The sequence below is a fragment of the Lissotriton vulgaris genome, chromosome 2_2 (assembly GCF_964263255.1).
Source record: "Lissotriton vulgaris chromosome 2_2, aLisVul1.2, whole genome shotgun sequence".
In the NCBI taxonomy this organism is placed as follows: Eukaryota; Metazoa; Chordata; class Amphibia; order Caudata; family Salamandridae; genus Lissotriton; species Lissotriton vulgaris.
Genome location: NC_141688.1, coordinates 74,388,614 through 75,542,046, shown reverse-complemented (window position 1 = coordinate 75,542,046; position 1,153,433 = coordinate 74,388,614). Strand labels below are relative to the sequence as shown.

Sequence of the window (1,153,433 nt, the reverse complement as noted above, 5' to 3'; positions counted from 1 at the left end):
GGGATTTCAGGGGCATACATAAGGCGGACTCCCGCCCGCTTACGGGTCCGGTTCCAGCAGAGACGGAATGTCTGCTCCTCGACCGTCAAATCTCCTAGCCGGAGTTTCTGGTGTAACGTGATGTACGCCAGCACATGTCGCGGGGTGCCTTCTACTCTCGCGTCCTCAGGGCCTCTATACACTTTCGCGACCTCCTGAGTAAAAATCTGCAGCTGCGCGGCCAGATAATATCCCTCAAAATCAGGTACCGCCAACCCTCCTTCATCCTTGGGGCGCAGCAGAGTGTCGAGCGCTATGCGCCTCCGTCCCGTGCCCCACAAGAACGCTATGACCAGAGATCTCAGGCGCTTGAAAATAGAACTCGGGACCCACACCGGGAGCGTCCTAAAATAATACAATAGCCTGGGCAGGGCCACCATCTTGAGCAGGGAGATCCTGCCAGCCAAGGATAGCGGCAGGGTAGACCAGAAGTCCATGTTCCCCCGCAGGTTAGTAATACAGCGGGTGATGTTACCTTCCAGCAAATCAGCCGGGGTATGATAGACATAGACTCCCAGATAATGCAGACAGCGCGGTTCCCACCGGAGTTCTTGCGCGGTGAGTGGACACGGTTCTCCTGACCTCAGGGGGAATAAGCAGGATTTAGGCCAGTTGACCCTCAGGCCTGATAGCCGGCCGAACCGCCCCAGTAATCGCCGTGCTCCCTCTAGCTTGGGGCCCGCGTCAGCCAAAAACATCAGCAGGTCGTCTGCGTATAAAGAAATGTAATGCGGCCTGCCCCTAAACGATAAGCCGGCGTAGTGGCGGCCCAGCCTGGCCTCCACAGCGAAGGGTTCCATCGCCAGGGCAAACAGGAGCGGAGAGAGGGAACACCCCTGTCTGGTGCCACGCCTGACCGGGTATTGCCTCGAGATCAGAGCACCCACTCGGACTCTCGCTACCGCATCAGTATACAGGACCTTGGTCCAGTTTATGTATCCGTCCCCCAGCCCGAAGCGCCGCATCACCTCATACAAGTACCCCCACTCAAGGCTGTCGAAGGCCTTCTCTATGTCAATAGAAAGGACAAATGGAGAGACGGCGCCCGGCCAGTCCGCCCCCATCAGTCTCGTAAGTCTGCGAATATTGTGGGTAGTGTTGCGCGTCGGGATAAAACCGCATTGGTCCTTATGAACAAGGCTAGTCATGTGCCCCAACAGTCTGTTGGCAAGAATCTTACTCAGGATCTTGTAGTCCGTCGTCAACATGGACAACGGACGGTACGAGGATAAAGCCGCCCCTTCCCTGCCCGGTTTTAACAGCGGGATCATGAGGGCTTCACACATGGAGCCCGGGAGCCGACCCCTCGATTGCGCTTCATTGTAGACCTCTCGCAGCCGGGGAGCAAGGTACTCCAGATATTTACTATAAAACTCTATCGGGAGTCCGTCGAGTCCCGGGGTCTTATTTCTAGCCATTTGTTTCACTGCACACCCTATCTCTCCGAGCGTAATGGGCCGACCCAGCTCCTCTGCTTCCGAATCTTCCACCCTCGGCAATCGTAAGCCGTCCAAGAACTCTCCTAGCTCATCTGTCCCTCCTGTCCCACCACTCTCATAGAGACCCTCATAATAAGTCCGAAACTTATTCAGGATCCCGGGTTGGGTGTGGCAGGGTTCCTCCCCTGGCTCTTGGATCATCATGATCGGCATACCCCTCCTAACTGGGTTAGCGAGCCACGCCAACATAGACCCCGCCTTATCGCCTTCCGCGTGCGCCCTTGTCACGTACGCCTTGTGATCAAAGCTGCGCAGCCGTTCCAGTTCCACAGCCAGCCCCTCCCTGGCCCCACTAAGCCCCTCCCGTAACTCAGGGTGATTTGGGCGACCCTTCTCCAGTTCTCTCAACCGCGTCTCAGCCTTATCCAAGTCATCCATCAAAGTCTTGCGAGCCCCAGCCGTGTGTCCAATACAGTGTCCTCGCACCACCACCTTAAACGCATCCCACTCTTCCGCCCTCGTGGAGGCCGAGCCGCTATTCTCCTCAAAGTAGCACTCAATGCGTTCTCCCAGGGCCTCCCTGAACAACAAGTCATCCAGGGTGTCGGGTTGCAGGCGCCATGTTGGCACGCAGTTAGCAGTCACCATCCAGTTCAGGGATAGCAACAAAGGGTTGTGGTCCGATATCGTTCGGGCCAAATATTCCGCCCCTCCCACCGCAGAAAGTACGCATGATGAACACAGAAACGCGTCCAGCCTGACGTGTAGATCATGCAGGTGCGAGTGAAAGGAGTAGTCCCTAGTGGTGGGGTGTAACGCCCTCCATGCGTCCGTGAGGGCCCAGCTCTCCTGCCACTCCAACCTACGCCTGGCTACTCTATGCACTGGGGACGCGCGCAGTGGGGGATGGGACCTATCCAATATCACATCCTCGACCGAGTTGAAGTCCCCCCCCAGGAGGACCGGCCCCGCCAAATAACCCGCCAGTTTACCCGAGAGTGTCGACAAGAATGCGGGCAGATCCACATTGGGAGCGTACACACTGCAGAGAGACACCACCCTGCCTTTCAGCCTCCCCTCCACTGCCACATACCTGCCCTCAGGGTCCACCAATGTTTTTATAACCTGGAAGGGAGGCCCCGCCCGTATCCAAATCAGTGCCCCCCTCGCAAAAGCTGAGAATGTCGTATTAAACAGCTGCCCCCTCCAACGCCTCTGCAGTGCAATCCCTTCTTGCTTATTAAGATGTGTTTCCTGCAGGAACGCTATGTGAACCCCCCTACGCTTGAGGTATGCCTGAACTTTATGCCTGCGTGACATGGATTGCATACCCCGCACATTCCAGGACACACATTTCAACGCCCCGGTACTAGCCATTCCCCTTCACACAAACAGATCGAACAATATAGCTCATCGACCTCGCTCGCTCCGCGACCACGGACCAACCCACCCACCCTCTCCAAACAGGAAGCCAAACCCCCCCAACAACAACTACCCCCCGAGCAACCCCAACTGCTCTCAACTCCGACCCCCCCAGGACAGGCCCCCCGCAACTGGAAGTACCCCCATCCAAACCAGCACTCCCAACCACCCCTCAAAGAAAGGCAGTAATGGTCGCAGTCTCCACTGCGATGACCTTAAGGGCCAGTAGGGCGTGGTACGATGCGAAAGGTCCGTGAAAGCAAATCAACCCCGCGCACTCCACCCCACAATCCCCACATCATAGCGCCCCGAAACCTCAAGTAACAGTGTTCCACTGCCACGGGCCCAGCGCCCCGGTGTCCAACCAGCGAGGCCACTCCGCTAGTCCAGATCAACACGCCTCAAGTATCTCCTCCGAAGTCTGCGGCGTCACGATAGGGCCCCTGGCTCCACCATATTCCGAAAGTCCCGTCTCCGAGCCCGTGCCCGGGCCCTCCGAGTCCGTGCCCTTCCCGGACTGACTTCTGGTAGTTTTGGATAAGTTCGCCACTGCCTGTAGGGCCGCCTGCCTCTCCGTCTCCGTCTGTGACACCGAAGGCTTGCCGGTCCTCCTGCGGTTCCTCCTGATCCGTTGAGATTTCCTGATCGGCTGTGCCACCTTAGCCTCCTCCTCCCTGGCCTTGGCACCATCCGTTCCCGCTTTATAAGTGTCCCACCAGGCCCAAGCGTCTGCCGAGGACGTGAAGAAGAGTGTCTGTTCATCTATCACCACTCTCAACTTCGCTGGGAACAACAGGGAGTACTTGATGCCTTCATCACGGAGCTCCCGCTTAAGGGACAGGAAGTTCGCCCTGAGCCTCTGCGTCTCAAACGTATAGTCCGGGAACATAGTGACCCTGTTGTTGTCCACTTGAAAGGGCCCTGCCTCTCTCGCCCTTTGCAAAAGCCAGTCTCTGTCCCGGTAATGGAGCAACTTGAACACCACTGGGCGAGGCGGGAGGCCCGGGGCCGGCGGGCGCGCCGGAACCCTGTGCGCCCGCTCAAGTGAGAAGAAGGGGGACAGTCCCTCCGGTGCCACCTCCGTTCGCAACCAATTATCGAGATAGCCCACCATATCATCGCCTTCGATTTTTTCCGGCAGGCCTACTAGGCGTACGTTGTTGCGCCTATTCTGGTTTTCCGCGTCTTCGGCCCTCCGTTCCAGCACCTTCAAACGATCCATCACCTCCGTCATCTGCGCCTTCACCGCTGCATGGCCCGGGGCCAATTCCTGGACCGTGATCTCCACGGATTTCACTCTGTCCTTGAGCTTATCGTGGTCAGCTTTTAGGAGGCCCAAGCCCGTCGCCACCTGGGCTATATCCTGCTTCAAGGCGTCCTTTGTGGTGGCGATGGCCTCCAGGATGCGGTCCTGCATCCTTTGTAGCGCCGACTGGTCTCGATCCGCTCCTTCCGCGGCTTCTGTATCGGTCGCACCATCTCCCTTCCCTTTCGGCTTCCCCATCTGGGCCGGCACGAGCGGTGGCCTCCAAAGCTGTCTCTGCCCCCGCTCCGCACGTCGCCGGGCTTCGCCCTCAGGAAGGTCCCCCTGCAGCAGCAGCGGAAAAGGCCCGCCGCGCCTGGGGCACTGCTCTAGTCTCCGGATTCAAGGCTGCCTCTAGGGAGCAGGGTGCTCGATCGGCCGCTAATCCGGCTGGCGCCAGTCGTGCTCAGTGGCCTGGGGCCATCGTCGCTGGGTCGTCGCCGTGTCGTCGCCGCCACTATCAAGGGTTCGGATCCCAGCCACCGCCGGTGGCGCTCCAGAGGTCCTCTCCAACACCCCGAGAGGGGCGCAATGCAGCCGTCAACACCTCCTATCTGTGGAAGTAGCAGCCCTTAATGTGACTCCGGGCCAGCGCCTTCGTTGTCACTGTGCCTCATGCCACCGCCGCCATTTTAGGTCGAGGTCTTCGCGCCTGGGTGCAGCTTTCAAAGTCAGATATCGGGCTTGGAATGGCCCCGAGTCGTCTGCCGTCGGCGCCGGACCCTCCGTGGTACCGTCCAGTGTCGGATTATACCGATTTCATCGGGGTACGATCAAAAATTCAGGATATTTTCCGGCATTGGGCGCGGAGCTCCGAGCTCACGCTGCCTATCTCCTCGGCATCCAAGCCACGCCCCATTGATAATAATTTTATGTTAAATAATTATTAATTGGTAATGAATTATTATTAATTATTTGGTAATTATACTGAATGTAATAATTTATTATTGAAGAGTGTTGTGAGGTTGTAGGGCAATAGGGTGTAAAGTAATTTAATTGTAATTAATTATTTATTTGTTGTTGAGTATTGATAATTAATGTATTGTTAATTAATTATTAATTGGTAATAACTTTTTTATACTTAATATTTTGGGGGGAAATTAATGTATTGTTCATTAATTAATAATTGGTAAATAAATTTGATTAATTATAATTTATTGGTATTTATCAATCATGTATTGTTAATTATTAATTGCTAAATACTTTTTTACAAATATTGTTTTTTGGTTTTGTAAATTAATTTTTTTTATTTCATTATTATTCGGTAATTGATTTTTAATAATTATTATGTAATTTTATCTATCATTAATTTAATTGTTAATTAATTATTATATTTTAACCCGTACGCTATCCAACACTTTCCCTACTGTTGCACTCTATGGAGTTGGAATAGTAATTTTAACCCCTCGCCAGTGGTTCCCTAACTGGGGTCCGTGGAACCCCAGGGGTCCGTGACACATTCTGGGGGTCCGCAGGCAGCAGTTGTAAAAGCACTGCAAAGTTTATTGTATAATCAGCAGGTTTCTGGCAACAATAAAAGTGTCAAGATACCTCTGGTGATTAATGTACTTTCTGGATAAAGATGGGAGTTTTGTCCAGGAGTAGCTTAGAGTCATCTAAGGTAGCGCAGTAGGTGAATATGCCTGCTGCAAAGAACGTGTACCATTCATTTCAAAAACAATATTTAAGTGCATAGCTCAGTGGTTAACTGCTTTTGTCATTGCAACCCAGTTGGAACTTTGAAGTTCATAAGTTACAATCATAATCTAGCATAGTATGCTATGAACACCCATCAAAGAGCTGCATGCAAATTGCATGGTACAAGTTTGTAAGTTATGTTTTTCCCAGTCTTTTATTATGCTGATGCTGTTAAAAAAGGTTTGTTTGGGTATAAATAAATTTTTTCTTATTAAAGTCCATGCTAAACACTGTGTTATGTTCTGAATCCTGCGTTTGTGCTTCTCCAGATCAAGCACTATTAAGTAACGCCTACCAGTATGTATGATATGTGAATCATACACCTTGAAGTCCTCTTTACCTTATGTAACATTGTCTATACACTGATTTACACACTGATTTACACACTTATTATTCATTGTTTCTTTATGTATGTGGTAAAAAGCGCTATAACACCCTACACTGGTTTGAGAGGTGCTATGAAACAAATGAAATACATTTGACAGAGGGGCTGTGGAGAGATAAAAGGCACCGTTGGAGGGTGATAGTGAGGGAATCATTGTAGAGCCCCAACAAAGATCGTCATATCCTGGTGCCCAGTAAGGTCATCATTTACTATACGTTGAAAGCTAATACAATTCAATGTACGATGGCAAATGTGTTGTAAAATGTACCCTTTTCCCTAATGTTCTTGGGAGGAGGGGCCCAATAAAGCCCCCTTTGTAATGGCCAGGCTCACTCACTACACTTGGTGTGCACCGTATGGGGACTTGTCTGACAACATTTGCCAGGGCTGCTTTGGTTTTCCAGTCGGGCCACGTCATACCGCGAAATAAAACCAAACATTGAAAAGTTAGTTGCCAAGATGTAGCACCAACCTTCCAATTAAAATGTTATGATTTTTGCAAATTTCTTTCAATATAAAATCTTTAGTAATTCGAGTATTTGTTTGGTGTGAACGTCTTTGTATATTTTGTTTGCGACTGACTGTGTAAATGTTTGAAATTTAAATGGTAAAAATTGCTTGGTGGTCCCCAGCTTCCAGTAGTGACTCAATGGGGGTCCTCAGGAGTCAAAAGTTTGGGAACCACTGCCCTACGCTATCCAACACTTTCCCTACTATTGCACCCTCTGGAGTTGGAATAGTAATTTTTACCCCTATGCTATCCAACACTTTCCCTACTGTTGCACTCTCTGGAGTTGGAATAGTAATTTTACCCCCTACGCTATCCAACACTTTCCCTATTGTTGCACCCTCTGGAGTTGGAATAGTCATTTTAACCCCTTTACTATCCAACACTTTCCCTACTGTTGCACCCTCTGGAGTTGGAATAGTAATTTTAACCCTTATGCTATCCAACACTTTCCCTACTGTTGCAACCTCTGGAGTTGGAATAGTAATATTTACCCCTACGCTATCCAACACTTTCCCTACTGTTCACACTTTGGAGTTGGAATAGTAATTTTAACCCCTACGCTATCCAAGACTTTCCCTACTCTTGCACCCTCTGGAGTTGGAATAGTAATTTTAGCCCCTACGCTATCCAACACTTTCCATACTGTTGCACCCTCTGGAGTTGAAATAGTAATTTTTACCCCTACGTTATCCAACACTTTCCCTACTGTTGCACTCTCTGGAGTTGGAATAGTAATTTTAACCCCTAAGCTATCCAACACCTTCCCTACTGTTGCAATCTCTGGAGTTGGAATAGTAATTTTTACCCCTAGGCTATCCAACACTTTCCCTACTTTTCCCTACTTTTGCACTCTCTGGAGTCGGAATAGTAATTTTTACCCCTACACTATCCAATATTTCCTGTTTTAGTTAATGTAATGTGTCATTTAAAAAAAAAATGTGTCATATATAAGTTTGACATTTTTATTTATATTATTGATGTATGTGTATGTATATATTAATATATAAAATGTTTTTAACAATTTATAAGTTATAATAAATAATTCTAAATATTATTAAGTATATATATTATATTTTATATATATTTTTTTACAATATATGTATTACTTATAATTTTAAACATATTTTAACTATGTTTATTTTAAATATATGTATTATTTATTTTATTTTAAATTATTTGCAAATATTAAAAAAAACTGATATTTTTAAAAACAATATTTTTGACGATATTTGACGATATTTTTTTTCTATATATATTTGTACTTACTATGATGTAGATAGGATTTCAATATTTTTGACATCGCTATTCTGCCGTTGATATTTTTGATGTAGATATTTTTGACGTCGATATTTTTGACGTCGATATTCTGTCAGTAATTCGTTCCTACACACGATACAAAATCTGCAGGATGAGTACTTAAGGGCAAATAGGATGGCGGGCGGACTTTGTCTGCCCGCCATCCCGACGTAAAACGGGACCGCCGCCCTTATGGCAGGCGCATCTCACATTGGTGGCCATTAGGATGCGCCCGCCACACCGCGTCAGATGAGCACATAACAGACTAATAAAGATGTTCAGAAATTGCTGTATTTCTGAAAAAAGAAACAAATACAACAAAGAAAAAAATATTGAATGCTAAAAAAAAGTTTCTATCAAGACTATAACGAGAAAAGGAAAACTTTGAACAAGACAGAGTCTGAGGGAGGGCACATGTATGTTCACGCAGGAATCAACAATACCAAGGAGCCACTTTATGAGTTGGCCATGTAACAAGGTGCAGGAGCAATAAAAACCTTACATGTGATTTGAGTCGCTCCATAAATCTGGAGGTAAGGCAACACAGCACAAATCGCTGTGTTACCTTACTTTGCCCTTGGAAGGCCTTCCATAGGCGCTTCCTGGGTGTTCCCACACAACTCCCATAGTTTTTAAAGCATTCCCAGATTTACCAGAACTGGAAAACCTGGGAATGTGCCAAAAAGGTATACCTTCTCATTGGAGATGTAGCAAGGAGAAATATTATATTCTGCAGCACATATAGAGAGAGGAATATACCTCTCAGGATTGTTTGTGTGCAGGAAGGTTACACCATAGTACAAGGGTGCCTGCGTCAGTGCTAGGCTGCCAATAGGGGACCAGCGCAGGGGAATTGGCAGGAATACAACGTATTGCCTTAAAAACAGCACATTCCTGCCCTTTCCCTGTCACGCAGTGCAGCACAAGGTAACTTCCTGCACTGCACAGCATTACAGACTCATAAATAGGCCCTCAGAGAGACATGCACACAGAGAACACATGCAATGTGAAACAGGATTAGATTCCCCCAAACGGAGACTGCATGAATAGTCCTATTGTTGTATAACTATACAGATAAAGATGCGCTAAGCTAGTCTCACACATACACACACACAGGAACATTATCATACAAGTAAGGCAGAATGATATGCATTGGAAGGAACAAACAGAAGCAACAGAAAAGAACCAGCAAAATAACTCAGTGAATTAAACCCTTGCCACTGAAGGTTAAAAGAACCATGATGGTGTCTTCCTGCAGAGCATTTTTGGTGGCCAGAAATGCTTCTTCGTACAGATCAGTCCCAATGGTGGGGAGGGACCAGTTGGAGAGAGGGAAATTAGCAGCACGGATATGTCATATTTATGACATTGAGTCTGTGCCAAATAGTCAAAGGTGTACTTATTTAGCAGTGTATGGAGTGATGGTCAGGAAGGGGACTGCCTTAGCCCTTCTTACTGTGCGAGGGTGAAGGAGGGTTAGACTCAACTACCAAGAACCCAGAGCCCTACGTGTGAGTAGAATCCTCAAATCATTCCCTAGAACCAGAAGAGATCATTGCAGACGGAAAAGACAAAACGTTGTCATTAGATCCAAAGCAGAAAAAGGAGAATATATGCTTTCAAGAATAGTTATACTTGTTTCTTTCCTAGATCAGAATGTGGAGTGTCGGTCTCTTGGATGTCCCACCCTGAATATGGTTGCCTGTGTCTGACTAAGACCATGACACGGTTAGATGTAGAAGCTCTCTACACTAACATCCCTCAAGAAGAAAGCCTATGTGCCACCCGGGACCTTACAAAATGAAGATTGGCCATAGCAAGCCCCAATTCACTGGATAATGACACTAGCTCACATCGTCCTAACAGAGAACTTCTTCCAGTTCAAAGACTAACTATACTTACAACAGCATGGGACTTCCATGAGCAGCACATTCCCCCTGAGTATAGCCCGTTTTCACATGTGCTGGTTTGAAGAAGAGAATATTTGGAATAACAACCTTTACCACAATGAAATCTGCAGTGGGGCAGATATATCGACGACATCTTGATAATCTGGCACAATTCAAACAATACCATGAAAACCTTCTAAGAGTGGCTAGATCAACTCAACCCATACCTACGCTTCACAATGACTTGAAACAAAGAGAAAATCTCCTTACTAGACGTGAACATTTTGGCAAAAGATGGAAAACTGGCAAGCTCTCTATACACAAAGCCTACTGACTATAATGGCTTATTGCATTTTAACAGTGCCCACCCACGGTCACTAAGGGAAAATCTCCCGATAGGACAGTTTCTACACATCAGGAGAAACTGTTCAGATCTACAAGACTTCAAAGCTCATGAAAAAACTCATAGAGAAAGAATACCTTGTGAAGACCATTAAACAAGCACGGAACACAATACAGGTAGCATTACTTGACACAAATATAAAACAGAGACTGACTCCCTGATCTACGTTACCACATACAACTCTTCTTCCAAGGCAGTGATGAAAATAGTGTTAAAAACTGGAGAATTCTTACTTCAAACAAACTCGCTTACAAGCACCGCTCTTCTACTTTAGATAGAATAAGAGCATCAGGGAGATGCTCGTTCATAGTGACATGGGAAAACCCCAACCTGAACAGCAGCTGACTCTATGGAACGAACCTTTGTCATGGGACATAACCTTTGTGGCTCATGCACAGTATGTGTGCATACCAAACAATCTAAATAAATTAACTTGGGACCCCCTACAACATGAGAACAAATACAGCATACGAATTGTAACAGCAATAACGTAATATACACAATTATGTGCCCTTGCAACCTTCGGTACATAGGGATGACAACAAGAAAAATCAAAATCAGAATCAATGAGCACAGGAGAACCATATGGTGCCAGAGAACGTCCACAAAATTAACAACACACTTCCTGGAGAAGGGACATTCTGACATGGATGTTAAGTGAACAACACTAAGGCCCTAACAAAGAAGCTACTGACCAAAGAACAACGTTGGGTATATAAGTTACAGACACATAAGTCAGGATTAAAGGATGAAATTCTGTGGGGGAAACTAAGATACTAACCAGTGCAAGCCCACGGAGACACATTTATATATGTATATATTTGAAACTGATTTAGAAGACTGTTAGGCAGATTCGGGAGTTACTCACCAGCTGTAATTTACCACAAATATACCATTATTTTCTTTATAAGCCAGCAGTCAACTAAATTCACACCAATGTATCCACTCGGGTAAGGATCTATTCAATGAGGACTGCAAGGGTATACACCCTTTTTCATACAACATACACCCTTGTGGGACACAAGTAAACTTGGAACACTGGGCAATAGTAAAGAATTTAAAAAATTGGATCTGTTCGGCATCTCGCAGCTCGGGGATCTCTGGCATAATGGGAAAGTCGTCAGTTTCACCCATCTGCAAGAGCAGTACACAATGGCTCAGAGCAAACAGTTCAGATATTTGCAAATTAAACATGCAATAGAAGCAGCCCTCCCTATAGCTGAGATGCTCCCGGAATCATCCCCCTTAGAGGACCGACTACTTACCGACTATGTGCACAAAAAGCAACCTCACTAAGATATAAAAAAAATCATTAACAACCGGTCAGATCCACTAGACTGGCTCGGGGAACTCTGGCAGTCGGTGGTGGAAGATATGGATGACCCTGACTGGCGAGAGGCTTTGGCTTTGCCAAAGGAGGTGGCAATCTCCTCTAGACTACGACCTACTACACACGGACGGTACTACACAAGATAGGAAGTGCCCCTGACCCATGCTGCTTGCGCCTCTGTGGGGACATAGGTGCCTATTATCACACCTTATGGGACTGCCCAAAACTTACATTATACTGGGAGGCAGTGGTAAGAACAGTCACAGAAGTCACCGAGAAACAGGTCCCGCTTGAGCCTAAATGCTGCCTTCTTAATGTCTGGGGTCCAACAGACCTTAATCACGCCAGTTGGCAACGACAGGCATGATAATAGCTAAACAGATCATAGCCCGGGAGTGGGGATCGTATCGACGTTATTGAATTGGTGTAAAGATATGGATATAGTGATGGTAGCGGAGAAGGCCACATTTATAAATAGGAAATGCCCCCAAAAATGGGGTAGGGTGTGGGGAAAGTGGAACATATATAGGGGAAACTTATGCACGCCCCCAGAAGAAGATAGCGACTTGGGCGAAGACATGTAATGTTGTGGAAGTCAACTGTGCATTAATGTAGAAATGTATATCAAGTGACTGTAAATAAGTAACATTTAGATTGTAAAATAACACATGCAGATCATTGTTGTCTTAATAAAAAAAACTTTAATAAAAATAATAAAAGTACTAAGTATATGCACAAGGAATTTGAATGACTGTCTCGCGTAGACACGTTTTAAAGAAGCATGCAGTGGGATATGCATGCCTACTGAATTTTCAGTCTGCAAGCATTCCATATATATATGCTTTACATAATACCTGTGTTATATCCTGCTCTTCCTCTCTCTTTGTCCCTCCTTAGTGTTAGTGTCTGCTTGTCTATGTAATATCTCTGTGATGTCATCCAGGATTCTACCTGTTGCTGTTCAAGGGATTTATCAGTTACCTGGAGGCTGAGCAGGAAGTTATCTGCTCCCGGTGGGGTTTCTTACCATATTACATTCCTACTTGAATGCTGTACCTGACCATCTAATCCCAAGAACAAATATACTACATGAACATTACAACAAGGACCCATCATCTTTATTTTATTGAATTTAACACTGGCGACGAGGTAAAAAAGGACCCAATTAAAAGAAAAGGAACTTCAGTGAATTTAAAGAGATCATCATTGCAACCAAGGACAAGAAGAGAAACGTTAAAAATTACTTTCCTACGTCTGGGTGCCCCACCGGTGTCTGGTTCCAACGGACAGTCTCAACCCAGAGCATTGGAATAACCTTTGCTGAAGTAATACTACTACTAAATCATCTGGCACTAGAGCAAACTTAAAGGACTCCCTGTTTTCATCTAGTGAATCAGCGTTTTACGTGAGTAACGTTACTGCTGATGTCTGTCCTAGGTGTGCCTTTGCTCCTTCTGCAACCTCCTGTTTAAATGAAAGTGTGCCTGTGCTATTTCTGGAATCTGCTGTTTAAAAGATTGTAAGCTCACTTTGTGACTTCAGTTTATTGCCTGCGCAACTTGTGCCAACCTGCTGTTTAAAGGTCTCCTGTTTACAAAAGCGCTACTAACTGGGACCGTTACAACCTGCACTTAAAATTAAAGTCTGCCTGCATCAATCTGTGTGAACTCCATGTTTCGGTACCTTGGAGGTTGTGCACTAGCAGTTTGAGTGAAGAGACGGCTATTCTACTTAATTATTTGGCTTGCCGTGTGGCCTACGCTGAGACCTGATGCCTATTTCTGCCAACCACGTCCTGAGCATACTCTGCAAACTGTGCTGGAATTCACATGCCAGCGCTTGGCTCTACACCATTTGGGAGTCTGTCTACATGCCTGACTTCGAGAATTGGAACTTGATCTGCACACCATTAATTTCTGACATTACACTACGTTTGGATCTGTAACCCGGGTGAGAGATCGCTCACCGGTGTTTGCTGTTTCATGATTTATTTATTTATTTATTTCCCTTGAAAAAAAAATTGTGTTCTCCAACAAGGTACTGTTTGATTTTCTTTACATTTTCCCATGGACATTTCTACAGAGCTGTTTGTGTCTCCCTTCATTCAAATGACAACGGTGACTACTTTTATTATTTTTATTTGTTATGTTTAAGATGTTGTGAACAATTTTGCATATTTCCTAATTTATGCAATGTGTAGTTTGCGCTGTAATTTACCCTTGAGTGCATTTCTTCTAAGTACTGTGGTGTGCTAAATATCGATTTACATGCTCAATGCTTAGAATTCTGTTTCTAGGTTATATATGTATGCTGTTACATGTTCTTTTCTGTGTGGATTTGCAAGTGATACATTTTGAAATAATTTATTCTATTATTGCCTATTTACTGGAGCCACGTTTGTGCTCAGCCTTTGTTGAGGTGCTCATTTGCTTTCATTTTGGTGATGATTTGTAGGCGTTATGCTTATTGGGGTCATTTATGAACTCAACTATGTTGAGGTGCTCCAGTTTGTTTTCATTCTTAGTGATGATGAGATAGAGTGATGCTCAATTTTGATGTTTATTTCTGTTATGAACCACTTTAAAGTGCTCTATTGTTAGAGGTGTTCATGTGCTTGCTATTAGAAGCCATAGGGGCTCAATTTTATTGTCATTTCAGATGAACCACTTGTAGTGCTCTATGGTTAGAGGAGTTCATCTATTTACTGTCAGGAGCCGCAGGGCTCAGTTTTATTGGTGATTTTCTGTTACTTACTGTGAGGAGCTGCATGGGCTCAGTTTTATTCTATTGATAGAGAAGTTGTGCATTTTCTGTGAAGAGCCGTTTTATTGTCATGAACCACTTTTACTATGCTCTATGTTTAGAGGAGTTCATGTGTTTACTTTGAGGAGTTGGGCTCATTTTTATTGTGCTTTATTTTAGAGGATTCGAAAATATTCGAATTTGAGGAGTTGATATTTCATTTTCTATCTACGGTACTGAGCCATACTGTACCTTTGCTCATTTGTATTGAGATGTTCAGTTTTCATTTCATTTAAGCTTACATTCTTTTGTTAGCTTATGGGTCTTGTACAACCTTTGTACTTGCACCCCTTTGATATTACCTCTTCTTTCCATCATGTTGAAGAGGGTGTTTATTTCTTAGTGCATATATGTTCTTTCTTCTGCCTTTCTGCTTCTGCCATCTGTTTCATCATATCCATTTTTTTAAATTAAAGGAGGGAGGTGTGTTATATCCTGCTCTTCCTCTCTCTTTGTCCCTCCTTAGTGTTAGTGTCTGCTTGTCTATGTAATATCTCTGTGATGTCATCCAGGATTCTACCTGTTGCTGTTCAAGGGATTTATCAGTTACCTGGAGGCTGAGCAGGAAGTTATCTGCTCCCGGTGGGGTTTCTTACCATATTACATTCCTACTTGAATGCTGTACCTGACCATCTAATCCCAAGAACAAATATACTACATGAACATTACAACAAGGACCCATCATCTTTATTTTATTGAATTCAACAACCTGCCTTGAATATTTTCCCTTACAGGTGATTCTTTACAAAGACCACTGACGGGCAAGTATTAGCACTGCCCCTGTACAAGTGCGTGGCACCATTCTGACAACTGTTAATTTGACCTACAAATCAGGAATGGAACTGATCTGATACCCTGATGAAAACCCCAGACTTTTCTAGTCCTCGAGTAGGGCTGAAACATGTTGGTCTAAATATAGGGCCACAGGACCATATCATTCCACATTACCCGCTAGTGTTTTACGGCCATATGTATCAAGCAAAATTGCATTTGCAAACGGCGTTTGCGAATGTAATTTTGCCAAATGGTATGTATTAAGGCAAAATAAGGAATCGCAAATTTTGCAATTCCTTATTTCCTAAATTCCTTAAATGCAATGTAAGAAGCACCAAAAAAGTGCAATTTGGCCTTTAGGCATCGCAAATTACCACCAACTTCAAGTTGGTGGTAATTTGCGATTTCTTTGAAAAATTCACTTTTTTGCATTTTTCAAAGTGCAATGTGAAGCACATACATGCCCTTAGGGCATGAATGTGTGCCACATGTGCACCCATGCTTATTTCAGGGGTGCATCAGGGTGTCCTTTTGACACCCCTGCACCCTTGAAATTATTCTCTATCTGCGATTCTCAAATTGCGCATTGTGAATTGAGAATAACTTCCCATTCAATCCTATGGGCCTCCTGGCCCATAGATATGAATGGGAAAGTATTACTTAATTGCAATTCGCAATTTGCTAATCGCAATTAAGTAATATTAAGAAATTGCTAAAAAATTGCGATTTTTTACATACATCCCTATTTGCAATTCTCAAATAGCGATTTCTAAAAAATCGCTATTTGAGAATTGCAAATAGGGATGTTGATACATATGGTCCTTAGTCTCCCCACCATCTCCACGAATAAAGAGATACCTAGGAAAAGGTGAGGTATTTTTAATCTCTAGTTAAGACCCACGTGGGGTGACCTAGCCCTAAACCCGGTGTCCCGTGCATCATATATAGTGACTCCCATGACCCTTGGTGAGCTACTCTGTGGTTGAATAAATATGTGTAAACAAACCCCTAGTGCTAAATGGGTCATAACAAGCGTAACCTATAACATGGTTAATTTTGTTTCCATCAAACGTTGAATTGTGAAACCAAATTGCTGATAACTGTGTGTAATGTTTTTTAACTACAACTCCCATCATGCCTCATAATGGGCTCATGTTGGAGAGGGTGTATATATATATATATATATATATATATATATATATATATATATACACATATATATTCACTGAAAAAAACATAGGTTTCTATTGTAAAGATCAATACACAGGAAGCTGGTTAAAACGGGTTTATTAGCCCAACAGGGAGGCAAGTCGTCCACATCAGAGATCAACCAACAACTGACACAGATCATGAATTCCAGAGTGACATGGCTAGTGACATGGCTGCATTCTCTCTTGAGAATGCACATATTTAAAGACATAGATACAACACATCTCCCTTATAATGATAATGAAAAAGGAACAGAAAAAACTTGGAAAAGAAGAAAACGCTGGAAAAGAAGAAATCATGAAATACAGTAATCCTGGAGATACAAAGGTGTCCTCCTGACTCTAGGGTTCATTCCACGAGGCGAAACACACGCATCCTGAGAAGATGACGGGCAAACAACACCATCACGAGGAGTTGAACCAACAGGAGCAGCAGCAGGTAGCATAACAGCATTATCCCCCTCCACACACCTTGACAAACGTGACATGCTCCACACATCCCCCCCCTCAAGCATAACTACGTTCTTCATGACTTTTGCAATTCGCCTTGGCCCAAAGAACTTGGACACACCCTTGGGAGACCAAAGGCCTTTTTTGACAAAGACTAAATCGCCCACTTTCCAAAAAGGAACTTTCACACCCTTCAAAGCATCATATCTGCGCTTGTAACCATCCTGGTAATCACTTAATCTGGGATTGTTGAGAACTACACCTCTATCCTTAGTAGACAACCACAAAGGGTTGAGCTTAGAACCAGCCACACGTCCCCTAAGTTTCACAAAAGGTGAAATGCCTGTCACACTGTTTGGGGTGTTCCTGTGCGCCCAGAGTTTTTCCCTGAGGATAGGTTTCAGGGGAAGTCCTCTCTCCAAAGCAGTTTGAGCACACGCTCTAATCAGCCTATTCATACTCTCCACCAAACCATTCGCCTGTGGAGCATAGAGGGCAGTCCTATGATGGGTGATGGAAAGGTCTTTAAGGAAAACAAACATTTCCTGAGAGGTGAATTGAACACCATTATCGGAAACCACAGTCTCCGGAATCCCTTCACAGGTAAAGGCATCTTTAAGAAATTCAATGATATTTCTACTCAAAACAGTTCCCATGCAGGCAGCAGACAACCACTTTGAAGTGTAGTCTACAAGGACAACAACAAATCTTTCGGAAGGTCCCAAATTCAAGAATGGTCCAACTACATCAATGGCAACCTTGGACCAAGGTCGTTCAGGAATGGCAATGGGAGAAAGCGGAGCGGTGCTCACCTTCCTTGATTTATCATTACTAGCACAAATGTGGCAGTCTTTAACGACAGCTTCAACTTCATGGTCCAACTCGGGCCACCAGTAAGATTCTCTCACCCTTGCTTTGGTGAGACTACGACCTAAATGTCCCTCATGGGCAAGGTTGATTATCTTCTCTCTCATACCACAGGGAGGAATTAGCCTGTTACCCCTAAATAATTCACCCTGAACTATGTTCAATTCATCCCTAACGTTCCAAAAACCTCTGGCAGAATCAGGAACTTCTCTCAAAACAGGCCAACCATTGACCGTGGCCTCCAAGATAAAATCCCTAGCAGGATCATCAGGAAAACACCCTTTCCATTCCGCTTCATTCAAAGCAGATTCTCTCACCCATGAAACAGTGGGAACCTCCGGGTCATACATGACCAACTTATCAATAGGCAACCTAGAAAGAAAATCAGCGGGAACGTTCTTGGGACCAGGTAAATATTCAACACAAAAATTATACTCCATGAGACCCTCAACCCATCTTTTAATTCTGGGGGTGGTACATTCGACATTCCTACACGAGAACAACTGCACAAGGGGTTTGTGGTCAGATCTCACTACAAAAGGTAGACCCCACAGGTAGAATCTGAAGTGTTTGATGGCCCAAAAGCAGGCCAAAGCCTCGCGCTCAATGACCGAGTAGCGCTCCTCCGCACCCTTCAAGGAACGTGACGCAAAACCAATAACTTTCTCTGAACCATCCACGAGCTGGGCCAAAACAGCCCCCAAACCACGTAAGCTGGCATCAGTGGACAGAATGGTCTTTTTGCGCACATCAAAATGTCCTAAGGTAGGCATCTTACCAATCACTGACTTGACTGTGTCAAAGGCATTCGAACAATCTTGGTTCCAATCAAAAACCGCACCCTTCTTAAGGAGAAGTCTAATGGGTTGCATAACGCTGGCAAAATTGGGAATAAACTTGGAGTAATACTCCGATAATCCATTAAAAGACTTAACCTGATCTTTATTAGAAGGAGGTTGAGCTTGGAGAATGGCCTCAGCAAGATCAAGCTTAGGACTGATGCCCTCCCCAGATATGTTGTGTCCCAAATAGGATACAGACCTAACCCTGAATTTGCATTTCTCTTGTTTAAGAGTCAGACCTGCATCTCTAAGCCTAGACAAAACAGCAAAAAGAGTAACATCATGTCTATTTGCGTCAACACCATGGACTAAAATGTCATCCTGGAAAAAGAGGACACAATCAATACCTGAAAGGACATTTTTCATGATTCTCTGAAAACAAGCAGCAGCGCTGGCTAACCCAAAAGGCATCCTAATGAACCTAAATGCACCGATGGGAGTGACAAAAGAAGTCAGGTGTCTTGACTCTTCATGTAAGAGAACCTGGTGGTAGGCAGCTGATAGATCCATAACGCTAAACAAAGTGGCACCACCTAACTTCGTCAAAATCTCATTGATATTGGGCAAGGGCTGCCTGTCCACCCAAATAGAACTGTTCAAACTCCTGAGGTCCACACACATCCTAATTTTGGTACCCTTGTCCTTAGGTGCCAAAACAATCGGCGCAAGCCATTCTGAGGACTCTATCTCCTCAACAACACCAAGTTTCAATAACCTCTCAATCTCAACTTGCAATGGATGTAACATGAGGTTGGGCACCTTCCTGACCTTATGCACCACAGGCTTGGCACTACTTTTCAAGATTATCCTGTGTTTGAAACCTTTGAGCAACCCCAGATCTTCAGTAAAAACTTCCGGGAATTTCCCAAGAACATCTGAAAAATCACCCCCTTCAGATACTAGCATAACCTGCTCAGGTGCATTGGGATTCAAGGTGATCCCCAGATTCCGTTGGTGACGCCAACCAAGGAGGTTATCTCCCCTCTTAGCAATATAAACCTTGCCAACAGTTCGCCCTGTTCGCTTAAAAACTGGGGAGGTTGGTTCATACCACTTGCAGAAGATGACATGCTGAAAGAAAAACAACTAAACAAACTAAAATAACAAGTTAACTAAATAAGCTAACACAACAATCTAAAATAACAACCTAAAATAAGGAGTTAAAATAAGAAAAGGATACACAAGTTCCTTAGTGTGCTTCTTTGCTCACTGCACACTGTGTACTGCGGTAACTTCGAAAATAGAAGCTGCTTCAGAGCTGAGATTCTATGACTTCAGTCAGATAAGCACATCAAAAAGGTGAAACAGAATCAATCTTGAGAGTAAACAGTCTCAGTCCCACTGCATCAAACAAAATTGTGACTTGCCTCAAACAAAAGAATAAAAGGAAAAAAAATACCGTGCTCTGGGGAAAATCTTCAGCGCGTTTAAAAGAAAGTCCGAGGAATAAACACGAAGCGCTGGCAAAAGCTTGGTTGCTAGGTGATGGAACTGCGCGTAAGGAAACAAGAACGCGTTTGTTCGTTTGTCACCTAGCAACGCAAAGCGTGTGACGTGAGATCTGGAAGACGCTAAGCACGTTGCGTGTGACGTGACGCCAGTCAAGATCACGCAGGAAGACGCGCCGAGACAATGGCAGCGCACTCCAGGCAGGCACGCTCAATGGAACAGCTCGCGAAGATCGCGTTCCAAACAGGCACGCTCCAACAGCTCGAGCAGGATTTGAAAAGGTCTCGAGCAACGGAGGTAGGGATACTTCGTTAAATAGGCCCAATTCAGACAGAATCACAGAAATGTACCTTCTGCTTGGTGCCGGCGCCGCCAACGAAATACACAATGTTCCCTCACGAAGAGCACAAGGTAGCACAGAAAAACAATATTTCCATAGACGATATTTCCTCTCCCAAAAAAAACGGAGGTCCAATTAAAATAAGGTCTTCGTCTTCAAGGCGCTGGGTTCATTTTCACCTGCTGGGCTCATCGTCGCCAGTATTGTAAAGATCAATACACAGGAAGCTGGTTAAAACGGGTTTATTAGCCCAACAGGGAGGCAAGTCGTCCACATCAGAGATCAACCAACAACTGACACAGATCATGAATTCCAGAGTGACATGGCTAGTGACATGGCTGCATTCTCTCTTGAGAATGCACATATTTAAAGACATAGATACAACAGTTTCACACCAGTTATAGTTAAGAATTAGCATTTAAAAAACCTATGAAATCCAATGAAAAAACTATAGGTTTCACACCAGTTATAGTTAGCTGGAAATTTTACTGACATAAAACCATAGAAATTCCAACGTTATAGTTAGTTGGACTCACTATAACAAGCGCGCCTGCAATGCACTGCTGATGACGTCACATATTACATCACTCATGACATCGTCAGTGACATCACTCATGACATCATTGATGACACCAGCCAGTGAATGTGTGTCTTTCTTTAAAATTAATATGTTTAATATTTGTATTTGTAAAGGTTGATGGAAGAATAAATGGTTAAATAAGTGTGTAAATGGATGTTTTTTTTAAAAAAATGATTGGTTAACTGCTTTAAGTGTATTTTATTGAATACATATATTAGCGAGCAACTTTTAAATATTGAAATATATGTATCAGTGTTTCACTTTGTGTATAAGTAGCTGCATGGGTTGGTGACTGACTCACTGTTTGTATGTGTTTTGAAGACAGCATTTGTGCAGGACTGTATGGGTGGATGAGTGTGTATATGTGTGTGTTAGTGAGTGAATGACTGTCTCACTATTGTGTTTTTTAGTAACGACATATATTTTATTCTATTGTATGTGAGTTTTGATGTATATAAGTGAGTATATGTGAGAGTAAGAGATTGTAAGAGTTCCTGTTTAAATAAGTATATGTTTATTTAAATGATTGTTTAAGAGAGTAAGTATGTGAAAGTTTCCTTAGAAGTAAAGAGGTAGTGTGTGTATAGTTTTATATGCAAATAAATGGATGTTCAATAATTTATTTGCATGTGTGAGTAACTTTTGGATGACTGTCGGTATATAACAGAATGTATAGATGTATCACTACATATGATGAGTGAGTATATGTATGAGTGACTATATAGAACTGTTGGTAAATGAGTGGATGTGTATATAGATGGTGGAATTACTGAATTGGTTGTTGTAACTGGTATGGGTATCTCCATTTTTTTGAAAATTTTAGTTTCTATTTTTGAATATCTATTTCAAGGGTTACATTACACTAAAAGGAGGTCTGTCACTCTGTCACAAGGATGGTGTCATAAGTGATGTCATGAGTGATGTCACTGACAATGTCATGAGTGATGTAATATGTGACGTCATTCATCATATGTAGTGATACACCTATACATCCTGTTATACACCGACAATCATCCAAAAGTTACTCACACACATACTCACACATGCAAATAAACTATTGAACATCCATTTATTTGCATATAAAACTATACACACTCAACCACCCATACAGTCCTGCACATATGGTGTCTTCTAAACACATACAAAGAGAGAGTTAGTCATTCATGCATCTATGTGATTAGTAATACCCCCATAAAACCATAGAAACACTCATACTGATACTAAAAAAACATCTAAGAACCCAAATACCTACACATGTAGGTACTCATCAATCCATGCAGCCAGTTATTCACAAAGTGAAACACTGATACATATATTTAAATATTTAAACATTACTCTCTAATATATGTATTCACTAAGGTACACTTAATAAGCCAGTTATCCAATCATTTCTTTTTGAAAAAACATTCATTAAGACAATAATTTAAACATTTATTCTTCCCTCGACCTTTACATATACATATATAAAACATATTTATTTTTTAGAAAGACACACATTCACTGGATGGTGTCATAAGTGATGTCACTGACCATGTCATGAGTGATGTAATATGTAATGTCATCAGCAGTGCATTACACGCGCAAGTTATAGTGAGTCCAACTAACTATAACGTGGAATTTCATTGGTTTTATGTCAGTAAAATTTCCAGCTAACTATAACTGGTGTCAAACCTATGGTTTTTTCAGTGAATTTCATAGGTTTTTCAAATGCTACTTCATAACTATAACGTGTGTAAAACCTATGGTTTTTTCAGTGAATTTCATAGTTTTTTTGAATGCTAGTTCCTAAGTATGTAATCACGTTCGTAACTAGATAGTGTCACCGCCTACACGTCCTGAGAAGCGCATGTAAAGTCATGTGACTTGAAAACAAAACTTCCAATTGGTTATTAGTAGTTTCTGTTCTGGAATTTACACGAAGCACTCCACCCACTTTCCTCACAATCTTTTCTACTCTCAAGAGACAACAACGTCGAGCATCTTCCGGAACACTTTGCTGAAAAGGCTGCCCTACCGCATTCATCTTCCAAATCTGAAGGAAATGAGCGACCACCGTTAAGAAGAAAAAAGGAATCTTTCATTTGGCAATTTTTCACTTATCCTGAAGATCAAAAGAAAGTGAATGCGCCAAAAGTAACCTGCACGATATGCAATTCGGAGCTCTCAAGGGGAAATCCAAATAAAAAATATTCCTTTTCTATACACACCATGCAGCGGCATGTTAAACAAAGGCATCCTGAGTATTATGCAAAAGCATCGACAAGAGCCCTGGCCACGCTATTACCATCAGAGGTGGCCAGCACATCTTCTGGTGGACGACCTGTATCTCCATCGAGTGCTGAGATGGACTTGAGACCATATCTTGCGAAGGTGCATATGAAATGCAACAAGTGTGGAGAAATTCTTTTGTATGGAGAGCAGAGCCTCGTTCTTATTAAACTCAAAATTGACAGTCACAAATGCCCCAAGAAAAGATAAATTTCTTCACTTCATTTTCAAACTATTACATACTGAAAAATGTAGTAGCAACTTTAAGAAATCAAAAGCATCATAACACTTCTTTCCCAAAAAAAAAAAAAAAAAAGTTCTTTTCAGAACTAACTCTTTCTACCAAAACGTGCTCCAAGAGCATATTATAAGATATTTTTTCGCCGCTTTATTTTAGTGCGAGACCGGGTGCGCGCACCCTCCTATCGCGTACAGGACCTGACACTTGCATGTGAAGTCATGTGACTTCTAAACAACACTTCTAATTGGTTCTTGGTAGTTTCTATTCTGGAATTTACACGCAACACTCCACCCACTTCCATCACTTTCTTTTCTACTCTCACGAGACAACAACGTCGAACATCTTCCCGAAGACTTTGGTACAATGGCTACCGTTCCGCATTCATCTTCCGAATCTGATGAAAATGAGCGACCACCTTTGACAAGAAAAACAGAGGCCACGCGATTACCATCAAAAGTAATCAGCACATCTTCCGGTGGACGACCTGTATCTCCATCGAGTGCTGAAATGGACTTGAAACCATGTCTGGCGAAGGTGCACATAAAATGCAACAACTGTGGAGAACTTCTTGTATACAGAGAGCAAAGCTTTACTCTAATTAAACACAAAATTGAGAGTCATAAATGCTCCAAGAAAAGTTACATTTCTTCACTTTATTTGGATAGTATGACATACTGAAAAATATCGTAGCAACTTTAAGAAATCAAAAGCATCAAAACACTTGTTTCCAAAAAAAAAAAAAAAAAAAAGTTCTTTTCAGAACTAACTCTTTCCACCAAAACATGCTCCAAGAGCATATTATAAGATGTTTTTTCGCCGCTTTATTTTAGTGCGAGACCGGGTGCGCGCACCCTTCTATCGCGTACAGTACCTGACACTCCCATGTGAAGTCATGTGACTTCTAAACAACACTTCTAATCGGTTCTTGGTAGTTTCTATTCTGGAATTTACACGCAGCACTCCACCCACTTCCATCACTTTCTTTTCTACTCTCAAGAGACAACAACGTCGAACATCTTCCCGAAGACTTCGGTACAATGGCTACCGTTCCGCATTCATCTTCCGAATCTGATGAAGATGAGCGACCACCTTTGACAAGAAAAACGGAGGCCACGCTATTACCATCAGAAGTAATCAACATATCTTCCGGTGGACGACCTGTATCTCCATCGAGTGCTGAGATGGACTTGAGACCATATCTGGCGAACGTGCACATGAAATGCACGAACTGTGGAGAACTTCTTGTATACGGAGAGCAAAGCTTTACTCTAATTAAACAAATAATTGAGAGTCATAAATGCTCCAAGAAAAGTTAAATTTCTTCACTTTATTTGGATAGTATGACATACTGAAAAATGTCGTAGCAACTTTAAGAAATCAAAAGCATCAAAACACTTGTTTCCAAAAAAAAAAAAAAAAAAAAAAAAAAAGTTCTTTTCAGAACTAACTCTTTCCACCAAAACAAGCTTCAAGAGCATATTAGCTGATATTTTCTCGCCACTTTCGTATAGTGCGCGACCGGGTGCACGCACCCACCTATCGCGTACAGGCGTCGAGACACGCATGTGCAGTCATGTGACTTTAAAACAACACTTCCAATTCGTTCCTACTAGTTTCTATTCTGCAATTTACACGGAACACTCCACCCACTTCCCTAGAAAACCAGTTTATCGTAAAACTTTTAAAGCCTCCTCTTATGAAATATTCGACATCAATCACATAGCAGAGTACTAAATAGCACTATATACACCCCGTCCCTTAATTATAAGAGACTTATTGCTATGTAAAAGCAACTTTTGTTTTCCAAGATAATGTAAAATGCTGAGCCTATTACATAATTTTATTTCACATATATGTTACTATTCTCCTTCGAGTACTAACACCGTAGAAAATACCACCAATAGCGGTGATATTTTTTACACCGAGAACGGGCGATTTCTATCGCTTACAGTCCTTACAATTATAAAGTTTTATTTCCTAAGTCTCTGATCTCCAACTTTGCAACGTAGCTCCCCTTTGTGTCGTAATAAGGTCCATAAACAAAAACTACAGGGCCAGCATTATAAACATACACAGAACCACAAAACGACAAGAGCCACCATGCTGATATATATCCTTAATATAATAAACCTCTGAGAATAAATACATATTTCCGTGGCACCCCATAACACAAATGTGGCGTCCTCTGACTCTGCTCCATTACCAAACACCGTAACTCCCCGCCCCCCTCACTTTTCACTAAACTCCGCACTCCACCCAAGCCGAACCCCCTATTACAAACCCCCAACCTACCCTCCCTGCCCAAACCCACCATGAACCTCAAACCGCCCCTAGAAAACTTATAAGACACAGGATTACTAAAACTCAAAGAATACGCAACAGGCAGATAATGTAAATAGTACATAAAGGCACATATTTTTTCCAAAATACTATTTAAAAACATGTTCTATTTTTTATAAATCTATCATGCATCTGACCCTCTAGAACTGCTTTCAAAACATGAACTATAAACCTCTACTTTTCATTTTCAAACCATACACTTTCATCTGACCCTCTAGAACTGCTTTCAAAACATGAACTATAAACCTCTACTTTTCATTTTCAAACCATACACTTTCAATTACATTATTTTTTTTCCACAATTCATGTAATGTCACACCTTTTCTGAAATACACCAGTCCGTATCATTTATAAGGATTTATTTTCAGTCTTCATCAGTAACACTTTCTTCACATATAATAGAAATCACTATAACTTTTTAAACGACAATGCTAACGCGGTAAAAATAACCCTTCATTTGCTTTCCTTTAAGAATGCACACTATGTACCCCACGCATGCGTTTCTTAATCTTTGTATTTGGCAGCGAATACCGACCTTGAATCGGAAGACATGAACAAGAGCGCCATTGTCACATTTAAAACTGAACGTTGCATCTGCTCACACACATATCTTTCACTAAGCTAACATTCACAGAAAACAGCATTGATGTAAAAAAAAATTGACCTTGCTTTACAACTCCCTCAAATCACTCCCTTATTTTTTAACGCATCCTCCAGTTCAAAAAAAGCTACTTTCTTAATAACCACTAAGCAATATATAAGTGACTAGACTCCTAGAAAATGTATCAAGTCATTCTGCTCCTCTCCACTGCATAGCCGGCGGCCTAATTCTGTGGAGTTGCTATACAACCGGCAGTGCTGCGCCGTTTCCTGTACCATCTTGGGAAATTCAAAATGGATGTCCCTCCTGCCTTCGCAAATGAGCCGGGCCACTTAGAACTATTTCGACAGAGAATGCTTCTATACTACGGCACCTTACCACTCTCAGCTTTGAATACTTCATATCGATTATCATTTCGATATTCGTATTTCACCTGTGTGCAGCCTGTATTTCATTGCCTGAGCTGTGTTTTCACGTGGGCCCTGGATTTATGTCTCTGCAATTTGGTACCTCCTGAACCGAATTACAATCACCTCATGAATCCGTTACTTGATCATGAACAGCTTTGTTACAACGGAGGGTTTATGGCCTTTGCAGCGATACAAGGAGTTCTGGGTCATTGGAATATATTCGCAGCGGCGCAAGATTTCCTAACAGAGAGCTACATCGAAAACCCACCGAGCTGCCCTATGATGGTAAAAGACGCCCCAATAATGACAGATCATGAATGCTCCTTTCATCTTCTCAATTGGATGGCTGACATGTTTTCTGATGATAACAATGATTTCATGTTAGAGGCACTTGCTGCATACTTTGCCTACACAATGGACGGTTAACTCTTTCCTAACAGCGAGCTACATCGAAAACCCACCGAGCTGCCCTCTGATGGTAAAAGAGGCTCCGATTATAACAGATCATCAGTACTGCTTTACTCTTTTCCATTGGATAGCTGACATAATTTCAAATGATAAAACTGATTTCCTGTTACAAGCAGAAGCTACCTATTTTGCCTAAACAATGCTTCAATAACTCTCAAACAAGCCATTGACATCCTCATTTCCTTTTGGTTTTCTATATTCTTCACGTTATTTTCCATATTTTCTTTTGAAGAACAGACCTATTTGCTTTACTAACAGTGGACATTATGATTTCGTGTTGTTAGACAGCTGATTCATAAAGTAATGATGTATAACCACTTGCATTTTCATATATATCGTTCCTAAACTGAAAGGCCAGACACCTTCTTCCATTTATTAAAATATAATATACTTCCTTATAAGAGTGTACAATGTTTTTTTCCAACTATATTCATTTTTCTTCAACTATAGCGTTTGTATTCCATGTACTACTGACAATACCAATTACTGTGTTTTTTGCAATTTCTGTACTCATATTACATAATGATTTGCCTTTAAAATAGTACATTTCTAAATAAACATTTCAAATATTCACGGTTTCTCTTTTAATCCATAATCTCAACTGAAATGATTTCATATTGAAAAACTATTCATGGGTTCCACATAACCTTAACTGTAGACACTGAGGACCTTATTTATGAAGACCTTCCGCCGCCAGTGCCTCATTTTTTAAAATGGGAAAAAGTAACGCACCGGTGGCGCAAGGCCTTCATAAATAAAGTCCTGAATGTTTTCTTTTCTCGACCTCACTTACTGATACTAGAACCTGCAAGCCAAATACGGCCCGTGAACTCTTTCTTAGTAGGTCGCGCACCGTAAAGACAGTTATACCACTTAACATTTTTTTTTTACTGTTACTAAGCACCGACACAGTTCCGCTTTACTCAGAGTTAATCACTGCTCCCACGCTTCTACAGGCCAGACGCTATGTCGTATTTCTCTCCTTATCACCCTTTCATCTCCACAATAACAAACAGTTGTCCGCCAGCCACCAGAGAACAGACTCAGATGCAGAGGCACCAAAGAGTGAACCCATCACCAACTGCCATCTCCGGCTGTTTCCATGGTTACACCTCATTCTGCACCTTGCTGAAGGCAGAGGTCAAAAGTTCATGTCTCAACGTTCTACAGCAAACTAAGAACACTGTTTTCCCTCCAGAAACACCTTCCAATCCACAACTCTGTTACATCTCTTGTTTTTTCACACACAATAGTACTTTTCGTTTAACATAAACATTAACCTATTCAATCTCCACTTGTTACAATCAACCAATCATTTTTATTTTTTAAACCACACCCAGCCTCTTCCTTTTTCTTTATTTAGAATTTCAACTTCTAACTACCATTCCACTTCCAGAACCGATCGGAGGACAACTACAAATCCCTTGAAACTGAAGGTCTGGCTAATAGGACACAGTTATATTCACTGGAGTGAAAAATATGTAGTAAGCAGACGAATTTGCAACCTCAGCTGACCAAATGTACACATAACATGGATTTCCAAAAGAGGATTGAAATGTCACCAATTGATTCCATTGGTGAAAACTTTTATGCATCTCCCAGAACCAGACCTTATAATTGTGCACTGTGGTGGGAACGATCTAGGCACAATCACTGGGGTAGGTCTGGAAATGCTTCTAAAAGGCACCTTTCGACAATTGATGACACTTTTTCCTCGATCTGCCTTGGTATATTCCAATATATGCCAAAGACAGAAATGGAATTGGTCCAATCACCATTGTGCACAATTTGAGAAAGCAAGGAGACATGTAAATAAATCTGTTTCTGCGTTCCTCAGAGATTATAGCATGGGTTCTATTTACCACAACAACTTGCGATACCACATGCAAGACGTCTATAGGAGAGACGGTGTTCATTTCACGAATGAGGGAAACAGAATCTTCCTCTGCAACATCAGACTCTGCATCGGTACTTACTTATAAATGCAGAAAACACTCAATTAACACAAGGGCTCTTTTCAGAGCCACCTTATATCTAAGCACTCAAACTTCTGATTTACCTCCATATTCACACTCTTGTAAATAGGTGTGCGCGACCGGGTGCGCGCACCCCGTATTTTTTTTTCGGGGAAAAATTATATCTTTTTGCGTTTAAGGGCCTTACTGCACACCCCGAGAAAAGCTACGCAGCAAGACAATCTCTACCTTCTCCCCTTTCCATGTTTCAACGCTTTGAAATGAACAATATATTTACTCGCAGTGACAAAATGGCGGACAAAACTTCCTGATTTCCTTCGAATCGAACGTTAACAGACGTCACGCAGCAAAAAAAAATTCCGCTCACGCGCAGCCGCTTGAGTGTGCGCACGCGTGCGCGCCTATAGATATATAATTGGCTTTAACTTTAATTTTCTCAACAACTACTGAACGGATTTACACCATTCCAAAAAAAGCGTAATCTGCGAACAAGACTACAGTTTTGGCAAATTTCTTATAAATTCATTCACCCGTTCGAACTGTAGCCGAGTCTAAAGGTCCTATGGAAAATAACATGGAGAAAACACGTTTTGGGACCCCCCTTATATCTCAGCCCCCACTTGACCAATCCCCCCCAAACTTTCAGGGAAGGAGCGCAGCGGACCTAGCCATCTTCTTTGAGAAATTCGCAAAGACTCATCCACCAGGGCCAAAGTTATTCCAAATAGAATGTTGAGGATTTCCTATGGAAAACAATCCTAACTATAACTACCTACTGGCGACCGCCAGTAGGTAATATATATATATATATATACATATATATATATATATATATATTTATATATATATATATAATGAGAAGAAGGATCAACCTACTGTGAAAAAGACCCTGTGAGGCTGAAATGCATTGGTGGAGTAGTGTTGTTCACCATTAAAGAAGAATAACTAAGGATTTACTGAGTGCGGCGTCTTTGTGTGTGTGTATCTAACTATCTATCTATCTATCTATATATATATATATATATATATATATATATATATATATATATATATATATATATATATATATATATGTGGAAACAGTCCCTCCCAGCAAGAGAGACTCAGAGGCCGAAGGGGTTTTCAGAGCAGCCAGCTCGTGTTTATTCAACTCCTGGTAGCGGTGGCGAATGCATTTCGGCTTTGACAGCCTTCCTCAGCGCCCAACGCAGAACACACCCATCAATCCCCACCTGTGTGAAATACTGTTCAGCGTCCGCTGCTCCTCCCCCTAATGAAGTGGTCATACCCATGGCAGTTCGTAGTGAATGAAGAAACTGCAATTCCCAGCAGGCATTGTAACGTCCAGCCTGGGTGGGTGGTGTGGCGGAGTGAGGCAAACAATAGGTTCACGCTGATTGCAGGTAGGTTGTGTGCACGTCCAAGTTTGAGGAACATCCACGGCCGGCTCCCCTGGTCCCCTTACTCCGCAACTTCCAGCTCCACAGGAATACAGGCGGGGCAGGGGCAGTCAATGCGGACTTTGCACCATTCGGTAAAATACCTGGGTCTCCCCGGATTTTCCTGTGGCTGCTGGCGGTCCAAAGGAACTGTCGATACCTCGACGTTATTCAGCTGCAAGCAGTCTGGGGCCAGTGTTTGTCCTTTGACCCTTGGTGTCGCGGGGCCTTCCGTGATGCGTCCCTGGCAGGCGCAGCAAATTTTATGGAAACAGTCCCTCCCAGCAAGAGAGACTCAGAGGCCGAAGGGGTTTTCAGAGCAGCCAGCTCGTGTTTATTCAACTCCTGGTAGCGGTGGCGAATGCATTTCGGCTTTGACAGCCTTCCTCAGCGCCCAACGCAGAACACACCCATCAATCCCCACCTGTGTGAAATACTGTTCAGCGTCCGCTGCTCCTCCCCCTAATGAAGTGGTCACACCCATGGCAGTTCGTAGTGAATGAAGAAACTGCAATTCCCAGCAGGCATTGTAACGTCCAGCCTGGGTGGGTGGTGTGGCGGAGTGAGGCAAACAATAGGTTCACGCTGATTGCAGGTAGGTTGTGTGCACGTCCAAGTTTGAGGAACATCCACGGCCGGCTCCCCTGGTCCCCTTACTCCGCAACTTCCAGCTCCACAGAAATACAGGCGGGGCAGGGGCAGTCAATGCGGACTTTGCACCATTCGGTAAAATACCTGGGTCTCCCCGGATTTTCCTGTGGCTGCTGGCGGTCCAAAGGAACTGTCGATACCTCGACGTTATTCAGCTGCAAGCAGTCTGGGGCCAGTGTTTGTCCTTTGACCCTTGGTGTCGCGGGGCCTTCCGTGATGCGTCCCTGGCAGGCGCAGCAAATTTTATGGAAACAGTCCCTCCCAGCAAGAGAGACTCAGAGGCCGAAGGGGTTTTCAGAGCAGCCAGCTCGTGTTTATTCAACTCCTGGTAGCGGTGGCGAATGCATTTCGGCTTTGACAGCCTTCCTCAGCGCCCAACGCAGAACACACCCATCAATCCCCACCTGTGTGAAATACTGTTCAGCGTCCGCTGCTCCTCCCCCTAATGAAGTGGTCACACCCATGGCAGTTCGTAGTGAATGAAGAAACTGCAATTCCCAGCAGGCATTGTAACGTCCAGCCTGGGTGGGTGGTGTGGCGGAGTGAGGCAAACAATAGGTTCACGCTGATTGCAGGTAGGTTGTGTGCACGTCCAAGTTTGAGGAACATCCACGGCCGGCTCCCCTGGTCCCCTTACTCCGCAACTTCCAGCTCCACAGGAATACAGGCGGGGCAGGGGCAGTCAATGCGGACTTTGCACCATTCGGTAAAATACCTGGGTCTCCCCGGATTTTCCTGTGGCTGCTGGCGGTCCAAAGGAACTGTCGATACCTCGACGTTATTCAGCTGCAAGCAGTCTGGGGCCAGTTTTTGTCCTTTGACCCTTGGTGTCGCGGGGCCTTCCGTGATGCGTCCCTGGCAGGCGCAGCAAATTTTATGGAAACAGTCCCTCCCAGCAAGAGAGACTCAGAGGCCGAAGGGGTTTTCAGAGCAGCCAGCTCGTGTTTATTCAACTCCTGGTAGCGGTGGCGAATGCATTTCGGCTTTGACAGCCTTCCTCAGCGCCCAACGCAGAACACACCCATCAATCCCCACCTGTGTGAAATACTGTTCAGCGTCCGCTGCTCCTCCCCCTAATGAAGTGGTCACACCCATGGCAGTTCGTAGTGAATGAAGAAACTGCAATTCCCAGCAGGCATTGTAACGTCCAGCCTGGGTGGGTGGTGTGGCGGAGTGAGGCAAACAATAGGTTCACGCTGATTGCAGGTAGGTTGTGTGCACGTCCAAGTTTGAGGAACATCCACGGCCGGCTCCCCTGGTCCCCTTACTCCGCAACTTCCAGCTCCACAGGAATACAGGCGGGGCAGGGGCAGTCAATGCGGACTTTGCACCATTCGGTAAAATACCTGGGTCTCCCCGGATTTTCCTGTGGCTGCTGGCGGTCCAAAGGAACTGTCGATACCTCGACGTTATTCAGCTGCAAGCAGTCTGGGGCCAGTGTTTGTCCTTTGACCCTTGGTGTCGCGGGGCCTTCCGTGATGCGTCCCTGGCAGGCGCAGCAAATTTTATGGAAACAGTCCCTCCCAGCAAGAGAGACTCAGAGGCCGAAGGGGTTTTCAGAGCAGCCAGCTCGTGTTTATTCAACTCCTGGTAGCGGTGGCGAATGCATTTCGGCTTTGACAGCCTTCCTCAGCGCCCAACGCAGAACACACCCATCAATCCCCACCTGTGTGAAATACTGTTCAGCGTCCGCTGCTCCTCCCCCTAATGAAGTGGTCACACCCATGGCAGTTCGTAGTGAATGAAGAAACTGCAATTCCCAGCAGGCATTGTAACGTCCAGCCTGGGTGGGTGGTGTGGCGGAGTGAGGCAAACAATAGGTTCACGCTGATTGCAGGTAGGTTGTGTGCACGTCCAAGTTTGAGGAACATCCACGGCCGGCTCCCCTGGTCCCCTTACTCCGCAACTTCCAGCTCCACAGGAATACAGGCGGGGCAGGGGCAGTCAATGCGGACTTTGCACCATTCGGTAAAATACCTGGGTCTCCCCGGATTTTCCTGTGGCTGCTGGCGGTCCAAAGGAACTGTCGATACCTCGACGTTATTCAGCTGCAAGCAGTCTGGGGCCAGTGTTTGTCCTTTGACCCTTGGTGTCGCGGGGCCTTCCGTGATGCGTCCCTGGCAGGCGCAGCAAATTTTATGGAAACAGTCCCTCCCAGCAAGAGAGACTCAGAGGCCGAAGGGGTTTTCAGAGCAGCCAGCTCGTGTTTATTCAACTCCTGGTAGCGGTGGCGAATGCATTTCGGCTTTGACAGCCTTCCTCAGCGCCCAACGCAGAACACACCCATCAATCCCCACCTGTGTGAAATACTGTTCGGCGTCCGCTGCTCCTCCCCCTAATGAAGTGGTCACACCCATGGCAGTTCGTAGTGAATGAAGAAACTGCAATTCCCAGCAGGCATTGTAACGTCCAGCCTGGGTGGGTGGTGTGGCGGAGTGAGGCAAACAATAGGTTCACGCTGATTGCAGGTAGGTTGTGTGCACGTCCAAGTTTGAGGAACATCCACGGCCGGCTCCCCTGGTCCCCTTACTCCGCAACTTCCAGCTCCACAGGAATACAGGCGGGGCAGGGGCAGTCAATGCGGACTTTGCACCATTCGGTAAAATACCTGGGTCTCCCCGGATTTTCCTGTGGCTGCTGGCGGTCCAAAGGAACTGTCGATACCTCGACGTTATTCAGCTGCAAGCAGTCTGGGGCCAGTGTTTGTCCTTTGACCCTTGGTGTCGCGGGGCCTTCCGTGATGCGTCCCTGGCAGGCGCAGCAAATTTTATGGAAACAGTCCCTCCCAGCAAGAGAGACTCAGAGGCCGAAGGGGTTTTCAGAGCAGCCAGCTCGTGTTTATTCAACTCCTGGTAGCGGTGGCGAATGCATTTCGGCTTTGACAGCCTTCCTCAGCGCCCAACGCAGAACACACCCATCAATCCCCACCTGTGTGAAATACTGTTCAGCGTCCGCTGCTCCTCCCCCTAATGAAGTGGTCACACCCATGGCAGTTCGTAGTGAATGAAGAAACTGCAATTCCCAGCAGGCATTGTAACGTCCAGCCTGGGTGGGTGGTGTGGAGGAGTGAGGCAAACAATAGGTTCACGCTGATTGCAGGTAGGTTGTGTGCACGTCCAAGTTTGAGGAACATCCACGGCCGGCTCCCCTGGTCCCCTTACTCCGCAACTTCCAGCTCCACAGGAATACAGGCGGGGCAGGGGCAGTCAATGCGGACTTTGCACCATTCGGTAAAATACCTGGGTCTCCCCGGATTTTCCTGTGGCTGCTGGCGGTCCAAAGGAACTGTCGATACCTCGACGTTATTCAGCTGCAAGCAGTCTGGGGCCAGTGTATGTCCTTTGACCCTTGGTGTCGCGGGGCCTTCCGTGATGCGTCCCTGGCAGGCGCAGCAAATTTTATGGAAACAGTCCCTCCCAGCAAGAGAGACTCAGAGGCCGAAGGGGTTTTCAGAGCAGCCAGCTCGTGTTTATTCAACTCCTGGTAGCGGTGGCGAATGCATTTCGGCTTTGACAGCCTTCCTCAGCGCCCAACGCAGAACACACCCATCAATCCCCACCTGTGTGAAATACTGTTCAGCGTCCGCTGCTCCTCCCCCTAATGAAGTGGTCACACCCATGGCAGTTCGTAGTGAATGAAGAAACTGCAATTCCCAGCAGGCATTGTAACGTCCAGCCTGGGTGGGTGGTGTGGCGGAGTGAGGCAAACAATAGGTTCACGCTGATTGCAGGTAGGTTGTGTGCACGTCCAAGTTTGAGGAACATCCACGGCCGGCTCCCCTGGTCCCCTTACTCCGCAACTTCCAGCTCCACAGGAATACAGGCGGGGCAGGGGCAGTCAATGCGGACTTTGCACCATTCGGTAAAATACCTGGGTCTCCCCGGATTTTCCTGTGGCTGCTGGCGGTCCAAAGGAACTGTCGATACCTCGACGTTATTCAGCTGCAAGCAGTCTGGGGCCAGTGTTTGTCCTTTGACCCTTGGTGTCGCGGGGCCTTCCGTGATGCGTCCCTGGCAGGCGCAGCAAATTTTATGGAAACAGTCCCTCCCAGCAAGAGAGACTCAGAGGCCGAAGGGGTTTTCAGAGCAGCCAGCTCGTGTTTATTCAACTCCTGGTAGCGGTGGCGAATGCATTTCGGCTTTGACAGCCTTCCTCAGCGCCCAACGCACAACACACCCATCAATCCCCACCTGTGTGAAATACTGTTCAGCGTCCGCTGCTCCTCCCCCTAATGAAGTGGTCACACCCATGGCAGTTCGTAGTGAATGAAGAAACTGCAATTCCCAGCAGGCATTGTAACGTCGAATCGAACGTTAACAGACGTCACGCAGCAAAAAAAAATTCCGCTCACGCGCAGCCGCTTGAGTGTGCGCACGCGTGCGCGCCTATAGATATATAATTGGCTTTAACTTTAATTTTCTCAACAACTACTGAACGGATTTACACCATTCCAAAAAAAGCGTAATCTGCGAACAAGACTACAGTTTTGGCAAATTTCTTATAAATTCATTCACCCGTTCGAACTGTAGCCGAGTCTAAAGGTCCTATGGAAAATAACATGGAGAAAACACGTTTTGGGACCCCCCTTATATCTCAGCCCCCACTTGACCAATCCCCCCCAAACTTTCAGGGAAGGAGCGCAGCGGACCTAGCCATCTTCTTTGAGAAATTCGCAAAGACTCATCCACCAGGGCCAAAGTTATTCCAAATAGAATGTTGAGGATTTCCTATGGAAAACAATCCTAACTATAACTACCTACTGGCGACCGCCAGTAGGTAATATATATATATATATATACATATATATATATATATATATATTTATATATATATATATAATGAGAAGAAGGATCAACCTACTGTGAAAAAGACCCTGTGAGGCTGAAATGCATTGGTGGAGTAGTGTTGTTCACCATTAAAGAAGAATAACTAAGGATTTACTGAGTGCGGCGTCTTTGTGTGTGTGTATCTAACTATCTATCTATCTATCTATATATATATATATATATATATATATATATATATATATATATATATATATATATATATATATATATATATATGTGGAAACAGTCCCTCCCAGCAAGAGAGACTCAGAGGCCGAAGGGGTTTTCAGAGCAGCCAGCTCGTGTTTATTCAACTCCTGGTAGCGGTGGCGAATGCATTTCGGCTTTGACAGCCTTCCTCAGCGCCCAACGCAGAACACACCCATCAATCCCCACCTGTGTGAAATACTGTTCAGCGTCCGCTGCTCCTCCCCCTAATGAAGTGGTCATACCCATGGCAGTTCGTAGTGAATGAAGAAACTGCAATTCCCAGCAGGCATTGTAACGTCCAGCCTGGGTGGGTGGTGTGGCGGAGTGAGGCAAACAATAGGTTCACGCTGATTGCAGGTAGGTTGTGTGCACGTCCAAGTTTGAGGAACATCCACGGCCGGCTCCCCTGGTCCCCTTACTCCGCAACTTCCAGCTCCACAGGAATACAGGCGGGGCAGGGGCAGTCAATGCGGACTTTGCACCATTCGGTAAAATACCTGGGTCTCCCCGGATTTTCCTGTGGCTGCTGGCGGTCCAAAGGAACTGTCGATACCTCGACGTTATTCAGCTGCAAGCAGTCTGGGGCCAGTGTTTGTCCTTTGACCCTTGGTGTCGCGGGGCCTTCCGTGATGCGTCCCTGGCAGGCGCAGCAAATTTTATGGAAACAGTCCCTCCCAGCAAGAGAGACTCAGAGGCCGAAGGGGTTTTCAGAGCAGCCAGCTCGTGTTTATTCAACTCCTGGTAGCGGTGGCGAATGCATTTCGGCTTTGACAGCCTTCCTCAGCGCCCAACGCAGAACACACCCATCAATCCCCACCTGTGTGAAATACTGTTCAGCGTCTGCTGCTCCTCCCCCTAATGAAGTGGTCACACCCATGGCAGTTCGTAGTGAATGAAGAAACTGCAATTCCCAGCAGGCATTGTAACGTCCAGCCTGGGTGGGTGGTGTGGCGGAGTGAGGCAAACAATAGGTTCACGCTGATTGCAGGTAGGTTGTGTGCACGTCCAAGTTTGAGGAACATCCACGGCCGGCTCCCCTGGTCCCCTTACTCCGCAACTTCCAGCTCCACAGAAATACAGGCGGGGCAGGGGCAGTCAATGCGGACTTTGCACCATTCGGTAAAATACCTGGGTCTCCCCGGATTTTCCTGTGGCTGCTGGCGGTCCAAAGGAACTGTCGATACCTCGACGTTATTCAGCTGCAAGCAGTCTGGGGCCAGTGTTTGTCCTTTGACCCTTGGTGTCGCGGGGCCTTCCGTGATGCGTCCCTGGCAGGCGCAGCAAATTTTATGGAAACAGTCCCTCCCAGCAAGAGAGACTCAGAGGCCGAAGGGGTTTTCAGAGCAGCCAGCTCGTGTTTATTCAACTCCTGGTAGCGGTGGCGAATGCATTTCGGCTTTGACAGCCTTCCTCAGCGCCCAACGCAGAACACACCCATCAATCCCCACCTGTGTGAAATACTGTTCAGCGTCCGCTGCTCCTCCCCCTAATGAAGTGGTCACACCCATGGCAGTTCGTAGTGAATGAAGAAACTGCAATTCCCAGCAGGCATTGTAACGTCCAGCCTGGGTGGGTGGTGTGGCGGAGTGAGGCAAACAATAGGTTCACGCTGATTGCAGGTAGGTTGTGTGCACGTCCAAGTTTGAGGAACATCCACGGCCGGCTCCCCTGGTCCCCTTACTCCGCAACTTCCAGCTCCACAGGAATACAGGCGGGGCAGGGGCAGTCAATGCGGACTTTGCACCATTCGGTAAAATACCTGGGTCTCCCCGGATTTTCCTGTGGCTGCTGGCGGTCCAAAGGAACTGTCGATACCTCGACGTTATTCAGCTGCAAGCAGTCTGGGGCCAGTTTTTGTCCTTTGACCCTTGGTGTCGCGGGGCCTTCCGTGATGCGTCCCTGGCAGGCGCAGCAAATTTTATGGAAACAGTCCCTCCCAGCAAGAGAGACTCAGAGGCCGAAGGGGTTTTCAGAGCAGCCAGCTCGTGTTTATTCAACTCCTGGTAGCGGTGGCGAATGCATTTCGGCTTTGACAGCCTTCCTCAGCGCCCAACGCAGAACACACCCATCAATCCCCACCTGTGTGAAATACTGTTCAGCGTCCGCTGCTCCTCCCCCTAATGAAGTGGTCACACCCATGGCAGTTCGTAGTGAATGAAGAAACTGCAATTCCCAGCAGGCATTGTAACGTCCAGCCTGGGTGGGTGGTGTGGCGGAGTGAGGCAAACAATAGGTTCACGCTGATTGCAGGTAGGTTGTGTGCACGTCCAAGTTTGAGGAACATCCACAGATGGCTCCCCTGGTCCCCTTACTCCGCAACTTCCAGCTCCACAGGAATACAGGCGGGGCAGGGGCAGTCAATGCGGACTTTGCACCATTCGGTAAAATACCTGGGTCTCCCCGGATTTTCCTGTGGCTGCTGGCGGTCCAAAGGAACTGTCGATACCTCGACGTTATTCAGCTGCAAGCAGTCTGGGGCCAGTGTTTGTCCTTTGACCCTTGGTGTCGCGGGGCCTTCCGTGATGCGTCCCTGGCAGGCGCAGCAAATTTTATGGAAACAGTCCCTCCCAGCAAGAGAGACTCAGAGGCCGAAGGGGTTTTCAGAGCAGCCAGCTCGTGTTTATTCAACTCCTGGTAGCGGTGGCGAATGCATTTCGGCTTTGACAGCCTTCCTCAGCGCCCAACGCAGAACACACCCATCAATCCCCACCTGTGTGAAATACTGTTCAGCGTCCGCTGCTCCTCCCCCTAATGAAGTGGTCACACCCATGGCAGTTCGTAGTGAATGAAGAAACTGCAATTCCCAGCAGGCATTGTAACGTCCAGCCTGGGTGGGTGGTGTGGCGGAGTGAGGCAAACAATAGGTTCACGCTGATTGCAGGTAGGTTGTGTGCACGTCCAAGTTTGAGGAACATCCACGGCCGGCTCCCCTGGTCCCCTTACTCCGCAACTTCCAGCTCCACAGGAATACAGGCGGGGCAGGGGCAGTCAATGCGGACTTTGCACCATTCGGTAAAATACCTGGGTCTCCCCGGATTTTCCTGTGGCTGCTGGCGGTCCAAAGGAACTGTCGATACCTCGACGTTATTCAGCTGCAAGCAGTCTGGGGCCAGTGTTTGTCCTTTGACCCTTGGTGTCGCGGGGCCTTCCGTGATGCGTCCCTGGCAGGCGCAGCAAATTTTATGGAAACAGTCCCTCCCAGCAAGAGAGACTCAGAGGCCGAAGGGGTTTTCAGAGCAGCCAGCTCGTGTTTATTCAACTCCTGGTAGCGGTGGCGAATGCATTTCGGCTTTGACAGCCTTCCTCAGCGCCCAACGCAGAACACACCCATCAATCCCCACCTGTGTGAAATACTGTTCGGCGTCCGCTGCTCCTCCCCCTAATGAAGTGGTCACACCCATGGCAGTTCGTAGTGAATGAAGAAACTGCAATTCCCAGCAGGCATTGTAACGTCCAGCCTGGGTGGGTGGTGTGGCGGAGTGAGGCAAACAATAGGTTCACGCTGATTGCAGGTAGGTTGTGTGCACGTCCAAGTTTGAGGAACATCCACGGCCGGCTCCCCTGGTCCCCTTACTCCGCAACTTCCAGCTCCACAGGAATACAGGCGGGGCAGGGGCAGTCAATGCGGACTTTGCACCATTCGGTAAAATACCTGGGTCTCCCCGGATTTTCCTGTGGCTGCTGGCGGTCCAAAGGAACTGTCGATACCTCGACGTTATTCAGCTGCAAGCAGTCTGGGGCCAGTGTTTGTCCTTTGACCCTTGGTGTCGCGGGGCCTTCCGTGATGCGTCCCTGGCAGGCGCAGCAAATTTTATGGAAACAGTCCCTCCCAGCAAGAGAGACTCAGAGGCCGAAGGGGTTTTCAGAGCAGCCAGCTCGTGTTTATTCAACTCCTGGTAGCGGTGGCGAATGCATTTCGGCTTTGACAGCCTTCCTCAGCGCCCAACGCAGAACACACCCATCAATCCCCACCTGTGTGAAATACTGTTCAGCGTCCGCTGCTCCTCCCCCTAATGAAGTGGTCACACCCATGGCAGTTCGTAGTGAATGAAGAAACTGCAATTCCCAGCAGGCATTGTAACGTCCAGCCTGGGTGGGTGGTGTGGAGGAGTGAGGCAAACAATAGGTTCACGCTGATTGCAGGTAGGTTGTGTGCACGTCCAAGTTTGAGGAACATCCACGGCCGGCTCCCCTGGTCCCCTTACTCCGCAACTTCCAGCTCCACAGGAATACAGGCGGGGCAGGGGCAGTCAATGCGGACTTTGCACCATTCGGTAAAATACCTGGGTCTCCCCGGATTTTCCTGTGGCTGCTGGCGGTCCAAAGGAACTGTCGATACCTCGACGTTATTCAGCTGCAAGCAGTCTGGGGCCAGTGTATGTCCTTTGACCCTTGGTGTCGCGGGGCCTTCCGTGATGCGTCCCTGGCAGGCGCAGCAAATTTTATGGAAACAGTCCCTCCCAGCAAGAGAGACTCAGAGGCCGAAGGGGTTTTCAGAGCAGCCAGCTCGTGTTTATTCAACTCCTGGTAGCGGTGGCGAATGCATTTCGGCTTTGACAGCCTTCCTCAGCGCCCAACGCAGAACACACCCATCAATCCCCACCTGTGTGAAATACTGTTCAGCGTCCGCTGCTCCTCCCCCTAATGAAGTGGTCACACCCATGGCAGTTCGTAGTGAATGAAGAAACTGCAATTCCCAGCAGGCATTGTAACGTCCAGCCTGGGTGGGTGGTGTGGCGGAGTGAGGCAAACAATAGGTTCACGCTGATTGCAGGTAGGTTGTGTGCACGTCCAAGTTTGAGGAACATCCACGGCCGGCTCCCCTGGTCCCCTTACTCCGCAACTTCCAGCTCCACAGGAATACAGGCGGGGCAGGGGCAGTCAATGCGGACTTTGCACCATTCGGTAAAATACCTGGGTCTCCCCGGATTTTCCTGTGGCTGCTGGCGGTCCAAAGGAACTGTCGATACCTCGACGTTATTCAGCTGCAAGCAGTCTGGGGCCAGTGTTTGTCCTTTGACCCTTGGTGTCGCGGGGCCTTCCGTGATGCGTCCCTGGCAGGCGCAGCAAATTTTATGGAAACAGTCCCTCCCAGCAAGAGAGACTCAGAGGCCGAAGGGGTTTTCAGAGCAGCCAGCTCGTGTTTATTCAACTCCTGGTAGCGGTGGCGAATGCATTTCGGCTTTGACAGCCTTCCTCAGCGCCCAACGCACAACACACCCATCAATCCCCACCTGTGTGAAATACTGTTCAGCGTCCGCTGCTCCTCCCCCTAATGAAGTGGTCACACCCATGGCAGTTCGTAGTGAATGAAGAAACTGCAATTCCCAGCAGGCATTGTAACGTCGAATCGAACGTTAACAGACGTCACGCAGCAAAAAAAAATTCCGCTCACGCGCAGCCGCTTGAGTGCGCGCACGCGTGCGCGCCTATAGATATATAATTGGCTTTAACTTTAATTTTCTCAACAACTACTGAACGGATTTACACCATTCCAAAAAAAGCGTAATCTGCGAACAAGACTACAGTTTTGGCAAATTTCTTATAAATTCATTCACCCGTTCGAACTGTAGCCGAGTCTAAAGGTCCTATGGAAAATAACATGGAGAAAACACGTTTTGGGACCCCCCTTATATCTCAGCCCCCACTTGACCAATCCCCCCCAAACTTTCAGGGAAGGAGCGCAGCGGACCTAGCCATCTTCTTTGAGAAATTCGCAAAGACTCATCCACCAGGGCCAAAGTTATTCCAAATAGAATGTTGAGGATTTCCTATGGAAAACAATCCTAACTATAACTACCTACTGGCGACCGCCAGTAGGTAATATATATATATATATATATATTTATATATATATATATATATAATGAGAAGAAGGATCAACCTACTGTGAAAAAGACCCTGTGAGGCCGAAATGCATTGGTGGAGTAGTGTTGTTCACCATTAAAGAAGAATAACTAAGGATTTACTGAGTGCGGCGTCTTTGTGTGTGTGTATCTATCTATCTATCTATCTATCTATATATATATATATATGTATATATATATATATATATATATATATATATATATACATATATATATATATATATATATATATATATATATACACATTTATATTAGGAAGCTGTCCCTGTATATACTATACCAAAGCAACGTATAATGTGCACAGAGTCCAGGGATTCCCAGAGGTATAGCAGAGGCTAAAGTAGGTAATACCAACAGCTCTATTTATGGTAGTATGGTGGAGCAGTTAGGCCTATCAAAATGCATTGTTAAGCATTTATTGTACACACTTAGGCAAGAAATGTTATCACACAATCAAAAACTGAATCCAGACCATTTGGTAAGTATAAAAAAGTTATACTTTGCATTTTATTTAAGAACCAAAGGTTACTTAATGCATGTAATTTATCATACCCCCAATGCATCAACGTTTTAAAAAATAAATTGTAGAGTTTTAAGCAGTACTTTTCAGTCGATGAAGAAAATATTTGGTATTCAGTATATCCAGTTAGAGCAATACATAGAGTATGCTAGACAATCCTGTGGGGGAAAAGACGGTGATGGACTTACAAGTACCCGATTTACAGTTCCGGACTGCGGGCAATGTCGTTCGTGTGGGAAGGGGGGCACCCAGAGGTGCGGCTTTCAGTATCTACACTGCGGCGGGCGATACCAGCAATGAGATTTACCCTTGTGGTCAGCGGAGATTAATGTAGTAGGTTAGTTTTCAGCAGACCGCCAACATGTTTTCTGTCATAGTCACTGGCGTCCGGCTGGAGAAATTCTGCTATCGTCGCACTATAACAGGGAGGTTACAGTCGAGAGATAGGGCCAGAGGAGGCTGACAGGGCCACTTGCAGGAAGGTACGGGTTCTCAGGCACAGTTTGGGTCATGGGGGCCGAGAGGATCCCTCAAGATAGCGCAGGCCGTCCGGCTGGGATGCTTCTCTTCTGGCAGGGCAGAGTCGCGTCAACACAAGTGTCAGTTCTCTATCACTGCGGTTGGGGAGTTCTTTTGTAGAAGTGAGTCACATTGACACCAGTGTCAGTCCCAACTGTGGTGTTTCTGGTACCAGCAGACACCGGAGACTAGAGCCTCTAGTCCAAAAGGAGATTCTTGGCACTTTAGCAAAGGTTGCAGGGCCTCTGGGGTTTTTTGGAGGTCAGGCAGGGTTTCGGGATGGACAGCAGTTGTAGTGGCCAACTCTGTGCAGGTGGAGGGGTTATTGCTGAGGTTTGTCTGCAGCGGTTCAGTTGCTGGCCCAAAAGAGGTCCTGTTTCATCTTCTTATTTGGTCCATCGAAACGGAAGAGGTAAGGTTCAGGGGTGCACCTAGATAATAGAATTAGGGGCATTACAGGGGTGTGCAGGTCAGGACCAATGGGTCCCTTGCTTGGGGTGTCTACACTACCCTAGTATGCAATACTCCAGTGGGGAGGGGCATACTCCCCTTCCTAACTGGCTGAGCACCCTCATCTTTATTCAAATTGGAGGGGACTAAGCTGTATGCTTCACCTCGCCTCCCCCACCTGAGGGGCGGGGTTGGCAAAGGTAGGCATACCTCCCTTCCTGGCTAGGTTTTTCTGCTGGTTTTTGCACCCAAATGGCGGTTAGAACTGGTGGGAGCCAGTTGCTTATAAAAGCAAAAGGCTGAGGGTAGCTAACAAAGCTGGCAGGGCTTGGAAGCTCCCTCTTTGTGGTCCCTGCCCATCCTGGGGGAGGTGACATGACACCTCTGCCCAGCATGTGCTTTGTTTCCAGACCCAGGGAGTTGATGGCTCTCTTCCTAGGGGTCCAGAAACATGTCTGGTGGTGGCAGATGGCTACCAGCCGGCCAGGAACCACAACATGGCTGGGTGTGTTTCAGGGGGCATCCCTAAGATGCCCTATAAGTGCATTTTACATTAAATCTAACACTGGCATCAGTGCAGGTTTAATCTGCTGAGGCGTTTGATACTAATCTTCTCAGTCTTCAGTAAAGCCATCATGGAGAGGGGGAGTTCGTGATGACAAACTCCCAGCCCCTAAACTTAAAATGGCTTTACTGCCCTTACAATGTATGTGAATGACACAGACATTGTAGGGGCACAATATTTATGCCAATGTGCCCTCACCAGGGGTATAGTGCACTCTGCTAGAGGGCTAACTTGTCTATGCCACAGGTAGTGTTTGTCAGGCATGGTACCTAAGGGGAGATGCCATGTTGACTTTTGGGTTCGGCATCCAACGCTGACACACAGTCTGCAGTGGCAGGGTGAATGTGCCAGGTGATGAGTCTCTAAGGGTAGCACAATACATGCTGCAGCCTGCAGAGGCTCTCTGTGGTCACAAGGCCCTTTGGTACCAGTGGTAACATTTGCAAGAGACTTACATGGGGCCAGAGGTTGTGCCAATTGTGGATGCAAAGGTACAGTTTTGGAAAAGAACGCAAGTGCTGGGGCCTGGTTATTAGAATCTCAGTACACACTTTGGTTAGATTGGCATCAGTTCTAGGCAAAACAAATAGGAGGTTACTACAACAGAGACCCTCTTTCCTAAACATATATTACGTACTGACGTCGCCCGTAGGTAGCTATAGTTGGGACTTATTTTCCATAGGAAAACTTTTTTTGTAGTGCTAATAACCTCAACGTCGTTTGACGAATCTTCACGAAATTTAAAAACTAGTGTGCCAGTCACTTCAGCTGCTGTCTGAACTTTTTGGGGTGAATTGTCAAGTGGGGTCTGAGAAAAAGGAGGGGTCCAAAAACACGTTTTCCACATGCAATTTCCCATAGGGATTTTAGACATGACTACAGTACGAACCACTGAAAGGAATTATACTAAATTAGGCAGAAAGTTAGATCTTGGTCCAGAAAGAGTGCTTTTTGTAATTTGATGTAAATCTGTTCAGTAGTTTTTGTGTTATTAAAGAAGAAAGATGTATGTATATCAAAGGAAACAGGAAATGCACGCATATGCCGTATCACCTACTTTGCGGTTCCCTCGTTTGGCAAATAACCTGGAGTAACCACGTACTCTTAGAGCACTCCGTCATTGACGTTGGGTCTCTTTTCTTTTCCAAGAATATTAATTCTGCCCGATTGACAGCAATGCGTTCCTGACTGCCACCTTGCTAAAAGATCACACATATTTTGTGTTTTCACATCAAGCTCTATTTTAATAGAAAGGGGGCTTTTTCTGCAAAAATCAATTGTCCTGATGATGGTCTTATAGACTAAGGCTTCCAAGACCGAAACCTCAACTCCTTCATCAACTCCAATGAAATTTAGTTTCTGAAGAGCATTGTTTATTCATTGTTGGTTTACAGTTGCTCCCTGTATACTTTAGGAGCTGATGCATGTTATGAACTGTCTGTTTATTTGACTTTTACATCTTTTCATGACATTTTTTGCTGATGGTTTATTCCTTTTTATGTATCCCCTTGAATTAATTTCTGATATACAAAATATATAAACTATTTTTGTATCAATAGGACTTTCTGTGTGCTTACTACCTTCTATTCTCATTTATTGTTGTTGTCCTGTGGACACGTTTGAGGTTGATCTCACATGACTTACTCGTCTAACTGAGTTTTAAATCACAATTGTACTAAAAACAAATTCCCTTGTAGACTACTTTTATATTGCATAGTTGGGAAATAGCCTTAAAAGCGGTGAAATGTACTGAAAAAACAAAGGTTACAGGGACGTTACAGTTAGGAAATAGAATGTAAAAAACCAGAGAAATTGACTGAACAAAAAGGTAACAGGCCTCAGATTTTACACACACAAAACCAAAAAAACTGCAGCTATAGTTAACTGAGATAACTATAATTTACGCCCCACCAAAGCACATATCACAGCCCTCATGAAATGGTCAGTGTTATCACTGATGGCATCACTCATGACATCACTGTTTACATCATCCTGTGAGTGTGTTTCGTATATGTTTCTGAGACTTAAAGATGTATACTAAGCTACTGCATAAGTTAAATTACTATTCTTTCGCTTCTAATGATTGAATAGGGGGATGTGTTCCAACACTAGGGGAAAGTGCTACAATTTGCCTGGCTGTCATTACAAGTGGAGACTGTTGCTTGGTTATCCGTGCCCAGGAAAAGGACTCTAGTGTTTCCAGCGCTACTTGGGGAGTGCTAAGGGATCTGCTACCGCTCCAAGGGACTTCTCATCCCATAACAGCCCTTGTGCAGAGCAGCTGTGATTTATTAGCTGGCGCTTTAAGAAGTCCCTTTGGTTCTCCCCACTTTGATCCCACGAATCAGTGGTAAGAATGGATTTGATTCTTTCCTGCTGACTTTGTAGACTAGGTACGGTATCCCTTAATTGATCTCTGGACACATTGTCATTGCTGGCATCTTGCATGTTGATAAATTGCTAGTAGTAAACATCACATAAAGATTAAAAGCCTTTTGACATGGGCAAACGCAAGGCCACAGAAGTGCTAGTAGGGAGGAAAACCAAAAGCAGCAAGCTGGTATTGCCACCGGACCCATCCAAGCTGAGTCTCCCTCCAAACCTGGATGATATTGATACTTAATTTGATGAGGTACAAGCACTAATGAGGGTGATAAAGGTGGCTTACTCCCAAAGACTTGACCCAAAGTTGCTCCAATGTTTATTAAAAGAAGGAAACAGACATCGCAAAATGGCTTAGAACAATCAATAGACAAGATGCCAGATGGGCCATCGTCCTCCACCTCCTAGCCTGTTGGGCCTAATGCAATTGACATTTCAGAAGGAAACCCATGGTCTAAATCCCAAGTTTGCTCGAATAGATTTGGGGTTCACTTCTTTCAACCTTACCTCCATTGCAGGAAGTTAAAGGAGGGCATAGGGGTTCAAATTATGATTCCAAGCATGTCAAAACATTAGAGCTCCCAGGTGTGGAGTTAAATGCAGGCCCTATAAGTCTGACTCCACCAATAAAAGTTGTGGCGGGTGAGGCTGTGAAGTCCAGAGCTCTCCTTAGCCTGGATCCTCAGAGATGTTTTTTTTGCGTAACAAAATGCAAGAAGAGATAATGATTTATAGGTGCAGCTTCCCTAACAACTGAGGTTGGTATTATTAGACAGAAATGTGCCCTGTTGTGGTCGGAGTCAAACTGGTGTCGCTGGCCCGCCCTATAACTTACATGCAGTTAATTTCTGAGCATAATAGGCATAAAGATATAAGTATGGGTGGTAGCGTGATGAAAATTTTTACTTTGCGCATACAGTCATCATGCTGGGATGGTCTATTAGAAAAGCGACCCCCTCTGCCCACCGTTTGCATCCCTTATTCCCCAAAAGGTCCAAAACACCAGATGAGCCATGAAAATGGAATCCCAAGAGAGGTGCCCAAAGGGAATGCGTATAGAACAAGATCTGTTACTGGCAAAGATCTGGCCAGCCAACAAATGACAGGATCAAAGGTGGTGGGGTAAATACTGTAGGCGATCCTGATAAATCAGATGATCTGATTTATCAGGATCGGGCGAGTCGCGGGACCAGAAGGAAGCGGTGTTGAAAACTCTTGATTGAAATAAGCTTATTATTCTAATGAGAAAGACTGGTCCCTAGTGAAGCAAGATCGTTTTGGGGAACTGAACTTAACAAAAGCAATGGTTTTTATGTTAAGCGGTGATATTGACGCATATTGGAAGTTTTTTGAATTACACTAACACCATTGGAAAGGGATATAGCTACTCTATGGTGGAAGTGTTTAAAACTCGCGCATATTTGATGACTTATGTATTCATGCTTTATGGATCGCACAATAATGAAGCCCTGATGATGTCCAAGTAGGACGAAACACGTATACTGTGTCATTGGATGTATCATTTTGAACTTTTTGAAATATTGGATTTGTGATCATGAACTTTCTAAATTGGATCTGATACATCTTGATTTGTTGGACAATATTGGATATTGAAAATAAAGTATTCACGGACTACAGTATTGGACTGTGTAATGGGGGAGCTGGGGTGGGAGTAACGGAGTCAGAGACCTTGATTAAAGATTTCAATGAAGGCTTTATTTTTATGTAAGCTTTCCTCCTTCTGCTCGTCAGTCTTTCTCTTGCAAACTCGGCAGGGTCCGTTTTGAAGTTCTTGATGGGCTCCAGAGTGGATAAGCCAGATAGGTCGTGTCCTCCGTGTAGAGCGGTAACCAAAAAAACAAAGGAAAGAAAGGGGAGTTACTGGGACGTCCGGTATTTGTATATGCGAGGCCAGGAGTGAGGAAAACCAGTGCACAGGTGTTTGTACAGTACTACGATAGTGCTCAAGTGGGGAAGGGAATTCAGAAGACTGTACACTCTTATATACAAGTATTTACAGGCAGGCTCCTAGTCGGTAGGCTGGATACGCCGTCCGACCCAACCCGCTACCTTGCCCCGTACCTGTGATAGCCATGCTCCTCCCGCGGGAGGGCTCGTGGAGCCGTTGGCCTCCTGGCTTGATGAAAATGCCTGGGCTTGTCTCGTCCTCTTCTTCCGCTTCTTCCTCAAGGTTCCTAGACTGCTCACTCCTTCTCCGCTCACCAACGCCTTTGTCCTCCGGGGAAATGCCGTCCGCCATGTTCCAGGTTTGTCCTTCTTTTGATGCACATGACTCTATTACGTTTAGGAAGGGAGGAGTCTCGTCGCGTTGGAAGGCATAATTAAAGGCACCCTGTCCCTTTTCCTCCTCGTATTCCCAAAGGTGTTTGCTTTCCTTGGGTTCCATTCTTCGTGGAGGTAAGGAGAGTCATGCTGTTGAGAGGGGACACAAGCGGGTGACAAGGGGACAGCTGACCACCAGTCTCATATTTTGTCTTGTCCCTCAGAGGAACGACCCGCCCCGTCACAGACTGGAAAAACCTTCTTTCAATATTTGGGCATTCCTTCTCTTTTGATTTACTTGTGGACAATTTTGTGGCTTGGACAGCGAACCACAGGAAGTAGAGTGCCACGGCGGTTATACTTTGTTCAAGTGGATAATTTTTGAATATACCCTTGTGTATATCTGGTCTTGCCCTCACCGTCATTATTTGATGAATTGATCCTGGTATGAATGGACAGCCAAGGACGATTTTACTGATTCGTGTCTTAGGATTTTGAGTAGTAACCTGGCCGTCTCAATTTGTGCAACCTGCTGTCTATTTGTGGCATATTTAGGTGAGCACATATAAAGGGAATTGCCATCGTCAAGGCGGTACACCACCAGGGATTGAATCACAATTCTTTTTAGGTGTTTATGGATAAGCCCTATAATCTTCTGGATCATTCTCAGAAGGCCAAAGCGTGTGGCTGCTAGTTTTTTAACTTAATCGTCCATTGTTATTGCTTTGTCCAGCAACATACCCAGGTTCTTTATGGAGGATTTGGGGATGTGAGGGTTTCCCATGCACATTCGGCCAACTAATCACAGGCCTGGGACTGTGGTTATTCCTCTGGATCATCAGTTCTGTTTTGTCGAAGTTTAATTTTTGGCAACAGTTGGCCATCCAGTTCAACACAATTGATGTTTCGAGTTCGGGTCATTTGCGAAGAAGACCAGAAGCTGTGTGTCATCTGCATGAGAGATTATAGATAGCACAGACTCTTGTACGATTTTTGCCAGCGGGCACATATAAACATTGAATAACGTGGGGATGAGAGACAAGCCCTGTGGGACGCCACATATTGCTGGCATAGTGTCAGAGAGACAGGAGGTTTCCATGATCTGAAAAAATCTGTCCTTCAAAAAGGAGATAAGCCACTCTAGGGCTTTGTCTTGAATCCGGACTGCCCTAAGCCTTCTTAGCAGAATGTAGTAGTCTACGGTATCAAACACTGCACTTAAATCCAGGAGCATAATTGTGGCCAAGCCCCCTAGTCCAGGCTGCTCTATGGCCTTTGAAGAGGAGAACGAGTTGTGGGGGATGCCATAATTAGAGTTGGCCCCTGTGAGGAGAGGGACCAACTTGGCTCACCAATTTTTATTTTTTTAACAAGTCTTTTTATTGAACATATTAAACAAAGTGCAGTGTGCAGTACAGTAATCTAGGGCATGGATGGCAAAAACATTGTATAATACAGTACTTCTTCATGAGCAATCTATTTGCTGGATCCCCGAACTGACAGTACAGTGCGGGCTGTTACTAGAGTTCCTGTGCCACCTGTTGGTCGTACCGCCCCGCACCCACCCCTCCCTGCCTGTTACATTACAAACCCCTATGAGCGGCCCAATGAAGCCACACCGTCTCCCACTTATTGGGACAGCCCCTGCTCTCATTTACGACTTTTTACGCTATATTGCACCAATCCAAGTCAGCTTTCCACTGATCCACGCCCAGGCAATATTCCTCTTGGCCACCATCGCCGCCACCATTAGCCAGAGTTTTTGGTATTGCAGCCATATTTGCTCCCCTGTTACACACAGTATGTGCCATCTGGCATTTGTGGGAATTTCTTGTCCCAGGACATCTTACATAACCAGTATTACCTGTATCCAGGACCGATACACAAGAGGGCATTCCCATAGGATATGAAACAAGCATTTACAATGCAATGGTCTCGACAATATTATAGTTAGAGCTATTGGTAGTGCTCATGATTTTTTTATATATTTTGTATCTGTAAATAAATGGCCTCGTTATTTCTATTGGCATTTTCTTTTTTTTTGCATATGGGATACTTATTGCATTAGCAGAGAGAGGGTGAGGTAGCAAGATAGAGTTAGGTATTGAAATAGAGAGTGAGGTAGTGAGAGAGAGTGAGGTAGATAGAGTGTGATGTAGTGAGATAGAGTGTGAGGTAGTAAAGAGTGAGGTAGTTAGAGAGAGGGATGTGATGTAGTGAGATATAAGCATAGAGTGATGTTGTGATAGAGAGGTAGTGAAAGAGAGTGAAAGTGAGTTAGTGTGATAGAAAGAGTGAGGTAGTGAGATAGAGAGTGATTGATGTAGTGAGTTATAGTGAGAGAGTGAAGTTGTGATGTTGTGAGCTAGATAGTGAAGTACTGAGAGAGTGAAGTTGTTATATTTTTAGAGAGAGAAGTTGTGAGATAGTGAAGTACTGAGATAAATAGAGTGTAGTAGTGAGGTAGAGAGAGTTATGTAGTGATAAAGATGCAGATAGAGAGTGAGGTAGTGAGAGAAGGAGAAAGTGAGTTAGTGAAATAGTTAGGTATTGAGGTAGTGGAATCTTTTAAGGTAGTGAGATAGAAACAGTGAGTGAGTTTGTGTGGTAGTGAGATAGAGAGAGAGTGATGTAGTTAAACAGAGTGAAAGTGTCTTAGTGTGATACAAATAGACACTAGTGAGGTAGTGAGAGTGAGGTAGATAGAGTGAGGTAGTGAGTGACTGAGAGAGTGAGGTAGTCAAAGAGTGAGTTTGTGAGGTGTAGTGTTGTTAGATGTAGTGAGATTGAAACAGAGAGTGACGTTGTGAGGTAGTGAGCTTGAGAGAGAGTGATGTAGTGAAAGAGGTATCGAAAGTGAATTAGTGAGATATAGAGTGAGTGAAGTAGTGAGAGAGAGAGAATTTGTGAGGTAGTGAGATAGAGAGAGTGAATTTGAGAGTGAGATAGATATTAGGGGTATTAAAGAGCAGGCCGTGGTTACAGTTGCCTACCTCTGCTCACCTATATTTAAGCTTTCCAGATTTTAGTTTAAATCTGAAAAACACCAATTCTCAAACCCCAACTTCAAAACTTGCTTTTTTGGTTTTAACATGAATCCACAGTTTTTTAAAAGATTGCACCCACTACAAGATGTCCCATGGACATGCTGCTCTATGCACCTGAAGGGACCCGTGGTGTCAGAGTCGCAGGAAGTAGGGGCGGTAAGTAACGTGTACCTTTATGAATCTGGTAAATTAAAGAGACACAGCTCACACCACAGACTTCATTTTCCCTCCCCTCGTCCGACTGTTAGGCAGCATTAATGTGAGAAGAAATCAGAAAATGAGGTCAGTCTAACAGACCCTGTCCAAATAGCGCACAGCTCAAAAGTTGGCAACATACTGATCCAATTGATGGGGGAAGGAGTACAGCAGTTGTTGAATTTTTCACATCACTGGTCACTTCTTTGGTAGCTGTTAACTCTACAGAATATAGTCACAGTGGGCTGTAGAGGCAGCTAAACTTATTTGACTGAAGCATCACGAGGCAGTGAGATTCCCTAGCAACTTCTTCCTATTGGTTTTGCTGAGCTTTCCAGTTTTCTAGGTCCACATATGAGCAGCACATAGATCCCAGTTTTTTTGCTTTCCACTTATTTTTATTATATAAAACCAGGACTACAAGCCCCAGAATGCAAAGTAAAAGTCTAGCCTAGGTGAGCTACTTGCACATTAGCCTAGAAACTTTGGAGGCATGAATTTTAGGATGTTCAGTTCAGGTTGCAGCAAACGTTTTCTTAGTGCAGCACGTTCTGCCCTGTGTCAATACTGTAACGACATTAAAACAATGAACACTTGTGTCGGCACTATGGCCATCAGCACCTTAGATGCCTTACTCGTAACACACGTTTGCAGTTATATAACCCCTCCCCATGTGCACACATCAAACTTTCTGACAATCTGTGGGCGTCCATTCCCCCCCTCCCCAACCCAATCCCATATGGGATACTTATTGCATTAGCAGAGAGAGAGTGAGGTAGCAAGATAGAGTGAGGTATTGAAATAGAGAGTGAGGTAGTGAGAGAGAGTGAGGTAGATAGAGTGTGATGTAGTGAGATAGAGTGTGAGGTAGTAAAGAGTGAGGTAGTTAGAGAGAGGGATGTTGTGATGTAGTGAGATATAAGCATAGAGTGATGTTGTGATGTAGTGAGATAGAGAGGTAGTGAAAGAGAGAGTGAAAGTGAGTTAGTGTGATAGAAAGAGTGAGGTAGTGAGATAGAGAGTGATTGATGTAGTGAGTTATAGTGAGAGAGTGAAGTTATGATGTTGTGAGCTAGAGAGTGAAGTAGTGAGAGAGTGAAGTTGTTATATTTTTAGGGAGAGAAGTTGTGAGATAGTGAAGTACTGAGATAAATAGAGTGTAGTAGTGAGGTAGAGAGAGTTATGTAGTGATAAAGATGTAGATAGAGAGTGAGGTAGTGAGAGAAGGAAAAAGTGAGTTAGTGAAAGAGTTAGGTATTGAGGTAGTGGAATCTTTTAAGGTAGTGAGATAGAAACAGTGAGTGAGTTTGTGTGGTAGTGAGATAGAGAGAGAGTGATGTAGTTAAACAGAGTGAAAGTGTCTTAGTGTGATACAAAAAGAGATAGTGAGGTAGTGAGAGTGAGGTAGATAGAGTGAGGTAGTGAGTGACAGAGAGTGAGGTAGTCAAAGAGTGAGTTTGTGAGGTGTAGTGTTGTTAGATGTAGTGAGATTGAAACAGAGAGTGACGTTGTGAGGTAGTGAGCTTGAGAGAGAGTGATGTAGTGAAAGAGGTATTGAAAGTGAATTAGTGAGATATAGAGTGAGTGAAGTAGTGAGTTAGAGAGAGAGAGAATTTGTGAGGTAGTGAGATAGAGAGAGTGAATTTGTGAGGTAGTGAGATAGATATTGTGTTAGTGAGTGAGTGAGGTATTGAGTGTTTGATTGTGTGAGTAGTGAGTTAGTGAGATATATTTAGTGGATTAGTGATGTTGAGAGAGTGAGTTAGTGAGAGTGATAGAGTGAGTTAGAGAGAGTGAGTGACGTTGTGATGGAAAGAGAATGAGGTAGTGAAAGCGAGAGTGTGAGATAGTGAGATAGAGTGAGGACATACATAGCTACTGACTTACACATACAGAGCTAATCACAGACTATTTGTAAATATGCATTGATAGTTCTGAAGAGCAAATACATTGTTGTTGCTTGTAAATAATTAGGACTGAAAAGTGTTTAAAATTTTTTATTAATTACAATTATTATATACTTTTGTTTACATTATTAAAACTTTGCATTTGTGTTATCTTTTAATTACATTTTCGTAATCTTATTCGATTATTTCAATTATGCAGCCATTTTTAAATATAACATTTACATTTTTTGGTAATTTTAGCATGAGAGCTTCACTAAAGTCTTCTACGTCTGTAGGTATATCGAAGTAGTCCATTATAATAGTATTTTCGATGTCCATTGATTTTAAAAGTTCAGTGTCTTGAATGTGTACGGTTAGGGTACATTTTTCTTGCGTGGTATTTTCAATTCCATATATTGTAATATTTATTTTTTCCAAAGGATGTTCTATTACCTGCAAAGTAAAAATAAATTGTTAATAGAGGCATATAGTGTGCATTGTGATTATATTTAGTTATTGGAGTAGTCCAGATGGTAAGTGAAATAGAAAGTGATAGTTTTAAAGATAGAGAGTGAGGTAGTGAGAGCGAGAGAGAGTGATGTACTTATTTAGAGGGAGATAGAGTAGTTGTGATGTATTCTGATAGAGAGTTAGGTAGTGATAGTGATGTAGTGATGTTTTGAGAGAGAGATGTTGTAAGATAGTGAGGTAGTGAGATAAATTGAGCGGAGTTTTTAGTTAGAGATATTGATGTAGTGAGAGAGCGAGAGTGAGTTAAAGAGAGTGAGTGAGGTATATTTCGAGTGAGGTAGTGAAAGTGATGGAGTGAGATAGAAAGAAATATAAAGATGTAGTGAGATAGAGAGAAAGTGAGGTAGTGAGATAGAGAGTGAATTTGTGATGTAGTAAGATAGAGAGTGATGTAGTGAAATTGAGAGTGAGGTAGTGAGAGAGTGATGTAGTGATTGATAGTGCTGTAAGATACAGATCTACAGTTAAAGAGAGTGAGTGTGGTATATTGCGAGTGATGTAGTGAAAGTGAGGGAGTGAGATAGAGAGTAAGAGAAAGTGAAGTAGTGAGATAGATAGAGAGTGAATTTGTGATGTAGTAAGAGAGAGTGATGTAGTGAGTTAGAGAGTGAGGTAGTGAGAGAGTTAGGTAGTGATAGATAGTGCTGTAAGATATAGATCTACGTAACATACATATTGAGGCATCCACATAGACATAGAGAGTTAATTATACACATATAGAGCCACTTAAAAACACACATAGGCACCTACCCACCTATTGAGCTATGCATACATAGAGGTAAAAACACTCAAAGCTACACATACACATAGAGTGTGGGGCAGAGAGTGTGGGGCAGAGAGTGAGAGGCAGAGAGTGTGGGGCAGAGAGTGTGGGGCAGAGAGTGTGGGGCAGAGAGTGTGGGGCAGAGAGTGTGGGGCAGAGAGTGTGGGGCAGAGAGTGTGGGGCAGAGAGTGTGGGGCAGAGAGTGTGGGGCAGAGAGTGTGGGGCAGAGAGTGTGGGGCAGAGAGTGTGGGGCAGAGAGTGTGGGGCAGAGAGTGTGGGGCAGAGAGTGTGGGGCAGAGAGTGTGGAGGAGAGAGTGTGGGGGAGGAGAGATGTTGGGGAGGAGAGATGTTGGGGCAGAGAGTGTGGGGCAGAGAGTGTGGGTAGTACTTACCTCTATATGTGTATTCCGCGTAGTCATTAACATTTTCTCATTATTAAACTCGTGGACGGTTAAGTGTGTCATTTTGACATACGTTCCAAGTGTTATTGGGAATTCTGTTGCATTTCTCCATAATGTTATTTTGACAGAGTCTGTCATGTCTATAACTGTAATAGATTTTAATTTTGTTTCTTGTCCTGACACAAAAATGTTTTTAGTTTCTTCTTTCTGTAAAAGATAAAGTAAATATTAGTTTTTATTAGTGATATAATGTGTCAGTATAGCAGACAGAGTGCGGTGCAGACAGAGTGCGGTGCAGACAGAGTGCGGTGCAGACAGAGTGCGGTGCAGACAGAGTGCGGTGCCGACAGAGTGCGGTGCCGACAGAGTGCGGTGCCGACAGAGTGCGGTGCCGACAGAGTGCGGTGCAGAGAGATTTTTGTGAAGAGAGTGTGTTGAAGAGAAAATGTGTTGAAGATAGTGTGGTGGAGAGAGTGTGGGGAAGAGAGTGTGGGGAAGAGAGTGTGGGGAAGAGAGTGTGGGGAAGAGAGTGTGGGGAAGAGAGTGTGGGAGAGAGAGTGTGGGAGAGAGAGTGTGGGAGAGAGAGTGTGGTGGAGAGAGTGTGGGGGAGAGAGTGTGGGGGAGAGAGTGTGGGGGAGATAGTGTGGGGGAGATAGTGTGGGGGAGATAGTGTGGGGGAGATAGTGTGGGGGAGATAGTGTGGGGGAGATAGTGTGGGGGAGAGAGGAGAGAGTGTGGGGCAGAGAGTGTGGAGGAGAGAGTTTGGAGGAGAGAGTGTGGAGGAGAGAGTGTGGAGGAGAGAGTGTGGAGGAGAGAGTGTGGAGGAGAGAGTGTGGAGGAGAGAGTGTGGAGGAGAGAATGTGGAGGAGAGAGGTTGGGGAGGAGAGTGTGGGAAAGAGTGTGGGAAAGAGAGTGTGGGAAAAAGAGTGTGGGAAAGAGAGTGTGGGAAAGAGAGTGTGGGAAAGAGAGTGTGGGAAAGAGAGTGTGGGAAAGAGAGTGTGGGAAAGAGAGTGTGGGAAAGAGAGTGTGGTGTTGAGAGTGCGGTAGAGATAGTGCAGTGGAGAGAGTGTGGTGGAGAGAGTGTGGAGGAGAGATGTTGTGAGGAGAGATGTTGTGAGGAGAGATGTTGTGAAGAGCGTGTGGGGCAGAGAGTGTGGGGCAGAGAGTGTGGGGCAGAGAGTGTGGGGCAGAGAGTGTGGGGCAGAGAGTGTGGGGCAGAGAGTGTGGGGCAGAGTGTGTGGGGCAGAGAGTGTGGGGCAGAGAGTGTAGGCAGAGAGTGTGGGGCAGAGAGTGTGGGGGCAGAGAGTGTGGGGGTAGAGAGTGTGGAGGTAGAGAGTGTGGAGGTAGAGAGTGTGGGGGTAGAGAGTGTGGGGGTAGAGAGTGTGGGGGCAGAGAGTGTGGGGGCAGAGAGTGTGGGGGCAGAGAGTGTGGGGGCAGAGAGTGTGGGGGCAGAGAGTGTGGGGGCAGAGAGTGTGGGGCAGAGAGTGTGGGGCAGAGAGTGTGGGGCAGAGAGTGTGGGGAAGAGAGTATGTTGGAATAGAATTTGTGTTGTACTTATTAACATACCTCGGATATTGTCCCTGATATGATCATTAATGTCCGTAATTTTGCTTCTCTTATTGTTTTAATCGGTGATACTGGTAGAGCTGGTGGTTCTAGTATATTTTTTGCTTCGTGCAGAATTTCACTTGTAAGCGTTAAAGGTATCATCCTTGATATTTTTGTATGTTTCGTTAAAAGTACAACATTGTTCTTTGCTAGGAAATTTCTTATAATAATTCCATTTCCTTGTTTGGTTTGACTGTAAAAATCGTCATTATAGCATGTTGCTTTAATAGAACCACTTTCATCTGCTAGGACAAGGTGGTATAGGATTTTGTTTTCTTTCTTAGCATTTTGGTAGTTTGTTTTTTTGAGAACATGTTACAATGTTTGCTTTTATAGCCTTTTGATAAGGTTTGCTCTCATCTTGTTTGGCCATCTTAATTTCTTGTATAGAAATCATCTGAAATGAGAATAAATTGTGAGTATACATTTTGGATATAACTGTTGAATACATTGTACTTTATCTTAAAGTAACATATGAAATTATACAACAGGCTTATTAAATAGAGAGTTATGTAGTGAGAGAGAGTGAGGTAGATAGAGAGTGAGGTAGTGAGAGACTGAGTGAAGTATTGAAAGAGTGAGGTAGTGATGCTTAGGAATGTTGTGATGTAGTGAGATATAAACAGAGAGTGATGTTGTGAGTTAGTGAGATAGAGAGTGCGTTAGTGAAATAGAGAGTGTAAGTTATTTAGTGTGATAGAGAGATTGAGAAACTGAGGAAGTGAGATAGAGAGAGAGTGATGTAGGGAGTTAGAGAGAGATAGAATTTGTGTGTTAGTGAGATAGTGATTATGTTAGTGAGTTATTGACTTACTGAACTTTTGAGAGAGCGAAGCGTGACATAGTGAAATAGAAATAGAGTGATGTAGTGAGAGAGAGTGATGTAGTGAGGTAGAGAGTGAAGTTGTGAGATAGTGTGTTAGAGAGTGATGTAGTAAGAGAGTGATGTATGTAGCCACAGTTATTTAATGAGCTATTGAGTGAGAGTTAGTGATGTAGTGTTATTGTGTTGCTGTTATTTAGATAGAGTTGAGTAGTGAGGTAGAGAGTGAGTTAGAGAGAGTGAATGAGTTAGTGAGAGAGTGAAGTAGTGTGAGAGATAGTTAGAGTGAGTGATGTAGTGAGAGAGAGAGTTAGTGAGAGAAAGAGATAGGGAGAGAGAGAGTGAGGTATATATATAGAGAGAGTCAACCACACACACACAAAAAGTGTATCACTCAGACATACATACAGAGCTTTACATACTGATACATCCATACACCCCCACATACTGAGACAACCATACACACAGAGAGTTATCAACACATATATACAGAGCTACATATATACCCATAGAGAGCCACTGAGTTACTACTTGACATAAATACTGATCCAGCCACATAAAGATAGCGAGCTATCTATACACATCAATATATACAACATGCTTACTAAATTGCGACCCATAAAGCTTTGTGATCACTATAATATGACTCTAATATACCATAGTGACTTAAGTTTACATTACTATAGATATGATCTAAAGTCGATTTGTAGTCAGTTGTATATTCTGTTACTTTCTGTTCACATTTGAATTTGTTTACCATATATTGTAGCAGTATGTTAGCATTTTGTGATGATTGTGTTAAATCTATGTTGAAGTCACCCATTATGCAGTAATTATAATTAGGGTAAAAGTTCAATATCATACTTAAAACTTGTAATAGTGTTTGTATCTGTACATGTGGTGGTTTGTATAGTATAACAAATAAGTAGTTGCAATTATTAAGCTGCAGAGTAAAATGTAGAATGTCAATTTCGCGTTGTGTTTCATATATAGGAATTAAGAAAATATTTTTACTGTATTGCTATCCCATGGTTTGTTACTTGACTGTGGAATTTGTCAAATATTAATAGATGGTACTGTTCTATTAAGAAAGTATTGCTATCAGCTGTTCTAGTAGTGTTTATTTCAGTGAAGCATAGAATATCTGCATTCATTAGATTTGTGTCTGCTTTTATAGCTGTGTAATTCTTTTGCAGTGAACGTATATTTTGTACTATCAAATTACACATTTGGCTGTAGTTACATAATTGTGGTACAGATATTTGCAATTGCATATCTGTCCTTAGTCTTGTCATTTCGTCATGTACTTTAGCATGTACAGCTATTTTGTCTGGGTTAAAGTTTTTAATATATATGTTAGCTAATGATTTGGCTCTGCTTAAAGCCACATAAGGCATATGATGTACTTTGCTATTGTTAAAGTGTATGTAAAGTAGTTCAATAGTTGCTCCTTGTGTTCTATGTATAGTACGTGCAGATGATTGTCGTAGGGGAAATTGTTTGAGTATAATTGTTATAACATTTTTGGTAAATTGGAAATGGCGTGATATAGCATGTATTGGTGTCCAAGTAGGCAAAATGTTAGTGCTATATATGTGTTTATTTTCCTGCCTTGTATATTTACCAACATTTTCATCATCAAAATGAATCCATATAACATTAGGGGTGTTATTTATTGTTTCTACAAATTCAACTATGCCTGTAGCACCATTTGTTAAGCCATCATTAACATTAATATTGCTAGTTAGATCATATCTTAATTTCAAGGCAATATGGACAATGAATGGCAGCCCCATTGTTTTTGTTGAGTCTGTAGGTAATTGACTTAGAATTTTTTTTAACAATTTCAGTTAAGTCAGATGCAACTGTATCTACTGCTGTTGCTGTGTAAACAGGGTAATGTGTTATATGTTGCAATAAAACTGCACTATTAATGCTATTAACTTCATTGTTAGTTCCCATAATGTAAGGTATAGTTTTGATAATGTTTTCTGGTGGTTCTAATTCTCGTGTTTGTATCGGTATTATATCTTCAGTAGTTTGTTTTCCTTCTCGTAATCTGTTTAGTAGTTCAGCAAATGGTAAGTCATTGAGCTGTCTCATTATTTTAGTTAACTCAAATAACTTAAAATGTTCTTGCCATAGATTAGTACTTAATGGTCTGTATGAATATTTAGAATTTTCAAATATGTATGGGTCAAATACTGGCTTTAATTGATAAAAATCTCCAATTGCTAAAATTGATACACCACCAAAAGGGAGGTTAGACATTTTTATTTCTTGTAGTCTATTATGTATGAAATTGAATATATTTGCTCCTACCATTGAGATCTCATCAATTATTACTATTTTTAGATGCATTAATTGGTTTTGTAGTGTGCTCCTGTTCTCATGAGTTAGTTGTTTGTAATCTAGAAACAGGTATTTTAAAAGTACTATGTAGTGTTTTACCACCATGAATGTTATGTGCTGCTTTGCCCTTTGGAGCTGTAAGCAATACATATATGTTGTCTGGATTTTCTCCTGCTTTAGTATTGTAGTATCGTAGTAATGTTTGGTAAAGTGCAGTAATAAGGAAGCTTTTACCTACTCCTGCACCACCTGTACAAAATGTGTAGCAGGGTGTTTCTTTTGTTTTTATCCAATGTAAGTGATGGTATATAAAGTTAAGTTGTTCATTGGTAAGATTTTGCATTATACTGTTATATTGCTCATTTGGTATTACATTATTTGTTAGTTCTTCTTCAATAGTTGTACTTCTAATTCCTAAATCGAATGATAAGTCATACATTATTTGTTCATTAGTTTGTATTTCTGGACATATGTTGTCATCATTTTCTATTTCTGTGGGAGGTATAAGTAATGGATCTAATGTACTATTTTCATTGTCGTTTGTTGTTAATGTTTTATTATATTTATTATGATAAAAGTCAATTGTGCTTTGAATTTCTAGATAGCGTTCATAATATGTTTCTTTCTGACCAATTATTTGATGTTCAAATCTCCATGGGTAATAAAGCATTATCAATTCTCTATAATAATTTTCTGAGTCATTGTTTTTGTTAAATCTACAATCACAAATTATTTTTTGTTTTTTGCGTAGTCTACTTCTATTGCTTCATTTTGCAGATTAATCTCAAGTTCTTCCTCATCTGAGCTATAAAAGTTATTTTCTGTGAGAAAATTTTCATGGTCCGTTTCTTTATTCCTTTTCTTTTTTTTTTTTTTTACATCATACATAGATGCATAGTCAGCTAATGTACATGTTTCTAATATTTCAGGGCGTTTGCTGTACTTTACTATAATATTTTCATATTGTATGTTATTAGAAGTATCTGGCAATACATTTATAGTCTCAATGTCTTTTAATAGGTATGTCCTCTTTTCTTGTGGGCTGTATTAATGAATACAAAAGTTCTAGAACTTTTTCGTAAAGGGATTTGAAGTATGAGATAGGCAGCTTCTTGCGCACTTATCTCGGTACAGTTTAAGAATTTGTTACCTATATGCTTGAGTTGTTCTTTTATACTTGGATTGTGATATACTTCTTTTGCAGCTTGTGCAATTATTTTTCTCATTCCACGTTGAGATTTACTGATATATGAAACTATATATACAGCACAGGCATATGCATCTAAGATGAATTGTATATCTATGTTTGCTTGCCATGCTTGTAAAATCGTAGGATTGTAGTTATTAATAAAGCATTCAGCTGGTGTTCTTTGTAGAAAAATAGTTTTCTTTTCAATAATTGACTGAATACATTTAAGATACTGTTTTATATCTAGTTGCATTGAATCTAAAAACTGACTAAAAGTGTAAGTTTGAAATTCTTGTGAGTTCATCGTTAGATGTATTAGTTCAATTTGCTGAAGGAGTTCTTGATCTGTTTTGTCTAGCTCTAATTGTTCTAATATATATACGTTTCTGGCATTGGATATTTTGGGTACTGATATTTGCATGTTCTTTTATGTTTAATACGACAATTTTTTTTTTGCCCGTGCTTTTGGAGCGGTAATAAAGACTCTATATTTGGATCTTGAGTTTTTGCACATGTTACATACTTATTTATAAAAGTAATAACTTCATTGAGTTCTGAAGTTTCATATTGTGGGACATTCTCGATCCATATTATGGCATGTATATGTGGGGATCCTCGTTGTTGGAATTCTACTCTATAAAAGTAATCTATTATTTTGCCGATTGGATTACTTTCATGTAATAGTATACAATTAAATAGTTTTCTAACTTGGAAGTCAAAATGTCTTGCACAAGTTATAGGATTTTGTTGTATTAATGTGCATTTTGTTTCCCATGACATATTTTGAAATTCTTCTTTTGTCCATTCCTTTTTTTTTCACTACGCAATAAGATGTTAATTAAATGATACCATTTTGTTTCAGCAGCTGATAAAGTCAAAAAGAAAGTTGGTATCCCTAATTGTCTGATCATAGCAAATAAATCTTTTTTGCATTGCTCCCAATATGGTGGTGAACTACGTACAGTTTTAAGTATTTTGTACCCCTCATTAAATTGTAGAATTTTGTCTAATTTTTGTTTTATGTCTTTTGCAGTTATAACATGGCCATTATTAAAGTATTTCCTAAGGGAGATGTATATTTTGCTATGTATTTGTTTTATGCGCAACTTTCAGACCCCCCAGGATATAGCGGCATAAATGAGCAAATTTAGCGGCACAAAAAAGGAAATTTAGCGGCACAAATATGGAAATTTAGCAGCAATTTTGCGGCATTTTTTTGGCCATTTTTCGTACAACAAACACAGATATCTTTGTTTTTGAGTTATTTAGCAACATGAAGCTATGAGACTCTATTGCTGCTGCTTTCTGTCCCGAAGGGAGACAAGAGAAGGTACAAGCGTTCAGGAGATGTGCACACGTACGGACAGGAGATGTGTATACCATATGCATGTACATCTCCTGTCCCCGGAGGCTGGCAGCGCCTTCAAACTCTTTTATGCAACAAGACTTCATTTTACTACACAAAATGAACCTCTTCTTCTCAGGTTGTACTGCCCATTCGTCTGGGTGATGGAACAGTATTTTTGGATTTCAAGGCTAGTCCTCACAACACCGCATTCATGCTTCCAGAAGTGATATGCCTGCTCAAACAGGATTGCAGTGACAGCATATTACACTGTCTTTGTACTTGCGTTACAACGATCATTTAGAGTAAAAACATGCAATTGTTCAGAGTGTGACAAAGCATCATCTCATTGGAGAACAAGGGGCCTCATTTATGAGGCCTTGCGTCAGTTTTGCGCTTCCGATGCGTCACTTTTTGTGATGCATCGGCGGCGTAAAACATGCCTCCTGCTGTGTACTATTTACAAAGTGACGCATCTAAGCAGATGCGTCACTTTGTAATCCCCTGCGCTACATTATACCTGCGTCAGGTATAATGTATGCAGAGGGGTCGTTCCCCCGCAAAAAGCCTCGTAATAGTGACGCAGTGAAATCTATGAGATTTCACTGCGTCACTTTTAGGACGCTGTTGCGTCAAAATCTTGCGCCTGCCTCACAGCAGGCGTAAGACTGACGCAAGCCCTTTCACATGGGGCTTTCCCCATGTGAAAGGACGCATTGATGGAGTTGCGTCACTTTTGTGACACACCCCAGCAATGCGTCACTTTTGCGCTTACAGATACGTCAGAAACACTGACGTATCTGTAACTCCTTGCGACATGATGCGTCATACTGTAAATATGACGCATCATTGGTGTCGCAAGGAGGACGCAGTGAAAAGTGACGCATCACTGTTTTCACGCAGCGATGCGTCACTTTTCATAAATGAGGCCCAAGATCTCTAAGTAACCAGAGGGGTCAAGAAGTTAAAATACATTGTTGACTCTGACTTTCAACCTTCTGAGGCTGATAACAGAAAGAGTGGCTCAGTTGGCAATATTTAAAACACAATAATGGCAGCGTAAGGCAACCTACACGGCTTGTAGGTCTAATCCAGATCTTTCATGCAGATTACTGACTACAGTGAAGTCATTAATTAGAAACAAAATACAAACGTTTCTTTTGCCTGAAAGTACTTTCTCTAAATGGAATGACTTTTATAATCTCAATAAAAAATAAAAGAAAACTAATGAGTCAAATAGCTTATCAGGAAAACTATCCGGGCATTTATCAAATGATTTGTCAACGGTGGGAATCTCTGGCTTTCATCAACCTTTGCGGCAGGTGAAGGCTGCTGGCACAATCATACAAACTTGGCAGCAGCTGTCCCTGTAATTTTTGTAGGATGCAGCCGGCATGGTTATTGATTTGCCATTACCCCCTTTTCACATGTCAGATAAATAATTGGTGCCTGCATTTGCCACTATTATTTATGGTATGTGCAAAACAGTGGCAGGCTCGAAGGGCTTCAGCCCCCCTCCCTCCCCCGGAGTGTTTGTCAGCCCGGGCTGAGACAGCCCCGGGCTGGCGGCCGTCTTGTCTTATGGAGGGGGTGTCAAATTCCTACAGCAATAGGAAGAGTGGAGGGGCAGGGGGCTCGAAGGGGTGTAAACAGAACAAAGCCTAGTTAACAAGTGAATGGTCTTTAAAGACCTGTTAAGTACTGGAGCCCGGGGCTGTCTCAGCCCGGGCTGACAAACACTCCGGGGGAGGGAGGGGGGCTGAAGCCCTTTGAGCTTGCCACTGTAAACATGCATGCCTTCAGTGTTTTGGGCGCATTTTCTAAATTTTGCGGGCAGTTTTGTAAAAATCCCGGCATTTTTAAAAAACTGCCGATTTCGCGATTTTTTTGCAAATCGCGAAATCGCGAAATGCTGGAGGGTCTGAACTTTGTCAATTTAAAGAAAACATTTGTTATAGACTTAGCTACTCTTTTATCATTACTCCTTAATTCCCATTGACAAATTGTGCTGTAATGTACTGGTACATGCCTTTCTTTATTTGTTAGCATTCGCTTGCCACAAAATATTGTAGGGAAAGCTAAATATTCAGAATCTATGTCTTCATATAGACCTCTTGGTGTGTTATGTTCTGCAGGTGCTAAATTTAAAATATTAGTGTTTTCGGTAGTTATTGTTTCACTAGTTAACATAGTATCTAAATTCCCTGCTGCTATGTTGTCTTCAGAATCTGATGTATCGTTAGTATCAGAAGTGTCATTACAAGGTGTTATATTTGCAGGTGTATATTGCCAATCTGGATTAATGGTGACTCCATATTCTTTGAACATATTGCTAGTAGTTGCTAAATATATTGCAGCGTGTTTAACTTTATTAGGTCTCACATTCTCAAAATGTGTATAAGATTTGTAACTTAATTTTCTTTTTAATTTAATGGGAATCGTCATGTTATCATTAACTTGCCTAGGTAAAACAGTAACAGTTGTCATAACATCTGCAGGTACATTCACTACTGCACCTGATAGAGATTTTTGGAACCCACGTGGTAGTGCTCTAATTTGTAAAAAAGGTATTCTTGGTGATACTAATCTTTCTTCTAAATTATGCAACTGTAAAGCTGCTGGAATATTAGGAAAAGTCATACCATTATAAAAAGAACAAGGGGGTATTTTGTTGTTATTGATATAGGTGTAACATGTTTTACATATCTCATCTGTTTTTAATTTGCTAATGTTACACTCTAAGAATTTTGCTTTCTTTGTAATACTGTGTGTTTTTAGTAAATTCTGTTTATGCCATAATTGATTGCAAATAGTGCAAGCATACTCCGGACCATATCTTATTTGGGCATGAAAGCTACTTATTATTTCAGTTGTTGTTTGTAATCCTATATTAGTATCAGTGTTATCTGAATTTTCAGCTTCTTGTGTATGCTTTCTTTTCCTGTTAGTTTTTTGAGCCTGTATCCTACTAGTTTGTGTTGGTAATTGATCACTATGTGTAAATGATACTGTTATTACATTGTCATTGCTATTAGTTATGTTGGAAGTGACATTACTGTGTGTTGTTAAAAGCTCTTAATTTGCTTGACTATTGCTGTTTACTGTGTTGGTAATTGTATTTTCTACTTGTATGTTTGTAGTTGTAATATGTGTTAATGCATTTACCGATACTTTTGTAGTATGGACATATATTTTTTTTTAGACTTCATTTTATTCTCGCTATTGTTTTTTAGTGTTGCGTTAAGTGATTTTTGGCTAATTGTTATTATTTTCACAGGAGTTAATTGTAAACTAATACTTTGTGAATGTGTTAGTCTTCCTTTATTAGGTAACTTTATGATGTATTGGATAAGTTGATTAATAGATTCTATTTCTATAGCAATACATGTTCCATTAGGATGTGGTATTGCTTTTTCATCTTGGCTATGTGAATCAAATGTAAAGTAAGAATGGCTATTTTTAAATACCGAAATTGCATTTTTTTCTATACAGATTAAAACTCCGTTTTTCTAAATTAATTGTTGAAGTTAATGCTGACATTAATTTTGCATTTTTACTTTTGTTTTCTTCATTTATCTCACCTTGAAAGCTTTTTTTCAGCTTAGTAGAATATATTATGTTATTGTGAACTATGTAATTAGGTAAATTATGTAGTAGTTCACAATTATCGTTATTAAGAGAGTGCATTTCAGTATATAAAGCATCTCCAAGATCCATTATACAATTTAAAACTAAAGTGTCCCAAGTAGATGCTGGTTTACAGTAGTTATGTAGTATAGCAAATAGACTAATTGTTAGAGATTGTGAATTTTGTGATGTGTTTTCAATGGTGTTTTGTTTATGCTCTTGTGTTCTATTAACTTTATCTATATCTTGTGAAGTTTGTCCAAAATTATCATTATTTATGTCTCTATTTGTGACTTTTAGTCAATATGCTATTGACCCTATTTTCTGGAATTATTATTGTATTACTTACAGGAATAGGTTTATAAATATGATCATTAATATCTGTATATGTGTTGGTATGTAAATTACTTGTGATGTTTGTTGTTCTAAATGTTTGTTTATGCTATTTTGCTGAAGTGTTTTTCTAACTATACTAGCATAGATGTTAGTAGTAGTATTATTCTGTGGTGTACTAGTATATTGTGGTGGATCTATGTGGTGGCTGTTAGTCGTAGTTAGTTCTGTACGTGTTGTAGGAGTTAAAAATGGATTTGGATCTGATCTAGTACTAAGAGTATTAGCTAATGATGTTGATGGCTGTTCTACATTAGTAAAGGTTCTGATTTTTGATTCACGTATGATATTTTTTGCTCTTTCTATACGTGTCTGAAAGGCGTGTGTAAAAAAATTAGAACATGCTTCAGTAGAATGCACATATATATATTTTCTTGGTATAGAATTTCTATTTTGTTTATTATTGACTATTGCTTTTTGAAGCATATCTTTTTTAATAGTAGTTATATTTATAGGAGTTAATTCATATGCCACGCAATTATCATTTGGCCCTTTAATGCTATGTGCAAGCTTAGTGATGTAGTCTAGAAGTTTATCAAATGGTATTTGTATAGTAATACATGTTCCATTTGGGTGAGGCATTCCTGTGTTATCGCGGCTATGTGAATCAAATACAAAGTATGAATTGTTATTGTTTATAATAGAAATAACATACTTTTCCATGCAAAGTAAAACACCTGAGTTACAATCTAGTGCAGCTTTTAATGTTGTTGCACAAGTTACTACTTGTGTAACGATATATCTGTAAGAGACATTAGTTAGTGATAGATTCCTTACCTTAGAATATCCCCAGGCGTCAGACTGGATCCGGAAACTTTTGCGTAGCAATACCCCTGCGCGCCGGTAGGCGTCGTCTGCGGCTCCGCGTCCGTCGTCGGCGTCGTGAGCGCCGGGATGACGTCGTCGGAGTACTTAGACGGCACCATGCGCGCTGACGTCAGTTCTGATAACACAGCTTTTCCGCGCCAGATACGCAGAGCCATGATAGAACTAACACTGGTGCCATGAAACTAGGGCCCTGAAAGGGGATGACCTTAACCCTAGATATCGGTTCGCAGAACGGGGAGGATGGGTGGTTCGGTAAGGAATCTATCACTAACTAATGTCTCTTACAGATGTATCGTTACACAAGTAGTAACTTGTGCATCTGAAAGAGACACGTTAGTGATAGATTCCTTACCTTAGAATAGATACCCCAGCAATACCAACCCCGGTGGTGGGTCTGCGAACCAATATCACACCAGAAAGTCCTGGAGGACGGAACGGCCAAAGAAGCCATCCCTCCGGACTTGACTGTCCAGGCAGTAGTGTCTTGCGAACATGTGCAGCGAGGCCCACGTAGCTGCCTGGCAAATGTCCTGCAGGGGGACACCGCGGCCCAGGGCAGTTGTCGTTGCCGTGGCCCGAGTGGAGTGAGCCCGCAATCCAGCTGGGTGCTCCTTCCTCGCCATGGAGTAACATGCTTGGATACACAAGATGATCCACCTAGAGATGGTCCTCTTGTGCACAGCCTTTCCCTTCTTCGCGCCCACGTAACCAACGAAGAGTTGGTCATCCACCCGGAATTGGCGTGTGCGATCTAGGTAGTAGGAGAGCGCACGTTTTGGATCCAGACGGTGGAGCCTCTCCTCCTCTTTCGAGGGATGCGGAGGCGGAAAGAAGGTGGGCAAAGTGATGGACTGCCCGATGTGGAAGGCCGTGACAACCTTGGGCAGAAAGGAAGGTCGTGTACGTAACACCACCTTATCAGGATGAACCGACAGGAAAGGTGGAGAAGAAGAAAGAGCCTGGAGCTCACTCACCCTCCTGGCAGAGGTGATGGCAACCAGGAATGCCGTCTTTAGAGTAAGGAGACGAAGAGGGCAGTTATGAAGCGGCTCAAAGGGAGCACACATCAGATAGGTGAGAACCAGATTCAAGTCCCACTGGGGCATCACGAAGGGAACAGGAGGGAACATGTGCGTGATGCCCTTCAGAAATCGACTTACAATAGGGGACTTGAATAAAGAAGGCTGATCTGGTAGCCTCAAGAAGGCTGATAGAGCAGAAAGGTACCCTTTAAGAGTGCCCAGAGCAGAGCCCTGCTGGGCAAGGGAAAGAAGAAAGAGCAGCACTTCCGAAAGGGGTGCAGAGAGAGGATCCACAGCCTTTGCTGTGCACCATGCCACAAATCTGTTCCACCGGCAGGCGTATACCGACTTTGTGGAGGGACGCCTGGCTGCCAGAATGATATCACAGACTTCAGGAGGCAAGTCAAATGGCCTCAACTGCCGCCGCTCAATCTCCAAGCTTGTAGGTGGAGACTGGACAGGTTCGGGTGCAGGACCGTCCCCTGCTGCTGCGACAGAAGGTCCTCCCGAAGAGGCAGACGAATCGGGGGATCGACTGACATGCTGAGTAGCTCGGGATACCAGTATCTTCGTGCCCAGTCCGGAGCCACAAGGACGACCTGGGCCCGGTCGCGCCTGATCTTCTTCAGCACTCTGGGCAGAAGTGGTATAGGCGGAAAGGCGTACAACAGACCGCAGCTCCACTCGCGACGAAAAGCGTCTCCGAGCGAGTGCCGCCTTCGAAAATTCCAACGCGCAGAACTGCTGACATTGCGCGTTCTCTTCTGTGGCGAATAGATCTAACCAAGGCTCTCCCCACTGTCGAAAGAGACCTTGCGCCACGTCCGAGTTCAGACGCCATTCGTGATCCATCATGCACCGGCGGCTGAGTTCGTCCGCCCTGGCATTCAGAGAGCCTGCCAGGTGTTGAACCACCAGGGACACGCCCTGATGTTCCAGCCACTGCCAGAGGCGCAGAGCCTCCTGGCAGAGGGTCCACGACCCCACACCGCCCTGTTTGTTGCAGTACCACATGGCGGTGGTGTTGTCGGTGAACACTTGCACTACGCTCCCCCTGACAGAGGGGAGGAATGCCTTCAGTGCAAGACGAATCGCCCTCAGCTCCAGAAGGTTGATATGGAGCCGGGACTCCGCCGGAGACCAGAGGCCTCTGATCTCCGCCTCTCCCATGTGGCCTCCCCAGCCCTGGAGGGACGCGTCCGTCACAACTACGTGCTCCGGCTGGGGTAGGGAGAGGAGTCTGCCACTGACCCAGTCGCGATCCGTGAGCCACCACTGCAGTTGCTTCGCAGTGCCCTCTGAGATCAGGACATGATCGGACAGGTTGCCCTGATGCTGGGCCCACTGAAACTTCAGGTCCCACTGCAGAGCCCGCATCCGCCACCTGGCGTGACGCACCAGAAGGATGCAGGAGGCCATCAGTCCCAGAAGCCGCAGCGTCAACCTGACCGAGACCCGGGATAACGGCCTGAAGATGGGAATCAGAGCCTGAATATCCCGAACCCGCTGTTCGGGTGGGTAAACCCGAAACTGCGCCGAGTCGAGAACCGCTCCGATGAAGAGGAGCTTTTGAGAGGGACACAGGTGTGACTTCGGCACATTGATGGAGAACCCCAGCAAGTGCAGGAGGTCGGCCGTAGTCTGGAGGTGGCTGACGACTGTCTGGGGCGAGCCCGCCTTCAACAACCAGTCGTCGAGGTAGGGGAAGACTGATACCCCCTGCCTGCGCAGATGGGCTGCGACCACCGCCATCACCTTCGTGAACACCCGTGGGGCGCTGGTAAGGCCGAAGGGGAGCACGGTAAACTGAAAGTGCTCTTGGCCTACCGTGAACCGCAGGTAACGCCGGTGGGCCGGCAGGACGGGGATGTGGAAATAGGCGTCCTGCAAGTCCAACGCTACCATCCAGTCTCCTGGGTCCAGGGCAGCCAGGACCTGAGCCAAAGTGAGCATCTTGAACTTCTCCGTCCGGAGGAAGCCGTTGACGTTCCGCAGATCCAAGATAGGGCGTAGGCCCCCTTTGCCCTTCTTGGGTACCAGAAAGTAGTGGGAGTAACAACCACGTCCTACTTCTGGCCCAGGAACGCGCTCGATGGCCCTCTTGGCCAAGAGGGCCGAAACCTCCTCTTGCAGAAGTTGCAAGTGATCCCCCGACACACAGTGGTATTGAGGTGGCATGGATGGAGGGGATGACTCGAAGGGGAGGGAGAAGCCCCTTCGGACAATTTGCAGCACCCACCTGTCCGAAGTGACTGTATGCCAGTGGGAGAGGTGATGGCGAACCCTGCCTCCCACAGGCGTCACATGGGCCTGGAAACTCGGACTAGGAAGGTTTTGAGGCAGGGGCTGCTGAGGGAGGTGTGGACTGGCCTCGCCGTTGGCCCCGACCACCGCCACGGCGGTTCCCACGTCCGCCACCGCGCTGCTGAACATTTTGCGGTGTGTGGCTGGCGGTCGGTGGTGGGGCGCCCCTTCCGTGGCCACGAAAGGAGCGAAAGGCACCCGATTGCTGGCGTGGGGCCGTAAGGCCCAAGGACTTGGCCGTGGCCCTGGAGTCCTTGAAACGTTCCAGCGCATGGTCTGCCTTGTCGCCGAAGAGGCGACGGCCATCAAACGGCATGTCCAGGAGGGTGGCCTGGACATCGGCCGAGAAGTTGGCGGACCTCAACCAGGCGTGGCGTCGAACCGCCACCGTCGTTGCCATCGCCCTGCCCAGTGAGTCCGTTGTATCCAGCCCACACCGGATAGAAAAGCGTGCTGCATCTCGGCCGTCCGTAAGGGTTTGGCTGAGTTTAGCCCTGACCTCCTCTGGGCATTGTGGCAGCACCTCCGCAACCGTGTCCCACAGAGTGTGGGTGTAGCGGCCCAAGAGACAGTTGGTGTTCACAGACCGTAGCCCTAAGCTCACAGACGAGAAGACCTTCTTCCCGAACTGTTCATATCTCTTGGATTCCCTGTCGGGTGGGGCCGACGGGAATGCGGTCTGGGAGTTTGAGGCATGGATGACCAGGCTCTCGGGGGTGGGATGGGTGGACAAAAAGCATGGGTCGCCCGGTGCCGGGCGGTAGCGTCTGGCCACGTTCCTGTCCACAGGGGGGCCTGTGGCGGGCTTGGACCAAGTGCCCAGAAGAACGTCACACAAGGCCTCATTGAACGGCAGGAGGGGCTCCGCGGAGCCGGACTGCGGTTTGAGGACCTCGGTGAGGAGATTAGTCCTCACGGCCGCGACGGGGAGCTGAAGGCTCAGGGCCTTAGCTGCCTTCGTCAACACTACGCTGTAAGCAGAACCCGCCTCCGAAGCCACAGTCGGGGGCGACGTAAATCCAGTGTCTGGCGAGGTGTCAATACCACTGGCCTCCCCAAGCTCATATGTCCAGTCCTGGTGCGACTGGCAATCACGTGCCAGAGGGTCCTCGGACCCCTCCCACTGCTCCTCGTCACCTGGCTCTTGGAGACCAGGATCAACAGCCAGGGCCTCCTCGTGGAGATAGAATTCTCCGAAGGCCGTCGGAATCGGCGCCCAGCGGCGCCCTTCCGACTCCTGAGTAGGACCGTAGGAAACATTGGGGGCGGCAACCACATCGGCCGCCGGGGACGACACCTGAAGGGACGGCGCCGGTGAGGTCGTTAGGTCGACCGGCGAGGTCCCGGATCCGGAGCCGGATCCAGCGAGGTCGCGCGGCGCCGGGACCGAAGTCGCCAGCGGCGCCGGGGCCAAAGCACCCGACGTCGTCGGGGCCGAAGCGCCCGACCCGGAAGGACCTCCAGACGGAGCCGATCGGCCCGAAGGCGCCACGGGAACCGACTGAGGAGGGAGGGCCCTCATGGCCATGAGGTACCTCTCGACCTCCTCCTGCGACGCGCCGTGCCCAGGGACCCGAAGGTGTGGGGCAGGCGGCGATGCTTGCGACTCCCGCGGAGCCGCGTGGGCGGTGTCGCCCGAGTCCCCGGCCGCATCGAGCGAGCGTCGGGGCGGGTCGGAGGACCGATGGTGTCGCTCCGACCTCTCATGCCTCTTACCTGAGGACTTGGAACCAGACGATCGGTGGTCACTCCCGGAACGTCGATGACTCCGACCTCGCGACCTGTCCCTCGACCTCCCGTGGGACCGGGACCGGGACCTGGAGCGGCGCGGGGCCGAGTGCCTCAGCTCGAGACGCTTGCGGGACCGCTCCCGCCTAGCCTTCGACGTCAGGGCCCGGCAGTCGGAGCAGGTTCGATCGTCGTGGTCGAGGCCTAAGCACTTCAGGCACCGGCGATGGGGGTCCGTGACCGACATGAGTCGGCCGCACTTCGAACAAGGCTTGAACCCGGGCATCCCTGGCACCGATAGTCGAAACAGTCGACTAAAGAGAAGATCAAAAAGGATCAAAATTTTCAGTCAAAAAGTGACTGGGGGTAGAGCTTCTTCCGGATCTGCGCTAGCTGGCGCGGAAAAAAGAAGAACTGACGTCAGCGCGCATGGGCGCCGTCTAAGTACTCCGACGACGTTGAGAGAGCGCAATTTGAATAAAAAATATGTATGTACCATATTCACAAGCACATAACGAAAACGTAGAATCTATAACGTGAAGTTAACACTTGTAGCGTAAAGTTAGCCGATGTAGCCCATTTAATAGGAAATGTATCTGTATCTACTCTATAAAGTGTATTAGAATTAAAAAGGCCCGTATACATAGTGGGCTAATATAGAAATGTATAGAAATGCTTACGAACAGCAGAACGTGCAAGACTGAATATACGTGTGTAACTATTAAACGGAGAAAACGGCGAAAATGTAAAGCGAAGAAATGTGCAGAGAATGTATAACACTATGTATGCACGAGAATATAAATGTTGTATTCTATGTAGAATGCATTCGCGTATAATCACTAATTTGCTAAAATCGATTATATATAAATGTGTGTTAAAGGTTATACTGTGTAGAAGGGTTTTGTAGGAATGTTAGAAAGGTTTGGTCATGTGTGATTTTAACCTAACTGACCAAGAGTTCGCAGGAGTGTAGTCCGCTGTATGTAATTTAGTGGGCTCACAGGAACAGGGGATAGCTTTGATCTGAACGTGCGAGACAAGAGTCAAAGGTCTTGCTAGATTTAAGGTGACAATGTTGGACGAAGTTTATGGCCTAAGTGAGATAAGAGACGCTTGGAATTTGGGTCTTGTTTAGAAATGACCGTTCTCAGGACCAAATGAGGTTACGAATACAGTCGTAAAGAATGAAGGTCTGTTGAGGTGATAGACTTTGCTCTGAAAGTGTCAATTGGAATGTCAATGAAGTCACCAGCAAGAAGACGAAGATGGTGCCTACGAAGCAAGGTCAACTTAACGGACGACGCGAAGAGATGAAGCTATGGAAAGAACTAGAAATGACATCATGTGTAAATGTATACGTGGTGGGCGTCAAGGGGCGTTCCACCCATACTGTGATTGTGTATTTAGGGACAGCACCCCGGGGAGAGGTTAGCGAAGAGCTCAGAGCGCAGAATAGAAGATCAGTGCGCAGGTGGCCTGAGGAGTCTGAGAGAAAAGAGCAGAGCGCAAGAGAGCAGTAGGCCGAGGACCCTTAGAGAGCGGATGGGTAGGCAGAGAGGGTACTGCTTCTCGATAAGTTACCATTAGAGGCTAAGAGAGTTTGAACTTCTTTGGAAGTCAAACTGCTGACACCTTTTTTAGGTAAGGAACTTGCGAAGTAGGGATGTCACCTAGTATAGAGTAGGGACAGAATTAACTTGTTTATTCTTTTTGTAGATGACGCAACGGAGCCACTTTGTGTCCATGCTTTTTAATCTGTTGATTCTTGAATTGATATTAATTGTATTCTTTTGTAGACTGAGGTTCTTTAGGGAATTTATGTTCCTTCTAGTTCCTGTATACTTGTTGTATCTTATCCTGAGAGGATTGTATATGCAACTTATTCTGATTTTATATTAAATTTTTAAAACTTTATCAGTCGTAAGTGGTTCTTCAGAGTTGTGTCAGTCTATGGGGTTGATTTAACCTATGCGGGGTTTGTCTTTTACTCAATAACAGAAAATAATCGATCCAAATAGATGAATGAGATAGATATAAAAGTGATCAGAAAAGGTATCAAAATCTCATTCCCCGCAGTTGGTAGCAGAGAAAGATGGTTTTCTTCTTGAGGAAGGCAACCTAGGTTAGGTCTAGATTACCCCAAGGTCCCTAGTCATCGACGACCAGAAGAATCCCTGTCGAAGAAGGTGCTGACGGTGCGTCGAGAAGAAAAGCAGCAGAGTCGGTCGAGAGTGAGTATAAGGGTCATGCGTTGCCAGATTGCGGTGTTTTATGTTGTACTTGTGTTGTAATGTCAAGCGGAGTTGAATGCCTGTAGTGTGATTGAGGGATGGTTGTGAGCGCGCGCAACCGGATAAAATCTTAAGATCCAAGGAAGGGCTTAAGTGGTTCGGGTGTATCGAACACCCAGAGTAATTGTCTACCATTGTAAAGGGGGTCATGAGGTACCATTGATCGCCCGAAGGACCGATGATAGGGGGAGCGTAAGAGTGAGTGTATGAGTAACGGACGCTGGTCGTACGTTTACTGTGTGTAAGTAACCTATCAGTTAAGGCGAGCGTCTGAAGTGAGAGGAAGACGTCTCGTCAGTTGAGGTGACAATTACAGTTAGACTGTGGACGTACAGTCAAGAAAAGTGATCGCTTGGACGGAAGTAGTCATTTTTCGGCGTATGAATGAAAACGCATGCAAGACCGTGAGACGAGTTGAGAAAGGAGGGGAACTGCTGCAGAGGGGACGAGTGACGTCAGCGTAGAGCCGCGCTGAGATTGGTCGGTTAGCGAAGAGTCGCGCTGGGATAGGCTGGTCAGCGAGAGCCGCGTAGGGATTGGTTGGTTTGTCATCGGGACGTAAACAAGGAAGAGAATAAAGGAAATTCGTAGATTATCGAAAATGAAGTGTTTTAAACGTTTAAGGGCGATCTTTAGGAGAGATAGAGGAAACTTGTATGCAGGAGAAGAAGCTCCACCAGAAGGCACACCAGCTTACCATATGGCAGTGAATGTAGGCTTACACTCAATACTATGGATCTCCGAGTGGAATAAGCTAACAGAAGGGAATAAGGAACTAACGTTCCCGAGATACGGGACGTTTAAGTTAGAAGTGTTGAACCAACTGAAAGCGGTAATGCTTGCAACGAGACCTCTACCGAGGCCAACACAGTTCGAAGCCCTTAGTGCATGGTTTAGAGCGGCACACGAAAAGAGCTTGAATAGACGCCAAGAAAGAGTGAGACGATCGGTAAAAGCAGTGCAGGATGCTAAATGGGATGATGAAGCTAAAAAATGGAGGGTGCAAAAGATAGAAGCAGACAAACTGTTCACAATGCTAGAGACTACGGGAGAAAAGAAACCCCTAGAAGAAGATGAGGATAGCGAGCCAGATGAGGATCTGATAGAGAGACTATTATTAGATAGACCACCTCCGTACAACAGAGAAGCCGAAAGTCCCGAACTACAGCAAGGGGACGGAGCTAGATGGGGCGAATATAAACCGCTCCCAGTAACAGAGTGGGATACCAAGAAAGGTGAGGAAGTACCTCAATCTAGTCCCGAACAGAGAGTAGTAGGAAGATTCGTGGTCCAGAAGGTGCCAGAAACGCAACATGCAAGGTCGTATCAATTGCCAGATGCTCTACAAGTACCTGTTACCATAGGCCCTATAGTGTCAATCTACAACCCAGAGGGAGTCCAGCAGGAGGAACAGGCACGATGGGACAGGGAAAGGGCAGAGATGGAGAGTAGGAATAATACGATCAATTCCCAAAGGCAGTTGTTAGGACCAAGGAGTCGGAGTACCCCATTGGATTCAGCAACGGGTCCCTGGATAGAACAGAGGGAGAGAGGACAGATGGATCTGAGGGGACCGAAACCGAAAACCTTTAAGGAATTAAGGGAGTATTTGAAAGAATGGGATTCTGCCGAAGAGACTCAGAATAAAAAGTTAGAAACAGAAGCAGAATGGAGAGATCAGGATAACCGGATCCTCTCTAACTGCGGAGCTGGCGAAAGCAGCCCGGAGTGGGAGGGAGGGAGTCAAGGAAGCAAAGGAGATACTTGCCATACCACCAGTAGCAATAGACAAATGTGCGACGACAGGAATGCAGGGTGTGGGGGAGTGCCTCGCGTCATCCTTAGTGAGGGAGAACGAAAGACGCAGGAGTACCGAGATAGTTTCAGGTGCACTCACCATGCCCCGAGAGAAAATGTGCGACATTGGAGTCACGAGAATATAGAGAGTCGCGAAAGGTCTCGCCATACATCCAGTGATCACGGACGGGATCGCGGGAACATGGAGGACCGTGAAGGACCTTTCCATTTATTGAGCGACACCAGACAGCAGGGGAGTTGCAGTGATATAGAACAGAACGGAGGATCTTATCTTACATCTAGAGAGACCGAGCCGAAAAGACAGAATGTAGTGATGGGGAATAGATCATTGTTCCACCATACCCCAAGGGAAGATGGAAGAGCTTGGGATCTAGAGAGGTGGGAACAAAGAGAAACAAGAAGGACGCCTCATAACTCACCTGCACCGAGACGTAGGGCTCGTAGTGGGGGTGAGAGGGATGTAAACGAACAGCCTAGGAGTGAGGTACTGAAAGCTGAGATAAAAGCAAAACGGCTCGATGTAATGAGTTTGAAATCAGACTTGGAGGACATAATAGACGGCACCTTGCCAATGGAAAGGATAGAGCTGTATGAACCGGATGAAATACTGTATATGTCTAAAGATGTTACTCGGAAAGCGAGGTCAGTTCATGAAAATTTGTCTAATTTGGCAAACAGGTATATGATAGACCTATCACGAACTAAAGCTTTACAGGGTAACCATAGGCTACACTGCACGGATCAAGATCTAGATGAGCGTAGGACGATTGGGCTGAAAGTACACATAAAGGAACTGATCCTGAGTATCAGAGTATGGAGGGATTTGGATAAATGGGAGGAAAGATGGTCTAAGAGGGGATCCATCAGGAGGAGTACACTTGCGAGGTCCCAAGATGGAGAGCTAATGCGAATGGAAGCTTTCCCTTTGCGAGAAATCGCGAACGGAAGCTATGTGCATGTACCCTGGAGTAGGGGGGATTTAGCGGCATTTACCAATTCCTTTCCAAAACTCAGAGAGAACCCCGTTGAGTGGTACAAGCAGGTAGAGAGGTTTGTGAAGATCTCTAAGGTACTGTGGATCGATTTGAACACTCGGTTTGATATTGTAGTACCCGGAGATTTGTGGACGGCATGCAAACTTAGCGTCGAATGGCCCATTTGTGAACCCGCGAGGGATGGCCAGACGAATGGTCCATCAGAGAGAGTCATGGAAAAGTACGAGAGGGTAATTGCATGGTTAAAAGAGAAGGTGCCGGTGCAAGACATAGACTGGGTTAAGATAGATCAAACAACTCAGGAGCCTAAAGAGACCGTTCACGAGTTCTATGAGAGATTGCTGAAAGCATTCAAACAGTACAGTGGGTTGGATGTAATGGACCCCAAAGACATAGGACAGTTTGTGTCGAAGTTTGTCCTAGGATTGAGGCCAGACATAAGCCTGATGATTCAACAGCATTTGATTTGTTGGCAAAACAAACCGTTAGATGAGATTCTGAGGTATGCGAGGTACTGTAGCGATGAGATAGATTCAAAAGCAAAGAAACTAAAGGAAAAGCTGATGTTGGTACAGATGCAGTCAGCTGAAAAGGGTGGACAGCGGCAACAGGGAACAGGAACACTAGGAAAGAAACAGAATAATCAAAGCAGAGATGAGGAAGAAAGACCGAGACCGAGAGTAGATATCGCAACACTGAAAAAGACAACGAGGTGCCATCAGTGTAACGAGGTAGGACATTGGAGACGCGAGTGTCCCTATAATGTCGAGACGGGGGAATTAGAACAGGAGGAGGATGAGGTTCAAACCAGCATGGTAAAGGGAACAGCAGTCCCGAAGGGAAAGTTTATCAAAGGGGGGACTCAAACTCCTCGAGCGCCGTTCCCTCAACCGCCTCGCATTACAAATGGAGGAAAAACCTATAGACAACTGCTACTGTTCGTAGGAGGAGAAGAATGCTACTACGTTGATCCTCTTACGGGGCAACGAGTGAATAGGGAAGAAGACTGTACTCTAGGAGCAGCCCTGGAGGTAGACCAGAGAGGACCATACGTAGAAGCTGAGGTGGCTGGATGTCCTACGACCTTTTTGGTAGACACGGGGGCCACTCGATCCACTTTGAGATCAGCGGTAGTCCCAGGTTTGCCAATGTCGGGAGAAACGATCCAGGTGGTAGGAGTCTCAAATAGGAGAATGACGAATCCTCTGACAGAACCAGTGTCAGTGAAGATAGGGAATTACAGTGATGAACATCAGTTCGTGATCTGTGATTCTAGCCCTGTGTGTCTGTTAGGAAGAGATCTGTTGTGTAAACTAAATTGCACAATATATTGCACACCTGAAGGAGTAGAAGTGCAGACTAATGATGATGATGCCGATTTTAAGGTTGTGAACTCGCAGGAATGCGTGGAACTATATCCTACCTTGACAGTGGAGGAGCTTCCACAGGACTTGAAGGAGACAGTGTCAGCTGAGGTGTGGGATTTTACTGGAGAAGAAATAGGACTGATAAAAGGGGTAGAACCAGTAAAGATCATGGTAAAACCCAATGCCGAGTATCCAAGAACACCACAATATAAGTTGACACCGGAGACAATTGCAGGAATAAAGCCTGTGATCGAATCCATGATTAAACAGGGAATACTGAAGGAGATCGTGGGAAGTCCATGTAACTCCCCGATTATGGGTTTGCAGAAGCCTAGTGGGAAATACAGAATAGTGCAGGATCTTCGAAAGATTAATAATATCGTTGTTTCATGTTGTCCAGTGGTACCGAATCCATCAGTGATATTGTTTCAGATACCGTTCCAAGCTGAATGGTTCACAGTGATAGACTTGTGCCAGGCTTTCTTTTCGATTCCTTTAGATGAGGAGAGCCAGTATTTGTTCGCTTTTAAGCTGGAAAATCGCGTTTTAACATGGTGTCGTATTCCCCAGGGGTATACAGAAAGCCCATCGATTTTTAACCAGCTGCTGAAGAAAAATCTTGAAAGTCTAGTACTGCCCAAGAACTCGGTTCTAGTCCATCACATAGACGACCTCCTAGTGGCGTCAGAAACTGAGGAAGCTTGCAAAGTAGACACCATCACCTTGTTAAATCACTTGGCCGAGAACGGACACAAGGTGTCTCCAAGTAAATTGCAGTATTGTCTGACTGAAGTGCAATACTTGGGCCATAGGATTGAAAAGGGAAAACGGGTGTCTCCAGACAGAATAGAGGCGATCATGAAAATGAACGCGCCTAAAACACAAAGAGAAGTCAGGATGTTTCTAGGCATGGTCGGTTATTGTCGGCAGTGGATAGCCAACTTTTCACTGAAGGCAAACCCTTTACTACAACTGACGCACAAAGGAGTAAGTGATCCGGTACCATGGGACAAAGATTGTTTGATGGCATTTTTGCAGCTGAGGGAGGACTTGTGTCGTGCCCCGGCTTTGGGAATGCCTGATTACGAAAAACCATTTTTGCTTTACTGCTGCGAAAGAGAAGGTTGCGCTTTAGCAGTTTTGGCCCAGATACACGGTAATGCGCGTAGGCCAGTTGCTTACTTTTCGGCTACATTAGATCCAGTAGCCGCAGCGTTGCCCGGATGTCTCAAATCCGTAGCTGCAACGGGTGTCAGCATTGAAAGATGTGAAAGTGTGGTAATGGGACATCAGTTAGTGGTGTACGTACCGCATTCTGTGGAATTGTTAATGACCAGGACTAAGACTCAGCATCTGACGAATAGCAGGCTCACACGCTACGAGCAAGTCATATTGGCTGCCGAGAATGTGACCCTAAAAAGATGCTCTGTCTTGAATCCTGCTACTTTGATGCCACTTCCAAATGATATTGATGATGAAATCTGTACAGATCATGACTGCCTTGATGTGACTGAACTATGCACCAAACCGAGACCAAATATCGTAGATGAACCATTGACTGACCCCGATGAAATATTCTTTGTTGATGGCTCATGCGTAAGAGACGATATTGGTCAGCTGAGAGCAGCATATGCAGTTTGTACAATTACCAGAGTTGTGGAAGCCGCCTGCCTGGAAGGAGTACATTCCGCTCAGGTAGCTGAAATTATTGCTTTGACCCGTGCCTGTTTAGCAGGTAACAAAATTCGAGTCACCATATACACCGATAGCCAGTATGGTTTCGGGGTAGTTCACGACTATGGGCAGTTATGGTCTCAAAGAGGTTACATGACCTCCTCGGGTTCTCCTATTAGGAATGGAGAATTCGTGAGATTATTGTTAGAAGCATTGCAAGGTCCGACAGCCATAGCGGTTGTCAAATGCGCCGCGCACACAAAGAATACTGACTTTGTGTCGCAAGGCAACAGATATGCAGACGAAGTAGCACGCTATTGTGCAGAGCAGGGATATTCTCACACTAATGTAGAAGTGGGGGGAATACAGGAAAGAACTGAGTTGACTATGTTGTTAGACACTGTAGATACGTGGGACGAATTAAAGTGTGTTCAGGAAAATGCTCCAGATGATGAGAAAAAGGGCTGGGAGACAGCTGGATGTACTAAAAGTGAAATGAATTTTTGGATTTCTGCAGATGGGAGAGCAGTTTTACCAAACGAACTTGTTAGTCCAATGGCAAGGAAATTGCATGGATCAGCACACATAGGTAGAGATGCTATGGTGAGAGTATTCAGACAAACGTGGTATAACCCGAAGTTTAGAGTAGCGGCAGAAGCAGTATGTCAGCGTTGTGCGATCTGTCAGCAACTAAACGTAGGAAAGAGAACACCAGTTACTTTGAGTCACATAGGGAGGTCTGGGGGGCCTTTCAATAGAATGCAGCTGGATTTTATTGAAATGCCCAAGTGCAATCGACTCAGATATGTCTTAGTGATTGTCTGTATATTTTCTAGATGGGTTGAAGCTTACCCGACACGTAGGTGCGATACACTTACAGTAGCAAAGTTGTTACTTAGAGAGCTGATACCGAGGTTTGGGGTGCCATCCTCTTTGGAATCGGACAGAGGAACTCATTTCAACAGCGAAATAGTGAAGATGCTATGTTCAGCTTTGAGTATCGATCAGAAGCTCCATTGCAGCTATCGACCAGAAGCTTCAGGGATCGTAGAGCAAATCAACAGTACAATCAAATCCAGACTTGCCAAAGTTTGTTCATCGACATCTCTGAGTTGGCCAGATGCACTTCCATTGGTTCTTATGAGCATACGTAGCACACCAGATAGAAGAACAGGTCTCTCTCCACACGAGGTGCTAATGGGAAGAGCTATGAGATTGCCATCGGTTCCGACTGCAGCGTTGTTGAACATCACAGACGATTTGATCTTGGACTACTGCAAGGGACTATCTGATGCCATTCATTCTGTGTCCCTCCAGGTCCAGGCTGCAGAGGTTCCATCAGCACAAGACTTGTGCCATGACTTGTGTCCGGGGGACTGGGTCCTGGTGAAGAAGCATGTCAGGAAGAACTGTCTAGACGTGCGCTGGAGAGGACCGTTCCAAGTCATACTAGTTACGAACACTGCAGTAAAGTGTGGAGGCTTGCCCAACTGGATACACGCCTCACACACCCGAAGAGTTCCAACACCTCTGGAAGAAACAGCTCCTCTCTCGGATGAGAATCCAGCGGAAAGCGAAGAAGCCACAGAGGGGGAAAGCCAAGCTGTAGAGGTGATTGAAGAGGCTGAGCCTGTGTCGGAGCAGATCGACGACGGTCAGGACACCAGTGAGACCGGAGTCGTCTCAGAGGAGGAAAGTACCTGGGAGTTCGAGTCAGATAACGAACAAGCTGTGAGTGATCAAGAGACAAGTCCAAGAACAAGGAGCAGGAGGACAAGGAGTGACGAAGCTAGTTGGCCGGAGAGAAGGAGAAGGCCAAGCTTAAAAGCAAATCAAGAGAGAACCCTTGTCCCGATCTCTGAAGAGTCGGATCAAGAAGAAGAAGCTACAGATTCAGGCACTGAGAGTCGGAGAAGATCAAGAAGGGTACGTGTGCCCTGCAGAAGGTACGCCACCCCAGAGTGGACTTATCTAGCAGATGTCTTGGGGACAGAAATCTGGGAGAGTGAAAGAAGTGAAGGTGATAAATCTCGATCCATTTGTGGCGGTGGAGATATGGATGTTGACGCCTGGAATCGAGACTGAGGGGTTACTGACTTTCACACTTCCCATACCCCCTTACCTGAGTCGGATCAAAGATCTAGTGCTAAATCGATTAGAGTTTCCGACTTTTGGTCATCAAATACCAGAACAAGAAGAAAAAGTCATTCGCTTAGAATTATTGGAACATGTTATTAGAGCTGCAGGTACGAGAATCATTGTAGATGCATAAAGACTTTTGTGTTTAAGCTATAAAGAAGAAGATAACCTAGCGCCGAGTGGGAAGAAGAAAAAATTAGGGATTACATTTTAGAGGACGGAGAAGGGTTAGGGTTGTCTATTGTTGAAGAAAAAAAAAAGACATTGTAGTGAAAAAGAGACTTTTTGTTGATTAAGAGCACTTTTACAGACTGAGAAAGCAAATAAGCAAGACAAAGACTTAAAAGGAAACTTTTCTTCGAGAAAGAAAGAGCTACGCTGTTTTGATAACATGGAGAATGGCAACCCAAACCGAAAAGCCAAATGCATAATAGGTACACTAATAGCGGTAGTAATTTTTCTTATTATTACAGTAGTTACCATATCATACATAGTAGGACATACAAGTGAAAAGGAGACAGCAGATGTAAAGCCTGTAACGACTTTGAAACCTGCTCTTGCTGGGAAGAAGGAGGAGAGCAATGTAATTCGTGAAAAGGCGTTACTGGCAGATGAAGCTCGTAGGTTACACGTAGACGAGTCACAGGGAAATTTTAGATCAAACGCATATGCCAAGCTATTATATGAGTATATTGATGCCATGGAGGCCAAGGATTGTTACGTGTGTATGCAATTGCCGGCTTCCGTAGATGAAGGCATCAGATATCATCATCTCCCACTGACTTATGGGATAACATGTAGTTTATTGCTCAGTATATTTTATGGTAGAGAAGGGTTCGAGTACTACTTTTCAAATTATGATTCGGTACTGCCTGAAGTCCCGAATTATAAACAAATGAATAAGTGGGACTATTATAGAAAGGAAGACAGATTAACAAAGTTCTTTCTTCCTTGGGATACACTAGATACTTCATATGCACGCAGAAATAATCTGACTTGCAAAGTGTCAGAGGTTGAGAAGAAGTTCATAGGACAAGTAGATGACCGATACAGAAGGCAGAAGATTCTAAAAATGTCAGGACAGTGGAAAACAGATTGGACCGAAGAAGAAAAAGCACACAAGAAGAAGGGTAGCAATGGTCCAATAGCTTTGGATAGAACGCAGAAAGGAAAGTTATGTTTAACTCGAAGCAAGACGTATTATGAGAGTGTATTTGTAGGTGAAGTTAATTGCGAACATGCTTTTCGATTAGAGTACTATACGAAAGATTTTATGAAAGGGATGCAAGCGATTCCTAATGTATATTTTGTATGTGGAAGAAATGCCTATGTAAAACTGCCTGACAATTGGTATGGTTCGTGTTACTTGGCAATTGTCTTCCCCAAAATATATCATGCAAGGGATTTAGCGATAATAGAAGGAAAGGCTTCGACAAGAGCGAAAAGAGAAGTAGGAGATGCAGAGGTAGTAGGAGACATATTTGGAGCAATGTTTCCTATGTTAGGTTTAATACTTAACGATGTTAAGATCAGGAGACTAGCTACAGTTGTAGATAGATTATCTGCAAGTACTGCAAGATCATTGATGCTAGTAGAAGGAGAGATGCAGTCGATTGGGGCAATGGTTCTTCAGAACCGTCTTGCTTTAGATGTACTGCTAGCAAAAGAGGGCGGAGTCTGCAAGGCTTTGAAGGTCCAAGAATGTTGTACTTACATTCCAGACAATTCAAAACCACTCGAGAAAGTCATACAAAACATTACAGAGATACATAAAGAAATCGAAGATTTAACAAAAGTAAATGTTTGGGAGAAAGTAGGTCATGGAGTAGGAAAGGTTGGAAGTTGGTTTGCCAACCTTGGTAAAAGCGTCGTGTGGTACATATTAAAACCTGTATTGATAATATTGATTTGCATAATTACATTGTTGGGATTAGTGAAATTGTACAAATGGTATAGGTCGAACCGGTTACAAAGATCCATGAGAGAGCAAGAAAGGAGATTAGCTGCTTTACAAGATCAACAGTACAAAAGTTTAAGAGCTCTTGAAACGATAAAAAGAGGGAATCTTGTAACTAGTTCTGTGTAAGGTGTTATTCAAATTGCATTTAGTGATGACTCCTAGAGGTCATCAAAGGGGGGAACTGAGAGAGCGCAATTTGAATAAAAAATATGTATGTACCATATTCACAAGCACATAACGAAAACGTAGAATCTATAACGTGAAGTTAACACTTGTAGCGTAAAGTTAGCCGATGTAGCCCATTTAATAGGAAATGTATCTGTATCTACTCTATAAAGTGTATTAGAATTAGAAAGGCCCGTATACATAGTGGGCTAATATAGAAATGTATAGAAATGCTTACGAACAGCAGAACGTGCAAGACTGAATATACGTGTGTAACTATTAAACGGAGAAAACGGCGAAAATGTAAAGCGAAGAAATGTGCAGAGAATGTATAACACTATGTATGCACGAGAATATAAATGTTGTATTCTATGTAGAATGCATTCGCGTATAATCACTAATTTGCTAAAATCGATTATATATAAATGTGTGTTAAAGGTTATACTGTGTAGAAGGGTTTTGTAGGAATGTTAGAAAGGTTTGGTCATGTGTGATTTTAACCTAACTGACCAAGAGTTCGCAGGAGTGTAGTCCGCTGTATGTAATTTAGTGGGCTCACAGGAACAGGGGATAGCTTTGATCTGAACGTGCGAGACAAGAGTCAAAGGTCTTGCTAGATTTAAGGTGACAATGTTGGACGAAGTTTATGGCCTAAGTGAGATAAGAGACGCTTGGAATTTGGGTCTTGTTTAGAAATGACCGTTCTCAGGACCAAATGAGGTTACGAATACAGTCGTAAAGAATGAAGGTCTGTTGAGGTGATAGACTTTGCTCTGAAAGTGTCAATTGGAATGTCAATGAAGTCACCAGCAAGAAGACGAAGATGGTGCCTACGAAGCAAGGTCAACTTAACGGACGACGCGAAGAGATGAAGCTATGGAAAGAACTAGAAATGACATCATGTGTAAATGTATACGTGGTGGGCGTCAAGGGGCGTTCCACCCATACTGTGATTGTGTATTTAGGGACAGCTCCCCGGGGAGAGGTTAGCGAAGAGCTCAGAGCGCAGAATAGAAGATCAGTGCGCAGATGGCCTGAGGAGTCTGAGAGAAAAGAGCAGAGCGCAAGAGAGCAGTAGGCCGAGGACCCTTAGAGAGAGGATGGGTAGGCAGAGAGGGTACTGCTTCTCGATAAGTTACCATTAGAGGCTAAGAGAGTTTGAACTTCTTTGGAAGTCAAACTGCTGACACCTTTTTTAGGTAAGGAACTTACGAAGTAGGGATGTCACCTAGTATAGAGTAGGGACAGAATTAACTTGTTTATTCTTTATGTAGATGACGCAATGGAGCCACTTTGTGTCTATGCTTTTTAATCTGTTGATTCTTGAATTGATATTAATTGTATTCTTTTGTAAACTGAGGTTCTTTAGGGAATTTATGTTCCTTCTAGTTCCTGTATACTTGTTGAATCTTATCCTGAGAGGATTGTATATGCAACTTATTCTGATTTTATATTAAATTTTTAAAACTTTATCAGTCGGAAGTGGTTCTTCAGAGTTGTGTCAGTCTATGGGGTTGATTTAACCTATGCGGGGTTTGTCTTTTACTCAATGACAGAAAATAATCGATCCAAATAGATGAATGAGATAGATATAAAAGTGATCAGAAAAGGTATCAAAATCTCATTCCCCGCAACGTCATCCCGGCGCTCACGACGCCGACGACGGACGCGGAGCCGCAGACGACGCCTACCGGCGCGCAGGGGTATTGCTACGCAAAAGTTTCCGGATCCAGTCTGACGCCTGGGGATATTCTAAGGTAAGGAATCTATCACTAACGTGTCTCTTTCAGATATTAATGTTGGTGATGATGGGTCAAAATGTTTCAATATGTCTCCATATGATGGTTCTTTAAGCTTAAGTGCGTAGATAGTGTTATTGTGTTGTATAAAATTTGGCAATTCGTCTGGATGCATAAGTATTTGATTATTAATTGAATGCATATCTGTGTATAAAGCTTCACCTAAGTCCATAATGTGATGTAAATCGTCTTTAGTCCATGTATTTGCAACTTTGCTATAGTTGTGTAGAATAGCAAATGTGCTATTTGGTAAACATTGTCTCCCTCTTGAATTACTTGAAAATCTTATATGCCCCTGATGATAATCAGCTTGCAGTATTTTGATCATATTTATTGCTACACTGATTTTTTTTTCTTAAACTGTTGTCTAAAGAGTATATTGAGTATGTTCTATTTGTATATAGTTACAGTTTACGGCAAAATTGCTAAATTTATATTATAGTTATTAATGAGATTTTTTTTAATTTCTAGCCTATTTTTTTTCTGGTAATCTTTTAAGTATTAATTTTATAATATTTAGGTATTTTATTTATACTTGAGTATTTATATTTTAAATTTTAGTAGGATATTCTATAAACATATATATATAAATATATCTATATACATGCACACACACATATATATCTATATCTATCTATTTATATATATATATATATCTATATATATAAATCTATGTATATATAGAGAGTAAATGAGTTATGTTATCTTTTTTATAGATCTATACTATTTGATGTTGTTAAAAGTCTTTTTACTGTTACAAGTGGATAGAGAAACAAAAACAGTTATGTACTTTTACCTCGATGTTGTTTGGACATGCAATTAGCAACTTGTGATCTTGTAAGGAAGAATTGCCAACCTATGAAAAATGAGAAAAATGCATTAATTAGTATTTTTAATAATAGTATTTATTAATGTATTGTATTACAAGAAAGAATGTAAGCTAATGAAAGTGTTTAGTAAAGTGTAGTTGTTTTTTGAGTAAGTCGTAAATAATAGTGAGTTGCATTTGTACTATAGTGATTTTAGATAAGCATGTATTTAATATTGTGTAGTTTATTGTAGTAAAGAGTGTTGCGTAGATTTTGTGCGTTTAAAGCGTGTTAGAGTGTGTGTGTGTGTATAGAGAGTGTGAGAGCATAATACTGAGAGAGTAATATAGGAAGTGTGTACAGAGAGTATATAAAGAGATTGTGTGCTACAGAGAGTGTGTTACAGAGAGTGTGGTACAGAGAGTATGGTATAGAGAGTGTGGTAAAGAGTGTATGTACAGAGAGTGTATGTACAGAGAGTGTATGTACAGAGAGTGTATGTACAAAGAGTGTATGTACAAAGAGTGTATGTACAAAGAGTGTATGTACAAAGAGTGTATGTACAGAGGGTGAGCGTAAGACAGAGCGTAAGACACAGAGTGTAAGACAGAGCGTAAGACAGAGCGTCAGACAGAGAGTCTAAGACAGAGAGCGTAAGACAGAGAGCGTAAGACAGAGAATGTATAGAAAGTGAAAAGATGTGAAAGTTGGCAATGCCTCACGTAAGCAACCCAATTGGAGTTTGCAGATTTGTTCTCACCTGCACGCACTTTATCATCATCAGCTATTGCCAACTTATAGTGCACCACACTTTCTGCATCACACTCTTTGCATCATGCTCTCTGCACCATACTCTCTGCACCACGCTCTCTGGACCACGCTTTCTGCACCATGTTCTTTGCAACACACTCTCTGAACTACTCTTACAGTGTAGTACAGAGAATGTGGTACAAAGAGTGTAATACAGAGAGCGGAATACAGAGAGCGGAATACACAGAGCGTAATACACAGAGCGTATGAAACAGAGCGTAAGAAACAGAGCGTAAGAAACAGAGAGTAAGAAACAGCGAGTAAGAAACAGCGAGTAAGAAACAGCGAGTAAGAAACAGCGAGTAAGAAACAGCGAGTAAGAAACAGAGAGTAAGAAACAGAGAGTAAGAAACAGAGAGTAAGAAACAGAGCGTAAGAAAGGGGCGTAAGAAACAGAGAGTGTAAGAAACAGAGAGCGCAAGATAGAGACCATAACACAGAGAGCATAATACAGAGAGCATAGATAACAGAGCGTGATATATATAATGTGTAACAGAGTGTATCTTAAAGAGCGTGTATAAATAGTGTACGAAACAGAGCGTAAGAAACAGAGAGTGTAAGACAGAGCATAACACAGAGAGCATAACACAGAGAGCATAATACACAGAGCATAGATAACAGAGCCTAATATATACAATGTGTAACAGAGTGTGTCTTAGAGAGCGTGTATAAAGAGTGTATGTACAGAGAGTGTAAGAAACAGCGAGAGAGCATAACACAGAGAGCATAACACAGAGAGCATAACACAGAGAGCATAACACAGAGAGTCTAATACAGTGAGCATAGATAACAAAGTGTAATATATATAATGTGTAGCAGAGTGTGTTTTAGAGAGCGTGTATAAAGAGTGTATGGACAGAGAGTGTATGGACAGAGAGTGTATGTACAGAGAGTGTATGTACAGAGAGTGTATGTACAAAGAGTGTATGTACATAGTGTGTATGTAGTACAGAGGGTGTATGTAGTACAGAGGGTGTATGTAGTACAGAGGGTGTATGTACAGAGGGTGAGCGTAAGACACAGAGCGTAAGACAGAGCGTAAGACAGAGAGTGTAAGACAGAGAGCGCAAGACAGAGTGTCAGACAGAGAGTGTCAGACAGAGAGTGTCAGACAGAGAGCGTCAGACAGAGAGCCTAAGACAGTGAATGTATAGAAAGTGAAAAGATGTGAAAAAGTTGGCAATGCCTCACGTAAGCAACCCAATTGGAGTTTGCAGATTGGTTCTCACCTGCACTCACTTTATCATCATCAGCGATTGCCAACTTATAGTGCACCACTCTCTGCATCACACTTTTTGCATCATGCTCTCTGCACCACGCTCTCTGCACCACACTCTCTGCACCACGCTTTCTGCACCATGTTCTTTGCAACACACTCTCTGAACTACTCTTACAGTGTAGTACAGAGAATGTGGTACAGAGAATGCGGTACAAAGAGTGTAATACAGAGAGCGTAATACAGAGAGCGTAATACAGAGAGCGTAATACACAGAGCGTAATACACAGAGCGTAATACACAGAGCGTAATACACAGAGCGTAATACACAGAGCGTAAGAAACAGAGAGTAAGAAACAGAGACTAAGAAACAGAGAGTAAGAAACAGAGAGTAAGAAACAGAGAGTAAGAAACAGAGAGTAAGAAACAGAGCGTAAGAAAAGGGCGTAAGAAACAGAGTGTAAGAAACAGAGAGCGCAAGATAGAGACCATAACACAGAGAGCCTAACACAGAGAGCATAATACAGAGAGCATAGATAACAGAGCGTGATATATATAATGTGTCACAGAGTGTATCTTAGAGAGCGTGTATAAGCAGTGTACGAAACAGAGCATAAGAAACAGAGAGCGTAAAACAGAGAGCGTAAGACAGAGCATAACACAGAGAGCATAACACAGAGAGCATAATACAGAGAGTATAATACAGAGAGCATAGATAACAGAGCGTAATATATATAATGTGTAACAGAGTGTGTTTTAGAGAGCGTGTATAAAGATTGTATGTACAGAGAGTGTATGTACAGAGATTGTATGTACAGAGATTGTATGTACAGAGAGTGTATGTAGAGAGAGTATGTACAGAGAGTGTATGTACAGAGAGTGTATGTACAGAGAGTGTATGTACAGAGAGTGTATGTACAGAGAGTTTATGTACAGAGAGTGTATGTAGTTCAGAGGGTGTATGTAGTTCAGAGGGTGTATGTAGTACAGAGGGTGTATGTAGTACAGAGGGTGTATGTAGTACAGAGGGTGTATGTAGTACAGAGAGTGTATGTACAGATAGCATTGTACAGAGAGCGTAGTCCAGAGAGTGTAGTCCAGAGAGTGAAATCCAGAGAGTGTAGTACAGAGAGCATCGTACAGAGAGCGTGGTACAGAGAGTTTAATACAGAGAGCATAATACAGAGATCATAATATAGAGAGCGTATTTGGGGGCCTTTAAGTTTTGCTGTTCTTTAGACAGTGTCGTTATGTGTTGCTCAGAACCACAAAAGCACAGACCAAACTCTGAAAATGGCCGTAGTTTTGTTAAGGCCATTTTGCGCTGACCGTCTCTGAAAGAACTTGCTCAGTACTCCTTTGAACGGTATGTATGCTTTTTTTTGTTTTGTAATTTTTTTTGCAAAGGTATATTTTCTTTTTCTAGGTCCAACATGGCCCGTGGCGTCTCCCTGCAGTGATGTGGCCCGCTATGCACTGAGTTGTTCTGATCCGCGGCTCTTTTGCAGTTTGAGGTAAGCTATCTTTTCTTTTGCTTTTCTTTTGCAATAATCTTATGTTTTTTTTGTCTTTTGTAGGTCCAACATGGCCCGTGGCGTCTCCCTGCAGCCGTGTGCACCGCTGTCCATGAAGCTGTTCAGACGGGTATGTATGTTGTTGTTGTTTTCGTTTAGTGGTAAGCCATGTTTGTTTTTTTAGGCTAATCTTATGTTTCTTTTCTTTTGTCTAGGTCCAACATGGCCCGTGGCGTCCCCCTGCAGTGATATGCACCACTGTGCATGAAGTTGTTTCGATATGCTGTTTTTGTGCAGTTTGTGATAAGTTATCTTTTCTCTTTTGCTAATGTTATGTTTATTCTCTCTTGCTCTCTGTACAACGCTCTCTGCACTATGCTCTTTGCCTTATCCTCTCAGCACCACGTTCTCTGCAACATGCTTGTAGTGTATAAAGAGTGTATGTAGAGAGAGTGTATGTATAGAGATTATGTATAGAGAGTGTATGCACAGAGTGTGGGGCATAGAGAAAGTGGTATGAGAGTGTGGTAGAGAGAGTGTAATACAAAGAGTAAAAAAGAAAGTGTAATACAGAGACTGTGTCTTAGAGAGTGTGTCTTATAGAGAGTATATTAAAGTGTCTTTGTGTGTGTTATAGAGTGCGTGTGTAGAGAGTGTGTCTGTACAGAGTGAAGGTGCAAAAAGTGCATGTGTAGTGAGTGCATGTGTAGAGAGTGCATGTGTAGAGAGTGCATGTGTAGAGAGAGCATGAGACTGACTGTATGTGTATGTATGAGTAAAGAGTGCATCTATAGAGTGCATGTTATCAAAGATTAGAAGTAAAGAGTATGTGTACAGTTATTAAAAGCAAATCAAAGAAAAGATAATGATGTCCATTGTGAAAAAGAGATGTTTACATAAGTTATTGAACACACTGCAGCATTTATACTTTGTAAAATGAAAAGAGGTGTATGAAGTATTTTCTAAATAGCATGTTGTCAATTGCCTTTACTGTTATTAAATAATACATATTATAAATGAGTGCATTGGCTTTACTGTTATTAAATAATATATATTTTCAAGTAGTGCACAGGGATATGGTTTTACAAAGTTGAAATTTGAAAGACAGATGGACATTTTTAAAGGATGAGCATTTTTTTCAGTAAGGGCGATGTCAGCTACTTGCTAGAATTGAAAGGGAAAGGCTAAGTAGAGTGCATCATTGAAAGGACGATGCAATGGGGAGACTGAGGAGATAGTGCTGTAGTGAAGGGATGGTGCAGTGAGAAGTTGAGGAGAGTGCAGCAGTGAAGGGACAATGCAATGGGTAGCTGAGCAGAGAGTGCATTAGTGAAGGGACGGTGCAGGGAGAAGCTGAGGATAGAGTGCATTAGTGAAAGGACGGTGCAGAGAGAAGCTGAGGAGAGAGTGCTGCAGTGAAGGGATGATCCAGTGAGATGTTGAGGAGAGTATGCATGGAGAGGCTGAGGAGCGACACAGAGCGTAAGACACAGAGCGTAAGACAGAGAATGTGCCGAAAGTGAAAAGATGTCAAACTGTTGAGCATAAGACACAGAGCGTAAGACAGGGCGTAAGACAGAGAGTGTAAGACACAGAGTGTAAGACACAGAGTGTAAGACAGAGAGCGTAAGACACAGATTGTAAGACACAGAGCGTAAGACAGGGCGTAAGACAGAGAGTGTAAGACACAGAGTGTAAGACAGAGAGCGTAAGACAGAGAGCGTAAGACACAGAGTGTAAGACACAGAGCGTAAGACCGAGAGCGTAAGACAGAGAGCGTAAGACAGAGAGCGTCAGACAGAGCGTCAGACAGAGAGCGTAAGACAGCGTGTAAGACAGAGTGTAAGACAGAGAGCGTAAGACAGAGAATGTATAGAAAGTGAAAAGATGTGAAAAAGTTGGCAATGCCTCACGTAAGCAACCCAATTGGAGTTGGCAGATTGGTTCTCATCTGCACTCACTTTATCATCATCAGCTATTGCCAACTTATAGTGCACCACACTCTCTGCATCACACTCTTTGCATCATGCTCTCTGCACCACGCTCTCTGCACCACGCTCTCTGCACCCCGCTCTCTGCACCATGCTTTCTGTACCATGTTCTCTGCAACACACTCTCTGCACTACACTTACAGTGTACTACAGAGAATGTGGTACAGAGAATGCGGTACAGAGAGCGTAATACAGAGAGCGTAATACACAGAGCGTAATACACAGAGCGTAATACACAGAGCGTAATACACAGAGCGTAATACACAGAGCGTAATACACAGAGCGTAAGAAACAGAGCGTAAGAAACAGAGCGTAAGAAACAGAGCGTAAGAAACAGAGCGTAAGAAACAGAGCGTAAGAAACAGAGCGTAAGAAACAGAGCGTAAGAAACAGAGCGTAAGAAACAGAGCGTAAGAAACAGAGCGTAAGGAACAGACCATAACACATAGAGCATAACACAGAGAGCATAACACAGAGAGCATAACACTGAGAGCATAACACTGAGAGCATAACACTGAGAGCATAATACAGAGAGCATTAATAACAAAGCGTGATATATATAATGTGTAACTGAGTGTATGTTAGAGAGCGTGTATAAATAGTGTAAGAAACAGAGCGTAAGAAACAGAGAGCGTAAGACATAGAGCATAACAGAGAGCATAACACAGAGAGCATAATACAGAGAGTATAATACAGAGAGCATAGCTAACAGAGCGTAATATATATAATGTGTAACAGAGTGTGTTTTAGAGAGCGTGTATAAAGAGTGTATGGACAGAGAGTGTATGTACAGAGAGTGTATGTACAGAGAGTGTATGGACAGAGATTGTATGGACAGAGAGTTTATGTACCGAGAGTTTATGTACCGAGAGTTTATGTACCGAGAGTGTATGTACAGAGAGTGTATGTACATAGGGTGTATGTAGTACAGAGGGTGTATGTACAGAGGGTGAGCGTAAGACACAGAGCGTAAGACAGAGAGCGTAAGACAGCAAATCAAAGAAAACATAATGATGTCCATTGTGAAAAAGAGATGTTTACATAAGTTATTGAACACACTGCAGCATTTCAATACTTTGTAAAATGAAAAGAGGTGTATGTAGTATTTTCTAAATAGCATGTTGTCAATTGCCTTTACTGTTATTAAATAATACATATTATAAATGAGTGCACTGGCTTTACTGTTATTAAAGAATATATATTGTAAAGTAGTGCACAGGGATATGGTTTTACAAAGTTGTAATTTGAAAGACAGATGGACATGTTTAAAGGATGAGCAGTTTTTTCAGTAAGGGCGATGTCAGCTACTTGCTAGAATTGAAAGGGAGAGGCTAAGGAGAGCGCATCATTGAAAGGACGATGCAATGGGGAGACTGAGGAGATAGTGGTGCAGTGAAGGGATGGTGCAGTGAGAAGTTGAGGAGAGTGCAGCAGTGAAGGGACAATGCAATGGGGAGCTGAGCAGAGAGTGCATTAGTGAAGGGACGGTGCAGGGAGAAGCTGAGGATAGAGTGCATTAGTGAAAGGACGGTGCAGAGAGAAGCTGAGGAGAGAGTGCTGCAGTGAAGGGACGGTGCAGGGAGAAGCTGAGGATAGAGTGCATTAGTGAAAGGACGGTGCAGAGAGAAGCTGAGGAGAGAGTGCTGCAGTGAAGGGATGGTGCAGTGAGAAGTTGAGGAGAGTGCATCAGTGAAGGGACAATGCAATGGGGAGCTGAGCAGAGAGTGCATTAGTGAAGGAACGGTGCAGGGAGAAGCTGAGGATAGAGTGCATTAGTGAAAGGACGGTGCAGAGAGAAGCTGAGGAGAGTGCTGCAGTGAAGGGATGGTGCTGTGAGAAGTTGAGGAGAGTGCAGCAGTGAAGGGACGATGTAATGGGGGGCTGAGCAGAGAGTGCATTAGTGAAGGGACGGTGCAGGAGGAAGCTGAGGAGTGAGTGCGGCAGTGAAGGGATGATCCAGTGAGAGGTTGAGGAGAGTATGCATGGAGAGGCTGAGGAGCGATTGCAGCAGTGAAGGGACGGTGGAGGGAGAGGTTGAGGATGTCAAACGCACTCTACAACAAAGTATTGAAATGTGCTAGAAAGTGTGTAATAAATTAAAAGGTGCACATATATTTTGAAAATAAAACGTAAAGGTATAACATTGTTACATATATCGTAAGTCAAAATATAAGTGAAGTTAAAAAAGGTAAAACATTAAAAGTCAAGCATTGTGTAATTTTCAATGCATAAAGTTACTTACAGTTCTGTAACAGAGATATATCAGCTCTCGAAGTATACTGCCTGGCTACCACTCAAGAAATGCTCGCTCGAATGCTTGAAATAGTAGGAAATAAAAAATAATGTCAGTTACTTGAATAAAATAATTCAAGAAGTGTGGCATTGGGCAGACAGATAGCGCACGAGGAGACAGATGCTTTACGTAAGGAGTCTGTAGCTACTGCATCCTCCCTCCCTCCCCCCCCCCCCCCCCCCCCCCCTGCCTACTGACAGCAAAGCTACAGGCTGTTTTTGCGAACACTAGTGCTGCTATTTAAAGAGTTTATACGAGGGATAAGATCTTTGAAATACACTCCGTCTAAACACTGCAGCTACCAAAGAGCATTAGATACGGCAACAGTTGCATGATAATGAACGCTTTTTACAACAAATTATCGAAATGTGCTAGACAGTGTTTTAAAAATTACAGAGTGCATCAGTGAAGGGACGGTGCAGGGAGACTCTGAGGAGAGAGTGCAGCAGTGAAGGGACCGTGCAGGGAGAGGCTGAGGAGAGAGTGCAGCAGTGAGTGATGGTGCAGTAAGAGGCTGAGGAGAGAGTGCAGCAGTGAAGGGACCGTGCAGGGAGAGGCTGAGGAGAGAATGAAGGGATGGTGCAGTAAGAGGCTGAGGAGAGAGTGCAGCAGTGAGTGATGGTGCAGTGGATGAGTCAGGGGTGCAGCCTGGATGCGGGGGCCTGAGTAGAGAGGGCAGCAGTGAAGGGACCGTGCAGGGAGAGGCTGAGGAGAGAATGAAGGGATGGTACAGAGAGACTGAGGAGAGAGTGCAGCAGTGAGTGATGGTGCAGAGAGAGGCTGAAGAGAGAGTGCAGCAGTGAGTGATGGTGCAGTGGACAAATTATCTAAATGTGCTAGACAGTGTTTTAAAAATTACAGAGTGCGCGTAAATTTGACAAATAAAAGCTAAAGGTATAACAGCGTTACATTTCTCGAAAACAAATGTAAGTGAAGTTAAAAAGGCTTAAAGTTCAAAACAAAGCATTACTGTATTTCCATTATATGAAGTTACTTACAGTTCTGTAAAATCGATAGATGAGCTCTTGAAGTATACGGCCTAGCTTCTTTTTGAGAAATTTTCAGAATGTTCGCTCGTGTGCTTCAAATACTGAGAAAGGAAGAAATAATGTCAGTTACTTTAATTAAACAAGAAAAAGATGACCACGTGTAATGTACAAAAACAGCATGTATGTGCCCTGTGCCCCGGAGATGCGCTGGAGAGGGGCGCTATGGAGGTGGTCAGCCCCGGAGACAGGCCCCAAGGAGATAGGGGATGCGCGAGCAAGGTGGGGTAGCTTGAGCGTTCGTGGCCCGTCACAAACGAGACACGATTTGGTGTGCAATCTGTTGACAAACGGATGGATTGTAATAATGCGCAATTACTTTACTAATATTATTACTTTCGGCTCATTTCAAAAACTTTACCCCGCATGTCACAGAGTTAGACTATTGAATACAGATGGGCATTTTTACAGGAAGAGCAGTTGTTTCGCACAAGAGAATGTCATCTGTTTGTTAAAGTAAAAGTTACCCCAGGACACCGATGATGACAGACGGCACACGAGGAGACGGGTGCTTTACGTAGAGTCCGGGGTTACAGCATCCCCCCTCCCGCTCCCCACAGCAAAGCGACAGGGCTCTTTCCCGCATGGCTACTATTTACTGTTTATGCTTTTACGAACACTGGTAGTACTCTTTATGGAGTTACTACAAATGATTAGATCTTTTAAATACACTCCTTTCTTACACTGCAGCTACTAAAGAACATGAGATATGGCAAAAGTTGCATGATGTTGAACGTTTTCCGACAACAAAGTATTCAAATATGCTTCAAAGTGTTTAATAAAAAGCAATGTGCATGTAAATTTTACAAGTAAAAGCTAAAGTTATAACATTGTTAAAAAATTTAAAACGGTAAAAGTAAAGCATTCTCTGATTCTTAATGAAAGCAGTTACTTACCGTTTTTTTTTTAGAGATCGATCAGCTCTCGAAGTGTACCGTCTGGCTTTCTCCCAAGAAATGTCCCGAAAGTCCGCTCGTGTGTTTTAAATAGTGCGAAAGGTAAAAAAAAGTGTAGTTGCTTGAATTACATAACAAAAGAAGCCACATGTAGTGTTGGAAACAGCAAATAGGTAAGATGTTGCCCTGTAGCCGTATGTTAATGTTTGGGTGCGGTGCTTCCTTCTAGCAAACAAAGGACTGTTTGGCAAGAAGTGTATTCCATTGTGAGTGAAGAGGTGCGAATTCTGTGTTAAGTATACGTGAAGGCCTGTTAGTTGCTTGAATTAAATACCAAAAGAAGACCACATGTAGTGTTGATGTTGCCCTGTAGCCGTATGTTAATGTTTGGGTGCGGTGCTTCCTTCTAGCAAACAAAGGACTGTCTGGAAAGAAGTGTATCTTATTGCAAGTCAAGATGTGGCAATTACATGTGAATTGAATGTGAACGCACGCTGATGCAACAGACAGTTCCCACCCTCCCAAAAGAAGTAAAGTGGCACCAAGTAGTCTGGGCAGTTACTACAAAGTCGTGCGTGCATTAAAAACAATATGCAAGTGCAGTGTAAATTTTACTAAAATAAAAATGCAGTTACATGCAAGCGTGTTATCAAATTGAGCGTAAACTTGCAAGCATAACAGTAGGCATATAATTAGAAATAGTAGCTCACAAATTAATGATACTACAAATTGTGGCAAAATATTTTTCTTTTATATTACTAATATGGCGCTCTGTACGTAACCTGTCGATCGTAGCAATAAGTTCAGTGAACTGTGGAAATCAGACAATCGTTACACAAAGAGAACATGAACAGTGCATAAATGTATTAAAATATATCACTTACCTGTCGATCGTAGCAGCACAGTCAGTGGAGTGTATAAATCAGACAAACACAAAGAGAACATGGACAGTGCATACATATAACTTTTTAAAAACAAGAGGAAAAGATCAGAAAACATCAGCTACTTAAGGCAAAACTAGAGTACAGGACCCGAATACCAGGACGACACCTGCGCAAACATCAGTCAATGCATGGCGAAGACTCGAGCTAAAGACGAGCCAGTGAAAGCATGGAAAAGGACAGGAAGCACAGGCGAGCCGGACACAAGCCAAGTGCGAGCCAAATACGAGCCATGATTACATTAACAGCACATAAAGGAACTGTATACAATTTAGTGCCAAAAATCACAAACACACTCTTTCATTATATAAAAAAAAATAGCAATTACCTGTCGATCGTAGCAGCAGACAGTGAAGTGTGGAGATCAGACAAACGTCACACAAAGAGAACATGGACAGTGCATACATACTAGGTTTTTAAAAAACTGAAAAACATCACAAAACAAAGGGCAATGCATTGCGGCGATACGGGCCAGGTGCGAGATAAAAAAAGAAACCGGGTGCGAGTTAAGGCAAAACTAGAGTACAGGACCCGAATACCAAGACGACACCAGCGCAAACATCAGTCAATGCATGGCGAAGACACGAGCTAAAGACGAGCCAGGGAAGCATGGAAAAGGACAGGAAGCACAGGCGAGCCGGACACAAGCCAAGTGCGAGCCAAAAATGAGCCATGATTACATTAACAGCACATAAAGGAACTGTATACAATTTAGTGTCAAAAATCACAAACACACTCTTTCATTATATAAAAAAAAATAGCAATTACCTGTCGATCGTAGCAGCAGACAGTGAAGTGTGGAGATCAGACAAACGTCACACAAAGAGAACATGGACAGTGCGTACATACTTGGTTTTTAAAAAACAGGAAAACATCACAAAAAAAAGGGCAATGCATTGCGGCGATACGGGCCAGATACGGGCCAGGTGCGAGATAAAAAAAGAAACAGGGTGCGAGTTAAGGCAAAACTAGAGTACAGGACCCGAATACCAAGACGACACCTGCGCAAACATCAGTCAATGCATGGCGAAGACACGAGCTAAAGACGAGCCAGTGAAAGCATGGAAAAGGACAGGAAGCACAGGCGAGCCGGACACAAGCCAAGTGCGAGCCAAAAACGAGCCATGATTACATTAACAGCACACAAAGGAACTGTATACAATTTAGTGCCAAAAATCACAAACACACTCTTTAATTATATAAAAAAAAATAGCAATTACCGGTCGATCGTAGCAGCAGACAGTGAAGTGTGGAGATCAGACAAACGTCACACAAAGAGAACATGGACAGTGCATACATACTAGGTTTTTAAAAAACAGAAAAACATCACAAAACAAAGGGCAATGCATTGCGGCGATACGGGCCAGATACGGGCCAGGTGCAAGATAAAAGAGAGAGAAACCGGGTGCGAGTTAAGGCAAAACTAGAGTACAGGACCCGAATACCAAGACGACACCTGCGCAAACATCAGTCAATGCATGGCGAAGACACGAGCTAAAGACGAGCCAGGGAAGCATGGAAAAGGACAGGAAGCACAGGCGAGCCGGACACAAGCCAAGTGCGAGCCAAAAATGAGCCATGATTACATTAACAGCACATAAAGGAACTGTATACAATTTAGTGTCAAAAATCACAAACACACTCTTTCATTATATAAAAAAAATAGCAATTACCTGTCGATCGTAGCAGCAGACAGTGAAGTGTGGAGATCAGACAAACGTCACACAAAGAGAACATGGACAGTGCATACATACTAGGTTTTTAAAAAACAGGAAAACATCACAAAACAAAGGGCAATGCATTGCGGCGATACGGGCCAGGTGCGAGATAAAAAAAAGAAACAGGGTGCGAGTTAAGGCAAAACTAGAGTACAGGACCCGAATACCAAGACGACACCTGCGCAAACATCAGTCAATGCATGGCGAAGACACGAGCTAAAGACGAGCCAGTGAAAGCATGGAAAAGGACAGGAAGCACAGGCCAGCCGGACACAAGCCAAGTGCGAGCCAAAAACGAGCCATGTTTACATTATCAGCACATAAAGGAACTGTATACAATTTAGTGTCAAAAATCACAAACACACTCTTTCATTATATAAAAAAAATAGCAATTACCTGTCGATCGTAGCAGCAGACAGTGAAGTGTGCCAGAAGATATCGGGAAATGACGTTAAAATGAAAAAGGGAGACGCCACGGACCATGTTGGACCTACAAAAGACAGAAAAAACATAAGATTATTACAATAGAAAAGATAGCTGACCTCAAACTGCAAAAGAGCCTCGGATCGGAACCACTCCGTGCATAGCGGTGCACATCGCTGCAGGGAGACGCCACGGGCCATGTTGGACCTAGAAAAAAGAAAAGAAACATTAGATTAGCCTAAAAAACAAACCTGGCTTACCTGTAAAGGAAAATAGTACATCTACCCATAAAAATTAAATACATTACATCAACAGACAAAAGTTGCTCTCTTACCTGTAGAACTTTCCAGAAGATATCGGGAAATGACGTTAACGTGAATAAACGTGCCCCGCCCATGCCGTATTAAAATCAAGTACTCCCCGTATGCAATTATTAATCGCACTTTCGTCAAACCAATAAAGTAGAAATATCGCAAAAACATTTTTAACAAATGAAATGACAGCTATCAGGCAATACAATAAATAAGCCACAATATAATAAAAAGGTAGATAAAAATATTTTTAAAGAAATAACTTACCTGAATGTCGCAGGAGCCTCGGATCGGAACCACTCCGTGCACAGCGGTGCACATCGCTGCAGGGCGACGCCACGGGCCATGTTGTACATAGAAAAAAGAATGGAAAGGGGCGACCACTCGGTCCCCCCGAACGTATGGCGGAGTGCCTCGATCCCCCCGGGAAGCCATTTTTGGGCGGGAGGCGCGTCTCGGCTGGTATGCCCGAAGCGGCGTAGCCGGGGCGCGCTTTTTCCCGCCCTAGAGTGGGCTGGCCTAGACACCGACGCAGCCAGCCACGCCCTCGGGGCAGGCAGGGGCGGGTTTTCGCCCGCCCTGAAGACGGATAAAAAGAGACGCAAGACCAGAAGACGTCCTCTTGTTCTTGTGCTCCGAAGCTGCACCTCCTCGCTACACGTGAGCTCGGGACGGAACGAAGAGCCAATTTTGAGCGTTTTGATCTTTGTCTTTGTCTTCTAGATACTTCCTCGGAGAGATGCCCAAGAAAGTCGCAAAGAGAATGACGACCGACCAGATGGTGAGGGCCCTTTGCAAAGAGGTGTCCGACATAAAGAAACGGTTGGCGGAGCGAGACGGGGAGGAGGGTTCGGGCCCTGCGCCGGCTGGAGGAAGACCTAAGAGGCCGAGAAGGGTTCCAGCCGGTGGAGACGTCCCGGTTCCCTCTGCCCCGCTCGAGGCGCCGACCCCAGTACCGATGGAGGGGAATCCGATCCCCGTTGTCGTCACCCCGACGTCCAAGGAAGACATGCCCCCCGAGCTGGCAGCACAGCTAGCAGCATGGTTGGGGGATAGTAGTGATGGCGCCACGGCTGCCGAGGCACAGGCGCTGATAAAAGGGCTTCGTGAGAAGAGAGATGCAGCTAAAGTGACTGCGCCGTTGGCGGGAATAGACAAGCCGCAAGCGGCAGAAGCTGCGTCCGGTTCAGGTAAGCGGCTATTGCCGATTGCAAGGGACGAGTCAGCACCCTCTCGTAGAGAAAGATTGGGGCAACATGTGCCTTTAGCTATAAAAGAAAAGATCTGGGCTGGGGAGTACGTGAATATTTTCTCCTTGCTTGTTGATCATTATGAAGTGGAGCACGTTAAAAGTCAGAAGGACCTAATGCATCCGAGTGTTTGGCGCGCAAAAATGGCCGCCTTTAAGGTAAATGAGAATATTGGCAACTGGGGCAATGCGTGGGGTATTTTTACATCGATTTTGGGGGAACGTAGGCCCGAGTTGCTTCCTGAGTTTCCCATTTACCAATCACGAATAATGGGTTACTCGACAGCGTATCAAGGTAACCATTGGTTTTGTTATGACAATCTGTTCAGGAAAGAAAAAGAACATAACAAGAGTTTGACTTGGGATTGTTACGATTCTGTAACATGGGATAAAATGAAAGAATCGGGAATGTTAAGAATGCCATTGGTTGGGAGCACTCTTGTTGAGTACTCCCGCCAAAATGGGGGGACGCCCTTTCGACCAAGTACGAGCACCGATGATCAGTCGAGGCCCGCAGGCAATACAGGGAGAAAGGGTTTCTGTTTTAACTTCAACAAAGGGAAATGTACCAGGCCTCCGGGATTGTGTAAATTCAAACACGAATGTAGTACGTGTGGGTCGTCCCATCCTGAGTCATCGTGCAGAGCCAGAACGAGTGAGAATGGGGGTAAGGGAGGCGCCAAACAGGTCTAATCTAGTCCGAGGGGCGCCTTTACCAACCCCGATTGATACCTTGGCAATGATTCCCTGGCTCAGTGAATACCCGGATCGTACTTCTGCTGGGGTGCTGCGGAACGGTTTTACACATGGTTTCCGCATCCCGGTGGGGGACTTTCAGGGTGTAGGGATGTGCAAAAATCAGCTTTCCGTTTTACAACATACAACTGTAGTGCAAGAAAAAATTCAGAAAGAGGTTAGCCGGGGACGGGTCGCGGCCCGTTTAGTGTACCCCCGATACCGGATTTTGTTTATTCTCCGTTAGGGGTGGTCCCCAAGAAGGACCCAGGTGAGTTTCGTTTGATCCATAATCTGTCTGCTCCACATGGTCTTTCGGTGAACGAAGCAATTGATCCAGAAGTTTGTTCGGTGCGATACGCATCGTTTGATGAGGCAGTAGCCATCTTGAATCGCCTGGGGCCCGGGACGTTGATGGCGAAATCAGATATCGAGTCAGCGTTCCGGTTGCTCCCGGTACACCCAGACGATCAGCGTCTGCTGGGATTCGGGTTCCAGGGGTCATTTTACATGGATAGGTGTATGCCAATGGGATGCTCTATATCTTGTGCTTATTTTGAGCAATTCAGTACTTTCCTGCAATGGGTGTTCACTAAGAAAACGGGTTTCCGAAATGTAATGCATTACCTTGACGACTTTTTGTTCCTTGGCCCCGCCGGAAATCCCGAATGTGCCCAGGCCTTAGCTGAATTCTGTGTGTTGATGGGTCATTTTGGCGTACCATTGGCACCAGGTAAAACTATGGGTCCCACGACTTGCCTCGAGTTTTTGGGGATCGAGTTGGACTCAAGGGAGGGGTGTTTCCGTTTACCAGCTAGCAAAGTGTTGAAATTCAGGGCAGCCCTCCAAATATGTTTACATGCATCTAAGGTTACACTGCATCAGTTGCAACAATTAGTTGGAAAGTTGAATTTTGCCTTGAGGGTGATCCCGATGGCTCGCCCCTTTTCCCGCTCAATTGCCCAGGCGATGGTTGGCCTAAAAGATGGTCATCATCGCACGAGGTTATCGGCTGAGGTCCGCCAGGACATGCGGATTTGGTTAGCATTTTTGGCGGACTTCAATGGCCGAGTCGTCTGGAACAAGCCAGCCGTGTCCTCCGAAGAGCTTGGGCTATGGACAGATTCAGCAGGAAGCATAGGCTTTGGCGCCATCTTCGGCACAAAATGGTCTGCACAAAAATGGCCCCTATGGTGGCACGAGAAAGGGCTGACGAGTAATATTGCTTTCCTTGAACTATTTCCCATTCTGGTGGCCCTGAGAACCTGGCCAGAAGGGTTCAGAGATCATTCTGTCGTGTTCTGGTCCGACAATATGACCGTGGTAGAATGCATCAATAGTCAGGCAGCCCGTTGTAAATTGATTTTGAGGCTGCTCAAAGAAATTGTCTTACTGTGTATGCAACTGAACGTGATATTCAGAGCAAAACATGTCCCAGGGGTGATGAATCAGGCTGCTGATGCACTGTCTCGTTTTCACATGCAGGCTTTCTCGGGTTTCCTTCCTTCAGCGGACCCAGAGCCGGCACCCTTTCCCGAAGCTCTCTGGTCTCTCGGTGCCCCGAACTTCGTCACCTCGTGGGAGAGAGTTTAGCACCCAGGACAAGGAAGGCATATGAAGGGGCGTTTCAGGCCTATTTAGCCTTGTTGGGGGCAGAGAGAGGGGGACTTTGGGGTCAGGAAGAGTGGGTAGTACTTTTTTCTGATGTCCTTACGTAGGGCTGGGAAATCGGTGGCTACGGCCCAAAGGCATCGTGCCGCCATTTCCTTTGTTGCCAGGGCCCATGGCATCCAGGACCCGACAGCGTCTTTCACAGTACAAAAGGCGCTGCGTGGGTGGCAACGCCTAGAGGGTCGCAGAGTAGACGTAAGACGACCGATAGGTCTAGATAGGTTATCCCAGTTACTGGCCACACTCCCTAACACATGCTCGTCTCCTTTCGAGACCTGTTTGTTCCGGACTGCATTTACGCTAGCGTTTCACGGGCTATGAGAGTTAGTGAGCTGGTTGCAAGGAACAAACAGGATGTGGCGGGGGGCTTGTGCAGGGAACATGTTCAGATCAGGGGCGATGCGATGGTTGTCTCCTTTCTCAGGTCCAAGACCGACCAAGATGGGAAGGGGGACTGCACGATCATTCGCAGGATCCCCGGGTCATCCATGTGTCCGGTACAGTGCTTAGAAGATTACCTAGCACGAAGGGTGGCATCATGGGGGGGGACATTGTTGAGGCATGCAGACGCCACCCCGCTGACGAGGTTTCAGTTTCAGCGGGTGCTTGCAATGGCCATTGCCGCAGCGGGCTTGGACCCGGGCGAATTTGGGACCCATTCCTTTCGAATAGGGGCTGCCACTGAAGCTACAGCCAGGGGTCTTAATGTAGAACAAGTGAAACGTGTGGGGCGCTGGTCCTCCAATTGTTATAAGAGGTATGTGCGATTGCACATGTTGTGAAGCTGTAATCATGTACTCACGCTTCTTGTCTTTTGTTTGTTTTCAGTTGCGCAAGCCTACGCGGCAGGGCGGACTGTGCAGTCGACCCAACACCAGGCCAGCGGTCGAACGTCACCGGCTGAGAGAAAGGAGGTGTGGGTCGTAGGCCACTCATACGTGAGACGGGCCGCAGACGTATTCAAAGCAGGTGACATGATTCACGTACCTGGGGAATACGGGTAAAGAGTGTCCTTCTACGGAAGAGGCGGTCTCTGTATTGACCAGTTTCAAGCATTCTTTGAGGGTTTGTTAGAGCGGACGAGGTCACCGCCGTCTATAGTCATAGTACATTTAGGGGGCAATGATTTGGTCACCACCGGTAGACGACTTCTCCTGGAGGCTATGCTTTTCACGGTAAGTTGGTTAGCAAGGAGAGTTCCGGGGTGTACAATTGCGTGGTCTCATATGATCCCACGAAAAGTGTGGCGGGGGGCTATCTCGATCCCTGCTTTGAATCATTCTGTTAAAAAATTGAATAACAAAGTGAGTAGGTTGTTCCGTTCCAAGACATTGCATTCGATCTCGCATAGTTGTATTAACGATGACAGTATGTATTTGGGGGATGGTGTGCATTTGTCGAGGGTTGGGAATGAGTTACTCATAGGAGACTTCTTAGCTTGGTTAAAATCGTTAAATCATGACCTCTAGGTAGGAGTTTTTTGTGGGGGGTCCGGATAGCCGGTCAACTATCCGGACCTGTGGCGGTAAGGTCATGATCGGTGAGCACTAATTGGTAGATCCCTATGAGTGGGCGTCACCCAACACGGATGGGAGCGCTCGGGAGAGGTGGCCATTGGCTCCTCAATGGGGAGGCGGTCCCGTCTAAGGGCGGGTCGCCGGAAGTAAAGGAAAGGCGGTCAAGGCCCCTTCCTTTGTAGGAGGGGTTACAGCCCCCTCCTGGGGAATTTCCCGGGGCCAGTGTCATCTGCGACGGCAGATGCGGTAAGTTGTGTGGGGTGGGGAGAGGTCAACGATACCTTCTAGATACCACACACAAGTGTTCGAACGACCTTTAAATGGCGTCGAGTCTTAAGTGCCCCCGTCAAGTCAAGGGAAATTGTTAGTAGTTGCACTTGAGGTAAGCCTCTGTGCTGTCGCCCCTCCCAAGTGGGAGGGGTAAGTCTGGTTAGGGATCTTGACACCGGTTATGACCTTGCCGTTGGCCCTTAAACGTTAGGATGTACAATTTCAGTGTTTCTAGAGAATGTTTTTTGTAGGATGCTAGTTCGGCTAGGAGAACCTCTGTATTAGAGATTATGTTAAGGTTAGCCAAACATCGTAATGTGATAATGAAATTGTACATAACATGAAAACGTTTAATGTTTTTAATTTTTTGTTTAATAAATACGGCCGGGATGGTCACTCCATCCCACATCCAAAAACTTTAAGAACTGTTTCCGGTTTCCCTCCTTTTGGGGATTGTGTTGAGAGGGGGTGGCGGGTATCTCAGCCATATGGAAAGGGGCGACCACTCGGTCCCCCCGAACGTATGGCGGAGTGCCTCGATCCCCCCGGGAAGCCATTTTTGGGCGGGAGGCGCGTCTCGGCTGGTATGCCCGAAGCGGCGTAGCCGGGGCGCGCTTTTTCCCGCCCTAGAGTGGGCTGGCCTAGACACCGACGCAGCCAGCCACGCCCTCGGGGCAGGCAGGGGCGGGTTTTCGCCCGCCCTGAAGACGGATAAAAAGAGACGCAAGACCAGAAGACGTCCTCTTGTTCTTGTGCTCCGAAGCTGCACCTCCTCGCTACACGTGAGCTCGGGACGGAACGAAGAGCCAATTTTGACCCACCCACCAGCCCCTGAGGACAGCAAGTTGTTGTGCAATAAAGTGAATTTATAAGTTTGTTTTTTCCATTTCGTCTACAGGCTGTGAAAGTATCAGTTTGTTGTTAATCGTAATAAAGTATGGTGAATATCGTCTAGGTTGTTACGATTAAAATGATTTGATGTAGTGTTGCAATTTTAGCATGTTCTTTCGGTCGTAGCGACCAATGTTTTCATAGGTCTGAGTAAGAATTGTCGTATTTATTTTTGGTAGGCGGTAAGGTCATGATCGGTGAGCACTAATTGGTAGATCCCTATGAGTGGGCGTCACCCAACACGGATGGGAGCGCTCGGGAGAGGTGGCCATTGGCTCCTCAATGGGGAGGCGGTCCCGTCTAAGGGCGGGTCGCCGGAAGTAAAGGAAAGGCGGTCAAGGCCCCTTCCTTTGTAGGAGGGGTTACAGCCCCCTCCTGGGGAATTTCCCGGGGCCAGTGTCATCTGCGACGGCAGATGCGGTAAGTTGTGTGGGGTGGGGAGAGGTCAACGATACCTTCTAGATACCACACACAAGTGTTCGAACGACCTTTAAATGGCGTCGAGTCTTAAGTGCCCCCGTCAAGTCAAGGGAAATTGTTAGTAGTTGCACTTGAGGTAAGCCTCTGTGCTGTCGCCCCTCCCAAGTGGGAGGGGTAAGTCTGGTTAGGGATCTTGACACCGGTTATGACCTTGCCGTTGGCCCTTAAACGTTAGGATGTACAATTTCAGTGTTTCTAGAGAATGTTTTTTGTAGGATGCTAGTTCGGCTAGGAGAACCTCTGTATTAGAGATTATGTTAAGGTTAGCCAAACATCGTAATGTGATAATGAAATTGTACATAACATGAAAACGTTTAATGTTTTTAATTTTTTGTTTAATAAATACGGCCGGGATGGTCACTCCATCCCACATCCAAAAACTTTAAGAACTGTTTCCGGTTTCCCTCCTTTTGGGGATTGTGTTGAGAGGGGGTGGCGGGTATCTCAGCCATAAAGAAACATAAGATTAGCCTAAAAAAACAAACCTGGCTTACCTGTAAAGGAAAACAACATACATGGACCATGTTAGACCTAAACATAAGAGAAAAAACATAACATTAGCTACAGTAAAAATATGCCTTACTTGGATCCTAAAACAAAAAAAAAACATACATACCTGTCTGAAAAACTGCGTGCACAGTAGTGCACACGGCTGCAGGGAGACGCCACGGACCATGTTGGACCTACAAAAGACAGAAAAACATAAGATTATTACACTAGAAAACATAGCTGACCTCAAACTGCAAAAGAGCCTCGGATCGGAACCACTCCGTGCATAGCGGTGCACATCGCTGCAGGGAGACGCCATGTTGGACCTAGAAAAAAGAAAAGAAACATTAGATTAGCCTAAAAAAACAAACCTGGCTTACCTGTAAAGGAAAACAATACATCTACCCAAAAAAATTAAATACATGACATCAACAGACAAAAGTTGCTCTCTTACCTGTAGAACTTTCCAGAAGATATCGGGAAATGACGTTAACGTGAATAAAAGTGCCCCGCCCATGCCGTATTAAAATCAAGTACTCCCCGTATGCAATTATTAATCGCACTTTCGTCAAACCAATAAAGTAGAAATATCGCAAAAACATTTTTAACAAATGAAATGACAGCTATCGGCAATACAATAAATAAGCCACAATATAATAAAAAGGTAGATAAAAATATTTTTAAAGAAATAACTTACCTGTATGTCACAGGAGCCTCGGATCGGAACCACTCCGTGCACAGCGGTGCACATCGCTGCAGGGCGACGCCACGGGCCATGTTGGACCTAGAAAAAAGAAAAGAAACATTAGATTAGCCTAAGAAAAGAAACCTGGCTTACCTGTAAAGGAAAACAGTGCATCTACCAAAAAAATTAAATACATGACATCAACAGACAAAAGTTGCTCTCTTACCTGTAGAACTTTCCAGAAGATATCGGGAAATGAGTGTAACGTGAAAAACGTGCCCCGCCCATGCCGTATTAAAATCAAGTACTCCCCGTATGCTATTATTAATCGCACTTTCGTCAAACCAATAAAGTAGAAATATCGCAAAAACATTTTTAACAAATGAAATGACAGTTATCAGGCAATACAATAAATAACCCACAATATAATGAAAAGGTAGATAAAAATATTTTTAAAGAACTAACTTACCTGTATGTCGCAGCAACTCGGACATTGAAGTGTAGAAATATCACGAACAATACAAAAACATTGAATGATTACAAATGTTTAAAAAAAGAAACATACATCTAAAAAAAAAAACATTCTTACATTACACAGAAACGCAATATCCCACAACATAAAAATGTAGCACTTACCTAAATGTCACAAGCGGTAGCCAAAGAGGACCCGGACAGTGAACAGCTGCAAATGTAAAGGAAAATAATTAAAAGACATCCACAAAAATAAGACAAACACATTGCATTAACAGAGAAAACCTACTCTTACCTGTAAAACTTTCCGGAAGATATCGGTAACTGACGTCACAGTGGCAGAGATGCTGAAGTATAGAAAAGTCACGGACGATATAAACAGAACAGAAACAAAGAAATACTTAAAAAATGCAGAAAGAAAAACATTACATCTAAAAAAATATATAACATAAAATACACAGAAACGGTGTTCTTACCTGCAGAACTTGCCGGAACATATCGCCATCTGACGTACCCGTGAAAAACGTCCCCCCGCCCGCACGTATTCAAATAAGGTATTCAACGTTTTCAAACGCGTTAGAGCACTTTCGTTCAAAACACCAAACAAATGTATAAAAAAAACACATTATTACCAGATAACAAATAAAGTACCTCCTATAATATAAAGAAAGAACTCTATAGACTTACAAAAAACAGGAAAGTCATGAAAACAGAAAAAACATAAGATTATTACAATAGAAAAGATAGCTCACCTCAAACTGCAAAAAAGCCTCGGATCGGAACCACTCCGTGCACAGCGGTGCACATCGCTGCAGGGAGACGCCACATGCCATGTTGGACCTAGAAAAAAGAAAAGAAACATTAGATTAGCCTAACAAAACAAACCAGGCTTACTTTTAAACGAAAACAGCAACAACATACATACCCGTCTGAACAGCTTCGTGCACAGCGGTGCACACGGCTGCAGGGAGACTCCACGGGCCATGTTGGGCCTACAAAACACAAACAAGACATAATATTATTACAATAGAAAAGATAGCTGACCTCAATCTGCAAAACAGCCGCGGATCGGAACCACTCCATGCACAGCGGTGCACATCGCTGCAGGGTGACGCCACGGGCCATGTTGGACCTAGAAAAAAGATAAAAAACATAAGATTAGCCTACAAAAACAAACATGGCTTACTTTTAGACAAAAACAGCAACAACATACATACCCGTCTGAACAGCTTCGTGCACAGCGGTGCACACAGCTGCAGGGAGACGCCACGGGCCATGTTGGACCTACAAAAGACAAACAAAACATAAGATTATTACAATAGAAAAGATTGCTGACCTCAATCCGCAAAACTGCCGCGGATCGGAACCACTCCGTGCACAGCGGTGCACATCGCTGAAGGGGTACTGTTCTATTAAGAAAGTATTGCTATCAGCTGTTCTAGTAGTGTTTATTTCAGTGAAGCATAGAATATCTGCATTCATTAGATTTGTGTCTGCTTTTATAGCTGTGTAATTCTTTTGCAGTGAACGTATATTTTGTACTATCAAATTACACATTTGGCTGTAGTTACATAATTGTGGTACAGATATTTGCAATTGCATATCTGTCCTTAGTCTTGTCATTTCGTCATGTACTTTAGCATGTACAGCTATTTTGTCTGGGTTAAAGTTTTTAATATATATGTTAGCTAATGATTTGGCTCTGCTTAAAGCCACATAAGGCATATGATGTACTTTGCTATTGTTAAAGTGTATGTAAAGTGGTTCAATAGTTGCTCCTTGTGTATAATTGTTATACATTTTTTGGTAAATTGGAAATGGCGTGATATAGCATGTATTGGTGTCCAAGTAGGCAAAATGTTAGTGCTATATATGTGTTTATTTTCCTGCCTTGTATATTTACCAACATTTTCATCATCAAAATGAATCCATATAACATTAGGGGTGTTATTTATTGTTTCTACAAATTCAACTATGCCTGTAGCACCATTTGTTAAGCCATCATTAACATTAATATTGCTAGTTAGATCATATCTTAATTTCAAGGCAATATGGACAATGAATGGCAGGCCCATTGTTTTTGTTGAGTCTGTAGGTAATTGACTTAGAATTTTTTTTTTAACAATTTCAGTTAAGTCGGATGCAACTGTATCTACTGCTGTTGCTGTGTAAAAAGGTGGGCGGGGTACATAGTAAGTTGGTTGAAGAGGTGGAGAATCTATCCTCCCTTGTCTGAAATTTTCTACAAGATCTCACAGCCCGTGGTACAGGCTGCTCCGGTGATGGTGCTTCTTCCACTACAGCTATCTGGTGGTTGGGGTCAGGACCAGTGTTAACTGATAGATCTACTAAGACATCGGAATCTTCCACCACAACTACTACAAATTCCATCAAGTAACAAACCATGGGATAGAATCTAAACAGGGTCTGAAAGATAAAGCGCTACATTGGCTCACTACTAATATGCACATGGCACAGCAAGGGTTGGATAATTTAGCAGGGGATATCGTCATGACCAGGAGGGTATCCTGGATTGGGAACAAGCCTAAAAAATTTAAGGGGGACTGCGTAATCATAAACTTTGCTAATGCGGATGTCCTCCCAAACATTTTGACCAATATCTTCCCACCCCAACGGCGTAGCGGCTCCATAATCCCCCTCACCCTAAAAAAATTTCTTAGTGAGACCCAGCTTGCCACCTTCTCCAACACTCCCAGAGTCAAGAGAGCTATCAATTCCACCAGTTGGGAAGGGGGTACTAGACCTCGACACCCTAACGATCGTTTCCAGCCCATGTCTAACCTTGAGACAGGAAGATTTAATTACCCGCAAGAGCTAAACATCAGGCCTGCTATGCCATATGACCCAATCACAAATGGATGGGGTTCTGGTTTCCCGGGTTATGATCTTATCGGCCGGAACAATAGGTTTATACCACGGATGAGAAATGACCAGTTTTTGTTACGCCCAAATACGCCACAACCTATGTGGAATACTTCAGTTATTGGTCAAGGTCAGGGAGCTACTCCCTTTGATTGGGGATGCGGAATGGGGAATAGGTACGGCCCTTTATCCGACCTAAATAACTGTGATTGACTTAAGCTCGGAACTGATTCAGAAAGTGAGGCTCGGAACATGCCATTATTAAAGAGTGGTCAATATTATATTGGCAAGACCCCAGCGAGCCTATTCATAAGGAAGCATTAGAGAGCCATGAGTCGCGAGATTGTGACCACCCACTGTTATTACATCAGATGGAGGCCCGTGAAAAGCCGAGCTTGAACATCGAGATCACACAGAGCATCTCCGAAGTGGAAATCAGCGAGGGGATAATATCGTCACGAATAGTTGAAGGGGGCCTGGTGGGGGTAAAAGAGCCTAGGATACCCACCGATCCCTGTAAAATCATAAGCTGGAATATAGCAGGCTTAAATGCAAAGCGCCAGGATAATGCTTGTTCGAGCTTTGTCTCAAATAATCACATTATTGCTCTGCAAGAAACGTGGGACACATCCGCCAATTTTTGGTGGGATGGATTCACCAGTTTCACTAAACCTGCTGTCCCTAGCCGTATGGGAAGAGCCAAAGGTGGCTTGGTAATTATGTTTTCCTTAGATTTGAAAGGAAGCTATAGGCAGATCAATACTGACTCTGTCAACATCTTAATGGTCGAAAGGGTGATAAATAATAATAGCAGGACCATATATGTAAAATTTTTATAACTCTGGGAATAGCGAACATAGAGTTTGTAATGTTGCTAACCTAGACAGCATTTTAAACACAGTATCTCAGAATATCAAGTTTGCTTTTGAGTTTATTTTATTAGGCGATTTTAATATTCATTTATGTAACCTAGCCTGTAAGGGAAGTAGTGACAATGAGGATGATGATGTGGGCCTGCTGGGACCCCACTTTGAACATTCTACAGAGGGGCATGAGTTAGAAGAATTACTTGCTAACTATGATCTGCATGAACCTGACAGGGGCCTGAGAGCGCCAACTTTTACTGGTACCCAACATGGATCAGTGATAGATTACATCTTCGTTTCACAAGGCATCCTAAACCGGACTATGGATTATCGTACAGTTTTAACACACTATAGCGACCATAATCCTGTACTACTTGAAGTGGCCTGGGGAGCTCAGATGGGCGCACCGCCAATAACATTAAAGCCTGTACATCCCCTGAGGACCACCGATCAAGACAGACGACTGAAATGGGCTAAAGTGATCCCGGAAAACTTTTACGAAAAAAACTTTCCTAAAATTAAAGATAAGGTGGATATTTGTAAAAAAATTGGCGCTCAAGGTAAAGATATAATAGTGGCTTATGAGGCAATATGCGGTCAGGTGGCTAAGGACCTTTTAGCCAAGCCAAAAAAAGGAACCCCTGGAAATAAGCGCTGGTTTGACTCTGCATGTTCAAAAGCCCACAGAGCACTGTTGGTAGCCTTAAAAATCTCTCCTAGGGTCGGAGATGATGTCTCTAGATTAAGGAAAAACTATAAGGCAGCCATAAAGAATCGTAAGGATACCATCAAACGCGAATCATGGGAAAATCTCCTCTCAGCGGCAGTGTTGAAGGACAGTAGGAGATTTTGGGAGATTATTAAACAGCCTCTATTCTCTGATGACAAAAATGATTCCATGGACTGCGTGATCACCGATGAAAAATGGCTGTCTCATTTTAAAAATGTCTATGAGGGTGAGGACGAAGGATCTAAAGATGCCCCATTGCCCACAGTAGCTGCACACCCTATCATTTTTAATCCCCAAGAAGTGGAAAAAGCTTTATTGGCTACTACAAGACATAAGGCACCTGGCCCTGACGGTGTCCCTGCTGACTTCTTTATGTACTCACCTAAATTATGGGCGGAGGTTCTGTCAAATGTGTTTAACGCAGTTAACGATAACCAAGCCCCTAGCTCTTGGGCCACATCCACCATTGTTCCTATTTTTAAAAATAAAGGCCAGCGGGATGATCCCGCTTGTTATAGGCCTATATCCCTTTTGGACTCAACCATAAAAATCTTGGGTAGAGTACTTTTGGTCAGACTGAGGGAGAATGTTGAGAGCTGTGGTGGGTTGTCTGAACTACAATATGGATTCAGAGAAAGAAAAGGGACTATTGAACAATGCATAAATCTGCACCTACTTATCTCTAAATATACCGTGGCCAAGGAGGATTCCGTGTTTCTTGCATTCATGGACCTCTCCTCGGCCTTCGACCTGGTTAATAGGACAAAACTGTGGTTGATCTTGTTGGAGATGGGTATTGACGAGTCATTGGTTGCGTTTATGGCCACCCTGCATCAGGAGCTTTTTGCAGCTGTCCGAGTAACAAATGATGGCAGACGTACCCCATTGTTTAAATCTTTAAAGGGGGTACGGCAAGGCTGTATATTAGCCCCCTTACTCTTCACCATTTACATCAATGGTTTGGGCGGTCACCTGCGGGGTCAGGAAGCTGACGTCCCGTATGCAGGAGGTGTCAAAATACCGGCACTCCTGTATGCGGATGACGCAGTGCTGATCGCCCGCACTGGTGTTGGCCTACAGCATCTCTTGGACGCCTTCGGTTCTTTTATGGAAAATCTGGACCTTAAGGTAAATGCCTCTAAGTCACACACGATGGTAATGGGGCGTGAGTGTAATAAAAAAAGACATAAAACATTTTTTTGTAGGGGGGTCCCCGTCTCCAATGTAACCACATTTCCCTACTTGGGTGTAATGTTCGACCAGAAAGGATCTTGGGGCCCTCAGATAAGAGCAAAGAGGTTGGCAGTAATAAGATCGTCCTCAGCAGTTTTGGGTTTTGCTGGTAAGTTAGGGGCTAGGCCCATGGAAGCTCTTTTAAAAATCTACATGAGTAAACCTGTGGCCATAGCGTTATACGGTTCCCCTTTGTGGGGGTATGTAAATCTCGACCCAATTCAGAGAGCAGAGAACAGATTCATCAGATCCCTGCTCTCTGTACCACAGTCAACCCCAACTTATTCTATTCACAAAGAGGTGGGCCTACCCTATCTGTCAGATACATTGAGTCTAGCCCCCCTGATTCTGTGGTTGAAAATGTGGTTGAACGAAGATCTCCCCTTGAACCATAAAATTCTGCTTGACGTCTTATCCCTGGACAAATATAACAGTATCCCATGGTTGGCCTATTTAGTGAAAACATTTACAGATCTGGGTCGCCCGGAACTTTTTTCATCCCCAGAGAAAATTAGGGTACAGGATATAGCCTTTATTAAAAAGTCATTTAAGGAAAGGCAGGAAGCACGTCGGGAGGAACATGAATTGTTGAAACCAGCGGTAAGGGTACACAGCCTTTTGGTTTGCTCATCCTCACTCGCCCCTTATCTGAGTTTTGTCACATTCTCTTATCACAGGTTTTTATTAACAAAGTTTAGATTTAATTTGCTACATTTTTATTTGGGTTCTTTTAAAAGTTGGCAGAAGCCTGATTTGGCCCCTTCCTGTAGCTGCGACCATTTTTCTGTGCAGGACACAATGCACTTTGTCATGTTTTGTAGTTTGTATCATGAGCAGAGAAAGAAATATTTGCTTCCCATCTTGAAAGAAGCAGGCTTCACACAGGTGCGACCGGCTTTGCTCTTCTTACAACTTTTGCCCAATCCTCGCATCACTTTTTGCATGGCAAATTTCTTGGTAGCCGCCGTAAGGGCGAAAACTGTTGGCCAAATTTCGCCTTAAAGTTAATCATTTTTATTGTGCACTTTTGATATGAAATGTAAAACCTTTTTTAACTATGTATAAAACTTTTTAACTCGAATGCCTAGACGGTTCTCCTCTAGGAAAATGTAGGAAAAAGTATTGTATGCAATTGTTTTTTTTTGTTTTGTTCTTTGTATGACTTGGAAAAAGTCGAATAAAGATATTCTGACTGACTGACTGACTGATAAAGACATTGCTAACAAGTTTTTCAAGGTGCCAGAGTTATCGGTAAACCAGGTTTGATTCTTAGGGATGAGAGACCCTGGACCTTGCCCGTTGCAGCAGTTCCTCAAGGAGTAGAAAGGCAAACAATATGGCTTCATTGTCAAGTAGAGCTATCATCCTGTAATTACTGCGGTCGGATTTAGAGCCACCTTTATGAAGAAGCTGAATGGCGACAGCTCACCATGTTTCCAGAATGGATGAGCTTGTATGGCTTTACAAAAAAAATGGAGTGAGTTTCCTGGCCCAAAAGGACACGTCTTGCTTAAATCAGGTCTGCAGCAGACATTTTGGCCCTCGGGCCCCATCAGATCTAGCTTTTGTCAGAACCAAGTTCAGCTGGTGTGTCGAGAGGGTCAAGAAGCCTCTACACTTCGAAATTTGGCAGGGCTGAATACGCCACAGTACTCGTGAGGCAGGGCTGACTTCTTCGCTGGATATTGTAACAATCTAAGCTTCCTGCAGAATTAGTTGGCGTGAAATGTCTTGTCAGAAAAGATGACCAATCGGATTCAGTGATATTAGCACTGCCACATCTGCCGTATCCATTCGCCTGCTGGTTGGTCATGGACCAGAAGGTCTTTGAGTTCCTCCTTTTGCTCTTGTACAAGAGTTTGGTCCAGAACTTCAGTGCGCCTGGTCGTCTCAGCCCGTACTGCTTGCTTGAGGCATTTTTGTGGCATCTTAGAATAGGAGGCTAGCTTCTTGCAGTCCGGGTTTCTGCGGGCTGCTCTCAGAGGACCAAGTTTCTCAAAGGTGATAATTTCCAATTCTATCCAGACTTCAAGTAGGTCTGTGATCTACTGTTTTTGGGAGAGGCCACAAATATTCCAAGAGCATAGAGAAAGGAGCATGGAGTCATGAGTTTAGACTGGGCGCTTCCCTTAATTCAATCGGTGGACTTACGGACTAAAATTGATAGTAGCCAAATTCGTTCAGCCAGGGAGGGCTTCCCTACCCCTGAGCGCTGATCTCTAGAGGCCTAATAAGTGGAACCTATGGCAGTTTTCAAGATGGAGTATGTCCCTTACTTGGGCACAATCAATGCTGCCGGCTGTTTTGAAAGAACCATGCCATAGCCCCTTTCTTTATAAACACTGAGGTTGATGCCCCAGGAGTAAGACACCTCCTCTTTGGACAGAATCTTTTGCGCATGATTAGGGGAGACAAACGTCGCCAGCGTCTGAACTGAGATTTGTGCACCACTTGGTTTCGGATACTCAATTGAAATGATGTTCTTTGATTCCAGATGACTGAGCTATGGAATAGCTATCCTTAGGTTTAGGTTTAGATGATTCACTGGTTCAATATGTCATAGAGACCCTGAGAGTGGTATTGCGAGATGAATAACAGTTTGACTTTGGACTGATACAAGGCGGTTTGCCTGACAGCACCGTGGCTTGGATTTAGTGTGAAATGAGTCGGGGGAGAGAGGGCGTCAAATGGCTTTCCAAAGCTTCAACCGCCAGTATATTACTTGGCAGGTGCTCCAGTTTTAGGCCCTTCTTGCACAGAGTATCTGTGGTTACCACATCCACTTGATCTTTTGTGGGCATGATAAGCTGCTAGGGCGTTCCTTACTGTATTGGAACTTGAATGCCTCACAAGGTCACACATGTGGAAGGCCCCGAGGATCCACTTGGGCTACTCAGGATCTGTAGCACTCTGGGTACAGGGGGGACCAGCTCCTTCCCCCTTAACGGATGACTCTCCCTGACACCATCAAGTTAATTCGAATCCTTTGGTAAGTGGAACCATTTTATTGGCTTGTTTACTTGCCAAGGTAGTCTAAGTGTTTGAGTTGGCAATGCAAGTAACAATATCATGTTCCAATTGGAATGCCTCCGTGAGTGAGTGGGCGCCACTATCTTTATAAGAACAACAGAAGCCCCTGCTCTAGGATAAAGGTAATTAGGACTCAATGGTTTCTGTTTGGTGTGTCAATATTGACTAAAGCACATAAACCATGTTACAGAGTTAGTACAATGTGCCCAGAAAGAAATTTCGCAATGGAGTAGAATTCTTCTTAATGAAAACACTTTATTGTTCCTCTTGTTGTGGCCAACACGTGTTTCATCGCAGGGAAACAGACTGCGAATCTTCAGGGCTGGGTATAGATACAAGAAATACATTTGTATGGTTGTTCTTTAAGAGCGAGGCATTTAAAGTGGTGGGTGAACCCTTGGTGATACTACACAGGCATGCCATTGGGTGACATAGTGTCATACAAGTGTGACTTGGAATCTCGTAGTTATGGTGACTACAGTGTTTGTGAATGGTGATGTCTTTTATAATGTGGTTATGCAGAATGTGTGGAAGTGACTTCGGATAATCTGAGACTAAAACCTTTTTTATATATTTAATAAAAAAGGGGCAGACATAAAGACCAGTGTGCGCATTTGTGACATTCATAAAATAGAATTTCGACAACAATTTAACAGTAGGTGACGAGTGGAAATTAGTGAATAAGTAACTGTGCTAGTGAACAGGTATACAGACCATTGTAACCTGTAGTGACTTCATTGGTGAGTCTGTTATATCTAAGTGATTTATAAAGGCAGTCGAATTGGAAACATAGATAATTACGTCCTGTTAAACTGACAAAATGGAATATCCTATCATAGCTACAAGAATATATTCTCCTATCATATATCATATCATAGCTATAACCATGGGTGTAATATGATTCCATAAAGTTTAATTTTGAAGAACATTGTAAAGATACGGGATGGTGGATCCCGACGGATGAAGCACTGATGCTTATCACCTGGTATTGTGGACACGTAAAACTTGTCTAATTCATGGTTTGTAGTACAAGTTCATGGCGGTGTCTACATCTTGTGAGGAAACTAACAAACCTTCTATGTGCCACTGGTCAGTATGAACGCCGGCACGGAAAAGGGAGGGATGGGATAATAGTTTTTTATTTCATTGCAGAGGTGTACATTGTTTAAAAACCACTCTATTTGATTTTACATTTTCTTTTTAATTTTCACATCCGAACATTGCACATCGGTCCTAGTGTATTCTTTCAATACACGCATTTCATTCTTAAGTTGGAGCACGCTTTAGGAATAAGTGTCGTCTTAGTTTGCGCGAGGATCGAGTCCTCATCTGTGTTAGAATATAGATATACATAAGTAAACTCACCCCTTCTTGCGAGAAAAGACAGGATTTAAGTGTTGCGGCCAAACGCCCTGGAGGGCGAGAGTATGGGGAAAGCGCTATAGGCGCGTGGTTTAGTTCATACCTATGAGTGAGCAAAAAGTGAAAATTCGAAAATTCAGATTACGCCGACCCTTATTAAAGTTAGTTACCGCGAGAGAGAGAAAAATGTGGAGAGATCATCGTACCTTATTGGACTCATAAGGGGGCCATAACCGGGAGGAGACTTGAATTACAGCTGTTACGCTCGGAAGCGGGATACAGGCGGGTGCACCTGTAGGGGGAGTAAAAAACAGCCAAGCGGTGTTTTAACACTCTTCTGTGATATTTTAGTGTTTACAGAGTAGCGATTTTGCCGGAAAAGGGCGGATAGACCATTTACCTGGTTAAGCTTGTTCTCCCTCTTGTGGTTCCCGGCGCCGTTTGTCGTAGACGGTCACCTGACCGGAAGTAGGGAGGGCTATTTATGCTTTGTTTCCGCTGTCATCCCAGCGTTTAAAGAGAAGCTAGACCGCGAACTTGTTATCCATTTTGGTTTGAATAATGGCCGTTTTTAGAAGAAATACTATAAGTGATATATACATGAAGGGTGAGAACTTGATGGTACCTTTGAGGATTATTCTTAATATTGCTAATACTGATTAGCCAGTGAGTGCTCTTGTGGACGGTGTTCTGATGGACATAGTGAATTTGAATATAAGCTCCGAGTTTGAGCTTGGTTATTATCTCATAGGCGTTATGGTGAACGGTGTTCTGATAGAAAAGGTGAGTTAGAATGCAAATAATGAGTTTGAATGCAAACTCTGAGTTAAGACTTAGTTGTTTGTTATAGACGAATGAGTTTGAATACAAACTCATAGTTTGAGCTTGGTTATTAGCAAAGGGTTTCACAAATGTGGCTTTTGCATAATGTGTAAATGGGCGAAACACAAGACAATGAAATTTATTGGTCCAAATGGAGACTCTTACGACATTTTATTATTATGACATATTATTGAGTGTCATTGCGGTAAACAATATGTGGGTAGCACAATAAGGTGTCTTAAAGACAGGATCTCAGAACACGTGAGAGCTATACAGAAGCAAGACCCTAAATATCCTGTCGCCCTACATGTAGCCAAATGCCAGCCAAACACTGAAGACTTCCGTATCAGCTTTTACGGCATTGACACGGTACCCGTTCATATAAGGGGTGGAAACCGAGAACTTGCTTTGAGACGCAAGGAAGCAACCTGGATTATGCGTCTGCGCAGTATTGAATTCGGCTTGAACTATGACCCTGAGATGCAATACTTCCTAGGGGACTGATTGGAAAGTAAAATAGTTAAAAAGCAAAAGGAACAACACAGACAATTACAGCATGTACTTACTCAAGAAACCGATTCTCATAATGTAACACTTTTAGTTATATTTTCATAATGTGTCTTCTGTAACAACACACCGCCACGCCTTGTTAGTAATGTTTATTAGAATCATACTTATGTTTTCACATGTATTTGGTTTATAACTGTACTTCATATTAATGTATTTTATTGTTAAATCGCCTGCTGATTGATGCAACTTGTATCATTTGAACTAAGAAGCTTAAACCCAACATCTCTTTATTAATAACCAAGCTCAAACTATGAGTTTGTATTCAAACTCATTCGTCTATAACCAACAACTAAGTCTTAACTCAGAGTTTGCATTCAAACTCATTATTTGCATTCTAACTCACCTTTTCTATCAGAACACCGTTCACCATAACGCCTATGAGATAATAACCAAGCTCAAACTCGGAGCTTATATTCAAATTCACTATGTCCATCAGAACACCGTCCACAAGAGCACTCACTGGCTAATCAGTATTAGCAATATTAAGAATAATCCTCAAAGGTACCATCAAGTTCTCACCCTTCATGTATATATCACTTATAGTATTTCTTCTAAAAACGGCCATTATTCAAACCAAAATGGATAACAAGTTCGCGGTCTAGCTTCTCTTTAAACGCTGGGATGACAGCGGAAACAAAGCATAAATAGCTCTCCCTACTTCCGGTCAGGTGACCGTCTACGACAAACGGCGCCGGGAACCACAAGAGGGAGAACAAGCTTAACCAGGTAAATGGTCTATCCGCCCTTTTCCGGCAAAATCGCTACTCTGTAAACACTAAAATATCACAGAAGAGTGTTAAAACACCGCTTGGCTGTTTTTTACTCCCCCTACAGGTGCACCCGCCTGTATCCCGCTTCCGAGCGTAACAGCTGTAATTCAAGTCTCCTCCCGGTTATGGCCCCCTTATGAGTCCAATAAGGTACGATGATCTCTCCACATTTTTCTCTCTCTCGCGGTAACTAACTTTAATAAGGGTCGGCGTAATCTGAATTTTCGAATTTTCACTTTTTGCTCACTCATAGGTATGAACTAAACCACGCGCCTATAGCGCTTTCCCCATACTCTCGCCCTCCAGGGCGTTTGGCCGCAACACTTAAATCCTGTCTTTTCTCGCAAGAAGGGGTGAGTTTACTTATGTATATCTATATTCTAACACAGATGAGGACTCGATCCTCGCGCAAACTAAGACGACACTTATTCCTAAAGCGTGCTCCAACTTAAGAATGAAATGCGTGTATTGAAAGAATACACTAGGACCGATGTGCAATGTTCGGATGTGAAAATTAAAAAGAAAATGTAAAATCAAATAGAGTGGTTTTTAAACAATGTACACCTCTGCAATGAAATAAAAAACTATTATCCCATCCCTCCCTTTTCCGTGCCGGCGTTCATACTGACCAGTGGCACATAGAAGGTTTGTTAGTTTCCTCACAAGATGTAGACACCGCCATGAACTTGTACTACAAACCATGAATTAGACAAGTTTTACGTGTCCACAATACCAGGTGATAAGCATCAGTGCTTCATCCGTCGGGATCCACCATCCCGTATCTTTACAATGTTCTTCAAAATTAAACTTTATGGAATCATATTACACCCATGGTTATAGCTATGATATGATATATGATAGGAGAATATATTCTTGTAGCTATGATAGGATATTCCATTTTGTCAGTTTAACAGGACGTAATTATCTATGTTTCCAATTCGACTGCCTTTATAAATCACTTAGATATAACAGACTCACCAATGAAGTCACTACAGGTTACAATGGTCTGTATACCTGTTCACTAGCACAGTTACTTATTCACTAATTTCCACTCGTCACCTACTGTTAAATTGTTGTCGAAATTCTATTTTATGAATGTCACAAATGCGCACACCGGTCTTTATGTCTGCCCCTTTTTTATTAAATATATAAAAAAGGTTTTAGTCTCAGATTATCCGAAGTCACTTCCACACATTCTGCATAACCACATTATAAAAGACATCACCATTCACAAACACTGTAGTCACCATAACTACGAGATTCCAAGTCACACTTGTATGACACTATGTCACCCAATGGCATGCCTGTGTAGTATCACCAAGGGTTCACCCACCACTTTAAATGCCTCGCTCTTAAAGAACAACCATACAAATGTATTTCTTGTATCTATAGCCAGCCCTGAAGATTCGCAGTCTGTTTCCCTGCGATGAAACACGTGTTGGCCACAACAAGAGGAACAATAAAGTGTTTTCATTAAGAAGAATTCTACTCCATTGCGAAATTTCTTTCTGGGCACATTGTACTAACTCTGTAACATGGTTTATGTGCTTTAGTCAATATTGACACACCAAACAGAAACCATTGAGTCCTAATTACCTTTATCCTAGAGCAGGGGCTTCTGTTGTTCTTGTGCATTATGTGTGGATTTCTGATCCACCCTTGAGCGGTTACGAGGGATTACCGCCCGCCCCATTGCCTGGAAACTCATACCCTACTACACCACAATACCCTACGGCTACTCGGCTGTGCGCCTTCTTTAATCTGGAATACCTTAAACCCTCTCAGCAGATCTATAGCCACTATCTTTATAGATGTGGCAGGGGTAGGTCGTACGGCTTAGTGATGCTGATTTTAGGGTACTAAACCTAGAGGTGTCACAGCTCCGCCAGACACTGTTAAAGCCTGGCTATTAGAGCTTGTTGATTCTTCTTGAAATTGCTTAGGTACTTTACCTTTACACGTGGTAGGTAGGTTTGTCCACTACTACCATGGGTGTAGATAGTTTACACATGGTCCTGATGAATTACTGTTTGATCCCTTTAAAGTAGAGCGCTTGGATCTGAAAATATTACATTCAGATAGGTCGCCACTCTTCCTTCTTTTAATCAAGTAGGGGCCATCTTATTAAAATTGGTTTTGGACTACCCAACCTCTTTTTAGCCCCCACTTTCACTACACTAACTACACTATATCTACACTTTCCTAGGCCTCTTACTAACACCTCACCAAACGGCAGAAACAAAAGATCTCTGCTAAAGAGCCCCTCATTGGGTGCCCGTTGAGTATTGCAGCACCGACCCGACGAGGAGCAGACCCAATGATGAAGCATGACACCTAGCTGGCTGGGTGTGTGAGGGCCCCAGTTCCAAAGGGATAATTCCCCTACCCCACTCCATGATATAGGACTACATTACTCTATATACACCTCTCTCTACTACAAACCCCTTCTTAACCCACTCAGAAACTGCATACTATTTCTTGTTTGTATTGGGGAAGGAGTCAGGTTTATGTTTATGCTTTGTAAAGCACCTGGCTGCCCAAAGGCTTCCCCGCACTGGTAAGTGCTGTGCTAAGAGCTACGACCATATGTACATTAACGGGAAAACAACCAGGTCTTTAGGTTTTCCTGAAGGAGATATTGTTGGGTAGTGATCAGAGGTTGAGTGGGAGGGAATTCCACAGCCTCGGTACCATATGGGTAAATGATCTGCCTCCCCATCTTGCCCGCTTTATTCAGATTGTCCTCAGAAGCTGGAAGTGGGAGGATCCTAGGTGCCTGATGGAATTGTACATTGAGATCAATTGTCTGAGCTTTACTGGACCTTTAATGGATCTTACTTGTGGATGCCAATTCCACAAAAGTTCTCAGGCAGTATGGTGTTTTATAAAGTCAGAGTTGCCTGGTGCTGGTCTATGATAACAAGCAATTGATCAGTTTACTAGAGATCCAGAGAATATGTTATGTTATGTTATTAGAACTTATAAAGCGCACTGCTAACCTGGGGTGTCCTGGCGCGGAGTCCTATTTACCTGGGGAAAACAGTGAACTGATTATATGGAGAAAAGCCAGGTTTTCAAACTCTTCCGAAAAGAAGTAAGATCTGGAGCATTTCAGAGATGGAACGGGAGCTCGTTCCATGCTTTGGAGGCACAGTGAAAGAAACTTCGGCCTCCCCAGTTAGCTTTCTTAAAAGTGGGAGTTCGAACTAGCTTAGACCCGGAGGAACGCAGGGTTCTGCCGGGGACATACCAGCTGAGCCTATATCTAAGAAACTCCGGCCCAATCCCGTTCACTGCCTTAAAGACCACACAGAGAGCCTTAAACTGTGATCTAAGTGGGATTGGGAGCCAATGTAATTTCCTCAGCTCTGCCAGAGTTCCCAAAAGAGTATCTGTGAGGGCCTCATTGAAATGAAATGAAATGAAAAGACCATTTGTTAAGCGTGATAGCTACACTTAGGCATCCTAGCGCTGCATTCACACGTGCAGAGATACAGATAAGAACTATACAGGTTTATTGAAGAGCAATCAATAAATCAGTGAATTTGTAGAGCGCACTACTTACCCGTGAAGGTCTCAAGGCGCTTGGATGCTGTGAGAAGTTGGCCTGATATGTAGTGTTTCCAATTCTGGAACCACTTGGTATCAGTCCAAACAAACCCCAAAGATGTCTGGTTGTAAGTCAACCTTGTTAGACAAGCTATCCTAGTGGTAGCAAGGACTAAGCAGCCTTAAAGGCTTAACTTAAGAGGTCGTGTTAAGCGAGCTGTTTTACCACATACAATCCTGTAATCAAATGAAAGGACACCACACAAGTATATATTATAAAAATATATGTATTTATTTCTAAATTACTCCCCAGTACTCTTTATGAGGAAAGGGGCACAAGCGTTAAATCAAAAGCACAGTAAAACATATAAAGTTGCACAGTTTTGGATAAGGGCCGGTGGCCACTTAAACCATATACTAAAAAAGTGGTATAAGGAACACTAATCGAACAGTGGTTAGGCCTAGGGCCTAGAGATTCGCTGGGAGCAGTCAGGACTAGCAATGCTGAAGTCGGGAGTAGCCCACAGGAGACGGGTGCAGCACGGAAAGTGCGGCTCGCACCAATGCAATGTCAATGGTGCGTAAAAGTTACTTAAAGTGAGTTAAAAGATACTTCCGCTGAACCTAGAGGAACAAAACTTTAGACACAGACCCTAGAGGTGTGTACCAGTGTGGGAACACCGGCGTTGCAATGTTACCTCACCCACAGGCCGTGGGTGCACAGGGTCGAAGTGGCGTCGGGTTTTGACACGCAGGCTCTTGGTGCTTGAAGCTGTTGCAGCTGCAGGCGATGTGAAGCAGAAGTGTCCGGTGCGATCCAAAGGTGGATCGAAGTAGAAAAGTACCTGAAAGCAGAGGGGACAGAGTCTGGGTCACTCAGCAGTGACCAGGGTGGAACCAGGACGGAACCAGGCAATGTCGGGCGCAATCAGGTGGTCGTCGATAGGCTTCTCTCCGCTGTCACGTGGGCTCTGGGGCATCTGCGACGTCCAGGAGCGGGTCACGATCTGTCCCACGTAGGCTCTCGCCGTCAGCACCGTCGGCTTCAAGATTGCAGCAAACAGCACTTGGCAAAAGCAATCCACGCGGAACCGGGAGATTGCTTATCACTCGAACCAGGAGGGTCAGAGTGGGGGCTCCTTTTCACAGGAGCTGGTGCAGATCTGGAGCAACCAGAAAAGCAAGTCGTATTTCAGTTTTCGTCGGCACAGGGGCCACAAGCCAGCTGGCAAGTGACCGGGCCAACGCGTCGAGCCGCCACAAGCAGAAGGGCCCCACGCAGCACTCGTCGAGTGTGGAGGGGGTAGCTTTGGTGCAAGTGTAGCTCGGGGTGGGGGCTTCTCAAACCCCGGTGCACAGCTTCGAGGATCACTCGTGGGCTGCACGGTCAGCGTCTCGTGGCCTTTTCAAGATGGCGTGCCCCACGCTTCCGGTCGCCTCCACTGGTCTCAGCTCTGCAGGGACTGTGGATCGGGCAGGGAGAAGGCAGGCAAGCTTGATCTCTGTCGCTCGAGTTCCGGCGGGAACTGCAACAAAGCAAGGGTCGAGGGCTGGATGGTGCCTGTTTGCACAGGGTGGTCACTCCTTGACCACAAGGGAGATTCTTCAGTCTTCTGCGTTGAGTAGAAAGTCGAAGGGTCCAGAATTCGTTTCTTATGTTTCTTCAGGATGATCTGAGTTGCATTGGCACTGCTCCCACTCTTATTCGAATCTGGTGGGCTGGACATCCTGCTAGGTCCCCTTCTATGGGTGGGACCCAGGAAGGGGGTGGTTACACCCCTTTCCTTTGATCCAGGCCGCGCTAGGACAGGGGCTGGGAGGCCCCAGAACCGGTTTGGCCGGATTATGCAAGGGGCAGCCTTGTGCTCCCCAGGCAGTGTCTGGTTTCTTTGAAACCTCCCTACTACAATCCACTATCTCCTGTCTGGGGTGGTTTGACACCGCCCTGCGACAGGAAACTCTTTGTCCAGGCCACCATATGCTGAGTTTCGGTCAGCAGCAGCAGGCCAGACCCGTGTCTGTGGCAGAGGCATCCATTTTGTGGATCTGAGGCTCATTTTAAATCAACCGCGTTTCAGTAAAGTGACATGTCTTATCCCTCTAGAAGGGTGGAATGCTACCCCCGTCGCCAGAACTGGCGAGGGGGTAGTATTCCAATTCGTATGACACCTTACACGACATGTTTTGATAAAGCCAAACCAAAGTTGCTATATAACCGCGAGGATTATAAGGCGCTTAAGAGTATATGATATGGCATTATCCCGGATCAGCTTAGGGAGTTGTTCCCGACAGCTGCAGACAGGCTCAGCTCATGCCAGAGCTCCATCTCACATAAAACCACGCACTCTGCCTCCAGGATTGATGAGGCCTTCCATAGGAGTGGCTTACAGGCTATATATGTGTCCAGATATAGGTTTAGATACAGGTATACTATATCTAAGCAAGGGGTGATTACACCCACTTGCCCCAGCTGAGTGATCAGCCAGTTGTGTCAATTTAAGAACCAGCCAGGGGTGGCAAAAGCTATGCTTCAGCCCCTGGTAGGCCTTGGTGGCACCTATGCCCTGAGCACCTATAGTGCATGGTACAGGGGCTGACAAGGAGTCCATTTCCAATTGTGGTATGTACCTATAGCACATGTATTATAAATTTAGAGAGAGAACAGCAGGCTGGGGGTCTGATTAGCAGGCCCACAGCCTCAGTAAGTCGTAAACCAGTGAAGCAAAAAGCAAAAATTGGGGTGACCATAGGATAGCAGACCCTACTCTCCTACACACACCCCCCCCCCCCAAACGCAGGGACATTAAACTTAACCTTGACCAGATAAGTCTTCATGTTCTAAGTGGAAGTCCCTGGAGAGACCATCTGCATTACCATGGTCAGTCCCTGGGCGGTGCTCCACTGTAAAGTCCATCCCCTGTAGGGAAATGGACCACCTGAGCAGTTTGGGATTTTCACCCTTCATCTGATTTAGCCACAAGAGGGGCTTATGGTCTGTCTGAATTAGGAAGTGAGTACCAAACAAGTATGGCCTCAACTTCTTCAGGGCCCAAACCACAGCAAAGGCCTCCCTCTCAATAGCTGACCAACGTTTCTCCCTGGGGGTCAGCCTTCTGCTAATAAAAGCAATGGGCTGGTCTTGACCATCTTGATTAAGTTGTGAAAGCACAGCTCCCACCCCAACTCAGAAGCATCTGTCTGTACAATTAACTGTTTGGAGTAGTCAGGACTCTTCAGGATAGGTGCAGAGCACATGGCCTTCTTCAGGTCATCAAATGCCTTTTGACAGCTAAATGTCCACTGAACCTTTTTGGGCATCTTCTTGGATGTCAAGTCATTCAATGGTGTCACAATGGACCCCTAGTTCTTTACAAATTTTCTGTAATACCCAGTCAGGCCCAAGAAGGCTCTGACTTGTGTCTGGGTAGTTGGAGGAGCCCAGTCCTGGATGGTCTGGATCTTGCTCTCCAGTGGTTGAACTTGACCCCCACCTACTAGGTGGCCCAAGTACACAACCTTGCTCTGCCCTATCTGGCACTTAGTAGCCTTGATAGTCAGGCCTGCCTTTTGCAGGGCCTCCAGAACCTTCTTCAGGTGGATCAGGTGATCCTCCCAGGTGGAGCTAAAGACAGCAATATCATCTAGATATGCTGCACAAAAGTCATCCAACCCAGCAAGGACTTGATTCACCAACCTTTGGAAGGTGGCAGGTGCATTCTTCAAACCAAAGGGCATTACCACAAATTGATAATGTCCACTAGGGGTAGAGAATGCTGTTTTGGCTTTTGACTCTTCAGCTAGTCTGATTTGCCAGTAGCCAGCTGTCAAATCAAATGTGCTCAGAAACTTGGCAGAAGCCAATTTATCAATGAGCTCATCTGCTCTTGGAATGGGATGAGCATCTGTCCTAGTGACAGCATTGAGACCTCTGTAGTCCACACAAAACCTCATTTCTCTCTTCCCATCTTTGGTATGAGGTTTTGGCACAAGGACCACTGGGCTAGCCCATGGGCTCTCTGATGGCTCAATCACTCCAAGCTCCAACATCTTTTGCACCTCAGCCTTTATACAATACCTGACATGGTCAGGTTGCCTGTAGATCTTATTCTTCACAGGCAGACTGTCACCGGTGTCCACCTTATGGGTGCACCAGTTAGTCTGGCTGGGTGTGAGTGAAAACATATGTCTGTGGGCCTGCAACACCTGTCTGCAGTCCACCTGTTGCTGCTCAGTGAGGCTGCCTGCCAAGGCTACTCCATCAACTGAACCATCATCAGGGTTCTGGGAAAGCAGGTCTGGGAGAGGGTCACTCTCTTCCTCCTGTTCCCCATCTGTGGCCATGAGGAGACTCATGTCCTCCCTGTCAACAAATGCTTTCAATCTGTTTACATGGAGCACCCTGTGGGGGCTCCTAGGGGTGCCAAAGTCAACCAAGTAGGTGACTTCTCCCTTCTTTTCAATGATAGGGTAGGGTCCAGTCCATTGGTCCTGGAGAGCTGCTGGCCCCACTGGGTCCAACACCCACACCTTCTGCCCTGGCTGGTACTCAACCAGAACAGCCTTTTGGTCATGCCAAGCTTTCTGTAATTCTTGACTTGCCTCAAGGTTTTTGGATGCTCTCTCCATGTATTCAGCCATCCTGGAGCGGAGACCAAGTACATAGTCCACATTGTCTAGTTTAGGCTTTTTGAGAGGTAACTCCCATCCTTCCTTCACCAAACTCAGTGGACCTCTTACAGGGTGGCCAAACAAAAGTTCAAAAGGGCTGTAGCCAACCCCCTTCTGTGGGACCTCTCTGTAAGCAAAGAGCAAGCAGGGTAAAAGGATGTCCCATTTCCGCCTAAGCTTCTCTGGTAAACCTTTTATCATTCCCTTTAGGGTCTTGTTGAACCTTTCAACAAGCCCATTGCACTGTGGATGGTAGGGTGTGGTAAACTTATAGTTTACTCCACATTGCTTCCACATTGCTTTCAAGTATCCAGACATAAAGTTGGTACCTCTGTCTGAAAGAACCTCCTTTGGAAAGCCCACTCTTGAGAAAACTGCAATGAGGGCTTTTGCCACCACAGGAGCTGTGGTGGTCCTCAGGGGAATTGCCTCTGGGTACCTGGTGGCATGATCCACTACCACCAGTATAAATCTGTGCCCGGATGCTGTTGGAGGATCCATGGGACCCACAATGTCTATTCCAACTCTTTCAAAGGGTACCCCCACCACAGGTAGTGGTATCAGGGGGGCCTTTGTTGTGCCACCTGACTTACCACTGGCTTGGCAAGTGACACAGGAGTGACAAAACTCCTTGACATTTTCTGACATGTGAGGCCAGTGAAAGTGTGGAACAAGCCTGTCCCAAGTCTTATTCTGGCCTAGGTGTCCTGCAAGGGGAATATCATGGGCCAAGGTAAGAAGGAAATCCCTAAACTTCAAAGGTATAACCAACCTCCTGGTTGTGCCAGGCTTGGGGTCTCTAGCCTCTGAATAAAGGAGTCCTTCATCCCAATACACTTTATGGGTACCTTGAGCATTCCCTGCAGCCTCAGCAGCAGCTTGCTGTCTGAGGGGTTCAAGTGAAGGGCAATCTAATTGGGCCTGCCCCAGGTCTGCCCTTGAGGGTCCCCCTGTCCCCAGAAACTCAACCTGGTCAGGTTCAAGCTCCTCTGAGACAGTCGCCTCTTGGACTGCAGAATCAGTTTCCTGTGAAACTTGATCCTCAACCTGGGGCAAGTGGGAAGGCACAGCCTTAACCCTCTTGCTCCTTCTCTTGGGTTGTGGTTGGTCTATTGTTTCAAGATCCACCACTGGTTCAGGAAGGCACTTCTTAGCCTGAGACCTTGTCACTGCAAGGACATGAGCTGAAATCCCTAGCATTTCTGCATGAGTCCTGTACTCCACTTCTGACCAAACTGAGCTTTCAAGATCATTGCCTAACAGACAGTCTACTGGGAGGTCTGCACTCACAACAACTTTCTTTAGGCCATCTACCCCTCCCCAGGAGAAGTTCACAACAGCCACACTATGGGAAGTAGTGGAGTTGCTTGCATTGGTCACTAGGTAACTTTCACCTAGTACAATCTGACCAGGGTCCACAAAGTCAGGTGTCACCATAGTGACACTGGCACAAGTGTCCCTGTAGGCCTGAGCCAGTTTCTCATTGATTAAGGGAGTCTGCCTATATTTGCCCAGGTTACTGGGGCTTACTGCAGTGGTCAAAGATAAGTCCATATCATATAGGAGAACTGCCTGTGTGGGGATTCTGACTAGGCCAGATTCCACCTCAGTACCCAGGGTCAACCATACTAAACCCTTTGGCGGTGTACCACCACTGCTAACTGTACTAGGGGGTGCAGGTGCTTTAGGAGCTGCAGTGGTGGGGACTGGATTTTTCTTAGTGCATTCACTGCCCCAGTGTGAAACTGATTTGCAGGTATTACACCAAGGTTTCTTTGGGCCATCATTCTTCTTTTTCTTGTTTCCATTTTGGGAACCCCCCTCCTTATTGCTAGTTTGGGGGCCTGAAGACTTCTGGTCCTTTTCTTTATCTTTCTGATTCCCACCCTTCTGGTCTGTTTTCTTCTGGTCACCTTGGTTCTGGTTTTTCTGCTTAATCCTTGTTCTGACCCATTTGTCTGCCTTCTTTCCCAATTCTTGGGGAGAGGTCAAATCAGAGTCAACAAGGTATTGATGCAACAGCTGGTTCTGACAGTTATTAAGGATCTGCTCTCTCATCATAAGATTGTACAATCCTGTATAGTCTGAAACTTTACTTCCCTGCAGCCAACCCTCCAGAGCCTTAGTGGCACAATCTACAAAATCAGTCCAGTCCTGAGTCTGTGCTTTTTGGGTGTCTCTGAACAACAACCTGTATTGCTCAGTGGTTAGGCCAAACCCTTCAATAAGAGCACTCTTCAGGACAGAGTAGTTTTTAGCCTCCTCAGGTCTAACAGTGAGGAGTCTATCCCTCCCTTTCTCAGAAAAGGAGTACCATAAAATTGCTGCCCACTGATCCTCAGGGACCTGCTGTACCATGCAGGCCCTCTCAAGAGCAGTCATCCATTTGTGGATATCATCCCCTTCCTTGTAGGGGGGCACAATTTTTGTCAGGTTTCTATTGTCATAGGCCCTGTCTTTTTCTTTAGGAACTTTGCTGCCACCAGTGGCATCTAAGCCACACAATTTTCTTTCTCTTGCTAAAGCAAGTTTAGCTTCACCCAAGGCTACCTCTTCCCTTTCTATTTGGAGTTGGACAGCCCTCATCCTGGCCCTATGCTCTTTTCTCTGGGAGGGAGTCATCCCTCTTTGAGATTCTCTTGAGGCACTAGAAAGATGAGAGTCCCCTGATTGAGATCTCACCCTCCTGTTACCTGGGAGAATTTGGTTATGAGATCTGGAGTGGTGCTGGCCCTCTCCATTCCCATGTAGGTCCAGGTTGGCCTGGTTAAGCCTGGCAACCTGTACCTGGTTTCCCCTCTGATCCTGATCTTCAGGCTCTTCTAAATCTGAGCCTTCCTCTTCCTCTTCCTCCTCCTCTTCTTCTTCATCTGGAAGATTCTCATTCTCAGGGGAGTGTATCCCTTCACCTGATTCTAAGGGAGCCTGACTCACCTTATCTAAGTCATCCTTTTCTAGGAGAGCTACTAGGGAAGGAATGGTAGGGCCTCTGCCCTTTTTTAGCCCCCTGGCTGTGCACAAGGCACTCAGGTCTTTGTGGCTAAGGTTGTCATATCTGGATGTTGTCCCTATAGGATCAACTATTACAGGAGCAGAGCCTGAGGCTCTACCTGTATCAGACATGACTGCTAGTGAGGTGTAAGTGATGCACTTACCTACACTAAGTGTTTTCCTACTGTACCTTGCTAGTGAGTTGTAGTCAGGGTGTGCTAATCCCTTTAATCTACAACTACTAAGTTCAGTAGAACTTAATATGCTAAGCTTTTGATTTATATGTACCTAAGGTACTTGATGTGATCTTTCAATTTGATGTAAAGATTGCAATGGTAAAACAAACAGCAAGCTCAAATCCGCACCGCTGCACACCAATGTGAGAAGTTGGCCTGATATGTAGTGTTTCCAATTCTGGAACCACTTGGTATCAGTCCAAACAAACCCCAAAGATGTCTGGTTGTAAGTCAACCTTGTTAGACAAGCTATCCTAGTGGTAGCATGGACTAAGCAGCCTTAAAGGCTTAACTTAAGAGGTCGTGTTAAGCGAGCTGTTTTACCACATACAATCCTGTAATCAAATGAAAGGACACCACACAAGTATATATTATAAAAATATATGTATTTATTTCTAAATTACTCCCCAGTACTCTTTATGAGGAAAGGGGCACAAGCGTTAAATCAAAAGCACAGTAAAACATATAAAGTTGCACAATTTTGGATAAGGGCCGGTGGCCACTTAAACCATATACTAAAAAAGTGGTATAAGGAACACTAATCGAACAGTGGTTAGGCCTAGGGCCTAGAGATTCGCTGGGAGCAGTCAGGACTAGCAATGCTGAAGTCGGGAGTAGCCCACAGGAGACGGGTGCAGCACGGAAAGTGCGGCTCGCACCAATGCAATGTCAATGGTGCGTAAAAGTTACTTAAAGTGAGTTAAAAGATACTTCCGCTGAACCTAGAGGAACAAAACTTTAGACACAGACCCTAGAGGTGTGTACCAGTGTGGGAACACCGGCGTTGCAATGTTACCTCACCCACAGGCCGTGGGTGCACAGGGTCGAAGTGGCGTCGGGTTTTGACACGCAGGCTCTTGGTGCTTGAAGCTGTTGCAGCTGCAGGCGATGTGAAGCAGAAGTGTCCGGTGCGATCCAAGGGTGGATCGAAGTAGAAAAGTACCTGAAAGCAGAGGGGACAGAGTCTGGGTCACTCAGCAGTGACCAGGGTGGAACCAGGACGGAACCAGGCAATGTCGGGCGCAATCAGGTGGTCGTCGATAGGCTTCTCTCCGCTGTCACGTGGGCTCTGGGGCATCTGCGACGTCCAGGAGCGGGTCACGATCTGTCCCACGTAGGCTCTCGCCGTCAGCACCGTCGGCTTCAAGATTGCAGCAAACAGCACTTGGCAAAAGCAATCCACGCCGAACCGGGAGATTGCTTATCACTCGAACCAGGAGGGTCAGAGTGGGAGCTCCTTTTCACAGGAGCTGGTGCAGATCTGGAGCAACCAGAAAAGCAAGTCGTATTTCAGTTTTCGTCGGCACAGGGGCCACAAGCCAGCTGGCAAGTGACCGGGCCAACGCGTCGAGCCGCCACAAGCAGAAGGGCCCCACGCAGCACTCGTCGAGTGTGGAGGGGGTAGCTTTGGTGCAAGTGTAGCTCGGGGTGGGGGCTTCTCAAACCCCGGTGCACAGCTTCGAGGATCACTCGTGGGCTGCACGGTCAGCGTCTCGTGGCCTTTTCAAGATGGCGTGCCCCACGCTTCCGGTCACCTCCACTGGTCTCAGCTCTGCAGGGACTGTGGATTGGGCAGGGAGAAGGCAGGCAAGCTTGATCTCATCGATCTCTGTCGCTCGAGTTCCGGCGGGAACTGCAACAAAGCAAGGGTCGAGGGCTGGATGGTGCCTGTTTGCACAGGGTGGTCACTCCTTGACCACAAGGGAGATTCTTCAGTCTTCTGCGTTGAGTAGAAAGTCGAAGGGTCCAGAATTCGTTTCTTATGTTTCTTCAGGATGATCTGAGTTGCATTGGCACTGCTCCCACTCTTATTCGAATCTGGTGGGCTGGACATCCTGCTAGGTCCCCTCCTAAGGGTGGGACCCAGGAAGGGGGTGGTTACACTCCTTTCCTTTGATCCAGGCCGCGCTGGGACAGGGGCAGGGAGGCCCCAGAACCGGTTTGGCCGGATTATGCAAGGGGCAGCCTTGTGCTCCCCAGGCAGTGTCTGGTTTCTTTGAAACCTCCCTACTACAATCCACTATCTCCTGTCTGGGGTGGTTTGACACCGCCCTGCGACAGGAAACTCTTTGTCCAGGCCACCATATGCTGAGTTTCGGTCAGCAGCAGGAGGCCAGACCCGTGTCTGTGGCAGAGGTATCCATTTTGTGGATCTGAGGCTCATTTTAAATCAACCGCGTTTCAGTAAAGTAACATGTCTTATCCCTCTAGAAGGGTGGAATGCTACCCCCGTCGCCAGAACTGGCGAGGGGGTAGTATTCCAATTCGTATGACACCTTACACGACATGTTTTGATAAAGCCAAACCAAAGTTGCTATATAACCGCAAGGATTATAAGGCGCTTAAGAGTATATGGTATGGCATTATCCCGGATCAGCTTAGGGAGTTGTTCCCGACAGCTGCAGACAGGCTCAGCTCATGCCAGAGCTCCATCTCACATAAAACCACGCACTCTGCCTCCAGGATTGATGAGGCCTTCCATAGGAGTGGCTTACAGGCTATATATGTGCCAGATATAGGTTTAGATACAGGTATACTATATCTAAGCAAGGGGTGATTACACCCACTTGCCCCAGCTGAGTGATCAGCCAGTTGTGTCAATTTAAGAACCAGCCAGGGGTGGCAAAAGCTATGCTTCAGCCCCTGGTAGGCCTTGGTGGCACCTATGCCCTGAGCACCTATAGTGCATGGTACAGGGGCTGACAAGGAGTCCATTTCCAATTGTGGTATGTACCTATAGCACATGTATTATAAATTTAGAGAGAGAACAGCAGGCTGGGGGTCTGATTAGCAGGCCCACAGCCTCAGTAAGTCGAAAACCAGTGAAGCAAAAAGCAAAAACTGGGGTGACCATAGGATAGCAGACCCTACTCTCCTACAGATGTGTTGCAGACGTCGTAGGTGCTTGGCAGGGATTCCTGCATAGAGTGCGTTGCCGTAGTCCAGCCTACTCCTGACGAGGCCTTGGGACACAGTTCTTCTGGTTTCGGACGGGATCCACTTGTAGATCCTGCGAAGCATGCGGAGGGTGTTGTAGCAGGAGGAGGAGACTGCGTTGACCTGCTTCGACACAGAGAGGGAGGAGTCAAGGATAAATCCTAGGTTGCGTGCGTGGTCTGAGGGTGTCGGCGCTGTTCCTAGTGTGGTCGGCCACCAGGTGTCGTCACAGGGAGAGGATGAGCTGGGTGTTGTCGGCATAGGAGATGATGTTCAGGTCGTACTGGCGGGCCACTTGTGCGAGGAGGGCCATGTAGACGTTGAACAGGGTCGGCTGAGGGATGAGCCCTGGGGTACACTGCAGATGAGGTCTGTGGCTTCTGTTCGGAAGGGTGGGAGGCGGACTCTCTGGAGAGGAAGAACGTGTCCAGTCCAGGGCTTTCTTTTGGATTCCGGCTTCTTGGAGGCGTGTTCTTAGTGTGCGGTGGCAGACAGTGTCGAATGCGGCTGACAGGTCCAGGAGGATGAGGGCTGAGGTTTCGCCGTTGTCTAGCTGGCGTCTGATGTCGTCTGTAGCGGCGATGAGGGCAGTCTCGGTGCTGTGGTTTCGTCTGAATCCGGATTGGTTTGGGTCCAGGATGTTATTGTCCTCGGTTTGGTGGGTCAGCTGTATGTTGACGACCTTCACCGGGAAGGGGAGCGGTGAGATGGGCCGGAAGTTCTTGAGGTCCTTGGGGTCCGCCTTTGGCTTCTTGAGGAGGGCGTTGATTTCGGGGTACTTCCAGCTTCACGGGAACGTCATTGTGTTGAAGGAGGTGTTGATGATCTTCCTTAGCTGGGGTGCGATGGTTGTTTCTGCTTTGTTGAAGACATGGTAAGGGGACAGAGATCCTGAGTGGATTAGGTTCATGACCTTGCGTGTCCCGTCGTCGTTGGTGTGGAACCAGGAGGACAGCTGGTTGGTGCAGGTGGTGTTCGGGGTGGGGTCTGTCGTGGTTGGAGTGGACGGGGTGTTGAAACTGTCGTGGATGTCGGTGATCTTGCGATGGAAGAAGGTGGCCAGTGCGTCGCACAGCTCTTGCGAGGGCGAGATGTCGTTGGTGTCGGCAATGGAGTTGGAGAGTTCCTTCACTATGTTAAAAAGCTCTTTGCTGTTGTGAGCGTTGTTATCCAGGCGGGTTTTGAAGGAGGATCTTTTGGCTGTTCTGATGAGCTTGTGATGTCTGCGAATGGCGTCTGTGTGTGCTGCGTGGCTGTCTGGTGTGCGGTCGTGGGTCCATTTCTTCTCCAGCTTCCGGCATGTGGGTTTGGAGGTCTGCAGTTCCTCGGTGAACCAGGCGGCTTTCTTGCTGGGGTGGTTGATGGAAGGTTTCTTTAGCGGGCGAGAGTGTTGGCGCAGTCTTCGCTCCATTGTCTGAGGTTGCGGGCGGCGGTGTCTGGGTCGGTAGGTGGGTTTTGGGCGTGGGTGGAGGTCAGTTGGTCCTCGGTGATTTTGCACCAGCAGCGATGGGGGAGTTGTAGGATGCAGTGGTGCAGTGTTGGTTTCTTGAAGGTGAAGTGGATGGAGCAGTGGTCAGTCCAGTGGAGTTCGGTGGTGTTGTTGAAGGCGACGTGGGTGCTCGTGGAGAAGACTGGGTCGAGCGTGTGGCCGGCGACATGGGTGGGTTTGGTGACGAGTTGTCGGCGGCCGAGGTTGGCGATCAGGGAGGCGGAGTTGGCATTGTTGTTGTTCTCGAGGTGGAAGTTCAGGTCTCCGAGGAGGATGTAGTCTGCAGAGGGGAGTGCGTGGGTGCTGGCAGAGATTTTTAAAAGCTTACGGAATGGAAGCAGATTGGGCTCTGACCGCAAGTGGAGGGGTAGAGAGTTCCAGAGTTTGGCCGAGTTATAAGCAAAGGAGCGGCCACCACATTTATATCTTTTTATCCTGGGTACTATGGCGAGGAGGGAAGATGCTGATATAAGCTGTCTGTTCGGGTGGTAGGGGGTAACCAGCGATTGGTTGATAGCAGTGCCTGTCTTCCAGAAGGCCCTGTGGGAAATGCACAGGGTCTTAAATTCAACTCTCTCCCGAACTGGGAGCCAATGGAGGTTCTTCAAACCAGGATTGATTGGGAGTCGACGGAGGATCTGAAAGAGTGTTCGGCTGCGCAATTTTGGATGACCTGGAGCTTGCGCAAAGTGGACTGAGGGGCCCCTAGATGGAGGCCATTCCCAAAGTCCAGGCGCAACAGAATGAGACACTCGACCATAATCTGTCTCGCCTGGAATGGAAGTAGGGGAAGAATTTTCCGAAGTAGCCTCTGTAGACCATAGCCGGTGACTGCAAGTTTAGCTGCTTGTTGGTTAAAGTTGAGGGATTTATCCAACCAGATTTCCAAGCTTTTGATTGTGTCCTTTGGCGCTGGAGCAGGACCGAGGCAGGTGGGCCACAATGAGTTCATAATGAGCTTGGGAGTATTACCTAAGAGCATGAGCTTAGTTTTGGCTCCGTTCAACTTCATACAGGAGAGTGTCATCCATTTGACCACCTCCTCCAGGCATCCACTCAGGTTGGTATGGGCGGTGTTTGGCTGGTTAAGGGCCACCACTAGCTGAGTGTCCTCGACATAAGTGATGATTTTTATGCCGAAGGGACGGACAATCTCAGCTAGGGGGATCATATATATGTTAAATAGTGTGGGGCTCAGGGAGGAGCCCTGAGGTACACCACAACTGAGTGGTTTGCTGGAGGAGGTGATTTCGCCCTTAAAAACCTGGAAAGAGTGGTCCGCCAGGAAGGATTTAAACCAGGTGATGGCATTTCCTGAAACTCCTAAGTTGGTAAGTCGGTGTATTAGTATATCGTGATTTACAGTGTTGAATGCAGCACTTAAGTCAAGAAGGATGAGTACTGCAGAGCATCCTTGAGCAAGGATCTTCTTGGCCTCTTCAGTTACCGGGAGAAGGGCGGTTTCGGTCCTTGCATGGGACGGAATCCTGTCTGGGAGAGATTTAGCAGGTGATTGTTCTCCAGGAACTCTACCAGTACTGAGTTGACATATTTCTCCAGGATCTTGTTCTGCCATGGTAACAGGGAGCTTAGCCGATAATTACTGGGGTTGTCTTGGCCTAGGTTAGTTTTTTTTCAAAAGGACTTTAACCATGGCGCATTTCCAGGGAGGAGGGACTATGCCGGAAGGAAATGAAGGCATTGAGCAGGTCAAGTGTGATGGGAAGACTGTTGCCAATAGCTGGCAGCAGGGCACGTGGGGGTGCCGGGTCATTGGGGGAGCCCGATTTCACCTGGTGCATAATGGATTCTAATGTGGAGGGGTTGAGAAGAGGAAAGGTATCCAAGGTGGCTGAAGGTCGGAGTTCCGCATTTGGGAGATTGGCGGGGCTATGTCAAGCTGGATGGGTGAGAAGGAAGTGTAGTTTGTTAGTATTTTTGGAAGAAGAACTCTGAAAGGTTTTTGCAGTGGGTTTGTGCGTCACTAGTATTTGGTGGCTTCTCAGGGAGTTTGAGTACAGTTTTTGCGATTCGATAGATTTATTTGGGCATGAAGGCAGCTGCTTTAATTTTTTCTTTGAAGAAGGTCATTAAAGGGTAAAAGAGATTCTATAGGTGCTAACCGATTAGAGAATCTCTGGGAGGACATTAGTCACACCTACATAGTGGGTAGTTGAAAATCAAGTACTTCTGATGACCTCTGCATCATTACAAAACAGGAGATTCTTTCTTCTGTGGGAATAGACCAGTGTCTGGGGAGGTGTCTAGGGTAATGGCATCCTGTAACAGTTCAAACCAATTTCCTTGACTTAAGTACATTGGGGTATAAAGTCATTGTGAGAAAGTGTCCTCTTTCTGCTCCCACTTTTTGCTTAATTGCTGATGTTCTTTGATTGAGTGTGCCCTGGGCTCCTGCTAATCGGGTACCCAGGGCCTATGTTCCTTTCCTAAATTGCATTGAAGCCTAAACCCAATTGGCATCTCTGGCCACAGGTCAGCCCCTGGTAAATGGTACCACAGGTACCCAGGGCACGGTGACGAGAGAAGAACTTATTGTGCCACCCTTAGAGGTCCTTTACCCTGACACTCACACACTGCCTTTGCAGGCTGCATGTCTTGGTTCAGAACAAAGTGAAGAGCCGATATGGCACACATCCCTGTGTGTCATGCTAACAAATCACTGCCCTTGCATAGATCAGTCACCCCTCTAGCAGGGTGCACTATGCCAGTGGTGAGGTTACAGGTGCATGAGCCCTGTACCCCTACAGTGCCCAAGTCCGTTCCTGGGGATTGTAAGTGCAGTGCTGCCATTAAGAGTATATGGTGCTGGGAGTTTGTCATTACGAACTGCACAGCACCATAAGAACACTGAGAAGTTTGGTATCATGCTTCTCAGCACATTAAACCCACACTGATGTCAGTGTGGGATTTAATGTAAAATGTACAAAAGAGGGCAGCTTAGAGATGCCCCCCGAAACTCGACCTACTTCTAGTGAGCCGACTGAGTGGCTGCTTAGGCTGCCCCCAACAGACATGTTTCTGGACCGCTGGGTTGAGAGCTTGCTGCTCTTGGGGCCTGAAACAATACACATCCTGGGACGAGGTGCCAAGCCTCCTCCCCCAGGATGGGCTGGGTTCACGAAGGGGAAGCTTCAAAGGCATGCCGCCTTTGTGAGCCTCCCCAGACCATTTGCTCCTTTCAGCAACTGGTCCCCACTGGTTCTACCCCCCACTTTGGGCAGGAGAGCCGGCAGGAAAAACAAGTCAGGGGAAAGAGGTGTGCCCACCTCTGCCAACTCCATCCCTCAGGTGGGGGAGGTGAGGTGAAGCACAACTCTGAGTCCCTGCCATCTTGAGGATGGGGGACCCAACCATCCAGGGACAGGATATACCCACCCCAGGGAAGGGACCCATTGATCTGTAAGAGACATTAGTTAGTGATAGATTCCTTACCTTAGAATATCCCCAGGCGTCAGACTGGATCCGGAAAATTTTGCATACCAATACCCCTGCGCGCCGGCAGGCGTCGTCCGCGGCTCCGCGTCCGTCGTCCGCGTCGTTAGCACCGGAATGACGTTGTCGGAGTACATAGACGCCGCCCATGCGCGCTGACGTCAGTTCTGATACACAGCTTTTCTGCGCCAGATACGCAGAGCCATGATAGAACCAACACTGGTGCCATGAAACTAGGGCCCTGAAAGGGGATGACCTTAACTCTAGATATCGGTTCGCAGAACGGGGAGGATGGGTGGGTTGGTAAGGAATCTATCACTAACTAATGTCTCTTACAGATCTATCGTTACACACGTAGTAACTTGTGCATCTGAAAGAGACACGTTAGTGATAGATTCCTTACCTTAGAATAGATACCCCAGCAATACCAATCCCAGTGGTGGGTCTGCGAACCAATAATCACACCAGAAAGTCCTGGATGAGGGAACGGCCAAAGAAGCCATCCCTCCGGACTTGGCTGTCCAGGCAATAGTGTCTTGCAAACGTGTGCAGCGAGGCCCACGTAGCTGCCTGGCAAATGTCCTGCAAATGTCCTGCAAGGGCACTCCTCTGTCCAGGGCAGTGGTAGTCGCTGTGGCCCGAGTGGAATGAGCCCTCATTCCAACAGGGGGTTCCTTCTTAGCCAAGGAGTAACATGCCTGGATACACAAGATGATCCACCGCGAGATGGTCCGCTTGTGCACTGCCTTTCCCTTCTTAGCGCCCACGTAACCAACAAAGAGTTGGTCATCCACCCGGAACTGGCGTGTGCGATCCAGATAGTAAGAGAGCGCACATTTTGGGTCCAGACGGTGGAGCCTCTCTTCCTCTTTCGAGGGATGCGGAGGCGGAAAGAAGGTGGGCAAGGTAATGGATTGCCCGATGTGGAAGGCCGTGACAACCTTGGGCAGGAAAGAGAGTCTTGTCCGAAACACAACCTTGTCCGGATGAAAAGAGAGGAAAGGAGGTGTAGAAGAAAGAGCCTGGAGCTCACTCCCTTTTCCAGGCAGAGGTGATGGCAACCAGGAAAGCAGTCTTCAAGGTAAGAAGACGGAGAGGACAGTTATGGAGCGGCTCAAAGGGAGCACACATTAGGTAGGTAACCATAAGATTCAAGTCCCACTGGGGCATCACAAAAGGAACAGGAGGAAATGTGTGTGATGCCCTTCAAAAACCTATTTACAATTGGGGACTTGAACAAGGAAGGCTGATCAGGTAGCCTTAAGAAGGCAGAAAGGGCAGAAAGGTAGCCCTTGATAGTGCCCAGAGCAGAGCCCTGCTGGGCAAGAGAAAGAAGGAAGAGGAGAACCTCAGAAAGGGGTGCAGAGAGTGGATCCACAGCCTTAGCTGTGCACCATGCCACAAATCTGTTCCACCTGCAGGCGTATACAGACTTCGTGGAGGGAGGCCTGGCTGCCAGAATGACATTACAGACTTCGGGAGGCAAGTAAAATGGCCTCAACTGTCGCCGCTCAATCTCCAAGCTCATAGGTGGAGACTGGACAGGTTCGGGTGAAGGACCGTCCCCTGCTGCTGTGACAGAAGGTTCTCCCGAAGAGGCAGACGAATTGGGGGATCGACTGACATGCTGAGTAGCTCGGGATACCAGTATCTTCGTGCCCAGTCCGGAGCTTCAAGGATATCCTGAGTCCGATCGCGCCTGATCTTCTTCAACACTCTGGGCAGAAGTGGTATAGGCGGAAAGGCGTACAATAGACCGCAACTCCACTTGCGACAAAAAGCGTCTCCGAGCGAGTGCCGCCTTGGAAACTCCAACGCGCAGAACTGATGGCATTGCACGTTCTCTTCTGTGGCAAATAGATCTAACAAAGGCTCTCCCCACTGCTGAAAGAGGCCTTGCGCCATGTCCGAGTTCAGACGCCATTCGTGATCCATCATGCACCGGCGGCTGAGTTCGTCCGCCCTGGCGTTCAGGGAACCTGCCAGGTGTTGAACCACCAGGGTCATGCCCTGATGTTCCAGCCACTGCCAGAGGCGCAGAGCCTCCTGGCATAGGGTCCACGACCCCACCCCGCCCTGTTTGTTGCAGTACCACATGGCGGTGGTATTGTCCGTGAACACCTGCACTACACTCCCCCGGACAGAGGGGAGGAATGCCTTCAGTGCAAGATAGATCGCCCGCAGCTCCAGAAGGTTGATGTTGAGCTGGGACTCCGCCGGAGACCAGAGGCCTCTGATCTCCGCCTCTCCCATGTGGCCCCCCCAGCCCAGGAGGGACGCGTCCGTCACAACTACGTGCTTCGGGTGGGGTAGGGAGAAGGATCTGCCACTGACCCAATCGCGGTCCGTGAGCCACCACTGCAACTGTCTTGCAGTGCCCTCCGAGATCAAGACATGGTCGGACAAGTTTCCCTGATTCTGGGCCCACTGAAATTTCAAGTCCCACTGCAGAGCCCGCATCCGCCACCGGGCATGATGCACCAGAAGGATGCAGGAGGCCATCAGCCCCGGATGCCGCAGCGTCAACCTGACTGAGACTCAGGATAAAGGCTGAAAGATCGGAATCATAGCCCGAATATCCCGAACCCGCTGTTTGGGAGGATAAACCCGAAACTGCGCCGAGTCCAGAACCGCTCCGATGAAGAGGAGCTTCTGGGAGGGACACAGGTGCGACTTCGGCATGTTGATGGAGAACCCCAGCAGGTGCAGGAGATCGGCTGTGGTCTGGAGGTGGTTTACGACTGTCTGGGGCGAGCCCGCCTTCAACAACCAGTCGTCGAGGTAGGGGAAGACTGACACCCCTAACCTGCGCAGATGGGCTGCGACCACTGCCATCACTTTCGTGAACACCCGTGGGGCGCTGGTAAGGCCGAAGGGGAGCACAGTAAATTGAAAGTGCTCGTGGCCTACCGTGAACCGAAGGTAACGCCGGTGGGCCGGCAGGACGGGGATGTGAAAATAAGCGTCCTGCAAGTCCAACGCTACCATCCAGTCTCTGGGGTCCAGCAGCAGCTAAGACCTGAGCCAGAGTCAGCATCTTGAACTTCTCCTGTCAGAGGAAGCCGTTGACGTTCCGTAGGTCCAAGATAGGGCTTACTCCCCCTTTGCCCTTCTTGGGTACCAGAAAGTAGTGGGAGTAACAACCACACCCTACTTCCGGCCCAGGAACGCACTCGATGGCCCCCTTGGCCAAGAGGGCCGTGACTTTCTCTTGCAGAAGTTGCAAGTGATTCCCCGACATGCGGTGGAATTGCGGTGGCATGGCTGGAGGGGTTGCCTCGAAGGGGAGGGAGTAGCCCCTTTGGACGATTTGCAGCACCCACCTGTCCGATGTGACAGTGCGCCAGTGGAAGAGGTGATGGCGAACCCTGCCCCCCACTGGCATCACATGGGCCTGAAATCACGGACTAGGAGGGTTTTGAGGCAGGTGCTGCGGGGGAAGGTGTGGACTGGCCTCGCCGTGGTCCCCGACCGCCGCTACGGCCGTTTCCACGCACGCCACCGCGCTGTTGAACGTTCTGCGGCACGTGGCTGGCGGCACGTGTGGGGGCGCCCCTTCCTTGGCCACGAAAGGAGCGAAAGGCACCCGTTTGCTGGGGTGGGGGCCGAGAGGCCCAAGGACTTGGCCGTAGCCCTGGAGTCCTTAAAATGCTCAAGCGCATGGTCTGCCTTGTCGCCAAAGAGGCGACGGCCATCGAGCGGCATATCCAGAAGGGTAGCCTGGACATCGGCCGAAAAGTTGGCGGACCTCAACCAGGCGTGGCATCGAACCGCCACCGCCACCGTCGTTGCCATTGCCCAGCCCAGTGAGTCCGCTGTATCCAGCCCACACCGGATGGAATACCGTGCTGCATCTCGACCCTCCGCAAGGGCTTGGGCGAGTTTTGCCCGGGCCTCCTCCAGACATTGTGGCAGCACTTCCGCGACACAGGGTGTGGGTGTAGCGGCCCAAGAGGCATGCGGTATTGACTGACCGCAGTCCCAAACTCAGGGACGAGAACACACCTTCTTCCTGAATTGTTCGTACCTCTTGGATTCCCGATCGGGCGGGGCCGTCGGGAATGCGGTCTGGGAAGTGGAGGCCTAGATGACCAGGCTCTCAGGGGTGGGATGGGTGGACAAAAAGCATGGGTCGCCCGGGGCCGGGCGGGAGCATCTGGCCACGTTCCTATCCACAGGCGGACCTGTGGCGGGCTTGGACAAAGTGCCCACAAGAACAAGGCCTCTAAATGGCAGTAGAGGCTCACTGGAGCTTGCCTGCGGTTTAAGGACTTCAGTGAGGAGGTTAGTCCTCACGGCCGCGACAGGGAACTCAAGGTTTAGGGCCTTGGCTGCCCTCGTCAACACTACACTATAAGCAGCCCCCTCCTCCTTAGCCACGGTTGGAGGGGAGACAAATCCAGTGTCTTGCGAAGCGTCAATACCACTGGCCTCCCCAAGCTCATATGTCCAGTCCTGTTAAGACTGGCACTCCCGTGCCAGAGGGTCCTCAGACCCCTCCCAATCACCCTCATCACCCATCTCCTGTAGTTCAGGGTCAGCGGATGGGGCCAGTTCATGGAAATAGAGTGGAGAAGTGTGGCTCAATGGTTAGAGCGGCAGACCCTGATGCAGAAGTCTAGCCCGGGACCAGGGTTCAATTCCCCACCTCGGCGGGTCTTGGGCTCAAAATTCCATGGACCTGATAATTCTCGCCTCGGTGCCTATTCCAATCATGGAGTCCCACTCTGCAACTCTGGGCAATAGCTTCTTAATCTCCACAACGGCCCCCACAACGCTAAGGATGCCTGGCCTCCACCTTGGGGGTGCCCAGGAGTGGACGCTTCACAGGAAAAGCCAGGATGGGTTCCACAGCGGTATTCGTACAAGCGCCTTGAGACCCTTGCGGGTGAGTAGTGCGCTATACAAGTATCAATTTACATTTACATAGAAATTCCCAAAGGCCGTCGGTAGCGGCGCAGCTCCGGCGCCGGAACCGGATAGGATCAGGGACCTCGCCCATAGCAGGCGCCGGGGGCGACACCCGCTGGGCCAGCGCCGGTTAGGTCGTGAGGTCGACCGGTGACGACCCAGATCCGAAGCGGATCCACGGAGGGCCTGCGACGCCGGGACCGAGTCGGCGGCGGCGCCGGGGCTGAAGCACCCGACTGCCTCGGAGCCGAAGCACCCGACCCGCTAGGCCCTCCAGCCGGGGCCGTCGGGCCCGGAGGCGCCACGGAACCCGGCTGAGGAGGGAGGGACTTCATTGCCATGAGGTACCGCTCGACCTCCTCAGGCGTCGCATCATGCCCAGGGACCCGGAGGTGTGGAGCAGGCGGCGACGTCCGTGACTCCATCGGAGCCACGTCCACGACTCCGTCGAAGCCGCGTGGGTGGTGTCACCCGAACCCCCAGCCGCATTGCGCGAGCGTCGGAGGAACGATGACGTCTCTCCAACCTCTCATGCCTCTTACCTGAGGACTTTGATCCTGACGACCGATGTCCACTCCCGGAGCTGCGAGGGCTCCGACCCCACGACCCGTCCCTTGACCTCCTGTGGGACCGGGACCTGGTGCGGCGCAGAGTTCCAGTCGCTTGCGGGACCACACCCGCCCAGCTTTAGACGCCAGGGCACAGCAGTCGGAGCAGGTGCGGTCGTCGTGGTCGAGGCCTAAACACTTAAGGCACCGGCGATGGGGGTCGGTAACAGGGTTTAAACCCAGGCATCCCTACCGGCACCGTAGGAGTCGAAGACTCGAGTAGAGAAATGATCAAAAAGATAAAAATGTTTAGTCAAAAAAGACTAAGGGGTAGGGCTTCTCTGGATCTGCGCTAGCTGGCCCGGAAAGAAGAAGAACTGATGTCAGCGCGCTTGGGCGGAGTCTATGTACTCGCCGACGACGGACGCGGAGCCGCGGACGACGCCTGCCGGCGCGCAGGTGTATTGCTACGCAAAATTTTCCGGATCCAGTCCGACTCCTAGGGATATTCTAAGGTAAGGAATCGATCACTAACGTGTCTCTTTCAGATCTAGTATTTCAATTCAATTCTTAGCTTTATTAGATTTTAGTTTAAAATCATGAAAGCGTACAGTTAAAAACAATCATAAAAACTTACATACAAAAACACAGGATGTCTAAAAGATAAAAACATTGGTCCAAGCTGCGGGAGTAAGTTCCTTAGATCCATATGACAATTCATAGTTTTCCATACTTGTGGCCAATGTGCATTGTTACAGGGTGATTGAAGGCGAAAGGCCACTGCCACTCGATGCGCAGATGCTTCTACCCCTCGAGTAAATTGTCTCTGCCTTTGGTCTTAGTCGAGGGATGTATGCCATGCTTGGATAAAAATCGTGTAGGTCCCAGATGGATATAGGGCCGTCGCCTTCTCGGGAATGCAAAGTTTGCAGGTAGGGAACGATTAGTCTACTTCTAAATCTTATAAGAACCAGGTCGCCGTCAATGTCTTTTTGTAGGGGATCTAACCAGCCCACCCTTCTAACAGTCATGATTGTACCATCAAGATCTAGAGGCAAGGGCCTATTTTTAGTTAGCCAAAACGTGACTTTATTTAGTAGGTCTTGTTCCCATTCGGTTTTTCCATGTTTGAGTGCTGGGACTCCATCAAGGACGCACACGAAAGATGCAGCCTCCGGAGGTAGCTGTATATGAGTTGTTTTATAAGGCTCTACTCTTGTAGCAGTGTATTGTGATAGACCAGGTTTGGAGTGGACTTTAGGGGCAGTAGGGGGTGGTGAGTTAGAGACTAGAGAATGAGTTTGATCATTACTATTTTTTGCTGGTGGCATTGGTACTTCGGTTGTACCAGGTGGGTTGGAACAGTTAGGTGTTACAGATTTTTTAATGGGAGATAAGTTGGCCTTGATACTTTTCTCGATTTCCAGCAGCCTATCCTCTAGAGTGGTAATTTTTTCAATCAGCGGAGAAATGATTGGTCTAACCAATTGTTCAATCTGAGACAAAAAATTCAAGTTGAAAGAAGTTACTAGTTGGTCTAATTTTTCTTCCGAATTTAGGGGGGGATTAGTTACGGTCGATGGGGGGCTAGGGCACAGTTTTTGTAGTTTGGGTTGGTTCCCTGTGGGATTGACTCCATCCCACTTCCCTTTACTGGATGAGAGCTGGGGAAGTACTATATTTTGCGTGTTTGCGTTTTTGGGTAATGGAGGGTGTTCCAGTGGGCTGACAATTGGAGTTGATGTACTGGTTCTTTTGACGGGGCAAGGTGGGGGACTTTTGATTTCATTTCTATCTTCCACAGTGGCATACCTAGTTTTGCAAAGAGAATTTAACTCGCCCAACAGCGAGAGGTTTTGAAGCTGTACCATTCGTTAGTTCGGAGGATTGGTTGGTGGATATGCTATCTGTAATCTTGCAAGATTCATTCGTGTTAGCCGTGGGCGGAGATGAACTACCATGATCTTGTGACCCAGGACGTGAGCCTCTCTGGCTGATAGGTTTCTTGGTAGCCCCCTTGCGAGTCATGATGGGGTGTGCTAATGGTAGAGTATAGCAGGACAACAAGACAATATGGGGATATTTGAGAATTTTCGACTAGTGTCCAGTAAGGAAATCCCTTGCCAGTGTGCAGGAAGGGGTTAAAAACTCATTACCTCAGTGACATAGAAGAGTCAAGGGGGGTGGCCCGTCCCGTCCTCCTCCGGCCTCTGAGGGTCACAGAGGGCCCGCCCTTTGCCCGGGATTCATCCGGCGTCGTCCGCGACTCGGAGGGAGCTGCTCGGCTTTGTGCGCCTCCGTGCACAGTGATTCCCGGAAGTGGGCGTGTCCGCTGAGGAGTCTGGGAGCTGTAGTCTTCCCCCGCTGCGGCCCCGCGATGGAGTTTGCAGTGGCGGCAGGGAAGACCGACAGCGTCAGGGCCCCAGACGAATGCTGCAGAACGAGTGGCCAATCCACCCTCCAACAGGTAGGTATCCGCTGCAATGTCCCCCGCTCCTCAGTGGGAGCTGCTCGGCTTTGTGTGCCTCCGTGCGCGGTGATTCCCAGAAGTGGGCGTGTCCACAGAGGAGTCTGGGAGCTGTAGTCTTCCCCCGCTGCGGCCCCGCGATGAAGTTTGCGGTAATGGCAGGGAAGACCGACAGCGTCAGGACCCCAGACGAATGCTGCAGAACGAGTGGCCAATCCACCCTCCAACAGGTAGGTATCAGCTGCAATGCCCCCCGCTCCTCAGTGGTAGCTGCTCGGCCTTGTGCGCCTCCGTGCGCGGTGATTCCCGGAAGTGGGCGTGTCCGCAGAGGATTCTGGGAGCTGTAGTCTTCCCCCGCTGCGGCCCTGCGATGGAGTTTGCGGTGGCAGCAGGGAAGACCGACAGCGTCAGGGCCCCAGACGAATGCTTCAGAACGAGTGGCCAATCCACCCTCCAACAGGTAGGTATCCCATGCAAGATCTAGTATTTAGGGGGCACCTTGAACCTTGCTTTCTCAGATCCAGAAACTACAAGAAGAAAAGAAGAAGGTCCGAACAGCTGTGCAGCCAGCTAACAAGAGCAAGACGCCCACTGACTTGGCCCCAGCCCTACAGGCCTGTCTCCCCTCAAACCTGCTCCTGTGAAATCTGGGTGTGTCCTGCAGCTAGCAACCTCGAAAACCCCAGATGACCTGCCTGCACCTCCAAAGACTGCTTTTTCTGTGAACACCAGATTTGTTCAACTGCAACTTCTGGCAGCAGCGGGAAACCGCAAATCCAGCCCAATCTGGACCCGCCGAACCCACCCAAGCTCAAGTAGAAAAACACCATGAGGAGATACCTCATTCATCCTGCCACGAGTTCCGGCGATCCCTGACCTGCCTCAAGCCTCCAGCTGACGCCTGCAGTCTAAATCCAGAAGGCCACCCTAACCGCGACCAGGAGCTGGTAAGAAGATACGACCTCAAAAGAAACCCCTGCACCCGACGCCCCACGGCCTTGTGTACCCAAACCAACGGTACCTAACCAACCACTAACTTCCCAACTTACCTCTTGAAGTGGTGGTCGCACCTAGAACTCCTTTGTCTCCCTGCCTGCAGTACTTTTGCCAACCGGAAGTTCCCAGTGAAAACAGGGCGCCCAAAGTCAAAACAGCACTCTGCACCCGGCCTCCTCAGTGCCGCTGAAGGTGCACTTTTCGCGCTACACTGTTATCCCATTTGCCTTGACCTAAATCCTAGAAGCTTTGCTCCAACAACCCAGTAGCCTGCTTGCCAGCAGCCATCAACCGAAGGCCCCCCCATCTCCCATTGGATAACATTGTGCCCCAGCACTCTGCACCCGGCTGCCCTAGTGCCACTGAGGGTGTAACAAGAGTGCATCACTGACCCTTGGGGACCCCAGAGTCTAACCTCAGAACCTTAACTCCCACAGACGGTAACTTACCTGTGAACCGATAACCTGTTTTTCCTCCATAGGATAACATTGACAATTTTCTTCCAAAAAGTTCTGAAATGTTCAGTTCTGAAACCTTAAAATATTCTTTCAAAATCGCACGAATAACCAAAACGCATTTACTTACCTGTTTGCAAGAAATGTCCCAGTGCTGAATCTAGGTATCCAGCACAGAGTTAGAAAAGTAACGTAAAAAGTAACTTACCTGTAATTTATCGAAGCCTATTCATTTCAATGCACTGTATTTGCTAAGTTTTGCAACCTACTGCATCCCCTGTAAATTAAACAAAGTGCAGTTCCTATTGCATTTTCAAACTGTTCTACATTCAACAACTTGTGACTGTAAAGTATGTAATGCTTACCTGTGCCATGCTTGCTTGGTTCTAAAATAAAACAACAGTATATTTTTTATACAAAAACAATTGTTCTAGAGTTCAGTCCTTGAGTGTGTGAATTAATTTTCTGACTGAGTGTGTACATCAAATGCATAACACTGTCCTCTGATACTGCCTTACTGCTCGACCACTCTACCACAAATAGAGAAGTACGGTACTATCTAACTTTAACCTCTGCCTACCGCTGGGGTCACCTGGACTCTATACACACTATACCTCATTTTGGTGTAGTATATATAGAGCCAGTTTCCTACAGTCATCCCCTTTTTCAAAACTGTTACTATCCGAGCTCATACCAAAGATATTGTGAAACATCTGGGCTCTGCCATGAGGTAACGGAAAGGTATCTGAATTACAGGGTTTGCCAGGTGGCTGCTTTTCAGAAGAATTGGGATGCAGCATGGGGTTGAGGTCAGAGTGAGTTCAGCTCAGAGTTGGAATGCAGAGTGGCCTCAGCTACCTTCTCTGGTGCTAAGAATGTGAAAGGAACCGGTGCAGGGAATGGAGCTGGAACCGAAGTTGGCACTAGGACGGGGAAAGAACCCAAAGTGGGTTTGGAGGGCACAGACGACGCCGAGGGCAGACACGCCAGTAAAAGTCCATCTGGAGGCCCTCATGGTTCCTTGAGGTCCAAAATGCACCAGTAAAGTGCCTAATACCTGCAGCATTACCTCACAAAAGTCCTCAGCCTGCTGCAATGTCACCAATGGAAGCAGAAGTTTGGGGTACATCGGGACCAAGTTTGGAATTGGCTCAGATGGTGATCTGAAGCGAGACTGGGAGGCATGTTGACACACTTGCTTCTTACCTGGGAGTTTAAGAGAGGTGGGAAGGGGCAGAGTCCCATGTGGAATTTTTGGGTTTCTTCTTGGACTTACCCGATGACTCCGGCCACAATGAATATATGTATATATATATATATATATATATATATATATATACACCACAGAAACGTCTCCAGGAGCAGGTACTGGACCTTCCTTTCTATTTTGACTGATCACAGCATGGTGTTTGGCAACAAAGTTTCACCTTGCAGTCCCAAGTAGCCTTTTTGGTTCATCTTGGCACAGTCATTGCAGGTTCTAGAGATGTATTCTGAACCAAGGACCACAGGGATACCTCATAGGGATCTGCCACACACATCTATTTGCGACAGTGCCTAAAAATCTGAAACTATTATTTTGGGAGAGGACATCCCTTGCATAAAAATATAGAGAAAAGACCTTTCAAAAGACAAATGAGTTGCCCCAGATCTGTGTTTGAAGGGGCGGAAAGAAAGGTACTGACATCAGTGCACATGGTGTTACTTATATGCGACTCGGCTTGTGACTAGCAGAGAAGACCGAATAAGAAGCAGAGCTGCACGTCGCTGCTTACTGGCACGCAGGAGTACTGCTGCGAAACTTCAAGATCCAATCTGATTCCCAAGGGTGATTCACAAAGGGAGGAACCTACAGTTAAAATTATCCATCAGAATTTCAGCCATCCGGTCCATAAACAATAAGCTGTTTTTGAAAATCTCTTAAGACCGTACTTCTGCCACATTTCACACAGGGGAGGAACATGGCGGCAGTAGGCTAGCTGCCGCGATACCCCGCTCTAAGCTTTAGCAGAGCGTTCGGGTTTTTTTTTCTTGTGCGAACAAGGGCTTTTCATGAGAATCAATATTGCCAGCATTTTCTGCAGATCTTGACATCTTCGTTTGCCCTAAACATCCCCTTACCGATGATTTTCCGCAATTACCGGGCCGTTTGATCCGGTCTCCTTTCACTCTCCATGCAAGTGCTTGGGGGCGTGCTCCACTCCGATACGGCATTCACTCTGCCGAGCGTTTCCCTCCTGGTGCCGATTCTGCTCCTGCATCAGCCGCGGACTTGGCTATCACTGTTGTCGGCGGTACCGTGGAAGTGGCATCGGGCCGCCCTGGAGCTTCGTCGTGGGAGACAGGTCCGCTCCCTTTCTAGAGACTTCATTTCTGTGTTTGCTGTCGGGGAGGCACGCGAGGCTGCATCGGAGGACACGATCCTGAACGGTGTGGAGCCGGCTGTTGCAATTTGTTCAGAGGCAGCAGTGGAGCCTAAAAAACTCGGATTGACGGCGAAAAAGGTGAAGGGGAGCCAGGGAGAGGGGGGAGCACTGACTGATCAACCCTTGAGGGTGCAAGACGAGCTGAGTGTGGTGGGACCTGAGAGGGGTTCCGCCGGGCTGGAAGATAAATCAATTCTTGGTGTAAAGACTGAAGAGTTGAGCCCTAGGTTGGCTAACAACCCCTATTCCCTTAGAAGCCTTACCTTAGCCCAGCATGATTCTTCTACAAAATCGACTTTAGTAACAACTAATAAGGGGCATAGAGAAAAAAAGGCTGCTAAAATTAGGACTCAATACCATTACCGAAGAGGGAAATCCAATCGGGGTAAATCAAACCTGTTTGCCACTTCAGCTCTGGAACCCACACAGGAGATTGGGGGGGATGATCGAGATGATACTGCAGCACGATCTAATTTAGACAATTTAACTAGCAAAATACCTTTCAGTAATAGTGGTACTGTTACCAATACCAACAGAACGCTATCTAAATCCTCTTCTTACCTCTCTTCAGAGGTTAAACCTAAACGAGCCAAAAAAGCCAAGGCGCTTAAATCAGTTCTGGACTCTGGTTCCAGGATAACTCCTTCTCTGCGCTCTTATTTTAAGGCCATACCTCAGGTTTTGAACCTCCAACAGAGCGGCTCCCCTCTCACAGGAGCGCCTTCAGAAACAACTCCCAGCCCTGCCACATCTAGTTATATGGCCTTTCGCTCACAAAACATGGAAGGAGCGCTGCATAATGAGAGTCTACCCACTGAAAATACTGCAACAGCAGACACAGCTCCGACTCCAGAGGTATCAATACAGCAGTGTAGTAGTGTCAGCAATAGCCCTAGCAGTTCTATGAGTCCCAAAAAGGCAGACTTGACTATGGCAGCACCTACAAGCAACACTGAAGATGCACACTCTCGCCTCCCTGGTAAACACACCAGTCTGGAAGCAGACGCAAATCTTGAGGCAGTAGCTCTAGAGTGGGACAATCAACAATACCCAATATTGGAGGGCCCTTTAAATGAGGATCATAACATCCAACTGCAACTACCTCTTGACCCTTCTCATACTCCTCATACTTTGGCAACAAAATCAACAGCAGACCCTACTGCCTCTGCCTCTCCTTTTGATCTCTCAGTCCTAACCATGATCTCTAACCTGTCGGCTGACATAAAGCGAGGCTTCCAGGAGTCATCCAAAATCCAAAAAGAGATTAGAACTTACTGTGAATCATTGGATAATAAAATTGACGGACTTTTTTCTAGAACTGGGGCACTCGAAGAGACTACTGCGGTAATGTCCCTAGAATTAGATAATGTCAAAGAAGAAATAGTGAAACTTAAAAAAGAGGACATTCTATTAGCTGACAGAATGGAGACCTTGGAAAACAACGCGAGGCGTTCCAACATTCGCATTTTGAATGTACCAGAGGGAAGTGAAGGAACCAACATCAAAACTTACATTATTCAACTCCTCATAAAATCTTTAAACTTAACACATTCAGAGGATGAGCTCAGCCTAGACATTCAAAGGGTCCACAGGGATCCCTTCAGGCGCAATTTGCAGCGGACAAAGCCCCGTAAGATTCTTGTGAACTTCCACACTTTTCTTTTGAAGGATCACATCCTTAACCTTGCCCTTAAACAAAAATCCCTGTCTGGAGAGGGCTTCTCTTTCCAGGTACGATCAGACCTGTCAAGGGCGACCCTCGAGAGGCAGTGGGAGCTGGGTAGGAGAATGGAGGCATTTAGAGATCTAGGGGCCTCAGTGCAGCTTAGTTTCCCTGCTGCACTGAAGATCATGCTTAACAATAAAATGTTTAATGTCCGCACAGTTCAGGCCGCAGATGAGCTATTAATGACCATTGGCACTTCTAAAAAAAATTGACCATTGTTTAATCTGTAACCAATAACCTCGAGTGTTTTCTGCATAATCCTTCATTTTATTGCTGTTTGAGTGTTGACATAAACCTCAGTAGCAGAAGTGAAGCAGAGTAGAAAATAAGTTATCCTACAATAACAAAAACAAATAAATAAATAAATAAGAACAAGGAGGTGGAAAATAATGAAAGGAGAATAAAAGGAATAATGATAAAGATAAAGATAAAAAAAAAAGAAGGAAAAAAGATAAATGAACAGAAAGTGGAAGAAAAGGGGAAAGAACAAAAAAAAAAAATAAGAAACAAATAGAGGGGAAATAATAAATAAATAAATATAAAAAAAATAAAAAAATATATATATACGCTGGGAAGGAAAGGTTAGAACAAATATATATAAAACAGTAAAAAAAAAAAAAAAAAAATAAAAACTTCATAAAATAAAAATTATACATACACCTCTAAAAACCCTCTTAGAGCTACAGCCAGTGTAACTCAATCTAACCCAGTTTATGACTATAATAGGTTTAATTGCCATCAGATCTATTTAGCCCTTAAACATTATTTTCACCAACGCTTTGCTTTAGCTTAGACTGGGTCAGGGGTATCACACACCGGTTCGCTCCGGTTGATCCACTTGGGGTTCCTCAGGGGGGGGGGGGGGGGGGGTGGTTTGTGGGCAAGGGTTAGGGTTACAAAAAACAAAAAGTTTCTCATCTCTAAACAGGCGGCGGATAACTGTATAAGTGAAAAATGGACGAATTGTGTATCTCCAAGTAATATTAAGGTGTGTAAGTCAGCAGGGCCTAGCATCATTAGATATATTAAATATGAGTACCATTAAACTCCTCTCCTGGAATGTTAATGGCCTGCGCACCAAACCTAGATCTAATACAATTTTACAATACATCCGTGATTTTGATGCGCAGGTCATCATACTCCAGGAGACACACTTAGTAGAAACTGAAGTATCAGACTTAGTGAAAAAAAACAGGTGGATAGACTTTATTGTTGCCACCTCTCAAATAACTAACACTAGAGGGGTAGCCATCTTATTTAAAAAAACTATTACATCAAGACTCCTGAAACAGAAGGTTGATTCCTTGGGTAGATGGGTAATTGTGGCTATTATGTTAGGTAGTGTAAGCATCACCTTGGTTGGATATTACGGGCCTAATCGAGATGACCCCTCCGCCCTGGCCTCTCTATTTTCCGAGCTCTTACACTTTCCAGGACCAATGATAATAGCGGGAGATTTTAATATTGTGCTTGACCCTTTACTGGATAAGTCCACTTCTGCCCGACAACTCGCTCTCTCAAATTCCAGAGAGTTCTTGCTAAAATCTATGCATCAGTATGGACTTATTGATATATGGAGAGCGAGATCAGGGCAGAAAATTGGCTTCTCCTTTCGAAATTATAAGTATCGCCACAGATCAAGGATAGATTTTTTCCTAATAACCAGAGCTCTTGAAAAATCAGTAAGGAGTATCACTTATGTACCATCCCATCTGTCGGATCACTCGGCGGTGCTCCTTGACCTTCAGTTTCAATCCCAACCCATCATTAGATCATGGTCAATCAATAGGTCTCTCCTCACATCTCCCGATGACTTGGAATATATTAGAGTGGAAACACAAGAGTTCTTTAAAGTTAACATTGGTTCCGCTTGCTCTAGTACAGTATGGGACGCCTTCAAATGTTTTTTGAGAGGTGTCATCAAGAACAAAACTTTGTTTCGTAAAAAACAGTACACCCAAGGGGTCGCGCTGATAGAGGCAGATATATCGATTGTCCAAACTGAGTTAGACAGTCTTGACAATGCTCCTGAACATGTCATTTTGGCTAAACAGGAGGATTTGTCAAAGCTTAAAGGGCGGTTAGCTTCTCTTCTAAACCAACGTATCCTGCAAAGGTGGGAAGCTAGCAAGTTAGCTAATTTTGAATTTGGCGAAGGGGCGGGCAAACTCTTAGCCTGGAAGTCAAGAACTGACCAGACCCGTAACAATATTGAGTCGATATCTACTGGCCTGGGAACAGTATCATCTGACCCAGAGATTAGGTCAGCTTTTAAAGACTTTTTTCAAGCCATCTACCGTGAAGACAACAACATTTCCTTTGATAATGTAAGAAATTGGCTTAACAAAATCTCACTCCCATCATTAACTATTGAACAAGCGGCCTCTTTAGACCAGCCTATAACGGTAGAAGAGGTATCAGAGGCCATACTCAAAAGCAGTAACGGGAAGGCGGCGGGGCCTGACGGTCTCCCGGCAGAGATTTATAAACATCTTGTACCTGACATTGCCCCTTTTCTTACCAGGTTATTTAATCAAGTCCTGATAGATGGCGATATACCACCCATAACCTGGAATAAAGCATCAATTACGCTAATATTGAAACCAGGAAAGGCATTCACCGCCTGCGGCTCATATCGCCCTATCTCAATACTCAACGCAGACTATAAGATCTTCGCCTCACTTCTAGCTAAAAGGTTGGGCCAGGTCGCCCCTTCAGTTCTACATTCAAATCAAAAGGGCTTTGTTAAAGGCCGCCAGCTTTTTGAGCTGACTTATGACCTAATAGGAGCGATCGACATGGCAACTAGTTCATCGTTGCCTTTGGCTATTCTCACGTTGGACGCAGCCAAGGCCTTTGACAGGGTCAATTGGGTATACCTGTCGGGGGCCTTGGAAAAATTCGGCGTGGGACAGGCCTTTCGTAGAGCGGTGGAATTGCTTTACCATAGCCCTTCGGCCTCGGTACTGGTTAATGGGGGTCTGTCGGAACCATTTACCATCACAAGGGGCACCCGGCAGGGGTGCCCGCTTTCACCCCTCCTGTTCGATCTATATATTGAGCCATTTGCTCAAAAAATACGGGAAGATACTAAAATCACACCTTTTAGATATAGAGATTGGACAAAAAAGTATCCCTGTATGCCGATGATATTATGATCATTACCTCTGACATCAATTCCGCATTTCCGAGAGCCATAAAATTAGCACAACAATTTGGTAATATCTCTGGCTACGAAGTTAATGCCACGAAGACTGAGGTCATGGTGTGGAATGGCATAGCAGCGGGGCTTCCTGTGCAACCCTGTGATAATATGAGATATCTCGGCATAAAGATCATAAAGGATATAAAGTTGATCGCCTCTACAAATTTTACTTTAGTGGCTAAAGAATGTAGGAAACTAATGAGCTCCTGGGCACATCTGCCTTTATCGCTCCTGGGTCGGTCAAACTTAGTTAAGATGTCTATCCTACCAAGGTTGACTTTTATTTTAAACAGTTTGCCACTTTACTTTGAGAAAACACTGATAGCAAAGATGCAGAGTGACATTACTTCATTTGTTTGGAGGAATAAGACTGCCAGAATTGCTTGGACCAAACTGAGGCGACGTAGGGAGAAGGGTGGTTTGGCTGGTCCTGACCTCCAGATTTATGCTTGGGCCTTTCAGTTGACACATGCCCGTATGTTACTCAAAACTCCAGCAGATCAAGGCATCGGGCTCATGTTCACAGCATTATTGCAGTGTGAGGGTCTAAACCAGTCAGGTTTTTTATTTAAGTTTGGAGACCCTAAATTCTTTAAGAAGATCAAACTGAAGGTATTGCAGGACCTTGCAAGAACTTGGTATAACCTTCGAGTTGCTACCAAAATAGGCTACCATTCTAATAGATCTCCTATATGGGATCTTCCTGCTCCCCCTGGCTGGACTAAAGACACATTGATTAGCCCACTGAAAGACGCTGGTATATCATCATGGGGAGATCTATTTTTTGAAGGGGATATGTTCTCCTGGGAGCACCTAGTCAGCATGGTAGGTCCCAATCTCTCTAGATTAAAATTCCTACAAATTTCAAGTTGGGCACAAGCACAAAAAATAGGGCCACCTTTTCGACAACAACCACCTCTAGGAGGAAGTAGCCACTTGGAATCTTCTCTACTCGATAGGCCACCAGCACCCAAGGAGGTCTCCTTCTTTTATAATTTAATCTTAGAAGAGATCGACGGAGAATTCCATCTTCCAGACCAGCTCTGGGGCTCCCTATTGCCTACAATAAACTTGCACGAACTTTGGCTAACCTCCTGCAATGTTCTCTGGGATATCGTTAAACCTGCCTGGCTTCGTAGAAACCACCTTTTTACCCTCCACAGGGCTTATTATTCGCCTCAGAGGTTGTCTAAATTTTCACCAGGTATACCAGTGGCTTGTCCCCGTTGTGGCCAAGAGGCAGCCTCGGATGCGCATATGTTTTACGAATGCCCACGTCTAATATCTTACTGGCAATCAATAGGCACCAGATTAACATCTTCAACAGGCTCCATCGTGAACATAGATCTCCGCTTAGTAATTTTTGGAGTAGTGGATACGAAACGTAATGCTAACAACAATCTTTTGTTCTACTCAATGTTGGCGGCGTGACGAGAGATTTGCAGGCGCTGGAAAGAGGCTTCTCCCCCGACCTTTTACGACTGGTGTTCCTCCATGCTACAAATATCTAAAATGGATCTTTCCAGGGCTGGAAAACCAGAGAAAAGAGCTTTTTGGTCGAAACTTGATTGGTCCCAATAACTCGAGCTGGTTTTTTTTTTTTTTTTCCCCAGTTCCAATGATTACGAAGCCATGACACACTCTCTTCGCTATATCACTGTCGTCCTTGTTTTAAGGCGAATCAGTGGTAACAGCAATAGTGGAATCTGGTTAATGGCATTCACCTGTCGATGGGTGCATAGGGGCCAGAGATTGAGGGAGATAACGGCATAGCTGTAGGGTCTTGTCGGTTCCGTAATACGATCGCACCCCAACCAGTCCTGCACTGAGACAGCATGTCTACTCTCCACATCTCTTTTTTCCCTGTCCACGGTACTGACGGGCCAGCCATGGTTGAGATGAGGAACAAAAAAAAAAAAACAAAAAAAAAAAAAAAGACCGTACTTTTTAAGGATTTACTTTTTAGGTGACTCGTGTTTTCCTTGGAGTGGCTCTCTTTCTCCGTTAGCACTGGGATGCCTAAGGGTCACCATGCACCCTATAAATCGCCTAGCATAGCACGATAAAGAGTGCAAGGATGCCAGGGATGTGATGTCCTTGAAAAATAAAAAACAACACAAATCACAACTGGTAGCTTGAGTAACGAACGTTGAGCAGGCAAACAAAGGAAAGTTGAAAGGGTCGACAAATAACCTTTACCAGTGCATACAGTAAAGCATTGCTTGGTCATAGATACAACAAATGAAACCTCCAAACTTTTGGTCTGCAGGGGTCAACATAATGGTATCTGCACAAGGTCAAAAAGTGAGCCAAATAAATGTAACAAATAGATTTGGTGGATGATTGGCCGGCACAAAAGATAAAGTTCACAACTTCAGTGGGTAAATCAAATCTGTTCAGTTGAAGCAGCTCAATCTCCATGCACGGAGGTGGAGGTTGTGGAGATTTGGATGCTGGACACTGCACGCTGATTAGACCAAAAAGTAGCCAGATAGGAGAGTAAATGCTCAGTCTCAACACATCGGGGTATCACACTCTCTTGGCCCATTCTGGAGCTATCAGTAGGAGGTGAGCCTGGGTAGCCCTGGGGAGGGAGGGGAGAAGGTGGGAAGGCAGCATACAGGAGGCCTGTGTCCTATTACAGGTAGAATTAGTCTCTCCATCAATCACTTTGTGGAAACTCCAGTGTGCAGTAATCACAACACTGTGTTTTCTCGTCTGTTGCAAAAAGATCCAACCAAAGCACACACCTCCAGATGGAGATTCTATTCATAGTTCATCAGATATTGGGATTAGACATTAACGATATTCAGAGCAGCAGCATCTCCTGGTACAAGACTCTAAACCGCTCTGCTTTTTGCAGTACCTCATAGAGGGTGTGATATTCATTTGACCTGAAAAGACTTCCCTTGATGTATGGGAAGAAAGCTTTCAGAACCAAATGAATGACTAGAAGCTCCAGAAGGTTGATGTAGTGGTTTGGCTTTGCTGATGGGCAAAGGCCCCTGATTCTCCATCTCTCGCAGATGACCGCCCCAAACCAAAGATGATGCATCTATCACTACTATGAGCTCTGGGTGTGGAATGGAGAACAGTCTGCTGCAAGCCAGATTGGTGGCCAACAGCCATAATAAAAGGTCCTTGGTTCCCTCCTCCGAAATACAGATGGTGTACAAAATGATGTCTTAGTGCTGAGCCTCCTGTAGACAGAGGTTACACTGCTAAGTCGGCTTGTACCAACCAGTATGTGGGACCAACATAATGCATATGGCCAAGAATTCTCAGCAGGGACGTAGCTTCATTAGTAATACTTAGGTGTGTGGGAATGGTAGTGGTTGAGATTCAGATTTTCCGACAATCACACTAGCATATCGTATTTACTATTATATGAGAAGGAGCGCATGAGAGTGACTTAAGGGCAAAGGGAACGGAGTGTGAATTATAAGGGTTACTTTAAACACAGTATTTGGTACATTTTACTTCAGGAGCCAGTCGTCAAAGTACAGGAAGGTATTGTTTCTTACCTGTAATCCAAGTTCTCTCTTTGGGGAATCTCCACTGAGTCATAGGCGTTTGAATAGTTTCGCCCATATGCATGAATCCCAAAGAACTTTTTCATATAAATCCTCCTAAGAGTAGACGTTCGCTTTTCTTTAGGAAGGCCTGCAGATAAACTTAAGAAAGAACATATTATGCAGCATATAATATAGGCTACAATGGAGGAATTCTTTAGATTTTACTTGCAAAAGGGTGGGGAAAAACACATATAGTATAACATTAAAGCAAACATGGAACAGTAAAAATCTTTTTCACAAACCCTTTTAGTAAAAGTAGAGGATGAAGGATAGCAGGACAGTGGGGCGTGGCCACGGCGGCAACCGAAATGGCCGCTCTGCCGTGAAGCTCCTCCGGGCGGGCGCCCAAACTGGACCTTAAGGAATGTAGTCCACATCCCTGCCATCCCTGAAGGCTTCGTTCAGCCGCCTGATGATCCGGGGCAGCCTTGGAGAGGTTCCTGGGCAGCGGGGACGGCTGGTTACGGCGGCCGCGGCGGAGGGGATCTGAGGCCTCCGGAGCCCGGCGCCATCTTCCCCGCAACGCTGGAGAAACGGGTGAGTGCGCTTCGGCGGACGGCGGCCGCGCCGCCTCTCCTCTGATCCCCTGCCTCCGGCGCTTTCGCGCGCTGCTTCCCCCTGACTGCTCGGCCCGTCTTGCCCCTGGTTCCGGGCTCACGGGTGTGGCTGCTGTCTCGGCCTGCTCGGGGGTGGGGCCGGGGACTGGATCTGGGGCCCGGGCCGGGTTAGGGGGGGAGTGCTGCGGGCGCGTTCGGGGGTCCGGGGGGGAGGGGGGTGCGAGCTTGCTGTTCTGACCGGGGGCGCTCCCTGATGACGTGCGGCAGCCCAGCCGTACTCCTGCACACCGCGCCACCCTCCGTCGCCGCCGCGAGGCTGCTGATGCTGCTGGCGCCTGGGATAGGAGGCCTACCACTGCTTCTCGTGGCTCCATTTAGAGCTCCCCGGCTGCCTGCACCCCTGCTGCCTTGACTGCGGCTCGGGCCTTCGATTGCTGTCCTGTCCACGAGGCCGGTCACTGGGGGCCGTCCTGCTTCTGCCATTGGTCCCCGCTCACCTCCGCTGTCGCAGCGACTGCGGCTGACTGCATCCCTGCTACCTTGACTGCGGCTTGGGCCTTCGATTGCTGTCCTGTCCACGAGGCCGGTCACTGGGGGCCGTCCTGCTTCTGCCATTGATCCCCGCTCACCTCCGCTGTCGCAGAGACTGCGGCTGCCTGCATCCCTGCTACCTTGACTGCGGCTTGGGCCTTCGATTGCTGTCCTGTCCACGAGGCCGGTCACTGGGGGCCGTCCTGCTTCTGCCATTGGTCCCCGCTCGCCTCCGCTGACGCAGAGACTGAGGCTGCCTGCATCCCTGCTACCTTGCTGCGGCTTGGGCCTTCGATTGCTGTCCTGTCCACGAGGCCGGTCACTGGGGGCCATCCTGCTTCTGCCATTGATCCCCGCTCACCTCCGCTGTCGCAGAGACTGCGGCCACGCCACACATCCCCCACGATGGGGAAGAAGGACCTAGCCCAAAAGACCCTCAATTTCGAAAAGGCTCCCCCTGCCACTGATCCCCCTCCGGGTGCTTCTGCTGGAGCCCAGGCGGCACAGCCTGCTGGTGATGCGGCATCCATGATGGCTACTATCATGGGGGAGATGCGGGCTGGCTTCAAAGCCCTGGACACTAGATTTGATAGCTTGGAACAGAAGCTGTCCGCCATCAATTCCACCGTACAAGCCCACGATAGACGTCTGGACTTGGCGGAGTCTAGGATATCCGACATTGACGACGACTCCTCCAAAACCCGAAAGAGACTCGAGAGGGTGGAGAAACTTCTGAAGGAAGTCGCCATTAAAAACGAGGATTTAGAAGCGCGTGGCAGGCGCAATAACATCAGAATCCTTGGCGTGGCGGAGACGACTGCCACTGGCCGGTTTGACACCTTTGTGGAAAATCTCCTCATCGAACTGTTTGGCAAAGATACGTTCACGGCAGGTTTTGTGGTGGAGAGGGCACATAGGTCCTTGGGACCTAGGCCGCGCTCGGGACAGTTGCCCCGACCCATCATCGCAAGGATTATGAACTTTAGAGACCGTGATGCCGCGCTTCGGGCGGCGAGAGAAATGGGTGAGGTACGATGGCAAGGGAGCAAGCTGTCCTTCTTCCCGGACTATACAGTCATGGTGCAAGAGGCCCGGAGAAAGTACACCAGCGTCAAGGCGGCTCTCCGAAACCTGGGCCTGAAATACAATATGCTCTACCCTGCCCGACTGAAAGTAGACCTCAATGGCCGGTTTCGCATTTTTGACTCTCCAGCGGAGGTTCAAGACTTTTGTAGTGCTTATAAGTCTGGGACTGGCTCGGCCTCCGGCTCTAGGCCCACTTCTCCTTCGCAGTCAGACACGCAGGTCAGCGCCGACCTGTTCACGGACGCTGGACAGGGTTGATTGCTCACTCCACTTTGGCCTTGGATCTTTTCTTTGTTGCGGGAGTGACTATTGTTCCTTCATACTTCTCCGTTATGACATTCTCCATGTCCAGTTGGATTGTCCGCCCGGGGGCTAGCGTTGCCTACCCCCCTAGCGCGGGCTAATATGTTTCGTTGCGTATTCTGGGGGTTTCTAGCTTGTGTAATGCTACCATTTACGCCAGTGTTTCCTACATTGCACTTGCTGTTTTGCCTTTCAGATTTGCAAATGGGGGGGTTCTGCCTCTCACGGGGTGTTGGGAGGCTGGGTGGCGGGTGGGGGGGGTGGGGTTGTTTGTTTTTTTTGTGTTGTTTTCTTATACTTTATATTGATCGCGAGACACATGGCACTGGTTTGTTCACGGGTCGCTTCTTGCCCACGATTTTCGACTTAACTTCATGGCCCGAGTAGGTTTGCAGACTGGCCCTTCTATTCTTAAGTTGATGACCTGGAATGTCCGGGGCCTGAACTCTACCCGGAAGCGGAAACAGGTTTTACAGTATGCAGCAAGACATAATGTTGATATTTTAATACTGCAGGAAACACACATGGTTCATTCAGACACACCTTCCTTTGCACGGAGCTGGGGCGCAAACAGAGTGTTTTCATGCTTCAGTAGGTATGCTCGGGGGGTGGCGGTCTTGATTCACAAACGCTTACCCTTTGTCCTGACTGACAGTAAGGTGGACGGGGAGGGACGATATGTGATTTTACATGGGCTGCTGTTTGGGTACAAGGTTTCCATTGTGGGGGTTTATGGCCCTAATGTCGATTCCCCAGCCTGCCTTGCGGACCTACATTTGTCTCTAATACACGCAGATATTGATCTTCTGGCATTGGGGGGTGACTTTAACTTGTTGATGAACCCCGATAGGGACAGCACGTCCCCCTCCCCTGACCGCAAACCCCTATCCCGCGCTGCGATGGCGGATCTATGCTCCCACTTTACACTGCAGGACATTGAGGCTACCCGTCACTCTACCTCCCCGTCCTTCACGCACCACTCTGGCTTCCACAACACGAGCACCAGGATTGACTACTGGCTTTTATCCCCTGGCTTGGCGGGTTGGGTTACTGATTTACATACGCTGCCACGCACCATATCTGACCATTCTCCGGTGGTTCTGGCTCTTGCGATCCCCAGGTTGGGTGGTTATGAGAGGCAGTGGAGATTCCCTGGGCGCGCACTGACGGACCCAGTTTTCACAGAGGAGATCCGCTCGGCGATTGAGGACTATTTTGACCTCAACACCGGCTCCGTGACGGCGTGGGCCACACTATGGGAGGGATTCAAAGCAACAATCAGGGGGGTTTGCATCACCAAGCATGTAGGGGCGCTGCGTGAAATACGGTCCACCCTGTCCCGCATTGAGACTGACCTATCGGCAATTGAATCTCGGATCCTGACTGACCCCTCCCCAGCCAACGACGCTAAACGCATCGAGCTCCTGTTAGAGTTCAGAGACACGGCGGACAGGGAACTAAAATACGTCGGCAAGTACCATTCGGCCCGACAATACGGCGAGGGGGACAGACCGGGGCAGCTATTGGCGCAATTGCTGCGCCCCCCCCGGCAGGCAGCGTACATCACACAGATTGTGGCTGCAGATGGCACATCTCACTTCACCACTCCTGACATTTGTAACACTTTCTTGTCTTACTACAAGCAGCTCTACAAATCCGCCCTAACGGTGGAAACTCGCGATCCAGGTCCATACATCAACGAGATAGCCATGGTGTTCTTAGAAAAGTACATGCAAGACTTCCTGGCGCACCCTATTACTCCTGAACTGATCGTAGAGGCAATAGACTCGCTGAAGGGTTCCTCGGCGCCAGGCCTGGACGGTTTCACTGCAGATTTTTATCAAACATACAAAGAGGAGTTGGTCCCTATCCTGGTCGAGATGTACGCGGAGGCCCTGGAGTCCGGTGTTCTCCCCCCTACGCTCCGTGAGGCGGTTATTGTCTTGCTACCCAAACCTGGCCGAGACCCAACGGTCTGCGGTTCCTATCGCCCGCTATCACTCCTAAACCTAGACTATAAAATCCTTGCCAAGGCGCTCGCTTTGCGGCTCGCGCTGCTAGTGAATTCCATCATTTCACCGGTTCAATCCGGCTTCGTGCCCCAAAGGTCGACTTCCCTGAATCTACGCACAGTCTTCTCGGTCCTACATAGAATTGACCCGACCGTCCCAGCGGCGGCGGTCTTTCTGGACACCGAAAAGGCGTTCGACACCTTGGAGTGGCCCTTTTTTCTAGATGTGATGCGTAGGATGGGCATGCCGGCTATGTTTGTGGCGACCGTTGAACTGCTGTACACGGCTCCCACGGCGCGTCTTCGCCTCAATGGAACTATTACCAACAGATTCACTCTGTCTAGAGGAACACGTCAGGGATGCCCCTTATCCCCCTTGCTTTTTATTTTGGCTATGGATCCTCTGGTCCGTCACTTTCAGGAGAAACACTTGCACAGGGGACTCCAGTTCCGCACGGGGCCTCTGCTTGTCTCGCTCTACGCGGATGACATGGTTCTGTACATCCGCACCCCAGAAACCAACCTACAGCCTCTGCTGTCGGAGATTGTACGTTTTGGTGATTACTCTGGCCTCAGGGTTAATTGGCACAAATCGCAACTGTTCCCCCTTACCCTTGCCACTTCGAGGTGGCCTTGCGTCTTCCCATTGGAATGGTGCGAGGACTCCGTTAAATACCTAGGAATTCACATCCACATGGACACTGTGGCTATCATTCGCATGAACTATGGACGCGCCCTCGATTTCTTGGAAGATAACACGGATAGGTGGCTCCGCCTTCCCTTGTCAATGGCTGGTCGCATTGCCATAGTGAAAATGGTGGTACTGCCCCGGTTCTTATATTTATTCAACAACATTCCCATCCCTCTCACTCGGGTTTTCTTCACGCAACTACGCACGGCCCTGTTGAGATTGGTTTGGGGTGGGAAGCGCCCACGTCTGGCCTGGGGCGCGCTGACGCTGCCATATGAAAGGGGGGGCTTTGGGGTCCCGGACTTCTACCTCTACTACTTGGTTGCCCAGTGCTCGTATGCCCATTCCTGGTTCCATCCGGACGCCAGGATTCAACACTTGAAACCTGAGGCGGACGCTGCACTCCCTATATCCCTGGACAATGTGCTCCCTAAGGGCCTTCCTCGCGATCCGCATGACATACTTCCTCTTACCACTACGGCTTGGGCCTGGGACAAACTTAGACGCTTACTGCGTGTTGACACTCTGTATTCACAGGCCCTCCCACTGCCCAACCCTCATTGGCTCCCCATAACTGGCGAAACATTGATCTGTCGTACACTAGCTAAATACCAATTGACTACGATCGGTGACTTGTTCCCCGACGGCCACGCGCTTTCCGTTTCCGAGGACCCTCGCTTCTCGGAGCGCACTTTCATGGACACGTTTGTGCTGGCCAGACTCAAGGCATTGTTGCGTGCCACGTTCCACACCTTCCCGTTGCCACCGGACGACACTCTCGCACTCACTTCCATTATCCAGAACACTTCAGGGGCCCACGTGGTATCCAAACTTTACAAATTATGTTTATCCTCACTCCCTTCGTCGGATGAGACGGTTCGTGCCGCTTGGGAACAGGATCTGGGCACCCATATCTCTGACGATCAATGGGACGCATGTTGCGCCACGACAAGAGAGGTGTCGATGAATAACAGACACAAACTCATTCATTTCAAATTCCTTCGCCGACTGTACCACACCCCGGCGATGGCCCACAGAATCGACCCTGCGCGCCCCCACACCTGTCCCAAGTGCAACGCCCCACAGGCGGACTTCGCCCATCTCTCCTGGACATGCCCCAAGCTCCACACCTTTTGGGTTGCTATACATGATACACTGGGTACGATTATAGGCATTCCACTGGCCGTTTTACCTGAGATTGCCCTGATGGGATACATGTCCAACTTTCCCCGAAAGATACGCAAATTGGCATCGATCTGCTTCCTTCTGGCCAAGAGAGAGGTTGCACTGCACTGGTGCTCGAGACGGGCTCCCACAGTTGCCGCTTGGCTGCGAAGTGTGGCTTATTGCAATGTCAATAGTGTGGAATATTCTGGCCAACTCCCGGCAACCTCCCGCCCCACCGACATCTGGGACCCGTATCGCCAATACATTGCGGGGAGGGCGAGGGAAGCCACAGCTCAGTCCCTACACCCCAATTTACCTACTGGGGTGGGTTAGACCTCAGGTACCCCACGCGGCACTCCATTAGCTAGAGCTTCTGCCACGACACGCCGCTCTCCTGTTACATGGGGATGGACCGTCCCGTTTGCTCGCTGCTTTACCCTACTCTTGGTCCCTCAGGTATTGTTGGCGATCTATGGCCTTCTGTTTTTACTCCTGTTCCTCCCGGGTGGGGTGTATAGATGTTTGCTGTTATAGAAGTGTGGTTCTAGTCTGCGATGCCTCCTATTGTGATACGGAACGGACTGGTGTGCTGGTCTCGCAAGCTGTTACTTCTGAATGATGCAATTTTCTTTCCTTTTTTGAGTTTTTTGGACTATTGTTTATGCTTGCTTTGAATTTCAGTTGCTTATCAGAAAATTCTACTATTGTGACATTGGTTATGCTCCATGATGCGACCTAACTGTTTAATTCCTAGCGTCACTTTGTTACCGGAACTGATTGAACTCTGCCTACTTGACGCTATGTTCAAAATATGTAAGCTGTATTACTGTGGTTTGCGTCAATATGCTTTAATAAAATGTTTTAAAAAAAAAAAAAAGGATAGCAGGACAGCGTAGCCTCATAGGCTGCTATTATGTGAGTTTAAAACAGTGTTCGTGTATTTAAGGATTCAGAGACCCCCAGTATCCCATCATGTCCTGTAAATGCCAGTTGCAGTTCTTTTTGACTGGAAGTCAAAGTAATGTTGTTTTCCGTTATGCCCACCTGGAAGGGGGAGGATCGCTTATGACTTCAGTGGAGATTCCCCCAAGAGAGCACTGGGATTACAGGTAAGACACCTTACCTTCTCTCTTGGGGGATCTCCAGTGATCATCATAAGTGTTTGAATAGACTACCAAACCAATCCCTATCAAAGGTGGGTGAAAAAATAAAGGAGAAAACACTAGGGTTGTATTAAACAAACATATTTCTGAAGGAGGCCTGTCCCACTTGAGCATCTGCTCGAGGACTGGAGTCCAACAATAGTGCTTGTTCAATGAGTGCACACAGCACCATGTAGTCGCTTTACAGATCTCCGTGATAGAGGCATTATGAATCAAAGCTACAGTAGGTGCTTTGCCGCTAGTAGTATGTGCCTTTGGTTTAGCTGACAAAGTCTTATTGGGTTTTTGGTAACACAACAGTATGCAAGAGACTATCCACCTGGAGATGGATTGCTTGGAAGTGGCCAAACCTATATGGACCAGGCCACAGTTTATAAACAGCTAGTCCGATCTGCGGATGACACGCCTTATCCAGATAAAATCTGAAGACGCAATTTACGTCCAGGGAATGGAGATATTGTTCAGCCAGGGTTGAAGGATTCTGAAAGAATGTTGGCAAATGTATTGTCTGATTAACATGGATATCGGAAATAATCTTAGGAAGGAATTTAGGGCGAGTCCTCATGACTACCTTGCCTGTAAGGTTCATTAGAGCATAAGGCCTGGACTTCGCTAACCCTATGAGCTGATGTTATAGCTACAAAGGCAGACATTTACCATGAGATGCTGAAGGGATGCCTTACGAATGAGTTTGAAAGGCTCTTGCATGAGACGTGAAAGGCCTATGTTTAGGGTCCCAAGAAGGGGAAGGGCACCTAATGAAAGGGAAAACTTTTATGTTGTCTAAAAAATTCTTTATTACAGGAATCTTGAGGAAAAAAAAAGGTTTGTGAAGGACATTTTCTGTAGACTGGGGTCAGAAAAAGCTTCATTGATGGGTCTAGGAGTCCCGGAACCAATGGAAGTAGAGGTCTGGATACTGACCACTGGTGGAGCCCCAGAAATCACAGATATGGAGGGTGTGGGGACTGACATCTGTATATTAACCTTTGCGTCTCGTCTAATAAACACTTCCTGGAAGGTGGTGATATCATCCACAAGAGAAACACGAGGAGGTGGTGAATCCGCTAAAGTACCACCAGGTAGAAGATGAGGTCGTATGTGTGGTATGACGCCTTGATCTTATGTGCAACCCTGTGCGGGATCTTGTTTTTGAGTGAGAACATGATCTTTATTGTCGATGTCTGAAAGACTACGAGCACCTTGCATGATGGCTGTGATAATTAAAGCGATGGCGCGTTGTGGAGGGCGATCTAGGTCGTTGAGTGATAGGCGCAGATATGACTGGCATAGCAGGAACAGGAGGTGGTGGTGGAGAATACAGCAGGAAATGGGGAAGAGGGTGAATATACCCTTGAATATTCAGCATCAGTACAAGAGTGTATTAGTCTCCATTTTCTCCTTTGTTCCTGTTTTCTCAACGTCGAGAAGCTTTTTTTACGTTAAGCTCAGTCGACGTTTCAAAGTCGAAGTTCTCCTCGATAGCGATGGCCTCCGACGTCGATCTGTCCCTCGGCGGTGATTTTCGCCTACGCCTTGACGTCAGTGCTTCTCGATGTCTACCTCACTGTACGTGTAGACAGTGTAAGCATAGATATTGTACCGTGGCGCGACATTGATCTGCGCTTCCTATTCGACGTTGAACCAAAGAAGCCTTGAAGAAAGGCTAACGTCTATACTTAAGATTTATGTAGAAAAGTGCTCCGGGATTCCCGCACGAGGACAGAGCTATTCAAATGCTTATTACCATCAATGGAGATCGTTCAAGAGAGAATACATATACAGCCAATCGGCAATGACCATCACCTTTGTAAATACTCGAGGGGCAGAGGTGAGGCTGGAGAGTAGCCGGCAAACTGGAAATGATCAGACCCCACTACGAACCACAGACAGTGCCTAATACAGCAGGACATGCAAATATATAAGTGCATTTATAAAATGTAATACAGTCAGCCCAGACAGAAGTACATGAAAGTATGCACCCTAAAAGGCAGTAGGAACCTGGGCTAAAGGCAACATCTTAAACTTCTAGACATTGAAGGTCCAGATGTGCAAGAGTTCTCAATGAACAAGTTACTTACCTTCAGTAACGCTATATCTCTATGAGACATAGAATAATTATGGATTCCTCACCTTAAAATTACCCCAAGGTGTCAGACTGGATCCAGAGAAACTTTCTTCAGCAGTACCCCAGCGCTTCGGTAGGTGGCATCGGTCGACTCCGCGTTCGTCATTGGTTGCCAGAATGACGTTGCAGTATATATTTAGACGACGCCCCTGCGCGCTGATGTCAATTCTTTACATGACATTCCACACCAGAAGCGCAGAGCCATGCAAGACACTGACCACTGGTGAACAAAACTATGGCTCTGAAGTGACGACTGGTGAACAAAACTAGGGCCCTGAAGGGAAGTCCCTTACTCTAGAAATCAGTTCACAGAACAGGAGGATGAGTGGGTGGGTGTGCGAAAGTGCCATATTTCTTGCATGGTATGCCCTCACTTTTGCTGAATTGCTGATGTGCTTTGACTGAGTGTGCCCAGGGCTCCTGCCAATCAGGTGCCCAGGACCTGTGTTCGTTCCCTAAATACTGTATTGAAACCTTAACCTAATTCGCCTCTCTGGCCACAGGTCAGTCCCTGGTAAATGGTACCCAGGGCACTGTGACCAGAGAAGACCCCTAAGGGCTGCAGCACTTATTGTGCCACCCTTAGGGGCCCTGTCCCCTGACACACACACTGCCTTTGCAGGCTGAGTGTCTGGGTGCAGAACAAAACAGAGAGTCGACATGGCACACATCCTTGTGTGCCATGCCCACAAAACACTGCTCTGGCATACCTTAGTCACCCCTCTAGCTGGGTGCCCTATGCCAGTGGTGTGGGTACAGGTGCATGAGCCCTGTACCTCTACAGTACCCAGGTCCATTCCTGGGCACTTTAAGTGCAGTGCTGCCATTAAGGGTATATGGTTCTGGGAGGTCGTCAACACCAACTCCACACCACCATGATGGCTGCACTGAAGACTGAGAAGTTTGGTATCAAACTTCTCAGCACATTAAATCCACACTGATGCCAGTGTGGGATTTAATTTACAATGCACAACAGAGGGCAACTAAGAGCTGCCCCCTGAAACTAACCCACAACCTGTGTCCTGACTGAGAGGTTGCCTAAGCTGCCACCCAGCAGACATGTTGCTGGAGCCATGGGTAGAGAGCCATCCGCTCTTGTGGGCCTGCAACAATGCACATCCTAGGGCGAGGTGCTAGGCCTCCGCCCCCAGGATGGGCAGGGGGAGCTTCAAAGGCGGCATGACTTTGAAGCTTCCCCTGCCCATCCTGGCGTCTCCATGCCACTTGCTGTACTCCGCAACTGCCCCCCACTGGTTCTGACCCCCACTCTGGCACGAAGACAGGTGGGAAAACCCAAGTGAGGAAAGGTGGTGTGCCAGCCTCTGCAACCCCACCCCTCAGGTGGGGGAGGCGAGGTGAAATACAACTCCGGGCTCTCGCCATCTTGAGGATGGGGAGCCCTATCCAATCAGAGACAGGCCCCTGCCCCCCTCCCAAAGGTGAGTGGCAGGATACGGGGTGTACTCACCCGAGGGAAGGGACCAATCGGTCCCTGACTTTCCCATACCTGTAACACCCCTAAATGTAGTATTTAGGGGCACCCTGAACCTTCCTTCCTCAGATCCCGATAATACAAGAAGAAAGAAGACGTGCTGTGCAGCTGCTAACAAGAGGACAACACCAACTGACTTGCCCCAGCCCTACAGGCCTGTCGACCCTTGAACCTGCTCCTGCTAAATCCGGCGTCTCCTATGGTCAGCAACCTCGAAAACCCTGGAGGACCTGACTGCATTGCTCATCCAAAGACTGGGACTCCCACGAGCAGGGGTTCTGCTCAAACAGCAACAACCCCTGGTGCCAGCCAGGAACCGCAAATCCTGCACACTCTGCACCCGCCGAGCCCGGCCTGTGCCGGAGTTAATAAAGGCCACGAGGAAGTCCCCCCCGGCGACTGTGACCATGAATTCAGCACTCGAGGACCCTCCTCGACGCTCCTGAAGACGCCTGCAGCCTCACAACCAGGGACCCCTCACACCGTGACCAACTGAGGGTAAGATTTCACAACACCAAAAGACACCCCTGCACCCGGTGCCCCACAGCCCCCTGTGCCTAACTCCTGGGTGGCTACCTAACCTAAAGCTTCCCAACTTACTTCTCGAAGTGGTGGTCACACCTGAAGAATCTCCGTCCCCGAGCATGCAGCCTTTGTTCATTTTGCAGCTTTCCCATTGAAATACATTGGGTGCACGAAGGCCCAAAAGCACCCTGCACCCAGCCGCCCGAGTGACCCTAAAAGTGCAGCATCTTTCCTATCCTACTTCCCCACTTGCCCTGTGTAAGTGACCAGGAGCTCAGCTCCCACAGCCGCCTGGCCTGCCTGCAAGCAGCCACCAGCCAAAGGACCCCTATCCTCCATAGGATAAAATTGGACCTACTCACTCTGCACCCAGCAGCCCCTGTGCCGCTGAGGGTGTAACGACTGTAACTACCTGACCCTGGGAGACCCCTGAGTCTTTCCCCAGAACCTTAACTCTGCCAGCTGAGTACTTACCCAAAGACCGATAACTTGATTTTCTCCATAGGGAAACATTGGCTGGGTTTCACTTGGAAATTCTTCGAAGTGTCAAGTTTTGCAACTTTGAAATATTCCTTAAAAATCATCAGATTAACGAAAACGAAATTACTCGCCTGTTACCAGGAGAGATCCCAGTGCTGGATCTTTGTGCCCAGCACTGACTATCAACCGAAATTACAACTGTGATTTTCCGATAACCTGATTTCCTTCCATAGGGTAACATTACTTGGTTTTGACATTTCTTTTAAGTGTCGATTTGAAAAACATACAAATATTCCATAAAAATTGCCTGTGTAACAAAAACGATTTCTTTCAACTGTTTAGAGGAAATGCACCAGGGCTGAATCCAGGATCCAGCCCAGAGTAAGAAAAACATTTGTAAAGTGGTTTTATTGCATTTACTTAAAACTTCCCATTGAGCTCAATGTTATGATTGTGTTTAACTGGTGATGCATTTTGCAACAAATGTATCTATTGCATTTAAAAGTCAACTGCTATTTGAAAGTATTCAATTGCAACATCTCATTCCGAGAAAGTATTTTTATACCTAATTGTGGTTCTAAAATAAAACAATAATATATTTTTATATACAAAACAATTGGCCTAGAATTCATTACTTGAGCGTGCGAGACCATTTGCTGACTGAGTGTGTACATCAAATGCTTTACACTGTCCTCTGATACTGCCTTACTGCTCGACCAAGCTACCACTTTAGAGAGTAAGGTTATATCTAACTTTAGCCTCTGCCATACCTCTGGGGACTGTTGACTCTGTGCACACTGAACCTTACTTTGATGCAGTATATACAGAGCTACTTTCTTACAGTGGGGCGTTGAGGAATCCATAACAAATCTGTCTCTTACAGATATACCGTTACAGAAGTTAAGTAACTTGTTCATCTGAAAGAGACAATTAGATATGGATTCCTCACCTTAGAATAGATACCCCAGCAATACCAACGCCGGTGGTGGGTCTGCGAACTAAGTTCACACCAGAAAGTTTTGGAGAACTGAACGGCCAAAGTCGTCTCTCCGGACTTGGCTGTCCAGGCAGAAGTGTTTGGTAAACATGTGCAATGAAGCTCATGTAGCTGCCTGACAGATGTCATGAAGGGGAACTCCACGTCCCAAAGCAGTAGTGGCTGCCGTCGCCCTGTTGGAATGGGCATGCAACCTCAATGGAGGTTCCTTATTCGCTAATGAATAGCAGAATTTGATGCAAAGAACGACCCATCAAGAGATGCTCCGTTTCTGCACCACCCAGCCTTTCTTGTCACCTACATAGCCAACAAAGAGTTGGTCTTCCACCCGGAATTGGTTTGTGCGATCCAGATCCAGACACGATGGCAGTGGCTTGTCAGGACAGTGTTCTTATTCTAGGACGTAGTTGCTGGCTGTTAATGCGCTGGTAGTCCCCTGCCCTTCACTACCTTTAGGTTCCATGGAGGGGCCTTTTTGCTGTCACGTTTGTGAGTTTAACTCTCATCCAGCCTTACCCGCTCCACCCTCTCCCCTTCCTTTCAAGTCGCCTATACAAATGTTGCACCTGAATGTCCGTTCCTTGGTTAAACATTATCTGGATATCTATGATCTGATTCAGGACAAAACCCCTGATGCCTTTTTTCTTACTGAAACTTGGCTCAGTGATGATGGCAGAGCGGGTCTTGCGCTTCCTCTAGGCTATAGTATTCTGACCCTGAATAGGGAATCTAGAGGGGGTGGCATTGCGGTTATTTTTAAATCCTGTTACTCTTGCTCATTTGTAGAGGAACTGGTGAAGGGCTTAGTGAGCCCGTTACGCCATTACTTTTAGTGCCAATTCCACAATGTCAGGGCTGTTGGTTTATCATCCCCACGGTCCAGCTAAGGAGTTTAAATGAGCCCTTACAGATGCTACTAGCACTCTGGCCATGAGCAAAACTAATTTTAATATTCTGGGCGACCTTAACCTGCATTTTGACCTAAATGATAACAATGATATTAACAGTTTGCTTGCAAACCTGGTGGCCTGCCAATTAATGCAATTGGTCTCTGGCGCTATCATACTGCCGGTCATCCACTGGACCCTTTCTTTTCTAGCATTCCCCTTGCTTCTGTGGAGACCCCCAGTCTTGTATGTTGGTCAGACCACTATCTGGTCTGAATGTCTTTCCCGATTTCCGAGCCTCCACATAGAGCTTTTCAACTGCCCTCTTTTAAATGCCCTTGGCGCAAACTGAAGCTTGTGGATTTTCATGCTCTTCTCTCTGCTCATCCTCCTCCATTGCATAGTGATCCTGATGCATCTTCTAGATCGCTTTGCAATTGAATTTCTAAAGCTCTTGATTCTCTCATCCCTGCTAAATGGTCTAAGGGTCGTAACTTAGATTCTAATATTTGTTTTAACAAATCTCTGGCTGAGATTCGCAAATCTTGTAAAAGGTTGGTGCGTACCTGGAGAAAGGATTACGATACCGGGGCCGAAGCTTGTTACCAGGCTGCAATTAAAAGTTATTACAGGACTATACACTCTGTCGGGGCAGCTTATTTTGCTAAGGAAATCGACCTTAACCAAAATCCTAGTAAATGTATCTTTAAAATAATTAAGGATCTCAGAGTCAGAAAAAACTCGACTACCTCTGTGACCCTGCTAAGTTGGAAAACCTTCGCCCCATCTCTCTCCTACCATGGATAGCCGAGATCCCCCTCCGAATGGTTTCCGCCCCTGGCCACAGCTCGGAAACTGCTCTCTTGCCTGTGTCCGAACACCTGCGGACCATTCTGGACACAGGGCACACGGCAGCACTGATGCTGTTAGATCTCAGTGCTGCATTTGACACGGTTTCCCATAATATTCTTTTACGACGTTTAGAGGAGGCAGGTGTTGTTGGTTTAGCCTTGGAATGGTTTAGATCTTTCCTGTCAGGGAGAACATTCCAAGTGACCGCCCTGCCATTTCTCTCATGTGTCCAGTGCATCGGGCAGTGGGTGCCTCAGTGTTCTGCTCTGTGTCCTGTACTTTTTAATCTGTATGTTCAACCCCTTGCTGCGGTGGCTAGGAACAAAGGCCTTACTATGGACTCCTACGCCGAAGACATGCCACTGGTGGTGGCCCTCTCCGACGACTCTATGCAGGACGCTTCCAAGTTCAGAAGTGGTCTGGCGGCAGTCGCGGAATGGATGAATATCAACTGCCTCCAGCTTAATGCTAATAAAACCGAGGTGTTGTTGGTGGCGAAAGATAGGACCATGTGGAGTGAGCAATGGAATCCATCTACTCTTGGCAGCATGCCTATCCCCAAGATAGAGGTTAAAAACTTTGGGGTTTGGATGGGCTCCTCCCTCAGCTTCCAAGACCACACCAAGAAGGTAGCTGGTACCTGTTTCGGTCTTCTTCGCGGACCTCGACCCCTGTTGGGGTTTTGATCCACCTACTAGTCAGCTGATTGTCCAGGCGGCGATTTTATCGAGACTTGATTAAGCCAGCTCACTCCTTCTCGGAGCTAATCAGGTTGAGGTGGTGCGCTTGCAGCGAGTCCAAAACGCAGCTGCCAGAGTTCGGTTGGGGCTCCCGCGTGGATGCGCTACAGCTGGTGCTATTCGACAACTACGCTGGTTGCCCATGGCTAAGCAAATTGAATTTACAGTATCTTTTAAAATTCTTAAATTTGCGTCTCCCGAGCTTTTGGCCAATTTGCTGACACCTTATGTTCCTGGACGCCAGCTGTGCTCCCTGGGGAAACACTTGGCCACGATTCCCCACGTGAAGCGTCACCGCATTGGGAGTGGTCATTTCGTTGTTTGGCAGCCAAGCTATGGAACTCCCTGCCCCTTCATATTCGCAGTATGGATAGCCTGCTGGCCTTCCGTAAAGTTATTAAGACTTATCTTTTTCCTGCAATCTAATCTTGCTTCTATTTGCCCACTCTCTCCTCTGCCTTTCCGTCCAGTTTCTTAGTCTCTGTCCCTCTACTGCTAGCGCCGGGATGCCTCTTTGCTGAGGCAGCTGTACACTTTATAAACTTAGCTAACATAACATAACAGAATGAAAGCTCACGTTCAGGAACCAGACGGTGGAGGGTGGGCAAAGTAATGGTCTGTCCTAAGTGAAAAAAGGTAACCACTTTGGGAAGGAAAGAAGGCCTAGTGCAAAGGACAACTTTGTCTGGATAAACAGCCAGGAAAGGATGGAAGGATACATGGAAGAAAGAGCCTGAAGCTCACTCATTCTGCCAGCAGAGGTGATGGCAACCAAAAGGCAGTTTTAAGTGTCAAAAGTCTGAGAGGAAAGTTATGTAGGGGCTCGAAAGGAGAACACATACGGTAGGTCAGAACCAGGTTCAAGTCCCACTGGGGCATTACGAAAGGAACTGGAGGAAACAAAGGAGTAATGCCCTTAAGGTATCGATTTACAATAGGACACTTGAAAAGAGAAGGCTGATCAGGAAGCCGAAGGAAGGCAGAAATATAGCCTTTTAGATTGCTCAGAGCAAAGCCCTGCTGGGCCAAAGAAAGAATGAAGAGGAGAACCTCTGAAAGGGTGGCAGAAAGGGGATCCACAGCCTTTGTTGCGCTTCATGCCACAAACTACTTCCATCTACAGGTGTATACCGTTTTGGTGTAGAGACGCCTGGCTGCCAAGATAACGTTACAGACTTCAGGAGGAAGGTCGAAAGCTCTCAACGGTCACTGCTCAATCTCCACGCAAGGAGGTGGGGGCTGGACAGATTCGGGTGGAGGACCGTCCCCTGTTGATGCGACAGAAGATCTTCCCGAAGGGGCAGTCTGATCGGAGGGTCGACGGCCATGTGCAATAGCAGAGGATACCAGACTCCTCGTGCCCAGTACGGGGCCACAAGAATGACTTGGGCCCGGTCGCTCTTGATCTTCCTGAGCACTCTGGGTAGAAGTAGTATAGGCAGAAAGGCGTAGAGAAGGATTAGTTACTTACCTGTAATCCTAGTTCTCATCCAGGGGTATACTCACTAAAATCATAATCTGTGAACAATCCCCGCCCACGTGTGGGATCCCGGAGCATATAGAAAATACATATATCTGTGAAAACATATACATGCAGCCTAAAATGTTTCTAACATGGCAAAAATGCAGAAATTACAAAGGTTTGCATTGTAAGAAGAAATACCCTTCTAACCCATAAAGAAATAGGACATGCACTGAAAAGTTGTCATACAACACTGCTTTATTGCCACAAGGAAAACTTGTAATTGCAGGCAGTTGCCTGTAGGCTGCATAGCAGAGCAATAATGAAACAAAGAAAAAAACTGACACCTTGTCTTTAAGGCTTCCAAGGGTTAGTGTACAGTGCCTTTAAGACCTGCAGGAGACCCGGTGCTCCCATCATGCACCATAGGTGACAGTTAGGTCACTTCTTTTTGATGGTGCATTATGTATAGACACCCGAGTAGAGGATGCAATTCATACAGAACAACTCTAGTAATGCTTGTCCGGGGAGGAGGGAGGGTCACTTATGACTTTGATGAGTATACCCCTGAATGAGAACTAGGATTACAGGTAACTAATCATTCTCTCTCAGGAGATACTCATCAATAGTCATAATTTGTGAATAGAATAGCAAGCCCATACCCAGTTCCTCACGGACGAACAACAGAGTATACAGAACATGAAAACCAATACATTCAAATTGCAACCATGCAAACAAATTCCTCAACGAGGCCTGCCCAACCTGGGCATCGGCCTGTACATCATCTAGATAGTAATGGCGTGTGAAGGTAAGCACTGATCGCCATGTGGCTGCCTTACAGATTTCAAACATTGGAACATTGCGAAGGAGAGCTGTGGTAGAAGCTTTCCCTTTGGTAGAGTGTGCTTTAGTTTTGCCTTGTAAGGTCTTGTTAGCTAACTGGTAGGATAAAGCTATACAAGAGACAATCCATCAAGAAATTGATCTTTAAGATGCAGATAGACCGGTAACAGAGGAACTGTAGTTAATGAAGAGCCGGTCAGATTTCTGAAGTGTGTGAGTTTTGTCAAGGTAAAACTTCAATACTCTCCGGAGATTTAAAGGGTGTAATGATCTCTCCGAGGGAGTCAATGGTTTAGGAAAGAAGGTGGGCAGAGTAATAACCTGATTGATGTGAAAATTCAAGACTACCTTAGGAAGGAAGCTCAGACGTGTACGTAACACCACCCTAGTGGCATGAAACACAGTATAAGTCTCCTTACAGCACAGCGCCTGAATCTCGCTCACCCTGTGGGCTGAAGTAATGGCTACTAAAAAAGCAGCCTTCCAGGTCAAATGCTGCAAAGACGCCTTATGAATAAGCTCGAAAGGAGCACCCATCAGTTTAGTAAGAACAATGTTAAGTTCCCAAGGCAGAGAAGGGGATCTCACTGGGGGATAAACCTTCCTGAGTCCCTCCAGAAAGTCCTTGACCACTGGCATTTGAAAGAATGACCCCTGGTTCGGAGACTTCCTGTAAGCCGTAATTGCAGCCAGGTGAACCCAGATGAAAGAATATTGCAGGCCGGACTCCGCCGAGTATAACAAGTAGGGGAGGATCACTTGCTCCTGACCCTTGATCGGATCATAAACGTTGTCCTTACACCACAGGTAAAATCTCTTCCATTTGAAAGCATAAGATTTCCTGGTGGAGGGTCTTTTTGCTTCCTTGAGAATACTCATACAGTCCGCTGAGAGGTCTAAGTGTCAGTACTGGATAACCTCAGCAGCCATGCAGTCAAAATCAGGGACGAGAGGTTGGGATGAAATACTCTCCCTTTGTTCTTGGTCAGCAGGTCCAGGCAGCAGGGAAGCCTCCGGTGTGGGGCCTCAGATAGCTGCAGAAGATCCGGATACCACTACTGGTGTGGACACTCCGGAGCTATCAGGATCATTCTGGTGTTGGTCCTGTAAAACTTCTGTATGACCGCCGGGATCAGAGGGAGTGGTGGAAAAGCGTACAGCAATGTCTGCGACCATCTGATCAAAAGTGCATCCCCCGGTGATCCTTGTTGTGGGAATCTGGACGCGAAGACGGGGCATTTTGTATTTGCAGAGTCTGCGAAAAGATCGCTGTCTGGCATTCCCCATGGCCGAAAAATGACCTGAGCGACCTCGTCGTTTAGCACCCAATCGCGCGCTTCTACGCAGTCTCTGCTGAGAACATCTGCCTGTATGTTCAAGGTCCCTGGAAGATGGACAGCTACGACCGTGAGACTCCTCGCCAGAAGCCACTTCCATATGGTTTGAGACTCAAAGGACAGGACCCTTGACCTAGTGCCTCCCTGCTTGTTTAGATAGTACATTGTAGTTGTGTTATGTGTCTGAATCTAAATGGAACTGGACTGGAGAGAAGGGTACAGAGACTTGAGAGCCAGATTAACTGCCCTTAGCTCCAGGAAGTTGATGTGATAACTTCGCTCTGTCTCGGACCAGAGACCTTGTACCTGAAGCTGGCCCATGTGAGCTCCCCAACCCTGCAGTGAGGTATCTGTAACAATAGTCTGGGTCGCAAGGACCTGGTGAAAAAGGACCCCTTGTAGAAGGTATGACCGTTTCATCCACCATTTGATGGAGTCCCTGGCAGCCTGAGAAAGAGACACACGATCTTCCCAACGACCTGACCGCTGCCTCCACTGATCTTCGAGGGACTGCTGCAGAGGCCTGCATGTCAAGTCTGTCATTGGGCACAATGAAGATGCATGAGGCAATCGATCCCACCAGCGATGACACCTGCCTGGCTGTAGGATGTGAAGCGCTGAGAAGAGCGCTGCACTTGATCAGCATTGATGACAACCTCTCCTCCGAAGGACACACGCTTGTCCTTGGGGTGTCCAGGGAAGCGCCTAAGTAATGTATCTTCTGTGTTGGGTTGTGGACTGACTTCTTGTAGTTGACGTGCAACCCCAGGGAGTGAAGAAGTTGGAGACAGTAGGTGAGATGGCTCTGGAGTAGTGAAGGTGTGGAACTCTTTAGGAGCCAGTCGTCTAGGTAGGGATAGAGGAAGATTTTCCGATTGTGGAGGAACGCAGCTACCACCGCCAGCACTTGGAGAACGTTCGGGGCGGATTTGAACCCTAACGGAAGTACTCGGTACTGATCGTGTAGTTGAGACATCTGGAACCTGAGGAATTTGCGATGCTTCATTGACACAGGAATGTGAAAGTAGGCATCCTGGAGGGCGATCGCACACATCCAGTCCCCCTGCTGAAGATGTGGGAATATCTGGTGCAGGGCTAGCATTCAAAATGTCTCTTTCCTTATAAACCTGTTCAGCAGGCGCAGGTCAAGGATAGGTCTGTACTCTTTGGCTACTCCTCGCTTTTGGACCAGAAAGTACCGTGAGTATACACCATGGTTTCGCTGGAGAAGACTGACCTCTTCTATGGCTTTCTTGGAGAGAAGGGTATACACCTCGCCTTGCAACAGTATCTTGTGTTGTTGCAGAAGGCACTTCAATTGTGGAGGAACTTGCGGTGGAGGGGACTTGAACCTCAGCAAGTAACCATGCTGCACAATATTCAGCACCCATGTCTCTCGTTATGGGTTCCCACTCTTCTAGATGAAAAACAATACTCCCTCCTACCGGAGTGGCAAACAGGTGCGGAGGAAGCAATGCCTCACTGCGTTGGAGGCTGACTGCTGTTGTTTATTGTTCCCCCTTCCTCTGCTAGATCGCTTCTGCTGGAATTGAGACCTCTGCTGGTTTTGGCAGGACCACAGAGGGGTTTGAACCCTCTGCTGGAAGGGCCGCTTGTCGTATTGACAAAAGCGTTTACAAAACTCCTTCCGCTTCTCTAGTCCAACTGCTTTGACCATGTCCAGCTCAGTCTTCATCTTTGTCATCTTATCAGCGTGAGAGCCGAATAAGGAGGAGCCGTTGAAAGGCAGGTTAAGAATTCTCTTCTGGGCGTCCGGTTTAAGACCTGTGTGGCTCAAACATGCTGAGCGCCGCAAGCAGATGCCGTGTGCATAGCCATGCGCTGCAAGGTCTGAGGCATCGGCAGCAGCCCTGATGACCTGGTTTGCTACTAAACCACCCTCCTGCAGGATCTCTTGGAAATCGTGGCGATCTTCTTTGGGAAGCTTATCAGTAAACCTAGCCAGGGAGTCCCAAAGAGCCTGTCGTAACGCTCTAGAAGGGCTGATGCCCTTGCTACTTTCATAGACGATGCAGACGTACTACACATCTTCATGCCACAAGAGTCCATTTGCTTACTGTCCTTTTCTGTAGGAACTTAAGCTGATGAGGCTACGGAGTGTGCTTTCCTGGCGGCTGCCACCATAACTGAATCCGCAGGAGGATCAGACCTAGGAACAAGGGATCTTGGTCTGGAGCCTTGATCTTCTTTGCGATACTTGACGGAACTGAACCCACTGTGGCAGGGGTGAGGAACGTAGCCATAGCTGGATCTAAAAAGCCTGACACCAGAGGAAGCAGAGGTCTGGGTGCCGTACAATGACTGATGTAGGGACCGCGGGAGTATACAAACTGATATTCCGTTTCTTAGCTCCTTTGCCAAGTACGTCAGAGAAAGTCCCAATGTCATCAATGGGAGACACTCTTAAAGGTGGCGTAGATGAAAGGGTTGGTGAGTAGTGCTGAACAGAAAATCTAGTGGAAGAAGACCAGATGAATGATCTTCTGCGCCTCTTGTGTGCAGGTACGTGGCGCAAGCTGTGAGACCCCTTGACCATGATCGGCGTGTGGAAGGCGACCTTGGTCATTTAGGAGGAGACTTTGAAGGTTTCTCCGGAGCGCCTCGGTCAGGTACTCTTGAGGTTCTAGAGGCTGAGTATGTCTACGAGTAGTCGGAGCCCGGACTTCTGCGGTCGCTTCTCCCTCTGAAGTCCTTCAGCCACCGTGGCGACAGACCGAAAGCCTTCTTTTCGCCAATCTTAGGAGATCTATCTGGAGAAATTTGCACAATATTCAGCCCTGGGGATGATGAATGGGCTCTTGACTTTGATCGGGATCTCGACGTTGATTTGCGCCGGGCCTCCTCAGCGGCCGATGCAGTGTTGTCCCTAGACGTCTAACGCCTCGACGTCGATAAGGTTTGTGCAACCTTCGCTGTCGATCTGCTGTGAGAACGCTGTCCTGTCCTCGACATTGGTCTCGACGTCGACCGCTCGCGATGATGGAGGGACCTCGACCTCATATCGCGCCTTGCTGACGTCGATCTCCTCAAAGTCGAATGCCGTGACCTTGACAACGTTCTCGGCGTCGACAGTCTGTCCACTCGCATCTTGGTCTTCGCCGGCGAGTCTCTTGACGCCGACCCTCTCGATGGTGGTGGAGAATGCCTCGCCGTCGACGGAAACTTCGACGTTGATGGGGCGTTAACAGCTCTCTCTGGACCCACAGCCCTCAAGCCCGAAGTGCTGTGCCTCGACGCCGATATACTGGCATGGGGCGGAGGGTCTCGACGTCTAGACAATGACTTGTCCCTCGATGCTCAAGAGGGAGAACATTCTGTCACCTGCTTCTTTCTGGCATCAGGGGAGGTGGAACAACGCCGTTTTCGATGCTGCTTGCTGGAAGAGTAGGCTCTGATGTGTCCAAGGCCACCACCATGATGGCTTCTATCCCTCTCCAGCTGGGCATGCAGCTTGTTGCGTTCTCTGTCACACAGAGTCCTTTTAGAAAAACTTCTGGCTATGATAACACTGGTCAGGGTTATGTGAAGAAGGAAGACACACAATACACACAGAGTGTGGGTCTGACAGGGCCATTTTCCTGCCACAGGAAGGACATTTCAGAAAACCAGTAGAATATACTTCTAGGAATCAAGAAATGTCAAATTTTCAAAGAAAATGTTGAATATATAAATTTCAGTCAAAAAACGGAAGAACTCAAACTCCAGAATCCTCACAGAAGGAGCTGGAAAAACGAACTGACCTAACGGTCACCTGTGGTGCATGATGGGAGCTGAAGGTCTCCTGCAGGTCTTAAAGGCAGGGTACCCTAACCTTTGGAAGCCTTGAAGGCAAGGTTTCAGTTTTTTGTTTCATTATTGCTCTGTTATGCAGCCTACAGGCAACTGCCTGCAATTACAAGTTTTCCTTGTGGCAATAAAGCATTGTTGTATGACAACTTTTCAGTGCCTGTCCTCTTTTACTTATGGGTTAGGAGGGTATTTTTTCTCACAATGCAAATCTATATAATTTCGGCATTTTTGCCATGTTGGAAACATTTAGGCAGCCTGTATATGTTTTCACATATGTATTTTCTATATGCTCCGGGATCCCGCACATAGGCGGGGATTATTCACAGATTATGACTATTGATGAGTATCCCCTGGATGAGAAGACCGCAACTCCATTCGCGATGAGAAGCGTCGCCGAGCGAGTGTCGCCTTGGAAATTCCAACGTGCAGAACTGCTGACATTGTGCGTTCTCTTCGGTGGCGAATAGATCTAACCAGGCTCTCCCCAGCGCTGAAAGAGACTTTGCACCACTTCTGAGTGAAGACGCCATTCGTGATCCATCATGCACCAGTTGCTGAGTATGTCTGCCCTGGCGTTCAGAGTGCCTGCCAGGTGTTGAACCACCAGGGACATTCCCTGATGTTCCAGCCACTTCCAGAGGCGAATGCCTCCTTACATAGGGCCCAGGACCTGCCCTGTTTGTTGCAGTACCACATGGCAGTAGTGTTGTCCGTGAACACCGGCACTAATCTTCCTTTGACAGTAGAAAGGAATACCTTCAGTGCAAGAAGGATCGCCCAAAGCTCCAGAAGGTAGATGTGCAGCCCGGACTCCGCCGGAGACCAGAGGCCTCTGATCTCTGCCTCTCCCATGTGGCCTCCCTACCACAGAAGTGATGCATCTGTCACCACTGTAAACTCTGGCTGGGAAGGAAAGGGACCTGCCGTTGACACAGTCCTGGTTCATCAGCCACCATTGCAATTGATGTGCAGTGCCCTCCAAGATCCGGACGGAATTGGAAAGATTATCCTGATGTTGTGCCCAATGGTCTCACTGCAGAGCCTACATATGCCACCTGGGTATAGTCCACCAGCAGGATGCAGTTGGCCATGAGGCCCAGTAGCCTTAGGGTCATTCTGACCGAAACTCGGTATAGAGGCTGAAAGACCAGAGTCATAGCCCAAATATCCCGGACTCGCTAATCGGGAGGATAAGCCAGAAACTGCGCTGTTTCCAGACCCGGCTCGATGGAAAGGACCTCTTGAAAGGGAATCAGGTGTGACTTCAGCAAGTTGATGGTGAGCCCCAGCAAATGCAGGAGGTCGGCCGTAGTCTGGAGGTGCAAGACGACAGCCTGGGGTGAGACCGCCTTCAACAGCCAATCTTCGAGATAGGGGAAGACTGGAACCCCTGATCTGCGCAGATGAGCTCCGATCACCGCCATCACTTTCGTGAACACCCAATGGCGCTGGTAAGGCCAAATGGTGAGCATGGCAAACTGAAAGTGCTTGTGGCCTACTGTGAACAATAGGTAACGTAGATGGGCCGGCAGGACTGGGATGTGAAAATAAGCATCCTGCAAGTTCAATGCTACCATCCAGTCTTCAGGGTCAAGGGCAGACAGGACCCGAGCCAGTGTCAACATTTTGAACTTCCTTCTGGAGGAAGGGGTTGACGTTCCTGAGATCCAAGATAGGACGCAGGCCTTTGTCCTTCTTGGGCACCAAAAAGTGGTGGGAATAACAACCACAACCTACTTCAGGTGCAGGAACTCGCTCGATGGCTCCCTTGGCCAAGAGAGCTGTAACTTCCTGGTGAAGAAGGGCTAAGCGATCTTCTGACATGCGATGGAATTAAGTTGGCATGAATGGAGGTGTATTCTTGAAGTGGAGGGAGTAGCCCCTTTGGACTATCTGCAAAACCCACCTGTACGACGTGATGTTGAGCCAGTGGGGGAGGTGATGGCAAATCCTGCCGCCCACTGGCGTATGGTGTCCCTGAAAGGTCAGACTAGGAGGGCTTGGAGGCTGCTGCAGAGGTGGCGCTGGTGGACTGGCCCGCCCGCTGGCCCCAAGACACATGACGGTGGGCCCCACGTCCCCAGATGTGTAGGGGCTGGACAGCTTGCGCAGGCCTGTAGTTCTGGGCGGGACATCCCTTTCATAGCCACAAAAGGGGCAAAAAGCAGACTGGGGGGGGGTGAGATAGAAGGGAGGCTCAAGGATTCTGCCGCTTCCCTGGAGCTCTTAAAGGGCGAGTCTGACTTGTCATCAAACAAGTGACGGCCATCAAAGGGCATGTCTGAAAGTGTAACTTGGACATCACCCGAAAAGCCAGTGGACCTCAGCCAGGTGTGGTGTCTCAGGGCTTTTTCAAAGAATAGGAACTGTATGGCTGACAGAGGTCCAGCACCTCAGTTTCAAAGTAAATCCAAAATTCAAGGTTTTAGTGCACACCCACGTCTCGAGCTTGCCACACCAAAGCTCCACTGTGAGGACAGATACAGGAATTTCTTCGAATTTGAGACGGTGCACTTAAAAATCAGTCCAGAGAGCTCTAATATTCAAGAATAGTCCTTTTTATTATATTTCAAAATTCTTAAAAAGCCTCAGCCGACGCGTTTCGTTCCCAATTAGAACTTCTTCAGGGCTCAGAAGATGATGAATAAACGAGTAGTTGAAGATGTAGAGTGAATCTCAATTGGTATATGGATCCACCCCTTATGTCACACAACGCGACGTTTGCTCTCCGTTGAGCGGTCTTTAAGAAAATATATGTTTAGTGTGTAGAGTCCCAGAAAAATGTTTTGGCGACCCTCTTCGAATCAGTATATGGTGCAATTCAAAAAGACAAGCCCCCTCCACAAGCACCAATATAATTTGAGGTAGAGTGGGGGAAAATCTGGGTCACCCAAGATGGAAGATCATCCAGCTTAGGAAAAATACGGGCATGTATAACCCCCGAAAAGTAAGCAACGACACCTCCTTCCCTCGGGTGACGGGAAAAGCGTGCCGGAATCGTCCGAGTGAAAAGCAGTGGTGTCTAAGGGCTACTGACATTGAAATCGTCCTGCCTAGCGAGTCAGCGGTGTCCGGCCCACATCTTATGGCGAACTACGCTGCATCTCTCTCTTCGCCAACTGCATGGGAGAGCATGGCCCGGGCCTCCTCCAGGCACTGTGGCAGCACCTGCGCTACAGAGTCCCACACAGTGTGGGAGTAACAGCCCAAGAGACATGCAGTGTTCACCGACCGCAATCCTAAGCTGGAGGAAGAAAACACTTCTTCCCAAGGTGCTCCAGCTTCTTGGATAGAGAACACTAGGGGAGAACAGTGGTACAAAAGTACAGTTGGTACCGGTCCCGAACCATGTCCACGTCAAGGGAGAGGCTGGGGTCGACGTTGGCAGGGGACACGACCGGCGTCAGAGGTGTCCCCACTGGATTCTATGCTGGAGGTGTCACGAGGTCGACCGGCACAAAACCGGATCTAGGCCTGGATCTCTGGGGGCACGATTATCTTAAAATGGTTCTCAAGTGAGAACCCAAAATTCGGTAAGTGTTCAATATATGATTTCAGAGTCCATCATCATAGAGTATGTATATTTAATGGTTAATTGTTGATCAGTACTGATCAACAATTAACCATTAAATATACATACTCTATGATGATGGACTCTGAAATCACATATTGAACACTTCCTGAATTTTGGGTTCTCACTTGAGAACCCTTTTAAGATAATCATGTGCACAGGACACTCTTAGCATTTGTTTAGTAGGAGATAGGTCTTTCTATCTTAGCAGGGGCTGGATTCTGCTGGGTTTGTTCCCCTGACTTGTTTGCACCGGACCTACTTTATCTACGAATACCTACGTTTAGGTACCCGCTGAGCGCCACATCTTCCGGACATTCATCCAAACCCATTCTTTCCCTCTGTACTGGATCCCTGGGGGCTCTGCTGTGCCAGAGCAGCCAACATCGAAGTCCTAGAGCCCGAGCTGAATCCACAAAGCACAAAGGCACGCCGGCAGAGTTGGGCTGCCCAAAGATTGAGTGGAGGGCTTCGTAAAAACTACAAAGTTGGGCAGAGGTCGCCCCGGCTCCTGGGAAGGGAGGGAGGCTCGCTCAGGGTCGACCCAACAGGCTCAGTGGGCGGATCCAGACGACTACCTTCCACAACCTGCGTCGGTCGAAGGACGGAGGGAGAACACTAAGAGCGACGATGCTTCTTTGCCTTCTTTTTGTGATTCAACTTGCACGAAGACTTCCACGATGAGTGGTGGTGATAGCTCCGCGACCTCCCTCTCAACCGGGACCTCGAGAAGCGCAGAGCGGATTGCTTTAAGTAGCTTTCAAGACCCAAGTCTTTGGGTGCATGGCCCGGCAGTCGGATCACGACTTCGGGTCGTGGCTGCACTCCAAACACCAGAGGCACACGAGGTGCGGATCCGTACCAAACATCAATTTGCGTCAGGAGTTGCGAGTCTTGAAGCCTGTTCGAGGACGGGACATCCCTACGTGCTCCAGGAGTCGAACAATTCGAAAAGATGTCAACAAAAAGTTGCGAAAAGAGTCAAAAAGTGACTTGAGGTACCGCTCTCTCTGGATCTGCACTGGCTGGTGCAGAAAAAGAAAGAACTGACGTCAGCGACGAACGTGGAGTCGACTGACGCCACCAACCAAACGCGCAGGGGTACTGCTGAAGAAAAATTCTCCTGATCCAGTCTGACGCCTGGGGGTAATTCTAAGGTGAGCAATTAATAACCCTCTCACTTACCCAATCCCCCCGCCCTATTATGGCCTCTGAGCCCTCCCCTGGTGTACTGTATAATAGTCTGTAACAACATTTATTTTACTGGTTGGTTGACCATCCTCTCTTTCCCTTTCTCATTACACTCTATATTTCTTGTCATATTCTTTTAGGCATTCTTGTATAATTGCTTCTCTCATAATAACTGTTGTGCATTCCCAGTTTATTGGCATGCAAATGTAAAGCGCTCCGATACCCCCCGGGTGGAGCTAGCGCTATATAAACCTTCAAAATAACTAATTGTCTCTTTCAGATATTTGGATTCTCTTGTCTCCAGAGGGCACTGTAGAAATGCTGAAGCCACCACTGCTAGACTCTGCCTGGCCTTGAAAGCCAGCAACCACAGACTCAGGTAATGAGCCAAAAGCAACTTTTTCTCCTCCAAGGCCATCTTCTTTCCCGTGGCCAGTTTCCTTTCCTCCATTTTTAACAGGGCCATCTGCAGCCTGGATTCCCCCTGCTCCCTGCCAGCAATTCTGGGACAGCTATGAAAAGAGACACTGCTCACTGCCCTGGCAGGAGGCTCTATTTTCCTCTGGACCCTCTTCAGACACTACCATCTCATTATCAACTCCTGTGGTGTCAGCCAGTGACTGATGAGCTTCTGTCGATGCAAAAGAGGCATTCTCATCAGGGGGGCGCATCAATGCAATGGGAGTTGGGGGGAGCACAATGTCAAGTCTTCTCACAGCCATATTTGTTGTGCAGATCATTTTGGAGCACTTCAGCAGCATCAAAATCAGTTTAAAATGAGGTAATATGGGCTTCATGGGAGAGGCTGGAACATCATCGAAAGCTGCGGGCTGCACCTTGGTAATCTCACAGGAAGACAGATATGTTGGGGGGCAATGCCTAATTCAGACTAGAAACAAGAAATGGAGTCGGATCCAGTGCAAGTGCAACTGGAGCTGTTAGGACAGACGAGGCCTCTGGGGAAAGTAAATAGGTGGAAACCCAGTGGGTGCTGCCAGGGTTGGACCGGCCACCAGGAACATAACTGGAGGCTCCCCAAGGCTCTGTGTAATCTGAAGGCGATCCAGAGGGAGCAGGCATTGCCCCAAAGAATTGAAGCATAGCTTCTCTAAAGGCTGTGGGGTTGACAGCTCGCTCTCCTTCAACACCCAAGCCACTAAACTCTCAGCTACATGTTTTTCCATTCTGAGGGTATTAAACAAAATCTTCCCCATCCTCCCTCTGGAAGCCAAACAGGCAGCCATCCAAGGACTCATCCACTCCCGACTTGATTTTAACAACGTACTCTACCTGGGTGCACCTGAATACACCCTACGTAAGCTGCAAACTGTCCAGAACAGCGCTGCTCGCCCTTTACTTAAAATCCCCCACAGACACTCAGTCAGGACCGGCCTAATAAGCCTCCACTGGCTACCGATCCGGCAGAGGGTTCTGTTTAAGGCACTTTGCATAGCCCACCAAGCCTTCTGGAACACGGGTCCCACCATCACCCGTAACCTGCTCTGTCAATACATCCCGAAGCGTAGTCTCCGTTCTAGCCAGACCCTCCTGGCAATTGTCCCAAGGATAAAGAGATACAGAACAGGCGGCAGAACATTCATGTATAACGCAGCCAAGGCTTGGAATGCTCTACCATTTCATCTCAGAGCCACCAAGAACCTTAATACATTCCGAAAACAACTGAAAACCCATCTTTTCACTTCTGATTGCTAAACTCATTTCTGTTGTCCCCTTTATGTGCACTGCAGGTTTACAATTCCCCCAGCGCTTGGACGCCCTTGGGCAACAACTGCGCTCTACAAATCCCCAAGTTTACAACAGGCGGGGAAACTGAGTGCATTGGGACCAGTCTCGACATTAGAGGATAGCAGAAGAACCTGTTCTTAAAGCGCTGAATGCACAACTCCTCCCTGGAGCAGGATTGGTGGGACAAAGGAGTCCTACTTAGACTTCTTGCGGTGGTGGCAAGACTTGTGACTAGACTTTGCCTTCCTGGAAGACTAAAACCTGGAGTAGGGCAGAAACTTGGATCCAGAACAGGCTTAAAATTTGAAGCAAGTCGATGACATGGCTTTTTGTGTTCAGCAATGTATAGCTTTACCTCTTGCACCCTGATTGTCTTCAGGACATACATCATGGAGCATTTGTCGCATGACACTCCAGTTTAATGCATAACCAACATCGGTTTCCTGAAGTAACAGCAAAGTCTGCCGCCTGTGTTTTTTGTAGGGGACACTTTGATGCAAGATTTGGTGATAGAGAACAGACAACGTTGAGAGTAGAGCCCTCGATCAGTCAAAAGGAAAGGAAGAAACTGATATAATCTAGCTGCATTGTCACCTTTATATAGCTCATGTCATCACTTCTAGATGAAGAATCAGTTTGCCATGAAGTCCGATAGCGCCAGCTCGGAGGAGCTAATGCGATTACAAAGTTACAAATCCAACTGGTGAAATTCATTCAAAAGGTGAAGAATCTATAGGTGAGAAAAACATTACGTACCTGTAACAATCAATTTGCCACTTGTGGTGATGTAGATTCAGACCACCTAGTTTTGGGTGCAAGCATTGCAAGATGCATTTCTTAGGAGAGGTTTCGAGACGACTTTTGAGCCTTCACCAAAACACACAATGCATGAGGGTGAAGGCTACACCATTAGCTTGCTTTTCTTAAAAGAGGTAAGGAAAGGTATGTGGAGTGTTGCGTACCAGAAGAATGTGTGTTTATAGGTGCATTATTAATATGACGATTTAAATGTATATGCCCTCACCCTAAAACAGTAACCTGTAGGCAGATGTGGAAGATGCATTAAACATGTTTTTTTTTCATAACCGTTTGCTGATCTGTGCTTCTCGTCGCACATTAATGTCTACACTGGGGGTCTCCAAAGAGAAGCAAGTGAGCTAATGATAGTTCACCAACACCCTAGAAGCAGCACTTGGATATAAGGTCAAATCCAGCACCCCATTCAGAGGATACAGCGCCACTGTTCGTCTGCTGACGTTTAGAGTGTCAGTCAGCAAAACAAAGAGCACTGTCTTGGAAAAATCTTCTCTAGCATAAACACACACGCGCACACAAACACAGACATTCACAGTCAGCCTAAGTGTGGTCTAGCACATGACCATCTGTCTCCACTCACAATTTAGCAGTCACTAGGAGATTGGCCATTGTAGGCTCTGCTCTATCAGTCACACTATGTGTGAGAAAAATGATCAAGGAAAGAAGTGTGCCAACAGTAGCCATTGTAGACTCAAAGAAGTGCTGGACCGCAGGAGCCACAGCAAAAATATGAGAATGGTATGCAAGGTAAGCCTAGGAGCTGGGAAGAGCACGGTCTAGGTCTCGAGCGGAGACAATTGATGTTAATTTATTATTAAAGAAATGTGATATATATGTATGATTATTTATCAATTTGAATGTCGATCTCAGGTATGAGTACCGGGAAAACGCGTTATTGAGCTTGTTCTAAATGTAATTAATCAGCCATGATTGGAGATAAATAGATACATTTACTGATCACTAATTTGAGTATTTACTGTGTTAAAATTTGTGTAAGATAACTTTTTCCCACAGTATGCCTATTTATCTGTTGAGATTCCTGACAAAGCATGGAGAGATCAACCCCCATTAGTCGTTCTTGGAATGGTGGCAAAGACACAGGTGTTTCCACAAATGGAACAGCATACCGCTTCTGGAGAATTTGAAGCACTCACTCGTTGGAGGTAATTGCAGACCATTGGGGCAGGTGGTGCCTGATCCTCCCACCAACATGGTGGGTGTGCTGGATGTAGGGTGCACTAAAGAGACTGCAGCAACCATAGGGGTGGGGAATTGGCTCCAGCCTCCTCTTTAGTATCCACAACCTCATCCACGAAAGGACTGCGTAGGTTACTGGACTTGCCAGTATGGCTGGTATTGCAGACGCACATACATGCACTCGGGCAGTTAGACACAACCCAAGAGCCTTAGCAGTGACCCGGTTCTTATTCAAGTGCTCTAGCGTTGTGTTTACTGTCACCAAATAGGCGAAAGCCACCGAAGGACATGTCAGTCTAGGATGATTTGACAACCCCCGAGACCAGTGGACTGCAATCAGACAAGGTGACGCAGTGCTACCGCAGAGGCCATGGTTCTGCCCAGGGAGTCTGTAGAATCTAGTCGACACCAGATGGCAAACTTCTCTTCATCCCTCCTCAGGAAGCATAGAAAGCAGCGGCACAACAGCGTTCTGCACTGAAGTATCAGCCTAAAAGGCATGCTGTGTTCACCGACCTCAAGGCCAAGCTAGTGGAATTGGAAAAGCATTCCTAAATGTGTCTAGGCTCTTAGATTACCTGTCAGGTGGAGTGGGAAGAAACATGTTAGGGTTGACCTTAATTGTTGAGACCTGTACAACCAGGCTCTCGAGATAGGTGTGCAGGGAGAGGAAGGCTGGATCTCCTGGGGCAGGATGGTGGCAACTGGCAATCTAGCTTTGCACAGAAGCCCCTGTACAAGGTTTCGCCCAGGAGAACGAAGGGAAGAAACAGATCAGCTGAGCCCACTCCAGGGTGGAGCATCTGTCAAGATGTTGGTTTTGACCTAAACTACTGGCAGCTGTATGTCAAGGACTGCCCTGTACATCACAGGGGTAAAGGATGCACCTTTTTCTGCAACAGGGCCTGGAATGGAAAGCAAGCCAGAGTCTGGAAAAGTGTCTAAGCCACTGTCATCTGTTTTCTTCTGGCTCAGGGTTCTCCTCTAAAAGACCAAACCCTTCCTAGTCACTGCCTCTTTCAGGAAGGAAGGATCTATCTAGGGACAGTAAGTCCAACAATTGGTATGGTCTGGGGGTTGAGCACTCCATGAAGCGGCACCAGGAATGATGCCAGATGAAAATGAGCAAGAATGAAAGAAGGCACCCATGGCAGTGCCAATCTGAATTGTGGGGCAGATCCAGAAGGACAGCTGGCATGGGTGGTGGACCCACTGGTGGTAACCCAGTCAGGGCACCAAGGTACGCTAGAGGGAGATGGTGGTCCAAAAATGGCATCCTCGAACTCCTAAAAGTGAGCAGGAGTCCCACGAGCCCCAGGGAACTCTAAGAAGAGTAGAAGAGGCCAGACGCCAGCTCCGCAGATAGAGTGCAGGCATCAAATTACCAGGTTGGGAGGAGGAACCTGAAGCACACTATGATTTCTTCTGGTCTTTCTTCGACTTATCAGACTTCGAAGAGGAGTTCTTGGAGCAAGATGATCCTCCCCGGCAACAGCCCAATCTCCCTCAGAAACTGAACGGCAGAGCCTGCTTCTGCTGCACCGCCAGGAGCTTCTTTGACCGCTCATGGATCAACTTGAAGTGCATGGATGTGCACTTGGCACAGGTCTCAGGGTCGCAACTTGGCCTCATAGTCAAACAAGTGAGTAATTCAACATTGACATGTGTCTGTGACAGTTTAAAACCGGTAGGTTCTAGAGGTGACATGTTCACAAACACAGAAAAAGGGGTCAACAAAATCAGTGTTAAAGCTTGCTATAAGCTAAGGAGAAATTTCGATGAGCAGAAGAAGCTCTCATTACGTAAAATGTTGGACACCCCATTGTATACCCATTGGTGCTCTGAAAAGGCAGGAGGTGACAAAATTGCAGCTTTACAGATGTCTGGTAAGGATACCATTGTGACTAGGTACATTCTATCACTCAAATATACCGGATATTTAGTCTAGAGAGGCCTGACTTTGAGATAAGTTTTCTTAAGCGGCTTTACAAAAACTTCAAACCGCTGCGTTGCATTTGGTGTAGGCCCTCTCTCTGGCAGTGTGAACCACCAAGGATGTGGGTGGTACACAGCCTCTGATGTACAAAGAGTTCTCTTCCGGTGGTGTATTATACTTCTGTACAACCCTTGGCTTTACAACCTTTCTTTTAACAATTTATTTGGAAGTTTTGGCCAGACATGCATTGTGTGCTTCCCTTCTTTTAACTGGGTCTTTGGCCACACATGCTAAACAACATCAGGCTGTTTAGCATGAGGAAGAACTGAACCAATCTTTCAGTATTGGAGAGTTTTTCGACCAGAAAGTCATCTTTCTCCTCAACTACATACAGCTCCAGTTTCTGGGTAGCCACAGCTACATCAATGGCAGCGCAATAGGCCATAGCATAACCCAGCAGAGAAGCCTTCATTGGGTAGGGGTCAGAAGAGGGGTTATCCTGGGGTACACGCTCAGGTCGTCCCAGAATTTTTCTCCATCATCAGTTAAGACTGGCCCTTCATATGGGTCAGGAAAATCTAGCCCATACTCAGTCTAAAAAGTCAGTGTGCAGCGACTGTTGTGAATGTGAGTTTGTTAGTAACTCCACGGGAGATTTAAGACTAATGTCTCTAGACTGGCCTTTTTTATGTATGGAACATTCCTTCATTACGACCTCTTAAAATGGTTCCTTTTCTTAGGTTGTGCTGACTCAGGCTCCTGCTTGTGGGGATGCACAGGTATTTACCATGTGTTGGGTACTCGAGTCCAGGTCAATTCCTAACCAAGAGTGTTTGTGTAGTGTCTCTGTTGAGGAACATGACTGCGTTCCTCGGAGTTGAGCGACTGTCTTTTGTAGTGTGCTGTTCCTGGGAAGTATGAAAGTATGGTAGTAATATACAATTGAAGGTGGAGATTTTGTCCTTTTCATTGTGGGTTTCGAAGCAAGATCACAAATCGACTCAAAACAGAAACCTCTGCTTAAAAGAAAAACAACTTAGGATATCTGAGCACAACACTAGATGGCAAGTATGCTAGCATGTGATCTAAAGGCGAACATGCCATCTTGTCCTTTGAATTTTATATAAATTAGCACATGAAAAGTGGGCAAATACCATCTTACAGAAAACAAAATGCCAACTAACTTTGAAAAGTAAATGTTTCCAATTGTACAAACTAGGTCAGAGCCCGGGACAACCTTCTGAAAGAAAGAAAGAAGATGTATAAAAGGTTTTAGAGGGCATCTGCGAGGCCTCCGGGTAGTTTTGGCGCTATATAAATATAATTTTTCATTTCATTTTTTTTTTTCATCAGGGATGAAGCTGTACTAGTGCACAGGTAAAACTTCCTCAAAGTTAGCATGAACTGCCCCGAAAGAAAGGTGGATTATGCCAATACTTTGTGAAAACTTGTCGCTGTAAAGATGATTAGTTATCCAAAATGTTTCTCTCCATATATGCAGTTTTTCTGTGACGAGACTTGGTATGTAGCACAAAGAGTATGTCGACTTATGTTTCCATGTTACCGTCTTTGGTATAGTTTCTGCACCATTTACCTGTTTACAAAGTGACGGTACTCACTGACTAAATAAGTATTTAGAGAAAAAACACTAAGTAAGCAAACCGAGGTATCACCTGATCAACTGACTTCAGGATGAGGAAGACTGGGCCTTTTTTTTATACAAATGACGATCTTTTTTCAGTCCACGAGGGGAAATACAGACTACTTAAAATATCTGAGAGATGCTACTGAAAGCAATTGATGGGGCCTAATCTTACTTGATCTCCCTGCACCATACATTACTGTGTATCATACTAACCTATTACAATGCCTCTACAACTATATGGCATAGAGGAGTTATCTTCGTGTCTACAACAGTTAATGGAACCCGAAAGCACAACTGATGCACTGAGCAAATTTACAAAGATCATCCATCTCTACCCGTCATTACAATATACACCTACTCCCAAGCAAGGCACTTACGAGCAGTACAAGAAAACTCTCTTGACCTATGCTAAGGTACCCAGCTCATGTTCTGACTGGGTGCCAACAACTCAACCACCCGACCCATACTCTGTAATGGGTGAAAGAACTGGAGATCAAAAACCAAAGTGTTACTCATTGGTAAGTTGAGCCCCAGCCAAGTACGATTCCAATGGCTAACAACTTGGCGCTATAACCCATTCCAACCAATAAACAGAAAAGATAAGAAATATCTGAGAATCCTCATGCAGGTGATTGCAGTAGAAATCTTTTAAAAAACACACTAATGCCCAGCTTCCAACTTATGGTGGACCTGGTGTTCTTGGGTGGACTATTGAAACAAAGTGTTTACTGGTTTCGTGAAAAAGTTCTTAAAAATCCTCAAGTTGAGAGCTGACAGATGACGCCCTGAAACTCCAACTTAACGGCAACAGAGCAATAATGTGGTTATGCTGGATGCAGCCAAGTAGGCAGTGGCTGCGGTCTGGAAAAAGAAAGAGGCTCCAGCCTCCAACACAATGGCATTCCAGTTTGTGGCGGGCACTAAGCATGGAAGATGAGATGATTTAAAACATTTAGAATTTACTTGGGGGCACTTAGTGTCCTATCTCTCCAAAGGCCGCCCATTATTTCTTTTCCTTTTATGCCTCATTTCTCCTCTGGAGTCTTCTTTCTTTTTTTTTATTGTAATGTTAAATGGGTTTAGGGGTATTGGGGTTGGGTGGGGGGAAAAGTATTTTGCTCGATATGTTTGAAAATGATCACAAATCAAAGTTTGCACCTATATTGTTTCAATATTGCTACCTCGCTTTAAGGACACTGTTCAATGCAATGGCTTCTTTTTAACACCGAGGGGGAAACTATTGCATGTTCTGCTATTAATGGATCTGTGCAAAATTAGATTTAGATTTCACAAAAATATATTTACGTTGATATAGAACCAAGATGTAAGACTAGTATTAGAAATGAAAAGACCAGACCACACAGCATCTACTTTGTGTTCTCTAGGTTGGCTCACCCATGGAATAAACTAATAATGAGGTTATTCATGGTGCACAAAGTGTACTGGTTCCAAGATTCCCACATGCCTGAAAAGGTTATGCCCCCACTATAGCCTGGTTCACAAATTTAGAGATCAAACATATAACATAACATCAAAGTGTGCGTTCAACAAAATTGTTCAGAAGAGACAAGTCTATGACCAGCTGGCCCAGCAGCAGTGAACAAACTTTGCCATATAACATGGCAATCAGAGCGCCAGGTAACCGTTACATTACTCTTTCCTCGCAGAGTGCGACAATGATATGGCACTAGTTTAGAACCCTGGTCAATCTCTTTACACTGCATGTAGAAAAGACTAACCCTAGCAGGTTGCTTACCAAAAAGAGTATGGAATGTGACAGTCAACTGTTGTTTTAACAGGCAAGGCGGGAGTTAGACAGTAGGTGGTGCAATGTACTTTTGAAAAAAGGATTGATCAATCGTGAATTCTGCCTTGATATTTTTTGGGGGGTGCATCTCTGCATGCAAAACCCTTCACCCTTTCTCTGGATATGTTTATATATATATATATTGGGTATATTTCGTGTTCAGGGGTACTGGAACATAGAGGGTAAGGATTATGCTGCTTAGCCTGTAAGCATCTGTTCGTGGCATGTGCTGCTGTAGATTCACATGCTCTGCATTCTCCTGCCATCTAATGTTGGGTCTGGAGTTACGCAAGTTGTTTTTTTTCGAAGAAGTCTTTCGAGTCACAAGGTCGAGTGACTCCCCTCTTGGTAATATGGCGCATGTGCATCAACTTCATTGTTAGATTATCTATTTTGGAGATAGGCAGCATTTACAATGAGGTGTAACCGTATGGAAGTGCAAGCTAAATTTGCTTTCGGTAAATTAAGCAGGTAGCAAAGAATGTCTTGCATCATGGCTTTCATTCGATCAACTTGTTTGGATTGGCAGTAGCAAATAAAACATTTCCATTTGGCTGCATAACAAGCTCTAGTTGTGGCTCTGCATGCTTCCCTGAGAATGGTCATACATTCTGGTGGTAGGTCAGGATATTCAAACTCTAGGAGCAAAATTTTTAAGTTTACGGTTTTGGGATCTAGGAGTAGGATTTATCTGTGATTCTGAGTGAGAAGGTACAGCCTGTTGGGGAGCTTCTTGTGTAGAACTACTGAGAGATCTAGTAGTGCTGTGAACAACGCTGACGCATCTAAGTGAGAGCTGCAAGTATCATAGTGAGAGACGTTTGCCTGAGCTTCCAAACCTACCTGACCAACTCATCCATAGTGTGTTTCCCTTGGATAGTGGGTGTGGGTACCTGGAGGCAATGTTTGGGCATTTTGGGTTTTCTAGTGTTGCAAAACAGCAGTATGAGGAAACCCCTACTTTTGAAATTAGGGAAAAAGGACTGGAGGGTGGAGATCCTATTTGTGGACTAAGTGCTGCATTCTGATGAGCAGGTTTGCAAGGTTGTTCTCTGGCCCTGGAACAATATTCAGCTAAAAGGTGACTGTTGTGGTGAAAATCCCGCTTCCATATGGTCTGAGATTTGTCTGCCCAAACTAGGTTAACGTTGAGACAGGTAAGGAAGGAAAGTTTTCAGTGCTAGGTAAACCGCCAGAGGCTCCAAGTAGTTGATGTGTAGAGATTGATGTTTTCCAACACAAAGACATTGTACTGTCAAATCTTGTAAGTGGGCACCCCATCCTGTCTGTGATGCGTCAGTGGTGAGAGTGATGTGAGAAACAGGGTCCAGAAAAGCAAGCCCCTTTCACAAGGTGTTGGTGTCTACTGCTAAGTCTATCAACACTAGATCTTCCAGGTGACCCTGTGACTGAGACCACTGCGGAGCTAGACAATGCTGCAGAGGACGCATGTGTAAACTTGAGTGTGGAACTATGGCAATCCAAGATGCCATCATTCCAAGCAGACACATGACAGTTTGTACTGTGAGTGCGTGGTTTGGCTGGAACTGGAGTAGAGTTGCCTGAAAGTTCTGAATTGGAGCAGGATTGGGGTAGGCTAATCCTAACTGTGTGTTGAAATTTCCTCCTAAATAAAGTTGAACTTGTAGAGGTTGAAGATGAGACTTGAGGACGCCGATAGTGAATCCTAGTCTGTTAAGTGGAGTGTGTTGTTGGTACTGCTCAAGAGTGCTTGCTTTAATGAGCCAATAGTCCAAAATATGTGGAAATGCTGTCTTTGCAGTTGTGCTGAAACCACTGCCGGGCATTTTGTGAAACCTCGAGGAGCAGTAGTCACAACAAATGGAAGCATTTGAATAGTTTGAGCTCTTGACAAATGTAAATGACAATGCTTTTTATTTATGTTTTAAAAGCCAAAACATAAATAAAAAGCATTGTAATTTGCAACGCTAATAGCTTAAACTTTTGAAAATGCGAGACCTATTGCATTGCAAATTCTTGTTGGTAACTGCTAGCAATAGAAAACAAGCCTGCACTAAACAAGGGTGCCGCATAATAAAGCCTGCTTTCATCAAGATGACAACACAGGCACCTTGAGGCCGCGTATTCTTGTGGGTGACTGACTGCTATAAGATCACACATGACATATCACTGACGGAGTCCATAACACCAGCTGACGGAGTCCATAACACCAGCTGACAGAGGCTGTGCATTCTTGAAAGCAGTTCTTCTAAAATGAGGTGGTGAAAGCAGGTCTTCCGGTAGGGTGCGTTGTAAAGTGTATGTATTAATGAAGAGGCACTTTGTGCTCATGGGGAGATGCACTTTGTGCTCATGGGGAGATGCTATGTCGAGGCTTGGGTGCCGCATCTATGATGGGAAGGGAAGAAAGGGGGGAGGGAAGGGAAGAGAATGATAAGAGAGGGCGGGAGAGGGAATTGGAAGAGAAGGGCATTGGAAGGGAGTGGATTGGAGAGTTAGGGAAAGGGAGGTAAAAAGATGTTCAGGTGGGAAGAAGGAGGAAGTGAAAGATGAAGGAAGAGGGGAACAGAGGAAGGAGCCAGCAAGACGGTGAAAGGAAGGATGAAAGAACGTATGGCAGCGATGGGAGATTGGATGAATGTACTCTGTAGACACCTGCTTGCACATGGAGCAGACTATGAGGCGGTAAGGAGGTATCTGCCTCCAAAGGAGTAAGACCGCGAAGACCAGACGCTTGACTGGACTTTAATGGGGCTTTAGGGAGGAGAGGGAGGCACCTGCCTGCATTGGAAGGGTGAACAAGGTGCAAACACCTGACTGCTCATGGACGGAACCCTGGAGAGTCAGGCACACATGAAGGGGGTACTAGCGGTGGACACACCTAAGTGCACACTGGTGGTCAGGCAGGTTCTCTACTCCACACGGCCGGAGCAGCAGTCCACTGAGGGGTCACATGGAAGTACATATATGGTAGCAGGTGCTCACTCACCGTAAAGAAAAATATGCTGGACTGCGCGGTTGACGGGGCATGGGGGCTCCAGTCAAGTCAGGCATGCCTTCTGAGAAGGGCACTGGTAGTAATACCTCAAGCTGCGTTAAGGGCATAGCGGATGGAGTTGTTGGTAATGGCCTGGCCCTCTGTGACAAGTTGCTAACCACTTTTGTGATATTCTTTGTGGGGTGTGGCGGAAGTTGGAACAATAAGAGTACCGCCATCTCGTCCCAATGGGCTCTATTGTGGTGTTAGAAGGGCCAGTGATTTGGGAAAATGCCAATGGTTGGCTGCCTGTACTGCCACCCTCTTCTTAGCAGCATCTATGTGTTTGCTTTCTTTTCAGGAGGGGGTATCCACAGTAGCCTGACTGTTTGCCCCTTTGCATGCAGCAGTTGCAACAATGGAGTCAGGTGGTACTTTAATCTGGAGAAACAAGGGGTCGCAAGGCATCGCTTTATTTTTTTTGTCCACCCGAGAGGTGGTGACTCGGCCAAGTACTGGCTCCTTAAAAATGTCCTCGGCATGTCTCATCTTGCCAGGAGGCATGGGCAAAAATTGGGTGTCCTTGTGTGTGTAAGAGAGGGTGTCAAATAGCAGTCCTATTCTAGGGACTCTCTGTGGGATTCTCTGTGCAGCTCAACGTTATGAAAAGCTGCTGCCCTAGAGATAACCTGTTAGAAGGAAGTGGCCCCCTAAGGAGGGGTGGGATGAGCTGGATTTGGGCTGCATAGGGGGTAGTGGGATCAGTTTTGTATATATCCCTAGGGTCAGGATCACCAAATGACCAACCCCCACTCCCCTAGTGTCCGAGTGTGGTGACCCCCGAGGTGAAACATCAAGTGGGTCGTGTGTCAGAGAGAGTAGTGGTAGAGAGTGAGGAGGTGGTGGCGGAGGAGGACGATAGGCAGGGCTGGTGGCAATGTCCTCAGTTTTCTTTCTGGGAGGAAGAGAAATTTAGAGTGCCTATTAAAATGTTAATTTCTTCTTTGGAGGTAGAAAAGCAAGGATCCGACCAGTTCCCTCCTGTATTTGAATTTGTCTCGGATGAATGTGCATTTTTTTCCAGACTGGGTTCAACAGGAATCGGGGAAGCCAATGATGCTTTTGAGTCTTTTGGCTCAGAAGGTTTAGATACAGAGGTTTTCGGCTTAGAAGTGGTATGCTTAGTTGGCGCTGAGGAAGATTGGGTCGGCTGCCGCTGCCGAATCGGTAACGAAGTTCGGCCTGGTACCAAAGCATGTTCTCGGTCTGAAGAGGTCAATGCCGAAAGCTTGGCTTTGGAAGAAATTGTCAGCGCCAGGCTCGAGGGTGAAGAGTCCAAAACAGTTTTTCGGATCAGACCATTGCCTGAAGGCAGTGGTGGCCCGGCGACCTCCATTAACGGGAGTGCCAACATTTTGTTGGTGGGCTTTACTGGAGGGGCTGACCAGATGGTAGTTCCTGCATCTCCATATCTACCTCCAGGTCGGAATAAGAGTTTTCGTTGACAGAGAAAGCCTCCTCTTCCTTGGTAGTCTGCTCCTCTTGAGTGTGTACTACACTGAACAAGCATTGGAAATGCAATAGGTCTCGCATTAGGAAAGTTTGAGCTATTGGTCTTATAAATGATTTTTTTTTCATTGTGTTGTTTTTTGAAATAGCTAAATTAATAGCTGTCATTTACAATGCCAATAGTTATGACTTTCTCAAATGTGACACCTATAGCATTTGCAATGCAACATGTTTTGTATTAACGTGATCTAGTATTGATATTACAACTAACAATGGCTTTTAATTTTTTTAAATAATACTTAAATCATTTATTTAATTTGTAATGGCAATAGCTTAAACTTTTGTAAATAACTTTTGTGAAGATTTTGTTCAGTGTTTTTTATTGTGACGAAAATCTTAGAACTTAAGTGAAATATTAACATCTTTTTGTGATTTGTAATAAAGCTTAAAAGCTTGAAAACAGCTTGAAACATTGAAAGAACATATTTGAACCAGTGATGCTGTGGTGGTGCTGTAGTTGCGCTGAGTGATGCTGGGGTGGTGCTGAGTGATGCCGGGGTGGCGCTGAGTGATGCTGGGGTGGCGCTGAGTGATGCTGGGGTGGCGCTGAGTGATGATGGGGTGGCGCTGAGTGATGATGGGGTGGCGCTGAGTGATGCTGGGGTGGCGCTGAGTGATGCTGGGGTGGCGCTGAGTGATGCTGGGGTGGCGCTGAGTGATGCTGGGGTGGCGCTGAGTGATGCTGGGGTGGCGCTGAGTGATGCTGGGGTGGCGCTGAGTGATGCTGGGGTGGCGCTGAGTGATGCTGGGGTGGCGCTGAGTGATGCTGGGGTGGCGCTGAGTGATGCTGTGGTGGTGCTGAGTGATGCTGGGGTGGTGCTGAGTGATGCTGGGGTGGCGCTGAGTGATGCTGGGGTGGCGCTGAGTGATGCTGGGGTGGCGCTGAGTGATGCTGGGGTGGCGCTGAGTGATGCTGGGGTGGTGATGATGAGTGGTGGTGCTGAGTGATGCTGGGGTGGTGCTGAGTGATGCTGGGGTGGCGCTGAGTGATGCTGGGGTGGCGCTGAGTGATGCTGGGGTGGTGCTGAGTGATGCTGGGGTGGCGCTGAGTGATGCTGGGGTGGCGCTGAGTGATGCTGGGGTGGCGCTGAGTGATGCTGGGGTGGCGCTGAGTGATGCTGGGGTGGCGCTGAGTGATGCTGGGGTGGCGCTGAGTGATGCTGGGGTGGCACTGAGTGATGCTGGGGTGGCGCTGAGTGATGCTGGGGTGGCGCTGAGTGATGCTGGAGTGGCGCTGAGTGATGCTGGAGTGGCGCTGAGTGATGCTGGGGTGGTGCTGAGTGGCGCTGAGTGATGCTGTGGTGGTGCTGAGTGATGCTGTGGTGGTGCTGAGTGATGCTGTGGTGATTAACCATTTGGTAGCATTGTAGTGTTACCTTAGCACTGTCAGATATTCATTTGGACTGTATTATCTGAAGCCTAAGAAGCACTTTGTCTGCCTGAATGAAGTCCCCAAGGTTTTGAAACTACCTCTGGTGTTGAACACAGACCTTCCTATGGGTATCTAATTTCTTTATTTAAAGAGTTTTTCATATAGCGCTGGCAAGACCAGAGAGTATCAGAGCGCTTTAAAAACATTTGATTTTCAAATATTGTCAAATGTAGTGTTGGATAAAAATTGTTACAGAGTGCAGTTTTTTTTAAAGTCACATTAGTTACAGATTAAAAGTTATAGAATAGAGTCTTTTTAAAGTCAAATCACTGCAATTCCTGGAGAGGGATGAACAATGTAGTGAAACTCAAGGAGGAGGTTTCAGTTGGGATTCAGGTTGTATGATGGACTTTAAAGCCTGATGTGTTGATTGAGAAGATATTTTAATTGTTTTTTGTAGCTCACGAAGGAGGGGTTGAGATTCCACGACAGAGAGGGGCTGTGAAGGACGGAGAGGCGACAGGCAAGGCCACGCACGGCGGACCTCAAAGGAAGGGTGGGAGGACAAACGCGCGGCGGACATCAAAGGAAGGGTGGGAGGGGGAAACTAGCGACGGGGTGGAGGACGCGCATGAAGTGTCAGCAGCAAGGTGGTGGGAGTGACAGGCCAGCAACAAACGGGGAAAGGACATGCATCAAAGGAAGTGAGGTGGTGGTAGGGACAGTCAAGCAATGAACAGAATGCAGACTCTGAAAAGTAAATAAATAAAGTATATTACACGTGCATGTTCAATGGAAGGAGAGTGGCAGCAAAAAGCAGTACTTGGTTCAAGATCCACAGCAAGGACGAAAACGTGGGTGACTGCAGAGGCAGAGCCGTAAAGATCTGTCTCTGGGAGGCGTCAGCACGTCTGTACTTCCGGACTAAAAAAGCCTACATAAAACATGGCGCGTGCGCTGCTGCTTCTTGATGTAACAGAGAGGGGTCACCTCTGGACACCACAGGGTGGTAGAAAGGTGGGTAGATGGAGGGAACAGAGGACTGACGGGGAGAGGAGCAAGAAGGTACAAATGAAACTAGAACTAATGAGGGGCAGAGATAGTGGACGGAGAGTGGCAGAGGAGAGGGGGGCAGGCAAGTGTAAACGTGAGAAAGTAAGGCGAGAAAGAGAAACAGTACGAGGGAAAGAGGAAACCTGCCCTTTTCCTGACAACTACCTGCATTTGAACTGTTAGCCTCTCCAATTAGCATACATTTGCACACAGAGAATGAAAAAAACAGATGCCAGCATATTTTTGGTGGAGCGGCTGGGCGGTGAATAGGAGGCAATAGAAAGAGACCACCTGATGATGTCATAGAGAGATGCGAGGGTGTGAGCAGAGGGAAGATGACGTGGGGAACAGTTCCAAAGCTAAGAGGCACGAAGGGAGAAAGTGCGGGAGCAGCTGTGATTGCACGGGGACGAAGAGCATCCAGCAGATACGGAGACAGAATAGTGTGTGCAAGGGAGAGCACGAGTGTGTGCAAGGGACAGCACAAGTGTGCACAAGGGGATGAAGCTAAGGAGTACCAGCCGATGGAGCCATTTAAACACGACGCACAGACATAATTGGAGAAGGAACCAGAAGTCATGGAATGGGTGAAAGGGAATGGAGAGTACTGCAGTGGGAGAAGATCTGACCTGGAAGTGAGTTGCAGAACTGAATGTGGTTTAAGGAGTTGCAAAGAGTAAGTTTGAAAACTCAACGAGGTGCAAAAGCAGTAGTAAACGCATGCAAAACAGGGTAATATTTTGGTAGGGAACCATGTTGGCATGGCATGTGAGAATATTTAGCAGGTTAACAGGCAACATAAAATAAAAAATAAAAAAACTATTTTAAACAAGTTTAAAAAAACAAGTTAAAACGAGACACAGCATGGCGGCCGTGAAAGTGAAAGTACGGCCGGCCGTGAATAATTAGGGGAGGAGAAATGCCTGAGGGCAGAGCGCATGCTAGGGGAAGCTGTGGGAGGGAAGCAGATGGCTTTGATGCGTGCACGCGCTTTTCACGGGCACTGCATCAAATCGCCACTTTGGTTAAACTCTGGATAAGCCCCTATATCTCTCGCCAGCTCGAATGCGCAAGCGCATCGGCAGGCGAGACCTAAAAAGTCACAAGTTACTTCTGTGACATTTCCAGACTAGCTCTTTAATCCCAAACGGTTTTCCTGGACCGAAACACCTTACACGCGTCGCAGTCAGCTTCCTTATGGTCGGATGAAAGGCACAGATTGCACACAAGGTGTTGGCCAGTGTGTGGGTGTTTTGCGTGGCAATGCGGGCAAAACCTGAAGGGTGTACCTTCCATTAGAAAAACATTTTAGATGGAGCCAGTGACACGCGGGAAGGCTGACCCGAGACAGACAGTGCCCGAAGGGGGGTCGGTCAAAGCCCGAACAGACAAAATTGGAAAATAGCGCAGAAGTGGAGAGCACGATCAAAAACAAAACTATCAAGGACAGTAGAGAAATCAAAGATTTGTACCAAACGGAGTTGAAAAAGAGCAGAGGCACACATATGCGAATACAATGGCGGAGAGAAAACAATGAAGTCAATGCTCATGAACAATATTGCAAAGAGGAGGAGTCACTCGACAGTGTGACTGGAAAGACTTCTTCGAAGAAAAACAACTTGCACAACTACGGACCCAACACTAGGTGGCAGCAGTAGGTAGAGCATGTGTATCTACAGCCGCACATGCCATCAAAATTTTTGTAACATTTATTAGGTCTATTAAAGTCATTCCTACCATGAAGAAACACTGCTTAAGCCATGCTCATTCCAAATCTGAGATTCATATATTTTATGTGTTAAACTAGCACCACGTCTTACTAAACAGTTAAATTCTACATGAATGTAATAAAACTCCCTCTGCATAATTAGGATCAGGTGAGCTATCTGTACATTCTCAGTATGTGAGGAAAAGTAGTTCAGAAGATAATCAACAGTATGCATTTGTTAAGAGTAGGCCACTCAAGAACTATAACTGTACTTAAAGTTTAGACTCTTGCAGCCCTTGCGAAACAAGTCTAAAACACTGGCATAGTAATGAAAACAAGCACCGTAAAAGGAGGAACATTTTATAAGTACTGTGGTTTCTTACCTAGTCAATGCAGATGAACGACTTTGTGCATATATTTCAAATGAAGCCCTTTGTAAAAAGGTATGTGGTAGTTGTACCTTATCACCAGCAAATATTATCCGACTCCCAAAGCATCTGTTTCTAAACAACTCCAGCTAGATACGCATTCTGAAAGCCAGGTGTGCAGTGCAGAATTTTATTCCCAGGAGTTTTGAAACCTCACTTGTTTCAAAATGCTCTACCGCACATGGATGCGAGAAATTAGCCATATCCACACACAGCCAAGCAAAATCCAGTCCTGTATTATGAGGACAACCACACTTGCTTTCCTGTACTATTTTCATAATGATATATGCATAATTAGTCTGACAATGTACTCCCTTTGAGGGATAATGGGAAATTAAAATATATCTTGAAGGAAACTTAAATTCTGCAAATGTATTAAGGCAAGTGAATGGCAGCTGAGTGAATGAAAAACAGAGAAGCCTTTTTTTAAAGTAGCATTCTAGTCTGACTGGTTGCAGAATCTTACAAACCAGTAATCTCTTCACAGCTCTCATGCATATTATTAACGCAATATCAATGATATGAATCAAACTCCTTAAAGAAACGTGATGAGGACTATGGTCTATTGAGCACCAAAAATACATTCTTAGAGAATTCCAAAACAAGTAAACTACTGAGTGCGGAGGATCTTTCACTATCAACATACACTTATGACGGTGGCCATAACCTTTAAATCCTATATTCGAACATTTTTGGGACAAAACAATATCTTGATTAAAAAAAAACAAATAGATACTTCTAAGAAAAGGGATTACTGCCGCCATACTTCATGCTACACAGGGCCAGAAGTCCACAGGTTTCATTGAAAGATTGAAAAAGCTGTGTAGGTGTGTGCCAGCTTAAATGAAGAAAAATTATATACAGATGATCGTATGTATAAATAATATGCAAAGTGATAGTATGTCTGCACCCAAAGTACAAGACAATATTGTCATCTGGACTTCAGCTGAGTCAAAAACGTGATAAGCTACAGGCATATCAGTGTCTTAGTTCGTGATTCCCGTCTTACCTGCCTACGTTTGAATATGCAAAAGGTTTCCTGAACGAAAATGATAGCTAAAACTTTCAGTTTATTTACATATAAAAAAAGGATGGAGAAGAATATGGGTTGAAAAGAAACTCACACAACCCCCCTTCCACCTCCCAAAAAATGAACTAGAATAGAAGTCCCTTTGGTAAAAACTGTAAGAAACGTGGCCTTGCGGTCAGAGGTACTACATTGGAAATCAACTGGTAACTATGGTACACAAAAAAGGCTAGTATAGTCTTGTCACCACATCAAGCAGTTTTCTTTTCTTTAAAAAAACATTTGACACTGTACAGGTATTTACAAACGGCAGGTTCATTAATGACATGGGGATGGGGTGACATTTAAAATGGTGCTTTAGCTTAGCTTGGAGGGGAAGTAAAGGTCAGAAATAAAGAAGGATCACTGCTAGTTCACCAACACTGGATCTAAAACTTGGCAGGAGTGAACTATGAAGGTTGTCAATTGCCTCCTCCACAAAAGAAAGTAGGTGGATGTAGTCAAGGCAATAGCTTAAATCCTGAACAATCTCACTGGCTGAAAATTGTAGTCGGAGACGTGCTTCTCCAGTAGTCCCTGTAGACAGCATAAGGGTTATGACAGTTGGAAAGTAATCCAGATGTGGTGGGGATGAGGATTATAGAGGAGAGGGAGCACAAAACGTATGTGCTGGCTGTCATTAAAACTTCATGTCTTAGCATTAATTACAAATATTTATTTTTAAATATCCTCAGGCCGTGCCAAGTGTGTCCAGGGGTCCACTGTTGCTCCATTGTTCCTAGGTCGCTTCAGAATTACACAGGCAGTTCTGCAACTTCATGTGAGCTGCTGGCAAGTCTCCTCCACTATAAAGCAACAAAAAAAGTACCCCAGTGTGAAGACGTTCTCCTCCATCTTGCGACTCCAAAGGAGTAATCCTAGCTATGAACTATTAAAATCTGCTGGTTGCAGTACTAGCCATGTGTAGCTGCCTCAGCGACGAGCACCAGGACGGGGCAAGGCTCTGAAGCCATTCCTTCGACACACAAACAAATGATTAGATGCAATGCGTCAGTCCAGTGATTTATGTAGTCTTCAAGGTAGTCCCATATTTGACTCTGTATTTGTTGATGTTTACGTAGTGCAGTATCTCATCCGCACAGGAAGTGGCACATGGCACCAGACCCTCCAGTCCTTCCCCCATTAGCCATTTGCTTGTGTCCGCAGCCATATCGCGAGTCACATGCTCCTTTGACCACCTGTCCACCCAGGCCTGGAACCTCTGGTGTAGCCGCTTGCTCACTCTTTCATGAGACTAAAGAAGAAGTAGAAAAGAAATTATTACAACAGCTTTATCGATTTAATGCAGAAAGGCCAAGGGCTCGATCAGTGAGACCACCTCCATCAAAATATTTTGCATTTCCAAAAATTATAGCATTTATGTAATCGTAAAATCATTCTTTACTGGCAACATCAATCCCAACACACACTGATATGACACAATCACTTAAGGTGTCTATAGTATATTTGTTCTATGATCTTGCATGCACTGCTACTTATGAGCTGCATTTTGTTTCTCTGTTAAACCAACAAATCTCCTAATTTACACAAAACCATTTCATCACTTTGAGTAAAGGGCCCGGTTTAAGAAACTCACGCTAGCTTCTTTCAATTTAAGAAAAATCTTATTCATACTTTCCCCTTTGACATTACATAATCCTTTTCTCAAGCAGTGGCTATTCAAAGGTGTGTAAACCTCAACGCCGAAGAGTTTATCAAAAAGACTTCTATTTGGGTGCTGTCAGCAGAAGAGGCAACACATACTGAGAGGCCTCACAGCTTAAAGCATAATGACAGGAGCCTAGATGTGAACATTTTGCAGTCGAACCTAAGGTAGAGAACTTGGATGGTGAGTTATTGGGATGTCCTCGAAGCAGGAGTTTGGTGTGTTTGAGATATGGGGAAACATCATGAAGCCCTTGACTTCTAGGAATCCTTCCATACAGATAAGATACAGGCTTTGTATGGTTGTATTAAGATTCGCATGCACATTCCTCGCATGGAGATTTTTTTTCCTGGGTGACAAGACACTTCAAAGTGGGTGGGACTGTGCTGCACATGGTGAAATAACCTACCGCAGTTATGGGAACATATTATCAAGTGCCTAAGCAGTTTAAACAACCAGCCAGTTCTACAAACAGCATTTTAAATGGCCATACTATTTGCACTCAGAAATCAGTGTGGATTTATTGTAGAACACATGGGAGATAAACCAGAGTGGTAGAACCAACTCTAAATAAAACTTTTCACTGATGCTTCCGCCCCCTTGTCGTTACATAGCGAGGAAAGCAAACATCTCTCCTGCAATAGACTTTTTGCTCTTCAGTTTTCCTACCTGCTGAGCTCGCAGCAGAGCCGTCCGCCTGTACATGTAATCCTCCGATTTGATCACGTACACCATCTTGTAAGAGTTGAGCTTGAATTTACATTCAAGTTTGTCTAGGCTTTCCAGGTTCTCCATGGGCTTCTTATTAAGCCCCTCTTTCTCCTGCTGTTCCCGGCCCCGCTGGCATCGACGGATCCGCCGCAGGTTCCTGTAAACCACAAAACCCAAGCCGAGAATTAATGAGTCATTGCCGGGAATGCTATACATCGCACCGTGGGCCTGACATGTTTGTATCGGAACCAATACATGCAAGTTTAGATTCCTAAAGCTAAAAACATTGGGTGATATGAAGCTTACTAGTGAGGCATATGATCAGACATGTATAAACCATTTAGCTGTGCAGCTGGAATACATGTCCACTGATTTCCATTACAAGTTCAGATATCAATAAATCATGGAGCATATGTTTGATAGTTAAACAGCTTTCAAAAACTAATTTAACACAGATTATTCATACATGTTTTAACAATACTTATTCCAGTTCAACCTCTCTTTTCAGGTAGCTAATCTGTGGGTAACGTGACACTGAATAGGAATAAGAACTTGTTACATGTTTGTAAAAAAAATTCTCGTTACAATTCAAATCCTTTAAACTCTAATAAGATTAGCAAATAGAGTAAATATTCGGAAGGAAGCAGTCTACAGTGTAAAACAGAAGCACAATCTGACCAAGCAGGGTCAACTCAAGACCAGGGACGCAGATACCGGTGCTTGTCAAAAGCAGGGACACAGTCACCCTTAATAATGATCAAACGGAAGTTAAACTGCTGAATCATCAGGGTGACTGGGACATCTTGAGAGGCACATGTCTGGGGTGGCAAACGGGATCAAATAAATATCTGGGTCTACTATTCTCTAACGATCTCATAACTACATTGCAAGAGAATGAAAACTCAGTATCTAAGAAAATCTCTGAACTTCTTGAAAGAGGGTCACCAAAGCTTCTCACGTGGTGGGGAAGGGTAGAAACAATTAGAATGATGATATCACCACTGATCAAACTCCCTTATCAGTATGCTATGTATGATTCTGCCAGAAGACCTCATGAAAAAAACAAATAGGGTTCTCACTAACTTATTACAATGGAAGAAAACTAGAATTTCTGTGGAAAAACTCAACAAGCATTTGCAATGCAATAGGTCTCGCATTAGGAAAGTTTGAGCTGTTGGTCTTGTAAATGACAATTTTTTTATTCATGTGTTGGTTTTGAAAATAGCGAAAGTAATAGCTTTGTCATTTCCAATGCCAATACTTTTAACTTTTGCAAATGTGACACCTATAGCATTTGTAATACAAACTGTTTTGTATTTACGAGACTTAGATGTATTGATATTACAAATAACAATGGCTTTTAATTTGTTTAAATAACTAATACTTAAATAAAAGTTATTGTAATTTATAATGGCAATAGCTTAAACTTTTGGAAATAACTTTTGGGAAGATTATGTTCAGTGTATTTTATTGTGACGAAAATCCAAGAACAGAAGTGAAATATTAACATTTTTTTGTGACATTTGTGATTAAGCTTGAAACGTTGAGAGAACATATTTGAACCAGTTGTTGTTGAATGGTTGCACAGATTGATGCTGTGGTGGCGGTGAGTGATGTTGTGGTGGTGACGAGTGATGCTGTGGCGTTCAGTGATGCTGTTGTAGCGCATAGTGATGTTGTGGTGCCCCTGAGTGATGCGGTGGTGGTGTGATAGATAGAGTGAGGGCGATAGATAGCTAGAAGGAGGACGAAAGGTAGGTAGAGTGAGGGCGATAGATAGATAAATAGAGTGAGGGCGATAGATAGATAAATAGAGTGAGGGCGATAGAGAGTTAGATAGAGACATAGAGATAGATAGATAGATAGCGATAGATATCTAGATACCGATAGATAGATAGAGATAGATAGATAGATGGCAATAGATGGCGATAGATAGATGGCGATAGATAGATAGAGATAGATAGATGGCGATAGATAGAGGGCGATAGATAGATAGGAGTGAGGGCAATAGATAGATAGATAGATAGATAGATAGATAGATAGATAGATAGATGGCGATAGGTAGATAGATGCTGGCTGGCTCAAGGCACTGCATTGGATTGCCATGGGATAAATCACGGAAGGAGCTACGTTGGGGCTACAAAGGCGATGCTAACTAAGGGAAGGAATTAAGAAAGAGTAAGCAGAATTTAGGACAGGAAGGTTTGTGAAGGGGCAATTAAGCAAAGGCAAAACTGGAGTAAAGCAGCTTGGGCAAGAGAAAAGGAACTGCAATAGGCATGGTTGAGCAGCAAAAGTGCGAAAGTGAAAATCGCATTACTTTCACTGGAGCACAGCAAAGAGCGGCAGGGTATCAGTAATGGTGCAGCAGACAAGAGAGGCTCCGAAGCTGTCTTACGTTCCAGCACGAGCCCATCTCCATCAGGCTGCTGAAACATGAGGTCATAAGATTATGATGAAACTTTCGGCTGGACCCTTGGGGCTCACAAGAGCACGTAGCCACCAAGCCTTGGCCTGCTATATGCAATAATGAGCTCTCTGTGTGGGCAACTCCTAGTGGTGGTTGTTTTCACGGGCATTCATTAACAAAGCTGAAACCAGGCCAGCTCAGCAGGCCACGAGGATATTGGAGCACCACAAAACAAAATAACACAACAGGCAGGCTGCAAACTCTGACTCATATGGACGAGGTGCCTTATATTGTTTTCAGGGCCTGTATTGTTGATTAGCACTGTCTGGCAGCAAACTGTATTTCCTGCTGCTGCGCCCACCTAAACGGCCCCTCAACACTCCAATGCTTGCTGACTGTGTGGCTGTCCACTGCAACAACGGGTACAAGACGTTTTCACCATTGCGGAATTTGCTTCCCATCTAGGTTACCCACAGCCTGCCCAATGGACAGTTTGGGTGATGCAGAGTCATTTTGACTCGAGTGTCAGCTTCTCAAAGTGCCCCACCCTGCCCTCTAGTTAAGAGAACCACACCTATGTGGGTAGAAAGCCCCATTTGGTCTGGCAGATTTCATGGCTGTACATATAACAAGCGGTGTCTCCATCTATTACTCTGGCAGCTAGGTGATAAACTCGAAATAGCTCCCATTTACGATGCGATTCTAAAGCCTTTGGTTGCTGCTTGGACTGGAAAGCAGACAACGTGCAGGCGCTGCTGAATGCGTCCCAGTGTTAAATCATTCCTACCGTTATGGAGCCTTGCAGACTGCGCAACCGAACTTCAATACCCAGAATGGAGTGCAGGGTTGCGCCGGTGAATGCGGAAGTAAGAGGCGGTCTTTGAAATTGACCTGTTTATGTAAATAGCTTCCTAACTATAATCCCTAAGAGGAACTAAGGAAGGAGGAACTAAGGAAGGAGGGTTAGAGATAGACAGGGCAGTGACCTAGAGGGGAGTGAGTCGGGGGAGAGACTGACAGCGAGAGGAAGGGCTGAGAGAAGAGAGGGCAAGGGGGATAGAATTAGATGAGACACAGGAGAAGGGCGTGGAAGTGCTGGGGAGGGAGGGCGAAGAGAAGGTAGACTAGAAAAGAGTGGCAGAGGTTAAAGGAGAAATACGGGCAAGCGTAATAATTGAAAAGTGATTGACAGGATAATACGAACACTCTGTAGACGAACGGTAGAAATTTAACGGTGGAAGCACTGGCAGTGGGAATACGTGCAGGCATGGCAGCGAGCTAGGAAGAGACAGGCACTGCCAAGGAGAAATAGAGACGCCCCGACTGGAGTTCCTTGGACTCATCGGTTACAGCAATGCTCCCGATCAGAAAGTGAGAATTATCACAGCATGAGGCCCCAAAGTAATAATTATCACAGCATGCCGAGAGGCGCCCCACGCTGCTGGAGCACTCAACTGCGCATTCATTATAGTTGAGTGCTCCAGCAACCTGGGGCGCCTGTTGACATGCTGTGATAAGTGGGGTCTCATGCTGTGATAATTGTTACTTGCGGCGCCAGACGTGCTACGCATTAATTAACGCGCACATGCTGTTCCACTGTGAAGCGCGTTCACAGACCTGAATCGGCTCGTGCCCAGACCTGAATCGGCTCGTGCCCAGGTCTGTCTCCATTGGGAGGAAACACGGCGACTATAAGTCTCGTTGGCGGCAGCGCTTCGCGCTGCACCACCAGCGAGACCTAAAACGGGCAAAAACAGAGGAGGAACCGGTCTTCCAAACATCAGAAACTATCAAACTGCATTCCTATGCAGACAAGGGGCGGCCTGGTTTGTGGACAGCCAACATTACTGCCCTTTATGGATGGAAACTGAAGCGGATTTAATCAAGGGTATCCCACTCCCAGCAATCATGTCTATGCACACATCTGGAAGAGGCTATACAATCTTGATATGTAAAAAAATTTGAAACTCAAAGTCCAAATATCTAAAAACTCAATACAACCAGCTGACCTCTCTCCACCGCCCAGACTATCCCAACTGCTCAAGAGCGGTCACATAGTGTCAAGCGTATATAAACTCCTACTATTCCAAAAATGTAATTATCTCACAATCAACGAGAAGAAGTGGGAAGCTGAACCCAACTCCACTTCTATATAATTTGATTTGGAACGTATACACATGTCTCCCTTTAGGAATAAAGTCTAAAATACACTCTCTCAAACGAAATTCATGATTATAAATAGGTCCTACAGGACACCAGCTAGACTCAACAAGCTTAACCTCATCTACTCACCTCAATGCCGGATCTCTGAATCTTTTTTGATAATCAAGTTTACTAAATTTTGCAGGTAAAAAAGAAACATTGGTAGCAATCAGACACGTTAGACAGGTACATTATATTAAGTGGAGTAGGATTTAGACTCACTCGACACAAATGGACGGGACCCTGCCCCCACCCGTTGCACCCACTTACATGGCCATTTGGAGCCTTGACACTGGCGATAAATTAAACCATTTGCCCCATATTTTGCCAAAGAACTCTGTACAACCTCGTGCCTCGAAGAGGGGCTCCTCTTGGGTACCACACCAGTCCACCCCTCCATCCCCAGCCCCTCAAGGTGGGCGGGCTTGACCTGGGACCAAAGTGCAGTAATATCCCGCTTTGCCACCGCCACTGCTGTGCCCAGAAAGCGCCTGTCGGCCCGTGATCCATCAAGGCCATCAAACACTCCTAGGATCAGGCGTAGCAGGTTGTGAGGGACCTCCCACCCCGGAGCCTGTGTGAGTTCACGTTCCACCCCTGCCCAGAACGGCGTTAGCATGGGTCATTGCTACACCATGTGGTAGAAATGGGCTGGGGCGTGGCTGCAGCGCTGACATGCTGGGGAGGGCCGCAGGTGGGCTCTGAACAAGCGTGCCGGGGTGAGGTATGCCGTGAGGAGGTAGTAGAGTTGGACTAGATGCAACTTGGAGGAGGTCGTCAGGGTCTTGGGTGCCATAAGGGCGTCCCTCCAATCCGCGTCTTCCAGGTGGCCCAGCCACCCCTCCCATCGAGCCCGGAGCGAGTCTAAGGACGCGGGACCGTTGTTCACCAAGGAGCGGTAAATCCATGACACCCCTCCTCTGCCCAGGTTCCCCATCATCACTTGGGCCTCCAGGGGACTAAATTCAGGGAAGGAAGTGGGAGGGCGTGCCTCAACTGCAAGAATTTGTAGAATTGGGAGGAGTGGAGGGAGTGGCGGTGTTGTAGGTCTGCAAACTATCTCGCCTGGTCCCCCACCCAAACGTCCCTGAGCAGTGAGATCCTGATGTGGTACCATTTACGGAAGTTCTGGAGGGACGAGACCTCCTCTAGCCAGGCCCCACACCATAAAGGCGTCTGGTGAGTTTCCGATCCCATCTAACGTACCGTAGGGCGGTACGCCACGCCATGAGCACCATTCTAGTGATGGGGTGGGGGGGGGGGGGGGGGGTGGGAGGGCCAGTGGGACTGGGCTCCCATACAGGTAGGCCTGGAGTTGCGCAAAATCCGTCGACCGGAGCTCCACTGGGTACGCCGGGTCAGACCAGCCGCCCGCAAACCAGTCGTGGATCACAATCAGCCTCGTGGCCAGATAGTAGAGGTGGAGATTGGTTACTCCCATTCCTCCATCGTAAAGAGGTATGTGGCAATGTGCTAGGGACATGCGCGGCATCTCCCCTCCCCATAAAAAACGGGTGAGGACGCCGGCCAACTCCCGAAACCAACCCCCTGGGAGATGGGTGGTCACGTTTTGTAAGATGTATAACCGATCTGGGAAGTACCATCATTTCGAAAAGAGCACTCTTACCGAAGAGATTAAGGAGAAGGGTCTGCGATCTTCTGAGGTCCGCTTTGGCTTTAGTAACCAGGGGCGTGATGTTCAGCGCCCACTCGAGCTCCAGGAGGAGGGCCACCAACAGATACTTGAAGGATTGCCTCCGCAGGGGGATGGTTGCCTGCCAGTCGAAGCATGCCCGGGAAGAGTGCAAGGAAACTAGAGTGGACTTTGTGGGGTTGAGCAGGAGGCCAGAGACCCGTTCTAAGGCAGAAAGAGCATCCAGGCATCGTGGGCCAGAGCTCTGCGGGTCCGCCGGGAAAAGAAGGAAGTCATCAGCATACAGGGCCCTTTTGTCGCTCTGGTGCGGGTCCCAGGCCCAGCCGTGGAGGAGGGGATCCTGACGGATGAGAGGGGCTAGGGGTTCCATTGCTAGTGCAAATAGAAGTGGCGAGAGCGGGTAACCCTGGCGGGTGCTCCTCCTTTGGGGCAGAGTAAAGGACCCGGATGAGGCATCGAAAAGGGAGGCCGAAGCCCATCCTCTCCAGCACATCCCCCAGGTTGCCCCAGTCCACCGTGTCAAATGCTTTTTCAAGGTCTATGAAAAGCAGTGCAAGATACGGGGAGAGGAGATGGTGATGCGCCAGGGAGAGATGGCGTATGCAGTGCCGGGTCCCCCGGGCAGGCATGATGCAGCATTGATCAGGGTGCACAAGGTCTTGTAAGTGTGGCCGTAACCGTTGGGCCACCACGGTGGCGAAGAGTTTTACTTCCGTATTAAAAAGGGAGATGGGACGGTAGTCCGTACACTCTAGGGAGGGTGGCTGCATCTTCGGGAGGACTACAATAGTGGCCACATCAGTCTCTGGTGGGAAGGCCCCCACTTCAACCACGTGTTTAAACAGGTCTTGTAGGTGCGGGACCAACGTGTCTCGGCAGGCCGCATGGTATTCCTGGGGGGTAACCGTCGAGCCCAGGCCTTTTGCCTGAGTGCAACAGCGAGATAGCCCCGTGTATCTCTTCCGGGGAAAAGGGCCGGCCCAGGGATTCGGAGTCCTTCTGGGAGAGGCATGGCGACTGGGACTCAAATACGGCGTTGAGTCCCATTCTCGGACAGCAAAGCCGCCAATGAGGTCCGGGGAGGGTGGACCGCATAGAGGGTTGCATATTAGTCCGCAAACGTCTGGGCAATGTCGTGGGAGGTAGTGTGGTGGGCTCCGGTTCCATCCCGAATCTCAGGAATAATGCGATTGGCTATAGGATATGACACCAGATTATGGAGGAGTGTGCCGTTTTTATCACCCCACCCATACACGCGAGCAACCTAAGAGCACCAAAGCATTTTAGCGGACTCCATTGAGATCTGGCAAATTTCCTCCCGGATCAGTGTAAGTTGTTGGGCAGAGTAGTTGCTATCATTGATAGCCTGGGCCTCCTCCAGCTGCGCCGCCTGAGCCTCCAGCTGCGTGAGTTGGGCCGATTGTTCCAGACGTTTTGCGTGGACCATACCCCTAGCTACCTCGCTCATCACGGCCTTGCCGGCCTCCTACAGTGTGCCCGGCGAGGGGACCAAGCCCACGTTTGTGGAAAAGTATTGCTGCAATTCCTGCCCGAGGGACTCAGTTCTGCGTCCTGTAAGAACCAGGCATTCATTCGCCATACCCCACGGCCGGGGGCGGGGGTCCGAAGCGGAGGGAGACAGGGGAGTGGTCAGAGACACCCCTGGGTAAAATTGTGGACCCGGACATCAATTGACAGTCCACGGCAGAGAGTAGAAATGGGTCGATACGAGAATGGGTGTGATGAGCCACCGACGTGTGGGTAAATTGGACTTTACGGGGATTCCACACCCTCCAGGCATCGCAGAGACCTAGGGCCAAGGACTAGTCAGATAGGCGTTTGGCAGAGACAAGGCGAGCCGCCGATGGGGTACCCGTCATGTCGCGTGAGGGCTGTAATACGGCGTTGAAGTCACCTCCTACTAACGTCAGGCCTTGTGGGAAGGAGGAAATCACCAGTGTGAGGCAGCGGAGGGCGGGGACCATGACGGCAGGAGGGATGTATGTGCATAGGAGGTTAATGGGGTTTCCTTCAATTCTCCCCGTCAGGGCCACACAGCGGCGCTGTGCGTCTGTGTCTGCTCGTGTCAGGGTGAAGGGCAGCCCCTTCCGGAGTAAAATGGCCACCCAGCTGGAACCCCCCATGAACCCAGAGTGCCAGACACTGTCGAACCCATATCGGGCGTGGAAATTACATTGTAAGGCCAGAAGGCGTGTTTCCTGCAGGAACAGGATGTCTGGTGCGTGCCGGTGAGCGCTCCGAAGGACAGCAGTGCATTTTATGCTGTCCAACAGACTGTTGACATTCCACGAAAGAACGTGGAGGGGCCTAGGTAGGGTGGACGCCATCGCGGTGGGTGGTACGGGGAAGAGGAGGAGCAAGCACAGGCAGTGTCAGGTCCCGGTGTGACCATGTTCCCTTAGCCAGGGCTTCCAGGCGGGAGGTGAGTCTTGTGGCATCGCCAGTGGCGTGTAGGCTTGTGTGGCTACCAGAAGGAACAGAGAACAGCAGCCTGTGGGCGGCTAAAAACAACAAACAAACTGGAGCTGAATCTTACACATATCTTACACACATGCTATTTCACTGCCCAATTTTGCAACCATTCTGGGAATGGATATTTGAATATATAACACACACTCAACATATCATTCCAAATAGAGAATTCTCATATATTTTACTTGTGTACCTAGATCCACAAATACAAAACGTGGACAAATGAGACTTAGTTGATTAAATGCTCACTCTGGCGTGCAAAATAATCCTAAGTAACTGAAAATCATTTAAGACAGTCTCTTTCATGATGTGGCAAGAGTGGCTAATCTTTTTAAGAGGAGCTGACAACACTACGCTACAATTTACCCTGTGGAGCTAATCCTCGAGGAAAATGTGGAACACTATGGACTCTTCCTCCTTCATTTTTAAACTCATGAGAACCTTTGACATTCAATTCACCACGGGACACACATGAGAAATACTGTACCCTAACCGAACAGTAGATTATAATTACCTCAATTGCACGTCTTGGATTACTATCAAGTGCATCTATCTTTATTAACACTTTATCATTATTTTTAATGTTGTTACTATTTTTTTTATACAACTTAAAGGTGGTTAGTAAGATCTAATTTTAAGTAAAAGGTCTCAGTCGCTCTTATATTGGTACTCGTACCACTGTAGCGCTACACATGGGAATAATGATTGTACGCTTTTAACTGTTCACAGGTCTGCCAATACATGTAGACATCTATCTTGTGTTACAATTGTATAGAATGACAGACTAGGGAACTAGTGTCCACCTGCTGTTAAACAAGGACAGTCAATATTTAAGCTCTAATTAGAATGTAATGGGTTAGTGGCAGTTCAAATTAGCTTTGGCAATGGTGAAGAAAGTTGCAACACCTGGCATACTTCAAAGAATACCATTATGAGACCAAAGATCTGCCACAAATTATTTAAGCGAAGAACACTGAAGGGCTTTTATCATAAGGTCAAAGCAGATTTTATTTATGTCGAATATGGAGCTAGGGGATATACAGAAGAAACTTTTTATCTAGAAGCAATTCAGCTCTTGTGTGAAAAAAGTTATGTTTAGTTTGGCAAGGACATTTCTTATAGCATCCATTGAGATGCTCATGTTCTAATAGCTCCTGAAACACACCAATTGTTTGATCATGAAAGGTACCATTGCTGTATCCTGGGAATACTGGTATTTATTCATAGTGTCACCAATATCAGTACACAGCACTCAGATAACCTAATTATTCCCTTTTAAGTACCTGACTCTACATGGAGCAAAGTCAAGCATCCAAGAGTGCAAGATACATAGGATCTGATTTAGATCTTGGTGGACATAACCCGTCCTCCAAGGTCTAAATCAGGCCCACATTAAGTAACAGCAAATGACTATATGCAATCAGCGTAATAATCTGATTTTATTGTTAGGCATTTAAGACACAGCATGTAATATAAGGCAAAAAGGAAATAAATCAGAACAAGATCACTCCTTCTAGTGCCAAGCTACAACCCCAACCGTACTTAAACATTTTGCAATACAGTGTACATTATGACTCATATTACGTAATATAAGTGTTCTCTGAAAGTTTCAAAGCTGGCTACGATTTTTTTATGCCAGCAATAGTCTATTTGCCGAGTTACCAGCTAGAGGGGTACAATTCAATTCAAACGTTCTAGCATCTCTAGTTGTAAAGGTTGGCAATTCAGTGGTTTGTGGACCCTGCTGACAAATTCAAAGCCAAACCGCTTAAAAAACCTAGCAAGCTGAGAACACCCACCGCTGATACTGACACACAGATCCCTCACTTGGTTTTGTAGGGGGGTTCAGATAGCCACAAGAACAAGTCCCAAAAGACTCCAGTCTGTTAAAGGAACCTGTTGTGTTCTGGAGAGAGACTATCCTTAAGACTCCAGAGACCAACTTATGTCGAAACTGATCTCGGTTTTTCAGCTCAAATGGTCTGTAAGAAGGAAGAGGGTTGTTGATGTATTAGCACCTATCGCAAATTAGTTGGTCATGGTCAAGATTTTTTCAGCCTACCAAGACGGTGAGCAAGCACTGAAACAAATGGCTCAACCGGACAGTGTTTGGACCTGGGATTTAGCATTAAGACCAACTGCACTTTAGAAAGGGGCTATCAAAGTGTATATGCAATGGAAAAGATTCAAACAACACTCACTCAGGGAGACTGGCCACAACAAATGACAGGCATAACTAGAATAAAACCCTGCATTTAGCTACATCTGGTCAGGTGTGGATAAAGACACAGTAAGATACATATGCTCCTGGACAACTTCCATTAATCACATAGCTAACAAGCATTGGCATAGTCAATAGGTCTCGTCGTTTCGAGTTTATACGTTTTTACCCATGCAGCAGATTATCCTGATGCTACAACATCTACTGTTACTTCATGTGCACTGGTGATAGGACACACACACACACACACACACCCACACACACACACACACACACACACACACACACAGTGGTGTAGCAGGTGCAGTAGAGCCAGGTCAGAGGTGCCCATTGCAACGCAATTGTACATGAAAACCGCTATTTGATGTTTGTGACCAACATCATCCTATATGTGGAGCACATGCCAGGTGACTGCTGGTAAAAACTCATCAGACACTGAATGAATGGATCAGCAGTTCAGTGGGACGAATGAAAACATTTCCTTGCTCTGACGAAGTCAGTCAGAAGGAACGACATGCAGTGACTTTGTTGTATCTCACTAAGAATAAATACAGAACATCGGACCTGGCTTTGTGAACTTTATTGTGTATTGTTTACATTGAAAGTGAGCTCTTCCTCAACCGTAATTCAGAAATAATGTTTAGATGTTTTTTACTTTAACCCCTTCCATGCTGGGCCGATTTTTCTCGTGTGCTAGGCTTATTGAAGAATCAATGGCTTTATGACGGCCCCCAGCCGTCATGAGCACACGAGCACTGTAATGCATGACGGATGGGGGCCGTCATCAGCATGGAAGGTGTTAAATCAAGCAAATAGTTGGGACATTTTCTGTTCTTGCACCAAGACCCATGGCACCCTTGCCCCTTGTTGAGAGCAGCAGTGTAAACGCTGCTGTGTGGCAATGGTACTGTTGTTCTTATGGATGAGTTGCCTGGTAGTAGAACAGCAGTTACCACTTTAATGTCTGGCTCAGACCGCCTACACATGTCAAAGAACAATATAAAATGATTACTAGTTAATCCAAAATATCATGGATTAATCTGCCCAGAATAGAAGTCAATTGTTTCGGGGCATCTGAATTCCTTTGCAGCACGTGTTTAGAGGTAATGTTACTGCAAATCTGCCTTTTGGTGTGACCCTATTTTGGCACCTCGACAAAAGGTACACAGGTACAACAGCTTGTGGTCACTAAAGCACAAGTTACTACTTGTGTAACGATATATCTGTAAGAGACATTAGTTAGTGATAGATTCCTTACCTTAGAATATCCCCAGGCGTCAGACTGGATCCGGAAATTTTTGCGTAGCAATACCCCTGCGCGCTGTTAGGCGTCGTCTGCGGCTCCGCGTCCGTCGTCGGCGTCGTGAGCGCCGGGATGACGTCATCGGAGTATATAGACGGCGCCCATGCGCGCTGACGTCAGTTCTGATAACACAGCTTTTCCGCGCCAGATACGCAGAGCCATGATAGAACTAACACTGGTGCCATGAAACTAGGGCCCTGAAAGGGGATGACCTTAACCCTAAATATCGGTTCGCAGAACGGGGAGGATGGGAGGGCGGTAAGGAATCTATCACTAACTAATGTCTCTTACAGATATATCGTTACACAAGTAGTAACTTGTGCATCTGAAAGAGACACGTTAGTGATAGATTCCTTACCTTAGAATAGATACCCCAGCAATACCAACCCCGCGGTGGTGGGTCTGCGAACCAATATCACACCAGAAAGTCCTGGAGGACGGAACGGCCAAAGAAGCCATCCCTCCGGACTTGACTGTCCAGGCAGTAGTGTCTTGCGAACGTGTGCAGCGAGGCCCACGTGGCTGCCTGACAGATGTCCTGCAGGGGGACACCGTGGCCCAGGGCAGTTGTCGTTGCCGTGGCCCGAGTGGAGTGAGCCCGCAATCCAGCCGGGGGCTCCTTCCTCGCCATGGAGTAGCATGCTTGGATGCACAAGATGATCCACCTGGAGACGGTCCTCTTGTGTACAGCCTTTCCCTTCTTCGCGCCCACGTAACCAACGAAGAGTTGGTCATCCACCCGGAATTGGCGAGTGCGGTCCAAGTAGTAGGAGAGCGCACGTTTTGGATCCAGACGGTGGAGCCTCTCCTCCTCTTTCGAGGGATGCGGAGGCGGAAAGAAGGTGGGCAAGGTGATGGACTGCCCGATGTGGAAGGCCGTGACAACCTTGGGCAGAAAGGAAGGTCGTGTACGCAACACCACCTTATCAGGGTGAACAGACAGGAAAGGCGGAGAAGAAGAAAGAGCCTGGAGCTCACTCACTCTCCTGGCAGAGGTGATGGCAACCAGGAAGGCCGTCTTCAGCGTAAGGAGGCGAAGAGGACAGTTATGAAGTGGCTCAAAGGGAGCACACATCAGATAGGTGAGAACAAGGTTCAAGTCCCACTGGGGCATCACGAAGGGAACAGGAGGGAACATGTGTGTGATGCCCTTCAGAAATCTACTCACTATAGGGGACTTGAACAAAGAAGGCTGATCAGGTAGCCTCAAGAAGGCTGAAAGAGCAGAGAGATACCCTTTAAGAGTGCCCAGAGCAGAGCCCTGCTGGGCAAGGGAAAGAAGAAAGAGCAGCACTTCCGAAAGGGGTGCAGAGAGGGGATCCACAGCCTTTGCTGCGCACCATGCCACAAATCTATTCCACCGGCAGGCGTATACCGACTTAGTGGAGGGACGCCTGGCTGCCAGAATGATGTCACAGACTTCGGGAGGCAAGTCAAATGGCCTCAACTGCCGCCGCTCAATCTCCAAGCTTGTAGGTGGAGACTGGACAGGTTCGGGTGCAGGACCGTCCCCTGCTGCTGCGACAGAAGGTCCTCCCGAAGAGGCAGACGAATCGGGGGATCGACTGACATGCTGAGTAGCTCGGGATACCAGTATCTTCGAGCCCAGTCCGGAGCCACAAGGATAACCTGGGCCCGGTCGCGCTTGATCTTCTTCAGCACTCTGGGCAGAAGTGGTATAGGCGGAAAGGCGTACAACAGGCCGCAGCTCCACTCGCGACGAAAAGCGTCTCCGAGCGAGTGCCGCCTTGGAAACTCCAACGCGCAGAACTGCTGACATTGCGCGTTCTCTTCTGTGGCGAATAGATCTAACCAAGGCTCTCCCCACTGTCGAAAGAGACCTTGCGCCACGTCCGAGTTCAGACGCCATTCGTGATCCATCATGCACCGGCGGCTGAGTTCGTCCGCCCTGGCATTCAGAGAACCTGCCAGGTGTTGAACCACCAGAGTCACGCCCTGATGTTCCAGCCACTGCCAGAGGCGCAGAGCCTCCTGGCAAAGGGTCCACGACCCCACACCGCCCTGTTTGTTGCAGTACCACATGGCGGTGGTGTTGTCGGTGAACACTTGCACCACGCTCCCCCTGACAGAGGGGAGGAATGCCTTCAGTGCAAGACGAATCGCCCGCAGCTCCAGAAGGTTGATGTGGAGTCGGGACTCCGCCGGAGACCAGAGGCCTCTGATCTCCGCCTCTCCCATGTGGCCTCCCCAGCCCTGGAGGGACGCGTCCGTCACAACTACGTGCTCCGGCTGGGGTAGAGAGAGGGGTCTGCCACTGACCCAGTCGCGGTCCGTGAGCCACCACTGCAGTTGTCTCGCAGTGCCCTCCGAGATCAGGACATGATCGGACAGGTTGCCCTGATGCTGGGCCCACTGAAACTTCAGGTCCCACTGCAGAGCCCGCATCCGCCACCTGGCGTGACGCACCAGAAGGATGCAGGAGGCCATCAGTCCCAGAAGCCGCAGCGTCAACCTGACCGAGACCCGGGATAACGGCCCGAAGACAGGAATCAGAGCCTGAATATCCCGAACCCGCTGCTCGGGTGGGTAAACCCGAAACTGCGCCGAGTCGAGAACCGCTCCGATGAAAAGGAGCTTCTGAGAGGGACACAGGTGTGACTTCGGCACATTGATGGAGAACCCCAGCAAGTGCAGGAGGTCGGCCGTAGTCTGGAGGTGGCTGACGACTGTCTGGGGCGAGCCCGCCTTCAACAACCAGTCGTCGAGGTAGGGGAAGACTGACACCCCTTGCCTGCGCAGATGGGCTGCGACCACCGCCATCACCTTCGTGAACACCCGTGGGGCGCTGGTAAGGCCGAAGGGGAGCACGGTAAACTGAAAGTGCTCGTGGCCTACCGTGAACCGCAGGTAACGCCGGTGGGCCGGCAGGACGGGGATGTGGAAATAGGCGTCCTGCAAGTCCAACGCTACCATCCAGTCTTCCGGGTCCAGGGCAGCCAGGACCTGAGCCAAAGTGAGCATCTTGAACTTCTCCGTACGGAGGAAGCCGTTCACGTTCCGCAGATCCAAGATAGGGCGTAGGCCCCCTTTGCCCTTCTTGGGTACCAGAAAGTAGTGGGAGTAACAGCCACGTCCTACTTCTGGCCCAGGAACGCGCTCGATGGCCCTCTTGGCCAAGAGGGCCGAAACTTCCTCTTGCAGAAGTCGCAAGTGATCCCCCGACACACGGTGGCATTGAGGTGGCATGGATGGAGGGGAAGACTCGAAGGGGAGGGAGAAACCCCTTCGGACAATTTGCAGCACCCACCTGTCCGAAGTGACTGTATGCCAGTGGGAGAGGTGATGGCGAACCCTGCCTCCCACAGGCGTCACATGGGCCTGAAAACTCGGACTAGGAAGGTTTTGAGGCGGGGGCTGCTGAGGGAGGTGTGGACTGGCCTCGCCGCTGGCCCCGACCACCGCCACGGCGGTTCCCACGGCCGCCACCGCGTTGCTGAACATTCTGCGGCGCGTGGCTGACGGTCCGTGGTGGGGCGCCCCTTCCGTGGCCACGAAAGGAGCGAAAGGCACCCGATTGCTGGCGTGGGGCCGCAAGACCCAAGGACTTGGCCGTGGCCCTGGAGTCCTTAAAACGTTCCAGCGCATGGTCTGCCTTGTCGCCGAAGAGGCGACGGCCATCAAACGGCATGTCCAGGAGAGTAGCCTGGACATCGGCCGAGAAATTGGCGGACCTCAACCAGGCGTGGCGTCGAACCGCCACCGTCGTTGCCATCGCCCTGCCCAGTGAGTCCGTGGTATCCAGCCCACACCGGATGGAAAAGCGTGCTGCATCTCGGCCGTCCGCAAGGGTTTGGCTGAGTTTAGCCCTGACCTCCTCAGAGCATTGTGGCAGCACCTCCGCAACCGTGTCCCACAGAGTGTGGGTGTAGCGGCCCAAGAGACAGTTGGTGTTGACTGACCGGAGCCCTAGGCTCACAGACGAGAAGACCTTCTTCCCGAACTGCTCATATCTCTTGGATTCCCGATCGGGCGGGGCCGTCGGGAATGCGGTCTGGGAAGTGGAGGCCTGGATGACCAGGCTCTCGGGGGTGGGGTGGGTGGACAAAAAGCAAGGGTCGCCCGGTGCCGGGCGGTAGCGTCTGGCCACGTTCCTATCCACAGGGGGACCTGTGGCGGGCTTGGACCAAGTGCCCAGCAGAACGTCACACAAGGCCTCATTGAACGGCAGAAGGGGCTCCGCGGAGCCGGACTGCTGTTTGAGCACCTCAGTGAGGAGATTAGTCCTCACGGCCGCGACGGGGAGCTCAAGGTTTAGGGCCTTAGCTGCCTTCGTCAACACTACGCTGTAAGCAGAACCCGCCTCCGAAGCCACAGTCGGGGGCGATGTAAATCCAGTGTCTGGCGAGGTGTCAATACCACTGGCCTCCCCAAGCTCATATGTCCAGTCCTGATGTGACTGGCAATCACGTGCCAGAGGGTCCTCGGACCCCTCCCATTGCTCCTCGTCACCCAGCTCCTGGAGACCAGGATGAACAGCCAGGGCCTCCTCGTGGAGATAGAATTCTCCGACGGCCGACGGAATCGGCGCCCAGCGGCGCCCCTCCGACGCCTGAGGCGGACCGTAGGAAGCATTGGGGTCGGCAACCACTACGGCTGCCGGGGACGACACCTGAAGGGACGGCGCCGGTGAGGTCGTAAGGTCGACCGGCGAGGTCCCGGATCCGGAGCCGGATCCAGCGAGGTCGCGCGGCGCCGGGACCGAAGTCGCCAGCGGCGCCGGGCCCGAAGCACCCGACGTCGTCGGGGCCGAAGCGCCCGACCCGGAAGGACCTCCAGACGGAGCCGATCGGCCCGAAGGCGCCACGGGAACCGACTGAGGAGGGAGGGCCCTCATGGCCATGAGGTACCTCTCGACCTCCTCCTGCGACGCGCCGTGCCCAGGGACCCGAAGGTGTGGGGCAGGCGGCGACGCTTGCGACTCCCGCGGAGCCGCGTGGGCGGTGTCGCCCGAACCCCCGGCCGCATCGAGCGAGCGTCGGGGCGGGTCGGAGGACCGATGGTGGCGCTCCGACCTCTCATGCCTCTTACCTGAGGACTTGGATCCAGACGATCGGTGACCACTCCCGGAGCGTCGATGACTCCGACCTCGCGACCTGTCCCTCGACCTCCCGTGGGACCGGGACCGGGACCTGGAGCGGCGCGGGGCCGACTGCCTCAGCTCGAGACGCTTGTGGGACCGCTCCCGCCTAGCCTTCGACGTCAGGGCCCGGCAGTCGTCACAGGTTCGATCGTCGTGGTCGAGGCCTAAGCACTTCAGGCACCGGCGATGGGGGTCCGTGACCGACATGAGTCGGCCGCACTTCGAGCAAGGCTTGAACCCGGGCATCCCTGGCACCGATAGTCGAGAATCGACGAAATAGAGGATCAAAAAGATCAAAAAGTTTTCAGTCAAAAAGTGACTGGGGGTAGAGCTTCTTCCGGATCTGCGCTAGCTGGCGCGGAAAAAAGAAGAACTGACGTCAGCGCGCATGGGCGCCGTCTATATACTCCGATGACGTCATCCCGGCGCTCACGACGCCGACGACGGACGCGGAGCCGCAGACGACGCCTAACAGCGCGCAGGGGTATTGCTACGCAAAAATTTCCGGATCCAGTCTGACGCCTGGGGATATTCTAAGGTAAGGAATCTATCACTAACGTGTCTCTTTCAGATTGTATAGTTGCCAAGACAACATTTTACAGTTATTGAAATTATCACGAGCCCAACTGTGAACAATTGTAACAAGCGCGGCCCCGGTGAGCTACGCATACAGGAAGGGGAGTGGCCGCCTTTAAAGTTATAGCACAGCAGGAGGCGCTTTAGCAAAACTATCAAGCGCTGAAATACAAGGTCCCAAGTGAGCGTCGCATACAGGAAGGGGAGTGGCCGCCTACAATAATAATCAAGTGGGAGGGGTGGGGGAGTGCAGCAGCGTTTACCTTGCGGGAGCGAGCGCGATAATTGTTAACACATGGTGCTGCTGCTCGCTACAGCAACGGAAACGCCAAACGTGCATGTGTTGCAATAGAAAGCAATGCAAAATGTGCATTTTTTTTTCAAATACATTTTTATTGTTGCACTAGGCGCATCATCTGAGAATATATGAGGACACGGGCTGGCTTCAACATTCAGCCAGTATCCGTCAGTTCCGCAACATTTTTTTTGCCCATGAGGATTACCCACATATCAACAACAACAGTACAATTCAAACCAAAGCATGTTATGAATGCAAATAAATGAGAAAAAACAACCCCTAAAAACAGCTCCTGCCATGCCCGTCCCCCTCCCCGGAGTCCGCCCACCCTTTTCTGATGAAATTACATCCACCGGACGAAAACAGAGTTCCACAGTAAGACAGTTAACAGGCCCAATCTCCGCCTCCACTATTTGGTGTGTATCAATCATCAAGTGTAACAGCGCTCTCCTTTAGAACCCCTGTGCGTTCACTCTAGTCCGTGGTATTGCCTCCACTTTGTCGGGCAACCCCTGGCTTTATATGTCACACTCTCCGCCGCCATATAGAGGTCGAGCCCTCTCCTCCACTCCTCTAATTCTGGCGGCTCGGCCGCTCCCCAGCGCCGAGCAATGTCTCTCTTGGCCACCACTAGGGCCAGCACTAGGAATGTGGTCAAAGGGCGGGCCAGGTCGACTTCGGTCGTCAACCCCAACAGAGCTAACTTTGGGTCACGTGGTGGAGTAGTTTCCAGGACCTCCTATAATTCCCCAAATATGTCCTCCCAGTATATCTGTATGATTTTACAGCCCCAATGTGTGTGGTAGAAATTTCTCTCTGGCTGGTGGCACCTAAGGCATGCCGTGTCCATGACCTTCCCCATTTTGTACAGTCGCACCCTGTCGTAGTAGGCTCTATGCAGCACCTTCAGCTGTATGAGACGGAGTCTAGACTTAATCGCAACCTCACGCGGGTGCATAAGCACCATCTCCCAGTCCAGGTCTTCCATCTCCCCCGTGTCTGCCTCCCATTTGTTTAGCAAGTCTTGTAGGGTTCCTAATGTATTGTTGGTCAGCGTTCTGTACGTGAGGGACACCGCTCCCCTCCCTATTTGCTCCTGCAGTAACCTACCCTCCAACGGGGCGTATTCTGGGATGTCTGCCAGAACGATGTTCTGTGCCCTCCAGGCGTGTCTTAGCTGTGAGTATCTGTAATACTGAGTGTTATGTAGGCCAAAGTCCCCCTGTAAGGCATGGAATGTTTTCAGTTCTCCCCTGGCAATCACGTCCCCTATGGTCGAAATGCCGATGTTGTCCCACTGTCTAAAGCCTGTCAGTTTGTTAAGTTCACCCAGCCACTTACAGTGCCATAGTGGGGTCTGTCGGGTGGGTCGCTTGTCCCATCCCATGCGTTTGGTCGCCCTGTTCCATGCAGTCAGCGTGATCCTAGTAGCCGGCAGAAGGTATCTCCCCCCTGGACCACCGTATGGGTAGTACAGAACATTTGTGTGAGACCATTTTGATCTTTCTAGCGCATAAGTAGGGTGATCTATCGCTGCATGCAACCATTCATTTATCGGGGCAAGGTGTTCTGCCCAATAGTATGCCTCTAGGTTGGGAAGGGAGATCCCACCACTGGACTGATGGCGTTGTAGTGTGGCTAAGGCTACTCTCGGGTGTTTCCCCAACCATAAGAATGTTCGCAGATCTGCGTGAATTTTAGGCAAGGTTGTGGGAGGGAGCGGTTAATATTCATTTTGCAGTGCATAAAGGAACTTTGGCAGCAGAACCATTTTATATAGTGCTGCGCGCCCCAATAGGGTGAGCGGGAGCTGCCTCCACCGGTCCATTTCTAGCTTCGCACTTGCCACGATGCGGGTCACATTGTTATTAAGGGAGAGTGTCTCGTCTAGTGTTATGAATACCCCCAGATACTGGAATCCCTCTGTGGTGTGAATGAGGAGTGCCGGTAGGCAATCCCTTCGCTCTCGGCCCTGTGGGTCATATAGAATTGATTTATGCCAATTAATAGTATGACCAGCTCTCGCTCCGAAGTCATCCAACTCTTGGAACAGGACCGGGATCGTGGCATCCGGTTCCGTCACAAACAGCAGGACGTCGTCCGCATATAGTGAGATTTTTTCCTGGGTAGCTTCCGAGTCTCCCCAGGTGAACCCCCTAATCCCTTGATTCTGTCGGATCCGGATTGCTAGTATTTCTATAGTCAATGTGAATAGGAGGGGGGACAGTGGGCACCCCTGACGTGTTCCCCTGTTAATGCGGAATTCGCGCGACAGCCGTCCATTCACTCGCACTCGTGCCTTTGGGGCAGAGTATAGGAGTCTAATCCATTGTAAAAACTTAGGGCCAAAGCCGAACCTCCGCAACGTCTCAAACAAGAAGGGTCAGTGAACTGCATCGAAGGCCTTTTCTGCATCTAACGAGAGGAACCAGTGGGGCTCGCTCCTCTCTCGGACTTCCTGCAGCCAGTTATGTGTGCGACGGAGGTTTAATTTGGTTGCCCTGCCTGGAAGGAACCCGGACTGATCCGCATGCACTAAATCAGAAATTACCCTCCGCAGGCGCCTAGCAAGAACCGTGGCCAGAATCTTTGTCTCCATATTGAGGAGAGAGATCGGGCGGTAGGAGGCACACATGCCTCTGGGCTTACCCTCCTTGTGTATAGGGACAATTGTAGCCGTGGCCAGATCAGGTGGCAGGCTCGCTGTTTGGAATGCCTCGACAAATAGCTTTTTAATATGGCGTTGCAGCAGGTCCGCCGTACGTTTGAAAAATTCCGCCGGAAAGCCGCTGGGTCCCGGCGTCTTCCCCGGCTTCAGGGACGCTATTGCCTCTGCTATTTCTTCTAGTGTAATCTCTGCTTCCAGGTCCGTAGCGTCCTCCTGGGACAGTGTTGGGACCTCCATGCCGCACAAATAGTGGCTGGCTTCAACCTCGCCACCCAAATCCCTAGCTCTATAAAAGTCCTCATAATACGTTGCAAAGGCCTCTGCTATAGCCTCGTCCATACAGGCTGATCTGTTCCCCGTCACTTCAATCCTGTCAACCCAGCGTGCCGCCCTTTCTCTCTTGCTCAGCCATGCTAAAAGTTTACCAGATTTGTCACCCACGTCGTATAGGCGGTGGAGTGTCGCCAGTGCCTGTGTGCGTGCTTCCCCCGTGACAAGTTCTCTATAGTGCCTTTGTGTGTCTAGCAGTTTCCTAAGTATTTTTTCTTCCTTCCCCTGGTGATATTCTGCTTCGAGGGCTAAGATCGAGACCTCCTCATTTGTAACCCTATGTTGTAACTCCCTCCTGGCCGCTCCCAACCTGCTGTTTATACGATCCCTAAGGACTGGCTTCAATGCTTCCCAGAGTGTGATCCCCGATTCTACTGAACCCTCATTCTCAGCCACATACACCTTTATGTCTGCTCTAATTCCCTTCAATAGATCCGATGTTTGCAGGTCCCATGCCGCGAGGCGCCATTCCATGGTCTTTTCCCTCCTCCCTCGTCCCAAGTGTACATACAGGGGGGAGTGGTCCGAGATTCCCCGTGCTTTATATTCCGCTAAGTCATTGACCGTGATTTCTTGCCTAGAAGTAAATATATAATCTAACCTGGAAAAGACCCTGTGGGCCCCGGAGAAGAAGGAGTAGGCCTCCTGTGTAGGGTGGAGCCATCTCCAGACATCTGTGAGGCCCAAAGTGTGCATCTGTCTAGCCAGCGCGGTACCTTGTCCCGCTGTATGGGAGGTCCCCGATCTGTCCCTTTTGGCACACATTACATCGTTGAAGTCCCCCCCCCCCACTATCTGAATCGTATCTGCCGTGTCTAGAAGGATAGCGGTGACTGCAGTGAGGGTGCATGCCTGTAGTTTTGGTGGGGAAAAAATGCGCATTTTTTTGGCCAAAATTCTGATCAGTTCCAAAAGGTCCCCTCCTATGCAGCACATGCGCGCTACGTAGGCGAGACCTAAAAAGCTTTTTTGAAGACTCCCTGTTATGCTGATTGCCACATTCTTGGTTCTAAAGTGCAAGGCACGTTTAGATGCCTCCCGGCAGGCTCCGATGGCCACATTCTTCTCGGAGGAGTTAAGACCACAATAAAGAACAAATTCACACTCAATGCACAGTTGGTGGACAATGCAGAAACGCTCTTAAACAACATTTACGATAGTAATCACGTTTTATATATATCTAGGCAGGCTGGCATATTGAAAACCTTTAGGGCACATCGACACAAGCAAGAGAACAAACTATGCACACCAGAAAACGATTAAGGGAAAACCTGGAATCACAAATTGATAAACATTATGTGAGTTAAGCTTGGCAAACTCAATGAGATTGTAGACATTGAGCCAAATTACCTAACTAAAAGCCAGAAAATATGGCAAGAGCGATAGACCCTGGAAAAAACTTACACATATAGTTTGTCTCTCCTTTGCTGGCAATTACATTAAGATCTCTTTATAGCGAAAGGCAACCAATATGTGGCAGAACACATTCTGCAGTGGTGTACCAAATTCTATTCTGATCTTTATACCATCAAAACAAAACTCGTTCAAATAGACATCATTACCCACCTCGTTAACACTGCACTGGCTTAACATTGCACCCTGTCAATACCTAGAAACCTTAATCTGGATTTAAGAAATGAAACAGGATATTCAAGGCATGCCGTGCAGCAGGTAGTGACAAACTAACTAGCAAATTCTAAAAAGAATACATGCACATATTGTCCCTACCTGCTGGCAGTGTGCGAGGAGGCAAGCACCAAGTGGATATTATTAACCTTTGCAAAGAAATGTAAATGTAAATTGATACTTGTATAGCGCACTACTCACCCGCAAGGGTCTCAAGGCGCTTGTACGAATACCGCTGTGGATCCCATCCTGGCTTTCCCTGTGAGGTGTCCACTCCTGGGCACCCCCAAGGTGGAGGCCAGGCATCCTTAGCGTTGTGGGGGCCGTTGTGGAGTTTAAGCAAGCTATTGCCCAGAGTTGCAGAGTTGAACTCCATGATTGGAATAGGCACCGAGGCGAGAATTATCAGGTCCATGGAATTTTTAGCCCAAGACCCGCCGAGGCGTGTAATTGAACCCTGGTCCGGGCTAGACCTCTCCATCAGGGTCTGCCGCTCTAACCACTGAGCCACACTTCTCCACTAAAGACCCACTAAAACATAAGGGCAAGATCAATTTGCCCATCAGTGTGATCATACCACCCTCATTCCCTTATAAGCACCAAGATGTTTACTAGAATATTAGCAAAAAGACTGCTAACTCTCCTCCTGAATCTTATCCCACTGGGCAAACTGAACTTGCGTAACCTATGAAGGATTTTTTACCTACTACATATTGGACCCGCATATCAGTGCTACTGCAGTTCTTCTGAACACATCTAAAACCATCGACTCTAGAGTGGAACCTGTTCGTCACTCTCAAGTGAATGGATCTGGGAAGACATTCATTGGTCGGGTCAAATTACTATATAGCAGCCCAGTGGCACACACCAAAAATTACAACTCCGCACCCATCGAGATCCTCAGGGACAACAGGCAGGGTTGACCATTAGTCGCCAATTTATTTGTTATTGCTGTAGAGCTTCTAGCCTTTACACTCATACAGACCTCTTTGAAATAGAGGTCTCAACGTTACATCGAGACTGCTGCACTCTCACTGTATGCAGATGACATGCGAGTATTCGTTTAAGGCCGTTATATAAACATCATCCATTATAGGAGAGTATCTCAGATTTGTCTTCCTGTCAGGGACAACCATTAACTAGGGCAAATCAGTAGTTCTCCCACCGACACCAAGCAAATCGGAATGCAAACTAGATTTCCAGTTAACATGATGCAACTCTTCCATGAAATACCTGAGAATCTGGGTGAGTAGGGACACCAATGTGTGCTTTGCGAAAACTATGGGGCAGCCATGACCAAGGTAGAAGATAAAGTGAATCTTTGGAATAGCTTTCCACTGACGATGGCTGATATGATCACTCATATTGATGAACATTCATATGTAAATCTCTAAGTGCTTTATCAATTGCCTTTGATCAACAATAATCAAATCAGCTGGCCAGGAAACAAGATTAAATGGGAAATCTCACAGTACAAAATGATCAGGGCAGATTCATGGCGAGAGTTTTTGAACTTTATTTATGTGCCCAGGCTCACTATGCACACTACTGGCACCAATGAACAGCATATCAACTTTCCTTACAGGTTGAAATAGATACCCAAAAATAATTCATAGTGATATTTGGCAGACAGTGTTTCGCACTGTAACTGAGAAAGACACTGGTGTGCACATTATGGTATGGGAAAGACTCCGTACTAGATCTCAACTTTACTCACCGGAAGAATCCCCGCCTCCCCCACTCCACCCCCTCCCTCTACCCATACCCAGCTGTGACACACACACTTGACTAAAATTTGTGCAGTATATTATAAAAATACATCAGCACAGTAACAAAACACTAAGATGCCGATTACGAAGTCGGTAGGAAAGGCTCCGAATGGCATTCAAATTTCAAATCTTTTATTTCGATCAGGTGATCATAAAAAATATACAATATAACACATCAATTAAAATTCCAAAATATAAATTTTTCATTTAGTATTAAATACATGAGATAAAAAAAAAGTTAAAACAAGAGGAAGAGTGGAACAGAGGAAAAGGATTTTCATGGGTCTCCTGCCATCTTTATGTAACGGGTTCGGACATGCCACATTGCAGTTAAAAATGTAGCCAATGCAAACACAGTTGGCGGAGAGAAGTCTGTCTTTAGAACTCTAAATGCAGGTGTGAAAGTTCTAAATCCGAGGTTTTTGAGGAGGGGGACGAGCCAGAATGGCATTCAGTTTGTCCGAATTCGATTTGGAACCTGCGTTTCCGACCGATTCGGAAACACATCCGACGACCAATTACGATAGTCGGAAACCTTTCGAGCATTCTGACTCGGTTCCATATGGCATCGGGAGAAACCGAGTCGGTCGGAGCCGAATCATACAGGTCTATGGACCACGTTTCAGACTGACACATTACGATGTCTGATTCAGACAGTCATTCTGAATCTGTTGGTCCGACAAGGAGCAGCAGTTGGAATGAGACTTTGGGGGCCACAGCAGGCCCCCCCTTTACCCGGAGACCTCTGGTTGGGGCCTGTGGGGGTACCAATGGGTCCCCTCTATAAGCATGCACGGTGTGGCAGGCTCCAAGGGGAGCCCATCACAGGGTGCAAGGTTTTCCAGGACAACCACTTTTTTCAATTGGAGTCTAGGTTGTGGGTTGGAACACAGGCTCCCATTGAAGTCAATGGGAATCCGACCGAACGGTTTTCGGAAAAATCGTGATCAGTCTGATCATTAAAGGCCTTTCTGTGCAAACTACATTGCAATTATTTTGTACTTACCTCATCACAATGTTCACCTCTGTGGACTATACTGTAACACTTGGGTACTCACCATTTTTTCAGGGGCCGCAAAGTATTGTCTGTGGCAAGCCAGAGGGCCACTCTGATGGTAGTAATGCGAGGGTCGTGGTGATGAAAGGTGGACGTAGGGGGACACAAAGAAGATGCATGGTGTGGACAACAAACTGAACCTTCATGTGAATTCTGTCTGCCACCAATGCTCTAGTCTCATGCACCAAGAATTAAAGTCCAACTATTAGCTTCTGATGTAACACGTGAGAGGGAAAGAGATGCTCATCTGGTGGCTGAATTACAAAATGTGAAACCAGAAAACCTGGTATCAGTCCTGGCTTCCCCTCTTGATTAATTTCACTTTGCCTCCTATTTCTTCATTACCACATATGAGAGCCCCAGGACTTGTGCTGTACAAGACTTTCTGTTGTGTTTTATTTAATAAACTATAATGTTGCTCCAATTACATAACAGCCAAGGCTACACATAAGGTGACCCAGACAAATGACTTGTCTCTTGGTTCACTAATGACATTCGCTTTCAGAACCAGGCGGCAGGAATGTTGCCAAGATCATGTTTGAAAACTATTACTGCTAATAAATGCTTTGCAATGCAGTGATATAATCTATTCTACTAAGGTAAAACGCTCATGTCTGTTAATAAAATACACTTTCTTCTAGTTTGCAGAGTTCATCATGTTTTTACAGGTTTAGTGCAAGACTTCTTTAAAGCTGAAGGTGTTTGAATTGTCTAGGACATCTTTTCTTTTTACGGTTACTTTAGTTATCATGTAAATAAAGTATGCCTATTTGTTTCACAGCTTTCTGAATGTTCCTACTCTGTCATGTGAACAGCAGCCCAGTGTTGCTGTTCACTGGGGGGGCCACAATTAAAAGGTTAGGTGGGCTGCATGCGGGTTCTCGGCCGCACTTTGAGTATCCCTTCGGTAACAGGTTGAAAACTGTTTTTGAATATGCCAAGTACTTCAATTAAATAGAAATAAAAGAAAATGACACTCTAAGCCACTGGGACGATCTGGTCCTATACAAGTTGGTTATAGATGTCTTTCTGGAACGCGCCAACGCAGCTCCTTGGTCATAGGTATTGTGCTGCCTTTGGTCTTGGATTCGAACCACTGGGCTTCAGGGAGGTGCTGGCTCCCAGAGGACTCTCGTCCATAAAGAAACCAACACAGAGTTTGTCATTAAGTTTGGTCATGTGAAATTCTTTATGGAACTTAGGGCTTAGCTTCCCTCCTCAGCATGCTGTTGAGCTCCTTGTTTTCCTCTCAGGTCTAAGCAACATGATATGGTGCTCCATAGTACTAGTACCATGAAGAGTTGATCAGCCCGGAACTCTCGTGTCCGGTCAAAGTAGAACGTCAATGCTGTTTTTGAGTGCAGATGGTTAAGTTGCGTCTCTTCCGTGGAGGGATGTGTGATCGTTTGGCCTCTGTGAAGTGGAGTGACCTCTTTCGGCAGAAAGGAAGCCCTTGTACGAAGTACCAGTTTGTCTGGGTAGATCCTTAGGTAAGAAGGCTTAGACGACAAGGCCTGACGTCCACTGACCCTCTGGGCAGATGTTATTGCCACCAGGAAGGCTGTGGCTGTCTTGATTGTAAGGGGTCATGAGAGGACAGTTGTGCAAGGGCTCAAATGGAGCGCACATGAGGAACGCCGGGACCAGAATTTAGGTCCTGCTGCAGCATAATGAAGGGAGGAGGAGGAAACATATGATGAAAACTTTTCACAAACCTATGTTCAATAGGAGATTAGAAGAGGGGAGGTTGGTCAGGCAATCGCAGAAAAGCACAGACAGCAGAAAGATATCCCTTAACAGTGCCTAGAACAGAGCCCTGCTGGGCAAGGGAAAGAACAAACAAGAGAACTTGAAAACGGTGAGCAGAAAGAGGGTCAACTCGTTTCTCTGTACACCATGCCACAAACTTGCCCCAACAGCAGAATTATGCTGTTTTGGCAGAGGGATGCCTGGCTGCCAGAATAACATTGCAGTCTTCGGGTGGAAGGTTGAAAGTGGTCAACTGTCGCAGCTCAATCACCACGCAAGAAGACCGAATGTTGACAGGTTTGGGTGAAGTACCCTCCCCCACTGCTGCAACAGAAGAACCTCCCCAAGGGGCATCCTGATCGGAGGATTGATGGCCATAATCAACAGCTTGAGATAATAGACTCTACGATGCCCAGTTCGTAGCTACCAGGATGACTTGGGCCCGGTTGTACCCGATCTTCTTGAGAACTCTGGGCAGGAGTAGTATGGGTGGAAAGGCGCAGAGGAGGCCTGAACTCCACTTGAGACAAAAAGAGTCTCTGAGCAAGAGCTGCTTTGGAAACTACAGCACGCAGCTCTGCTGACATTTCTCATCCTCGTTGGTGGCGAACAAATCTAACCAAGGCTCTTTCCACGGCAGAAAAAGACCTTGCGCCACTTCCGGATGTAGATGCATTCGTGAGTAGCTAAGCATCTACAGCTGAGTTAGTCTGTTCTGGCTTTCAGAGAGCCAGACAGATCTTGAAGCACCAGGAATATGCCCTGCTGTTCCAGCCATGCTCAGAGACGCAAGGCCACTTGAGAAAGGGTTCACGACCCCACTCAGCCCTGTTTGTTGCAGTACTGTAGGAAGCTGGCTCTTTATATGATCTACCAAAATGAGGTCTGTTGTGCAACGAGCCCAGCTTTTACCGTATGAGTGGACAAGGACTTGCTGTAGCCATCCCAAGGTGCTCTTCTAGGTGGTAATGTGGTCGAGCAGCCTTAGTTTTATCAGAGAGGAGTGTTCGACAACGGTAAATACACAACAGCCAATAAATGCCCACAACTTAAGGAGAATATCCAAATCAATTTATAAAAATAACATCCTTTATACATGTTTAGGCACCAGAATAAATATGGTGCCTTTTTCAGAAGCTGCAATGTTGTCCTATGGGAGGGAAAACAAGCATGGCTTTCAGGTGGAGTACAGAGACTTACTAGACTAATCTCCTGGACCTTAGGGGAGTATAGGGCAAGGGACAAAGCAGCGCCAGCAGGTCATCTCCAGTGGCACTAGGTTGGGCTGTCGGGTGCAGTGGTACAATACAGCGTCGGTTGCCCAATACTAATCAATGGGGATCATCTGCAGGAAGTGAGGCTACATGTTTTGACTGGTAAATCAGTCGGGCTGAACCAACCAGAGGTTTCAAGCCTTGTGATGGTAGGGGACATGGGGACACTGGTCGGCCGGGTGCAGAGTATCTTTGAGGCGTTGGGTTTCTTCTTCCGGGAGCACTTGAGGGCAGCTGCAGGCGACGACGGGAAGTTCACGAGGGATGAAATCAGTGTGGACTCAGTCTCAAGGGCTTTGGGACCATGCTGACACCACTGACCCACTTCGGCTTGGGTGCAGTGATGCTTGGCAGCATTGGGTTTTGGCAGATCTGGAATCTTCGCGATTCTTCTTTGGGTGCCTCCAGGATGCAGGAGAGCTGCTCCGGTGCTCCACAGAAGTCCTTGAATCTTTATTGAAGGCAGGTAGTCCTCCCAGGCTTTGGAGGCACAACAGCTTGCAGGACGAGACGAGGTTAGCGCAATTCGATGGGGAAATGCAGATGTGCTGGCCGGGCTGGTGCCAAGTCAGTTGCTCTTCTTCAGTCTTTGCTTTTGCGGCTCTTCAGTGTCTTTCATAATTTGGCAGTAACTACTCTTCTGGTGCCAGCAGCTCCCCTAAATATTGAATTTAGGGGCATTAGGTGAGTGTAGGGTTAGTAGCCAATGGGCTACGTACTCCTAGGGTCACTATGCCCTCTATATGATGACTTCCAGTGGGAAGGGGCCACAACCCTGTCCTAGACTTCCTAAGTTTGCCATTACCAAGATGGCTAACTTGAAAAAGTTGCCTCCACTTCAGGGATCCCACCTTAAGGGTGGTACTAGACTGGGGTGGACAAGTCTATCTGACTAATTTTCCCACCTGTTCAGGTGCCAAAGGTGGTTGGCTTCTTCTCTGGTGAGAGAACTCTGTGCCATGCCAAGGTACACTGCATTTACTATATGTAAGTCACCTCTTTCCAGGGCCTTAGAGCTCTAAGGCGCGGTGCATTATATTATATGTAAAGGTGCATCTGCATGAGCAGATAGGCCCCTGTGGCGTCTAGTTCCATTTCTAGATATTGCAAGTGATCAGGCAGCCATCCTAAAGGCATGCACAGGGCCCTTGGTATTACAAGTTACCCAGCTACAAAATGGCTGCACTGAAAATAATTGTTTTTTTATCCTACTGGGGTGAGCTTGTACAAGGAAATTTCTGGCGCTCACAAGATTACTTCTTAATTATATTTCACGGACCCAATTAACTGCAGTGCTCCAGGGGAGGGAATCACCCCAAACCCTCCAAATCGTGACCCTTAGGTCCTTACAAGATAAATGCAATCCTCAGCACACGCATGATTATAAAAGACAATTCATTAATAATAATCGCACACGAAAATTTGTACGTTTTTACTGGTCTTTAATTTTCTGCGCCCAGCCAACATGTGTTTCGTCGATAGGGAAATACCATGTGACGTCTTCAGGGCTATAAGAACCTGATAAAACCAATTTCAAATTCCAACCATATACAATACATTATGCATTGCATTTAACACTACAGATCAAATCATCAGGGATGGTTTTGATGCACTCTCCATTATAGATGAGACACAGACAGAAATTGCGAGCCTGACAGGTAGGCTCTCTTATTATTTAGAGAGTTGTGGTGACAATCACGTGTTGATCTCCAGGTTTCACACAAATATTACAGGTGGATTTGGAGGGTTTGAGATGTTGGGCACCACCAAATGGAGTCACTGAGATGGGGTGACTGTTGACACAACATAATTAGGAGCTGTAAATATAATGCTATAACATTTACATATAAAGAATATTTCATGCATGGGTTTCCACAGTACAAACATGATTGTGATATCCCTTTATGTTCACATCAACTGAAAGTATACTTCACAGTGGTTAGATGTTTCTTAACCATGTGTTTAATGCACTGCTTGTGCTGAGGACTGAATTTATCCTGAAAATAATGGTGTTTGGTATCAAATACCTCAATGCCAGTGTCAGATTCATTGTGAAAGGTACCAATAGGTCATCTCAGTGGTCCTCTCTGAAACCCAACTAGTCCTCTAGTGTGCTGGCTGACTGGCATTTTCCAGCCTGCTCCCAGCAACTAGCCTCCACCGGTTCTGACCCACACTTTGGGCAGGGGAATCAGCGGAAAAAACAAGTTAGGAGGAGAGGCATGGCCACCTTTGCCAACCCCACCCACCAGGTGGGGAAGGAGAGGTGTAATACAACTCAGTTGCCGCCATCTTGCAGATGGGGGGGACCCAGCCAACCAGTGAGGCATATGCCACCTCACACTGTAGGGTGGCATAATAGGGGATGTACCCACTCCAAGAAAGGAACACTTTGGTTCCGACCTGTACCTACCTGTTAGGGGCAACACCGAACTTTGCCTCCTCAGACAAGAAGAGGTAATAAGGATCAAAGAAGCTGTGCTGAACTAAGAAGAGTAGGGCGTCCACTGACATGGCCCCAGCCCTACCAGCCAGGCCCCACCTCGAACCTGCTCCAGCGCAATCCCGGCGTGTTCTACATCCGCAGCCCCCAAGAACACGTTGGACCTGTCCTGCCTTATCAAACAAGACTTGGTCTCCCGTGAGCACCGATTTGCTCACCCAAAGACTCTGGCTGCAGCCAAATCTGTGAGTCTGCAACCATTTGCACGAGACGCTCGAGTTCAAGTGGCCCAACACCACAAGGAGGTCTCCCCAGCGACCATGATCAGGTGATCTCTGACCTACCTCGAATCTCAAATAGACGCCTGCAGCCCCTTTCTGGAGGATCCCTGATCGCGGCTGGAGCTGGTAAGAAAAACCCGACACCTAAACATACCCCTACACCCAACGTCCCATGGCCTTGGGTGGTCCAACCAACGGTGTCCCAGCATCCCAACTTACCTCTCCAACCACTGGTTTCCTCGAGAAGATCTTCGTCGCTGAGCCTGCAGTGTCCGTAGCAACCGGAGAATCCCCATTGAAATCAACAGGGCAACCGACGCCAAACCAGCACCCTGCCCCTGGCCGCCCCTGTGGGTGCACATTGTGTGCTAAATCTGAACCCCCTTTGCCCTGAGCCTAACACCAGGAACTTTTCTCCCACAAGCTTGTGTCCTGCTGGTGAGCAGCCACCAACCGGAGGCCTCCTATCCCCAATTGGATAACATTGTGCCTCAGCACTCTGCACCAGGCCGCGCTAGTGCCGCAGAGGGTGCTTTTGAGAGTTCATCCTCGACCCGGGGGAACACTGGTTCTAACCCCAGAAATCCAACTCCCACAACCAAGTACTTACCTGTTAACTCATAACTTAATTTCCTCCGATAGGATTGCATTGACTGCTTTTCTTTGAAAAATGTTAAGTGGGGAGTTGGTTTATATGAAATTCTAAGAAACAGCAAATATACAAAAACTTGTTTACTTACCTTTTCTCTACGAAGTGTCCCAGTGTGATATCTAGGCATATCACACTGAGTATACGAACTAATCTAAAACGTTATCTGCAAAGAAATCAAAAGTAACTTAACAGTAATTTCAACTGTATTTAAAGTATTTACAAACCTGTAACTAAGTCATCTTTCATTCAGCGTGCTTGTATTGTTCAACCTGCCTTGAAAAGTCCGAGCACATAAGTAGTGGCTCATGCTCTAGCCAGGAAGGCATTGCTCCAGTCAGAGTAATTAGACGACTTACGAGTGCGCCAAGCTTCTCAGAATCTGCGACCACTGCAGCGACCTTCCCTACGACCGGGATCTGGATAGTTGTGGCATTGCATGTCGAGCCACCCGTAGCTTGAGGGATTGCTCCGCTCAAGGTCTTCTAGGGGTGGGCGAAGTAGCGCTACGCGAAGTGCACTTCGCAAACTTCACGTAGCACTACGCAAGCTGCGTAGTAGCATGTTCGCACTGTGCAAGATGCGTTTTCAATGATTGCACAGTGCGGACAAGCATCCGGCACTGTGCAATCATTGAAAAAAGGCATCTTGCACAGTGCGAGCTGTAGTTTTCTGCTGCTTGAGTAGATTATTAATCAAGCGGCAGCTTTCTCAACGCAAACTGGTAGTTTCTCATTGAGAGCGGTCGCGAGCATGCGCAACCACTCACAATGAGAAACCTGACCTCCCCGCGTTGAGAATCTCGCCGGGATGTCATTTTGCTTGCTCGCGGTAGCGAACATGACGTTGAGGACCGCGAACAAGCAAAAAATGACCGCTGCACTACGCTACGCGCGTTCGCACTGTGCTATGGGCAGCTCGCATAGTGCGTAGTTGCGCAAACTTCGCAAACTCCGCGAGCGTAGCGTAGTGCTTCGCCCAGGATTAGTCTTCAGGCCAATGGTGCAGAGATCAGAGCAGGTCTTTGGATCGTGGTTGCGCTCGAGGCACCAAAGGCACACAAGATGCGGGTCCAGTCACCAACATCGAGCGGTAACAGGCGCCGCAGGGCTTGAAGACGTCTTTTTTTAATGACATTCCTACCACACCAGGAGGAAAAGACTGACAAAACTTTGAAAAAAAAATCTAGTCACAAATTGCCTACGGGGAAGCTCTTCCTGGATCTGCGCTGACTGGTGCAGAAAGAAAAGAAATGAATTCAGTGCGCTGGGGTGGCGCTTACATAGGTATCGCGCACATCACTTGGCCGCCGCCACGCAGAGCTGGATGATGCCACATCCGAGCACTAAGGGGTAGGGCTCAAGAAAAATTTACGGTTCCAGTGTGGCGCCTGAGGATAAATTTAAGGTAAGAATCTGCGTCTAGAAGTATTTCAGATACAATGCACACATTCAAGTACATACACATTTAAGTAAAGGCAAGGACCACAATTACGGGGGGGCTGGCAAGACCTTCGCAGTTAAGGACAATCCAGAGGTGCAGAAAAAAGGCCTGTAAACCAGATCGATAAATAAGTGATTGAATAATTGACTCAAGGTGTACTTTGAGGGGGCAGATGCAACTCTACTATAATTGATGGTTTAACTTCGGCAAATGGGTAGAGCTCAGCATTCTGACAAAAAGTTGTGAGCTTGCAGGTTGTCGCATTCACTGTAGGAAAAACTAAGGAAGTCAGAAAAATAAAAATAAGGCAGACTCACAAAACTTTCCCAAGTCATGCATAAGACTATCTCATGAGGGTGTAGACACATTGCCTCCGATTGTTAAGTAAGCTGGTGTAAAAGACCACCTGACTTCTACTTCCAGCGCAAGAATGGAAGCGCATCATTATTTCCATATTGGTTCCTAAGCAGAGGACGAGGGAGGAAGTCTTGATTTCGCGATAAGGGACGTTGGGAGGGAGAGGGGCATGGCCAAAAGTGGTTTGTAGGTGAATGCCTACTATTAAGCAGGCATCACACCACAAATATTTCAGTCAATCATACACTACATTCAAGCAAAGTCCAGTGTTAATGTGTCCAATATTTGTATGCACAAGTAAAAATTCCTATTCAATTTTGATCAACAAACCCAAATTTTGAAATAGTTGCCCCATGACCAAACATGAATCTTTGTTGCCCACTGTAATATCAGGATCCTAAGAGCGAAATTGATCAGCCCTTTCCTATTTCAATCTGTGAATTCTGCGACAGAACATATATTTTTATTTTGAAGACTGAATCTGCACTTCTGTGATCCAACACATAATCCCTGGTGTTGGATAAGGGTCAATTAGTCAGATTAAACGTCCCACCATTGATTTTGTGGATCCCTCTCTTTGCATAATGGTGGCCACAACGAATATTTGTACACATACCCAGCCAATCAGACCACTTGGATATGCACTTACTTTGAGGAACCTCCACAAATTCAGATTTGCATGCAAGTTGCAAATTTAGGGTCCAAACAAAATATCCTTTCGAAGCCCACCCAATATCTTTTTGCACAGAAAATGTCTTGTGACTACTGTATGGATTTACATCAAGCCACAAAAGAGTGTGAATCCATTTAGCAGATTTTGGTGTAATGGACAGAAACAAATCCTCTAAAGTTGAAAATGCTATTTTTATATCACTTGGAAACTCAGCTAGATGGGTAAAGAGTTTGTCAAATTTCATGCACATTCATCAAACGGCTACTTCAACTTTACTTTATTATCGCAGCCCAAAGCAGAATTGGTTCCAACCTCCACTGCATTGTCCTTTCTACAACCATTTCGCCTCATTCTTCAATGCTCTGAAATGGCTAATAGGTGATGTGCAGGATATAATGCTGTTGGTCCAATGTGGCCACCCTCCTGTGAATAGTTCTGCACTTAAACATGTTTGGAGTAATAACACCCACAAACACCCAAAACCCAACACTTTACCATTTAAATCAAGATCTATAACACAACAAAACTGTACACTACCGGCACTAACAACCATCACAGATTTGCAGTAGACTAGAAAATAACAATAAAATCAAAAGTCTTTTCTAACCAATGTACTGGGGAGGCCTTACCCTTTAGACCGGTTTTGAGAACCTGTAAGCATACATATCACATTTTTAATACTTTTCGGTGCCAGATTGATCTGACGCACAAGTTACTACTTGTGTAACGATATATCTGTAAGAGACATTAGTTAGATAGATTCCTTACCGTAGAATATCCCCAGGCGTCAGACTGGATCCGGAATTTTTGCGTAGCAGTACCCTTGCGCGTCAGTAGGCGTCGTCTACGGCTCCGCGTCCGTCGTCGTGGGCGCTGTGATGACGTCGTCGGAGTACTTAGACGCCGCCTCCGCGTGCTGACGTCAGTTCTTAGACACAGCTTTTCCACGCCAGAAACGCAGAGATATGCCAAAAACCTACACTGGTGCCTTGAAACTAGGGCCCTGAAAGGTGATGACCTTAACCCTAGATATCGGTTCGCAGAACGGGGAGGATGGGTGGGTCGGTAAGGAATCTATCACTAACTAATGTCTCTTACAGATCTATCGTTACACAAGTAGTAACTTGTGCATCTGTGCATCCTTACCGTAGAATAGATACCCCAGCAATACCATCCCCGGTGGTGGGTCTGCGAACCAATAATCACACCAGAAAGTCCTGGAGGACGGAACGGCCAAAGAAGCCAGCCCTCCAGACTTGGATGTCCAGGCAGTAGTGTCTTGCAAACGTGTGCAGCGAGGCCCACGTAGCTGCCTGGCAAATGTCCTGCAAGGGCACTCCTCGGCCCAAGGCAGTTGTAGTCGCAGTGGCCCGAGTGGAATGAACCCTCAGCCCAACAGGAGGTTCCTTCTTAGCCAAGGAGTAACACGCCTGAATACACAAGATGATCCACCGTGGAATGGTCCGCTTGTGCACCGCTTTCCCATCTTAGCGCCCACATAACCAACAAAGAGTTGGTCATCCACCCGGAACTGGCGTGTGCGATCCAGATAAAACGAGAGCGCACTTTTTGGGTCCAGACGGTGGAGCCTCTCTTCCTCTCTCTTGAGGGATGCGGAGGCAGAAAGAAGGTTGGCAAGGTAATTGACTGCCCAATGTGGAAGGCTGTGACTACCTTGGGCAGGAAAGAGGGCCTTGTCCGCAACACAACCTTGTCCGGATGAACCGAAAGGAAAGGAGGTTTACAGGATAGAGCCTGGAGCTCACTCACTCTCTTGGCAGAGGTGACGGCTACCAGGAAGGCAGTCTTCAAAGTGAGAAGGCGAAGAGGACAGTTGTGAAGTGGCTCAAATGGAGCGCACATCAGAAAAGTAAGAACCAAGTTCAAGTCCCACTGAGGCATCACAAAGGACACAGGAGGGAACGTATGCGTGATGCCTTTCAAGAATCTGTTAACAATAGGGGACTTGAACAAAGAAGGTTGATCAGGCAGCCTCAAGGCTAAAAGAGCAGAAAGGTAGCCCTTGATAGTGCCCAGAGCAGAGCCCTGCTGGGCAAGAGAAAGAAGAAAGAGAAGAACCTCAGAAAGAGAGGCATTGAGGGGATCCCCAGCCTTTGCTGTGCACCATGCCACAAATCTGTTCCACCTGCAGGCGTATACCGACTTTGTGGAGGGACGCCTGGCTGCCAGAATGATGTTACAGACTTCAGGAGGCAAGTCAAATGGCCTCAACTGTCGCCGTTCAATCTCCAAGCACGGAGGTGGAGACTGGACAGGTTCGGGTGGAGGATCGTCCCCTGCTGCTGCGACAGAAGGTCCTCCTGAAGAGGCAGACGAACCGGGAGATCGACTGACATACTGAGTAGCTCGGGATACCAGTACCTTCGGGCCCAGTCCGGAGCTACAAGGATGACTTGTGCCCGGTCGCGCTTGATCTTCTTCAGCACTCTGGGCAGAAGTGGTATAGGCGGAAAGGCGTACAACAGACCGCAATTCCACTCGCGACGAAAAGCGTCTCCGAGCGAGTGCCGCCTTGGAAATTCCAACGCGCAGAACTGATGACATTGCGCGTTCTCTTCGGTGGCGAATAGATCTAACCAAGGCTCTCCCCACTGCAGAAAGAGACGTTGCGCCACATCCGAGTTCAGACGCCATTCGTGATCCATCATGCACCGGCGGCGGAATTCGTCCGCCCTGGCGTTCAGAGAACCTGCCAGGTGTTGAACCACCAGGGTCACTCCCTGATGTTCCAGCCATTGCCAGAGGCGCAGGGCCTCCTGGCAGAGGGTCCACCACCCCACCCCGCCCAGTTTGTTGCAGTACCACATGGCGGTGGTGTTGCCCGCGAACACCTGCACTACACTCCCTCGGACAGAGGGGAGGAATGCCTTCAGTGCTAGACGAATCGCCCGCAGCTCCAAAAGGTTGATATGAAGCCGGGACTCCGCCGGAGACCAGAGGCCTCTGATCTCCGCCTCTCCCATGTGGCCTCCCCTGCCCTGGAGGGACGCGTCCGTCACAACTACGTGCTCCGGTTGGGGAAGGGAGAGCGATCTGCCGCTGACCCAATCGTGGATCGTGAGCCACCACTGCAGCTGTCTCGCAGTGCCCTCTGAGATCAGGACATGGTCGGACAGGTTGCCCTGATGCTGGGCCCACTGAAACTTCAGGTCCCACTGCAGAGCCCGCATCCGCCAACGGGCGCATGAAGCCATCAGCCCCAGAAGCCGCAGCGTCAACCTGACCGAAACTTGGGATAAAGGCTGAAAGACCGAAATCCGAGCCTGTATATCCCCAACCCGCTGTTCGGGTGGGTAAACCCGAATCTGCACCGAGTTGAGAACCGCTCCGATGAAAAGGAGCTTCTGAGAGGGGCACAGGTGTGACTTCTGCAAATTGATGGAGAACCCCAGCTGGTGCAAGAGGGCTGCCGTCGTCTAGAGGTGGCTGACGACTGTCTGGGGCGAGCCTGCCTTCAACAACCAGTCGTCGAGGTAGGGGAAGACTGAAACCCCTAACCTGCGCAGATGAGCTGCGACCACCGGCATCACCTTTGTGAACACCTGTGGGGCGCTGGTAAGGCCGAAGGGGAGCACGGTAAACTGAAAGTGCTCGTGGCCTACCGTGAACCGTAGGTAACGCCGGTGGGCCGGCAGGACGAGGATGTGAAAATAAGCGTCCTGCAAGTCCAACACCACCATCCAGTCTCCTGGGTCCAGGGCAGCTAAGACCTGAGCCAGAGTCAGCATCTTTAACTTCTCCTTCCGGAGGAAGCCGTTGACGTTCCGTAGATCCAAGATAGGGCGTAGGCCCCCTTTGCCCTTCTTGGGTACCAGAAAGTAGAGGGAGTAGCAACCACGTCCTACTTCTGGCCCAGGAACGTGCTCGATGGCCCCCTTGGCCAAGAGGGCCGAAACTTCCTCCTGCAGAAGCCGCAAATGAATCCCTGATACGCGGTGGTGTTGCGGTGCCATGGCTTGAGGGGTCGTCTCGAAGGGGAGGGAGTAGCCCCTCCGGACGATCTGCAGCACCCACGGCGATTTCCACGGCCGCCACCGTGCTGGATGTTAGTCTGCGGCGTGTGGCTAGCAGCACGTGTGGGGGCGCCCCTTCATTGGCCACGAAAGAAGCGAAAGGCACCCGTTTGCTGGCGCGGGCCGAGAGGCCCAAGGACTTGGCCGTATGTTGCCCCCTCCTCCGAAGCCACGGTAGGAGGCGAGACAAAACCAGTGTCTGGAGAGGTGTCCCGACCACTGGCATCCCCAAGGTCACCTGTCCAGTCCTCTAGCGGCTGACAATCGCGTGTCAGAGGGTCCTCAGAACCCTCCCAATACTCCTCATCACCCATCTCCCGAAATTCAGGGTTGTCAACCAATGGGGCCGGTTCATTGAAGTAAAAATCCCCAATCGCCGTCGGATACGGCGCCCAGCGGCGCCGCTCCGACGTCGGAACCGGAGCGAGGGAAGCATCGGGGACGGCGCCGCCCGAGGAGACACCTGACGGACCGACGCCGGGGGGGGGGGGGGGGGGGGGGGGGGGGGGGGGGGGATTTCGTAAGGTCCACTGGAGTCGACCCAGATCCCGAAGTGGGTCCAGTGGGTCCGGGCCCGAAGGCACTGGCGGCGTCGGAATCGTTGGGCCCAGTGGCACCGGCCCTGCGGCGCCGGCGGTGTCGGGACAGTGGGGCCCTGCGGCGCCGGCGGGTCTGAAGCACTCGACGGCATCGGGGTCGAAGCCCTCGACCCGCTAGGGGCCCCAGATGGGTCCGCTGGGCCCGTAGGCGCCGCGGAGCCCGTCGGGGAAGAGAGGTTCCTCATGGCTATGAGGAAGCGCTCGATCTCCCCCGGCGTCGCATCGTGCCCAGGGACCGGAGGGTGTGGGGCAGGTCGCGACGCCCGCGACTCCGGCGGAGCCCACCTCTCTATACCTCCCTTGCAAAGTAGATCACCATGGTACAGAGCAACTTCTGGGAATCTTAAGTGAGCAGAGCCAATACATCTTTCTACATAAAAAGGAATATCTGTGACACCACTCATTGCTTCTCTTTTTGACAGATTAGACAATTGCATTGTTTAATCATGTTTTCTTTATGAAAATGTTTGAAAAGCAAAATGTTTTAATTAAAATATGTCCAAGAAATTTTACATAGTGGGAGATATTCAGTTTAAATATATAAAAATTCTTATGATGGGAAATCGTGTTTTTCCCTCAGTTGTTCCAAGATACCACTAGGTTAAATAGGCTACCCTTGCTGGCCACTGAGCAATATTTGCTTAATGCACTCATTTAATTGGTTAATACCCAATCCCCAAAAAGGAGATATAATCGTGATACTAGAGTCAAATTTGTGGTTAACACAAGCTTGAACACTCATCCTCCATGACTGACTATGCATAAATAGGAATTACCTTGGTGCATCTCTGAACATAAAGGAAAATGTTCCTTACCCACTTGATATCTGGTCGTGGCATGTAGTGCTGTAGATTCACTTGCTGTTAAAACTCTTGCCATTTAGTGTTGGGCTCGGACGTGTGCTAATTGTTTTTCTTCAAAGAAGTCTTTTGTGTCACAAGGTAGTGAGACTCCTCTTGTTGGTAATGCGCATTGTCATAGACTACATTGCTAGATTGTTTTCCTGCATGGCGGGTGTAGGAAAGCACTCCTCTTTGATATGGTCATCCCCGCGTTTTTCATGGTAAATTATGTGATTTCGACTGGATGTGAACTGGGTTTCTGCTAACCAGGGCCCCAGTGTCAGATCTTTCCCAAAACTGTATAATTGTTTCCCTAATTGGCAATGGCTTTAGCACCCTCTACAAATCCCAAGTAAATGGCACCCCAGGCCTGAAGTATTAAGGGGGGTCCTCCAAGGGCTACAGCACGAACTGTGACGCACACTTATCAAACTCATGCAGGCCTGCATTGCAGGCATCGTGTTTTGGTGCAGACCAAACTGAAAACCCAACCTGACACACATCCATGTGTGCAAGGTCCCCAAACACTGCATGTAGTACTTGTAAATACCCCTACAGCAGGCCTTACAGCCCTAAGGCATTGTGCTTGGTATTACATCTGAGGGCATACCTGCATGAGCAGATATGCAGTGGTGAAAACGAGTTCCCTAGCTACATGATGACTTCACTACAAATAGGGATGTTTGGTATCAAACCTCTTGTGTTGATAAACCCACACTGATTCCAGTGTTGGATTTGCCAATACATGCATACAGAGAGCACCTTAAAGGTGTCCCCATAAAACCTACAAGCCTCTGGTGTGCTCGCTGACTGCTTTCTGCCACTGAGACTTTTCTGACCTCCTAGGGCGAGAGAATCTGTTTTCAGGAGGCACAAAACAAAAGCCTGTCCAAAAAGAGGGATATTAGCCTCCTGATAAGCCTTCGTAGGCAGGCAAGCTTCAAAGAACTTCCGCCCTTGAAATGCGAATTTGGCTCCTCTCACAGGAGAGGAAGCCGACCCCCTTTGGCACCTGGACATGTGGGAACATTAACTGGTCAGGTAGGCGTGCCACCCCATGGCTAGTACCACCACTTAGGTGAGCTAAATTGAGGTGGACACCACTTTTCAGAAGTAGCCATCTTTGTGATGGCATTCTTAGGAATTCTGGGACAGGGATATCCCCACTTCCCACAGGAAGGGATCATGCAGGGGGGGGGGTATAGTGACTACACAGGGTTAGTTGCCCATTGGCTATTACCCTACACTCCACTCACACCCCTAAATTCAGTACAAAAAGAACAGATACCGACGACCTGAAGAAAAAAGATGGCTGAGAAGAGTCGGACAGCAAGAACAGAAGACCCAGAAACTGACTTAGTGCCAAACCTGCCAGTCTGCTGAATTCACCCATTACACTAGACGTCTAGTTGCCCTGCAGCTGCTGAATACCCAAAACCTGGGAGACCTGGCAGCCTTCGCCCAGGAACCATGACCTCCAGAGGGACAGCGGACCTGTCCCCTGCATCCTGCAGAGAGCACGAGAAGGACCAAGAGGACTCCAGCACTACCAAAACTTGACGCTGTCAAGCACCACAGCATCCAAGCCCCTGTTGCAGTGGGCCAACAGTGTCAACGTGGTCCTCAGAGTAAAGAGTCCACTGTGGAGTAACCACTCGTTGACTCCCTGATGTCGTCTGCAGCCTCTGTTTGCAGGTCCCGTCAACCTCAAGGTTTGCCGGACAGAGAAAGCAGACACCTCAAAGACCCTCTGCAAATGAACACCCGGTCCCGAGAAGAAAAGGACTAAATGTGTCCCCATGCCCCCAGCAACGCAAGAACCAAACCCACTGTTTTTCACCGGACTGGCCTCCCGGTCCCCTCCTTCAGCGTGTCTGTGACTAGACAGATTCCCATTGGACTCCCAACGCTGTTAGCACCACTGCATCTGGCTGCCCTAGTGCCCCTGGAGGTGATCTGTTGGTGCTGCCTTGGACCTTGTCCTGTACTTACCGTTGACCCATGACACTGGTCCCGTAAGTCGCTGACAAGAACTGGTAAACCACATACGATTTTCCTTCCATAGGTCAACATTGCACTACTCAGAAATTGCTCTGTAGGCTTTTTGAACTTAAAAGTATTTCTCTTTAAAAACGTAATTACCTGAATGATTTTCTTCCGATGCCTAAACATATATAACGATACTTGCTATTTTTTTTTATAAATTGGTGGATCTCAGAGTTGTGTGCCATTTATTGACTACTGTGTGTATTTTCAGATGTCTTGCACTACTCTATGATAAGCCTAAGGCTGCTTGACTGACCACACTATCCCCTGTTAGAGCACCTGGGATTGCCATAGCAAGCCCCCTTTCCCCTCATACAAAATAATACTTTTGTCAATTTCTAATTCTTTTTAAAATAGTTTTAGACTAGCTGTTAAGTCCCGTAGTAAAACTGTTTAGAATTAAAAAGTATAAAAGACAGTTAGGCCTTTAGAAAGTATTTAGCAGGTTCTTAAAAGGTTCCCAACTACTTTAAAAACTATGTCTGAGACAGGGACTTCCCTGGAGCTCAACCTGGCACCCTAGTGGCCCCATAGATCATCCAAACCTAAGAAGCTCTGCAAAGCATGGAAACTTGTAATTTTTTTTGTAAACAAATTTTATTGGCTTTCAGCACAATCCTACAATACAAAAGGCTTCCAGTTGCAGGTATAATTTATCAAAATTATTTGGCATAGTGGTCCATTGCTCCCTGTGTGGCAACTGCTCCGGTTACTCTATTCTCATCCACAGCATACCCCTACATATTGGCAAAACAACATAATATTTTATTAGTCCATAGAGATCTGTCAATAGTCCTTATATTCTCTGCTCAACAATAACCCACCCAAGACAAGCCCCCCGCACCTCCATCACCACAGGCGTGTCACATATAATCGGTCTCGTACCTTTCTAGACCTGGGTTATGTTATGCTTTTCACTACCCTCTGCAATAGTGGGTCTATGCCAATGGGCAATCAATTAGGAGGCAATTACGCCAGTGCGCTCATGACATTTGGCATACGGCAGAATTTAGGGTGTTGGGTTCAATCTGTGTTGCCAAGGGCTCCTCTATTAAGCTGTCATTTCTCTCCTCCTCTGGGTGCTTTAGAAGCTCCGCCAAAGCTATCCATGCTCTGGCTGTTTCCAGTGTTTTCTCACTCCCCGCCCTTTTCGCTAATTGCAAACTAACTTCCCCCTCGGATTCCGCCCATTTGACCTATTCTTTTTGCCATCTGTGTAAGGTAGGGCCCCCTCTTGCTTTCCAGTGTCTGGTGGACTTCCTTTTAGCCAACACCAGGTCTATAAATGTACTTGTCACCTTATTCTTTGCTGTGAGAGTGAACCAGTGTAGTAGACAACTCCCCGGTTTTACTGCAATCTCTCGATCAGTCACACTCGTCAATGATGCCATCACTCCTTCCCAATATCCCTCCAGTTTAGGGCAGTTCCAGAACATATGCAGGAATTCTGCCCCTTCCGTGTTGCAACGTGGGCAGGTGGCCGTTTGTGTACAAGTATTTATTAATCTTGCCTGGGGTATGGTTCACTGTATAATACGGAGAAATGCACTAACTGGAATCTAGCGTTCCTGGTACTCTTCCATGCTCGTATCACTAACTCCCCCCAAACTTTATTGGGTATTGACTTGCCTAGACCTGCCTCCCACTTTTGATGTAGTAACGTTTCAAGTAATTTGCGTCTACAGAGTCATGTGATCGCTTTAAAAGTGCCTGCCGCTGTTACTACTTATTGACACCGCCGATGTCTGGTGTTCTGGGAGACCCTACCGCCAATGTCTCTGTATGGCCGCTGTGAGAGCTGAATATAGAAGACATTCTCTCCCTGGAAGGTCATATCGTTCCCGTAGGTCATTAAACGGGTTCATGGCACTTTCTTCATACAAATCTCCTACTGTGGTTATTCCCTTCTCCACCCAAGAGTCCAGTCTCCGCCAGTCTCCCCCACAAGGCAATGCCTCACACATGGTCAGTGGGATTTTGGGTGCATAAGGACGCCCACTCCGTGCACGTTGCAAGACCCTGTTCCAGCATTTACGGACTGTTGTTAATTCAAATGGTACAGCCTGCCCTCACATGGGCAGCGCCAACAGCACTCGAGATATCATTTGTAGGCTTGGGGTATCATCTCCCTGGTGGTCCGCCCCTCTGAGTCCCCAACTTTGTAAACCACTGCATCTGTGCCGCAAGATAATAAGCCTCCAAGTCAGGTGCAGCCAAACCTCCCTCCGCTCTAGGTCTCAAAAGCATGTTGAGCGTCACCTTTTGCCTGCTCACACCCCACAAGATCATGTTTTTGAGCTGTGTAAATAGACGCGCCGGAATCCAGACCGGGAGCATTCCAAAATAATATAGCAATCTTGGCAATGTTACCATTTTCAGGAGGGAAACTCGGCCCGCCACCGACAATGGGAGGGTCCCCCAGAAATCAAAGTTACTTTTGGCACCTCTAAGCGTTCTCCCTATGTTGCCTTCTAATAAATCTTCTTGTGAATGACATATTTGTGTACCCAGGGAAGTCAAACATCTATCCTCCCACTTCACTCCTTTCGACCCTGGCGGACCTGTTCTGTTCGTCCCAGTAGGGAAGAGGTACGACTTTTCCCAATTTACTCAGAGACCTTTCATGCTTCCCAGGTCGTACAGGAGCTCCTCCGCTCCCCTCAGTGCCTCCTTCGAGTCAGCCAGAAATATTAGCCAATCGTTGGCCTGTAACGCTATGTGTTGGACTTGTCCAGACACCTAAAGGCCCTGATAGTACCTGCCTGTTCTAGCACGGACCGCTAGTGGCTCCATTGCCAGGGCAAATAGTAATGGCGACAGCGGACATCTCTGACTTGTTCCTCGACCCACTGCGCAGGCATCAGATATCAGACCGCCCGTTCTAACTCCGGCGGAGGATTCTTTATAGAGGAGGGACGTCCATTCAACAAATTCTGCCCCCAAATCGAATTTCCTCATCACTTGGAATAGATAAGGCCATTAGAGGCTGTCAAATGCCTTTTCAATATCAACCGCGAAGTCTGCTGCCTCCATCACATGCATTGAGCTGTATTCTAGGTGGGGATAAAGCCCGCCTGGTCTTTATGTATAAATGTTGTCACATGCGGGAAGCTAATATCCTACTCAGGATTTTGTAATCCAAGTTAAGCATGGAGAGCGGTCGGTATGCCGCAATATCCCACGCAGGTTTCCCTGGCTTAAGAAGTGGGATGATAACCGCTTCCCTCGTTGTCTTGGGGAGTCGCCCCTCTTGCCTTGCCTAATTGTATAGGTCTACCAGTCGGGCCGGATTTGCCAGCCAAGCCAGGAGAGCTCCAAATTTGTCTCTCTCTGAATGGGCGCGCATCGTATAATTTTTATAGCTGAAGCAACGATGTCACTACTTGGGTTGCCACTGCTTCTTTTGCCTCTAATAGCTCCTCCTGCTTGTCCACCCTTCCAGGACTTTCTTTCTAAATCTCATGGAGTTGTTGCTCCGCCAGTAGTATGTCATGTAAGAGGACCGTCCGTGTCCCCACCATTTCCGTGATACAGCGCACCCTGATGACCGATTTAAAGGCATCCCATTCTATAAGGGGACTCGTAGCCGTCTTGGCATTCTCTAGGAAGTATTGCCCTATAGCAGTACCCACTGCAGCATAGAAGATCTGATCCTCCAAAGCCTTGGGTCTCAGGCTCCAGGTGGGTATTTGGTGTCCATCACTGGTCTATACTAAACTTAATATTGGGTTGTTGTCAGTGATTGTTCTAGCTAGGTATTCACTAGACCGCACTCATGCACATCCGGGGAACAAAATATAGCATTCAATCGGACATGAAGTTCATGCATCGCGGAGAAAAATGAGTAGTCCCCCTCCCCAGGGTGTTGAGCCCTCCAGGAGTCTATCATCCCCCATTGCTGTTGCCACTGCTGGCACAACTCCACTATCTTGTGTATGGGAGCATCACAGAGTGGGGATGAGAGCTGTCCAGTATGGGTAATACAATTGTAGCTGCCGCCTAATATCGTCAGTCTGCACAGGGGAAAGCATGCAGGTAGTTGGGCTAGAAAAGCAGGTTGCTCCGTATTAGGAGCATATAGGCTCCCAAGTACTATATCTCTGCCATGGCACCGAAGGTCATGAAGGAAGCAGTCCCTGTTAAAACCAAATTAAAGTCCAAGGCTTTGAAAGCTAAAACTGCTGTTCTTAAGGGGGTACACAGTCACAAGAAGAAGAAAATTAGGACAGCCCCTACTTTCAGGGGGCCGAGGACCTTGAGGTTAAGGAGGCAACTGAATTATCCCAGGAATAGTGTTCCTCGTTGGAACAAACTTGACCATTAGGCAATTATTAAGTATCCCCGTACCACTGAGTCTGCCATGAAGAAGATTGAAGATAACAACACACTTGTCTTCATTGATGATGTCAAGGCAAACAAGCACCAGATCAAACAGGCTGTAAAGAAGCTTTATGATATTGAGGTTGCCATGGTCAACACACTGATCATGCCAGACGGCGAGAAGCAGGCATATGTGCGTCTAGCTCCACACTATGATGCACTTAATGTAGCCAGCACAATTGGCATCATCTAAGCCTGCTCTTTAGACGCCGGTACAGTTAGAATAAAATGGAAAAACTGCTATCTAATCGTCTAGACACTACCACAAATCTTCCCTCAGGGTCTATTATCTGTTGCGTGCACTGAAAGGGCGCTCCGCCCTTACCCAGATCAGGATGCCCCTGGTAAATGCCGAATAGCTAGTAAAAACACTCTTCCCCTCCACTGATGCTGGAGTGCAGCCCCTTCCTTTGCCAACAGGTGGGTTTCTTGCCGCAACACAATTTGCACACCTCCCTTAATCAGATAGGCATGTTCAATGTGGGTGCGTAGCATAGTATGCATCCCCAGACATTCCAAGATATACATTTAATATTTACAGGGGGTGCCATTACATGCAGTAATTTCCATCCCTAGTGACTTTACTGAAAGTGACACGTCTGGCCCCAAACGACAATCCCTTATCAAAATGAACACCCCAACTCCCCTTCCCCAGGACAGGTACCCAAAAACTAGTCCCCATCCAAACTAACAATAGGTATTAAAGTTATCGGATAGTGTTGGCGTTATGTAGCTTACCCTTCTGGGGGCCCAGGGCCCCACCAGGCAGTACCCCCTTGTATTTTGGCTTGAGCAGAAGCCCTGGTTCATATGTAATTGTCAGTCTGTCTCTATAGCATGGGTGGTACAGCCCATAATTGATCTCACCGCTCGGATCCCTGCATGCAGCTCAATGGTCCCCCGACTTTCCTCCATCGTTTGCCCCACTTAGACAATGACATCCGCCGTCTGAGGCGTGACTTCCGGCAACGAAGTCCTCATTCACGTTGGTTGCCAGTGAGCTTTCTGATCTATCGATTTCAATTCCGCTTTTGCTGGATTCAGGGCTAGAGCCCCCCTGACTAAGTTCCAAAACTGCCTGCAGCACTCTGCGCCTCTCAGATCTACGCTCCTTGGGGACGGGGAACGATTTGGTAGTTTGCTATTATTCGCTCGCTGTTGTGTCAGGTCCGGGGATAGATTGCGTCCCTCCTGACCCTGATGAGAGTCCAGCCATTCCCACGCTTCTTGGGGAGTAGTAAAGAACGAATAGTTTCTTACCTGTCGTTGTAGTTTTGCAGCTTGAAGATCTTTCTGGATTCACTATGCTGTGCATTATTCCGCGGTCTGGTGGTTGAGTCCGGAATCGTAGTCTTTTCTTTCTTTTTTTTCCCGTAGCCCAGGTGGGCGTCGACGTCCCACCTTTTGATGTATTTCCGGTGACGTCTGCACGCTTCCTGCTGAAGCTCCCACTTTTGGGCGCCATCTTCGGATTCTTTTTTCTAGTGTTCGTTCTGTTTCCGAAGGTGTGGCAATGTTCAACTAAGTCATTCACTGCTTTAGCCTCTAAGGCTTCTTTTCTAAGTATTGTCTCTGTTTCAACCACCTTTTCCTCTCCAGCCTCATCTTTTCTGGCGGAGGTGGGTGGGTTCGCTAGTGAATCATGAATCTTTCTGGATTCACTATGCTGTGCATAGACTTAGTAGCGATTTCTCATGTTTGTGGCGGCTGGGTGGAAGATGGGCGTTGGTTATTGAATATGTGTTGAAGCACCTTTTGTCAGACTTGTGCTTCCTTGTTCATCTGAATATCCACACAGTAGTGCTTCGTGAACGTGTGCACCGAAGCCCATGTTGCCGCCAGGCATATGTCCTGAATGGGTGTGTTAGCTAGGAAAGCTATTGTCACTCCCTTTCTCCTGGTAGAGTGGGCACGCGTCCCCTCTGCTAGTTCCTGTCCTGCCAGTTCGTGGCAGAACTGTATTGTTTGGGCAATTGTTCCTTTAGTTACTGGTTTCCCCATGAATCTGTTAGCGAAGGACACAAAGAACTGCTTTGTTTTCCTGTGTTTCTTCGTTCTCTCAATGTAGTGCATGCCTGACCTTCTGGTGTCTAGGGTGTGCAGTGCCCTTTCAGCGGTGGCTGGTTTCTGGAAGAAACTTGGTATTTGTATTGTCTGGTTCATGTGGAACCCAGACACCACCTTTGGCATGAAGTGTGGGTCCGTCCTCATCACCACCCTATCATTGTGTATCTGGATGTAGGGTTCTTGTAGCGTTAGCGCCTGTAGTTCGCTCACTTTGCGCAGTGAGGTGATTGCTACTAGGAAATCTGTTTTCATGGTCAGCATTTGTAGGGGGGCCTTGTGGATGGTCTCGAAAGGCTCTTTCATGGGTTCAGTTAGGACTAGGTTAAGGTTCCATGCCGGTGGCAGCACCCTCTTTGGTGGTGCGATCCTCTTTGCTCCCTCAAGGAACCTCTTAACTACCTGGGACGTGAAGAAACTCTTGCATGTTTCTCCTCTTGTGTAAGCGACTATCGCTGCCACGTGATCTCTCAATGAGGATGAGCTCAGATTCTTGTCTAGCAGGTGCGTGAGGTACTTCAGCACCGCTGAGTCCTTCTGCATCTTATTGTGCAGCTTTTCCCTCCTGCACCACAGTGTGAATCTCTTCCATTTTGATACGTAGCACTTCCGTGTGCTGGGCTTTCGTGCCTCCCGCAGTCTCAGATGCGCAAACTATGTCCTCAGGAGCCATGCTACTAGGCTCAGGCTCTCTGGCTCCGGGTGCAGCACCTCTCCGTTTTGCATGGAGAGTAGGTCTTTCCTTCTCCCGAATCTGTGGGGTGCACTCTGTGTCATCTCCATGATCTGTGAGTACCATGTCTGCCTGGCCCATTGCGGTGCGACCAGTATCAGGGTCATGTTGTTCATTCTGCACTTGCTGAGTACCCTGTGCATCAGCGGTATCGGGGAGAAAAGCGTAAGCAAATGTCTTGGACCAGTCTATCCATGGGGCATTCCACAGGGAGCCCTTTCTGGGCTGGCTGGATGCGAAGTTTCGACATTTTGCATTTTGGCGTGTTGCAAATAGGTCCACCGACTGTGTCCCCCACCTGTCGAACAGCCTCCTTGTCTCTTGTGCATTGAGCCGATGTCTGTCTGCTGAGCCAATCTGCTTCTACATTGTCCTTCCCTGGTAGATGTATGGCAAGCAGGTCTATCTTGAGTGGGATGGCCCATCTCCATATTTCCTGCGCTCGCCTTGAAAGCGGGGTTGATTGTGTCCCACCCTGCTTGTTGAAGTAGAACATCGCTGTAGTATTGTCTGTCTGGATCAACACTCTCTGGTTGTACAGTTTCGTCTGGAAGGCCTTTATCGTGAGGAAAACGGTCTTCAACTCCAGGTAATTGATGTGTGTGACAGAATCTGCTGGTGCCCACAGACCCCTCACTCTGAGTTTCTCCATGTGAGCGCCCCAACCCTTTTGGGATGCGTCTGTGGTGATGGTCACTGTTGGCGTTGGTGGAGTCAGAGGCTTCCCCCTTGTTATATTCCCCATGTTCCACCATGCCATCTCTTTCTGCACTGAGTGCGTTACAACCACTAGATCCTCCCAATGACCTGTAGCTTGTCACCATTGCTCTTGTAGCCATTCCTGTAAAGGTCTCATGTGTAGCCGTACATTTGGCACTAGGAGTATGCATGATGCCATCATGCCCATGATTTTGCTCGCCGTCCCCACTGTCCGAGCTTGCCCTTTCTGGTAGAGCTGCGTCTCCTTCACCAACGCTATCGTTCTCTTCTCGCTGGGGAACACCTTGCTTTGTAAGGTGTCGATCTGTGTTCCCAGGAAGATTTTTATTTGTTCTGGTTTCATTTAGGATTTCCCCCAGTGGATGGAGAATCCCAGGTTCATCAGCGTGCTTGTCACTCTCTGTGCGTGCTGCTTGCACGTTCTGTATGAGCTTGCTTTTATTAGCCAGTCGTCCAGGTAAGGGTATACGTGTATTCCTTCCCTTCGTAGGTGTGCTGCGACTGTAGCGAGGCACTTTGTGAAGACCCTTGGTGCCGATTTGAGGCTGAACGCCAGGGTTGTGAACTGGTAGTGGTCTTTGTCGATGACGAATCTGAGCAGATGCTTATGCCCTCTGTTCATTGGGATGTGCCGGTAGGCATTCTTGAGGTCTATGGTGACCATGAAGTCCCTGCCTTGAAATTGGGGGAGTACCTCTTGCAGGGAGGTCATCTTGAACTTTTGCGTCCTTATGAATTTGTTTAAGAACCTTAGGTCCAGGATGGGTCTCATTATTTCGTCTACCTTTGGTTCCAGGAAATATGTTGAGTACACGCCCCTGTTCCTTTCTCTGTAAGGTACTGGTTCTATGGCCTGCTTTTGCAGGAGCTCTTTTGCTTCCTCTTGGAGGAGCTCTGGCTCTTTCCGTGCTAGCGCCCTTCTTTTAGGCTTTCTGCTCGTTGGTTTCCCTTCCAACTTTATGCAGTACCCGAACTGTATGATGTTGAGTACCCATTTGTCTGAGGTTATTCTTTTCCACTCCTGGAAGAAGTGCTTTAGTCTTCCTCCCACTGGTCTTACATGCTCGCATGTGTTTACTTCGCGTAACTCCTGTCTGTTGTATTTGTGCTCCACCCTTGGAGTTTTTGCTAGTGTGGGCACATGGAGCTTGCTTAAGTCACTTAGATGGGGGGTGGAGTGGGGGGGGGGGGGGAGCGGGGGGGGGGGGGTGGGGGTTGTTGTCCCCCTCGCTTATTCTGACCACGTCCATTCCCTCTCCTGCGAAAGGACTGGCCTCTTGGCTGGCACTGCCAGGACTGCTTCTGTTGCCCCTGCTGTGTCTGTGTCGGCCTGGTGGGCTTGTTGGAACGCCTGGTGCGATGACGCTGGCTGGTTTCCTCCCGTTCCTTTAGGCCTCCGTGACGGGGTGGCTCTCTTAGTACCTCTGAACTGCAATGCCCCCATGGATCTTGCAGTCTCGTTATCCTTCAGCTGGCTGAGCTTCTCATCCACTGGAGCCTCGAACAATGACTCTCCGTTGAATGGGGGGTTCAGGATGCTGTGTTGCACTTCCGGCTTGAAGCCTGAAACCCTGAGCCAGGCTTGCCTTCTTTCCGTGATGCCCATCATCATGAGTCTGCTGGAGGTGTCTGCTCTGTCCAGGGCGGTTTTGAGGCAAGAATTTGCCACATTCTTCCCCTCCTCGACAAGGTGTTCAGCTCTTTGCTTGAATTCCTGAGGCATGTTCTTTATTAACTGGCCCAGTTCTTCCAGGATCTGGTACTGGTGCCTGTTGAGCAGTGCGTTGGAATTTGCCATGCGCCAGTGCATTGCGGCATTCCGTTCAATTTTCCTTCCAACCAGGTCCATCCTTCTGCTTTCTTTGTCTGGGGGTGGCCCAGAAGTAGTTGGCATATTGACCCTCTTCCTTGCTGTGGTTGCGATGATGGAGTCTGCTGAGACCGAGCCCTGAATGTAGGGTGCGTCCTTGGAGGAGTACTTCTACTTTTTCTCCGTCCTGGGTGTGACGGCTTTGCAGGTTGCAGGCTCCTTGAAAACCTCTCTCCCCTGTGCCATGACGCTTTCTAGCATGGGCAGGTACTGGCTCCTGGTTTGTGTGGGGAGCAGTGTCTCTAGAAGGAAATCTGCCTTCTGCTTCTCTTCGTCAAGTTTTACTTTGAAAACTAAGCTGCATTCCTGATGACTGTGTTGTAAACCCCAATGTCATCAGGCGGCAAAGGCCTCGAAGGATACGTGCCGCCGCTCTCCTCCGGGCTCTCGGTGTAGACGCCTTGCCAATCTATATCTTGAGTCTCCGAGGATGCAGACCCGAGGAGCGTCCTGCGGTCGTCGTCCCCTTCATATTCGTAGTAGGAGGCCTCTTCTTCTGGTTCGTCGAACCCCTCGGCGCTCCCCGACTGTCTTTCGACGTCGTAGTCCTCCTCCTCCGTTATCTCGACAACCTGTGGCTTGGGTTTCGTCGGGATCATGAAGTCTTTCATCCTGGCGTCAAATTATTTCTTCCCCTGCAGGATGTTCTCCATCTCGGCCTCGAGCCGTCTTCTTTTTTTCCATTTCGGCAGCGTGGTCTGGGTCAAATGGTTCGGCCGGTCTTTTCGGCAGATAGGTCGGCGCCGAGCCGACCTTTGGCGACGAAGGTTTCGGTGGCGAGCTGGCTTTCGGGTCCTTTGTCGGCACCGAAAGCCTGAGACAGCAAGCTGCTGATCAGGAACACGGAGAGGTCAGTGGCTCCCCCTGGACCTACTGGGAGGTAGGACTCCTTTTTACTGAGGTCAGAGACCCTTAACCTCGTGGCATTAGGAGGGTGGTGGTGCCTCACCAGCATAGAGTTTCTCCTCGCATTCGCCCATGGCATCCCCCTAGCTGGGCATCTTGGCCAGGCAATAACTTGGAGTAGGTTAGTCACCCACTTCTATTGGTCAGGCATGTCCCAGGAGACCGATCAAGCCATTAGCAAGACAGGCGGCCAACCAAAGGACATCCTAATTCCAGTTCTAGTGGTTGGGGTTCCCTCTGAAAGGGTAGGGATTGACACTGTTGGTTCCCTTGACCCTTAAACTGCATCAGAAAACAGATTTATGTTATGTTATTGGAGCTTATAACGAGCACAGATACTCCAAGGAGTGTCCCGGCGCAAGCCTAGAGAGGGGAAGTGGGGCCGATTTAAACAAAGGGAAGTGTTTTCAGTCTTTTTTTGAAGAGACCGAAGTCCTGGGTGCTGCGAAGAGCCAGAGGAAGCAGATTTCATGCCGTAGTAGCTCTGACAGCAAGAGTACTGCCACCCCTTCTCGTAAGCAGGAAGTGAGGGGTGTGGACCAGGAGCTGAGATGATGAGCAGAGGGGTCTGGTGGGGCTGTAGAACAGGAAACGCTTCCTTGAGTAGATAGGGTCGAAGGCATGCGGGGTACGATGGGTCAGGGGTTTAAACTTGACTTGTTCGACACAGGCAGCTGATGAAGTGAACACAGATGCTGCCTAACGCACAAGTTGCTTACCTTCGGTAACGATATATCTGTAAGAAACAGTAGTTCGTGTTAGATTCCTTACCTTAGAATATCCCCAAGCGTCAGGTTGGATCCGGAAAGTTTACGTTAGCAGTACCCTTGCGCGTCGGTAGGCGTCGTCTGCGGCTCCGTGATCGCCGGGATGACGTCTGAGTATTTAGACGCCGCCCTGGCGCGCTAACGTCAGTTCTGTACATAGCTTTCCACGCCAGGAACGCAGAGCCATGATAGAAACCGACACTGGTACCATGAAACTAGGGACCTGAAAGGGATGTCCTTAATCCTAGATATCGGTTCACAGAACGGGGAGGATGGGTGGGGCGATAAGGAATCTAACACTAACTACTGTTTCTTACAGATATATTGTTACCGAAGGTAAGTAACTTGTGCATATGAAAGAAACAGATTAGTGTTAGATTCCTTACCTTAGAATAGATACCCCAGAAATACCAACCCTGGTGGTGGGTCTGAGAACCAAGATCACACCAGAAAGTCCTGGAGAACGGAACGGCCAAAAAAGCCATCTCTCCGGACTTGGCTGTCCAGGCAGTAGTGCCTAGCAATACGTGTGCAGCGAGGCCCACGTAACTGCCTGACAGATGTCCTGGAAGGGGACTCCCCGACCCAGGGCAATAGTAGCCGCTGTGGCCCGAGTGGAATGGGCGCGCAGCTCCACAGGAGGCTCTTTTTTTGCCAAAGAGTAGCAAACCTTGATGCACAAAACGACCCACCGAGAGATGGTCCGCTTGTGCACCACCCGTCCTTTCTTAGCGCCCACGTAACCAACAAAGAGCTGGTCGTCCACCCGGAACTGGCGTGTGCGGTCTAGATAGGAGAGCACACGTTTTGGGTCCAGACGGTGGAGCCTCTCTTACTCTTTCAAGGGATGCAGAGGTGGAAAGAAGGTGGGCAAGGTGATGGACTGCCCGATATGAAAGGCTGTAACCACCTTGGGCAGGAAAGAAGGACGAGTCCTCAGAACAACCTTGTCCGGATGGACAGAGAGGAAATGAGGTTTAGAAGATAGAGCCTGGAGCTCACTCACTCTCCTGGCAGAGGTGATGGCAACCAGGAATGCAGTTTTAAGAGTCAGAAGACGAAGAGTACAGTTATGAAGTGGCTCGAAGGGAGTGCACATCAGATAAGTTAGTACCAGGTTCAAGTCCCACTGAGGCATCACGAAGCGAACAGGAAGAAACGTGTGTGATGCCTTTCAAGAATCTATTTAAAACAGGGGACTTGAAAAGAGAAGGCTGATCAGGAAGCCTTAAGAAGGCTGAAAATTGGCCAAGAGGTAGCCTTTGATAGTGCCCAGAGCAGAGACCTGCTGGGCAAGAGAAAGAAGAAAGCGGAGAACCTCGGGGGGCACAGAGCGGATCCACAGCCTTTGCTGTGCTCCATGCCACAAACTTGTTCCACCTGCAGGCGTATACCGATTTTGTGGAGGGACGCCTGGCTGCCAGAATCACATCACAGACTTCAAGAGGCAAGTCAAATGGCCTCAACTACCGCCGTTCAATCTCCACGCATGTAGGTGGAGACTGGACAGGTTCGGGTGGAGGACCGTCCCCTGCTGCTGCTACAGAAGGTCCTCCTGAAGAGGCAGATGCATCGGGGGATCGACTGACATGCTGAGTAGCTCGGGATACCAGTACCTTCGTGCCCAGTTGGTCTGGAGCCACAAGGATGAATTGGGCCCGGTCGCGCCTGACCACCTTCAGCACTCTGGGCAGACGTGCTATAGGCGGAAAGGGGCACAACAGACCGCAGCTCCACTCGCAACGAAAAGCGTCTCCGAGCGAGTGCCGCCTTGGAAATTCCATGCGCATAACCCCTCTGCAGAAAGAGGCCTTGCGCCACGTCCAAGTTCAGACGCCATTCATGATCCATCATGCACCGACGGCTGAGTTTGTCCATCCTGGCGTTCAGGGAACCTGCCAGGTGTTGAACCACCAGGGAGATGCCCTGGCGTTCCAGCCATGTCCAGAGGCGCAGGGCCTCCTGACAAAGGGTCCACGACCACACCCCGCCCAGTTTGTTGCAGTACCACATGGCGGTGGTGTTGTCCGTGAGCCACCACTGCAACTGACTCGCAGTGCCCTCCGAGATCAGGAGGTGGTCGGACAGGTTGCACTGCTGCTGTGCCCACCGAAACTTCAGGTCCCACTGCAGAGCCTGCATCTGCCACCAGGCGTGATGCACCAGGAGGACGCAGGAGGCCATCAGCCCCAGCGTCAACCTGACCGAGAGCCAGGATAAAGGCTGAAAGATCGGAATCAGAGCCTGAATATTCCGAACCCGCTGCTCGGGGGGATAAACCAGAAACTGCGCCGAGTCCAGAATCGCTCTGATGAAAAGGAGCTTCTGAGAGGGGCACAGGTGTGATTTCGGCACGTAGATAGAGAACTAGAGCAGGTGCAGGTCGGCCGTAGTCTGGAGGTGGGAGACGACTGTCTGGGGCGAGCCTGCCTTCAACAACCAGTCTTCGAGATAGGGATAGACTGAAACCCCTGAACAGCGCAGATGAGCTGCGACTACCGCCATCACTTTCGTGAACACCCAATGAGTGCTGGTAAGGCCAATATGGTGAGGTTAGTCCTCACGCCGGGACAGGGAGCTCAAGAGCCAAGGCCTTGGCCGCCCTGTTCAAAACCACGCTATAAGTAGCCCCCTACTCCGAAGCCACGGAGAGAGGAATCCAGTGTCAGGTGAAGTGTCTAGACCACTGCCCCCCCCCAGCTCATCTGCCCTGTCCTGGCTCAACTGGCACTGCTGTGCCAGAGGGTCCTCAGACCCCTCCCAGTCCTCCTCATCATCCATCTCCTGGAAATCAGGCAAAAATGATTGAGCCGGGAAGTAGGTGAACTGTTCACTCATCGGCGTGGGAGACTGCGTCGAGCGGCACCGCTCTGGCATTGCACCCGGACTGCAACCGGGGACGGAGTTGTCCGAAGACGGCACCGGGAGCGACACCCTCGGGGTCGGTACCAACGGAGGAGTCGTGAGGTCGACTGGCGACGACCCGGATCCAGGCCTGGATCCTGTGGGGCCCTGCGGCGTCTGGACCGGAGTCAACGACGGTGCCGGGGTCGGAGGCCCGCTAGGGCTCCCAGTCGGACCTGCGGGGCCCGAAGGTGCCTCGGCAGGTTCAGACTGAGTGAAGCGAGTCCTCATGGCTGCGAGGAAAGCCCTTATCTCCTCCGGCATTGCGTGCAGCACAGGGACCGGCGGGCATGGAGCTGGACGCAGCGCCTGCAGCTCCGGCGGAGCCGCGCGGACGGTGTCGCCTGAACACCTAGCCGTGTCGCGCAAGCATTGGGGGGGAGTCAGAAGAGCGATGACGTCTCTTCGATTTCTTTTTCGAATGCCTCGACTTACCGGAGGACTTGGAGCCCGACGAGTGGTGGTGACTCAACGAGCGGCAATGACTGCGCCCCCGCGACCGGTCCCTCGCCTTCTCCTTGACCGAGACCTCAAGCGGCGCGGGGCAGACTGCCAGAGCTCAAGCAGCTTACGGGACCGCTCCAGTCTAGCCTTTGAGATCAAGGCCCCGCAGTCGGGACATGACTTATCATGGTCGGCCCATGGCAGTAAAGACACCGATGGTGGGGGTCGGTCACCAACATCAGGCGGTGACATGCGTCGCAAGGTTTAAAACCAGGCATCCCTAACGGCACTGTGAGTCGAAATCGACTCGAAAAGTTTTCAAAAGAGATCAAAAAAGTTAGTCAAAAAATTACTAGAGTACTGCTCTTCCCGGATCTGTGCTTGCTGGCGCGGAAAAAAGAAGAACTGACGTCAGCGAGCGAGGGCAGCGTCTAAGTACTCAGACGACATCATCCCGGCGATCATGAAGCAGACGATGGACGCGGAGCCGCAGACGACGCCAACCGACGCGCAAGGGTACTGCTGACGAAAACTTTCCGGATCCAGCCCGACGCCTGGGGATATTCTAAGGTAAGGAATCTAACTCTAACCTGTTTCTTTCAGATACTGCTTCTCATCGGGATGTTAAAAAGAAGACTCACCGCAGCATTCTGTACAACCTGCAGTTTATTGAGATGGTAACCCGGAAGGCCGACATACAACGCGTTCGCATAATCAATCCGTGAGAGTATCAGGGCCAGAGTCACCATTTCCTTGGCTGCCCTAGGGAGGAGTAGGAACAATTTTCTGAGGGTTTTAAGTATCCCAAGGCAATTCCCCTCTAGCTTCTTAACCTGGGTAGAAAAAGAAAGATTCTCTTCAAACCAGACTTCAAGATTCTTAGCGGGTTGCCCGGTCGAGGGGGGCAAAGGGAATTCGGTTGGCTATAGTACTTCCCTGAACATCGGGGGGGAGGGGGCGCTTGAGGACCCAAACAGGAGGATTTCTGACTTGTCCACATTACATTTTAGCTGCACTGAGTAAAGACTGCTTACAACATTTCTGCCGAAGGACGTGGAACACTGATTTTCCCCAGGTAAACAGAAGCTGAGTGTCAAAGTATGCTATAATTTTGGCTCCCAACTCTTCTGCCAAGTAAATGAGAGGAGTGACATAGAAATTAAAAATAAGGGGTCTCAAAGAGGACCCCATATGCACCCCAGCAGTCACCTTCTGAGGGGAGGAAGAGAACGGGGAGCCACACCTGTTGATTGCGAACATCCAAAAACGATTTCAGCCAACTCAGGGCAGCACTTGAAATACCCATAGGCGCATGGCGAGTTAGCAGCAGAGAATGGGAGACAGTGTCAAATGCTAGCAAGAGATCTAACAAGATTAGAGCTGCCCTACCGCCCGAATCCAGGCACTCCTGAATGGTTTCAGAGACTTCCACTAGGGCTGATTCAGTACTATAAGAGGCTCTGAACCCAAATTGGGCCGGATGGAGTAGGCCGGAGCCCTCGACGAAGTCAGTAAGTTGTTTGTTTACAACTTTTTCGCAAACTTTCACCACACTTTGATGAAGGGAGATGGGGCGTTAACTGACGGAGTTCAGCGGATCAAGTGACTTTTTTTTTTTAAACAAGTGGCAAAATCTTGTTCTGTTTCCATGCTGAAGGAACATAAGCCTCCTGGAGGGACAGATTGAAGAGTTTGTTAACTTCGGAGTACACTATCTCTGCAACTGAAGCTGTAAGCGTGACTGCACAGGGATCAGACAGGGAGCCTGTTTTCAAGACCTGAAGGACCCTCAGTGACTCAGGCAGATCGATGGGTGAGAAAACCGCCAAGGAAGGAGATTCAACATGCAGCACCTCCGGGGGCAGGAACCTGACCGTAGAACGATTGTCTAGAGTGAAAGATGCCTGGATGAACACATTTTATCAATAAAGAAATTTGAGTGTTCCTCGCACCAGGCATTTGAAGAAGGAAGTGTGATGGATTCCGCTCTACGGGCCATAAAGCTCGGGACAATGGAAAACATTTCTTTGGAGTTTTTCCTGGCTAGAGCAATGCGATCCGCATAGTAAAGGCTTTTTGCCTGAGATATAATACATCTTCTGGGCTTTATTAAGAGTCAGCTTCGCCGAGGGGCAATACTACTGCCTCCAGCAGCGTTCTAATTTTTTACAATGCTGTTTCTGCGTTTTAAGCTCGGGCGAAAACCACGGCTTAGAAGGAGAATTCCTGGACTGTTTAATGAGGGATGTAGGCGAGAAGAGCTCAACCACCCACAGCCCCCCCCCCCCCCGATCCAGCAACAGAAGCCTTCAAGAGCTCGCTCCAAATCATTAGAGGGGGTTGGCCTTGACTCAGCCAGAACACGGCTGAAAGTCAGCAGGTAAATTTTGGCAGTGACCAGGCCTTGACCGGCTGGCCTGGAAGGATATGGCCGTCCGCGGCCCAGGAAAAGTAGGTCAAGAAATGGTCGAACAATGGCACTGGAAGAGGATCTTCAACCATAATGGGGAAGTTGGAGCAAACAGGATGAAGGGTATGGCCACCTAAATGAGTCGGTGCCCTGACCCATTGAGTAAGCTGGGTAAGGCTTAATGGGTCTAAGAATTCCCAGGTATCCCCTACATCTACCTGGTCCAAATGAATATTAAGATTCCCCATGAAGAGATAGTGCGTAAAATGTAAAGCGTGGGGAATAAGAACATCCTCCACATTTTTGAGAAAAGGCCCTGTATTGTCAGGGGGCCTATAAACCAATGTTCCACCCAGCGAGGCGAGTGGGGAAATGATGACACTGAAGTCCAGGACTTCACCCTCTCCTAGCTGTGAAGACTCGCCGCAGCGGACGGCCCCCTTGTCCCTGTATATACCCGCAACACCACCTCCCCTATCGACTTTTCGGTATGCCCGGGGAAATCTTATATCTATCAGGTATTGCCATCACAATAATGGGATTGGAAGTTTCATTGAGCCAGGTCTCAGTAATGAATAAAAGATTGACCGGTTGATCAGAAAGGAGGTCAAAAATGTCCTGACGGCGTCTCCCTAGTGAGCGAGTATTAATCATTGCTACTTTTAACTGGGGCCCCTTCTTATTATCACTGGAAAAGGTACTAGAGTACTGGGAGACATCCGTACCTGGGCGCAAGCAAAAATTGCATCTATTGCAGACAGGAGGAGGGTGATCTAAATTCTTCCACCTGCTGGAATGGAAGCAAGGGTGTGGGCGAAGCATGAGAAGTTCATTGTGTCTGTAGGCCAGAGGAGCATTTTGGCGAGATGAGCAAAATGGCTGGCACTGGGGCATCTGGGACGCCGACGGGCGCACACGTGCTTGCGTTAGGTGTGCCTTTGGCGAGCCCGCTGCACGTCTGCACAGCCCCCTTTCTTATGGGGAAGCCGCTCTGACAACTAGAGTACACACAGAGCAAAAATGGCATCTCTAGCTGTCGAGTGGAAGAGAGCAGGAAGAAAAACAGTCAATGTATTCATATGGAGGAAAATGTAAGTTAAAGGTAAATACAAGTTTGTGGGAGTTGGTATTCTGGAGTTAGAACCAGGCTTTCCCCAGGGTCAAGGATGCACTACTGAAACACCCTCAGTGGCACTAGGGCGACTGGGTGCAGAGTGCTGAGGCCTATTGTTATCCAATGGGGGATATGGGGCCTCCGGTGGGTCGCTGCTTAAGAGCAGGCCATGAGGTTGTGGGAGCAAAGCTCCTGGACTTAAGCTCAGGGCAAATGGGGGGTCAAGATAGCACAAAAAGTGCACCCTCAGCGGCACTAGGGTGCTGGTTGGTCGTCGGGTGCCCCGTTACTTTTAATGGGGAGTTTCCAATTTGCTAACACACTGCAGGTTTGGGGACGAAGGTCTTCTGGGTGCAACCACCACTTGAAGAGATAAGTTGGGAGGCTGGGGGTTGGTTAGACACCATTGGTTGGGCCACCCAAGGCCGTGGGGCGTCGGGTGCAGGGTTGTCTTTTAGGGTTGGATCTTCTTACCAGCACCTGGTCGCCGGGGGAGGGGGAGGGACAGGAAAGGGTCTTTCCGGACTGAGGCCGCAGGCGTCGGCTGGAGGCTTATCAGGGATTACTGGATCTCGGGTAAAGATCACCAGGGAGACCCCCTCTTGTTGGGCCACTTGACCTCTGGCTGTGGGCGGCTGGTGCAGACTTGTGGACTTGGAGTCTGTTGTTGAACAAATCCGGTGTTCACGGGAGACAAAGTCTTTTCTTTGGAAGGCAGGACAGGTCCTCGGGGTTCCTTAGGTTGCTGGCTGCAGGACACACTGGAGTTTCGCTTCTGCTGTGCTGGTTCGAGGTGGGGACATCTTCTTTAGCTTTGGCACAGCTGTTTGTCCTTCTTTTCTTCTTGTATGACTTATCCTGATTGGTGAGTGCCTGCAGTCTGCAAGATGGCGGGCACGGAAGGGTGGGCGTCACCTCGCCTCCCCCACCTGACGGGTGGGCTTGACAGGGGTGGGCACACGTTCTGGTCTGGCTAATGTTTCCCACCTGTCTTACTGCCGAAAAGAAGGGGAGTCAGGAAGGGGGCCTGCTCCTGATAGCAGGAGTCTGGGGGTCGCATTACAAAGGCTGCAAGGCCTTTGAAGCTCCCCTGCTACGGATGACTCTTCTTGGCCTGGGGGAAGGTGTGAACACCTCCGCCCAAGAAAGGCTTTGTTTCTGGGCTCAGGGATCGAAGGCCCCAACTCCAGGTGTCCAGAAACATATCTTGTGGTGGCAGGGTGGTGTGTACCAGTCAGTGAATTCACCAGAGGCTGGTAGTTTTTCATGGGGCATCTCTAAGATGCCGTCTGAGTGCCTTTTTTTAATTAAATCCCACACTGGCATCATTGTGGGTTTAATGTGCTGAGCAGTTTGATACCAAACTTCCCAGTTTTCAGTAAGGCCATTATGGTGCTGTGGAGTTCGTAATGAAAACTCAGCAACCATATACTCTTAATGACATTACTGCACTTACAATTTCTAAGAATTGGCTTAGACACAGGTGGGGTACAGGGATCATGCCCCTGTACCCTCACCACTGGTATGGTGCAACCAGCTAGAGGGGTGGCTGACCTATGCCAGGGCAGTGGGTTGTAGGCATGGCACACAGGGATGTCGACTCTTCAATTTGTTCTGCACCAAAACATGCAGCCTGCAATGGCAGTGTGTGAGTGTAAAGGTACTAGCCCTCCAAGGGTGGCACAATAAGAGCTGCAGCCCTTGGAGACCTTCACTGGTAACAGTGCCCTAGGTACCTGTGATACTATCTACCAGGGACTGACCTGTGGCCAGAGATTGTAAATAAAGCATCTTCAACATCCATCATAAAATTGCCTTTCTATAGTGACTGAACATTAGCTTTTAAATCTTACAAACTGCTGTCTTAAAAAATAAGGAAAAATACATGGAGTACACTCACTAGTGCACTCAAGAAATGGGGATGGGGCTTTATGCCCACTGGTAGCAATGCACAAGTTACTACTTGTGTAACGATATATCTGTAAGAGACATTAGTTAGTGATAGATTCCTTACCTTAGAATATCCCCAGGCGTCAGACTGGATCCGGAAACTTTTGCGTAGCAATACCCCTGCGCGCTGGTAGGCGTCGTCTGCGGCTCCGCGTCCGTCGTCGGCGTCGTGAGCGCCGGGATGACGTCGGAGTATTTAGACGGCGCCCATGCGCGCTTACGTCAGTTCTGATAACACAGCTTTTCCGCGCCAGATACGCAGAGCCATGATAGAACCAACACTGGTGCCATGAAACTAGGGCCCTGAAAGGGGATGACCTTAACCCTAGATATCGGTTCGCAGAACGGGGAGGACGGGTGGGCGGTAAGGAATCTATCACTAACTAATGTCTCTTACAGATATATCGTTACACAAGTAGTAACTTGTGCATCTGAAAGAGACACGTTAGTGATAGATTCCTTACCTTAGAATAGATACCCCAGCAATACCAACCCCGGTGGTGGGTCTGCGAACCAATATCACACCAGAAAGTCCTGGAGGACGGAACGGCCAAAGAAGCCATCCCTCCGGACTTGACTGTCCAGGCAGTAGTGTCTTGCGAACGTGTGCAGCGAGGCCCACGTGGCTGCCTGCCAGATGTCCTGCAGGGGGACACCGCGGCCCAGGGCAGTTGTCGTTGCCGTGGCCCGAGTGGAGTGAGCCCGCAATCCAGCCGGGGGCTCCTTCCTTGCCATGGAGTAACATGCTTGGATACACAAGATGATCCACCTGGAGATGGTCCTCTTGTGTACAGCCTTTCCCTTCTTCGCGCCCACGTAACCAACGAAGAGTTGGTCATCCACCCGGAATTGGCGTGTGCGATCTAGGTAGTAGGAGAGCGCACGTTTTGGATCCAGACGGTGGAGCCTCTCCTCCTCTTTCGAGGGATGCGGAGGCGGAAAGAAGGTGGGCAAAGTGATGGACTGCCCGATGTGGAAGGCCGTGACAACCTTGGACAGAAAGGAAGGTCGTGTACGTAACACCACCTTATCACGTTGAACAGACAGGAAAGGTGGAGAAGAAGAAAGAGCCTGGAGCTCACTCACCCTCCTGGCAGAGGTGATGGCAACCAGGAAGGCCGTCTTTAGAGTAAGGAGACGAAGAGGGCAGTTATGAAGCGGCTCAAAGGGAGCACACATCAGATAGGTGAGAACCAGATTCAAGTCCCACTGGGGCATCACGAAGGGAACAGGAGGGAACATGTGCGTGATGCCCTTCAGAAATCTACTCTCAATAGGGGACTTGAATAAAGAAGGCTGATCTGGTAGCCTCAAGAAGGCTGAAAGAGCAGAAAGGTACCCTTTAAGAGTGCCCAGAGCAGAGCCCTGCTGGGCAAGGGAAAGAAGAAAGAGCAGCACTTCCGAAAGGGGTGCAGAGAGAGGATCCACAGCCTTTGCTGCGCACCATGCCACAAATCTGTTCCACCGGCAGGCGTATACCGACTTTGTGGAGGGACGCCTGGCTGCCAGAATGATATCACAGACTTCGGGAGGCAAGTCAAATGGCCTCAACTGCCGCCGCTCAATCTCCAAGCTTGTAGGTGGAGACTGGACAGGTTCGGGTGCAGGACCGTCCCCTGCTGCTGCGACAGAAGGTCCTCCCGAAGAGGCAGACGAATCGGGGGATCGACTGACATGCTGAGTAGCTCGGGATACCAGTATCTTCGTGCCCAGTCCGGAGCCACAAGGACGACCTGGGCCCGGTCGCGCCTGATCTTCTTCAGCACTCTGGGCAGAAGTGGTATAGGCGTACAACAGACCGCAGCTCCACTCGCGACGAAAAGCGTCTCCGAGCGAGTGCCGCCTTGGAAACTCCAACGCGCAGAACTGCTGACATTGCGCGTTCTCTTCTGTGGCGAATAGATCTAACCAAGGCTCTCCCCACTGTCGAAAGAGACCTTGCGCCACGTCCGAGTTCAGACGCCATTCGTGATCCATCATGCACCGGCGGCTGAGTTCGTCCGCCCTGGCATTCAGAGAGACTGCCAGGTGTTGAACCACCAGGGTCACGCCCTGATGTTCCAGCCACTGCCAGAGGCGCAGAGCCTCCTGGCAAAGGGTCCACGACCCCACACCGCCCTGTTTGTTGCAGTACCACATGGCGGTGGTGTTGTCGGGGAACACTTGCACCACGCTCCCCTTGACAGAGGGGAGGAATGCCTTCAGTGCAAGACGAATCGCCCGCAGCTCCAGAAGGTTGATGTGGAGCCGGGACTCCGCCGGAGACCAGAGGCCTCTGATCTCCGCCTCCCCCATGTGGCCTCCCCAGCCCTGGAGGGACGCGTCCGTCACAACTACGTGCTCCGGCTGGGGTAGCGAGAGGGGTCTGCCACTGACCCAGTCGCGGTCCGTGAGCCACCACTGCAGTTGCTTCGCAGTGCCCTCCGAGATCAGGACATGATCGGACAGGTTGCCCTGATGCTGGGCCCACTGAAACTTCAGGTCCCACTGCAGAGCCCGCATCCGCCACCTGGCATGACGCACCAGAAGGATGCAGGAGGCCATCAGCCCCAGAAGCCGCAGCGTCAACCTGACCGAGACCCGGGATAACGGCCTGAAGACAGGAATCAGAGCCTGAATATCCCGAACCCGCTGCTCGGGTGGGTAAACCCGAAACCGCGCCGAGTCGAGAACCGCTCCGATGAAGAGGAGCTTCTGAGAGGGACACAGGTGTGACTTCGGCACATTGATGGAGAACCCCAGCAAGTGCAGGAGGTCGGCCGTAGTCTGGAGGTGGCTGACGACTGTCTGGGACGAGCCCGCCTTCAACAACCAGTCGTCGAGGTAGGGGAAGACTGATACCCCTTGCCTGCGCAGATGGGCTGCGACCACCGCCATCACCTTCGTGAACACCCGTGGGGCGCTGGTAAGGCCGAAGGGGAGCACGGTAAACTGAAAGTGCTCTAGGCCTACCGTGAACCGCAGGTAACGCCGGTGGGCCGGCAGGACGGGGATGTGGAAATAGGCGTCCTGCAAGTCCAACGCTACCATCCAGTCTCCTGGGTCCAGGGCAGCCAGGACCTGAGCCAAAGTGAGCATCTTGAACTTCTCCGTCCGGAGGAAGCCGTTGACGTTCCGCAGATCCAAGATAGGGCGTAGGCCCCCTTTGCCCTTCTTGGGTACCAGAAAGTAGTGGGAGTAACAACCACGTCCTACTTCTGGCCCAGGAACGCGCTCGATGGCCCTCTTGGCCAAGAGGGCCGAAACCTCCTCTTGCAGAAGTTGCAAGTGATCCCCCGACACACGGTGGTATTGAGGTGGCATGGATGGAGGGGAAGACTCGAAGGGGAGGGAGAAACCCCTTCGGACAATTTGCAGCACCCACCTGTCCGAAGTGACTGTATGCCAGTGGGAGAGGTGATGGCGAACCCTGCCTCCCACAGGCGTCACATGGGCCTGAAAACTCGGACTAGGAAGGTTTTGAGGCGGGGGCTGCTGAGTGAGGTGTGGACTGGCCTCGCCGCTGACCCCGACCACCGCCACGGCGGTTCCCACGTCCGCCACCGCGTTGCTGAACATTCTGCGGCGCGTGGCTGACGGTCCGTGGTGGGGCGCCCCTTCCGTGGCCACGAAAGGAGCGAAAGGCACCCGATTGCTGGCGTGTGGCCGTAAGGCCCAAGGACTTGGCCGTGGCCCTGGAGTCCTTGAAACGTTCCAGCGCATGGTCTGCCTTGTCGCCGAAGAGGCGACGGCCATCAAACGGCATGTCCAGGAGTGTGGCCTGGACATCGGCCGAGAAGTTGGCGGACCTCAACCAGGCGTGGCGTCGAACCGCCACCGTCGTTGCCATCGCCCTGCCCAGTGAGTCCGTGGTATCCAGCCCACACCGGATAGAAAAGCGTGCCGCATCTCTGCCGTCCGCAAGGGTTTGGCTGAGTTTAGCCCTGACCTCCTCAGGGCATTGTGGCAGCACCTCCGCAACCGTGTCCCTTGAGTGTGGATGTAGCGGCCCAAGAGACAGTTGGTGTTCACAGACCGTAGCCCTAGGCTCACAGACAAGAAGACCTTCTTCCCGAACTGCTCATATCTCTTGGATTCCCTGTCGGGCGGGGCCGACGGGAATGCGGTTTGGGAGTTAGAGGCCTGGATGACCAGGCTCTCGGGGGTGGGATGGGTGGACAAAAAGCATGGGTCGCCCGGTGCCGGGCGGTAGCGTCTGGCCACGTTCCTGTCCACAGGGGGGCCTGTGGCGGGCTTGGACCAAGTGCCCAGAAGAACATCACACAAGGCCTCATTGAACGGCAGGAGGGGCTCCGCGGAGCCGGACTGCTGTTTGAGGACCTCAGTGAGGAGATTAGTCCTCACGGCCGCGACGGGGAGCTGAAGGTTTAAGGCCTTAGCTGCCTTCGTCAACACTACGCTGTAAGCAAAACCCGCCTCCGAAGCCACAGTCGGGGGCGACGTAAATCCAGTGTCTGGCGAGGTGTCAATACCACTGGCCTCCCCAAGCTCATATGTTCAGTCCTGATGTGACTGGCAATCACGTGCCGGAGGGTCCTCGGACCCCTCCCATTGCTCCTCGTCACCTGGCTCCTGGAGACCAGGATTAACAGCCAGGGCCTCCTCGTGGAGATAGAAGTCTCCAAAGGCCAACGGAATCGGCGCCCAGCGGCGCCCCTCCGACTCCTGAGCAGGACCGTAGGAAACATTGGGGGCGGCAACCACATCGGCCGCCGGGGACGACACCTGAAGGGACGGCGCCGGCGAGGTCGTAAGGTCGACCGGCGAGGTCCCGGATCCGGGGCCGGATCCAGCGAGGTCGTGCGGCGCCGGGACCGAAGTCGCCAGCGGCGCCGGGGCCGAAGCACCCGACGTCGTCGGGGCCGAAGCGCCCGACCCAGAAGGACCTTCAGACGGAGCCGATCGGCCCGAAGGCGCCACGGGAACCGACTGAGGAGGGAGGGCCCTCATGGCCATGAGGTACCTCTCGACCTCCTCCTGCGACGCGCCGTGCCCAGGGACCCGAAGGTGTGGGGCAGGCGGCGACGCTTGCGACTCCCGCGGAGCCGCGTGGGCGGTGTCGCCCGAGCCCCCGGCCGCATCGTGCGAGCCTCGGGGCGGGTCGGAGGATCGATGGCGTCGCTCCGACCTCTCATGCCTCTTATCTGAGGACTTGGAACCAGACGATCGGTGTCCACTCCCGGAACGTCGATGACTCCGACCTCGCGACCTGTCCCTCGACCTGGAGCGGCGCGGGGCCGACTGCCTCAGCTTGAGACGCTTGCGGGACCGCTCCCGCCTAGCCTTCGACGTCAGGGCCCGGCAGTCGGAGCAGGTTCGATCGTCGTGGTCGAGGCCTAAGCACTTCAGGCACCGGCGATGGGGGTCCGTGACCGACATGAGTCGGCCGCACTTCGAACAAGGCTTGAACCCGGGCATCCCTGGCACCGATAGTCGAGAGTCGACTAAATAGAAGATCAAAAAGATCAAAAAGTTTTCAGTCAAAAAGTGACTGGGGGTAGAGCTTCTTCCGGATCTGCGCTAGCTGGCGCGGAAAAAAGAAGAACTGACGTCAGCGCGCATGGGCGCCGTCTAAATACTCCGACGACGTCATCCCGGCGCTCACGACGCCGACGACGGACGCGGAGCCGCAGACAACGCCTACCAGCGCGCAGGGGTATTGCTACGCAAAAGTTTCCGGATCCAGTCTGACGCCTGGGGATATTCTAAGGTAAGGAATCTATCACTAACGTGTCTCTTTCAGATAGAGAAAAGCAATTGTAGGATGACCTTATGGCTAAAAAGAGACAGGCTATGGTTCGGCATTGATGCAAAACTATGATGTACTTTAGCATCAATGCAGAGCCTTAGCCTGTTGGAAAAGAGAAGGATGCAACAGATTATCCTGGCCTAAATATCTAATATTTAACTTTACATTTGAAGTAGAGCTAACACAGCTGAATTCAGAATCAGTGAACATACATATATTTTATAATCAAATAATTTACTATTGGATTTCCCCTTAGTGCAGCTAAGCATTTTTGTCCAAGTAGATGGCTGAAAGCCAACACTTGTTGGTTCTAGCAAAGAAAGGGGAAAACCAAAGGGAGCATGGGGTTCTTATGTCAGTCTACCCCATTCAATCTCTTTTTAATAGCATCTCTGTGCATCATGCCTTCTTAAATGGAATAATCCTCTAAACAATATACTTCCCTGCCACTGTTAAGATGCATGCCATCAATATTCACTAGAAAATGTAAGCTGACTTATCTATTATAGAGACTTATCAGAGTGTACCACATTCAAATAAGTTGAAAGATAACTTCCAGACAATGTGGGAACGTCAATCGAAAAGCTGGGTGTCAATATAAGTTTTCTTATTTTCATCCTGTTGAAACCTTTCAATGTGAATTACAAAAAAGCTTATGTATAATTAGTGAGACTTTTTATTTAGCTGTATGAATTTACTAATACTCTAGAATACTGCAGTAATGAGATATTGCATATCTGCATCATCCACAGATACAGGCGATATCCTGGGCTACTTCACAGTTTATAATAAAGGCCTTACAAGCACTGGATCGAGTCAGTTTGTTATCGTATTTAAGGAATGTGAGCAGAACTTGAAAGGGGTTTTCCGTTGTGGAGGACCCAAGGTCGAAAGGAAGTTATAACAAATATCAATATGTCACAGGATCTTCAAAATGTCATTTTAATACCAATGTAGGCTCAGCTGCACATTAAAGCTTTTAAGTATAAATGTTAAATTGCCTCAGGGTGAGGAAAAAAATATTAGGGATCCAAAGGCTGAAAAATATTGTGAAGTAGAGGCCAACAGGTTTTGGGCTTCCAGTTTATTTTCAGGATCTTCTTTACATTCTTCAAAAACTCACTTGAACCTATCACAATGCCAAGCTCATACATAGATGCATATTTCAGAATAGATATTGCAAAGTGATTTTTTATGCAGGGCAGACTTTCAGCTACATACATTTTAGTACCCACTTTCATGTGTGTGTGCAGGGCTCAGGACCATTTCTGAGAAAGGCTGGTAGGATTGTTATCACATGTAATGAATTCTGGAAATGTAGCATGGGGGAAAATGTTACGAGATTCCACAATATCTAAACACTTTTTGATGCATGTTCTGTAAAACTCTGCTTAGTGAGTGTGCGAGCATACAGCCCGTTTTGTAAGTTTGTGGACATTTCATTAGCTTCCACTAGAGTACTGGTAAGTGAACAAAAAGTACTTGTAGATCAGATGGCGAATGTTTTTCACACCGGATTATAATTTGTTTAAAAAAAAAAATCACAATTTCAAAGTCTTTCGTCTTTTGCCCGCCCTTTATGCATAGAATATTACAGTTCCCGACATGATTCATCCCTTCTTAAATGGGATGTAAACAAATAACTCACCTGGGTAAAAACACTGGCTTCTGGGCTAGATGTTCCCGTAGTTCAGGGGAGGTCGAATCAGAGTTTCCATATCGCTCCACGTAGTCAGACCAGCGCTGAAATCACGCACAGAGCAAAAGGTGGTTACCAGAGGGGTCAATATCCAACCCAAAAATTAAGTCTGCCTTGGACCCAGCAGATTATTGCCAGGTTCTACACAATAGCCATTTGAAATTGGTAGATGGGGAACTTCTGTTTGAGATCAGAGGGACATTTTCCAACATCAGCATTTACACCTCTTGTTCCAAATATAAAACCTTCCAAAGTTTGCTCTTGCCACTTATGTATTTAATACCCTCACCTTGTATCAAATCATGACCTTATGAGAAAAAAAACTGTTGTGTTTCTCGTCCCTTCCAAGTGGAATCTCAACAGATTAGGAACAAATCCTCCTGAGGCCCACTCCAGGGATACAGTAGGAATGTGCCCATAGATTAAGCTCAACGCTGCCCAACATAACAGTACCTTACTCGCTCTGTACTCAGTCCTGGGACTCCTTTCCTTCATCATATGGGATATCCTTACCAAGACAGTGAAGAGAATAAAGATGTGAAAGCTCGTTAAATTTCTCTAAAAAAAAAAAAGACAAAGTGCATCTGCGACCATAACCACGCAAAAGCCCTCACCTTACCAGTGGGTAAGCCTTACCCCTCACTCTACCAGGAAGAACTGACTTGAGACGAATGCAGAGGGCAGGTTGTGTGAAGCAAGTTAGGTAAAAGATTAAGAGCACAGAAATCTCCAGTAACAAATGTTTACTTTAACTTTCTCAGCTCCTTTCTTTGATGCATTAAAAAGTGCTACTCAACAGGACAAGACTAAGGCAGCTCAATGATTCATACAAACAAGCATTGGATAATATGAGAATTTGCTCTGTAGAAGGTGTACAAGACACCAATAAAAAAAAGAAGGGTAACAGAACTTGCTGCCTTGCAAATAACTTCAAAAGGAAAATGCCACTGAAAAGCAAATGTCAACTCAGCCAAGAGGGAGCAGTAAACTATATATTAAAAGAACGTCTGCACGTAGAGACATACTTTGCATGCTCCAGGATCAACTAGAGGGGGTTTTCAGTGACAGATCTACATCAAATGAGGTTAAAAATTATATGTGGTGAAGGGTTTCCAGGAAGCCCAATGATGACTTTCTTCTGAAAGGCAAAAAAATACCATCAAGACAGTAGAAACCAAGCAGGCGGTAAGCTGATCAATAAAGGGAAAAGGTGGAAAAACTGCCAAACCCTGCTGAGCAAAAATGTATTTGCTGAAACAAACGTTCCCACCAGACCATTATATGCCTTAAAAATAAATCTTATTCTGACTCACAGAAGTGATTAGGTAACCTGAATAGTAAGAGCATCTATGGTAATTGTCAATCACATTTGGATCCATTGGAACTAGGGAAAGAAAGGTTTAACACATTATGCTAATTCAATTTAGTAAGGGATCGCCCAAGAGATACATGCGTCATGTCATGTCCTCCCTAAAGTCTAATAGATTGCCACAGTAGTAGAACAGACATCACACCCAAAGAGCATACAAAAGTCTGCTCCACATATGCAGTTGGAGGAATCCTGATATGGGAGTAGCAGAAAGGGGTCCCACATTAGGCAGGTCTAAAACACTTGTGCACTGCTGTTTTACACAGCAAAACAGTGGGCCAAGCTCTGCCTTTTACTGCAGAGCACCGGGGAGTTGCCTTTAAGGAGCAGCATTCTTGCCATGAACAGAAGGGAAGATGACCCCGAGGGAGAAAACTGCTTTGGATTGTTGCAGTTGCCGGTCTTCCGGGGGCAGTTTTATGGCTCTGCATGGTCCAAATGTGGCATAACAGTCCAAGACTAACAATCAAAGACCAGTAACAAAACCAGCTTCAGATGATGAAAATGTATCACAACCAGGTGGTAAAGTTTGTTTATCCTCCAAAGGGGATATTACAGGTGGGAAATGTAGATCAGGTAGCAGAAGGTCCTTCTGGAGCACAAAGCTGAGTAAGAGAAGTATTTTTCAAACACATAGTTTGGCCAAAGTAATATTCTAGTCATTGGAACACATAAGGACTGATATTTCAAGTGTGTACTCTGTCACAGGTCTGCTGTTGGATAATGTTTGACATTACTTACTTTAACATTTAAAGAGGCATTTGAGTAGTTCTGCAGCGTAAAGGGATGCCAAATAATGTTGGTTATGTCCAAGAGAGGGATTCACCACTTAAACCTCATTTAACTAAAGTAGATATAGGGACAGCTGTCACTGCACTTTAGGCAATTTACAGAATCAACTCAATCAACTACTGATCCAAGTACAGATTTGGGTCCTTCTCAAGTGAACTGACACTGCTTATATAAAGGCTTTTGGCAGATATACACCAAATTTTAGGACGTTTAAAAATTTGTAGTAAACTGTTGGAGAAATGTCAATAGCTATATATTCATAGAAATAAACGTTGGCTAAACAGGATTGAAATGACCAGGACATATGCTATATTACAGAGGAAACAGGAGTCACTCCACCTTCAAAAGGATGCAGAGTAAGGGTGTAAATATTGGCTAGACAAAAATATTACAACACAGGTGGTCAAGGGAGTCTGACTCTCTGCATTGCTACAGACAAATATTTTTGGTCCAGTGGAGGAAAAGAACTATCCCCACCCACAATGAATTGGTGATCTTTAATGAAGACTTCCAAAGTAAGGGGAACTCTGTTCAGTTTGGTGGCCTAAGCAAACTAGGAACATGAGGGAGTAGAAGTGGGCACATGAAGGGCATTAACTAGGCTGGAATTCTCCGGTGGAGTGCATGCCTACACTAGTTGTGCATTTCAGAGGCATACATAACTAATCATATGTCAATGTATAAGCTAATAGTATGTCAATTTATAAAACAGTTCATGAGCCTGGCTTGTTTCAGACTAGTTCAGTACTTTTCAAGTAATACATCATATGGGTGCTTATTTATTTGCTAAGCTAGCTAGCACTAGATCCCCTGTCTAAAAGGGGTACTTAGGTACCTTGAATCACAAGCTGTTTATTGCACTACCTGCCTAACAATGCCGGGTGCTATGTTTTCCTCCTCCCATGTATTAGTAATTGACTGTCTGGAGCAGGGAAGAACAAGTTCCTTTCTACTCACTCATCCCCATTATGCACTCACTTTCTTGAGCAAGTTTTTAGCAACAGCCAAGTGTGGCACTGACATCTGAGACACAGAGATGAGACCTTGTAAGGAGGTAGCTGAAGTTGCTTTGGATAGGCCCTGAAATAGAACTAGTCTACCTGTTACGTGGCAAACAACTGACTGGCAACCAGCCCCAAAACTTCTGAGGTACCAACAAAACAACCAAGCCCTTGTGGTATACCGTATAGTGGCTAAACCCACATGGGGTAGAATTTCGAGTACTTGTGGGCATGTGAGTTTCAGAGGTAGCCCCTCCTTAGTTAATATACAACACAGCACTCATTTGTTCTACGATACTCCAGGAGCCCTGCATGGTACTCACTGGGGACAATCTGAATGGAGACAGTGAATCTATGTTAGAAGGCCTGCAAGAGCAGTAAGCCCTCAGACTCAAGTCTCATTCTACCCCCAGGCAAGGGTCAGCATAAGGAAAAATTTCCGATGGGTGCACATGATTTCTTACTCTTTTATGTTTCTTGTCCATGTCAATACGAACGTTGTGCAAGCATAAATCTGAAAGAAATGTTATTACTGTCAAAAGTGTTGGAAGCTGTACAAAATGAGAGTTGAAGTTGATTCATGGGAAAGGTTGAAACGTGGCCCAGTTTTTAGAAGTACATCCCATTTTGGTGATGTAAGAGAAGGATAGGAGGGCCTTGCATGAATAGGAATTCAGTTTTAAAAATTGCTTTACAAAGTCTTAAGTCTCTTTCCCTAATTACGGAAGGAAATCCCATACACTGAAGGAAGGGGGGCTGAGGACATAGTATCTGTCTGTACATAAATTCAGAGACATTATAACATGTGCCACCCCTTCTTCCATCATGCATTTTGAATAACTGAAAATAAACATTTTAAAACATGCAATAAGCATCCCTACAAACTATTCATGGTCACTTTCCAATCTAAATTAGCAGGGAAAAAGTCCAACAGTCTGCCTTCAGAAGCCAGGAAGCAAGCAGAGATGCAAACCTGTAAACATTTTACAAATACACATTTTCTTACCATTTATTTTAATAGCAATTAAAGGTTTAGCAAAATGGCAGCAATTCCAAGAACTTCACTATGCGCCAGAGCACCGCCAGATAATTGGAGCTACTTACCCCAAAGAGACATTTAACATTCAGTGGTAAATTCTACACTTTTGTCAAGCAGGCAAAGCAAGGAGGAGTGTGAAGGCATAATAGTTTAAAAGGCATTCTTATTGGTTTTAAACAGACAAATAACTTTATAACCCACTTTTTAAAAGCTGAAAAGCAGGGTCCCATCGTCACTACTATGTTTTGACCAATATGCCATTTCACTCCCGGCAACCAGTGAGGTTACAAAAAAGGACCTTATATTTTATATGTTAATAATTTATTAATTTTCTGCAGAAGGCAGTGCAAGTGTTTTTTCGTCCACCTTAACTAAGCACTATTCTAACTTTGCGAATCACCCTGATAAACTCTACCTTCTACTAACCAATTACAATAAGACAAAACAAAGAAGGCAGAGACAGGAAAGGCAAACGGGGAAAAATAAAGGCAGAATAGAGTAGTGTGATGTTAAAAGGCTGAAAACCTCTTTAAAATCTATAACTAATTAAGATGAATTACGAAGGTCGGCAGCAAAAGACAAGGCAACAGACGATGTGCAACAGCCTGTAGTGAGCATTCAAAAGTTGTCTATCATCAAACACAGCCCTATGGTTTGTCTTTGGAAGATTACTGATCATTGGTACATAGACAATCGGTATGCAACTTTTTCATTTGTTAAGGCCGTGCCACTGAAACAGGTTATTTGTATACCATTCATTCATTACAAAAGATAACCCTTTTTAACAATGTGCCCATGCACACTAGCCTTTCAATGTCCCTAGAATCATTGACAGAACTTTCTTTATTGATAAAGGGCACTTTTCTTGTTTGCATAGCCTTTCATAAAAAACATCCTGCCACAACGATATTTACCCCCAGCAAACACGTTCCAACATATTTCAACTTTGAGAAAGTGGCAGCTACACAAAACTGGGTTCTCAGTAAAAACAAAAAAAAAACCACGTTCTTGCAATATATCGACAACATGTATTTTTTTCAAAATTCCTATTAAAAGGACAAAAATAACGTTTTAGTACTTTTTACAAAAAGGAAACCAGAATTTTTCTCCTACTTCCTTATAAACAAGTCTTACTGGAATGGTTACACAGTTTCTATTTTCTGCCTTGTTTGTACCTACACACAGCGCACAGTCAAAGGAAATGAATGGATAGTGGTGTTCTAGTGTTGAGGGGGCATATCATTAGTAAAAAACACAATTCCTTTTAAATCTCAAAAATATGGTGGAAGATTCTCTATTCGTCCAATTCAAAAGGCGATGCATGATCCTTTTTTAATTTTTGCTGATGTTTGGGCATACACGGGCTCATCGTTACATTCAAGTTTATTCTATTCAGCTTTGACAATTCGGCCCTAAAAGAATCAATCTAGTCGTTGAAAATATCAAAACCAAAGCCACATTGACCAACTCAATCATATTAAAAGGGATGAAAAGGATAGAGTGTAGAAGAAGTTGGTACATAGGAGTGCCTGAAAGGGCAAGTGGGAGTAGCAATTATCTGATTATATGCAGAATTAAAGAATGATAAAGAAACAGTGGGGAGAGACTGGTAAACAGATGATAAAGAAGGAAAGCTGATTTACAATACAATGGAGAGGAAAACAAACTGGAAAAGGAAATGAAAAAAAAATTCTGACACCTAGAAATAAGAAAAGGAACAAAGGAAAAAAATCACTATACTCACTGTAGATCGTTAAAACTTTTTATTTTTATATTACAAGTTTTTTTCTTGATTGTAACAAACCACATGGATAACAAAAATGCACATCGATTTGGCCTATGAACAAGTTTGACTGGACAATGAGACCATCGCTGGAAGGAAGTTAATTGCACATTTCAGTGTTTGTGTATTCCCAGCCTGATTTTCTTAAGTATTTACAGTTAGAAATTGTCCCTAAAAAAAATAAATAAAAAACACCAAAAAGTCAGATTTCCACCCTGAATGGCCCGCTGTGAGCAAGGTTTCCAAGAGCGTCCTGTGCAGCATGAGCTGCACTGAGACTCTCACGTGAGAGCCGCTCTTACCTCCGCCTCAACAGGGTCATCTGAATTCTCCTCCTCTGTGTCCAGCAGCTCAATAGTTAGGACAACCTGGCCTCGACTCTGGTTGAATATAAGCTGCAAAAAGAGAACATTTATTCAGAGGAAAGGTCGTAACAAACCAAAAGATTTGCATAGATTGATAACATCAGCTATATTCTGTCTGTTTCAGCCAATGAATAGGTAGATCATGAAGTCTGTTATTTTATTGGCATCTCTTAGAATGATGGTTGAAGAACAAGTTACCTACCTTTGGTAACGCATTATTGGGTAGAGGCTGTATCTAGCCGCAGAGTCCTTACCTCAGAATTATCCCCAGGATCAGATTGGATCTGGAAACTTTTCGTGAGCAATACCACTGCACGCATGTCAGTGGCATAGTTCAGCTCTCTGTGGTGTCGTCGGCTGTGCCAGAAATGACGTGCATGGTGCCTATTTAGGTGTAACCCCAGCACGCTGTGCTCAGTAGCTTTTCGTGACTGTCCAAACACGGACCACTGGTGTGTAAAACTTGGGCCCTGAAAGGGGAAAGCCCTGACCTTTAGAAATCCATTTGCAGAGTGAGGACAATGGATGTGTGAGTAAGGAATCTGCTGCTTGATAAGGTCTCTACCAGATAAGGCATTACCGAAAGAAAGTAAGCTGTTAATCTGATAAGAGACTTCTAGACGCAGATTACGTACCTTAGAATCGATACCCAAGCAATACCTATAGAAGGTGGGTTTGTACGACTGTTTCACACTACAAAGCCCTGTAGGACCGGACGAGCAAAGTGAAGGGCTCGCACAATCCACTTGCCCGCTCGCAAAATCCACTTGCATTTAAGAGATAGATTTAATTAGGACGAGCTATTTTTAGGTCCGAGTAGAAGACATACTGACTTTTGACCGCTGTCTCCGAAAGCAGAGCAAATGTGACAAGATAGCAATAAAAATGCCTTTAAATCTTGTCAACTTGTCACATTTGCTCGGCTTTTAGTGACCGAGGTCAAGTGTTTTACAGTCAGGTTGAGTAGATTTTTTAAGTGACTAAACCTGCAGGTCTAGTAAAAATTTTTGGATTTTTCGAGAACTGAAGTGACTGGCAAAAGTGCTGACATTGCCCGTTCTAGGCGGTGGCAAACTTATTTAACCAAGGCACTCCCTACTGCTGCAAGACAGCTTGCACCACCACCTTCGGATGAAGATGTCATTCCAGATTCGCTAGGCATCTTTGGCTGAGTTCATCTGTCCCGGTGTTCAAATAGCCTGCCACGTGTTGAACGACCAGGGACATGCCCCGATATTCCAGCCATATCCGGAGGAGCAGAAGTTCTTGACAGAGGCTCCACAACCCCACCTCTATTGTTGCAGTACCACATGGCGGTGGGCAGTCCGTGAACACCAGCACTAGCCTTCCCTTGATGGAGGTTAGAAAGGCTTTCAAAGCCAGCTGAATCAACTGGAGCTACTGAAGGTTGATGAGTCTGTAGTTCGCCGGAGGCCTTGTATTTACTTCTCTGCCAGATGGCTGCCTCATCCCAGAAGTGACGTATCTGTCACTACTTTCAGATCTTGTTAGGGAAGGGAGAGGCGTCTGTTGCTGACCCAATCGAAGTACGCTAACCACCACTGCAGATATTTTACAGTTACCTCTGAGATCTGGACCATGACAGAGATTCCCCTGATGCTGCGCCCAATTAAAATTCTGGTCCCACTGCAGAGTTTGCATATGCCAGCAGGCATATGTCACAATGGCGTATTTTCATGTTGGCGAGACAGTTTCGGAGTTAAGTGAGCAATTTAACATGTCTTTCAGCATGGCAATTAATGCTTACCTCCTTTTAGCATAATGTCTGCGGAAAGATTTAAGAATCTTTTCTGTGTCTTTATGCGCGATTTCTGGAAATGTGTTTAATTTTCAATGCTGTGACTGGAGAACTTAAAGGCTACTTCATCCCCTCTCAGAGTGTGGATGATGCCATTTACTTTCTCCAGAAAGAAACTGGCCAGCATATTACATTGTTACTTTGATGGACAAGGAAAAGGAGAAGGGGGCTGATGGCACTGTTTTATTATTAGCATGTTTCATCAGCCTGCTTACCAGATTGAACAGTTCTTTAGAGGAGTTAGCTGCATCATTAATTTCCAAAGAAAAATAATTGGCTCTAGCTTTTCTCCTGGCATAGTATTGTTTTACTTCTTTCTTATAGTTTTCCTATTCACTTCTAATTTTTCCCTTACCATTTCTAGGTTGTTTTATTCTTTTTTATTCATTCATTTAATCTTTATTTCGATCAATTACAACCATAAAAGAGACAATTTAAAAAAAAACACATTTCATTTTTTGTTACAATTTCTCCTTTCCGCTTTACGTAAAATCAAAAGATGTGGGACACAAAGAGAAAAAAGGTGGCAGATACGATTGTGCATTTTTATACTCCGCCTCAACACGCCATAAAACTAATTCTAATTCATAAATACATGTTTTTTAAAAAAGATTCTAAAAAGCTTGGCATCCTTCAAAAGCTTAAAATCACACAATTTTTCACAGTAAGCGACGGTTGAGTCTCGCATGGATTTTACCCCAATTGGAAAGTGCAAATGCATTTCTTTTCAGCTTGTTATTATAGACCAGGACAAATAGGTTTTCCCTAAAACTTTAGCCCCCTTCGCTTCCTTATCAAGAATACATTGAATAGGAACCTACTTACAGAAAAAACTATAGTTTGTGAGGACTCGGTTCTTAAAATGCGCTCAGCATCACTACAGCTTCTAATACCTAAATACCTACAAAGTGGTTTGAGCCAACGTTTCCTAGCGGAATTATATGCTGCACAAAAGAATAGCATATGAACATCATTTTCCTTCACTACTTCTGCACATAGGGACACAAATCACTTCTTTTGCCCCCCCCCCCCCTATTTCCGGTCCAACTGGATACATTAGCACCTATTTGTTAAATTCCCTCGTCCAGAAAGGACTCTAGACGAGCAACATCTTTAAAAGCTAAGAACCTCACAGTTAAGGGCCCAACAGTCGAGCTATGTAACAGACTTTTCGCTATATGGGCCCAATATGTCACTTTTTTTTTTTTTTTTTTTTTTTTTTTTTTACAGAGTGCCGTTAGCTGCTGGGGATCCTCCCAATAGTGGGATAGGCCTAACCTTTGCATCCACGCCATAACCTGTTTTAACCACGGAATATCTTTACATCGTTTTATTTTTATAATTTCCTCCAGGCCTACTTTATAGTGAATAAGTTCTGGGGTCGACCAAATCCTGATCCAAAATAATAATGGTCTTAATGCTGCATAATGATCTGTGCGTTTTATATTCAGATCCATAGATACTGGCAACAATGGTGTCCTATTTGGAAGTTTTAATAGCTGCCTATAAAAAAAATTTTTCTTCCCGCTCAAAGTTCTTTTTACAATGGGATCCCCAGATCTCTGCCCCATAGAGCGCTGCTGATTGGGCTTTAGATTTGTATATTTCCAATGCAGGTGAAACAGCCTTAGATGTACTGGCCTCATGCTTTTTTAATATAGGTATCGAATTCATGAGCAGCATTATCCTGCTCTTTTCAATTTGTCCTTTCAAAGTCATTTTGCTGTCCAGGGTAATTCCTAAATAATTAAAACTTTCAACATACCCCAATAATTGGTTGTTTAAAACAAGATTCTTTTTGAATGACTTATGAGGGTTTAGAGACAAGTATTTAGTCTTACTGGAGTTCATTGCAAGCTCCTTCTGTAAACAGTAACTGTTAAAAGCATCCACTAGGCATTGGAGTCCCTTGGGGTTTTGCAAAATTAAAAGGGTATCGTCAGCGAATAAAAAAGCTGATACAACTTCACCCCAAGGTGGGGAGAATCATGCTTACAATCTAATAAGAACTTGGGGATATCGTTTACATACAGTGAGAAAAGGGTTGGTGCCAATACGCACCCCTGTCTTACTCCTCTTTTCACTGGGATTGGTTTAGTTAATTCTCCCCTTGGTCCCCATCTTACCGTAGTAAAGTTTTCTGTATGTAGCCTGATTAGTTGCTTAAGTAATTCTGGTGGTACCCCGATTTTCTTTAGTGTGTCCCACAACTGGGAACGGGGGACCAAATCAAAGGCAGCCCGTAAATCTATAAAAGCAATGTATAGGCTGCCCTTCCTAAAAATAATATACTTCCAATAAATACACATAAACCTAAACACTTGATCAATAGTACTTGTTTTTGGTCTAAACCCTGCTTGATACTTTGATAAAATATCCACCTCATCCATCCATTCTAGTAATCTATTTAAAATATGCCTTGCGTAAACTTTCTGTAAGATATCTATTAAAGGTATTGGGCGGTAGTTAGCCGAATCGTGGCGATTGCCCTTTTTAAAAATTGTCACAATCTCTGCCCCTTTCCGCGTGTCAGGAATTGGTGTCCCAGCAACTATTGAGTTACATAAAAAATGAACATAGGGGCTCCAAACTTCTAAATCATGCTTTAATAGATCTCCTGGGATCTTATCGGGGCCAGGTGCCTTCCCTGATTTAATGGCCAATATTGCCTTTTTGGTCTCCTCTAAGCTAAAGTGCAAATCAGTATCCATTAATTCTTCTTCTAATTCTTTTCTTATAACACGTGCACCCCACTACTATCAAGGTACAGGTTGGTAAAGTGGTCTACCCATGTTTTCTCATCTAGGAAAGATCTTTATTACTTTTCCCAGTCATATTGCCCTTCGCAATTAGGCTCCAGAAAGCAACCTGGTCTTTAGATTTTGCGGCAATGATTAAGTCCGACCATATGTCGTTGTCCCAGATTTTTTTTTGCTTCAAATAATATCCTTTTATAATTTTGCCTACTCACACTGATTTCTAGGGGACTCTTGTTTTTAATTGCCTGTATAAGAGTCATCTTTGCTATTCTACAATCCTTATTGTACCAAGGATCAGCTGTCTCAAATTGCTTCCTACATCCTCCATATTACTCTTTATACAGCTTACTCAACAACGGGAGGAGAGCTTCTACCAATACACTATCTTCTCCTTCTCTTAGTTCTTGGAGTGAGCTGACAATGTCCGAAAAAGTTTTATAGATATTTATCATTATCGCATCTTTAGCTAAGATATAAGGCTATTTCAGGGCTCGCCTGTTATTGCTTATTTGTAGCTCTCCAGCTGGTAGGTTAATCCCTTCTGCCCCTGCTCTAATGGGCTTGAAGAGGTAAGATTCTATTGTCAGTTCTAGAGGATAGTGGGCGCTCCCCAGTCTCTGTAAAACCCTTAAATCTATGGCGATATGCCATAGATTAATAGAAATCATAATATATTCTAACTGGCTGCATGAATTACCTCTACAAAATGTAAATGCTCCAGGTCTATCGGAAGGTAGGCGCCCATTACACGCCCGCAATTCATGTCCCACCGTAAGTTTTAAAATTTGAGCTGCTGCGACCGTTCATTTTACCTCTCTACTGTTATCTAAGCTGGGAATTTTGTAAGCCATATCTTGGTCTTCAAAAACATCACATATTCCTGCCATAGGTTCGTATTTACAATTGAAGTCCCCACCACAAATTACACTTGATGCAGGCTCTATTGTATCTAGGAAGGAGTAGAGTTGTTCTATTACTAGCGATTCCTTACAACTACTATTCGGTCTATTATAGATATTAAGTAGATATATAGTCCTATTGTCTTGTGTTATTATTTTTACTCCCTGAATATCTGGGGATTTAATATGTAGAGGGGTTATATCTACTTCTAGAGTAATGCTTATCCATATAACCAAACCTCCAGATGGCCTGCCTCTACCACACTGACTAGCATTTACACTATAAGTTTTATATCCCAATCTCTGCAGAGGTTCTAATGACCTAGTCTCCTGTAGTAGTATTACATCATTCTGGTCTATATATTCGCTCCATAGCCCATAACTAGATTCTTTGTGAGACCTGCAATATTCCAGGAAATTAACTTTATTTCTGAACACATGAATCCTCCCCTAGCTGCCCCCACTGATTGGATATCCATGTTTAATGGTTCTTTGTTGGCAGTCACAGACTCTATTTGTTGGTTCGGTCTTAATAACTCTCCTGCCAGGCCTACCTCTAGTTCGACCTCCCCATCTAATTTATTTGTCCCAAGTACTCCCAATGTTATCCCTACCTCGTTTTTATTCTGTATTCCATTGGGACATTTTACACTTTGTCCTACCTGTTCACTACGACTATTAAGTCAATCCAAGTCATCTAGTGAGGACAACTCCGAAAACCTATTGAACAAAGATATAGGAGGGGCCAACACACCACCACTGCCTCCTTTGGTAAGTTTATAGAAATAACCCAGTGGAAGCGTTTTTATGTCTGTACTCTGTTGTGGAATTACTTCCTGACAATCTGGTATTCTTCTAGCTAATAGCGGACATCTAAAATTTATTACCACGCAATCGCCTCTGAAGTGCTTTGGTGCATCCCCCACCCATCCAACTCTGCGAACCATCAAAATATCATCTGTATTTATGGGATGAAACCGTTTAAATTTTATTAGCCAATTTACTGTTTTATTTCGGAGATTAGTCCATGTTTCCTTTTGTTCTCTTTGTAGCGTTGGAACTCCAGTTCGTACAATTACATATGGGCAAGATGCGGGGGGAGCTGTAATACGTCCTTATTAGGCAATAAGTCAGTCCCCTTGGGACTATATATTACCGAATTTTCAGGATGGCTGCTTATGTTACCAGGGACTGCTAATTTAGGCATGCTGCTAATTGCATCTCCCCGTGTAACCTCACTAGCTACATGACCCTCCTCGTTGTCGGCCTGCTTACTTTCTCCAACACTAGTCCTAGCCAATGGGGTAATGTTAGTAGTCCCTCCCAATCCAGATTTATTTTGTATGTTCTTACTAGCAGAAGTATTTAATTTTCCTCTGCAAGTATCGCTCCTACCATTATTCTCCAATAATTTACTCAGTGGCTCAACCTTGATCTCCATCTGCCTGAAACTCAATCCCATACACTCTTCCTTTTTTGCAATTCTCTCTTTAAGTACATTTTCCAGGGAAATTTTCATTCTGGTCTCGAGTTTCCCGGACATCACTTCAAACCAATTTTGATGTGATTGTTGGCCAAACTCAGTTTGTGTGCTGGTTGATTTCATTAGTGGTGTTTTACTTGCCAGCTCACTTACTACTTTGTTGGTTACAGGCAGCTCCACTATTTTCCTATTTTTAGTATTGCGTGGGGGTGGATTTGGCTTCTTTGTTAACACAGGATCTCGACCCTTATTTTACAAAACTGGTCTTTGTTTGCGTAACCTAGTTGCTAAGGTAGGGCTAGTTACACAATTTATTCTTTTTTAGTTCTTTTAGTGGGGGTGAGAATCCTGGTGCTCTCTCTGTGGGACGAGCAGCGTTTTGTCTTACAAATAGTGCAAGATTGTTTACGGCGTTCTGCATTCATATCTTAAAACTGTTAGATCTGCTTGCTATATCTCCAACCATTTTAGGGATAGAGTTGGTAAGCATGTTCTCCCATAAAGGAAAGAGGTTGAAACATGGGTATCATAGACTGAATATCGTATACTAGCCACTCTAGAGGATAAGCCAAAAACGCAATGTGTCCAGAACCACGCTAAAGGGAGCATTTAAGAGGGAGTCAGGTGTAACGTAGGCATACTGATAGTGAACCCCAGCAATTGCAGAAGGTCTGTAGTAGCCTGGAGGTGGGAGACGACTGCCCAGGGCAAGGACGCCTTCAACAGCCAGTCGCTCATATAGGGAAAAACTGGTACTCTCCTAATCTACGCAGATGAGCTGCAACCACCAGGATCACCTTGTGAAACACCAAAAGGGCGCTGGTAAGGCCAAAGGGAGCACTGCAAACTGAAAGTGCTTGTGGCACACCGTGAATCGCAGGCAACGTTGGTGAGCAGGCAGGTCAGGAATGTGGAAATATGCGTCCTGCAAGTCCAACATTACCCTCCGGTCTCCAGTGTGTAAGAAAGTGGCTCTGTATATACTGGACCAAAGTAAGGTAGAGTGTGCACAGAGTCCACAGTCCCCAGAGGTTTGACAGAGTCTAAAGTTTGATATAACCTTACTCTCTAAAGTGGTAGCTTGGCAAACAGTAAGGCGGAATAAGAGGACAGTGTAAAGCATTTGTAGTACACAGTCAGTCAGCAAATGGTCTCACACACTCAAGAACTGAACTCCAGACCAATGGTTTGTATAAAAATATATAGTTTTATTTTTGAACCAACAATAGGTATCCAAATTTAGTTTCTCAGAATGAGATACTTTAGTTAATTACTTTCCAAATAGGCAATAGACTTTTGAGTACAATAGATACAGTTGTTACAAAAGACAACAATTTCAAACACAATGTGACATTGAGCTCAATGGGAATTTCTAGTTAAATGCAGTTAATTACTTTATGGATTACTTTTCTAACCACAGGACTGGATCCTGGATTCAGGCCTGTGACATCTCCTGTAAACAATTGAGTAAAAGCGTTTTGGTTAGAGTTGTGATTTTTCAAGGAATATTATTGTATTTTCAAAGTTGACACTTAGAAACATTTTCGCATAGAATCACCAATGTTATCCTATGGGAGGAAATTCACTGAGCAGGTAGTCTTAACGTTACTTTTCCTTACTCAGTGTTGTATCCTGGATCCAGCACTGGTGCATCTCCTGTAAACAATTGAAAGAATGCGTTTGTCACACTGGCTATTTTAAAGGAATATTTGTAAGTTTGGAAATTGGACACTTAAAAGATTTTCTGGTGAAAACCAGACAATGGGTTCCTATCGAGGAAAATTGAGTTAACAGTAAATCACAGTTATAATTACTTTTTAGGATCAGTGCTGGGCTGAAAGATACAGCAATGGGATCTCTCCTGATAACAGGTGAATAATTCGGAATTCGTTATTCGGCTGATTTTAGATGAATATTTTAAAGTTTCAAAACTCCACACTTAGAAGAATTTCCACGTGAAACCAGTCAATGATAACCTATGCGAGAAGGAAAATGCTACTTACCAGTATGTATCTGTTCTTGGCATGTAGAGCTGCAGAGTCTCACACTGTGCATTAGATCGCCACCTGGATGATTGCATGTTGTTGTCGTTTTGGAAGAAGTCTTTGTAGTCACGAGATAGGTGACTCCTCCCTTGGACGAGAAAGCTACAAACAGTTGCTTTGTTTTACGAAAGGCTTTGGTCCTATCCATGTAATAGAGAAGAGCTCTTTTTACATCTAGTGTGTGTAGAGCTCTTTCTGCTACAGAGTCTGGGTTTTGAAAAAACACTGGCAACTCTACTGATTGATTTAGATGAAAGGGAGTAATTACTTTAGGAAGGAATTTGGGATTAGTTCGTAGAACCACTTTGTTATGGTGTAATTGTAAAAATGGTTCTTGTATAGTGAAAGCTTGAATCTCACTAACTCTCCTAAGAGAGGTAATAGCAATAAGGAAAGCTGTTTTCCATGTAAGGAATTGCAGTTCACACTTATGTAAAGGTTCAAAGGGGGGCCCAATGAGCCTGGTAAGAACAAGAGGGTGGTAACCTAGGAGGAATGATTCGTTTTAATCCTTCCATTAAAGCTTTGATTGCACGAACTCTAAATAACATATGTTGTCTACTTTGTAGATATGCTGCAAAGATGTAAACGTATAGATGAATATGCTAGATTACATCTTTGTAAATGGAGAAGGTAACAGATCATATTTTGTATGGAAGCATCTAGAGGATCAATTTGATTATTAGTACAGTAAATGGCAAATCTCTTCCATTTTGCAGCATAGCAAGCTCTAGTAGTAAGTCTTCTGGCTTCTTTAATGATATACATACAGTCTGGTGGTAGGTTAAGGTAACCAAACTAAGACTTCAGGAGCCATATCGCCAGATTCAGTTGACTTGGATCTGGAGGTCTCCATGGTTCTGCGTTAGCATGGATGGTGTCAGACACAGTCTTTGGTGTGGAACTAGAGAGAGTTCTAGCAGTGTGGTGAACCATGGTTGGCGTGTCCATGAGGGAGCTACCAGGATCAATTTGAGAGATTGTTGTATGAGCTTGCGTACTACTAGTGGTATTAGCGGGATTGGCGGAAAAGCGTACGCAAATCTGCCTGGCCAGTTCATCCATATCGCATTGCCCTTGGACAGCGGGTGTAGAAACCTGGCGGCGAAGGTTGGGCATTTTGCGTTTTCGTGTGTGGCAAACAGATCTATGTCTGGATGACCCCACTTGTGAAAGAATGGTAGAAGAACTTGCAGATGTAGTTCCCATTCGTGAATCTGTTGTGTGTGTCGACTTAACAGATCTGCTGATTGTGAACTCCTGGAAGGTGTTCTGCAAGCAGATATATCTCTAGTGGAATGGCCCATCTCCAAATGTTCTGTGCAAAGTTGCAGGGAATGTTTGTCTCCTTGTTTTTGATTATAGTACATGGTTGTCATGTTGTCTGTCCAGATCAAGACAGCTTTGTTCTGTACATGTACTTGGAAGGATTTTAGTGCTAGGAATATTGCTAGCAGCTCTAGGTGATTGATGTGAAGCACCTTTTTTTTGAGCGGTCCATTTTCCCTGAGGTGGAGGAGATGGGCTCCCCATCCTGTGAGGGATGCGTCTGTTGTCAGCACTATCTGTGGCACAGGTTCGAAGAACGGCCGCCCTCTGGACAAGTTGTTGGTGTTCCACCACTGCAGAGAGCGATGTGTGCGGCTCTCCACCAACACCAGGTCTGTAAGTTGTCCTTGAGCCTGATTCCACTGATGTGCTAGACATTCCTGCAATGGGCACATTTGCAGTCTTGTATATGGTACAATAAAAATGCAAGATGCAGTCATGCCTATTAGTTGCACGAACACTCTGGCTGGGAGAGTGTGTTGGTTTTGAAACTTTGTGACTAAGGCTTGAATGCTCTGTATCCTGGCTGGACTGGGATAAGCTAGAGCTGTATCGGTGTTTATCGTAGGTATTGATGTACATGAGAGGGCTGGAGATGTGACTTGGTGTAGTTGATTCTAAACCCCAAGTGTGCAGTGTTTGAAATGTGTGTTTGGCACACCGATTGAATGACTTGGCTTTTATGAGCAAATCGTCTGGGAAGACATGGATATGTTGTTTTCTGAGATGTGCTGCTACTACTGCTAGGCACTTTGTAAACACTCGTGGTGCAGTTGTGACCCCGAATGGAAGGACTTTGAACTGATAGTGTTGTCCTTCTAGTACAAATCTGAGATACTTCCTGTGAGAAGGATGTATGGGAATGTGGAAGTAGGCGTCCTTAAGGTCTAGAGTGGTTAGGCAATCGCCTTGTTGCAACAATTGGAGCACTTGTTGTAAAGTGATCATGTGAAAATGATCTGAGTGTATATACCGATTAAGAGGCCTTAGGTCTAGAATTGGTCTTAGTGTTCGGTCCTTTTTAGGTATTAGGAAATACAGTGAGCAAACCCCTGTTCCTTGATGTTGCAACGGAACTAGCTCTATTGCATCTTTTTACAGCAATGAGAGAACTTCTTGGTGGAGCAGCGTTAGATGTTCTGTGGACATTGGACGCTGTCTGGGTGGTATATGTGGAGGGGTAGCTGTGAGGTCTAGGCAGTAACAAAACTAGATAATTTGACTTACCCACCTGTCTGCTGTGATAGAATTCCAGACAGGTAGGAACTGTTTTAGTCTGCCCCTTACAGGAGTGGAATACTGTTGGGGGAGCAGAAAAAAGTCACTGTTTAGTGTTGGGAGAGGGTCGATTATTGTTATTTCCTCGTCCTCCTCCCTTGTTGTTGCCTCTGTAGCCTCCTTTAAAGTATCCTCTATTAGAGGATGTTTGTGTACTGGCTTTAAAGGAATCTGAATTGTCTGCTCCAGCTTGTTTGGAGCCTCCTCTGTAGAAGGCTCACTATGCCACTGGATTCAAGCAAGCCGGGCTGAAGACGGCTGGAGTGCCAGAAACCGGTCCTCGGAAGCTTGTTTCCGGTCCAGGGAAGACAAGGCTTGGTAGTTCGGGCTGCACTGTTCCCATGAGGCACAGGGTCAGACTGATTTGAATATAGCCAGGTCTGAACTGGGGTGGCAGAGTGGGCTAAAGAACGGTGATGGATTAAACCCAGATCTTTTGACTGGGTGCGAGTGTTTGATTGATTCAGATGCTCCGTCCATCACCACCCACTTTTTTACCGCTTTTGGCCGCCATAAGTGTGGCAGGGTATGCTCAGACGTGAGTCCCTTGCTCATTTTGCCACTGGATTCAAGCAAGCCGGGCTGAAGACGGCTGGAATGCAAGAAACCGGTCCTCGGAAGCTTGTTTCCGGTCCAGGGAAGACATGGCTTGGCAGTTCGGGCTGCACTGTTCCCATGAGGCACAGAGTCAGACTGATTTGAATATAGCCATGTCTGAACTGGGGTGGCAGAGTGGGCTAAAGAACTGTGATGGATTAGACCCAGATCTTTTGACTGGGTGTGAGTGTTTGATTGATTCAGATGCTCCGTCCATCACCACTCCCTTATTTACCTCCTCTGTAGAAGGAGCAACGAAAAGAGCCTCGTGCTTGGGTGGACTGCAGAGCTCCCATAGACTTCGCTGTGTCAGTGTCTTTATTCACTTTTTTCAAATGCTGTGTACCTCTGGACCAAACAAATGTTGGTTGAATGGTTGATTTAAGATAGTAGTTTGCACTTCTTGCTTAAATCCTGAAATGCGTAGCCAAGCTTGCTGTCTAAGGAGGAAACTGGTGTTTATTGCTGTAGATGCAGTGTTGTAGTGTAGTTCCTATTTTTCCAATAGGCTCTGCGCATTGGAATAACAAACGATAGTTTAGACGTAGGACTGAGGTCGACTAGGTCTCTATTGAATATGTTAGACTTAATTCAGGTTTGCTAGCTAGCTCAGAGGTCACTAGAAACTTTCTAGAATGAACAGGGAGGAGTGAACTTCCCTGATTAGACAAGAAGGGATTCAGCTTCTGACAACTGCATAAACATGACAACTTTGCTCCCCCAGAATAAGGAGTATATCTCCAGAGTCGTGTGAAAACAATAGATAGCTATTTCACTCAGTCAATCGTGCATACTTAGTTTCACCAAAGTGCAGAGAAATAGAGAGACAGGCGTTTTCAATAAAAGGTGTTTTTTATTGAGCAGTCTTCCTTCTCATGCAAGAGAAATGAATTGCCACAATTGCAATACTTGTTATAAAGTAAAGTGTGTACAGTAAAAGGAGTATTATGAAATAATACTGTAAAAGCATTGATATGGTTTCTGAGCCATATGATACTTAAAAGGTATAAAATATATAGTTACATACAATGATAAAAGTTTGACTAAACGTACTCAACTGATGCTTCTAGATGCGCCTACCCCAGTGTACCTAAACTAAGCCTAGTACGTGGGAAGGAGTATTTAAGTTAAGTTAGTTTTGCCAAGAATCTGACTCAAGAATTCTCTAAGGATCTAATCAGCTCAGTACCTTAGTTTCAGAATGAAGGAGGTCTTGTATCTCGCTCACAGGACTCGATCTCCCAGTAACCCGCAAGAGTGACTGGAAACACTGGAGCTGGATTTTCTCGGCAGGAGAAAAAGACAGCGTCTTTCTCCGTGAATCAAATGGGAAGGACGGCTTCCTTCGGCACTCGCATCAGCTAGGCTTCGGATAAGTAGATAGCTGCTCTGCTCCACACCACCGTGTGTTGCTTAAGGCAAACGTTGGTATATTTATACCTGGAAGGTGCAGAGTTTGACTTAAGGTTGGACATAAGACGTCAATAAAAGATGTCACTAAGAACTGGACGTTCTTTCGGACTCGCAGGAGTTCTAGGACAAATCAAAACAAAAGCACGGGGAATTCCCAGGTTGCTGGAGGTTTGGTTTGTTGAAAGAACTTGTTGTACTTTCTAGGAGTCTAAGGAAGTAGCCTTGCCTTATTTGGATTGTATTGGCTATTACTAAATATAGATATGATTCTTATGCCTTTATAAGGATATGATTTGTTATAACCACAAAAGGGCATAAATCGGGAATATTTAATTAGGGTCCTAGATACGTTCACAACAGTGTCTGCTATATCAAGTGCGCATTTAATGGAGGCATTTGATATAAGCTTACACTCTTGTATGAGGTCATTTGCTTGTGCCTTATATTGGTCAGGTAGATGTTGTAACAGCTTCTCTAACTGATCATAGTGAGCCCTGTCGTATCTTGCAAGGAGTGCCTGTGTGTTAGCGATGTGCCATGTATTGCTAGCTTGGGCAGCTATTCTTTTCCCTGAAGCGTCTATGATCTTTTGATTCTTTATCAGGAGGTGGTGCTTCACCTGATGTTTGGGAATTTGCTCTTTTCCTAGCGTTTGAAAAACTAGGGAGTCTAAGGGTAGCTGTCCTTTAATGTAGGCAGGGTCCTCAGGAGCCGCTCTGTACCTTTTCTCTATCCTTGGGTTTATGATTCTAGCTCGTACAGGATCTTTAAACAATCCTGATGCATGCTTTATGACTCCTTTAATCATTGGCAGTATTTGCACAGTTTTTTGGGAGTGCTCAAAAGTGTCTAATAAAAAATCTTCGCCTGCCTCATCTGAATGCAAGGTGACATTGTGATAGATGGCAGCTCTATTAATTAAGTGTCCAAACCCAATATTGTCTTCTGGAGGAGAAGGGTTAGATGGATATGTATGTGGGTCAGGAATATTTGGCTCATCCTGTGGGTTTGGAAACTCCCAGTCTGGTGAACCTGTTGGGTAGGGAAAAGGTGACAAGGGAGCGTGGGGGATTCCCACACTGAATCCTGTGGTGCTCCTGTGGAGGTCATTACCTCAGTTTGTTCAAAAGTAATCAAATTCAACAATCCAACCAGTTCATCATTGTTTTAATCCATAAAGTCTTATATTGATATTCATATAGACTGTAGAGTTTGGTTCAAATCATTTAACATGCAGGTTTTGAAATGCCAATATCCCTATGCATTTCGGGACCTGGGTCCCTTCATCAGGGGAATGGGTTAATCTGTGGAGGAAATAAACATTGCTTTAGGAAGGGGACTCATCCCTCAACTTCATAAAAAAGGGCGGTGGAAAATGGTGACTAAAGTGTGAGGATCACAAATGGTGGAAACAAAGATGTGAATAAAAATAAATATATATATAAAAGCCGAACACTGATGCAGTTATAGGGTTCGTTAAATGGTTTTTATGTCAAAGAAAGGTTAACATGAAAAAACGAACACCAGTGTGAAGGTACCCGAGTGGCGTCGTAAACGGGCCAGTAAGGTCAAAACCGGTAACAGAACAGATCCTTAAGTTCCCCAAAGGTTGACACCCGATAAAAGTGCGTCCCAAAGCGTGAGGAAAACATGCTGTCGTTTGATTAAAATCTTACCCAAAACGTTCTGTGCACGGCGTAATAGCGTTCTGCGGTTACCGATTCAGTAACCATAAGTGCCGGAGTTCACGCGATGTTAGCAACAGAACATAGATAAAGGACCAAGTCGAGTGAAGTGTATAACATTAAAAAAGGACTAAGACCATAAAAAGCGTTGTGATATCAAAGAGAAGAGTACCACAGTGAAGACGTCCCGCGGGTTTCAAATGTGCGATGATGTTTCACGAGGAACATGATTGAAAAGATCCAAATGGCAACAATAGAGTTGCGCAGTAATAAAGTGCACGAAAGAGCGATAGTGTTGTGGAATCGGTGTCGGCCATGTTGAGTAGGGGAGTATCACATAGTGTACAAAATACTGATGCGTGAATAATACATCACAAAATGAGTAATTCCAAAATATAACAAAGCATTGTGCTATTTTTACATCAACAATTGGTGAAACATTAGAAACAAAAGGGTAAGCAAAAGTTGAGGCTATATAGAGAAAGCAATGTAGAAAAGAAACCAGAAATAAGGTAAGAATAAAATCTTTTCACAAGGGAAAAAGGTGGAAGTCAGAAAGATTAAAAAAATAAATAAAGGTACTTGTGAGAAAAAATGAGTAACAGGCAATAAGGGAAAAAGAAATGAAGAAGTAGTTTCAGCGAACAAGGAGAGTTACGAGAACATTAACAATTATAATTATAATAGTAAAGATGAGCAATTATAAACAAGTCCAGAATTGACGCATGTTCTTAAAGAAAGCAACTATATTCGATCCGTTCGTGGAGTCCTTTCGGTTGACTTGATTCCAACAGTTTGATCCAAAAAAGTTCGCGTTGTAATAATCTCTTGCGATTATCAACGCCCGGTCTTGTGGGGACAACCTCTAGTACAAGGAACCTTAGTTGGCTGATGTTATGTTGGGCAGATATGAAATGGGCTGCTAAAGGAGACTTCAAGTTCTTGTTCCTTATAGTGCTTTTGTGGTCCGTTAAACAGATTTTGAGCTTCCTTTCATTCTTTCCCACGTAGGGTAAGCCACAAGGGCACTTTAGCAGATACACCAAATTCATTGAGTCACAGGTGGCGTTAGTTTTGAGTTGGATTTTTTGTGCCAGATCGAGGATGATTCATGGAGTTAACTTTGATTATGTTGTTGCAGTGACGGAATTTTCTAAGATTACTTTGTTTGAATTTACATTAGAAAATTTGGGTGTGCCACACCATCTTCTATTTTTGGGTAGGGAAAAGGGTCATCTGGGTCTTTCCCTCCCCTAATGCTATACTCATCATCTTTAACATCCTGAAGTGGTGTATCTGGTGGAGAATGAGGAGGAGAATTTTGAGGTGAAATGTTTAAAGGAAAAGGAGGAGAAGGAGATACAGGAGAAGAAGGGTACATAGGAGATGTGGCAGAGTCCTTGACGGGCACTGGAGGTGTAGGTGTTGTATCTTTGTCTGTTTCGGCATCGGCTTCTGAGTGGAAGCTGTTTTCGGGGCATCGGAAACAGGCTTCGTTGTTTTCGGAGCCGTTTTGTTTCTAAATCAACAGTTTCGGAGTGTCTTTCGGAACCGGGACTTCTTTTTGTTTCGGTGCCGAGGGAGCAGGTGGTATCGGCACATGCGGTTTGCTCGTGTGGAGCTACCAGAAAACTTCATTATTTTCTTCGGAGCCGGGCTCGATGGCGGGGCTTTCAAAGTGTGTTTTCGGCCTAGACTGGGCCCTGGAGGCGGAGTGTTGACCGTTGCCTTCGATTTTGGTGTTTGGGCTGGGGTAGAGGCAGTGGTACTCGTTGACCCGAAGGTATGGAGTCATCCGCCTCGGATACGATCTGGAGATCATCGGAATCTTCTTCTGGGACGCATGGACCTTCGAAGATATCCACTGGTTCCGGAGCTGATCTCTGCATATTGCGTCGGCGGGCCCTCTGATCTTGAATGGTCTTTTTCGATCGAAAGGATGCACAGGCTGTGCAGTTGGATTTGTCGTGTTCTGGCGATAAGCACAGGATACAGACCTCATGATGGTCACTGTGTGGACATTTTTCTCCACACTCTGGCATCTTTTGAATGGCGTCCTTTCCATTAGGTGTAGGCCTCACAGCATGGGTAGGCCCAACGGCCGCGTCGACTACCGGAATCGAGCTGATTAAGTTGAGTCTATTTTTATCGATATTGGCAGTTGTTTGGTGAAGTTTGAAGAATTTTTTTTCGCGAAGTACTTGCAATGTAGATTTCGAACCGAAGCGGAAAAGTTTCATCCTAACCCAGTGGCGGAAAAAAACAATCTAAGGATGGAGTCGATGCCCATGCGCACTATGGTCCAAGGGAGGAGTCACCTATCCCGTGACTACAAAGACTTCTTTCCAAGAGGACAACAACATGCAAACATCCGAGCCCAACACCAGGTGGCGATCTAATGCACAGTGTGAGATCTGCAACTCATTTGCCTCGAACAAGTGAGTTATCAGCTTTTGGGAAAGTACTCTACTGGCAGAGTTAAGGTTCTGGGCATAGACTCAGGGGTCTCCAAGGGTCAGGTAGGTACAGTTGTTACACCCTCAGCAGCACAGAGGCAGCCGGGTGCATAGAGAGTAGGCCCAATGTTATCCTATGGGAGGCAGGAGACCTTTGGTTGGTGGCTGCTGGAAAGCAGGCCACGCGGCTGCGGGAGCTGGGCTCCTGGTCACTAGCTCAGGGCAAATCGGAAGTAGATTAGGACAGAGGTTGCACTCCCAGGGGCACTCGGGCGGCTGGGCACAGGGTGCTTTTGAGCAGACGGGCGCTCAATGTTATTCAATGGAAAAGCTGGAAGGTGAACAAAGGCTGCAGGCTCGGGGACGGAGATTCTTCAGGTGCGACACTTCGAGAGGTAAGTTGACATCTTGGAGGATAGGTAGGCACCCAGGAGTTGGGCACAGGGCGCCGTTGGGGGCCGGGTGCAGTGGTGTCTTTTGAAGTCAGGAAATGCAAATGCTACTTACCAGTATGCATCTGTTCTTGGCATGTAGGGCTGCTGACATTCATATCTGTGCATAGATCGCCGCCTAGTGTTGGGTCCGGATGATTGCACATTGTTGTCCTGGAAGAGTCTTCGAAGTATCACGAGATAGGTGTCTCCTCCCCTGGACTACAGTGCGCATGGGCATCGACTCCATCCCCAGATTGTTTTTAGCCATTGTGGCCGAGATGGAGTGAACTCAGTGAATGATGACCATGCCATGAAATGATATGTAAACACTGCAGCTGCTACAGGCGCCGGTGAGGAGGGCGGGCGATATGAATGTCAGCAGCCCTACATGCCAAGAACAGATGCATACTGGTAAGTAGCATTTGCAGTTCGAGGCATGTGGGCTGCTGAATTCATATCTGTGCATAGAATACATAGCAGTCCCTCCATTAGCGGCGGCCGCCCGTGCCAGCTGCAGCAGTTTGGAAAAGTGTCCTGAGAACAGCCTGCCCTACAGCTGCCTGCTGTTTAGAGTGCACGTCTACACAGTAATGTTTAGCAAATGTATGTGTGGTAGACCATGCAGCTGCTCTACATATGTCCTCTAAGGGAATGTTTCCAAGGAAAGCCATAGAGGCCCCCAACTTTCTGGTGGAGTGGGCTCTTGGTGGAATTGTAAGAGTGCGTTTTGCCTTTGCATAGCAGATCTGAATACATTTCACGATCCACCTAGCAATACCAGCCTTGGAAATAGCGTTACCTTTGTGATGTGGCGCAAAGGCAACGAAAAGCTGCTTAGTTTTTCTAAAATCCTTGGTCCTATCAATGTAATACATTAGGGCCCTTTTAACGTCAAGGGTGTGGAGCATCCGCTCCGCCAGCGACTCTGGATTTTGAAAGAACACCGGCAACTCAATTGTTTGGTTTATGTGGAACTGAGACACAACCTTGGGTAGAAATTTAGGGTTAGTGCGGAGCACTACCCTGTTTGCATGAACCTGGAAGAAAGGCTCTTGGATTGTGAGGGCCTGCAGCTCACTAACCCTCCGCAGCGATGCAATTGCTACTAAGAAAGCCACCTTCCAAGTCAAGAACTGAAGTTCGCAAGAATGTAGTGGCTCAAAGGGAGGACCCATCAGTCTTGTAAGAACCACATTGAGGTTCCATTCTGGAGCTGGTGGGGTCCGTGGTGGAATGACCCTTTTGAGTCCTTCCAGAAAAGCTTTGATAGCAGGCACTTTGAAAAGTGAAAGGTGCTGTCTATTCTGGAGGCATGCAGCCATCGCAGACAGGTGAATGCGGAAGGAAGTATATGCCAAATTACACTGCTACAGATGGAACAGGTAACAGATGATGTTCTGAATGGAAGCATCTAGTGGATTAATGTTGTGGTTTGCGCAATAAATGACAAACCGCTTCCATTTAGCCGCATAACATGCTCTAGTAGTGGGCTTTCTTGCCTCCCGAATGATGTCCATGCAATTGGGAGGAAGGTTAAGGTAGCCAAACTCTAGGACCTCAGGAGCCAGATCGCCAGGTTGAGCTGTTGCGGATCTGGGTGCAGAATGTCGCCATGGCTCTGCGTCAGAAGGCTGGGTGTGAGATGAAGCCTTTGATGCGGTACCACGGAAAGTTCCAGAAACGTGGTGTACCATGGTTGGCGAGCCCACGTTGGAGCAACTAGGATGAGAGTCATCGAGTGCTGCCTGAGCTTGCGCGCCACCAGCGGTATCAGGGGTGCTGGGGGAAAAGCGTACGCAAATCTGCCTGACCAGTTCATCCATATCGCATTGCCCTGCGATTGCGGGTGTGGGAACCTGGCGGCGAAGCTTTGGCATTTTGCGTTCTCCCTTCTGGCGAACAGGTCTATCTCTGGATGACCCCATCTTTGGAAGTACGGCTGGAGTACTGATGGATGTATCTCCCACTCGTGCATTTGGTGGCTGTGCCTGCTGAGCAGGTCCGCCATCTGATTGTCTTTGCCTGGGAGGTGTTCTGCCATGAGGAAGATGTTCCTCTGAATGGCCCACTTCCACATGCTCTGAGCCAGATGAGACAGCTGCGGAGAGTGTGTTCCCCCCTGTTTCAGAATGTAGTACATGGCCGTCATGTTGTCCGTCCGGATCAACACAACCTTGTTGCACAGATGTACTTTGAATGCCTTTAAGGCCATGAAGATCGCCATCAGTTCTAGTACATTGATGTGCATTTTCTTCTGCTGTAGTGTCCATAGTCCCTGCACTGTGTATTGGAGTACATGCGCTCCCCATCCCTGGAGAGAAGCGTCCGTCGTCAGGATGATCTGCGGCACAGGCTCTTGAAACGGTCGGCCCTTGCAAAGGTTTTGTGGATTCCACCAATGCAGAGAGTTGTATGCCCGACCGCTCACCAACACTAGGTCTTTCAACTGCCCGTGAGCCTGAGTCCACTGACGTGCTAAGCACTCCTGAAGCGGACGCATATGTAGTCTCGCGTGTGGGACTATGGAGATGCAGGAGGCCATCATGCCTATCAACTGCATGAACACTCTTGCTGGAAGCGAGTGTTGAGGTCTGAATCTTTGGATCAGCGACTGAATGCTGTCGACGCTCACTGAATTGGGCTGCGCAGTGGCCGCCAGAGTGTCTATGGTCACACCCAGATACTGCCGTATGTGGGCGGGCTGGAGATGGGATTTCGGGTAATTCAGTGAGAACCCCAGATCGTGCAAAAGGTGAATGGTGTGGGACACGTGGTCGGCGCACTGCTGGGCCGACTTGGCTTGAATGAGCCAGTCGTCCAGATAGGGGTAGACGTGGATGTTCTGACGTCTTAGATGCGCCGCCACCGTGGCTAGGCACTTTGTGAAGACCCTTGGCGCTGTGGTGACCCCAAAAGGCAGAACCTTGAACTGGTAGTGCTGGTTTTGAATGGTGAACCTTAGGTACTTTCTGTGAGAAGGATGCAGGGGAATGTGAAAATACGCATCCTTGAGGTCCAGAGTCGCCAAGAAGTCCCCTCGCCGAAGCAGTGGGAGAACCCGCTGCAGCGTGAGCATATGGAAATGTTCCGACAGAATGTAAAAATTGAGAGGTCTGAGGTCTAGGATGGTCCTGAGTGATCCGTCCTTCTTTGGAATCAGAAAGTACAGGGAGTAAACTCCTGTACCCCTTTCTTGCAGGGGCACAAGCTCTATTGCGCCTTTTTGCAGCATGACGTTGACTTCCTGCTGCAACAAGTGCAAATGCTCGCCGGACATAGGACAGCTCTTTGGGGGTATGTTGGGTGGAGTGGATGTGAGCTCCAGACAATAACCATATTGGATAAGAGATCTGACCCACCTGTCCGTGGTGATTGACTTCCACACGGGCAGGAACTGTTGGAGTCTCCCCCCGACCGATGTTGCGTGGTCGGGGGGCAGTGACAAGGCGTCACTGTTTGCTGGCGGTGGAGGACCTGGAGCTGTTATTACCACGTCCTCTGCCTTTGACGTTGTTGCCACGGTATCCACCCCGACCCTTGTTGGTATATGAGGATTGGGTGTTACTCTTATAGAATTGCGTGGACTGTGACGGCTGACCCCTTGAGGTGCCTCTGTTACTGGAGCGGCGAAAGGAACCATCCCGAAACTGCTGGGACTGCAGGGCACCCATAGATCTAGCAGTGTCGGTGTCTTTTTTCATTTTTTCGAGGGTGGCATCCACTTCTGGGCCAAACAGGTGGTCTGGATTGACAGTTTGGTTTAGGATGGTAGTTTGAATGTCTGGTTTGAAACCGGATATTCTGAGCCATGCATGTCTACGCAGTAGAACGCTAGTGTTTATTGCTCTTGAGGCGGTGTCAGCCACATCCAGAGCGCACTTAATTGAAGCATTGGTGATAAGCTTCCCCTCCTGTATCAACATTTCAGCTGCCTCCTTATATTGATCTGGCAAGTGCTGTAGAAGGGTCTCTAGAGTGTCTTAGTGTGCCCTGTCGTAGCACGCAAGTAGCGCCTGTGTGTTGGATATGCGCCACATATTGGCTGCCTGCGCAGCAATACGTTTCCCCGAAGCCTCAAATACTTTTGATTCCTTGTCTGGGGGAGGAGCATCACCCGTAGTCTGTGAGTTGGCTCTTTTGCGTGCATTGGAGACAACCAAGGAATCCAGAGGCAACTGTCCTTTGATGTATGTTGGATCAGTGGGCGCTGCCTTGTACTTCTTGTCGATACAAGGGTTAATGACTCTTGCTCGGGTGGGCTCCTTGAAAACCTCTGGCGCATGTTTTAACACCCCTTTGAGCATTGGCAATGTCTTAACAGTTTTTTCAGCCACTGAAAAGGTGTCAAAAAGAAAATCGACGTCTACTGGGTCTGCATGGAGATCGACGTCATGATTGGCTGCAGCTCTTTCAATCAGAGCGTTGAAGGCCGCAGAATCTTCTGTTGGGGAAGTCTTTGCTGACAAAAGCTGAGGCTCCTGTCCAGAATGAGGGTCCCCAGGGTCGCCCCCGGCAGACCATGGCTCAGTCACATCCTCTGGGTCTGAGTAAACTGGATAGGCATACTCATCCTCATCGTTTCCATCACCTTCCTTGACATTAGAATGAGTGGGTGAGAGTTCATGACTTTGTGGAGATGCAGGCTCCATAGGGGCAGATGCACCCGCAGAGTCCAACTTCTTCTTAAGTGGGATCTGGAAATGTTCTAAAGCTGGCTCAGGGGTGATCTTCCGTTTAAGGAGAGAGAGCTTGCCTGTGTTGGCGTCGATGATCACTTCTCGACGCTCCTCTTCTGCCAGTGGTTGGTGGCGCAGGCTTGGAACCACTAACGATGCCTTCGGCGTCGAAGATAACTTTAAGGGCACTCCGGCCCCAGGTTTTGCAGTGAAAGCTTTCGGCGCCGTCTTTGGCGGCAACGTGAACAGAATCGGCGTTTGCGCCTTCGCCGGTTTTTGTAGAGGCTTGGGCGGCACAGTGTCCTTCGGCTCGACTGCCGCGGCCCCCTCCCTAATACGCTGAAGGGACTCCGTGACCTCCTTGGTGAACGAGGCGGAGGGACGGACCGGCTCGAGAGAGTCTTCCGAAGCCGGGTTTGGGACGGCAACCAAGGACGCAGTCTTCGGAGCCGACGCAGCTCCCCCTTTGGCCTTTTCGAGTGGAAGCGGGGCAGTGAGAGACTTGGGGTCGTCCTGCCTCTTCTTCGGGGCCTTCTTATGGTCGTCGACCCTCTTGGTATCGATGCGACTCTCTAGAGCGTCGACCAACTTCGGCGCAGACGCGTCGGCCGTTTTCACCTTCGACACCGTAGTCTTCGGGCCGGCCATTTTGGCGTGGCTCTTGAGCTCGACGGCCATCTTGGATTTCTTCGGCGCCGAGGCCTCCGAAGTCTTCGACCCGACCAGTGAGACTTGCGCTTTCGGTTTCGATACGGGTGGCGTTGATACCGATGGTTTCACTTTCGGTTTCTGCACCGTGAGTGGTGCCGTACCAATGTCCGTGGCCGGGCCGGAAGGCGGAGCCCTACCTCCTCGACGACTTCCTCGAACTCCTTGTCTTCCGCGTCGTAGTCTTCCTCGACCTCCGACGCCGGGTTAGAGTCTGTGATATTCTGGATAGTGTCGTCGTCTACATCCTCCTCGAAGATGTTCGCTGGAGGGGGTGCCGAACTCTGGGCCTGCAGTCTTGCGGCCCGGCGGAGCTTGAGAGTCTTCTTCGACCGGAACTTTGAGCAGGCCATACACTTGGCCTCGTCGTGGTCCGGCGATAAGCACTTATTGCACACTGGGTGCACGTCGATATGTGGTTACTTTGAGGCACACACCGGGCACCTCTTAAATGGACTTTGTTCCATGATGAAGTAGGTTGGAGCGTCGTGTAGGCCCGTCCGCGCCGAAAGCACGCGGAAGGGTAGCAATGGATCGGAGCCGATGAACAAACAAACCCGAACTATAGACAATACCGACACGAGTCCTAAAGACCTTTTGGTCTCAAGTAAAGAAAGTTAAACAACTATCGAATCCGACAGAGGGAACCGAAACACATCCGAACCCAATGGCGGAAAAAAACAATCTGGGGATGGAGTCGATGCCCATGCGCACTGTAGTCCAGGGGAGGAGCCACCTATCTCGTGATACTTCGAAGACTCTTCCAGGACAACAATGTGCAATCATCCGGACCCAACACTAGGCGGCGATATATGCACAGATATGAATTCAGCAGCACACATGCCTCGAACTCTTACCCTCAGCTGATCGCGGTTGGAGGGGTCCCTGGTTGTGAGGCTGCAGGTGTCGTCTGGGTCGTCGAGGAGGGTCTTGGGGCACTGGATTTGAGGTACAATCTCCGGGGGACGTCCTCAGGGTCTTTGCCCACTCAGGCACAGGCCGGGCTCGGTGGGTGCAGAGTGTGCTGGATTTGCGGTTCCTGGCTGGCAACAGGGGTGTTGCTTTTTGAGCAGAACCACTGCTCATGGGAGTCCCAGTCTTTTAGTTGAGCAAGGCAGGCAGGTCCTCCGGGGTTTTCGAGGTTGCTGTAGACACCTGGGTTTAACAGGAGCAGGTTCAAGGATCAACAGGCTGGTAGGGCTGAAGCCAAGTCAGTTGGCGTTGTCCTCTTGTTAGCAGGTGTACAGCAGGTCGTCCTTGTTCTTTCTTCATTTCAAATCGGGATCTGCTGAAGGAAGGTTCGGGGTGCCCCTAAATACTAAATGTAGGGGTGTTACAGGTAGGATAAGGGCAGGGACCAATGGGTCCCTGTCCTGGGTTGAGTACACCCCCTATCCTACTCCTCTCCTGTGGGAGGGGGGCAGAAGCCTACCTCTGATTGGGCAGGGCTCCCCATCCTCACTATGGCAGGGGCCCAGAGTTGTGCTTCTCCTCACCTCTCCCACCTGAGGGGTGGGGTTGGCAGGGGCTGGCACACCCCCTTCCCTTCCTTTGTTTTTCCGCTCTTCCTGCCAGAGTGGGGGTCAGAACCTATGGGGGCCAGTTACGGAGTACAGCAAGTGGCCTGGAGAAGCTCACAAAGGCGGCATGCCTTTGAAGCTCCCCCTGCCCATCCTGGGGGAGGAGACCTAGCACCTCGTCCCAGGATGTACATTGTTTCAGGCCACACAGCAACATGTTGCTGGACCTCTGGGTAGAGGGTCCAGCAACATGTCTGCTGTGTGGCAGACTAGGCAGCCTCTCAGTCAGGACACTGGTAGTAGGGTTAGGTTTCAGGGGGCATCTCTGTAGTGCATTTTACATTAAATCCCACACTGGCATCAGTGTGGGTTTAATGTGCTGAGAAGTTTGATATCAAACTTCTCAGTCTTCAGTGTATTCATTATGGTGCTGTGGAGTTTGTAATGACAACCTTCCAGCACCATGTACTCTTAATGGCATCACTGCACTTACAGTGCCCAGGAATGGCCCTGGGTACTCTAGGGGAACAGGGTTCATGCACCTGTGCCCACACCACTGGCATAGTGCACCCAGCTAGAAGGGTGACTGATGTATGCCAGGACAGTGTGTTTGTGGGCATGGCACAGAGATGTGTGCCATGTCGACTCTCAGTTTAGTTCTGCACCAAGACACTCAGCCTGCTAAGGCAGTGTGTGTGTCAGGGTACAGGGCCCCTAAGGGTGGCACAATAAGTGCTGCAGCCCTTAGGGGTCTTCTCTGGTCACAGTGACCTGGGTACCAAGGGTACCATTTACCAGGGCTTACCTGTGGCCAGAGATGCCAATTGGGTTTAGGTTTTGGGGAAAGAGCACAGGCCCTGGGTATCTGATTGGTAGGGACCCAGTCAAAGCACATCAGCAATTCAGGAAAAAGTGGGGGCATACCATGCAAGAAAGATGGCACTTTCTCACACAGCGATTGTGACCATGAATCCAGTGCCCAAGGACCCTCCTCGATGCTCCTGACGATGCCTGCAGCCTCACAACAAGGGACCCCTCCAACCGTGACCAGCTGAGGGTAAGATTTCCCAACGTCAAAAGACGCCCTTGCACCTGGTGCCCCACGGCCTCCTGTGCCCAACTTACTTCTCGAAGTGGTGGTCGCACCTGAAGAATCTCCGTCCCGAGCCTGCAGCCTTTGTTCAACTTCCAGCTTTCCCTTTGAATACCATTGGGCGCCGGAAGGCCCAAAAGCACCCTGCACCCAGCCGCCTGAGTGCCACTGGGAGTGCAGCACCTATCCTACTCTACTTCTCCACTTGCCCTGTGTAAGTGACCAGGAGCTCCGCTCCCACAGCCGCGTGGCCTGCTTGCCAGCAGCCACTAACCAAAGGCCCCCTGCCTCCCATAGAATAACATTGGGTCTATTCTCTCTGCACCCGGCTGCCCTGTGCCGCTGAGGGTGTAACAACTGTACTTACCTGACCCTGGGAGACCCCTGAGTCTACCCCCAGAACCTTAACTCTGCCAGTCGAGTACTTACTCAAAGACCGATAACTTGATTTTCCCCATAGGGTAACATTGGCTGGTTTCAATTGGAAATTCGTCTAAGTGTCGATTTCCACAACTATGAAATATTACTTAAAAATTGTCAAACATCAAAAACGAAATTACTCACCTGCAATCAGGAGAGATCCCAGTGCTGTACTTTTGAGCACAGCACTGAACCTGAAAAGTAATTATAACCGTTATTTACTGTTAAACCAATATTCCTCCATAGGAACCCATTGTCTGGTTTTTACCAGAAATTCTTCTAAGTGTTGATTTTTCAAACGTACTAATATTCCTTAAAAAACACCTGTATAACAAAAACGATTTCTTTCAACTGTTTACAGGAAATGCACCAGGGCTGAATCCAGTATCCAGCCCTCAGTAAAAAAAACCTACGTAAAGTAATTTTATTGCATTTACTTAAAAACTCCCATTGAGCTCAATGTTATTTTGTGCTTAATTTGTGTTGCATATTGCAACAACTGTATCTATTGCATTTAAAAGTCAACTGCTATTTGAAAGTATTCAATTGCAACATCTCATTCTGAGAAAGTATTTATGATACCTGCTGTGGTTCTAAAATAATGTAACTATATATTTTTATATACAAAACAATTGGCATAGAGTTCAGTTCTTGAGTGTGTGAGACAATTTGCTGACTGAGTGTACAACAAATGCTTTACACTGTCCTCTGATACTGCCTTACTGCTCGACCAAGCTACGACTTTAGATAGTAAGGTTATATCTAACTTTAGCCTCTGGAGACAGTGAACCTGCCGTAGCTCTGCTATCCTTGAAGTATTCCAGCACTGAGTCTGCCTTGTCTCCGAAGACAATGGTGCCATCAAAGTGGATGTCCAAAAGCGAGGCTTGGACATTTTCTGAAAAAGCCAGTCATTCTCAGCCAGGCGTCCCAAGGCCACTGACTAAGAAACCACTCTGCCTAGCGAGTCAGTCTTGTCCAGCATACATCAGATTGTGAACTGGACTGCATCTCTCCCATCTGCCTCAGCTTGGGATAGTATGTCCTGGGCCTCCCCCAGGACCATGGGCACTATGTTCACAACTGAATCCGACAGTGCATGAGTAACAGCCCAAAAGGCAGGTGGTGTTCACAGACAGCAGGTGCCAGGCTGGTGGAAGAAAACATTTTCTTGCCTAAGTTGCCTAGCCCGATTCCCTAGTCGGTGGATTGGTAGGGAATGTGCCAGGGTTTAAACAGGAAGTGGAGGATTGGACTACCAAACTCTCCCGGGTAGGGTGCTGTGTGACGAAATTAGGGTCCACTGGGGCTGAGCGTAGGCGGCAGGCAATTGTCCTGTTAACAGGAGCCCCTGGGTTGGGCTTTGATCAGGTCCCAAGCAGGACATCCATTAAGAATTTATTAAAAGGGAGAAGGGGTTCTGATGAGGGCAGCTCCTGGCTGCAAGCAACTCTTTCAAGAGGTAAGTCTTGATTGCCACAGACGGCAGATTAAGGTCCAAGTACTTGGCCGACCTTCTTACCACCAAGGCAAAATAGACTACCTCCTCCATAGCCACGGTACGAGAGACCATGGCAGTATCTGGGGAGGTGTCCAATCCACTGCATCAGCCAAGTCCTCACATCAGTCCATGTTAGGGTCTAGGGGTTGGTATTCCTTCAGGTTCCAGTGACCCCTCCCAATCTTCCCCAAGTCCAGGTGTCCGAGTTGGGGATGACAATGGAGACAGCGCCAGGAGCATCAACATCTGGACTAGCACTGGGGAAGGCCGAGATGGTCGGGATCCATGGGGCCCAACTGATGCCGGATGCAGAAAAGCAATAGAGTCCTCCTGACCCAGAGGGTGTGCAAGCGGCGATGGGCCGCCCAAAAATGAGGTGCACTGCCTCAAAATTCACGATGTTGGGCAGGGGTCACTCTCGTAAACTTATCAAAGCAGGGGCGTGGTCATGCTGCCGACCAAGATGGCTGCGTAGCGCTGTAGCTCCGCCGGCCGTCCCGAAATCCATGCCATATTCCTGATCAAAAAGATATCCAGTATGCTCACATGGCACACTGTAAAGGTAGATGGGATGGGCACTGGAATAAAGGAGCAGAAACATTGAAATAATAGACTCACGCAAATGCCGGCTGTGAATACCGCAGACTCCGGCTTCAGCCTAAGGGAAGACAGTGGGTCGCAGACTCGGCAAAAAGGACCAACCACAGCCCCCACCTCTCAATCTGGTGGGATTGATGAGCGTGGGAACTACGGAGAGGCTGGAGATCCTGGACGAGGCACTGCAAAGGAACCGCAAACAACCCAGGATTAGCTGGGACACTATGACCCTGCCATATGAGAGGGCTGTTTTGGAATCCCACATTTTCAGGTATATTACCTGGTTGCACAATTAAGTTTTGCGCACCACTGGTATCATCCAGACGCCCAAATCCAGTATGCCAAACCAGAGGTGGACCTCGCCGACCAAACCCCGCTGGCTGCTATACTGCCCCAGGGCCTCCCTGGGGACCCCCATGATATCCAAAATGGAAACTGCACACTTTACTCCTCGGCGATCTCGCTGGCTAGCAATCCATGGCTGCCGGTCATGCAAGAAGCTCTGGTGCGACGAACACTCACAAAATACTCCCTAGACAGCATGGGAGACCTGTTCCTGGGAGGGCATGTATACTTGAGATTGGAGGATGGTGTTTTCGCGGGGCCTCATATATGGACCAGTTTATACAGCGCAGGCTGCAAGGCACTTTGAGAGCCCAGATCGCCAGCTATCCTTTGGAGCTGGACAGCTTCCCCCCCAACACTTCTCAACTCAGACACTGGAGGGGGGAATTTAATATCCAAGCTATATAAGGCAATTATCGCCCACTTTCCAACCAGGGATGCCGGGACATAGGGGGCCAGGAATGCGATCTGTGGCACAAAATATCAGACTCTCAATGGGAGCACTGCTGTGTGCAGACACGCAAGGTATCCCTCAATTACAAACTAGCTACTTCATTTCAAACTTTTTAGGCGGACATAAGCAGCACCAGCCAAATTGCACAACCTCTTCACTGCCAGAGCACGTACCTGCCCCAAATGCCAGGCGCAATTTGTGATTTTGCGCATATGACATGGAACTGTGAAAAGCTCCAAAAATATTGGCAGACATATGCACCGTCCTTTTGATCATGTTGAACATCTCTACTATGCCGGCACCAGAATTGACACTTCTGGCATATGTGAAAGACCTCCGGGAGTCCATACGACGATTCGTCGTGATTGCACTCTTGTTAGCCAAACGAGAGCTAGCCATAAAGTAGGGCAGCAGAGTTCCCCGCCCCCTCCTCCCACCACAAAAGGCATGGATTCACAGTTTATTATACTGCAACACTAACTGCGAGCTATACGCTACTATACAGCCAGTCACATCTAGGCCACTTGATATTTGGCAGCCACTGTGACAATCCCTCCTAGATATGGACGACACTTAGGGCCTCTAGTCATAAGGTCCAAGTTACACAACAAGCACACCTCCTAATTGGTGAATCGATAGTGTCAATACAAAGGTTTATTGTGAACCAGGTCTTGGTCACTAATGCGGAAGTGAGGAAACAGGACAGTTGTACAGGCGGAAAACGGACATATGATTTATGTTCCAGGTCTGTACAAGGAGGCAATTATGTAATGCGCATTAGTGTACCAAAGCTATCTGTTACTGTTTTAAATGCTTAAGAACAGCATCTTGTTATTGTAAAATGATGAATAAAAATATATTTTTTTTAAAGTGCAAATTAAAAAAAAACTTGGCAAAGGGCAGAGCTGGAGTAGGCTCTACCACGGAGCCAGGCCTTGAATGACCACGCTCCCTTGTGTCATCGGAAGACTTCGACAGATGGGACAAAGTCTAAGACCTCTTGCTCTTTTTCGTCTAGTGCGACTTACCGTAAGACAACGGAGTGTGTCTAGGATCTAGGGATCTGTAACCGATCCATGGACCTTCCCCTTGACCGGGATCAAGACATTTGGATGGGGTGCATGGATCGGAAGTTGATGAAAGTCTTTGCATTGTGGTCACACTCAAGGCATCAGAGGCAAACAAGATGCAGAATCTGTAGGAAAGTGCCCTTTTTGCATGGTTGTCCTGTGAGAAAGTGGCACTATATGTACTGGACCAAAGTAAGGTGCAGTGTGTATAAAGTCCACAATCCCCAGAGGTATTGACAGGTGTGACCTTACTCTCTAAAGTGGTAGCTTGGTCGAGCAGTAAGGCAGTACCAGAGGATAGTGTAAAGCATTTGCTGTACACACTCAGTCAGGAAAAGGTTTCACACACTCAAGAACTGAACTCTAGGCCAATTGTTTTATAGCAAAAGATATAGTTGTTTTATTTTTTAGAACCAACAGGTATCAAAATATACTTTTCTTAATATGAGCACTCTCTGGTAATTACTTTGCAAAGAGGCAAACTTTGTAAACACAATAGGTACAGTGGTTGCAGTAAGCAACACAATTCTAAGCACAATTTAACATTGAGCTCAATGGGCTTTTCTACATAAATGCAGCTGATTACTTTGTAGATTACTTTTGTAACTGGATCCTAGATTCAGTCCTGGAGTCTAAGCTGAAAACAGTTTAGTAAAAACGTTTTAGGTATTGCAATGATTTTTAAAAAATAAAAAGGTATTTTAAAAGTTCACACTCAGTGAAAATCTAGCAATATTATCGAATGGGAGAAAATTCAGGTTACAGGCAAAGTACGTTCTCGTTACTTTTGTAATACAGTACTGGGCTCCTAGGTCCAGCACTGGGATCTCTACTTAAGTAATTACGTTTCAGTAGTAGGTACGATTGTTCAGGAATATTTCAAGTTTTCAAAAGTAGACAAGAAATTCCATAGAAAACTAGTAAACCCGGTTAGGAGTACTTTTGCGGTTCGGTACAGGGCTACAAGGTACAGTACTGGCTTCTCTCCTGATCACAGGTGAGTACTTTGGACTTTGGTATTCGGCTGATTTTATAGGAATATTTTAGAGTTTTAAAACTTCACACTTAAAAGATTTTTCAAGTCAAATCAGTCATTGTTATCCTATGGCAGGTAAGTGAATTATCGGTTTCCAGGCGAGTACTCGACTGGTGAAGTTAAGGTTCTGGGCATGGACTCAGGGGTCCCCAAGGGTCAGGTAGGTACAGTTGGTACACCCTCAGCGGCACAGGGGCAGCCGGGTGCAGAGGTAATTAGGCCCAATGTTATCCAATGAGAGGCCGGGGGCCTTCGGATGGTGGCTGCTGGCTAGCAGGCCACGTGGCTGTGGGAGCTGGGCTCCTGGTCAATTGCTCAGGGCAAATGGGGAAGTAGAATAGGACAAAGGTTGCAATGCCAGGGGCACTCGGGCAGCTGGGTGCAGGGTGCTTTTGAGCCGTCGGTCGTTCAATGTTATTCAATGGAGATCTTGAAAAGGGAACAGTGATTTAATTGGGAATTGAGAGCAGGCACACTGACACCTACTCACGCTGTACTATCATTCTCTTGCCTCGCCTTACCGCTTTTGTTTTGTGGAAGGCGGCGGCGGGCGTCATCTTGGGTGTGGGCTGGGGCTGCGCTCTAGTCGCGCTGCCCTCTCGCCCTCCTCACGTTCCATATATTAAGTAGCATGTCCAGACGGCGCAGCGGGCGCGCGCCGAAGCCGCGCCAAAGCCAAGCCCGTCTGCGCCCGTCCGCGGCCGGGCACGGCCCAGGGCCATAACCCCTGCCCCCCGACTGATGTACTCTTCCCGGCACTTAAAAGAGTTGAATGTTGGTAAGATCTGTCCGACCTGTACTACTGCCCCCCTGAAAGATGCGACGGCCACTCGATTATTTGTGTGTCCAGGCTGTGGATATCTTCTTCCCCAATCCAGTACTCCTGCCCATTCTGGGCTACAGGATGGCAGGTCCAATGTTGTAGTGAACAGAGCTTCGCATGGATGTCGAGCTGCGCTCATCAATACGCGCTCACTTCCATGTCATAGCTTTTATATCAATGAATTTATCGTCACTCATGATCTGGATCTACTGTTTGCCACTGAGACCTGGGCAGATGCCGGGTCTGGTCCGGATTTCCGTAATGCTACTCCGGTTGGGTACAGTGTTGTCAGACATGATAGGCCTGTAGGAAGAGGTGGCGGCCTTGCTATTATCTTTAAGGATAAATATCGCACCACACTCGATCCTATAAACTCGGCTAACTGTGAATCAGCCGCTTTTGCTATTAGCATTACCCCCAAGCAGGCACTAAAGGGTGTCATACTTTATCGTCCCCCTGGCCCACGTAATTCTTTTCTTTCCTCCCTTTCTGACCTAAGTGACAATATTATATGTTCTGATACATACACTATATTGGGAGATTTTAATTTTCACTTGGAAGAGCAGGACAACTCCGACACTGCCCAACTTGCAGCTGATTTTTCCAACTTAGGGTTGCACCAACTAGTCAAGGGCATTACGCATCAAGCTGGACATTCCCTTGATGGTCTGTTCACGAATGACCCTGGCATATCTGTATTAGATATCATCCCAATTACTTGGTCTGACCACAGGGCCATCATCTTTCAAATAGACATACGACCTGTTGCCCCTTTAGTCTCCAGGCCTGGAACTAGAATGGGCACTCGTGCCTGGAAAACTGCAGATATGCCTCAGATGCGACATTCCCTGGCTTCCTCCCGTCCTCAGGGTGGAAATACTCCAGCACTATCGGCCTCAGCTTTTCAGGACTGGATCCGAAGTGCCGCTGACCTAGTGGCCCCAGAGAAAATCACGAAGCCCAACAGAGTATCCCCCTCGGCCCCCTGGTACAATGAAGATCTTCGACTACATCGCCAACACTGCAGAAATCTAGAAAGGCGCTGGAGGAAGGTCTATTGCCCCATAGCCAGACAAACTTATAAAGATGCCCTACAGATTTACAAAAAGGCAATCTTGGCCCGAAAAACCGAATTTTTTTCGGCACAAATTAAGACCGCTGCTAATTCGGCCAGAGAACTCTTCTCTGTTGTCACCAGCTTGTCTACCCCCTCTGCTGGGCCTGAAGTGGAGCCCTCACAGGCTTTCTGTAACGAATTAGCAGCCTTCTTTATCACAAAGGTTGCAGATATATATGCTTCCTTTGAAGATAACTCTAGAACTGAATGTAGAGGTGGTAGCGGGAAAGAAGCATTGTCTCACTACAACCATGACCATTTTCCATGCTTTCTACCCGCCTCACATGAGGATGTGATTAAAATCGTCTCTACCATCAAATCGGGCTCCCCACTGGATCCTTGTCCCCCATCCGTGATGTTAAAACTCACAGAAGTGATCTCCCGCCCTCTCATGGAGATCTGCAATATTGCATTTTCGACAGGCCAATTTCCAAGTATATGGAAGAACGCTGTCATAAAACCCCTCCTGAAAAAACCTTACTTAGATCCCACAGCTGTTGCAAGCTATAGACCGATCGCTTGCCTGCCCTTTCCTGCCAAAGTATGCGAATACCTGATGAATAGACAGCTCTCAGAGTTCGTCGAGACTCACCAGCTTCTCGACGATACGCAGTTTGGGTTTAGGAAAGGGCATGGAACAGAGACTGCCTTGATAAAGGCCTCTGACGAGATCAGGGTGATCATGGACCAGGGAGGGGCGGCTGTTCTTATCCTTCTGGATCTGTCAGCAGCTTTCGACACGGTCGACCACGCCACCTTAGTCGACCGTGTCACTGCTTTGGGAATTAACGGTTGCGCCAAGGATCTTATCTCATCGTTCCTGGCAAACCGTACCCAGACAGTAAAGTTGGGAGATTTCTATTCCCCTATCTCTGCACTCCCTTGTGGAGTCCCACAAGGCTCCTCGCTAAGTCCTATGCTTTTTAATATCTATGTAGCGGACTTGGCGAGGATAATAAAGGCCTATGGGATACAGCTTACATCGTATGCAGACGATACCCAGCTGGTGCTGGGTATCCATAAGGATGGTCTCACTGTAGCAGCCAACTTTCAGAAAGCTATGCTTGAGGTCAGTAGCTGGATGGCTCTGAACTGCCTTCGCCTCAATTCGGATAAGACCGAGATCATGACCTTTGGAAGACTCTCCCCTGAATGGTCTTTTGGTTGGTGGCCAGAAAAGCTTGGCCCTCCACCTGTCCCAGTAGAAAAAACCAGAAACCTGGGAGTGATCTTTGATAACAAGTTGGCTTTCGACCTCCACACCAACAAGGTTGTGTCGTCGTCTTTTTTCATTTTGAAAAAAATCAAGAAGCTGCTGCCTTATCTCCCGCCGTCAGCTGGGAAGACCCTGGTCTCTACCCTAGTCTTCTCCAGGATAGATTATGGGAATGCACTTTTCCTTCACACCCAGAAGCGTGTCACAACGAAGCTGCAATCTATTCAGAATGCGGCTGCTAGGATTCTTCTCAACATCCCCCGTCGCAAATCTACCACTCTTGGTATTCGTCAGCTTCATTGGCTGAGAGTGGAGAGCCGCGTCAAGTTTAAGGCCCTCTGTATTGCTTATAAGTAGGCTGTCCTGTTTTCAGTTTCTATTTTTGGTAAATTCTGGTGGGGTTTTTTCAGTGTTTTCAATATCTTAAAAAACAGTTATCATCAGTGGTTACACATTTTCACGCCACTAAAAACAACAGAAAAAGTGTTTTTCCGGTGTTTATGGAACGTTTTGCTTTCATCATTGCTTGCTTTCTGCACTGAAAGAACATGGTATATAGACAGTGTATGTATAGTGTATATGAGGTCCAAAGAGATTTTTGTAAATTAATCTTATTTTAGCACACCATACAATACTTCTTCAATGAGTCTTTTGTCATGTGCGCTTGCGCTTTCCTTCCCATGTAAACTTCTGAGAAAAGGCCCTCTCAGCATTCATAACCACTTGGGCTGAGAACCGTCAGCTAAGGGGCACATTTGCGATGACTCTTTCTTTGATGCCACATAAAGCACAAAATGATAAATATTTGCATTTTAGTTCCTCGTCATAAGAAAACAGTGCACCAGAATGGACTAAAAAGTCAATAGCATCCCTCATTAACTCTGAAGATTGTAAAGATGCTTTCAGCATACCATCTAAGAAGTGGCAAGGATCTCCTACAGGGAATCACTTCAGATCGGGTATCAATTTTGACAAGTCATCAAACACATTTTTTATTTACGTAGCTGAATCACTACAAATACAAACAATATCACTCCAATCTTTGTTGAACTTGGAAAGAACCTTTTTTGCAGAGCATAACAAGTGACACTGCGTTCCATATTTTCTAGAAGTCTGGTGTCACGTTTTCACCACTATCCCAGATGCTTGGTGATATATATACTTGTCACTATACCTTGCATTTAATGTTTAAAGCCTGAGGTGTTGGCAATTACCCTACTATCAATACTGACCCACTAAAACTATGGTCTGATATATTAAGGGTTTTTACCCATTCTCTGTGGGTAAATGTGATGACACATATTTGGAAAGATTTTTATGAAACTAGCCATTTTACCTATCAGTGAAAGAATGAAATGCAGCCAAAATATCAAATGTGAGTTTGATATGTCCTGATTCTCTACAGTTTATATAATAATTAAACTAAACCTAAAACGTGAAACTAAACCCTGCATCTTTAGACCAAAGGCCATAAAACTGAAAAAAGTAAAAGGAAGAAAAAACAATATTTTTGTGGCACCATTAAAGAACAAAACTCAAGCAGAATAATGTTAGCCAGTCTTTCTTACTGCTAGCTTGTAAAACAAAGTTACATTTTATTGACTCCTCAAGTAAGAACAAAATGACTCTTTCACTTCCTTTTTTCTTTCTTTGAATGGCATTTAGTTTGTGGTTGTGCAGGTGTTTTTTCAGTGTTTATATGTTTTCACCGGTGAGGGCTATTTTTCTTTCAGTGGGGTTTTATCAGTTAAAATAGGTTTAAACCTAAAACCCCACAGCCTACTTATAAGGCTGTACATGGCACTGGACCTAGGTTCCTGGTTGAAGCTTTCCAGCTGTATACTCCTAGGAGGCAATTAAGATCGGCCAATAACAGTCTCCTCCCGGTGCCACGCACAAGATCGGTCACCTGGGGAGACAGGCGCTTTCTTGTGGCCACTCCAAAACTTTGGAACCTCTTGCCACTAGCCATCAAAACCGCCCCGAATCTGATGAGCTTCCGCAGGCTCTTGAAAACATGGCTGTTTAATCAGTAAGAGGATGACTTGATAGATTCCAGTTGCTCCACAGCGCCGAGACACCTTCGGGTATTTGTCGCGCTATAAAAGTTGCGTAAATAAATAAATAAATAAATAAACAAAGGCTGCAGGCTCGGAGACGGAGGATCCTCTGGTGCGACCAACACTTCGAGGGGTAAGTTGGGATCTTGGAGGGTAGGTAGTCACCCAGGAGTTGGGCACAGGGGGCCGTGGGGCGCCGGGGTGTCTTGAGGTCGGGAAATCTTACCCCCTGCTGGTCGCAGTTGGAGGGGTCCCTTGTGCTGAGGCTGCAGGCGTCGTTGAGGAGGGTTCTTGGGCCCTAGATTCCAGGTCAGAATCGCTGGGGGGACGTTTTCAGGGTCTTGATTCACTCCAGTACAGCCCAGGCTTGGCAGGTGCAGGGTGTGCAGAGTGTGCAGGATTCGCGGCTCCGGGCGGATGCCAAGGCTTGTTACTTGTTTGTTACAGGCCCAGGAGAGCGGGGGCTCTCCAGCCAGGGGTCCAGCACCATGTCTGCTGTGTGGCAGCCTCTTAGACAAGACGTGGATTGTAGGTTAGGTTTCAGGGGGCATCTTTAAGATGCCCTCTGTAGTGCATTTTACATTAAATCCCACACTGACATCAGTGTGGGTTTAATGTCATCACATTAGCAAGTGGCCTGGAGAAGCTCACAAATGCGGTATGCCTTTGAAGCTTCCCCTGCCCATCGGAAGCTTCAAAGGCATACCGCATTTGTGAGCTTCTCCAGGCCACTTGCTGTACTCAGCAACTGGCCCCCACCGGTTTCTGACCCCCACTCTGGTGGGAAGAACGGCGGGAAACCCTAAGTGAGGAAAGGGGGTGTGCAGGCCTATGCCAACCCCACCCCTCAGGTGGGAGAGGCGAGGTGAAGCACGACTCCGGCCAACTTGAAGATGGGGAGCCCTGCCCAATGACAGCTAGGCTCCTGCCCCAGGCTAGGGGTTGTATCCACCCCTGGGCAGGGACCTGAATATTTCTTGCAGACTTATTTAGGGTTTTGCGAAGGTTTGCTAGTGCTTTGGAACAATTACTGTTAAACAATCTCGTCGATGGATGCTCTTTGGTGGACGACGATCGAGTGTGTGAATTAAGTATGTGTGGTAAAGGAATATTCGTGGTAAGGGTTAAGCGCAAGAATAGCATTCACATTGTAACGCATGCGTGGTAAAGGCATGCGTTGCAATGGAATATGTAAGCATATGGCCATGTCTGAACTGGGGTGGCTTGGCCATTAGCTGATCTGTTGTCCCTTGTTGTGAGACCCTTCGCTCCGGTGCATTGACAAGTACGATTACGTGCGGGGAAGCTGCTGGGCGAGGCTTAGGGTCTGCATTTAATTCTCCCTCTCTATTTGAGATACCAGACTTTTGCTCGGCCTACTCTCCCGGACAGTGTAATTATTAATACATGCACCTTAGAGGTGCTCCGTAAAAACATACCAACTGACTGACTTATGTAGACCAGCCTGCCACTACAGACAGATTTCCGACCCCCCCGCAGGTGAGAGCCTGTGCTCTCTGAGGGAAGAAATAATGCCTGCTACAGCTGGAGGTGTGGTCCCCTCCTGCAAGCAGGATGGCTAACTGATCAGCATATCACAGCAGGAGGCTTCAAAGGCCTCTACTACCTTTGATATGTGATCCAAGGCTTCCCCAGACAGGGGAAATGCTGCCCCTACCCCGTGCTCACTGGCACCAGGACATGCGTGAAATTTAGCTAGTCAGAAGGTGTGTTTTCCTTCAGGCTAGTTCCACCCCTAAGGTGGACTACCTGATATGAACACAAAACTTAGAATTACACCATCTTGGTTTTGGCGAAGTTATGCTCACTGGGTCACAGTTATGCCCACTTCCCACAGGAAGTGATCATATAGTGGTTGTAGACACCTTAAAGGTTGATAGCCCATTGGCTACTACCTGTCACTTCCGTTAACGGCTCTAAATTGAGTACTTAGGAGGCACCCCTCATGTCAGTAATGCAGATTCAACAGATCCAAAAGAAGAGGACAAAAATCCAAAATACAACAAGAACTGAAGACAGTTATGAACTTTTGGGGCGAAACCATGCATGCCTGCCTGCACCACTCTTGCCAATCGCTGTAGAGTGGTTAGTCCTGCAGCTGAGCAACTACCAAGAACCCTGGTAGACTGACAGCCCTTCTCATATTGCCAACAATCTCCCTTGGAGTAGAGAAGCTACTCCCCTGCAATCCGCAGGCACCTAAGAAGCAAAATCTGGTTCACGAGTTGCTGCTACTCGGCCAGCCAAATGCAGCAGCATCCCAAGAAGCGGTACCTGTGTGTTGTGCCTATTATTCTATCTGACATCATTACATGTTGTTCCTAGAGTGTTAGTGTGTGTTAATTCTATGTTCTCTATTCTGATCCTAGCGGTTGCTGAGGCAGGTTAGATGTATCTTGTACTCCTGTACCAATTCTTCAAATAAACCCTCTGTACTCACGACTCAGCAGTCTCGTCTTCATTACATTTTGGCGACGATCCAGTCTTCCTCGTCCTTGAAGGATTGCAAGTTGTGGCGATTGAAGCATCCATTGAAGCCTCGATTGAAGTCTCGATTGCCCGATGATTCATGGTCCGTGATTTGAAGATTTAAGAACCACCGCGGAGCTCCATGAGTCTAATTAATGAAAATCGGCTTTTTTGCTTCGTTGCTTTCTTAAGGTATTTATTAATTATTTATCCCCGCAATTTTTGTGAGCAACAGCAATAGCGCGCACAGTCTTTCTGTTCTCCGCGCCTACCAAGCAACAACCGCGAGCAGCAACGCGCGCAACCATAAGTCGCGTCTTTCAATTGCTTCCTCATCACGACGTTTTGTGCGCACTGACCTCATCGCGCACAACGTCGAGCGGCCATTTTAAGTCTTCACTCAATATACGTTTTTGCCAACCACGCTACAACCAAAGGTGCTGCTTTTTGCCAACCACGTCTTTCTAACCGGCAAATCGTTTTTGGACATTAGAATTTTACTGCATACAAATGGACTACTAATTAACAAAAGGCTCTTTTCTCACTGAAGTGTTTTAAGGAATGTTTAATTCTTCTTTTGCTGAATAATAACATTTTTTAGCAAATTTTCTTTCTTCCTGCCTCAGCCTAATTCCGCGAAGTCATACTTCTTGCAAATTAAATACATTGATTTATCATTATGGCAACTACAGCCAATCATACTATTTCTCCTCCGCCTGCTTTTCTAATTGAAGGAGAGATTCCTACCACTGAATGGGAAGAGTGGTTGGGTTTCTTTGAAAACTACTTAGAAGCTATAGATGGTCTTAGATTTCCTGCAACAAGGAAAAAAGCTATTTTATTGAATTCTTTAGGGAAAGCTGGACAACATGTTTTTAAATTCTTGCCAGAACTTCGTAATGCGGATGGTGAACTTGTTGATAATCCTTATAATGAAGCTAAGATGAGATTGGAGAAATACTTTGGAAAACAAGTGAATATTGTCATGCAAAGACATAAATTTTACACTGCACCACAAAAAGGAAAAGAAACTGTTGATCAGATGGTTGCTCGTTTAAGGGAGTTATCTTTGAAATGTGACTTTGGTGTCATGGCTGATCAAATGATTAGAGACCAATTAATAGTACAGTGTAAAAATAAAAGGATGCAACAGAAATTGTGGGGAGCTAAGAATCCTACACTTTTGGAAGCTATTGCCATTGCTAAAGTTGTGGAGGAGTCTGACAAGTGTATGGAAGAAATGCGACTTCTTGAGATAAAAAAAAGAAGAGACAGTCAATGTCGTCAATAAGGCTGACAAGGACCCTACTCCTAATGTGGACAAACTTGATGTTAAAGCAAAAGTTTTTCCCTACAAATCTAAATCGTTTTTTAATGCTTCTGGGAGGGAGAGGAAAATTTGTGGGGTGTGTTTCATTTTCGCACCTATTTATGGGGTATGCATTTTTGTTTGAGGACTGATCATAAGCCTCTTATTAAGATCTTGTCACCTGGTGGGGCTAATACTGGTTCTCCCCGCTTGATGAAATTTGCAGCTAAGTTGCAAGAGTACACGTATAAGTTAGAACACATTTCGGGTTGGAGGAATACTCAGGCTGACTGTTTGTCACGTTTACCTATTCCTTCTGAAACAGTAATTGAGGATTTTGAAGATGAAAGTGTGTGTGTGTGTGTGTGTGATTGCAGGTTTTGAGGATGTCTGTACTAGTGAGTTTTGTTCTATTTCCAAAGAGGAGTGGCATCAAGCAGTCCTAGAGGATTCTGATTTTAGTGAACTTGTTAATGCCATCTGTTTGGGTTGGAGAAGAGAGGGAGATGTTAAACCTTCTTTGCGTTCTTTTGTAAAGTTGCAAGAGGAACTTAGTCTTGGTTCTTCGAATGATTTGGTGTTGCGGGGTGAGAGATTTGCCCCACCTACCTCTCTCAGAAGGAAACTCTTCTGTCTAGCTCATGAAGGTCATCTTAAGCAAAATATGACTCTTAAACGTCTTTAAAAAAACTTTTTGGTGGCCTGGTATTGATGAAGATGTTCGTAGATGGGTTGAGTCATGTTTGTTATGTAAGGAGAGTGAGAAGAGGTTGAAATTTATTTCCCCTTCTCAGGGTTCTATTGTGAGCTTGAGTGATTTACCTTGGGATAAAACTTGGTTGGATTTTATTGGTCCAATGGATTCTTTACCTTGTGATTGTAGGTTTGCCTTGGTTTTAGTGGATGTTTGTTCTCGGTGGTTGTGTGTGGAGTTTATGAAAAATATTACTACTGATTCCGTAATTAAACAATTGAGGTCAATATTTTTAAAGGAACGTTTTCCGAAGGTCTTGATCACAGATAACGGGACTCAACTTACTTCTTTGGCTATGCTTTCTTTTCTAGCCAATCATGGGATCAAACATGTGTGCACTTCATTGTACAACCCTCAGGGTAATGGCATGGTTGAGCGGATGAATCGTTTAGTCAAAGGAACCATACAGATGTCTCTGCAAGGACAGAGTGATGTGCGTAGGGCTGTGGAGGAAATGGTTTGGTCGTATAAATCTACAGCTCATGGTGTTACTGATCAAGTTCCTTTTGAGCGTATGCGTGGTAGACTTCCTAAAACTAAGTTGGTTCCACAGTGGTTGTGGGAAGGTGCTGTTGTTTCTAAGGTTGTTCCTGGAAAGGTTGGAAGGGTTGAAGTGGGTGATTTGATTAAAGTTAAGTTGGGTCGCAGACAGCTTGGTATGAATACGTTTTCTGATCCTATGAAAGTTAAGGAGGTTCATAAGTGGCATGTCGTTTTAGAGAATGGGCAGAGTTGGAATTTTCGTAGAATTGCCTTGTATTCTAAAGGGGGTGTTGTGAATGAAGGTTTGAATGAGCGCTTGGTGCGTAATGGAATGTCTTCTAAGGGAATGTTTTCTAAGGAGAGGTTCTCTTCCCAGGAGACTCTTTTGACACCGAATTCTTCTGAAGAGTCTTCTATTACACCTGAGTCTACAAGAGGAAATACTAAGATCTTGGGACGGGTAAGCTTCTAGTAGGATTTCTCGTGTACCTAAGAAATACCATGATTTTGTTTGATATTAATGTTTATTTATCTAGCTTGTATTTTATGCTTCACATGTGTTTGCCAGTAGTCATTGTTAACCTTTGAGTTTGCATTGCATTCAACTTGCTTTGTTTCTATTTTGCTTTTCTTTTCTTTTGTTTTAAGGAGAGGAGATATGTTGTGCCTATTATTCTATCTGACATCATTACATGTTGTTCCTAGAGTGTTAGTGTGTGTTAATTCTATGTTCTCTATTCTGATCCTGGCGGTCGCTGAGGCAGGTTAGATGTAACTTGTACTCCTGTACCAATTCTTCAAATAAACCCTCTGTACTCACGACTCAGCAGTCTCGTCTTCATTACACTGTGCTCCTAAAGATCAGATCTATCCCCCACACGACCAATGCCCGGGGTACCAGACCCCTTGCAGCAGCCTAAGCCAGTTTAAGTCCAGTCGGGACACTAACAGTACAGTGACCAAGCAGCTATTGAGGGACATCAGCATTGCAGAGACCCACTTCCAGAGTGGCCCAGCAGTCCTGAATTGTGTACCCTCAACTAGTGAGACCGACAACCACAAGGCCCTAGGATGCACAGAGCCCAGCTGCCCTTCCCATTCTGCACGCAAGCACCCCAGCCCAGGGTACCGATGAACCGCTGTGCCCCTTTGTTCCCAGGATCCTTCGGATTAGAGGCACTGGTTGGGATCTCCTGGACTTGTCCCCAGGTCCACCTCTGCACCCTTTTTCTGGGTGGACACCTTCTTTCCACCAGCCATGTGCGCGGAGCTATCAACCCGACTAGCACCTCTATGACCGGATGCACCCGCGAAGGTAATGAGGAACTGCTTGTGGTATTTTGGACCTTGCCCCCCCCACCCCACCTACCACCCTAAGTTCCGAAGGAGACTGCCAGACACAGACCCTAAATAACTATATACAACATATGCTTTTCTCCATTGGTAAGCACTGCTGCATAAAGACTCATTTAAGTGAACATTCTGCTTACCTGTAAAAATCAATATTTAAAAAAGGACTTACCTGATAAAGTTCTTGCTATCGAAATGTAGATCAACATACGCCTTATTTTCTAAATTGTTGTTGGATTTATTTTTGAGTGTGCATCTCATTTATTGGCTAAATTGCTCACCCTTGCGAACACAAAAGACTGCATCTAGTGTTATATTTGACTCTGTAAATCAATAAGGGTTACCTGGACTCTACGCAGTATACCTAGTTTTGACACACTATATAAAGAGCCAGCTTTCTAAGTTTTCCTTTTCAGGGGGAAGAAAAATGCTACTTACCCAGTAAGCATCTGATCTTGGCATGTAGAGCCGTAAATTCACATGCTTTGCATACTCCTGTCATCTACTGTTGGGTCTGGATGTTTGCAAGTGGTTTTTGTTTGAAGAAGCCTTTCCAGTCACGAGGTAGGTGATTCCTCCTTTCGGTGATAATGCGCATGGGCATCCAATCCATTGCTCGATTGTTTTCCCGCAGAGAGTGAGAATGGAGTTAGTAAGAGTAGTAGAATAGAGTTGTCCATGCTTATGTATCCAAGTAAGAGAATACTGCAACAGGTACAGGTACCCGGGGTGTTGGGTGGGCACATGTGAATCTACAGCTCTACATGCCAAAAACAGATGCTTACTGGGAGTAGCATTTTCCGTTTGAGGTATGTGAGCTGTAGATCACATGCTTTGCATAGACTATACAGCTTTAATTTGTAGTAGTTTGAGAGAGTGTACGAAGATCCTGGTCTACATTACCTTGTTTTCTGGCTAACATATCTACACAATAGTGTTTTGTAAATGTGTGTGGTGTAAACCATGTTGTAGCTTTACAGAGGTCAGCTACAGGGAAGTTTCCTATAAAAGCAATGGAAGCCCCTAGTTTGTGGGTGGAATGCGCTCCAAGTAGAATTGGAAAGTTCTTTTTGCTTTTGCAAAGCATGTCTGAATACATTTAATTATCCACTGTGTAATACCTGATTTTGAAATGGGATTGCCTTTGTGTGATGGAGCAAGAGCAATAAAGAGTTGTTTAGTTTTTTACAAAAAAGTTTGGTGCATTCTACGTAATAGAACAGTGCTAGTCGTACGTCTAAAGTGTTAGAGCTCGTTCTGCCACTGAATCTGGTTGAGAGAAGAACACAGGTACCTCAACAGATTGGTCGATGTGAAAGGCAGATACCACTTTTGGTAAGAATTTGGGGTTAGTGCGAAGAATCACTTTGTTTTGGTGGACTTGTAAAAATGGTTCTTCTATGGTTAATGCCTGCAGCTCACCCACTCTGAGTGAAGTAATAGCAACGAGTGAAATAACTTTCCAAGTGAGAAATTGCAGTTTGCATTTATGCAACAGCTCAAAGGGTGGACCCATTAGTTTGGTGAAGACAAAATTAAGGTTCTACGCTGGTGCAGGTGGAAGTCTTGGTGGAATAACTCATTTGAGTCCCTCCATAAAAGCTTTGATAACAGGTACTCTCAAAAGTGACAGATGCTTTCCATTTTGAACGTATACAGCTATTGCAGCGAGATGTAAGCGTATGGATGTTTAGGCTAGACTGGTTTGCTGTACAAGAAGCAAATTACAAATAATGATCTGAATGTAAGCATCTAAATGGTTGATATGGTGGTTGTTATAATATATAACAAACCACTTCCATTTCGCTGCATAGCAAGCTCTTGTAGTAGGCTTTCTGGCCTCGTTAATGATATTCATACAGTCTGGTGGAAGATTCAGATAACCAAACTGTGAGAAGGTGGCCTGATATGCAGTGCTCACTATTCTAGTGAACACTATGCATCAGTCCAGCAACCCTTATTGATGATTGGTTGTAAGTCAACCTTATAGACCAGCTATCCTAGTAGCGTGGATACGAGCAGTCTAAGGCTAAAGACTCGAGAGGGCGCGTTAAGCCAGCTGTTTACCACACATATACCCCTTGAATACCAAGTGAAAGGACACCACACAAGTGTTATGAAAATAAACAGTTATTTATTTAAAGATCACAACAGCCCTGTACTCTTTATGAGGACAGGGTACTAAGCACAAACCAAAACTCTTACAAAAATACTTAAGTTAGCACAGTATACACAAATGCCCGAGGGGCACGGAAAACCATATACTCTGAAAGTGGAATGCGAAATTCCTAGCAGGTAAGTACAGTACTAATAGCTTTTGGAATCGCTAGGACTTGACTAGGGAATCGTTAGATTACGTCTAGGAGGCCTAGGGGACTCGGGTGCAGTGTGTGCACTCTCACGCGAGATGCGGGACAAAAGTCTATGGTAGCTAGGAAATAGAAAGTTAGTGTTCTCGGGCGAACCCGACCTGGTAGGGAGAAAACGAAAGTAGATTCTGACCCTTGGATAGTGAGGCTATGCTGGGGCACCGAAATGCCGAAGTTACCTAGCCCAGGGGCTGCAGCTGCATAGGTCTGAAAAGACGTCGGGAATCCTCGTAGACGGACCAGGAGCCGGAAGAAAAGATGCTGGCCGGTGACCAGTGAAGAAAGTTCAGTCGGATCCAAGCCTGGATCTTGAAGATAGATGACACCTGAAAGCAGAGGGGACCAAGTTCGAGACTACTAGCCAGTAGTCAGTGGGCACCAGGAGGGCACCGGATGGTAGCCACCTCGACTAGGTGAGTGGGTGACGCTTGACTCGAAGATCTCACGGACCAGGAGGCGTTGTCGGCGACCAGGATGGAGGATCGAGCTGTCCCACGAAGATAGAAGCTGTCGGCGTCGCTGGACCCAGGATTGGGCAACAAAGCCTTGGCAAATTCAAGCCCACGCGGTGGACCTAAAATGGCGTCTGGAGTGGACCAGGAGGGTCCGGGGTGCCTCTCTTGAAGAAGGAAGCAAGGGCCAGCCTGGAGCAACCAGACCAGCAGAAGAGTTGTCGTCGGGCGTCGTTCAGAAGGCCACAAGCCAGCCGGCTAGTAGCCAAACAACGCGGTGCACAGCAAACAGCAGAAGGGCCCCACGCCGATCGTGGAGATGCAGGGAGGCTGATCTTGGGTGCTGGAGCTGCGCAGGGTTGGGGCTTCTCGGACCCCAAAGCACTCACCAGTGGAAGACTCGGTGGGCTTGCAATAAAGATGTCGTGCAGTCTTGGCGATCGTCGGTCCCTTGAGGTCTCGTCGCACTCACGGTTCTCAGCTTGGCTGTAGAGGTGAGTAGAGGTCAGAGGTGCCAGGGAAGCCGGGTCTCGTCGAGCTGGGTCGTCGGATTCGTGATGAAGGACTTGCAGCAGACCGCAGTGTTCTTTAGGATGGTGCCTGCGGATGCAGGGTGACTACTCCTTAGCCACAAGGGAGAATCTTGAAGAAGAAATCGTGAAGTCCTTTCGAAGAAAGTGGTATCTTGATTCCAAAGATGATCTAATTTTAACAGGGGGCCCGCTCCCATCTTTATACTAAAAAAGGGGGCTGACCCGGTGACTAGGTCCTGCCTATGGGTGGGACTAGGTGGGGGGTGGTTACACCCCTCAGCCATGCCGGACTTCCCCAGGCCAGGGGCTGGTGTGCCCCTGGAACTGGTTCAGACCGGCCTATGCGTAGTGAGCACCGGGGTGCCACTCAGCAGTCACCTTCCTGTAAAGCCCTGCCTACCCAGGATACACAAAACCATGTCTGGGACGGTGCTAGCACCGCCCCTGACAGGAAACCCTTTGTCCAGGCTCCCCTCGCTGGAAGGACTCCCAGCTGTAGGGGGTCAGACTCGTGTCTGTGGTGGCAGCATCCATTTTGTGGAGCTGAGGCTTCAGTTAACTTTAACCGGGGTTCACAGTTACATACATGTCGTGTCCCTCTAGAAGGGTGGAATGCTAACCCCGTCGCCAGAATTGGCGAGGGGTTAGTATTCCAATTCGTATGACACCTTACTCGACATGTTTTGATAAAGCAATACCAAAGATAGCATTTAACCGCGAGGATTATAATGCACTTAAGAGTATATGGTATGCGATATCATGGAACAGCTATTAGGACTTGATTCCGCAAGCTGCAGACAGGCTCAGCTCATGCCAGAGCACCATCTCACACGATTCCAAGCACTCTGCCTTCAGGATTGTCAAGGCCTGCCATAGGAGTGACTGATAGGAATCTGTGTGTCCATTTTAGGGTTAGGTATAGGTATACTACACCTACAGCAAAGGGTGATTACACGACTTTGCCCCAGCTGTCATGCAGCCAGTTGTGTCAAATTTAGGAGGCCAGCCAGGGGTGGCACAATACGTGCTGCAGCCCCTGGCAGCCCTGGGTACACCTATGCCCTGAGTTACAGGGTCTGATAAGGTGGCCCAGTACCAATTGGTAGATGCACCTAGGGTACATGAGGTAATTTAGAAAGAGAACAGCCAGGCTGTGGGTCTGATTGGCAGGCCCACAGCCAGAGAAAGTCGTAAACCAGTGAAACAAAAGCAAAAAAATCTGGGTGATCATAGGATTGCAGACCCTACTCTCCTACATGACCCCCCCCCAAACTTTGGGACAATAAGCTAACCTTGACCAGGTGAGTCTTCTTGTTCTAAGTGGAAATATCTGGAGAGCCCATCGGCATTGCCATGATCAGTACCAGGTCTATGTTCCACTGTAAAGTCCATCCCCTGTAGGGAAATGGACCACCTAAGCAGTTTGGGGTTTTCACCCTTCATCTGATTTAGCCACAAGAGGGGCTTATGGTCGGTCTGAATCTTGAAGTGAGTGCCAAACAAGTATGGCCTCAGCTTCTTCAGGGCCCAAACCACAGCAAAGGCCTCCCTCTCAATAGCTGACCAATTCTTCTCTCTGGGGGTCAGCCTTCTGCTTATAAAAGCAATGGGCTGATCCTGACCATCAAAATTCAGTTGAGAAAGAACAGCTCCCACACCCAACTCAGAAGCATCTGTTTGGACAATGAATGGTTTGGAGTAGTCTGGACTCTTAAGGATAGGTGCTGTGCACATGGCCTGCTTTAGGTCATCGAATGCTTTTTGACAGCCTGCTGTCCACTGAACCTTTTTTGGCATTTTCTTACTTGTCAGTTCATTTAATGGTGTCACAATGGAACCATAGTTCCTGACAAATTTTCTGTAGTATCCAGTCAGGCCCAAGAAAGCTCGAACCTGAGTCTGGGTGGTTGGAGGAGCCCAGTCCCTGATTGACTGTATTTTGCTCTCCAGTGGCTGAACCTGGCCTCCACCTACAAGGTGGCCCAGGTATACAACCTGTGTCTGCCCTATCTGGCACTTGGTGGCCTTGATAGTGAGGCCTGCTGCTTGCAGAGCCTCTAACACTTTCCTCAGGTGGACCAGGTGATCCTCCCAGGTGGAGCTAAAGACAGCAATATCATCTAGATATGCTGCACAGAAGTCATCCAGCCCAGTAAGGACTTGATTCACCAACCTTTGGAAGGTGGCAGGTGCATTTTTCAGACCAAAGGGCATTACCACAAATTGATAATGCCCACCAGGGGTTGAAAATGCTGTTTTGGGCTTGGCATCCTCAGCTAACCTGATTTGCCAATACCCAGCTGTTAAGTCAAATGTACTTAAGTAGTTGGCAGAAGCCAATCTATCTATAAGCTCATCTGCCCTTGGTATTGGATGGGCATCAGTCTTAGTGACTGCATTGAGACCCCTGTAGTCTACGCAAAACCTCATCTCTCTCTTACCATCTTGGGTGTGAGGCTTTGGCACTAGAACTACTGGACTAGCCCAAGGGCTATCTGAGGGTTCAATGACTCCCAATTCCAACATTTTCTGCACTTCAGTTTTTATGCAGTCTCTAACATGATCAGGCTGCCTGTAGATTTTACTCTTGACTGGCAGGCTGTCACCAGTGTCAACCTCATGGGTGCACCAATTGGTCTGACTGGGTGTCAGAGAGAACATACGTCTGAAAGACTGAAGAACCTGTTTACAGTCTTTCTGCTGATGTTCAGAGAGGCTGCCACAAAAGACAACACCATCTACTGACCCATCATCAGGATTCTGAGTGAGCAGGTCTGGGAGAGGGTCACTCTCTTCCTCCTGTCCCTCATCTATGGCCATGAGCAAGCTCATGTCCTTCCTGTCGACATATGCTTTGAGCCTGTTGACATGGAGTACCCTATGGGGACTCCTGGGAGTTCCAAGGTCCACCAGGTAGGTGACCTCTCCCTTTTGCTCAAGGATTGTGTGGGGCCCAGACCATTTGTCTTTGAGTGCTGCTGGGGCCACTGGCTCCAGCACCCACACCTTCTGTCCAGGCTGATAAACAGTCAGGACAGCCTTTTGGTCATGCCAAGCTTTTTGAAGTTCTTGACTGGCCTTAAGGTTTTCTGATGCCTTCTCCATATACTCAGCCATCCTGGAGCGGAGACCAAGTACATAGTCCATTATGTTGGTTGCAGGCTTTTTGAGAGGTCTCTCCCATCCTTCCTTCACCAAACACAAGGGGCCTCTCACAGGATGTCCATACAAAAGTTCAAAAGGGCTGTAGCCAACCCCCTTTTGTGGGACCTCTCTGTAAGCAAACAGAAGGCAGGGCATCAGGACATCCCATCTACGCCTGAGTGTTTCAGGTAGTCCATGAATCATCCCTTTTAGGGTCCTGTTGAACCTTTCAACAAGCCCATTGCATTGTGGGTGATAGGGTGTAGTGAATTTGTAATTGACACCACACTCCTTCCACATAGCAGTTAAATAGCTTGACATGAAGTTTGCACCTCTGTCAGAGACAACCTCCTTAGGGAAGCCCACTCTGGAGAACACTCCAACTAGGGCCCTTGCCACCACAGGGGCTGTGGTGGTCCTAAGTGGAATAGCTTCAGGATACCTGGTGGCATGATCCACTACCACCAGTATAAACTTGTGCCCTGATGCTGTCTGGGGTTCCATTGGACCAACAATGTCAATCCCCACTCTTTCAAAGGGCACCCCCACCACAGGCATTGGTATAAGGGGGGCCTTTGTTGTGCCACCTGACTTACCACTGGCTTGGCAAGTGACACAGGAGCGACAAAACTCCTTGGTATCCTCATTCATGTGAGGCCAGTGAAAGTGTGAGACAAGCCTGTCCCAAGTCTTTGTCTGGCCTAAGTGACCTGCTAAGGGAATCTCATGGGCCAAGGTAAGTAGGAAACCTCTCTGAGACAAGGGTACAACCAGCCTCCTGGTCATGCCAGGCTTGGGGTCTCTTGACTCAGTGTACAGGAGTCCATCTTCCCAGTATACCTTGTGGGTACCTGTGGCGTTCCCAGCAGCCTCAGCAGCCGCCTGCTGTCTGAGGGGTTCAAGAGAAGGGCAGCCTAACTGGTCCTTCCCCAGGTCTTCCCTTGAGGGTCCCCCTGAACCCAAGAATTCAACTTGATCAAGTTCAAACTCTCTAGGCTCAGTTTCCCTCAATTCCTGCAGGTCAGCCTCCTCTGAGACTTGATCCACAACCTGGGGCAAGGGGGAAGGCACAGCCTTAACCCTACTGCTCTTTTTCTTGGAAGGTGTCTGGTCCATTGTTCCAGGATCCAGCACCTGTTCAGTGGGGCATCTTCTGGCCTGTGACCTAGTCACAGCAAACACATGTGCTGGCAAACCTAACATTTCCAGATGAGTCCTCTGCTCCACTTCTGACCATTGTGATGACTCCAAATCATTGCCCAACAAACAATCCACTGGGAGGTCTGAACTAACTACAACCTTCTTTTGGCCAGTTACCCCTCCCCAGGAGAAAGCTACAATTGCCATACTATGATTGGTAGTGACATTGCTTGCATTGGTCACCAGGAATTCTGTACCTGGCATGATCTGTCCAGGGTCCACAAAGCTAGGTGTCACCATTGTGACACTGGCACAAGTGTCCCTATAGGCCTGAGCCATTTTTCCATTAATAAAAGGTGTCTGTCTGTATTTGCCCAAAGTATTGGGGCTTATGTCAGGGGACATATCCATATCCCCTGTACTGACAAGGACAGCCTGAGTGAGGGTGCCAACTAAGTTGTCACTCCCCTCAGAACCCAGGGTTAACCCTACTAAACCCTTGGGAGGTGCACTACCACTGCTGGCTGTACTAGGGGGCACAGGTGCCTTAGGGGCTGCAGTGGCAGGAGTCTGCCCTCCTCCTTTCTTGGTGCACTCACTAAACCAGTGAGTTTTACTTTTGCAGTATTGGCACCACCTTTTAGATTGGCCTTCTTTCTTCTTTTGGGGAGCCTGACCCCCACCCTCTTTGGGTTGTTGGGGACCTGTCGAAGACTTCTGGTCATTTTGTTCCCCTTTTGAATCCTTACCCTTCTGGTCTGCTTTCTTCTGACCACCTTGATTCTGGCCCTGGTTCTGTTTAACTCTTGTTCTAACCCATCTGTCTGCCTTCTTTCCCAATTCTTGGGGAGAGGTCAGATCTGAGTCAACAAGATGCTGATGCAACAACTGGTTCTGACAATTGTTTAAAATTTGCTCTCTCATCATCAAATTGTACAATCCTTTATAATCAGTAACCTTACTGCCCAGCAACCAGCCCTCAAAAGCCTTAGTGGCACAATCTACAAAGTCAGCCCAATCTTGAGACTGAGTTTTCTGGGTATCCCTGAACAGCACCCTGTACTGCTCAGTGGTTAGGCCAAACCCATCAACCAGTGCATTTTTCAAGACTTGGTAATCATTAGCATCCTCCACCCTTGTGGTGAGGAGCTTGTCTCTTCCTTTACCCTCAAAGGAGAGCCACAAGATAGCTGCCCACTGACTTGGGGGAACACCTTGCACAGTGCAGGCCCTCTCCAAAGCAGTAATCCATTTGTGGATGTCATCCCCTTGTTTAAAGGGGGGCACTATCTTACCAAGGTGTTTTGTATCAAAACTCCTTTCCCTATTGCTAGGTACAATGCTGCCACCAGTGGGGACTGTCCCACTCAATTGTTGCTCTCTAGCAAAGGCAAGCCTCTCTTTGGCCAGGGCAAGTTCTTCCCTTTCAATCCTCAGATTGGCTGCCTTTTCCTTAGCTTCATACATTCTCCTCTGGGGAGATGTCATTCCCCTTTGAGAGGAACGTTGAGAGCCATTGGTATGAAGGGATCTGATAGAGCCTCTTGATAGAGATCTATCTCGTCCATTCCCAATGTTAAGCTGACCTGAGAGTGGCCCCAAGGGTCCCCTAGTGCCCATCTCATGTCTGCTTAAGTTGGACCTGGTTAGTCTGCTGACTTCTACCTGTTCCTTTTCTGCCTCATCCCCTGATACCAAATCATCATCCTCATCATCAGCATCATCTGCTTCCTGAAGAGGATGGTCCTGGGCATCAAAGGGACCCTGTAAGGAGGGCATGTTGCCATCTGAATTAGAAGGGTCTGGGTTACCAGCCCTCCTTGCATCATGAGTCTCTAAGAGACCAATCAGAAAGGCAGTTGTGGGGTTAGACCCCTGCTTAATCTTCCTAGAGGTACACACTTGTCGTAACTCATGGAAGCTAAGCGCAGTATATCTTGAAGGGATGACCTGTGGAGGGTCAACTGACACAAGGGGAACCTCAGTGTTTCCTCCTTTGTCCGACATACTGTTTCTAGTGTGGTGTAAGTGATGCACCTACCTACACTATGTGTTTACCTACTGATCCCTTGCTAAGAGTTGCAGCCAAGGTGTGCTAAGCCTTGAGGAGCTACAACAGCTGGTTCAGTAGAACTCAGAGTATTCTAAGCTTTAGTTATATGTACCTAACAGTACTTATGTGATCTTTCAACAAGATATTCTTAGGATACGTGTGGTAAAACAACAGCAAGCTCAAATCCCAACCGCTGCTCACCAATGTGAGAAGGTGGCCTGATATGCAGTGCTCACTATTCTAGTGAACACTATGCATCAGTCCAGCAACCCTTATTGATGATTGGTTGTAAGTCAACCTTATAGACCAGCTATCCTAGTAGCGTGGATACGAGCAGTCTAAGGCTAAAGACTCGAGAGGGCGCGTTAAGCCAGCTGTTTACCACACATATACCCCTTGAATACCAAGTGAAAGGACACCACACAAGTGTTATGAAAATAAACAGTTATTTATTTAAAGATCACAACAGCCCTGTACTCTTTATGAGGACAGGGTACTAAGCACAAACCAAAACTCTTACAAAAATACTTAAGTTAGCACAGTATACACAAATGCCCGAGGGGCACGGAAAACCATATACTCTGAAAGTGGAATGCGAAATTCCTAGCAGGTAAGTACAGTACTAATAGCTTTTGGAATCGCTAGGACTTGACTAGGGAATCGTTAGATTACGTCTAGGAGGCCTAGGGGACTCGGGTGCAGTGTGTGCACTCTCACGCGAGATGCGGGACAAAAGTCTATGGTAGCTAGGAAATAGAAAGTTAGTGTTCTCGGGCGAACCCGACCTGGTAGGGAGAAAACGAAAGTAGATTCTGACCCTTGGATAGTGAGGCTATGCTGGGGCACCGAAATGCCGAAGTTACCTAGCCCAGGGGCTGCAGCTGCATAGGTCTGAAAAGACGTCGGGAATCCTCGTAGACGGACCAGGAGCCGGAAGAAAAGATGCTGGCCGGTGACCAGTGAAGAAAGTTCAGTCGGATCCAAGCCTGGATCTTGAAGATAGATGACACCTGAAAGCAGAGGGGACCAAGTTCGAGACTACTAGCCAGTAGTCAGTGGGCACCAGGAGGGCACCGGATGGTAGCCACCTCGACTAGGTGAGTGGGTGACGCTTGACTCGAAGATCTCACGGACCAGGAGGCGTTGTCGGCGACCAGGATGGAGGATCGAGCTGTCCCACGAAGATAGAAGCTGTCGGCGTCGCTGGACCCAGGATTGGGCAACAAAGCCTTGGCAAATTCAAGCCCACGCGGTGGACCTAAAATGGCGTCTGGAGTGGACCAGGAGGGTCCGGGGTGCCTCTCTTGAAGAAGGAAGCAAGGGCCAGCCTGGAGCAACCAGACCAGCAGAAGAGTTGTCGTCGGGCGTCGTTCAGAAGGCCACAAGCCAGCCGGCTAGTAGCCAAACAACGCGGTGCACAGCAAACAGCAGAAGGGCCCCACGCCGATCGTGGAGATGCAGGGAGGCTGATCTTGGGTGCTGGAGCTGCGCAGGGTTGGGGCTTCTCGGACCCCAAAGCACTCACCAGTGGAAGACTCGGTGGGCTTGCAATAAAGATGTCGTGCAGTCTTGGCGATCGTCGGTCCCTTGAGGTCTCGTCGCACTCACGGTTCTCAGCTTGGCTGTAGAGGTGAGTAGAGGTCAGAGGTGCCAGGGAAGCCGGGTCTCGTCGAGCTGGGTCGTCGGATTCGTGATGAAGGACTTGCAGCAGACCGCAGTGTTCTTTAGGATGGTGCCTGCGGATGCAGGGTGACTACTCCTTAGCCACAAGGGAGAATCTTGAAGAAGAAATCGTGAAGTCCTTTCGAAGAAAGTGGTATCTTGATTCCAAAGATGATCTAATTTTAACAGGGGGCCCGCTCCCATCTTTATACTAAAAAAGGGGGCTGACCCGGTGACTAGGTCCTGCCTATGGGTGGGACTAGGTGGGGGGTGGTTACACCCCTCAGCCATGCCGGACTTCCCCAGGCCAGGGGCTGGTGTGCCCCTGGAACTGGTTCAGACCGGCCTATGCGTAGTGAGCACCGGGGTGCCACTCAGCAGTCACCTTCCTGTAAAGCCCTGCCTACCCAGGATACACAAAACCATGTCTGGGACGGTGCTAGCACCGCCCCTGACAGGAAACCCTTTGTCCAGGCTCCCCTCGCTGGAAGGACTCCCAGCTGTAGGGGGTCAGACTCGTGTCTGTGGTGGCAGCATCCATTTTGTGGAGCTGAGGCTTCAGTTAACTTTAACCGGGGTTCACAGTTACATACATGTCGTGTCCCTCTAGAAGGGTGGAATGCTAACCCCGTCGCCAGAATTGGCGAGGGGTTAGTATTCCAATTCGTATGACACCTTACTCGACATGTTTTGATAAAGCAATACCAAAGATAGCATTTAACCGCGAGGATTATAATGCACTTAAGAGTATATGGTATGCGATATCATGGAACAGCTATTAGGACTTGATTCCGCAAGCTGCAGACAGGCTCAGCTCATGCCAGAGCACCATCTCACACGATTCCAAGCACTCTGCCTTCAGGATTGTCAAGGCCTGCCATAGGAGTGACTGATAGGAATCTGTGTGTCCATTTTAGGGTTAGGTATAGGTATACTACACCTACAGCAAAGGGTGATTACACGACTTTGCCCCAGCTGTCATGCAGCCAGTTGTGTCAAATTTAGGAGGCCAGCCAGGGGTGGCACAATACGTGCTGCAGCCCCTGGCAGCCCTGGGTACACCTATGCCCTGAGTTACAGGGTCTGATAAGGTGGCCCAGTACCAATTGGTAGATGCACCTAGGGTACATGAGGTAATTTAGAAAGAGAACAGCCAGGCTGTGGGTCTGATTGGCAGGCCCACAGCCAGAGAAAGTCGTAAACCAGTGAAACAAAAGCAAAAAAATCTGGGTGATCATAGGATTGCAGACCCTACTCTCCTACACAAACTCTATAATTTCAGGTGCCAGATCGCAAAGTTAAGATGTCTGGGTTCTGGATGTCTTACCTCTCTATGGCTCTGTGTGAGGAGACTGGATGTGAGAGGTCGTTTTTGATGAGGAACTACTGAGAATCCCAACAGGGTAGTGAACCAGGGTTGACAAGCTGATGTAGGAGCTACCAGGGTTAGCCTGAGAAACATTTGCCTGAGCTTCCGAACCACTAGTGGAATGAGTGGGAGAGGCGGAAATGCGTAGGCAAATATTCCAGAGCAGTTCATCCATAGTGCATTGCCTTTGGATAATGGGTGTGGATTCCTGGAGGCTAAGCTTAGGCATTTTGCGTTTAGGTGTGTGGTGAATAGAACTCTCTCTGGGAAGCCCCACATTTGATCGAACAGGAGGAGAACTTGAGGGTGAAGTTCCCACTCATGAATCTGTTACCTTTGCTTGCTGAGCAGATCTGTGATCTGATTGTTTACCCCTGGGGGGAGTTCCTGTAGGAGATAAATATTGTGATGTAAGGCCCACCTCCAAATGGCTTGTGCAAGGAGTGACAGTTGGAGAAAGTGTGCCCCCCCCCCTGTTTCTGTATGTAATACACGGCTGTCATGTTGCCGGTGCGTATCAGGACAGCTTTGCCCACAAGGTGAGTCTGGAAGGCTTTCAGCGCTAGAAATACTGCTAGCAGCTCTAGATGATTCTGTGCAGTTGTTTTTGCTTTCAACTACACAGGCTTTGAATTGTGTGAGTTTGGAGATGAGCCCCCCAGCCAGTAAGCAATGCATCTGCTGTTAGCACAGTCTGTGGAACAGGGTCGATGAAGGGCCGCCCTTTGGATAGGGGTTGTGGATTCCACCACTGCAGAGAGCAATGAGCGCGAGAGTCCACTAAAACTAGATCTGATAATTGACCCGGAGATTGGTTCCACTGACGTGCTTAACATTCGTGAAGGGGACGCATTTGAAGTCTTACATATGGAACTATTATGATGCCAGACTTCATCCATCCTAGTAGCTGCATAAATACTCGAGCTGGTAATGAGTGGTTGGGCTGAAACAGTGAAATGAGAGCCTGAATATTGCGGATCCTGACAGGATTGGGACAGGCTAGAGTTTTTGTGTATCAAGAGTTTGCATGTTGGAGGGTTGGAGATGGGACTAGAACAGATTTACTGTGAACCGTAGATCGTGCAGTAATTGACTGTCCTCTGAGTGTGCTTTAAACACTTTGTGAAAGAACTGGCTTTTATAAGCCAGTCATCCAAGTATGGGAAGACGTGAATATGTTGTCTTCGCAGGTGAGCAGCAACTACTGCCAAGCACTTGGTGAACACTCTGGAAGTAGTGGTGACTCCGAATGGAAGCACTTTGAACTGGTAATGTCCCGCTACCACAAACCTGAGATACTTGCGGTGAGCGGTTTGTATTGGAATATGGAAGTATTCGTCCTTTAAGTCTAAAGTAGACAAAAAGACTATAGATATTTAGGTCTCGGAGGTCTAGTATAGGCCTCTGAGAGCCGTTTGTTTTGGGTATAAGTATAGGGATTATACACTGACTCTCAATATTGTAATAGTACGGGCTCTATAGCTCCCTTTTGCATTTGAGAGTGAACCTCTTGTTTTAGAAGGTGAGGATGCTCTTGTGACATTGTTTGTGATAGTGGAGGAATGTTTGGGGGAATGTCGGTAAGCTCCAGGCAATATGCAGATTGGATCATTTCTAGGACCCATCTGTCTGAAGTTATTGTATTCCAGACGGGAAGAAATTGAGAGGGTCGTCCCCAGACAGGTGTGTAATGACAGGGCGAGGCAAGTCACTATTTGCTGCAGGGGAAATACAGGTTGTGTTACCTTTAAGTCTTCCCTTGCCATTATTGTCTCAAAATCCCCCTCTAAAGTAACTTCTTTAGGAGGGTGATCGATTATTGCCTCTATATAAAGTAAAGGTGTTGTGTGGAGAGGTTCTTTGAGCCCCCCTATAGAAGGAGCAGCAAAAGGAACCCCAATTGGGTGGGGTCTGCAAAGCTCCCATGGATTTTGCGACATCTGTGCCCTCCGTCATTTTTTCCAGTTAAGTGTCTACCACAGGTCCAAAAAGGTGTTCCCTATCAAAGGGTATGTTTGAAATAGAGGCCTGGATTTCGTGTTTAACCCCTGAAATTCTGAGCCAGGCATTCCTTTTTAAAAGAACACTAGTGTTAACAGCGCAAGCAGCAGTGTCAGCTGTGTCTAAAGCAGACCTAATGGAAGTGTTAGAAATAGGTTTTCCTTCCTGAATTAAGTCATACACCTTAGATTTGTTTTCATCTGGCAAGAACTGGAGCAATATTTCCAATTTGTCGTAGTGAGCCCTGTCATATCTCCCTAAAAGAGCCTGAGTGTTGGCAATACGCCAATCATTGGCCGCCTGCGCAACTACTTTTTTGCCTAAGGCATCTATGAGTTTCGATTCTGTGTCAGGAGGAGAGGCATCGCCTGTTTGGGAGTTTGCCATTTTGTGAGGATAAAAACCACCAGGGAGTCTAAGGGAAGTTGACCTTTGATGTAGATTGAGTCTGTAGGTGCAGGTTTAGATTTCTTATCTACCCTTGGTGTTAAAATTCTTGCACACACCGGGTTCTTAAAAATATTGCATGCGTGTTTAAGCACATCTTTAAGTATGGGCAGTTTATGAGTTACTCTGAGAAGAAAAAGTCTTAAAGAGAAAATACTCTTCAAGAGCCTCTTTGTGACACGGAGATGTGTCGTTCTTCTTCCCCGGCTCCTTGGGTGTCAAAGACCTCGTGTTTCGAATCTTCTCAGAAGAGATCCGGAAAGGAGCTGATATGATGCTGGTGCATTTCGTGACGCCGATCCTGACTGTCACAGAGTGTCTTCTTGGATCTAAAAGATTGGTACATGTCCCAGACCTGTGTCTTGTTTCGGGAACAGACCCAAGTTGGTGCGTGGATACATGGCGCGTCACCCGGGACAGAATTTAAATGGAGTCTGTTCCATCGCCTGCGGGCTGACCCGACGCAGCTAGGCCCAACGGTCTTCCCCGAAGTTTCAGATTCAAAGATTTCAGAGTAAATACGATACGCAGAGAATGGGAAACGCGATCGAATAACAATACCATTGAGGGTAGTGGATTGCGCACCGAGGAGACCCGAGAAAGGGTGTCCAACCGCAGCGCCACAATTTACATCCGAACCCGATGGCGGAAAAAAATAATCTAAGAATGGAGTTGATGCTCATGCACACTGTCACTGAAAGGAGGAGTCACCTACCTCGTGACTGGAAAGACTTCTTAGAAGAAAAGCAACTTGCAAACATCCAGACACAACACTAGATGATAGGAGTATGCAAAGCATGTGATCTACAGCTCACACGCCTCGAACCTTACGTTTCTGGAGCCGAAGGAAGTTTCTTTCTAACTGAAGAAACAATAGCAATCAGAATTAATGTCCTGTCTTGGATATATTTTGTATTGTTATGCTGCTCTGTATTTCATAAAGAGGCAAAAAGCTGCTGCTTTAATGGTAAACAGAGAAAGGAATTTCTCTTCTGCAAGCAATGCAATCCCCAGAACCATAGGTAAGGTGGTTGTAGGGTTTCCATAATAACTGATACTGAAGCCGGAAGTGTCTGCAATTGAATGGTTAGTTTGTTAGCAACTCTAACAAAAACATCCCGAAATGTCAAACTTTCATTTGTGGGAGTCGTTCCTACAGGTGATGCTGCTGGAGCAGTATGAGTGTATGTGGAGTAAGGATCACAGGAAAAACTCCTAAATTGTGAAGGTGTTCTTTTACGCCTCCTTGGAGTTGAATTTCTTAATTGCAGATGGTCATTAGTACGATGACACTGTTGGTGTAGGTCTTGGCTCTGGCACTACAGGACGAGGTATTGTACTGATACGTAATATACATTTGGAGGTAAGTCAAGAGGAGGAAAATGTTCCTGTACACAATCATCTTGAGAAATTACTAAGGTTGATATAGTTCCTTTATCATTATCTGACTGCAAAAAGTCAGAAATTGAAAAATTTGACCAGATTGTCTGGATGTTGAACTTCTTGGCCTCTCGACGGTGATCTTGTGGTCGACATCCTGGATCCAGATCTTTTTTTACATCAAATGGTGGTGTGTTGACGTTGAGTGCACCGCCATTGACAAAGTCAACGTCGTCAGATTTGGTGTTAACAGTAAAGAAAATGGTACCTGCAGTGTTGTCGTCAGTGGTGCAGTCAACATATGCTTCAAACAGCAAGCAAAATGGTGCTGACAGCTGCTGTGACATCACCGGGGTCCTGAATGGTGAGAATGCCCAGAATGATGGGGATGACTATTTTTTGTGTTTTCTCATTGGATCTTCCTCTATGGGAGCTTTTAGAGTAAGAATTTCTAGTTGCGGAAGGACCCCCTTCGCTATTGTTTTTCTTCACCCACATGCAGGGCACTTCACAAAGAGGTAAGGCATTCTGCAGAAAAAAAAAAATCACCAGTTGATTTAAATATTGCGAAAAATTTAAGAAAACCCCAAAGATGTTGTGAGAAAGTGCCATATTTCTTGCATGGTATGCCCTCACTTTTGCTGAATTGCTGATGTGCTTTGACTGAGTGTGCCCTGGGCTCCTGCCAATCAGGTGCCTAGGGCCTATGTTCCTTCCCTAAAACTGTGTTGCACTAAAACGCAATTGACATCTCTGGCCACATGTCGGCCCCTGGTAAATGGTACCCTAAGTACCTAGGGCATTGTGACCAGAAAAGACCCCTAAGGGCTGCAGCACTTATTGTGCCACCCTTATGGGCCCTGGGCCCGAACACTCAGACACTGCCTTTGCAGGCTAAGTGTCCTAGTGCAGTACTAACAAAGAGTCAACATGGCACACATCCCTGTGTGCTGCCCACTAACACACTGCCCTGGCATACATCAGTCAACCCGCTAGCTGGGTGCACTATGCCAGTGGTGAGGGCACAGGTGCATGAGCCATGTGTCCCTACAGTACCCAGGGCCATTCCTGGGCACTGTGAGTGCAGTGATGCCATTAAGAGTATATGTTGCTGGGAGGCTGTCATTACGAACTCCACAGCACTAAGATAGCTACACTGAAGACTGGGAAGTTTGATATCAAACTTCTCAGCACATTATACCCACACTGACGCCAGTGTGGGATTTAATGTAAAATGCACTACAGAGGGCATCTTAGAGATGCCCCCTGAAACCTAACCTACAACCCACATCTGGTCTGAGAGTCTGCCTGACAGCAGACATGTTACTAGACCCCTGGGTAGCGAGCTCTCCGCTCTCCTGGGCCTGCAACAATGCGCATCCTGGGTGATGTGCTAGGTCTTCTCCCCCAGGATGGGTAGGGGAAGCATTAAAAGGCATGCCGCCTTTGTGAGCTTCTCTAGACCACTTGCTGTACTCAGCAACTGGCCCTCACTGGTTCTGACCCCACTCTGGTGGGAAGACAGGCGGGAAACCCTAAGTGAGGAAAGGGGGTGTACCAGCCTCTGCCAACCCCACCCCTCAGGTGGGGGAGACGTGGTGTTGCACAACTCCGGGCTCCGGCCATCTTGAGGATGGGGTCCCTGCCCAAGCAGAGATAGGCTCCTGCCCCCCTCCTACAGGAGAGTAGCAGGATAGGGGGTGTACTCACCCCAGGACAGGGACCCATTGGTACCTGCCCTAACCCTACCTGTAACGCCCCTAAATTTAGTATTTAGGGGCACCCTGAACCTTCCTTCCTCAGATCTCGATTTCGAAACAAGAAGACGAACAAGAAATATGACCTGCTGTGCAGCTGCTAACAAAAGGACGACATAAACTGACTTGGCCCCAGCCCTACCGCCCTGTTGATCAATGAACCTGCTCCTGCTAAATCCAGGCATCTCCTGCGGACAGCAAACTTGAAAACCCCGGAGTACCTGCCTGCCTGGCTCATCTAGAGACTGGGACTCCCACGAGCAGTGGTTCCGCTCAAACAAAGCAACAACCCTGGTGCCTGCCAGGAACCGTGAATCCAGCACACTCTGCACCCACTAGCCCAGCCTGTGCCTGAGTGGACAAAGACCCCGAGGACGTCCCCCAGGCGATTGTGACTTGAAATCCAGTGCCCAAGGACCCTCCTCGACGTCCCAGACTACACCTGCAGCCTCACAACCAGAGACCGCTCCAAACGCGACCAGCAGAGGGTAAGATTTCCTGACGTTAAAAGACACCCCTGCACCCAACTTCGGGGTGCCTACGTATCCTCAAGATCCCAACTTACCCCTCGTAGTGTTGGTCGCACCTGAAGAATCTCCGTCTCTGAGCCTGCAGCCTTTGTTCATCTTCCAAGTTCTCTGTTGAATTACATTGAGCGCCCGATGGCTCAAAAGCACCCTGCAGTCAGCCACCGAGTATCCCTGGCATTGCAACCTTGGTCATAACCTACTTTCCCATTTGCCCTGAGCAAAAGACCAGGAGCCCAGCTCCCACTGCCACGTGGCCTGCTTGCCAGCCGCCACCAACCAAAGGCCCCCTTCCGTCCATAGGCTAACATTGGGACTAACTCTCTCTGCCACCGGCTGCCTCTGTGCCGCTGAGGGTGTACGAACTGTACCTACCTGACCCTGGGAGACCCTCGAGTCTTTGCCCAGAACCTTAACTATGCCAGTCGAGTACTTACTCAAAAGCCGAAAATTCACTTTTCTTCCATAGGGTAACATTGACTGGGTTTCACTTGCAAATTCTTCTAAGTGTGGAGTTTTGGAACTTTAAAATATTCACCTAAAATCAGCCAATTAACAAATTCGGATTTACTCCCCTGTTAACTGGAGAGAACCCAGTGCTGCATCTATTAGCCCAGCACTGACCCTGAAAAGAAATTTTAACCGTACTAACCAGTAACTTGAATTTCCTCCGTAGAAATCCATTGTCAGCTTTTCACCAGAAAAGTTTCTAAGTGTCGATTTTCAAAAACTACAAATATTCCTTAAAAATCGCCTGTATGACAAACACATTCTTTCAATTGTTTACAGGAGATACACCAGGGCTGGATCCAGGATCCAACACTGAGTAAGAAAAAGTAACTAGAACATTACTTTCCTGCTAAGTGAATTTCCTCCCATAGGATAACATTGGTGATTCCATGTCAAAAAGTTTCTAAAAGTGTCAACTTTTAAAATACAATAATATTCCTAAAAAATCTCTACTGTAACCAAAACGCTTTTACTTAACTGTTTACAGGAAATGTCCAACTGAATCTAGGATCCAGTCCTGTGGTTAGAAAAGTAATCTACAAAGTAATTAATTGCATTAAACAAGAAACTCTCATTGAGCTCAATGTAGCATTGCGTTTGAAATTGTGTTGGCTATTGCAACAACTAACTATTGTAATCAAAAAGTCTATTGCCTATTTGAAAAGTATTTAACTAAAGTAACTCATTCTGAGAAAGTATATTTTGATACCTTGTTGGTTCTAAAATAAAACTATATATTTTGATACAAAACAATTGGCCTGGAGGTCAGTTCTTGAGTGTGTGAGACTATCTGCTGACTGCGTGGATACAATAAATGCTTTAAACTGTCCTCTGATACTGCCTTACTGCTCGACCGAGCTACCACTTTAGAGAGTAAGGTTATATCTAACTTAAGCCTCTGCCAAACCTCTGGGGACTGTGGACTCTGTACACACTGTACCTTATTTTGGTCCAGTAAATATAAAGCCACTTTCTTACAGATGTCAAACAAGGTAAGAAACAAAATGGCTACCAGTAGGAGTAGTTTTACAGCTTGAAGAGTTTTCTGGATTAACATGCTGTGAATCATTCTGCCATCTAGTGGTTGGGTCCGATAGTCTTTGTTCAGTTTTTTCTGTTTTGGGCGTCATCAATCACCATTTGGTGCTAGCCCCATCCCTAGCGTGACGTCAGATGGCGTTCATTGTCCCTAGTAGCCATCTTTGGATTCTTTTTTCTGTGTTTCAGTCCTACAGTCTTTTAGATGGTACTTTAGTGAATTGTTAATTATGTTTCCCCACCTGCTTGAATTCCTTGTAGGCGAGGCTGGGTCGCATGTGAATCCAGAAAACTCTACTCACCAGTAGGAGTAGTTTTGCAGCTTGAAACCATTTAGTTTTGCAGGGTGAATTCTTTTCTGGATTCATATGCTGTGCATCAGATTACGTAGCGGTTTTTACCTTCTTGGGGAGGCTGTGGTAAGAGGAAGACTTACCAAACAGGTGTTGAAGTACCTTCTGTCCTACTTGTGCTTCCTTATTCGTCTGTATGTCGACACAGTAATGATTGGTGAAAGTGTGTAGGGATGCCGGTGTTGCTGCAACACATATAAGTGTCTATTGGCACATTGGTTATGAATGCTAGAGTTGCTCTTTTCTTTCTGGTTGAGTGAACTTTTGGTTGTACGCTTACGGTTTCTCCTGAAGAGGCATAACACAGTTGGATGGTTTGGACTATCCATCGTGCAATTATTGCCTTTTTGACAGGAGTCCCTGTGTTGGGATGTGAGTAAGCCACACACACCAGTTTGCTTTTGCGAGCTTGTTCTGTTTTCTGTATATAGTACAGTAAAGCCCTCCTTACATCCAGGGTATGGAGGCTTTTTTCCAATTCAGTTTGATTCAAGTGATACTTGGACAAAATTTTTGTTAAGAATTGAGGATTTGTTCTTAGTTCTTAGGATAACCTTGTCTTTATGGATTTGAATGTAAGGTTCTTCTATGGTTAATGCTTGTAGAACATGTTACTTACCTTCGGTAACAATATATCTGTAAGAAACATTAGTTAGTGATAGATTCCTTACCGTAGAACGTTTTTGTCAGCAGTACCCCTGCACGTCCGAAGGTGGAGTCGTGCGGCTCCGCGTCAGCCGTTGGCGTTGTGGTCCCTGAGATCACATCGCAGCAGCTACTTAGACGCCGCCCTCATGCGCTGGCGTCAGTCCTGTACACGACTTTCCGCACCAGGAATGCAGAGCCATGCAAGATACTGACCACTGGTGCATTGAAACTAGGGCCCTGAAAGGGATGACCTTAACCCTAGAAATCAGTTCGCAGAACGGGGAGGACGGGTGGGGCAGTAAAAAATCTATCACTAACGAATGTTTCTTACAGATATATATTGTTACCGAAGATAAGTAACTTGTTCATCTGAAAGAAACACGGTGATAGATTCCTTACCTTAGAATAGATACCACAGCAATACCGACCCCGGTGGTGGATCTGCTTACCAAGATCACACCAGGAAGTCCAGGAGAACAGAACGGCCAGAGAAGCTGTCTCTCTGGACTTGGCTGTCCAGGCAATAGTGCTTAGTAAAAGTGTGTGATAAGGCCCACGTAGCAGTCTTGTAAGGGGACCCACATCCCAATGCTGTAATTAATGGCTGCCGTCACCCTGGTGGAAGGGGTGTGCAGCCCCACCGGAGGTTCCTTCTTCGCAGAGAATAACAGGCTCTAATACACAAGACGACCCATCGGGAGATAGTCCACCTGTGTACGGCCCAACCTTTCTTGGTGCCTACGTAGCCAATAAAGAGCTGGTCATCCACACGGAACTGTTGTGTGCGATTCAGGTAAAATGAGAGTGCACTTTTTGGGTCCAGACGGTGAAGCCGCTCTTCCTCTCTGGAAGGACGCAGAGGCGGAAAAAAAGTTGGCAAAGTGATGGTCTGCCCGATGTGAAAAGCAGTGACAACCTTTGGCAGAAAGGATGGACGTGTTCTGAGCACAACCTAGTCCGGATGGACGGACAGAAAAGGAGGTTTTCAAGAAAGAGCCTGGAGCTCACTAACTCTCCTGGCAGAGGTGATGGCAACCAAGCAGTTTTCAAAGTTCACAGATGAAGAGGACAGTTGTGAAGCGGCTCAAAGGGAGCGCACATGAAATGTGTGCACTAGGCTTAAGCCCCACTGTGGCAATACGAAGGGAATAGGAGGGAAAAGACTAGTAATCCCTTTGAGGAATCGATTTACAACAGGGGACTTGAAAAGAGAGGGCTGATCAGGAATCCTAAGATAGGCTGAAACAGAAGAAAGGTAACCTTGATCGTGCCTAGAGCAGAGCCCTGCTGGGCCAAAGAAAGAAGGAACAGTAGGACTTCAGAAAGAGGGGCAGAAAGGGGCTCCACAGCCTTTGCTGTGCACCATGCCACACACTTGTTCCACCTGCAGGCGTATACAAACTTAGTGGAGGGACACCTGGTTGCCAGAATGACATCACAGACTTCAGGAGGCAAGTCGAAAAGAATCAACTGCCGCCGCTCAATCTCCACACTCAGAGGTGGAGACTGGTCAGGTTCGGGTGGAGGACCGTCCCCTGCTGCTGCGACAGAAGATCCTCCCAAAGAGACAGACAAATCGGGGGATCGATGGGCATATTGAGAAGCTTGGGATAACAAACTCTTCGAGCGCAGTCCGGAGCCACAAGAATAACTTGGGTCGGCCGCGCCTGATCTTTTTCAGCACTCTGGGCAGAAGTGGTATGGGAGGAAAGGTGTACAACAGACCACAACTTTACTAGCGACGAAAAGCATCGCCTTGCGAGTGCCGCCTTGGAAATTCCAACATGCCAAACTGCTGACATTGCGCGTTCCCTTCCCTGGCCAATAAATCTAACCAAGGCTCTCCCCACTGTTGAAAGAGACATTGCGCCGCCTCCGAGTGAAGAAGCCATTCGTGACCCATCATGCACCTGCGGCTGAGATCGTCCGCCCTGGTGTTCAGTGAACCTACCAGGTGTTGAACCACCAGGAAAATGCCCTGATGTTCCAGCCATGCCCAGAGGCGCAGAGCCTCCTAACCCCACCCGCCCTGTTTGTTGCAGTACCATATGGCGGTGGTGTTGTCTAACACCTGCACTACACCGCTTGACAGAAGGAAGCAATGCCTTTAGTGCAAAACAGATCGTCCAGAGTTTCAGAAGGTTGATAAGGAGCCTGGACTCTGCCGGAGACCAGAGGCCTCTGCTGTCTGCCTCTCCCATGTGGCCGCCTAATCCCAGGTGGGACGCATCCGTCACCACTGTGTGCTCTGTTTGGGGAAGGGAGAGGGATCTGCCATTGACCCAATGCCAGTTTGTGAGCCACCACTGCAATTGTTGTGCAGTGCCCTCCGTGATCTAGACATAATTGGACAGGTTCCCCTGATGCTGAGCCCACTGGAACTTCAGGTCCCACTGCAGAGCCCGCATATGCCACCTTGCAGGATTGATCAGCAGGAGGCCATGACACCCAGCAGCCCCTAGGTCAGTCTGACAAACCTGGGACAAGGGCTGAAAGATCGGAATCATAGCCCGAATGTCCCAGACTCGCTGTTCGGGAGGATAGGCCCGAAACTGCGCCGTGTACAGAACCGCTCCGATGAAGAGGAGGTTCTGAGAGGGAACCAGGTGCGACTTCGGCACATTGATGGAGAACCCCAGCAAATGCAGGAGGTTGGCCGTAGTCTGGAGGTGGGAAAGGACTGGAATCCCTGATATGCACAGATGAGCTGCGACCACCGCCATCACTTTAATTAACACCCGAGGGGGGCTGGTAAGACCAAAGGGGAATTTTGCTGCATCTCTCCCTTCAGCAACAGCTTGAGAGAGCACTGACCGGGCCTCCTCCGGACACTGAGGCAGCACTTGCGCCAATGTATCCCACACAGAGTGGGAAAACCGGCCCAAGAGGCATGCAGTGTTCACATACCGCAGCCTGATCTGGCGGAAGAAAAAATCTTCTTACATAACTGCTCCAGTTTTTTTATTTTTATTTTTTGCACTTATAAGGCGCACAGCTACCCAAAAAGGGTTTCCCGGCGCCATGGTAGGATGAGTTAGCATGCCAAGGTCAGGAGAGGTATCAAGACCACTGGCATCCCCCAGCTCCTCTGCCCAGTCCGGGTCAACCTCGCATTGAGCTGTGAGAGGGTCCTCAGACCCATCCCAGTCCTCCCCTTCCTCCGAAGGCTGATGAACAGGCCGAAAATAAGGAGGCTGGACATAGGGGTAGAAAGGTCCCATCAGCGTCGGAATTGGCGTCGAGTTTCTTGGATTCCCTGTCTGGGGGGCAGTAGGGAATGTGCTTTGGGACGCAGAGGCTTGGACAACCAAGCTCCAAGGGGTGGGGTGTTGGGAAAGAAAATGGGGGCGCCCAGGGCCGGGTGATGGCGTAGGGCCACGTTCCAATCCACAGGAGCCCGTGTAGGACCTGGACCAGGTGCCCAAAAGAATGTCTTAGAGTGCATCATTAAAAGGCAGCAGTGGCTCCGCAGAGAGCCACTGGCTGAAGCACTTCTATCAGGATGTTAGTCCCGACGGCCTCTGTAGGGAGTTCGAGGCGGAGGGCCTTGGCCGCCGTACGCCACACCACTGCGTAACTTGCACCCTCCTCCGTAGCCATGGTAGGATGAGTTAGCATGCCATGGTCAGGAGAGGTATCAAGACCACTGACATCCCCCAGCTCCTCTGCCCAGTCCGGGTCAAACACACATTGAGCTGTGAGAGGGTCCTCGGACCCCTCCCAGTCCTCCCCTTCCTTCGAAGGCCGATGAACAGGCCGAAAATAAGGAGGCTGGACATAGGGGTAGAAAGGTTCCATCGGCTTCGGAATTGGCGCTGAGTGGCGCTGTTCCGGCACTGTGTGCAAATCAGGGCTGAAACCAGTGACGATGTCGTCCGGGGGCACGGTGGTCGTCGGAGGTTGTGCTTATGGGGTCGACGTTGGTGGAGGTGTCACTAAGTCAACCGGGATCTAGGCCTCGATCCATGGGGTCCCTTTGATGCCGGGGCCTGAGCCGACAGCAATGCCGGAGCCGCCGACAGTAAAGGGTGAGGACCCCCAGTCAGGCAGGCCGGCGGGGCCCAAAGGCGTGCTGGCAGGGTCCGACGGTCCAAAGAGGCGAGCCATGGCTGACAAATTCCTGCAGCTGGGCTGGAGTCGCAGAAGGACCCGGCCGACTGCGTAGGCTCTGTCGGAGCCGCGGGGGAGGCACCACCAGCACCCTCAGCAGCGACAGGAAGTCGGAGAACAATGACGCGTCTTCGACTTCTTGTGATGCTTCGTCTCACCTGACCCAGAGTGCGAAGGTTTTGATCCCGACAAACGATGGTGGTGGCTCCGCGACCGGTCCCTCGACCTCCCATGGGACCAGGACCTTGAGCGGCACGGAGCCAACTGCCTGACTTCAAGCAACTTTCAGGACCGGGGGCAGACGTATAAACGTTGGGCCTATCTCCTCGCCTGAGCTATCTTCTACGGCCCCAAGGGCCTCTGCGTCGTCTCCTACCTCCTCGACGACGTTTTCATCTTCTTCTAAGACCTCTTCGTCTTCAGCATCATACTCGGAGTCAGGGCCCGAAGCCGGATCAGAGTGTTCTTCTTGATCCTCCAGATCAACGACCTCTTCGTCTTCGGTCCTGAAGATGTTTTCTGGAACAGGCGCTGATCTCTGCGACTCCAATCAAGCCGCGCGTCGGATCCGAAGAGTTTTCTTCGACCTGAACCGGGCACAGGCCATGCAGTTGGCTTCGTTGTGATCCGGGGACAGGCACTTGTTGCACACCAGATGGACATCGATGTGCGGGTATTTTGCATTACAAAGTGGACACCTTTTAAATGGGCTTCTTTCCATCGTAGATCGAAGATCGGGTCGAAAGTGGAAGAAAAGCCGTCTGATTCCTCGATGTCCTCTCGAAGCAAAGGTATCGGTACTGAACGAAACAATACCGACGCTGTTGAAAGCCTTTTGGCTTCGTAGAAAGTTTTCCTAACTTGAGCTAAGATAGTAACATCCGAACCCAATGGCGGAAAAAAACAATCTGAGGATGGAGGGGATGCCCATGCGCACTGTAGTCTAGAGGAGGAGCCACCTATCTCGTGATGCTTTGAAGACTATTCCAGGACAACAATGTGCAATCATCCGGACCCAACACTAGGCGGCGATCTATGCACAGATATGAATTCAGCAGCCCACATGCCTCGAACTATCCATTTCGGCCTCGAGCCGTCTTTTCTTTCTCTCCATTTCGGCGGCCTGTTCGGCGTCGGACGGGTCGGCTGCTCTCTTAGATGTCGACATGGGCCTTAGGTCCTTTGTCGGCTCCGAAGCTGCCTTCGGATCCTTATCTTTTGAAGTTGAACGTTCCATTTCGGGGACGTGCTTCGACGACCGTGGCTTTTCGCCGGTCTTCATCGCCTGGGAGTCCTTTTCGAAGGATCCGCGTTGCTTTTTGTCCTTGGGTGCAGCTGTGGCCGTCGAGCTTTTCGGCGCCAGTGCTCCCTTCGAGGACTTTAACTCTGTTTTTCGAGAGTCTGCCTCAGACTTTCGAGGCTCTGTCGGGGGTCGTCGACTCTCCTACCTCTTTAGAAGTCTTTTGATCGGTCTCTACGACTGTGTAGTCATCATCTTCTCCGGCGACGTGGTCCCCTTCATCACTCGAGAACCCCACATCTCACAGGGACGGCAGCTCATCCTTGCTCTGCATGTTGTAGTTGTCTTGTCTCTGTCTAACCCGGAGAGTCTTCGGTGTGAAGTCGGAGCAGGCATTGCAGTCCTTGCTCTCGTGGTCGACCGGTAGGCAGAGGTGCCAAACCGGGTGCTGATCCTTCAGCGCGTATTTGTTGTGGCAGTTACAGCAGAATTTAAAAGGTGTGTTGTTCATTTCGCGCGCTCAGGGGCCCCCCTGTTCGCATTCTCCGTTGGATGTCGAAGTTTTTTTAAGTTCTCCTTCTTCGTCGTCCCGGCTCGATGGTGTTATCCCTCGTAGTCTCCTTAGTCTTTTCGTGCAAAATTGACTCTCTTGTGTATTCTCTCCCTCCCAAACTCTGGAGCCACTTGGGAACGAACCAAACCCAACGGTGGATAAAAGAATCTGAAGATGGCGCCCAAGGGTGGGAGCTTCCGCAGGAAGCGTGCCGACGTCATGGTGAGGACACCAAAAGGTGGGACGTCGACGCCCACCTGGGCTACAAAAAATAAAAAAGGGAGAAAAGACTACGATTCCGGACTCAACCACTAGACTGTGGAATAGACCCAACCATTAGACCGCGGAATAATGCACAGCATAGTGAATCCAGAAAGATTCACGCTGCAAACCTCCAGGTGATTGATGTGAAATAACCTTTGTTGAGGTGTCCACTTGCCCTGGATGGTTTTTGTAATAGATGAGCTCCCCAGCCGGACAGCGATGCGTCCGCTATTAGCAGAATCTGTGGAACGGGCTCGATGAACGGTCGCCCCTTGGAAAGGATTCGGGTGTTCCACCATTACAGAGAACGATGTGTGCGGCCGTCGAACACCAGATCTGTAAGCTGACCTTTGAGCCTGGTTCCACTGTCGTGCTAAGCATTGCTGTAGAGAACGAATCTGGAGTCTTGTGTGAGGTACTATAAATATGCAAGAGGCCATCATCCCGATCAACTGCATGAATACTCGAGCTGGAAGAGTGTTGCGTTCGAAATTTTGGTATGAGGCTTTGCATGCTGCTATCCTGGAAGGACTGGGATAGGCAGGTGCTTTTGACGTGTTTATTGTGGCACCGAGGTACTGTTGTATGTGGGACGGTTGTAGGTGAGACTTTGCAAGGTTTATAGTGAACCCTAAGTCGTGTAGTAGTTGGATTGTAGCGCAAGTGTGATGTACACACTGGCTGTATGAGTTGGCCTTTATGAGCCAGTCGTCTAGGTATGGGAAATCGTGAATTTGCTGTCTTAGGTGAGCTGCAACCACCTCCAGACACTAGACGGTAACTTGTTTGAATAATTTGTCTCACCCACCGGTCTGTAGTGTTGTTGTAGACGGGAAGGAACTGTAGCAGTCTTCCCCCGACCGGAGTGGAATGGTCCGAGGGGAGGGTAGTCATTGGGGAGGGTAGTCATTGGGCAGGGATGGAGGCAGAGTGGGTATTGTTGGTCTTGGCCCTACCTTAGTTCTTATTGCCTCTGTAACGTCCTCTTTAATAACCTCTGGTAAATGTGGTCTGGGCGGGAGGTTTGTAAGAGGTGGAGGGGTTGTCAGAGGAGTAGCCTCTGAAGGTGCCTTCGTAAAAGGAGCGACGAAAAGAACGCCTGGGAGCTTGGGATTGCAAGGCTCACATTGATTTAACCGTGTCATGTCTTTTTTTTATCTTCTCCAGAGCGGAATCCACTGTAGGTCAGAAAAAGTGTTTTTCATCAAATGGCTGATTAAGGATGGAAGTTTGTACTTCAGGTTTAAAGCCTGAAATACATAGCCAAGCATGTCTACGCAGAAGGACACTTGTGTTGATAGCTCGAGAGGCGGTGTCTGCTAGGTCTAGAGCGCAACGGATGGAGGTGTTAGTAATAAGCTTACAATCCTGTATGCGGCCTTTGGCCTTGATTTTTATATTTGTCCGGAAGGTGGGGCAATACAGGCTCTAGCTCGTCGTAGTGTGCTCTATCATACCTAGCTAACAGAGCTTGAGTGTTGGCGATACGCCATATGCTAGCTGCTTGTGACGCTGTGCGTTTACCAGAAGCGTCTAAGAGCTTGGACTCTTTGTCGAGAGGTGGAGCGTCCCCTGATGTTTGTGAGTTAGCTCGTTTCCTGGCTTTGGAGACTACTAAGGAGTTCAACGGTCTGTGACCCAGAATGTTTTCTGGGTCTGCTGGGGCAACTTTATATTTCTTTTCTACCCTGGGGTTAATAACCCTAGCCTTAAATGGATCTTTGGGGGTCGACGTCAGAAATTACGACCCGCAGCCCAGAAGTGATATCTTCGACGTCAGTCATCGGCTTCATAGTCTTCTTCGACCCGCTCCTGTTCCGGTACATAGACGACCTCCTGGAAGATGTCGTCAGGAATGGATGTCGACGAGCGAGCCATGCCTCTTCGAGCTCGACGGTCTCAAATAGTCTTCTTGGAGCGGAATGTGGCGGAAGCTGGACAGTCTCTGGCCTCGTGCTCCGGTGTAAGGCAGAGGTTACACACCTCATGAAGATCTGTGTGTGAAAACTTCGGCCCACATTGAGGACACTTCTTAAATGGAGTCCTTTCCATGAGCCAGATGTAATGGGTGAGGTAGGCCCGAAGATCTTAGTCGACGACCGGAATCAAGGTCTACGAACTTGGAGAGATGTGCGTCGACTAGGGATCGCGATAGAAACAATACCGGAGAAAAGGGTGAAGGATCACGCGTCGAAAGTTGTATCGGTAACGGCACCGAACTGGAGCGCGACAAACATATCCGAGCCCGATGGCGAAAAAAAATAACAATCTGAAGATGGAGCCGATGCCTATGCGCACTATCATCCAAAGGAGAAGTCACTTATCCCGTGACTTCCAAAGGCTTTTCCAAGACAAAAAATAAGTGCAAACACCCGGGCCCAACACCAGCTGGCGATCTACGCATAGTGTGTGATCTGTAGCTCATATGCCTCAAACATTAATTTCCAGGGCCCTCACAAGGAGGCCACCCCAGCTTGTACCACCCAATTGCTTCACTGTTTATTTGAGTAATAAACACCTTTTGTTGTGCTCTTTTCTATATTACTTAAACAGTGCCATGAGAGCCGGTGTTGAAAAGTAAGTGCAGGTGCCGAGCACAGGAAACCACCACATTAAATTAAGTACTGCTGTTCCGCTAGAAACTGTTTACATTACTGCTGGTATTCTTCGGTAAGAATTTTTTCAAGCAATCAATGTTTACAACATGCTTATATCAGAACATAAATTTGAATCCTCCCTTTCATTGGTCGCTCTATCAACTCATGATTTCAGAGGATCTTCCAAACCGTTGTTTGTAATCCACACTACTTTTTCTTTTGTCAATAAGTACCTTCAGACTCAATCAAAGCTTGAAAAGAAAGGAAAATGCTTCTTACCATGTTATTGGCATGTAGAGCTGCAGAGTTGTACACCTTAGCATTAAACCGCCACCTGGTGTTGGGCTCGGATGATTGCAGGTTGTTGTTGTCTTGGAAGAAGTCTTTGTAGTCATGAGATAGGTGACTCCTCCCACAGTGCGCATGGGCATCGACTCCATCCTTAGATTTGTTTTTCGCCATGATGGGAAATGATGGAGTTAGTAGAGATATAGTAAGAAAAGGATGTCCATGCTTGTGCATCGAAATAAGATGAAAACTGGAACGGATAAGAATCCCGGGGAGGCGGGAGGGCGTGTACAACTCTGCAGCTCTACATGCCAAGAACAGATGCATACTGGTAAGTAGCATTTTCCGTTCGAGGCATATGAGCTGCAGATTGTACACCTTAGCATGGATTGTGCAGCAGTGTCTCCCCTTAGCGGTGGTCACCCGTATCCGTTGCAGTTGTTAGAAATAAAATTTTATGGACAGCTTGGCCTACTGCAGCTTGCTGCTTGGCTTGCACATCAACACAATAGTGTTTAGTGAAGGTATGTGGTGTAGACCATGTAACTGCCTTGCATATGTCCTCTAATGGTATGTTTCCTAAGAAAGCCATAGAGGCTCCTAGTTTGCGAATAGAATGCGCTCTAGGAGGAACTGTTAGTGTACGTTTAGCTTTAGCATAGCATATTTGTATACAATTTACAATCCACCTCGCAATCCCACCTTTGGAGAAATTGCAATTCACATTTATGTAAAGGCTCGAACGGGGGTCCCATGAGCCTTGTGAGTACTAAATTTAGGTTCCACACAGGGGAAGGTGGTAACCTTGGTGGGATTATTCTTATTAATCCCTCCATGAATGCTTTTATTGCTGGTACTCTAAAGAGACAGGTGTTGTCTGTTTTGTAGATATGCTGCAATTGCTGCAGGCGTATGGAAGAAGATGCCATGTTAGACCTTTGTAAATGTAAAAGGTAACAGATGATATTTTGGATGGAAGTATCCAGTGGATCAATGTGATTATTTTTGCAATAAATTGCGAATCTTTTCCATTTAGCTGCGTAGCACGCTCTAGTAGTGGGTTTTCTTGCCTCTTTAACGATATTCATACAGTCTGGTGGTAGGTTTAGATAACCAAACTCTAAGACTTCAGGAGCCAGATCGCCAAATTCAGTTGGCTGGGATCTGGGGGTCTGATTTCTCCATGGTTCTGTGTTAGCAGGGATGGTGTGAGGCGCAGCTTATGATGCGGAGCTAGAGACAATTTTAGTAGTGTGGTGAACCACGGTTGGCGTGCCCATGTGGGTGCTACCAGTATCATTGTGAGAGACTGTTGTCTGAGCTTGCGCACTACTAATGGAATGAGTGGGAGAGGCGGAAAAGCGTACGCAAATCTGCCTGACCAGTTCATCCATATCGCATTGCCTTCGGACTGTGGGTGTGGGACCTGGCGGCGAAGGCTGGGCATTTTGCGTTTTTGTGGGTGGAAAACAGATCTATGTGTGGATGCACCCACCTCTGGATGAATGGCTAAAGAACTTGTGGATGTAGTTCCCATTCGTGAATTTGTTGTGTCTGCCGACTTAACCGATCTGCTATCAGATTGTGGACTCCTGGAAGTTGCTCCGCTAGCAGATGTATGTTTTGAAGAATGGCCCATCTCCAAATGTTCTGTGCAAGTTGGGACAGTTGCAGAGAGTGTGTCCCCCCTGTTTTTATATATAGTACATGGCTGTCCTATTGTCCGTCCGGATTAAGACAGCTTCGTTTTGTACTTGAAGTTGAAAAGTCTTGAGTGCTAGGAATATTGCTAGCAGCTCTAGGTGGTTGATATGAAACATTTTCTGTTGAATGGTCCATTGTCCTTGAGTTGTGTGATGTAAGAGATGGGCTCCCCACCCTGTGAGGGATGAGTCTGTTGTAAGCACTACTTGTGGAACAGGCTCTGGGAACGGCCGCCCCGTTGTCAGGTTTTTGGTGTTCCACCATTGCAGAGAGCGATATGTGCGGCTGTCCACCAACACCAGGTCTTTTAGTTGACCTTGTTTCCACTGTTGTGCTAAGCACTCTTGTAGGGGACGCATCTGCAGTTTTGCGTGTGGTACTTTGAAGATGCAAGATGCCATCATGCCTATTAGTCTCATGAACATCCTGGCTTGTAGAAACTGCTGGTGTTGAAACTTGGTGACTAAGGCTTGAATGCTCTGTATCCTGGCTGTGCTGGGATTTGGTAGAGCTGTAGACGTATTTAGTGTAGCTCCTAGATACTGATGTACATGCGAAGGCTGTATGTGCGACTTGGTGTAGTTTATTGTGAATCCTAAGTCGTGCATTGTTTGAATCGTTTGCTGTGTGTGCTGGACACACTGATTAAACGATTTTGCTTTTATTAGCCAGTCATCTATGTAAGGGAAGACATGTATCTGTTGTCTTCTGAGATGTGCTGCTACCACTGCTAGGCACTTTGTGAATACTCCTGGTGCAATGGTTACCCCAAATGGAAGGACTTTGAATTGATAATGTCTTCCTTCTAGTACAAACCTTAGATACTTTCTGTGAGCAGTATGTATGGGGATATGGAAGTAGGCATCCTTTAGATCTAGTGTTGTAAGGTAGTCGGCCTGTTGTAGTAGTGGAAGCACCTGTTGTAAAGTGATCATATGGAAATGATCTGATTGTATGTAGTGATTGAGGGGCCTGAGGTCGAGTATTGGTCTCAGTGTCCCGTCTTTTTTAGGAATTAGAAAATACAGCGAGTAAACCCCTATTCCCTGTTCTCCTAAAGGAACTATTTGAATAGCACCCATCTGTAGAAGTGATCACACTTCTTGTCGAAGCAGAGTTAGATGGTCTGTAGACATTGCACGCTGTCTCGGAGGTATGTTTGGAGGGGTTGCTGTAAGTTCTAGGCAGTAGCCATGTTGGATAATCTGTCTTACCCACTTATCTGTTGTAATGGAGTTCCAGACAGGCAGGAACTTTGTTAATCTGCGCCCTACAGGAGTGGTATGCTGTGGGGGGAGCAGAGGGAAGTCATTGTTGGTGGTGGAAGAGGATCGATTGTTAATGTTACCGCGACCTCTTCCTTTGTTATTGTTTCCTCTATATCCTCCTCTAAAGTATCCTTTATTGGAGGAGGTTTGTGACTTAAAAGATGTAGTGTCTGATCCAGTCTGCTTTGAACCTCCTCTGTAGGAGGAGCGACGAAAGGAGCCTCTATTTGGTGTAGACTGTAAAGCTCCCATAGACTTAGCTATGTCAGTGTCTTTTTTCCTCTTTTCTAGCATGTTGTCTACTTCAGGACCAAATAATTGGTTTTGATTGAAAGGCTGGTTTAAAATGGCAGTTTGCACCTCTTGTTTAAACCCTGAAATGCGTAGCCACACAGGTCTCCTAAGTATGACACTGGTGTTTATGGCTCTAGATGCTGTGTCAGCGGCATCTAGTGCACATTTTTATTGAGGCATTAGATATTAGCTTGCCTTCTTGTATAAGGTCAGTTGCTTGATCTTTGTACTGATCTGGTAGATGTCGAAGTAGTTTTTCTAGTTGATCTTAATGAGCCCTATCATAACGAGAGAGGAGGGCATGTGTATTTGCTATACACCACATGTTTGCTGCTTGTGCAGCTACTCTTTTCCCTGATGCATCAATTAGCTTTGATTCTTTATCAGGTGGGGGCGCTTCTCCTGATGTTTGAGAATTGGCCCTTTTCCTAGCATTGGACACCACTAATGAATCTAGTGGAAGGTGTCCTTTAATATAGACTGGGTCTGTAGGTGCTGGCCTATATTTATTTTCAATTCTAGGATTTAAAATTCTTGTGCGTACAGGATCTTTAAATACTTCTGGAGCATGCTTGATTACTCCCTTAATCAATGGAAGAATTTGAGCAGTCCTCTGAGAGTGCTTAAAGGTGTCGAAGAGAAAATCCTCTTCAATATCGTCAGAATGCATAGACACTCCATGGTAAACAGCAGCCCTGTTTAACAGATGACTAAAACTAATTGGGTCTTCTGGAGGGGAAGGCTTTGATGGGTGTGAATGCGGTTCTGGAACGTCAGGCATATTCTGTGGATTTGGAAAATCATATATGGGTACCTCTGTTGGGTTTGAATACTCCCAAATACCCTCATCTATGTGGTATGAGCTAGGCTCTTCCTCATCCTCCCCTCCCTCTAAGTTATATTTATCATCATTTTGCTGTGAGGAATGTAATGATAATGGAGAATGTGCAGGAGATATACGAGGTGATATGTGAGGTATAGGAGAGGAAGGGTGCATAGGAGATGTTGCACAGCCCTTCTTCTTGGCAGGCACCACATGAGTGGGTGGTGCATCTGCTGGTCTCTTCTTGTGAGTTGTAGTGCCCACATGACCTGTCTTTGGGTCTATATAGATCTTCTTTTGTTGAGGATCTGGTGTAAAAAGTTCCTCCTCTTCTACAACCTTCCTGTGCTTCGATTCTTTTGGCTCCGGTGGAGGTTGTGGTTTTCTTTAGCATTGGGAGGTGCTGTAACGTCCCGTGGCAAAGTTTTCGGTGCCGAAGGTGTTGTTTTCGGCTTTGTAGGCATCTTCGAGGCTTTGGGCACCTCAGAATCAGGCTTCTTTGTCTTCGGCACCGAAGATGTAGAAGTGGACGGCTTCTGAGCCGGTGCTTCTTTCAGTTTCGGTACCGGTACGTCTTTATCTTTCGGTGCCTGTACGATTCTTGGCTTAGGTACCGAAGGGTCTTTTGGCTTCGGCGCCGAGGTGTCTTTATGTTTCGGTGCAGACGGGAGAGGTTTACTCGGTGTCGAGGCACTAGAAGGCTTTGTTAGTTTCTTCAGAGCCGGGCTCGAAGGCAGGGCTGTCGAAGTGGATTTTCGGTCTCGACTGGGCCCTTTGGGCGGAGTGCTGACCTTTGCCATCGGTTTGGGCGGAGTATGTGGTGCAGGGGCAGTAGTACTCACGCGCTGACCCGATGGAATGGAGTCATCTGCCTCTGATACGATCTGGAGATCAGGAGAGTCTTTTTCGGGAACGAGGGGAACCTCTTCGTCGAAGACATCCTCCGGTGCTGGGGTTGATCTCCTCATCTCGTGTCGATGGGCCCTCCGATCCCGGATGGTTTTCTTCGATCGGAAGGACGCACAGGCTGTGCAGGTCGACTCGTCGTGTTCCGGCGATAGGCAGAGGTTACAGACTTCGTGGTGATTGCTATGTGGGAATTTTGCCTGGCATTTTGGGCATTTCTTGAACGGAGTTCTTTCCATGTGGTGTAGGCCACACGGCATTGATAGGCCTAATGGCCTGCTTCGATGAACGGAATGTAGTTAGGTCGTCGAAAAGCCTTATCTTCGATGTCAAAGGTAGTTTGTTGAAGTTTTTGGAAGTTCAGCGCTTTGAAGTTGCTGAAAAATTTGTTTCTGGCCGGAGCGGAGTAACTCATCCGAAAACCAGTGGCGGAAAAAACAATCTAAGGATGGAGTCGATGCCCATGCGCACTGTTGTCCAAGGGAGGAGTCTCCTATCTCATGACTACAAAGACTTCTTCCAAGACAACAACAACCTGCAATCATCCGAGCGCAACACCAAGTGGCGGTCTAATGCTAAGGAATACAATCTGCAGCTCATATGCCTCAAACATTTCTTTCTAGAAAAAAAGAAGCAATTCATCCTGAAGCAGCAAAAAGGCACTCATGGCTCAGAAACCAATTCGGTTCTGGAAGTGTAATAATGAACCACCAAAGAGCAACTGTGCACAGAAAACTGAACTGCAGAATATTACAGCTGAATCATGCACAAAGAGGCAAGCAAAGGGTAAAAAAGATAATCATTGGAATGCCCTTGAGTAATACCTTCTCATGTTGGGGTGGTCACACAAAACATAGTACATACTAAGAAGCTATAACGAGGCATAAGGCAAAGAAAACAGTTTCACCTAGGGAGTTAATACTTGATCCTGAACTTTGAAGAGCCAGGCTCTATAAAGATGAGACATCCTTCCCCTTGAAGAATAAAGATCAGTACTGAGAACCCCAAAAGTATGAAATCTAACTGCATTAGAGATCACATATCCATTGGAAATCGCATGCGAGTATCAGCCAAAAAGAAACAAATGTTTCTGTGAATAATGGGTAAATTAGAGAAACCAAAACCACCAGATTTCCATACATAGGCGGAGTGACCCAATCTTTGGTAGGTATTTCAAATGTTCTGCCTTGAGCTGTTCCCCAAGGGCAGCCTTTTTCATAATGCAAACCACTTTTCAAACCTTTACGAAAATATTTAGGAACTGTGTAACTTCATTGACTATCCTAGAACTGGAGTTAGAATGGTAAACTTAAGTTCCCAGTGCTGCCATGTCCACTGCTGCCCGGAGGGAGAAGTTCAAATCAAAGACACAAAACATGCTGTTTATTGTATTTATTAATAACCCATGTTGTAGAACAGACAATACTGTAAAAAAAAAAAAAAAAAAAAAAAATACAAGACGTGCATTCTCCGGCATAAACTAATAGAACTAAATTAATATTCCTAATAACTAACTTAAACCTGTTTGACCGTTCAAATTCCCATGGCTGTCTAGTCTGCTCATTTGTCGGCCTATTCAAAAAGAGTCCAGGTGAACCAATGCCCTTACTGTCTCATTTTATCCCTGTGCCTGCCTGGCCTTTATGGATTACTGAATCTTTCTGTCCCATATTGGGATACCTTTGCCATCCTGAGAGTAGGGTGTATCACTCTGAAATGTGCGTCTTGAGCCTTTATCGATAAAATTAATGTTTTGCACCCTCTCTTTCGGATGTTAAGAGTGAAGGCAGAGGTTTTCACAATAACTTAGTCTGACAATTAGAGGACATACTGTTTCATCCTTGATAGCAAGGATGGAATCTGTATAATGCAGAAGCCCTGGTCTTCTAAGGATCACTGCATTCGTTTCTTCACATTTTCAACATTGCTACATACCTTGAAGCAGTTCTCATCAGCCATAAGTTGCTCCGCTTTCCGCTGGAAGTTGGCTTCAGCAAGGGTGCGGGATGACTGCGTGCCTAGAAGACCCCCAGTTGCTCCACAACTGCTCTCTGACAAATAAAGTTCCGTCACTTGTACACAGATCTCATCGCTCACTATATGCTGAAGCTAGGAAACAGAATGGTTGATTAGCATAATTGAAAAGTTAAGGAGAAGGAAAAGCGTATCTCCTAACAAGGATTTTACATTAAATGTATAAACATTACAATATCTCCCACATATGTGCAGTTACCAAAATTGGTATTGTAAATATTTTAATGAGCACAATCAAACCAACTAATATTAAGCATAAGTTGGAGAAAGTAAGTGGGCTATTTAAGTCCTATTAATCCTTTTGAATAGGGAGAATGACGGGAAGGACTTCTCAAGATAGCCACTAAGTTGTCAGTGTCAGTGTTTTCTTGATTGGGGGATACATTGCTTTTACGAATGGATTCAAACCAATTATTTCCGTCTATCGGCTGAATTGTTTTAAAAACAATAAAAATTTGATTATAAAAAAAGATAGCCACTAAGTTAATAAGTCTTGTGAGAACTGGTGGCCTCCTTATTCTTCCTTGTGCCAAATACTACCAAGTCAAAGCACCACTTCTAATCAGATAGCCCTTGGTTGCTTCAGGAGCCAGACAGTGGGTGAGAGGCTCTGAACCTGTTGAGTGCAGCAGCTTAGGCTGCGTGCGGCTAACTCAGCTGCAGCTAGCACCCACCGGAGGGGCGCCCTCGGGAACTCCAGCAGCTTCATTTCTGCCAGAGTGGGTGAGACTGGTTTTGGGGCTGCTGGCCCAGGGGAACTTGATGCTAAGTTAGCAAAGGAAAACTCTTAACTGTACATTAGAGTCAAAACGGACTTTTGGGACTTACACTACTAGTAGGGCATGCCCTGGATGTTACCAATTGTGAATGGGGAATAACCACATTCACTATAGTTAAGAGGGAGTGGAAAACTGAACCTACAAAGAACCACTGGAGCCCCGAACTCAGAAGGGAGGGTGTAACTGTTTGTGAATGTCTTATTTTTCCGGTGTGTGGATAGCGGAAGAAATATAATATGTCTCCCTAAAAGTGAGTATATGGCTGGATAATGATTTATTGTTGCGCTCATGTTTAGTTGTGATCCTCTGAGCACTTATCAGTATCTTTGCCACTTCCACCCATGCCAGGGGATCCTTGCACTACCTGGATCATGCTATCCTAAAAGTCAATTGAAGAAGCGGTACTTGGCCCAGTTGCTCAGGATCCATAGTAAGTCAGGCCCCGGGACCTTGGGAGTAGATGAATTCAACCACCATGGTTGGGCCCAGTAGCCTGTGTGCCTCTCGGCCCTGTAAAAGGGGTTCTGAAATGCACTATCCAGCCTGTGCGGGGATAATCTGTGGTAGTAGTTACAGAATGGGGCGGCTAGTTGAATATCTTTCCCTTTGACACGTTTTGAACATTACACTATAGCATTTTCCTATGAACTCTTCCTGTAACTAGCACTAGATTCTCCCCATTATTTCGTAGTCTGTCATTAATAACCCTTCCTGAATTGGTCTTATGTGGAACATAGCGAATTAGATAAATGTTATGCAAGAGGCCATCACACACAGTAGTTTCATCACTGTTTTTACTGCAATTGTCCCTTCTGGTCGAGGAGAGCTTGTTCTGTTAGTGCAGTGATTCTTTTCTATAAAAGGAAGCCTTTCCCCTTTTTGGAGTTGAAGGTCGCCTCTAGAAAACCTTTTCTCTGGTGTGGGGATGATTTCCCAAATTCCGGGTAAAACACAACATATGAATGGTGGGCATATTGCCCCCTGATTTCTGAAGTGAGCTGCCACCATCATGAGGCACTTGGTGAATACCCTTGTTGTTTACTTTATACCAAAGGGCAGCACTTTAAACTGGTAATATGAGTTGCTTACCATAAACCGGAGATATTCCTTGCAATGGTTGTTCATTAGTACGTGAAAACAGGCTTCATTCAGATCTAAAATAGCCATGCAGTCGCCTTCTAGCATGGGTATGGCCTCCTTGAGTGAGGTCATTTTAAACTTTTGTGTTTTTATGCATTTGTTTGCCTGAGGGTTTGATACGGTTTTCGGACCAGGATATACAAGGAATTTGCCCCTTGTCACGCTTCACAGTCATACATAATCTATGGGTTGCTTCTGTAGCAGTTCCTTTAACTCATGATGCCCTTAACGTTTTTTCCCTATGTAAAACATTTTCTTTACATTTGGTGGCTTGTGTTCCAATTCTGTGGAATATCCATACTGTATTACGTTTAGTACTGATTTCCTAGAGGAATTGTATAATGTTGCCCCCTATGGGTGTTATTTGTTCAGGGGTCCTGTCTTAAACAGTCATTTGTAGGTTAATGTCCCCTGGGGGTCTGACTTGCCCTCACTGGTATTGTTGATACTGCCATGATATGGCAGATCCACGGGCCATGGTGGCTTGTGTTGTTTATATCTGTACCTGTGGTCAGGCAATGTGGAAAGATGTTCTGCCATGTGTACCTCTTTTAAAAGGAACCCCTGAATTGCGAGGCACCTATGGGCCTGATCATGTTGTTTCCTTTCACCTTTCTTCATATGTAGAAGTGTTTTGTCCCAGCTGACCCTAACAAGTTCTCCCTGTGAAGGGTAAGTTAATCATAGAGGCTGGCACTTCGAGCTTAAACTCCAAATAATCTGAGCCATGCTGTCCCCCGAGTGTGGTACCTGTGCACTTTTATGTGTGTGAGATTTCTGCAGTGTCAAAGACAGATTTGAGGAAGGTGTTGGCTATTGTTTTGCCTTCTTGTATGACCCCTTCACCTTTTTCTTACACTTATCGTGGAGGTGCTGCATCAGTTCATATACCCCCTGTTAGTGGCCGTGCCAGTTGATTAGAGAATTTCTGTAGGAATGTTTATTATTTGGGCTGGACACGAGTCCATCTCAAAGGATAAGGCAACCATCCGCTAGAGGTCACATGAATTAAAAAATAAACCTGTGCTCAATCCCTGCTACATGACACAAAGCAACCAGGCTTAAATCTAAGTTAAATTTTTTTTAAAACAGATTTTATTTGTCACAGGTCACATATAACGCATAGCTCCGCACCCCGGAGACTGCAGCATACATCAGTGAAGTTACAATAAAGCTGTAGACTTTTACATCAACACATAACCCCAACCCTCCCACCCCCCGATTGCGTATATGCCATCTCAATTCAATAATCACATGTCCAATTACCGTGCACTGAGTCGGGCCCTCACCCTACAATCACTGTCAACATTCCGTGTCAAACAAGTACCTCGGATGCATCATCTGTCGGCGGGCCAAGTTCCAATCCCCTATAGTCCGCCCATCTCTTCCAAATTTTAAAATGTTTGCGGGGGCACCCTCTAGCTAGAAATATTGGTAGTTCAAGTTCCATGCAGAAGTCCATCCCAGACCGCCAGGCAGCCAGTGGTGGAGCCCGTGTCGCCTTCCAAGCCCTGTCTATGTCCCTCTTCGCCAGAGTGAGGCCTAACAGTAGCAGGTGGCGCTTATACACCCTCCAATACATGCAATAGTGCCAGCTTCGAAGAGTACGGAAGCTCCCAGGCCAACACCTCCGACAAACAGGAGAATACCCCCCTCCAAAATCTGTGTAACACAAGATAGTCCCAGACTGTGTGTAAGAGTGTGCCTTCATGCGTCCCACATCAGAGACATTCAAGGGAGCCTATCATCCCCGCCCTCCACAGTCGCACTCTGGTGAAATATACCAGATGAAGGTATTTAAATTGCACTAATCTCAGGCATGTGGAAATCAAAGCCCCTTGAGGACTTTCCAGTGCGTCCGCCCAGTCTTCTTCCTCAAGGTCTCCCACATCCCCCACCCATGCTGTCCGTAGACGCTGCAAATCAGTCGAGCAATGATGTACTAATGTCTGGTATATGCGTGAAATCTTCCGGTCCGGCAACTCACCCATAAACACCTTTGCCTCTATGGGACTAAACTCAGGAAGAGACTCCAGCCCTACCAAGTGGAGCGACAATGCGTGCCTGAATTGCAGATATTGAAAGAATTGAGACCACGGCATTCCATATTCATCACGGAGTTCCTGGAAGGATTTAAGTGTCAGACCGGTCATTACGTCACCCTGGGACGAGCTCCCTATGGAGTCCCAGTCCTGAAAGCCTCTCAGCGCCCCCAGGTGAGGCAGCCGCCCATTACTCCACAAAGGCGTTTCACGAGTCAAAACATTCCACCACCCCATCCTGTGCAGGGTTTTTCGCCAGACATGAAATACCACTCGTGTGGCTGAAAGGAGGCCTTGACGCAGCGGCGCGGAGCAGCGTGTGTATAGACCTGCTGCCCATCAAATGCCTCTCCACCGCGTATGCCGGATCCCCCCTATTTCCGTACCACCATACATTAAGCACCAAAAGATGTGCCGCCTGATAATAGGAGAGGACATCCGACGTCGCAAGCCCCCCCTGTGTATGTAGAAAGGAAGCATGTACGTAGAGCTACCCGAACCGCCACCCCCCTCACACAGAAACCCACCTAGAGCAGAGTTTACCTGCTGAAACCACCGCTGTGGGATTAAATAGGGGTGATTCTGAAGTTGATAAAGTAGACGGGGAGCGCCGCCACCTTAAAAATAGCTGATCTACCGTAGATGGTAAGAGGCATCTCAGACCACTCGAGTGCGGTCCCACACCAGGGCTAAGTTCCGCTCTCTAGAGACAATCGGGGAGGCAGGTATTTCATCCCTCCCTGAGCGAGTTGGAGAGCGGAGGCCCAATCCACCCCCCTGAATTGATCTAGAACCCATAGCGTGGATTTGCCCGGGTTTATATACAATCCTGAAGTCTCGCCAAATATCTCTAAGATTCGCAACAGACGTGGGCCTGATCTATCAATATCCCTAAAGAAGAAAAAGACATCGGCATAAAGCGCTATTTTATCAACGACACCAGGGGCCCACCCAAAGCCCTTAAGATAAGCATCAATACGCACCCACGCCGCCAGCGGCTCCATAGCAAGCGCAAATAAATAGGGGAAGAGGGGGCACCCCTGACGTGTGCCCCGCTGGATCTTTAAGGAGCGAGATATCGCTCCCCTCCCTACCCGAACTGACGCCGTAAGTTCTTTATAAAGCAGCCGCAGGTAGGCTAAGAGACGTGGGCCCAAATTAATACGGCCCAATAATGCAAACAAATACGCCCAGCTCAGGGAATTAAACGCCCTATCCATATCCGCCAGGAGCAGAGCCGCTGGCTCTTCGAGCCGCCTCCAGGCCGTTATTGCAACACGCGCTCGTCTAATATTAACAGCTTCGAAAACAATACCAACAAACAATCCTACCCACCCCCCTCTAAACCTATACCGCCCTCCAACAATCTCAACGCCTGGAAACCAATCACCACCGAAGACACCATCCGCCTTATGAATTCCATCCACTCTGGCTCGCCAACCGACCCATGTCCCCACCACATCTTCAACAAAGCAGACTCCATTATCGCACCCCACCTCCGTGATGTTATCAACTGTTCCTTCAACTCTGCTACCTTCCCAGAAAGCTGGAAACATGCCGAAGTCAGCGCTCTCCTGAAGAAACCCACAGCAGACCCCTCTGAACTCAAAAACTACCGCCCCATATCCCTCCTCCCATTCCCGGCCAAAGTCATTGAGAAAGCCGTCAATAGCCAACTCGCCGCCTTCCTCGAAGCCAACAACTCCCTCGATCCCTCACAGAACGGCTTTCGAGCCAAACACAGCACCGAAACCGCCCTCATCGCAGCCACAGATGACATCCGAACACTACTGGACAACGGAGAAACAGTGGCCCTCATTCTACTCGACCTCTCCGCCGCCTTCGACACAGTCTGTCATAGCACCCTCATACAACGCCTCAACAATATCGGAATACAAGGAAAAGCGTTGGACTGGAGAGTACGACTTCCCCCATTCAAATCAGAGGCTACCGAAGTCATTTGCAGTGTGCCACAAGGATCATCACTCAGTCCCACCCTCTTCAACGTTTACATGAGTCCACTCGCATCCATTGCGCGTCAACACAACCTTAACATCATCTCCTACGCTGACGACACCCAACTGATCCTTTCCCTCACCAAAGACCCTAACTCCGCCAAAACCAATCTTCACGAAGGTATGAAAGAAGTTGCCGAATGGATGAAAACCAGCCGCCTAAAACTTAACTCAGACAAAACGGAGGTGCTCATCCTAGGATCATCCCCCTCTGCCTGGGACGACTCATGGTGGCCTTCGGCTCTGGGCACAGCACCCACACCCACAGATCACACACGCAACCTGCGCTTCATCCTAGATTCCTCACACTCGATGACCAAACAAGTCAACGCCGTCTCATCCTCATGCTTCAACGTACTTCGTATGCTCAAAAAAATCTTCCGTTGGATCCCCTCCGAGACAAGAAAAACTGTCACCCACGCACTAGTCACGAGTCGACTGGACTACGGAAACACCCTCTACAGCCAAATTACTGAAAAAACGTATCCAAAACGCATCAGCGAGACTCATTTTGGACATCCCTCACCAAAATCACATTACCGGCCACCTGAAAGACCTCCACTGGCTCCCCGTCAACAAGAGAATAACATTCCGTCTCCCCACCCACGCACACAAGGCCCTCTACAAGCTAGGGCCCGAATGCCTCAACACTCGACTATCCTTCTACACACCCACCCGCCAATTAAGATCCTCCGATCAAGGCCTCGCCGCAATTCCGCGCATCCAAAGACCCACCATGGGAGGTAGATCCTTCTCCTACTTAGCGGCCAAGACCTGGAACTCACTCCCCACCCACCTCCGCCTTACACAGAACCACATCTCCTTCAGAAAAGAACTTAAAACCGGGCTATTCGATAAATAATGAACCCCATCCCCAAAGCGCCTTGAGACCCTCTGGGTGAGTAGTGCGCTATATAAATTCTTGAACTAGAATATTATGACGGGTGGCCCTCTGCGGCATGAATCCTGCCTGATCTGGATCTTAGTCTATTAGCCAATGCCCTAGCCAGCACCTTGGCCTCAATATTGAGAAGAGAGATAGGGTGATAGGACTCATGGCGCTCTGGAGGCCTCCCCGGTTTAAGAAATATCACAACTTCTGCGTGCTTCCAATCCGGAGGGAGCGAACCACTCTCCCGTCCCTCATCGATTACCGGTTTAAGGTGTGGGCCGATCTGTACTGAAAAGAGTTAAAAAAAAATTGCTCGGGAAGCCATTAGGACCCGGTGCCTTCCCTGGGCGCAGCTCCCCCAAGGCTGTCATCAGTTCATCAGACAGGGGTCGATCTAACCCCTCCCGCACCTCGTCCGATACCGCCTGGGCGGGAAGATAGTCTATAAACTTTTGAACGGTCTCTACCGGGAGACACTCCTGGGGTGCATACAAAACCTCATAATATGCCGCGAAACTTGCAGCGATAGCCGAAGGCTCAACAACAGGCTTCCCTTCCAGATCAAGGACCAGAGACAACGGCTGGGCATGCAGGGAGCCCTGGCACAGGCGGTGAAGCATCCTACTAGATTTATCGCCCCATTGATATACTCGACTGCGTGTAGCCAGCCAGGCCTGACGTGCCTCGTCCATTAGAATTGCTAAATATTGCTGCTGGGCTAATATGAACTGTCTCCTCGCCGAGCCTCCACCGGCTTCCCGGCCCCAGCGCTCTAACGCCTCCATGCCTGCCTCCCTACGTACCAGGTCTCTCCACCGCTCCCCTCTTTGCCGCAGCGCACCAGGAGATGTCAACACCCCGCAACGTCTGTTTCAGGGCCTCCCATAGGACCGCGGGAGAGTCCACGGACCCCTCGGTCACGAAATATTCTGCTATGGCTTTGGTCAAATGTTCCCTATACTCCTCACCTTGAAGGCACCGTCCCTACATACGCCACCGAAACAGCTGCTGCCCTGGGCCTAGTTGAAACGTGAGCGCAACCGGTGAATGATCAGACAGGGCCTTAGGTAGTATATCCGTTGACAATATCCTGTGTGTAAGGCCCCTGGGAACAAAGATATAGTCCAACCTAGAGAAGGACTAATGTACTACCGAAAAATAGGTGTATTCCTTACGGGGTCCATGTAGATGGCGCCGCACATCTACCCAATCAAGCCCCATCACCATGGATCTCCGTTTAGTATAAGGTCCCCCCTCCAAGGGAATCCCCCCGCTCCTCCATCTATCGAGCCCGGGCTCCATTACGTCGTTCCAATCCCCACCCACTATGGATATAACATGTGGCATGGATCCCCACAGCGCCAATAGTCGCTCGACCAAAGACCACTGTAGTGGCGGCGGCGCATACACACTGCTAATCATCAGCCGGTCCCCCCAATTGTGCCCTGTATAACTACATATGTACCTTGGGTATCAGACCATATCTTCTCGTGTGTGTAAGAGACCGTGCGATGTATTTAAATTGCAGCACCCCGGGAGCCTCTTGTGAACCCAGAGTGATAAACCTGATTAAATCCATATTGTTGCAAACACAGAGCCTTTGTACCAAGTAAGTGTGTTTTCTGAAGCAATATTATATCAGCCCCAGCTCGTTTGGCAAATTGCAGAATGGCCCCCCTTTTCACTTTGTCTAGCGCCCCACGCACATTCCAAGTGACTACGCGAAGGGAACCCGGGGCTAGCCCCCCTCCACCCCCAGTGACAGACATGCGGAAGTGTACCCGTGACACTCACCAGTGCCTCCTCGGCTCAACGCACCTGAATTGTGATATACATAGAGATTCCATACACAATCAAACAAACCCTCGAATCCCCCCCCCCCCCCCCCCCCCCCCCACCCCATACATCTCAAAGATGGAAGTACCTGTCTCGGTCAGAGCAAGGTCCAGTCCCCAACGCGGGAGAAAACACCGTCCCCTCCAATGGATCCCCCAAAAAAACACCCATAACTTTGGGGGGGGAAAAAGCCCACCGCTCACCCAGTCCACGACTACGTGAGCGGGACCCAGCCTAAATCAAACAGGCCCAACAGAACGCCTAGAAAGTAATGTTACAACGTCACTTTTCTAGCTGCTGCTTCTCCGGCGACGCGCCCTGCTGTCGGAGTACAGAGCCGGACCTGGATCGACGCCTGGAGCGAGACCTCCTATTGCCAATTCTCTGGCCCCGGGGGCCCCCACGGGCCGCTTCGCTGGAAGAGGATTCAGAGTCCATGCTCGGTGGTGTATGGGGGCATATTTGTACAGTTTCATCGGTCCATTTAAATACCTCTTCCGGGGAATCAAAGAATAGCGTGCTGGACCGATAAATGACCCTCAGCCTGGCGGGGTACAGCAGCGCGTACTGAAGTTTAAGGTCTTGAAGGCACGCTTTGACCGCCAGGAAGGACTGTCGATGCTGCTGCACCATGCATGTGTAGTCCAGAAAAATAAGTATAGATGCGTTGTCGTGGGTGAGGGAAGGCTGAGCCTTGGCCTGCTGCAGGACGGTGTCCCGATCCATATAGTTAAGAAACTTAGCTATAATTGGTCTTGGGCGAGCACCGACAGGGGGCTTCTGCATGAGGGCGCGGTGGGCCCGCTCAATGACAAAGCAACGGGAGAGTACGTAGGGCGGGAGCCATCCCTCCAGCCACCGGGTCAGGAAGCCTCCATGGTGTCCCCTCGCATCCCTCCGGAAATCCCACAAAGCGTAGGTTGTTCCGCCTGGCGCGCCCCTCTGCATCCTCGACCCGCAGGGCCAGACCCTTTTGTACCTTTTTCATGGCCGCCACTTTCTTCTTCAGAATCTTGACATCTTCCACTTCTGACACGAGAGTCTCCGCTTCAGTGATGTGCTCCTCAGCATTCCGTAAGTCTTGCCGTAGCAGGGTAACGTTGGATCCGACCGCCCCTATCTTGGCGTCCAGCAGGTCTCGGGACTGAGTGATGGCCGCCATGAGTACCGCATTATCAGGCTGTTGGCTCTGCGAGCCCGCGGACCCGGCAGCAGCCCCCGCACCAGTAAATTTGTCCAAGGTGCCCTGCTTGGCATTGCCACTGCCACCCCTGCCGCGGGTCATCGTGATGAATCTTGTCCTGGCTGATGGAGAGAGTATCAATCCCAGGGGCAGGCGTACACCCCAGCAACGAAAACAGGCCGGACGCCTCTAGGTATAGCAGAGGCTCTCCAGTGGGCCGCCAGCCTTCCGCAGCAATCCACCCGGTATTCAAGCCACGTGGGGGGCAGCTGTAACTCGCCACCAGGAGGCACCGCCCCGGCCCCCGGCTCCACGGCCCGTACGGACCGCCGATCCGCACCTGCAGCTCTTTGGGACTGATTTACAAAAGGGGGTGGTGATGAACAGAGTGTCTGAATTGAGCAGACCACTCTTACCCAGTCCAAAGATCAGGGCTTGATCCATCACCGTTATTTATCTCACTGCCCCATCCCAGCTCAGAACCTGGCTATATGCAAATCAGTCTGTCCCTGGCCCAGTGCATCATGGGAACAGGGCAGACTAAACTACAAAGCCAATTCTTTACCAGAAAGGAGACAAGCTACCGGGGACCGGTTTCTGGCATTTCAGCCTCTTCGGCCCGGCTTGCTTGAATCCTGATGGAGCAGTGAGAAAGGGACTCATGTCTGAGTATACCCTGCCACACCTATAGTGGCCAAAATCGATTTACAAAAGGGGGTGGTGATGAACAGAGTGTCTGAATTGAGCAGACCACTCTTACCCAGTCCAAAGATCAGGGCTTGATCCATCACCGTTATTTATCTCACTGCCCCATCCCAGCTCAGAACCTGGCTATATGCAAATCAGTCTGTCCCTGGCCCAGTGCATCATGGGAACAGGGCAGACTAAACTACAAAGCCAATTCTTTACCAGAAAGGAGACAAGCTACCGGGGACCGGTTTCTGGCATTTCAGCCTCTTCGGCCCGGCTTGCTTGAATCCTGATGGAGCAGTGAGAAAGGGACTCATGTCTGAGTATACCCTGCCACACCTATAGTGGCCAAAATCGATTTACAAAAGGGGGTGGTGATGAACAGAGTGTCTGAATTGAGCAGACCACTCTTACCCAGTCCAAAGATCAGGGCTTGATCCATCACCGTTATTTATCTCACTGCCCCATCCCAGCTCAGAACCTGGCTATATGCAAATCAGTCTGTCCCTGGCCCAGTGCATCATGGGAACAGGGCAGACTAAACTACAAAGCCAATTCTTTACCAGAAAGGAGACAAGCTACCGGGGACCGGTTTCTGGCATTTCAGCCTCTTCGGCCCGGCTTGCTTGAATCCTGATGGAGCAGTGAGAAAGGGACTCATGTCTGAGTATACCCTGCCACACCTATAGTGGCCAAAATCGATTTACAAAAGGGGGTGGTGATGAACAGAGTGTCTGAATTGAGCAGACCACTCTTACCCAGTCCAAAGATCAGGGCTTGATCCATCACCGTTATTTATCTCACTGCCCCATCCCAGCTCAGAACCTGGCTATATGCAAATCAGTCTGTCCCTGGCCCAGTGCATCATGGGAACAGGGCAGACTAAACTACAAAGCCAATTCTTTACCAGAAAGGAGACAAGCTACCGGGGACCGGTTTCTGGCATTTCAGCCTCTTCGGCCCGGCTTGCTTGAATCCTGATGGAGCAGTGAGAAAGGGACTCAGTGTAAGAATTGGCTTTTGTAGTTTGGTTTGCCCTGTTCCCATCATGCACTGGGACAGGAACAGACTAATTTGCATACAGCCAGGTTCTGAAACTGGGATGGTGCAGTGAGCTAAAAAACGGTGTTGGATCTAGCCCTGATCTCTTGACTGGGTGAGAGCTTTCTGCTTAATTCAGAGACTCTGTTCCTCACCACCCCTTGTTGTAAATATGCTCTTTGGGACTGGGCTGCGGGGCCACCAACATCCAAGGGACACCACTAGGGCGAGGTCACAAACACCGCCGCCCCACAGTCGCCACCTTCACACCACTGCGGACTGACAGGACCGCCAAGGACGCCAGATCCAGGGCCACTACACCCCACAGATGTCTGTCCAGAGAAGGAGGGGCGGCGCACTCACCACAGAGGCTCCCCCGGCCTACAGCAGAATAAAACCGACTCACCGCTGCGGGCCCGGGCCGAGTAAGATGGCCGCCACAGCGTCCAGGGCACCCAAAGCAGGCAATATGGCTCCACCAACAGTTCCGATCGCCAACTCCTCTGGGGGCCCCAGGTGTCGTCACTGCAGGTCCCTCCACACCACTGTGCAAACAACGGGACAGGACCGCCCCCCTATTCAGAAGAAGGGACCCACCGCGGTCTGATGCTGGGTGTGCGCGGTCACCGCCGCGCACCCCCCCCCCCCCCGAACGCCGGGACCGTTTACACCGACCCGGCCGGCCGCCACACCAAGTGTGTTTGTGACGCTGCTCACTTCCCCCTCAAAGCTCACAGCAGGAAGGAGGAGGCCTCTTACCGGATATATGTGGCAGATCTCACCTCCGGCCCGGGCTGAAAAAATGGCCGCCGCCCTCAATTGGCCTAAGACCCAACACAGGATCTCCCCCTGCCAGCAGCTCTGGATCTGCTTGTGCTGAAGCCTCACAGCAGCGCCCGGCGGATCAATCAGCAGCCGGGCGCACCCTTATGATGTGGGTCGTCCCCAACCGCGGGCGGACAAGGCGCCATGCCGCACCGCCATTTCAGTCCTTCTGCGCCGGCCCTTGGAAGCACACCTCTGGGCAGGTATGCCACTCGAGGCCCTGGCGCCGCCCGCGACGACACTCTTCAGGATGCTTCTACTCCGCAAGTCGTGCCGCCACACTACGCAGTCCCCCAGTGGTATCGGGGGATCACCGGACCACACTGTGGCACCTCCGGTAATTTGCTAGGAATTGCAGGCGCTCGGGCAGGATATTCAGGTAGGATAAGTGCAGGCTGGCCGGAGCAAGCCTAAGGCACGACTGCCATTGTTGCCGGCCAAGCCACACCCCCAAATCTAAGGTAATTTGAGTAGTATCTAAGCAAGGTAAACAAGAGTTTAGTGAAAATAAAGCTAAAACCCCACAAAGTGGCAACAATAGCCAATCGGTGGGAGTGGTAGACAGGGACCTAGGCAGACTGATACAGAGTCCTGGTAGGATACACCAAATGGTTTGGTCATGGTGAAAGTATGTCAATTTCCGAGACAAAAAACTCCCTCAGCAAGCTGCTGCTGAAACTTTAGCTGCCGTCGTGCCACTGAAGGGCGAATACTTTAAGCAAGTTAGAGCTTCGGAGACTTCTTGCTGAATATTAAGGCCCAACCCAAAATGGGACTGGATTGTTTTTTCAGAGGAGCTAGGAGCCTTGACTGGGATGAAGCTGAAATTAAATACAATGCTGTAGAACTGCCAGTTGGATACTTTGTCCCCCTGAAGCTTTGGAGAAAAAGTTTTTTAAAGTTTCCATATTTTTTGGGGTTCCCCAAAAATAACATGAGTACACTTCAAAAGCATCCAGGACATATGGGGAGTGCACTTGGAGACTCTCCAGGTGTCGGGCAGAGGCCAACAGCAAAGTCCGTTGTCATCGGTCCCAGCTGCGTACTTCAAGGAAAAGCCTCTTTCAACTTTGTTGTGTCTCTGTAGCTACAAAGGAGCTTGGCCAGCTGACAACTGGAGTCTACTTCTTTGTCTTGGATACAAGAGGGAGCATGTTCAGTCCTTCAGCACTAATGAGGAGTAAGCTCCTGCTGCATACAATGCCAGAGTGCCCCTACCTCAAAATCCAAGAAGGGGATACCGGTCTCCCCTTGTGCAGAGCCTATGTGCCCACACATAGATATGGCCAAAATAATGAGCAGTCCCCTTCTACGTTGACACTCAAAATCAGTTTTTGGAGTAGCTTTCCTACTTCTGGGTTTAGTGACATTGTGACTACAAGGACAAAAACTGCGACTTTAAATGTGTCACCTAAAATTTGTTTGTGACAGCACAGAACCCTTCGAAATTATTTAACTTCCTTAGAAGTGCCCCCCCAAAAATCCTATCACTATCTAGTTTGCTAGCTGACTGGTATCATTCACCCAGCTACCACAGACGTTTCTGAGACCCTGCAGGTGAAAGCCCACGCTGAGGCAAGAAACAATGCCTTCTCTGGAAGAAGGTGGTCACACCTTCTCCAGCACAATGGCTAGTGATTTAACATATCAAGGCCCAAGGTTTCAAAGCCCCTGATTCTTTGATATGCGACCTCAGCTCCACCCCTGCCCGGAGGCCCCAGGACAGGCAGGAAATTAGCTATGCAAGTAGGCGTGTTGCACCACCAGGCTAGCACACCCCTAAGGTGGGCTGCCAGATGTGGTCTAGCTGCTGATCTGAGATGCACTGTATTTTCTGTTGCAATTCATCTATTTCTTCATCCCGGGTAATCCCATGTTATACTAATGCATCCTCTCTATCTCCGATGTCTGTAACCTTTTTTCAAACCACTTGTGGTTCCCGCACTTGATCTCTCTTGACCGCCAAAAGGTCATCCAGCAATGAGGCAAACAGGGTCTCCAGATATGAGCGTGTGACCGGGGCTTCCAGTTCCTCCTTTATTGGTGAGGACACCCTACTTGATGCCACCTGCCAGTCTCTCGTCCGGGGGACCGTGGATTCGCAAACATGTCCTTGAGTGTGCCCCCCTTCTTGTTGCGATCGGACGTCATCTAGTTGCCCAAGTCTGTATTGGTAAATGTCCTCAAAGCCAATCCCGAGTCCGTAACGGCCACTGCTGCAACATCGACTAGTCATGCTGCGCCTCACAGGAGTGTGGTCTCTCTCCTGTCAGCCAGTCGCAGGCCTGTTCCACAGATCTTCACTGGAGCGAAGCATCCTGTTCAAAAAGGCCAGCCTTGCACCGGATTATCCCGTCTCTCTCCGCCCCAGGCTCCAGCTCTCCACCTTTGTGATCTAGGCTTGAGGCAAGTTCCTTCACCATGAAACCGCAGTAGCCCCTCTCTGTCCCAACACCAGCCTCCGCGATCTAGGAGGATTTAACTCAGGGCCCAGCTTCAACTCCAGGCCCTCCACTGCACACTGCCTCTCTTCCGGCCGAACTTCCTGAGCCTGCGGTCACCCCCAGCACAGAGGGCCACCCCCAGCCAAGACAAGGGGGGCCCAACCAGCTAGGCAAGACCACCACTACTGCGAGGATTTCCCTACCAATTAGGGCAAATCAAATCAGGTGGCCCGCTTTCCCACTATGTGTGGACCACCACTGCTCTTCAGGTCTTTCAGGGGCAAATTCGAGGGGAACCAGCCCAGACCTACAGCGGCCATCCACCCCAGCGGGTCGCAGCTCTAGCAAGCAGAACAATGCGGCCCAGACCTTCGGAGGTGGTGTGGGCAGTCGCAGGCGCAGCAGCATCCAGTCTCTGCCACGCCGCCCCCGCCGTCTTAGCTCCGTGCAGGCCCAGAAGCCTCCTGTCCAGGCCGAATGTTTCAGCCCGAGACTACGGCTCCGCAAGAAGTTCGAAGAACCACAGAGGGGGCTCCGCCATCCACAGCAGCGGCTCTACCCCCACAGCTCCTTGCTTGAGAGAGATTGGGGGGCAGGTGGTAAGGCCGGGCAGCAGCGAGGATGGAGGGACCGAAAAAAAAGTCATATCCATCAGCCATCTTGGTCACCTCCAACCATGTACCTTTTTAAGAGTCGAGGTACATGCATGGAGGTCTGATTCGGAGGGCTCAGGGAGTCAGTTAGGGTATTGTATGGCTCCTTGTCCTCAGCGTAAAGCCAGGTTAAGAAGGTGTGCTCTCAGCTGTGTCCTTTGTTTTAGACTTTTGGAGTTTCTAGGTTTTAACTCTGCTTGCTCCTACCTTCTATTTCGGTCAAAGTGATTTTTGACTCCAAAGGCAAGACCTCAGTTCAGAACTGCTTCGATCTTAGGCTTTTTTGGTGCGTTTCCACACCTTTGTGTGGCTTCCTGTGCACCGCTTTCCCCCCATGATTGTGGTAATAATAATAATAATCCACATTTTTAAAGCGGGAACAATCACCTGTGAGGGTCTCTAGGCGCTGGGGGCCGTCTGGAAGATTAAGCAAGCTATTGCCCAGAGTCACATGGTGCTGGGCTAATCTGCCGCCGGCACGGGGGATCGAACCGTGATCCCCAGATTCCAGAGTCAGTCGCCCTGGCCGCGGCGCCACACCTCTTCATAGATGATTCTTTGACACCTGATCCTTGATCTCCCTGGGGTATCTTAAACAATTTCAATGGATTAGGAGATTCCTAAGACCTTAAGTGAGTTTAGGGGTTGTCTTGATTGCACCATTGCATAAGGTATCCAACATTGATTTTCCCTCACTTCAATGTTCCAGGGAAGGAACTCAGAACACACTTGCCACCCTTTCAGCTGATGGTCTTTAGACAGGCACAAATTGCACACCTTGTATTACTTTCTGCACAATCTTGTGGTGCCATTTAAGTCAAAAAATAAAAGCGGCGTTCCCTCACCAACATCACCAGGACGTCAATTCTCCGACCACGTGGCCAAAGCCCAATCGTAAAAACTGTGGTTTTCAAAGTTTCTCTTTCCCCGTGACCCCCCTTCTTTGGAGTTGTTCCTGGTCAATGACAACAGCATTCTTTCAGGGCTTCCCTGATTTTTCTGTACTTATGATCCACAACTGTAGATATTGCTTCCTTACTTAAGAACGTCAAAAAGAATTATAAGATGGTGACTAGGCACTGAGGGTTCAAGGTGCATCTGACATAGCCAAGGACAGGCATTCTATTTGGAATCGAAAACAGGGGTGGAAGGAATTTCCGAACCAAACCAAAAGATGGCAGAATAACGCACAATATGTAAATTCTGAAAAGATTCAAGTTGGTAAAACAACGTTTATTAAGCTTTTTTGGTCTACACATTCTGAAATGGCTACACAGTACACAATTAAAACCCCCATTCCCATGCAGAAACAGTCTCACCTGTCGGACAATGCTCTGGATCAGTTTGTCCATGGTAAAGGCAATAAAGGCATGGATGGTAAACATTTCTCGCAGTGAGTCCTCATACTGAAGTGCTTCCATATTGCCATCCAGAAGATTCCTCACCATGTCAAGAAATGCAGGATAGTAGTCCTCCACATCTATATCCACTGCAAAGAGAAAGGAAATGGAGAAGTGGGGAGAAAGGATCATACACCACTTGCCTGACCAAGGCAAGAAATAGACCACATCTCAGCTACAGCTGAAACAGCATGTATCCTGGAAGCCTATTGCTGTAAAGCTGCAGAAGTGCACAAGAATTACAAACAGAAGTTGACAGGGAATTTCAAATGGAGAAAGAAGGATAAACATTTCCATCAAACCTCTGATGGGAATTCATTTTCTGATAACTCAGGCACTGGACCACACTAGTGCAATAAAAAAGTCTTCTCCATTCATTAATGCATTCAACAATGACAAGCTCCAAAAATGAACATGTTGGTCATCTACGAAAATGTTTCATTGGTATGGGTTTCCCAAACAGAAAGTGTTCAAATCCAAGCATTTTGCAAAATATTGGTTAAGTCACTGGGTTTTCCAAAGCTTTGTGTAATGAACAACTATTTTATTTTTAACACTCCACAGGCCAATAAATTTGGCATGGAGGATGAAGTGCCTTCAGTCTGAAAGAGGTAATACTTCAGGACAGCTTTAAATAGTGGCTTTAAAGGAAAATCTTTGGCAATAAATAAATGTGCTACTACCACAGAAAAGGATCAAAACAGGTACTAAGAACATGGCACAGGGTCAAATAGACAATTTAATAGAAGCTGGCTTGGAAGGCCATCAGACAGATAAGCAAAACCCATTAGGAACAGGAGAACAACAATGTTCTGTCTTTTTATGGAGGGGGGGGGGGGGGGGGGGGGGGGGGGGGCTAGATTCAAATTGGTAGGAAGCTCGCTAATTGTGAATTTCAGGATTATGTTGTGATTTAAAGGAACAGTCCTAGAAATAAACTTCAAAAGTGGTCTAATGAACAGATTTTGAATGGGTTTGAGGAAACACAGGGCATATCTTGCAACTGTTAAGTAGAAAAAGACAGACCATTATAACACTATTTAAAATAAATGATGAGAAACACAAGTTGGTGTAGAAGGTCTCTCCCAAGTTGCAGGCAGAGGTTGCCTGTCTGTTACCACATCAGTTTATGAGATAGTGCTATCAATGAGGGGTACTAACTTATTTCACCTGGATGATCAAGAGGCCACATAGAGCCATTCAGTGCCTCTTGTAAGTCAGATATAGGGATGTAGTAGAAAATGAGAAGCACATTTTACATTTCCTTTACTGTGAGTGTAAGGATCTGTATATTTGTATGATTTCTCCCATTTCTGTCTATTGGATTTGCTAAAGAAAGCATTTGTGCACTGTCTGAACATTTATCAAGAGACCAATACCAATGTGAATATATAAAGAGAGCTAGATGTCCAAAGAGCTCTTATGTAAAATATAACAGAACCTCTGATCAAAACCTATATATTTTTTTCAGTGAGACATATCATACATTGCTTTGAAAAGGATGCTAGATATCTGACAGACATTTGATTTATTCAAAAATATTATTTTTATTTATCATTATATTTCTTTTTTTGTTAATTTTCCTGGTAATAAATACATTTAAATGTCTATATACAAAGTTAACACTTTTTACAACTTATTTTAAATAACATATTAAAGACAGGAGAAAAAGAACCCCGAAATCAACCTAATCATGCATACATACCAGTCATTCTTGCATACATACCGTGATATTGACTACCTAATCTAAAAAACACTGTGTAGACATATTATACATAAGACATTTGACATATGGTGAGTCTTATCTGAAGAGACCCCTGTCTATTGCTGCAAGAACAGATCTTATGGTCTATACACTTTGCAGCTGATCTTTTTTATGTAAGGGGATCTCCTAAGCGTACTGCCAACGTACGTTTCGGTGATTATGGATGGTTAGTTCACCTTCATCAGGGCTAAAGCAGACTAGACAAAATACATGCATTTACATATATGAAGCGTGAGTTCAAGATCGCCGAGGAGACCACCTCTTGCGGTTGGTCTACTCGAGCTCGGGCCGTGGGCACTGGGTGCAGACCCGCGAATCCTTGTGGAGTGGAGTCTGATTAACAAATCTGGTGTTCACGGGAGGCAGAATCTTTGGGCTGGAATGCAGGCAGGCCCTCTGGGACACTATTAGTAGATCGTATTTCAGGGGGCGTCTCTAAGATGCCCTCTGCGTGCATTTTTCATTAAATCCCACACTGGCATCAGTGTTGGTCTAATGTGCTGAGAAGTTTGATAACCAACTTCTCAGTTTTCAGTGTAGCCATTGTAGAGTTTATAATGACAAACTCCCAGCACCATATACTCTTAATGGCAGCACTGCACTTACAAGGTCTAAGAATGGACCTAGACACTGTAGAGGTACAGGGCTCATGCACCTGTACCCTCACCACTGGTATAGTGCACCCAGCTAGAGGGGTGACTGATCTATGCCAGGGCAGTGGGTTGATGGCATGGCAAACATCCCTGTGTGCCATGTCGACTATTCACATTGTTCTGCACCACTATTCACATTGTTCTGCACCAAAACACGCAGCCTGCAAAGGCAGTGACGAGTGTAATGGTACAGGGCCTCTAAGGGTGGCACAGTAAGTGCTGCAGACCTTCGAGGTCTTCCCTGGTCACAGTGCCCTGGGTACTAGTGGTACCATTTACCAGGGTCTGACCGGAGGCCAGAGATGCCAATTGGGTTTTGTTTTCAATGTAGTTTTTAGGGAAAGAACATAGTGCCCGGTGTACCTGATTGGCAGGAGCCCAGGGCACACTTAGTCAAAGCACATCAACAGTTCAGCAAAAAGTGGGGGAAACCATGCAGAAAGAGGGCACTTTCTCACACAGGGGCCATCTACTTTTACCTCTGCCTACCTTTGGGTTTCCACTGACCTCTGCGCACACTATAACTCATTTTGGTATATACTTGTGTGTGTGTGGTCTGGACCGGAAAGTCAGCTCTGTGAGTTTTTGGACTGGCTGAATGGTCGCAACGAATGCTTGAAGTTCACATGGAACATAAGCAACAAAAGTGTGACCTATCTTGATTTTGACATTGGAGTAACTAACAACAAGATTAGCACAAGTGTGCATCAAAAACCAACTGATAAGAACTCTCTCTAGTACTACCAGTCGTTTCACCCAAGCGCCCTTAGGGATAACCTCCCAGTCGGCCAGTTCCTTAGATATCGCAGGAACTGTTCTTTCAAGTAACTATCTGAAACAATCTGAAAGCTTGACTGAGTAGCTAGTAAAGCGGGCATATCCAAGGAAGATTGTTAACAGGGGTCGCAAAAGGGCTCACAACACCCCCAGGGAGGCACTTCTTGAAAGAAACTACAAAGAATCTAATGACTGTCTGCCAGTTGTGCTGACCTTTGAGCCCTTGTCCACTAAAATCAGACAGGCCATTAGAAAACATTGGCCGTTATTGTCCACCACAGAGTATCAAATGACATAACCAAGGTTCGCTTTCAAGCGCTCACAGACTTTAAAGGACAGGCTTGTCCATACAAGACCGATACAGCGCACTGTGAACACTTCCATTCAGTCCGGGCACTATCCTTGTGGCTGTTGATCAGTATGTGATTTAATAGAAAAGACTACGAATGTACAGCTGATGAATGGAAGGAAATGGTACCTAAACAAGTTCAGCAACTGTATTTCGATCAATGTGATTTACAGATTGACATGCCAATGCGGGTTGCATTACATTGGTCTGACGTCTCGTGAAATTAAGGTCCGTGTGCAGAAGCATCTTAGCACATTAAAGCAGGAAAATTTACCACATGTTTGGTAAACACTGCAGGTAATATCAACACAACCATAGAGCATTGAAATGGGTGGTGCTAGAGAAGGTAGTGGGCAACTCTAGTAACTTGGATAAGATACTCGCTACCAAAGAAGCTCGTTGGATATTTTCAGAGAAAGCGGCCCAGATTGGCCTTAATGACCAAATCGAGTGGAACAAGATCAGTAAATGGTGACATAGAGATGGCACAAGAACCATGTAATGTATTAGTTGCCCTCCACTGCTGACGGCGATATATATTCTAAACTGAATCTACATCCCTTCGCTATAAAGTAGACAATGGGTTCGCCCAGACAGGGGGAGGGCTCACACATCCACCATGAATGTTAGGGATGAGGCAATGTGCTGTTTACACATTTAGGGGTAGCATCCTGTGAACACAACTACTTCCAAACACAGTCTTAAAGAGTTTTAGGGGTGCGCCGATATGTTGATTTTAATACACTTGGGGTAGTGGCAGTCCTCGACTGTGTACTTCCCTATATCTGGTCCATGGATACATGTTCTCTGGGCGCATGATACCACTGTTGTACTGCTAATACGTATGCATGCTGGTTGATATGAGTGTGATGGGGAATGCTTTAGATGGCCTTGATGCAATCCTGAGTAGCCAAAAATGGTGTACTTGTTCTCATACTGCATATTATAACAGGTATGTAGTTTGGGTTCGCACTGGCCTCATTTTGCTACCGCAGTCAAGAAGTAGTGGTATTGTGTAATCTGGTTCTTACCAGTACCCCATACGAGTAAGATCTAGGGAGTTGCATATATCAATACATTGAAAACTGGGGTATTTAAAGATGGCGCCCGAACGCCTGATCTTGACAGTGCCGGGACACTAATTGAGTCGCTGAGCACTCTATAAAACCCCTTTTAACATAACAGAGGGGATGCAATGGTGACTGTCATATTGGTAGAGTAGTCTGACCACGATCAGTTAAAACAGACAGGAAGTAAAAGTATTGCGGTTTTGTTAGATCACGCGGTGTGTATATACATATTTTTCCAATAGTACTCCACAATAGTAATATCCTGGCATCTGTATAGACTACTGTTTGGCATTCAAAGATGGTGCCCGAGTTATCAGTAATGACAAAGAACATGTAACGCGGGTCATGTGACGATGAAAGCGTCATGACTCACATGGAGGTGGACCGCGTCTTGTTGAAATGGAAGGAAATCGCTTGTGAGTGACATGCCGGGTTGAATTACCGCGCGGAGATCCTTGGTGAAGCGGTAAGAGTATGTTTTTTTGAGAAGATGGCGGTATGAGTGATGCCGCCTTGGAGAATGAATATAAGGCTGTGGACGAGGTCGTAATGAAGTAAGTGACACGTTGTCCAGCAATCATGCCCGAGCAGTTTGAAGTGGCTTAGGCATGGCCAAAATATGAAGCAAGACAAAGCTGTGCAACAAGTATGATGCTGAGTGACATTGTTTTTAATTGAATTGATTGACTTTCAAAGAGCACCTATCCAATCCTCAGACTTACACTCATATCACCCCCAGTCATACCACCCCTGACGTCACAGCACCCACCCACAACCCTCCTAACCCAGTTCAGCACCAGAACGACACTCACCTCACCTTCACACCCAGCACCATAGTCAATTACCCCCTGATGCAGCTACCCCTCCCCACCCCTAAATCACAGACACAGCCCCCTCATACACCACCCGCTCCCCCATCCCCCCAACCAACCCTCGTACCTCCGCTCAGCTTCCCATATCCCCCTCCACACTTTGTACTCCAGTCCCGTCCTTCACACCAACCTTCTCAGAACACCCCTCCTCCCCCAACTGCACCCCACACAACATGACTCTCTCTCCGCCTATCTCCCCCCACACTTAGCACTCCCGTCACGCCTAGCCTTCACTCTTCCTGCAACCTCTCACCCCCCCACTCTTAACTCCCCATTATCCCATCCCCACCCCCACCCCCAGCCTTCACACCGCCCCCACTCACCCTTCCCCTCTTAGCACTGATGCCCTTCCCAATAACGCCAACACCACCCCTAACACCAATCCTCTCTCTAACACTTCCAACCCCTTCACCAGCTCCACCTCTCCTCCCGATGCCCCCCCTTCTCCAGCAACCTATACGCCTGCTCACCGCCAGCCAACACCACGTTGGACATGATTATGTCCACCCTCCTCCAAATGAAAGAAGAACTACACTTCATCAAAGAGTTGCTCATCACACACCCCAGACACCCTCCTCCCATCACCACCTTCACACCTAATAACACTTCCCACTCACCTCCTACTCACCATACCACACAACACTCCTCACACTTGACCTCTATCCCCTCTCGCAATACCACCAATCGCAACATCAATCGCAATACCACCAAGCGCAATAATCCCTTTACACCTAACACTCCCTCCTCACCTCCCTCTCGCCTTATCACACAACACTCCCCACACTGGACCTCTATCCCCTCTCGCAATACCACTAATCGCCCCAGACGCACTACCAATACGATCTCAGATCATGACATACACACCCTTCTCCACTCTTACGTCCCGGCTCCCCAAAATCGCCTAGACACCAACCAGCTGTCCATCCCAACGATTATCTCTAACCCCCTCAGGCACCAAAAGGATAACAGAGGCTCCGTCCCCAACAACCTCACAAATGTACCCCTCACTATAGAACCTTCCTCCACCCTCTGCGCCCCTAGCCTCAAATGCATACTTCTCAATTGCAGATCGGCCCAAAGACACTCCGCGGGGGTTGCCGATCTCATCATTTCTCTGGAACCGGATCTAGCCATTCTGACTGAAACATGGCTGTCTGATTCTTCTACACCGATCATGGATATTCTAGTCCCCCCCAACTACTGTATCATTAGACTTGACAGGTCCAAAAAAGACAGGCGGTGGACTTGCCTGTATTTACAGAAGCAACATCTCCGTTATTAAAGCGTCCGCCCCCTCTCTTACTTCCTGTGAATACCTCTGCCTTGATGTCATCAGCGAAAGCAAATCGGTATGCTCACTACACATTATATACCACCCACCTGGGGACAAGCTCTCCTTCTTCCAACAACTCATGGACACAATCTCAACCAACTCAGGACGACAAAACACCCAAATTTTCCTTGGCGACTACAATCTCCATTGGAATGACAGCAGTGACACAGTGGTAAATAGCCTCAAAATCTTCCTCAACGCCCTTGATCTCACCCAAATATGCAATAGCCCGACCCATGAGAAAGGCTCTATCCTCGACCTTATCTCCAAAGAGGACGCTATTCAACTTGAGTCAATCCAACCTTGTGACTGGTCAGATCATCATATTGTCTCCTTCCTTATCAATGAAAAAAATTAAATTTAACACAGTTCAACCCTCTAAGACCAAAGTTTGGAAAAGAGACATGAAGAAACTCAACCCAAATTCCTTACCGCCTAACAGCTGCAACCTCCTACTTCCCCCTGCCGGCGCTACGGACGTTCAACTCCTGACTGACCAATATCTCAATGCTAAGACCACAATAATCAATGAGGCTGCACCCATGCAACTGAAAAAAGTTTCGTCCAAGATCTCCAACCCATGGTATGACGGGAGCCTCAATGAAGATAGACGGGCCATGCGAATGGCAGAGCGCACCTGGAGGTCAGCCCCCTCTGCACTGCACCTAAAAACACTGAAGAAAGAGAAACGCCTACTTCAGGAAAATAAAACGCTCAAAAAGAGATTTCTTCAGCCTCCAGCTCTCCCAAGCAAAAAACCGCCCAAGAAAACTGTTCAAGCTAATCAGAACACAATCCAAAGAACAACCCCAGACACTCAGCACCATGGGCGCTACACCTTCCTGTGAAGACTTCTCTGCTTTCTTTAACCAAAAAACCGACAACACAAGAAGCGATCTCCTCAATGACGCAATCCTTTACTCCAACCCCCAACACACAGCAGTGGCTGAACCAAAGAACAATGCTACATGGTCATCCTTTGGCACCTACTCCGAAGATGAAATCGGCAGATTGCTCAGCACCCTGAAACCATCCAATCACCTCAATGACCCCCTCCCTGCTAACGCTGTAAAAGACTTTATCCCTTTGCTCCTCCCACTCTGGACTAAGATTATCAATAGCTCTCTTCAACAAGGATCCATCCCTAACGCCCTCAAAGTCGGACAAGTCACACCGCTACTAAAAAAACCAACAGCAGACCCCACTGATCTAAACAATTACCGTCCTATCACAAATATTCCCACTCTCGCTCAATTGTTGGAAAAATGCGTACAGCTACAACTGACTAAACACATAGATAAGTTTGATCTCCTCAACGCTCATCAATCAGGCTTCCGAGCAGGGCACAGTACCGAAACTGCCATGACTCACATAGTTGACGACGCCCTCCAAATCCTAGACCAAAACGATACCTGCCTCCTCATCCTTCTTGATCTCTCCTCAGCATTCGACACAGTTAAACATGAGAACCTACTCGATCTGTTAAACACAAGAATGGGCATATCTGGGACTGTTCTCAAGTGGTTCACCTCCTTTCTACACAACCGGCCTCAAAGATTCAAAAGCAACAACCTGATGTCCTCGCCGGTGCCTGTATCGCTAGGCGTCCCTCAAGGATCCTCCCTCTCCCCAACACTGTTCAACCTAGTTATGGAACCTCTCACTACTTTGCTACAAGCATCCAATGTTCACTTTCACATGTATGCCGACGACACCCAACTTTATCTCAAAATACAATCTCCCAAGGACATCATGCTTCTGAACACCACGATTAGAAACACCCAATCCTGGCTTGCCGAGAATCACCTCAAACTCCATGCGCTGAAGACGGAGTTCCTCCTGATCTCACCTCCCGCAAAAATCTCTACCGCTCAAACATGGCTTAAGCACCTAACGGCTCTAAATGTACAACCTACCATCGTAGACCCAGCAAAATCTTTAGGCATAACACTCGACGCCAATGTCAACATGCAGCAGCACATCAGCAAGGCAACGAAAGGAGCGAACTTCCAAATCAATACCTTGAGAAAACTTAAACCCTTCCTTCCAGCCAAAGACTTCCAAACTGCAGTACAATCTATAGTCATCCCGCACATAGAATACGGTAGCACCGCCCTCTGCGGGCTCCCCCTAACTACAACGGCACCCCTAAGAGCGTCCCTTAACGCTGCAGCGAGACTCATCACTGGCTCAAAAAAGCACTCGCATATCTCCCCTGACTTCAAATCCCTGAACTGGCTACCTTTTGAAACCAGAATACATCTGAATGTAGCCTGCATGACACACAAGGCTGTACACATGAACTCACCCGCCTACCTCACTCAAAAGCGGACAATTTCTGGTGGCTCTAGAACTACTAGAAGAACAAACAATCTTCTGCTGAAGCCTCGGAGATTTCGGAAGGAAAAAAACCTATAAACGCTCCTTCTCAGGAATGGCACCCAGGATCTGGAACTCACTCCCTCCTGAAACCAGGCTCATCTCCTCCAACAAACTTTTTAAGAAAGAAGAAAAAGCGATCCTCATGGCTAAATACACATGATCTATTATTCTGCATCTCTCAAGAATCCGCTCTGTACTACCTGCCTGACCCCTTGGACTATTTGTATTACTTGTATTTTCGACTTATTTGATTGTATACGTTCCCTCTTGTACATTTTATATTGTTGACGCACCTGTCTGACTTTGCATACTGTACCTACACCAACTCAACTATCCCTACTCTTGTACTTTGATGCACCTGTGTGACTATACACCCTGTACTCATCTCCTACCTCAACTATGTCTATCCTCATGCTAAGCATTTTAAGATTGCTTAAACAAGTATATGCTCCTTATTTTTGTACTTTTATATTATTGGCGCAACTGTTTGACTGTGCACCTTGTACCTACACTTTGATAGTACACACTACCTCACCTTTGACCTACCTCTTGTATTTGACCTACCTATGTAACTATGCACCTTGTACCTAAGTACCTCAACTATTACAGTCTATTACTCTATGACCCCCTTGTCCTTGTAAAGCGCTCTGATATCTGCAAAGATCTTGTTCGCGCTATATAAAACTTTCAAAATAAATAAATAAATAAATGAGATTGTGTGAATGCCTTAAGTCAGCATTTTGCTAGACACCAGGGAATGCTTGCGAGTAAAATTGAGGTTGAGCTTGTGTTGGAATCTACATAAATGATTTTGTGCTATTTCCAGTGGCACAGTTTGGAAACACATAATGAGATGTCTATTTCCACAGATGAACTTGTAAGCAATGATTCTGTAATGTGATGAGATCGAAAGTATAAACGAAACACACCCTTACGACTAAGTGGGAGCAAGTATGTGGGCCCATGGCTCTCACTAGGTAAATATTATGGCTTTTTAACAAAGGACTAGGTGCTATATCATGGCCACATGTCCATTTTTAATTCATACCTGTACTGAAATAAGCCGTGATTTGGGGGTGTTTCTTTTTAAATAAACCACTCTTTATTGTTTTCTGTGTTTTTTTCAGTCACTCTTGATTTATTGCTAGATGTCCAGGGAGGTGATTGCTGACATTGGTTGCCCTGACTAATTTGCCGCTAATATATAGCAGGCAATGAAACATGTTGGCCATCCTTGAAGTGGTTTACAACATGCTGTGTTTTTAATACTGGGCAGACTCACGTTTCGGATAAAAAATGTATTACAGGGTCTCTATTGTATGTTTTTTCTCTACACCTTTCTTTCACTGGACACAATCTTCTTTTTTGCTTGAGAAAGTTATCGATGATAAAAACGTGGGCAAGCTGGTTAGAACCTAGCAGTAGCTCCTCTGGTGGTGCGCATGCAAGATACTTTCTCTCCTTTCTCTGCACATTTTTCTTTGCAGCATACATACACTTAATTAGAGTGGGTATGCTGTATGTTGAGTGACTTGACTGACCACTTTTCTTCTCATATCGGTTTTAAAATATTAATCAAGTGGGCACAGAGGATTAGGTCAGTGTAAACGAACAGCTGGTTTTGGGTCCTGGGCCAGGAAATAAGAGTCTAGTGAAGTGTGTGCAGGACTCACGGAACCGGAGGACACCTGAGTCCTTTGTGTTGGTTTCTTGGGGACAAAACCGCTGTCCTCTGGAGTTCTAGTCTTTTTCAAAGTTCAGGCAGCCTTCCTCGGGTCATTGGCTGCAGGACAGGATTCGTGTACTCGCAAGGTCTTGGAAGTTGGGGCCAAGTCAGCAGTCATCTTCAGGCTTCGTTGCATGGCGTCTACTTGGTCCTTCTTAGGTCGCAGGTAACATGTTTTAAAGGTCAGAGAGCCTCTTAAACACTAGATTTAAGGGTCGTTTTAAGGGGGCACCTTACCAGGGGTGACTACATCCTCTATTATGCCACTCTCCAGTTGGAGGGGGCACATTCCTGGCCCTGATTGAAAGAGTCCCCTCTTCTTCAAGATGGAGGGGACTGAAAGGTGTGTTTAACTTCACCTCCTCCACCTGAGGGATGGAGCAGGCAAAGGTGGGCACAATTTGTAGCATTTTTAGGTTTCCCTGCCCAAAGTGGGGGTGTAAACCAGGGGCGGCCATCTGCTGCTACCAGCAGAGGCTGGGGGTGGTGGTGGTGGTGGTGGGGGGCTTGTCACATTACAAAGGAGGCAGGCCTTTGAAACTTCCTCTTCAAGCACTCAGCCCATCCTGGGGAAGGAGGTGACACCTCCATCCAGGATGTGCATTGTTTCTGGACCCAGAGAGCAGAGGTCCACAAACATGGCTGTGTGTGGCAGGCTGCCTAAAGCCAGTCAGTGACCACACCAGGGTCGGTAGGTTTTCAGGGGGCACCTCTGAGTACATGGTTTAATAAATCCTACACAGGCATCAGTGTGGATCTATTACAAGGAGTTGTTTGGTACCAATCTCTCCTAGTTTCAGTGAAGCCATTATGGTGATGGGGAACTTGAGTTGTTGAGTTTCCAGTCCATGTACTCCTTATGGCTTCCCCGGCATTTACAATATTTAAAAATGTACTTGGGTATTGTAGGGGCATATCTTCTTATACAGATATGTCCTCACCTATAGTGTAGCGCATCCTGCCTTATGACTGTAAGGCCTACAAGAGGGGTGGCTTACTCATACCTTCAGGTAGTGCTTGCTGATATGGCACTTAGGCAGGATGCCATTCGATAAGTGGCATGGTCCTAGTGAGGGGACACACTACAGGTTCCAGGCCCAATAAACCGAGGGTACCACTTACTAGCGAGCTATAGGGGGCAACAGTACCAATTGTGGATATGTTTTAGGGAAGAAGCACTAGCACAGGGGACCTAGTTGGCAGGGACCCTGTGCACTACAATCGAAACAACATCAAATACCATGTAGAAAGAGGGAGCCAACAATGGCAAAGGAGGCACTCTCACACATACTTTCACTCCACTGTGTGAAAAAAAATCTAACCGAATAGATGTACATGTATAATGTACATCAAGAGGAAAAGTCATACCATCTCAAGTGACTCGAGACGTCTACAAATACAACTTGCAAACGTCTAAGCACAACATTAAATCGCAAACGTATGCTAAGCATGAGTAGCTATAGGCACACATCTTACAAACATGTTGCTTTTATCTCAATGTATAAACCTACTGACAGAATGTGCTGCAAAATGAGCATTTTTTGCCATATAATTTACAATATCACTTATCGGCAGAATTTGGTTCTCTATGCCACATAAAGAAGAACTGAAATAAAAACTCTGAATACTGGTTTGGAGCTGTCATTATGGTGAGGAAATCCATATTTCACAGGCAATGTTCAATTAATGGATCGCTGTGAAGTATTGGTTCGTATGCCAGCCAGAACCGCTGAATGGAATTACACCAAATTACACAGAAAGGTGGCTGTTGGTCCAGAAAGCGACCTTTTTGTGAACTGATGTAAATCCGTTCAGAAGTTTTGGATGTTATTTACTTATTTTTATTTATAAAGTTTTATATAGCGCAAGGAAACGTAATGTTTTATATATAGGGATGCTAATGCTTTGCAAACCTTTCTGATCTTGTGCTGACATCTGATTGGCTACCAACACTTTAAACACAAAGTTTTGTTAACCATCTTGGGACTTTGCTTCTGCAGAGTCCCCAAAAAAATGTACCAAAAAAGAACGAAAAGGGAGCAGGTTAGGAATACCCTGACCCTTTAGCTCTGGTCGTGGGACCACAACATGGCCAAACAGCACTTATAAAAAACGATTTGCTGCAAAAAAGCGATGGAGCTGTGAATCTCTGGTGCAATAAATAAATAAACTAACAGCTCCTGGGAGGGCCAGGTCCCTGGGGAATGAAGGCTTTTGGGAAAAAAAGGAAGGGTTTGCCCCAGGGACTTCCACCACCCAAGGGTTTATTATTGTAATACACAGAGTGTGGGGAGGCACCTTTGTATAGTGGTGGAGAAAGGCAAGGGTGAAGGGGGAGGGGGGGGGCCTACGACCAGCTTTCAGCAATCCTACATTGTTGGACTTACTGGTGGTAATGGGAGGTGTTCTTGGCCCCCAAGGACCCTCAGATTCCAAGTGGACTTCATTCCCCAAAAAGTAGTGCGCCAGGAGGTGTGTTTGCAGGGTGGGGGGAAAGGGGGAGGGCGGATGCCTCAGACAAGTTCTAAGCAACCCCGCCGAGTGAGACTTACTGGAGGTAACAGGAGGGTGTGTGCACCCACTCACACACCCAGTGAGACAATTATGCAGCCACTCCCAGGCTCACCAGACCCTCACACCCCCATTGAGACACTCACTCTCAAAGGTTACAGTTGTGAAATAAAATTCCAAAACCTTAGAAATGCACTGAAAACCTAAGGTTACATGAATGATATAGCTCGGCTCAGATTTCACTTGCGAAAGTAGTTAAAATCAGCAATTATATGTCTGAGCTTACTATAACTTACGCCCACACATATTACATTACTCATTACATGGTCAGGGACATCACTGATGACATCATCCACAGAACCACTCACACTCCTATGCAACCTCACATGCATCCACTCTCACACCACTCAAAAACCCATTCACAGACCCATACAAGTACTTACACACCCACTCACTGATTTCTAGAGTCAAGCACACAATCACTAACTCACCCATACAGCCACTCATGCACTCAATACAGATACTCACACATACAGTCATAAAGACACAAACACACTGACTCATACACCCATAGAGCCACTCACCGAGTCAGTTACCCATATAGATACTCACACCTACTCACTCACCCATTTGCACACTGAGTCAGTCACCCATACAGCTACTCTCACACCTACTCACTCGCCCATGCAGCAACTCACAGAGCCACTCACATACCCAAACAGTTACTCACAGACCCACTCACACAGATACTAACACATGTACACACTCAACTATACAGTCACTGATATAAGCACTCACTGTAGGAAGCTGGCTCTGTATAAACTATACCAAAGTAAGGTACAGTGTGTTTAGAGTCCAGGGAATCCCCAGAGGCTTTACAGAGGATAAAGTAGATAATGCCTTACTCTCTTTTGTGGGAGTGTGATTGAGCAGTCAGTCTTATCAAGAGGCTGTGTTAAGCATTTGTTGTACACACTCAGGCAAGAAATTATTACAAACACGCTCAAAGACTGAATCCAAGACCAATTGTTTTGTATAAAAATATTACCTTGTTACTTTGATTTCTATAACCAAGAGAGACTCAGCTGCAGGTAAGTATCACTTTAAGAATAGCAATACTTTTCAGGTACAGTGGAAATGTGTTTGCACAGGCAGTAAAATACTTTACATTGATACTGAAAATACTTTGTGATGCCAAATTAACAATAGCAGTAACTTAGCAATGTGAAAGATACATAGTGCAAATAAAAATGCAATGCAATCCTATGGGAGGAAAACCGCCTGTACATTTACAGGTAAGTACTCTACTTACACATTCAGTCTTCCGAGGTTTAGACCAACACTAGGCAAGTGTCAGATCAAGGTGGGTAGTTAACCACCAGCGGCACAGGGGGGACAGGGTGTAGAGTTCAATGGGCCCAGTGTTAGTCAATGGAGACTGGAGGCACCCACCAGAGGTGCTGGTTGCAGATAAGCATCTGCGGTTTCAGGGCACAGACAGTGAACATAGGCTGCAAGAATCGAACTGGAGGGTGCAAGCAGAAAGCCAGCAACAGCACAGGCAAGTTGGGGGTCACAGAGGCACCGCTGGTAAAGTCCCTCAAAGCCCAGGGTCTCCGGGTGCAGCTGTGCCTTTAGATGTCAGATTTCTTCTTACCGGGCCGGTCGCGGTTGGGGGAAGACCCTTTGGATTTACACTGTTGGCGCCTTTGTGGAGGTCAGCCAACACTGGATTCGAGATAAGGATGGCTGGGGAGACTTCCCTGGACAAGTGAGCTACTAAAACTCAGACCATAGGCTTCGGGTGCAGAATGGGCAGGACTTGTGGTTCCAGATGGCACAGGAGTTTTGGGAGTTGATTTCTTCGGGACAGGTTCACTGTCCACAGGAGATTGGAGTCTTAAGTCAAGGCAGAGGTCCTCCTAGGATTTTCAGAGGACGTGGGCAGCAAGACAAATTGCCTTTTCTTTTTGCACGCTCTTCAAAGCTGGGGACAGGCCGGTAGGGCTGGGGTCAAGTTAGTAGTCTTCATGCTTCTCTGCAGGGTTGGCTTCAGAGATGTTGCCTTTCATCTTAGGTCATCGCAGATCTGAATTCCAGGCGATATGAATGTCAGCAGCCCTACATGCCAAGAACAGATGCATACTGGTAAGTAGCATATTCCGTTCGAGGTATGTGGGCTGCTGAATTCATATCTGTGCGTAGAATGTATAGCAGTCTCCCCCTTAGCGGTGGTTGCCCGTGCCAGCTGCAGCAGCCTGAAAAAGAGTCCTGAGTACAGCCTGTCCTACAGCTGCTTGCTGTTTGGAGTGTACATCTACGCAGTAGTGTTTGGTAAATGTATGTATGGTAGTCCACGTGGCTGCTCTAAATATGTCTTCTAGAGGAATGTTTCCCAGGAAAGCCATGGATGCCCCTAAGTTGCAGGTGGAATGCGCTCTTGGGGGAACTGTTAACATGTGTTTAGCTTTTTGATAACAAATTTGTATGCACTTAACAATCCATCTGGCTATACCTGATTTTGAAATGGGGTTGCCTTTATGCTGTGGTGAAAAGGCAATAAACAGTTGTTTAGTTTTTCTGAAAGGTGTTGTCCTGTCTATATAGTACAGGAGAGCTCTTAACGTCCAGTGTATGTAGAGCTCTTTCTGCCACTGAATCTGGATTTGGGAAGAACACTGGCAGTTCGATAGTTTGATTAATGTGAAACTGGGTTATCACCTTTGGCATAAATTTAGGGTTTGTACGCAGTACTACCCTATTTGCATGAATTTGTATGAATGGCTCCTGAATAGTTAGGGCTTGTAGCTCACTAACCCTTCTAAGTGATGTAATCGCCACTAGAAAAGCCACTTTCCACGTTAGGAACTGTATCTCGCACGAGTGTAGAGGTTCAAAGGGTGGTCCCATCAGTCTGGTTAGAACCACGTTCAGGTTCCAGACAGGTGAAGGTGGGTGTCTTGGGGGAATCACTCGTTTGAATCCCTCCATAAAAGCTTTAATAGCAGGAACTCGAAAGAGTGAAAGGTGTTGCCTATTCTGAAGATAAGCCGCCACCGCAGCTAAGTGTATACGTATGGAGCTATAAGCTAGATTGCATCTATGTAAATGTAACGGGTAACATATGATGTTTTGAGTAGACGCATCTAACGGATTTATGTCATTATTGGTACAATAGATGACAAAACGTTTCTACTTCGCCGCATAGCAAGCTCTGGTTGTAGGTCTTCTTGCCTCCTTGATAATGTTCATGCAGTCAGGAGGCAAGTTCAGGTAACCAAACTCTATGACTTCAGGAGTCAGATCGCAAGGTTCAACTGTTGCGGATCTGGGTGCTGAATGTCTCCATGGCTCTGTGTTAAACGCAGCCTTTGATGAGGCACCACGGAAAGTTCTAGGAACGTGATGTACCACGGTTGCCTCGCCCACGTTGGAGCAACTAGGATGAGTGTCATGGAGTGTTGTCGCAGTTTGCGTGCCACTAGTGGTATGAGCGGGGCTGGGGGAAAAGCGTACGCAAACCTGCCTGCCCAGTTCATCCATATCGCATTGCCCTGAGACTGTGGATGTGGAAACCTGCGGCAAAGCTTTGGCATTTTGCGTTTTCCCTTGTGGCGAACAGGTCTATCTCTGGGTGACCCCACTGCTGGAAGTACGGTTGTAGCACTGAGGGATGCATCTCACACTCGTGCATTTGGTGGCTGTGTCTGCTGAGCCGATTCGCCATCTGGTTGTCCCCGCCCGGAAGGTGTTCCGCCATGAGGAAGATGTTCCTCTGAATGGCCCACTTTCACATGCTTTGCGCTAGATGTGACAACTGTGGAGAGTGTGTCCCTCCCTGCTTCTGTATGTAGTACATGGCAGTCATGTTGTCCGTCCGGATCAACACGACTTTGTTGCAGAAATGAACCTTGAACGCCTTTATCACCATAAAGATTGCCATAAGTTCCAGCAGGTTGATGTGCATCTTCCTTTGCTGTGTAGTCCATAGTCCCTGCACTGTGTAATGGAGGACATGCGCTCCCCATCCCAGGAGAGATGCGTCCGTTGTCAGCACGATTTGTGGTACAGGCTCTTGGAACGGTTGTCCCTTGCAAAGGTTTTGTGGGTTCCACCAATGCAGAGAGTGGTATGCACGACCGGTCACCAACACTAGGTCTTTTAACTGTCCTTGAGCCTGGTTCCACTGCTGTGCTGAGCATTCTTGAAGCGGATGCATGTGTAGCCTCGCGTGAGGGATTATGAAGATGCAGGAGGCCATCATGCCTATCAACTGCATAAACACCCATGCTGGGAGCGAGTATTTGGGTCTGAAGTTCTGAATCAGCAACTGAATACTGCTGATTCTTGCGGAGTTTGGCTGTGCTTTTGCTACCAGAGTGTCTATTGCCGCTCCTAGGTACTGTTGTACGTAAGCGGGTTGTAGATGAGACTTTGCGTAGTTTAATGAGAATCCGAGGCTGTGCAGGAGGTGAATAGTGCGCGACATGTGGCTGGCACATTGCTGGACCGACTTTGCCTGGATGAGCCAGTCGTCCAGATAGGGGTAGACGTGGACATGGTTTCTCCTTAGGTGCGCCGCTACTGTCGCTAGGCACTTGGTAAACAACCTGGGGGCTGTTGTCACCCCGAAAGGCAGTACTTTGAACTGGTAGTGCCGATTTTGTATGGTGAACCTGAGATACATCCTGTGTGCAGGATGTATTGGTATGTGGAAGTACGCGTCCTTTAGTTCTAGTGTTGCGAGGAAATCCCCCTGACTGAGCAATGGTAGAACCTGCTGTAAAGTGAGCATGTGAAAGTGTTCTGACAAGATGTATTGGTTTAGGGGCCTGAGGTCCAGTATTGGCCTGAGAGACCCGTACTTTTTGGGAATTAAGAAGTACAGCGAGTATACCCCTGTACCTTGTTCCTGTATAGGGACGAGTTCTATGGCCCCTTTTTGCAGCATACTGATGACTTCTTGCTGCAATAAGTCTATGTGCTCTGCTGACATAGGACGGTGTCTTGGGGGTATGTTGGGTGGAGTGGAGGTTAGCTCTAGACAATAGCCGTACTGAATAAGTTGTCTCACCCACCTGTCTGTGGTAATGCTCTCCCAGACTGGCAGGAACTGTTGTAATCGCCCCCGACCGGTGTTACATGGTCCGGGGGCAGTGACAAGGCGTCACTGTTTAGTATTGGCGAAGGATATGGTGTTGCTATTCCCCTGTCTTCTGCCTTTGCTGCTGTTGCCACGGTATCCACCTCTGTTATTTTTAATGTAGGTGGTTTGGTTTGCGTGCTCCCTTTATTGTATAGAATTTGTTGTAATGTCTGGCCTCGTGTTGCTCCTCCGTTACTGGAGCGACGAAAGGAACCTCCTCTAAATTGTTGGGACTGCAAGGCACCCATGGACTTGGCTGTCTCAGTGTCTTTTTTAATCTTTTCTAAGATTGTGTCCACATCAGGACCAAAAAGATAATCTGGGTTCACAGGCTGATTTAGTAATGTGGTCTGAATCTCAGGTTTGAATCCAGCGATGCGCAACCATGCATGCCTCCTGAGCATGACGCTTGTGTTGATGGCCCTGGCTGCAGTGTCTGCTGCGTCTAGCGCACACTTAATGGATGCGTTGTATATGAGTTTACCCTCCTGGATTAGCATCTCTGCTCCCTCCTTGTAGGCCTCAGGCAAATGTTGTTGCAGTTGCTCTAGATTGTCATAATGTGCCCTATCGTATCTGGCTAATAGGGCCTGTGTATTAGAAATCCTCCAGATATTAGCTGCTTGAGCAGCTACTCTTTTCCCAGAAGCTTCTAGTACTTTAGATTCTTTGTCTGGAGGAGGAGCATAAGCCGTAGTTTGTGAGTTGGCGCGCTTACGAGCATTTGACACCACCAAAGAGTCTAACGGCAGCTGTCCCTTAATATATGTAGGGTCCACAGGCGCCGGTCTGTATTTCCTCTCAATCCTGGGGTTAATAACCCTTACCCGAGTGGTTTCCTTAAAAATGTCCCCTGCGTGTTTAAGGACACCCTTTAGCATAGGCAAAGTTTTAACAGATTTCTCTTAAGTGGAGAAAGTGTCAAACAGGAAGTCCTCTTCAACTGGGTCAGCATGCATGTCCACATCATGATTTAGTGCTGCCCTTTCAATTAAAGCGTTGAACGCAGCTGTATCTTCCGTTGGTGAAGTTTTCACAGGATAAGAGGGAGTATCAGGAATAGTCTGTGATTCCCCCTGGTCAGCAGGGTCTGTCCAGGCTTGAGTTTGGTCATCCTGATCATTGTCCACAGGGTAGCTATATTGTTCCTCATCATACTTCATATCCTCAGCAGTTGGTGTGGGTGAATATGCCGAAGTGTCCTGGCTATAGTAACTCACAGTCTCAAAAAGGACAGGTGATGTTGCAGAATCCTTTTTCTTTTTGAGTGAAATTTTATATGATACCAAAGCATTTTCTGATCTGATTGTTCTTTGATAAATAGGAAGTTAACTAGATTCTGAGTCAATATGCAACTTGGACTGGTCATCATATGAGGGCTCCTGGTACATAACGTCCTCTTCAAGAGGATGACTCCTTTTTCCCAATGACACCTGTTTGGGGGTTTCGACCCCACGTCTCGGATCGAGCGCCTTGGGGCGTGCAGTAGGTGGTAGTCCGAATTTTATCGGTGGCATAGTGTCTTTAGACAGACCGACCTTCTTCGGCGCCGGCGTCGATGTAAGCCTGACCGACTTTGCCTTTTCGCCCATAACTTCTTGGGCGTGCGCTGACTTCGGTGCTTGTGGCGTCGGAGGCGCACTCTTCTGCCTCGACTCGACGGCCTTCGAGGCGCTCTTGGCTTTTGACTCAAGGCCTTTGACAAGCAGTGGTCTGTCGACCTGACGCTTCGGATCGAGACCTTTGCGAGACTAGAGTCCCTTGTTTGTGTCGCTGTCCATCGACGTCGGCGTTTTCGGTTCGACGTGCTTGGCTTTATGACGGACTTTATAGCCCCGATCTTCTGTCCGACACTTTTTACTTTCGACCCCGCAGGGTCGTCGACACCCGATGTCTTTTTCAACTCCGATGGGTTCGAGGTCTTCGACCCGAAGACTGTTTTCAGCACTTTCGGTTTCGTTATTGACTCGATGGCTTTCGGTTTCGGTTTGAGTAGTGGAACCGATGGCTCATGTGATGTTTTCTTAGCCGGGCCTTGACGCGGGGCTATAGAATGTTGTTCATGATCTCGGCTAAGGCCTTCTGGCAATGCCTCGACCGGAGCCTTCAAAAGTGTTTGAGTGTCCGTTTTGGGCCCTGTACCCATAATTGGGCCTGTTTCATCGCTTGAGTCGTCATCAACGGCTCCGATGGGGGTTACGTCGTCCCTTACCTTGACGAGGTTTTCATATTCTACGTTGTCTTAGTCTTCCTCATAATAGTCTGAGCCATGCTCCGAACCGGGATCCGACAGCTGTTCTGGATCCTCTGTGTCGACGACCTCATCGTCGTCTTCATCGAAGATGTTCACCGGGTCGGGCGCTGGCTCCGACATAGTTTGCCTCGCTGCGGGTTGGAGTCTAAGCGTCTTCATCGACCTGAATCGAGCACAAGCTAGACAGTTGTTCTCGTCGTGCTCCGGTGATAAGCACTTGTTGCACACCGGGTGTACATCGATGTGCAGGTACTTAGAGTTACAAAGGGGGCATCGTTTGAATGGGCTCCGTTCCATCGACGATCAGGCCTCCGGTGTCAAAAAGGCCACGCGGCTCTCCGACGTCCTGCTCAAGAAAACTGGAACAAGAACTTGGCACCGATCGAAACAATGCCGACGACCCCGAAGGCCTTTTGGCCTTTAGAAAGTTTCCGAACTTGAGTAAAGTAAAGTACATCCGAACCCAATGGCGGAAAAAACCAATCTGAGGATGGAGGGGATGCCCATGCGCACTGTAGTCCGGGGGAGGAACCACCTATCTCGTGATACTTCGAAGACTCTTCCAGGACAACAATGTGCAATCATCCGGACCCAACACTAGGCGGCGATCTATGCACAGATATGAATTCAGCAGCCCACATGCCTCGAACCGATGTATCTGTAAGAGACATATGTAGTTCTAGGGAAGCATCTGTAGTGATATAATCCGGAATTGTAGGATGAAAAGTTAACCCCTACGGAGACATTCTTGAAACTTCTCCACCAAGAAAGCGTTTTTTTCATAACTGGAGTCACTTGCACTATGTCGAACGAACCCGAGATTTGGAGCCACTGGCTGTCCAGCTCCTCTTGAAGTGGCCTCATTTTTAACCTCGCTTGAGGCACTAGCAGGATTGCGGACGATAAAATCCCCAGAAAAGATTTGATCATTCTCACTGAAGCAGACTTTCTTTTTAGAAGTTCTGATGCCAGAGATAGAAGGCGAGATATTCTGTCTGCTGACAAGAATGCCTTGTCTTGAAGAGTGTCAAATTTTGCTCCCAGAAATTGCACTACCTGAGATGGAAAAAGGCTTGACTTTTGAGCATTTAGTGATTGACCCAGTGAGTGAAACACTTGCAGGCATTTTGTTGTTGCAAGAGAAGCCTTGTGAAAGGATGGAGCCTTTATTAGCCAATCGTCCAGGTATGGGAATAGCTGAACACCTTGCAGCCTGAGATGCACTGCTACAGGAGCTAAGAATTTGGTAAAGACTCTTGGAGCCGAACGTAGGCCAAAGGAAAGTACTCTGAATTTGAAGTGTGCACCTGCCACCGTGAATCTCAGAAATCTTCGATGCTTGGGATGAATTGGGATATGAAAGTATGCATCTTGGAGGTTAAGGGTTGTCATAAAATCTGCATGATCTAGAAGCTGAAGAATCTCCTGGAGTGTTACCATGCGAAAAGATTTCTTCAGAAGGTACTTGTTCAGCATCCGCAAGTCTAAGATTGGACTCCAATCTCCTGACTTTTTCTTTATCAGGAAAAAGCGAGAATAGAATCCTTTCCCATTTGAGAATGAGGAACTCTCTCTATTGCCCCTTTTGAAAGCATAGCTCTCACTTCTTTCCTGAGAAGAGCAAGATGTGGTGGATTTTTCTTTAGAGGTGGATGAGGAGGGGAAATTTGGTGAACTCCAGGGTGTGTCCAAATTTTATGATATCTAATACCCATTTGTCCTTGGTTATGGTCTTCCAATTGTCGAAATACTGCGAGATTTTGGGAATTTTGAACTGTAGTGGGTCTGGCACAGGCGCAACAGGAATGTCACTGCCTTCTGGCAGAATCTCTGCCCTGAGGCAGACGTCTCTTTCCTTGCTGTCTATAGGCAGCTGCTGGAGGATCTCTGTAATTTTGTTGTTGCTGTTGATAATTGTATCCATAACGACCCTGGTTACCTTGCTGCTGATACTTTTGGTAACCCCCACGAAAGGAGTAGGATCCTCTGCCCCTTGCTCCACGAAAGGGCGTTTTACAATACTGTAAAGAACCCAACGATCTTGCAGTATCCGGGTCCTTCTTTAGATCTTGTAAAGCGTCATTTATGTGCTTTCCAAACAGGTCGGCATCAAAAGGCATATCAAGGATCTTAGTTTGGATCTCTGGGCGAAAATTTGTGGATTTAAGCCAGCCCTGATGTCTTAATGTAGCAGCTCCGGCGAGTTGGCGAAAGCCAAGAGACGCTAAATCCATAGAAATATCTATGATTTCAGAATCCGATCTTTCTCCTTCCATAAGAATCATCTTCGCCTCTATCTTTTTGTCCTCAGGCAAATATTCCATCTATGCCGACATACCTGACCACAATTGACGGTCATACCTGCTCAAAATGGCCAAACAGTTTGTAGCTCGGACAGTAGCACCTGCCATGGTTGTAAAACGCTTCCCTATGTTATCCAGGCGTCTTCCATCTTTGACAGTGGGAGCTATTATAGGAATGGAAGGATTCTGAAATTTTCTTTGCGCTGCCTGAGAAATCACAGAGTCTGCTTTAGGGTGACCCGTAAGGCAGGCAGGAGCATCATCCGGCGCCTTGTACTTTTTGTCAATCCGTGGCAGAATTGCAGGAATAGAAAATGGAGTTTATGACCTTTACTCCCTCTTCCCATATGTGATCAATTATGGGAAAAGAACGTGTGGTCTTTCTGTTTAGGTCTTTAAAATCATATAAAAAACACTCAGTCTTTTGCACTGGCATACTAAGATGAAATCTTGTAGTTGCTCTCTCCATAATGGCATGAAACCCTCCTATGTCCTCCGGAGGAGAGTCTGCAGCCGGTGGAATCGGTGAAGCTGGATTTGGGATAAAAATATTAATCCCATTCATCAACGATAGGGGGCGAATTAGGAATCTCTACCGTCCACTGCTACCGTATTATCATCATCGTCTTGTGATGGTAATGTTACCTGGGGCTCAGGTATCGGTGTTGCAGGTAAAACAGTTTGCACCTCTACAGGAGGAGAAACTTGTTACGGAGGAGGTGGTGGAGGTAAACGACTTGCCGTAAGGTCTTGAAGCAAAGCCGCTGGCATTTGAACCATTGGTTGTCGTCGACGGAAAGGACATCGTTGAGGATGTGGTAGTCAACGTTATGATTGAAGTCGTCGTCGACGGTAGACTCGCCGACGAAGGAATAATGATAGTCAACAGTGAAATCATCGACGGCATCGTCGTCGAAGGTAGGCACGTCGACGGTAGGCTCGTCGACGGTATTGGCATCGACGATAGGCTCGTCGGCGGTATCGGCGTCGACGCTGGGCTCGTTGTCGGGATCTTAGTCGACAAAGCAGGCGACGACGAGGTGTGAACTTTCGACGGCGTAGGGACTCTCGTCGACTTCAAAGCTGAAGATCCACTCACTTTTTGAGGTGATTTCCTCGACGACGAAGATGATCTAACTGTCGATGGAGTATCCTGAAGAGATTTAGAGACAGTTTTCAAAGAAACCTTCACCTTATCTCTAGATTTTTCCTCAGAAGAGATTTTCTTTTTCTTTTTTTGAGAGGAGGACTGACCTGCTTCAGAAGATGAAGTTTTTAAGGTCTTACTCGTCTTCTCAGGAGGATCTCCAGATCTATCTCTTTTCTTTGAGATGGGGGTGGACACTTGACTTCCTTCACCTTCTGAAACCCCTTCAGATGTTTTCAATTTTTCCAGCCAAACCAGCAGGCGTCCCTCACGATCCTTCAAAGTCTTTCTAGGAAAGGTTCTGCAGATCCTGTAGTCTTTAACTTTGTGTGCTGGGTAGAGGCAATAGATACACTCTTTGTGAGGGTCTTCAAAGTGAAGTCTTTTCTTCCCACAGGAACAACAAGCCAAAAATAAGCTCTTCTTCGAATCGGACATCATTTTCCTTCAGAAACAGAGGCCAAAGGAAAAAACTGAGCAGAGCTCAGGGAGACTCCCTAACACACGAGGTGCGGTAGGAAATCTGAGGGTTTGCCTTTCTGTGGGGATGGTTCTAGAGGGTGCTGCTGCCTGATTGGCTGGTTTCCAAGTTTGGTTCTTTTTACAAAAAGACTGAGATAGGCTATTGTAGTGACTCTTACTTACACTATAGCCTATGGTATAATGTTATTATGACTATAATGTATATGTTTTATTGTACCGCGAGACTCCCACCTCGTCGGCGGGGATGATTCTAAGCATGTGAATCTATGAAAGATACCCCAATACTGGATAAGTGAATATCATCACGCAACCCAATGAGCAAACAAAATCATGCTTTTTTAAATTGTATGAAGACACCAGTGATTAAGTATTCACTGTGGCAATAACTTATGCAAAATCTGTTCCCACAGCACACCACAGCTTATGTTGAACCTGTGTTCATGCCCAGGTATTGTGGGGTCATTAGGGGAAACCCTAGATGTTGACACACACACTATAGCTCATCAGTCTCTCCAGTGGCCATTAACTCGGATCACAGCAGAACATCACAATTCTCACTTAACTTGTGTTGTTGGAAATCTCACTAGATTGACCCATAACCAATCCTCCTATGGATCCAACAAGACCATCCCCGTACCCTGAAATAAACCACAGCATATAGTGGAATACTGCTCCCTATTTAGACTTCAAACAGAGTAGTGCTTTTCTGAGATGGCTACATTTGTTTTGTTTGAAAAGTACCGTAACACATGAAGACACTAGCAAATCTGCATCTAATATAAACTGCAACTTCATAAACCGCAAACACCAAAGGTCTTTAGGCACACAGAAGTTACTGCAACTGTAATTTAACATTAAAGGTATTTTCACCATGCTCATTAGGTAAACAATGGAGTAGTGCATATGATTTATGGCATATTCATAATTAATACTACAATGAACTTGTCTTCTTGGAAGACCATTTTACATTGATTTTTGTACTATTAAGTATGTTGTTAGTGCCTACTGACACAGCTGATTTGAAAATAGGTGCTTTGCCTATTTACCTGCCGATTACAGTAAAAATTAAATTCTTGTATAAGCCCATAACACATGTATGCAAAATCTTACAAGCATTACCTCAAACACACAATAAAAAACCTCAGCTGGGGTTACTACCACCCCATTAAAAAAAAGAAATAAAGGATAGAAATCCTACCTTTGCAATCTTTGAAGCATGAACAAAGGTTAGCGTCACAACAGCATATGTGCAACTTAAAGGTTACAGATTAAAAGAACAGCATGCTAACTTAGCCATACATCCTTATGAGGCAGAAAGCTCCACAAACAATTAGTTATGCCTCCGTACAACAGCTAACCACTCTGGTACATGAAAGGACATATACCAATGCAAAAATCTCGGTCTCCGTTAGATTTTGGAACACTGACTTCCAGTTCGTTAACTTAAACTATGTGTCCTAGGGAAGTTACTTCACATGCAAATGTTATAAAAGATGTTTAGGTTGGAAAGTAGAGATGCGCTAGGGAGACTGCCAAGCCGGCTAAATAGTTATGATTTTGTGACTGTAAACGCCATTATGGCAGCGACTTAACCAACCTAATCTACTGCAGGTTTGGTTAAATGTTCGACTCTCTCAACAAGTTAAATTTAAAAAATACTGAACATGCATAAAGAACAAGATACTTACCTTTGGCAAGGCTCTTTCTAGTGTATACTCCATCCAACCACAGATTCCTCATCTTTAGAATATCCCCAGGCGCCAGACTACATCTGGAAGATATTAATGGCATTTCTACCACTTAGTTCGGCCTCCGCATTAATGACGGAGCCACTTATAAGCGCCACCCCTGTACCTTTATTTCAATTCCTTAACTGATTTAGGCTCAGGCCAAAGAACCTTCATAAAATGCAAAATGCCTTTACCATTTGAAGTGACTGCAAAGGCAATAGTGCTTTAGGAACATGTGCAACGATACCTATGTCACAGAATGACAGATGGCAAGGAAAGCACTCTGCTTGTCACCTTGTCACAATGTAGAGGGCTATCCACCTTGATAGAGCACTTTTCTGCACTATACTGCCTTTCTTTGCTTCAGAGAATCCAACAAAGAGCTGATGGTCCACTTCATGGTCATTGATGTGACTTATGTAAAAACTTAAGCATTTGGGATCCAGGTGATTGAGTCTTTCCTCCTCATTCGAATGCTAAGTGTAAGAAAGTGCCCTCTTTTCGCATGGCTGCAACCACTTTTTGCTGAACTGCTGATGTACTCGGAGTGTGCCATGGACTCCTCCCAAACAGGTACCCAGGGTATATCTTTTTTTCTCTAAAACTGCATTGAAAACAAAAATCAATTGGCACACTCTAGCCACAGGTCAGCTCCTGGTAAATGGTACCGCAGGTACCCAAGGCAGTGTGACCAGAGAAGGCCCCGAAGGGCTGCTGAACTTATTGTGCCACCTTTAAAGGCCCCCACTGGTTCTGATCCCCACTTTGGGCAGGAGAACCGCCGGGAAAACCAAGTGAGGAAGGGAGGTGTGCCCACCTTTGCCAACCCCACCCCTCAATTGGGGAAGGCATTGAGAAGCACAACTCTTAATCCCCACCATCTTGCAGATGGGGGGACCCAGCCAACCTGAGTGAGGCGTATACTTCCCTCCCCACAACTTTTGTGAACACCTGAGGAATACTAGAGAGACCGAAGGAGAAGACGGCAAAATTAAAATGCCAAGACCTGCAGGACAGGTACATGAAAGTATTTACAAAGCCACAATCTAGTCTGCTGAAGCCAGGGCAGACCAAACGTGGCCCAGCATGAGCCCTTTGCAATTGTCCTTCAGCAAGAAGGTGTTCAATAGGACAGAGAACTAAAATGGTATGAAGGCCTCCATCTTCCTTCAGCAAGAGTAATAGCCATCCATAAGTGTAAGGCCAGACCCTCTCTATGAGTCATTTACCCAGAGCCTGCATTTCCTGGACCAAAATGATGAGGTATGCCACAGAAAGAGGCTCTAATTTGAGTGGGTCTAAAAATAATGGCAGGACAGTCTCGTTGAACGATCTTAAACACCCACCTGTCAGATGGTATCTTTTGCCTCTTTGGAGGAAATGTGTAATCTTGCCTCCCACAGGGTTGTCATGTGCCACTAAGGGCAAACTAACACAGGTTGGAGGCTGATACAGCTGTGCCAAGGACTAAGAACTGCACTGCTCTTTATAGCTGGGGCGTTCCCCCCAAATGACTGGGAGGCTTGCTGCAGGAGCAGTGGGCCTTGGTGTTGCCAGTACACTAATCCTCCAGAGTAGCTTTGAAACAGGAGAAACTGTAGAGGGTACTGCCTCACAGGGGAGGAAAGGCCCAAGAAACACACAGTAGCCAGGTTTTCTTAAAAGCCTGCCAACACTCAATCAGTTTTCACGCCAAACCAGCCAGATCCATCAAACGGCTAGTCATTAAAGAGACTTCTACGTTACCTGAGAAGCCTGTGGATCTCATCTAAGTGTGATGTCAAAGCACCACACTAGTGTTAGCTGCTCTACCCAAACAGTTGTAAGTGTTCTGCTCAGAATTACTCATAATGACGACCATCCAGGATGGCTTGAGCTAGATTGGCCCAAAATTGTTCAAGGAATGCTAGCAAGATCTCGTCAACCACATTTCATAAAGCATGGTAAAACCTTCCCCGCAAACAGCTGGCATTGACTGATCTAATGGCTCAGCTGGATGAGGAAAAAATTGCTTCTATAAGTACCTTGGTTTGTTTTCACTGTTTGTGGGTCATTTGAGTTGGTTTTACTGTCGGTCAGCTGTCCCCACAATTGTGAAAGAAGCAGACTCCTTCTGCCTCAGTGCAGTCTCTAAGAAACTTTAAGTGCTGTCAGTGCTTCGCCAATTGCCCGAAGAGACTCCCTTGGAGTAAAGGAGCTACTGCCCTGCAGCAGTAGGCACCAAAGACGCAAGGTGAGGATCACAGAGTTGCTGCTTGCGGGCCAGCCCGACACCGCAGTTCTCCAGGAAAAGGACACATTGCTCCTGAAGGTCAGATCTTTTTCCCCACTGAGTGGAAGGACACCAGGACCAACCGGAGGTGCACAGGACCAATACCTGGGTACCAGACTCCTTGCAGCAGCCAAGGGTTGTTGTGCCTAGTCCGGACACCAATGGTGAGGAAGACCGACCTGCACTTCGAAGGGTTTCAAGGACAGTTAGACCCACTTCATGAGTGGCTCATGTCATGTTCGTCCCTCTCCTGTGCCAGCCCGACACAGCAGCTCTTTAGGAAGAGGACACCTTGCTCCTGAAGGTCAGATCTTTCTCCCCACTGAGTGGAAGGACACCAGGACCAACCGGAGTTGCACAGGACCAATACCTGGGTACCAGACTCCTTGCAGCAGCCAAGGGTTGTTGTGCCCAGTCCGGACACCAATGGTGAGGAAGACCGACCTGCACTTCAAAGGGTTTCAAGGACAGTTAGACCCACTTCATGAGTGGCTCATGTCATGTTCGTCCCTCTCCTGCAACACAAAGACCAAGACGTGGTGGCGTGCTTGCGGAATGGCCGCAGCGACATGAGGCTCCCGCAGTCCGGAGGTATATCCTGAATTTATCCTGTGTTCCCAGCCTTGATTATTGCCCCAAAATTACACTGAGGAGTAGAGGACAACTGGAGGCAGTAGCGGAGTGAGCCTTGTCCTCCCACCCCACGCGCTGCCAGATAGCCGAGCACTAGTTGTTCCTTGCCGGATACACTGCCCTGAGGTGTGGAGCTCGGAGGCGGCTGGAAGGCTCACGCGAGCGCCGGGGTCCCCACGTGGCGGACGGGCCGCACGGATGAGCACGCCCGCGCTGCGGAGAACGGCGCACTGTGAGTAAAGTAGTGACAACGTGTGCTGGACAGTAAAAGCTTTGGCGGCATTGTGTGGGGACTCGCAGGCCCCAGGTAGCGGTTGACCTAACAGATATGCCGAGATTCTGAGCGACTGATCCTTCCCGGGTGGCAAGATGGCGACGACTATCTCCTCCCCCTCTGTGTGCTCCTATTAGCCTCTGCATGTAACATTTCTCTCACTGTTTCCAGCATGTCTTCTCTGTTGTACCATTTAATCCTCTGTGTGTATCATGTCTGTGTCTGCTTGCACTATGTGTTTCTGCTTGAACCATCTCACCCTTTCTCTGCACCACCTTTTCTCTGACTGCACCATCTCTCCCTCTGCCTGCAGCCCTGCACCGTCTAGCATCTGATTGTACCAGTTTACTCTCTGCCTGCAGTATCTCATTTTCTGTCTGCACCAATCCTCTCCCACTGCCTGCATCCTCTCATGTGCATCTGCAGAGGCCTGTTATGATATGGCTGCTGGTGTGTATTAGACAGCGCTTACATGTTAAATCTATTCCTTCTCTGCCTGTAGTCTCGCACCCTCTGTGTGTACCATTGTATTTGTCTTCACTATCTCCCCCTCTGTGTGCTCCAATTAGCCTCTGCATTTAACATTTCTCACTGTTTCCAGCATGTCTTCTCTGTTGTCCCATTTAATCCTCTGTGTGTACCATGTCTGTGTCTGCTTAAACTATGTGTTTCTGCTTGAACCATCTCACCCTTTCTCTGCACCACCTTTTCTCTGACTGCACCATCTCTCCCTCTGCCTGCAGCCCTGCACCGTCTATCCTCTGATTGTACCAGTTTACTCTTTGACTGCAGTATCTCATTTTCTGTCTGCACCAACCCTCTCCCGCTGCCTGCACCTTCTCATGTGCATCTGCAGAGGCCTATTATGATATGGCTGCTGGTTTGTATTAGACAACGCTTACATGTTAAATCTTTTCCTTCTCTGCCTGTAGTCTTGCACGCTCTGTGTTCAGGAAAGCTCTGATGAAAGAGAGCCTGAGAGGGAGTCAGGTTTGGCTTCGACATGCTAATAGTGAACCCTAGCGAATGTAGGAGGTCCGTTGAAGTCTGGAGGTGAAAAATTAGTCTGGGGCGAGCCCACATTCATCAGCCAGTCGTCGAGATAGGGAGAAGGCTGACACTCCTGATCTGTGAAGATGAGCTGCAACCACCGCAATCACTTTGGTGAACACCCGAGTTGCGCTGGTAAGGTCAAAATGGGGCACGATAAACTGAAAACGCCCACGGCCTACCATAAACTGCAGTGAACGCTGACGGGTATGTGAAAATAGGCGTCCTACAAGTCCAAAAATACCATTCAGCCTCCTGGGTCCAGGCTAGACGCGACCTGAGCCAATGTGAACCTCTTAAATTTCTCCTTTTTGAAGAAGCAGTTGAGGGCTCGGTGATCTAGGATAGGACAAAGGCCCTTGTCTTTTTTTGAGACCAGAAAGTAGAAGGAATAGCAACCACAGCTGATTTCTGGCACTGGAACCTTCTTTGTGGCTCCCTTGGCTAAGAGCCTCGACTTCCTCGCGAAGCAGGAACAAATGATCCTTCGTCAGCCAGTCATTAAGATGGATGCATGGAGGGAGGGTAAGTCTCGAAAGGGAGGGAGCCTGCTGGGTCGCTAGCAGTTTCAGGGATCGCATCCTCAAACCCTTCGGTATCATGGCCTGGCAGTCGTAGAACGACTTGGAGCTGTGGTCGTGCTCTAAACACCACCACCAGGGGGGGGGGGGGGGGGGCGTGGCCAAGATGACGGCGTGATCGGGCGCGTAGTCCCGGAGCTCCCGCACACAGCGATCTTCAGCACAGGCCTACCGGTCTCTAACGCAGCATTTGGCTCCCCCTGCCCGTGGGCTGAACCCCTGCGAGTTCGGGGAACTGCTTGAAGCTGGCGGACTTTGTCACGGGGTCCCCTGGCGCACTGTCGCAGCTGCGGAGCTGAAGCGGCTGTGGTGCCTGGTGGGGGATGTGCAGCGGACGGAGCGCTGGTGACCCGGCGGAGCAGGCAAGCGCCTGATAGCGTGCTACCATCGGCGCACGGCGGCGAGGGAGCACTGAGGGGGCCCGCTGGCGGAGGGGGTGAGCGGCGGACCCTGGCTGCCACCGGGGAAGGAGGAAGACAGCACTGCACGGGCGGTGGACTGAGATCGCCCGCCATTTTGTGTGGACGCGACTACCGCCGCGGCGGGGACTAAGGGAGTGCGGGTTCCCCTGAGCCCTTCACCCGCAGCTGGAGGCAGGGCCGCTGAATCGCCTACTGCAGCGAGGGGACTTGCTTGGTTGAGGCTGTTCCGCCTGCATGCTTGTCTGATATTGGACACCGGCCTGATGGAGTAGGAGGGGGGGCCACCATCTTGAGGTTAAGCCGCCAGGCCTCTGCAGTGTGGGCCCTGACGAGAGGAGGAGCAGCATTCGAGGCTGGTAAGACAGCATGAGCAGTTGCGAGTGAGGGTGCCTCGTCCCAGCCACCTACTGAGATCTCCCCCGGGGGCAGTGCTGGCCGATTGAGGTGAGAAGTGTCGCATGACCCAGGCGAGAGGGATTGGCATTGAATGTGCTCTGTGGTTGGCGCCTGGCCTATTGTGCTGTGGGTTTGCCCCCCAGACTGGACTTGTGGCCTAGAGGGGCTGGAATTGGTGGCGCGATTGCGGCTGTAGTGGCCTGTTCCGGACTCGGAGCATTTGCTGGCGCTCAGGGGGTCCCTCGCGCTGACGGGAGAGACTGTGAGGGCAGGGCACAAGCGTCGGAGATGGTGGGGATCCCCCCCTCCCCTGAAGGCTGAGTGGCATTACAGTGAACCGTGAGTTCTGGAGTGGACTGGTGAGTGACGATGCTGAGGCGGGTGGACTGCTGCCCTTGAGTGCACTGGCCGGAGGCACGCTACTGCCCCTGCTTAACCGGTGAGCAACGAAGAGGAGCACTGTGGGGAGGTGCTCACCTGCAGTCCTTCGTGGGCAGGTGGGACCGATGAGAGGCTTTGGGTGGCGGAGAACCCGGTCCATGTTCCTCGCAGTTCCCGGGGGCAGCTATTTCCACGGCGAGGGTCCGGAAAGATAGGACTGTCAAGGCCCAGCCGAATCAGCAAAATACAGAGATGGCGAAGACTGCGACTGCTGCTGTTACGGAGCAAACGGAGGGTGCGGAGCCCATTACCAAGGCCTTTTTGGAATCACTTCACCACTTTGCGGGAGGACATTCATACCTTACAAAAGGAGTTCGCCGAGGAGATTAAAGAAATACGTAGAGATGTGGAAGGCATAGGGGAACGTGTAACTGATTTGGAGACTAAGAGTGACAGTTGGGACAATGAGATGGAGGCCTTGCGCCAAGAGGTAGTACGGATACATGATCAACAGGTGGACCCGCAGGCGCACGTGGAAGACCTAGAAAACCGTTCACGCCGCCATAACATCCGAATCCGGGGCGTTGCACTGTCGGATGACACCAAAGACTTGTTGGGGTTCACCAGCGAACTGTTCAATCACATCCTGGGGCGCCCTGTGGACTCAGAGATCCGGATAGAGTAGGCCCCCCGCGATCGTCTTCAGCCCCACCTCCGGACATTCTTGAGTGTGTGCAGGATTTCCGCATCAAAGAAGAAATTTTGCAGAAGGCGAGACAGCTGCAACCTTTATCCTTCAGGGGCCAGTCTCCGGTATTGTATCAGGATCTATCCGCCCTCACACTTCAGAAACGCAGGACATTCAGACCGGTCACAGCCTATCTCCAGCAGCACAACATATCTTAAAGTTGGGGCCATCCTTTTTGCCTGATTTTTAAGAGAGACAATAAGCTACACCAGCTCGGGTCCCGAAAGGAAGCCTACCGCTTGTTAGGTTTAGACCCGCCGACGAGATAGAAGCGCCCGCGACAGAGCCGGAGGACGGTAGATCGCGGTGGCGACAACAGGCTGGGTTGTCAGTCCTCCTCGTTTTGGCGCGCAGCAGGGAAGTCGTGCTTCTTGACTGATGGGCGAGTGGAGTCTGACGAGAACTATGTCTGCCACTGACCTGCGAATTCTTACATTGAATGTCCGAGAGCTTAACAACCCAGTGAGGCACAAAACTGTCCTTTCTTTTTTGGAGCATTCAAAGGCTGATATTGGTCTTCTTCAGGAGACGCATTTATTGCAAAAGGATTGTCAAAGGCTGAAGTCCCGTAGTTTCCCATTTCAATTTTTTTCCTCAGCTTCCACCAAGACCGCGGGGGTGGCCATACTGGTGGCCCAGCGGTTCAGGGGGAAGGTTCTGCAGAAGGGGGCGGAGATTCGGGGGAGGTTGTTATCCTATAGATTTGCCCTGGGTGTGTCAGAATTCACGATTGGCTCTGTTTATGCTCCCAATGAGGGTCAGGAAAAGTTTTTCCACTTAGCGCTCAGTGAGGCAGCTGCATCACCCGATCGGCATATTCTAGTAGGGGGCGGAACTTAACCTTGACAGGTCAGGTCAGCGCGCTCCTCTCAGGCAGGGACTCTTTCTAGTGGGGGGTTGGCCAGGTTGGACGAGATGCAAATGGTAGACGTCTGGCGTAGCTTCCACCCAGGCACTAGGGAATATTCATACTACTCGAATGCACATAAACCTTATGCGCGACTAGACTACTTTTTAGCCTCCACCTCTCTCCAGGCCTTAACTGCTGAGGTAGGAATAGGCACAGCATCGGATCATGCACCACTGACTGTAGTGTTCTCCTTCCCACCGGTGACGTGACCCACGCGTTTCTGGAAATTGCCCGACATGTTATTGCACCGTAAGGACGTAGTGGAGAAGATCAAAGGGGTCATCGCAGACTACTTAGTACATAATAGCACCACCGACACCTCTTTGGCGACGCAATGGGCGGCACTGAAGGCGGTATTACGCGGCAAGTTCATTGCGGTCTCAGCGGCGGAGAACGAATATGCTACTTACCAGTATGCATCTGTTCTTGGCATGTAGGGCTGCTGACATTCATATCTGTGCATAGATCGCCGCCTAGTGTTGGGTCCGGGTGATTGCGCATTGTTGTCCTGGAAGAGTCTTCGAAGTATCACGAGATAGGTGGCTCCTCCCCTGGACTTCAGTGCGCATGGGCATCGACTCCATCCCCAGATTGTTTTTAGCCATTGCGGCCAAGATGGAGTGAAACTAAGTGAATGAGGACCGTGCTAGAAGTATATGTGTATCCTGCAGCTGCTACAGGCGCCATGGAGGAGGGCGGGCGATATGAATGTCAGCAGCCCTACATGCCAAGAACAGATGCATACTGGTAAGTAGCATATTCGGTTCGAGGCATGTGGGCTGCTGAATTCATATCTGTGCATAGAATACATAGCAGTCCCTCCATTAACGGCGGCCGCCCGTGCCAGCTGCAGCAGTTTGGAAAAGTGTTTTTAGAACAGCCTGCCCTACATCTGCCTGCTGTTTAGAGTGCACATCAACACAATAATGCTTTGTAAATGTGTGTGTGGTAGACCATGTGGCTGCTCTACATATGCCTTCCAAAGGAATATTTCCAAGGAAAGCCATGGAGGCCCCCAACTTTCTGGTGGAGTGGGCCCTTGGTGGAACGGTGAGAGTGCGCTTGGCCTTCAGATAGCAGATCTGAATACATTTAACAATCCACCTAGCTATGCCTGCCTTGGAAATGTGGTTACCTTTGTGTTGTGGTGCAAAGGCAACAAAGAGTTGTTTAGTCTTTCTAAAATCCTTGGTCCTATCGATGTAATACATCAGGGCCCTTTTGACGTCAAGGGTGTGGAGCATTCTCTCCGCCAATGACTCAGGATTTTGAAAGAAAACAGGCAACTCAATAGTCTGGTTAACATGGAATTGAGACACTACCTTAGGAAGGAATTTAGGGTTAGTGCGAAGCACTACCCTGTTGGAATGAATTTGAATAAATGGCTCCTGGATAGTTAGGGCTTGGAGCTCACCAACGCGTCGCAGCGATGTAATTGCTACAAGGAAAGCCACTTTCCACGTCAAGAATTGAATCTCGCAGGAATGCAGTGGTTCAAAGGGAGGACCCATCAGCCGGGTGAGGACCACATTGAGGTTCCACTCCGGAGCTGGTGGAGTCCGCGGAGGGATGACTCTTGAGTCCCTCCAGAAAAGCTTTAATGGCAGGCACCCTGAAGAGTGAGAGGTGCTGCCTGTTCTGGAGATAAGTGGCCATTGCGGATAGGTGTATGCGAATGGAAGCATAGGCTAGATTACATTTGTACAGATGGAAAAGATAACAAATGATGTCATGAATAGATGCATCTAGCGGGTTAATGTTGTGGTCTGCACAATAAATGACAAACCGCTTCCACTTTGCCGAATAGCATGCTCTTGTGGTGGGCTTTCTCGCCTCCCGGATGATGTCCATACAGTCGGGAGGCAAGTGCAAGTAGCCAAACTCTAAGACCTCAGGAGCCAGATCGCCAGGTTGAGCTGTTGCGGATCTGGATGCTGAATGTCGCCATGGCTCTGTGTCAGAAGGCTGGGTGTGAGGCGTAGCCTTTGATGCGGTACCACGGACAGTTCCAGAAACGTGGTGTACCATGGTTGGCGAGCCCACGTTGGAGCAACCAGGATGAGAGTCATCGAGTACTGCCTGAGCTTGCGTGCCACCAGCGGTATCAGAGGTGCTGGGGGAAAAGCGTACGCAAATTTGCCTGGCCAGTTCATCCATATTGCATTGCCCTGCGACTGTGGATGTGGGAACCTGGCGACGAAGCTTTGGCATTTTGTGTTCTCCCTTGTGGCGGACAGGTCTATCTCTGGATGACCCCACATTTGGAAGTACGGCTGGAGTACTGATGGATGTATCTCCCACTCGTGCATTTGGTGGCTGTACCTGCTGAGCAGGTCCGCCATCTGATTGTCCTTGCCCGGGAGGTGCTCTGCCATGAGGAAGATGTTCCTCTGAATGGCCCACTTCCACATGCTCTGAGCCAGATGAGACAGCTGTGGAGAGTGTGTTCCTCCCTGCTTTTGAATGTAGTACATGGCCGTCATGTTGTCCGTCCTTGTTGCACAGATGTACTTTGAAGGCTTTGAGTGCCATGAAGATAGCCATCAGTTCCAGAACATTGATGTGCATCTGCTTTTGCTGCGGTGTCCTTAGTCCCTGCACAGTGTAATGGAGTACATGAGCTCCCCATCCCTGGAGAGAAGCGTCTGTTGTCAGGATGATCTGTGGCACAGGCTCTTGGAACGGTCGTCCCTTGCAAAGGTTTTGTGGATTCCACCAATGCAGAGAGTTGTATGCCTGACCGCTCACCAACACTAGGTCTTTCAACTGCCCGTGAGCCTGAGTCCACTGACGTGCTAAGCACTCCTGAAGCGGACGCATATGTAGTCTCGCGTGCGACACTATGGAGATGCAGGACGCCATCATGCCTATCAACTGCATGAACACTCTTGCTGGAAGCGAGTGTTGAGGTCTGAACTTCTGTATCAGTGACTGAATGCTGCTGACCCTCACTGAATTTGGCTGTGCTGTGGCTGCCAGAGTGTTTATCGTCGCACCCAGATACTGCCGTATGTGGGCGGGTTGGAGGTGGGATTTTGGGTAATTCAGTGAGAATCCCAGATCGTGCAGGAGGTGAATGGTGGGGGACATGTGCGCGGCACACTGCTGGGCTGACTTCGCCTGAACGAGCCAGTCGTCCAGATAAGGGTAGACATGGATGTTCTGTCTCCTGAGGTGCGCCGCCACTGTGGCCAGGCACTTTGTGAACACCCTGGGTGCCGTGGTGACTCCGAAAGGCAAAACCTTGAACTGGTAGTGCTGGTTTTGCATGGTGAACCGGAGGTACTTCCTGTGGGAAGGGTGCAGTGGAATGTGAAAATACGCATCCTTTAGGTCTAAAGTCGCGAGAAAATCCCCCCGACTGAGCAACGGGAGCACTTGCTGCAGGGTCAGCATATGGAAGTGCTCCGACAGGATGTATTGGTTGAGTGGCCTGAGGCCCCGGATGGGCCTGAGGGACCCGTCTTTCTTTGGTGTTAAGAAGTACATGGAGTAGACCCCTGTGCCTCTTTCCTGCACTGGCACGAGCTCGATTGCCCCTTTTTGCAGCATGACGATGACCTCCTGCTGCAATAAGTGCAAATGCTCGGCCGACATAGGACGGTGCCTTGGGGGTATATTGGGTGGAGTGGATGTTAACTCCAGACAATAACTGTATTGTACAAGCTTTCTGACCCACCTGTCTGTGGTGATGGACTTCCAGACTGGCAGGAACTGCTGGAGTCTCCCCCCGACCGGTGTTGTATGGTCGGGGGGCAGTGAAAAAGGCGTCACTGTTTGTTGGTGGCAAAGGATCTGGAGTTGTTGTTTCCGCGACCTCTGCCCATGGCGCTGTTACCACGATATCCACCTCGGCTCTTGTTGGTGTATGTGGATTGAGTGTTGGCCTTGTAGTACTGCGTGGACTGTGAGAGCTGGCCTTTGGAAACGCCTCTCGTGCTTGAGCGACGAAAAGACCCACCCTGAAACTGCTGGGACTGTAAGGCACCCATGGATTTAGCAGTTTCCGCGTCCTTTTTAATTTTTTCTAGGGTGGTATCAACCTCCGGGCCAAACAGGTGATCTGGATTCACTGTTTGATTAAGGATAAAGGTTTGGATTTCTGGCTTAAATCCAGAGATTCTCAGCCAGGCATGTCGTCGTAGCATAACACTAGTGTTCACAGCTCTGGCAGCGGTATCAGCCGCGTCCAGAGCGCACTTAATCGAAGCGTTAGAGATCAGCTTCCCTTCCTGAATAAGCATCTCAGCCGCCTCCTTGTATTCATCAGGCAGGTGCTGCAACAGGGTCTCCAGTGTGTCATAGTGTGCCCTGTCATACCGCGCCAGAAGCGCCTGTGTATTTGAAATGCGCCAGATGTTGGCTGCCTGTGCTGCTACCCTCTTCCCCGGTGCCTCAAAGACTTTGGATTCTTTGTCTGGGGGAGGAGCATCACCCGTAGTCTGAGAATTAGCCCTCTTTCGGGCATTCGAGACGACAAGGGAGTCCAGAGGCAACTGTCCTTTGATGTAGGTAGGATCAGTAGGCGCTGACTTGTATTTCTTCTCAATCCTAGGGTTTATCACCCTCGCCCTGGTAGGTTCTTTAAAGATCTCGCCAGCATGTTTCAGAACACCTTTCAGCATAGGCAGAGTCTTGACAGTTCTTTCTGAGACTGAGGTATCAAAAAGGAAGTCGACATCAACAGAGTCAGCATGGAGCTGGACGTTGTGATTGTTAGTTGGCCGTTCGATGAGGGCATTGAAAGCTGCAGAGTCTTCTGTAGGAGACGTTTTTGCAGAAAATAGTCGAGGGTCTTGTCCCGCTTGAGGGTCACCTGGGTCAGCACCAGCGGCCCAGGGTTCGTTGGTATCCTCAGGGTCTGTATAGACAGGATAACTATACTCATCCTCATCATCACCCTCCCCAGCTTCCACATCAGAGTAAGTGGGCGAAACATCATGAGTCTGGAGAGAGTGGTTCCACCAAGAGGGGAGTGAAAGCAGAGTCCTTTTTCTTGAGAGGGATCTTGTAGGACTCCATTGGACGTTCTGGGGCGATTTTCCGCTTCTGGAGGGAAAGCCTGCCTGTTTCGGCATCGATGAAGTGTTCCTGATGCTCGTCCACTGAAGGTCGTCGAGGCTGTGAGCCACTGTTGAGGACTTCGGCGTCGAGGAAACCTTCTCGGGAACGCCGGCGACTGCCTTAGGAGCGAAAGCCTTCGGCGCCGTCTTCGGCGGCAACGTAAAATGGATGGGCGTGGACGCCTTATGCAGTTTCTCAACCGGTTTCGGAGGCTGAGGATCCTTCGGTCCGACTCATAAGGTCTTGTCCCTGATGCGCTGTAGGGAGTCCATAACCTTCTTGGTGAACGCGGCGGATGGGCGCGCCGGTTCGACGGAATCCTTCGAGACCTCACCTGGAGTCGACTCTCGGGGTGCGCTGCTCTTGGCCCTGTCCTGTTGACGCGGAGTCACGAGAACCTTCGGGTCACTCAGTCCTTTTTTCGGGTCACTGAGAGCTTTCTTCGGGTCGCCGAGAGCTTTCTTCGGGTCGCCGAGGCCCTTACTGGCGTCGACCGTCTTCGGCGCCGAGGCGCTCGGCTCGACCACCTTGACTTTAGTCTTCAGGGCGTCGAGACTTCGTCTCGATGCCCTTGACTTGAGCCTTCGGCTCGACAGCACCCTTCGGCTTCTTCAGCGCCGAGGGCTCAGAGGCCTTGGAGCCGACCAAAGCGATGTGCACTTTCGGTTTCGAGGACGGCACCTGCGCAGTGTCTTGTGTCGAGACAGTAGGTTTCACTTTCGGTTTCGATTTGCCAGGGTGCGGCTCAACAGCAATGTCCGTGGCCGAGCCCGAAGGCGGGGCCGTAGAACCCATTGTAAGATCTTGGGTAAGGCCCGATGGCGATCCCTCGACCTGAGTCTTATGAATTGGCACGGCCCCAGAGTCAGTTTGAGGAAGCTCCTCGTCCGAGCTATCCTCCATGGCCCCGAGGGCCCCGTCGTCGTCTCCTACCTAGTCGACGACTTCGTCGGCCTCTAACATCTCAGCATCCGCGTTGTAGTCTTAGTCGACGTCCGACGCGGGGTTCGACTCACTAATGTCCTGGATAGATTCTTCCTCGACATCCCCTGTATCGAAGATGTCTACAGGCGCCGGTGCAGAATGCTGGGCCTCCTGGCGCGCAGCTCATCGAAGCTTAAGCGTCTTCTTGGACCTGAAGCGTGAACAAGCCATACACTTGGCTTCATCGTGGTCCGGCGACAGACACTTGTTGCACACCAGGTGGACGTCGATGTGGGGATATTTCGAGTTGCAGACTGGACATTTCTTAAAAGGACTACGTTCCATGATGAACGGTCGATAGGGTCTGAAGCGTTGACTGGGCCTTCCACGTCGAAAGCACGCTGGTGTAGGGAATCCGGCTCGAGGCTGAGCTGGAAGAACTAAGACTGAACGCAAGACTATACCGACGTATTAGGCTAAAGACCTTTTGGTCTTAGGAAAGTTTTCTATCGATTCCGACAAGAGGGAATTCAAAGACATCCGAACCCAATGGCGGAAAAAAACAATCTGGGGATGGAGTCTATGCCCATGCGCACTGTAGTCCAGGGGAGGAGCCACCTATCTCGTGATACTTCGAAGACTCTTCCAGGACAACAATGTGCAATCATCCGGACCCAACAACTAGGCGGCGATCTATGCACAGATATGAATTCCGCAGCCCACATGCCTCGAACTGTGGAGAGGGTGCGTAAGAGGGAGGAACTCACACAGAAGACGAAGGAGCTCGAACAAATACACCAAAGGACGGGTGCGCCCAGGGTTTGGAAACAACTGCGTTCAGTGAGGCAGCAGCTAATTGCGCTGGACCAAGATCAGGCGGAATACGCTGCCTTATGAGTGAGTCATTTGTATTATACCGGGATGGGGGGCTGGCCACTGAAGACGCCGAGGTAGCGGCAGCATTTAGTGATTTCTATACTTACCTATACACCGGGTTCTCCCTCGTCCTTGCTGCGGGTGAATCTTTCCTGGCCTCCGTACCCCTTCCGGTTTTAACTACGGAGCAGGTAGATCTCCTGGACTGCAACATTAGGCTGGAGGAAGTCATTGCGGTTATATCGAGGCTCAAGTTGGCGAAGGCGCCAGGGCCTGATGGCTTCTCGGCAGGTTTTGACAAGACGTTTTGCCCTCAAGTCGCCCCTTTGTTAACCGCCCTTTTTAACTCATTCTCAGACCCGGGTGCGATCCTGAGGGACCTTCTAGACGTCATCATATCTGTTATTCCCAAGCCAGGGAAGGATCACACACAGTGTGAGGCTCACCGGCCCATATCACTTCTAAATGTTGACCTTAAACTTTATACGAGCATCCTGGCGGCTAGGCTCGCCCCGCTCATGCCGGGGCTGATTGACCCGGACCAGGCTGGGTTCATCCCGGAACGCCAAACCACGGACAACACTAAGAGGGCTTTACACGTGATAGAAAAGGCCATGAGGCAGACCGGCGAATACATAATGCTTGCGATCGATGCTGAAAAAGCGTTCGGTCGGCTTCACTGGCCGTACTTGGAACAGGTTTTAGTGAAGGCGGGGATGGGAGAAAAATTCCGCACCTGGGTCTTTAATTGTTATACATGGCCCTCTGCGACGGTACAGGTCAACGGTTGCTCCTCGCCCCGCTTCCCCATTGAACGTGGAACGAGACAGGGGTGCCCCTTATCGCCCCTGCTCTTTGCTCTCTACATGGAGCCGTTGGCGCAGGCGATGAGGCAGGCCCCGAGTGCGAGGGATTAAGTTTGATGCATTCGTGCACACAATCAGCTTATATGCAGACGATGTTCTCCTTTCCCTATCTTCTCCTAGAGAATCGTTGCTGGCATGTGTCTCTATTCTGGATGCATTTGTGCGAGCGACGGGCTTTAAAATGAATATGAGTAAATCACTGGCGTTGGACCTCTCGTTGGAGGGGCATACCCGGGCCTCCTTGCAGGAGCACTTCCCCTTTCGCTGGGCGACGGACGCCATCCCATACCTGAGAATCCAGTTAGCAGCCACACTGCAGGACACAATTAGAATTAACTATGCTCGATTCTTCAGACGGTTAGTTTAGAACTGAGAAATGACATTCCTCCCGCAGAGTCTTTACCAATTTCGTGCTATACCGTTGCGGCCCCCAGACGGCTGGATTCGTTAGACCCAATCTGAGCTTGCTCAGTTTATTTGGAACGGCAGGCGGCCTAGAATGAAGCTCTGTTTCGCGACGTTGCCCCCGAGAAGGGTGGACTGGGTGTCCCAGACTTGCTGTTATATTATCAGGCTGCCGAGCTGCGAACCCTCGTGGAATGGAGCAGGTGGGAATCGGGAAGACACTGGCTCTTCCAAGACCAGGCAGTTGCGGGTCGGCCGCTCCAGAAGATTCCCTTCCTTCGCAAGCAACATCGAGCCACCAATCTTTACGCCTCGCACGTTACAAGAGTTCTGTTGGAGGTGTGGGAAATCACCAATGTAAAACACGAGTTAACAACCTTTCCATCTCCACTTACGCCTTTGCTGGATAATCCTGATTTTGGGCCCGGGCAAGAGGCTTCAGCCTTTGCACGGTGGCGTGTAGATTTTTGTTCCATTTATATACGAACGAGGGGGTAATTCTGTTTGAAGCCTTTAGACGGGAGTATGGCCTGCCAGAATAGGAACAACTCATATACCTTCAGGCACGACATTGGGCGCTCAATGGCCAGATTAGGGAGGGGGCGGATCGACACCTACGACCATATGAATACTGGCTAATCACACGTACGGCAGATAAAAAGCTCATATCGGATTTGTAGCGCATGCTTCTAGATTGATATACATATACCTACAACTCTGGGAAGGCGCGTTGGGAAAGGGACCTGGGGCGAACGCTTAGTAGCAAGGACTGGGAGGGCATTTTTTATCGTGCGCGACACTCTGCTTACCATATGGGACTGACTGATACCCTCACTAAAATTGTATCATATTGGTACTACACTCCTGAGAGGCTCCATGAGATTGACCACACGAGGGAGGTGTCCTGTTGGCGTGGGTGTGGTGAAAGGGGCACTCTGGTCCATTCATTGAGGGATTGTACCCAGACCCAGGGGCATTGGAGGTTAATCCTTGACGAGGTATATTCACATTTTGATACGGAAATCCCACGATTACCCTCCTATGTACTGATGGGATTGCCTAACCCGGTCACCTACCCATTGCGATCCCGCAGGGGGCGATTAATTGCCATAGCTCTGGGTTCGGCACTACAGAACATTATTTCCCACTGGCGTACCCCACATGTTCCCACCTTTCAAGGATGGTTGCCTCGCTTATGGCATGTGCTGGGCATGGAAAAGCTGTCTTTGATCGGGGCGGGGAGGGCAGAGCTCCAAGTATTCAGAACTTTGTCAGCCATTTTTGTCCCTTCTTGCTACTGAATTTAGGGAGGTGACTTGTCCCCGATATCTAGGGTTACTGCGCTTGTCACAGGGAGAGGGTTAAGACACACTACAGTGGTTCGTCATATTGGCACCAGGTGGTATTGGACTTGGAACGAGGGTGGTGGGTGGGTAGTTCGGGGGGAGGTGGGGGTGGTGGGTTCGGGGGGTTGGGTATTGTTTTTGCTTTCTTTACATTGTTGTTTGCTCATGCAGGATAGCCGGTTATGGCGTTGGCCCTACAATCAGGCTCGGCTCTACTAGTGTTATCACCAGTGTTTCCTTGCGTTGGCTCCTGATGTACTGCAAATGTGGACCCCTGTACACATATACTATACCTGTATGTTTGCTTATTTGTTAATAAACAGATTTAATACTAAACACCACCACCACCACACGAGGTGCGGGTCTGTCACCTACACTGTGACAGGCGCCACAGGGTTTAAAACCTGTATTTCTCGAGGATATCCACGACACACCAGAAGGTGTTAGCACAAAAGGCGAGCTTCAAAGGTGCAGTCGCCTTTGAAAGGCAAATGGATAAAACTTGGAAGAGGGGCTGCTCTATTTTTTTTTTTTTAAGTAGAAAGGTTGGCACTAGAGACAGATAAGGGAAGCCAGCTGTAAACAGGCTTTCCAGGGGCATGTAGCCCCCTTGGTAACTACACCTGTGAGTAGGCCTAACATGAGAGGGGTTCTGCAATCTGGGGTGTGGGCAGAATGGTGCATCCTGGTGCCACATTTCCCAGGAAGTGGTCATGAGGAGGGAGGGAACTTTGTAGCTTTTTGGATACCAACAGCATCCCAACCGGAGGGCATTTTCTATACATAAATAGGGCAGCCCTGGCACGCAGAACTCAGATCTCGACTGGATGGAAGAAGGACTGAGGAAGAACCACCATGCTGCACCAGCCTTCTATTTGCAACAGTCCTTTCAGGGCTTAAACCCTGTAGCTTTTGGAGGGGACACAGTTGACTTACACAGGAAAGATTTATTTTTGAGTAAAAAATATATCAACTGATGAGGAAAAAAGTTGAAAGCGAGCTCCAGATCTATGTACGCAGATAGAGAATGAAAGGAACTGATATAACCATGCAGAAGTGGTGCTTATCTGTGGCTCCATCATCACTTCCAGTCAGGAACTAAGTCAGCAAAGAGCCACATGGCACCAACTACTGGACCATAGCAGAAATGCTGTTAAAATCCTACAGATTTAGTCTAGTGCCTGTGGATATTCTAAAGGGGAGGAATCTGCAGTGACTTAACTTCTGAAGAAGACTGTATGTAGGCCTGGATGGCTTGTCACAGAAAACCTGATATTTGCAGTGCATTATCCAGCAAAAGTCCAATTCAGAGCAGCAGAACCTTAGTGGAGATTGGCAAGACCCTGCCCCCCCTCTGCCCTGCAGACCCCAAATACAATGGGCAAGATAATCTCCTAACACTGCCTTCAATAGTCCTTGGATATTGGGCCTCCCCTCAACAAACCCAGCAACCGCTGAAAGCACAGCAGTGAGTAAGGTAATCAGATGGATGGTCATATCAATACGCATAACATGACCCAGCCCTAAAATACCTTAAGCTAAATCAGGCTGCATGCTTCAGCACAGACTGGGTTAGGAACTAGTTCTGTGCATAATGCATAACCTGACCAAACTGCAGCATCTATGTCAAACTTAACCTCAGTAAACCAAGGATACCCCAATAAGACTGTGTAAATAAACATACTGCAAGCAGAATACTGAGCAACAATGTGTCATAGCACAATTTCCAGAACCATGAAGTGACCAGTCCTACCAAGCTAAGACAAAACATGAATATAAACATTACAAACAATGGGATATTGCCTTTAAACTTTCAAGAATCTTGTCTCATTTAGAACTGGATGTGCAAAATGCTGGATCTTAATATATTGTGGCCACTGGGAAGGCCTCTGTTTCAGGATGTCACGCCAACATGTAGCAGATTGAGTTGGGACACTGATCTATCAGTTCCTTTCATTAGTATTCTCAATAAAAATTCTTTCTTGCAACAAGTTATACAAAAACATAGCAAACCACGTCTTAAATCTCAGGGGAGCTGCAACCAGACAACTTTCTGACCTTCCCATCTCCACCCTATCAAAGCGCCATGGGATTAGCATTTAGGAGAAAAGAATGAAAATGGTGAGGGCTCCAAAGGTTGCAGCCCCTTGACTGAATTTTACTGCTGCCACTTGCAGTGTTGGGGTACTAGAAATAAACAAATAAGAATGAGGCTGTCACTCACTAGGTTCCTTGAGTCTTAATTGAATGGCTGGGGTCTCGCTCTTGTCCCTCTTGATGCCAAGCACATCTCGCTCCCATTCGCGCTCGCGATTTTCTTCTTCAATCTGTCTCTCTGCTTGGTTATAAATGCGCAACAGCCGTGAGCACAAGATCTGGTGCAGCCGGAGGAAGATGTACCAGTTGCTGTTCACGTAAAAAAGGTTGTACACCTCATCCAAGCCTCGCAGTTTCTGTGCAGCAGTATTGCTGAAGAGCAGTTTGGCTTTGGGAGGGCTGCCCCCCACTCCGTTGTGCTTTTTCACAGACCCCGTGGTTTCATCCACATCCATCTCTTCCTCTTCCTCCTCCTCCTCTTCCACATCTGAGAGTTCGCCTCGCTGTGCAAATAGCAGATCAGGGATGAAATGGTACATGATCTGTTTGATTTTGTACTTGTCCTCCTTCTGAATACCAGTCTGCCGTTTGACATGGTGGATGATGAGTGATGCTGCATCTTCCAAGATGTGCTTGTCCTCGTATACCAATGAAAGTTGTGGGCCGACCGGTGCCCCAGAGTTGTCCTCCGATGCCTGTTCTTGCCTCTGAAATAGGAAAAGAGAAAGTTAGTTCTTTCATGATTCCAGCAGCAATTAGTTCAGTGTTCATCACTTGACCTTTCAGCTCATGGCTCAGCAGGTGGCACAGACCCTTCTTTCCAAAATTCACAAGCAAGGCAAAAATGGCTGAACAGGAAAAAACTGAGAATTATCTTTATCATGCTGGTCTCTGAGGTGGCACAGATGTCTTTTATAATACATATCAATTGGGACGCTAATATGGCTGTGATGAAGATTAAATTTACATAATTTGCAAGTCTATCAGTGAACTATTTTTTTAAGCATCCTCAAATTCAAATTGTGTGCTGTATAAGGTTTCTTTAACAAAAGTTATGAGTGGATACTTTTTGAAGAAAATGCAAGGCAGAAAATGTGAAACTGGCAATGCTCGCCAGTCTGGTTTCAAATCTGTTCCTCACAAAGGTTTACCTCAAAACATAAGAGGAAATTTCCAGTGTTCAATCTACGTTAGTCAATGAGGCTGTGAACACCAGCACATGAGAAACTGGAATGAGACTAATACATGAAATAGTTGAGCAATAATATGAGCTGGCTGCATACTGGGAAAATACAGGACACCATGAAAAATCTTTGTAGAACAGAGTTAAAAGTACAAAAACAATCAGACATATGGTCGAGTACTGTAGAATGCACTCACTATCAATGTTGGAATTTGCAGTTTTTTTCTGCAGTCGCACTCACCTCGTCGTAGATGCTTTCAATCTCATTGAGTAAGCTCTTGGAACGCAATGTCTTGGTGTCGTTTTGTTTGTAGTTGATACCCTGGTGATCTAGAGATTTTAAGTAGTATTTCTCATTTTGTTCTCGCCAGATTTTGTTGAAACCCCGTTGGGCTTCCCGCCACTCCTCCTCTTTCATTTTTAACCTGCAGCACAAATAAGAAAATCTTAACACAGATAAAGACCCTGTAATTGTACAGGGGGCTACTGTCAGCAAAAGTGACAAAGTAAGCAAAACAAGAAAATGAATATGCTACTTACCAGTATGCATCTGTTCTTGGCATGTAGGGCTGCTAACATTCATATCTTAGCATTAGATCGCCGCCTAGTGTTGGGTCCGGATGATCGCACATTGTTGTCCTGGAAGAGTCTTCGAAGTATCCTGAGATAGGTGGCTCCTCCCCTGGACTACAGTGCGCATGGGCATCGGCTCCATCCCCAGATTGTTTTTCGCCATTGTGGCAGAGGATGGAGTGAAAAGTGTAAAGGATGTCCATGCTAATGATTGAATACAATAGTATATCTGCAGCTGCGACAGGCACCGGGGAGGAGGGTGGGCGATATGAATGTTAGCAGCCCTACATGCCAAGAACAGATGCATACTGGTAAGTAGCATATTCAGTTCGAGGCATGTGGGCTGCTAAATTCATATCTTAGCATAGAATACATAGCAGTCCCTCCATCAGCGGCGGTTGCCCGTGCCAGCTGCAGAAACCTGAAAAAGTGTCTTGAGAACAGCCTGTCCTACAGCCGCTTGCTGTTTGGAATGTACATCAACACAGTAGTGTTTTGTAAAGGTATGTGGTGTAATCCACGTGGCTGCTCTGCAAATGTCCTCTAGAGGAATGTTTCCTAGGAAAGCCATGGATGCCCCCAATTTGCGTGTGGAGTGCGCCTTTGGGGGTATTGTTAAAGTGCGCTTGGCTTTTTGATAACAGATTTGAATGCACTTAACAATCCATCTGGCTATTCCTGCTTTGGAAATCGGGTTGCCTTTGTGTTGTGGTGAGAAGGCAACAAAAAGTTGTTTTGTTTTCCTAAAGTGTTGTGTCCTGTCTATGTAGTACATCAATGCCCTCCGTACGTCTAACGTATGGAGCATTCTTTCCGCCACTGTTTGTGGGTTCTGGAAGAATGCCGGCAAGTCGATAGTTTGGTTGAGATGAAAATGTGACACCACCTTTGGAAGGAATTTGGGGTTAGTACGTAGCACTACCCTATTTGGATGAATCTGAATGAATGGCTCTTGGATTGTGAGCGCCTGTAGCTCACTAACACGCCTCAGTGACGTAATAGCAATTAGGAAAGCTACTTTCCACGTTAGGAATTGTAGTGCACACGAGTGCAGTGGCTCAAATGGTGGTCCCATCAGTCTGGTGAGGACCACATTGAGGTTCCACACCGGAGCTGGCGGTGTTCTTGGGGGAATGACTCGTTTCAGACCTTCAAGAAACGCTTTAATGGCAGGCACCCTGAAGACCGAGAGATGCTGCCTGTTTTGAAGGTAAGCTGCTATGGCGGATAGATGTATCCGAATAGAAGTGAACGCTAGTTTGCACTTATAAAGGTGTAACAGATAGCAAATGATGTTAGGGATAGATGCATCTAGCGGGTTTATGTCATTGTCTGCACAGTAAATGACAAAACGCTTCCATTTTGCGGCATAGCATGCTCTGGTTGACGGCTTCCTCGCCTCCTTGATGATGTTCATGCATTCAGGAGGTAGGTTGAGGTATCCAAACTCTTAAGACTTCAGGAGCCAGATCGCTAGGTTGAGCTGGTGCGGATCTGGATGCTGAATTTCTCCATGGTTCTGCGTCAAAAGTCTGGGCGTGAGGCGCAGTCTTTGATGCGGTACCACTGAGAGTTCGAGGAACGTGGTGTACCAGGCCTGGCGCGCCCACGTTGGAGCAACTAGGATGAGTGTCATCGAGTGTTGCCTTAGTTTTCTCGCCACCAGTGGTATCAGAGGTGTCGGGGGAAAAGCGTACGCAAATTTGCCTAACCAGTTCATCCATATCGCATTGCCCTGTGATTGCGGGTGTGGGAACCTGGCGGCGAAGCTTTGGCATTTTGCGTTCTCCCTTGTGGCGAACAGGTCTATCTCTGGACGACCCCACCTTTGGAAGTACGGCTGGAGTACTGATGGATGTATCTCCCACTCGTGCATTTGATGGCTGTATCTGCTGAGCAGATCCGCCATCTGATTGTCCTTCCCTGGGAGGTGTTCTGCCATGAGGAAGATGTTCCTCTGAATGGCCCACTTCCACATGCTCTGAGCCAGGTGAGACAGCTGCGGTGAGTGGGTGCCCCCCTGCTTTTGGATGTAGTACATCGCGGTCATGTTGTCCGTCCGGACTAACACCACTTTGTTGCACAGATGTACAATGAAGGACTTGAGCGCCATGAAGATCGCCATCAGTTCTAGATAGTTGATGTGCATCTTCTGTTGCTGCGTAGTCCATAGTCCCTGCACCGTGTAAGTGAGCAGATGAGCTCCCCCTCCCTGGAGAGATGCGTCCGTTGTCAGGATAACCTGTGGCACTGGCTCCTGGAACAGTCGGCCCTTGCAAAGGTTGTGTGGAGTCCACCAATGCAGAGAGTTGTATGCCCGACTGGTAACCAACACTAGGTCTGTTAATTGTCCCTGAGCCTGTGTCCACTGATTTGCTAAGCACTCCTGGAGCGGGCGCATATGCAACCGTGCGTGAGGGACTATGAAGATGCAGGAGGCCATCATGCCTATCAACTGCATGAACACTCTTGCTGGAAGTGAGTGTCTCGGTCTGAACTTTTGGATTAGAGACTGCATGCTGTCTATCCTGACCTGGTTTGGTTGCGCCTTGGCCGTCAGGGTATTGATTGTCGCACCCAGAAACTGCCGGACATGTGCCAGCTGAAGGTGTGACTTTGGGTAATTCAACGAGAAACCCAGGTCGTGAAGGAGGTGAATGGTAGTCGACATGTCCGCGGCGCACTGTTGTTCCGACCTGGCTTGAACGAGCCAGTCGTCGAGGTAGGGGTAGACATGGATGTTCTGCCTCCTGAGGTGCGCTGCTACTGTCGCCAGGCACTTGGTAAACACCCTTGGGGCTGTGGTGACTCCGAAGGGTAGGACTTTGAACTGATAATGCGTGCCTTGGATAGTGAACCTGAGGTACTTTCTGTGGGACGGGTGTAGTGGAATGTGGAAATAAGCATCCTTGAGGTCTAAGGTTGCTAAGAAGTCTCCTTTGTTTAACATGGGAAGAATCTGTTGCAGTGTAAGCATATGGAAATGCTCTGACAGTATATACAGATTGAGGGGACGGAGATCCAGAATTGGTCTGAGAGATCCGTCCTTCTTTGGAATGAGGAAGTACAGGGAATATACCCCTGTGCCTTCCTCCCCCACTGGCACGAGCTAGATTGCTCCTTTTTGCAGCATCACCACCACTTCCTGCTGCAATAAGTGCAAGTGCTCTGCGGACATAGGTCTTTGCCTTGGTGGAATGTTGGGTGGAGTGGATTTTAACTCTAGACAATAACCGTACTGGATAAGTTGTCGCACCCACCTGTCTGTGGTGATGTTGATCCAGACGGGCAGGAACTGCTGTAGTCTCCCCCCGACAGGTGTCAAGTGGTCGGGGGGCAGTGACAGAGAGTCACTGATTGCTTGGGGCAGAGGAGCGCGAATTGTTGGTCCCTCTGCCGCGTCCCTTGTTGCTGTTTCCCCTGTAGCCCCTCTTGTTCTGTTTGGGGTACGAGGATTGTGCTCCACCTCTAGGGAATTGTGACTGCTGACCCATCTGTCCTCTGGTGACTCCACGGGCACCTGAGCGACGAAAACTATTGCCACGAAACTGCTGTGATTGTAGGGCCCCCATAGATTTAGCAGTTTCGGTGTCTTTTTTAATTTTTTCTAGGGTGGTGTCAACATCTGGACCAAACAGTCTATCAGGATTGACTGGTTGATTAAGTATGGTTGTTTGAATGTCAGGTTTAAACCCCGATATGCGGAGCCACGCCTGTCGTCTCAGCATGACACTAGTGTTAATGGCCCTAGTGGCTGTGTCCGCGGCATCAAGTGCACACTTTATGGCCGCGTTGGAGATCAGTTGTCCTTCCTGTATAACCATTTTGGTGCCCTCTTGAAACTGCGGAGGCAGGTGTTGCACAATTTGCTCTAGTGTGTCGTAATGTGACCTATCATAACGTGCCAGTAGTGCCTGTGTATTTGCAATACGCCAGAAATTGGCAGCTTGCGCAGCCACTCTTTTGCCTCCTGCCTCTAGCACTTTGGACTCCTTATCCAGGGGAGGAGCTTCACCCGTTGTCTGGGAGTTGGCCCTTTTACGGGCATTTGCGACCACAAGGGAGTCAAGCGGCAACTGTCCCCGAATGTATGCAGGGTCTGCAGGCGCTGGTCTGTACTTTTTTTCAATACGTGGATTGACCACCCTCGCCCTGGTAGGCTCTTTAAAGATGTCCGCAGCATGCTTGAGGACCCCTTTGAGCATAGGCAGTGTCTTTACAGTTCTTTCCGAAACTGAAAAAGTGTCGAATAGAAAGTCTTCTTCAACTGGGTCAGCATGCATGTCCACATCATGATTAGCAGCTGCCCTCTCAATGAGTGCATGGAAACCTGCAGAATCCTCTGTTGGGGATGCACGTGTACTGAAAGCCTGTGGGTCTTGTCCCACATCTTGGGTGCCTTGGTCCCCAATGTCATCATATGAATCCGGCTGTGCACCTGGTTCATTGACCGGGAAAGTGTATTGGTCATCTTCATCATAGCCCTCACTTTCAGAGTGGTCTGGAGACTGTGTTGGGCTCCTTCTTGGAGGGGGCTGGATAGGTTCCATGAGGCCTGAGGCATCCTGTGGAAACTTTTTCTTCTTCAGGGGGATGACATAGGATTCCACCGGCTGTGAAGTGATCTTCCTTTTGTAAAGGGTTAATTTGCCCGTTTCTGCGTCTATAAAGCACTCCGACTCCTCTTCTGAGTCGAGAACTTGACCTGAAAGTGCCCCTGCCGTAGAAGATTCCAACTTCTTTGGCGTCGATTTTGATGAAAAGGCCTTCGGCGCCACTTTTGGCGGCAGAAGGAAGAGGAGTTTACTTGCAGGCTTGACCGGGACGTCTGTCGCCTTCTGCGGCGATGGCGCCGGCGCCGACGAAGCAGAGGCCTTCTCCCTAATTCGTTGTAGTGAAGAGGCAATGAGAGATGCGTCGGTGACAGTGGCCTTTGGCACCGACGAGGTGGCCTTGCCTTGGAATCCGACGTTCTGTTGGTCTTTTGGAGGGTTGGACGATGATGCCACGTCCGCCGACCCCGAGTCCTTGGACCGATGCGCAGATGTCCCAGTCGGAGCCGGAGCTGTGGTGCTGGCTTTGGCGGGCTTTGCCGGCGCCGCCGCGCTTGTCTTGTGCGTGCCACCCTTTTTAGAGGAGCTCTCCTCCGGCGCCGATTTCGACCCTGTGGAATCGCCAGATTTCTTCGACTTCTGTGGACCGGAGGTCGACGGAGTCGATGAGGCTGCAGGCTTATTCGTTTTTGTTGTTACGATCGCCATCTTAGGGACGCCTGAGTCCTTAAGTTTCGGTTTCGGTTTCGGGTCGGCCATTTTAGGTGTAGTCGATACCGTTGCTTTCAGTTTCGGTTTCGATACCCTCTGCGCAGCAAGTATGTCCGTGGCCGGGCCTGAAGGCGGGGCCGTGGCTTGCGCTACGGGGTCTTGGGTAAGGCCGACAGGCGATCCCGTGACCCGCTCTTTATGTCCGTAAACTTCGGGGCATAGCTCGTCCTCTGAGCTATCTTCCGCGGCCCCATAAACCTCTTCGTCGTCCCCTACCTCGTCGACGTATTCAAGGCCTTGACCCACGACTCCGTCGTCGTCCTCCGGATCTGCCTCGACCTCCGTCTCGGGCGGGGAGATTTGAAGATGATGGCTCTGGTCCTCCTCTTCTTGGTCGTCGAAGATGTTTTCTGGATCCGGGGCCGCTTGTTTGGCCACAAGGCGCACCGCGCGCCGAATCGTGAGAGTCTTTTTTGACCTGAAACTCGCACAGGCCCTGCAGTTTCCTTCGTTATGGTCTGGCGAAAGGCATTTGTGCCAGACCGGGTGCACGTCTATATGTGGGTATTTGGACCCACAGAGCGGACAGAGTTTAAACGGGCTCCGCTCCATGTTGGAAACTCGGTGTCGAGTCGCGATGAGAAGGCCTCGATGTCCGAAGAGTGGAAATACTCCGCTGATTCCGGCTCCGAGAGACGGAAGAACTCGAGACCGCACGCAAACAATACCGACGTAAAGAACACAAAGCCTTTTGGCCGTTTAAAGTTATGTTTTCTCGGTTCCGACAGAGAGACGTCGAGACCGCATCCGAACCCAATGGCGGAAAAAAACAATCTGGGGATGGAGCCGATGCCCATGCGCACTGTAGTCCAGGGGAGGAGCCACCTATCTCAGGATACTTCGAAGACTCTTCCAGGACAACAATGTGCGATCATCCGGACCCAACACTAGGCGGCGATCTAATGCTAAGATATGAATTTAGCAGCCCACATGCCTCGAACTTGAAAAATACAAGAAAACGTAACATTCCCTGTGCCTCACGAAAGTAGACTGCTTTAGGGAATGAATACAAACCAACAGCTGAAATACTTAAGCAAACAACATTAAACAAAAGTAGAAACAAACACCAAAACGCAGCAAGCTGCCAGCAAATGTCCATTTTGTGGTAGTTTGTTATATGATGTTAAATTCAGCCTTTTACAGCTGTTGGCGGTCTCAGTTTGTGTCACTATGATTTGACTAGAGATTTATATTGAAGAAATGAAAACTTGGGAGCAAGATTTTTCTGAAGTGCTAATTTCCACAATCTGCCAGCACCAGATGCTGCAATTATTTTAAGTAAAGTCAGTGTATTTAGAGATTGGTATAAACAAAGTTGTGTGCAAGATATTTTGAAATTAATTATCTAAAAATATTACAATGAGTTAAAGTACTCATAATGAATCCAATCTACTCAAAAGCATGTCTGGGTCAAATCTCAACACTGCCATTCAATTTACACCATGTTTTGTCTGATAAAATGTTACATTAATACACCTTCCCAATCATGGCATACCTACCAAAAACTCTACTTTTTCTTCCCTACAGGTGCTGTTAGCAATGCACTTGCAACAATCATTCTACGTTATCTGTTTCAGTTTCACTGCATCTTATCTTCCATTAAACCCTCCCAGACTCAGAATCTCAAAGTGCATTAATGCTGACTAGAAGCTCAATCAGCATAAAACCTCAATACTATCCTGCACAATAAATCAAATTAAAGTAAAAACAACTTAACTCATGGTAACTCAATGTTTGTGTCCTCATCTCTTTCAATACTGCTGTCATTACCTACCCATCTCTGCTGTTGGAAAACTAAAACGCCAATACACCTCAAATATTGACTTGAGGAACATGCACTTTTAGGTTTGGAAGAATATTCTCTGGAACGGTCAGCCATGCTGTGTAAGTCCTGAACATTTATACTAGCCTATTCTTTGATTTATCTCAAGTGAATTTAATTCTTTGTAGGAGCTCCGTGTTTTACTGTACTGTTCATCAACCGAGCTTAGCTCTCTTAGAAGATGGTCAATTAAACAAATCATCAACAGATGGGCTACTTATCTTAATCCTAGGCTATTAGTTAACTGTGTACTGCCAGTTACCCACTACAGTCCTTTATCATTCCAATAGGGACATACAGAGTCCACCCGAGGTACAAATAAAAGTCTTCTTGTGACGGTGTTGGGAGGTGGGGGGTGTAGAGACGTGGCCTTTTATCAAGGATACCTCTTTGTGTAAAACACATAAAAAGCCAGTCAACCAAACTGCAAGGTTGCTTTGCAATTCAAAATCAGCTAGGAACTGCATCATAATCCCGACGCCCTGTTATACCTCCGTAAAAAGAAATTGTTGTCCAGAGATTTAAAATTTTGATTTGTGCTATTGAATCACTAGAGAAATAATTTCGCTTGGTAGAACAGTGCTGATCCAGGCCAAGATTTGCTGGGCGACATTTTTAAAAATGGCAGATGTGTTGTAGTGATACTTTTAATATTTCAGGAACCATGAGACCTATATATTTCATTTTGGTATCAAAACAGGTTTTGGGGTTCAAGTCGTTTTTATAGAGACAGAAAATAACTCCCCAGAGCAACCATTCAGCCATTTTCCACAATGGCGTCTATAATAAAGGAATTAGACACATATCTAGTAATGATACAAGTAATAATGGTTTTAATCCTTTTATGTATACACCAGTGTCATCAACCGTAACAAAATGTGCCTTTAGAAGAACACTGGGCATCTCTGGGTCACGTTTTTAGCATAGAATGAGGCAGGATTAAGTGTCTTTTCTTGCCTGTTCCAGAACGTATCCATAACTTTGACAATCCTGGACTTGTGAACATTGCAACAAATCTAAGTAGCAAAATCGAATATGCTACTTACCAGTATGCATCTGTTCTTGGCATGTAGGGCTGCTAACATTCATATCTTTGCATTAGATCGCCACCTAGTGTTGGGTCCGGATGATCGCACATTGTTGTCCTGGAAGAGTCTTCGAAGTATCCTGAGATGGGTGGCTCCTCCCCTGGACTACAGTGCGCATGGGCATCGGCTCCATCCCCAGATTGTTTTTAGCCATTGTGGCAGAGGATGGAGTGGCAAGTGTAAAGGATGTCCATGCTAATGATTGAATACAATAGTATATCTGCAGCTGCGACAGGCACCGGGGAGGAGGGTGGGCGATATGAATGTTAGCAGCCCTACATGCCAAGAACAGATGCATACTGGTAAGTAGCATATTCGGTTCGAGGCATGTGGGCTGCTAAATTCATATCTTTGCATAGAATACATAGCAGTCCCTCCATCAGCGGCGGTTGCCCGTGCCAGCTGCAGAAACCTGAAAAAGTGTCTTGAGAACAGCCTGCCCTACAGCCGCTTGCTGTTTGGAATGTACATCAACACAGTAGTGTTTTGTAAAGGTATGTGGTGTAACCCACGTGGCTGCTCTGCAAATATCCTCTAGAGGAATGTTTCCCAGGAAAGCCATGGATGCCCCCAACTTGCGTGTGGAGTGTGCCTTTGGGGGTATTGTTAAAGTGCGCTTGGCTTTATGATAACAGATTTGGATGCACTTAACAATCCATCTGGCTATTCCTGCTTTGGAAATTGGGTTGCCTTTGTGTTGTGGTGAGAAGGCAACAAAGAGTTGTTTTGTCTTCCTAAAGTGTTGTGTCCTGTCTATGTAGTACATCAGTGCCCTCCGTACGTCCAAGGTATGGAGCATCCTTTCCGCCACTGTTTGTGGGTTTTGGAAGAATGCAGGCAAATCGATAGTTTGGTTGAGATGAAAATGTGACACCACCTTTGGAAGGAATTTGGGGTTAGTACGTAGTACCACCCTATTTGGATGAATCTGGATGAAAGGCTCCTGTATCGTGAGTGCTTGCAACTCACTTACGCGTCTTAGTGACGTAATGGCAATTAGGAAAGCAACTTTCCACGTTAGGAATTGCAGTTCGCACGAGTGCATTGGCTCAAACGGCGGTCCCATCAGCCTGGTGAGGACCACATTGAGGTTCCACACGGGAGCTGGCGGTGTTCTTGGGGGAATGACTCGTTTCAGTCCTTCAAGAAACGCTTTAATGGCTGGCACCCTGAAGACTGAGAGATGCTGCCTATTTTGAAGGTAAGCTGCGATGGCGGATAGATGTATCCGAATAGAAGTGTACGCTAGTTTGGACTTGTAAAGGTGTAATAGATAGCAAATGATGTTAGGGATAGATGCATCTAGCGGGTTTATGTCATTGTTTGCACAGTAAATGACAAAACGCTTCCATTTTGCGGCATAGCATGCTCTGGTTGACGGCTTCCTCGCCTCCTTGATGATGTTCATGCATTCAGGAGGTAGGTTCAGGTATCCAAACTCTAAGACTTCAGGAGCCAGATCGCTAGGTTGAGCTGTTGCGGATCTGGATGCTGAATTTCTCCATGGTTCTGCGTCAGAAGTCTGGGCGTGAGGCGCAGTCTTTGATGCGGGACCACTGAGAGCTCGAGGAACGTGGTGTACCATGCCTGGCGCGCCCACGTTGGAGCAACTAGGATGAGTGTCATGGAGTGTTGCCGTAGTTTCCTCGCCACCAGTGGTATCAGGGGTGTCGGGGGAAAAGCGTAAGCAAATTTGCCTGACCAGTTCATCCATATCGCATTGCCCTGCGATTGGGGGTGTGGGAACCTGGCGGCGAAGCTTTGGCATTTTGCGTTCTCCCTTGTGGCGAACAGGTCTATGTCTGGACGCCCCCACCTTTGGAAGTACGGCTGGAGTACCGATGGATGTATCTCCCACTCGTGCATTTGATGACTGTATCTGCTGAGCAGATCCGCCATCTGATTGTCCTTCCCCGGGAGGTGTTCTGCCATGAGGAAGATGTTCCTCTGAATGGCCCACTTCCACATGCTCTGAGCCAGGTGAGACAGCTGTGGTGAGTGGGTGCCCCCCTGTTTTTGGATGTAGTACATCGCGGTCATGTTGTCCGTCCGGACTAACACCACCTTGTTGCACAGATGTACAATGAAGGACTTGAGCGCCATGAAGATCGCCATCAGTTCCAGATAGTTGATGTGCATCTTCTGTTGCTGCGTCGTCCATAGTCCCTGCACTGTGTAAGTTAGCAGGTGTGCTCCCCATCCCTGGAGAGATGCGTCCGTTGTCAGGATAACCTGTGGCGCTGGCTCCTGGAACAGTCGGCCCTTGCAAAGGTTGTGTGGAGTCCACCAATGCAGAGAGTTGTATGCCCGACTGGTAACCAACACTAGGTCTGTTAATTGTCCCTGAGCCTGTGTCCACTGATTTGCTAAGCACCCCTGGAGCGGGCGCATATGCAACCGTGCGTGAGGGACTATGAAGATGCAGGAGGCCATCATGCCTATCAACTGCATGAACACTCTTGCTGGAAGTGAGTGTCCCGGTCTGAACTTCTGGATTAAAGTCTGTATGCCGTCTATCCTGACCTGGTTCGGTTGTGCCGAGGCCGTCAGGGTATTGATTGTCGCTCCCAGAAACTGCCGGACGTGAGCCGGCTGAAGGTGTGACTTCGGGTAATTCAACGAGAAACCCAGGTCGTGAAGGAGGTGAATGGTAGTCGACATGTCCGCGGCGCACTGCTGTTCCGATCTGGCTTGAACGAGCCAGTCGTCGAGGTAGGGGTAGACATGGATGTTCTGCCTCCTGAGGTGCGCTGCTACAGTCGCCAGACACTTGGTAAAGACCCTCGGGGCAGTTGTGACTCCGAAGGGTAGGACTTTGAACTGATAATGCGTGCCCTGGATAGTGAACCTGAGGTACTTCCTGTGGGACGGATGTAACGGAATGTGGAAATAAGCATCCTTGAGATCTAAGGTTGCTAAGAAGTCTCCTTTGTTTAACATAGGAAGAATCTGTTGCAGTGTAAGCATGTGGAAATGCTCTGACAGTATGTACAGATTGAGGGGACGGAGATCCAGAATTGGCCGCAGAGATCCATCCTTCTTTGGAATGAGGAAGTACAGGGAATAAACCCCTGTGCCTTCTTCCCCCACCGGCACGAGCTCGATTGCCCCTTTTTGCAGCATTACCAACACTTCTTGCTGCAATAAGTGCAAGTGCTCTGCGGACATAGGTCTTTGCCTTGGTGGAATGTTGGGTGGAGTGGACTTTAACTCTAGACAATAACCGTACTGGATAAGCTGTCGCACCCACCTGTCTGTGGTGATGTTGGTCCAGACGGGCAGGAACTGCTGTATTCTCCCCCCGACAGGTGTTAAATGGTCGGGGGGCAGTGACAGAGAGTCACTGGTTGCTTGGGGCAGAGGAGCGTGAGTTGTTGCCTCCTTTGCCACGTCCTTTGTTGCTGTTTCCCCTGTAGCCCCTCTTGTTTTGTTTGGGGTACGAGGACTGTGCTCCACCTCTAGGGAACTGCGACTGTTGACCCATCTGTCCTCTGGTGACTCCACGGGCACCTGAGCGACGAAAAGTATTGCCCCGAAACTGCTGAGATTGTAGGGCCCCCATCGATTTAGCAGTTTCAGTGTCCTTTTTAATCTTTTCCAGGGTGGTGTCAACATCTGGACCAAACAGTCTATCCGGATTGACTGGTTGATTAAGTATGGTTGTTTGAATGTCAGGTTTGAACCCCGATATGCGGAGCCAAGCCTGTCTTCTGAGCATGACACTGGTGTTAACTGCCCTAGCAGCTGTGTCCGCGACATCAAGTGCGCACTTAATGGCCGCGTTGGAGATCAGTTGTCCCTCTTGTATAAGCATTTTGGTGCCCTCTTGAAACTGCTGAGGCAGGTGTTCTACAATCTGCTCTAGTGTGTCGTAATGTGAACGATCATAACGTGCCAGTAGTGCCTGTGTATTAGCAATACGCCAGAAGGTGGCAGCCTGTGCAGCCACTCTTTTGCCTCCAGCCTCTAGCACCTTGGACTCCTTATCCGGGGGAGGAGCTTCACCCGTTGTTTGGGAGTTGGCCCTCTTGCGTGCGTTTGCTACCACCAAGGAGTCAAGCGGCAACTGTCCACGAATGTATGCAGGGTCTGCAGGCGCTGGTCTGTACTTTTTTTCAATACGTTGGTTGACCACCCTCGCCCTGGTAGGCTCTTTAAAGATGTCCGCAGCGTGCTTGAGGACCCCTTTGAGCATAGGCAGTGTCTTTACATTTCTTTCCGACACTGCAAAAGTGTCGAATAGAAAGTCTTCCTCAACTGGGTCAGCATGCATGTCCACATCATGATTGGCAGCTGCCCTCTCCATTAGTGCATGAAAACCTGCAGAATCCTCCGTAGGGGATGCACGTGTACCGAAGGACTGTGGCTCTTGCCCCACATCTTGGTTGCCCTGGTCCCCAATGCCATAGTAAGAATCTGGCTGTGAATCAGGTTCATTTACTGGGAACGTGTATTGTTCATCTTCCCCATAGTCCCCACCGTCAGAGTGGTCTGGAGACGGTGTTGGGCTCCTTCCCTGAGGAGGTAGAATAGGTTCCATGAGGACAGGGGCGTCCTGTGGAAACTTCTTCTTCTTCAGAGGAATGACGTAGGATTCCACCGGCTGCGAAGTGATCTTTCTTTTGTAAAGCGTCAACTTCCCCGTGTCCGCATCTATAAAACACTCCGAATCCTCTTCGGGGTCGATCCCTTGACCTGAAGACGTTCCCACCGTAGAAGAATCCGACTTCTTTGGCGTCGATTTAGAGGAAAAAGCCTTTGGCACCACCTTAGGAGGCAGAAGGAAGAGGAGCTTGCTTGCCGGCTTGTCCGGGACATCTGCCGCCTTCTGCGTCGATGGCGTTGGCGTCGACGAGGAAAGAACCTTGTCCTTAATTCTTTGTAGCGAAGCGGCCACGAGAGATGCGTCGGTGACCGATGACTTTGGCACCGACGTGGTGACCTTGCCCTCGGATGCGACGTTCCGGAGGTCTTTATGAGGGATGGACGGCGCCGACCCCGAGTCCTTGGAGCGAAGCGCAGATGTCCCCGCTGGAGCCGGTGCTGTGACGGTTGCTTTAGCAGGCTTCGCCGGCGCCGGCGAGCTTGTCTTGTGCGTGCCACTTTTCTTAGAGGATCTCTCCTCTGGCGCCGATTTCGACCCTGTGGAATCGCCGTGTTTCTTCGACTTCTGTGGACCGGAGGTCGACGGAGTCGATGAGGCCGTCGTCTTACTTGTTTTCGCCGTAGCGACCGCCATCTTAGGGACGTTCGAGTCCTTCACTTTCGGTTTCGGTTTCGGGTCGGCCATTTTAGGTGTAGTCGAGACCGTTGCTTTCAGTTTCGGTTTCGAAACCCTAGGCGCAGCAAGTATGTCCGTGGCCGGGCCGACAGGCGGGGCCGTGGCTTGCGCTACAGGGTCTTGGGTAAGGCCGACAGGCGATCCCGCGACCCCCTCGTGATGTTCTTCAACTTCGGGGCATAGCTCGTCCTCTGAGCTATCTTCCTCGGCCCCATAAACCATGGCGTCGTCCCCTACCTCGTCGACGTATTCAAGGCCCTGACCCACGACTCCGTCGTCGTCATATTCCGGATCGGCCTCGACCTCCGTCTCAGGCGGGGAGATTTGAAGATGATGGCTCTGGCCCTCTTCTTCTTGTTCGTCGAAGATGTTATCTGGATCCGGGGCCGTTTGCTTGGCCACAAGGCGCACCGCGCGCCGAATCGTGAGAGTCTTCTTCGACCTGAACTTCGCACAGGCCCGGCAACTTCCTTCGTCATGGTCTGGCGAAAGGCACTTATTACATACCGGGTGTACGTCTATATGTGGGTATTTGGACCCACAGAGCGGGCAGAGTTTAAACGGACTCCGCTCCATGTTGGGAACTTAGTGTCGAGTCGCGATGAGAAGGCCTCGATGCCCGAAGAGTTGTAAGAAACTCCGGTGATTCCGTCTCCGGGAGACGGAAGAAACTCGAGACCGTACGCAAACAATACCGACGTTAAGAACCCAGCCTTTTGGCCGTGAAAAAATGATGTCTATTCGGTTCCGACGGAGAGACGTCGAGACCGCATCCGAACCCAATGGCGGAAAAAAACAATCTGGGGATGGAGCCGATGCCCATGCGCACTGTAGTCCAGGGGAGGAGCCACCCATCTCAGGATACTTCGAAGACTCTTCCAGGACAACAATGTGCGATCATCCGGACCCAACACTAGGTGGCGATCTAATGCAAAGATATGAATTTAGCAGCCCACATGCCTCGAACATTAACACGTGCCATTTGACAGGACAATGACTCAATTGGAACCATTTCGATTAGCCTACTCAGCATGTGGCACAACACAAAGGTCAGCTTCCTCCAATTTGTTAAGTTCCTGAAAAATATGGCCTAAACCTTATGAATATATCGCTGCTAGGACCAACTCCTCATTGACAAGTGCAATAACAGGAAATTCAGTGTTCACTGAAGGATTAGCAATGTTTTGGCGAGTTAACGTCGCCAAGTTCATCTTGTTCGGTGGGGTTGACCAGAAAATATTAAGTTGAACTGGTACAGGTGTAGAATATATGATACATGCAAGGTCAATTGTTCCACTTGTAGATATTTGTCTGATTCTCTCACATTCTTTGACAGATGGTTCAAGATAACTGTCAAAGACAATATGCAGTTTATGCAAGATGCCCGCTAACTTTGATATCTGTATGCACAATGCACATCCTGAGCAGGGGTGTCACACATCCTTCCCCAGGATGGGCCAGTGCTTGAATGGGAAGCTTTAAAGGCCTGCCGCCTTTGTAATACGATGCACAGCCTCTGCTGCTATCAGCCCCCGGTTTACATCCCCACTTTGGGAAGGAAAACTAGAAAGAATAGTGCCCACCTCTGTCACCTCCTCCCCTAAGGTGGGGCAGGCGATGTAAAGCACATCTTTAAGTCCCTGCCAGCTTGAAGATGGGGAGATGCCTCCAATCAGGGGTAGGTCGAAGTTCCCTCTGATAGGAGAGTGTCATAAATGTGGGTGTAGTCACCCAAGGTAAGGTGCCTATTGTCCCTACCTGCGGCTCCCCTAAACGCCCCTAAATTTAGTATATAGGAGGCTCCCCCAGACCTGAAGCACAAGTTACTACTTGTGTAACGATATATCTGTAAGAGACATTAGTTAGTGATAGATTTCTTACCTTGAAATATCCCCAGGTGTCATACTGGATCCTGAAAGTTTTTTGCTAGTAGTACCCCTGCGCGTCAGTAGGTGGCGCCGCACGGCTCCTCGTCCGTCGCTGGCGCCGAGATGACTTCACGTAGACTACTTAGGTGCCACCCATGCGCGCTGACGTCAGTTCTGTGCACGACTTTCCGCGCCAGGAACGCAGAGCCATGCAATAAACAGACTACTGGTGCCATGAAACTAGGGCCCTGAAAGGGATGTTTTTCACCCTAGTAATCAGTTTGCAGAACGGGGAGGATGGCTGGGGCAGTAAGGAATCTATCACTAACTAATGTCTCTTACAGATATATTGTTACACAAGTAGTAACGAATTGCAAATGCTACTTACCAGTATGCATCTGTTCTTGGCATGTAGGGCTGCTGACATTCATATCTGTGCATAGATCGCCGCCTAGTGTTGGGTCCGGATGATTGCACATTGTTGTCCTGGAAGAGTCTTCGAAGTATCACGAGATAGGTGGCTCCTCCCCTGGACTACAGTGCGCATGGGCATCGCCTCCATCCCCAGATTGTTTTTAGCCATTGGCAGAGATGGAGTGAACTATGTGAGTGATGACCATGCTATGAGCATATAAATATATATGAATACTGCAGCTGCTACAGGCACCGGGGAGGCGGGCGGGCGATATGAATGTCAGCAGCCCTACATGCCAAGAACAGATGCATACTGGTAAGTAGCATTTGCAGTTCGAGGCATGTGGGCTGCTGAATTCATATCTGTGCATAGAATACATAGCAGTCCCTCCATTAGCGGCGGCCGCCCGTGCCAGCTGCAGCAGTTTGGAAAAGTGTCCTGAGAACAGCCTGCCCTACAGCTGCCTGCTGTTTAGAGTGCACGTCTACACAGTAATGTTTAGTAAAAGTGTGTGTGGTAGACCATGTGGCTGCTCTACAAATATCCTCTAAGGGAATGTTCCCAAGGAAAGCCATAGAGGCCCCCAACTTTCTGGTGGAGTGGGCTCTTGGTGGAATAGTGAGAGTGCGTTTAGCCTTAGCGTAACAGATCTGAATACATTTCACGATCCACCTAGCGATACCAGCTTTGGAAATAGCATTACCCTTGTGGTGCGAGGCAAATGCAACGAAAAGTTGCTTGGTCTTTCGAAAATCCTTTGTCCTGTCAATGTAGTACATTAAGGCTCTTTTAACATCAAGGGTGTGGAGCATCCGCTCCGCCAGCGACTCAGGGTTTTGAAAAAACACTGGCAACTCAATTGTCTCGTTTATGTGGAATTGAGATACAACCTTGGGTAGAAATTTAGGGTTAGTGCGGAGCACCACCCTGTTAGCATGTACTTGGAAAAAAGGTTCTTGGATGGTGAGTGCCTGCAACTCACTAACCCTCCGTAGCGATGTAATTGCTACTAAGAAAGCCACCTTCCAAGTTAGAAACTGAAGCTCACAAGAGTGCAGTGGCTCAAAAGGAGGACCCATCAGCCTTGTAAGAACCACATTGAGGTTCCATTCAGGTGCTGGTGGTGTCCGTGGTGGAAGGACTCTTTTGAGTCCTTCCAGAAATGCCTTGATAGCAGGAACCTTGAAAAGTGAAAGGTGTTGCCTATTCTGGAGGTATGCGGCCATAGCAGACAGGTGAATGCGGATGGAAGAATACGCCAAATTGCATTGGTACAGATGGAACAGGTAACAAATGATGTTCTGAATGGAAGCATCCAGCGGGTCAATGTCGTGGTTTACACAGTAAACGACAAAACGCTTCCATTTAGCCGCATAACATGCTCTAGTAGTGGGCTTCCTTGCCTCCCGAATGATGTCCATGCAATCGGGGGGAAGATTGAGGTAGCCAAACTCTAGGACTTCAGGAGCCAGATCGCCAGGTTGAGCTGTTGCGGATCTGGGTGCTGAATGTCGCCATGGCTCTGCGTCAGAAGGCTGGGTGTGAGATGAAGCCTTTGATGCGGTACCACGGAAAGTTCCAGAAACGTGGTGTACCATGGTTGGCGAGCCCACGTTGGAGCAACCAGGATGAGAGTCATCGAGTGCTGCCTGAGCTTGCGTGCCACCAGCGGTATCAGAGGTGCTGGGGGAAAAGCGTACGCAAATCTGCCTGACCAGTTCATCCACATCGCATTGCCCTGTGATTGCGGGTGTGGGAACCTGGCGGCGAAGCTTTGGCATTTTGCGTTCTCCCTTGTGGCGAACAGGTCTATCTCTGGATGACCCCACCTTTGGAAGTACGGTTGGAGTACTGATGGATGTATCTCCCACTCGTGCATTTGGTGGCTGTGCCTGCTGAGCAGGTCCACCATCTGATTGTCCTTGCCTGGGAGATGCTCCGCCATGAGGAAGATGTTCCTCTGAATGGCCCACTTCCACATGCTCTGAGCCAGATGAGACAGCTGCGGAGAGTGTGTGCCCCCCTGCTTCTGGATATAGTACATGGCCGTCATGTTGTCCGTCCGGATCAACACGACCTTGTTGCACAGATGTACTTTGAATGCCTTTAAGGCCATGAAGATATCCATCAGTTCCAACACATTGATGTGCATCTTCCTCTGCTGTAGGGTCCATAGTCCCTGCACTGTGCAGTGGAGTACATGAGCTCCCCATCCCTGGAGAGAAGAGTCAGTCGTCAGGATAATCTGTGGCACAGGCTCCTGGAATGGTCGGCCCTTGCAAAGGTTTTGTGGATTCCACCAATGCAGAGAGTTGTACGCCCGACCGCTCACCAACACTAGGTCTGTTAGTTACCCGTGAGCCTGAGTCCACTGACGTGCCAAGCACTCCTGGAGCGGACGCATATGTAGTCTCGCGTGTGGGGCGATGGAGATGCAGGAGGCCATCATGCCTATCAACTGCATGAACACTTTCGCTGGAAGCGAGTGCTGAGGTCTGAATCGTTGGATCAGCGTCTGGATACTGGCGATTCTCACTGAAGACGGCTGCCTAGTGGCTGCCAGAGTGTCTATTGTCGCGCCCAGATACTGCCGTATAAGGGCGGGTTGGAGATGGGATTTTGGGTAATTCAGCGAGAATCCCAGATCGTGCAGGAGATGAATGGTGCGCGACACGTGGTCGGCGCACTGTTGTTCTGACTTTGCCTGAATGAGCCAGTCGTCCAGATATGGATAAACGTGGATGTGCTGGCGTCGTAGGTGCACCGCCACAGTCGCCAAGCACTTTGTAAAAACTCTTGGCGCCGTGGTGACCCCGAAAGGCAGAACCCTGAACTGGTAGTGCTGGTCTTGAATTGTGAATCTGAGGTACTTCCTGTGTGAAGGATGCAGCGGAATGTGAAAGTATGCATCCTTGAGATCCAGCGTAGCCAGGAAGTCCCCCTGCTGAAGCAGAAGGAGAACCTGCTGCAACGTGAGCATATGGAAGTGCTCCGACAAAATGTACCAGTTGAGGGGCCTGAGGTCCAGGATGGGCCTGAGTGATCCGTCCTTCTTGGGGATTAGAAAGTACAGAGAGTAAACTCCTGTTCCCCTTTCCTGCAGTGGCACAAGCTATATTGCCCCTTTTTGCAGCATGACTATGACCTCCTGCTGCAACAAGTGCAAGTGCTCGCCGGACATAGGACGGTTTCTTGGAGGTATGTTTGGTGGAGTGGAAGTGAGTTCCAGACAGTAACCGTACTGGATAAGAGATTTGACCCACCTGTCCGTGGTGATGGATTTCCACGCGGGCAGGAACTGCTGGAGTCTCCCCCCGACCGGTGTTGTGTGGTCGGGGGGCAGTGACAAGGCGTCACTGTTTGTTGGTGGTGGAGGACCTGGAGCTGTTTCCACGTCCCCTGCCCTTGACGTTGTTGCCCCTGTAACCACCTCTACCCTTGTTGGTGTATGAGGTTTGGGTGTTGCTCTTATAGTACTGCGTGGATTGTGATGCCTGACCCCTTGAGGTGCCCCTGTTATTGGAGCGGCGAAAGGAACCACCCCGAAACTGCTGTGACTGGAGAGCCCCCATAGACTTGGCAGTGTCCGTGTCTTTTTTCATTTTTTCAAGGGTTGCATCCACTTCAGGGCCAAACAGGTGGTCTGGATTAACTGTTTGATTTAAGATGGTTGTCTGAACGTCTGGTTTGAAGCCTGATATTCTAAGCCATGCATGCCTACGCAGTAACACGCTAGTGTTTATAGCCCTGGAGGCAGTATCAGCCACGTCCAGCGCACACTTAATGGAAGCATTAGTGATTAGCTTCCCCTCCTGAATTAACATTTCTGCTGCCTCTTTGTACTGATCAGGTAAGTGCTGTAGGAGTGTTTCTAGGGTGTCATAATGTGCCCTATCGTAGCGTGCGAGTAGGGCTTGCGTGTTTGAAATGCGCCAAATATTAGCTGCCTGCGCTGCAATAAGTTTTCCTGAGGCTTCAAAGATCTTTGATTCTTTGTCCGGGGGAGGAGCGTCACCCGTGGTCTGCGAGTTCGCCCGCTTGCGTGCGTTGGATACAACCAAAGAATCCAGTGGCAAGTGTCCCTTGATGTACGTAGGATCAGTGGGCGCTGCCTTGTATTTCTTGTCAATCCGAGGATTGATTACTCGCGCCCGAGTGGGCTCCCTGAAGACCTCTGGCGCATGCTTTAGCACTCCCTTGAGCATGGGCAATGTCTTGACTGACTTTTCAGCCACTGAGAAAGTGTCAAACAGAAAGTCGACATCCACTGGATCCGAATGGAGGTCGACATCATGATTGGCCGCAGCTCTCTCAATTAGCGCGTTGAAGGCTGCAGAGTCCTCTGTTGGAGAAGTTTTTGCAGCAAAGAGCTGCGGCTCAGGGCCTGACTGAGGGTCCTCAGGGTTGCCGCCAGCAGACCATGGCTCATTGACCTCCTCTGGATCCGAGTATGCTGGATAATTATACTCGTCCTCCTCATCTAGATCACCTTCCCCAGCGTTGGATTGAGTTGGTGAGAGTCCCAGATTTCGTGGGGATGCAGGCTCGATAGGGGCAGAAGTACCCGCAGAGTCCAACTTCTTCTTGAGTGGAATACGATAATGTTCTAACACCGGCTCCGGGGTAATTTTCCTCTTCAGGAGAGAGAGTTTGCCCGTGTTGGCGTCGATGACAACCTCTCGACGCTCTTCGTCCGCGAGTGGCTGGAGCCGAGGCTTCGGCACTACCAAGGACGCTTTAGGCGCCGACACCATCTTCGAGGGCGCCCCGAGCCCGTGTTTTGGAGCGAAAGCCTTCGGTGTCGTCTTCGGCGGCAGCGTGAAATGGATCGGCGTCTGCGCCTTTGCCGGCTTCTGTGGAGGCTTCGGCACCACATTCTTCGGTCCGGGAGCCAAGGTGTCCTTCCGAATACGTTGAAGGGACTCCGTCACCTTCTTTGTTAAGGCCGGCGAGGGCTGGACCGGCTCAAGCGAGTCGCCCGAGTCCGGAGTCGGGTCGGCGACCAAGGGCACGGTCTTCGGAGCCGACACATCACCCCCCTCGGCCTTGTCGACCGGAATCGGCGCAGCCAGAGCTTCGGGGTCGTCTTGACGAGTCTTCGAGGCTCTCTTCGGGTCGTCGACCTTCTTCGGCGCCGACGCGGCCGCGTCTGTCGTCTTCGCCTTCGACACCGGGGTCTTGGGGTCGGCCATTTTAGCACGGCTCTCGACGTTGCCATTTTGGACGTCGTAGGCGCTGAGGCCTTTGGAGCCTTCAGTTTCACCAGTGCGAGTTTCACTTTCGGTTTCGACACCGTTGGTGTGGACCCTGATGGCTTCACTTTCGGTTTCAGTACCGGGAGTGGCGCATCACAAATGTCCGTGGCCGGGCCCGTAGGCGAGGGCGTGGGACGAGCAGTAAGGTCTTGGGTAAGGCCCGAAGGCGATCCCTCGACCTGGGCCGTATAAAGGGGATTGACCCCTGAGTCAGTCTGAGGATGCTCCTCAGGCGAGCTATCCTCCACGGTGGCAATGGCCCCGTCGTCGTCCCCTACCTCACCGACGACTTCCTCAAATTCCTCGTCCCCCGCGTCGTAGTGGTCATCCTCCGACGCCGGGCTGGAGGCCAAAACTTGTAGGACGGTGTCGTCATCAACGCCTTCCTCGAAGATGTTGTCTGGCGGGGGTGCCGATAACTGGGCCTGGAGCCTAGCGGCTCTACGAAGCTTGAGAGTTTTCTTGCACCGGAACTTGGAGCAGACCATACACCTGGCCTCATCGTGGTCCGGCGACAAACATTTGTTGCACACTGGGTGCACGTCGAGGTGTGAATATTTAGAGGTGCAAACCGGGCACCTCTTAAAAGGAGTTCGTTCCATGATGAGTAGTCTGGAGCGTCGTGTAGGCCCGTCCGCGCCGACAGCACGTGGAAGGGCAGCAAGTGTTTGGAGTTGAAGAATAACAAACCCGAACGATTGACAGTACCGACGCAAATCCTAAAGACCTTTTGGTCTCAAGTTAGAAAAGTTAAACAACTATCGATTCCTACAGAGGGAACCGAAACACATCCGAACCCAATGGCGGAAAAAAACAATCTGGGGATGGAGGCGATGCCCATGCGCACTGTAGTCCAGGGGAGGAGCCACCTATCTCGTGATACTTCGAAGACTCTTCCAGGACAACAATGTGCAATCATCCGGACCCAACACTAGGCGGCGATCTATGCACAGATATGAATTCAGCAGCCCACATGCCTCGAACATACTACTTACCAGTATGCATCTGTTCTTGGCATTTAGGGCTGCTGCCATTCATATCTGTGCATAGATCGCCGCCTAGTGTTGGGTCCGGATGATCGCACATTGTTGTCCTGGAAGATAGATGGCTCCTCCCCTGGACTACAGTGCGCATGGGCATCAACTCCATCCCCAGATTGTTTTTAGCCATTGTGGCCAAGATGGAGTGAAACTATGTGAATGATGACCATGCTAGAAATATGTGTGAATGCTGCAGCCGCTACAGGCGCCGGGGAGGAGGGCGGGCGATATGAATGTCAGCAGCCCTACATGCCAAGAACAGATGCATACTGGAAAGTAGCATATTCAGTTCGAGTCATGTGGGCTGCTGAATTCATATCTGTGCATAGAATACATAGCAGTCCCTCCATTATCGGCGGCCGCCTGTGCCAGCTGCAGCAGTTTGGAAAAGTGTTTTTAGAACAGCCTGCCCTACAGCTGTCTGCTGTGCACATCAACACAGTAGTGTTTGGTAAATGTGTGTGTGGTAGACCATGTGGCTGCTCTACATATGTCTTCCAAAGGAATATTTCCAAGGAAAGCCATGGAGGCCCCCAACTTTCGGGTGGAGTGGGCTCGCGGTTGAATGGTGAGTGCGCTTGGCTTTCTGATAGCAGATCTGAATACATTTAACGATCCACCTGGCTATACCAGCCTTGGAAATGGGGTTGCCTTTGTGTTGTGGCGAAAAGGCAACAAATAGTTGTTTAGTCTTCCGAAAATCTTTGGTCCTATCAATGTAGTACATTAGGGCCCTCGACGTCAAGTGTGTGGAGCATCCTCTCCGCAACTGACTCTGGATTTTGGAAGAACACAGGTAGTTCTATAGTTTGGTTGATATGGAACTTGGAAACTACCTTAGGAAGGAATTTAGAGTTAGTGCGAAGCACCACCCTGTTGGAATGAATTTGAATAAATGGCTCTTGGATAGTTAGTGCCTGGAGCTCACTAACTCGTCGTAGCGACGTAATCGCTATAAGGAAAGCCACTTTCCATGTCAAGAACGGAATCTCGCAGGAATGCAGTGGTTCGAAAGGGGGACCCATCCACCTGGTGAGGACCACATTTAGGTTCCACTCGGGAGCTGGTGGCGTCCGCGGAGGAATGACTCGTTTGAGTCCTTCCAGGAAGGCTTTAATGGCAGGCACCCTGAAAAGTGAGAGGTGCTGTCTGTTTTGGAGATAAGCAGCCATTGCGGATAGATGTATACGAAAGGAAGCATAGGCTAGATTACATTTGTACAGATGTAAGAGATAACAAATGATGTCCTGAATAGAGGCATCCAGCGGGTTAATGTTGTGGTCTGCACAATAAATGACAAACCACTTCCATTTTGCCGCATAGCATGCTCTGGTGGTGGGCTTCCTTGCCTCCCTGATTATGTCCATACAGTCAGGAGGTAAGTTGAGGTAGCCAAACTCTAAGACCTCAGGAGCCAGATCGCCAGCTTGAGCTGTTGCGGATCCGGATGCTGAATGTCGCCATGGCTCTGCGTCAAAAGCCTGGGTGTGAGGCGCAGCCTTTGATGCGGTACCACGGACAGTTCCAGGAACTTGGTGTACCATGGTTGGCGAGCCCACGTAGGAGCAACCAGGATGAGAGTCATCGAGTGCTGCTTCAGCTTGCGTGCCACCAGCGGTATTAGAGGTGCTGGGGGAAAAGCGTACGCAAATTTGCCTGACCAGTTCATCCATATCACATTGCCCTGCGACTGTGGGTGTGGGAACCTGGCAGCAAAGCTTGGGCATTTGGCGTTTTCCTTTGTGGCGAACAGGTCTATCTCTGGATGACCCCACCTTAGGAAGTACGGGTGGAGTACTGATGGATGTATCTTCCACTCGTGCATCTGGTTGCTGTACCTGCTGAGCAGGTTCGCCATCTGATTGTCCTTGCCTGGGAGGTGTTCGGCCATGAGGAAGATGTTTCTCTGAATGGCCCACTTCCACATGCTCTGAGCCAGATGAGACAACTGTGGAGAGTGTGTTCCTCCCTGCTTCTGAATGTAGTACATGGCAGTCATGTTGTCCGTCCGGATCAACACGACCTTGTTGCACAGATGTACTTTGAAAGCTTTCATTGCCATGAAGATAGCCATCAGTTCTAGAACATTGATGTGCATTTTCCTTTGCTGCGATGTCCATAGTCCCTGCACAGTGTAGTGGAGTACATGAGCTCCCCAACCCTGGAGAGAAGTGTCCGTCGTCCGAATGATCTGTGGCACAGGCTCTTGGAACGGTCGTCCCTTGCAAAGGTTTTGTGGATTTCACCAATGCAGAGAGTTGTATGCATGAACGGTCACCAACACTAGGTCTTTCAACTGTCCGTGAGCCTGAGTCCACTGACGTGCTAAGCACTCCTGAAGCGGACGCATATGTAGTCTCGCGTGCGGGACTATGGAGATGCAGGAGCCATCATGCCTATCAACTGCATGAACACTCTTGCTGGAAGCGAGTGTTGAGGTCTGAATTTTTGTATCAGCGAATGAATGCTGCTGACCCTCACTTAATTTGGCTGTGCTGCGGCTGCCAGAGTGTTTATCGTCGTACCCAGATACTGCCGTAGGTGGGCGGGTTGCTGGTGGGACTTTGGGTAATTCAGTGAGAATCCCAGATCGTGAAGGTGAATGGTGTGGGACATGTGGGCGGCACACTGCTGGGCTGACTTTGCTTGGATAAGCCAGTCGTCCAGATAAGGGTAGACGAGAAGGTTTTGTCTCCTTAGGTGCGCCGCCACTGTCGCCAGGCATTTTGTAAACACCCTGGGTGCCGTGGTGACCCCGAAAGTCAAAATCTTGAACTGGTAATGTTGGTTTTGGATGGTAAACCGGAGGTATTTTTTGTGTGACGGGTGCAGCGGAATGTGAAAATACGCATCCTTTAGATCTAAAGTTGCGAGAAAATCCCCGACTGAGCAGCGGGAGGACTTGCTGCAGGGTCAGCATGTGAAAGTGCTCAGATAGAATGTACTGATTGAGGGGTCTGAGGTCCAGTATGGGTCTGAGGGACCCGTCTCTTTTTGGTATTAAGAAGTACAGTGAGTAAACTCCTGTGCCTCTTTCTTCCACAGGCACGAGCTCGATTGCCCCTTTTTGCAGCATGACGAGGACCTCTTGCTGCAATAAGTGCAAATGCTCGGCGGACATAGGACGGTGTCTTGGGGGTATGTTGGGTGGAGTGGTTGTTAACTCCAGACAATAACCGTACTGTATAGCTGTGTGACCCACCTGTCTGTGGTGATGGACTTCCAGGAACTGTTGAAGTCTCCCCCTGACAGGTGTTGCGTGGTCGGGGGGCAGTGACAAGGCGTCACTGTTTGTTAGTGGCGGAGGATCTGGAGTTGTTGTTTCCACGACCTCTGCCTTTGGCGCTGTTTCCACGATATCCACCTCGACTTTGTTTGGTGTATGTGGTCTGCGTGCCGCCCTTATAGTACTGTGTGGTTTGGGAGAGCTGGCCTCTGGAAACACCTCTAGTGCTTGAGCGACGAAAAGAACCACCCCGAAATTGCTGGGACTGTAGAGCCCCCATGGACTTAGCAGTTTCAGTGTCCTTTTTGATTTTTTCCAAGGTGGTGTCCACCTCTGGGCCAAATAGATGATCAGGGTTTACTGTCTGATTTAGAATGGTGGTCTGTATTTCTGGCTTGAACCCGGAGATTCTGAGCCAGGCATGTCGTCTCAACATGACACTAGTGTTAACAGCTCTGGCCGCAGTGTCTGCTGCGTCCAGTGCACATTTGATCGAAGCATTTGATATGAGCTTCCCTTCTTGGATGAGCATCTCAGCTGCCTCTTTGTATTCATCTGGCAGGTGCTGTAACAGGGTCTCAAGTGTGTCGTAATGTGCCCTGTCATACCTGGCTAGAAGCGCCTGAGTATTTGAAATGCGCCAGATATTGGCCGCTTGAGCCGTCACCCTTTTCCCCGATGCCTCAAACACCTTAGATTCTTTATCTGGGGGAGGAGCATCACCCGTTGTTTGTGAATTAGCCCTCTTCCGGGCATTAGACACAACAAGAGAGTCCAACACAACTGTCCCTTGATGTAAGTAGGGTCCCCAGGCGCCGGTTTGTACTTCTTTTCAATTCTGGGGTTTATCACCCTGGCTCTGGTAGGCTCCTTAAAGATTTCCCCAGCATGCTTCAAGACACCCTTCAACATAGGCAGAGTCTTGGCAGTCCTCTCTGAGACGGAAAAGGTGTAAAAAAGAAAGTCCACTTCAATGGTGTCAGCATGTAGCTGGACGTCGTGGTTTTTAGCCGCTCTTTCAATGAAGGCATTAAACGCTGCCGAATCCTCAGTAGGCGACGTTTTTATAGCATACATTTGAGTGTCTGGGGTAGAGTGAGGATCCCCTGGGTCAGCAGCAGCTGCCCAGTGCTCACTGGATCAGTGTATACTGGATAGCTGTATTCCTCATCATCACCTTCCCCAGTGTCCACATCTGAATAAGTGGGTGAGACATCATGACCACGTGGAGATACAGGTTCCACAAGAGCAGGAGTCGAAGTAGAATCCTTTTTCTTCTTCAGTGGAATTTTATAGGACTCCATTGGCTGTTCCGGGGCGATTTTCCGTTTATAAAGGGAAAGTCTGCCTGTTTCGGCATCGATAAACTGTTCCTGTTGCGCTTCCAACGAGGATTGTCGATGCTTTATGGTCGGGACCACCGTTGTCGACTTCGGCACCGAGGACACCTTCTCGGGCAGGTCGGTGGCCATTTTAGGGGCGAAAGCCTTCAGCGCCACTTTTGGCGGCAGCGTGAAGTGGATGGGCGTCGACGTCTTCTGAGGTTTATCGACAGGCTTTGAAGGTGGAGGATCCTTAGGCCCGACATTGGAGCCCTTATCCTTGATGCGCTTCAGGGAGTCTGCCACCTGCTTGGAGAATGAGGCGGACGGCTGCGTCGACTTGACGAAATCCTTCGAGGCACCACCAGACGTGGACTCGTGGGTCGGTCCGCTTTTGGCCTTGTCTTGTCGACGTGGAGGCTCGAGAACCTTCTGATCACCGAGCCCTTTGTCGGTGTAGACCGCCTTCGCGACGATTTGTTCGGGTCGACTGCCTTGACCTTTGTCTTCGGCGCGCTAGACTTCGTCTCAACGCCCTTGAGCTGCCTCTTCAGGTCGAGAACGCCAGTCTACTTTGTCGGTGCCGACAGGTCCGAGGACTTTGAGCCGACCAAAGCAATCCGCACTTTTGGTTTAGATGGAGGCACCAGTGCTTTCACTTGCATTGAGACCGGAGCTTCCACTTTCGGTTTCCATTTCGAAGGTAGCGGCTCCTTAGCAATGTCCGAAGCCGAGCCTGAAGACGGGTCTGTATATCTTATTGGAAGATCTTGGGTAAGGCCTAGTGGCAATCCCTCGACCTGAGCCTTATGAAGCGTTTCGGCCCCAATGTCAGTTTGAGTTAGCTCCTCGCTTGATCTATCTTCCATGGCCCCAAAGGCCCAGTCGTCGTCTCCTACCTCGTCGACTACTTCTTATTCCGCTTCGAGCATTTCAACATCCGCGTCGTAGTCGGAGTCGACCTCCGACGCGGGATTCGACAGGTTCTCACGAACCTCCTGGTCAGCTCCTTCATCATCCCCGGCATCGAAAATGTCCACAGGCGCCGGTGCAGTCTGCTGGGCTTCCTGGCGCGCAGCTCGTCGATGCAGAACAGTCTTCTTGGATCGAAAACGGGAACAAGCCATGCAACTGGCTTCATCATGATCCGGCGAAAGACACTTGTTGCACACCGGGTGGACGTCGATGTGGGGATACTTAGAGTTGCACACCGGACATCTCTTAAACGGGCTCCGTTCCATGATGGTTCGTCGATAAGGCCTCTAGCGTCGACCGGGCCTTCAGCGTCGAAAAGCATGCAGCTTTTTCGGAAATCCAGCTCAGAAATCGAGCTGGAAAGAATCGGGCACCCAGCACAAGACTATACCGACGAAAACCTAAAGGCCTTTTATATCGATTCCGACTAGAGTGAACCAATATACATCCGAACCCAATGGCGGAAAAAAACAATCTGGGGATGGAGTCAATGCCCATGCGCACTGTAGTCCAGGGGAGGAGCCACCTATCTCGTGATACTTCGAAAACTCTTTCAGGACAACAATGTGCGATCATCCGGACCCAACACTAGGCGGCGATCTATGCACAGATATGAATTCAGCAGCCCACATGCCTCGAACCTTGTGCATCTGAAAGAGACATGTTAGTGATAGATTCCTTATCTTAGAATAGATACCCCAGCAATACCAACCCCGGTGGAATGTCTGCAAATAAGATTACACCAGAAAGTCACAGAGAACAGAACGGCCAAAGAAGCCGTCTCTCCGGACTGGACTGTCAAGGCAGTAATGCTTGGTATACGTGTGCAACGAGGGCCACGTATCTGCCTGACAAATGTCCTGCGATGGAACGCCGCGTCCCAAGGCAGTAGTGGCTGCCGTTGCCCTGGTGGAATGGGCACGCAGCCCCACATGAGGCTCCTTCTTGGCCAAAGAGTAACAGGCCTTGATGCAGAGAACGACCCACCGAGAGATGGTCCGTTTGTGCACAGCCCAACCATTTTTGGCACCCACATATCCAACAAAGAGCTTGTCATCCACCCGAAACTGTCGTGTTCGTGTCAGATAGAACGAGAGCGCATGTTTTGGGTCCAGGCGGTGGAGCTTCTCTTCCTCTTTCGAAGGATGCGAAGGCGGAAAGAAGGTGGGCAAAGTGATTGTCTGCCCGATGTGGAAGGGCGTGACAAACTTTGGCAAGAAAGAAGGACGAGTCCTTAAAACCTCCTTGTCCGGATGAACAGAAAGGAAAGGAGGTTTAGAAGAAAGAGCCTGGAGCTCACTCACTCTCCTGGCAGAGGTGATAGCTACCAGGAAAGCCGTCTTTAGAGTGAGAAGATGTAAAGGACAGTTATGAGGGGGCTCGAGGGGCGCGCACATCAGATATGTCAAGACAAGGTTTAAGTCCCACTGAGGCATAATGAACGGCACGGGAGGAAACAAGTGCGTAATGCCTTTCAGGAAACGGTTAACAACCGGGGACTTAAAAAGAGAAGGCTGATCTGGAACCTGCAGATAACCTTTGAGAGAGCCCAGATCAGAGCCCTGTTAGGACAAGGATAGTAGGAACAGAAGGACCCCAGAAAGAGGGGCAGAAAGGGGATCCACAGCCTTTTTGTGCACCAGGCCACAAACTTGTTCCACCTGCAGGCATATACAGTCTTAGTAGATGGACGCCTGGCTGCCAGAATGACATCACAGACTTTGGGAGTAAGATCGAAAGCTGTCAACTGTCGCCGCTCAATCTCCACGAATGGACGTGGAGGCTGGACAGATTCGGGTGGAGGACCGTCCCCTGCTGCTGCGACAGAAGCGGCAGTCGGATCGGGGGATCAATCGCCATGTTGAGTAGCTCGGGATACCAGTATCTTTGTGCCCAATCCGGAGCCACAAGAATGACTTGGGCCTGGTCGCGCCGAATCTTCTTCAGCATTGTAGGCAGAAGAGGTATAGGCGGAAAGGCGTACAACTGACCGCAACTCCACTCGCGAAGAAAAGCGCTGCGGAGCAAGCGCTGCCTTGGAAATTCCAATGTGCAGAACTGAGGACATTGCGAGTTCTCTTTGGTGGCAAACAGATCTTACCAAGGCTCTTCCCACTGCAGAAACAGACCTTGCGCCACATCCAAATTCAGACGTCATTCGTGATCCATCATGCACCGGTGGCTGAGTTAGTCCGCCCTGGCGTTCAGAGAACCTGCCAGGTGTTGAACCACCAAGGTAATGCCTTGATGTTCCAGCAATGTCCAGAGGCACAGAGCCTCCTGACATAGGGACCAGGACCCCACTACGCCCTGTTTGTTGCAATACCACATGGCGGTGGTGTTGTCCGTGATCACCTCCACCACACTTCCCCGGACAAAGGGAAGGACATCTTTCAGTTCAAGTCAGATCGGCCGAAGCTCCAAAAGGTTGATATGGAGCCGGGACTCCGCCGGAGACCAGAGGCTTCTGATCTCCGCCTCTCCCAAGTGGCCTCTTCATCCTAGGAGGGACGCATCCATCACCACTGTGTACTCCGCTTGGCGAATGGAGAGGGATCTGCCACTGACCCAATCACGATTTGTGAGCCACCACTGCAAGTGTCGTGCAGTGCCCTCCGAGATCCGGACATGATCGGACAGGTTGCCCTGATGCTGTGCCCACTGGAACTTCAGGTCCCACTTCAGAGCCTGCATATGTCATATGGCATGTTGCACTAGCAGGATGCAGGAGGCCATCAGGCCGAGGAGCCGGAGGGTCATCCTGACCGAAACCCGGGATGGAGGCCGAAAGATCGGAATCATAGCCTGAATAATACAGACTTGCTGCTTGGGAGGAAAAACCCGAACTGCGTTGAATCCAGAACCGCTCTGATGAAGGGAGCTTCTGAGAGGGACTCTGGTGCGACTTCGGGATAAGTGCAGGAGGTCGGCCGTAGTCTGAAGGTGGGAGACGACTGCCTCGAGCGATCCCGCCTTCAACAATCAGTCGTCAAGGTAGGAGGAGACTGACACCCCTTGCCGGCACAGATAAGCTGGGACCACCACCATCACTTTTGTGAACACCAGAGGGGCACTGGTGAGGCCGAAGGGGAGCACGGCAAACTGAAAATTCTCCTGGCCTACCGTGAACCGCAGGTAACGCCGGCAGGACGGGGATTTGAAAATAGGCGTCCTGCAAGTCCAACACTACCATCCAGTCTCCAGGGCAGAGGGCAGCCAAGACCTGTGCCAGAGTCAACATCTTGAACTTCTCCTTCTGGAGGAAGCGATTAACGTCCCTGATGTCCAAGATGGGACGCAAGCCCCCTTTGTCCTTCTTGGAAACGAGAAAGTAGTGGGAATAACAACCACATCCCACTTCCGGCCCAGGAAGACACTCAATGGCCCCCTTGGCCAAGAGGGTTGTAACTTCCTGCTGGAGAAGCGCGATGTGATCCCCCGACATGCGGTGGAATCGAGGTTGCATGGCCGGGGGGGGGGGGGGGGGGGGGGGGGAGGAGGGGGTAGACTCGAAGGGGAGGGAGTAACCACTTCTGACGAGTTGCAGCACCCACTTGTCGGAAGTGACAGAAGGCCAATGGAGAAGGTGTTGAGGAATCCTGCCACCCACTGTTGCGGGGTGCGACCCGATGCTCAGACTGGGAAGGTTTGGAGGCTAAAATTGTGGGGGAAGAGGTGGACTGACCCTCGCACCGGGCCCTGGAGCCACCACGGCGGTCTCCACGCTCACGGGAATGCAGAGTTTGGTTCTGCGCAGGCTTTTGGCCGTACAAATGGACAGGGGCGCCTCTGCCCTGGCCACAAAAGGAATGAAAAGTAGACGTGGCCGGGCGTGTGGTGGAAAGGCCGAAGGACTTGACTGTAGCCTGGGAGTCTTTAAAGGCTCCAGAGAAGTGTCAGCCGTATCAGCAAACAATTGGATCCCAGGCGCGGTCAAAGGGCATGTCCATGAGCGAACTCTGGACATCCAGGGAGAACCCGGTGGAACGCAACCATGCATGGAGACGTAGCGTCATGGTCGTGAAAATTGCCCTACCGAGGGAATCTGTGGTGTCCAAGCCACGACGAATGGCGAACCTAGCCGCGTCCTTACCGTCAGCAACAGCCTGAGACAGCACAGTCTGGACCTCCTCCGGGCACTGATGGAACACCTCAGCAACAGTATCCCACACTGCATGGGAATAGCGGCCCAAAAGGCAGGCAGTATTCACTGACCACAGTCTTAAGCTGGCCGAAGAGAACAACCGCTTGCCAAACTGCTCTCACTTGAGAGTCCTTATCCGGCAGAGCTGTAGGAAAAGCACTCTGGGACATTGAAGCTTGAATGACTAGACTCTCAGGTGTGGGTTGGGTGGTCAGAAAGGCAGGGTCACCCGGCGCAAGACAATGACGCCTGGCGACATTCTTATCCACAGGTGACCCTGTTGATGGCCACAACCAAGTGCCCAAAACGACTTCAGTGAGGGTATCGTTAAAAGGAAGCAGTGGCTCCGATGAAGTGGAGGTCGACTGGAGCACATCAGTAAGGAGATTAGTCTTATGGGTCACCGAGGCGAGAACGAGGATAAGGACCTTAGCAGCCCGACGGAGCACCACCGTATACCAGGCCCCTTCCTCCATAGTGGGCAGGTGAGAAGCAAACACCGGCTCAGAGGAGACATCAAGGCCGCGGCCTCCTCCAAATCGTCCACCCAATCCTGCTCAGAATTGCAATGACGAGCAAGAGGGTCCTCAGACCCTTCCCAATCATCCTTCGGCACAGGCAGCCCAAGCCTCAACAGCGGGGTAGGGATCCGGGAGGGAAGAAACAGCGTCGGACACTGTGCCGAGAACTGTCCCGGCAATTCGGATCCCAGGCGGGGACAAAACCGTCAGGGAACCGGAGCAGAGGCGGAACCAGCGGTACACACTGTGGCGCAGACTGCGGGGTCGGAGCCGGCAGCATGGGAGCTCTTGACGCTGTGGCTGGAGCCAGGGTGCAAGATCCTGCGGCGCCGGTGATGGATCCGCTGGAGGAGTCGCCAGACCAGCAGGATCCGGACACGGAACGGCTCTTCGGTCCTTCTTTTCTTCTTGTCTGAGGCAAGGTTCGGGGTGGCCCCTAAATACTAGATTAAAGGGGCGTTCCACTTAGGTAAAGGTTGGGACCAATGGGTCCCTTCCATTGGGGGGGGGGGGGGGGGGGGGGGGGGCATTAGCCTCACTCTGGTTGGCTGAGTCCCCCCCATCTGCAAGGCGGCGGAACCCGGGTTTGTGGTTTACCATGCCTCCCCCACCTGAGTGCCATCTTTCTTGCATTGGTATGCCCCCACTTTTTTCTGCTGATGTGCTTTGACTTAGTGTGCCTTGGGCTCCTGCCAACCAGGTACCCAGGGCCTGTGTTCCTTCCCTAAAATTGTATTGAAACTAAAACCCAATTGGCATTTCTGGCCACCTATCAGCCCCTAGTAAATGGTACCCTAGGTACCCAGGGCATGGTGACCAGAGCAGCACTTACTGTGCCACCCTTAGGGGCCCTGTACCCTGACACCCACACACTGCCTTTGCAGGCTAAGTGTCCAAGTACAGAACTAAACAGAGACGACATGGCCCACAAACCCACTGCCCTGGCATAGCTACGTCACCCATCTAACTGGGTGCCCTATGCCAACGGTGTGGGCACAGGTGCATGAGCCCTGTGCCCCTACAGTACCCAGGGTCATTCCTGGACACTGTAAGTGCAGTGATGCCATTAAGAGTATATGGTGCTGGGAGGTCGTCATTACGAACTCCACAGCACCATAATGGCTGCACAGAAGACTGAGAAGTTTGGTATCAAACTTCTCAGCACATTAAACCCGCACTACTGCCAGTGCAAGATTTAATGTAAACTACACCAGAGGGCATCTTAGAGATGCCCCCCAAAACCTAAACCTGCAATCCACGTCTGGACTGAGAGGCTGCCACACAGCAGACATGTTGCTGGACCCCTGGGTGGAGAGCCCCGCGCTCTCCTGGGCCTGCAACAATACACATCCTGGGCGAGGTGCTAGGTCTCCTCTCCCAGGATGGGCAAGGGGAAGCTTCAAAGGCCTGCCGCCTCTGTGAGCTTCTCCAGACCATTTGCTGTACCCAGCAACTGGCCCCCACCAGTCCTGAACCCCCACTCTGGCAGGAAGACTCGTGGGAAAAACTACATCAGGAAGGGGGGTGTGCCAGCATGTGCCAACCCCACCACTCAGGTGGGGGAGACTAGGTGAAGCACGACCCCGGGCTCCGGCCATCTTGAAGAAGAGGAGCCCTGCCCAATCACAGCTAGGCTCCTGCCCCCCCTCCCACAGGAGAGGTGCAGGCTAGGGGGTGTACCCACCCCAGGACAGGGACCTATTGGCTCCTGTCCTTGCCCTACCTGTAACACCCCTAAATTCAGTATTTAGGGGGTCCCTGAACCTTCCCTCCTCAGATCGCAATAAGAAAAGAAAAAAAAAAGATCAAGAAGAAGACGACCCGCCGTGCAGCTGCTAACAGGACGACACCAACTGACTTGGCCCCAGCCCTACTGGCCTGTCGATCCTGGAACCTGCCCCTGCTAATCCCCGCAACTCCTGCAGACAGCAACCTTGGGAGACCCGAAGGACCTGCCTGCCTTGACCCTCTTAAAGACTGGGACTCCCTTAAGCAGAGGCTCTGCTCAACAATCATACTCCTGGTGCCAGCCAGGAAGCTCCCGACAAACCCTCTCTGCACCCGCCGAGCCCGGCCCGTGCCAGAGTTATCCAAGACCACGAGGAAGTCCCCCCGGCGACTGGGACCCGAAGTCCAGTGCCCAAAGACCCTCCTCGACAAACCAGACGCCTACAGCCTCAGGACAAAGGACCCCTCCGACCGCGACCAGCAGGGGGTAAGATTTCCTGACCTCAAAGAACACCCTTGCACTCAGCACCCCACAGAGCCCAACTCCTGGGTGCCTACCTATCCTCCAAGATCCCAACTTACCCCTTGAAGCGTTGGTCGCTCCAGAAGGTCCTCCGTCCCCGAGCCTGCAGGCTTTGTTCCCTTTTCAAGATCGTCATTGAATAACATTGAGCGCCCGACGGCTCAAAAGCAACCTGCACCCAGCCGCCCGAGTGCCCCTGGCAGTGCAACCTGTACCCTATCCTACTTCCCCATTTGCCCTGAGCAAGTGACCAGGAGCCCAGCTCCCACAGCTGCGTGGCCTGCTAGCCAGCCGCCACCAACCGAAGGCCCCTGTCTCATTGGATAACATTGGGCCTAACTATCTCTGCACCCAGGCACCCCTGTGCCACTGCGGGTGTACCAACTGTACCTACCTGACCCTGGGGGACGCCTGAGTCTGTGCCCAGAACCTTAACTTCACCAGTCGAGTACTCACCTGGAAACCGATAACTCACTTACCTGCCATAGGATAGCATTGACTGGTTTGACTCGAAAAATCTTCTAAGTGTGAAGTTTTGAAACTCTAAAATATTCCTATAAAATCAGCCGAGTAACACATTTTGAAATACTCACCTGAATTCAGGAGAGAAGCCAGTACTGTACCTTTCAGCCCAGTACTGACCTGCCAAAGTAATTTTAACCGGACTTACCCATAACTGAATTTTCTTCCATAGGAAACCATTGACTGTTTTGCTCAGAAAATTCTTCTGAAAGTTACAAATATTCCTTAAAAATCGTACCAACTACTGAAACGTAATTGCTTACCTGTGTAGGGTAGAGTTTCCAGTGCTGGACCTAGGAGTCCAGTACTGGATTACAAAAGTAACGGAAACCAACTTAACCTGTGACATTGAAAAGTTTTGAAGTGTCAACTTTTAAAATACCTTTTTATTCCTTAAAAATCATTGCAATAACCAAAACGTTTTTACTAAACTGTTTTCAGCTTAGACCCAAAGACTGATTCTAGGATCCAGTCCTGGGATTACAAAAGTAATCTATAAAGTAATCAACTGCATTTATGTAGAAAAACCCATTGAGCTTAATGTTAAATTGTGCTTAGAATTGCGTTGCCTACTGCAACCCCAATACCTATTGAGTTTACAAAGTTTGCCTTTCTGCAAAGTATTCATCTGAGATCACTCATATTGAGAAAAGTAAATTTTGATACCTGTTGGTTCTAAAAATAAAACTAGATATTTTGATATTAAAACAATTGGGCTGGAGTTCAGTCCTGGAGTGTGTGAAACCTTTTGCTGACTGAGTGTACAACAAATGCTTTACACTGTCCTCTGATACTGCCTTACTGCTCGACCAAGCTACGACTTTAGAGAGTAAGGTCACACCTGGCTTTAACCTCGGTTATACCTCTGGGGTTTGTGGACTCTATACACTGTAACTTATCTTGGTCCAGTATATATAGAGCCACTATCTCACAACTTGGTTTTCCAGCCGATTCTCCAGCCCAAAGTGGGTGTCAGAACCAGTGGGGGACAGTTGCTGAGAGCAGCAAAAGGGCTGGGGAATCTCACAAAGGCAGCAAGCCTTTGAAGCTTCCCTTTCGTGGACCCCGCCCATCCTGGGGGAGGAAGCTTGGCACCTCGTCCCAGATGTGCATTGTTTCAGACCCCAGATAGCAGCAGTCTCTCGACCCAGGAACATGTCTGGTTGTGGCAGCTGGCGAGCTGCCACTCAGCTCAGGAAACTAGAGTTAAGTAGTTTTTCAGGGGGTATTTCTAAGATGCCCTCTGTGTGCAATTTTTCATTAAATCCCAAACTGGCATCAGTGTGGGTTTAATGTGCTGCGAAGTTTGATACCAAACTTCCCAGTTTTAAGTAATGCCATTATGGTGCTGTAGAGTTCGTAATGACAAACTCCCAGCGCCATATTAATGGCAATACTGCACTTACAATGTCTAAGAATTGGTTTAGACACTGTAGGGTTACAGGGCTTATGCACCTGTACCCTCACTTCTAGTATAGTGCACCCAGCTAGAGGGATGGCTTACCTACGCCAGGGCAGTTGGTTGTAGGCGAAGTGTGCCATATCGACCCTTCACTTTGTTCTGCACTAAAATACACAGCCTGCAAAAAAAAAAAGGGTGTGCGTGTTGTTTGTGAAGGTACAGGGCCTCTAAGGGTGGTACAATAAGTGCTGCAGCCATCAGAGGCCTTCCCTGTCATTGGTGCCCTTGGTACCACTTACAAGGGACTGACCTGTTGCCAAAGAGTGCCATTGGGTTTTGTTTTTTATGCAGTTTAGGGAAAGAAAATAGGCCATGGGCACCCCCCCCCTCCAAGAACGATAATCGATCAATAAGGAATATGCTACTTACCAGTATGCATCTGTTCTTGGCATGTAGGGCTGCTGACATTCATATCTGTGCATAGATCGCCGCCTAGTGTTGGGTCCGGATGATTACACATTGTTGTCCTGGAAGAGTTTTCGAAGTATCACGAGATAGGTGGCTCCTCCCCTGGACTACAGTGCGCATGAGCATCCCCTCCATCCTCAGATTGTTTTTCGCCATTGTGGCAGAGATGGAGTATAGTACAGTAAGTGATGACCATGCCTGAGAATGATTCTGAGTGCTACAGCTGCAACAGGCACCGGGGGAGGAGGGCGGGCGATATGAATGTCAGCAGCCCTACATGCCAAGAACAGATGCATACTGGTAAGTAGCATATTCCGTTCGAGGCATGTGGGCTGCTGAATTCATATCTGTGCATAGAATAAATAGCAGTTACCTCCTTAGCGGTGGTTGCTCAGCCCACATGCCTCGAACATCTTTATTCCGATATAAAATATCCATAAAAACACAATCAGAAACCAGCATATAAAAACAACAATTAAACAGGGACTTGTAATATATGGCATGCTCAGCAGTAAAAATACATGTTATAAAAACTAAATATATAGTGCAACATCATCTTCAAATCTTATGGCTGAATCGTTCCCAACAAGTAGCAACATAATATGGTAAAGTGCAATTTGAAGAACAATAATATTCTAGAAATAGAGCAGTAGAAGACCTATTTAACAATGTGCATGCTGGTGTGTCGGTTAAGGAAGCTGTGACACAAGGTAATGTTAGACTAAATGAAGGCCTTAAAGCGAAGTTTATCAGATTGGAGAGACTAAAGAAGACTGAAATCAGTAAATGGTGGGATGGCGCTACATTAAAAGAATATCAACGCTTAGACAGGATACCTTGTGGTCTTCGCTCATAACTCTTTCCACCTACGATGACCTTGAGGAAGATTTAATGCTGCTACGGGAGAAAGAACTAGTGAGTAACTAGGCGACTAATAAACGTCCTTACTGAGAACCTTGAAAGGAAAGTTACTAAGACGATACAAGAGGTAGATACTCTTGAAAAGGAGATTGAGGATTGGAATTCAGCGGAAGGCACAAAGAAAAACTATGTAGTCTGGGAAGAAATTCTTGAAAAGTTTGAGGAAGATATAAAACAGAGGAAAGCGCGCAAACTTAAGCGTGCTGAACAAGATTATGCTAACGGAAGGGTTTTCACGTTTTCAAGGCAATTTGCCAGTTTGAATAGACAGGATATGGTACAAGGTGAGAATAAAACTGCCTCAATTAGTGGACTGAGTGCCACATCGTCAAGCAACATCTCTAGCAGTGGGGATGAGGGAGCTTCCAAACAAATTGGCAAATCCTCTTTTTTAAAGGAAGTTCAAAGGATAAGTACGGGAAACAAGGACTTCAACTCGAGCCGAGAGCAGAGACAGGTTACAAGAGGCAGACCAAGAGAGGAAAGGGAAGGGGGGTGAGGGGTGGGGGATGGACACGAAAATCGAGGAGAAAGGGAGGGCATGCACACACGCTGGTGGGTCAAAGCCAACCAAAAGAGATGAACACCAATATGGACATACAAATCATCAATATATCTAGCAAGACACTCACAAGTGATATGGTTTCAGTTATGCGAAAAAGAATTAATTTCTGTCCAACTATGCACTGAGATGTAAGTGATGTTAACATTGATGTCTATAAATTTGTGAGATAACTCAAACTTAAACAATTCTACTAATGTTGTAAGTAATAAATCAACTGATTACAACAAAACATTTGGGGGTGTGTCTATCCAGGATGTACATGATACCAAATTGTTATTATCTATAACTGAAAATGAAAATGACCCTATCACGATTCATCAGGTATTACAAGATCTAGAATACTGCACAAATTTGAGTACAAATCGTGGTTTAAAAGTAAAGTCCAAGTGGACTCCACAATAGTCTAGTGGGAACAACATAGATGCTTTTAATAAGAGTGTTAATGGGGAACTGGACAAATGGGAGGAAAGTATGAGACATACTATACTACAACGCAATTCGGATAGATGCACAGCTGGTGTTTGTTACTTTGTTTAATGAGAGGGTTTGGTTAAATGTTATAGTGCTCCCAAAGGTGACGTCGAGGGTCCAACGGCATCTGAAAATATGTTTTAGAAGTGAAGCTAGAGGGTCTCTAGTCTCATCCCTTTAAGGCACACGTATTGTTGTCTTTCCCTTTGGAAAAAGACTTCCACTCCGTTATTTCTGGTACATAAATGTCTTTTATTTTTCCTTTAAATCTAACACATGGTTTTCAGTTTCATTTCATTTGTGCATGGGATTTAAGCATATATACTTCAGGCAATGTCATTTCAACGTATCCAATGCATTTCGGGCATTTCATTCATGCCCTTCATCAGGGAATCGACACTGCAAATGCAATATAATGACAATTACAATAGTGTTTATCATAATCGTTATAAACAACGTCATTTTGCAGTATTTGCGCTTTGTGAAACTTCAAACGCTAAAGAACAAAACATGATAAATATAATCGTTGATACCAAGGGGTTCCCTGTGCATGAACGTACAAATGTGATATGAGAAAACAGAAAAATAAAAAACGATGTGTCACTTACAAGCCTTTCGTCGGGGTTTATTTTACATCTTTAAAAAGACAGTAAAAGCACAGTCAGTAGTGCTTTAAGAGCGTTAACGTGGAACGCTCGGGATGTTAAATCTGGCGGTTGTTGTAGACTAACCTGGAATGTAGGTTTGGTGTGCTCGGGTCAGTTGACAATCTCCGGAAGCGTCGGCACAGACGGATTCCGGCCGCGCTTTGCGGTTTTGAAAAAATGCCGGACATGTGACCAGTCATGTGACCATAGACATGGTCGATAGACTATGGGAAACGTCTTTTCTCGCAGCGGAGTAGTATGGGCTGTTTAGTCACCAATGGGTGACGAGTTAAAGGTATATGTGTATCAAAATGGAAATGTTAATGGTTGAAAATGGAGGGGTGTTTGAGGAGCTAAACGGATGAATGATGCAAAAAATGAAAAAAGGGCACATACAGTCAAAGCACATCAGCAGCTCAGAAAAAAGTGGGGGCATACCAATGCAAGAAAGAGGGCACTTTCTCACATTCATGTGTCCATAAAGTTCACAGCCCGAAGCAGACCTTCCCTGAAATACATCATAGGCCCACCTTGAAAGTCGAAACGCATCAGCGCTCATATAAACAGGGCCTTGGGCAATTATTGAGTGCAACATCTGCGCAAAAAAATGTGCATCACGGTTAACAAAATGAAAGATCCCTTCTGACCACCAATAGAATAGGGCCAAGTAACCCTGATGCAGACTACAAGCATTAGGCTACAGTGATAAATGCCCCATAAATCGGACAATGTAGGAAACTGGACACACAACTGTGCATCTTTCTTCCTGTATGTTTCTTGTTTAATTCCTTTTCAAATTATGGCATGTAATGTTTTGTGTCTATACATGTCATGTCTGTAGGAAACTGGTTCTATGTAGCCTACACCAAAATGAGGTATGATAGATATATATATATATATATATATATATATATATAGACCAAGTGACCCGCGAGGTAGGCATAGGTTAAAGTTAGTTAGAACCTTACTCTATATGTGGTAGAGTGGTCGAGCAGTAAGGCAGTATCCGAGGACAGTGTTAAGAATTTGATGTACACACTCAGTCAGCAAATGAATTCACACACTCAATAACTCTAGGCCAATTGTGTTGGTATAAAAATATATACTGTTTTATTTTTAGAACCAAGCAAGCCTGGTACAGGTAAGCATAAAATACTTTTCAGTAATAAGTTGCTGAATATAGAACAGTTTGAAAATGCAATAGAACTTTTACTTTGTTTGATTTACAGGGGAAGCAGCAGGTTGCAACACTTGGCAAATAAAGTACATTGGAATGAATAGGTTTTTTCAGTAAATTACAGGCAAATTACTTTTTACTTAACTTTTATAACTCAGTGCTGGAAACCTAGATTCAGCACTGGGACATTTCCTGTAAACAGGTAAGTAAATATGTTTTGGTAATTTGTGCGATTTTTAAAGAATATTTTTGGATTTCAAAACTCCACACTTAAAAACTTTATGGAAGAAAATTGTCAATGTTATCCTATGGAGGAAAAACAGATTATCGGTTCACAGGTAAGTAATTGACTGTAGGGGTTAAGGTTCTGGGGTTAGACTCCGGGGTCCCTCAGGGTCAGTGATTCACTGTTGTTGCACCCTCAGCGGCACTAGGGCGGCCGGCTGCAGAGTGTTGAGGCCCAATGTTATCCAATGCGGGATAGGGGGCCTTCGGGTGGTGGCTGCTGGCAAGCAGGCCACTCGGTCGTAAGAGCAAAGTTCCTAGGGTTAAGGTCAGGGCAAAAGGGGAAACAAGGTAGCACAAAAGGTGCATCCTCAGCAGCACTGAGGCGCCCAGATGCAGAGTGCTGTTTCGACGTTGGGCGCCCTGTTTTCTATGGAGAACCTCCGGTTTGCAAAAGCACTGTAGGAGAGAGACTAAGGACTTCTGGATGCAACCAACACTTGGAGGTAATTTTGGAATTTAAGGGTTGGTTAGGCACTGTTGGTTTGGGCACACAAGGCCGTGTGGCGTCTGGTGCAGGGGTGCCTTTTGGGGTCGGATCATCTTACCAGCTCCTGTTCGCAGTTAGGGGTACCTTTTGGGTTTAAACTGCAGGCGCCGGCTTGAGGCAGGATCGCTGGGGTGACCTCCTCGTGGTGTTTTCTATTCGAGCTCAGGCAGGGTTCGGCGGGTGCAGTGGGCTGGATTCGTGTTCCCTGGCTGGTGCCAGAAGCTACAATTTGAACAAGTCCGGTGTTCACTGGAGATTCAGTCTTTGAAGTGAAGGCATGCAGGTCCTCCGGGGTTTTTGAGGTTGCTGGCTGCAGGACACACTGGGATTTCGTAGGAGCAGGTTCGAGGGGAGACAGGCCTCTAGGGCTGGGGCCAAGTAAGTGGGCGTTGTCCTCTTGTTCGCTCTGCACGGCTCTTCGGTCCTTCTCATCTTCTTTTCTTGTCGCTTCTGGATCTGAGGAAGCAAGGTTCAGGGAGCGCCCTAAATACTAAATTTAAGGGTGTTACAGGTAGGTAAAGGGCAGGGACCAATGGGTTTGGTACACCCCTTATCGTGCCACCCTCCCGTGAACGGGTGCAGGGGGAGGGGCGTGGGGGGGTGTAGAAGCATGTCCCAGGTTGGTTGGGTGCCCCCATCCTCAAGATGGCAGGGACTCAGAGTTGGACTTCACCTCGCCTCCCCCACGTGAGGGGTGGAATTCACAGAGGTGGGCACACCTCTTTCCCTCACTTGTTTTTCCCGACGGCTCTCCCGCCCAAAATGCGGGGTAGAACCAGTGGGGACCAGTTGCTGAAAGCAGCAAATGGTCTGGGGAGGCTCACAAAGGCATGCTTTCCTTTCGGGAACCCTGCCCATCCTGGGGGAGGAGGCTTGATACCTTGTCTCCGGATATTCATTGTTTTAGGCCCCCTGAGAGCAGCAGGCTCTTGACCCAGGGGTCCATAAAAATGTCTGTGGTGGCATTCTAAGCAGCCACCCAGTCAGGTCACTATAAGTTGGGCGAATTTCAGGGGGCATCTCTAAGATGCCCTCTGTTGTGTAATTTACATTAAATCAGACACTGGCATCAGTGTGGGTTTAATGTGCTGAAAAGTTTGCTACCAAACTTCCCAGTTTTCAGTGTAGCTATTATGGTGTTGTGGAGTTCGTAATGACAAACTCCCAGCACCATGTACTCTTAATGGTAGCACTGCACTTACAGTGCCTAGAAATGGACTTGGGTACTGTAAGGGTACAGGGCTCATACACCTCTACACTCACTACTGGCTTAGGACACCCAGCTCGAGGGGTGGCTGATGTATGCCAGGGCAATGGTTTGTGGGCGTGGCACACAGGGATGTGTGCCATGTCGACTCTTCACTTTGTTCTGCACCAAGACACGCAGCCTGCAAAGGCAGTGTGCAAGTGTGAAGGTACAGGACCTCTAAGGGTGGCACAGTAAGTGCTGCAGCCCTCAGAGGCCTTCTCTGGTCACAGTGCCCTGGATACCTGTGGTACCATTTACCAGGGGCTGACATTTGGCCTGAGATGCCAATTGGGTTTAGGCTTCAATGTAATTTTATGGAAGGAACATAGGCCCGGGGTACCCGATTAGCAGGACCCCAGAGCACACTCAGTCAAAGAACATCAGCAATTCAGCAAAAAGTAGGGGCATACCATGCAGAAACAGGGCACTTTCCTAAGAAGTCCTAAACTAAATTGTTCTTAGAGGTAATGTATGTTAAATGAATGTAAAACTCCCCATGTAAAATGTCTGTATAGCTTACAAGTGTCAAAAAAACAAAATGGATTGAGAAAGAGGGCTCTTTGTATATGCTTACAAGTGTCAAAAAAGGAAAATGGATTGAGAAAGAGGGCTCTGTTGATTTTCTTAAAGAGCATTTGGATTAATTGATTGTGGTGTCATATAGTTCAGTGTACACAATTGAATAACTCATTAAAAAAACTTGCTGAATCATAGATGCTTTAAGAAACAATTTAGTTTCTTCAATAGAGAAAAGATTAGATTGATGGTCTTGGAGGTACCTCTTTATGACAAACGCTTTGGGCAAAACTGGCACCATGCCAGACTCTATGGAAGCGTTGCTTGCTTAAGACTGACCTGCAGGCACAACAAGCAAATATGGTAAATTCTCTGTTGGGCCCAGGGGCGGCCATGTGCTGCACCTCTAGCCTGAGGAGCTGTATAACCTCTTCAATGTCAGAGGTGTCAGGTAAACATACATATGAATCTTCTAGTGCTTGGCGCGGCGGGATGCATGCAGGGCTTCCCTCTTCCTCCTGGGTGCAGAGCATGTCTTTGGATTAAAAATGTAAACCATTCCGGACAGGACTTGCCTCTACATTTTGTGGTGTAACTTTAGGACAAAAGTGGAAGGAAACACATTCTATAACATTGTCCTAGGTGCATTCTTGGGAGTCACTTGTTAGAGTTAGAAAATCTGGTGGAGCCAGTGTGCTTTTGCCTTGTGGACAAAGAATGAAATTATAACAAGTTTTGTCACTCTAATTTCTTCGAAGAAAAAGAAGTTGCAGAAGTCAGAGTCCAGCACTAGATGGCAGGAATATGCAGGCATGTGCATCTAGAGCAGCATGTGCTACATACATAAAGCTGTATGTAACAGGTGTAATAACACATGCAAAATATAGCTAATAGCACAGAAGGATTGTACATGAGGAATGAAAGATAATTACTCCATAAACACAGGACAGAAAATCTTTGATAATGCTTAACTACATACTAAAAAGATGAAAATTAAACCATGAAAATGTGACACACATTTTACTTCTGAACATACCTTTTCAGTACAATAGGAACAGCAACAGATGGGTTCTTCTTCAGACCGTCAATGATATCTGCAGCCTTGTCAGCGTATATCCTCTGCAGAGCCTTTCGGTGGATGACCTCTGATGTGCCACCCAATGTATTGTCCAGACGGAACTTAGCCTGTTCCTCAGCAGACAACCGCGAGAGCTTCTTCTGTACTGTCTCCAGCACCCGGATTGTCGCAAGATTGGTCTCCAGCACGACATCCAGCTGAAAATACAGGGACACTTAGGTCAGGCAACCTTATTTCGGCCTCAGATGACACAGCAAGCTAAAGGACAAAGTCTCAAAAAGACACTCTACAGTGAGGCCACAAAAGTTACAATTAGTACATTACTCAGACCTAACAAGTATGTGACGTCTGTAAAAGTAGCTGTGCTTTAGTCATTGGCATTAAGGATTATGCTACTTACCCAGTAAGCATCTGTTCTTGGCAGGTAGAGCTGTAGATTCACATGTTTTGCATACTCTTGATGTCTGCAAGTTGTTTTTCTTTGAAGAAGTCTTTCCAGTCATGAGGTTTGGTGACTTCTCCTTTCGGTGATAGTGCGCATGGGCATAAACTCCATTGTTAGGAAGAAAAACAACTTGCAAACATCAGGAGTATGTAAAGCATGTGAATCTACAGCACACATGCCTCAAACTGACAGATACCAGCTGCTCCGATAACAATAGATATGAAAGACAGCAGACCTATTTCTTGGACATTAAACAAAACAAAGATTCAGTATCATGCTTTTAACACTCGAGTACTCTCATATTGAAGAATGTGCCCCTAGATGATGGAACTGGTGATACGAAGCTGCTTATAAACTATATGGCTACTACAGCAAATCATTTGTCCCCGTCATTGCGATCTACAGATTACAAATGACAGGCAGCTATGGGAAAGTATACGTTAATATCAAATTCCAAGCTATACGAATAGGATCATCAGCCAGGTGCATTTTTTGAAACGACATCCACAATAGTGCATGTACAATGCATGTGAAGTAGTCAGTATAGCTGATCTGAGATTTCTGTGCGGCGGACAGGTTTGGGAAGTCGAAGATTCTGGCCTGGGAGGATAAATCAGAATCTCTCCACTGGAAGCTGCATCAATTGGAAACTTAAGTAAATTACCTTCAGCATTCAGGAGCTTTACAGTTAAAAGCATGAAGGAGCACCAGAAAGGACTTAACTCTCAAGCATGTTGGAGACTCACGCATGGATTGGTTCATTTAGTACAGTTGATCTTGCTCTACAGAAGACAACACTGATTTCACTTGAAAAAAACGAACATTCCTTATATTAGAACCCTTCTTGGATCCAAAGACTGGATTCAGAAAAAAATCACGAAATCAGCCATCAGCCACATTGAGGCTCTATCTCGTTTCAGATATAAAAAGATGCATATAGGTGCTATCCTGCACACGGACGTCCTTTTTGTTCCTTCATTGTTTTAATTGCTTCAGTCGTGTAGCGTGACTCACAAGACTGATGTTATCACAGTCACGGAGTCATTTATTTCACAAAACTCCACTCTGTGCAATGGAAAGTTTGGATGAGAATCTGCAAGTAGATACAGCAAACACAAGAATCATATTCTACTGATGGATACTTCTACCTGTTCCAAATAGGAGGCAGAGTCTGAGGAGTGCACTTACACCAGTAAGTCATAAAAAACCGAATGAGCAAAATGGCTCTCCATGCAGATCTGAAAAAAGTAGTGCCTTTTGAAAGCATGGACAGAGGCTGACATAGTGGCTTTGCAGATGTCCAAGAGAGCAATAGCTCAAGCTATAGCCATCGTTGCAGCTTCCACCTTAATTGAGTCTTAAGGACCTCAGGAGGCTCCTTTTTGCCCAAGGCATGACAGTTTTATGCAAAGGATAATCCACTGGATGAAATTTGCTCTGCACCACCTTCCCATTCTTCTCACCAGCAAAACCAACCAACACCTGATTATCAACCCGATACTCCTTTCTTTCAATATGGAAGCTACTGGCAGGCATAGGTCAAAGTACCAAAGAAGGTGGGAGGTATAATGGCCTGCCCCGAATTTAAGGGTAACATCACTTTTGGAAAAAAGGATTTCATTTTTGAGAATCAGTTTGTTGGTGGCCTCAGTTCGGGTCCCACTCCTACACCCTGTGAACAAGCTAAGTATCTGGGGGTATGAGTGGACAACACGCTGTCTTTTGACTACCACACCAGGCCTAGACACCCTGCCCACTAAATTGAGGAAGATTATGGTACATGCACTGGTGACCTCTCGCCTGGATTATGGCAATCTCCTGTATCTGGGCAAATGTATGCAGAGGTTGCAGTGCATCCAGAATGCAGCAGCCAAAACTGGTTCTCATGCTCCCAAAGAGAGCCTCAGCTAAAAGGGCTTTGGCTTCCCTCCATTGGCTCCCTATTAGGGAGAGAGTGCAGTTTAAGGCCCTGTGCGTTAGTCATCGGATTTTACAAAGGAAGGGGCACTCCTACCTTCACGACTTTTTAACTCCTTATGCACCGACCAGACACTTGAGATCTGTTGGGACAGGAGGTGTGTGTGTCCCTCACATTAAGAGAGCCAGAATGGGTGGCCGCTCTTTCCGTTTTAGGGCTGCACTGTTGTGGAACTCTCTTCCTCAGAGCCTCCGGCTGGAGTGCTCTGAATCGATTTTTCGTAAAGGCCTGAAGACCCATTTATTTCCTGCTGCATAAGGGTAGCCCTGTCTTAGGTTATATGTTGTTGCTGTTTGAGTTTGGTACCTTAGCGCGGGGACACACTGGCCCAGTGTAACCATGTGCACTATAAATGCAATTATTATTATTATTTGTCAGAAAGGAATAGTGTATATGAAGGTTGAACTAACAAAGCCCGAAACTCATTCATGCAGCACACGGATGTGAAAACAACAAGAATGGATATGTTAGTTAACCTGTAAGTATCTATTGTATCGTGTAGCGCCTTAGATTCATTTGCTTAGCACACTTCTCCCGTCTAGTGTTAGGCTCGGATGTTTGCAACTTGTTTTGCTTCAAAGAAGTCTTTAGTCATGCTGTAAAGTGACTCCTCCTATTTTCTGCATTACGCATGGTCATCAGCTCCTGTTAGATTGTTTTGGGCTGATCGGGTGAATTCAGGATAGGGGCAGTAGAGAGATAGTAAAGATGAACATGCAGGTTATAATTTGATAAAGATAAGTGATGAAGAAGAGTAGTGTGCACGTCAGCCATTAACTTTCGGGGAGCAGAATGGGTGCATATGAATCGGTGGCACTACACACTGCAAATAGATGCTTACAGGGTAAGTAACATGTTTCATTAATAGCATGTGCTGACTATATATATGTATATATGCTTAGCACTGAATTTAAAGTTGTGTTCCCGTAATGCGGTGGTTAGCTAATGGCTGATGTAGATGTTTAAACTAGTGTTTGCAATACAGCGTGACCCACTCTAGCTTGCTGGTTAGATAAGACATCAACACAATAATGTTTCGTGAATGTATGTAGATTATTCCATGTAACTGCCTAACAGATTTCCATGAGTGAAATGTGTCCTAGAAAAGCCAAAGAGGCTCATTTTTTACGTGTGGAATGAGCTCTTGGGGCTGCTAGTAGAAACCGTTCAGCTTTGTGGTAGCAAGTTTGTATTCATTTTACTTTTCATATTGCGATCTTAGATACGGTGAGCTCTTTTGAGGGTTTGAAAAAGTTACTTAACGTTGAGTTTTAGGACAAGGTTTTGTCCTGTTGATGGAGGATATTACGGTTCTTTAACATCAAGCATGTGTGGGGCCTTTTCCGCCACTGAGTCTGGTTTCTGAAAGAACAGTGGTTCAAAAGGAAGTCTGGTGAAAACTAAATTATGATTCCAGTCTGGTGCTGGCAGGATGGAGGGGGGAATGACTTTTCAATCCCTCCATAAAGGCTTTAATGACTGGACTTTCAAATGAAAACGTGTTGTTTATTTCGCATGTATGCAGCAAGTGCTTCTAAGTGCCGCCTAATGGAGCTGTATGCCATGCCTGCTTGCTGTAAATGGAGTAGGTAGCAAATAAGGTCATGTACCATAGGAGAGTAGTTGTATTTGTTTTGCTAAACAATAATGCCAAAATCTCTACTTGGCTGCACAACATCCCCAAGTGGTAGGCCTGCAAGCTTGTTTTAGAATCTTGTAGAAGAATGAGGTACCATGAATTGTGACACTTCAGGAGCCAAAAAGCTAGATTCAGTTGTTTGGGGTTGGTGTGTATGACTTTCCCCTGGTCCTGAGTTAGAAGACTAGTCCAGAATGACATTTTGTGTGGCATAACTGATAGTTGGAGTGGGGTTGTGAACCATGCGTGTCGAGGCAATGTTGGGAATATCAGAATAAATGTGAGGGATGTTTGCGAACTTCTAAACCATGAAAGGAATGAGTAGGAGAGGAGGAAAAGCATAAGCAAATATCCCCGACCAGCTGATCCATAGGGCATTGCATTAGGATTGTGGGTAAGGAAACCAGGAGGCAAAGCTTTGGCATTTCGCATTGTGGCATGTGGCATAGAGGTCTATCTCCGGGGTTCCCAACTATTGGAAGTATGAGTGGAGCAGTATTGTATCGATTTCCCACTTGTGTACCTGCTGATGCATACTACCGGGCATATCTGGGAAGTCGTTGTCCACCCTGGGGAGGTATTCTGCTAGGAGATGTATGTGGTGATGTATGGCCTAGTGCCATATGTGCTCTGCTATGCAAGAGCTGTATGAAATGCGTGCCTCCTGGTTTCTATATGTAATACACGGCAGTCATGTTGTCAGTGCGGACTTGAACCACTTTGTGGTAAAAATGCTTTTGAGAAACTTTGAGAGCTAATTGAATTGCAATAATCTCTACACAATTGATATGTAAATATTTATGCATTGGGGGACCAGTGGTCGCACACAGATCTAGCTCATCTGCCTCCAAAAGTGTAAGGATGCGTCTAACAATGGTCAAACAGGGGTTTTGAAGGGCAAACCCTGCAAAAGATTGTTACTGTTTCACCACTGCAGACAGCGATGGGTCGCTGGCCTTAACACGAGATCTTGTAGGTGCCCTTTAGTCCGAGACAATTGTAATTGGATACATTGTTGTATGGGGGCATACACAGATACACATATGGCACTATGGAGATACATGAGGCCATCATACCTAAAAGTCTCATCACTATTTTGACCGTGACGACGTCGTTGAAAAAGAGGTAAAGCAAGCTGGATCTTTTGTACTCTTGCAGGATTGGTATAAGCTTTTGCTGTGTTGAGAGTCTAGGGTTACGCAGAGGAACAGCTGCACTTGTAGAGGAGGGATTGTGTAGCATTGAGCATGAAAGCCAGCTTTTGAAGAAGGTTCCTTACCTTCTTAGAGGGCAAGCACACAATGTATACATGCAAACAAAGTATGCATGACACTATCGCCCAACCGACCAGGTATGGGAACATTCCCCCCTCCCGCATCCGAGATGAACTACTACTAATCCTGCAAGACATTTTGTGAACACTGTTGGTGCAGTAGTGACTCCAGATGGCAATACTTTTAACTGATAATGCTGGAAACTTTCTTGAAAGCCTTGGTAGTGTTGATGAGCTGGGTGGATTAATATGTGAAAGTAGGAATCTTTGAGGTCTATGGCTGTCATGAAGTCTCTTTGCTGCAACAGTTGTATGACTTTTTAGTGCATTACCATGTGGAAGTGCTCTGACCGACAGGATGCACTTGAGTGGCCCGAGGTCTAGTATATGCCTTAAGGTGCCATCTTTTTTTAGAATGAGGAAATGCAGTGAGTATACCCAGTGCCCTGGTGGTTCTTTGGGACCGGCTCTATGGCCCCATTTGAGGCAGAGCTCGAACTTCCTCTTGTTTGTGTAGGGTGTAAGATATTCTCCTGACATTGCTTGTGCTCACTGTAGGATATTGGGTGCGGGAGATGTGATTTTGAGACAATAGCCATCTTTAATTATCGAGAGAACCCACTGATCTGATGCAATTTGTACCCCATCTGCGTAGTAGACCTTTATTTGACCCACTACTGGTGTGGAGTGAGTGGGATTGTGGTGGATGCGAATAGTCACTGGTCAGCCTAAGTGGTCCCCTTGGAAGCGGATCTACAACCTCAACCTCTGTTTTGTGTTTTGTAGTATGCTCGTCGAGTGTACTGCGATTGACAGGACCTCTGTGGCTTTTGAGGTGCACCTGTGTCCTTGGAGGGGGCAGTTAGGAATGCCCTTCTGTATTGGTCCCTCCAAAAGGAACCCATGTGCTGATAGGATTAAGGTCACCCATGGCTTTAGACTTGTGGGCCAGAAAGGTGTTCCTCATCAAATATTGCTAGACATCTAGCTTAAAGTTTGATCGTCTTAGCCAAGCATGGCGCCTAATGATAATGCTGGTGTGGACCTCTCTTTCACTGGTGTCTGCTGCATCAAAGACACAATGAATTGTTGGATTGGATATAACCCTCGTCTCCTAATTGTGAGCCTCTTGGTTTATTTTGGTCAAGAAGGATGTGTGTGGCCCTTTTCTTCAAAATGTGAGTAGAGCAGAGTGTGGCGTTTATGGCAGCGGATATTATTCTGATGTTCCATTACTCTGGTTTTTGCCATTCTAGTGGTCATGCCTATGTAGCGTAAACTGCAGGGGCAAGTCAAGGTGTAGATGCAATTGCTCGTGTTGCAATTTGTGTATCTAATTTGTACCCGTTTAAATGAGGGGGTTAACTGCATCTACTTTGAAGAGTCTATGAGGATACAAACTGCACATGATCCACAAGAAAAATGGCCAGACACAGGGGGGAGACCCTATAGTGGGCGTTGGATTGCAAGGGTACTCGGTGGTTGTCAGGTGTGGACAAGGATATCTTTGAGGTTCCTAGTGCGAAAGCAAACCTAGGTGGCTGCAATGTGAGTTCGCCTGTTTTTAGGATACCCCAATTATTCTTTATGAATTTTTTGATTCTGTTGGAGTTGGGAGTATAGGTAGTGACACATGTAAGCATGTCTTCAGTGTTGGTATTGTTCACGTTGTCATCTATTAGTGCCTAGCTATTGTCATTACAGGCTTGTTTTCTGGCGATGTTGACGCAATGTGTGGGGTAGTCTCGTAGTCTAAGATTATTAGTCAGCTTTGGTATCGTTATCTTGGACAGTGCTACAATTGCATTGTAGCCCTAAGAAATGACCAAATGGGAGGTTATCTCTCAATGCTCTAGGGTGGTGGCTGATATATATATATATATATATATATCAAGAGTATTGCAATTGGTCGGTTTCTTGTATACTGTGTTTAGTCGACCCTCATTAAGGGTGATCATTTAAATCCAGGAAGTGAATACTAGGTTTGGATATAGTGTTCGTGAAGCAGAGATATGTATTGAGTGTGTTCACCAACCTACACAGTTCCTCAAATGACCAGATATCACCTTACCAGAATATTAATTTGTTGTCAATGTACCTGCGCGAGAGCAGGATATTGTTGATGTAGGGGGTGGATGTATCAAAATGACCCTTTTCTCGAAAGCAGCCATATAGTGGCATGCCAAGCTGGGTGCAATTGTACTCCCCATTGAAGTACCCTGGGTTTGATGGTAGAGGTGGTTTTTGAAAAGAAAGAACATTTTCAGTCAAGGCCAAGGTTGCGCATTCTGTAATGAAGTGAACTGGTGTAGGGGAATCTCATGTCTCCGCTAGAAGAGCAGCCTTTACCACCTCCAATGTTGCTATTTGAGGGATGTAAGTGTAAACTCAACTCACATTTTGAAGAAAATGGCCACACACCTGACAGCCTTAAATGGACCATCCTAGAGGCACTGTGAAAACGAGCCCTTTTCAGAAAAGTACAACGCTGGATTTTCCGTCTGTCCAGTGATACTATGGGCCTGAATGAAAAACATCCCACGTTCTGTAGTAATATATAGGACTCGTCATCTTTTTGCTTTTTGTATGAGGACATCACTCCTAAGCAAGCTAAGTTTCTTTCTCCCGTCCCCTTCAATGCAGACCTCCATGTCACTTGGCTCACTATAGTATTAGGTAGCAAAGGAGTAGGTGGGAGAGGAGGTGGAAGTTGCAGTAGAAACTGGATGGGCTTCGTACACCTAGCCTTAGGCTTTTTACGTGGAGGCTTTTGTGGTTCAGGCTCCATCATTTCCTCCTCAAACATTTTTCTTCTTCTTCAGAATGGTCTCTTTAGGAGCGAAAGGTGGTTTCATTACCACCCTTCCACTGTCCCAGTATATAATCAGGATTTTCTGTTTGCCATCGAGCTTTTCCTGTAAGGACAGGCTGAATTGTTGCTTCTTTGGTTCCGTGGCAGTATTTGATGTTGATGGTGCTGAGGAGGATTTAGTCGCCGAAACTTTGGAGGCTGAAGATGTTTTCGGTGCAGGGAGTGTTTTCGGCACCAAGGGAGTTTTCGGTTTCTAAGGCATCCCGGGTTTTTATGAGGTAGGTTTCACCTCCAAGGACTTTGAAGGCTTTGTAATGAGGGATAAGGGTTTTAGACCTCAGGGCAGTGGAAGGGGTGGGGTAAAGTAGGAAGCTGGCTCTGTATACCAAAGTAACTTATGGTGTGCACAGAGTACAGTGGATCCCCAAAGGTTTACAGATGTACAAGTAGATAATACCTTACTCTCTATTTGTGGTAGTGTGGGCGAGCAGTAAGGCTTCATAAGAGGTTAAGCATGTACTGTAAACACAGGCAAGAAATGATGTCACACACTCAAAGACTGAACTCCTACCAATTGTTTGTATAATATTTCTTTAGTTGTATTATATTTTTGGAGCCAAGCAGGACTTGGTACAGGTAAGTGGAATTGTACTTTAAGACAGATTGATCAATCTATTGTGCCTTCTAGGGCATGTCGGATACGGTCACAGGCGAGGAGGGTCATGGTCCAGGCCCTGATTCTCTCCCGCCTGGATTACGGAAACGTTTTATATCTTGGGGCCCCGGCATCAGTGACAAAAAAACTTCAGGTCACTCAAAATTGCGCCGCCCGCTTACTGTTTAATATCCCCCGCTGGCAGTCAGCGAGAAATGCCCTAAAGGAGCTTCACTGGCTTCCAGTGGCCTCAAGATCACTATTCAAGGCCATGTGCATCCTGCACAAATCCCTCCATCAAACTGGCCCGGCAGTACTGTACCCTCTAGTACCGCCGTATGTACCTCTTAGAACCCTACGTTCAGCTTCACTGCACCTGGCAACAAAAGTAAAAATCAAGAGAGCTCGATGGGGCGGCCGCTCTTTCACCTATTCAGCGGCGAAGGCATGGAACTCCCTACCCCTGTCCCTCAGGAAAAACAGCAACCTGATGTCATTTAGGAGAGAACTGAAAACCCATCTGTTCTCAAAAGCGCACTAATCTTTCCCTGCAGTCGCACACAGAATTCAGTCCCTAGCGCTGCGAGGCCTTCGGGTGGTTATGCGCTATATAAATGGAATTTTCAATTCAATTCAATTCAATTCAATTAGCCAGTCCTGACGAGCTCATTTAGGATCTTATTCTCACCAACATACACGACACTGAGGTGGGGCCTGCCTTGGTAGCGCCAGAGGTCACATAGCTCATTCAGGATACATTGATCTGATCCACTCTCATGGTCCTTGCTCTATGAGGCTGCAGGCGACATCAGGAGGCCTGAAGGGAAACCCACGGTGGACTCTGGAGCGCTGGGGGACCTCACTGGAACCTGTGGGCTGCTCTGGCTCGGGCCGTAGGAGACTCGTGGAGTGGTGGTTCCAGGTTCAAGTTTGTCTTAAGCAGGCTTGGAGTCTTGCTTTGGAGTTTCTTTAGAACAGAACTGCTGTTCACAGGAGATCCTGTCTTTGTTGAAGTCAGTCATTCCTCCTAGGGGTTCTGGAGGTCGCTGGCGGCAGGACAAGGTGACTTTTGGTGCAGGATCTCTGGAAACTGCAGACGAGCCGCTAGGGCTGGGGCCCAAGTCAGTCCTTCTCTGCAGTCTCCTCTGCTGTGTGTCTTCTTTCATTATTCGTAGGCTGCAGGAATCTGCATTCTGGGTTCAGGGCTGCACCCAAAATACTATATTTAGGTCGCGTTAGGGGTCTCGAGGTGGTATCCAATAGGCTACTGACCTTAGGATGGCTACGCCCTTTGTGTGCTCACTCTACGTGGGGGAATGGGCACAATCATTTATCCTGATTGGAGAGTGCCTGCCATCTGTAAGATGGCAGGCACTGAGAGTGGGCTTCACATCGCCTTCCCCACTTGAGGGGTGGGGTTGGCAGAGGTGGGCACACCTTCTGGGCTGCTCTAATATTTCCCACCAGTCCTTCCGCCGAAAAGGGGGTGAGACACGAAGGGTGCCTGCTCGATAGCAGGAGACGCTTGGGGTAGTTTTACAAAGGCGGCATGACCTTTGATGCTTCCTTGCCACAAATGGCTCTTCCTGACATGGGAGAGGTGTCAACACCTCTGTCCAGGAAAAGCTTTGTTTCTGGGCCTAGGGAGAGAAGGCTCCCACCCAGGGGTCCAGAAACTTATCTCATGGAGGCAGGCTGGTGTCTACCATTCAGGGAACCCACCAGAGGAAGGTTGTTTTTCAGGGGGCATCTATGAGGTGCCCTCTGAGTGCACTGTATAATAAACCCCACACTAGCATCAGTGTGGGTTTATTATGCTGAGAAGTTTGCTACCAGAATTTCCAAGAATTCCGTGAAGCCATTATAGTGCTGTGGAGATCGCAATGGCAAACTCCCAGACCATATACTCTTTATGGCTTTACTGCACTTACAATGTGTAAGACTGCACTTAGACACTGTAGGGGTACAGTGCTCATGCTACTGTACCCTCACCAGTGGTATAGTGCACCCAGCTAGAGGGATGTCTTACCTATACCATAGGCAGTGGGTTGCAGGCATGGCACACAGGTATGTGTGAAGAGAGCCAATGAACAATTGGTACAACAGATGCAGGGTGCACAGCCAAACGATCGGGCCTACAGGCCCGTGTAACTTCAAGTAAAAGTTTGAACAAAGTCCTAATTTTTTCAATATTTTTTATCAAATCTTGTCCATATTTTTCATTCCAAACTTAAACGAGTTGAGCCATGAATATTCAATACTTTCTTATTTTGTTAATGCTGTGATGTTAAAAATTGTAACAAAGGTAAGAGTGCACCATATTGACTCTCCACTTTTCTCTGCACCAAAACGCGCAGCCTGCAATTGTAGTGTGCGCACGAGTGAACGTACTAGCCCTCTAAGGGTGGCACAATATGTGTTTCAGCTCTTAGAGGCCTTCCCTGGTCACAGTGCCCTTGGTACACATGGTACCTTTTACAAGAGCCTTACATGTTGCCAGGGAGGTGCCAATTTGGGAGTACAGCTTTAGGGAAAGCAAAAATAACAGTTTTGTTTGCCCTAAATTGGCAGGGTATGCCCAGATGTGGGTCCCTTGCTCACTTTGCCACTGGATTCAAGCTAGCCTGGCTGATTAGCCAGAAACCAGTCCCAGGATGCTTGTTTCCAGTCCAGGGAAGACTTGGCTTGGCAGTTCAGGCTTGACTGTTCCCATGAGGCACAGGATCAGACTGATTTGCATATGGCCATGTCTGAACTGGGGTGGCGGAGTGAGCTAAAGAATGATGATGGATTAAACCCAGATCAGTTGATTGGGGGTAGGTGCTTGCATTGTTCAACACTCCGTCCATCATCCCCTTTGGTTTTGCTCAATTTTAGGGAAAGAACATAGGCCCTGGGTACCTGGTTGGTAGGAACCCAGGGTTCACTCAGAGTGCATCAACATTAGGCAAAAAGTGTGTGTGTGGGAGGGCGCAACCGTGCAGTAAAGGGGCACTTTCCTACGTCATAGAGGTTATAGTGGTCTGTAAGGTCATGACATTAGACATGTCCATAGGAATGGAGGGGGCAGGATGTTATCACTGAGGAAAGTCAGATCATGCAAGTTTATGTATCGCAGGCTTTTATTCCAGTGTCTGGGTTTCTTTGGCAGGACTTTATTTCTCACATATTCTGAGATGAGGAAGGTGATGCAATGGTGGTCTGTCCAGTCACACAGGACAACAGATTCAAGATGAATTGAGTTGACCTTACCAATAACTAGATCTAAGGTAGCTCCTTTGATGTGAGTAGGGCTGTTGCATATTTGATTTAAGTTAAGATCTACTAAGAAGGATTGAGGGCTACTGATTGCCAAGTTCTTCATGTCATTCCAGTGGAGGTTAAAATCACTGAGGAAGATCTAGGTGCTGTGAAGCTCTGTTAGTTGAGATGATTTCCATGTTTTGTTCTATGAAGGGAAGGTTGTCTCTTGGAGGGTGGTACAGCGTGTGGAGTTTGCATACTCGCTGCTGCTAAGACAGAAGATCCTCCCAAAATGGAAGCCTAACTGGAGGACCAATGGCTATGCTCAACAGTTCAGGATACCAGACTCTCTGTGCCCAATCCAGCATCCCAAGGATGACTTGGGCCCAGTCGTTCCTGATCTTCTTGAGATTTCTGGAATAGGAGAGGGTATGGGCGGAAAGGGATACAAGAGGTCTGAGCTAGACTTGAGACGAAAAGCATCTTCAAGTGAGAGCTGCCTTGGAAACTCCAGCACGCACTACTGCCGATACTGCACATTCTTGTAAGTGGCAAATAGATCTAACCAAGTCTTTAGCCAATACTGAAAGAGACCTTGCACCAACTTCGGATGGAGACACCATTTGTGATCCACTAGACATTGTCAGCTAAGTTTGTCCACCTTGGAGTTAAGAGAGCCCGCCAGATCTTGAACCACTAGGGCATGCCCTGCTGTTCTTGACCTGTGCAGAGACGAAGGGGCTCTTGACAAAGGGTCCACAACCCCACCCAGCCCTTTTTGGTGCAGGATGACATGGCGGTGGTGTGGTCAGTGAACACATGCACTAGCTTTCCTTGGATGGAGGGTAGAAAGGCTTTCAATGGCAATCGGATCACTTGGAGCTCCAACCGATTGATGTTGATTCCGGGGTCTGCCAGAGACCAAGTCCTCTTATCTCCACCTCTCCCAGATGACCGCCCCATCCTGTAGCAAAATGGCTTTTTATTAAGTGCACTATGTAGAATGTCCAACCGACCCTTTTTGGCTAAAAGGGCTTAAATTAATAATGCAAAATGCTCTCCTTTGTGGTAGTGATGACAAACAGTTCAGACTTCTAAGAAGATAGTGTTGAGCATTTGTTGTACACAGAGTCAATAAATGAGACACTCAAGAAGAATTTTGATATCATTCTAGACAGATGCATTTAAAAAAATGTTTTTAGACACCAACATCTTTGTAATCGGCTAACTAGACGTTAGCAAATTTTACAGTACAAAATGATAGCTGTCAGATTTGAGACATGAGCCTCGAACATGGTAATGTTGTCCTATGGGAGAAAAATAGGCTGCATATAAGTCACCTGCAAACTGTAGAAAAGTGCAGCTTTTTTACACTCCCACTTTTTGCCTGGGACTTGAAGCAGTTTTGAATGAAGTGCACTGGGGTCCAGCTGACCAGGTCCCTGTGCCAGTGCTCTTTCCCTGAAACAAGGTAACTGTGTAGTTATACACAATTGGAAATTCCCTTTTCACCACTGTAAGTCACAAGTGAATGGTACCCATGGTACCAAGGGCATGGGTACGAAAGAGGGTCCTTAAGGTCTGCAGCATGTATTGTGCCACACTGAGGGACACCTCACCAAACTCGTAAAGACGGCCATTGCAGGTCTCGAGATATGGTGCAAAGAGGTGTGAAAACACGACGTGGCACACACCTTGTGTGATATGCCCACAGAAAAACTGTATGTAATATATGCAGGTCACCCCTACAGCAGGCCTTATAGTCCTACGGCAGGGTGCATTAGATAACATGTGAGGACACATTTGCATTAGCAAATATGCCAACGTGCTGTGTAGTGCAATTACTGGATAGTACTAGTGAACAGGGAAGTTATCTTACGTATTTGTAAAGGGCACTGGTCATTGCAAGTTTCCCAACTACATAATGGCTTTACTGAAACTAATGGTGTTTGTCTTAATAAATATGCACAAAATCTATTTTGACATGCATCCAAAGGGCACCTTAGAGCTGCCCCCTGAAAAACTTACTTTCTGGTGAGCTGGCTGACTGGTGGTATCCAGTCTGACACCACAGACATGTTTCAGTCACCCAGGAGGTGAGAGCCTGTGCTCTGAGGCCAGAAACAATGGCTGCTCCAGTAGGATGGCTAGTGTTTTAGCAGATCAATGGCATGGCATTCAAAGCGACCCTGGCTTCCCTCGGACCTGGAAAATCCCACTCCCTGTCCTTAGGCCAATTTGGCTGTGTGTCTTTTATACGTAGGTAAAACGTCTCGTAAAGTAAAGATTAGGATGACAGAACACAAAAGCACCATCCGCACTAAAAACGTAAAATCACATTCCTCAGCACACTGGTCAGAACACAATCATTCAATTGCCCAAGTACAATTCACCATATTAGAAGTGCTAGTACATGAATTGGGTAGAAACTCTGACAGACACCTTGTACAGAGGGAAGCTTGGTGGATCAAGGGGCTAAATGATAGGATTGAACTTCTGTGTTTTATCTGAACGTTTCTGTATATTACATAACATAATGGATGTATGCTCCCACTCTCTGCATATTTAACCATCCTAGATTGTGAGTGTATCTACTCCCTTTCATTTGCAGTGCACACTTTTTTACTTTACTAGCACGTGACACATCTCTTTCCACTTTCTATTATCTTTCTCCACACTTTTTTCACCTTCATACGCTAGTCCTCCTTTCATTCTTTAAGTCCATGCAGTCTCACCCCGGTGTGCGTTTTCCATTATTCACCCATGTTTTTGTGTGTTCAATTTGGATTTGTCATGGGCAACAATATTGCCAGCCCACACGTTTTCACATATTCATTTTCATGTATTTCTTTCTTTTTTCTCTTTCCATATTATTTCCGCTTTCAGACGCTAGTTTCCCCTTTCTCTCCCTTTATTTTTTCTTGTTCTAGCAGTCCCAATCCGGTGTGTGTTTTTCATTACTCATCCGTGTTTTAGCTTGTTTACTTTGGAGTTGTCACCGGCAACAATATTGTCAGTTATTTACGATTTCACATATTTATTTTGGTTCATTTGTACCCCACCCTCGCTCAGTACCCTTGCAAGTTTTCGTTTCTCGCAGTTTAGACACTGCAAAATGGCGGCTATATCCAGTCCCATCTCAATGTTTAATACAGGCATTCATTCGCGGGATTCCATTTACACTGAACGCTTCTGTGATCAGGTTGCCGCGTTTCGCAGGTCTAAGATTCCCATCAGGATTTGTTTCCCTGAGAGGTAATTACGCATTTGTTTTCATTGTTTTCACTATTTTCTCAGTTAGTGGTACAAGCGGCAGGATTTCCAACTTTGGTTTCTTGTTTTGTGTTCTCTAAGGCGCGCGTGCTGACATCGGTCTACACATCGACCACACTGACGCTAGCTTTGCCTGTACTGACACTCAGACTTGAACTTCACTGCACCCATTTTACCAACCCCAGTTGGCACATCAGGTAACCGTCTTCTCTTTGATATTTACTCCCCAGTCTTCTCTAGTTACAGTTAACGTAGATGCTCAAGCAGTTGTTGTTTATGGGTTGTATGGTTGTTCAGTCAGTGTTTTCATTTCATGACATCAGCTCCCTGGGTCTTATTCTAGATCATCAACTAGACTTCGTTTTTTCACCCATCCGGGTCGGAAGTTGTGGATTTCCTTTTCAACCCTTAGCATCGGACTTTGGGTCACATGTAAGTGGCCGTCTGGTTCCCTGGCGGCCCTTTTTTGTAGTACTCCTTTACTATCTCTTTATTTCTTCTCATCAGATTTTCATTTCCACATCTCCACTCGTGGACAGTCTTGCTTTGTTGCTTTTTTGCACAGTGGTGGTGGTTTCAGTTTCTTTTTTTCACAGCAATTGATTGTGGTAGTTACATCATGTCCTAAGATTTGATACCTATGCTCCTTGGCTTTATTGACACGCAAGCTTGGATGTGATTGACGCTGTTCATATAATCACTTTTCCCTTTCAAGATTCATATTAACTTTTTCATAAGGATACCCAGTGTTCTTGGATATATGTGGTTTACTTTTTTGTTTTCCCAGTGCCCCCGAAGAAGGGATTGCATCCCGAAATGCATTGGGCATGACTTGAACTCAAGCACAATGAAGTAGCAACTTTATTATTTGTGATTGTTGAAAAGTTCATTTTTACAGATCTTTTTCTTCACCAACAACAATATCATGTATTTCTTGTCCATATGTTGATTGTAATTTTGAGCAGTAATGGTTTATGATGTGTTTCATGATATATCGTTTTTGATACTAAAAAAAAGGATGATAACAAACTTTGAAAAGTTGATTGATTCATGTTTTCATGTAATTTATACATCTGTTGTTTATATCTTGTATACTTTAAAATTCGCATGTGCGCCTGGCATACTGGTGGTGTTCCACCAGCTCGTTGCTCTTGTTCTTGTGGTTGGCACCCATTCCACCAGGCAGCACGCATCAGTTGAGTACATTGGTACATTTGATTAGTACTAAACCATAGGGAGTGAACACACCCACCTAATTTTTGAGTATCTATTGTTGTTCCCAGATATTGTTGTATGTAGGAGGGTTGCAGATGTGATTTTGGGTAATTTATGGAAAATCCTAGACTGTGCAGTAGCTGGATTGTCTGAGACGTCTGTGCGTATGAGTTGGCTTTTATGAGCCAATCGTCGAGATAGGGAAACACATGGGTGTGTTGCCTTCTGAGGTGTGCTGCTACTACTGCTAGGCATTTTGTAAAAACCCTTGGTGCTGTAGTTACCCCGAAGGGGAGAACTTTGAATTGATAGTGGTGACCTTCTATTGTGAACCTGAGGTATTTCCTGTGAGCTGGATGTATAGGGATGTGAAAGTATACATCTTTAAGGTCTAATGTAGCAAGGAAGTGTCCTTGCTGAAGTAGTGGGAGTACTTGTTGTAGAGTGATCATATGGAAATGCTCTGAGAGTATGTATTGGTTTAGAGGTCTGAGGTTCAATATTGGTCTGAGGGATCCGTCTTTTTTGGGAATGAGCAAGTATAGAGAGTATACTCCTGTCCCTTGATGTTGAAAAGGGACTGGCTCTATGGCACCCTTTTCCAGCATGGATAGCACCTCTTGTTGTAACAGCGTGATGTGTTCTTTGGACATCGGACGGTGTTTGGGCGGTATGTTGGGTGGAGTAGAAGTGAGTTCCAGGCAGTAACTATACTGGATAATTTGTTTCACCCACTTGTCTGTCGTAATGGCGCCCCAGACTGGTAGGAATTGTGTTATTCTGCCTCCGACTGGTGTTAAGTGGTCTGTAGGGAGTGTGAACAAGTCACTGTTTGTTGGCGGTGGAGGCTCTGGTGTTATTACCACCACAGCCTCTGCCCTGGTTATTGTTCCCTCTATAACCTCCTCCGTTGAAGCCTTTATTAAAGGTGCCTTGTGTAGTACTTTTAAATGATGCGGAGGTTTGGGATGTGTTGCCCCTGCCTGAGCCTCGAAAAGAGGAGCGACGAAAGGAGCTCCTAGACTGTCGAAATTGAAGTGCACCCATGGACTTATGGGTGTCAGTATCTTTTTTCATCTTTTCTAAGATGGTATCAACTGCAGGTCCAAACAAGAAATCCTGGTTAATGGGTTGATCGAGTATGGTAGATTGCACTTCATTTTTAAAACCCGAGATGCAGAGCCAGGCATGCCGGCATAGCAACACACTAGTGTTGACAGTAGGGGTCATTACCAGTTGTTTGCGAGTTTGCCCTTTTCCTAGCATTGGATACAACTAGAGAGTCTAGTAGTAGCTGAGACTTGATATATGAGGGGTCTGTAGGGGCTGGATTATATTTCTTTTCAATTCTTGGATTGAGGACAGGCGTCCTAGCTGGGTCCTTAAATATGTCTGGTGCATGCTTTAGTACTCCCTTCAGCATAGGGAGTATACGTACACTCTTCTCTGATGTTGGGAAGGTGTTAAATAGGAAATCCTCCTCTATAGGGTCAGTGTGCATTTTTACGCTATGATACTGAGCTGCTCTGTCAACTAGCTGGTTAAAAGCGACAGTGTCGTCAGTAGGAGATGGCTTTGTGGGGTATTGCGAGGGATCGGGTAGGGGTTGTGTATCATATGGGTCATCAGGGTCATTCTGATCGTCCCATGTGTGATCGTGGTTTCCTTGATCATCAGGGTCAATAAAATCCTGTTGAGGATCTTCACCCATGTCTTCTACCTCATCATAATGTGGAGGTGGAGGAGAATATGGAACATAAGGCATGTTAGGAGTGAAAGGAGGTGTGAACGGTCTAGAAGGGGATGTCCCAAAGTCCTTTTTCTTAAGAGGAACAGGAGAAGGAGCTTCAGTGTACAGTCTTCTCTTCTTCTTATTATAAACTGATATATGTCCTGTATCAGGTTCTATATACAGTCTATTTTGGTCTGGGCTCACTGGATCAGGATGAAAAAGTTCTTCTTCCACTGTCCGTGGTTCCGGCGCCCATGTTTTTGGATCGGTCGTTTGCTTGTTTTAATTTGTCTGTGGAGCTTTTTGCGGCTCGATGTCCTTTGTCGGCTCTTTTCGGCTCAACGGCATTGTTTGACTCGACGACCTTCCTCGGTTCGACGGTCTTTTTCAGTTCGACAGACTTCTTTGGCTCGGTGGCAGTCTTCGGATCGACGACTTTCTTTGGGTCGATTCACTTTTTCAGGTTGATTACCTTTTTCGGGTCGACGTTTTTTTTTTTTGGATCGACGACCTTCTTTTGGTTGACAGTCTTCTTTGGATCGATGACCTTTTTCGGGTCAACGGTCTTTTTCGGATCGACGAGTCGGTGCCCATTCTCGGCTCTGCGGCCATTTTTGAGTAGACTGCCTTCTTGGGAAGTGTTTTGCTCGGTCCCGGGGTACCAGAAGGCTTGGGTATGGTCTTGGGAGCCGAGCCGGAAGGCGGGGCTTCTGAAGCGGTGTTTCGGTCGTGGCTAAGGCTTTTAGGCAATGCTTTGACCGGAGCCTTGTTTGGAGGTGGAGGCAGGGTGGGGGCTTTGGTTCTCACGGTTTGCCCCGGTGGGATGTCTTCATCGGAGTCAGACTGGTCTTCTACTGTGACTAGCTCCAGGTCGGATTCCGCTGCCTCTTGGAGTTCATGTTCGTTGTCGAAAATGTTTTCCGGTGTAGGTGCCTGTCGCTGCATAACTTGTCGAGCAGCTCTTCGGTTCCGGATAGTTTTCTTCGACCAGAACTGGGCACAAGCTGGACAGTTTTCTTCGTTGTGCTCCGGAGATGGGCACCTATTGCATACTGTATGCTTATAGTTATGTGGAAACTTGGATCAACATTGTGGGCATCTTTTCAACGGGGTTCTTTCCATCGGCAGGAAGCCCATGTGGGGTCGAAAAGGCCCAATGGCAAGCGTCGACTACCAGAGATAGATGGAAAGAATTGTTGAGTCGAAGGATACCGAGCGGAAACAATACAGTTGAAAGTATAAGGTTTTTGGCCTTAGAAAGTTGGAAAACTACGGTCCCGAAGTTGGGAGTTGTCGAAGTGCATCCGAACTCAATGGCGGAGAAAAACAATCTGAAGATTGAGAAGATGCCCATGCGCACTGTAGTCCAGGGGAGGAGTCACCTATCTCGTGATACTTCGAAGACTCTTCCATACAACAAGGTGCAAACATCCGGACCCAACACTAGGCGGCGATCTATGCTAAGACATGAATTCAGCAGCCCACATGCCTCGAACAGTGGGTTTCTGTTGCAATAACCCCCCCCCCACTTTTTGTCAGACTATTGATGCACTTTTACTTGGTGTGCCCTGGGTCCCTGCCAATCAGGTTCGGAGGGCCTGTGTTCTTTCCCCAAAACAAATCCAATTGGCATCTCTGGCCACAGGTCAGTCCCTGGTAAATGGTACCACAGGTACACAGGCACTGTGACCAGAGAAGGCCTCTAACAGCTGCAGCACTTATTGACTACACACACACTGCCTTTGCAGACTGCGTGTTTTGGTGCAGAACAAAGTGAAGAGTCTACATGGGACGCATCTGTGTGTGCCATGCCTACAACCCACTGCCCTGGCATAGATCAGTCATCCCTCTAGATGGGTGCACTATACCAGTGGTGAGGGTACAGGTGCATGAGCCCTGAACCCCTACAGTGTATGTCCAATCTTAGACATTTTAAGTGCAGTGCTGCCATTAAGAGTATATGGTGCTGGGAGTTTGTCATTACGAACTCCACAGCACCATAATGGCTACACTGAAAACTGAGAAGTTTGATATCAAACTTCTCAGCACATTAAACCCACACTGATGCCAGTGTGGGATTTCATTAAATACACTCAGTGGGCAACTTAGAGATGCCCCCTTAAAACAAACTCACCTCTAGTGTCCAGACTGAGTGGCTGCTCAGGCTGCCACCAACAGACTTGTTTCTGAACCCCTGGGTCGAGAGCCTACTGCTCTTGGGGGCCTGAAACAATGCACATCCTGGGACGAGGTGCAAAGCCTTCTCCTCCAGGATGGGCAGGGTTCACGAAGAGGAAGCTTCAAAGGCATGCCGTCTTTGTGAGCTTCCCCAGACTACTTGCTGCTTTCAGCCACTGGTTCTGCCCCCCCCCACTTTGGGTGGGAGATCCGGCGGGAAAAACAAGTGAGGAAGAGAGGTGTGCCCACCTCTGCCAACTCCACCCCTCAGGTTGGGGAGGCGAGGGGAAGCACAACTCCGAGTCCCTGTCATCTTGAGGTTGGGGGGGACCCAACCAACCAGGGAGAGGCTTGTGCCCCTCTCCCACTACAGGGTGGCAGAAGAGGGGCTTTACCCTCCCCAGGGAAGGGGCCCATTGGTCCCTGCCCTCTACCTACCTGTAACACCCCTAATTTAGTATTTAGGGGGCACCCCGAACCTTGCTTCTTCAGATCCAGAAACGACAAGAAAAGAAGGACAAAACAGCCGTGCAGCCAGCTAACAAGAGGAAGATGCCCACTGACTTTGCCCCAGCCCTACATGCCTGCCTCCACTTTAATCTGCTCCTGCGAAATCTCAGTTTGACCTGCAGCCAGCAACCTTAAAACCCCCGGAGGACCTGCCTGCCTTCACTTAAAAAGACTGTCTCCCGTAAACACCGGGTTTGTTCAACTACAATCTCTGGCAGCAGCCGGAAACTGCTAATCCAGCCCACTCTGCACCCCCCCCCCCGAACTCAGCCCAAGCTCGAGTGGAAAAACACCGTAAGGAGGTCACCCAGGCGATCCTGACCCAAAATCCAGCAACCCCTGACCTGCCTCAAGCTGACGCCTGCAGTCTTAATTCAGAAGTCCCCCCCTAACCGCGACCAGGAGCTGGTTAGAAGATCTGACCCCAAAAGGCACCCCTGCACCAGACACCCCAAGGTCTTGTGTGCCCAAACCAATGGTGCCTTACCAACCCTTAACTTACCTCGCCAAGTGGTGGCCGCACCCAGAAGTCGTTCGTCTCCCTGCCTGCAGTGCTTTTGCAAACGGGAGGTTCTCCACAGAAAACAGGGCGCCCGACGTCGAAACAGCACTCTGCACCAGGTCGCGTCAGTGCCGCTGAGGGTGCACCTTTTGTGCTACTTTGTTTCCCCGTTTGCCCTGACCTAAACCCTAGGCGCTTTGCACCCACAACCCAGTGGCCTGCTTGCCAGCAGCCGCCAACCGGAGGCCCCTTTTCCCCCATTGGATAACATTGGGCCACAACACTCTGCACCTGGCCGCCCTAGTGCCGCTGAGTGTGTAACAAGAGTGCATCACTGACCCTGGGTGACCCCCGAGTCTAACCCTAGACCCTTAACTCCAACTGTCGTTACCTTACCTGTGAACCGATAACCTGTTTTTCTTCCATAGACAATTTTCTTCCAAAAAGTTTTTAAGTGTGGAGTTTTGAAATCTAAACATATTCTTTAAAAATCTCACGAATAACCAAAACTTATTTACTTACCCGTTTGCAGGAAATGTGCCAGTACTGAATCTAGGTATCCAGCACAGAGTTAAAAAAGTTACGTAAAAAGTAACTTACTTGTAATTTACTGAAAAGGCCTATTAATTTTAATGTACGGTATTTGCAAAGTATTGCAACCTACTACATCTCCTGTAAATCAAACAAAGTCCAAGTCCAATTGCACTTTCAAACTGATGATCTACATTCAGCAACTTATTACTGTAAAATAGTTAATGCTTACCTGTGCCAGGCTTGCTTGGTTCTAAAAATAGTTTTTATACAAACACAATTGGTCTAGAGCTCAGTTCTTGAGTGTGTGAATTCATTTGCTGACTGAGTGTGTACATCAAATGCTTAACACTGTCCTCGGATACTGCCTTACTGCTCGACCATTCTTCCGCAAATAGAGAGTAAGGTTCTATCTAACTTTAACCTCTGCCTACCTCTGGGATCACCTGGATTCTATACACACTATGCCTCATTTTGGTGTAGTATATATATAGAGCCAGTTTCTTACAGTTGGGATAGAAGCAGGGAGGCAGGGTTTGGCACTAAGTCTACAGCTGGTTCTCAATTATTGGGCTCTTCTGCTCTTCTTTGTCCTCCTTCATTAGTCACGTAAATCTGAGTTTGTGGTGTCAGGGAACCTCCTAAATAATGCATTTAGGGATTTTAAGGGGAGTGAAGTGTAGTAGCCAATGGGCTTACTCTTTGGGTCACTACACCCCCTATATGCGCCTTCCATGGCCACAAGAGGAGTGTAAGGCAGATTGAGGGTGACAAAGGGAGATAGAAAGACCCAAAGACTTGGCCGTGACCCTGCAGTTCTTTCATTCTCCAGCGCAAAATTCGCCTGGTCCCAGTAAAGATGGGATCCATCAAAGGGCATTTCTATGAGTGAGGACTAACTATCCCCATAAAAGCAAGTAGCCATCAACTGAGTGTGGAGTTGCAGGTACACTGTTGACTAATCTGTCTGCTTAGTGGGTTGGTGCTATCTTGATCACAGCAAATGGTGAGCTTAGCTGCATCCCTCCCGTCGGCAAAAGCCTGGCATCACCTACGAAACTGTATACCACAGGGCATGGGAATAGTGAAGCAAAAGGCATACAGTGTTAACAGACGGCAATGCCAGGATGGCGGAAGAAAACAACTTCCACAACTGTCCAGCCTATTAGATTACCTGTCCAGGGGTGCAGTAGGGAATCTCCAGAAATGACATGGGAAGTTAGTTGGGGCTTGGACTACCAAACACTCGGGGGTAGGGTGAGGAAGTTTGGGTCCCCTGGTCGTGTAGTTTATACCAATCCTTAGGACCTGAATAAGTGGGTGAGACATCATGATCACGTGGAGATACCGGTTCTACAAGAACAGGCCTTGAAGTATAATCCTTTTTCTTCTTTAATGGAATTTTATAGGACTCCATTGGCTGTTCCGGGGCAATTTTCCGGTTATGAAGAGAAAGTCTGCCTGTCTCGGCATCGAAAACTGTTCCTGTTACTCTTCCAACGAGGATTGTCGATGCTTTACAGCCGGGACCACTGTTGATGACTTCGGCACAGAGGACACCTTCTCGGGCACGTCGGTGGCCATTTTAGGGGCGAAAGCCATAGGCACCACTTTCGGCGGCAGCGTGAAGTGGATGGGCGTCGACGTCTGAGGTTTATCGGCAGGCTTCAAAGGTGGAGGATCTTTAGGCCCGACACTTGAGGCCTTGTCCATGATGCTCGTTAGGGAGTCTGCCACCTGCTTCGAGAATGAGGCGGACGGCTGCGTCGACTCAACAGAATCCTTCGAGGCACCACCAGACGTGGACTCGTGGGTCGGTCCGCTCTTGGCCTTGTCCTGTCGACGCGGAGGCTCGAGAACCTTCGGATCACTGAGCCCTTTGTCGGTATCGACAGTCTTCGGCGCCGATTTGTTCGGGTCGACTGCCTTGACCTTTGCCTTCAGCGCGCTAGACTTCGTCTCAACGCCCTTGAGCTGTTTCTTTGGGTTGATAACGCTCTTCCGCTTCGTCGGTGCCGACAGGTCCGAGGACTTCGAGCCGACCAAAGCAATACACACTTTTGGTTTCGATGTAGGCAGCAGTGCTTTCACTTGCGCCGAGACCGGAGCTTTTACTTTCGGTTTCGATTTCGCAGGTTGCGGCTCCTTAGTAATGTCCGAAGGCGGGGCCATAGAACTTATTGGAAGATCTTGGGTAAGGCCTAGTGGCGATCCCTCGACCTGAGCCTTATGAAGCGTTTCGGCCCCAATGTCAGTTTGAGTGAGCTCCTCGCTCGAGCTATCTTCCATGGCCCCAAAGGCCCCATCGTCGTCTCCTACCTCGTCGACGACTTCTTCCGCTTCAAGCATTTCAACATCCGCGTCGTAGTTGGAGTCGACCTCCGACGCGGGAATCGACAGGTTCTCACGAACCTTCCGGTCTGCTCCATCATCCCCGGCATCGAATATGTCCACAGGCGCCGGTGCAGTCTGCTGGGCTTCCTTGCGCGCAGCGCGTCGATGCAGAAGAGTCTTCTTGGATCGAAAACAGGAACAAGCCATGCAGCTGGCTTCATCATGATCCAGCGACAGACACTTGTTGCACACCGGGTGGACGTCGATGTGGGGATACTTGGAGTTGCACACGGGGCATCTCTTGAACGGGCTCCGTTCCATGATGGTTCGTCGATAAGGCCTCTGGTGTCGACCGGGCCTTCAGCGTCGAAAAGCACGCGGCTCTCCTGGAAATCCGGCTCAGAACTGAGCTGGAAGAATCTGGCACCGAACGCAAGACTATACCGACGAAAAACTAAAGGCCTTTTGGCCTTAAGTAAACTTTTATATCGATTCCGACTAGAGTAAACCAATATACATCCGAACCCAATGGCGGAAAAAAACAATCTGAGGATGGAGTCGATGCCCATACGCACTGGGGTCCAGGGGAGGAGCCATCTATCTCGTGATACTTCAAAGAGTCTTCCAGGACAACAATGTGCGATCATCCGGACCCAACACTAGGCGGCGATCTATGCAGATATGAATTCAGCAGCCCACATGCCTCGAACTGTTATTTACCTGTTATTTACCTTTGGCACTGCTATTTTTATTTACTGTGGGACTCCCGCCTCGGCGACTGGGAATGATTCAGGCATGTGAATCTATGAAAGATACCCCAATCCTGGATAAGATAATGTACTATTTGAATATGGTACCTTGGTTCCTACATGTTAGTACGCCGTACAAAAAGAACTGACATAACTGTCACCCGTAAAAATAAAGGGTTTCTGTTGAACACTACTGCAGTATATGTTCTTTGCTACTTTATTTACATGTGATATTATTTCCTTACAGCAGAAATCCATGTTATTTTGGCTGTTCAGTCTATTGAACATATTATAGGCTGCATATCTATGTGTGTATATATGTATATTTTTCTAGAAGTACTATGTACTTGGGGTTCTAACATACATATATATGTATTTTTGTATATGCTTCGGGGTCCCTCATAAGTGCGGAATTATTCAGTGCTTATGACTATTGATGAGTATCCCCTGGAAGAGAAACACTTTCAACCATATGAATTCCTTTCGGTTTGTGCACGGACTATCTTTTTTGAAAAGACGTGTTCTTTGGAGCAGTGTGAACACAGTGGGACAAAATGCCTGGCCAGCATGGCTAGTACAGCTTCTAAGGTAGAGACTGAATTTTGGCGGGTCATTGAAAGCCCGTCACACTTCAGGCGACACACTAGGATGGAATGCTTGAACACTGGTAATTACTCAGGGCTGCCTTCCAGTCCATTTTTATGTTAGACACCATGTCACCTCAGTTTGGACCCCACCCATATGTAAATCAGTCTGGGCCCTGATCCAAATGTAACTGTTGAGAGCCTACGGTGGATTTAAATGCTATCCTAAGCAACTGCCAGAGGTTCAACTTGCTGCAAGCATTCACCCATTGCCTTTTGTGTTTGATGAACCGCCCTAAGTGGCCAAAGGTTTGCCCAGATGTGGGTCCCTTGCCCACTATGCCACTGGAATCAAGCTACATCCAACAGCAGACGCACAATCAGGGCAAAAATGGAGTTGCTTGTGCTACAGTTATAAGGACATGGCTTGGGAGTTCGGGCTGAACTGTCCCTATTGGAGCAGCATCAAGATTGATTTGCATATTGCTGGGTTTAATCGAGATGGCATAGTGGGCAAAGAACAATGTGTTTAAATGCTACTGCCAGTGACTTATTGCACGCATTCTCCAATCACCTTTTGTGTACTTATTAGAACAACCGTATGTGCACCCGGTTGCAAACAGCAGTATGTTCAATCGTCCTCTTTCAGGCTGACAGTCACAAACCCATCGCTGATTAACTCCTCCTCCTAGTGGTCAAAGGGAGTCCTGGGATTTGGAGAGCAGTGTAAGCAATCACACTTCTGAGCAGTGACAAATGGCTCTTGGTTTCATGGATAACTAGTATTGTGATCAGCTCTGCGCCAATTTCTGTAGTAAAAACCACAACTCCAAACAGAAATCCAATTAATTCATCTTCCTGATACACAAAAACGGTACAAACGTTCCTGCTGTCACCCAGATATTATAAACGCATGGCTATTAACAATGTCAGGCAAACAGGTGTCCCATAATATAGTTAAGGTGAAGATTCTGTTGAATAACCTGGGACTTGATCTCCCACTAATGAGCTTGCTGAATACTTTGGTGAGGAAATGGACAAAATGGTTCACTCTACTTTCTTGGCATGTGCTCCACTACAAGTTGTAGATACATATAAAGCAATAGTTCACCAAGGATCTATTTTGCGGGAAATTATGGAATAAATAGCAGATCAAGTTACTTCAGACAGTTAATGGCGAATCTCAAATCAGTAAATTACTGGCCTTGCTTCTATGTATGCAAACATCAAGTTAATTCATAACAATAATTAGCACAGATAGGCATAGAAAGGTAAGGTATCCTAAAGACACAAAAAAGAGCTAAATATCTCCAGTGATCACACAGCATGAAAAATCAGTAATACATGTATGTGCAATCAAACCAACGACTGGGATCTGCATTGTACGGTTGCTTGAACAGAAATAAATAATCTCACAGAAGAGACCAACAAATGGTCCACAAAGAAAAAGTTCTATCTTGTTGATGTTTCGCCCTCCGAGACTGAGTTCACATCGGGATAGGGAAGACAACCTACAAATGGGATAGCTCAGAAAAATCTGGGAGTGCCAAGGACCTTAGGAAAAGGCCACACAGCTTATTTGTACATGCCAAACGAACACCACCACACTTGTACACACACTAAACACTACTATACATCAATAATTCTACAAGCAATAACACTAAATATCTGAATAGTGGTTTTCTAAGTCACCCAAAGACACACGATACACAAAAGTGCCTCACCTCAAACCGCTCATCCTCACACCTGTAGATATGTTCCTCGTACTGGGTCTTTTTGGAACTGACAAATGTAGAATCCTCAGACCAGGAGGGGAAGGACACCCAGGTATCGTTCAGAACCTTTGTGGGGAGATTAGTAAAGTTGCAAAATTAGTGAAGAGCATTGACCAACTGAAACTCAAAAAAACTTGTTACTTACCTTTGGTAACGCCTTTTCTGATGAACAAGTTACTTACCTCTTAAGTGTCTATGCAGGCCTTCCTGAAGAAAGGCAGAAGATGACAACTTAAGAAGATATACCTAATGAAGTGCTCCGTGGTCCTCGCACATTGGCGGTACTTTTCACATGATTATGACTATACACGGAAATCCCTTGCAAGAGAATAGGGGTTGTACCCACCCCAAGAAAGGGGCCCCATTGGCCCCAACCTTTACTTACCTGCAAACTGATAAGGAAAATGCTACTTACCAGTATGCATCTGTTCTTGGCATGTAGAGCTGCAGACCCACACACTATGCATAGATCGCCATCTGGTGTTGGGCTCGGAAGTTTGCACTTGTTTTTGTCTTGGAAAGTATTTGGTAGTCCATGATAATGCTTGACGCCGAAAAGGCATTTGATCGGGTGGGATGGGACTATCTATGGCATACTATGGGATCAATGGGGTTCGGTGGAGAATTTTTAAACGGGATACGGGCACTTTATGACAACCCAACGGCATACACCAGCTATGGGGTTCTTACATCATCGTGCTTTCCAATTAGGAGGGGCACACGTCAAGGGTATCCTCTGTCACCTTTACTATTTGCCCTCTCATTGGAACCGTTTTTAAAAGCTTTGGATACTCAGCCAGGAATAATACCCTTAAAGACTGGTAGTCAAAGCTTAAAAATCACTGCGTATGCTGACGATATCGCTATCTATTCGACCGAAGCAAATGAGTCTCTAAGAGCTATTAACTCTGAAGCATCTAAATTTGGCATTGTATCAGGCTACAAATTAAACGCTCACAAAACCCAAATAATAGCAAACTTCGTCCCCCCTCAACCGGTGCCTGAAATATGTAAGACCGCGACCTATCTTGGAGTTAAAATTACCTCAAACATTAAAGAACTTAACGCCATCAACTATAATGATTTAATGAAAACCACTATCTCGAATTTGAAAAAATGGCACCGACTCCCACTAAGCCTAATTGGTAGAATAAATCTGATAAAAATGAAAATTATACCTAAATACTTATATTTATTTAGATCAATCCCTTTGACACAGAACAGGCTTTTTTTAAAACAATTAGATAGGATTTTTTGTAACTTTATTTGGGGGTACAAGAAGGCTAGGAGATCGTTAAAAACACTTGAAAACCAAATTGGATTTGGCGGTCTAAATTTTCCAGACATGAAATTATACTTTTGGGCCTCATTTGTAAGACGTATACGATCATTACTGAATACTGAGGACTTCCTTTTTTATCACAATTTATTACTAAAGGGAGATACTAAGCAATTTCTACTCCATACCACAGATCCCAACTACTACAAACGGGTTAAATTCAAGACTGCACGGGATATAGTAAGAGTATGGAAGGACATTCTTGAGTATTGTAAAACTACTATATTCCATTTTCAATTGATTTTGTGGAACAATCCTGGTCTTCCGAGTATATTTAGCGATGGGGAATCTCGAAGGTGGCAACTGAAAGGTATATTGGTTCTGGGTGATTTATACAATTCACAAGGCATATTAGATTTTCTTACTTTAAAACACTTATTTGGACTATCCGAAATACATAGGTTTAAATATATGCAAATCCATGACTTTTTAGTGCATAAGAACAGAATAAACACTGTGTCGAGCGGGGGTATCTGGGACTTCTTAAACTAATCTAAAAAATCTATAATCAGCTCGACATATAAATTTTTTATAAGTTTAAGATCTGATGACAACGATGCACTAGTTAACAAATGGAAACTAAAATTTGGAACCAATTTTACAGGAAAACAAATAAGTAAATCCTACACTAACATCCATTATCACGTATGATCATCTAGCCTACGACTACAACAATATAGAACTATATATATGTTATATTATACTCCAGAAAATTTTTCTAAATGGTCCTCAAATAATATCTTGGGAGAGAAACCCAAATGCCCGAAATGTGCTGAGTATGCGGCAGATCTTGTACATATGCTGTTTTCATGTCCAAAACTCGGGAAGTTTTGGGAAGAAGTGGAAAAAATTTGAGTCGCAAAAAATATCCTTAGTTCTCCAATAACGGCACTTATGGTGATACTCGGTCCACATTTGACCAATCAACCACATCATATACTGTTATCAATTTTATTTTCATGTGCTAAATTAACTTTAGCCAGGGCCTGGATTAACCCTAATCCACCTAATGCTTTGGAATGGTGGTACTTGGTCAATGAAATAAAAATTATGGAGTGCACGTTGGCAGAACTTAGAGGTGTTCGATCGATAAAGAAATTTGAGAAAATCTGGGGGAACCTAGAATTGAACTGATGTATCCAAAGACTACTTTTAACTGTTTATTTGAGGTCGTTGATATGGCTCAGCGCTTATACTTTGTAATTCGAAAAGTGATCTATTTATGTTTTGTTTATGTATGTGACATACTTGATGAACTGAAAGTATTTTGAATGTATTTAAGTCTTATACCAGGTGAAAATAAAATAAAACTTTATAAAAAAAAAAAAAAGGAAAAGTATTTGGTAGTCATGAGATAGGTGACTCCTCCTTTGGATGATAGGACGCATGGGCATTGGCTCCATCTTCAGATTGTTTTTCGCCAGCAGGGAAATGTAGTTTTATGAGAAACAGAAAAGATGCCCATGTATGCTGTATCTAAATAGATTATACTGGAACAGATAAGGGTAGCCAGGGAGGTGAGTGGGGGTGTGTGATCTGCAGCTGTACATGCAAAGAACAGATGCATACTGGTAAGTAGCATTTTCCGATCGAGGCATATGAGTTGCAGATCACACACTATGCATAGACCGTATAGCAGTATCCGTCCTTAGCAGCGACCACCAGTATCTGTTGCAGTAGTTTGAAATAGTGTTTTGAGTACAGCTTGTCCTACAGTAGCTAGTTGTTTTGTTTGCATGTCTACACAATAGTGCTTTGTGGATGTGTGTGGTGTACACCAAGTAGCTGCTTTGCAGATGTCATCTAAGGGAATGCTCCCTAGAAATGCCATTGAAGCCCCTATCTTAAGGTGAGACTAAGGATGTTAAAACATAATAGCACCTTTCGGTGTAAGAAGACCAATACTAAACTGACGAGACACTTTGCTGAAGTCAACCATCAACCTGATGAGTTTACATGGACGGTTTTGGAAAAATCATTTATACCACCTCATGTTACTGACAAAACTAAGTTTCTTTTTTATAAAGAACAGAAATGGGTATTCAGATTGAAGAGTGACACAATGGGCCTTAATGACTCGATACCATGGACACTGTTATGAGACCACCAAATGGTCGATTAACCATACATTGGGCTTACTCATAGGGTTATATTTTGCTAATAATGTATCTATGTCTCACTTGTGGGTGCAAACACACATTGTCCCTTAGGTATCTGATTTAGTATGTCATGTAGGAGTCAGAACAGGCAAAAGACAAGAAAACTGATAAGTATTTTTCATCAAATCACCTTATGTCGGTCTAGGTGATATACATAATGAACATTTTTAGGCTGAAAATGTAGTATAGTTGTATGTGAATATTCAAGCAATAGCAAGGTTTCGGAAAGCATTGCATACACCCTTTGTTCGCAGCTGCTAGTCCGTGTCCATCCCTGTGATTATATCACTTTAACATCAATTGACATCGAATCAGGGCAGAGGGCCTTGACACAATCTGGTAGTCTTTTTGTTCCCTGTTGTATATGCGCGTTATTGTGAAGGGTGAAATGTGTCAACCAAGTCTGCTGAATAAAGTTGGGAATATTTGACACTCATCTTGGTCACAAGCCGGCAAGTAGCGGGACAAACCGGATTTCAACTACAAGTTGTGACGCATATGACGTCACACTGTAGTTCTATCACGAGACGCTATGTGTAACTTTATTTATTCAGATGGGAAATGTGATAAGCGCAAACTATGCAGACAATTTTGAATTTTGGATTTTCAGGCATATTAGAGGTACGAGGTACAATGTGTATCTACACAGAGTCGGCGATGCATCTGATTGGATTTTTCCAGTCCCGACTTCTGTTTAGACTTTCGCGCAAAGAGAGACAGGACACCATGGATCTACAGTTGCGAAGCAAATGAAGTCATTGTGTAGTCCAATCGGGAGATGCTATACACCTTTGCATTTAATGGCGTCCTCTCAGTGCCTCAGGACCTCCCACGATCTCAGGGAAAGCCCGAGGTACCGACGGAGAGGTGAGTCCATCCATTTGTTTTATGTTAAGTATTCGAGTTGGTAGATTCAAGTTTTCGGCTAAGTTTAGAAAATACTTGATGTTTGAGGCAGCATTGGTGCAGCAGCTTGCGCCTAGCATTCTAAATGAAACTCCTGATGTTCAATTATCATATTGAGAGTGGGCATTGTTTTGTTTTTCATGTTTAAATGAAGGCATTGAGAGTAACTCGGGTGGCATTCCGCATTCATGCTTAAATGAGGGCATTGAGAGAAACTCGGGTGGCATTCCACATTACTTATATGCCCGACACAGCCTAATTGTGTCATTCCGCATTATTTATATGCCTGATACAGCACAGTTAGGGCTTTCTTAAAGACGCCAACGAGCTTATTAAAACAGAGAATGACACTACAATGAGGTACGGGTGCCTATCAATTGCGGCATGTTGGGTGCATGAAATGCTTAAATTGAAAGAGGTTGCCTGTGACAGTAACTATTGTCTATCTGAGAGTAATATAAATATGGGCAAAACCAGGAACATATGGGCTTCATAGGCGCTAGTTCAACATGTGGGACTTAATCAGCTTAGTGCTCTGTGTGCTCAAGATTAGCACTAGCAGATAGTAGTCTGTGTTTTTTTTTATTCCTCCTGGGTTTTCTCATATTTTCCGTTCTGTGATACCTTTGAGGAATGTGGACTTACTTGTTGCTACATAGTGACATGATTTTGGTGACTGAATATATATCGGCAATGAGAAGAGTTATTGGTTTAAGTATGCGTTTTTCTGGAGAAGATGCATCAAGTTGATCTGTATTCGGAATACTCATAATTCTGAATACTTACAATTGGAATAGAGTAGATCCTCCCTTGACTAGTGACTTCATTTCCATTACAGGGCGGGGACTCCAATACCTGAGTGGTTACCAGGTGAGGTGAGGTCTGTATCTCATACAAAGCAGGTGAGTGCGATTGTTTTGTTACACGATAGCCAACTAAGGACAATATGGCGTATATATTAAAGCGAGGAGGCGAATATTTCACAATTTGTATTTATGTTATCTCTTTCAGGTGTGAAGATCACACTGCTGGAATCGAGGTATTTTGTATATGAATACGTTTATGCACATTTGCACCAATTATAACTATGCAGTAGCTATTTATGAATTAGCTTGTGAAGAAAGCCTGGGCAAGTGGCCCATTAGGCTGAAACTAGTTGACCATCATTTAATAAGTGGCCTATTTGTTAAAAGCCGCTCTTGACACGTTTTTAAGAGGATTGGAAGAGATGTTGGAATAAAAGTAGTTTTTTCTTCCAAATGCTTTTTAAATCTCACTCACTTGCACTGCACAAACATTTTCCATCACCCAACCACATAAATATCCTATCTGCTGTATCTAGTGAATACAGGGGCTATTCTTGTCACTCTTTTTCTAAACTTCTTATCACTGTGGTTTCAGTAGTTCAAACGTAATCTAAACCACACCTCTTTCTCTGCGATCATCAAGTGAGGTGGTGGTAGGATATCCAAATGATGACACTGGCCTCTCGTGGCAGTTGATGGAAATCCGACTTTCTTTATTTGGGTCGCTTTCCAGTGGTTTTTATACTCTTGTGGAAATATTGGTTTTCTCCTTCGCTCTTTTTCTTTATTTGACCATCAGATTTTGTTAGTGAAGAAGACAGGTGGCCACCCAAATGCTCCCCTGATACCACTGCCAGTGGTGTGGGTCCCCTTTGAAAGGATAGATGTGGACATTGTGGGTCCACTGGAACCTCTCACAGCCTCAGGGAACAAATTCATTCTGGTAGTAGTGGATCATGCTACTAGGTACCCTGAAGCAATTCCCCTTTGGACTACTACAGTTCCTGCGGTAGCCAAGGCCTTCTTGGGTGTCTTCACCAGGGTGGGGTTTCCTAAGGAGGTGGTTTCAGACAGAGGTTTTAACTTCATGTCTGCTTACCTGAAACAAATGTGGAAGGAGTGTGGTGTGCAGTACAGATTTACTACCCCCTACCATACACAAACAAATGGCTTTGTTGAGAGATTCAACAACATATTGAAAGGCATGATCATGGGACTCCCTGAAAAACTCAAAAGGAGATGGGATGTCCGGTTGCCATGCCTGCTTTTCACTTATAGGGAAGTGCCACAGAAGGGAGTAGGGTTTTCCCCCTTTGAATTTCTGTTTGGTCATCCTGTAAGGGGACCACTGTGCCTTGTAAAAGAGGGTTGGGAGAGGCCTCTCCGAGAACCAAAGCAAGACATTGTGGACTATGTACTTGGCCTAAGGTCCAGAAGGGCTGAGAATATAGAAAAGGCATCCAAGAATCCTGAGGCCAGCCAGGAGCTTCAGAAGCACTGGTGTGACCAAAAAGCTGCACTGGTTGAATTTCAACCTAGGAAACAGGTGAGGGTTTTGGCGCCAGTGGCACCAAAGGCCCTCCAAGACAGATGGTGTGGTCCTTACCCTATCCTGGAGAATAAGAGTGAGGTCACTTATTTAGTGGACTTGGGCACAAGCAGGACACCAAAATGGGTCATCCATGTGAACCGCCCAAAGTTCTACAATGACAGGGCTGACATCACCATGCTGATAGTTACTGACGAGGAACAGGAAGCAGAGTGAACCTCTCCCTGATCACCTCTCTTACAGCCCAAAAGATGGGTCAGTGGATGGAGTAGTCTTTTCAGACACCCTCTCTGCCCAACAGTAGACTTACTGCAAGCGAGTCTTGCAACAGTATGCTAGTCTCTTCCCGAACCCCTGGTCTGACCAACCGGTGTAATCATGATGTGGACACTGGGGATAGTAAGCCTGTCAAAAACAAAATCTAGCGATAATCAGACCAAATCAAGGAAAGCATCAAGGTTGAAGTCAGCAAGATGCTGGAGTTAAGGGTTATTGAACCCTCTGAGAGCCCCTGGGCTAGCCCAGTGGTTCTGGTCCCCAAGCCTCATCCACAGGGTGGAAAAAGAGAGATTAGGTTCTGTCTGGACTATAGAGGGCTCAACTCTATCACCAAGACAGATGCTCATCTCATTCCAAGAGCAGATGAGTTGGAATTGAAATTGGGGGCAGCCAAATGCTTCAGTACCTTTGACTTAACAGCAGGGCACTGGCAGATTGGCATGGCCCAAGGAGCAAAAGAGAAAACAGCATTGTCTACCCCTGATGGACACTATCAGTTTACTGTGATACCTTTTGGGTTAAAGAATGCCCTTGCCACCTTCCAGAAGTTGGTGAATCAAGTCTTGTCTGGGTTGGAGTCCTTTAGAGCAGCTTATCTTGCTGATATTGCCGTCTTTAGCTCCACCTGACAGGATCACCTGATCCACCTTGGGAAGGTTTTACAAGCCCTGCAATCTGAAGGTCTAACTATCAAGGCATCCAAATGCCAGATAGGGCAGGGCACTGTGGTGTACCTGGGCCGCCTTGTTGGTGGAGGCCAGGTACAACCCTTACAGCCCAAGATCCAGAGTATCATGGAATTGGCAGCTCCAACAACCCAGACCCAAGTCAGGGCATTCCTTGGCTTGACTAGGTACTATAGGAGGTTTGTGAAAGGATATGGGTCCATTGTGACTCCCCTCACAGAACTCACCTCCAAGAAAATGCCCAAGAAAGTAAACTGGACTCTTAGTTGCCGAAAGGCTTTTGACACCCTAAAAAAAGCAATGTGCTCAGCACCAATTCTAAAAGCACCAGATTATGCCAAGCAGTTCATAGTGCAGACTAATGCCTCTGAGCTAGGGATAGGAGCGGTCCTATCCCAGATCAATGAAAATGGCCAAGACCAAACTGTTGCTTTTATAAGCAGGAGGCTACTCCCCAGAGAGCAGCGTTAGAGTGTCATTGAGAGGGAGGCCTTTGCTGTGGTTTGGTCCCTGAATAAGTTGAGACCCTACTTGTATGGAACTCACTTCCTGGTTCAAACTGACCACAGACCTCTCAGATGGCTAATGCAGGAGAAAGGGGGAAATCCCTAACTATTTAGATGGTCCATCTCCCTACAGGATATGGACTTTGAAGTGGAACACCGACCAGGGACTGCCCATGCCAATGCAGATGGACTATCAAGGTTCATCCACTTAGACCCGTGGTTCCCAAACTGTGCGCCGCGGCACCCCGGTACGCCGTTATGAGCTGCCAGGGGCGCCGCGGCACGATGTGGGAAATTTCAGCAGCAGCGCTAGAAACGTAGAAATGCCACCTGCATAATCGTGGAAAATCCGCTGCTTTAAATTAATATTGGGACCACGTTATTCACTTTTCGATGTTCCAGATGCATGGCGTTTTCATTTTAGGAGTGAAATAATTATTAGTTCTGCTTTAAATTTAGCTGCTGTGCTTTCCTGTTCAAATATTTGCCCCCACTGCACAGTTCGTGATGGCGCTAAACAAGGCAACTTTCAAACTACAATGCTCGGACACAATTGTACATAATTTTGAAGAATGTTGGTGAAAGTCATTCAGGGCCAGCCCACAACCACAAGCATTTGCTAGAGTTTAACTGTACGAAGGGAGCAGGCATGGACAGAAGGGGCACGAATGGAGCAGGCATGGACACAAGGAGCAGGCTGAGAGCAGAAAGGAAACAGGCATACATAGAAAGGGCAGTCAGAAGACATGGGGGAGAAGGCATGGACAGAAGAAGCAGTCTGAAGGCATGAGGGAGAAGGCATGGACAGAAAGGGTAGTCGGAGGTCACAGAGGAAACAGGCATGAACACAAGGGGAAAACGGAGGACACAAAGGAAACAGTCATGGAAAGAAGGGGTAGTCTGAGGGCACAAAGAGAACAGGCATGGAGATAATGGATAGTTAGAGGGCACGAAGATAGCAGGCATGGAGTATAGGGGCAGTCGTAGGGCACAAAGGGAGAAGGCATGGACAGAAAAGGTAGTCTGAGAACACGAAGGGGGCTGGGATGGACAGAAGGGGACGTTTGAAAGCACAGTGGGAGCAGGCATTGCCAGATTGGTCAATCAGGGGGCACAAATGGAGCAGTGATGGACACAAAGATCAGACTGAGTGCACAAAGAGAGCAGGCATGAATAGAAGGGGGGGTCAGAAGGCACGTATGAGATGCATGGACACAAGGGGTAGTCGGAGGTCACAAAGAAAGCAGGCATGAACAGAAGGGGCAGTCTGAGGGCGTGGGGGCAGTCAGAGTGCATAGGGGCATGTATGGACAGAAGGGGTAGTCAGGGGGTATGGGGGCAGGCACGGACAGAAGGGTAGTCTGAGGGCACGACGGAAGCAGGCATGGACACTAGGAGCAGACTGAGCGCGCAAAGGAAGCAGGCACGGAGAGAAGGGTAGTCTGAGGACACAAAGAGAGCAGCATGGCTAGAAGACACAGTCAGAGGACACAAAGGGAGCAGGCATGGAAAGAAGTGCCAGTCTCAAGACACGAAAGGGACAGACATGGGTAGAGGGGGGCAGGAGAGGTCACGCACTCCTAGTGCAGGGCCAGCCACAAGGCATAAAACAAGAGACAGGGGAGACATCTGCAGGCAGGGGGAGAAGGTTAAGGGGGTTCTGGCAGGCAGGGGGAGAGGGTTGACAGGGGTGTATTAAAATTAATTTCTGCGTGGGTGTTTGCCTGTTGGGTGCATTTTTCCTCCAGTATGCAATAACACCGAGTCGCTCCGTCTTAACTTGGTGGTATTTAATTAAATCCAGATTAACCAAGAATTCTACTAGGTTTGGTCTAGAATAGATTAGAAAAATTACGATGGCCCTGTCTGTAAATGCACATTTGAAGATGTTTTTTAAACAAAATACACTTTTTTTAAAGTTCATTGTAATTACATATTCCATATATTCAATAGGCAATATGCATTTACAATGAAATTAAAAAAAGTGTATTTTTTTAAAAACCATCTTCAAATGTGCGTTTACAGACAGGGCCATCATAATTTTTCTAATCTATTCTATACCAAACCCAGTAGAACTCTTGGATGGGCACTGAAAGAGGAATACATTCAAATATTACTGAAACATCAGTATGGTCACTGGCTTCAATGCAGCCTCCCACGCCTGAGTTCACGCCACATTTACATTCTCGATGAGAGAAAACATATCTGCACATAAAACAAAAAATTGTTTTTCCCTTTTTACAACGGTTATCTTTTTATTTTGTTACAAATATGATTAAACACCTTCATCCCAATTTATTTAAGGAAGACAACAGAAAGTATTCCCAAGGTCGGGTTTACATACCCACCCACCCACCGGTAAAGAAAATGGGGGGAGCGAAGGCCAATTGCCAATTAGTGAAAGTGTAGGGTGGAGCACCGCTATTTCTACTGGAAATTATTCGATGTTTACGTGCCTCCGGGGCTCTCTCCCCGTCTGGAGAGATATTATTTCAACCTGCGATAGCAGCTGTACCTGGCTGGGTATAGCTGTCCCCCCGGGCACCGATATGTGCTGAATCAGCTCTCAGTTTATCTTTTGTTCATTCACTGGAACGGTTATAGTTTGTATTTCAAATTAACTCAATTATTCCATCGTTTCTGAATATTTCATTTATTTCTCATGAAATTATTTTCTTTTTCAAAGCATTATTTCCATTATTTCACGTAATACATCCAATGCATTTCGGCAGTAAGATCTGCCTTCATCAGGGAAATAATTGATCTACAAATAAAAAATATACGTATTTTCAATTTAACATGCTATGATATATTTTACATTCTACTACAACTTAATTCTATACATTTCAATCAAATATTATTTTAGTATCACTAACGGACCCTTGTGAACCTCTGTTCTCAGATTTATCGAGTGTATGAAACTGAATGTTCTTTCCTCTTTTTCAGTTTCTGCCATGCATTACGCTTTTTTCCTGCTCTTAGTTAACTGCCATCTCTGTGACGAGGTTCACCTTTAAGATTATGTGCCTCGCGTTACGCGCTGGTTATACCGCATTTCAAAAACGCAAGCGCGTCTATCTTCTAAGTAACACTCGTAGCTGTTACTCCGACACGGGTTAATGCTACTATTTAACGCTCTTAGTTTAAGTTACAAGCAATGCGGCTTACCACGGCGTTTCTGTCTTCCACGCCATTCCTCTGCGGACTGGTTCTGTTTCCTTTCAGTTTACGCCTCTAGCGCATGCGCATTATTAAGTTCTCGCGGACCCGTTTTTTTTGTTATTTCACTAACTTTACTGTTCTATGTTAGGGGATCTGAACCAGGGCTCGTATTACTATGTGTATTCGCTGCTGATACGCTAGCATAATGTTCATAAAGAATTACTGTGGTGATGTACGATAATGTGGTTATAATGAATTGCTGAACTAACAAAAATTATAAGTAACAAAGAAATTCAGTCCTTTCATTGAGTCCCCCAGGCTTTAGACTTCCCAACTTATAAATCCAATAATTCTCTTGTTTTAACAATTTGTTCTTGTTTGTGGAACCTTCCGTTCTGGGTAACATTTCCAATACACATACTCGTAATTGGCCAACGTTATGTGGTTTTAAAAAGTCTGCTAAGTTTAAAAGTCAATGCAACATGCGACTCAAGTAACTTAATCTACATGATTAAATGCCCCTGTGGAGACGTTTATGTAGGCCACACTGAACGAAAACTGAAAGTCCGCATAAACGAACACAAAAGCACAATTAGACTTAAATCCAACAAAACGAGTGTGGCAGAACATTTCACTGAGAAGCAACATAACGTTGGCCAATTACGAGTATGTGTATTGGAAATGTTACCCAGAACGGAAGGTTCCACAAACAAGAACAAATTGTTAAAACAAGAGAATTATTGGATTTATAAGTTGGGAAGTCTAAAGCCTGGGGGACTCAATGAAAGGACTGAATTTCTTTGTTACTTATAATTTTTGTTAGTTCAGCAATTCATTATAACCACATTATCGTACATCACCACAGTAATTCTTTATGAACATTATGCTAGCGTATCAGCAGCGAATACACATAGTAATACGAGCCCTGGTTCAGATCCCCTAACATAGAACAGTAAAGTTAGTGAAATAACAAAAAAAACGGGTCCGCGAGAACTTAATAATGCGCATGCGCTAGAGGCGTAAACTGAAAGGAAACAGAACCAGTCCGCAGAGGAATGGCGTGGAAGACAGAAACGCCGTGGTAAGCCGCATTGCTTGTAACTTAAACTAAGAGCGTTAAATAGTAGCATTAACCCGTGTCGGAGTAACAGCTACGAGTGTTACTTAGAAGATAGACGCGCTTGCGTTTTTGAAATGCGGTATAACCAGCGCGTAACGCGAGGCACATAATCTTAAAGGTGAACCTCGTCACAGAGATGGCAGTTAACTAAGAGCAGGAAAAAAGCGTAATGCATGGCAGAAACTGAAAAAGAGGAAAGAACATTCAGTTTCATACACTCGATAAATCTGAGAACAGAGGTTCACAAGGGTCCGTTAGTGATACTAAAATAATATTTGATTGAAATGTATAGAATTAAGTTGTAGTAGAATGTAAAATATATCATAGCATGTTAAATTGAAAATACGTATATTTTTTATTTGTAGATCAATTATTTCCCTGATGAAGGCAGATCTTACTGCCGAAATGCATTGGATGTATTACGTGAAATAATGGAAATAATGCTTTGAAAAAGAAAATAATTTCATGAGAAATAAATGAAATATTCAGAAACAATGGAATAATTGAGTTAATTTGAAATACAAACTATAACCGTTCCAGTGAATGAACAAAAGATAAACTGAGAGCTGATTCAGCACATATCGGTGCCCGGGGGGACAGCTATACCCAGCCAGGTACAGCTGCTATCGCCAATTGCCAATTAGGTCAAGGGAGCCACGGGTCAAAAAAGTTTGGGAACCACTGACTTAGACAATGAAGACTCGCTAGGGTAGTCTCATCACCTTTCGTTGGGGAGGGGGGGGAGGGGGAAGGGAACGAGTGGGGCATCTTTCTGGCCCCACTTTTTGCTGAATTGCTGATGTGCTTTGACTGAGTGGGCCCTGGGCCCCTGCCAACCAGGTAACATGGGGGCCTGTGGTCCTTCCCTAAAACTGTATTGAAACAAAACCTAATTGGCATCTCTGGCCACATGTCAGCCCCTAGTAAATGGTACCATAGGTACCCAGGGCATGGTGACTAAAGAAGACCCCTAAGGGCGGCAGCACTTATTGTGCCACCCTTAGGGGCCCTGTACCCTGACACCCACACACTGCCCTTGCAGGCTGAGTGTCTAAGTACAGAACTAAACAGAGTCGATATGGCATACATCCCTGTGTGCAATGCCCACAAGCTCAATGCCCTGGCATCCATCAGTCACCCATCTAGCTGGGTGCCTTATGCCATTGGTGTGGGCACAGATGCATGAGCCCCTGTGCCCCTACAGTACCCAGGGCCATTCCTGGGCACTGTAAGTGCAGTGCTGCCATTAAGACTATATGGTGCTGGGCGGTTGACATTATGCACTCCACAGCACCATGATGGCTTCACTTAAGACTGAGAGGTTTGATATCAAACTTCTCAGCACATTAAACCCGCACTGATGCCAGTGTGGGATTTAATGTAAAATGCACAACAGAAGGCATCTTAGAGATGCCCCCAACCTAACTAACTCCCAGTGTCCTGACTGTGTGGCTACCGAGGCTGCCACCACCAGCCATGTTTCTGGACCCCTGGATCGAGAGCCTGCCGCTCTCGGGGGCCTGAAACAATGCACATCCTGGGACGAGGTGCCAAGCATCCTCCCCCAGGATGGGCAGGGGAAGCTTCAAAGACATACCGCCTTTGTGAGCTTCTCCAGGCCACTTGCTGTACTCAGCAACTGGCTGTAGGAGAGTAGGGTCTGCAATCCTATGATCACCCAGATATTTTGCTTTTGTTTCACTGGTTTACGACTTTCTCTGACTGTGGACCTGCTAATCAGACCCACAGCCTAGCTGTTCTCTCACTAAATTGACACGTGTACCTTAGGTGCATTATCCAATTGGTACTGGGCCACCTTATCAGACCCTGTCACTCAGGACATAGGTGTACCCAGGGCCTACCAGGGGCTGAAGCATGTATTATGCCACCCCTGGATGGCCATCTAAATCTGATACAATTGGCTGCACGACAGCTGGGGCAAGGTGGTGTAATCACCCTTTGCTTTAGATATAGTATACCTATATCTAACCCTAAAATGGACACACAGATTCCTATCAGTCACTCCTATGGCAGGCCTTGACAATCCTGAAGGCAGAGTGCTTGGAATCGTGTGAGATGGTGCTCTGGCATGAGCTGAGCCCGTCTGCAGCTTGCGGAACCAAGTCCTAATAGCTGTTCCATGATAACGCATACCATATACTCTTAAGTGCATTATAATCCTCGCGGTTATATGCTATCTTTGGTATCGCTGTATCAAACATGTCGAGTAAGGTGTCATACGAATTGGAATACTAACCCTTCGCCAATTCTGGCGACGGGGTTAGCATTCCACCCTTCTAGAGGGACACGACATGTATGTAACTGTGAACCCCGGTTAAAGTTAACTCGAGCCTCAGCATCACAAAATGGATGCTGCCACCACAGACACAAGTCTGACCCCCTGCAGCTGGGAGTCCTTCCAGCGAGGGGAGCTTGAACAAAGGGTTTCCTGTCAGGGGCGTGCTAGCACCATCCCAGACAGGGTTTTGTGTATCCTGGGTAGGCAGGGCTTTACAGGAAGGTGACTGCAAGTGGCACCCCGGTGCTCACTACGCATCTGCCGGCTAGAACCAGTTCCAGGGGCACACCAGCCCCTGGCCTGAGGAAAGTCCGGCATGGGAGAGGGGTGTAACCACCCCCCTTCCTGGTCCCACCCCTAGGGCAGGACCTAGTCGCGTACCCACCCCTTTCTTTAGGATGAAGGCAGGAGCGGGGACCCTTCCAGATTAGATCATCTTTGAATCAAGAAACTACTTTCTACGAAAGGAACTCTCGACTTCTTCTCAAGATTTCTCCCTTGTGGCTAAGGAGTAGTCACCCTGCATCCGCAGGCACCATCTAAGAACTCTGCGGTTTGCTGCACGTCCTTCCTCCGGAATCCGACCGACCAGCACGACAAGACCCGGCTTCCCTGGCACCTCTGACCTCTACCTACCTCTACAGCTAAGCTGAGAACCGTAGGTGCGACAAGACCTCGAGGGACCGGCCATCATCAGAACTGCACGACTTCTATCCAGCACGACCGCCGAGGGATCCTCTGGTGAGTGCTTTGGGGTCCGAGAAGCCCCGACCCTGAGCAGCTCCAGCACCGAAGACCAGCCCCCCAGCATCCACGAGATCTGCGTGGGGCCCTTCTGCTTTTTGGCTGCTCACCGCGTTGTCTGGCTACTAGCCCGCTGGCTTGTGGCCTTCCCGACGACGACCGACGACATCACCACTGCTAGTCTGGTTGCTCCAGACTGGCCCTTGCTCCCTTCCAAAAGAGGAGCACCCCGGATCCTCCTGGTCCACTCCAGACGCCATTTTAGGTCCACCGCGTGGGCTTGAATTTGCCAAGACTTGTTGCCCCAATCCTGGGTCCAGCGACGTCGACAGCATCAACCATCGTGGGATAGCTCACACCTCCATCCTGGTCGCCGACAACGCCTCCTGGTCCGTGAGACTGCAGAGCCCAGCGTCGCCCACTCACCTGGTCGAGGTGACTCCATCCGGTGCCATCCCGGTGCCCATCTGATCACTGGCTAGTGATTCAGGACTTGGTCCCCTCTGCTTACAGGTGTCTTCCATCTTCGATCCAGGCTTGGATCCATCGAACAATCTTCACTGGTCGCCTGCCAGCAACTCCTTCTTTCAGGCTCCTGGTTCGTCAACGAAAGTTTCCGACGTCTTTTCAGACCTATGCAGCCGCAGCCCCTGGGCTAGGTAACTTCGGCATTTCGGTGCCCCAGCATAGCCTCACTATCCAAGGGTCCAGATCCACTTTAGTTTTCAACCTACCTTATCGGGTTCGCCCGAGAACACTAACTTTGCTTTTACTAGCCTCCATAGACTTTGTCCCGCATCCCGCGTGAGAGTGCACACTCTGCACCCGAGTCCCCTAGGCCTCCTACTAGTAATCTGAAGGTTCAGTAACGTAGTCCTAGCGATTCCAAAGCCTATTAGTCCAGTACTTACCTGCTAGTAATTTCGCATTCCACTTCCATAGTATATGGTTTTCCGTGCCCCTCGGGCATTTGTGTAAATTGTGCAGCTTAAAGTATTTTCGTAAGAGTTTTGTTGTGTGCTTAGTACCCTGTCCTCATAAAGAGTACAGGGCTGTTGTGATCTAAATAAATACACTGTTTATTTTCATAACACTTGTGTGGTGTCCTTTCACTTGGTGTTCAAGGGGTATATGTGATGGTATAACAGCTGGCTTAACATGCCCTCTAGAGTTTAGCCCGAAGACTGCTCTTGTCCATGCTACTAGGATAGCTGGTCTATCGGTTGACTTACAACCAATCACCATAAGGGTTGTTTGGACTGATACATAGTGATCACTAGAATAGTGAACACTGAATATCAGGCCAACTTCTCACACTGGCCCCCACCGGTTCTGACCACACTCTGGCGGGATGAATGGCGGGAACCCCTAAGTGAGGAAAGGGGGTGTGCCAGCCTATGCCAACCCACCCCTCAGGTGGGAGAGGCAAGGTGTAGCAATACTCCGGGCTCGGGCCATCTTGAAGCTGGGGAGCCGTGCCCTATCACTGCTAGACTCCTGACCCCTCCCACAGGAGAGGAGCAGGCTAGGGGGTGTACCCATCCCAGGACAGGCATCTATTGGTCCCAGCCCTCGCCCTACCTGTAACACCCCTAAATTTAGTATTTAGGGGCACCCTGAACCTTCCATCCTTAGACCCCGATTGCAACAAGAAGAAGAACAAGAAACAAGAAGACCTGCCGTGCAGGTGCTAACAAAAGGACGACGTCCGCTGACTTGGCCCCAGAACCTTACCGGCCTGTTGATCCTTGAACCTGCTCCTGCGAAATTCCGGCGTCTCCTGCGGACAGCAACCTCGACAACCCCGGAGGACCTGCCTGCCTTGAACCTTCCAAAAGACTGGGACTCCCACAAGCAGTGGTTTTGCTAAAACAGCAATACCCCTGGTGCCAGCCAGGAACCGCGAATCCAGCAGACTCTCCACCCGCCAAGCCCGGCCTGTGCCCGAGTGATCCAAGACCACGAGGACGTCCCCCGGTGACTGGGACCCGAAGTCCAGTGCCCAAAGACCCTCACTAAATAGTTTTTAAGTGTCAACTTTGAAAATACATGTATATTCTTTAAAAATCACAACTGTAACAAAAACGCTTTTACTTAACTGTTTACAGCTCATGTCCTGGGACTGAATCCAAGATCGAGTCCTGTGGTTAGAAAAGTAATCCTTAAAGTAATCAACTGCATTTCTGTAGAAAAATGATTGAGCTCAATGTTAAATTGTGTTTGAAATTGTATTGCCTACTGCAACCACTGTAGCTATTGTACTTACAAACTCTATTGCTTTATTGCCTTTTTGCAAAGTAATTACCTACAGTCACTCATATTGAGAAAGGAATATGCTACTTACCAGTATGCATCTGTTCTTGGCATATAGGGATGCTGACATTCATATCTTGTGCATAGATCGCCGCCTAGTGTTGGGTCCGGATGATTGCACTTGTTGTCTTGGAAGAGTCTTCGAAGTATCACGAGATAGGTGACTCCTCCCCTGGACTACAGTGCGCATGGGCATCCTCTCCATCTTCAGATTGTTTTTCGCCATTGTGGCAGAGATGGAGATAGTAAAGTAAGAGATGGCCATGCCAGAGAGAATGCTGCAGCTGCTACAGGCACCGGGGAGGAGGGTGGGCGATATGAATGCCAGCAGCCCTACATGCCAGAACAGATGCATACTGGTAAGTAGCATATTCCGTTCAAGGCATGTGGGCTGCTGAATTCATATCTTGTGCACAGACTGTATAGCAGTATCTTCTCTAGTGGTGGTTACCTGTGCCAGCTGCAGCAGTTTGAAAAAGAGTTTTGAGGACAGCCTGGCCTACAGCAGCTTGCTGTTTTGTTTGCACATCTACACAGTAGTGTTTTGTGAAAGTGTGTATGGTGGTCCATGTGGCTGCCTTAAAGATATCTTCACGAGGAATATTTCCTAGGAAAGCCATGGATGCCCCCATTTTCCTAGTGGAGTGTGCTCTTGGGGGGACGGTTAAAGTGTGTTTTGCCTTTTGATAGCATATCTGAATGCATTTAACTATTCATCTGGCTATTCCTGATTTTGAAATTGGATTCCCCTTGTGTTGTGGTGCAAAGGCAACGAGCAGTTGCTTTGTTTTCCTAAAGGATTTAGTTCTGTCCACATAGTAAAGTAGAGCTCTCTTTACGTCTCGTGTGTGCAGGGCTATCACAGCTACTGACTGTGGATTTTGAAAGAACACTGGCAGTTCTATTGATTGGTTGATATGGAAATTGGATACAACCTTAGGCATGAATTTAGGGTTTGTTCTAAGAACCACCTTGCTGGCATGTACCTGCCTGAAAGGTTCTTGAATTGTAAGCGCTTGTAATTCACTCACTCTTCTGAGTGAGGTGATGGCCACCAAGAATGCAACTTTCCACGTTAGGAATTGTAGTTCGCATGAATGTAAAGGTTTGAAAGAGGGGCCCATGAGTCTGGTAAGCACTATATTGAGATTCCAGACTGGGGAAGGGGGGTGCCTAGGAGGAATCACCCTTTTTACACCCTCCATGAAGGCTTTGATAGCTGGTATTCTAAACAGTGAAAGGTGTTGCCTGTTTTGAAGGTATGCTGCTATGGCAGCGAGGTGTAGCCGTATTGAAGAGTATGCAAAGTTCAATCTTTGTAGGTGCAGCAGGTAACATATATTGTTTTGTATTGAGGCATCTAAGGGGTTGATTCGGTTATTGGTGCAGTAAATAACAAATCTTTTCCATTTAGCTGCATAGCACGCTCGTGTGGCTGGTCTTCTTGCCTCCCTAATGATATTCATGCAATCTGGGGGCAAGTTAAGGTATCAAAACTCTAAGACCTCAGGAGCCAGATCGCTAGGTTCATTTGATTGGGATCTGGGTGTCTGATTTCTCCATGGTTCTGAGTTAGAAGATGAGGTGCAGATGCAGTCTTTGATGGGGAACTACTGAGAGTTCCAGGAACGTCGTGTACCATGGTTGTCTCACATATGTGGGAGCCACTAGGATTAGTGTGAGGGAGTGTTGCCGCAGTTTGCGTGCCACCAGCAGGATCAGTAGTGCTGGGGGAAAAGCGTACACAAATCTGCCTGACCAGTTCATCCATATCGCATTGCCCCGTGACAATGGATGTGGGAACCTGGCGGCAAAGTATTGGCATTTGGAGTTTTCGCTTGTGGCGAACAGGTCTATTTCTGGGTGACCCCACTCCTCGAAGAATGGCTGAAGGACCTGGGGGTGAATTGCAAATGCTACTTACCAGTATGCATCTGTTCTTGGCATGTAGGGCTGCTGACATTCATATCTGTGCATAGATCGCCACCTAGTGTTGGGTCCGGATGATTGCACATTGTTGTCCTGGAAGAGTCTTCGAAGTATCACGAGATAGGTGGCTCCTCCCCTGGACTACAGTGCGCATGGGCATCGACTCCATCCTCAGATTGTTTTTAGCCATTGTGGCCGAGATGGAGTGAACTCAGTGAATGATGACCATGCCATGAAATGATATGTAAACACTGCAGCTGCTACAGGCGCCGGGGAGGAGGGCGGGCGATATGAATGTCAGCAGCCCTACATGCCAAGAACAGATGCATACTGGTAAGTAGCATTTGCAGTTCGAGGCATGTGGGCTGCTGAATTCATATCTGTGCATAGAATACATAGCAGTCCCTACATTAGCGGCGGCCGCCCGTGCCAGCTGCAGCACTTTGGAAAAGTGTCTTGAGAACAGCCTGCCCTACAGCTGCCTGCTGTTTAGAGTGCACGTCTACACAGTAATGTTTAGTAAATGTATGTGTGGTAGACCATGTGGCTGCTCTACATATGTCCTCTAAGGGAATGTTTCCAAGGAAGGTCATAGAGGCCCCCAACTTTCTGGTGGAGTGGGCTCTTGGTGGAATTGTAAGAGTGCGTTTTGCCTTTGCATAGCAGATTTGAATACATTTCACGATCCACCTAGCAATACCAGCCTTGGAAATAGCGTTACCTTTGTGATGTGGCGCAAAGGCAACGAAAAGCTGTTTAGTCTTTCTGAAATCCTTGGTCCTATCCATGTAATACATTAGGGCCCTTTTAACGTCAAGGGTGTGGAGCATCCGCTCCGCCAGGGACTCAGGATTTTGAAAGAACACTGGCAACTCAATTGTTTGGTTTATGTGGAACTGAGACACAACCTTGGGTAGAAATTTAGGGTTAGTGCGGAGCACTACCCTGTTAGCATGAACCTGGAAGAAAGGCTCTTGGATTGTGAGGGCCTGCAGCTCACTAACCCTCCGTAGCGATGTAATTGCTACTAAGAAAGCCACTTTCCAAGTCAAGAACTGAAGTTTGCAAGAATGTAGTGGCTCAAAGGGAGGACCCATCAGTCTTGTAAGAACCACATTGAGGTTCCATTCTGGAGCTGGTGGAGTCCGTGGTGGAATGACCCTTTTGAGTCCTTCCAGAAAAGCTTTGATAGCAGGCACTTTGAAAAGTGAAAGGTGCTGTCTATTCTGGAAGTATGCGGCCATCGCAGACAGGTGAATGCGGATTGAAGTATATGCCAAATTACACTGGTACAGATGGAACAGGTAACAGATGATGTTTTGAATGGAAGCATCCAGTGGGTTAATGTTGTTGTGGTTTGCGCAATAAATGACAAACCGCTTCCATTTAGCCGCATAACATGCTCTAGTAGTGGGCTTTCTTGCCTCCCGAATGATGTCCATGCAATTGGGAGGAAGGTTAAGGTAGCCAAACTCTAGGACCTCAGGAGCCAGATCGCCAGGTTGAGCTGTTGCGGATCTGGGTGCAGAATGTCGCCATGGCTCTGCGTCAGAAGGCTGGGTGTGAGATGAAGCCTTTGATGAGGTACCACGGAAAGTTCCAGAAACGTGGTGTACAATGGTTGGCGAGCCCACATTGGAGCAACTAGGATGAGTCATCGAGTGCTGCCTGAGCTTGCGCGCCACCAGCGGTATCAGGGGTGCTGGGGGAAAAGCGTACGCAAATCTGCCTGACCAGTTCATCCATATCGCATTGCCCTGCGATTGCGGGTGTGGGAACCTGGCGGCGAAGCTTTGGCATTTTGCGTTCTCCCTTGTGGCGAACAGGTCTATCTCTGGATGACCCCATCTTTGGAAGTACGGCTGGAGTACTGATGGATGTATCTCCCACTCGTGCATTTGGTGGCTGTGCCTGCTGAGCAGGTCCGCCATCTGATTGTCTTTGCCTGGGAGGTGTTCTGCCGTGAGGAAGATGTTCCTTTGAATGGCCCACTTCCACATGCTCTGAGCCAGAAGAGACAGCTGCGGAGAGTGTGTTCCCCCCCGTTTCTGAATGTAGTACATGGCCGTCATGTTGTCCGTCCGGATCAACACGACCTTGTTGCACAGATGTACTTTGAATGCCTTTAAGGCCATGAAGATCGCCATCAGTTCTAGTACATTGATGTGCATCTTCTTCTGCTGTAGTGTCCATAGTCCCTGCACTGTGTATTGGAGTACATGCGCTCCCCATCCCTGGAGAGAAGCGTCCGTCGTCAGGATGATCTGCGGCACAGGCTCTTGAAACGGTCGGCCCTTGCAAAGGTTTCGTGGATTCCACCAATGCAGAGAGTTGTATGCCCGACCGCTCACCAACACTAGGTCTTTCAACTGCCCATGAGCCTGAGTCCACTGACGTGCTAAGCACTCCTGAAGCGGACGCATATGTAGTCTGGCGTGTGGGACTATGGAGATGCAGGAGGCCATCATGCCTTTCAACTGCATGAACACTCTTGCTGGAAGAGAGTGTTGAGATCTGAATCTCTGGATCAGCGACTGAATGCTGTCGACTCTCACTGAATTGGGCTGCGCAGTGGCCGCCAGAGTGTCTATGGTTGCACCCAGATACTGCCGTATGTGAGCGGGCTGGAGATGGGACTTTGGGTAATTCAGTGAGAACCCCAGATCGTGCAGAAGGTGAATGGTTTGGGACACGTGGTCGGCGCACTGCTGGGCCGACTTGGCTTGAATAAGCCAGTCGTCCAGATAGGGGTAGACGTGGATGTTCTGACGTCTCAGATGCGCCGCCACCGTGGCTAGGCACTTTGTGAAGACCCTTGGCGCTGTGGTGACCCCAAAAGGCAGAACCTTGAACTGGTAGTGCTGGTTCTGAATGGTGAACCTTAGGTACTTTCTGTGAGAAGGATGCAGGGGAATGTGAAAATACGCATCCTTGAGGTCCAGAGTCGCCAGGAAGTCCCCTTGCCGAAGCAGTGGGAGAACCTGCTGCAGCGTGAGCATATGGAAATGTTCCGACAGAATGTAAAAATTGAGAGGTCTGAGGTCTAGGATGGGCCTGAGGGATCCGTCCTTCTTTGGAATCAGAAAGTACAGGGAGTAAACCCCTGTACCCCTTTCCTGCAGGGGCACGAGCTCTATTGCGCCTTTTTGCAGCATGACGTTGACTTCCTGGTGCAACAAGTGCAAATGCTCGCCGGACATAGGACGGCTCTTTGGGGGTATGTTGGGTGGAGTGGATGTGAGCTCCAGACAATAACCATTTTGGATAAGAGATCTGACCCACCTGTCCGTGGTGATGGACTCCCACACGGGCAGGAACTGTTGGAGTCTCCCCCCGACCGGTGTTGCGTGGTCGGGGGGCAGTGACAAGGCGTCACTGTTTGCTGGCGGTGGAGGACCTGGAGCTGTTATTACCACGTCCTCTGCCTTTGACGTTGTTGCCACGGTATCCACCCCTACCCTTGTTGGTATATGAGGATTGGGTGTTACTCTTATAGAATTGCCTGGATTGTGACGCTTGACCCCTTGAGGTGCCTCTGTTACTGGAGCGGCGAAAGGAACCACCCCGAAACTGCTGGGACTGCAGGGCACCCATAGATTTAGCAGTGTCAGTGCCTTTTTTCATTTTTTCGAGGGTGGCATCCACTTCTGGGCCAAACAGGTGGTCTGGATTGACAGTTTGGTTTAGGATGGTAGTTTGAATGTCTGGTTTGAAACCTGATATTCTGAGCCATGCATGTCTACGCAGTAGAACGCTAGTGTTTATTGCTCTTGAGGCGGTGTTAGCCACATTCAGAGCACATTTAATTGAAGCATTGGTGATAAGCTTCCCCTCCTGAATCAACATTTCAGCTGCCTCCTTATATTGATCTGGCAAGTGCTGTAGAAGGGTCTCTAGAGTGTCGTAGTGTGCCCTGTCGTAGCGCGCAAGTAGCGCCTGTGTGTTGGATATGCGCCACATATTGGCTGCCTGCGCAGCAATAAGTTTCCCCGAAGCCTCAAACACTTTTGATTCCTTGTCTGGGGGAGGAGCATCACCCGTAGTCTGTGAGTTGGCTCTTTTGCGTGCTTTGGAGACAACCAAGGAATCCAGTGGCAACTGTCCTTTGATGTATATTGGATCAGTGGGCGCTGCCTTGTACTTCTTGTCAATACGAGGATTAATGACTCTTGCTCGGGTGGGCTCCTTGAAAACCTCTGGCGCATGTTTAACACCCCTTTGAGCATTGGCAATGTCTTAACAGTTTTTTCAGCCACTGAAAAGGTGTCAAAAAGAAAAATCGACGTCTAATGGGTCTGCATGGAGATCGACGTCATGATTGGCTGCAGCTCTTTCAATCAGAGCGTTGAAGACCACAGAGTCTTCTGTTGGGGAAGTCTTTGCTGCAAAAAGCTGAGGCTCCTGTCCCGAATGAGGGTCCCCAGGGTCGCCCCCGGCAGACCATGGCTCAGTCACATCCTCTGGGTCTGAGTAAACTGGATAAGCATACTCATCCTCATCGTTTCCATCACCCCCCTCAACATTAGAATGAGTGGGTGAGAGTTCCTGACTTTGTGGAGATGCAGGCTCCATAGGGGCAGATGCATCCGCAGAGTCCAACTTCTTTTTAAGTGGGATCTGGAAATGTTCTAAAGCTGGCTCAGGGGTGATCTTCCGTTTAAGGAGAGAGAGCTTGCCTGTGTTGGCGTCGATGATCACCTCTCGACGCTCCTCCTCTGCCAGTGGTTGGTGGCGCAGGCTTGGAACCACTAACGATGCCTTCGGCGTCGAAGATAACTTCAAGGGCACTCCGGCTCCCGTTTTCGCAGTGAAAGCCTTCGGCGCCGTCTTTGGCGGCAACGTGAACAGAATCGGCGTCTGCGCCTTCGCCGGTTTCTATAGAGGCTTGGGCGGCATAGTGTCCTTCGGCTCGACCGCCGCGGCCCCCTCCCTAATACGCTGAAGGGACTCCGTGACCTTCTTGGTGAATGAGGCGGAGGGACGGACCGGCTCGAGAGAGTCTTCCGAAGCCGGGTTTGGGACGGCAACCAAGGACGCAGCCTTCGGAGCCGACGCAGCTCCCCCCTTTGCCTTGTCGAGTGGAAGCGGGGCAGTTAGAGACTTGGGCTCGTCCTGCCGCTTCTTCGGGGCCTTCTTATGGTCGTCGACCTTCTTGGTGTCGATGCGACTCTTCAGAGCGTCGACCAACTTCGGCGCCTATGCAGTCGCGTCGGCCGTTTTCGCCTTCGGCTTCGACACCGTAGTCTTCGGATCGGCCATTTTGGCGTGGCTCTTGAGCTCGACGGCCATCTTGGATTTCTTCGGCTCCGAGATCTCCGAAGTCTTCGACCCGACAAGTGCAACTTGCGCTTTCGGTTTCGATACGGGTGGCGTCGACACCGATGGTTTCACTTTCGGTTTCTGCACCGTGAGTGGTGCCGTACCAATGTCCGTGGCCGGGCCGGAAGGCGGAGCCGTGGGACGGGAATCAAGGCTTTGGGTAAGGCCCGAAGGCGTGGGCCTTAGTATGTGAGCTGGCCCCAGAGTCAGTGTGAGGAAGCTCCTCCTCCGAGCTATCCTCTACGGTGGCAATGGCCCCGTCGTCGTCCCCTACCTCCTCGACGACTTCCTCGAACTCCTCGTCTTCCGCGTCGTCGTCCTCCTCGACCTCCGACGCCGGGTTAGAGTCTGAGATATCCTGGATGGTGTCGTCGTCTACATCCTCCTCGAAGATCTTCGCTGGAGGGGGTGCCGAACTCTGGGCCTGCAGTCTTGCGGCCCTGCGGAGCTTGAGAGTCTTCTTTGACCGGAACTTTGAGCAGGCCATACACTTGGCCTTGTCGTGGTCCGGCGATAAGCACTTATTGCACACTGGGTGCACGTCGATATGTGGGTACTTTGAGGCACACACCGGGCACCTCTTAAATGGACTTCGTTCCATGATGAAGTAGTCTGGAGCGTCGTGTAGGCCCGTCCGCGCCGAAAGCACGCGGAAGGGTAGTAATGGTTCGGAGCCGATGAACAAACGAACCCGAACGATAGACAATACCGACGCGAGTCCTAAAGACCTTTTGGTCTCAAGTAAAGAAAGTTAAACAATTATCGATTCCGACAGAGGGAACCGAAACACATCCGAACCCAATGGCGGAAAAAAACAATCTGGGGATGGAGTCGATGCCCATGCGCACTGTAGTCCAGGGGAGGCGCCACCTATCTCGTGATACTTAGAAGACTCTTCCAGGACAACAATGTGCAATCATCCGGACCCAACACTAGGCGGCGATCTATGCACAGATATGAATTCAGCAGCCCACATGCCTCGAACCTCCCATTCGTGTAATTGCTGGCTGTGCCTGCTGAGCAGGTCGCCAACTTGATTGTCCTTCCCTGGAAGGTGTTCTGCTAGGAGAAAAATGTTTTTGGGAATCGCCCTCTACCAGATGCTATGTGCCAGATGGGACAGCTGTGGAGAGTGCGTTCCTCCCCGTTTCTGGATATAGTGCATCGCGGTTATGTTGTACGTGCGGATCAACACCGTCTTGCTGTACAAGTATTTCTGAAATGTTTTTAGGGCTAGGAATATCGCTAGCAACTCTAGTTGGTTGATATGTAGCCTTTTCTGTTTGTTTGTCCAGAGACCCTGTACTGTGTATTGAAGGAGATGGGCTCCCCAGCCTGTCAGTGATGCGTCTGCTGTTATTACTAGTTGTGGAACCGGCTCTTGGAACAGTCGCCCCTTGGAAAGGTTTTGTGTGTTCCACCACTGGCCGAGAGTTGTGAGTGCGACTGTCTACCAACACTAGGTCTTTTAGTAGTCCTTGAGCCTGGTTCCATTGCCGTGCTAGGCATTCCTGCAATGGGCGCATCTGAAGTCTTGCATGGGGGACAATGAATATGCAGCAGGCCATCATGCCTATGAGTTGCATGAAGACTTGAGCTGGCAAAGAGTGTTTTGGCAGGAATTTGCGAATGAGTGTCTGCATACTGCCTATCCTTGCTGAGTTTGGATATGCCTTTGCCACGGAGGTGTTTATGGTGGCTCCCAGGTACTGCTGTATGTGGGACGGATGCAGATGAGATTTTGTGTAGTTGATTGAAAATCCTAAGCTGTGTAGAAGCTGGATTGTTTGAGACGTGTGTGCTGCACATTGTTGGTACGATTTTGCTTGTATTAGCCAATCGTCCAGGTAAGGGTACACATGGACGTGCTGCCTCCTGAGATGTGCTGCCACTGTCGCTAAGCATTTTGTAAACACTCTTGGAGCCGTGGTAACCCCGAAGGGCAAAACCTTGAATTGGTAGTGTTGACCTTGTATTGAGAACCAGAGATATTTTCTGTGGGCTGGATGGATGGGTATGTGGAAATACGCATCTTTGAGGTCCAGTGTTGCTAGGAAATCCCCCTGTTGTAGCAACGGGAGCACTTGTTGTAATGTTATCATATGAAAGTGCTCCGACTGTATGTATTGATTTAGGGGTGTGAGGTCCAATATTGGTCTGAGAGAGCCGTCCTTCTTGGGAATCAGGAAATATAGGGAGTATACTCCTGTCCCTTGCTGTTAGAAAGGGACTTGCTCTATGGCCCCCTTTTCTAGCATGTAGTTCACTTCTTGTTGTAACAGGGTGATGTGTTCTCTGGACATTGGACGATGTTTGGGTGGTATGTTTGGTGGTGTAGAAGTCCGTTCTAGGCAGTAGCCAGACTGGATAATTTCTCTCACCCACCTGTCTGTGGTGATTGCGTTCCAGCAGGTAGGAACTGTTGGAGTCTGCCTCCGACCAGTGCTAGGTGGTCTTGAGGTAGTGTAATAGAGTCACTGTTTTGAGGCAGTGGAGGCTCTGGTGTTATTGCCTCCACGTCCTCTTCCCTTGGTATTGTTACCTCTGTAGCCTCCTCTGGTTGTGTTTTTGGTAAAGGAACTTTGTGTGTTACCTTTATATGAGGCCGTTGTTTGTGTGGTATGTCCTCGTGTATTTGCCCTGTATGAGGAGCGACGAAAGGAGCCCCTATGTTGCTGAAATTGCAATGCCCCCATTGATTTCGCAGTCTTCGTGTCCTTTTTCATTTTATCTAAAATGGTGTCGACAGCAGGGCCAAAATAGAAAATCCTGATTAACAGGCTGGTTAAGTATAGTGGACTGTACCTCATTTTTAAAGCCAGAGATACGCGGCCATGCATGTCTGCGGAGTAGAACGCTAGTGTTGATTGACCTAGCTGCAGTGTCTGCTCCGTTAAGCGCGCATTTGATGGAGGCGTTTGTTTTTAATGTTCCCTCCTGTATGAGATCTTGGGCTTGTGCTTGTGCTTTGAAAGGCTCAGGTAGGTGTTGCATTAGGGTCTCTACATGGTCGTAATGCGCCCTGTCGTAACGAGCCAGCAGGGCTTGTGTATTAGTGATCCTCCACGAGTTGGAGGCTTGTGCTGCTACTCTTTTCCCTGATGCCTCTAGTATTTTTGACTTTGTCTGGGGGAGGTGCCTCCCCGGTGGTTTGGGAGTTGGCTCTTTTACGTGCGTTGGCCACTACCAGGGAATCAAGTGGTAACTGTCCTTTGATGTAAGTAGGGTCTGTAGGAGCTGCCCTATACTTTTTCTCTATTCTGGGGTTGATTACCCTTGCCCTGGCTGTATCCTTAAATGTCAGGTGCATGTTTCAGAACTCCCTTTAACATGGGAAGTGTTTTGACACTTTTTTCTGATGTAGGGAAGGTGTCAAACAAGAAGTCTTCCTCAATAGGGTCGTTATGCATATCCTCGTTGTGGAACTGTGCAGCCCTGTCTATGAGTTGATTAAAAACTACGGTGTCATCAGTAGGTGACGGTTTAGTAGGATAAGACGACATATCAGGGATGGGATGGGTGTTGTAAGGGACAGTTGGCTCTTCCCATGGTTGCTCTTGTGGTTTAGGGTCCTGTGGGAAGTCATATTGAGGCTGTGGCTCATCCCCTGTGTTACCTTTGTCGTCCCTGTGATGAGAAGGAGAATAAGGAGTGTGTGGATTAAAAGGAGTAGTAGGCATGATAGGTTGAAAAGGAATGAAGGGTCTAGAGGGAGAATACCAAAGTCCTTTTTCTTCAGTGGAATAGGGGACTGAGGTCCAAAGGCCTCTTTTTCCTATGCAGGATGATAACTTTACCAGTCTCTGGGTTGATATAAATTTTTGCTTGGTCGTCAGAGGGGTCTGGGTGGAAGAGTTCTTCCTCAACAGTCCTGGGTTGAGTGTTCGACTTTGGTTTGTCGACGACTTGGTTTAGCAGGGTCGACGCGTTTTTTGTGCTCCGTAGGCTTCTTTGGAGGAGTGTCCTCTTCCGAGTCGATGTTCCTATTCGGATCGACTGGTGACTTAGTTTTTTTTGGATGAGTGTCCTTTCCCGAGTCGATTGTCTTTTTTGGATCGACTGGTGTCTTCGGAGTCGGTGTCTTCGGGCCGATAGGTTGTTCTGGCTACGACGCGGGCTTAGGTACGGCGCCTTTTGCCGGGTCGACAGATTTTGGTGCCGAAGGCTTGTTTGGGTCAGCGACCTTCTTTGGTTCGGCGCCTTTTGGTTATATGTCTTTGTTCGGTTTGACAACCACTTTTGGCTCAACAAGTTTGGGCTGCACGGCCTTCTTGGGGTCGACAGTCTTTTTCGGCTCGACGCTCTTTGGCTGTGCGGACGTTTTCGGATCGACGCCCTTCGGGTCGACGACCTTCTTTGGCTCTGGAACCTTCTTTGGGACGATGTTACTGGGCCCTGGGGTTTCGGGAGGTTTCGGAGCCGAGCCGGACGGTGGGGCAAGCAAAACTTTATGATCTTGGCTAAGGCCCTTTGGCGATGCCTTAACCGGAGCCGTTGTTAACGGAGTAGATGGTGTCAGGGGCAGTGTACTCACGATTTTCCCCGGTGGGATTTCGCCATTGGAGTCCAATTAGTCCTCTACGGTGACGATCTCTAGGTCCGAGTCTGGCACTTCTTGTAGATCTTGGTCATCATCCGGGTCTGGTGCCTGACGCTGCATTTCCTGCCTGGCGGCACGTCGGTTCCGAATAGTTTTCTTGGATCGAAACTGTGCACAGGCTGGACAGCTTTCCTCCTTATGGTCTGGGGAAAGGCACTTGTTGCATACTGAGTGCTTATCAGTATGTGGGAACTTGGAGTGGCATTGTGGGCACCTTTTAAACGGGCTTCTTTCCATCGACGGTCAGCTCACGTGGCGTCGAAAAGGCCCAGCGGCCCGCGTCGACCGCTTGGAGATGGAAGGCTGGATCGAGTAGAGAGGTACCGAGCGAGAACAATACCGTTGAATCGAAATTAGAAAAGTTTTGTTTTTGATTCCAAAGTTGGAGTATAGGAGTTTACATCCGAACCCAATGGCGGAAAAAAATTATCTGAGGATGGAGAGGATGCCCATGCGCACTGTAGTTCAGGGGAGGAGTCACCTATCTCGTGATACTTCGAAGACTCTTCCAAGACAACAAGTGCAATCATCCAGACCCAACACTAGGCAGCGATCTATGCACAAGATATGAATTCAGCAGCCCACATGCCTCGAACAGTATATTTTGATACCTGTTGGTTCTAAAATAAAACAACTAACAGGCACATGCATCAAAGGAAAAACCGGTCGCAAACTGTCAGATTCTCAGAATCTGCCCCTTTGCGACCGGTATTTTTGCATTTGGGATGCATCATCCCAAATGCAAAAATCCCAATTTAAAGAATCTCTAATTTTTGCGATTCCTTAAATCGTGATTGCATTTAAGCAATCCCAAATTGAGATTCCTTAAATGCAATGCAGGAAAGTTTTTTAAAAAATGCGATTTCGCTAATAGGAGTAGCAAATTACCATGAAGTTGAACTTCATGGTAATTTGCAAAAACTTTGAAAAATGCACTTTTGTGCATTTTTTAAAGTTTCATGTTGCGCACACATACCCTTAGGGCATGAATGTGTGCAACATGTGCACAGATCAACTTCTGAGGTTACAACAGTGTGTCATTTTGACCCCCTTGTACCCTTGAAATTGCATGAGCAATTTGCGAATACCTACTGGTACTCGCAAATTGCTCATGCAATCTCCAATTCATGCCTATGGGCCTGGAGGTCAGTGAGTGTTGCTGTAGTTTGCGCACCACCAGTGGAAGAGGTGGAGAAGCGTATGTGAGAAAGTGGCTCTATATATACTTGATCAAAGTAAGATAGTGTGTATAGAGTCTACAATCGCCAGAGGTATAACAGAGGTTAAAGCCAGGTGTGACCTTACTCTCTAAAGAGGTAGCTTGGTCGAGCAGTAAGGCAGTACCAGAGGACAGTGTAAAGCATTTGTTGTTCACACTCAGTCAGCAAAAGGTTTCACACACTCAAGGACTGAACTCCAGGCCAATTTTTTTTATATTAGAAGATATAGAGGTTTTACTTTTAGAACAAACAGGTATCAAAATATACTTTTCTCAATTTGAGTGATCTCCGATGAATACTTTGCAGAAAGGCAATAAACTTTGTAAACACACTGGCTAAAGGGGTTGCAGTAGGCAACACAATTCTAAACAATTTAACATTGAGCTCAATTGGTTTTTCTACATAAATGCAGTTGATTACTTTATAGATTACTTTTGTAATCACAGGAATGGATCCTACATTCAGTCTTGGGGTCTAAGCTGAAAACAGTTTAGTAAAAACTTTTTGGTTATTGCAATGATTTTTAAGGAATAAAAAGGTATTTTCAAAGTTGACACTGAAACTTTTCTGTGAAAAACTGGCAAAGTTATCCTATGGCAGGAAATTCAAGTCACAGGTAAAGTACGTTCTCGTTAATTTTGTAATCTAGTACTGGCAACTCTATCTAAGACAGGTAAGCAATTACGTTTCAGTAGTCGGTACGATTTTTAAGGAATACTTGTAACTTTCAAAAGTAGACAGAAGAATTTGCAGAGCAAAATAGTCAATGATTTCCTATGGAAGAAAATTCAGTTAAGGGGAAGTCCAGTTAAAATTAGTTTTGCAGGTCAGTACTGGGCTGAAAGGTACAGTACTGGCGCCTCTCCTGAATCCAGATGAGTATTTCAAAATTCGTTACTCGGCTGATTTATAGGAATATTTTAGAGTTTCAAAACTTCACACTTAGAAGATTTTTCTAGTCAAACCAGTCAATGTTATCCTATGGCAGGAAAGTGAGTTATCGGCTTTCAGGCGAGTAGTCAACTGGTGAAGTTAAGGTTCTGGGCATAGACTCAGGGGTCCTCCAGGGTCAGGTAGGTACAGTTGGTACACCCGCAGCGGCACAGGGGCGGCCGGGTGCAGAGGTAGTTAGGCACAATGTTATCCAATGAGAGGCAGGGGGCCTTTGGTTGGTGGCAGCTGGCTAGCAGGCCACGCACACGTGGGAGCTGGGCTCCTGGTCACTTGCTCAGGGCAAATGGCGAAGTGGGATAGGGTACAGGTTGCACTGCCAGAGGCACTCTGGCAGCTGGGTGCAGGGTGCTTTTGAGCAGTCAGGCACTCAAGGTTATTCAATGACTATCTTGAAAAGAGAACAAAGGCTGCAGGCTCGGCGACGGAGGACCTTCTGGAGTGACCAACACTTCGAGGGGTAAGATGGCACCTTGGAGGATAGGTAGGCACCCAGGAGTTGGGCACAGGGGGCCGTGGGGCGCTGGGTGCAGGGTTGTCTTTTGAGGTTGGGAAATCTTACCACCCTGCTAGTAGCGGTCGGAGGGGTCCTTTGTCCTGAGGCTGCAGGAGTTGACGGGGTCGCCAAGGAGGGTCCTTGGTCACAGGATTCCAAGTCAGAATCGCAGGGGGGGGGGGGGGAGGGGGGAGTCCTCAGGGTCTTAATTCACTCCGGCACAGGCCAGGCTTGGCGGGTGCAGAGTGTGCAGGGTTCACGGTTCTGGGCTGATGCCAGGGCTTGTTACTTGCTTTGAGCAGGAGCACTGCTCGTGGGAGACCCAGGTAGTCAGAGTCACAAGGCAGTCCGGTCCTTCGGGGTTTTTGAGGTTGCTGACCACTGGAGATGCTGGGGTTTACCAGGAGCAGGTTCGAGGGTCGACAGGCCGGTAGGACTGGGGCCAAATCAGTTAGTGTCTTCCTCTTTTTAGCAGCTGCACGGCAGGTCTTTGTGTTCCTTGATCTTTCTTGTTTCGTAAACTGGATCTGTGGAAATAGGTTCAGGGTGCTCCTAAATACTAAATTTAGGGGCGTTACAGGTAGGGTAAGGGCAGGGAGCAATGGGTCCCTGTCCTGGGGTGGGTACACCCCCTAGCCTGCTAGGCTCCTGCCCCCCTCCAACAGGAGAGGGGCAAGAGCCTATCTGTGATTGGACAGGGCTCCCCATCTTCAAGATGCCAGAGCCCGGGGTCGTGCATCACCTTGCCTCTTCCACCAGAAAGGCATACCCCCGTCTGACGTAGGGTTTACCGCCAGTCTTCCTGCCATAGTGGGGCTCAGAACTGGTGGGGGCAAGTTGCGGAGTACAGCAAGTGGTCTGGAGAAGCTCACAAAGGTGGAATGCCTTTGAAGAATCCTGTGCCCATCCTGGGGGAGGAGGCTTGGCACCTCGTCCCAGGATGTGCATTGTTGCAGGCCCAGGAGAGCGGGAGCTCTCCTCCCAGGGGTCCAGCAACATGTCTGCTGTGTATCAGCCTAGGCATCCTCTCAGACAAGACGTGGATTGTAGGTTAGGTTTCAGGGGGCATCTCTAAGATGCCCTCTGTAGTGCTTTTTACATTAAATCCCACACTGGCATCAGTGCAGGTTTAATGTGATGAGAAGTTTGATACCAAACTTGTCAAACTTCAGTGTAGCCATTATGGTGCTGTGGAGTTAGTAATGACAACCTCCCAGTACCATATACTCTTAATGGCATCACTGCACTTACAGTGCCCAGGAATGGCCCTGGGTACTGTAGGGGGATAGGGCTCATGCACCTGTGCCCACACCACTTGCACAGCTAGAGGGGTGGTGTTGGACAGGCCGCGTGGAAGGCCCGCTCCCTCCCCGCATGGCGGGGCCCGGACCCCTGCTCTCCCTGTATCCAAGACAAGAACCATCCCGGCAACCCACCGGGGCAACCCACGGTCCATTCACAACGGAACTACAGCTCCTGAACACCCCAGTATCGGCTGGCCCGGGCCCCCGACAGCACCACTGCCCCGGCCCAGCCGCCATCTTTGGACACTACATGACAAGGCCGCGTGGCCTCGGCTCGACCCCAACCCTGGGCCTGGCCAGGCCCCGACATCGAGGCACCACCATCCACCCAGGGGGTGAAGAGACCACTTGGCGGGTCAATGGGAGAAGGAGTGTCAATGGCTCCCCTCCGCCAGGTGTCGATCGCCCCCGGCCTCCCCGGGCGCTGGCTCCACCCCCCTGCTGGGTGTCTGGACTCCCTCATCCCGGACCTCCCGACCTCCAAGTGCGAGGGTCCGGACATCAAAGGAGACCAGACCTATAACTGGGGCAGCTCCAGAGCAGGAAGTCAGTTGTATCTTGGAGTCGAGAGACACCGTGAGGAACTCATCCTTGAAGGCCTGCTGGCGCTGCCGCGGCCCTTTCTTGTGAACCATCTCCAAAGCCTGCTGGCGCTGCCGCGGCCCTCTGCAACGTGAACCATCGTCTTGGCCTGCTGGCGCTGCCGCGGCCCTTCTCGTCGTGCACCATCTTCGTAGCCTGCTGGCGCTGCCGCGGCCTTCCTCGTTGTGAACAATCATCCTGGCCTGCTGGCGCTGCCGCGGCCCTCCTCGCAAGTGAACCATCATCGTAGCCTGCTGGCGCTGCCGCGGCCCTCCTTGCTGTGAACTATCGACCTAAGCCTGCTGGCGCTGCCGCGGCCCATCTCAGCGGATCCCCAAGCTCGAGGATTGTGAGCTTCCTTCTTGCCGCACCTGTACTGGACCGGTACTAAGACCGACACGCTACCACTCTCCCCTGCAGAGACTAGAATTGAGAGGACCCTCGTGTCCTAACCCCACTGTACCGTATCACCTTGCTTCAAGATTCGTATATAAAGTGTGTTGAACTCATCTTGGAGTGGTGTCCATCTGTGGGGGGGAAGTTACTTGTCTGTACGATCGCTGGAGATGGCCCTCACCGGAGGCCTCTCCCCTGTGCTCGGCTGACCCTCCGGGTCTCCGTCTAACAGGTGGTTGATTAGTTCTGCATCAGGACACTCAGGAGGCAAAGGCTGTGTGTGTGTGTGTGTGTGTGTGTGTGTGTGTGTGTGTGTGTGTGTGTGTGTGTGTGTGTGTGTGTGTCAGGGTGCAGGGCCCCATAAGGGTGGCACAATAAGTGCTGCAGCCCTTAGGGGTCTTCTCTGGTCACAATGCCCTGGGTACCATTTGCTAGGGGATGACAGGTGGCCAGAGATGCCAATTGGGTTTAGGCTTTAGTACAGTTTTTGATGAAGGAACACAGGCCCTGGGTACATGATTGGCAGGGACCCAGGGTACACCAAGGAGAAAGTGCATCAGGTATCAGGCAGAAAGTGGGGGGATGGGGTACTGCAACAGAAACTCACTTTCTTACAGCATACGCAAATCTGCCTGACCAGTTCATCCATATCGCATTGCCTTTGGACACTGGGTGTGGATATCTGGCGGCGAAGCTTGGGCATTTGGCATTTCCGTGTGGCAAAGAAATCTATCTCTTGTTTTTCCCCACATGTGGAAAAACGGTTGAAGAACTTGCGGATGAAGTTCCCACTCGTGAATCTGTTGTTTTTGACGACTTAACAGATCTGCTATGATGTTCTGGACCCCTGGAACATATTGGGCTAGGAGCAAAATGTTCTGGGGAATAGCCCATTTACATATGCTTTGTGATAGTTGGGAGAGCTGTAGGGAGTGTGCCCCCGCCTTGTTTCTGTATGTAGTAAATTGCTGTCTTGTTGTCGGTGCGGACTAGGACAGCTTTGCCTGATATTTGTTTCTGGAATTACTTTAATGCTAGAAATATGGCTAGTAACTCCAGTTGATTGATGTTGAGTAACCTTTGTTGAGGCGTCCACTTGCCCTGGATTGTGCGATATAATAGATGAGCTCCCCAGCCGGAGAGCGATGCGCCCACTGTTAGCACAATCTGTGGAATGGGCTCGATGAACGGTCTCCCCTTGGAAAGGTTTTGGGTGTTCTACCATTGAATAGAACGATGTGAGCGGCCGTCCACCAACACCAGATCTTTAAGCTGACCTTGAGCCTGGTTCCACTCGTGCTAAGCATTCCTGTAGAGGACGCATCTGGAGTCTTGTGTGAGGTACTATAAATATGCGAGAGGCCATCGTCCCTATCAACTGCATCAATACTCTAGCTGGAAGAGAGTGTTGCGGTTGAAATTTTGTTATGAGGCTTTGCATGCTTGCTATCCTGGGAGGACTGGGATATGAAAGTGCTTTTGACGTGTTTATTGTGGCACCGAGGTACTGTTGTATATGGGACGGTTGTAGGTGAGACATTGCAAGGTTTATGGTAAACTCCAAGTCACGTAGTAGTTGGATTGTAGCGTAATTGTGATGTGCACACTGGCTGTATGAGTTGGCTTTTATGAGCCAGTCGTCTAGGTATGGGAAGATGTGAATTTGCGGTCTTCTTAGGTGAGCTGCAACCACCGCCAGACATTTGGGGAACACTCTGGGCGCTGTGGGGACTCCGAATGGGAGTACCCTGAATTGGTAATGCTGACTCTCCACTACAAACCGTAGATATTTCCTGTGAGAGGTGTGAATGGAAATATGGAAGTAGGTGTCCTTGAGATCTAGACTGGCAAGGAAGTCGCCTTGTGAGAGAAGAGGAAGGACTTGCTGAAGCGTGACCATGTGGGGTCTGAGGTCAAAGATAGGTCTTAAGAGATCTGTCTTTTTTTGGGATGAGGAAATACAGGAGTAAACTCCTTTCTTTTGCTAATGAAGGGGGACTGGTTCTATTGTTTTTGAAGGGGGGAGAATACCTCTTGTTTTAGTAGTGATAAATGTTCCAGTGACATTGGGCGCTGCCTGGGTGGTATGTTTGGGGGGGTAGAGGTGAGTTCTAGACAGTAACCTGTTTGAATAATTTGTCTCACCCACCTGTCTGTGGTGGTGATGTTCCAGACAGGAAGGAACTGTAGCAATCTTCCCTCGACCAGAGTGGAATGGTCAAGAAGGGGGTGGGGGGGGGGGGGGGGGGGGGGGGGAAGAAAGAGTCATAGGGTAGTGGTGGAAGTTTTACATTCTAATGTCACAAGCTTTGGTCCGCCAAATCTATGATGCAGTACAATTGCTTTACCTTTAACAAGCATATTTTGAAAGACATAAAAAGCAGCCATATTTCCATTTGCAGATCTAAATGTGTTTGTATGTATTAAAATTTAATAAGGGAAAATATTAACCAGGACCTGCAAATATTTCTTCATCAATGAAAAAGAGTAGCTAATTACAGTGTGATATTGAAGACCATCCATAGGCACAAATATACAAATATAAAGACCAGTTGAATATTAGCGATTCAGGTTCAAAAGGCATTTAGACATTCCTTCAGAGAACAATGATGGTGCATAAATAATTCGTGAAGTTCGCACTCACAAGCAAGACTAAAGATTGTGACACAGTGTGGCTCACAAGGGTGAGTTACCCTAGCAGTCTGTGTTACCATAAGCAAGCAATAGAGAAAGCATACCCCCATTCTTGTACACCACTAACCTCTTTGCAGAGTGGGGTCCTCCCTGTGCACTTTGGCTGCTGGTAGCTTTTAGGCAATGCTCGGTAGCTGGAGCCCAGTCTTTTGCAGGAGGCATAGTCTATCTCCATAGCAATGCCCTCTGTTGCCCGCTCCTTGGGAAATGGCTCAATGTGAGACGATTCCTTGTAGCCCAAGAAGGTTTTGAACCAGGTAAACAACTCTGGAAATTTTCTGTAGGGAAATAACATTCAATCAAGACAAATTAGCAATCAAATTAGCAAAATGTCACAAAACCGAATTGAACCCAATTAGAACAGAAGTTGGAAGACCGATGGGATGGCCTAGTAAGGATTGGAATGGGTGCTACTTATGTAGTTTAAAGAGAGGGCAGGAAACAGTAAAATATTAGGCAGGTACCAGAGAGTGTGTGCCTCGTTTGCAGTTTAGTATAACAAGATGTGAAAGAAAGCCATAGTCTAGGCAATCAGTTTTAAGGACACTTTCACATTTCAAATATCATAGCACAACTTCAAGCCAATCTTTGATTTAGACGGGCATATAAGATTGAAGGGGTAGAGGTAGCAACAGCTTTCACAAAAATGCTACCTAGTAAAACATGAAAAATTATATGTGGACTTAGATTACGGCTATGATTTCAATAAAACTGCTGCAAACTGGTAACAGTAACACTTACATGAATATGCACTTTCCAAGCTGGTCTAGGCAGATAAACTTTTTTAAAAAGATTTTCTAACCAGATGCAAATGGCTGGACTAAATATTATACCACTGCACTTGCTACTTCAGAAAGAAATACTCTATGTTTCTCTGGATTACGGATGTCTCAATAAACCTTTAATTATAATTCTGTAAATATTTCATGTGTAATGGGAGCAATGCTAGTCTTGAATCATTTGTTTTGATTTTAAAATTTACACTAATCAAAGCTGCAGAATGCCCTTGAATGGTTCTGTCCAAGTTATAAAACAAATGGCTAACAATCTAAGTTAGAATAATGTTGATAGTCTATATACATGACAAATAAAATGGACCATTGTATTTTTTATGTTGTATACAAGTTTGCTAGTGCTTCAGTGCATCCCCGACCTAAGAATAGAAGCAATACTCAGAAGGATCATGTTTTTCACAAGTAGACCACATATACGTTGTGGATTACTAGACTGAGTTTAAATAAGTCTTCCAAATTATTTTGAATCCGAACGTTTTTATTATGGGTTCCGCTTTATTTTAAAGAAAAAAAAGAATCAAAGAAACTGATTGTGAGAAGTTGGCCTGATATTCAGTGTTCACTATTCTAGTGATCACTATGTATCAGTCCAAACAACCCTTATGGTGATTGGTTGTAAGTCAACCGATAGACCAGCTATCCTAGTAGCATGGACAAGAGCAGTCTTCGGGCTAAACTCTAGAGGGCGTGTTAAGCCAGCTGTTATACCATCACATATACCCCTTGAATACCAAGTGAAAGGACACCACACAAGTGTTATGTAAATAAACAGTGTATTTATTTAGATCACAACAGCCCTGTACTCTTTATGAGGACAGGGTACTAAGCACACAACAAAACTCTTACGAAAATACTTTAAGTTGCACAATGTACACAAATGCCCGAGGGGCACGGAAAACCATATACTATGGAAGTGGAATGCGAAATTACTAGCAGGTAAGTACTGGACTAATAGGCTTTGGAATCGCTAGGACTACGTTACTGAACCTTCGGATTACTAGTAGGAGGCCTGGGGGACTCGGGTGCAGAGTGTGCACTCTCACGCGGGATGCGGGACAAAGTCTATGGAGGCTAGTAAAAGCAAAGTTAGTGTTCTCAGGCGAACCCGATAAGGTAGGCTGAAAACGAAAGTGGATCTGGACCCTTGGATAGTGAGGCTATGCTGGGGCACCGAAATGCCGAAGTTACCTAGCCCAGGGGGTGCGGCTGCATAGGTCTGAAAAGACGTCGGGAATCCTCGTTGACGAACCAGGAGCCTGAAGAAAGAGTTGCTGGCAGGCGACCGGTGAAGATTGTTCGAAGTGATCCAAGCCTGGATCGAAGATGGATGACACCTGAAAGCAGAGGGGACCAAGTTCTTAACTACTAGCCAGTGATCAGATGGGCACCAGGATGGCACAGGATGGTAGTCACCTCGACCAGGTGAGTGGGCGACGCTGGGCTCTGCAGTCTCACGGACCAGGAGGCGTTGTCGGCGACCAGGATGGAGGTGCGAGCTGTCCCACGATGGTTGATGCGGTCGACGTCGCTGGACCCAGGATTGGGGCAACAAGTCTTGGCAAATTCAAGCCCACGCGGTGGACCTAAAATGGCGTCTGGAGTGGACCAGGTGGGTCCGGGGTGCTCCTCTTTTGGAAGGGAGCAAGGGCCAGTCTGGAGCAACCAGACCAGCAGTGGTGATGTCGTCGTCGGGAAGGCCACAGGCCAGCGGGCTAGTAGCCAGACAACGCGGTGAGCAGCAAAAAGCAGAAGGGCCCCACGCAGATCTCGTGGATGCTGGGGGGCTGGACTTCGGTGCTGGAGCTGCTCAGGGTCGGGGCTTCTCGGACCCCAAAGCACTCACCAGAGGATCCCTTGGCGGTCGTGCTGGATAGAAGTCGTGCAGTTCTGATGATGGCCGGTCCCTCGAGGTCTCGTCGCACCTACGGTTCTCAGCTTAGCTGTAGAGGTAGGTAGAGGTCAGAGGTGCCAGGGAAGCCGGGTCTCGTCGAGCTGGTCAGTCGGATTCCGGAGGAAGGACGTGCAGCAAACCGCAGAGTTCTTAGATGGTGCCTGCGGATGCAGGGTGACTACTCCTTAGCCACAAGGGAGAAATCTTGAGAAGAAGTCGAGAGTTTCTTTCGTAGAAAGTAGTTTCTTGATTCAAAGATGATCTAATTTGGAAGGGTCCCCGCTCCTGCCTTTATCCTAAAGAAAGGGGTGGGTACGCGACTAGGTCCTGCCCTAGGGGTGGGACCAGGAAGGGGGGTGGTTACACCCCTCTCCCATGCCGGACTTTCCCCAGCTCAGGGGCTGGTGTGCCCCTGGAACTGGTTCTAGCCGGCAGATGCGTAGTGAGCACTGGGGTGCCACTTGCAGTCACCTTCCTGTAAAGCCCTGCCTACCCAGGATGCACAAAACCCTTTCTGGGATGGTGCTAGCACCGCCCCTGACAGGAAACCCTTTGTCCAAGCTCCCCTCGCTGGAAGGACTCCCAGCTGCAGGGGGTCAGACTTGTGTCTGTGGTGAGAGCATCCATTTTGCGATGCTAAGGCTCGAGTTAACTTTAACCGGGGTTCACAGTTACATACATGTCGTGTCCCTCTAGAAGGGTGGAATGCTAACCCTGTCGCCAGAATTAGCGAGGGGTTAGTATTCCAATTCGTATGACACCTTACTCGACATGTTTTGATAAAGCGATACCAAAGATAGCATTTAACCGCGAGGATTATAATGCACTTAAGAGTATATGGTATGCGTTATCATGGAACAGCTATTAGGACTTGGTTCCGCAAGCTGCAAACGGGCTCAGCTCATGCCAGAGCACCATCTCACACGATTCCAAGCACTCTGCCTTTAGGATTGTCGAGGCCTGCCATAGGAGTGACTGATAGGAATCTGTGTGCCCATTTTAGGGTTAGATATAGGTATACTATATCTAAAGCAAAGGGCGATTACACCACCTTGCCCCAGCTGTCGTGCAGCCAATTGTATCAGATTTAGATGGCCATCCAGGGGTGGCATAATACATGCTTCAGCCCCTGGTAGGCCCTGGGTACACCTATGCCCTGAGTTACAGGGTCTGATAAGGTGGCCCAGTACCAATTGGTAAATGCACCTAAGGTACACATTGTAATTTAGTGAGAGAACAGCTAGGCTGTGGGTCTGATTAGCAGGCCCACAGCCAGAGAAAGTCGTAAACCAGTGAAAAAAAAGCAAAAAAATCTGGGTGATCATAGGATTGCAGACCCTACTCTCCTACATGACCCCCCCCCAAACTTTGGGACAATAAACTAACCTTGACCAGGTGAGTCTTCTTGCTCTAAGTGGAAATACCTGGAGAGCCCATCTGCATTGCCATGATCAGTGCCAGGTCTATGCTCCTCTGTAAAATCCATCCCCTGTAGGGAAATGGACCACCTAAGCAGTTTGGGGGTTTCACCCTTCATCTGATTTAGCCACAAGAGGGGCTGATGGTCGGTCTGAATCTTGAAATGAGTGCCAAACAAGTATGGCCTCAGTTTCTTCAGGGCCCAAACCACAGCAAAGGCCTCCCTCTTAATAGCTGACCAATTTTTCTCTCTGGGGGTCAGCCTTCTGCTTATAAAAGCAATGGGCTGGTCATTACCATCAAAATTCAGTTGAGATAGAACAGCTCCCACACCCAACTCAGAAGCATCTGTTTGGACAATGAATGGTTTGGAGTAGTCTGGACTCTTGAGGATAGGTTCTGTGCACATGGCCTACTTTAGGTCATCGAATGCTTTTTGACAGCCTGCTGTCCACTGAACTTTCTTTGGCATCTTTTTACTTGTCAGTTCATTAAGTGGAGTCACAATTGATCCATAATTTCTGACAAACTTTCTATAGTAACCAGTCAGGCCCAAGAAAGCTCGAACCTGAGTCTGGGTGGTTGGAGGAGCCCAGTCCCTGATTGACTGTATCTTGCTCTTCAGTCGCTGAACTTGGCCTCCACCTACAAGGTGGCCCAAGTATACAACCTGTGTCTGCCCTATCTGGCACTTTGTGGCCTTGATAGTGAGACCTGCTGCTTGCAGTGCCTCTAACACGTTCCTCAGGTGGACCAGTTGATCCTCCCAGGTGGAGCTAAAGACAGCTATATCATCAAGATATGCTGCACAGAAGTCATCCAGCCCAGTGAGAACATGATTCACCAGCCTTTGGAAGGTGGCAGGTGCATTTTTCAAACCAAAGGGCATTACCGCAAATTGATAATGCCCACCAGGGGTAGAAAATGCTGTTTTGGGCTTGGCATCCTCAGCTAACCTGATTTGCCAATACCCAGCTGTCAGGTCAAATGTACTTAAGTAGTTGGCAGAAGCCAATCTATCTATAAGCTCATCTGCCCTTGGTATTGGGTGGGCATCAGTCTTAGTGACTGCATTGAGACCTCTGTAGTCTACGCAAAACCTCATCTCTTTCTTACCACCCTGGGTGTGAGGCCTTGGCACTATAACTACTGGACTAGCCCAAGGGCTATCTGAGGGTTCAATGACTCCCAACTCCAACATTTTCTGCACTTCTGTTTTGATGCAGTCTCTAACATGGTCCGGCTGCCTGTAGATTTTACTCTTAGCTGGCAAGCTGTCACCAGTGTCAACCTCATGGGTACACCAATTGGTTTGACTGGGTGTTAGAGAGAACATATGCCTGAAGGATTGAAGAACTTGTTTGCAATCCTTCTGTTGATGTTCAGAGAGGCTGCCACAAAAGACAACACCATCTACTGATCCATCATCAGGATTCTGAGTGAGCAGGTCTGGGAGAGGGTCACTCTCTTCCTCCTGTCCCTCATCTATGGCCATGAGCAAGCTCATGTCCTTCCTGTCGACATATGCTTTGAGCCTGTTCACATGGAGCACCCTGTGGGGGCTCCTGGGAGTTCCAAGGTCTACCAGGTGGGTGACCTCTCCCTTTTGCTCAAGGATTGTGTGGGGCACAGACCATTTGTCTTTGAGTGCTGCTGGGGCCACTGGCTCCAACACCCACACCTTCTGTCCAGGCTGGTATACAGTCAGGACAGCCTTTTGGTCATGCCAAGCTTTTTGGAGTTCTTGGCTAGCCTCAAGGTTTTTGGAAGCCTTTTCCATGTACTCAGCCATCCTGGAGCGGAGACCAAGTACATAGTCCACTATGTTGGTTGCAGGCTTTTTGAGAGGTCTCTCCCATCCTTCCTTCACCAAACACAGAGGTCCTCTTACAGGATGTCCATACAAAAGTTCAAAAGGGCTGTAGCCAACCCCCTTCTGTGGGACTTCTCTATAAGCAAATAAAAGGCAGGGTATCAGGACATCCCATCTACGCCTGAGCTTTTCAGGTAGTCCATGAATCATCCCTTTTAGGGTCCTGTTGAACCTTTAACAAGCCCATTGCATTGTGGATGATAGGGTGTAGTGAACTTGTAGTTGACACCACATTCCTTCCACATAGCAGTTAAGTAGCTTGACATGAAGTTTGCACCTCTGTCAGAGACAACCTCCTTAGGGAAGCCCACTCTGGAGAACACTCCAACTAGGGCTCTTGCCACAACAGGTGCTGTAGTGGTCCTAAGGGGAATAGCTTCAGGATACCTGGTGGCATGGTCCACCACCAGTATAAACTTGCGCCCTGATGCTGTCTGGGGTTCCATTGGACCAACAATGTCAATCCCCACTCTTTCAAAGGGCACCCCCACCACAGGCATTGGTATAAGGGGGGCCTTTGTTATGCCACCTGACTTACCACTGGCTTGGCAAGTGACACAGGAGCGACAAAACTCCTTGGTATCTTCATTCATATGAGGCTAGTGAAAGTGTGAGACAATCCTGTCCCAAGTCTTGTTCTGGCCTAAGTGACCTGCAAGGGGAATCTCATGGGCCAAGGTGAGAAGGAAACCTCTCAGAGACAAGGGGATGACCAGCCTCCTGTTTGCACCAGGCTTGGGGGTCTCTTGACTCAGAGTATAGGAGTCCATCTTCCCAGTATACCTTGTGGGCACCTGTGGCGTTCCCTGCAGCCTCAGCAGCAGCCTGCTGTCTGAGGGGTTCAAGAGAAGGGCGGGCGAACTGTTCCTTCCCCAGGTCTGCTCTGGAGGGTCCCCCTGAGCCCAGAAATTCAACTTGATCAAGTTCAAATTCTTTAGGCTCAGTTTCCCTCAGTTCCTGTAGGTCAGCCTCCTCTGAAACTTGATCCTCAAACTGGGGCAAGGGGGAAGGCAATGCCTTAACCCTCCTGCTCTTCTTCTTGGAAGGTGTCTGGTCCATTGTTCCAGGATCCAGCACCTGTCCAGTGGGGCATCTTCTGGCCTGTGACCTAGTCACAGCAAGCACATGTGCTGGCAAGCCTAACATCTCCATGTGAGTCCTCTGCTCCACTTCTTACCATTGTGATGACTCCAAATCATTGCCCAACAAACAATCCACTGGGAGGTCTGAACTAACTACAACCTTCTTTTGGCCATTTACCCCTCCCCAGAAGAAAGCAACAATCGCCATACTATGACTGGTAGTGACGTTGCTGGCACTGGTCACCAGGAAATCTGTACCTGGCATGATCTGTCCAGGGTCCACAAAGTTAGGTGTCACCATGGTGACACTGGCACAAGTGTCCCTATAGGCCTGAGCCATTTTTCCATTTATTAAAGGTGTCTGTCTGTATTTGCCCAAAGTATTGGGACTGACATCAGGGGATATGTCCACATCTCCTGTACAGACAAGGACAGCCTGAGTGAGTGTGCCAACTAAGTTGTCATACCCCTCAGAACCCAAGGTTAACCCAACTAATCCCTTGGGAGGTGCACTACCACTGCTGACTGTACTAGGAGGTGCAGTTGCCTTAGGGGCTGCAATGGCAGAAGTTTGCCCTCCTTTCTTGGTGCACTCACTAAACCAGCGAGTTTTACTTTTGCAGTATTGGCACCACCTTTTTGACTGGCCTTCTTGAGTCTTCTTCTTCTGGGAAGCCTGACCCCCACCCTCTTTGGATTGTTGGGGACCTGTCGAAGACTTCTGGTCATTTTGTTCACCTTTAGAATCTTTACCCTTCTGGTCTGCTTTCTTCTGACCACCCTGGTTCTGGCCCTGGTTCTGCTTAACCCTTGTTCTGACCCATCTGTCTGCCTTCTTTCCCAATTCTTGGGGAGAGGTCAGATCTGAGTCAACAAGGTGCTGATGCAACAACTGGTTCTGACAATTGTTTAAAATCTGTTCCCTCATGATCAGATTGTACAATCCTGTATAATCAGTAACCTTACTGCACAGCAACCAGCCCTCCAAAGCCTTAGTGGCACAATCTACAAAGTCAGACCAATCCTGAGACTGAGTTTTCGGGGTATCCCTGAACAGCAACCTGTACTGCTCAGTGGTTAGGCCAAACCCATCTATCAGTGTATTCTTCAGGACCTGGTAATTGTTAGCATCCTCAGCTCTAGTAGTGAGGAGCTTATCTCTACCTTTACCTTCAAAGGAGAGCCACAAGACAGCTGCCCACTGACTCTGGGGGACGCACTGGACAGTGCAGGCCCTCTCCAAAGCAGTTATCCATTTGTGGATATCATCCCCTTGTTTAAAGGGGGGGCACTATCTTACTCAGGTGTCTAGTGTCTAAACTTCTGTCTTTTTCTCTTGGGAGAATGCTGCCACCAGTGAGATCTAACCCACTTAACTTTTGCTCTCTAGCAAAGGCAAGCCTCTCTTTGGCCAGGGCAAGTTCTTCCATTTCAATCCTCAGATTGGCTTCCCTCATTTTAGCTTCATGCTCCCTTCTCTTAGGGGATGACCTCCCTCTATGAGAAGAGGTCTGAGAGCCATTGGTTCGAATGGATCTGTTAGAGCCTCTGGATAGAGACCTATCTCGTCCATTCCCAATGTTAAGTCTGCCTGAGAGTGGCCCTGGGGGTCCCCCAAATCCATTCTCATGCCTACTTAAGTTGGTCCTAGTGAGTCTACTGACTTCTACCTGACCTTTGTCTGCCTCCTCCCCTGATAACTCATCTTCATCCTCGTCCTCCGCATCATCTGCCTCCTGGAGGGGATGGTCATGGTTATCAAAGGGACCCTGTAAGGGGGGCATCTTCCCATCTGGATGAGAAGGATCTGCGTTGGCAGACCTCCTGGCATCATAAGTCTCTAAGAGACCAATCAGAAAGGGAATGGTAGGGTTTGAACCCTGTTTTAGCTTCCTGGATGTACAGATTTGTCTCATCTCCTGGAAGCTAAGAGCAGCATATCTGGAAGTGACCTGTGGAGGGTCCACAACCACAAGAGGGGTCTCTGAAGACTCTCTGTGGTTAGTCATGCTTCTAGTGTGGTGTAAGTGATGTACCTACCTACACTATTTGTTTGCCTACTGATCCCTTGCTAAGAGTTGTAGTCAAGGTGTGCTAAGCCTGGTTAAACTACAACAGCTGGTTCAGTAGAACTCAGAGTATTCTAAGCTAAGTTATATGTACCTTAACTTATGTGATCTTTCACACAGATGTTCTTAGGATACGTGTGGTAAAACAACAGCAAGCTCAAATCCCAACCGCCGCTCACCAATGTGAGAAGTTGGCCTGATATTCAGTATTCACTATTCTAGTGATCACTATGTATCAGTCCAAACAACCCTTATGGTGATTGGTTGTAAGTCAACCGATAGACCAGCTATCCTAGTAGCATGGACAAGAGCAGTCTTCGGGCTAAACTCTAGAGGGCGTGTTAAGCCAGCTGTTATACCATCACATATACCCCTTGAATACCAATTGAAAGGACACCACACAAGTGTTATGTAAATAAACAGTGTATTTATTTAGATCACAACAGCCCTGTACTCTTTATGAGGACAGGGTACTAAGCACACCACAAAACTCTTACGAAAATACTTTAAGTTGCACAATGTACACAAATGCCAGAGGGGCACGGAAAACCATATACTATGGAAGTTGAATGCGAAATTACTAGCAGGTAAGTACTGGACTAATAGGCTTTGGAATCGCTAGCACTACGTTACTGAACCTTCAGATTACTAGTAGGAGGCCTAGGGGACTCGAGTGCAGAGTGTGCACTCTCACGCGGGATGCGGGACAAAGTCTATGGAGGCTAGTAAAAGCAAAGTTAGTGTTCTCGGGCGAACCCGATAAGGTAGGCTGAAAACGAAAGTGGATCTGGACCCTTGGATAGTGAGGCTATGCTGGGGCACCGAAATGCCGAAGTTACCTAGCCCAGGGGCTGCGGCTGCATAGGTCTGAAAAGACGTCGGGAATCCTTGTTGACGAACCAGGAGCCTGAAGAAAGAGTTGCTGGCAGGCGACCAGTGAAGATTGTTTGAAGTGATCCAAGCCTGGATCGAAGATAGATGACACCTGAAAGCAGAGGGGACCAAGTTCTTAACTACTAGCCAGTGATCAGATGGGCACCAGGATGGCACCGGATGGTAGTCACCTCGACCAGGTGAGTGGGCGACGCTGGGCTCTGCAGTCTCACGGACCAGGAGGCGTTGTCGGTGACCAGGATGGATGTGCGAGCTGTCCCACGATGGTTGCTGCTGTCGACGTCGCTGGACCCAGGATTGGGGCAACAAGTCTTGGCAAATTCAAGCCCACGCGGTGGACCTAAAATGGCGTCTGGAGTGGACCAGGTGGGTCCGGGGTGCTCCTCTTTTGGAAGGGAGCAAGGGCCAGTCTGGAGCAACCAGACCAGCAGTGGTGATGTCGTCGGTCGTCGTCGGGAAGGCCACAAGCCAGCGGGCTAGTAGCCAGACAACGCGGTGAGCATCAAAAAGCAGAAGGGCCCCACGCAGATCTCGTGGATGCTGGGGGGCTGGACTTCGGTGCTGGAGCTGCTCAGGGTCGGGGCTTCTCGGACCCCAAAGCACTCACCAGAGGATCCCTCGGCGGTCGTGCTGGATAGAAGTCGTGCAGTTCTGATGATGGCCGGTCCCTCGAGGTTTCGTCGCACCTACGGTTCTCAGCTTAGCTGTAGAGGTAGGTAGAGGTCAGAGGTGCCAGGGAAGCCGGGTCTCGTCGAGCTGGTCAGTCGGATTCCGGAGGAAGGATGTGCAGCAAACCGCAGAGTTCTTAGATGGTGCCTGCGGATGCAGGGTGACTACTCCTTAGCCACAAGGGAGAAATCTTGAGAAAAAGTCGAGAGTTCCTTTCGTAGAAAGTAGTTTCTTGATTCAAAGATGATCTAATTTGGAAGGGTCCCCGCTCCTGCCTTTATCCTAAAGAAAGGGGTGGGTACGCTACTAGGTCCTGCCCTAGGGGTGGGACCAGGAAGGGGGGTGGTTACACCCCTCTCCCATGCCGGACTTTCCCCAGCTCAGGGGTTGGTGTGCCCCTGGAATTGGTTCTAGCCGGCAGATGCGTAGTGAGCACCGGGGTACCACTTGCAGTCACCTTCCTGTAAAGCCCTGCCTACCCAGGATACACAAAACCCTGTCTGGGATGGTGCTAGCACCGCCCCTGACAGGAAACCCTTTGTCCAAGCTCCCCTCGCTGGAAGGACTCCCAGCTGCAGGGGGTCAGACTTGTGTCTGTGGTGGCAGCATCCATTTTGTGATGCTGAGGCTCGAGTTAACTTTAACCGGGGTTCACAGTTACATACATGTCGTGTCCCTCTAGAAGGGTGGAATGCTAACCCAGTCGCCAGAATTGGCGAGGGGTTAGTATTCCAATTCGTATGACACCTTACTCGACATGTTTTGATAAAGCAATACCAAAGATAGCATTTAACCGCGAGGATTATTATGCACTTAAGAGTATATGGTATGCGTTATCATGGAACAGCTATTAGGACTTGGTTCGGCAAGCTGCAAACGGGCTCAGCTCATGCCAGAGCACCATCTCACACGATTCCAAGCACTCTGCCTTTAGGATTGTCGAGGCCTGCCATAGGAGTGACTGATAGGAATCTGTGTGTCCATTTTAGGGTTAGATATAGGTATACTATATCTAAAGCAAAGGGTGATTACACCACCTTGCCCCAGCTGTCGTGCAGCCAGTTGTGTCAGATTTAGATGGCCATCCAGGGGTGGCATAATACATGCTTCAGCCCCTGGTAGGCCCTGGGTACACCTATGCCCTGAGTTACAGGGTCTGATAAGGTGGCCCAGTACCAATTGGTAAATGCACCCAAGGTACACGTTGTAATTTAGTGAGAGAACAGCTAGGCTGTGGGTCTGATTAGCAGGCCCACAGCCAGAGAAAGTCGTAAACCAGTGAAACAAAAGCAAAAAAATCTGGGTGATCATAGGATAGCAGACCCTACTTTCCTACACTGATTTGCTCATTTACCAGCTATTAAGAGCATAATGCTCTAGTCATATAGCGAAGAATATGCATTGCTCAAAACCAGAACAGTCATTCAGTAATATGTTATAGGAAATAATTAGTAACATCCAGGCTTCTACACATGCACTATGCATTTTAAGTGTGATTTACAGTGGAAGAGTGGGTCTAGAACAACACAAGTACTTACCCCAAGAAGGGTGAAACCAGCTGCACCAGCTCCCCTCGGGAGATCACTTCTTGGTTAAATATCACTAAGCAGCGCAGGAAGTTTTCATATGCTTCAACACTATGCAGAGCCTTTCGAACCTAGCAGAGTAGACATTCAAAAAGATGTTGGGAGGCTTTTCTTCTAAAGGGCTATGGGCCAAATTACATTAACATGGAAAATGCCATGGCTGCAAACTACACTCATTTGAATCGCTCTCCACTGGGCATCAAGCACAATCTTAACTGTATCTCTTGTTGGAGCACATTTAGAAGCAAAGCTCAATCTGCATACAGTTCAATCTCTCCATGTGCCAAGAGACCAGATAAGTCTTTAAGGTCTTTCAAACAATAACCTTCACTAAGCTCCCAAATGTATTTTGCGCCTAAGGGGAGTAAAATATTACTTACCTGTAACAATCCAGGAAATGTGGATAATAACAGGGTTTTTATTTTTTTTAAACAAAAAAGGTTTACAAAGAGCAAAATTACTTCACAGTGCCCAATCCTTAGCAAATGGCTTTTACTTAACCCTTCCTAACTGAGCAGAATGACAGCAGAGAGTTAGATTAAACGTAATTAGCAAGATCAAAATGAAGCTAATGGATTTAATCTGCATTTGAGGACCAAGTGAACTTCAATAATATCCTGTGATGTATTTTTCCCCGAAGCCCAGATTGGGTTGGAAGTATGAGCTTTAGTCCTTATAAGTGAAAAGGAATATGCTACTTACCAGTATGCATCTGTTCTTGGCATGTAGGGCTGCTGACATTCATATCTGTGCATAGATTGCCGCCTAGTGTTGGGTCCGGATGATTGCACCTTGTTGTCCTGGAAGAGTCTTCGAAGTATCACGAGATAGATGCCTCCTCCCCTGGACTACAGTGCGCATGGGCATCCTCTCCATACTCAGATTGTTTTTCGCCATTGTGGCAGAGATGGAGATAGTAAAGTAAGAGATGGCCATGCAAAAGATAATGCTACAGCTGTAACAGGCACCGGGGAGGAGGGCGGGTGATATGTATGTCAGCAGCCCTACATGCCAAGACCAGATGCATACTGGTAAGTAGCATATTCCGTTCGAGGCATGTGGGCTGCTGAATTCACATCTGTGCATAGACTGTATAGCAGTATCTCCTCTAGCGGTGGTTACCTGTGCCAGCTGCAGCAGTTTGAAAAAGAGTTTTGAGGACAGCCTGGCCTACAGCAGCTTGCTGCTTTGCTTGTACGTCTACACAGTAGTGTTTTGTGAAAGTGTGTATAGTAGACCATGTGGCTGCTCTACATATGTCTTCAAGAGGAATATTTCCTAGGAAAGCCATGGATGCCCCCAATTTGTGCATAGTGTGTGCTCTTGGGAGGACAGTTAACGTGTGTTTAGCTTTTTGATAACATATTTGAATGCATTTAACTATCCATCTGGCTATTCCTGACTTTGATATGGGATTTCATTTATGTTGTGGTGAAAAAGCAACAAATAATTGTTTTGTTTTTCTGAATGATTTATTTCTGTCCACATAATAAAGCAGAGCCCTCTTTACATTTATTGTGTGTAGGGCTCTTTCAGCTACCGACTGTGGATTTTGGAAGAACACTGGCAGTTCTATTGATTGATTAATATGGAAAGTGGATATGACCTTTGGCATGAACTTAGGGTTTGTTCTAAGTACTACCCTGTTAGCATGTATCTGCATGAAGGGTTCTTGAATAGTTAGTGCTTGTAGTTCGATAACTCGCCTGAGTGAAGTAATGGCAATCAAGAATGACACCTTCCATGTTAGGAATTGCAATTCGCATGAATGCCGAGGTTCGAAAGGAGGTCCCATGAGTCTGGTGAGTACTATATTTAGGTTCCAGACTGGTGAAGGTGGGCGTTTTGGAGGAATCACTCTTTTGAGACCCTCCATAAAAGCCTTGATTGCTGGTACCCGAAACAGTGAAAGGTGTTGTCTGTTTTGGAGATATGCTGCTACAGCAGCAAGGTGTAGTCTTATAGAAGAGTATGCTAGGTTGCATCTTTGAAGATGCAGTAGGTAACATATAATGTTTTAATGGAAGCATCTAATGGGTTGATTTGGTTATTGCTGCAGTAGATAACAAATCTATTCCATTTAGCTGCATAGCATGCTCTAGTAGTTGGTCTTCTAGCCTCTTTAATGATATTCATGCAGTCTGGAGGCAAGTTAAGGTATCTAAATTCTAAGACTTCAGGAGCCAGATCGCTAGGTTCATCTGATTGGGATCTGGGTGTCTGATTTCTCCAAGGTTCTGAGTTAGAAGATGGGGAACGAGGTGTAGCCTTTGATGAGGAACTACTGAAAGTTCCAGGAACGTTGGGTACCATGGCGGTCTCGCCCATGCGGGAGTAACTAGGATCATTGTGAGTGACTGTTGCCGTAGTTTGCGTGCCACCAGCGGAATCAGTGGTGCTGGGGAAAAGCGTACGCAAATCTGCCTGACCAGTTCATCCATATTGCATTGCCCTGTAACAACGGATGTGGGAACCTGGCGGCAAAGGATTGTCATTTTGAGCTTTCTTTTGTTGCAAACAGGTCTATCTCTGGGTGACCCCACTTCTTGAAGAACGGCTGGAGAACTTGGGGGTGAATTTCCCATTCGTGCAGTTGTTGGCTGCGTCTGCTGAGCAGATCCGGTATTTGATTGTCTTTTCCTGGGAGGTGTTTTGCCAGGAGAAAGATGTTTTTTGGAATTGCCCACTTCCATATGCTCTGTGCCAAGTGGGACAGCTGTGGAGAGTGTTCCTCCCTGTTTCTGGATGTAGTACATGGCTGTCATGTTGTCCGTCCGGATCAACACAGTCTTGTTGTACAAGTATTTCTGGAATGCTTTTAGGGCTAGAAATATTGCTAGCAACTCTAGTTGATTGATATGTAGTCTCTTTTGTTTGATTGTCCAGAGCACTTGTACTGTGTATTGAAGTAGGTGGGCTCCCCAGCCTGTCAGTGATGCGTCCGCTGTTAGTACTAGTTGTAGAACCGGCTCTTGGAACAGTCGGCCCTTGGAAAGGTTTTGTTGGTTCCACCACTGCAGAGAGTTGTAAGCACGACTGTCTACCAACACTAGGTCTTTTAGTAGTCCTTGAGCCTGGTTCCACTGTCTTGCAAGGCACTCTTGCAGTGGACGCATTTGAAGTCGGGCATGGGGGACAATAGATATGCAAGAGGCCATCCTGATGCACAACACGACCCACCGAGAGATGGTCCGCTTGTGCATCGCCCAACCTTTCTTAGCGCCCACGTAACCAACAAAGAGTTGGTCATCCACCCGGAACTGGTGTGTGCGATCCAAATAGAATGAGAGCGCACGTTTTGGGTCCAGACGGTGGAGCCGCTCTTCCTCTTTAGAGGGATGCTGAGGCGGAAAGAAGGTGGGCAAGGTGATGGACTGCCCGATGTGGGAGGCTGTGACTACTTTGGGCAGGAAAGAGGGTCTTGTCCGAAACACAACCTTGTCCGGATGGACAGAAAGGAAGGGAGGCTTGGATGAAAGAGCCTGGATCTCACTCACTCTCCTGGCAGAGGTGTTGGCAACCAGGGAAGCGGTCTTAAGGGTACGAAGATGGAGAGGAAAGTTATGAAGTGGCTCGAAGGAAGTGCATATCAGAAAAGTAAGTACAAGGTTCAAGTCCCACTGAGGCATCACGAAAGAAACAGGGGGGGGAACATATGAGTGATGCCCTTCAAGAATCTGTTCACAACCGGGGACTTGAACAAAGAAGGCTGATCAGGTAGCCTTAAGAAGGAGGAAAGGGCAGATAGGTAGCCCTTGATAGTGCCCAGAGCAGAGCCCTGCTGGGCAAGAGAAAGAAGGAAGAGGAGAACCTCAGAAAGAGGGGCAGAAAGGGGATCCACAGCCTTTGCTGTGCACCATGCCATAAACTTGTTCCACCTGCAGGTGTATACCGACTTTGTGGAGGGATGCCTGGCTGCCAGAATTACATCAAACTTCTGGAGGCAAGTCAAATGGCCTTAACTGTCGCCGCTCAATCTCCAAGTATGGAGGTGGAGACTGGACAGGTTCGGGTGGAGGACCTTCCCCTGCTGCTGCGACAGCAGGTCCTCCTGAAGAGGCAGACGAATCAGGGGATCGACAGACATACTGAGTAGCTCTGGATACCAGTATCTTCGTGCCCAGTCCAGAGCCACAAGGATAACTTGGGCCAGGTCGCGCGAAGGATCTTCTTCAGCACTCTGGGCAGAAGTGGTATAGGCGGAAAGGCATACAACAGACCGCAGCTCCACTCGTGACGAAAAGCGACTCCGAGCGAGTGCCGCCTTGCAAATTCCAATGCGCAGAACTGATGACATTGCGTGTTCTCTTCTGTGGCTCGCCCCACTGCTGAAAGGCCTTGCGCCATTCATGATCCATCATGCACCGACAGCTGAGTTTGTCCGCCCTGGCGTTCAGAGAACCTGCTGAACCACCAAGGTCACGCCCTGATGTTCCAGCCACTGCCAGAAGCGCAGAGCCTCCTGGCATAGGGTCCACGACATGAGTAGTCACACTTGCACACACAGTTCCACATAAAATATTTAGATTCAACGTGCTCTAGGGTGCACTCTCCGAGTCAGAGTGCATGGAAATCAGCCAAAAATCTGCGTGTCCCCTATGGGAGACGTCCCCTAATCACAGCTCACTAACCCTGAATGGGTATTTCAACTAAATTTGACCTTTCCATTCATATGATTAAAATTCTTTGGATAACAAGTCATATCAGAAAAGAAAAATGAAGAAAAATGGTTGTGAACTGAAACAGCTTTTTTCATTGACGAACTTTATTGAAAGTTGAAATACCCATTCAGGGTTAGTGAGCTGTGACTAGGGGACGTCTCCCATACGGGACACGCAGATAAGGTCCACGACCCCACTCCGCCCTGTTTGTTGCAGTACCACATGGCGGTGGTGTTGTCCATGAACATCTGCACTACACTCCCCGGGACAGAGGGGAGGAATGCCTTCAGCGCAAACCGGATCGCCCGCAGCTCCAGAAGGTTGATGTGGAGCCGGGACTCCGCCGGAGACCAGAGGCCTCTGATCTCCGCCTCTCCCATGTGGACTCTACAGCCCTGAAGGGACGCGTCGGTCACAACTACGTGCTCCGGTTGGGGTAGGGAGAGGGATCTGCCGCTGACCCAATCGTGGTCCGTGAGCCACAGCTGCAACTGTCTTGCAGTGCCCTCCGAGATCAAGACATGGTCGGACAGGTTGCCCTGATGCTGGGCCCATTGAAACTTCAGGTCCCACTGCAGAGCCCCCATCCGCCACCTGGTGTAATGCACCAGAAGGATGCAGGAGGTCATCAGCCCCAGAAGCCGCAGCGTCAACCTGACAGACTCGGGATAGCGGCTGAAAGATCGGAATCAGAGCCTGAATATCCCGAACCCGCTGCTCGGGAGGATAAATCCGAAACTGCGCCGAGTCCAGAACCGCTCCGATGAATAGGAGCTTCTGAGAGGGACACAGGTGTGAATTCGGCACATTGATGGAGAACCCCAGCAGGTGCAGGAGGTCAGCCGTAGTCTGGAGGTGGCTGACGACTGTCTGGGGCGAGCCCGCCTTCCCTCGAGGTAGGGGGAAGACTGAAACCCCTAACCTGCGCATATGAGCTACGACCACCGCCATCACTTTTGTGAACACCCGTGGGGCGCTGGTAAGGCCAAAGGGGAGCACGGTAAACTAAAAGTGCTTGTGGCCTACCGTGAACCACAGGTAACGACGGTGGGCCAGCAGGACGGGGATTTGAAAATAAGCGTCCTGCAAGTCCAACGCTACCATCCAGTCTCCTGGGTCCAAGGCAGCTAGGACCTGAGCTAGTGTCAGCATCTTGAACTTCTCCTGCCAGAGGAAGCCATTGACGTTCCGCAGGTCCAAGATAGGGCGTAGGCACCCGTTGCCCTTCTTGGGTACCAGAAAGTAGTGGGAGTAACAACCACACCCTACTTCTGGCCCAGGAACACGCTCGATGGCCCCCTTGGCCAAGAGGGCCGTAACTTCCTCTCGTAGAAGTGTCAAGTGATCCCCCGACACGCGGTGGTATCGCGGTTGCATGGCTGGAGGGGTCGCCTCGAAGAGGAGGGAGTAGCCCCTTCGGACGATTTGCAGCACCCACCTTTCCGATGTGACGGTGCGCCAGTGGAGGTGGTGATGGCGAGCCCTGCCACCCACTGGCGTCACATGGGCCAGCAAGCTCGGACTAGGAAGGTTTTGAGGCGGATGCTGCAGGGGCGGTGTGGACTGGTCTCGCCGTTGTCCTCTGCCGCCGCCACGGCGGTTTCCTCGTCCGCCACTGCGCTGGACAGTAGTCTGCAGACCGTGGCTAGCAGGACGAGTGGGGGAGCCCCTTCCTTGGCCACAAAAGGAGCGAAAAGCAGCCGTTTGCTGGCACGGGCCGAGAGGCCCAAGGACTTGGCCATAGCCCTGGGGTTCTTAAAGCGCTCAAGCGCATGGTCTGCCTTGTCGCCAAAGAGTCGACGGCCATCAAACGGCATGTCCATAAGGGTGTTCTGGACATCAGCCGAAAAGTTGGCGGACCTCAACCAGGCGTGGCGACGAATCGCCACCGTCGTTGCCATGGCTCTGCCCATTGAGTCTGTAGTATCCAGTCCACACCGGATGGAGTACCGTGCTGCATCTCGACCCTTCGCAAGGGCTTGGGTGAGTTTAGTCTGGGCCTCCGCCGGATATTGTGGCAGCACGTCCGCGACCGTGTCCCACAGAGAGTGGGTAGAACGGCCCAAGAGGCACGCGGTGTTGACTGACCGCAGCCCTAAACTCAGGGAGGAGAATACCTTTTCCCATATTGCTCGTACCTCTTGGATTCCCGATCGGGGGGTGCCGTCGGAAATGCGGTCTAGGAGTTAGAGGCCTGGATGACCAGGCTTTCAGGGGTGGGAAGGGTGGACAGGAAGCAAGGGTCACCTGGAGCGGGGCGGTGGCGTCTGGCCACGTTCCTATCTACAGGCTGACCTGTAGCGGCTTGGACCAAGTGCCCAGAACGTCAGACAAGGCCTCATTAAACGGCCGCGACGGGGAGCTCTAGGACCAAGGCCATGGCCGCCCGCGTCAGTACCACACTATAGGCAGCTCCCTCCTCTGTAGCCACGGTAGGAGGGGAGACAAAACTAGTGTCCGGCGAGGTGTCCAGACCACTGGCCTCCCCTAGCTCACCTGTCCAGTCCTGATATGACTGGCACTCCTGTGCCAGAGGGTCCTCAGACCCCTCCCAATCCCCCTCGCCACCCATCTCCTGAGAATCAGGACCAAAGGATGGGGCCGGATCATAGAAGTAGAAATCTCCCATCGGCGTCGAGAACGGCGCCGTTCTCGCGACACCCTGGGGGGCGGCGCGGTCATCCGGCGACGACCTGGATCCGGAACCGGATCCAGCGGCGCCGGGAATGAAGTCACCGGCGGCCACGGGACCGAAGCACCCGACGGCGTCGGGACCGAAGCGCCCGACCCGCTGGGACCCCCAGTCGGGGCCGCAGGCCCGAAGGCACTGCGGAGCCCGGAGGAGGAGTGAGCAACCTCATGGCTGTGAGGAAGGCCTCGATCTCCTCCGGCGTCCCGTTCTGCCCAGGGACCGACAGGTATGGAGCAGGCCGTGACGGCCGCGGCTCCAGTGGAGTCGCCCGAACCCCCGGCCGCGCCACGCAAGCGTCGGGGGGGAGTCGGAAGAGCGATGACGTCTCTTCGACTTCTTGTGCTTACCTGAAGACTTCTAGCCCAAAGACGACTCCCGTAGGTATGGTGGCTCCGACCCCGCGATCGGTCCCTCGACCTCCTCGCGGACCGGGACCTAGAGCAGCGCGGGCCGACTGCCGGAGCTCAAATCGCTTGCGGGACCGCTCCCGCCTAGCTTTAGACGTCAGGGCTCGACAGTCGGAGCAGGCCTTGTCGTCGTGGTCGAGGCCCAGGCAATGAAGACACCGGCGATGGGGGTCGGTAACCGACATCAGTCGGTCGCAGGGCTTAAACCCGGGCATCCCTACCAGCACCGTCGGAGTCGTTGGACTTCGAAAAGGATAAAAAATGATCGAAAAAGTTTAGTCAATAATTGACTAAGGGGTACCACTTTTTCCGGATCTGCGCTTGCTGGCACAGAAAAAAGAAGAACAGATGTCAGCACGCGAGGGCGGCGTCTAAGTACTCCAGTGACATCATCCCGGCGCCAACAACGCGAGACGCGGAGCCGCAGACGACGCCTACCGACGCGCAGGGGTACTGCTCCGCAAAAATTTCCGGATCCAGTCTGGCGCTTGGGGATATTCTAAGGTAAGGAATCTAATACTAACCTGTTTCTATCAGATACGCTTTTTCTAACCTGTTTACAAGATATGTCCCAGTGCAGTATCCAGGTATACTGCACTGTGTAAGAAAAGTAATCTTTAATGTAATCTACTTGACATTCCAAAGTCAATACAAAGTATATGTACAATATTTCAAAGCATTGCATTACTAGTATTTCTACTGTAATCAAACCAAAAGTATATATAAAATTGCAATGCAAACTGTTTACAAACTATATCATTACTGCAAAGTACTTATCACTTAGCTGTGCCAGACTTGGCTTGGTTCTAGGAAATAAAATTACTAAAAGAATATTTTTAAACAAAACCAATTGGCCTGAAGTTCAGTCTTTGAGTGTGTGATATAATTTACTCATTGAGTGTGTGTACGTGGCTGGGGCCAAGTCAGTGGGCGTCTTCCTCTTGTTAGCTGCTGCACGGCTGTTCGGTCCTTCTACTTTCTTCTTGTCTGAGGAAGCAAGGTTCAGGGGTTATCCCTAAATGTACAAGTTACTTACTTTCGGTAACGATGTATCTGGTAGAGACTATTCTAGCAGAAGATTCCTTAACATAGAATTATCCCCAGGCGTGAGACGGAATCCGGAATATTTTTCTTTTTGCCACAGCATCTCTACGCGCTGAGGGGCAGCACAACTCTACTTCGCTCTGACGTCGTACGCGCACATGACGTCATAAGTCCCACCCCAGCGCGCTGACACCAATTTTCTTTGGAGAACTTTTCCGTGCAGCAACGCCGAGCCATCAGAAACCATATTGAGAGCATGGGAACAGTGTGTGAAAAAAGCAGTGGAAAGAAAAACACAGGGCAGAGGACCCGCCCTAAGCGCCAGATAACCAGGTGGAACACCACGACAACGCCGTAGGTGGCCCAACAACCAGTCCGGCGCTCCAGAGGTTGAAGAGGGCCAGAAGTAGACATCCCGTAGGGCTAGGACAAATTGCACGATAGGGAAGCGATGTAGATGAAGGATAGAAACACCATCGGATACTAAGCAGGACAAGACCAGGAGGAGCGCAAGCTGCGCTGAGACAGAAGAAAAAGGACCGCACCAAGCAGTATACAGTAACGCCAGGAAAAGCGAGGAACCAAAAGGGCATCCACACCCGCCCAGCTTAGTACGGAGCCATACAATAGCCAACAAGTACCCCACCAAGGGTATGACACGTCCTAACAAAACATGGGAACACCTTTTAGGGAGAAAAAAAACCAGCAGCAGAGGATAAGAACATAAAGGACCTGTGGTTAGCACCACAGGCGCTTACCAATCAGCCAAAAAATACACAGATGGTCCAACCTGAGGACCTACACGGCTCCACCAACAGCCAAAAACACACCCACCACAAAAATCAAAGGGCTGAACCAGCAGCCAAAAAGACAGAGGGGCCAACTTAAGGGCTCTGAAGGGACACCAAGCCACACAGAACACACAGGCATGCCAACCGAAACTCTAAGCCCAAAGAAGTTGGGTAACTCCTCCCATAAGTCACCCGAAGACCGGCAAGCCAAAGCTTACGGAGGGGGAGGGGGAAGGAGCCCCGCAAGGAGTCGTTAAATGGCGGAGTCCGCATGGGTGTTAAATAGAAGAATCCCATCAAAAGGCAGGTCAACAAGACGCTCCCTACCATTCTCGGGAAAGATACCATCCCGCAACCAAGCATGGCGGCGGAGAGCCACAGAACTCGCCATAGTGCGGCCGAGTGAATCAGAAACATCCAAGGCCGAACGGAGCATAAATGCGGCTAACTCCCGTCCATCTAGCACATGGTGCAGCAGATCAGCGCAGACACTCCATGGGAGGGGCGAGACAGAAGAGATTCTGCAGAATGCCACAGTGCGGAGGTAGCCCTGGCCAACACACAGAGTGTTGAGCACGCGCAACGCAGCAGTAATGGAGGCGAAGATTTTACGCCCTCAGAAGTGCAACCACCGGCCCTTCACGTGACAGAGGGAGCAACACCGAAGGCAAGAAAGGGAAAGCAGACTGCAGAACAGGGCCCTGGGTAGAAGGGTGTGAAAAAAGGCAGACTGGATCGTTCGGAGCAGGGCAATGGCAATAGAGGAGCAGTTGAGGCACCGAATCTCCCGTAGCAGGACGCCCCAGAAGAGAGTTGTGGAGCAAAGCTACGAATAGAAGAAGCCCCTCCCCTCCACCAGAGCCCTGGTGGAGAACCTCCAACAAATGTTCCGTAGGGATTGGAGTGACCAGGGCGCCCATGCGCAAAATACCAGCAGCCGTAGAAATTATCCGGATAAAAACCAAAACCTGCCTCCGTAGGGCGTCGCTGAGGAAGAGCAACTCGTCTGTGGGTGAAGCTGCAAACTAAGCTGCCTATCCCTAAGTCCAGCTGGAGGAGGGAACGGCCAGCCACTGTAGGATGGAAGACCCATGGACGAGTGAGGGGCCTGAGGGGTCTCCGGAGAAGCCTGCGGGGAAACCAGCGAGGTGAGGAAGATAGGATTGGGGGTCTGCGGCCGCAGTTGGCGTAGAGCCCGCCTGGAAGACGCCGGGGAAAAAGCAACGATGCGATGTCCTGTCTCTGGTAAAGTGGAGACAAGGAGATTACACTTCTGGTGAGGAAGTGACCTCCGAAGACAAGTCAACGACTCAACGCCGGGACGGCCCTGTGGAGTCCACCAGGGACACCTGAGTCCCCTCGATCGGTCCCGGAGGGGTCACCAGAGGCACAGCGTCGACCTCCGCCACCACGTGCTGCACAGGAGAAAGGGGCGGGGTTGGAGCCGAAGCGGCTAATGAATGACGCCGGCTCGCTCTCTGACGAGGCAGCCGCCTGAGTAGGGGGCCGAAATGGGACTCAGGGAGGAGCCCCAGGTCCCGGCCTCCACCCGTGGCGCAGTTAGGGCTGGGGAGGAAAGCCACTGGCGATGGAAAGGCGTAAATTCGGTCTCCAGTAAGACAGCCACCTGCCCAGAGGACCAAGAGGGACTAGAGGAGGTACAGTGAGTCCTGGGCGACCTCCTGAGACACCACAGCGAGGCAGGGGCGCCATGGGTTGAAGAGGGGAACCCCATAGGGCCGCACCACGACAACACCACCTCCAAGACCTGAAGCCGAACTCGTCGGCGCCTGGACCGAAGGAGCCGGCGAGTCCGCAGAAGGCCCCGCGCATGGCGAGGGATCCGCTGGCGTCTCAGGAAGAGGAGAAGGGCCTAAAGAAGCCTGCAGAGCCGCAACGTAGGCTTCCATTTGGGCCCTAGTCGCCCCAACACCAGGAAAAGGTGGATAGGGTGGTGACTGGCGAGGGTGCACGTCCCGGGAGAAACCCACGCCCTCCGCAGAGCGAAGACCAGGCCTCAGTGACAGACTGAGGGACTTACCGTGGGAGAGTGACGCTCATGAGGCCTTGGTGAGGGACGGTGCCGCAACCGGAATTGGTGTCTTCTGGACCATTCCGATGTAGGGGACGGTACTGACCTGGACAAGCGGGCCGAAAGCAATTTCCTCCGGCGCTCCCGCTGGGACTTCGGCTTAAGATGCTGACAAGCATCGCAGTCCGTTGAATCATGGTGCTCGCCCAAACACCACATGCAAATAGGGTGAGGGTCCGTCACCGACATCTGAGGCGTACAAGAAGTACATGTCTTAAAACCCGAAAGCATTCGCAGACTGTTCTCAACGCAAGGCGTTAAAGAAAGCCTGAAACAGGCCATGGCACACAAACCGGATCCGCGTTGCACGCGGAAAAGAAGGAAACTGATGTCAGCGCACTGGGGTGGGACTTATGTGACCTCGCTGATGTCATGTGCACGGACGACATCAGGGCGGAGTCACATGGTGCCACCCTCCCAGCGCGCAGAGATGTGGCAAAAGTAAAAATTTGCCTGATCTAGTCTCACGCCTGGGGATAATTCTACGTTACAGAAACTGCAGCTACTAGTCTCTATCAGATATTAGATTTAGGGGTGTTACAGGTAGGTAAAAGGCAGGGACCAATGGGTCCCTTCCATGGGGTGGGTACACAACCTATACCACCCTTCAGTGGGAGAGGGGCATGAGCAGGTCCCTGGTTGGCTGAGTCCCCCCATCCTCAAGATGGCGTGGACAGAGTTGTGCTTCACATCGCCTCCCCCATCTCAGAGCTGGAGTTGGCAGAGGTGGGCACAACTCTCTTCCTCACTTGTTTTTCCCGCTGGTTCTTCCACCCAAAGTGGGGGTCAGAACCAGTGGGGACCAGTTGCTGAAAGCAGCAAGTTGCCTGGGGAAGCTCACAAAGGCGGCAAGCCTTTGAAGCTTCTCCTTCGTGAACCCTGCTCATCCTGGGGGAGAAGGCTTGGCACCTCGTCCCTGGATGTGCATTGTTTAAGGCCCCAGAGAGCAGCAGGCTCTCAACCGAGGGGTCCAGAAACATGTCTGCTGGTGGCAGCTGAAAGTAGCAACTCAGCCTGGATACAAGTGGTGGGTTAGTTTAGAGGTCATCTCTAAGATGCCCCCTGTGTGCATGTTTCATTAAATCCCACACAGGCACTAGTGTGGGTTTAAAGTGCTGAAAAGTTTGATACCAAACTCACAGTTTTCAGTGTAGCCATTATGGTGCTGTGGTGTTCGTAATGACAAACTCCCAGCACCATATACTCTTAATGGCAGCAGAACACTTACAATGTCTAAGAATGAACTTAGATGGGTGACTGGTCTATGCCAGGGCAGTGGGTTGTAGGCATGGCACACAGATGTGTGTCATGTCGACTCTTCACTTTGTTCTGCACCAAAACATGCAGCCACCAAAGGCAGTGTGTGAGTGTAAGGCTACAGGACCTCTAAGGGTCGCACAATAAGTGCAGAAGCCCTTAGAGGCCTTCTCTGGGCACAGTGCCCTGGGTATCTGTGGTACCATTTACCAAGGGCTGACCGGTTGCCAGAGATGCCAATTGGGTTTAGGCTTCAATACTGTTTTAGGAAAAGAACATAGGCCCTGGGTATCTTATTAGCAGGAGCCCAGGGGACACTCAGTCAAAGTACATCAGCAATTCAGCAAAAGGTGGGGACAACCATGCAGAAAGAGGGCACTTTCTCACAGCCGGTATCCTCATCTTCTTCAACATTAAATGGCACCAGTCAACTAATAGGTCGGTAGTGCCATCAAGAGGATTTCAGCTGCATCTTCTAATCTGTCCAGAGCTGCTCCCATTGGTATCGGAGGGTCTTATTCGGCTGGAGGGTGACGCAGGCTTTACAAGCAGTGTTATTGTTATGTTAAGGAGTACCTCTAGAGCGCTCATTCGCCAAAAAGGGTGCTTGTAGTCCAGGGATAGGAAGAGATTACTGAACTTGTGACGGTTGGACCACAATACTTCACATGGCACTAGAGACAGTACGGAGGGGCATCCATTCCATCCCTAGATGTGTATTCTTTGTAAAGAAGTCAAAGGCATTGGGGCACGCTGCCCCAATCAAGGCCCAGGGCCACATGAGTGACAGACCAGGTCTCTGAAGAGTGTTGCCTAGAAGAGCAAGGACAACAAAAGCTTCTCTTCCAGGGGATCCTAATCAATACTCATAAGCACTGAATATTCCTGTGCATGAACCGCGGAAATAATTTAAAAATGATATATGGAATCATATATATATATATATATATATATATATATATATATATATATATATATATATATATATATATATATATATATATATATATATATATATGTCCAACACACCCTTCTTCACTTGAAAGAAAGCAGAGGCCACACGGGGAACATCAAGGAAGCTGCTTTATTTCACGAGATGTGGCGAATGCATTTCGGCATGTATATATATATATATATATATATATATATATATATGTACACACACATACATATATAATTTTTTTTCTCATATCAATGCAGCTCCAAATAGGAGGCTAAACAATGTAATTACAGATATTAAGACACTATTTGCAATATATAAAAACACAAGAGGGCGAGTAGCACTTGAACTCTTTTTTTAATGAGTGAAGCACTCAGAGAGTAAAAACTGCAAATAAAATAAACATTGTTAGCCTACTGGCTGCATTGTGAACCAATAGCATAGAAATTGAAAGCATTTTCAACAAAAACTAGCACTGTGCCTTTAAGGCAGCCATGACCCCCAAGCTTCCCATCATGCCTCAGGGGTGACAGTTAGGACAGTTCTTTCCGGATCCTTCTGTCAGGACCCTGGTGTAGGAAGGTACATCCTGACTATGGTTGCCCCCAACTTTTTGCCCTGTGTTTTAGCTGGTTTTGGACATAGTCGACCTGGGACCCTGCCAATCAGGACCCCAGGCCTACTGCTCTCTCCTTAAAATGGATTCCATGTACCCTAGGTACATTTCCAATTGGTACTGGGCCACCCTATCAGACCCTGTAACTCAGGGCATGGGTGTACCCAGGGCTGCCAGGGGCTGCAGCATGTATTATGCCACCCCTGGCTGGCCTCCTAAATTTGACACAACTGGCTGCATGACAGCTGGGGCAAAGTCGTGTAATCACCCTTTGCTGTAGGTGTAGTATACCTATACCTAACCCTAAAATGGACACACCGATTCCTATCAGTCACTCCTATGGCAGGCCTTGACAATCCTGAAGGCAGAGTGCTTGGAATCGTGTGAGATGGTGCTCTGGCATGAGCTGAGCCTGTCTGCAGCTTGCGGAATCAAGTCCTAATAGCTGTTCCATGATATCGCATACCATATACTCTTAAGTGCATTATAATCCTCGCGGTTAAATGCTATCTTTGGTATTGCTTTATCAAAACATGTCGAGTAAGGTGTCATACGAATTGGAATACTAACCCCTCGCCAATTCTGGCGACGGGGTTAGCATTCCACCCTTCTAGAGGGACACGACATGTATGTAACTGTGAACCCCGGTTAAAGTTAACTGAAGCCTCAGCTCCACAAAATGGATGCTGCCACCACAGACACGAGTCTGACCCCCTGCAGCTGGGAGTCCTTCCAGCGAGGGGAGCCTGGACAAAGGGTTTCCTGTCAGGGGCGGTGCTAGCACCGTCCCAGACATGGTTTTGTGTATCCTGGGTAGGCAGGGCTTTACAGGAAGGTGACTGCTGAGTGGCACCCCGGTGCTCACTACGCATAGGCCGGTCTGAACCAGTTCCAGGGGCACACCAGCCCCTGGCCTGGGGAAGTCCGGCATGGCTGAGGGGTGTAACCACCCCCCACCTAGTCCCACCCATAGGCAGGACCTAGTCACCGGGTCAGCCCCCTTTTTTAGTATAAAGATGGGAGCGGGCCCCCTGTTAAAATTAGATCATCTTTGGAATCAAGATACCACTTTCTTCGAAAGGACTTCACGATTTCTTCTTCAAGATTCTCCCTTGTGGCTAAGGAGTAGTCACCCTGCATCCGCAGGCACCATCCTAAAGAACACTGCGGCCTGCTGCAAGTCCTTCATCACGAATCCGACGACCCAGCACGACGAGACCCGGCTTCCCTGGCACCTCTGACCTCTACTCACCTCTACAGCAAAGCTGAGAACCGTGAGTGCGACGAGACCTCAAGGGACCGACGATCGCCAAGACTGCACGACATCTTTATTGCAAGCCCACCGAGTCTTCCACTGGTGAGTGCTTTGGGGTCCGAGAAGCCCCAACCCTGCGCAGCTCCAGCACCCAAGATCAGCCTCCCTGCATCTCCACGATCGGCGTGGGGCCCTTCTGCTGTTTGCTGTGCACCGCGTTGTTTGGCTACTAGCCGGCTGGCTTGTGGCCTTCTGAACGACGCCCGACGACAACTCTTCTGCTGGTCTGGTTGCTCCAGGCTGGCCCTTGCTTCCTTCTTCAAGAGAGGCACCCCGGACCCTCCTGGTCCACTCCAGACGCCATTTTAGGTCCACCGCGTGGGCTTGAATTTGCCAAGGCTTTGTTGCCCAATCCTGGGTCCAGCGACGCCGACAGCTTCTATCTTCGTGGGACAGCTCGATCCTCCATCCTGGTCGCCGACAACGCCTCCTGGTCCGTGAGATCTTCGAGTCAAGCGTCACCCACTCACCTTGTCGAGGTGGCTACCATCCGGTGCCCTCCTGGTGCCCACTGACTACTGGCTAGTAGTCTCGAACTTGGTCCCCTCTGCTTTCAGGTGTCATCTATCTTCGAGATCCAGGCTTGGATCCAACTGAACTTTCTTCACTGGTCACCGGCCAGCATCTTTTCTTCCGGCTCCTGGTCCGTCTACGAGGATTCCCGACGTCTTTTCAGACCTATGCAGCTGCAGCCCCTGGGCTAGGTAACTTCGGCATTTCGGTGCCCCAGCATAGCCTCACTATCCAAGGGTCAGAATCTACTTTCGTTTTCTCCCTACCAGGTCGGGTTCGCCCGAGAACACTAACTTTCTATTTCCTAGCTACCATAGACTTTTGTCCCGCATCTCGCGTGAGAGTGCACACACTGCACCCGAGTCCCCTAGGCCTCCTAGAAGTAATCTAACGATTCCCTAGTCAAGTCCTAGCGATTCCAAAAGCTATTAGTACTGTACTTACCTGCTAGGAATTTCGCATTCCACTTTCAGAGTATATGGTTTTCCGTGCCCCTCGGGCATTTGTATATACTGTGCTAACTTAAGTATTTTTGTAAGAGTTTTGGTTTGTGCTTAGTACCCTGTCCTCATAAAGAGTACAGGGCTGTTGTGATCTTTAAATAAATAACTGTTTATTTTCATAACACTTGTGTGGTGTCCTTTCACTTGGTATTCAAGGGGTATATGTGTGGTAAACAGCTGGCTTAACGCGCCCTCTCGAGTCTTTAGCCTTAGACTGCTCGTATCCACGCTACTAGGATAGCTGGTCTATAAGGTTGACTTACAACCAATCATCAATAAGGGTTGCTGGACTGATACATAGTGTTCACTAGAATAGTGAGCACTGCATATCAGGCCACCTTCTCACATTGGTGAGCAGCGGTTGGGATTTGAGCTTGCTGTTGTTTTACCACACGTATCCTAAGAATATCTTGTTGAAAGATCACATAAGTACTGTTAGGTACATATAACTAAAGCTTAGAATACTCTGAGTTCTACTGAACCAGCTGTTGTAGCTCCTCAAGGCTTAGCACACCTTGGCTGCAACTCTAGCAAGGGACCAGTAGGTAACACATAGTGTAGGTAGGTGCATCACTTACACCACACTAGAAGCAGTATGTCGGTCACAGGAGGAAACACTGAGTCTCCCCTTGTGTCAGTTGACCCTCCACAGGTCATCCCTTCAAAATATACTGCTCTTAGCTTCCATGAGATGAGACAAGTGTGTACTCTCAGGAAACTAAAACAGGGGTCTAACCCCACCACTTCCTTTCTGATTGGTCTCTTAGAGGCTTATGATGCCAGTAGGGCTGGTAACCCAGACCCTTCTAATCCAGATGGAAGTTTGCCCTCCTTACAGGGTCCCTTTGATATCCATCCCCTCCATGAGGCAGATGATGCTGAGGAGGAGGATGAGTTGTCTGGGGATGAGGCAGAGAAGGGACAGCTAGAAGTCAGTAGACTAAGCAGGTCCAACTTAAGCAGACATGAGCTTGGTACTGGGGGACCCCTGGGCCCACTCTCAGGTCAGCTTAACATTGGGAATGGACGAGTTAGGTCTCTATCAAGAGGCTCTAGCAGATCCTTTCGAACCAATGGCTCTCTCAACTCTTCTCACAGAGGAATATCTTCCCCCTAAGAGGAGAGTGTATGAAGCTGAAGAAAGGGCAGTCAAACTGAGGATTGAAAGGGAAGAACTTGCCCTGGCCAAAGAGAGACTTGCCCTTGCTAGAGAGCAAGAATTATGTGGGCTAGTTCCCACTGGTGGCAGCAATAAACCTAGCAATAGGGAAAGGAGTTTTGATACAAAGCACCTGAATAAGATAGTGCCCCCCTTTAAAGAAGGGGATGACATCCACAAATGGATTACTGCTTTGGAGAGAGCCTGCACTGTGCAGGGTGTTCCCCAAAGTAAGTGGGCAGCTATCTTGTGGCTCTCCTTTGATGGTAAAGGTAGAGATAAGCTCCTCACCACAAGGGTGGAGGATGCTAACAATTACCAAGTCTTGAAAAATGTACTGGTTGATGGGTTTGGTTTAACCACTGAACAATACAGGATGCTGTTCAGAGACACCCAGAAAACTCAGTCTCAAGATTGGGCTGACTTTGTTGATTGTGCCACTAAGGCTTTTGAAGGCTGGCTACTGGGTAGTAAGGTTACTGATTTTAAAGGATTGTATAATCTAATTATGAGGGAGCAAATCTTAAGTAATTGTCAGAACCAGCTATTACATCAGCACCTGGTAGACTCTGAGTTGACCTCTCCACAGGAATTGGGTAAGAGGGCAGACAAATGGGTCAGAACCAGGGTTAGGCCTAAAAACCAGGGTGGTGACCAGAAAAAGGAATCAACCAAGCCTCAAGAGAAGGGTGGGGATAAATCCACAGAGAAGACTTCCCAAGGGCCCCAAAATTCCAACAAGGGTGGTGGGTCCCAGAACACTCCTTCAGAACAGAAGAAACCTTATTGCCATACCTGTAAACAGGTGGGTCATTACAAAAGTGATGCCAGTTGCCCTAAAAATGGTAATAAGGGAAATGTACCCCCAGGTAATACTCCTAAACCTCCTGTTACCACTAGTGGTAATCCCCCAGGTGGTGGGAGTGCCCCCAAGAATGTGGTGGGCATTACTTTGGGCAATCAGGAGGACTATGGCTTAGCCAGGTTCCCTGACCACACTCTTGTCTGTGAGACTGGCATGGGGTTTGCCAACTTCACTACTGGACCCCACATTTTGGGCAAGTATAGACAAGAAGTTTTAGTGAATGGTCAGAAAGTTGAGGCATTCAGAGACACAGGGGCCAGCCTCACCATGGTGAGTGACCATCTGGTCCCCTCTGCTCAACTGACCCCTGGTTTTTCTTATCAGGTGACAGACATTCATGGAATGAAAAGAAGGCATCCCATGGCAGTAGTCAAGCTCAGCTGGGGTAATGTCACAGGGCCCATGAGAGTGGCAGTGACAGATAACCTACCTGTAGATTGCTTACTGGGGAATGACCTGGAACTCTCAGCATGGGCTGAGGTGGAACAAGAAACACATTCCAGAATGATAGGCCTATCCAGACAGGTTAGTGGGGCAGTAATAGCTACAGCCCCAGTCCAAGCACCATTCCTCCCTGAAAAGGTTGGAAGGGCAGTGGTAGCCACTGCCCAGGCTCAGACAGACTTTTCAGAACAGGATAGGAGGGCTGTGACAGTCACAGCCCAAACACAGACTGAGTGCCCTCCTGAAAAGGTTGGCAAGGTTGAAATGGTCTCAGCCTCTACTCAGACAGATAGTGAGGTTGTGAAGCCTGAAACAATGGATCACTCCACTCAAACAGAGAGCATTGAGGAGGAAGAAGAGTCTTCCCCCTCCCAGACACTAGGTGAGAGCCAGCCTCCTCAGGGAACTGACTCTACCCCTGTTGAAGGAACTGCCCCAGAGGTAGTCAGGCCTAGCCTGGCAGAGCCCCTGATGGCAGTGGACCCTTCCCAGGTGGGACCCAGTCTGGAGCAGGTAACCTGCACCTCTCTACCCTGCCTCAGTCAGCCCAGGGCTGAAGAGATCAGGGAGGCCAGTGGTGGACCCCAAAGGGCCCCCTGTCCAAAAGAACCCCTTAATCAGCAGATTAGGATCACTGAAGCTGGTAAACCTAGCCAAGTGAAAATAGAGCAGACTCCTGAGGGATCCCCCTTAAAAGTAGTTAGGGAACTCCCACAGCTGGACACTGTTGGGCACAGCCAAACATGGGGCCTAAAAACCCCAGACCTGACCTGTCCCTCCAGTAAGCCAAACAGAGGGACTCAGCCTCCAGCTTTAGGTAGCCAGAGGCTGACCCTGAGAGCTCAGTGCATCTCAGCTAAAGAAAGAAAGGCACATATGATGGATGGTGATTGGAGGAAGTTGAGCCCAAAGGTAGAGGAGCCTCACTTCAGTACTCCATCCCAGCATCAGCCTTCTTCTTTCCCAAGACACACCAGAGACAGAGATTCCCTATGGTGGAGACCCTCAGATACCCTTAGGGTGAGGGGTTGCCTAGTGGACCATGACACAGGGGGAAACCAAGCCAGAGCTGGTCCTTCCTTATATGGCCACTTAGGTAATAGAGGCTTACCTGGACAAGGATAGCCTTATCTCCTTTCGTTTGGGGGGGGGTTGTGTAGGAAGGTACATCCTGACTATGGTTGCCCCCAACTTTTTGCCCTGTGTTTTAGCTGGTTTTGGACATAGTCGACCTGGGACCCTGCCAATCAGGACCCCAGGCCTACTGCTCTCTCCTTAAAATGGATTCCATGTACCCTAGGTACATTTCCAATTGGTACTGGGCCACCCTATCAGACCCTGTAACTCAGGGCATGGGTGTACCCAGGGCTGCCAGGGGCTGCAGCATGTATTATGCCACCCCTGGCTGGCCTCCTAAATTTGACACAACTGGCTGCATGACAGCTGGGGCAAAGTCGTGTAATCACCCTTTGCTGTAGGTGTAGTATACCTATACCTAACCCTAAAATGGACACACCGATTCCTATCAGTCACTCCTATGGCAGGCCTTGACAATCCTGAAGGCAGAGTGCTTGGAATCGTGTGAGATGGTGCTCTGGCATGAGCTGAGCCTGTCTGCAGCTTGCGGAATCAAGTCCTAATAGCTGTTCCATGATATCGCATACCATATACTCTTAAGTGCATTATAATCCTCGCGGTTAAATGCTATCTTTGGTATTGCTTTATCAAAACATGTCGAGTAAGGTGTCATACGAATTGGAATACTAACCCCTCGCCAATTCTGGCGACGGGGTTAGCATTCCACCCTTCTAGAGGGACACGACATGTATGTAACTGTGAACCCCGGTTAAAGTTAACTGAAGCCTCAGCTCCACAAAATGGATGCTGCCACCACAGACACGAGTCTGACCCCCTGCAGCTGGGAGTCCTTCCAGCGAGGGGAGCCTGGACAAAGGGTTTCCTGTCAGGGGCGGTGCTAGCACCGTCCCAGACATGGTTTTGTGTATCCTGGGTAGGCAGGGCTTTACAGGAAGGTGACTGCTGAGTGGCACCCCGGTGCTCACTACGCATAGGCCGGTCTGAACCAGTTCCAGGGGCACACCAGCCCCTGGCCTGGGGAAGTCCGGCATGGCTGAGGGGTGTAACCACCCCCCACCTAGTCCCACCCATAGGCAGGACCTAGTCACCGGGTCAGCCCCCTTTTTTAGTATAAAGATGGGAGCGGGCCCCCTGTTAAAATTAGATCATCTTTGGAATCAAGATACCACTTTCTTCGAAAGGACTTCACGATTTCTTCTTCAAGATTCTCCCTTGTGGCTAAGGAGTAGTCACCCTGCATCCGCAGGCACCATCCTAAAGAACACTGCGGCCTGCTGCAAGTCCTTCATCACGAATCCGACGACCCAGCACGACGAGACCCGGCTTCCCTGGCACCTCTGACCTCTACTCACCTCTACAGCAAAGCTGAGAACCGTGAGTGCGACGAGACCTCAAGGGACCGACGATCGCCAAGACTGCACGACATCTTTATTGCAAGCCCACCGAGTCTTCCACTGGTGAGTGCTTTGGGGTCCGAGAAGCCCCAACCCTGCGCAGCTCCAGCACCCAAGATCAGCCTCCCTGCATCTCCACGATCGGCGTGGGGCCCTTCTGCTGTTTGCTGTGCACCGCGTTGTTTGGCTACTAGCCGGCTGGCTTGTGGCCTTCTGAACGACGCCCGACGACAACTCTTCTGCTGGTCTGGTTGCTCCAGGCTGGCCCTTGCTTCCTTCTTCAAGAGAGGCACCCCGGACCCTCCTGGTCCACTCCAGACGCCATTTTAGGTCCACCGCGTGGGCTTGAATTTGCCAAGGCTTTGTTGCCCAATCCTGGGTCCAGCGACGCCGACAGCTTCTATCTTCGTGGGACAGCTCGATCCTCCATCCTGGTCGCCGACAACGCCTCCTGGTCCGTGAGATCTTCGAGTCAAGCGTCACCCACTCACCTTGTCGAGGTGGCTACCATCCGGTGCCCTCCTGGTGCCCACTGACTACTGGCTAGTAGTCTCGAACTTGGTCCCCTCTGCTTTCAGGTGTCATCTATCTTCGAGATCCAGGCTTGGATCCAACTGAACTTTCTTCACTGGTCACCGGCCAGCATCTTTTCTTCCGGCTCCTGGTCCGTCTACGAGGATTCCCGACGTCTTTTCAGACCTATGCAGCTGCAGCCCCTGGGCTAGGTAACTTCGGCATTTCGGTGCCCCAGCATAGCCTCACTATCCAAGGGTCAGAATCTACTTTCGTTTTCTCCCTACCAGGTCGGGTTCGCCCGAGAACACTAACTTTCTATTTCCTAGCTACCATAGACTTTTGTCCCGCATCTCGCGTGAGAGTGCACACACTGCACCCGAGTCCCCTAGGCCTCCTAGAAGTAATCTAACGATTCCCTAGTCAAGTCCTAGCGATTCCAAAAGCTATTAGTACTGTACTTACCTGCTAGGAATTTCGCATTCCACTTTCAGAGTATATGGTTTTCCGTGCCCCTCGGGCATTTGTATATACTGTGCTAACTTAAGTATTTTTGTAAGAGTTTTGGTTTGTGCTTAGTACCCTGTCCTCATAAAGAGTACAGGGCTGTTGTGATCTTTAAATAAATAACTGTTTATTTTCATAACACTTGTGTGGTGTCCTTTCACTTGGTATTCAAGGGGTATATGTGTGGTAAACAGCTGGCTTAACGCGCCCTCTCGAGTCTTTAGCCTTAGACTGCTCGTATCCACGCTACTAGGATAGCTGGTCTATAAGGTTGACTTACAACCAATCATCAATAAGGGTTGCTGGACTGATACATAGTGTTCACTAGAATAGTGAGCACTGCATATCAGGCCACCTTCTCACACCTGGATTCACAGCTCTCTACTTTTTTGACTTTGTCAAAATTATCTCGTTTTATTGTGGTTTTCTTGACTTCACTCTACATCTTGATATTTGAGTGAAAGTTAACCCATTTTTTAGGTGACAGAAAGATCTTTTTTCTGTCAAAAATGCCTTCTTTGTTCGACCCTTGCCTAGCCTGTGGCAATAAGAAGGCCAAGACAGATACACATGAAGTGTGCATTCTCTGCCTTCCTGACTAACACTCTCCTACCTCCTGTCAACACTGCAGAAAGTTATCTAAAAGGACCATAAAGGCGAGTGAGAGAATCCGTCTTTATGGCCTCTCAGAAAGAGGCAAGTCTCCTGTAAAACCAAGAAAAGGGTGCGTTCCACATTAAGGAGCAAGGTCCCGATATGGTCAGCTTTGGCGCCGGGCTTGCCGTCGAGGGGTCCGGCGGCAGGATCGTCATCGAGGTAGCTGGCGCCGATCTTCAACTTCTAAACCCAAGTCTCTATCGGCGTTCGAACAGCGTCCGGCATAGAGAGAAGATCCTTCGCCGTCGAATCTTCAGCGATGATCGACGTCGAGACACAGATCGATGCCGAGACTTAAGTCATCATCGTCGACGTTGGGACCGAAGAAAAGAATGACGATGGATTAAAACCAGATCAGTTGACTGGGGGTGAGTGTTTGATTTGCTCAAACGCTCCGTCCATCATCCCCTTTGGTATTGCGGGTCTCCATCCAGGCAGTCAACGTCACAAATGCCTTCAAGATCGATGTCGAGACAAAGATGTCCATCACAAGCGACGTCTAGACAGAAGTCTCCATCTGTGTCAGGCCCAGCAAGCTTCTCTCTGACCCAGTCATCGACGTCGAGAGTAGGCTCACACCGTTCCATCAGGTCCGATTCTCCGGAAGTGGTAATTTCATCTACAAATAGCCACGGCTTTTCCTCTGGTTCTCACCATGCAGCAGAGGCTCACCAAGAAGAAAGATAATAGCACGGTTCATTTTCCCGTTTCTATTATCATAAGATTGCTACGCCGTAACGTTGTTATGTTATGTTATTGACTTCTTCTATAGCGCATGACTCACCCAGGGGCATCTCAGCGCTGTACCAATAGAAATCCGGCAGACAAGGACAGAGCGTGTTATATCATGACCTAATTAAAATAGAAATGTTTTTAATTGTTTCCTGAAGATCAAATAGGTACTAGATTGCCGCAAAGCAGTTGGTAAGGAATTCCAAAATTTAGGGGCAATATAGGAAAAGGCTCTGCCGCCTGTACGGGTTAGCCTAATCCGCGGAATCTTCAGGAGAACTAGATCATTAGATCTTAAGTTTCGTTCATGAACTTGTTTAAAAAGTTTATTATGGAGGTATGCTGGTCCCTCTCCTCTGAATGCTTTAAAGGCAAGACAGCATATCTTAAAGACAGATCTCTTTTGGACAGGAAGCCAATGTAACTGCCTGAGCAGGGGGAGGGATGGGGATCCAGGCGGCGCATTCAAAACCATTCTGGCAGCGGTATTCTGTATAACCTGCAGTTTAGCTAAAGTGGTAGTACCTATTCCTGCCAGCAAGGCATTGCCGTAGTCTAACCTACTCCCTACCATGGCCTGAACCACGGTACGGCGATGATCTAGAGGTAGATAGAGAATGATTCTACGTAACAGACGTAGGTTATAGTAGCACGTCCCTGCTATATGCTTAACATTATTTTTCATGTTTAGTGAGTTATAAAGCTGAATTTCCAAACTTTTCACTGAGGTGGCGGGTGTAGGCGCTTCTAACTCTAGGGGCCACCATTCCGACGTCCAGGATCGAGCATCCTTCCCTAAAAGCATGAGTTCTGTCTTCCCAGGATTCAGTTGTTGGCACCGATCATTCATCCAATTAGCAACGGCTAGCATGCCAACCGAGAAACGCAGTTTCTCGTCCCTGATGTTTTTTCCTATGGGAAATAGTAGCTGCGGGTCATCGGCATACGAGATTATCTCGAAGCAGAAAGATTGGACAATTTTTGCTAATGGGGCTACATAAATATTGAAGAGGGTAGGGCTCAGGCAAGAGCCCTGTGGAACCCCCTTGTCGAATAAAAATTTGCCTTTAGACACAAATGCTCCACGTGAGATCTGTATCAGATCAGTCCCCTCTCGCTGTTCTATATTGAACACATACTATGCATGAGAGACTAGTCGCACTTCGATGACGTCAGCATGTTCCGTTATAATTGTCTATTGTGTCACATTATCGCGATGATGTCACGTGACCTCTAAATGGGGGATTAAAAGTGGCGGTTTTCTGCCATTACACACTATATCGAGACCCCATATCCAGGAGGCCGACACTATCCGAAGTTGACAATCTTAAAGACACGACTAGGTAGGTTATTCCAATGAGTCATTTTCGCCTTTTAACTCGAGGCTCTATATCGTCCAGGATTAAATATTGCTAACACTTGCGGTCTCGATCTTTTTAGACCTATGGCCACCAGTGCTCGCTATGTGGAGAAAAACGTTACGGCAGGATCTCCCTCTGACCGTTCTATCTAAGACTATTTGCAACAGACATTAAAGGTATTAGATTTGTTAGAACTTGTATTCTCTGTACACCTGTACCTTTTGAGATTTAGTCATTGCTGACTTCCTCTTCATACTCTTTAGTTACCGGACGCTGGTCGTCATGCAACTCTACATTTATCATCGTTACACACAAGTTCCACTACACAAAAAAGGTGGCCATGCTCCTCTTTCATCGTGTATTTTGACTCACAGGTTTTTTATCGATAGATATAGATTGATGTCATCAATATCTGTAGTGATTTTTCCCGTACATTTATCACATAGATAAAAATGTCCTCATAGCTTATTTGTGGACCTTGCAACGATCCTGCTAGTGAGTCTAACCGCTGAGGACCATATAAAGAGTTTCGACTCGAAGCATTATGACCCTATATACATATCTGTGTAAGTTGACATTCGTCTTAGAGATACTAAAGAGACAGTGTTTTACATGTTTTTTACACACTTACCATTTGAATCCTAAACACATTTATTTATTACCCTGATCACAGAAACGGATTAGGAGTCCTGGCACTTATCCTTTAGTGCTTTTAGTCTAGACAAGAATTCCTGCACATCACTGTGATTCTGCTATGTTTCTACGTAAGTGGCACTTTATGTACTACTATCACAGATATGTGGTTCTTCCCTTTCCCCATATCTAGCCGGACTACTCTACTTTTTTCATATATCTGTATGTGATGAACTAGCTACATTATACTGTTGCTTGATTTCTGTTCCCTGTATCTCTTTATTACTTAATATGAGTACTTAGTTACACCGTTGGTTTGTCTTTTTCGATGTATCAAAGAAATACTAGTTTGTATGATTTTAGATAATAACTTTTTAGGATATGTGTACTGACTTGAAATCATGTTAGGTTTTTTCTGAGAATTTTATGTTATATTATATGATTAATTGTATTTTGATATGATTTAAAATGTTGACAGAAAAGCTTTGCTTAACCTTATTTACTGATACAGAAAGCGTATGAAAGTACAGATTGACGTTATTTATTCATGGGACATCAACATTGATTAGTTCTTTTTTGTCATGTTTCTTAGGTTAAATCAGTGGCTTTTTTCCTGAAGAAGGCGTTTAAATTACGCCGAAACACGCGTCGATTGCCACCCATATACATTTGTATATTTTTATATTAATAAGTATTTGTTATTATGAAATGCATTCCTTTGTGTTCATGCTCTTGTTTTTATAAATTAAACATACAATAATTTTTTACATGATTTTCTTGTCTGTCACTTACTGTTTTATGGTTTTACTTGTTTTTTAAACCATTATAATTGCCTAGGAAGGTATTTCTCATATTATATTTCCCTGTCCCAGGAATTGAGTAACATTAATTTCTCAGGGGGTCCTTGTTTTTCGCAACTTTTTTGACGATGGATTAAACCCAGATCAGTTGACTGGGGGTGAGTGTTAAACGCTCCGTCCATCATCCCCTTTGGTATCGCGGGTCTCTGTCCAAGCAGTCAACGTCACACATGCCTTCAAGATCGATGTCGAGACAAAGATGTCCATCACAAGCGACGTCTAGACAGAGGTCTCCATCTGTGTCAGGCCCAGCAAGCTTCTCTCTGTCCCCGTCATCGACGTCGAGAGCAGGCTCACACCGGTCCATCAGGTCCGATTCTCCAGAAGTGGTAATTTCATCTACAAGTAGCCACAGCTTTCCCTCTGGTTCTCACCATGCAGCAGAGGCTCACCAAGAAGGAAGAAAATCTACTAGTCTTTCTCCTGGTAGAGCAGAGGGGTCTCAATCCATTCACCTCTCTCCCAGATGGATGCAGCCGTTGCATCTATGAGCTGATCGCCCGCAAGCTGCACAGGTGAGAAGGGAGCGTAGCCCAGCTCACATGTCCCCGCTAGCTCGCACCGTCGAGGACCTCTCCAGTGGGCGATGTAAGGACATTCCAGGTCGTGCTTGCCGGGGGGGGAGGGGTGGGGGGGGGGGGGAACATTCCCATGCCTGTTCATCAGACTACTTAGTCTGTCATTTTTGAGACTCTAAACAAGAAGACGTCCTCTTGCCCATTACTGCCTCTGGTACTGGCTCTGCTTTAACCAATATGGACATTTTTCTTACAGCGGACACTCTCAAGACGAAACCGGCGAGAATTCTAAAAAGTATCATCCGTCGGAGGATGATCCCTCCTTTTTGAAGTCAGATCCAAAACCGGATTCTGTAATCGTGGCTACCGCCAAAAAGACCCATTCAGTGGTCTCCTCGTCTACAGTACCACCAGACAAGGAGAGCAAAACGCAGTACTCATGGGGGAGAAAAGTATGTGGCACTTCCGCTTCCATGCCTATAAGTCTCCAGTGCGTTAGCTCTATATCTTTATCTATATCTATATCTACGATAGAACATTGTGGGACTAGCTACAAAGGTTCTCAGATAAGCTACCCAAGGAGGACCGCAGGGACTTTGAAGAAGTTGTACAAGAGGGCAGCTTGGTGGCAAATCAAGTCATTAGTTCTGCAGCGGATGGAGCAACACTCAGCACACTCCTACGCACACAGGATTTGTGCCAGAAGATCTTCATGGCTCCGCCTTACAGCTCGAAAGCCAGAGGCACAGTCCCGAATTATCAACCTGCTATTTTCCGGGTCATCGTTGCTTGGTCCGCACACAGATGAAGAGATGGCACGGATGAAGATTGAGCTATATACCCTGAAGGCGGTAGGGTTGGAAAAGAAGAAACAGAACCAGCAGGGTCAGCAGAAATTGCAGTACCAAAAACAGCGATCTAACAGGGGAAGAGGAGGGAAGATCAGTCCTCTACCTCGACAAAACCTCCGCAAAGCAATGAGTTTCTGCTGCCTCCAGTACCGTGCACCGCTCCAGTGGGAAGAAGTGTGGCAAATCATCTGCAAGAGTGGCTAGACATCACGAAAGATCAATGGGTGCTGGCTACGCTGCAAAATGGGTACTCAATACGTTTCCGACGTCATCCTACCTCAATCCCTCCGGTAACATCATCAAACTACCAGATCAACATGCTGCAGAGGGAGGTGGGCATCCTTCTCCAAAAGTCAGCCATAGAGAAGGTCCCACAGTCGCAAAGAGGTCGGGGAGTGTATTCAACAGTCTTCCTGGTAAAGAAAAAAGGTCAGAAGTCGGAATACAGACCCATTTTGGATCTGCGAGCACTCAAGTCCATTAAACGAGAAAATGGTTGCATGCTGGCTCTCCATCAAATATATCCTCACCTCCGCAACGGGGATTGGATATGTTCCCTGGATCTGCAAGATGCCTATTTTCATATACCGATAAATCTACATCACCGGCAATATTCAAGATTCATAGTCGGAACATCCCACTATCAATTCAAAGTGCTGCCCTTTGGACTAAAATCAGCACCCCATGTATTCACAAAGTGCATGGCAGTGTTGGCAGCTGCTCTGCGGCGCAGAGGCATCTTCTACCATCTTCTAACCTTATCTGGACGATTGGGGAGAGGGGCCCTTGACTAACCAGAGTGTGAGGAACCATTTCCAGCAGTGTCTACGGCTCAGCCAAAAACTAGGCCTGCACGTGAACTACCAGAAGTCGACTCAGCAGCCCACCCAAACAATCCACTATCTGTGAGCGCTGATAGACTCAGAGCACGGAAAGGTGTTTCCTTCGGAGGGGAGACAGTTATCCCTCATTCAGAAAGGCAGACCATTTTTAAGAAACAACTTGTCGTCGGTGCGTCAGGTTAACTCTTTACTCAGATCAATGGCATCATGCATTTTTCAGGTACCCAATGCCAGATTAAAAATGCGTCCTCTACAAGATCTGGATGACAAATGGGATCAACGGTCTTCTCGGTGGTTAGACAGGATCTGTCTATCGCGTGCAGCCAAAGCATCTATTCAGTGGCGGATGAAGCGAGGCAACCTGGAAGGAATATGCTACTTACCAGTATGCATCTGTTCTTGGAATGTAGGGCTGCTGACATTCATATCTGTGCATAGATCACTGCCTAGTGTTGGGTCCGGATGATTGCACATTCTTGTCCTGGAAGAGTCTTCGAAGTATCACGAGATAGGTGGCTCCTCCTTCGGACTACAGTGCGCATGGGCATCCTCTCCATCCTCAGATTGTTTTCGCCATTGTGGCAGATGGAGTATAGTAGTGAAAGAGATGTCCATGCAAAGAGTGAATGCTGCAGCTGCGACAGGCACCGGGGAGGTGGGTGGGCGATATGAATGTCAGCAGCCCTACATGCCAAGAACAGATGCATACTGGTAAGTAGAGTATTCCATTCGAGGTATGTGGGCTGCTGAATTCATATCCGTGCATAGAATGTATAGCAGTATCTCCCTTAGCGGTGGCTACCTGTGTCAGCTGCAGCAGTCTGAAAAAGAGTTTTGAGAACAGCCTGTCCTACAGCAGCTTGCTGTTTTGAATGTACATCTACACAATAGTGTTTTGTAAATGTATGTGTTGTTGTCCATGTGGCTGCTTTACAAATTTCATGTAAAGGAATATTACCCAGGAAAGCCATGGATGCCCCTAGTTTGCGTGTGGAATGCACCCTAGGAGGAACTGTTAAGGTTCGTTTGGCTTTTAAATAACATATCTGGATTCATTTAATGATCCATCTGGCTATACCTGATTTTGAAATGGGATTGCCTTTGTGTTGCGGTGCAAAAGCAACAAACAACTGTTTTTTTTTTTCGAAATGCCTTAGTTCTGTCTATGTAGTATAGCAGAGCTCTTTTGACATCTAGAGTATGCAAGGCCCTTTTAGCTACTGTTTGTGGATTCTGAAAGAACACTGGCAGTTCGATGGTTTGATTTATGTGGAAATGGGACACCACCTTTGGCATGAATTTAGGGTTTGTTCTGAGAACTACCCTATTTGCATATATTTGGATGAATGGCTCTTGAATAGTTAGGGCTTGAAGCTTGCTAACTCTTCGAAGCGAAGTAATGGCAATAAGGAAAGCCACCTTCCAAGTAAGAAATTGTATTTCGCATGAGTGTAGTGGTTCAAAAGGTGGTCCCATAAGTCTGGTTAGAACAATGTTTAGATTCCAGACTGGTGAAGGTGGGTGTCTTGGAGGAATTACGCGTTTGAGTCCTTCCATTAACGCTTTAATTGCTGGCACCCTAAAAAGTGAAAGGTGTTGCATGTTTTGAAGATATGCTGCTAACGTAGCCAGATGTATCCTGGTGGATGAATAGGCTAAATTGCAGCGTTGTAGGTGCAAGAGATAGCAAATGATGTTTTGAGTAGAAGCATCAAGTGGGTTTATGGAATATGCTACTTACCAGTATGCATCTGTTCTTGGCATGTAGGGCTGCTGACATTCATATCAGTGCATAGATCGCAGCCTAGTGTTGGGTCCGGATGATTGCACATTGTTGTCCTGGAAGAGTCTTCGAAGTATCACAAGATAGGTGGTTCCTCCCCTGGACTACAGTGCGCATGGGCATCCTCTCCATCTTCAGATTGTTTTTCGCCATTGTGGCAGAGATGGAGTATGATACAGCAAGTGTTGTCCATGCTAAAAAGTAATAGTGAATGCTACAGCTGCGACAGGCACCGGGGAGGAGGGTGGGCGATATGAATGTCAGCAGCCCTACATGCCAAGAACAGATGCATACGGGTAAGTAGCATATTCCGTTCGAGGCATGTGGGCTGCTGAATTCATATCTGTGCATAGAATGTATAGCAGTCTCTCCCCTAGCGGTGGTTGCCTGTGCCAGCTGCAGCAGTCTGAAAAAGAGTTTTGAGAACAGCCTATCCTACATCTGCTTGGAGTATACATCTACGCAGTAGTGTTTGGTAAATGTATGTATGGTAGTCCATGTGGCTGCTCTACATATCTCCTCTAGAGGAATGTTTCCTAGGAAAGCCATGGATGCCCCCATTTTGCGTGTGGAATGCGCCCTTGGGGGAACTGTTAAAGTGCGTTTAGCTTTAAAATAACATATTTGGATGCACTTAACTATCCATCTAGCTAAACCATTTTTTTTAAATAGTTGCCTTTTCACCGCAGCACAAAGGCAACCCTAACAACTGTTTTGTCTTCCTGAAATCTTTTGTCCTGTCTATGTAATATAGGAGAGCTCTTTTAATATCCAGTGTGTGTAGGGCCCTTTCAGGTACTGCTTGAGGTTTTGGGAAGAACACTGGCAGTTCTATTGTTTGATTGATGTGGAAGTGGGATACCACTTTGGGCATGAATTTAGGGTTTGTCCTAAGCACGACCCTATTTGCGTGAATTTGAATGAATGGTTCTTGAATAGTTAGGGCTTGCATCTCGCTAACTCTTCTAAGACGAGAAAAGCCACCTTCCATGTTAAAAATTGTATTTCACACGAGTGTAAAGGCTCAAAAGGTGGTCCCATTAGTCTGGTTAAAACAATGTTTAGGTTCCAGACAGGTGAAGATGGGTGTCTTGGGGGGGTCACTCGTTTGAGCCCCTCCATGAATGCTTTAATTGCAGGAACTCTGAATAGCGAAAGGTGATGCCTGTTTTGAAGGTAGCAAAAAACACAGTTGATGGACAGAATGTAGAACAATGTCTTACATTCATATTTTGAAGGTAAGCCGCTATGGCAGCTAAGTGTATCCGTATGGATGTATAGGCTAGATTGCAGCGGTGTAGGTGCAAAAGATAGCACATGATATTTTGAATTGACGCATCTAGTGGGTTTATGTCGTTGTTGTTACAATAAATGACAAAACGTTTCCACTTTGCCGCATAGCATGCTCTTGTTGTAGGTTTCCTTGCCTCCTTGATAATGTTCATGCAGTCAGGAGGTAAGTTTAGGTAGCCAAACTCTAGGACTTCAGGAGCCAGATTGCAAGGTTCAGCAGCTGCGAATCTGGGTGCTGAATGTCTCCATGGCTCCGCGTTAAGAGACTGGGTGTTAGGCGTGGTCTTTGATGAGGCACCATGGAAAGTTCTAGAAATTTGGTGTACCACGGTTGCCTCGCCGATGTTGGAGCAACCAGGATTAGCGTCATTGAATGCTGGCGCAGTTTGCGTGCCACCAGCAGTATCAACGGTGCTGGTGGAAAAGCGTAGGCAAATTTGCCGGACCAGTTCATCCATATCGCATTGCCCTGAGACTTCGGGTGTGGGAACCTTGCGGCGAAGTACTGGCATTTTGCGTTTTCTTTTGTGGCGAACAGGTCTATCTCTAGTTGTCCCCACTGTTCGAAGTATGGTTGTAGTACTGTGGGATGAATCTCCCACGTGTGCACTTGCTGGCTGTGTCTGCTGAGGAGATCCGCTATTTGATTGTCCTTGCCTGGGAGGTGTTCCGCCATGAGAAAAATGTTTCTCTGGATGGCCCACTTCCACACTCTCTGAGCCAAATGTGACAGCTGTGGAGAGTGTGTTCCACTGCCGTGCTAGGCACTCCTGCAGCGGACGCATGTGAAGTCTCGCGTAAGGGAATATGAAAATGCACGAGGCCATCATGCCTATCAGTTGGGCTGGGAGTGAGTGTTGGGGCCTGAACTTTTGGATCAGCGTTTGAATGCTGTTTATTCTGGCAGAATTTGGCTGTGCTTTTGCTGCCAGAGTGTCTATTGTGGCTCCCAGGTACTGCTGTACGTGGGCAGGCTGAAGATGGGACTTTTAGTTTAGCGAGAAACCTAAACTGTGCAGGAGGTGAATAGTGCGTGACATGGGGCTGGCACATTGCTGGGCTGACTGTGCTTATATCAGCCAGTCGTCCAGATATGGATAGACCTGGATATACTGTCTTCTGAGATGTGCAGCTACTGTCGCTAGGCACTTGGTGAACACCCTTGGGGCTGTAGTTACCCCAAAAGGGAGGACTTTGAATTGGTAGTGCTGATTTTGTATTGTAAACCTGAGATATTTCCTATGTGTCGGGTGTATTGGTATATGGAAATATGCATCTTTGAGGTTTAGTGTTGCGAGGAAGTCTCCTTGACGCAACAGTGGTAATACCTGCTGTAGAGTGATCATGTGGAAATGATCTGATAAGATGTATTGGTTTAGGGGCCTGAGGTCCAAAATTGTCTGAGAGACACTTCCTTCTTGGGGATTAGGAAGTACAGAGAGTACACCCCTGTACCCTGGTGTTCTAAGGGCACTAGTTCTATGGCCCCTTTTTGTAGCATGCTGATGACTTCTTGCTGCAATAAGTGTAGGTGTTCTGCGGACATAGTTCGGTGTCTTGGGGGTATGTTGGGTGGTGTGGAGATTAATCCTAGGCAATAGCCATGCTGTATGATTTGCCTCACCCACCTGTCTGTAGTTATGTTTTCCCAGACTGGCAGGAACTGCTGCAATCTTCCCGCGACCGGTGTTACATGGTCTGGGGGTAGTAACAAGCAGTCACTGTTTGGTATTGGTAGAGGATCTGGTGTTGTTATTCCCACGTCCTCTACCCTTGGTGTTATTGCCACGGTATCCACCTCTACTGTTTTTGTTGTAGGTGTTTTGCGTGTTGCCTTTGTTGTATGAGGTTTGCTGTGTTGAGCCTCCTCTTGCAGTTCCTCTGTTGCCGGAGCGACGAAAGGAGCCGCCTCTGTACTGTTGTGACTGCAAGGCTCCCATAGACTTGGCTGTCTCGGTGTCCTTTTTTATTTTGTCTAATATTGTGTCCACATCAGGACCAAATAAAAAAATCAGGGTTTACAGGTTGATTGAGTAAAATGCTCTGAACCTCATTCTTAAACCCAGAGATGCGTAGCTGCGCATGTCTTCTGAGCATGACACTGGTATTGATAGCCCTGGCTGCTGTGTCTGCTGCATCTAAGGCACATTTGATGGAGGCATTAGATATTACCTTCCCCTCTTGTATTAGGAATTCTGCCTGTTCTTTATAAAGCTCAGGTAGATGTTGGAGAATTTGCTCCAGTGTGTCATAGTGCGCCCTGTCATACCTGGCTAACAGGGCTTGTGTGTCTGCAATTCTCCATATGTTAGCTGCTTGAGCAGCTACCCTTTTGCCCGAAGCCTCCAGAATCTTAGACTCCTTGTCTGGAGGTGGAGCTTCACCAGAGGTTTGTGAATTAGCAAGTTTTACGTGCATTGGATACGACCAAAGAGTCTAAAGGCAGCTGTCACTTAATGTATGTAGGGTCTACTGGTGCTGGCCTATATTTTCTCTCTATTCTAGGGTTAATGACCCGTGCCCTGGTTGTTTCTTTAAATATGTCCCCTGCATGTTTAAGCACCCCTTTTAACATTGGCAATATTTTGACAGTTTTTTCTGAGGTGTTGAAAGTGTCAAAGAGGAAGTCTTCATCAATGGGATCTGCATGCATTTCCACATGGTGATTGTATGCTGCTCTTTCCATCAATGCATTGAAGGCAGCTGTATCCTCTGTAGGCGAAGTCTTAACAGGGTATGCATTATTGTCTGCAATTGGCTGAGAGTCTCCAGGATCTACAGGGTCAGACCATGGTTGAGTTTGGATGTCCTGGTCATTGTCCACTGGATAATTGTACTGTTCATTATCCTCATACTCCCCAGTGCGTGTGGGAGAATATGTATACATTTCTTGCACATATGGTGTGATAGGCTCAAAGAGAACTGGAGAGGTTGAAGTGTCTTTTCCTTTTGAGTGGTATCTTATAGGACTCCGCGTAAGTGTCTGGTCTGATTTTCCTTTTTAATAGGTTAACTCTGCCAGTATCGGGGTCAACATACAGTTATGACTGTTCCCCTGTTGAGGGCTCCTGCGCTTCAGGTGTTGTTACTCTTTCCCCTGATATCGCCTTTTTTGTTTGTGTCGGTTCGAATCCGGTTGTTGGTTCGATCGCTCTTGGCTTCACGTGTGTAGGAAGTCCGAATTTGATTGGTCCGAGAGACTTTGGTGTTTCAACAGTCTTTTTAGTCTGAATGAACTTTTTCGGAGCCGTCACGGTTATCGATCCAACTGTTTTTGTTTGTTCGATAACCACTCTTTGGCCTTGTGTAGTCTTCGGAGCTTGCTGCTTCGGAGTGATGTTTTGTTGCCTCGGCTCGACGGACCCCTTCGGTTCAATCCTTGTGTGCACCGGCCTTGGTTGGTCGACTTTTTGTTTCGGTTCGACAACCGTCTTTTGTTTGAGTCCTTTGTTTGTGTTGGTTGGTGTCGACATCGATCTCGTCGGTTCGACGGCCTTTAGCTTGAACGTGGACATGGATGTACTGGCTCTCGGCTCGACAACCGTTGTATGCGACCCAGCCGGGTCAACGACCTTTTTCTTTTTGGTCGGCTCCGATGGATCCACACTTCTCGGTCCGAAGACTGTGAAGTCTATTAGTTTCGGTTTCTGTTTTGGTTCCATCTCTTTCGGTTTCGATTTCCCCAAGCTTTGGTAATGTCGTACCGATGGCTCTTGTATTATATTCTTAGCCGGGCTTAATTGCGGGGCTATAGAATCGATGTTTTGATCTTGGCTAAGGCCTTCCGGCGATGCCTCGACCTGAGCCTCTGGAAGCGTGTCAGTAAATGTATTGGGTTCTGTACTCACAGTTGGCCCAGTATCCTCGCCGGAGTCGTCATCGACGGCTCCGATGCCTGGATCGTCGTCCCCTACCTCGACGATGTCTTCTTCGTCGTCGATGTAGTAGTTGGAGTCATGTTCTGACCCCTGCTCCGACTGCTGATCTGAGTCTTCAGGTTTGACGACCTCTTCGTCGTCTTCAAAGATATTTTCCGGCTCAGGCGCTGACTTCTGCATCGTCTGCCTCGCTGCTCGTCGAACCTGAAGTGTCTTTTTCGATCGAAATTGAGCACAAGCTAAGCAGTCGTCATCATTGTGTTCTGGAGATAAACACTTGTTACACACCGGGTGTTTATCTATGTGTGGGTATTTAGAGTTACAGTTGGGGCATCGTTTGAATGGACTATGTTCCATCGACGATCGGTCCTTTGGTGTCGAAAAGGCCACGCGGCCCGATTCGACGTCCTGAGTGGAAACAACAGCAATAAAGTTGTCGGCACAGATCGAATAACAATACCGACGACCCCCAAGGCCTTTTGGCCTTTAGAAAGTTGCATTCGATTCCGAACTGCGAGTTACGAAAGTACATCCGAACCCAATGGCGGAAAAAAAAATCTGAAGATGGAGAGGATGCCCATGCGCACTGTAGTCCAGGGGAGGAGCCACCTATCTCGTGATACTTCGAAGACTCTTCCAGGACAACAATGTGCAATCATCCGGACCCAACACGAGGCGGCGATCTATGCACAGATATGAATTCAGCAGCCCACATGCCTCGAACGTAGGAGTTCCGTTCCATCAAACTCCTCCATCCCAGAATCAAATCACAGACGCATCTCTACGAGGATGGGGTGCCCACATGGGTTCTCTTCAGACGCAAGGCTTATGGTCCTCAAATAAGCAATTGTACCATATCAACATGCTGGAGCTCAGGGCAGTTCATCTGGCTCTCGAGGTGTTCCTCCCTTCGATTCAGGCGAGTTCCATCCTAGTACAAACGGACAATAACACCACAATGTACTACCTGAAAAAGCAGGGGGGAACTCCATCGAGGACTTTGGCACTGGCTTCTGGCGAGGAAGCTATCCATCACAGCAGTTCACCTGCCGGGAGAGCGGAATTCTCAAGCGGACGCCCTCAGTCACCACTTTGAGGAGCAGCAGGACTGGGTTCTCAACGACAAAGTGGTCGACGACATCTTCCAAGCTTGGGGCTGTCAAAAAACATAGATCGGTTTGCAGACTAAAAAAAAACACTAAATGCTGAGACTTCGCCTCAAGGTACTACCGACCAGGATCGAGGGGGAATGCCCTTATGATCAGCTGGTCAGGGGCATTTGTGAACGCCTTTCCACCCCTGCCCCTCATTCAGAAGGTGGTGACCAAACTGTTGCAAATGAACGCCAAGATGATACTGATTAGTCCAGACTGGCCGAGGCAGTGGTGGTACCCGGACCTTCTACATTTGTCACTGAAGCCACACAAGAGGCTGCCATGCAGACCGGACCTGCTGTCCAAGATGAACGGGAGGATTTATCACCCCAACCTTACATCTCTGAACTTGGCAGCATGGCTCCTGAGGTCCTCCAGTATGGACATCTAGGTCTACCTCAAGACTGCATGTCTATATTAAAAGAGGCAAGGAGACCTTCCACCAGGCACTCGTATGCTTGAAAATGAAAGCGTTTTTACATATGTTGAGTGCAAAATAACTGTAGTCCTATCAGGGGACAGGAGGATGTAATCTTGCCTATCTACTTCACCTAGCCAGAGCAGGTTTGAATTTCTTCTTCCTTAAGGTTCACCTGGCTGCCATTACAGCGTACAGGCGTTCTTCTCAACCCTCATTTTTTCAGTTACAAGTGGTGAAGGATTTCCTGCAGTGCCTTAAGGTCTACCCTCCGGTTCGACCTCTTTCACCTCCTTGGGAACTGAACTTGGTGCTGTCCAAATTGATGGGTCCACCCTTTGAGCCTATCTACAAAGCAACCTTGCAACACCTTAGGTGGAAGGTAGCTTTCTTGGTGGCTATCACCTCAGCTCGTAGGGTGAGTGTGATACAAGCCAACTATTTTAAAATTCCTACTTAGTCTTCCGTCTCAATAGGGTAGTCCTCAGAACACATCCTTCCTTCCTTCCTTCTGAAAGTGGTGTTGGATTTTCATGTAAATCAAACTATTTCTCTTCCGACCTTTTTACAGAACCTCTCCACTCCAGCGGAGAGGGTTCTTCATTCATTAGACCATAAAAAGGTCTTGAAGTTTTATCTAGACAGGTCGAAGCCATTGAGAAAGTCTGAACACCTTTTCATTAATTACGGTTCAGTCAGGACAGGATTCCCAGCAACGCAACGGTCCATCTCCAGATGGATAGTCTAATGCATTAAATTGACTTACCAGTTAGCAGAGAACCCTCTTTTGTCCGTTCCCAAAGCTCATTCCACACGAGAAAAAACAGCTACGACTACTTTCCTTAATAATATACCGCTCTCCGAGATCTGTAAAGTTGCCACTTGGAGATCAGTACACCCATTTACAAGACACTACTGTCTACTAGAGAGGACACTCAAGTAGGTCAGGCCTCCTTGAGGAATCTGTTCAACAGCTGATTTTTCGGTTGTCGTTAATTGGGTCACTTTGTTTCTCATTTGCCTACAGGTGGTTGATGGGATTGCTAGTCTATTCAGTGCTTATGACTATTGATGAGGATACCCTGGAAGAGAAGGATAAGTTACTTACCTGTAATCCTAGTTCTCTTCCAGGGGTATCCACATCAAGGTCATAAGCAACCCACCCGCCTCCCCAGGCAAATGAGATTTTTCTGAAGTGTTAAAGGATACCTTTGTGCCCTGACTTCAGGGTTATGCAAAGAGCATGCCCCTGAGGCATGTTGGGAAGCTAGGGGTCATGGCTGCCTTAAAGGCACTGTGCCAGTTTTTGTTGAAAATGCTTTAATTTTCTATGCTATTAGTTCACAATACAGCCAGTAGGCTAACAAGGTCTATTTTATTTGCAGTTTTTACTCTTTCTGAGTGCTTTACTCATTAAAAAAACAGAATTCAAGTGCTACTTGCCCTCTTGTGTTTTTATATATTACAAGTACAGTCTTTAAATGTGTAATTACATTGTTTAGCCTCCTATTTGGAGCTGCATTGATATGAAAAAAATTCTATATATGTAGAACTGTATATATATGATTTCCATATATAAATTTTATTATTATTTCTGGGGTCCCCGCACATGGACGGGAATATTCAGTGCTTATGACTTTGATGAAGATACCCCTGGAAGACTACTAGTATTACAGGTAAGTAACTTATCATTTTCCCCCAAATCATTGGTGTTGAATTTGACTGTGTGGGCCTGTAGGAGACTTTGAGAACATCTCAAGTCTCTCATCCTCTCGGTACATGTCTGAACCAGAAGGCGGGAAAACACTAACCTTAAGTCAGTGCCCACATGCACCATAATGGTGGCGTCACAGTGCTATCTGACTCAAAAGCCTTTCTTCGCAGAAAAACTATTTGAAAACATCCAAGATCATAACTAGATTTGAGGAATATTCAGAAGGAAAATGCTACTTACCAGTATGCATCTGTTCTTGGCATGTAGAGCTGCAGAGTTGCACACTGTGCATAGATCGCCACCTAGTGTTGGGCCCGGATGTTTGCAGTTTGTTGTTGTCCTGAAAAGTTCTTTGGAAGTCACAAGATATGCGACTTCTCCTTTGGACTACATTGCGCATGGGCATCGGCTCTATCCCCAGATTGTTTTTCGCCATTAGGGAAATGATGGAGCTTTGCAAAGAAAAGGAAGGATGCCCATGTAATTTGCATTAAATTAAGATAATACTAGAACAGATTAGGGTAGCCGGGGAGGCATGTGAAAATCTGCAGCTCTACATGCCAAGAACAGATGCATACTGGTAAGTAGCATTATCCGTTCGAGGCATATGAGCTGCAGATTGCACACTGTGCATAGATTGTATAGCAGTACCCATCCCTAGCGGCGACCACCCCTATCTGTTGCAGTAATTTGGACTAATGTTTTGAGAACAGCCTGGCCCACATTAGCTTGTTGCTTGGTTTGCACACCTGATTTCTAATTTCTAATTTAAAATATTTCTAAAGCGCAGCATACACCGTGCATACACCGTGCTGTTTCTTGGCACAATAGTGTTTGTGAATGTGTGCGGTGTAGACCATGTAGCTGCTCTAAAGATGTCATCTAGGGGAATGTTACCTAAAAAAGCCATTGAAGGCCCTATCTTTCTTGTAGAGTGGGCTTTAGGAGGAACAGATAACGTATGTTTAGCTTTGTGGTAAGAATTCTGTATGCATTTGACAATCCATCTAGCTATCCAAGATTTTGAAATGGGATTACCTTTGTGTGGTGGTGAGAAAGACACAAAAAGTTGTGTTGTCTTACGAAAGGGTTGTGTCCTCTATGTAGTATAGCAATGCCCTTTTGACATCTAATGTGTGAAGAGCCCTTTCTGGTACAGTCTGTGGTTGCGAGAAGAAAAGGGGCAGTTCCACAGATTGATTGAGATGGAAGGGAGAAATGACTTTGGGTAGAAATTTTGGATTAGTACGCAGAACTACCTTATTGTGATGCATTTGCAAAAAGGGTTCTTGAATGGTTAGTGCTTGTAGTTCACTAACTCTCCGCAGAGAGGTAATAGCTACTAGGAACGCAACTTTCCATGTTAAAAATTGTAGTTCACATTTGTGTAAGGGTTCGAAGAGAGGCCCCAATAACCGTGTGAGAACAACGTTTAAATTCCACACAGGTGAAGGAAATACTCTGTGGGGGAATTATTCTTTTAAGGCCTTCCTTAAAGGCTTTAATGGCAGGCACTCCGAATAGAGATAGATGTTGTCTGTTTTGCAGATATGCTGCTATTGCAGCAAGATGTAGACTAATAGACGTCTAGGCTAAGTTGCATCTTTGGCGATGCAGCAAGTATCCTATGATGTGTTGAATAGACACATCTAGAGGATTAATATTGTTGTGACAATATATTATAAATAGTTTCCACTTAGCTGCATAACACGCCCTAGTGGTTGGACGTCTAGCTACTTTTATGACATTCATGCATCTGGAGGAAGGTTCAAATATCCAAATTCTAGGATTTCAGGAGCCAGATCGCAAGGTTGAGCTGAGCTGGGTCCGGGTGTCTGATCTCTCCACGGTTCTGTGTTAAGAGGTGAGGCGACAGGTGTAATTTGTGATGCGGTACTACCGACAGTTGTAGTAGTGTGGTGTACCCCGGCTGTCTGGCCCACGTTGGAGCAACTAGGATGAGGGTCAGAGAATGCTGCTATAGTTTGCGTACTACTAGTGGCATGAGTGGTAGAGGTGGAAAAGCGTACGCAAATCTGTTTGACCAGTTCATCCATATCTCATTGCCTTTGGACAGTGGGTGTGGATATCTGGTGGCGAAGTTTGGGCATTTGGCGTTTTCGTGAGTGGCAAATAGGTTTATTTGAGGTTGTCCCCACAACTGAAAGAATGGCTAAAAAACTTGCATATGAAGTTCCCACTCGTCGGTCTGTTGTGTTTGTCGACTTAACAGATCCGCTATGGTATTTTTTTACTCCTGGAACATGCTGGGCTAGAAGGAATATGTTTTGCGGACTAGCCCACCGCCATATGTCCTGTGCTAGTTGAGATAGCTGCAGGGAGTGTGTGCCTCCCTGCTTCTGTATGTAATACATGGCTGTCATGTTGTCTGTGCGTACTAACAAAGCTTTGTTTGATATTTGCTTTTGGAAAGCTTTTAGTGCTACGAATATAGCTAGTAACTCCAGATGATTGATGTGGAGTAACTTTTGTTGTGGTGTCCACCTGCCTTGCATGGTGTGTTGCAGTAGGTGGGCTCCTCAGCCGGAGAGCAATGCGTCCGCAGTTAAGATTATCTGAGGAACTGGCTCTAGGAACGGTCGTCCCTTGGAAAGGTTTTTGGTGTTCCACCACTGCAGAGAGCGATGAGTCCGACCGTCTACCAACACTAGGTCTGTCAATTGACCTTGAGCCTGGTTCCACTGATAAGCATTCTTGTAGCGGACGCATTTGAAGTCTTGCATGGGGCACTATGAAAATGCAAGAGGCCATCATCCCTAGGGATTGCATGAATACTTGCTGGAAGGGAGTGTTGTAGCTGAAACCTTGTTAGAAGAGCTTGCATGCTAGCTATCCTTGCTGGAGTGGGATAGGCAAGCACTTTTGAGGTGTTTATTGTGGCACTGAGGTACTGTTGTACTTTGGATGGTTGTAGATGGGACTTGGTATGATTTATTGTGAACCTCAAGTCGTGAAGCAGTTGTATTGTGGCATGAGTGTGTTCCACGCATTGGTTGTATGAGCTGGCTTTTATGAGCCAGTCGTCGAGGTACGAGAAGACATGGATGTGTTGTCTTCGTAAATGCTCTGCCACCACTGCTAAGCACTTGGTGAATACTCTTGGTGCTGTTGTGACTTCGAATGGGAGTACTTTGAAATGATAGTGCTATCCGTTTAGAACAAATCTGAGATACTTCCTGTGAGCCTTGTGAATGGAAATGTGGAAGTATGCGTCCTTGAGATCTAAAGTAGCAAGGAAGTTGTTTTGCGACAGAAGCGTTGTTGCAGTATGACCATGTGAAAATGGTTTGACTGTATGTATATGTTTAGCAGTCGGAGGTCTAGAATAGGCCTTAGAGAGCTGTCCTTTTTTGGAATCAAAGTATAGATAGTAAACCCCTTTGTTTTGTTGGTGCAGTTGAACTGGTTCTATTGCACTTTTTTGTAGCAGGGATTCTACTTCTTGCTTTAACAGTGCTAGATGTTCTTGTGGCATTGGACGCTGTTTGGGTGGTATGTTTGGGGGGGGGAGGGGGGGTAGATGTTCGTTCTAGACAGTAACCTGATTGAATAATTTGTCGCACCCACCTGTCTGATGTGATGTTGCTCCAGGCAGGAAGGAATTGTTGCAGTCTTCCCCCCACAGGAGTGGAATGTTGGCACGGAAGGGGAGGAAAGTCATTGGGTAGAGGTAGAGGCAGAGCGGGAGTTGTTAGTTTTGCCTCTGCCTTTGTTGTTGGTACCCCTGTAACTCCCTCTCTGGTAGCCCTTAGTGAATGTGGATTAGCTAGGGGTTTTGTAAGAGGTGGTGGGACTTTCGGAGGAGTAGCCTCTAGTGTTGCCTCTGTATGATGAGCGACAAAAAGAACGTCTGGGAGCTTGCTGTTGCAAGGTTCCCTTAGATTTTACTGTATCGGTGTCTTTTTAGGTCTCGCCCTGACGAAAAGCGCGCGAAGCGCGCTCACGCCGCGAGACCTATAGCCGTCTACTCTGCTTCCAGGGAGACAAGAGATGGTCACGCGCAGCACGCCGGAATCGGATCAGGTCTCGCACGCGTTCACCATCTCCTGTCTCCCTTAAAAGCACACACAGAGACACACATGCACGCACCCACACACACACACACACACACACACACACAGAGACACACGCACAAACGCACATACATGCACACAGTTGGCCTGATGTATGATGTCCACAATTCTGTGGGAACCTTGTATCAGTCCAAACAATCCCTTATGTTGGTGGTTGTAAAGTCAACCTTATAGACAAGCTATCCTCGGGGTAGCATGGACTAAGCAGTCTTAGGCTAAACTCAAGAGGGCATGTGAAGCCAGCTGTTTTACCATTTGCAATCCTGTAATATCAAATGAAAGGACACCACACAAGTTATATATTATAAAAATATATGTATTTATTACTAGAATAATCCTCTGTACTCTTTATGAGTGCAGAGGCACAAGCGTTTAAACAAAATCACAGTTAAACATTCAAAAGTTACACAGTTTTGGATAGGCCCGATGGCTATTCAAACCATATACTAAAATAGTGGTATAAGTACCACCTCTCGAACAATGGTAAGGCCTAGGGCGTTGTGAATTGCTGGGACTACTCGGGATTAGCAGTGATGAAGTTGGGAGAGGCCCGCGGGACACGGGTGCAGTGCCTAAAGCACAAGCATTTCCAATGCAAAGTCAATGGCGAGTAAAAGTTAGAGTTACTGTTTTGGAAGTCTTCCGACTGGAATAGAATTACCACACTTTAAACTAGGACACTAGAGGTGTAAACCACTACAGGAGCATCGGTGTTAGATAGTTACCTCACCCACAAGAAGCAGGTGCATAGGTGCCAAAGTGTGTCGGGTTTCGTCGTGTAGATCTATGGAGCCTGGAGATGAAGATGCTGCAGGCGGCCAGGAGAGAAGAGTCCGGTTGGATCCAAGGGTGGATCGAAGATGTTGAGTACCTGAAAGCAGAGGGGACAGAGTATGGGTCACTAGCTAGTGACCAGGATGGAACCAGGAAGGAACCAGGCAATGTCGGGCGCAATGAGGTGGTTGTCGTGAAGTTTGTCTCCGCTGCCACGTGGACTCTGGGGCATCGAGGACGACCAGGAGTGGAGCACGAGCTGTCCCACGAAGGCTCTCGCTGTCGGCGGTGTCGGCTTCCGGATCGGAGGTAACAAGCCTTGGCAAGAGCAACCCACGCAGGATTGGAAGATCGCTTCTTACTCGGACCAGCAAGGTCAGAGCGGTGGCTCCTTTTCAGGGGAGCGAGGGCAAGTCTGGAGCAACCAGACTAGCAGTTTAAATTTCAAGGTTCGTCGGTTCTGGGGCCACTAGCCAACGGGAAAGCGACCGGACCAACGCGTCGAGCAGGAAAATGCAAAAGGGCCCCACGCAGCACTCGATGAGTGTGGAGAGGAGATCTTCGGTGCACAAGCTGCTCGGGGCTGGGGCTTCTCAACCCCCAATGCACAGATTCGAGGGTGCCTCAGAAGCTGCACAGTCAGCATTTCGCAGCCTTTCCAAGATGGCCGGCTACACGCTTCACGTCGCCTCCACGGGTCTCAGATTCGCTGGGTCTGTGTATCTGGCTGTTAGAAGTCAGTGAAGCTGGGTCTTGTCCATCTGTTGCTCGAGTTCCGGCGGGAACTGCAACAAAGCAAACCATTGGGCGCTGGATGGTGCCTGTTTCCACAGGGTGGTCACTCCTTGACCACAAGGGAGATTCTTCAGTCTTCCACGTCGAGTGGGATGTCGAAGGGTCCAGAGTTCTGTATCAAAGTTTCGTTCAGGATAATCTAATGCTCCTAGGCACAGCTCCTACCTTTATTCCAATTCAAGGGGCTGGATTACCTGCTAGGTCCCTCCTATGGGTGGAACCCAGGAAGGGGGTGGTTACACCCCTTTCCCTTTGTCCAGTTTCGCGCCAGATCTGGGACTAGAGTGTCCCAGCACCGGTTTGAACTGGACTAAGCATGGGAAGCCTTGTGCTCCCCAGGCAGTGTCTAGTTTCATTCAATCCTCCCTGCCCCAATCCACTATCTCCTGTCTGGGGTGGTGTAACACCTCCCTGTGACAGGATATCTATTATCCAGGCCTCCCCTGCCGGAGTTTCGGTCAGCATTAGGAGGCCAGACTCGTGTCTGTGGCAGCAGCGTCCGTTTTGTGATGCTGGAGCTTTGGTTAGATTTAACCGTGTTTAGTTAAAGTAACATGTCTTCTCCCTCTGGAATGGTAGAATGCTAAACCCGTCGCCAGGACTGGCGAGGGGGTAGTATTCCAAAGCGTATGACACCTTACACGAAATGTTTTGATAAAGCCAAACCAGAGTTAGCAAATAATCACGAGGATTATAATGCACTTAATAGTATATGGTATGGCAATATCCTGGAACATCTAAGGGAATTGGTCCAGACAGCTGCAGACAGGCTCAGCTCACGCTAGAGCACCATCTCCCATAAAACCAAGCACTCTGCCTCCAGGATTGTTAAGGCCTGCCATAGGAGTGACTTATAGGTATATATGTGTCCAGATCTAGGTTTAGATATAGGTATCGAATATGCTACTTACCAGCATGCATCTGTTCTTGGCATGTAGGGCTTCTGACATTCATATCTGTGCATAGATCGCCGCCTAGTGTTGGGTCCGGATGATCGCACATTGTTGTCCTGGAAGAGTCTTCGAAGTATCACGAGATAGGTGGCTCCTCCCCTGGACTACAGTGCGCATGGGCATCCTCTCCATCGTCAGATTGTTTTTCGCCGTTGTGGCAGAGATGGAGTGTAATACAGTGAGTGATGTCCATGCTAGATAGTAATTCTGAATGCTACAGCTGCTACAGGCGCCGGGGAGGAGGGTGGGCGATATGAAGGTCAGCAGCCCTACATGCAAAGAACAGATGCATACTGGTAAGTAGCATATTCGGTTCGAGGCATGTAGGCTGCTGAATTCATATCTGTGCATTTGGCTGTGCTTTGGCTGATTACATAGCAGTCCCCCCTGTTACCAGCGGCTGCCCGTGCCAGCTGCAGCAGTCTGAAAGAGTTTTGAGAAGAGCCTGTCCTACAGCTGCTTGCTGTTTAGAATGCACATCTACGCAGTAGTGTTTCGTAAATGTATGTGTGGTGGACCAAGTGCCTTACATATCTCTTCTAAAGGAATATTCCCCAGGAAAGCCATGGACGCTCCTAACTTACGTGTGGAGTGTGATCGTGGTGGAATGGTTAGTGTGCGTTTAGCCTTGGCATAGCAAATCAGTATACATTTAACGATCCACCTGGCTATACCTGCTTTGGAAATGGGGTTGCCTTTGTGTTGTGGAGAAAAGGCAACGAAAATCTGTTTTGTTTTGTTTTGTTTTTCTGAAATCCTTCGTTCTGTCTATATAGTACATTAGAGCCCTTTTGACATCTAACGTGTGTAGGGATCTCTGCGACATTTTCCGGATTGGGAAAGAAAACTGGCAGTTCTGTGGTCTGGTTCATGTGGAACTGCGAAATCACTTTAGGCATAAATGTAGGGTTGGTGCGTAATACCACCCTATTTGCGTGGACCTGGATGAATGGCTCTTGGATGGTTAGTGCCTGTGAGGTAATGGCCACCAGGAAAGCAACTTTCCAAGTCAGAAATTGAAGCTCACAAGAGTGTAGAGGTTCAAAAGGTGGTCCCATTAATCTGGTGAGGACCACATTCAGGTTCCAGACTGGTGACGGTGGGTGTCTGGGAGGGATCACTCTTCAAGTCCCTCCAGAAAAGCTTTAATGGCAGGCACTCTGAATAGGGAGAGGTGCTGGCTGTTCTGAAGATAGGCTGCTATGGCGGATTAATGTATGCAAATGGAACTGTACGCTAGATTACATCTGTATAAATGCAACAAATAACAGATGATGTTTTGAATAGATGCATCCAGTGGGTTAATGTCATTGTTGGTACAATATATGACAAACCTTTTCCATTTAGCCGAATAGCATGCTCTGGTTGTGGGCCGTCTTGCCTCCTTGATGATATTCATACATTCCGGCGGCAAGTTGAGGTAGCCAAATTCTAGGACTTTAGGAGCCAGATCGCCAGGATGAGCTGTTGCGAGATCTGGATGCTGAATGTCTCCATGGCTCTGCGTCAATAGCCTGGGTGTGAGGCGCAGCCGTTGATGCGGTACCACGGATAGTTCCAGAAACGTGGTGTACCATGGTTGGCGTGCCCACATTGGAGCAACCAGGAAGAGGGACATCGAGTGTTGCCGTAGTTTGCGTGCCACCAGCGGTATCAAAGGTGCTGGGGGAAAAGCGTACGCAAATTTGCCTAACCAGTTCATCCATATCGCATTGCCCTGCGACTGTGGGTGTGGGAACCTGCTTGCGAAGCTTTGGCATTTTGCGTTTTCCCTTGTGGCGAACAGGTCTATCTGTAAATGACCCTATTGCTGGAAGTACGGTTAGAGTACTGATGGATGTATCTCCCACTCGTGCATCTGGTGGCTGTGTCTGCTGAGCAGATCCGCCATCTGGTTGTCTTTGCCCGGGAGGTGTTCCGCCATGGGGAAGATGTTCCTCTGAATGGCCCACTACCACATGCTCTGAGCCAGATGAGACAACTGTGGAGAGTGCGTTCCTCCCTGCTTCTGTATGTAGTACATGGCAGTCATGTTGTCCGTCCGGATCAACACGACCTTGTTGCACAAGTGTACCTTGAAAGCTTTCATCGCCATGAAGTTTGCCATCAGTTCCAGAAGGTTGATGTGCATCTTTTGCTGTGCTGTCCATAGTCCCTGCACTGTGTAGTGGAGTACATGAGCTCCCCATCCCTGGAGAGACGCGTCCGCCGTCAGTACAATTTGTGGAACAGGCTCTTGGAACGGTCGGCCCTTGCAAAGGTTTCGTGGGTTCCACCAATGCAGAGAGTTGAATGCCCGACCGCTTACCAACACTAGGTCCTTTAACTGTCCTTAAGCCTGATTCCATTGACGTGCTAAGCACTCCTGAAGAGGACGCATATGTAGCCTCGCGTGCGGGACTGTGAAAATGCAGGAGGCCATCCTGCCTATCAACTGCATGAACACTCTTGCTGGAAGCGAGCGTTGAGGTCTGAATTTTTGTATCAGCAATTGCATGCTGTTTATTCTCACTGAATTTGGCTGTGCTTTGGCTGCCAGAGTGTCTATCGTCGCACCCAGGTACTGTCGCACGTGGGCGGGCTGAAGGTGTGACTTCGGGTAATTCAGTGAGAATCCCAGACTGTGAAGTAGATGAATGGTGTGGGACATGTGGCTGGCACACTGCTGGGCCGACTTTGCTTGAATAAGCCAGTCGTCCAGATAAGGGTAGACATGTATGTGCTGTCTCCTGAGGTGTGCTGCTACTGTTGCAAGGCACTTTGTGAACACCCTGGGTGCCATCGTTACTCCGAAAGGGAGGACTTTGAACTGATAATGTTGATGTTGAATAGCTAACCTGAGATACTGTCTGTGTGACGGGTGTATGGGTATATGGAAATACGCATCTTTTAGATCCAGCGTTGCGAGGAAGTCTCCCTGATTGAGTAACGGCAGAACCTGTTGCAAGGTAAGCATATGAAAATGCTCTGACAGAATGTAACTGTTTGGAGGCCTGAGGTCTAGTATAGGTCTGAGCGACCCGTCCTTTTTGGGTATTAGAAAGTAGAGAGTACACCCCAGACCCTTGTTCTTCTACAGGCACGAGCTCTATGGCCCCTTTTTGCAGCATGCTGACGACCTCCTGCTGCAATAATTGTAAGTGCTCTGCGGACATAGGACGGTGTCTTGGTGGGATGTTGGGTGGAGTGGACATTAATTCCAGACAATACCCGTACTGTACAATGTCTCTCACCCACCTGTCTGTGGTGATGGATTTCCAGACCGGCAGGAACTGTTGTAGTCTCCCCCCGACAGGTGTTATGTGGTCGGGGGGCAGTGACAGGGCGTCACTGTTTGGTATTGGCAGAGGATCTGGAACTGTTATTTCCTCTGCCTCTACCCTTGATGTTGTTTCCCCGTTATCCACCACGGTTGTTCTTATTGTAGGTGGATTGTGTACCTCCCTTATTGTATTGTGTTTGTTGCGTTGACTGGCCTCTTGAGGGGCCTCTAGTACTGGAGCGACGAAAGGAGACACCCCGAAACTGTTTGACTGCAGAGCCCCCATAGACTTTGCAGTTTGTGTCCTAAGTTTTTCAAGGGTGGTATCAACCTCAGGTCCGAATAAGAAGTCTGGGTTAACTGGCTGATTGAGGATAGAAGTTTGAATTTCAGGTTTGAATCCTGAAAACCTCAACCAGGCGTGCCGTCTTAGCATAACACTAGTGTTGATGGCCCTGGCTGCAGTGTCAGCCGCGTCCAGAGCACACTTGATGGAAGCATTTATTATGAGTTTCCCCTCCTGTATGAGTAGCTCTGCCCCCTCATTGTACTGATCAGGTAGGTGTTGTAATAGTGTCTCAAGGGTATCATAATGTGCCCGGTCATATCTGGCCAAGAGAGCCTGAGTGTTAGCAATGCGCCAGATGTTAGCCGCCTGCGCAGCTACTCTTTTCCCTGAGGTTTCCATAACCTTCAACTCTTTGTCCGGAGGAGGAGCATCACCTGTAGTCTGGGAGTTCACTCTCTTACGTGCATTAGAAACAACCAATGAATCCAATGGCAACTGTCCCTTTATATAAGGAGGGTCCACAGGGGCCGGCCAATATTTCTTCTCAATCCTTGGGTTTAACACCCTGGCCCTAGTGGTATCTTTAAAAATGTCAGCAGCATGCTTGAGGACCCCTTTGAGCATGGGTAGGGTTTTGACTGCTCTTTCTGAAGTTAAAAAAAAGTGTCGACCAGAAAATCTTCGTCCACAGGGTCAGCATGTAGCTCGACGTCATGATTACTGGCTGCCCTCTCAATAAGGGCGTTAAAAGCAGTTGTGTCCTCAGTAGGAGACGTTTTTACACTGTACACATGAGTGTCCGGGCCAGTCTGCGGATCCCTTGAGTCAGCAGGGTCCGTCCATTGTTGGTCTTGATCATCAGGATCAGTGTCCACATGATAGAGGTCATCCTCATTGTAATTATCCCCTGTCTCAACATCTGAGTATGTTGGGGAAAAAGTTTGAGGTTCCTATTCATAGTGATGGAGGGGTTCCACAAGAGCTGGAGAAGTTGTGGAAAGTCTTTTTCTTCAAGGGAATCTTATAGGATTCCATGGGAGTCTCTGGCATCAACTTTCGTTTGTATATGGACAGTCTCCCAGTGTCCGTCGATGAATTGTCTCGGCTCCTGGTCTTCAGGCTCTTCCGTAGCCTCCATTTCCGTCGACACGTGTTGCGGCGCTGACAGATTTTTTCGGCTCGAACATCTTCGGGCGCACCGATGGTGGCAACCCAAACTTGATAGGTGTCGACGCAGTCTGAACTTGTCCGACAAGCTTCGGCGTCGGGGCCCTCTTCGGTCCGACCGATGTACCCTTCTCCTTGATGCGTTGGAGCGACTCCGACACTTCTTTGGCTATCAACGGAGTGGGCTTTGTCGACTCGACAGGGTCCTTGGAGCCAGTCTTCGACTTGTCCGTAGGCCTAGACCTAGGATCGGTCCCGACTTTAGGTGCGGGTCTTTTGTGAGAATCGACACCCTTCGGCGTCGGCTTCGATGGCTCGACGGCCTTGACCTTGGTCTTCGGCGCCCCAACCAGTGGCTCGACGACCTTTTTGAGTTTTCCGGCATCGACGGCCATTTTAGTTTTCTTCGGCTCCGAGGGGTTTGAGTCCTTGGAGCCGACGAGAGGCACAAGCACTTTTGGTTTCGGTTTCTGCAAATACGCTGTCGGTTTCTATTTCTTTGTATCGAACGATGGCGGTTTAGAAATGTTCGAAGCCGGGCATTTATGCGGGGCTGTAGAACGAGATTGTGGGTCTTGGGTAAGGCCTAGTGGCGATACCTCGACCTGAGCCTTACTGAGTGCGTCATCTTCGGCATCTGTGCGGCCGGGTTGGCCTAGCTCTTCGCCTGAGCCATCTTCTACGGCCCCAAGGGCCTCCACGTCGTCTCCTACCTTCTCGACGACATCCTCCTCCTCGTCTTGGGCGTCATACTCTGAGTCATGGGCCAAAGCCGGATAGGAGCAGTGTTCCTGATCCTCCAGATCAACGACCTCCTCGTCTTCGGTCCCAAAGAAGTTCAGGGGAACAAGTGCTGACTTCTTCGACTCCAGTCGCGTCGAATCTTGAGAGTTTTCTTCGACCTGAACCGGGCACAGGCCATACAGTTGTCTTCGTTATGGTCTGGGGATAGGCACTTGTTGCACACCAGGTGGACATCGATGTGCGGGTGTTTTGCATTGCAAAGGGGGCACCGCTTGAACGGACTCCTTTCCATTTCAGATCTAAGATCGGGTAGAGCATGGAAAGAAAAAACCTGGTGAGTCCTCTATGTCCTCTAAGCAAAGGCACCGATACCGAACGAAACGATACCGACGCTACCGAAAGCTTTTTGGCTTTACAGAAAGTTTTCCTAACTTGAGCTAAGATAGTAACATCCGAACCCAATGGCGGAAAAAAACAATCTGACGATGGAGAGGATGCCCATGCGCACTGTAGTCCAGGGGAGGAGCCACCTATCTCGTGATACTTCGAAGACTCTTCCAGGAAAACAATGTGCAATCATCCGGACCCAACACTAGGCGGCGATCTATGCACAGATATGAATTCAGAAGCCCACATGCCTCGAACACTATATCTAAGCAAGGGGTGATTACACGACCTTGCCCCAGCTGAGTGATCAGCCAGATGTGTCAGTTTGGATAGCCAGCCAGGGGTGGCAAAAGATATGCTGCAGCCCCTGGTAGGCCTTGGATACACCTATGCCCTGGGTACCTATAGTACACTGTACAGGGGCTGATAAGGTGACCCATGTCCAATTAGAGATGTACCTAGAGTACATGGAGTCCATTTTACAGAGAGCAGATAGCCTGGGGCCCTGATTAGCAGGGTCCCAGGCCAACTAAGTCAAAAACCAGCTAAACACTAGGCAAAAAATCTGGGGTAACCGTAGTCCGGTATCCACCTTCCTACACACACACACACACACACACAACTCCTAAATCCCCAGCTCTCCTTGCACCCCCTCCAGTGTCGGCCAGCCATGCGCCATCTGCCAACAGCTACTCTCTCCCTGCATTCCTTACCGTCGTTCCGCCATGCTACAGCGTGATGCCCTGTAGCGTGTCCCCAGAGCTCACAGGGTGCTCGGTGTACTTCTCAGCCCAGGCGGCCGCCGTCACGCTGTCCGTGCTGCCTTAGGAGCGGCCAGGCTCAAGGACAGTTCAACCTCCTAATCAGACTCTGAGCCTCAGGGCAGGTAAACGCCGTGTCTTCTCCGGCGATCCTCAGCTTGAGCCGGGACAGCCGATGTGCACGCTCACGTTGTCTCGTGCGCTCTCACCGTGCTTGCAGTTTCACGCGCTGAGGGATGTTCTCGCGCCTCCCATAGTCACTCTACCGTACTGGCCGAGCAAGCTACCTTTCTTCGTCCCTCGACGACCTAGAATTATGCATGAAACTGTTACCCCGTGCATTGACCTCGTTACCCGGAGTTCATGCCCCTTCCCTATCTTAATCGGCACTTACACGTTGATCCTATTTAAGCGGTGAAATTGCCCTCTGCCCATAACCTTCTCCATCCCTTGAAACCGCACTTTTGCCGCTGCATCAGCGTTCGCCCTACACCCATCCACCTTTTTTTACCTGCCGAGCCTTCCCTCCGAAAACAGAGCCCCTACCAATTCGAAAGCCGCCCCCCACCGACAGATGCCCACCTCTCCACGCATCTCCAGCAAACTTGACTCCCCCCGTGTCCAGCGTGCCCAACCTGCATTGCCAACTTGCACCACCTGGCACGCATCACCATCCACCCCCTGATTTCCTTGAGCCCCCGCCCCGGGCATAACCCAACCCGTGACAGAGCACACCCTTCCCTACTCCTGGTCGCCCTAACCTCGTACTCTGTATCGCTTTAAATATTTTCATACCCTTATTGTTGAGGGCAACCGGCACCCCCGCACCCATATCCCTCGCGTCGGCAGATCCGCATACGCTCCCACCAGCAAACCCCGCCGAACACCCCTCCCCACTGTCATGACAAGCCCCCATGTGCTCCCGACCCCCACCACGCATCCACAAGCCTCCACTAAGCCCCCACAATTTACAACTTGCCACCCTTTCCCAAACAACCATCCCTGAGCTAAAGTCCTCCCGAGTGCCTGTCTATCCCCATTCTGATGCACGCCACTGTCCCGCAAGACGCCGCCTCGTCCTCCCCTGTATCCTATACCTTTGTCAAAATCACTAGCAAACTCCACGATGTACTTGCCTGCGTGCGGCACAACACCTCCAGCCCCTCAGACAGCACTGCCATTCCAGCCGCAAAGAGCCTTGTATTCGCCCGCATGCTTCCCTCCTCACCTTGACCCTTAGGCCGCCCAGAAAACAACCCCACACTAGCCCATGCCTGACCCCCCACCCGTCCCGAGCCTGAAAGCCAGCAAACCAAGGACCCCAGCCGCTCCCCCCATCCTCCGCCGCCCCCTGCACTGTCAATGGTCGGCTGATATTGCGGGGAGTAGTGACTAACAACTGTCCTCTCCCTTCCGCCATTGATGCTTGCTATCCCACCCACTCTTAACATTTACTTGCATTGTCCAACTACCCCACTCTCATTCTGCCTCCTTTTCCGCAACGCAAGCCCCAGCCACCCCACCTGCTGCCCCGTGCCCTTCGCCCACCCGTTCTCTCCTATACCCACTATACTGCAGCCCCCCCCCCCAAGCCCACTCCCTCCCCCCACCTCACCTCGCACTTTGTCAACACCGCACCTCTTCTCCTGACCCAATTCCCCGGATCCCTCGTAGACTGTGCTGGCTCTGCCCCTCCCGATTCTGAAACTGACCAACGCAGTCACCACGCAGTCTCGTCTCTATATCTTATGATGTCTGTCCTGCCACCATTTACTTCGGACCCTCACACCTCTCACCCCCACTCACATACCCTCACCCTCCACTCACCCTCACCCCCACTCACATACCCTCACCCTCCACTCACCCTCACTCACATACCCTCACCCTCACTCACATACCCTCACCCCCACTAACCCTCACTCACATACCCTGACCCTCCACTCACCCTCACCCTCACCCACATACCCTGACCCTCCACTCACATACCCTGACCCTCCACTCACCCTCACCCACATACCCTGACCCTCCACTCACCCTCATATTATTATTATTATTATTATTATTATTATTATTAATGAGTTTTATATCGCGCCTGGTTACCCTTGGGCATTCCCGCGCTCATCCAGAGAGATACACCATAGCAGGAGACAAAAGTGTTAGGCAGGGAACAAATGTGTTTTTAAAAAGTTTGCGAAAACGCAAGGTGCTCGTTTCAGAGCGCAGGTGCAGCGGAAGGGGATTCCACAATGTGGCCACATTTATGGAGAATCTTCTGCCGCCGGTCCTGGCCTTCCTTACTCTCGCAACTTGCAGCAGATGTTGGTGATCTGAGCGAAGGGCACATGGGGCCTTGTAAGATTGAACCATATGCCGTAGGATAGGTGGCCCTTTCCCCTGCAAAGTTTTGTGGGCCATACAGAGTGCTTTGAATTTCACCCTCTCTCTAACAGGGAGCCAATGCAGCGCCTTCAGCGCAGGGCGAGCTGATTCACGCCTGGGAAGGTCCGTCAAGAGCCTGGCAGCAGCATTTTGCACTTGCTGCAGTTTGTTTAAGGTAGACTCTGGAGCCCCCAGAAACAACGCATTGCTGAAATCCAGCCGTGAGATGATGAGCCCCTGGATGAGTAACCTCCTAGAAGCCATTGGGAGGAGAGGTAAGATCTTCCGGGCTGACCGGAGCAGACCAAAACACACGCCTGCGGTCTTTTTAGCGTGTGTCTTAAACGAAAGGTCCTGCTCCAGCCACACCCCCAAGCTCTTAATCTCCTGTTTGGGGGTGGGTGCCGCTCCCAAGCAGCTAGGCCAGCTACTAGTGACAAGGAGGGAGGGGAGTTCCCCAGCATCATCAGTTCAGTTTTTGAACCGTTGAGTTTAAGGGCTGAGCTGCACATCCAAGTAAAGATCTTAACCCATCAAGTGTGCAGCCGGTCCGGTTGGTTTGCCGACTGGGGGAGCCCTACCACCAACTGGGTATCATCAGCGTAGCTGATGATCTTGATACCCAGTGGCAGCACCACACTCTCCAGTGGGGCCATATAAATGTTAAATAGTGTAGGGCTCAGCGAAGAGCCCTGTGGCACACCACACTGGAGAGGGACCGATGTTGACTTTTCGTGGCCTTCCCAAACCTCAAACGTCCGGCCTTCCAAAAAGGACGCGAACTACTTCAGGGCCATCCCGGAGACCCCCACCCCCGACAGCCGTTGGAGTAACACCTGATGGTCTACGGTGTCAAATGCCGCACTGAGGTCCAGGAGGATCACTGCCACCGATCCCCCTGAATCCAAAATGCTCCTGGCATTCTCCACGACTGCCAGCAGGGCAGTGTCCGTCCCCTGGCCGGGGCGAAAACCCGTTTGGGAGTCACCCAGCAGGGAGTTAGACTCCAGAAAACGCGATAGGCGACTGTTCACCAGCTTCTCCGCCACCTTGCTAAGGCCGGGGAGCAGGGAAATAGGCCTAAAGTTAGCAAGGTCGGCGGGATCAAGGCTAGGCTTCTTCAAGAGGGCCTTAACAACCGCTCCCTTCCAACTGGGGGGCACCACTCCTTGGGTGAAAGATAGATTGATAAGGTCCGTCACTCACATACCGTCACCCTCCACTCACCCTCACCCACCCTCACCCACCCTCACCCACATACCCTCTCCCTCCACTCACCCTCACCCCCCTCACTCACACCTCCTCACCCTCACATCCCCTCACCCTCACACCTCCTCACCCTCACACCTCCTCACCCTCACACCTCCTCACCCTCACATCCCCTCACCCTCACATCCCCTCACCCTCACCCACACCCCCTCACCCACACCTCCTCACCCTCACATCCCCTCACCCTCACCCACCCTCACTCACACCTCCTCACCCTCACATCCCCTCACCCTCACCCACCCTCACTCACACCTCCTCACCCTCACATCCCCTCACCCTCACACCCCCTCACCCCTTCACCCCCCTCACCCACGCTCACTCACCCTCACATCCCCTCAACCTCACCCCCTCACTCACCCTCACATCCCCTCAACCTCACCCCCTCACTCACCCTCACTCACCCTCACACCCTCACCCCCTCACTCACCCTCACACCCCCTCACCCTCACCCCCTCACTCACCCTCACACCCCCTCACCCTCACCCCCTCACTCACCCTCACACCCCCTCACCCCTCACTCACCCTCACACCCCCTCACCCTCACCCCTCACTCACCCTCACACCCCCTCACCCTCACCCTCACCCCCTCACTCACCCTCACACCCCCTCACCCTCACCCTCACACCCCCTCACCCTCACCCTCACCCCCTCACTCACCCTCACACCCCCTCACCCTCACACCCCCTCACCCTCACCCCCTCACTCACCCTCACACCCCCTCACTCACCCTCACACCCCCTCACCCTCACACCCCCTCACCCCCCTTACTCACCCTCACACCCCCCCCTCACCCACGCTCGCTCACACCTCCTCACCCCATCACCCTCGCCCCCCTCACCCCATCACCCTCGCCCCCCTCACCCCATCACCCTCACCCTCACCCTCACCCACCACATCACTCAGGGACACCGCCACATCACTCAGGGACACCGCCACATCACTCAGGGACACCGCCACATCACTCCGGGACACCGCCACATCACTCCGGGACACCGCCACATCACTCCGGGACACCGCCACATCACTCCGGGACACCGCCACATCACTCCAGGACACCGCCACATCACTCCGGGACACCGCCACATCACTCCGGGACACCGCCACATCACTCCGGGACACCGCCACATCACTCCGGGACACCGCCACATCACTCCGGGACACCGCCACATCACTCCGGGACACCGCCACATCACTCCGGGACACCGCCACATCACTCCGGGACACCGCCACATCACTCCGGGACACCGCCACATCACTCTGGGACACCGCCACATCACTCTGGGACACCACCACATCACTCTGGGACACCACCACATCGCTCTAATACACCACCACATCGCTCTAATACACCACCACATTGCTCTAATACACCACCACATCGCTCTAATACACCACCACATCGCTCAGCAACACAACAGCACTGTCCTTGCTTGTTTTTACCTGTCGCCTGCCCAAGATCAGGAAGCAGGCACACCGAACCAGCACCTCCTCACCACTTCCTGTCAGCCAATAGCAACCCCCATGCCCAGCATACAGAGAACTACACTGCTCTGGCACAGCACCACTAACTGGCTGCCTTCCTGCCCCTACACTGTTACCCCGCGGTGCAGGCACAGGACAGTGGCTACATTGCCCGTGTCTGCTCTGCAACACGTTGTTCCTGCCATGGAGGTTTCCCACAACTGGGTGCACAGGGACCCAAAGATATGTGGTATCGCAGAATAAGAACAGACGTTGTACAGGTAGGCTTTTATTTAATTTATTTATTAGTTTTCACTTTTATATAGCGTAAACTTTACCCACAGGTATCGGAGCACTTTAAATCAGCATGCTTATAACAAGCAAGACTAGCACTCTATATTACATCCAACTTTGCTGAGCATAAGCAACAGCTAACGATTCACAAACAATGTTTATATACCAATCGCAAATTAAAAAAAATAATTCATGCAAAGCATCGTCATTTACAATGCCAGTAACTCAAACTTTAATGCTGCAAGACCTATTGCATTGTAAATGCTTGTTTCATCTTTTCTAAAGACGCGTCTACATTTGGGCCAAATAAATGTGTCTCATTAAATGGCTGATTAAGGATGGAGTTTTGTACCTCAGTTTTAAAACCTGAGAAACATAGCCAAGCATGTCTACGTAGGAGGGTGCTGGTATTAATTGCTCTTGAGGCGGTATCTGCTGCATCTAGGGCACAGCAAATGGAAGTGCTGGTAATACTTTTACCTTCCTGTATAAGTTAATTGGCCCTATTTTTGTATTTGTCAGGTAGATGCTGCATTATGGACTCTAGTTCATCATAATGAGTTCTGTCATATCTGGCCAGCAACGCTTGGGTGTTGGCGATGCACCAGATATTAGCTGCTTGAGATGCTGTTCTTTTGTCGGAGGCGCTTGGATTCTTTGTCTGGTGGTGAGGCCTCACCTGATGTCTGAGAATTAGCACATTTACGTGCATTAGACACTACTAAAGAGTCTAATGGTGCTGGACCTTTAATATAGACTGGATCTGTAGGGGTAGCTTTATATTTTTTCTCAATTATAGGATTGAGGACCCTAGCCCTGCCAGGGTCTTTAAAAACCTATGTTGCATGTTTGATTACACCATTAAGCATTAGTAAAATGGAAGTAGACCTTTGTGTGTTATCAAAAGTGTCTGGTAGGAAATCTTCCTCCACCGCATCTGTGTGTAAGTCCACCCCATGATATTGGACAGCTCTTTGGACTAGTAAGTTAAAACCTATAGGGTCCTCTGGTGGGGATGGTCTAGAAGGGTATATGTCATCTTGTGGGACATAAGGCACATCAGGGGTGTAGTAATCATCTCATGGATTAGGTGACTGAGGGGGACTATTGGTCCCTGCTGGGTCATGTGCACCTCCATCTGTGTCATCAAGAGTATGTGTCTACAACATCTTGTGGATTAGGGGATGGTGTAGGTGAATGTTGAGGTGGTGTAGGAGGGGGAACAGCATGGGGAGGTGGAGGACAAGGCACCCTTAATAGAGAGGTTGCAATGACTCTTCTTTAGAGGAGGAGGAGGAGGAGGTGCTGGCGTATCAAGTGGTCTCTTTTTGGAACTGAGAGTAAATTGACCAGTCTTAGGATCCTTTACAAGAGTTTTTTGGTTAGGATCAGGTGTGAAAAGTTCCTCTGAACCAGGAAGATCCTTCGGTGTCGAGGTTTTCTGCTCCGTAGGTTTTTTCGGCACTGAGTCGGTAGTTAATTTCGGTATAGAAGTGTGCCCTTTTGAAGTGTCCTTTACCGGAACCTGTTTCTTCAGTTAAGGGTGTTTTTTCGGTTCTGAAGCGGGTGAATCTGAAACTTTAGGCGTTTTTTTAGTTGGCTCCGAATGCGGTTTCGGCATCGATGACCGCTACCAGTCTTCTGTGCCGTGTGCTTCGGTGTCGGAGCAACGGTCGGCGTGGTTGACGAATAGGGCTTTTTCTTCAGTGTAGGATCAGCACCGTGGATAGGCTGACTCGAGCACGATCCTCCTGAAGGCTTAATGGGCTTCTTTGCCAGGCCCGAAGGTGTGGCGTTGGAGTCCCTCGGTGTGCACCCGGGCCCCAAAGGGGAGGGTTTGCCCGAAGCCTTTTTAGAGTGTGTCGAGGAAGGGTTGGGGTCGAGGATCTTACTTACGACCCGTTGAGCTGGAGTGACTTCCTCAACGTCGGAGTCTTCGGCATCTGAGGAGATGGTACACTTCAGCATGCTGGTGTTCTGGCACGTCGACGCCCTCTTCGAAGAGGTCGTCGGGGATCGAAGCTGAAAAGCAAGCCATTGTTCGAGCTCGTCGGTCCCGGATTGTCTTCTTGGAGGTGAAAGAGGCACAAGCGGAACAGTCTTTAGCCTCGTGCTACGATGAGAGGCAAAGGTTGCACACCTCATGTAAGTCGGTGTCGGGAAACTTCGACCCACATCGAGGACACTTCTTGAATGGCGTCCATTCCATGAGCCAGAAGTAAGGCCTAGGTAGGCCTGAAGGCCTTCGTCGACGACCGGAATCGAAGACTTTGAAGGTGAAGAATCGCGTTGATGTAGAGCGCGATCGCAACAATACCGTCGAACTGGCTGAGGATTGCGCGCCGAAGGAAATTCGGGTCCTAACCGGAGCGCAGGGATCACATCCGAGCCAGATGGCGGAAAAAAGCAATCTGGGGATAGAGCCGATGCCCATGCGCAATGTGGTCCGAAGGAGGAGTCACCTATCTCGTGACTTCCAAATAACTTTTCAGGACAACAACAAACTGCAAACATCCCGGCCAACACTAGGAGGCGATCTATGCCCAGTGTGCCATCTGCCGCTTATATGCCTCGAACCATGTGTATGTATATATAGCAACACATTCTACAAATATACATTTTCTACTAGAAGAATCTAAAGATGGATTCGCATTCAAACAAACATAACAAATTTGATGAGAAGAACAATCTCTCATACAGAAAACCCCTTGCACAAAAGGCATATAATTATTTTGTGTCAAAGTTCCTAGTTTTGAGACCCTCTTCAGCCTTCCAATCTGGCAGTCTGCATGGTTCAGCGAGTCATCATTCAACTCACCTTGTCAAAAAACAATGATTCTGTTCCAACACCATGCTTGCCTGAATCTGCCATGCTGGGGTCCTTCATGCCTGGCAGCTTGGGCTTCTTCTGCAGTTTAAGAAAAAGTTTAACAGGTTAGAGTTGGTGTGACAAACATACCACAATGTACTTTTAAATACAACAGATATAATTTGAAGACCCTTCAAACAAATGCACAACTAATATGTATAAACTTATAGTATAGATAGTATAAACTTCCACGCCAGCAGCAAACCAATATTAACAGGCCTTTTGACTTAACAATGGTCTATGTTATGTTAGGGGCATTTGTAAAGCGCACTGTTACCCTGAGGTGCCCTGGCGCTAGCTACAGTCCTCCGAAGGAAACACAGTATACAGCCAGGGTTGAGTCTGGTTACATCAATTTAAAAGACAGGTAAAGTCAAAGGTTGTGCATGAAGATGCAAGCTATTAGAAAGTTATGCTGCTTAATCTGGCAATCTATACAATTTGGGAGGATATAAAGCCCAGGGCATTGCCATATAAAAATCCGTGTAACCTAGGGAATAAATCAGTTAAAAGCCATGTGTCCCTAAGACCTGAAAATCACAATGAAGGAAATTCCTGTGCTGAAGATATTAGACCCTGTAAGTTCTGTTTAGACAAAGTGATCGCTAAAATGTCCTCTCAACTTGAATTGTAAAATATACATTATTTGGAAGACTGCAATGTAGCCAAAGCACAGATGCAACAAGCGATTATAGGCATAGGTTAGATGGCAAAACGAAATGGTTACCAGTAGGAGAAGTTTTGCCTTTTGAATAATTTTTGAGATTAACATGCTGTGCATTACTCCGCCATTTAGTGGTTGGCTCCAGAATGGTCTTATTTTTTTCTTCTCGTTTAGGTCGCTGTCGACCACCATTTGGTGCCAGGTACGGCCCCTGTGTGACGTCCGACGGTATCCTGGAGGACGGCGTGTGTGGTAGCCATCTTCAAATTCTTTTTTCTGTTCTAATTTATATTTTGTATCTTTTAGATGGTTGTTGAATAAGTGGTTTAATCATTTGCTTCGCATGTGAATCCAGAAAACTCTTCAAGCTGCAAAACTACTCTTACTTGTAAGTAACCATTTTGTTTTGCAGCGTGAATTCTTTTCTGGATTCACATGCTGTGCATTAGAATATGTGGCGGTTTCTCCCATGTTTGGGAGACTGTGGTTAACACCTTCGATGCTGATGACGAGCTGAGCTAGTCATCAGCTACGGCGCTCTTATGCGGATGACGAGCTGAGCTCGTCATGTAACGCAGGTTTTTGCAATCTGCAGCACACAGCGGGAAAAGCCGCCGCAGCGATGCGGTGAAAGGAAGATTTTGCAAACAGATGTTGAAGCACCCTTTGTCCAATTGGAGCTTCCTTACTCATTAGTATGTCCACACAGTAATGCTTTGTAAACAAGTGTGCTGATGCCCATGTTGCTTCTGCACCAATGGAGTCAATGGGTACATTAGCCATGAAAGCCAGGGTTGCTCCTTTCTCTTGTGGAGTGAGCTGTTGTCTGAATTGTTAATTCTTTTTTGGCATTGGCATAACATGATTGGATGGTTTGTACTATCCATCTTGCAATAGTTGCCTTTGTAACTGGTGATCCTGTGTTGGAATGTACGTAGAAGACAAACATTTGTTTTGTCTTTCAAGTCTGTTATGTTTTTGTAAATAGTCCAGCAACGCCCTCCTTACATCCAGGGTATGGAGGCTTCTTTCACCTTTAGTTTTTGGGTTTTTAGTTTTTGAAGAAAACCGGTAGGATGATATTTTGATTCAAGTGATATTTTGACACCACCTTTGTTAACAAGTGTGGGGTTGTCTTTAAGATGAATTTATCCTTGTGGATTTGTAAGTATGGTTCTTGTATTGTTAGAGCTGGTAGCTAACTTACTCTTCATAGGGACGTTATAACGACGATAAAAATAACTTTTTTTTTAATTTTATTTTTAGAGTAATGTGTTTTGAGGTCCGCTGCATGCATGGGCTTGAAGGGTTTTGTCACTAGTTGTGATAGGGCAATACAAAAGGGGATGATGGACTGTATTTAGGCTCCATGTGGGTATTGGTGCTGATTTGGTGGAGCAATCCTTTTAGCTCTCTCTGGAAATCTTTTAATAACAGGCCTTGTAAAGAAGCTTTTACATGTCTTTCCTCTGGTTATGCTACTATGGCAGCGAGGTGCACCTTTATGCTTGAGCATTTGATGTTGTTATCTAGGAGGTACATGAGGTATGTGTAAGAAACTGGCTCTATATATACTACACCAAAATGAGGTATAGTGTGTATAGAGTCCAAGGGTCCCCAAAGGTAGGCAGAGGTTAAAGTTAGCTAGAACCTTACTCTCTAATAGTGGTAGCCTGGTCGAGCAGTAAGGCAGTATCACAGGGCGGTGTTAAGCATTTGATGTACACACTCAGTCAGCCAATGAATTCACACTCAAGAACTGAACTCAAGTCCAAATGTTTTTGTAGAAAAAGATACAGCAGTTTTATTTTCAGAACTAAGCAAGCCTGGTACAGTTAAGCATTGAATCCAGGTATTGGATATAGGACAGTTTGAAAATGCGATAGAAATTGTACTTTGTTTGATTTATAGGTGAGCAATAGTATGCAACACTTACCAAATACAGTACATTGAAATGAATAGGTGTTTTCAATGAATTGCAGGTAGGTTACTTTTCGTTTACTTTTTCTAACTCAGTGCTGGATGCCTAAATTCAGCACTGGGACATGTCCTGCAAACAGGTGAGAAAACACGTTTGGTTATTTGTACGATTTTTAAAGAATCTTTTGTTTTCAAAATTCCACACTAAGTAGTTTTTTGGAGGGGAAATTGTCAATGTTATCCTATGGACGGAAAACAGGTGATTGATTTGAAGGTAAGTAAGCAGCTGTGGGAGTTAAGGTTCTGGGGTTAGACTGAGGAGTCTCCCAGGGTCAGTGATGCACTTGAATTGCAACCTCAGCGGCACTAGAGCGGCCGGTTGCAGAGTGTTGAGGCACAATGTTATCCTATTGAGGTTAGGTGGTCTCCAGGTTGGTGGCTGCTGGCAAGCAGGCCACGAAGTTGTGGGAGCCAAGCTCCTAGGGTTAAGGTCAGGGCAAGTTGGGGACCAAAGTAGCACCAAAGGTGTACCCTCAGGGGCACTAAGGCGGCTGGGTCCAGGGTACTGTTTTGAGGTTGGCTGCCCTGTTTCCAATGAAGAACCTCCGGGACAAAGAAATACTGCAGGCGACCACCACATCGAGGGGTAGGTTAGGATGTCGTGGGTTGGTCAGGCACCGTTGCTTTGGGCATACAAGGCCGTGGGGCGTCGGGTGCAGGAGTGCCTTGGGACATCAGATTTTTCATACCCGCTCTGGTTGTCAGATTTTCTTACCCGCTCTGGTCGCGGTAGGGTGGTCTTCTGGATTGAGGCTGCAGGCGTCGACTGGAGGATGGAGGAAGGTCAGGATCGCCGGGGGGGACCTCCTCCTGTAATTTTTTCCACTCTAGCTCGGGCCAGGTTCGCGGGTGCACAGTGGGCTGGATTCGCGGTCTCTGACTGGCACTAGAAGCTGCATTTTGAACAAGTCCGTTGTTCACAGGAGATTTAGTCTTTGTAGTGAAGGCAGGTAGGTCCTCCGGGGGTTTTTGGGGTTTCTGGCTCCAGGACATACCGGGATTTCGCAGGAGCAGGTTCGAGGGGAAACAGGTCTGTAGGGTAGGGGCCAAGTCAGTGGGGGTCGTCCTATTGTTAGCTCTGCACTGCTTTTCGTCCTTCATCTTATCTTCCTTTCTTGTGGCTTCTGGATCTGACAAAGGAAGGTTCAGGGTGCCCCCTAAAAACGAAATTATGGGGCGTTACAGGTAGGTACAGGGCAGGGACCAATGGGTCCCTTCCCTGGGGTGTGTACGCCCCCTAATCTGCCACTCAAGTGGGCTGGGGACAGGAGCCTGTCCCTGGTTGGCTGAGTCCCCCATTGTAAAATGGTGGGGACTCAAGGCTATGCTTCACCTCGCCTCGCCTCCCCCACCTCAGGGGTGAAGTTGGTAGGGGTGGATACACCTCTCTTCCTGACTTGTTTTTCCCACCGGTTCTCCCGCCCAAAGTGGGGGGTAGAACCAGTGGGGACCAGTTGCTGAAAGCAGCAAATGCTCTGGAGAGGATCACAAAGGCGGCATGCCTTTGAAGCTTCTCCTTCGTGAACCCTGCCCATCCTGGGGGAGGAGGCTTGGCACCTAGTCCCAGGATCTGCATTGTTTCAGGCCCCCCGAGAGCAGCAGCTGTTGTGAATATATCTAGGACCCTAATTAATTATCCCTGATTCATGTCCTTATGCGGTTATGATAAATCATGTCCTAATGAAGACATACGAATCTTACCCATATTCAGCAATAGCCCACGCAACCCAAATACGGCAAGGCTACTTCCTTAGATTCCTAGAGAGCACAACGAGTTCTTTCGACACACCAAACCTTCAGTAACCTGAGGATTCCCCATGACTGTTTTGATTTGTCATTGAACTCCTGCGAGCACTAAAGGAACAGTCAGTTCTTAGTGACGTCTTTATTGACGTCTTATGTCCAACTTAACGTCAAACACGGCACCTTCCAGGTATAAATATACCAACACTTGCCTTAAGCAAACACACGGTGGTGTGGAGCAGAGCGGCTATCTACTTATCCGAAGCCCAGCTGATGCGAGAGCCGAAAGAAGCCGCCCCTCCCCTTTGACACGCTGGAGAAGCTGCCTTTTCTCACGCCGAGAAATCCAGCTCCGGTGTTTCTAGTCACCCTTGCTGGGTGCTGGAAGATCGAGTCCTGAGAAACGAGATACAAGACCTCCTTCATTCTATAACCAAGGTACGGAGCTGACTCAAACCGTAGAGAGAATTCTTGATTCAGATTCTTGGCAAAAAAAAACAACTTAACTTAAAACTGCAACTTACTTACTCCTTCCCACGTATTAGGCTTAGGTCAGGTACACCGGGGTAGGCGTATCTTAGAAGCACCAGTTGAGTTCGTTTAGTCAAGGTTTTTATGTATGTAAATATTTTATACATTTTTAAGTAACATATGGCGAAGAACCCATATCAATGCTTTTACAGTATTATTTTATAATACTCCTATTACTGTACGCACTTTACTTAATGATAAGTATTGCAATTATAGCAATTCACTTCTCTTGCACGAGAAAGAAGACTGCTCAATGAAATAACACCTTTTTATTGAAAACGCCAGTCTCTCTATTTCTCTGCACTCTGGTGGAACGCACGATTGACTGAGTGAAATAGCGGTCTATTGTTTTCACACAACTCTGGAGATACACTCCTTATTCAGGGGGAGCAAAGTTGTCATGTTATATGGTTGTCAGAAGCTAATCCCTTCTTGTCTAAATCAGGGAAGTTAACCCCTCCCTGTTCATTCGAGAAAGTTTCTAGTGACCTCTGAGCTAGCTAGCACACACAATTAAGTCTAACAGTCAGTAGAGACCTTAGTCCTACGTCTACACTGCTGTTTATGTTATTCCAATGCGCAGAGCCTATTGGGAATATAGGAACTACACTACACAGCTCTCGACCTACGGGTCAAGAAACACATCTGGTGGTGGCAGCCTAGGCAGCCACTCAGTCAGGTCACTAAAAGTTGGTCGAGTTTCAGGGGGCATCTCTAAGATGTCCTCTGTTGTGCATTTTACATTAAATCCCACACTGGCATCAGTGTGGGTTAAATGTGCTGAGAAGTTTGATACCAAACTTCCTAGTCTTCAATTTAGCCATTTTGAGTTCGTAATGACAAACTCCCAGCACCATATACCCATAATGCCAGCACTGCACTCACAGTGCCCAGGAATGGACTTAGGCACTGAAGGGGTACAATTCTCATGCACCTGTACCCTCACCACTGGCATAGGGCACCCAGATAGATGGGACATTGGGGTATGCCAGTGCTGAGGTAATATAAATTCTATGGTCATGTTGTGTTCCCTAGCGAGTACCCCACCGACTCCATGTACGAGTTAAAAGTGCATGTAACTTCCCTCCTGTACCAGCTATGAAGACGCAAATACATTTGCGTCCAACGTTAACTTGTCCTCTTTCAGACCCACCATGAATGGGTTTGATGGTCCGTTCCTAAGTATGCTATGCCAACGTCTTTTTGAAGTGTACTCCTACGTTTTTCAGCCTGGCTGAAAGTAGGCCCTGAATCTCTGCCACCGAGCCTCTTTTCTGGCTTCTGACTGCGAGGGCCTCTGCCCAAGCAGCCCCCGTACCCGTGAACTCTGACTTACTTCTAGCGCGGCCCTCCGTGCTCAGCTCAGCCTGCTGCCTGCCAAGATTGACTATAACCTTCGAGTTATCTGTTTTCCTCCCCGAAGATACATTCCAGCCTGCTAGCTTCAGTAAACATCCTTCCTCAGCTACAGGGCTAAAGGGCCGACCTGTCTTTATGCAAGTAATTCATAGCCTCTGTTGCCATGCTTCCATGGAAGGCCCCATGCCCCACGCTTCTCATACAGACACTCAGGCGCTTATACACGCATTCACAGCAAGTATAGAATAGCTTCTGCTCTAGAGACCTTTCTGCCCAGATAGCTCGGTTCCTAAACATCAGATATCAGATATGATAGAAGCACAAGTTGATCTGACATGCCAGACTTCTGTCTCTTTCCGCCAGTGTAAATGTCAAGTCCCCTGCACCCCGTCTATCACACGTCATGCAGCTGCGCGCGCATCCAAGCTTCCGATTTCTGCTGACATTGCAACATTCTGTTAGCACCACCCCTTGGTGCCACCCACTTGCGTCACCTATCAGTGACGTTTTCTAGCACACACCCTAGTTCACGCCTAGTTTACGCCTCTTGATGATGTACTAGCACCACGTGTATACTGTTATCTTGTCTTCTCTCAGCTGTTACGCCTCTTACATTGAACATTATGATGTAAATCAAGTATATAAGCTATGTATTGTCAATAAACGACGGCGCGCTCATCTATCCCTTCTGACATCCTGTGTGGTGGTCAGAACATGATATCCTGATTCCTTTATGAGGAATAAAACCCTTAGAAACTCTTACACCACGGACTCTGTTTTCCTTCATTTCGATTGAGTTATTATTGATTAAGTACTTACCTGCATAGAAATTAAGAGAGTAAATTAATTATTTACATCATTTTGGCGCCCGAATAGGGACCCCTCCCCCACCTCACGCGCCGGAAGGTGCGTTGCAATCCGTGTCCCCTGCCATCAGTTAGACGGACAACACGTGTACTGGCAGGATTTCCTGCATCCCCCTCTGACACACGGAGGTGACGAAGACTGCGATCAGTGCCCAGACGAGGCGGTGAGGAGTGCGGAGGATCCCGACCAGAGCCCAGCCGAAGGAAGCAAGGTCCGAGGTGTGAAGAGGCCCACCAGTTTTCCGAAGTTTTCCGAAGTTTTCCGAAGTTTTCCGAAGTTTTCCGAAGTTCCGAGTCGAGTCCAGTCGAGTTTCCGAGGCCTTCTGTTTTCCGTGCTTCCCGGTGAGTACCATTGCTGGGTCGTATCTAGACGGGTTTGGGTACGCAAGTCCGGTCTGCACTGTTTTTAGGCAGTGTATCTGTACTGTTTAGCAGTATATAAAGTATTCCGAATTTCTGCACTGTTACAGCAGTGTATCTGTATCGTTGAGCGGTACATTCAGAGTAGGGGGAAGTTAGCTATGTCTTTAAATGTTTCATGTGATTAATGTCGTGGTATGAATGTGATTGTTCTTGTGTATTATTGTGTTTTTTTGTTTAAATAGTTACAGGCGAAATTAAGTATTAAGGATCAAGCATTTCAGTATCAAGTAGGCACAATGCCGTTTTTTAACAAATTAAAGCAGATAGGAACTAGGAAAGGGATGTTAGAGGAAGAGATTCCAATCCCCCCTAGGGACACTCCAGGTAATTTCATGTATAATAAGCATGGCATAGACGCCATCTTGTATCTAGAGTTATGGACAGATTATACCAAGCACCTAGAGGAAAGATACCGATGGCCAGTTAACGGAACATGGGATGCCGAGTGCATCATAAAGGTAGAAGAAATATTACGGAAAAAGAAAGCTAGACAATCTCAGAAAGACGCCATAGAATTTTGGCGTAAGGAATCACGTAAACGTGCTGATAGAGCACTCCGTAGAGAAGACAGGCTTAAAGAATCAGAAAAGGCCCAAGAAAACGAATTAGTTACTGAGGGAATTCGAGTAAAAGTAGAACAAATAGATCGTATCCTAAATGGCAAAGTGAACAACATGTATCTTTTGGCCGATGGTACCCCTGACGCCATTTCAGAAATACCGAAAAATTTGCCGTCACCATTAGTTCCAACTAAAGTAATGCATAAGACTACTAAAGACATATTCCTAAATTCATACCTCGAAGATGTAGCGCCAGCTTACACCAATCTGCCTGTTCGTGCCCTGCCTACTGACAGGGCCGGGGGTGGTACTGCCCCCCAAGATCACTCTCAGCCGACACCGAAAAAGACTAGTTCCGTTCCGCCAGCCCCGCCACTTCCCTCACCTAAAACTGATCTGCCGAAACCACTTCAATCAGATCCTACTAAAAGACAAATTCAGATACTGACTACACACAGAGATAATGCCCAAGCTTCCGCTTCAGGAGGTGCGACCGCGGGTCTCCAGACCCCGCCACCGACTCACAGATTAAATCTCAGAGGTATGCAGAGTCCTTTTACGCACAGATCCCCCCGTTCTTCTAATTCATCCCGTCTTGATGCACTAAAAGAAAATATGTCAGTTTGTAGATATGATCCAGAACCTGGACAGGACGACTTAATGATATTAGCGTCTTTACGGTTAAGATCTGCTACTGATAGTTTGTTATGTTATGCAGGAATGAAGGAGCACCTAGATAGAATATATGAGTTCGTTCAAACGGGAAAGGACCCCGACAGTATTAAGGATGCCCTGGAGAAACAGAAAGTTACCATGCAAGCACTGATACTACGATTTTTCATAAATTGTCTAATAAGAGAACGAGACAGGCCCGGAACAGAGCAGAGTGAATTAGATGCATTGAACAAGTGGGGTCAAAATATAGCCGACGGAAAACATGACAGACAAAATTGCATAGAGGCCATGTATAAAAAGATTAAGAAAGCAGTGATAGCAGTACACGAGAAAGAGAAAGAAAAGGCTCCCTCCGAGGAGGAAGAAGAATCTGAAGAACTAGAACCGACTACAAGCACTATAGCATATGTAGGTAAGGGAACTTATCTTAGGAAGGGTATCCGTCCAGAAAGCAAGAGAGTTTTCTTCTCTGCCTTAACGAATCCGAATTCTGCTGAGCATCAGTTCCAGGAAACTGATAAACGGCTTCGAGATCGAGTTGGGTACCATGTACTCAATTCTATGGATGAACAAGAACTAGCCCGATCAGCGGTATCATGGGCCGAAAATGCAAACATATATAATGATGACACGGTAGCACAGACATTTCTGAACCTCTCCCCCGACGAACAGAAATTAGCAGGTATATATATGATTCAGCACCTTCTCATTAAGTACAGAAAACATTATTCCGATCCAGGTCCCTTACATGAGACACTAGAAGCACTACTGATGGATAGATGGAGAGGCCTAAGCACTAAATTAGTTCAAATAATTCTAGAACAACGACGCAGATATGATACTTTTGTAAGTCCTGAATATGTCCCCGCCCCACCTCCAGAAAGGAAAATGTACCATATGCAGTGCGGGAGTGGTATTGAAAGTCAGAACCCCTTACGGGAAGTGCACCCTGTTATGGGTGAGGATAAAACTTTGAAACGCGTGTATGTGCACACGCCTCTGACTAAATTAGAACTGTTAGAAATGAAGAAATTAGTACCATGCCATGATAAAGACCCTGCAGGTTTCCATAGAGAGCTTAAAGACATGTTACTGATGGGGGACTACACATATGATGATATCATGAAAATGTTGAAAGTATTATTGCCTACGGGTATATTCGAGAAATTAAAGGAAAAGGACTGGGAGGTGGGAGACGCAAAGATTGCCTGGGCAGAAATAGAGGATGAAGAAAAGAAACGGGTTCCAGGGTTAGGCCTTGGGGACAAAACTAAAGCATTACCAGGTTTAATAGTACAGGTCCTGCCCAGATTATTGACAACTAGAAAGGAGGATTGGGATGCAATCTCGTCCTGTAAACAGAAACATGATGAAGATACTAGCGACTTTTATTCAAGATTCGAGAAATGTTTTATTATCAATAGTGGCCTCCAGCCAAGTAGCGAGTCGTACCCACATCTTTTTGTATCAAAGTTAGTCGAGAATTCCCTACCGTTAGTTAAAAATAGAGTGTATAAAGTCGAGAGTACATGGCAAGCAAATACGCCATCCCAGATGTTACAAATGTTACAATATCACCAGAATAGAATTAGGGAAGAACAAGATCAGGAACAGAAGCGCATGAAAGACACGAAAATGAAAATGTTAGTAGCCCAGACGGTCCCATCCGACAGTCACAGGAAAGGTACGACCCAGACAAGTCACGCTGCAGCTCCTGTTAAAGGGACATGCAATTATTGCAAGCAGCCAGGTCACTACGTACACGAATGTGCAGTTCTGAAACATAACATAGCGACAGGTAAAACTAAAGAGAGACCGCATCCGCCTAGACAAGACCATAACCAGCATCAGTCTACACAGAATACACAGCCCATGCATGCATCCGCACAGACAGCACAGACCGTAGCAGTACCACAGCCACAGCCCATTGCTGCAACTCAGCAAGTCTCACAACAGATGTACCAGTATGCCCAGTCTGCTTACCCCGAATATTCCCGATATACATGAAACAGCCTAGAGAGGGAAGGTGGCTTGCCTCTTATCGAGATTCCTGTAGATCAAGAAGGTCCTTATGTACACAGTCAAGTATTGGGGAAAGATAGAAAGTTTTTAATTGACACAGGGGCAAGTCGCACTACAATAAGTCATGACGAAGTTCCAGGGGCACCCCTCTCAGGCTCACAAAAAGTTTCCCTTGGTTTTTCAGGACAACCTATTGTAAATGAAGTATCAGAACCAGTTCCCCTGGCTGTGGGTCCATTATCACGTGTTACAGACCTGTTACTAACAAAATCATGTCCGGAAAATCTGTTAGGAATTAAAACACTGAAGGCTCTAGGGGCTATAATATGCTGCTCCCCGGAGGGGGTTAGACTCTTTCTGCGGGATTTCAAGGGTCATTACGTCCTTCGTGAGTTTGACGTCAGATTGAAAAATGTACCTGATTACTTGTGGGCAAAAGGCCCAACTGATGTAGGATGTATGCACATTACACCATACCGCGTTACCCTCAAGGCAGGTGTTGTATTACCCAGAATCAGACAATACAAGTTACCACCCGATGCTGTAGCGGCTTTACTGAAAATCATTGAAGAGCTCATTGCCCAAGGAGTGGTCGTCGAGACCGACTCCAATATCTGTAATTCACCCATCATTCCGATTCTTAAACGTACTGATCCCAATGCACCGCCAGTATATCGGCTGGTGATTGATCTTCGAGAATTGAATAAATGCATTATCCCACAGTATCCTGTGGTCCCCGATATATCATCTCTCTTGACTGCTATTGATTCAGAAGCAACGTTCTTTACTGTAATTGATCTCAAGAACGCCTTCTTCAGCGTGCCTATTGATCCAGAGAGCCAATATCTCTTCGGATTCTGTTTAAATGGACGCAGTTTCAAATTTTCGCGCGCACCTCAAGGATTCACAGAAAGCCCCAGCATCTATAGTCAAGCACTGAAAAGACAACTAGATTGTATTCAAATGCCAGTTAACACCGCTTTACTACAATACGTCGATGATCTGCTGATCACCGCACGAAGTGAGCCCGAATGTGAAAAAGCATCACTGACAGTTTTACATTTCCTGGCCGACAAGGGACACAAGGTGTCTCCTTCGAAGCTACAATTCTGCGCTCAGCAAGTTGTGTACTTGGGTCACTTGCTGTCCAAAGTGGGGAGACAGCTCACTCCCGATCGCATTCAGTTAATTGTGAACATGCCGCAACCCAAGACACAAAAGGAAGTGCGGGCCTTCATAGGCCTCACCTCGTACTGCAGACAATGGATTCCCCAGTATGCATTTCTAGCTAAACCACTCATCCAGTTAACGACACAGGAGGCAGCGACTTCGACTGTCCTCCCTTGGACTCAGGAACACACACAAGCTTTTGAAGAATTAAAGAAAGTTTTATGCCAAGCACCAGTTTTAGCGACACCATGTTACAGCAAACCGTTTACACTTTTTGTTACAGAACGTGATGGCACAGCGTTGTCTGTCCTCACTCAAGACCAAGCAGGTTCACATAAGCCTTGTGCTTATTTTTCTAGTACATTGGATTCAGTAGCTCAAGCACTCCCTGCGTGCTTAAAGTCAGTAGCAGCAACAGCGTTAGCAATAAGACAAAGTGATTCAATTGTTTTAGGTCATCAGTTAACAGTTCAAGTACCACATTCTGTAGAGGTTTTGTTAAACAGAACCCAGACTCAACACTTAACTATAGCACGACTGACAGGTTATGAATTAACACTATTCCAGCCACACATAGAAATCAGACGTTGCAGCATCCTGAACCCAGCAACACTGTTACCTACAGTTATGACAGATCCAGCTCCGCATGATTGTATAGAAATAATTAATGCAGTAACTAAGCCTAGACGAGACTTAACAGATGTCCCATTGACAAATCCAGACCTGACACTTTATGTGGACGGTTCATGCATGAGAACAAGTACAGGAGAATTAGTGGCCGCGTACGCCGTGACCACTGAAACTGAAATTAAAGAAACACATCGTATTGACACACTGTCTGCTCAAGCAGCAGAGCTCATCGCTCTGACCCGAGCTTGTATTCTAGCCAAGAACAGAAATGTTAACATATACACAGATTCCCGCTATGCCTTCGGAGTTGTACACGACTTCGGAGTCCTCTGGCAAGAACGAGGTTTTCTGACTTCCCATGGGGCCAAGATACAACATGGCCCCCTTATTCAAGCACTGTTAGAAGCAATACATTTGCCCTCGGGCATATCAGTCATGAAATGTAAGGCACATACCAAAGTCACAGATTCCGTTTCCCAGGGTAACGACCTGGCAGACCAGACAGCAAAACATACAGCATTGACTTACACCCAGACTACTGATGTGACAAAGACAATAGTCCAGACCCAGTGTATGGCAGTTAGAGATCCCGCCCTAGATGTAATTGATATCCAGACACATGCTACTCCAGAGGAGATAAAGAAATGGACTGAACTAGGAGGGATTCAGACAGATCAAGGTTGGGTGACGAAGGGAAAATCTATATGGTTTCTCCCCGACTCAATGGTTCAAGTCATAATAAATACAGCACATAGTCCTGCCCATCTTGGAGAGAAAGCCATGTTAGACAGTTTACAGAATCTCTGGTACAACAAACACTTACGAGCAGCAGCAAAACAGAAAGTGCGTACTTGCATGATCTGTTGTCAGTTCAATCCAGGTAAAAGTGTCCCTGTTGAGCAAGGTGGATTCCATCCTCCCGATCACCCTTTTGAAGTCCTCCAGATGGATTATATCCAGATGAATAGCTGTAGAGGATTTAAGTATGTCCTTGTAATTGTTTGTGCTCTGTCCCGCTGGACCGAAGCATACCCAGTCCCAGACTACACGGCTCCGACCACTGCCAGACAGTTGGTTCGTGAATTCTTCCCACGGTACGGTTTGCCCCGTGTCGTGTACTCAGATAACGGACAGCCGTTCTCGTCCGAGTTGATGAAACAAGTTTCCCTCTTGCTAGGATATCAGTGGAGGTTCCACTGTGTCCGACATCCCGAAGCAGCTGGCCTTGTAGAAAGGCATAATCAGACACTAAAAATCCGTCTTGCCAAGATCTGTCAGGAAAAAGGGGTCGACTGGATAGTCGCCCTGCCCGTGGCACTATTCTACATGAGAATGGTTGCCCACTCGAGATCAGGGCTATCTCCGTACGAAGTGGTCTTTGGAAGACCGCCGAATATGTGGGGGACGCCCGTTCCGAAAAAGATCACTGATATTGATTGTAACATGTTGACAGATTACCTTGCCTCCTTGATGTCTGCACTCCAATCATGTCGTTCACAGGTTGCCGCAGCCTTCCCTGACAACACCGATGTAAAGGCGCATGAGGTCCGTCCAGGGGACCTGGTAGTCGTCCGGAATTTCGACCGGAAAAGTCCGCTGGAGCCCCGCTGGAAGTCTCCAAAGACCGTTCTGCTTACCACTAGGACCGCCGTGAAAATCGAGGGGAGAAAGGGGTGGGTCCACACGAGTCACATCAAATTATGCAATGAACTAAAAAACGGACTGAAACAGGACTCTGACTCGTCCACCCCCACCAAAGACTGTGTTGAAGCACAAGACGTTACTGTGCCTAAAAGAGAAAAGACTCCTCAAGAACTTTACCGAATGAAGCTTCGATCTAGCAAGTCAGACAGTTTAATTGTTTAAGTCCTCCCTTAGGTGAATCGGTTAAATAGTTTCTGACATGTATCCCCTAGATCGAGTTAGAGAGAGAGAGGAAAAGAGAAGAACATATTGCAAATCACTTCGTAGTCACTGCATAGTGACACTAATAATCATGTTTATTCTGAGTATTCTAATTATTATTGCCAGCATTCTGCTTCCTATGTACTGGCCTATTTTCAGGCGTGAACAATCTGCTTACAATGTCTCTGCTGAACACACTTTTAGTGAACTTCCCGCACATGAACTCTCTTACAGACTTGCGCTGCGCAACAATACATTTATTAGTATGTTACACCATTCCCATCAGACAAATAATGCTACAGACTGTTGGATATGTGGCCGACTCCCTCCCTACCAGAATTACAAGGGAGCTCTGCCCCTCTTTCCGTACCCATTCACTCACAATGGCTCCTGTGGAGCATGGTTTAAAATAATTAATTCTTTAGATCCTGATATTGCTGTTTTCGATGGGGGCTGGGTTTGGGGAAACTTGAACTTAGTCCTGCTCAACGTCTGTTATCCTGATCAAGAAGGACTTCCCACTCGAATAGGAACTGATCTAGAAAATGAAGTATATGGATTAGGTAATTACACAATTAGCCTTATGATCCTCACTGTTGAATCTGAAACTGCTCCAGTTCTGCCCCATATGTTAGTACTACCAGTCACAGGTGAATTATGTGTTAGCAAGAAAGGTTCAGTACACGTAGGTCATAGTAAATGCACTACTGTGGTCGAGTTCAGTGACCATGGTAAATCGTCTTTTAAAGCTACCAGTCATTCCTATTTTGTTTGTGGTCATACCGCATACATACGTTTGCCTCCAGACTGGGATGGTACCTGTTACATTGCATTCCTTCTGCCACCTGTTTTCCTAGCTCCTCCTGATTACCATAGAAATACGAATCTAGCACCGAATAGACCCAAAAGAGATATTCCCCTTGTCGACTACACAGAAACGGCATGGGAACAGTACACTGATTTCAATAAAGGATTCTTTTTCTTCCTAGGACCTGTCCAAAACAGTAAATTAATACGCAGATTAACGAGAACACTCGAAGCAGTAGTGAACGAAACTGCCTCCGCTCTAGGTAACTTAACAGAGGAGCAGTCTGCTATACGGACTGTTGTCCTTCAAAATCGTCTTGTGATTGACGTCATCTTGGCAGATAGAGGTGGAGCTTGTAAGGTCATCGGGTCAAGTTGCTGTGTTTTCATTCCACAAAACGCACCATCTGTCTATCAAGCTATCACCCGTTTACATAAAATTGCAAATCAGATACATCAGAATCCAGGCACCTGGACTTGGTCCGGTTGGTTCTGGACTACGTTAACGGCTTGGGGATGGAAGATCTTATCCTTCCTAGGCATTGGTCTTGTTATAGTATTCAGTTGTTGCCTATGCCTGCAGTGTGGGCCAGCGATATGTGGACTGTGTGCCACATCCTGCATTGAGCATTCCAGTTGTCTTTCAAACAGTCAAAGAAAGAAAGACGAACATATAATGTTACAAGAACAAACCGATCGATTTATGAGGATCGACATATCATGAAGGGTCCGTAGGGAACAAGGAGGGAATGAGGTAATATAAATTCTATGGTCATGTTGTGTTCCCTAGCGAGTACCCCACCGACTCCATGTACGAGTTAAAAGTGCATGTAACTTCCCTCCTGTACCAGCTATGAAGACGCAAATACATTTGCGTCCAACGTTAACTTGTCCTCTTTCAGACCCACCATGAATGGGTTTGATGGTCCGTTCCTAAGTATGCTATGCCAACGTCTTTTTGAAGTGTACTCCTACGTTTTTCAGCCTGGCTGAAAGTAGGCCCTGAATCTCTGCCACCGAGCCTCTTTTCTGGCTTCTGACTGCGAGGGCCTCTGCCCAAGCAGCCCCCGTACCCGTGAACTCTGACTTACTTCTAGCGCGGCCCTCCGTGCTCAGCTCAGCCTGCTGCCTGCCAAGATTGACTATAACCTTCGAGTTATCTGTTTTCCTCCCCGAAGATACATTCCAGCCTGCTAGCTTCAGTAAACATCCTTCCTCAGCTACAGGGCTAAAGGGCCGACCTGTCTTTATGCAAGTAATTCATAGCCTCTGTTGCCATGCTTCCATGGAAGGCCCCATGCCCCACGCTTCTCATACAGACACTCAGGCGCTTATACACGCATTCACAGCAAGTATAGAATAGCTTCTGCTCTAGAGACCTTTCTGCCCAGATAGCTCGGTTCCTAAACATCAGATATCAGATATGATAGAAGCACAAGTTGATCTGACATGCCAGACTTCTGTCTCTTTCCGCCAGTGTAAATGTCAAGTCCCCTGCACCCCGTCTATCACACGTCATGCAGCTGCGCGCGCATCCAAGCTTCCGATTTCTGCTGACATTGCAACATTCTGTTAGCACCACCCCTTGGTGCCACCCACTTGCGTCACCTATCAGTGACGTTTTCTAGCACACACCCTAGTTCACGCCTAGTTTACGCCTCTTGATGATGTACTAGCACCACGTGTATACTGTTATCTTGTCTTCTCTCAGCTGTTACGCCTCTTACATTGAACATTATGATGTAAATCAAGTATATAAGCTATGTATTGTCAATAAACGACGGCGCGCTCATCTATCCCTTCTGACATCCTGTGTGGTGGTCAGAACATGATATCCTGATTCCTTTATGAGGAATAAAACCCTTAGAAACTCTTACACCACGGACTCTGTTTTCCTTCATTTCGATTGAGTTATTATTGATTAAGTACTTACCTGCATAGAAATTAAGAGAGTAAATTAATTATTTACATCAGTGCAGTGGTTTGTGGGCATGGCACACAGGGATGTGTGCCATGTCATCTTGTCACTTTGTTCTGCACCAAGACACAAAGCCTGCAAAGCCAGTGTGTGAGTGTCAGGGTACAGGGCCTCTAAGGGTGTCTCAATAAGTGCTGCAACCCTTAGAGGCCTTCTCTGGTCACAGTGCCCTGGGTACCTGTGGTACCATTTACCAGGGGCTGGCATGTGGGCAGAGATGCCACTTGGGTTTAGGCTTCAATGCAGTATTAGGTAAGGAACATGGGTCCTGGGTACCTAATTTGCAGAAGCTCAGGGCACACTCAGTTATCAGCATAAAGTGGGAGCTTACCATGCATGAAAGAGGGCACTTGCTCATAGTGTTAATGGAATCAACTTTATTGTTAGCGGTGCACCAGGTGGTGTATCGCTTCCATTTTGCTGTATAGCATTTTCTTGTTGACTACTTTCTGCCATCCTTTAGAATTTCCATCTATTGTAGAGCCAAATTGAGGTGGGCAAATTGTATGTACTCAGGCGCCAGGCTGCCAGGTGCGGCGTTGCTGGTTCTTGGTGAAAGATTTGGCCTGGTTGCATTGTTGGCAGGTCCCTGTCTGCTTTGAGTTTTACCCTTTCCCCCTTGGATAGTTCTAAGAGGGTTGAGTACCATGTCTGTCTTGGCCATTGAGAGCCTTTGAGAATCTAGTTTATTCCTGGACCTTTTGATTTTTCTAACAATCTTTGCCTCAGGGGTATAGCTGGAAAGGCGTAAGCAAAGGTCTGCGACCAGTTGATTGAAAATGCATTTCCATTTAACAGGCGGTGTGGAAACCTCGAGGCAAAGGACTGGCATTTTTTGCTCTATATTGTTGCAAATAGGATTTTATAAAGCAAGCTACTCATACATAAGGGTCATAAGGCGTGGGAAAAGAGGGGGGGAGGGAGGGGCAGCTCCAGGTCAGTCGAAGAGCCAGGTGTTAAAGGCACTTCCTGAAGGTGTGCAGAGAAGGGGAGCGTCTGATGTAGACTGGGAGCTCATTCTAGGCCTTGGCTACGACGTAGGAGAAGGCTCTCCCGCCTGCTTAGTTACTGCAGATGCGTGGGGGTTCTGCCAGGGCGAGGTAGGCGGAGCGGAGTTTCCTTTTGGGTACGTGGAAGGAGACTCTCTCGTTGAAGCATTTGGGTCTGATGTTGGAGGGATTTGTAGGTGAGAAGTTTAAAGGTTGCGCTCTTCTCGACCGGGAGGCAATGGAGGTGTCGTAGGTGTTGGGTCAGAGGACGAGTCTGGCTGCAGTGCTCTGGATGGTTTGGAGCTTGTGTAGGAGAGTTCTCTTGATTCCGGCGTAGAGGGTGTATCCGTAGTCCAGTCTGCTGGTTATGAGTGCATGGGCGATGGTTTTTCTGCATTCAGGGGGGAGCGATTTGAAGGTCTTGCAGAGGATGCAGAGGCCGCATTCCTCCAAAGATTGAAAAGGTATTGTACGGATTGTTTTCCACAGTTGTGCTGTCTGATCAGCTGGTCTGCTGAAATGTTGTCTACTCCTGGTAGATGCACTGTTTGTAGATTGATATTCTGAGCTACAGCCCACTGCCTTATTTCCTGCGCACATTTGCGGAGCGGAAAGGACTAGTACCTCCAGGTTTGTTCAGATAGAACATTGCTGTTGTATTGTCTGTTTGGATTAGGATAGTCTTCCCCCGAATGTGCTTCTGGAATGATTTCATTGCCAGAAAGACCATTTTTTTATCTCCAAGAAATTGATGTGTTTTATCGAATACTGTTCGGCCCATTGATCACGTACTTACAGCTGGTTGCAGTCTGCTCCCCAACCGTTGAGGGATCCGTCTGTGGTGATTGTAACAGATGGAGTTGGGTTTTTGAAAGGTTTCCCCTGAGCTATGTTGTTGGATGCCAACCATTGTATCTATGCTTGCACCCATTGTGCAACAACCACTCGATCCTCCCAACTCCCTGTGGATTGGGACCAGCTGTTGGCAAGCCATTCTTGGAATGGGTGCATGTATAACAGGTCGTGAGGGATACGTGGGGTGCATGATGCCATCATGCCCATTAGTTTCATGACTTTCCTCACTGTCAGAGATTGTCCACTCTGGCAGAGGGACGTTCCCAGCTCGATAGCTTGTATTCTGGCTTGTGTGGAGTACGCCTTTGATCTTGTTCTGTCCATTATGGCTCCCATGAATGCTTTTTTTTTCCTTTCTGGTTTTATTGAAGATTTTTTGTGGTTTATTGAGAAACCCAGTCTTTGTAGTGTTTGGAAAGCGGTTTGAACATGTTTTTAGCTTTGCTTTAAATGTGCTCTTATGAGCCAGTCGTCCAAATAAGTGTAAAAGTAGATTCCCTCTCTTCTTGGGTGTGTCGCTCCCATGGCGAGGCACATGGTGAATACAGATGGAGGTGACTTTATTCTGAAAGGCAGGACTTTGAATTGGTGTTCTGTTGTGCAGGAATCGAGAGTACTTTCTGTATCCCTTGTTCATAGGGATATGAAGGTGGGAGTCTGAGGTCTATTGTTGCCATGTTGTTTCTCCTCTGAATTTGTTGTATTATTTCTTAAAGGACACATTTTGATGCTTTGTGTTAGTATGAATTTGTTTATGAATCTTAGGTCCAGGATTGGCCTTGAGTTAGGTCTTGTTTGGGAGCTAGGAAATATGGGGAGTAGTTTCCGTTGAACCATTTTTGCCTTGGTACCAATTCTATTGCTTTTTTTGGGTATAGTTCCTTGATCTCCGCCTTTAGCAGTACGTGTTCCGACTTCAGAAATCCTTTTGTCTTTGGCTTGCAGGTGGTTTTCTTGTAAGCTCTATGCAATACCCGTACTTTACCATATTCAATATCCAATTGTCTGTTGTGATATTTTCCACTGTTTAAGGAACAAGGATATTTCCCCCCCACTGGTGTTTTGTGGGGGTCCTTGTTAGTGAGTCAGTCAGTTGCATCTGTTTCATCTTCCTCTAGAGGCTTGCCTCTCCGTCTGCCACTCGCCCAAAAGGGCTGCTTCTGCTGTTGCTGCCAAACTAGCCTGACTGCTGACCTATTTGTTGTCCTGGGTTCTGGCCTTGTGGTTGCTGTGACATTTGTTGTCCCTGACCATAGGTGCCTCTACATGTGGGCTTTTTTTTATTATTGAATCCACCCCTTTTAAAGGAATCTCTTTGTTGTAGGGATCCCATCGCCATTGCTGGTTCGTTGTCCGTTTTAATCTTTGTTTTTTCTTCTAATTTATATTTATTGAATTTTGTTAAAAAAAAAAGCAAAATATTACAGGAACATGCAAGATAATACATTTCCCAGAAATTTGCGGGTACTGGTTTTTATGGGGCTAATTCAGGATTATGGAGTCCTTCAGGAGATCCGTCAGCATCACTCTAACCAGTATATTTCTCGTATTACCTGCAAACTTGAACATGGTCTGTGTCCGGCTGGACAGCGTTTATCTTAGATTACATTCTTTATTATTACAATAGACTGCATGTGGTTCAATCGGTGACAGAATATATATCTTACACAAACTAGAGGAGGTGATTGTCTTTCTTCGTACGACACCCAATACCTTTCCCTGATTGATGTAGGACAGTGTTGACACAGTTTTGTATAGTTTAAAGGCACAGTGAGTAACCTATAATAGTAGCACAAGTATTCAGTCTACCTTTCTGCTTGGGACCATTAGTAACTTAAACCCTTCCAGCGTGGAGGGTGATATACCCTAAACAAAGGAAACCCTCTCCCCTATATCGAGAAAAATAGAGTGGTGGTGATGTCAAGTGAGTAACGTGTTGAGTGTGTGGATCAGATTGGAGCGGAGGCACAAACTTCAGTGTGGGTAATGTCTGCCTTCTCTAGGGAACCAAATGGAAAGATCTCGTCTGGCCGTACTGTATGATTAGTGGTCTGGGAGTTAGAATTGAAAGAGCTGCATATCTCTAATAGAGGGTGGACATATTGCCAGAGGTAGCCCGAGTCAAGTAGGTAACCAGGGATCCCCATTTATATTCAAAAAAATGTATAGCCATCTCTGAAGATATTCTTTCTATACAGAGTATTCTCCAGAGCCGTGTTTGCCACATCGACAGGGTGGGGACGATGTTTTCTTCCAAGCTGCAGCAGTGGCGATTTGGCCGCCCCTAGGCAGGACCATAAGACAGTCTTGGCCATTTTGGTCTGGTTTTTCAGAGATGGGTCCTTAATGCCCAGGAGTACTCCTTCAATAGTAGTCGGTATGGGGTACCCAAACAAGGTTTTGATATGGGCTAGTATCTCCTCCCAGAAGGGTCTTCGCACGGGGCAATCCCACCATATGTGTCAGAAGTCGTCAAGGAGAACACAGCCCCTCCAGCACATATCAGATGTGTTCGGGAATATTCTTTTAAGTTTGGTTGGGTAGAGGTGCCACCCGATCATGGTTTTCATATGAGCCTCACAAAGTTCCGGGGAGTGGTTACATTTAGCAGTGTCTGACCATATCCCGGCCAATTCCCTGTCTGATATATCTCTCTGTGTTATTCCCTCTCATAGGGCCATATATCGAACGGTGCGTGAGTGGAAGCAAGTAGAATCTTGTAGAGGGATGATATCTACCCACCCCCTTCAAAGATACAGCTGTTTGAACACATTTTTCAAATGTGGTCTTCTCTCGTGTGGCCGCATCGCAAATCTGAAGTGTGATGGCCCAGTGCTTCAGTTGAAGATAGTGGTCGTGTTCCTCTGGGCCTAGGTGGAATTCCCGCCTACATGTTGCGAAAAGGTAAGATATCATGATTAGGAAAGAGGTCCTGCAGCATGAGACATCCCCTCTCCTTCCATGCGTCAAAGGGGCCCTCGCAGAGACCTGGTGGAAAGGCTGGATTGGAGTGTACCGAGGTGTGTGGGGAGGGATACATGGTCCATTCGGTCCCTCTAGAGATGGAGTTCCAGACCCTCAAAACGGTGCATGTGGGGGTGCTAATATAGGCGTTGGCAGGTCTATCTTTTTTTGGTTTCCATAATAGATCCTATATCGACCTTCCCGCAATGGCTCTATTCAGGTGTAACCAATTTTTCCAATGCCCGCTTGGACCATACTGTCGCTATCCTGAGCTGTGCGGCCTTGTAGTATAAGCCGAGGTCGGGTAACCCTACGCCTCCTTCTCTCAGTCGGCACGACACATGAAACGGCAGGCGCGCTTGTCCGCCTTGCCTAATGAAGTGAGTCAATAGGGTGTGCATTCTAGAGAGGAGATTCCTATTGCGTTGTATAGGTAGAGCTTGTAAAAGTTATAAGAGTTTTGGGAGCAGTGTCATTTCAATAGTGTGCATGCAGCCGAGCCATGAGATGAACATTGGTTTCCATCGTTTATGGTCACCCTGGAGTTGGCGAAGGAGAGGAGGAAAATAGGCCCTGTAAAGTCCCTCTACGGTTGAGGTTAGTGGGACTCCAAGGTATTGAAGACATTGCTTTGCCCATTGGAAGGGGGTGTTCTTCATTGTATCTCCTTCAGGTGTCGGCAGGGTAAGGTTGAGTATAAAGGATTTGTCCAAATTAATTTTGAAACCCGCTACCTGTTCAAATCTGGTTAATTCCAGTTGTAGCGCTGGGAGGTAAGACGACGGTTCAGGTAAATATAAAAGAATAACATCCACATAGAGCGCTATACTATGATCATATTCCCCAAAGGGTAGCCCCCGTTATCCGGAATATACATTTCAAGTGGCTCGTTGCTCAGAGCAAATAAAGGGGACAGTGGACACCCTTGCCTCTTCCCTCTAGTAAGGAGGACGAAATCAGACATTGTACAATTAAAATGTACTCGGGAGTGGGGTGCCGCGTAATTGGCCTTAAGCATGTGGATACATTTGCCTGCAAAGTCAAAGCGTTTAAGAGTGGCAAAAAGGAACGTCCATCCACCCTATCAAGGGCCTTTTCGGCGTCCAACCCCATTACCGCCAGTATTTTATGTTTGGACGCCTTTCGCCTAATGTTATTGTGGGTTTGCCTGCCTTTTATAAAACCAGATTGGTTCAGATGGATTAGGTCTGGGAGTAGTTTGCTAAGTTGTTCGGCTAGTATGGCCGAGTACAAATTTACGTCCAAATTTAAAAGAGCAATAGGTCGATAGGAGGCGCTTAAGTGTTTTTTTTTTCTTCGCTTAAGTATCACTGTGATGACCGACTTAGCCAATCGAGGGGGTGACCCGTACCTCCGCCGCCATTTTATTGAAGAGTTTCATAAGATGAGGGTCGATTTCAGCTGTGAGGCAATCTGGCCCTGGTGCTTTGTTGGGCTTGAGTGATTTGATTGCCTTACACACCTCGTCATAGGTGATAGGGGCCGTAAGGATGTTATTGTGACTGAGTGACCTTTGGGAAAGTTAATGCTTGCAGATAATCTTGTTGTGTTGCGGGATCCAATTGCTCCCTTGTGCATAACTGTTAATAGACCTTTCTAAAAATATTGCCCTTTCCTGCATCGTTGGATTCCAACCCGCCCTCGTTGTCATATATGTTCCCAATGAACTCCTGCTCCCATTTTTCCCTTATTTGCCTCGCTAAGTGTGTGCCAGTTTTGTTGCCATGTGTGTAGGTTATTTGGCGGAGCCGCGAAAGGGTATATTCTGCTCTGTTATTCTAGAACGCTTTAACCTTCCCTCTTATGGCAGTGAGGTGACGCTGTGTCCCCCTATTAGAGGTACTTTTGTGTGCTTTCTCCACTATGTCTAATGCTGCCTCCAGGTTGATCCTTTCCTTGGTTCTCGGTTTGAGGGTAGCATTAAGCTCTAGGCATTTGCCCCGGATAACTGCTTTGAACGCATGTCAGTTATTGAAAGGTGATGTGTCCTGTGGGGAGTGAAGGTTAAAAAGTTCTGTGATTAAATTCAGCAAAGTGTCCCGCATCAGCCTAACCCTTGTAAGGGACGCCGGGAAATACCACTTAGCGGTCTTGGCATTGCAATACTCCATCTAAGGCAGATTGAGACTGGGCAAGAATCTGAGATGGAGAGTGAGAAGATTTTTGCCTCTTGCAGAGAGCCCAGCAGGCTCTCACTAGTAAAAATATAGTCTACCCTGGAATAAGTGTGGTGAACACGAGAGAAAAAAGTGTAATCTTTAGTTGCGGGGTAAAGTGTGCGCCAAACGTCTGAGACCCAGATCATTGTCTGTTTTATCGCTGTAGGGAAGGAGCTTGTTAATGCTCTATGGGAATGTGTACTGTTGATGTCTGCCTGCCATGTGAGGTTGAAGTCCCCCACAAGGATTGTCGGGCCTTCTGCAAATTCACCAATCTGGTTTAAGAGGGTAGTGAGTAAGGCGGGTTGGCCCACAATAGGGGCATATGCTGTGACAAAGGTTCATAACTTTCCCTTCAATTTGCCCTTCACCGTAATTAGGCGACCGTCTTTATCGGCGTGAACCGCCTCTGGTTGGAATTTGGTTGTATGAAAAAGTAGGGCCACCCCTCGCTGTGTCGTCTCTGCTGAAGATCTATAAATAAGTGGGTATATTTTGTGTCGCAGCCTCGTCTCCTCGTCTTTTTAAATGCATCTCCTGAAGGGCCACAATGTCGAAGTGGTGGTCAGTAATATATTTCCATACCTTTTGATGCTTAAGTGGCGAATTGAACCCCTTAACCTTCCATGAAGCTACTGTGATCCCCATAGCCACTTGGATCCCCTCCTTTCTCCCCGCCAAGACTCGTTCCCTTTTGGAGCACTCCCAATATTCAGAATGCTAATGCGGACTGTGCCCTGCCTCTCTATTTTCACTGACTCCTCAGCTTCTAGGTTGTACCTCGAACATGTGTAATCGGTTACCCAACGTCCACGCTTCACCCTCCACCACTTGCATAGAAACACCACCCCCTCCCTCCAGAAACCAAAAAGAAAAACCCCAACAATACCAACATCAGTGTGAGTCAGATAGAGGTTATGTCCCGACTGCAAATGGTATCAACCTTTTGGGCTCATCGGTGGAGATCGGAGCCGTAGTTCCTCTCCAAATCTCTCTTGAGTATTCATAAAGAGAATGCGCCATTTTCTGGAAGTCCATATCGAGTTTGCAGATGTTCTAATCTCCCCCAGAAGAGCGTCACCAACCCATTTTTCACGATGTATAGGAGGACCGTACTCCGTTTCGTGGTGGGGTGATGTTACTTTAATGTCTATGCAAACGTCTACCAATTATTGTCATCCTCAAGGTCATTTGTGTGTCCCCATTGAGCTTGTGGACCATTGAGACCTTCTTGTGGAGCTGCCCTCCTTCTCCCTTGCTGGTCCTGGCAGGTGACCTTAACAAACTGGAGGAAGACTGAGCAGACTGAGTCCCTCGTTGAGCTCCGTGATATGGCGGGGTTTGTAGTCCTGTTCAAAGCTGAGGCCAAACGGATAAGTCTATTTGTATTTCAAATGGTCCCCTCGAAGTTTCATTGTAAGAGGCTGAAATTTATGTCTTTGTGCCAGTGTTGCCGGTGCCAGATCTTGATAGAGTGTGCTTTTGTGGCTTTGGAAGGAGACATCCCCCTTTTTCCTGGCCTCCTGCAAGACTGTTTCCTTGACCTTAAAGGAGTGGAATTGAACTAGCACATCGCGTGTCCGTGGCCGTTCTCCACGGCTTGGTCCTCCGACACGTGAGGCGCAGTCTAATTTAATTTTAAGCTGACGCGGACGATACTTTCGTCAAAAAGGCTCTTGAGGAACGCCTCAAGATCCGGCCCCTCCGCTCCTTCTGCCTGGTCCCAGATTCGTATATTGTCTCGATGAGCCCCCTTTTCAAGTTCTTCGGATTTCAACTGGGCTAGCTGGAGCGGATGTTGAAGGTCTTGCAGTTTATTGTGAGTCTCCATTGTATGATTTTCTAATCCCTGGGTTTGTGTATCCAGGTCTATCTCTCTCGTGCCTACCGAATCGACGTCTTGTTGCGAGTGTGGACATGCGTGTGGTCAGTTCTGTCCGGAGCTTGTCGATGGAGGCTTTCATGTCTTGATTTAGCTCAGCACGTAGTTTAACCTTATAATCGCGCAATGAGGATAATAAGTAATCTCTGGTGAGGGCCATGACGCTCGTAGACTCCCCTTGTTCAAGCGGCTGTGGTTTGTCTGAGGGGTGGAAGAAGCTGGTGACCTTGGGTGGTGGTGGTGGTGGTGGTGCCTTCTTTGGCGGCATAAGTGTGGGCTCCTCTGCGCCCTGTGTGTGGTTGCAGCAGTGATGCAGAGCAGGAATGTCTATATATATCGTAGTGGGCACCTTCAGTGTAGGCTGACGATGTTGAGGCTTTGTAGGTCCTTCATTCCCTGTCCTGCGGCATGGCGCTGCAGGAAGCAATTGGGGAATCCCCCCTGCTGAGAGCCTCAGTTAGGCAGAGCTGCATCAAAGGGTTCGTATAGCCCAGGGGGTATCAGCAGGTATACGTCTCCGTGCACTCTCGTGTTGGCTATATCTGAATTCCCTGGGTTTTGAGCAACTCTTTTCCCTCAACTGCTCACTTAATTATGGGCTGCCATCTTATGATCATGCAAGGCTCGGGCCAACAAGCGCAGAGGTTTTGCCTGTGCGCCTTGTGAATCGCATCTCCTGGTTTGCCGCTGTTTCAGCTACCCGCCTTGGCCCCCCGCTACAATTTTAATGCTCTTGGCCGTCATGGCCCTTCTCCTTCAGGGCTCTTCCAGCACCGGCCTCCCCCTGTGCCTGTAGCGCTATGCGGCGTTCGCTTACAGCATCAGAAGTAATGGGCTGCAGCAGGTTCGTATAGCCGCAGTCTTGGGCACCAGTAGCAGTTGATCTCTTGTGGGGGAGAGCTCCGGGCGAACCGATGTCGATATCTTCAGGCGGCCGCCCTTTTGTGTGATCTCGCGGACAGCTCCGGCGAGTCCAAGCAGTCTCACCGTTTCATGGAGACGCAGTCGCCGAGCCTCCGCGTCTTCCCCAACAGGCTCAGGAGTCAGAAACAGCAGAAAAACTGTGTAAGCAAGCACTGGGCAGACCCGCTAAGGAGGCTGCTAGGACTGAAGTGGCAAGGGGAGAGCCATACCCTCGAAGGTAGTGAGGAAACACAAAAGTGGTGATCTCTAAATAGCTGTGGTCTCAGCCCAGAGAAAGTTTTGTGCTTGGAGAAGTGAGTTCCTAAGGGGTAAGTGGGGGAGGAAAGCGCGGGCTCTCAGAACAGAGGTAAGTGAAAAGGTCAATCTAATTGTATTAAGTGTATTGGACACAGGGGTCTGTAATGCTCCTCGGAACTGTGGAATACTAAAAGAAAGTGAAGGAGAATTCCGCCCTAAAACTTTGTTCCTCTGGAAATTAGGCGTCAAGGGGAAAGTAAAAAGAAATGGCCCTGGGGAAAAATAAACCACGCAAAGCCCCAAGGAACTCCAAGAAAGCAGGAAATAAAAGTCAAGGGGCGGAAGACCGAACGGAATTACCTAAAGACTTGAATAACGTAATAAGTGTTACCGCAACACCTACTGGAAACAAAATACCAGTGATGAGGTCTACCCCCGCCTTCAGGTACTATCCAACAGAAGGTGCTGGTGCCCTCTAAGACAGCAGGTGCAAAAAGCGGATCGGCAGTCTCAAAATCTATTAAAGACTTTTTGGGCAAGCACTTTAAAATGAAAGAGACACCTGATCACAGAGGACCGGGTAATAAACACGGAAACTCTGAATCAGACAAACTTTGATATCGCCGAGATCCCGATGAACCACGCCGGTCTTCCTCCCCTCGGTTATTCCAGTCTTTAATTATTTCGGACATTGAAGTAGAGGTAAGGAAGAAGAAAGCGATATTCAGAGTGAAAACCAGAGTGAAACCCAGAGTAAATCCCTGCAGGAGGAAGACTGTTGAAGAGGAATTAAGCGCCAATGTGAAAGAAAGACTGTTAAATGTCAATGCTGTCCATAAGGATATATCCGGTCTACCCTTGCATAGTCTGGAGGTGACGGGTTCCTCGAGTTTATCAATGCTCGAGGTTATGTTGATGCTCCAGAAAACCTTACAGGGTATTCTAGAGGTGTCGGTTTTAAATAATGAAATCTTAAAGACACAAAGTAACCAGTTTAAGAAAATAATTGGGGAGCTGACGCAGATTAAAAGCCAAATGCCTTCTTTAGTAAGACCTTTAGTGATTAATGAGGACGAGGGGGGAAGACTTGACAAGGGTGAACAGACCCAAAGAGGAGGATCCAACAGTATATATTTCCCGTTGCCCCATGATTATAAAAAGGTATGGCGAAAGGAGGCGTTTCCCGAGGAGGAGGAAGGGGAAAAAGGCCTCATGCATAAGTCAGGTAGCAAAACAACAGGAGAATGGGAAGGAGGTAACCCCCGAGCTAAGGCCCAAAGACAAGGTAGGGCTGCCAGAAACAAAAAAGCTAACTTTTGCGGACATTGGAGCAAGCTCCCGTAGACTTGAGGAACAAAGTAGGTGGGAATCTGGGGAATCCGGGAAAAACTTGGTAAAGTGTGAAACTCCCCCAGAGGAAGTACCCAGGGGGTAAGGAGGAGATTGCATCCGAATAGGGGATGGAGACATCTGTAGGGGCAGGTCCCAGTAACCCAACACCGGGGAAAGTCTGTAGGAGTAGGAATAGGGGTAGAGTAGAAGTCAATACGGATACGATAGGATAGATGAAAGTCTAAAAAGTTCACAGACAAACAGAACTGTGGATACCTGGCTATTTGTAGAACCTATTTGACAGGGAAAAGGGGGGGGCTAAGAAATTAAAGCCTCTAAATCGTTCTCAGCTACTCTTGTCATTTGCAACATGCCCCAGCCTAAAATATGTCAGTACAGCTGATTTAAAAGAAGTGGGGTTTTTGGTTAATACAAAAGGAGAAGAAATAACAAAGGTCCTCCATTCAGCACTAATAAAAGTCGTAATGGAAAAGACTGAAGCTGAGAGGTTAAGGGAAGGAATTAGATTACTTAAGAGAGAGGATGTGACAATGCATATTCATGGGAAACAATTCCTTAGAACCCAGGCGGGGCTGGGAGAACTGCAAATAAAAAGGATTACTGCGGGACGGGGAAATACGGAAGCCCTGGAAATCACTATAATCCCTAAATTGATAGGGTGGAGGGAGAAAGATGTCCTGGTTGGAAATAGGTATAGCGAACCAGCCTATATGGAATGCGAGGAAGAGGGGGAACCTGAGTAACATTGATTAGAAATGCGGGTCGTCGTGCAGCCTATTCTTTTTGTCCTGGAATGTCAATGGGTACAAGAGCATACGTGTCTGTGGACCGAGCGGGTGTTCAGCAGGATGCACTTCAGGTGGTTAGAGTCGGAGCTGTGTTTGGGGTTAGTGGATGTGGTATGGGTCTTCATGCTGGTACATTTGCAGGAGTGGCAGGCGAAGGGTCCATGGGTGTGACCTGGGGCAGCTACGCAGCATAGAGGTGTGCGTCCGGGGTTAAGGGCTAGGAGGGTGGCGGCGTCATACGTTATGCTGGAGGAGTGCGCTTTGCGGGGACCAGGGGGTCTGGCGCTGGGCGCGGTCCAGGCGCGGACGGGCGTAGACGGGCTTACCTTTGGCGCACTTTCGGCGCGACCGCTGCGCGCAAATGCATCTGTCATAAGAGGATGGTGGGGGGGCGGAGTGAGGGAGGAGCAGCTGGGAGGCGGGGGCGGGGTGGAGAGGGCAGGCTACGAGGCACAACAATCACCAAATGGCCGCAAAAGTGAAACCGGACCAGGATGAGGCACAACGTGGGGATAAGCTGTGGGAGACTAGCGGAATTATTAAATAAACAATTGCAGATCTAAATTACCCAATCGAGCGATGCAGACTAGGAGAGCACAACAATCATAACACACTAAATGGGCCAATTAGCGAGGCACAGCGTTCGATCGTAAGGCAGGCAGCAGTAAGACAATGATATTGCAGGCAGCAGGCAGCAGTTGTGCACAGAGCACCATCGTAAGGCAGGCAGCAGTTCAATAACGATACCGCAGGCAAGAGGCAGCAGTTGTGCACAGAGCACCATCGTAAGGCAGGCAGCAGTTCAATAACGATACCGCAGGCAGGAGGCAGCAGATGTGCACGGCGTGAGAGAGGATCACTGCTCAGCTAGGTCACAGGTCAGCAGGGAGCATGGGGAGCGACCGCCACCGAGAGCGTCGGGATGGTCACAAATCTATGAGATATCACTGCGTCACTTTTATGACGCTGTTGCGTCCAAATCTTGCGCCTGTTTCACAGCAGGCGTAAGACTGATGCAGGCCCTTTCACATGGGCCTGTCCCCATGTGAAAGGATGCATTGCTGGAGTTGCATCATTTTTGTGACACACTACAGCAATGCATCACTTTTGCGCTTACAGATACGTCTGAAATACTGACGTATCTGTAAGTACTTGCGACATAATACGTCATATATTTAATATGACGCATGAGTAGAAGACTGAAGGCCTCATTTATGAGGCTATGCGTCACTTTCACGCCACCGGTACGTCACTTTTTGTGACGCACCAGTGCTGTTAAAAATGCACCTTATTGAGTCATATTTACAAAGTGACGCATCTAGGTAGATGCGTCACTTTGTACTTTTACGCCACCGGTACGTCACTTTTTGTGACGCATTAGCAGCGTAAAACATGCACCTTATTGAGTCATATTTACAAAGTGACGCATCTAGGTAGATGCGTCACTTTGAAAACCCCTGCGCCACATTATACCTACGTCAGGTGTAATGTATGCAAAAGGGGCGTATTGACGCAAGAAAGGGTCGTAGAGGTGACGCAGTGAATGAACTGGGTTTTCCCCATGCTACGCTCCCCCGTACGCTCTCCGATGCGCGTACCGGGCGCTCCCCCCGCCCTTTTATGGCCCCCACATCACACCTAGTGGGTCGGGGGGGGTCTACCCTGCCCCCTAATGCTCATTTCCCCCTTTGTTTTTGCCACCTCTTGTGTCTCGATCCTACCGAGACACAAGATGGTGGCCGCTCCGGACTGTTTGGAATGTTGACAGACACCCGAGAGCCAATCCGCTCTCCGCTCACGAACTCGCGTAGCGCGCCCGGTGCGCGCTTATAGATATATATTTTTTTAATTTAAATTACTCAAAATCCACTGGAGCACATATCTTGAGACATAGCAAAGGCACATCGGGCTACCAGTCCCTACAATTTTGCCAAGTTTGGTGGAAATCCATTCAGCCGTTCGGGCTAGAAGTGAGGTCGACCGCCCTATGGAAATTAACATGGGGAAAACACGTTTTGGGACCCCCCCTTTTATCTCGGCCCCCGCTTGACGAATCCCCCCCAAACTTTCAGGGAAGGACCGGAGCACCGCGAGGCAAATTTGAGGAAATTTTCAGGCAGATTCCTCAACCGGCGCCAAAGTTATTCCCAATAGAATGTTGCGATTTCCCTGTTGAAAATAATCCTAACTATAACTACCTACTGGCGACCGCCAGTAGGTAATATATATATATATATATATATATATATATATATATATATATATATATACACATTTGTGATCAAGCCTCTTCTGAGGTGAAACGCGTCATGGTGGAATTGCAGGCTGTAACTTTTGGCACAGAATAAATGCACTGAAGAAACTGCACCTACTTTGTGGTCTCGCTCTTTTTCGTTGTTCTGCAGGGGAAGCAGAAGCCAAAACGACAACTTTTGGAGATATATACACACATATATATATATATATATATATATATATATATATATATATATATATATATATATATATATATATATATATATAATTGAAACCATTGTGATTTTAACATTTTGAGGAAAAAATCTGATTGGCACTGAAAGGAGCTGGGTTACCTTTTGTGCAATGATTATGAGCTGCTTCAGTTTATTAACAATATAGGTCATGTGTTTTGAAAAGGTTTAGAATATTTAAAGTGTATACTTTTATGGTTGTAACAAACCAAATAAAGTTTTATTGACTGACTGCGCTCGGGAGTCGATATCTCCTATCTGGGGTGATTCTGGCGTGTGCGGCAACCCCTCTAATCACTCAATTCTCCGACGTGGAGAGGGAGCCAAAACGGATCACTTCCGCTCAGCCATTTTGCTCGGCCACGCTCCCCCTTTTTAATCTTTTGAAGGGATTCCTTGACTTCCTTTCCAAAAAGTGCCCCTCCATTGAATGGTCTATTGATTGAGGTTTGAACATCCCGTTTGAGACCAGATATTCTGAGCCACGCAGGTCTTCTCAGGATTGTTCATGTGCACATTAAGGTAAGTGGTTTGCCATGTTCTTTCCTTCTTGGACAATAGATCTTGCTCTTTTCCTGCCCTCTTCCTTGAGTTTGTTAAGGATCTCTCTCCTCTATTATCCCATTGTTGGTGACTGTACCTGTTTAGTAGGTAACTGTAATTTGCGACGCGCCACTGCGTTTCTGCTTACTTTTCCATTCTTCTCCCCACAATGTCCATCCTCTTGCTCTCCTTTTCTGGTGGAGGGCTGGTTTTTAAGACTGCATTAAATCTCCTTCTGGCTGTGGTGACAATAATTGAGTCAGGTATTGTGTTTCCCTGGATATATTTGGGGTCCTTTGAGGAGGCCTTATATATTTTTTCTACCCTAGGGGTTACCCCCTTGTTTGAAGCTGGTAACATTAAAGCTTCTTTGCCTTGAACCAGAATGCTAGTGAGCATAGGAAGATATTGAGTTCCCTTGGTAGCTGGGGCCAGGGTTTCTAGGAGGACACATGGGTCTCCAGTTTCTTCCTCTAGGGAGACTCCGAATTGATTGGCTGCTCTCTTAACTAGGTCATTGTAGAAAGCTATGTCATCTGGAGGCAAAGCTTTTAAAGGATAACTACAAATCTCTTCCTCTGGGCTTTCAGTGTTGAGATCATTCCACGAATCCTCGAACTTTTAGTAGATTCCCTCCTCTTCAGGTACATCCCCGTATTCCTCAGGTTGTTCGTCTCTAGGTTCTGGGGGAGGGGGGGTCGAAAATACCACCTTCTCCCTTGGCATCTTCGCCCTCTTCAGCATAGACGTTCTCCTGGTCGGCAACCGGTTCCTTTGGGATTCAAAATTCCTTCAGCGACTTGTCAAACTTCCTCTTCTTTTGGAGGAGTGTCGCCATTTCGTCTACACGCCGTTTTCTTTGTCTTTCGGTTTTGAGAGCCCTCTATGCATCGGAGGCCAGAGATTTTCTTGTCTTCGCAGCGTCTAGGTTTGCTTTCGACGGTGTTATGGCCTTTTTCGAGGATTTGTGTTCGTCCCTTGATCTCGGCGTTTATCAGGAATTTTTCCTCCTCATTAACCTTTGGTTGGGTTCCGTGGGATTCTTTTCATCGCAGAAGACCCTCAATCGCATTTTTGCTCAGCGCCAGGCTGCCTTGTGCGCCTTATTTTCGTGGCCCTCCAGTTCCGACAAATTTTTATGGTGTCTTACTTTCTCCGTCTTTTTTGATGGATCGCTTGCCTTCTTCTGGGTGTGGATTTTCAACCTATATGTCTGATCCCTCGTGTGTTGATTCTGCTAGTGCTCCCTGTTCTTCCTCGTTGGTAGAGAGAAAGCCAGGTCTCAGAGAGGTTTTCTTCGAGATCTGCGACATCATGGCGCAGTGGGCCGCTTTGCTTTCGGAGGGATCTAAGTGTCTTCGGCAGGAACGCCACGCAGGCCTCACAGTCCTTGTCCTGATGGTCCTTGGGCAGGCAGAGGTTGCAGACGTCATGTGGGTCTCGTTGAGCGTACTTGTGGTGGCACTTAAGGCAGAACTTGAAGGGGGTGTTCTCCATGTTCCCTACTTCGCCATTTGTGGACCGATGGAGTCCCCTGTGGTGTTGGTCCTGGAGCTCTTCTTCTGTCCTCTGTTACGGCGTCAATGAATAGTAAGGTTTCTCGTCAATCTTCTGTTTTCTTGAAGTTTTTCAGGAAAATCTGAAAAATCTTCAGAGCTTCCCGTCTTGCTTCCAGACCCAACGGCGGAAAAAAAACATCCGAAGATAAGTTACCATGCACGTCGAATTCCAGGATATCGTTGACATCACACAGGGGATGTTCCTGGCACCAAATGGTGGTCAAAAGCATCCAAAACAGGGAAAAAAAAATGAGAGAACTAAGACTATTCCGGACCCAACAACTAGATGGCGAAATAATGCACAACATGTGAATCCAGAAAAGGATTCACACTTCACACTGCATAACAAAGCTTACAAATCTAAGCAGGATACACGTGCTGGAGGCACTAACTTGGGCAAACCCGCTTGAATTTTTCAATATTGGTCTTTTAAGACTGCTAGCAAGCACAATTTAATGCCATATTTCTGATCAAAAACAAGAACTGTAAATAAAATGGCCACCACCTTATGGACCATTCACTGTATCCATAGAAGAGTAGCATCCAGTACAGAATTCCACTTACCTTAACTGGAGGGGTGATTCCTGACCCAGAGTGCCGTCGGATCTGGCAGCCATTCTGACTAGGTCTCTGCTGCTTATTGTTCAACTGGGGCTTCTTCACTGTGCCACCATGGTCATTTCTGACCGACTCCACTTTCTCTGCAGTGGTCTTACTAAGCAGCTTGTTAACGAACAAGAGAAGGAATAAGAACTACAATTAGAGATCTCAGCTTCTTAAAATTGTCAAGACAAAACAAGAGAGCAAGACATTGGAGTATTCTGGAGTAATAGGAGAAATATTCCTATTGTTTACCGTAATATCTGTCCTTTTCATGCCTTCCTGCAAGTGGTTATGAGACTACTGATTAGTGCAAACCTTATTTCCAGAAAAATGGATTTTTCGTCTTTTCACTATATGCTTGTCATTTTATATACATGACCAAGTAAATACTGTCAATGAAAAAAATTGTCCAGGGTCTGTAAACAAAAACATATGGCGGTACTCCAATCCAGACGCTAGTATTAAACGGTGCAGTGGATTTCCTTAATTTTGATTCAATGAAGATGCATCACCATTCCATCTACTGTGCGAGAAGCAAAGAGGCTGAAGTTATCTTAACTCTAATATCCTTCATGCCAGTTTCCTTCCGACTACCAGGGTCTGCTCTACATCAAACATAATGTACCTTATGCCCAACTTAGCTGCAAAGAATATTGAAGTGCTGACATCCTCCTCGTCAATAAAAAGAACATATTAAAAATAAAATATAACAAACAGGGCTGATGAATACTGCATCTTTTCTGCCCATTCCATATTATAATGTTCAGATTCCAATAGTAATCGCCAGAGAGGTGAAATATTTAGCAGTATATAACGTCATTAACTGGCATACTAGCATTCTGAAGCACTGGAAAAGGAATATGCTACTTACCAGTATGCATCTGTTCTTGGCATGTAGGGCTGCTGACATTCATATCTGCTGTGCATAGATCGCTGCCTAGTGTTGGGTCCGGATGATTGCTCATTGTTGTCCTGGAAGAGTCTTCAAAGTATCACAAGATAGGTGGCTCCTCCTCTGGACTACAGTGCGCATGGGCATCCTCTCCATCTTCAGATTGTTTTTCGCCATTGTGGCAGAGATGGAGTGTAATACAGTAAGTGATGACCATGCCTGAGAATGATTCTGGGTGCTACAGCTGCGACAGGCACCGGGGGAGGAGGGCGGGCGATATGAATGTCAGCAGCCCTACATGCCAAGAACAGATGCATACTGGTAAGTAGCATATTCCGTTCGAGGCATGTGGGCTGCTGAATTCATATCTGTGCATAGAATAAATAGCAGTTACCTCCTTAGCGGTGGTTGCCTGTGCCAGCTGCAGCAGTCTGAAAAAGAGTTTTGAGAACAGCCTGTCCTACAGCAGCTTGCTGTTTGGAGTGTACATATACGCAGTAGTGTTTGGTAAATGTATGTATGGTGGTCCATGTGGCTGATCTACATATATCCTCTAGAGGAATGTTACCTAGGAAAGCCATGGAAGCCCCTAACTTGCATGTGGAACGCGCTCTTGGGGGAACTGTTAATGTGCGTTTAGCCTTTTGATAACATATCTGTATGCACTTAACAATCCATCTGGCTATACCTGATTTGGAAATGGGGTTGCCTTTGTGTTGTGGAGAGAAGGCAACAAACAGTTGCTTAGTTTTCCTGAAATCTTTAGTCCTGTCTATGTAGTACAGGAGAGCTCTTTTAACATCTAATGTGTGCAGTGCTCAGTCTGCCACTGAATCTGGATTTGGGAAGAAAACTGGCAGTTCTATGGTTTGATTAATGTGGAACTGCGACACCACCTTAGGCATGAATTTAGGGTTGGTACGTAGCACTACCCTATTAGCAATGTGATTGCTACTAGAAAAGCCACTTTCCATGTCAGAAACTGTATCTCACAAGAGTGAAGAGGTTCAAAGGGTGGTCCCATCAGTCTGGTGAGAACTATGTTCAGATTCCAGACAGGTGAAGGAGGGTGTCTGGGAGGAATCACTCTTTTGAGTCCTTCCATAAAAGCTTTAATGGCTGGCACCCTGAAAAGAGAAAGATGCTGTCTGTTTTGAAGATAAGCTGCCATTGCAGCCAAATGTATCCTGATAGATCTATATGCCAGATTACATCTGTATAGATGCAACAAATAACATATAATGTTTTGCGTGGACGCATCTAGCGGATTTATGTTATTATTGGAACAGTAAATGACAAATCGCTTCCATTTGGCCACATAGCATGCCCTGGTTGTAGGTCTTCTTGCCTCCTTGATGATGTTCATACAGTCAGGGAGCAAGTTGAGGTAGCCAAACTATGACCTCAGGAGCCATATTGCAAGGCTCAACTGTTGCGGATCTGGGTGCTGAATGTCTCCATGGCTCTGAGTGAGGAGACTGGGCGTGAGGCGCAGTCGTTGGTGAGGCACCACTGAAACTTCTAGGAACGTGGTGTACCACGCCTGCCTTGCCCACGTTGGAGCAACCAGGATGAGCGTCATGGAGTGCTGCCGCAGTTTGCGTGCCACTAGCGGTCTGAGCGGTGCTGGAGGAAAAGCGTACGCAAATCTGCCTGACCAGTTCATCAATATCGCATTGCCCTGAGACTGCGGGTGTGGGAACCTGGCGGCGAAGGTTTGGCATTTTTAGTTTTCCTTGTGGCGAATAGGTCTATCACTGGATGACCCCACTGCTGGAAATATGGTTGGAGCACCGAGGAGTGTATCTTCCACTCGTGCATTTGTTGGCTGTGCCTGCTGAGCAGGTCCGCCATCTGGATGTCCTTGCCTGGGAGATGTTCCGCCATGAGGAACATGTTTCTCTGAATGGCCCACTTCCACATGCTAGATGAGACAATTGTGGAAAGTGTGTGCCTCCCTGCTTCTGGATGTAATACATGGCAGTCATGTTGTCCATGAAGATTGCCATCAGCTCCAAAAGGTTGATATGCATCTTTTGCTGCTGCGTCCATAGTCCCTGCAGTGTATAATGGAGGACATTGGCTCCCCAGCCCTGGAGAGATGCATCCGTCGTCAGCACTATTTGTGGTACAGGCTCTTGGAACGGTCGACCCCTGCAAAGGTTTTGTGTGTTCCACCAATGCAGAGAGTTGTATGTACGACCGGTCACCAACACTAGGTCTTTTAGATGTCCATGAGCCTGGTTCCACTGTCGTGCCAAGCACTCCTGAAGCGGACGCATGTGTAGCCTCGCGTGTGGGACTATGAAGATGCAGGAGGCCATCATACCTGCATAAAGACCTTCGCTGGGAGTGAGTGTTGGGGCCTGAATTTCTGAATTAGCAATTGCATGCTGTTGACTCTGGCAGAGTTTGGCTGCGCTGTTGCTGTCAGAGTGTTTATTGTTGCACCTAGGTACTGTTGTACATGTGCGGGTTGAAGGTGTGATTTTTGGGTAATTCAGTGAAAATCCTAGACTGTGAAGGAGGTGAATTGTGCGGGACATGTGGCTGGCACATTGCTGGGCCGAATTTGCTTGGATAAGCCAGTCGTCCAGATAAGGATAGACATGGATGTGTTGTCTCCGAAGGTGCGCAGCCACTGTCGCCAAGCACTTGGTGAACACACTGGGGGCAGTAGTGACCCGGAACGGCAGGACCTTGAACTGGTAATGCTGGTTGTTTATGGTGAACCGGAGATATTTCCTGTGTCCTGGGTGAATGGGAATGTAGAAATATGCAACCTTTAGGTCTAGGGTTGCTAGGAAGTCCCCCTGACTGAGCAATGGTAGAACTTGCTGTAAAGTCAGCATGCGAAAATGTTCTGACAAGATGTACTGGTTCCGGGGTCTGAGGTTTAGAATGGGCCGGAGAGATCCGTCCTTCTTTGGGATTAAGAAGTACAGTGAGTACACCCCTGTACCCTGCTGTTCTAAAGGCGCAAGTTCTATGGCCCCTTTTTGCAGCATGCAGATGACTTCTTGCTGCAATAAGTGCATGTGCTCTGCGTACATAGGACGGTGCCTTGAAGGTATGTTGAGTGGAGGTTAGTTCCAGACAATAGCCGTATTGGATAAGTTATCTCACCCACCTTGTAAACTTGCAAATTTATAGAGCGCGAATTGTTGCCCGGAGGCGTCCAAGCGCTAGGATAACCAGAACCTACTGATGAGCAGAGGAAGGGAGACTGGCAGTTAGTGGGGGGATGTGAACAGAAAGGTCTTTAATTGCTTACGAAACACAGTGAGGTTAGGGTTAGCTCTGAGATGGAGTGGCAGAGTGTTCCAAGTCTTGGACGCGTTGTATGCGAACGTCCTTCCGCCAGATCTAGATCTTTTTATTCTTGGTACCACTGCCGAAAAGGTCTGGCTGGAACGAAGACTTCGGTTGGGGGTGTAATGGGTGACCAGATCGCAGGTGATGCTGGGGCCTGTGTCCCAGAAGGCTTGATGAGCTATGCATAATGCTTTGAACAGAACTCTGCCGAACCGGTAGCCAATGAAGGCTAGTCAGTCCGGCCCTCACTGAATGTCTACGGGAGATTTTGAGCAGTAAGCGCGCAGGTAGAGTACATTATTGAAATCAAGGCGTGAGTGTATGAGACCTTGAATGGCTACCTGTTTGGCTTCCATGGGAAGGAGGGGGAATATTTTATTTAGCATCCTCATGATGCCAAAGCAGGTGGCTGAAAGTTTTGTGGCTTGAACATTGAAGGACAGGATCTGTCCAGCCACACTCCGAGGCTTTTGATGTTATTTTTGGGGGGTGGGGGGGGGGCCTAGACAGGGGGGCCACAGAGAGGGGGGAAAGCCAAGATCTGAAGGGCCTAAAAGCATCAGCTCTGTTTTGTCCCCGTTTAACTTCAGGGATGATGAAAACATCCAGGTCTTCACTTCCTCCAGGCATTCTCTAAGCCCGCCTGGCGCAGGTCGGTTTGCCTCCTGCGCCAGTGAGACCACCAGCTGCGTGTCGTCCGCATAGGAGATGATCTTAACTCCAAATGGGCGGACGACATCGGCTAGCGGTCTCATATACAGATTGAAGAGTGCGGGGCTTAGAGAGGAGCCCTGAGGAACTCCGCACTTTAGAGGTCTGCTGGAGGACACGGACTCGCCATCAAAAACCCTAAAGGATCTGTTCTCCAAAAAAGATTTAAACCATGCCCAGGCTTTATCCTTAATCCCCGCACAGGACAGGCGGTTGAGTAGGGTGTCATGACTGACCGTGTCAAATGCCGCACTTGGATCAAGGAGGATCACTGCCACTGATCCTCCTTGATCCAGGATTTTTCTAGCTTCCTCGGTAACCATGAGGAGAGCGGTCTCAGTCCCGTGTTTTGGTCTGAAGCCTGTCTGGGTGGGATCTAGTATGTGATGGTCTTCCAGAAAGTTCACTAGCTGTTGGTTAATCTATTTTTCTAGGACCTTGCTCACCCATGGGAGCAGAGAGATGGGGCGATAGTTGGCCAAGTCAGACGGGTCCAAATTGGGTTTCTTAATTAGCGGCCTGACCATGGCTTGTTTCCAGACAGTTGGTACAGTGCTGGAGGTGATGGATGCGTTTAATACCTCCCTGATGACGGGCAGGGTGATCCGGGATGCTGCCATTAAAATGTCAGGTGGATCAGGATCGTCCGGCGATCCTGATTTGACACAGAGCTAGTGATTCAAGGGTGGAGAGGTTCAGTGGGGGAAAATGGGTCAGGGGAGAGGATTGGGGGGATGTTGGGTTGGTTTGATGAGTTAATTTTTTGGGAGGGAAATGCTGAATAAATAGTGTTTACTTTTTGGTAAAAAAAACTCAGCAATATTATTGCAATGAGTGACAGATTTCTCGACATGCAACGCAGGGGACGGGTTTGTTAACTTTTTAATGATCTGGAAAATCTCCCTAGGTTTAGATTTGGCCTGCAGAATTTTATCGGCGAAATAAGTGGACTGGGCTGCTTTTATTTGGGCTTTATACTCGCTGATAGATTCACGGTAGCGAGTTTTGTTGTCTGCTGAGTCATCTAAACGGCAGCGTCTTTCCGCCCTTTTACAAAGACGTTTCTTATCCCTAAGAGCCTGCGTATACCAAGGGGCAGTTTTGTGGGGACGCTTCAGTACAGTCTTGCTCATAGGGAGGGTGGCGTCAAGGGTGTGAGTGATCCAGTTGACATAAGCCTGATTTGCTAGGGCAGGATCCTCCTGATCCCCGGGTTGGGAGCTGGCAAGTTTGATGGACCAGTTGTCAACCTCGAGGCGCGACCAGGCTCGCCTGAGCCTTGTAGTGGCGGCGGGTGATGGTGTTTTGAGCGAGGTCCAACTGAAGGGGATCAGAAGGTGGTCAGTCCAGGGCAGGGGAATGGCTGGGTCCACTGTGAGGTCGGGACAGTTAGTGAAAATTATGTCCAGTAAGTGGCCTTTGGCATGAGTGGGGGTAGTGACACGTTGGGTGAGTTGCAGGGCTGCTAGATCCTCTAGTAAGGTGGCGGCTGTGTGGTCAGAGGGGGAGTCAAAATGAAAATTCAGGTCACCTAGCACGGTGAAGTTAGAGGAGGTACTAACTCTATCGGCCACACTAGATGGCAGCGTTTCACGGAACTGCTTAGGGAGGTTGGGGGGGGGGGGCGGTAAATAAGGGTGCCCGAGAAACAGCTGTTGGGTGAGAGTTCGATGTTAAAACCAATATTCTCGCAGTCCGAGATGGTTTCAGAGGTGACTCGGCAGTGGTATTGTTCCTTGTAGAGGATAGCCAGGCCTCCTCCTCTCCCTTTAGGTCGGTCTTGCCGTGTGATTTGGAAGCCAGAAGGGAGGGCGTCTACTATCGCGGGATCGGACTCAGTGGTGAGCCAGGTTTCCGTCAGGAACAATATATCTGGGGTGTGTTCCTTTAACAGCAGGGCCATTTCAGCGCTATGCTTAGGCAGGGAGCGGCAATTTAGTAGGAACATGTGAAAGTCATGTGTGGGCACAGGGCAAGGTTTAGGCTTGAGCGGTACGGAGCAGGTGGGGCAGGTTTGCGGCAGGTCCTCGGCTTGAAAGATATCCGGAGTGCAAATGCTAGCGGAGGGCCTTAGTCTATAGAGGGTTGCCGGGGTGTAGCATTTGCGCTGTAATGGCTGAGATGCAGGAGGGGTGGCCCAGGGCCCGGACTCGGCACGGACGAGCGCAGACGAGCTTGCCTTATGCGCGCCTTCGGCGCACAATCGTCGCGCAATCGTCGCGCCCGCTGCGCTTCCTGCACATGCACATGTTTATAGCAAGGGGGCAATGCAGGGGGCGTGGCCTCGAGTGGGCGTGTCCCAGTCAGGTCGTGGTAATGCCTTCCCAGACTGGCAGGAACTGCTGGAGTCTTCCCCCGACCGGTGTCATATGGTCAGGGGGCAGTGACAAGGCGTCACTGTTTCTGGCATTATAATTTCCTCGTCCTTTGCCTTTGGTGCTGTTCCCACAATATCCACCTCTATTGTTCTTGTTATAGGTGGCATGCGTGCTCCCTTTGTTGTATTGGGCCTGCTGTGATGCTTGACCCCTAGAGGCTCCCCTGTTACCGGAACGACTAATAGAACCGCCCCTGAACTGTTGTGACTGCAGAGCCCCCATGGATTTTGCCGTCTCAGTGTCTTGTTTAATATTTTCAAGGGTCGTGTCTACATCAGGACCAAAGAGAAAGTCAGGGTTAACCGGCTGATTGAGTAAAGTTGTTTGGATCTCTGGCTTGAAACCAGAGATTCGTAGCCAGGCATGCCTTCTAAGCATTACACTTGTGTTGATGGCCCTAGCTGCTGTGTCTGCTGCATCGAGCCCACACTTTATGGATGCATTGGAAATCAACTTCCTCTCCTGTATCAGCATTTCTGCTCCCTCCTTATAAGCATCAGGCAGGTGTTGCAGTAGCTGCTCTAACGTGTCGTAGTGAGCCCTATCATATCTGGCTAATAGGGCCTGTGTATTTGAGATCCTCCAAATATTAGCCGCTTGAGCCGCTACTCATTTGCCAGAAGCTTCTAAGATTTTGGATTATTTGCCTGGAGGAGGAGCATCACCACTTGTTTGAGAGTTCGCTCTCTTACGAGCGTTAGCCACCACTAGGGAGTCCAATGGGAGCTGGCCCTTGATGTACGTAGTGTCCACAGGCGCAGGCTGGTATTTCCTTTCAATCCTTGGGTTTACAACCCTTGCCCTTGTGGTCTCCTTGAAAATGTCAGTAGCGTGTTTAGGACACGCGCCGAGAGCTCGAGTCGACGCAAGGCCGCAAGCACACTAGTGATCAGACGAAGTCGGTCGGATCGAAGACAGCGCCACCCTCAAAGAAGGTCGGTTTGTCTCCAATGCTTACGCCACCAATTAAGTACAGACTGCCCCCGACCGCTCGACCCAATGCGTTCAAGCCACAAAAGAGCACCGACACGACCAAAAAGGTGTTGGTAGTTTCGAGGACTCAGCCCATTGAGGAGGATGTGGTGTTCCAAGCGCCCTCCTATGACAATCAGTCAAAACTGTTCAAGAAGTACAGCGAGTACACCCCTGTACCTCGCTGTTCTACAGGCACGAGCTCTATGGCTCCTTTTTGCAGCATGCTGACTACCTCCTGCTGCAATAATTGTATAGGCTCTGGGGACATAGGACGGTGTCTTGGGGGTATGTTGGGTGGAGTGGATGTTAACTCTAGACAATAACCGTGCTGGATAAGCTGTCTCACCCACCTGTCTGTGGTGATGGATTTTCAGAATGAAAGAATGTACACCTGATTCCTGGAACCAGAGACAAAACCGCTTCCATTTAATTCAATATGTTTTGTTAGTGCTTGGCGCCTGGGCATAACAAAAGAAACCTCCGATCTGCCCGCATCAAAGAGCCACAGCAGGCAGCAGATCGTTCTCTCACATTGCAACCAAGACCAGGAACAAACTACCGGCGGACAGAAGACGCGCGCCCCCTCCCTGAACACCTTCAGGAAGACTCAAGACCTGGCTCTTCGGCTCAAGGGATCTGCTTTCATCCCCACCCCCTCACCCCCTTCTCCTCAACGCCTTGAGACCCTCACTGGTGAGTATTGCGCTTACAATTCCCTGATTGATTGACTATCCTTACATTCAGTGGAAAGGTTGATGATCAAACTCTGTTCAGAAGCCATTACTGCTGATCATAGAGATTTGGGATCTTGGGATCCGGATGCAGTATTTGACACAGTCATAGTAAATAGCAATGGGATAGGATCCAAGAGAATCGGCTGCCTCTCTGAGAGAAGGAGTTCTGTGTGCCAATACTGGTGTGGCGAATATGGGGCTATGAGAATCTTCCTGCAAGGCTCTGCCTTCATCTTCATGAGAAGCCTTGGCAGGAGGGGAATGGGAGGAAATCTATAGGCAAAGGTGTCTGACCATGCCTTCAAAAACACATTCCCCCAGGATCCCAGATGGTGATGCCAACTTGCAAAGTATTGGCTTTTCCTCTTTTTCTGAGTCACAAACAGGTCTACGGTTTGTGTGTCCCAGTGCCGAAAGATGTTGTCCAGTGTTCCCTGGTGCAGCTCCCAATTGTGGCATGCAGATTTGAGCCTGTGTGTTTACCTGCTGTTGCGTTCAGATTCCCCGGAAGTTGTTTCGCTCTTAGTGAAATTCCACTCTGGATCACACACTCCCAGAAGCACTAAGCCGATGAGTTCCATATCCTAGGTAGGAATGCTTGCAGGGCTACACAAATTGCTCTTAGTTCCAGCAAATGGATGTGGTGAAGGCGATTATGTTGCTACCAACAGCTATTGATTTGAAGTTCTGGCTGAAACGGTCCCCATCCTCCAGAGATGCAGCTGTGATTATTACTCACAGAGCTGGGGAGGTCAGAAAAGACAGACCATTTTAAATGTTTTTCTGCTGGGTCCACCAAGAGATGCCTTGAACCATAGTCTTAGTTACTGTGATATCCTCAAAAGAACCGACCACTTGACACCATTGTAAGTGTAGTTGTTCCTGAAGGGGGCGCATGCTCAGGCAGCAGAACGGTATGAGGAGGATGCAAGATGACATTGACTCTAGGAGAGATTTCTAACGGTGAACTGAAATTGAATTTTTTCTTAGGAGGAGTTGAGCCATAGATTTCAGTTTGTTTTTTCTTTCAAGCTATAAAAAGGCTTTGTTCAGAGTTGTGTCCAATATGGCTCCGAAAAGGTAATGCTTTTGGTTGGTTGTAGGCTTGATTTCTCCTTGTTTAAGGTATGGCCTAAACTTTCTAACAGACTTGTGCAAGCTGACATGATCACCCGGGCTGCTGAAATAGACAGTGCTTTGATCAGTCAATCTTCCAAGTAAGGAAACACCTGGTGATGTTGCATTCAGAGGAAATCCGCCACTGGGGCCTGACTTTGTAAATAACTTTAGCTCCGATCTTAGGCCGTATGGCAGGACCTTGAATTGGTTGTGGCTCCTGGCTACAGTGAAGCAGCGATACTTCCTCTGTGATGGTTGAATGGGAACATGGTAAGCAACCAAAAGGTCTAAAGTGTCTAAAGGTCTAAAGTGTCTAAAGGTCTAAAGTGGCCATAAAATCTCCTGAACTGAGAAACAGTAATAGGTCTTGTAAGGAGGCCATGCAGAAGGCCTGTTTATTGAAGTAGGTGTTCAGATTCCTTAAATCTAGGAAACAATGCCACTTTCTGAAAATTTTCTGTACCAAAAAAGAAACAGGAGTAGAACCCTTTTCCTCTCTGGGATGCCGGAACTGGTTCAATTGCCTTTTTTTGAGGCATCAACCAGGCTTCTAGTCACAGGAGGGGTAGATGCTTTGACGCTTGTACGCGAGGTGGAGTGGAAGGTGGAATTTGAATAAACTCTAACGTAAGGCCAAACTGAATAATGTTGATCACCCATTAATCTGTTATATTTTGCCAATTCTGGATGTATAAAGAGATTTCTCCCCCCAAGGGCGCCTGAGAATGGGAAGGGAAAAAAAAGGGAACCCAGAAAGTTGTCATTGGCAAACTGAGTAAGCCTTCCCCCGTCGCCATGCTCTCCTGCTGGGTGCCGATCTGGAATAGGTCATAGATTGTGATTGCTGCTGAGTGAATTGCGTTTGATGGGGTTGTGTAGAAGTGGTGGAAGAAGGATATCTGTATTGTTGGTATCCACCTCTATGAGAACAGAACTCTTCCTAAAGCCCTTCTCAAAGGTAACATACGGTACTGAAGCGTCCACAACGACTTTGCCGTCTCAGTGTCCCTCTTTATATTCTGGAGAGCATTAGCGATCGGTTTCCCAAAAAAGGCCTCTCCATCAAAGGGCAGATCCAATATCTTATTCTAGACCTCAGGCTGAAAACATGTCGCTCTGAGCCAACCCGGTCAGCGTAAGACTGTCACGCCTGCCAGAGACATATAAGCTGTCGTAGCAATATACTCTGGCAGTCTATAACCTCCGAGGAAGCCCTCTCACCTTCGTGGGGATCTTCTTGGCGTTTGATTTACTCTCATCAGGTAGTTGATCGATGTGAGGGGTTAGGTTGAACTAAATTTGGCGATCGTAGCGACCTAAGATCGCTAAAGCATTAGCTGCCCTGACCTGAAGTCTCGACATCAAAGAGAATTGTTTGCCTGCGTTGTCAAGGTGCCTGCCGTCTTTGTCCGGAGGTGTTTTAATCAGAGCAGCCAGGTTCTTGGACTTCCTTTGAGCCGTTTGGGAGATAACAGTATGGCTTTTGGTGGACCACCAGGCAGGCAGGACTATCCTCTCGGGCTTTAATGTTTTTTCTAATCTAGAAAGAACAAGAATCACTGTGGCTAGAGTTTATGACTTTAAGGCCCTCCTTCCATATGTAACTTTCAGAAGACCACTGATGTCCTCAGGTGGAGAATCTACAAGAATTGGTGAGGGTGAAGACGGAGTGGGAATAAGATAGTCGTCCCATTCCTCGTGTAGATCTGAAAGCTCCCTCTCCTCCTGGTCGTCACCGGAGGTGACCAGGTGCTTGTCAGGAGGCAGTGTTAATGGTCACGCAGTTACTGTGTGTAACGTCGTCCCCAATTGTGGGGTGGAAGGAACTGAATGTTGTTTAGGGGGCAACAAAGCACGTTCCAGAACAGCAGAAGGCAATGGAAATCTTTTCCTATAGTCCAAAGGTATCAACTGCAGATCTGAAAGCAACAAGGATGGCATACAAACCATCTCCTCCTGATACTGTTGGTGGTAGTCGTGAGGAAGCATGTAATAGTGCTCCTCCTCATTTCCCTCCTTGTTGTCCTCTTCCTGGCATTTTATATGCAACTCCGATGGACTGCGAGTGTAACCAAAGGTGCAATCGTCTTCATCCGAGTCCTGTTCCTCCAAGAGATATGAAGGACTCAAAGGATTCACCTAACTAGGTGATGTTACTTCTGGAGTTAACAGTCTAACTCTTAATTTCTCTGCAGCAATGTATTCCCCTCTGCGACGTTGTTGACCGGGTCAAAGGCAAACTGGGCACCGTCACAATTGATGCCGCCGTAGCCATTGTAGAAGTAGCCGTCGCTGTTGTAATAGTCGACGAGGATGTCGGTGGTACAATAACTGGCGATGCCTGCAAAGTCTCAGACGATTCCGTGGTAGATGGAGGAAGCATTGACAATGACTGCTCGTTGACTGTAGATACATGGGAAGTATTGCTCCACGTTGACCAGGACGATGGTTTATTCGGCGTGCTGTTGTCGACAACTATGATTTAGTCGACGGTAAAGCCTTCGTTGACTTTCTCTTCAGGGGGAACAGAAGAAGGCTTTTTGAAGGCTCGCCTGCCCTTAGGAGGTGTTAAAGGCGGCACAGAACTGGCGTTTTTTACCTTGCTGTCCCCTGTAAGAAGTTCTTTCCTCTACTGTTCAACTTAATGAGGAGATTTTGTAGGATTATGCTGGTAAGATCCGTGGGTGGTCTTTTCTGAGGCTTTATGAGGGTGCTTACCTGATGAATGAGGTTGAGATCTTTCCCTCTTGCGAGATCTTCTGGAAGACCAGGAAGAACAAGCCTTATCACTATCATCACTGGATAGAGGCTCTTTTCTGGTCTTCAGCTTTTGGAGGCAAATTATAAGACGCCCCTCACGATCCCTCAGCATTTTGGTGGAGAAGGTACAACACACCTTACAATCCTTGGCTTGTGGTTAGGGTACAGTCTGTAGATATCAACCTGAAGTCTTTTCTTAGAGAAGGTGGCACAGGCTCTAACAAGACCCTTCTACTTGTCCGACATCAGGAATGTAGATTAAGAAAGCCAAATAAGTAGAATTGTGAAGAAAAGGTTTGTAAACCCTCGCAAGAGAGTAATAAAGGAAAAAACTAAGCAGGGCTCAGTGGAAACTCCCTCGCGCAATGTGCAGTAGAAAATCTGAAAGTCTAAGGTTCTCTCAGGAGTGTTGTAGAGGGCAGGGTGTTCTGGATTGGCTAAAGCCTAGATTGTCTCTTTTACAAAAAGATATGAATATGTTACAAAACTGAAATGGGCCTAGACCTGTTTTTCTACTTTATGCTAACTTTGCATTGCTGTTTTGATATACCAGGGACTCGCATCACAACGACAGGGAATGATTCAAGCATGTGAATCTATGTAAGTTCCAATACTGGAGTAAACCCAGTGCATATTTTTGTTAATCAGGAATGAGGAGGACATGCTTACTACACGATAAAAAAACCTTTAAAGGTCTAAGACCTGTAATTGAGGAAGGCATAAAAGCAATCCACCAGCTAATGCAGTTTTGCACCCTTAGCACCACTTAAGAGATTGGAGAAAAAAACAACTCTTACACCTATATGAAGCTTTTCAACCGCAATGTATTAAACTGGGGAAAATGTACACTGGAAATGAACAGCCAAATAATATGATAACCAAAGAACTAAGGACAAAGTTTAGTTTACACTCTTAGAAAATAGAACCCAATGTAACAGACTGCATATTTTCAACTTTTTTCTATACTTCATAAAATTTACAAAACTTTTAAGTCTCCACACAAGCATCTAGGAAGTTATGGGTGTGCAGTGGTCCCAAGGATTCACAACACTCACTACTGAGCTATTCGCATCTGGCAGGAACTGTCCAAACTCCGAGAGCAGGTCCTCTTGATTCTTGAAAAGTCTGGCCACTTGTGCATACACCTCCTGCTCAGTTAAGGCTGGTGTGTAGTTCCCACCTGCTTCCTTGGCATTCCGCTGCTCTTTCTGATTCAGAAAAAGGGGGATGAAAAGACACAATGTTACAAAGAATGAGTAACCTTACATATGAAAGATATACACAACGGTAGATGCTGTGTCCCTCCCTCTGCATAGGCCCTATAATGCTATATAGTTTTCCAACTGATGTCCAGGGCTATAGAACTTTCAATAATCTCACAAGACATGTGCCAACAAAGAGGAGTACAAAGCATTCTGAGATAAAACTACTTCAAAGCTCAGCGCTCAAGATAGACAAGACGAACTCCCATCATCTCGATTCTCCACCCTCCTCTTGCTCATTTCATCCAGAATCACCACTCACCTGGTAAGTGTGCAGGATTTCCAGGAAGGCTTTGTAAATATCTGGTTGCCCCTGAAAGCGGTTTTTGATTTTGTTTACATAGTTGATGGCGTGGTTGAACTCTACAGGCTGGTTGTTCTGCAGGGATGGCGTGTTCCCGTGGGAAGCAGGCACAGGTGTGTGTGGCTGCACAGGGGAGCGTGGTGAGGGAAAAGGCAGGGCTGGAGGGGTCTGCTGGCTGGTTGGAGTATGTGCCTGAGATGGCGAAGGCTGGGGAGAAAAGGAACAATCTTCTATTCAATCACCTTCACAAATAACACAGATTCAGGTCTTCGCTTTATTGAAAATCAAGAAGGTGACAACCAATCAGAAAGCAGTGTAACTCCGCATGAATAGGGAGCTGCGTTGCCTAGAGAAAATTCACTTATATCAGCACCACCCAGACCCTATTTACAAAGTTTAAATGCCAGGATTAAAAAAGTTATAGCCCGACACACTGCTTTACTATCAGCACAATTAGTTTACTTCATAATGCTACTGCTAAATAGACTGAGGATGTAAAACTGGTGCAGTTATTAGTTAGTATTTTGTTTTTGGAATGTCACTACATGCGACATTTATAAAGCAGAACCAAACATCCTAGCCTTTGATCTATCTCAATACAGCTGCCTACCCTAATCGCAGGTAAAACTGGCACATCTCTTTGCATCCGAGTGAGATATTGGTATTCTCCATTAGCAGGCTTTATAACCCCAAAAGTAAGATTGCTCTAGATCCTTCCTTTTTCAGTATAGAAAAAAATCTATTTTATTAAGTTGATGCAACACACAGACCATGGTACACCGACCTGGCACCACATCAAGAGACCAACCCCAAACCCACCATCAATACTCCTGTTCCTACAATTCTTACCTAGTGAACTCACACTTTCTCCCAATTAGAAGGCTCTGCCCATCACCACCTGTTTCAATTAGATACCCCCAGTAAGCTGGACTTAGTCTTTCTCCAACTCATCATCTATACTAGACACATCAATGTGAGCTGGACCTAGTTCACCATCACTGTTTTAAGAAATCTTTCTTCTCCTCAGGCAAAAAGTCCCTAGTTGTTCTTTAAGTCCACTTTTCTTCATTTTATGCACGATAATCTAACATTAGTTCTGCCTTCCAACCATCAAAATGTATGTTACTTTCTTTCCTCACCTTGCTGATTTTGGCAGGAAGCGGCTGTGGTGCTGCCTGGGATGGGGTTGGTGTAGATTGTGCAGAGGGCTGTGGTGGTGGTGGTGGTGGTGGAGGAGCTTGAGGCTGAATGCCATGCGTGGAAATCTGGTGGACCTGCCCTGGTGTGGTCACATTTACCAAGTCGTTGGTCTGCACCTCAATTTTGTAGCCAGGCGGTAAGAAGGTGTTGAAGCCCATGATGAGATCTGGATGGCCCTTGAAAAGCTGAGACACTCTGCTAATCACTCCAGGTGTGTCAATGCTGTGATGTTTAAAAAAAAAAAAAAAAAAGAGTAAAAAAGGTTTGCGGATTTACTGCCACACAAGGAAAATAATGTCAAGTCTACACTCTAGTCATATGCTTTTTATAGATCTCTTAAAGGAAGGAGTGGAATTGCAGAGCAGAAAACCAAGTAAGCAAGGATACACCAAGTGAATGCATAAAGAAACGAGATACGAGTTAACAGCAATCAAGAAATGGGTACACTGAATGGCTTGATGGGTCTCTTCAAGTATTAAATTCTGTCACTTTTTAGCCATTCTGTCTCCTTGAAGAGAACACATCAGGAAGCTTCCCTAACCCCTTAATTTACCAATATTAATCTATCCCTTAAGAAACATGGTCACAAAAGCCATGTTCCTAAACAGAAATATGGCCACACAAGAGAATGATAAAGTTGCCTTTACAGTAAGCCTGTCACTTGCGAGATCTTTTGGATTAAAAGAAATAAATTAAAGAATAGAGCCAAACAATGTGCGTTTCCTAACAGTTGCTGACCGGACAACAGGAGGAAGATGACCGGAAAGAACTTTGAGATGAAAGGTAACAGTCACTTTCAAGATAACTTTATTCTACTTTCAAAAAATGAGACTTCCCCATTTTCAGCCTGTGGGAAGATTCCACAGCAAATGAGAACAGCAAGATCATTTTCCATCCCTTCGTGAGAAAACATGCAGACCACTGTGTTGATGGATTGCTTGTGGGGTAGCTGTCCTGCAGAGATACACCACTGGCGTGCAGAGATACTGCCCAAGATTTTACGGATCCAGTCTAATGCCTGGGGAATATTCTACGGTGAAGAATCTACGGTTCAAAGTCTCAATCAGAGAGACTGGTAAAAAAATGACAGAGGTAGCTTTCCAGATCCACGCTGTTGGTGCAGAATAAAAGGAACTGACTAAAGCAAGCTGGGGTGGTGTGTACATAGGCACTGCTACATCACTTCCAATGCAGAGCTGAACCATGCAACCTACCAGAATGCAGAGGTACTGCTCAAGATTTTCTAGATCCAGTCTGACGCCTGGGGAATATTCTACGGTAAAGTCTCTTTCAGAAATAGAGTTTGCAGTTTTGGGGGGGAAAATTTATGATCAGAGTTTTCCTTTGAGCAAAATGTCAAGTTTGCGTCACTCTCTATGATGATTGGCTGCTCAGATCACTTTAGTTGAGAAATTTTGTTTACAGGCTCTAATAGTTTAGCTAATTTGATGAGGCATGAATCATGGGTTCAACAAATAGTAGCAACAATTCCCATGAATTCTATGAGGTTTATAGAGGGTGTTAACATGTCATCCAATAAAATTTCGCCACAGCCTAGATAAATTGTACTCCATAGTAAAATCTAAATCTCAAGACTTGGGAAGAATATAGTCTTTCAAAGCTCAAACTAACTTATAGGTTTGAAGGTCATTATTACACAGAGTCTATTGCAGTGGTTTTTAACCTTTTGACTTCTGTGGATCCATCTGAATCATTAACAGAAACGGGGGTGGGGGTGGTGTAGCAATTTGTATGATTTGATCCTCAAAACAGACGTGAAAATACAGAAACTACACAAATTATTAAATATCGTCTGCAGTCTTGAGTCTCCAGTAAAAACCCCTCATTTAAGAGGAGGTGTGAGGGTTTCAGGTGAATGAAGAAAATTCTTGTAGCTGCAAAACTTCACCCAACAGGCAAGTTACCATTTCGTTCAGCAGTGCAAATGTTTTCTGGATTACCATGCTTTGCATTAATTATGTAGTGGTGTTTTCACCTCTTAGAAAGCTAGGCTGACGTTTTTTATTTGCAAACAGATACTGAATACTCTGCCCTACCTGTGCCCTTTTTGTTTTACTTGGACATCCACACAAAATGTCTTGTGAAGATGTGTACGGAAGACCACGTGTGTGCCATACAGATGTCATTTGTGGAACCATTTGCTATGAACACTGTTCCCAATAACCTGCGCGGCTGCGCGCGCGCCCATTGACGGCACCCCAAGCGCGCAGTGCTCATTATTTAGCGCGCACATCCTAATACAGGTCGCGCCGCCGCTTTTAAAACGCGAGCGACGCGAAAACCGGTCGTTTGCTGGAGAAGAGACGGAGCGGCAGATAAGTGGGTATTGGGAGGGCGTGCAAATGGCCCTTGCACTTGCTGAATTCCTTTCCTTACAGTGCACCGCTGTGGGCTGATTGTGGGCCATTGAGTTAGTATTCAATGCTAATTGCAGCCCGTGTGCGCTGCAATTAACATTGAATACTAACTCAATGGCCCACAATCAGCCCTGCAGCGGTGCACTGTTAAGAAAAGAAAAGCACAGTGTCAAACACGGCGTGTGCAAAACTCTGTTTTTCATTTCTTAATTCGTCTTGTTTCCAGCACAAGGGTGCGCAAACCTGAGCAGCAAGGCCCATATGTGGATACCTGTAGACCATTTCTAAACCCACCACATTTGAAATAGTAAGATTTCAAATGTTTTTATTTTAAAATGACAATGGTCAATTTTAAGGAAGACACAGTAAGCGGAATTTGCTTCCGAACATGCATAAAAGCACATCTCATAACAATAATACACGAACAGCGCTGATGGTGCGTGGAAAGCATTCATGGTGGGCTCAGCAATATAAACCGTGCTTAATCTAGGTTATCGGGGAAAACAAGCTGTGCTTCTGGCTTCTATGTCTCCATTAAGGTTAAAAACGGCCCCACCACATTGCCCAGGTGAGTTCGCTCTCTCAGGTCTCAAACACTTCTCACTTTAGAATGCCACCCTTCCTTGGACGCATCTTTTGAGACTCGGAGTGCTGCTCACCATTGCTTGAGTATAGCGCATCTTTCTGGTGAGAGAGAAAGAGCAAATCGCTTCACACAGGTGAAATATTTTATTAATAAAGCGCGAGCCCTCTTTCTCAGGAAACGGTACGTTGTCTGACGCATTAGCCGGTGATTCGAATCAAGATGACATATAATGCTGGTTGCTCCGGTGATGTGTAATGTCCACCCATTCTTCCCACTCTCGGAGGGGCAGCTCCACCAGTATTTTGGTGTTGAGCCAAATTGCGCGCAGTCACATACAATAAAATCTGACAGTGAATGCTCGCTGATGTCCACAAGGAGACACATTGACATTAATTTTTAAACAGGTAAAGAAGATATACAGATATGTATATATTCTATAGTTTCACCATCTACCCAAATAGTAGTTTATTTCGTGATCGAATAATAAATTGCATTGCTCATCTGTTAGAAGTAATTGCTTATGATGAAATGTTTAGGAGCTTAAAGCATGGGCTGGCCCGAGGAATCAAGCTAATTTAGAATGCAACTATACTCTGCAAATATGCTGTACTAGGTGTTATATACAATGGTTTACTAGCAAAATATAAGACGTGGACAGATCATAGTTTTCCCGAGAAGCCTAGTGCTGGTGCGCAGAATGCTGGGGGTGCCAAAACAAGGCTATCTCGTCTTCATTCCATTTCATGCCTCTTTCGTGGGGAACCTACAGTGAATTAAGCTCTGAGTAGCCAACTTGTCGAGCAAGGTTGTTTAGATTCTTTTTCCTTTGGCCATTGCCATGGCGTGAAATCAACAATGTCAAAGGACCCGAGAATGGTCATCACAGACTAGCAATTTCAGAATAATTAAGTAAAACACATCTTGCACACTAGAGGACTTTTTGGCAACTCTGAAACCTACTTCGCTGTATAGAAGGCTATAATGTGGTATATGAACCCGATTCATAAAAGAAATCAGAAGTGTAAATTTCCTTAGCTTTCCTTCTAACTTCAGCATAATTAATCTATTTTTTTAGAGAACTCAAATGTTTTCAGGAGTAATTCTTAAAAGCTACATTAGCTGGAGGCTCAAATGACTTATTCAGCAAAACATGTTAGTTCCTAACCGCCCTCATGTGAAGGCATTTTTGTACTGATAAATGCATATAATGGAAATTGGTAAATGAAGAAATGTCTCGAATTAATGCAATTGCACTTACTGGCTTTTTTCCTTAATGTGGAAAATATTTTTCCACATAGAGAAGCACCTTCTCCTACAACTCAACCAATTGTGGGGGGTTTCAATTAAATGTGCACAGTGGAAATGGGAATTTCCCACCCCTTGTTAACATTACATATATGGGCTTTTCCCAAACAGGGATGGCTACAAAAAAGTTTATGAATATACACAAGTTTTTTGGGTGTTGCCCAATTTTAAGCACATTCCTGCCTAGCTAAAGACACTCCACATCCCAGACAGGTGAATTGCTCACATGAAAAATGTAGGACCTCTTTTAGAGTAGGAGGGTGGTTCGCTGGCTTGGTAGGTCAGCAGAGTCTGTGGCCTCCACTTCATGTTGGAGAACTGCCTGTCTTTTAGAGATCCCTGCCAGGTAGGTGGGGATCTCTTTGCCTGCAGCAGAGCTGCTGGTGCGGTGGCTCCAGTAATGGCGCTGAATTTTGGCCGGGCAGGAGCCATGTTTGTTGCACCCATTTGGTACACATTTTTAGGTTGCGTCTAGCAGCGCGCATGCGCTGATCTGTGAGGCTTCTTGTGTTTACTCTGTGTGGGTCTGACTCCTCCCACACATTGGATTGACTTTTGCGTGTGTCTTTCAATAATGAAATTAGGCAAATGGCTAAAGGCGGGTGCATGTCCCACCTCTTTTGTAATGTTCACTCCCACCGTGTTTGGCTCTCCGGAGCGAGCAGCAGTGGCAGGGTGACAGCTGCATTCCTCGTGGGTCAGGTTATTATTTACACATAACACGCTGTGCTTTTGCTTTTTTTGCTGTCTATTCTGCTTTTATCCAGTACAGTCTCTCCGTCAAGCAGTTGTACTCCAGGCTTAGGGCTATCTTGTTCTAATACAGGTTTATTCCAGGGCGATCTGATTCTATTGTTACCTTGCATTTCATTCTTATTTTCATTTCACTCTTGACCTGGGAGTCCCTCACTCTCTTGTAGCCCTCGCCAAACGCTGTCTTCTTCAGGTGGAGCCTCGGCCCAGTGCTGCAGTGGAGGCTGCATTACAGCCTCGTTCTCGCCCTATCGCTTGTTCTGTGTATTGGTGCCCATATGTTTGTGGCAGCACTGCAGCAAGAAGGTTCTGCATCCAGCTCATACTGCCAAAGGGTTTGTGTCAGATGTCAGGTTTCGTTTTCTATCATGCTGGCATCCTTGCTTACACATACAACCATCCCCTTCATTTTTAAATCTGCAGGCGTATTAAGATAATACTGTGTTTCAACTTAAATATTCTTGTGCATGGAGCCAGTATTTGTATTGGGGCCATTTAAACATCTATAACCGAGTGTTAGACAACATAAGATGAAAGTAATTTACCGTTGTGGTTCATTCTGAGACTTCTTAACCCCGCAACAGAGCTGAAAGCTAATAAAAGCAGCGGAGCAACAGCCGGACAAAATGATAGCTGCCTCGAAAGAAAACCAAAGTATGAACGCACTTCTAGATGACATAGCCTCATTCCATAACCATGGTTACCTTTACTCAGCAGATTTGAACAAACATAAGCTTCTGTGTATCCAAATTGCAGATCTGCCTTAAGACCCTTAACGTGGCGCCGTGTGTGTGGAAATGCACCATCTTTTCAGTTTTTTAAACAAAACTTTGGAGGGATATTTGGTGCAGCACACACGCGCGTTTTGGTTTCTGGCGCACATAGCCATGGCTGCAGCGCACAGAGACCCTAAACTGCCGCACACAGAGGAAAACAATTAGAGGGAACATTGGCTATGAATGCCAGCATGGCAACTTTCTTGACAACTGTGCTCTTTGGTTTTGACCAAGCACCCCTCCACTGTCTCCCAACATGTCTGGATTTTTGCAGAAGTCCCCTTGGTGACTGGTGAGCCATTGATTGCAGGGGGGGGGGGTATTGCGGATATAAGTGTTTTCCCTTCCCGATGTGGCTCATTTCCTTCCAGTAATAGATCACTACCCTTCTGCTATCCAGAGTATGAAGCACTTTTTTGTTTACAATCTTGTCTTTTTGGATGGCTTAGTTGGGAAGAAAATGGGACAGGACTATTGGCAGAAGTTGTTGGTTTGGGTTTGCCCTCACTAACTTTTCGCTATGAGGTGATGGCAATCAAAAGAGCTGTCTTGAGTCGTTTCTTATGCATAAGCTCCAAAGACTGAGTCATCAACTTTAGGTCTAAGTTCAAGTTCAACAGTGGATTAGTTGCTGCTCCAGGTGAAGCTACCCTTTTTGCCACCGCTAGAAATAACTTGATAACCGGTGTGTGAAACAAACCTCTTCCTGATGCCCCACTGTATGAACTTATAGACCATCTGTATTCTCTTAGGACTTCACTGGCTCTCAGTGGAAGCCCCAGATGTCCAATCTCTAGATCCTCAGGAACCATGCTGCTAGGCTGAGGGTTGGTGGTTCAAGGCGATATACCAGCACCATTTGTATTGTTAACAAGTCCTGATGGCCTGGTAGTGTCATTACTCTGTCTTGTGCCATGTCCAAGAGTTCCCAGAACAATGTATGGCCCACTTTTGAGCGATCAGGATTAGGGTTCATGGTTACTTTTCTGCACTTGAGCAACACCAGTGATATGAGTGATCTGGGGAAACAAATAGAGTATGGAGCTGGCTCTATATATACTATACCAAAGTAAGGTATAGTGTGCACACAGAGTCCAGTGGAACCCCAAAGGTAGGAAGAGGTAAAAGTAGATAGCACCCTACTCTCACAATTTGTGGTAGTGTGGGGGAGCAGTAAGGCTTTATCAGAGGGTAGTGTTAAGCATTTATTGTACAAACTCAGGCAAGAAATTATGTCACACACTCAAAGACTGAACTCAGACCCATTTGCTTGTATACAAATATTATTTAGTTATATTTTAGTTTCTAGAACCAAGCCAGGCCTGGTAAAGGTTACTATAAGGACACTTTGCAAGAAAAATACAGGTAAATACAGCTTGAATGCAGTTTAATGCAATTGGATTGGTTACAGGTAAGTCAGTTGTTTGTATAGTAGTTTAAATTATTTATAGTTACTTTACAAATTACTTTTCAAGTTACTTTTCAGATTACATTTTTAGTTACTTTTTCTGCTCAGTGGGATTAGCATAGATATCACACTGGGACATTTCCTAGAGAAGAGGTAGGTAAATCGTTTTTTTGTGTATTTGCAGTTTAATACAAACCAACTCCACACTATAATTTTTACAAGAAAGCAGTTAATGCAATCCTATGGCAGGAAGGAAAATGCTACTTACCAGTATGCATCTGTTCTTGGCATGTAGAGCTGCAGATTACTACCCTTAGCATTGTTGGGCTCGGATGATTGCATGTTGTTGTCGTCTTGTAAGAAGTCTTTGTAGTCACAAGATAGGTGACTCCTCCCTTGGACGATAGTGCGCATGGGCTTCGGCTCCATTCTGAGATTGTTTTTCGCCAGGATGGGAAATGATGAAGTTGGTAGAAGTAGATGTTTGTACATCTAAGTAAGAGAACACTGGAACAGAAAGAGGTTCCGTGGAGGCGGGAGGGCGTGTAGTAATCTGCAGCTCTCCATGCCAAGAACAGATGCATACTGGTAAGTAGCATTTTCCGTTTGAGGTATATGAGCTGTAGATACTACACTTAGCATTGATTGTGCAGCAGTGTCTCCCCTAGCGGTTGTCACCTGTATCTGTTGCAGTAGTTTGAAAGAGAGTTTTAAGGACAGCTTGGCCTACTGCAGCTTGCTGCTTGGCTTGCACATCAACACAGTAGTGTTTAGTGAAGGTGTGTGTTGTAGACCATGTTGCTGCCTTGCATATGTCCTCTAGGGGATGATTCCTAAGAAAGCCATAGAGGCTCCTAGTTTGCGTGTGGAGTGCGCACTAGGAGGAACTGTTAATGTAAGTTTAGCTTTTTGGTAGCATATTTGTATACATTTTACAATCCATCTTGCAATTCCCCCTTTAGAGATGGGGTTGCCTTTATGAGGTGGAGAGAAAGACACAAACAGTTCTTTTGTTTTTCGAAAAGACTTCGTTCTATCTATGTAGTAGAGAAGAGCTATCTAGTGTGTGTAGAGCCCTTTCTGCTACAGAGTCTGAGTTTTGGAAAAACACAGGTACCTCTACAGATTGGTTTAAATGAAAAGGAGTAATGACTTTTAGAAAGAATTTTGGATTAGTTCTTAAAACCACTTTGTTACGATGTAGCTGTAAAAATGGTTCTTGGATTGTGAAAGCTTGTATTTCACTTACTCTTCTAAGAGATGTAATAACAATAAGGAAATCTGTTTTCCACGTGAGGAATTGCAGCTCACATTTATGTAAAGGCTCAAAAGAGGGCCACATGAGTCTTGTAAGAACAATGTTTAGATTCCACACTGGAGAAGATGGCAACCTGGGTGGGATGATTCTTTTTAATCCTTCCATAAATGCTTTTATTGCAGGTACTCTGAAAAGAGACAGATGTCTGTTTTGCAAATATGCAGCAATTGCTGCAAGGTGCAGGCGTTTGGGACAAATAAAACTAGAATTCGTGAACTCAGACTGCATTATAAAAAAGTAATGGCTCATGCAAGGAGCGAGTGGGATTTGGATAGGTGGTCTAACTTAACCACTGCTCTGGAAACTAGGGACGCCCGCAGATTCTGGTCACTAGTAAATATAGGCTACGGGGAACCAAAATCAGCAATAGAGCCCAACATAGATGCCTCAGTCTGGGAATCTCATTTTAAAGCCTCATACTCAGTTGAACCTGCGGAGGATACTTCAGCAGCACTTCTACTTTTAAATATTGAGCATGAGGTTTTAGAGTTCACATTGAGGGAGACTTGCAGTGGGTAAGGCCCCAGGACTTGATAAACTCAGCCGTGTCCTCTTCTTCAGCCCCGCCTATACTAAGTCCAGGAAGTATTGGCTTGTACCACTTTGCAGAAACTTAGGTGTTACAATCTGTTCACATGCTTTTAGAATTTTAATGACAGATACTTCAAGTCTTATCGTATTTGCACTTTCCAAGTATTTATTAGCAATGTGGACAAAGAGGCGTCAACTAGTAGATATTGAATGTTGAGCATACAACACCTTGATCCTTTTTATACTGTAAATAAGTTTTCTATGTATGTAATGCATTCTATGGTGTCTATGAAATGAATTTTATAATGATTCCCTCTGTATTATGTATTTATTACTTCTGTTTTATTGCCTCAAATAGACTAAATAAAGAATTTTTGAATTGAATGGAAGAATATGCCAAGTTATACCTTTGTAAATGTAAAAGGTAGCAAATGATATTCTGGATGGAAGTATCTAGGGGATCAATTTGGTTATTGTTGCAATAAATTGCAAATCTCTTGTATTTACCAGCATAACAAGCTCTGGTAGTAGGTCTCCTGACCACTTTAATGATGTTCATACAGTCTGGTGGTAGGTTAAGATAAACAAACTCTAAGACTTCAGGAGCCAGATCGCCAGATTCAGTTGATTTGGGTCTGGATGTCGGATGTCTCCATGGTTCTGCGTTAGCAGAGATGGAGTCAGTCGCAACTTCTGGTGTGCAACTAGAGAGAGTTCTAGCAGTGTGGTGAACCACGGTTGGCGTGCCCATGTGGGAGCTACTAGGATTAATTTGAGACTGTTGTCTGAGCTTGCGTACTACTAATGGTATTCGTGGTAGTGGCGGAAAAGCGTACGCAAATCTGCCTGACCAGTTCATCCATATCGCATTGCCCTTGGACAGCGGGTGGGGAAACCTGGCGGCGAAGGTTGGGCATTTTGCGTTTTGTGTGTGGCAAACAGATCTATGTTGGGATGACCCCACTTGTGGAAGAATGGTTGAAGAACTTGCGGATGTAGTTCCCATTCATGAATTTGTTGTGTCTGCCGATTCAACAGATCTGCTATCTGATTGTGAACTCCTGGAAGGTGCTCTGCCAATAGATATATGTTTTGTGGAATGGCCCGTCTCCAAATGTTCTGTGTGAGCTGGGACAGGTGTAGAGAATGTGCCCCCCCCCCCCTGTTTTTGTATATAATACATGGCTGTCATGCTGTCCATCCGGATTAAGACAGCTTTGTTTTGTACTTGGAATGTTTTGAGTGCTAAGAATATTGCTGAACAAAAGGGGGTGGTAATGGACGGAGCAACTGAATCAATCAAACACTCACACCCAGTCAAAAGATCTGGGTTTAATCCATCACCATTCTTTAGCCCACTCTGCCACCCCAGTTCAGACATGGCTATATGCAAATCAGTCTGACCCTGTGCCTCATGGGACCAGTCCAGCCCGAACTGCCAAGCCATGTCTTCCCTGGACCGGAAACAAGCTTCCGAGGACCGGTTTCTGGCAATCCAGCCGTCTTCAGTCCGGCTTGCTTGAATCCAGTGGCAAAGTGAGCAAGGGACTCACGTCTGAGCATACCCTGCCACACTTATGGCGGCCAAATGCGGTACAAAAGGGGGTGGTGATGGACGGAGCATCTGAATCAATCAAACACTCACACCTAGTCAAAAGATCTGGGCTTAATCCACCAAAGTCCTTTAACCCACTCTGCCACCCCAGTTCAGACATGGCTATATGCAAATCAGTCTGACCCTGTGCTCATGGGACCAGTCCAGCCCGAACTGCCAAGCCATGTCTTCCCTGGGCCGGAAACAAGCTTCCGAGGACCGGTTTCTGGCATTCCAGCCGTCTTCAGCCCGGCTTGCTTGAATCCAGTGGCAAAGTGAGCAAGGGACTCACGTCTGAGCATACCCTGCCACACTTATGGCGGCCAAAAGCGGTACAAAAGGGGGTGGTGATGGACGGAGCATCTGAATCAAACACTCACACCCAGTCAAAAGATCTGGGTTTAATCCATCACCGTTCAATATTGCTAGCAGCTCTAGATGGTTGATATGGAACAATTGTTGTTGATTGCTTCATTGACCTTGAGTTGTATAATGTGGGAGATGGGCTCCACATCCTGTGAGAGATGAGGCTGCTGTGAGCACTAGTTGTGGAACAGGTTTGAGGAACGGCCGCCCTTTTGTCAAGTGTTTAATGTTCCATCACTGCAGAGATTACCCACTTGTCAGTTGTAATGGAGTTCCATGCAGGCAGGAATTGTGTTAATCTGCCCCCCACCGGAGTGGAATGCTGTTGGGGGAGCAGAGGGAAGTCACTGTTTGTGGTGGAAGAGGTTCGATTATTGTTGTTACCCCAACCTCTTCCTTTGTTGTTATTCCCTCTATATCCTCCTCTAAAATATCCCTTCTTAGAGGATGTTTGTGTGTTACATTTGAAGGATGCTGTATTGTCTGCACCAGTTTGTTTGGGGACTCCTCTGTAAAAGGAGCGATGAAAGGAACTTTTAGCTTGTGTGGACTGTAAAGCTCCCATAGATTTGGCAGTGTCTGTATCCTTCTTCATCTTTTCAAGTGATGTGTCTACTTCTGGTCCAAACATTTGGTTCTGATTAAATGGTTGATTTAAAATGGTAGTTTGCACTTCCTGTTTAAAACCTGAAATGCGTAGCCACGCACGTCTTCTAAGTACGACACTAGTATTTACAGCTATAGATGAAGTGTCTGCTACATCTAGTGTGCACCTGATTGAGGCATTAAAAATTAGCTTGCCTTCTTGTATAAGGTCGTTTGCCTGTGCCTTATATTGGTCAGGTAGATGATCTAGTAGTTTCTCTAACTGATCATATTGAGCCCTATCATATCGTAAAAGGAGGCCTTGTGTGTTAGCTATGCGCCATATGTTGGTAGCTTGCGCAGCTATTCTTTTGCCTGAAGCATCTATTACCTTGGATTCTTTGTCAGGTGGGGGTGCCTCACCTTAAATTTGTGAGTTTGCCCTTTTCCTAGCGTTTGACACAACTAGTGAATCTAATGGTAGTTGTCCTTTAATGTAGGCTGGATCTGCAGGTGCAGGCATATATTTTTTCTCAATTCTAGGGTTTAGGATCCTAGTAGGTACAGGGTCTTGAAATATCTCTGGAGCATATTTGATGCCCCCTTTAATCATGGGAAGAATTTTAACAGACCTTTGCGATTGTTCAAATTTTTCTAACGGAAAACCTTCCTCTGCCTCATCAGAATGCATAGTGACCCCATGGTAAATGGCGGCTCTGTTGAACAGGTGACCAAACTCAATGTTATCTTCTGGGGGAGAAGGTTTTGATGGGTATGACTGTTGGTCGGGAATATCTGGCACATCCTGTGGGTTTGGGTACTCCCAGTCTGTATCATCTATAGGGCATGGGAAAGGTTCATCTGTGTCTATCCCTCTCCCTAAACTAGACTCATCATTTTGGAGTGTGAAGATAAAAGAGGAGAATGTGGAGGGGATATCTGTGGTGAATTGTTAAGAGGAACAGGGGATGAAGGAGAAGGAAGTATAGGAGAAGAAGGGTGCATAGGAGATGTGGCAGAGTCCTTCTTCTTGGCAGGAACTACAGATGTGGATGTTGCATCTGCCTTCCTCTTCTTTTGTGGTGTAGTGGATACATGACCTGTCTTTGGGTCTTCTTTTGCAGAGGATCTGGTTGGAAAAGGTCTTCTCCTTGTGGAACCTTTGTCGGCGCCGATTTTTTCGGTTCCGGACGAGGTTGCTGTCTGTCTTTAGCCTTAGGAGGTGTTAAGATGTCTTTTGGCATAGTTTGACACCAAAGGTGTTGTTTTCGGTGTCGTAGGCTGTTTCGAGGGCTTGGACGCGTCGGAATCAGGCCTTGTCGGTTTTGGCACCGAAGACGATGGCTTCGAAGTGGAAGCTGGTCTTGTCGGCTTCGAGGCATTGGACGCTGTCTTCATACTCTTGTCTTTAGAAGTCGACAGTTTCGGAGCCGAGACATCTTTCGGTTTCGGTGCCGAGGGAGCTTGTGGGATCGGCACGTGCGTCTTGCTCGGTACCGAGCTAGAGGAAGGCTTAATGACTTTCTTCAGAGCCGGGCTCGATGGCGGGGCTGTCAAAGAGGTTTTTCGGTCGCGACTGGGCCCCGGAGGCAGAGTGTTGAACTTTGCCTTCGATGTGGGTGATGTGTGTGGTGCAGGGGCAGTAGTACTCACGCGCTGACAAGATGGGATGGAGTCATCGGAGTCGTCCGCCTCTTATACGATTTAGAGATCATCGGAATCTTCTTTGGGAACGAGCGGAAACTCCTCGTCAAAGATATCCACCGGTTCCGGAGCGGATCTCTGCAGGTTGTGTTGACGGGCCCTCCGATCTCGGATAGTTTTCTTGGATCGAAAGGACGCACAGGCTGTACAGCTGGATTTGTCGTGTTCTGGCGATAAGCACAGGTTGCAGACCTCTTGGTGGTCACTGTGTGGAAACTTTGCTCCAAACTCAGGACATCTCTTGAATGGCGTCCTTTCCATGAGGTGTAGGCTTCACGGCGTGGATAGGCCCAACTGCCCGCGTCGACGACCGGAATCGAGCTGATGGAGTCGAAACTATGTTAGCCGGTATCGAAAGTAGTTTGGTAACTTTTAGTACGTTTTTTGCGCTTCGAAGTACTTGAACAGTCTCTTTCTAGCCAGAGCAGAAAACTTTCATCCAAAACCAGTGGCGGAAAAAAACAATGTAAGGATGGAGCCGATGCCCATGCGCACTATCGTCAAAGGGAGGAATCACGTATCTCGGGACATACAAAGACGTCTTCCAAGACGACAACAACATGCAATCATCCGAGCCCAACACCAGGTGGCGATCTAATGCTAAGTGTAGTATCTGCAGCTCATATGCCATGAACATGAAGTTATCAATTTCGAGGTAAGTACTTCGGTTTGGGAGTTGGTTTTTAGGGGTTATTATTATTATTATGTTTCTTATATAGCGCCTGAATCGACCCCCGAAGGGGTATCTCCGCGCTTGCCTTGGGAACCCGTCCTGGCTTTTCCCTGTGAGATAGCCCCTACAGGGCATCCCCAAGGTGAAAGCCAGGCATCCCGCCGCGGGGGGGCCGTTGTGGAGATTAAGCAAGCTTAATGCCCAGAGTTGCAGAGTGTGAACCCATGATTAGGTCAGGCACCGAAGCGAGAATTATCGAGTCCATGGACATTTGAGCTCAAGACCCTGCCACGTCGGGAATTGAACCCTGGTCCCGGGTCTGACCTCTGCTTCAGGGTCTGCCTGCTCTAACCAGTGAGCCACACTTCTCCTTGTTAGAAGAAACAAGTTACTTACCTGTAACTTTGGTTCTCCAGTATTGGTAACTTTCATAGATTCCCATAGGGAGCCTCGGAGATAGGGTCACAGTATCCGAAGCTGCATGGCTATGTTCATCCTGAGGGACGGTGGCAGAACGACCGGGGACCCGAGGAAGACTCCAATAATTTTAATTTGCACGAACTCACCAAGGACTTTCCAAAACCCCACTCCACCTCGGTACTTACCGAACTGTTGCACTATGGGAGCTGTGGTCTTCACACACGGAACCACAGCTGCATGCGATTTGGAGGAGGAGCTGACTTCCTGACTACAAAGGCTGCAGCGTGAATCATGAAGGGGTGGTGCAGTTCTCAACTTTGGCATGGACGTCTGAGGAAGGCACGCTGGTGCCGAAATGCATTATGTCCACATACTATTAAATGGAAGCTTCCAACAGACCCCGCTGTGTCCTCTGATCCTTCCTTACCTGGAGTGGTCGTTCTTCGATATATATATATATATATATATATATATATATATATATATATATATATATATATATATATATATATATATATATATATATATATATATATATATAAAATGCTACTTACCAGTCTGCATCTGTTCTTGGCATGTAGGGCTGCTGACATTCATATCTTGAGCATAGATCGCCGCCTAGTGTTGGGTCCGGATTATTGCACTTGTTGTCTTGGAAGAGTTTTCGAAGTATCACGAGATAGGTGACTCCTCCCTTGGACTACAGTGCGCATGGGCATCCTCTCCATCCTCAGATTGTTTTTCGCCATTGTGGCAGAGATGGAGATAGCAAAGTAAGACATGGCCATGCCGGAGAGAATGCTGCAGCTGCTACAGGCACCAGGGAGGAGGGCGGGCATTATGAATGTCAGCAGCCCTACATGCCAAGAACAGATGCATACTGGCAAGTAGAATATTCCATTCGAGGCATGTGGGCTGCTGAATTCATATCTTGTGACTGTATAGCAGTATCAGCTCTAGGGGTGGCTACCTGTGCAAGTTGCAGCAGTTTGAAAAAGAGTTTTGAGGACAGCCTGGCCTACAGAAGCTTGCTGTTTTGTTTGTACATCTACACAGTAATGTTTTGTGAAAGTGTGTATGGTGGACCATGTGGCTGCCTTACAGAGGTGTTCAAGAGGAATATTTCCTAGGAAAGCCATGGATGCCCCCATTTTCCTAGTGGAGTGTGCTCTTGGGGGGACGGTTAAAGTGCGTTTTGCCTTTTGATAGCATATCTGAATGCATTTAACTATCCATCTGGCTATTCCTGATTTTGAAATTGGATTCCCCTTGTGTTGTGGTGCAAAGGCAACAAGCAGTTGCTTTGTTTTCCTAAAGGATTTAGTTCTGCCCACATAGTAAAGTAGAGCTCTCTTTACGTCTAGTGTGTGCAGGGCTCTCACAGCTACTGACTGTGGATTTTGAAAGAACACTGGCAGTTCTATTGATTGGTTGATATGGAAATTGGATACAACCTTAGGCATGAATTTAGGGTTTGTTCTAAGAACCACCCTGTTGGCGTGTACCTGCATGAAAGGTTCTTGAACTGTAAGCGCTTGTAATTCACTCACTCTTCCGAGTGAGTTGATGGCAACTAGTAAAGCAACTTTCCACGTTAGGAATTGTATTTCGCAAGAATGTAAAGGTTCGAAAGGAGGGCCCATGAATCTGGTAAGCACTATATTGAGATTCGAGACTGGGGAAGGGGGGTGCCTAGGAGGAATCACCCTTTTTAGACCCTCCATGAAAGCTTTGATTGCTGGTATCCTAAACAGTAAAAGGTGGTGTCTGTTTTGAAGGTATGCTGCAATGGCAGCAAGGTGTAGCCGTATTGAAGAGTATGCTAAGTTACATCTTTGTAGGTGCAGCAGGTAACATTATGTTTTGTATTGAAGCATCTAAGGGGTTTGATTTGGTTATTGTTGCAGTAAATAACAAATCTTTTCCATTTAGCTGTATAGCACGCTCGTGTGGTTGGTCTTCTAGCCTCCTTAATGATATTCATGCAATCTCGGGGCAAGTTAAGATATCCAAACTATAAGACCTCAGGAGCCAGATCGCTAGGTTCATTTGGTTGGGATCTGGGTGTCTGATTTCTCCATGGTTCGGAGTTAGAAGATGAGGCGCAAGGTGCAGTTTTGATGGGGAACTACTGAGAGTTCTAGGAACGTTGTGTACCAAGGTTGTCTCGCCCATGTGGGAGCAACTAGGATTAGCTGGGGGAAAAGTGTACGCAAATCTGCCTGACCAGGTCATCCATATCGCATTGCCCTGTGACAATGGATGTGGGAACCTGGCGGCAAAATATTGGCATTTTGAGTTTTCTTTTGTGGCGAACAGGTCTATTTCTGGGTGACCCCACTCCTCGAAGAAAGTTTGGAGGACCTGGGGGAGAATCTCCCATTCGTGTAATTGCTGGCTGTGCCTATTGAGCATGTCGGCAACTTGGTTGTCCTTCCCTGGAAGGTGTTCTGCTAGGAGAAAAATGTTTTTGGGAATCACCCATTTCCAGATGCTCTGTGCCAGATGGGACAGCTGTGGAGAGTGTGTTCCCCCCTGTTTCTGGATATAGTACATTGTGGTCATGTTGTCCATCCGGATCAACACCGTCTTGCTGTACAAGTATTTCTGAAATGCTTTCAGGGCTAGGAATATAGCTAGCAACTCTAGTTTGTTGATATGCAGCCTTTTCTGCTTGTTTGTCCAGAGGCCCTGTACCGTGTATTGAAGGAGATGGGCTCCCAGGCCTGTCAGTGATGAGTCCGCTGTTAGTACTAGTTGTGGAACCGGCTCTTGGAACAGTCGTCACTTGGAAAGGTTTTGTGCGTTTCACCACTGAAGAGAGCTGTGAGTGCGACTGTCTACCAACACTAGGTCTTTTAGTTGTCCTTGAGCCTGGTTCCATTGCAGTGCTAGGCATTCCTGTAATGGGCGCATTTGTAGTCTGGCATGGGGGACAATGAATATGCAGGAGGCCATCATGCCTATGAGCTGCATAAAGACTTGAGCTGGGAGAGAGTGTTGTGGCTGGAATTTTCGAATGAGTGTCTGCATACTGGCTATCCTTGTTGAGTTTCGATACGCCTTTGCCACCGAGGTGTTTATGGTGGCTCCCAGGTAACTGCTGTATGTGGGATGGTTGCAGATGTGATTTTTTGTAGTTCATTGAGAATCCCAAGCTGCGTAAAAGCTGGATTGTTTGAGACGTGTGTTCTGCACATTGTTGGTACGATTTTGCTTGTATAAGCCAATCGTCCAGGTAAGGGTACACGTGGACGTGCTGCCTCCTGAGATGTGCTGCCACGGTAGCTTAGCATTTTGTAAACACTCTTGGAGCCGTTGTAACCCCGAAGGGCAAAACCTTGAATTGGTAGTGTTGACCTTCTATTGTTAACCTGAGGTATTTTCTGTGGGCAGGATGGGTGGGTATGTGGAAATACGCATCTTTGAGGTCCAGTGTTGCTAGGAAATCCCCCTTTTGTAGCAACAGGAGCACTTGTTGTAATGTGATCATATGAAAGTGCTCCGACAGTATGTATTGATTTAGGGGTCTGAGGTCCAGTATTGGCCTGAGAGAGCCGTCCTTCTTCGGAATAAGGAAATATAGGGAGTTCACTCCCTTCCCTTGCTGTTGGAAAGGAACTTGCTCTATGGCCCCCTTTTCTAGCATGCAGTTCACCTCTTGTTGTAATAGGGTGATGTGTTCTCTCGACATTGGACGATGTCTTGGTGGTATGTTTGGTGGTGTAGAAGTCAGTTCTAGGCAGTAGCCAGACTGGATAATTTCTCTCACCCACCTGTCTGTGGTATTTGTGTTCCAGACAGGTAGGAACTGTTGTAGTCTGCATCCGACCGGTGTTATGTGGTCTGGAGGTAGTGTAATAGAGTCACTGTTTTGAGGCAGTGGAGGCTCTGGTGTTATTGCCTCCACGTCCTCTTCCCTTGGTATTGTTACCTCTGTAGCCTCCTCTGGTGGTGTTTTTAGCAAAGGAGCTTTGTGCATTACCTTTATATGAGGTCGCTTTTTGTGAGGCAAGTCCTCGTGTGTTAGCCCTATATGAGGAGCGACGAAAGGAGCCGCTTTGTTGCTGAAATTGCAATGCCCCCATAGATCTTGCTCTCTGTGTCCTTTTTCATTTTATCCAAAATGGTGTCGACAGCAGGGTCAAACAGAAAGTCCTGGTTAACAGGTTGATTAAGGATAGTGGACTGTACCTCATTTTTAAAAACAGAAATACGCAGCCACGCATGTCTGCGGAGGAGAACGCTAGTGTTGATTGACCTAGCTGCAGTGTCTGCTGCGTCAAGCGCGCATTTGATGGAGGCGTTTGTTATGAATTTTCCCTCCTGTATGAGATCTTGGGCTTGTGCTTTGAAAGGCTCAGGTAGGTGTTGCATTAGGGTCTCTAGCAGGTCGTAGTGCGCCCTGTCGTACCGAGCAAGTAGAGCTTGTGTATTAGCTATACTCCACGAGTTGAAGGCTTGTGCCGCTACTCTTTTCCCTGATGCCTCTAGTATCTTGGACTCTTTGTCTTGGGAGGTGCTTCCCCGGTTGTTTGGGAGTTGGCTCTTTTACGTGCGTTGGCCACTACCAGAGAATCAAGTGGTAACTGCCCTTTGATGTAGGGTCTGTAGGGGCCGCCCTATACTTTTTCTCTATTCTGGGGTTGAATTCCCGTGCCCTGGCTGTGTCCTTAAATATGTCAGGTGCATGTTTCAGAACTCCCTTTAACATGGGAAGTGTCTTGACACTTTTCTGATGTAGGGAAGGTGTCAAACAAGAAGTCCTCTTCAACGGGGTCATTATGCATATCCACGTTGTGGAACTGTGCAGCCCTATCTATGAGCTGATTAAAAACGACTGTCGTAAGTAGGAGACGGTTTAGTAGGGTAAGAGGACATGTCAGGGATGGGATGGGATGGGTGTTATAAGGGTCAGTTGGCTCTTCCCATGGTTCCGGAGGGTCAGGTTCCTGTGGGAAGTCATATTCAGGCTGTGGCTCATCCCCTGTGTCACCTTCATTATCCCCGTGATGAGAGGGAGAATAAGGAATGTATGGATTAAAAGGATTAGTAGGCATGATAGGTTGAAAAGTAATGAAGGGTCTAGAAGGAGGTGTCCTAAAATCCTTTTTCTTCATTGGAATGGGGGACTGAGGTTGAAAATCCAAAGGCCTCTTTTTCCTATGCAGGATGGTAACTTTGCCAGTCTGTGGGTCAATAAAAAAATGTTTGCTTGGTCGACTGAGGGGTCTGGGTGGAAGAGTTCTTCCTCAACCGTCCTGGGTTGAGTCTTAGGCTTTGGTGTGTAGACTACTTTAGGTTTAGGAACCGGCTTTCTCGGCTCAGGGACTTTTTTCGGGTCGACTGTCTTTCGGGTCGACGCGTTTTTTGTGCTCCATAGGCTTTTTCGGAGAAGTGTTATCTCCAGAGTCGATGTTGTTTTTTCAGCTGAGCGTCTTTCCCGGAGTCGATTGTCTTTTTTGGATCGACTGGAGTCTTTGGATCCGGTGTTTTCGGTCCGAGAGTACGTTCTGGCTTGGGACGCGTGCTTCGAGTGCTTGTTAGGGTCGGCGACCTTCTTTGGTTCGGCGCCCTTGGGTTGTGTGGCCTTGTTCGGGTCGACAACGTGTTTCGGCTCGACACTTTGGGGCTGTACGGCGTTCTTGGGGTCAACAGTCTTTATCGGCTTGACGCTCTTTGGCTGTACGGCCGCCTTCGGATCGACGCCCTTCGGGTCGGCGACCTTCTTTGGCTCTGGAACCTTCTTCAGGACGGTGGTACTGGGCCCTGGGGTTTCTGAAGATTTTGGTGCCGAGCCGGATGGCGGGACAGTCTAATCTTTTTTATGATCTTGGCTAAGGCCTTTTGGCGATGCCTTGACTGGAGCCGTTTTTATTGGGGTAGATGGTGTCGGCGGCAGGGTACTCACGATTTGCCCCGGCGGGATCTCGTCATCGGAGTCAGAGTAGTCCTCTACAATGACGATCTCTAGGTCCGAATCCGGCGCCTCTTGTAGTTCCTGGTCGTCATCGAAGATGTTGTCCGGGTCTAGTGCCTGTTGCTGCATTTCTTGCCTGGCTGCACGTCTGTTCCGAATAGTTTTCTTGGAACGAAACTGTGCACAGGCTGGACAGCTTTCCTCTTTATGGTCTGGGGAAAGGCACTTGTTGCATACTGAGTGCTTATCAGTATGTGGGAACTTGGCGTGGCATTGCAGTCACCTTTTAAACGGGCTTCTTTCCATCGACGGTTGGCTAACGTGGCATCGAAAAGGCCCAGCGGCCCGCGTCGACGACCGCTTGGAAATGGAAGGCTGGATCAAGTAGAGAAGGTACCGATCGAGAACAATACCGTCGAACTGAAGGCCTTTAGGCCTTTAGAAAAGTTTTGTTTCGCTTCCGAAGTTGGAGTATAGGAGTTTGCATCCGAACCCAAAGGCGGAAAAAAACAATCTGAGGATGGAGAGGATGCCCATGCGTACTGTAGTCCAGGGGAGGAGTCACATATCTCGTGATACTTCGAAGACTCTTCCAAGACAACAAGTGCAATCTTCCGGACCCAAAACTAGGCAGCGATCTAGGCACAGATATGAATTCAGCAGCCCACATGCCTCGAACATATATATACATATATATATATATATATATATATATATATATTACCTACTGGCGATAGCCAGTAGGTATATATAGTTAGGATTTTTTTCCTATGGGACTTTTGAAAATTCTATGTCTAATAACTTTGGCGTTTGTGGACGGAATCGGCTGAAATTTTCAGGAAAATGGCACATTTTGTTTCTGAGCAGCTCCTGAAAATTTGGGGGGGGTTCGTCAAGGGGGGGCCGAGAAAAAAGGGGGGTCCCAAAACGCGTTTTTCCCATGTTAATTTCCATAGGGCGGTTGGACTCACTTTTAGCCCGAACGGCTGAATGGATTTCCACGAAACTTGGCAAAATTGTAGGGACTGTTAGCCCGATGTGCCTTTGCTAGGTCTCAATATATGTGCTTCAGTGGATTTTGAGAAATTAACGTTTAAATCAAGATATATATCTGTAACAGCGCTCCGGGCAGCGCTCCGGTTCGCGAACTTTTCGCGTATCGGAACTTTGCGAAGCGAAGCTGATTGGCTCTCCGGTGTCTGTCAACATTCTAAACAGTCCGGTGCGGCCGCCATCTTGTCTCTCGGTAGGATCGAGAGACAAGAGGAGGCCAAAACAAAGGGGGAAATGAAGGAAAGGGGGCAAGGTAGACCCCTTCTGACCCCCTAGGATTGATGAGGGGGATATTATAGAGCCACGCCGGGCCCAAAAAAAAAAAAGAAAAAATCCGATTTTTTCGCCGTAGAGACGCGTCTTGGTTCGCGAACCGGGCAGCTAACCGGGCAGCTAACCGGGAAGCTAACCGTCAGTGTAACTCAAAAAAAAAAAAAAAATCCGATTTTTTCGCCGTAGAGACGCGTCTTGGTTCGCGAACCGGGCAGCTAACCGGGCAGCTAACCGGGAAGCTAACCGTCAGTGTAACCCAAAAAAAAAAAAAATCCGATTTTTTCGCCGTAGAGACGCGTCTTGGTTCGCGAACCGGGCAGCTAACCGGGCAGCTAACCGGGAAGCTAACCGGCAGTGTAACCCAAAAAAAAAAAAAAATCCGATTTTTTCGCCGTAGAGACGCGTCTTGGTACGCGAACCGGGCAGCTAACCGGGCAGCTAACCGGGAAGCTAACCGGCAGTGTAACGGGAGTCTGAGGAGTAGCTGATTGGCTGTCAATATTGTAAACAGTCCGGAGCGGCCGCCATCTTGTCTCTCGGTAGGATCGAGAGACAAGAGGAGGCCAAAACAAAGGGGGAAATGAAGGAAAGAGGGCAAGGTAGACCCCTTCTGACCCCCTAGGATTTATGAGGGGGATATTATAAAGCCACGTGGGGCCAAAAAAAAACAAACAAAAAAATCCGATTTTTTCGCCGTAGAGACGCGTCTTGGTACGCGAACTGGGCAGCTAACCGGGCAGCTACCGGGAAGCTAATCGGCAGTGTAACGGGAGTCTGAGGAGAAGCTGATTGGCTGTTATCATTGTAAACAGTCTGGAGCGGCCGCCATCTTGTCTCTCTGTGGGATCGAGAGACAAGAGGTGGAAAAAAAAAAGGTGTAAATGAATGAAAGGGGTAAGGCAGACCCCTCCTGAACCCCTAGGATTGATGAGGGGGCTATTAAAGTTCCCTGGGGGGTGAAAAAAAAAAAATTGCGATTTTTCGCGGTAAAGGTGCTTCCTGGTACGTTAACCGGGCAGCTAACCGGCAGCGTAACGGGAGTCCGACATATTGTGTTTTTTGAACGTTTGTGATATGTGCACGTGTGGATTTTGTCTAATTAAGGTTAAAAAAATATATATATCTTTAAGCGTGTTCTGGCGCGCTTACGTTTTGGGTTTGGTTTGCGCTGCAGAGACGATACGTCACGGTTATGCGATGCATCATGAGGCGTCTCACGGGCTACGTGATACGTCACTTAATAAAGAATATATTTTACAGCTATAGATATTAGCTTTTAAAAAACCAATGAAATTCACAGAAAAAACCATAGGTTATAGACCATATATAGTTAGGAATTTGCATTTACAAAACCTTGAAAATTCACTGAAAAAACCATAGGTTATAGACCATATATAGTTAGGGATTAGCATTTAAAAAACCTTATTTTATTTGCACAAAACCATTGAAATTCCATATATAGTTAGTTGCACTAACTATATATCGCGGACCCGCAATCCACTGCTAATGATGTCACATATTACATCATTCATGACATGGTCAGTGACATCACTGATGACATCACTGATGACATCTCAAATGACATCACTGATGACATCACTGATGACAACACCCAGTGACTGTATGTTTCTGTAAAGTTAAAATATGTCTTACATATTGAAGAATGAGTGGATGTATAAGTGTCTGGATGAAGGATTTAGTAGGTGCATGACTGACTGTATGAGAGAATGATTAAATGTGTCTCACTGAGTGCATGGGTTAGTGATTAAAGTGTCTTAATTTGGCAATCAATATTTATGTTCTTCTGTAAACTGCTGCATGTTTAAATCAGTAGCTATATCAGTTACTATATGGGTTATTGAATGGTTGCCCAAGTATTTGTATGGGAGACTGAGTGTGTGTGTGGGTGGCTGGGAGGTGTATAACTCTGTGCATAGATGTGTGAGCGGTTGATTCCCTAGGTGTATGGGTTCAAAAGTGCATGTAGAAACAGCTGTATGGACAGTTGACTGTGTGCATGAGTATATTGGTGAGTGAATGGATATCTCAGTTCGACATGTCAAAGTAAGTACATATGTAAAACACACTCCATGTGAGAGTTGACATATATAAATAACGGAACATAAGAGTCAGTGAATGTGAGAGTGGCTGTATGAATCATTGTGAACTTGTATCAAGGATTGTATAAGAGAGTAAATATGTGTTAGTATAAGTTTGAATAAGTAAGGTGTGTATAACTGTATAGTTAAGGAAATGGAGATGTGATTGATTCTTTGCATGACTGAATAGGTGTGTGAGTAACTCCATGGATGTGTGACAGTCTGTGAGTGCCTGTTTACACTGAGTGTATCAAAGGTTATATTAGAGTCTGAAGATGTATTATCACATAAATGATATCATCAGTGATGTAATCAGTAATGTCAAATGAGATGTCAGTGATGTCATCAGTGATGTCATTTGAGATGTCATCAGTGATGTCATCAGTGATGTCACTGACCATGTCATGAATGATGTAATATGTGACATCATTAGCAGTGGATTGCGGGTCCGCGATATATAGTTAGTGCAACTAACTATATATGGAATTTCAATGGTTTTGTGCAAATAAAATAAGGTTTTTTAAATGCTAATCCCTAACTATATATGGTCTATAACCTATGGTTTTTTCAGTGAATTTTCAAGGTTTTGTAAATGCAAATTCCTAACTATATATGGTCTATAACCTATGGTTTTTTCTGTGATATATATATACACACATAGATAAACCATAAGAGGTACAAAAGAAGAAAAAATTAGGCGTAGGCCTCATTTTATTTTGTAGCTTATAGACCTCCTTATGGAAAAAGACCCAAATAGAGCACCAACCAATAAGATCAGCCTCACCCTCTGGAACCTTCCTGAGAGAGCTCAGAGCCTCAGATTTTCGTAGCCGTTGCATAGCTATAATAACATCTCCAAAAAGGGTGAGCTTTCCCGGGGGAGGTGGGTGGGCGCATGGGAATCTATGAAAGTTACCAATACTGGAGAACCAAAGTTACAGGTAAGTAACTTGTTTCTTACTCCAGTATTGGAACTTTCATAGATTCCCATAGCTTGTATAATCGTAAATTGTAAATCATACGTTCTTATATAGCGCCTTTCACCGTAAGGTCTCCAGGCGCTTGCTTTGGGAACCCGTCCTGGCTTTTCCCTGCGAGATAACCCCTACTGGGCATCCCCAAGGTGAAAGCCAGGCATCCGATCGCGGTGGGGCTATAGTGGAGATTAAGCAAGCTATTGCCCAGAGTTGCAGAGTGTGAACCCATGATTCGAGTAGGCACCGAGGCGAGAATTATCGAGCCCTTGGACATTTTGAGCTCAAGACCCTGCCGCGTCGGGGATTGAACCCTGGTCCCGGGTCTGACCTCTGCGTCCGGGTCTGCCTCCTCTAACCGGTGAGCCACACTTCTCCACTATCAGAATAGTTGTATCAGAATAGATTGCAGTTAGCATGCTTAGCACATTTCGTTCATCAATTGTAAAATTATCACCATACAATATGCCATAAAGTCAACATACTGTCATAAGACGGTTAGATAACAGCATAAACAACGAAATGTGAAAGAACAGGAAGGAGGGTAGGAAGGAGGGTAGGAAGGAAAGCTCACCGCTCACTGAAGAGATTCCTCAGGACTGCTTGACCAACAGCAGCATCTCCCTTAGCAGAGGAGTCCAGGCAGTAGTGCCTTGTGAAGGAGTGGGCACTACTCCAGGTGGCCGCTCTGCAGATGTCCTTAACACCTTGGCTGCTGCATGAATCCCCCCCCCCCTGTGCTGGACATTCCAGAACTGGGTGTGGTCGTGACGGAACCATTCCGTCATCAGCACAGCTCAGCCGTGACTGATGACGGAATGGTTCCGTCACAAGCATCGAAGGGGTTAATCGATACTCCTGCAAACAGGGCCGTCAAGGATGAAATAGTTCTCGTGGAGTGTGCTTTAACCTGTCCTTCCAGCGGCTTCCCCGCCGCCTGGTGGCAGAAACGATTGCACTAGAGATCCATCTAGAAATCCCTTGTCTTGATAGAGGGAACCCCTTTCGTGGGGCCCTAAAAGCCACAAACAGTTGAAGTGATTTTCTAAAACCAGCAGTGCGTTGAAGATAAAATTTTAAACATCTTTGGACGTCTAGAGAATGAAGTGTCCTCTCAGCCGTAGTCGAAGGCCGAGGAAAGAATGAATTTAGGACCACGGTTCATTCAGATGAAAGTCCGTAGGAACCTTCGGAGTAAATTTGGGGTTCATTCGAAGGATCAAAGTATCATTTTTGAACTGCAAAAAAGGTTCCTTGATGGTAGCCTGCAGTTCCCCCACTCTCCTTGCGGAAGTAAGAGCGAGGAGAAGAGCCACCTTCCATGACAAGAATCTTAAGTCAGACTTATGGATTGGCTCAAATGGAGGTCTCATTAGTTGAGCCAGGACCACGTTTAGATGCCATAGAGGGGGTGGAGGCCGGACTGGCGGAAACACTCTAAACAGCCCTTTCAAGAATTGTTGATTGACTCTTGCCAACAAAAGAGAAGGACCCGACCTTGTCCTTCTATATCTGGAGATTGCCGCTCGGTGGACTTTGATGGAAGTATGGGCAAGGCCCGCATGTGCTAATGACAAGATATATGGCAAGAGTTGATGCAGAGCTGACTAAAAAGGGTGAACTCCTTCTCGCTGACACCATAAATAGAATCCACTTTGCTTTATAAGTCTTGTTCGTGCTAGGAGCCCGTGCTTGAGCTAAAATATCCCTACATTCGGCAGAAATGTCTAAATCTCGGAACTCTCTGTGCTCAGGAGCCGTGCTGCCAATTGAAGCCAGTTCGGTTTCGGGTGTAGAACCTGGCCGTTGGACATTGACAGAAGAGACTGGCTGGACCGTAGATGTATGGGATGGTCCTGCGACAGAAGGAGGAGTTCTGTGAACCAAAACTGGCGAGCCCAGGCAGGAGCCACAAGAATCATCCTGAATCGGTCCATCTTTAGCTTCCTGAGGACCTGAGGGATCAGGGGAAACGGAGGAAAGGCGTAAACAAATGCGCCAGACCAAGACATCAAACGCGCAATCCCCAGCGATCACCGATGGTGTTCCTTGCTTGCATAAAACCGGCATTTTTTGTTTGCCGGAGTGGCGAATAGATCGATCGCTGGAGTACCCCAGCGGGCAAAGATCTCCTTGACCACGGAATCGTCCAATTCCCACTCGTGAGAAATCGCTTTTAGGCGGCTTAGTGTATCCGCTTTTGTATTGCACACACCCGAGAGATGTTCCCGGGTGTGTGTTCTGTGAAATTGCCCATTCCCACAGTAGCTGAGCTTCCTTGGAAAGCTGCGGCGATCTTGTGCCTCCCTGTTTGTTGACATAGTGCATAGCTGTGGTGTTGTCCATACGTACTAGGATGGAGGAATTTGTTATCCTTGGAAGGAAAGCCAACAGAGCCCAACTAATGGCTCTCAGCTCCAGAACATTTATATGAAGACGACGTTCCACTGGGATCCAATGCCCACTGACTTGGAGATCCTGCATGACCGCTCCCCAACCTTGAAGGAAGGCATCTGTTGTAATGATGCAAGGAGCCGGAGGCATCCTGAAGCTGAGACCCACAGAGAGGTGAGATTCCTTTATCCACCAGGCAGCTGCCTGTCTCATTTGTAGGGTGACGGTAACCTTGTCGTTGAACGAACCGTCCACTTGCCTCCACTGAAGGTCTAGCTGCTCCTGTAAGGGTCGCATTCGCAGCCTGCAGTGCGGAATCAATTGAATACAAGAGGAGATCGACCCCAGAAGAGACTTATACATCCTGACCGATACTGAATGCTTCCTCCGAAGCGGACGGGCCGAAGAAATGGGTTTGGCTGGTCTCTCTTTTGATGGGAAGGCTTTGCAGGAAAGCGTGTTGAGAAGTGCGCCCAGGAATTTTACCGAATTGGCCGGCCGAAGGACCGATTTCTCCCTGTTGAGCTGGAAGCCCAGCTGGTCGAACAGACGCAAACGTTTCTACTGCCCTCGTTGCCGCCTGATGACTTTGGGCCTTCAGCAACCACTCATCCAAGTACGGGAAGACTTCTAGCGACTGCCTTCTCAGAAACGCTGCCACCGGGGCCAGCGCCTTCGTGAAAATCCGAGGTGCGGACCTTAATCCAAATGGGAGCACCCTGAATTGGAAGTGACTCTTGCCCACTGTGAAGCGAAGGAAACATCTGTGAGCTGGGTGGATCAGGATATGGAAGTAGGCATCTTCTAGGTCTAGCGTTGCCATAAAGTCGCCTGAATTCAGGAGGCGTAAGATGTCCTTGAGTGAGATCATCCGAAATGAAAGTTTCACAAGATAGGTGTTGAGCTCCCTCCAGGATCGGACGCCACTTGTCCTTTGTTTTGCGAATCAGGAAAAACATGGAATAGAAGCCTTCGCCTCTTTGCGATAGAGGGACATGTTGGATCGCCCCTTTTTGAAGCATTTGTTGAACTTCCAAATCGCAGGAGGCTTAGATGTGTCGAATTGGTGGCGTGGGGAGCTCTGTACGGTGGAATATCCTGGAACTCTAATGTGTGCCCATGACGGAGGATGTTCAATACCCATTGATCCGATGTTATCTGTTCCCAGCTGTTTAGATGTTGTAAGATCCTTCCGCCCACTGGTGACACATGGGGCGGAGGAACAGTTGGCAGAGTCAGGAGGCCGCTATTGACGCTTGGAGGCGTCCCTGCCTTAACGCCCTTGTCGCCCACGTGAGGCTTGGCGAGAGAAATAGGAGGATTGTGATTGTCGCTGCGAATACTTATTAGAGTACTGCGGTCTGTACGATTGCGACTGCTGAGAGTAGCTTTGCTGTTGGTAACCCCCTCTGGTCGTTGTGAAGCCTCTTCCCCTTGCTCCACGGAAAGGTGACCTCCTATACTGCAGGGTGCCCAGGGACCGAGCCGTCTGTGTCCTTCTTTATTCCATGTAGAGTGTCATCAACATGCTTCCCGAACAGCATGTCTCCATCAAAGGGTAAGTCCAGGATCCTGCTCTGGACTTCAGGATGAAACCAAGTCACTCGCAACCAACCCTGCCTTCTGAGAACCGCTGCTCCACCTAGAGCGCGGAAAGCGGTGGTCGCGATGTCCATCTCGCAGTCTATTATCTTCGATGAGGAGCGTTGTCCCTCCTCCAAGATCTTCTGGGCCTCAGCTTTGGGATCGTGAGGAAGTTGGTCCAGGTAGGCAGAAATGTCGCTCCACATCTGACGGTCGTAACCACCCAAGATTGCTAAGGCATTGGAAGCCCTGACCAGCAAACTAGCTATAGAAGAGAAACGCTACCCAGCGTTATCTAATCGTCTTCCATCCCTGTCAGGTGAAGCGGTTAGAGGAGCTGAAGGGTTGCGCGACTTCCGTTGAGCTGCTTGCGATATAACCGAATCCGGTCTTGGTTGACCAATAAAGCAAGCTGGACTGGTATCCGGAGCCTTATACTTTTTCTCCAAACGCGGGAGTACAGGAATGACCGTAGCCGGCGCCTGCATCACCTTCTTTCCCTCTTCCCATATGTGGTCCACGATGGGAATGGATCGAACAGCCTTGCGATAGGGCTCTTTAAAATCGTAGAGAAAACAATCCGACGAAGTAGAAGGCATGGCGAGCTTAAAACGCGCAGTGGCCCTCTCCATCAGGTTGTGAAAACCTCCCACATCCGCCAGAGGAGAGTCTATCAGATCCGGTACTGGGGATGCCAGGTCCGGAATTACATATTCGTCCATTCAACATCAGGATCTGGGGCCTGAGTATCTCCTTGGTCATCATCTGAAGAGTCTACACGCGTGGGCTCCACCTGCTGAGGAACCTCTCCAGTTTCGTGCACTTGCGGGAGTGGCAAAGACTGAGCAGCAGATGAGACTGGTCGTTCCTTCGTCTGCCCTTTAATCGGGCGCGATGCATCTCTGCGCCTATACTCCTCCAGCATAGATCGTAAGTCCTCCAGCAAAGTGACCGGCATTGAAACCATGCCCCGCTGATCCGGTGTTTCCTGGTATGGAACACGGTCTTGTTGTTGCTGCTGTCCGTACTAATATTCATTGTCTGACTCAGAGTCATGATATTTGACTTGCAATTGGGATGGACTAGAAGCATCTCCAAAGACACCATCGTCCTAGTCCGAGTACTCTTCCTCGTCGAACAAAAGGTCCGGACGCAATGGGGTTATCTTCCTCGGCGAAGTCATATCCAGACTAATTCGCCTTTTCCTGGAGATCTGTACCTTCACAAACGTCAACGAGCCAGTCGTCGAGATAGTCGACGGTAGAACTGCCGCCGTCGACACCACCGTCGTCGACGTTGTTGTAGTCGATGTCGTGGTAGTCGTCGTCGATGCTGGTCTCGTCGACTATGTCATCGACGGTGACATCCTCGTTGTCGTCGATGATACTACCTTCGTCGACTACAAATTCTTCGTCGACGGTACACTCGACGGCGATGTGGAAGCCGTCGTCGACGATGTCTTAGACACCTTAGCCTTGCCAACTGAAGAAGCCTCAACAGCTGATTTCTTGAAAGGCTTGGAGACTTCAGCCTGATGGGGTGGCCCAGCCGAGCCACCACCCCCTTTTCATGTCTTCGGTACCGGCCCCTCCCTCTCCTTTTCACTTGCGTGAGGAGATTCGCCGGTCCCAGGCTTGCCAGACCTGTCAGAGATCCCATGCACAGACTTAGAGGGGGGTTCAGAAGAAACTGATGCAGATGACCTACCTCTCTTCGGTGACAGTCGTGAGGAAATAGATGAAGAAGCATCCTCGTAATCACTTTAAATTACACATCTTTAATTTCTCATCTTTATCTTCTGCAGCCAAGTTAATAGACGCCCCTCATGGTCACGCAAGGTCTTCGTAGAAAAGGTTCTTCAGATCTTACAATCCGCCACCCACCGCAGCATTGGGTACCCTGTTGATTTCAATGGGGATTCTTTGGTTGCAACAAACACTGCCTGCTCAGAGATGAAGATCTTCTAGAGGCGACCACCAGTTGGAGAGGTAAGTTGCGATGTCGGAACTCTGTCGGTTGGGCCACAAAAGGCTGAGGGACAATGGGTGCTGTGGTGTCTTTTGGAGTCCGGTTTCTCTTACCGGCTCCAGTCAGGGGGATCCTACAGAAAGGAGTTGCAGGCGTCTTTTGGAGACCTAAGGCAGGTCTGAATTCATCAGATCCCAGGTAAGAATCACCAAGGGAGAGCTCCTCGTGGTGTTGGTCCACTCAAACTTGGGCCGTTGGCGTCGGGTACAGATGTGCAGACTCACGGACTTGGCTGGAGCCAGAGTCTGTGGGTGAGCTAATCCGGTGATCACGGAAAGCAAAGTCTTGTTTGGGAAGGCAGTGCAGGTCCTCCGGGTCTTGGGAGCAGGACACACCAGGATTTCACTGTAGTCTGACAAGGTAGGGATGGGCCGGTAGGGTTGGGGCCGGTAGGGTTGGGGCTAAGTCGATTGGTGTCCTCCTCCTCTTCTTCAGTACAGCTCTGCTGCCCATCCTCTTGTTTCATCTTGTCGGAGGAGGAAAGGTTCCGATTTGCCCCCATACTACTAAATTTAGAGGCATTGCAGGTAGGTATAGGTCTGGACACCTTAGAGTGGGTATACCTCAAGTTATGCCACTCTCCCGTGGGAGGGGGCATAAGCCTCACTCTGGTTGGCTGGGTCCCCCGCTGAGAGTTGTGCTTCACCTCGCCTACCCCACCTGAGGGGTGGGATTGGCAAAGGTGGGCACACCTCCCTTCCTCACTTGATTTTCCCATCAATTCTCCTGCCTAAAGTGGGGGTCAGTACCGGTGGGGGCCAGTTGCTGGGAGCAGCAAATGGCAGGAGTAACTCACAAGGCAGCAAGCCTTTAAAGCTTCCCCTTTGTGGACCATGCCCATCCTCGGGGAGGAGGGCTGGCATTCCAGGATGATCTGTGTTTCAGGACCCAAATAGCGGCAGGCTCTTGACCCAGGGGTCCAGAAACATGTCTGGCGGTGGCAGCTGGCGAGCAGCCACTCAGCCAGGACACTAGACTTAGGTCGCTCTTCAGGTGGCATCTCTAAGATGCCCTCCGAGTGAATTTTTCATTAAATCCTACACTGGCATTAGTGTGGGTTAATTGGGCTGAGAAGTTTGATACCAAACTTCCCAGTTTTAAGTAAAGCCATTATGCTGCTGTGGAGTTCGTAATGACAAACTCCCAGACTATATACTCTTTATGACATTACTGCACTTACAATCTCTAAGAATTGACTTAGACACTGTAGGGGTAGAGGGCTCATGCACTTGTACCTTAACCACTGGTATAGTGCAGCCAACTAGAGGGATGGCTGACCTATGCCAGGGGAGTGGGTTGTGGGCATGGCACGCAGGGATGTGTGCCATGTTGACTCTTCACTGTTCTGCACCAAAGCACGCAACCAGCAATAGCAGTGTGTGTGTGTAAAGGTACAGGTCATATAAGTGTGGCATAATAAGTTCTGCAGCCCTTATAGGCCTTCCCTGGTCAAAGTGCCCTTGGTACCTATGGGACCTTCCACAAGGGACTTCCATGAGGCCAGATAGTTGCCAATTGGGTTTTGAAACTGTACAGTTTAGGGAAAGAATATAGACACTGGGTACCTGGTTGGCAGGAACCCAGGGCACACAGACAAAAGTACATCAACATTAGTGAAAAACTGGGGAGCAACCATGCAAAAAGGGGCACTTTTCCACACATAGTGCAACTTTTTATGACCAGTCTATAACAAGCATTTGCAATGCAGTAGGTTTCGCATTTATGTGACTTAGAGTTTTTGACATTGCAAATAACAATGCCTTTTATTTTTGTTTTTGTTTTTAAAACATAAATTAAAGGCATTGCTATTTACAATGCCAATAGCTTAAACTCACGTACATGCGAGACCTATTGCATTGCAAATGATTGTCTTTACTTGCAACCTTGTTGCACAGCGTCCACGCTGCTGTGCAACATGGCTAAAAACACTGATAAACCGAAATATCTGTCGCATATGTGAGAACTATTTGGCTTTCTCAATGTTTTTCTTTGTGGTGTGACGGAAAGAGCAAACAACACAGAACATGGTGGTAACAGGCAAGTAACAGCACGGCAGTCTGCCGCAGCATTAATAAAACACAATAAAGTTAGAGAAAAGCAGCATGACGCGCCAGCCTGGCCACATCGTAGTGCTTTTTTTGTTTTTATAACTTTACTACTTTTTTTTTAAATAGCACTGCAACACCTTGCCGCGTTGCTGATTGTCCCCTCTAAACCCACCACAATAAAAAGCATTGACAAATCCAAATAACTTTTGCATATGAAAGAACTATTGGGCTTTATCAAAGTTTTTTTATTCTTGTTGCACATCAGCACAGCCATTGTGCAGCATAGCTTAAAAAATAAAAGATTTAGGACAAAGCCAGCGTTGACTGAGTCCTAGTGCTTTTATTTTATTTCCTTGCAGCCTTGTTGCACAGCTGCAAAATGGCTGAAAAACCAGTAACAACACAAAGCCAATAGAGCTCGATTAGGCCAGACCTACTAGCTATGTCAATGCTTGTTTTAGGAAATCATGTTTGCCATCTCACCACCTGTACCAAAGTTTGATGCATTTGGCAGGAAGTGAGGCAGTGGCGTAGGAAGGGGGTTGCGGTGGGTGCAGGCCGTCCCAGGTGTCATCACTGAGGGGGGGTGACAAAAATATGTGTTTTAAACACATTTTTGCAATTTTGTCAAGCCGGAGCTGACAAGAAATTTTCCGCACCGGGTACCACCTGACATTGCTACGCCACTGAAGTGAGGAAGGGTGAAATGTTGCGGACGTCCCAAGGCCAGAACGAATAGTTTCTTACCTGTCGGTGTAGTTTTGCAGCTTGATCTTTCTGGATTCACTATGCTGTGCATATTCCGCGGTCTTGAGGTTGGGTCCGGATTCGTAGTCTTTTCTTTTTTTTTTTTTTTTTTCGTCGCCCAGGTGGGCGTTGGCGTCACCCCTCCTTGGGTGTATTTCCGGTGACGTCGGCATGCTTCCTGCGGAAGCTCCCACCCTTGGGCGCCATCTTCAGATTCTTTTTTCCGTGTTTCTTTCGTCTCCGAAGTGATGGCAATGTTCTATGTAGGTGAAACTTCTTTTAACCGCTTTGTATATAAAGTCATTTCTGGTCCTTTTTTTTTTTTTTTGACCACCTCTTTCTTCTCCAGCCTCATCTTTCTGGCGAAGGTGGGTGGGTTTGCTAGTGAATCCAGAAAGATCATCAAGCTGCAAAACTACACCGACAGGTAAGAAACTATTCGTTTTGCAGCGTGAATCTTTCTGGATTCACTATGCTGTGCATAGATTTCGTAGCGGTTTCTCATTTCTGTGGCGGCTGGGTGGAAGATGAGCTTTGGTTTTTGAATATGTGCTGGAGCACCTTTTGTCCGACTTGTGCTCCTCTGTTCATGTGAACATCCACGCAGTAGTGCTTCGTGAATGTGTGCACCGAAGCCCATGTTGCTGCCAGGCAAATGTCTTGTATGGGTGTATTAGCCAGGAAGGCTATTGTAGCACCTTTTTTCCTAGTGGAGTGGGCACGTGGCCCCTCTGCTAGTTCTTGCCCTGCCCGTTTGTGGCAGAGTTGGATTGATTGCGCGATTCATCGTGCAATAGTGTTCTTGGTTACAGCCTTTCCCATGAAACTGTTGGCGAATGACACGAAGAACTGCTTTGTCTTCCTGTGTCCCTTTGTCCTCTCGATATAGTGCATGACCGCCCTTCTGGCGGCGTCTAGGGTGTGTAGGGCTCGCTCTGCGCTATTTGTTGGTTTTTGGAAAAAACTCGGTATCTGTATGGACTGGTTCATGTGGAATTTGGACACCACCTTTGGCAAGAAGTGTGGGTCAGTCCTCATCACAACCCTGTCCTTGTGTATTTGTATGTATGGTTCCTGCAGCGTTAGCGCTTGAAGCTCGCTCACTCGGCGTAAGGACGTTATTGCAACCAAGAAAGCTGTCTTCATGGTCAGCATTTCTAGTGAGGCCTTGTGGAGTGGTTCAAAGGGCTCCTTCATGAGTTCCGTCAGGACTATGTTCAAGTTCCATGCCGGTGGTGGCACCCGCTTGGGTGGTGCGATCCTCTTCGCTACTTCCAGGAATCTCTTCACAACCTGTGACGTGAAGAAATATATTGTGAATTTCTTCCACTTTGCCACGTAGCACTTCCATGTGCTGGGCCTTCGTGCCTCCCGAAGGACCCCGAGGGTGCTCTCTGGCAACCTCAAGTGTGCGAATTCTATGTCCTCAGGAGCCACACCACTAGGCTCAGGCTCTCTGGCTCTGGGTGCAGTACATCCCCGTTGTGCATGGAGAGCAGGTCTTTTCTTCTGCCGAATCTGTGGGGTGAACTCTGTGCCATCTCCATGATCTGCGAGTACCATGCTCTGCACTTGCTCAGTACTCTGTGTATCAGTTGTATCGGGGGAAAAGCGTAAGCAAATGTCCCGCACCAATCTAACCATAGGGCATTCCCAAGGGACCCCTCTTCGGGTTGTCTGGATGCGAAGCTTTGGCATTTGGCATTCTGGCGTGTTGCAAACAGGTCCACTGATGGCGTTCCCCACTTGTTGAACAACCACTTCGTCTCCTGAGCATTGAGCTCCCACTCGTGGGATGCCGATGTCTGTCTGCTGAGCCAGTCTGCCTGAATGTTCTCCTTCCCGAGTAGGTGTATGGCCAGTAGGTATATCCTGAGGGGGATGGCCCATCTCCATATCTCCTGCGCAAGTGTCGAAAGCATTGTTGACTGTGTTCCACCCTGCTTGTTGATGTAGAACATCGCTGTGGTGTTGTCTGTCTGCAGCAACACCCTATGCTTGTACAGTCTTGTTTGGAAGGCTTTCAGTGCAAGGAAGATTGTTTTCAATTCTAGATAATTGATGTGCTTTGTCGCATCTGTTGGTGTCCACAGACCCCTCACTTTGAGCTCCTCCAAGTGAGCGCCCCATCCCTTCAGGGATGCGTCTGTGGTGATGGTCACTGTTGGTGTTGGGGGTGTAAGAGGCTTTCCCTTTGCTATGTTCTCCATGGTCCACCCTGCCATTTCCTTCTGCACTGCCTGCGTCACAACCACTAGATCCTCCCAACTTCCTGAAGCTTGTGACCATTGTTCCTGGAGCCATTCTTGGATGGGTCTCATGTGAAGTCGTACATTTGGTACCAGGTGGATGCATGATGCCATCATCCCCAAGATCTTGCTCGCAGTCCTCACTGTCCGAGCTTGTCCCTTCCGGTAGAGGCGAGTTTCCCTCACCAGGGCCCTTGCTCTCTTGTCGCTGGGGAACACCTTGCCCTGTAAGGTGTTGGTCTGTGCCCCCAGGAAGATCTTTACTTGTTCCGGCTCCATTGACTATTTTTTCCAATGGATGGAGAACCCCAGGTTTATCAGCGTGCTCGTCACTGTATGTGCGTCTTTCTTGCATTTCTGGTACGAGTTTGCTTTCACTAACCAGTCGTCCAGGTAAGGATATATGTGTATTCCCTGCCTTCGTAGGTGCGCTGCGACTGCCGCGAGGCACTTTGTGAAGACCCTCGGTGCTGATTTTAGACCGAAGGCTAGTGTTGTGAACTGGTAGTGGCTTTCTCCGACCGTGAACTTGAGCATATGTTTGTGCTTTACGTTCATTGGTATGTGCAGGTAGGCGTCCTTGAAGTCCATGAAGTCTCCAATCTGCAATTGCGGTAGCACCTCCTGCAGGGAGGTCATTTTGAATTTTTGTGTTCTTATGAATGTGTTCAGGAACCTGAGGTCCAGAATGGGTCTCATTGTCTCGTCGACCTTTGGCACGAGGAAATACGTTGAGTATATTCCCTTGTTTCTTTCTTTGAAGGGAACCCGTTCTATGGCCTCCTTCTGTAGGAGCTCTCTTGCTTCTGCCTGAAGCCGCTGTAGCTGTTCGTTTGCTAGTGGCAAATTGGATGATGTTTAGTATCCATTTGTCTGATGTGATCTCTCTCCATTCCTGGAGGTAGAATCTTAATCTTCCACCCACTGGTGTTATGTGGTGGTAGTTGTCCATTGTTTCCTGACCCCTTTGAACGTGCTGCCCCCTGGGATCCTTTCTGTGGGTGGGCACACGGATGTCTCTGAAGTCATTTAGAGGCGGGCTGCTGGCCCCCTCTTTTATGCTGTCCTCGTCCACTTCCTCTCCCCCGAAAGGACTGGCCCCTTGACTGGTACTGCTAGGACTGCTTCTGTTGACTCGGTTGCGCCTGCAAGTCCGCCTGGTGCGTCTGTTGGAAAGCCTGGTGTAAAGTACCTGGCTGGTTTCCACCTCTTCCTCCGGGCCTCCGTGACTGGGTGCCCCTCTTGTTGCCTCTGAACTGCAAAGCTCCCATGGATCGTGCAGTTTCATTGTCTTTTTTTAGTTGGCTGAGTTTGTCGTCAACTGTTGTCCTGAACAGCGTCTCGCTGTTGAACGGAGTGTTCAAGATGCTGTGCTGCACCTCAGGCTTGAAGCCCGAGATTCTGAGCCATGAGTGTCTTCTTTCCGTGACACCCATCATCATAAGCCTGCTGGAGGTGTCTGCTCCATCTAGGGCCGTCTTGAGGCAACAATTTGCCGCATTCTTCCCGTCTTCCACCAGTTTCTCGGCCTTCTGCCTGGCCTCCTGGGGTAGGTCTTTCACCAGTTTTCCTAGCTCCTCCATGATCTGGTACATGTGCCTGTTTACGAGGGCATTAGAATTAGCCATGCACCATTGGGTCGCGGCATTCCGTTTGGTCCTTCTGCCCACTAAGTCCATCCTTTTGCTCTCCTTATCAGGAGGTGGTCCAGAAGTAGTGGCCACGTTAGCCCTCTTCCTTGCTGTGGCCGTGATGATGGAGTCAGATGAGACCATGCCTAGAATGTAGGCTGGCTCCTTTGATGAATGTTTGTACTTCTTTTCCGTTCTGGGAGTGACTGCCTTGCATGTTGCGGGCTCCCTGAATGCTTCCATCCCCTGCGCCAAGACGCTGTCGAGCATAGGTAGATACTGGCTCCTTGTTTGCGTGGGGAGTAATGTCTCGAGGAGAAAGTCCGCTTTCTGCTTCTCCTCGTCGAGCTTGAAAGCTGCTGCCGCAGACCTTATCACCGAGTTGTAAGCCCTGATGTCGTCCGGTGGCTATGGCCTCGAGGGGTATGTGTCGACCGCCTCTTCCGGGCTCTCGGTGTCGACATCCAGGTAATCCTCCTCCTGCGGGTCAGAGGTGGCCGACTCGGCGTCCAACCTGCTGTCCTCTTCCTCCTCATAGCTGGAAGCCTCGTAGGGATTCTCGTCCTCTTCCTGGTCGTCGACCATTTCGGCGCCAGGCTCATGTTCCTCGACGTGTTAGTCTTCCTCCTCGACCAGTTCTAGCATGGGTGGCTTGGTCTTGTGGGGAATCGTGAAGGCTCTCATCTTGGCGTCGAAATCTTTTTTCCGCTGCAAGATGTTTTCCATTTCGGCTTCTAGTCGCCGTTTTTTCATTTCCATCTCGGCCGCGTAGTCCGCGCCGGATTGTTCGGCCACTCTCTTCGGCGCCTGGCTCGGCTGTGAGAGTTTCGGCATCGAGGACTTGGACGTCGAACTGGGTTTCGGGTCCCTGTGCGGCGTCGGGGCTTTAGGGTCTTTCTCCCTCGACGTCGATCGGTCCTTTTCGGGGACGATCTTCGACGACTTCTGCTGCTCAACAGCTCTCTGCGCCAGGGACTCCTTCTCAGAGGATCTGCTGGGCCTGTGGGTAGCCGTGGACGCCAGGTGTCTCTGCGTCGGCGCTTTCGGGGTCTTGCCCTCGTTTTTTCGAGACTCAGAGGCGCTCGTGTTCTTGGGGAACGACGAGTCTCCTACCTTATCAGATGTCTTCGTGTAATCGGTCTCTACGACCGTGTAGCTGTCGTCTTCGGCGACAGCGTTGTCCTCTTCCTCTGAGGAAATCCCCAGCTCGTACAGCGATGGCGTCGGTGCTTTTCCTTGGAGGGTGGTGTGCGCTACCCTCTGGCTCTTCCTCACACAAAGGGTCTTCGGGGCGAAGGCGGAGCAGGCGTTGCAGTCCTCGCTTCTGTGGTCTACCGGTAAGCAAAGGTTGCAAACCGGGTGTTGGTCTTTCTGCGCGCACTTGTGGTGGCAGTTAGGGCAGAACTTGAACGGTGTGTTGTCCATCATCGAGTGTTTAGGCCTTCCTGGCCGCGCGGACGTCGACGATCGTCGAAGTCCTCGATGATTTCTCCTTCCTTTCGCTGGTCAGTGTTCGGCTAAGTCTTTTGTAGTCTTCTTCCTTCGATATCTTCTCCAATTTCAATCTTTTCCTAGTACTTTCTCCAAAAATGTCTGGAGCCCAACGGGAACGATCCAGACCCGATCGCGGAAAAAAGAATCTGAAGATGGCGCCCAAGGGTGGGAGCTTCCGCAGGAAGCATGCCGACATCACCGGAAATACACCCAAGGAGGGGTGACGCCGACGCCCACCTGGGCAACGAAAAAAAAAACAAAGAAAAGACTACGAATCCGGACCCAACCACAAAACCGCGGAATATGCACAGCATAGTGAATCCAGAAAGATTCACGCTGCAAAACTAAGCAGCCAACAAAATCCGCAGCATCCTAAACTCTCACCAGTGCCTACATTTGGCATAGAGCGCTATAAAAACAAAGCAGTTGCTAATTCCACTCTATTATTCGTTTGTTAGCAAAAATGTTAGAGCGTACATCTTATTGTAGGACGCACCTCGAACTTGTGCCGTGAGAGGACTGAATACGTATAGGCGCAGTACTGCCAACATTTGTTTATATATTTGTTTTACATCTATTAAGTTAAATATATCAAGCAGGGAGTTTCAGTAGTTTGCCTAGAATTACACGGTTTGTTATGTCAAGTGCCGATACCAGGTTTACAACTCGCGTTCGGGTTCCAAGTTCAGCTGCTTAGACAGCAGACACCGCATCTTTCGTCAAATGCATGCCAACATTATAGCAAAATGTCATCTATGCAATATACATTGAGAACCTCAGATGAGCATATGAGGTAAGGTGACGTGGTAATACTTATTAATGGAGGCCCGCCACAAGTAGACATAGCAGAGACATCGAGATAAACGTCTACAGGAAATTTGCCCATGGGGGGCGGGGGGGTTCTCCTAAATGTAGCCTGGGTGCAGCTGAGAAAGGGGGGGAGCCCGAACGCCTAATCTGCCAGGGTCGGATTCCCCTACACTGCCAGAGCCGCGTCTCTAAACCCTGTGAGGGACTCCTGTAAAGGTGATAAGTGACATCTGTCATTGTTTCAGCGGCATCTGTGCACTAATCATTATTAATGGCATCTCTCATCACGCCATCTCCAGTGACATCTTTAACCACGGTTGTGACATCTCTAAACCAATGGTGTAACAAAACGTGAGCGGCCTATCCCTGCAAAGTACATGCTCCAGACCCAACGCGTCGGCTTTGACTACACAGAGGTTCAGAGCAAACAAGGAAAACAAGACGCCGATTCTTTTCGGCTAGTTGAGCTGTAGCAGTCTTGCTCTTCTACATACGTTTGAGAATAGTCTGTGACCTCTTACAGGCTAAATAGATAATACATAAATAGAGTGTTCTGAGGGCAAAGAGAAATAAGGTCCCAGTCCAACCTGTATATAAAAGAATAGGATATGAAAGATAAACATGGTTAGGCCGCGAAACCGAAACCACGGCTGTAGCGCAGGAGACGCCGTCGCCGTGCGTGTGCACGTTGGCTGTCCCTGATCAAGCTGTGATGAGAAGACACGCCGAGATGAGGTAGGGGATGTGTGTGTGTGTCAGCGCGGGGGGGGGGGGGTTTACTGTATTTATGTGTGTGTGTGTGTGTGTGTGTGCATGCGTGTGTATGCGCGGCTATGGGGGGGGGGGGTTCTCTATGTGTGTGTGTGTGTGTATGCGCGGCGGCAGAGTTCTCTATGTGTGTGCGTGCGTGTATGCGCGGGGGGGGGGCTTCTCTATGTGTGAGTGTGTGTATGCCCGGCAACGGGGCGAGGGGGGGTGGGGTGGATGGTGGTCTGTATGTGTGTGTGTGCGTTTCTGCTTCCAAGGAGCCATGGGAGACAGGAAGCGCGCGTGACCTGATCTGTTTACGCGCGCGTGCACATCACTTGTCTCCTGTCTCCCTTGACTCCTTGAAAGCAGAAACGATTACAATAGAGTTTCGCAGCGACAATAGCTTCGCGATCGGTTCGCAGTGCGAAACCTAAAAAGGGCTTTTCTCAGTGACCAACAGTGCGGGTACCTCGATGTGACGTTTTGACATTTTATGTATTGCTGTGTTGCAAAAATATCCTTCTGTGGCAATTCTCTCGACTATCTGTTTTAGCTCCCACTCATGCAAGATGCTTGCTTGTCTGCTTAGCCGGTCCACCTCTGTGTTCTAAATCCCTGTTAGGTGATCCCCTACTAATGTTATTATCCTCTGTATAGTCATTTCATAAGCTTTATTTCGATAGAAGATATCTTGTAAGCTCTGCAATCCAGAATAAAAAGTATACAATTTAACCAAAATACATTTTTTCAGAAATATACAGTGTACAAAAATTAATTAAAATGGCAAAGTTCATTAAAAAATGGAAAACATTGGAGGAGGAGCCACGCAGGCGACCGTGATGGCCGCCTAGTCCCTCGGCTCCGTGTATCACCTTCTCCCACGCCAACATCCTGCATGCTATCCTGAGGCTAAGAGGTGTTTTCGGGGACACGATAACAGCCGACTATCGATCGCACTATCCCGGGGTTCCTGCCAGCTGTATACTGCGAGAAAACTCCATCAACAGTTAGCGGCCTGTAGCAGCCCTGCGACCGGGACCTCGAGTGGAAGTGAGGCCGGGCGCCAATTGAACAACAGCGGCCACCCGCGGCTGAGAGGAGTCGGTCAGCTCGCAAGTGGTGATGGACGGCTGACTTTCTATTTACATAACTGGTCCGACTGATGGCGCGGAATGAGAGCTGATCAGACATCGTAACATCGGTGGAGACTGTGCAATCATTAAATCCTTCATCGTAGACTGCCAGGACACTGTCCGTAACTCGTCCCGATTTTGGCGGGCGGCTCCCGAATTACGCAGACACTGACCCTGAGCAGCTACGATTTCATCGGGGCAATTGATTCGGCCGCATTGGACCCGCTCTTGCGGCCCTGCGGCGGCGCCATGAGTCTTGAGATCTCGGAACGTGAGACTCGGCCCCATTTTACTGTAACACTGCCCGGAAGTCGTGCGGGCGGTGTAGACTGCAGCCTTTGGGAGACCGGGTCTCGGCGAGATGGGGAACGCGTGGATGTGCCAGAATTTCAGTATGGTGACCTTATTGCTGCTCTCCAAGCCTTTCACTCCGCACTGGAGCAAGATGCCCTAGCCCTGGGGAGCAAGCTAGACAAGGTCATTGTCGCATTGGAGCAACGGAGACCAACCTGTCCCTTAATACTTTGACACATGACTCAATCTGCCTCCGGGTGGGACAAGATGGCGTCCCCTGTTGTTACCGAAAGGCAGAAGATCCCGAGCTCCGCAACGTCTCGTGTCGGTGACATCGGATGCACAGACCACGCTGTAGTTCTGGGCCCGGAATTGTGTGAGGTACCTTCGCTCTACTTCATGTTTTCAGGGACCCTGGTGTCGGTTATGCTGCGTCCAGACATGGATACCTTCTCTTCTCACCTGGTACTGAGACGTTATGACTGGGAGACACGTTTCCGTGCCAGAACAGGATTGCCGGAGCTTCAAGACGGGGGCTTTGCTCGGGTCTGGTTGCCTCAAATCGACGCAGACGTTTTATTGCTGAGTTTTGCCTGGCCCTTTAGATCCCTCGTGATGACTTGCATGGACGTTAGCAGATTAGTGAACATTGGCGGGCTTGACAAGATGGGGCAAGGATAGAATGTTTACTATGTGATGACAATTCGCTAGCTCGCGGCCATGAGGGAAGTGCGCTACCATGTTGTATCTGATAGCACAGTAGGTTACTATCGTTCTCTAAAAAATTGTTTGATTTGCTTGCACGCTCTGTTGAATGGTATACCCTGCTATACCCTGTATTCGCGGGAGGGAGTGGCCGGGGGACTGTTGGAGGGCTCCCCTCCGCTCTTCACTACTCTTATCGTAGATGTAGTTTAGAAACTTTCCTTAATTTCTATATTTCGGGTCTCAGTTTTTTGGGGCGACAGGCACACTGCTAGGGGGGGGTAGGCTGTAGCCAGCTGCAGGGGTGCAGGGTGGGGGGTTGTGAAGGGGGGGGGGTTTGTTTTACTATTTTTGTTCTATGGGACTTTTTATACTTATTTTTTGCCTTTTCCTTTTTTCAAGCTGTATCGTGGGGCATTCTTTTGAATATTTGCTGACTTAGTAGTATGTGTTAATGCCTCTTATGGTGTGTTTGTTGCCATTGATTGACGCTGTACCGATGCAAAGTGAAACGTGTATCCGCATATCCTGATTATTATTATGTCTCTTCTCTTTCTTCTTGATCTGGGATCAGTATATTGGGTCACTCCTCGTGTTTTACATGGGTTTGTCGTACCTTGTGCCTCAATTGTTGCATTAACGATATCAACGGGCGGGGGCTTAACTGGTGCATGTAGTGCTTCAATGCATGTATATCCTGATTCTTTCGACGTGGCACCGATGTCTTAACTGTGGTCGTCTTATTTGTGGAGCATTTGTTCTTTTGGCCCGCCCGTTGTGTGAATATACCTTACAGTTTGGCACCTGATCCTCCTATCTCTTCCTTTTAAATTGGAGCCTTTATGTTTTCTTGATTCCATCCTGAATTAAAAGTAAAATTAAACCTCATTCATCCGGAAATATGGTCTGTGTGTGCCTTCAGATTGTGATTTCATTGTGCTGCCGTGCCTCCGGGATGTTCGGCTGAATAGCTGTGTGCACTTTTACGTCAAAGGTTTTCCCAAAAAAAAGAAAAAAATTGAAAACATTAAAAAGTTTTTTTTAAAAATGCATTTTCATTTGGATAAAAGAGAGGGGGAAGTGCAAGTTGTGGGAAACAAAGGTCACATGGGCGTTATGATATTTAGAAATTTGCATTCAAATTTCTCGCTTTAATGCTCCATGCCCATCTGAGAAAATTTGCTAGGCCACAGGCATGAAGATCCCGGGCGTCGGATCTTAAGATACGCAATGCGGCTTGGTGACTGCGGGTACCCAGCTCTTTGCAGACTGGTTTCAACCAGCGCCCCCTTGGAACTTTGTAGACTGGGCAAGCGAACATAAAATGTGCGAATGACTCAGTGGTGGCCTCACAACTTGGACAAGAAGCTAGAGTTTGGTAAGGAGGCTTCCACTGGGCAGTCAGCCCTCTTATGAGGAGTGTACCTACTCTAAACTTAAAATACATAGCTCTGTCATATGGTTTTTGTATAATGTCTAGGTAGGGTTCAAAACGGATGTGGTGCTTATGCTGCATAAACTGCGTGAGCCTGCCTGCTTTTGAGTTAAGGAGATCATTCTTGCTAACCCATAGCCAGTATGCCTTCTTGACTTCTGCCTTGGGTGGGGAAGTTCTGTTTAGCCAGGCATCTTTAAGATCAAGATCGTATAAGAGTTTTTTTATGCCTTTAAGCCAGTGGATCTTGTGCCACCCATCCGTATCCATTACCTCCTTTAGCCTTGCTGCGTATTTTGATAATTCAGGTGTCCGCCACAAACGAGCCCACAGCAAGAGTGGGCGAAGTCCCGCAGTGTCTCTAAGCGAGTGACAGTCTAAATCATATAGTAGGGGCTAGGTAGGTGTCCTCTGAGGGAGCATCATTAGATCTTTTAGGAATTTATTTTCCGATCTAGAAATGTGATCTGTATTGGAGAAACCCCACAGTTCAGCGCCGTAAAGTGAAGAACTTACAGCTCCGGCCCCACCACCCTTTTGTGGTTCAAAAGCATTTTCTGCGTGTGTGATCTCCATTGCATGGAATCGGAAATACGGATACCTGGGTAGTCAAAAGTAGTAACCCTCTCTAGTGGGACGCAGTTTAATGAGGGAGGATTCCTAAACGATCTTGATGGATTTAGTGTTAGGAACTTTGCTTTCAGTGTGTTAATGGTCAACCCTCTAGCAGTGCAAAACCGTTGGAATATATCCAGGAGAGTCTGCAAGCCCTTCAGTGTTTTTGAAATGAGGAGGGTGTCGTCAGCGAACAGGAGGGTGGGAATTTTTTCGGCCGCCAGGGCTGGAGCATCAGATGGTATTCGCTGTAAGTATTCAACTACCCCATTCACATACAAAGAGAATAGTGTGGGAGCTAATACACAGCCCTGGCGGGGTCCCCTGTTCACTGGTATTCGTGCAGTTTTTTGCCCTTGTGCACCCCACCTCACTTGAGCATAATTGCCTTCATGGAGGCGAATTAGCATGTTCAAGATGTACCTAGGGACCCCCTGCTCTGCCAGGACCTGCCACATGCGCTCACGAGGAACTAGGTCAAAGGCAGTCTTTAAGTCGATAAATGCGAGATAAAGACTGCCTTTGCCTATTTTGACCACCTTCCAGTACAAGAGGAGTAGCCTGAACGCCTGTTCAATAGTCCCTGTTCCTGCCCTGAAGCCAGCTTGGTAGTCCGAAAGGACCTCATTTTCGTCCGCCTATGTTAGAATCCTCTCCAGCAATACCCAGCCAACAACTTTTTGGATGGAATCAATAAAACTTATTGGGCGATAATTGGCGGATCGTCCCTGGCTCCCTTCTTGGAGATAGGTACAACCTCTGCTCCCTTGAAGGAATCTGGAATGGGGCAGCCGTTGTCAATTGCATTAATTACAGATGAAATAAATTTTGCCCATTTAACAGGATCTGCTCGAAGGAGGTCCCCCTGGGAGTCCGTCGGGCCCGCTGTTTTTGCTGGGACTAGTGGAGAAGTGTGGCTCAATGATTAGAGCGGCAGACCCTGATGCAGAGGTCTAGCCTGGGACCAGGGTTCAATTCCCCGCCTCTGCGGGTCATGGGCTAAAAATTCCACGGATCTGATAATTCTCGCCTCGGTGCCTATTCCAATCATGGAGTCCCAATCTGCAACTCTGGGCAATAGCTTTCTTAATCTCCACAATGGCCACCACAACGCTAAGGATGCCTGGCCTCCACCTTGGGGGTGCCCAGGAGTGGACGCCTCACAGGGAAAGCCAGGATGGGTTCCACAGCGGTATTCGTACAAGCACCTTGAGACCCTTGCGGGTGAGTAGTGCGCTATACAAGTATCAATTTACATTTTATTTTGCTGGGACTATGCAATGAATGGCGGTTTCCATCTCCATTTCGGAGAAGGGGTCAATTTTTGAACCATCAAGGGTGGTTTCCTCTGCATTCGAGTAAAGGCTCAGAAAGTGGTCATGCTAGGTTTTACTTGGAATGTTGTTGGCGATTAACTCACAATCAGGGCGCAGTCTTGTTCCTAAGCAGGTTCCAGAAAAGGTTAGCATCTTTCTCCGTACTGGCTGCTTTTAGGGCTTGCCAATGCTGCTCTTCCCACTCTCTTAGCTTTGAGGACTGCCACCTTGTACTCCCTTCTTGCTGTCCAAATCCTAAGAGGAGACTTCTTTTTGACGTCAATGATCAGAGCAGATTTCTTGTGTCTACAATTCTTCGTGTACCATGTATCAGTGGTGTTCCTACGCAGGGTAAACGGCCTGTTGCCAGAGGTTGTGTAAAAGAAGGTTCCCAGAGTATTAATAGTTTTCTGATAAATTATTGATATCTTCTGGGTTCCATCTATATCAGTAGGAGCCTCTTGCAGCTCGCTTAAGGCTTCTGCCGGGCATCCCGCCGCGAGGGGCCGTTGTGGAGATTAAGCAAGCTATTGCCCAGAGTCGCAGAGTGTGAACCCGTGAATCGAGTAGGCACCAGAGCGAGAATTGTCGAGTCCATGGACATTTTAGGGACTCAAGACCCCGCCGAGCCTGGAATTGAACCCTGGTCCCGGGCTGACCTCGGCTTCCAGGTCTGCCTCCTCTAACCAGTGAGCCACACTTCTCCACACCACACCTCTCTACTGCATGCTTGTTTCCAAGGCCCTTGTACTCTTGCAACAGAAGTTTTGTGATAGTTCTATACAATAACTACGTTCAAATAAGTTTAGAATCCCATTGATGGAGGTGACTGTCCTCCATTCCTGAAGGAACTCTCCAATTCTGTTCCCTTTGGTGTTGTGTGGAGGGATGGCTCAGCAAGGTACTTGCATTTGTGCCCTGAACCTCTTGTAGAGGGATCTCTACCTCTAGCTTTTGAAAGGGTTGCTTTGGTGTAACACAGTATTGGCACTGCAATTGAGCATTTTGGGAGCTGGTTTGCATTGTAATGGTGAATAATGGGAGCTGGTTTGTATTGTGAAGCTGCGCTTTTGTGGGTTGACAAGCTGGCAAATTTCTTCTTGAAGTTGACCCTCTTCAAAACAGGTCTCTGAAATGCAAAGCACCTGCTGCCTTTCGCGGTTTCACTGTATTTTTTCATCCTCTACAGAGAAGCGTCCACTGCGAGGCCGAAAAGTTTGTTTGTGAAAGGCAGATTTACTGCTGCTACTTGTACCACTTGCTTGAACCGAGGCACTCTCAGTCATGCAGGCCATCTTATGGTGACGTCTGTGCGCAACTGTTTGCTGGCTGTATCTACCACGACCAGTGCAGATTTTTCACCAAGTGCTGTGATTGTCTTGAGGTCCTGGACCTTTGCCCTCTTCCTGCACTGCTCTGTTCCACTTCCTCTGACAGTTGGTGCCCGAACCTACTGAGCACTGCATTAAAGTTGGTAATACACCAATCGGGGGTAGCTGAACTCTCCATTTCAGGACACCATCTCCATCCTCTTTGCTACCCTTGTCTGGTGGATGCCCCATGGTGGTGGCTCAAATGTGTGCCATGGTCACAAGGATCTCAACTGCTTTAACGTTACCCACTGATGTACACAGGGTTCTGGAAGAATATGCTTAATTATTCTCTGCCCTTGGTGTTATGTCTTGGTTGAGGCTGACTCCCTAAAGACATCTTGCTCCTGGTGAGCACTGGGAAGAACTAGTTGTTATTTTGGGATAGAATCAGGGTTTCTATAAGGAAATAGGATTCCACATTCCTCCTCCAACAGCAACCAACAAGTCTGTTGCACTTTTACCCAGTGTGTTGTACACTGCGATGTAGTGGAGGCAGAGAGGGTATTGGCGGTGCTGGAAGAGTATGTGCCCACACCTTTTTCAGATGAGTATGCAAGTCCTGGCCACTATTCCCCTGCTGACTCCAGGGCATAAAAAGCATATTTCTAAAATTGACATCCTTCCCCGTAGAGGTTTTCTTCCTCTTCCTCTTCATGGGCCTCAGGTGTCCGAAGCTCCAATTTAATGTATTCCTCCTCTTGATCCTACTTACGAGGCTTTAGTGCAGTGCAAAATCCCTTTAGGGAGTTAAACTACTTCCTCCTCAGGAGGGACTTCATCTTTGCCTAAAGCCTACATTTTTTCCTCTCAAAGTGGAGAACTGAGACCTTCCTCTTCAGGCCCAGTTCTCTCTGGGATCTTCCACCTGTGCTCCCCTTTTGGAGTAAAGGCCAGCTCAGACAGTTTAACGCCAACAGCGTCTTTTGACTTCAAGCCATGGGGTCTTTATGCTTGAGCTTGCACTTAATTGACAGTAGTTTCAGTGTTTGGGTATCCCTGGAAGGCAGAGTCCAAATTCATCGGCTTGGCACCACTGCTCCCTTGTGGTGTTACCCGATACTTCTTTGCCTCACTCCTTGGACACCTTCTCCCTCTCTGTTTCAGCGACCCCCCCTCAATGTCGGAACCCTCTCATTGTGCCCCTCTGTTTCCTCTTGGTTTTTATCACTTGACTGACCAGGGTATGTCAGCATCTTTTCTGCTGTGATTGTGTCATGGTATAATGAGCCCAACTCACTTTATCCTTAGTCTGCAGGGTCTTGGGCAGGAACTGCGCACATACATCACACCATTCCGAGTAGTCGTCCGTCCTTGTGGCGGAAAATCTAAGGGTATGGCTCCATCCCAGATGTTCAACTGGTTCATGTCATTCCAAAGGAGAGCTACCGAACAATCAGATTGGGAAGCGGGTGGGACGGGGGTAAGATGGGGGTAAGATATGGGGGTTCGGTGCTAACTCAATTCCTTCAACGTCAGTCTTCTAACCTTCAGTTCCGTTCAGTTTTTTACGGGTCAGTGAGTGATCCATCGACAATCTCAATTTTTCGTCTGATGATTTCAACGCTCCTGGCTTTGTTTCCAGACCAAACTATGAAGATGCTGACAACAGTGTGGCTTTAGGAAAGTGCACCTGATGTCACAAGAGGATGGAAAGGATACCAAATAGTTGGCTCCACACAAGAAGGAAGATGAAAAATGCGCTATTACAGACAGTTCTGGGCCCAACCACTAGATGATGGAATGACACTAGTCATCTGAACCCAGTAAATATTCATGCTGCAAAAATTAGGCCATGCAGGCAAAACAAGTGTTGGCTAAATTACAATATTTCAATACATTTACAGAAGCTATGCACAAAATGATTTTTTTTCGTCAAAGGGTCTTATAAATTAGTGCGTCAGGTATTGCATATTTAAAGTTGTGATTCATTTAGGTACAGCAGATCGCCTTATCTTGTGCATTCATACAACACATCCCATATCATGTGCACACAGTACACAATACAGTCAAGAGGGCACACTGCAAGTCGAGGCCCGGTTATATAGGAAACAGATGTAAAACTGGGTTAGTGGCGGCCTTTAAACATTGGAGGAAACTGTTTCAAAGCAGCAGTAATATGGTGCGATTTTAGAAGCTACTTTGCATTTGCTCACTTATAAAATCTACATTTTAAGAAGATACTCTCCAAGAGTCCTGCCCATGATGTTTCTCATTTTTCAAAGCCCTGAAAGCCTACTCCAAATGCAATTAATTTAGTAGGGAATATGAAGTAGTTAAGATAAAAAACATTGCAATATAAAAACATTTGTTTCCAAGTGTCCACCTGAAGTGTCCACCTGACAATGGTGAAAAAAGAATTACTGGCCCACCTACACAATTTTTTCAAAGACTAAATATTTCATGTAACAAGAAACTTTAACTGATTTAGGATTACTAACAGTTTTCAAAAACTAAATCGCAATACAAACACACCACAGGTTGCAATTCATTCACTTCACGTGTTGGCAGGAGTGATAGCAATTTAGCATTTATATAATTAAGCTGTTTATCCCAACTTCCAGTTTCTCCAAGTAACCCATCCTACTCGCAGTTAATACAGTAGCACAAGCGTCACAATAAGATTTCCTAGACCGTCTTGTTTTCTCCATCATAGGCTGTTCCATGTCTCCAACGTTCCAGGACAATCAAGTGCATTTCCCCGAAAGCCCAGAAGTGCGGTCTTGTGCAAAAGCAATAATTCTCTATGGTGAAGAGGATGGAACTCACCTCTGAGATTTAAATTCCTTCATGATGTCGAGGAAGTCATTGTAGACCTGTGGTTGGCTTCCAAATTGCAGCTTGACCTGGTCTAGATAAGACAAAGCATCCTCCACCTTAAGTGGGGGAAAACAGCTTGAATGTCGACAGTCTCATAGGGGATGAGTACAATTAAAGAATATTGCTTTATGCTCGGATGCACAGCGAAGGATGTTATCAACAAATGCAACAAAACATCAAAAATAGAATAAAACTATGATGTGCTAATTTATTCAGTATAAACTTTATAAATGGCAAGACAGAACTAAAGGAGATGCAGATAAATCTTGCTTCATAATTCATATACAGCTGTACATTTAATTTAAAACCAATATCCCACTCAAGCACATTAAATCATTTATTTCGAGATTTTAAATACGTAATAAAAACATAGATTTGCTAAATTATCAAAATGGTCTTTTTTCCCGGCACTGGTAACTAAATGAAAACCAACACTTTTGTCTTTCGTTATGGGACTTCAGGCAGTGCTTTATTCGCTAAACAATTGCAGGCACCTCCGAAACACTGTCTGACTTTTAAATAAGGCAGCACACTACAGGCAAGACAGTCCTGTGGATTACGAACACCCACTATCTCCTAAGAATATATATACAAAATAAGCCAGTCAAAGGCAAAATTCTTTCTCACTTCAGCAAGCAGCCGTTGTCTACAACTGTACAACCCATTTCAAATTTAGCCATCCTGAAAGAGTAAAAATAAAAATGCAGGGGGGAGCTAGAGACTAGCTAAAGTCATTAGCACCCTGGTTCACACGGACCAATCTGGCTTTATGCCGCGTCGAAATACGGCACTTAACTTGCGAAGGCTGCACGGAATACTGGACGGTGCCCGGAAGTTACACGAGCCGGCGGTCCTCGTGTCATTGGATGCCACCATGGCATTTGACAGAAATGAGTGGCCCTTCTTGTTCGCAGTTTTTGGGAAGATGGGCATTGGCCCTGAGTTCATCAACTGGGTCCGTCTCCTGTATGCAGATCCTCTGGCCAGGGTTGTGGTGAACAACCATAGGTCAACTGACTTCCATCTGGGCATAGGCACAAGACAGGGGAGTTCCCTGCTCCCACTTCTTTTTGCCCTGGCTCTTGAGCCTTTGGTGGCATGGGTCCGGTGGGACCGATCGATCAGAGGACTGCGTTGGACGCCGGAGTAGGAGGAGAAGTTCTCGCTTTATGTAGATGAAATCCTGCTTTACCTCACCTCTCCCAGGGAATCCCTGATCTGTTTCCTTGTTGTGCTTGCTATATTTGGGAGGTACTCTCGTTTCGCAATTAACTGGTCGAAATCAGTGCTCTTTGTCCTTAGTGGAGATCCTCCGGTAGTCCAGAGTTCCTGCCCGTTACAAATTGAACTGATATGATTCCGATACCTCGGCATTTATGGGACGTTAGACCCGAAGTTGAGATACGCGAATAACTTGGGCCCCCAGCTGGCCCGGCTTAGGATGGATGTGACGAGATGGAAGACGCTACTGCACTCCCTTTTGGGTAGGGCGGTGCACTTCAAGATGATGGCCCTTCCCCGATTTCTGTACGCGCTTCAGAATGCAATGGACCCGGTGCCGTCGTCCTACTTTAAAGAAATTGAGGCCCTTCAACAGCAGCTTCTTTGGGAGGGGAGGGCAGGCCTCGCATTGCCTTCTCTAAACTTTCTCTCCCCTGGTATGATGGGGGGGGGATCGGTTTGCCGGATCTGCGGAAGTACTACTGGCCAGTCAAATAGTGGCGTAAACCACGCTATCTCCGGGTCTCCCAGAGACCCTGGGTATGCGATGGACCATGGGTAGGTGCGGGGGGAGACTTTACGAGGGCATTATATGCCAGGGCCGGCCGATTTCCCCTCGCTGGACCGTCGGCCCATGCATTGCAGGTGTGGCACGCAGCCACTCGACATCTTAAGTGGGACGGTAAACTCACCCTTGCGACCCCATTATGGAACTCAGAGAGACTGGGCAGCTTTTGGAAAACAAAGGGCCTTGACAAATGGGATATCGCAGATCAGGGATGTTTGGGGGAAAGACACAGTGATCACATTCGGTGCTCTCCAAGTAAAGTATCATCTACAAGAGAGTGAGCATTATCGATACCTCCAAGTTAGACATGCCCTACTCACGCATATTCCCAGAGGCACCATGCTCCCAGACGCCTCCCCCCTGGAAGATCGAGTGTTAGATGGTCATCTCCCGGAAAAGACCATATTGTTAATATATAAAAAACTTCTCAACAATATGGGAGACCCGCAGGCAACCATTAGGGCACAATGGGGCACTGACGGCTTAGAATTATATCATGAGGACTGGAGGGAGGCAGCTCCTCTCCAAAGGTAGTGGCTATTCAAATGACTCAGGCTTGTGCAATTAAAGATTTTTCACAGGTCGTATGTCACGGGGCCCCAGCTAGTGCACATGGGTTGGGCGGGGAGTGCCGGAGCGGGTGCAGGGAGCTTGGAACCTTCATGCATACTTTGTGGCATTGTGCAGAAATACAGGAATACTGGGTTAAAATTCATGTCCTAAATGTCTGGGAGCCTACAGATTTGATTGCATATGGGAGACAGTGGCGACCCTTGCGTGTATGATTGCTAAACATAACATTGCTCAGCTGTGGAGCGCCAGCCAACCGCCCCGGGTCGAGAGGTGAATGGAGGATCTGGATTGGTGTATGTACAAGGAGAGGCCCGTCTACGTCGCATGGGGCTGTCCTGCGAAGTGGGGGAAGGTTTGGGGAGCCTGGAACAATTATCGTGGGGATATATGTGTTCCTCCAGTTGTTTGGGACGAAGCAGCCGCGCAGGAGTCTCTGTGATCCCTAAATGTTATCCTGAATATATTATCTTGTAGTACGGAAATGTATATATGACAAATGTAGAAGCGGCAAATGACACCCGATGCCTTTTTTTATATTGTTAATAAAAAGATTTTCACAAAAAAAAATTGCAATAAAAAAATGTAAAGGTTCTCATTAGGCAATCGACCCTTACATAGTTATGTGGAAAAAGGCAAAGAAAAAGAAGGTTATACATATTTTAAATAACTTAAATGCATGACATTTCTAATTTTTAAAACAGATTCAATGTAGAATTAGAAGACTTTGGTAAGAGAGATGAAAAAAAGACAAATGCTCACCTTTGATGCGTCTTATGTGGGCTATTCCGGATATTTAACTTTCTATTTCCCTTGCACATAAGAATTTATGCTTTTAATTTTCACTGCGGTTACATTCGTAGGTCTTATAATTTCATCTTAGTCCTTGCACAGCAGTGGAAAAAATAGGGGAATGCAAGGCACAGTGTCTTTGGTACCTTTGCAAGTTAATTCCCATTTAGATTGGCTAATAGGTTTGCTTATACGGACACAAAAAACGCCAAGCTTCTTTCTTTCCAAACCATAACATTAGTGTTGCCATTTCATCAAAGATAGCAAATTGTTTGCATTTTCTCTCTCTCTTGTTCAGCAACATTTGTAGAACCTAGGAACTGCCTGTTTATTTCCCTGGTCATTGTTTTTCAAAATCAACACAAAAAGATTACATAAATACAAAGACCTTTTTGCAGCTTGAAGACCTTCTAGATCCACATGAATGCTCCACTTTAACCTTTCATCATACAGTGGCCGCTAAATAGGAACCTGAATATTAAATCTAAATAGGTAGATACATGTTAACGTAGTTTTGCAGTTTTAAGAATCTCTAGATTCAAATGCTGTGCATTATTCCACCGTACAGTAGTTCAGTTCTGAATGGTGGTCTTCTAGTTTTTTCTATTTGAGCGTCATCAACCATTTGTTGCTATGTCCCTCGGAAGTGTAGCCTTGGTCGCCATTTTCAGATTTTTAACCCTTGCGATCCATCCTGGCTATGGCTTTCGCTGAGTTAAACTGTCATTGTCCCTCTCCCATTGCAAGTCTTACTAATTTCTGCAGAAGTGGGAGGGTTATAGGTCAATCCAGAAAATGTTCAAGCTGCAAATTTACTCCAACAGGTAAGTAGCTACTTTAATTTGCAGTGTGAATCTTTTATTCACATGCTGTCCATTTCATTATGTTGCAGTGTTCCCTTTCCCTAGGGGAGGTTGGGTGACAAAAAATAAAAAGTTTGTATTGGCTAACAGATGCTTGAATACTTTCTGACCCATCTCTGCCTCCTTATTAGCCTGTAGACCCACATATTAGCTTTTGGTAAACGTATGCATGGAGAACCATACAGCTACCATGCAGATGTTACTGATGGAGACATTAGATAAAGGTGTGTGTTGCTCCTTTCTTGTGGAGTGTGTTTTTGGGTTAGGCACTACTTCAGTGTCTGTCATTTTTGCGCGACATTTTTGGATTGCTTGAACTATCCACCACGCAATGATCACCTGATAAACTGATGAACCCCTGCTTGCTTGGGCAAAAGAAAAAAAGAACTGATTGGTCTTCCTGAATTCTATGTTTTTTTTGCCATAACATATTTGGATACATATAATAACCCATCTTGCAATACTTCTTTTGGAGGTAGCATTTCCTTTTGTTTGATTTGAAAAAGAAACAAAGAGCTTTTTTGTTTTGCTGAAAGTTTTAGTAAGTTCTGCGTAGTACATAAGTACCCTTTTAACATCTAGTGTATGTATTGCATGTTCTGCGATAGTTTGTGGTTTTAGAAAGAAAACTGGTAATTACAAGGTTAGATTTAAACGGAAAGGAAAAACGACCTTTGTAAAAATGTAGGGTTAGAGTGTAAACACACTGTCTGAGAGTGGCAGTAAGGTTCTATAATTGTGAGTACATGTATTTCGCCTACCCTTCATAAAGTTGTTATCGCTACGAGGAAAGCTACTTTTCATGTTAAGAACCGTAGTTGGCAATTATGTAGTGGCTCAGACGGTTAGCCGTGTTAGGACAGTGTTTAGATTCCATGCTGGTATTGGAGGTGTACGTTGTGGAAGGACTCTTATTCCTCCTTCCAAAAAGGCTTTGATTACAGGAATGCGGAAATGTGACTGCGGTTTCCTGTTTTATAAATATGATGCAACAGTCGCTAAATGTAGGCATATTGAGGTGTATGCTGTGACTTTTGTAAATGTAATAGGTAACATTTTAGTTCTTGCTCTGTTGGGGAAGGTAGGTTAATGTGCTGTGTTCTACAGTAATGCACAAACAGTGCCATTATTCTGCACATCAAGCCCTTATGATAGATCTTCTTGCTTCTTTGAGAATAGCCATACATTTGTGTGGTTGTAAGAAACTGGCTGTGTATATACTATACCAAAATAAGGTATAACTAGCAAGGAGTCCAGTGGAATCACAAAGGTAGGCAAAGGTAAAAGTAGATAGAACCTTAGTCTCCATTTCTGGCAGTGTGAGCGAGCAGTAAGGCTTTATCAGAGGGTAGTGTTAAGCATTTGTTGTACAGACACAGGAAGCAATTGATGTCACACACCCAAAGACTGAACTCTAACCAATTTGTATCAAAAATATTATTTAGTTATTTTATTTCTAGAACCAAGCCAAACCTGGTACAGGTAAGTGAAATAATATTTTGCAAGTTTTTATGCAGGGAATTACAGTTAAATGCAGGTTCAAATGCAGATGGTTGAGTTACAGGCAAGTCAAGAGTTCGAAATTACTTTTCAGTTACTTTACAGATAACGCTGCATGTTACTTCTTAGATTACTTTTTAAGTTACGATTGCTAACCAGTGTAATATGCTGAGATATCACACAGGGACATCTCCTGGAAACCAGGTAAGTAATACAGTTTTTGTACAGTTATTCATACAAACCAACTGCACACTTAAGATTTTTCAAAGAAAAGCAATCATATGGGAGGAAATTAAGTTATCGGTTTACACATAAGTACCAGGTTGTGGGAGTCAGTATTCTGGAGTACGCACCAGGGTTCCCCCAGGGTCAAGGATGAACCCTTTAAGCACCCTTAGCGTCACTAGGGCGGCCTGGGTGCAGAGTGCTGAGTCTAGGAAGCTGGCTCTGTATATACTATACCAAAATGAGCTATAGTGGTCACAGAGTCTCCAAGCCAGACTATTCATATCGTCTAGTTTTGGACTACAGACATCTAAACTCCTGCTGTAAAACTTTTGCAGTCCAAAATGTGATGGCGTTCACGTTGCAGGGAATTCATTGGCTGACGAAGCCGCGAAAGCAGCTGCACAAACGGCTTCCGTAGCTGCCATCACTCGGTCAAAAACAAAAATAGACAGCGAGATATTGCAAGCTGTTAGTGCTTCAGTAAACAGCGGTAAAACACTCCCGAAAGGCTTTCCAGTAAAGTACTCATACAAAACTGATGCGAACAACGTTCCGTTTGCTCAAATCCCCGGAATGGGGGATAGAGCAATTCCAAACACGGAGCACAGGTTATGACTAATTTTAGCGGCACACAAAGGTCTTGCCTCTGCACACGCTGGTGTTTCTGCCACAGTATCATTATTAAAACAGAGATATTGGTGGCCACGAATGAGAAAAAAGACAAGGAATTATGTTCTAGAATGTGAAATATGTCAGAAAAGGAAAGTGTCAACTGTGAAACAACGAGCACAGACGCCCCTTCTAATCTCAGACAAACCAGTAGCATGTGTTTACCTGGACTACTGTGGACCCTTACAAAGGGATGGTAACTATAAATATATCATGGTCGCAGTGGATGCCTGTATGAGATTCATTTGGATGTGGCCCCAGCACTCGGCTGACGCCAGAACTGTTATAAAAGATTTGCGAGTCTTTATCGGCACATACGCAATTGGCATGCTACATTCTGACCAGGTTCCTGAGTTTAGCTATCGGGCTTACAAGGAGGCCATGGCCAGCATGGGCATTGCATTGCGGTACTCTTCTCCCTTCCATCCTGAGGAAAATGCGGTTGTGGAAAGAAAAAAACGGGACATAAAGCAATCTATAACAGCGAGGGTATTAGGTTCGGGTGATGGGTGGGTCAAACATCTAACAAGTGTCCAACGCAGTCTTAATAATATGCCAAGAAATTCTCTAGGAGGTGTCAGCCCGTATGAACTTTTGTTTGGAACTAGAATGCTTATTCAGGACTTACATCGTCAAACTTCAGTGGTGCAACAAAAAGCTTTTGATATCAAAGATAGTTTGGCTGTTTTACAGGATTTTATTGAAACAAGAAAAAGTCTGAGTAACGAAAAATTAAAGCCAACTACCACTGAAGAAAAACCACCTGTCCCAGCAAGACCTGTCTGGATTCCAAAGATTGGGGATCTGGTCAGAGAAAAGATTGCGGTACAGAAGGAATTTGGGCCTTCTTACAGAAAAGCAGTACCTGTCTTAGCTGTCAGCGGAACAAGATCAGTAGTGCTACCGCCTCTTGCTGGTAAAAAGGAGAGCCGGGTTGTATCAATCGACCTGGTGAAACCACAACCATGTGGCCAATATTAAGTAGTAGGCCCAGTGGACTCCCAAGAAATAGCAGAATACCAAATCTTGCTACAATCCATGAGGTTCAAACTGAGAGATTCATCACATTTGACAAACCTGCAGTGATTAAGAAAGGACTATGTAACAATGCCATGAAACTTGTGCCTCTTGAGACCCAAATTGCTACAGTTCAACAAGAAACTCCAGTTTACATCGATGTAGCTTCAGACTATACAAATGTAACAAAAGACAATGCAAAGATCAATGGAAATCCGGAAGCAATCCCACTAATTGACAGAACTGCATCTGGCTACTTTATCAACTTTGATGACTTTTCCGATGATCCAAGTGAACATGGAGACAAGCCAGCAATGAAAACATTCAAAGAAAAAGTAAAAACTCTGTCATAAACTCAAAACATATCCAACTACTCAATGGATTAAATTGTGGATTGTGTTAGGCGTACTTTTCCTCTTTCTGTGGCTCATCTTGGTTTTAAGTTTGGGTAGATTTATTGATGGAAAATATAGTACAATGGACACAGCAAGTCAGAACATCAACTTGGTCCTGAAACCACACAGATCCTTACACATCGAAAAAAGAGAACTTTCATCAGTGAACATCACAGCCAACCCTATACATGGTGGTATAGCATGGGACAAAACGGACTATGAAATGTATGGTCCGGTTGAGCTCTTGAAATTGCCACACCTATTTAAGATTTCGTTGAGTGACTTTGTTTCACCAAGTAGATTCTCTGATTATTGGGACTTTGAAAATAATAATATGATGTCAGATTTAGAAACGTCAGCAAAATTTACTGCACATGATTATTTAGAGGGTTCGTCGAATTATGAGGAAATGTACTGTTTTTCCCATTACGGGCATCATTATCTACATGAGTCCGCCAATCCTAGAAATACTTTCGTTTATAATCAATTGGAACATTGTCCAACCCCGCCAAAAGGCAGCTCAAAGACATTTTTTGAAAAATTCCCATACTTGTCGGGATTTAATGTCACTGATCCGGAAACATTCTATTTTAAAATGTTAAATAAGACAGGGGTGAAAAATAAGTTGACAAACACTAAACTGATTTATTCAGAAACATTTTATGAAAAAATGTCTACATTTGGTTTTGAATATTGGAAAAATAACATTGAGACAAAAACTATTTGGGGAACAAAAGATTGGCAGGTACAAGGTCTAGAAGCATTGTTCAGAGCCTGCATGATCCCAGAACGAATAATGTTCCTAAATGACACAGTTCAGCAAACAACCTGTCTTGGGTTACCCAAGATAAAAGATTTAAACAACCAGTCTATATCAAAGCCAATACCTGATGGAAACACCACTGCAGTTGAGGGGTTAGACGTGGCCGATATTTTAAAACAAAACAGAACACTTCCTGATTGGAAAAAATGGTTAATCTGGCACACAGACACTAATAACGGTCATGATAGATTCCTGAACAAAATACAGGGGTTCAAACAAAACAAGCCAGACCCAAGATATTCCCAAAGACAACAACCAGGGATTATTACAACATACAGTGTGGGAAAACTATGCCTCGAATGGCTACAGAAATCCACACTTCCAGAAATTAAGCAACACTTAACTTTACTTAAAGAAGGTGCCGACTTGCGAGATTTCATAATGGGACCTCGCAAACAGCGTCAAAAACGTTTCATATACGCCGGTATATACGCAGCATACAATGAAGCTTGGAAATTAAATCAAATTGAAACTGCTGAAAAAATACGAGAAATTGATCGTATTAATTTGGAAAAAGCATCTTCTGTAGTGGAAAATGGGTTAATGACTCTGTCCTCCAGAATCTATTCACTGGATAGCATTGTATCATCTGCTATTGATATAATAGAACAGGATATGATAATGTTACAACATGGTCAGTCCCAGTTGCGTTCTATTGTACAGCTAGGCTGGACGTTACAAAACCTGCGTTCAGGTCACGTGCCTTGGCGTCTAATCAACATAACGTCATTATTTTCTATCTTTAACCTTACTGATAGACAAATCTCGTTGGCACAGAAAGGAGCAGAGTATACAGTGCTAAGCAAGGAAAACCTTGAGAGATTACCATGGACAATGTCAGAAAGACCGGTCATTGAAGGAGTAGTTTCTGTCCTGTAACTCCAGTTCTGTAGTAGGGGTATCTCGGTTATAGTCATAATCTAGTGAATAGTCCCGCCCATGTGCGTGGACCCCGGAGCAATCAAAAATAATCTCTTAAAGTCTCGAAAAAATGCAGAACTGCACAGACACTTAAGAGAGAATTTAAAGACATATAATGCAGCCTATAAACAAGCTACACTGTCCAGTACTTCAACTAGAAATTCCACCAAAAATCAGCAAACAGCAAAGCCTGTCCAGATTTTCCTTGCCTTCAGCAAAAACCCTCTGGAAAGATAGAGAGGAAGACATGGACAGACAAGCCCCCATAGGCTGCCATTATGTGGCTCAAAACAGGATACTGTGCCTTTAAGAGAACTTCACAGTATCCCAGAATGCACTGCAGGTCCCTTTTACTGTCAGTTCTTTTTGAAGGCGTAACACGCCAGACCTGTAGCATTCCTTACATGAATATCTCTCCACCGGGGAGGAGGGCAGGCGCTTATGACTATAACAGAGATACCCCTACTACAGAACTGGAGTTACAGGACAGAAACTACTCCTGTAGTAGGGGATCTCGGTGTATAGTCATAATCTAGTGAATAGAATGGCAAGCCCATCCCCACACCAAAGCGGCGGTGGAGAAAGAAATCAACACCACTATTGTGCGAACAAATTCCGCAGCGAAGCCTGTCCAACCTGAGCATCTGCCCTGGCATCAGTGTCCAGACAGTAATGCTTAGCAAAGGTATGAACCGACTTCCAAGTGGCAGCCTTGCAAATTTCTGCAATCGGCACATTACGGAGCAAGGCTGTTGTGGCAGCTTTGCCCCTGGTGGAATGAGCCTTAGGCGTACCTCCTAAGGTCTTATTAGCTTTCTGGTAACACAGTTGTATGCAGGACACAATCCACCTAGAGATGGACTGCTTAGAGGTCGCAAGACCCGTCCTGACCGATCCATGATTGATAAACAATTGGTCTGACCCACGAATACCTTTGTTCTTATCCAGATAAAATTTCAACACCCTCTTAACATCCAGGGAATGTAAGGACCTTTCCACTGGAGATGAAGGGTTCTGAAAAAACGTAGGCAAAGTTATAGTCTGGTTGACATGAAAATCAGAAATAACCTTGGGAAGAAATTTAGGGTGAGTACGCATAACAACCTTAGGAGCATGAAATACAGTATAAGGTTCTTGGCAACACAACGCCTGAATTTCACTCACCCTGCGGGGCGATGTAATGGCCACAAGGAACGCTGCCTTCCAGGACAGGTGCTGCAACGAAGCCTTATGAATGGGTTCAAAAGGCTCCTTCATCAATCTGGACAGCACCACATTCAATTCCCATGAAGGCGAAGGAAGCCTGACAGGAGGAAATACTTTCTTCAAGCCTTCCAAAGTCTTTGATCACAGGGATCTGGAAGAAGGAAGTCTGTGAAGGGCTTTTCCTGTAGGCAGTCAATGCAGCGAGATGAACCTTAATGGAATGAACATTAAGGCCAGACCACGCCAAATGTAGAAGGTAAGGAAGGATGACATCTTCCTTGCACATCGTCGGGTCAAAGTTCTTGGACGCACACCAGATACAAAACCTCTTCCACTTGTAAGCATAGGATGTCCGAGTGGAAGGTCGCTTAGACTCCTTCAGTATGTCCATGCAATCTTCGGGCAGATTCAAATGGCCATATTGCACTCTCTCAGGAGCCATGCAGCCAAACTCAAAGACGAGAGGTTGGGGTGCAACATCTGCCCCCCGAACTTCGTGAGAAGGTCCGGCCTGCACGGCAGCCGTATGTGAGGAAGGAGAGACCGGTGAAGCAGGTTCGTGAAACACCACTGCCTGGGCCATTCCGGGGCAATCAGGATCATCCGTGCCCTGGACTGAGACAGCTTGATGAGCACCGCTGGAATCAGAGGAATGGGTGGAAAAGCGTACACAAAGCTGTTCGACCAGATGATCCAGAGAGCATTCCCCAGCGTCCCTTGCTGGTAGTACCTGGAGGCGAAGTCTCGGAATTTGCTGTTTTCGGCGGTGGCGAACAGATTTATGTCTGGAGTCCCCCACCTTTCGAAGACTTCTCCTAGTACTTCGTCGTTTATGACCCATTCGTGGTTTTCCTGAATCAGTCTGCTCAGTGCGTCTGCCTGAACATTCTGCACACCTGGTAGATGGGTAGCCGTTATCGTCAATCCTCTGGCCAGAAGCCAGTGCCAGATCGTCTGCGCCTCCCGAGACAGGGTGCGCGATCTCGCGCCCCCTTGCTTGTTGAGGTAATACATTGTGGTCGTATTGTCCGTCTGTACAAGCAGAGAGGTGGTCTGGAAGGACAGATGAAAAGCCTTCAGTGCCAAGTGAACAGCTCTGAGTTCCAGGAAATTGATGTGATACGTGGACTCCATCGGAGACCACGTACCTTGAATCTGTAAGTCTCCCGAATGCGCTCCCCAGCCGTGGAGAGAAGCATCCGTCACGATAGCCTGAGTGGGCATGTCCTTGTGGAAGGGAACCCCTCTGAGGAGATTCTCCGCTGAACACCACCACTTCAGGGACTGACGAGCATGCAGAGACAGTCGTATCTTGGTCCCATTGGTCCTCCAAGCACTCCTGCAGAGGTCTCATGTGTAGTCGTGCATGAGGAGTGAGGAAGATACAAGAGGCCATCGACCCCAGTAGAGAAGACAGTCCTCACTGTTGTAGATGGAGCGGTCATAAGAGCCTGAGCCTTCCGAAGGATCGGTCGCCGTCGCTCCTCCGAAGGAGACACGCTTGCTGACAGCGTATTGATGGTGGCTCCCAAGTACTGAATGCACTGGACCGGGATCGGGATCGGGACAGACTTGGACATGTTGATGTGCAACCCCAACTTGTTCAAGAGAACGCACGTCTTCTGGAAGTGTGCTTAGGCTTCCGAGAAGGAGGAGGCCTTGATCAACCAATCGTCCAGGTACGGGTAGACAAACACCTTGTTCTTCCTGAGGTGTGCCGCTACCACTGCCATGCACTTCGAGAATGTTCTGGGCGCAGACTTCAGCCCGAATGGCAGCACTGTGTACTGGTAATGATTGGTGCCGACTTGAAATCGCAGAAACTTCCTGTGCTTGCACGCGATGGGCACGTGGAAGTACGCATCCTGTAGGTCTATGGCACAAAGCCAGTCCCCCTGTTGCAACTGAGGAAAAATCTGATGCAACGACAGCATGCGAAACTTCTCTCTGCAAATCCATTTGTTTGCCTGCCGCAAGTCCCGAATGGGCCTGAACTCGTTCTTGTCCTTCTTGCGAACCAGGAAGAACCGGGAGTACAGACCTCTTCCTCTTTGAGACAGAGGTACGTCTTCTATCGCCCTTTTCATTAACAGGATATCGGCCTCCGCCTGGAGCTCGCGCAGTTGATACTGCGAGCTGACCGGAGGGATCGCTGGAGGAGGGCTGATGAACCGAAGACTGTATCCATTGCAAACAATATTCAGCACCCACTTGTCCAGAGTAATTTTTCTCCACTCTGCCAGAAAGAAAAGAGCGCTTCCCCCCCCACCGGAGCAGGTAACGGATGAAGGGGCAGTAACCGCTCAGGGTCGAGACCCGGCTGGGCCCTTGTTCGCGGTAGAGGACTGCTGTCCCCCTCTACCCTTCTGTCGTTTCTGGAAGGGTCTCCGGAACTGCTGCTGTTGTTGCTGCTGCTGTCCCAAAGACTGCCCCCGTCCTCTTCCTTGTGCGCCGTAGCGCCTTTGGAACGGCCTGTAGGATTTCTTCTCTTTGGGCTTCTCCAAACCCACAGCCGTAAGGGTCTCCACCTCCGCCTTCATGCGGACCATCTCATCATCTGCGTGTTTTTTCGAACAAAGTATCCCCGGAAAAAGGCAGGTTGGCCACCCGCTGCTGGGCCTACGGCTTGAGTGACGTGAGCGGGAGCCAGGCAGGTCGTCGCTGATTGATTCAATGGCAGTAACCATGGGCAGCCAACAAGGAGACATCCGCAGCCGCGCTGATGACCTGATTGGACACCAGCATCCCTTCCTTGAAGATCTCTTGGAAGTCCTCCCTCTTGTCTCTTGGTAGCAGTTCCACGAACTGTTGCAGGGAGTCCCACAGCGCCCGGTCATAACGTCCCAGCAGAGCTGTATCGCTGGACGCCTTCATGGCTGTGGATGCGGTCCCACATGCCTTCCTTCCAGCTGAGTCGATCCATCGGCTCTTTATCTGGCGGCACGGTGGAGGACGGGGAGGTAGAGTGTAGCTTCCCGGCCGCCGTCACTATCACCGAATCCGGTACCGGATCAACTCTCAGAAAGGCAGGGTCCGAATCCGGGGCCCTGTACTTCTTTAGAAGTCGGGAGGGAGTGGCCTTCACCACCGCCGGTTTGAGGAACAGCTTCTCTGCGGGTTCCTTCAATCCAGGTACTAGTGGAAGCAAAGGGCGAGACAGATGCCTCTTGTGAAGCGTCTCGAATATCACTGACGTCGAAGGTGTAGGAGCCGTCACAGCGATACCCAACTTCGCAGCCCCCCTCAGGAGGACCTCCTGGAAAGTGGCAATGTCATCCACTGGAGAAACCCTGGTCTCTGGGGAGTCCGATAAGGTCGGGGAGTAGGAATGGGTCCTGGAAGAGTCCGTGCGGGACCTAGACCCCCGCCTCCTATGGCGACGCCTTGATCTGGTGGAGGATCTATGAGGACTCTTCGATCTTCCTCTCCGTCCGGAGCGTGAACGTGTCCTCCTCGGCCGAGGGCAGTCAACTGGATCCACCGGAGCGGGTGACTTGGGATTGGACGGGGCCTTCGGTTTAGGCGTACCCTTGGGAGGCGTAGGAAGAATAGGCAACGAAGTAGACCTCGGTGGAATTGGAGGCGGCTTCACTGGTAGCCCTGGTCCAGGTTGCGGTGGAGACAACGGAGGAGGAGTAGGAGTCCTCGGGGGTGGAGGCCCCTCGGCAATGGAGGAGGTGGAGTCACCTTCCCCAACGGGGTATACACCTCGGAGTACACCGAGCCTAGCGAACCTCCATCTTTACCAGCCTGGGACGTTGGCGAACTTCCCACGGCGTCAGGCCTCTTTCCGCCTCTCTTTGACGTCGAGGAACGGCGACCAGACGTCGAGCGCCGACCTCCTGACGTCGAGCGCCTCTTCTTCAGCGACGAACGCTTTCGTCTCGACGGCGATCTGGGCCTCGACGGCGATCTGGGCCTCGACGGCGATCTGGGCCTCGACCGCGATCTGGGCCTCGACCGCGATCTGGGCCTCGACCGCGATCTGGGCCTCGACCGCGATCTGGGCCTCGACCGCGATCTGGGCCTCGACCGCGATCTGGGCCTCGACCGCGATCTGGGCCTCGACCGCGATCTGGGCCTCGACCGCGATCTGGGCCTCGACCGCGATCTGGGCCTCGACCGCGATCTGGGCCTCGACCGCGATCTGGGCCTCGACCGCGACCTGGGCCTCGACCGCGATCTGGGCCTCGACCGCGACCTGGGCCTCGACCGCGACCCGGGCCTCGACGGCGACCTTGACGACGAGGACTCCCTCGACGCCGAACGCCTCCTCTTCGCCGACGGCGAACAGCAGTGTCGCCTCGACGGCGAGCGCCGACGCCTGGCCGGTCGACGTCGAAAGCTCGACGTCGACGAGGACGACAAAGAGACAGTCACCGGGGACTTAGATGGTCTAGTAACATCCCTCGACGCCGAGCGTCGACGTCGTTTAGTCTCCGACGATGGGGAGCAGACCGTACTCATTCCTCTCGACGCCGTAGTGGGCGCAATAGACCCAGGCGGAGAATGGTGACGTTTGCTGGCCTTCCTGCCCCTGGGGAGCCCCCCCCGGAGGCCTCAGCATGTGCAGAAGAAGCCCCTCCAGACTCACCTTGTGCCTTCAATCTTCTTTCCTCGAGGCCCTGAAGTCTGATCTTCTTCCTGTCCTTCAGGGTCCTGCCAAAGAAGCCTTGACATATCACACACTCCTCAGGGATATGTGAAGAAGGAAGGCAGAGGATACACACCTCATGGGGATCTGATTTGGCCTTCTTCCTGGAGCACTCCGGGCATTTATAGAATAAAGCAGGCATATTCGACAAACAACAGAGTGCAAGAACCAAGGAGAAGGGCACCAAAGTACAATAAAGCACTTAACTTGAGAAAAGTAGTGAAAAAAATCACCAAAAACCCTTCAAAAGGGAGAGCTCAATGCTCCAGGGTCCTGCTTGCAGGAGCCGGAAAAAAGAACTGAAAGTAAAAGGGACCTGCAGTGCATTCTGGGATACTATGAAGTTCTGGAAAGTTCTCTTAAAGGCACAGTATCCTGTTTTGAGCCACATAATGGCAGCCTATGGGGCTTGTCTGTCCATGTCTTCCTCACTATCTTTCCAGAGGGTTTTTGCTGAAGGCAAGGGAAATCTGGACAGGCTTTTCGGTTTGTGGATTTTTGGTGGAATTTCTAGTTGAAGTACTGGACAGTGTAGCCTGTTTATAGGCTGCATTATATGTCTTTAAATTCTCTCTTAAGTGTCTGTGAAGTTCTGCATTTTTTCGACACTTTAAGAGATTATTTTTGATTGCTCCAGGGTCCACGCACATGGGCGGGACTATTCACTAGATTAGGACTATACACAGAGATCCCCTACTACAGAATGGATAATACATGGCACCATTACAATCCAGATAGCGACTTTTCAGTTTCAATACTGTCAAGAGTATATACCAGCATGCCTGTATGAAAGGTTGGGTAAAGGGTACATCAAATCAACCTGGAATTTACTATTTACACAAAGGGGTTGGAGTGGGGGAAAGAAAGAGGTATTTCTTAGTGATAGTAACTGCAAAACATCACTGAGTGGTACACTCCTATGCGAAGGTATAAACCTGCATGGACCTTGCAAGGGTTCATCAAATAACCTTTCATGTCACCTGCACGGAACCCCGCCTACACAGATAGAGCCATTTTTCAGACATCTTTCTAACGGTAGCTACGTTATATTAAGTGACCGCAGCTGTTGTGGCATGGTGCCAGGGAAACTGTCTCTTGAGCGTCACTTCCAGGGTCATTTGTTGGATGCAAGTACCGTCTCCAAAAAGAAATCCAGACATGGAGGCGGAAATTTGGCCTTCTGTGAATATCTCTTCTATTCGAATTGATACTTTAAGCAGAATGAAGTCTATTCTTTTACAGACAACTGTGCCTTTAACTTCGTCCAAAGAGACGTATGACCTGCAAGCTGTAAGGACAGCGGCAGAGATACATACCCTTTTATCAACAAACTGCCCCGTGCATTTCGTAGAAATGTTAAGCCAAATTTTAAACATGTCAGATACCAGTGGCATCACACATGTATTTAAGACGATTTTTTCAGGACTATTAACACTCGGAGACAGTCCTGGGCATCTTCCCAAATTTTGTGCACCCTCTTGTCGGTCGCCTGCCACTTATTTTGGGACTCTTAGCAGGAATTTTATTTTTGCTCCTTCTGCTCTAATATGGCAAGCCAAGTCACAAACAAAACTCAGGCTTCGATGGAAGAAACGATCCTAGCAATACGATACCGAGACCGTATCACTAAGGTCCTCGGATTGGCCCGGACAGATCTGAATACAACCTGGTTTCTTTCATTCAAACCGATCTGGCAAAATTGCATCTTACCTGTGCTTCGATGTCTGCTATGTGGAGAAGAATGCGTGTTGGACGTCTGTCTTAAACTACCATCAACAGTACCAATGGATGTCGACGCTTTGCTTTGTCCGGTAACGACTCACGCAACGTGTTCCCAGCGGCTACCGATTCTGATGACTGCATTTGTTGAGACTTCACCATTACGAGTAGGTGGCGGTGAAGAACGAGATGAAAGCAGCATCACACAGGTACAACCCTCTGTGAACATTGCTGATCTAGACATCGATGAGGGCAATGCATCTCATATATGCACTATTTCAACTTTTTCGGAGTTGGCCCACCTTTCACCTACTGTAGTAGACGCGTTTTTTGCTGGTCTATCTGAGGTAATGTTCTCCCCTAACAACGATAATAAGAATTGAAATAGCGAGCACACAGTGTTCCCTGAACTCTGAATTCGGCTTTCAACTTTTTAAAAACATCACTGCTGAAAAGACTTGGACTATTTTTGTTGCCCTGAAAAGAAAATTATTTCTTTCTCTCTCCAAGAACTTCCAAAATATTTACCCTTTTTTTTGGCAAAAGGTACTCTGCTTAAAGTAGAACTATTCTTAGAGAACAGAGCTTCTATTTCTAGAGACAATATTTTGAATCAGCCTCTAGCACACTTACAATCTTGTATGAATATGTGATGAAATGGTCTCGGCCTTCTCTTCTGTACTAAGAGCCATTTCATAAATGTAATTTTCGCAATTCATTCAGCTGATATTTATGTTCGAATTATCTGAATGATACCACTGCTTGAATGCGTACAGTATAATACTCATTTTCGTGTATCTATACCGTTTCAAATGCTTTTAACCTCTTAGAGGCTATTGACGGAACCGTTCCGTCATGGCTCGCGGGTGAGCTGTGCTCATGACGGAACGGTTCCGTCACGGCCCGGCCGCCGTGCCTGCACGGTGCTGATTTCGCGCCTGCGCGGCGCGTTTAATTGAGCGGGCGGGGCCGTGACGGAACGGTTCCGTCATGAGCACAGCTCACCCGCGAGCCGTGACGGAACGGTTCTGTCACCCGCGGAGCTCAGGCGCGCCCCCCGCGACCGTTAGCGCTGCGGCGGAATAGCCGCCGCAGCGAAAGGGTTATAGTATTTTGGAAGTGGGATGGAAAAACACATGCATACCTATATGTTTATATATTGCTTATTATTTAGTAATGATGGACATTATACGTGGAGTGGGTGTTGTGTTTTATCTAGGACCCTAATTAAATATTTCATATTTAATATTAAGCCAATGCAAACCAAATGCAGCAAACGCAACATTGCAAGCTCTCCTATATCATCTCCTTTGGATGATATTTTTAATAATCCCGCTATATTAGATGCCTTCCCTGCCATAGACTAAAACATTTTCTGCTCTCCTGGCACGTGTCAAGTCTGGTTCACCCGACGACATCTGCCCACCCAACATTTTCACAGAAATAGGGCAAGCCATCCCTCAGGGGATCCTTCCTCTGCTTAATGATTCACTTGATCAGGGAAAGGTACCTGTAGGGTTTAAACACGCTCTACTCATTCCCTTGATTAAAAAACCTGGCCTGAATCCTCATGATCCATCAAACTATCGTCCGATATCCTTGTTGCCATTCCTTTCAAAGATCCTGGAGGCACATGCTGCTAGCTGTCTCTCTAGCTTCGTTGAAACCACTGGATATCTAGAACCTAATCAAGCTGGGTTTCGACCGGGGCATTCTACCGAGATGGGGACACTGGCGGTCCAGAATGTACTTAGATGCAACGCGGGCAAGGACATTCATCAAGCACTAGTACTTATTGACCTGTCGGCCGCGTTCGACACGGTCGACCACACCATCTTGGTCGACCGTGTCGAACAGGCGGGCCTTAGAGGCTCGGCCTTGAGATGGCTGAAGTCATTTATCTCGGATCGCACCCAGGCAGTGAGATTAGGAACCTTTACAACCCCTAAAATTAAAAATGAATGCGGAGTCCCTCAGGGATCGTCCCTGTCCCCACTTTTATTTAATTTGTATTTACGACCCCTGTTGTTTTCATTAAGAAAGTTTAAAGCTTTAATTTTTAACTATGCTGATGATTTGCAACTGATCTTCCGTCTGGACTCCCCTGGTGCTGCCACCGAATTTCGGGAGGCCATGGTCCACATTCAGAGATGGATGAGCCTAAATCACCTGAAACTCAACCCAGGCAAAACTGAATTGATTTTGCCTGGGAAGAGTGAACTGTACTGGGGGCCACATTTTTGGCCTCCAGAAATGGGAAATCCTCCAGCCAAGTCCCAAACAGTAAAAAGCCTAGGGGGTACTTTTAACGAAGATCTTTCTCTTAAAAGTCAGGTAGGGACGGTGGTATCTTCAAGTTTTTTTCAACTTCGTAAGATCAGGAAGATTGCCCACCTATTAACTTACCCTGCTCTGATCCAAGTCATCATCGCCCTTGTGCTGTCCCGCCTGGACTACTCCAACAGTTTGTATTTGGGTCTTCCAGCTGGGCAGCTCAGGAGACAACAACTGGTTCAGAACCAAGCGGCCAGGCTGATTTGTAAGATACCCAAATGGCAGTCCATCAGGCCGGGTCTGGCCGGTCTCCACTGGTTGCCAGTAGCGCAGAGAGCAACATTTAAAGCTGGATGCATTATCTTTAGGGCTCTACAAGGCAAGGGCCCTGGATTTATTAGCAGCCTGCTTGTTAGGTACATCCCCTCACGTGCTCTTCGCTCAGGTCACAGGAACTTGTTAGTGGTGCCTCGTATTAGGAAACAACGCCAGGGAGGCGGTTCTTTTCACTTTCTGGCCTCCTCCCTGTGGAACTGTCTGCCACTGGCACAGACTTCACGAAGACCTGTTGGTTTTCAGACAGGCTTTCAAAATTTGGCTCTTTAGGCAAGCCTACCCATAGTTAACTTCTGCCTCTTTCTGTTGATATGTTATGTCTATGCAAATCTTCCAACAGCGCCATGAAGCCTACGGGCGTACGTGCGCTCAATACATTTTATTTAACATAACATAACAAAGGCTACTTCCTTAGACTCCTAGAAACCACAACGAGTTCTTACAACATACCAAACCTCCAGCAACCTGGGAATTCCCCGTGCTTTTGTTTTGCTTTGTCTTGGAACTCCTGCAAGCACTGAAAGAACGGTCAGTTCTTAGTGACATCTTTAATTGACGTCTTATGTCCAACCTTACGTCAAACACAGCACCTTCCAGGCATAAATATACCAGCGTTTGCCTTAAGCAACACACGGTGGTGTGGAGCAGAGCGTCTATCTACATATCCGAAGCCCAGCTGATGCGAGTGCCGAAAGAAGCCGTTCCTCCCATTTGACGCACTGAGAAAGACGCTGTCTTTTTCTCCTGCCGAGAAATTCCAGCTCTGGTGTTCCCAGTCACCCTCGCGGGATACTGGGAGATAGAGTCCTGAGAGCGAGATACAAGACCTCCTCCATTCTAAAAACCATGGTACGGAGCTGATTAGATCCTTAGATAATTCTTGGGTCCGATACTTGGCAAAAAACTAACTTAACTTAAACTGCCGTCCATCTACTCCTTCCCACGTACTAGGCTTAGGTTAGGTACACCGGGGTAGGCGTATTTTGAAGCACCAGTTGAGTAAGTTTAGTCAAGCTTTTATCTTTGTATATAACTGTATATATTTTATACCTTTTAAGTATCATATGGCTCAGAAACTATATCAATGCTTTTACAGTATTATTTCATAATACTCCTTTTACTGTACGCACTTTACTTTATAACAAGTATTGCAATCATAGCAATTCATTTTTCTTGCATGAGAAAGAAGACTGTTCCAAAAATAACACCTTTTTATTGAAAACGCCCGTCTCTCTATTTCTCTGCACTCTGGTGAAACTAAGTATGCACAACTGACTGAGTGAAATAGCTATCTATTGTTTTCACATGACTCTGGAGATATACTCCTTATTCTGGGGAGCAAAGTTGTCATGGTTATGCGGTTGTCAGAAGCTGAATCCCTTCTTGTCTAATCAGGGAAGTTCACTCCTTCCTTTTCATTCGAGAAAGTTTCAAGTGACCTCTGAGCTAGCTGGCAAACCTAAATTAAGTCTAACATATTCAATAGAGACCTAGTCGACCTCAGTCCTACGTCTAAACTATTGTTTATGTTATTCCAATGCGCAGAGCCTATTGGGAAAATAGGAACTACACTAAAAGAACCTTCTACGTAGAAGTCTTGTCTCTGCATCATCTCAGTGGCATCTATGTGGTTCACTGCTTCCTTCTTTGGAGTGTGCTCCTGTGCCATAGTGTAGAATGCTTACTTCTGCTTCTCTCTAGCCTTGAGTGTCATCAGCTCAAATATCGCCAAGGCGTTGCAGCCTTTCATTACTTGGTACAACAGTAGACACAGGTTTTGAACTTGATGGCGTCCTTTTGCATCAAGTTGTGGTGGCAGTTGGGGCAGCATCTAAACGGTGTGAGCTTTATGTCCCAACAAGATTCTCCAGTTAATGCACATAGGTTGTATGAACTGAGAAGCAAGAGGATTTCAGTGTACCACATATTTATCATGGTCCTTAGTGCCCTTAGGTGCTCAGATCTTCGGTGGTGAACAAAACTAGTATTCTTTTACTTGCCTGGGAGCTCTCTCCTCTGCATCTAGCGTAGGAAAAATAATCTGAAGATGAAGACCAATCTGTGGAGCTTCCAGGACACACGCAGACGCCAGTAAGAGAGGGACACAGCACCCAATGGTCGACTAAGACATCTACTCAAAAAATAAAGAAAAAGACTAAAACAATTTGTGACCCAACCATTAGATGGCTGAATAATGTGCAGCATGTAAGTACAGAAAGATTTGGGCTGCAAACTGAAATGGTTACTTACTAGGAGTAGTAGTTTTGCAGCCTGAATAATATTCTGGATTTACAGGTTGTGCATCTGCTCTGTCATCTAGTGGTTGGGTCTGGAATCATGTTTCTTCTCTTTCCTTTTTTCCCTCCCTTTTCAGCATCATCCACTACCATTTGGTGGTAAATCCCTTCCGTGTGTGACATCAGACGTGCACCCTGGATGTTCCTGTGTGTAGTCGCAATCTTCAGATTCTTTTTTCCCTTTGTCGTCCTCAGGAGTTGGAACCTTCTTTTCCACTGAAGTGATGTCGACCTCCCCTGTTTGTTCCCTCATTTCCTTCGCAGGTGAAGCCAGAAAACCCTTAAGGCTGCAAAAGAAAATTAGTTACCTGTAACTGCAGATCTACAGTATTAGTATTCAGGTACTTACCTGTAACTGCAGTTCTCCAGTATTAGTAATTAGTTACTTACCTGTAACTGCAGTTCTCCAGTATTAGTATCGGTCATAGATTCACATGCTTGAATCATAAGTGGGTGTTCCATGGTACCATAGTAAAGCAGCATGTAATAGTCACATAGCCTATAATGGCAATGCAAAGTCACCTTAATAGCCTGTCTTTTTTTTTTCATTTTTTTTTTTTAAACATAACTATAACCCATCAGGCGGTAGCACCTGCTAGAACACTCCAAACAGAGGCTGAGTTCCTCAGATTTTTTTTTAGCACAAGTGGGAATAAATAATCCCAATCTAAAAGGGGAGCCTCGCGGGGAGGAGGGTGGGTCGCCTGTGAATCTAAGAAAGAAACCAGTACTAGAAAACTGAAGTCACATGTAAGTAACTAGTTTTCTTCTCCAGTATTGGATCTTTCAAACATTCACATGCTTGAATCAGATAAGTAAGCAGTAGAAATATATTTTGCACCGCATCATTTTGGAGTCCATGCCCACTTCTGTGAATAAATGGTTAGCTGTAATGAGATTCTCTGCTGAGAATATATATATATATATATATATATATATATATATATATATATATATATATATATATATATATATATATATATATATATATATATATTATATATATATATATATATATATATATATATATATATACACACACACACACATATATATATATATATATATATATATATATACACACACATATATATATATATATATATACATATATACACACACACACACACCATGCCCTCAGGCGAGACAGCACACGAGCGGCACCGCAATCCAGCGGGTAGAAGACACATCAGTATGCCGGTGTCAACTCAGTCGTTCTTCGTCCGACGCGTTGGAGCCGTTTGCTCGTCATCAGACAAATGAGTGTGAACGCTGCATTGTGGGATTTGTAGTAAGTGTTGATTCCCTGGATGGGGCGCCACAGCTGAAAAATATACAGCCCTGTATGGGCCCCAGAATACTATGTGTCCATTAATCCCTTGGTACCGCTTCACATCACGCTTCGGTGATTCAAAGTCCCACGACCCTCAGCACTTGGAATGGTGCATGCCTCCATCCAGGGAATAAACACTTACAACAAATCACACAATTCAGCGGTCACACTCATGTGAGTTTTTTTCAATTAACAGTGGGAGTGTTGAGCGCCAAGGACAGTCGCCTGAATTTGAACCTTCGAAACCCTCGCTGAATCTGCGTGGGCCGCTGCAGCTAAGAAAGAGCTGCAGCCGCTGATGGCCCACCTGAATTTGAACCTTTGAAACCTTTGCTGAATCGGTGTGGCCCGCTGCAGCTAAGAGAGAGCTGTAGCCGCTGAGTGCCCACCGTTGTGCCAGCCTGGTCGAGATCATCATTCGTCCTGTGGGCCGCTGCAGCTAAGAGCTGCTGCCGCTGAGTGGCGTAACTTTGCCAAGTTTGCACCATCGTGATTCGTCCTGTGGGCCGTTTGTAGGAGACTTTTTCATCGTTGGACCAGCTACAGAAATCGATAATGATTTAAAGTGATCATCTTGGTCGACGAGATGGGAGCATTAATCGCCGACTTAATCGACGTCCTCAACGACTATTTCATCGACGAGACTGGTAACAGTCGTTGCCGTTTTTGTCTACTGTGCTGAGAGGATTTTTAGACCCTGACATTGATGGATCTGAGAAGGGAGAATGTTTTCGCGCTGATTTCTTTGCAGACGGAGTAGAAGGTTTGGAGGAGGCCGCCCCTGTGGAGATTAGGTTAAGTTTCTCCTTTATGGTATGTCTTCAAGGCCTTTTTACTCCCCTCAGAAGCCCCAAGGTCAGAGGATTTTGAACATTTGTGGGGTCTCTCAGAAGAATCGCTGTCCTCCTCAGATGAGCTGGAATTTTGAGATTTTGACTTCTGTACCCACAAAAGTAGCCTTCCCTCTCTGTCTTAGAAGAAAAAGTACATCAAATCTTGCACTCCTTTACCGGATGTTGAGGGTAGAGGTAATAGCGACATGTTTGTGTGGCTAATCCATATGAGGATTTTTCTTCCCACAGGAATTCCAGGATCTGAAGAGGCCTTTTTTTTTTTTTAAAGAACCGCCTGACATTGTAGATGTAGAAAAGATGGAATATACTAGGAAAAATTGAGAAGAGCTCAGGGAGATTCCCTTCATGCGACGTGCGATAGAAAATCTGAGGATCTCTGCCTCTGTTTGGAGAGTTCTAGAGGGTGCTGTCATCAGATTTGTTATAGTTCAGGTTTGGGTCTTTTTTTAAGAAGGACATAGATAGGTTATGACGGTCACTTTGCATTGCACCTATAGCCTACGATACTATTACATCCTGATTTACTATGGTAAGGAGGGACTCCGTCTTCGTCAACAGAGAATAATTCAAGCATGTGAATTTCTGAAATGCTGGAAAACTACTCCTACTGGTAAGTAACCATTTAGTTTTGCAAAATGAATCCTTTTCTGGATTTACATGCTGTGCATCGGTTATCTAACGATGCTTGCCTCCTTGGGGTAGTCAGGCTGAAATGTGATTGAGTTTGGAAACCGCTGTTGTAGCACTCTGTCAGTTGGAGCTTCTTGGTTTATCTGGATGTACACACAGTTAAGGTGTGTGTGGATGACCATGTCGCAGCCAGGCAGATGTCGCTGATGGATATATTTGATAGGAATGCCAGACTGTGCTCTTTTTCCTTATGGATTGTTCCTGGGTTGTGTAGGTAAAGCTTTCCATGCCCTTGTGCAGCAGGTTGAGATGGTCTTTCCTATCTACACTGGACATCTCTAGTAAATTCAAGAACAATGTTAGTCTGCCCCAATGTGGGGAAATAAGAATGACTGACATCTTTTGACAGCTTAAAGTTTATTTTATTTATTTATTTTAGATTCTTGTATCGCGCAGGAATCAATCCCGTAAGGGTATCTCCGCGCTTTGCTCTTCCAAGGCTAAGCATGCTTTACAGCTACAATGTAGGTGATTATTGTGGTGGGAATGCTTCTCGGAACAGTAGAGTTTTCAAGGATTTCCTGAAAGACAGGTGGTTAGTAGACAGTCTTAAATCAGAGGGAAGTTTGTTCCATAGAGCGGGGCCAATTGAAGAGAATGCTCGATCTCCCTGTCTAGATTTTTTGTGACAGGTGGTTTCAGGAGAGCTTGGTTGCAGGAGCGAAGTGACCGACAGGGTTTATATAGCTCCAATGATTGGGAGAGATATTTAGGACTATCTCCATATAAAATTTTATGAACCGTGCAGCATATTTTAAAGCTGATTCGCTGCCGTACAGGGAGCCAATGCAGCTCTTCTAACAGAGGCTTGGATGGAGTCCTGGGTGGTGCACTCATGACCAGTCTAGCCGCCGTATTCTGGACTACCTGCAAACGTCCCACCGCATCTGCATTGGCAAGTGTCAGCAGGGCGTTGCAGTAGTCTAGGCGGCTAGTAACCAGGGCATGTACGAGGGTCTTCCTGTAGGTATCAGGAAGGTACGGGAAGACTCGTCTTAAGAGGCCGATGGTGTGAAAGCACAATCCCACGATATGGTTAGTGTGTTCCTTGAGGGTTAGGTTTTGATCAATTTTTACCCCTAGGTTTTTAACATGTGGCTTTGATGTTGGGACTGGACCTAGGTCCAGCGGCCACCAGTCAGGAGACCACAGAAGATTTGCTTTGCCGAAGAGCATGATCTCTGTTTTTGTGACGTTGCATTGGAGGTAATTAGCGGCCATCCAATGTGACACTGCCCTCATACCCTCAGCAAAGTTTTCCTTGACTTTATGGTCAAGGGAGCTGAAAGGGTAGAGGAGCTGAGTGTCGTCAGCGTAGGAGACAGGTGTGAACCCATATTTTCGTACAATCTCAGCAAGGGGGGCCACATAAACATTAAATAATGTAGGGCTAAGACAGGAGCCCTGTGGCACCCCTTTCGTGAGCACCCTCGAGATGGAACTATAGGGGCCCAAACTGATAGATTGAGATCTCCCGGAAAGGAAACTCTCCAGCCAGGATAGTACTAGGCCTCCTATCCCCACTCCCTGCAGACGGCTGAGAAGGATGTCATGGGACACGGTATCGAAGGCCGCAGACAGGTCCAACAGCACTAGAATCATGGAGCCCCCTCTGTCCTGTGACATTTTGATCTTATCAGTCACCGAGAGGAGGGCTGATTCAGTGCTGTGGTGGGCCTGAACCCAGATTGAGATTGGTCCAGGCCCCCTGTCGCCTCGATAAAGCTGGAAATGATGGTATTCGCGTGTTTCTCAGCCAGTTTGCTAATGAAAGGGAGGAGGGAGATGGGGCGAAGGTTGGAGAGCTCTGACCAGGGTAGGGTGGTGTTTTTACGAATAGGGTTCACAACCGCTTCTTTCCAGTGTTGTGGGAGTTTTCCTTCGGCAAAGGAAAGATTTATTATCTTGTGGATGGATGGGCCTAGGGATTCTGTCAAGGAAGAGATCAATTTAGCAGGGATCAAGTCGTTAGGTGAACCGGTCTTCATCTTGTTAATGAGTGTTTCCAGTTGCTGCAGGGTTATTTCTGGGAATACATTAAGAGTATTCCCAGGGGTCGTCATAAGTGGGGTTTCAGAGGCATCGTTCTTTAGTGGGCCTGCGACTTGCATGATTTTCTTATATATCCCCTCAATTTTATCTTCAAAAAACTGGGAGATATTATTGCAGAGGTCTTGGGAGAAGGTGTCAGGGCTCTCACACATTGCTGGACTAGTAAAGGCCTTTATGACCCTAAATAGCTCTCGAGTGGAGTTACCTGCTTCGGTGATTTGGAAGGTGAGGCTGGTTTTCCTTGCCTTTTTAATATTTTTATAGTAGGAGTTCATAGCTATCAAATATTGTTCCTTATCTTCCTCCTTACGTGTTCGTCTCCAGCACTTCTCTAGTTTCCTACATCTTTGTTTTTCAATTTTTAGGGCCTCGGTGTACCATATTTCTCTTTTAGCCAAAGTTGGCTGTTTAACAATTTTCTGGGGGGCCAGTGTATTAATGGCTGACGCCAGGGAAGAGTTAAATTTGGAGAGAGATGTTTCTATGTCATCCGAGTTTAAAAGCCCTGGTTCTTTCCAGATTTGAGTAAATCTGGCAGGAGTGACTTTGTGCCATGGTCTCCGTTTAATGGACTGAGTGGTAGGGTAGGTAGTGGATTCGGGGGGGTGTAAAAAAGAAAAATCTAGCATTTTATGGTCAGACCAGTGGATATACTTGGGAGGATGACAATAAACTTTAGGAAGGGAGGTAAAAATCAGATCCAAGGTGTGTCCACCAGAGTGGGTGGAGCCATGGTTGCGGAGATGAAGACCAAGTAAAGCAAGATCGGTTACGAGAGCTATAGTATCAGAGCGGTCTGTAATGTCAATGTGAAAATTAAAATCGCCGAGTAAAATAAAATTTTCATTGGCTTTGATGTGCGGGGCTAGGAGTTCAGTCAGGGCTAGGGAGAACCCAGCATTGGGTCCAGGTGGACGGTATACTAATGCGCCTTTCCAGTAAACTGTGGGGCTAATTTTGAGGTGGAAGATGACCACTTCCATAGTGGGTAGCAGTACTTGCTCTATAATTCTGATGTTCAGGGTATCTTTATAAATAATAGCAATCCCGCCTCCTACCTTTTCAATTCGATCCTGGCGAAGGATTTTATATCCCATGGGTAGCCCTAAGGTGATAGTGGGGATAGTGTGGGGTTTGAGCCATGTTTCGGTGATAAAACAAATCTCAGGGTTAGTGCTGTGTAAGGTATCCCAGAGTTGTACATGATGTTTAGGGAGGGACCTTACATTCAAAAGAAAGCTTTTCCAGCCTTTGGGGATGGTAGGATTATCACAGGTAGGACCAGTTATGATATGACTATGGGTAGCTTGAAATCCACAAGAAATGCAAGAAAAAGGTCCTTCAGGACATATGGGTAGTCTGTTAGTACATATTTCATTGTCTTTGAGCTGTAAGGAGAGTAGTTCATGAGCTGAGTACCTTATGATAGGAGCAGGTGGTAGCAAGGCCATTATACCAGAGAGAAATGGCAGAGTAGAGGGCCCCTTGCCCCGTCCAGTCGCGGACGGGCGCAGACGGGCTACTCTTTGGCTACTCTTCGGCGTAGCTTCGGCACCACTGCGCGCGACCGCTGCGCGCTCAGGGCGGGGCGAGGGCTAAATAGCCCCGCGAGACCCAGCTGCTAGAGCGCTAACCGCCAAGCAGTTGGTAACAGGAAGTGGTGTCCAGCAATATTGTGATAGGGGAATCAATGGAAAGTCACATACAAATCTTCCTGATCAGTTAATCAAAATGGCATTCCCTTTGATTTGGTGGTGTTTATCTGGATGTAAAGTCTAAGAATTCAGCGTTTTCTGGAATTGCAAAGAGGTCTAAGCTTGGTGTGTCTCATTCCTGAACATGTCATCCAGTACCTCTTGCTTTATTTCCCACTTGTGAGAGGCATTTAATTGTCTGCTTAAGTAGGTCTTGTAGGAAGCTGGCTCTGTATATACTATACCAAATTAAGGTATAGTGTGCACAGAGTCCAGTGGATCCCCAAAGTTTTACAGATGTACAAGTAGATAATAGTACAAGTAGATAATACCATGCTCTCTATTTGTGGTAGTGTGGGTGAGCAGTAAGGCTTTATCAGAGGGTAGTGTTAAGCATTTATTGTACACACTTAAGCAAGAAATGATATCATACACTCAAAGAATGAATTTTGAACACTTGGCTTTGTACACAAATATTTCTTTGTTGTATTTTATTTTTAGAACCAAGAAGTACTTGGGACAGGTAAATAGGATTGTACTTTTCAAAGCAGATTGTTAAAAAGCAAGCTGGATGAAGAATTACTTTTCTTTCAGGTTTGTAAAAAGGTGAAATGCAGTTGTAATTACTTAAGGGTTACTTCTGTTTACATTTCAGGATTACTTTTTCTACTCAGTGCGATATGCCTAGATATCACACTGCAACATTTCCTGGATAAAAGGTAAGTAAGTCAGTTTTTCTCAACACACAGTTTCTTAGGTTTTTATACAATTCTCAACTCAACATTTAGAACTTTTTCTCCAGAAAAACAGTTAATGTAGTCCTATGGGAGAAAATCAGGTTATAAGTTTAAAGATGAGTAATCGGGCGTGGGAGTTGAATTTCTGGAGTTAGAACCAGGGTTCCCCCAGGGTCAAAGGATGCACTCAAAGAGCCCCATCAGCGGCACTAGGACGGCAGATTGCAAAGGTTCAAGGTTATCCAATGGGGGATAGGGGGCCTCCGGTTGGTGGCTGCTTAAAGGTACGCCACTTGGATGTGGGAGCAAAGCTCGTAGGGTTTTGCTCAGGGCAAAGGGGGATCCGATTTAGCACACAAGGTGCACACACAGCAGCGGCCCGGTGTAGGGTGCTGATTTGGCATTGGGTGACCTGCTGTTTTTCATGGGAGTTGCCGGTTTTGGTTGCAGGCACTGTCCAGGAAGTCTTCCAAGAGGAACCAAAAATGGGGGCAGGTAAGTTGGAGGGCTCGGGGACATAGGTGCACCTCAGATCCTCTTCTCCAGGGCGGTCAGATGAAGGGGTCCCTTTGGAGGTCTGATTTCCCCTTACCTGGTCACTCAGGGATGAGAGGGTCTTCGTGCAGAGGTTGCAGGCGACGTCGAGGGTTCAACACATGGTGGGCTCAGACACTGGAGTGATGAGCACCTCGCTGGGACCGGTGAGCCACTCTAACTCAGTCCATAGGTGAAGTGGTGGTTCCAGGCGTCGGTTTCTTTGGAGTCTTTCTTTGGTGATTCTTTTGAACAGAGCTGCTGTTAACAGGAGATTCGGTCTTTGTTGAAGGCAGTCAGTCCTCCCAGGGATTCTGGAGGTCGCTGGCTACAGAACCAGGCAATTTTCAGCACAGGATCTCTGGAATCTGCAGAATGGCGGGTAGGGCTGGGGCCAACTCCGTTCTTCTCTGCTGTGAGTCTTCCTTCAACTTTTTCTTGGGGTTCTGGGAATCTGCCTTCTGGGTTCACGACTGCCCCTTAATACTCTATTTAGGGGGCGTTTTAGGGGTCTCAAAGTCAGTATCCAATGTGCACTGAACTTAGAGTCACTACACCTTTGAAGTGCTCCCCTCAGAATGGGGGAGCTGGCACAATCCCTAACCCTGATTGGAGAGTGCCTGCTATCTGCAAGATAGAGGGCACTGAAGAATTGTCTCCACCTCGCCTACCCCACCTGAGGGGTGGGATTGGCAGAGGTGGGCACACCTTCTGTGCAGTTCTGATTTTTCCTGCCTGTCATCCCGCCGAAAAGGAGGGGAGACAGGAAGGGTGCCTTCTCCCGATAGCACAAGAGGCTGGGGTTGCGTTACAAAGGCGGCAAGCCTTAGAAGCTTCCCTGTCACAGATGTCTCTTCCGGACCATCTCCGCCCAGGAAAGGCTTGGTTTCTGGGCTCAGGAACCAAAGGCTCCCCCTCCAGGGGCCCAGAAACATGTCTTGTGGTGGTAAGCTGGTGTTTACCAGTCGGGGCACCCACCAGAGGGTGGTTGTATTTCAGGGGCATCTCTAAGTACATTGCATAATAGATTCCACACTGGTATCAGTGTGGGTTTATCATGCTAAGAAGTTTGCTACCAAACTTCCCAGTATTCAGTAACGCCATTATGATGCTGCGGAGTTCGTAATGACTAACTCCCAGACCATATACTTGTTTATGGCTTTACTGCACTGACAATGTATAAGAACGGACTTAACCTCTGTAGGGGTACAGTGCTCATGCAACTGTACCCTCACCAGTGGTATAGGCCACCCAGCCAGAGATGTGTGTAGATAGAACCGTGCTTCTTTTAGCTTAATAGCTATATGCGTAGTCCCGAAAATTTGATCAGTGCTTTATCAACTTTTGATTACAGGTCACCTCGAGACATTTGTACTTACTAGGCACCTTAGTATAAATATACCAGGGATATAAACAATATATGGTGCCCATATCGAGTCCCCCTCAGCGGAGGATGATGCGAGTTCCTAATAGACATTCAAATTACAACACTCGGAGGACTCTTACCAATACCATAGGCAATGATCTGCGGGCATCGCACATAGCAATGTGTACCATGTCGACTCCTCACTTTCACTTTTCTCCGCACCAAAACACGCAGCCTACAATGTGTGTAAGTGTGTGTGTGAGAGAGAGTGTGAGAGAGAGTGTGTGTGAGAGAGAGAGTGTGTGTGAGAGAGAGAGAGCGAGTGTGAGTGTGTGTTAAGGCACAGGACCTTCATGGGTAGCACAATGCGTGCTGCAGCCCTTAGAGGCCTTCCCTGGTCACAGTGCCCTTGGTAACCATGGTACCTTTTACAAGGGACTTACATGTGGCCAGAGAGGTGCCAATTGGGGTACAAAAGTAAAGTTTTGGTTAAGAACACAGGCTCTGGGAACCTGATTGGCAGGGACCCAGGGCACATCAAGTCAAAGTGCATCAGAAATCTGGCAAAACGCAGAGGTGAGGGGGTTAACTGTAACCGAAACCCACTTTTCTACAGGTCTGCTTTCGTGTTCTGTTATCCTAGAAGGGGAGGGAAGAGAAGTTTTGTCTAGTGACTCCTGACATGACTATTTTATGTGGATAGCTGAGTGGATTAGTAAAGCCAGGCGTTACAAGCACTTTAAAACAAATGAAACATATGCGAGTGAAGGGCTATAGGCACTTTGTTGGGTGGGAGTGAGGGAATCGAAAAGGTGGTCATGGGGGGGGGGGGGGTCAAAAATGATTGTCACGCTGGGCGCAACCAGCACTAAAGTCTGTGATGATGGGCATGTGACAAGGTGAAGTAGAAATGCATTTTTTGTTGGTGTCTATGGAGACCCTGCTGATTTAGGAAAGAGGACAAGGTAAGGGGCCTTCTGTAACTATGTATCTGGTAGAAACGATCCTAGCCGCAGATTCCTTAACATAGAATTATCCCCAGGCATGAGACTGTATCCGGAAAACTTTTCTGCCTACTTTTCGCATACCTGCGCGCCGGGGGGAAGGCAACAGGTGACTCCACCCTGACGTCCGCTTCCGTGACATCAGCGAGGATACTTAAGCCCCACCCCGGCACGCCTAGGTCAGTTTACTTCAGACAACTTTTCCGTGCCACAACGCGGAGCCATCACAACAAAAAATGTGAGAATACGGGAACAGTGTGCGAAAAAATTAGCTAACAGAAAGGAAAGAAACGAATGGTGTAAAACCGCACCTTCCAGAACAGTACCAGACACCTTGGCACCACAAGTCATGAAGGGAAATAACAGAGCAGAGCTACTGCAAGCAAGCCTGCAAACAATATGACAGCCTCCCAAGGGGCAGGAAGCATGTGAAAAATGGCATAGCAGACAAAGTCGGCAACCACAGCCCAGAATCGAGAAAGGCATCTAGGCCAGAACGGAAGAGGAATGACAACAGGGAGAGACATCTCTTACAAGAGTCAAGGGTCGAGACCCGGCCAAGGGACCTCAACCTTCAGAACTGCAAAGGGGCCAGAAGATTAAGTAAGGAGAGGAAGAGGAGCATGAGCAGACCCCACACTGGAGACCAGTGTACAGGGGCGCAGAAGCACCCACGAAATAATCAATCAAGCACCAGAAGGGAAGAAATGGAGCCAAGAACAAGACTAGTATCCCCCAGGGAGGGAGTAGGAAAAGAAAATCGCAGAAAACCACCCGGAGGCAGGCGAGGGCAGAAGACCAAAGCAGGGTCCTCGCAGAACGGGGAGGCAGGGTGGGTTGTGAAGGAATCTGCGGCTAGAATCGGCTCTACCAGATACAACGTCACCGAAGGTAAGTAACTCGTAGATCTGATAGAGACTACTAGCCACAGTTTCCTTAACAGAGAATAGATACCCTAGCCATACCCCAGAGGGTGGAGGGTCTGCTAAAGGACCTCTCCATCCTGGACGAAGCAGGGCCCCAATAGGGGACGAGTAACTGGGACCGGGAGTTATAGCCCAGTCCCCCCAGTAGAGGAGAATCTAGTCACCACTAAAGAACACCGGACCCAGAGGGGGTAAGTGATGACGACAAAAAGAAGAGACACAACCCTCATAAGCAGGAGGAGGCAAGGACAAGGCAAAAGGAGGCCAGTGCACCCCAAGCCCAACCAAGGAACCAGGGATCTCCACCAAAGGAGTACAAAGGAAGAAGAGCCACCCACAGACTCCAAGGAGAAGAGGCAGAAACACAGGCAAAGCCCTCCACCGGAAAACACACCCAGGCCCAGTGAAGAGGGTAACCGAGCCTATCAAAGCTGGAATTCAACAGACAAGACAGAAAAGCGACTCAGCAATAAAGGCAGGCAGAAGATGAATAGCGTGATCTCACAAGATTCCCGCAGAACAACAAGCAGGGTCGCCAAGGCCCACGTCCACAAAACAGAAGAGGAGGTGAGTGCAGCCAGCCACTGGCAAGCGCCACTAATTGAGCACCCAGACCACTTCAGGCTCAGAGCAAGGGTAAGACCAGAAAAATTCCGAACGACCCCTAAAAAGGGACCGCTCCTGACAGAATCGAACCACGAAGAAGTGCAATCAGCAAGAATATAAGAGGAGACAAGTAGGACGAACCAGGCCGTCAACACAAGAAATTATCCCCTCAGATACACCAGACAGAGGACCAGGACAAACGGCAAAAAAAACCTGCAGCCCCATGCCTCAGATGGCCTGGCCAGGCCACGCTCGAGGAAGGACCAAGGGCCGAACCAGCGGAATATAACACCACCAGGAAAGGTCAGGGACCCGCAAGGGGGAGGCCACACCCTCCCAGAATAAGACAGGGCTATACAATAGCTACCAGTACCCCACATAGGGTAGGACACAATCCAGCATCAGAGAACAAATTATAAACCTGCAGCAGAAACCAGAGAAGGCTTAGTAATCAGCCAAAAGGTACATTTTTACCCAAAAAAGGGGGCTGAAGCAGCAGCCAACAGAAGAGAGAGGCCAACCAAAGGACCCAGAGGGCGCAGTAACCCTCACAGAAAGTGTAACAGCCACTCCAAAAACCAAATACCAAGAACAAGTGGGATAACGCCTCCCACCAAGTCCCCGGAGGATCAGCAAACTAACTTACGGAGTAGGAGGAGGACGGAGCACTGCAAGAAGACGCAGAATGGAGTAACAAACAGCAGGACCCCGTCAAAAGGCAGGTCAACCGGAGGCTCTCTGATATTTTCTTGAAAAACAGCATCTCGTAGCGAAGCATGGCAACGGAGAGCCACAGAAGTGGCCATAGAACATCCAACAGCATCAGCAACATCCAAGGACGCACGAAGAATAAAGCGGCCAACTCCCTACCATCCAACCCATGGCTCCGCAGATAAGCGCAGGCACCCTCATGAGAGACATGAGGAAGAAGAGACTCCACAGAATCCCACAGGCCCGAATAGCCATGGTCAGCACACACAATGTTAAGCGCCCTTAACGCAGCACTGGAAGAAGCAAAGACATTACGTACCCATGAATCTAACCACCGGGCCTCCCGAGACAAAGGGAACACCAACACAGGCAAACACGGAAAGGTATTCCGCAGTAGAGCGTCTTGAGTAGAAGAATGGAAAAAAAGACAGAAAGGGTCTTGCGGAGCGGAACGATGGTGATGTGTAAGAAAGTGGCTCTATATATACTGGACCAAAGTAAGGTACAGTGTGTATAGAGTCTCCAGTTCACCAGAGGTTTGACAGAGGTCAAAGTCAGATATTACCATACTCTCTAAAGTTGTAGCTTGGTCGAGCAGTAAGGCAGTATCAGAGGACAGTGTAAAGCATTTGTTGTACACACTCAGTCAGCAAATGGTCTCACACGCTCAAGAACTGAACTCTAGGCCAATTGTTTTTATATCAAAAGACAGTTTTATTTTAGAATCAACAGGTATCAAAATATTCTTTTCTCAATATGAGAGACTTTAGCTAATTACTTTGCAGAAAGGCAATAGACTTGGTAAGTACAATAGCTACAGGGGTTGCAATAGGCAACACAATTATAAACACAATTCAACATTGAGCTCAATGGGTTTTTCTACATAAATGCAGTTGATTACTTTAAGGATTACTTTTCTAACCACAGGACTGGATCCTGGATTCAGTCCCGGGACATAAGCTGTAAACATTTAAGTTAAGCATTTTGGTTACAGTTGTGATTTTTAAAGAATATAAATGTATTTTCAAAGTTGACACTTCGAAAGTTTTCCATGAAAACCAATCAATGTTATCCTATGTGAGGAAATTCAAGTCACAGGTAAAGTAGGTTCTCGTTACTTTTGTAATCCAGTACTGGACTCCTAAGTTCCGCACTGGGGCCTTTACCTAAGACAGGTAAGTAATTATGTTTTGGTATTTAGTACAATTCTTAAAGAATATTTGTAGTTTGCGAAAATCGACACTTAGAAGAAATTTCACAGAAAAACAGTCAATGGTTTCCTATGGAAGAAAATGCAGGTAACTGGTAAATACAGTTAGGAATACTTTTGCGGTCCAGTACTGGGCTAAAAGGTACCGTACTGGCTTCTATCCTGATCACAGGTGAGCATTTCGGAATTCGTTATTCGGCTGATTTTAGATGAATATTTTAAAGTTTCAAAACTCCACAGAAGAAATTTCTGTGAAAACAAGTCAATGTTAGCCTATGGAAGGAAAGTGAGTTATCTGCTTTGAGGTAAGTACTCGACTGGTGGAGTTCTGGGCATAGACTCAGGGGTCTCCCAGGGTCGGAAAGGTACAGTAATTACACCCTCAGCTGCGCAGTGGCAGCCGGGTGCAGAGGGAGTAGGCCCAATGCAATCCAATGGAGGGTAGGGGGCCTTTGGTTGGTGGCTGCAAACAAGCAGGCCACGTGGCTGTGGGAGCTGGGCTCCTGTTCACTTACTAAGGGGCAAGTGGGGAAGTAGAGTAGGGTAGGGTAGGGTAGGTGTTGCACTTCGAGCAGCAAACGGGCGGCAGGGTGCTTTTGAGCCGTCGGGCGCTCAATGTTATCCAATGGAAAAGTTAAAAAGTGAACAATGGCTGCAGGTTCGGGGACGGAGATTCTTCAGGTGCGACCACCACTTCGAGAGGTAACGAATATGCTACTTACCAGTATGCATCTGTCTTGGCATGTAGGGCTGCTGACATTCATATCTGTGCATAGATCGCCGCCTAGTGTTTGGTCCGGATGATTGCACATTGTTGTCCTGGAAGAGTGTTCGAAGTATCACGAGATAGGTGGCTCCTCCCCTGGACTACAGTGCGCATGGGCATCCTCTCCATCCTCAGATTGTTTTTCGCCATTGTGGCACAGATGGAGTGTAGTACAGTAAGTGATGACCATGCTAAGAGTAATTCTGAGTGCTGCAGCCGCTACAGGCGCCGGGGAGGAGGGCGGGCGATATGAATGTCAGCAGCCCTACATGCCAAGAACAGATGCATACTGGTAAGTAGCATATTCGGTTCAAGGCATGTGGGCTGCTGAATTCATATCTGTGCATAGAATATATAGCAGTCCCTCTATTAGCGGCGGCTGCCCGTGCCAGCTGCAGCAGTCTGGAAGTGTTTTTAGAACAGCCTGCCCTACAGCTGCCTGCTGTTTGGAGTGCACATCTACGCAGTAGTGTTTTGTAAATGTGTGTATGGTAGACCATGCGGCTGCACTACAGATTTCCTCTAAAGGAATGTTCCAAGGAAAGCCATGGATGCCCCCAACTTTCGTGTTGAGTGGGCTCTTGGGGGAACCGTTAATGTGCACTTAGCCTTTTGATAGCAAATCTGTATGCACTTAACGATCCACCTGGCTATACCTGCTTTTGAAATGGGATTGCCTTTGTGTTGTGGTGAAAAGGCAACAAACAGTTTTTTGTCTTCCTAAAATCTTTTGTCCCATTTATGTAGTACATTAGAGCTCTCTTGACGTCTAGTGTGTGGAGCATTCTCTCTGCCACTGAATCCGGATTCTGGAAGAACACTGGCAGTTCTATAGTTTGATTCATATGGAACTGTGAAACCACTTTAGGCAGAAACTTAGGGTTACTGCGTAGTACCACCCTGTTGGAGTGAATCTGTATGAATGGCTCCTGGATAGTTAGTGCCTGAAGTTCACTAACTCGTCGTAGCGATGTGATTGCTATTAGGAAAGCCACTTTCCACGTCAAGAATTGTATCTCGCATGAGTGTAGAGGCTCAAAAGTTGGACCCATCAGTCTGGTAAGGACCACATTCAGGTTCCATACAGGTGCTGGTGGGTGTCGGGGAGGAATAACTTGTTTGAGTCCCTCCAGAAAAGCTTTGATGGCAGGCACTCTGAAAAGTGAGAGATGCTGCCTGTTTTGGAGATAAGCTGCTATTGCGGATAAATGTATACGAATGGAAGCATAGGCCAGATTGCATTTGTATAGATGTAACAGATGATGTTGTGAGTAGATGCATCTAGCGGATTAATGTAGTTGTTGGCACAATAAATGACAAACCGCTTCCATTTCGCCGCATAACATGCTCTAGTGGTGGGCTATCTTGCCACCCTTATGATATCTATACAGCCAGGAGGCAGGTTGAGGTAGCCAAATTCTAAGACCTCAGGAGCCAGATCGCCAGGTTGAGCTGTTGCGGATCTGGATGCTGAATGTCACCATGGTTCTGTGTCAAAAGCCTGGGCGTGAGGTGCAGCCTTTGATGCGGTACCAGGGAGAGTTCTAGAAACGTGGTGTACCATGGTTGGCGTGCCCACGTCGGAGCAACCAGGATGAGAGTCATCGAGTGTTGCTTCAGTTTGCGTGCCACTAGCGGTATTAGCGGTGCTGGGGGAAAAGAGTACGCAAATATGCCTGACCAGTTCATCCATATAGCATTTCCCTGCGACTGTGGGTGTGGGACCCTGGCAGCAAAGCTTTGGCATTTTGCGTTTTCCCTTGTGGCGAACAGGTCTATCTCTGGATAACCCCACTGTTGGAAGTACGGTTGGAGTACTGATGGATGTATCTCCCACTCGTGCATCTGGTGGCTGTGCCTGCTGAGCAGGTCCGCCATCTGATTGTCCTTGCCTGGGAGGTGTTCTGCCATGAGGAAGAGGTTTCTCACCAACACTAGGTCTTTCAATTGTCCGTGAGCCTGATTCCACTGACGTGCCTAGCACTCCTGAAACGGACGCATGTGTAGTCTCGCGTGCGGGACTATGAAGATGCAGGAGGCCACCATGCCTATCAACTGCATGAACACTTGTGCTGGAAGCGAGTGTTGTGGTTTGAATTTCAGTATCAGCAATTGCATGCTGTGGATCCTCACTGAATTTGGCTGTGCTTTTGCTAACAGTGTCTATTGTCGCTCCCAAGTACTGCCGTACGTGGGCGGGCTGAAGGTGGGACTTTGGATAATTCAGTGAAAACCCTAGATCGTGAAGAAGGTGAATGGTGTGGGACATGTGGGTGGCACATTGCTGGGCCGACTTTGCTTGGATAAGCCAGTCGTCCAGATAAGGGTAGACGTGAACGTTCTCTGTCTCCGTAGGTGTGCAGCCACTGTCGCCAGGCACTTTGTAAACACCCTGGGTGCCATCGTCACTCCGAAAGGGAGGACCTTGAATTGATAATGCAGATTCTGAATGGTGAACCTGAGGTATTTTCTGTGTGACGGGTGTAGCGGAATATGAAAATATGCATCCTTCAGATCTAATGTTGCGAGGAAATCTCCCTGACTGAGTAACGGTAGAACCTGCTGCAATGTTAGCATGTGAAAGTGTTCTGATAGAATGTACTGGTTTAGGGGTCTGAGGTCCAGTATGGGTCTGAGGGACCCGTCCTTTTTTGGGATCAAGAAGTTAGCGAGTACACTCCTGTACCTCTTTCTTCTACAGGCACGAGCTCGATTGCTCCTTTTTGCAGCATGAGGACTACCTCCTGCTGCAATAAGTGCAAATGCTCTGTGGACATAGGACGGTGTCTTGGGGGTATGTTGGGTGGAGTGGATGTTAACTCCAGACAATAACCGTACTGGATAAGCTTCCTGACCCACCTGTCTGTAGTGATGGATTTCCAGACTGGCAGGAACCGCTGTAGTCTCCACCCGACCGGTGTTGTATGGTCAGGGGGCAGTGACAAGGCGTCACTGTTTGTTAGAGGCGGAGGATCGGGAGATGTTTCCAGGACCTCTGCCTTTGGTGCTGTCTCCACGATAGCCACCTCTACCTTGTTTGGTGTAGGTGGTTTGCGCGCCACCTTTACTGTACTGTGTTTGCTGGGACAGCTGGCATCTGGAAACTCCTCTATTGTTTGAGCGACGAAAAGAACCACCCCTGAACTGCTGTGACTGGAGAGCCCCCATAGACTTTGCAGTCTTAGTGTCCTTTTTGATCTTTTCCAAGGTGGTGCCCACCTCTGGTCCAAATAAGTGATCAGGGTTTACAGGCTGATTTAGTATGGTGGTTTGTATCTCTGGCTTGAAACCGGAGATTCTCAGCCAGGCATGTCGCCGTAACATCACACTCGTGTTAATGGGTCTGGCAGCGGTGTCTGCTGCGTCCAGTGCACACTTGATAGAAGCAATTGATATAAGCTTCCCTTCCTGTATGAGCATCTCCGCTGCCTCCTTATATTCATCTGGCAAGTGTTGTAACAGGGTCTCAAGTGTATCGTAATGGGCCCTGTCATATCTGGCTAAGAGTGCCTGAGTGTTGGAAATGCGCCAGATATTGGCCGCTTGAGCTGCCACCCTTTTCCCTGATGCTTCTAGCACTTTAGATTATTTGTCAGGGGGAGGAGCATCACCCGTTGTTTGTGAGTTTGCCCTCTTCCGGGCATTGGAGACAACCAGAGAGTCCAACAGCAACTGTCCCTTGATGTAGGTAGGGTCCCCAGGCGCCGGTTTGTACTGTTTCTCAATTCTGGGGTTTATCACCCTGGCCCTCGTGGTCTCTTTAAAAATGTCTCCAGCACCCTTTAGCATTGGCAGAGTCTTGACAGTTCGTTTTGAGGTGGAAAAGGTGTCAAACAAAAAATCCACTTCAATAGGGTCAGCATGGAGCTGGACATCATGATTTTTGGCTGCCCTTTCAATAAGTGCATTAAATGCCGCCGAGTCTTCAGTAGGCGAGGTTTTTACAGCATACACATGACTGTCTGGGGCAGTGTGTGGATCTCCTGGGTCAGCAGCATCTGCCCAGGGTTCATTGTGATCTTCAGGATCAGTGTCTATAGGATAATTGTACTCCTCATTGTCACCTTCCCCCGTCTCCACATCCGAGTAAGTGGGCGAGATAGGAGCAGTGTCCTGTCCATGTGGTGATATAGGTTCGACAAGACTGGGTGATGTAGTCGAATCCATCTTTTTTAATGGAATTTTGTATGACTCCATAGGCTGTTCCGGGGCGATCTTTCGTTTGTAAACTGAAAGTCTACCCGTGTCTGCGTCAATGAATTGTTCCGACTGCTCTTCAAGCGGAGGTTGTCGATGCTTTGTGACCACTACCGCAGTTGTGGGATTCGGCCCCGTGGACACCTTCTTGGACGCTTCGACGGCCGCCTTCAGGGCAAAGGCCTTAGGTACCACTGTCGGCGGCAGCGTGAACTGGATGGGCGCCGAAGATTTTCGCGGTTTACTGGCAGGCAGGCAGGTTGGTGGAGTATCCTTCGGTCCGACAGTTGAAGCCTTCTCCCTAATTTGTTTCAGCGATTCCGACACCTGCTTCGAAAAGGAGGCGGACGGCTGCGTCGATTTGACGGGTTCCTTCGAGCCACCGCAAGGCGTGGACACGAGGTTAGTACCGCTCTTAGCCTTGTCTGGTCGACGCGGAGGATCGAGAACCTTCTGAGCTCCAAGTTCTTTGTCTGTGTCGACGGCCTTCGGCGCCGATTTTTTGGGATCGACGTCCTCGACCAGTTTTTTCGGTGTCCCAGTCTTCGGCTCGACAGCCTTTAGCGACCTCACCGGGTCGATAACACCTTTATGCTTCGTCTGTGCCGATAGTTCAGAGGACTTCGAGCCAACCAAAGCAATACGCACTTTTGGTTTCGATTTAGACTCCAGTGCTTTCGGTTGCATAGACACCGATGCTTTCGCTTTCTGTTTCGATCGGTCAACCTGTGGCTCCTTAGAAGTGTCCGAAGCCGGGCCTTGAGGCGAGGCTGTAGGACCAAGTGTAAGATCTTGGGTAAGGCCATGTGGCGATCCCTCGACCTGAGCCTTAAGTGTCTCGGTCTCGGCCCCCGTACCAACGGTTGGGCCTAGCTCCTCGCTCGAGCTATCCTCCACGGCCCCAAACGCCCCATCGTCGTCTCCTACCTCGTCGACGACGTCTTCATTATCGACCCTTTCAATATCAGCGTCATAGCTGGAGTCGATCTCCGATGCAGGATCAGACGGGTTCTCTCGAACTTCTTGCTCAACTCCCTCATTCTCCTCGGTATCGAAAATTTTCACCAGGTCAGGTGTCGTCTGCTGGGCCTCCTTGCGCGCTGCGCGTCAAAGTCGAATTGTCTTTTTAGAGCGGAAACGAGAACAAGCCATACTGCTGGCTTCATCGTGATCTGGCGACAGGCACTTGTTGCACACCGGGTGGACGTCGATATGAGGATATATTGAGTTGCACACAGGACATCTCTTGAACGGGCTCCGTTCCATGATGGTTCGTCAATAAGGCCTTTGGCGTCGACCGGGCCTTCAGTGTCGAAAAGCCACGCGACTCCTCTGGATGTCCGGCTCGGGAACTGACCTGGAACAGAACTGGGCACCGATCGCAAGACAATACCGACGATAACTAAAGGCCTTTTGGCCAAAAAGAAAGTCGATGCCTATGCGCACTGTATTCCATGGGAGGAGCCACCTATCTCGTGATACTTCGAAGACTCTTCCAGGACAACAGTGTGCAATCATCCGGACCCAACACTAGGCGGCGATCTATGCACAGATATGAATTCAGCAGCCCACATGCCTCGAACAGCAGCTTTTGTTACAGCTGAGCCTGGCTTGGGTCCACCATACCAGAGAAATAACTGATCAGATTTTCTGATGGACACTGTCCGACATATGTAGAATTTCAAGCATCTTTTGACATGCAAGGTATGCAATGACTTCTCCGCTGCCGAAGTTGGATTAGGAAAGAATGTCCGCAAAATTACCGGCTCATTGAGATGAAATGAAATAGGAACTTTAGGTATAAATGTGGGATTAGTCCGCAGGAGGACAATCATTAGCAAATTTCAAATATGGTTACCTTATAGTAAACGCCTGTATTTCACTCACTCGTCGGGAAGATGTGAGTGCCAACAGAAGAGCCGTCTTCCATGAGAGATACTTGATATCCGCTTTATGAATGGGTTCAAACGGATGTTTCATCAGTTGTTGTAAAACCAAATTCAGTCTCAATTCCGGAGGACGAGCTCTAATAGGTGGGAAAGTTCTGAAAAGTCCATTCAAGAACTGCTTAATGAGGCGATTGGAGCAGAGTGATGCCATCCCTGAAGATCTTCTGTAAGTAGAAATAGCAGCTAAATGCAATTTAACCGATGCAAACGTTAGACCAGACTTTGAAAGCGACAAAAGATAAGGCAAAATCTTTTCGGGAGGACATTTAATCCATTTTAAGGCATAGGTCCGTAATGTAGAAGGGGCGCTTGCTTTATTTGGAATGGCCCTGCATTCTTGAGTTAAGTCTACATCTCTGAAATCTGTGAGCCCAGGAACCAAGCAAGGAGTTGTAGTTGAGCTGGGCAAGGATGAAGAATCTGATCCTTGCTCATAGTTAACAGATCCGGCAGCATCGGAAAGCGGAATGGTTTGCACTTGGAGTGAAGGAGAAGCTCTGTGAACCAGTGCTGACGTGGCAATTATGGTGCAATCAGAATCATGCAGCATGGTTCCTTCTTCATTTTGTGCAGAATTCTCGGGATCAGAGGAACAGGAGGGAATGCGTAGGCAAAGATTCCCGTCCATCTCATTAGGAAAGCGTTCCCCATTGTACCTCTCTCCGGCTCCCAACTTGCGAAGAACAGGCACTTCCGATTGTCTTTGGTGGCAAAGAGATCCAGATTTGGTTTGCTCCACTTTCGAAAGACATTATCTAGTATTGTTTGATCCAGCTCCCATTCGTGACACGATTTCTTTGTCCTGCTGAGAGAATCTGCCCAGGTATTTTGGACCCCTGGAAGATGTTCCACTTTGATAGTGATATTGTGCTGGAGAAGCCACTTCCAGAGGTTTTGAGCTTCATGGGACAGAATTTGAGACCTTGTACCACCCTGCTTGTTTAGGTAATACATACAGGTGGTGTGGTCGGTCCTGATGAGAACTGTAGATCCTCGGAGACTAGGTAGAAAAGACTGCAGGGCCAGTGAAATTGCTCGAAGTTCCAGAAAGTTGATGTGCATTTTGGCCATTGCTTAAGGCCAGGTCTTGAAGATGCGCACCCCAACCTTCCAGGGAAGCATCTGTTGAGATGATAAAATCCAGAACTGGAGGCAGAAAAGTGAGCTCTACTGATATATTCTTGAAACACCTCCACCAAGAAAGCGTTTCTTTCATAACTGGAGTTACTTGGACCATGTCGTCGAATGAACCGGAGATCTGGAGCCACTGATTGTCCAGCTCCTCTTGAATTCCTCTCATCTTCAGCCGCGCCTGAGGCACAAGCAGAATTGCTGACGAAAGAATCCCCAGAAAAGATTTGATCATTCTCACTGAAGCAAACTTTCTTTTTAGGAGGTTCGATGCTAGAGAGAGCAGACGAAATATTATTTCTGTGGATAAGAATGCCTTGTCTTGAATAGTGTCCAACTTTGCTCCCAGAAAATATCACTTGAGAAGGATAGAGGTTTGACTTTTGAGCATTTAACGAAAGGCCCAGCGAATGAAACGTTTGCAGGCATTTGGTTGTTGCAAGAGAAGCCTGGCGAAGGGAAGGAGCCTTTATTAGCCAGTCATCCAGATATGGGAATAGTTGGATACCTTGCAACCTGAGATGAGCTGCTACTGGAGCTAGAAATTTGGTAAAGACTCTTGGAGGTGAACACAGGACAAATGGAAGGACTTTGAATTGGAAATGTGCACCTGCCACAGTGAATCTCAGAAACTTTCGATGTTTGGAGTGAATAGGGATATGAAAATACGCATCCAAGGTTGTCATGAAATAGGCATGGTCCAAAAGCTGAAGAATTTCTTGAAGTGTTACCATGCAAAAGGATTTCTTTTGTAAGTATTTGTTTAGCATTCGCAGGTCTAAGATCGGCCTCCAATCCCCAGACTTTTTCTTTATCAGGAAAAAACGAGAATAGAATCCCTTTCCTGCTTGAGAGTGAGGGACTCTTTCTATCGCCCCTTTTAACAACATTGATTTTACTTCTTTCCTGAGTAGAGAAAGATGTGGTGGATTTTTCTTTAGAGGCGGAGGAGGGGGAAGAAATTTGGTGAACTCCAGGGTGTTTTGAATTTTATAACGTCCAATACCAATTTGTCTTTGGTTATTTTTCTCCAATTGTTGAAATGTTAGGAAATAATAATAGAAATCTTGAATGTTTGAGGCAAGTCTGAAGCAGGTGCAATAGGAATGTCACTGCCTTCTGGCAGAATCTCTGCCTTGAGGATGACGCTTCTTGCCCTGTTGCCTATAGGCGGCCGTTGGAGGGTTTCTGTAGGTTTGCGGAAATTTGCTGGTACGAATATCCGTATCGACCCCGATTCCCCTGCTCTTGGTATTTCTGGTAGCCTCCTCGGAAGGAGTAGGAACCTCTACCCCTTGCTCCTCGAAAGGGTGTCTTCCGATATTGCAAGGAACCAAATGATCTTGCGGTCTCGGTGTCCTTCTTTATCTCTTGTAGTGCATCGTCAATATGCTTACCGAACAAGAGATCGCCATCAAAAGGCATGTCCAGGATCTTCGTCTGGATCTCTGGGCGAAAACTCGTGGCTTTCAGCCAGCCCTGTCTTCTAAGAGTAGCCGCTCCTGCTAGTTGACGGAATCCAAGAGATGCAATATCCATTGAGATATCAATGATCTCGGAAGCGGCTCTTTCACCCTCCATGAGAATTTTCCTAGCCTCCATTCTCTTATCATCTGGCAGAGCTTCTATATAGGGCGAGATGTCCGACCACAGTTGACTGTCATATCTGCTGAGAATGGCTAAACAATTTGTAGCTCGAACAGTAGCACCCGCCATTGTGGTAAATCGTTTGCCTATATTGTCCAGACGCCTTCCATCCTTGTCAGGAGGAGCTGTTATTGGAGGTGAGGGGTTCCTTGATTTTCTTTGCGCTGCCTGAGAAATAACAGTCAGCTTCAGGGTGCCCTGAAAAGCAGGCTGCTGCATCCTCCGGCGCTTTGTACTTTGATAATCCTAGGGAGGATTGCCGGAACAGAAAATTGAGTTTTCATAATTTTTATTCCCTCTTTCTATATGTGATCAATTATGGGAATAGAGCGTGCAGATTTTATGCTTTGGTCTTTAAAATCGTATAAGAAGCACTCTGTCTTCTGTACCAGCATGTTTAGATGAAACCTAGTAGAAGCTCTTTCCATAATGGCATGGAATCCTCCTATGTCCTCAGGAGGAGAATCTGCAGCTGGAGGGATCGGCGAAGCTGGAGCCGGAATTAGATATTCATCCCATTCGTCTACGGTAGTGGGCAATTAGGAATTTCTTCAATCTCCGGTACCGTGTCCCATCATCATCCTGAAGTAGGCTTGAAGGCAACGTCACCTGGGGCTCAGAAACTGGTGTTGCAGGAGCCACCGGTTGCATTTGTACAGGAGCAGGTTGTTGTGGAGGTGGAGATGGAGGAAAACGACTATTGTAGTCGTTGTAGCATTGCCATCAGATCTTGAAGCAAGGAAGCAGGCATTTGTACCACTGGCTCTTGATGGAAAACTTCTTGAAGCTCCCTTAGAGACTCACATGGCTCATAATATTCTTCTTCTTCATCATCGTCTTCATATTTTATCCTTAGTTGTGACGGATCATGTGCCTGTCCGTAGGTGTCATCATCTTCTGATTCCTCCAAGTAATAGCTTGGAGGCAAAGGAGAAATATTCAAAACATCATGATAAAATGGTCTGGTAGACGACAATTTACAGCTCAAAGTAGGCGTAAATTGTAAAGGCGGAGGTCTTTTACGCTTCAAAGTGGCAGCAATATATGTCAATGGTGATTCATATTCTGCTGTAATGGCTGTAACAGATGGCATCGCCGACGCTGTGATCATAGTTGTCGTCGAAAAAGACATAGTCGATGATGTGGTTGTCGATGTCATGGTTGAATTGGTCGTCGACGGTGGTCTCGTCGTTGAGGGCATAATCATAGTCGACGGTGAGATAGTCGACGGTAGTATCATCGATGGTGGGCTCGCCGATGGTATCATCGTCAACGGATGGCTCGTCGACGGAACATGAAGCGTCGATGGTATACTCCTCGACGACGGGATGACTGTTGTCGACGGTGGAGGCATCGTCGATGAGATCTTCAACAAAGAAGCAGGCGTTGACATGTCAGTCGTCGACGGCGCATGGACACTCGTCGTCTATGCCGCCGACGGGGATCTCGTTGACTGTATACTTTTCTTCGGCGATGAAGATCCACTCACCTTCGGTGGTGATTTTCTCGTCGACGAAGATGTTCTACTCATCGACGAAGGATCTTGAGATTTTGAGGTCGTTTTCTGAGAAACCTTCACCTTATCTCTTGATTTTACCTCAGAAGAGACCTTTTTTTTTAAGGAAGAGTGACCCACTTCAGAAGAGGATGATTTCAAGGTCTTAGCTTCTCAGGAGGATCTCCGGATTTATCCCTCTTGTTGGTCACTGGGGTGGACACTTGAGGACTGACACTTTCTTCTCCTTCAGAAACCACTTTAGATGATGCCTTCAACTTCTCCAACCAAACCAGCAGACGACCCTCTCTATCCTTCAAGGTCTTGGCAGGGAAGGTTCTACAAATCCTGCAGGCCTTGACCTTGTGTGATGGGTAGTGTGGGTCCTTAAAGTGTAGTCTCTTCTTTCCACATGAAGAACAGGCCAAAAACAAACTTCTTAGAATCAGACATACTTTCTTCAAAAAAGTAAAGCTAGAGGGAAAAAACTGAGCATAGCTCAGTGAACACACGAGGTGCGGTAAAAAAAATCTGAGGTTTTGCCTCTCTGTGGGGAAGGTTCTAGGAGGGGCTGATGCCTGATTGGGTTGCTTCCAAGTTTGGTTCTTTTTGCAAAAGGACTAAGATAGGCTAATGTAGTGACTTTGCTATCTACTAAAGCCTATGGTGTAATGTTATTATTACTATAATGTATATATTTTATTGTACCGCGAGACTCCCACCGGCGGGGATGATTCTAAGCATGTGAATCTATGAAAGATACCCCAATACTGGATAAGTGCTGCAGCCCTCAGGGGTCTTCCCTGGTCACCATGCCCTGGGAACCTAGAGTACCAGTTACTAGGGGTTGATAGGTGGCCAGAGATGCCAATTAGGTTTTAGTTTCAACACAGTTTTAGGGAAGGAACACAGGCCCTGGGTACCTGGTTGGCAGGAGCCCATGGCACACTTTGTCAAAGTACATCAGCCCTTCAGCAAAAAGTGGGGCATACCCATGCAAGAAAGGTGGCACTTTCTCACCCCCCCCAACCCACTCCTTCCCCCCCTCCCCAAACTAAAGGTCTAAGTTGTCTACGTGGAAGAACCAGGAAAGTCCATCTTCATTGGCATGGCAGTCCCTGGTCGGTGTGCAACTTCAAAGTCCATTCTCTGTAGGGAGATGGACCATCTTAGTAGTTTTGGATTTTCCCCTTTAATTTGCATTAGCCATCTGAGAGGTCTGTGGTCAATTTGAACCAGCAAGTGAGTTCCAAACAAGTAGGGCCTCAACTTCTTCAGGGACCAAACCACAGCAAAGGCCTCCCAATCAATGGCACTCCAACGCTGCTCTCTCCGGGAAGTAGCCTCCTGCTCATGAAAGCAACAGGCCGGTCTTGGCCTTCTTGATTGATCTGGGATAGGACCGCTCCTATCCCTAGCTCAGAGGCATGAGTCTGCAATATGAACTGCTTGGAGTAATCTGGTGCTTTTAGAATTGGTGCTGAGCACATTGCTTCTTTTAGGGTGTCAAAAGCCTTTTGGCAGCTAACAGTCCAGTTTACTTTCTTGGGCATTTTCTTGGAGGTGAGTTCTGTGAGGGGAGTCCAATGGACCCATATCCCTTCACAAACCTCCTGTGGTACCCAGTCAAGCCAAGAAATGCCCTGACTTGGGTCTGGGTTGTTGGAGCTGCCCATTCCATGATACTCTGGATCTTGGGCTGTAAGGGTTGTACCTGGCCTCCACCAACAAGGTGGCCCTGGTACACCACAGTGCCCTGCACTATCTGGCATTTGGATGCCTTGATAGTTAGACCTGCAGATTGCAGGGCTTGTAAAACATTTCCAAGGTGGATCAGGTGATATGCCAGGTTGAGCAAAATACAGCAATATCATCAAGATAAGCTGCTCTAAAGGACTCCAGACAAGACTTGATTCACCAACCTCTGGAAGGTGGCAGGGGCATTCTTTAACCTAAAAGGCATTACAGTAAACTGATAGTGCCCATCAGGTGTGGAGAATGCGGTTTTCTCTTTTGCTCCTGGGGCCATGCCAATCTGCCAATACCCTGCAGTTAAGTCAAAAGTACTGAGAAATTTGGCTGCACCCAACTTGTCTATCAACTCATCTGCTCTTGGAATGGGGTGAGCATTGTCTTGGTGACAGAGCTGGGCCCTCTATAGTCCACACAGAACCTAATCTCTCTTTCCACCCTCTGGATGAGGCTTGGGGACCAGAACCACTGGGCTTGCCCAGGGGCTATCAGAAGGTTCAATAAACCCTAACTCCAGCATCTTGCTGACTTCAGCTTTGATGGTTTCCTTGACTTGGGTCGGATTGTCGATAGATCTTGTTTTTGACAGGGTTACTGTCACCAGTGTCCACATCATGGGTACACCAGTTGGTCAGACCAGAGTTCAGGGAAAAGAGACTAGCATACTGTTGCAAGACTTGCTTACAGTCCGTCTGCTGTTGGGCATAGAGGGTGTATGAAAAGACTACTCCATCCACTGACCCATCTTTTGGGCTGTAAGCGAGGAGATCAGGGAGAGGTTCACTCTCTGCTTCCTGTTCCTCATCAGTCACCATCAGCATGGTGATGTCAGCCCTGTCATTGTAGAGTTTAAGGCGGTTCACATGGCGCCGGGTGCAGGGGTGTCTTTTGGAGTCAGGAAATCTTACCCTCAAGCTGGTCGCGGTTGGAGAGGTCCCTGGTACTGAGGCTGCAGGCGTCGTCTGATTCGTCGAGGAGGGTCTTTGGGCATTGCACTTCGGGTCACAGTTGCCGGGGGGACGGCCGCGTGGTCTTGGGTCACTCAGACATGGGGTATTGCTGTTTGAGCAGAACCACTGCTCGTGGAAGTCCCAGTCTTTTGGAAGGTTCAAAGCAGGCAGGTCCTCCGGGGTTGTAGAGGTTGCTGTCCGTAGGAGACGCCGGAGTTTCGCAGGAGCAGGTTCAAGGATCAACAGGCATGTAAGGGTCTGGGGCCAAGTCAGTGGGCATCGTCCTTTTGTTATCAGCTGCACGGCAGGTCTTCTTGTTCTTCTTCTTGCAATCGGGATCTGAGGAAGGAAGGCTCAGGGTGCCCCTAAATACTAAATTTAGAGGCGTTACAGATAAGGCAAGGGCAAGGACAAATGGGTCCCTTTCCTGAGGTGGGTACAATCCCTAGCCTGCTCCCCTCCTGTGGGAGGGGGGGGCAGGAGCCTAGCTGTGATTGGGCAGGGCCACCCATCTTCAAGATGGCCACAGCTCAGAGTCGTGCTTTACCTCTTCTCTCCCACCTGAGGGGTGTGGTTGGCATAGGCTGGCTCACCCTCTTTCCTCACTTAGGGTTTCCCGCCGTTCTTCCCGCCAGTCCCAGGGGTCCAGAAACATGTCTGGTGGTGGCAGCCACACAGTCCGGACACTGGGAGTTGGTTAGGTTTCATGGGGCATCTCTAAGATGCCCTCTGTCGAGCATTTTACATTAAATCCCCCACTGGCATCAGTGCAGGTTTAATGTGCAGCCTTTCTTGGAACAGTATGGTATGCAGCTACCTATTGAGTTGGAGAAGCCCTTGTGGACGTAAGCTCCCACTCAGAAGTGTCCAGCCCACTTGCGTCCTGTATACCTTCAAAATCATCCACTGATTCATCTATCTCACCTTCTTCAACCTCCTGTCTCGGACACTGGTCTTCCTTTAGCAGTCCGTGCCTCTCTCCTTGATCGAAACCTTGGAATCGGCGGCGGTGGCGTCACACGCGCCTCCGACATCTCCAGAGCCGGCGTCGGAGGATCCGAAGGCGGAAAAAGCGCCGCACGAGCCAGAGATGAAGGTCCACCAGACTGCACCGGGGTCTCCATGAACGGCGCCGAAACCCTCAAAACCAGAAACTACCATGACGGCTCTGTTAGCATGAAAGGCACAAAGGGTGCCTGGGCATAATGCTGAAGTAGACCCAAGTTGAAGGCCAGCAGACCCACGGGACCCGAAAGTGCTCCGGAGGGGAAGGCTGCCTTAGCAAATACCCCATACATTACATTTAAAAAAGGCATTGGATCTGTACCTGGAGTAGGAAATTGCGGAAATGAATTTGCTCCAGAATCCGAACGAAGAGCATCCGGCGTCGGAACTGCTGGATCTACCGGAGCCACGGGTTCGACCTCATGCACAGGAGAAGGATCAACCTTGACTGGTAACCCTTGATAATCCGGCGAACCCCTCGGCGCCGGAGTCTGCGCCAGAGTGCCTTTTGAAGAAGGAGATCTCTTCGGAGTCACTCAAGGAGAAGGCGTAGGAGAAGGAGACAAGTTCTTTTTGACGACGTAGAGGGTCCGGCGAAGGAGACTTCGACGAATAGAAAGCAGAATACTTCGACTTAGCTCTTTTACGGCCTCTTCCTTCCTTCTTTGCCTTAGCCATAAACAGCTTGGATTCCCGTTCCTTAAGAGCCTTAGGGTTCATCTTCCTGCAACTGGACAGTCCTCCACATCGTGATCAGACGACAAACACCATAAGCAATCTTCATGGGGGTCAGTGATGGACATGTGACCCCCACATTCCCTACAGGTCTTGAATCCAGACTTCCTCGAAGACAACATCCTAATAGCAACAGTTTAAAGTTAGAATAACAAAAAGGATCTCAACAATATAGAGAGTGCCAGAAAATCGTTACGCGTCGACGGCGCGGAAAAAAGGGAACTGAGGTCATCACGCCAACTAGGCTCTCTTTTGACTCTGGTGACTCTGGTGATGTCATGCGGAGACGCGAGTGGAGCCGTGGCATTGTGACATCCTCGTCGGCGTAGAGAGCTAGGAAACAATTCAGCAGAATGCTGGCGCAGGGGATATTCATAAGGTGAGGAATCCTTAGGCAGATGTATCTGTCAAACTGTAATTACTATTCCCACATATTAGGAAATGTTGGCCTGTAATCGGAGCGATTATCCCTACTGAGCGGTATTTGATAACTAAAATCCAGAAGTGACTATCCCTACCAACTAGGAGAATTTAGCTGATTCGGGTTGATACTTCGTAGCCGAAGCAATGGTCTAACAACTGGGAAATAGAGCTGGAGTTTAGTGTTGTGTTTGAGCAGGAGAAGTTTCAGCCTTAGGCCCTTAAAGAACCTAACAGAGCATAACAGGGCAGATGCCAATGGGAGACACGCTTCATCTCTCTGCCCTTCGTACTGAGGCCATAGATGGAAGCATTAAATGGGATGCAAGCTTGCGTAAGGAGGGCACCATTGCCACAGAGATCAGGTCATGTAACCCTGGATGATCGTCCCTCTTGAGCCTACAGCCAACTGAAAGGCTAACCGAGCCATACAGAAGGAAGGAAGGAAAGAGGATTGGGGGAAGAGGCCCCATCTAGCAGTAACCAAATTCACTGGTTTGATTTGTGATAAAAATAGGCAGCAATAGTTGACCGGGGAAACCCCACTGTGGCACAATGGGCGATTGCCACAACTGGCATCTCTACCTGTATTTCGCGGTTGGGACAATATAGGTATATCTTCCTTAGGAGATGTGATGCGAGGTTCTGTCCTGAAATCCTTCCAAGACCTCCAGCAAGAGTATCGTTTGTCAAAAACCCAATTTTATAAATACCTCCAATTCAGGCATGCCATTTTCCCTAGCAGCGCGGGGTTAGAGGCCCTCCCTGAATTTAGCCCCATTGAAGCCAAAGCGGAGCGCGGGCCTAGTGTCATCCTCAATATACTTGCGCTGCGGTCGGGAGGAGGGATCCCTCATGCATACGATTTGGCATTGGGGTACTGGCTTGTCTTGCGGAGGTATTGGGGGGGCAGCTCCCCTCCTCACCAAGATTGGTAATCCTACACATAATGGAGGGTGTCGGGGGGAAATATTAATAAAATACATCTGATGTTGTTGGGACTCACATTGGCTAAAATGGATATTGCAAGGCTGTGGAAAGCAGCGGTCCCACCTTCTCTGTCGGCATAGAAGAATGTACTTTTGTATGAGTTTGGAGATTCCAATATTTAAAGCCATAGGATGCCCGCAAAAACATCCAAAGATCTGTAAGAGATGGGCCGACTATCGGGGACGCTACCTAGATCCAGTGCCCCCAGCGGATGTCTCGATCCTAGTATAATCATACAGGCCTGTAGGGTGAGGGACCAACAATATAGCGATAAAATTCATTCATTGGAGTGGTGTGGCGAAATAGTGCAAGGGGGGGGGGGGGGGTTATAATGTTTATGTTCTCTTGTTTTTATGTTTACGATTCTGAAAGTATATAATCTATATGTCAATGTCATTATAGAGCATTATATACTATGGCAGATGTCTTCTGGGTTACAGAGCTCGGCATCGGGTTTCATATTTGACACAATAAAATCAGTTTATATTAAAAAAAATAACCAGCAATTCAGACACTCTAAAATCAGGCCTTTCGTATAATTTAACTAGAACGCTCAATTCACTGTACAGCCGGAGCATTTCGTTTACAAAAAAAAAAAAAAGGATGCACCTTAATGCACATGAAGCCAAAACAGTCAATATAGAATACCAGGTATATAAGCAATATATAATTGACAACATGAGATACCACATTTTACAGATGTGCCTGATAGAATAACAGTTAAAAAAACACCATCACCCTCGCAGATAACCAGTGACAAGTTACAGAAAAACTGCAGCTTTTGTCAGGTCAAAATCTATAATGAAGGCCCACTACCTTTAAGACAATACTTACCACGATAAATCCATGTCTTTAGGTTGTCAATGACATTCTACAAAATATAGAATCATTAATTAAGGTTCTCTCAACACAGAGACCAAGATTTCAGTAAACAAAGCTATAAATACATTTGCACATTAACTACACGCCCCTTGAAGACTAGCCCAAAAAGGTCTCTAGACAAAGTTTATTTTCCTCTCATTTATACTGTTTTCTTTGTAATTGTCATGATCTGACATAAGAGGAGGTCTCTCACTTTCAAAGCCTCCAAAAGAGTTTCAGCACCCTAGTCCTTTGGCAGTCCCTGACTTCTGATAGGCAAAATTTAGGACCTATCCCTGCCACCAGTACCTTATTGGGCACACCACAAGTTTCTGTGTAAGCACCCATCTTTTGCTTCTTCAACAGGCTGGGACTACTCTAGCTTGGAAGACAACAATGTGAATTCCAGAGATCCATCTCTAGAACTGGTTTCAGACCGTTTTGAAATTTTGTTTATTAGCCCCAGACTGATCAGGCTAAATTCTTGGTCCCTCAAATGCATCAGGACCAGGGGTTGTAGTTGCGTGCCCCTCAACGGGAGAAACCGAGCAAAACAAAAAAAAAGGTACAAAAGAAAGGGACATCCTCCTAAGGTGCCTGTTAAATTTCTGGTGTTGTGCATTCAGCATTACAAGGTGAATCATCAAAACAATAGGATCATAATGAGTTGTACCTAATAAAGCTTCTACTTGGCTCTCATTGAACCTTTAGTGAGGTCTCTGGATTGCAAGTCACCGCTGCCGAGAGACATCATAGATCCTCTATTGAGCTTTGGATTGCATCTGCCTTCCACTTTAAGGAGAAAGCTCCTACCTCCTTCACCTCATTCTGGTCATTATAGAACTTCTAGTTCTTCCTTGCCTTCAACACAGCCTGGATTTTCTTTTATGTCAACGGCGGGATGGAAAAGTAGCCCTTATTATTGTTCCTAGATTTCTAGGACACAGGAAAAAAAGGAAGACCATGATGAAGGCTTAATTGCTGCCTGATCTTTTGACATACAAACAAAAAGGGGTGTATTGAAAGCGAGAACCCTTGTTTTCAGACAGGACCCGGTGAAACTAAAGGAATCCATCAAAAGGAAACATGAGAGGGGGAGGGTTGAAAGGGAATAACTAGCAGGCGTGGTGGGTGGGATAACAAGTAGCATTTTAGGTAAAAGAGGGAGAGCAAGAGGGAAGAACAGTAGTAAACACAGAGAAAAGACAGAAGGTTGTCAGTAAGACCGGACACAAAAGGACAAGTCAAAAGGACAGAAAACTAGTATTAAGGAGCCCACAGAGGCTATTAATTGTAAACCAGTATCTCGTGAAGTTTAAATCAAACACTCCACTCGAGGCAGAAAGATGCACCTTAATAAGCAACAGCATCAGATGAGAAAGTCTCCTGTGCTTAGCCAAGATATGACTTGACAAATTCTTAAGAAACAGCTGAAAAGAGCTGCATGAAAGCGGTGTACTCCAAAGCTCACTTAAGTGTATTTAAAACAATAGGTCTGCTTCGTAGCTTTGTTGTCAAGACCCAGACCTAAAAACAAGCAGGAAGCATAAGTTAAATAGTGCAGACATGATGCCTGTGGCAAAACCAGGGACAGCGCAGCCAATGTTAGATGCAAACACACAGTAATACAATTATGTTTCCACAGTCCCTGTAAAATGTATCTGAGGCAAAGGTTTATCGTATACACACTCACTTTCAGCCTCTGAAATTGTTGCTGGCCTTGCACTGGAGCTGCTGGTGGGGTGGTGTGCGTGTGGCTCTGTACTACAGGCGTCCCATGAGCCTGAACTGGCGTAGTGTGATGGTGACCACTGTGCACAGTAGCAACAGCAGGACCATGGTTGTTGGAGTTCTGCTGGACAGCTGACACCTTTGGGGAAAAAAGAAACATAAGGAAGCCGTTTTTCAAACTGATGGGGATGCCTTATTTAAAGTGTGGGGGGGACAAGAGCATAAGTGAATTTGGTCTTTGCTCACAACTTTAAGGGAATCACATTCAGATTCGTGTATTAACACACCGTTAAACAAAGTACACATAAGCCAAAACAATCTACATATGTCAACTATACGAAAGAAATTTATTGATTATATCAGAAATGAAATTTCCTCAGTGCAGACTAAACGGTCATTTTGTTCAACAAAACGAGTAAGGGAAATTAATATTCTCTGCTTAGAATTTAAGGCACAGATAATACTGGTGGGGTTAGTGTTAACTGAACAGATTCCAACACTGCCCTCAACATATTAAAGAAGCAGTCCAAGTGTACATACATCCAGTCTATAGTTTTAAAAAACATACACTAGATTTCAAATCGGTCTACCTCTATCTATACAAGTATGCTTGTAGTAAGCCTCTGAATGCATAACAGCAAAATAGAAATTACCTTGTTTATTAACTGTGTAGCCTGAATAGACTTTGGAGGTTTGTTTTAGAGCATTAGGTTAGGGAAAGTGCCTCGTAATTCTAATGTTCACTGAATGTATATCCAGTACAGTATCTCAACTTAAGTTTCGAATCCATAAACATTTAAAAAAATGTATTCTTCAAAAAAAAACAAAAAATGGCCGGAGGAGGCAACATGATTATTTTTTAATATACACATCAGCCACTAAAATTATATTAAACAGAAAAAACATTTCCAGAATGCAGTTCTTGGGAAAGAAAATAAAGCAGGAAACGGTTTTCTTATGCTATTAGCATTTACAAAAAAGAAATAAACTCTGCAACGTTAAAGTTTGTAGAGACTAGCTACAGTGTCCAATCGTGCACAGCAATTATTAATCAGGCAGTTCATTTTTTAAAGTGAATCAGAGAACAGAGCAATAAGCAACCAAACAAGCAAGGGCAATGCAGGCAGCTGCAGCTTAATAATTGAAAATGTCTCTTCAGTCGCTGGTGAGCCAAGCCACTTAAGTCATAACAGTATCACACGTCCTTGCATTCACAGATCCAACCGTTCACACACCGACTTATTTTTGTATTCATTCACTTATCATGCCATATTAAAACACACACATACACAAACTCAACAAGAATGTGCAAAACTTAGTCAAATAAAGTATGGCGAAGCAATTCCACCACAAGTCCACAGTGGGCAAATGCTTGGAATAAAAAATATAATTATACACCGCAGAGTGCGGCCATCCTGCAAATGGTATGGTACATGGTGTATCAACTATAAACTTCTGTGGCTCTCTTGTCAGAGGCCAGGCGCTGCCTGTTGAATGTTTGGGAGTCCACGGATCATAATGTGGCACGGACCCAGTGGGTGACTCTAGGGGCCATGATTGCCAAACGGAACATTGCACAGTTGTGGGGGTCCCAGAGGCCTCCTACTCTTGAGGTGTGAATGGAAAACATGGATTGGTGCATGTTCAGGGAAAAAACTGTATATTTGGCTCGGGGTCGCCCACGAAAATGGCATAAGGTTTGGGGTCCCTGGAATCCATATAGAGGGGACCTATGTGTACCACCAGCGATTGCAGTCCTTGATGTCCCGCTTTCCCCCTGACCCCTAACTGTTCTTGATTGCTTTCATGTTACTGCTGCACTCTCTTCTCCTCCTCCCCCCTTCCCCCATCAATGCGTTGTTTATTGTAATATCTGCTGACGGTCGCACTGCCCTCGTACAGTCTATGCACTTTTGTATTTTGTTGATGCCTTGCTTTGTTTTTCTTTCTCAATAAAAAGAAATATTAAAAAAAAACTCTAAACTTCTAATTTTACGGCCAAGCTTAGAAACAAGCTATCACCTTTTAGGGGTAAAAAGATAGACTATGTACAATACCATTCCAAAAGGTCTGAGCAGTAAACATCACAGTGTGCAATCTTTGAATGATACTACGATTAGTGCAACTGCTGCTGCATGAAGCCTCAGACCCCGACGGCCTGAACCTGCGGACCCCCTGCTACCTCTGAGACCCGGGGAACAGACCTGTAAACGATGGTTTCCACTGGCAAGAAATCGATACACAATGCAGATATGCACACTATGGCTAGACCTTGATGACTGCAAAACTCTCAACTTAAGCACAACTACTGAGCAGAAACCACACAAAGGTATTTACTTCACCCCAATCGCTTGCAAGCTTTCTAAACCTCCTTTGTTCAAAATGGCTGGGGTCATAAACTGAAGCAATAAATCCCCTCCTGTACCTCCAGACACCCACGAGGCTCCTCCACAACTCCACAGGAGATCACCAAAATAGAGATAAGACTCCCTCCCAGCAAGCTAGAAACTGGGCTAGTTCGAATAGAAAGAGAAGCTGCCCTTCCCTGCTCTCAAAGCATCAACAACATACAGAGGACTAAAATCTCTATCCACACTATTTGGCGGCCATCTTAGACTAATTTCTAACATTGGCGGCCATATTGGACTAGTCACTGTCATTAATTGAGCAAATCCTAAGAACTTATCATTTAAGTCTCATCTCAACTACTGCGCACCCCACATAGCTGTGTATTTACACCTTCCGGTGATAGAGTGTCTGCCTTTTTAGTGCAGTATTATATGTGTACTTGTAGTTAGTACATTTTTATAACCTGCACCCACTTCACTCTTTCTCCTCCTGTGATAGAGTGTCTTTACAGTGCAATGTCATACTTCTACTTTTATTTTGTACATCTGTAACCTGCACCCATTTCACTTTCTCTCATGTAATGCACCGATTGCTACCTCATATACCTTTGATGCCCACTAGCCTCACGTTTGATCTATGTAACTGTTTACTGTTTGCACTTTTATTTGTGCTCCCGCATACCATCAGTATTATACGCAGTATTATTCCCCTATTTGTATTCTGTATATTTCTGTAACCTAGCTGTCACACAGCTGTGTATTTACACCTTCCTGTGATAGAGTGTCTGCCTTTTTAGTGCAGTATTATACGTGTACTTGTAGTTAGTACATTTTTATAACCTGCACCCACTTCACTCTTTCTCCTCCTGTGATAGAGTGTCTTTACAGTGCAATATCATACTTCTACTTGTATTTTGTACATTTGTAACCTGCACCCATTTCACTTTTTCTCATGTAATGCACCGATTGCTACCTCATATACCTTTGATGCCCACTAGTCTCACGTTTGATCTATGTAACTGTTTACTGTTGGCACTTTTATTTGTGTTCACGCATACCATCAGTATTATACTCCGTATTATTCCTCTACTTGTATTCTGTATATTTCTGTAACCTGCACCCATTTCACTTTTCCCCTACACTGGTCAGCTTTGTAACCCACACCCATTTCACTTTTTCTCCCGTACACTAGTTGCACCTGTAGTTTGGTCCAGTACAACTTCAGTACTATACTTCCACTGGTATTGTGTACACTTTAGCAACCTGCACATTTCACTTTTCCTCATGTAACGCACCGATCGCTACCTCATAGATCTTAGTGGATCACTAGTGTCACTGTTGATCCAGGCAACCCACAGTTTGTATCTGCACTTGTTTTCTTATTCCTGTATATCACTAGTGCTCACCCTCCCTCACCTACCCATACCGCCATCCCAACATGGATCCCGTCGGTAAGCACACATATAAAATCAACTACCCACCCGCTCTCTCCAAAAAAGCAGCTAAACGATTTAAACACAACTTCCTGAGGTCCCACCCTGAAACCCCCTTTGCTGACACTTACTTCTCCCCGGTCAATGGTTCTTTGAACACCGATTTCATCTTCCACATACGCAGAGCTCAATGGAGAAAAGCGTTCTGCACCCTACTCACCGTTTCTTCCACCAGGAAATCCAAGCATGGGCTAACACTCTACATCACACCATCGCAACTCTGCCCAGGCAGAGCCACCATTACTATCTACAATAACGGGATCGTCCTAATTCAATCCACAGACAGGAACCTGGAACTATTAGACAACCTGTTCTCCACTTTCAAAGAGCACCTCTCCAATTCGTGGACCTTCGCCCATACAACCTCTAGTCCTACCACCCCTGACTTCACAGCTCCCAACCACAACAATTCTAACCTAGGGCAGCACCAGGTAGATATCACACACTCTTCATCCAGAGACAGACCCATCACCCCTGACTCCTCAGCTCCCACCCACAACCCCTCTATCCTAGTTCAGCTCAGGTAGCTACCACACACTCCTCAAGAACAGACACAGATCTCTCCCCCTCATATACCATTGACACTCCCATCCCCCCTTCCAACCCTCGGACCCCACGCATACCATTACCACTCCCCGCACCCCTGACATCACAGCTCCCACCTACAACACATCTAACCTAGCTCAACACCTGAACAACACGCTCAACGTCAAATTCCACCCTTTATCCCACATATTCTCAGTCCCCACTACCCTCTAACTTCGCAGAACACACCTCCTTTCTTAACATCTCCCCCACCTCACAACAGGACCACCTCCAATCCCATCCCCCCCCATCCTCAGCCCCCATTACCCCCCGTCCTGCACTCCCACCACCACTAACACACCAATCCTCCACCTTGCTCTCTCCGTCTACCTCCTATGCCCTCACTCATACCACCAACCTGCTCCCTACCCTCATCAACACCCCTCCCGCCTAAACCCTCTCTCCCCCCTAACATCAGCCCGTACACTGACACAACAGAGCCCTGCACGAACACCAGCTCACTCCCCCACCTACACGCTAATTCCCCGGTCAGTCACTCACCCCGGATTTCTATTCCCACCTCCACACTGGACAAGATTTTGGCCACCCTCATCCAGGTCAAAGAAGACACGCACATCATCAAAGAACTACTCGCCACTCACCCCAGACACCCCTCACCCACCTCCACCTCCCAACACGCCCCGACCCTTCCGGTTGACTCTCTCACTCAACGCTCCCCTTAATGGACTTCAATCCCTGTTCGCAACCGTAAAAATCGCCCTCGTCGCCCCTGCAACCCTCTTTCGGACCTCGACACACTCACCCTCCTCCGCTCCTACGACCCAGCTCCCCAAAATCACACATCCACCTCACACCTCATCATTCCCACGATGCACTCAAATCCCCTTAGACCCCCAAACTAAACAGCAGAATATCCATCCCTAATAACCTGAGAAAAATCCCTCTCTCTAGAACCCTCTACCACCCTCTACACACCCCGACTCAAATGCACTCTCCTGAACTGTAGATCCGCCTCGAAACATTCAGCCGTCATCGCTGATCTCATCCTAACACTGGACCTTGATCTAATTATCTTGACTGAAACCTGGCTAACTGAATCTTCTACACCAATAATGGATATTCTGGTTCCTCCCAACTACCACATTATTAGACTTGACAGGTCCGGCAAAATAGGTGGTGGAATCGCATGCATCTACAGGAACAACCTCACTGTGCTGAAAGTCAACTCCACCTCCCTACCATCCCCAACATCATATGAATACATCTGCCTCGACATTATCAGTGAGGGCAAGCCAATATGCTCTCTTCATGGCATTTACCACCCACCCAGGGACAACGTCATCTTTTCCCAAAAAATCATGGATATGATCTCAACCAATTCAAGACGACAGCTCACCCAAATATACCTTGGCGACTTCAACCTCCACTGGAACGATTGCAATGACGCAGTGGTAAATAGTCTTAAAAATTTCCTCAATGCCCTTGACCTCACTCAAATATGCAACAGCCCGACCCACGAGAAAGGCTCTATCCTGGACCTTATCTCCAAAGAGGACGCTATCCAACTCGAGTCCATCCAACACTGACTGGTTAGATCATCATATTGTCACATTCTACATCAATGAAAAAGTTAAATGTAACCCGGTTCAATCCTTCAAGCCCCAAGTCTGGAAAAGGGACCTGAAAAAACTCAACCTGAGCTCTTTGCCTCCTAACAGCTGCAATCTCCTACATCCTCCTACCGGAGCTACGGGCGTTCAATCCTTGACTGACCACTATCTCAACTCCATGACCACAATAATTAATGAGGCTGCACCTATGAAGCTAAAAAGAGTTCCCACTAAAACCTCCAGTCCGTGGTACGACTGGAGTCTCAATGAGGACAGACGAGACATGCGAATGGCAGAGCGCACCTGGGGATCAGCTCCCTCTGCACTACACCTAAAAACTCTGAAGAAAAAGAGAAACGCCTACTTCAGGAAAATATAACGCTCAAAATCAGATTTCTTTAGCCTACAGCTCGACCAAGCAAAAAAACGCCCGAGAAAACTGTTTGAGCTTATCAGAACACAATCCAAGGAACAACCCCAACCACTCAGCACGGTGCGCGAAGCACCTTCCTGTGAAGACTTCTCCGCATTCTTTATCCAAAAAACTAACAACATAAAGAGTGATCTCCTCAATGACCAAGCCTCTACTCCAAGCCCCATTGCATAGCACCCACTGAACCAAAAAACAATGCCACATGGTCTTCCTTTGGCACCTACTCTGAAGAAGAAATTGGCAAACTGCTCAGCACCTTGAAACCATCCAATCACCCCTCGGACCCCCTTCCTGCTAACGCTGTAAAAGACTTTACCCCTCTGCTTCTCCCACTCCGGACTAAAATTATCAACAGTTCACTCCAACAAGGTACCATACCTGACTCCCTCAAAATTGGACAAGTCACACCTATACTAAAGAAACCTACAGCCGACCCCTCTGATCTGAACAATTACCGTCCCATTACCAATATTCCAACTCTCGCCAAACTATTGGAAAAATGCGCACAAATACAATTGACTAAACACATTGATCAGTTTGATCTCCTTAACCCTCACCAATCAGGCTTCCGAGCAGGACACAGTACAGAATCTGCTATGACTCACATAACTGACGATGCACTTCAAATCCTAGATCAAAACGACACCTGCCTCCTCATCCTTGATCTCTCGTCAGCATTCGACACCGTGAAACATGAGAACCAACTCGAACTATTAAACACAAGAATGGGTATATCTGGAACTGTTCTCAAGTGGTTCACTTCCTTTCTACACAACAGGACGCAGAAATTCAAGAGCAACAACCTGATGTCATCGCCAATACCTGTATCGCTAGGCGTCCCCCAAGGCTCCTCACTATCCCCAACACTGTTCAACCTAGTCATGGAACCTCTCACCACCTTGCTACAAGCATCTAATGTACACTTTCACATGTACGCCTATGACACCCAACTTTATCTCAAATTACAATCCCCCAAAGACATTTTGCTCCTGAACTCAACGATCAGAAGCACCCAATCCTGGCTTGCTGATAACCATCTCAAACTCAATCCTCTGAAAACAAAGTTCCTTCTGATCTCCCCCCCAGCGAACATCTCCACCATGCAAATATGGCTTACATACCTAACCGCACTCAATGTCCAACCCACTATCGTGGACTCAGCAAAATCCTTAGGCATAACACTTGACACCAATCTATACATGCAGCAACATATCAGCAAGGCAACTAAGGGAGCGAACTTCCAAATCAATACCTTGAGGAAACTTAAACCCTTCCTCCCAGCCAAAGACTTCCGAACTGCAGTACAATCACTAGTCATCCCTCGAATAGAATATGGCAGCATCGCCTCTGTGGACTCCCCCTAACTACTACTGCACCTCTAAGAGCTTCTCTAAATGCTGCAGCTAGACTCCTCACTGGTTCAAAAAAGAATTCACATATTACCCCTGACTTGAAATCCCTGAATTGGCTACCTCTTGAAGCCAGAATACATCTGAAAATCGCTTGCATGACACACAAAGCGGTACACCTGAGCTCACCCGGTTACCTAACTCAGAAATTGACAATTTCTGGTGGCACCAGAAACACTAGAAGCGCAAATCTTCTGCTGAAGCCTCGAAGATTCCGAAAGGAAAAAACCTATAAACGCTCCTTCTCAGGAATGGCACCCAGGATCTGGAACTCTCTCCCTCCCGAAATCAGGCTCATCTCCTCCACCACACTTTTTAAGAAAGAAGTAAAAGCTATCCTCATGGCTAAATACACTTGAACTATTATCTCAGACTCTTTAAGACTATGCACCGAACTGTACTACTTATTTCGATCCCTTTGCTATTTTTATTACCTGTATTATTGTTTTACATGATTGTCTTTGCTTCCACCTATTAGTACTGTTAGCCTTATTGACCTACCCGTTTGACTATGCTCCCTCATGTACCTACCCCACTTATTACCTCAATTGCGCTAAGCCTAATTGGCCTGTTACTCACTCTCCTGTTCGCACCCCTTCTGTGTAAAGCGCTCTGATATCTGCAAAGATCTTGTTCGCGCTATATAAAACTTTCAAAATAAATAAAAATAAATCATTGTTGTACCAATCCAAGACAGGCAATACTGTGCCTCTAAGCATAGTGGTTTTCCTGGAATGCTATAACAACGATATGCTATGATCATCACTTTTTTAAATAGGTATTCGATGTTGACGCCGCTGCAGCACAGAATACAGATATAGATAACAGATACAGAATACAGATAACTGCAGATGAAATGATTAGCAAGCAGTACAGCTGCTTATAAAAAAGAGAAGGAAAGCTATAAGAAAAGAACCTGGAAAACTAAAGCACTAGCTCAGCAGCACAGGGGGTGAATCGCAGTTTGGTAAAGTGATCAGGTGAAATGCTGTTCTTAACAGAATGGCTGAAGTAATAGGCAGACAACCAAGGCAGAGCAGAAGAAACTGGGAGAAGACAAATACAGGGAGGAGGAGGTATGATTGGGGGAGAATGGGACAGACAGGTGGAAAAAGGCAGCGTGGAGGAGGAGCATAGGTCAGTGTGAGAGAACAAGGTCAATGAGCGCAGCAAGAATGGAGTCTGCTAGGTGCTGAGAAGTGGAGAAGGGCATCCCGGTAGAGGAAGGAGTCAGAGTTAGAGGACAGGGACAACTAGGACAACATGGAGCCACAAGGGCTTAGTGTCACTGCAGCAGTACTCATATCAAATGTTGATTATAATCCCCAGCACCAGCGAGAATGAGCCTTATTCACTTCAGCCTCGGGAAACATATTCCACTATCCCATCATGTGCCGTAAGCAGGGTATAAACATGAAAAACTAAGTAAACAGAAGCAGTTGTGGAGTAGACAAAGGAGAAACTTACCTCCAACCCTTCTGATTTGCTGCCGCAATATAAAGAATTTCCCCTTGTGCATTCCATCATTAGGTGTGAAAGCAGTGGTCATGTTGGGTGAGGGAAAAATTATCATGCGCTTATAGGAGTGCAAAAAGGACTCTCCCTGGGGCATCAACAACTTCTACCCAATCAAAGGTTGTACTCAAATCACCATGATGGTGGCGCCAAAGCTCCTCTCTAAGTAGTGCTTCTTGAAACTCACAGAATATAGCAAAAACTGTTGTTACGCCAGACCTATAAATAAATAAAATCAGGGCGCACCGACATCAACAAAACAGGGTATTTTTTATTGTATTGCATTGTAATTGCATTTATGTAGCGCTTACTACCCCTGATGATGCATCATAGCACTTTTCCGGCAAGTAGAATCCTACTCCAGCACCCATAATTGAAATAGTAATGAATTAGTATAGTGAACAACTAAAGTAATTTGAATGAAGGATGTGTTAGTTAGTTTTTTGAATTGAGAAGGATAGCTGAGGGATAGAAGAGGGAAAAGGTTAGCATTTATATAGCACTTGCTACCCCTGATGAGGTGTTGAAGCACTCTATTGGCGAGTAGCACGCTACTCCGGAACTCAAAGGATTAGTTGTGATTTAGTATAGTGAAATATGAATGTAATTTGAGTGGTGGCTATGTAAGCCAGTTATTTGAATTGAGTAGGATAGCGATGAGGTGCTGCAGCACTTTTTCAGCAAGTCGCACGCTATTCCGGAACCCATAAAGGATTAGTGGCAAATTAGTATAGTGAAATTAAACATTCACCTTCACCTAAGCGATGTAACTCTGTCACGAGGGATGAGGAACTGGTTGCACACTCCCACTTTCATAAATTCGTCAAAAACGACAATATTCCCCACAATGTTCATTTGTGTATATATACACATACATATATAACATTCCAAGATAGCAGTCAAGTTGTGTTCAAATGCAATACGATGGCCATCTTGGAATGTTATACAAATAATAAAGGACACCAATCTAATAGAATTCCAAGATGGACATGTAATGTTATTGCCGCTGTTAACACTTGCAGTTGCTCATACTTTGGTAAAGTTAATTCCGGTAGCAGCTGGCAGCTATCTTTGTTGTGTTAAGTTTCCAGGGTGGACTCTTAACAGGAGAAATGGAGTGAAGGGTGGAAGCACAATGGTGAGCAGCTTCTTAGAGAGGACCAGTTAGAGGTACGAGGAAAGCAAGTTATGATATCAGAGAGAAGACATTAAGCGACCTAAATTCTGAAAGAAAGGAACGGAGCAACATATTAGGGGGTATGGTGGTGCCATCGCATCGATTGAAAAGGTCAAATCCCACAGTAACATTACAAAGGAAACCTTTCCCAGTCTTCAGCAATGGAAGGATATAATCAAAACCATGGTTAACTAGGTAAGGCCAAGTACAATCAGAGAAGCCAGGGATTTTGAAAGTCCGAAGTCATCCAATTATAGGCAAGGAGCAGAATCTAAACTCACTTTAAGTTTACGTTTAAAGTATTGATTACAATGTTGCCTGCAACAGACAGCTAAAGCTGCATAGTGGTCAGCCAGCACACCAGTAGGTGTTAACAGAACGATTAGCAACACTCAAAACTGCAAGAAAGTCTGATGGCTGTGAAGAGTGCGGAAACAACTCCATTAAGCTCACTGCGGAGGACAAGGCTCCACACAACGTGAAAATCATTACAGAAGCCTCCAAGAAGCAGGGCAGGAGCAGATAACGCTGACCCATGCCCACTACATACCGTGATAGGAGATGTGTTACTCTCCAAAACACCCTAACCGTGAGATTCACAGTTTGGACTTGGGATCGCCTTCATCGCAGCACAAGACTTGACTGTTTATATGTTAGTCAACTACCTATAGCCTAGAACTCGTTGATGCCACTTACATCGGACATGAGAGTATGGCTCCGGCTAAAGCACATAAAAAGAATCACAATGATTGACTGGTACCCCGACAGTAAGTTCCTTACACTGCAAAATGCCACTAGATGTTCGTTACTTGAAGTGTTCCTTTGCTAATGGCTTTGTGTCAAGTGTAGGGGACTACAAATCACATTCCCGCATCCTGCTTCTCAACTACATACACTATATGAAAAGTTAGCCTCTTCCACCTCTAAGAAATCGATTACGTGATTATAGTCTCCCATGCAAAACAAAGCACCAATTGATTTTAAGAGGGCACGATCTGCCTGGGAGAACGATTTAAGACTGCTCTTTCAGATGAACAATGGTGCTACTGCTCCAACTATAGGCTACGAATGATATATGTTGAATAGATTTGTAAAATATCTCTCGTGTACTGCTGTATAATATGGACCTACTGAACAACTCATTTTTTGTGCGCTGTGGCACAGTTTGCGCTGATTTTATATATCTGGTCTCGATGTGTCAAAGGGTAGCTAAGTTTAGGTCACTGATATTTTAGATCGGCGATGAAACCACAGATAATGTTCAGGTATCCCACAAGGTGCACTGTTGTATTATGTTAAGGATGTCCCGGCTGGAGTGTACAGGCTCACTACCCTCATGCTCCTATGGACTAGGCGCTAGTAGTGATTCAATGGGGTCATGGAACCTCCCCCAAAGTGAAGAGATGTAAAAGGATGTGGTGTATTGTTAGGAACAACTCGAATATTTGTCCTTGTTTCGGACCAAAAACATCTGGGGACAGTTCAGTAAATACCTGGTTCAGTGTGCAGAGAGAGAGAGAGCAATCACAGGCTGGGCACAGAATTACATGCTACAACATTGTAAACTTGTCCACATATGCTACTACACGCTATAACGCACACTGTCATGTTGCACACCTTTATGCTTACTGGGACAGGCCGAAAACTCAGATATTGGTGAGAAATAAGTAACTGGTAGTCTCACTGGGTACTGTGCCCACTGTCAAAGTCATATCGTCTGGGAACATTGCTGATGTAAACCACTGTCTTTCCTTTCTTAACTGACAACTAACTGTATGTCTGTTTAGGACTACTGCACAGCATGGACCTGTAGCCTGCTAGGATCTGTCACCCCTGTGATTATGAAGCTTCATATCTGATGTTGATTTACAGAAAAAAATGTATGGAAGGAAAAAATAAGCATCCGTGTCACTATCATCCCACAATCTTGGCAAATGGACGATCTTCAGCACACCCTCACAGCTGACACGGTCACCTTATTCTGTAATGAATGACTGCAACATTTGTCTAAGCTCTCAAACCGCTGTCAGCCATTGTCTGCCGTTATGCCGTACGCCTTCTTCAGACTGGGCACATCCTAACCCAGCTAAAGCACCACCTAACTGCATCCCGATGATTTCACAAACGGATATACAATCGTCAAGAGACCACTTATTGATTAGATCACAGAAAAGTTATACGGCAATGAAAGATAAAAATCTGTTTGATACAAAATTCATCTGCATTGCTTGAAAAAGCTGCGTTATACTTGAAAATCTTGATTTCTTTAGAGGAGATTAAAATGAACTGTGCTGTTGGTCAGCAGAACGGTGCTCTGTTTTATTTGCCACTGTAGTGATCGGAGTCCATTAGAAAATCTAGGTGCACAGGTGCACACGATTATGTAGCTCCTGCGGGCTGTCTTAATCCATGGTCTACTTAAAGCCTGAAAGTACCTCTGACCCCTCCTTCCCTGAAACCTGTTTGATAAAGGCGGCTTCCTGTTCCTTTCATTTGTATAGCGCAATTTTCCCCGGCAGATGGAGCAATTCTACCACTTTCACATTTCTATGCTGCTGGCCTAGCGCCACCTAACAATGGTGGCCTGCTATTGGGTTATCTCCTCGAACAGCAAAGCACCTTCGCCAGTTCGGAATTGTCTGAGCTTGGAAACCCTGCACAAAATGCATGCAAAAAGAATAAACACTGGTTGGCTCGTGCTTCCTGCTATGATCATCTAAATTAGTCAAACACTAGCCTACTCAAAACAGTTTTCGGGACAAACTGCAGATACTCGATAAGCTCAGACTGACAACATGTGTTGCCATAGACCGAAGCTCTGTCAGGTTCCCGTTACACGATCAGCCTAGGGAAGAGCCTGCTTTTCGGATGACCCTTGTACTGTCAGTTGGGGGGAAAGGAGATAACGGACTGCCTACGAGAAGCAGAGTGGTCATGAATACTTAAAAGTGCTGCACACGGATGAGATGAATGAAGTGCATGTATGCAGGATGCCTAAAGGAAACAAGATTTCGAAGTTCCCCTACAACACTGCTAGCTGGCAAGTAAGAGGAGGACAAAAGAATCTGGAGTTGCTCTCCTGCTTTATCTTTCTATCCCATTCCCAGCGAAACACAGGCGCTGACGAACATGTTACTTCCCTTCGGTAACGATATATTTGTAAGAAACATTAGTTAAAGATTTATTACCTTAGAACAGAGGTCTTCAAACTTTTTGATGCCGAGACCCCCTTGTAAAACGTTTTTAGGCGTAAGGACCCCCTTCCGACAAAAGTTTCTAGAAACTGGTACTCCTCATCATCAACTTTTGACAACCATAAATGCGCCTGATAGAGCTCATCACATCCATCCATCGTTCATCCACCCACACTTTCACACATCCATCCATCCTTTCATCTTTACATTCATCCTTCCATCCATATATCCATCCTTCAACCATCCACCCTTTCATCCTTCCATCCATCCATACATCCATCCATCCTTTATCCATCCACCCTTCCATCCACCCATCATTCATCCACCCACCTTTTCACACATCCATTCATCATTCATCCTTGCAACCTTTTATCCATCCACCCTTTCATCCATCACCCGTCCACCCTTTCATCCTTCCATCCATCCACCCTTTCATCCATTCATCCACCCTTTCATCCTTGCATCCATACATCCATCCTTCATCCATCCACCCTTTCATCCTTCCATCCATACATCCATCCTTCATCCATCCACCCTTTCATCCTTCCATCCATACATCTATCCTTTACCCATCCACCCTTCCATCCATCCACCCATCATTCATCCACCCACCTTTTCACACATCCATCCATCATTCATCCATGCAACCTTTTATCCATCCATACATCCATCCACCCTTTCATCCTCCCATCCATACATCCATCCTTCCTCCATCCACCCTTTCATCCATACATCCATCCACCCACCCACCCTTTCCTCCATCCATCCACCCATCATTCACCCCCCCACCTTTTCACACATCCATCCATGCATCATTCATCCATGCAACCTTTTATCCATCCATACATCCATCCTTCATCCACCCTTTCATCCTTCCATCCATCCTTCCTTTAGCCGTCCACCCTTTCATCCATCCACCCATCATTCATCCCCCCACCTTTTCACACATCCATCCATGCATCATTCATCCATACAACTTTTTATCCATCCATACATCCACCCACCCTTTCATCCATCCATCCATCCTTCATCCACCTATCCTTCATCCGTCCACCCTTTCATCCTTCCATCCATCCACCCTTTCATTCATTCATCTATCCTTTCATCCTTCCATCCATCCACCCTTTCATCCTTCCATCATCCACCCTTTCATCCTTCCATCATCCACCCTTTCATCCTTCCATCCATCCACCCTTTCATCCTTCCATCCATCCACCCTTTCATCCATCTATCCATCCACCCTTTCATCTATCCATCCACCCTTTCATCCATCCACTCATCATTCATCCACCCACCTTTTCACATATCCATCCATCCTTCATCCTTACATCCATCCATTCATCCATCATTCATCCACCCACCTTTTCTGTGACTCTCTCATGGGGGAAGGAGGGGGGGGGGGGTCAGTATCTCTGTCTTCTTCCTTCTTTCCCGCTCATGGGAGGGCATCTCTGTGCCTCCCTGCTGGGGGCGGGAGGGGGGGACCTGTCACCAGCTCCAGGCCATTATACTCAAAGGGCCACACTACAGCCTGCTCCACCAGACCCCACCCCTACCCACTTTCCCCCCTCCCCCAGCTCGTGTGTGTGAGCCCGACTGAAACTGTTTCAGGGACACACACACACAGCCACACCCGAGTACTTGACAGGTCTTTAAAAGACCTTCTACTTGTTAATGAGCCTTTGATGTTTTTCACACCTCGCTGTGAAATAGGCCTCCGCCGGGAGCACCCTTGATCAGCCCAACGCCAGGAATTGCATGCCCCTGACAGAATCTGCGACCCCCTTCCAAGGACTCCACGACCCCCCTGGGGGTCGCGCCCCACAGATTGAAGACCTCTGCCTTAGAATTACCCCCAGGCGTCAGACTGGATCTGGAAAGTTTTTGTCAGCAGTACGTCTGTCTGCTACGTGTTCCTCGTAAGCGTTGTGTCACCGGGATGAAGTCGCAGTAGCTACTTAGACGCCGCCTTCACGGGCTAACATCAGTTCTGTACACTACTTTCTGCGCCAGAAACGCAGAGCCATGAAAGACACTGAAAACTGGTGCTCAAAACCAGGGCCCTGAAAAGACATCCTTAACCCTAGGAATCAATTCGCAGAACAGGGAGGATGGCTGGGGCGGTAAGGAATCTATAGCTTACTATTGTTACTTACAGATATATCGTTACCAAAAGGTAAATCACTTGTTCATCTGAGAGAAACATGTTAGTTATAGATTCCTTCCCTTAGAATAGATATCCCAGCAATACCAACCCCCGGAGGTGGGTCTGCAAACTAAGATCACACCAGAAAGTCATGGAGAACAGAACAGCCAAAGAAGCCGTCCCTCCGGACTGGATTGTCCAGGCAGTAGTGTTTGGTAAAGGTGTGCAACGAACCCACGTAATTGCCTGACAAATGTCATTCAGAGGAACTCCACGGCCCAAAGCAGTAGTTGCTGCAGTTGCCCTGGTGGAATGGGCGCACAGCCCCACTGAAGGCTCCTTCAGGGAATAACAGGCTTTGATACACAAAACAACCCATCAGGAGATAGTCCAATTGTGTACGCCCGACCTTTGTTGGCACCCACGTAGCCAACAAAGAGCTGGTCATCCACACGGAATGGTTTTGTGCGATCCAGATAAAAGGAAAGCGCACATTTTGGGTCCAGACAGTGGAGCCTCTCCTCTTTCGAAGAATGCAGGAAAAAAGGTAGGCAAAGTGATGGTCAGCCCGATGCGAAAGGCAGTGAACCTTCGGAAGGAAGGACGGACGAGTCTTGAGAACCACCTTGTCCGGAAGGACAGACCGGAAAGGAGGCTTGAAGGAAAGGGCATGGAGCTCACCCGTCTGGCAGATGTGATGGCTACCAAGAAAGCAGTTTTAAGCGTCAGAAGCCTTAAAGGACAGTTGTGAAGCGGCTCAAAGGGAGCGCACATTAAAAAAAGTTAAGACTAGATTCAAGTCCCACTAAGGCATAACAAAGGGGATAGGAGGAAAGAGATGAGTTATGCCTTTCAAGAAACGATTAACGCGGGGCGTGGCCACGGAGGCAACTAAGATGGCCGCCTTTGTTTGAAGGTCCGCCGTCCGGGCAGCCTGAACACGACATCCTGAGGGCCTGAGGCTTCTTTAATCCCGCTCTCCACATCCATCCTGCAGTCGCGGCGATTTGCCGCCGTTTGACACTAGACTTGGGCTCGGGGGGTGCCCGGAGTGGGACACACCGGCGGAGGAGCAGACCGCCACCCCACCGGGCGACTGCTCTCCCTGCGCCCGGATCTCGGTTAAGTTTCGTGCCGGGGCACTTAGCCTGCTGTCAGGGGCCCGCTTTGGGTGCCGGGGGTTCCTTGAGTGCCGGCCTGGGGGTTTGTCCGTGCTGGCTCCGTGGTTCCGGGCAGCGCAAAGCCTTAGGGCCTAGTTCGTGGGCCGGGGGCTTGAGTTGCGGCTGCCTCTGGAGGGGGGCCGGACCCAGGTGCCGCGAGGGGACGCATGGGCGGGGGTGGGCGCCATTCGGTTCGGAGCTGCTGCGAGGCTGGGCAGCCCGCCTCCCCTCCCGTGCCCGTCTGCAGCGTGGAAAAAACTGGACTCTCGGCGGACTAACGGCCCTGGTCCGCCATCTTACCTGGGGGTCCCGCCAGAAGCGCTGTGGGCGCTCTACCGCCTAGCAACAACACATTAGCCTTACCATCAGCGCAGTTGGAAGATAGTCGTGGCTCAGTTGAATGGCCAGTAGCGATGGGTTGGTGGACTCATCCCCTGGACGCTGGCTGCCCTGATGACCGCCGGGAACCGGATTTAACAGCCATCATTTGTTACCTGCTTCGGCCTGCACATTGCTAGACCTCTGAACGCCAGGGGCATTGACAGACTATTGCCACATTACCCTGCTCGCCTAGTACATCCACACAAGGCCTCAGCACTTGCCCTACGCCTGGCTAGTTAGCTGCAGCACGCGGCAGATGGACCATCGGCCAACATAGGGAAAAGAGACCCTAACCAGCGTAAGCTCAGTTTTGATAAGGCCTCCCTGCTGAATACTGACACTACCACAGGTTCCACGTCGGAAGCGGTGCCCCCTACTCAGCAGGACAGCACCACTACATTGGTCACGACAATGATGTCCGAAATGAGAGCTGGGTTCAAGGCACTGGACAATAGATTTGAAACGTTGGAACAAAAACTTGCAGACATGGGATCTAAAGTGCAGGCCCATGATCGCCGTGTGGAAGTTGCCGAATACCGCATTTCTGATGTTGAAGACGCGGGCTCTACAACGTTAAAACGTCTTGATAGAGTTGAAAAGATCTTGAAGGAGGTGGCCATAAAAAATGAGGACTTGGAGGCGCGCGGACGACGCAATAACGTTCGCATTTTGGGTGTGGCGGAATCGACCCAAACCGGCCGGATGGACATCTTTGTGGAAAAGCTTCTCATTGACCTGTTCGAAAGAGACCGGTTTACTCCGGGTTTTGTGGTGGAGAGGGCCCACCGGTCCCTGGGCCCACGACCAAAACCGGGCCTGCCTCCACGCCCTATCATCGCCAGGATCATGAACTTCAGGGACCGGGATGCAGCCCTGCGTGCCGCCCGAGAGAAGGGGGAAATACGATGGCAAGGCGACTCACTGTCATTTTACCCAGACTTCACCGCCATGGTCCAGGAGGCACATCGGAAATACACCGGGGTTAAGGCTACTCTGCGAAATCTGGGCCTCAAATATGGTATGCTTTACCCCGCACGCCTCAGGGTGGAGGTAGCCGGCAGGGCTCGCGTCTTTGACCCCCCATCAGAGGTGCAGGAATTTTGTCAAACCTATAAATCCAGAGGTTCCCAGAACACGGACAACTCCAGGGCACCATCATCGGCTCAGGGAGACACTCAACAAAGAGTGGATCTGTTCACGGACACTGGTCATGGCTGACAATTGAACTCTTACGAATGCTTCTACTTTCATATTTTGAACAATCGGCGTTACAACTGGAGACTCACTGGATTGACTACTACGCAATAGTGAATTGATAGCCCGGATGTCGAGGCGTCGCTTCCCCCCATGGCGATCGCCGTTCTACTTGGGGAATTTCTTATTTTTTTCATTACGGAGGTTTCAGTTGCAATTGCGCTTCTACAGTTCATAATGTTCCATTTTACCTCTGCGCAGGGTGGGGTGTTCCTCTTTGGGGTTTGCAAGGGGTTGGGTGGGGGTGGGAATGGGTATTTGTTTGGTTTTGTTTTTTTAACAGGTGTCCGGAAGTCTTCGCAATTACAGTTTTGGTGCAGAACTGCTCATGCTATAGGCCATTTAGCCCTACCTTGTTCCCATGGCCAGATTAGGATTGCAGTCGGGCCCCTCGGAATTGTCAATGATGACCTGGAATGTTAGGGGACTGAACAGCGACAGAAAGTGTAAGCAGGTGTTTAATTATATAGCTAGGCATAAAATAGACATTGTCTTCCTGCAGGAAATTCATTTGACCACCGACTCCGCCACAAGGGTAGCCAGAAGTTGGGGTACGCATCGCTTCTTTGCTCACTACAAAAGATACTCCAGGGGGGTGGCAATTTGCATCCACAAGAGACTACCATTTAAACTGCTCCACACTGTCATCGACAAGGATGGCAGATATGTCATCATTACGGGAATCCTAATGGGGCACAGGGTCACGCTCGTTGGGATGTATGGCCCTAACACTGATACTCCCACTTTCTTCAATGATCTACAGGTACAATTGTTGAACTCGGAACCCGGCCTAATACTGATTGGCGGTGATTTTAATCTGCTTTTTGATCCGTCAAGGGACAGCAACTACCCCGGACACGAGGCCCCACTCACGCCCAGTCCTGAGACACATCTGTACACACCTCTCTCTCGTAGACATTGAAGCGTTGTTGCACACTGCCACACCGGCTTATTCCCACTACTTTGGGTTCCACGACACACGGACCAGAATAGACTATTGGCTTATATTCCCGGAGGTGGTTGGGTGGGTAACGGACCTACTTACACTGCCACGCACGCTATCAGATCATTCTCCCATAGTGCCGAGGTTGAGGGTCCCCCGGGAGGGTGGTTATGAAAGAAGGTGGCGCTTCCCTGGGAAGGCTTTAATAGATCCTGTTTTCACGGAAGAAATCAGGGAGGCCATTGTAGAATATTTTTACCTAAACACGGGCACAGTGGACACCTGGGCTGTCCTCTGGGAGGGATTTAAGGCGACCATAAGGGGGGTGTGCATTGCTAAACATACTGGAATGCTGCGAGATGTACGGGCTGCCCTCTCTCGTATAGAACACGACATAGTGGCGCTGGACGCGCAACAGCTCCAACACCACACAGAGGAGAGGGAGCGCAGGCACTTACAACTGATGGTGGAGTTTAGGGAAGAGGCAGAACGAGAGCTCCGATTCCTGGCCAGGTCATACACGGCCAGACAACATGTGGAGGGCGAAAGACCTGGCAGGTTATTAGCACACTTACTCCGTCCACCTCACTCCTCTTCATATATCACGGAGCTTAGAGGACCGACGGGAGACATATTACGCACCACGTCTGAGATCTGTGACACTTTTCTGTCTTACTACACTAAACTATACACCTCCACATTTACTGACTATGCTACTGAGCGCGGGGATTACCTGAATGAGATTGCAACGGTGTACTTAGATAAATGGATGATTGACTTTTTGGCTGAACCCATAACATCGGATAGCGTAGAGGAAGCCATTGACTCCATGATGAGTTCTTCGGCCCCTGGACTGGATGGGTTTTCAGCCGATTTCTACAGGCCTACAAAGATCTGCTGGTTCCCCATCTGGTAGAAATGTACGCCGAGGCCCTTGTATCAGGTTGCCTGCCCCCCACTCTAAGAGGCAGTCATCGTGCTGTTACCTAAGCCGGGCAAAGACATTACGCTTTGTGAATCTTACCGCCCTCTGTCTCTACTGAATCTCGATTACAAGATCTTAGCGAAAGTTCTTTCGATCCGCCTCTAGCTCCTGATGGAATCCATAGTCTCTCCTGCCCAATCAGGCTTTATCCCGCACCGCTCCAAATCCCTCAACCTCTGCACCCTTTCCTCCGTTCTACACCGGGTAGACCCCGATACACCGGCAGCAGCGATACTGTTGGATGCCGAAAAGGCGTTTGACTCTTTCCAGTGGCCTTTCCTCATGTCTGTGATGCGCCGCATGGAAATTCCGGAATGCTTGGTCAACACAGTGGAATTACTGTATACTCTTCCCTTTGCCCGACTGCGCTTAAATGGTACAATCACTGCCCAGTTCCGACTGGCGCGTGGTACGAGACAGGGCTGCCCCCTGTCACAACTGCTATATATTCTGGCGATGGACCCGTTGGTCCGTCATTTCCAGGAAAGGTATTTGCACCGAGGCCTCCAATTTCGCACTGGCCCACTTTTGATTTCGCTATATGCGGATGATACCATCCTCTATGTCAGGCAGCCCCAAACCAACCTAGAGCCATTACTCTTGGAAATCACCCGATTTGGCAAATACTCTGGCCTTCTTATTAACTGGCACAAGTCGGTCATATTCCCTCTTACGCCCAGTACGGTCGAATGGCCCAACTCTTTCCCCCTCGCATGGTGCCGGGATTCTGTGAGATACTTAGGCATCCATATACATTTGGAGACAGTATCCATCATCAGATTAAATTACGGAACTGCACTGACGGCCCTTGAGGGGCAGGTTGAAAGATGGAACAGACTCCCATTGTCCATAGCCGTCCGTGTTGCTATCATCAAAATGATTGTACTGCCGAGGTTTCTATACCCGTTCAATAATATACCTATATGCCTCACCAAAGTTTTCTTCACGCAGCTCCGCTCTTTACTCCTGAAACTGGTGTGGGGCAACAAGACCCCACGTGTGGCTTGGCGCATGCTAACGCTCCCATATGAGCGGGGTGGGTTGGGTGTCCCTGATTTTTATCTCCATTTTCTGGTGGTGCAGTGCTCATACGCTTACCCATGGTTTCACCCTGACGCCAGGATCCCGTACCGGAAACCGGAGGCCGATTTGGTGTTGTCGGGATCATTGTCCACCACTCTCCCGTCGGGCTTTCCTATCCGATAGATATCCAAACGGTTTCAGCTACATGCTGGGCATGGGGAAGACTGGGCCGCCTTGTCGGCCTTCCGTAGCTGTATTCCCAGGCCCTTCCGTTGCCCAAAGCCACTTGGCTCCCGATAACTGGGGAGACTGTGGTGCGACAAACATTGACCAAGTTCCACATAACCTCCGTCGGGGACTTGTTCCCAGAAGGCCATGCATTCACACAATGGCATGACATGGGAACAGCGCCAATTTTCGAACTGCAATACGAGAAACGTGGTCTACGTAATAACTTGCCCATGCGGACTGGAATATGTAGGCATGACCACCAGACCCGTCAAAATAAGGATAGGGGAACATAAAAGCAATATACGCTGTAAAAAAACAACAACTAAGATGGCATCACATTTTCTGTCACAACAGCACTGCATCAACGACCTCCGCTGGACTGTCATTGAACGACTGCCTTCAGAAACAGGCCTGTTCCAAATGGAACAACGTTGGGTGTTCCGCCTGGGAACCCATATCACAGGACTGAATGATGATATACCGTGGAGCCAAATCACTTGATTATCCCTGCGATGTAATAGGACCACTTGACCATCCCCGGGATACAACAGGTACCTCGATACCTAGGAAACTATATCAGTAACCACTGGGACCAGTACTACCAAAAAACACCATTGCACATGCGCTGCCGTCAATCGGCTTCGCGCATGCGCGAAGAAGTAACGGGGAAACAACTTATGCGCATGTACGCATGAAACACAGTCGAACAGCAGCTGTGCTCTATCAGCGCTGGTCATAACAACAGTCTGTGAGTGGCTAATGAGCGGAAAGTCCATATATGGACATCCCGGCAACGAACAAATAACAGGAGGTAACATGTTACATGTGATTAGATCACATGCAGAGAGGCGGCAACATGGGTATTCTCCATACATGGTTCCTGGTATTTCCGCTAATTAACCAATGGGAACACATCCATTCACCCTTTATATACCACCTAACTCGTCCGTATTTCATTTACGGCGGAGCAGCACAGGGTGGTAGAAGGAGGCCAACATAGGCGGATTTCGTGAGTATTCTTTTCAACAGAATCCAGCCTATCTAGGTGTATGGAGGAGGTAAAAAGTGAGTAAAAGCAACAACACTGAGTCCACCTCTCTATCCTTATAGATTGTGGATCCACCTACCTACCTTGATGCTCAGGACTTGCTCATGAGGCAGTAGACAGCAAAGACCACGAGTATGTCCAAGGACAATAAGTACAAAAATCCTAATTGTGTCTTATATGTTGTGTGTTTAGTATGTCTTTTTCTTTTACAGGTTTATTTAACTGTTTGGGGCTCCAGGTGACTGCACCTGTCTGAGCCAATACCACATGGTAACCAAACCTAATGGTTTTTCTTTCTTTTTTTCAGGACATGTAATTACATGATCCAGAGAACCGCTGTAGGCACATTGTAGCCATCTTTAATGAGTGTTATCACTTTTTAGAAAAATTAAAATAATCCCCATTTTTTATAGAAAAACGTGAGTAGGGTTGGGAAGTTGTGCCCCGTCCTGAAGAAGGTACACATGTACCGAAACATGTCGACGCACACCAGAGGTTCTGTCCCTAATTAAGACAAAAAACCTCGTTTTCTTTGCACACCTTTTTAATAGCACCAGCCAGGGGTACGAAATAAAGTTTTTTTCATTTTACCCACTAGCCAGGTACTTTTTAAATTTCACATCACATCTCCCACTCACATCTAATCCCCTTTTCACTCACACTCAACACACACCACACATAGTCTAAACTTGTCAACGCTCCCGCGTAGTCGCAGGTCGCAGCGTGCCGCATCCCTCTAGCGGGGTGCGAAGACCCCGATGATGAAGCATGACACCAAGGGGCCTGTTGGTGTGTGAGGGGTATTTTACACAACACTGAGTGTCCCCCCTCTGTTTCACACTGGTAGTAGGATTCTTCTTGTTTATTTATCAGTGCCCGTGGAGTAGGAATCCTACGTTGTACTCTACCTCCCTTCTTTGTTAAAAATACATGCATTCACACTAACAGAAGATCACCGTTTTACGGAGAGGATGTTCATGGACTCATTTGTTCTAACCAGACTGCGCTCCTTGCTGCGCGCTTCATTCTATTCGTACCCCCTCCCTCCCGAGGAGATGACGCCCCTCACGTTTAACAACACCCATCGGGCGCGTACTTGGTCTCTAAGTTGTATCAGATGTGCTGCAACCTACTCCCTTCTCGAGATCAGGTAGTGCGTGCTGCTTGGCAGACGGATTTGGGGTACACCATCTTGGATTATCAATGGCAGTGGTGCTGTAGAGCAACCAAAAAAGTCTATCAATAGCAAATACAAACTTTTACGTTTTAAGTTTTTGCGCAGGCTGTACTTCACACCAGCGCGACTCCACAGGATAGACCCATCAAGACCTCACGCCTGTCCCAAATGCGGGCGACCATTTGCAGATTTCGCTCACCTTTCATGGACCTGCCCCGAGTTGCATGAATATTGGACCCGAGTACACAGCACACTCAGTGACATGCTACACTTAAACCTGGCCCCAATCCCGGAGATCGCTCTCCTGGGATACGTGGATGAATTTCCAAAGGCAGTGCGCAGACTGGCGGCACTAAGTTTTCTACTAGCCAAACGACGAGTTGCACTAAGATGGTGCGACTGACGACCCCCGCTACACAGCTCCTGGCTCCGGAGCATGGCACACTGCAATCTCAACAGTACCGAATACTCCGACATGGTCCCTGCCACATCCAGGCCAGTCGACATTTGGGGCCCATACCGCGCATATATAGCAGGCACCATTGAGAATAGTCATCCCACCCCTACGCATGCGGTGGTCCCCGAGGGTATTGGTTGAGGGATGTGGGAGCACCCCGATATTGACCATTTGATCAATGCATACCTTGTGGGATCTCCCCACCCCCCCTTGTCCATGCGCCTCGCTGAACTGGTGAATTGCATATTGAACATGCACGGATGGGAACGATGAGTGGTAATGTTGCCTTAAGTGATTGCTGTAGATATGTTGCCCCACTGTGGGCCTGTATCCTTATTTTGACCATGCAATTTGAGTATGTTCGAACGATTGTACGCTTAATATTTGTGAATAGAGTGACACCTTATGAATCACCATTGTATATTGAATTTGTATACTTCTCTTTATTTTTGTATTTCTTTTGGAAAATAATAAATACATTTTAAAAAAATAAACGATGAACAACCGGGGACTTGAAAAGAGAAGGCTGATCGTGAAGCCGAAGGAAGGCTGAGATAGCCGAAAGATAGCCTTTGATAGTTCCCAGAGCAGAGCAATGCTGGGCTAAAGAAAGAAGGAAGAGAACTTCAGAAAGGGGGGCAGAGTGGATCCACAGCCTTTGCTGTGCACCATGCCACAAATTTGTTCCACCTGCAGGCGTATACCGATTTCATGGAGGGACGCCTAGCTGCCAGAATCACATTGCAGACTTCAGGAGGCAAGTCAAATGGCCTCAACTGTCGCTGCTCAATCTCCACGCATGGAGGTGGAGACTGGATACGTTCGGGTGGAGGACCGTCCCCTGCTGCTGCGACAGAAGTTCCACCAGAAGAGGCAGATGGATCGGGGGATCGACTGACATGCTAAGTAGCTCGGGATACCAGTATCTTTGTGCCCAGTCCGGAGCCACAAGGATGACTTGTGCCTGGTCGCGCCTGATCTTCTTCAGCACTCTGGGCAGAAGTGGTATAGGCGGAAAGGCGTATAACAGACTGCAACTCCACTCGCGACGGAAAGCGTCTCCGAGCGAGTGCCGCCTTGGAAATTCCAAAGCGCAGAACTGACGACATAGCACGTTCTCTTCTGTGGCGAATAGATCCAACCAAGGCTCTCCCCACTGCTGAAAGAGACCTTGCGCCACGTCAGAGTTCAGACGCCATTCGTGATCCATCATGCACTGACGACTGAGTTTGTCCGCCCTGGAGTTCAGAAAACCTGCCATGTATTGAACTACCAGGGTCACGCTCTGATGTTCCAGCCATTGCCAGAGGGGCAGAGCCTTCTGGCACAGGGTCCACGATCCCACCCCGCCCTGTTTGTTGGGAGTACCACATGGCGGTGGTGTTGTCCATGAACACCTGCACTACACTCCCCCGAACAGAGGGGAGGAATGCTTTCAGTGCAAGCCGGATCGCCCGCAACTCCAGAAGGTCGATGTGGAGCTGGGACTCCCCCGGAGACCAGAGGCCTCTGATCTCTGCCTCTCCCATGTGGCACCCCCAGCCGAGGAGGGACGCATCAGTCACCACTACGTGCTCCCGTTGGGGTAGGGAGAGGGATCTTCCGCTGACCCAATCGCAGTCCGTGAGCCACCACTGCAACGGTCTTGCAGTGCCCTCAGAGATCAAGACGTAGTCGGACAAGTTGCCCTGATGCTGGGCCCACTGAAACTTCAGGTCCCACTGCAGAGCCCGAATACACCACTGGGCGTGATGCACCAGAAGGATGCAGGAGGCCATCAGCCCCAGCGTCAACCTGACCGAGATTTGGGATAAAGGCTGAAAGATCGAAATCACAGCCTGAATATCACGAACCCGCTGTTCGGGAGGATAAACCGAAAATGCACAGAGTCCAGAACTGCTCCGATGAAGAACAATAGATACTTACCTGTAAACAGGTGGTTCTCCAGTATTGGTGTCTTTCATAGATTCACATGCCTGAATCATTCCCCGTCGTCTGAGTGAGAGTCCCACGGTATATATAAAAGCAATAAAATGCCATAATACATATAGCAAATATCAGAAATACCCAACCAGGAAGTAAAGTAGCACCAGCTACAGTAGAAAAAACCTTCACAATCGTGACTATCCTAGTCATTATGTCTTAGTCCAAACTGCAGCCAATCAGGCGACAGCACCCACCAGAATGTTCTCCCCAGAGGCTCAGGCTCTCAGATTTTCTCGCACAGGAGTGAAACCCCATAATGCCTGAGTGAGTCTCTGGGGGGAGGCGGGCGGGTTGCATGTGAATCTATGAAAGACACCAATACTGGGGAACCACCTGTTTACAGGTAAGTAACTGTTGTTCTTCTCCAGTATTAGGGGTGTCTTTCATAGATTCGCATGCCTGAATCAGAATAGTAAGCAGTACTCCTAACATAATGCTCATAGACGTCAGAGTATCAAATTTTATATATGTATATATATAAATAAATAAATAACAGTATAAAAGAATAATAATAATCATCAACATCTGAATAAAGTCTAAAGAGCATAGAGGAGGAGGTGGAACAGAGGCTCACCTTACTTGAAAAGATTGCGCAGCACTGCTCTTCCAACCGAAGCATCTGCGTCGTCTGCTGAATCTAGACAGTAGTGTCTAGTAAAGGTGTGTCTGCTAGACCATGTAGCAGCTCTGCAGATCTGTCGAAGAGGCCCACCAGCAAAAAGGGCAGTGGAAGAGCTAACCGCCCTTGTAGAATGTGCTCTTGGCAAGGCCTGTAAGGGTCTACCGGCCTGCTGATGACAAAGTCCAATCGTAGAGGAGACCCATCTAGCAATGGTCTGTTTTGAAACTGCACAGTCCTGGCGCTGCCGCCCATAAGCCACGAACAGTTGGTCTGTCTTGCGGATGGCAGAGGTCCTTGATAAGTAAAACTTAAGACATCTTCTAATGTCTAACTAATGTAGTGCTCTTTCAGCCGGAGACTGTGGGGTTGGAAAGAATGTCTTTAGGACAACCGGCTCATTCAGATGAAAATCCAAAGGCACTTTTGGCATGTACGTTGGATTAGTACGCAGCACTACTGAGTCCGTGGTGAATTGGATGAAAGGCGCTTTAGATGTAAATGCTTGAATATCGTTAACCCGTCTAGCAGATGTTAAGGCTAGTAACAATGATACTTTCCATGTCAAAAATGTCAGGTCCACCTTATGGATCGGCTCGAAAGGGTGACGCATGAGCTGAGTTAGTACGACATTCAGATGCCATGCAGGAGGAGGTTTCCGTACAGGCGGAAACATACGAAACAATCCTTTGAAAAATTGTTGTATGATCCGCACAGAAAACAAAGAATTTGATCCATATTGACGAAATCTAGAAATGGCAGCCAGGAAGACTTTAAGAGTAGAATGTGCCAAACCCAATCTGGACAAATGCAAAAAGAAAGGAAGGATTTGCTCTGGTTTGGCATGAATGGGATGAAGACTGGCAATCCTGTGGAATGTTTAAGTGTGTAAATTCCATGTGCTGAGGAGCAAAGCTGACAATTTCAGCAAGTTCGGGTCCGGATGGTACACCCTGCCTTTCTGGGTGGAGAGAAGATTCGGAATGCGAGGAAGTTGGATAGGGTTGCATTCCGAGAGAAGGAGTAGCTCGGTGAACCAGTATTGCCGGGGCCATCGTGGAGCAATCAGTATCAACCGGCATGGCTGCTTCTTCATCTTCTTGATGACTTTCGGGATCAGAGGTATCGGTGGAAAAGCGTATGCGAATATTTGATTCCAATTCAGCGAAAGGGCATCCCCGCACGAGTCCTTGTGGGAAACCAAACTTGCAAAGTATGGGCATTTCCGGTTCTGGTGTGTCGCAAACAAGTCCAGATCCGGATGCCCCCATATCTGAAAGATCCGGTCTACAGATGGTTGATATAATTCCCACTCGTGAGTGCAGCCCGTGGACCTGCTGAGAGAGTCCGCTAACACATTTGCGATTCCCGGGACATGGACCGCTGACAGATGGATATTGTGAGTTAGGGCCCAACTCCAAATCTCTTGTGCTTGCTGCGACAACCGGGCTGATCTCGTGCCTCCCTGCTTGTTTAGATAATGCATGCAGGTGGTGTTGTCTGTCCGAATCAAAACTGTGGCGCCTTCTAGGGTCGCTTGAAAGGACTTTAGGGCTAGAAAGATGGCGTGCAATTCTAGCCTGTTTATGTGCCATCTCATTTGGATCTTGTTCCATTTTCTGCTGACCGTCATGCCTTGGAGGTGTGCACCCCAGCCTGTCATCGAAGCGTCCGTCGTTACTATGAACCTGGGCACTTCCGTGAGGAAAGAGCATCCCACTTGTATGTTGGATCCTTGACTCCACAATTGTATCGCTTCTCACATTCGAGGCGTTATTTGGATGATATCCTCGAAGGACCCCGACACTTGAATCCACTGGCGACTGAGCTCCTCTTGCAAGGGCCTCATCCGAAGGCGACAGTTGGGGGTGAGAAGAATACAAGAAGAAATCATCCCGATGAAGGACTTGAACATGCGCACTGAAACGCACCTTTTTAATAACAGTGCCGCAGCTAACCGTTGTATCTTTTCCTGTCTTTCCTTTGAGATAAATACTTGGGCGAGCTTGGTGTCCAGCGTCGCTCCCAAGAAAGTCTTTCTCCTTGCTGGCTTGATGTGTGATTTCTCGAAGTTCACTGAGAAACCCAGGCTTTGCATCAGTGACAGCGTTGTTTGAATGTGAGCTTGCACCATGTCGAAAGAACTGGCCTTGCTAAGGCAATCGTCTAGATATGGATATATCTGTATCGATTGCACCCAAAGATGGGCTGCCACCGAGGCCAGTATCTTCGTAAACACTCTGGGGGCTGAGCGCAGTCCAAATGGAAGAACTTTGAACTGGAAGTCCCTGCCAGCCACTCTGAACCTTAGAAACTTCCGGTGCCTGGGAAAAATTGGTACGTGGAAGTATGCATCCTGAAGGTCGAGTGTTGCCATATACTCTCCCGCCGAAAGAAATTGGAGGATTTCTTGAAGTGTCAGCATCCTGAATGACAGCTTTTTGAGGAATTTGTTTAGGGCACGTAGGTCGAGGATGGGACGCCATTCCCCCGACTTCTTGCGAATAAGGAAAAATCTTGAGTAGAAGCCTTTTCCTTTCTGCTGATGAGGTACCCTTTCTATTGCTCCCTTCCGAATCATAGTGTTGATCTGGGCAAACAGCTCCTTGAGGTGCGCTGGAGGTGGTCCTCTTGGGGGAGTTTTTACGAATTCCAAAATGTGACCTCTGGCTACCACATCCAGAACCCATTTGTCTGTGGTAATTTTGGACCAATTTAAGTAATTTTGGGATATTTTTCCTCCAATTTGGTTCGGGTTTGAGACAAAGTGGTGGCAGGATGCGTTCCTCACTTCTTATTGTCTCTTCCTCGATAGTTAGATTTTCCTCGAGGCTGAGAGAAATTTCCTTTTCTCTGTCCGTAAGTCTGTTGCCGATATGGCTGGAATCTTTGGTTTCCCTGGGCGGAAGTATAGGAGCGCTGTTGGTTATAGCCTCCTCTATTAGAGAAATTCCCTCTTCCTCTTGCTCCACGAAAGGAAGACTTCCGGTATTGTAGGGTGCCTAGCGAACGTGCTGTCTCAGTATCCTTTTTGATGGCCTCAAGAGCATCATCAACATGCTTTCCAAATAAGTATTCTCCATCAAATGCCATATCTATAATCCTTGTTTGGACCTCCTGTCGAAAGGATGTTGCCTTCAACCATTCTTGCCTCCTGAGAACAGCTGCACTCGCTAGTTGACGAAATCCTGTGGCAGCAATGTCTACCGCAGCATCAATCATCTCAAACGAGACGCACTCTCCTTCCTGAAGGATCTTCTTCGCTTCAGCTCGATCTGGCTCGGGAAGTTTGTCCACATACGGCGAGATGTCCGACCACATCTGCCTATCGTATCTCCCCAATATAGCTAGGGAGTTTGCGGCCCTAATGGTCGTAGCTACAATAGTAGAAACTTTCTTCCCGATAGAATCTAGGCGTCTTCCGTCCTTGTCTGGTGGAACAGAGACCTGAGATGTTGGGTTAGAGGACCTCTTTTGCGCTGCCTGCGCTACCACAGAGTCTGCTTTAGCTTGTCCAATAAGGCACGCTGGAGATTAATTCGGCGCCCTATATTTCTTATCTACTCTAGGGAGCACTGCTTGCAAAGAATTTGGCTTGGACATGATCTTCAGTCCTTCCTTCCAGATGAATTCTATGATTGGTATGGTCCAACTCTGTTTTTGAGGTGTAGATTTGAAATCATACAAGAAGCAGTCTTCTTGTTTTGACTCCATGGTTATCATGAACCTCTTTGTTGCTCTATCCATGATCTTGTGGAATGAGGCAATGTCCACAGGAGGGGACTCAGATGTAGAAGGTTCTGCCGGAGAGGGCGTGTTTGCATTATAATCTTCATACTCCGACGATTCTGACCTATTGTCCAATTCTCCTTCTTGCTCCTCATGATCTGAGAACTCTTCATCTCCTGTTTGAGGAGCTGTGACTTGCGACGCAGATAATGCTGGACGTCCTTCCTCCAACGTCACAGAAACCACTGGTTGTATCTGCTTAGAAAGCGGTGTCGCTGTTTTAGGTCTTGGCGTAGATATCTGAGATTCACCTGACTGAAGGTGGGAAACGTCTATAATAGTCACTGAGCATATACTGTAGATTGCGAAACAATTCCTCAGGCATCTGCATGCCGGGAGTAGGCCTGTCCTCATGTGACGTAGGCTCGGTTTCGTCCATTTCTTCCTCCATATCATCTTGAACCTTAATTCGGAGGTCAATTGGACTTCTGGCTGCTCCAAAGTGTTCATCTTCATAGGATCCTTCCTCATCGGAATCCAAAAGTTTCTCTGGCACTACTAGCGTAGAAGGAATCGCCTCAGTAGTAGCCCTTTTCTTCAACAGCGTAGCTGTAGTTGCAGGTGATGGTAACGGAATCCCTGATGTCTGTGCTGACCAGACTTGTAAGGTAGTGCAGCTGGATAGAGGCGGCGTCGATGGGATCTCCGTTTGCTGTTCAATCGGTTGCCTCGTCGACGGTACCATCGTCGACGGGGCCGTCGTCGAGGTCGTCGACGGTAATCTCGTCGACGTGGTTTTTATCGTCGACGAGGCCGTCGACGGTAACATCGTCGACGGGGACGCCGTTGAGGTCGTCGACGGTAGCTTAGTCGACGTGGACTTAGTCGTCGACGTGGATTTCATCGTCGACGGTAATGTCGTCGGCGAGAGCTTCGTCGACGGTACAATTTTCGTAGTCGACGGGGAGCCAACCGTCGACCTCATAATCGTAGACGAGGAACTCGTCAACGGTACCTTAGCCGTCGTCGACGGGACAATAGTCGACGGCGATATAGGCCTGATCTGTACATGAACTAGCGTAGGCGATGTGGCCGAAGACATGACAAGAGTCGGCTTTGGAGAGGAGAAAGTCATAGTGCAGGTGGTAGACATGGCCACATGAGAGGAAACAGAGTCCTTTTTTGACGTTGAAATTGTCAAAGGTGGCAACTGAGGAGGCACAGATTTTGAAGATTTCCCAGACTTCTTAGAGGGCGTACTATCCACCTTACTAGGTGGAACAGTCTTTTTTGAATCACTAGGCCCAGGAGCATCCAGAGAGGATTGGGCCTTCTTCGCCACCTTCGCCCTTGGAGATGAAACTTCAGTTTCAGCCTTCCTCTTAGTAGAAAGAAATGAAGAACCAGAGGCGATGCTTCCTACCTCAGATAAAGGGTCCTCCTTGTCCTCGAGTCTGTTAAGCCACAACAGCAGTCGTCCTTCTCTATCCCTGATGGTCTTAGGGGGGGAAGGTCTGGCAGATCTGGCACTCCTTTGCCTTATGTTCAGGATAAAGGCAATATAAACATTTTTTGTGGGGATCTTCTTTGAATAGTCTTTGCTTCCCACAAGAATCACAGGCCCTGAACAGGGATTTTGAAGAAGACATCTGTAAAACTTGAAGAAACTAACTGATCTTGAAGTAAAACTGAGCAGAGCTCAGGGAGACTCCCTTCACACGACGTGCGGTAGAAAATCTGAGAGCCTGGGCCTCTGGGGAGAACATTCTGGTGGGTGCTGTCGCCTGATTGGCTGCAGTTTGGACTAAGACATAATGACTAGGATAGTCACGATTGTGAAGGTTTTTTCTACTGTAGCTGGTGCTACTTTACTTCCTGATTGGGTATTTCTGATATTTGCTATATGTATTATGGCATTTTATTGCTTTTATATATACCGTGGGACTCCCACTCCGACGACGGGGAATGATTCAGGCATGTGAATCTATGAAAGACACCCCTATTACTGGAGAAGAGGAGCTTCTGAGAGGGACACAGGTGTGACTTCGGCACATTGATGGAGAACCCCAGCAAGTGCAGGAGGTCGGCCGTAGTCTGGAGGTGGCTGACGACTGTCTGGGGCGAGCCCGCCTTCAACAACCAGTTGTCGAGATAGGGGAAGACCGACACCCCTAATCTGCGCTGATGAGCTGCGACAACCGCCATCACTTCCGAGGGGCACTGGTAAGGCCAAAGGGGAGCACAGTAAATTGAAAATGCTCATGGCCTACCGTGAACCGCAGGTAACGCCGGTGGGCCAGCAGGACGGGGATGTGAAAATATGCGTCCTGTAAGTCCAACGCTACCATACAGTCTCCCGGGTCTAGGGCAGCTAAGACCTGAGCTAGAGTCAGCATCTTAACCTTCTCCTTACGGAGGAAGCCGTTGACGTTCCGAAGGTCCAAGATCGGGCGTAGGCCCCCTTTGCCCTTCTTGGGTACCAGAATGTAGTGGGAGTAGCAACCACACCCTACTTCTGGCCCAGGAACGTGCTCAATGGCCCCCTTGGCCCAGAGGGGCGTAACTTCCTCTTGCAGAAGTTTCAAGTGATCCCCCCCCCCCGACACGCGGTGGTACTGCGGTGGCATGGCTGGAGTCAAGTCAAGTCAAGTCATGAAATTTGTATAGCGCACTACATACCCAGAGGGTTTCAAGGCGCTTAGGAAGGGGAGGAAGATTATTTGTCAAATAACCATGTTTTAAGCTGGTCACCTCGTAGGGGAGAGAGTAGCCCCTTCGGACGATTTGCAGCACCCACCTGTCCGATGTGATGGTGCGCCAGTGGAGGAGGTGATGGCGAACCCTGCCCCCCACTGGCGTTAAGTGGGCCTGAAAGCTCGGACTAAGAGGGCTTTGAGGCGGATGCTGCTGGGGAGGATGTGGCTGGCCTCGCCGTTGTACCCTGGCACCGCCACAGCGGTTACCACGTCTGCCACCGCGGTGGATCTTCCCATACTGTTCATACCTTTTGGATTCCCGATCAAGGGGAGCTGTCGGGAATGCAGTCTGGGAGTTAGCGGCCTGGATAACCAGGCTCTCGGGGGTGGGGTGGGTGGAAAGGAAGCTATTGTCAGCCGGGGCCGGGTGGTGGCGTCTGGCCACGTTCCTATCTACAGGGGAACCTGTAGCGGGCCTGGACCAAGTGCCCAACAGAACGTCAGTTAAGGCCTCATTGAACGGCAGTAGAGGCTCCGAAGAGCTTGCCTGCGGTTTGAGGACCTCAGTGAGGAGGTTAGTTCTCACGGCCGCGATGGAGAGCACAAGAACCAAGGCCTTGGCTGCCCTAACACCACACAATAGGCAGCCCCCTCCTCCGTAGCCACGGTAGGAGGAGAGACAAATCCAGTGTCCGGCGAAGTGTCCAAACCACAGGCCTCCCCTAGCTCACCTGCCCAGTGCCAGAGGGTCCTCAGACCCCTCCCAATCTGTCTCGCCCTCCATCTCCTGGTAACCAGGTTCAAATGATTGGGCCGGATCATAGAAGAATTGCTCTTCTCTCGACGTCGAATGCGGTGTCGAGCGATGCCGTTCCGACGTCTGAACCGGATCGAGGGGGGGAGGGGGAGAGGAGGAAATAGGGGACAACGTCATCCGGGGCAGCGTCGGGGGCAAAACCCTAGGGGTCGGCGCCGGCGGAGGGGTCGTAAGCGGTGACCCAGATCCAACGGATCCAGTGGGGCCCTGCATCGTCAGGACCTAAGTCGCCGACGGGACTGAAGCAGCCTACGGCACCGAAGCCACTGGCCCGCTAGGGCCCCCAGACGAACGCCCGGGGCCCGAAGACACCCACGAAGAGCTCGTCTGAGAGCGATTCTTCATGGCCACAAGGAATGCGTCGATCTTCTCCCGCGTTGCGTTCAGCCCAGGGACCGGCAGGCATGGAGCTGGGCATGGAGCCGCGTGGGTGGTGTTGCCCGAACCCCCGGCGGCATCGCGCGAGCATCGGGGGGGGGGGGGGGGGAGAGGAGTAAGAAGAGCGATGTCTCTTCAACTTACAGGCTCTGGCGATGTGGGTCGGTAACAGACAGTCGGCTGCAGTCCACACAGGGCTTTAACCCGGGCATCCCTACCGGCACCGATGGAGATGTTCGATTCGAAAAACAGATCAAAAGGACCGAAAGGATCGAAAAAGTTTAGTCAAAAAATGACTAAAGGGTACCACTTTTTCCGGATCTGCGCTTGCTGGCGTGAAAAAAAGAAGAAGAACTGGCGTCAGCGTGCGAGGGCGGCGTCCAAGTATTCCGGCGAAGTCATCCCGGCGCAGACGACGGACACGAATCCGCAGCCGACACCTACCGACGCGCAAGGGTACTGCTACGCAAAACTTTACGGATCCATTCTGACGCCTGGGGATATTCTAAGGTAAGGAATCTAACACTAAACTGTTTCTTTCAGATACATACATACACATATACACACACATATACACATACATACACATACACACACATACACACACATATACATACACATACACATATATATATGTGGTACATTGAAAGAAATGAACGGTTTCTTTCCTTGCGGCAGGTGCAGAGCGTGCGCAAACAGCAAGAGAGTCCTTAAATATAAAATTGCGGGACTCAAGACCCCTAAGACTAATTAGGGGACAAATTTATCACATGTTCTACATCTCATGTGGTATACTGTCTAAAGTGCCCCTGCGGACAGATACGTGGGGAGCACAATCCTTAGTGAAAAGGTGGTATCCTAGAACACCAACATGCCATTGTTAACAAGAATATAGGCCAGACATTTCGCCCAGAAACATCAAAGCAATAGGGATCCATTGCAGTACTTTGGGTTGGATTGCGTACCGATTAACCCCAGAGGAGGAGACAGGGCATTGAGGTTACGTAGACCGGAATCGCGCACTATAATTGATTTACGCGCACTATAATTGATTTACAGACAAAGATGCCTGGGGGTATGAATCGCGGGGAGGAGTTAGCTGTACACTTAGGTAGATGAACACTTCAAGGGTTTCTGCATTTATTTAAGATCTTCAGGTAGAGATTATCCAACTGGATAGCATTAATTACAGGATAATGATTTGATATTATCTCTTTGTTATTTTGGAATTATGATAATCATGATAATTTGCTCCGTTCTACTTTTTGAATCTTGAAAGTTTACTGGATTTAAATATTGAAAAGATTGATCAGACATTTAGCTGTGATGATGTTTTCCTCTATTCCATGAGGTTCCGATGTAATCACCCCTCACTGTATATATGTGCACTAATGAGGAGAAACACGGTCTTAGAGTTTTACACCAATGTTATTATCAGCAATGTGATTGACAACCGATTCACGGCTTTATTCCAGAGTGTCTGGGTTCAGCTGACAAGCACCAATCAATGGTGTGGATTTACGCAAGTAGAAGCACGTGGTAAGAAGACATTACATTGTCAGTAGAACATGTGACGGATGAGGGTGTATATGCTTAATATTAAGCATTTGTGTTACTTAACTCATGCATATATACACACAACACGACCAGAAAGACATCAAATGAAATGTTTATAATCAACATGCACTTTACTATCCGTGACCTACACCCGAACCGGGTATGAATATGATTACATTATAGAAACGTGAGATTTGTTGTGGGGATATTCCCATACGAAATGTGGCTATTTGGTGTAATATGATGGATTTATATAATTACAAACTTGTCTTTGTCATTGTGAATATTGGCAAATTGACCATGTTAAGATGGCCGGTAATTATCCTCATGAATGTTAAGGCCCATGCCGCTACTGGGTGTGTAGCCATAGTGACGGCAAAACAGTTAAAATGGCATCCTCTCGGCGTAAAACAATGACACTGACGAAGGAAACGAAACAAGTGTCTTGAACTACTGCTGGCTGATTAAAAATCTTTCTACATCGCCTGACTGGAGTGCTCTTTCTTGACTTCTTTTATACGGAAGGGAGTTCTTTGGGGGGCGAATGTGTGTATATATATATATATATATATATATATATATATATATATACATACATATATACATATATACATACATAGATACATATATATACACACACACACACATATAAGTGGACCTCAAGGAATTAATACACATCCAGGGTGAAATTGATGCGCTCACAGACGTGAACAATAAAGATTTGGTTGAAAAAAGTCTGAAGGAAATGCAATAAAGGTTGAATAAACATGAAGAGATTATCAAAACCAGGAAAGTATGGGCATTTGCAAGGGACAAAAATGATTACGAGCAAGGGCAAGTTTTTACCTTTGCTCGTCAATATGATCATGTTAAAAAACAGAAAGTGCTTAATAGACCGGGTGTGTAGCCAAGGAGTGTGCATTTATCTGCCTTAAGTGCCATACCTTCAGGTTCCGAGTCGAGTACCGCATTCAGTGACACTGATTCAGATCGCAGTAGTTGTGCAGATGGTACTCTATTGTCAACATTGGGCCCCTTTCTTATGCTGAAGAGTAAAGAAAGGAACCGTAGAAGGAGGGAGAGAAGAAAGTGTTCATAACGCACGAGGCAGAGGGCAATCCAAGAAAAAGAACTGGCGCAAGTGGGCATTCCTGATACTCAAACAATCATCAATTTGACTAACATCGAGCTCAATGATGCTGAAAAACAGTTGTTGGCTCTTGGGTTGAGTTATTGCCCCGAAAGCAATTTTAATTTTGTACCAACACGTGTGGACGTATATAAATTCATTCGGAAATTAAAATTAAAAAAGTATTTTCCCATCAAAAATCATGGTCATAATAAAACAACTGTTCCAGTGCATACACCTAGTGAGATTCTTACGGCTGGGAAAATTCCACTTCGCATTACTTTACAGGAACAAACCAGAATCTGAGCTTGAAAATAGGAACACACAAATGGTAGCTCAAGAGGAGGACATGAATATTTCATCACCAGGGTTTAGTCCGTTCAAAGCTCTCTCCACATTTGTTCCCATCATGCCCAGGGATGCAGTGGACATTTTTCACGAACCCATTACCGATTAACTGAAATCTCTACACAAAAGCCATTGCAAATCCAAACACAAATTGAAAGGCAACAATAAGGAGTATTTTCAACTGATGAATAAATTAAAGAATAATGACTCCGTAGTAATCAACAATGCAGACAAAGGAGGGAATTTTGTTCTTTGGGACAAGGTATCCTATAGAACTGAGGCTAAACATCTAAATGATACGCAATGTTATGAACTCGGTAATGGAGTCACTGTCAAAAAGATAGTTTTTGAAATCCACATTGATTTGGGAAGATGGCAAAGAGCAGGCTTAATTTCTAAAGATGAATTTTAAGTTTTTATATAAAGAATTTCCTACACTCCCAACTTTTTACCTTATTCCAAAGGTGCACAAAGGTTTGGACCCTTTGCAAGGAAAACCCATTATATCTGCAATTAACAGTACCTTAGAAAGTACCTCGAAATATGTTGACTACTATCTACATGAATTTGTGACCACACTACCTTCTTTTCTGCAAGATTCCAGGGATTTCTTATTTAAGTTGAGTACTGTGCAGTGGGCCCAAGACTACTTGTTTTTAACTCTTGACATTGCCTCGTTATATACTAGCATCAAACATGAAGACGGTCTCCGTGCCATAGACTATTATCTTAAGCGCAGGAGTATAGATATGTACCAACATAACCAAATGTTAAAAGGATGATACATTGGTGCCTTTTTAACAATGTTTTTATGTTTGATGGCAAGATTTTTAAACAAAAGCAAGGCGTGGCGATGGGGGCATGCTTCTCCCCCAGCTATGCATGTTTACATGTAGGCTGGTGGGAGGAGCATGTCCTACAGTGAGAGCACAAGACACTTTATGAACAACATGTGATGGAAATGTGGAGATATATATATGATATTTTTATTATTTGGAAGGGGTCTCGGGAGGAAGCCATGAGATTTGTCAACTTGATTAATGTGAATGATTTAAATCTGAAGTAGACCCCCTGACCAGTAACTTCCTCGATATTAAGGTCACAGTGAACAGCGAGAGAATATAAACTTGTCTGTATAGGAAGCCGACGGCAGGCAACACACTTCTGCATGCCTCTAGTTTCAACCCACATCACACTATAGACAGTCTGCCTTATGGAGAGTTTTTAAGAATTCGCAGAGCCTGCAGCTCAGAGGCAGCTCTTAAGGAGGCGCAACAAGCAGCCAAGCTTAGACTTGTGGCGCGAGGCTGTGATTAACGCAAATTAGATCTGGCGATCAAAAAAGCTAATAAAAAGGAGAGATCAGAATTGATCAATACAGCTCCAAAGATCTTCACTAATACATCCTTGGTTGATACCACTGCGAATAACCATGCAAGACCTCCTGTAAATTCTTGTAGGTTTATTTCTACCTATAGCAGACAGTCTCAGACCATCAAACAGATTATAAATACTCAGTGGCCGATAGTCTTAACAGACGTTGTTCTGCAAAGTGTTTTGTCCATTAAACCCAATTTTACGTACCGCAAGGCGCATTCTATGAGAAGAGACCTGGTGAAAACAAGTCCTGAGCTTTTTAATAAAAGCGTTTGGCTTTCCCCCAAAAAAGGTGTTTTTTAAGTGCAGTACATGCTGCGCTTGTAAGTTTGGGGTGAATACCAATTCTTATTTTAATGCTTTTTCTGATGTCCTTATTCAAATCGGAGGCCATTTTACGTGCCGGACAGACCACGCTGTATATGTTCTTAAATGCATATGCGCACTTCAATATGTGGGGGGGCACAAAGCTCCAGGTCCACGCGAGAATTTTACAACATTTGAGGGCCACGGTTAACTAAGGTCCTTCTTATCCTGTTGCTAGACATATCAAAATAGAACATAATAACAACCTTAATGTTCTACAATATTTTGTAATGGACAGTGTCTAACAAAACAAAAGGATTGGGAATAGGGAAAGAATTTGCAGGCAACTAGAAACAAAATACATTATTGATCTCAATATTTGTGATGATTTGCACTATTTTCTCTAGATCTTTGGTTTGATTTGAGTTAGTTATCAGCCAAGAGAATGTGTTTTCGATAATGATGAACTTGATGTATTTAATATCTGGTATATATATTTGTTATTAACACATGCTTTTAGTCCTTTTAATATGGAATGGTTTTAGATCTTTTCAGTGTGACCGGTTGATGTGTGTTTTACCATTTATTTATATTTTTATAAGTGGGTGGTTTTATACTATTTATTGGCGCATTTGCACAGATCTATTAATTCCATGGACTACCCTGATACCACAGTATAACCATTATTTAGCAAAGCATGACTCCTTGTGTTAACCCTTTTTGAGATCAGCTGGAATTTTGGGTTGTAGGCAGTTTTTGGAACATCTTATGAACTCATTCGAATTGTAATGTTACTTTTTATATTGAGTTTATGAAACATGAAAAATACTACGTAATATATGACTGTATTGAACAATATTTTATTAGTGAGGCTATGATTAAGGGATTTGTCCTTAGCCTTTTCTCCCTGCCCAACTTCTTCAATCACTTTCTTAGGTTCCGGATGGAACTTCATTGATTATCAAACATTTTATAATGTTGTTCTATCTTTTGTTTCACTATGTCTTTTGCACATTAAGCCCTTGCACTTTATCTGTTGTCGTTTAGCATAATTTGTTTTACCATGGTATTAGAGGTGGTCCATTCACATATAATTGCTAAGTCTATTGCATTATGAATGTACTAACCCTATAGAAATGTTATCAGTCAGATGAAAAGTGATGATATATTATGTATTATGCATTTATATTCAGTTTCACTTCTGTTGACACAGATTTAATATCAGACATATTGGTGTTTGAAAGGTCTCTATTGGAACATCGTTAATGTATTTGTACAGTTGTTTAATGTGTTACAATTTGCGTGTCCCTGAGGAATTTCCATCCTTTTCAAATTACTATATGGTTTGCTGTGATATAATCTGCAAAGTCGCCAGTGCCTAAGGTAGAATGAATGTGGTATTTAGAAAGTCTTTCTACCATGTTCTCTACCTGTCAGGTGACACCTTAGCACATGATTGGTTTGGTGATGTTTTTAAACATGGTTGGGTTTCAAAGAACTGACGTTGAGTGATGAAGGCGACTGAGTTCGCCGAAACGGGTCTTATCTATCATCACATGCAGTTCACGTGAAAATAAGTTAAAATAAATTACCTGCAACTTTAAACCAGAGAAGTGTCTGTTTCTCCGTTCGTGCTACATTGCAGTTGGGTGTTTAACATGATATACACACACACACATATATACATACACACATATACACACACATATACATATATACACACACATATACATATATACATACACATACATATATACATACACATACATATATACATACACACATATATACATATATCCACACATACATACATATATCCACACATACATATATCCACACACATACATACACACACATATATACACACACACACATATATATATATATATATATATTTGAGTTAAAGGGTTGCTGCTGCTTTGAAGGATCACACGACTGCAGGCAAGTTTTGACACTTGTATTTATTGCTCTCGAGGTTTGCAAAAATAATCCGTCATTGAAAAGGCTTGTCCCAACGCGTTTCAGTGCTTCCTGCACTTTCTTCAGGGGAGAATGGCAAGGCGGATATTGATTGGCAGTGATCCTTCAAAGCAGCAGCAACCCTTTAACTCAAATATATATATATATATATATATATATATATATATATATACACACACACATACATACATACACATACATACATTCCAACTTGTGCAGAAACCCATTTAAAGAACTGCCACTGGAAGGTAATTAATCACGAGTTTAATGGCAGCATGCTGACAGTTTATCCGAACACTGGATGACTTAATAATCTCTTAGCCAAACGCGTTTCGAGAGCCCCATGCTCTCTTCTACGGTGGCATATGGTTAACTGTAATGAAGCGCAGTCTCAATAAATCACCTGCCTGTATAGGCGTGGTCGGCAAACACAGCTTCTGGATAATGAAGTCCCCAGTGGGTGTGCTTCTTTTTCAGCACATGAACCATGAAGTAATGTCCCAAATAGGTGAAAGTCACACAGAATTCAGTTCGCTGCCCTGCTTTGTGGCTGTCAATGTGAACAGAGCAAACGCCATCCGCACTGGCGCAGGCTCACCCTCCTTCCTTCAAGCTCGGCGCCGTTAGGAGCCTGGCAGGACCCGCAGATCAGCGGTGGGTAGTTCTTCTTACGACCGGGAACAGACGCCTTTTATTCCAACTTGTGCAGAAACCCATTTAAAGAACTGCCATTAGAAGTTAATTAATCACAAGTTTAATGGCAGCATGCGGACAGTTTATCCGAATACTGGATGACTTAATAATCTCTTAGCCAAACACATTTCGAGAGCCCGATGCTCTCTTCTTCAGTGGCATGTGGTTAACTGTAATGATGCGCTGTCTCAATAAATCATACATACATACATTGCTGTCATATTGTCCGTCCGGATTAAGACAGCTTTGTTCTGTACTTGAAGTTGAAAAGTTTTGAGTGCTAAGAATATCGCTAGCAACTCCAGATGGTTGATATGTAACCACTTTTGTTGGTTGTTCCATCGACCTGGAGTAGTGTGGTGTAAGAGATGGGCTCCCCATCCTGTGAGGGGTGCGTCCGTTGTGAGCACTATTTGTGGAACAGGCTCGAGGAACGGCCGTCCTCTTGTCAAGTTTTTGGTGTTCCACCATTGCAGAGAGCGATGCGTACGGCTGTCTACCAACACCAGGTCTGTGAGCTGACCTTGAGCCCAATTCCACTGTTGTGCCAGACATTCTTGTAATGGACGCACTTGCAGTCTTGCATGTGGCACTATGGAGATGCAAGATGCCATCATGCCTATCAATCTCATGAACACTCTTGCTTGGAGAGACTGTTGGTGTTGAAAAGTTGAGACTAAGGCTTGAATGCACTATATCCCGGCTGGACTGGGATACGCTAGAGTTGTAGATGTGTTTATGGTAGCTCATAGATACTGATGCACGAGCGAAGGCTCTAGGTGCGACCTTGTGTAGTTGATCGTAAATCCTAAGTCGTGCAACAGTTGAATTGTCTGCTGAGTGTGCTGTACACATTGGTGGAATGATTTGGCTTTTATGAGCCAATCGTCCAGGTAAGGGAAGACGTGTATCTGTTGTCTTCTGAGATGTGCTGCTACTACTGCTAGGCACTTTGTGAACACCCGTGGAGCTGTTGTGACACCAAATGGGAGGACTTTGAACTGATAGTGCTGTCCTTGTATTACAAACCGTTGGTACTTCCTGTGAGCAGGATGTATTAAGAGATGTCCTACAGGTCTAGCGTTGAAAGGAAATCGCCTTGTTGCAATAGTGGGAGCACTTGTTGCAGAGCGATCATATGAAAATGATCTGATTGAATGTAATGGTTGAGGGGCCTGAGGTCGAGAATTGGTCTCAGTGTCCCGTCCTTTTTGGGAATTAGAAAATACAGCGAGTAAACCCCCGTCCCCTGTTCCTCTAATGGGAATAGTTGAATAGCATCTTTTTGTAGAAAGGCTAGGACTTCTTGTTGAAGCAGAGTCAGGTGGTCTGTAAACATAGGACGCTGCCTGGGTGGTATGTTTGGGGGGGTTGCTGTAAGTTCTAGGCAGTAGCCCTGTTGGATAACCTGTCTCACCGACCTGTCCGTTGTGATGGAGTTCCAGACTGGCAAGAACTGTGTTAATCTGCCCCCCACAGGAGTGGAATGCTGTTGGGGGAGTAGAGGGAAGTCACTGTTTAGTTGTGGAGGAGGAGCGATTGTTGTTGTTACCACAACCTCTTCCCTTGTTATTATTGCCTCTGTATCCTCCTCTAAAATAGCCTTTGTTAGAGGATGTTTGTGTTTGCGTCTTGAAAGATGTTGTGTCTGCTCCAGTTTGCTTGGAGCCTCCTCTATAAAAGAGGCGACGAAAAGAACCTCTAGTCTGTGTGGACTGTAGAGCTCCCATTGACTTTGCCGTGTCAGTGTCTTCTTTCATTTTCTCCAGTGTAGTGTCTACTTCTGGACCAAATTACTGGTTTTGGTTAAAAGGCTGGTTCAAAATTGTGGTTTGCACCTCTAGTTTGAACCCGAAAATGCGCAGCCAAGCCTGTCTTCTGAGTATTACACTAGTATTTACAGCCCTAGCAGCTGTGTCTGCAACATCTAGTACACATTTGATTGAGGCATTTGAAATTAATTTGCCTTCTTGAATGAGCTCAGTTGCCTGATCTTTATATTGATCTGGAAGGTGCTAAAGTGGTGTCTCTAATTGGTCGTAATGAGCCCTGTCATAACGTGAGAGAAAGGCTTGTGTATTCGCAATGCGCCATATATTTGTAGCTTGTGCAGCTATCCTTTTACCGGACGCATCAAGAACTTTGGATTCCTTGTCAGGTGGGGGCGTTTCACCAGAAGTCTGTGAATTCGCTCTTTTTCTTGCATTGGACACCACTAAAGAGGCTAGAGGAGGATGTCCCTTAATATAGGTTAGATCAGAGGGTGCATGCCTCTATTGCTTTTCTATTCTTGGATTCAGTACCCAAGCGCGTACAGGATCTTTGAATATTTCCGTAGCGTGCTTAATGACTCCTTTGATCATGGGAAGAATTTGAGTAGATCTGTGTGATGGCTCAAAAGTATCCAACCGAATATCTTCCTCAAATGTCATCAGAATGCATTGTAACATTGTGGTAGATAGCAGCTCTGTGTAAGAGGTGATTAAAGCCAATGCTGTCCTCTGGAGGAGAAGGCTTTGATGGGTATAGCTGTGGATCAGGGACATCAGGCACATTATGTGGTGGAAAAGTATAGATATCCTCATCTAAAGGATATGTATTTGGGTCTGCATGTGGATCCTTCCCACCACATAAGTCATACTCCTCATCAGTTTGTGATGATGCAGGAGAGGGTACAGGAGAGATGAGGTGAAATGTAAGGAGGGATAGGAGAGGAAGGAGATACAGGAGAGGGAGGGTGCATAGGGGAAGTTGCACAGTCCTTCCTGGCAGGAACCACAGGTGTAGGTGGTGTTTCTGCTGGTCTCTTTTTATGAGGTATAGCACCTACATGTCCAGTCTTTGGGTCTATGTAGATCCTCTTTTGTTAAGGATCTGGTCTGAACAATTCTTCCTCTTCTTCCTCTACAACCTTCTTCTGCGTCTATTTTTTCGGTTCTGACAGAGGTTGTTTTTATCGTTTTGCCTTGGGAGGTGTTACAGCGTCCTGTGGCAAAGTTCTTGGTGCCGAAGGGGTTGCTTTTGGCTTGGCAGGCGTGTCCGAGGGCTTAAAAACCTCAGAATCAGGCTTTGCGGGTGTTGTCACCGGAGCGGCAGTTTTCGGAGTGGAAGGTGGCCTCGCCGGCTTTGGGGCGTCGGCCGCTGACTTTCCATCTTTGGCTTTGGAAGTCGACGGCTTTGGCGACGGAGCTTCTTTCAGTACCACTTTAGTCTGCGGTGCCGAAGGATCTTTTGATTTGGTACCGAAGGGTCTTTCGCTTTTGGCCTCGAAGAATCTTTTGGCTTCGATGCCGAAGGATCTTTGGACTCCGGTGCCGATGGAGGTGGTGGAATCGGCACGTGTGGTTTGCTCGGTGGCGAAGCACCTGAAGGCATAGTTGTGTTCCTCGGAGCCGAGCTCGAAGTCTGGGCTTTAGGAGGGAGCACTTGGTCTCGACTGGGCCCCTTGGGCGGAGTGCTGACCTTCGCCTTGGGCAGTGTATGCGGTGCAGGGGCAGAGGTACTCACGGGTTGACGTGATGGAATAGAGTCATCCCAGTCCTCTGCCTCTGAAACGATCTGGAGATCCGGCGAATCTTCTTCTAGAACGAACGGAACCTTGTCATCGAAGATATTCTCCGGTGCTGGGGCTGATCTCATCTCGTTTCGACGGGCCCTCCGATCCCAGATGGTCTTCTTTGATCGGAAGGACGCACAAGCTGTGCAGGTCGACTCATTGTGATCCGGCGATAGACAAAGGTTGCAAACCTTGTGATGATCGCTATGTGGGAATTTTGCCTGGCATTTCGGGCACTTCTTGAACGGAGTTCTTTCCATGTGGTGTAGGTCACACGGCGACGATAGGCCCAGCGGCCCGCGTTGAAAGTTCTATAGTCGACGTCTATATTGTTTGTAGGAAGTTTTTGCGCTTCGAAGTTGCGGGAAAAGTTTTTCTAGCCAGAGCGGAGAAACTTTCATCCGAACTCAGTGGCGGAAAAAAACAATCTAAGGATGGAGCCGATGCCCATGCACAGTATTGTCCAAGGGAGGAGTCACCTATATCGTGACTACAAAGACTTCTCCAAGAAGACAACAACCTGCAATCAACCGAGCCCAACACCAGGTGGCGATCTAATGCATAGTGTACGATCTGCAGCTCATATGCCTCGAATACCCAGATTTTCCAATGTCTGAATTGTCTTCTGGGCGTGAAGGAGGCATATTTGCTTTGTGCGTCCCCTTATTAGCTAATCGTCCAAGTAGGGGTTTACATGGACCTTGTCCTTTCTTAGGTGTGCGGCCACCGCTGCTAAGGACTTTGTGAACACACGTGGGACTGATTTTATTCCGAACAGGAGAACCTTGAACTGGTAGTGTATTCTGTTGTGTAGGAACCGTAGGTACTCTGTGTCCTTTGTTCACTGGGATGTGCAGATAAGCGTCTTTGAGGTCTAACGTAGCCAATAAATCCCTATTTTTAACCTGTTGTATTATTTCTTGAAGGGTGCACATCTTGAAGTGTTGAGTCCGTATGAATCGGTTTATGAATCGTAAGTCCTTGATTGGCCTTAGGGTTAAGGTCGTATTTTGATACAAGTATGGGGAGTAGTTTCCTGTGTGCCATTCTTGTTTTGGTACTCTTACTATTGACGGTTTTTGATACAGTTCTTGGATCTCTGGGTTTAGCAGAGTCTGTTCTGAACGTGATAGTCTTTTTGTTTTTGGAGGATTTGCAGGAGGAATGTTTGTTAGCTCTAAGCAATATCCATGTTGTTTCAAATTTAGTATCCATAGGTCTATTGTGATCCCTTTCCACTGATTGTGGTAAAGGGATAATCTAACCCACCCCCTCCCCCATGTTGACGTGTTTGGGTTCCATCTACAGTTGGAGTCAGTTTGAGCCATTCCCTCTCCCACTGGAGGTTTGGCCTATTCCTCTCCCGTTACCTTGTGATCGAAAGGGAAGTGTCTGCTGCTGCTGCCATTCCTGGGAGCTAGATTGCAGACTCATTTGCATGTAAGGGTTTTGCCCCTCTCATTGTTGTGGTGGCTGTTGGCCTTGGCTGAAGCTGCCTCTTCCGGTGGTCTTTGTTAGGGAAGCCTCGTCTTTTGAAAGAACCTCTTCGTTGCAGGGCCCCCATTGCCCTTGCTATCTCGTTGTCTTTTTTTTAATTGGCTGTAGTGATTCATCCACTTCTTATCCAAATAGCTCCTGTCCGTTAAAGGGACTAATTTTTATTGATGTCTGAACTTCTTGCTTGAATCCAGATTTCCTGAGCCAGGCATGTCTTCGGAGTATGGTTCCTGTGCACATGTGCGTGCCTGCTTGCGGTATCTGCTGCTTCTAGTGCAGATTTTAGGCATGTGTTGGCTATATTTTTATCCTCTTGGATGACCGCCTTTGCTCTTTTCGTGTCGTCCTCCGTGAGTTTGTTCATAAACTCCTCCATTTCGTCCCAATGTTGGTGGCCATATCTGTTGAGCAAGGCATTTGAGTTTGCAATGCGCCACTGTCTTGCTCCCTCCTTTTCCATTCTTCTCCCCACTAGGTCCATGCTTTTACTCTCCTTCTCTGGAGGAGGTCCTGTGTTGGAGACCGCATTTGCTCTCCTCCTTCCAGTTGTTTCGATGATTGAATCAGCTGTAACGTTTCCCTGTATGTATTTAGGGTCTTTTGTCGAAGGTTTGTAGTTCTTCGACTCTAAGAGTTATCCACTTTGATGGAAGCTGGTTCTTTGAACACCTCCTAGATTTGGTCCAAAATACTTAGGAGCATGAGGAGGTACTGTGTGCCTCTAGTTGTAGGTGCCAGAGTTTCCAGCAGGAAACGTGTCCCCTTTTTCTTCCTACAGGGGCACCCCAAACTGGTTTGCTGCCCTCTTTACCACTTTGTTGTACAAAGAGATGTCATCTGGGGGGGGGGGGTGCTTTCGGGGGATATTTGCAGATTTCTTCCTCCGACCTCTGTGTCGATATGGTTCCAGTCGTCTTCGAAGCTTCCTTTGTTCTCGTAATCCTCCGGTAAGTTACTGTATTCCTCTCAACCGATGCTTTGAGGCTCCGTTGTTGGTGAGGAGTTTAAGATAGTCTCTTCCTCCTCTTTGGAGTCTTCTGCCTCTTCGGAGTTGCCGTTCTTTGGTTCTGCTTCGGGTGCTGTAGGGATTCGGGAATCCTTTAAGGATTTGTCGAAATCCCTCTTCCTTTGTAAGAGAGCAGCCATTTCTTCCTTCTCCTTTGGTTTTGGATTCCGAGGGCCATCTCGGCATTTGAGGCCGAGGACTTTCTCTTCTTTTCGTAGTCGACGGTTGCTCTCGGCATATTGCCTTTTTCCGCTGGTTCGCTGTCGACCCTTGGTTTCGACGGCTTGTGCGAGTTTCTCATCGGAGACCTAAGGATGGGTCCCATGGGTTTCTTTCGATCGCGCCTGACCTTCGATCGCCTTTTTATTCGACGTCGAGGATGCCTTTGCCGGCTTTGGATCGTGGCCCTTCAGTTCCGACGGATCTTTGTTTCTTACCTTCTCCGTCTTCTTTTTCGACTCCTTCGCCTTCTTATGGCATGTCTCTTTTTGGTGCCCTTTTCTATAAGTTCGACGTCCGAACCTTTGTGTGACGATTCTGCTGGAGCTGTGAGCTCCTCTTAGTCTCTGGAGAACTCCATTTCGCTCATGGTAGGGTTCTTAGAGACCCGCGACATCGTGGTGTAGTGGGCCTTTCTCTGTTTTCGGCGCGTCCTGAGAGTCTTCGGCAGGAACGATGAACAGGCCCCACAGTCTTCGTCTTGGTGATCTAACGGCAGGCAGAGGTTGCACACGTTGTGTGGGTCTCGTTGTGCGTATTTGTGATGGCACTTCGGACAAAAATTGAAGGGGGTCTTCTCCAAGGCCCCTACCTTACCATTTGTGTCCTGGAGTGATCCTCAGGGGTTTCCAATTTTTGGAGCTCTGCTTCTGCACGCGATCGCGTGTTATTAGACGTTCTTCTGTTGAACTTTCAGTGATAATATTCCTTCTTGAAGTTCCTTTGGGAAAAATCGCAAAACTTTCTTCCGAGCTTCCAGTACACCACGCACATCGACCTTCAGGATACCGTCTGACGTCACACAGGGGACGTACCTGGCACCAAATGGTGGTAGACAGCGACCAAAACAAGAAAGAAAGAAAAAAAGAAGGAGAGACAAATCCGGACCCAACCACTAGATGGCAGAATAATGCACAGCATGTGAATCCAGAAAAGGATACACGCTGCAAAACTATACGTTTGCAGCAGGAATCTTTTCTAGATTCACATGCTGTACATACATTTTGTATCGGTTTGTGGTGGCTGGTGGAAGATGAGCACTGGTTTTTAAATATATGTTGCAATACCTTTTCTCTAACTTGTACTTCTTTATTCATCTGAAAGTCCACACTATAATGTTTTGAGAACATATGCATTGAAGACCATGTTGCAGCTAAGCCAGTGATTCCCAAACTGTGCGCCGCGCACCCTGGTGCGCAGTAATGTGGTGCCAGGGGCACCGCGCACAGTCTAGGCCTAGGGTGACCAACAGTCCATAAATTTCACGGACCGTCAGTACGCCTTTTGTCTGTAATTTTGGCCATCACTGGGAGCAGCGCTGCTCCCTGTGAGAGGCCTCACCCCCGCTGATGGAGCCGCCTCGCACTCCGCCTAGAGCACAAGAGCAGCCCCTCCCGCCCATTGTCATTCAGTATGCCGCCGATTGCCACACAGAATGGCAATGGGGCAGTCTGGGGTGTTAAAGCATGTGGCGGCCTCCTCCTGCCTCAGTATGCAGAAGGGCATTCTGTTAGATAAAAAGTAAAACGCCCAAGCTGCAGCGTTAGAGAACACTTCATTTAAAGAAGCCTGTAAAACAAGTTAAAAAGAACGGGTTATCGTTCTTTCTGTCTCGTCATTTTAGAACTGAAGTATTTTCAATATTATATTCAACAAAGCCATGGTTGCTGCTTTTTTATTTTAAGGAACTACATTGACAAAGCCAATAGTCCTGGCTTGTTGTTGGTGTAATGATACTTGCTGTATTATATATCTGGATGCAATGAAAGAAATAACATCATACCAGTAGGGCGCAACACTATGCTAAGAGCTGATTTTTAGCCTAGGTGTTTTAAACTACGCTCTTAATTACTTCCAACACCCCCTTTGAAGAGACCCCCCAGTTTTTTACACCACTTAAAGCCCTGGAAACAACACCATGTTGAAGTCACCTCACATCCTGGCACTGTGCATCATATGTGACTCATGACTTCTACGTTTTCAGTCTGCCTATGTGCAGGGGCATAGTGAACTCTCACCCACCGCACCCCTTGCTGTAGTTCGTTCTTGATAGGCCTTTTCTGCCTGAAACTCTGCAGACAAAGGCTCAGCTCAAAATGTGAAAAGGCGGGTGAGTAAATAAGTGAAGGAATGTCTGAATGGCTGGATGGATTACTGAAAGGATGAATGGATGACCGAAAGGGGGGAATGGATAGATGATAAATGAACGGATGGATGAGTGAATGTGTGGAAGTATGGATGAGAGAAAAGGTAAATGGATGGATGGGTAAAAGGGTGGATGGGTGGGTGAAAGGATGGATGAGTGAAAGAGCAGCTGATGGGCGAGTAAATTGGTGGATGGGTGTGTGAAAGGATGGATGGATGGATGGATGAAAGGGTAGATGATGGACAAGGGAATGGGTGGATGGACGAATTGATAAGTGAAATGGTGAATGGATGGATGAGTGAAAGGGTGGATGTAAGGATTGATGAGTGAGTGAAAGGGGGTAGATGGACAAAAGGATGGATAGAGGAGTGAAGTGAAAGATGAGATTTATAATTCAAGCATTCCAATCATTATTAATACCTTCATTGCGTCCCAATTACTTTTAGGAAGAGAACAGGAAGTACATACCCCCCACCCACCCACCGGTAAAAAAATGGTGGGGAGCCACGGCCAACTGCCGGTTAGGTCAAAGGAGCCACAGGTCAAAGTTTGGGAACCACTGAGCTAAGCAAATGTCTTGAATTTGAGTTTTTGCTAGAAATTAGACTGTTGCTCCCTTCCTACTTGTTGAGTGGGACCTTGGTGCTCCATGTAAAATCTGTTCTGCTTGTTTGTGGCATAATAGTATGGCTTGAGCAGTACATCTTGCAATGGTGTTCTTGGTAACAGGTTGTCCTAGGAAGCTTTTAGCAAAAGATACAAAGAATTGCTTTGTCTTCCTGTATTCCTTTGTCCTTTCAATGCAGTACACAACTGCTCTTCTAGCGTCAAGAGTGTGCAAAGCTTTTTCTGCTTGTGTTTGGGATCTTGGAAGAAACTTGGAATTTGCATAGTTTTGTTTATGTGCAATTTTAATACCACTTTTGGCATAAATCATTGAGCTGTTCTTGTGATAATTTTGTCATTATGTATTTGGAAGTAGGGTTCCTGTAGTGTTAGTGCTTGTAGTTCACTAACTCAACATAGAGAGGTCATTGCTACTAATAATGCTGTTTTTAGTGTGAGCATTTGTGGCGTTTGTGAGAAAGTGCCCTCTTTTTGCATGGTATGCCCCCACGTTTCTGCTGAATTGCTGATGTGCTTTGACTGAGTATGCCCCGGGCTCCTGCCAATCGGGTACCCAGGGTCTGTGTTCCTTCCCCAAAACTGCATTGAAGCCTATCATCTCTGGCCACAGGTCAGCCCCTGGTAAATGGTACCATGGGTACCCAGGGCACTGTGACCAGAGAAGGCCTCTCAGAGCTGCAGCACTTATTGTGCCACCCTTAAAGGCCCTGTACCCGGACACACACACACACACACACACACACACACACACACACACACACACTGCCTTTGCAGGCTGCGTGTCTTGGTGCAGAACAAATTGAAGAGTCGACATGGCACACATCCCTGTGTGCCATGCCCATAAAACACTGCCCTGGCATACATCAGCCACCCCTCTAGCTTGGTGCCCTATGCCAGTGGTGAGTGTACAGGTGCAGGAGCCCTGTACCCCTTCAGTACCCAGGTCCATTCCTGGGCACTGTGAGTGCAGTGCTGCCATTAAGAGTATATGATGCTGGGAGTTTGTCATTACGAACTCTACAGCGCCATAATGGCTACACTGAAGACTGGTATGTTTGGTACCAAACTTCTCAGAACATTAAACACACACCGATACCACTGTGAAAAAGTATTGATAACCTAACTTACCTGCTAAGTGAATTTCCTCCCGTAGGATAACATTGGTGATTCTATGTGAAAAAGTTTTCAAGTCTCAACTTTTGAAATGCAATAACATTCTTTAAAAATCGCACCTTTAACCAAAACACATTTACTCACCTGTTTTCAGGAAATGTTCCAGGGCTGAATCTCGGATCCAGTCTGTGTCCAGTCCTGTGTTAGCAAAAGTAATCTGAAAACTAATTAACTGCATTTTACTTAACCCTTTCGCTGCAGCAGAAACTCCGCCGCAGCGCTAAGGGGCGGGGGGCGCAGCACTCCGACGCTGCTGACGGAACCGCTGAGTCACGCCCCTCGGGTGAGCTGTGCTTGTGACAGAACGGTTCTGTCACGGCCCGCCCGCTCAATAGAACGCGCAGCGCAAGTGCGAAATCAGCGCCGCGCAGCGAGCGGGCCGTGACGGAACCGTTCCGTCACCAGTACAGCCCACCCGAGGGGAGTGACGGAGCGGTTCCGTCACCAGCGTGGGAGTGGTTAAAAGCAATTCAATTAAAAGTACTATACCTGCAATGTGTTGCAAACTGCATACTTAAAACTGTAACCAAAACCAGTACAAGTTACACTGCCATTTTGAACTGTGTTCATACAAGTAATTTACTACTGAAAAGTATTTTTATGCTTACCTGTAAAAAGGCTTGCTTAGTTCCTGAAATAAAACTGTACATTTCTTTTATACAAAACAACTGGCCTAGAGTTCAGTTTGAGTGTGTGGATTCATTTGCTGACTGAGTGTGTACATCAAATGCTTTACACTGTCCTCTGGATACTGCCTTACTGCTCGACCAAGCTACCACTTTAGAGAGTAAGGTTCTATCTAACTTTAACCTCTTCCAAACCTTTGGAGACCCTTGGTCTCTATACACACTGTATCTCACTTTGGTGCAGGATAAATAGAGCCAGTTTCTTACAGCGTTGGTTTGTGTAGTGGTTTGAATGGTACGAAACAAACACAAGGATTCCCTTTTCATATGTTTTTTGATGAAGAGACTAGAGTCTCTGAGGGATCCAAGGCAAAGACAGTGGGTAAAACACTAGGTTGTATCCGAGGTTGTATCCGGATCCAACCTCGGATACAACCTAGTGTTTTACCCCACTGTCTTTGCCTTGGATCTCTCAGAGACTCTAGTCTCTTCATGAAAAAACATATGAAAAGGGAATCCTTGTATTTGTTTCGTAGCACTAAACCCCTCCCTTTCCATAAAAGGGTTTCTCCTTAAAATCTTTTTTCGTGGTTTGAATTGTGCTTTCATCATCTAAGCCAGAACTATATTTAAGTTCCATGTGGGTGCTGGTACCCTTTTTGGAGGCGTTCTTTTTGCTCCTTATAGGAACCTTTTGACTACGTGAGAAGTGAAAACACTTTTCCCAGTTTCCCGCTTGAATAGGCTACAATTGCTGTTCAGTGTACTTTTATAGCATATAGCTTAGATTACTTTATAGTAAACGTGTCGGGTATTTTAGAACGGTCTTTTCCCTTGTGATCCTTCTTGAGAGGTTTTCTTTAAGCACCATTGGGAGTATCTCTTCCATTTTGCTGTGTAATATTTTCTTGTCTTAACATGCTCCTAGGCTTAGGCTCTCTGGCTCTTGGTGAAGTACCTTTCCGTTTTGCATTGTTAATAGGTCTTTTCTTTTTGGAAGCCTGTGTACTGTTACCTGTGTTATTTCAATGATCTCTGAGAACCATGTTTGTCTGGCAAACTGTGGTGCGATGAGAATCAGTCATGTGGCTGATCTTGCATTTGTTGATCACCTTGTGGAGAAGTGATATTGGGGGAAAAGCTTAAGCAAATATCCCTGACCAATCTATCCATAGCACATTCCCTAGAGACTGCTTGCAAGGTTGCCTTGATGCTAAGTGTTGACATTTTGCATTGTGGTGATTTGCGAATGGGTCAATTTGCGGAGTCCCCCATTTCCTGATTATTTTCTTTAGTTTTGATCGATAGAGTTCCCATTTGTGGGATGCTGAGGTAGGTCTGCTCAGTCTGTCTACCTCTACATTGTCCTTTACTGGCAGTTGTACTGCAGTTATGTCTATACTCTTTGGGATTACACATTTCCATAGTTGTTGAGCTAGCGCCGAGAGTGATAAAGACTGTGTGCTTCCTTGCTTGTTTGTGTAAAGCATGGTGGTTGTGTTATCAGTTTGTATTTACACTTTCTTTCCATAGAGCTCCTTCTGAAAGGCTTTTAAGGCTAGGAACACCGTTTTTTAGCTCCAGGAAATTGATGTGTTTTACAGCATCCTCCTGTGACCACAATCCTGTTACTTTGAGGCTGTTCATATGTGCTACCCATCCTTTTTGGGAAGCATGTGTTGTTATGATTACTGTTGGAGTTGGTTGTGTGAAAAGTCTCCCCAGTGCTATGTTTATTTTGGTCTACCATGCCATCTCCTGAAGAACGGTTTGTGTGACAACTACTAGATCCTCATAAAACCCTGTTGCTGTGACCATTGCTGTGGAAGCCTTTCCTGGAACGGACTCATGTGCAAGCAAATGTTGGAGATTAAATGAATGCATGAAGCCATCATTCCTAGAATCTTCCCCACTTTCCTCACAGTCAGAGCTTGCCCCTTGCAGTACCAATGCTACTCCTGCAGCAGTGCCAATGTTCTCTTCTCGCATGGGAACACCTTTCTTACTATAGTGTTGATCTGTGCTCCTAGGAACACCTTCTGTTCTGGCTCTGGTGACGACCTGTCCCATACTCTGATTGAAAATCAGAGTTTAACCAGTGTCTCTATCACTTGTTGTATCACCTCTTGCAAAGTTGACATTTTGAATCTTTGTTTTTTTTATTAACTTGTTGAGAAACATAAGTCTAGTACTGGACGGAATGTTCTGTCTACTTTTGGAATTAGGAAGGACGTGGAGTAATTCCGAAATTCCTTTCCCCTTGTGGTACCTGCTCTATGGCTTCTTTGGATTGACGTTCTTGCACCTCCTGGAGTAATTGGGATATTTCTTTTTCCAAATGTTTTTTTTGTTTAGAGGTTGCTTTGTCAGTTCTATGAAGTAACTGTACTGTATTATGTTTAATATCCATTTGTCTGTATTGATAGCTCTTAACTTGTGGAGGAAGTATTTCAACCTGCCTCCTACTGGTGGAGTATGTTGGAGCAACGGTTTGCTTAAAGGATGAAGCTTTTTTTCTGATAGGTTCCTTGGGGGTACTCCTCCGAGATTTTTTTTGTGAGTGGCCCACTTTTGGAATGCCGTGACTTTACTGTGGTCTATGGTCATCCTCGTTGTGTTTGCCCTCTTCCCCGAAGGGATTCAGAAAAGGGGGTGGTGATGGACAGAGTATCTGAATTAAACAGAACACTCGTACCCAGTCAACAGATCAGGGCTTGATCCATCACCGTTTTTTAGCTCACTGCACCATCCCAGCTCAGAACCTGGCTACATGCAAATTAGTCTGTCCCTGGCCCAGTGCATCATGGGAACAGGACAGACCAAACTGCCAAGCCAATTCTTATACTGGGAAGGAAACAAGCTTCCGGGGAACGGTTTCTGGCATTACAGCCGTCTTCGGCCCGGCTTGCTTGAATCCTGATGGTGCAATGAGCAAGGGACTCACATCTGAGTATACCCTTCCACGCTTATGGTGGACAATCACCACCCCCTTTTCTGAATCGTTTTGTCCACCATAAGCGTGGAAGGGTATGCTCAGACATGAGTCCCTTGCTCACTGCACCATCAGGATTCAAGCAAGCCGGGCCGAAGACGGCTGTAATGCCAGAAACCGGTCCCCGGAAGCTTGTTTCCTTTCCAGTAAAAGAATTGACTTGGTAGTTTGGTCTGCCCTGTTCCCATGATGCACTGGGCCAGGACAGACTAATTTGCATGTAGCCAGGTTCTGAGCTGGGATGGTGCAGTGAGCTAAAAAACAGTGATGGATCAAGCCCTGATCTGTTGACTGGGTAAGAGTGGTCTGTTTAATTCAGATACTCTGTCCATCACCACCCCCTTTTCTGAATCCTCTTCCCCGAAGGGCGCCTTCGAAAGGATTGTCTTCCCTGTTGGAACTGCCAATTTCACTGCTGTCCCTGGCTTACCCCTTGGTAAGGTTGCTGGTATGTTTAGTGCAAGGCTGTGGGTTGATGGGTCCCTCTGCCTTCTGGTCTCCTAGAGGTTGTACCTCTTCGCATGCATCGGAATTGTAGCGCGCCCATAGACCTTGCTATTTCATTGTCATCGTTCAGTTCATTAAGCTTTTCATCTACAGTGCTACCAAACAGCTGTCTTCCATTGAACGGGGAGTTTAGTGTGTTATTCTGCACTTATGGCTTGAAACCTGATATTCTCAGCCATGCAGGTCTTCTCTTGGTAATGCAGATCATCATGTCTTGGGCAGATTTTAAACATGTGTTTGCCATGTTCTTTCCCTACTCCCCTAAGTTGTTTGCCCTTCTTTGAAACTGTTCAGGCAGGTGTTTTAGTAGTTCTCCTACCTCTTCCCAATGCGGATATGCGTGACTGTTTTATCAATGTATTTGAGTTTGCAATGCGCCACTGAATTGCTGCACTCCTTTCGACCTTTCTCTGCATTATCTCCATCCTCATGCTCTCCTTGTCTGGCGGTGGTCCGACATTGGTTGAGACATTTGCCCTTTTCCTGGCTGTAGACGTAATGGAGTCAGCTGGCACCGACCCTTTGATGTACAGTGGGTCCTTTGAAGGAGGTTTGTATTTCTTCTTACCCCTTGGCGCGTCTGCTTTGCAAGTTGCAGGCTCTTTAAATGCTTCTTTCCCTTGATCCAATCCACTCTGTAGCATGGGCAGAAACTGGCTCCTTGACTGTGTAGGCAGTAAGGTTTCTAGTAGAAAGCACGATTGTGGCTTTTCTTCTTCAAGGTGCACTCCATATGTATCTGCTGCCCTTTTATGACTTGGTTGTACATCCCAATGTGATCTGGTGGTAAAGGCCTCGAAGGTTAAGTATCTACCGCCTCTTCTGGTGATTCGGTGTGGAGATCCCGCCATTGTAGGTCTTGAGCCTCCGAGTTCGCCGAGCCCACATAAGTTAGTGCCTCATCATAACCTTCCTCCTCGAAGAATTCCTCTTCCTTGTCAAGCGGTTCGGGAGATGTTCCTAGACCGATTTCTCTGCTTCAGTCACTGTTTTCGGCGTTATCTTGAATTGCTTCAAGCTTTCGGCAAAGTAAAATATTAGTCATCTCTGCTTTAAGTCTTTTTCTTTATATCTGAAGCGTGTGTTTCGGCGTAGAGACTCTCTGCCTTTCTCTTTGTGCTGGACAACGCCGATACGGTCGTAGAAGGCTGTTTCGGCCTCTCTATTTTCGATATCGAGACATCTTTTCATGACTGTCTTTCACGTCCTAGATTTATCGAGAGTTTTCGCAGTCTAAGGATCTGACAGAATGTTTCTCTTTGGAGGCAGCAGCGGTTGGCAACTGTTTTCATGCAGGGCCTCCTTTTGAGGTTTTAGAGACATTTTTGTGTCTCCTCTTGTTTTTTCAAGGTTTTTCTGGACCTCTACGACTGGAACGTCTGTATCCTCAACAACTTCAGGGCCTACGGCGACGTTGTCCTCATCTTCAGTGGAAAAGCCCAGATCTCGAAGTGACAGTGCTGGCCCCTTGGCCCTGCATGTTGTAGTTGGCCCTTCTCTGTCCCTCTCGCACCCTTAAGATTTTTGGGGTGAAGGCAGAGCACGCGTTGCAACCTTCACTTCAGTGATCCAGCGGCAGGCAAAGGGTTCAGACTTGATGCGGATCTTTTTCATGGTACTTATGATGAAAATTATTAATTAATTTTAAAGGTGTCTTGTTCATTACCGTGCACATGGAGCCCCCTTCATGGGCATTCTTTGTGTCGTCGAAGTATCGTGCTTTCCCCTTTTCGGCGCACTCTGGTTAGTCGGATAGTAGTCCGGTACGTCGAAAAGCCTTTTATCGGTTTTGTAGAAGCTTCATCTATTTTCGTCGATTCTTCTCTCCAAATCTCTGGAGCTCCTTCCATCTCGATCCAGACCCATCCGTGGAAAAAAACGTCTGAAAAAAAAAGAATCTCAAGCTTGCGACCAATGGTGGGAGCTTCCGGAGGAAGCACTTCGATGTCACAGGAGGACACCAAATGGTGGTATGTCTACGCCCACCAAGAAAAAAAAAAAAAAGAAGAAGAAATACAACAATCCGGACCCAACCACTAGATGGCAGAATATTGCACAGCATGTGAATCCAGATAAAATTCACACTGAAAAAACGGAGTAGCCCCTTTGGATGTTTTTCCTCATTTGAAACCATCACTATTGCTTGTTTTTTTTTAGAAGGTCCTTGACTTTTCATTTTCATTGACTCTTCCTTGATGCATATTATGAGAGGTTTTAGCACCAGATCTATACAATAGAATGGTTTTGTTACGGTCCATTTATCTGAAGTGATTGCCCTCTGCTCGTCATGGAAACCTCCAATTCTCCACTGTACTGGTGGTGTTGTGGGTGGGGGAAAGCTCTGCTGCAAGTCACTCAAATTCTGGTTCCCAATTCCCCTAGATTGTGACTTCTTGCCTCCGAGACATTACTTCCTCAAAAAGGTTTTTTAGTGTTGTGGGGTATACCCACTGCAGTGGTTCACTGGTGCTGCATGCATGAAGGTGGCATGTGGCGTGACAACCTGCTAGAGAACTCTTGCAGGTATACTCCTCGGTGTGGCTGTCTACCTTGTAACCAACACCTTAACTCCAAGGCAATCATCTCCTTTGTAGTCTTGCTGCCTCTCTTTAGACTCTAAAGTGATTTGTCACTGCATTCCTAAATAGGTTTTCGCTAGTAAAAAGGCATGTTTTAAATAGCCACCTGCAATTTCTTCTGCTTGTGTTTGCTTTATTCGCCCTAAGTTGGCATGGTATGCCTAGACGTGGGTTCCTTGCTCGCTTTGCCACTGGATTCAAGCTAGCCTGGCTGATGAAGGGAGTTACCCAGAAACAGGCCCCAGGATGCTTGTTTCAGCTTCAGGGAAGACCTGCCTTGGCAGTTCGAGCCGGACTGGTCCCATGAGGCACAAGGTCAAGTCAAGTCAGAGAATTTATATAGCGCACTACATACCCAGAGGGTCTCAAGGCGCTTAGGAAGGGGGGGGGAGGATTACTTGTCAAATATCCACGTTTTAAGTTGCTTTCTGAATGCTAGGTGGTTCTGGGTAAGGCGAAGGTAAGCGGGGAGTGAGTTCCATGTTTTAGCAGCCAGGTATGAGAAGGATCTGCCTCCCATGGTGGTCTTGTTGATGCGAGGTACAGTGGCGAGGGCTTGGCTGGAAGAAAGTAATTGGCGGGAGGGGGTGTAGAAGGACAGTCGTGAGTTGAGGCATTCTGGTCCGATGTCGTAGAGTGATTTGTGTGCGTGGGTTAGCAGTCGGAAAGTGATCCTCTTATTGACGGGTAGCCAGTGGAGGTCTTTAAGGTGACCAGAGATGTGTTCGTTGCGCGGGATGTCTAATATGATCCTGGCTGAGGCGTTTTGGATTTGTTGGAGTTTCTTCTGGAGTTTAGCGGTAGTGCCTGCGTAGAGGGTGTTTCCGTAGTCCAGTCGGCTCGTGACCAGAGCATGGGTGACTGTTTTCCTTGTTTCGGTGGGGATCCAGCGAAATGTTTTTCTGAGCATGCGAAGAATGTTGAAGCAGGAAGAGGATACGGCGCCGACTTGTCTGTTCATTGAGAGTGAAGAATCCAGGATGACGCCTAGGTTCCGTGCGTGGTCTGTCGGGATGGGTGCTTTTCCGAGGGCTTCCGGCCACCAGGAGTCGTCCCATGCAGAGGGGGATGTACCTAAGATGAGGACTTCAGTTTTGTCTGAGTTCAGTTTCAGACGGCTTTGTTTCATCCATTCGGCAACTTCTTTCATTCCTTCGTGAAGGTTAGTTTTGGCGGTGCTGGGGTCATTGGTGAGAGAAAGGATTAGTTGAGTGTCATCCGCGTAAGAGATGATGTTGAGGTTGTGTTGGCGGGCGATGGTCGCGAGGGGGCTCATGTATACGTTGAAGAGGGTGAGGCTGAGTGAGGATCCTTGTGGTACGCCACAGATGACTTCAGTGGCCTCGGATTTGAATGGTGGAAGGCGGACTCTCTGGGTTCTTCCGGTGAGGAACGAGGTGATCCATTCAAGTGCTTTTCCTTGGATTCCGATGTTATTGAGGCGTTGTAAAAGAGTGCTGTGGCAGACTGTGTCGAATGCTGCAGAGAGGTCGAGGAGGATGAGGGCGACTGTGTCTCCATTGTCCAGTAGAGTTCGAATGTCGTCTGTAGCTGCGATGAGGGCGGTCTCAGTGCTGTGTTTTGCTCGGAAGCCAGATTGTGAGGAGTCGAGGGATTTGTTGGCTTCGAGGAAGGCGGCGAGCTGGTTGTTGACAGCTTTCTCGATAACCTTGGCCGGGAATGGAAGGAGCGAGATGGGGCGGTAGTTTTTGAGTTCGTTGGGGTCCGCTGTGGGTTTTTTCAGAAGGGCGGCGAGTTCAGCGTGTTTCCAGTCTTCCGGGAAGGTGGCGGAGTTGAAGGAGCAGTTGATGACGTCTCGGAGGTGCGGTGCTATGACGGAGTCTGCTTTGTTGAAGATGTGGTGAGGGCATGGGTCTGTGGGGGATCCTGAGTGGATGGAATTCATCAGGCGGATGGTGTCCTCAGTGGAGATTGGGTTCCAGTCGTTAAGGGTGTTCACGGGGGGGAGAATGTTCAGCAAATGGTAGGGTGGGTTGGTTTCCGGGTTGGTTGTCGAAGCTGTTGTGGATGTCTGCAATCTTGTTGTGGAAGAATGAGGCTAGGGAGTCGCAGAGGGCTTGAGAGGGGGTGATGTCGTTGGAGTTGGCCGAGGGATTGGAAAATTCCTTGACGATGTTGAAAAGTTCCTTGCTGTTGTGGGCGTTGTTGTCAAGTCGATCCTTGAATGCTATTTTCTTGGCCTTTCGGATTAGTTGGTGGTGAGCGCGGGTGGCGTTTTTGAAGGCGTCCTTGGTGCTAGTGGTTGGGTCTTTTTTCCAGGCCTTTTCAAGGGAGCGGCATAGTTTCTTGGACTTCTTGAGATCATCGTTGAACCATGAGGCCTTTTTGCTGCCAGGTTTGCTTTGACGTTTCTTCAGTGGTGCTAAGGTGTCGGCGGTGTTGGATAACCATAGGGAAGACTGATTTGCAGATAGCTGGGTCTGAACTAAGGTGGTGAAGTGAGCTAAAGAACAATGATGGATTCAACCCAGATCTGTGACTGGGGGTAAATGTCTGAAAAGTTAGACACTCTGTAAATCATCTCCTTGAGTTTATTTTCAATAGCCGCCTGCAATTTCTTCTTAACCTCAGACACCCTCAGCGAAGTGTGTATTCTTAGGCTGGTGCCCAAGCACAAGTGCCTGTATTCTCCACATGCCAGATATATTACTAGTTGCTTTCTCGATTCTCCTTCTTTTTGCGCTCTCTCTATTAATTTATAAGACCTCCTCAGCGGCGGATTCTCCCCTTATATCACTTATTTCCACAGTATACACTTGGTTGGTTGACAGGTCTCGGTCCTTTATTGAGGGTTTCTTGTGATGTGACTGTCAAGGCATAATGTGCCCACCTCTGCTTCTCCCTTGTCCCTAGAGGAGGAATTTGGTGCAAATATGTGAGCAGTGATCGTTCAGTAAACCAATGCTGGACACCTTGTGGTTGCATTTCAGGGAGAACATGTGGTGGCACTTTGGGGAGAATCTAAATAGGGTATGCTCCATCCTCAGTGTACATTCTCCGACCATGTGGCTGAAGATCTCATATTGAGAAAACAGCTTGAAAACCTCCATTTTCATCTGTGCTTTCATGTTCCTTCAACAGCTGTAGACACTTCTGTTTCTTTGTCTGAACTCGTTTTTTCCCTTTCAATCTCTGACAAAACTCTGCTCTGGTTCCTTCACAGCTCCTGAACTCAAGACGCTGCTTACAGACCAAAAAGCAGGTAAAAAGAATATTAAGATGGCAAAGACGCACAGGTGCTTCCAGGGTGTATGTAAAAAGGTTATAGAAAAAAAAATACCCGGAAACCAAACATCAGGCAGAAAAAAATGGACAAAGATAGTAAGGTGGGCAAAGTAAAGGGAAAACTAAAAGTTAAGTGAAAATATAGAAGGGGCACTCCACTCCCCTCAATGTAAAATTTGTAAAGGAATGTGATTAAAAAATGATAGCAGGGAAAACAGAAAAGCAGAGAGTTACAGTGGTCTCCTCTGTAAAAGAAAAAAACGAATAAAAACAGTATAAGATTGGAACGTAAAATGAAAATGGCAAAATAGTACCTGCTGGTAGATGGCAGCCTCAGTAGATGTTCCGACACCATTTACAAGTAGAAAACAAACCACTAATTCAACATTGCATTAACCAAGAGACAAAATGCTAAATTAACACAAACACCGCGCAGCGTGTTCACCTGGCACCTTTCTACTTATGCCCTTCGGGACTCTGTTTTTTGTGATGAGAACCAGACCGCCATTACTAACTATTTCGAACTCAATGTAGGCTCTGTTGATTCGGCCTCTACGCTCTGGGAGGGTTTTAAAGTATTTATTCGGGGGGGGCGGGTGTATATCAAAGCAGGCCAGTGTCCTACGGGCCATTCGTTCTACACTTACTAGGCTGGAGGGAGAGATCCGAGGCCTCAATGCCTCCATTGCGAACGGCACTGGCCCCGACGCGTTGGCGCTTATGCGTCAAAAGCACTCAGAATTTTCCGAGGAGGCTGGCCGCGAGCTGTCCATCCTGGGGAGGGAAGGCCGAGCTCGCCGATTTTGGAAGGGTGACTGGCCGGGGCGTACTCTTGCCACCTTGCTCCGCCCGGCGCGTGATGGGGACCGGACCGCACCACCTCTTCAGAAGCGATCAAGTCCCGCTTCCTCGCCTTTTATTCCCGGCTTTATTCTGGTGGCTCCTCCCACTTCTACGGTAGACTTCGATCAGTCTTTCGAGTCAATCGCCCTGGTTTGGCTGGCAGATTATCAACGCAAATTCCTTGACGAGCCCTTTTCGAAGGAGGGAATACTGGCGGCTATAAACAACCTGCCGGGCGATAAGGCGCCCCGCCTGGACGGCCTACCGGCCTCCTTTTATAAAATGTTCGCCTCCGCTCTGGGCCCACTTCTGGCCGCCATGTACAAGGAGTCCTTTGACACTGGTGCGCTCCCACCATCCCTCCGCGAAGCCTCGCTGACTCTGCTCCTCAAACCTGACAAACCTGCTGAACGGTGTGACTCCTACCGCCCCCTTTCCCTAATATAGACAATAAAATCTTCGCCAAGCTTATTGCCTCACGTCTTCTCCTTTTAATGCCCACTATTGCGCTCCCCAACCAATCTGGCTTTATCCCCGGTAGGGCAACCTTCCATAATCTTCGCACTATTTTTTCAGTTCTACATCAAATTAACCCTGACCTTCCGGCGGTGGCTGCACTGCTCGATGCCACGAAGGCGTTTGACACTCTGGAGTGGCCTTTCCGTTTTCATGTCCTCTCGTAAATGGGTTGAAGTGCTCACTGTTTGCGAAATATTGAATTGCTATATACTGCCCCCACCGCCCGGTTGCGAATTAATGGCCAGGTACGGATCCGCATTTTACGTGGCGCAAGGCTGGGTTGCCTCTTGTCGCCCATGCTTCTTGCCATTGCTATGGAGCCCCTGGCCGCCCGACTTCGGCAGCACCATACCCAAAGGGGTATCGGTTTTTCATCCCGCTCCCTCTTGGTCTCCATGTATGCAGACGACGTTACCCTTTACGTCCGCCACCCCCTGGAAAATCTCAGTCACCTGGTGCGTGAGGTTATTCGGTTCGGTGGGCTCTCGGGGGTCCAGATTAATTGGAGTAAATCCGTACTCTACCCCTTGACAGATGCCACTCTACTGTTCGTGCCTGACTATCCCTTCAAGTGGGCGTCTGGTCCCACGCGCTATCTTGGCGTCTGGATGAGCAGGGACCCGGACGAACTCGGAGGGTCCAATTTTGGCCGCGCTGTGGACTGGTTTGAATCTAAGATCCCACAGTGGAGTTGGTTGCCGCTTTCCCTAGCGGGCCGCGTTGCCATTGCCAAGATGGTGGTCCTCCCCAAATTTCTTTTTTTTTTTTTTATTTGCATCAAAAGGGACAAGCATATAACAAAAACAAGAAAAATTCCTATGTACAATCAAATATAATTAATACATTAAAGTAGCTTCAGCAAGGCAATACATAAATCATAAAACAGTAAGGACATGCGATGATAAAAGAAAAACAAACAAGTATCATGACATTATTAATCCCCAAATACTTTCCACTTTCATTTTAGTTTGAAGACCCCTTGATGTTGCTAAAGCATGTGCCATATTATATATTTCCTTTACAAGACTCCACCATTCCATAACCGTCGGTGGGTTATGTTGAATCCAGACCCTAGCTAATATTAATCTGGCACACGAAATTACGATGTTCAGCAGATCGCATTGGAAACTGTTCCCCCAGACGTGCCCACAAGCACATCCACTGATGTCAAGATAATTGGACGTGCCAGTTTTGTAGACATAACTTTAGTTAACCATTCCAAAATTCAGTTAATTGCGGACAAGTAACAAACATGTGAATAATATCAGCTGCTCTTAAATCGCATTTTGGACATTTTGTACATTCACTGGTGTTATTAGTTGCCCATTTAAGAATCCTGTCTGGTGTATAATAGAGTTGACACAGTTTTAAATAACTGCAGTTTTAGACTAGAAGAGTGAACAGAACGATTTAAGCTATTTAAAGAAAAGGTTATCAAGTTTGGGGCCACATCAGTTTTCAACTTCCTACTCCACTTTTCAGATAACTTTGAAGAGTCATCAGTTCTATAACTAGTAAATATTTTATATCCAATACTAATCAATGCTTTATCAACTTCTCTATAAATACAGTTCCATAAATCAGGATCTAGAATATTAGTAAATCCGATTTTCCGCACAAAATAATCCCTAATCTGATATAATCTTACAGAGGGTGCCCGGTTTAAGTACTAACACACCTTCAACCTTTCAAATGTAAAAAACCCCTTGTGGTCATATAGATCTCCCAATTTTTTAATACCAGATTCTGATAGCACTAAGCCAACCGAATCTTGAAAAATTCCCGGTAACCCAGGATTGAACCACAAAGGGGTTCTATGATGAGAAAAGAGAGACTTTACTCTTAACAAGAATGGAGCTCCAGATATTAACAGTGTCCTGTGCCGTCTTAAACTTCACGCGTTTAAAATAGTTGGGGTCATTTAACCTATAAAGGAACATATTTGGATCCTCACCTAACATGAATTTGTGAAAATACAAACATTTATCGGGGATCATCAGACTTCTAAAACTAATCGAAAAAGCAGACCAATAATAAAATTTCATGTCTGGTAAACCCAATACTCCTTGATTAAAAGGAAGTTTGAATAGTGTAACACCCCGATGTGCTTTTTTATACCCCCTGATAAAGCTACTAATAATACCGTCTAATCTTGAAAGTAGGAATTTTTTACCCGTAAAGGGATAGAGCGAAAAAGATATAGATATTTAGGCAGTATCTTCATTTTGACCAGATTTATTCGGCCAATAATACTTAGAGGTAGCTTATGCCATTTCTTGAATGAGGTAATAGTTTCTTTTAATAGCGACTCATAACTTATGGCAGATATTAAATTAATATTCGAGGAGATTTTAACCCCCAAATAGGTAACTACCTCACATACCCCAATCAATGCGCTTGATGGCTTGTAATTCATAATAATTTGGGTTTTACCAGTATTAAGCCTGTATCCAGAAACCGAGCCAAATTTCCCTGCCTCTGTTACGATGCCCTTCATTGCTTCTGAAACATTAGTAGAATAGACTGCAACGTCATCAGCATAGACAGTTATTTTATGGGAATTTGAGCTGTTTATAAAAGGAGAAATCGGATCTTGACTCTGCAGTACGATCAAGAATGGTTCCATTATAAGGGCGAATAACAGAGGTGATAGGGGACACCCCTGTCTCGTCCCACGTTTGATCGGAAAGGTAGGAGAGCATTTACCCATATAGCAAACTTTACCAATAGGCTTCTCGTATAGGGATTAGATCCACTTCAAAAATTGACCTTTTATACCAAAAGCCTGCAGTGTGGCCACCAGAAAGCCCCACCCCACTCGGTCAAATGCTTTCTCTGCATCTAATAAAATCATACCGAGTGGGGTTGGCTCGATCCGTGCCACATCAAACGCCGTAATGGCCAAGTTAATATGTGACATAGTGTCCCTCTTAGGAATAAACCCATGTTGCTGGGGTGACACCAGTTGTATGTATGTATTAATGTATAAACCATTTTATAGCGCGCTCCGTTACTTGAGAGTATCCTGGCGCGGGTAAGGGAGAGGCAGACAGCAAAACAAAGAGAAGGCGTCTTAGATTACACTCTTGAACAAATGTGTTTTCAGGTGTTTTTTGAATGCAGCCACTGTTGGCATAGAACGCAGATGGAGGGGGAGAGCGTTCCAGGCCCGAGCCACGATCACAGAGATAGATTGGCCTCTGAGTCTGGCTCGTTTGAAACGGGGAAGGGACAATTTGAACAGAGTGGCTGATCTGAGGGTGCGTGCGGGGGCATAGCTGGTAAATCTCTTTCTCAGATACAGGGGGCCTTGATCGTGAGTTGCACGAAACGCAAGCACCAGAGATTTAAACAGAATGCGCTGTGCAACTGGAAGCCAGTGGAGCGTGCGCATCTCAGCGCGGACGCTCTTCCATCTAGGGATGTTAAATAATAGACGGACAGCCGCATTCTGGATAATTTGCAGGCGTTTCACCAGATAGGCCGGAATGCCACTGAACAGTGCATTCGCGTAATCCAGCCTTGCCAGTATGAGCGCCCGAGCAACCGTCTCCTTGGCATCCCTAGGGAGCAAGGGGAAAAATTTGCGGAGCATTCTCAGAGTGGCAAAGCAGGTGCCTGTAAGCTTTTTAATATGGTCCTCGAATCTGAGGTCCTCTGTGAACCAGATGCCAAGGTTTTTAGCAGGTCTCCCCATCTCTTTCGGGCTGGGAATGTTAGGGGGCCACAGTGTGTTCCTGAACGAGGGGGGAAAGGAACCATAAAAAAGCACTTCGGATTTGTCCTCGTTGCATTTCAGCTGGGCCTGGGTTAGCCAGCGAAATACAGAGGACAAACACAGATGGACTGCCGACGTATCCAGATTGTCGTCTGGCCAGGTAAACAGCAGTTGGGTATCATCTGCATACCCTATGATCTTAGCCCCATACTGTTCCGCTAGATAAACCAGGGGGGTGATGTAAACATTGAACAGTAAGGGGCTAAGAGTGGACCCCTGCGGGACCCCTGTGAGCAGTGGTTTAGGCTCAGAGGCGTGGGGAGGCATCCAGACCTGCTGAGTCCTGTCAGATAAAAAAAAAAGACAGCCAGTCTAGAACCACCCCGCCCGATACCGATAGCAGACAGCCTGCCGAGGAGGAGCTCATAGGGGACGGTATCGAACGCGGCAGAGAGGTCCAATAAAATTAGGACCGCTCTGCCGCCTCCGTCTAGGCAGTCCCGAATCGACTCGGTCATCTCCACCAGCGCCGTCTCGGTGCTGTATGCAGCCCTGAAGCCTGATTGAGCAGGGTGGAGGGCATTGGAGGTATCAACAAAACTCTCCAGTTGTTGAAGAACCACCTTCTCACAGATTTTCGTGAGTGCCGGTAAAAGGGAAATGGGACGGTAGTTCCCGGGAACCGTAGCATCCAGTCCCGGTTTTTTCAGAAGCGGCAGAAGTTTGGCCTGTTTCCAAACTAAAGGCACCTCGCCTGAGGCCAGGGAGAGATTAACTATCTGCGTGATCTCAGCGCAGACTGTTTCCGCCACCTCCGAAAGCACTCGGGCAGGGCACGGATCGGCTGGAGAGCCGGATTTCAGGGACTGGAGGAGAGGAAGAACAGCACACTCCGCAATTTGCGCAAAGTTCATAAGCTGCTGTCCAGGACATGGACATAGTGAAGGGCACAAGTCAGCCGCTGAGCAGTCAGCGGGTAGGGCCGCTAGAAGGTCCTGCTGAATCCTCGCTATTTTGGTAATAAAAAAGGTGGACAAATCCTCGCACCATTGCGCAGAGGACGGGAGGGTAACAGCATCAGCAACAGGTGACACAAAGCTTTTAACAATAGCGAAGATCTCTCGGCTATTGTTATCTGCTTTAGCGATGCGCCCTGCATAGTAGTTCCCCTTAGCTACCTTGATGGCTGCATAATAGTCTTTTTGGGCAAGACGTAGAGCGGATTTAGCCTCAGAGCTATATCCACATCTCCACGCTCGTTCTAGTTTTTTGCAACCCAGTTTCATCTCCCTCAGTTCAGGGGAGAACCAGTTGTGACATTAATGGTGCCAACTGAGTCGCTAATACCTTTGCAAATATTTTCGCATCGCTGTTTATAAGCGATATGGGTCTATAAGATCCTCTTTCATAAGCTGGTTTACTTTTTCTTAAGAAAAAGATAGTTTGAGTAGAGTTCCAAGACTTTGGCGCCTGCTCCCCATTCCCAATAGCTTGAATAACCTTAGATAATAACTGTATCAATTCCTCCGTACAGGTTTTGAATAATTCTAAAGGAATCGAATGTTCTCCTGCAGCTTTACCAGACGCCAAGGAATTGATAGCAATTCTAATTTCAGCCTGTGTAATAGCCAATCCTAATTGATCCGCATTGTTCTTCCTCCATAGTCTTGACTCTGTTTAAAGTTATATATCTGATTATATTATCTTCAGTGACCTCGCTTTCCGGTGTATATAGATCCTGATAATACTGAGCGAATTGCTGTAAGGTCAATTTAGGTTCCTGGAATGTTTGATTATTGGCCCCTTTGATTTCCTTGATAGCCATTTGAGCTCGGTCTTCAGCCACTTTATACGCTAAAATTTTGCCTATCCTATCACCACTTTCGTACTGATTTAATTGATCTTTTTTTAATTTGATAATAGTTTTCTCCCTGAATAAATTTTTTAAGGCGGATTTTAGCTCAATTAATTTATAGTTTAATGCTTCCAAACTAGCCGTCCCTGTTAGTAAAGCTTCAGACAGTTGGCTTTAAATGTGAAGTATATCTGCAACCATTTTCTCATTTTGGCATCTGCGCTCCTTATTTTGTCGCCAAATATACGGTTGCGTAAATCCTCGAATGCTTGCCTTACATGTATCCCAGACTATCGTTGGTGAGGCTGAATGCATATTAATATCTATAAATTCTTTTATATGGTCTTTTAATTGATTCAAAAAAGTAGAGTCCAAGAATAAATATCTGGGGAATGAAAAAGAGCGAAGAGTTTGTCTCTCTGTTGCTACATCGAATGATAATAGGATTATGGTCCGAGGTAACTCTTGTGCATATTACGATAGTACTAGTTTCAAGAATAAAATCCGAGACCCAGACCATATCTATGCGTGAGCATAATTTATGTGAGGCAGAGTAGTAAGTGTAGCCAGGTGTGTTAGGGTACAAATATCTCCAAGCATCTTTGATTAAGTGAATTGCTGCACGATCCAGGATTGCCGCCCTGGTCTTCCGCATTTTCTGAAATGACCCCCTTCTAGTTGTATCTAAATTATAATTCATAATGCAGTTGAAATCTCCCAGTACTATGCGCTCCCCTTCCCAGCTAAGCTGCTCCATATTAATTTGATCAATAATTTTAGGTTCATCTAGATTAGAAGCGTAAACACGACAAATTGTGTATTTGCAGCCTTCGAGTGTTATCTGTACAATTGCCCACCTGCCGGCTTTGTCAGTTAATGTTTTATTCATTTCTGCCTTAAATTGTTTGTTTTAGAATTGCCACCCCCCGAATTGAAGCATTAAAATCAGTACATACTAAAATGTCATAGCCCAGTTGTTTAAGTAATTTTCTATCTTTGAATGCTATATGATTCTCAGTTATTACTGCTATCTGAGGATTATACATTCTGAGTTAGTCAAACGCAAGATTTCTTTTAATCCTACTGTTTAAACCCGCCACATTCCATACCAAACACTTTAATTGATCCATTTTATGTAATACATATTCCTGTCCTTCAAATCCTTATACCAAATCAAAACAGCCTTGCTACATCTTAGTGTTTTTAAACTGCTTGTCCCCGTGATGCTTTTTTTACCATGACAAATCTCCCTCCCCCAACAACCCCTACCTTGCAGCTCCCTGCCCCACCTCCTCCTAACTCTGTGCCTACGTGCAGGTCCCCCCAATAACCCAGCTGCCGCTGTAGTGGCAGCAAAAACTGAGTCACGGCCCAGAGGATCCGGCCATTCAATACTACAAGCTCACATCCACATGTCATATCTTGCAATACTTTGTATCAAGACATCAAAGAAATCAAATTCAACTAATAAACGGCCGAATTTCAATCATAATTAACATATATATATAGAATTGCTCATCATTATTCATAATATAAATACAATGAGCATAATTCATTGTCCATTTTTTTCAGACTTCCATTTGACCATAATTTGCTCAACCTCACTTTCTTCCAAAAAGTAGTATTTACGGCCATTCTTTAGAACCTTTAACTTGGCAGGTTCTTGTAAAAAAGCCTGACCCCCCCAAATCCTTTATTGGATCGATATATTGTCGTAGTTTCCAACGCCGCTCCATAGTAAGTTTACTTAGATCTGATCTAACAAAAAAGGTAGCCGAGTCAGTAGTAACTGGCGTATTTGGCCTCGCCTTTAATGAAATTGCCTGGCGAAGTAAAAAATTACCGACATAAATCAAAATTGGGTAAGGGACTGACTTCCCTTGTTTCTTTGGATCAGAGGAAGCCGATGGGCTCTTTGTATCTGTGAGTTCCAATCCCAGTCCGATAACTCCGGAAATGCTTTCTGGAATAAATGTACAATATATGCTCTGGGATCAGCTCCTTCGGCCCCTTCCACAATTCCAAATACTCGAAGATTCTGTCTATGTTGACTATTTTCCAAATCTTCAAGTTTTACTTGCATTTGACAAATCTGGGCCTCATGTTTGTTCACTACTATTTCAGAGTGAGTTGATTTCTCCTCGGTTAAAACAACTCTCTGTTGTAGCTCTTCCACCTCCTGAGAGATAGCCCCTAATTTGCAAGCCATCTCCTGCAGCGAGGATTGAGTTTTGCTGCTATCCTCCCGGATCTGTTGATGAGATTGAGCTTCATGTTTTATTCGTTGAGCAACTGCAAAATCATCTGAAATGACGATGATACCTCCCCTTGAAGATTCCAATCAATGGGTGTATTATTCTGAGAGGTATTCAAAAATAATATCGCCGATGTTATCTGCCCCTGTTAAAGTAGAACCAGGTTCTTTTGTTATTATAGAGATTGGAGCTGTCACGGGCAGTACAGATGCTGAAGTTGGTATGGGAGCTACTCCCGTTGTTACTACCAGGGAGGCAGGGAGGGGGGAAGAAGAAGTTTCCACTAAGACGACAGCCGTATCCAAACCATCCGCTGAGTCCATTACAGGGGTAGTGTGTCCATTTGGAGACAGGTTAAGTTTTTCTACCATTCCCCTTGCTAAATCAACCGGGGCAATTATGTTTGTCGCATTATTAGGACAGTTTATTTCCCCTAGTGTAGCGCCTGCCTCGGTAGGGCTGTTTCCTGAAAGTCTTAGTGCCATAGATTTACCACCACCTTTAGCCTTTACCCATTTCTTTATGGGGCTATTCTCCGCTATCGCTTTTGCAGTAGTAGGCTTTAGTTTATTTATAATCTTCTACACCTTGTTCTTGACCTTGCCTCTTCCTTTTTTTATACTATTAGATTTATCTTTGGCTGAGCACGAGGCTGTGCTATTGCCTGGGTCAGGGAAGTCGCTATATTCCTCGTCCGTTTCTGTCCCATCCACATGTTCTGCTCCCTCGGTCCTCCACTGTCCCCTCTGCTTTCTTGGTTATCCCCTCTCCTGCCCCCAATGACTTCTCAGCTTCCTTTATTATGTCTTCTCCTCCCATCAGTAATTTCTCATAAGAATCTTCCGGTATCTCTGTTACTAATACTGATGCTGAACTAGATGGCGTGGTATTAGCATTTGCCGCTGGTTGCATACTAGGAGCACAGTCTTTTAGCAGTAGTATTTTATTTAATCCCGCTACATCATTAGAAGTGCTAACAGCAATTTTAGATGCAGCAAATTTTGAGGCAGTAGTTGCAACATTATTCTCCCCCTTAATTGAATTAGCAACAATATCCACTGACCTAGAGGAGCCGGAGGTATCTGATAGTATTAGGGAATCAGCAACAGTTAGTTTTAATGCATTGCTATCAGGTGCTGAATCAGGCTTAGCAAAAAAGTGGCCAACGAAGAAGTGGCTTACTAGCGTTTGGTCCTGATCCAGTTTTCTCCTGCTTTCCCGTATTTTTCTTTCCAGTGTCTAAATTTTGCGCCTCTGGCCCCTCCATGGTGACTCCTACGGGCGCTACCGCAGATACCGAAACAGTGTCCATCTGCTTCGTCGTACGAGTGCTCCTTGCTTGAGGTTTTGGCGCCATCACACAAAGCTCTGCCGTCGATGATAGACCCGTGCCCCAGTGAGCCGGGAGGCCGAGCCAGCCGAACGCCGTCCAACCCCTCGAAGCTGCAGGAGTAAAACGCGGAAGCCGGATGGACCGGAGCAGCCCTCTCACCCGGTTCTCAATCAACCGCAGCCGCAACATCCAGCTCCAGCTCCGTTCCGCCCTTCTCCGATGCCGTGAAACAGATATACCGCTGCTGCCTGACCACTCAAGCTGCAGGTACTCGTTCGTTTCTCAGTCGGCTCCTAGTCGACTGCTAGTCCAACGCCGCGGGCAAAAAGTATCCTTAATAGAAGATCTTGTAGTTATTTAATTTTAATTTGAATGCTGGCCAGTTAAAGGAAGTAGAGCCGCAGTAAGCGTGACCGGACCTTTCAGCAACCATTCTCTGACCTGGCGGTGTCAGTCCGCCATCTTTGACCCCGAGGTCCTCCCCAAATTTCTTTATCTTTTCTCTAACATACCCATCCCCTTGACCGCTTATTTTTTTCGCAGATTGCGTTTGCTTGTGGCGTCCTTGATCTGGGCGGGGCGACAGCCCAGGGTCGCTTATGAAATACTGACCCTACCGATGTCAGCCGGTGGGCTGGGTGCACCTGATTTCCGTCTCTACGCCCTTTGGGCTCAGGCTTGTTTCCTACACTACTGGCTGCATCCCACCCCCTACCAGCCTCTCGTCACGGTCGAGTTGGCTGTTGCCGCCCCCTGGCCTCTCGCTACTGCATTATTCGCTCCTGCGATCTGCCCTTGGTCGGAGGGGAACACGGTTGAGACACTGCGCTGGGTGTGGTCCTTTTTGCGCCGACTGGCTGGGCTTTCACTTCTATCTGCTGATGCTATGCCCATTACTAATCACCCGGATTTTCCCCCACTTTAGTCATCCTGTATGTCTCGGCACGCGGCGTTGCGTGGCCTCAAGAACGTAGCTGATCTTTATCCCGACGATTCCTTTTATTCACTTCCTGAGTCGCCATAATAGATGGACACACTTTTGTACTACAAGCTGCGTGCCACATGCCGGAAATTGCACCTGACCTTTCGGCAACCCCCGCCTACTTTCCCGGCCCTGGATTGGTTATATACCTCCGCATCCTCACGTAAACTTATCACCAGACTGTATGCCTCTGCCTTGTTGTCCTCTCCTATCTCCTCGACGCGGGCGTGCGAGGCATGGAGCACGGACCTGGGTGTGGTCATTTAGGACGCCGATTGGCTCTACTGTTGTAACCAAACCACAAAACTTTCCATAAACTATCGGCTCAGATTGATCCATTTCAAGTTTCTGCACAGGTTCTATCATACCGCATGGCAGCTTCACCGCCTAGGACTTATTCCGGGGGACTCCTGTGTGCGATGCTCCGCTCCTTCCGTGGATTTCGCTAATTTGGCCTGGCTTTGTCCTCGGGTGCAGGTGTTTTGGCTTGAAGTCTGCTCCGCGATCTCCGAAATCGCTGGCACCGCTATCACTCCGGACCCCCTTCTCGGTCTTCTCGGATTTGTTAAACCCTGTCCGGATTCGTCGCGCCGGCTGATTTCAATGCTCCTGGTGCTGGCCCGGCGTAGGGTGGCTATGTGTGTTGGGGCCGCCGGCCTGCCCCCATGTTGTCGGCCTGGCTTGAGGATGCTTCCCGTTGTCAAACGCTGCTATCAGAATTTTGGGACCTGTTGCCAGCTAGATCTCGCCCGGTTGATATTTGGGGTCCATTGTTCACCTACCTCCTTTCCCGTTCCTCCTCTCGCGAGCCTGCCTCCCCCGGGCTCCCTGCCAGCCCCGCATCCACGGCGGCCGTCTAGCTAGGCAGTGTGTAGCTTCCCTCTCTGCATTCCCGATGCCCCTGCTGTACGTGGGTTTCCTTGCTGGTGCCTTCTTGCCGGATTGGGGGCTGGGTTGCCTCCATGATAACGATGTTGCACTCCGGCTCGCTTTCACCCTGTCCCTTAGAGAGCCGTGGGGAGTCCAGCCGCCCCATTTCCCACCCATTCCTGCAGCTGCCACTCCCACGCTCCCCGCCGGCCCTTGGTCGGCGGCGGTCACCGGTGCTGGTCGGCGGCAGTCGCCGGTGCTGGTCGGTGACGGACCTCTTCCCAGTATTACCCCAGGTTTCCTCCCCAGCCTGCCAGCCTCTTGGGGCGTTCTTTTTTCTTGTCTGCTCTCATGGGAGAAAATGTACCTGTGTATCCGCTGTCCTGATGATGGTTGTCATGCTATGCCAAGGGCAACGCACTGCTGATGACTGAATAAGATGTACCTTTAATGAATTACGCCTTGCTACTCTGTATTGGGCCCTTGCATGGAACTTTTCTATTTGGCTGTATTGTTGTGCTGCAATTTCTTCAATTAAAAAGTTTTTAAAAAAAAAAAAAATTAACACAAACACAAAAAAATGAATATCCCGAAATGAAACTCAAATGCCTAACACAGATAATCTGGAATTACATTCCCACTCAAAGCCTGCCGGATCCCCCTTAACAGAGTTTGCTTTGTGGTACTTTACTGATACCAAGCTTCTCTCTGTAAAAATCCTCTTTTCCGACCTCCTCCTTCACCTCATTCTACAATGATCTCATCTCTCCCTCTTCAACGTATACATGAGCCCCCTCGCGGACATCGCACGCCAACACAACCTCAACATCATCTCCTACGCTGACGACACTCAACTGATCCTTTCACTCACCATAGACCCCAATACTGCCAAAACCAACCTACATGAAGGAATGAAAGAAGTAGCCGAGTGGATGAAGCACAGCCGTCTGAAACTGAACTCAGACAAAACAGAAGTCCTTATCCTGGGTACCTCCCACTCCGCCTGGGATGACTATTGGTGGCCTGAGGCCCTGGGAAAAGCATCCACCCCGACGGACCACGCACGTAACCTGGGCGTCATCCTGGACTCCTCACTCTCTATGAACAGACAAGTCAACGCCGTCTCATCATCTTGCTTCAACATTCTTCGCATGCTCAAAAAAACATTTCGCAGGATCCCCACCGAAACTAGGAAAACGGTCACCCACGCACTGGTCACGGGTCGCCTGGACTACGGAAACACCCTATACGCCGGTACCACCGCAAAACTCCAGAAAAAACTCCAACGGATCCAGAACGCTTCAGCCAGACTCATACTAGACATCCCGCGTAAAGACCACATCTCTGGTCACCTCAAAAACCTCCACTGGCTCCCCGTCAATAAGAGGATTACTTTCCGCCTCCTAACCCACACGCACAAAGCACTTTACGAACTTGGACCCGAATGCCTCAACTCGCGTCTTTCCTTCTACACCCCCTCCCGCCAGCTACGATCCTCCAACCAAGCCCTTGCCACTGTACCTCGCATCAACAAAACTATCATGGGAGGTAGATCCTTCTCCTACCTTGCAGCTAAAACCTGGAACTCACTTCCCACTCACCTTCGCCTCACTCAGAACCACCTAGCATTCAGAAAACAACTTAAAACTTGGTTATTCGACAAGTAATTCCCCTCCTTTCTTCAAGCGCCTTGAGACCCTCTGGGTATGTAGCGCGCTATATAAATCATTTGACTTGACTTGACTTTTATTGCTCCATCTCATTTACTCCCCCTATGTGCTGCCCTCAATTTTATGGGAGAAGGTACGATTATATAAACTTCATACACCCAAATAAATTGCCCCTTCCTAACCACATACAGCATTTTTTTGCTTTACCACTAGTTTACCGTACATATCAATGGTCATGCACTTACAGAAGTATTTTTGTATTGAAATAAAAATGTTCATTGCTTGCAGTCTTGATCAATGCTACATAGGAAAAGATGTGATCAGTCAGTCACCCTGGTATAAGTCAATCAGAAATGCTCTGAACCTTTGCACACGTGAGATAAACAGGACCGGATTCTAGAGGGGCATCCCCAAAGGAAGACCACTTCCTTCCTTTTTACCAGGCTGAAGACGTGACGACTAGATTTTCCCGCGAAGGAAGGATCAGCACCAATTCCCCAATTTTCAGCAGGCCCCTTAACCCAAGAAAAGTGGAGGGAATATTTAAAACTTTGTTACCCGTCGGAACACTGGGTTCCTGAAAGGCAGCGTGACCATTTCTGCCTTGTGACACTTTTCTTTCTATTTGGAGGCATAACGGAAGAGGAATAGATACTTGCTATGCACAAGGATGGGTCTCCATTGACTATTTACTAGTTAAAGAGGGTCCTAGCTAGAACACTGACACAGGTAGGTGTTCTCAGGTGAGGTTTCACAACATACTTAAGGGAAGCAACGACCATCTCAAGAAAGGAGTTGTCAAAGGATAATATGAGAAAAAAAAATGGGAGGTGGGACATATATTGCATCACACTCTACATTCGCCATATGAACAAGCTTGTTTCTTAGTTCGTAATAATAAACTAATATTTTGCAAGGATTTTGATAGCGTGTGCTATTAATAACTAACAACTCTGGCGTTTTGATCTTGGTTGCTTTTTTGGGTTTTTTCAACAGCGAAATTGTTTGTAAAATTGTTGTTTCATCAAAATTGAGACCTGCACGAAGGAGGAATAAATGAGTCTTGAATTTCACTGAGTGAGATTACTTGATCATAGAAATTTAACTTGCAGAAAAAAATTTATTTGGTTCGGCCTTAATTCCATCCGAATATCTTATCTTCTTACAGTCAATACAGGCAATATTAGCCGAGGCCAAACAGAGTCCAGGAGAAAGTTATATGGTATCACGCTTAACAACAAGAGAAAGGGTAACGAAAGCTAAAATTGAAATGCACAGGCCCCTTCCAAATATGGCCCACATAGAATTCATCTCAGAGTCTAGTACATATGTCATTCTAATCACAAAGGGTTGTAAGTTGACTGGGAAACTGAGTAAAAGGCCTTGCTGACAACAGAAACAGCCTAGCTGGCACAGAAAAAGCCAGCAAAGCGTGGTGCAAATTTACTAGCAAATCCACTGCAGGTGCAAGGTCAGCTGCCAGCCTAGGTTGAGGTATCAAAGAGTCCTGGTGATAGAATGGTCACAATGACAAAGCCAAGGTAAACAAAAACTGATATGATATGGGGAGGGATCAAATTTTGGCTGATAACATTCAGGTTTAAGGGTAGGTAGGGATAATGAGTGAAAGGGACTGAAGCACAGCTACTGGAAGTGGAGGTCCACTCAATGCACCTCACTGACCCAACTGAAGTGGACGACCACCTGGCATACCTGACTAACTGAAGGTGAGTGAAACAAGGCTGTGTTATGAACGCATGTAATACCCGGATTGTTCATGAATGGTTTAATTACGGCGTACTCAAAAGCACAGCCACATGGTATGCCTGAAAGGATGTACTGTTGGTTGGTACAGGTATGAGTCAGTAGGTAAAAATGACGTGTCCAGAAGAAAACATTCACACTTTAAGTGGGAGGATCTAAAACAATATAAAGCTATGACATTGAATTTAGAGCACAAATAAGTGAGGTCTTTATTATTGCAACTCAGGTGGCCAATAGAGTGACTACGCCCCGACTATATAGTGAAATAAATGCATTTCAAAGAACTGTTTAAGGAGAGCCATGACATTATAATATCCATGCCACAGGTTATCAAAATAGGGGAACGGATTGAGAATGTAAAATCCTGCATTAGATCCTGTTGCTGCTGTTTGGTTTTCCTTTATAGCAAGCCAGATTGAGTTAAGGCTGTCCATGAAGATTATAACATCAACCAAAAGTAAACACAATCTGGAGTCAGACTGTGACTGCAAAGCAGGGTTCGGATGGCACTTGCTATAAGAAAACCATCACACCACAGGAGCAGACTCATACCAGATGGGTAGCATAGAGAGCCAGTCGGGCTCCATCGCTGATTGAAGCGCAAGCTAACCACAAGAAATACGGTATCCTACGGTGACCAACGCACCTATTTAACACCTTGGCTGCTCGAGATATTCTTCCCCTGTGCTGGACTACAATAGAAACGGGTGTGGTCATAACGAGCTCAGCTCATGAGCACACGAGAACTGTGCCCCATGACGAGCTGAGCTTGTCATGAGCACCGAAGGGGTTAATCCCTTCTTCGTTCCCACGCGTTTGGAGCGGCATCGTGCGCCAGCCGTCCCTCGCATCTCCCGTCTCATCGTAATATTGCTAACACAGAGCCCTTGGGCCTGCTGTACCGGAATTCGCACCTGCATATTCACCCTCACGTGGGCTCCCGGCCAGGACCCACGTGAGTCTTTTGTTTCACTTAAACATTCCAGTACCACCTCTTCTTTCAGGTGCAGGGATGGCCCTCTTCAGGTGTCCCCACATTGTTCAGTCCTGAGGAGACCCTACCTCCTTTAAGGGTCGAAACGTCGCTGACAATTTAAAGAGGCAGACCACATTACAACAGTTTCCAACTTGTTTAAATTATTGTTCACCTAATTGTATATACATTTCATGGTCGCCTTTTCTTTGATGATACAAATATAAAATAGAAACCACTGTCTGTACATACCACAGTTATGTCACTAATAGTAGCGTAGGTTCTATGGTCTAAATTCACTGGGACACAAATAACACTTGTTTATTTATGCATGTGAAAAGTCCGTATGTATATTGAAAAAAAGAGTTTTTTCTAAAATTTCTATATAAAGATGGTAATGAAATATCGTACCCAAAACGTGTACCGAGAGTCTCTTTGTTTGGCACCCAGCACACCCCCACATCGCCATTGTTATTTATACTACCAGTCTTTCTGTATGATTCCACAGGAGCCGTTGTTTTCCTTTCTAATCGTTACACCCAGGCTCAAAGTGAATAGGGTTCCCTTGTTTCCCAGTTCAATAAGAAAACCAGGAGCGCAGGTAGTTATGCAAAGTAGGTTCACTGACCTTCAAATAAAAAGATAATCATTCAAAATACTCCACATTGCTTTTTTGTATAAACAGATTTTAGGACTAGTTTCACATTCCATCATATTGTGGTAGATTACCACGACGGCTGGCTTTTACAAGAAAACAGATTGGAAGAATTACAGCATAAGAAACCTATGTTCACAAAAATATGGCATTCCAAATAAAATACTGAAAGAGAAAACTACACCCGGCTGGTCTAAATATAGGCACATTTGCTCACATTGATACCAGACAAACTTATTGTTAAATGAAACTAAAAAAAGAAATCTTAACAACGTCGGCCTGACTGCATTCCCATTTTAAATCGGACTTTATTAAAGCATGGCAGCTCCCAAACACCTTCACAGATTTATCTAGTGTTCTAACTTTGTAACTGCGATGGCAGAGGTAAAAAGTAAAAATACATGTAAGGTGGATAGGCCTAATACTCAACCTAGATTTAAGAACATAAGAGCCTCATTTAGATGACTCAGAGTGTCACGAACGTAAAACAAAATCAAGCACATACAATTATATGCATTAAGAAACAGAGGAATACACAGCTGACCAACTATTTGACTTCATATTTAACTTCTTCAGGGGGAGGGAGGAGGGTCGAGGGAGCTGTCGTAAAGAATAACTTATTTGCCTCCTTACATTTTTTTAGCTTACGAAACTGTTTCTAAATTGGAATAAATGTACTGCATGTTAATTTATAGACTGCTGGTAAATACATAAATGGGAGCATGCTAAAATATATATCACACCAGCCACTAGAAGGGTGATCAAAACTAGCTGGTTGCAGCTTCCATGAAGCTAGAGAGTCTTTACATTTTACAAGCTATGAACTAAAACTAAAAATATGTGAAGTTAGGTTGCAGAGTCGGTAAATGAAAAGTGTTCAATTTAAAGAATGAAGGAGGAAATCCTCCACTACGGTCTAAATTTCTCCCAAATCTATCATCATGCATTAGCTGGTTGAGAAGGCTGGAATAGCGCCTAATTTTAAGCAAGCATCTTTGATTAGGTTGTTATACAGACTTCTAGATAATATTTCACGGCACTGATTACTTTCCTGTACATGACTAGAGGACAGCAGTGAGCAAGATCATACATTTTTGCAACAAAAACTATCTGTTTACAACACTGCATCAAGTCAACAAAGAGAAGCTGGAATCTTGACGAGAACTAACAGTCTAGATGGATGACAGCAGCCTACATAGCATTTAAAGCTTCCAATTCTAGTAATCAACTTGTGAGAGCTTTAAATGTTAGACAGCATACCTGGTAGCTGGAAGTGACAGAGTACTGAATACTCGGTGCAGGCTGCATGGCCTCGGAGACTGCCTCATAGACGGGTGGCGCTGGAGCCAGCACGCGGTGCTGGTAGGCGTCCGTGCTGCTGGCAATTCGGCGCTGAGGAGGCGGGTACACAGGGGACTCCGGTTCATCCAGTCGCCGCTTCATTTTAAACGCATAGTCGGGAAAGTGCAGAAACCTAAAGAAACGATGAGACAGAATGGTCGGGTGTGATGAGCAGACCAGACTTGAGACTTCATGCAATCAATGCAGCAGCCCATGCACATCAGAAAATAACATTAACATTTTAACTTTTTACAGACTGATACAAAAATTCTTTATGTACGAGGAAAAATTTAAAACCTGGGCGAGTTTTAAGCCAACAACTTGAGCGCACTGCAGTTTGAGGACATGCAACCTACTTTGGAAGCCAACCTGTTTTGGTTCGTCTCAAACTACTTAAGGGAATCCTAACAGGCCTCTAGTCAGAAGGGCAAAAACATAATTCTGTAGAAACACTCTATGCATACCGATCAATAAATAGAAGACTAGCACAACACACATCTGTAATGTGAATGGTCTTAAAACATTTGTTAGACTGAAGATGGGTGTCAAAGGAGCTGGCGTCATTTTCTACCCAAGATGGATGACGTTTGTCTGTGCGGTTCTCCGTGGCAAGTTTCTTTAGTGTTTGGGCATTCTGAATTGCGTTGGAGCCAAATTTTTTATGCAATGAGGTGGCTCCTTCTTTCATGGTTCCCTACAGTCATTGTTGCTATGATATGAAGGACCCTAAAAAGGTAGTTAACAGTCAGTTACTGGTTTGACCACAAATGAAGTTCCAAACTGCCAAATACTTCTGACCTGCTGGGCATTCTACTATTCAACGTTCATCGCTCAGCTGCATGGGCACATGGGTACCTGAAGTCTCAGTCTAGCTTGTAACATCTTGAACAAACTCAACTTTCCTTCATGGCACACATCAAATCTTCATTAATTTACAAAGATGATTACGTTCCTCTTTTCGGCAAACCATTGGGTTCGAGGGAGCTGGAAATTCTTGCAGCTCTGAAATATTGACACTAACCAAATGTCCGCAAGCCCCTCCCCACAACGCATCCCCTGCCCCACCCCCCGCCCCCCCAGCCAATAGTTGGAACTTTGATGCAGGTAGACATGCGTGTCCCAGGAGGCTACTGCAAGATCGTATTATCTTATTTACAGTGTTCTAATGCAGCTTTACTAGCAGCCCTATTTTGGGAAAAACAGATTTTTAAAAATACCTCCCATCATCTTCCATGGTAGTTTACTAAATAAACAAGCATTTACAATGCAATGGTCTCGGCATCATTAAAGGTAGAGCTATTAGCATTGCTCATGACATTTCTTTTTTTTTCTTTAAATCAATGGCAATGTCATTTACATTGCCAATACACTGCACTCTGCAGCACTCTGCTGCACTCTGCACTCTGCACTCTGCACTCACTACTCACCACTGCACTCACTACTCACCACTGCACTCACTACTCACCACTGCACTCACTACTCTGCACTGCACTCACTACTCTGCACTGCACTCACTACTCTGCACTGCATTCACTACTCTGCACTGCATTCACTACTCTGCACTCACACTCTGCCAAGAAGCGACATGGCCGCCCCCCACGTGGGATGCCGAGGCCATGGCAGCCTCCTCTCGCGTTGGTAGGACGATCAAGGCACCCCACGGGACAGGTATTTCACAGCCCTAGACGGGAGGTCGGCAGCTCTTTGCACACACACCTGGGAAATGGAGTTTCCTCGTTCAATAGGCAGAGATACAGAACTCCACGGGGTGAAACATGTTAAATAAGTCTGAAAGTGCTCGCTCATACACACAAGAAACAGGAGTTAAGTACCACATAATCTCAGAGGAATCGGTGCAAGAACTTACTGGATGCCGTTCAAAACCCTCTAAAGGATGTCGGCGTCCATTCCCCCCTCCCTCCCTCCCCATTTTCAATAAAGCCACGGATAGCGTCAAGAAAAAACACCCTCTGAGATGGAGACGTACACAAACACCAGCCGGATAGCAAATTCAATTTTATAACGCTATAGTAAAGTTCCCGCCTGCACGGCTAATTCAGTGGCGGAGTTCCGAGAACTTAACACTGGGGAAATCCATTTTTGCGAAAATAATGGCACGTTAGAAACTGCCCCACAACAATGGGAAGATAAACAACACGGATGAACAAAAATGCAACCTAATAATCAAGCGTATACTCATGCGCCCTCCATCCCTCCCTAAATATACATCCCTCTAAGCGCGTGGAAAAATAACGTTGGGCACATAAACAGTAACATCCTGGACATAACTGCCGGTATGCTCTTCTCACGGCGCTGTTCTGCTCTGCTCAGCCCACGATGGTCTCAGGTGCGAGCTTTGAGCAGGGGCTTGTGGGTGAAGTCTTGCGCTTTGGAATGCGAAGGATTTCTCTCCCTTCGGATATTCTGCTCCTCCCTGGTGTTGCCTCTGTCTCTGCCTCCACTCAGGGGGAGGGGGTGGGGCGTCTCGGCGCCTCGCAGGGGGCACTCTGTGTACCGGGAAGAAGCAGAAAACCAAAGCACAACGTTGGTGAGGTCTGCGTGTAGTGTAGTTCCTAGTTTCCCACTAGGCCCTGCGCATTGGAATAACATAAACAGTAGTATCGACGTGGAACTGCTTATATTCCAGGCCTCCACTGACTATGCTAAACTTAATTGGGTTGTGTTACCAACTAGCTCAGAGGTCACTGGAAACTTTCTTCTCTGCATAGGAAGTGATCAGCTTCCTTGGCACAGACAAGAAGGGATTCAGCTTTCCAACAACCGTGCAACATGACAACTTTGCTCCTCAGATCAAGAGTCGATCTCTAGGGTCGTGTGAAACAATAGACATAGATTTCACTCAGTCAGTCTAGTGCAGTTTACTTTCACAGTATGTAGAAAATAGAGAGACGGGCGTGTATCAATAAAGGTTAACATTTATTGAACAGTCTTTCTTCTCATACAAGAGAAATGTATTGCCACAATTGCAATAACTGTTATTATGAAAAGTACGTACAGTAAGATAAGAATAGCGAAATAGAACTGTAAAAGCATTGATATGGTTTCTTAGCCATACAATGGTTTAAAAGTAATAAAACATTTATACAGTCATATATACATTAGGCTAACATACTCAACTGGTGCTTCTAACTAAGCCTACCCCAGTGTGCCTGACCTAAGCCTAACACGTGAGAAGGGGAGTAAGTAAGTAGCTTAAGTTAAGTTGGTTTTGCCAAGGTTTGTTTCAAGAATTCTCTTCTAAGGGTTTAGTCAACACCATACCTCTGAATAGAATGATGGAGGATTGGTATCTCCTTCAGGGGTCTCTCTCGATATCCCAGTCACCTGCGAGGGTAAACTGGAAGCGCCGGGACTGGATTTCTCTGCACGAGAAAGGCAGCGGCTTCTCTCAGCGCGTCTGGAGGAAGGAGGGGTGACAGCGTCCGCGGGCAGCTGGGCTGGATGTCTTCGCAGAGGACGGCTGCACGGCTCCTCAAGCGTACTGCACCATAGGTCGCGCTGTAGCGGCGATAATGGTAATCAGTAGCTTCACCACCACAGGATAGCAGGCTGCAGCGACAGGCAACGCTCAACAGCAGTTTGCTTCGCTCTCACAGCTCACAGCTTCGCATTGCTTAAGGCAACGTTGGTAATATTTATACCTGACAGGTGCCGGGTTTGACGCAAGTTTGCTGGACATAAGACGTCAATTAAAGATGTCACTAGGAAGTGGCAGCTATCAGTTGCTCATTAGAGTTCTATTACTAATCAAAACATAGCAAGCGGGGATTTCCAGGTTTGCTAAGTTTTTATCTTGTTGAAGAACTCGGAGTGTTATCTAGGAATATCAGATAGTGACTGCTGCTCTGTCATTGCACTAATTGGTCGCAAAGGAAGTAGCAGAGAGTCATGCTGGAATGTGGCTCTGTGGCTCTGCTCGTGTGAGGCCAGAGATGACTTTACAGAAAATCGTACTTGAACGGTTATGCCAATATAGGGAACAAAGGGCTTTATAGCCGAATAGGGGCATAAGGTCACAGTATCGATCAGGAACCTAGATAAGCACATGACACCCACTCCACGAATTCATGTCCATCAAAATTACTAAAACTAAGCAATTGGATGTATGTGTAACATTGTGTAACATAGCCCACCCCAAAATACATAAATGCATTCGAAATAGGCGTACTTGTAATACATGGAATTTAGGTACTGTACGTAGTTTTAAAAGCATAGTAATCATTCAAAAATTATTGCATATGAAATCAATGAACGATTATGCATAAAGAATTACACATGAAGTATCTCTGACAGAAGAAATGCGAGATAAATCATCACATAAAAATGCATTGTAATAACATGTGTGCTAGAGGCTGGTGTTATGTTATGTTGTTATGTCTCTAGATGTGTTTAGAAATAGAAGTGTGAAGCTTCTGTTCTCTAAGAATAGTTTTTACGTTAAGCAAAGAATTGTTCGTGCCAAAAAGAAAGGGTCAATATTAAAAAAATTGTCCAATTCAAAGAAAAATCAGTTTTACCAAAGCTCCTGGCAGTTTTATGTTGATCAAAACTGAAGGCCGAATTCAGAGTTCATGGGAACGCCGTGTGTCGGAAAGCTTCTCAAAAGTTATTGTTTCTCTGTGGGTGAGAACATCGTATCAGACAGGCTCGCAAAGAATTGGTCTACAAAATCAGGTGATAGTTCAACCAAATTAGATAGCGCTGTAACTTGGCAGGTGTGAGAATGATTGCTGTCATCGAAGGCAGGATCAGCAATGCTCACAGAACGTTGTACCTGGATGATGTTGCTTTTGTCACTCGCTCCACTGTTACCACTTGGCTGTAGTACAGGAGTCTCCACGAATGCCGTCATCAGGATTGGTAGCCGCTGGGGACAACACAATGCGTGAGCCGTTATTGGACTTAGCAAAGTATCGACGTCCATTGGTACTGCTGATGGAAGTGAAAGACAGATGTCCAACACGCATTCATCGCCGCAAAGCATACACCGTAGCACAGGTAAAATGCAATTTTGCCATATCGGTCTGAATGAAAGGAACCAGGTCATGTTTAGATCTCTCAGCCTGGCCAATCCGAGGACGTTAGTTATCCTGTCCCTGTAGCGCATTGCTAGGATTGTTTCTTCCATTCCCATGGGAGCTATGTCTGAGCCGAGGCTTGCCATAACGTAGCAGGAGGGTCAAAAATAGAATCCCTGCGATGAGTCCAAAAAATAGTGGAATACCACCAAAGATGGAGTGCACAAAATTAGGAAAGATTCCCAAAATTGCCTGGAAGGGTGTTAGCAGTCCCGTAAAGACTGTCTTAAATATGCCTGGGATGCTTGTAGCACTAGACATGTTAAGGAGTTGGTCGAGCATTTGTACGAAATGCACGGGGCAATTTGTTGATAAAAGGTCATGGACCTCAGTAGCCGTCCTTGCGACTAGAAGATCATACGTCTCTTTAGATGACGTTATAGGCACTGTTGTCTGTAAAAGCACAGATTTCATTTTGCTTAATGTATCAATTCGTATAGAATAGAGATTCAGACGAGGCCAGAGGGGAGTCACTGTGTCTGGAGGCCCGCTCAGGAACAATGCTTGCATACAACATTTGACCATGGACGTTACTTCTACTAGATAACTTTAGTCCGGGCGCGAGGCCACAGCACCTGTGATCCGTTCTTAGAATGTAACTCCCGTTTGCGAGTTGCATAAAGAAGGGCTCTATCTGAGTTGCAGGTGTGACTAGCTGGTGGCATGAAAGGTTGTTTGAATTGCCATCACATGCTCCGTGTAAATTAATACCCTGACACAAAAGTATACCGCTTAGTGAATGTTTACAGTTGTCACCACTAAGAAATACATTTTTGTCGCTGTCACTATAGCAAGAATGAGTGTATGGTAATTTCCATTCGGATTTAACATATCCCTTACCCAATTGTTCATATTGGCCAGCAGGTATGTATTCAAGGCACTTTTTAAAGCGGAAAGTTGTTATCGGAATAGTGATAATCCCGTGTATTATCCATTCAATGACAGGACTCTCTGACATTGTCAATGGTAATCTCTCGAGTTTCTCGATGCTCAGGATTGTATAGTCTGCTCCTTTCTGTGCCAAACTGATCTGTTTATCAGTAAGGTTAAAAATGGAAAATAATGACGTTGTGTTGATTAAACGCCAAGGCACATAGCCTGAACGAAGATTTTGCAGCGTCCAGCCTAGTTCTATAATAGAACGTAATTGAGATTGGCCATGTTGTAACATTAGCAAATCTCTGTCTATCACATCAAAGGCAGAGGATACAATATTGTCCAAAGAATATATTCTGGAAGACAGAGTCATTAACCCATTGTCTACTACAGAAAGTGATTTTTCCAAATTAATACGATCAATTTCTCGTATCTTTTCAGCAGTTTCAATTTGCTTTACTTTCCAAGCCTCGTTGTAAGCAGCATAGATGCTGGTCGCTATGAAACGCTTTTGACGCTGTTTGCGTGGTCCAAGAATGAAATCGCGCAAATCAGCACCATCTTTTAATAAAGACAAGTGTTGCTTAATTTCAGCCAGTGTGGATGTAGTTAGCCATTCTAGGCAGAGTTTGCCTACACTGTATGTAGTTATAATTCCTGGATGTTGTCTCTGGGAATATCTAGGGTCTAATCTGGTCATTTTTAACCCCTGTGTTTTATTCAGGAACCTATCTTGACAGCTATTTGTGTCTGTAGGCCAGATTAACCACTTTTTCCAATCAGGATGTGTTCTGTTGAAATGTAAAATGTGTGACACGTCTAACTCATTATCTGCAGTTGTATTCTCAGCTATTGGCTTTGGTATAGACGGTGTTTTCATTTCTTTGTTCTTAGCTAGGCCAAGACAAGATGTTTGGTGTACAGTGTCATTTAAAAATAACATTTGTTCTGGTATCATGCAGGTTCTAAACAGTGCTTCTATGCCTTGCACCTGCCAATCTTTTGTACCCCAAATTGTTTTCGTTTCAATATTATTTTTCCAATAATCAAAACCAAATGTCATCATTTTGTCATAAAATGCTTCTGAATATATCAATTTAGAATTTGTCAGCATTGTTTTCATTCCGGTTTTATCTAACAGTTTATAATAAAACGTTTCTGCATCACTGGTGTTAAACCCTGAAAAATATTTGAATTTCTCAAAAAATGCTTTAGAACTGCTTTTAGGTGGTGTAGAACAATGTTCCCATTGGTTATACATAAAAACATTTCTAGGCTGTGCAGATTTATGCAAGTAATGATCCCCATAGTGGGTATAACAGAATAACTGCTCATAACTAGATGAACCGTGTAAATAATCATGATCTGTGAATCTAGCTGACATTACTAAATCAGACATCATGTCATTAATACTGTTAAAGTCCCAATCATCAGAGAATGTACTTGGTGTCACAAAGTCACTTAAGGAAACCTTTAGTTGATGAGGATACTTCAGGATTTCGACCGGACCATAGATCTCATAGTCTGTTTTCTCCCATACTACCCCACCAGGTATTGGAATTGCTGTGACATTTACTGTTGACAGTTCTCTTTTCTTCACGTGGGATGATCTGTGTGGTTTCAGGACTAAGTTGATGTTCTGACTTGCTGTGTCCATTCAATTGTAATGAACTTTCCTAAAATTAAAACTAAAATTAGGCATAGTAGGAGTATGAATACCCCTGTGATAATCCAATGCTCAATCAACGGTGAATCCAGATAAAGTTCTTTGATTTGTTGAAGGAGTCCTGTTGTATTTTCTTTAGAATACTTTTTTGTTTCTGGCATCACTTCGGGCTCATTTAAATCTTCAGAGAAGTTGTCGAAGTTGATGAAATAACCAGAGGCAGTTCTGTCAATTGATGGGATTGTTCTTTCAATCTGTCTCTCGGTAGCACTTTCTGATGCCACATTATTGTAGACCGGTGTTGTTTCTTGACGAACTGTTTCAATCTGTGTTTCAAGAGGCACGAGTTCCATGGCTGTATTGCATAGTCCTTCATTGTGCACTGCAGGCTGATCGAATGTGATGAGTCTTTCAGTTTGAACCTCTTGGATTGTTGCAAGTTTGGGTATTCTGTTGTTTCTTGGGAGTCCACTGGGCCTACTGTTGATTATAGGCCACATGCTTGTGGTTTTACCAGATCGATGGACACGATTCTGTTCTCCTTTTTACCAGCAAGGGGCGGTGGCACAACTGATCTTGTTCCGGTGACTGCTAAGACAGGTACTGCTTTTCTGTAAGAAGGCCCAAATTCCTTCTTAACCGCGATCTTTTCTCTGACTAGATCCCCAATCTTTGGAATCCAGACATGCCTTGCTGGGGCTGTTGCGGGTGGTGCCTCGTCAGTGGTATTTGGCTGTTGCTTTAACTTTATGTTGCTTAATGATTTTCTTGTTTCATTTAGTTCCTGTAAAACAGCCAAACGGTCTTTTACTTCAAACTGTTTTGTTTCTTTTTGTACCACTGACATCTGACTATCGAGGTCCTGAACGCGCATTCTTATTCCGAACAATAGTTCGTATGGGCTGAAACCTTTTAGAGAATTTCTTGGCATGTTGTTAAGACTAGTCTGGACACTTATTAAATGTTTGACCCACCCAGCGCCTGAACCTAATACCTTCGCTGTTATAGATTGCTTTATGTCCCGGTTTTTTCTTTCTACCACACTTGTGCGACGGACAAGAATACCGCAACCCAATTCCCATGCTAGCCATGGCCTCCTTATAGGCTCGAGAGCTGAAAGCAGGACCCTGGTCAGAATGGAACGTGGTAATTGCGTATGTGCCGATATGGACTCGCTAATCTTTTATAACAGTTCTAGCGTCAGCCGAGCGCTGGTGGCCTCATCTTTTAAGTGCATTTCGTCTTAAACGTTGTACACTGGGACGCGCTTCTCTTCTTTGATTGCGCAGATAGACCGCCTTATGCTGTCTAGAAGGGATCCTGAAACTACACTGGCCTGTTCATTACTGCGATCTCTGTTGCAGTCTTCACAATTTTGAGCAAAACATTGAATATCTATACTCATTCCTGGCCACCAGTACTCTGATTGCAATTCTTTCAGAGAAGTTTTGATTGTTTGGTGTTTCAGACCCAACCCCATGTGTGCTTCCAGTAGGAGGAAGCCCCTCCTGCTCCTGTTTGGAATTACTCTATCCCCCACTCCAGGGATTCGAGCAAAAGGAACGGAGTTTGCATCGATTATGTATGCATAATTGAGTGGATAGTTTACGGGTAGTGCTGCACAGTCGCCTTTTACGGTCGTTTTTACTGCTAGCATAGTTTCCCCGTCTATATACTTATCTGTACGCTTTTCTGTGGCTACGGAAGCCGGTTTAGTTGCTTCCGCGGTGGCTGCATTAGCCAATGAATTCCCTGCAACGTGAACGCCATCACGTCGTAGACTCTGTGCGTGAATCACGTGAGTCTTTTGTAGTTCTTTACTTAAAAGAGCTACCTCGTTCCAGAGCAATTTATGCTTTATTGTGGCACCTGTGTCATCTTTGTAGTCGTTTTCGATCCAACTCTGCAGTTTGTTGTTGTAAGAATTGACGCAAAAATGAGAATCGCACACAATAAGTGTGGGGAATTCGCGTTCTGCATTTTCGAGCGCCATCTTTAAACATCTGATTTCAGTTCTTTGAACCGAACAGTATTTTACAGATTCAGTTTTTGTTACTTTCGGTCTGAATTTACCGCACAGCCAACGACCTTTAATAATCGCACATGCTGCATCGTAGGATTTTCTCTCTACGTTGAAATGCTGTACAAAGCTATCTGTATAGATTATACATGCGTATTGTGGGAGAGGCAGGATTTCGATTGGCAGAGGATATTCTTCTTCATATTCTAAATCATTCAGTTCTTTGTATTGCGGGGCGAAATAGTATTTCACATCTTCCGCTCCTAGAGAATCTATGCACTGTATCCATTTTGGATCCAGTGACACTGTAGGCAGGTTTACTGGGCTGAATAGCGCTTCGAAGGCGGATTCCGCTGTAAGGATATTAATCCGTTTGCCGTGTGCTAGTTCTCGTTCATTTGCTAATGCGATTTGCACTGCGTTCACAGTTCTTTCTGTGCGACTGAATGTTTTTTCTGCTTGTGTGTACAAGTGAGATTTAATTGAAATTGGTACCTTTTCTCCCTCATTAGAGGTTAGGTACGTGAATCCGCATCTTCCTGGGATGACTCGGATTACAAGATCACGTGTGTTGTCACGTGTATCTAATTTAGTTTTTGCTAACATGTCTGTTTGCAGTGATCTCAAAATTTCTGTGTGTTTTTGAGTCCAATTGATTTGTTTTAAATCAGGTTTTATTAGTTCGTAGAGAGGTTTAACCCTCTCTGCGTAATTTAGGATGTAAGTTCTTCCGAAATTCAGAAAACCTAGTATTGATTGTAAATTCTTCAGCGTTTTTGGAGCTTGGAGTACAGCGCACTTCTCTAAGAAGTTGTCCGCTAGGCTTTTCCCTTCACTTGATAATTCGTACCCTAAGAACAGTACTGTCAGATGGGCAATTCGGGACTTTTTAAAGTTGAATTTGTAACCCTCTGCTGCGAACCCAAGTATAATGGTGTTCACTCTTTTCAAGTGAGTATCCAAGTCGTCGTCTGTGAGATAAATATCATCTACGTAAGATAATGCTTCATCATCATAGATTTGTAGTAACTCTGTTACCCTAGCTGAGAATAGTCCTGGGCTGTTCTTGAACCCCTGTGGGAGTCGACAGAATTTTTTCTGCGACCCAAATGCGGAGAAAGCGGTCAAGTATCTGCTTTCTGGTGCAATGTTTTGACAAAAGAAACCATTAGAAATGTCTAATGTCGTTTTGTATTTTTTCCTAACTATGTTATTCATTAGGGCTGCACTATGCGAGTTTTGTACTGCAAAAGTTTTGCAACATGTATTAAGGTGTCTGTAGTCCAAAACTAGACGATATGAATTGTCTGGCTTGGAGACAGGAAACAAAGGATTGTTCATTTGAGAGGTGCATGTTTCAATCACCCCCTGGTACTCAAGTTGATCTAAGATCTCCCTGACCTGTTTTTTAGCTTCTTGCTTTATGGGATACTGCCGTTGGGCAGTTGGTTCACTTTTTAGTTGGATTTTGTGAGGAGGTGAATCCTCGTCCCATCCTACATGATTTTTATACAATGCAGGTGCCTGGGCTACTGCCCATTTCCTTGCATATGTGTATTTTTTGTGAATCGGTATGTGATTCGAGAAGGCAGGCATAATCACTTCTTCGCCACGAGGGCACTCCCTGACAAACTCCGGGGGCCAATCTTTTTCAGCTAACAGAATATCATAGCCTTTTGAGAGCTTATCCCAAAATAGACCCTTAATTTTCCTAGTCTTATCACCCTCTATACGCAATGTTATTTCGTATATTTTATGGGGCTCGCTAAGCCTGGCGTCGGCAGTTTCAACCTGAATGTATTCATTCGTGTCCACTGTCTCCAGATGACTCATCAAGTTCTTGCGCGCTATACTGATTTCTGCTGCACTGTCCAACATTGTCAATGCCCACTCCCCGTTTTTCAACTGTGTCCTCAGTATTCTCGGCATGGTTGATTACTCTAATACTGGCTACCTTCTTTTTAGGAAATTGAGATTTCTTATTTTGAGCAGGTTCCTTGTCTTTGGACTTGGTGTGCTCTCCTGGGTCTGACCGTCCTCTTCTTTCCGAATTCTGTGGAAAAGATCGAGAGGGACGTGTATCAATACTTTGATATCTATCAGGTCTTTTTATATTATCCCTATTTCTAAGGTTATATCTTTTCTCAGAGGGCTCCCGTTGGGGAGACTGGCGTTCTCGAGTCGGAGTTCTTTCCCTCCGTCGAGGAGACCTTCCTCTGGACTGGAAAACTTTTTCCTTGGGAGTGGATTGTTTATTTCCATCCCAGCTCTTTTTAGGAGTGTTTAAATTATTTTTAATAAATAATTTTTCAGGATTTTCGAGCAGTTGGGGCTTAACTGGTTTTCCACCCAAGCTGTCTCTACCTAATTCTTCATAGCATTTTTCTATGATTTTTGCAAGCTCAACAGGATCTTTTATATCTGTTTCCCTCAACTTCTGGCGAATCGCCACAGATGCTGCTTCTCCCTTTACGTTGGCTAATAATATAGCCGTGACCTGCTTGAAATCTTTCAGTAATTTCATACCTAGATTTAAAGCTGGTTCTGGACCGAATTCATTTTGAATCTGTTTTAGCACGTCTGGTATTACCGCCATAGACGGAACACCGTGTGTTTTTGTGTAAATGGAAGCAAAGACTGTACCCCAAGTGTCGCAGTCCTCCACGTGTGGTGCGATTCCCATAGGAAGGCAGATGGTCAAGATTCTGTGTTTCTCAATAGGGGTAGTATCAGGAAATACTGCCTCTATTTGAGTGATTTTCTGGGCTAACCAGAAAGGAATTTGTTCCCGTTTTACGGGTGTTTTACCAAGACATGACTGTATGTTCTGTGGTGTAATTTTATTTGTGTTCCCCTGATGAGGGGTCAGCTGGTGTGAATTAACAGCTGGCTGGACTGTTGCAGTCCGTATTACATATTGGACTAATTGCCTATGTATTTTTATTAATGTGTTTAGCTGTGCTAGCAGCTCTTCTCTAGACATTTTTACAATGTCAGGATGTGGTGTGTAGCTGGCTAGAACCGGCCACGTGGCTCCTGGTCTACCTAGTGGACCGAGCCTGGTTATGTGATCATTGTGTTTTAGGGCGCCATTAAACCAGAGCAGGTGCTCTTGAAATTTAAGTGGAATTTCAACCTCCTCGAAAGGGGCGTACTCTCCCGGAGGTTCCTCTATTTTGTAATAGTGAAACTCTTGTGTTATAGCGTTTACCGCTGGAAAGTTTATCCATGAATAGAATACCTCTGTCTGCCGATACTCGTGAGCCTCTATCACGAAAATTACTGTACCACCTTGAGGTGTCAGTCCATGTTCTATAAGTTTTAAAGTTATAGATCTTCTTAAGTGGACCGGGATGATAATAGCATCCGGGTCTGTGTATTCGGGACCTTGCTGAGTCGCATCTACTGCGGCCCCAGTGGTGCCGTTGTTTTCTACTGACATTGTATAAATGCAGTTTTTGCAGAGTAGGTCTCCAAGGAGACAAAGATTAGATGCACAATATTTTGGAACACTGTATCCTTCAACGTTGAATAAACCAGAGCTTTACATAGGAATCTCTTCCTACTAAGGTCGGGCGGATTTTAACCTTTCACCCACTCCAGACGTCTATTGGAGTATTTACGGGAGAAAGGGGTGTGAAATATGCACGACTGAGTTACTCTACAAGTCTTGCGTTAGTTTATCGCCTTACCAAACGTTTGGGCGCCATGTAGTGTAGTTCCTAGTTTCCCACTAGGCCCTGCGCATTGGAATAACATAAACAGTAGTATCGACGTGGAACTGCTTATATTCCAGGCCTCCACTGACTATGCTAAACTTAATTGGGTTGTGTTACCAACTAGCTCAGGAGGTCACTGGAAACTTTCTTCTCTGCATAGGAAGTGATCAGCTTCCTTGGCACAGACAAGAAGGGATTCAGCTTTCCAACAACCGTGCAACATGACAACTTTGCTCCTCAGATCAAGAGTCGATCTCTAGGGTCGTGTGAAACAATAGACATAGATTTCACTCAGTCAGTCTAGTGCAGTTTACTTTCACAGTATGTAGAAAATAGAGAGACGGGCGTGTATCAATAAAGGTTAACATTTATTGAACAGTCTTTCTTCTCATACAAGAGAAATGTATTGCCACAATTGCAATAACTGTTATTATGAAAAGTACGTACAGTAAGATAAGAATAGCGAAATAGAACTGTAAAAGCATTGATATGGTTTCTTAGCCATACAATGGTTTAAAAGTAATAAAACATTTATACAGTCATATATACATTAGGCTAACATACTCAACTGGTGCTTCTAACTAAGCCTACCCCAGTGTGCCTGACCTAAGCCTAACACGTGAGAAGGGGAGTAAGTAAGTAGCTTAAGTTAAGTTGGTTTTGCCAAGGTTTGTTTCAAGAATTCTCTTCTAAGGGTTTAGTCAACACCATACCTCTGAATAGAATGATGGAGGATTGGTATCTCCTTCAGGGGTCTCTCTCGATATCCCAGTCACCTGCGAGGGTAAACTGGAAGCGCCGGGACTGGATTTCTCTGCACGAGAAAGGCAGCGGCTTCTCTCAGCGCGTCTGGAGGAAGGAGGGGTGACAGCGTCCGCGGGCAGCTGGGCTGGATGTCTTCGCAGAGGACGGCTGCACGGCTCCTCAAGCGTACTGCACCATAGGTCGCGCTGTAGCGGCGATAATGGTAATCAGTAGCTTCACCACCACAGGATAGCAGGCTGCAGCGACAGGCAACGCTCAACAGCAGTTTGCTTCGCTCTCACAGCTCACAGCTTCGCATTGCTTAAGGCAACGTTGGTAATATTTATACCTGACAGGTGCCGGGTTTGACGCAAGTTTGCTGGACATAAGACGTCAATTAAAGATGTCACTAGGAAGTGGCAGCTATCAGTTGCTCATTAGAGTTCTATTACTAATCAAAACATAGCAAGCGGGGATTTCCAGGTTTGCTAAGTTTTTATCTTGTTGAAGAACTCGGAGTGTTATCTAGGAATATCAGATAGTGACTGCTGCTCTGTCATTGCACTAATTGGTCGCAAAGGAAGTAGCAGAGAGTCATGCTGGAATGTGGCTCTGTGGCTCTGCTCGTGTGAGGCCAGAGATGACTTTACAGAAAATCGTACTTGAACGGTTATGCCAATATAGGGAACAAAGGGCTTTATAGCCGAATAGGGGCATAAGGTCACAGTATCGATCAGGAACCTAGATAAGCACATGACATGCGTCCTGACTCACTGCTCCTAGGTGCGTGGGGCGCAGATGGGCAGCGGTGGACGTCCCCTTCGATTTGCGGTGGGCAGCAGAAAACGAGAGGCTCGTTGTGTACTCTTGGGCACACAGACTGCCAGGTGGAGGAGGCAGCGACTTCTTGGGGCGGCTGTTGTGAAATGGCCTAAAGAAAAGCGCCGCCATTTTCAGATTCGGGGGCGTATTTTTTGCGCCCTGAGTGACAGACGACGTCACAGGGCTAAAGAATGCAAAAAATCACGCCCCCGAATCCGAAAAAGACGGACCTTCTTTGGAGGGACGGCTCTCTCCTCCAATGGCTGGCCTCCATTTAGGAAGCCAGCCAATGGTGGAGAGACAGGGCAGGGAGGCGGGTTCTGAAGCCCCACTAGATGACATTAATTCTCCGGACCGGAAGCTGCTTTGCAGCTTAACGGTCCCTCGACCTAAAAAGGATTCATATGATAAAATACTGACTTCGTAGCGATCTTCCAAATGCACTGAACTGGTTTCTAAATGATGTAATTTAAAAAGGATATTCAGGGTGACAATAGCGCCTTAAAATAGAAACAAAACTTAATACCAAAAATGCACAAACCTTTACCCCTGGCGACCTATCATTTGGGCATACGCTCTCCAGCAGAAAGAAAAAATTCTGAATAGATCGCCCGCATCTTTTAACCATTCGCCGTCAATCTGTCATTGTACATACAATTCACAAGGGGCAAGTTGAATAAATTGACTGATACGATCTGAGCAAATAACATGACATTAGATACCTTAGACTCTGTTCCCAGTTTATCAATGTACCTAAAATCAAAGAGACAAATCCATCCAACACTTTCTTTCACACAGAAAACCCACTTTGTATGAACACACCAACACGATTCTGGATACGATTAATCTAGTATTCGAAACCAACGTCTTCAACCACTATGGTAAATGAAAAAGACTTATCCAGGGCATAGACATGGGTGTGAAATTTCCATGCTCTTATGCAAAGCTATACATGGGTCACTTTGAAGAATTTCTTCTGTGGTATTCAAGACAACCTGACACTAACAAGAATATTGTGTTTTGGGGAAGCTATATAGGCTTGTTATGATCTACCCTAGCGAAGAGCACTCAATACAACTGTTGCTGAATCCTCTTAATGATCATGATTACAACTTAAGATTTGCTCAACACTACAGAAAAACATCTATTTCGTTTCTTCATGTTGCTATGTACAATAAAAAAACGCACAGCTTCAAGACTACACAGAAAATCAATTTCCTTTAATGCAGAATTACATGCCACGAGTGCCCCCCCCCCCACCCTCCCTAAATCCATAATCCAAACCATTCCTTGTGGTGAAGTGACATAACTTACACATAACTGAAGTGAAGACATTTTCCAAGAACTCAGACGTATGGCATCACAGTTTCAAGATAAAGAATAAAATACAACATTATCTAACAAATCAAAGGAGAGAATACTAAGAGTACACAGATTTCAACTACTTTCAAAGAGTACATATACCCAAGGACACCAAATCTATCGGTCCTACTCTTATTGCATATATAAAATCCTACTTTAACAGTGGCACATTGTAGGAAAGGGCCCCTTTTGTACGGTCACCCCCCACTTTTTGCTCCAAATGCTGATGGTTATGATTGGTAGTACACTGGAGTAGCTGCCCAGAACCCAGTGCTCTCTCCCAAAACTGCTATGATCAACTTGGTAATCCAAAATTGGCAAAGACTTTACCCCCCTATCAGATCCGAGTATGTGGTGCCAGATACCAAGGACTTCAGTGGTGAAGGAGTCTCCAGGGGTGCAGCACGGTTTTGTACCACCCTGGATGACCGGCAACAAATGATGGACGGAATACTGAATGAATCGAACATTCAACCCCAGTCAAGAGATCTGGGTTAAATCCATAGTTATTTTGCTCACTACGCCACCCCAGTTTGGGATTTTGACCTAGAAATCTGCACTGGGCTGAATGTATGACATTGTTCAGCATTCTGTCCATCAATTGTTCTTTGTGCACCATGGGTGACCCAAGCTAAACTACTGACAGCGGGCCTGCCATTGCAAGCTGTAGGAACAGTCTAAAGTGTTCGTAAGCGACTGTACCCCCACCATGTGTTGCACAGTTAAATGCACTATCTGTAATACTATTGTATTGTATTGTATAAGTTTATTGTTTGATTAATTAAAATCATTACAAACCCCCCCCATATCCATAAAAAACGTAGTAAAAATTTCATTATATTTATAAATACACCTGATTTTGACATGGTTCCATAATTATATAAAAGGGTGTATATTTCTTTTTAAAAATTTGGGGACCTTTTGGAAAAGATAATTGCATAGTGTATACCCCAGTGTTCCAAATGTTAATGTTCATACACCACTATTTGCGACCTGCAGCTAGTCGCTAGTAAGCATGCTGTCCATTCATTAATGTTGTTGGTCGGCTATTGAAGGTGACTTTGATCCTGCTTATTTTGTTTACTCTCCATCTGCTTGCCGTAGGAGGTTTCTGACCGTTGTCATGAATTTGACGCCCCTGCAGACCAAGATAATGGAAGCGCCTTCCAGCCAGCTTATCACTGCTTGTCTGCATGAACGGATGTTCAACTCATTGAAAATTAATTTTAAATACTGTCTCCTCTGTTCCAGGACTGCTGGACAAGCACATAATAAGTGAGTTACAGATTCTAATTTAAAACCACATAATCGACAGTTTGCGGAAAGATAGGGCTTTTTCCAAGTTGGATACAGGTCTTTTGAGTCGTGCAAGCCCATGCGGAAGTTTGTAAAGCTCTTTTTTAAATGCAAGCTGAAGTGAGCGGATAGATAATTTTGGGGCTTTAGGGTTCTGTATGAGTTGATGACTGTCCACCCATGCCGGCGCTTAGAGATTGATTTTTTGTCAGCCAGCAAGGATTTCTTTTTAGCTGCGGCGTTTACGACTTTGCCGAAGCTTACTCTGTCTTCCCCGTTTTCCCACGCTGTTTGTAGTTCCAGCTCGGTCAAAGCTGTTCTCAAAAAGCTTCCCCATGAGCTCGGTATTTCTAAGTTCATCTGGTGCTTAATTTCATCCCAGCATAATTTGTTCAGGGTGTCCGGGTTAGAACAGCGGAATTTATGACAAAGCTACTCATTACCCGGAATTTCTGGTGCTGTAGGCCGAATTCCAGTCGAACCTGAGAAGGAGGCAGATTTTGGCAGCTCAAAAACGGTCTTGTAGATCCTGGTCTGGAGCTCGTTCAGTAGATTTGCTTCTTTTCCACACCAGGTGACTAAGCCGTACGATAGGCTGGGCTGGATTTGTGCAGCCATGACTTTCAGCAGATGAGTGTAGTTCGGGCAGTCTAGTTTTTTACGTAGAAGTCTGTAAGCATAGATTAGTGATTGGGCTTTAGCTTTTAAAGCCAATTTTTGTTCCTTGTGAGATATGCCCTGCTCAATTATTATGCCAAGATATTTATATGAACGCTGCTCTTCCACGATTGCCCCTTTTACCGACCATTTAAACTTTGTCTTTTTAGAATCCACTAAGCGAACAATTTTTGTTTTTTCTTTGTTTAGCTCCAGTTGCACCTGATCCAAGTAGGATGCTAAATGATTTATTGCTCTCTGTAAGCCAATGGGAGTCTGGCTCAGCAAGACAATGTCGTCTGCATATTGTAGGATGGCGACTGACTCATTGGCCATGTTTGGAGGGTGGCAATCTGCTTTTTCAATGTGCTGTGCGATATCTGAAAGAAACAAATTAAAGAGGCTGGGAGCTAGCACGCATCCTTGTTTCAATCCTCGCTGGGTAAAAATGCTCGGGGTTGTGCTACACCCCGTCGCCCAGCTTTACTCTAGCCCAGGTTTCCGTGTAAAGGGCAGTATGTAATACATATCAGACACCCTTAAGGTAGGTATCCTCACCCTAGGAGGCAGGGTGCAGTATATTAAAAGGTGAGGACATACAAGTGCAGGCCTTATCAAGCAGAGTCTGGATCCTTCCTGTTCCTTCCATTCTCCCCGTCCATCCACTCTGAATCTAGAGCGCAGATTGTCTTTACCAGGCATATGGGTGGCAAAGGCAAGTGTTGTGACGCTTGCACGGTAATGAAACGTGTGGTTTCGTCCGCAGTGTTAAAGCTGTTACTGCATTAGCTATAGAGTGACAGCTGAAAAGGAGGAACTTGAGAAACTCCTTAACTCCTATGAGTAAGAAAGGATTGCGGGACGGTCAGTCCTCTGAAGAATCACCTGAATAAAGGGAGGATAACGCCCTAGCTCGAATTGATAACTATGGGGAAGAAGGTGACAACCTCAACTCTCCACCATTCCCCAGATCTCCTTCACCAGTGGGAAGTGACAGGAGCCACTCCAGCAGACCTCCCAATGGTTAGGTAGTAGGAATCCATCTTGAAGAAAGAAGGGTTAAGGTGGGACTTTGTCTCAAAGATTGTGGCAACAACAATAGTACAAAGGGGAAGGAGGAATCTTTTGACCCCAAGATCACCAAAGGGAATGTCCCCAGGTTGAGTGATGTTGACTATATTGACAAATGGTCAGCATCCTTTGAGAGGGTCTGCAAAATGAGGCGGACAGCACACATGCACTAGGGCTCTCTACTTTGGGAGTTATTCTCAGTGAAGGCCAGAGATAGACTTCTGACTATTAATGAGGAGGTAGGTATCAGAGTCCTATCAGCTTATGAAGGATACCTCGATAGAAGGATTTGGACACACTACTTAAGAATACAGATTGAGGTTTAGGGACACCAATGACAGTCAAAACCAGACATTGGTGGACTCCAGTCAAGTACTAGAAGGCTGTATAAAAGGCAATGAGGTGGGACTTATGATGGGCTATATACTTCAATTATGAAGGAACTAACTGTACCACAGAGAAATTGCCTTCTAAGATGTCTTCTCCTAGAGAGCTAGGGAAGATAGCTGGCAAATGGGTCAGGACCAGGATTGCCAGAAAGACCCACAATGGGAGTGAACAGAAAAAGGGTTCACAGACTTCCCAGCAGGGGAAGGAGGTGAGCACAAAACCAGACAAAAAAAGGGAGCTTTCTAAAGGCCCCAAAAATACTTCAAGAGAGTGGGCCCAGAGACGTCTCCCAGTACAAAGGCAAAAAGCACCAAGTTAATAATTGGGATCCAGCAAAGACTTCTGGGTTTTGTTCGGACTGTCATCAGGCAGAGCATAAGAAAGGAGGTTCAGCATGCGCCAAAAAGTGCCACAGTAATAATAATAATAATAATAATCCTGTATTTGTAAAGCGCACAGCTACCCGTAAGTTTGCCGGCGCTGGGGGCCGTCGGGAAGATTAAGCAAGCTATTGCCCAGAGTCACATGGTGCTGGTCAGACCCCTGTCGCCAGTGCCGGGGATCGAACCGTGATCCACAGCGTCCGGGGTCAGTAGCCCTGGCCGCTGCGCCACACCTCTGTCCCCGGTGGTGGACAATCCAAGAGATTGGCTAGCACATGAGTGGGGGTATGTAAGAATGTGGCTCTGTATATACTGCACCAAAGTAAGGTACAGAGTGCACTGAGTCTACAGTCCCCAGAGGTTTGGCAGAGGTTAAAGTTAGATATAACCTCACTCTCTAAAGTGGTAGCTTGGTCGAGCAGCAAGGCAGTATCAGAGGACAGTGTAAAGCATTTGTTGTCAGCAACTGGTCTCACACACTCAAGAACTGAACTCTAGGCCAATTGATTTGTATATAAAAATATATTGTTTTATTTTAGAACCACAAGTAGGTATAAAAATACTTTCTCCGAATGAGATGCTACAGTTGAATACTTTCAAATAGCACTAGAATTTTCAATGCAATAGATACAGTTGTTATAATATGCAACACAAGTTAAACACAATTATAACATTGAGCTCTATGGGGAGTTTAAGTAACATGCAATATCAGTTACTTTACATATGTTTTTCTAACTCAGGGCTGGATCCTGGATTCAGCCCTGGTGCATCTCCTGTAAACAGTTGAAAGAAATTGTGTTTGTTACACAGGAGATTTTTAAGGAATATTGGTATGTTTCAAAAATCAACACTTTTGAGAGTTTCTGGCAAAAACCAGCCAATGTTATCCTATGGATGAAAACAAAGTTATCGGAAAATCACAGTTGTAATTACTTTAAGGTCAGTGCTGGACACAAAGTTCCAGCACTGGGATCTCTCCTGGTAACAGGTGAGTAATTTCGTTTTCGTTGATCGAGCGATTTTTAGTGAATATTTTAAAGTTTCAAAACTCTACACTTAAAAGAATTTCCAAGTGAAAACCAGTCAAAGTTACCCTATGGAGAAAACCTAGGTTATCGGTTTTCAGGTAAGTACTCGACTGGCAGAGTTAAGGTTCTGGAGTTAGACTCTGGGGTCTCCCAGGTACAGGTAGGTACAGTAGTTACACCCTCAGCGGCACAGGGGCAGAGCTGGGTGCAGAGAGAGTAGGCCTTATGTTACCCTATGGCGGGTAGGGGGCCTTTGGTTGGTGGCCGCTAGCAGGCAGACCACACGGCTGTGGGAGCTGAGCTCCTGGTCACGTACACAGGGCAAGTTGGGAAGTAGAATAGAACAGATGAGGCACTTCCAGTGGCACTCAGGTGGCTGGGTGCAGGGTGCTTTTGGACCGTCGTGCGCCCAATGGGTTTCAATGGAAAAGCTGCAAAACGAACAAAGGCTGCAAGCTCGGGGACGGAGATTCTTCAGGTGCGACCACCACTTCGAGAGGTGATTTGGGAAGCTGTAGGTTAGGTAGACACAGAGGAGTTAGGCACAGGGGGCCGTGGGGTGCTGGGGTGTCTTTTGGTGTTGGGAAATCTTACCCTCTGCAGGTCGCGGCTGGAGGGGTCTCTTGTGAGGCAGCAGGCGTTGTCAGGAGCGTCAAGGAGGGCCCTTGGTGCTGGATTCTGAGTCACAGTCGCCGGGGGGACGTCCTCATGGTCTTTGTTCACTCAGGCACAGGCCAGGCTCGGTGGGTGCAGAGTGTGCTGGAATCGCAGTTCCTGGCTGGCACCAGGGGTTGTTGCTGTTTGAGCAGAACCACTGCTTGTGGTAGTCCCAGTCTTTAGATGAGCAAGGTAGTCCGGTCCTCTGGGGTTGGTTGCTGACCACTGGAGACGCCGGGGTTTAGCAGGAGTAGGATCGAGGGTCGACAGGCCGGTGGGGCTGGGGCCATGTCAGTTGGTGTTGTCCTCTTGTTAGCCACCAGTTCTTTGTAGTTTCGGAATCGGGATCTGAGGAAGGAAGGTTCAGGGTGCCCCTAAATACTAAATTTAGGGGTGTTACAGGTACGGAAAGGACAGGGACCAATGGGTCCCTTTCCTGGGGTGAGTACACCACCTACCTTGCCACTCTTCAGTGGGAGGGGGCAGGAGCCAAGCCCTGATAGGGTAGGGCTCCCCATCCTCAAGATGGCGAGAGGCCGGAGTTGTGCTGCACCTCGCCTCCCCCAACTGAGGGGTGGGGTTGGCAGAGGCTGGCACACCCTCTTTTCTCATTTTGGTTTTCCCGCCTGTCTTCCTGCCAGAGTGGGGTCAGAACAGGTGGGGGCCAGTTGTTTAGTAGATTAAGTGGCCTAAAGAAGCTCACAAAGGCGGCATGCCTTTGAAGCTTCCCCTGCCCATCCTGGGGGAGGAGGCCTAGCACCTCGCCCCAGGATGTGCATTGTTGCAGGCCCACAAGAGCAGATGTCTCTCTACCCAGGGGCCCAGCAACATGTCTGCTAGGCGGCTGCCTCGCAGCCTCTCCGTCAGGACGCGGGTTAGTTTCAGGGGGCAACTATAAGTTGCCCTCTGTCGTGCATTTTACATTAAATCCCACACTTGCATCAGTGTGGGTTTAATGTGCTGAGAAGTTTGATACCAAATCAAGTGTCAGGTCTATAGACAGAGAGATGTGCCCGCCCCTTGCATAAAAACATTAAACTTTGATTGTTGAATAATGCCTGCTGAAGCACCAAGATTTTGAAAACAATAATTCATGCCTCTAAATTCTCTGATGTCTGAAGGCGCATGTCAAGGTATGTTCCTTGACCCTGAAATCCCCAAATTTCACAATAGTTCAAGGGTACTACGCATTTGGATGCTCAATTGCTGGAACACGATGGGTCATGTGATAGTAAGGTCTTTCTTTTGGATAGCTGTCTCAGGAGGCACATATATTTAAAAATAAGGTCCGTTACTACAGCGGCTACTGACTGCCGTTCTTACGTCTTTTGGGTACTCCCCTAAATCGCAGATTGGATCGCTGAGAACAGTTCTCTGCATCAGCAACCTTTATCTTAAGCTCAGTCAGTTTCATTGTAGTTTTGTCACCTGGGCTACTTGGAATGATTTATCTTCAAGATCTGAAGTTGGTTGTTCAGTCCCAGAGATACCTATAGTAAGCTGTTCTATGTTGGCTGGAATCGGGCGCAACTGCATCTGTTTTTATGCGCTTCAGATATTTTCAAATAGTTTCGTTCTGTCAGAATATGTTGGGAGCAGCAGGTTCTTTGAGCCTGGTTGGCGTTCACCCTTCCCAAAATTTTAATCTTGCACTTGAATCAGAGTGTCGAGGCCACAGCTAGTGCTACAGTGGCAGCTGGGCCCTTTGTCTGCGTGCTAATCCAAACCATTGGTAGAAAAGAAGGATCTGCTGCATCAGGGCCGGACTGGGATCCACAACCGGCCCTGGCAAAGTGCTCGGCCGGCCCCGCCACTTAGTGTTGGAGGTGCCGCCAAGTTCTTTGGGCCGGTTTTCAGCCGATTTTGGTACAGGGCCGATTTTGCAGGAACGGCCCTGTAACAGAAACGGCCCCCAGGAGTCCAAAACCGGCCCCCACCCATGCGCATTGACTGCTGTATCGTAAACTGTGGCACCACCCTGCTCTTCTGAAAATGTGCTTTCCTTGGGTATCATAGAATCCGCTTCTTGACGCTGATCCCTGGTGCTAGTGCCTGAAAATAGGGGACATGTTGATGGCTGCTTGCTCCCCGAGAAGCCGTGGAGTGGCTGAGCTTGTGGCTGAGCTTGCCTTACTGAGAAAGTACTAGATCTAATGTTTTTTGTTAAATTAGTGCTTAAAGCATCAAAATGCATTTCTGTAATGGTATTGGTTTCCATGGATGCAGGGGACGCCTTGCTGAATATTGGTTCACTGCTCATACATTGTCAAACGGTTCTCGCATTTAGGGTGTTAAATTCAAGGCAGGGTTCCTGCCTGCCCGAATTGTCTTAGGAGCAGCTCCTAGATTCTCTCTGAATAGATCAGACTGTGCTCCCTTTACAGAGGATATACAATTGCGATGTTTTGAGCGGGGGGTTGAATTAGGAACTGAACGGCTCTCAGCTGGCATGTCTCTTAACAGCATCTTTATTACTTTCCCACAACTGCGCTATGGGGATACTTGTGGGGGGACACACGCCGCACCAGTCACTATACAGGCCACGTTCGCACCCACCCACTACTCCCTTCTCCCAGAGGAAGGACTAATGGCCAACGCCCAGGTGCACTAGAGTTGCTTTGTATCAGACCCAGATGCACTTCAAGGTGGTTACTAAATAGCATAGAGTACATGTAGTAGTTTATGCAGCTCACTACTTGCTGCCCCCACCGCTAGTATATTCGCCTGATTAAGGCCCTCTCAGTACCAATTCCTTGCACAAATAATAGTTCCTGTGGGCTGCCCACTTATTGAGCCATGCTTATTGCACAAAGAAGTACTTATCTGTTTGGGGCATTTTCTTGTGCGGTTTCAGTCATGGTGCTCAAGTTGCTCCGGTTTGCTGCATCTGCAACATCCGAAGGCATGCAGAGATGTTCGAGAACAGGAAAAATACACCACCTCTTAACAGCGACTGTTCTGACCCTGCGAGAGCCGCGCAGCTGCTAGAAATGATGTCCTCAATATTCTTGCTTGGGGAGGGGCTCCTCCTGGTCCCGCTAATGTGTAGTGCTGGATATGCCCATTTCTCCATGCCGCTCTTGCCACACACACTTCTTAGTCTGACTTGCTCGCAGCACCAGGGCTGGTGCCAGAGTGCTTTCTGTCCGAGAATAAGTTACTTGCTTCTGGGCTACCTTGAATCTCTCTTCTTTAGGTGGGTAAAGGAAAGCGGCGGGGAGAGGCTGCTGGTGCTGAAGCTTTCCTCACTACAAGGGACCTCATTCTCGCGCACAGTACAGAATAGTGTGAGATATGCCCTCCATCTTAGCAGCGCACCTCTCACATGACTGATGCAGATGAAAGGAGAAAACCTCAAACTGTTGAGGTGCTCCATTTCCCTACAGGGTATGAACTTTACAGTGGAACACAGACCACACACATCTTGATGGATGACACTACATTTAAATAAGTGATTTCTCACAAACGCAAAATCAGAAAGAGTAGGGACAAAACATTCAGGACTTACATTTTTTTGCCCCCAAACCCTAACTTTACTCAACAATCTTTAACTCAAAAACCATCATACGTACAAAAATATGGCAAATGCTACATATCCCTTTGCCATGGACAATATATCAGCATGTCATTGCAATAGTAACAAGAAGTATAAAATCAAAGACTTTAACTGTAACACTAAATTTGTTTCATACATCATATGTCCAGCTCACAGATCCACATAGAGAGAAGCCTCAAGAAATATATACAAGGGCACATCAGAGCCATATGTAATTGAGAACTCCTGCACATTTGCAGTCACTAATAATTATATGAATGCCATTCTGGGTATCATTTTATTCAAATTCCATGCACTAGAATCCCTAAAGGTCAAACCAGGTCAGATTTCGGAACAAAACATCCACATTACTGAAAAATGAGGGCAAGTGGAAAATTAGACTGCGATCAGAGGACAGAGGACTTCATCAAGACAGGGAACTTCATCACTTCTTGAACTCGCACTGAACTATATATGGAGTTGTCTGACTTTATTTTACTGTAGAACAATGGATCATTCAACTTTTACAGTTACCTGCTGCGAGCACTGCTATGACTCGATTAGACACACTGAATACCACTGCCACTGTCCCTGTGTGCTAATGATATCAACTGCGTATTGATACCTTTTGAACACCCGCAGAACCATTATGTTTCCATTCGTACTACCTGTTCAAACATCAATACAAACGTATCTTTGTCCATATTTATAATCAAACAATTATCTTTGTCAAATCCTATAAATATGCTATATTTTGCACAAAATTGTCAATTTGATACCGCCATAATCTGGCTACCTGATTAAACTTCAAATCTGCTATCTGCAACATGGCATTTACCTTCTTTTTTCGGTGGTCTAAGCTAATATTTTCAACGTTATTTTCCTATCTTTACTTCTTCCATCCCACATCTATTATTGTTAATTTTTACTCCCAACATAGGCCTAACTGGAACACCTAGTGAGTTCTAATGGATTAACTAAAGCGTAGACGCAGTTTTCATTCCTTCAAGATGACAACAATTTGCGAGTCACTCACTAAAAATTATCACGTAAACGCACAACTTTTCAGTTTTTCCTTTCTTCTTAAAACTTTTTTCACAAATAGCCTTCCGTACATTAATTTGCACAGTCTCAGTACAATTTCTTGATACACATTTACTGCTATTTTCTGCCCGTTTTTTGTACCTTCACACTTTATGGTAATTATTGAATAAAATAGAGTTATTTTCCTATGTCGCTAGCGGCAGTTAAAGGAACGTCTGACATAGGACACCACAGAATTTACTGACTCTGCAAGACACCAGCACCACTTTACCTGCTCCATTTATTGCTCTCCCGAATGTAGTACTGTATATTAGTACTTAGCACAGCTTCTTTGTGTACCTGGGTTGAAGAGTTCACATTATCAATGTTTAAATATGGTCTCTCAATTAATTATTGGCAGCATTACACATTTTTATCTTTTATTGTGCTAAGCAATCATGATCCAAATTTTGCACAGATATACATACTCGTATACCTTGCTTTAGCCTTCTCTTTAAATTTCAGTTAAGCGCTCCCTTTCTATGTTCTCGCCACAACTATGGAATGTACTTACTTACTGAGCAATAACATGATGATCAGTCTGATTTGGTTTTTCTTGGTCTTGGAAAAGAGCTCACTTGCACTGAGCTGCCCGTTACTCCTTTCTACCACCATAACTGTACTTATTTGCACATACACGAGTCAACATGCACAGCTCAATCAATCAAATCAACTTCATTTGATTTACACTTCAAACTATATAAGTATAGCATATTAAAACATTCATCAATAATATACATCTCAGATACATACCCGATATGTCAAAGTTAAAAACATGAGCATATTTCATAAATCACCAAGAGCACGCCTCGCTCAGACTGCTCCCGCAACAAAACAGACAACTGAGTGACAACCCTTCATGTGCAGTAAAAGCTTTAAATATAAGAGCTCTGGCCTAAAATGTTTAAAATGTACTATCTTTAAAATAGGGCAGATAAAACGGATCCTTAAATCACTGTATACTGGGCGGCGCATAATAAAGTGTGTTGTGTTGTGTTCTGTGTGAAATCATTATCACAACAACATGGGCAAATGTCCGATTATTTAGTCCATACTTACAGTATTGTCAATAGTTAATGAGAAAGATTCATCCTGAATCTTGTGAGAAGGTATGTATGAAAAGTAGATGGAATCACACACAGATATGGCTCAATTGACAACGTAGTTTCAATCATGACTGAATGTCTTCCTGACGGTTTCAGCACCGCACCACCTCTCTCCCCATCGGTTTCCTCTTGTCCAAATCACATCAGTCTTAGTGATCTTACTTGGTTGATTAAATAATTCAGACACGATATTGAAAGGGCACTAGTGAGCTCAAGACAATTAGCCAGAATGACATGATTCAGCATTGTATGCGGTTTGGACCAAGCCTTGATCCATACCAAGGGACATACCAAGGGACATAACTATATGAAGTCAGATTTACAACTCCTGTCCTACTGTTCATCTGATGCAACGCTATTAGGCAAAGACAAAAACCTTCCGAACAATTTGTTCTCCTCTAACTGGAGCGATTGAATAGAAACACATCCCCATATGTCACGTTCATAAGCAAAGACACTGTATACCGCACCGCAAATAACAGATGATTGTGTTTCAGGAGCAAGAACCATCTCAAAGTGGCATCAATAAGGATGCGGAGATATGAAAAGGGCCATACGTTGTTTAAATGGCCATTCTTGACGGTAAAGGTGCTAGATCGGCCAAGATGGCGGCCTGAGAGGACGCAACTGAAAGAGGCTCCTCGTCCCAATCCCCCATAGTCATCATAAAAGCGCATTATTTCACCCCCACTAGCGTTAAAACAGCTACCTGCCATGAGTGGAACTCCGGCTGAGGCCCCAGCCGCGATCGCGAGAGCCGGTGACCGGGGCGCGGCTCCCTAGACTGAGGAGACGGCCATCCCCGGCCGGGGACGTGAACGGAGCGGCCGGCCTACAGGGCGAAAGAGGCTGGCTGGGCTTTCCACTGCAGACTGCCAGGCACCACACCACGGCGTGACGGCCCCCGATTACCAGAAGGAGTGCGGGTGGAATAGTGCGGAAAATCAGCTGCCGCTTGCTCGGAGGGGCCCACGGAGCGGAGGACTGAGACCGGCGGCGAGAAGCATTACCCGAGGCCCAGGCTTGGGACTCCCCGGCGTGGGCTGTGGCGGCCACCGCGGCCGGCTGACGAACCCGGACACGAAGGTGAGGGGCGAGCCGGCAGGGCACGCGGGGGCTGGGACTCGGGGGGGGGGGGGGGGAGGGGGGCAGGCAAATCGAGCCCCCGGCGCATGACTGGCCTGCCTCCACCGGAGCCGCATAGCACACAGCCTCACCACTGGGGACCGCATCACGAGGCAGCAACGGGGCACAATAGAGACCGCAAGGCTACGCGGCCTAGCCAGGATTGCCGGTGGGCTGCGACGGGGGACAGACGCCAAGTCACCGGGGAAGGCCTGCAGCACTGAAGTAGCAGGTCAGAGTGCCGAGGGTGCTGTCTCGGGGGGCGCCCATCGGGCCCCCGGCGCTTTGTGACAAAACAGTGCGGCTCACGGAGCGAGGAGCGGGCCGGAAGGCATAGGAAAGGCCACCGCACGGAGGTACGGAGCGCACGGGTGGGGCGCTGAAGGGATTCAGCTCGGGGGGCTAGTGCTCGTGCCCCCGGCGAGAGATTGCCCAAGATCTGTGCACCGAGGCCCCTACACGCACGGCCTACATCAGGCGGCCTGTGCCACGAGACGATTCGGGGAGCAGTCACAACCGCGGACCCGCGCGGCCTCACCCGGGGTGCGGAAACACGGCATCGGGGGACCGGCATCAGACCATCCGGTCATCGGGGAGAGCCCACGCAGCTGACAATGTGGATAGATCCTAGTGCGGAGGGGACACGCCTGAGGGTCAATAGTCGGACCTACAGCGGCCAACGGCAGGCCTACACGCGGAGAGACGGCAGCCCAGCTACTAGGACACGCTTGCAGGCCTGACGTGGAAGAAAGCTGGCCTGGGAGATACGGGCACATAGGTCCATCGCAACGGTGTGCAGTTCAAACATTCAACATACCGCCTCCTTCATAGACCCGCCATATGACCAGGGAATCACTGGGGGACTCTGTAGGCACAGGAGGGGCTACCGGACTGGAAGGGAGCGGAACATGTCCTCCACGAACCACAGAGGGGGACGCACAATCCCGGAAATGTTAGCTAAAGTAACATCTAAGGGGGAAAAGAGCCCCGACAAACCGGCGCCACCGAACTAGCCGAAAGAAAAGGATAGGGACGAGGGGGAAGCTCCAGCGACGAAATAATTCGTGGAGGCCCTGTTCACGTCTCTCAGGGAGGACATTCAAACCCTCAAGCAAGAAATGGCGGGAGGTTATAAAGAGCTGCGCCGCGACATAGACGACATAGGGCACGAATGGCGGCGGTCGAGAACACTGGGCAAGCTAGGAGTGTAGAGGTGGAACTTCTGCAACAGGAAATCATCAGGCTCCATGAACAGCAAACGGACCTACAGGCTCATGCAGAGAACCGCTCAAGACGCAACAACACACGGGTCCGCAATGTGCCATCCAAGGCAGAGGGGGGACGTCACGGCATACCTGAAAGATCTTTTCCATGAAGTTCTAGGGGAGGTCGAGGACTTTGAGATCCGAATCGACAGGGCCCACAGGGTGGGCCTGGCACGCCGAGCGCCTGCCCCCCTCCAGATATCCTGGCCTTCTTGCCGGACTATCCCCTCAAAGGGCGCATCTTGAAGGCGGCACGCTAAAAACAACCCCTTCGCTTTCGGGGTCAAACAGTAGAGCTATTTCAAAATTCGCTGCGATCACCCTACAGAAGAGACGGGCATTCAAAGTGGCAACCACCTTTCTGCGCGACATCGAGATCCCGTATTCCTGGGGAGACCCCTTCAGACTTATTTTCAAATGGAAAGGGGTCCTTCAACAGCTTCGATCCCTGCGAGACACGTGCGCCTTACTAGGCATTCCCCATGAGGGGGACACACCGGACGACGATTCCGGAACACGGCCCTCCCAGTCAAAGTCCCCGCAGTCAGCAAGAGATGGCTGGCAGAAGGTGAGAAGCAGACGCTCACCAAAGAAAGGGTTCAAACCAGATCCTGAGACTGTGGCGCACGAACACGCAGCAGCGATACAAGAGGTCTCCAAGGACACGAACGCCGGATCATGAGAGGACATAGGCGGGGGTGTTCGTTCGCATTGCTGCAGCACTACTGTGGGGGGGGGGGCGGGACGGGGGCGCCATTGCCACACCTTCCCTTCACTAGACACTATACCACAGGCCTGGACTGTCGTTGGATAGGCCTGGGACATTGTTCGCCAGTTGGGGCTTCACAGTTGGGGTTTGGGATGGGGGGGGCGGGGCGGGAGGGTGCAGGAAGAGGGACTCTGTGTGTTCGGTTAGGTGGCATCGGACCGAGACATAGAGGGGCAGGGCACATACTACCGAATGGCTGACGAGCCCATCCAGGTACTACCCTTAACGTAAAGGGGCTCAACAACCCAGTCAAGAGGAGGGCAGTGCTCTCCTTCTTAGAGAACTCTGGGGCGGCCATATGTCTGCTCCAGGAGACACACCTACTGGCTAAAGATTGGCACTGCATGAAGTCCAGAGCCTTCCCGAATCAATTTTACTCTTCCACCACAGAGAAGAAAGCAGGGGTGGCCCTTTTATTCGCTAGACACTTCAAAGGACGGGTGTGAGATAAGGTGGCAGAAATCAAAGGCAGACTCCTGGCCAAAAACTTTTTTTATTGGAAATCGGTCATTCAGAGTGGGGTCCATTTACGCTCCCAACACCAAACAAGAGGCCTTCCTTAAAGGGGCGCTATCGGATGTGATGGGTAACGAAGCGAGGCACATCCTGATAGTGGGGGGGGGGGGACATAAATTTGGTCATGGACAACAAGAGAGATAGATCAGGGCAGAGGTTTGGGGATTCAGGGGCTCTCTCCACTGCGTGGAAGCAATAGTTGGCCGACAGGGGGTTTGTAGACACATGGAGAGAGATTCGTCGCAACACCCCAGGGTATACTTTCTATTCCCATGTGCACCGCACGTACGCCAGGATAGATCACTTTATTGGCTCCGCAGAGCTGGCCCCCATGGTCCGAGACATGGAGGTCACCGCAGCGGCCCTATCGGACCATGATGCGGTGGTCCTCCTCTTGTCGGTCCCACGTACACAGTCGCATAGGGGTGAATGGCGCCTCAGAGAGAATTTGCTTTCCCGCAAGGGGGTCACACAGCAGCTCTCCCAGAGCATCACAGATTATTTAAGCAGAAATGACACATGGGAAGTGTCCCTGATGGCGGTTTGGGGGGGGCGCTCAAAGCGGTTGTCCGAGGAGAAATAATGGCGATCGCGGCAGCAGACAATAGGGAACCGAAAGAACGGTACCAAGAGCTGGCGGATCAAGTGCTAGAGTTGGAGAGGGTTCACTGTCGGACGGGGACCCCAGAATATGGCGCAAGTTGAAAGCGGCCAGAGCGCAGCTCGCAAGCCTTGATTTGGATCGGGCAGAATACGCGGCGCTGCGCCTTCGTCATACGTACTACGTGTGGGGGGGACAAAACTGGCCACCTGCTGGCCAGCAAGCTCAAAGCAAAAATTTTCCGTTCCAAGATCCCAATTATCCGCTCAGAAGCGGGAGAAGACATTCGAGAAGACTACCGTATTGCGGAAACGTTTCGGGCATTTTATGCCAAGCTGTACGCGGCTAACCCAGCATTGGATGAAGAGGCTGGGACAAAGTACCTGGACGCCGTGGACGTCACAGCCCACAATGACGCTAATGCCCTAGCTTTAGATGCCCCCATAGGCCTAGAAGAGGTGATTTTGGCGATTGCCAGACTCAAGCCGCTGAAAGTGCCGGGCTGGACGGGTTCTCCGTGGGCTTTTATAAAACGTTCTGCCCCCTCTTGGCGCCGGTACTGACGAAGGCCCAGGTTCGATCCCACGGGAGATGCTGGAGACAGACGTCATAGTTCTACCGAAGCCAGGCAAAGACCCGACACTATGTGCGGCCTATTGGCCGATCTCGCTCCTCAACCTAAACTTAAAGTTATTTACAGGGATTCTGGCGGCGCGGTTAGGCCCATGTCTTCCAGGCATAATAGAACCAGAACAAGCGGGCTTTGTACCCTCCCGGCAGTGTGCAGACAACACCAAACGCCTGATGCATGTAATTGACAAGGCACACTTCAATGCCTCAGAGGAGGCCTTGCTATCCGTCAACGCAGAAAAAGCGTTAGACAGGGTTGACTGGAAACACCTGGATAAATGCTAGCGAGGATCGGCATGGGGGACAGGTTCCGGGCCTGGGTGGCCAGCTGCTATGCGTCACCCCAGGCGACGATCAAAGTGAATGGGATAAGCTCCAAACCGTTCGACATTAGACGGGGCACGAGGCAGGGCTGCCCACTCTCGCCGCTGCTGTTCGCCATCTACATCAAACCCTTCGCCCAACACTCTTGTCGCCGTGGCCAACCCTAGGGTATCGATACCAGCATTTCTGAGGGAGATGGAGATGTTCAGGAAGGTATTGGGCTTCAAAATGAACGTAGGGAAGTCTGTAACTCTTCCCCTGGGAAGCAACACCCGTCAGGCCAACAGGGGATTGCTACAGATGGGAGGGCTAGCCGTACAAACGACACTGCAGTACCTGGGGATTGAGCTGACACCCACGACAGCCCAGACAGTTGAACTAAACTACTCCAAACTTCTGACGCGCATCCAAGGGGATATTTTGAGATGGCGACAACAACCGCTCTCATGGTTAAGACGGGTGGCTGCTGTCAAGATGTCCCTATTGCCAAAGGTGCTTTACCTTTCCCAGACCATCCCGGTCACCCCTCCTATAGGCATGATCAAGAAGTTGCACAACACCATGCAGCAATACATCTGGGCCGGTAAACACCCTCGAATGAGGCGCGACTTGATCACACGGGTGACGGCGGAGGGGGGCTAGGCGTGCCAGACTTACAGCGCTACTTCCAGGCTTCGCGGATGAGATACCTTTTAGAATGGTCCGGGCCACTTTCGGAGAAACGCTGGCTATTCCAGGACAGGGCCATGGCGGGCATTCCTGGCACGTCCAGATAGGCCGGCCTACATCAAAAAGTCACCCATTACCAGGACGCTTCTCCAGGTATGGGATGCAGTGGCGGTCCCTAAGGGCCTCACATCCTTTCCATCACCGATGACGCAACTACTGGATAACCCAGCATTCCCGCCTGGGTCGGTCCCTGGCTCTTTCCCACAATGGCGGCAGATAGAGTGTTGCTCAACGGGGCATCTGTTCGATCTACAGGGCTTCATGACATTTAACACAATAAGGGACATGTACGCGATTGACAAACCGCAATTCTTTCAGTACTTTCAGATCAAGCACTGCCTTACGCACAAGGACATTGTACCACACGTGAGCCGCCCCTTCACCCTCTATGAGAAATGGCTTCTTACCAAATCCACAGATTCACGGACAATCACAGAATTATATAAACTATTGGCTCCCCCCTCACCCATGACACAATCAGCAGGTCAGAGACGAAGGGAGCGAGAGCTGGGACGCACGCTCTCGGATAAAGAATAGCAAGACATCTTCTACCTGGCGCACCGCACCGCTAGAAATATAGCCAGTAGAGAATCGGCGGTAAAGGTGGCCTACTACTGGCACCTGACACCGGAACGTTTGCACCAGAGCAACCCACGGAGAGAACCCACATGCTGGAGGGGATGCGGACACATGGGGACCATGCTCCATATACTTTGGGAATGCGCAGAAGTGCAGGAGTACTGGGAGGCGGTACTTCGGGAAAGACGCATACTTTTGAGACGGAGATCCCCCGCTTCCCGGCATACACGATACTAGGTCTCCCCAACAAACTCACATTCTCGCTCACATCACTACGAGGGAAACCGATGGGACTGGCGGTAGGGGCAGCGACGCAACATATCCTCTCACTCTGGGGCACCTCACGAAAGCCTACACACACAGGGTGGCTTCACCGGCTATGGTACATAATGGGGATGAAGAGGATACAAGCCTCACTCACACAAACATCAGACACTTTTAAAGAAACATGGCTGCCATTGGTCTCTCTGCTAACCCAAGAATTTAATGAGCTTACGTGCCCTAAATACCTAAGGGTTCTTAGATTGGCAGATGAATTCCACAAACCGACAGACGATTCGGGGCGCAATATCTAAATCAGGTCCTTTCAGTCACCCACCGATGACTCATCAGAACACACCGGAGGGAGGGGGGGGGGGTGAAGGAGGGAGGGCACCAGGGGTGGGAGGCAGTTGGAGTTAGGGAAGGCCTTGAGGGGGTATGGGTACAGGAGTTCTAGTTTGCATTGTCTTGACAGATTTCTATCTCACGAGCTCACATGGACACATGGCATCCGCCCCCAATGCTCAGATATCTAACGCATTTGTAGCGAATGGGATTGGAAGTCACCTGCAACGTCATATTTGTCCAAATGCAATAATGTATTACATTGCTGAACTCAAAAATAAATTTGATCTAAAACAAGCAATAGCTCCACAAAATAAAGTGATTACCTACATATGCTCGTAACCCTTATGTTAAAACCGTGATGTCAATTAATAAAATGAAGCTCTAAAAAAGTAACCTAAATAACTTGTACCTTCACGGTTGCACGTACAGCCATCAACGTACCACCTCAAATAATAGAATAAAGATCCCAGCCCAGGAGAAGATAATACACACATCAGATTCACTCTTCAATACAGAACACTGTAGTGCTTCTCCAAGCAGAACTGTCACTAACGAAAGCGACAGACAGAAGATACAATCACTGGGGAAAAGGTGAAGAGATGTCAAAAGGAGGGGGCGTCTAGTATGGATGGACCTATATGCACCTACAGGCATTCAGCCCGACAACAGGAGTGGGCAGCGGTGCTGAGAAGCCATTCACACGAAATGTTGCTGACCACAGTTTTGAAAGCGTAGCTACAAGTTTCTCGCCCATACAGTGCTGCATGAGATCAGAATTCAAATCCTAATGCTACATAGACCATACTGGTACAGATTGACCTTTTTCTGTGCATTTTCCCCTGGCACATGCACTGTATGACGCTACTTAACCTATACAAGTCCAAAAGTTCATGTAAGCGAGAAGAGACAACATAAGAGCAGAGAAATCTCTCTACAGCATAACAAGAAAAGAGCAGTTTGGGGGGGGGGGCGCTAGAGGGCGCACTGCGGTATGGCTGGCTAGCGAGTCAGCTCCGCCGGGCGGCCGCGCTCCTAACGACTTCTGACCCCCTAAAACCCCGCCAGAATAAGTGCTGAACAAGGATTTGTGCGTCGGAATGCAGGGCTGACATCTCCAGACCCGGTGACACGACCCGCTGTGCGGAAAGCAGAAGGTACAGCCGAAAAACCGGAGCCCTCGCGGACACCGCTCAAAATGGCCGCTCCGGAGGCTCAGAGACCCGAAGCGATTAACGGCGCCTAGCGCGTATGGACTGAAGCAGACACTCGGCGCGGCTTGGTATACGGCTGCTTGACACCCCCTAAGGCTCGGGGGGGCCCCCACAGATCCCCAGAACTCTGCGCCACTCCGAATCGGCGTGCGTTCCACCGAGGGCAAGATGGCAGCGCCCGTGGAACGCACAACGCTGGCGGCTACAACGGACAATCCTGCCGGTCGGAGCTCCTCGCAAACCGGCGGGGACACCTGCGCATGAGGCGGGGCGGAGGCGAGTGGATCCTAACCGGGTCTCCCCGACCAGAACACGGGCGCATGTGGAGCACTCGACCACACGAGGACTCGGAGTGAGTACTGAGCGCGCCACAGCAGCCGGCATGCAGGCGCAATACACAACGTGCAGAGGCACCTAACATCCACGCGGGCTATCTATAACACAGCGCTGACCACAACGACAGCTCAAGGGCGACCACTCAAGCAGTGGGGAGTGTGGGTGTGGACCCATACCCTCACAGTGCCCCGACTGAGTCCAGCACAGAGGGGCACCTGCTGCGCCCAACACCTGAGGCCTCGCATGGGGCCTGATTACAATTGAGCGAACCCGCTGATGTCCACACGCGCTGAAGGAGGAGGGACTGTGGCAACAGTGACTCGTGCCGGTCACAACTCAAGCACACCATCGGGCGGCAGCCCCAACACAACGGAGCGACACCAGTCAAAGCGACATCTCGAAATGGGGAAGCCCGACCGGAACCAATCCAAGCTCCAATTCGAGAAGCGGAACCAAGGCAGAAATAATACGGCGGAATCAGAGATGGAAGGGGGCCGGGAAACACCAGAGGGCACGGGCATGGAGTCAGTGCTGAGGGCGATACAGCAGAGTTTACAGGAGATGAACGGCAAGCTGGATATCGTGGTGCAGAGGGTCGACAACATGGCGGCGAAAATTGAGCAGCACGAAGGGCGCCTCACAGAAGCAGAACAGCGAATCTCGAAGCTTGAGGACGAACAGAGCACCACAGCCAAGACATGCGGAGCCCTGGAGAAAACAGTGGAGGTCCTGCGAGCCAGGGTGGAGGACCAGGAAGCTAGGTCCAGGCGGAACAACGTTCGGATTTCGGGCCTTCCGGAGTCCACGAACACAGGGAAAATGGAGACCTACATAGAAAACCTACTCAAAGAACTGTTTGGAGCTGAAAATCTATCTCCAGTGTTCCTAGTGGAGCGCGCGCACCGATCACTGGCCCCAGTGCCAAAACCCGGAGCCACCCCGCGAATGATCATCGCACGTATGCTAAATTACAGGGACAGAGACACGGTCCTGAGGCTGGCGAGAGAGTTGGGGAAAATTACGCATCAGGGGAACACTCTGGAGTTCTACCCAGACCACACCATGGCGGTACAACTGGCTCGGAAAGAATTTGCCCCCGTCAAAAAAAAGCTGAGAGACCTGGGAATGGAATATGCCATGCTGTATCCGGCGAAGCTCAAAGTCCTCACTGGCGGGAAACCTGTCATACTGCCAACGGTGCAGGCGGCACAAGACTTCGTCAAGCTACAAGGAAAGCGGAGGACACAACACGACCGCAATGAACCGACCAGCGATGTGGAATGAGTGTATTGAACCATTATCAAGCCGGCGACAAGTTTGTACTACATGGACGTGACACGGATTTTTCTATGCACGGACACTTACAGACAACCACTTGGACCGTGCAAGCAGCATGGGTGGCAGCAAATGGACCGGAAAAGCACTTACAGACTTGCAGTGAGTACTATCTCAGAGTATGTGATGCCGCGGAGGTGCTGCTCCGGACGTGAGTATACGCAGTGCGCTTGCAGGCGGGATGGGCCGGCTACTGGACCGAGTGGCAGTGGGTGGGTGGCCATGGCCCTGACCGGCCTTATTACTTGACTACTGGCTGAGCGAGGAGCACTGCGTACTTTGCTTAGTGTCACCCCAAGTTCGAGCTGGGACTTGAGACAAAGGGGAAGACAGCGTAATGGAGAACTGATATTTAAGCGATGCCGGATGTGCTGGCGGGGGGAACGGGGTTGGAAGAAATCGCAAGCAAGTTATTCACTAGTACAGCGCATATGCGACCGTCCACATCCACTATGTGGATGGAGATGTGTGAACCTGGTGACACGCCCAGGAGGGTGTACCCCTAACTATGTTGGATGACGACATTACTGTTAAAGTTGAAGTTAATTCAGGGATGGCTTTGGCAAAGTTTGGGCGCTAAAGTGGGTGGGGGGAGATTGAGACAACCAAGACCCAATAGACTGAAACCTCTGTGTCTGAGAAGCATGGCGAACTCCTTTGGGGCGCACAGTCCAATGAATAATGTTCAATTTAAGCGTATAGCATTGTCTATTCCACATGTTATAAGGTACGGCGACGCATGCATGCGATACAACAAGCAAACGGGCTTTCCGCTGTGGTTAATTTATTACCTTACACGTATACATGTCGCGTAGGGGCACGCTTAAACTGGTCACTTGGAATGTGAGGGGGCTAGGCAACCCGAAAAAGACCAGGCGGCTATTTGCATATTTTGATAGACTGCACATTAACATTGTTTTTTTACAGGAAACGCACTTAGAGCGGGATGGCACCTCAACACTGGGGGCACGTTGGGCTGAAACAGTGGTTCACTCTAGCTACTCGACATATTCCAGGGGCGTTAGTATATTAATCAGGAAGGGTACGGGCCTGGAAGTTACTGACATACAACGAGACACTGCAGGGCGATGCGTATTGCTGGCTAGCAGACTTAGGCGCCAACAGATCCTACTGGTGAACACTTATGGCCCTAATGTGGACGACCCAGGGTTTTACAGCAAAGTATGGCACAATATCGCAAACATGGCAACACCCCAAATACTGTGGGGAGGGGATTTCAATGTCACGATGCAGGACGCACTAGATAGAGCAGCACACACATCAGAACAACATGGGAATGCTAGGACAATGGTGAGGGACGCTATGGAGGACCTAAATTTGGTGGACTTCTGGAGAGTTCGTAACCCCGGGGCGACAGCAGCGACACACAAATGCGGCGAACAATAGTTGGTCCAGGATCGATTACTGGCTGGGCTCTCAAGATGTACTCTCATGGGTGTCGGATGTTACGCACTTGCCACGCACACTGTCAGATCACAGTCCGGTACTGTTAGAAGTAGACATCCCTCACTACGACCCACCTCCCTTCACCTGGCGCTTTCAAGCGTCTGCATTGAGAGACCCAGTATATGTCGACACCATACATAATGCAATAAAGGAATACTTCGATATTAACAGCCCGACAACAGAGGACCCAGGCTTGCTATGGGAAGCTTTCACGGCTACCATCCGGGGAGTCTGCCTTAGTACAGCGTCTGGTATCCTCAAAGACATCAGGCAACAAATACGCACGCGTGAACAAGCCATACAAACCCTAGAGCAGACATACACACAAACAGGAGACACTAAACTCTTGGGGGATATCCAAGTGCTATTAACGGAGCATGCTAGCTTTGCGACAGACGAATTGAAATATGTGACCAAACGAGCTACCGCAAGGAGGTATGGCGAAGGGGGTAGACCGGGCAGGGAGCTGGCCGCTAAGATATGCGCAGGCAGAACACCACAAAATGTCACAACTATAACCAACAACACCGGGGAGGTGATCACTAATACTAAAGGTATACTAAGAGAATTTATGAACACATATGGTACGCTATATGAAGCACACCCCTCACCGTCGCAGTCGGACCTATTGAAATATATGGAGGACATCGAGATGGCATGGTTAGCAGATGAACATAGAAAGTACCTAGAGCGCCCGATCACAATAGAGGAAGTCACCGACACCATTAGACGCTTACCTAACAACAAAGCACCTGGGCCGGACGGATTTGTGGCGGAATTCTATAAGGCATACGCTGACACACTTGCACCTCACTTAGTACAAATGTATGGAGCGGCGCATGAAGCCCAGACTCTGCCGGCGTCTCTAAGGGAAGCCCTGCTCATCACATTGCTGAAGCCTGGCAAGGATGCAGATAAATGTGACTCCTACCGTCCGCTGTCCTTGTTAAATGTAGACACCAAAATCATAGCTAGTCTGCTGGCAGACAGGCTAAAACCTCTCATGCCAATGTTAATCCGACCAGATCAGTCGGGATTCATCCCGGACAGGGCCACCACACACAACACCCGCACGCTGTTCGCGTTAGCACACTATCTGGCACCAGAAACGAAGGCAGTGGCTGTCTTGTTAGACGCTGCTAAAGCGTTCGACACCATTGGCTGGCCATTTATCCGCGCGGTGCTGGTGCGCATGGGATTCCCATGGATATTTCAGGGATGGATAGCGATGCTCTACACAAACTTGACGGCACGCATCAGAGTAAACAGATACATATCAGAGCCCATACCTATCTGCAGAGGCACTAGACAGGGATGCCCGCTTTCTCCAATGCTTTTTGCTTTGGTGCTGGAGCCTCTGGCCTGCAAAATCCGACAGCACTATCATCACTCAGCGATTCAAATGCCCTCCCGTCCCATACACATTTCACTGTACGCGGACGACATGGTGCTGTATGTCAAAAACCCGGAACAACACCTAAATCCTCTCCTGAGGGAATATATCAAGTTTGGTCACCAAGCCGGCTTGCAAATAAACTGGGATAAATCCCTGATACTGGCGCTAACAGACAGCACGCAACCAACTCCCCTGGATTATCCGTTGGAGTGGCAGGAGGAACCCACGAAATATCTGGGTATATGGTTTCACAGAGACCCAGAGGTAGTCGTCAGGACAAATTATGGGCGGACGATTGCAACCCTGGAGGATAAAATTAAAAAATGGAACAGACTTCCTCTCTCATTGGCTGACAGGGCAGCGATAGTGAAAATGGTGCTCTTACCGAAATTTCTCTATCTATTCAACAACATCCCTATAAAACCTCCCGCTGCTGTCTTCCGAAACATCAAGACACTTGTGCTCAACTTGCTATGGGCGGGCAAGCAAGCAAGAATGGACCTACGCACCATGACCTTGCCTTACGCTAGGGGAGGGTTCAAAGTGCCAGACTTTTATCTCTATTATTTATGTGCACAGGCACAATACGCACATTTCTGGTATCATGAAGTGCCCTTTCTGACACATGTGGCGGTAGAAGAGGGCGACGCCGACCCAATCCCTCTGGCTAGTATACTCACACACAAACGCACCAGACTACATGAACGTGATATTAACACAGTCGACGCAACCGTTGAAGCATGGAGGCTCCTGGGCAAAGAGGCAAACTGTCTGCCACTATACGCACCCACTCTACCACTGGCGCACCACCCAGCCCTCTCGGTGACACAGGAAAAGGTGGGAATGGATCTGTTCAGGCGGGCCGGAATAGACACATTGGGGGACCTATACAGGGATGGAGAATTTCAGACACTCGATAAACTGCACTACATTACAAACCCGTCTCAACTGTTTACTTTCAACTTTTTCAGGCTACATAGAGCAATACGTGAACACTACCCGTCATATCCGGAAGAGCCGCCTACACTTGCACCTTTACAACTACTCCTGACCACACCCAAGGCATCTCATATGGTATCTAAACTTTATGCAAGTGCGCAAGGGGCAGTGGGAAACACCACACTCAAGGCCAGGGACAGGTGGAGCACTGGGCTTGTGGAGCCTCTGACGGAGGAGGAATGGGACTCCGCATGCATGCTAACGGGCATGCTCACCCCTAACGGGAACTTGAAAATAATACACTACAAGTATTTGCATCAGGTATACCACACCCCACAAAGACTACACAAACACGGGTTACGAGAAGACTCCAACTGCTGTAGGTGTAACCAGGCAGGGGCTGACTTCATGCATCTAGCATGGCACTGTAGAAAGGTGGCGGGTTATTGGGAACAAGTTGTGCAGGTTTTGAACGAGATGTTGGGGATTAACATGTCCTGTGATGCAAAGATCTGCCTGTTGGGTATCACTCCGCACCTGAGAGCATTGAAGCGTAAATTCTGTGCGGTCGCACTCCTGTTAGCTAAAAGAAGGGTGTCAATCCACTGGAACAGTAAAAGAGCACCAGAGGTGAAACGCTGGATTGAGGACATGGTGTACTGCCGAGACACGCTCAATACATATGAGGAGGAACTGCCGATCGGCTCTAGGCCCAAAGATTACTGGGGATACCTGCGTGACTACTTACTTGTACATGGCACAGCAGATTCAGAAGCGGAAGTTGTATGAATGAACGCATGTTGATGACAACATAAGACAAACAGTTGTATAGTGCAGGCTCCTAGGGGGGAGGATGCTGTGATGCAGAGGGAGGGTTACAGAGGTGAAACTACAAGTTGGGGACTGTACAGTTAAGTAAAGTTTCAGTTAAATGTACAAAAAAAAAACGAGAAAACGTAAGATTATTGATGTATAAGGATGCGACCATAGCACTGCCACGCGACGGATTTCTATCTACTAATGCGCCGCCGGTCCGCTGGATGTCGGCTGATGGGCTGTGTAGTTCTGGAACAGTTGCTCGTAACCATGGTTGCAGGGAGCCGGCCCGATGTGGTTGTAGGCAAGTGCACCATGGGTGGTTAACGATTTGTACTCTGTGTGATAAAATAGTGCAATAAAGTTCTTACACCAAAAAAAAAAAAAAAAAAAAAAAAAAGAAAAGAGCAGTTTGCTCTTGACTGCAAAGTAGCGATATAATAACCACCCAACATTAAACATGAAGGTCACCCCAATAATTACATGACTGTAAGAACATGGGGACTTGGCGACAAAAGAAGGCATGTTCGTACAGATAAATTTCAAATTTAGGAAGAGTGAAATACAAAGGGGAAGAAAGCACATAAGTACAGGACACAATCACTCCATGGTTACAGAAAATGTAAGTATGTCCATATGAAAAAAGTGCAATGATCAATAAGGAACAACCACAGTAGAGAAAGTTCAACTACATCATAGAAGAAGCACTACTAAATGCAGCGAACCAGGCGGGCAACTAGAGCCAAATCTCGGGGGGGGAAGGGGGGGGGGTGGGGGGGGCTGTAAAATATTTCGGGGGGGGGGGGCTAATTCTTGCAACCACGGACAAAGTGGCTGTAGGAAGGGGTGAACACAACAAAAGCATAATTTACAACTAAATGGTCTTTTAAAGACCTGTTAAGTACTCGGATGCGGCTGCAATTAGGTGCTTGCTAGGCCGCAAAGCTGTCTCTGCCTGGGCTGACACACATGACGGGGAGGGCTGAAGCCCCGTGAGCCCAATGGGTGTTGCGCGCCTGCAGCGCACCTATGTATGTGAACGGAGAAGACTATGAGCGCCCACATGTGCACCAGGAAGGCCCACATATGCAAGAGTAAGAGTGTGTATGTAGGCGTCGATCCATGCAACGGGGAGCATACATGCCAATACAAAGAGGAAAGCACACTATATACAATCAGGGTGCGCATGCCTACCCCAAGCAAACAACAGGGACAGGCAGCGAATGCACCCCACATACAATAAGAAGCGCTATTTTCTTCAAGGGAGAGATGGGTGTACTACTAAGTGCAGAGATGGAAAGTGCAGCTGACTGCAAGGGGAGGGAGGCACAAGTGCGAAACTCACGGAATTGGAAAGAGATGCAAGTGCTAAACTCACAACACTCACATATGCGCATGCAAGCACGACCCATCCCAAGGGAAGAGAAAGAGTGAGCCAAACTCCAAGAGAACAGAGGTTGCACCCAAATGGCATGCACTCACTTGCTCGGAGAGTGCGAATGAGAACTAAAGACAAATGCATAGCGATCATTACAAAACAAAGGGAATATAAGGACAACTACAAGGGAGGAAAGCTAGGGAACTCTCACAAGCTTTCATGAAAGGTCTGGACCATTATTTCAGAGTCGCTTACACGGGACACGTGAACCCAACTACGAAGAAGACTTTCCCCGCTCTGCCAGCAGCCCCACACGCCCGGAGCTCTCAGTGCCGCCCAGCTGCCAAGCTTACCTTCACCAACAGGGCCTTGGATCTGGCGCCATCTTCATGAAGCCTTAGGAGCCCGTACAGACGGCTGCAAGAAGAAGAGAGGCGCCGTTAGAGGCGGCTCAGGCTGCAGCGTGGCGCAGGGAGCCCCAGGCACAGCTCCCCGGGGGAAGGAGCAAACAATGGTCGCGCAGTGCTGGAGACAACTGCCAGAGCACTGCTTGCCAGCTACGGTAATCCTGGAACCACCCGTCGATGCCGGCCAAGGCCTCGCGCTCCGCGGCTGTCAGGCTGGGGCAGTCCTCCTCCTCCTCCTCCTCCTCCTCCTCCTCCTCCGGCTCGCAGGCTTTTCCCGCCGCCATTTTCTTTTCCTCCTTACAAAGAGTAGCGGAGTCGTGACACACTCGCACGGCGAAACCACGCCGCCGCAGTGACCCACTGCCCGCGCCCTTCCACATGTGCAGCCAATAATGAGCCGTTGCCACCGAGCAAGGACAGCGGGAGGGGGGGCGGGAACGGGCACACGGACAGCAGGAGGGGGGGGCAGGAACGGGCACACAGACAGCGGGAGGGGGGGCGGGAACGGACAGCGGGACATCGCGTAACCCACCCCTGCAAACAACACTTTCAAAATGGCCAAAACAAACCTTTTAAAAAATAAACCACCACCCACCACCGCATGACGTTGTTAAAGGGCCGGGATGAGTAAAAATCGCCGGAACGCCCTCGAATCTGCTCGGGGAATGAGTGACGCATCTCTGTTCCAATGGCTAGCCTCCATTTATGGAGCTAGCCAATGGAACAGAGAGGCGAAACAAAGCCCCTAACTTGTAAACAAAAGTTTTCGCCTGCGCAAACGCTGCTGCGCAGCCGATCGCCAGGCGAAACCTAAAAAGGTACTAGATCTAGTGTTTCTGGGTCCAACAACCATACCTGTGATTTTTGTTAACATTCGTGCTTAAGCTCAGGTTATCCATGATTTCAACAAATGAATGGTAGTTCACAATATCAACACAGCGTCATCCGCATACAATAGAGCAGTCACTGGACGCTTGTCCCATATACCAGCCTAAAGCAAATGCTGCTCCAAGAAATATAAAGGATACATAAGAAAGGGGTCAAGATACAGCCCTGTCGGACACCCCTTTTCAAACTAAAGGTTAAAGTACATTATCCCTCTTCACCATAACTAACTCAAGCCATCAAATTATAATGCAATGCTCACATGAGACTCAAGATTCCCCAAGTATCCTAGAACAGCCCATAACTTCTTTATCCACTCTATGAAAAGCTGAACTGAGATCCATGAGAGCAATGCTGTGTGATCCTTTCTAAGCAAATGTACATTTAGACCCTATTAAATACAGATTTAGATTAGACAGTGATTAACAGTCCCCACTATTGGCCTAAAACCATACTGTATAACAGATAACACATTTTGTTGCTTAGCCCAGGTACCTAAACAATTTAGAATCACTATTCCTAATATTTTCACCTCTGTGCTGATTAGTGAAATGGGCTAACAGATCCTCTCTACCTTTTAAAAAAAATTAGGTACAATCACCAAATACGGGAAGGAGTCTGGGAGACAATAAATCATAGAAGTGTTCAGAAAGTTAGTTACTAGAGGTGTCTACATTTCCACATCAGATTTAAACAGGTCACCTGGCCCTAGGTCTTGGTGCTTTATTATATATAGAGTCTCACTTCTTCCCAATCAAAAATAAAATGTACCCCACTTATTGGATAATTGAAGGAGTCGATTCAAGGTCACCTTAAATGGATTCAGAAAGTTTAACAAAAACTCCTAGAGGTGTGAACTTAACGAAGAGCAAATACTGCCTTTAAATACAGGTCGATTTACCACCTACCAAAACAGGTCACAATCTCTCTGAACATGCGAAGGTGAGCTTGTCCCATTCTTCCCTAAGCAATTTCTGTGAAGCACTATGCTACAAGAATAGCCAAACCACCTTTCAGGTGGGTGGCTTTTAAAGTTACCTTGCCTCAGTAACGTTATCTTGACAGCCATACATATGCGATTAAATGAAGGCACAAATCTCGCTATCAAGCACACCTTCTTCCAGGCAACTTCCAAAATCCTCTGCAAAATGCCGAAATAACAAAGCAGAAATCCTCAAGCTTAATCATGGCCCACTTTATTCTACACCCATGATGCTTTAAAGATAGCAGGATATCATACTTGGGAACCTTAATATTAGGCCCAGAACGCCAGTCAAACTTGGCCAATAAAGGATTATAGTCACTACCGCCAGCCCACTGCACTTTGGATTCCTAAAGTAGATACAGAAAGCCAGAGGAACAAGCATTGGAAATGCAATAGGTCTCGCATTAGAAAAGTTGGAGCTATTGGTCTTGTAAATGACAAATATTTTATTTATTTGTTGGTTTTTAAAATAGCTAAATTGATAGCTTTGTCATTTACAACGCCAATAGTTATAACTTTTGCGAATGTGACACCTATAGCATTTGGAATGCAACATGTTTTGTATTTATGTGACATAGATGGCAGCTCTGGTCGTTAGGCCACATCTCTAGAGAGCAGGAGAGTGCAGCAGGGGGGAGAAGCACAGCAATGCAATAGGTCTCGCATTAGGAAAGTTTGAGCTATTGGTATTGTAAAGGACACATTTTTCATTTATGTGCTTGTTTTGAAAATTGCGAAATTAATAGCTTTGTTATTTACAATGCCAATAGTTTTATCTTTCGCAAATGTGACACCTATTGCAACACAATATGTGTTGTAGCACTGAGTGGTGTGAGGGTGAGTGGGTGTGTGAGAGTGTGAGGGTGAGTGAGAGTGGGTGAGGGTGTTTGAGGGTGTGTGAGAGTGAGGGTGTGTGAGGTGGTGAGGGTGAGGGTTAGGGGGTGTGAGGGTGAGAGGGTGACTGAGTGTGTGTGAGGGTGAGGGGATGAGGGTAAGGGTGTGTGAGGGAGAGGGGGTGATGGTGAGAGGGTGCGAGGGTGAGGGTGGGTGAGGGTGTGTGAGGGTGTGTGAGGGTGAGGGGGTGAGTGAGGGTGAGAGGGTTGTGAGGGGTGTGAGGGTGTGTGAGGATGAGGGGGTGAGGATGAGTGAGGGTGTGTGAGTGTGGGTGAGGGTGTGTGGGATTGAGGGGGATGAGGGTGAGGAGGTGTGAGGGTGAGGAGGTGTGAGGGTGATGGGGTGAGGGTGTGAGAGGGTGTGAGGGTGAGTGAGGGTGAGATGGTGTGAGGGTGAGATGGTGTGAGGGTGAGGGTGTGTGTGAGGGTGAGGGGCTGTAGAAGCAAACATGCAATAATCAACTATGGCTAGAAAGATATAAGGCCTCCTTGCATGGCATATATTATTTTTCCCCTTTACATAAGTTGGTTTGACACAAGGTAACAAATTTGTTTAAATCTAGCTCAAGTTCCATCTTCAGGAGGGTATACCGATGAGGATTTTCTCTCTCTCTCCCTTTTGGTAAACATATATAGTGCCCTCTAGCACTTTATGATACTAGAATAGTGTGCCCCCTTTTTGACTTGCAACTGATTTTTATTTATATAGTGTGAGAGTACCTCTAAAAGTTAAGTCTCCTGTGATCATACCGTGGAATGGTAAAACAAGGTTGTGCTGGGAGAGAGAGAGTGGGGAGGAGAGGAGGAGGAGGAGGGGGCAGGAGAGTAGGAGGAGGAGGGGGGAGGAGAGTAGGGGAGGCACGGCGAAGTGAAGAGACAAGACGGTGCTAAAATCGGAGTAATGTGAAGGATCATTTTGGGTCGAATGGATATTGGAACGGTAAGCAGTTGGAATCTGACCTAATCGATCTCTGCTGCGGTGTCTCGGCCTCTGTAGAATGTTAGTGCGCATTCGGTAGAGTGCAACAGAAAATGTCAGCACTCCTGGTTGGAGTGAAACCTTCCACGTTTGAGGACATGGGTTCCTGTGCTCCTCGCCCTCGTTTGGATGAGGTTGTAGTTGCTTTTAATGTGTAAGCTTCTTTGTTTTAAATAAAGAATATAAGGAGGAGGAGGGGGGAGGAGAGTAGGGGAGGCACGGCGAAGTGAAGAGACAAGACGGTGGGAAGGCAGGGGAGGGGGGAGGAGAAATGCGACACGGCGGGCAGGGGAGGGGGCTGTGTTGGTGTTCAAGGGGCACAGACAGGAACCGCGATTAAGCATGTTGCAATTTGTTTGGGGTTTGAGAAATTTGCTGGAAAGAAAAGGTTTTTAGAAAGACTAAAAAGGCTGCTACGCACTTGATAGAATGGTCCTGTACGATTACAGGTTTGGAAATAATTAAGGATTATGGTTACACAGTCAACTTTCTAGAATATGCTAGGAAAAAATCTTAGTATGGAAAGGTTGATTGCTAAAATCGGAGTAATGTGAAGGATCATTTTGGGTCGAATGGATATTGGAACGGTAAGCAGTTGGAATCTGACCTAATCGATCTCTGCTGCGGTGTCTCGGCCTCTGTAGAATGTTAATGCGCATTCGGTAGAGTGCAACAGAAAATGTCAGGAGGAGGGGGGAGGAGAGTAGGAGGAGGAGGGGGGAGGAGAGTAGGGGAGGCACGGCGAAGTGAAGAGACAAGACGGAGGGAAGGCAGGGGAGGGGGGGGATGTGAAATGCGACACGGCGGGCAGGGGAGGGGGCGGAGCGGGGGTGTGGGAGGAATGCGCCTGAGGGAAAATACGGCTGGGGGCATGTGCACGCGCTTTTAGGCTCAATGCGCATGTGCATTGAGCTTAAAAGTCACGGGCACTGCAAGGAATCGCCACGATTCCTTGCAAGTTAGTTAAAGAGTGGTTAAGCCCCCATAGTCTTGCAAGCTCGATGCGCATGCGCATCGACAGGCGAGACCTAAAAAGGAATAAGGATAATGCTACTTACCCAGTAAGCATCTGTTGTTGGCATGTAGAGCTGTAGATTCACAAGCTTTGCATACTCCTGCCATCTAGTGTTGGGTCCGGATGTTAGCAATTTGTTTTTCTTCGAAGAAGTCTTTCCAGTCAAGAGGTCGGTGACTCCTCCTTTTGCTGATAGTGCGCATGGGCATAAACTCTTTCGTTAAATTGTTTTCCAGTAGAGGGTGAGAATGGAGTTAGTAAAGGTAGAATAGAGATGTCCATATGCGTATGTATGTAACGTAGGAAAAAACTGCAACAGGAATAGGGGAGGCAGGTGGGCGCATGTGAATATGCAGCTCTACATGCCAAGAACAGATGCATACTGTGTAAGTAACATTATATGTTCCAGGTATGTGAGCTGTTTATCACATGCTTTGCATAAACTATACAAAAAACACAGTTGATGGACAGAATGTAGAACAATGTCATACATTCACCCCAGTACAAGGATCTGGGCCTAAATCCATCGTTTTTTTGCACTCCACACCACCCTGGGTTAGACACTGGCTATATGCAAATCAGCTCTGACCCTGTGCCTCGTGGGAACAGTCCAGTCCGAACTACCAAGCCATGTCTTTCCCAGACCGGAATCAAGCATCCAAGGACCGGTTTCTGGCTATCCCATAAGAGTTGTTTTAACGAAAATGTTTTGTTCTTTCCACATAATATAGTCGAGCTCTTCTAACATCTAGTGTATATAGAGCTCGTTCCGCTACAGAATAAGTTTGAGGAAAGAACACAAGTAACTAAACTGATTTATGTGAAAAGCTGAAACTACTTTAGGAAGAAATTTGAAATTGGTTCTAAGAACCACTTTGTCTTTGTGAAGTTGAAAGTAAAGCTCTTGTATAGTTAGTGCCTGAAGTTCATCAACTCTCCTTAAGGAAGTGATTGCGATAAGAAAAGAAACTATCCATGAGAGAAATTGTAGATGACACTTGTGCATTGGTTCAAAAGGGAGACCCATTAGCCTGGTAGGGACTATGTTCAAGTTCCATAATCGAGCAGGTGGAGCTCTTGGTGGGATTACTCTATGTATTCCTTCCATAAAGGCTTTAATCCCTGGTACCCTGAATAAAGATAATTGTTGTCTGTTTTGTAAGTATGCAGCTACTGCTGCTAAATGTAATCAAATGGCTGTGTAGGCTAATCCAGATTGCGGTTAGTGTAAAAGATAACAGATGATGCTTTGCACTGAGGCATCAAGGGGATTGATATTGTTACAGTATATAACAAATCTTTTCCACTTTGCTGCATAATATGCTCAAGTTGTAGGTTCCCTAGCTTCTTTTAGGATATTCATGCAGTCTGGTGGTAATTATAAACTATGACTTCAGGAGCCAAATCGCCAGGTTAAGTTCCTTGGGATTTGGATGCCTGATTTCTCCATCGCTCCGAGTGAGCAGTCTTGAGTTGAGATGCAGCTTTTGGTGTGGAACTATTGAGAGCTCTAGCAGGGTGGTGAACCAAAGTTGACATGCCCATGTGGGAGCTATATAAATGAGTTTGAAGAATGATTGTCTGAGCTTCCAAACTACTAACCGAATGAGTGGTAGAGGCGGAAAAGCATAGGCAAATATGCCTGCCAGTTCATCCATAGGGCATTGCCTTTGGAGAGCGGGTGTGGGAACCTGGAGGCGAGGCTAGGGCATTTTGCGTTTTGAGCTGTGGCGAAGAGGTCTTTATGTGAAAATCCTCATTACCTAAAGTAGGGAAGAAGAATCTCGGGATGAAGTTCCCACTCGTGGATTTGGGGTCTCTGTCTGCCGAGAAGGTCTGCAATTTGATAGTTTACTCCTGGAAGATGTTCCGCTAGGAGATACATTTTATGATGACCCATTTCCAAATGGTGTGTGCTAGGCGTGACAGTTGGAGTGTGCCCCCCCCCCCCACTGTTTTTGTATATAATACATAGTTGTCATGTCTGTGTGGACTAGGATACTTTTGCCAATTAGGCGAGTTTGAAAGGCTTTGAGAGCTGGAAACACTGCTAGTAGCTCTAGGTGATCTATGTGGAGGCTCTTGTACTTTAGAGTCCACAGTCCTTGGATTGTGTGAATCTGTAGGCGAGCGCCCCAACCAGTGAGCAATGCGTCTGCTGTTAGCACAGTCTGTGGAACAGGATCAAGAAAGGGTCGCTATTTGGATACAATTTGTGGGTTCCACCACTGCAGAGCGTGATGAGTGCAGCCATCTACCAACACTATATCGGTCAACTGACCCTGCAATTGGTTCCACTGACTTGCTTAGCATTCTTGAAGGGGACGCATGTGAAGTCTTGCGTGGGGAACATTTATTATGCAAGACGCCATCATTCCTAGCAGTTGCATGAATACTTTTCGCTGGTAATGACTGGTTGGGCTGAAATGGAGTGAGAATCAAGTGATTATTGTGAATCCTGGCTTCATTGAGATATGCTAGAGTTCTCGGAGCGTCTATTGTTCCTCCCAGATACGTGTGTGCGTTGGAAGGCTGCAGATGAGACTTCAATGCATTTACTGTAAACTCTAGTTGGTGAAGTAAGTGAATAGTGGTTTTGAGACACATTTGGTAATTGCTGGATGTGTTGTCTTCTTAGATGTGCTGCGACTACTGCCAGACATTTGGTAAATACCCTGGGAACAGTGGTGACTCCAAACGGGAGTACTTTGAATTGGTAATGATGACCCGCTACCATAAATCTCAGGTATTCGCGATGAGCGGCATGAACTGGAATATGGAAATATGCGTCTAGAGTAGACATAAAATCACCCTGCTGTAGAAGAGGGAGCACTTGTTGAAGTGTTACCATGTGAAAATGCTTTGACAGTAAGTCAATGTTTAGTTCTCAGAGGTCTATAATAGGTCTTAGGGAGCCATCTTTTTGGGGAATGGGATAGTACAGGGAGTACACACCTGTTCCTTGATGTTGTAACTGCGAAGAACGATAGAGGGACCCTGAAAACCTAGACTTAATGAAGGCAAGGAGAGCAACCCACCAGGGAAGATAAGTATTTCAACAACATTAAAGGGGCATCCCCAAAAGATAAGAAACACAAATTCCAAATATAAAATCAGCCAAAGACACTCACAGAACAGCTATTTTACATTTACAAAGTTTATTTTTGTATAGTCTAATACCAGTAAACACAAAAAAAGTCATTATGATCAGCTTCTTATACATAAAATTTCATTTGGTGTACAACAAAGGAAAACATCAGCCCAAAAACTTGTAGGACAATAAAAACATGACGCACAGTTCAGTCATTCTATCAATCAACCACAGACTCACTATCACACATTACATACACTCATATTCAAACAGAGCATCATTTCATCATACAGTTGAGGAAAAGCGGTGACGCGAGTTTCGAAAAAAGGAGTTATTTAGAAAATTCCTTCATCATGGCGCATATCATCAATCCATTAATTTGCATGGTCTTTTGAGATCCAATTTTGTAATATATGGTCAGTTTATCAAATGATTCATAGTCTTAATTAGGGCTGACGAAGCATATCTGTGGGTGAAAAGGAAGAATACAAAGAATAAAAATATAAACTGTGGATAAAAGTTTCAGGTCACAATTATGGACAAGGCAGTGTTAAATCATGCATACTGAAACACAAACTAACTTCGCTGTCTGTTGTAGGGTGATTAGGTGCGCTAGTCCTCTTTCTCTGTTCACGGAAAAGTCATGTAGCCGCCAGCCTTCCTGGGCTAGTCTGCTTGTGTTTTGACTGGCGCTCTCTCTCTATGCTGGGCTATCTAGCAGCCGTTGCCACCTGCCTGGCCGCTGTGGTGCTGGTTGGTTGGGATCCATGGCCTCTTTCAGATCTTCCTGGCGTATCCTACCTCTTCCCCCCCGCCGGAGAAGTGCGTAAGACCGAAGGAAGCACTCAAGAGGCTACTTACCAGCACCAAGCTGGGGCGGTTCACTGGGACTGAAGGAAGCCACGGGCTCTACCTTGCACTTCTGGGGGAAGTATTTGACGTGCAGCGAGGACACAAGCATTATGGGCCAGAAGCTCCTACAGTTTCTTTGCAGGACGAGATGCTTCTAGAGCCTATGTTAATGGAGATTTCACAGAGACCGGCCTTGTAGATGATGTTTCTGGATTGTCACCATTGGAAATGGTCAACGTCAAAAACTGGCTCTCCTATTACAAGAATTAGGTCTACATCGGTAAGCTGGTTGGAAGGTATTACGATGAGTCTGGGAGGGCGACGGAGGCCCTAAAAGCAGCCGATGAAGACGCGGAGGAAGGACTGAAGCAAAAGGCCCAGAGCGAGGAGGAGAAGAAGCACTTTCCACCTTGTAACATCGGAATGGACCTCCAGCATCGGCACCAGAGTCTGGTGTTCGAAGCAGAGTGGAGGAGTAGAGAGAGACTGGCTCGGAGTGCCTAGAAAACTACACAAACCTGGTGCCAAAGACCATCGCTGTGTCTGTGTGCGGACCACCGGGCCTCCCACTGGACACCTCGAGCCGGCAGAACACAGTGACCGAGGCGACTTGGATGAGCCGACCCTGCGGGAGTACGAGGGCTGCCACACGCGCTCCAAGTGGTGCGCGCTGAAGGACTGAGCAGCGAGGCCGCCTCGAGCGGGCCCTTCTAGAACATTCACGGTGCTGCTTGGAAACGCGGGGCTTTGTGACGTCTGCGAGGCAAGCCTGCTTATGGCCCTATGGGTTTGTCTGTTACTTATCAGGTGCAAGAAAGCTAATGGTGCTGCTAATGAACTGTCTGTCTTTGTGGGTGAATGGGACCTGTACAGGGAAATTTCCATTTGTATTTATTTTTTAACACCTTAGCTGCTTCGCAAATATCCCTCCCCAGTGCTGCGCTGTCCATTGGAACTAGTGCTGAATGGACGTCCAATGGCCGTGCGCAGCACTGGGGAGGTAGCGCTCGTGACGACCGTTGGCCGTCAGCAGCGCTTAAGAGGTTAATGAGATAAGGTATTGACTAAATGATTTATTTCACTATAATACCTATGAAAGATGCGGAGTATTAATGATATTGTACATATATGATTGTTTTGCCATTAAAAAACATCAACAACATAAACTAACATCATTCATAGTAAAGCAAGGAGTTGTCTATAGCCCTAAGTGATAAAATTAAAAAGGTTGTGAGGGAAGTCATCGCCTACAAGAAAGGAAAAGAAAAGGAAAAAGTTGGTGGGGGAAGTAAAACCGGATCTTTTCCTATACACACCTTGAAGCACGGCGTTTCTTGAAATTCCTCGAGGGTTTCGCAGGGATATATATCTCGAAGACGTTCAAAGAGATACGGTTAATGTAGGAGTGAGGTTTAGCAGACCACAATACTCCGTATTTCTGTTATTAAAAGAGAACACTAGGAAGTGTTCCTTTAACAAGACCCGCACGAATGCTAAGAATGTCTACAATAGGTTCACAAGATTATGTGGAGGGGTGAGGAATCCATGGAATCTCCTACAGCCATCTGGAATTAAGAGTCTAGGAAGTACCAAGGTATTGCACTACTTCATTAAGGCGACACACTGCTTACCTGTCATTCGTGTCAAACAAAGTTGTAAGGAACGATCTGAATCCAGTACACAGCGCTGTCCGGGTATTCCCTTGGTAAAAAAGTGCATTCAACAGTAGAAATTCAAGTGTTTCCTCCTTGAAATAAAGAAAGCACAGCGTTATAGAAGTATCCCCATGCTCGTGCCGGTAATTTAATGTGGCCATGAGCGAAACACGGGACAGTTTAAACGAATAGGATAGGCACACAGAAATAGACACAATCTTATTATGTGTAACGCGTATGGTTTAAAGTAGGAAGAGTTGATCCGACCCCATTTTAAAAACAGACCAGGTAAGCACCGGATAGCTGGCAACACTGGGAGAAAAACATAGGGTCTGCTTGAACCCCGACACCATAAAGCAATTAAACTGAATACGAAATGAAGAATGTATTCGTGGTACCTAGTGACGTCTGGAGAGACATGTAGTTCTTTAAAATAGTCGATCCAAGTCGGGAAATCACTTCTCCCTGTGGCGTGAAGTCCTGCAAGATGGAAAATATGTCTAAGGGTAGGAACACGAACGTACCGAATGATAGTAAATAAACGGAGAGCATAAGATGAAGGATTGAAAAACCAGTTACCTGTTCGGCATCTCAACACGTGTATTTAATTTATCTTGTGGCCAGCACCCTCCGCATAGGTCCGAAAGTAGAAAAGCAACTGAGACCGGAAAAACTACTCTCTCATGAATACTATTCGATCGGAGCCTAATACAGAACACCTGAAGTCGAGGGTGTATCAGAAGACTAGAGCGCTGACGGCGGGTAAGCGGAATTGGAAAAATTATGGTCATGCAGATGGATTGTCGCTGCTCAAATGAAAATAGGCGAAGAGAAGTGTCCTAAAGATAAAAATCAATTCACAAGATAAAAGGGAACAAGCATTTGCAATGCAATAGGTCTCGCATTATTTAAGTTTGAGCTATTAGCATTGTAAATGGCAATTGTTTTTTGCTTTATGCTATATTTTTTTTTTACATAAAAAGCTTCATATAAAATATGTTTTATTAAAGTTATTTATGCAGTATCTAAATTTTGTTTGCATAAAACAGTATAATAATATCTTAGTAAAAAAGTCAAATATTTTAATGGAAATTCACCAAACGTTCATTTATGTGTTGGTTTTGAAAATAGCTAAATTAATAGCTTTGTCATTTACAATGCCAGTAGTTATAACTTTCGCAAATGTGACACCTATAGCATTTGTAATGCAACATTTGTATTTACGTGACTTAGATGTATTGATATTACAAATAACAATGGCTTTTAATTTTTTTTAATACTTAATAAAAGTGATTGTAATTTATAATGGCAATAGCTTAAACTTTTGTAAATAACTTTTGTGAAGATTATGTTCAGTGTATTTTATTGTAACAAAATCCAAGAACAGAAGTGAAATATTAACATCTTTTTGTGACATTTGTAATAAAGCTTGAAACATTGAGAGAACATATTTGTGCTGTGGTGGTGCTGAGTGATGCTGTGGTGGTGCTGAATGGGGCTGTGGTGATGCTGAGTGATGCAGTGGTGGTGCTGAGTGGTGCTATGGTGGTGCTGTGGTGGTGCTGAGTGATGCTGAGTGATGCTGTGGTGGTGCTGAGTGGTGCTGTGGTGGTTCTGAGTGATGCTGTGGTGGTTCTGACTGATAATGTGGTGGTGCTGAGTGACTGTACTCACTGTCACTCTGCACGCACTGTCACTCTGCACGCACTGTCACTCTGCACGCACTGTCACTCTGCACGCACTGTCACTCTGCACGCACTGTCACTCTGCACGCACTGTCACTCTGCACGCACTCTGCACTCACTGTCACTCTGCACTCACTGTCACTCTGCACTCACTGTCACTCTGCACTCACTGTCACTCTGCACGCACTCTGCACTCACTGTCACTCTGCACTCACTGTCACTCTGCACTCACTGTCACTCTGCACTCACTCTGCACTCACTGTCACTCTGCACTCACTCTGCACTCACTGTCACTCTGCACTCACTCTGCACTCACTGTCACTCTGCACTCACTGTCACTCTGCACTCACTGTCACTCTGCACTCACTGTCACTCTGCACTCACTGTCACTCTGCACGCACTGTCACTCTGCACGCACTGTCACTCTGCACGCACTCTGCACGCACTGTCACTCTGCACGCACTGTCACTCTGCACGCACTCTGCACTCACTGTCACTCTGCACTCACTGTCACTCTGCACTCACTGTCACTCTGCACTCACTGTCACTCTGCACTCACTGTCACTCTGCACTCACTCTGCACTCACTGTCACTCTGCACTCACTCTGCACTCACTGTCACTCTGCACTCACTGTCACTCTGCACTCACTGTCACTCTGCACTCACTGTCACTCTGCACTCACTGTCACTCTGCACTCACTGTCACTCTGCACGCACTCTGCACTCACTGTCACTCTGCACTCACTGTCACTCTGCACTCACTCTGCACTCACTGTCACTCTGCACTCACTGTCACTCTGCACTCACTGTCACTCTGCACTCACTGTCACTCTGCACGCACTCTGCACTCACTGTCACTCTGCACTCACTGTCACTCTGCACTCACTGTCACTCTGCACTCACTGTCACTCTGCACTCACTGTCACTCTGCACTCACTGTCACTCTGCACGCACTCTGCACTCACTGTCACTCTGCACTCACTGTCACTCTGCACTCACTGTCACTCTGCACGCACTCTGCACTCACTGTCACTCTGCACTCACTGTCACTCTGCACTCACTGTCACTCTGCACTCACTGTCACTCTGCACTCACTGTCACTCTGCACTCACTGTCACTCTGCACTCACTGTCACTCCGCACTCACTGTCACTCCGCACTCACTGTCACTCCGCACTCACTGTCACTCCGCACTCACTGTCACTCTGCACTCACTGTCACTCCGCACTCACTGTCACTCCGCACTCACTGTCACTCTGCACTCACTGTCACTCTGCACGCACTCTGCACTCACTGTTTCTGCACGCACTCTGCACTCACTGTCACTCTGCACTCACTGTCACTCTGCACTCACTCTGCACTCACTGTCACTCTGCACTCACTGTCACTCTGCACGCACTCTGCACTCACTGTCACTCTGCACTCACTGTCACTCTGCACTCACTGTCACTCTGCACTCACTGTCACTCTGCACTCACTGTCACTCTGCACGCACTCTGCACTCACTGTTTCTGCACGCACTCTGCACTCACTGTCACTCCGCACTCACTGTCACTCTGCACTCACTGTCACTCTGCACTCACTGTCACTCTGCACTCACTGTCACTCTGCACTCACTGTCACTCTGCACTCACTCTGCACTCACTGTCACTCTGCACGCACTCTGCACTCACTGTCACTCTGCACTCACTGTCACTTTGCACTCACTGTCACTCTGCACTCACTGTCACTCTGCACTCACTGTCACTCTGCACTCACTGTCACTCTGCACTCACTGTCACTCTGCACTCACTGTCACTCTGCACTCACTGTCACTCTGCACTCACTGTCACTCTGCACGCACTCTGCACTCACTGTCACTCTGCACTCACTGTCACTCTGCACTCACTGTCACTCTGCACTCACTGTCACTCTGCACTCACTGTCACTCTGCACTCACTGTCACTCTGCACTCACTGTCACTCCGCACTCACTGTCACTTCGCACTCACTGTCACTCCGTGTGTGTGTGTTTGGGTGTCTACATAGAGCCTCTGAACCCCGGCACCAATGCTCCTGCTGCGCTAATGGAGGCTACGGCTCTGGTCGGTGCATCTGATTAACGAAGGAACTGAGATTAGAGAAGGTTTAAACCTAGTTCATGGCTCTGGGCCCACGGCAATGGAGTACTGTAATGTTGCTGCAGCACCTGGCCTCGCGCTTGTTACATTAGGGACAAGCGTACGTTTTCCGGTCCAAGGTGCTTGAATGTGCAGAAATGGAAGCGAGTGACAACGAACTTCTGCTGCATGTCTAGCTGCCACAATCTGATCCGAGGATGCATGTCCATTTTTCTGTACTACACCGGACACTCAACACTCCTCACTGGAAAGCACAGGGAGCACATTTCCTTAAATAATGTAAGAGCAGAAAGGTATTCCATCATCAAACCTGCACCATTAAAGGCCCTTCCATGATGTTAGCGTTTCTGACTCCCCTAGCTCCGATACCCCTGTGTCACATCCTGTTCGGTGACACACTAGCTCCTCCGAGAAGAACAGATTTTCCGGGAAGTATTAAGGAATATCTGGTTCTAGACAAGAAAATATACAAAGGTACCATGTGCAGCAGACAGCCGCCTTGTGCCCTACAGCACATTACACTCTATGACGCAATGCAAAATGGAGGGGGCCCACAGGCAGAATTTGAAGAGGGCCCCTGAGTCTCCCGTATCTCACAGACAAATCTTGGCCTTCAGTGTGGGCTCACTGGAGGATTTGCAGTCACTCTGCACCAGAATTACGGCAGGGTGTACTTTATGCCCTTTTTACATTAACATAGTCCCTCATATTCAAAACTCCCTCTCCGCCATTCTTCATGTCTCTACATGAAGGAAATGATGTCTGGTGAATGTTGGAGCTGTTCAACAGGGCCTCAAATCACAGCAGCGCGTATATTGTAAAAGCGGTGCCAATTCTGGAGGATTGCATGCAATACGTGTCCCCTCTTTTTGTTGAACACGGTCCTCTGCCTACCTCCTTTAATCCCACTTGTAAAAGAAATATGTGCTGTTAACAGTGAAAACGAAAGCCGGTTGTGACAGTGACTGTAAGTGCTCAGAGAAAACCTGCATTGCAGCATCAGTGTTCTGATGCACCGAGTCCTCTCAGCACCTCAGCCGTCCCCGCTGCTCCAGCCGGATCGTGTTGTTAGAAAGATGAGCTCCGGAGCTCATCCCTTGAAAGGCCTTGCCTGATAATGCGCAGGTAACACCTAGCGTTACTGAAATCCGGAAGTGAGTTTGATCGCAACACAAGGCAATCCGCAAGTCCTTTGGAGAGGCAGTAGTGGCTGGCCACTGAAGCACACATAGAGAGAGGACATTTCTGCTCTTGCCCGCATCCAGAGATAGATGCACACGTATGCATGCACACCTCCGCGCCAGTCAGACGTGCGTACATTCACAACTACAGGTGCAACGTCATATACACACATTAACACACACACGGGCCACCTGTGAGGGAATTAAACTGTGTCAATGTCCTGAAGAATAGGCTCAGGGAGCAACTCTAACGTGTGTTATATAATGAGTTGCGAACTTACAATACAAACCAAATGGGCACCAGGGGCATAGTACAGGCCCCTTCAAGCGGGGGAGGGGGCACGGTTGAGGGAGGCAGGGGGCTCTACTCGAAACTAAATTAAGCGAGATCACGTCCCTCGCCTCACACCCCCACCACCTCCTTGCGAGCCGCTTACCTTGTGCATTCCCTCTGCTGGTCAGCACCGCGATGACTTTACCGGCGCACGAAAGATTCTTAAGACACTTTTTGTCTGTCTGTTTGCCATGAACATTCCGTGTCTTCTACCAGGAAGTCAGGCAGGCCGGGCGGGACAACCGGAAGTAGGAGGGCGGGAGCCTACCCCGCCTCCCACGGAAGAGCCGCGATTGTTTGGCGCACCGGAGCAGGCAGGAGCCTACCCTGCGCCCCGGTGCCGAAGAAGGGAAGAAGAGTCTTGCTGCCGGTGGGAGCCGCTGCACTGAGGATGCCGGTGAGTGGGGCGTCGCCTTGTTGGGGGGGGGCGGGGGGCATCTGTGTGCGCGCGCGCGGCGGCGGACTGTGTATGTGTGTGAGCGTGCATGTGTGTGTGTATGTGTATGTGTCCTGGAGTCTGTGTGTATGCGTGTGTGTGAGGGGGGGGGGTTGCCTGTCTGGGTGCCTGCGTGTCTGTGTAAGTGTAAATGCGTGTGCGTGTGTGTGGAGCCGAGAGGAGAGGGGCTGGTGTGTGTGGAGGGGTCTCTGTGTATGCGTGTAGGTGACGGGGGTGTGCCTGTGTATGCGTGTGTATGTGCGCATGCGTGAGTGCTGTGTATGCGTGTGGCTGTGATGTGCGCATGCGTGAATGTTGACGCGCGTGCACGCAGCTCAATCCACGCTCGTCACAGTTTTGTGTCCCTCATTCCCCCGTGTCAGCCGACTATAAGTCTCCGCCCTGGACGCATCCTTCGGATGCGAATTCCAGGGCGAGACCTAAAAAGGGGGCCGGCATGTCCAATCTGCATGTGTAGAGAAGAAGACCTGTACCGATAACTAGATAAAATGATGCCATGGACATAGATGACAGACTAGTTCGAATAAATGACAAAAAGGGAAACCTCTGGAATGCCTAAATAATCGCATTTTCCCAAGGTAAATTTTCATTTAAGCCTGTGACAGCCGTTTTGAGGGTAAAAATCCAGAACACTTCTCTTTTGCCTCTAAGAGCATCTACATTGCCATCATGGGGGCAATGTATATGTTCCAAGATGAGCCATTTGAGATCCTCCAAACAGTGTTTCATATCTTCCAGGCCACTCAGATCGGCCTCCCTAGCCCTGGCCGTAGTCCCCACCACAAGGCAGGCCAGGTGTGGCGGTCGCTCTTTCAAATTCCTCGCCCCTCAGAAATGGAACACTCTTCCTGTGTCCTTAAGAACCACGGGCAGTCTGCTCCCTTTCAGGAAGTATTTAAAGACCTGGTTGTTCACCTAATAAAGCTATCCGGCCCTGCCACACCGCTGTCCTGTGTTGGATCCTAAGCGCCGGGACACTCTTCGGAGTAGCCAAGCGCTATAGAAAACCCCCCACATAACATAACATCTTTCCAGTGGGCCACCAGTGACGCCCCTGTGCGTGATTTCCTAATGGATGATTTGTGTTCAGAGAAACGTGTCCTTAGCTCTCTCCCAGTCTCGCCAACATATCCTTTGGAACAAGGGCAAAGGAGGAGATATATGACATTGCTTGTTCGGCAGTTTGTCATTTCTTTGAATTGGATTTTTCTTTTTCCCCATAGCAGTTCGGGGGTGGTCATTACATGGTCACACGCGTGGCAGCCGCCACACCTATGGCTTCCAGTAATCGGATTAGTGCCGATGATACTTCTCTGGCTCAGACCTGGTGTCTCAGGGAGGGTAGCCCTGACCAGGGCATTCTTCAAATTTCTGTTCCGTCTAAAAGCAAAAGTGGGTTTGTTCAGTTGCTCAGCTGTTTTGTCTGTGTTCAGGATATGCCATTGGGAGTTAATGATGGATCTGAGTTGGTCATTAAAGTTCGAATGTGTGGTGACAACTACTAGTTTGTGTTCCTCCTTTTCTTTGGGGCTCAGGAGGGCTTCACGATTGAAGTATTTAGCCCTCTTATAGGAGTCCCTTATCAATCTGTGAGGGTAACCCCTTTCAAGGAGCTTGTTTTTAAGTTGGGAGGCATGGAATTCAAAATTGTGGATGTCCGTACAATTACGGCTAAGCCTTAAAAACTGACCGAATGGTATGCTATTCCTCTGGCTCCGCGGATGAAAACTGTCGTAGAGGAGGAGAGTATTGCGGGCAGTCGGTTTAGTGTAAAGGAAGACTTCAATCTGCTGATTGTTAATTTGAATCCATACGTCAAGGAGTTCAATTCTGGTGGAGCAGGTGTCGACACTTTATTTCAACTGTGGGTCACAAAGATTGATCCACATGATAAATTCATTAAGCTGTTCCTGTGGGCCCTTCCAAATAAAGAAGATACCATCGATAAAACGATTGTAGTTGGTGACATTTTCGAAGAAAGGAGCAATCTCGTTATAGATAAATCTTTCTTCAAAGGCTCCCATGTATGCATGTGAAACATTTGGGGCACGCGCCGCACCCATACTAATGCCGAGCACTTGTTGGTAGATAACTTTGTCAAACTCAAAGTAATTTTCTTTGAGAACAATGGCCAAACATTCCAGAATAAAAAGTTTCTCTGACGGACAATCTGAACCATCCAACATCTTCTTGACTGCCTCTAAGGCACCCTCCTGGGGGATGTTTGTATACAGCGCCTCGATATCCATCGAGACCAGTATATCTGTATCAATATTAAAGTCAAGGCCCTCAATCTTGGTGATAAGATGACCAGTGTCACGTACATAGGCAGGGAGGCGGCAGATGATAGGCAAGAGGCAAGTGTCCACAAATTTGGACAGGGGTTCCATAAGTGACCCAATAGTTGACACAATGGGTCGATAGGGGGTAGTTTGTAGATTTTTATGCATTTTCAGTACCCCATACAGGACCGGAATTTTGAAAAAAGTTTGATTAAAGAAGTCAAATTCTTGGTCACAAATAGAGCCTTGTTGCAACGCAGCATGTGTTACACTGAGGATCTCAGTCTTCATTCTTCCAGATGGATAAGAAGCCACCCTACAATAGTGTTCAGGGCGGTTAAGCATAAAAAAGAATTTGTTCCTTACAGTCCAGACTGTCAAGGATCGCAATTCCCCCACCCTTGTCACTTGGTTTAACAGTGAGCGTATTGTCGGAAGACAGTTTAAGGGCTTGATACTCATCATAAAAATTGTAGGCTGGTTTGGGAACAAATTTGGTCATGACTTGAATTTTTGCATAGACACTTTTCTCAAAGATGCCCACCTCGGGACCAACCTGATCCAATGTAGGTGTGAATACAGAAGTGGGACGAAAACCAGAAATATTGTTATTGGGTAACATTTCTTGGCCAGAGAAAAATTTCCTCGACCTAATTTTCCGAAAGAAGGCCTGTACATCTTTATTCAATTCAAAGGCATTAAAAGAAGAACTAGGGACAAATGAGAGTCCGCGTGAAAAAGGTCAATGGTGCTATTATCCAAAGGTTTTTTAGACAAATTGAGAATGGGTATAAGGCTGGAGTTATTGGATACTTTCACTCCCTCCAATATTGGTTCTTCCTTGTTTCCAGAAAACGAGGCCGATTCTCGGAGTATTGATGTCTCCCCCGTTCCTGATCGTCTAGATGTTGATCTTGCCCCCTTTCCTGGGGTCTGAATCTGACCCGGGTCATGCCTCGGCGGTTCCCTAAAAAACGATTCGATCGTTGAGGGCCATCAAATTGGGCCTGTCTGTTAGAGAAATTATCAGTGGAGCTGGATCCACCTTCATTCTCTGACTCAGATGTATCGGAGAAGCTCATGCCTCAGCCCTACATTGTTTAATGTCTATGTGGCCCCCGTTGCTGAGATTGTGCGGAAATATGGGTTCATACCGGTTTCCTACGCCGACGACACCCAGCTCCTCTACCCTTTCAGCTCCCTTGACCTCAAAACCAAGGAGAACTTTGCTGAGGGTATGAGAGCGGTGTCACACTGGATGGCGAGGAATTGCCTCCAGTGTAATGTAACAAAAACAGAGGTCTTGCTCTTTGGTAAAGCAAGTATCCTTTGGTCCCCCGACTGGTGGCCACTTGATCTTGGCCCAGTACCTGCACCCAAACCTCACGTTAAAAATCTCGGAGTGAAGCTGGATCAAAAACTGACCCTAAAAGATCACACCAACTATATTGCGGGTCTGTGTTTTCACACCATTGGTCTGCTCAGGCGTGTCTTCCCTTTTCTCCCGGCCACTTGTAAAAAGACACTTGTACAGGCCTTGGTAACTAGTCGTCTGGACTACTGTAACGGCCTGCTAACGTTAGCTAATGCAGATGCTGTAGGCCGCTTGCAGGTAGTCCAGAACACGGCTGCAAGACTGGTCATGGGTGCACCCGCCAGGACTCCTTCTAAGCCCCTGCTGAAAGAACTGCACTGGCTCCCCATACGGCAGCGCATCAATTTTAAGATCTGTTGCACGGTGCATAAATGCCTGTATGGAGCAAGTCCTAAATACCTATCCCAGTCCCTGGAACTGTACCAGCCCAGCAGGTCCCTCCGCTCATGCAATCAAGCCCTATTAAAACCTCCCACCACAAAGAAAATTAGACAAGGAGACCGTGCTTTCTCCTCTGTTGGTCCCGCCCTCTGGAACAGTCTTCCCACTGACCTAAGAACTACCACAAATCACCTGTCTTTTAGAAAGGCATTGAAAACCCTTCTCTACCAAGAGGCATTTCTATCCACATAAGTCCCTGGCTGCTCTATCTGAAAATTCCTCAGCTAGCAAAGCGCGGAGATACCCTCACGGGATTGATTCCTGCGCTATAGAAGAAATTAAATAAATAAATAAATAAGGTGCGGATCTTCCTATTTGACCAGTGTTGTTGGTCCCCTTGTTGGTTAGTATCTCTAGTAGAATAGTATTGGGTATTGAGATATGGGTATACCTTCTCCTCTGAGAAATAACGAATATCTTTTTTCAACTTGTCAGTTTTTCTTCGGATAATGTAATCATTGAAGGAATCAAGCTCAAGGTTGACTTCCTCCAATTTTTGTTTAGCACTCTCCACCGCATTATTTTTGAGGAGGGATTCTTCCATTTCAGCAATCTCCTTAAGGAGACCCGAAACCACCTCTCTCGCAGTTTCGATGAGTAACATCAGGTCCCTCGAACATCGATTTGCAATAAGAGTCCATCTCTCAAGGAACAGTCGAATCTCTACAAATAGTCCCGGGAATGTTCCTAACCCGGAGACCATTAGGTATAACTCCTGCTTTGAGGTACTGGATCATAAATTCAGCATGTGACTCAGTCCTTCTTGCTTTTTTCTTTACTTTAAGAAGTTTGAGCCACTCATCATTCGATCCTTTGTTGAGTAAAAATGATGATGATGTAACACCACAGGTTCTATGGATCCTTTGGAGAGGAGAGACTGGACCTCTTGCTAAAGTAGATGTAAATGTTCTGGTGACATTTTGTGAGAACGTGGCAGAATGTTTGGAATATTGTTGGTAAGATCCAGGCAATAACCATGTTGGATAACTCCTAGCACACATTTGTCTGTAGTTATCGATTGCCAAGACGAGGACTTGTATAAGGCGTCCCGACATGTGTTAAATGATCAGGGGAAGCGTAGGCAAGTCACTGTTTGTTAGGAGAGGGGGAGGAATGTGTGGTAGAACCTGCACCTCTACCCTTGCCATTGTTACCACTGTACCCTCCTCTAAAATAAGCCTCTTGAAGAGGAGGATTGATGGTTGCCCTTGTAGGGTGCAGAAGTAGTGTCTGAAGAGATAGTATTGGACACCCCGCGATAGCAGGAGCGACAAAAGGAGCCCCAATTAGAAGGAGACTGTAGGGCTCCCATAGATTTAACTACTTCTGTATCCTTTTTCATCTTTTCTAAAGACGTATCTACTACGGGTCCAAAGAGATATAGTTTCTCGAATGGTGTATGCAAAATGGATTTTTTGCATACATCCTTAACCATGACCGCCTCATTACTAATTTATAATACACTAGTATTGATTGCTCTAGCTGCAGTGTCAGCAGCATCTAAAGCACACCAAATTGATGAATTCAAGATGAGCTTTCCTTCTTAAAATAGGTCTTGAGCTTTAGCTTTATGCTCATCTCGTAGAAATTGGATCAATTGCTCCATCTCGTCCCAGTGTGCCCTATCATACCTGGCTAGGAGAGCCTGTGTGTTGGCAATACGCCAGTGAATTGCTGCTCAGGCAGTTTGTCTGTCTGGAGTGGGGTCGTCCCCTGAAAATTGTGAATTGACCCGTTTACGGGCCTTAGAAACTTGAGTCAAGTGCTAACTGCCCTATAATTAAAGCTGGATCTGATGGAGGCAGGCTTGTAATTTTTGTCGATCCTGGGGGTGAGAATGCAAGCACAAACAGGGTCTTTGAATATATTGTCTGCATGTCTCATCATGCCTCTGAGCATAGGGAGAGTACGAGTGAACCGTTGTGAGCTACTAAGGGTTTCAAATAGAAAGTCCTCTTCTAGAGATTCTTTATGCAATTGCACCCCCATGATACTCTGCAGCTCTAGAAAGTAATTCTGTGTATCCTACATTGTTGTCAGGTGGGGAAGGCTTAGTAGGGTAAAGGTCTGCGTCACTATCTGTGGGTGAGTCAGTGTTAGTCTTTCCAGGGGTTTGGTTTGCTGGTAAACTATCATCCCCACCATTGCCATCATCCTCATCACCAGGTTGTTGAGAAGTGTAAGTTGGTGTAATTAGTAATTGGTGTAACTGCGGGGAAGGAGGTGATGGAGGAGGAGGAGAGGGGTTAGTACAAACATGCTTCCTCTTCAAAGGAATATGATAAGTGCCCTCTGATTCTTTTTAACGTTATTGAAGCAATTTAGTAGAAAGATATCCTGTCTGGGAATTAATATAGAGTTCTTTCTGTTTGGGGTCTGATTTCGGGGATGGGACGTCGAAACAGGGGTCCTGCTGCTGCAGAAGAGCATCTTTCTGTTTCAGACACGAAATTTTTGGTGCCGGGGTCAGATGAATTTTAAGTGCCGAAGGTTTAAGTTCAGAAGCCTGTTTCGGTTTTGAATGTTTCAGCTCCAAAGCAGTTTTCGATTTCAAGCCCGAAGGTTTTGTCTTGGTCCCAGACTTTGGCTGACTCTATCCTGAGCCGGAAGGCTTTGGTGCGTGTTTCGTTGCGAAGCAGGAAGGTGGGTGTTGTAAACATCTTCTCGATGCCGGCGTGGCCCGAATGTGGGAATTGAGCCTTTTGCTTGGGCTGAATAGGTATTTGGGGCAGAGGGTGTTCAGTACACACGAAACGTTGACCTTCCGGCACGTGTACTTCCATATCAGAAATGGATACAGTTTTCCGATCGAAATAGAAGTTTTGTTGACCGATACGATACACGGAGAAGTGGGATACACGTACGAAAACAATACCGTCGAGTGTAGAGTGGATTGCGCACCGAGGGGAACCCGAAAAACAGTTACACTTCAGAACCCGATGGCGGAAGAAAATTATGCAATGACTTTTAATTGCAGATCCAAGCCAGTCGCATCACAATATAAAGGTTCCAATAAGAACACAGAGATGAAGTAATAGACAGAACATAGCAACTAAAAAGCCTCTTTTAAATCAGGCGAAGAAAGAAGATGTAGTAGTTTCAAGAAGATTCGAAGGTAAACGAGAATGAAGAAGTCAACCAGACGATTCCTTGAAGATGAAACATCCAAAGAAACTTATGTAGATGGATTACCTGAAAGAAAGGAGACAATGAAAATTGTATCCTAGAAAAAAAGGTAATCATAAACCAACAAATCCTGAAATAAAAGAAAAAATTGAACAATCATAAATAACATTTCAATACAAAAATAGAATACATAAAATTCAAATAACATTCAGAATAAAGATATTATATCCACAACCAAACAGGGAACGGGATGGGTGGTATAATGTGAGCCTCCGTGTCTTTAATGAAATCTAGATTCTCTAGGCATGTTAATAGGAGAATCACAATTTCATTACAAGAACGGAGGCTACATTAACAGTGAGAACATTCATACTATACTATATAGGTACTTATATTTAAGGGCATTATGGAAAACCCATCTGACTCAGATTCAGAGGGTAACAGTGCATCAATCCCTAACTTTACTAGGGAAGATTTTCGGTCCTTGATCCAAAAGGAAATGAAATCCTGTTTAAAAGAGACATTTGCCCAGTTCACCCCTTATACTATGGAGTCAATGCCCATGCGCACTATCACCGAAGAGAGTCGCCTACCTCATGACTGGAAAGAATTCTACGAAGACAAACAAATTGCAAACATCCAGACCCAACACTAGAGGACAGGAGTATGCAAAGCATGTGATCTACAGCTCACTTGCCTCCAACAATCTATAATCTCTCCACTGCCTTTCCCTGTGAAAGTCAGTATACCCTTACCCCAGTCCATTACACAAGCCGACTGATATGTCTGGTTAAAATATCCAAATTGGAATTAGCCAACTATTGATTCAATATACCCTATTCTTGGAGTGTTGATAAAGGGCACACACAGTGCCTGTAGTTCCATCATCACCTTTAGAAGAATCTAAAACAGGGCAAATGTCCCAAAGGTGTTAGTTGAAATCTTCTATAAGCATTATGAGAACGGAATTCACCCTGTCATAAAAGTAATCTAAATGCTTTTGAGTGCATTAACATGAGTATCCTTATCCGAGATAAAATCAGATTCATAAAAAGTCAAATTTAGTAAATTGCCAATGGATTTCAACCCAAGAAGGACAGTGGCTAAATTCTGAGAACGAGTGACCACAAACTTGATATGAAAATTCAGTCTCAGAGCTATTAGAATTAACAAACCACCTTTCGCGCTCCCATGCAACACAGGAGTGGCTAGAATATAATAAGAACTGCAGCCATCCAGCACAAATTCACTTCCACATCCCAAGCTTCCAGTAGAAAAACAACATGGAATTCTTTGTGTGATCTACACCACTGACTGTCCTCTGTTTTGTTCCCTAGCCCAGCAATATTCCAACTAGGAACCGTAAATAAATGTGCATCATCCAATGGCAAGAAAAAGGCCGGGGGCTGTGGGGAGGCGATTGGTCAGAAAGAGTAATAGTACCTAACAAATGCAGTCAATCCTGGGGTTTCCAAGTCACCTCAAATCTATTAGCAGTAGAAATAGGGGCCATGCCTATTCTAACAGCCCAAATCACTGAGTACTCCCTATATGGAAGTCCCTCAGGGTGGACATGGCTAGTGATCTATAATTAAAAATAAAAAGAACACAAAAAGGTAGTGCCACAATGCCGGAGGTCCTAGGTCTTAGTATGGTAAGATAAGTCCTTGACTGCCCACCACTACACGAGCATTATTATAATTCACCACTACTCAATTCCCTTCAAAGACTCATCGCTGTCCACCCATGAGACCCTTCTAAACATAGTTACTGGATCAAAGAGGGGCGGGCTCCTAATCCTACGTTGGTGTAACCAGCTCTGTAAAATGTTCGCTGCCTTCATTACCATGTGGCAGCACACTGGACAGCACCAATACAAAGGGGGTTGCTGCTAGAGGTAAATCCAAAGTTATAGCAACAACTGAAAGCCTAATCGTAGCCCTAAATGGTGCCCTCAATAGATCGGCTCAATGAGGTATATGACACTACCTTCAAGGTACGTCTGACCAGATTCTTCTTACAAATTTCACTGAGAACGGCCCTATGAGAACCCTGTGGCAACTTACCATGCCCCTCCTGAACTGTATTCCCTGAAGTGCAAACATTCTCCCAACAGCTTCCAGACTCCTAATGACTGAATATGTCCATGTGAGTTGGTGCTAGGAGTCAATGGCTGGGTGCAACTGTCACTAGGGAAGATCCTGTGAAGCCTCCAAAGAGAAAGATTTGGAATAAACCACTCCAATCAAATGTCCCCCCAGTTTGGAGCATAGCCTCGATCTTATTTATCCGTGGATTACAGGAGTCAAAGGGTGTCTTGCACCAGTGCTTATAGTCTAATAAGGCCCTCCTCTTCCACTGCACGAGGCCACCATGCGGAGACTGAATTTCCTAGTAGGGCCGTTTAATGTCCTCTTTATTCCTGCTCCTCGAGGCAATCGAAATAGACTGTAAAGACAGCCGTTTTACCAGATCAGACCCGCAGTCTGAAAAATTCTTGTTTGCCTGTGCCTTATAGTAGCTTCCTTGAGTGGAAGCACCTCTTTGGTAGTAAAGGCCATAAAGCTACATGATTAAAAACTGTTCACTCTGAACCAAACCTAGTTGCTCCTTTACCGTGGTGATTTCTTTTGCGATGGATCCCACAGCTGAACTGAGGTAAGAAAGAATAGTGGTATTTGTACATAGGGGTATTGTCTCGGAGTTTGCTTTCCACTTACCCATAGTGCCTGATGGAACACAGAAGTCGTAGCCAAGAGGGGTGGCCCAGCCTGGCACCATCCAAGCTCAGACAGATGTAAATGGGCACACTCTTGGCTCGATCTTCATCATAGCAGGTCCTGTATCTCGGGAAACTGCATCGATTTTAAACCACCCTCTTAGCCTTTAAGTGGCAAGGAGGTCTGGTGCTTAAAGTCTGTCCCCCCAGAGCAGCACAAGACAGAAGCCCCAGATTGATGCGTCCCACGCTGTGAGAAACTGCATATAATTTAAAGCTTCAGCACTGCCTCCCAGTGGCAAGGAGATCTGGGGCTTAAAGTCCATCCCTACGGCAGGCCAAGACAGCAGCCGCACGTGCTGCAACCCGCGCATCAGGAAACTGCATCAAATTTAAAGCTACCACCCCACTTCACCCCACAGTGCCAAAGAGGTCTGGGGCTTGAAGTCTGTCCCACGCAGGCCAGGACAGCAGCTCCACATTGAGAAGTCCCTGTTTTTTTTTTTTGAGCTGATAACTCTTGATGGAATATTTTTGGAGCTGTGGGTGATCAGAAGCCAGAGGGTGAGGGATTCTGGTGCGTGGCACAGTCCAGTCACAGATTGGCATAGACAGGCCTGCTTTGGCGGACCTTAGGCACATTGAGGGCATACCTGCTACAATGTTATTCTTTCCCCGGCAACAACAGCTTTTTCCTACGTTATATTTCTTGTTCTGACATAGCATGTCCTTTTTTGAACAGGATTTTTTCATGCCTTTTACCTTTATCGCTCAGTTTGATGCTCCACTTAAACAACTGGATACTAATGAGCATTGTACGATCCTCCGCTCACTTGCATTATTGATAGTATAAAATTTCACCTCTAGACCCCATATATAATTACATTTTACTCTTGTTTATAGATCTTAGAAATACTAAACCAGTTATTTTTTACCGGTTGGCTACCACCGGGCTTCAATGCACTATACTCATGGTTAATTATCAACTAAGTCATACACTTTGAGTACCATTCTATTTTTCTTTACGATTCTTAACTGTCCCCTCACCTGATGCCAGGTCTTACATGTGGTCCCATTTGTTTGTTTTTTCCACCAATATAAATTACTGTCCATTCAGTACATACAAGTAATCACCGCACTCAAGCTTACAGTACCATAGGCTACCTATCTTGCGGTTTGAAATAGATATGCACATCTCGGTTTACCTCAAGCACTTTGGCCACGAGAGTTACAAATATATTAGTAATCCCAAATAGCTATATGAATAAAGTCACTCAGTTTCATTGTCAATCCTGTAACTACGAATTTTTACGTCTGACCTGGGCAACTCTTTCACCATCTGCATGACACCAAGGGTGTAACTAGGTCTAGGAGGAAGGCTCTCCCTGCTCTATCTAGAGGTCGCACTTATATCTATCATCTTTGGTCCCCTTTCAAAATACTCATTTTACAGTTTTGAAAAATTCAAAGTGATGAAACACGTGTCTGCTGTATCTGATGCCATTTGAAATCACTGGGAAAATTGGCAACCCATCATAGTATAAAATAATAGCAACAATCTGTTAGTTAACCTTAATTACATTCTTACCACTACAATTTGTGTATTGTTTGCCATTATCAATGAATAGAGGATACAGTTATTGGTGGCATACACAATTAAAACAAGCATCTACAATGCAATGGTCTCGGCATTATTAAAGGTAGAGCTATTGGCATTGCTCATGACTTTTTTTTTTTAATCATAAATAAATGGCAGTCATTTACATTGCCAATAGCTTAATCGTTAAATAAATGGCATTGTCATTTACAATGCCAATAGCTCAATCGCTCGCAAATGCATGACCGATTGCATTTACACCCACACAGAGCCACACACACACACAAAGCCACCCACACACACATACAGAGCCACCCACACAAAGCAACCAACACACACACACAGAGCCACCCACATAGTCATTCACATAGAGCCACCTACACAGAGCCACCCTCACACAGACAGAGCAACCCACACACAAGAGCCACCTACAAAAAAAGCTATCCACAGAGCCACACACACATCATATCATATCTCATTGGTGTCAGTGCTCAAGATATTTCTGGATTCATCAGTAGCATTTGACATTGCCCATCATGAGATTATTCTGATTACGTTCCAAGCTATTGGCATTGTAAATGACACATTTTTTTATTTATGTGTTGGTTTTGAAAACCGATAAATAAATGGCAGTGTCATTTACAGTGCCAATAGCTTGATCTCTCGCAAATGCGAGACCTATTGCAGTGTTCGTGCAATGGTATTGTCTTTGGTGAATCACTGGTTAACTATTCTAAGATAACTGAGATATTGCTTCTAAATGAGTCGCCATGTTGGAACCTTAAAACAATGATAAACTATATACTATACCATTCCAAGATGGCCACCCACAGTTATGTTTACCTTATTCTTTAATGCAAAGCATTTTTTAAAAACTTTTTTCTGCTTTTGTATAAATGTATCTTGCATATGTTTGCTTACATTGAGTGTGTGTTTTACTAATCATGAGTGAAATAATGAATTTGGGTGAGTGGGTGAATGCAATAATGAGTCAGAGAATGGAAGGATGCATGTGTGGAAGAAAGAGCTACAGGGCACATGTGTGATGAGTTAGTGTACGAGTGCCTAAACTCATCAGAGACTGAATATGCACGTTTAGTTATAAGTCTAACAGTGGCATTGCCATTGCCTGTTTTCAATAGAGAGCACAAGCATGCCTCAGAAAAGTTTATGTTCTACAGCATAGACATTCTCAGCAGGGCTTGTGTATCTTAAACTGAACAACACATGCAATTCTCATGTGCGGGTCTATGCCTTCAGTTGGAGAGTACCAGAATGTTTCTGCTGTGCTTTCATTTGTACGGTGCCTGCACTTTTCAGAAAGACTGCTGTACTTTCATTTGGACAGTACAAGCACTTTTCCACAGGGTGGGTTTACTTCGATGGGGCTGTGCTTTCAGTTGGACAGGACCAGCGCATCCGAGCAAGCAGCGGAACTTTTCAGACTTTACCTCGACTGATGTCCTTTAAATTAACCATTTGCTGCCCTCTCAGCAGAGTTTCCCTTCTTTTAACGGGACTGAGCAGGCAGGCTGCTCTGCTGTTAAATAGACAGTGCCATCTCTTTTCATAGGCCTGCTGTACTGGGGCACTTCCATTCTCGGCCAGGCAGATGTATTATAGCTCAACATCAGAAGCACCTCTTCTCCTCGGGCACGAGCAGGGGGAGGGATGCCTTGAGGGGGGTGAGTGGGTGTAAGAGCGGCGGGGGAGATTAAGGGGTGGCTCAGTGAACAGGAGTGGTGATCAAGCGACAGCAGGTGGGAGGGAACTGGGGGAAATGTTGGTTGCCAGCGCCGAACACCTCCACTTCCAGATCCACACCGACCCCAAGACCACACTCAGAGGCACCCTCCTCTACCGGCCTCCAGGAACCCGTGCACAATTCAGTGACGACATCACTGACTTTATCACTCCACACGCCCTCCCCTCCGAGGACTACATTCTATTGGGAGACCTAAATTTTCACCTGGAAAAGAGTAATGACAGCAGCGCCACCACCCTTCTGGAGAATCTCGCCAACCTCCGACTCAAACAACTGGTCACTACCCCCACCCACACTGCAGGTCACACACTCGACCCCATCTTCACCTCCAGCAAACATGTCTCATTCAGTCACACCACAGTTCTTCATTGGACGGACCACAGATGCGTCCACTTTACCTACAATAAGACCACAATCCACAACCATCCTCAACCCACCCTGCGAAAAAACTGGAACAAAATCACCAGCGACCAGATCTCCTCATCGCTTCTTCTAAACCCCCCCGCCCACTCCTCAAACCCCGACCAAGCAGCCGTTAACCTCACCCAATGGCTTTCCAACAGCGCCGACATCCTAGCACCGTTGAAAAAACGTCAAAACAAACTAGGCAGCAAAAACGCCTCCTGGTTCAACGATGATCTTAAGAAATCGAAGAAACTCTGTCGCTCCCTCGAGAAGGCCTGGAAAAAAGACCCAAACACCAGCACCAGGGACGCCTTCAAAAACGCCACCCGCATACACCACCAACTAATTCGGTCTGCCAAGAAAGCCACATTCAAAGACCGACTAGATAACGCCCACAACAGCAAGGAATTATTCAACATCGTCAAAGAATTTACCAACCCATCAGCCAACTCCAAAGACATCACCCCCTCCCAAGCCTCTGCGACTCCCTAGCTTCCTTCTTCCACAACAAAATTGCAGACATCCACAACAGCTTCGACAACCGACCCGGAGACCAACCCACCCAACCTTCTGCAGGACCTTCACCCCCCTTGAACACCCTTAACGACTGGAACCCAATCTTCACTGAGGACACCATCTGCCTGATGAACTCCATCCACTCAGGATCCCCAACTGACCCATGCCCACACCACATCTTCAACAAAGCAGACTCCATCATAGCACCACATCTCCGAGATGTCATCAACTGCTCCCTCAACTCCGCCACCTTCCCGGAAAGCTGAAACACGCAGAACTCAGCGCCCTTCTGAAAAAACCCACAGCTGACCCCACCGACCTCAAAAACTACCGCCCCATCTCGCTTCTTCCATTCCCGGCCAAAGTCATTGAGAAAGCTGTCAACAATCAGCTAGCCACCTTCCTCTAATCCAACAAATCCCTCGACCCCTCACAGTCCGGCTTCCGAGCCAAACACAGCACTGAGACCGCACTTATCGCAGCAACAGACGACATTCGAACTCTACTGGACAATGGAGACACAGTCGCCCTCATCCTCCTCGACCTCTCCGCTGCCTTCGACACAGTCTGTCATAGCACCCTTCTACAGCGCCTCAGAAACGTCGGAATCCATGGAAAAGCACTGGAATGGATCACCTCGTTCCTCACCGGAAGAACACAGAGAGTCCGCCTCCCACCATTCAAGTCAGAGGCCTCTGAAGTCATCTGCAGCGTGCCACAAGGATCGTCACTCAGCCCCACCCTCTTCAACGTATACATGAGCCCCCTTGCGGCCATCGCTCGCCAACACAACCTCAACATCATCTCCTACGCTGACGACACTCAACTGATCCTCTCACTCACCAAAGACCCTAACACCGCCAAAACCAACTTACACGAAGGAATGAAAGAAGTAGCCGAGTTGATGAAGCATAGCCGGCTGAAACTGAACTCAGATAAAACAGAAGTCCTCATCTTAGGCACCTCCGCCTGGGATGAGTCTTGGTGGCCAGAGGCCCTTGGAAAAGCACCCATCCCGACGGACCACGCACGGAACCTGGGCGTCATCCTGGATTCCTCACTCTCTATGAACAGACAAGTCAACGCCGTCTCATCATCTTGTTTTGACATTCTTCGCATGCTCAGAAAAACATTTCGCTGGATCCCCACCGAAACTAGAAAAACGGTCACCCACGCACTGGTCACGAGCCGCCTGGACTACGGAAACACCCTATACGCCGGTACCACCGCAAAACTCCAGAAAAAACTCCAACGGATCCAGAACGCTTCAGCCAGACTCATACTAGACATCCCGCGTAAAGACCACATCTCTGGTCACCTGAAAAACCTCCACTGGCTCCCCATAAATAGGAGGATTACTTTCCGCCTCCTAACCCACGCACACAAAGCACTTTACGAACTTGGACTCGAATGCCTCAACACACGAATGTCCTTCTACACCCCCTCCCGTCAGCTACGATCCTCCAACCAAGCCCTTGCCACTGTACCTCGCATCAACAAAACCACCATGGGAGGCAGATCCTTCTCCTACCTGGCAGCTAAAACCTGGAACTCACTTCCCACTCACCTTCGCCTTACTCAGAACCACCTAGCATTCAGAAAACAACTTAAAACTTGGATATTCGACAAGTAATTCCCCACCCTTCCTCAAGCGCCTTGAGACCCTATGGGTATGTAGCGCGCTATATAAATATTGACTTGACTTGACTTGTCGTTCGGATGCAATAGGGCTCAATTGAGGTGCTATACCAGAGAGTTCAATCTGAATTAGGGGTGCTCAAACGAAAGTGTAGTGTTTTCATGGAGAGGGGATGAGCGACAGACTCGTGTCTATCCTGCGTCCGGGGCTCTCACAGCCGAGAGACTTGGGGTGTCTCAGGGCCACTCGGATGTGATAAGGGGCAAAGGCTCTATTGGGGTGCAGAGGATACACAGGGATGAGGGGGGGTCTTTCGGGGCGGACTGCGGACATGGGGGTGCTCAGGCAGGAAGAGGGGTGTTCGTGCTGCAGAAGGCCCCATAATGTGCCAGACGTACACTGTGCCAGAGCTGCAGAGAAGTCTCGGGGTGCGGGCGTGGGGGTGCACCAGGGGTTCCCCGACCAGTGGCAATGGTGTGGAGGGTTTTACCTGCGAGAGGGAACGGATATCTGGGCGCGGTAGGGGCAGGGAGCGGCTGCGGAGCTCGGGGTTCAGACTGTGGCCGGACTCGGGAGCTCAGTTGTTCCCGCAACAGAGCCGCCAGATGTGGTTGGTAAGGCGGCGGCTGTAGGGTGGATTATCCCGCCTTCTTTGTAACAGAGGCTGGCATTGGCAGAGATTGCATCTGGGACAACCAATCAGCTGCAAGACCATGACTGGAGGATAGGCGAGTCCGAGGAGCAGGGACAATAACAAGCGAAGTGCTCAAAGTCCACCGGCGGGGACTGACCGGCCGAACGAGCATCTTTGGACCGGGCTGGGTCGGAAGCGGCCCGTAAACTCATTGAGGGCAGACAATGCCTATAGGAGCCTCGGTCATGAGATTGATATCGCGTGGGCTGGAGAGGGCTGCGGTCATACCGAGGAATAAGCGCACAACCATAACCTGAATCTGATATTAACACTTATTTCGTTTACTTTATTAATTTATTTATTTATTTAATGCGTTTTTATATAGCGCGGACTTTACCCGAAGGTGTCAGAGCGCTTCACAATAAGAACAGTAGTGAAACATGACAATCCGGATTGCGATGAAAGCAGAATTCTCCCAGAGCCGAGCCCACAGGACCACGACCACGTTTCTCCGAAGCGAGGCAGAAATGCCTCGGAGAAAGCAGGGTCATTTTTCGGATTGAGGGGCGTGTTTTCGTCCTCTCCTCTTCCCATTGGCTGGAAGGAAAAATTCCAGCCAATGGGAAGAGGAGAGAAAGTAAACAGAAAGAAACGAAAACACACACCCCTCAATCTGAAAAAGACGGGGCTTGAACGGAGTGACGCCCCTCTCCTCCAATGGCTGGCCTCCGTTTAGGAAGCGAGCCAATGAAGAAGAGGGGCGTGTTCAAGCCCCTACTAATCAGCTAGACTGTGCTCTTGTTTACCTTGTGCACTATACAACTAGCCACTTGAACTTAGATATGTGCAGTGAACTAGTACCACTGCTACCTACATAATAGTTTAAGAAGTCATTCCACTGCCAATGTCAAAACGTTTCAGCATCCTTCTACACACACCTTCGTTGCCATCTACAGATGCCCTACAGAGCATTATGAATTACTAGTGCAATTAACTATCCTAAAGATTGGTAGTGCGCATATGCCGAAGTTCAGTGGGGCAGCAAATTATCTTATGATAAATTGTTCTAAAGCAAGTCTTTTCTCATGGCTGAGAGGATAAAGACCAAGGGGGTTTCTAAAGCAATGCATGAGCTGGATAGTGACACAAGGATGCTGAGACCAGAAAACATGCTAACAAGGCGATTAAAAACAATTCTTTTACATCAAAATGAAAAGAGTGAAGACATGAGTAAAGTAATTACGGTGAATTAAACAAAGAAAGATTGCCAGACGCTAGCAAGGGGATTAAGGAAAGAAAAGTGCGGTGCTGAACGTGAATGGTCAGTTCAGGATTTGACACTGCCAATTATGATCAAACTGACAAAGTGTACAATACTTTTTCCACAACAGGGATCTTTCCTGCGGTAATGAAATATCTGAAATGAGACAAATCAGTGTTCCTAACTGGGATGCCTAATTAAGTATTCCAGGCTAACCTCAAAAGGATGCGGATGTGTTCCACGTTTTCCTCTTCCACTCTTGAAGATGAATGTAATCGTCTGTATATTGGAGCAGGGAAAATAAATAATCCACTCAAGAATAAATGCTTAAACGATCTGTCTAACATTACTGGAACAGAAGGGGTGAGAATTCTCATCACAACTTGCACTCAAGCCGACTGAGCAATGTATTAAGTACTCACATATTTTACAACCTAATCACAACTAGCTTTCAATTAATCTACTATTGATCTGTAAATGACTCTGGCCTGGCTTGATAAACAGTATCATAAAGAGAAAAGGGCTGCTACCGATCAGTAAATGGATATTATTACTGAACAAACTGAACAATGGACATGGTTTTCAACTGATAATCTTTTTGCATACTTATACTAGATTGGAAATTTAACAGTGGATTTAGGGTAACATCAAGAATTTATAGCGAGGTTGACATACGGGATTAATATAATCCCAAATGAAACTATGTTTTGTTTATGTTTTGCAGATATGGCAAAAATCACTGACTGTTGCAGGTACGTTCTTGCAACAAGTAAATAACCGAGGGAATGTACTGCAATATGCACACAATACAATCACTGATGGGACACAGAAAAGGTTGGAAAAAAGAGGTCAATATAAGATTAGCTTGAGTGAATAAGGAAAAATGAACTATTATTAACCAAGACGTTATTCTCTAAGAAGAAGAAGGTGGATTTTAAATGAGCAATATGATTAGATTCCCCAGAGGAAGTTAACTTTAACTATGTAGAACTAATAAACACACCATTAGCTACCTGTACCAATTTGTTTGCCACTTGTAGTGTTGTAGAAGTCACAGGGCGGTCAAGCAGATGTTAGATGGTTTTCTTCTAAGAGGACCTTTTGGTTTCAAGGTGACTCCCAATACTGTCCCCTCCACCCCTGAGCTCTACAATACAACAGGACATACGTTCCATGTTAAATTAGGCTGGCCAAAAGCAACAAACATCTGCTTGCTTTTCCTGACGGTTCTGGTAGGACAATATACTAAATTGAAGCTCTTAACATCAAAAAGTACTTAAGCACCATTCCACGGCCAATCGTATTTGAACAAGTATGGTAGACTGACTGACATGGGAAAGGAAGGTGTGTTCTGAGGACAACTCAATGTTTGTGCACTTGCAGAAGTAGCTCCCAACCTGTTATGGCTTGCAGCACACTAACACTGCAGAGAGAAGAGATTACAGAAAGGAATATTGCTTTCAAAGAAAGGGAATTCGAGGACAAAAATGTAGCAGCGGTAGCTTTTTGTGGGATGCCTTGCCATTGCCTAGAGTAGCTAGTACCACATATGCCATGACAAAGAGGGAGGTATTAACCTCTTTGATGCACGACTCAGTTCCTAAACTACATCGGAAAAGTGTGGTAGTGGGGGGAAAAATCACAAACAAATATCCCTGGACACTTCATCCTTAAATAAAATAATGTACAAGAGGGTACGCATCACCCCTGGTGCACTGCCCTTGGATTGTGACTGGGGATACCTGGAGACAAAGTTTTGGCATTTTGCATTCTTCATTCTTGCACACTGCTGGGATTACTAAACAGTGGAAGCACCTGTATGTTAATTCCCGACTTGTATGCTTGGTAAGGCAGTTAGCTTATCAGGTCCACAAAGTCACTGTTCACTCATGGGAGGTGTTCTGCAAGGAGGAGACCCAAAGACGAACAACCAGGTACCAGGCTACCTGTGCTAGCATGAACAATTGAGACTTGTGAGTGTCCCCTTGCTCTTGTAAATAGTACATTGTGGTCAAGTTACCTGTACAAATAAGCAGACTTGTACTGTTATTATATTTATATAGCGCTTACTACCCCCAACGAAGCATCAAATCGATTTACGCTGGGTAGCACGCTGCTCCGGAACCCAAGGTTAATGGTTAGTTCAGGGTTACTGTTTGTTATTGGGATTCGTTTGTGCGCTCAAGGCAAACCATTCCTTGTAGTCATTTCACATTTTTGTGGTGGCCTAAAGTAATAGTGTTTGGTTGCAATCAATATTAAGGGGGGTGAGCTCAAGCACACGGCTGGTGGGATTAATACAGAAGTTAAAGGCGATAAGGTACGGTTAGTTTGCATAGGTATGCTTTTCAGCGGAAGGAGAGTAAATGAGTTGAGGGAAATTTGCTGAAATAGAGAATAGTCAAACGTACACGTCAAGCGTAGTTTGTGCTAAGACAGGAAAGCATGAAGCGGGTGGAAAGGAAGGAGAGGGACATTTGAAATAAAAGAGGAGAGGCGACAAACAGAGGTTTTAATTAAAAGGACAGTTTTTTTAATGCCAGATTTAAAGAATGCAGTGAATATTTTGAGACCGCATGCAGTTTGAGGATGCAAGAACGTAGAAAGAAACAAAATTATTTAGATATGAAGATAGTGCTATATTGGAAATTCTTAATAGGTACTAGGATCAGGTAAATCATCTCTTTTGCTAGACTACTGCTAGACCACCGCTCCAGTCAAGTCAGTTGATCAGCTCATGTGTTGGAAGTGAAATATAATGGCTGCGTTGTGAATGAGTCTATGAAATGCTAGCTGCTCCAAGTGAACTGCCATCAGATCCAGTACATTGATATGCAGGTATTGTTGGTGCAGCTGTGTTGATGGTCAATTGCGGCGGGTGGTCAAGAAACGACGTGCCTAGTAAGAATTACTTCTTGGTCCACCAATGTAGCTTGTATTAAAACACTGTGGTCCACCAACACCAACTACCCAGTCACTTGTAACCATTGACAAGGCATTCCTGCAAGGAGCAAATGTAACATCAGGCATTTAGGATGCGTATAATGCAAGACGCCATCATTCACAATGGTTTTATTATCATGTTTCCATTGTCTTTTCAGGTCTTTTGAGTTTAACACAGAATTAACTAGTGGCATTAAGAATAAGTTACTTGACTTTTGTAGTGCTCTTTCTGGTGGATACTTCATCCCCTTTTAAATAACACCAGACTGGATCTGGAGTTTTAACAGCAACTGCTCCTGCCTGTCAGTAGATGGCACCGTCAGCAGGGATGTGGACTACATATAGCTTAACACCCAAGACATATTGTCAAGGGCAACACGTTTTCATGTGTATTTTATCCTTGGGACAAGTAGGCCCAACCCCCTGCAACACAAACCCTTTGGCTGCCAGTTTGCAGAACCACATTACTGATAAGAGGGAAGGGCAATGTCTGCAGTTACGGGAATATTTTTGCCCATCTATTAATGCTGTTCAGACTTGTATCTATGGTTCATTAATTGAAAACGTTTATTATTAGGGTGAGCATGCAAAGTAAATGTTGTAAGCGTTGACTACACTACTAACAGTGGTTCCAGTATGGGGGGGCGTGGCTAACAGCATGGCCGGGTAGGACGCGCCGCGCGGAAGCTCCCGCCATGCTGCCACTTGATCTGGCTTTTGCATGAAGACCCAGGACACCTAAGCACTTTAAGCGGGCACATAAACCCTCCCGTAACCTGCGAGACTGCCCGACCGGCAGAGGCGAACCCGCAATCCATCCGATATCCCGACTTCTGCAGGAGGATCGCGGAGCCTTCATCTGTAGGCAAGATGGCGCCGGCGGCGACGGAGCCCTGATTAACAGTGGTGGAGCCGCTGGGGAGGTCTGAAAACAGAGGAATACCTGCAGGCAGCGGCCCGCGCCCGGGGCGTGGGGCTGACTCTGGGGGCCCGAGGATAGTGGCGGCGAAAAAACGGGACTGACCGCACTTTAACAACATGGCGGACGCCGCGCCGGAGCCCTGGTCTGCCGGCGGGAGGACGCTGCAGTACTCCGGAGGCTGCTGAGAAGCGGCGGAACACCTGAGCACAGGTGACTACAGACAGGCAGAGAGACTGTGAACCCGGCGGGAAGAGCTCACTACACCCTGTGGCGGACCCCCTTTACCAAGATGGCGGCTCGGAGGTCCAGGTCCCGATTTTCATAGTGTGTTTGCCCCCATAGCTTCAGCGGGGGTTGAAAAGTCATAGACTAGAGATACACATGCACACCGGTGGAGCTGATCGGAGGTGCTGCAATTAGCATTGGACACGCACTCACTGGTGGGGGCCTCTTCCTCCCACCCTCCTCCCCCTCTGGAGGCGATCCCCGGGCACCTGCCCCGGGACATCCGCTCGTGAGGTAGCGCTACCCAGGAACTGCGCTGCCACCTGGTCAAGATCGAGCGGGGCTGTACGACTGGCCCTGCCATCCACTCCAAACCTGGAAGAGGAGGCAGGTAAGACTAAGGGCCTTGTAGCCCCAGCTGACACCACTCACAAAGAGCAGGGGTACGGGGTGGGACCCCCGGGGCATTGTGTGCCCTCGACGGAAGAGGGGGGAAACCCAGACGACACACAAGAACATGGGCAAGAGAGACACGCTCCCCAAAACCCAGAAGTTGGGGCCTATGGATAACTTTGCGGCGCCGAAACACCAGGTGGACTCGCTTCCGGCGCCACCTGGGAATCGCTCCGACACTGCCATGCTGCTGGAGGCAATACAAGCCTCCAGGACAGATATACATGAGTCACGGGCGGCGCTGGAGGTCAAAATCGGGGAAGTGGGCTCGGAAGTGACATTACTGCGACAAGATTTCCGCAAGCTGTCCGACAGAGTGACAGCGACTGAAACTAGGATTGGAGACGCCGAGGAGTCGGTTTCCTCCCTGAAGAAAGACATGGCGGAACTGCAAGCCTCCCACCGCCAGCTGCTGTGGAAAGTAGACGACGCCGAAAACAGGGCGAGGCACAACAACCTCTGCTTTGTGGGATTTAGGGAAGGAATCGAGGGGACGAATATGGCGTTGTTCCTCCGCAAATGGCGGACAGAGACCTTTCATGGTGCGCAGTTCTCCCCATGCTTTATTATCGAACGAGCACATAGGGCCCTCCTAGCTAAACCGCCTGCAGGGGCGAGACCGAGGCCGGTCATCGCCCGATTCCTGAACTTCGCTGACAGAGACTTGATACTGCGAGAGGCAAGAAAAATGGGCGAGATACGGCTGGAAAACACGACGATAATGATCTTCCCTGACTATAGTCAAGAGGTACAGAAGCAACGCCGCTCATTCGATGCAGTAAACGCGAAACTGAGAACTCTGAATATCTCATACATGCTTCTCTCCCCTGCAAAACTAAAGGTACTTTATAAGGACAAGTCACTATTCTTCCCTCACCCAGATGATGCGTGGCAATGGCTTGAGGAGCGTCCCATCCTTAACAGTAGAGAGACCGCTGGAAGAGAAGAGCTGGACAGATCTGTGAGACAGAGGTCTCAATGGGAACAACCAAAGCCCCAGAAGAACAAGACACGGAGGGTGAAGGAACAGACCCAGGCCACTCCATACCGGAACCAGGGTTCAAGAGACAAGACCGCGGGAGGGCGGCATCGACTGGAGATGAGCCTGTGCCGGGCTCCAGATTCAGCTGCCTCCGGAATGATGTCAGGTCAGAAGGGGACGAGGAGGAAACCCTGGGAACCAATACGTCTGGTGAAGAGGACGAGGGAGGGGGGCCGGGATCGGCTCACCCTCTGGTGGAGGAGATCCACCGTTTGGAACGTGAATCCTCGGGGCAGATTAGTGCTTCTGTGATGGACACGCAAGACTCACACTCCTGACAGGTGACAGGCCTACTCCTGCGGATGGTCGGGTCCTGTCTACGGGTGCGACTGGATGGGGAGGGAGGCGGGGAGGGGGGGGGGGGGGGGGGGGAGAGGGATTCTCAAATTGCCTTAGGTTGTAGTTTCTGTTTGGCTCCTCGATTGGAAAGGGAGAGAAACGGGGAGTGGGGTGGAAATATAGGTCTCCAAGTTAGTTTGGGGGGGGGGGGGGGGGACCTGGGGGGGATGGCTGGGGGGGGACACATGTTTACTAAAGTCAGGCAGAGTCACAAACCGACTCTACACACCGCTTGTTCACGCCTGGGCCGGGCCGCATGCAGCTACCACGGCACACAATGGCAAGTGCCGTAGTCACGAGACAGGAGACTAACTATCCTTACATGGAATGTTAATGGTTTGGGCTCAAAAATCAAAAGAGGCCTAGTTAACGCTTACATTAAGAGGCTAGACCCGGACATTGTCTTCCTGCAAGAATCTCACCTCAAGGGTACGTTATGCGCCTTTATAGCTAGAGGGAGACACAGGGTTTTGGCGCATGCGGGATATACCTCTGACTCTAGAGGGGTGGCAGTCATTGTTAAAAAAAAACGCTCCATTCTGCATTACCCGCCCTTGGCTTGACACACAAGGGACATATGCTGGAGTGCAGGGCACCTGGAACAGACACTAGTCGCGGTTTATGCACCATCTAAACTACAGTCCCGTACACTCACAGCGCTTACACAGATACTCCTAGACACCTCTGATACGATACAAGTGGAGGGAGGAGATTTCAACGATGTCATGAACCCAGGATTCGACAGATCTGGTGATGTATCTAGAATGGGACTCCAGACCACCCTCTGTAATCGAATATCTGTCGTAGGACTGACAGACATCTGGAGGTGGCTTCACCCAACGCAACAGGCATACTCATACTACTCCGGGGCACACAAAGTGTTCTCGCGACTCAACTATATCTTTGTGTCTCGCCAGTACCTGGGGGCAGATGACACTGCGGAATACAAGGCCAGGGGCATATCGGATCATTCACCGTTGTGTGTGAGAGTGGGGCGAGCCCGGGGTGGAGACAGGGGCTCTTGGCGTCTGGCGGCATGGGATCTGCAAAATGCGACTCTACTTAGAGGTATCCGGGCTGACATTAAGGTATACTTAGCGGACAATGAGGGCACGGTAGACATAGGGACCTTGCAACAAACGAAGCTAAGACCCAGTCTCTTGCCACCCTTCACAGGCTCTAAGAGGTGGGGGACAAGTCGGGGAAGCTCCTGGCATGGCTTAGCAGGAAGGAGCAGGCAGCGAGATGGATTGATAGTCTCGAGGCCGTGGATGGCGTCACTGTTAACACTGATGCGGGAATAGCTGAAACTTTTGCCACGCATTTCGAAACATTCTACACAGCCCGTGAAATTGCCACCCAAGAGGAGACACTACAATATCTAGAGGACACAGTCCTACCGACCATCCCCCCCCCGAATCTTTGGCAGCGCTAGAGGTGGATATAACGGTTGATGACGTCACCGAGGCTATAGCCAGACTGAGACCGGCCAAAACACCGGGCCCCAATGGTTTCCCGGCAGAGTTCTTTAGTTCTTTAAGCGAACAACAGACCTCCTGTCACGTCGCCTGCGAGACCTTTTTAATGCTGCGTTTAAGGAGAGGGAGCTACCCCCCGACCTAACAAGGGCCACGATTGTCCCGGTATACAAAGAGGGCAAACCCAGAGATAGTTGCGCCTCATACCGACCCATCTCCCTACTAAACACAGAAGTGAAACTGCTAGCAACCATCTTGGCGACCCATTTGAAGGCAGTCATTACAGGTCTGGTTCATCTAGACCAATCGGGCTTCCTGCCAGATAGAGGCACTAAACTAAACCTTAGAAGAACCCATAACTGGATACAGGAGGTACGGGACCGAAGTGCTCCACATTAGTTCCTCTCCCTGGATGCCGAAAAGGCGTTCGATACGGTGCACTGGCCTTTCCTCTTTGCAGTCCTAGGTAGGTTCGGCTTTGGGCCGAACTTTATTCAATGGGTCCGACTCCTTTACACTGCCCCGAGAGCCAGGGTACGGGTAAACGGGACCCTATCGCGCGAGATTCAAAGAGGCACGCGGCAGGGATGCCCCCTGTCCCCCCCCCCCCCCCCCTCCTGTTCACGCTCACAATAGAGATACTTGCTGCCAGGATCCGGCAAAACGCTGACATTCGCGGCTTTGCAAGTGGCTACGCGGCCGCGGAAAAAATATTGTTATACGCAGACGATGTTCTGCTGTACATAACTGAATCTGAAGTCTCGATCCCAGAGCTCATCCGCGAAATTGAGAGATACGGAGGAATGGCGGGACATAAAATAAACTGGCACAAATCAGTACTATATGACCCTGGCGGTCGCAACAGCTGGGGGTGTCTACCGGACAACCTATTGACTACCATTGAGGGCTTCCAATATCTCAGGATATTTATCACAGTAAATGAGACCCTCTCCTTCGACAGGAATCTAGAGCGGATCATACTCAAAGCGGTGGCAGATCTGAATAGATGGCCACTGCTACCATTGACACTCCTAGGCAGAGCGGCCATGTATAAAATGGTCACACTGCCGAAATTCCTTTATGCTCTACAGAACGAATCCTATCCGATACCGGCGTCGGTCTTCCATAGGATCCACGCGGATCTGCGCTCCTTCCTGTGGCTGGGAAAACATGCCAGGGTGGCCCTGTCCACGCTACAGAGGCACCAATACAGTGGTGGTATTTCACTCCCCAATCTGGAGGCTTACTATTGGGCTGAACATCTAACGCCAATTAACGGCTGGCTCCATGCCCCGGCGGACCACCCGACATACGCTCTGGAAAGAGCGAAAATGTCGACCAAAAACATACTATGCTACCTTTACGGAACCTTTAGAAAGACCTCCCTCCTCCCGGCTACGGTGGTAACTCTTGCCGCATGGAAAAAGGCCAACAGTCGCATGGGGTGGGAAAGGAAGCCCACACGTCAGACTCCATTGTGGCACTGTCAGTGGTTGACGGAACTCCACAAACTGCGGGGTTTCCGAAGGTGGGACGACATTGGCATCTCTACTATAGGAGATGTAATTGCCAAGGGAGAGCTCAAGTCTTTCCAAGTACTTAAGTCAAATTTCGGGCTCCATGACACACAACGGTTCAAATACATACAATTGCAACATGCCTGGAAGGCCCAAAATATCGCACTCACAGACATCCCTGAATATGCACCACTGGGGGGGGAGACTACTTCAAGAGCAGATATCAGGAAAAGCGGTCTCATTAACATATAAAACGCTAACTAACCATCTACTAGGGGACCTGGCGAAGTTTAGGACCACTTGGGAGGTTGAGGTAGGCGAGATGGAGGACCTAGATTGGGAGACGGTTCTGATGCACCCTCGGGAGGTGGCAATTAAGTCCCGATTACGACTGATTCAGTTGAAGGTACTCCATAGTACATACTATGATAGACAGCGACTATGCAGAATGGGGAAGGTCGAGGACCCGAGTTGCCTCAGATGCCATCAGGAAGTGGGAGATTTCTATCACACGATATGGTCCAGCACGGTAATACAAATCTACTGGACCCAGGTGTTCAAAGAATTAGAGGAGGTCCTGGAGACGTCAATCCCACAGGATCCCAAGCTAGCACTGCTAGGTATGACCAACGACGTAGACTTGACACGCCCCCTCCTTATATTCTTGGTCTTAGCCCTAGTGGTCGCGAAAAGGGACATCGCAAAACACTGGGGGGCGCCGGAACCACCAGATATGGAGGAATGGAGAAGAGGGCTAGATCTCTATATGGCAGCAGAGAGAGTAACATATAAAGCCAGGGGGTGCCCCAAGAAATTCCGTAGAGTTTGGTCTAAGTGGAGACAATACCATGAGCTGGATGGGGGACTCTAAGGGAGGACTCCCCTGGGGGGCCAGGAGGTGGCTTACCGAGGTATAGGAGACGATGACACTAAACGGGTGTCAGACACAACTGCACCCACTATCTGTCGTGACATACCGGAGACCTGTGAGTCAAAAGGATGTAGGGCTTCATGTGGACGGGCGGGGGAGGAGCGGATGGGTGTGACTGCTACAAAGTTTTATATGCAATCTGCCAAAGGTAAACAAATTGTGTTTTATGGTTAATGGGGGGGGGGGGGTTCAGCAAAAAAGAAAATGCAGATGCTCTGATTATTCCTTGAATGCTTAACGACTTGTACAATATCACACTAAATAGTGTGGTACCGAAACTCGCCGCCCTACCCCCGGGATGTGGGCTAAATGGCCGTGTGTCCATCAGCTGATTGTGCGATGAGCTACTGATGACTCTTGATTGGAATACTTGAATGTTTGTTACTGGATCCTTGTAAATCTGCAATCAAAATAATTTTTTTTTTAAAACTGTGGTTCCAGTATAGATAGGTGTATACACGTCAAAGTTTAGCAATAGGAGGCTATGTAGAATGCTCCCAGAATGTTCTAGGATTTTATACAAATACTTGCAGAAGCTTGAAAGCAAGATTGAGGATTCTTTGCTTTCAAAATAAAATGTTCATAAAAAATTGGAAGCAAGAATTTTGCTAAACTAGTGTAAAATGTATGTTACCATTTCTCTGCAGCATCTTTAGTAACATGTGTTGAAGCATGCTAATATCTCCCAAACATATTCATAATGGAAAATAAGTGCAACCAGTTTCGATAATATTATGGGAAACAAAAATAAACAACATTGGCAAAGCAAGTAGGTCTGACAGTGGTGGTCAGCGTTTTCATTTTGTCAATGTGTGACTTGTTTATGGTGTGGGTGCTGCCAGGCTCTAATCATTCTAACAAACATTGGCAAAAGCAACAATAATGTTGGGGTCTCAAAATGCACACACTGCCACAGTAGTTACTGGCACTGATCAAAATTACTGTATGTGCAGAGATGCTACTTGTGAAAGAGCAGCATGTGGTCACTCACAGTGAAGCCATCCGATACAGAGAAAGAGACAGAATTTTAATGAACACTAAAGGTCACGGTCAATGCCAGACCAAATTAGGGGCCGAATTATTAAAGACAGTCTCAAATGGGAAACCATTGTATATGTCCTTGCATTAAGTGCAGCTATACAACTTTCATGAATTCCCAAGAATTTACAGAAGTAGGACAAGAAATTGTACTGCAAGAAAATATTTGTGAACTGCATTTTAGCATGAGCAAATTTGCATGTGTAGATGTGCTTGTGCGAAAATCTGAGTGTTTGCAAGTTCACTTTCCCTCCGAACACTTTTTTCACGACAGAGGTTTACGTCTGCCATTGTCAGGAGTATATTTCCAACATTTATCAGTATGGGAAACGATTAGAGAAGAGTTGTTGAAAACCCTGAAAACATGCAAGTTAGTAGGTTTGCACAGACACAATAGGGCATTCGAACCCTGGAACTATTGCTCCCCACTGACTCCAGCCCCAGTATGTAGATCTGTGGTAACATGAGGTGTTTACAGGTATTCAAATACTACTATGGTATGAGCTCTGGCATAATCAGAGAAGCTATATAAAAGAGCTCTTATATAATGAGATTGCGGCCATAATTTGTTGCTACAGTACATAGCACCAAAGGGGCAAGTGGATTTTTTTCCAGGACAAGTAGATATTTAATTAAATTCCACACCCCTGCTTCAGTATCTGTGGCAGCTCCCCCACCCAAAAGATATGGTGTGGAGTCACGTATACGTGGCAACCCTACGAGTTTATGAACCACAACAGGCTGGATGTGACATGGTGCCTTATCAACTTGGGGCTTTTCCAGAAGCCACCGGAATTCACATAATAGTCTGCAGTTAGAATGTACATCAGAACGTGTGTTATTGAAGGCATGGAACTTGTTTTTCTGATCAACACTTCTAGCTGTAGATTTCCAACAATTTGAATATATACCAAAGCATTCTCATCAAAAAGGGACAAATCGAGGAGCAGACTCACCAAGAAATGCTGCAGGACAGCACAGGCAAAATGGCCATAAAAGACTATTCGGTCGAGATACGTGTAAGCATATAATACTGTGCCTGGAGAGGTAAAAGGCTTTTGTCATTTTAAAGCTCGGCATGGATGGTACTGTGATAGTGCTATGCTTAAGGACTTTGCTGTAGAAATGACAAAAGACTTTATCCTTTCCGATCACGGAGTGGATGGCACTCTTAATCATATGCTTAAAGACTGATAGAAAATCAGACAATTGAGGTGAACAAATCTAGTGTCTCGCTGGTGTTAAACTTTGTTGCATAATTTATGTCTTCCTATGCCTGAAAGGGTATTTTTTGATATACATCTTATTAAAGTTTCCAGGGGTTCACTTGGTAGTGTCCCGATATTAATTTGCTGAGATATGTAATACATCTATTGATGTAGCAGGCAATTGTCAAACTACATATTATTTTTTTTTTTTATGTAGTTTATAAAGCGCACAGCTACCCCCGAAGGGGTGTCCCGGCGCTAGAACCTAAGTCTCAGAGGAGAGAGAAGGAGCAAAAAAGGGGAAGTAGCGTAGTAAATCATAGGAGTTCATAGTTAAGACAATTAGTGCTAAGGTATATTTAGCTAGTGAAGAGTCTTATTTATTAGGTTAGCAACAACAACTTAAACTTATGATGACATTTAATTCCAATAATTCAGATCGAGTTTTGCGATGCAGCAATTTGGTGTCCGATCTGCTCTTTAGTGAGAGGCAGAGAAAAGATACCAGACATTTCCAAAGGGGTTTTCAACTTCCATAGGATTATTAAACTGCTTCTCTCAAAAGACAATACTCGTATATGGGGTTACCCTTAATGCACAAAGTTTGGAATGCACCCATTATTGTGAGAAAGGCCTCAAGAGAAAACTACAAACAGCTATGGAAGGAGAGAATATAACCTAAGAAATGTAGTCATCTGAATAGTCACCTTCTGTAGTTCTAAAACAAACCCAATGGTAAGACCAGATTGTACGTAGATCTAATTTGAGTGTGGTAAATCTAAGAATGGGTATAATGACATGTTATTTAGGGCCTCACCATACTGGAAAATAGTGGGTTATCAATAATTAAAGAAACATTTAAATTTGATGTGGAATCAGTTGAATAACTAGTCTTAAGCAAAGGACTTTAGGTTCTAAAAAAAGTTCAGTACAGGCAATTGAAGAGGAACCTGAGCCGGCAGATGAAGATCAACTCAAATAATTTCTGGATTTAGCCACGTATGAAGCGAAGTATATAGACTTACTCGTTGATAATACTGTTCGCAGAAGGAGATCAATGAAGAAACAAGAAAAGTTTGAATGGTGGAGTTAGAGTACAAGGAAGTAAGAGGTCATAAAAAAACAAGAGCAAATGCACCTGCTTGGAGTCCATTAAAAAAAAGGGGCAAAGTAGACTATTTTGACTGAAGCCAGCAATATAGGTAAATCTGCACAGCATTTAAGGGAGGAAGACTGTGGCAGTAGCGTATATTTCTAGACAATAGAGTATTGAATTGAATTAATCCACACTAGGCAAAGAAACATTAGCATTCTGGTTTAATTATTTGCAACAGATGGGTGCAAAAACATTAGCATGGCTGGTTACCACCATTGTTTTTGTAAATGAAGCTGCATTAAAAAAGCAACCAAAATGGCAAAACTAACAGCAGCAGCCTCAAAACACGGACTAAATGACACATTTTGGGAATTAATCTAGTTGAGCCTTGCAGGCGTTTAAAGAAAAAATATCCACTGAAAAGTGAACTAATCAATTTTCTATAACAAGGCCCTTTAACAGAACCTCAAGTACTTGCTCTTGTAATATGCTCTGGCTGAAGACTTCCTGCCAGCCAGCAAGACGTCAAGATTCTCTGTATAGGCCTACATGAGAAAACATGTAATCAAGTGGCTATGCTGATGAATTTAGAATTTGGGTTTGAATCCTGATCTTGCCACTTGACTGATAATAGCTTGACTATGCAAATTGCTTAATCTCCATCCCAAAAACTGCAAACAATGTGCAGTACCAAGAAGCAATGCCCCTTCCCCCCCACAGGTAAGCAGACGCCGAGATAATACAATTTAATGAATCGAGATAACAGCGCGTATTATACTTCCTTAGGCCTCGCAAATTCCTGTAAGAATACGCGTTACTAAATAGATCTGGAGATCGATATTTCGCGATCCCGCTTTCTCCATATAATAGACCAGGGACTTCACAATCAGTCCCACGTTGAGTAACCGAGTTACGTAGAAGGTATTACTATCTTGGACCATTAGCTAAATAACTAGGATTAAATCAACAAAATATACATTTGGGCATATAACAAGAAAGAAAAGTTACCCTAGAAAGGAACCGCCCACGCTTTATAGCGGGTTACAGGACTACCGCTATAGCATAAAAACAACAACAAGTGAAATGGCTTTCTTTTGAATAAAGAATGGAAGTAATTGACACATATGTAAAGTTGTGGGCTTCTTCATATAGATCGAACAGGGCATAAAAGAGTATCTCACGATACACCATGAGATCGCAAAGGTGATGAAGCTTCGTATACGATATACTGAGGCGACATGATGATGGGAGTATAAGAGGGCTAGTCTGTAAGAACCATTCATGGAAGGCCAATAGACTGGCAGACCTGTGTATTATTTGGAGCGCTTTCCTGTCTAGCTCTCCTGAAAGTTTTTAATTATGACTCTATATACTCATCTTTCTGCATTATAGAGCGGTGCACTATCTTCCTGAGCTGTTGCCAGGTGAGGAGAAGCACATTCCTCTCGAATCTAAGGTGAGCTAGAGGATATGGTTGAAATAGGGTGAAGCGAACCCACAATATGAGCTATTAACTTGCATGAAGCTCATGATGATAGATGACTTATACTAATTGTAGTACTGTTATTCTATTTTTGTATGTGTCTTTTTATCTATGTTGTCTGCGTCTTGATGACTTGCGTACTGGGACATCCCCTGCACACATAGGAGGACTACCAGGATTGAACAGGTGATATCTGTATCAACTTTGTTGTATTTCTTTTCTAAGCAGTAGCAAAATACATAGGTCCTGATGAAGCGGTAGATACCTTGTGGATCTCTAAATAACCGCAGAAACATGTCGACCAATACAGCTGGCCAGTAGCTATTTGCTGAACGTACTGGCCCCTTTTTTTGCACTGAATTGTTTTTAACATTGGAAGTGGACGGCACCAGAATAAAGTATTTTTGCGCTCACTCTCCAATTTTAATAGAGCACTTTTCCTTTTTTACATCTTTTTCATGCACTGCTTTCAGTTACTAACATCAGTCCTTTGTGCCCCTTACCCTATAGTACTAGCCATTTACACCAAGTGAGACGGCAACAACAAAGATTCTCCACTTTGGGAAGTGGTTCAAATGATGAAAGGGCGGCAAAGGAAGAGTAACTGATGGGTATCTTCCCATACAGTGCGATATCCTGTTGTGTGCTCTGCTAACACACTTAGAGTACACATTAAGTCATCTTTGACACACATAGATTCATTGTAGACCCACAGTTATTCTTTTTGTAATATGGCCACCAGAATGGTGCATCTTTTAGCCACAAGTTTCAATACTTTGCATGCTTGTCCATATAGGAAAACAAAATATTCCCTTGAGGAAATCAGCTATGACCACAAACTGGCTGTGGTGGGGGTACCCAGAGGCACTGGATGATGCCCACTGTATAGAGATTTTAAAACAAAAAAAACCTTGTCTATATGAGAATGAAGCTCATTAGGGCCTGGAGGACCAAAACCAAATTTGGAAGATAGTGCTTGCAACAGTTCAGTGAAAGGTTTGCCTGTTGCATATTCCCATAAAAGGTTAGTGTGGATCAGATTAAATCTTTCAAAATATATTTCCAGGAATTTCTACACAGATCATTAAGCAAATACAGGACTTAGGGCAACATCACCTTTATAACCGCAGTACAATAAGCGGAAAGAAACAGTTTTAAAACAGAGCATCAGACTATGGTTTCCTCAACTGATTATCACAGGAGTCGAAGTCAAACGAATACCAAAGTCAACTTTTTGAACCCTCTTACACCAAATAACTTCCTATTGACCAACCACTTGCCAATAAATAGTTTTAATTTCAATATGAGGTGCTTATGCCAGAAACATGACTAATTAAAAATCGGTTCCAAGGGTGAGAAAAAACATATACATCTCATGGGCATAGTCTAGGAACAACGAAGAACACCAATCAACCATCTGGCAGAGCAACCGTGCATTCCCGAACTCTACCTCAGCAGCTCACCCTGCAACTATGACTACCTCTAACCCACTACCTCAAACTCAGGCGCCAATTAACAATGTTAATCCTTGATCTTGTATGAATCTCTCTTTCTTGATATACTGTTATGCACCCGTTCCCTCCAGCTCGATTGTAAAGCGCTCCAATACCCTCGGGTCTGGCCAGCGCTATAGAAAACTCCGAAAATAAATAATAAAATAAATAAAAATAAAATAATTGTCAGATTGCTACCAAACATCGGGTGCATAGGAACCAATAGGAGCAATGCCCGAGTCAACATCTCACCACCTCAAACACTGATCACAAATACAAAAATGTGATGGCCAGTGTTAGAAGCAGAAAGGGCAGAATGGGATAAGAGAGCGAACAGAGTTACAATACTACATCAATTTTGTCTCGTCAAATGGCTAAGTCATTAAGGTGCGCGGAAGGTAGTGAGTTCTTGTTCCACAAAGATATCTTAAGCGTTCTGCTCTTTAGAGACTTAAATATAGGTACTACTGTTAAAAGATATGCCTGAACACCTCTGTGTAATTAACTCTCTGCATTTCAAAATTAAACTGGATATTCCTGAAAACTGTGCATACAAACAATTATCTCCAGAGTTATACATGTTTAAAGCATTAACGTTTTATGTTTTTGATAACTAACGTATGTGCGATCATTACACTCTCTGGTGAAGATGAATGTGGTCTCTACTTGAACCCTGTAAGCGTATTTATGAAATTGTGAACATTATAGATCGTTTCTAAAGTCACAAAAATGTCATTATTGTGGGAATGGTATGTACTAATAAAGAGAAAGAGGGATCATCTAGAATGGTGATAGTGCATAATTACAAATGAGTCAAAACAACAAAATACATTGGTCTTTTCCAAAACATTTAGAAATATTGAAGATTTCAATGTCTTTCCATATGGCCATCTTCTTTCCCATCACAACATGATGAGGGATTAGCCAAATGCAGCAATCCAAACCAGTGGAACAAGTGATACATATGTAACAAATGTAACACAAGAATGAATGAACTGGATATTTGTGACATATGTGGATTAGTATGTTATACGAGCAGTGGTTCTGCCACAATAAGAATCAATACATATCTTATTTAGTCCTCACAGTGGTAGGACTACAATTAATGATCCAATGATTCACAACATTGATTGTATAAACCAAGAAACACACAACTGAATTAAATAGTGTTAATATATTGAAAAAATCATATTTTTAGAGACTAAGTAGTACAGAATATGACACATACCCAATATACACAACAAACAAACGTCGTTTTTTACAATGGTGACAAAAGACAAAGTGACTGAAGTGGTTTTTATACATGTATCAACAATACAAACTATACATAACAAATATAACACACAGACCAAAAATTCATTGTATAGCGTTGTTTTAACAGTGAGAAGCCCTAGTGTTGCGGGGATTCTGCACATATACAAAACTATGCACAGGAAAACAGGACCTGGTAGGTAGTGTATCAACCTACCACATCCGTACCCAAAATACCAAACAGACTAGCTATGGTGTCTCATTCATTCTCAGTCTACAGCGAAGCTATCCATGATTAGACAACCCAGAATAAGTCACTCTATCTTGGGAATCGCGGAAGCTAGACACACTTTCGCTCACTCACTCATACCTGTCCACAACGCGAGTAATCAGAAACAAAGTATAGTTTTAAATGTTTATTTCAACTAACGCACTCTAAGAAGCAGTACATGAGCAAATACTAGCAGCAAAATGCATAAACACAATATAGTCAGCATTGTTACAATATCATAGAATACGGACTGGAATAGCATGTTTAGGCTGTCTGGTTTTAGGTTTAAACCTATAATAACTGAGCAAACCCCACGGGAAGGGAAATAGGCCTCACCAGTGTAAACTTATAAACACTGAAAAAAAAACTGCACAACCACAAACTAAATGCCATTCAAAGAAAGGAAAAGGAGTGTGAAAGAGTCATTTTTATTTCTTCCTGAATGCGCCAATACAATGTAACTTTTTTATATACGGTAGCAGTAAGAAAGACTGGGCTAACATTATGCTGCTTGAGTTTTGTAGTTTAGAGATGCCACTAAAATATGGTTTCTTCGTCCTTTTTTCAGTTGTGAGGTCTTTGGTCGAAAGATACAGGGTTTAGAAGCATGTTTTAGGTGTTGTTTATTTATGTTATAAACTGTAGAGAATCAGGAAATATCAGAATCATATTTGATTTTTTGGCTACGGTTGAGTCTTTCATGGGTAGGAAAAATGTAGGTACTTAAGAATCTTTCCCAATATGTACCATCACATTTACTCACAAAGAATGGGTAGATACATCAGCCCCCTTTTCTAGTTAGTCAGTATTGATAGTAGGTGAATTGCCAAACACCACAGGCTTTAAACATTCAATGCAAGGTATAGTGACCGGTATATGTGAAAAGATTGCTGCTTCGCTCGAGGTGTCTTTTCTCAGCGGGGGATTGAAGCCGGCGGCGAGTGGCAGGGAGCCCGGTGAAGCAGCGGCGCTGACGGCAAGCTCCAGGAAGCCAGGAGGCAATGCTAAGGTATCCCGCACCGCCCACAGAGCCTGGGGGTCCGCCAGGAGTCCACGCTGGTGCATCGCCAGGGCCCTGGTGCAGAGAGAGGCAGGTGAGGCAGTCACATCGTCAGGGGGGGTGGAGGGGTGGGCAGCCGACAGCGGAGTTTGGAGTGATTTGAAGCTGCGGCACCCAGGGCCACAGAGAAACCACCTGGCCCCAGGCACCATAAGCACCAAAACCCCAAACCCTACGTTTTTCAAATATTGCAGCAAGTTCCCCCTCGAGCTCCCCTGAGTGAGCCACACCTGCAGCAGTGAACAGGGTGGAAGTCGGGGCCATGTGCACCGTGAAGGAGGAGTGAGGTGAGGAGAGAGGAGAGGGCGCTGCAGCCAGTTGCGCAAGTCCCATTACCGTACGCCTGCAGTAGTGGTGGTACAGCCAAGACTGCCTAGGCCCAAAGCAGAGGCCCAAGCAAACCTTAAATCCTCAAAATCCTCCAGTCCACCAATCCATCAAGCCATCAATTCTGCCCACAGAGCCCTCAAGCAAATCGCATCAGGGTTCTGCACAAATGAGATCAGGAACAGTTCGTCAAGCAGCGACAGGCAAAAAAACAAACAAAAAATCCAAATCCAAACCATCAAAACAGGAGGACTCTCTATCCAACAAAACAGCAAACAGAGCAGGCCAAAGGGAGAGGCTGATTTCAGCACCCAGCCCAATAACCGAAAAATTAAACAGGGATTCGAAAATTCTTTTTTCGAAAAGACCCAATAGCGGCAATATACGCTCCCTCAAAAGAATCCTTCCTGCTACCAAGTCCAATGCAGCCTGACAAATCACAAGCCACAGGCCCAGTCTCCCCAGCAAATTCCATCATTGTATCTCAAAAAGATTCATTTAAAAACACGGATCATATAGGTGTTAGGAAACCAGTGACAATAACAGCCCAGGTGCATCAGATTGCACATACAACACCCGTCACAACCCTTATTTAAAAAAACTGAAGAACCTGTTAAAACTCTCAATGTGACTGGAAAAAAATACAGCTACTAAAGGAGAACCAGCGGAAATGACTGAGACCCCCATGGGGGACAATAGAGAAGGTGAAAAATGTAACCTTAGTTTTGAACACACAAAAGCAGCACCGAAGGGACTAACATCGGCCACGAACCCAAAGGTCGGCAAATTAACACCTGGTCTTAAGGAAGTGGGCCGATCAAACACAAAATGGACCAAGGAGGAAAAAAGAAACCTAATTAAATCTGCAGCAAACGCAGCTCCTAAGGAAGCAGCGCGGAGTAAATCATTCTCAAACAAACGACTCTAACCCGTTAGAAATCCTGGAATCACTAGAATCCACCTGTCAGGATAATGAATGCCAAAGCCCAGGCTCAAGAAAAAGAACGTCACAAAGGAGATCTAAATTGGTTTCATCTACACCTCTAAGCCCACAGGGCGAACAGGATCTCCGGGACTCAGAATTAGCGGAGGCCGGTCATAGCTCCATAACAATTAAGCAATCAAACCTTTCATCACCAATAACAATCTCCTCTGAATGCGGGTCAAGCCTCGGGTCGGAGGCCCCAGCGCAGCACATTGAAGATTACTCCAACATGCAATGGGCCCAAACCCTGATCCATACCCTTGAACCAGCCATAAGGGTTTTAAATTTTAAGTCAGACAAAATGGACGTCCAAATTGACCTTATAAACCTTATCGCCAGCCACATTTCTGGCGTAAACAGCAAAATAGATTTAATAACATCACTACTAACAAAAAGGGAAAACTTGGATCAACAAAGACACATAAACAAACAATTAACCAACTGCTGTTGCAGCCCCATAATGGAGAAACTGGCAACCCTCCCGCAAATTTTAAAAGACATCCTAGGGGCAGTAAAACAATCTTACAACAGCAAGCAGTACACAAAATCCCAAAAAAACGTCGACCAAGAGGCAAGAGCCAATTGCATTAAAGCAATAACTGAAGGAACAAATGATACCAACGAAGAATCAGCGAAAACAGAGCCCGAGGCACAACTCAACCTAATAGATCTTCAACCAGATGACCCAGAGGACCCTCATAAACCAGCAGCTGTGGCAGTCAAACCTACAAAACGGGAAACAAAGCGTGCAAGAAAGGCCCGGTTGAAATATAATAAACAGCCCAGCTCCGCCCCAGAAAAAAAATTCCCGCTATTCAAAGTAAAATCACCTAGGGAAAAGAAAAAATATATTGTTCATATACTGTCATTTAGAACACTTCCTATGTGTGCATTACTACTTTGTATAATGTACATCGGTTTCACACAGTTTTGAGGCTGAAAGACTTAAAACCTAGTGGGCATGAATATGGACCAGCAGCTGCCCTCAACCCTGCCTTCCTAGCCAAAGACCTTAGACAGCACTATGGGTCCTTATCTGCCAGGTGGAGATCATTTTGACAAAAAAGGCTTGGGGAGCTAAATCACTTTAGTCCAAAATTATTGCCAAGGAGGCTACTATAGTGTTGAAATCCTCTACACGTATATCCGTTATAGGAACACACTCCAAAAAAGACTTTTGTTCCTGAAATAGGAAAAAAACATTGACCCCAATGTGCAGGAAGTTTTCTGTGACAGACGCACAGCTGCAAGAGAATGTGCAGTGCAGGTGGAGCCCGCATCCCCCATTGTGAAAACCTGACTCTTAAAGATGGCAGGACAACTAAATGTAAAACATGCTGTCCTAGTTGCCCCTTTAAGAAACTAACATGTAGTAGCGGTGTGTATTCTAGCAAAAACGCAACCAATATCGTTAATAAATGTAGCACAAGGTTTATGTGAACAATATCGTCAGGTATTATACCAACAAACACTACGGGTGCATTTGCTCCCAATCCTATTGACCAGTAAATAATAAAATTAAGAAAAACTCACTCTCAAAATAATAGAGCTGGGCAACACAATGCACCACTGTACCAGTTAGTTTCCATTGCGAAACTAAAACATTGTATGAACACTGCACATGTCAAAATAAAAAAAAGCTTCAAGAAGTGATGCTAAAAAGCGGGAGGTAAAGAACATAATAGCACCTAGATGTCAACCAGGGGAGAGTAACGAAGATACATACTCAAGTATTTCCTTTGTACCATTTAAGTACAACCTATCTCTAGAAATCACAAAAGGGATCTTGGTACCATCATCCATTGACAACCATTATAAACACGACCACGCCAAAGGATCCCATAACGCATCCAAACAAGTACTCCGATCTAAAGTAAGGGAAACAACCCCACGGTTGAACTGGTAATACTACACCAACCGTTAACCAACATGCATGAACTGCATGAGATCTAATCTAATGTTGAATGTCTACAGCTCTTCCGACACAGACATGGAAACTTCCCTGCTAGCTGACTCTACTAGTGGCTCTACCCTGGTTGCTAACTATACAGTTTTCCTTCAACTTATTTCATCTTTGAAAACACTAGCACCAAAGACCAGTCACAAACACCACTCCCTACCAAGTGCAGTTCAGCCCCCTGTGAGTCGGACTCCCCTTCCACCAGCAGAATACACTTAGCCTACGCCCAGCTTACAGGAAAGGCGGGCCAATAGTTTGCAAAAACACGCCCTCGGAAACACGAGCGCTAGTTCAGGTACGCATTTTAACAATTCAGATAACACCACGCCTACACCAGGAAGCTACGCCTATACAACACAACTACGCCCCCTTCATCTGACATGGGCCAAGCCCCCGGAAGCACCGGGTTCCTCCCCCACCATAGCTCCTCCCCGGACTTGCTCATGAAAGCTAAATCCAACCTCTTTACTATTGGTAAGACAAGACCAAATCCCACCCACTTAATGAATGTGTATCCATGGGAAGGCTTTCATCCGCCCATTCGCTGCCGAATGGCAAACCATAGACTTGCCTACACTTAGTCTCCGCCCACGAGCTAGTATAGCTCCACCACCTCATATTGAACACAACAGTGACAAAGATCCACCCACTGAAGAAGTAACGCCCATATTTCTGCGTGAATCCACCCCTTCAGCGATCCCTCGCAGCTGCACAATAACGGCTCGAGCCCGGCCCCCCAAACCCAGCAAGAGCCCTGACAAAGTGGCGCACCAACGTATCAAGCAGCAGGCACGAGTCCTGTGCGCCAGAATCTAATACACAAAACACAGTTACCAAGATGTGTCTCGCAACCTCCACAACAGGATAGAAGCACTCACCTCAGACCCTGCAGTCACCTCCTGCTGGTCTCCCCATGCCGGAAACTGCCAGCCCTGGAGCTGCTGCCACTGCCCCCTCACAGCTCACCAGCCCTGCACAGAGCCTGCCTCCTCACACAGCAGGTTGGGGGCGCAATACCGCACAGCGAAGATGGAGTAACCGTCTCTCGCCCGCTTCACTGTCACCCGGGAAATCCCGCCTCTCCCTCCTCCTCCAGGGGGGCCCAGTGCCCAAATGACACATGCATTCGCGTTGGTTGTAGCTACTGCCACTCAACATCCTCTCGCTCCATACACCCAACCCACGTTCGCTCTATGGGCGGATCTTGGTTATGGCGTTTTTCATTGGTTAGAGCAGGCCCCGCTAAGCCGGAGCAATCGATTGGTGTCGTGGAAAATGTCCGTAAAGGAAATGGAGGGAAAGACACGCCTACTGGCTGGAATGCCCATCTTGAACACGCTCCGCCTACACCGTACATTCGCACTGGTCGGGAGAGGAGTGGTTTAATTGGGCTCCACCCACTGCTCCCTTAAAGGGCAAAGCCTCGACTGTCCTTGTGTGGCATGTTTACATCTCGTCACAGAAGCTTTTTCCCAGAGCGGGCATTGTAGCACTAGTGGCTCAAACATGAGTAGGAGCTCGTGTATTATACACGAAAGCATGTTTGAAAGCAGACAGCATAAACCTCCGGATGTGAATTCACTTAGCCCTTTGTGGTGTGCAGTGTTGCCTCTGACAGACATACCCGAAGTAAACCCACAATAGAAAAACATCATGCACTAGTATTTTTATAATATAATAATACGTCTCCCCCACAAACAGCTTGCTGTAAAATAAAAATGTTATGACCATCATAAAACAACGCCCCTAGAGGCACATCTTTAACCCATCTCCTAAATGGTCCTCCATATCAACACATATTACTGTTTACCACTACAAACAAGCACTGGCATAGCCAATAGGACTCGCCTATGTGATCTTATAAGTGTTTAGCCAGAGCCATTGGCTTTGGTAATGTTTTTAAGCTATTATGCTTAGTGATACTGAGGGGATCGTGCTGTGCTTGTGCAGTGATGCAGAGTTGTTTTGCTGAGGTGATGCTGATGTAAATCGATACCAAAGGGGATGATGGACGGAGCATTGAAGTAAATCAAACACTCCCCCCCCCGTCAACTGATCTGGGTTTAATCCATCATCATTCTTTAGCTCACTCCACCACCCCAGTTCAGACATGGCCATATGCAAATCAGTCTTACCCTGTGCCTCATGGGAACAGTCCAGCCCGAACTGCCAAGACATGTCTTCCCTGGACAGGAAACAAGCATCCTGGGACCGGTTTCTGGCTAATCAGCCGTCATCAGCCAGGCTAGCTTGAATCTAGTGGCAAAGTGAGCAAGGGACCCAAGTCCGGGCATACCCTGCCAACTTAGGGCGACCAAAGCGATGCCAAAGGGGATGATGGACGGAGCATTGGAGCAAATCAAACACTCACCCCCAGTCAACTGATCTGGGTTTAATCCATTATCATTCTTTAGCTTATCACCTGTTGGTCTCCCCATGCCAGAGTATGCCAGCCCTGGAGCTGCTCCCGCTGTCCCCTCACAGCCCACCAGCCCTGCACAGAGCCTGCCTCCTCACACAGCAGGTTGGGGCGCAGTACCGCACAGCATAGATGGAGTAACCGTCTCTCGCCCACTTCACTGTCACCCAGGAAATCCCACCTCTCCCTCCTCCTCCAGGGGGGCCTTGTGCCCAAATGACACATGCATTAGCGTTGGTTGTAGGTACTGCCACTCAACATCCTCTCGCTCCATACACCCAACCCACTTTCGCTCTATGGGAGGATCTTGGTTATGCCATTTTCCATTGGTTAGAGCAGGCCCGCTAAGCCGGAGCAATCCATTGATGTCGTGGAAAATGTCCGTAAGGAAATGGAGGGTAAGTCAGGCCTACTGCTGGAATGCCCATCTTATACACGTTCCACAGATTTGCTGCTATAACTGTGAAGGAAGCGCTTCCCCTACACCGTTTCCAAAAGTGCGGTAAGACGATAAATCCAGCTGAGCTTGATCGCAGCAGTCTCCCTGGAAAGTAAGCCTTGATGCAGTTCCTTAAGTACCTAGGGACCATATTGTGGAGGGCATGATGAGTTAGGGACAGAGCTTTATACCGAATTCGCTGACGAACTGGCAGCCAGTGCAGATTAGCTCAGTAAGCTGAGACCGACACACATTTTGGAATTTTGTATAATAAACAGACAGCCATGTTTTGCATGACTTGTAGGCGCTGGATCAGATATTCCAGGAGACCGAGATACTAGACATAAGCGTAGTCCAACCTGGATAAAATCAGGTATGTAACTACTGTTATTTGAGCCTCATGGGGGAGCAAATAAAGAAACTTCCTCAACATGCGAAACATCCAGAAACAGGATTTCACCACCTCTGAAAACTGTGCACTGAATGCAATCTAGGTGTCTAACATTACACCCAATTTTTTTGCCACATCCGTTGGTGGGGGGCGGCAGGGCGGTACACTTTCAGGCCAGGCCCCCACCCAACCAGGAAGGTGATTTTGTCTGAATAATAGGACCTCCGTCTTATCTGGGTTGTATTGCAATCTGTTAGCCCTCAACCAGTTTAACAGTTATACCATACAGTTAGCAAAGGCAGTCTTTGCCCTCTCTGGCTCCCCCTCATACGTGAGCAGGGGTGAAGTATCATCCGCATAAGAGATAATCTTGATGTTAGAGAATTCCACCAGCTGCACCAAGGGAGACATATACATATTAAAGAGAGTAGGATTAAGGGATGAGCCTTGTGGCACCCCCATTTAAACTTTTTACCTCCTGAGGCATTTGTTTCATCCAAACTACTTGCTTGCGACCATAAAGAAAAGAACCCAGCCAACTCAGCACAGAGCCCACCACTCCCAGATGTTTTAGCCTGTTGTCACATTGGGCCTATCCGTGATCAAGAGGATGAAGACTACTGACCAATAACCTCCTTATGTTTCTCCTGTCCTTTGCTTTCAGTCGCCGTCAGAATTTCCAGTGCAGGACGGTCACGTCCCCTTTAACTGTGAGCATTGCCCGGGATCCCTGACCCAGCTGACTTCGTCACATGCTCCTATCAGGACTTGGTATCAAGAGGAAGCGGCGCATTTAAACACCTAACAGGAAGGGAGGAAGGTCGTCATCCCGGACCACAGAAGTGCAGATTACAGAGGAAACCCGACCGCTTCCTGGGAAATTCTCCGAGCAGGAGGAGAAGTGATCATCGCCCCTTCAGGAGCCGAGCAGAAAAGAAAACCGAAGACCCAGCGGAGGAAATCCGAAGAGGCTCGTGAAAGGGAGCCGGACCCCATCGGTACCGCGGACAAGCCAGCCACATCCCTGAGGTACATGCCCGTATACGGGGTTGGTTCTCCAAAGTGGGTGCGACTGGGAGCAGCCCGCTTTGTAAGCGTGGGGAGGAAGGAGGGTCATAAAGGCTGACCCACGCGCTCAAATAGAGAGAGTCCTGGCTGGGGTTCGCGAACACTTGGTGGCGGTCGAGGTGCGTTTCCCTCACTCCTTTCCCTGAAGCTGTTGTGATTCAAGAGTCTATGGTGAAACCAGTTTTTGTATCTTTGTTTTCTTTGCTGCATATGGTCCTTCACCGCCCGGATCCCAGAGAGAGAGTGGAAGGAAGAAAAGGAGGACCCGTCATAGTCCGTTTCCTACCTCTGACGAAAAGACGGAAAGGGACTCTCATCATTTGTAACTGTCCAATAGTGGAGTGTCTTTCAATAAATCTCCTCGTTTCTCCACCATAGCATACTGGTCCATTTCTGGTTATCCACACCTGTGCAGCAAAATATGATGATCCAACGTGTCAAAACCTGCTCACAAGTCCAGCAGCACCAAAGCCACATTGCGGCCGAAGACCAAATTGAACTTGATGGACTCAGATCTCAAACAACATGGTCTTGGTGCTGTGGCTGGTTCTAAACCCTGATTGCGAGAGGTGGAGCAGGTTATTTTCGGCTAAGAAGATAGTAAGTTGCCTATTTACCACCTTCTCCAATACCTTAGAAGCTGCTGGCAGAAGCAAGACTGGCCTAAATTTGCTTAATAGACTGGGGCAGCATTTTCCTTTTTTAATGACGGAATCACCCTGGCCCTTTTCCAGTTATTGGGCACTACACTGGAGTCAAGGGTATTAGCAAATATTGTCTGATACACTGGAGCAATAATATCGGAGATTGCTTTCAGAATATAGGGGTTATTGGATCCATTGGGGACCCTGACCTGCAGTTCGAAAATGCAACTTACCTCCTCCCTGATGGTGCTGGAAAAGTAACCAGTGGGGAGTTGTAAAATCTCCACTGGTTCTTCAACTGCTGAACTAATCAGAGTATTGTTATACCCTGCCAAGTTCAGATGGAATATCATTTTTGCCTAAAATCTGTAAAATTAGATACAATTTTGAAGATCTCCCTCCCAACATTCTTGGCCTCTTTAATGCAATGTGAGTAAAAAGTACTATGAGTTATCTGGATATTCATATGGTAACCTTTTAGGAACCGTTTAAAAATTGCTTCATTGGAGTCAGCATGAGTATGCGTCGCGATCGTTCTAGTTCACAGGCAGCTCTTTCCAGCGCTAGCTTCTTTGTAAACAAGCAAGCTGAAAAGGTCTTTGTCTTCTTTCTAGAGGATGAAGTAGGAGCAACAATATCAGCCCCCTTTAAGCCAGGCGCTGATCACCTTGTCCCCTTAATGGAATCCTGTATCTCAGGCTTAGAGTTCATAAGAATACTGCATAACTCATCCAGATCAGCCATGCTCCAGCATCTACTTTCAAACTGCGAGTGAGCAGGGCGGGGCTCATTTAATCCATCCAACTTCCAAGCGAAAGGAACAGGTAATGGTCTGACCAAGGCACTGGCTGAGGGGATTCCCCTTTAAGGGTAGTATTAAGAGAATATACCGTCAATCGTATGACCAGCAATATGCATAGGCCCTGTAGTCGTTTTCACTAGATTAAAAGAGGTTAGAGACTCTATGAAGCATTTCAATAGTGGCTCCTCTACCAACTCTAAGTGGATATTAAAGTCTCCAAGCAAGGTGAAATTAGAGTATGAAATGCATTTACGGGCTATTACTTGGTGTTACAGTTAGTGCAATTGTGGTGGGGAAGTGATGAGGAGGTAGTGTTGTGCTGATGCTAACAGGGTGCTGTGCTGCTGCTCAAGTGGTGTGTGCTGATGATGGGGTGGTGCTGTGCTGGTGCTGAACTGGTGCATAGTGATACTGAGGTAGTTCTGAGCGGTGATGAAGTGGTGGTGCTGTCTAGGTGCTTAGGTGTAGTGGAGTGATGCTGATTTGTGGTGAGATGATGTAGTGCTGTGTGGATGCTAAAATGTTGCTGCGTTGGTGCTGAGGTAGGGTAGTGCTTGTGCTGTGCTGGTGCGGAGGTGGGTCTGCGCTAGTGGTGAGGTGGGGACATGCTGATGCTGAGTTGGTGCACTGATGAGGAGGTGGTGCTGTGCTGATGCCAACATGGTGCTGTGCGGATGATGAGGTGGGGCTGCACTGGTGCTTAGGTGATGGTGTGCTAATGCTGAGGTGGTGCTTAGGTGATTGTGTTCTAATGTTGAGGTGGTGCTGCACTGGTTCTGATGTGGTGCTGCACTGGTTCTGAATTGCTACTGAGCTGGGGTTGTGCTGGAGCGGAGGTGGTGGGTTGGTCGGGCTGCGCTGGGGCTGAGATGGGGTTGCGCTGGTGGTGTGGTGGGGTTGCGCTGGTGGTGTGGTGGGGCTGCGCTGGTGGTGTGGTGGGGCTGCGCTGGTGGTGTGGTGGGGTTGCACTGGTGGTGTGGTGGGGCTGCGCTCATGATGACTTGGTGAAAACATTCTGAATGACTCTTATGGTGTACGCTTGTAACAAACTGTAGGCAAAGGTGAGGAACCTTGCAGCATAATACGATTTTTGGAGATGCAGACTTTAAATAGGTTCAATCAATCAATCATGGCATTTGTATAGCGCACTACTCACCCGGAGGGTCTCAAGGCGCTTGGGGAAGGGGGGTCTGCTATTGCTCGAACAGCCAGGTCTTGAGTTGTCTCCTGAAGGCGAGATGGTCCTGGGTCAGCCGGAGGTGGGTGGGGAGGGAGTTCCACGTCTTGGCCGCCAGGTAGGAGAAGGATCTTCCTCCGGCGGTGGCTCTTCGGATGCATGGTACGGCCGCGAGGGCGAGGCTTGTTGAACGTAGCTGGCGGGTAGGCGTGTAGATGGTCAGGCGGTCGTTGAGGTACTTGGGGCCCAGGTCGTGGAGGGACTTGTGAGATGTGAGGAGTCTGAACGTGATTCTCTTGCTGACGGGGAGCCAGTGCAGGTCCCTCAGGTGTCCGGAGATGTGGCTGCGTCGGGGGATGTCCAGGATGAGTCGGGCGGAGGCGTTCTGGATGCGTTGAAGTCGTTTATGTAGCTTGGCTGTGGTTCCGGCGTAGAGGGTGTTTCCGCAGTCCAGTCGGCTCGTGACGAGTGCCTGGGTGACCGTCTTCCTGGTTTCAGTCGGGATCCATCGGAAGATCTTACGGAGCGTGCGTAGGGTGTTGAAGCATGATGAGGAGACGGCGTTCACCTGTCTGGTCATCGAGAGGGAGGAGTCCAGGATGAAGCCCAGGTTGCGTGCGTGGTCTGTTGGCTTGGGTGCACTGCCTAGGGCCGGGGGCCACCAGATGTGGTCCCAGGCGGAGGGCGATGACCCCAGGATGAGGACTTCAGTCTTGTTTGAGCTCAGTTTCAGGCGGCTGTTCTTCATCCACTCGGCAACGTCTTTCATCCCTTCGTGTAGGCTAGTTCTGGCGTTGGCGGGGTCACTGGTGTGGGAGAGGATCAGTTGGGTGTCGTCGGCGTAGGAGATGATGTTGAGGTTGTGTTGGTGTGCGATGACTGCAAGTGGTCTCATGTAGACGTTGAAGAGGGTGGGGCTGAGTGATGATCCTTGTGGTACGCCGCAGATGACTTTGGTGGCCTCGGATCGAAACGGGGGGAGGCGGACTCTCTGTGTTCTTCTGACGAGGAACGAGATGATCCATTCAAGAGCCTTCTCTTGGACACCTGTGTTGCTGAGGCGTTGGACTAGGGTGCGGTGGCAGACAGTGTCGAATGCTGCGGAGAGATCCAGGAGGATGAGGGCCACTGTTTCCCCGTTGTCGAGCAGGGTTCTGATGTCGTCGGTGGCTGCGATGAGGGCGGTCTCGGTGCTGTGGTTGGCTCGGAAGCCAGACTGCGAGAGGTCAAGGGATCCGTTCGTCTCGAGGAAGGCGGCCAGCTGTCTGTTGACTGTCTTCTCAATGACTTTGGCAGGAAAAGGGAGGAGCGAGATGGGGCGAAAGTTCTTGAGGTCGGTGGGGTCCGCTGTTGGTTTCTTCAGTAGGGCGCTGAGCTCAGCGTGCTTCCAGCTCTCCAGGAAGGTGGCGGTATTGAAGGAGATGTTGATGATGTCCCGCAGTTGGGGTACGATGATGGAGTCGGCCTTGTTGAAGTCGTGGGGGCAGGGGTCGGTCGGAGATCCGGAATGGATGGTGTTTATCGTGCAGGCTGTGTCTTCGGTGGTCACCGTGGTCCAAATGCGGAGGGTGGCGGTTGGGGGCGTTGGTTCGACGGTGGGGAGCGTGGCTGGTGCGCCGAAGCTGTTGTGGATGTCGGCGATCTTGCGGTGGAAGAACGAGGCGAGAGAGTCGCAGAGGTCTTGAGAAGGAGTGATGTCGTTGTTGCCGGTGCTGGGGTTGGAGAACTCCTTGACGATGCTGAAGAGTTCCTTGCTGTCGTGGGCGTTGTTGTCCAGTCATTCCTTCAGTGTTTTCTTCTTGGTAGTGCGGATGAGCTGGTGGTGCTTGCGGGTGGCTTGTTTGAGGGTGGTCATGTTGTCTGTGGTCTGGTTGAGGAGCCAGGCTTTCTCGAGGGTGCAGCAGTTCTTCTTGGAGTCCTTGAGTTCGTCGGTGAACCAGGTGACTTTCTTGCTTCTGGGTCTGCTGGGAGGGTTCTTCAGTGGCGCGAGGTCGTCTGCGCAGGCGGTCAGCCACTGTGTGAAGTTGCAGGTTGCTTCGTTGGGGTCCGTTGTGCTTGCGGGCGGGTTCTGGCTGAGGGAGGTGGTGAGCTGCTCAGCGGTGATCTTGCTCCAGCTCCTGTGAGGAACCTGTTGCGGTGGTGGTGGGTGGTTGTTCTTCTGAAGCTGAAGTGGACGCAGCTGTGGTCGGTCCAGTGAAGTCCGGTAGAGTGGCTGAAGGTGATGTGCTTGCTGGATGAGAAGACGGGATCAAGCGTGTGGCCTGCGTAGTGAGTGGGGGTGTTAACCAGTTGCTTGAGTCCGAGGTTTGCGAGGTTGTCCAGCAGGGCCGTGGTGTTGCGGTCCTTGTTGTTCTCCAGGTGGAAGTTGAGGTCCCCTAGGAGGATGTAGTCCACGGAGGGGAGGGCGTGCAGGCTGATGTAGTCCGTGATGTCTTCGCTGAATTGTGTGCGTGGTCCCGGGGGTCGTAGACGAGGGTGCCTCTGAGGGTTGTCTTGGGGTCCCTGTGTATCTGGAAGTGGAGGTGCCCGGCGTCGGGGAAGGTGTCGCTGGAGTCAGTCGTGATGCAGATGGTGTTCTTGTATACGATGGCAATGCCCCCTCCAGTCTGGTTCACGCGGTCCCTCCAGATGATCTTGTATACGTCCGGGATGACGATGGCGATGTCGGGCGCTGAGGAGGCGTTCATCCAGGTTTCGTGAGGAAGGCGACGTCTGGTGATGTGGTGTCAAGCAGGTTCCAGAGTTCGACGGCATGTCTGTGGACGGAGCGGGTGTTGAGCAGGATGCACTTAAGGTGGTTACAACGGGTGCTCGGCTTGGCGGGAGCGGTGCAGGTCCGGAGGCAGGTGAACTTGCAGGCTTGGCAGGTGAAGGGTCCGTGGGTGCGTTTCGGGGTAGCTTGGCAGCAGGCGGGGGTAGGGCCGGCATTGAGTGCGTTGAGGGTGGCGGCATCTTAGGTCCGTCGTGTTGTCTGGCGTCGGCGGGGGCCAGGGGTCCTGGCGCTGGGCGCAGTCCAGGCGCAGACGGGCTTGTCTTTGGCACGCCTTCGGCGCCCAATCGTCGCACCCGCTGCGCGTGGCCGCTGCGCGTCCGTGCGGTCGCCATTTACGGCTAAGTGGGAGGGAGGAGCAGCTGGAAGGCGGGAGCGGGGAGGACACGGAACAAAAGGGGGCGTGGCCGCGTCAACGGCGGCGGGGAGCGGGGCGGGCACAAGGGGAAAAAACACTAAATACACCCACTATTAACAGTTAAGGCACAAAATACAACAACTTGAGACGAAAATATGGCGAAACAGCTGTAGAAAGGTACAGTGAGGCAGGCAGCTAGGGAGGCAGGCAGATGGCACAACGAGGCTGCGAGCAGCAGCGAGGGGCACACACACAGCTGGGGGCCGTGCGGCGCGGGGGTGTCCTGGGAACATGTCACACTTACCTGCGCAGCGCGGTCGCCATTTAAGGACAAGTGGGAGGGAGGAGCAGCTGGGAGGCGGGAGCAGGGAGGACACGGAACAAAAGGGGGCGTGGCCGCGTGAACGGCAGCGGGGAGCGGGGCGGGCAGGCACAAGGGGAAAAAAACACTAAATACAACCACTATTAACAGTTAAGGCACAAAAAACAACAACTTGAGACACAAATACGGCGAAACAGCTGGGGAAAGGTACAGTGAGGCAGGCAGCTAGGGAGGCAGGCAGACAGCACAACGAGGCCGCAAGCAGCAGCGAGGGGCACGCACACAGCTGGGGGCCGTGCGGCGCGGGGGTGTCCTGAGAACAGGTCGTTAGCGGAGCTGGGGAGAAGTCACCCTGCAGTAGCAATTTGCAGTGGAATTAATATGGAGAGGTCACCCCTCAGCAGTAGTCTGGGGTGGAATTAACACATTGGGTATTTGTTTGTGAAATATTTATACTCACACACTAAAGCGATGTTCCGGTCCCAAGTACGAACATCGAAGAACTTCCAACCTTCAACGCTTCAAAGTGCAAAGTTTTAAATTGGAAAGTTTGAAAGTGCACAATGCGGTCCAGTGCTCCTTAGATATCTTGAATGTAACACCCAAGTGTTCCCAAAAAGAAATTAAACATGTGAGTTGGGCTGGGGAGAGGTCACTATAATTAAAAGGCAGTTGTTTGAAAATGCTAGCGATGCGTCCGAAACATAAAAGCACTGCCCACATTAATAACCATAAATACAAAACCTCTCCGAATTTTGCAGCTCCAGTGCAAAAAAAACGGTTGTGCACAGTATAGTTAAAATATTCTCGGGGCCAAGAAACACTAGAACGCTGCGAAGTGGACAGGTTTATTATTTAGAAAAAGGGAGACATTTTGGGCGCATTTACAAATGTTTACTTAAAAAAATAATTAAAAAAAACACGTACGAAGGGCTGGAGTAAGGCCAGTTTTTAGGTGCTCTAATCCTTTAACGGCATGTCTTGTCTATGCCTCCAACTTTTTATAGGGGAGGGCCAAAATAGGAAGCTTGAACTCTTTTGCAGATTGCCACATATTAAAGCTTTATATACGTTAGATGGGCTGGGAAGAGGTCACCTTGCTATTGACCTGTGCATTACTTAGGACGCTTCTGGTGTGCACCTTGTCTGTATATATCTGTATATGGGAACGTACACTGGTTGATATAGATTACATCAATTAGGCAATGGTAAATACACGCAGGCTTATCTTTCATATATAAAATATACATAATTTATGTGCATAATGTCCATATACACTCATGCACACCGATTCGGAAAAATGAGTTATGCAATGAGTAATCGTATATATGCACAGATACGAAAATATACACATCTTGATTGATAACGATAATATAATTTATGACAGGGCACATACATATTTATATATTTAAGGAGGAAGACGTGAATGATGAAGGAATGAAATAAGGAAGGCAGGAGCATGAGACGGAGGGAGTATGAAATATGAGTGAGTCTATCAGAAACTGAAAAAATGCCTAACTGCACATCACACTCACACTTTTTCAACATAAGCCTCTCAGTCCTAAAAAAGTTACAATACAGTACACCGCATTAAAGACTTGGAGAGTTTCAGCTCGAGAAAGTAATTCATTCCAGTGCTTATTGTAAACATACCATATGTAGTGTTGATAAAAGCATTCTTTGCTTGAATCCGGATTTTGTCCACTCGTGCCCCCTATAGAGCCCACATTGCTACAAGTGCCCGTACCACAGAAGTTGCCAGAACGACATAACAAAAAAGCTCTGTAGTTATTTTTGCAGCAGTAGTTGTTAATATGTCAACTAAAACAATATCGTCTGCGATTAATAATCACGTGCAGATAACATTTTAACAGGGCGCATTGCATTCACACAACATCTGCATGGGTGGAAGCCTCGGAGCTACCATTAATTGTGCATTTTCCTTCCATCCATGTCACAAATGTGAAGTCCTCTGGGCTTTGCTTTTACAACCTGGGTTAAACAGACTAATCATAGTAAGAAAAAATCTCTGCTTTTGGGTGTTCCTGGTGTTTAACAGAAGCACTCTTTGAGCCCCTCCAGCCGGCCATTTACAAACAAAAGCAGACCGCAAAATGTAAACATAGCGGCAGTAAGTCTTAGCCATTACCGAACCAAACAAAAAACACTAGTGCGCATTACATTCATAACAAAGGCTCATTGCAAATGTCTAAAGGAGGTCTTCTTTAATAAGCCATCGCCATAAGAAAAAAAGTAGAAAGCACAAATCCACATTAGTTAAAGAATGAGGAAAACTACATGTAGTAGGGGCAGTCCGCAGGGAGGATCGAAAACAACAAAAGGTGAGAGTAATAAGATATGCTAACCAAACAGGAGCATGCATTTATAAAAGGCAGGAACGTGAACCAATTAAAGAAAGTGGAGGGGCTTTAAGCCCCAATATACATTACAGAATGCCTCGCAGAGCAGCGCATGCTTAACCTAAATATGACCCTTCTAATTGACAAACTTTACCTATTGCTTAAGAACCATTACGGCTGTACAACTATCTTATACAGCAGTAAAAGTCAATCCAAGCATTTCTTTATTTGCTCTAGGCAAAGTGGCATTTTTTCCCCGAGACAGGTAATGATACTTCTAAGAGCAATAAGGCGCACATTAGCTGGAGGCACTGTTGTTGGAGGTACTCAAGGTTGGCTGGTGCATCCAGTCGACCACATAGGTCATTAAGGGCAATGCAAACCGCACAGCTTAAGCCCTCAAACTATTGGTTTGCCAGCAATTATCTGCATTTTGATGGTTCAACAAACCCCAACGATCTCAGTTTATTTGCTCTAATGCACCAATTGGATCCGCCAATCCATGCCATGGCAGTATTCCACTCATTAGATTGGCACTTCCTATTTGCCACCCTAGCCAGAATTGGAATGCCAGCAGTCTTCCTGAGATGGCTCAGGTTATTTTACTTTGGCGATACCACAAGATTTAGTCTACATGGGCTCCTCTCTATCAACATCAAGTGAGGCACAAGGCAAAGCTGCTCCTTTCCCCCAATCTTATATGCCATAGCCCTTGAACCTCTTCGAAGCACGATTAGACCGAAATATGCTACCAGAAGACATCACACTATTCCTCCACAATCGTACCATGAATCTTAGCCTGTTCATAAAGCGAATTCTCTGCATTTGGACAGCAATCCATGTATCCATGCACTGAAATAAATCAGTGTTATTCCTGCTTACGTCTCGCACACCTCTAGATGCATTGGAATCCCCCCTCCGCAGGTGTACAACCTCAGTGAAATACCTAGACATCTGAGAAAGTCAGGGAGAAAGACAATTATGCTTGAAAACTTCAGAGTTGGGATGGCCATAATAGAAGAGCCGGTTAAACATTATTGAATTTCTCTCCATCATAAGTAGACAGGTTAGCCTTGATGAAAATAATTCCTTCTAAGACTGCTCTGGCTCTTCTATATTTCCGAATAACTGTAAATAAACCTTTCTCTGAGCACTTGTGCACTTGCATGGTAACTTGGATGTTGGCGGGAGGATGACCCTGGGTCAGCTGGAAGGTTCTTAAACTGCTGTATGATGAAGAGGCTTTGTTGCATGCTGTTTTGAACTATAGTACAACTACGCAGAAGCAAAATTTGTGTATTACTGGCTACGCCTCCCACCCCCCCTTCATGGCATTTGTGGCAATAGAGGAGGGGACAGAATGTCCTGCACTAAAAACTCTGGTTGGAATGCGACCCAGTGACATGAACTCACACACCTTATATGCCCAAAAACAATTGATAAGCAAACTCCTGTCGCATCCACTCACAGACAAGCACGCGGTTCTTATGCAATTACAACGCTGGGGCCTACATTCCTGAGATATAGGCGAGACACACTCACTGGACATAGGAAGAGGCAGGCGCTTTATGCACTCCAAAGAGGCCTGGGCATATCTCAAGAAGGAGATGGGACTGATAAGACAAAGTATGGCAAGGGCCCCCTGACAAAAATGTGTTGAGCATATATCAGTGAAGCTGACATCAAGGTGTGAACCTTGAGACCCTTGGACGACTTGTGTTGTGGTGCTATAAAACATTGGAGTCGCTCCTACTGGTACAGACTGCTTTCAAGGACAAAGGACAGGAGGCACTTCAAAAGGAACAACACCCAGAACACAAATTTCGAAGACTACGACACTAAATCACATTTGTGTGTGGAAACAGATTATTAAAAAAAGGGAGCGTTAGGCTTCCAAATTGTCAAACTAAAGGTGAATATCATTGTGGAGAACCTCAGCGCAACTTGGGTCTCTTGTGAACTTCTTAGACTTGAACTCACTACTGCGGCCTAGCTTGGATGTCTCCTTACGTGAAAGGGGAATAACCACATCCCTTAGATAAAAAGTGGGACTTGAGAGTAGAACCGGGTAACACAAGCGTGCCATATTATACTTTGGGTTCATATATAAATACTACAGAGTTGATCCCACTGCAGTAAACCCTTTTCATTGTTTTACTCTCACAGTGCTATAACCATGATGCTGCTGTTTCCTACGAGCGTAGCCTAAAGCTCCTTGATATCTCCCTGTATTTCGGCTCAGCCGTTACTTCATGCTTTGAACCCCGGAGTTGAGATGTCTTTGCTCGACAAGACTGTTCACCTGATTATAGTGCCTATCAAAAGTATATAATATTACATCATCTCACATACAATTAATACAATTTCTTTCTGCAGTTGTGCATCCTTATATTGCATGATACCTGTGAGAAAGTGCCATCTTTCTTACATGGTATGCCCCCACTTTTTGCTGATGTGCTTTGGCTGAGTGTGCCCTGGGCTCCTGCCAATCAGGTGCCCAGGGCCTGTGTTCCTTCCCTAAAACGATGTTGAAACTAAAACCCAATTGGCATCTCTGGCTACATGTCAGCCCCTGGTAAGTGGTACCCTAGGTCCCCAGGGCAGAGAAGACCCCCAAGGGCTGCCGCACTGGTTGTGCCACCCTTAGGTGCCCTGCACCCTGACACACATACACTGCTTTGCAGGCTGAGTGTCCAGGTGCAGAACTAAACAAAGAGTTGACATGGCACACCTCCCTGTGTGCCATGCCCACAAACCCACTGCCCTGGCCTACATCAGTCACCCCTCTAGCTGGGTGCCCTATGCCAGTGGTGTGAACACAGGTGCATGAACCCTGTGCCCCTACAGTACCCAGGGCCATTCCTGGGCACTGTTAGTGCAGTGATGCCATTAAGAGTATATGGTGCTGGGAGGTTAACATTGCGTACTCCACAGCACCATGATGGCTACACTGAAGACTGACAAGTTTGATATCAAACTTCGCAGCACATTAAACCCACACTGATGCCAGTGTGGGATTTTTAGGTAAAATGCACTACAGAGGGCATCTTAGAGATGCCCCCTGAAACCTAACCTACAATCCACGTCTTGTCTGAGAGGCTGCCTAGGCTGCCACACAGCAGACATGTTGCTGGACCCCTGGGTGGAAGCCCCCCGCTCTCCTGGGCCTGCAACAATGCACATCCTGGGCGAGGTGCTAGGTCCACTCCCACCAGGATGGGCAGGGGGAAGCTTCAAAGGCATACCGCCTTTGTGAGCTTCTCCAGACCTCTTGCTCTACTCAGCAGCTGGCCCCCACCGGTTCTTCCCCCCACTCTGGCGGGAAACCCTGGGTGAGGAAAGGGGGTGTGCCAGCCTGTGCCAACTCTACCCCTCAGGTGGGAAAGGCGAGGTGAAGCACAAGTCCGGGCTCCGGCCATCTTGAGGATGGAGAGCCCTGTCCAATCAGAGATAGGCTACTGCCCCCGTCCCACACGAGAGGAGCAGGATAAGGGGTGTACTCACCCCAGGACAGGGACCTATTGGTCCCTACCTGTAACGCTCCTAAATTTAGTATTTAGGGGCACCCTGAACGTTCCTTCCTCAGATCCAGATTTCGAAAGAAGACCAAGAAGAAGACCTGCAGGGCAGCTGCTAACAAGAGGATGATTCAGAAAAGGGGGTGGTGATGAACAGAGTGTCTGAATTAAGCAGACCACTCTTACCCAGTCCAAAGATCAGGGCTTGATCCATCACCGTTTTTTAGCTCACTGCACCATCCCAGCTCAGAACCTGGCTACATGCAAATTAGTCTGTCCCTGGCCCAGTGCATCATGGGAACAGGGCAGACCAGACTACCAAGCCAATTCTTCACTGGAAAGGAGACAAGCTTCCGGGGACCGGTTTCTGGCATTTCAGCCGTAGTTGGCCCGGCTTGCTTGAATCCTGATGGTGCAGTGAGCAAGGGACTCATGTCTGAGTAAACCCTGCCACACCTATAGTGGCCAAAAACGATTCAGAATAGGGCTTGATGCCAGAAACCGGTCCCCGGAAGCTTGTTTCCTTCCCAGTATAAGAATTGGCTTGGTAGTTTGGTCTGCCCTGTTCCCATGATGCACTGGGCCAGGGACAGACTAATTTGCATGTAGCCAGGTTCTGAGCTGGGATGGTGCAGTGAGCTAAAAAACGGTGATGGATCAAGCCCTGATCTGTTGACTGGGTATGAGTGTTCTGATTAATTCAGATACTCTGTCCATCACCACCCCCTTTTCTGAATCGCGAACAAGAGGATGACACAACTGACTTGGCCCCAGCCCTACAGGCCTGTTGATCCTTGAACCTGCTCCTGCTAAATCCAGGCGACTCCTGCGGACAGCAACCTTGAAAACCCTGGAGGACCTGCCTGCCTTGATCCTTTTAAAGACTGGGATTCCCATGAGCAGTGGTTCTGCTCAAACAGCAATACCCCGGGTGCCAGCCAGGAACTGCAAATCCAGCACTCTGCACCCGCCGTGCCCGGCCTGTGCCCGAGTGGACAAAGAACCTGAGGACGTCCCCCGGGCAATACTGACCTGGAATCCAGTGCCCAAGGACCCTCCCCGACGACCCAGACGACACCTGCAGCCTCACAGCAAGGGACCCCTCCAACCGCGACCAGCAGAGGGTAAGATTTCCCAAACATCAAAAGACACCCCTGCACCCGGCGCCCCACGGCCCCCTGTGCCACACTCCAGGGTGCCTACCTATCCTCCAAGATTCCAACTTGCTTCTCGAAGTGTTGGTCGCTCCTGAAGAATCTCCATCCCGGAGCCTGCAGCCTTTGTTCACTTTCCACGATCTCCATTGAATAACATTGAGCGCCCGATGGCTCAAAAGCACCCTACACCCAGCCGTCCGAGTGCCCCTGGCAGTGCAACCTTGGTCCTAACCTACTTCCCCATTTGCCCTGAGCAAGTGACCGGGAGCTCAGCTCCTACAGCTGTGTGGCCTGCTTGCCAGCAGCCACCAACGAAAGGCCTCTCATTGGATAACATTGGGCCTAACTACCTCTGCACCCTGCTGCCCCTGTGCTGCTGAGGGTGTACCAACTGTACCTACCTGACCCTGGGAGACCCCTGAGTCTATGCCCAGAACCGTAACTCTGCCAGTCGAGTACTTACCCAAAAGCTGATAACTCACTTTTCTTCCATAGGCTAACATTGACTGGTTTCACTTGGAAATTCTTCTAAGTGTGGAGTTTTGAAACTTTAAAATATTCACCTAAAGTGAGCTGAACAACGAATTCCGATTTACTCACCTGTTATCAGGAGAGAACCCAGGGCGTCAACCTTTAGCCCAGCACTGACCCAGAAAACTAATCCGAACCGTACTTACCAGTAACTTTAATTTCCTTCCATAGAAATCCATTGTCTGGTTTTCACCAGAAAAGTTTCCAAGTGTCGATTTTCAGAAACTACAAATATTCCTTAAAAATAGCCTGCATGACAAACGCATTCTTTCAACTGTTTACAGGAGATGCACCAGTGCTGGATCCAGGTTCCAACCCTGAGCAAGAAAAAGTAATCATAACACTACTTACCTGCTAAGTGAATTTCCTCCTATAGGTTAACATTGGTGATTCTATGTGAAAAAGTTTCTAAGTGTCAACTTTTAAAATACAATAATATTCCTTAAAAATCACTAATGTAACAAAAACGCTTTAACTTAACTGTTTACTAAAACGCACTTCATTATCCTCGCCATGGTTAAAAAACTGGCCAAATACTGGACATGATAGATGGATTCTCATACATACCGCGAATGTGATGTATGTTGTCAGACTCAATTGTGTGCATATCCATGATGCTCTGAATTGGTATCGGTATGTAACCTTGCCATGCAATTTTGTTTAATAGAGGTTTTCCCCCCCAAAAAAATTTAAATTAACTGTTTACAGGAAATGTCCCAGGACTGAATCTAGGATCCAGTCCTGTGGTTAGAAAAGTAATCTACAAAAAAACTAATTGCATTTAACTAGAAATTCCCATTGTGCTCAATATTGCATTGTGTTTGAAATTGTGTTGCCTATTGCAACAACTGTAACTATTGTAATCAAAAAGCCTATTGCCTTTTCAAAAAGTATTTAACTAAAGTAACTCATTCTGAGACAGTATATTTTGATACCTTGTTGGTTCTTAAAATAAAACAATATATTTTGATACAAAACAATTGGCCTAGAGTTCAGTTCTTAAGTGTTTAAGACCATTTGCTGACTGGGTGTGTACAACAAATGTTTTACACTGTCCTCTGCTACTGCCTTGCTGCTTGACCAAGCTACCACTTTAGAGAGTAAGGTTATATCCAACTTTAGCCTCTGCCAAACCTCTGTGGACTGTGGACTCTAATAACCTATTGAACTGGGGGTCCCGCAAACAAAGTGCCAACAAGTGTTGGCACTTTGTTTGCGAGACCCCCAGTGCAATAGGTTATGGGTATTGTAAAGATTGGGGAATAGAACTGTGGCAGGTCGTTAAATTATCCCTTTGACACTACCATTCTCTGTGTTGTGTTGATGACTGCGGACTCTATACACACTGTACCTTACTCTGGTCCAGTATATATAGAGCCACTTTCTTTCAATACCTCAAAAGGCATCCTCTAAACTCCTTAAGTCCTGCATCAAAAATGTACCTTGACTTGAAACTTCAGACTCTTGCCTCTCCTTGTTTCCCCCCCTTTCAAATGACTCGCTCCTTAAAGGCCATCCTCTGCATGCCTACTTTGAGTACACTAATCTTTAAGACCTATGCATGTTTCCCTTTCTGTTATTGTATTTCTGCAAATTGTCCATGACACATATCAAGGATCACAATTTCTGAATCTTCCATAGCCATGCCCATACCACCTAACTCTCATTTCAGTCCATCTAATAATCCTGCTACCATCTGCATGATTCACATATCCCCCACTAATGATCACACCTATCTCATATTAATTTACCACAAACTGGAGGAAATGCATGGAATGCTATCCTTGAGAGCACAAGACTAATTCTAACTACCAAAAATAACCAATAACCACTGAATTAATCACTAACCCTGTGTTTACGAGCAGTTTAATGCTTGTGCTTTAAGACTTTATCAGACGTAGTGAGCACTATTTGAATGAAATTACATGACACTTTGGTATAAGTGAGATTTATGAATGAAAGGCAACATAACTTACCAAACATATATACCTACCTACCAGGCTTACAGAGGTTTTTAAAAAAGTAAAACACTTGGATATTACCACCACCACCTTCTTGTATTTTTTGTAGTTGCATATACTAGTTTATTTTTGGGTCAGCTAGTGAAGTGACATGTGTGACACAACTGTGCTACCCTGGGGACTACTAAGTTTGGTGACAAGATGTGAGCGGACCGTTATGCTCCTAGCCAGGTACAACTTCAATAAAAGGAATTGCCGATTGTCTTGGAAGTATCGCATTTTTGAGTCTCTAGTACGAACAGGGGAAAGTTTCTGATTCTAATTCACTCCCAAACTCCTGCACGACACACAAGTAATGAATGTGTGGCACAGACACTGCTGTTTGTGTCCAACGAGTACTCAGGGTCAAATTTATAGAAAACAGAACAGCTGTCTGAGGTGTACTGGACCTATTATTATACAGGACGGGAAGCTCAACCAAAGCAGATAAGAACCCCCGCTTCTTTTTTTTCTTACAAGTGTTGTGCGTGTGCAGGGTCTACCCGCCACTTACACTATGCGGTACCCCACCGGGCCCAGTCCCAATGACTGGATAACCAGAAAACTCACTCTTACTAATGTTCTAAGTCTTGTCATAAAGTGTTGGTGCTTTTTCCTTTTCTTTTGAGAAACCCAGGTTCAAGCCCCAGAGGATTCCAACAAATATGCATCTACCACTGGTTGTATTAATTTCCAATTCATTCCAATTTGTATTCTGTATTAGCAGCGTGGAGTATCGTCCTAAAGAATGGCTTCACATCTCAGACAGTGTACTTGATATGATGGGGACCTCTAATATCGGATCAACTAAAACCAACCTTTTTGTCTTCTCCATACCGGGGACAGGAATAAAATGCATAGGATCCATCAAAAGGTAGTTTTAACCATTTGTTTTTCCTTTTCAGTCTATCTATTCATACAACCACACCTATCCCTACAGAGGACCCGCTTCTGTTTCCTCAATACCTAAAGTTCGCAATAACACTTGTGGAGTCAGTGTGAGGAGCACCCCTGCAGTCCTGTCAAGTATCACGCATCATGTGTGACACTCACGCATTTCAGTGCAGTGTTCCACATCACCGCACTGAAATGCATTGTCACGCATTTTTCCACTCGCGCCACCGGCGGCTCCTGTGCACGGCTTCTGCTGCTCCGAGTCCGTCCGAGAGCGTGGTGCAGCCAGTGCCAGCAGCTGCTCAAGTTCATTCTAATCATGTAGGTTCTAATCGCTGCTCTTAGCTCGTGCCGGGCTGAGTGAGAGTGCGGCATTAAACAATCATCGGTGCTGGCTCCAGGCTGGCGCTGTAATTTCCTGCCCGCCGCGCTTAAATTTGACAGACACACACTGTTAGCAATTAATTAGGGGGGTTGGGGCCGCCCTCTCAGCACGATGCTGTACCTGGCTGACACAGCCAGGTTTACTCACAGGGCGCCAAGGTGATTATAATCCCGATGTGACGCTTACTTGCCGTCACGTCCGGAGGAAGTACTGCATTTGAAAGCAGCAAATTTCACCAAGATTTTAATAGTAGAGAGAATTGTGTTCTGGGTATTGTAGTACCATGGGCTAGTGTAGGCGTACACCAAAGCGTTACATAGGCGTCAGAACGGCAATTATTACCCTAATGAGTAGGAGGGATTTCACAAGGGTGGGATTTAAATAAGGGTGATTACTATGGTCATTTAGTGATACGAATCGGGCTGATGCAAAACGCCTGCAACAGGTATGTGATTTGATGTGTGTTTTTGTTGGATGAGCATCACGGGTCTAGGAGGGCATGTAAGATCGATTATTATTTTTGTTGCATGATTGTTGTGAGGCGTCAGAGTTGCGTGTAAAGTTAAACTGTGTGGGTGGTGGTTTATTTTTTCGAGTGATTAGTGAGATGCTTGAGAGTCGGATGCTGTGAGAATGAGAATAGGAGGTTCTTTTGGAAGACCGAGGGGTAGGCATTAAAAGGAAAGCATACACGCAAATGCAAGTGTTAGACCTGGCACCTTGGCGTGAGTTTCCCTTCCACTTTTTGCTGATGTGCCTCCGATGTTTTGCTGGTTTTCCGATACTCAGGGCACTGCGCCACGGCTGACCCGTGCCGCAGTGCAAGTGCTCCCTACTGTAAATTGTACATGCGATTGGTATCCATGATTGGTGCATTGGATTTACTGTTAGTCCCTAGTAACGCGCACTAGAGAGTGCCGGGGCTTGTGGATGCCAATACTGCTGGTGGGCCTGCAGCGCTGGTTGCGCCACCCACCGAAGCAGCCGTAAAGATGTGTCTGGGAACTGCGCCCGCAGAACCCGCGTGCGGTCTCGTACCGTCACGCTAGCTGGGCAAGTGCACCCACTTGCCAGCCCCCGAACCTTCCCTTGACTACATATTAGTCACCCCTATGGTAGGCCTGCGGGCAGGGTGCATTGTAGGTGTGAGGTAGGACAAGCCCTGATGTGTGTGGCATGTCCTAGTAGTGACTTACAACCAAAACCGTAGCTCACTATTGAAGGCTACCTGCTCCATTAGGCCAGACTGAGCTGCTGGAATTATTACACGCTATAATCCCAGCAGGCTCAAGGAGCATGGTAGCGAGTCATGTTTAATATGCCTGAACTCAGGATGATAAAATATGTCTTGTAGGTCAAGTTTATTTTAGTATCCTGTGTTTGCAAATGCTACTTTTAGAAAGTTAGCATTTGCTTGCCTAACCATTTCAGCCCGCCTCTGCTGGTATGTGTATCTGACTGTCTGGGACGTGTGAGTGACAGGGCTGGGGGATGACAGGTGGTGAATGCGTAGATTACACCTTAGTGGGAGGTAGGAGTGGCTCTTGACTCTGGATCTTGCTGTGCTCTGCCACCACAATGCTGGCTCCACCCTCCTGGGGAGCGACTGATGACTCAGCCGACACCTGGCCCAGGAAGGGCGAAGCCCCCATCAACAGGGTAATCTGGCTGCCCCTGTCCGCACAATGCTGGCTCCACCTCCTGTGGGGCGTCTGATGCGCCTGTCCCTCACACTGAAAGCAGAAGCCGGATTACACCCGCCGGAGTACTCAAGGACTGAGAGTGGCTATGCAAAGGCCCCCCTGGCCTGCGAGAACAAAAGAAATGCCCTATAAAAGGAGGAGCCCTGCTCCTTGAAAGTTAGATCCGGTTTGGGCTACAGAAGGAACTCTGCCCGACGAGAAGGACCGTGAAGGACAAGGAAGGGTGCTGTCCCTTGCCTGTGTCTGGTGCCTTGCTGCCGAAGGAGAGGAAAAAGGAAAGACTACGAGAAGACTTTTGCTTTACAAGACTTTGTGCCAAACTCTGCTGAGAGATCTCCAAGGGCTTGCTGTGAACTTGCCCCCTGACCAGCGCCCCAGGACCAGTGGGCGCTACACCCTGAAGAAAGCGGCTGTGGGTGCTGCTTATCACTGCAGTACCGACGGAGGAATCTCCTCCAAGGCAACGACATCCACCTGACCACCGTGACCGGGGCCCAAAGCAACAGCGAAAGCAAAGTGAGGACCAGCCGCCGCTGGCCTGAACACCGTGACCGCAACTGCACCGGGAGCCCGAGAGCAAAGCGAAGGAGGACCCGTCCGGTCCGAGCTCTCGAGTTGACTGCGCCACGAGCAGCCAATCCACTTGCAAAGACGGACAGTCGCCCTGTGAGAGTCCTCTGGGTCGGTCTCCTGCCCGACAGCTCAGCTGTGAGCGCACAGCTGCACCGGCATTTGGCTGGGTACGTCCTGCACTTGCCGCCACCACCCGGCCGCCGCCTCCAGGGTCGGAGCGAACGACGAGGAAAGGACCCTGCCGCCACAGAGCTCCGCTGCCCCGGATGACCCGTGACCTGCTCGGCTGAGAGCCGCAACGAACAGCGACCCCGGGAAGGCAACGCGACGTGGGACAGCTCCCCTGGAAGCCGCCTGCTCCACAAGAACTTTGTTGAACTGGCCAGAAGGCCCTAAGAACTCTTATTTGCTAGAAAGAACTGTGGCAACCTGAACTAAGTAACTTGAAACCGCTATTTGACAGCCTGATAACTGTATTTACAAGCCTGCTTAAAGTCTATATAAAGATATATATTTTTACAGAATACAGTTTGGTCTCATTGTGTGGTGGGTTGGTTGTGACGGTGTAATATTGCAAGTGTTTAACCCCATGTGCCCCAAAGATTAGCCTACGACTGCTTAAGCCACACTACCTAGAGGGTAAGCAGAGGTTGTCTGGAAGGTAACCCTCAGCCCTGACGAGGAAGAGAGAGTCCCTGCTTGTCGCTAGTGTTGCACTGCGCCAACTAGAGCCTCCCCCTTCCTACAGCAAGGAAGGAGAATGTTTGATTTATGAGGGATGTGTTTATACCAGGCGTTTATAAGACGGTGAACGGAAAATGAATGCAGTATGAAAGGTGGTGAATTAATATGGCACGGGACGAGTGAAGACACAGGGTCACTTAGTGAGCAATAGGATAACAAATGATTCATGGCAAGGGGGGAGGTCACATTCAGTTAAAAGGGCCGTTGCTTAGGTGTTTACATGTTATAGAAAAAAAGTAATTAGTCTGGAATCGTTTTTTAGACTGTCTTAAAAACTGTCATTTTCAGAAACGCAATGATATTGAGTTAAGCTTTTTTAGTAAGGTATCAAGCAATGATAAGGAATGACTTTATTATATACGTAGTAGTGTAATGAAGTTAATGTACATATGTTTCTATATTGTTTACAGCGTACCCTGACGAAGAGCACTAGATGCTCGAAATGCATTGGTTTTAATAAACGCTGTTTTGGAAGAACCCCTGCATCTGTCGTGTTTGTGCTAGAGGTCCGGATGGGCACAGCATTTTCACTAGAAACTTGAAAATGGCATTAAGATCCCGCCTGTGGATGGAAGTAAAAAGATGATGATTTCAGATAATACAGATTAAAAAAGGTTGAAGAATGAAAATATTGGAACAAAATAATTAAAACGAAGAAAGTTTTGCCAGAGAGGCGCCATGCAATAGTGCGGTCGGATGGGGCGAACTCTTTTGCCCCTCTCATGGACTTATTCACAGGTGCCACAGGGTTTTGGCACTAATCCTACCAGCACGCATTTGTGTAATTTAATATACATCGGATGGAATATTTTCGAGAACACAAAGTATAGGAGTGCTCCCCACTCCCCCCATTTTTTGATTAACATACATGCCAACATTTTAGGACAGGGACGTGGGAGAGTGAAAATTACCCTTTGACTTATATTGTAAAAAATGCAATTTCAGGCGGGAGACAGTTAAAATAAAGGCATTGTTGGCTTGAAAATCGGTAGCCTCCCGCCTGAATCGGGTCTATTGGCAGGTATGCATTAATATACCTCTCCATGCCAGCAAAAGCGTGCGTGGGATCTCATCGCTGCTCGCGCTAGGTCAACTTTAGAACGTTGTTGCTCAAACTTCAGTATAGCTCGGGGCCGTCGGGTCTGACTTACTAGAACTAAATAGCCGTCAACCAATAACTTACTTCAATCGTTTTTTCGGTGAACTCTGCTTTAACGTAATTTGTAAAATGTTGAGAGCGATGTTTCTTAAGTACACTACTCATACGTGAAAAGACTCCTAAACTGTTTCTCTAACGAGGGTTACTGTGCGTCTATACACAAGATGCACAAACGTTCAGAGCCACAACAGTGACGTTTCTTCAGCGGTCCCATGTAACTCAGATGGAACTATGCAAAGGGTCTAAGTTGACAAGATATTAAACTGTGCTGAAATACGATACAGCCATTCAAAGATGGCCGCCAAAATCCATCGGGCAAGCCATTCGCATTCTCCAACATCCCGACAGTCGGGTTACAAACCGGCATTACAAATTGTGGACTGTGAGCTATTGACATAAACCTGCGAGAACTAGCAAACCGGTTTTGATTTGTCTCTAATCGGCCCATTAGTTCGGTGTGTCAGCTGCACTCAGGAACAATCATTGAACCATCCTCTTCAAGTTGAAAGCACATCACTTCCTTTATCACGTAGCACTAGTTAGGGCGGCGCTTGATGAACCAACAGGAATCCCACATGGCAAAAGAGGGGCTGGTCAACCACCCACTTCGAATAGGATGCCTGTATTCGCCATTTGACTGACGTCATAGCCACGCCTACCAAGGGGCGGAGAATCGCTGTGCACGAACGCGGTTGCAGCAGCAGTCTGGGCAGTCAATTACGTTGCTGCTGGTTACTTTAATCACAGTAAATCAGAGCCACAGTTTAAAAAAACATGAAATAACTCGAACACTTTCGTATTCGCGGGCTAACTCATAAGACGCCTGTACTGCAACAACAATACCAACTGTGTCTGCGGGGTTCCCACTCCCCATAGTACAAAGTGCCTATGTATACATTTATTTTTTTCTGTACAATTGTTGCAAGATGAGGTGAGCCCTAGGAACCAAAACTACATTAACCCGTTTGAGGCTATTGACGGAACCGTTCCGTCACGGCTCACGGGTGAGCTGTGCTCATGACGGAACGGTTCCGTTACGGCCCGGCCGCTGCGCCTGCGCGGCGCGTTTAATTGAGCGGGCGGGGCCGTGACGGAACCGTTCCGTCATGAGCACAGCTCACCCGCGAGCCGTGACGGAACGGTTCTGTCACCCGCGCAGCTCACCCGCGCGCCCCCCCGCGACCGTTAGCGCTGCGGCGGAATAGCCGCCGCAGCGAAGGAGTTAAGTATGACCTTCCGCCAGGGCAGTGCTCACATTTGTGAGTGGCCGTGTGATGTCATGGACCCCTTATGACACTAGTGTGACACTAAGACCACCAGTGTACTGTATCACAGGCCGGGCAGGCCTCCCAATTTTATGTCAGGACGGAGGCTCCGATTATGCTTTTCTCAATTTCTTTACTGGACACAGCAGTCAATAAAAACACAGTAAAGAAAACAAAAAACTACACTACCCATAAGCACTGGGTAACCATAGAGTACATAGAAGGTATATAATGAGTGATAGAGGTTCTAACTTCCTCTTTCTTTGGTGCTCCGCAGCCAGTTAAGAGCTCTTTCCTTATTTACTTGCTATTTTGCCTAAATTGGTGTTCATATTGTGCGCACTTTGTATTTTGACTGCAGCGTTATCGCTATATGCTAATTTGAACTTTCCGGTTCGCGTGTTACAGCTGTTCCCTTCGGCGCTTTGTTTTCCTTATTGTTATTGTTTCGCCGCTTCTCGGCTTAGGCTGCGGGGGCGTGTGTACACCCCCGGTTGCAGGCTTGCTTCTTGCGCCTGTTCTTTTGCTGTGGAGCGGGAGCGGGGCTGAGAGACGCGCGTCCTGCTCGAGCGTCTCCCATTTCCGACAGGTTCATTCGGCGCATGCGCAGTTCACCGGCTGTTCTCGTGTTGCGGTCGGCAGTGGTACTGCTCATTTGGTCCCGAGAGGATTCTTGACAGGACGTTCAGCGCTCGAGTGTCTCTTCGGAGTTAAGTTGACCTGGCTTCTGCCTTTGCCCTAATTCCTGTCATTAGGCCCCTCACGCCCTTGTGTTATTTTTAAAAATCTGGGGTTGTAAAATTATAGCAGAGGCTTTGCCTAGAGTGTGTCAAGCAAGCCCTCCCTCCACATTCTAATTTTTATTTTGACAGGTTTGTGCCTGTTCATTGGCTTGCTTTGGGGTTACACTCCCCCCTGAAGTGCCCTTTGGGCGTCAATATTTATCTTCTCCTCTTGGGCATATCACCTTTCCTGAGGTCAGAATGGCAGATTATTATGAGGATGAGGACGCATATTATTACGCTGAGGAAGAGCCTGCAGGCTCTGAGGGTGCTGAATTCAAGGACCAAGCCTTGTATCACGCTATAGCCCCTCTTAAGAGACATTTGGCTGAATATGCTACTCAGCAAGGTTGGATTTCTTCTTCAGGTCGGTCCAAGAAATCGCCTAAAAATCCTCATAAGGCGGATTTTGTGAAACTGGCTAAAAATCTATCCACTGCCAAGACTTCCAAAAGATCGGCCTCGTCTTTTCAGACACATCAAGTATCAACCGTGACTGAAGACTCGTCTTCTACTGATTCATCTTCGGATCCTGTGGCTCCACCTCCCAAGAAAAATGCTCGCAAAGAGCACTTCGTCGATGCCCCTTCTATCCCACAGGTATTAACCTTTGATCCAGATGACATTATTCATCCTAATTCTTCAGCTTGGCTCCCCTCTCCTGAGGTTACTGAATATGTACAAACACATATTCGTCGTCCCTTTGAGAAAGATGTTTGCGCCAGGTTGCGCTCTGAGTGTCCCCGACCAGACCTGGCGGACAAGTTAGCGGAGACTCCAGAAGTTGATCCATCGATGGTTACTTATATGCGCAAGTATGCCAAAGACCCAAAGAAAGGTCTGGATAGGTCGTGGAGGTCCTGCCAGGACAAATGACTAGATCTCTTGGGTCCATTGACCAACATTTTGGACTTGGCTTATTCTGCAAAAAATTCTAACTCGCTGATTGATCCCGATGAGTTAGCAGGATGGTCTCAAAGGGCCATTTGCATTTTCGGTAATGCTAATTGTGCCCTGTCCTGCGAGCGCCGTCGCTCCATTCTAATGAAATTGGACCCTAAATTAACGGATCTTGCATCTTCCGAATCAGGTCCATTAGCACAAGGATTTCTCTTTGGTCCTCCCTTTCTGAAAGAACTCACTAATTTTGTTGTGACCTTCAGTGGCCTTGACAAGGCGCAATCGAACCTGCGTCGTGCCTTCCGTCTGGTTTTCGGACGGGCCGGACGAAGGGGACGTTCGTCCGGCCAGAGAGGTAACCAGCCTACTCAACGAGGAGCCCAGTCCCAGAGGGGAGGAGCCCAGGACAACTATGGCTCTGGAAAAACTAGATTCTACCCCTCTCGCAATGGCAGAAACAACTACGGCAAAGGCGGCTACGGAGGTGCCCAGGGAGGACGTCAAGATTCCTCCAACTCAGGTGAGCTTAATTCTAGCATCCGAGGTTGTTTTGGGGGGGCAGAATAAAATATTTTCTCCACAACTGGCAGCTAATCTCCAGCGATGCTTGGGTGTTGGAGACGGTGCAAGGTTTCAAACTAGAGTTCTACGAACGCCCTCTCCAACACCGCCTTCCTTTACCCCTTGTTTTTTCCCAACAAGATCAGGACTTCATCCCCGAGGAAGTCGTGTCCCTTCTGGCGAAAGGAGCCATCTTTCCATCTTCCCGTCATCCCGACGGTTTCGTCAGCAATATATTTCTAGTGGAGAAAAAAGGGGGAGGTTCCCGTTTGGTCCTAAACCTCAAAGATTTCAACGGCGGGGTTGTATACCGTCATTTCAAGATGGAGGGTATCCATCTTCTTCGAGATCTTCTTCAAGAAGGGGACTGGATGGTCCGTTTGGACCTGAAAGATGCCTATCGGTCTGTTCCGATCTATGCTCCCCACCGTCGCTTCCTTCAGTTTCGATGGTTGGGGAAATGGTTCGAGTACACTGTGCTCCCCTTCGGTCTTTCTTCCGCTCCATGGTGCTTTACGAAGCTCATGAGACCGGTGATGGGATCTTTGCGGGCCCGGGGAGTCCGTTTTGATTGTGTATCTGGACGACATTCTTTTGATGGCTCATTGCCCCTTTCTTCTGCAACTTCATTTACAATGGTCCATAGAACTATTGCAATCTCTGGGGTTTCTTATCAATCCTCTGAAGTCAGACTTTCAACGCTCGCAGAAGATGGATTTTCTCGGATTCAGCATAGACTCGATAGCCTGTCAGCTTCTTCTTCCAGGTCAGAAGATCAGAGCGATCAAACAGGAATTGCGCCTGGTCTTGTTCAAACAAATGGTCTCTTTGCGGACTGTGGCTCGGATTGTAGGTCTCTTGTCCTCTTCGATCCAAGCCATATTTCCGGGTCCCTTACATTATCGCGCTCTTCAGCGCCTCAAGATCAGACATCTTCAGAAGGGCCTTTGCTACTCCGATCTCATCCCCCTTTCGGAGGATGCTCGTTGGGAAATGTTATGGTGGCTGGACCACATGGAGTCCTGGAACGGTCGAGTGCTGTTCGGGAAGACTTCAGACATCATTATCGAGTCTGATTCGAGTCTTTGGGGATGGGGAGCCCGGTGCGGATCTCTGACGACAGTGGGCCGTTGGTCCCGGGAGGAATTATCCCTCCACATCAATTGTCGAACTTCTTGCGGGCTCTTTTGCGATCCGCTGTCTTTCCCATCAAGCGACGAACTGTTTCATTCTCCTCCGCATGGACAACGTCTCAGCGGTAAGGTATGTGAACAAACTTGGGGGCACGAAATCCAAACTCCTTTCGGAGATCGCCAAGGACTTTTGGCATCTTTGCTTGCAACGCCAGATCACGATTATTGCAGAGTACCTTCCGGGTCACGACAATTTTGTTGCGGATTGGAACTCTCGTCACCTCCGGGATTACAGCAACTGGCGTCTCCACTCTCGGGTGTTTTGGACCTTGGTCCGGGTTTGGGGCCAATGCCACTTGGATTTCTTTGCTCTAGATGGATTTGGGCCCAGATCTTTGGACTGGGTTGAATGTGTGACATTGATCCACATTCGGTCCATCACTTGTTTTGTTTGCAAATTCCGCCCTAAGTGCGCTGGGGATGCTCAGACGTGGGTCCCAGGCACTCCACACCACTGGAGTCAAGCTAGCCGGGCTGATGAGGTGTTACCTCGAAACCGGTCCGGTCCTCGGATGCTTGATTCCGTTCTGGGAAGGACATGGCTTTTGTAGTTCAGACTGGACTGTTCCCATGGGGCACAGGGTCAGAGCTGATTTGCATATCGCCATTGTCTAACCCAGGGTGGTGTGGAGTGCAAAAAAACGATGGATTTGGGCCCAGATCTTTGGACTGGGTTGAATGTGTGACATTGATCCACATTCGGTCCATCACTTGTTTTGTTTGCAAATTCCGCCCTAAGTGCGCTGGGGATGCTCAGACGTGGGTCCCCGGCACTCCACACCACTGGAGTCAAGCTAGCCGGGCTGATGAGAGGTGTTACCTCGAAACCGGTCCGGTCCTCGGATGCTTGATTCCGTTCTGGGAAGAACATGGCTTTTGTAGTTCAGACTGGACTGTTCCCATGGGGCACAGGGTCAGAGCTGATTTGCATATCGCCATTGTCTAACCCAGGGTGGTGTGGAGTGCAAAAAAACGATGGATTTGGGCCCAGATCTTTGGACTGGGTTGAATGTGTGACATTGATCCACATTTGGTCCATCACTTGTTTTGTTTGCTAGATCTTGCCGGGCGTACTTTCTCACCGGAAGGTGTTTCATTTTCCATTTCTCGCCGTACTAAAAGTAACACATCTACTGTGTCTTATCCCTCTTTTCTTCTATCAAAAAGGAGGGAAGAGGATTCAAGGTCCATTCAGTTCCCCTAGTTAGATACTGAATTAATCAAAAGGGAATGGACACTGGTGTCTACTAAACCTTCGGTTAGTCTTTGAAAACCCTCATAGACAGCCTGATTTAGTCGATGCGGTGTATCTTTTATCCGCCCCATCAGGCGTCATGGCATATTCATAGGGTAGTCAAATAACGTGCGGTATGCCATAGATATATGGTAATCTAGTTGCCCAATTACACATATATCGAATTTTTTAACAGTGCCAACCTTTTCATTAAAAATTCTTTTTTGGTGACACACTGTTTTTTATATTTTTCCCTTTCCTATTATTTCTGGACACTTCTACCTGGACCAGAGGTAGCCTCGGGTGAGGCAGGCATACCGCACGTTATTTGACTACCCTATGAATATGCCATGACGCCCGACGGGGCGGATAAAAGATACACCGCATCGACTAAATCAGGCTGTCTATGAGGGTTTTCAAAGACTAACCGAAGGTTTAGTAGACACCAGTGTCCATTCCCTTTTGATTAATTCATTATCCCTCTTTTCCACACAATCCCAAGCTGTGTGTAGTACAGTGCATTAAGGATTATGAGGTGAGTACTGCACCTTTCCGGCATGATTTGCAGGGTCAACTGCTTATAGCCTTGCAAAAGCCTTTTAAGCCGGTCTCTCCCGCTACCTTGGCACGTTGGGTTCGCTGGCTCATGTTAGAAGCGGGCATTGACGTTTCTGTCTTTGGGGCCCATTCTGCTCGGGGAGCTATGGCTTCAAGGGCTTTTTCCCAGGGTGTTGGCCTCCAGGACATCATGAAGGCCGCGGATTGGTCTTCGGAATCTGTTTTCAAAACATTTTATTTTAAACCAATTGTTGATGTAGCTTCTTTTGTGGTGGATAAGCTTTGAACAAGCATAATCGGAGCCTCCGTCCTGACATAGAATTTAAAATTTGCTAACATTCGTGCCAAGAATTTTCAATTCTATTAAGGACAGTAGGCAAGGATTATCCCACCCTTATTGACAGTCTATGCATTGTATTGTTGTATGCATATTTGCTATTTTGTAATGTTCTTGATTATATGACTTTTTTCCCGCCCTATGTTATTTTGTACTCCTTCCTTTTGATATGGCCTTTACGGCTCTGTTTTTATTTCCTTCATGCTCCGACCTTAAATGAGATGTGCTGCGAGTTCCTACTCTTCGTGGGTCTACTTTTGTTCCTGTGGCTTTGGGAGGGGCCTTCGTCCCTTCCTCTGGATGATGACTTTTCCTCTGGACGTTCCTAATGGATTTTGTATCTTCTGTTGTTCTTATGGTTCTGGACAAAGAAAGAGGAAGTTGGAGCCTCTATCACTCGTTATATACCTTCTATGTACTCTATGGTTACCCAGTGCTTATGGGTAGTGTAGTTTTTTGTTTTCTTTACTGTGTTTTTATTGGCTGCTGTGTCCAGTAAAGAAATTGAGAAAAGCATAATCCTCGCCTCCTGTCCTTAATAGAATTGAAAATTCTTGGCAGGAATGTTAGGAAATTTTAAATTGGCACGCAGACAATAATGATAGGTGCTAGGTGGCTGCTACTCTAGAATGAAGTTTATTTATATAGCGTGAGTGCTAAAGTGATAAGTGGTAGTCCTAGAGCGCAGAGAGAAAAAGTACAGTGACAGGTGCTGCCAGATAAAGTATGCCAAAATTTAGTGAATTTTTATAAAGCGCAGACATTACCCGAAGTTGTCAGAGCGCTGTACAATAGAGCCAGTTACGTTACAAGAGAACAGTGGAAACACAATACAACATTACAAACTAAACAATGAGACCCATTGTTTGGGCGGTGCTGTTGCTCAGCATGCATGGTCCTGGGACATCGCCTTTCAGCACTTGAATGTCCTCTTTGTTCTTTTTGCTTCCATATTTCAGTTCCTCTGTGAACTTTCCCAGGTTTGTTACCTGTTTCTTTGACCCCCAGGTGAAAATCTTCACCTTGGACGTTCTCAGTCTCGGCTTTTCTTCCATCTCCTCGTACTCCGATGCGCACATGAAATTGCATGTTGCACCACTGTCCAGTACGAATTCCGCTTCATGTGCTCCTACTCCTATCTTCGCCAAGTCCGTCTTTTCCTGGGTGCTTCTGCCTGTACGGTGTGTTGTTTCTCCTTTTTCGTCTCCCCCACTCAGTTCTGTGTGAACCCCTGACATGTGGTATAGGCTTTCCACCTTCTCTTCTTCGCCTGACCCTCGTGATGAACTTCTCCTTTCTCTGTCGACATACTGGAAGTGTCTTGTTGTCGACTCTTGTTGTCTTCCTGTTCTTCCTCTGTAGTCTCTGAATTGTACGCCTTGGTACATACTGGCGTAATGATTTCTTCCATTACACCTTCTGCACGTCTGGCCAAACGCTGGGCACGGGCCTCTGTGTGGAAATTCCATTCCGCACCTGTAGCATGTTCCTTCAGGTTGTCTCCTCTCTTTTTGTTCCCTCCAGTCATTCTTTCACCGGCCTGTGCGATATTTGTTTGTCATGAGGTGTGCGTGTTCGATTTCAACGTTCTTCCCTCTTTCCATTTCCTTGGCATGTTCCGTTGCTCTCGCCTCTGCTCTCGCTAGTGACAGGATGTTCTCCAATGAGGTCGGTTCCTTGAGTATTCTTGCCCTGAATCCTGTGTCGCGGCAGCCCTCTATGATCCGTAGCCTTATTGCTTGTTAGTTATCGAATTCGTCGAACTCACAATGTGTCACCAGTTTTCTCAGCCTTGTCGCGAAGTCATCTAGCGTTTCGTCGACTTGTTGACACACAATAGTAAATGTATATCGTTCGAAGTCAATATTTCGTTGTGGGTCAAATTTGGCCGTTAGGCATTTCTTAAATTTCTCATATGTCTTTGTTTCTTCGGTAGACAGTGTCACCAGAAGTTCTTCGACGTCATCCCCTGCTAAGTTCAGCAGTAACCCTAGTCGTTTTCCGTCTGTTACATCTGTTGCTTCCATATATCTTTCAAACCGTCTGATCCACTTCTCCCACCTGATTCCTGTTTGTGGCTCCGATAAGTTGAACGGCAGTGGTCTCCTGTATGGTGCGCTGGGCTTTGGGTCTGCCATTTTTTTTTTTGCCTTCTTGCCTTTTTTTGCTCTTTCCTCTTTTTGTTCTTTCGCTCCTTTGTGCATTGTTCTATGTTTCCTTTGCTCTTTGTCTTTTATTGTTTCTTTTCTTTCTCTTTGCCTTTTGTCTTCTCTCTTTTGTGATCTTTGTCCCTTTTGTTTCTCCTTTTCCTTCCTTCATTCTACTTTATTTAGCCTTTTCTGGGCTTTCCTAGTCCTTTTTGCCTTTATTCTTGTCTTTTTCCTTTTGTTTCTTGCTTCTTTTCTTCCTTGCCTGACCTTAAAATGGCCGCCCTGTTTGTTTCTATGGTCTCTCTTTGTATTGTCCTTTTTTCAAAATGGCCGCTGCTCTTCTCGCGAGATTTCGCGATCGAAATCTCGCTCGCCTGACTTGAAAATGGCCGCTTCCCCGATCTCGCCTCTGATTGGTCCAGCCGCCTGATCTCAAAATGTCCGCCGAGAGCTCGCGCCTCTATTTCGAGATCACGCGTTCCTTCGCGCTTACCGCAGTTTGCTGGTGATTCTTCATAAGCGGTCGGGTGGGCTCCGATGTCGCTCCTTTCCTCCCTTATTTCTTTTCACATCTAGGGTGGGCACCTGGTTCTTCCTGATGTTTTGATGTCGCCGTCGATCAAGGTGCGACGATCTACGCGTCGGCTCGTCTCACCCTTCGTCGCCAGTTGTGTCTCGCTAGTGGGCGCCAGACAAACACCAAACTCGGCACACAGGTTAGTTGCTTAAGGATTCTTTATTTCTTTATCTCTGCTGCCAGTTACATGCACGTCCGTCCCCTCTGCCCGTCCTGGTCAGTCTACCGTCCTTCCTGTCCCTAACCGGATGTGGTGTCCGGTGACCTGGTCACCTCTCTCATGACCCACAGGGTCCTAGTGTCCTCCAGTCCTGTTATCCCATCTGTCGGGTCACGACAATTACCTATGAAGGATTGTGCCATTGATCTTTCCCTTCTGAAGACGGGGGGCTCAAGCAGCATTTCCGCAATGCGCGAGGGTCGCGAGCCTCCGGACAATTCCAGTTTGTTTGCCAGGTAATGAGGGGAGGACGTGTGCAAGGCTTTATGCATGATGCAGGCAGTTTTGTGGATAGATCTTGCCTCGATCGGAAGCCATCGAAGAGAGGACAGGATAGGAGTGATGTGGTCACTTCGTTTAGACCCTGTAATGAAGAGTGCTGCTGAATGGAGGATGGATTTGAGAGGGGAGAGGTGAGATTTAGGTAGGCCCGTCAGAAGAGAATTGCAATAATCCAGCCTTGAGAAAACCAGCAATTGTACCAAGGTTTTTAAGTCTTTCTCCTGGAAAAAACGACGGATCCCCCACAGAAAACGCAGATGGTATTGTGCGTTCTTGGCAATAGAGTTGATGTGGGAGATTAGGTTGAGTCTTTTGTCAAGTATGACACCTAGGGATTTTGCGCTGTCGACAATGATAGGTTTGTTGTTGAGTAAGTTCAGCTGATCCATCCACGATTGAATGGGAGGAGCTGAGAGAGAGGTAGAAAGGAGGATGAATTCAGTTTTGGCAGGAATTAGAATGAGTTGGTGAGCCAACAACCAGTTGTGAATGGAGTTGAGAGTAGAGTTGAGTAGTGAGACATTGTGTGCGGAAGACACATCTTGAGGTAGATTGGAGTGTCATCTGCATAAAGATGGTAATGGATCCCATATTTGCTTAGGAGGTTTCCCAATGGTTCCAGGTAGAGATTAAACAAGGTGGGTGCCAGGATAGAACATTGAGGGATGCCTAGACCTACAGTCAATGGAGATGAAAGACTGTTCGCAATCTTAATCATTTAGGGTCTATTCGAGAGGAAAGAAGCAAACCATTTCAGCACTGTGCCATCCAATCTCATTCTCTGTTGAAGAGTGTTGAGGAGGGTGCTATGATTAATAGTGTCAAAGGCTGCAGAGAGGTCTGGAAGAATCAGAAGACACGATTCCCTAGAGTCGAGTATATGCAGCGCATCATCAATCACTTGCAGCAGGGCTGTTTCAGTGCTGCAATTTTGGATGAAGCCAGAATGGAAAACGTGGAGGAGATTATTGTCCATAATGTGTAGGCCAAGTTGTTTCGCAAAACACATTTTTGGGTGATTTTCGAAAGAAAAGGGAGGTTGGAGATAGTGCGGAAGTTGTTGAGGTTGTTCGCATCAGCGGAGGTGTTATTTTTCAGAAGAGGGGTAACATGACCTGATTTAAGGGCGACTGGGAGGGAGCCTTGACTAAGGAAGAGATTAACTAGCCTGGTCCAGTAAGAGAGAGTATGGATGTAGAAATCAATGGCGAAGACGCTAGGGATGGGGTCAGAAGAATGGTTGGATGGTTTGGTTTTGCGGATGCATTTGAGATGTTCATCTTCCGAGATGACGTCAAAATGTTGCCAGGTGACTAAAGATTTCCGCTCCTCAAAGGGGGTGGGATGGGCGACCTGATTCACCAAGGCTTTGACCTTTTCATTAAAGAAAATAGCAAAGTCTGCTTCTCTCTTAGTAGAGTCCTCTTGCTTAGTAGTTAGGGGAGAACAGTTAGGGTTTTTGATGAGGTCAAAAAGTTTTTGAGGTCTGTTTTTGGCTGAGTCGAGTGATCTGAAATGTGAAGCTTTTTCGTGGAAGATGAGGTTGTGGTATTTGGATCTTGCTGAACGTTACCTAGAGAGATTGGAGGTGGAAGGAGATTTTCTCCAATGTTTATCCAGGCTTCTAAGGTTTTTCCTTTCTTTGTAGAGAGCTTTATTAAACCGCGGTGCATTTGTGACACATTGCTGGCCACCACGACATACTATGATCACTTTTTCATATTTTACAATCACAAACATACTAGGGACATTGCAATATAGTACATCTGGGCAGAATCTCTCCCTTCCACCTATGGCTACTCTGGACAGTAAAATGTCAGACTGGACGACCTTGTGCAGGAAATAGTATAGTGGACTGTTAACAAAGTATACTGTAAAGGGACGTAGAACTGCGCAAAGCAGTAAGGGTATCGCTAGTCATAAACTGCACTGCTATCCTTCGCACTGCTTCATCCATCACATACGTCATTCGGGGCTGGACCCAGTAATAGGATAATCGTACCTTGGACATCACAAACATGGAAACACTCGTCACGTAGGATCTAAACCTTAGACAACTCCCTTCGAATCACACACTCTACTAGGTGTATTGGGATACCGGTGCAGGCAAGCACTTTAGCACTCCCCATAAGGTTAGTGACCTCTATATGCAAGTCCTTTCCATTTATTATTTCTCTCACTTACATGCCTAACAGTGCACATAATATTGGCAAACTTCCTTAAACAAAATAGCCCTAAATCCTTGCATGAAATTAGAAATTACCTTTGACTTATTTCCATAACTCCTCTCCCTTTATCTATTTACTTGAGCACAACCTACTCTTAATCTTATTTAATCGTATTCAAAATGCAGGACTATTGGTTTAAATGTATCTCCTGTAAACGACTCACCCCCACCTCCTAATATGCAATCCTATGTTTGTAAACAAACATTGCATGACAATATACTGTCAACACTCTAAACTCCTCTGTCCTATCACCCTACATATTATCGTGCATGAATTCACAAATCTCTTCCTAATTTACCAGGTTTAACTAAAACTGATACCATGACAAGAAACTGGCCTAAACACAAGTTATAGTACGTACTGTTCAAACAGTTCAGATTCTGTAAGTGGGACATTGGTTTCTGTGAATTCCACCTGCACTGTTTGCAACAGGATATCCATTTGCATTGCTGAAGAACGCATGTGTAATGTGGCAATGAGTGGATATTACTTGTCCTTTGGGGTCAACTGGACCCTGAGGCATTAAGTGAGGAGGATCAGGTAAGGGAGCTCCTCGCTTGGGGCTGTATCTTCGCTGCAACCTCAAGAAGCATACTCTGCAGAATGCTGCAATAGCTTTTTGTTCATTTGACATTCTGCCTTACATTCTAACATACTGCATGCAACCCAAACAAGACCACTACAATCTCCCTCACACAACATTAAACTCGCAAAAAACTAAAATAAATAACTCCACTCGAACCATCTTATGCTGAGCCGCTAACCAGATATGAGCTCCTACATGTTCAGGTATATCTTCACACATGCAAAGAGTTCTCCATCCTGACAGCCAACCCCACCGCCCAGTTTGAGGAATCACATCTTTCAATAAGTCTTCAACCTATAATTTTGCTTACACAGCCACCAAAACTTGTATCGTCCTTGATTGTATGCTCCACCAGTGCTCCTTCTCAGACACTCCAAAGTTATCCCACATGTAGGAAGGTGGATACCAGACTATGGTTACCCCAGATTGTTGCCTAGGGTGTAGCTGGTTTTCGACTTAGTTGGCCTGGGATCCTGCTAATCAGGATCCCAGGCTATCTGCTCTCTCTGTAAAATGGACTCCGTGTACTTTAGGTACATCTCCAATTGGAAATTGGATCACCTTATGAGCCTCTGTACAGTATACTATAGGTACACAGGGCATAGGTGCATCCAAGGCCTACCAGGGGCTGCAGCATATCTTTTGCCACCCCTGGCTGGCCATCCAAACTGACACAACTGGCTGATCACTCAGCTGGGGCATGGTCGTGTAATCAGCCCTTGCTTAGATATAGTATTCCTATATCTAACCTTATATCTAGACACATATACACCTATAAGTCACTCCTATGGCAGGCCTTAACAATCCTGGAGGCAGAGTGCTTGGTTTTATGTGAGATGGTGCTCTAGCATGAGCTGAGCCTGCAGCTTTCGGAACCATGTCCTTATAGCTGTTCTAGGATATAGCCATACCATATACTCTTAAGTGCATTATGAACCTCGCGGTTAAATGCTAACTCTGGTTTGGCTTTATCAAAACATGTTGTGTAAGGCAGGGGTCTCCAAACCGGTCCTGGAGGGCCGGATCCATGCCAGATTTTTAAAATTACTACATGTATCTCAATGGGGATATCCAAAAAATCTGGCATGGATACGGGCCTCCAGGACCGGTTTGGAGACCCCTGGTGTAAGGTGTCATACACTTTGGAATACTACCCCCTCACCAGTTCTGGCGACGGGGGTAGCATTCCACCCTTCTAGAGGGAGAAGACATGTTGCTCCTACTAATCCCGGTTAAAGTTAACCAGAGCCTCAGCATCACAAAATGGATGCTGCCGCCACAGACACAAGTCTGACCTCCTGCTGCTGGGAGTCCTTCCAGCGAGGGAGGCTTGGACAATAGGTTTCCTGTCTTGGGAGGTGCTAGCACCACCCCAGACAGGCTCTTGTGTATTGGGGCAGGGAGGGCTGAAAGAAATTAGACACTGCCTGGGCACACATGGTGTCCCATGCATAGTCCAGTTCAAACCGGTGCTAGGGCACTCCAGCCCCAGCTCTGGCACGAAACTGGACAAAGGGAAAGGGGTGTAAGCATCCCCTGCCCTGGTCCCACCCATAGGAGGGACCTAGCAGGTAATCCAGCCCCTAAATTTGGTATATAGGTAGGAGCTGAGTCCCAAGACTTTAGATTTATCCTGACTGAAACTTGAAACGAAACTCTGGACCTTCGACATTCTACCTGAAGATAGAAGACTGAAGAATCTACCTTGTGGTCAAGGAGTGCCCACCCTGCACAAGCAGGCACCATCCAGCGATCAACGGCTTACTTTGTCGGCGCTCCCGCCGGAGCCCGAGCACAGAGCCTGACAAGACCCGGACTTCCAGACTTCCTTCAGCCCGATCCACAGCCCCAGCAAAGCTGAGACCCGTGGAGGCGACGCGAGACCGGTCATCTTGGAAAGTCAGCTGATTGCTTCCCGTGCAGCTTCTGAGGCACCCTCAAAGCTGTGCATTGGGGATTGAGAAGCCCCAGTCCCGAGCACCAACTGCACCGAAGATCAGCCCTCCACACTCCACGAGTTCTGCGCGGGGCCCTTCTGCATTTTCCTGCTCGACGCGTCTGTCCGGTCACTTGCCAGTTGGCTAGTGACCATCTTGACGACGAACCTTATAATTTACACCACTGGTCTGGTTGCTCCAGACTGCCCTTGCCTCTCTGAAAAGAAGAAGCCCATCAGACCTTGCTGGTCTGATTAAGAAGCCAACTTCGATTCCTGCGTGGGTTGCCTCTGCCAAGGCTTGTTGACTCCAATCCGAAGCCAACACCGCCGACAGCGAGAGCCTTCGTGGGACAGCCGTGCCTGACTCCTGGTCGTCGTCGACGCCTCCTGGTCCACGTGGCCGCAGAGACAAGCTTCACGACATCACCTGATTGCTTTGCGACATCGCCTGGTTCCTTCCTGGTCACTGGCTAGTGACCTAGACTCTGTCCCCTCTGCTTTCAGGTACTCTTCATCCTCGGTCCGCCCTTGGATCCAACCGGACACTTCTCTCCTGGTCGCCTGCAGCATCTTTCTTCAAGGCTCCATAGGATTCAGCGACGAAACCCGACACACTTTGACACCTATGTACCCGCTTCCTGTGGGTGAGGTAACGCGAGTACTCCGGTGCTCCTGTGGGTATTGACTATCCTAGTGTCTAGGTTTCAAGTAACTTTCATCGAGTCCAGTCAGAAGTTCCCTAAAAGAACTAGTTTCTAATTCTTTCATTCCCATTCTAACTCTAAGGCAACTTGCGTGTGAGTAAAGACTCTGCACACGCCTCCCGTGGGCCTCCTACTTCCTATCCTATGGTAGTACAGTGTAGCCCCAGAGATGCCCTAGGCCTATCCTTTGTTTGCGATGTGGTTCTTATACCACTATTTTAGTATATGGTTTAGCGTGCCCCCAGGGCCCTACTGTATTTTGTGCAACTTATTGTATGATAATTAAGTATCTTGTTATGTGCTTGTGCCTCTGACCTCATAAAGAGTTCAGAGGGGTTGTTTAGAAATAAATACATATATATTTTATATATATCCTGTGTGGTGTCCCTTCATTTGGTATTAAAGGGGTTACATATGGTAAAACAGCTGGCTTCAAATGCCCTCTTGAGTTTAGCCTAAGACTGCTTTGTCCATGCTACCATTAGGATAGCTGGTCTATAAAGTTGCCTTTACAACCATCACCGTAAGGGTTGTTTGGACTGGTGCAAGGTGCTCACTAGAATAGTGAACATCATATACCAGGCCAACTTCTCACACCACAAATCTAATGCATCTAATTTTCTAGCACCTCTGTTTGGAGGACCACCCAACTTAGGCAGATGAGACTTGTTCCATAATGTGCAATCCATACCATTCTGACACAAACCCTGTTGTAGGTTGATGCCCTTCGGTATCTCGTTGTTAATCCCAGGGACTGTAAGGGATGTTTATCTGACCTAGTCTGTGTGGGACCAGTTGCCTGCCATGCTGCCCCTATGCCAGTACGTCTTAACAGCAAGCACAAAAAAAAACATTACTGGAGAGTTTATTCTTTCACCACTCCCCATACTCTAACAGCAGATTCTATTTTAAAATTACAGAATGAGAACCTCCTCCATTCCTCTACTTTTAGATCGGCCATCTTTTGCCATGGTTACCCCAGTCCTTTTGCTTCAGGCCTCCTGTTTTTGATTGTGTCCTGGGTATCGTTTTTGCTAGTGTTTGGACTTTGGGCACTTTACCATTGCTGACTAGTGCAAAAGTGCACACCCTCTGTGCCTAAAGTGTAATGGCATTTGGTTTCCCTATGATTGGCATATTTGTTTTACTAGTAAGTCTCTCGCACTGTGCACTAAGTGTGCCCAGGGCCTGTGAACCAAATGCTACTAATGGGCCTGCAGCACTGATTGTACCACCCACATGAGTAGCCCTACATTCTGAACCAAATTAAGTGATTATTATTCCAACACTGTCTATATCTTGAATAACTAAGTGTATAATGTCATATCTATACTGTTTTGTATTCTTTCCCTGTTTCCTTGAACTTTCTGGTACACAAATTATATGGATGATGATATTGATGTGATGATATGATATTTCATCACAATGGTTTACATTTGAGGTAATCTTGATATCATAAGTAGAGCTTTTGACTTTTCAATCAAGTTGTATAAAAAAACAACATTCATCAAAAATCCCCGTGAATTTTGTAATCTTAATTTGTGAAATGATTTGCTGAGCATTTAGCTTTGTACAATACACATACAGGTCTCCTAATACGATATATTCTCAAACAGAATATAAATTGTTGACTTCTGAATATAATTGTGAAACTGATAATCTCCCATCATCTCTGAAGTTGTTTACAAATGGATGAATTTGTATATTTTTAAATGTTTCCAAATTTCTTCATGTATATACGTTGGATAACATTTGTTATATATATATATATATATATATATATATATATATCGTTATAGCCTTGCAGAAGTCTCGTGGAGACGAAACTCGCTGCGTCGGCTGGCTATGATCTTGTATTGTGTTTTTAAATAACTGAATGAAACAGCATCAATCAAATATAAAGGATGAAGAACATTTTTCTAAACAGAAGTCTCTAACAAATTATTTCTTGGGAGTTTATCTTTTTTGAATAAAAATGACAAGAATCTTGATTTTGAGAATTACCAACTGTACCACAGTAGTTATGTCAATCTAATATATGGGTATGTGCTGAGCTCTGTTGAAGCCCTCCCAATGTGTCTCAGGTCTGCCTCTGCAGAGCCTGTGTGTACAGTTTTTAACTGCCATGTTGGCCTTGCAAGTACTCCTACTTGCTGGGCCCCCAATTTCCCTTTTACTACATGTAAGTCCCAAGGTAGCCACTGGGGCAGGTGCTGTGTATATAAAAAGGTGGGACATGTGCTTTCATGTCCTGATAGTGAAAAGGCGCTAGATTTGCTTTTCACTACAGCACGGCCTAGCTCTGCCATAGTTTAGCATTGGAGCTGCTCTGTAGCATATTACATGGGCGTCTACCAATTCGGAGTGGAAAGAAAATTGGATTTTGGGGTCTCTGGACTCATAATTTAAAAAACACATCTTTTAGTGAAGCTGGTTTTTAAACTGCAGGTCTGAAAATGCCACTTTTAGAAAGTTGCAATGTTCTCAGTTTAACCATTTGGCACCTCAGCCTGTCCCTAGAATACACGTCTGGGTCGGATGACAGTTGGGCTTTGTGAATTCACTCTAGACAGTCACACACACACAAAGGGCGCTACGTTGTGCCTCGCATATCCCATTACCAGCTTGATGGGTCTTCCTGAGCTATAGTGGTGGGAGGAGTTGACACATGAGCAGCGCTGTGCCTGACCCCACACTGCATATCCCCCTGTAGCGTGTCTGGAGCCAAGGCCAGGAAAGGCAGAGTCATGTCCACTACAAAGACCTTTCTTTGAAGTCTCCCTGCTCTAAAGGGCATCTTGGGTAGAAGTACTGTAACTCCGACATCATATACTCAGAAACAAATCTGGACTGAGGACATTCTGCCAGGAAGAAGAGCTGTTGTAATGCCAGGAGAGACTGAGACTTAGCTGCTTGCCTTGCTGTGTTGGTCTGCTGCTTCTTGCCTGGGAGTGAGAGTACTGGACTTTACTCTCTGCAACCTGCTTTCTAAAAGTTTCTCCAAGGGTTTTAGTTCAGATTGCCTCCTGTTGGAAGTCTCAGGGCATTCAAAGACTTAACTGGTATCTTGCCACCAGGAGCTGGGCTCCTCTGCTGGGACTCCTGACCTGTCAAGTGGTGCCAAACCCCGTCCGGGACCCTTGGAGGGGATTCTGCTGCTGCAACCAAATACTCGACGCGTAAACTCCAAGCGTCACTTCGGAACCTGGCGCATCCCTATGAAATCGTAACATTGCCACTGCCTGCACCAAAGCTGTGGTCCCTGTTCGCTGAATGTGCAACGCAACTAATGCAACTTACAACGCAAGTCACGACGGTACTGCAGCGCCTCCAAAGTACCGCTGCTGCAGGAGTCCCGAGCACTGTTTCACCAAAGTTAAGTTTGTGTAGCACAGCTCCGACGCAGCTCCTGCGGCCTGGTGGTTCAACATCAAAGCACTGAGCTATGACATCAACGCATCATAAACACCGTGTTTATTTATTTGGAGTTTTATACAGCGCGGGCTAGACCCGGAGGTATCAGAGCGCTTTACATAGGTTGAGAACAAGAATAGTTACACTATAAACATAAAAGTAAACGTAAATAATCACATCAATGTAAAACATTTGGCAGGTAAAAGCGGAGAGAGGGATGAACATAGATAAACTCCTCATGGAGCAGAGGGGGACAGGAACCAGGCAGAAGGAAAATGATCCAGTCCGGCAGACCTGTACCAACCAGGGAACGCCCGTATCCAGACCATCACCACCTGGCCCTAAGCGAAGGCAGTCCAAAAATAGGTCAGTGCAAACACCCACTGGAGGGTTTGTGGATGCGGAACAGCAACTCAGCAGGACGGTATCTCTCGCTGAGCCGAAGACAAGCAGACCACAGAGAGGCCATCAAGGGAGGTAAAGATGGCTGCCTCAAACCCACCCTCTTTATCGACAGGAAACAGAACAAAAGGCGATGGGAGAGCAAGATTAAGATTTAGATTTCCGGCGCTAGACAAAGACCAAGCCAACGAAAACAACATCAAGAACGAGGCAGGCAGCAAGCTGTGAAAATCCCGTTGAAAAACGTCCAACCTCCATGAAGGAGGACTTCGTTCGTGATGGCCAGTCTCACAACACATCGGCCATTCAAAAGTAGGGAGGAGACCACAGACTCAAAACGTCTCACCCATGGATGAAAGCTATCCCGACTCCTGGACCGCAAGAGGGGGGAGAGAGGGCAGAAGACTGGAACCCAATGCTCTCTCCCTGCTCCGAACGGGGGACATGATCTCGGAGACCACAGCAGTGCGGCATGAAGATGTGAGGGGCCGCCGTCTGGAAGGAAAACCAAGTGAAAACATGCCAGTGGGAAGAAGTCATGGCGGGATGCAGAGCAATAGTGGCCGAGATCAGAAGGTAGGTGATAGCCAAGGGATAAAAACCCAAAGGGTGAATCCCGAGCTCGTACCCTCTCAGCTGCATTGCGCAGCTCAACCGGGCAATCGGCCATTATGCTGGGAATCTGATGGCTGAGATAGAATCTTTATTTTTGTTGTCGAGTTGCTTCGATGTCGGCGATCAAGTCTTCATGGAGAAACTCAGCAAATAATAGCATACAAGGGGGGCGCTAGAGGGCGCACTGCGTGATGGCTGACTTCTAAGTCGGCTCCGCCGGACGGGCGCGTCTCCTCGGAACCCCTGACCCTAAACCTGACCCGACCCCAGCAAAAAACGGCGGAATGGACGGCTGACGGACACGCCTGTAATCTGTGGCGAGCCCGGCCGAGAACCGGACCGCACGCCGGAGATAGCCGACCTGACCTCTCCTGGAGCGGACCGGCTGCCCAAAATGGCGGCGCGCGGCTGCGGGGACTGCAGGTGAAATAGCACGATGACGCCCACAGATGACCACTGGGATAACTCCCCCTCACCGCGCTAGCTGTGGGGCGCTGCTGACGGCGGATTTCAGGTGGGATGTGCCTGGGAAGCCTGCAGAAATTGCGGCGGACTGTCTGCGTTTCACTGCGGCCAAAATGGCGGAAGCGGTGACACGCACGCTCGGCGAACCTGCGCCGGACGCTGCCAGCTCGCGATTATGACACAACGGAGCCCCACCGGCGCGGAGACCTCACCCTGCGCAGCTGCTACGGAGCCCTGGGTGGAGCAATGATCAGAGGTGAGCTGCAGGAGACGTGCGCTTCGGAGACTGCTCACCGCTGCTGACCGCTGCCCTGCCGGCACAGCCTGGACCCGCCAGCGGCGGCGGACCCGCCTGACACGGCCTGGGAGTGTTGGGGACACGACCGGCGCCCTGCATTGTATGCGCTGGCGCGTGCCACCACTGTACAGCGCACAAAACTGACCTGCACCACCGTAGAGCTCGCCACATGGCCCAATGAGCAGGGCCCCGACGTGGGGGACGTCTGGAACACGGCTGAGGCGCACACGGCACACAACCACGACAGCATTACCTCAGAGCCCTCCAGTCCCTAGCCCAGGTGGCCCCCCGAGCGCGATGGGCAAGCCGGACAAGCAGCAATCGAAACTGCCCTTTGAGACTCGGAAGCAAACGACGAAACCAGGCGCTGCACAAGAAGCTGCTGGAGAACAGGTACTGGAGGAGGGCGCCGGCATGGAGGTGATACTGAGGGCTATCCAGCAGAGTCTACATGACATGAATGGCAAGATGGACAGTGTCGTGGCGAGGGTGGACACCCTATCTAACAAGCTGGAAAACCACGAGGGGAGGCTGGAGGAGGCGGAGCGCAGGATCTCCTCGTTGGAAGATCACTCCAAAGAAGTGGCAAAATCACACGGCGCCCTTGAGAGGACCCTGGAAACCCTGAAGGCGAAGGTGGAGGACCAGGAAGCGAGGTCCCGCCGCAACAACGTACGCATCTCGGGCCTGCCAGAATCCACCAACACGGGCAAGATGGAGACATACGTGGAACGCATGCTGAAGGACATCTTCGGGGCAGACAGCTTCTCCGACGTCTTCCTGATTGAACGCGCTCATCGCTCTCTGGCCCCCGTTCCGAAACCAGGCGCTCCACCTCGAATAATCATCGCCCGGGTGCTCAACTATAGAGACAGAGACACTATACTCCGGTTGGCGAGGGAAAAAGGCGCCATTACCCATCAAGGCAACTCACTGGAGTTCTACCCAGACCACACCATGGCGGTGCAACAAGCCAGGAAGGAATTTGCCACAGTCAAAAAGAAGCTCCGTGAGCTGGACATTGGGTACGCGATGCTGTACCCTGCAAAACTCAAAATCCTGACGGATGGTAAGCCGGTGGTCCTCACGACGGTGCAGGCTGCACAGGAGTACGTCAAGACCCTCGCCAAACGTCGGAAAAATCAGGAGACTGCGGGCAGAATGAGCGACAACGACTGAAAGCGAGGCAGATCACCGTGTGCATCATCAGACTACTCCGGAACTGTTGGGCGCCACACGGAGATCACTACAAACTGGGTGAATCGTCGCGTGGCACTCCACGAGACTGGGACACCCGCTGCTGGCGGACCCTGGATGAGAATCGTGCATGGCGGTGGCGCAGTGAGTACTATGGGGAACTGTTTCTACAGAACCGACACAGGGACATTGGGCCTCCACTAACTGTTGATGGACAACTTACGAGGTACGATACCTGGCTATCACTGTGCAGCCTGAGACACTGACATTGAGGGTGCTAGGTACTTCCTGCGAGTGGTCTTGTAATTTGGGAGGGAAGTGGGGAAAAAATGTTGAGGGTCACTAAGTGCCTGCGGGGGGTCGGGGATGGGGTGGGGGGGGCAGGGTGTTCATATTGATGATGTACTAGCACGCTATTCGCGCCCGTCCACATCCACTATGTGGATGGAGATGTGTGCTTTCGGCGGCACCCCCAGGAGGGTGTTCCCCACAAAAAGTTTACTCACTGTTCTGAAGTTCGGGGGGGAATGGCTTTGGCGAAGTTTGGGTGCTAAAGTGGGTGGCGGGGGGATGGGGAAACTGTTTGATGTTACAGTATTTGCACAGTGTCTGAGAAGCATTGCGACCTCTTTTGCTGCCTTCATAGCAAATGTTAGGTTTGTGTTATTCCATAGATGGCCACACAGACCACGCAGCGCACATGTCCACCGGACCACACGCTAATGGCGCGCTCTGACACGCTTAACCTCATAACGTGGAATGTCAGGGGGCTGGGGAACCCGAAGAAGAAAAGGCAAATGTTTGCGTACTTTGACAGGCTCAAGGTCGACGTGGCCTTCCTACAAGAAACTCACTTGGCACCCACCTCCACGCACGGGCTGGGAAACAAATGGGCAGAATCTACAACTGGCTCATACTACTCATCGTACTCCCGCGGCGTTAGTATACTGGTAAAAAAAGGCACTCACTTCAAAATCACAGACACGCACACTGACCCGGGGGGTCGATATGTAATAGTAGTAGGCGAGACGAGACATCATAGGCTGGCTCTTGTGAACGTGTATGGTCCGAACGTGGACGATGCAGATTTTTTTGAAAGGCTGTGGCATATTATAGCTGATGTACGGGCGGACAATGTGCTCTGGGGAGGGGACTTCAACGTCACACTCAGAGACGGGCTTGACAGGGCGGCACACACGCTTGAGCACCACACCAAAGCAAGGGAAATGCTGCTTGACGCAATGTCTGATCTACACGTAAGTGACCTGTGGAGGACACTACACCCGGGGGAACAGGTAGCCACACACATTAATGCTGCGAATAGGAGCTGGTCCAGACTAGATTTTTGGCTAGCCACGCAAGACGTTCTCGCCTGGGTGGAGCAGATTACGCATCTCCCTAGAACACTGTCAGATCATAGCCCCGTGCTCCTACGCTTACGGATCCCACACTATGTCCCACCGCCTTACACATGGCGCTTCAACGCACAAGCACTGCGCGACCCGCTTTATGTTGATACACTCCAAACAGCGATCACTGACTACTTCGCGCTAAATGCCCCTACCACGGAGGACCCGTGCCTTCTATGGGAAGCGTTTAAAGCGACAATACGGGGCGTGTGTATTAACACGTCTGCAGGTATACTGAAGGATATACGCCGCCAACTTACTAGAAGGGAGGAGATACTCCGGGATCTGGAACAGCGCTACACAAACACTGGGGACACGGCGCTATTAAGCGACATACAAGCCATACTGCTAGAATACAACACATTTGCTGACGACGAACTCAAATACATATTTAAGAGGACCACGGCCAGGAGATATGGGGAAGGGGGCAGGCCGGGCAGGGCCCTAGCAGAAAAAATCTGCTCGGGGAGGGCACCACAACACATAACAGCTATACGCACCACACAAGGCACACGCGCGCACGACATGCCAACCATAATGGGCGAATTCAGGGAAACCTACGGGGCGCTATACGAAGCCAGGCCACAGATGCCACGGGAGGAGATATTGGAGTACATGGCTGACGTAGAGATTGCCTGGCTGGCAGACGGACACAGGGAATACCTAGCTAGGCCCCTCACGACACAAGAAATCATTGACACCATCAAAAGGCTCCCTAATGGCAAAGCACCGGGCCCAGATGGATTTGGCATAGAATTCTATAAAACGTACGCTAGCATGCTAGCACCGCATCTGGTGAACCTGTACGAGGCCGCTCATGAAGCCCAGACTCTGCCACCGTCTATGAGAGAGGCGTTGATCATCGCCATTCTGAAACCTGGCAAGGATGAAGAACAGTGCGACTCCTACCGGCCTCTCTCATTGATAAACGTTGACACCAAGATCCTAGCCAGCATCCTGGCGGACCGGCTAAAACCACTAATGCCGATGTTAATACGACCCGATCAGGCGGGGTTCATCCCGGACCGGTCGACTGCACACAACACCCGCACCCTCTTTGCTTTGGCGCACTATTTGGCCCCAGACATCAAGGCGGTTGCTGTATTGCTGGACGCGGCTAAGGCGTTCGATACGGTTGACTGGCCGTTCCTACACGCAGTTCTGCTCCGGATGGGATTTCCCCCCTTATTCATTGGCTGGATCACGATGCTGTACTCAGGCCTGACGGCCCGCATACGGGTGAACAAACATCTCTCGACCCCGATCGACATCCGACGTGGCACCAGGCAAGGGTGCCCCCTCTCACCTATGCTGTTTGCCCTTATACTGGAGCCCTTGGCGTGTAAAATAAGACAGCACCACCACTACTCAGCCATTCAGTTACCCACGCGGCCCATACACATTGCCCTATATGCGGACGACATGGTCTTATATGTAAAGAACCCGGAGTCCAACCTAAATCCCCTACTGCGGGAATACATTAAATTCGGCCAATATGCAGGGCTCCGCATTAACTGGAACAAATCCCTCATACTCCCACTGACAGATAGCACCCAACCCATGCCCCTGGACTACCCCCTGGAATGGCAGGAGGAGCCGACGAAATACCTAGGCGTCTGGTTCCACAGGGATCCAGAACTAGTAGTCCGCACCAACTACGGGAGGGCTGTCTCTGCTCTGGAAGACAAGGTCAAACGATGGATAAAACTACCGCTCTCACTGGCGGACAGGCTTGCCATTGTAAAGATGGTGCTCCTGCCCAAATTTTTATATCTTTTTACCAATATCCCCATTAAGCCCCCGGCGGAGGTTTTCCGTAACATTAAAACTCTCATGCTCTCTTTAATCTGGGCGGGTAAGCAAGCTAGACTGGACCTGCAGACTATGACGCTCCCGTACGCTAGAGGGGGATTCAAGGTGCCAGACATCTATCTATACTACCAATGTGCTCAGGCGCAATATGCGCATCATTGGTTTCACGAGATTCCCTTCCTCACACATGTGGCTGTGGAGCATGGAGATGCTGACCCCATCCCACTAACGAGTATACTGACACACAAACGTCCCAGACTACACGCTCACGATATTAACCCGGTGAACACCACGGTGGAAGCATGGAGAACACTCAGTAAGATGGCGAAATGCACACCACTCTATGCACCGGCACTCCCGCTGGCTCACCACCCGGCGCTGTCTGTCACGCAAGAACAGGTGGGAATGGACCTCCTTAAACGGGCTGGCATAGACACCCTTGGGGACTTGTACAGGGAAGGGCACTTTATACAGCTGAACCAACTCACCTATATCCAGAATCCAACTCTGTTGTTTAGCTTTAACTATTATAGACTCCAGAGGGCGGTGAAGGAACACTTTGTGTCTTTTCCAGCAGAACCACAAGCGCTAGCACCACTGACACTCATGATCAACACCCCCTCGGCTGCACACCTGGTATCCCGGCTGTACCGCTGCGCGCAAGCTAGCAATGGAGGTAACACTACACGAGCCAGGGAAAAATGGCACACGGTGCTAGGGGAGGACCTCACGGAAGAAGACTGGGAGGCCTCCTGCATGCTAACAGGGATGCTAACACCTAACGGGAACCTCAGACTGATCCACTACAAATATTTGCACCAGATGTACCACACCCCTGCACGTTTGCACAGATACGGGCTGAGAGACAACTCTAATTGCACTAGATGTGGGCGGGAACACGCGGACTTCATACACTTGGCATGGCACTGCGACGCTATATCACAATACTGGGTTCAGGTGATACAGACACTCAACGCTATGCTAGGAGCCCAATTGCCGTGCACTGCTAAAGTTTGTCTCCTGGGACTGGTGCCAAACTTGCGAGCGAGACGGCGTAAACTTTGTGTGATAGCGCTATTAATGGCGAAGAGACGAATATCCCTACACTGGAACAGTAGGCGAAAGCCTAAGGTGAGAACTTGGTTGGAAGATCTGACCTACTGCAGAGACACCTTAGTCACGTATGAGGAGGAGCTGCCTATGGGATCCCGCCCCAGAGACTTTTGGGAGCCCTTTCAACAGTATATGTTGTCAATGGCGTCTACTGACAATGAGGACTGAGCGCTCCAATGTTTAATGACTTTATGCCGCTATGGGCCACATTTGTGGGCAAGTGGAGGGGGGAGAATGCTGTGACACAGTGCTTTACGGTTTACAGGGGGTTGTTGTTTTGATGTTTAGTGAAGTTCCCCCTAGGTTCCGGGGGCCTTTGTAAAAAATGCCACAAAATGTAAGACTGATCAGGCAAATTTACCATGCGGATGCATTGTCGAAACCACTGCCTACGCTACCACCGAGCATATGCCGCCGGACCTATGGTTGTCGGCTGATGGGCTGTGTATGGGTGTACTTTTCATTTGTGCCTGTGTACTCTGCCAAGCCGGCCTATTGAGGTTGTAGGCGAGAATGACTGTCAATTTTCTATGACAATGCACAATAAATGTCTTACCCAAAAAAAAAAAAAAAAAAAAAAAAAAAAAAATAATAGCATACAAATCCCCATGGTGGAGAAGGATCAAAGGGGGGCAAATTCCAGGAATATTGCCAAAAAGGCGATCCCTCACCCAGGAGCTCTTGGACAGAGCTCCTTATCCGTCGGCCATTTTGAAACCATTCATGATTCGCAAATCAGGTTTTCGCTTTGGGTATAGCACTGAAACCGCTCTTCTTTAAGTCTCTGAATATATCAAAGCTATCTTGATTAAAAACTCCCCGATTATAGTAATGCTGTTGGATCTTTCTGCTGTGTTTGCTATGATCTCTCATGCTATTTTTAAGACAGTTTCCCCCCCCCCCTTTCTCCTCTGCAACAAAGCCTTTTGATAACTAAAGCCTAAAGTTGCTCGACCAGCCTTCCCCCTAAGAGAGCACCTTGGGATTGCTAGAGCAAGCCCCAGCCCACTTATAAGGGATACCGGGACTCTTTCTACAGTACACCTCTTTTTGGTATACTGAATAAAGAGCAAGCTCCTATAAGCGTTGCAAAATAACTGTAAAATTCTGAAGGCTATGGGCCTAACCCAGCAAATTAATAACCATTAATAACCATACCCACTAAGCGAGACATACGCTTGATCTGATTTTCAGTCCTGCTAACTGCAATAAATTCAAACGGATTATTGAATTACCATGGGCTGATGATTGTCCTTATTATATTAAAAATGTATTGCTATTTCACTGGAACCATAATTGAGATCAAAAACCAAGTATCACTTCGCCAGAGTGAAAAGTTATCAATCCTGACATGTTAAATTCTAAATTAAGAGTAAAAAAGGCCTGATGCTTGCAAAAGCACAAATATTTACGGAAAAGTAAATCTCATCAACATTTTTAAAACCACCCTCAATGATATTGCTACTTATCAAAAACTTTACTATTAACCCTAAAGCTATCCTTGCTAATCCCCTGCACTTAAAATGGAGCAGAGACAGTTCTCAAAATTGGAACATAAAAAAATACTTCACACAAAGGAATACATAATATTACCTAGTGAGAACCACTGAAAAACGATACTAATAAAACCAATAAGGCACAAAATGTTCACAGCACACTATTTAATGCTATCGAATCTCTAAACACATTCTGGACGCCTGCAGTGCTTCTTAAGTAATAAGTCACAGGTAGCTCTGTCTTTGAATGACATCATCAACCATTCCCTTATAACAGTGATCATTCCCACTTCCCTAAAATCAGCCATTATCCGATCTGTTCTTAAAAAATAGACTTTTAATCAAGAAGCTCCTTCTAGTCATAGGCCTACTTCATTATTAACTTACTTGGAAACACTTTTAGAAAGAGTTGGCAATGTTCAATTACAGCACTTTGTAGAACTAATAATCTTCTGCATAAAGCACAAGCTAGGTTCAGGGTATTGAATCTCTATCCATTTTGACAACTGATGGTCTGCGGATGATGGTCAATGGCAGTGACAGGGAAGTAGTTATTTTATTCAATCGCTCTATTGCTGCAATACCATGGACCATCATATTCTCCTACAGGACCCAAAAAAACTTTGAGATGCGAGAGATCCACCATGAGCGGATAACATTTTTCCTTGAGAAAAGGACACAAGCGGTCCAATTTGTTGCCTTAATGGCAAATGTCAAACCTTTGAGTCAACGTTTTTCAAGGATCAGCCTTACCACCGGCACATTTTAATGTCAAAGTTAAACCTTTAACAGATGTACTAAGTTAATTCAATGTAACCACATGGATAATATGCAATGCAACTAACAATTAGCTAAAAAAACTTCTGGGGTCCTGTCAGACCTTTCTTTGACATTGGAAGCCACACAAACCTGGAAAAATAAAACATTTGTAAAAACGTCTGCATACGTTACCAGATCTTTCCATTTCACTCTTTTTCCCAAAAGGAAGAGTCACTTCTTGACTTCTGTAACGGGTATATTAAAGAAAACTATTCAGATACTGCTGAACATTTTTAATACAGCTGCTAAAGTGACATTTCCCATAAAGAAATCTGAATTTATGTCCAACGCCATTTGCCAACTTCAGTAGCTGCCCATTCATAAAGTAATCAGCTTGTATAAGATTCAAGCTATTTCATGGGGCAGTACTGAAGCTTCTGAGGAAAATAATCATAGATATGACTATGAAATTGTTGGGAATTATTATAGCCAAGAACATTAAATTGGGAGAGAAAGCATTCCAAATTTTAGGGGCTCACCGCTGAAATAATATTCCCCTAAACATCTGTTGCAAGAAAAAAACTGGTGTTTCATAAGATCCTAAAAACTTGGCTATTTAACCACAGCCTTAAACACATGCCCCTGGCTTTGTGAGTTACTTTTCTTGCAACTAGAAACTATCTGGGAATATTGGTGCTCTTTATTAATCCATAACCTAAAAGTCACATTTTACAAACTACTCAAGCTATGGCAACAAACCCGCTGGAGACAACCATGTGGTTCCATCATCATCTTTCTAAATAATTTCCCCCAAAACACTGACATGTGGACACCCTAGTGTCATTTTTGTATGTACTATGCAGTAAAAAAGTGATTTGTTGAAATGCTTGAATTAATATTGAAAACTATAAATTCATCTGGGTAGTATTCCATAGTATAGGTTATTTTCTCAAAGAATGGGAGAAACCATATGTAAATAATGTCACCCCCTGGCTCTCTTCTCTTACAGCCCAGGCTCACCTTACCCTCACAACCTCTCCTGGAATATCTATTTGTACCCCTCTATGTGTATAGACTTCAGCTGTCCCGTAGCTAGGTTCACTCTTTCTAAATCATTACATATTTGCATATGTACACATAAAGCAGCATCAAATCTAGTATTATAAAATGCCCCCATAGATTATATTTAAATTCGACTTGTATATATATTCTCAGGAGCCGTAACCATCAGCATAGGTGGGTGACCACACAAACCATACAATGCTCATCTTTGTGAATGCCAAGGCTGCCACTTTCAAGGAGCCACAAATACCCTGTTTGACAAGCATGCCATTTATATCATTTAGAACTCTCAAATTAAATGTTATCATCACTCAACTCGTTTGATAAATTGTATTTCTGCAATCCTAGAACCTAATTCATGTTGCTTTCTGAACTGCTGCCCAACTTTTTTCAGAAAGTTTGATTGGATAAGGGTTTTCTGTGGTGTTATCCATTGTTGTCACAGAATGAAAGCTTATGCAATATGTTTTGTTACAAAGAATAACTGACTACATGTAGGTATCAACTTATCAGAGATTATGATTGCCACCGTTTTTTTGCCCACATTAGATTTTGAGATGGTTGCATTCTTTCAAAAACTACTGTAAAACGTACTATTTGTTGTACAATGTTTAGATTGTATTTGGAGAGAGCGGGTGCTTGCTATCACATAGATTCTAAATGGTCACTATTCCTTCCTTCATTCATATAGCTGACGTGTGGGGCTTGGAAAGGGTTTTTAGGTCTCACCTACAGACAGTTTTATCTGTTGAAAGATCTATTGTGTACAGTGTTAATACATATAGTAATCTTTGGGTGAGCTCATTGCCTATCACTGGTTGACTTACATGTCATGCTTCTTATGAGATTGCATTCCTTTCTCTACTTCCATGTGTCCCTTTACTGGGGCATATCTTCTTTACCGTCTTTTGATTCGATGACTTCTATCCTTCTCCGACTGCCACCAGGGTAATACTTTTTTTCTTTCAGCACTCAATGAGGAGTGTTGTTTTCTAGCTCTCTCTCCCCCCAATGTTGCTTCTCACTCACTTCCCCGCCCCCGCTGCTCCTGCAAGATTTCCCTTCCTCTCAACGTCCCACTCTGCTTTTATTTCCTAACCCACTCCCACCGAAAGCTCCTCATCTGCTCACTGTTTAATGTTGCTCCCGGTCACTTAGCAGCACTACCTTGTCCCCATCCTGCATTTCTTTTTTTTACACTTGCATTTCTTTTCTTTTTCAAAGGGCCCTACACCTGCATTTTGCTTCTTGGCTACTCCTTTCTCTGCAAAGCATTTTCACACACACTTCTGTTTTTTAACTTCCAGTTCCCAAATAGTTGTAATCAATATTGAATATTGAAGCAGTAAATTAAAATGTATAATTTTATTAATTCAATTGTTTAGTTTCTTGTCAAATAGATTTAGTTAGGACATCCAGTGTTCACAAGGGATTTGGGAGATACTGTTGCTTAGTGCATCTTCAGCAAGAATAGAGATGGCATTAGTATTGGAGACACTAAATCCCTTTTTAATTGTAGGCACTAGGGTTCACAGGCACTCTAGTCACCAGGCTTCTAACTCTAATAATCAGCATTTAATTTTAATCGAGACCAGTCCAGTTACTGCCAAATGCACAAACATTCACCTTTCACTAAATGTCCCCCTTTTCTCGCTCTTAACATCAGCCTACCACCCATACAAAAATGGTGCACAAATAAATAAAGTGTGTCAGTGGTATGCTAATTGGTTGAAGACGCTAGACAAACGCCCGGATAATATGACAGGTATCTGTATGATAATAAGCAATAGAAACATGACATTTGGACCTGGTGTTTGCGCTACCTGTACTGTATTTGCTATGTCTGTACGGTAGCACTTCCTGAAGGGACAGACTGTCACGGGGCCTTGACTATGCATCTGTATGGTAGCATGCCTGGGATCGACGAGAGGCTGGACCCTCGATTCCCTGAATAAGTGTGGCATCAAAATCACATATTAGCCCAACTGCACCCTTGGAACACAACATAACACACAGGACCAGAAAAGCTCAAACATGCTTTCAGTGACTGTCATGTGATTCAGACATTGCTCAACATTAACAAATCCTCATACGGATCACAAAAGGCAACTCATGGCACCGTCATACGCAAAACATGCCTCCAAACATCGAGCTGTCTAAGTGTTCGCCACCTCAAAGATAAATCAATTTATATCTCAATAACCACTTGCCAATAGAATGACATCAAAGCCTCCGAGAATAAAGAGGTCTATAAGCGTAACAACCACCTGTAATGGAGTAACGGCCAACTAGTCACTGTTGAATGAAACATACTGCAATAACCTATAGCGCATACATACATTCTCATAAATGAAATGCTTCACAATGACAAACTAAAATCGAACAAATATTGACAAAGTTCCACAGCTGCCCATAATGTTCTCTCACCGCCACATAGAGACCATGCCATGTCTGCCAGAGATGTCCTTCATTGGTCAGAGAAGAGTTGGGCTAACAATGAAAAAACCAAGAGCTACTGAATTGGTGCCAAACTGCTGTCCTAGCCAAACCAGTGTTCCCCATGTTCTGTCAGGTTCAAAGATACCCCCTCTGAACCTGACCAAATATGCAAGGGGGTCTTGGGGTGGTCCTTTTTATATTAAAGTGTAAATTCCAGCTTGATTGTCACATCCTGCATGATCGATCTGCTGTTGCTTTTAATAGGACACTTGGGGAGCACGTCAAAGAAGCCTCACCCGTCACGGGTGAATCTTAGCTGACACTTAGTTAGTGCCCTTCTTTTGTCTTCCCAGCCTGTCAGGCACCAAGCACAGCAGGCCTCTTTTGATATTACAGTCTCACAACCCGTTTGACAGGTCTGCTGGGTATATATATATAACATTTGGGGAACACTTCAAATGGTGGAAAAAGAATGTCAAAACTATTTGTGAATATCCACTTTCTAGTTCTTATAAACTCAGCTTTGTTATACCAAACTTCTGTCACTGAGATTGTTGTGGGTATAGGCCCTAAATCAAATTAGATTTTGGTGTTAGGTTTCGGAGTACACTGGGATGACCATAATATTTTCCTCACACACACACACCAAGTTTAGTATGGCCAAACTCATCACCAGCTTGAAAATACCCAAAGCGGGTGGGGTTAGCCCCATGAACCTTACCCCATTGGTTAGGCACTTGACAGAATCTTTGCCTGGCACATGTGGTGGTCTGAACTACTGGGCCTTCTCAAATTAACCGCATTCTCTTTGGGTGTAAAGTCACACAGCATTCTGCTGCCCTGGTGGCTAAACTGGTTTATCCAAAAGTTTATTTGCACATCTATCTCTCACATACCCTTACCCATCATACCGCCAGGAGCTGCTCGTCCCATAACACGATAACCGCACCTCGGTGGTCTTCACAAACCAAATGAAAATGCTTCCCATAAAGGCTCACAACAAAAACACCCTTCCAGTGAAACACCCCTCACGGTGAAGCTTGCTATCCATTCGGGTAAGTACTTCAGGGAACGACACAAGGGTAGTAAGCGACGTACACATGCTACAATCTGGCAAAGGTGCCGTGAGCCACAGATCCCAACCCGCTTTGACCACTTTTTGTGTGCCACATCTGCACCTGTCAACGTAGCCATCCATTACTGAGTGTCACAGAATTGTGGCCCGCCATCTCCACCGTATACGTCCGGTAGTCCATGACATCAATAAACCGCATGGATCGGCGCCGGTGAATCTCACGGCAACAGGCTTACTGCCACCAACCTCCCCCTCCAGGAGACCCTCTGACAGAGAACCGGAAGTCGGGGGTGGGCTTCAGGGATACGCAGAGAGACCATGCGTCCCCAGGGAAGCCGAGACCCGAGGCGTCCGCCCCTTGGACACCACGGGCGCACACGTGCCCGCTATTGCCACCACCAGCTTCAATGTTTCCGAGCCTGGTCCGCGCTCTGACCGCTCGCACGGCTGATCCGTGACCCCTTTGGTCTGGACTCCACCCCCGCGTGTGATCCAAACCCCTTCTGATCAGAGCCCTCTTTTACCGATCTGAGCCCCTCATCCCATGCATTAAATAATAATAAATAACATTAAAAACTTCATTGCCTCCCCTCTCGGCGCGAACCCAGTTTCCTCGAACAGAACTCCCGCCCCAGAGGGCTCCCCGGGTCTGCGCCCTCCCCATGTCTGATCCCGCGCCTGACTCTCACTTTAGAACCTCCCTCCCTCCCCGCAGTCACAGGCGAGTACCGGGTACCGCGGATTTTCAGGGGCAGCAGCTGTTACCTGGACGCCGGGTGAGGATCGCTGAGGGTGGGAGAGAAAGGTTCGCCTCCTCGGGGCGGGCCTGTGGTGCAGCCAGCCTCCCATGGAGGGCGGACCGAGAAGTTAGGCAGCCCAACCTCTCGGGGCGGAACCAGCCGGCACCTTCCCCTTTGGGGGCGTGAACAGAATGCAGCCACACACCCCCTCTCCCCGTGGGCGGGTCACACGTTCACCCAACAGACGCCCCTTTCTCTGAGGCGGCAGTGGTGCGTCGACGGGTCTTCCTCGGTGTCGTGTGTGTGTGGGACCGGCGCGTAAAGCTACATACATGCATACATGTAGTGACCCGCATCCTCCCCATGTCCTTCCGCAGGACCAGGGTGGAACATGAACCCCATTCTTTTGGAAGGCTTCACCCCGCGGTGTGACGGTGCCCACAACAAAGTGCCAACCGCGCTCTTCGAACGGAAACAAGGTCCCTCCGTGCTCCAACCGCCCCCTTCACCCCGAAGGGACGGGTGCAAGAATAACATATTCGTTCAGCCATACCATCCGCCTCGAATGAGGAGGTATACATCCTAGCCTTCCCTCGACATGGAGAGCTAGCCAACATTGGGAAGGAAGGCAGAGACCGAGGACCGACACGCAACCATACAAGGGCGTTACACGGGCCTCTGCAGCCCATGCGGTGTGGGGGTGAGGGGGCGCTTCCATTCAACCCAGGGGCCAGTGAATGTATATAAGATACGAACTGGGGCCGCCACTGCAACCAAACCCTGTTAATAACCTATTCTCCCATGCGCTATGTATTGCTAAGGGAATCTGAGCACTCTTTATCAGTGGCACCAAACCTCAAACATGCACATTTTCGTGCAGATCCCTGCAGAGGGAAGCAAGCATTGGTAGAGCCATTAGGTCTCGCCTATGCAAGTGCTATTGACTTTGTCCATGTGTTTTAGCTATGCTGTACACCAGCGTGCCTGCTGTTCAGCATGTTTAATAAAAGTTAGTGTGGTCGAGAAGAGTGGGGGTGGACTGGCATAGACTGGGGTACAGTGGGGTGGGGTAGAGTAGAATGTCATAGTGTGGCGTATCGCAAATTGGGGGGAACTTGGAGTAAAGTAGTCTAGAGTGGCATGGAATGCTGTAAAGCGAATTGTGTAGAGTATCGTAGATGGGATTATTTATTTATTTAATGCAATTTTATATAGCGCGGACTCTACCCAAAGGTGTTGGAGCGCTTCACAATAGAATCAAGTACGTTACATGAGGAAATTTACATACTCACACGTTACAGATACAAATAAGATAGATGAAAAAGTAAAATACGAAGAGGTGGCAGTCACACAAAAATCAAAAAGACAATAGGATTAGGATCATTCAGGCATAGATCACATATTAACAGCATTGTAAGAACTTCCTTGAGGGATGTGAAAAAGGATGTATTAATTCTGGAAGTGTCTTTGGAAGAGAAGAGATTTGAGGTCAGTTCTGAAAGTCCGGTTAGAGGTGGTGGTACGGAGTAGTGGAGGAAGCGAGTTCCAGATTCTGATCGCATTTTCTGAGAAGGATTGAGCCATGGATCTTTCCCTTTTGAAGGTGGGGGACTCAAGCAGTGATTTTTCCGCATTACGAGAAGGTTTAGAGCCTCCAGAGATTTAAAGTTTATTTGCCAGGTATGGAGGGGAGAAAGTGTACAAGTCTTTGTGGGTGATACAGGCAGTCGTGTAGATTGATCTTGCTTTGATGGGTCAGGACTGATTAGCATATGGCTGGTTCTAAACTGTAATGGCATGATGATCATTTAAAAAAAAAAATTAGGCCCTTATCGCTGTACTGGGGTGAATGTTTGACAATGTTCCGGATTCCGTCCATCTTTTTGTGTTCCAAACTGGCATAGCCTAATTTACCAGAAAGTCCCTAATATATATTACCCAGGATACCTAGGGCCTGTAAGTTAGAGTGTCCCCCAGGGACTGTAGCACTTGTTATGCCACCCTAAGTGGGATGCAGTAAAACGTAGCCCCAGTCTGCCACAGCAGCCCGGAAAGTCAGTTTTAATCTGTTTTCTTAACTTTGCCATTTCAGGTAAAGGCTAAGACTAAACCTCCCCTTTTAATATATGTAAGTCACCCCTAGTATAGGCCTAACAAGCCCTAAGGGAAGGATGCCGTATGTTAAAAAGTGAAATGTGTACTTGTATATGTTTCAGATAGAAAATCCCTAAATTATTTTTGCAGTGAGAAGGCTAGTAGCCATTAGCAAGTACAGAGTTACAGACTGACACCTCAGCTGTGCTAGCTTCTGAATGAGACCGCTAAAGTTGATAGTGTAAGGCAGTGGTCTTCAAACTTTTTTATTCTGCGCACCCCCACCCCAGTGTAGGAAAACAATTCGCCGGGCCGCCCCTCAAAATATTTCACAATTATTTTATTTAACTGGCAATGTTTAAATATGTCTAGACTTATTTAAACATTGCAGCTAAGTTCTGTCACTGTTTTAGAAATGCAAACAAATACATGATTTCCAAACATACTATTCCGGTGAGGCAGGCCTTACTAATGTGCAAAGGATCCAGTGTGGTTATTCGAAATGGCAGTGTGGGTCTTGGAGAAAATTTGAAGTCCCTTCCCTGTTTACACCTTCTCCCAGCCAGGATTTAAATGACAAAGGATGTGAATGATGGCCCATTACAGACGTGCTTACTGCTGCTAATTTTTTTATGCTGAAAACAAAGCATAATGTTTCTTTTGGCCAGAGCCTGGCGCACCCCCTGGGATCACTCGAGGCCACCTTAGGGGTGCCCGCCCCCCAGTTTGAAGACCTCTGCTGTAAGGTATCAAAAGGATCAGGGCATTAAGTCTGATTTAATGGTTAATTCAAATTTAATGTCACTGGTGGGCAAAGTGCAACTTTAGAAGTTGTCACTTAAGTTGCCCAAGGGTTCCAGTGCCCGTTTACTGTTGCACTGGGGTGTGTCCTGCAGACAGCTTCCTGCCCTCCTGGGGAGACTGCTAATGACACCCAGGAAAAGAAACAATAAAGGGTTGCCACTGGAGGATGTGTTACCTCTGCCAGGCAGGAAGCCCCATTGGTGTTAACCCAAAAGTCAAAGCCGCCTTTGAAGGGCAAATAATGAACACCTGGGAAAGGGGCTGCTCTACAGTTCAGGTAGACAAGCTTGCATCTGTGAAGGAGAGGGCAAACCTGTTGTCAAACCGTTGTTCCAGTAGGTAGTAGCCCCTTGATAGCCTCACCTCTGGGGTGTTCATAGAAGATGTGGATGCAGAGAGAGGCGTTCGGCCACCTTGGGAAGGAGAAGAATGGTGCATCCTGGGATAGCCAGATGCTGCACCTCCGAGGATGTGGTCATCATCTTATGTAGCCACTGCATAAGCTTAAGTAGCATTTGATTTTATGGCATGACACAGAGTATAACACTATGGACATCTCCTTTATTGCCAAGCTCACAGCAGCTACATTTGAAGAGTCTAGAACTTCAATACCATTCTAATGACTTATAAAATCCTCCAACACGCAGCATTCTGCCTTCTTTGTTGCTGTTGCTCACAGATAAGTACATCTTCTAACAACTACCTTGTTGTTAGCACTTTTATGCCAATGTACCTACTTAAGCCTAGAGTTACCATCCCACCCTATCTCCTAATTATAATGTCCCTCCATCGTACACCTCTAAAATATTGCAATTTATTGTTTAGATTAATGTTTATTATAACGTATCGTGGAGTAAGGTGGGTAGTGCCTTTTGACACCAACAAACTTAACTTTATCAACATGTGCTGAGGTGTTCCAACACCTGCACCCGAACGCACGCAATGCCTCTTTTGGCCCTCTATGGCTGAAATTGAGCTTATCCAGTGCGTCGGTCTCTCCGTCGAGACTGATCTCACCCTTCGCTTAAGCCTTTAAAAGCAAATAAAGGCCACGCCTGTTGCTACGGCAATGGGACTTCATTGACAAACAACCCGTTAGCCGCAATCAGCAACCTAAGCCACACTCGCTGAAACTAATACCCAGAGGCCGACGCGTGCTCTGAGCAAAGTGTTGCGTGCCTCACATGCCTCGAAAATATTAACTAACAGGCTCTGTACTTACCTATGAGATGTCCTTTTCCGAATTCACCCCTGGCCAAGCGGGTGTGTATGCCGCTGTGCCGGAAGATGAACGAATCATGCGTGCTCCCTGGGTATTGGGCCACAATGTCTGTGATGATGATCTTCGCATTGCAGACCATCTGGAGTTGCGTGAGTGGTATGACTTGCGGTTCCGGTACATGTATTCAGTCTCTGCGGGTGGACAGACATGAATGTGGGTGCAGTCAATGCAACCAATTACATGGGGCAAATGGGCAGTGTGATAGAAGTCTAGTTTTGTTTGCGTTAAGTCCTGTTGGGTTGTTGGGAAGGTGATGTAATGGTGTATCCGGCTCAGCATGGCGTCCAGGAAACTCTGTAGGCAGCGTGACAGTGTACTCTGTGATATGCCCCCTGCATATGCGACTATAGCCTGGAAGCTTCCGGAGACCAGGAGGTACAGGCAGCACAGTACCTGGACATGGGTGGGCACGGCATAGGTCCTCAGTTTTGGGCTTCATCAGGGGTTCAAGGTCTCTGATGAGTTTATTTATCATTGCCCCATTCAGCCTGTATTTGGAGTAGATCTCCTCTTCAGTCTGGCCCAGGAGTGTAATCCGCAGCCGGAAGATGCGCTCCTGGATCCTGCGTTGGTTCTGGGCTGCAGCCTGGAGCCTCAGCCGCCTTGCCACGATATAGAGACCTGGCATTGTGACTTTCCTCATGCTCCTACTGAGTCTCCTACAGTGTGTTTGATTTACCCTACACCTGTTTCTTGTTTACATTTTTTTTGTTTCAAATTGGACTTCATTGTTACCACCTGGTTTAGCTTCTCCTTAAATTGCAACTCGATTTTGGGTATTTTCAAAATTTGCGATTTTTGATGAATTGGAATAGCGATTTGTTTTGCGAATTCGCATTTTATTTCGCAGAAGATGTGGGGAATGGCTGTTAAGGAATCGCAATGGGGGTTACCAAATGGTTTTGCGATTCTTTGTTTTGCATATTCGCTATTTGCTGCTTTTGTAGTTGATGAATTGCGGGAGCAGAAATTGCAATTGCTGTTTCGCAGATATTGCGATCGCAATTTCGCTTGATGAATCTATGCCTTAGTCTAAGACAATTGCCCTCATCCATTTCCCGATATGAAGCATGCAATCGTGAAACTGAGCTGCCATGGCTCCGGGGTTGTCAGTGATAGATATAGCAATCTGCGTATCATCCACGTAAGAAACTGAGGCGAAGCCAAATGATCTAATTAAGACTGCAAGTGAGGTAACAAAGATTGAACAAGGTTGGGCTCAGAGATGAGCTTTGGGGGACCCCACAGGGCAATGAAAAGGCTGCTGAGGTGAATTCACCGAGAGAGACCATCTGGATGCGGCCGGCCAAGAAAGAGGAAATGCGTCTAAGTGTGTTGCCTTTGATCCCAATTGATTCGAGGCAAACAATTAGAAGAGCGAGGTTGACCGCATCAAATGCGGCTGAAAGATCCAAATGGATCAAATCCGCATTACCTCTGTTATCTATTGTCTGCCTGATTATTCCGTAGCTGTGATCAGCGCCAGCTCTGTATTATGGTGACTTCAGAAACCGAACTATGTAGAGTCCAGACAGTTGGTTTTATCTAAGAAGGTGCTCAGTTAATTGTTAACAATTTTTCGACCAATTTTTCGGGGAATGGAAGTCGAGTGATTGGTCGATAATTGTTGGGGTCACCCAAGTCTATGTTGGTCTTTTTTGATAATGGCAGAATAGAGCCTACCTTCCAGACTTTAGGATAATATTCTGCTTTCAATAGATTGTTAAACATGGCCGTGAGGTGAGTGGCTGTCACTTCATGGACAAAGTGAATAATTCTGGCTGGACAAGGGTCCAGAGGAGAATCTGATTTAATCTGCATCAGTGTCCTTAGCGTCTGATCTGTCGTCAAAGGCCCAAAATGGGATAATATGCTGACGATGAGAGCGCCCATTGGGACATGCTATTTAGATCGTCAGTTTGACTGATGTCTAAGAAGAAATCATAGATAGATTTAACTTTGTCTTAAAAGTGGAGTGATAACTTGTTACAGAATTGTTGGTTTGTGTTTGGGTGCTCAGAATCTGGGAGCGAAAACTTCTTTAGAGTAATTTATAGCTCCTATTTTTGCTACGAAGTAGATCTTTTTTGCTATTAGCAACATCTTTTTGTAAATCTGCAGCTTGGTTTTAAAGAGCTCTTTATCAACTGAATTGTACTCAAGTCTTCATTTACGTTCTGCTCTCCTACATTCCTATTTTATCCGTCTTAAGATAGTCATTGAACCAAGGTTCAAAGGGATTAGCGTTATTGTTGCAGGGATTCTGCACATTTACAAAACTATGCACAGAAAAACAGGACCTCAGTGAATAGGGGTGTACCAACTTACCAAATTAGTACCCAAAATCCCAAACCGACTAGCTATAGTGTCTCATTCGTTCTCTGATTACCAGCAAAGCTACCAATGAATAGAAAACCCAGAACATGTCACTCTCTTAGGAATCGCGGGAGCCAGACACTCTTTCGCGCACTCACTTATACTTGTCCACAAAGATAGTAATCAGAGATGAGGTATAGTTTAAAATGTTTATTTTAACTAACCCGCTCTATGGTCTAGTACATGTGCCATTACTAGCAGCAAAATGCATAAGCAAAATATTGTCAGCATTGTCACAATTCCATAGAATATAAACGGGGATATCATTTTATAAAGACAGTGGATAATGGCTACAATACCTAACCCCCCTCCCCATGGTAAGAAAATAGTTTATTATAAAAAAGAAGACCTCTGTGCTTTGTCAGCAGACCCCATACCTCAAGGCCTGGATGAAAGGTTTATATCTCAGAATAAGCACATCTCTTCTCTCTGGAAAGGTATCTCTCCAAATATGAACAACACGCTTAGCATGCAATATTAAAGCATTTGATTTCCAGTAGTGCAGCTGTGTGTGTCATGTTATGTCTAGGTACGAGGGACTGACCAGAATAGAATAACAAGGAGAATTGTTGATCGACCTTGTACATCATGTGCAGACTAAACCTCAGAGCTCAGCAGAGAACACAAAAAGCAGACAGTTCGCATGTGAAAAAGGGCACAAATAAAGTCTTGCAAAATAAACGCATGTGGTGTTGTGCGCAAAAGCAGCCTCATGGCAGCGAAGCTCATGCTAACTTAGCAGATGTCGACAATGGACCCAGGATCTATACTACATCCTCTCCCTGGTAAGTCCATCGTATGTAGACATAGTAGGAAAACAAAGTTCAAAAAGAGAGAGCAGCGTTCAAAAAGTGAGAGCAGAGTTCAAAAAGTCTATGGGTTTAAAAGCAAACGAAACGAACAACGGAGAAGTGAGAGAGAAAAAAAAACAATTTGGGAGAAAAAGTAATTTTGTAGAAAGGCATCCGGAATCCAAGAACTGGAAAATGTAATACATCGAGTGTAGGAGCAAAAAAAATGTTACACTCTCCAGAAGTACATAATTTTCACTGGTAGAAAAAAGCAATGCATCCAGTTTAGCAAATCAAAGGAACAAGCGTGATCTTCATACTTGAGTGCCTCCATTAGCATCTCCCGATAACTTGCGTGATATTCGATGTAACTGTGAAGTAGGAGATTGCGCAGCCTCACAGATATCCCATTCAGCCAAGATTCCAAGTGCAGCCGCACGCGCCATAAAGCCAATCCCAGAACAGTCCTGCTCATGGGCCACTAAGGGTCCCATTAGCTGGTCGAAATCCGGGCCTGAACATGACGTATTGGAGAGCCATCAATCCAACACCCCAGTAAACGGATGTTCTAGACACCAAAAGACTGGTTGCACGCAAGTGAGATACGCTAAGCTGAAGGACAACCCATAAGACACACTGAGTGCTGCTAGAAGTAGTGTACCGAAGCATTCATGCATACGGTCACGGAGCAATTGCAGCCAGCCCGGTCTGTGCAGCATTATAAGATGAGCAGCCATTGCGCACCAGACACAGTAGAAGCAGGATTCCAGCAGCTAATGCCAGTATTAAAGGGGATCCACCAAAGATGCTGGAAAAGATAGAATGAATGAATGCAGGTATAACTGTAAATATTGTCTGAAAAGAAGGCACAAGACCGGAGCCGACAGCTTTAAAAAAAAAAAAAGGTGCAAGGCCTCTTGTATCAGACGTGTTAGATATGCGGTGTATTAACTCCCCAAAATGCAGTGGGAGGTTAGTGTTTAAAAGCGTTTGAATTTCGCTAGCAGCAATAGCCACCTGCAGGCGGAAGGTTTCTCGTGCAGAAGTAAGAGCGACTTCTTGTTGGGTTAAAAGTGCATTTAATCTGCTCAACTTGTTGAAATCTGTTTTCAAATTTGGTATTGAATGCCAAATTAAGCTTTCGAACTGCCCACGCGGGGGAGGAAAAAGCACATTTTTACAACATATTACGTGCTGTGAAACCGTCACTATGTATGGTATGCCTGCCAGCAAACCGCAGAATTCTTGGTTATTTAGAATAAGATAACTACCGTTAGTAAGCAGAGTGAACATGGGAATTATTGGAACGAGTGAACTGGATTACCTTTTTAAACACATGCAAGGTTCGGAGCTGACATGTTACATGCTCCATGCAACTTAATGTTTTTGCAAACAAGGGAATGACCTACTGTAGAATCAGTTTCCGCTACAGAATAGGGCAATGGGTCTATTTTTTCTATATGTCTATATGTAGAAACAGGAATATTGTATCTTTCATGAACATTAAACTGCTGTTTCTCAGTTAAAATAAATGGTAAAAACGAAGCAGAGGCCATTTTCAGAGTTTGCAAAGTCCATGCAAATTGCATCACAGAACGCAATTGATTTTGCCCATGATATAACAGAGACACATCTTCTTGTACAATATCTATAACGGAAGAAACAATATTATCTAAAGTGTAAATGCGGTAAGATAGCTCACTAATACTGTTGTCGACAACAGTAAGAACCTTTTCTAAGTTTGCTTAGTCAATTTCCTGCAAACGAGATGCAGCTTCAATTGGTGAAAGTTTCCAAATTTCATTGTAAGTTGCGTAATAGAATCTCTTTGGACAACAATGTTAAGTGTTGTTTAACGGATGAAAGTGTTGAGTGCTACAACACTGTTGACATAATTTACCAACCGAATAGGTTGTTACCTAATGGGTATCTGGACACCTTGGGTCCGGTCTGTCTTGCATATAACCTAAGGTAGTGTTGTGAAAACGTAGTTAGCAGGCATTATAATTCGTCTGCCAACTAACCAACCCAATGGATCCAGTTCAGACGTATTAAACGTGTGATTTTGAATTAAATGTTGTAATGTATCAATGGTGTCATTTGTGCATGAGCGCCAATTGTCATATTCAGCTAAAGAGGGAATGGCGGGGGCGTTCATTTTCTCTGCGGTGGCCAAGCGCAAACAAGTTGTTTGGTACACTGTATCATTTAAAAACAATTTGTGCTGGTATGAGGCAGGCACGATGTAAGGCTTCAGTGCCTCTCACTTACCAGATTTTTGAACACCAGATCGATTTCAAATCAATTGTGGCCTTCCAATGAGCATAACCCCTTAATGACAGCTCATCTCAAAAAATAATTAGAATAAATTAATTTTGTATGCGTTAACATGACTTTGGGTGTTGAGGAAATATTCAGTTTAAAATAGTAGGACTCAGGAGCAGACCTATCAAAGTCTGTGAAGTATGCAAATTTACTTCTAAGTGTTTTCAATGGAGTGGGACAATGTTCTCACTGTGTGTAATTAATAGCAGATTGTATTGTATTTGTCTTATGTAGGAAATGATGCCCATAGTGTTGATAACAGAAATAATTGGCAGAATTCAAATATAAATCTTCAGCATTAAAAGCAGCATAATACTTTAAACTGAAAACAATGCTTGTACTGCATGCACATCCCAATCATCTGAACATATGTCCTGTGTCACCACATCACCCAGGAAGACACGAAAACCGTATGGAACGGTAACGATCTCCGTCTGCCCATGTACTTGGAAATCCACTGTATCCCAGACGATGCCATCAGCTACAGGGAACGCTGAAATGTTACAAAGAGTCTGGTCACGTTTCATGATGTTGGAAGAGGAGTGGGGGCCAACATTCCATCAACCAGGTTCACAGCATAGCGTTCAGGCAAATAGTGTCCATTGATGAGCAGAAAAAACACTTTTACAAAGCCAATTGTCATGAAGAGACTAATCAGTGTGAGGACCAACCAGATGTATGTCAAAGGAGGGACCAAAAAAGTCTGTTTAAACCAGGAGACAAAAACAGTCAATTTTGTAGGGCCAAGTGAGGAGGTGGAGGACGAGTCACAAGAAAAACTGCGATGGTGTAAAAAATTGTCAGGCAATCTATGTAAAGACTCACTTGTGGAATATGTGTATTCAACTTCCGCTTTGGAAGCTGGGGTAACAGGCAAATGATCAACAACAGGGTCCATCTCGATGATAGTGTCGTTTGGAGAAATTAAAGTTGCACCAACCCCAGGATTCCGTGAAATTGTGGGGCAAGAAACAGCAGGCGTGACACTATTCAGATTCGGCCTGATGTTGTAGGTTGGCATTGTCAATGGAGATGTAGCGGTTATCTTTTCGACCAGGAAGTGCTGGCAGTATAACTGTACGAGTACCCTTTAAGCCAAGCACTGGAACCGGTGCACGATAAGAGGGATCAAATTCTTTTTTGTTCTCCAACTTCTCTTGGACCAGATCTCCAACTTTCGGAGGCCAGCCGGCCTCCGGAATCAGCAGTGCAGCATCTGTTGCCGAAGGCAAATGTTCAGTAGCAAGACTGGTATGGGTCTCTTGTATGTCCTGTAACAGTAGAATGATTATCTACGCCAAAGGTCGCGGCTGCCGCCGCAATGAATAGACCATCAAGGTCTGTCAGAAACATTTTGATGCCAAGGAGCATCTCGTATGGAGTCCGCCCACCCAAAGGTCTTCTAGGGAGATTATTAAGTGCACATTGGACTCCATACAAATGGGATAGCCAGTTCCTACCAGTACCTAAGACTCTAGCTGTCAAAGATTGCTTTAAGTCACGGTTCATTCGCTTCACAATTGAGGTGCCCTCAGGCCTATATTTATAATGTTTTATATAGCGCGAACAAGATCCCGAAGGTTATCACAACGCTTTACAAAAGGATGTAAGGCAGGTATTAAACGCAGGTAATAAATGCAATATCGACATCAAGTAAGAATAACAAACATGAATAATTACAAAATTACATGACAAAGGGACAGAGGAGAGTAATACAATACCAGGTACTTTGTGGGCTAAGAGAGGAGCACACAATGAGGTAAAGAAGAGTAGCATCCACTGAAGGTATAACAGTTGAAGGATCAGTGACTTAGAGCCGATGATCCTAACCCAATTAAGGTAAGAACATGTTCATTAGGAATCTTTTGGCTTCCAGTTTCAAAGCAATTGTGGAGGAGATTCTGCATACTTCCGGTGGAAGAGAGTTCCATATCTTACCAACACTGTTGTAGGTGGCAGGGTATATATATATATATATATATATATATATATATATATATATATATATATATATATATATATATATATACTTTAGACTCCTGAGCCATGTGATGTACTTCTGGATTAGATGAAGGATTTGTAACAGCTCCAGCTGGGTCCCCATCAGCATCTCCACATCAGAGGTAGTCTGTGGGGAAAACATTGTCTATGTTTCCACCCATCAAGAATTATTACCAAGATTATTTGACATTGCCTCTGCACATCCTTTTCCCACTGTTAACAAGGTTTAATCCCTGAGAAGGAAAGTTATTTTGGATTATCTCCTTCTCTGGTTATCTGAGAGTGATATTCTCTCTCCAGTTTCATACGGGTTCAGGAAGGGCCTCGGTACCATGGAACCAGTGCCTAAATATACATCTGCGTGTGGCAAAACATACTATGGAGACAAAAACTGCACCAGCACCCCCAAAGACTTCATTGCGCCCTTGTACGCCTTAGAGGCGAACGATGGACCTTGGTCAGAATGAAAGGTGCCACAGGCAAATACCCCTACAAAGACACGCAAATTCCTGATGACATTTCGAGCGTCAGCACTGCGTTGTGGCCAAACCCAAATTAATCTAATGCACAATCAACTGCAACCAAAATTTATGTATATGCAGTATCTGAAGAAAATGGACCGCAGTGATCAAGATAGAGACAAGCAAAAGGGCGATCTGCAATGCAAAGCTGTGTTTGTGATGGACGTGTCACCATAGAAGCCTTGATTTGTTGACAGATGTCGCAAGAAAGTACATAATTACATGTTGGTTTATATTAACCGCGCCACCAATAACGTTGCTACAAGACTGAAGCTGTGAAAAGGGGCACAAATAAAGTCTTGCAAAATAAACGTGTGTAGTGTCATGCACAAAAGCAGCCTCATGGCAGCGAAGCTCATGCTAACTTAGCAGATGTTGACAATGGACCCACAATCTATACTACATTATGGCTATGAGATTGTTTTGCTGGGGCTAGCTGAGTTAATGATACATCCAGCCATTGATGGTAGTTGCAAACAGCTGTATCGAACTCAGCAGAACAACAATTAATTGTGTGTTTGTTGCTGCTGCCACGCGGACCATTCCTGATAAGCATAGCCTGTGAAAATCTGCGATTTGTTTTTAAATACTGTTCTTAAAACTTACCCGAATTGCGTGTCAGGGGGAATTGTTCTCTGTCCTTGGGCTAATGCCCTCCCAGCGGCCTCAGCCAATCGGCTGGGACGGGGTGGAGCTTGGAGGCAGGACCGGGCTTTAAATCAGAGTGTAGCGCGGGGAGCGAGCAATTGTGTGTTTGTTGCTCCTGCCGCGCGAACCATTCCTGATAAGCATAGCCTGTGAAAATCTGCTATTTGTTTTTAAATACTGTTCGTAAAACTTACTCGAATCGCGTGTCAGCCGGAATTGTTCTCTGTCCTTGGGCTAATCCCCTCCCAGCGGTCTCAGCCAATCGGCCGGGACGGGGTGGAGCTTGGAGGCGGAACCGGGCTTTATATGTACGCCAGCATGCAGAAGCGCAGCAGACGCGTGCAGCGGGATTGCCAAAGGCAAGCCCGTCTGCGCCCGACGGGCCCAGGGGCCATGAACCCTGGTCGAATTATCACCTACTCTCCGGTGAAACGCAGATCGCTAGAGCACTCCCAAGCTGCATTAACTAATGAAGCTCTTGCTCGTATTAAAGCTCATAGCATTCTTCATGATCAAGTGGATCATCCCATTCCTCTCTCTGTAACGCCCTCTGTCTCCCCCACTAATTACTCAACTGCAGGTAACTTGACCTCTCTCCGGGTACCTTAACACCCGTTCTCTGGTGAAGCACCAACTGGACATATTTCGGCTGTTATTATCTGTTAAACCGGATGTCCTCCTGCTCTTTGAGACCTTGGTCACGCAGGACTCTACGCCAGATATCCTAGCAGCACTCCCTTCTGACTATTACATCTTGTTTGCTAACCGGCCAGTAGGGATAACAGGAGAGGGAGTTGCTGCTATTATACACAAAAGCCATAAATTCAGCACATTGACCTCTCTGGTCTTGCCTGAGGTGGAGAACATCTGCATCAAGCTCAACACTAATTTGGGATCTTTGGCTTTGGTGCTTATTTACTGCCCTCCCCAGTCCATGCCGTCCTTTCCCCTATCCCTCAGTGAACAAATAGCCAATCTCATCATGAACCATGCCAGAGTCCTACTTATCGGGGACCCGAATTAGTGGTTCAAAGACGTATGCGGAGGGCCTCGGTTGGCTGAACTCTCTGAACTGCTCTCCAACATAAACCTGATCCAACATCTTACTGCCCCTACCCACGATAAGGGCCACATCCTGGACCAAGTTTGGTCTCTTAACCTTGAACTCTCGCCTCCTATTACATCTCCCTGTGTATGGTCTGACCACCATCTGATCGAATTTACTGTTTCTTTCAGTGGCAGGGTTAAGACTCCTAAGGCAGAGGGAGGCTTGATCAGAAAGTGGAGAACACTTAATACCCAGGAATTCATTAACACACTAGCTAGCTCCATCCCCATTGTTAACTCCTACTCTAGTGTTGATTCCAGGGAGAAAGATATCACTGACTGGCTATTGGCGGCCAGTGATACTCACGCTCCGGCCAGACGCGCTGAAGCCCATAAATGGTTCACCAGTGAACTGAAAACTCAAAAACTAGTTCTCCGTCAGCTGGAGAGGAAATGGAGGCACTGTTATGACAGCAAAGAAAGACAGCTCTATCTGTCGGCTCGTAGAGACTACAAGAAAATATTATTGACCGCTAAAGCCTCGTATTTCTCCACAAGAATCTTGCTGCCCCTAATAAATCGAGATCGATTTTCAGGATTGTAAATGACCTCAGCAGCAATGACAGAATTTCTCCCTGTCAGTCCCCCACTCAAACGTTGTGTAACTCATTGAACAACTTCTTTGTGGAAAAAATTGAAATCATCAGGGCCAGTATTCCTATCTCTGCCTATGTGAAATCATTAGACGACATTGCTAATAACTCTTCAACTATGAACCAATTTACAGCTATAAGTCCTGACACCTTACTGGAGTTAATGTCCCGAGTTAAGTCGGGCTCTCCTAAGGACTGCTGCCCTCCCTCTGTTTTGAGGGATATCTTCTCGGCCCACCCTCACAGTATTCTTCCCTTCCTCAATGAAGCCCTCAGTAAGGGAGAAGTACCTAGATCCTTCAAAAATGCCACATTGGTTCTTCTTCTTAAGCCAGGAGCTGATCCCTCTAACTCATCAAATTACCGCCCTATCTCCCTCCTCCCCTTCTATGCTAAAGTCTTGGAGGCCCACGTGGCGAGGTGCCTCTCTATCTTCATCGAGAAATCTGATTACCTCGAGCCTAACCAATCTGGATTCCGTCCTGCCCACTCCATGGAGTCAGTTATACTGGCGGTGTTGGACACTTTGAGGGCCAATGCTGATATGAAGCTCCCGCAGGCACTTGTGCTCCTGGATTTGTCGGCGGCGTTCGACACGGTCGACCACACCATCTTGTTGAACCGTGTCGAACAAGACGGCTTCCAGGGCGCTGCCTTTAAGTGGATAAAGTCCTTTCTTACTCACAGATCCCAAGCAGTGCGTCTTGGAGACTACACTGCCCCAATCTGTCCACTTCTTGTGGGGTTCCACAGGGCTCGTCTCTTTCACCACTATTGTTCAACCTTTACGTCAGGCCCCTGATTCACTCACTCAAAGCAATGAGAACAACTGTCTTCAACGATGCTGACGATCTTCAGCTTGTTTTCTCTCTGGCTTCCCCTAATGTTGTTGTCGAATTCCAATCCACAATGCTTCACATTCAGCGTTGGATGGACTTGAATCAACTTAAGCTCAACCCAGGCAAGACAGAATTGGTGTTGCCTGGGAAGAGCTCTGCTTGTTGGGGACCCCATTTTTGGCCAGGCAAATTAGGCCCACCCCCTGTCCCTTCCCCCTCAGTAAAAAGTCTTGGGGTGACTATAGACTCTGACCTCTCACTCAGAGGACATGTGGGGGCCGTGGTCTCCTCCAGCCTTTTCCAGCTGCATAAAATTAGGAAAATCTCATACTTGTTATCCCATCAAGCTCTGGTTCAGGTGGTTATAGCTCTGGTGCTCTCACGTCTCGACTTTTCTAATTCCCTTTATATTGGCCTTCCCCAGGGTCTGCTTAACCGCCTCCAAATAATACTGAATCAGGCGGCGAGACTGATTTACAAACAACCGAGATGGTAATCGGCCAGGCCCCTAGTGTCTAAACTGCATTGGCTGCCAATAGCACAACGCACCGCCTTTAGGAAAGGTTGCATAGTCTTTAAAACATTACACTGTGCGAGCCCTAAGTTTCTCAATAATCCGATTTTTAAAACATGCCCCTATGCGCAACCTTCGGTCTCCCCACCTCCATCTTCTCACCACCCCTACCATCAAACTAAAAAGACAGGGTGGATGGAGGTTCGCCTTTTTGGCACCTAGGCTCTGGAACTCATTCCCACTTTCTGTCAGGAATTGTGACAATCTACTGGGCTTTAGAAAGGCTCTGAAAACATGGCTCTTTGGGCAATCTTATTAACCTGGTCCCTGCATCAAACATTAATTCGACTGGAGCCATGAAACCTTCTCGTGTCCGTGCGCTCAATAAATTCATCTTAACATAACATAACAAAACATAACATAACAATGGGTTTGGCTCTAATCAGTAAGGCTGAGCCCATTCAACACCAAAACAATGTTTTTCATGAAGAATTGTGGTTGTGTTGTTGGAATTTGTTTACATAATTGGTGAACTGTGAAATCACAAAAAATGATTATAATGATACAGTTAACATTTTTTGAAAATAAAATGTATTTAATATTTCCGGCTGTCAGTGATAAGTGGTCATGCCCCATTGTAAAACTCGAGTGTAGAAAGAATTATCAGTATTAGCATTTTGATTGTTTTAGTGTATCCAAATCAGGGCAGACCAATGGGGTGGATTGAATGAGGGATGCTTTGAACTGCTCAACATCAATGACACTCCATGGGTGCCTCATAGTACTCCCAATATCCGGACAAATTGTTTCTGCATTGGATAGCCCATTTATCTCAAACAAGATTGCCATGTGGTCTGACCATGACAGGGGGAGAGAGGATATCCAATGGAGCAGAGGATTATCCTTAAAAATGCCATCTAAAAGATGATCAGCTTTGTGTGAGGAACCCTAAACAATTTGTGGTAGACCTGCCCGGGACATGAGATCTTAGATAGACATTTATTTATTTTGAAACATCTTCAAGGAGATTAAACTTTGCTGAAATAATTGGTCACCCAAAAGAGGCGGAGGTGTTCCTCTTTTTATGAATTTTAGGGACTAGGTATTCTACAGGGACAATAGTATGATCATTTCTCAAAAAGAGGTATTCATCATTTATATCCCTTTTGTATATATACATTCAAATTCAGTTTCATTGCTATATATTTTTCACTATTAGTTGTTTCATAACAAGTATTCACACTGAATTGCTTAACTACTTCTTAATTGTACAATACCTCTGGCCAAAAAACAACATTGGCCTCCTTGTTTGAGGGTTTCTCCACTTTGTGTGATTCATTTTTTAACTTGTTAACATGTTCATGATACTCCTTATTTAGTTCTTTCCAATTATTCTGTATATTCAAAGTTTTTGCAAGATCACCAATTAGTAACTCATGAAAAATGTCAGTAGAGTGTAATGGCATCTGTGGGCCAAATTTCAACTTTGGTCTGCACCTTGTTTGGTATGTTATAGTTATTTATAGAGCACTCACCCAGGAGGGTATCTTGGTGCTGAAAAACAGGAGCGGCAATGGCTAAGCAACCCTGAGACTAGGCGAAGAGCCATGCCTTCAGTTTCATGTTAAATTGAAGAACTGAGGGAGGAGGCTCTGATGTGTAGTGGTAGGTTTTTCAAGACTTTGGGAGCAAGGTAGGAGAAGGGGTGACCGCCAAATCTGGTTCTGCATATACTGGGGATGCTGTATGTAGGAATCTGCTGGAGAAAGGGTGTTCGGTGGGCATGTGGAAATTAAAGCGATGGTTGAGGTAGGTTGTGCTCTGTATGTATGTATGAGGAGTTTGAAGATCACCTTTTTGTTGAATGGGCGCCAGTAAAGGTCTTTGAGGTGCGTAGTGATTTGGGTGCATGTTACTCTGGCAGCTGATATGTGTATAGGCTTGAGCCTTCTAGTCATTTGCACATTGATGCTTACATAGAGTGCATTGCCAATGCCCAACATGCTAGTGAGAAGGATCTGCAGGTGTTGAAGATCTTGAGCATCTTAAGTGTGTGGTAACAAAAGGCAGTGACTGCGTTTACTTGGCCTGTCATAGTGAGCTGGTTGTCAACTACTGTTCTGAGGTTCTTTGCATAGGTGGTTTGGTTGGGCCTGTGTCGGATATCAGAAGAAGAAGTCTCAAATCAAGGTGTCTTTGCTGAAGAGGAGTACTTCTGTCTTGTCTGTGTTGAGCTTGTGCAAATTGTTTTTCATCCATATGACGACTTCAGACATGGAGGTGGAGAAGTTAGCCCGGGTATTAGATTCTTTGTTGAAGAGGGAGAAAATGAGCTGGGTGTCAAATGTGTAGGATATAATATCAATTCCAAGAGTACAAATGATGCGGTTGAGTGGGGCTATGCAGGACTTGAACAGCATAGGACTGAGCAAGGATCCTTGTTTTGACCGTGGCTAAGGTGAAAGCTTCCATCCCTACCATCTGAGTGTGGTTCGTGAGGAAAGGGTAGATCCAGCAGAGGGCTGGTCCATGAATGCAGCGTCATGTAGGCATTGAATGAGCATGGGGTGAGAGATGGTATCTAATACGTCACAAGGCTTTACTTAAAATCTGACAATGTAACCTTTTAGCAAAAAGAATAGCCACACCTTTTTTTGTACCCACCGCAGGAGAAGAGATAATAGAATCAGCCCATTTTTTTCATAAAATCCCAAACTTTGTCTTCAATATGTGTTTCCTGTATGAAGCAAAAAGCTGCCTTACAGCTTCCTAATTAATCTAAAATGTTTGTACGTTTTACAGGATGTCATAAACCTTTGACATTCAAGGAGACTATTTTAACGTTGTGAACATTTGCCATAGTAAAGTAGAAAAGAAACAACTAAGAAGAGGAGAAAAAGTTGAAGAAGAAAAATAGTAGCTCTAAAAAAGGGTAGTAGTGAAAAGAAGGGAAAAAGAAAAGACAAACAAACGACAACAATTAAACAATAACAAATTTGAAACGCACACACGCTTAGCAAGTATGACCAAACCATTGGAGCCCTATGAAAGAATAAACAGTTAAATTAGCCAGAAAACATATTATAATAATGGGGGGGGGGCGCCAGGTGGCGCACAAGCGGTATGGCCGCCTCAATGTGAGGCTCCCGCAGGTCGGCTTTTTAATCTGCGATTTATCCTGCTCCTTCTGGGGTGAAATTCTTGAAATAGCGTGAAAAAAAAACCTCCTATGCTCTGGAACGCAGCGGTGTGCTTTTGTGTGCGGTTGGATGTGTCTAGTGCTGGTACATGACGACTGGCGGTGTGGACCGGCGCTGATGACTGGTGCATCTGGAGCTCCCGTGTGGTTGGACAGATTACGAGAGGACCGAGGTCCCCCACGAGGATAGCAGGTAGTTACCGGAGACAAACATCGAGCAGTGCACACCACCTCTGGGAGGCTGCCTGCTGTCGGAGGTCTCTGAAAAGTATTTGCGGGGCTATATTAATAAGGTGAGCGGAGCGCGATTCAAACGGCGGGGGAACGCTCCAAAGTTGAGGAGACCAGCAGCGCCATGTTGTGATACGGAGGCGGCCATATTAGAGAAAGATGCAAGAGGATAGGTCTCCTCTTACTCATATACTGTGTTGGGCCAGCGCAACTCAGCGATATAAACCAGCCATCAGAGCGCGAAAGTCGAGGGGAACACTGACACAAACTACATCCACAGACCTATAGCAAATCGGTCTTGCCTTACAAGTCTGACAACGGGACAAAGGGCTGAACGGGCGCACCGAGGGGCACTCCCTGCAAATAGCTGCAGTGTCGAAGGCTACGGCAAGACAACATAGCTGGTTCTCATCCTGCGTGGCACCTTCGAACTGAGAGCAATCTTGCGGAAGGGACCAGATGGCGCGCTGATGCGATCGCGCTGAGGAAGATTGCGGAGGGGCGAGCTTGCATCACTGATAGCTTACGCCAGGTACAAGGACACACTACGCCGGCTCTCAGCGCTTGATAGTGGAGGGGTAGAGGGAGGCCTGCACAGAGTCTACCCACCAGAGGTGCAGAGTGACTGGCATTAAGTACTGTTGACCCTGAATACTGAAACACCAGAATTACGCCACCAATGTGCCATACGAGGGACGCTAACTATAGATGAAGGTCATACTGGGTGGCATCTTCACATATCCAGATAACATAGATGCCCTTGCCCTTCCTGCGACTGGTGCATCAAATCCACAAGGCAGCAACACGCTGATGCAGAGCTCGAAGGCGCATCCTCACAGCAGGAACAGCAATCGACAGCGGGAAAAGACTTGAAATCGATACTGCTAGAGGTGAGGCAAGGCTTTGTGACCATTGTGGATAAAATGGACACGATGTCAACGCACATGGATGCAATAGCCCGTCGGATTGAAGGCCATGAGACACGCATAAAAGAAGCGGAATAACGCATCTCCAATGTTGAAGATACCACCAACCCAGTACAGAAGACGACGGCGCAAATTGACAAGTTGCTTAAAGTCATAGCAGCTAAAAATGAGGACATAGAAGCGCGCAGTCGGAATAATAAAATATGCGTTCTAGGCATACCGGAGAGCAATAATACGGGCAAGATGGAGGAGTCTATGGAGAAATTGCTGGCAACGGTGGTGGGTGCGGAATCGTTATCCCCCCATTTTATAGTCGAGAGAGCACACCGAGTCCTTGGTCCGCAGCCACCGCCTGGGAGTACTCCGAGACCAATCATCGCCCGCTTGTTGAACTATAGTGATAGAGACACTGCATTGCGGGTGGCCCGGGAGAAGAAACAACTACATTACAAGGGGATATCTATTGCTATGTACCCTGACTTTACGCTGCATGTACAGGAAGAACAACGTACATTTTTGGCAGTGAAACAAAAGCTACGACAAGCACAAATCAACGATGCCCTCCTATATCCGGCTAGGCTCCGTGTCACGCACAAAGGGACTCAAACTTTTTTCACAAGGCCTCAACAAGTGGAAGAATTTCTAAAGCAACTTCGTAAATAAACGTGACAGTCGCCGGCACCGGAGGATTCACTGCTATCCCACTCGCCAGAAGTGGAATGAACACCGCTGTAGGCTATGCCTGGCAAGGGATGTAAGATAACTCATGACCTTTAGCTATTGTCACGTTCGTAGAAGTCCATATGATTGCTGGATAAAGACACTGTGCACATAAAGACTGCAGACTATCTATTACCTGATACTACAGAAGGGGGCTGAGTTTACTCTGCAGCCGACCACTCTCAAAGTCGATCCAGGGATTACCAACAAGATGTGCTACACCTGGTTTGACAAGAGGTATTTGCGGGCCACCCAGCTGTATTACCCCAGCTGGGAATACCCCACTATTGGTTTCAACTTATGTGTGTTTTTCTACATTCTCTTCTCCAGTTTAGAATGGGAGGGGGTAGACCCTAAATGTTCAAACGGAGAAGTTGATGGGTGTTGGGGAGGAGGGAGGGACACTTCTAACTGGCATGATTGGGATGCTTCAGTGAAAGGGGGTGGTGAAGGGATGGGAGCTATGAATTAATTGTGGTCCAAGTACAAGTACAATCTTACATATGCATGTCTCTTTAAATTTGCAAACTTGGGTATATATGTATCCACAATGCACCGACCAGATGGGTACAAGAGGGTACAATGACACAAGAGGAGAATACCACATTAAGAGTGTTGTCATGGAATGTTAGGGGCTTGGGAGATCCGAGAAAGCAGAAGCAGATACCAGCTTATCCAGATAGGCAGCTGATAAACGTGGCCTTATTGCAGGAAACACACCTTAATCCCAGAGTCACGAACACCTTTGCCAGCAAATGGGCAAGTTGTCGGCTCTTCCCCTTCTATTCCTCATATGCCCGTGGGACAGCGATCCTCTTTAAAAAACAAACCCGATTTGATTTGGTGGGGTGATGGAAGGCCCACATGGCAGATATGTTATTGCCTGGGTAGAGACTCCATGGTGATTGCCAACTGCTATGGTCCTAACTCGGACAGCTCCGAGTTTTTTACTGACCTATGCAGTAAAATTTTGACGATAGGTTCCACTCACATAATCTGGGGGGGGGAGTTAATGTTGCACTCCACCCGCACCAGGACAGATCTAATGTGGCTGCACATCACTATACCAAGGCCCACGAGACACTGCGGGGCATAATTGAGGAAGGTGGGTTGATTGATAGCTGGAGATACACACATCCGCAGATACAAGACGGCACACACTTCACGTCCCACAATGGGACATGGGCGAGGATTGATTATTGTCTGCTCTCGAGAGGCTTGGGGACGGCTATACGTGGTGTGATGCATCTGGCTCGGACATTCTCCGATCATTGTCCAGTAAAGGTGTTGTTCACTCTGCCGGGGTTTAACAGCCCTGGCCGGCCTGGAGGATGCAATCCTCGGCACTATTGGACATGGTCTTCCAGGCAGAATTGGGCAAAGAAATTAAGGATTTATTTGTTAGGAACAAGGGCTCAGTGGATAGCGTCGAATTGATATAGGAGGCTTTCTAAAGTGACAATAAGGGGATTCTGTATCTCGAAGAGCTTTGGGGTCTTGAGAGATATACGGACCACATTACAAAACTTAGAGCGAGAACTGAGGGGACTAGAGAGGTGGATGAGTGGAGGGAGAGACAGGACAAGTACAAAAAGACTTTTGAGAAAAAATGTCAGAATATGAGGACACTGCGCAAAGAGAGTCGAAATTTAAGGGCCGCTACTGGGTAGCACGTAGATATGGGGAAGGGAAGAGGCCGGGCAGGGCACTAGCAGAAGTAACACAAAGCCCCCGCTTCAACACCCATATATTGGAGATACAGGGACCTGATGGCCACCTGCAACGAGATTCCTTAACCATCCTGGACACATTTACCACACATTACAGGCAGTTATACACATCCCACAGATGCGGCTCACATGACCTAGATGACTTTGTGGGAGAGGTAGCCCTTGGCTGGCTTTGTGATACGCAAAGGGAATTCTTTGGTCTCCCATTTGAAATAGATGAGATCAGGGATGCTGTAATGCAACAAAAGAACGGGAAAGCACCAGGGTCAGACGGCTTACCGGCTGAATTTTATAAAAACTACATTGATATCATGGCACCGGCAAAGGAGGTGTATGAAGAATCCCTAGAGGTAGGAATACTCCCCCCCCCCCAATGAGGGAAGCGATAGTTACCTCCTTGCTGAAGCCAGGGAAACCCCTGAATCCTGTGACTCATATCGCCCATTATCGCTAATGAATTGCGACACAAAGATGTTTGCAAAAGTATTGGCTTATCGGTTAACACTCCTCATGGACAAACTTGTACTTTCCGACCAATCAGGATTTGTGCCGGGAAGGGCCACATCCCATAATCTTAGACCCGTGTTCTCTCTGATCCAAACAGTGGGACCTGATTTCCCACTTGCTGCAGTGTTCTTAGATGCCTCTAAGGCGCTTGACTCGGTGGAGTGGGATTATTTATTTGGGATCCTACAGAAAATGGGATTCCCGCTTCCCTATTTATCATGGCTTAAACTTTTATACCAACAACCCACTGCCAGGATATTTATAAATGGTCATGTGTCCCAGCCACTTGTCATCTCCAGAGGCACCCGATAGGGGTGCCCGCTTTCCCCGCTTTTATTTGCTCTCACAGTGGAACCATTAGCTTCCAGTCTTCGCCAGGTACACCAAGACAAAGCATTCTGCTGTTGTCTAAGGCAAATAATAATATCGCTATATGCTGACGACATGACGCTATATGTCAGAGATCCTCAGCATAATATAAACCCCATATTACGGGAATGTATACGATTTGGCAGGTTATCTGGAATTAACATTAATTGGAGTGAGTCTCAGGTCTTCCCTCTCACATCAGTGGTGGCTCAGTTTCCTCTTGATTTCCAGCTAGAATGGTGAGACACAGACTTACGATATCTCGGCATACAGATCACCAGAGATAAAGATGACACCATAAGAGCGAATTACGGTACAGCAATCACACGACTAAATGCTAATATTACGCGCTGGATCTCCTTATCGCTTTCGTTGGCGGGACGTGCATCCCTTATCAAAATGGTCATACTTCCGCAATTGCTTTATTTATTCCTCAAAATCCCTTATCATCCGGGGTGATACTTTTTTAAAACACTACGCTCTGAATTAATTTGGCTACTCTGGGGTGAGAAACAACCGAGACTCAAATGGTCGATATTAACAAAACCGTATGATCAGGGGGTTTTGACATTCCTGACCTCGAGTTATATTATTTAAGTGCGCAAGCGCACTATGCATACTACTGAGTGCACCCCCCTCAGTATATGTGGCAAATAGCTGTGAAAGATTGGCTTGCTTATCCGATACCACTAAGCAGACTGATACACGGACATACTCGCTCCCGCACGGTGCCACCTACTACCATCACCAGTACGATAGACACTTGGAACCAGATAACCTCCATTTTAGCCTTGCCCATCTTTTACTCCCCTCAGCTCCCATTGACTCATCACCCTGATTAATCCCTATTGCAGGAGCAGGGATTTCGAGGTTTATGCAAGCACCTAGTATCAGGCTTATACACCATCCGCATGAATAGAGTGGGACTTCCTAGCCAGCTAGAATACATTGGGGTGAGGAGTTGGGTCAAGAAATTACTGATGATCAATGGCAGTATTGCTGCCTACAAACAGCAGAGATCTTGGCTAGCTGTAGGCTGAGAGTGATACATTATACGTACTTACACCGCCTCCACTATACCCCGAAGAAGAAATTTAGATTCAAGCTCACTGATACTGATAGATGTGAGCGGTGCCAACAGCCTGGGGCGGGTTTCTTACATCTGGCCTGGGAATGTCTGCAAATACAGGACTTCTGGAAACGGGTGTTTTCTTGGCGCTCGAGGCAATGATCTCTGCTCTTCTGGTGCGAGATCCACTGCTTGCCCTTCTGGGGAACACAGCACAGCTACCCAAAACATACAGGAAATTCCTTGCACTATCGTTCTTATTGGCTAAGCGGAGGGTAGCCTGTAGATGGGGGAGAGGCCGATCCACGAAATTCAAGGAATGGCTGGCGGACATCATGTACTGCCAGGAGTAGACTACCACATATGCCGAACTATTACCACACGCCTCCAAACCTAAAGCCATATGGGGGCCGCTACAAGGATATCTACTCTCACAGGGTTCCGATGTCATGACCACCATGATACTCACTGATGCATGAGCAATGTAAGAAATGTTTCAACTCGTAAACCTTGTTTAAGCACTCTGTACGTCTAGATTGATGTACTGTTAAAATAGGAGGAACTCAGCACTAATGCCAATGAAGAGGTGTGTTTTACCTGTGCCTTCCTATGCCTCGGCCCATGGATAGCCCAAATGTGCTATCGGATTGTATATCCTTATTGACCTGTATCATTCCTCTGTTATTCATTGTATCACCCTATGCCAGATGTTGATGATATACTGTGTACTGGAAGAGACTACCAACGGATTATTCTAAATTGCTTTGTAATATATTGAAATATACTACTGTAATGTACTCAAAAGCATAAATAAAGTTAAAAGAAAATATATATTATAATAATGTTCATGTAGCAGAATCATACATATCCATAGAATGCTGTGAATGTTGTTCCAGGAATATTCGTAAGTCTTCAGGTCATTGGAAGGACTTTGAAAAATTATCTTTACAAATTTGCATTGTTGAAGGATCAAAAAGACCATACTTGATTCAAAGACTTCTTAACCGTGGACTAATGTCTGTGAATTCCTTGCAAGTCTTAACAGTATCCTTAGCAAAGTCTTGGTGCATAACATTTTTACTACCATTGACCCTTAAGGAAGGAATTTCACGTGCTGCTTTCCTTATCAAAATCAAATGACAGTGACGTAAAACCTTGAAAATCATTTGTCTCGGCTTTCTGTGGTGAGGATTACGATGATACAGAATCCTATGTGCTTTATCTATTTCAAATTTCTCCTTAAATTTGATGTTCCAAAACTCCAGGTATCAAATTCTCCATATATAGTCTACAATTAGAACCTCCTACATCTTCTGGTAAATTAAAAATGCGTTAGTTATATTGTATGTTCCGATTTTCCAAATCCAGAAGAAGAGCAGATTTAGGAGATATTTTTGCTCAAGCGGTGAAAAGGCATCAATTTTAACTTTGTCTTGAATTTTGACAGCATTGTCTTAAACCTTCATTGACATACTAGCTATATCTTTGTGCAAGTTTTTAATCTCTGACACAATTGTATCAGTGCTAGAACGAAATGCCTGAATATCATCAAGAATCAAAGTTAAAGAGGGTTCACTAGATTCCACCACTTTAGTTATTATTGGAGGAGGGGAAATATGTTGTTTCCTCTTATTATGAGGCATTTGCGCATTTTTATTCTCCATTTTCCTATTAAAAAAATTAAGGATCCAAATATAGGAAAAAAATGCTTCATCAAAGGCCAGTGCAGCAGCTAAAACCGACCGTGGGAGTGGTTATAACAAGCCAGGTCTTTTCCTGAACAATATCCCGCCCCCCCTGACAGGAAATCTGGGCAGTACCTTGAAGGAGAGATCGACGTTGAAGCAGGAGGGAAGAAGAACAACCTCCGATGCTGTGCAGACCATCCAAACTAAAACTTAGTCACTCACTCAGTGGAGAAGTGTGGCTCACTGGTTAGAGGAGGCATACCCTGAAGCAGAGGTCAGACCCGGGACCAGGGTTCAATTCCCGACGCGGCAGGGTCTGAGCCCAAGTGTCCACGGACTCGATAATTCTCACTTCGGTGCCCACTCGAATCACGGGTTCACACTCTGCAACTCTGGGCAATAGCTTGCTTAATCTCCACTACGGCCCCCCCCCCCGCGGCGGGATGCCTGGCTTTCACCCCGGGGATGCCCAGTACGGGTTATCTCACAGGGAAAAAGCCAGGACGGGTTCCCAATGCAAGCGCCGAGATGCCCAAGTGTAAGTCGAGCACTATATAAGAACACACATACATACATACTCATGTATACAGTCTCTCACATACCCACTCACTCTTCTATACACCCACTAATTCACTCAGACAGGCACTACCACAGCCACTTACCTTAGTGTATATGTTTAACACTCAGTAACTTTTAGAAAACACTTAGAATTATGGGATGATGTAATCAGTGATGTCATTTGAGATGTCATCAGTGATGTCACTGACCATGTCATTTGAGATGTCATCTGTGATGTAATGAGTGATGTCACTGACCATGTTATGAGTGATGTAATATGTGAGGTCATATGCAGTGTATTGCGGGGGCCTAAGTTATAGTTAGCTCAGCTAGCTATAACTGCTGAATCTCTCTGGTTTTGTATGAGTGAAATGTGAAACTAACTATAACGTTCCTGTAACCTTTGTTTTTCCAGTGAATTTGTAAGTTTTTAAAAATGTTTTTCCTAACTATAATGTCCCTGTAACCTTTGTTTTTTTCAATGAATATCTAAGTTTTTAATGTTAACTCCTAACTATAACGTCCCTGTAACCTTTGTTTTTTTCAGTGAATTTCTAAGGTTTTTGTAATTCTTTTTTCTTACTAGTGGAGAAAGGGGAAGGGGCCTCCCTCAAGCTCTTAGCAATACCGCTCTGTGGGACATACTGAAGGTATCAGAAGTGATTCTTGGCCCACAAGGACCCTCAGCATCCAACGGGACGTTATCCCCCAACCAGTAGTGCCCCAGGAGGCGCATTTGCTGAGTGGTGGAGAAAGAGGGCAAGGTCTTGAATGAGCTCTCAGCAATCCTGCTTGGTAGGACTTACTGAAGTTAACAGGAGGGCTTGTTGTCCTCCCATTGACTCTTACCAGCCAAGGGGGTGCTTGTCTTGCAGTCCTGAGGGGAAGACCACCAAGTGAGGACCCTGAATATCAAAACCTTGCCCTTAGGACTCTCAAAGAAAATGGGACTATGTTGAGGATTTTGCACTGAAAACAAAAAAGGACTACAACTACCAGAGGAGCCAGTCTCGACCTATTGGCTGTCATCTAGGAAAGGCTTTTCCATTTATAGTGTCCAATGAAAGACCTGATGGCTCGGGATTAGTACAGGGAATTACTTATTAATTACTCGCCCTAGCCAATTTGTGAGGACCAGCATTGTCCCTTGACTCCACCGTCTCCTCGAATTGTGCCCTCCCCCCACCATGGCTGCCTCTACCATCAGCCCGACTGAAGACTCACTCTCTCAAGTGGGCCTCAGTGCTTTTAAGATTACTTATCCCCCTAACCTCACTAAGAATGCATCAAAAAAATTCAAACACAACATAATCAAAAGACACCCGGGAACACTTATATCAGATACTTATTTCTGTATGTCTAATGGCAACATCATGTATGACCTAATTTTCTTCATGAACAGAAGAGCCCAATGGAGAAAAACACTCATATCATTTTTCCAGGTCAAACAGATAAGGAAAACACCTCATGGATTTAGTCTTTCTGTTACTTCCTCTCCTATCCTCAAAGTAGATATCAACATTACTATCTACAACAATGGGATCATTCTCACTCAAGCATCCAATCGAAAACTAGAGCAGTTCTACAAACTCTTTGTGAATATCAAAAACTCTGTGGCTAACAATTCAACCCCTGAGCGACAAGATCTAGCACTAGTCACCTCAAGCGCACCGCAAAGCGATGCTCCCATGTCCTCCACAGATTTACCTCACTCCTCACCCACCAACCTTTTTCTGAACTGATCGAACCACACATTCCGTGGCCATTAACCCTATCACCTTTACCAACCCCCTTGTCAGTGCTTCCTGGAACACCGCTAATACTCAGGTACCAACCCCCCCCCCCAGAACCTCCCATTACTGCCTCTGACTCCTCTAGCACACATCAATACCCTCCCCCTCTCCAGATCTCTACACTCAACTTCCTCCCCTTTCCCAACACCCAGACTTCGTGGCAACCCTGGACGATATTTCCCTCCAGCATCACTTTCTCTCCCTCAAACTCTACAATTTGAAAGCCCTCTCACTTAAATATCTCCACTTGATAAGCTCCCTCCTCTCTCGTCCGAATTTGCCCAGAGCCCCCACCAGCGCCAGTGCTAGAGCTCACCTTGACGAACTCTCTTCCCCCACTATCTCTAAAACCATACCCCTACCTAACGCAGCCTCTCGCCGAAGAAGCTCATTGACCTGTTTTGCACCCAACGAAATTGACAGCCTTCTCAAATCTTACTCGTCCAGCACAGACATCAACATGATTCTGAAAGGTAATAATTCAAGCCATTCACCCTAACCCGATCAGAGAACCCCATCACAACCTTAGAGTCATAAACAACGACAACCTCACGAGAGTGAACATCATTCAGACTCCCCCCCCATACACTGGCACTACTCAAATGCATACTACTCAATTGCAGGTCAGCCAACACACACGCCTCCGATATCTTCGACCTCATACAACACAATGAGATAGACATCATTATCCTCACAGAAACTTGGATCAATCCCTCGTCCACTCCTATCCTAGACCTCCTGGTGCCTCCCACCCATGACATAATTAGTCTAGACAGAGTTAAGAAGCTGGGAGGTGGCCTAGCTTGTATACATCGGAGCATGCTCGTGGTCTCCCTCTCAGAGTCCTCTTCACCAGTAACATGCGAATACCTTTGTCTCAACATTTCTAGTAACAATCATCTGGTTTGCAAACCACACACATTCTATCACCCCCTGGGGGACAACCTCCCCTTCATTGAACAATTAATGGAAATCATCTCTGGTAATGTGGATTCCGCGCAGTCTCACATCTATCTTGGGGGCTTCAACCTTCACTGGTCGAACCCTAATGACCAAGCATGCCTCAATTCTTTCTTCAATGATCACGAGTTGATTTAACATTGTGAACAGCCTACCCATATTAAAGGGGAAACACTAGACCTCATCATCACCAAAGGACACACCATCACAATGGATTCCATCATACCCTGCGATTGCTCTGACCATCACATCATTTCCTTCCATATCAACTTTGTGGTGTCTCTGAGTAAGGTTCAAACAACAAAACCAAAGATTTGGAAAAAGGACCTCAGAGATATCAATACAACTGATCTAGCAACCCGCTGTAAATGTACCCTCTCTTCCCAAGTGGACATGTACGAGGTCCATGCACTCACAGACTTCTACAACTCTTCTATCTCTAGCATCATGGATTCCATGGCTCCACTCCAACAAAAAAATGCATCTATAAAAATATCCAAACCATGGTTCAACAGCAACCTAAACTCAGAATGTCACAATCTAAGGGCTATCAAACGTTCCTGGAGATCCACTCCATCCGCGGACCAGCTAAATATCCTTCGATCAACAAGAAGCTCTTATAACAAACAAATCAAGACAGCTAACGCGGAATATTTCAGATCCCAACTTAACCAAGCTGCAAATCGCCCCATGAAACATTTTGAACTAGTAAAGAACAATCGGTGGATGCTCCTAACTGATCTGATTCTGAAGTCAGCTCTTCCTCATGTGATGAACTGGCTGCTTTCTTTACAGAGAAATCAAGAGTCATTAACATTTATCTGGAAACCAGGCGGCCTATATTGTTACCCAATGGGTCTGCACCCCCCGGCCTTACTAAACAAGTTTGAACCGAGAGCCGGGGTATCAAGAACAATGCATCCTGGGACACCTTTACCTCCCTCAATGAAAGTGATATAAAAAAAGGTTCTTCGGAGTATCAACCCATCTAATCACTTCAGTGACCCGTTACCACCCTCCATCTCCAAAGAAATGAAGGATGCCATCTGTCCCACCTGGACAAAGATCGTCAATACATCCTTGTCACAAGGCACGATCCCAGAATGCCTAAAAACAGCACAGGTAACACCTACATTAAAAAAAAACTTCCCCAGACAGCGCTGATCTTTACAACTTCTGCCCTATCTCCAGCATTCTCACACAAGTCAAACTCCTTGAAAAATGCGTCCAGTCACAACTTTGTGCGCACATTGAAAATTTCCATCTCCAAGCAAACTCCTACCTCCTGAGGGTCGGCACCTCAGGAGGTAGCAAGAGCCGGCACTGGGGGGGTGGTGGTCCCCTGGACTTTCCATGGCTCCATGAGGGGGGGCGTGTGGCCTCCCTCCATCATAGAAGTTATCCACGGGATGTTGTAGTCCCCCGGGGTCCGCAACAGACCCCCACATTAATGTATTTCACCCCGGTGAGCTGGTGGTCCATGAGGCTGCTGGGAGGCAGCATAGCCCCTCTTTATTTTTCATGAATTGCCCTAGTGAGGTGGCGGTCCCCAGGGTTGCGGGAGGCACGCAGGCCCCCTCATTAGTCCCAGGGGAGGTGCTGGTCCCGGGGGCAGCAGGGAAAGCTGTATGGCCCCTGCATTCATTTGATCACTAGCCCCAGGGAGGTGCTGGTCCCTGAGGCTGTGGGGGTGGCCAAAAGGCACCTTTCACATTCATTTGAAGTTTAGCCCTGGGAAGGTGTCGGTTCGCGGGGCTGCAAGGGACCCTGCACGCCCTGCATTATTTTACTATCATTTTCCCTGGGGAGGTGGTGGGATCATAATTTGATCTATAGACTGCATTTAGCTCCTATCTGTATATGGTGCAAGCTTTTGATTACATTCCACCTGTGGCCCCACGTGGTGGGACAGCAGGGGGGCCATGCGGGCCCCCAGCATAAGTATAAACATTTGACTTAGGGAGGTGGCACCCCCCGCATACATGAAAACCAATACCCGCCAGGAGGTGGCTGTCCCCGGGGCTTTCATAAGCCCAAGGAGGGGGGCTCCATGGGCTTCCTCATTTCATTGGAATGCCCCTGGGACCTGGCCTACCCGATGGTGGTGGAGGTCCCCGAGGCTTCGTGGGGGGGCAGCACGGGCCCCGTATTCATTTTATAATTAGCCCTGGGGAAGTGGCATTCCTGGGGCAGCGGGAGAGGCCGTACCCTCACCCCAGCATTCATTTGATCACTAGCCCTAGGGAGGTGGCGGTCTCCTGGGCTGTGGGGGAGGCCGTACACCGCTGCATTATTTTACTATCATTTGCCTCGAGGAGGTGGTGGCCCCCGAGGCTGTTGGGGGGGGCTGGGTGGACCCCACATTATTTTACGATTGTTTACCCCGGGAGGTGGAGGTCCCCGGTTAGGCTAACAGGCTCACCCACATACATATTCTCAAGTGCCCTGGGGAGGTGGCAGTCCCTAGTGCCGTGGGGCAGGGGAGGTAATGCAGGCCTCCACATTATTTAACCCCGGGGAGGTGGAGGTCCCTGGGACTTTCATAAGCCCTACAAGGGGAGCCTCATGTGCCCCCCTCCTATTTCATTGGCATGCCCCCAGGACCTAGCCTAACTGGGGATTAATTATAAAACAAGTGTGTAAGCCTGCGCTTGTTTTTTTTTACTGCAAATTTGCAAATATATTTTTTTAAATACTTTTTGTGTCTGTCTTGCTCTCTCCAAGACCCCAGGACCAACTTCATGGGTCAGGGTATACCTACCCTACCCCTCCTCTTTAAAATAGTTTTTTTGGGGGGCGGGACTCGGCTGAAGCAGAGTCCCAAGATGGCTGAAGCCACTTCCTGGATGAAGTATTGGCAACCAATCAGAGCTCTGCATTTCGCTGCACAAGCTTGTTATTTTTCACGAAGACGTCGAGGCCACAGATATCACTAACTGTATTTTCTTAGATTTCTCAACAACTGCTGAACGGATTGACACCAAATAACAAAAAGCACAATCTGCGTAATCAAATCTACCTTTCTGCCAAATTTGGTGTAATTCCATCCAGCAGTTCGGGCTGTAGACGTGTTCAAAGGTCCTGTAGGAATGAACATGTGAAACTAACTTTTTCGAACACCCCTTTTTCTAGGCCCCTGCTTGACAGATTACCCTGAAACTTTCTAAGCGCAACAGAAATCACCAGCACACTTTGTTTAGAAAATCACATGAGGATTGGTCAAACGGCTCCAAAGATATAGGCAAGTCAAATAACTCTTTTCCTATGGAAGCATGGTCCTAACTATAACTATATATTGGTGGTATATATATATAAGGGCGTACAGCATGCATAGCAAATTGGTTAAAACCAGTCCAGAACTTGGCAGTGGTAACAACTGGTTGGACAGAAGGGGTTTCTACAAGTGCTCCTCCTGCCGTGCATGCAAATTCGGGCAGAATACCACTCACTATGACACTCCATTTTCCAATTCAATTTTATTTAAATATGATTCGGAACTCCTTAGAGATCCACATATAACAAAGCATCAGACAAGTAATAAAAGAATAGCATCACGTGTGAATCTGGCTTATTCTGACAAAGTATACAGATTATCATACAACACATTTAATACAATTCTAAAAAGCATTTAAAAAAGTTAAAAATTCTATTACAGAAAATTTCATTTGGGGGGCAAAAGATAGCGTCAATAAGAGATCTTGCCGATAGAATGCCAAATTGTATACATACAGGTTTCACCCACAAACGGCGGTGGACCATTAGAGCTGGACAAACTAACAGAACATGTATGGAGTCTTGGACTGAATTATTACAAAAATTGCATATATTGGATGTACCGTACCATTTGGCCAACAGCTTATTCAATGGAAGAAGATCCTGCCTAAGAAGCAGCCAAAAGCGGCGCAGACCATGAGGTATATTCCAAGAGGCGTAAGGCTGCATTTGTCTAAGCAAAAGAGAATTAACAGCTTGAGTAACCCCCTTCTTCTGTACAATAGAGTTGCGATCCCTTTCGTAGCTTAACTTCCATGTAGCTTGTTTTAGTGTAAATTTCAGCTGTTGCATAGAGAGGTCTAAAAGAGTAGCTTCCTCCAAATCCAAGAGAGTGATGGCCTTCCTATAGTTCTTTATGAGTAACGAGTGCTCTTTTAGGGGGCCCATCAACTCTTTTGTAATGAGGGATCTTAATGTAGCTGGCTTTCCTTTGATCAAGCAGGTAACCCAGCGAATGACTCCTGCCAAACCCTGTGCCCAGCTACTTCTTAAGCCGAATTCTAATCGAAGGGCTGCTGCACTGCAACTGTTATTAACCGAAGTTAGGTTTCTCAAGAGGGAAGCCTCAATAGTGTCCAAAAAACCCCATTCACCTAAATCGATGAGTTCTATACCGTAAAGCAAAGTTGGAGGGATTTTTGCCCGGAATACCTCCAGCAGATACCCGAAGTGTCTTTTACCGGTTGATTTATGTAAAGCTCTCAACCCATTTCCCTGCGACTTTGCCTTACGAGAACTATTATCTATATGGGATTTGTTGCTCAAGTTACTATTAACAACCTTACCCAGAAATACATATGATTGTACTTTTTCTAATTTTTGACCTCCCAACTCCCAACTGATGTGTTCCAACTTCAGTTTTTTCCGCCCCTCCATGCACATTACCTTGCTTTTAGAGATATTTATTTTCAGGAAATGATCTTCGGAAAATACATATAATGACTGCAGACGGTTATTAAGACCTTTCGGGGTAAGGTCTAAGATTAGTATGTCGTCTGCATACATTAAACAAGAAATATATGTATCTCCCAAGCGTGGGGCAATTCCTTCACATGTGGATATAATGTGGGGGAGATCACTAACATAGAGGGAAAACAAAAGGGGAGCTAATAGACAGCCCTGTTTGAGGCCATTCGCAGATGGACTAAGCTGAGATAAGCCCCTTTCTCCCCCCAATAGCACCCTACACCACGTGTTGTCATGCAAGTCTTGTACCAAAAGTAAAAGTCTATGTGGCATTCCAAGGGCAGATAGTTTTTTCCACAGTAATTGTCGATCGACCTTATCAAAGGCCGTGGAAAAATCTATGAATGCCACATAGACTCTCCCCTTTCTGGCTCCAATGTATTTATCTGTTATTACCTGGAGGGCTGTTAAATTATCCATGGTGCCATGGTTTTTCCTGAAACCGGTCTGCTCGAGTGGAAGAATGTTCGAATAATCTACCCAGTCATTTATTCATTTCAGCAAACATCTTGTAAAAACCTTGCCGATTGCATCCAATAATGCAATCTGGCGATAGTTCTGAGGGGATAAGCGATCTCCTTTTTTAAACAATGGCACCAGGATACTTCCCTTCCAGGAGGGTAAAACATTACCTCTCAATAGACAGATATTAAATACAGGACAAAGTAATTTACTCCATTTAGCTCTGTTTTGTTTTAGTACGGTGATGGGCAATTCATCTGGGCCCATTGCCCCGGAGTGCCGCATTTCACCAATAGCTAAGTCTATGTCTTTTTCTGAAAATGGCTCTAGGGGCAAACTCATCTCCTTTGGCCATACTTGTGGGGCCACAGGATTATTACTTGCATAAAGGTTAGAAACAAAGTCCCTCCATATTTGTTCCTCAATAGGGATGGGTAAAGGTCTTGTTCTCAGTCCGCACCCCTCGCCTATAAGGAACCAAAACTGCCTCATTTCCCCGTTAATAGAGGCTTCTCTTATTTTTATCCAGATGGCATCCTCTTTTTCTTTACGTATTGTGGAAGATAGCCTTCTCCTTTTCCTTTTTAGCAATGTTATTTTTCGTGCTATAACCACGGATCTGTTTAAGTATTGGGCCCTTACTAATTTATTAATTTCTATGTTAAGCAGTCTCAAAGGGCTTGGGAGTATTCTAATGGTCTTTTTCTTATTGGACTTTTTTTGCCCCCACTATTACTGCCTTCATGAACTGATAGAAATTTTCAATTTCCGAGCCTTGCCAGAAAGGGAGCTCAGATATTGCTACATCGAGCATTCCTTCCAGATTTCGTTGCGCTCTTGCATTCCAGTAACACCTTCCTGATTTAGTGCTGAAATTTATTTGATCACTATTCAGAGACCACTGATCACATTTAGGGGGCTTTACATTCACCAAAATAGAAAGTATTCTGTGATCACTTAGCGGTGTATCGATAATATTAAGGTCCTTTAACAACTCGAATGAGTGAGTCCCCACTATAACATAGTCTAGTATCGATTCCCCCTGGTAGGATTTATGCGTAAAATTAGCAGGGGAATCCGAGGGGAGTCTCCCATTTGCAATAATCCCATCCATTTCTACCAACTCATTTAAGAGTAGTTTTCCACGTTTGTTTGTTTTGGTATTTTCGGGAAACACTGCCCGAGGAATGTGAAGAGTTTCTTCTCTAAATTTATCGCAAAATAAATTTATGCTCAAATTGGAAATCTTGCAATTTATGTCCCCAACTAAAATTAAAGTCGTCATTGGATCTTTCTCCCTGATACTCTGAATATGCGAAAAAACCTTTTTCAAGATTACATTGAAGCCAGCTTCCGGTGGTATATAAGCATTAATCAAAACCAAGTGTTTACCAGCTTTAGTGTTGCTAGACCTAAATAAAGTTACTACTTGAAAAAAATTACTGGGGTCCATATAATGTGCATAATTCCAGCTTATTCGATTCGATAAGAGGCAAGCTATCCCCCCACTGGCATGTCCTTTCTTATTAAAAGTAGCCCTACCTTCCAATACAAAATAATCTTTCCCTGCTTGAACTTTATCAGGGCACCATGTCTCCTGAAGGCATATTATATTTGCTTCCAGGGACAAGAGAAATGCCATTTTTTCCGGACTGTTTTTTAGACCAGCTGCGTTCCAGGATATTATAGATAACTTTTTGCTAAAGATGCGAATTAGTCGGTTGTTTATTTAGAGATTTTTCTGCAAGAACTCTAGGAAGCCAATTCCATTGATCGTTATCATCTCCAGTATCTAGTTGGCGAGATAACAGAGGCGGATTAGCATAGGACACTAAACGAAAGTCCTTAGACTTGCATATTTTTAACTCCGTAAGTTCACCTACCTTATTTATACTACCTGTTGCTGCTTGCAACAGAGAAAAAGGAGACTTCTGACAAATTTGAGTTTTAAGGCCATTATTTTGTCTAGTGAGCCCTAACACCGGGATTACATCTATCCCTCTGCTCTGTAAATCTTCTGAGCGTTGCAGGATTAAATTAGCTACTAACTTAGAGTGGAACTTCACCCTAGTTATCATCCCCACATGTGAATTTAATATTTGTACCCTGTCTAAATCAGCTGATTGTATTAATTTCAAGTTAGCCGATTCTTGAAAATATTTAAGCAAAAGGGATCTATTCAGAATGCATTCAGCATCAAAAAGGGGAGAAAATTCTACCCACTCGGTGTCAGTGCTTTTCTCCTTAGTCTCTATTAACGAGACACCTCGTGAAACTACTCCCGAAAAAAATGTTGCTAGGGGGTTAAGGATTGGAACTACATGGCCGGGGGGATTATGCTCCTGTCCCAAAGATATAGAATTTTTTTTTGTCCCAATTATATCCCTGTTAATGGTGGCTTGTTGGAAGAGGGTATTTGTGTCAATTTTTATAGATGGGGAGGGGGAGGAAATAACTAATACTGAAGTAGCCGGAGGCGGCCTAATGTTCTTATTTTCGGGTTTATTATCATTTTCAACTACCACCTGAGTTTGATGTACCTCATTATTATATATGGGGGAGTTTAGATGTTTTCTAAAGAGGATTTTCCTCCGCCTATTTTTTTCTATCCGTCTTATTAATTTCCTCTTATTCTTTCCATTCTTTTTTAAATTCTCTCACTTCCCTTTATTACTATTCTCTTCCAGAACGGCATCCACCTCTTTATCTCCTTCTCCCTGTTGCCTCTTAAAAATTGGGAAAAGGTCATTCCCGGTTTTTGGGGGAGATTCCCCACAGGATTTTATTTCTAAGTCATTAACTGTTGAGCAATTTAGAATAGGGGCTGGATAAATAGCACTTGTGTTTGTTCCCTCTTTTACTATTTTTGGATCATCTTTGACTATGGGTAACTGATCTTTTATTACTGCCTCATCTTGTACTAGAGAGGACTGCTCCTTAAGGATTGCATCCTTCTCACTTCGAGTACACAATAAGACTTTCAAAATTTGGGTCACTGTATCTAGTACACAGTCGGAGCCCCCCACAAATTTTTCCAATAATTGTAAAATGGACGACAATAAATGTTCTAATATGTGGAGAGAATCAGAAATAGGTTTATCTGTCCCCTGGTATTGTAGTGCATTTAGCCCAGTCAAATTTAAATTGGGGCTTATAGAAAAATTTGTGTGTGAGGACTTGGAAGGGGTACTACTATATAGCTGTAAGCCAGCATGGGTTGATGTTACCGGTGTTTTTAAGTCTATCTCAACTTTGACCAAGTCAGTCTCTATGTATCTTTGACATAGAACCTTATCTAGGACCATAGGAGACAAGCCGTTGTTGAAAGAATCTCTTACTGGTGATGTATTTACTGTATGATGAGCCTCATCATATGGAATTTTCCCATTGTGCAAAATATCTTGTTCTAAGTCTTTCCTTGTTTTTATGATTACTTCTGGGACTAATTCAATATTGTTTTTCATTGTGGAAAATAAAGGGGGTGAGAAACCACACTCAGAGAGTATAGGTACTACTCTTGTTGCGACTGAACTATTGTCGACAATTACCTTTCTATTTACAGACAACTCTCCCGATATGTTGGGTAACATATCTGAAAGAATAGCTCCGGAATCCTTAATATCCTCTGACTTATTATTATCCACCATTGTAGCTTTATTCTTACTTCTTTCCCAAAGATTAAAAAGCTGACAAGTGCTTTTCAAATGAGTAGCCTGGCTAGTCTTATTTCGTAGGGGGTTCGATCTGGTTTTTGAGCATGATCTTCCTACCAGTATTCTCCCAGACCTTAATTTTTTTGTCATCATCTCAATCAGTGGGAGCGGTAGAATATATGATAGAAAGTACTATTCAGCATACATAAACAGAAATACTTTGCAATTTTTCTCGAGAGTATATATTAGAAAAACAAAACCAGAGCAATCAAACTATATCTACACAACCTATATAGTAATCTTTAAACATTCTAATACTTTTCTCAATAAGAGCATAGGAGTCCCGGAAACATAGGTGAGGGAAATCTGGCCAAGCAATGTGTGATTACCAGAATGTTAGAGGACTGGCCTAGCCTGGCCTTCTCGTGCCTCTGAGGGCCTCAGAGGGCCCGCCCTTGTCCCGGGCTTCTCCCGGGCGCTTCCCGCGCGCTCCCCCGCAGCGGATGTGTGATCGGTATAATATAGTTAGGAGGTTGAGGGGGGCGTGGCCACCAGGGAGAGCGTCACCAGGTGATTCCGGTGAATGGAGCAGCAGGGACTCTTGGGAGTTCGAGTCCTGCTGTGAACACGCTCGCAGCCCTGTGGTGGAAATGCCCTCAGAGCGATGTGACCAGTGATCCAGCAGCACTGTAGCGCGAAGCGGGACCCGCGGAGCGGGTCCGGCCAGCAGTAGCGTCTTTCAGTGCACAGGCGAGATCACGTTCCAGAAGACGCCTCCAGGAGCCTCCAGCGTCAAGGTTCAGGCAGCAAACAACAGGTAACCGGCAAGAATCAGTATCCGGATTCTTTTAAGGAATGCAGGGGGGCGTGGCCACCAGGGAGAGCGTCACCAGGTGATTCCGGTGAATGGAGCAGCAGGGACTCTTGGGAGTTCGAGTCCTGCTGTGAACACGCTTGCAGCCCTGTGGTGGAAATGCCCTCAGAGCGATGTGACCAGTGATCCAGCAGCACTGTAGCGCGAAGCGGGATCCGCGGAGCGGGTCCGGCCAGCAGTAGCGTCTTTCAGTGCACAGGCGAGATCACGTTCCAGAAGACGCCTCCAGGAGCCTCCAGCGTCAAGGTTCAGGCAGCAAACAACAGGTAACTCCATTTTCCACAACCCCCAACCCCCACTGCCATCAAGGGCAACTTTAATTGCCGGACGGAGTTTGCTGTATATGTCCTGACGTGCACCTGTGGTTTGTGCTACGTTGGAAGCACTAGATCGCCGGTGCATGTCAGGATATTGCAGCATCTCCGGGCAATTGTGAATAATGATGGTGCCTATCCCGTGGCACGTCATTTTCACATACAACATGACAGGGACCTGTCATGTTTAAAATACTATGTCATTGATTCAGTGGCCCACTGAGAAGGGGTGGGGATAGGGATAAAATGTTGAGGAAACTGGAAACAAGGTATATTATTGAACTCGACAGCAAGCAGCCCAATGGTCTGAACGCAACCGAAGACCTTCATAATTTCCTATAATGCATTTTGGTGAATGCAGGCACACCTTTGAGCAAATTGTTACAGTCCTGGGTCAGTCCAAGAGACTATCATCATTAACACAGACCCATTGAGCCAACATGTGCGTATAGTCAGCAGGCGCAACTGAATTCAATGCACCTGCATATTTTAAATATTTACGCACATGCAGAGTTTTTGCTACTTCTCCTTTTTTAGCACTGTACATAGTTTTATCAATTAGCTATATTTCTTCTTTTTTGTTTTCCTTAATCGTTTTCTATAATATGCCACATGTAAATACATATAAGCACAACATATTTGTTTCCAATATGTTCTTGGTTAGTAGGTCTTAAATATTTATGAAGTACAACATTTATTACGTTTTAAATTTTGAATAAATATGTAGGACAGCAGCTCATGGGCATCCTAGATAGTTTTTTGCATCATATGAATTTATATCGTCACATGACTGAATGGCTTAGAAACAATACATTATTCATGAATTGATTTTTGAACAAATGCATCAAGTCTTTGTACAAGATTTTATCATGACATACTGTCAGGTTATAGTCACAAAATGTTATAATTGTGTAAATATTTATGCGGCACCAGTCACTTTATGTATTAGTATTTTCTGCATTTAAGCAGTAAGGATATTTGCTCCACACATTTTCAAGCATGACATTTTATATATGCAAACAGTGGTTTTTAATATTTATAAATTATTTTGTAATTGTTATGGATTATGCGACTTGTCGTTTCCCAAATCACCATGGCATGCGCCATTTCTATGTCCATGAAAATTGTCATGTGATGCACTTTAGGAGGTGTGGCCCGCAGGAGGGGTCAGGGACAATTAGCATTAAAAAGAAAGCGGAAACGCAAAACTGGTGTGTGATCAAGAGTAGGCAGTTACTCGAAACGCGTCGCTTTGAAAGGTGAATAAAGATTTTTTTGCCTGAGCCGTGGGGTCCGCCTCTTCTCTCGCCGCGTCTGTGGAGGTTTGAAGAAACTGCCTGATATATATATATATATATATAGGTTTTTTTTAAACAAAGACCACCGTTTTGAAGAAGCACTCCACAGCAGTATATTAACGGCACCAAGCATTTACTTTATTCGTTAGTTGATTGCGCCTTACGCGTTTCGGAGCACTTCCGCTCCTTGGTCACAGGCAGTTCGACATTGGAATGACAATATAATCACAGGGGGCGCCACCTAGCACGTCTTTATCATGCCTTCTATTAAGCAGCAGGTGGGACAGTTCGTATAGCATGCTGGTATTCGTAGTCATAGTACTTTTTTCTATAGTAGATTATGTGGCCCCTTGATGTTTTCAATACCTTAGTAGGCTTCTCAGTCCATGCAAGTATTGATCTTGTAACAAGCCCTCCAGTGGGCTTACGTTTAAAGAAAATGCTGTCATTTGCGGTATAATCCATTCACCGCTGTCGCCTGCTGGAGACTACGCTCAGTTCTGGGTCTCCATTGCCCCCTTAGGTTTCAATAGGGCGTTGCAGTCTTCGCGGCTCGGTCTGCCGCACATAATTTTTTTAAACAAAGACCACCGTTTTGAAGAAGCACTCCACAGCAGTATATTAACGGCACCAGGTATTTATTTTATTTGTTAGTTGATTGCGCCTTGCACGTTTCGGAGCACTTCCACTCCTTGGTCACAGGTAGTTCGACATGGAATGACAATAGGCTGTAGACGTGTTCAAAGATCCTGTAGGAATTAATATGTGAAACTAACTTTTTCTAACACCCCTTTTTCTAGGCCCCTTCTTGACAGTTTACCCTGAAACTTTCTAAGCGCAACAAAAATCACCAGCACATTGTTTAGAAAAGTCCATGAGGATTGGTCAAATGGCTCCAAAGATATAGGCAAGTCAAATAACACTTTTCCTATGGAAGCATGGTCCTAACTATAACTACTATATACTGGTGGTGTATATATATATATATATATATATATATATATATATATATATATATATATATATATATATATATATATATATATCACAAGAGATCCTCTGTCAGCTCGCAGCGTTGTCAGCGGTGGCAATCACATTTAGTGCATAATATTACCAACATGTCACATAATACACCAAGAAAAATATATGTGTATGAATTCTCCTAGACGTGAATATTCATTTAATCTCTGCTTAATTAAAAGCGACATATGTTATTATCCTGGAACTGCCTCTAATTCCTGCTTAAATGCTGGTATGTCACAACCCCTTCCAGAACCTACTCCAGCCTCAGTCATAATTATATATAGGAACTCAACAGTACCTCCCAGCATACTTGGCCTAAAATGCAACAAATATATAAAGTGCCTTTTCCATGCGCAAATCTCATGCAATACTAAAGTGCAAATGCAATAAGTGTTCTAACCAAAAAATGCTTTAAAAATTCTCAACACCTTCTCAATTTGTGGGCCTAAAGTAATTGAATGCAACCAAAACTGAATACAATCCAATTCTGCTTGCACCCAAATAGAAATGGCTGCTGCTCCGAATAATACCTATTTACAAACCGATACAGGAATTTCACTATGTGTGCTGGGGGGCCATCATGATTACTACTCCTAGGGGGCGTGGCTTAGATACCGAGGCGAGGAGAAGCGTGAGCGCCGAGCTCCGCTAATGAAACCCGCACTTCTCCTGAGTAATTGACCCCCAGACCCCCTCACATGCCAACCGGGGATGTGCAAAGCGAGGGGGAGCTGCACTGGAGTGTTCTCACCCCTCACAATAGCGGAAAACCGGACATCAGAGCAGTTATTGGGGCTGATCCGAGGGCTGTTGGCAGCTTCAAAATGGCGGTGACAGAGACTGAATCGGCCCTGAGACGGCGCCGCGAGTGACGGGCACAGCAGGTCTGATACTGGCGGAGGAGCGGCGAGGATCTGCTGCGGGGTCGAAGGAGGCGCACCGGCGCTGGAGCGTTGGGGCCGCCTCGAGAGGAGCTGCTGCCCGATCGACGCTGCGGAGCGGACCCACCTGCGAGGCTGCATTGAGGGGGGGCGAACGCTGTGGCAGCACAAAGGGAGGCAGCCTGCGCTCATGCGGGTTCTGGCCCCGGCGAGGGCAGCTGTGTTACTGACAGTGCCCAGGTGGCGGCAGGAGAAGCTCCGGAGGGGGCCCCCCCCTCCCTGAGACATCCAGAGCCCCCCCTACTGAGACATCCAGGGCATTGTGAAGGGAGCGTTGGGGCCGTCGTAAGAGGAGCTGCTGACTGGTTGATGCTGCGGGGTAGAGCGACTCCACTACAAGGCAGCACTGGGGAGGGCCGAGCGCTGTGGAGGACGTCGGGAGGCTGCCTGCGCTGCTGTGAATTCTGGCCCCGGCGAGGGCAGCTGAGGTGCTGGCAGAACCCGGGTGGTGACGGGGGAGGCCACGGAACATCCTGGGCATTGCGAAGGGGCTCGACGAGGCGGCTGGGCTCTGGTGCGGGCAGCGCGAAGGGGCTAGGCGGCCCGGGACGGGACAAGGCGGCCCCTGCTGGTGCAGCAGCTGAAGGTGGCAGCTGGACGGCCACGGAGCCGGGTGCGCTGTGTAGTGAGGGGTGGCGACCTGGGCCTGGGCCCCCCTGTTGCCTGCTGTGAGTAAGTGCGAGCGCCCTGGTCCAGGGACGCTGCAGGACGCCAGGAGATTACGGAGTCGGCCTAGAAGATGTGAGGAGGAGGACCCACGCTTGGTGCACGCCGGCAGCGCTGGGAACTGTAGTTCCAGGGGAGCCGGAGAGTACTGGAGGCTCCACCAAGGGCTGAAATTTGGTCTGCAGTGGCGCTGGGAGAAACCTGCGGCGTGAGGGTGACACAACCCCCAGGCTTGGGAGTCCACTAGATTGCGGGACCTGCTACAGCTGCACTACCTGGACAGACGTAGTACTCGAGTGGGCAGATTGTGCTGAGGAGAGTCGCTGTGTTGCCTAGTCAGATCTGGCGACAGGCCCTGCCTGCTGCCTGTTGGTCTTCGGGTGCATCACCACCACGAACCCTGTGAGTGAGTACCTGCGATTGGCGCCATGGGCAAGCCCAGAGCAAGAAAAGAAGAAGAACACCCACCCTCTGACGCTGAATCCCCACCCCAGGCTGAACAGGGGCCGCATGACACGCCTCGTAACCAGGGGCTGCAGCAGCAACTCAACAAGATCCTAATAGCTATAGCGGATTCCCGCACGGCCCTGCAGCAGAACATTGCGCAGGAGCCGACGGGGCTGGGACTTCTACGAGCTGACCACTCAAAATTGTCCGACAGGGTTAAGAGTGTGGAGGACACTGTCCAAGAGGTCGCGCCTGCGCAAACCGTGCTGGCCGTAAAGATGGAGGGGGCGATAGGCCGGATTGCAGTACTTGGACGGCGAGCTGAGGATGCAGAAGGAAGGAACCTGCAGAACAACATCCGAGTGGTGGGCCTACCACAAAAAATCGAGGGATCGGATATGGTGAGCTATCTGGAAGACTGGCTGCGGACGGTGGTGGCCCCCGAGGGTTTATCAACTTTCTATACCCTGGAACGTGCACACCGAGTCCCTGCGAGACCCCCACAGCAGGGTCGACCACCCCGGCCGGTGGTGGCGCGTCTGTTGCATTTTAGGGACAGGGACCTGCTTCTCAAGAAGGCGCGAGCAGATGTCCCTTTTCAGGTTGATAATAGAAAGGTCATGCTGTTCCCGGACTATTCATTTGACACCCAGTGGCGCCGCGCGTCCTTCCAGGTGGTCAAGAAGGAATTGCGAGCGGAGGGGATTCAGTACTCCTTGTTCTTCTCGGCTACACTGCGTATAATCCTGGATGGGAAAACCCACTTTCATGATACGCCAGAGGATGCGTGAGGTTGGCTGGAAACTTACAGAGCTGGCAAAGATGGTCTGGAGGAGGAGGAACGGGACAGGGCTGCAGATTCACAGCCCCGCAGATCGCAAAGTATAAGGCGCCGACCGAGGGGTGTGCGGAAACCATCTACCTTCCAAATGGACCTGGAGCGCAGAGAACCACTGAAAGCGGTGACAGTGATCTCTGGCGAACAGCTGCTGCCTTCATCAGGAAGGTCGGGCCCGGACACTGACAGGGGTCAATCTGGACCAGATTCTACAGCGTCGGACAGTATAAGTCTGCTGTTGGTTACTCCGGGAACAGCAGACGGACTACTAGATGAGTAAACATTGTGGGCAGCAGGGGGGGGAGAAGGAGGGGGGGGAGAAGGAGTTGTTGTGCCTATATGTTGCGAAAGGACTATTGGGGCAAGCTAGCAATATGTCAATCTAGATTGTTTCTGGTTTGGATGTATCGGAGTGCTGCCTATGTAAATGAAGAAGGTGTGGCTGCGGGGGGGGTGTGTTGTGGTGTGGCTCTAGCTTTCGGGGATTTCTGGGGCGGTAATTGGTTGCTGTACTGATTGTTTGTGGGTTATTTGCTGGGCTCTAACCAACCCCCACCGGATGGTTCCTAGTTAGATAAGCCTTGCAACGTTGTGTGATAGTTGGGCTGGTTTGGATGGGATTCACTACGTTAGTGCCTGTTCTTGGGGGGGTGGATGACAATGCGGGTGGGTACACCTAATGTGTAGCAGACGTCCTTTTTTGAACGCTTATCTGTGACCCTGGCGTCCTATTTCACAAATCCAGTGATGCTGGGAGGAGACTTCAACTCTGTGGTGGATGTGATGTTGAATAGGTCCCACCCCCGTTGTCTGACACCCCGATTCATAAGTTAGCAAAGATCAGGGCCCAATGGCAGGATCATTCGGGTTTATAGATGTTTGGCGGGCTCAACACCTGGCTGAGCGAGATTATTCTTTTTACTCCGCTTTTCATGATTTGCACGTACGGCTTGATGTGGTTTTGTGTAGTCCGGGATTGGCTGCTATGGTAGTCAATAGCTAGTATTTATTGCGCACTATCTCGGACCACAACCAACTGCTAGTGAGTTTCTGTTGGGCCAAAGGACGCTCTGCCATCCCGACGTGGAGCTCGCGCCCAGAGTTACTGGAGGATCCGATCTTCCGAGCCGATCTGAGTGAGGGAATTGAGAGGTATTTTTCTGAGAATGACGGTACGGCCATGACAAGGGCTTTAGAGTTGGAAGATTTTAAGGTTGTGACCGGGGGTTTTGCATCACTAAGCAGGTGGGTGGGTGGAAACTGTTATTACGTGAAATAGAGGATGCTGAGACGTCCCTTAGGGCTGCCGAGCGAGACCACTCTGCTGGTTCTGTGGAGCAGGACGCGGTCCGGAAACTAAAAGAAGCTGTAGCAGCTGTGGTGGAGCGCATACGGTGCTTTGATTACAGAGCCTATTTGGCCCGCGCGCATGCCGAACGTGATAAGGTGGGCACCTTGCTGGCGTGGCTGGCCAATCCCCTCCCCAGATGTATCCCTATCTTAGCGCTGACCTCTGACTCCGGGGTGTTGGAATACACGCAACATCGAATAAACGATCGGTTTGGGTCCTTTTATGCTGCCCTCTATACGAGCCACTTACAGACAGGGGCAGGAGACCTGCAGGCATTCTTGGCGGACTTGGAGCTGCCTGTGGTGGAGGTGGAGCAAGCGGACTCCCTTGGACAGGATATCTCGATTCCCGAAATTCGTTGCGCCATTAAACAATTGGCGTGTAACAAAACTCCGGGTAGCGATGGGTTGCCTATTGAGTTTTATTCGGCTTACGTGGATGCGTTGGCTCCTAGACTGCTGTCCATGTATAGGGAGGCAAAGCGGTTGGGAGTGTTGCCGACTTCGACTAGGAAGGCCATTATTATTCCTCTCCTTAAGCCAGGGAAGGACCCCACGGACCTGGCTGCGTATCGGTCGCTGTCAATGCTCACTACTGACTATAAGATTTTGAGTCTGGTGCTAGCCACTAGACTCCTCCCCCTTATGGCGCGATTGATACACCCAGATCAGTCTGGCTTTATTCCTACATGAAACACGGCTGGTAGCATACGTAGGTTGGTACGCATACTGAGTGGGGACTATGGTGCGGAGGATACGGCGGTAGTCTTGTCGGTGGACATTGCAAAGGCGTTTGACAGCTTACAATGGCCTTATTTATTCGCAATGATTAGCGTCTTCGAGTGTATTTTCAAGTTTCTTATATTTAAACTGTGCCCCTCCGGACCTCTTGAATAAATACGAATGATGCAAGGCTCATCACAGGCAGCGTTTATTTGTTCAAAACCCAATGCATTTCGGGCTACGCAGAGCCCTTCTTCGGGAGTCACTGCCGTGCAATTTAAAAACATCTCGTCTTCTCCACTTCTCCCATCCCATTCGTATTTATTCAAGAGGTCCGGAGGGGCACAGTTTAAATATAAGAAACTTGAAAATAGGCGACATATTCCGCATGTGGATTTGAACAACAGAAAAGGAGAAAAGGACTAAAGTTGAATAAAGTGGATTGTTTAAAAATGAAGATTTGGATCAAATTGATATACACTCGACGACGCTACGCGGCATAGAGCTGTGCATTGGGTTGGGGGCATAAACATGTCCCATTTACAGTAATCATTGTTGAATTCTGTGGCACTTGGGCATGCCAACATACCTTGTTGCATGCATTCATTAGTGAAAGAATAACATGGAACAAGTTTCGGAAATAAGGTGTGCATCCCATCTCTTTGAAATGCTTATTTATTCGCAGTCATGAGAGCCCGTGGGCTTGGAGAGGGCTATATCCGGTGGACCGAAATTTTATATGCATCTGCAAGCGCTAGGGTGCGAGTGGGTAGGGCAGTCTCCTCCTCGTATTCGGTAGGATGTGGCATCAGACAGGGTTGCCCGCTCTCCCCGTTGCTCTTTGCCCTTGTCATTGAACCATTAGCGGGGCGTGCACAAATAGGGAGGGAGTTTCAGGGTCTGAGGAGCTGTGGACGCCTACACTATATTTCGCTGTATGCGGACGACCTATTGCTTTTCTTGAAGGACGCGGGAGGGAGTTCGAAAGGGCTCGTGTCCTGCGCCACCGATTCGGGGATATTTCGGGCCTGCGAGTCAACTGGGCAAAGACTTGCGTGTTCCCGGTCACCAGGGCATGTGCCCCACCTGTGCATTTGTTGGATGTAACATGGGAGCCCGCGTGCCTCCCCTATTTGGGGACTCGGATATACCATACCCAGGAGGATCTACTGGAGGGTAATATAGGCAGAGCAGTGAGAAGTCTTAGGAGCAGTATTCAGTTCTGGGGCACCTTGCCACTGTTGGTGGCGGGTCGGGTAGCATTGCTGAACATGGTGGCACTTCCCCGACTGCTCTATTTTTTCCACACTTTGCCTGTACGAATACCAGTGGCACTGTTTCGACAGCTCCGCTCAGCGATGGGAGGTTTTATCTGGGGAACGGGAAGGCGCCGAGTGGCACTGGACACACTGATGCGACCAAGAGCTGAGGGGGGCCTTGCGGTTCCTGACTTTGAGCTGTACTATCTGGCCGCGCAGTTCCAGGGCCTTACTCAGGCGGTGGCACAGGAATTCCGTGGACCAGAGCGGGAAGTCAAGCCGGATGTGCCGAGGCACGTATTATCGTATGTGATACTGCAGCAGCAGCTAAGAGTGGCTGAGTTTTCGGTTGAGGAAAGAACCTTAAGATACTGTTGGAAGCAGTATCACAACAGGATTGGGGTGCAGCGCCCTTATGCCCCGGAGATACCGCTGGGGATGTGTACGGCCCTGCCACAGTGAGGGGACTGGTCTGTGCTGGCGGAGTGGGAGAGTTTAGGGCTGCAAGTGGTGGGGGATCTGTTTGGGGATGGTGTCTTATTGCCTTACAGTGCGATACAAGAGAGCATTGGGCTCCCGCTGGGCCATTTTTTAATACATGCAGCCCTGGTTGCAGCCATTCAAAAATACTGGGGCATGGGCCTTTCGGAACCACCAGTAAGTGAAGTGTGTCAGTATGTAGTTATAGCAGCGGGCACTTATAAGGCGGTTACCTGTCTGTATAGGCGTATGGTTGGAGAGGGGCACGCTCCCTTACAGAGGCTGCGAGAGAAGTGGGCGGCAGATGTAGACAAAGAGGTACCTGATACTGCCTGGTCGCACATTCTTAGGAGGGCGTGGAAGGGCACTAGGAACGCCAGGTTCCAATTGGTCCATTTTTTTATTTTACTCAGAGCGTACCTTACACCGGCGAAAATCAATCAGTATTTCCAGGTGGACCCCGCACGGTGCCCTCGATGCACGCTGCGAGACGCAGACCTGATGCACATGCTTTGGGATTGTCTGCAATTGGCCACGTATTGGGAGGAGGTGGTCGAGCTGCTTTGCAGGGTGACTGGACGACAGATTGCCTTGGATAAGGGAGCCTGCTTGTTGCATTGGTTCCCACATACCTGCAAAACGAAACTGACGAGTAGATTTTTAGATTTGGGATTGTTGCTTGCCAAGAGAGATATTACATCCCATTGGAAGGCGGCGGCGGGGCCCAGCTACTCTAGATGGAAGGCTGCATTGCTCCTATGGGCGAGCAGCAAGGGCACAGTTCGCCTGCAGCAGGCACATAGGTCTCACAATGACAAAGCACTGGAGGGAACGCGAGAGTGGGAGGCCCTTATTGTTGAACTGAAGGGGGCGGATTCAGGATCTGAGTCAGAGATGGGGGCCTCGATTGGGGATGAGGACTAGGAGAAGAATGCCCACCTTTGAGATGGGAAGCACAGCGAGGGGTCCCTGTACCTCCACAATGGTCATTACATCTATTCCAGCTATAAATTGGGAAACCAGGAAGGTCTACATAGTTGATTGAACCTAACACTCTATTGCACGCAATTTCGGGGTTGACGCGCCGGTGAGAGGGTGGGTGGGTAGTTGCTGGGCAAGGGAGTTGGGGGCCGAATTGAGAATTAATCTGGTGCATGGGGCATTATGGTAAGATTGTATTGTTTTATGTTGATATCATATGACTGTAATGGTTATTTTCGAGGGGGTGTCTCCTGGACTTTTGAGATGGTACCTTAATTGAGCTGTCGTTCAGTAGGGGTTAATGCCTTGGTTATCCTGATATCTATCCGGAATTTGTTGAAATGTACATGTTCAGTCATTATCATGGGTGCTGTTTGCGTTTGAAAACAATAAAAAGATTTTTTTTTAAAATGATTACTACTCCTAAAACATAGTGTTGGTTGAGCCCAACCGATTTCTATAAATAGTTATGCAGATCTTCTGTGTTGTTCAAGCCATACGGAAATTTGGTGTCTAGCTCTAAAATAATTTTTTACTCCAATTGTCTGAGGGCTTTTTCACGATCCCCTCTACGACGTAATTTAGGAATGGTTGCCACCACAAAATAACTCAAACAACTAAGGTCATTGTTATGTGTTTGTCACAGGATAGGCAGGATCGTTATTCACTTTGGCATGCAAGTGTTGCAATAGCCTGACATGCACCTGCAACTTAGTGCTGCCCACATATCTCAGTCTGCAGGTGCAGGTCAGAATATATACCGCAAACTCTGTCCTACATGAAAAGTTACATCTAATGGCTATTTTGTCTGGGCTGAACGTTGAAGAATAGTGTGTAGTAATCTTCCGAAAACGTATATATATATAATATATAAGTTGTTACATAATATATATAAGTTGTTACCTGTACAGACTGTATACATTTTTTTGGGGGTCCACTATTAAAAAATCTCTTTATACCAAATTATAGTAGTGACTCAATCCAAGTTATTGGAGTCTCAAAGGCACCCTATCGTGATGTTTCGGGTCTGTATCTTCTGTCAGTTTATTTTTACCTGGTCAAGGAAACCATTCATGAAGTTTTATAATATGGTCCTCTGGAATAGAGGATAACATGGAATATCTATGACAGTTTGAGATTATGAGATTTTCTGACAGACATGCACCATGGAAAATAAATAAAACATTTAGACATAATATAAATGTTTCTGATTTCTTGATTAATTATTTTGAAGTTGCCCAGAGTCATTGCTTTACTCACGGTTACTCGAGTGTCTGCTTTCCATGTCCATGAGGGATTTCAAACATTCGCTCCATAAAAACAGTTTATGTTCCATGAAATTTACATATGGTGGTTACCACATTTTGATAAGAGGTTTTCTTGGAGACCTCAGCTGTTGTTTACTGGACAGAATCCTGTTGGGTACAGTCATTTACCAGTGATGTCTCAAGTCCGCCGATACTTTTGCACTATAACTGGATATCCAAATATGAGAAAGCGCATGAGCCCTGTGCCCCTATAGTACTCAGGGCCATTCCTGGGCACTGTAAGTGCAGTGATTCCATTAAGAGTATATGGTGATGGGAGGTTGTCATTACGAACTCCACAGCACCATAATGGCTACAGCTTGTTAAACCCACACTGATGCCAGTGTGGGACGCCTCCAACCACGACCAGCAGATGGTAAGATTTTCAAACGCCAAAAGACACCCCCGCACCCGGCGCCCCCGACCTCCTGTGCCCAACTCCGGGGTGCCTACCTATCCTCCAAGATCCCAACTTACCCCTCAAAGTGTTAGTTGCTCTTGAAAAATCTCCATCCTCGAGCCTGCAGCCTTTGTTCCCTTTTCAAGATCTCCATTGAATAACATTGAGCGCCCAATGGCTCAAAAACACCCTGCACCCAGCCGTCCGAGTGCCCCTGGCAGTGCAACCTTTGTCTTATCCTACTTCCCCATTTGCCATGAGCAAGTAACTAGGAGCCCAGCTCCTACAGCCGCATGGCCTGCTAGCCAGCAGCCACCAACCGATGGCCCCCTGCCTCTCATTGGATAACATTGGGTCTAACCACCTCTGCATCCGGCTGCCCCTGTGCCGCTGAGGGTTTACTAACTGTACCTACCTGACCCTGGGAGACCCCTGAGTCTAAACCCAAAACCTTAACTCTGCCAGTCGAGTACTTACCTAAAAGCCGATAACTCACTTTTCTTCCATAGGCGAACATGGACTGGTTTCACTTGGGAAATTCTGTGGTGTGGAGTTTTGAAACTTTAAAATATTCATCTAAAATCAGCCAAATAACGAATTCCGAATTACTCACCTGTTATCAGGAGAGATCCCATTGCTGTATCTTTCAGCCCAGTACTGACCCTGAAAATAAATTTTAACCGTACTTACCATTACCAGTAACTTGAATTTCCTTCCATAGGATAACATTGCCTGCTTTTTGCTGAAAAAGTTTCTGCTTTAATTTCGGAAACTTACAAATATTCTTTAAAAATCGTGCCAATGATAAAAACAGAATTACTTGCCTGTTTTAGATAGACGTCCGAGTGCTGAACCGTGTTTGCAATTAGAACCTAGGAGCCCAGCACTGGATTACAAAAGTAACGTAAACATACTTTACTTGCAAATTGAATTTCCTTCCATAGGATAACATTGGTAATTTCACCTGAAAAAGTTTCAGTCAACTTTTAAAATACAATAATATTCCTTAAAAATCACTACTGTAACCAAAACGCTTTTACTCACTTGTTTACAGGAAATGTCCCAGGACTGAATCCAGGATCCAGTCCTGTGGTTAACAAAGTAATCTGAAAAGTAATCAATTGCATTTCACTAGAAATTCCCATTGAGCTCAATGTTATATTGTGTTTGAATTTGTGTTGCCCCTTTGCAACAACTGTAACTATTGCATTCAAATGTCTATTGCCTATTTGAAAAGTAATTAACTAAAGTAACTCATTCTGAGAAATTATATTGTTGGTTCTAAAATAAAACAACTATATATTTTGATACAAAACAATTGCCCTAAAGTTCAGTTCTTGAGTGTGTGAGACCATTTGCTGTACAACAAATGCTTTAGACTGTCCTCTGATACTGCCTTACTGCTCGACCAAGCTACCACATTAGAGAGTAAGGGTATATCTAACTTTAGCCTCTGCCAAACCTCTGGGGACTGTGGACTCTGTGAACACTGTACCTTACTTGGGTGCAGTATATACAGAGCCACTTTCTTACATCAGATGCCTTTTTGGCACTTGACTCTCCAGTGACAGTGAAGCACTCAAGGCTGTTCCTCAGAATGGCGGAGGAGCGTCGCCCTACTGCTTGGCTAAGAGCCAGTAAATGAAAAATAAAACAATGTCATTATTTTATTTTTCATTTTCTAGCTCTGAGCCAGCTTGCGAAGGTAGGGGGGGGCATTGGGAGGAGGAGCGCGATGTGCACTCCAGCCCCTAAATGTGCATATGTGTTTTGACTACCAAAACACACATGCGCAGTTAGGTTTTTTCCTGCCCAGCCGTATTGAGCAGCCGGGCTGGAGAAACCTCACAGACTCCCTGGTCTGAGCAGGGCATCTTTCCTGCCCACTAAGACCAATATTCACTCTGCTATCATGACAGACAGGGCTGGGATTTGCGGGAGTCCTTTACGTGGTCCCAGTGCTTGCTGGGACCACAACGGAATAGACTATGCAGAGTGCGACACTGGAGGCAGGAGGCAGCTCTAGGTAAGTTTTATTTAAATTTTTATGTTTTATTATAATCTCCTGACCCCGCACGTGCTTCCCCTCCCGTGCTCCAAATCTCGCTCCACCACCTCTTTATTGTGGCAGCCCCAACTGAAGGCTTACTGTAGAAGTTGGTAGGGGTTAGAAACTCGGACACAGAATTGCACAGTAACCTCGATATCCAGCCAGTGCTATAATTTCACATACGAATCTATATATACATATATATATATACAAATATCATGTGATCAAGGCTCCCAGGAGCCGAATTGTTATGGTGGCTAAATAGCACACAATAAAATAATTTGCACCGATTTTGCTGGTCCGTGTCCGTGATTGCTGAGAAGCAGCGAGGACAAAGCTGCTGCGGCTGCTCCACGGATTTCCGTATATATATATATATATATATATATATATCACAATCCAGCCGGCAGCTGCGCCAAAGTCCCAAGCGCAGAATCCAGCGCGTAGACACCAAAGATACGCCCAAGTCAGTCTTGCGTTATTAGTTGCTTTTTATTTAATCATAAGGTGCAGGGTGAAAAATGCCGAACAGACGCGTTTCGGAAAGAGCGTCCTTGATCACTGTTAGCGGGAGTGTGGACCACAATACATATATATAGTGTTCGTTTAACATTATCGTGCCCAAATTAAAAAATATTTGCATGGAAATGGACATAGGACTCACACATAGCCTAAGCCTATATTTTAAGATGAAAAATGGGCGCCATCTTAGAATAGGACATACACACTATTACCATAATGAGAAATGTTTACAAATAATTGCTAAACATTAAAATGCTATATGAATGTGCTTAAGTAATGATACCATTGTTCATATCGAATCAAATTTCTAATGACGCAAATGTCAATCGATTAAAAACCATGACTGTACAAATACATGTATAATTGATGCTTCACAAAAATGTGTTTCATAATTAAAAGACTAGTCACCCATACGATGTGTTCAGTGGCACAGCCCAAGGGAAATATATATAACAAACAGAATTTAAAACAAAACATTACATTGTGTTAAATCGTATTTCAACATTCATTAATTAATTAGGATACAATTTATAGGAGACATGATTTAATAATAAAGTGCATAGTGCGATGTGTAAACATCCATATGTGCAAACATTCTGCATGATAAAGTGCAAAGTGCAAAAGTGCTTTTATATCATACTGTGCAAATAAGCATTGGCGTCTCCGTATGCTGTCTGTTGTTAACAGCATAATGTTGTGATCCTTATCTATGCTGAGATGATTTATTGTCATTTGAAACACAATTTCCCTTAGGATATATCTCGTATATATTGCATTAAAGGTGACACGAATGGTATCAGAATCCTTTTTCTTGTTAAAGCACAAGCTAAGTAAAGTATATCTCATTGTGGATGTGGTCACTGTTTAGTCTGCTTGAACCAAAAATAATAATAATAATAATAACATGTGAAGAGGAAAACGTGACAACTGAAAAATATTTTAAAATGTTACATAGGGTAATTATCCAAAAACATTTGTTTGAATTAATTAAACCCTGTGATGTTATATAAAAAAAATTGTGAAAAAAATAATAGAAAGAGAGAATATCAAAAATCTACTGCAAACTGGACCTATGGTGCATATGGCAATTTGTTTTTATCATCAAAAAGATATCAATAACTTTAGGTAAACCAATTTCCTGAGAAAACTATATCTATAAAAGTTTAAAGATTCCTGAAACTGAGACAATCAAAGAAGGATCCAGAGTTCTTAAAGAAAATTGCTAAGATCTTCCCCCATGTTTAACCCCCCTGGTGTCTTGCTATTAAGTTGCACAATATATCGTGATTCGAGCTGTCTAAGTTTGGTTTCGTAATCTCCAACTTTTTTAGAGGTGGTTACAGCATCAATCACATAATATTTTAAATGTGCCAAGTTCTTTTTGTGGAATTGCTGGAAATGTCTAGCTACCGGGTAGCTTTGATCCGCATTCACAATGGCCCTTAGATGTTGTAGAATACGTTGGTGCACTGGTAATTTGGTGCTTCCAACGTATCTCAGGTTGCAACTGCAAGTAAGCACATATACTGCCAGTTCTGTTCTACATGTATAATGTGCATTCAAAAAGACCGGTTTTGTACTGAAGGGGGTTATATATGACTTGGTATGAATTCCAAAATTGCATGCCCTACAGGAGCTGCATCGGAAAAAGCCTTTTCGTGGGGATAGCCAGTTCTCACTTTTGGACAGCTCTGGGCTGTTGGTAACCAGTTCGTTACACATTCCAAATGCTCGCCTATAGGTGATGGTTGGCGTATTGGGCAGAATATCCCTGAGTATGGGGTCAGTAAGAATAACCGGCCATTGTGACTTGACCATGGAAACAATCTGTCTAGCTTGACGGCTAAATCCAGTAATAAGTCTGATGGTGTTAGTTGGTTGGCCTTCACTGGTTTGTGAATTGGATACCCTAAGGGGATCTAACAGTTCAAGGCGAATCAGGCTGCTGGCTTTTTGTCTAGTTACATCCAAAGATTGGGAATTATAGCCCCTCGCTATCAGTCTAGCTCTTGCCTCTAGCTGATGGTGATCGCGAAGTTCAATAGAACTGCATGCCCTGTGTATCCTCAAAAACTCACCATAAGGAATGGCTTGAATAGTGTGCTGTGGGTGGAAACTGTCCACATGTAATATTGAATTACCTGCGGTGTTCTTTCTAAATAGACTAGTGGTCACAACGTTGTCTATTATCTGCACTTGCACATCTAAAAAGCTAGCTTCCTTAGCACTGATATCAGTGGTGAAGGTCAGGTTTAGATTGTTAATGTTGATGTTATGAACAAATTGATGTGCCAGTTCACTAGTACCTTTCCAGATGATGAATACATCATCGATGTATCTCCAGTATTTGACTATATTGTTCAGCCAAAATGCGGAGTGGGTAACCTTGAGGACATGTTCCTCCCACCAGCCAACGTGGAGCCCCGCGTAGCTGGGGGAGAAACATGGCCACTCCCCTCAACTGTTTATAGACCTGGTTTTCAAATAAGAAGACATTATTATTCAAACATTTGTCTATCATAGAAACAAGCATGTTGTTATGATTATACTGTTCTATAGGTCTTTTACCCAGGTAAAACTTGATTGCATTTATACCGTCTGTGTGGGAGATACTAGTGTATAAGGTGGCTATGTCCATGGTTATTAGTAGGTAATCAGCCGACCACCTACACTGATTTAAGGAATGCAAAAATTCGTTAGTATCCTTGATATAAACCGGAAGGGAGGTCACAAATTCCTGTAAATGAAAGTCAATATACTTTGAAGTATTTTCAAATAGGCTATTTATCGATGAAACGATGGGTCTTCCAGGTACCGGATTTACTCCCTTGTGCACTTTAGGGATAAAGTAGATGTTTGGTAACACCGGATGTTCTTTATATAGAAATTTTAATTCATCTCTTGATAGTAGTCCCTCTCGCTTCCAACGATTCAAGTCATTATAAAAGGATTTTGAATGTCTCTGATGTTCTTCATGTGAGTCAAAGTATAGCACAATTGATCATCAAGATGTCTATGGGCTTCTTCTATGTACGCTTTCTTCCCCCAAAGTACAATATTGCCTCCTTTATCGGATTGATTGATAATTATTTATCATTTGTTTTCAGTTTTTTCATTAGGTTGTTATATGGTCTCATTTTTATGTTGGTTAAACTTTGTGTTTTCATGACTTTGATTTGTAGTTTTTTCAGACCATCGGTGATCAATTCCACATAGGTGTCTATAGCGTCTTTGGGCATACTTGGAATAAACGTTGAGGGAGCTTTAAAGGGACTGACTGTTGTATCATTGAGACTGATACCTTCCTCAATTGCAATATCCTGTGTGTTCATTGAGTCATCCCCATCTCTATCAAGTTGATGCATTGTTTTCATGAGGACTGTGTCTCTGGCTTGCAGTCCACTAGCAGATGCTCTTGCCTGGGTTGTTTTTTTAGTTGCCAGAGTAGTTTTTACTGCAACGTATTTTTTTAATTTTACCTTCCGAATGAACTTAAACACATCTATTTGTGTATTGCAATAATTAAAATTACTCTCTAGACAGTATGAGAGTCCCAAGGTCAATAATTGTTTTTCAGCCTCATTCAATTCAGTGTCAGTCAAATTGATGATCGTTTTTTCATTTACTAATTTTTGTTCTGCCATTGCTTTTTCTTTTGTTGTCTCCCCCTTCCTCTTGGGCCATTTGCGGCGCTCACGGCGCCTTTTGTTCCTGCGCTGCTTGTTGATACGTTTGCGTTCCTCAGTGTCATTTTGCGTTGCACTCGCATGTATTCGAGTTCCTCCGCCAATGTAAGTTGGCCCATATCCCCTTCTTTTGCACCTGGGGGTCCAGCGTCAGAATCTACGCTGCTAGGCACCAGACTGTCCGTGGAGCCTGTTGCATTTGATTCGTTGTCATCGGCCTCCCTTATTTGTGTTTGTTGCTGTGCTGGTGCCTGTTTTGTCGTTCCTGGACCCTGTTGTTTTCTTAAATGATCGTACTTGCGAGCAAATGTATATCTTTGTCCGAGTCTATAGTCTTGTTCATCGCTGGCAAATTTATATACTTTTCGTGTCTTTATTGTCTCCTCATGTTTTCTGAGTCGTTCTTTAATATCTTTTCTTGTTTGCTCAATCAGTACTTTATCCTTGGCAAACTGTTCTTTGGTTAACTCTTCATTTATTCGAACGATCTCCTGCAAGTTTTTTTCTCGATCGATCTTGGCATACTTTACTAGGAGGCACAGTAATCTCATTGATGCCTCCAAGTTGCTTTCTGTAAAGGGTTAGGGTTCTCAAAGCTGGGAAATAACATGATACGTAGTCCACGTGGTACTCTGCCCACCTCATGATATTTTTCCAACGAGCGGATCTCCCACCACTTAGTGAGCTCGCTTCTGGAGTTTTTTTCTAATTCCTTCAATAATTTCTTAGCTTCCTTAATTTTCTCAGTTTGTGGAGGTTTATTTTTAGCTGCGTTACCATTTTGTCCTATTTCAGGTAGATTCAAAAACAGCTGATCGAACCCCTTCTCCCGTTCCCGCTCTTCCGACATTGCACCCTGCAAACTTTGTTTCCTTTCGGTATTATGCAAGTTGAGGTTTGAGTAAGTAATCTAGCATCAAAACCTTTTCTGCTGACTTGTAGGGCACCTCCTTAACCTAGGCAATTGCTATTTTGCGACATTCCCCAGCTCACCGTTTTCGTTGCTGCCGTCTGAAATCGCTGTCCGACTGATTCCGTAGCAGCTACTCTCAGGTGACTTGTAGTTCGCTCGTTCTCTGCAATTTGCGTAGGGGGCTGTAACCGTTGCTCGACGGAGCAATAAATCCCACTTAGTCCGTTTTTAGAACAGCCTACTTTATAAAGGAGGGGTCCATGCCTTCAGGTACAGACTTTGTCCCGATGAATATCAAAATCCAGCCGGTAGCCGCGCCAAAGTCCCAAGCGCAGAATCCAGCGCATGGACACAAAAGATACGCCCAAGTCAGTCTTGCGTTATTAGTTGCTTTTTATTTAATCATAAGGTGCAGGGTGAAAAATGCCGAACAGACGCGTTTCGGACAGAGCGTCCTTGCTCACTATTAGCGGGAGTGTGGACCACAATACATATATATAGTGTTCGTTTCACATTATCGCGCCCAAATTCAAAAATATTTGCATGGAAATGGACATAGGACTCACACATTGCCTAAGCCTATATTTTAAGATGAAAAATTGGCGTCATATTAGAAGAGTACATACACACTATTACCATAATGAGAAATGTTTACAAATAATTGCTAAACATTAAAATGCTATATGAATGTGCTTAAGTAATGATACGATTGTTCATATCGAATCAAATTGCTAATGACGCAAATATATCTCGCTCCAAAGTCCACCAGCCTGCTGCACACATGAGCGGGTGCTCTCTAGGGGGGATGTGCCCGCCAACGAGATAACTGCTTCCAGGTTCTTTCCACGTTCAATTCTCGAACAAGAAACAGCACTCACAGGGGGGGGGTTATGGTACCAACAAGTCTTTATTGGCAACCCAAGCACAGACAAGACGCGTTTCGGCGCTTAGCCTTCGTCAATTGTGATTTTAGAACGAGCCGCCATTACATTTAAACATTTTATTAGCTCATTGCAAGTAAAAACAAAGGCATAGAAAGAGGAGTTCGAGGTACTATAACCATCGCCATTTTAGACTGTGCAATACGTATAGAACGCATAAGAAGAAAGTAAATACAATCTTGAGTTGCTAATTTCCCCTTCACATAAAATATACAAATAGTATACATTTATTACATGCGATATGCATTTTCAGTGTATAAAGCCCTGAATGGGCATTTAAAACATACACAATTAATCAAGCCCATCGATGGGCAAACTACCAATTGTGTACTTGCTAGACCAATAGAATAAGGATCAGTTCATCAGTTCAAAAAGGAAAATAATCTTATTAAAAACAGGATACTCAGTCATTATTAAGATCAAACACATAAGAAAATAATCAGATATCTAGTAAGACGAAAAAGCTCCCAATTAGAAGTGCCACTCGCGCTGTGTTTCAATCCTTTTTAATGGCAAGACTGTGAAATTTCAACACAATAAGTCCCATCACATCAATATGCCAAACATAGCCATACGCGTTTATGGAATCTCTCTTCCCTTGTTCACTGGCTTGGCTGATGGAGAACACAGCAAAAAAAACGCCGCACTCGCAGCGTGTTGATAAGTCCTGCCTTAATGGGCGTGGTCTCGCTTTGCATTGTGGTCATGATAGTTCCGTAGTGACTGCCTAAATGTTTTCTCCTAACACAGTTTCATCCCACAGCGAGTTTGCAAGTAACATACCAGGTTGGTGTTTCACATGTCAGATCTTGCCAACTGGACACGTCGCTCCGTAGGCGCCACCCTTTGCATCTGCACCGCGGACCCATGTTGTCAATGGTGGGGCACTTCCGCGAACAGAGCCGGCCGCTATATAATCCAGACGAAAAAGCTCCCAATTAGAAGTGCCACTCGCGCTGTGTTTAAATCCTTTTTAATGGATAGACTGCGAAACTTCAAAACAATAAGTCCGAGCACATCAATATGCCAAACATAGCCATAAGCGTTTCTGGAATCTCTCTTCCCTTGTTCACTGGCTTGGCTGATGGAGAACACAGCAAAAATAATGCCGCACTCGCAGCGTGTTAATAAGTCCTGCCTTAATGGGTGTGGTCTCACTTTGCATTGTGGTCATGATAGTTCCGTAGTGATTGCCTTAATGTTTTCTCCTAACACAGTTTCATCCCACAGTGGGTTTGCAAGTAACATACCAGGTTGGTGTTTCACATGTCATGTCTTGCCAACTGTACACGTCGCTCCGTAGGCGCCACACTTTGCATCGGCACCGCGGACCCATGTTGTCAATGGTGGGGCACTTCCGCGACCAGAGCCGGCCGCTATATATTCCAGACGAAAAAGCTCCCAATTAGAAGTGCCACACGCGCTGTGTTTAAATCCTTTTTAATGGCAAGACTGTGAAACTTCAACACAATAAGTCCCAGCACATCAATATGCCAAACATAGCCATACGCGTTTCTGGAATCTCTCTTCCCTTGTTAACTGGCTTGGCTAATGGAGAACACAGCAAAAATAACCCTGTATTTGCAGCGTGTTGATAAGTCCTTAATGGGCGTGGTTTCGCTTTGCATTGTGGTCATGATAGTTCCGTAGTAACTGCCTTAATGTTTTCTCCTAACACGGTTTCATCCCACAGTGGGTTTGCAAGTAACATACCAGGTTGGTGTTTCACATGTCAGATCTTGCCAACTGGACACGTCGCTCCATAGGCGCCACACTTTGCATCGGCAGCGCGGATCCATATATATATATATATAGTCATCTTTGAGAAGATTGGAAGAAAAAGGAGAAAAGGGAGGAGTTGAGGAGACATTTGTGCAGGTTGCATGGGATTGGTTTTTCTGAGGTCATTCAAAGAAAGATTGTGAAATAGTACGGAATTTCCACAATACAGAGAGAGCGGAGGTTAACATACATAGTCAGTTTATAGTATGGATGATTTAGAGATGTTGAATATAAGCAAAAGCTTACACCATATACACAGGGGAGATAGAAGCAGTCTACAGACCAAATTGTGAATCTGAGCTGTTGAAGCCAAACTCTTTGTACAGCTTGGAAAAACTATGCTGCAATGTCTGTCTGGTTTCTCTGACTTGCTGTTTATTTTTTCTTCATCAGACTCAAAGCCTCATTTAGATCTTGGTGGACAGGTTACTCCATCACAACGGTGATGAATATCTAATCTGCCGAAATATAAATCCCATTATATCCTATGGAATTTGTATTTCGACGGAGAGGATGTCCATCACCGTTGTGACAGAGTAGCCCATCTACCAAGATCTACAGCAGGCCCTCATTTTCTAATTAACACTGGTTAAGTTCCTTTTTTTTTGTCCTCATTTATTTTCCATATGCTTCAAACTCAAGGAAAGGGGTCTTCTGTCCATCACAAATGGCCAAGACTTACTGACACGAGGTAAGAACGGATATAGTGTAATATTTAGTTAGATATGTAGGACAAACTAGCGTAAGACATAACCTGTGAATCTAATACCAGGATCCTGTGCTTATTTTAGGTGACGGATACGATCACCCGAAAGCCTTAATATGGGTATTTAAGCAAGATAACGAGGTAAGATAGTAGACTGTACATAAGCCTGAGAACCCTATTTCTTTATTCCAAGAGAACCAATTTTGACTCGTGATTTTTACATAATTTTGTAGATTATAATTACTGAGACTTAAGGACAACAGTGGATAGCGTGGGCGCAGCGAAGAGGCATTTAGGTATGACGCCCTCTAACATGGTCTCTCTCCTTGTTTTTGACACTAAGGGGCCGATCAGGATGGCGGACGGAAACGTGCTCCGTCCGCCGTGGAAGGTGTCAAGATACTCCGGACCTGGCCGCGGAAAAACCGCATTAGCGATTAGGATCAAATGTGACCGAAACGCCGACCGCGGCGGACGGAGCACAACAATCCCCGTCCGCGGCGGTCGAAGTACACCTGATTCCGCGGCATGCGGACGGAACCCACAAAACACCGACCGCCGCGTACGCACATGACCAGGAGAACAACAACCTCCCCCGCGATACCTGCGTACTTTCCGTGTCCGCAATTAGGATAACTCCGCAAGTACCCCGGTAGCCACCGCGATCCACGCCCGCGGCGGTAGCAATGCAATGAGAAACGGGGCACCACAGCGGAAGTCCAACATCCCTACAGTCATTCAAATGGCATACATACCGACAGAATCCATCACCAAACACAGCAAAATGGACGACAACCCACCTGACACAACTAAACCAAACACAAGACACAATTACCCACCCCCAAGAACTGCATAGACCACACCTGACAACACACCCGCCTATCACCTGACTGCCAATCAACATTCACACAGGGCCAACACACAGACTATAAATTGACTCCCACCCACTCCCGAAATCCTCTGCATCCCAGCATAGCTGACAGCAGGAGACAATACTTGACTTGACAAACAGCAAACTATTTGATTCAGACACATAACCCACACCCAAACACACCCTGCACACAAACACCCACCACACCACACCCAAAGACACCCTGCACACAAACACCCACCACACCACACCCAAACAGCACACACCAGCCACTCCGCACTCCACACAAACACACCCCCCGAGCACCATGGCACCCAAAAAAAATCCTAAATTCTCCGACACCGAGCTCAAGGTAATGGTGGAAGAGATCCTTCGTGTGGAACCCCACATCTTCGGGTCCCCCGTGCAGCAGACGAGCATAGCTCGGAAGAACAGCCTGTGGGACCGCATCGTGACCAGGGTCAATGCCTCCGGGAGCGTTCCGCGAACCAAGGCAGACATCCAGAGGCGGTGGCACGACCTGAAGACCCGGGTGAAGTCTATAAGAGCCAAGAACTTCCTCCGGGCCAACCATACCGGCGGTGGAACCCCCCCGGAGCCCCTACCATACACCGAGTGGGAGGAAGAGGGTGCTGACCATCCTGCACCCTGACACCCTCGATGGACTTCCTGATGGAGAGGAGGCTGGTAAGTACCAACCAACCACCACAAACACAACAACACGGTGTGGGCCACACAACTCTGAAGACACATCCCACATACCCCAGCCTTGCATGCAGTCCACATACTCACCAACCTCTAAAGCACTCCTACAGGCCCCCATGTCCATAGAGAGGGTGGTGGTGGTGGGTGGGGTGTGTGAGGGGTCGGAACTACAACTTCCAACAGGCCCCCATGTCCATAGAGAGGGTGGTGGTGGTGGGTGGGGTGTGTGAGGGGTCGGAACTACTACTTCCAACAGGCCCCCATGTCCATAGAGAGGGTGGTGGTGGTGGGTGGGGTGTGTGAGGGGTCGGAACTACAACTTCCAACAGGCCCCCATGTCCATAGAGAGGGTGGTGGTGGTGGGTGGGGTGTGTGAGGGGTCGGAACTACTACTTCCAACAGGCCCCCATGTCCATAGAGAGGGTGGTGGTGGTGGGTGGGGTGTGTGAGGGGTCGGAACTACAACTTCCAACAGGCCCCCATGTCCATAGAGAGGGTGGTGGTGGTGGGTGGGGTGTGTGAGGGGTCAGAACTACTACTTCCAACAGGCCCCCATGTCCATAGAGAGGGTGGTGGTGGTGGGTGGGGTGTGTGAGGGGTCGGAACTACAACTTCCAACAGGCCCCCATGTCCATAGAGAGGGTGGTGGTGGTGGGTGGGGTGTGTGAGGGGTCACTAGTCCTACTTCCAACAGGCCCCCATGTCCATAGAGAGGGTGGTGGTGGTGGGTGGGGTGTGTGAGGGGTCGGAACTACTACTTCCAACAGGCCCCCATGTCCATAGAGAGGGTGGTGGTGGTGGGTGGGGTGTGTGAGGGGTCACTAGTCCTACTTCCAACAGGCCCCCATGTCCATAGAGAGGGTGGTGGTGGTGGGTGGGGTGTGTGAGGGGTCACTAGTCCTACTTCCAACAGGCCCCCATGTCCATAGAGAGGGTGGTGGTGGTGGGTGGGGTGTGTGAGGGGTCGGAACTACTACTTCCAACAGGCCCCCATGTCCATAGAGAGGGTGGTGGTGGTGGGTGGGGTGTGTGAGGGGTCGGAACTACTACTTCCAACAGGCCCCCATGTCCATAGAGAGGGTGGTGGTGGTGGGTGGGGTGTGTGAGGGGTCGGAACTACAACTTCCAACAGGCCCCCATGTCCATAGAGAGGGTGGTGGTGGTGGGTGGGGTGTGTGAGGGGTCGGAACTACTACTTCCAACAGGCCCCCATGTCCATAGAGAGGGAGGTGGTGGTGTGTGGGGTGTGTGCCAATGCCGACTGATTTTCAACCATAAATACATGTACACGTATAGGCAACATTACTCATCATCACATTATTCTTTTGCAGGGGATCCTAATCTGACTGCCGCCATTGACACCAGGCCTCCAGCATCCCCAAACTCCGAGCACTCATGGGACGATTGTGCAGCCAACTCCGGGGCAGAGGATGGTGCCGGATCGAGCAGCCAGCCAGGGACCTCTGCCACGCAGGTCACACCTGCAACTACAACGACTACGGGCACTGGCATCACAACAACACCGGCGACTCGGACCTGCACAGCTGCCTCCAGCACCACCTCCACCACCACCACTACTACCACCACTTCTGCCCCTGCCGCCCTGCCCAACCCCGACGCCAACGCTGGGCCAGCGCCATCCCAGCCACGCAGGGAGACAGTCAGGCAACCCACCACTGCAAGGGCAGATCCTGCAGGCAGGAGCAGGGCGGAAAGAAGGGCTGAGGACACAACACGGATTGCTGTGCAACAGTGCCATGAAGCACTAGTCCGGGTGGAGGCGGGCTATGCACGTAGCCAGGAACATGCAGACCGGGCCCACCAGGACTTTGTGGACAACACCGCCATGTTGGGGGCCATCGAGAGGCGGCTTGGCCAACTGGTCGACATTTTCAGCGCCAGGGCATCCGCCAACACCACCCCCCCCCCCCCTCAAACACCGGCACCGGCCACAACACCGCCACCGCCGACTGCGCCCCTGGCGGCGGATGTGTTACCGAATCAGCCTGCGCCCCTAGCTGACCCCGTGCCGGCACAAAGACGGAGGGGCCGTCCGAGGCAGGAAGTGGCCGAGAGCAGTGTTGGAGCACATGGCACACGCTCCAAGAGGAGCCGACAGTGACTCATTGGAGTACCTGAGCCTCCGATCCAACCTGGAAAGTATCCGGACCCACCTGCCACAGGCCTGCTGCACTAGGCACACACCACCCTATGTGGTGTCTGCACGCCCATCTCATCTACCATTACCTTGGACTCTCACTCCCCCACCCCTTCACTCCTTTGTAAATATGCACCTACACCTATGCACAATCTGTAAATAAATACCACTTACTCACTCAATGATGTGTTGCCTCCATGTTTATTCACATGATTGCATCAGAAACAGACGTAACCAGGTTCAGGGATCCAACAGGTACAGAATCATGCCGCAACGGAGTGACCTAGGGAAACATAGAACCCGCAAACAGACGTTAGTAAACAGCATCACACTCATCCCAACTCACTGCAGTGCAACTTACAACAAACCACACACATCACTACACGAATGGCTGACACTACACACATCATGGAGAAGTGCATGTACTTATAAATGAAGACACACACACACATGCATACATCACATAACAAAACACATAGATGATCCCCAACACAATGACACCAGAGCAGCAAACCTACACAGGGCATACACAAGCAGCACAAGAGGGGCACACTCACAGTCAAGGGAAGTAGCGTGCTATGAGCTGGCGCCTCTGGTCCACACCTTCCTCCTCACCACTATCCTCATCAGTCGACATGGGTGGGTCGGGAGGGCGAGGAACTTGCTGTTCATCTGGGTCCAAGATCAGTGCAATGTTATTTCGCACAGCCAGGTTGTGGAGCATGCAGCAGGCCATCACAATCTTGCATACTTTGCCAGGTGCGTAAGGCAGGGCCCCTCCAGTCTTATCTAGGCACCGAAACCTAGACTTAAGCAGGCCAAATGTTCGTTCCACCACTCGACGTGTCCTACCATGGGCATCGTTGTATCGCATTTCTCCTGCTGTGGTGGGATTGCGAATTGGACTCAGAAGCCAAGGCCTGTTTGGGTAAGCCGAGTCGCCTGTGTATGTGGGAATCAGAGAGAGACATCAGTACCTGAACATGTGGCCACACCAAGCCACCCAGATATCACTCCAGTCACCACACCATACTCACCAACAAGCCAGGCTTGTGCCGGACGCAGATTTGCCATCAGTCGTGGGACTATGCTGCTCCGCATGATGTGGGCGTCATGTGCAGAGCCAGGAAATCTTGCACACACATGTGAGATAATGTTGTCGGCCTGGCACACCACCTGCACGTTAAGGGAGTGGAAGTGCTTCCGATTCCGAAACACCTGCTCACGTGCCCGTGGCGGGATGATCGCAATATGCGTGCCATCAATTGAACCCACAACGTGTGGAATGCCACCCAGTGCATAAAAGTCTGCCTTGACCGCTGCCAACTCTGCCGCCTGTGGAAAATGTATGTACTCATGCTTGTACAGCATCATGGCTGTCAGTACATCCTTGAGTACCGTGCTGAACATGGCCTGTGACATTCCCCCGGCATGTCCTATAAGCGGCGGTAGTTGGCACGGCCGCAACGGCGGTCAAGGGCTAGGTCTGGCACGGCGGTAGTGGGTAGAGCTGGGCCGGCCGGTGTAGGCTGCCTGATGCAATGTCACTGTAAGGGGGTCATGAACTGGCATGTGCATGGACATCAGCTTATGGCTGTATTGGCCTCCACCTCCCCCGCCGAATACGTGCCCCGCCATGGTGGCGCCACTCTTACAACTTTGTTGCAAATGATGCTTCCGTCCCGGTCTCTAGCACGTGCAGTTGCTGGTGTGTGAGCGTGACGGTCTGTGCAAGTGCAGCCAATGGGAGGTGTGGACATGGGCCACGGTTGGCCAATTGCAAGTACCGTATGGTGTTCACCGCAACACCAGGGCCAATCATTGGCCCAATTCCAAACACGCTCTCACGGCGGACCAATGGCTGGCGCCGTATGCCACTGACATGGCCACTGGGCCCTATATATGTGTGATGTGCAAAAGCAAACTTTCTACGATGACCACCGACTGCTGCCTGTGACCATCACCTCCACCTGCTGCTGCGGAGCTGACCACCGACTGCTGCCTGTGACCATCACCTCCACCTGCTGCTGCGGAGCTGACCACCGACTGCTGCCTGTGACCATCACTTCCACCTGCTGCTGCGGAGCTGACCACCGACTGCTGCCTGTGACCATCACCTCCACCTGCTGCTGCGGAGCTGACCACCGACTGCTGCCTGTGACCATCACCTCCACCTGCTGCTGCGGAGCTGACCACCGACTGCCGCTCTAGTGCCATACTCCGTGACCTTGCCATGTCGAGAGTCAAAGAGGTCCGGTCTCGTCCCTTCACCGCCGCGGAGCTGGATGTCCTCGTGGACGCTGTGCTCCGCAACTACGGACGCCTGTATGGCGCACCCGGACAGGCGGTAAGTGCAGTGGGGGATAAGTTGTAGTGCATGAGGTGTCATATGGCACCTGGGCTCTGGAAACTTGGCGGTGTGATGTGTGACCAACTAAAGAATCGATATGTGCATGGCTGCTGAGAGTAATGTGTTGCTCCTATCTGTGTGACTGGCCAACTGTCCACTGACTTCCACCCTTTTGTCTCCCATCATGGTAGGTAAAGCTGCACCTTCGCAAGGACGTGTGGAGGAGCATTGCACGTGAAGTACGAGCAGCGGGGGTGTCCAATAGACGACATACACACTGCCACAAACGCTGGGACGACATTTCCAGACTGAGCAAGAATGTAGCGGAAGTGACACTAGGGCTGATTCCACGGACGGCACGTCTGGCCCGACGCTCAATGACCCCTCTCATGCACCGTATCATAGCTGTGACGCATCCTGACCTGTCCGAGCGGTTGCGTGTGGATGAACAGCAACGTGGCGGTAAGCTTACTGTCAGTGTATGTTGCTTGTGAGTGCAATGCATGTATGGTTGCCCACACACATTAGGGTCTTCCGTCTATCGTGAGTCTATTTCCAATGGCATGTTGGTGACATTGCCACAGTTAACTTTGCACTTGCACATGCGGAATGTTGAGACGCCACCTGCTAAGCTGTTCAGTTGTCATGCACATGCTGTAGTGCTCCGTCACCCCTTGGCAACACTTGTGTGCTGATGTAGTTCCTCATGCCCAGTGTGCATGCTGTACATGTATTACGGCCAACGCCACAGAATTCCTGTGAAGATGACTGCTTGGGGTGGGCTGTGTGCAGGTTGGGGGATCGATGGACAGTGTCATCAGTGGCTTTAGGGATTCCGCAGCAGTACTGTACGTGTGTGTGCCCATTACTTACACCCATTTCCTGTGCTTTTCAGCTTTGGCAGAGGGCACTCAGCCACATACGGCGGAGATTACAGAAGGCAATGCATCCGGATCAGACGTCGCGCACACGCAGACTGACACCGAAGGGGCCAGCGGCGGAGAGGGGGACAGGACCGTCCCGGAGGACTCGCATGTGGAGACAACATCGTCATCATCTTCCGACAGTGTTGGTGAGTCAGCACTGTTGTCACAGACTGGGAGTGGGCAACCAACACCTTCGGTCGGGACACAGCACACAGGGCCCACCCTGCCGGCAACTGCACCATGTACTGTACGTGCACGCAGGAGTAGGGGGAGCAGAGTGGCGTTCGGTGTCGGCACCGCTGCCCCAGCCTCGGTGACCCAAAATTCTCTTTGTGCAGAGGCTGTTGATCTGCTGCGACAGCTGTGTGTGGGCCAGACCAATATGATTAATGCATTCCAAGACCACGATAGGAAGTTGGGGCAGGTGGTGGCATTCATGGAAGGTATGCATGGTGATCTGGCTGGTGTACACAGGACACTGCAGTCATTGTCTAACAGTGTGTCGTCTGCCATTGCACAGTCGCATGGACTGGGTGGTACTTCTGTTCCACCATCTACAACTCTGGATGTGTCAGGGGGGAGTGAATTTTCTGATCTGGACTCTAATACAGGTTATTGCACTAGAAGCAGCGTCAGCCAGCACGTCAAGGCACGTAGGCCTCAGACCCCATCCCCTAGGTCAGGTAACTCTGTTCACAAGGACAACGTCAGATATAGTGGAGTACACACACGTGAGGCAAAAGAGGGGTTGGGTGTAATGGCTACACATGCTGCACAGCCATCCCACACACAAGGTACTACCAGGCCAAGACTCACTCCCGCTTCCATTGACACTACCCTGTACGAGGACAGTGAGAAGACGAATACATCTCTTGAGGGCTCGCATACTCCCAGTGCCAGGGACACTAGGAAGGAAGGTGCCACTCCCAAGGGCAGGGAAAGCAGGAAGGATGTAGGCACTCCCAAGGGCAGGGAAAGCAGGAAGGATGTAGGCACTCCCAAGGCCAGGGACAGCAGGAAGGATGTAGGCACTCCCAAGGGCAGGGAGACTACAAAGGAAGGTGCCACTCCCAAGGGCAGGGAAAGCAGGAAGGATGTAGGCACTCCCAAGGGCAGGGAAAGCAGGAAGGATGTAGGCACTCCCAAGGCCAGGGACAGCAGGAAGGATGTAGGCACTCCCAAGGGCAGGGAAAGCAGGAAGGATGTAGGCACTCCCAAGGCCAGGGAAAGCAGGAAGGATGTAGGCACTCCCAAGGCCAGGGAGACTACGAAGGAAGGAGCCACTCCCAAGGGCAGGGACAAGAATAGTCACAAGACAAACGCACCTAAGAGGAGCACGGACAGTCCCAGGGGCAGGGACACACACGGGCAGAAGGGGTGTCCAGCTGATATGTACACCACAGACGACAAGTCTGCTGCCTGGAAGAGGGCACCATCCAGGGAACAGGGCAAGTCCGCAGAGTACAGTACTCCTACGGAAATGGAACATCCAAGGCCCAAGGACTCGCCCATGAATAGTGGCGCTGTCAGGGACAGGCATACATCACCCATAGTTGCTCTGAGACAGCTGTTTTCTGGCAAACGGAATACAGGAGACTCAGCAGTGGAGTCACCCCTTACATCCACTCCCATCATGGCCCGTCAGGGACGGATGCAGGTGGACCCTGTCGTGGCATCCCCCATGACACATGTTGCAGAGGCCACAAGGCAGCCACACAGCAAACGACAAGCAGGCTCCAGCACGTCCCCAGAGACCATTCCCCCCCCCAGCACATGCACCTCCCATGGTGGGTGAAATTGCTTCTCAGTCCGGTCGACTTGTGAGTCCTGTCCTGTCCAGGGTGCAGGCACATGTCCAAAAGAAGCGTAGACACACAGCATTGACACATGCCCAATCCGATATCCGCCAATTGCAACTATCCCCCGCTCCCAGAGCCACCCTGCCTCCTGGACCATACAGCCCTGTGGCTCATCATTTCAGTGGTCACAGTGGCGCTGGTGCAGTTGACTCGCATGTGTCTGTTAGTGGCAGGGTATCCATCGAGACATATCCTGTATCAGGTGCTGGCAGTGTATCTGGGTCTATGGGCCATGTGTCAGTAACTCGGGCTGTGTCGGTGTGTCACACTCCTGTATCAGGTGCTGGGAGTGTATCTGGGTCTATAGGCCATGTGTCAGTAACTTGGGCTGTGTCGGTGTGTCACACTCCTGTATCAGGTGCTGGGAGTGTATCTGGGTCTATGGGCCATGTGTCAGTAACTCGGGCTGTGTCGGTGTGTCACACTCCTGTATCAGGTGCTGGCAGTGTATCTGGGTCTGTGGCTCACGTGTCAGTCACTACATCTGTGGCTGTGTGTCACACTCCGGTTTCTGGTGCTGCCAGTGTGTCCGATGCGGGTACTTCACGCAATCCACCTGATAGTGTGCTGTAAGTTGCTGTACTGTGCCCTCTGATGTACCTGCTCATGTGTCCACACTGCCCTGTTGCTATCCTCATACTGATGTACTGCATCTGATGTACCTGCTCTGGTGTCCACACTGCCCTGTTGATGTTCTGATACTGATGTACTGCATCTGATGTACCTGCTCTGGTGTCCACACTGCCCTGTTGATGTTCTGATACTGATGTACTGCATCTGATGTACCTGCTCTGGTGTCCACACTGCCCTGTTGCTGCCCTGTTGCTATCCTCATAGTGATGTACTGCATCTGATGTACCTGCTCTGGTGTCCACACTGCCCTGTTGCTATCCTCATACTGATGTACTGCATCTGATGTACCTGCTCTGGTGTCCACACTGCCCTGTTGATGTTCTGATACTGATGTACTGCCTCTGATGTACCTGCACTGGTGTCCACACTGCCCTGTTGCTGTTCTGATACTGCATTGTGCCCTCTCATGTGCTGCCTGTGATGGACGTTTTCAGTGCAATGGACTGTTGGTGCCCTTAGCCCCTCTCATGTACTGCCTCTGATGGACGTTTTCAGTGCAATGGACTGTTGGAGCACTTGGCCCCTCTCATGTACTGCCTCTGATGTACCTGCTCTGGTGTCCACACTGCCCTGTTGCTGTTCTGATACTGCATTGTGCCCTCTCATGTGCTGCCTGTGATGGACGTTTTCAGTGCAATGGACTGTTGGTGCCCTTAGCCCCTCTCATGTACTGCCTCTGATGGACGTTTTCAGTGCAATGGACTGTTGGAGCACTTGGCCCCTCTCATGTACTGCCTCTGATGTACCTGCTCTGGTGTCCACACTGCCCTGTTGCTGTTCTGATACTGCATTGTGCCCTCTCATGTGCTGCCTGTGATGGACGTTTTCAGTGCAATGGACTGTTGGTGCCCTTAGCCCCTCTCATGTACTGCCTCTGATGGACGTTTTCAGTGCAATGGACTGTTGGAGCACTTGGCCCCTCTCATGTACTGCCTCTGATGTACCTGCTCTGGTGTCCACACTGCCCTGTTGCTGTTCTGATACTTCATTGTGCCCTCTCATGTGCTGCCTGTGATGGACGTTTTCAGTGCAATGGACTGTTGGTGCCCTTAGCCCCTCTCATGTACTGCCTCTGATGGACGTTTTCAGTGCAATGGACTGTTGGAGCACTTGGCCCCTCTCATGTACTGCCTCTGATGTACCTGCTCTGGTGTCCACACTGCCCTGTTGCTATCCTCATACTGATGTACTGCATCTGATGTACCTGCTCTGGTGTCCACACTGCCCTGTTGCTGCCCTGTTGCTATCCTCATACTGATGTACTGCATCTGATGTACCTGCTCTGGTGTCCACACTGCCCTGTTGCTGCCCTGTTGCTATCCTCATACTGATGTATGCCCTCTGATGTACCTGCTCTGGTGTCCACACTGCCCTGTTGCTATCCTCATACTAATGTACTGCATCTGATGTACCTGCTCTGGTGTCCACACTGCCCTGTTGATGTTCTGATACTGATGTACTGCATCTGATGTACCTGCTCTGGTGTCCACACTGCCCTGTTGCTGCCCTGTTGCTATCCTCATACTGATGTACTGCATCTGATGTACCTGCTCTGGTGTCCACACTGCACTGTTGCTATCCTCATACTGATGTACTGCATCTGATGTACCTGCTCTGGTGTCCACACTGCCCTGTTGCTGCCCTGTTGCTATCCTCATACTGATGTACTGCATCTGATGTACCTGCTCTGGTGTCCACACTGCCCTGTTGTTGCCCTGTTGCTATCCTCATACTGATGTACTGCATCTGATGTACCTGCTCTGGTGTCCACACTGCCCTGTTGCTGCCCTGTTGCTATCCTCATAGTGATGTACTGCATCTGATGTACCTGCTCTGGTGTCCACTATGGGCATGCTCCATCCTAGACTGTGACTTTGCTCCGAATCTGCGAAAATAAAATTGCGATTCATGTGTCGTGCTTTGTCAGAGTCATTCTTGCGTGTGTGATGCTGGTGTGGATTGGTATTTTCTTGGGGGCGGTGGGTTCTGCTCAGGACCCAAGTCCTGCAACAAGAAGTGGGGTGACGCTGAAATCACGACAGGAAGTGACGACACATAAGGTGGCTTCCACTCAGTTGCAGTTTATAGTTATCATGCTCCCTGTTGAATTAGTGGGGGGACGCCGTCCACCCGCGTGGTACCCCGACTTGAGCCCTGGTTGTGCTACGTGTCACTCTCCCCTACCTGGGTCACGGCCCTTGGAGGCGTTGCCGTACACAGGCATTTGTGCATTTTGGGACATGTCAGTCCCCCCTCCCTACGTCACCGCCCTGGCCGGTACTCCTCTCCAGACAGCGAATGCTTAGGTGCCTACCTGCGTCGTCGTCGATGGTGGGCCAAGACGAGGACGTACTGGATCGCGTAGAGTATCGGGTAAGCCTGTAGTGCAGGGTCCATGTCGGCGTGCGGCTCGTGGTGGGTATGGTCGCTGTGGAGCATCCGCCGTGTTCAGGCAGGTTGTTTATCCGCCGCGCTTTTATATGTGTTTTCCGCCATCTTGATTTGGAGGACGGTCCTAGTCGTCAGTCCGTACGGCGGAGTCTCTGGTACGGTTACGTCCGCCGCGTAGTTGGGTGTGGTGGTGCGGCGGACCTTGTTTTACCGCCGCGGACGGATTTTGCCACGTATTTCGTATCCTGATTTGGCGGACGGAGTGTCCGCGACGGGCGCACGGAAAATAGGCCTGTTCCGCATACTCAGGGTATGCGGAGGCACTTCCGTCCGCCATCCTAATGACCCCCTTAATCTCTGCTATACTGCACTCTCTTTTATGAGATTAAATAAAAGAGATTAAACTTAATAAACACTTATATCGAACTATTCATATTTAGGTAATCACTGTGGAGAATTCTAGCTTTCACTTGGTGGTGAGAACTCTACTACCATATATACTCCTTTTTCAAACACCATTGTGGCTTTGGGATGTTTCCCTGTTGATTACGGTCTCTATTGACTAGTGTGTTATATCAAATTATGATATATTGTTATAATAACGATTATACTTTGTTTTGGGTTGCAGCCCTGAGGAAGTCATTAGTCGAATCAGACTAGACGAAACACGTGTTGGCTGCAAAGTTTGGAGACTATGTTGAAGAGTGTTTTTCAATGAAGAAAAGAATTGAAAACTTCCAAGATTAAAAAACTACTGCATAACTTGAAAAAGATTTCTATTGGACTTTTTGAGTGCTCAATGAAATAATATAATTTGTCTGAGCTATTCATAGCATATTTCTAGTCGTGGTAACCGACTTGCATTCATTTTGAGCACCATTTCAGATACTCGTTTGTGATACCCCTTTACCTGCTGTGCGCTCTATCTTAACAGTTACCGCCTCTTTTGTGTTCAAATTTGTTAAATTGAGCAGCCGCAAAGGGAACAATGAATAGAGAGAAAGAAGCAGAGGAACTATTTAAGAACCTAAGCGCGGGTGGATCTGTAGGATCTGCAGTGAGACCACCTGCTAGCATGAGACCAGAAGGGCTTAGTGCCAAGTTTAGAAAGCTTGAATCACTAAAAAGACAAGAACTCAATAAGTGGTGGGACGCTGCCACACTTAAACAATATATAACACTGAATAGGATACCTCGTGGACTACGTTCACAAATAATACCAGCATATGAGGATTTAGAACCAGAATTGTACAAAACTTGGGAAAAGGAACTTAATGATAGTTCACGTAACCTTATGAACATATTGATTGACAATGCTGACAGGAAGATGGCAAAACTAATGATTGAAATCCAAAAAGTAGAAGATGAGATTAAGCAAATGAACCTTCCTGAAGCGACAATTAAAAACTACACTATAATGGATGAAATTCTGAATGATTTACAACTAGATATTAAGAAGAGAAAAGCTCGTAAAATTAAGCGAGATGAGAATGATTATAGATCAGGGAGAATATATACGTAAGCTAAAAAATATGATTATCTGATGAACAAACCATCTACTTCCAGACAGACAGGCAGCGCCAGACCCCTTAGTGAGACAGATGCATCATCTAGCAATATATCTAGTGATGATAATGATGAAACACCAACTACTACAGCGAATGTTCCAACACCAGAGAATAATTTTTTAGAGGAAGTACAACGTTTACGGAAGGGGAATCGAGAAACAGGGAGAAATCGCAATACTACTGCAAGAGGACCAGGAGAGGCAGGAGAGGAAATGGGAGATCCAGGATCCAGAATAAGAATGAGTCTGAGGTCTTGGAAGCCACAACCGTAAGAGATGAGGGTGAAGTAAGTGACATAGAGGTTATTAATCTATCGGATTTTCCCCTTACTAATGACATGATATGTGTTCTTCAAAAAGGTTTAGGTTTCTGTCCAGCTAGGAGACAAGACTGGGTGATGACTAAAATAGATCTTTTTAAATTCACGAGATTACTTAAGATAAAGAAATTCTTTGCTAACATACCAGAGAAGAAGGCAACACCTAGATCTAGAGGGCTTAGTAATCTTACTATACAAGAACTTAAAGAAACTCAGCTCCTACTATCCTTAACAGAGAATGAAGATGACCCAGTGACTTTATCTAGACTTATGGAAGAATTAGATGTTGAACGATATCAGTCACAAGATAGTGGTCTAAAACTACGATCTAAGTGGACTCCCCAACTAGCAAAAGGTAACACTATTGATGTTTTCTTTAAAGCAGTGAGCACTGACATTGATAAAGAGTTGAATTACCATCAACAGAGATATCTGAACCCTAGAGAAGACAACTTATCGCCTGGAGAAAGGAAAGCCCTTAGAGAATTGATGAATAATAAAGACATACAAATACGTAGGGCAGATAAAGGAGGGAATTTGGTAAATCAGAATACCATTGATTATAATGATGAAGTTTTATCCCAATGAAATAACGAACAATACTATGTCAAATTGGGTAATAATCCTATGAGTGCAGTTGTGGAGACCGTTAATAAGAGTGTTAAAGAATGGTATGACCTATCACTGTTAGATCGAGATGAATACCTCTATCTTCTGACCACCCATCCAAAATCACCTTGTCTCTACACCTTACCAAAGGTTCATAAATGCCGGGACAAACCCCCAGGGAGGCCCATTGTCTCTGGCATAGGTGGCCCAACCGAACACCTTTCAGAATATATAAACACTTTTTTAAGGGAGTTTGTATATAATTTACCATCATTTATTGAAGATACCAAGCACATTTTGAATATACTGGATGATATGTCATGGGACAATGGTATGATACTAGCTACTCTTGATATAGTATCTTTATATTCAAATATAGAACATGACTTGGGGATTAGAGCACTAGACTTTTTCTTGAGCAAGAGAGCTGCAGAACTTTATGATCATTCACAAATGCTATTACAGATGACTGATCTTGTCCTTAAAAACAATGTTTTTCTATTTAATGGTACTTGGTACCGACAGAAGCTCGGGACAGCGATGGGAGCCAGATTTGCTCCGTCTTTTGCTAACCTCTTCATGGGGTGGTTCGAGGCGGAGCGAATCTGGGGGATCGCCAACAGAGAATGGATCCAGTATATTCATTACTGGGGTCGTTTCATCGACGACTGTCTCCTTATCTGGACAGGGACAGTAGAACAACTAAAAGGATTTTTTGACTATCTCAATGAGAATACCTTTAACTTAAAATTTACAACTCAATATGACTATGAGAAAATAACCTTTTTAGACATTGAGTTATTTGTGGAGCAAGGCCATCTTAGAAGTCGAATGTACAGGAAACCATCAAGCTGCAATGCAGTTCTTCATGCCAAAAGCTGTCACCCTAGTAACCAAATAAAAGCAATACCCTACGGAGAGATGGTGAGAGCAAGGAGAAACTGCTCTTTAGAACATGACTTTAAAACTAACATTAATGACATCTCCAATCGGTTTGCTAGAAGAGGCTATGATAAAAAAGTGATTGATAAGGCTTCAACCAGAGTACACAAACTGAAGCGGCAAGAAACCTTAAGAGTGAAACCTAAAAGCAGTAAAAAGGATACTACAACTATGGTGAGAATGATCACTCATTATAGTACAGAGAGTCCCAAATTGTATTCTATCCTCAAAAGGCATTGGCATCTCTTGAAGCTTGACCCAGACCTTACACCGTTCATTAGCAAATACCCCTCTGTTACATATAGAAAGGGCTTGACTCTATCTAACATATTGAGTCCTAGCTACCCCAAGTAATATGTTAACAAAGATTGGCTGTCTGGATCCAGAGGTTTCCACAAATGTGGTAAATGCTCTTCATGCAGATGGGCAAAGAAAAAAGTAGTTACGTTTAACTACAATGATACAGGTGAACATGCTATTCACAAATTCATCAATTGTGACACGACCTATGTTGTTTATATCATTTCATGTAGTTGTGGAATGATATATGTTGGAAGCACCAAGAGGAGACTCAGAGACAGGATGGCAGAACATTTCAGAGCTATCAAACAAGGTGACACGCGCTATCCAACAGCTGCACACCTGATAAGGAACTCACATGATAGTGTGAAACACATATTCAGCTATCATGGTATTGATCGTGTAGATCCTGAACCCAGAGGAGGGAATAGGATTTTAACACTTAGGAGAAAGGAAGTGACATGGCTAATAAAACTTAAGGCTGTAGAGAAGGGACTTAATGTCGATAATGAGTTTGAATTCTTCCTAGGAAATGAGTGAATATCTATTTTATTTTTATTTTATGAGATGGCTTTCTGTACTTTAACTCTTGTAAACTGACATGTATTGACTTGCAATGTTAGTTATAATGAACTATTACCTGTGTATTGCTTCATAGAACTAATGTTCATTTATACAACTACATGAATTTTTAGTTGATGTATAATAACTGGAAGACTTGACTAATATTGTGTTAACTCAATGAGAATCAATGCAATGTATAGGATGCAATTAATATGAAGACTATACTACTTTGCTCTCCATTTCCAAACCTAACCCCCTTTACTCTTGCTAATACGTTAATTAAACTTTTCGACGATGGTGAGGATCGGATTGCTTGTGTGCCTCAACGTAGCGCATATCGTTATGCAATGATTGCCCATATTAATAATTACTTTTAACTTAGAACTGCCTAGATAGATATAGGGATGCCCAAGGTTAGTAATACAATTTCTATATAATAATAACAACAACCTAATTTGATTAGGTACTGTTCGTATTGTGTTTGTTATACTGACAATATGATTCATGGCGGAGAATAGTAAACATTGCTCCGGCTAAGAAATTAGATTATCTTGAAAGAGATGAACGTTTAAACTGCCCGTTCCAAGATGGCGGCTGTTTTTTGACTCACGTTCGTGTGTTCTGAACTTAGGCATTTAGACACACTTATACAGTGTTAATCACAGGAGACTATTCGTAGTTTACCTTAAATATACTTACATTTAATTGAATGAATTTTGGGATATACGATCTTAAATCTGACGAATTCATGATCACTAGAATGATATAAGGAATACGATATACCGCGCAAAGTATAACAAATGGATCACACATCCAGCGTTTGATATTTAGTGCGACGTTCGAGTACTTTTTATCAGTTTTAGTCAACTTGTTTTGCTAACATGGCGCATCCCGACATCCAATAGTATAAATAAGAATAGCAAGATGGCGCCGTACTAGGACGCCGAGACGACGAGACGCGATCCGAAGTATAGACTTACTGACACGAGGTAAGAACGGATAAAGTGTAATATTTAGTTAGATATGTAGGGCAAACTAGCGTAAGACATAACCTGTGAATCTAATACCAGGATCCTGTGCTTATTTTAGGTGACGGATACGATCACCCGAAAGCCTTAATATGGGTATTTAAGCAAGATAACGAGGTAAGATAGTAGACTGTACATAAGACTGAGAACCCTATTTCTTTATTCCAAGAGAACCAATTTTGACTCGTGATTTTTACATAATTTTGTAGATTATAATTACTGAGACTTAAGGACAACAGTGGATAGCGTGGGCGCAGCGAAGAGGCATTTAGGTATGACGCCCTCTAACATGGACTCTCTCCTTGTTTTTGACACTTAATCTCTGCTATACTGCACTCTCTTTTATGAGATTAAATAAAAGAGATTAAACTTAATAAACACTTATATCGAACTATTCATATTTAGGTAATCACTGTGGAGAATTCTAGCTTTCACTTGGTGGTGAGAACTCTACTACCATATATACTCCTTTTACAAACACCATTGTGGCTTTGGGATGTTTCCCTGTTGATTACGGTCTCTATTGACTAGTATGTTATATCAAATTATGATATAATGTTATAATAGCGATTATACTTTGTTTTGGGTTGCAGCCCTGAGGAAGTCATTAGTCGAATCAGACTAGACGAAACACGTGTTGGCTGCAAAGTTTGGAGACTATGTTGAAGAGTGTTTTTCAATGAAGAAAAGAATTGAAAACTTCCAAGATTAAAAAACTACTGCATAACTTGAAAAAGATTTCTATTGGACTTTTTGAGTGCTCAATGAAATAATATAATTTGTCTGAGCTATTCATAGCATATTTCTAGTCATGGTAACCGACTTGCATTCATTTTGAGCACCATTTCAGATACTCGTTTGTGATACCCCTTTACCTGCTGTGCGCTCTATCTTAACAGTTACCGCCTCTTTTGTGTTCAAATTTGTTAAATTGAGCAGCCGCAAAGGGAACAATGAATAGAGAGAAAGAAGCAGAGGAACTATTTAAGAACCTAAGCGCGGGTGGATCTGTAGGATCTGCAGTGAGACCACCTGCTAGCATGAGACCAGAAGGGCTTAGTGCCAAGTTTAGAAAGCTTGAATCACTAAAAAGACAAGAACTCAATAAGTGGTGGGACGCTGCCACACTTAAACAATATATAGCACTGAATAGGATACCTCGTGGACTACGTTCACAAATAATACCAGCATATAAGGATTTAGAACCAGAATTGTACAAAACTTGGGAAAAGGAACTTAATGATAGTTCACGTAACCTTATGAACATATTGATTGACAATGCTGACAGGAAGATGGCAAAACTAATGATTGAAATCCAAAAAGTAGAAGATGAGATTAAGCAAATGAACCTTCCTGAAGCGACAATTAAAAACTACACTATAATGGATGAAATTCTTAATGATTTACAACTAGATATTAAGAAGAGAAAAGCTCGTAAAATTAAGCGAGATGAGAATGATTATAGATCAGGGAGAATATATACGTATGCTAAAAAATATGATTATCTGATGAACAAACCATCTACTTCCAGACAGACAGGCAGCGCCAGACCCCTTAGTGAGACAGATGCATCATCTAGCAATATATCTAGTGATGATAATGATGAAACACCAACTACTACAGCGAATGTTCCAACATCAGAGAATAATTTTTTAGAGGAAGTACAACGTTTACGGAAGGGGAATCGAGAAACAGGGAGAAATCGCAATACTACTGCAAGAGGACCAGGAGAGGCAGGAGAGGAAATGGGAGATCCAGGATCCAGAATAAGAATGAGTCTGAGGTCTTGGAAGTCACAACCGTAAGAGATGAGGGTGAAGTAAGTGACATAGAGGTTATTAATCTATCGGATTTTCCACTTACTAATGACATGATATGTGTTCTTCAAAAAGGTTTAGGTTTCTGTCCAGCTAGGAGACAAGACTGGGTGATGACTAAAATAGATCTTTTTAAATTCACGAGATTACTTAAGATAAAGAAATTCTTTGCTAACATACCAGAGAAGAAGGCAACACCTAGATCTAGAGGGCTGAGTAATCTTACTATACAAGAACTTAAAGAAACTCAGCTCCTACTATCCTTAACAGAGAATGAAGATGACCCAGTGACTTTATCTAGACTTATGGAAGAATTAGATGTTGAACGATATCAGTCACAAGATAGTGGTCTAAAACTACGATCTAAGTGGACTCCCCAACTAGCAAAAGGTAACACTATTGATGTTTTCTTTAAAGCAGTGAGCACTGACATTGATAAAGAGTTGAATTACCATCAACAGAGATATCTGAACCCTAGAGAAGACAACTTATCGCCTGGAGAAAGGAAAGCCCTTAGAGAATTGATGAATAATAAAGACATACAAATACGTAGGGCAGATAAAGGAGGGAATTTGGTAATTCAGAATACCATTGATTATAATGATGAAGTTGTATCCCAATGAAATAACGAACAATACTATGTCAAATTGGGTAATAATCCTATGAGTGCAGTTGTGGAGACCGTTAATAAGAGTGTTAAAGAATGGTATGACCTATCACTGTTAGATCGAGATGAATACCTCTATCTTCTGACCACCCATCCAAAATCACCTTGTCTCTACACCTTACCAAAGGTTCATAAATGCCGGGACAAACCCCCAGGGAGGCCCATTGTCTCTGGCATAGGTGGCCCAACCGAACACCTTTCAGAATATATAGACACTTTTTTAAGGGAGTTTGTATATAATTTACCATCATTTATTGAAGATACCAAGCACATTTTGAATATACTGGATGATATGTCATGGGACAATGGTATGATACTAGCTACTCTTGATGTAGTATCTTTATATTCAAATATAGAACATGACTTGGGGATTAGAGCACTAGACTTTTTCTTGAGCAAGAGAGCTGCAGAACTTTATGATCATTCACAAATGCTATTACAGATGACTGATCTTGTCCTTAAAAACAATGTTTTTCTATTTAATGGTACTTGGTACCGACAGAAGCTCGGGACAGCGATGGGAGCCAGATTTGCTCCGTCTTTTGCTAACCTCTTCATGGGGTGGTTCGAGGCGGAGCGAATCTGGGGGATCGCCAACAGAGAATGGATCCAGTATATTCATTACTGGGGTCGTTTCATCGACGACTGTCTCCTTATCTGGACAGGGACAGTAGAACAACTAAAAGGATTTTTTGACTATCTCAATGAGAATACCTTTAACTTAAAATTTACAACTCAATATGACTATGAGAAAATAACCTTTTTAGACATTGAGTTATTTGTGGAGCAAGGCCATCTTAGAAGTCGAATGTACAGGAAACCATCAAGCTGCAATGCAGTTCTTCATGCCAAAAGCTGTCACCCTAGTAACCAAATAAAAGCAATACCCTACGGAGAGATGGTGAGAGCAAGGAGAAACTGCTCTTTAGAACATGACTTTAAAACTAACATTAATGACATCTCCAATCGGTTTGCTAGAAGAGGCTATGATAAAAAAGTGATTGGTAAGGCTTCAACCAGAGTACAGAAACTGAAGCGGCAAGAAACCTTAAGAGTGAAACCTAAAAGCAGTAAAAAGGATACTACAACTATGGTGAGAATGATCACTCATTATAGTACAGAGTGTCCCAAATTGTATTCTATCCTCAAAAGGCATTGGCATCTCTTGAAGCTTGACCCAGACCTTACACCGTTCATTGGCAAATACCCCTCTGTTACATATAGAAAGGGCTTGACTCTATCTAACATATTGAGTCCTAGCTACCCCAAGAAATATGTTAACAAAGATTGGCTGTCTGGATCCAGAGGTTTCCACAAATGTGGTAAATGCTCTTCATGCAGATGGGCAAAGAAAAAAGTAGTTACGAATAACTACAATGATACAGGTGAACATGCTATTCACAAATTCATCAATTGTGACACGACCTATGTTGTTTATATCATTTCATGTAGTTGTGGAATGATATATGTTGGAAGCACCAGGAGGAGACTCAGAGACAGGATGGCAGAACATTTCAGAGCTATCAAACAAGGTGACACGCGCTATCCAACAGCTGCACACCTGATAAGGAACTCACATGATAGTGTGAAACACATATTCAGCTATCATGGTATTGATCGTGTAGATCCTGAACCCAGAGGAGGGAATAGGATTTTAACACTTAGGAGAAAGGAAGTGACATGGCTAATAAAACTTAAGGCTGTAGAGAAGGGACTTAATGTCGATAATGAGTTTGAATTCTTCCTAGGAAATGAGTGAATATCTATTTTATTTTTATTTTATGAGATGGCTTTCTGTACTTTAACTCTTGTAAACTGACATGTATTGACTTGCAATGTTAGTTATAATGAACTATTACCTGTGTATTGCTTCATAGAACTAATGTTCATTTATACAACTACATGAATTTTTAGTTGATGTATAATAACTGGAAGACTTGACTAATATTGTGTTAACTCAATGAGAATCAATGCAATGTATAGGATGCAATTAATATGAAGACTATACTACTTTGCTCTCCATTTCCAAACCTAACCCCCTTTACTCTTGCTAATACGTTAATTAAATTTTTCGACGATGGTGAGGATCGGATTGCTTGTGTGCCTCAACGTAGCGCCTATCGTTATGCAATGATTGCCCATATTAATAATTACTTTTAACTTAGAACTGCCTAGATAGATATAGGGATGCCCAAGGTTAGTAATACAATTTCTATATAATAATAACAACAACCTAATTTGATTAGGTACTGTTCGTATTGTGTTTTTATACTGACAATATGATTCATGGCGGAGAATAGTAAACATTGCTCCGGCTAAGAAATTAGATTATCTTGAAAGAGATGAGCGTTTAAACTGCCCGTTCCAAGATGGCGGCTGTTTTTTGACTCACGTTCGTGTGTTCTGAACTTAGGCATTTAGACACACTTATACAGTGTTAATCACAGGAGACTATTCGTAGTTTACCTTAAATATACTTACATTTAATTGAATGGATTTTGGGATATACGATCTTAAATCTGACAAATTCATGATCACTAGAATGATATAAGGAATACGATATACCGCGCAAAATATAACAAATGGATCACACATCCAGCGTTTGATATTTAGTGCGACGTTCGAGTACTTTTTATCAGTTTTAGTCAACTTGTTTTGCTAACATGGCGCATCCCGACATCCAATAGTATAAATAAGAATAGCAAGATGGCGCCGTACTAGGACGCCGAGACGACGAGACGCGATCCGAAGTATAGACTTACTGACACGAGGTAAGAACGGATATAGTGTAATATTTAGTTAGATATGTAGGGCAAACTAGCGTAAGACATAACCTGTGAATCTAATACCAGGATCCTGTGCTTATTTTAGGTGACGGATACGATCACCCGAAAGCCTTAATATGGGTATTTAAGCAAGATAACGAGGTAAGATAGTAGACTGTACATAAGACTGAGAACCCTATTTCTTTATTCCAAGAGAACCAATTTTGACTCGTGATTTTTACATAATTTTGTAGATTATAATTACTGAGACTTAAGGACAACAGTGGATAGCGTGGGCGCAGCGAAGAGGCATTTAGGTATGACGCCCTCTAACATGGTCTCTCTCCTTGTTTTTGACACTTAATCTCTGCTATACTGCACTCTCTTTTATGAGATTAAATAAAAGAGATTAAACTTAATAAACACTTATATCGAACTATTCATATTTAGGTAATCACTGTGGAGAATTCTAGCTTTCACTTGGTGGTGAGAACTCTACTACCATATATACTCCTTTTTCAAACACCATTGTGGCTTTGGGATGTTTCCCTGTTGATTACGGTCTCTATTGAATAGTGTGTTATATCAAATTATGATATAATGTTATAATAGCGATTATACTTTGTTTTGGGTTGCAGCCCTGAGGAAGTCATTAGTCGAATCAGACTAGACGAAACACGTGTTGGCTGCAAAGTTTGGAGACTATGTTGAAGAGTGTTTTTCAATGAAGAAAAGAATTGAAAACTTCCAAGATTAAAAAACTACTGCATAACTTGAAAAAGATTTCTATTGGACTTTTTGAGTGCTCAATGAAATAATATAATTTGTCTGAGCTATTCATAGCATATTTCTAGTCGTGGTAACCGACTTGCATTCATTTTGAGCACCATTTCAGATACTCGTTTGTGATACCCCTTTACCTGCTGTGCGCTCTATCTTAACAGTTACCGCCTCTTTTGTGAACACTGGTTAAGTTCCTTTTTTTTTGTCCTCATTTATTTTCCATATGCTTCAAACTCAAGGAAAGGGGTCTTCTGTCCATCACAAATGGCCAAGATGATTTTAGGGATTCCAGTCGCTCCGCAAGGGAGAGAAGGACACCTGTTATCTCCTGTTTTACCCCTTGGGCTTCATTGTAGTGAGTCCAACTCCAGTCTTGATTCTTTTCTTGGAACAATGGCATCCCGAGCAATGTGCTCCATATATAGCATATTTTTAATCATCGGACTAGGAAAACAAAATAAAATTAAACGGTAGAGTGATATCACAGGGCTACCAAAATAATCATATACTGAAACGATTAATGTCCAAATCAACGAAAACCTGGGACAGGTGACTGATATGTATTCTTAAACAAAGGGACTCCTATCCACCCAATTTTCCCAAATTACCCAAAATGTTATTTTTTTATTCTTTGTTCCAGATAGTTCCAAACTTAATATTCTCTGAATGGAATGTATCCATTCTTCTTGTGTGGGAGGACATGGTAAAATCAATCAATCAATCAATCAAGAAATTTGTATAGCGCGCTACTCACCCAGAGGGTCTCAAGGCGCATTGGGGAGGGGGTTCCGCTACTGCTCGAACAGCCAGGTCTTGAGTTGCTTCTTGAAGGAGAGGTGGTCTTGGGTACGACGGAGGTGGATGGGGAGGGAGTTCCAAGTCTTGGCTGCCAGGTAGGAGAAGGATCTTCCTCCCATGGTGGCTCTTCGAATGCGTGGAACTGCGCCGAGGGCATGGTTGGTCGATCGCAGTTGGCGGGTGGGAGTGTAGAAGGTCAGGCGGTTGTTGAGGTACCTGGGGCCCAGGTCGTGGAGGGCCTTGTGTGCGTGGGTGAGGAGACGGAACGTGATTCTCTTGCTGACGGGGAGCCAGTGCAGGTCTCTCAGGTGTACGGAGATGTGGCTGTGTCGGGGGATGTCCAAGATGAGTCGTGCGAGGCGTTCTAGGTGCGTTGGAGTCTTTTCTGCAGTTTGGTTGTGGTTCCGGTGTAGAGGGTGTTTCCGTAGTCCAGTCGGCTGGTGACGAGTGCTTGGGTGACCGTCTTCCTGGTTTTGGTGGGGATCCATCGGAAAATCTTTCGGAGCATGCGTAGGATGTTGAAACACGATGATGAGACGGCGTTGACTTGTCTGGTCATCGAGAGGGAGGAGTCCAGGATGAAGCCCAGGTTGCGTGCATGGTCCGTTTGGTTTGGGTGCGCTGCCTAGGGCCGGGGGCCACCAGGAGTCGTCCGTGGCAGAGGGTGATGATTCAAGGATGAGGACTTCCATCTTGTCTGATTTCAGTTTCAGGCGGCTGTTCTTCATTCACTCGGCTATTTTATTTTATTTTTATTTATTTCGGTTGGTTCTGGCGGTGACAGGGTCGTTGGTGAGGGAGAGGATCAGCTGGGTGTCGTCGGCGTAGGAGATGATGTTGAGGTTGTGTTAGCGTGCGATGGCTGCGAGGGGGCTCATGTAGACGTTGAAGAGGGTGGGGCTGAGTGATGATCCTTGTGGTACGCCGCAGATGACTTCGGTGGCCTTGGATCTGAACGGGGGGAGGCGGACTCTCTGGGTTCTTCCGGAGAGGAACGAGATGATCCACTTCAGTGCCCTCTCTTGGATACCGATGTTGCTGAGGCGTTGTACTAGGGTGCGGTGGCAGACAGTATTGAACGCTGCGGAGAGGTCCAGGAGGATAAGGGCCGCTGTTTCCCCGTTGTCGAGCAGGGTTTGGATGTCGTCAGTGGCTGCGAAGAGGGCGGTCTCGGTGCTGTGGTTGGCTCGGAAGCCGGACTGTGAGTGGTTGAGGAATCCGTTCATCTCGAGGAAGGCGGCAAGCTGACTGTTGACGGTCTTCTCGATGACTTTGGCGGGTAACGGGAGGAGCGAGATGGGGCGGTAGTTCTTGAGGTCGGTGGGGGCTGCTGAAGGTTTCTTCAAGAGGGCGCTGAGTTCGGCATGTTTCCAGCTTTCCGGAAAGGTGGCGGTGTTGAAGGAGCAGTTGATGATGTCCCGGAATTGGGGTGCGATGATGGAGTCGGCCTTGTTGAAGACGTGGTAGGGGCATGGGTCAGTTGGTGATCCGGAGTGGATGGTGTTCATCATGTGGATGGTGACTTCGGTGTTGACAGGGGTCCAGGCGCGGAGGGTGGTGGTGGGGGGCGTTGGTTCTGTGGTTGGGTGCGTGGTCTGTTCACCGAAGCTGTTGTGTATGTCGGCGATCTTGCTGTTGAAGAACGAGGTGAGTGAGTCGCAGAGGTCTTGTGAAGGAGTGATGTCGTTGATACATGCGCTGGGGTTGGAGAGCTCTTTGATGATGCTGAAGAGTTCCTTGCTGTTGTGTGCGTTGTTGTCTAGTCGATCCTTGAATGCTGACTTCTTGGTGGTGTGGATCAGCTGGTGGTGTTTGCGGGTGGCGTGCTTGAGGGCGGTCATGTTGTCTGTGGTCGGATTTTTTCGCCAGGCTTTCTCGAGGGTACGGCAGTACTTCTTGGAGTTCTTGAGGTCGTCGTTGAACCAGGAGGCTTTCTTGCTTCCGGGCCTGTTGGGATGGTTTTTCAGGGGTGCAAGGTCATCAGCGCAGTTGGTGATCCACTGTGTGAGGTTGTCGGCTGCTTGGTTGGGGTCCGTTGATCTGGCGGGAGGGTTCTGGTTCAGTGAAGTGGTGAGCTGGTCGGTGGTGATCTTGTTTCAGCTCCTGCGGAGAACCTGTTGCGGGTGGTGGTGACTCGTGGTCTTTCTGAAGCTGAAGTGGACGCAGCTGTGGTCTGTCCAGTGTAGTCCGGTGGAGTGGCTGAAGGAGATGTACTTGCTGGAGGAGAAGATTGGGTCGATCGTGTGTCCGGCGTAGTGGGTGGGGTTGTTCACCAGTTGCTTGAGTCCGAGGTTGGCTAGGTTGTCCAGCAGGGTGGTGGTGTTGTTGTCATTGTTGTTCTCCAGGTGGAAGTTGAGGTCTCCTAGGAGAATGTAGTCAGCGGAGGGGAGGGCGTGTGGGCTGATGAAGTCTGCGATGTCTTCGCTGAATTGTGTGCGGGGTCCTGTGGGTCGGTAGATGAGGGTGCCTCTGAGTGTGGTCTTGGGGTCGGTGTGTATCTGGAAGTGAAGGTGTTCGGCGGCTGTGAGGGTGTCGTCGGTGCTGGTCGTGATGCGGATGGTGTTCTTGTGGGCGATGGCGATGCCTCCTCCTATCTGGTTGACGCGGTCCCTTCGGGTGATCTTGTATCCGTCGGGGATGGCTATGGCGATGTCGGGCGCTGAGGAGGCATTCATCCAAGTTTCCGTGAGGAAGGCGACGTCCGGAGATGTGGTGTCGAGCAGGTTCCATAGTTCCACGGTGTGTCATTTCAGGTGGTTGTTGTTGGTGCTCGGCTTGGCGGGGGCGGGGGCAGTGCAGGTCCGGATGCAGGAGAACTTGCAGGATCGGCAGGTGATGGGTCCGTGGGTGCGTCCTGGGGTGGCTCGGTGGCAGCCGGGGAGTCGGCCGGTGTTGAGTGCGCTGAGGGTGGCGGCGTCGTACATCCCGTGAGTGGGATGGCATCTGCGGGGGCCAGGGGGTCTGGTGCTGGGCGCGGTCCAGGCGTGGATGGGCATAGACGGGCTTGCCTTTGGCGCGCCCGCTGCGCGTACGTGCGGACTCTGCCATAAATGGAGAGTGGGGGGGTGGAGCGAGGGAGGAGCAGATGGGAGGCGGGAGCGGGGTGGCGAGTGGGGAGGGGAGCGGAGATGCTGGAGGGAGCGTGGGTGGGGCCGCGGGGGAGCAGCGGCAGAAAATGCTGGTGGAGGTGCAGAACGATCAGGGGCACAATGATGCAAATGATAACAAAACAAATACAGGCACAATACTGAGGTCAGGGGGGAGGGGGCAGAAACAATACTGGCGCAACACTGGGAGCGAGAACAGGAGCACAGGGGAACAGGGGTACAACAGTTGATGCTGTAAATGAACAATTACAGCAACAATTCAGGGGGCAGATACAAACTTGGCAGCGGCAGTGGCGGCGGCAAGCGGGTCCCGGGCACACTCGGGGTGGGCCACGCGGCGGGAGGAGCGACCGGCTCTGACCAGGTCAGGTCAGGTCACAGCTCCCCGCCTCGCGAACACCACCTTTTGTGTTCAGTGGGAGGGAGGAGCAGCTGGGAGGCGGGAGTGGGGTGGCGAGTGGGGAGGGGAGCGGTGATGCTGGAGGGAGTGGGGTGGGGCCGTAGGGGAGCAGCGGCAGAAAACGGTGGTGGAGGCACTGAACGATCAGGGGCACAACAATGCAAACGATAAAAAAACAAATACAGGCACAATACTGAGGTCAGGGGGCAGGGGGCAGAAACAATACTGGCGCAACACTGGGAGCGAGAACAGGGGCACAGGGGAACAGGGGTACAACAGTTGACGATGTAAATGAACAATTACAGGCACAATTCAGGGGGCAGATACAAACTTGGCAGCGGCAGCGGCGGCGGCAAGCCGGTCCCGGGCACACTTGGGGTGGGCCACAGGGCGGGAGGAGCGACCGGCTCTGCACAGCTCTCTTCAGGCTATAAGAATCAGAGTGAAAGTCAGTGCTCTATGTTTTTTTGTTAGGAAACCTCCGTCTACATCTCTCGGAAGTATTCCAAAAATTATGGACAGAGTTGTTAATTTAATTTCAAACCCAATAATATCTGAATTGGTCTTACCCACTTTCTGCCAATAGGAATGTATTACCGGGCAGCTCCAGAACATGTGAACCTCATTTGCCTTGTCTTCTTTTGGACACTTATTAACCTCTCTGCTTCCCATTTTCGATAATTTCTGGGGTGTCCAGTAAGCTTTGTGAACTGTGAAGAGGTCGTTCTTTTTTAAATGTGTAGCATTTACGTAACCATAAAAGACCATAAAAAAGACATAAATACTTGCCCAGTATTTTCGAGGTCTTCATCCGGCAGATCCTTCTTCCAAATTTCATTAAATGAGGTCTGTATTCCGGACTAGAAGCCAGTACCACTCTGATACTTCTTTTGACTTTATTTGATGAGAGCGCATTTTTGAAGCCAATTCCAAATTACCATTTAGTTCTTTACTTATAGATATTGTCCAACTATTCAACTGATAATATTTAAACTTTGAAACTGAAGCCTCACTTATCGCTGAGAAGTGAGGCCAGGAAATCAATTCTGCATCGATAATCAATTGCCCCCAAGTGGTGATGCCCCAGGCACGGAGAGGAGCTGTCAACGTGTCTTCGATGCACATTGGGGTTCCCGGGGAATCCCATATTGGTGCTACCTCATTGTAATACGGTATTTTTTCGGAGGCGACTCACCTGGGACCAAAGCTTCATAGCTGATAACAGAATCTTCAATTTAACCTTTCTAAAATATTATGGGTGCCCAAATTTCAAAAGGAAACATCCTGCTTGATGGGACAACTCTGTAGTAGGGGCTTTGTATAGTGGGGAGAAAAATTCACGTTCAAACAATAATTGTCTGATGTTTTTTCAGTGAAAAGCACAGAAATATAGATATAAGTCTGGAGCTGCTATACCTCCGTAAGCTTTTTTCTTTCTAAGTTTCTTTTTTTTTTTTTAATTTTTTAAAACCTTTATTTTCAAATAGTGCACACAGCTATTCAGCCTTACATCCCGGAGGCTTGGCAGCAATACGAAAAGCAGTGAAATAGAGTGCAAAAAACAGAATATCAGAACGAATGAAGGTTAATTTTTCTTTTTTTTATAGTTATATGTTTCAATAGGAAAGGGGGAGGAGAAATAGAGAAAGAGGCGCCGAAACGGGCGCTAAGTAAGAAGGCAATGAAACCAATATGCAGTGAGGCCTATTCAAGGAGTCGGTCAGGCACAATGACCACAGTTATATTCAGAACAATAGAGATACTCAGGACGGTGGGAGAAGGAAACACAGGATAGCGGAGATATCTAACCATCAGTTGGAAGCATGGGCTATGGGGACAAGTGTTCATCCCGTGGAGCGGGTTCTGGAGGTATGCAAATGTCACCCCTATATTCATTTCAAGCCCCCCACAATTTCTGCCATTTTTTAGGTTTACCCCTGGCAACATATACAGTCTTTTCCCGAAACATACACCAATCCATATTGGCCTTCCACTGTACCACCTTCGGGCCGTTGTTGCTCCCCACATCTGTGCAATGTCCCGCTTCGCAACCATATTCCCAAGGGTCACCCATTGGGTCTGGGCAGTGTTGTAATCTGTCGGGCCCCAGATATTTAAGAGGCATCTTCGGGCCTCCGCGTGTACTTCCACCCCGGTCACCTCGCTCATGATCGTGTGCACCCGTCGCCAATAGGAAGCTATCACGTTGCATTCCCAAATTATGTGCATGAAGGTGGCGAGGGCACCACAACCACGCCTACAGAGACCATCGGCAGAGTGTCCCATATGTATAAGCCTGGGACCAGTGACATAAACTCTATGCAAGATCTTTAGCTGCACCAGTCGAAGACGGGAGGGGACAGCGACCTCCTTGGGAGATGCCACCGCACATTGCCAATCCTCGTCGTCGATCTCTATCCCGTCCCGCACCCACTGATTTTGCACCCCCAGGAGAAGATCTGTGCGAACGTTGATCAGTTTCTTGTATGTCAAGGAAATCGCACTGTCAGGCATGTGGCCATCCAATACTCGATCCTCCAAGGGAGAACTGTCGGGAATCACCTCACCCTCCGGCATGGCGGACAATAGTGCATGTCTTAGCTGAGCGTACTGAAAATATTCCGTCCCACCCAGCTGAAACTCCGACTGCAGTTGGGCAAAAGACTTTACCTCCCCTCGCAATAGCATGTCCTCCAACCTGGAAATACCGATCAAATCCCACCTATCAAAGCCTTTAGTTTGCCATAGTTTGCCCAGTATATCAGAATCATAGAGTGGGGTCATCTTAGTAAGCCTGTCTTTCCACCCCTGCGCCTTAGTGACCGCTCTCCAGATGTGTACAGCAGTTTTCGTTGGCCCAGACATCCGCCTATCAAGGGACCTCGTATATAGCGCCCTATGATATTTCCCGCCGTCCAGGAGCCACCGATCCATGGCGTACCCCGGATTATCCACAGGGCCATATAGGCCATGATTAATGGCTGCCAACTGGAAGGCCCAGTAGTATCTACGAACGTCAGGCAGCGCTATTCCCCCATCGTACCACGGGAGCGTGAGCTTCGTGATAGCAATGCGGGGCCTACCATCCCAAAGGAGGGCACGTTGCAGGCTCTCAATCTCACCGAAATATCGGGCCGGGACCGGGTCCTGAGTGTTTTGCAGGGCGTAAAGGAATCTGGGCAAGGACATCATCTTGAACAGCGCCGCGCGTCCAAGCAAGGAAAGAGGAAGTTTACGCCACCCCTCCACATCCCGCCGGAGGCGAAGAAGAGGGGGAAGCAGATTGTGCTTGTAGCGCGCTTTAGGGTCCGTGGAGATGTAAATCCCCAAGTATTTGAAACCCTGTCTCGCCACCTGTATGCCGCAGCCTCTCGGGAGGCGAGGCGTTCCCCTTTTCAGGACGTACAAATGCGACTTCGACCAGTTAATAACCAAGCCGGAGTACTGACCAAAGAGTCGAAGCACGTCGCAGGCCACGATAAGAGACTTGCAAGGGGAAGTGAGATACAGAAGGATGTCATCTGCATATAGTGACACTCGGTCCTCGAAGTCAGGAAACCATCGAATGCCACGAATGTCTGGGTGGTTGCGCAGCAATGCTGCCAAAAGTTCGAGTGCAAGTGCAAACAGGAGGGGCGACAGAGGACAGCCCTGCCTGGTGCCCCTCTGAAGAACAAAGGGTGCCAAAACTCAACCATTGACCGCAACATTAGCTAACGGGCTAGCGTATAGAAGTTTGACCCACCCTACGAACTCCGGACCAAGGCCGAGCTTCGCCAACACTGCCCACAGGTAACTCCATTCAAGGGAGTCAAAAGCCATCGTGGCATCCAACGACGCCAGAACAGCTGGCTCCTCAAGCATGTGGGCCCTAGCCAGGGCTCCGTGAAGGCTCCGAAGGTTAAGAGCAGTGTGCGGTGTGGAATAAAGCCCGACTGGTCCGGGTGCACTAAGTCGCCAATTGCGCCAATCAGTCGGTTGGCGAGCAATTTGGCTAGAATCTTAGGCTCTGCGTTTAATAGAGAGATGGGGCGATATGATCGGCACAAATCTCTTGGCTTCCCTTGCTTATGGATAACCACAATGGTGGCCAACCTCTGATCGCGGGGAAGCATGCCTACCTCCCGCGCCTCCAGGAACATGTTCCGTAAGTGCGGGGAAACTACATCCGGCTTGATTTTGTAAAGTTCCACAGGGATACCATTAGGGCCAGGCGCTTTGCCAGACCTCAGGGAGCGAATGGCGAGGGCAATCTCATCCGCAGTAATGTCCCCGTCCAGGTCGTCACAGTCTGTCTCCGACAGGCATGGGAGATCGATATCTGCCAGGAAAGCACACGAGTCGGCCTCAGACCGGTCCGAGACCGAAGTGTAAATGTCCCGAAAGTAGTCCTAGAACGACCCAACGATTGCACTCGGGTCAGTGACCAGAGACTGGCTCTCTCCTTCCTGTCAAGCCAAGCCAGGAGTTTGCCCGCCTTGTCACCGACGTCGTAAATCCTACCCTGTTGTTCTCTACCCATGACAACAGCAGCGTCGGAGGCCAGATCGCGGTATTCCAGTTGCTTAAGAGAGAGGGTATGGAGCAGCTCAGGCGTAGGGCCCGCCTCCAATTGAGAGTCCAGCTCCATGATCTCTGCCTCAATGCGCACCATGTCGGCGTCTCTGCTCCTACGGACGCCCGCTATGAGGGCAAAGGCCTCACCTCGCAGGACCGTCTTAAACGCCTCCCATAGGGTGGCGGCTGATGTAACTGACCCATTATTCTCATTGAAATATAACTCAATGGCCTTGGCCAGAAGTCCGCGCGTCTTTGGATTCCGAAAGTACCATGGATTGACCACCACGGGCCGCTCTGCAACCGCAATGTCGAAATCGAAGGACACCCACACCGGGGAATGGTCCGAGATGCCCCTCGCCAAAAGGCGGGCCTCCGAGATCGCCGGCGCATGGGCCGCCATGGTTAGGACATAGTCTATTCTCGAGAGGCTACCATGTGCTCCAGAATGAAACGAGTATTGGTTTTGGGTGGGATGCATGAGTCTCCAGCAGTCAACCATTCCCATAGTATCAAGGAAGTTGGGCAGCCATAATTGCAAACTACGAAGGTCTCTAGGCGGATATCTGTCCAAGGTCCCAGAGCAGACCGAGTTGAAGTCACCACCCACAATGAGTAACCCCGCAGGCAGGTTTAAAATGGCGCTTCCAAGGTCCTGAAAAGTGTTATTTTGCAGCCCCGGGGGAACATAAACCGAAACTAGGATCAAAGCACGCCCCTCCCACCGCCCGTGACGGCAGCATACCACCCCCTCTCGTCCACAATAGTGGAGTCAATCTCAAAAGGGAGAGACGTGTGCACCATAACACCCGCCCCCCGGGACCCCGAAGAGAACCCTGAGTGTGCCACTATTTTGAAACCCTTCCTGTTGAGCGCACGGCACGTATTCCCCACCAAGTGTGTCTCCTGTAACAAAACAACATCAGGCATATTTCTTTTGAACAATTTTGAACAAGCCATTAACATTCCAACACAGAACTTTTAATTTCCTACCCCCCATCGTCGAACCTCAGGGCTCCGACGACCCCAGTGGACCCCACCGATGCATTAGACGAATCAAAGCATACAATACATTGCCTAGAAAAAGCCCTGATGATCGGGGCCTCCAGAGGCACCTTCGGAATGTTCCTCCTGCTCCTCGCAGCGGTGCGGCAAAGTGTCCAGCCAGTCGCTCGCAGCCTCAGGCATGTCGAAGAACATAGCGCGGCCATCGCGTTCAATGCGCAATTTAGCGGGGAATATCATGGAATATTTCAGCCCCATGTCCCTGAGGCGCCGTTTCACTCCCGCAAAACTTTGACGCTGTCTCTGAACAGTCCTAGTAAAGTCCGGGTAGAAGTTAACATCCGCGTTCTGGAACTTGAGGGGTCTATGTCGCCTCGAAGCCTGTAGGATCGCATCTCGATCTCTAAAGTTGAATAAGCGGGCGATGATGGGTCTCGGTGCGACACCCGTCTTCGGAGGACCACCCGGTATTCTGTGGGCTCGCTCAACTGAGAAGAAGTGGCTAAGGCCCGCCGAGGCCAAATGAGTCTTAATCAGTTCCTCGACAAAGAGGTCGGTGGCCGAGTCCTCTGCACCCTCTGGTACTCCAATAATGCGCATATTTTGCCCCCTGGCACGTCCCTCAAAGTCCTCCAGCCGCCTAGAGAACAGGTCATTGATCGACCTCAAATTCCGGACCTCCGTCTGCAGGTCCGAGACATCGGTCGTGAGGCTAGCAGTCTTGATATCAAGCGATTTCACTCTGTCGTTTGTTTTACCAAGGTCAGCCCTAATCAGGTTGAGGTCGATCGCCAGGGTATCCACTTTGTGCGCCAGGACCTCGTACTGCTTATGCATCTCCGTCCTGATGCCAGCGATAGCCCCCATGATGTCCCGGAGCGTGGGCTCCGACCCCTCTGGCGAGCCCACACGTAGAGAGTCTTTGGATTGAGCGGCAGCAGTTGGCGAGGTTCTTTGCTGGGCGTACCGGTCGATCTTGTTGGTCTGAGGTTGGACCGTCTTCCTGCTGGCCCGATTCGCCGTTCTATCAGGATCGCCCCTGCCAGCCATGTTGGATCTAGACAGAACAAAGGGTAGCACTACAAGATCACTCCAGGCACTCAAACAAACGCGGAGCGTAGCTACCACAAATGCCCAGTCAGCGAGAGGCCACTCCGCAGCTCCGTTCGCTCCGCCAGCTGGAACAGGAGGCGCTCACTCCGCATATTGATCATGCACAGCGTTATCGCCATCCCCGAGACAATGGTGTGCCCCTGGCACCGAATTTCGACACGACGTAACTTCGTCAAGGAGTGTCGGATTTTGGATCGGAAAGTAGATCCCGTGTCTACGACCATTCGCCAACTAGAATCCACCACCGTGGATCAGGATTTTGACCAGGATTTATGCGGAGGGTCGGAGGGTCTCCGGAGCTCCGAGCTTATGCGGCCATCTTGCTTGCCCGCGAAGCTCCTCCCCCTTCCTAAGTTTCTTTAAAGCGATTCTAGGATTTTTTGTTTCCCCAGATAAAACTTGAAAAAAGTCCCTGCACCTTTTTAAACCAATTTTTGGAAAGTCTAAAGGAATAGTATTGAATAAAAATTTATATTTTGACCAAATTTAAATTTTCATTAAATTTGATTTACCTAATAATGAAAGTGTGAGCCCCCCCATGAGTGGAGTTTTGATCTTACTTTTTTTGTAACTTTATCAAAGTTAACCGATGCTATTTTATCAATATTTTGGACTATCTGGATGCCAAGGTATCTAATTTCCTTCTTTGTATGAATACTCCTGATGCTGGTCTTCCATTTCAATTATTCCGTTTTTTGTTGGTTGATAAGGTATCCAGAAACCTTTCCAAAGCTCTCAAGTTCAGACCATATCTCTGGATATGATTTTTCTAAGTTACCAGTGTATATTATAAGGTCGTCTGCGTATAGACCAATTTTCTTCTGCCATCTGTTGCATTTAAAGGGGATAATGTTTTGACAAGTTCTCAGTTTGCACACTAAAGGTTCAATACAAATATTGAAAAGCAAAGGGGACAGGGGGCACCCCTGTCTGGTTCCCCTTCCTATTTGTATTGACCTGGTTAATTTCACATTAATTAGAATTTTAGCAGTGGGATTTTTATAAATAGCTTTAATTGCTTTTGCAAAAGTTACACCCAGATTAAGGTATTGGATTACTTTAAAAAGGAAAGACCAATTGACCCGGTCAAATGCTTTAGCAGCATCAAATGTCATTACTGCTAGAAGGATCTTATAAGTCTGGGCCATATCTATCGCCCCAATTAGATCATGAGTCAGTTCACTAAGTTGCCTTCAGTTCATGAACCCTTTTTGATCTTTATGTATTAAAGGGCCTATTGCTTTGTCTAAACATTTGGTAATAACCTGGGTGTAAATTTCACAGTTCAGGAGTGACATAGGTCGATAAGACTCACAGAGTCTTGGATTTATGTTTGGTTTTAGTAAGATTGTTATAGTGTCTTCTTCCCACGATGCACTGGTTGAGTTCTTGCATCCAGTTGGTGCCATTGGTCTCAACCGTGTCCCTCTCTTGGAAAAATGGTTACCCATATTGTTTAATATCCCAGTGATTCTACGTTACCCATATAGTTTAATATCCCAGTGAAATTCCATATTTGGTGCTGATCCACGAATTCACCTTTTTTCAGTTCAATATATTTTAACAACATGAAGAATAGTACTATTACAAACCTACTACTGGAGCCCAATAGCCACATTTAACTGGATACAAAGAATCTTGACATCTTAATTTGATCACATTATTTTACTTGGGTGGGACTTTGGGTTATATATATTTTGGACTAAAAGAGTTTTTGAATATATTACTGGGGCATTAGTATCAAGAGTAATAGACATTCAGCTACATGCAGCGTCTCTGTATTGGCATCCCCTCTGTCATGATAATTTAACAGTGTACATTGTCAGTAGAGTAAACCTGAAGATTGCATGGGGGCACTGCATCACTGCCCAGTAGAATAGCTTTGGCCATCATGCTCATTGTTATTAAAAAATCTAGTATGTAAAGGTTCTAAAATGTTTGGAGGGAAGATCATATGTCAGCCCCAGGAGGTGCCAACACGTTCTGGTTTTGATTGTATTAATAGCCCCATTTACTTACCTTTTTTTAGTACAAGAAAGGTTCTAATCTTATTTGAAACTATAGCACTGGTTGGACATCGGGGTTACTGTGCCATTCTGTTTCGGAGTTTCTAACCCCTACTAACTCCTACAGTAAGCCTTCAGTTGCGGCTGCCACAATAAAGAGGTGGTGGAGTAGCATTGGGGAGCAAGAGAGGGGAAGCCCGTGCGGGGGCCAGGAGATTATAATAAAAATGTGCCTCCCTTGTCGCACTCTGCATAGTCCTTTCTGTTCCCAGCTAGCACTGGGACCATGTCAAGGACTCCCTGCAATCCCCGCACTGCTCTCACGTTATAGCAACGTGGGGATTGGTCTGAGTGGACAGGAAAGATGCCCTGCTCAGACCAGGGAGTCTGTGAGGTTTTTCCAGCCCGGCTGCACATGTGCGTTTTGGTCCGCCTCAGAAGGGCGGCCAAAACACATTTGCGCACTTAGGGACTTGAGTGCACATCGCGCTCCTCCTCCCAATGCCCCCCCACCATCGCAGGCTGGCTCAGAGCTAGAAAATGAAAAAAAAGGATGACATTGTTTCGTTTTTCATTCACTGGCTCTTAGCCAAGCAGTGGGGCTACGCTCCTCTGCCATTACTGAGGAGCTGCCACTGTAAGCCTTGAGTGCTCCACTGCCACTGGAGAGTCAAGTGCCAAAAGGGAGTAATTTGGATATCCAGTTGTAGTGCAACAATATTGGTGGAAATGAGACATCACTGGTAAATGACTGTACCCAACGGGATTCTGTCCAGTAAACAACAGCTGAGGCCTCCAAGAAAACTTCTTATCAAAATGTGTTAACCACCATCTGTAAATTTCATGGAACATAAACAGTTTTTATGGAGCGACTGTTTGACATCCCTCATGGACAGGGAAAGAAGACACTTGAGTAATTGTGAGTAAAACAATGACTCTGGGCAACTTCCAATTAATTAATCATGAAATCAGAAACATTTATGTTATGTGTAAAGGGTTTATTTATTATCCATGGTGCGTGTCTGTCAGAAAATCACATTGTCTCAAACTGTCATAGATATTCCATGTTATCCTCTGGAATGTCCGGGGCACCATATTATAAAACTTCAGGAATGGCTTCCTTGACCAGGTGAAAATAAACTGGCAGAAGATACAGACCCGAAACATCATTATAGGGTGCCTTGGAGACTCCAAAAGCTTGGATGGAGTAGCTACTTTGATTTGTTATAAAGAGATTTTCTAGTTGTGGACCCACAACAAATGTCTAATATCTGTATAGGTAACAGCGTAAGCTTCCTAATTGCTGCTTTCTTATGTTTGTGGTTTCTGCTATGTACTAGGAGAGAGCCACCATGGATGCTTGCTGAACATCCAAGGTGTGAATCTGTATAACAGTAGCAATTTAGATGCACACCGGGTTTGTCTCTGGAACTGACCACCAGTGAGAGACTTTCTTTATTAGGCCAGCTAGTCCACAGGTGGCACCCCAGTTAAATGTTTAGAGCCAACCCAGAAACCATGCAACTTATCTAAAGGGACCTCATGCCCCAGGTGTAAGGCTACCCAAAGCAAGGGAAATAAGGTAACAATAATAAGAAAACTAACACGAGATTAATCAAAATTAAGAAAAGTAAAAAGCCTGGTAGCTTGCAAAGTACAGGCAGTGGTGGTGGAACAGGATATGATACCTGCCCTTAGGTACTAGAGTTGTGGAGAGTTACCCATGCATATTGTCAAAATGCACTAATCTGTGTGGCGACGCCAGTGTCATTATAGATTATGTTTTGGTGTGTTATGTTATGGGATATTTGTAAGGAAAAGCGTTTGCCAGTTACTTGGCCTGTGTCATTTACTAAGATTGCTACCAGTGGTTGTGACTTTGCCATTATAGTAACGCACAATAACCTCTTACCTTGTAGGAAATTAGATCGTTTTCTAAGATGAGAGCTGTTGGTTTCTGTAATGAAGAAAGGATTTTATGAAGAGTGAGAGGACCATTGGAGTTGCTGAATATGGAGTCTGAGGAGTGAGGGGCAGAGAAGGTTGCACCGTGGAGACAGATGTTTGCTTCTGGAGATACATGACTATCCAGACACAAGAGCAAAGGCTGAAGGGTGGATGAGTGTGCTATTAGCTGATGTGAAGCAGTACATGTATATAGTGGTGGTTGGAAAAGCTAGGACAGTGTAGGTATCTATGCTTTAGAGGCATAGCTTACCTTCAATTGTGGAAAGCTTTATTTGCGAGCATTGGGGGCACAATGGAGAATTAGGATGAGGAGCGGCTTATTTTATGGATAGCTTGAGTATAAAAGCTGAGAGTGGTTTGCTCCGATTCGTTTTACGCCAACTTAAGGGCTAAATAGTTTAGTGTGGTTTGAAATAGGATGTGCATATGTTATGACATGTTTTGTGGGGTGTGTGGAAGGGATTCATGTTGATGGGATAAGTGTGGACAAGTGTGATGCTTTGTGGAAGGGTGTTGACATACGAGAGGATATTTAGGGTGGGTAAAGCTCAGAGTGGTGGGCAACACAGCTCCTTTTGACAGATTGAAGAAGCTGTGATATGATAGACAGTTGTGGGTTGTTATTGTGATGGGGTGGGGTGGTGAGTTATATGATTAGCGTAGAGGAGGAAGATTGCAGAGTGGAATGAAATGTGTACTGAGGTCATGGATGGAGAGGTGTTAGGTCTACTTAGTTCAGAGGATGTTATGGAGTGTGACTGAGTAGAGGAGATGTGGAACGGTGTCTATTGTGAATGTGTAAAACTGTGGAATTTTTTTACATGAAGGGCTCTGTGATATGTGGTAGAATAAAGGCATTAGAAGGGGTTAAAGGAGAACTGTGTGCTGTGGTCTGGTCTTTTGTTATGGCAATTAGTCAGTGGAGTAGGTCATCTGCTATGAGGATGATATCTTATACTTTTAGAATCAAACATTTTATTATGCGGCCAGTTAGCATCATACACAGCCCAGCTGCCTACATCGACTCGCCGGCAGGGTGTATGCAAGCAGCGATTAAACACAGCATTGGGACCTACAACCCGGAGGGCGGTCCTGCGTAGGAAAAACCATAGGCACTCCCCACCGGCATAGCAGGGTCAGCAATTTCATAGAAGAGAAAACCAACAAGAACCAAGAAAGAAAATAGAGGAAACACCCCCCAACCCCCCTCCATCCATCGCCCCCTAGTTGATCCCCCCCATTCCCCCCCACCCTCCCTCCCCACTCCACATCAACCATCAGCCCAGGTAAGTGCATCACACCCACCACTCTGATCCAGACAGATCCGTCCCTAGATGCTAGAGCCCTGGCACATCACCCATCGGATCCAGGGGAATAAGCTGTAGGACTTGTAGGTACTTTGGACATGTAACTTCTCTAAACTCCCTAGACAGAAGTCGCAAAAACAGGGCCCACAGGGTAGCATATTCGGACCCTCTGCCATCCATATTCAAGGAGAGACGTTCCATCGCCAAGGCATGCCACAAGCGCATCAACCAGTCTCGCACATCCGGGACGTCCGGTGAGCCCCAGCGCGCCAGCAGGACCTGTCGTGCAGTCAGCAGTCCTAGTGCAATTTGTCGCCCTAGCGGCGTGCGCAGAGGGAAGCAAGCAGGGTGTGGGAGGCCTGGCAGTGTATGCTCGGGGAGCCTAGGCAATGTGATCTGGAACGTATCGTCTAGTTCATAAAGAACTGTTTTCCCATATTGTTCTAGCTTAGGGCAGTGCCATAACAAATGCAGGAGATTGCCTGACATACCGCACCCTCTCCAGGAAAGACTGGATTTAGCCCTGTCCCAGGATGCAACGCGCGGTGGTGTACAGTACCAGTACGTCACCAGCTTGTCGGCCGACTCCGTACCCGCTGTGTTAGCTGTCGTGTGATGTGCGCGATAGAATACCTGCTCCCACTCTCTCTGCGAGAGTGGACGCCCCAGCTCCACCTCCCAACGCACTTTCGCCTTTGTACGCTGCTGCTGTGGGTCACGCAAAATCATGGCATATAGTTCAGAGATAAGGCTCCGATCATTCTTTTTGCGCAGGAGCCATTGCTCGAAAGTCGTGAGGGAGCCCAACATCAATGCCACGTTGGCCGGGTGTGTCATCCAGTGTGCCACCTGTGCATAGGCAAAACCATCTGACACATCCAGTAGGGAATGTTCAGATCGTAGTTCCGAGAAGAGGACAAGCCCCTCAAGATCAAAAAGCATACCCACCCTCTTACAATCCTTCTCTCGCTAGCGGGCAAGGCCAGGGGGGAAGGCAGGATTGTCCACAATCGGCGTCATGGGTGAGGGGAAGGTCGTCCAACCTTTACGAAGTGCCAATTGATCCCATGCTTTGAGTGTTGGTGACGTCACTGGCGAGGAGTATAGCCCCCATGCCCTATCTTTGCAAGGCAACCAGAGTTCCCGCAAATGTTGCACCCCGCCACAGTCTGGTCCATGAATAACCAATGTTTACTTGATTCCGGCCTATTCCATTCAACCACGAAGCTAGGCAGGTGGCTTGAAAATAGGCCGTGAGATGAGGGAAGCTCAAACCGCCAGCTACTTTCGGGAGTGTGGTCGTCGCAAACGCCGCCCGGGGACGTTTGTTGTCCCAGAAAAATCTATTCAGCAAGCCCTGGAGTTTCTTTAGAGCTCCCCTCGGTGGTGTGAGGGGGAGCATTTGAAAGACGTAAAGTATTCTGGGCAGAAGATTCATTTTAATAGCCGCTAATCTGCCAAACCACGATAGGTTGAGGCGCGACCATGCGGAGATAGATTTGGTAGTCTGCTCTATCAGTTTGGTGTAGTTCAAGGAAAGCGTGGGCACAGTCGACGCAAGGCGGATGCCCAGATACGTGACGTCAGATTGTGTCCAGCGAAAGTCAAAATCCCGCTGCAATTCAGCCACCTCCTCCGGCGGAACAGAACTGTTTAGGATTTCAGATTTAGTAAAGTTAACCTTAAAGCCAGCCGCGTCATGGAAAGCCTCCGCAGAGAGGCAGCGAAAAGAGGCAGCGGGGTTCTGTAGAGCCAGAATACCATCATCAGCGTACAGACTTATTTTATGCTCGTCAGCTCCAAATCGAATGCCCACAATGTCGGGGTGGGATCTGACACGCTGGGCAAAGGGCTCCATATAAAACGCAAACAGGAGCGGCGAGAGAGGGCACCCCTGCCGCGTCCCCCTGGTGATAGAGAATGGAGCCGATCTACAGCCATTGACCCACACAACCGCTTTCGGAGACGCATATAGGGCCTGAATCCAGCGCAAGAAATTACCCTTTAGTCCGAAAGCCTGTAGCACTCGGAAAAGAAACCCCCACTCGACCCTGTCAAAGGCCTTCTCCGCATCGATGGATAGGAGGAAGGCCTGGGTCTTTGCGCGGTGGACCCCATCCAGCAGGTGCAGCAATCTCTTAGTGTTGTCACTGCCTTGGCGGGTAGGAAAAAAACCTGATTGGTCCGGTTATGTTATGTTATGTTATGTTATATTTATTTTTATATAGCGCACGGCTACTCAAAAAGAGTGTCCCGGCGCTTTTATTAATGAGACCTACAGCAGAATAAAAACAAGGTGGAAAGCAGAAACAGAAAAAGACAGAAAACAGCCTAGAGGGCAAACAGCCAGGTTTTGAGGCCTTTCCTGAATGCGAGTAGACTAGTAGCTCCCCGGAGTGTCAACGGCAAGGTGTTCCACAGCTGTGGCGCCAGCAGTCCAAAGGAGAAGCCTCCAATGCGAGCTCTCTTTACACGCGGCACAGCCGCCAGAAACAGAGATTCTGATCTGAGAGAGCGAGCCGGTTGGTAAAAGGCGAGTCTCCTTTGGAGATACTTAGCTCCCACAGCATGAAGAGCTTTGTAGGCCAAAGTTAATGCCTTGAAGGCAATCCGTTTACGGATAGGCAGCCAATGTAAGGTCTGCAAAAGACTGGCAGCACTGGCTCGCCTGTTTAGGCCATAAATGGCCCTCGTGGCCGCATTCTGCACAACTTGGAGCCGCTGCAGCAGATACTCTGGCAGGCCCAGATAGAGGACGTTGGAGTAGTCCAATCTAGAGCCTATCAGAGCCTGCACAGTCAGCTTCCTGTGTTCCTCAGACAGAAGAGGCAGAAACCTCCGCAGCATCTTGAGGAGGCCGAAACATGTACCCGTCACACCTAGGATCTGGGATCTCAGCGTCAAACCCTTGTCCATCTTGACCCCTAGGTTCTTAGCTACTTGGGATGAACAGGACGGAGGAAACATGTTAATGGGCCACCAAGCTTGCCAGTCTGGCTCCGCAGCACACCCGAAGAAGAGTACCTCGGACTTATCAGAATTGCACTTGAGGCTGTTCAGCTGGAACCATTTAAAAACAGCCCCAAGGCAATCCCGGATACTCTCTCCATCGAAGTCTCCTCCCTTCTTACAAGAAAAGAGGAGCTGGGTGTCGTCGGCGTAGGATACGATCTGGGCCCCGAACGACTCCGCCAGCGCCGCCAAAGGGGTCATAAAGATGTTAAAAAGGGTAGGGCTCAATATAGAGCCCTGCGGAACCCCGACTCCCAGTGGCGGCATCACGGCGGAGTCTGGGGAGGCCCAGACCGTTTGTCGACGGACAGCTAGGAAAGATGAAAACCAGCTGAGCACCGTCCCTCGTAGGCCAATCTCATAGAGTCTTGCGAGAAGGCCCTCATGGGGGACGGTGTCGAAGGCCGCCGACAAATCCAACATAACCAGCATGGTTTTGCCCCCGGGGCTAAGCCGCGCCGCAAGAATGCCCGCAAAGAGCTTGGCATCGATGTTGAGGAGGGAGATTGGCCGATAGGAACTACAATCAGCGGGGTCCTTGCCAGGTTTAAGTATGACCGTTATGGCGGCATCAGACATAGAGGGCGTGACCGAGCCCCTGTCCAGGAACGAATTAAAGAGGCGGGTCAGAAACTGAGCCAGTTCCCGGCAAAAGGTTTTATAAAAAAGTGCTGAGAAACCATCGGGCCCGGAGCATTTCGCTAACTTTAGTCGGGCAATGGCGGAAATAACCTCCTCCACGCGGATCTCCATGTTCAGGTCTTCGACAGCATTCTCCAACAAGGGGGTAATGCCAGCCGCCTCAATGTACCGGTCGCAATCTATGGGCGGTGTACCCTCCTTTGTGTACAAGGTCTGGTAAAAACGGCGAAAGGCCGCTACGATCTCGGAGTCAGTGGTATGTGACACAGATTGGTGGTCACAGATGTCGATGATGGCATGAGATTGGGCCTGGGCCCGCAAGCGATGTGCCAGCATTTTACCCCCCTTGTCCCCACTCAAGTAGAACTTCGGACGCAAGCGCAGCAACGCATATTCCGCCCTATCGAGATCCAGATGTTTCAGCATGCGCCTCTTGGTTTCGAGCTCTCTCCAAACCCTGCGAGCCCCAGTACATTTGTGGATAGACTCCAAGCCTCGCACCTCCCTCTCCAGCTCCTCTCTCTTATCTCTTCGAAGCTTGGAGTACGTGGCTGCTAAAGCAATAAAGTCCCCCCTAACCACCAGCTTCAGCGCCTCCCAAATAGATGCTATCGCTGTTTCTCTGATGGGGTTCTCGGTGAAGTAATGTGTGACAGTGTCCCTAATCTTCTCCACTACAGAGTCAGTGCGAAGCATGGAGTCGCGCAACCGTCAGCCAGCTGAGGGAGGGTGTGTGCCGCATAGGGTAAACGTGACCGTCAGGGGCGCATGATCTGAGAGGGATCGGGATGCAATATCCGCGTCGTGGAGGTGGGGCAACAGGGCAGAAGAAGCCAGCAAGTGGTCAAGGCGCGCGTATGTCTGGTGTGCGGCCGAGTAATATGTGTAGTCGCGCTCCTGGGGATGTTGTAGCCGCCACACATCATGCAAACCACCATCTGACAACCACTGCTTCCCATCTGCCGACCAAGTCCCCGAGTTGTGCAGCCTATTCGCCGATCTTTTGAGAGTCTCATCCATTACAAGATTAAAGTCCCCCTCCACCAAGAGGAAAGCGTCAGGGGAAGAAAGGACCTGGGCCAGAGCTGTGCGCAGAAAAGGCTCCTGCTGTGTGTTCGGTGTGCACATGGACCCAATGGTAAAAATCGTGTCCCCCCACTGCACCCGCACCGCCAGAAATCTCCCCCGTATATCTACCAGATGGGTCAAAACCTTACATCGCATCCGGGAGCTGAAGAGGAGGGCAACTCCGTTCTTCTTAGCCGGACCCGATGACCACAGCTGAAGGGGGAATCTCTTATCTCGCATTCGATGCTCGTCCTTGTGCAGGAGGTGCGTCTCCTGCAAGAGGCATACATCACCCCCAGATTGCTCAAGGAGGGACAGGACCCCAGAGTGTTTAACTGGATTGTTTAGCCCCCGGACATTGAGGCTCACCACTTTCAGCTCTCTAGCCATCCCAGTCTAACTAGAGCAGCATCGTACGTGCCCCAGAGCAAATCCTGGGCCAAGCATAGCCAGCCCACATGTCCAGCACACACACCAATCGGCATGAAGTGAAGGAGCAGAAATGCACATATACACACAAGCGGCGGAGATCTGATGCGGAGCCCCCCCCCCTACCTACCCCACCTCCCCCAACACACACTGAACCCCCCCACAACAGAACCAAACATAAGTAGAAAAAGACAGAGTGAGGTACGAAAGTCCGTAATACAGGCCACAAAGGCAAGGGGAATAGGTACCAGTCCACAGTCTTCCAATTCCCGATACGGGACTCACTCATCCAGCAGGACATACTAGAGTACCTTCAGGGGATGCCCCCATCCGACGCCAGCAGGGTACCCTCCCGGGCCTCACGGCACCTCCGAGACATCATCTGGAGCCGCCTCCGTAACCAGAGCCACGGAGGCCACTGCTGCGCCCCTCTCCTGGAGACATACTGAGGAATCAGGCCCTTTCTTGGGTGCAGGGCGGCCCACTTTCTGCCAATCCGTCGAGCGTCGTCGTCGCCTGAAGGTATCGCTATCACCCGTAGGCTCCGTCTCCGTGTGTTCTATACCAGGAGGTCCATAGCAGCTGTGAGCGAACGTACCTGCACCAGTTTGTTTTGTCAGCGGAAAATGAGTCGGAACGGATGACCCCACATGTATGCGATGTTGCGATCTCGCAGGTATGACATGACCGGTATGAAGTCTCTGCGCTTCTGCAGTGTTGATGCAGCCAAATCCTGGTAGAGCACTGGGTTATGCCCACGGAAATGCAGAGGGACGACTTCACGCGCCATCTTGAGGATACGTTCCTTCAGTTGAAAATCATGCACGCAGACGAGGATGTCCGGCGGCGGTGCTTTCGTACCCTTGGGTAGACCCACACGATGCACTCTGTCCATACGAATGTCCGAGACCTCGTCTTGAGGATCTGCTTAAAGTGGGCCTCGACATACTCACGCAGATCCGCTCCCTCACCCTTCCACGGCACCGCTCTGGTCCGAATATTGTTGCAGCTGGACCAGTTCTCCAAATCCTTTGCATGTGCCTGAAGGTCGAGGTTTTGCTCGGTGAGCCTGATAACGTGCTGCTGAAGCTGGTGAATGTCGCCCCCTGTCCCAAGGTCGTGCTCTTCCAGCGTGGCTACCCGCTCTCCTATGTCATCTACGTCCCTTCGGACCTCCCTCAAGTCCGTGGCCAGCTGAGTGCGCAGTCCTGCAATGTCCTCCTTGATTGCTGCAAAAAGTTCCAACATAAAGGCTTTGGTCGCAGGTTCCTCCGCCTGGCTCCGGCCCGGAGACTTGTCAGCCACTGGGGACACGGCCTGCACCGCACTCTTCGGTACTCCGTCCTTGCCCGGCTTGTCTTTCTTCATCCTAGCCGCCGCCATGGCCGGGCACAGTGGGCCCCTCCTCCGCAGGACGCTCCCGAGGCAGGTAAGGTCGCTGCACCGCACTCAGAACCGGGCCCAGGCGCCCACGTGTTCAACCAGGCCTTACACCGGCCACATTTGCCTCACTTCACTTTGAGGCCTCTGAACTCGGCACCACAGGGCAGGGAGGCCGGTACTGTCAGTCCTTCGCAGGAAAGGGGCACTCCGCGAAACCAGCCGCCACCCGGTTAGTCAATAGGCACATACCGGGCTGCGGACCTTCTCTCCCTCCGCTCCTCTTCTCAGAGAAGTCGGGGCCGCACAGGCCCAGAAGCTGCGGCCTCGCGCAGTCCGCCGGGCCGCAGGCTGCACTCCTTCCCCGCGGGCGCTCAGGTCTTTGGACTCCACTGGGCACCGCCACAGAGTGCCTCTCGGGTCCGCTCCCTGCACCGCTCACCTCATGAGTCGCCGACGGGGCTCCAGGGATAACCTTGGCCTGATTCCACGTGTAGGAGGGCTCCACAGCAGTCCCCTGCACGGACCGGAGGTCGCCTCGATGTGGGCCGGACCCAGGCTGCGGGCCTCAACAAGAGCCGCTCCCGGTTCATCGCCCAGCTGAAAGTTGGGCGCCGGTAACAGAGCACACCGCCTCGGGGAGAGGTAGAGGCGTTCAAACATCGTGAGCCGGGCTCCGAAAAGGGTGCTTTGCAAGGCTAAGAACGGCCAGGCGCCGGAGGGACACAGAAGCACGTCCTACTCCGCCGCCATCTTGGCTACTCCCCCTATCTTGTACTTTTAGATGTATGTTTTATATGGAGAGTATGCGCGTTTTTTTGCAAAAGACATACATAGTAGTTAGAGGTATGATCTCATTTGAATGTCTGGTTATGTTACATCAAAACAAAGGGTAGGGTCAAAACATTCGCAAAAGCCATGCGCATTCAAGACGGAAAGAAGTGCTCTATGCGCAGCAACAGAATGTTCCTGTCTTGAGCTGTGGCTTACCTTCCAGTGTTCGCCGGGACACAAGCGCAATACTCTAACCCAGAAGTCTTCAAACTATGGGGTATGTCCCCATGGGGCCCATAGCTGTTTTACCAGGGTGGGGGCGCAAATGCCTCATTAAGTACTTGTCAATAAAGATGGTCAGGAAGCATGACTTTGCTTATTTAATGTTTTTTCAATCAATTGGCTTGTAAAGTGGGACTACTCACCCATAAGGGTCTCAAGGCGCTGGGGGGCGGGGAGGGAGGAATGCAGATCTGTTGCAAGACACTTTGGTTCAGTCGAAGAGCCAGGTCTTGAGGTCCTTCCTGAATTGGGGCAGTGACAGTGATTGCATTAGGGGGAGAGGTCTTTGAAGTGAGGTAGGAGAAGGATCTTTCCCCGGCTGTGGTCTTACTGATACGTGGAATGGCAGCGAGGGCAAGTTGGGGGGAGCTGAGGTCTCTGGTGGGTGCTTGGACCGAGAGGCAGTGGTTGAGGTATACACGTCCTGTCTTTTGTAGGGCTTTGGAGGCATGTGTGAGGAGCTTGAAGGTGATTCTTTTGTTGACTGGGAGCCAGTAGAGGACTGTCAAGTGGCTGGTGATGTGGCTGCAGTGGGGGATGTTGGGGATGAGTTTGGCGGAGGCATTCTGGATGCTTTGCGGTTTCTTGAGGGGTTTCAGGGTTATGTCGGTGTAGAGTGCGAGTGCCTGGATGACTGTGTTTCTGGACTTGGTGGGGATCTACTTGAAGATCTTTCAGAGCAGGTGTAGCATGTGGAAGCAGGATGATGAGATGGTGTTGATCTGGTAGTTCATGGTGAGCGAGGAGTCCAAGATGATGCTGGGATTTCGTGCGGGGTCTGTGGGTGTCGGGGGAGGTCCAAGATCTGCGGTCACCAGGAGTCGTCCCAAGCGGAGGGGGTCAGCGGTAGCCAGTGTAGGTAAGAGCGGTGGGCCTGGTGGGGGGATTTTGTCGAACGATGACGAGGGAAAATTAAATAAATAAAATAAATAATTAATTTTCCAATGTCGCCATCAATCTAAATCCCCCCGCCCACCTGACCCTACCGCCCCACCGCTCTTACCTGCACGGGCTGCGGCTTGAGGGTCAAAGACATGACTAAAAAGAACAAAATATTTTGTTACTATTTTTTTTTTCTATTTTCAGGTAACTGACTACAGATAAAGTAACGCACACCTTAAATGAAAAATAAATGCAAGTTAAACTAATCAATGGAGAAATGCACACTTTTACCTTATGAAACCTGAATTGGTTAACGCAATTGCTGCAGATATTTGTGTGTGTGACCAAAGACTCACAGAACTGAATCCTGGTTGGGATAGAGAGGAACAGAGGCTTGTGAATTTATAGTGCTACGAGTTCCCTGCTTGTACCAGAAAGCACTGTGAATAAGTAAGTCAATATTTTAAAACTGTGCTACACACATTATAAGAAAGACTGCCACGAAACGAATGATTAAATGTTTCAAATGAAACAAGTGCTTTCAAAGTATACATTTACTAATAGTGTTTAATACAGACCAAAAAAGTTTCAAGTCCTCTGCATTAAATTCACTTGCGCTAAGTTTAATCAGAGAAAGGAAAGACAAAAGTACAGGAACATTGGCGCTGCTTGACGAAAGGCTTAGCATCTTTAGAGGGCACACTATGAATCAGTATCAAAACACAAACTACATTTCTCATGAATCTGCTGATTTCTCAGAGTATTTGGAAATAGTGGTGGCCATTTTGAAGTTATTAGGTATGAGTACAATATACGTTGTTGCTGCAGTCAGGACCTTGCAGATTGTTTCATTTCTTTTGAAAGTGTGTTTGGAAGCTGAACAGAAAACAGGGTAGTATTCTAAAAATTTAAGTTATCCTTGGAAACAAACACATTTTGATAGTTTGAAGTACCGAATCCAAGTTGTCTTGAAGCATTATATAACTAGGGTCTTGATGAAACAACATTTGTCTTTGTGACTTGGTAATTGTAAAAAATAACGAATCACAATTTTCGAATCACAAATACATATGTACTAATAATTCTTGCCTGCTATTTGCGATTTCTTAGAATTCACAGTAGTTAATTTGAGATTTCCCAACAGTGAATCATTAACTGTCACAAAGTGCAAATAGGTAGTGATAATATGTGAATGTTGCAGCAACAGATGGCATCACAGCCAGGAAATGTAAATGTATTTGAGCTTATATAGTGCACAGCTACCCGCTGTGGGTTTCCCGGCGCTTGCTTAGGGAACCCGTCCTGGTATTCCCCTGTGAGATAACCCCGGCAGGGTATCCACAAGGTGAAAGCCAGGCATCCCGCCGCGAGGGGCCGTTGTGGAGATTAAGCAAGCTATTGGCCAGAGTCGCAGAGTGTGAACCCGTGAGTCGAGAAAGCACCGGAGCGAGAATTATCGAGTCCGTGGAATTTTTTTTTTAGCCCAAGACCCGCCGAGGCGGGGAATTGAACCCTGGTCCAGGGCCGATCTCAGCTTCCCGGTCTGCCGCCTCTAACCCCTGAGCCACACTTCTCCATATGCATTACAGCATTGTAGACACTATACAAGAGTGGGTGGCACTGGAGCAGGAAAACCTTCAAATGCAGGAACAATCTCAAACAAGGAGCCAGAGTAAGAGAAAGATGGTTGAAAAAGGAAGGAGAAATTTCCTGGAATGGAATTAGAGATTCTTGTAGACAAATGTGTAGCTAGCAACGATAAACTATTTGGAAACTCTTCTTTTGCTGCAAGTACAAGAGAAATGTAATGTACTCAGTGTCACCCACTGCACTATAGATGAAACACTGAAACGTTGGTATGACCTCAGCCATGCCCACTTCAATTTGACATGTATAACAGATTCTTAGCTATGTGGCCCCAAATCCACCGAGGTGACCAATCTTGTACCCAGTGGGCCCGATTCACAGAACTAACTGAAGACAAAATCCTAAACTTACTACTTTTGGTATTCACAGAAGTTAGGATTTTGTCTTAAGACAAACTTAAGACAGACTTAAGACAAACTTAAGACAAAATCCTGACTTGAGTCTGTCTTAAGTCTGTCTTAAGACAAACTTAAGACAAAATCCTAACTTCTGTGAATACCTAAAGTAGTAAGTTTAGGATTTTGTCGGAAGTTAGTTCTGTGAATCGGGTCCAATGCCACTGAGAAAGTTGAACATAACGCATATACATTATGTTATACTCAATACTTTATAACATTCTGTCTGCACCTTTAGTTCCATGGACTAATGCTTGTAATGGTTGCCTTAACCTGGAAATCTTGACCTAACAGGGGCAATGCTAGTGTCCACACTTCCCTGAACCCACTAACGACCATGCACAGAATATCTATCCCAGTCAACGGTAGATCGGGGCTAGGGGATAAAAGAGAAACAGAGACATTGGATATCTTAACTTTGTTTTTCTTACTGCCGGTATCAAGAAATTAGTCTTTTAGTAGGTGATCAATGATATTATAGTTCACTATTTCTACTATGTCATCCAATGTGCCTTTATGGTGATCGCTCTATGATTGCTAATAACCCTGACTTCCTAGAACTGAAACATATAAAGACCCTTTGTATTTAATGTACGGTATAACCTAAACATCAAAAATACACATTCTTAAAACTACCTTCAATGAGTAAGAAATCAATTCTGTGATTTGAATGATTCTCATTACACATAGTTCATCAGCTGGAGCACAAGGAGCCCTCATTAGTATTGTGCTTTCTCTCCCGACAATATACATTCACTTCCCCATCACTGGCAATACCTTAATACCAAATGTGATCCAATTCATATCAATAAAGTTAGTACTATATAGATGATTGACTGCCTTTTCCCTTCAATAGGTGCAATAGAGATCATAATACTAGCATGGATGACTTTGGGGAATAGAGTTCATAATCCTTGAAAGGATAACTCCAATACTAAAGTGCAAATCAGAGACTAAATACTTGGTTTCTAATGTTAATGCAGAACACTTCTCTAAGAACAAAGCTCTTGACTACCATCAATGAAGACATGAAAACTTCCAGTCTCCTGCTAACAAGATTCTGCCTGCTGCAGCTGCCTGGCAAGGAATGCTCTAAACCATGAGGAACTTATACTTGATGGATCTAAGTTGGCCACAATTGCAGGTCTCAAGAGCGCCATGGGGCTCTGGTAAATGTAGATTGTCTTGATTCCATTCTCATGTTTCACATAGTGCAGGCTTTTCGGCTGCAAAACCTCACACAAAACAGCACCTAGCCTCTTTGTGCACTGTTTACCTCCTCTGGAGCTGAAGAATTGATCTCGGTTGAAGGTCAGAGGATCTTGTCTCTGTACCTGCCTGCACACTGGCGGGCATGGGCCATGGATCATAAGAGCGCTGCAAAAAACACTACAGTAAGAAAAGTGAGACCTGAATGCTTGTAAAGAAAGCTGAGCTCTCCAATCTGTCTATGGTGAGATAATATTGTCCATAGTTCTATTGTTGTCTTGAAAACGGTGGCTTAGCCTGTAAGGGCTACAATATGTTTGGGTGGTACATTGGCTCTGGTAAGCGCTAGATTATTTTTATTTCTTTTGTTGAGATGTGTATCGTTGTAATTACCTTCCATCTTCTCTGTGTAAATAGAGACTTGGGTGGTCATTTAGGCAGGGTGCGATACCTGTCTTACATTGAAACTTTTCCTGCCTGTCAAATTTGCAGTCCCTCACCTTTTGTAGAGCTGGTGGAACTGTGGAGATTTTCTCTGCAGGGCCTGGACAGGTTCCATCATGGGGGATCGTTCGCTGACAGCACATCTGCTGCAGTCATTAGCCCAGGTGAGCCACATTATGAAAGTTCAGGGTTACTTCATGAAAGTGGGAGTTTTGCCACATTATCACAAACCTGTGTTATTAAGTATTGATTGTCCATCCTGATTTCTTTCATTTTGATCCCGTGCAAGAGCAGACAAAGGAAGCATATTTAATAAAGAACCTTTTCTTATCAACTTCAAAGAAACTAAAATGAAAAAAAACTGAAATCAGAATAAAAAAACACAAAGAATTTGCTAGACGGTTGCTCTCCTCCTGTGTAGAATATGGCTAGGTTGATTGGTGGCTGCATAACTGTACTATCTAGTAAGGACAAGAGAAAGATTCAGTGCTACACCACGCCCTAATGCCAGCTAGGTGGGAAGAGGATACAAGCCCTTTAACAACATGTCCAAACATTCTACAAGAGATGGGATTGGTTTATCAGGCAGTACCACAGAAACAGGAAAAACAACTTCTGCTACCTCTATTTTTGACAAGAGGGCATATGGGAACTGAGGAAACACAACTCACACTGAATACATTTTTCTGACCTGATATTGACGCCGAGGTAACCAGATACTGGCCACCATGCCTTGTCTTTAAAACGAAAGGGCCTGACCAAAGGCAACAGTGCAGACATTATCTGTGATCAAAACGAATTTCTGAGGATTGGTGTGGAATTTGCAGTCTGCTTGATGCATCAGAGAGAGACCATCGACATATAAATGTTATTGTAGATTATGCCAAGAGTAATCCAGAAGCTTTCCCTATGAGAGGTGTTCTTGCATTTCATTCTTTGCTTGTAAATTTAAGTGATAATGGACTAAAGACCTGAATGAGTGTTTATAGCGGATGTGGATGGGCCATCAAAAATCATCTTTTTACCCATCTGCCTCCATGGATATCCCTAGATCAACTGTCGCCACATTGTTTTTGAAAATCTGGTTTATTAGCATTATGACAACAGGTAATAGCAAAACAGAAGCTCCCTCCCTGCCCTTGACAGCATCCATCATCAACCCTTGAAGCAGGAGAATCTCACCCTCATATATCCTGGTTGTACCTTCGTCTTCATGGACTAGGGATTGTTTCTCCAAATCTTTTGTAGATGTCCGAGCTGACCCTATGACCGTTGTGTCTTGACCCACACTCACCTGACGGACAGGATACCGGGTGCAATATCCAGGACAAGCGGCACTAAACCCTTCAGTTCTCTCCACAGACCCCACACTTTGACAACTTTTTGGGGGCAGGCCTGGGTTCTGTAAATCTGCTCCTCTGACCGCATACACCAGTTCATATTGGGTACCCACTGTCCAACAGTCGATGGGGTGTCAACGCTCCCCACATCTGGATAATTTCCGATCTAGCCACATTCAAAGCTATGTTGCAGAAGAGAAGTATGTATCTGTTCAGTGTGAGTTCTCCCCTTAGTTTTAACATTACAAAGCGTGGGGTCAGCTCCAGTTGCGCCCCAAAATGAAAGTTAGTCTACTCTTTATCACCTACCAGAACCGTTTCACCTTGGGGCTGTCCCACACAATGTGTTAGGGTTCCCTTTTCAGTACAACCTTAAAGCCAGCGATCCGTTTCTAATCTACCTATGGCACTGTCCAGTTTGGGTGAAATACGCTCTGTGTAGGAGTTTAAGTTGGATCAATAGAAACCCCACCCGGATCGCCAACTGCGTAGGGTATCGGCAGTCCATGTCCCATTTGTCATCCTCCAGTTTATCCAGATCTGCTACTCATTTCTCTTTTAACTTTGCCTTTAGCTGGGGACTGTTAGCCAGCAATGGATTATAAATAGTGGCTATGGCGTGTTTGTGCAAGGGAGCCCCCAGGACCCTATACTCTATAGAACACTCACAAGGGAGCTCAGAAGAGATGTCAAGATGTTGTTTTAGCAAAATGCCTAATCTGCTGATAGCACAGGTGCTGACTACCCGTCAACTGGTATTGTTCCTGTAGCTCCGTGAAGGACGCCATGCCTGTGTCGTTCCAGATGTCCCCCAATTTCGATATGCCCAACACATCCTATTTTTTGTTGCCCTCCACCCCACGCAAGAGGACCCGGGCCTCTGTGTCCCAAAGTGGTATCTCCCGGTTAAAGTACCCCGCCAACCTGTCTGATTGGTCGCTTAGCTCCGAGCCACCACTGCCGCAGTTGCAGGTGTCGGCAGGGTTGATAGTCTACCCCTCCTAAATTAGGTGTCTAAGGAAGCCGGCTGGGTCCATTGCCCCATGATCTGCCACTGATGGCTCCAGTTGCTCTGTGAAGGACCAGTCATTAACCGCAACCAGCTGTGTTCCCCAGTAACATAAACGCAGGTTTGGCAAGTCCATTCCCCGTTAACCGTCTTTCTCATCAGTTTGGGTAGGGCTATTCTCCGCACCCCCCATTTCACAGCAGGGGTCTTGTTTTGCCTTCTACTCATGCAAAAAACGGTCTGAGATCTCAGAGAGTTCTGGAGTGCATAGAGGAATTTGGGCTGGCATATCCTTTTGAAAATTGCCGCTCTGCCCAATAGGGACAGGGGTAGACGGCATCAATGCTGTACTTCTTGTCGATATCCTTCTACCAGCCATCCGAGATTCTTCTAATAAAATACCTTCTGATCCCTGGTCACATAGATCCCCAGGTATGTGAAACTCTTCTCCTCTCTTTGGATTGGACAGTGCCAACCTCTATATGGCTGCCACCCTGCCAGAGGGTACAGGCACGATTTGGTCCACTTGTTACATATTCCAGAGTAATCCCCAAATATTTCAACCTTCCTGAGGAGTCTGTCACTGGAATCCTCCGACTACCCCAGGTACAACAAGACGTCATCCATTTATAGTGATCTGCCAACTTCCCAGCCGGAAACCCACTGAGTCCCCTCAACAGCGCATTCCAGTGGCCACTGGTTACATTGCTACCGCAAACAGAAGTGGGGAGAGTGGATAGCCCTGCCTTGCCCCCCTCCCCAGCTCAAAGGCCCCAGAGCAAATCCCCTTGACTAGAACCTGCGTGAACAGGTGAGTGTACAGCAACTTTACCCAAGACAAAAAGGAGGGTCCGAAACCCATCGTCCGCAGCAGTGCCAGCAAGCATAACTGTTAGATTTGGGGGTCTCTGGTTGGCACAGGTAAGTACTTGTGACAAGCAGGGACCCTCTCTTCTAGTCAGGGAAAGGGGATTACCCTCTAAAATAACCCCGGCTCACCCTCTAGGCAGTGTGGCGTGAGCAGACCAGGCTTATCTCAGAGCGCTATAAGTTAAGCATTTGTGAACCCATACAGTAACTCAGTGACAACACCACACATGGACACCACACCAGGGTTTTAAAAAAAAATAAGTTGTCTTTATATAAAAGGCTTAGCACAAGATCCAAATAACGTTTTACAATGAGGCCACAATACTATATTAGGAAGGCAATGATTACTTCAAGAAAATGCGTGTCTTTAGGGTCCATGCGCGTCGTGCTGATTGGGCGGTTCTTTTTGGGGCAGATCGTATCACAACAAGAGTTAAATCAACGTTGCAGACTCTCTGGTCCGGTGTGCACATAGTCGGAGTGTGACAGTCACAGTACCTTTCAAGTTGTCAGGTGTCAGGCTCGGACGAGGCGTGCAGAAGTGACGGCAGGCTCAGAGCGTGGGCGGCCCTACCCTCACCAGCGGGGCGGTTCTTGCAAAGGGAGCAGCAGGGCACGAGGCAGCGGTACGTTGCGGGCTCTTCAGGTGCGGCGCTGCCGGGGGATCTCACCAGTGCGTTACTAGGCGGGCGGTACGCGGCGACCGTACGGGCTGGGCTTAGCTTTGCGGGGCGCCTCCGATCCCTCAATCCAGCGGCGGGAGGCAGCGAACAGTGCAGCTCACAGGGGGGAAGGGTGAAGCAGGGTGCGGGTAGCCCTTGGCTGACGGTGCGAGCTGTGGCTCAAATTGGAGAGCGGAAATCACACGATGCGGGCGGCCAGGCATAGGCTTGGAAACGGGCAGGATTACGGGTCGCACTGAGATCCCGGCTCTAGCAGCAGGACAAACATTGGCAATGTCCAGCGCGCTGTGAAGGCAGGAGGAGTCCAATATTCCTGGGACTCTGTTCAGGGGGCAAGCTCACCCACAAGCCCTTGGAGATCTTTCAAAATGCACAAGTAGATAAAAGTTTCTTCAATCTTTTCCTCTCGTCTCGTAGCAAGGCACCCACTACAGGCCAGTCCCCCAGGTCAGGGACAGTACTCCTCCTTGCAGCTTTTCCAGGTCCTTCTAGTCGGGCAGAGGTTCTTCTTGGTTTAAACAGGATCTAATTTCTCAGGAGCAGGGCTCCTATATTTATACTACAAATCTTTTGTTCTTTGAGACCAGGGTGCCTTTGCCTAGTTCAGTCCAGTTTCTGAGCACTTTGTTGACATGATGCAGGCTTCTGCTTTTAGTGTGCTGGGCAGAGACATCAGATGCTCCACAGGAGGTGGAGCCAGCATTGTGGTGGCAGAGCACAGCCCTATTCAGAGTCAAGGGGCACTCCTCCCACCCATCCTGGTGAAATCTTCCTATTCACCACCTGGCTGCCCGGCCTGTCTCCTGGAATTCCCCAGCCCTGTCACACACAAAACCAGACAGCAGATACACATCCTGGCAGAGGCGGGCTGAAATGGTTAGGCAAGCAAAGACCAACTTTCTAAAAGTGGTATTTGCAAACACAGGATATTAAAATACATTTTACTAAAATATGTATTTTATTATTCTGAGTTCAGACATAATAAACCCGAATTTCTACCGTGTTCCCTGAGTCTGTTAGGATCATAGGATGTAACAATTCTAACAGCCCATTCTGGCCTATGAGAGCAGGTAGCCTTGCAATAGTGAAAATCGAAATTGGTTGTAATTCACTATTAGGACAAGCCACACACATCAGGGCTTGTCCTACCCTATGCTTACAATGCACCCAGCCCTTGGGCGTACCATAGGGGTGACTAATATGAAGTTAAGGGAAGGTTTGGGGACTGGCTAGTGGGTGCACTTGCCCAGTCAGCATGACAGTACTGGTGGCAGTCCTTCTGTTGCTCAGGGGTCAGGGTGGAAGAGAGGTTAACTTCATCCACTGACCCATCTCGCTCTGTGGCTACCAGGAGGTCAGGAAGAGGTTCAGTCTCCTCCTCCATTCCGTCATCTGTTGCCAAGAGTATGCCCACTTCGGACCTCTCCAAGTGGGGCATAAGGCGGTTGACATGCAGGACCCTCAAGGGGTTCCTGGGAGACTGCAAGTCCACCAAATAGGTGACAGGACTCTTGAGCTCCACAACCTCAAAGGGCCCAGTCCACTTGTCCTGGAGCGCAGAGGGCTCCACAGGGGCCAAGACCCACATCTTTTGTCCAGGCTGAAGCTCTACTCGTCATGCCCCAAAATCCCTCCTACTCTGTAGCTTTAAGAATAGTACTATATCAGACACGCAGACCAGCAGAACGTTGCTTTACGTTCTTGCGTCTAGCTCCCTTTGTTGTGGGTTCCGTCCCAACCTGTTTTGCCTGACTTCCGGTTTTCGATTGTTCCGTTTCACTTCCTGTGCGTTCCTGCCCTCTTGTCGAAGGAGTTGGGTTCGTCTTCATTTCTTCGTGTATTCGGTGGAATTGCTGTTGAGTGACGTCTTCCTACCCCACGTCCTCCTTTGCAGTCGTTACCGCTTTCACATAGTTGCTCCTCATCCCCCTTTCCTTGAGCCCGCCCGGCGGCCGGGTCCATTTCCTCGTCATCCGGCTGGGTTCAGCGTCCACTCTCATTTCCCCTGTCCTTAGGTGCTCCGCCCGGCGGCCAGGTATCATCTCCGCCATCCGCCTGGGCGCCCGTACAGCTCCCTTAGTTAGTTAGGTTCCTTCTAGTTTCCCCCGCATTTCCTGGTGCTTCGCCCGGCGGCCGGGATTGTTTCTCCGCCATCCGGCTGAGCACTGCCATTATTAGTTTACTCCTCACTGGTTGCTGGTTTCTCCGGTGCATATCCAGGCGCCTCCTCACAGAATTACGGTAACTACCTTGCGTGAAGACCTGAATGTATTTCCTGTTTAACAGATGTTATTGCAAGATACAAGGTATTGGCTCATGCACATATCCACAGAAATCTCCCAGGTTATTCCAAGAACATACAGAGTAAGAATTACCCTTTGGATAGTGATACTTACCAGCATAAAGTGGGAAGGAGTTATTTACGGTTTTCCTGTCTTGTTTACAACAGAAAACAACGAACACCTAATACTACCCTACTATATGTTCAACAGTCCAGAGAATCTAGTGTGGTATGTAGTGGTATCAGATGTGTTATAGATATGGTGCACTTTGATGTTGTGGTTGGCAAAAATAGACAGTAACAATTTTATTCCTTTTCAGCCTACCTGTTATCCAGCATCCAGTCAGAAGTGCACAGTCAAGCTCTATTGTTTTCCCCCACCTTTCCTTGTTTTGTTTCCCTGTTTTCCCCTGGCGAGCCATTCGATACTCTAGTGTTTGATAGACTCGGAAGGCCGTAGGGGAAGGCTGAGGACTACTCTTCGGATTCCTGACGCTCCTGCGGAACCTGCTTGGAAACCATTGCAGAACGTAAAGCCCACGTGGTGTGTTCTGCCCGAGCGTCATGGATCTAGAAGCAGTCTCCCTAGCAGATGTAGCCGGCATGTTAGGAAATTTGCAGGTTGAAACTCAGGCTTGGATTAATAGGGTAGATACTCTGCAAAGACAACAAACTGCAGGGGCTGCGGGTGGAGGAACATCAGTTGTACAGGTCACTACACCTTCTTCCATTCCTCTAGCACCCCCTGAAAGGTATGCAGGGGACGCGGCGCGATGCGCCGCCTTCCTTAGTCAATGACAGTTGCATTTTTCTTGTAAGGCTAATTGCTTTTCCTCTGATCAGGCTAAAGTAGCATTTGTGATCTCGTATTTGAGTGGTGCTGCTGCAGATTGGGCCATACCTTTGGTAGACAGGGATGACCCACTACTGCATAGTTACACAGCATTCAAGAGAGAATTCCGTAAACTGTTTGACAGACACATGTATACCCATTCCTCTGATACAGAATTGTTAAACCTTAAACAAGGGAATCAAGATCTCGTTGCTTATATAACTTCATTCCGCAGATTGGTGGTTGAATCCAACTGGCCAGAAGAAAAACGCTGCACATTGTTTTACAGGGGCTTAAGAGACAATCTAAAGGATGCCCTCTGTTGGACCCGGCCTCGTGGCGTGGTCCCACTCCTCCCGCATGGTGGGCCCTGGACGACATCGACCCCTGTCCTCCGGCCTGAAGTTACCCCTTCCAGAACATGGCGACCCCTACTCGCCCAACGCTGCTGGTCCGACCCCTATCCCAGGCCACCCTCTCAGGCCCCGACTTCATCTTGGGCCTTCCACGTCCGGGGCCCGTGGCCTCGGCCCGACCTCGGCCGCGGCCCCAGCGAAGCCGCGACATCGAGGCACCAAGATCCGACCAGGTGGTAAAACGGCCACTTGACGGATCAAGGAGGAGGAGAGTTTCGATGGCCCTCCAGCCGTCCCCGGACGCCTGGTTTCGATCGCCCTCCGGCCTCCCTGGGTGCTGGCTCCACCCCCATGCTGGGTGTCTGGACACTCTCATCCCGGCCCCTCTGACCCCCAGGTGCGAGGGTCCGGACATCAAAGGACTTCAGACCTATATCTGGGGCAGCTCTGAAATGGGTCGGGAGTTGTATCCTGGAGTCGAGAGCCCTGCAGGTTGAACCGCGGCTGACCCTGAGACGAACTCACTACGGAACCCGGAACCCTATTCGGAGCCCTGCTGGCGCTGCCACGGCCTGACCTCGCTGAACCATCTTCAGAGCCCTTCTGGCGCTGCCGCGGCCCGACCTCGCTGAACCACCTTAGGAGCCCTGCTGGCGCTGCCACGGCCCGACCTCGCTGAACCATCTTCGGAGCCCTGCTGGCGCTGCCGCGGCCCGACCACGCTGAACCATCTTCGGAGCCCTGCTGGTGCTGCCGCGGCCCGACTTCGCTGACACCCTTTTCGGAGCCCTGCTGGCACTGCCGCGGCCCGACCTCGCTGAACCACTTTCGGAGCCCTGTTGGCGCTGCCGCGGCCCGACCCTGAGGAACCCCCCAGCTCAAGGATTGAGAGCTGAGCGCACGGTATCCTTGTACCAGGCTGGTACCAAGACTGACCCGCTACCCCCTTCCCACAGTTACTGAGACCTTAAGGATCCCTCGATCCATTTGTACATATATCGCTGAGATAACCTGCCTTGATTGCTGATAAAGAGGTTAAGAATCTATGCTTGTGTGGTGTCCCTTTGTAGTAGTGTGATTGCTCGCCTGTACGATTCTAGGAGAGGAACCTCACCAGGAGACCTCTCGACGGCACTCGGCCAACCCCAGAAGGAGAGGTGGGTCTCGGGGTGGTCGGCCAGACAACCGCGGTCTCCCCCCTAGGATCGCCTTTCTAACATTGGTGCAGGCAGTGCGATCCTAGCCGACGCAAATCGTACAGAGAGTGACTCACCCACTACTGACAGAAAAACACTACAACCATGACTACCAAGGAAACCAGACCAACCACGGAGTTCCAGAAGGAACGGTTGGAAGACTATAACCACAAAGAATTGAAACAATTCTGCAAGGACCTGGGCATCGCTACCACCGGACTAAGCACCAAGGACGATTTCAAACAGGCCTACAAAAATGGGTAGAGGCAGGAGCAACGCCACCCCAGAACAAAGACAACACGATCCCAGATGTGCACCCGGAAACCATCACAACCGCAGCAGAGGAAAGAAATACCAACGTAAACGCGGGCCTCTCCCACGAGGACGCCCGAGAGCGAGAAAAGAGCCGACTCCACGAATTGGAGCTCGCCCGACTCCGTCTGGACGGAGAACTACAGCTGGCCGAGAAAAAGATAGCCCTTGAGCAACTACGGCTGCAAGGGGACCTGGAGGAGAAACGAAGACAGAGGGACTTGGAGGAGAAGAAGCTCACGTTCGAGCACGAGCGTGCTTTAAAAGAACTTGAGATCAAGGCCAAAAATGGGGAGGCCGGCGCCTCCGGGAAAGGGAGCCCACCTCCTCCTGCGGACACGAAGGCCCACATCCCCAAAGATGTCGTCAGAGAATACTATAAAAACAACGACATCCAACAATGGCTTAAGGCCTACGAGGTAGCCATGACCTCACACCGGGTACCGCAAAAAGACTGAGGTGCCGGCTTGTGGGGGAAGTTCATCAAGGAAGGGAGAGACGTCCTGCTGGCGCTCCCAGACGCCGAGATGACCTCTTACGAACATATGAAAGCCGCCCTCCTTACTCGCTATGGATTCACCCCCGAGATGTACCGGCAGCGATTCCGAGACTGTAAGAAAATCCCCGGTACTACCTGGGTGGAGTATGTGAACTTCTATAGTAGAGCCCTAGAGGGGTGGATCAAAGGCAGCCAAGTCACCACCTACGAGCAGCTGTTCAACCTCATTGTATGGGAGCACCTCTCCAACAACTGTTTTGTCGAACTCAGGCAGCATCTCCTCGACAGCAAGCTGACCGAGCCACGTAAACTCACCGTCGAGGCCGATCGGTGGGAGAGCACCCGGGTCCCCCGGAACTCGATGGGAGACCACGGCCGAGCTCCCCAGGGGCCCCACCGTCCGCGAGCTGGCGGAGGAGGCCAGAACAGGAACCGAGACTCCCCTGCGGTTCCTCCCCCGACCAACACTTCGCCCTCCGTGGCCAGAAGAGGGGCCCCCCCAGCACGGCCGGGGCTCCACCCGAACATTATCTGCCACAAATGCCAGCGACCCAGTCACTATGCCAATGACCCCAACTGCCCAATGAACCAGCGATCCAGCACCAACGGTCCGCCAAACCGGGACTATTTTTCTATACATTAAATGACAATAAAGGATAGCTCAATAAATGAGAGGCAGAGTCCGTGGTATCTGAGTCATACGGGCTTTAATTAAGATTCTCGAGAACCGGGACATCGAGTTCCATCAACACTAAGGTTCAGGAAGGGACATTCAACATTTTATTAACATCACACATTATATATAGTAAAACAGTATAATTGAAATGAATACAGTAGGCGTAACAAGTGAAAAGAGAGAGATAAGAACACATGGGCGTAAAAGAAGGCGTGTACAGGGGCGTACACGGAGGTGTGTACTGGAAACGTCACAGAAGTGTCATAGGTAGGTGGATGCATAGAGAAATTCTGCAGGGTCAGCAGAAACCTTTACCTTGTGTGCGTGCGCAACTGAGCATGACGTGTAACTGGGGAGAACTGGGGGGGCTTGACTTTAGCTCTAGTAGAAGAGTCTTGGTGTCTGGGATGTCAGAACGACCTGTACCTATAGCATATCTGGTATCTCATGTTTGGAGGATGTGTTGTCTGAAGTAAAAGGTCTCTCGGGCAGAGGCCGTTCAATACTGAATGCTAGTGCGTGCATACGTGTCTTGGTGCAATGCGCGGGGCCATGGGCCTACCATGGTAACGGGTTCTGTAAATCACTTGCAAGGAGGACAGGAAGGCCGGGCCCTTTGCTCTGCAGCCGGAAACATGTTTACCTATTTCACTAGACTGGAATGTGTTTTCGAGGAGGCTGAGCAGATAACTGTAGGCAAAATACTGTCTTGGCAGGCAGGCCAGGCCGAGCCGGGCACCGCTTCGCTGGGCAGGAAGTAAGGCAGAGGTCAGGGATGCATACCTAAACTGCAGTTTTCAGAGACAGAAGAGACTCGGAGCCTCAATTAAGGGCCTGGCTCGACTGAGCCAGAAAACGTGGAAAACGTGTGCTTCGCGTTATTTAAAAGTGCACCATGTAAAGACGTTGGCACCATAGGCCTAAAAGCCAAATTAACGTGGTTTTCTTGGAGGACTGAATAACTGACATGTTAACGTTGGACGCAAATGCATATGCGTCTTCATGGCAGGCACGGAAAAGGAATTACACGACATACATGGAACATGGGTGCATGGATAGGGTGCGAGTGGGGGACACATTGTTTACCTAAAAATTTCTATTTCCTCATTCCCTCCTTTGCCCCTACTACACCCTTTAGGATATGTCTATTTTCATGAGACTATCTATCTGTTCGTATAGCATCATTTGTTCATCTTTTTTCATTCGGGAACGGGAACGTGCACTTGGACGGGGAATACAAGCTGTGGCGCACAAGCCGCAAATTGCTGGCCCACATTGCAGACAGAGACAACAACTGAATACTATGAGCAGTATTATTCCTAGGAATGACAATACTTTCCATCCCCAGGCAGATATCACACTCCAAAGCCAACCGGACCAAGTCCAGGTGCCAGGATTCTGGTGTATCAGGTGAGCTATCTCATGAAGCCTTGTTATCGCTTTATACACAGATGGCGCGTTATTAGGAATGAAAATACAACAACTGGATCCGATCACTCTACAAGCTCCGCCCCTATCAGCCAGGATGACGTCAAGGACAAGGCGGTCTTGAAGAACAAGTCTCATAGCGGACTGCTCTTCGGTCAGGTTACCTAAAGCAGAAGTAGTCTCATTCACTACTGCTTCCAAAGTTCTGGTTAATTTGCGTATCAGTTTACTGTTTTGGACAGGACCTACAAAGAAAAAGAATCCTTTATTGAAATCTGTATATTGCTCCCATGTTGTTTCAGTCTGGTCGACAATCGGGGTCTTGATCTCCCTTCTATGTCTTACATGCACAAGATGTGAATTTCGATGATAATCAGGTGGGGCTAGGAAAACAGGTGGCAATAGGAACGCGATATAACACGTTCCATCCCAATCTAATGGCAGACGTACATAAGCTGTCTGACCACATATAAAATAAGAATGGCGGGAAGCTTTGAAAGTAGACTTTCCTTTATCACTGAATTCGACCACAGTATTACAATCACTGTGTCCTAGATGTACTGAACCATTCTTTCTGACGCATAATTCGCCTTTCACTGGTAAAACTGTAATAAACGGCAAGTCCGAATTAGTCTCGGATTGAACGTTCAGAATCATGAGGTTAAGTGTAAAATTACCTAATCCATACACTTCATTTTCTAGATTGGTCCCTGTCCTTTGGGGAAGACCGTCCTTGTCTGGGAAACATATTTTATTCATAACTGTATTAAGGTTCCCCCATATCCAATTGCCTTGGGAAACTGTGGACTTACTGTCTAGGGAGGACATTAAAGTAAACCATGCTCCGCACGAACCATTATGTGTAAACGGATAAGGAAAGGACAAGGAGCTCCCTTGTATTTCTGATAGGGAGGGAGTCGGCCACATACCCAGCAATTTGTAGCATTGCTGGTCTGGTGAGAATGGTGTAACATACGGATAAAAGTATTGTTGCGCATTGCTAATCGATAGAACAGCTCGTGAGGGGGCAGGTCACTGAAAGTGTGCTCTACAGTGTCATTAGAGGAAATATGTACATGGGAACCAAGAGGAGGAAAGAAAACATGTAACATTACACTTATGCATATAATCGTAAGACTCAGAAAAAACATAAAAATTAAAGTAATGACGCATCTGCTGTGCAGGTTTTTGCAATATTTTTCTCTCTTTTCGATTCGCCTATCTCTCTGACTATTTGGGTCTATCTTATACATGTCAGAAACCTGTCTAACCGCTTCACCCGAGGGGGACTTAAACAATTAAACGCTGTCTGACTTACTAGACCTCAATTTAGTTTTGTACTCCTTTTGTGGAGTTTTCTCTAACAGGGGGAGTTTAGAGTCTGTAGCGGGGCAGTCCTTGGGAAATGTCTTTGGACACAGTCCATGAAATCGTTTAATGTGGCTGGAGTGGAGCCACCCTTTTCTGCCTTCAATCTTCACAGCAGTCCTTGTGGTCATCAACACCAATTTTGGTTCCTTCCACCTGGGCTCCAGAGGGCTTGATCGGTCAAAGTTGCGGACCAACACCAGGTCTCCGGGAACAATTTCATGCGGTTTCACCTGGGTGTTGTCCGGGAAGGCAGCTGCGACCTGTGAACGACAAGATAGTAGCGCAGACATCAAGGAAGCCAGGTAATCTGTCAGCATGTTACTATCAACATCAGTGATTTTACGAGGCATAGGCGTACCCCACATATTTGGGGGACGGCCGAAGACTACTTCATACGGGGACAGTCCGGTTCTGGAATGGGCTACCATACGCATGTAAAAGAGGGCAACCGGCAAGGCTACCATCCAATCTACTCCTTTTTCTGCACAGACCTTCGCTAACCGTGTTTTCAGAGTTTGATTATGTCTCTCAACGAGACCGGCGGCTTCGGGGTGTCGTACGCAGTGGAATTTCCACTGGTATCCTAACAGGAGTGATACCTGTTTCATGAGCTCGGACGAGAATGGCTGTCCATTATCTGAGTATACGACACGGGGTAAACCGTATCGCGGGAAAAATTCACGGACCAACTGTTTGGCAGTGGTTACAGCAGTATAATCTGGGACTGGGTACGCTTCTGTCCATCGGGAAAGGGCACATACAACTACGAGGACATACTTGAATCCTCGGCATCTGTCCATCTGGATATAATCCATCTGGAGGACTTCGAAAGGATGGTCAGGAGGATGAAATCCACCTTGTTCCACGGGGATACCTTTGCCTGGATTGAACTGACAACAGATCATGCAAGTACGCACTTTCTGTTTTGCTGCTGCACGTAAATGCTTGTTGAACCAAAGATTCTGAATGCTGTCTAACATGGCTTTCTCTCCTAAGTGTGCTGGACTATGTGCTGTATTAATGATAACTTGAACCATAGAGTCGGGGAGAAACCATGTGGCTCTTCCCTTCGTCATCCATCCCTGATCTGTCTGGATCCCTCCTTGATCAGTCCATTTCTTGATTTCATCTGGAGTCGTATGTGTCTGTATGTCGAGTATATCTAGTGTGGGATCCTTAACTGTCATACAATATGTCAGTGAAGTTACTTCAGTCTTTGTCGTGTCAGTCGGAATGTCTGTTTGAGTCTGAGCTGTTCGATCTGCCAGGTCGTTACCCTGGGAAATAGTGTTGGTAACTTTAGTATGTGCTTTGCACTTCATGATAGCAATGGATGCGGGTAAGTGTATTGCCTCCAACAGAGCCTGAATGAGGGGACCGTGTTGTATCCTGGCGCCGTGAGAAGTTAAAAAACCTCTTTCTTGCCAGAGAACGCCGAAGTCGTGAACGACTCCGAATGCATACTGTGAATCTGTGTATATGTTTACTTTACGGTTCTTGGCTCGTATGCAGGCTTGGGTCAGAGCGATGAGCTCTGCTGCTTGGGCAGACAATGTGTCTATACAATGTGTTTCTATGACTTCAGTTTCAGTGATCACTGCATATGCGGCTACTAACTCTCCTGTACTTGTTCTCATACATGAACCATCCACATAAAGTGTCAGGTCTGGGTTGGGTAATGCAATGTCTGTCAAGTCTTGTCTGGGTTTTGTCACGGTATTAATGATTTCCACGCAGTCATGCGGTGCTGGATCTGCTGTGATCGAGGGTAACAGTGTAGCAGGGTTTAGTATGTTGCAACGTCTGATTTCTATGTGTGGTTGGAACTGTGAGAAGTTGGCCCGATATGCAACGTTCGCTATTCTAGCGACCGCTATGTATCGTTCCAACGACCCTTATGGTGTTTGGTTGTAAGTCAACCTATAGACCAGCTATCCTAGTAGCGTGGATACGAGCAGTCTAAGGCTAAAGACTCGAGAGGGCGCGTTAAGCCAGCTGTTTACCACACATGTACCCCTTGAACACCCAGTGAAAGGACACCACACAAGTGTTATGAAAATAAACAGTATATTTATTAAGAATCACAACAGCCCTGTACTCTTTATGAGGACAGGGTACTTAGCACAAACCAAATCTCTTTAGCAAATACTTTAAGTGCACAATTAAAACAAGTGTCCGAGGACACGGAAAGGTTAAGGCAAGTCGGAAGCGAGGGACTCGGGACCCTAGAGTAAGGAGGCTATGCAGGCACTGAAATGCCGAGTTACCTAGCCACGAGGGCTGCGGCTGCACAAGTCTTACAGGCGTCGGGGTCTTCGCTGACGAGCCAGGAGCCGGAAGAAAAGGAGTTGCTGGCCGGCGACCAGTGATGAATAGTTCGTAGAGATCCAAGCCTGGATCGGAGATTGATGAAACCTGAAAGCAGAGGGGACCAAGTTCGTACTACTAGCCAGTAGTCAGAGGGTACCAGGAAGGCACCAGTTGGCCGTCACCTCGACCAGGTGAGTGGGCGACGCTAGGCTCTGCAGTCTCACGGACCAGGAGGCGTTGTCGGCGACCACGGTGGAGGTGCGAGCTGTCCCACGACGGATGACGCTGTCGGCGTCTTGAGTGGACCAGGAGGGTCCAGGGTGCTTCTCGAAAAGATGGAAGCAAGGGCCAGTCTGGAGCAACCAGACCGGCAGTGATGATTCTCGGATGTCGTCACAGAAGGACACAAGCCAGCGGCTAGTGACCAGACAACGTGCTGAGCAGCGAGCAGAAGGGCCCCACGCAGATCGTGGAGATGCTGGGGGACTGCACTTCGGAGCTGGAGCGGCTCAGGGTCGGGGCTTCTCGGACCCCAGAGCACTCACCAGAGAGTTACCTCGATGGTCGTGCTGGTTTTTAAGAGCGTGCAGGTTCTGATGATGGCCGGTCCCTCGAGGTCTCGTCGCACCCACAGATCACAGCTGAGCTGATGACGGGGGTAGAGGTCAGAGGTGCCAGGGAAGCCGGTTCTCGTCGAGCTGGGCCGTCGGATTCCTTGAGGAAGGACTTACAGCAAACCGCAGAGTTCTTAGATGGTGCCCGCTGATGCAGGGTGGCTACTCCTTAGCCACAAGGGAGAAATCTTGAGAAGAGTCTTGAAGTCCTTTCGTAGAAAGTATTCTTGATTCAAAGATGATCTAATTTGGAAGGGTCCCCGCTCCGGCCTTTATCCTAAAGAAAGGGGTGGGTACATGACTAGGTCCTGCCCTAAGGGTGGGACCAGGAAGGGGGGTAGTTACACCCCTCTCCCCTGCCGGACTTTCCCCAGGCCAGGGCTGTCGCCCCTGGAACTGGTTCTAACCGGCAGATGCGTAGTGAGCACCGGGGTGCCACTCCGCAGTCACCTTCTCGCAAAAGCCCTACCTACCCAGAATACACAAACCCCGTCTGGGACGGTGCGAACACCGCCCTCGACAGGAAACCCTTTGTCCAAGCGCTCCTCGCTGGAAGGACTCCCAGCAGCAGGAGGTCAGACTCGTGTCTGTGGTGGCAGCATCCATTTTGTGGAGCTGAGGCTTTCGTTAACTTTAACCGGGGTTCACAGTTACGTACATGTCGTGTCCCTCTAGAAGGGCGGAATGCTAACCTCGTCGCCAGAGTTGGTGAGAGGGCAGCATCCCGATTCGTATGACACCTTACTCGACATGTCTTGATAACGCGACACCGAAGTTACCGATGTGGCACGCGTTATCATGGAACAGCCATTGGGTCTTTTCTCCGCAAGCTGCAACCGGCTCGGCTCGGGCCAGAACACAGTTCACGCGAGCCCATGCACTCTGCCTTCAGGATTGTCAAGGCCTGCCATAGGAGTGACTGATAGGGACTCGGGTGTCCATTGTATGGTTAGATATAGAGCTACTATATCTAAAGCAAAGGGTGATTACACGACTTCGCCCCAGCTGTCATGCAGCCAGTTGTGTCAAATTTAGGAGGCCAGCCAGGGGTGGCATAATACATGCTGCAGCCCCTGGCGGCCCTGGGTACACCTATGCCCTGAGTTACAGGGTCTGATAAGGTGGCCCAGTACCAATTGGTAAATGCACCTAGGGTACATATCGTAATTTAGAAAGAGAACAGCCAGGCTGTGGGTCTGATTGGCAGGCCCACAGCCAGAGAAAGTCGTAAACCAGTGAAACAAAAGCAAAAAATCTGGGTGATCATAGGATTGCAGACCCTACTCTCCTACATGACCCCCCCCCAAACGTCGGAACAACTAGCTAACCTTGACCAGGTAAGTCTTCTTGTTCTAAGTGGAAATATCTGGAGAGCCCATCGGCATTGCCATGATCAGTACCAGGTCTATGTTCCACTGTGAAGTCCATCCCCTGTAGGGAAATGGACCACCTAAGCAGTTTGGGGTTTTCACCCTTCATCTGATTTAGCCACAAGAGGGGCTTATGGTCGGTCTGAATCTTGAAGTGAGTGCCAAACATGTATGGCCTCAGCTTCTTCAGGGCCCAAACCACAGCAAAGGCCTCTCTCTCGATAGCTGACCAATTCTTCTCTCTAGGGGTCAGCCTTCTGCTTATAAAAGCAATGGGCTGGTCTTGACCATCAAAATTCAGTTGAGAAAGAACAGCTCCCACACCCAACTCAGAAGCATCTGTTTGGACAATGAATGGTTTGGAGTAGTCCGGACTCTTGAGGATAGGCGCCGTGCACATGGCCTGCTTTAGGTCATCGAATGCTTTTTGACAGCTCACTGAACCTTTTTTGGCATTTTCTTACTTGTCAGTTCATTTAATGGTGTCACGATGGAACCATAGTTCCTGACAAACTTCCTATAGTAACCAGTCAGGCCCAAGAAAGCTCGAACCTGAGTCTGGGTGGTTGGAGGAGCCCAGTCCCTGATTGACTGTATCTTGCTCTCCAGTGGCTGAACCTGACCTCCACCTACAAGGTGGCCCAGGTATACAACCTGTGTCTGCCCTATCTGGCACTTGGTGGCCTTGATAGTGAGGCCTGCTGCTTGCAGCGCCTCCAATGTCTTCCGCAGGTGGACCAGGTGATCCTCCCAGGTGGAGCTAAAGACAGCAATATCGTCAAGATACGCCGCACAGAAGTCATCCAGCCCAGTAAGGACGTGATTCACCAACCGTTGGAAGGTGGCAGGTGCATTTTTCAGACCAAAGGGCATCACCACGAACTGATAAAGCCCACCAGGGGTTGAAAATGCTGTTTTAGGCTTGGCGTCCTCAGCTAACCTGATTTGCCAGTACCCAGCTGTCAGGTCAAACGTACTTAAGTAGTTGGCCGAAGCCAGCCTATCAATAAGCTCGTCTGCCCTTGGTATTGGGTGGGCGTCAGTCTTAGTGACTGCATTGAGACCCCTGTAGTCTACGCAGAACCTCATCTCTCTCTTACCACCCTGGGTGTGAGGTTTCGGCACTAGAACTACGGGACTAGCCCAAGGGCTATCCGAGGGTTCAATGACTCCCAGCTCCAACATTTTCTGCACTTCACTTTTGATGCAGTCTCTAACGTGATCAGGCTGCCTGTAGATTTTACTCTTTACGGGCAAGCTGTCACCAGTGTCGACCTCATGGGTGCACCAATCGGTCTGACTGGGTGTCAGAGAAAACAGATGTCGGAACGACTGAAGAACCTGTTTACAGTCGCTCTGTTGATGTTCGGAGAGGCTGCCACAAAAGACAACACCATCTACCGAGCCATCGTCAGGATTCTGAGTGAGCAGGTCGGGGAGAGGGTCACTCTCCTCTTCCTGTCCCTCATCTAGGTCCATGAGCAAACTCATGTCCTTCCTGTCGACATATGCTTTTAGCCTGTTGACATGAAGCACCCTGTGGGGGCTCCGGGGAGTTCCCAGGTCGACCAGGTAGGTGACCTCTCCCTTCTTCTCCAGGATGGTGTGGGGCCCGGACCATTTGTCCTTGAGTGCTGCTGGGGCCACTGGCTCCAACACCCACACCTTCTGTCCGGGCTGGTAAACAGTCAAGACAGCCTTTTGGTCATGCCAAGCTTTTTGGAGTTCTTGGCTGGCCTTAAGGTTTTCGGATGCCTTCTCCATGTACTCAGCCATCCGCGAGCGGAGGCCGAGCACATAGTCCACTATGTTGGTTGCCGGCTTTTTGAGAGGTCTCTCCCATCCTTCCTTCACCAAACACAGGGGTCCTCTTACAGGATGCCCGTACAAAAGTTCAAAAGGGCTGTAGCCAACCCCCTTCTGTGGGACTTCTCTGTAGGCGAACAAGAGGCAGGGGATCAGGACGTCCCATCTACGCCGAAGCTTTTCCGGTAGTCCATGAATCATCCCTTTTAGGGTCCTGTTGAATCTCTCAACAAGCCCATTGCATTGTGGATGATAGGGTGTAGTGAACTTGTAGTTGACACCACATTCCTTCCACATAGCAGTTAAGTAGCTCGACATAAAGTTTGCACCTCTGTCGGAGACGACCTCCTTAGGGAAGCCCACTCTGGAGAATACTCCAACCAGGGCTCTTGCCACAACAGGTGCTGTAGTGGTCCTAAGGGGAATAGCTTCAGGGTACCTGGTGGCATGATCCACTACCACCAGTATAAACTTGTGCCCTGATGCTGTTGGTGGTTCCATGGGACCGACGATGTCGATCCCCACCCGTTCAAAGGGCACCCCCACCACAGGCATTGGTATAAGGGGGGCCTTTGTCGTGCCACCTGACTTACCACTGGCTTGGCAAGTGACACAGGAGCGGCAAAACTCCTTGGTATCTTCATTCATGTGAGGCCAGTGAAAGTGCGAGACAAGCCTGTCCCACGTTTTCGTCTGGCCTAAGTGACCTGCTAAGGGAATCTCGTGGGCCAAGGTAAGTAGGAAACCACGCTGAGACAAGGGGACGACCAGCCTCCTGGTCATGCCAGGCTTGGGGTCTCTTGACTCAGTGTACAGGAGTCCATCTTCCCAGTATACCTTGTGGGTACCTGTGGCGTTCCCAGCAGCCTCAGCAGCAGCCTGCTGTCTGAGGGGTTCAAGAGAAGGGCAGTCTAACTGGTCCTTCCCCAGGTCTTCCCTTGAGGGTCCCCCTGAGCCCAAGAATTCAACTTGATCAAGTTCGAACTCCCTAGGCTCAGTTTCCCTCAATTCCTGTAGGTCAGCCTCCTCTGAGACTTGATCCTCGACCTGGGGCAAGGGGGAAGGCGCAGCCTTAACCCTACTGCTCTTTTTCTTGGGAGGTGTCTGGTCCGTTGTTCCAGGATCCAGCACCTGTTCAGTGGGGCATTTCCTGACCTGTGACCTAGTCACAGCGAACACATGTGCTGGCAAACCTAACATTTCCATGTGAGTCCGGTGCTCCACTTCTGACCATTGTGATGACTCCAAATCATTGCCCAACAAACAATCCACTGGGAGGTCTGGACTAACTACAACCTTCTTTTGGCCAGTTACCCCTCCCCAGGAGAAAGCTACAATTGCCATACTGTGATTGGTAGTAACATTGCTTGCATTGGTCACCAGGAATTCTGTACCTGGCATGATCTGTCCAGGGTCCACAAAGTTAGGCGTCACCATGGTGACGCTGGCACAAGTGTCCCTATAGGCCTGAGCCATCTTTCCATTTATGAAAGGCGTCTGTCGGTATTTGCCCAAGGTATTGGGACTTATGTCAGGGGACACGTCTGCGTCCCCTGTACTGACAAGGACAGCCTGAGTGAGTGTGCCAACTAAGTTGTCACGCCCCTCAGAACCCAGGGTTAACCCTACTAAACCCTTGGGAGGCGCACTACCACTGCTGACTGTACTAGGGGGCACAGGTGCCTTAGGGGCTGCAGTGGCAGGAGTCTGCCCTCCTCCTTTCTTGGTGCACTCACTAAACCAGTGAGATTTACTTTTACAGTACTGGCACCATCTTTTGGATTGGCCTTCTTTCTTCTTTTGGGGAGCCTGACCCCCACCCTCTTTGGGTTGTTGGGGACCTGTCGAAGACTTCTGGTCATTTTGTTCCCCCTTAGAATCTTTACCCTTTTGGTCTGCTTTCTTCTGACCACCTTGATTCTGGCCCTGGTTCTGTTTAACTCTCGTACGAACCCATCTGTCTGCCTTCTTTCCCAATTCTTGGGGAGAGGTCAGATCCGAGTCGACAAGATGCTGATGCAACAACTGGTTCTGACAATTGTTTAAAATTTGTTCTCTCATCATCAAATTATACAATCCTGCGTAATCAGTAACCTTACTGCCCAGCAACCAGCCCTCAAAAGCCTTAGTGGCACAATCGACAAAATCAGACCAGTCTTGAGCCTGCGTTTTCTGGGTATCCCTGAACAGCACCCTGTACTGCTCAGTGGTTAGGCCGAACCTTTCAACGAGTGTATTCTTCAAGACTTGGTAATTATTAGCGTCCTCTACCCTTGTGGTGAGGAGCTTGTCTCTTCCTTTTCCTTCAAAGGAGAGCCACAGGATAGCTGCCCACTGACTCTGGGGAACGCCTTGCACAGTGCAGGCCCTCTCCAAAGCAGTAATCCATTTGTGGATGTCGTCCCCTTGTTTAAAGGGGGGCACTATCTTCCCAAGGTGTTTCGTATCGAAACTCTTTTCCCTATTACTAGGTATATTGCTGCCACCAGTGGGGATTGCCCCACTTAACTGTTGCTCTCTAGCGAAAGCAAGCTTTTCCTTGGCCAGGGCAAGTTCTTCCCTTTCGATCCTTAGATTAGCTGCCCTTTCCTTCGCTTCGTACACTCTCCTCTGAGGGGACGTCATCCCTCTTTGAGAAGAGTTGTGAGAGCCGTTGGTATGAAGGGATCTGCCAGAGTCTCTTGACAGAGATCGGGCTCGTCCATTCCCCAGGTTAAGCGGAACCGACAGTAGCGCCGGGGTTCCCCCAGTACCACTATCGTGTCTGCTTAAGTTGGACCGTGTTAGTCTGACGACTTCTACCTGTCCCTTATCTGCCTCGTCCCCTGAGAGATCCTCATCCTCGTCCTCCTCTCCCTCTTCGTTCTCAGTTACGAGGTGGATGAGGTCAGGATCATCTCGGGTTCCCTCGAGGGGAGGCATGTCTCCTTCTGGATTAGAAGAGCTACGAAGTTTCTCAGCTCTCCTGGCATCATAAGTCTCCAAGAGACCAATCAGAAAGGACGTTGTGGGGTTAGACCCCTGCTGAATCTTCCGGGAGTGACACAGTCGTCTTAACTCCTTGAAGCTCAGCACAGTATATCCTGAAGGGATGACCTGTGGAGGGTCAACTGACACAAGGGGAGACTCAGAGTTTCCTCCTTGGCCCGACATACTGTTTCTAGTGTGGTGTAAGTGATGCACCTACCTACACTATGTGTTTTCCTACTGATCCCTTGCTAAGAGTTGTAGCCAAGGTGTGCTAAGCCTTGAGGAGCTACAACAGCTGGTTCAGTAGAACTCAGAGTATTCTAAGCTTTAGTTATATGTACTAACAGTACTTGCGCGATCTTTCAACAAGATATTCTTAGGATACGTGTGGTAAAACAACAGCAAGCTCAAATCCCAACCGCTGCTCACCAATGTGAGAAGTTGGCCCGATATGCAACGTTCGCTATTCTAGCGACCGCTATGTATCGTTCCAACGACCCTTATGGTGTTTGGTTGTAAGTCAACCTATAGACCAGCTATCCTAGTAGCGTGGATACGAGCAGTCTAAGGCTAAAGACTCGAGAGGGCGCGTTAAGCCAGCTGTTTACCACACATGTACCCCTTGAACACCCAGTGAAAGGACACCACACAAGTGTTATGAAAATAAACAGTATATTTATTAAGAATCACAACAGCCCTGTACTCTTTATGAGGACAGGGTACTTAGCACAAACCAAATCTCTTTAGCAAATACTTTAAGTGCACAATTAAAACAAGTGTCCGAGGACACGGAAAGGTTAAGGCAAGTCGGAAGCGAGGGACTCGGGACCCTAGAGTAAGGAGGCTATGCAGGCACTGAAATGCCGAGTTACCTAGCCACGAGGGCTGCGGCTGCACAAGTCTTACAGGCGTCGGGGTCTTCGCTGACGAGCCAGGAGCCGGAAGAAAAGGAGTTGCTGGCCGGCGACCAGTGATGAATAGTTCGTAGAGATCCAAGCCTGGATCGGAGATTGATGAAACCTGAAAGCAGAGGGGACCAAGTTCGTACTACTAGCCAGTAGTCAGAGGGTACCAGGAAGGCACCAGTTGGCCGTCACCTCGACCAGGTGAGTGGGCGACGCTAGGCTCTGCAGTCTCACGGACCAGGAGGCGTTGTCGGCGACCACGGTGGAGGTGCGAGCTGTCCCACGACGGATGACGCTGTCGGCGTCTTGAGTGGACCAGGAGGGTCCGGGGTGCTTCTCGAAAAGATGGAAGCAAGGGCCAGTCTGGAGCAACCGGCAGTGATGATTCTCGGATGTCGTCACAGAAGGACACAAGCCAGCGGCTAGTGACCAGACAACGTGCTGAGCAGCGAGCAGAAGGGCCCCACGCAGATCGTGGAGATGCTGGGGGACTGCACTTCGGAGCTGGAGCGGCTCAGGGTCGGGGCTTCTCGGACCCCAGAGCACTCACCAGAGAGTTACCTCGATGGTCGTGCTGGTTTTTAAGAGCGTGCAGGTTCTGATGATGGCCGGTCCCTCGAGGTCTCGTCGCACCCACAGATCACAGCTGAGCTGATGACGGGGGTAGAGGTCAGAGGTGCCAGGGAAGCCGGTTCTCGTCGAGCTGGGCCGTCGGATTCCTTGAGGAAGGACTTACAGCAAACCGCAGAGTTCTTAGATGGTGCCCGCTGATGCAGGGTGACTACTCCTTAGCCACAAGGGAGAAATCTTGAGAAGAGTCTTGAAGTCCTTTCGTAGAAAGTATTCTTGATTCAAAGATGATCTAATTTGGAAGGGTCCCCGCTCCGGCCTTTATCCTAAAGAAAGGGGTGGGTACATGACTAGGTCCTGCCCTAAGGGTGGGACCAGGAAGGGGGGTAGTTACACCCCTCTCCCCTGCCGGACTTTCCCCAGGCCAGGGCTGTCGCCCCTGGAACTGGTTCTAACCGGCAGATGCGTAGTGAGCACCGGGGTGCCACTCCGCAGTCACCTTCTCGCAAAAGCCCTACCTACCCAGAATACACAAACCCCGTCTGGGACGGTGCGAACACCGCCCTCGACAGGAAACCCTTTGTCCAAGCGCTCCTCGCTGGAAGGACTCCCAGCAGCAGGAGGTCAGACTCGTGTCTGTGGTGGCAGCATCCATTTTGTGGAGCTGAGGCTTTCGTTAACTTTAACCGGGGTTCACAGTTACGTACATGTCGTGTCCCTCTAGAAGGGCGGAATGCTAACCTCGTCGCCAGAGTTGGTGAGAGGGCAGCATCCCGATTCGTATGACACCTTACTCGACATGTCTTGATAACGCGACACCGAAGTTACCGATGTGGCACGCGTTATCATGGAACAGCCATTGGGTCTTTTCTCCGCAAGCTGCAACCGGCTCGGCTCGGGCCAGAACACAGTTCACGCGAGCCCATGCACTCTGCCTTCAGGATTGTCAAGGCCTGCCATAGGAGTGACTGATAGGGACTCGGGTGTCCATTGTATGGTTAGATATAGAGCTACTATATCTAAAGCAAAGGGTGATTACACGACTTCGCCCCAGCTGTCATGCAGCCAGTTGTGTCAAATTTAGGAGGCCAGCCAGGGGTGGCATAATACATGCTGCAGCCCCTGGCGGCCCTGGGTACACCTATGCCCTGAGTTACAGGGTCTGATAAGGTGGCCCAGTACCAATTGGTAAATGCACCTAGGGTACATATCGTAATTTAGAAAGAGAACAGCCAGGCTGTGGGTCTGATTGGCAGGCCCACAGCCAGAGAAAGTCGTAAACCAGTGAAACAAAAGCAAAAAATCTGGGTGATCATAGGATTGCAGACCCTACTCTCCTACAGGAACAGTGTCAGTTCATAGCCTGTCAGTCGTGCTATGGTCAAGTGTTGAGTCTGGGTTCGGTTTAGGAGAATCTCCACGGAGTGTGGAACTTGTACTGTCAGGGGATGTCCTAACACTATTGAGTCGCTTTGTCTGATAGCTAGAGCTGTTGCTGCAACTGATTTTAGGCACGCAGGCAGAGCCTGGGCTACTGGATCCAATGTACTAGAAAAATAAGCACAAGGCTTGTGTTTCCCTGCTTGATCCTGTGTGAGAACAGATAATGCTGTGCCATCGCGTTCAGTAACAAAAAGTATAAAAGGTTTGCTGTAACATGGTGTCGCTAAAACTGGTGCTTGACATAGGGCTTTCTTCAATTCATCAAAAGCTTGTGTATGTTCCTGAGTCCAAGGGAGGACAGTCGAAGTCGCTGCCTCCTGTGTTGTCAACTGTATGAGTGGCTTGGCTAGGTATGCATATTGAGGAATCCATTGTCTGCAGTAAGAAGTGAGGCCAATGAAGGCCCGTACTTCCTTTTGAGTCTTGGGTTGTGGCAGATGTGCAATTAACTGGATACGGTCAGGTGTCAACTGTCTACCCCTCTTGGACAGCAAGTGTCCAAGGTATACCACTTGCTGGGCACAGAATTGTAGCTTCGAAGGGGACACTTTATGCCCCTTTTCGGCCAGAAAATACAAGACTGTCAGTGATGCGCGTTCGCAGTCACGTTCGGTCCGTGCTGTAATTAACAGATCATCAACATATTGGAGTAGGGCAGTGTCAGTAGGCATGTGAATACAGTCTAGTTGTCGTTTCAGTGCTTGGCTGTAAATACTAGGACTTTCTGTGAACCCTTGAGGAGCACGTGCAAATTTGAAGCTTCGGCCATCTAAACAGAATCCGAAAAGGTACTGGCTTTCCGGATGAATGGGGACACTAAAGAAGGCGTTCTTGAGATCGATAACAGTAAAGAACGCTGCTTCGGAATCAATGGCAGTCAATAGGGAAGAAATATCTGGGACCACTGGGTACTGGGGTATTATGCATTTATTTAACTCTCGAAGGTCGATCACCAGTCTATAGACCGGTGGTGCATTCGGGTCAGTTCGTTTAAGAATCGGAATGATTGGAGAATTACATACATTGGAGTCAGTTTCTACAACCACTCCTTGAGCAATGAGCTCGTCAATAATTTTCAATAAGGCTGCTACCGCCTCGGGTGGCAACTTGTATTGTCGGATTCGGGGCAGTACAACACCTTGTTTGAGAGTGACACGATATGGTGTAATATGCATACAACCTACATTAGTTGGACCTTGTGCCCATAAATGCTGTGGTACATTCTGTAATCGTGGATCAAAATCTCTCAACACATAATGTCCTTTAAAATCACGTAAAAACAATCTCACTCCTTCCGGAGAACAACATATTACTGCTCCTAGTGCTTTCAATGTTTTAATACCAAGCAAGTTTTCAGGACATGATTTCGTAAGTAACAAGTCTGTAGTACGAGACAATGGACCAACTTCTAGGGAAACTGGCTTTGATACTTCGTTAACAATAGGCTTTCCTGAAAATCCAAGGGAAACATTCTGTGAGCCTGAGAGGGGTGCCCCTGGAACCTCGTCATGACTGATAGTAGTTCTGCTCGCCCCTGTGTCAATCAAAAATTTTCTGTCTTTCCCTAATACCTGACTATGTACATAGGGACCCTCTTGATATACAGGAACCTCGATAAGGGGCAAGCCAACCTCCCTCTCTAGGCTGTTTCATGAATACTGCTGATAATCGGGGTAATCTGACTGTGCATACTGGTACATTTGTTGCGTGACATGTTGTGTGGCAGCGATAGGTTGGGGTTGGGGTACTGCTACTGTCTGTTGTGTATTCTGAGGAGGTTGCGTGTTCTGCGGACCATGTTGTGGAACATGTTCTGGTCTAGGTGGACGCGGTCTTTCTTTCGTCCTGCCTGTAGCAATATTGTATTTTAGAACGGCACATTCGTTTATAAAGTGACCTGGCTGGTTACAATAATTGCAGTTCCCTTTTACAGGAGCTGCAGACTGACCTGGCGGTACCATACCCCTCTTCTGACCATCTGCTGGGACAGACTGAGCAACTAGTACTTTCATTTTCGTGTCTTTCATACGTCTCTGTTCATGTTCGTGTTCTTCTCTAATTCGGTTTTGGTGGTACTGTAACATTTGTAGCATTTGGGAAGGGGTATTAGCTTGCCATGTACTCTCAACCTTCAGTACTCTGTTTTTAACCTGTGGTAAGGAATTCTCGACTAGTTTGGTCACAAAAAGATGTGGATAAGATTCACTACTTGTTTTCAGGCCGCTATTAATAATGAAACATTTCTCGAATCTGGAATAAAAATCACTAGTGTCTTCGTCTTGTTTCTGTTTGCAGGCTGAGATTGCATCCCAGTCTTCCTTTTTAACTGTCAATAACCTCGGCAAGACCTGTACTAATAATCCTGGTAATGCTTTAGCTTTTTCCCCAAGACCTGTACCTGGGACTCGCCCATCTTCTTCGGTTTCTAATTCTGCCCAAATAATCTTTTTATCTCCCACCTCCCATTCTTTTTCTTTAAGTTTTTCGTAAATGCCGGCTGGCAACAATACCTTTAACATTTTAAGAATATCGGGATACGTATAATCCCCCATGAGTAGCATGTCTTTTAATTCACGATGGAATCCTGCTGGATCTTTATCATGACACAGCACTAATTTTTTCATTTCCAATAATTCCATTTTAGTCAAGGGGGTGTATACGAATACTCGTTCTAGCTCACCTCCTGTGGTCCGGACGGGATGAACTTCTCGTAAGGGATTCTGTCTGTCTATGTAAAATGGTTTTCTTACTGGGGGTGGAACAGGGACGAAATGTGGTGTCAGGAAAGTTCTGTATTTATGGCGTTGTTCTAGAATGATGTTAATTAAATCGGTACCTAGGCCTCTCCATCTTTTTAGGAGTAATTCTTCCAATATATTATATAGGGGACCTGGATCAGAATGCTGACTTTCATACAGTGTAATGAGGTGTTGGATCATGTACATACCAGCTAATCGCTGTTCGTCTGGTGAAAGATTCAAAAATGTTTGCGCTACTATGTCATCTTTATATACACTAGTATTGCCAGCCCATTGGACTGCTGACCGGTCCAGTTCTTGTTCATGCATGGTACTAAGTTCACTGTAACCTAATCGTTCTTTCAGTATTTTATCAGTGGCTTGGAATAGATGTTCAAGAGAACATTGTTCTGGTATGGGAGAAAGAAAACGTTTCTGGTTTTCTAGACGTATGGGTCTGTCAAAAGGTCTCGCCCTACCTACATACGCTATTCTATCTGCACTCGCAGTGTCTATATCATCGTCTTCTGAGACTTCATCATCCGCTTTCTCGGCTTCTCTCGCTGCTTTTTCCCTTGCGTATATGTCTAGAATTTCTTTACAAATCTTTCTGTACATGGATTCTATACAAGCTTGCTTACTGTGTTTTCCATCAGCTATGTTGTCACTCCATTTAATCAGAAGTTTCATTTCTTCTTTGTCTTTACCTGGCTGGTCTTGTTCCCTAATCAAACAATTTATCAAAAACTGTAGGATCATACCTTGAGTCTCCACCTTTCTGTGTGCCATGGCCTCGTGAATACTTTCTGGTTTCTCCCCTGTTCTAACAAAATGATATATGTTGTCTAAATGTTTATTCATGTCTGGTAAAATAGTCAAATAGTTTGTAACACGTCGTATACGTAATGAATATAATATCATCTGGTCTTCGCCTGGTACCGGATCATATCTACAATCTGTAAGGTACTGTCTAAGGGCTGCGTATGTAGCTACTTTTGGTGTGCGTTGTAATGCTGCTTCTCTGAGTGTGGTTCGTTTTATTTGAGGCGGGGTGACGGGAGTACCTCCTACTGCTCCCCCTGAAGCGGGATCGTCAACCATTACTGGCTGTGCTGTCGTTGGTGGTAATGTAGGCGGTAAAGTAGGTGCAGGTAATACAGGTGGGCCCTGAGTTGCAGGCGCATTAAAAGGATTGCTAGGACCAGTGACCGGAACAGTGGCAGATGAGACAGTGTCATCAACGGGAATGTGAACAGGGTTGGGAGGATGAGCACTTGGAGGAGGATTTCTGTTTGCATATTCTGGGACAGTGTCATCTAAATAAGAAGAAAGG

General features: G+C 47.3%; 2 protein-coding genes and 2 pseudogenes across 7 annotated transcripts; 2 read left to right on the top strand and 2 right to left on the bottom strand.

Annotated features, from left to right (window-relative positions):
- Nucleotides 1–54,267: 54,267 nt before the first annotated feature.
- Nucleotides 54,268–98,604, bottom strand: LOC147729024 (uncharacterized). 2 transcript variants are annotated; one of them, XM_086959863.1, is made up of 7 exons: nucleotides 97,869–98,604; nucleotides 96,925–97,016; nucleotides 95,876–95,949; nucleotides 88,090–88,149; nucleotides 57,433–57,871; nucleotides 55,858–56,073; nucleotides 54,268–54,624 (listed from the first exon to the last, which is right to left on the bottom strand). In XM_086959863.1, the coding sequence occupies exons 5-7, from the start codon at nucleotides 57,574–57,576 to the stop codon at nucleotides 54,367–54,369; spliced, it is 618 nt and encodes a 205-aa protein (XP_086815989.1). In that variant the 5' UTR covers nucleotides 57,577–57,871; nucleotides 88,090–88,149; nucleotides 95,876–95,949; nucleotides 96,925–97,016; nucleotides 97,869–98,604; the 3' UTR covers nucleotides 54,268–54,366. The 2 variants fall into 2 exon arrangements, with proteins under 2 accessions (XP_086815989.1, XP_086815990.1); XM_086959864.1 differs by lacking the exon at nucleotides 97,869–98,604 and having other exon boundaries at nucleotides 96,925–97,509.
- A 110,123-nt stretch (nucleotides 98,605–208,727) lies between these two features.
- On the bottom strand, nucleotides 208,728–1,010,933 carry SIN3A (SIN3 transcription regulator family member A). 5 transcript variants are annotated; one of them, XM_086959309.1, is made up of 22 exons: nucleotides 1,010,866–1,010,933; nucleotides 1,005,717–1,005,769; nucleotides 851,676–851,889; nucleotides 770,622–770,798; nucleotides 715,210–715,316; nucleotides 665,061–665,343; nucleotides 663,880–664,128; nucleotides 663,411–663,563; nucleotides 649,433–649,591; nucleotides 614,742–614,831; nucleotides 553,742–553,860; nucleotides 541,580–541,790; nucleotides 504,103–504,219; nucleotides 476,684–476,922; nucleotides 432,071–432,254; nucleotides 430,774–431,353; nucleotides 384,820–384,989; nucleotides 367,862–368,035; nucleotides 287,215–287,307; nucleotides 280,878–280,972; nucleotides 211,079–211,277; nucleotides 208,728–209,998 (listed from the first exon to the last, which is right to left on the bottom strand). In XM_086959309.1, the coding sequence occupies exons 3-22, from the start codon at nucleotides 851,856–851,858 to the stop codon at nucleotides 209,768–209,770; spliced, it is 3,813 nt and encodes a 1,270-aa protein (XP_086815435.1). In that variant the 5' UTR covers nucleotides 851,859–851,889; nucleotides 1,005,717–1,005,769; nucleotides 1,010,866–1,010,933; the 3' UTR covers nucleotides 208,728–209,767. The 5 variants fall into 5 exon arrangements, with proteins under 5 accessions (XP_086815435.1, XP_086815432.1, XP_086815433.1 ...); XM_086959306.1 differs by having other exon boundaries at nucleotides 649,433–649,603; nucleotides 1,010,866–1,010,921; XM_086959307.1 differs by lacking the exon at nucleotides 1,010,866–1,010,933 and having other exon boundaries at nucleotides 649,433–649,603; nucleotides 1,005,712–1,005,769.
- LOC147729023 (large ribosomal subunit protein uL23 pseudogene) lies at nucleotides 257,324–257,791 on the top strand (annotated as a pseudogene).
- On the top strand, nucleotides 904,253–905,141 carry LOC147729022 (neuferricin pseudogene; annotated as a pseudogene).
- Nucleotides 1,010,934–1,153,433: the final 142,500 nt, after the last annotated feature.

Bases quoted from the DNA above. Each gene is read 5' to 3' on its own strand.
- SIN3A (XM_086959306.1), bottom strand. From the start codon at position 851,858: ATGAAGCGGCGACTGGATGAACCGGAGTCCCCTGTGTACCCGCCTCCT. The intron at 553,861-614,741 runs GTGAGTTGAATG...CTACTCTGCTAG, and splicing joins AATCATTGTTTTTTGACAAG to GTTCGAAAGGCTCTGCATAG. The intron at 209,999-211,078 runs GTAGGAAAACTG...CTTCTTCTTTAG, and splicing joins CTCTGCTGCGAGCTCAGCAG to TCTCATGAAAGAGTGAGCAA.
- LOC147729024 (XM_086959863.1), bottom strand. From the start codon at position 57,576: ATGATACCTTTAACGCTTACAAGTGAAATTCTGCACGAAGCAAAAAAT. The intron at 56,074-57,432 runs GTATGTTAATAA...TATCTTTTACAG, and splicing joins TATCAGGGACAATATCCGAG to AAAGAAGAAACTAAAAACAT. The intron at 54,625-55,857 runs GTAAGTACTACC...TTTACTTTGCAG, and splicing joins CGCGGAATACACATATAGAG to GTAATAGAACATCCTTTGGA.